A 1,153,433-nucleotide genomic window follows, 5' to 3' on the forward strand; every position below is an offset into this window, starting at 1 on the left:
TTATTTATTTATTTTGAGACGGGGTTTATGTGTGTAGCCCCAGCTGTCCTGTAAGTCATTCTGTAGACCAGGCTGGCCTCTGACTCAGAGATCCCCATGCCTCTGCTTCCTGAGTTAGGGGATTAAACATGTGTACCACCATGCCCAGTTCTTTTTCTTTCTCTTTCTTCCTTCTTTCCTTCCTTTTCTTCCCTTCCTTCCTTCCTTCCTTCCTTCCTTCCTTCCTTCCTTCCTTCCTTCCTTCCTTCCTCTCTCCCTCCCTCCCTCCTTCCCTTTCTCTCTCTCTCTCTCTCTCCTTCTTTCTTTTTTGGTACAGGATTTCTCTGTGTGGTCCTGACTGTCCTGGAATGAACTCTGTAGACCAGGCTGGCCTCGAACTCAGAGATCTACCTGCTTCTGTCTCTCAAGTGCTGGGATTAAAGATATATGCCACCACCGCCCAGCTCCTTTTCTTTTTTTGAAATTCAATTAAATAAAAAAATATTTTATTGGATGTGCATGTGCACCTGAGTGTACATATGTGCACCACACATATATTCAGGTGCCCATGAAGGCCAGAAGAGGACGTCTGATCCACTGGAACTGGTGTTATGGTTGTCAGTCACCTGATGCCCACGCTCACAACCAAACCCAGATACTCTCCAAGAGCAACAAGTAATCTTAACCACCGAGCTATCCCTCCAGCCCATAATTTCATTTTATTTGTTATTCTTGTATGTATGAAGGATCTCTCTCTGTCTCTCTGTGTATCTCTCAGTGTGTCTTCTCTCTCTCTCTCTCTCTCTCTCTCTCTCTCTCTCTCTCTCTCTCTCTCTCTCTCTCTCTGTGTGTGTGTGTGTGTGTGTGTGTGTGTGTGTGTGTGTGTGTATGCACGTGAACATGACCTGAGCATGCCACAGCTTGTGTGTGAAGGTTCGAGAATCACTTGTAGAAGTCATTCTTGTCTTTCTGTTTTGTGAGATGTGTCTCTTCTTTGTCCTGCTGTGCTAAACATCCAGAGTAAGGGCTTCTGAGCATCTGGATGATTCTCTGGTTTGTTTCTACCCCTGTCTAGCCCCAGATGTGCTAGGGTTATAGATTTGTGCTGCCACATCCAGCTTTTCTGGGGTTAGAACTCACCTTATCAGGCTTACAGGGCAAGCACTTTGACATGAATCATCTCACAGGCCTGCTCTCCTTTTACTATTACATTATTATTATTATTATTATTATTAATTTATGTATATGGGAATTTTGCCTGCTTGTATGTTTGTGTACCATGTATGTGCTGTGCCCAAGGAGGCCAGAAGATTGTAGCAGATCTCCTAGAACTTGTGAGCTGCTATGCAGGTACTAGAATTTGAACCCAGGTTCTTTAGAGGAGTAGCTAGTGCTCTTACCTGCTAAGTCAACTCTTTAGCCCCCACTCTCTTTTTAATAATAAACTCCAACCTTGCTTTACACTGAATGGTGCTGAAATTATTTCCTGTGTTATATATCAAGATCTCAGTGGAGATCTCCGAGAACTCTCTACACAGCTTAGTGATGAATGTGGACTTGTGTCTCCTGCTGTGGGAGACAGAACCAGGAAAGGTGTTGAGCAGGGAAATGAGATTGTAAATATAATCTACTACTAACCGTGCCAGGAAAAGGGCCAGCAGGGTACAGGTTTTAGGCAGACGCATCCAGAGGCCGCTGTGGCAATTAGACTCAAGAGGTATCCTAGTTAGCTTTCTATGGCTGTGATAAACACTGTAACCAAAATCAACTTGTGGATAGAAGATTTATTTCACCTTTCACTTTAGGGTCCATCATGAGGGGAAGTCAGGGCAGAAACCTGTTTACAGGAACTGAAACAGGGGCCATGGAGGAACACTACTTACTGGCTTGTTCTCCTTGACTTGCTCAGTCTTTCTTAGGCAAATCAGGAGAACCAGTTTGCCCAGGAGTGGCACTGTCTATAGTGGGCTGGACCCTCTCACGTCAATCATTAACCAAGAAGATGCCCACACAGACTTGCCTTTAGGTCAAACTGATGGAGGCATTTTCCCAATTGAAGTTTCTTTCCCCCAGATCATTCTGACTTAGGACAAGTTGATCAAAAACTAACCGGCAAAAGAGGGGACTGAGAATGGAACAGGGCTGTGGGATGGATTGAAGAAACATGGGACACCCTTCCCCAGAGATGCCCAGGGCCCTTGCAAAGTTTCTCTCTCTCTCTCTCTCTCTCTCTCTCTCTCTCTCTCTCTCTCTCTCTCTCTCTCTCTCTCTCTCTCTCTTTCTCTCTCCCTCCCTCCCTCCCTCCCTCCCTCCTTTTCTCCCTCTTTTTCCTCTCCTCTCCCTCCATCCAGCCCCACTTCTTCCAGTGAGAAGGACTTGCCTTGTGAGATTGTCACTGTTCTCATATGGACTTTGATTTCCTGTAACAGTGTGTTCACTCTTTCTTTGTTCATACTGTTGACAATAACCTCAATAAATGAAGCAGATGTGGCCTAGGGATGTAGCTCAGTTGGTCGAGTGCTTGGCTGGCATGTATGAAGTTTCTCCAGAACCACATACAATGAGAATAGTGGTGCATACCTGTAACCCAAGCACTCTGGAGAGCAGGCCAGCATTTCAACATCATTCTTAACTTTCCTGACTAACCCTCCCACTTCTGCTACATGAATGTTAACAGATACAGTCTGCTGCAGGCAACCACAGAATCTGGGGGTTCAAGAAAGTAGTAGCCTTATCATGCCAAGAAAAGAGCATTCCCCAACACCGCCATGTCTTCTGGCTTGCATTCTCTCTGTTCCTTCTCCCATGATGGTCCCTGAGTCCAGAGGGGGATGATAGAGCTGTCCCATTTAGAGCTGTGCATTCAACAGTTACTTCTTCTTAGGCTTTTGACCAAGTATGAGTCTTTGTAGTTATTACGGCCCGCTACACAATAACGCTTCTCTAATCAAAGCTGACTGCAGCACTAGTCTGTGGGCATGAGCACCATCATTTAGAAGGCAATTTGATGTACAAATCATGTCCATTTAGCAAAACAGTAGCTGTCGCTTCCCCACGAGGGCCTGTGACCTTCCCAGCCATGAGCTTTTGATCCAGTGCCCAGTACCGGACATGAATTCCCTCCTGTGGAATAGGCCTCAAATCTGATCAAAAAGTGGTTAGTTATCCCCATAACGTATTTGCCCCTACTGAATCACGGTGCTCATTGTGTCTGGCTAGTCAGCAGTGTAGGACACAGGGTCCACAGCTGAATAAGACTGCTGATGGCAATTCTTCTCCTGCACAGCGTCTCCTGGCACTGTGAGGACTATCTAGCTGAGACAAAGTTTCCAGTTCAGCTATACTGTCTTTTCCGTGTCCTGTGACTAGAGGTTGTCGTGTCTTCAGCTAAGGGTCTTACCATCTAGTTCTGGTGGCCAGTGAACAGCAGTGACAATTGCCATGTATAATAAATGCTATGTACGCCTACGTGTACTTAGGTGCTATAAGTTCAAATTCAGTAGTTACTCCTGAGGATATGACTTTGCAATTGTGCTTTCCTTTTGACTTACAAAAAAGACTGCAGACTCACAGAAACCTGTGCAAATGTTTTAGATGCCAGTGTGTCCTTCTCCCCCAGTGATGGCATCTTATGTAACTATACAATATCAAAACAGGAAATTGACATTGGTGGGTTACTAGTAACTAAACTACAGTTACTCACCCCTTCCACATTAAAATCAAATTCCACTTCACCGTTATGTGTGCGTAGGTGAGACTTGAGTGAAAGTCTATTAAATGCACAAAGACGAAGTGAAGAGAACAGGGGGAAAACCAACGCTCTCAACAGCCATGGCGGGAAGTGTTTCTCACCCAGGCTGCAGCCAACAGAAGCTGGGGTGGCCAAGGATGCCACAGCTAGTGTCAGAAACCTGGTGTTATCTAGAGGGAACAGAGAGATGCCCGACTTCACCTCAGTTTGCCCCTTAGTGTTCTGTTAACACGCGCTAAAGCTCAAAGCAGCCGGCAGAATGGCTAAGAATAGACCCAGGATGACAGAGAACTACTAAGCTCATGCCAAGGTTAATGTCTAGTTCTGCCAAACTCTTTCATTTTGCCAAAAGAGCCTAAAGTCACTATGTTGAAAATTAATCTGGCCTGGGTTTATATGTTTTCTTGCAATCTATTCTTTGTACCGGCATCGAAGTATGTGCATCACTCACGTGACAGCTACTATTAATTTCTTTTCTTTTTTCTCAAAAGGAACATTGCCATAGAAATGATTGTCCTAGCAAAAAAAGGCTCCACTTTCAATAAAAGTGGCATAAGGAGATCTGTTACATTCTCACTCAGCTATTCATACATTTTCTGCGTGTTAGTCAACCTCTGAAAGTGTTCTGAGTCACCATAACTCAGGGCCTGCTACTGAAAATGCAATTCAGCTGTTCCAGAGGGGAAATAAGATAATGGGTTAATTTGTTATTTAAGTAATAGCACAGGGAGACACAGCTCAACACAGTCAATGTCCTTTATTCAAAAAGTCAGTGGATTTCAACCCAGAGAGTCCAGGCTATAACAAAACCCTCCCCAAGTACACTGTTGCCTTTCAGTATGATTTAAAATGTCAAGCATACATTTGACTACTTAGAATGTGTTTGGTCTCCTTCCTGCCTGTACACACGTGTTTGTATCAATACTGCTCTAGGGCCTTGAGCTAAGCAAGCCTGGGGACTTTTCTGAACTTTGACCTTAAACAGAGCATGCTCAGCAATGCACAACTTAAACGATATGTTTGGGGATGCACTGGTCCCCAAAATGCTTTCCTATAGAGGGTGTATAGGCTCCCTGAATAAAACCCCCTGCTTCCTTTGTTCAAAGACAGCCCTGCTTCCAGGAAAACTCCAGGAAGTTTCCCTTACTCTTTAATCTTTCAGTTGTGCTCCTTGGCTTTGCCCTCACCAAGTGATGAACCCATTGTATTGGGTTCCAACTTACCTCTGCTTAGGAGACAAGAATGACTGTTGTAATAGCCAAGACTTGAGAAGGGGTCCTTCAGTTTCTTAGTTTATTATAAAGCTTTTAGAGTTACAGGCACTTGAAAGAGTTTAGAAGATCTAAAACGATGCAGTGTGTGGGGATAGAATGGACAGGGGTGAGGGGATGTCCTAGCAGTAATTCTTTGAGCTCAGAGGCTTAAACTTTTGTATTTTTTGATGTTTTTCCATAACAAATTTCCATAACAAATAACAAAAAAATCCAGTCCGATTCTTTGCTTCATAGGTAGAAAGCCCTGCTAAGAGAGCACGTGGTAATATGATAGTGTGGAAATAATGATGCTCATAGAATTAGCAATTGCTACTACACTCAGCAAAGTACTTACCCATTTCACCTTGCACAAAACATAAGAATCAAGGAAATAATGGCTGTTCAGAAAAAGGCAAGTCAAGTCTTGTTTTATAGTGAAGGTTTTTGGTTATGGAGAACAGATCCAAAAAAACCCAATGATAATGACTTACTTACCTTCTGGGTTTTGTCCTAAGTGGTCTGGCTACATTTGTTATCTTATTGAATCTCATAGTTCCTATATATGATGTACCTTATTGCTATAGTCTGAATGTGAATTGTCTCCTGTAAGTCTCATGTGTTGAACATTTGATTTCCACTGGAGGTGCCATTTTTTTTTTAAAGGCTTGAACCTTCTTTGAGGGGTGGAGCCTAGCTAGAGGAAATGTATCATCGATAGGTGGGCTCTGAGAGTTATTTCCTTTTTGCTTTCTGCTCTACTCAGATGTGGGCAAGCAGCAGGCTCACACCATGATGGACTGAATCCCCTCAAGCCATGAGATAAGTAAATCCTCCCACTCTTCAGTTGCTTCTGTCAAGGATTTGGTTGCAGTGATGACCAGAATAACCAACACACCTACGGTGCAGACTTTCTGCACACTTTGACATCTCCGAACTCAGGATGCATCTCTCCACTGCCAGCATAGTCCAGGCATCAATCTGGATTGAATGATTAATGTTTTCAGAGAATGTGCTTTTAAAAGGATATATACTAAATATACTATTGTGTGAATGGGCGGGTATGCCGTCGCATGATGTGGTGTGTGTATAGAGATCAATGGATAATTTTGTTGAGTTAGTTCATACCTTCCACCTTTATGTGAGTTCCCAGGATCCAACTCAGGATGCCAGGCTTTTGAGGAAAGGGCCATTCTTTACCCACTGAGCCACCCCACCTGCCTCAGAGGGTGTGTGTTTATTTCAGGCAGACAACTGGATATAGCTTAAACCCACTTTAAATCAAGTTATACTTTGTCCTGCATGGGTCAAGTGAATTCAAACTTTAAGTTTCCATGATATAATATATAATATATATATATAAGTTTTCAAGTTATAATATATCACGCGGAGGATCCCAGCTGGCCAAGCCAGGATATTCCACTCATACAGGGAAACATGGTGGGCAGATGCAGTGTTCATTCACACCCAGCACTGCATCCACGTGGAGAGTTTATTATAATAGATGAAGGGAAAGATAGGGAAGGGGGAGACAGGGAGAAAGAGAAGGGAGGGAAAGCAGAGGTGTGCACACCCTGTGGGAATGGAGAGAGAGAGAGCAGGAGAGAGAGAGAGAGAGAGAGAGAGAGAGAGAGAGAGAGAGAGAGAGAGAGAGAGAGAGAGAGCAGAAGAGAGAGAGGAAGAAAGAATACGGGATTTTCCTTAAAATGAGGCTTTTATGTCAGGACACAGGGCAGTCCCAAGGGATGGGTTTCCAAGAGGGTGGGTCAGAATACTAACACTGGTTTCCAAGGAGTGGGTCAGAATACCAACAATGACTACCAATCTTCTGCAACCTCTGAGGGGAGATTTTTCCTCCTGGAGTTAATACTGAGATACAAGTAGGGGGTGGTAGTTGGAATTTTCATCACTGTGACAAAAACACCCGAGAGAAACAATTTAAATGAGGAAGCATTTCTTTTTCTCATGGTTTCAGGGGATTCAGTCCATGGTTGCTTGGGTCTGATGTGACATAGAGTTTCATGGTGGTGGAAGCATGTGGCAGAGGAGACCACTCACTTCATGGCAGTCACAAAGTACAGAGAGAGACAAAAGTGGAACAGGGTAAGATAAACTCTTATCCATCTCCTTCTCCCTGCCATGGACCACTTACTCGAAACCAGGCCTTACCTCCGCGGTTGGACTGCTTACTTCCCAACAATCCATTCAAATTTCAAATCCATCAGTGGATGGGACCTTTGATTCAGTCTTATCCCTCACGATCTAACCCTCTCTGCATGCATCCTCAGAGACTCACATAGAGGTATGCTTTTCTAGCCTTTGAGCTATCTCTAGCGTTAACCAAGTTGACAGCCAAGATTAATCATCACATAGGGCTCGGATTGGGACCATATGGTGTTCCCAGGGAGAAGATGTCAACAGATGAAACTAGGCATGCCTAGAAGCAGATTTGAGAATGAACGTCTCCTCAAAATGTCTCCCCCCCACACACTCCAACTGATAAGCGTGTTGATCCATGATGACAGTAGCAACACCCAAATGTGTGATAGCAAACAGAGCTGTCTTGTAACATTTCCTTCCAACCCCAAACACAGATTTATATGCTTACCATTAGCACATGTGTGCTTCCTTTCCTGATGACTACAAACCCAAAACAGAGCTTGCTTTCATGTCTGATGGAAGTGTGATACTATGCTACACCTTCTGAGGACATTCCATAGGTACTCAAAACCTATCCTGCAAGACCCTCGTGGCCAGGAACTGAAAGTCAGGTTAGAAGGAATATATGAGGTCCTTTAGCAAGGGCTTCATGACATACAAACTCAGCATCTACCACCAAGTGTCAGGGGTGACAGGATCAAAGAGTCATCGGAAATGGAGTCCTCCAAAGACACAGTCCTGAGGGCCTGGGGATCAAAAAGAAATGCAATCATTCGCTTCATTAGTATTTAAAAAATGCAAAGTTGTCTATTCACTGGTATTTTGTATAGTAATATAATAGTAATAAAATGTATTTTCAAACTTAAAAATGATTAAGAGAGACACGTTTCCTTACTGTTCTTTCCTGTGTGGTGGGTTTTTTTCCTCTACCCTTTTATCCTCTATGTACAGAAGTCTTCTGTATATGCATAGCCCTTTCATGTCAATTTATTTTCTTTTTGTTGTTGTTGTTGTTTTTCGAGACAGGGTTTCTCTGTGTAGCTTTGCGCCTTTCCTGGAACTCACTTTGGAGACCAGGCTGGCCTCAAACTCACAAAGATCTGCCTGCCTCTGCCTCCCGAGTGCTGGGATTAAAGGTGTGTGCCACCACTGCCTGGCAATTTATTTTCTTAATATCATATGAAGAAGAGGAACATCTTGCAATGAAAGATGTATATAGTTAAATAAAATGTATTAATATTCCCATTTTTACAGATTAGAGAATTGAAACACACAGAGATTAGTTAACTTGGCTACATCCCCCAAAGCAGCATGTGGTGGTATGATTGGTACTGAAGACTGGCTTCCCCATAAGCATCATGTTGTGGTGTAGTTGGTACTGAAGACTGAGCTCCCATAAGCATCATGTTGTGGTGTAGTTAGTACTGAAGACTGACTGCCCCATAAGCATTATGCTGTGGTGTAGTTGGTACTGAAGCCTGGGCTCCCCATAAGCATCATGTTGTGGTATAGTTGGTACTAAAGACTGGCTCCCCTATAAGCATCATGTTGTGGTGTAGTTGGTACCAAAGACTGAGCTCCCCATAAGCATGAGCTGAGAGAGTCTAACAGCTGCTGCTGAAGGATCATCACCCACTAACAGAAATATCAGAAGCAGAGGAAGAAGACAGGCTGTGATACAGACATGCTAAAACCTCAGTCAACCTGGCAAGAAGTGCCGGAGTCAACAGTGCTCATCAGAGCCCCTTTAAAAGCTGAAGTCGGTTGCACAGGACACTGGCTTCCTGGGGATGGTGTCACACTTGCAGGTGAAGTGGCTCTCTGTGGCTGAGTCAGACCTGGAGTGCATGGACAGCTGGAACTGCCAGATGACTGCATTTCTAGCAGTCAGACATCAAGCTATCTCCTGGGAGGTGAGGAAACACCAGCTTAATACAATGCCTGTTTACAGAAAAAAAAAAGTTGGATGGATGATTCAACCCAAGCAGTCTGGTTTCAGAGCTCACACTTTTGTGTGTATGGGGTTTGTTAACGTTTTTAAAAGTATGTGTTAATTATACACAACAATGGGTTTCATTATGACATTGTGGAACATGTATGTAATGTATTTTGATTAAATTCACTCCATCACTCTCTCTTGTCCCCCATCCACCTCGTGCTAACCCCCTCCATTTTCCCACCAGTCCCTCATCCCACCTGACCCTTGTCTCAACCTAGAAAAGTTCATCAGGGTTACTTCCAGAAACATGGATGATTTAGAAGTGGCTAAATCATTGAGGAAAATCTCAATCCCTCCACCAGTAACCATTGACTGTTTCTGAATCTCCAGTTAGGATAGAACTTTGTGAGTTACTCTACCTTCCATGATGGATTGTTGATGGGCAGGTCTTGTGTAGGTCACCACAGCTGCTGAATGTTCACGAATGTGGCAGTCACACAAGTCCCAGACTCATACTTCTGAGTGCTACCCAAAGGAAGCATCAGGAGCAGACCCTGGTAGGCCTTCAATGCCAGGCTGGAAACAGACCCAGGACCAATCTCTCTTCCTCAAGGCCACACTTTTTCATGTAGCACAGGCCGGCACTTCTCACTAGTGTTGACGTTTGCAGTGGTCTGCTTGACCTACAAAACTGAATTTTCACTTTGCTATTTCATTGGACTAAATTCTTATTTTACATTTTATTTTCAAGAGACTTTTAGATTGACTCATCAGTAAATCATGGATGTATGATTCAAGAGATGACTATTGCTTAAGCGTCATAATAATGATAACACAGAGCCTCTAGGTAGGGATTGTCACTCTTGGGAGTGTCCACTGTCCTCAGAATAAAGAAACTCACGTCGATAACAGGTCAAAGACCAAAACTCCCAGCACACCTTTCTACCCGTAGAGTAAAGCTTTGTGGTTTTATCAAAATAACATGAAATCAGATCTGGTTTGGGGGGGATCCTTCTAACTTTGTAGTTTTAATGTGGGGGTTGATTTGCATCTAATAGTCTGCAGTCATAAGGTATTTATGTCATGTTCATGTTCAAGTGACATTATCTTTAGATAACTTTATAGTGGAGACAAGTGAACCACACTGGAAGCTGTGTGTGTTCTTTCCTTTGAGCAGGCCTCTCTCAGAGGTGTTATGCTAGGACCATGGAAGTGACAGCCCATGTTCAAATCCGGGCCAGCATCCAAACCTGTGGTGTCGTCTCTGAGTACGGGCTCTGATTTGCACAGGGGCATTTGTTCTGTAAATGTTCCTTTGTGAGTTCAGACGGAGAGTTGTGGGGCAATGTCCTGTGTCTTACTTAATTCACCTTTGTTCATCGCCGACTTGTAGGACACGGGGTTTGAAGTAATTCCCTGCAGTTGCCTGCTTTCAACACACAGCACTAGTGGCGTAAGGCCAGGGGTCCCCCTACCACAGCATCCTTTTCAGCCTCCCACGCTGAGTAAGGGGAGAAGTTGCAGACCCAGAGGAGTAGCTGACAGCTTCTCCTGGGCAAGGGTGTTACTCTCAAGGCCACATCCTCACTGGAAGAGCCCACCCTTTACATCTGTGAGTTCACTGCACACGTTTCAATCTCTGTGTGTGTGTGTGTGTGTGTGTGTGTGTGTGTGTGTGTGTGTGTATGTGTGTGTGTGTGTTTTACACACAGCCTAGTTTGGCCTTGAACTGACCGTGTTGTCAAGGAAGACCTTAAACTCCTGGTCCTCCTGGCTCTAGCTCCCAACAGGATTATGCTACCACACCCAGCCTTATGGGGTGCTGGGGATAGAATTCCGGGTTTCATAAATGCTAGGCAAGCATTCTGAGCTACATTTAACGGTTCTATAACCCCAGCTTCCACATCCTGTTTTCATCATGCCACAAATTCACAGGAGACACAAGCCCTCAGCAGAGAAGGGATCTTTCGATCTGAGGAGTGTGTGAAGGGGAAAAGAAAAACAACGGGACCCATGGAACCATACCAGCAGGGTGAAATGGATGGAGGAGGAGAAGGAAGAGAAGAAACCAGTGTTCAAAGCCAAAGTAAGGCTTTCTGGTGGAGAAGCACGTCTTTTCTAAACTCGAGGCAGGGCTTCACCTAAATGAACAAAAGGATGTGAATGTGAAGATGTTTTGCCTGTTTGTAAAAATGATACTGACTGAGAATAAATTACTCCCGTTCAAAATCCACTTAAGAAAGATCCGACTTCTCTTCTGGCTGTTATTCTTAGATCTTTCATTGGTCTGTAAGAACATGGACATTTGTGCTGACCCCGAGGCCTACGCTCTGTGTAAAAGACCTGGCTTATGTACTACAGTGTGTCTATATTTTTCTGTCCAAGTTTTAGAGCAAATATTAATTGTGCGTGGCAATGGGTTTCATTATGACATCTCCATACATGCACATAACACACTTTGATCAACCCCTACCCCCCTCTCCCGCGCCCGACAACCCTACCTACCCACCCTGTTTTGCTTTGATCAGCTCTGAAGAGGGCTGCAGTGTTGCATAAAGAAGTTTCCAGAAATGAGCATTGAGCAACAGTCTCATCAAACACTTCAGCAGCTCAGGCAGACTCATATCTGTGGGAAAATCGGCTTTTACTAAAAGCCAATGAGCAGATATGCCATGGTGTCTCTAAGTGAGAACTGAAAAAAAAAAAATCCATTCTCTTTCACTGAGAACTTTTGTTCTCTTTGCATGTTGGTGCAACCAGAACGTGTTCAACTTCAGGTGCCTTGCAATATGCAAATACACTAAGAGAAATATCCATTTATTAACGCTTTGTTAAAATAAAAATAAAATAGCATCATTTCCAGAACTGACAAGGGTGAAATTTAACCAAAATAACACAGTGAAATCCATAGACTTTGAAAACATAACCTAGTAGAAATGGGGAAATGCCTAAAAACATAACCTACCAAAATTAAATCAAGAAAATTTAATTAAACAGATCCATAATGAGTATTGAGACTAAACAGTTCTACGATAAAAGGTCTAGTCACAGAAAGAAAGAAAGGAAGGAAGGGACGGAGGGAGGGAGGGAGGAAGGAAGGAAAGAAAGAAAGAAAGAAAGAAAGAAAGAAAGAAAGAAAGAAAGAAAGAAAGAAAGAAAGAAGGGAGGGAGGGAGGGAGGGAGGGAGGGAGGGAGGGAGGGAGGGAGGGAGGAAGGAAGGAAGGAAGGAAGAAAGGAAGAAAGGAAGAAAGGAAGAAAGGAAGAAAGGAAGAAAGGAAGAAAGGAAGAAAGAGAGAATGAGTCCTAGGACCCGTTTGAGAAATATATTTCTTATACAGCCTATTTTCTTCTCCCCAAATAAAGGTGTATCGCCTTTAATCCCAGCACTAGGGAGGCAGAGCCAGGCAGATCTGTGAGTTTGAGGTCAGCCTGGTCTACAGAGTGAGTTCCAGGACAGGCTCCAAAGCTACACAGAGAAACCCTGTCTCAAACAACAACAACAACAAAAAAAAAAACTAAAACGAATAAACAAAAAAAGACAAGGACACAGATGGATCCAGATATCTAGTCTATCTAATAGCCAAAGAACTTTCTGCAATAAAAGAAAACTCCAGTGTAGACTTCCCAACACAGTGATGCTCATGCTGGTGACCAGAATGCTGCTGACTAAAGTGTCTGCCTACAGTTACGGTAAGAGAGCAGGTCCAAAACAAGACAGGTTGGAGTTCCCTGAACAGACTGCCGCCATTAGCCTCATTCCCCTTTCGACAGTTACTTGGGTCTTTTTTCTTTCAAATAGCACCATGTACCCTGCAGTGTATCCGATAAGGAGAAATCAAAGACAGGCTACTGAAAGAATCGCCGTCTGACCCAGTAAGTCTGCTTCAGAGCGGAGCTTCAAAAGAAACCAAAGCAGGACTGAAAGACATGTGTGTGCATCGTGTTCTTAACATCCCCCTCCTCCTCCTCCTTCTTTTCCTCCTCCTCCTCCTCATCATCACTTTCTAGTGCTTGGATCCAAGGCCTCAAACTCTAGGCAAGTGCTCTTCCACTGATCCACACTCCCTGGCCTTGGCAATGTAATTCATAACAGCTAAAGGGTAGACGAAACCCAAGGTATGAAACCATAAGGAAAATCCGGTGTAGGTATACGATGGGCTGCTATTCCGATTGAAAATGAATGGGATTTGGATGTATGCTACAAGATAGATGAACAGTAAAGGTATTGTGCTAAGTAGAGTAAGCCAGTCGCAAAAGGACATATCCATAGCAATAAAACATAACGGTGGTTGCCGAAGCCTGGGAAAGAGAAGAATAGGGAACTTATGTTTAATGGATACAGAGTTTTAGTCAAGATTAAAAAGTTCTAGAGATGCACAACCATTGGGGATCACACAACAGTGTGACTGTACTTGATGCCTCTAACCCGTGCATCTTAAGATGGTTGCCGTGTAAAGTTTACGTTGCACATATTTCATCACAGTCTAAAAAAAACACAGATTGTCTTCAAGGAGTTCTAAATCCAGCATAGAAGAGAAATGGAAGGCCATGATAGCTCCACGGTGTAGAGATGCAGAGTTGCCTCTTAGCCAAAGGCTGTAGAAGGTGCCTTGTACGGTTTAGATGGCTGGATCTTCTGATGGGTCTGTCAGCCCGTCAGACACCGCAGCAGCGTCTCAGACTCATCCGATCAACTGCCTTCTCGACAACTTGACAACCTGAAGGTGTCAAAAAGGAAATTCTTAGGCTGAGGGTGTGGCTCAGTTGGTGCAGAGGTTGCCTGGCATGCATAGCTGGGGGGCGGGGGGGGGGGTGTTCACCAGAGACTCCTCTGATACGGTTTAAGCCAATAGAAAGTCTTTATTAGCCAACTGGTGACTACATTGGGTATTTGGGATCCCAGTGCAGGACTGAGCCTTTCTCAGGATGAGCTTTTCAACACAAAAACCATGTTCTAGGCTGACATACTTCAGTTAACAAGAACAGTTAGTCAGAGCAGAACTCCAGAAGTCAAAAGGCAAGGTAAGCACATTCAGGGACTTCCCAGAACAACAGACTTTGATGGATTAGGCCTTTGTTTTAGTTTTGGCTGGTGGCGGTGTCTACATGCTGAGTTTTAAAGCCTGAATGGCACTTCCATCATGGAGTCAGTTGGCTAAAGTCTGGGAGCCTTAGGTCTGAAGCCCTGTTACACATAACCCCAGGCATGATGGTACTTGCCTGTAACCCCGGCACTCCAGGAAATTGTTCCAGAAAGGTCAGAAGTTCAAGGTCATTCTCGCTACACAGTAAAGGTCAGTTTGTGCTACATGAGACTCTTTCGCCAAAAGCGTGTGTGTGTGTGTGTGTGTGTGTGTGTGTGTGTGTGTGTGTGTTTGGGGGGGTGACTGTCTGTTGGGAGACAAATTTTGTGTGCTTTTGTATGGGTATGTGAATGTGGGTGCACATGCATGAAGACAGTGGGTATCTTGCTCCAATACATTCTACCTTATTTTTTCAGTCTCTTGCTGAACACAAAGCTCATCAATTGGCTAGGCTGGCTGGTGAACTCCAGGGATCTACCTGTCTCCACCTCCCACCCCCACCCCAACTCCTTCATTCTATGCTGGGTTTACAGAAGCAAGCCATGGTGCCAACCTTCTTACATGTATGCTGTGGGTCCAAACACAGGCCCTCATGCTTTCATGGCATATATTTTATTAATTGATCTACGCGGTGGAACAATCCTTTTCTACACTATGAATATATATTACTCTCATTGGTTAATAGAAAGTTGATAGGTCAGTAGCTGGGCAGGAAGTTAGTCGAGAAAGCCAAACTGAGAATGCTGGGAAGGAGAAGGGCGGAATCAGGGAGTCGCCAGCCAGATGCAGAAGAAGCGAGATGAGAATATCGTACTGAGGGGTTGGGGATTTAGCTCAGTGGTAGAGTGCTTGCCTAGCAAGCGCAAGGCCCTGGGTTTGGTCCTCAGTCCTGAAATAATAATAATAATAAAAATGAGAGAATATCGTACTGAGAAAAGGTACCAAGCCACGTGGCTAAACATAGGTAAGAATTGTGGGTTGATTTAAGTGTAAGAGCTAGTTCGTAATAGGCCTGAGCTACTGGCTGAGCATTTATAATTAATATAAACATCTGTGTGATAAATTGGGAAGCAGCTGCCCGGTATTTGGGAGTTGCTTGTGAGACAGAAACTTCCATTTACAACTCATCTCCTGAGAGTCTGCCCCTTCTACACACTCACACCAAAATGAACTTTTTATACTCCTCTATTCCCACATTTTTACAACATTTGAGGTGGTCTTCCCAACTCTGTGTAAGAGCCCCTTTTATCCTGGTTGCTCTGAGCAAAATCAGGACTTACTTTTGATTCCCCTTTCCCAAGCCCTACATCTTTTTACCAGTGAGTCCTCTTCTTGTGAACATGGCCAGAATTCGATGGCTTCTCACTTGTTCCATCACCATGGTTTCCTATGAGTCGAGACTTTCCAGAGAAGCCGAACCAATAGCAGATACAGAGAGCTGTCCTGTACATATGCCTTGTGCATTGGAAGGAATCGGCTCGTGCATTTATGGAAGTTCCAAGAGCTTCACTCAACAGAGTGAAGAGCCAGAAGATGTAACCATGCAGGCCCAAGCTGGTCCTGAAGACTGAAGGAACACAAGAACCAACAGGGGAGTTCCAGTCTGCGCCTAAGTCCAAAGGCAAGAGGACTCCAAGGTCTCATTTCAAAGACAGGCAGGCAAAGGAATTGACCCTTAGCCTTCTTGTTTGATTCAGGCCTTCAGGAGTTGGTATAAGGTCCAGTTGCATCAGGGAGAGCAATTTGCTTTACTGAAGCCACCAATGCAAATTTAATTCCCATCTAAAAATCACCTTCATGGCCACACCTAGAATAACATCTGGGTACTCTGTGACCCAGTCAAGTTGAGACATAAAGTTAACTGCTACTGTTTCCCAACGTACCCATGCACTTCTCTTTGGCTTTTAATCTATCCTCAACAGAGCTGTGGAGGGTGGAAACGCCATGTCACGCCACCCTTCTGCTGGAAAGTCTTCAGTGTTATCACATCTCAGTGGAAACCGAATTGAGACCATGAAGACCCACGTGCCCTCTCTCCATCCTCAGCCCATCTCCTGTTACTCTGCCCTTTGCATCCCACCTGCATTGATGGTTCTTGTGGAAGGCGGGTATGTTCCAGCTTCAGGGTCTTTACATCTGCACCTTGCTAGGCCCCAAAGGTCCTCATCAAAGTACCCACAGACACTGCTTCGTCCCTCAGAGCATATAGCACCCATCTTTGTTCTGGTTCTTTTTCAAATAATCAGGGCTAAGGGTTGTGGGTCAGTGGTAAGACGCTTGCCTCCTATCCTTAAGGCCCTCTGTTTACATAACAGCACAAGTTTAAAAACTGTTTTTTGTTTTTGTTTGTTTGGTTGGTTGGTTTTGGTTTTTCGAGACAGGGTTCCTCTGTGTAGCTTTGCGCCTTTCCTGGAACTCATTCTGTAGCCCAGGCTGGCCTCGAACTCACAAAGGCTAGGCTCACAAGTGTTTTTTAGAACAGTTTTAGATTTACACACACAGCTGATGTTGCCCCCTGTAGTCTGCTCTAGGTTCCCTTTCTATCACAATCTTACATTAACAGACAGATTCTTGCTGGCTGATAGGCCAGCCTCCCTCCTCCATCATAACTGAAGGTCACACTCTCGTCACACTGCTCTAGTGTTTTGTTTTGTTTTCTTTTCTTTTTTTTTTTTTTGCAAAGATTTATTTCTTTTTCTGTTATGTGTATGAATGTTTTTGTCCTCATGTACTGTGTGTGCCTGGCACCCACAGAGGCTGAGGGAGGCCTTGGATCCCCTGGAACGGGAGTTATGGACGGTTGTGAGCCACCATGTCGGTGCTGTGAAATACACTCGCTTCCTCTGCAAGAGCATCAAGTGTCAGGCCAGTCTATTTTTGTTTAACTCCATCCCCCACCTCCTACCTCTAGGAGACTTTTATTAGTCTTCTGGTCCCCTTCTTTAAATTAAAAAAAAAAACTTTAATTTAAAAATTTTAGCTGGGCAGTGGTGGCGCACGCCTTTAATCCCAGCACTCGGGAGGCAGAGCTAGGCAAATCTCTGTGAGTTGGAGGCCAGCCTGGTCTACGGAGAGAGATCCAGGACAGGCTCCAAAACTACACAGAGAAACCCTGTCTTGAAAAGCAAAACTAAACTAAACTAAGTTTAAATTTTTCCTTTGTTGTTTTATGACCTTTCAAAGGCTGTGGGATCTGTGTTCCCCACCTACCCAACCCGCCCCACGTGGATTTGTGCTTGTGGAGGCCAGAGGCAACCTCAGACTGAAAGTCAGGACAAGTCTACCTTCTTTGAATCCAGGTCTCTCATTGGCGGGCAACTCACCAATGTTTCAAGCCTGGCTGGCCAGGCAGTCCCAGGTGTGCCCCGGTCTTAGCATGGGTCAGCAACCACAACATTTTCATGTGGGTTCTGGAGAATCTAACTTAGATCCTCAAGCTAAAGGGCCATCATTTCACCGCCTCCCAGGCCCGTAGCTAGCGAGATGTAAAGCGTTTCTGGACTTCATCTGGTATGTCCTTCATGAGAAGACTGGGGTACAGAGGAGAAAGGCCTCGGGAGTGACGTTCCATCTCCACCAGCATTTTAGGAGGACACCCCACCAGTGTTCTTTCTGGTCTTGAGCACTGGGTGAAGCGCATGCCAGCTCTGTGTGGTTAAAAACTACTCTCCCTTTTGCCTACTACCCTTTTTTGGGGGCCGGGGGTGGGGGAGAGCCCCTCTGCACGACCCAGCTTAGAGAAACTTCGTTTCCACGAGAATAGAGTTTCCGCCTTAGATACTTAGATAACAGAGTTACTTGGAATCGCTCTGCCCGGGAGATGGTCATTCTGGCCTTAACCATCTGTGGAACTGCTTCATCAGCCATCTATTCACATTAGATGAGTAACTTTGGGTTTCCATCCCTCGCTATCTTGTCCCTGAAATTCTTCCTGCTTTGGGCATCCGGAGCTCTTTTGGTGGGTGGCTTCCAGTTTTCTCCTTGTTTGTGAAGCTGTTTCGCACCTCCTCACTCTTTTCTGAGGCTCCAGTAAGGTGCCAGGAATACTCCTGTGAGTGCTCCACAGACCTCAGGCGGGAAGGGGCTGTTGGAAGGCGGGGCTCAGTGTCTGGGTGATCGACAGCCTCCGGTTCAGCCTTCCCGCTGGTCCTCGCTGGCGCAGCCACACCCACGCTCAGAAACGGGTTCTTGCATCCCAGCCTCGGAAAAAACTCTGGACTGCAAATGTCATCGGTGCCGGCGGGGTTTCCCCGGGGGAAGTCCAGCGGATCCCGCCCTGCCCGTGTCTCCATCCCTGAGTGCGAGGAAGTTCCCGAGTGGTCCACGTGGTCTCCCCTCACCTCCCCACTGCCACCCGCAACATCTGGAGGCGCTTAGGCGGGGAAGGTGCCTGGTGCCTCGGTTCCCGGCATCCCGCAGCGTGGCGACGGGTCCTGGGGAAGGAAGCCTCGCGCCTAGCGGAGGACGTCCCCGGGGCGGGGCTTGGTCCCCAGCTGTGCAGCCTCCGAGCGGCGGGGGCGGGGCCAGCGGCGTCCAGATGCGGTCCGGGTGGCGCAGGGCTCGGACTGTGGTTGAGAAGCGCAGCCGGAGCCCGCGAGTAGCGCAGGGAGCCGGGCCGCGGGGATACGCGCAGCCGGTTTCCTCCCGGCCTCCGGACCCTCGATCGGCGACCCACCGGATCTCGGTTCGTTCTGTCGCGGGAGTCCACTTGGCTCTCTAACTTTTTTCAGCATCGCGGGCGCGGGGCTGGCTGGGAGGGGGTCTCGTGCTGGACTAAGGCTGGGATGCTGAGCAGCAGCAGGTGGGTTTGGGGTGTGGTTCTCTCTGCGCTTCCAGGTACCTTCAAGACAAGGCTCTTTGGGTTTCTCACCTTGGAGCCGAACGCTTTTCAAATGTTTCGGAGTATAATGCTTCATTAGAAGTGCTTCAGAAATGACGAACGTAGACTGACTTTGTATGAAAGCTGCTACCTGAGCCGTCTTTTGTTTTCAGTTGAGTTTTGCTTTGTTTTCTTGAATGGAGGAGGGTTTTTCGGTGTGGTCGCCCCTTTCTCAAACCCATCAGAGCAGGCGCTTCTAGACTTGAACTTGACAGTATGACTCAGGAGCCAGGAAATACAAGAACGTTGATACCGCCTTGAAACAGCCCTCACAGCCGACTGTGAAGAGTTATTTTGGGATAGAGACCTAAAGGTGGCTTTGCTTACAGAACCGCAACACGGAATTCTGTCGGCTTTTTGGCTCCACGAACCCCAGCTGAGACGTGCCTTTTACTTCCTGTGGCCCTCTCTCACACTTGTCCGGGCCATTTCTCAGCAGAGGGAGGAGCTGTTGTTTCTACACACGGGTATCCAAAAATGAGTCACCAGGCTGCTCTAATGGCGAGATTTTGTTAATAAGCCTTTGAAAAGTGAGGTTGGATCCCTGTACTTAGAATACAACCAAGAGATGCGAGCCGTCAAAACTGGGGCAGGAGGCCCAGGAAGTAACTCTTCAAGTTTTCAGTTTCCTAAAGCGTTTGATGGGACAACATGCTTGCCAGCCAGGGTCACTAGGCTGATCTGAGATAACCCTTAAAATCACGTGCTTTGCCACAGAAACTCAATAGAAAACTAATTTCATTATCCAATAACCATTTGGTTGTTATTTTCAGTGCTTGGTAGGAATACCACATTTTATGGAGTGATTGTAAGTCACTCTGAAATTAAAAATATTTCAGGTAGTTTACTTTTACCAAATTAGTGCTTTAAAAGACGTTTAGAAGCTTTTGAAGAAAGTCGATGGTTGCTGGAGCCAGATGTTAAGACGTTAAGTCTCACTGTGGCTGGATAGCGTCTCTTAGAAATGGGTTTCCCTATCCAGAAGCTCTGTAGAGACAGGAATAACTGTGTCCCCGTAGCTGAGCTGAGGTCAGCCCTAGACAGCAGTTACAAGGCTCTGGTCTGTTCCAGCCTCTTCAACAAGTTCCATGTATACAGCCATGGGTGCAGTGCTAGTCTGGCAGCGAGGCCCATAGCTGAGCAGATTCTATGGACTACCAGATGGGTGCTATGAGAAATCTATACCCAAAGGAGGAGCCGCCGTGTGGGGGATGAGTTGAAACCTTGAGATTCAGAGTGTCCTGGATCATGGCTGGGACAGCAAGGGAAGGTTGGAATTCCGGTCACTTGCTTGTCTTTGTAAGCAGCCTATTTTTCGTTCAATACGTGGTTTAAAAGCATATTCTACTACTAATTCTTACTGTGAACAGTTTATGAATTTCAACTTTATCTTAAATATGTGTGTATACAGGAAGCAGCATAAATAGGAGCCAGGCATTGACCAGAGTCTCTTGGGCAGGATCCCTGAGGATTAAGGTGGACCAAATTTCTTTTTCTTTCTCTCTTTCTTTTCTTTTCTTTCTTTTTTTTTTTTTTTTTTGAGACAAGGTTTCCCTGTGCAGCAGTCCTGGCTGTCCTGGATTTCACTTTGTAGACCCAGGCTAGCCTTGAACTCACGGAGATTCACCTGCCTCTGCCTCTGCCTCCCAAATGCCAGGATTAAAGGCGTGCACCACCACCGCCCAGCTACGGATCAAACTTCCTTGTCCTCTGAGGTAGCTAACTAGTAAAGGACAGCTGCTCGAATTAAATCAACTTCAATCTCTACATTTCATCTCTCCCTCTACAGCCACGGAGTCACGTCCTCTATAAGAAAGAAAAGATAGGGGCTGGAGAGATGGCTCAGAGGTTAAGAGCACTGGCTGTTCTTCCAGAGGTCCTGAGTTCAATTCCCAGCAACCACATGGTGCCTCACAACCACCCATAATGAGATCTGGTGCCCTCTTCTGGCCTGTAGGCATACATGCAGGCAGAATACTGTATACATAATAAATAAATTTTTAAAAAAAAAAAAAAAAAAAAAAAAAAAAAAAAAAAAGAAAGAAAAGATAAAGTATATTATACATTTTGTTCCTGAGTTTTGGTACAGGTTTGACTCCTGATGGCATAAAGAAGCTTCATTTAAAACAATGAACCTGCCAGGTGGTGGTGGTGCAAGACTTTAATCCCAGCACTCAGGAGGCAGATGGATCTCTGTGAGTTCAAGGCCAGCCTGGTCTACAGAGTGAGATCCAGGACAACGAGGGCTGTTACATATAGAAACCCAGTCTTTAAAACCATGAACCTGACTGCAGATGAGGGCTGTCCTGGAACTGGAGGGGGTGGGTGGCCCAGCAGAAGGAACAGCCGTGCTGAGGATTGAAACAGCATTCTGTGGTCAGGAAACTCCAGCTTGTTTCCTGGGGGTGGGGTGAGGGAAAGCTGAGGGGAGAGCAGAAAGATGAGGGTGGAAAGACAGAAGGACAGGATCACAAAGACCACGAGCCACGTGGGCTCCAGGACTTTATTCCGTGGGGGCCTCTGAGGAAGCTAACCGCACCAGATACATCTTTAAATCAGTAGGCTCTAAGGAGATGGCTCAGTCAGCAAACCGCCTGCCACACAAGCATGGAGTTTGATACCCAGCACCCATGCGAAAGGTAGACCCAACAGCTGCCCCCTGGAATCTAAACCCTTGCCAAGTGGAGACAGAAGGGTCCCAGGACTTGCCAACCTCCTAGTCTAGCTGAATGGATAAGTTCCAGGTCTAGTGAGAGAGCTTAGGCACCCATGTCAACCTCTGCGCCCCCCCCCCCACAGGCATGCTGGCGTGTGTGTGTGTGTGTGTGTGTGTGTGTGTGTGTGTGTGTGTGTACCAACACACACATGAAGATGTGCACACAGACACGTGAAGAAACACCAACACACATACCCTTGGAACAGGCTGGCTGAGAGCTATGTGGTCCCAGGGAGATGACTGGGATAGTGAGTCAAGAGCATGAACAAGGCTAGAGTCAAGTGGTGGTGAGGTACGGAAAAGAAGGAAGGACACTCGGGAGGCAGAGACAGGCGGATCTCTGTGAGTTCGAGGCCAGCCTGGTCTACAGAGTGAGTTCCAGGAAAGGTGCAAAGGTACACAGAGAAACCCTGTCTCGAACGCCCCCCCTCCAAAAAAAAAAGGAAGGAGCCAGTAGAACTTACACTGTATAACATGCAGAACCCAGCTGCCTCTTGAGAAGTGGGCTGTGAGGAAGGGGGAGAAGAGTTACGATGAGGCCTGTATTTCTGGTTAATGACTGGGACAGGAGCATCCCACCCAGTGGAAGAGCTAGTGTAAGCTAAAAAAATGACTATGCGCTCACGTACTACTTGTCACATAAAATTTTACATGCCTTGGTGAAATTTTTGACCAAATATAACCAAGATTTTATGCTGCTTAGTTTTGGTGGACTTGACACAAAGTAGTCATGTGGGAAGAGGCAACCTCAACTGAGTAATTTCCTCCATCAGGTTGACCAGTGGGCATATCTGTGGGACGTTTTAGTGATTAACAATTAATATGGAAGGGCTAAGTCAGCTGTGGGCAGCACCACCCCTGAGTACGTGGTCTTGGGTTATATTTTAAAACCAAGCTGAGCCAGGAATGAAGAACATGCTAATAAGGAGCATTCCTTCATGGTCTCTGCTTCAGTTCCTGCCTCAAGCTCCATCCATCAGAGATGGGTTATGACCTAGGACAGGTAAGCCAAACAAACTCTTTCTTCTGTGAAATTGTTCTTGCTCAGTGTTTTAGCATAACAACAGAAACGAAACCGGGACTGATATATTGAGTGCTTATGGCGACCAGGCATTATTCTAGGCTCAATAAGTAGATTAAATCTTTTATTCCTCACTGGTATTCTGTGATAAGTTCTCATAACTACTTTAAGGAAGGTTAATGAGTGACAGCATTAGAAATTTATTCCAAACACCTGACTCCATAGTTGGCATTATTGAACTTTTCTACATGCTGACATGCTTTCTGAAGAAATAAATGAATAAATAACATTTTAGACTTTATACTAAACTCAAGTTGCCATTATTATTATTATTATTATTTTTTAGTCACAATGCTTCCCCAAGCAGAAATAGCTCCAGTCATAATACGGACACTTCGTGGCCCCTATTTTGCTATGTAGCATCTTTCTCTTGTTTTCCTTCCAAGAAATAGGTGATCTATCTAGGAATACAAACAACTGGGGTAATCATAAACTCCTCCAGTGTGGTGGGTTTGAATGAGAATGGCTTCCATAGGTTCCCAGTTGGTGAAACTATTTGGGAAGGATTAGAAGGTGTGGCTTTATTTGAGGAATGTCATTAGGGGTGGGCTTCAAGCTTTCAAAAGCCCATGCTATTCCCAGTTAGCGCTCTCTCTCTCTCTCTCTCTCTCTCTCTCTCTCTCTCTCTCTCTCTCTCTCTCTCTCTCTCTCTCTCTCTCTGTCGTAGATCAAATGTGAACTCTCAGCTACTGTTCCAGCACAATGCCTGTCTGCCTGCTGCCATGTTTCCCACCATGGTGATAATGGACTAAATATCTTCATGGAGACTCGGGGCACCTGAAGGTTCTCAGAACTCTGATCCACAGAGCTGCTTCTTAAAAATTGAATGCTCAGCTTTTCCTGTTTCTTCCATGTGGTTGGTCCGTAGAAAGACTGGCCAGGGGCCCAGGTACTAATCAACGGATTTTTTGGTTCCTTTGGTGAGAGAATCACTTACAAATGCAGCCAGGGACATAAAAACTCCACATTCTACATTGCTGGCTTATGACCTGCCTGCTGAGGTCTATTTCATCTTGGTTTGACTCTAAAACAGGTACTCTCCTGCCTCTAACTTGAAGAATCTCACAGAGTGAACAGACCCTCCTGTACTCTTATCCTCTTGGTATTAGCTGGCAAATGCTAGTTTCTGTTGAGATCCTGCTTTGTATTTGGGGCATTTGAGTAGATTCTATTGGTCCTAACAAAGATATTCTCACCAACAAGCCACCCCCACCCCACTGCCACCAAGTCCAGCCCCAACTCCACACCATTCTCATTGTTTGATGACTCAATCTGCTCCGACTTGGGTAAATAGTTTTTCTTCAGCACAGTATTGATCACCTTGACTTTGGATCCTTCAAAGATATAGACATTGAATTAATGCTGTATGCAAACTTAACCAAATGCACCAAGTTTAAAGTTCTAAAATGTTCATATTCAAAACGTGGTGCCTTTCAATGTTTTCCTCCTGAGTGAATTAAATGTTTTGACACTTCTTCAGATTTATTAGGAAATCGATAGTCACTTGTATGGAGGGCACCATGGAGCCTTCTCAGGCAATACAACCCACCTGTCTCTTGGTTGAAATTCCTATAGCTGCCTCTGGTTCCTTAAGTACTTCTCTCAATAGAAAGTGAAAGATTTGCATTGCTATTTCATGTGGGTTTGTTTTGCTTCCTCAATTCTGCTGGGAGTTCCCTGAGAGTGGGCCACTGCTATGGTTGGCTTTGGCCAGTTCCCTCAGAGGCTCCCCACCCCCGCCCTCACCCCCATGCTAGCCATTCTGTGAGTTTTGCTGATAACAAAACCATCTGTCAGAGTAAGCATTTGTGGTCTACTCCCTGAGCCTATGGACACTAGTGTATGTCATTTAAATTATTTGTAAGGCTTACTAACTGATAACTTTTAATGCACATTGGTTTTGGAGTTGGGACTCTCTAGACTAAAGACAATGAAATGTCTTTAGCATTCACTAAGGGTGTTTTCCTTTTCAGTAGGTACTAAGATTCTCTGGACACAAGTCTCCCGATAAAGTATTTCTTTTTTGTGTACTGGACTGTCTTGCTCCTCCTTCTGTTCAAAGACGCAAAGCAATATTCTGGCAGAACTTCCTGGTTAATAATGTGAATTCCAGCTTTTTGGAATAGTCATGGAAACAGTACATGTTCTGGCTTCAGGTTCAGCATCTGATCAGCGGCAAAACTGCCTCTCCTCCTGGCTTTATTCCTCACTTTCTGCTCACACCCATTGGACTAGTGGCCCACAATCTGATTATAGATACAGTAGGACAGTTCATGAGATGAATCCCATAATATCACTGCACTGCCCACCTTGTGCTCTCTTTATTTACTGCATCAAACTACATGGAACAACGTCTTGTTGATATTTCATGGCTCTTTGTTATTACAGAGTCCTTTTATGTGGCATACCAGCCTGGAAGGACAGAAATAACAAGTAGTATCATTACTGCTATCACTGCCTCCCTCTCCCCAACACCTATCTAAAAATCTCTGAACCGTTTAGTTAGTGGACTCCACTGTGTAGTCTGTAGGTTATAAATATCAGAATTGCCTAGGATATTTCAAAATAAGAAGGGGGGGGAGACAACAAGAAGGAGGAGGAATGGAAGAAGGAAAGGAGGGAGAGAGAAAAGAAATTTCTGCCCTGGCTTTCTCCCGTCTCAGATGGAGAGACAAGAAATCAAATTCCTTGAAAAGCTGTGCTTGAAGGAGGGTCCCCTTATAGGAAACAGTAACTCTACTAGGACAGGAAGTTCCAGGAAGTCTTCTGCATGCCGAGGTGCTGGCTTTAAACCTTAATGGTTTTAATAACATGAAAGAGATAGCTTGGGAAGGAAGATTAAACATTCATAGATGCAGGAAAACACATCGTTTGACTCACAGAAATGGGTAATAATTTTTCTTGGAAGGGGAAAGCACTTGAGAGCATATTGATTTTTGAATCAGATCTTTGCAGGAAACCTCAGTCGTGGAATAACCTGGCAGATGAGGGCACTTTGCTGTTTTCTTCATCCCTGAGAAGGCTGGCGGGTGTCATTCCTGGGCCCTCCATGCATGCTTCAGGCCCCTGCGCAAATTATCTCTGCCTCAGTTTCCTCTCCTCTCCCCTACCAAGATAACTCCTAGTAAGCCACTGGGAGTTAACTCAGGCCCTATGTTCTCTAAGAAGTCTTCCTGTTCTCAGAGTCTGACACTCCTCTGTGCATCGCCTAACGCTCATGTCTCTGTTTCCAAGTGTATTACCACTGTGAGTGCAAGGATTGTCTCTTTCACCCGAGACTCATGGAAGTTACTGAAAAGAAACATTCTAGTGACCATCTTTATTTGAGAACTGTTTATCAAGGGTCTCCATGGTAGATGCTCTAGAGAACTTTGCAAACAGCGGTCACAGACTCAGGCACAGCCCCGGACATCATGGAGGCTGTAGGCGAGCAGAACCTGAACAGCAAGAGACTGTGTTGTAAACTGATCAGCGGGGAACATGGTGAATATTAGGAAAGAGGAAACAAGGGGAGTGTCAGTTCATAGACCCAGGCAGAGGTCAGATGAAAGGTCACATTCTTAAGAAGCCCAGTTCACACCCAAATCAAAGCTGGGAGGGTGGCTCTCATGACAAGGTGACCCTTTTCTTTCTTTCTTTTTTTTTTTTTTTTTTGGTTTTTTCGAGACAGGGTTTCTCTGTGTAGCTTTGCGCCTTTCCTGGAACTCACTTGGTAGCCCAGGTTGGCCTCAAACTCACAGAGATCCACCTGGCTCTGCCTCCTGAGTGCTGGGATTAAAGGCGTGCGCCACCACCGCCCGGCCAGAAGGCGACCCTTTTCAACGAAGGGAGATCTGCTGTATCTAGATCAAAATTGAGGTTCCTTCATACATGCATGTCAGCATGCAAGTGCACATTTGTACGTGAGTGTGTGTGTGTGTTTGCGCGTGTGTTGGGAGGGTGATGCTGCTAAGAAGAGAAGAGATTCCTTCATTTGAAGAGTGAAATCAATAGAAAGGAACAGAGAAGGAAGTTTCAGAGTGTTTCATGCAATCTGCTCTGGTTAGAAGTTGGTCTTAACATCCCAGTGTGTAATATAGAGTGGCAAAAATCAAAGTCAAACAATTTAGAGCTCAGAAATTCATGCATTAGTAAGGTAAACTTTTTAAAATTAATTTTAAGAATATAGGGTGAGCAAGATGGCTCTGTGGGTAAGGGCATTTGTCACCAAGCCTAATGACCTGAGTTTGAAACCCAGGACTCATATGGTGATGAAAACTGATACCCACAATATGCACACTTACACACACACCAAAAAAAAAAAACTGAATAAATAAATGTGGGGCTTGGAAAGGCAGCTCCACAGTTAAAAGCACTTGTTGCTCTTGCAGAGGACCCCAGACTTGGTTTCCAGCATCCGCATGGCTATTCATAGCACAACCATTTGTAAGTCCAGTTCCAGGGGATCTGACACCCTCTTCCACACTCCTCAGGCACCAGGCATGCACATGGTATACACACATGCATGCAGACAAACACTCATGTGCATAAAATAAAAATAAATCTTTAAATAAATAAATGTAATAGAAATATAGCTTTTAAAATATTTTTTTTAAAGAGCCGGGTGGTGTTGGTGGCACATGCTTTTAATCCCAGCACTCGGGAGGCAGAGCCAGGCAGATCTCTGTGAGTTTGAGGCCAGCCTGGGCTACAGAGCAAGATCCAGGAAAGGTGCAAAGCTACACAGAGAAACCCTGTCTCTGAAAAACAAAAAACAAAAACAAAATGATAATTTTTTTAGAGTCACTATTATCAACTAAGAGGCTGCTGTACTTGGTCCAGGAGCGTTGTCACCCTTAGGTTTTTGTCCTAAATGGCCCAAGGGGTGAAGCACACTCGTGCTCAGAGCTGCGTCTGCTCTGAATTCTCGTCTGTGAACTCAGCTTCCAAGCAGAAGAGAGAGGTTGCAATACCTGTGTTGCAATGGAGAACCTCCTCCCAGCTGTGCGGCTCAGGCTGGGCCCTTCCTTTTTCCTCTTTTCTGGCCAGCTCTTCATCTTTTCTTATTATCCTGCTGGCTTGTTTTTCCTCCTACATTGCAAGCTTATCTGAGGACAGGAATGATGCCTTCTTTGTAGCTGAAGTTTTCTCCAGTCCTGCCCGGGCCCGCAGCCACTCAGACCCAAGTAAACACACAGAGGCATATATTTAAAACTGTATGGCCTAATGGCTCAGGCTTCTTGCTAGCTAGATCTTACATCTTAAATTAACCCATTTCTATTAATCTATACCTTGCCACGTGGCTCACGGCTTACCGGTACCTTTACGCCTTGCTTCCTCTGTGTCTGGTTGGTGACTCCTGACTCTGCCTTCCTGTTCCCAGAATTCTCCTCTCTGCTTATCCTGCCTATACTATACTTCCTGCCTGGCTACTGGCCAATCAGCATTTTATTTATCAACCAAATCAGAGCAACACATTCACAGCATACAGAGTGATATCCACGGTACTTCTTGATTTTTTTTTTTTAACTATTAGGATTTAATGTTTCAATTGCCAATCAAGACGTACTACTTACTTTACTGTGGCTGTCACAAAAACAACGAGATCAAAGGACACTTAAGGAAGAGACCACTTGTTTTGGCTTTGAGTTCCAGAGAGTTAGAGCCTATGGTGGTAGGAAGCGTGGCAGCTAGTGGCAGGTATGTGGCGGGAGGAAGAAGCTGAGAGTTCACATCTTGAATCTTGAGCGCACCACAGAGAAAGTAAATTAGTAGGAGGTGGGGCTTTTAACTCTGAATGCTCCACCCCCCAGTGACTTACTTCCTCCTGCAAGGCTACACCACCTAAGCCTCCCTGAGCAGTGCCACCAGCTGGGAGTCAAGTGTGCAGTACCCAAGACTATGAGTGACATTTGTCACTCAAGCCACCACACATTGTTAGTAGTATTTTGATTGGTAAATCATAGTTGTGTGGTACTTTGTGACTTTGATATACATGTGCAATTGCATAATTAAATCAAGCTAATGTGCCCAGCATTTTGTTTGCCTCTATGACACAAAGTGTAGACATAAAATTTAAATTTAATTCCTTCTTTTTTATTTACTTTATTCATTTATTTGCATGTGACATATGTACCCATGTATGCATACACACATACACAAACACACACACACACACACACACACACACACACACGCACACGCACACACACACACACACACAATGAGTGTGTAGAGAACAGAGATAGACATCATGTGTAGAGAACAGAGATAGACATCATGTGTCTTCTACTACTTATTCTCTACCTCAATTTTTTAATTTATTTTTTTATTGTTGAACAGTTTTATACATATATATAATAAATTTAATTTTCCCCCAAAAAATGAAATACTTTTTAGGTGATAAAATGTGTGCTTTAAGGAATCAAATTGTAGGCACGTCAACTTGTCTTCAAAGGTTAACAGTTGACAGTGGGAATGTCCTATTTAGTCAGCATGTCTTCATTGATATCTGACTGGACAAATTCTCTAGTTATTAATTACTCTGAACTGAACCTTGAGTGCTATGGGCATTTGTGCATCTGGCAATCACCTATCTGTATTCTACCACTGTGACCCTCGGCATAAGCATGATGACTGTTTTCCGTTTTTATTACTTCATAGACAAGCTTGTATTCTTCTTATTTCTCTCCTTTGAGGCTAAGTTGCTAAGTCTAACTAGCTCCACATTTTTCTTTTCTGTTGTGTGGAGATTTCTGGTTTCATGTGCTTATACTTGCTTTTCTTTTCCTCTGGGATTTCTTCACACTGTTATCATTATTCTAAAGGACAGAAAAAGATTTATGGATTTTCTACCAGTGTTTCTCTCATTGATTTTGCATTTTTAAGCCTATAATTTCTCCAAGACATATTAGAGTTTATGATAAAGATTATGGAGAATTCAGCTTGTGCCAGCCAATTATGACAGCCTGATTTGTTTAAATTCTTACTTCCTATGACTGTATTTTTCAATTTATATATATATATAAAAAAGTGGTTTTATAAGTGGTCATTAGTTGAGAATTATTTGTGTGTATGTGAGTGTGTGTGTGTTTCACATGTGTGTGCATATGTTAGCACATGGAAGCCAGAGATCAGACTCAGATGTCATTCCTCTGGTGCTATTCCATTTGTTTTTTTGAGACAGGCGCTTTCACTTGTTTTGGAAATCCCTGATTAGGTGAGGTCGGCTGGACAGCCAGTCCCTGGGTCTACCTGTCTCTGCCTCACCAGAGCTGGGGAACAAGCTTGTGCCACCAGGCCTGGTTTTTTGTTTTTAGTGTCGGTTTTGGGAAAGGAACTTCAGTCACATGGCTGATTAAGCCATCATCACCCCAGCCCCGCGAGAATTATTTTGGGATCATTGTCTCCTCTTTCCTCCTTTTCCATGTCAGGGTTTCACTGTGTAGGTAGAACTCAAATTCACTGTACCCTTGCCTCAGCCGTCCCAATGCAGAGATCACATGGATGCACATCTGTAGCCAAATTTCTAACTGGTCTTATTAAATAAAAAACACAGAGCCAAATATAGGGGTGAAAGCCTTAGATCAGAGAAATAGGGAAAGCCACCAGCCAACCTTACCTTACCAGCTCTGCAGCTTCCCAATGCAAGTTACTTCCTGTCTACCCAGGCCTTTATTGCCTTGCTGTTCTGCCCTCTCATTGGCTCTCTTAGCCCCGCTACTTCACTTCCTCCTCCTACACAGCTCTATCACTTCAGACCTCCAGGTCTCTATGGTTGGTGCTGGGATTAAAGGCGTGTGTCACCGTGCTTGGCTCTGTTCCCAAGTGTGGCCTTGAACACACAGAGACCCTGCCTGCTAAGGAATTAAGGTCGTGTGCTGTCTGAGTTCTTTGTTTACTTAAAATGGCTGGCCTTTACCCCCTGAACTCCAGGCAAGCTTTATTTATTAACGCACAAATAAAATATTACCACATTTCAGCACAAATAAAATATCACCACACACATCACAGCTGGCTCCGGGTAATTTTCCTTTTCAGATTTTTAATTTACAGCCTCGTGGGAAGCTTGGGTTTGTTGCAATCAAAAACGTAACATGTGAAGAGTTTCTGATTCCCTTGTAAGTGAATTTAAGGGTTTATTCTGAAGTGGAATCTACCCAGAGCCATTAACGTCAGAAAGGGGTACACTCAGCAGGCAGGCAGTTTCTGGATTCTCTCTTCACCCCCCACCCCCATCTTTTCAAGACAGAGTCTCTCTATGATGCCACTCTGGAACTTAGTATACCAGACTAAGCTGGCCTTGAACTCACGGAGATCCTCTTGCCTCAGTCACCTGAGTACTGGGATTAGAGGGGTGGGCCACCATACCTAGCACGTCTGAAGTCTTAGTCACCCTACACTAGCCCAAATTCATAGCATTAGCCTTTTGGTTAGTACTTTAGACTTCAGAGGCAAGTCTTCCTTCCTTCATCCCTCCCAGCCTCCCTCCCTCCTGGCCTTTCTCCTCCTCCTCCTTCACTCCCTCTCCCATTCTTTCCTTCAAGGAGGAAGTTTATTGAGTACACTGTAAGCAGGCAGTGAGCTGGTGAATAGCTAGAATCCCACCTACAACCTCTTCGATTTTTTTCAGTACTGGAGATAGAACCCAGGACCCTGCACGGGCTAGAAAAACCACTCTATCACTGAAATACACCCCTGCTGACTTTTTGCATTCTCTTTTGAGATAGGGTCTCATTAACCAGCCAGTATGGCCTTGAGCTCAGTTTTAGCTCAGGCAGGCCTTGAACTTGTGATTCTATTACAGTAGGAACCCCCTGCCAAATGGATGAGATTATAGGTCTGTGCCTTTCGGCCCAGCTTGCTTCTCTCTCTCTCTCTCTCTCTCTCTCTCTCTCTCTCTCTCTCTCTCTCTCTCTCTCTCTCTCTCCCTCTCTCTCTCCCCCTCCCTCCCTCCTTCCCTCTCTCTCTCCCTTCCTTCCTTTCCTTTCTTTCTGTCTCTCTTTCTTTCCTTTCTTCCTCCCTCCCTCCCTTCTTTCTTCTTTCTTTCTTCTACTTTTTAACTTTTACCAAACTTATACATTTGAGAAAAGCCAATTAATTCCATGAATGAAAAAAACTCAGTCTTTTTTCTTGTTTACACCAAAGACAACCACATCCAACCCCTTGATGTGTGTGTCCTCAATCTCCAGATAACATGCTTCTCTCACAACTTTCTGATTCTTCAGTTTCAGGCATTGATGGTGCTTTGGCTGATTTCCACCCCTCTGTAGCAGGACACGCACCCCCATCTCCAGTACAACTCTATCGTAATTTAAGCCAGATCAATATTCAGTGATTGTGAGAACACTAATTAAAAAAGACCTCATATGACATCAGGGGTATGTCCTGGAACTCACTGTACGCTCTGCTTTCCAGCTAGTTAGTTACATTTCTCCTTGTTCTATTCTCACTAGCTTGGTTTTCTTACCAACTATAGAACTCCAGGTTGTCTAAATTGCCTCTCAAATTATGACCCACCCGGGGATTCTGGTATCTTCATCTTCCTGCACAAGCCCACGACCTCCTTCCTCATCTAGAAGATGGACAGTGTTTCAGTCAAGTGCCCACTTGCCATTTTAGATCTTTCCTCTGCCATCCTAGTCAGTAAAGTTCTTCCTGTACAAGCATGAGGGCCTGACTTCAGATCCCTGGCACCTACACGGAGAGCCAGCTATGGCAGCTTGGGTCTGTAATCCCTACACTGGACAGGCAGAGACAGGAAAACCTCAGGCCCTTGCTGGCCAGGCATTCTAGCTGAATTGCTCCAGGTTCGGTGGGAGACCCTGTCTCAAAATATCAGTTGGAAAGTGATTGGCTTCCACACATGCACACATGGGCACATCATGCATTTGTATACAAACATGTAGCCGGATGTTTTCCTGGGTACCGCAGCCACTTGGTCCCAAATAAACACACAGAGGCTTATATTAATTACAAACTGTAACTAGAGTTTTCCTGCCTTTCCCACAGTCAGGAAAAATCTTTGTCACCCGCCAGTCCCACAGCTGCTCAGACCCAACCAAGTAAACACAGAGACTTATATATTGCTTACAAACTATATGGCCATGGCAGGCTTCTTGCTAACTGTTCTTACAGCTTAAATTAATCCATTTCCATAAACCTATACCTTGCCATGTGGCTTGTGGCTTACCGGCATCTTCACATGCTGCTTGTCATGGCGGCGGCTGGCAGTGACTCCTCCCACCTTCCTGTTCTCTTCATTGTCCTCTCTGTTAGTCCCGCCTATACTTCCTGCCTGGCCACTGACCAATCAGTGCTTTATTTATTGACCAATCAGAGCAACAAATTTGACATACAGACCATCCCACAGCAACAAACTGTTCCGTCTATGGCTCAGGCCTACTGTTAACTAGCTCTTTTAACTTAAATTAACCCGTTTCTATTAATCTATGTGTCACCATGTGCCTCATGGTTTTACCTGTGCTCCATTACATCTTGCTCCCCTAGTGGCCCACAGTGTCTTCCTTCACTCCTCCTTTTTTTCTCTGTATCTTTGTTTTGATTACCCGCCTGGCTCTTATCCTGCCTTGCCATAGGCCAAAGCAGCTTTTATTATTAACCAATGGTAGCAACACATACTCACAGCATACAGAAAGACCATCCCACAGCACAAACATGCACAAAGATGTGTAACCCCCACACACACACAAATTATAATAAATAATAAAATAATAAAAATGAAAGCTAAGCCAAGGACTTTATGGACACTAAGTCATGAGGCTATCAGGACCTCAGATTGGCTTGTATACTTCATTATTCTTTAATAGCCTCTGAAATGTGTGGAACTGGAATAAACCACTTTAAATTTATTGAACATAAAAGCACATGTGAAGATTCTCTTCCTTTCTAGAATTTTCTTAACTTTTCCAGGTGGCCTTCATCATTCTTCATTTTATTTATTTTTACCTATGCAAAGTTTTTGTTGGTGGAATGTGCCATATGGCTTTCTTGGTGACCCCGTGGGCTGTCCCTGTCCAGAAGAAACCACACAGAATCCTCTGCTTCACCAGAGAAATGTGCTCCACGTCATAGTTCCAGGGTTAATGCTTCTGAACGTGCTTGCTAAACATTCATGACTTGCTGGGATAAAAGGAATCTGGAAGCAGATGTTTTAGATTTTTAATCTTGGGTTATTTTATAGTTGTGACACGTATTTAATAGATGTTGGAAAATCTTTACTTTTTAAAATGATTTATTTCTTTTCATTTTATATACATTGGTGTTTTGCCTGCATGTATGTATGTCTGTGTGAGGGTGTAGGATCCCCTGGAACTGGAAGTAGAAATGGTTGTGAGCTGCCGTGTGGGTGCTGGGAATTGAACCTGAGTCGTCTGGAAGAGTAGCCAGTGCTCTCAACCGCTGAGCCATCTCTCCACCACCACCCACCATTTTTATTTTTCTATCAAATAATTCTGTGAGTTTTTGTCTTCTTACAAAGAGTTAAACAGGGAAAACAGAGAGAGATGTTCGAATGTTTGGAAAAGAAGTTATTTAAAACCTCAAATAGGGCTGACAGGATGGCTCAGTTGGAAAAGGACTTGCTGTGAAAGTCTTGGGACCTGAGTTCAATCCCTGGAACCAATTTAAAGGTAGAAGGAAAGAAAGGAACTCTCACAAGATTGTCCTCTGACCTCCAGATATATACATATACACCATAGCCCACACATGCCCCCACATGTCTCCTCCATGCCCCCTCCATAAAAAAAAAAAATGTTTAAATTTGAATAATATAGTAGCTCATAGATGTTAGGGTCATTCTTGGCCATAGAGGAAATAGGAAGTAAGCTGTTAATAGCACTGTTTGCACATGTGGTTACCAGACCTGCATTATTTATTTGAACGGATTAAGGTGCTGTGAATCTCATGAACTGATAAAAGCAGATAGAAAAGACAGAGTGTTTATTCTTCCTGTGTAAAAGCTCCTCATGGGCCATCCCATTGAGTCCTCTCTCAATCTATGCAGTCGGCATTCAAACATGGGAGAAGGTAGCTAGCGAGGAAAGGTGACGTAAGCAGGCTTGGAAAGCACCAGTTTCTTAGGAATTGCATCCCTTTCTTGAGAATCACCCTGTCTACCTACTGGGACCCTGGAAGCCTGAGGAATCCCAAGCGAGGGCTAACAGTGGCACAGGTGGAATCAGAACATGACTTCACGTAACAGCCAGGGCTGCGTCTTAGGCCATTCATACTTCGATGTGTAGATGTGGCATTCTAAGTAGACCCCTGGCTCTGAGGATAATTTTTCTGTCACCTTAACATTCTGAAGGATGAGTCCGGTCACATCAACTCCTGACAGGATTTAGAGACTTACTTGAACTCCCACTAATTTTGGTTCTTTTAGCACGGTGAAGAAACTCCTCCGGTGCATTTTTTTTTTTTTTTTCTGGCACTGTGTGGCAGATGCAAGCCATTTGGAGGTTGCCCTGTACCTGCTAGCTGCTCTTCATTTGGGTGAGCTGAACAAGTAGAATTGAGGTACACTCAAAACTATCCACTTCCATTCCAAAACTGGCTCTTCAAGTTCTGCGGATCTCTTATCAGACTGAACCCTGGCCAAGGTTAAAGCTACCAGGTATCTCTGTCCTGTCCTGACCTCACAGTTCCCCGGCTCCTGTGCAGCATGGGCCCCGGGAAGCAGCTTCACAGAGCCTTATTGCCTCCTCACTGTGACTATGGTTTTCAGCAGGGAGGACAGAACTATCCTCTGACTTGTTAAGAAATGTGTGACATTTGAAAAATGAATGTGTGTGCTTCATATGAAATTTTAGATAAAATATGAATAGAATATCATAAATGTAATGTGTAGTTAAAAATATATGTACCTTAGGCCATGATCATCAAATATTATCATGATCATCAAGATAGTTATTTGGAATATTGCTTATATCTTCATTTCAAAGTATAACACATTTTCACTTTAAATGCATGAGAATTAACTTTCCATAAATTATGATTTTTTTTTCTGTGACTCCTGTTAGCTTCCTAAACTGGAATTAAAGAAAAGTACATTTGGGAGGCAAAGACAGTTGTATCAGTGAGTATCCTTACAATAAAGCACCCCCTGCTAGCTACTTGTCATTTCTTGTGAGGGTCACACGAGTTGATCTACATAAGCCTTCCACAATAAGCAAGCTCTGGATGGATCTTCCCTTGGTCATGTCGAGGCTCATTCATTCAGCCCCTCTCTTCATATAGTCCCTATTCTCCAGAAAGCTAGCTCCAACTTCCTCACAATGCCCCCAAAAGGAGGAGGGGGCAAGCCCCAGTGGCTTGTGCTATCCAGGTATCTTCTTCTGTCACGTGGTCTCCTGTCCCCTGGTCAAAGCAAGATTCATTAGCAAGTCCCTATTCAAAGGACAGAGAAACCAACAGTATTTCTTGATGAGTCGAAGTAACCACTTAACCACAGTTTTGCTTTCCGTGGCTTTAGTTACTTGTAACCAACCCGTTGCTGCCAAAAATGAAGTGGAAGATTCCGGAAATATTTTATTTACTTTTTAGCTTTTATTTTATGTGTATAAGTAGTTTGCCTGCATGTAAATGTCTGTGTACCACTCACATGCCGGGTGCACGTGGAGGTCAGAAGAGGGCCTTGGATCCCCTAGAACTGGAGTTACAAATGTGTCTAGCAGCTGGTCATGTCTAATTCCTACTGCACTAATGGTCAATGGAACTGAAGCGAAAGCTGGACTTTCCCGGTCATTGCCTGGGGGGAGTAGCAGTGTTGGATGAGAAGCTTCACAGGTCAGACACTGCATCAGCGCACAGTTCACAGGCGGGGATGGTGCCCAGCAGAGTGCTCAGCATGTTCTAGCTAACTCAGGGAAGCGATGGGGTACGCCAGTGCATTTCAGAAGAGAGTCTCCAACGGAAACGAATGAATGCTTTCGGCAGTTGGAGGGAGAGACTTCAGTGACTGCGAAAGTCACTTACCTGACAAACCTCATACATTGACGATGTTGGAAAAACTCAGATGTTTCTTCATCTGGTGTTAAAAAAAGAGTGGGTCAGAAATTTCATATATATACATATATATATGTATATACACACACACACACATATATACATACATATGTATGTATATATATACACACATATATATGTATGTAGGTATGTAGGTTGTCAGGCTTAGGCAGCAAGCATTTTTCCCACTGGCCTATCTTACCTGCCTAAGAATTAAAAGGGACACATTTAAATTTTTTTAAATTTATTTTTAATTTTTACACATTTTTAAACAAAAATAGAATCCCATCACTTTCCTCCGTCCAGTCCCCTGCCAGTACTTTTCCTCAACTCCCATCCATGTCCCCTCCACTCCAAAATTTATAGTCTCTCTTTTTTTATTATTGTTGCATATATATGAGTGAGTGTGTGTGTGTGTGTGTGTGTGTGTGTGTGTGTGTGTGTTTGTATGCATATGCACAGTATACAAATACAACTTGCTGAGTCCACTTTTTGTTGTTTGTGTATATGGTTTTGGGGCTGACCACTTTGTATTAGATAATCAGTAACGGGGCTCGTCCCTGGAAGAGGTAAATTCTCCCTCTCTCAGGTGGGTTGCCTATAGTTTTGGGGTGGGACCCCATGAAGCTTTCCCCTTTCCATGTTAGCATGCCCGTTGATATTGCCATCGTTCTGGTCTTGTGTGTATGCAGCCACACCTAGGAGAGAATTTTACAGCAAATATTTTCATCATTTCTTCTAGCCCTAACTTGTATAATTGTACTCAATGAAGAATCTTTAAAACTCTCATGTTGTGCTTTGAATGAACCCTATGAAGAGGTTGAATATGTTTTTGGTAAATGTACTTAAAAAAAAAACGCATTTTCTTTTTCGAATTACCTTGGGAACAACAAGAAAATATTTTAAGCTTCTAATGTTTAAAAGATAGAATACTTCCTTGCCAGTGGTGATGGCACATGCCTTTAACCCCGGCAGAATGGGCCGATCTCGGAGTTTGCTACAGAGCGAGTTCCAGAGCAGCCAGGGCCACCCAAGGAAACCTTGTCTCAAAAACAAAACAAGCAAAGAATACCTTCTTCTTTTTTGACATGCCGCTTTTAAAAGTCAAGAAACAGAGCAGAGCACCAAGGATTACTCCGCTGAGTGAAATGATTATTCCTGGATTTGAGTCAACCTGTTGGGGAAAGAGCCTTTGTTGTCTTTTAAGGGTGTGTGCTTATGGGCGGGCTAGAAAACAACGTCGAAGCCACTGAGACATAGTGGAATGTCCTGTTCCCAACCATATGACTGCGGTGCGGGGGTGGCCGGGCAGGAGGGGCTGGAGCAAGCAGTTGAGCAAGGTCTGTACGAGGCGATCGCAGCTGAGCAGGCCGTGACCTCCTCAAGCGTGGGCAGGGCTGTGAGTTCAGCATACCAGGCAGTGTGCCCTGGCGCGGGCTGCACCCACCAGAGAAGGGATGATATAGGAGCTTTTCCCCGGGTCTCATACGGTCCAGCAAAGCACCTTTTGATCTGTCGCTGTCATCTCCTTTATTAATTTAAAGTTTGCTCTAAAATCTAAGGTGACCATTTATGCTCTATTAGGGACAAGATCCTTTCTGCTTCGTCCATAGCTGGGTACAACATATCCTTCAAAGTGCCTATGTCTAAATGTGTACTTAAGTTCACATTGAAAGGAAAACACTAAACTTTCTAACTTACATTGTGGTAGTTTAAATGTAATTAGTCCCCCATAAGTTCATAGGGAGTGGCACTATTAGGAGGTGTGGTTTTTGTTGGAGGAAGTGTGTTACTGTGGGAGCAGGCTTTGAGGTTTCCTATGCTCAAGATACCACCCAGTGTCAGAGCCCACTTTCTATTGTCTTCTGATCAAGATATAGCCAGCACTGTGTCTGCCTGCTCTACGCCATGATAATAATGGACTGAACCTCTGAACCCAATTAAATGGGTTTTTTTTTTATAAGAGTTGCTGTGGTCATATTGTCTCTTTACAGCAATAGAAACCCTCACTAAGACATCCATGAAAGCAAAATGAAGTCTGAAACATGTGTTTATCGCACGTATAGAAAGGAAGGTCCCTACATGCTATAGGGTTTCTTTCCTTCCCGTCTTCTCCAATTCACCTCTATAGCAAACTCCCCATGGTCCGATCTGGAGCACCCTCTGCTCTGCATTCTGCACACCCATGTCTGATATTTTTTCTCACAATATGTCAAAATACTTGTAACATATTGCTGTGAAACCAGGAAGGATTTTATTTGTTGGTATTAGGCAGCATTTCCTTGATGTATAAATTGGTTTATCATAATGAAATACAACAGTCTGGATGGCTTCTAGGCCTGTCAAGTTTGCTGACCACATTCAACCAAGGGCAGCTATGAATGGAGACCATTGCAAAACCCACAAACTCAACTTCAAACATTATGAGACAGATGGTTTGTTTGGCTTTGTTTTTGTCTTTTCAATCCAGTATGGAGTTCTACGGTGTGAACTTCGTAGATGGCAGCATCATATGCCAGTGTCAAAGGCTGGCTGCCCCAGGCACCAGAAACTTGTTTCTCAAATTTGATGCTGCAAATTCAATGGCAGGGTGTTGACAAGTTTGGTGGTTTGAACAAGGTATCCTCCAATGTCTGGGACATTTGAACAACCGGTCCCCAGTGGATGGCACTGTTTGGGAGGTTTAGGAAGTATGGCCTTGCTGGAGGAAGTATGTCGCTAGAGATGGGCTTTGAGAGTTTCAAGACTCACACCATTTTGAGTTTGCTTTCTCTGCTTTGTACTTGCTGGTCAAGATGTGAGCCCTCGCCGGGCAGTGGTGGCGCACGCCTTAAATCCCAGCACTTGGGAGGCAGAGGCAGGCGGATCTCTGTGAGTTCGAGGCCAGCCTGGGCTACAGAAGGAGTTCCAGGAAAGGCGCAAAGCTACACAGAGAAACCCTGTCTCGAAAAACAAACAAACAAAACAAGATGTAAGCCCTCAGCTTTCTGCTCCTGATGCCACGCCTGCTGCTTCCCCACCATGATGGACTCCTATCCCTCTGGAACCGTAAGCCTATATAAACTCTTCCTTCTATAAGTTATCTGGGTGTTTTGTCACAGCAATTAAAAAAAACAAAAACGATTAATGCAGCAAAGTTTGTTTCCTTGGCTTCCACGGAACTCTGTCTTCTCCTAGTCTTCCTCTGAGTGTGCAAATTTTCTTCTACCGCAAGTCTTATCAGCTGTGTTGAATTAGGATCCATCACCAAAGACTTCATTTTAACTTAATTACTTCATTGCCAGCATTAAATACAGAGGCATTCTGACATGCCAGAGTCAGGACTTTGCCATATGAATTTGGGATGAGGCATAGTAAAGGTGGAATGATCCACATGAGGTAGTTACTGGCAATCACGCTGATTAAGACAATCTAAAAGTTTTAAGTCCTTTTTATTGATGGTCAGACCAAGAGTGGGCTTGTGCCCCCGAAAAGTCTCTTGGTGCCCAAGCTCAGGCACACAGAGTTTTTAGGAGCCAAAAACCATGAATACCACAATTTACATCCAAGTTAGATGAAGGTCAGTGTAGCCTTGAAATGTACATTTCTGGCTGAGCATAGTAATGATTTTAGAAACAACAGGCCAATCATTTCTTACTTAGATATTTTCTAGTTGTTTTGGTTTACTTTAATTATTTTGGCTAATGCATCTGGACCATGGTCAAGGCCATGGAAATCTCAAATGTGTTGACAAGGCAGGCATGGCCATTGGGGGAGAATGGGGGTAGAGGACTGAGAACTGTCCAAGTGAATACAAAGTGGAGGCAGGACAAGATGGTGTTACCTTTGTCATTCCAAAGGGACATAATGTAGAGCATAACAATCGAAAATGTCCTTTTTTTTTGGTTGCTTCAGAGTGAGTGTGCTTAAAGCATCTCCTTTATGAGTAGAGTTAGAGCTACACACTGTGTTTATGAAGGTTTCTTTAGGGATGAGCAGGGACAGGGACTCTCGTGGCCATTCTCGGTAGCATCCGGTGTGTTAGTTCTGTAGTTACCATCCCCATTCATTGATCTTCTTGAGTCCTCCTTCCTGGTAGGGCAGTGTGTGTGTGTGTGTGTGTGTGTGTGTGTGTGTGTGTGTGTGTGTGTGTGAAGGCCAGAAGTTAACATTAAATAATCTCTAAAATTTCTCTCTGCCTTGTTTTTTGAGTAAAGTTCTCACTGAATTTGGAGCTCTGGGTGAAAGACAAATTGTTAAATGCTCTTAATAATAATAATAATAATAATAATAATAAACCTGGAGTCAGATATTGAGGTAATTTCTGAAAGATCAGAGGAATAGAACAAGCCAAAGCCAACCTCACCTTACCGACCTTCAGTCTCCAAAAAGACCTACTTCCTGTATACCCACGCCTATATTCCTTTCTGTTCTGCTAAATCATTTCCTCTCTCTGCCCAGCTACATCACTTCTTCTTCCTGCCCAGCTCTGTCACTTCCTATCTGTCTGAACAGACCTCCAGACCTTTATGGTTAACTAGTGTTGGAATTTAAGGCACGTGCTACCATACCTGGCTCTGTTCCCAGTGTGTCCTTGAACTCACAGAGATCTAGACAGATTCCTGCCTTCCGAGTGATAGGATTAAAGGTGTGTGCTACCATTGACTGACTTCTATGTCTAATATAGTGGCTGGCTTTGTCCTGTGATCCTCAGATAAGCTTTATTGGGGGACACAGATAAAATATCACCACATCTGGGGATTCACCTTTCTCTGCTGTCCCAGGGCCACGATTACAGATTTGCATCACTGAACACAGATTTTCACATGGATGCTGGGGAATTTCAACTCAGGTCCTCTTGGTTGGGTGGCAAACACTCTTCCAGCTCAGCCATATCTAGAAAATAGCAAGATTTTATGGGCCAAATATTCAACAGTAGGACCCAGGTCCCAATGTCCCATATATTTAGCTAATAGAGTCACGCCACCCTTCCTTTTGAATCCTGTTAGACAATTTATTAATGCACTTCACGGTGCCACATCACAGTGAAGCCCTATCTCCATTTCCAATGCCCTATTGTTAGTGTCTGCCTTAACTGTTCATGTGAAGAGTGAAGGGATTCTAACAGACTCCTGTCATTCTTGCTTACTGCACTGGTAGGGCTTCCTAGATTGTTTTCCCGACTTTCCAGACTGAAGGGGAATCTTGGTTGATTCATTTCCTATGCAGCCCCTCTCCATCCTCAGAAGCCAGAAGGCAATGGCTATGAAGGACACCATCTATCCAGGGTGGGGATAGGCTAAGAACTAGCCTTTTCTTTCACTGTTGGGTCTTGGCCCTTTCAGTCTGTCTTCAACCTGGGGGCCAGGAAGGTTCTCCAGATCTGCTCAACTTCTGTGATCACGAAGTGTCTACAATAAGAATCTGTGGAATGGGCTACAAATTTGACTGTATACTAAAATCACGAGGAGCTCATTCTAGAAGCCCCAGGACAGCCAGCTGCCGCACTGGAAACCCTCCAGGTGACGTCACTGTCTCCCTAAGGCTGAAACTCACTCGGGCACCATCTTCTCTTTACTTCTCTATGTGCGTCCACGTGAAATGTTATTGCTCAACAAAAGAAGGGTTAAGCAAACCACCTCCCTTCCCTCCCTCCTTCTCTTCCCTCCCTGTTGTACTGAGATCTATCGGACCACATTCCATGCCTGCATAAAAGGAAGGTTAGAAGACATAAGCAGATTTCTGACCGTTAGAAACTATCTCTAGCACTTTCCACCTGAGCATGAATTAAAACAGAAGTCACTTTAGCAACTTTATGAACAGCTTACCAACGTTTATTGCGTTACTGCTTGCCTCTGTGAAACTCTGGGTCAGTTGAATTATCTGATTTGTTTTTATCAGTTACTATAGTTTTCTCTTTTAGGATTTCATGGTGCCTATCAACCTACTGACTATAAAGCTTATTTTGTGTGCCCTCCTCTATGTGTTGATGTGCTTTCAGCAAAGATGCATATTTCTAATACCTCTGAAGACATTCTCAAAATGGAAACCTCTTGGTTGACACACACGCATCCGTTGTCATTTTCCGGATGCTTGCTTGCTGGCAGCTGAGAGAACTTCTAAGTGGATAAAACATATCCATCTTGGTCTGTGCTGAGCAGGAAGGGTGGGCAGGAAGGTCGTGGGAAGGGTCCTGTTTAACACCTGCGAAACGGTCTGAACATCCCCTCTGCCTTTCTCGTCTCCTTACAGATTAGGGACTTGCAATGATCTTAGATCTTTACTGATTGAGGACCTATGGTGTCAGGTAGTTAGATCCTGAAAGCAAGTCACTCCTTGGACATTTTCTGATACCATCTTTTAGGTGCTTTGGACTCTGCTTTGCTCTTCATGCTGACAGCGAGGTGATCTCCTCCCTTAGTTCTTTCATAGCATTAGAGAGCATAGAACCTGCCTATGGACAGAGTCCTAGAAACCTGGCATGTGTGATTCTTTTACTCTGCCAACAATTACCTTCCATCATAATGCTTTGCAAGGCTTGGCCAAGATTCAAGGAAAGCATCCATGCGCTATTCTTGCTATGTCCATCAAAATGTGTCCATTTCATTCACCTACTTCTTGGAGAGAAGAATGCACTGAACACTAACTTAAGCAGATGGATGTGGCACCCATTCTATGCTAGTTAGCCAGTGTACTTCCTCAGGAAACACAGAATGTCAATCTAATGGCCATGCATAGACTATACAATTGGTTATAAAATCTGTATGGATCTCATAAAATTGTGGGAAATATAGAATAGCAAGGGGACGTAATAGTGACAATCACATTATCCCATGACTCAAGGAAAATTGCTATTAACATTTTGATGCATCTTGCTCAAGTCTCATTCAGACAGTCATGTGGGACTGCTGCAATTCTCTTCTCCCTAGCTACCTTATCTACCCGAGAGAACAGATGTGCTTTTCATCTCATTAGATGGCCCCCTAAACTCTGTGACTTATGAACTAGCCAGTAAGTAGCTTAGCATTGTGTGTGTTGAAGTCATTTTTGAATATCTGCAAAGATACTATGGTGATGAAAATATACATACCTATCATGCTCTACACATTCTCCCATGTGTCCTTAGAATAAATATATACTTGAAAAGCTTCCAATATGTATTGCTGAGCTGCCTTCCTGGAAGTTTCTATCTGTTTCCTCTTTCCAGCATTTTCTTTAGAAGTCTCAGAATCCCGTATTACTTTTAAATGTTTCCTGATAACTTGGTGGGAGAAAAAGGAACAGGAAAAAGAGGCTGGAGATGGCTCAGTAATTAAGACCATGTACAACTCTTGCAGAAGACTGGGTTTCAGTGCCCAGCACCCACACCGGGTGGCTCTCAACTCTCTGTAACTCTAGCTCCAGGGGATTCAGTACCTCTGTGTGACTATTGGTATATTTGCCACAGGTTCTTTCTAGCCAGGAAGTACCACGTATAAGGGCAGGCTAGCCCCAACTCACATGTCCACTCCACTGAAAATGTGTGCATGTAGAAAAAAACAAAACAAAACACTGCTTTGTCTTAGCAATGATTTGTACCAACCTTGTGAAAGGGACAAACGTTTCTGTTGCATGATGGATAAATGAGACTATGTTATGTTATTGTCGTAGGACTGTATGATTCAAATTCTCCGTATAAAGCATTTTTAGTTGTGAAAGATGTCAACAATGCTTACCATTAGAAAATATCGGGGAAAGGAGCCAAAAAAATCTCAACCTTTTCTTCCCATGGGGTCTGGCTGTATTGCTCAGGCCGTGCTACTGGAACTCAGAGGGTCAAGTGCTCATCCTGCCTCAGCCTGACCCTAGCTGGAACCTCAGGTGCACACCTCAGCACTTGACTTTGAGGTCCAAATTCTGGTTCTTAATCGCCTTACTATTACCAGCATTGCCTTTATTTTGGTGTTGTTTTACTCCAGACAGGTTTTGCTTTGTGGCCTGTGTTTGCGTGCATGCGTGTGTGTGTGTGTGTGTGTGTGTGTGTGTGTGTGTGTGTGTGTGTGTGTGTATTTGTGTGTGTGTGTACCCGGGTGGGAGGGTGCACGTGCATGAGTGTAGGCAAGCACGTGGAGACCAGAGGTTGATGTTGGTGTCTTCCTCAGTCACTTTAGTCACTTTAGTGTTTGGGACAGAGGCTCTTGCTGAAGTTAGAGCTCCCAGATTGTTAGAATGGCTGGCCACCAAGCCCTGGAGGGTCTCCTCTCCATAATCCCAGCGCTGGGATTACAGGTGTACACTGCCACATCCAGATTTTGTAGAGATGCTGGGGATCAAACTTGACTCTTCTGAGCCATCTCCCCAGCACTTTTACAGCATTTTTCTTATTTATTTATATATTTATTTACTTATTCATTTGAGATAGGGTCTCACGATGTAGCTGGGGCTAGCATGGAACTCACTATATATACCAGGCTAGCTTCAAATTTATAGAGATACGCCTGTTGTGAGATATTATTTTAAGATGTGCTACATTTGTTTATGCTGTGGAACATTTGTTTAATGATGCAAAGATTTGTTACTTTTGTTTATGTTGCATTTTGTTTAACTCTGTGAAGCTGTGTTACTGAGCCTGTCTGAAACGCCTGGTGGTCTAACAAAGAGCTGAACAGCTAACAGAGAGGCAGGAGAAAGGACAGGCGAGCCTGGCAGGCAGAGAGAATAAATAGGAAAAAATATGGGAAGAGGAGATCAAGGATCGAGAAAATGAGGAGAAGAGGACTCCAGGGGCCAGCCACTCAGCTACCTAAGCCATGGAGTAAGAAGTAAAGAAAGGTATATAGGATAAAAATAAAAGCCCAGAGGCAAAAGGTAGATGGGATCATCTAAGTTAAGAAAAGCTGGCTAGAAATAAACCAAGCTAAGGCCAGGGACTTGTAAGAAAGAATAAGCATCCATGTGTGTATTTATTGGGGAGCTGGATGATAAACCCCACAAAGAGCAGAGAACAAAGAATAAAGAGTAAAACAACCAACTACATATATCAGTCTTTGCCTTAGGAGCAAAAGGACGCACAACCCCATGCTCACTCAGCTCTTCGGTTTTGTTTTGTTTTGTTTTGTTTTGTTTGGTGTGTGTGTGGTGTGTGTGTGTGTGTGAGTGTGTGTGTGTGTGTGTGTGTGTGTGTCTGTCTGTCTGTCTGTCTGAGTCTGGATATGTGCACATGAGTGCAGTTGACCAAGAAGATCAGAAGAGGGTACTGGATCACCTGGAGTTAGAGGCAGTTGTGAACCAACAGACATGAATTCACGGAACTGAACTCAGGTCCTCAGCCAGAGCAGAACCTCATTCTTAACCACAGAGTCATCTCTCACGCAGCCCTATGACAGCATTTTTAAGCGGCAAATACATCAAGCCAACTTAACTTTTTATGGTCTTTTTGAGACAGGGTCTCTCCATGTAGCCCTGGCTGTCCTGGAACTCACTTTGTAGACCAGGCTGGCCTCAGACTCACAGAGATCTGCCTGCCCCTGCCTGCCTCCCCAGTGCTGGGATTAAAGGCGTGTGCCACCTCCAGCACGGCTAGTGTGTCAAATTCTTGACGGAGAAACAAAAAGCAAGAGAAAGAAATTGATTCCGAAAGCCATCTAAAATTTTAAATTACTGATTGAGTTGAGGGCACCTGTGTTAGTGAACTGCCGATGTGCAAAGGCTGTGAAACATGACAAGAGTCATTTGAATCATAGTGTTTCTTTACTTGTCAGTAAAATTTAGCCCCTTTAATGCACCCAGGGAAAAGGAATTAGGAGCACTGAGCAGAACCGTTGCCTTACTTTGAGATTCAGTCCCACTGAACACAAAAATCTGTCACTGCAGGATCCTAACTGCTGTCTCTACTTGCAGGCAAAATGAAAGACCGGCTTGCGGAGCTTCTGGAGTTGTCCAGGAGCTATGACCAGCAATTCCCAGACGGGGACGATGACTTTGACGCTCCCCACGAGGACATCGTGTTCGAGACTGACCACATCCTGGAGTCCTTGTACAGGGTCATCCAGGACATCCAGGAAGAAAACCAGCTGCTGATGATCGACGTGAAGCGCCTGGGGAGGCAGAACGTCCGCTTCCTCACGTCCATGCGGCGCCTCAGCAGCATCAAGCGCGACACCAACTCCATCGCCAAGGCCATCAAGACCCGGGGCGAGGGCATCCACCAGAAGTTGCGCTCCATGAAGGAGCTGAGCGAGCAGGCGCAGGCCCGGCACGGTGAGCACTCCGCGGTGGCACGCATCTCGCACGCACAATACAGCGCGCTGACCCTCGCCTTCCAGCAGGCCATGTACGAGTACAACCAGGCCGAGATGAAACAGCGCGACAACTGCAAGATCCGCATCCAACGGCAGCTGGAGATCATGGGCAAGGACGTGTCGGGCAAGCAGATCGAGGACATGTTCGAGCAGGGCAAGTGGGACGTGTTCTCCGAGAACCTGCTGGCCGATGTGAAGGGCGCGCGGGCCGCGCTCAACGAGATAGAGAGCCGCCACCGCGAGCTGCTGCGGCTGGAGGGTCGCATCCGCGACGTGCACGATCTCTTCCTGCAGATGGCCGTGCTGGTAGAGAAGCAGGCGGACACGCTGAACGTCATCGAACTTAACGTGCAGAAGACCCTCGACTACACGGGCGAGGCCAAGGCACAGGTGCGCAAGGCTGTGCAGTACAAGAAGAAGAACCCCTGCAGGACCATCTGCTGCTTCTGCTGCCCCTGCGTCAACTAGCAGCTGGCTTGGGTCTTCACCTGACCCGTGCGTGCCATGAAGGAAACGTGTCCAGGGTGCCAGCCAAAGGCATCCTGCCCTGGGCCGAGGGAGAGGATCCCGATGTCTGCAGAATTCAGAGCACAAAGAAAGTTGGGATTGGGATGCAAGATTTGGAACCCGGCACTTGTCCCGAAGGATGATTGCTAGCATCCAGTGCAGGCAGATTCCCACTGGAGTTGTGTGAGGTCGTTATAAGATTCCTAGCACTCAGCACCACGGGGAGGAACGAATGTCGTCGCTAAGGTCAATGTCTTGAAGACAAAAAGCAGGAAGTCAAATGAACGTACGCTAACAATATGAGCACATTATCAAAATTTGTCTTCGTTTGCCTTCTCTGGAAAGTTCCTTGGTGCTATTCGATTTTGAGTGGCATTCACTTGGGTATTTCTTAGTTCTTTCAAGGGGCACTGACCTTGGGTAAACTGGATTTCATTCACTTCTGATCATCTATTTATGCTGTGTGAGTCCTGCCTGTGTGGAAACCTTACCTCGACCCTCTTCCCCCACTTACTAAGCCACACTGGACACATACGATTTCCTTATCTCTCTCACCTTTTATAACTTCCACAAGTTATGTATATATACATACTCATATATATATATACTCATATATATGAATAACTTTTCCAGATATTTTAAGCACCAAATACTGAACAAGCACCCAAGTTGGACTCTTTTTTTTTATCACTCACGTTTTATGTATTTTTCACAGATAACATTTATTTAAAATTTATCTTTGTACTTAATTTCATATGAATATATGTGTAAATGCAAACTAATATTCGCTCACTTGTGTACATAATGGCCCATTGGATTAACTTGGCTTTTGTAAATTCTGTATTTAAATAATAAGAGCAGTTTTTGTGAATGTTGCCTTGATTGTTTTGAGTGTATTTCGTTCCTGACTGCAGGGTCCACTTGGGGTCAAACTTTATTTTCAGCAACTGTGTGCTGTCATGAGTGAAGATCAGTGGGGAAGTTTGAAAACACATGACACAATTAGAGGTACTAAAATCATGTTCTTGGAAACAATAATTGATCTTACTGTGAACCATTCCTTACAGACATTAAAGCAGAGAGATTTAAAGTGAAATCCCATTTTTCAAATAAACATGACACTATAACTATCTTTTTCTGTTTGTATCTTGACCCATTGAAGATAATTGTTATTTTTTTCAATTATTGTTAAACTTCCCCCCCACCCCCAACTACAATAGGTGCATGAAACTCGCAGCAAAAGAATTTCTGTCACGGTGCCCTGAGTTACCTTTTTCAGGTTTTAGAGATTTGCTTCCACTTGAAAACTTTGAGGTGATGTTCCAGACCTTGGTCACCACACTACCAGTGTGTCTCCTGAATGCACTCTGAATTCCTTCTACATGCGTGATTTCAGTTGGGAGTCATCTATCTTGAGTTCCTAAGAAGATACATATTTTTATTTATTTATTTAATTTATTTGAGTCAGGGTTTCGCTGTGTAGCTCTGGCTGTTCTGGAACTCGATTTGTAGACCTGAGTTCCTAAGAAGATATAAATTTTTATTTATTTATTTAATTTATTTGAGTCAGGGTTTCACTGTGTAGCTCTGGCTGTTCTGGAACTCGATTTGTAGACTAGGTTGGCCTTGAACTCACAGAGGTCTGCCTGCCTCTGCCTCCTGAGTGCTCAGATTAAAGGTGTGTACCACCATTGCCCAGAAAAGGTACAGTTTTAAAAGAGAAGAGGAATAGGAGCTCTTTGGGGATCACTGATCTATTTGTGAGTGAGAAAAACTAGCCTGCCGGGGTCCAACCTCAGTACAGGTTCAGGTCCGGAAGCTGGGAAGGGGTATCAATGCAAGGAAAACTTCTGACCACCAAGAAGATTGCACTCGGCCGGGCGGTGGTGGCGCACGCCTTTAATCCCAGCACTCGGGAGACAGAGCCAGGCGGATCTCTGTGAGTTCGAGGCCAGCCTGGGCTACCAAGTGAGCTTCAGGAAAGGCGCAAAACTACGCAGAGAAACCCTGTCTCGAAAAACCAAAAAAAAAAAAAAAAAAAGAAGATTGCACTCAAGTGGCCCCAGGCCATCTTTATTTATACTTAAACAGTATTTTTTTTTTTTAAACTAAGGTTACAGGAACAGCTTTATTATTGGCTTCTTCTTTTTTTTCTTTCTTTTTCTTTTTTTTCCCCCAAGACAGGGTTTCTCTGTGGTGTTTTGGATCTCACTTGTAGACCTGTAGGCCTGTCCTGGATCTCACTTTGTAGACCAGGCTGGCCTCGAACTCACAGAAATCCACCTGGCTCTGCCTCCAGAGCACTGGGATTAAAGGCGTGCGCTGCTGCTGCCACCGCCGCCGCCGCCGCCGCCGCCGCCACCCGGCCACTTCTATTTTTTACTTTAAGAAATACATCACAATTTAAGGAACCCATTATGATCATTATGAAAGCCCCCATTGTTCCCCTTTCTGCCTCCCCTGTTGAATCAATCTTAGGGGAAAATATTTGAGAAAGAACAGAATTTCCAGGGTAAATTACAGCTATTGCTTGTGTAACTGACAAAGTAAAACTAAAAACCACCCAAAGAATCACCAATATAATGAAAGAGAAAAGAGGAGCCTGCAAGCTACACGAATTTTGCAAATTCCTAAGCTGCCCTGAGGATTACTGGTCCTTGCCAAGTGAGAATCCATTCCTTGCCCTCAGGAAACCCACTGGTCAGGGAGTCACCTGCCGATCTGAAACTAGGCCGCACAGCTCCCAATACTAGCCCTGGGGATAGTTTTGCTTTCATAGTTCGATATGAGAACTGTACGAAGTGAGCCCCTCCCCCACCCTCTTCTTCTTAGACTTGTCTGGTTTCTTTATCAGCTAACTACTGGGGTGTTCCCCTTTCACTAAAGGAGAGAGGGGAGCTTCCACACAGTCCCAGTACCCAAGGTTTTTGGGGGTTTTTGTTTTGTTTTGGTTTTTGGTTTTTCGAGACAGGTTTTTGTAGTTAGAGTTTTCCTGCCTTGCCCACAGTCAGGACAAATCTTTGTCACCCGCCAGTCCCACAGCCACTCAGACCCAACCAAGTAAACACAGAGACTTATATTGCATACAAACTGTATGGCCGTGGCAGGCTTCTTGCTAACTGTTCTTATATCTTAAATTAACCCATTTTTATAAATCTATACCTTGCCACGTGGCTGGTGGCTTACCAGCGTCTGTCTTTACATGCTGCTTGTCCTGGCTATGGCTGCAGTGTCTCTCCTCCTTCTTCCTGTTTCCCCAATTCTCCTCTCTCTTTGTCCCGCCTATACTTCCTGCCTGGTCACTGGCCATCAGTGTTTTATTTATATAGAGTGATATCCACAGCAGTTTTCTCTGTGTAGTTTTGGTGCCTGTCCTGGAGCTCGCTCTGTAGACCAGGCTGGCCTCGAACTCACAGAGATCAGCCTGGCTCTGCCACCCAAGTGCTGGGATTAAAGGTGTGCTCCACCACTGCCTGGCTTCCAAGTTTTTATTGTAGATAAAAGAGTCTGTCTATGGAAACCAGCTATTTTCTGCAAGAAGGAACAGTCCATAAATTTATTTGAACTCTGGAAGAATTTCCTTCCTTCCTTTCTTTTTTTTTTTTTTGTCTCTCTCTCTCTCTTTTTTTTTAGAACCATTATGAAAGTAAACAATTTTCTGTGTCTGCATAATTCTTTTTTTTTTTTCTGAGACAAAGTCTCACTATATAGTCCCAGCTGGCTTGGTACTTACTATGTAGGCCAGAGTGGTCTTAAACTTCCTCCTGCCTCTGCCTCCTCAGTGCTGAGATTAAAGTCATGTGCCACCACATCTGGGTAGAACACTTTTTTTCCTAACTAATCCTATTGATAAAGCTGTTTCCACAGTGGTAACTATTCTAATCCTGCTTGCTTCTAGTGGACCCTGCTGTTCTGTTGTATTCTGTTCTGTTATCATACCCACATGAAATCAGTTACACAGTTTGGCTAGGACTTGTTCCTGAGAGTCTTCCCAACACACAATCATAGGCTCCACGAGGCACTCTGGGAAGTGACGGAGGCTGGAGCACAGACCTCAGGGGAAGGCATCAGTTACCTCTCCCACACCCTCCATAACACCCCCCAGCCCCTCCAGGAGCTGATAATGAAAGTCCAGCTTTGTCCTTTGGAAAGGGTGCTCAGTCTTACGAGAGGTGATATAGGGTTAGTTCCTGCCCCCTGGACATTCACTTGGCAGACTCTGGAAGGTGACATGGGACAAGACCTTGTGGTGATGCTACAGACTTCAAATAGTAATGCCAGTTTGTGTGTGGCATGAAGGAAAAGGTCACAATGAAAATTCTTTTTTAATATTTGTTTATTTATTTGTTTGTTTGTTTACTTATTTGTTTATTATGTACACACTCGCCAGAGGAGGGCACCAGATCTCATTACAGATGGTTGTGAGCCAGCATGTGGTTGCTGGGAACTGAACTCAGGTCCATCAGGAAGAGCAGGCCGTGCTCCTAACCTCTGAGCCATCTCTCCTGCCCCCAGAATGAAAATTCTTAAGAGCAGAAGATGGGCCCAGTGAGATTGCTCAGCAGATAAAAGCGCTTACCTCAGTTTGGTGACAAGAGTGCCATCCCTAGAGCCCATAATGGCAGAGAGAACTGACTCCCACGGGATGTCTACTTATTTCTCTCTCCTTTCTCTCTCTCACACACACACCACAAAAATATATTTTTTAAAGCAGAGGGTGAACATCTGAAATCATACATTCATTTTTCTTCCCTTTCTTTCTTTCTTTCTTTCTTTCTTTCTCTCTCTCTCTCTCTCTCTCTCTCTCTCTCTCTCTCTCTCCTCCCTCCCTCCCTCCCTCCCTCCCTCCCTCCCTTCCTTCCTTCCTTCCTTCCTTCCTTTCTGACAGGCCCTTATTATGTAGCTCACACTAGTCTCAAACTCATGATCCTCTGGCCTTGGCATACTGAGTGCTGGTAAACTGTTTTAACATACATAATTGCTACTTCTGAGTAGCTAAATGCTAGAAATTTTAGATATAGCCAAGCAGACTAACACAGCAGGTTATAGGTGAAAACTCCAGAAATGAACAGCAAAGCTCCTCATTGAGGATGTATTTGTATACACAATAATATGGGTAAAATGTTTCTGGAGCCATTCATTCAAAATATTTATGCTCAAGTCACAGAAGGTATTTGGTTCTCCATGATAGCAATTTGGAAAGAGCATGTTGCTTTTTTTTTTTTTTTTTTTTTTTTTGTACCGGTGCCCTTACATTTGCTTAAAAACAGTATCTACAAGGCCCGAGGTTCAAGCCCCCAATATTCCCCCCTAAAATACCTGGCTTAGGGTTTTCATTGTTGTGCAACTTGGGGAGGAAAGAGTATTTCAGCTCAGGTTACACTCCATCACTGAGGGAAGTCAGGGCAGGAATTCAAGGAAGGAGCCTGGAGGGTGGAAATGAAGCAGACGCCATGGAGGAGTGCTGCTTACTGTCTCCTTCAGCCTGCTTTCTTATACCATAAAGACCACCCGCCCAGGGATGGCATTACCCACAGTGCGCTGGACCCTTCTCTATCATTAAACAAGAAAGTCCCTTCACAGACTTGCCTATGGGTCAATCCAATGAGACATTTTCTCAGTTGAGATTCCCTCTTCCTAGATAACTTGATCTTCTGTAACATTAAAAAAAAAAATAAGCAAACAAAAAAACTAGCAAGAACAATACCCACAGTTTCAAGTGAAATGTCATATGTAAATATGTAGATGTAACCAAATTGTTAAATAAGAAACACAGAGCCAATGCAGAGATGACAGTCCAAGAGGTCAGAGTAATAGCTAAGTGCTAAAAACCCTACCCTTCACTGCTGCTCCTGTCCTTCCCTCAGCAAGAACGCTACTTCCTGTGTTTCTGCCTTTTTATAGATGTTCTATTCTGCCTTCTCATTGGTTGTAAACCCAACCATATGACCTCCTTGTCACTGCCCATCTATATAGACCTCCAGGTCTTTGATGGTTGGTATTGAGATTAAAGGCGTGTGTCTCCATGCTGGTGGTGTCCTTGAACACTCAGAGATCTGCCTGTCATGTGATCGGGATTAAAGGTGTGTGCTACCACTGCCAGACTTCTGCTATGGCTTGCTATTAGCTCTGACCCCCAGGCAACTTTATTTATTAACATCCAAATAAAATCACATTTCAGTACAAATAAAATATCACCATATAAATATTTTTCAAGCTATGCATAAAGTTAACATCTCTGAACTACTGAAGACAGTGTGCCCTAAGATTAAAACAGGGTGTATTTGTTGGTCCCCTCACTGCTGTGACAGAATGACTGCCAAGGAGCAACTTGGTGGAGGAAGCATTTTTGTCAGCTTCATGGTCCTGGGGGATACGGCTCATCATAGCTAGGAAGTCACAGCAGGAGCAGAATGCAGCTCTTCACACTGTAGCTGCAGCCAGGAAGCAGGGAGCGAGGAAGGCTGTGGCCAGCGGCTCCCTTTCTCCTCTTCTGCTGCCAATGAAATGCTATCATCTACATTTAGGGTGGCTCTTCCCACCTCCATCAACCTAATCTAGATGATCGCTCACAGGCATGCCCAGGAGCTTATCTCGACAATGATTCTAGCTCCTGTCAAGTTGACAGTCAAGAGTAGGCATCATATCGGGGAAAGTTTACACATAAAGCCCCATCTCTCTCTCTCTCTCTCTCTCTCTCTCTCTCTCTCTCTCTCTCTCTCTCTCTCTCTCTCTCCTCTCCCTCTCTCTCTCTCTCTCTCTCTCTCTCTCTCTCTCTCTCTCTCTCTCTCTCTCTCTCTGAGACAGGGTTTCGTTTTGTAACTTTGGAGCCTTTCCTGGAACTCACTCTGTAGCCCAGGCTGGCCTCAAACTCACAGAGATCCCCTTGCCTCTGCCTCTTGAGTGCTGGGATTAAAGGCGTGTGTGCCACCACCGCCTAGCCTCTTCTCTACTTTTTCATTGAAATTTGCAAAGTATTTCCAACTGCAGTGTGCACCCTGTCCGTTGCAGTTAATATTGACGGTTGGAAACAGTTATAATCAGACTCACAAGTGGGCTTGCTCTTAACAGCACTGAAAATCACTGCAATTAATACAGCATGGCTATTAGCAACAGAGTATGAAGAAGCCAGGAGGAAGCCATCCCCACACCATATTGTCTTCATTCCCAATACATGTTATGGAATGGACAATTGTCCTTATATAGAATAAACTTCTGCTTTAAGAGTGTATGTTTTCTTTAATGTGTAGCAACATTTTAAGTTATTCATTTGTTCGTATGTATACAAAGATACTTTGAATAGATGTTATCACATAACACCAACTGGTAATTTTACCCTATATTTTTTCAAATTAATTTTCTAGTTAGCATACAAAATAATGTGGTTTTTTTCCCTCCAGTTAATATGCATGGTAATGGGACTCAGTATGGTATTTTTGTACATAAACGTCATTTTATTTTGTTCTTATTCATCCCTCTCACCTCACTCTCTTCCCACCTCCACCCATCCTACCCACCTCTTGCTGATCCTGTTCCTCCCCTCACATAATAACCAACCACCCCTCTCCCCTGCCCTCCCACTGCCCTCTGCTATCAGGTCACGTGCATTCCGGTACTCTGTTTTTCTTCCTTCCTCTTCTCTCCATTAAAATATTTTCCTCCTCTCTTTTATTTACTTATGAAATACACACACACAGAGAGACAGACAGACAGACAGACAGACAGACAGACAGAGACAGAGAGACACGGGGGTGAGAGAGATTTAAATCTAGACTCTGAATGTGAGAAAAAGCATGTGGTGTTTGTCTTTTTGAGTCTGGCTTATCTCTGAGCTTTTGCTTGTTTGTTTGTTTGTTTGTTTGTTTTTGTTGAGACAGGGTCTCTCTATGTAGCCCTGAATGTCCTTAAACTCACTATGTAGACCAGGCTGGCCTTGAATTCACAAAGATCCTCCTGCCTCTGCCTTCTGGGATCTAGGATTAAAGACATCATGCATCACCATGCCTGGCCTGAGTGTGGTTTATTTCATTTAACATAATGATCTCTACTTTCACCCATTTTCCTTAAAATATCATGATTTTATTTTTCTTTATGGCTGAATAAAATTCCATTTTGTGTAGTATCATATTTATGCATCCATTTATCTATCGGTGGACATCTAGACCAGCTCCATTTTCTGGCTATTGTGAACAGTGCAGCAATAAAAACAGACATTCAAGAATCTCTGTTACATGTTAATTAGAGGCCTTCAAGTATATGCTCTGCAGTGGTATTGTCGATGTTGGTTGTCAACTTGACTGGATCCAGAATCATTGAAAAGATAAGCTTCTGGGACTGTACTCCTGGGAGGTGCTTTCTCGGTCAGATGGGTTGAAGTGGAAAGACCCACTGTAAATGTGGACAGCACCTCTCGTGACAGCCCAGGCAAAAGAAGATGCCTGCCTTCGCTCTTGCTTGCAAGTCCATCTACTGCATTGCTGCTGCTACTACGTTCTTTTGCTGATATCATAACCCAGCTCCATCAGGCTGCTTATGTGGACTGAAGACCAGTGGTTCTCCAGGGATCCTCCAGGCCTTCAACACCACATTGGGACTTCTGAAACACTCAGTCTTGTGGATCAAACAGGTATTGGATTCATCAAAAGGCTACTGGATTCTCAGCCTTTCTGGTGTGAGGTATCCATCGTTAGAGGGCTCAGACCATATCATGTAAGCCAATCTAAGAAATCCCATATTCATTCTATCCTCTTCCTGTTCCTCTAAAGAACCATTCCACTTTCAATTTTTCTAGTTACATTCATATTGACTTCCACAGTGGCTGCACCGGTTTCCATTGCCACCATCAATGTATAAAGCACCTCCACCCCTGACATACTCATGAGTTGTTGTTGAGTTTTGTTTTCTTTTATTTGTTTATTTGTTTGTTTGTTTTTGAGACAGGGTTTCTCTGTGTAGCTTTGGAGCCTTTCCTGGAACTCACTCTGTAGCCCAGGCTGGCCTTGAACTCACAGAGATTCACCTGCCTCTGCCTCCTGACTGCTGGGATTAAAGGCGTGCACCACCCTGCCTGACTGAGTTTTGTTTTCTTAATGATAGCCATTCTGACTGGGTTGAGATAGAGTACCAAAGTGGTTTTAATTTGCATTTCCCTGATGGCAAAGAATGTTGAATACTTTTTCAAAGATTCCTTGGCCAGTTGTATGTAATCTTTTGAGACCTGTCTAATCGTTAGTCTGTCTCTTTACTGTATAATTTGATATTTTGATATTTAACTTTTGCATCTCTGCTAAGTCCCTGTCTGGTGTACAATTGGCAAATATTATTTTCTCATTCCATAGACTGACTCATCAGTCTGTTAATTTGCCGGGGGGCGGGGGGTGGCCTTTTTTCTATTTATGTACTTTTCAATTCATTGACAGATTCATGCAATGAATTAATGAATTTTATTCCCATTCACTCCCCATTACTCTCTTATTCTCCTTTCACTGAGACCCTTCCTCTCCCCAAGTCCTCTCTCTCTCACTTACAAGTCTCATGCGTGTGACAGACTGAGTGTAAACAGGTTGCCTGCATGAACATGGGTGGAAGATGCTTTACTGGAGCATGGGTAACTTCTCAGTGGCTACACTGCTTTAAAAGGGGGGGTGGTGGAGAGATGGCTCAGAAGTTAAGAGCACTGGCTGCTCTTCCAGAGGTCCTGAGTTCAATTCCCAGCAACCACAGGATGGCTCACAACCATCCATAATGAGATCTGGTGCTCTCTTCTGGCCTGCAGGTGTATATGCAGACAGAACACTGTATACATAATAAATAAATAAATCTTTAAAAAAACAAATGAAGCTCCTGTAGATAATATTAGCTGTTGCTCCCAAGAGAGAGACTGGACCTCATGAGCCCTTCTTCCTTCCATGATAAAATGTTGATAGACTCAGTCTTATGTAGGTCTTGTACAAGTCACCACAGCTACAGTGAGATTTGAGTGCATCAGCCATGTCTTGTCTGGAATTGTCTAGAAGACACTGTTTCCCAGCAGTTCCCCCGGCAACCTCTGGCCCTTGTAATCTTTCTATCTCCACTTCCAAGATGTCCCCTGAACCTTGGGAGGGGGTAGGTGTGTCCATCTGAGTGAGACATGCCTTTTTTTTAAAGAATGGAATTCTTTATTTCTTTATTTATTATTTATACAGTGTTCTTCCTGCATATATCCCTGCAGGCCAGAAGAGGGCGTCAGATCTCATTACAAGTGGTTGTGAGCCACCATGTGGTTGCTGGGAATTGAACTCAGGTCCTCTGGAAGAGCAATCAGTGCTCTTAACCGCTGAGCCATCTCGCTAGCCTGAGACATGCCTTCTATAGTCTTAGGCATTTGAACACTTGCTCTCCATTTGGTGCCACCATTTGTAAGGCTTTGGTGGGACAGCCTTGCTAGGAGAAATAGATCCCTAGGGGTGAGCTTTCAGACTGAAAGTCTTGGGGCACTTCCAGTTCTCTCTCTGCCTCACGGTTGTAGCTGAGGATGTGGGTTCTCAGCTTCCTGCTCCAGACCCCAAGTCGGCTGCTTGTGCCCTACCTTCCCCAACACGATATAGATTCTTATCCCTCTGGAACTGCAAGCCAAAATACACACAGTCCTCCGTGAGTAGCTTCTGGTCACGGCATTTTATCACCACGACAGAAAAGCCAGTGACACCATTGGAGAATGAGATAGCTATCCTGTTTAGGGCTGAAGAGTCCACTGTCTCCTAGTCTCTTTGACCAGTTATGAACCGCTGTGTTAATCACTGTCTCCCTGAAAAAGGAGCTTCTCTGATGAAGGCGGAGAGCAGCACTGATCTCTCTATATAAAGTTAAGTATTTAGAAAACAGTTTGATAGCATTTCCATTTATCAAAACAGTAGTAGTAGGTTGTTCCCCTAGGGTCCATGACCTCCCCAGATGCAGGTTCTTGGCCAGTTTATAGCACAAGGCGTGAGTTCTTTTCTGTGTAGTGGTCCTTAAATCTAATCATAAAGTGGTTGGTTAGATTGATAACATTCATGCCACTGTCACACCAGCAATTGGTGTTGTAGTTCACAGGAGACACAGCTAGGTAAGACAGTTGATGACTTTTCTCCTCTAGAAGACTGCGTAGGACCTTTCAACACTATGACAGTTAGCCAGCAGGGAGGAGACTTCTAGGTGAGTTCCAGCTTGATTTCTCTATGTCCTGTGATCAAAGTGTGTGGTATCTTCAGCAATAAGGTCTTTTCATCATTAGGCAACCAAGAGCAACATCAATAGTCTCTGTATTGTTTGGGACCTCCCTATCCAACAACTCATAGGGAATTATCTCCACTTGCACAGGGCATTTTGTTTTATAACCTGTGGCTTTTGAAAAGAGCATTACCTTTCCCTTGTAGGGTGCCTCCTTCAAACTCTTTTTTTCTTTTTGTATATGGGTGTTTTTCCTTTGTATGTCTGTGCACTGTGTGCACCTACATAAGCTGGAAGAGGATGTCCCTGGAACTGAAGTGGTAGGTGGTTATGAGCCACCATGTAGATGCTGGGACTTCATGAACCCAGGTCCTCCGAAAGAGCATCCAATGCTCTTAACCACTGAGCCATCTCTCCACCCACCTCCCACTCTTTTTTCTTTAAGTTACATATTTTACTACACTTATAAAGTAGTAAGTATCCATATAGCATTTCACACATCTTTTTTTCAGTTATCCCTTTCCTCAATCCTCTCTGAATGTGCCTGGTCTGGGCTCTTGTGCAGTGTTTTAATTTTACATAATTCCATTGGTTCTTCTGAGCTAAGGTGAGTCAAATCATTGGTGACATTTCCTTGTGTGATATATTTTTATTCATTTAAATTTTTCAAAAATCTCAGTTTCGTTGCTGAATTTTTCTCTTCTATGTTACCTGATTTTTTTTTCAGTGCTATAACAACATACCGGAGTCTGTGTAACATATAAAGGAATGAGGTTTCTTAAGCTCATCAATCTGGAAGCTGGAGTACAAATGCTGAGCTTCTGGTGAAAGCCTTGTGTTGATCCTTGCATGGATCATGGAAAGGAAGGAAATGTATATGAAGAGAAAGGGGACAAAGGAGAGAATATTCCTTATCACAACCTATTCTCTGTATTAGTCATAAAATCCAGTCTCAAAAAAGGGTGAACTCACTTCTGCATGGAAACCATCAGTCTCTTCATGGGGTTCTCTCTTCATGATCCAAACATGTCCTACTTGGCTGCCTCCTGATAATCACTGCTTTGTGGACACCAAGCCTAAACATGAGTCTTGGTGGGGACTGATACACTGAAATCAGAGCGTGAATGACCTGGGCAATTTGAACAGGCAATTTGAAAAGGCTGAGCAAAAAGTAAAGGTCTAGGGCGGATAACGCCCATCCCGGAAGTCATAGGTTATTGAATTTCAATCTCAGTGTCCAATGTGAGATACCTCGTGAAGAGTTGTTGTCTAGAAAAGCTCCAGAGGCCCCCAAAACAATACAGACTACTGCCATTCTTCCTGGTTGTCCACCAGAACTGGACAGCAATAAACTATTGCCAAATACTTTATATACTTGGTTGTAGAACACAAAGAAACCATACTGGGTTTGAGCTTCCTCTCAGCTGTCTTTCTATTTATTTATTTATTTTTTATCCAGAGCTGAGGACCGAACCCAGGGCCTTGCACTTGCTAGGCAAGCACTCTACCACTGAGCTAAATCTACAACCCCACAGCTGTCTTTTCATCATATCAGAAGTTCCTACGCAGGGAGCTGGGAGGGGAAAAATCAAGTGTTTTTTTTTTTTTGTTTTGTTTTGTTTTGTTTTGTTTTTTTTCCAGCTTTGGACCTTACACACGACAATACCACTTGCCAGGCAAGATGTGTTTACTGCTATAATGGTGGCACAACTCTTACAAGGGTATGCAACCGATCTCTGATTGATGCTGAGGCCCATTTCACAATAGAGAGGCATGTGATGCTGTGAATTTGGTCAAAGGCCCATGCTCAGGGAAGTCGTAATCACTAGGAATGAACCTATTACTTTTGTTGTACTGAATTGACATGGTAAGCTACCTCTTACATACTTATGTCTACAGCCATAGACTAGTGCTATCCTCGGCTTTGATCAAAGAAGCTTCTGTTTGCAATGAATAGGGGTCAATGAAGGCTCTTGGCTGGCCAAGGTTCTGAGGACGAGCGCCTGTTGGGTGTTCAGTCTTAAATGGGCAGCTATGCCATCCCCTGCAAGGGTCAGGGAACATCCCAGGAGAAGGGAGGGAAGTAATTAAGACTCAGACAGTGGCAGGAAGGCTATGGAATGCCATGGCACTCATGAACTCACAGCTGCCCACGGAGGACTGAGCTGCCAGATGTTCAGTCACAGATGGGAGAGGGGCTCACAGGGCTCAGTCCTGTCCAGGGGTAACAACAGAAGGTAGGATTTCTGCAGAGGGCCTGCAGAGACGGCTCAGAGGTTAAGAAAGCATTGGCTGCTCTTCCAGAGGTCCTAAGTTCAATTCTCAGCAACCACATGGGTGGCTCACAGCCACCTATAATGAGATCTGGTGCCCTCTTCTGGTGTGCAGGCATACATGCAGGCAGAACATTGTATACATACTAAATAATATAATAATGAATGAATGAATGAATGAATGAATGAATGAATGAATACGATTTCTGGAGAGGAAGTCAGTGTATTCAGTGATATAGCCACAAGTGAGTTAATGATGTTCCAATGAGTAGCTCCATGTCCACGCATGTGACCAGTTAAACCCAGGGTGTCACAAAGCAAAAACAAAAAGACCTAAAAATGGGATGGAGACTTGAGGTGAGGATTAAGAATGTGTGGGGGTAGATAAGAGTATAACTTGAATGTAATGTGTGTGTGTGTGTGTGTGTGTGTGAGTTTGCATGTGTGTATGTGAAATTGTTAAAGAATAAATTAATTAAAAAAAAAAAAAAAAGACAGTGAATGTGAAGAGCTAAGGCCCAGTCACTGACCAGCACCCCTGTCACAGAGCCCAGGAAGGGCTGCTGTGAGGCAGAGCTTGAGAGAGATAGTTTGGAAAAGGTATGACTCAGGCAATACGCATAGAAAGAAATTGCAAAACCATTTCATCTGGAAGGGATTTTTTTTTTAAATTCTCTTTTATTCCAACCTATAAAAATATTTTCAAAAAAATTGGTGGGGGTAGGGCTAGAGAACAGATCAGTAGTAGTGTGTGCTTTGCATTCTCAACACCTTGGATTCCATCCACAACACACACACACACACACACACACACACACACACACACACACACTGTAAATTGTTTTCATTTACAGTTCATACTGTCTGTGACTTAGACAGCTGCAAGGCCATTTCTGGTCTGCAGGACTTAAAGAGCAAGGAGTGGATGCAGGGGGATCCTGAGCTAGACTTGCTAAGCTGGGAACTCCTCGGAGCTTTGAGGCATAGACAGATGTTTCATCCGGGTGGCAGGTGTCTCTCAAGCAGCCGTCGGAGAATCCCCACAAGGGAGAGGGCAATACAAGGAATGTCACCCCCAATAAAAAAAATAAAAAAAAAAAAAGGAGGTATTTAGCCTCCACGTGACAAACCCAGGAATTTTTCTTGCTCTCTCTTGCACACAGGAATGTTTGACTAGCTCATTCTTTGCCTTGCCCTGTGGTTCGCGCCGGTGCGGTGCATCCTTAAATGGGCATAGTGACATGGTCTCTTCATAATCTTCAGCCGCACTTTGCAGTCTGATGGATGGTGGGGAAAAGCCGGTCAAACAAGAAATGTCACTTAGTGGTAAGGTGTTAGGGCATGCGTTTAGGAGAAGCAAGTCAACCATCAAGGAAACTTAAGAATCTCCTTTCCACACCTCATCAAAAGGACTCTCCCCACCAGCCATCATCAGTGTTGGAGGTAATTATTCAACGAGTTCCCATTTCCAGTGGGAAATCACAGTCTCTCTTGCTAACTCTCTTGGTTTGGCATTAAAAGTGGACCTGCAGCATGCAGGCCCCTCCTTTTTTTGTGGCTGCCAGATAAAACAACCTGGAGTAGATGCTTTTAAAATAATAATCCGGTGGGATTAGTGAGTTAGTGTCTAAAATAAAATAAAAATAAAAGGATGAGTGTCATGACCAGTGCCTGTGAACCCAACACTTGAGAGACTCAGGCAGGAGGAGTGCCATGAGTGTAAAGCCAACTTACTAGGTAGTAAGTTCCAGGTCAGCCTGGGATATGGGGGGTGGGGGTGGGGGGAGAGAATGAGTCTCAAAATAAATATTTAAAAGGGGGAGGAAGGAGGGAAAAAGGAAAGGTGGCAGAAAATAGAATATATATCTGGGAGATGTGGCTCAGGGGCAGAGTGCTTAGAGAAAAGAAGGAAAGAAAACAGGTTTTCTGTAAGAAGGCAAGAGAATCCTAGATCCTTCTAGGTTTGCCCCCAAGCAGATGAACCAAAACCTAGAAGAGAGGAGCTGAAAAATGAAGCAGAGAAAAAGACATTCGGGGTGTGGGGGGGGATGGTGTGGGAACACAAATAAAGTAATCAATTAAACCAATAGAAAGTGAAAAGGGCCACGCCATTTTGGAGGCCACTGAAGCGTCCAGGCTGTTCTGACCACCTCCTCCCCGATGCACTGCTCTATAGTGGATGAACAGGCAGAGAACAATGTGTTAATTCTCTTTAGTCCATTGTTTCCATATTTGCCCTACTTTTTATTTTGGAAGGAAAAAAAAGTGTTAAAGACGGGTATTGTTCTCCAAGCTTTAAGTCACACAAAGCCTTAAATGCAAAGTAAATACTGTGGTTTATACCTCCAAGGAGGGCTGTAGATAGATCAGAGGTCCGCCGTGTAGTGATGGAGTAGCTGAACTCCTCCTTCCAATTTGCAAGATAAAATAGCAACGGCAAATACTCACACGCTCGAAATTATAGCATCAACTCAACTCCTGACTTGTCTGCCCAGGGAAAGAGCCCTCCAAGTGCACACTGTGTGGATTTGGCTCACAGGGTGTGCCACGGACTAAGCTGCACACATACACACACCTTTTACCGTAAATCACCAGCTAGATGAAGACAACCGGGGAAATGAGGAAGGGACGTCTGTTGCTCCCCAGTTCCTGTTAAAGCACTTGCGTCACGTGTCTTTCACAAGACTGGAATGAACTTGCCTGCTTACCCTGAGTTTGCCTCCTTGTGGACTCGGTGGCCCTGGATACTGTCCTTTATTCGTTCCTCTTTGCAGGCGGTTTTGTTCATCTCATGCTTTGCTACTTGTTCCTGACCGTTTCCAAGCCCTGGTCGGGAGAAGGCTGACCACGGATGACCCCACACTTCCTTAACATGTATAACAGGGAACCAGCACCACACAAGATATCTTCTGTGTTGTCAGTACATGTCGGCAGCGGGCACCCAAGTCACCCCGTTTTCCTCTGACTGCAAACTGCTCTCATTTTAATCTTTGGGAGGGGGAGGGGGAGGGGATGGCTGTAAGGACCAGGGGTGTAGGTTACTTGGTAGAGTGCTCGCTAGCGTGCACAAAGGCCTGAGTTGATCCCCAACACCACATAAAACTGGACACGGTGGTACAGGCTTGTAATCCTAGCACTTGAAAGGTAGACCAGAAGTTTAAGGCCATCCTTGGCTACATTAAAGAATTTAAGGTCAGCTCGGGCTATGGGAGGCCCTTACTCAAAGACAATAGCAAAAAACAAACAAAAAAAAAAAAAAAAAAAACAACCCAGCGCTGCCATTTTGGGGACCCACTTGGGACCTAACATCTTGCCTGCCAGAAGCAACTGGCAAACAAAACCTGAATCACAAGATTTCTGAGTGTAGGCTTTTGTTTATTGGCCACCGATCCTTCTGTTTATCCAGAGTCCTTCCTGAACTGAGTCCATGCAGGACGTTGTCGGCATCACATCATTTGGAGGACCTGCTTCGGACCTAACATATTGTTGTGATAAAACCCCTTCGAGAAGCAGCCTAAGGAAGAAACGGTTTGTGTGGTTTACACGTCAGTTCGTCACTGAGAGAATTCAGAGCAGGAACTCAAGACAGGAGCCTGGAGACAAAAATGAAACAGAAACCACGGAGGAACACTGCTTCCTGGCTTGTTCTCACGGCTCACTCAGCTTGCTTTTTCATACAGCCCAGGACCACTTGACCAGAGAGAGGTGTTACCACCCACAGTGGGGTAAGCCCATTCACATTAATCACTAATGAAGAAAACTCCCCACACACTTGTCAATCTGATGGAGGAATTTTTCTCAAATGATGTTCTCTCCCTGGATGACTGTAGCTTGTGTCCTAGTTGACAAACAAAAACAAAAACAAAATAAAAACCAAAAACCTAACCAGCATCCTGGAGAACATTACTTTAAGTGAAATAAGCTAGACTTAGGAAGACAAATACACATTCTTTCTCTCATGTACAGACTCTAGAGTTAAATCTTTTTTCTCCCCACCCCATGTGAGTATGTGGTGAGGAGGGGTAGAAAGGGAACCATGAGAGAGGAAGAAGAGGTTTTAGGAGAGCAAGAGGGAAGAAGGACAATAAAATACATCTGACATGAAACAGAAGGGGGAACTATTTGGGGGAAGAATGAGAGTCAAAAGTAGAGGGTCACGGGTCACAAGGGAAGGACCATTGGGAAGAGGGATGAGCTATGGGAAAATGCCACAATGAAATTCATTGCTTTGCACGTTAATTTTAACATCAATTTAAAAAAAGAAAATTAAAATAATGAGCTGAGACCCAGAGTACTCAGACACACAAGAAAGCAATAAAAACATAAAGTGGTAATATAGCCACTTATCGCTTTTATTAATGGTGTATGTAATTAGAGGAGTCAGCTGTTGTACCACCGGCAGAGCCAGAGAGGGTCTGTTCACACCAGCATCACCGTAAATGCAGGAATACCATGCTACTCTGCGGCAGCCGCCCTGCACTGGGTCATCAGAAACTTTCGGCTTCATTCTGCCTTAAGAGATCGTTATTTCTTATGCGACCCTGGTGGAAACGCTGTTGTATAGAACATGGCTACACTGAGATCATAGATACACACCACAAAGCCTTAATTCTCCCTTGTTCCCATTAACCTTATCTGTTATCAATGCAAAAACACAGCACTCACTTCCAAGGGAATAAGAGAGTTTATTCTGGAGCTAAATCTGAATAGCCATAGCCCCGGAACACAGATTTACATTACTTTGAATATCATGTTCCAATGTGGTAAGAGTTTGTGAAGTTGTTTTTTTTTATTAGTGAATAAAAGAAAGTCATAAATCACTTTTCAAAAACATTGATGGGACTCGCAGGTAGACTGTTGCTACAAAGCACAGAATCTTTGCTTTTTGCTTCCAATGATGTCTGATGATACTCTTAGCTCTTGGCCTGGTGGAGCCTAGGGGTTTCGGTACATTTCAAAAGCATTTACTCACAGTCACACGAAGATCAGGTCCAACACAGAGGTGGGCAATGAGCAGCTATTCAGAGGACTAAAAATAACCCAGGGTAATCATTCAATTCACCTTGTAGGATCTTTTACACAGGTGCAGCTTTTCTTTTTGTCTCTGGGAACTTCAATCCACACATCTCTTTATGACATCTACCAGGAAGGACCCGAGCCGTTCACTAACCTGATTAGTTGACTTCCCATGCACTCAGCTCTAGGGGGCAGAGGAAGCCCCGAGTGAAAGCCAGATTGAATGTGCATTTTGACATGTCCAAGGGCTTCGAGGCCTCTGACCCAGGGAACAATTTGGCAAAGCCATTACCCATATGATCCATGCAGGCACGAGACAAAGGCGAAGTTTTTCTCTGGGGTCTGACTGTGTTTGTGGGCGGTTGACCAGTGTGTGCAAAGACTAGGGGACTGCACACCTACAGAGACCACTTACCAAGGTTAGCTAACCCCTTCTCCTCTGCTGTACCTAATAAGCACACTGAGTTGTTAGGAGACGCCCACCTGATCCCAGCTTCATGGTATGTGTGTCCGTGGGTCTGTCCTTTCTCCATCCCATCATCTCTCCTTGTCAGGGTCCCAGGACCCAAGCTTTGAAGGATGCAGAAAGCACAATAGAAGCCACATTTGGGTGGCTCGGGAGGCAGGACCAGACAGATCTATGTCAATTTATAGTCAAAGACAGAAGTCACCGGCCCTGTACCAACAGGCTCTGGCGGGGACAACGTAGGGTGGTCAGGTCAAAGCTCTGCCACCAGCTCCCTGTCCGCTGCTGCAGAACACCTAGCCGGGGCCCTGGGGTATTGGGTGACGGCCAGGGTCATGCACATAAGTGACCCTGACCCCTAAACTGCCACTTGTTGAGGGTGTTTTATCACGGCGATAAAAACGAAAGTAGAACACCGAACAAGTTTTTTAAAAACAAGGGAACGCGGCCCTCTAGGTGGCAGGAACCCGGGAGGCCTTGACCCTGCCTTTGAGATGCTGCAAAGGGGTTATTAGTGCCTGCAGCCACCAGGGAGGGACTGGGCCACACTGCCTTGCCCACACTGCTCTCTCCAGAGCCTCCTTCCGGCGTGTCTTGCCCCACGGGCGGGAAAGGAAAGCGGCGCACAGGTGCAGGGAGGGCCCCGGCACCTCGTTGGATTGAGAATCAACACACTTGAAACTTTGCCCCGCGGACCCGTCCCCACACCACCGCAGGGACTCGGTCACCCGGCGGCTCCGGAGCGCACAAGTTAAGCCTTGGGGTTTGTGTGCGGCGCCCGCGCACCTCCAGGGTGCGAGCCGAGCCGGCGGGGCCGAGCCGCCCGCCCGCTCGGAGCGCCGGCCCGCGCGCCGCTCCTGCAGTTGCAGTTCCGTCGCCGCCGCCAAGAGCTCGGGGCGACAGCGAGCGGCGGCGGCGGCGGCGGCGGCGGCGACACGAAATCCGGGCGGCAGCCATCGAGCGTCGCTCGGGAGCTGGGGCGGGGAAAGCCGGGAGCGCCGGGCGGCCCGCGCGGGGAGCATCCTTTTGGAAAAAGAAAAAGCAGGAAGAGGACGGGTCGTGGAAGCTTTGTAGGAAGTGCAGAAGCAGTAGTGCACGCCGGGACCAGGATGGCCGAGTGGTTAAGGCGTTGGACTTAAGATCCAATGGACATATGTCTGCGTGGGTTCGAACCCCACTCCTGGTATAGGTGTTACTTTTGTCCCTTTCCTCAAGGTATCGGGTATTTTTTAGGTCCAAATCCATTGAAAACTTAGAATTCTGATTTCCAGTTGGAAGAAATGCAGTTACAGCCTTCGTAGGTCGCTGCTGCACGCCGAGTTTCCCTCGGTGAAGCAACCGAGTCTCCCGACCTGTGCACGCCCGCAGGGGACTGCAGACCTCGGCTAGCTGCCCCTGCCTGGCCAGAGGAAGCCGGGGAGTCTTGATATCAACCAACTTTTTGCAAAAGTGCTTTTCCCTCTGCCTTTCTCTGCCTCTGTCCCCACCCCCCACTCCCTTTTCTTTTTCTTTTTTCTCCTTCCTTCCTTCCTTCCTTTTTTTTTTTTTTTTTTTTTTTGGCCTCCGAAGTTTGACTTGTTCTCATGATGCAACCCTTCAGTTAACTCCACAAAGGTACCATTGTTCTGAAGACCCAGAATTTGAAATATTTTCAGGTTTTTTCCTAATTTCTTCAAAAGTTTTTTTTTTTTTTTTTTTTTATCAAAGCAGCCTACGATCTTAAACAAAATTCGTAGGTGCAGCTCCGGGAACTCTCCAGCCTTTTGAATAATTTGAGCATAAGACAGTGATTAAATCCCTCAGTACAACCATAAAACTTAGGAAACATTGACCATTAACGTTGATCGTATATTTCCATCTGATCCTCAAGACTCTCAGTTATCTGGAGTTGTAGGAATATTCTTTACACAGAAAGGCTGGTGTTCAGAATGATGTATCTCATTTACTAGTCCTGGCTCAGAACTCTGATGGGAAAATGTTATTAGTAGATTTAAACAGTGACGCCTACTGGTAAACTTGAGGAACATTTATTTGTTTAGATAAACCTGAAACTTTTGAATAACTGTGTTTAGGAGATTAAGGCAATGTCAATCTCAGACAGAAAGTTATCTTCCCCCTTTAAATCTCTGATAAATAATCTTCCATTTAAATAGAATCACTCATCACTGAGATAACTTTTCACGAGCATTGTTTTAATTGTATGATAAAGTCCTTCTCTGGCTTTATTATTTTTATTGCAATTAAACATTTTCTTTCAAACTTTGAAGATGATTATAAAGTTAAATGGATATATATATATGTATATATAGTATAATATATATATATATTACATATTAGCCATCAGTCTTAAAACACAGATATCATGGTCACTTTGAAGACTCCTACACAAGAAGCTTTCTTAATCCTCCTCAGTAGTAAGTTGGAGCTTGGGGACTTTGATTAATTAGCTTCTTTCGATTTCCACTTTTATTCATTTATTTTATGCCCTGCTCATGCCTGCCTGAATGTATGCAAGTACACTGCATGGGTACCTGGTGCCAGCCCAGGAGGAAGCCATGAATCCCCGGAACTGGAGGTAGAGTTTATAAACTGTCACGTGGGCACTAGGAACCACACCCAGGTCCTCTGTAAGAGCCACAAGTGCTCTTTGCTGCAAAACTATCTCTTCAGCTCCATACAGCCCAGTTTTTCATTTTTAGGTACAGTTTCAATTAGTCTGTTCATGGAACAAATCAGGTACAGGCTATGTGCCTCGTGCATGTGCTAATTATTCAAATGAAGTAAATGTTAATGCCCCAAGCTCTAAAATTTTTATTAGAATATTCATAGCACAGAATGATGTATTTCTTTTTCTTTTTTTGGTTTTGGTTTTTCACAACAGGGTTTCTCTGTGTAGTTTTGGTGCCTGTCCTGGAGCTCGTTCTGTAGCCCAGGCTGACCTTGAACTCGCAGAGATCCGCTTGCCTCTGCCTCCCGAGTGCTGGGATTAAAGGCGTGCGCCGCCGCCGCCGCCGCCGCCGCCGCCGCCGCCGCCGCCGCCGCCGCCGCCGCCACCACCACCGCCCGGTTTAAAATGATGTATTTCATAAGGACATTTTCAAACATATGTATCACATGGTTTGTTTGTATTCACTCCTGTTACTCTGCCTTGCCCCACCCCAACCCCATCCCACCCCACTCCCACCCCATTCCCTTCCTCTTCCCTTATACTGCCCCTTCTACTTTCAGATCATATATATATATATATATATATATATATATATATATATATATATATATGATCTGAATATGTATATATATATTCCAATGTAATTCCACATGAGAGAGAACCTGTGATCTCTGTCTTTCTGAACTGTCTTATTTAAGTTAACATGATCTCCAGTTCCATCAAAAAAAGATGGAAAAAAAAAATTTTTTTTCCTGCAAATGGCATACTTTTGTCCTCAGATGTGGCTGAATAAAACTCCACTGTGCGTGTATACTGAATTTTCTATATCCACTACGCTTAAATGCCTATGCTGGCCCCTCTCCTTAGCTGTTGGGGAAAAATATGCAGCAGTAAACATGTCTGCGCATGTGTCTTTGTGGTTACTGACTTGGACATCTTTGGTAAATACCCAGCAGTAATACACTATATGATGATTCTATTATTAGGGTTTCGTGTGTGTGTGTGTGTGTGTGTGTGTGTGTGTGTGTGCGCGCGTAACTTCTATTGTTTATTTCCATAGTACCTGTGACTAATTTACATTCTCACCAGCAATGTATTAGGCCTGCCACCCCCTCTCTGGCCAGCCTTTGTTTAATGTGTGTGTGTGTGTGTGTGTGTGTGTGTGTGTGTGTGTGTTTGTGTTTGTGTTTGAGACAGGGTTTCTCTATGTAGTCCTGGCTGTTCTGGAACTATGTATCTGCCTCCTGAGTGCTAGGATCAAAGGCGTGGGCCAACATGTCCAGCTTTTGTTTTGTTTGTGATTTCTTTTTTTTCCTTTTTTAAAGATTTATTTATTATGTACACAGTGTTCTGCCTGCACGTATGCCTGCACACCAGAAGAGGGCACCAGATCTCATTACAGATGGTTGTGAGCCACCATATGGTTGCTGGGAATTGAACTCAGGACCTTTAGGAAGAGCAGCCAGTGCTCTTAACCGCTGAGCCATCTCTCCAGCCCCTGTTTGTGATTTCTTAATGGTAGCCTTTCTGACTGGGGCAAAATACAATCTCAAGATAGTTTAGTTGTAGAGACGCCACCTACGAGACAGAGAGCATACATCTATTCATTTTCTATGATTGGACACAAGACCATTGTAAACCAATGTGGCCTAAGTTAAATTTCCATTAGCATAAATGACAGTGTTCCTAGACCTTTTGTCAGAGTACCTGCAAGGGAATGAGTGTTGTTTACGCCATTTAAAAGAATGGTACAACTGAAGGGCATGGTGGTGACCACCTTTAATCTCAACATTTGGGTGGCAGAAGCAGGTGAGTTGGAGACCAGCCTGGTCTACATAGCAAGTTTTAGGCCGGCCAGCACTAGATAGTGAGACCCTAGTGAAAGAGAGAGAGGCAGACAGGCATAATGAAATAAAATTCTAGGTGATAGATATCAGTATTGCACACAGACTAAAATCAACACAGAGATGTGTGGAGTGACCTCTCAATGTGAGCAGACTGCCCTGGGCAGTGATGGTCTGTGACTGGGGACACAGGAAATGAGTCAGTCTGGGTCAGCACCATCCCTTATCAGCCATCTCTGTCCAGGGTCAGCACTGGGTGCTTACCAGTGTGAAATGGGAACTTTGCCTAGCAGAGTGCCTCTAGAATTTTATGTGCATTGACTATCCACGTGCTGAATAAGTGAATGACCTCAAAATCCACTGGAAAGATTTCACACCTGATTCTGTACAGTGTATCCTTGAGCATCCTCTTCTAGGGTATGTGGTAAAAACGTGCCACGGATGCCTTTTAACTGGGTTTGGTAGACACACAGACACAAAAGTGACTCCTGAGCCGGGCAGTTGGGGGCGCAAGCCTTTAATCCCAGCACTCAGGAGGCAGAGGCAGGTGGATCTCTGTGAGTTAGAGGCCCCGCTTGGGCTACAAAGTGAGTTCCAGGAAAGGCGCAAAGCTATACAGAGAAACCTGTCTCGAAAAACAAAACAAAACAAAACAAGTGACTTCTGTAAAAGAAGATCGCATAGTACAGATCCCTGGGACAGGAGTCCTGCTGAGTCCTAGAAGGCTGTTGCAGAAGTCTCAAGGTCAGTCATGGGGAGAGGAAGTGTAGGGAAGGGGTGGTTTGCACAGAATGGGGGAAGCAGGCTGAGGACTGACGGGTTTGGGTAAAGTCAGCAGTGTGGTACCCCTAAGAATTAGCAAACTCCGAAAGGGACATCCTGCTCTGTGTGGGAGGCCCCAGGTCCCAGAGCTTCAGCAATACAAAGAAGAAGAAGAAGAAGAAGAAGAAGAAGAAGAAGAAGAAGAAGAAGAAGAAGAAGAAGAAGAAGAAGAAGAAGAAGAAGAAGAAGAAGAAGAAGAGTTCCCACGGTGTGGGTCAGGCTTTCTGCTGCAACTTTTGTTTGTCTCTCCCTTTCTTCCTTCTGGACTAGACAGTGCCAAGGTTCAGAAGCCCAAAGGCGAGAACCTTCAAGGCACTAGTGAGTCATTTCTATCTTAGGAGGTTTACCATGAACTTGAGCAATTCAAATCTCAAATTTATCTCTGGGGTTAGGCTGTAGTTTTGTCCATTTCGTTCATTGCTATCTATAGTGAAGTGAGGTTGGCAGTTATCTGAAAAGGTACTTTTCCCCCCTCAGACAGAGTCTCACTACTCAGCCCTGGAGAGCCTGGAACTCACTTTGTAGACCAGGCTGGCCTGGAACTCAACGGAGATACTTCCTTTGTCTCTGCCTCTCAAGTGCTGGGACTAAAGGCTTGTGCCACCACACCTGACAAAAGGTAACTTTTAAAGTTATATTTTAAAATGGATTATTAAGAAAAATTGATGAGGGGCTGGAGAGATGGCTCCGTGGTTAAGAGCACTGGCTGTTCTTCCAGAGGACTGGCGTTCAATTCCCAGCACCCACATGGTGGCTCACAGCTGTCTGTAACTCCAGTTCCAGGGGATCTGGCAGCCTCACACAGACATGCATACACACAGGCAAAATACCAATGCACATCAAACTTGAAAAAAAAAAAAAAACGAAAAGGATAAATTGGGCCTGGTGGAAATCTGTAAATCTCGGGGGCTTGAGTTTATTACACAGTGAATTCCAGGCCGGCCAGGGTGTAGAGAGTTAACACCTGTCTCAGACAAAGAAAGGAAGACAATAACAACAACAGTGGAAAAAAAAAGTTAATATTTGCCTCTTGGGGCTGAAGAAATGGCTCAGTGGTTAAGCGCGCTGGCTGTTCTTCCAGGGGGCATAGGTTCAATTCCCAGCACTCACTTGGTGGCTCACAACCACTTACATGGTTGCTCACAACCACCTACGACTCCAGTTCCAGAGGACCTGACACCTCTGACTTCCACAGGTACCTGCGCTCAGGTGCACACACCCACATGCAGATATAATTAAAAACAGTAAACACAAATTAAAAAAACAAATGGCCTCAGCTCTCCAATTTCCCCTCCTGCAGCAGTACACAGAGAAGTCTTGTTTTACCTGCAGCACAGGGGCTATGCCTTCGTCTACTGTATCTCACTCAGCCATTGCAGCTCCGAAGTCACTAAGACCCAAGAGTAAAAGGCTGGGGTGAAAACCTGCAAGCTCAGGGAGGCTGAGTAGCAACAACCAGCTAACCCCATCTCCTTGCTGGCATCAGTGGAAGAAATGGGCTTCGGCTTCACCAAACCAGAAAAACCCGCGCCACTCCAAACCCCACCCGGCTACCTCCAGTGTCTCTCTATCTCTCCCGGATGCCCTCTGAGACTCTATGACTACTTCCTGTCAACCAGTTGCTGATGCGGCCTCCTGATCAAGGTTACTGGTATTTAATTAACACAAATGCAAACTTGGGGTTCACAGTGTGATCAAATATCCCCCAACATAGAAGTAAGCATGCTGGTAAAACCCACACACAGTATAGTTCATGCCCCATGAGGCAACGCAGAACTGGGATTAGCAATCACAGAGCACAAGAATTTTCTGGAGAAGTGGGTTGGCACCCACGTGGCAATCCTTCTCCTATTTCTCAGGTAATAGTATATCCTTCTGAGGTCTTTGGTGTAGTTGAAGACTACGTAGTTATAATTTTCCTTAGTTATGATAAAAGATAAGTTAGATATGAACTTAGACTCACAAATATAGGATAGCTATCTTCTTTAATTTTGCCAAATACAAATAAACTAAATATTATAAATAGACTAGATATTGTAACTTAATTCTTACTTGATAATTGTTTTGTTATATGTAGTTTTACTATGTGAAAGTTAAAATCTTCCTTTAAAAAAAAAAGGGGAAAGTGCTGTGGATATCGCTCTGTATAAATAAAACCCTGATTCGCCAGTAGCCAGGCAGGAAGTATAGGCAGGGCAAGGAGAGAAGAGAATTCTGGGAAATGGGAGGTTGAGGCAGAGAGACGCTTCCAGACACTGCCATGACAAGCAAGATGTAAAGGTACCGGTAAGCCATGAGCCACGTGGCAACTTATAGACTAATAGATATGGGTTAATTTAAGATATAAGAACAGTTAGCAAGAAGCCTGCCACAACCATACAGTTGGTAAATAATATAAGCATCTGTATGTTTACTTTATAAGTGGGCTGTCGGACTGCCGGGGCTTGGCGGGAGCTGGAGAGAAACCCTCCAGCTATAGTGGGTGTTTTTTTTTTTTGTTTTTTTTTTTTTTTGTTTTTTTGTTTGTTTGTTTGTTTGTTTGCTTGGTTGGTTTTAGATAAGGCCTCACTATTTAGCCCAGGATAGCCTCAGACTCACTGTGTAGCAGCCCATGCTGGTCTTGAACTCAAGGCATTCCTGTTCCCCCTCTCCAGTACTGAGTGAAAGGACCAGAGTCAGCACAGGACACACCAAGACCAAGTTGTCAGCACAAAGGAGATTTATTTGCCCCAGAGGGACAGAGGGCTGGGAATAAGAGACAAAGCCAGGAGACAGAGGACGAGGGAGACGGGAAAAGGAACAGGGGAGAGGGGAGAAAGGGGATGGGGGGAGGGATATTTGTCCCGGAGCGGGAACAAAGGACTGACTCTGGACAAAGAGGAGATAGAAGCGGCCCATAGGCAAATGGTACTTCACCAAGGGAAAAGGGAAAACCCTGTGTTAGGATGAGTTGGTTTAATTGGGCATGTTAATTAGGGCAGCCAAAAGGGGGCCTTTGATTGCTGGACATCAAAACTTCCACAGCTGGACCTTGGTAGTCAGCCTCAGGAGGAGGAAGTGGCCAAATAGGGGAATGGACCTTGGGGGCCTTGCCGGCTAGCTTGAGGAATGCTATCTAATGGTTTTTAGCAAGGCGGAGAAGGGTAAAAGGCGAGGCCTGTCCGCCCCGTGTTTGCCGAAGCTCCGGCCTGTTAGAGCCCTTCCCTGAGAATCCAGCCCCGCTGCTTCGTGCCCTGCTCAGTGCAAGTTCTCACCTTAGGTCCACCCCAGTCAGCCAGGAGTTTGCATTCACGCTCCAACAGGCTCGAGCATCGGCAAATGTGGTGCCCACAGGTCTTGTCAGGCTCTTTGGTTCTCCAACTCTTTGTCGTCTCGCCTATAAGATCTTTATGACAGTTGATTCTGAGGGGTCAATCGGACGCTACTGTAATGTTTAGCAAGCGCCTGGCAGGTAGATTGGCCAACAGATTATGATATCGTTGCACGGATGGGATTGACAGATCAATTTTTATATGATGTCCAGGTTGCTCATGAAATCTATTACTTGTATCTTGCATTCCCATGACAATTACAGGACAAGAAAATAAGATTTAATTTCAAAGACAGGGATTTTGGAGGAAGGCACAGATTGCATTTTTCTGATTTGTTTGTTGAATTTTTTTTGTGTGTGCCGCTTAACAACCTTTAAATGCCCAGTTTTCTATCAGCAGCAGCAGCTTGTTCAAAGGAGGAATTTAGGGTAAGTCCTTAAATAATGTCTTGTTTAAAAAAAAAAAAAAAAAAAGAGTAATGTTCTGAAATCTAACTTGAAAAGGGAAGAAAAATAAACTCTTGAGTTTTCAAATACACAGTGAGTGAGTTTATTGTTTTCTCCTGGGTGCCACACCCACTGGTTAGTCATAAATAGCTATATTAAGAATGTTGTTCACATTTTTTAAGCACTAGCAGTTCTGACCCACCCCAGTTCAGTGATTTGAAATGTAACCTGACTTTAATATTTTTATTCTACATTAGGAAAAAAGCAGAGATTTCTATCACTGAGAAGATGTAAAAATTATCCTGTTATTTACATTATCATGTAAAAATTATTGTATCCTATAGGTATCATTATCATATCACAATCATAAACATTACCAATAATATTCTGCTTTCAGGTGTGGCAAGGTAATTTATGTGTGACTGCCATTGAAGTCCATTACGATACACACTCTCCCTTTTACTGTGACTAGGTGACATCCTTTGTCCTCTTGGTGCAGGACAAAGAACAGCTCATGAAAGTGTCTTCTCATAGCCTGAAATAACAAGCACATGTTAAAGAGGCGTAATGAGCTCAAATGACCCTGGGATTCCATGGAACTAAATCAGTGAGTCAGTTTCTTTGATTTGGATTTGGAGTCCCCTGTGAGTAATCCTCAGGCCAAAGTTGAAAACGGACTTTCTCTGTTGCGGCTGGAGAAGAATGAAGGGTGGGTGTGGACCCAGAGGTCCTCTCCTCGGCCTTCCTTTCCTCTCCGCATTTCAGTCCACAGGCCAGCCTTCCACTGTCCCTGCAGCACGCAGCTACCCAGTTCGTGCAGTTTTGTGTTCTGTGATTTGTTTTGCTTTGTTTTGTTTTGAAACAGGATCTTGCTATACAGCCCAGGCTGGCCTTAAACTCACAATCCTCCTGCCTCAGCCTCCTGAGTGGTATGATTATGAGTATGTGCCATCATACCCAATTTATCATTCACCTATCTTTTCAAAATGTTTAGGAATGTCCTTTGGGGGGGGGGGGCGGGTGTTGAGACATAGTTTCTTTGTGTAGACCTGGTTGTACTGGAATTTGCTCTGTAGACCAGGCTGGCCTTGAATTTAGAGAGCTCTGGCTGTCTCTGCTTCCTGACTGCTGGGATTAACCATCGCCCAGCATTTAGGAAAGTCTTACATAGAGAAACCAGCACATGAAAACCACCAAGCTCTAGTTCCACCTGAGCAACCCTTCATTTAATTAGTGTTTTTCAGGTGCCCCAAATCTGCACTGCTATGCTGGCTGCTGAGATAAGCCAACAAATGAGAGACACGGTCCTGAGGGGACATAGCTCAGTTGCTGAGCACAGCATGCAGCGTGTATAAAAGCTCTGTTTGATCCCCAGGGCCACATAAAACTTGTTATGATGGTGTTCACCAATCATCCTAGCTTTTAAGAGGAGACATGGAGATCAGGAGTTCAAGGTCAGCTAGTTAGAGAGCTTGAGGGTACCCTGAGATCCATGAGACCCTGCCCTGGTCAGGGTGGGGTGGGGAGACAAGGTCTTGTCTCTTGTTAGGCAACTAAAAGCAAAAATTGTTTCCTGTTTGCTTCATAGTGCTTTCCTTGAACTGTAGCCAGTAGCCATCAACCTCTCTCTTGGAGGGAGGGAGTCTATGTTCAGTACACTTGAATTGGGGGTGGTGGGAGAGAGGAACATTCAGCCATGTGGATCCAGTCTGCTTGCTCTCCTCCTTGTACCTGATGCAACTCCTCAGCCCTGGGCCATTCCCATATCTCAAGTAGCTACTAGGGTGCTAGAGAAGTCTCCAGAAGACCACTAACTAATCTCAACACAATCAGAAAGAGTGTTTATTATACCACATGCATGCGGGGTCACTCACCTATACAAAATGGCGATGACCTTGAGAGGGACATGTGGGCTTCTTTTAAGCACAGTGAAGAGGAGTTCCTAGGGCCAGCTAGGTCATTTGATATGATTGGCTTACACAAGTGGCAATCATATTAGTACGTTTTAATTGGCCAGGGCTAGTTAGGGGCTGATTAGGATCTACTGGCTCCTTGGTGATCTCTGAGGGTTTCTCCACACGGGTACAACACAACCATGCTTGTTTTATCGGGTGCTGGGGATCAACCCAGGGTCTTAATGCATGCCACACAAACATGCTATCAACTTGGCTAAAGCCTAGCCTCCATAGACAGCCATTTTTTATTATTTTTCCCCTTTATTTTACGTACCTACCTCAGTTTCTCCTCCCTCCTCTCCTCCTGTTCTCTCCCCCTGACTCCCATCTACCCCCCTCCTCATCCACCCACTTCTCCTCCATCTCCATTCAGAAAGGAGCAGGCCTCTCATGGGCTTGAACATGGCATAGCACATCAAGTTGAGGTAGGACCGAACTCCTCTGCCTGTATAAAGGCTGGGTAGGGTAATCCAGCATGGGGAACAGGTTCCTAAAAGCCAGCTAAGCATCAGGAACAGGTCCTGATCTCACTGCTAGGAGCCTTAGGAACAGACCAAGCTACATAACTGGATAGCCATTTTTAACAATGTCTTAAGCCCCTATTCTTACTGAATTGTCACTTGCTGTAGAGATTAACACCTAATTCAGAAAAGCAAGCACACTCCTCTTTAAGAGTAAGTTGTGTCTAGTACACAATAATGAAACTAAACTACTTGTAAATAGACTATTGCTATCCCAAACCCAGATCTCAGGGCAGCCTTTTAGTTCAAGGGAAGTTTAGAACTTTTTGATGTTCTCTTTTTTTTAATACCTTTGTGTGTATGTTTGCTTTTGAGACAAGATCTGCGCCCCCCCCTCCCCGCACTCAGGCTGACTTCAAACTCACGGTCCTCCAGTCCCAACCTCCTGAGTGCTGGGATGATAAGCATGTTGCACCACACCCAACTTTAATGCCTTTAACCTAGGCTCTCTGAAGTTTAGAGATGGGATGAAAGTCACTTGAGAAAAACCTGCCCACCTACACAAAAGGAGGAAGAGGAGCCGGGTGGTGGTGGTGGTGGTGGTGGTGATGGTGGCGGCGGCGGCGGCGGCGGCGGCGGCGGCGGCGGCGCACGCCTTTAATCCCAGCACTCGGGGAGGCAGAGGCAGGCGGATCTCTGTGAGTTCGAGGCCAGCCTGGGCTACCAAGTAAGTTCCAGGAAAGGCGCAAAGCTACACAGAGAAACCCTGTCTCGGGAAAAAAAAAAAAAAAAAAAAAAAAAAAAAGGAGGAAGAGGAGGAGCAGTGAGGAGGAGGGTGAGCAACAGGGCCAGCAGCAAACAAAACCTCTCCTGAAACAAGTGCAGGAACCGCCCCCTTGAAAACTTCTTGCTGGATTTCACAGCATCGTCGTCGTGTGCAAAGATCACATTCTTGAGCTTGTGGTCGTGTGGAAAGGTCAAGCACAAAGGGAGAGGGAAGATTCTTTCTGAACAAAGGGAGATTTGAGTGGACAAGCAGGGAGAACGCTCCCCACAGAGGCATCTGAACTGGAGGAGAGGCAGTCCAAGTGAGGGCGCTTGGAGCTGAACAGCACAAAGTAACAGAGACATTCCTGTAGGGACAATGACAAGCTGGCACCTGCTCAGAAAAGCCTGCCGATTGCAACTGCCACTTCTGACTGGTTCTCTGGGCTCCTGGGCTTGGGGTGCTCTGGCTGGCCGACCGCCCCTGGGGAAAGTGGCTTAGGATGTGCCTGAGGTGAGCATGCTTTCACTGAATCCAGACAAGCACATCAGTCCTCCACAAAACCTCCCCTACAAATGTAGCATCTTTAGCCTCTGTCATCATCAAATAAATATAGACATTTGGCTTTGTTCCGTCCCGGCCCCGATTATTTAGAAAACAACAAGTGACCAGACTGTTGGCTGTCTCCGCCTCTGCTGTCTACTCTCCGTTTCTTCGTTAGAAATCTAAGCACTGTGTTTGGACACAAAGCCCACATTTCCCCATCTTTCCTATTAGTTCCCAGTGGCCATGAAACTTGGCCCTAGTCAGTGACCAAGAAGGAGAAGTATTGCTAGACAGCTTCCAGGGAAATGTCCTCAAAGGACCCTGCGCGTGTGCTCTTTGCCTGTTCCCACAAACACTGATATGGTGGCTGGTGCATTAACATCACATCACACTGTGAAGATGAAAGGCACAGGGAAAGAGAGCCGGGAAAAACTCCTTCTTAAGCCTTTACTGGAGCACAGTGCCATTCAGCTCCGCCCCCCCCCTCCCCCCCCCCCCCCCCCCCCCCGTCTCAGCCTCCATGCATCCACGAAAACGTCTTCGCAGATTCTTCACTTGCAGCTGTTGCTAACTCTACCCGATGGGAATGGAAATTAATACACATTTTAGAATTTCTGTAAGCAATCCCCAAACTCACTACCTGTCCCCCCCCCCATGCTAATCAGTAAGCTCTCCCCTGCCCCCACCCCCACCCCAGAGTTGATCCCAACCCTGGACCTTGTGCATGCTGTACCACCAGGTACATCCAGACCTTAGCCTTTTCTTTTTGTTGCAGGTTCTCTCAATTCTGCATTCTGCTCTGAAATACTGATGTGCAATTTAAGGGAACTATCAGATCTTCCACCCAACTACCTGAATATCGACCTTGAAGAAATTGTATCAGCCTGAAAATCCAGCAAATAGTACTAGCATTTAAGGCATCAGGCAAAACAATGAAGAGCTTGGGTGTGTGTTTATTTCTGAGTTTCTTAGGACACCACAGTGACAAAAGCCTGTGAAAGTGTAGGATAGGTCCCAGCCACGCATCCCCGTCTGGGGTTCTCCCAATCTCTGCCTTCCTCGAAGATTCAATATGCAAGAGAGAGGCTAGAGAGACAGAGTAAGAGGCAAGAACCTACTCGTGGCAATGAAATTAAAAAAGATGTAAGGAGCTGGAGATGTAGATCAGTTGGCAGGGTACTTTCCCAGCATGCACCAAGCCCAGGCTTTGATCACTAGCACACACAAAAAAGTGTTTGTTTTTTTTTAAATGAATGTCTGCCATCTGAGCACATAAGAGGTGAAAACAGGAGGATCAGAACTTCAAGGTTATCTCTTTTGTTTTGTTTTGTTTTTTGAGACAGGGTTTCTTTGTGCCTGTCCTGGAACTCACTCTGTAGTCCAGGCTGGCCTCGAACTCACAGAGATCCGCCTGCCTCTGCCTCCCAAATGTTGGGATTAAAAGGGTGGCGCCACCACCGCCTGGCCAAGGTTATCTTCTGCCACATAGCTACATAGTAAGTTTGAGGCCCACACAGACTACCTGAGACCCAATCCTAGAAGATAAAAATAAAGAGGGCTTCTGTGTGCTGTCGACATATCATTAGGATATTTCTCCTCCTCCTCCTCCTCCTCCTCCTCCTCCTCCTCCTCCTCCTCCTCCTCTTCCTCCTCCTCCTCCTCCTTTTTTCCCCAACACAGGATTTCCTGGCTGGCCTGGAACTCTCTCTGTAGACCAAGCTGACCTTGAACTCTGAGATCCAGCTTTCCATTGTAATCCCCTGTGGTGGGCTGGGCTTTTTGGTGGTACAGGTGCCTTTAAGTCCCTGTCGCTGTAAGTAACTCCTTGCCCCGAGCTCCTATGAGTGACTCCAATAAACTCACTGGCGCACTAAACTGGACTTGGGCGGTACCATTCCTTTGGTCTGTTGTCTGTCTCTTAACTGGACGTGAGCAGACGAGATGTTTGCTCTCAGACTAGATGTTTGTTCTCATTTTTCAGGAATCATGTCAAACACACGTACACACACACCACCACCACCACCACCACGGCCGCCACCACCTGTAGACTGAAGGCCCAGAAGCTCAAGGCCACCCTTGACTACAGAGAGTTAGAGGGCAAAACAACAGCAACCACACAAAAAGAAGGCTGGAGAGCTAACTCAGTTGCGCAGCACTTGCTTAGCGTGTACAAGCTCTAGGTTTGATCCTCAGCATTGGGGACTGGTTCTAAGTGGATCCGCAGTCTTACTTGAGAGGGCCAGGCAAATATCACGACCCGTCCCTAATAACTCAGTTAAGAACTAGGACTCAGTTCCTGCACCTACTAGGCCTGGGCCAAACCCCTCCTCCACCCACAGGTAATAACCAAATAAGGACAAAACCTGGGACTTGTCCACGCCTGTCCCCAAATGGAACAGTCAGCGATAGCCCTAATCAACCCCTCACCAGCTCTAGCCAATTGGAATGTACTAATATGATTGCCACTTGCTTAAGCCAATCTTATCAAATGACCTAGCCACCCTAAGAACTCCCCTTAGCTGCGCTTAAAAGGAGCGCGCATGTCCCTCTCAAAGTCCTTGCCATTTTGTACAGGTGAGTGACCCCACATGCACGTGGTATAATAAATGTTTTGGGACTTCTCACGGACCCTAACATTACTCTTGATTTTAGGCAAAATGCTAAGGAACCAATCGAATCCAGATTTGTGTGGAAAGAAAGAGAAAGCTGGAAAGTGGTAGTCTTACCGGGATGGTGACAGCCGTCTACGGAAGGAACCACAAATGCCTACCACTAGCTTGACCGCTCACGTTGGCCTGGAGGCCACAGCAATGTAAGCATGTGCTCAGCTGAACGCTTACCATATGGACATAGTCTAGAAAATGGGTCAACCAGAAGCACCCGAGAAACTGACCTGTGTTGCGGGAGATTTGTTGAACCAGGCAAAGTTGTGTTAACATTTGTCCAGGCTGCATTGGTTAACTATGTAAAGATGTGTTGCATTTAACCCGGGCTCAGAGAGGCGGGGTTAGCAACTGGTTGACCGGAAGCAGCAAGGAGGAGCCTAGTGTGTTTTTTTTTTTTTGTTGTTGTTGTTGTTAGTTGGGAAGGTGTGGAAGCGAGTGGTTTCCAGAAAGCCCGCAAAGAGAGAAAGGTAGCAGTTGTCCTTCTAATTCCCTGATCTCGCAGGTTCTCGCTCCAGCCTGTGAATCTTGAGCTGTATTAGAACGGTCGAGATTCAGTTACAACTGCCTTGACCGGCAGCAACAGAGCCGCTGTCCGGAGGAACAGAATTCTTCTTAGTGGCTGGGCTGCTCGTAGTTTAAAGGGCAGCCACTGTGACGGAGGTAAAACAACAGACGTGCTCTGGGGACGGGGTAGGGGTGGGGGTGAGAATCAAGGTGGACATTTAGAACTTGGAAGACTTGCTGTCCCCATCCCCCATCCCCATTTGGAGTTTCTATAATTATTTCCCTTTTTGCTAGAGCTTGGTATTCGTACATTTCTTTAAGCGCGAAGAGATGGCTTCTTCTTTTATCTCTTTGCTGGTGCCTGGGTGATCACTTGCTAAATATATTTCACCGTTTTATTTCCTTCAGGCTGAAGCCCCGGCTCCATTATGTTGGCTCCTCCACACCCAACCCCAAGCTGCACATTTCAGAGAGAAATCACTGTAATTATTTATTCTCTTGAAAAGGAGCAGGAGGTATGCATGTCGAACTAATGTGCACCTTTAACCCACTCGAATGACACTTTGGAGAATGGTTGCTGCGAACCCCTAACTCTGGCTTCATATTTCCAGATTCTCCCAGTTGTGGGAGATAATTGAGGCTCGTGGACTTCGTTGGGGAACTTTTATTTATCTTTCAGGGAGTCCCACCCCTAGCTATATAATTTTAAAGATTTATATTGAATTTCAACTGTCAATTCTGAGGACTGGTTAATTTTTCAAGGCTCTCGAAAATGAACAGAAAACGAGAGTTTTGAATTCATAGAACTTTCTGAGATCCGGTTATGGAAGTTTTTATTATATTGCTTTGATTTCTTTTTTAGAAGGCTTATTTTTTTTTTTCTGTTTAGCAATTTCCTTAATCATAACTACAAACACTAATCCTCTTCCTTTCCCTTTACTGAAAAAGAAAAGTGTGTGTGTATGTGTGTGTGTGTGTGTGTGTGTGTGTGCTCGCGCGCGCGCGCGCAAAATTTGTTCCCTAGTCTAGTAGGAGGCAGAAAGAAAAGGTTTCTGAATTTTACCCAAGTCAGGTAGATGGACTTTTTAAAAAAATGGGTCACATAAGGAGCTTGAGCTGACTTTGTAGACAGAATGGGCAGAAACCCAAGCGCTGTTTTCATTCAGGGAGTGCAGCAGCCTGGGTGGTGAGGTGGAACACAGCCCTCATCTCCTCCACACTTGCCAAGTCCAGCTTCAGAGTAACATTTGTTTCTCTGTTGCAGAAATGTCTTGTTCCATTGTTGGGGAACACCTCACAGGCCCTTGGGGGAAAGTCTTGGCTGGTCAGCATAGTTCATGCTAATCTTCTCTGCTGTGGCTCTCTTAATTATAACTGCTTTCCAAAGTCGATCTACTATTTGCTCTCTATGTAAGAAAAATTTGGTGGAATGTGCTAGGGTCTCACTTTCTTTTTTGACTCTTATTTTTGTATTTGTGTGTGTGTGTGTGTGTGTGTGTGTGTGTGTGTGTGTGCCTGCAGAGGCCAGAAGAGGGTCACAGATACCTTGGAACTGCACATATAGGTGGATTTGAGCTGTCACATGGAGGGGGCTGTGAACTGAACTCAGATCCTTTGAAGAGCAGCAAAGGTTCTTAACCACGGAGCCATCTCTCTGGCCCCTTAAATCATTGTTTTATAACCAGTTTTCAGATGACCAAAACTAATTATAAACAAAAGACAAGAAAATAATTTTCAAAATTCTAATTCTCTGAAAGGTCGTTTTTCATTGCTAATTTCTAGAATAATCTGTTTCATTGATGTTTGGTTGTAGCCTCGGGCTCTCCTCTGCACAGTCTGGAAAGCCTCCCCCCCAAAAAAAACACCCCCTGGCTCAGAAAGTCTCTGAATAAAGGAAAGGCACCAAAAATCCCAGTTCTGCATGCTTAGCGGCCATTGGAACTTCCTCCCCTGAAGTCGCCAGCTACTTAAGTTCCCACCCAAGTGCTCAGTTTTTGACCATACTTGGGCACAAACCCAGCTTGTGGCAGACACATCATCACCCTTCACCTGCAACTTAAAAAATCTCCCTGCTTTAGTTTGGGGGGCACAACTTCTCTGGCCTCCATCTCTGGGACTGGAGAATCCACCCAGGGGTTACTTTGCTCAATATACCTGTTGTTAATTCTTTTTCAGTTCTGCTTGATCTGGCTTACTGCATCATCAGAGAAACTTATGGGTGTGTGTGTGTGTGTGTGTGTGTGTAAACCTATTAATCAAATGTGTGTGAATTTTCAAACTTTTCTAGTATCAAATTTAATAAGGATGTTAAACTTATTTATGCATGTAAGTTCAAATTTTCAAAAATTTGTCATTTCTTTCTCCTCTTCCTCTCCTTTTTCTGTGTTTTTGTTGTTCTTGTTGTTTGGTTGGTTGGTTTTTTTTTGTCTTTTGGAGACAGGATCTCATGTAGCCCAGGTTGGCCTGGATCTCCCTATGTAGCTGAGGCCAGCCTTGAATTTTTGATCTTCCAGTTTCTACCTCGCAGATGCTAGCTAGGGTTACATGCTTGTACCACCACACCTGGCTCAATTCATTGCTTTAGAAAATATACAAGATTGTTTTAACTAAATTCTACTTTTGTTTTAGATAATTTTTAAATTGAAAATGAACATTTAAAGTTAACTGAACTAGAAAACATTCCTGTAACAGCTAATAAATGTATTTGTTGGGCTGGAGAGATGGTTCGGTGGTTAGCTCAGTGGTCAAGATCACATACTGCTCTTCCAAAGCACCCAAGCCAGGGAGCCCACAACTACCTGTGACTCCAGGTCCAGGGGATTTGATGTCTCTAGGCACCTGCATTTATACATACACACACACACACACACACACACACACACACACACGATTAAAAATAAAACAAACCTCGGTCTGGAGAGATGGTTCAGGGGTTGGGAGAACTTACTGATTTTACAGAGGACTCAAGGTTTGACTTGTGGGACCCACAGGGTGGGTCAGAAGCATCCATAACTCCAGTTCCAGGAGATCCAATGCCCTCTTCTGACCAGGCGTATACACAGTACACACACATACATGCAGACAGACCATTCCCATGCATAAAATAAATACCAAACAAATAAAATACTTTTGCAATATTTTCATTCTTTTTAAGTTTTTCACACAATGTATTTTCAACACCCTCACCTCCCCAACTCCTCTCATTTCCACTCTCCCATCCCTCCCCTTCCCACTTTGAGATTCCTTCTTTTTCTTTCCTTCACTTTCCAGTCCAGTTTGTGTTGCCCAGCTAGTGTGGAAGGTGGGGTCTGCCTACCAGGGCTCACATCATTAAAGAAAACTGACTTCCCCTCTCTCAGCAGCTATCAAATGCCAGCCGCTCCTCAGATGGGGGGAGATTTCATGCCCATCTTCCTTCCTCGGTGCTGGGATTTTTGTCTGGCTGGAGCTTGCACAGGTCAAAATAAATCTTTAAAGCAATAAATATATGCATCAGTTAAAAAGCAAAAACAACAACAACAACAAAAACCAACCTCCTGAGTGCTGGGATTACAGATGTGCACCACCAAGTTGGGTTTTCACACTTCAACATTTAAAAAAGAGACTTTCTAGGTGATTATAACTTGCATCTGTTGAACAATATTTAAAAAAAAAAATGATGCCAGGCAGTGGTGGTTCAAACCTTTAGTCCCAGCACTTGGGAGGCAGAGGCAGGTGGATCTCTGTGAGTTTGAGACCAGCCTGGTCTACCAAGTAAGTTCTAGGACAGCCAAGACTACACTGGGGGGGGGGGGGGGGGAGGAGGCATTTGGTCCATTTTCTGAGGGAGGATGGTTTTAAAATACTTAAACTTTCCCCCAGAGATAGAGATGTTCTTATTGTTTGTGATGGGCCTTTGAACTTCATCTGAGTGCATGCTGGGTGTGCTGGGAAGCCTGACCATAGGATTAGAGGTATCTTGAGCTATAGAGATGCTGACTCAAAATGACCCAACATCCAGGGTGAGGAAGGTGCTGGTGACTGAGTTCAGTCATAAGGCAGTGGGTCAATCAGTCATGTGTATGTAATGAAAGTCCATGGAGAACTCTGGACACTGCCACTTGAGGCATGGACTCAGAGGTTTTCCCGGTTGGGGCATATACTGCCATGCTGACATGTGTAAGGAGGGAGAATTTTCTCCATTGTTAAGATTACTGACTTCACTTTGCTGTAACAAAATAGCTGAGAACATTAGCACATGGAGGAAAACTTTGATTTTGGCCCAGGATTCCAGAGTTTTCAGCCCATGTGTAGCTAGCTGGCCTATCTGGCAAGAATGAATGTATTCTCAAGAGACACTTGTACTCCTATCTTTGGCTATCAGACTATTAAAAGAATGGACCAGAAGAAATTAGACTTTTCCCTGGGACCCTGCTGGGAGAGGAAGCACCTGGGTGTCCAGAGAAGGAACTTGTGTCCTGGAGAAAGTTGCAGCTTCTCAGGTGACCTTGCAGGAGAGACTTGGAGCTGAGACACTGGTGGGCAAGGGACCACACTAAGTCATACTGTTCAGTAACACAGAGCTCTTTCTTTCTATCTAAACCCTACCCTTAGCTGGGTGAGGTGGTGGCGCACGCCTTTAACCCTACCACTTAGGAGGCAGAGGAAGGCAGATCTCTGTGAGTTTGAAGTCAGCTTGGTCTATATAGCAAGTTCCAGACCAGCCAGAGCTACATAGTAAGACTCTGTCTCAAAATAAAATAAACCCTACCAAGTCAGGATCTCAGAAGAGGGACTTGGGGTCGGTGCTAGATCTTCCTAATATGACCACATTAAATAAATCTCCTTTTCCTGTTTTGCACTATTAATTTGTTTTTTTTTTAATTGGCTTATTGAAGACTGGTGTCCAAACCAGGCTTATTGGGGCACAGAATATGATATTTAAGTCCAGGAATTTATGGTTTCATCTTGTTGCTTGGGATCAGACAGAACATCATGGGGTAGGTAGCATTGGCAGGAGAAACCATTTGCCTTGTAGCAGCCAGCTGGGAAGCAAAGAGAGAAGGGAACAGAGTTGGAAATTCCCTTCATTGGCATGTCCCCAATGACCTAACTTCCTCCCACTAGGGCCCCACCCCCTAAAGTTTCTCTCCCTCTCCAACATCACCATAAACTGGAGATCCAACTTTTAGCCTCTGGACCTTTGGGGGACATTGAAGATCCAGACTATAACAGGAACCTTTCTAGACATTACATTATATGCCTCTCTAGCTGGCCAGTGCCCACTAGTGTCCCTTACTGTTGGGAAATATTATTTTAAGGTGTGTTACTTTTGTTTATGTTGCCCTTGTTAACTCTGTGAAGCTGTGATACTTTGCCTGCCTAAAACACCTGGTGGTATAATAAAGAGCTGAATGGCCAATAGGGAGGCAGAAGAAAGGAAAGGAGGGGCTGGCAGGCAGAGAGAATTAATAGAAGGAGAAATCTGGGAGAGGGGAAGAAGGAAGGAGCCAGAGAAGGAGGAGGGCACCAGGGGCCAGCCACCCAGCCACACAGCCAGCCACGGAGTAAGAGTGAAAGTAAGATACACAGCAGTAAGAGAGGGGAAAAGTCCAGAGGCAAAAGGTAGACAGGATAATTTAAAGTTAAGAAAACCTGGCTAGAAAAAAGCCAAGCTAAGGCCAGACATTTATAATTAAAAATAAGCCACTGTGTGCCATTTATTTGGGAGCTGGGTGGCGGCCCCCTAAAAGAGTAAAAAACAACAACACTTTATGGTAACACTGAAATTACAAATACAATCCTTCCATGAATCTTGCAAGACATTCAGGCAAATTCTTGAGCTTCATAAAAGTAGCTAGAGTCCCCAAATTTGTAGCCAGATGGTCAGGAGTGCAGGTGGCCTGGAGATTCTTCAACTTGTAGCTGGCATCTGAAGTGAGAACTGTGTTGTTGAGACTGTTTCTTAAATCTGTGGAGTCTAAAGTCCCCTGCAGGTGGCTAGCATCAGAGCTGAATTGCAATGTCGCAGCCATCAAGTGTGAGAACCACTGTTCTGGAATCAAGTGGTTGAGAGCATCAGGAGAGTGCCTGTGCCAGATACTTTTATGTCAGCTTGACACAGGCTAAAGTCATCTGAGAGCGGGGAGTCTCAATTAAAAAAAAAAAAAAAAAAAAAAAAACAGTCTCCATATGATCAGGCTGCAGGCAAGCCTGTAGGGCATTTTCTTAATTAACAATTGATGGGGGAGGGCCCAGCCCATTGTGGGTGGGGCGATCCCCGGGTAGGTGGTCCTGGATTCTATAAGCAGGTTGAGTAAGCCATGGGGAGCAAGCCAGTAAGCAGCACCCTCCATGGCCTCTGGATCAGCTCCTGCCTCCAGGTCCCTGCCCTATCAGAGTTCCTGTCTGGACTTCCTGTGATGATGCACAGTGCTGTGGAACTGTAAGCCAAATAAACCTTCCCTTCCCAAGTTGCTTTGGTAATGGTCTTTGATCACAGCAATGATAACACTTACCAGCACAATGCCAGAATCAATAGTTCCATCAAAGTCAGGGCAGGGATCTTATCAGGATCCACCTAGAACCAGGGAATTAAGAAAGGCGATGGGGAGCAGGCAGAAATGAAGCCGGGGCCTTGGTGTCCAAATACTGTCTGAGAACAAGAAGATAAAGATCAGTGTGTATATTGTGGGACAGTATTGCTCATATTTAAATAAATATGCTCCACTGTAGGCTTGGGTAGAGAGCCACCAGCCAATGCCATCACCAAATCACTAGAAGGCAGTCTCCTGGCAACCAGCCAGAGTGGAATGGAGTCAGTTGGTACTACAATTATCACTGCTATATCTGGATGGATCTAAGGCCGGAAATTTTGGACAAAAGGTAAAGAACTTAAATTCCCCCTGTGGATCACTTCTTAAATAAAATATGCTAGACTTGCAATAATCAAAATAGGTTTCGGTACTTTAGATTTCTTGATAATGAAATATGAATGAGAAACACTTTTCAACACTAGATTGTCCACAAAAGAGTAAGCAGACTGGCTGGCTTCCAAGTAGTTTCCCAAGTTGATGCTGCTCAACTCCCTCAGTCCACTGTCTTTTCTAGTTCCCAGGTACATAAAAACCAACTTGCTACTGTTTTAGAATTCAGCTTAAGTAAACCTTAGGGCTCTGTAGTATATAAACCAGAGTGTGTGTTTATTTACATGTAGTATTCTGGGACTGAAGAGATGGCGCAGTGATGGATAGCACTTGTTGCTACTGAAGAGGACGTGGGTTCAATGCCCAGGACTCACGACCATCTGTGCATCTGTGACTCTAGTTCCTGGTGCTCGAATGCCGCCTTCTCACCTCTGTGGACACAAGTCATGCCAGTGATACACATACATCCATGAAGGCAAAACAGTTAGAAACACAAAATAAAAAATTTAAAAATCTAATACATTTATACACAAACACACACACACACACACACACACACACACACACACCACTCAGATTGGATTGTAGTATAGTAGTATATTGTATAGTAGTATAGTGAATGATTCATTGGTTAAAAGTGTTTGCTGCTCGGCCATGAAGACCAGAGTTCAGGTCCAGGCATCCACAAAACAAGCTTATAACTCCAACTCTGAGAAGGGAAGAGTCAGGGGGAATCTATGATACTTCTTGACTTCAAGGCTAGCTAAGAAAATAGGACCCGATCTGAAAGGAACAGGGGGAAATGATAGAGGAGGCCACCCAACATCCTCTTCTGGCCTCCACATATAGGGCACTCACATGCATATACACTCCTACAGACATGTACATCGATCTATGCTTGACATTCAAAGAATAATTTTTTTTTTCTTGAAGACACCTCCTCATGTAACCTGGGCACCTTTGAACTTGCTGTGTATTCAGGATGACCTTGAATTTCTGATCCTCCTGTCTCTAAATCCTAAGTGCTGGGATTAAAGGCATTACTACCAGTTTATGCCCAGACTCTATATCTTTACCTATTGATCTCTGTTTTAATGAAGACAGATCAGATCATAGACAGAGATTTTGTTGCATAACACCTGGTTAGTACCTGGTACTATTGTTTTGTTTATGTTTACATTTGGTCATTAATCTCTGGTTTTTATTTATAATAGTGATTTAAGGTTTCACTTGAAAGTAAGCTTACTTGGAAATAAGGAAGACTATCAGGGCAGTGGTGGCGGCGCATGCCTTCAATCCCAGAACTTGGGAGGCAGTGGCAGGTGGATCTCTGAGTTTGAGGCCAGCTTGGTCTACAAAGAGAGTTTTAGGACAGTCAGGGGTGTTACACAGAGAAACCCTCTCTTAAAAGAAAACAAAAAAAAAAGAGAGAAAGAAAAAAAGAAGGAAAGGGATAAAGAAAGAAGGAAAACTGATGCAAATAAATATTGATAAAAAGACCAGTACAACTTGTATCTTTATCATACAGCAAAAAAATTGAAGATTATATTCAAATAACTGCATGAGTCGATGTAGATGTGGCTTAGTGATAGACCTCTTCCCTAGCATTCATGAGGCCATGTCTTTATTCTCTATCACTGAAAGAAAAAGAAAAGTGGAAGAAATTAGTTGGACTATTTAATGACTCAGGGGTAGAAGGTTTGTGAGCATGCCTAAGGACCTGTGTTCCAGCATGGCAAAGAGAGAACACACACACACACACACACACACACACACACACACACACACACACACACCCTGTTAATTGAATCGTTTGGATCCATTCTACCTCTGATGAGTCATTTAAAACCCTTTGAGACACAGAAAATGTAGTATCAATGCAGGTCATCACATTTTCAGACAGACTAAACTGTTAAAAATGTCAACATCTTGCCTTAAAATCTGTTTCCAGAACCTTCCTATCATGGATTCTAGTTTATCTCCATGGAACCAGACATCATTCTCTCAAAGTTTCCTTGCTGTTTGAAGAAATTTCTCCTTTAGTAAGGACCCTGACCCTTTAATGTCCTACCTCTCTGGGTACAAGTGTCCCCAGGACTGTTCTTCAAGCTGAATCCCTTTAAGGCTCCTCTTCATTACAATCCTGCCCACGCTCACCACTCCAGACTTTTCTGTTTTGTTAGAGCTCCTCATAAACTATGTGAATTAGTTGAAGTCCAGGCTAAGCTTAGCCTGGCCAGTTAAAAATTTCAGCGGGAGATCCAGTTAAGACATGGTTTGATATTGAGGTTCACAGAGATCCCAGGCCTCAGGGGTTGCTGTCTCTCTCTCTCTCATTCCCCAACTCCATTTTCTTGCAGGAAGGGTTTGTATCCCAGGCAGGCTTTTCCCTCAGGACAGCAAGACAATGTGAGAAGTCTAGTCTTATACCACACACTTCAGTCTAGCAGAAAACAGAGGGAACCGTTCAAAAAATCCTAGAAAAAGTGTCTGTCACCAAAGGAGGTTGACCTGCCCACTGGCCAAGAGCCAGGAGTAAAGTCCCAGAAGGACAAAGACTTGAGTAGGAAGAGCTGGTGTCCAGAAGGAACGTGGGTTGGAAAATGTCACGTGGTGATGTCCAGACATGATCTTAGTACCTCAGTTGAGCTGTGACCAGGGACACAGATGTACAGTCACCTTCCTTGTTATGACCTTCATTACTGAACATGGAGTGGAGGGAGAGAGGGAAGGAGGGAGGGAGGGAGCGCTCTTCATTCTGAAGCTGTTACTTCCTAGACTCCCCTCTGCTGGGAGCTGATGTGTGGTGGAGATGTAGGGAGACTGACACCCAGATAAAACATTGTTCTTCAATTTCCAGACCATAGCATATAGTGCGGAGGGGGAAGAGGAGGAGGAGGACAAAGGGGAGAGGAGGAGGAGGAGGAGGAGGAGGAGGAGGAGGAGGAGGAGGAGGAGGAGGAGGAATCCTTGTGCTAGTATGAGACAGAAAGCACGACCCGAGATGGAAGTTGGCAGCAAGACAGGAGAAAAGAGGTAACTATAATTCAAAATGCAGAGCAGACGTGTCAAAAGACATGAACAAAGTTCCCAATTTCAAACCTAATATAGAACTACAGCAATCAAGACAGTGGGGAATTGATATGAGAAGACATATAAATCAATGGGAAAACATCCAGAGCCCAGAAATAAACAGTGTATTTACGGCCAATTGATTTTTGAAAAGGGGGCCAAGGTAATTCAATGTGAATTGCCTTTGTAACAAATAGTGATAGAACAATTAGAGACCCACATGTAGAAATAGGACTTCGCATCCTCCCCTCATCCCACACACAGAAATTAAGACAAAGGACAGAGGAGGACATAAAACATGACCCATGAAGGCGTAAATTAGACCCCAGCAAAATTGCTTGTCATGGGCTAGGTATGTAGATCAGTGGGCAGAGTCTTTGCCTCAAATGAAAAAAAAAAAAATCTCTGGGTTTGATTCCCCACTGTGCCATTAACTATGTATAGTAATGCATGCCCATAATCTCGGTGCTGGAGAGGTGGAGGCAGGAGGATCAGAAGTTCAAGGTTAGCCTCAGCTACACATTTGATTTATCTCAAAAAAAACAACAGCAGCGACAAAAAAAAAAATTGCCTTTAGAACTTCAAAAGACAACCACAGAGGTGGAAAAAAAAAAAACAACCAAAAAAAAAAAAAAAAAAAAAACAAAAAACAAACAAACAAAAAAAAAAAACCCACCAAGCCACAGGGTAGGGGAAAATATTTGAAAAGCATATACCTAACAACTAAAGCTTATGTAGAGAATTTCAAACGAAGTAGAAGACAATTCAATTTTAAAAATGTGAAGATGGACAATATCACCACTTATTAGGAAATTGAAATTTAAAACCGTAATGTGACACTTCTTTAGAACTACTAGGATGATGATGATGATGATGATGATGATGATGACGATGATGATGATGATGATGATGATGATGATGATGTCAGACAATGGTGCCAGAGAGATGGCTCAATGGTTAAGAACAATGGCTGCTTTTCCTGAGGTCCAGGATTTGATTCCCAGCACTGCATGGCAGCTCCCAATAGTTTGTAACTCCAGTTCCGGGGGTTTGATGCCCTCTTCTGGCCTCTGTGGTGCCTACAAACACATGCAGGCAAAATACCCACACAAAAAAAAATAAGAGCAATTTTTTTGAAAAACAATTTTTTTAGAAGTCAGACATTGGTAATGGTGTGAAGATAATGCCATCTTTATACATTGGTAGTGACAATTTAAATGATGCAGCTGGTTATAAAGAGTCTGATAGTTTCTTTAGAACTTAAACAAAAATCTACCTTACAGTAAAGCAATTTCACTTCCAGATAGCTACAGAGAGGATATTGCAACCTTCGCTCACACATAAATGTTTAATAAATGTTTATTTACATCATTGTTCACAATCATCAAGAAGTTGTAATTATCTACTCTTATATTACATGTCAAATGAATGGGCAACATGGGAAATATCCATATCGTAGAAGAGTATCCTACAAAAAAGGAGGAGTAACAAATTACTAATATGTGATCCTCATCCGTGAGACATGCTGGGAGAAAGAAGCCAGTCACAAAAAAACCAAATATTGTATGATTAAATTTAAATGAAATGCCTGAAAGAGGTCAGTCCACATAGATGGAAAGTGGATCATTGGCTGCCTGGGGCTGCAGGCAGGAGAAAGTACGAAGGATCAATTTGGATTGATGGAAATGTCCTAAAACTAGATTGTGGACATGTTTACACAGCTCTGTATATTTAGTAACAGCCACTAAATTGCATATTTAAAATGGATGGATCTTACAGTCTGTAAACTCTCCCACCCCCTTTACACGGACTATTCATCCCACAGCCACCCAGAGACAAACATTGCCTGGTTTACAGTCCTTGGTTCTATCAGCTGAGTTGAAGAACACACCTAGAGGCTAACTTTGTAAGTAAAAAAAAAAATGCAGTTATGATCCAACTACATGGTGCAATTATCAATGATTTTTATACCTTTCCCCCCACATTTTAAAATTAGCAATAATTGGATTTGGTGGCATAGACCTGTAATCCCAGTTACTGAGGGGGCAGAAGAATTGTTATTTCAAGACTTACATTGGCTATAGAATAAGTTCAAAGCCATCTTGACAACCTTCACACACACACACACACACACACACACACACACACACACACACACACACACACAGTAAAAAGAGAACTGAGGATAAAGCAGTAGTTGGGGGTGGGGTGTGTACCTTTAAACCAGCACTTTGGAGGCAGAGGCTGGTGGATCTCTGAGTTCGAAGCCAGCCTGTTCTACAGAGTGAATTCTAGAACAGTCAGGACTGCACAGAGAAAGCCTGTCTCAGAAAACAAAAATAAAACAAAATTTTCAGTGGTGCAACCCTTGCTTAGCATGCGAAAGGCCAAAATTAATAAATGTACTTTTTAGTCTGAAGAAAACAAAACTCATACTTTCCTAAATTCCCTCTGAGAGCTGGTGGTTAGCTTAGTACTTAGGGTGCATGACTAAGTATGTGTGAAGCCTTGGGTTTGATCCCCAACTTACACCAGCTAAATATGATGGTACATACAGCGCGTCTAGCACTCCAGGAGTGGAAACAGGAAGACTGGGTGTATAGGGCCATCCTTGGCTACATAGGAAATTTGAGACCAGCCTGGGTGTATAGGGCCATCCTTGGCTACATAGAAAATTTGAGACCCGCCTGGGCTACATGAAACTGTCTGAAGATTGAAAATAGTTGAAGATATAACAGCATTAAATGGACCTTATTTTATAGGAAAGTGTCAGAAGGACACTGCAACTGCCTCAAAAGGAAAATTATTCTTTTTGTTGTTGTTGTTAAATTGTTGTGTTTGTTGGTGATATTGTAGATAGAGACAAGGCCTCTCTATGTAGCTCTGGCTGTCCTGGAACTTGCTATGCAAACTAGGCTGTCCTTGAATTCACAGAGCTCTCTGTCTTCTTCTGACCCCTGACCACTGAGATTAAAGGCATGTACCACCATGCCTAGTTGATACTGTTTTTCATTTCAAAATGACATTTACTTGTTTAGGAGGTAAGTGTCCCATGACATAAGTGTATATATAGATCAGAAGACAACTTGCTGGGGTGGGGGCGGGAAGGGCAGAGTTCTCTTTCACCATGTGGGTCATGGAGATCGAACTCTGGTCATCAGGCTTGGTGGCAAGCACCTTTACAGGATGATCCCTCTTGGTCATCCTCCCAGTCAATTTTTAAAGCATTACGCCATGCCTATGCACAGCTACAACCATGTATCCACACATATGAGAGGCCCGTCAGCAGTTCCTCTTAGCCCTTTCATAACTTACCCATGGAGAATGGCACACAGTGGGTAAATTAAGGCACTTGTTCACCCGTGGCCCTACTGGCCGAGAGGAGCTGTTTCCAGCCCAGGCAAAGGGGGTGAATATATCAGAATATCAGAGACTCGCAATCAACATCCATTAAGAGTCCTCTCTGTGAATCAACTACAATTGCTTTAAGTTTCTAGAAACCAAGCATTCAGCTTGAGATAGTTACTTTTCAAAGATAGTCCTAAGAGTTCATAGACTGACTTAAGCATCATCTAAACCTTCTGGAAAATTCTCTTTTGGGGTACTTGGCATCTGTACATAACGACAAACAAACAGCCCTGAGATGGAGTTGCCATGTCACAGCGGACTCCCTGATGGACAAGTGAAACCCAAGATGTCTTTCATTCTTTCCTCAACCCATACACTGAAGAGTGTGACTCAGAAAAAGTGGGGTGTGTGCTCCTTTGTGCATGCCATGCACTTGCTGAAGCCATATTCACAGTCCTTCTAAGCTAACTGGTATGAACACTCTTTCATTCTGAAAACAAATGGTTCATTCTAAACTAAAATTGTCTTTAAGAGCAGCGGCTGGGCTCTTCAGCTGGAAGACTTTGGATGTTGCTGCCTCTCTCCAGGGCTAACAAACATTTGCTGTCAGTGAGTCCCTGACTCACTAAGAAACGTTAGGCTTACTCCCTCTGCTCCTTCCCTGTCCTGTCTTTATCCTAAATATTTTCCCACAAACCACTTGAGTATTTTTTCCGAATGGACAGATTATTCCTCTGCGTTTGTGTGTGTATTTTCCAACACCATCTTTCTTCTAATTATAGAGATTTAAACCCTGTAGTGGGACTTTTGAGTTCCTTTCTTGGGTGGGAGATAAGTGTTGGCTTCAGATTAGACTGTCCCAGAATAACCACCATTGAAAAGCCTCCCTGTGTTGACATTTTTCAGAGCCTTACTTGACTGAGGCTGTGCTCTAGCTACAGAGACCAAGTAGAGTAGGGGGATGTATGCCCCAGATTCTTTTCAAGGGTCCCCATTACTTCAAATCACTGTTAACTCTTCAAATCATTGGAGAGATGGCCCAGCAGCAGAGTGCTTATTGCTCTTCCAGAGGACCTGAGTTCAGTACCTAGCACACATTCTCTCTCTCTCTCTCTCTCTCTCTCTCTCTCTCTCTCTCTCTCTCTCTCTCTCTCTCTCTCACACACACACACACACACACACACACACACACACACACACTTTGGTGGCTTGAATAAGAATGATTCTCCTAAGCTCATATATTTGAATGCTTGGTCCACAGGTGGAACTGTTTGGGAAAGTTAGGGGTTTCTATTGCTGTGAAGAGACACCATGACCACAGCAACTATATAAAGGAATAAAGGAAAACAATTAGTTGGGGCTGGCTTATAGTTCAAAGGTTTAGTCCATTATCTTACCAGCAGCATGCAGGCAGACGTGGTGCTGGAGAGGCAGCTGAGAGTTCTACATCTGGACCTTCAGGCAGCAGGAAGAGAAAGAAAGACATTGGGCCTGGCTTGAGCATCTGAAACCTCAAAGCCCACCCCCCAGTGACACACTTCCTCCTACAAGGCCACACTTCCTGATAGTGCCACTCCCTGTGAACCTAGGGGGCCATTTTCATTCAAACCGCCATAGAAGGATTAGAAAGTGTGGCCTTGTTGGAGGAGGTGTGTCAGTGGGGCAGGCTTTGAAGTTTCAAAAGCCCACGCCATTTCCAGTTAGCTCTCTGTGTTCATGCTTGTGAATCAGATGTAAACGCTCAGCTACTGCTCTGGGCCGAGCTCCCTGACTTGATGTTTATAGACTCAAACACTCTAAAACTGCAAGCCCCAAATGAACCACTTGCTTTTATGAGTTGCCTTGGTCATTTTTTTTTTTTTGTCACAGCAATAGAACTAAGGCACATAGAATTTTTTAAAAAATAAAAAATGAATAAATAAATTTCCAGGTGGTGGTGGTGTACACTTTTAATCCCAGCACTTAGGAGGCAGAGGCAGGTGGATCTCTGTGAGTTCAAGGCCAGCCTGGTTTACAGAGCAAGTTCCACGACAGCCAGGACTGTTACACAGAGAAACCCTGTCTCGAAAAACCAAAAGTAAAAAATAAATAAAACTTTAAAAAAAAAATCTTTTAAAAAGGGAAGCTTAAGTCTCTACTCAAACCTGTTAGAAGCATGGCAGTGGGTAGAATCTGAAGACATGATGGCCAGAAGCAAGATCAAGGCTCTTCAGACTCAGCAGGTCCCTGATGACACTGGAAACAGTCCTCCAGGACCATGGAGGCTGAGAGGCTGGGTCTCGAGTATTTTCCAAATCTGCCAATCTTACTAAAAAGTAAGACTTCCTGCTGTATGCAAACCTACTGGATCTTTCCATTAACAATCAACATTTGGAGGTCTGTCCCAGGATCTGTCAGTCCCAGAGCCCCTCCATATTCTAGTTAGTTCCTAGGTAGTTCTTCAGCTGGTCTGACCACATTCCTCTACTCCATTTATTCATTTTCCTCTTTCCTAACAAATGTTTGGAGAACGTAGTCAGCGCTTAATGCTGGTATACAACTTTAAATAGGAAAATTTAGAAATAAACAGAAGGAGTAAAGTTTGCCATACGTGGGGGCAGGAAGAAAAACACACACAGGTGTGTGATAGAGAAGAATACACACACACACACACACACACACACAGTGGTATGATAGAGAGGAATACACACACACACACACACACACACAGTGGTATGATAGAGAAGAACATGGAAGTGGGAAATCATCTGTGCCAAGGTAACCAGGGTTGCTCTCTAAGGAAAGAGGCTAGGTTAAAATTCACCCCCACCTCTCCAGCCCAGGCTATATGATTCTTTGTTGTGCCCTGGTTTGGGAGAATATATTTCATATGATCAGGTACTTTCTTTCTTTCTATTTATTTATTATGTACACAGAACAGGGCGCCAGATCTCATTACAGATGGTTGTGAGCCACCATGTGGGTGCTGGGGATTGAACTCAGGACCTCTGGAAGAGCAGCCAGTGCTCTTAACCTCTGAGCCATCTCTCCAGCCCTGATCAGGCGGTTTCTTTTGATCTGGGTACTGAGCGGTTAACTTCGATGATGAGCTTGACAGAATGACCGGAGAAATGAGCTTCGGGGCAGGGTGGGGTCGTCTTAGTAGTCAGTTTATGTGGGAGCACCCATCTTAATGGCCGGCAGGACCTGGGCTGCGTCTGTGGAGAAAGAGAGCTGAGCACCAGCCTTGTCTTCTGCTGTCCGTTCTTGACTGTCCCCATGATGAGACCAGTTGTCTCAGCCCCTTCTACTGTGATTTCACCACCATGATGGACCGCAACTTGGAACTCTAGCTAGAATAAGACCTTCCCTCCCTTAAGTTGCCCTTCTCAGAGTATTTTATCACAGCAACAGAAACAAAACAAAGACAGTTCACCCACCCCGTCTGCCATGTGTCTGAAAATCAACCTCAAGATCACTTTGACCTCCATTCCCTCAGCCCGGAGGGAAGGCTGTGCTCCATGAACTTCCAAAATACCTGCTGTGCCTCTTCCTTTGTCTAGAACATCCTGCCTTAAATTTTACCTGCTGCGTGTGTGGTGATATTTTATTTGTGCTGAAATGGGGTTTTATTTGTATGTTAATAAATAAAGTTTGCCTGGAGATCAGAGGTCACATAGCGAGCCATAAGCAGAAGTCAGGTGGTGGTAGCACATGTCCTTAATCCGATCACAGGGCAGGCAGAGTCTCTGTGTGGTCAAGGACACAGCCAAAGGTGGTGACAGGAGCCTTTAGTGCCAGTACCAACCATAGAGACCTGGAGGTCTGTATAGACAGGCAGTGATGAGGAAGTCATGTGGTTGGGTTTAGAGCCAATGAGAAGGCAGAACAGAAAGGCAATAAAAAGACAAGTCAGACAGGAAAAAACTCTCTCTCTCTGGGGAAGTTACTGCTGGCAGTAAGCTAAAGTTAGTCTTGGCTCTTGCTCTGATCTCTTTGGCTATTAACTCTGTATTTGGCTCTGAGTTTCTTATTTACTAAGACTGTTTAGAATTTTGTCTACATGTGTGATAATGATGGTCCCATTTGTGAGCATAGATGATCCATGTGTACATAGCACCTCAAATTTTGTAGTAACACTGGCAACTGATGTTATTATCTCTACATGATTGATAAACTGAAACGTGGAGGAAGATTTGTAACCTGTCCAGTTACCCATCTAGCAGGGTAGTATTGAGATTCAAAACATCATCTCCAGGTACTCCATTTTATTGCTCACAACAGATATTAACATGAGGCAAATGACTGTTTTATCATTGTATCCTGAAATTTAAAATGATGCTGCTGTGACGAACTTTAATATGACTTTGTTTTGGAAACGCCTCACCCCTCAGTTCTGAAAGCTGGACCAAGGTGCAGAGACCAGTCATGGTCCCTGAAGGTGCTGGAGAAGTATCTGGCTGGGTTTCTCTCCAACTTTTGGAAATTCTAGGTGTTTGTGACAGTGCAAAAATCATCTTCACAGCTGCCTATGTGCTGATCTCCAAATTTCCCCTGTTTATAAAGACATGGGTCACATTTGACAGAATCCAGTGCTTTGTGCATGGTGGGCAAGCATTCTCCCAGCTGAGCTTAGCAGCAAGAACCTTTACAGAATGAACCATCTAGCCAGCTTGGAGACACCCTTCTCAGCAATAGGCACGTTTCCTATTAGCCACTGACTGGATAAGGCCAGGTATTTATAACCAATCTCTTGATGGCTACAGTTGTTCTCCATATTTTGTAAGCTGCCCTGGCCTGTGGGATACTTAGAAACTGTCCTAAAAAAATTTAAAAAATAAAAAGATTGTTTTCCCAGAATGGTGACACAAGCCTGTAATTCTAGCACATGAAATGCTGAGGCAGGAGGACCAAGAGTCTGAGATCAATCTGGACTATGTAGCAAAACCTGGTCACAAGAACTAAAATGAAAACAAGCCCCTTCCACTCCGGCCAACTCATTTAATCATCAAGGCAGGTATTAAAACTATGATTTCATTTTGTAAATATTTTGAAGATTTTTTTGGGGGGGCGGGGGGCCTTACAATTTCCTCAAGTAGTTTGGAGCTGACAGAGAAAAGACTAGGGACTTCAAAGCTTTGTTTAACATCAACAGCACAGAAAGATTTTTGTTAGGAAAACCATTTTGGGCAATCTACAGGAAAGGTTCAGCTTGTCAGAGAATGAGAAAAAGAACAATTTAAGAGTCTTCTGAAAGCCAGCCTCAACAATAACGTCAACAGCATCAAGACAACAGAAAAAGAGGCTTATACCTGCTTTAAAATACCAGAGAGAGTGAGATAAGGGCTTTCCAAAGGAATTGGCTAGGGTTGTCTTTCAATTGACTGACATGCATAAAAGACAGATTACTGCAGAAAGAAACCTAGTGCTCAGAGTCCAAGTTCATTTATGTGACTTGTCTTTTCTGTATTTATCACCCTAGCTCACAGAAGAGGGGACAGGGACTTTGGCACCCACATCTACCCCCATCTGAAGCTACTTAGCGTCCCTGGTATTTAAGGAGGGAGCCTGAATTCATTCAGCATTTCTGTTGAGTCTACAATCTTTTTGACTGACAAGCACAAGCAAGCAAACTTGAAAATCGCCCTGGCAACGAAGCCAGAATAATCAGGTCATCTTTGGGGTTAACTTACTTATTTAGACACGGTCTCCTAAAGCCCAGACTGGCCTAGAATTCTCTATGCAGGTAAGCCTGACCTTTAATTCCTGAGCCTCCTTTCTCTACCTCCCAAGCACTGGTATGACAGGCATGGACGGCCATACTTGGCTTCAGGCCATGAATGTGAATGAATGCTAACTTTCAAACTGCAGAAGTCACTCAGCTTCTCTGGGTCTCCAGTGTGGTTTTAAAATGGACTAGAATACAGGGCCAATTTTTTTTTTCATTGCTTGGAATACATTTGAAGAGCAGAGGTTGAGGCTCAGACCTGCTTATTGTAAATTGTGGTCTGGCTTGAAGATTAGAGGGGTGGGGTGGGGTGGGCTAAAGAAGGGGTGAGGCTGAACTTTCTGGAAGTTTTGCCAAGTAACCACACAAACTCTGCTCTAAAATCCCAGGGATGCCTGCAGGAAATTGATGGATATTCCATAAGTAATGTGCTAGCCTTGTACTACATGATGTCATATGTCCTGCACCAAAAACATGGTTAGTAGCTATTTATTCCAGTCTCATAAAGATTCATTTGGGTTGGCCCCAGGGCTATAATGATAAAGGGAATAACGCTAAACTTTACTGCTAGGAAGGCACTCTTCACTGTTTTTGTTTTTATTTGGTTGGTTGGTTGGTTGGTTGGTTTTGGCTCCTGCAAGCCCTGTGCCAATAAGCTAACTCCTGTCTCAGTTGTTCACACTTCCAGGCTGATCATCTATCCACTGGGTAGACTGCTTGCCTGGTGTGAAGCCCTAAGTTTAATCCCCGGAACTTCAGGGTGGGAGGAGGCACTTAAAACGTCTTCATATAGTTTTCGTCTATGTCAAAGATAAAGAAATGAGGTACAAAGAACGGAAAACAAAATCTAGTAGCTGGATTCGGCCTGGCTTAGATGAAGGTTTTGGTTTTTTTGTTTTTTTTTTTTGTTTTTGAAGATTTATTTATTTATTATGCATACAGTGTTCTATCTGCAGGCCAGAAGAGGGCACCAGATCTCATTACAGATGGTTGTGAGCCACCATGTGGTTGCTGGGTATTGAACTCAGGACCTTTGGAAGAGCAGCCAGTACTTTTAACTGCTGAGCCATCTCTCCAGCCCCATAATTTATTTATTTATTTTTTTTTTATGGTTTTTCGAGACAGGGTTTCTCTGTGTAGCTTCGCACCTTTCCTGGAATTTGCTTTGTAGACCAGGCTGGCCTCGAACTCTCAGAGATCCGCCTGCCTCTGCCTCCCGAGTGCTGGGATTAAAGGCTTGCGCCACCAACGCCCGGCTAGATGAAGGTTTTTACCTGGAGAGATTTAAATTGCTTCCAAATTGGGTGGCAGTGAGGGTGTGGGAGGAGCTACATGCTGGCATCAAACACTTCTTCAAGTTCTGGTACAACTTTTTGCTAGCTATGTGAACTGGGGTGACTTCTCAGCCTTGCTAAGTGCCTGTCAACCGAGGCTGTTGTGACAGGGCACCATAGGGTGGATGGCTGAAACAATGGGGATGTCCTTTTCACAGGGCCAGAGTCTGGCAGGTTCAAGATGGAGGTGATCTTCCTGAGAGGCACCTCGGCTGATTTGCAGATGGCTGCTGTCTTAGTTAGGATGTCTGTTGCTGTGAGGAAACACCATGACCACAGCAACTCTTAGAAAGGAAAAAACGTTTAATTAGGGTGGCTAGCTTACATTTTCAGGGGTCCATTATCATCATGGTGGTGTGCAGGCGGACAGTGGCTGAGTCCTACATCTTGCAGGCAACAGGAGGCTGACTGAGACACTGGGACATTCTGAACATAGGAAACCTCAAAACCACCCGCACAGTGACACACTTCCTCCAACAAGGCCATACCCACTCTCCACGATGCCACACCTCGTAATAATGCCACTCCCTGGGAGATTATGGGAACCAGTTACATTCACACTACCAGAGCTGCCTTCTTGCTGTGCTGTGGGAGGAGTATGAAACTCCCCTGTTTTTGCAGGGTACCAATCCCATCATGAGAACTTCATTTAGACCTCACACCCCCTACAGGCTCCAAGTCCAGTTACCATCACATAGGGGATTAGGGCTTCCCCATCTGAGTTTTGGGGGGATAAAACATTCAAATGTGTAGCCTAGTGCAGAAGTAACCGTCTTATTAAATAAGAAACACAGAGCCAATGCAAAGATGAAAGCCCAAGAGGCCAGAACTAAGAGCCTTACCCTTCACTGCTACAGCTATCCTCTTCAGCCAAGAGACCTACTTCCTGTGTGTTTGTCTTTATATAGACTTTCTGTTCTGCCTTCTCATTGGTTGTAAACCCAACCACATGACTGCCTCTTCACTGCCTGTCTGTACAGACCTCCAGGTCTTCTATGGTTGGTATTGAGATTAAAGGCATGTGTCTCCATGCTGGCTGCTTGAACACACAGAGATCTGCCTAGCTCTGCCTCCCAAGAGCTGGGATTAAAGGCGTGCGCCACCAACGCCCAGCTCTGCTATGGCTTGCTATTAGCTCTGACTCTCAGGCAACTTTATTTATTAACATACAAATAAAATCACATTTTAGTACAAATAAAATATCACCATGGCCTAGGTTTCAGTTTATTGTATTACAACTCTTTGTAAGGCTTGAGAATAAAATGTTTATAATCTCCGGCCCATAAGAAAACCAAAAGAAACTGTACTGGCTGGCTGGTTTTATGTGTGTCAACTTGACACAGACTAGAGTCATTGGAGAGGATGGTCCTCCACAGCAGTAAAGCATTTTCTTAATTAGTGACCAATGGGGGGAGGGACCATCCAAGGTGGGTGGTACCATCCCAGAAAGTGCTCCCCTCCATGGCCTCCATATCAGCTCCTGCCTCCAGGTTCCTGCCCTGTGTAGTTCCTGTCCTGACTTCCTTCAGTGATGAACAGCAATGTGGAAGTGTAAGTCAAATAAACCCTTTCCTCCCCAACTTGTTTTTGATCATGGTGTTTCTTTGCAGCAAGAAAAACCCTAACGAAGACAGAAAGCATTCAAAAAATTAAGTACCAGTCAGTTTTGAATAAAATTTGAGGTCTGAAAAACTGTTTCTTGAATCCCATGTTAGTGTTCTTAGGACTATGTTGAGCTTGTTCATGCATGGTAGCCTTGGAATCCTTCATCCTCACCCTTAGGAGGTCAGGTACATCCTCACTAATTTACAGACAAGGAAACTGAGTGGTAAGTAAAATATCTCTCAGTAGAGGCTAACTCTGCCCATGCCATAAGCCAATCAAGCCAATTTAATAAGACCAGGTTTAATCTGAGCAATGCATTCCCGGGTAGTCTCAGGAAAGAGGGGAAGCCACGAGGCTGCTCCCAGAGAGGTGGCGTTAAATACCCTCTGGGGCCGGAGCCGCGGCTTGGCAGGTTTTCTTTGGGCAGGGTCAAGATTGGGAGGATTCTGGCCAAGCCCCCAGCTGAACATCTGGGCGGGGCTTGGAATTCGCCAGCCCCACCCGCCACCATCCCCCACCACACACAGAGCTGGAGAAGCCACGTAGGGTAAGAGGCAGACCTGAGATGGGAACCAGAGCAAGTGCTTTTCAGTGACACATGGCCTTCTACTGTTTAGAAAATGTGTGAGATCAATTATTTAAACGTGCCAAGAAATAAACCTAAATGGGTATTTTGCTAAGAGCTGTGAGATTACAGGGAATTCTGATGATGAGCCCTGAAGGAGAAAACTCAGGCCCTGTATCTTGCAGAGAAAACTGGAGAAAACATGACCTTATAGGGAGAGCGAGCCCAAATAAGAGCCTGAGTGTCCGGTTGGTAATCCCAACTGCCTGAGTTGGATCCCTGAGATCGACTTTCTGGAAGGAGAATGCCGACCCCTGCACATTGTCCTCTGATCTCTCTATGTGGCATGCACACACCACACCCATAAACATAACATAAATAAATGTAACAGAAAATTAAAAAAAAAAAAAGTCAAGGCGTCATATTTTTTTCCTAATCTCCTTCATCTCCCCTTCCTCCCATCTTCTATTCTTGATGTCTGTCCTAGCTGTTGCTCCAACATTACAAAGGTCAACTGTGAGTGAAGACACACGGTGTTCAAAGCACTGGCCTGAAGGCAGCATTCTTCTGCAGCTAGAATTCTTGTGTAGGGCACCTGCCACCAGCTCCTGGGCTCTGTCTCCGGTGAGTCAAAAACGTGTTTCCACTCTCAATGGGAGAATTCTGCTATGACCTCTTTACCTCCACCCTAGCTTATAGGCTTGAGCATCTTGCTTGAAGAGGGATAATTTAGTTTTTGGAAAACAGACAAACAAGCTGGGATTGAGTTTTCTTTTTTTTTCTTGTGTGTGTGTGTGTGTGTGTGTGTGTGTGTGTGTGTGTGTGTGCCCACACGTGCAGGTATACAAATATACATTCATGTTTATGTGCATGGTGTGTATGTGTGTATTCAGGTGTGTGCTTCTGCATGTGGATGCCGGGGATCGTTCCTCAGAAGCCGTCTGCCATATATATATATAATTTTGCATATATGGGTGTTTTACCTGATTGTATGTCTGTGTAGTGTGTGCATGCCTGGGGCCTTGGGAGGCCAGAAGAGGGCATCAGGGCCCCTGGAACTGGAGTTACACACAGTTGATAGCTGTCGTGAGGGTGCTGGGAATCAACACAGGGTCCTTGAAAAGTCACCACTGAGCCATCTCTCCAGCCCCATCTTGTTGTTTTGTTGTTTGCTTTTGTTTTAAGACAGGGACTCACTGTGTAGCTTGCCTGGCCTGGAACTTGTTATGTAGACCAAGCAGGCCTTGAACTCATAGAGAACCACTTGCCTCTGCCCGTCAAGTGCCGGGATGAAGGGTGGGCACCACCTTGCCTGGCTTCTTGCCTGGCTTTTTTTGAGATGTAGTCTCTCACTGAAACTTGGAGTTGACCATTTATGTAGGCTGGCCAGTCACTGGGCATCAAGGACCCTCCTGTCTCTGCATACACAGTTCTTGAGTGACAAGTCCGGGCCACTGTGTGCGGGTTTTTTTATATGTGTACTTGGCATTGAACTGAGGAGTACCATAAGTTGCAAAGTACTGTACTGACCAAACTATTTATTTCCCCAGCCACTTGAGGGTCTTTTTAAAGAAAAAAAATAGGATATTATTTTTTCTTAGTTTCCATATTTTAAATATATATTGGTTGTGAACTTTTTGGAGAAAATATGAAGTGGTATTGGAGTTTTCTAGAGAAAGTACATCATGATCACTGAGTTATAAAATGGCTATCCGAAACAAAAGTCTGACTGGAACTGAATTTTTTTTTCTTTCTTTCTTTCTTTTTTTTTCAAGATAGGGTTTCTCTGTGTAGCTTTGCACCTTTTCTGGAACTCACTCTGTAGCCCAGGCTGGCCTGGAATCACAGGCCTCTGCCTCCCGAGTGCTGGGATTAAAGGTGTGCGCTACCACCGCTCGGCAATCACTGAACTTCTATATGTCTCTCAAGGTAACTATCAGAAAGGCTGGAGGTCAAGTCCAGGGAGATGCCACAGAGAAACCATGAATCATTCAAACAACTGAAGCAGCCCACCCATCTGTCTTAGTCAGGGCTACTGTTGCTGTGATGAAGCACCATGACTGAAGGCTAGTAGCGGAGGAAGGGGTTTATTTGGCTTACACTTCCACATCACTGTGCATCATCACAGGTGGTCAGGGCAGGAACCTGGAGGCAGGAGCTGATGCAGAGGCCCTTGGGGGTTGCTGCTTACTGGTTTGCTCATCATGGCTTACTCAGTCTGCTTTCTTGTGGAATCCAGGACCTCCAGCCCAAATTCCATTCACAATGGGCTGGCCTCTCCTCCACCAATCACTAATTAAGAAAATGCCCTACAGCCAGATCTAACAGAGGCATTTTCTCGGTTGAGAGGTTCCTTCCTTTCAGATAACTCTAGCTTGTGTCAAGTTGGCCTAAAATAGTCATCTCAGACAGAGAGAAAGCCTGCACCTTCTGGGCTCAGAGGATAGCCTTGGGAATGAAGACTCTGCTATACCAACCTTCAACTGGAAGTTACCATGCTCTAGCCTTTAGTACCCCACTGTTATGGGAAGATGAACCAGGTAACGCATGGCTGGGAGACAGAGTGAGCCGCTTAATGGTCAGAGTCTTTTACTATTGAAAGAAAGAATCTGGTAACATTTTGTAGTGATTCAATGAGGATTTACTCATACTAAGAATTGTGTGAACATTTATGCGTGCGCGCGTGTGCGTGTGCGTGTGCGTGTGTGTGTGTGTGTGTGTGTGTGTGCGCGTGTGCGTGTGTGTGCGTGTGCGTGCGTGTGTGTGTGTGTGTGTTCCCTTGACCCCTTGACTTTATACCTTACCTTTTCTTTGTAATCCACAATTTCCCCCCTTTTTTATGTAATCTATAGTTTTTCTTTAGAACAGCTTTTCTCATCTACTGAGCTTTATGTTTTAATCATTTTGTGCATTTTTAAAGATTTATTTTAGGTGTGTATATGCGTGCATGGCATGCATGCTTGGTACCTGCAGAAGTCAGAAGAAGGCATCAAATCCCCTGGATCCAGGCGGCTGTTAGGGGCTGTGTGGGTGCTGGGTATCGAACTTGGGTCCTCTGCAAGAGCAGCGAGTACTCTCAGCCATTGTGCCATCTTTCCAGTCCCTCTGCTTGATCTTTACCTATTACTTTAAACTGCATATAAAAACCAACAGGTTATTAAATAATTACTTACCGAGAGAATCATAGTAAGAAACATTTTCTGCTTTGCTTGTCTTTAAAAGCAATTCTTTTAAAAACGGTCTTAAACAGAGATGGGCTGACAGTGGTGACCTCAGGCCTAAAGAATTTGCCTTCACCCCTTTGTTGCTGGCAGGCTCCGCTGGCAAGTGATCCACAGTTAAGATGTCATCCCCACCTCCCTCTCTTTTGCTTTGCATTTAAAAGTCGAGTCTGTAGGATTTTAGGACGTGCTGATGCTTTAAAAGACTGTTGTTGGTGTAGCTGGTTACCTCTTTAGTTAGCAGTTCACTAGCTCAACTAGAGGATTTGGCAAACTTGCACAAAACCCACCATCACTGGATGCTGGAAGGGGAATGTCAGCTTTCTAACTAATTTCGAAGAACAAACAGTACCTTTTCCCCCAAAGTGAGGAAGTTAAAAATGTGCATGTATTTTATAGGCTTTTGGAGCCACAAAGCAGACAAAAATCCCCTCTTCAAATTTGAAGTTAATACTGTGCTCAAAAATCTTGCTAAGCCAAACTTAATAAGATCTGTTTCCCCCGAACATACTGCAATGCTGAAGGAAACAAAGGCTCCTTTCCCACCCCTCCCCCATCCTGCAAAAAGCCTGAGTGGGAGGTCTGGTAACTGGACAGCAGAGGGAGGGGTGTGAGCCTTCCTACCGATCTTTGGTGTATGGAGAGTCCCTGGGACAGGATGCTGGCTGAGTACCAGACAGGTGGAATTCCCACAAAGAAGGCAGAACTGGATGGGGCAGAATCCACAGTGTTACCCGTTTTCCGGACTGTATCTAGATGCTGCAGGCCGGGCGTTGGACCAGATCATGCTCACTCAGGCTCCGTTGTTGGATTGAGAATGGAGTCAGTCACAGAACATCCTCCATGATTCTGTACGTGCCTTCAGAGGCTGTGAAGTTAGACTCAGAACCAGACTTTTGGAGACCATCCAGGGAATCCATCCACCCCATTCCACAGCCAGGTTAGAAATGCTTGGGCAACTCAGGAACTCATCATATTCATATCACTGGTCTCTGGTAGAGCCAGGACTTGAATCCAGGGTTTTCTTCCAAACCATTCATACTTAATAAACTAAGTAGATAGTATATTAACACTTCTGCATATAATTTGAGTGTGCATAAAAGTGAACTTAGGTAACTAAATTTGCCTGTGTGTGTACACATTGGTATGTGTGCAAGTGTGTGTGTGTGTGTGTGTGTGTGTGTGTGTGTGTGTGTGTGTGTATAGGATAGAGGTTGATGACCAATGTCTTCATTAAACCCTCTCTACCTTATTTTTTGAGACAGGGTCTTTCAGGAAACATGGAGCTTTCCACCAATTTGGCTATACTGGGTGATCATCAAGTCCCATCTCCACCTTCCCAGTACTTGGAATTATAGGCATGATGCAGTCCAGAGCTTTTATGTGGATGCTGAGGATCAACCTCGGGTGCTAATGAGGTTGTAGCAAGCACTTATCAAATGAATGCCATAGCCCTACATTTTACTAATTTTTCTTTTTAAAATATGTTTATTTAATTATTGTGTGCACACTTACCACACACCTGTATCACAGCAGGAATGTAAAGGTCAGAGGACAACTTGCAGGAGTCAATTCTCTCCTTCCACTGTGTATGTCAATTATTTAAGGCTGTACACTGTGCATCCAATACTGCTTGGTCTAGATACCTTTAGGACCGGTGAAGAACCGTATTATTTGTGCTAGAGTCAAAATACATAAGGCAGTTGTAGCACAAGCCTTTAATGCTGGCAGGTGGGAGGCAGAGATAGGCAGATCTCTGTGAATTCGAGGCTAGCCTGGTCTACAAATCAGGTCACATGACATTGGCCTCCATTGTAACAGGTAAAGCCTATGAGCAGCTGCTTGACTCAAATGTTTGATTTTACCCCATACAAAATTGGGAGATCTTTGGTCTTTTCTTCTGTTGCTAAAACAGAATAATGGAGACAGGATAGTTTAATTTGACTGATAGTTCTTAAGGATGAAAGCTGAGATGGAGCTGCCACATTTGCTTGGTTTCTGGATTTTTATCTCATGCCATCTCATTATGGAAAGTAGAAAGGCAAGTAGGCTCTCACAGGGGAGAGAGAAGATGACCCAGCTCCTATCATAGACATTAATCCATTCATGAGAACTCTGGCTTTGTGACAGATACCCCTGCCTCACTGAAGAATAAAGCCTCCCAGAGGTGGAGTTTTTCTATCTTGGCAGCCACTCCCAAATAAGCATTCAGAGACTATTATGAATTATAAATGCTTGGCTGATCGCTCAGGCTTATTACTAGTGATCTCTTACATTTTAAATTAACCCATATTTCTTATCTATCCTGTCACATAGCAGTACCTTCTTTCAACACAGCATGTTCATCTTGTTTCTCAGAGGAGAGGTGGTACCTTAAATATGTTCTGTTGCTATGATAAAATGCCCAGAAAAAAGCAACTTGAAGGAAGGGTTTATTTGTGCTCACAGTTTGAAGGTTCTTCCATCATGAAGGGAAGTCACAGCAGCAGACACTTGAAGATGAAACCAGCCACAGCATACCCAAAATCAGGACGCAGGGGGAGATGAATGGATGCTGCTTAGCTTACTTCTTTTTTATTCCATCCAGGACCCAGCCCATGAAATGTTGCAAGCTACATTTTGGGTAGATTTTCTCACTTCAATTAATCTAATCAAATAAATCCCTCATGGGCATGCCCAGTGGCTAACCCATCAGTATTAGTTATCACAGGGTAGAATTTGAAATGGGACACACAGGCATGGAAACATTGACAATGAAAGCTTAAAGGACCTTGCAGAAGAATTAGATGCTGATGGTAGGAATGAGAGGCAAGGAAGGTCAGGTAGAGTGAGAAGAATTTGGATTTCAACTGAATGATTTGGATAGATAGATCAAGAAAGGGAGCTAATCCTAGAGAGAAATTCTCTTTCAGACTCACTGGCATGGAAATATAGAAAGACACCCAAGTGGAAAGCTCTTGAGTACAGCCGAATGGGCACAAAGAACTCTTCAGAAACCTCCAAGAAGGGCTTTCAGTTTCATCTGCGTCTCTGGGCATGTTTTCAGCTGTGGTGATCTCACTAACTCAGCCAGTTGAAATGGGGATGACTAAGCTGATCATGGTGTCTGATAGACTCTTCATGAGGAAGTCCAAGAGCCCTAGCTCAAAGGCCAATGGCAGTTTCTCTTTCTTTTTCTTTCCTTTCTTCCTATACCCTCTGCTTTTTTTTTTTTTTTTAAAGACATGGCCTCACTCTGTAACCCAGGCTGACCTGAAACTCCTTATGTACCTCAGACTGTCCTCCAACTCAAAGCAACCCTCCTACCTCAGCCTCTTGAGCACTGGAATCACAGGAGAGTACTATTCTGCCTGGCTGATATTAAGTTTGCTTTGTAATTATGGAAAAAGAATTGGAAGCATGAGCTTCTTTGATTGTTATATTCAACTATAAAAAATATATGGAAATTTCAAAATATAGCCCCCAAACTTAGGATTGTCTTACATTCAGCCACTTGGTTCAACCTTTCTAAATGTTATTTGTATGAAATAAACATTTCAAAATATGTAAATTTTAAAAAATGTTTATTATTATTATTACTATTTGTGTGTGTGTGCTTGGTGTATGTACCTGTTCACATGTGTGCATATATGTGTACACATACACATGAGGGAGAGAGAGACAGAGAGACAGACAGAGACAGACATGGAGATAGAGAAATAGGCACCCGACAGTGGTGGCACACGCCTTTTATCCCAGCACTTGGGAGGCAGAGGCAGGTGGATCTCTGTGAGTTCGAGGCCAGCCTGGTCTACAGAGTGAGTTCCAGGAAAGGCACAAAGCTACACAGAGAAACCCTGTCTCGAAAAACCACAAAAAGAGAGAGAGAGATAAATAGAGACAGAGAGACAGAGACAGACATGGAGACAGAGAAATAGAAGGTTGAAAACCAGAGGTTGGTGGTGTGTCTTCCTCAACAGCTCCCCACCTTACCTTTTGAGATGGGGTCTCTCACTGAACCTGGAGCTCACTCGGGCTGGCAAGCCTGAGTCCTGCAGTGTGCATGCTTTGTACATGGGTGCTAGGGATTTGAACTCAAGTTTCCATGCTTGTTCAGTGAGCCCTTTACTGACTGACTGGTCTCTCCAGCCCTGATTTTGTGTTTTGTTTTTTTTTTCTTTTTTTTTTTTTTCTTTTGGTTTTTAGAGACAGAGTTTCTCTGTGTAGCCCTGGCTGTCCTGGAACTCACTCTGCAGACCATATTGGCCTTGAACTCAGAGATCCTCCTGCCTCTGCCTTTGCCGGATTAAAGGCTTGAGCTACCACTGTCCAGCGATTTCTTTTCTTTCTTTCTTTTTTTTTTTTTTTGAGACCGTCTCACCGTGTAGCCAGCCCACGCTAGCCTTGAACTTGTGATTCTCCCACCTCTGCCTCTGTGGTACAGAGATTACGGTTGTATGCTACCATGCCACTCTTGGTTTTATTTTTATTAAAGTGATGTGAACACACCATTTAAATAGCCCCTGAATTCTAAAGTTTTCAAAGGCCATTATCCACCTTCCAATCCCTGTTCTCTGTTTTCTTTTCCCAGCAGTGTCTGTTTTTGAAGTTAATTATTTTAATTTTTGTGCTAGGAAACAAACCCAGAGCTTTGAGCACCCCAGGCAAATGCTCTGACTGAGCTCGGTCCTCAGCCTGAGATTTCAACTTGGAAGGCTCTTTATCACTTATTGAACCCTATATCTCCAAGTCATTTTTGTATAATGTACTCCCCTCCCCCAGTTGAGACATTATCTATAGACTCCTGTCAAAAAGATAACTTAGGTTTAGTTTCTCTTTGACCTGAATCAAACTGTCCCAACTACTTCTTGCTCAGCATCCTTGCTTAGAGTTACAGTATTTCTGATTGCCTTAGAGTTTAAAGAAAACACTGTTTTGACTTTTGAGGCTTATTGGTTGTTGAATCATTCATACAGGGAACTTTGGGTACTTTTCCTTTGCTAAATGACTTACAGTTTTACCTTAACAGGCATGGTGGCACATGCCTGTCATCCCAGCCCTTGGGAGGTAGAGCCACGATGATCACAAGTTCAAGGTCAGCCTGGGCTACCTAGCAAGATCCTACCAAGAAGAAATAGAAAAGGAAAAAGGGGATTGTCTTCCTTCTTCATTTACCTATGTTTCTAGACACACGATTGCCATTCATGCATATTCATTATGACATACTTAAATACTCTATTTTTTATTAGTATATACTACCTATACACAACAGGGAATTTCATTATGACATTTTCATACACACATCTAATGTATTTTGATCCCTTTCATCCCTGTCCCCCTCCTACATGGTCTTCCTTGTTCCAGTTGGTCCTTTTTCTACTTTCATATCTCTATTTATTTACTTTTGTGATCCAACAAGTTTAATTAGTGTTGTTTACAGGAGCATGGATGGAGGATGAGTGGCCACGCACAGAAGAAAATACACCCTTCCCACATAACCATGACATCTATAGATTATATATCTTATTGGTGCATTCATGCATATCTCTTATTACATCATTTTTATCTTTTTAAATTTTTTAAAAATTTCATTTGTGTGTGTGTGTGTGTGTGTATTATGTGCTTCAGTAAGTGTGCACATCTCTTGGGAGTCAGTTTTCGTCCTTTATCATAGGCATCGAGTTCAGATTATCAGGCTTGGTGGCAAGTACCTTTACCTGTGGAACCCTCTCATTTCTTAAATGTGTTCTGGAAGCTTTGAACAGTTCTGGATCCAGAGAGTCTTCTCCTTCTGTAAGTGTGCAAATGCTTTAGCATTGATCCTACATCGAATGTCATATTATCCTGAACTCACGTGGTCATTTTTCTTGACTTATGCCAGCTTCCTGCTCCTGTGCCCTGAGATCATGCCTGTTCCACCATTATGGACTCTCCCTATGGAGCAGAAAGCCTAAATAAACCCTTTTTTTCCTGAAGTTGCCATTGGTCATGTTATTTTATCTCTGCAACAGAAAATAACTCCTACGCATGGTTTCCAGAGACTGAACTCAGCTTGCCTGGCTTGCACAAGCATCTCTACCCACTGAAACATCTCACCAGCTTCTTGTTTTATTTGAAAAAGAGTCTCGATGTATAGCCCTGGCTGGCCTGGAGCTCACCATGTAGACCAATTTGACCTTGAATTTTCATTGATCCTTTTGCCTCTGCCTTCTGAGCACTAGGATTACGGGCATGCACCACTGTAGCAGCCAAGATTCTCCTATTTTCGTTTTGTTTTTTAACTTCCCGTCCATTTATATCAATACTCGCTTGACCTTGTGATTTTTTTGCCTCGGCCTCCCGAGTTTTGATATTAAAGATATAAACCACTACAGCTGACTAATGACAGTCTCAAGAATCTTTTTCTATCTGCTCTTTGTTCCTTTGAGACAGGGTTTCTCTGTGTAGTTTTGGTGCCTGTCCTGGATCTCTCGAGTTGTAGCCCAGGCTGGCCTCCAACTCACAGAGATCTGCCTGGCTCTGCCTCCCAAGTGCTGGGATTAAAGGCGTTGCCATGATCATGGTGTCTCTTCACAGCAATAGAACCCTAACTAACACAGTTATCTTGGAGTACCATACTCAGGCCTTCTTGATTTTAGTATAGATCCCTTACTCTTGACTTCTTTCCCAGGTCCACAGGTCCTGTTTTCCCAGAACACAGTACTCTGCTAGGTGTTTCGGTTGCCAAGCGGTGTGGTGGGCCAAGGACTTGAAGGATCTCACTAGTCCTTTTCCCTCAGGCACTCCATTTTGTCCTTTCTCTGTCACTCTCTGTAACCAGGGTAGAGATGAACTCCAGTTTGACGGTTGGTTTTCACTGGTAACTACACATAACCTAAAATCACCTGGGAAAAGAGTCTCAATGAGGGGTTGTCTAGATCAGGTTGGCCTCTGGTCGTGTTTTCAGTGGATTGTATCAGTTTCAATAGTTATGTGGGAAGACCCAGCCCAAAGGCGGGTTCCATGAATCCTTGGTTTTCCCTGTTTGGTAACTATAGAGAAAGCTGGCTGAGTACTAAGTATAAATGTATTAATTTCTCTCTACTCTTTTTTTTTTTTTTTTTTTTTGGTTTTTCGAGACAGGGTTTCTCTGTGTAGCTTTGCGCCTTTCCTGGAATTCACTTGGTAGCCCAGGCTGGCCTCGAACTCACAGAGCTCCACCTGCCTCTGCCTCCCGAGTGCTGGGATTAAAGGCGTGCGCCACCACTGCCCGGCTAATTTCTCTCTGCTCTTAACTGTGGGTGTTAGGTGGCCAGCTGGCCCTAGCTCCTGCCTCGGTGACTTTTCTGCTGGGATGGACTGTCACTGGACATGGAAGCCAAATAAATGCGTCCTTTCCTGCCTTAGGCACTTTTGGTCAGGGTGTCTTATCCCAGCAACAGAAACGAATCTAGAACATGATAGCAAATTGAATCAGGAGAATGGAGGGATGCTGATTACAATCTATCTTATATCACTCTAGCTAATTAATTCTAAAGGGGGAAAAAAGGATTTCCCTTCCGGTGTTAGCAATGAGAACTCCTTCAGAAGGGTTCTAATGGGCCTCACTGGATTGCTAGTCCCATTTTAGCTTAGTTATGAGGGCTGAGGATAGAGCCCTAGATAGCCTATTCCTGGCCTATGAGTCCCCTCCCAGGCTAGGGAGAGAAGTGATTGACAGCTTCAGAAAATCTGATTGGAACAGAAGAGGCAAGTCATTCTCTATAGCAGTGTTTCTCAACTTGTGTGTCTCAACTCCCACAGGGTCACATATGCATATCAGATATCCTAGATATCAGATATTTACAGTATGATTCATAACTAACAAAATCACAGTTATGAAGTAGCAATGGAATAATTTTATGGTCAGGAGTCACCACAAGGTGAGAAACTGTATTAAAGAGTTACAGCATTAGAAAGGTTGAAAACCACTGCCCTATAGGAAGGTGTAAGTCTTCTTCAGAGAGTGGAGAGTTAGGGATATGTCTTAGTGGTGGAGTGCTTGCCTGGGTTCAATCCCCATTACCACAAAAGAAAGAAGGTGTGTATGTGAGGTAGAGGCAAGGACAGGCAACCACAGCAGATGTCCTTTGCAACACATCTGTTAAAGCTCAGCTCAGTGACCCTTAAGGACAGGCAACCACAGCAGATGTCCTTTGCAATGCATCTGTTAAGGCTCAGCTCAGTGACCCTCTCAGTATCTATCCCAGTCCCATCTCCTTATTGGGTTAGGTGTCTTTCTCCTGGCTCATGTTACATTTTGTCTGGACTGGTGCACCATGTTAATCTATAATTGTGTGTGACTTCTTTGATGATAGGTGTCATGGCTTAATTCTTATTTGCATACCCAGGCCTTCAGCAGATCATATGAGGTCCAGAAATGTCTGCAATGAGGAAAAGATGTTCTGGAAGACTTGGCAGATCTTGTTATTGAAAAAGAAAAAGCGCCGGGCGGCGCACGCCTTTAATCCCAGCACTTGGGAGGCAGAGGCAGGCAGATCTCTGTGAGTTCGAGGCCAGCCTGATCTACAGAGTGAGTTCCAGGAAAGGTACAAAGCTACACAGCTACTCGAAAAACAAAACAAAACAAAACAAAACAAAACAAAACAAACAAACAAACAAACAAACAAAAAACAAAGAAAAGAAAAAAGAAACAAAGAAAGAAAAAGAGGGTCTGGAAAGATGGCTCAGTGGTTAAGAGCATTGTCTGCTCTCCCAGAGGACCCAGGTTCAATTCCCAGTACCCATATGTCAGCTCACAACTGTCTGTAACTCCAGTTCCAGGGCTTCTGACACCTTCACACAGACATACATGCAGGTAAAACACCAATGAACATAAAATAAAAAAATAATAGATTAGGGTTGGGGATTTAGCTCAGTCGTAGAGTGCTTGCCTAGCAAGCACAAGGCCCTGGGTTCGATCCTCAGCTCCAAACAAAACAAAACAAAACAAAACAAAACAAAAACAAAGCAAATAATAAATTATAAAAAGAGACCAGCCAGATCAGAGAAAGAAAGAGAAAGAACTCTCTGGTCAGCACTCAGGGAGGTCCCTTCTGAAATGAGTTTTAAATGCTCATGTAACTAATGCCTGACAGTTATAGTTAGTATTGAAATGACTCATATCTAGCCTAGTCCTCTGGCAGCTACACTAACTGTCTCTGTTCCTTCTCTTCCTCCCTCCTCCCAGTCCTTGTCAACAATGAGCTGTCACAGCAGAGGGGTCAGGGCTTTTCATTCAGCAGTCATTGTTATTAATAATGATATTATTAACTTATACAATTGTGTTCCCTAGATGATCCCTGCCATTTACTCATTTTCTTTTTTATGTAGCCCAGGCTAACCTCAAACTTGCTCCATGGGCAAGGATAGCTTTGAACTTCTGATCCTTTAGCCTTTACCTCTCAAGTGCTGGGATTGTAGACACGTGCCTGTGTTATGTGATGCTGGGGCCTTGTGTGTGCTCACTGGACTGTATCTCTAGTCCCGAGACAGAGCATCTGAATGCAAAACTAACTTTTGCAAATGATGGTCAATTGAGTATGGATTTTCTTTCTTTTTTTCTTTGTTTCTTCATTCCTTCCTTCCTTCGTTCCTTTCTTCCTTCGTTCCTTCCTTCCTTCCTTCCTTCCTTCGTTCGTTCCTTCCTTCCTCCCTTCCTTTCTTCCCTCCTTTCTTTCTTTCCTTTTCTTTTCTTTTCTCTTCTCTTCTTTTTTTGGGGTGTGTGTGTGTGTATGTGTTCAAGACAGGGTTTCTCTGTGTAGCCCTGGCTGTCCTGGAACGCAATCTGTAGACCAGTCTGGCCTTGAACTCATAAGTCAGAGATCTGCCTGCCTCTGCCTTCCAAGTGCTGGGACTCAAGGTTTGAGCCACCTGAGATTTCTTTTTTTTTCTTGAAGAGCATTTCCTAGGCCCCAAGTAATCTATTTGAGGATAGCTCCTTAGAGTACAGGGATCCTGTGTGGTTTCTCGAATAGTTCTGAGCTAAACTTCAGGGGTAGCTGTTTGCAGTTTGCTTAAGTGCAGTAGCTTAGTAGACCTACTCTGAGCTTCTGAGGGACAGAGAACGGTCTGAGTTCAGAATAATCTCCCCTGGGCATGATGCTTCGACTCTTTGTATTGTGAAGGAATGTATGTTACTTATTCTCAAAGAGTTTTGTGTGTTATTATTTTATTTCCTTAACTTTATTACAAAGAGTTTTATTTGTAGCAATCTTCAACCTCAAATTTCAGCTTGCACAAACATTAGATGTTTGACTAAGGAACTTCTTACATATTTAGTGAATATTTCAGCATATACCTGTGTTACAATATACAGTTTTTGTTACACATTTTAATCTGAAAAACATAAGGAAAGGTAAATCCCCCAAGCCTTTCCTTTCTCTTCTGTGTGGTTTATGCATATTCAACACTAAGAGAATAGATGAGGTAATATCTTGATTTTTAAGAAATCCTCTCTAGCCAGGCATGGTGGTACAGGCCTCTAATCCCAGCGCTTGGGAGGTTGAAGCATGTGGATCTCTGTGTGTTCAAGGCCAGCCTGTTCTACATTGTGAGACCCTGCTAAACAGTAACAACAACAACAACCAAATACAATCTCCCTCAAAACACCTCTGTCTCTGTCTTTGTGTGTGTGTGTGTGTGTATATGTAGGGCTAGGGAGGTAGCTCGATTGATAAAGCACTTGCCTTACAAAGATTTAAGCTTTATCCCCAGACCTGGTCTTTGTTGTTGTTTGTTTGTTTTTTGTTTTCTTTTCTTTTTCTTTCTTTGTAAAGCCAGGGGAGAGAGCTAGCACTTAAGCCCAGTGCTGGGGGAGTATTAGATCCCTAAGGCTTACTGGTCAGCTACCTAATCTGCTCGATGAGTCCTAGGCTGGAGAGAGACCCTGACTAAATAAATAAATAAATAAATAAATAAATAAATAAAATGTGCCTGGAAACTAATACTCAAGGTTGTCTCTGCCCTCCATGCCCACACATATGAACATAAACATAAATACATATACAAAAATACATCACATATTTCCTCTTGCTTCTATTATTCTAAAAAACCCTGCATTTATACTTAATCTCTCTCTCTCTCTTTTATTGATACTGAGGATTCAACCTAGAGCCTTGTACATGTTAGGAAGATGTTTTATCACCGAGTAACACCCCTAATCCATTTATTTATACAGAGTCTCTCACTATGCTGTTCAGGCTGACCTCAAAGTTGTAATCCTCATGCCTCATTTTCCAAGTAGTTTTAATTACAGGCATATTTTACCTTGTCCGATTGTATTTATATGTTATTGCATAGGTTTAGTAAAGAACATTTTCTTCTGGGCTCTAATATTAATACACAGTCCCCTGTATTTATGGGAATCATGCCCATATAGTAAATATATGGTATATGCATGTGCATATATTTGTATATGTTAACTTGTACATATACTATCATATCATACTTTCTGTCTTCAGTAAAAGACTTTTCTTACTATAGTAACACCAGTATAAGTGTCTTCCATTCTTATTGTTCAGTGGTGACTTTGGGTTAATGGTGGGCCCAGGGCCATGTTCCTATCTGTGGTGGTATTGTGTTCCCCAAAATATTGTGCACCCTAATAAACTTACCTGGGGTCGGAGAACACAACAGCCACAATATTAAACAGAGGATAGGCAGTGGTAGCACACACCTTTAATTCTAGCATTCCAGAGGCAGAAATCCATCTGTTCAAGGATACAGCCAAGCATGGTGACTCACGCCTTTAATCCCAGGGAGTGATGGCAGAAAACAGAAAGATATATAAGGCCTGAAGACCAGAAACTAGAAGCATTTGGCTGGTTAAACTTTTAGGTTTTCAGCTGAGAGCCATTTGGATATGAGAGGCTTCCAGTCTGAGGAAACAAGGTCAGCTGAGAAGTTGGCCAGGTGAGGTTAGCTGTGGCTTGTTCTGTCTCTCTGATCTTCCAGTATTCACCCCAATAACTGGCCTCAGGTTTGATTTTATTAATAAGACTCTCTAAGATTCATGCTACACCTATCACTATCTCCGCATGCCCCATAGTGACCTTTCCAGCAGCCACTGTGGTCAGAAGATACTCTTGTCACAGGTTACTGCCTAGCCAGCATGCGTTACAGGTGGCCTGCTGGATGCAGGTGCATTAATTGTTACCCATACCTCCTGGAGATCAGCGTCCATAATCCCCTCAAGATGAAGATGGTACTGTAAAGGGTTCGCAATGACTGCCTTTAGGGAACCATAGCCATTTGTAGTCATATTCTGCTGCCAGATGTGGTGTCCTCATCTACTAAAGGACAGGACCAACTTGGGGAACTCTTGGTCACCGTGTTAAGCCTTTTTTTCTGAACCCATGACATAGGTTTGCTCAGGTTGCCAAGTACCTTCTGTTATCACTGAAGCTGATGCCTCAAATTTGCTATATAGTTGAAGCAGGTCTTGAACTTCTGATCTTCCTGCTTCTGTCTCCCAGGTGGTGGAATTGTGAGTGTATGCAATTCTGTGTGGTGCTAGAAATTGAACCTTGGGCTTCATGCGTGCCTGGCAACCACTCTATAAACTGAGCTACATTCCCAATCCCCTCATTATCTTTTTTTTTTTTTTTTTGCAAAAAACAGATTTATTTCATTTTATTAATGTGTGTATACGCATTTGTGTGAGGGTGCCTGTGAAGGCCAGAAGGGAGGTTGTATCCCCTAGAGCTAGAGGTTGTGAGCCACTTGATAGGAGTTCTGGGAACCAAACTCAGGTCCTCTGCAAGAGCAGCAAGCAATTCTAACCACTGAGTCATCTTTCTAGACCCCTACCCCTTATCATTTTAAAAGAAGGAACACTCTCAATTTCTACCAACTCTACCACTGTTACAGTTTGGATATGAAATGATTGTGTGAAGGGTCCTTGTGTTGGAGGCCAAGTCCTTAACTGACAGATCAAGTCCATTACCGAGGGACAATTGCATTATGAGGTCTTTGACCTGGTAAATGGATTAAGTCACTTGGTAGATGCATAATTCAATGGAGGTGGGTCTTACCTGGAGTCAAGTCTTCAGGGGCTAGATCTTGTTCTGGGCCTCTCTCTCTGGCTTTCTGCTTCCTGACAGACACAAAGTGTGCAGACTCTGCCACATTCTCCACCACCACCATGATGTTCTGCCTTGCCTCAGACCCAAAGCAATGGATCCAGCCGATCTCAGCCTGAATCCCCTGAAGCTGAGAGCTAACATAAATCTTTCCCGTTTAGGCTGTTTACACTGATTATTTTGTCACAGTGATGGCAGTCTATACAGCATACTTGATCTGATGTCATGAACCTTGCATACCTTAGCTCACTTACTGAATTCTATATTCTTTTATTATTATTATCATTTTTTAAAATTTTATAATTTAATTTTACATGTCAGCCATGGATTCCCCTGTCCTCCCTCCTCCTGCTCCCCCCACCCCTCGCCTTCCCCCAACCTACCCCTTATTCCCATCTCCTCCAGGGCAAGGACTGCCTTGGGGATTCAGCTCAGCCTGGTAGATTCAGTCCAGGCAGGTCCAGTCCCCTCCTCCCAGGCTGAGCCAAGTGTCTCATCATAGGCCCTAGGTTCCAAACAGCCAGCTCATGCACTAAGGACAGGTCCCAGTCCCACTGCCTGGGGGCCTCCCAAACAGTTCAAGCTAATCAGCTGTCTCACTTATCCAGAGGGCCTGATCCAGTTCCATGGGGCCTCCTCAGCTATTGGTTCATAGTTCCTGTGTTTCCACTAGTTTGGCTATTTGTCCCTGTGCTTTCTCCAATCTTGGTCTCAACAATTCTCGCTCGTATAAACCCTCCTCTTTCTCACGATTGGACTCCTGGAGCTCCACCTGGGGCCTGGCCGTGGATCTCTGCATCCACTTCCATCAGAGAGTTCTACCATGACAGTTAAAGGGCAAGATCTGTGTTGGATTTCTATGTACCATCCACCGTGGCAGACCCCGTATTGATATTCGATAAAGAAAGGAATGATGGTGAATGAGCAAGTCATATTAATTTCCAGTTGGTGTTTGGATTCTATTTGGCTTGTATGAAGTGAATTCTCAAAAGAGAAGCTATTGAATCAGACTTCATAAGGAAGGCTCTTCCAAGACTTCTCCTGTCTGATCCCACACTACTTCGAGACCCCCCAGGTTTTCAACTGGTAATTAACACAAGGCTAGTGAATTATTTTTACTGGCTCATAAATTAACCCTGTATAAGTATTAAGGAAGCAATAAGCCAGCACTCCGTCATCAGCCATGCTTTCCTTTTTGTTTATACAAGCTGAGGACTTTGGCTGCTATTTTTTTCTTTCCCCTCCAAGCATGATCAGGGAAACAGTAACAGGAACTCATCAGAATGAAATGTGTAAAAAGAAAAAAATGCACACATAACACAAGGTTATGTATTCCAAGATAGGTTTTGGCTAATCCGGTAAACTTGCAACAAGTTCTGCAAACAATGTATGTTTGCTTGGAAAAATAGAAAAAAAAAAAAAAGTTTGGCAGATGGCGCTGCGGGTAGCGGGTAAAGACCCTGTCTAGTACTAAAGCCTGAAGACAAGAGTTGGATCCCTGGATCCCATATGAAGGTGTAATGAGAGAACTGTCTCTACAAAGTTGTCCTCTGACTTCAACGTAAGTGCTGTGTCACTGGGGCCCCGCAGCATGTACACGAACACACACACACACACACACACACACACACACACACACACACACACACAGAGAGAGAGAGAGAGAGAGAGAGAGAGAGAGAGAGAGAGAGAGAGTAAAAATTTAAAGGTCAGAACCAACACCGTGTCTATGAATGAAAATATAAGGGCATCAGCATTTAAAACGATGCTAAGAAAATTGTATACAATAAATATACCCTTGGATTTAGAACCCCGAACTCAAATAACGTCGGTAAACTGAGATGGGATGAGTTGGCAAGCAGATCCACATTTGTCTTGGAAAAAAAAAAACAAAACAAAAAAAGCAACTAACAGCGACCCTGTATGCCTAGGGGGGCGTGACACACATTTTTTGGACAATTTGAATAAGGGGCTCGGTGCGTGCGCGCCATGCCTATTCCCGCTTCTGGCTCTTAGCACGCACGACTGGTTCCGGATTCCCGCACCGCGCTCCGCACCGGGCCAGCGGCTGCGGGCTGGGACGGCGCTTAGGGCTAGCGCTGATTGACCGGGCGCGCGGTCAGGTGACCCGAGGCGCCACGTTCTGGGAACCCGGCCCGCGGTCGCTTCCGAGGCAGGGGCAGGGCCGACCCGGGAGCCGTGAGGGACTGATCTCTCCCGGAACAAAGTTGCAGGGCCTGGGGGCCGAGGGCGCGCGAGCGACGAGGCGGCGGGAGCAGGGGGCGGCTCCGACCTGCGGGATCCACAGCTACTGGGCTGGGCTCTCCCTGCCGGAGACCCGAGCCTGGTTCCCGGGGTGGCGGGCTGACCGAGCAGCGCCCCACCCTCGCTCTCCAACAAAGGGGCCGGCGGCGGCCGCGGGGGAGGACCGGGAGGAGGAGCCGGAGCCGCGAGCAGCTCTCGCGCACAAAGTTGTGGAGTCGCCCTTCCCCGGAGGAGGGGAGCGGGCAGCGCCGGGCGCGGGATTTCTCCCGCCCAGGGCCGAGGAGGAGCCGCAGGCTCCCCGAGCCGATCGGGCGACCTCGGCGAGTGGTGCTCCATTTCTTTCGGGTCATTCCTGCAGACGGAAAACTCCAGCGCGCGCCTTACCCTGGTTAGCGTTTGGACTGTTTTGGTTTTGGCGGAACTACCGGGCAGGAAGATTGCACAAGTCAGGGGGCGTTTCCAATCGGGTGTCAAGTTTTTTCCCCCCCTCTTTCGGATCTTGTCTGACTTTCCACGTTTCATTTAAAAAAAAAAAAAAAGGAAAAGAAAAAACCAAAATCCTCGCATCGCCCAACGTAGGCTCCCGCACACCCGGCTTCCTGCGACCCGAACACGCCCAGAGGAGCCCTTGGGCCTCTGGGACTTGGCGAGCAGGTAAGCCCATGCATTATTGAGGCTCCGGGCTGTGTAATGTGACCGCAGTCCCCGAGGGAACGGGGCGGGGGCTGAGAGGAGGTGGGACCTTTCTGCGGTTCCTCCGCCCGGTCCAGAAATAGAAGCCGTAGCCAACTTCTGCACTTTCCCTGGGAGCTCAGCGCCCCCCTCCCGGGCGGGAGAGAGCTGGGATGAGAAGGTGGGAATCTGTACTTGTCGCCAAGGTCTCAAATTTCTCGGGCTGGTTCAGTGCTGTCGTCTGGTCCCTTCCTGAAGGGAGAGGGTGTCGCCTGTCCGTTCATCGCCCCGAGCGGGCTAGCAGGGCTAGCGATCTCCAAGAGGGGACGTGGCCTCTTTGGAGAGCCTGTCACACACCTCCGGTCCCAGGAAGGCGGGGCCCGGGCGGTGTCCCGGAGGAGAGGGTGGGGAGGGCGGTTGTGCGGTCGGAGGGTTGGGGAGCGCTTCCCTGCTGGCTGGGGGCGTGCTCGACCTCTGTGTGGTTGCTGCTCCCGAGGGTGGGGCCCCAGTGTGGCGAGATCGCCCGCTCTCTGCCAGCTAGCAGCTCTGGAGAGGCTGAAGGGGTAGGGGGTTACTTCATTGGTGCGCAGTCCCGGTCGCCTGCTTTTCCGGACTCTTGGCATCCCTTACTGCAACTGACAAGGTAATTCATGCCCCTCTTTGGCCTGGGTCTGAGATTCTCTCTCTCTGCTTGCCCAAGGCCACTCACAAAACCAACAAAGAACTAATTGTAGGCTGTGCAACTTTTAGAAGGCACATTGTTCAAAGAGACTTTTCAAGTCCCTAGATTCCGACGGTGTGGCGTTCCAGGGTTGCTTTCAAGGGGGAGGAAAAAATATGTGTGACCCCTAAGAGCCAGGGACTCGCCTTTTTGGAACCCTCAAATTAAAGCTCCTGGCTGTAATTCCGGGCTGCACTCTCTGGCGAGTCCCCGAGGGAGCATCCTTCATCCTCCTAGTCTTCAGATCACTTGGGGCACCACTATCTAGAGAGGTGGGCTTTCCAAGTGTTGTTTGAGAGGGTGCGCCTTGGCCAGAGCGCACGAATTCCAGACGAGACGGGATCGCCTGGATGACCAGGCACCAGCCTCATCCATTCCGTTGGAACTTGCCCTGGGCCTCTGAAGTCAGGCTGGACCCTCGGGGTCTGGCTGCTGGTGGGCGCCGGGGACTCAGCTTGCGGGTAGCATTGGGGCCTGCCAGAGCAGGAGGAATTCGAAGCTCGTGGGTCGTTCAGCCCGAGGACAAGGCTGTGAGGGGCGAGGGCCATTCGCGCTGAGGCCATCCCCCGCCCCCTTCACCAGCATTTATGAGACCTTTGAGATAGCTCTTTAGCTCTCCTTTGGGTGTTTATCCAAAATTTATTGTGCCTGTAAACAGCATTAATCACAGTGGTATTAACCTTCCCTGGAGCGCTTCCTAGTGTGAATGGCAGTTCTTGGCACTCAGCGGTTTCCTTTACAAGTGGAACAGCAAACTTGTTCCTCCGCTTCCCTCTCCACTATCTCCAGCATTCCTAGCTTTTGGTTACTAGCGAGCGAATTGTTTTTGCAAGGTTTAACAGCTTTCCGCCACGGCTGCACATGGTTGTATGTGCCTTCACGATGACACTTTTTGAATGTTGTATTTTCTCGAACTCTTGCCTGTAAAGCCGCCACTCCTGGCGTTCTTTGTAACAGAGAAGCATCAACCTTGAAGGAGGAACTGGTGCTGGCAGGTGGATGGGTAGGTGTCAGTAGGGGGACCTTTCGCTAAACTGTCATTTAGAGGGAAGAGACTGGACAGCAATTGTGTGGGGCGCCTAGCATAACCTCGCGGTCATTCACCCCTTGTATCTTCATTATCCACGTGGAGTGTGGTTTCTCCCATTCCATAGGTGTCTTTGTGACACACTGTTACTAAGGAAGCTTTGATTCTGTTCCCACAGCTAGTTATTGTAGCATTTTATTTATGTATTTTGAGACACATCTCATTAGGTGGCCCAGGCTGGCCTTGAATTTCTTGCTTCATCCTCCGAAGTGGCTTGGGCTATAGGTGTGTTCCAGCACACCTGGCTTGCACCTGGCAGTTTGGAAGAAAGTCTCCTTAAGTTTTCTTACTTAAACTGGAACTCCTGGGACATTAGTGGCAACAAGAGTTAGTGGCTGTGACATGTTTAAATGTCCGTCTTCTGTTAGTGTCTTCCCTGCTCATTCTTTCCAAGTTCCTTGACCATTTTTTTCTGTTACATTTTTGCAGTGTAGTAGGGATTTGCATTATCAAGAAGAGAAAGTTGGGAAAATTACCCCAAGGGAAATGGTAGAATCAAACATAATGAAGAAGCATTATTGGTCATATGCAAGTGAAAAGAAGGCCTGTTGTACAAGTTAACTTGATTCTTGAAAAGAAATTGGTGGGGGGGGGGGCATTGTTTTTTAAAATGGCTCAGTGGTTAAGAGACAGTCCAGGCTCACTTTCTTATGACCTTTTCTGGCCTCCTTGGGCACAAGGTACACGTATAAGGCACACATTCACACATAAATTAAAAAAAACCATTTTAAATATTTATCGTGTGTGTGAGAGGGAGCAAGTCTCATTGCACTCAGGCAGAGGTCACCAGGCTTAGCAGCAGGTGCCTTTTTAATAGAGTGGAGAAGTCTTTGAGAAGCTTTCATGTGTAGGTCCCTGGCTAAAACTAGTTGTAAAAGAGAGCCCTGGACTTGTCTCTCAAAGGAACTTGATTCCAGGAAAGAGAATTTTCCTTGGGCAACGGGGATTTTCCATAACAAAATGTCCATATGTTCTCTGAGCAAGATTTTGGGTCTCTAAAATATCAAGATACATGTAGGAGTTTAGTAAGTCTTTCACAGTTTTGTACTTCAAGATAGGGATATAAAAATCTATGATTATATTCTCTGGGAGAAGTTTGTTTTTGTTTATGTTTTGTTTTCTTCAGTCTCATGTAGCCCAGGCTGGCCTCAAACTTTCTGTACAGCAGGGGGTGGTTTTGAACTCTCGATTCTCCTGCCGGGGTTACTAGTCCACTTCTGGTAAAAACTGGTTGGCAAATGGCCAGGCTGCCAGCCTTTTTCTCTGGTCACTTTTGACTTTAATTTTGTTTGTTTTTGTAGTTCTGGGATCAAACCCAGAACCATGTGCATGCTGGGTAAGCACTCTATCACTGAATCACTAGGCTAGCCTGGGATTTTAGGGACCCTTTTCCCCACCTCTCTAGTGCTAGGATTATAGCTGTGAGTCATTACATCCAGGTCTGTAAATTCTTCTTTTTTATTGGTTTGGTTTTTTGAGACAGGGTTTCTCTGTTGTAGCCCTGGCTGTCCTGGAACTCGCTTTGTAGACAAGGCTGGCCTCGAACTCAGGGATCCACCTGCCTTTGCCTCCTGAGTGCTGAGATTAAAGGCATGTGCCACCACCACCCGGGTCTGTAAATTTTTAATAATCATAAAATCATATAAACATTTAAAAAGTTTTTTTTTTATTGTCCCATAAAGTCCGGGAGACTGATGAACCAATCTATATATTGAGAGGAAATGGTTCTTAAAGCTTTAACAATTTGCCAGTGTTCCTTTGCTTCAACTGCCTTAACTCGCTTTCTGCTATCATTAATGGACTCTGCTCGCTTCCTGACTTGCAGAAAGAGAAGTTATTATGCTGCATTATTATGTTTATATTTATAAAATAAAGTAATGCTGCATGCTACAGTGTTTGAATGTTAAATAATAGAACACAATACTGTTATACAAATACGAAATTTAAAATAACATTATAGTCATGATTCAATATTAGTTGAAAGAATTGAGGCTGGGGGCATGGCTCATCGGTTCAGAGCACTTCTTACTCTTGCAGAGGTGTCGGGTTCAGTTTCGAGCACCCACACTGGGTGGCTCACAACTACATGTAACTCCATTTCTAGGGAATGGAACATTCTCTCTGTCTTCCATGGGCATCAGGCACTTCCAGGTGCACAGACATACATGTAGGCACTCACATATGCACACACACACACAAAAATACTTTTAAAACAGAACCACTGAAGAACCTAGTGGTCCATTTCTACCTAGAAATAAACCCTAGTTCTGACATTGGTTTTTCATTTCTTCATCTGTGTTTCGGGTCTCCCACGGCAGCTCAGACAGACCTGGAACTCACAGCGATCATCTTACCTCAGGGCTTGCAGACACGAGCCTCCTTGTCTGACTCTGACACTCATTTTAATGTGTGGATTTGTATCCTTTTTATGCAGATTACTGTGTGGGTGTCTTGAGTATGATATTCCTAACTAATGACTAATTTAATTGGCATTGGGGCACTCATGAAAGGGCCAGGAAAGAGACGGATGCTGAACTTCAAACTGAACACTGCTCCTTTCTGGGAGTCGGAGCAGTATGGAACGGTACTCGCTGGCATTCTTGATGAATGGGTGCTACTACAAGGCAGATCTTCAGTTCTTTAGAACCTAAAGATGTTTCTCACAGTTACTGAAGATTGGATTGTTTTAGCTGAGTGGTACCTATATGCAGCAGAGTTGGTGTGATGAACCTTTCAGAATGAAGTCTGTATCAATGGGCAATATACGTCTATCTATATTTCTATATACCTACAATACATACCACCCTTGACTTGACCCGTATTTCCAGATGCTTTTGGTCCTTTTCCGTTATATGTATCAGAAGCAGCTTGCACTCAGCAAATCCAAATCACATTCATTATTTCTTCCTCTTTGTCCAATGCCAAAGTTTTCCTCAGCCCAGTGGATAGTCCATCTACTTCTGGATTGCCCAGTGCCAACTGAGCCACTCAGCACCCCAGGGTTCTGTATTTCTAATGCCCAGGCTGTTCCCAAGTCTTAGTGACCTCTTTATCTAATATCTAATATCATTTCCCGCCCACCATCTAATCTGTTGAGGCCACAATCACATACTGCCTGTCATATTAGTAATGTTATAATGGAAAGATTAGCATAATAGATACCCAGCTGCTCTTGCTTTATAATATTTGCTTCCTCTGCCTGTGTGTATCTTTGTATACACGCACATGCATTTCAATATAAATGCACAGATATTGAAGATATTGTCACACTTCATTGTTAAATATTTCATCATGTGTCTTCTACAATGGAAGATAATCTCCTCAACAACACTATTAATTATTCCTGAAGTTTAACATTGGTATATTAAGAATGCCTAAAGTAAACTCTGTAACTTTTTCTTTGAATATTCTGAATCCAAACCAGGATTGTATTTGGTGGTTAGGTCTCCTTAGTCTTGTTTAATCCACGGAGTTCCCTTTTCTGTAGGTAGTTTTGATTTGAGTGACATTGAGCACCCCCCCACCCCGCTCACGTATGTGTGTGTGTGTGTGTGTGTGTGTGTGTGTGTGTGTGTGTTAGTTTGGAGGCCAGAGATTGGCATAGTGAGTCTCCTTCCAATTTTTCCACCCTACTTTTGAAACAGGATCTTACCCCGAACCTGGGGCTCACTGATTGGCTGTGATCTTCCTGTTTCTAACTCTTAGTGATGGTATTACAGGCACATGCCACCACATACCTGCTTTTTTTTTTTTTTTTTTTTTTTTTTTGTCTTTTAATATTGGCATGGGGCATTGAAGTCAGGTTCTCAAACTTGTGCAGCAGGCTAGTTACCCAGGGAACCATGTTCTGTTCCCTAGTCCCTTTGTTTTGACACCCAGTTTGTCTGCCCATGATAAGACTCACGTCTGATATTCTGGCAGAGAAACTCTCTAGATGGTGTGCCGTGTTTTCTGCTGTCTCACATGATGCCCTGTTGATTCTTTGCCATGTTTGTTCACCGGTCAAGGTTGGGATTATTTTCCCCTCACATAGTAGTGTGCAAAAATTTCAAACACAGGGAAAGAGCTGAAAACTTTCCAGTCAGCCTCTCCTTACTCATGACCTAAGTTCTCTAATGAGCGCGCTGCTCTGTCCTGTAGTCCTCACTGGTTCCCACACGTCCGTCTGTCACTCTGGCCTCCTGACAAGTCACCGGTGTCCGAAGGCTTATGTCACCGCTGTGATGTCATTGTCCCCAGTCAGGTATCCAAGCCTCTCTCGGAATCTCCCTGTGTCTGCACCTTCCTTTCTCCCCTGTTCCCACAGAGATCCTTCCTCTCATCTGTCTGCTGTCCCAAAGCGACTGATGGCAGCCCTCCCAATCCTCAGTGTCGCTTCTACATCACATACCAAGCTCTTCTTTTTTTCTCTGCTTCCTGTTTTGACTAATTAACTTCTTCTCCTTGAAGGCTGGGCTTAAATGTCATTTCTTTAAGAAAGACTTCTCAGTGGCCCTGGGCAGGGCAGATTTGTTCACTTTATACCTTTACCACTTTGTTTCTCTTCCCTACTGTTGTTAACTCTCAGGGTTGTAACAAAGTAAGTCATTATATAATGAATCGCTTAGTATCTGTTAGGTTTAGCGTATGTGAGGCTCCTAGTGGATGAGGCTGTGTCAGATCCCCATGGCTGGGGTTCAGTGCCCTACATGGTAGATGTTCAGTAAATTTTTACTGGTTACTGTATATGACCTGTATTAGAATATATGGTGCTGGGAGATAGCTCAGTGGTTAAGGCGCTTGTCTCCCAATCCCAGCACCCATGCAAATGCCTGCCAGATGCAGCAATCCTTCTGTATCGCCGGCATGTGGAATGTGGCTTCAGGAGATCCCTGGTGTTCACCAAAAGGTCCTGCCTTAATGCCAAGGGTGGAGAGCAGCAGTTGGCCTCCACATGTACACACACATACATGCATGTCCATCCTTTCACATATGAACGGCCAGACATGGGCCAGAAGGAAAAAATAAGGAATATGTTTATGCATGTCTAGTCAATCTTTTCTCTTTTCCTCTTAGGTATTCATGCCAAGCTGGACCACTCTTCAGAGCTGACAATTTGCAGAAGAAGATTTGGGGAAGCCTTTGGATTACACTGAACCTCAGTCAAGATGGCCAAGTATGGGGACCTTGAAGCCAGGCCCGATGATGGGCAGAATGAATTCAGTGATATCATTAAGTCCAGATCTGGTGAGTAATGGAAGCTCCCGGGGCGGCTCTTTCTGCCTAGACTGTGTGGAAGACAGATTTCTTGGCTTGTGTGGCGGCATTGTTCTTGCGAGGCAGACTTCTCCCGAGAAACTCAGATCTGCCCAGTGACCGTTGCAAAGGCGACCTGCCGTCTCTGCGTGGCCTGTCTTGCTTCCTCAGTCTCCTTTTGTTGCCTTGTGTGTAGAGCAGCATTACTGGAGAAGGGAACCGCCTGCAGCCTAGTGTTGCTCAGTCATGATGTCAGTAAGATGTACAAACACAGGCGGACATGGTCCCTTACTTCCCGAAAATGGAAGAGAATCACATGATAAGAGAAGTGAATACCATAGTGTCTGGAAGAATGGTCTTGTGGTGGGAGTCCATTCCCATGTGCCCACCTAACCACGTTGCTCTTGGAGGCCACTGCTGGAATGTGACCTTGTTCCTTTTTGAAATGTCAACTTCTCAAGGCACAGTTTCCCCCATCTGATCAGATCAGCCAGACTAAGACAGAGGAATGATTTTCATGTGAACATTTGGATAGGATGTCTTTGGACGCCACCCCTCCCCTATCTTACTATTATATAACTGCTGCTTTTCAATTCTGGTTCCTCACATGAATCAACTGGGGAGTTGTTTTTTTTTTTTTTTCCCCACAAATGCAGATGTGTTGGCTCCATTCCAAATGTACTGCATGAAAATTTCTGAATTTTTAAAAAGCTTCAAATATGATTTCGAGACAGGCTCAAAGGGGAGATATTTTTGAGCAAGTAGGGCCTTCTGAGCTCTTCAAATTATGTCGAGCTCTGTCTTGGCTGTGAACATTGTCCTTTAGTAACTCCAGCATTACGAACATTATATCTAGCATCACTTTTAAAAACAACAACAACAACAGCTGGAACTCAAAGGTGATTTTTTTTTTTTTTTTTTTTTTGCTGTGGGAAATGTCCTTGCGTTATGGAAGGGCACATTTCTTATTTGAAACTGCCAAAGTATGTGCAGGAAATGTGATCTCAGTAGGAGATGCATTTCCCTTCATGATGCCGGTGGTGCTGGGTTGGTAAAGTGTCTGGCTGCTAGAGATTTGGCGGTGAGTGTGCAACGACTGTAGTAGCTTGAGGACTCTTTGGAAGGTGCCATCGGCACATCCTGTGATGTGTGGACTGCAAAGTGTACTCTGAGGAGGTTGTGTTCTTCTACATTTCACTTCAAGGGTACAGAATTCGTATTTAGAAACGTGTAAAGTGATAGGAGAGGGGAAGAGAGACCGTTGGGTATCTCCGTATGTCTCATAGTCTATGAAGATGAGTGATCCTTAGTTCCATTCTGACTCCACCTCTATTACATGAAGACCTCGGATTTGGGGCTAGGGAGGTAGCTCCGTGGATAAAGTGATTGCCGCAGAAGCCTGATGATCTGAGTTCAATCCTCAGAACCCCGGTAAAGAAAGGTAGAAGGAGAGAACTCACTCCACAGACTTCCTTCCTTCCATACGTGCACAGTGGCATGTATGTGCCCACACATACACAATAATAATAAAATAGATTAAAAAATAAAGACCTTAGACATTGATCACTGGTTCTCTGGCTTTGTCCACTAAAGAACAGTTATTATGGAAAATTTTAACTTCTACAGTATATGCTGAGTATTCATACTTCCAAACCATTCCTTAAATGTAAAATGACTATTTATAAAGGCTAATAAACACTTCTGGGGTATAATTTGTTACAGTATATACTTTTTGGTATATACTTTAAAAAACATCATTCATTTGTGTGTGCATGGGAGATGGGGTGTCCATGCCACGGCAGGCCTGTAGAGGTCAGAGGACAACTTTTGGGTGTCCACCCTGCTCATTCAGGGGATTGAAGTCAGGTTGCATAGTTTGTTGAGCCATGATGCTGACCCAATGTACTGCTTTTTTAAGAAAGACATATCAACTGGTTGAGTAATTCTGTTTGTAGAGTTTCTTTCTAGGCAGTAGATATACATGTACATTTCAGTTGACTGCAGTACTGTTTGTAATGGGAAAAAATGGGAAATACCATAAAAATCCAGCTTGGGTGTGAGTGAGGTTGTTGTTGCCTAGAGTGTTTAGAAGTGATCACCAGTTCTAAGGTTGTTGCTATTTTATTTAAAACCCATGTTCTCAGTCAAGGGACTCTAGAAATAGCAGTGAACTTACTGTTTCTTTCCTGGGAACGCACAGCTGCGTAGATTACACAGAATCACTGAGGAGATAATTAAGTTAGAGTACATGATAAATTAGATACATGTTCCTAAAAAGTGATATTGATGTGTGTGTGTGTGTGTGTATGTGAGTGCATATAAATATTATCAACATGGAAGATGCCATTGATATATTATTAAATGGTTGTGATACAGGAAGCTACTGATGTGAAAAGTATCTTTTGAAAGATGGCTGGTGGGAGCTGGCCTATGGCTCAGTGGTTAGGAGCACTTGTTGCTGTTGCAGGGGACCTGTGTTCATTCCCAGCACCCATATGGTGGCTTTTCATTCCCAGGACCCATGTGATGGTTCACAACTCAATCTCAGGGTAGGCGATGCTCTCTTATGACCCCTGAGGACACCAGGCACACACATAGTACACATACATACGTGCAGGCAAAACACTCATACACATAAAATAACAAAATAAATAAATCTAAAATAATTTGTTGGCCATGGTGGCACACCTGTTGTCTTATCACTTGGGAGGCTGGGGCAGGAGGATTTTTAGTTTGAGCCAGCCTGGGCTACATTATGAGATTCTGCCGACAGAGAGAGAGAGAGAGAGAGAGAGAGAGAGAGAGAGAGAGAGAGAGAGACAGACAGACAGACACAGACACAGACACAGACACAGAGAGACACAGAGACAGAGAGAGAGAATAAAAAAGATGTGAAATACACACCTAAATCTTCTTGGTATTTGCAATAATTCCTTTTCTTACTGTCCACATGTGTTTTCCAAAGCTGCTTAATGAACCTGTATTATTTAGTTCTTAGTATTTTTAAAAACTCAAATTGCTTGTAGTGTTTTAATGCCAGTGTTATGATGATGTTCCCCTCCCCCCTTTAGTGGCACCTACTTCAAAAAATGATGAAAATTTAGCTGCTGCATAGCTGAGATATGAATCACATTCCTTTGGCTGGATTATGTTGCAAAAGCTGGCAGATAAATTTGGATTTGAATGAGCCTGTGAGTCATCTTGCTTTCTGGAAGGCACGTTCTCAATTTTTGTTTAGGGCAAATGCTTAGTGTACAGTGGCATTATCTCAGGGTACCCTGAAGTTTACAAATTATCAAGAGACTTTTAGAAGTCTAGATTAAATAGTAGGAATGAACTATGCAGTAAATACATTTAATGATTCCCATTGGATTCCTTCCTTCTTTCCTTCTTTCCTTCTTTCCTTCTTTCCTTCCCTCCCTCCCTCCCTCCCTCCCTCCCTCCCTCCCTCCCTCCCTCCCTCCTTCCTTCCTTTTTTTTCAGTTTTTAAGAAGGAATATGTATTTGCTGGGCACCTGTTGCTTGCCTGCAACCCCAGCATTTGGGAGGTGGAGACAGGAGGATCAGGAGTTCAAGTCCAGCCTTAGGTACATAAAAAAGAAAATCACACTACTTGGGAGCCAGCCTGGGCAGTTTAGTGAAATCCTAGGTCAAGGAACCATCCATGCCTCCTACAAAAGAATATTTTCCTATTGGAGAATTAAAAACCTGACATAAAATTGAGAATTTCATGCATGCATATGATGTTCTTTGATCAAATCTACTCCCAATTCCTTCCCCTGCAATTCTGCACCTCTCCCTACCAGTTTCATGAGCTCTTAAATTTTTTCTTTTTTTCGTGTGTGTGTGTGTGTGTGTGTGTGTGTGTGTGTGTGTGTGTGTGTGTTTTGGTTTGGTTTTTTGGAGACAGGGTGTGGTGGCTACTTTAATGTGAACTTGACACAGGCTAGAGTCATTTTTTTTTTTTTTCCTAGACAGGGTTCCTCTGTGTAGCTTTTGGAGCCTGTCCTGGAACTCACTTTGTAGTCCAGGCTGGCCTTGAACTCACATAGATTCACCTGCCTCTGCCTCCCAAGTGCTGGGATTAAAGATGTGCACCACCACCGCCACCCGGCAGCTAGAGTCATCTTAAGGTAGGGAACCTCAATTGAGAAAATGCCTCCATAAGATCCAGCTATAGGGCATTTTCTTCATTAGTGATTGACGGAGAAGGGTCCATTGTGGGTGGTGCCATCCCTGGACTGATAGTCCCGGGTTCTATAAGAAAGCAGGCTGAACAAGCCATGAAGAGCAAGCCCATAAGCAGCACCCCTCCAAGGCCTCTGCATCAGTTCCTGCCTCCAGGTTCCTGCCCTCTTTGAGTTATTTCCTTGACTTCCTTCAACGATGTGGAAGTCTAAGCCAAATAAACCCTTTCCTCCCCAACTTGCTTTTGGTCATGGTGTTTCATCACAGCAATAGTAACCCTAATTAAGACATAGAGTCTTACCTTGTAACCCTGGCTGGCCTGGAATTCACTGTGTAGACCAGGCTGGCCTCAAACTCACAGATATCCACCTCCCTTTGCCTCCTGAGCTGGGATTAAAGGCATGCACCACCCCACCACATCCAGCCTCTATTTTTTTAAAGCAGGTCTTTGAGGATTTCATACAACATGTTTTGGTCATATTCACCCTCTTCTCAGACTTCTCCCAGATCTACCCTTCCTTCCCTATCCACCCAAATTTGTATCCTTTTTTTTTTTTTAAATTCACTGAATCCAGTTTGTGTTTCCTGTATACTCTTGAGTGGCTATCCACTGGATGGCTTGGTTGACCTAGCAGGGATGTGGTAGTCTGAATGACAATGGTTCATATGTTTGAATACTTGGTCCCTAGTTGATGAAACTGTTGGTTCCCATGTCAACAACACACATCTACTTAGGACCTTACTCACTCCTTACAACTAAATTATCAAGAGTGGATACTGAAATAGTATAAAGAGCAAAAGCCACACACTTATTTGTGGTTGCAGTACACAACTTGAGGGTTGTGGCTGTCGGTCACTTTGTAGAGTGCTGGCCTACATGCATGAGGCCTACATTCAATCCTCATGGACAAATACACTAGTTGTGGTCCACACCTGTCATCCCAGTGCTCAGAAGGTGGATACAGGAGGATCAGAAGTTCATGGGCATCTGAAGCCTGTCTTACTGCATGAGACCTTGTCCTAAAACCCAGCAAACCAAACCAAAAAACCCATCCCTCCACCCAATAAAAAACAAAACAGAAAAAAGAACCGGACTAGAAACCACTTGTCTACTGGGTTCGGGTTTGGGGTTGCTGACAGTCTACTGCTGAAGCACTTGTGATAAGCTTGTCATTAGGGCCTATGATATTGACAGCATAATCTGTGCAAGGTGGGAAGCTTAAGAGGTTTATGAAGATTTTGAAGACAGTAGACTGATAATTTCTAGGGGTGTGTGGCCAATGGACTTCTCTTTGGAACATCATGAAATATGAAATAATAGGCTGGACATGGACACACACACACACACACACACACACACACACACACACACACACACAATCTCAGTGCTCAGGAGGCAGAGGTTGGCAGTTCTCTGTGAATTCCAGGCTTCATAGTGAGTTCCACGTGAGCTAGTTAGTGCTACAAAATGAGAGATCCCGTCTCAGAAAAGAAATAAGGATAAAACATGGTTCTCGTTGCATATAAAATCGAAGACCATCCTCACTGCTTTTAGATTTGGTCAGTGGCTAACATTTATTAAAGTTTGTGATGTTGGATGAAGACTCACCTCTACTTGGTCACAAGGATGTTGAGAGATTTAGCCTGGAGAAGGGCAGACTCTTGGCCCTGGACAGCGCATGTCAGAGAACATATGAGAGACCCTGTTTTAAAACTCAAAGTGTCAGTGGTGAAGAGTGTTTGATGCTCTTCCAGAGAACCCTACTTCGGTTATCAGCACTCATGTTGGGCAGCTCACGACTGCCTGTAACTCTAGCTCTAGAGTGTCTTCATACCCTCTCTGGCCTTAGCACAGGTGACATACATGTACACATACATGTAAATGAAAAGAACCATAAAGGAACCATTAAACAAAAACAAAAAAGTCAAACTAAAGAAACTCAGTTATGACAGTTTTATCATTTTCCTTTACCCCATGATTTTTTTTTTTTTTTTTTAAGACAGGCTCACTGTGTAGTCCTGGCTGTCCTGGAGCTCTCTAATTAGACTAGGTTGGCCTCGAGCTCACAGAGATCTGCCTGCCTCTGCTTCCTAAGTGCTAGTGCTGGGACTAAAGGTGAGCGCCACCACCTCCTGGGTTCTCATCTAATCCTGGGTTCTAATTGTTGAGGAAATTAGAGCGCCCATGCTAACCCATGCTTGTGACTGGGCTACCCTGCTTCTCCTGCTGGCATCTTAATGCTGATGCTAATTCCTGCATTTTACAGTTACCGTCTTACACTTACTGGGGGCAGACACAGTGGCAAGAGGTCAGCCCTCACAGCTGCTCCTTCACCGAGGGCACTCAAAAGCCACACAGAAGTCGTTAGTTACACTAGTCTTTTTTTTTTTTTTCTATTTCAGTAGGGCCTACCCAGGTGTCTTTGCTCATGTCTCTTTTCTTCATCCCTGTCTGGTTCCCTGTCATTCTGATCAAGGCTTCTATACAGCCTTCACTGAGTGACTTTCTCTGTTGAAAGTTTGAAAGTCTTGGTTGTCCCCCCCCCCCCCGCCCCCGCCTGCCCCCCCCCACCCCTTTTCTTTCTGTATTTATTTGAGAAAAGGCCGTGCTTTATATCTAAGTCTGATCCTCCTGTCTCAGCCTCCCAAGTGCTGGTGTGACTGCGGCGCACACCGCACCCTGCTTAGTCACCCTGTACCGTATCACTGCCTGTGATTCCCCTTCTCACTATCTGGTACTTTGTTGGCATTAGGCACATGTTGATAGCCTTCCCAGTCGAGTTCAGCTCCATGTGCGTGAGGAACCAGTACACCTCTGGCACCAAGCCTGGTGCCTATTTGATTACAGCTGAGTCATAAGTACGTACCCAATGGAAAGGGTTCCACAGCTTGGAAGTGCAGGAGCTGGGATTTGAACTCAGGTTCAGATCGGACTGGGGAAACCCCGAGTCTGACCTCTGCCTAGTCCGTCCTCTTGTTGACAAGGCATTTTATCCTGTGGCTGCTGGGAAGGTCATCATTTCGTGCCCATCTCTGTTCCTGCATTTGCCCTGTGTTAATTGCATGTATGTGTCCTTTCTGTCTCTTCCTTGCTACCGACTGAGGGTGACCCTGGGCTGAAATCTGGAGCTGCCTTGGTTCCCTGGTGGCGGCGTAGCCCACATAAGAGATAGGACCTGCTGCTCCTTGGCTTGCCTTCAGTTTTAGCTCTGTTCTGTCATTCTCTTCCGGGAGTTGACAAAGAGGAAAAGACTGGAGGACAGACAGTCCTTGGGGGGGAAGATGAGAGACGAATACTCTCCTCTGACGTGAATGCTCTTTCTCTCTTTCTCTGATGGCTCTTCAAGGCTTTCAACTGGCTGGCAAAAAAGGGTAGGATTTCAGATGCACTGACATTTGGCACAGGGTAGGCCCTGATCTGGTGCCCAGAGAGGTAACTGTTCTGTGGAAAGAGCTGTTTGAGATGTGGGGGGGAGGGCAGAGGAGTCCTTGAAACAAAAAGAAAGCAAATTTCTTTTCTGATGGTTAAACCATGTTACATTATAGCAAGCTTACTGAAAATGTGCCCTGTGATGTCTAGGGTAAATTGTAGTTACCTAACAAGGTCCAGTGGGAGGGGAAGGATGGGGAGGTTGGCTTTCTCTTTTGATCTTTTGGAATGTTTTCTTTAGACAACACAGTGGCCAAACTGGATTTAGGGAATGGGTGGTCTGCATTAAAGTTGTTTTTTGTTTGTTTGTTGTTGTTTTCATTTAAAGTCATATCTGTGAAGGATTTTTCTCCACGGTTTAAGGGTCTGTGAAAAACAGTTCATTGCTCCTCCTGAAGCTTCCTTAATTGGAATACCTGTGCTTTGAAGGGAAGCCTTTCAGCAGGCTTGTTTTTTTCCAGGAGCCCTTGGGACTTGTGGTAAGGGACAGACAGGGACCCTGCTGGAAATTCAACTCTGTTAGAGGACACAATCCTTGTACCTGGCAAAAGTCTTGCCTGTGTTACCACCTCACGAGACTGAGGAGGAGTGATCCTAAGACTTGTTTGTGCCAATAGCATTTTCATGAATTGGGTCTGTGGCTGGGGAGGCTGGAGTGGAGATCAGCTCATGACTTGGAAATTGGGCTGGCTGGGAACTAACCTAGCCAAGGCAGTGTGCTCATTATATGGACAGGACAGAAAACTCAATTTGATTGAACCTTATTTGAACCCAGGAGTTTGAATTAGATGCTGATACGATGGTTTTCCTGGGAACAAGGCAACATGCGTGGTCATGTAGGCAGTTGTAAACACTAGTTAAAATTTAATCTAAAGCAATGGAGACCGGGATGCAGGTGGCTCGATTCTCTCCGCTCGTAAACTGTGTGGAGAAATAAGCACTTACCATGTTATTGTTTTGATATTTGTTGTGTTAGGTCGGAACTGCTTACTAGGAGCTACACTCGATTCAGTAGTGGAAATGTGAGCCAGTGAGAGTTTTTGTGTATGTATGTGTACGTGTGGGCAAGTGCATAGGGACCAAAGGACAACCTCGCCTGCTGTTTCTCAGGAACTGTCAACATCTTTCTTTGTTTAAGAAGGTCTCTCGCTGGATTGGAGCTCCGGCTGGCTCCTGGGAGCCTGGCTGGCCATTGCATACCAGGGATCCACCTGTTCCCATCTCCTTAGTTTTAGAATTGTAAACATACCACCATACCTGGCATTTTTGTTTCTTCTTAGGCTTTTGGGGTCAAAACTCAGGTCCAAATGCTTGCAAGGCAAGCCCTTCACTGACTGAGCAGCAGTATAATGTAGATTAACTCTTGAGATGGTAGCTCGCCGCTGTCCCAGCCATGGAACCCGGTTTCTTTCCCTCTGCCCTTCGCTTCCTCCACTCTCAGGTTGACATTAGTTAGGGCTTCCTCGGAGTTCTCTGCTCTTTGCGCTTGTGTCTTTGAATCCTCAAATCTCTAACGTTTGTTTCTGTACCGTGGGGCCACTTCAGCAGAGGCAGGCTTGCATGGCGCGGCTCACGCCTGAATTGTTTTCCTCCGATCCTGTGCCAGCTGGGATTCTGGCTCCGTGTGGTACAGCCTCTTAGCAGTTTTGCAAACTCAAGGTCTGTTATATTATTATTATTATTTAGCATCTATTTTGGTGTATGTGTGTGTGCCCATGTGTGTGTAGGTATGTGTTTCAGAAGACAGCTCATGGGAATGGTTTTCTCCTCTCACCATGTGGGTTCTAGGGATAGAAATCTGGCGATCAGATTTGGGGATGGTAAGGGTCTTTACCAGCTGAGCCATCTTGTCAGCCAGGAAATCTAATTTCATACATATATATGAAATTATATATGTATACACACACATATATATATACAGAATATATGTATATATGTGTATATATAATGTATATATGCAGTCACTCCCGTCAAAGCTGTGTAGCTCCATGACACAGCAAACACAAGAGTAGCCTGTCATGTATGAGTATTTTCACATGAACCTTCTTTTGGTGTACAGCTGGCTAGGAATTCTTATTTGTTCAGTTCAGTCATTTATAAACTATCTTGTGTTAGTTACAACATCCCCCCCACACCTCCCACCCCCACCCAAAGAATAAGGTCCTGGGATGGGTGTGGTGTCCCATGCCTTTCATTCCAGCATTCAGGAGGCAGAGGCAGGTGGATCTCCTTAAATTTGAAAGCTGCCTGGTCTGGTCTACATAGTGAGTGTGAGGTCAGCCAGGGTTACACAGAAAGACTCTATCTAAAAAAAAAAAAAAAAAAAAAAAGAGACAGGACCTTTATAGCAGAGAAATCTAGTTAAAAATAGGATTTGGGACTTGGTATATCTGAAGTGATAGAGCTGGAATGGACAGCCTTACTTGCTGCCCTTTCACACGTCCTATCAATGCTCTGCATATAATTTAAAAGGTTTTGTTTTCTTACTACGATTTTGCGCTACAATATTTATGTGAAGGAAATTATAGGGGAGATATATATTTTTTGAGACTGATAGACCCCGTCAAGGCCGCCTGTGAATCACATTATTTCAAGTTAATTCTGTAATGACATAGATTTTTATGGTTGTGCTTTTGTTTTGAACACTGACTGGGCTCTGAGCTCCATCCAGGCTGTGTGTCAGAGTCGCCCTCCTGGATTCTGACTCAGGAATTTCCACAAGCCCCGAGGGTTTTTCCTTCCTAGTGATTTGGCTTAGCGCTGAGAGACCCAGCCTTAAAGTGAGAGTGGCCGGAATTCCCAGGAGCAAGGAAAGTGAGTCAAACGTTGTTTATTTTTACTTAGAAACATTTCCTGGTAAACAGTTTTAAAAGGTAATGGTTTTCATAATATTGGACTTTATTTATTTGATGCCTCATATAATTTGGAGTTTGGGCTGTGCTGAGAGGAGGTAAAACATGGGAAAGTGGGTCACCAGGTGGTGATGAATGCTGCTTTGAGATCCTGTGACATTTGAACTAGAAATGTCCCACCCAAATACTGAGTGTCCGGGTGCTGTTTCTTCATAGGCTCCTGAGTCATGCTTTAGAATAGTTTACCTCTTCCTTCTGGAAGCCTCACAACTTGCTTGGAACTCCTTCCTTTTGCCCGAGTGCCTGCACATTGAGTGAGTGCTCTGGTCACTTCCTTGTGAAAACTCAAAATTATACTTTCTCCTTTTCAGACAGAGTCTCACTATTTAGTTCTGGTTGTCCCGGAGCTCGCTTTGTAGACCAGGTTGGCCTCAAACTCAGAGATTCTTCTGCCTTTGCGTTCCCAGTTCTGGCACTATGGGTTGTAAACCTCCATACTACCTGGTTGTCTGGCTGGCTCCCTCCCTCACCCTTCTCCTTTCCTTTCCTTTTCTTTTTTTCTTTTTGAGACAGGGTTTCATGTAGCCTGTGTTGTCCAAATACTGAGATGACAGATATACACTAATCTGCCTGGTTTATGTAGTACTGGGCTTCATGTGTGCTAGGCAAGCACTTGACCAACTGAGCTACATCTCCAACCCCTTAGTATATCTATATCTTTATCTATATATCTCTATATTGTAACACTAATCTTAAAAGGTCTTATTAAGTAAAAAAACAAAACAAAACCTGTAAGCCAGGTATTGGGGTGAATTCTGAAAGATCAGAGAAGCAGAGCAAGCCATAGCAAACCTCACCTTGACAACTTCTCAGCGGATCCTGTTTCCTCAAAGTGGAAGCCTTTGAGTCCTCATCCGAATAGATCTCAGCTGAACTGCTGCTAAAAGCCTAAAAGCTTAAAAAGCCTTTAGTTCCTGGTCCTCATGCTTTATACACCATGCTTCCTGCCATCACTTCCTGGGATTAAAGGCGTGTGTCTTTCCCAAGCAAGACATGAGCTCTCAAGTGCTGGGATTAAAGGTATGAGTCACCATGCCTGGCTGTTTCCAATGTGGCCTTGAACTCACAGAGATCCAGATAGGTCTCTGCCTCCAGAATGCTAGGATTAAAGGTGTGTGTTACCATTGCCTGACTTTTATGTCTAATATAGTGGCTGGTTTTTTCCTTGGATCCTTAGATAAACTTGATTGAGTTGCACAAATAAAATATCACCCCAATATATACTTTCTAACATATTATTTCCAAAAGTGATGTTTGTGATTGTTAATGGGGAAAAGAATTCCTCACATTCATGCTCTGTGCTATTTTTCCAATTTTCTTTATGCTCAGAGAGAAATGCTCCCTGCTTTTACAAGTCTAAGTAACTGATGTTTAGCACTTCTATTTACTATATCTGCTCCCTTTGAAATGAGGCTGCCTCTCATTCTTTTAAAACCAGTGAAATTTTAAAAAAGGGTGATTTGTACGTCAAACGAGGATCAACTCAAGTTATAAGGGGACAGGAGAGATGGCTCAGTGGTTAAGAGTATTGCCTGTCCTTCTAGAAGACCTGGGTTTGATTTCTAGCACCCACGTGGTGGTTCACAACCACCTGTAACTCCAGACCCAGGGAACCCAATACCCTCTTCTGGTCTCTTCGTGGGCATGGCATGGACGTAGTGCACAGATACACATGCAGGCAAAACCACCTATACACATAGGATAAAAATAAAGAGAAGGAGGAGGAGAGGGAAAAGGTGGAGTTAAGTGGATCATGACCACAGTAGCATGTTCCGTAGGGACTTACAAGGACATCCCAGGGGTCTTGTAATATCTTTATGTTTAGAGAACCCAACGGAACTAAACCAAACCAAACCCCAAATTTCTTGTAGACCTCTGCAGGAATAGCACTGAGTTGAACTTTTTAACCTCTTTGAAAGCTTCAGAAGGAATGAATGTCAGCGCCTCTCTTGGAAGACAACCTTCAGAGTCCTTTCAGATAGTAATTACTTTGTCAGGTGCCTTTGTGTGGAATTTGAGCACATACGCCCACATCTGATGGAAGCCATTTCCTGGGCAGTTTCACATGGGTAAGCCGAAGGGTACCCTGGATAGGGCCTGAGTGGCTTGCTGCCAATCTGTGATGGAACAGTGAATGTTGTGCAGACATTGGCTGCATTAACAGTAGGGCAAGTTTTAACAACCCATTTGGGAACGACCATATTTAGATTTACTTAAAACAAGAGACCACAGAATAGAACCAATAAAATCTATCCCAAACAGACTTAAAAAGCAAACTTGGGTTCCAAGTGATACAGGATCCAGGTGTCAGTGAATTGTTGTATAGCCCTGTGTGACATGATACTGTCTTTGGAAATTGACAGTGTAAATATTGACTCAGAACTGAGAGGATGTTGCTGCATTTAATTAGCCCGGACGATTCCCAGTCTTACCCTCAGAGCCTAGCTTACAGTAAGCTCACGAATCCAGCTCTGCGTGTGTTCTGGTTTTTCTATCTCCGTGAAGTTTCTCCAAGGTGTTGGAGGCAGTGGTTCAGATACCCTGCATATCAGATATTTGTATTACGCTTCATAACAGTAGTAACATTACAGTTAGGAAGTAGCAACAAAATTAATTTTATTGTTGGGGGTCACCATAACATGAAGAACTGTATTGAAGGGTTGCAGCATTAGAAAGTTCAAGAACCACCGGTCTAGAGGATGGCATTCTGCAGAACATAGACATAGAAAGGCATCCAAGTTCATTTTTGCCAATTTGACACAAACCTAGACAGACATCCCTGGGAAAAGGGATCTCAGTTGAGCAAGCCGAGGAGAGCAAGCTAGTGAGCAGCATGCCTCCATGGCGCTGCTTCAGTTCCGGCCTCCCTGTTTCTGCTGTGTGTGTTCCTGCCCTGGTGACCCTTCACAATGTCAGCTGAAATAAACCCTTCCCTCCCCAAGTTGCTTTTGGCCATGGTGATCATCAAAGCAACAGAAAGCAAACCAGAACGGAAGGTCTGTGTTTTCAAATGTGCTGCTGCTGCTTAGTTCTAGAGCATGTAACGTGCTAGAGCCTCAGGGATAGAGCCTCCATTTCAGTACTGTTCATGGAGGAAACTCACGGTAGATTATCTTAACTCACATACGCATTTTCAAGAGACACGAGCTGTTATAAGTTTATAGAGAGATTTGGAGACCACACACATGTGAGTGCTTCCTCTCTGACTCAGAATTAGAGGTGGGCAGATCCTACCCTGGAACTCCTGGCATCAAAGGTGAGTTGCTCAGAGAGAGTGAAACAGCTATGTGTGTATGAGTTTGTGTGTGTGTGTGTGTGTGTGTGTGTGTGCGCGCACATGTCTGTGGAAGTGCACAAGCTCATAGGTATACCGAAGCCAGAGGAGGTCAGCAGGTGTCCTTTTTGTCACTTTCTGCTTTATTCTTTGGAGAAAAGGTATCTCTGTGAATGCGGGCCTTGGCTGACAGCTAGAAAACCCTAACAACCCTCTTGTCTCCACCCCCAAAGTGCTCTAGTTTCACATGGCCATGCTTAGCTTTTTACATGGGATTTTCATTCAGGTCCTCAGGCAAGCACTCTTACCCACTGAGATGTCTTCTCAGCCCCCAAAGGCATATATGTATTTAAACGAGGTACACAAGGAGGTCAGAAAACATCTTGTCTTCCTAACAGCACTTCCCTAAACCTGTCCCCAACCTCCCCCCTGCCCTCCCCCACCCACCCCAGTCCTTGGCTGCAGGAGACTGGGTTGTTCTGTGAAGACCACCAGGGTCCTCTTCTGCCTGACCAGTGGACACGTTCCTCTTCTCCCACCCTTCAGTTTTGAAGTTTCACCCTTCAAACATCAGGGTGTATCAGAAAGCATTCTGCCCTCCCATCACTGGTCCTGACTCCATGGTTCCCTCTTGCTTCCTCTGTATTTCTATTTTTGACTCCTGTGGCTTTTGAATATGCTTTCCTCTTTTGATTCTGCCATTAGCAGAATCTCTACACATGGTGAGTGCTCAGTAAAAGGTTTTCAGGGCTCCTCCCTGGTTTTAAAACACTAGACCTTTTTTTTTTTTTTTTTTTTTTGAGCTGAGGATTGAACCCAGGGCCTTGCGCTTGCTAGGCAAGTGCTCTACCACTGAGCTAAATCCCCAACCCCAACACTAGACCTTCTTGTATGCATACTTTTTGTTGTTGCTCTTCAGCAATGGCCACTGCCCAGTCATCAATATTTGGTGCTGGGCACACAGTTCAATAAGACACATCTTCCCGTTTAATGTGTCTTTGGGCTAGCGGGGGTGAAAAACAGAAATGGGTATCCTTAAATGAAAACTAGTTGATGTGAAAGGTGGCTGCTGTGGGATGTCATTCTGTATGCGGTGAATATGTGTTGCTCTGGTTGGTTGATAAATAAAATGTTGACTGGCCAGTAGCCAGGCAGGAAGTATAGGTGGGGCGAGCAGACGAGGAAAATTCTGGGAAGAGGAAGGTTGAGTCAGGAGTCGCCAGCCAGACACAGAGGAAGCAAGGGGACAAGGCAGAACTGAGAAAAGGTACCAAGCCATGTGGCTAAACAAAGATAAGAATTATGGGTTAATTTAAATGTAAGAGCGAATCAGTAATAAGCCTGAGCTAGTGGCTGAGCAGTTATAATTAACATAAGCTTCTGAGTGATTCTTTTTTAAGCAGGCTGAGAGACTGCAGGGGCTTGGTGGGACTAGACAAACCTTCCGACTACAGGTGGTGGGAACATGGAAGGAGGAAAGCCAAGCTTTTGCCTGGGTGAGGGTGAGGCAGGGCTGGGTACGAGAGGGCCCTTATGAAGGGAAGTTGGAGTGGGCCTTGAAGAATGCATGAGAGGAAGCCATGTGGACAGTGGACAAAGAACATTCCAGGTGGTGGACAAGGAACAATGTATTTTAAGTCTGTAGCTGGTAGTTGACCATGACTGGGGTAAAGGGGATGGGTAAGTGGACAAGGGGGCCAATACAGGATTTTAACTAGGTCCCCGTATCACTGTGTACTGTTTGTCTGTGTGGTAATTTGACTGGCAGTATGAATGATAGATTTAGAAGGGTGCAGTATTGGAGGGAAGCAGTAAGCAATTAAGAGTTTTGAAAATCATTGATGTTGCTGTTTGTTGTTTTTTACTTTTTGACTCTTCTGTGGGGCCCACCACCCAGCTCCCACAGAAATGCACACGGAGGCTTATTCTTACTTATAAATGTGTGGCCTTAGCTTGGCTTGTTTCTTGCCAGCTTTTCTTAAATTATCCTGTCTACCTTTTGCCTCTGGGCTTTTATCTTTCTCTCCTTCTGTAGATCTTTTCTTTACTTCTTATCCATGTCTGGCTGTGTAGGTGGGTGGCTGACCCCCCTTTTTTTCTTGATCCTTCCTCCTCTTCTCTTTCCTGAAATCTCTCTTCCTAAATTTCTCCTCCTATTTATTCTCTCTGCCTATCCTTTCTCCTGCCATGCTATTGGCCATTCAGCTCTTTCTTAGACCAATCAGGTGTTTTAGGCCAGCAAAGCAACACAGCTTTACAGAGTTAAACAAATGCAACATAAACGAATGCAACACATCTTTGCCTCATTACAGAAATGTTCCACAGCATACACAAATGTAACACATCTTAAAATAATATTCTACAACAGGCTGATGTTAGAGATGATTGGAATTTTGGCAGTAATTCATTAGGCGATGGTAAGGGAATGGTTTGACTATGGTCAGTTGGTAATCACGAGCAGAAGGTCTCAACATACGTGAGGCCTCAGTGTAAATGTCACATTCATGGAATGAGCTTTATTTTAATTAATTAATATGAAGATCCAAAGTTGATGTTGGGTGTATTACTTGATCAATCCCTCCTTTATTTATTGAGGCAAGGTATCTTGCTAAACCTGAAATTTGCCAATTTCTGCTGGTCAAGTTAGTCAGTTCATCTTGGAAATCCTCTTTTTCTGTGTCCTGAGTGCTGGGATTACAGGTGGCTATTATGCCTGTCCATTTTACATGGACTCTGGAAATTGAACTCAAATGTTCAATTTTTAATATCTGTTTCCTAAAATGGGATCTTATGTGTCTAGGCTGGCTTCAAACTCATGGTCCTCCTACTTCAGCCTCCAGAATGCTAAGCTCATAGCCTTGTCTACTAAGCCTGGCTCGTATATGACTTTAAAATAAGTTTCAGTGGTATTGAATTAGGGTTTCTGTTGCTTTGATGAAACACCATGACCAAAGAGCAAGTTGGATCACACTTCCAGATCATAGTCCATCACTGGAGGAAGTCATGACAGGAACTCAAACAGAGCAGGATCCAGGAGGCAGGAGCTGATGCAGAGATCATGGAGGGGTACTGCTTACTGGCTTGCTTCCCCTGGCCTGCTCAGCCTGCTTTTTTTTTTTTTTTTTAATAACACCCAGGACCACCTGCCCAAGGATAGCACCACCCACCATGGGCTGTGCTCTCCCTCAATGATCACAAGATGAGGAAATGCCTTGGTAAGATCCAGCTGTAAAGCATTTTCTCAACAGAGGCTCCTTCCTCTCTGATGACTCTAGTTTGTGACAAGTTGATACACAAAACCACCCAGTACAGGTATTTGTATCTTTTTCCCCCACTTTGTATTCTAGAAGATAGGATATACTTTAGGACAAAGCAGATAAATTGAGAAAACGGTTTATTCATGCAACACAGAGCAAGAGTTCTTTGTGAAGATAACAAAGAAAGAATACTAATCTCATTTTAAAGTGAGAATAATTGTGAGAATAATCATCTTGGGCAACTAAAAGAAAAATCTGTAGGCAAAAAGAGCCTGGAAAACCATCTCAGCTCAACTTTAATTGAAGACTAGGGGTGTTTCACATGACGCTCTGCAGATAATGTCATCCTCCGTTACCCATTTCAGCTTCAGCAGAGACGATGGAGTAAATGCAAATTAAAAATAAATCGAGAGCAGATGTTGAAAAATACCTTTCATTTAGGGGATAATTAAGCAGTGGAAAGGTCATTGGAGTTTAGTCAATAAAGCTGGGATGTGCTGAAGTCATAATTATTCAGCTAACAGATGCTTTCTATCTGTGGAGCTCTGCCGGGGAGCATTTGGGAATGGTAACAGGAGGACGCTGTTGCTATCTTGTTGGATGGAAAGTTCCATCTTCCAAAGTCTTCTAATCAGTCAACTAACTTGAAGGTTGACTGTGAGGGGTGCCATCACAGAAATTTGTGGTTCATTAACACCGAAGCAAAAAAGAGGACCCTCCCCCCTCTTTCAAAGCTCTTGTAGGCATTATGGGCTGTGTACTGATGATACCTATGTTTTTGGTTTGGCAAAATATATAGCATTTTGTCACCTTCATCTTGCTATGTGTCAGGTGCTCAGATCCTTTACAGGGTGCCCAAGGTAGAAGAAAGAGTTTATTGTGACTCACGGTTCCAGAGGGCTAAAGTCCTGTGACTGTCATGTTGGGGAGTATGGCAGCGGATAGGTGTGATGCTGCAGCAGTAGCCGAAAGCTTACTTTTTTTTTTTTTTTAGTGGTGGGGGAAGTAGGAGAGAGCTAATTGTGAATGACCTGTGTTTTAGAAACCTTAAGACCATGCCTAGTGTCACATCTCCTCCAACAAGGCCACACTTCCTAATCCTTCCCCAACAGTTCCACCAACTGGGGACCAAGCATTCAATAATATGAGCCTATGGGTGATCATTCTTATTCAAACCACCACAGGAATCTTGACTTTTTTTCTCTTGTAGATTGTGGAGCACATTGATGATATCATTGAGAGAGTTAGAGAGTGATGGTCCCCCAGTTAAGAGCATGTACTGCTTTTACAGAGGACCCAAGCTCTGTTCCCAGCACCCACTTGGGGTGGCTCAGAACCGTCTGTAACTCCAGGTCTCTCTAGGAGATCTGATGTCTTCTTCTGGCCTCTGAGAGCTGCTGCACTTACCTGTGTACACACTTGCACACACACCTATGGACATAATTAAAGAATATTATGAAGACTTCTAAAGTTTTGCGTATTTTATTTCTTTCATATTTCCTGAGGTTTTAGATTGACCATGGAATGAGCATTAGAGAGGTAACTTGAAAGATTGAAGACGCTGGAAGGTGAGGCAGTGAGGGGTTTTTGAGGCTTAATATTTTGAGTGTGTCACTGACCCCAGGGTCATAGGAAGCTGTTTTGTGGATAAAATGTATTTAATCTCAGCCTGGGGAGATGGGTCACTTAGTATGAGGACTGAAGTTTAGATCCCTAGTACGTATGTAAAATCTGTGATCCCCGTGCCAGGGTGGAGAGCAGTCTCAATGGCCATTTAGTCTACCTCGAATCAGTGACCTATAGTGTTAGTGAAGACCCTGTCTAAAAGTACTTGGTGAGGATAACAGAGGAAGACATTTGACAGTGACCTCTGGCCTCTCTCTTTTTCTCTGTCCTTCGTTCTCACACAGATACACAAAGATACATAAATATTGTAGTTAAGCTAATTGTAGGGGTGAGAAGAGCTTCTCAATAAATGTGATACACACACACACACACACACACACACACACACACACATATTTTGTGGGGTGGTGGTTTCACAACAGGATATCTCTGTGTAGCCCTGGATGTCCTGGAACTCACTTTGTAGACCAGGCTGGCCTCAAACTCAGAGATCCTCCTGCCTCTGCCTCCCTAGTGCTGGGATTAAAGGCGTGCGCCACCACTACCTGGCTGTATACAGTATTTTAATACTCTTATTTATGCATATTTTTTGAAAAGTATCCACAATTCTGATACATATTCCTTAAAAAAGTTTTATCATATTTATTTATTTATTTGTTACTTATTTATTTGTTGTGTGTGTGTGTGTGTGTGTGTGTGTGTGTGTGCGCGCGCGTGTGCAAACACGTGTGCCACATTACAAATGTGGAGGTCAGAAGGCAACTTTTGGGACTTGTTTCTGTCCTGTGTGTGGATCTGGGGGATCAAACTCAGGTTGTCAGGCTGGGTGCCATGTGCCTTTACACCTTGGGCCATCTCTCTGGTCTCTGGTTACAGTCTTCAGGGACATCTAGGATCCATCAGGAAGTGAAGTTTTGGATGGGGCGGCATGATGAAGAGCTAGGGTTCTGTGTCCACGGTACTTCGGTCTTTTCTGATGGAGATTCAAATGGCAATCCAGTACTCAGCCGTGAGTTCACCGACTCACAGCCTTGCTGCTGCGCCAAGTCCAGAGCCTTCCTTTTTAGCCTCTGTGGTCTCAGAGCCATGCAGTCGCTGGATGGCTCGGATAAGGGTGAGTAGACACAAAGTTTGAAGGACGGAATTTGTGATATTGTTTGACCCAGTTTTGCATATAATGAATTTTTATTTGTTGACGAATCACTCCCTTTTGCTAAAAGTGGCAAATAATCAGACATAAATTACTAATTAACAGCCTGGTTCAGGGTTTAGTTATGTACGTTTTAATTAATGGAACTTGTGCTGCATCAAGCTCTATAGAATGGGTTTCAAAATACTTATTTATTTTTCTGATGTCAAAGGAAACATCTTCATAAAAATATTGACTTACTTGTCATATGGTCTTTCTCAAGGCTCCATTCTTCCCACTCTCTCCTGCCACTGAGGAGGTGAGGCAGTGAGTCCTTGTGTCTCATGTCCTATCTAGACAGGATCTTCCAGTTGATGTTTCACGGTTATGCATTTCCGGCCAAGGCCTGTTGTTGAGATGTGACTTCCTCCCCGTCTCAGTTTTGCTTTCTTGTTCCTCTGATTGGATACCCTGACAAAGCAACGTCGGGGAGGAAGGGCTTCTTTCGGCTTCCACTTCCAGAGGTATACAGTCCATCATGAGACAGAAGCCATCAGGGCAGGGGTAGGGGGCTCAGCGCTCACACTGAATTCGTATTCAGGATATAGAGTGTGACCAGGAAGTGGGGCCCGGCTAGGGACAAGGCCCACTTCTAGTGACCTACTTCCTTCCCCCAGGTGAAGCTCCACCTCCTGAAGGTTCCACGACCTTCCCAAAGAGCACCACAAGCTGGGCACCAAATGTTCAAACTCGTGAGCCAATAGAGATCATTTCACATTCCAAGCACGATGCTCCTTTTGTCATTCAGTGTCATTTTTTCAGTGACTTTTGTGTCCGGCCTCAGTGTTTCCTTCTACAAGTACCTCATGTTTTACCCATTTTCAATATAATCGTGGATGATCTTTCCAACAGTATGTTCTCTTCCTGGTCATCTTGTCTTTTATCCTGGTGGTTACATCCTTGGCTTGACGATCGTGCACCGTTTGATTTCATCATCTGAATTCTAGGTCTCCCATTTTCTGCTGCCCAGTGCCATCTATTTCCAGCCGTCTCTGACCCCAGCAACACTGCTGGCCCATTGACTCTGGCACTGTCACCATGCCCCCTTTGCACACGCTCCCTTGTCTTTTCTATCCCGTCATATCTGAGTTAGTCTCCTCCCCCGGTTACCCTGAGTTCTTCATCTTCCTGGATGAACGTCCATGCAGGGGAAGGTGTTTGGATCACAACAGAGCCCTGGTCCCTCGTCCATATGCCATTCGTCATCACAGTGGGGACCTTGATACTGCATGACTGAATGCCTTTCCCACTCTCCTGGGGGGCTCATTTCGTACTGTCTCCTCAAACAGTCACCATTTTTGTCCTGACTCCCAGCTGGTGACATTGTCAACTATTGTCCTCATAAAACGGAGGTCAACTGAAGAGGACTCCATTTGATCCCACACCAAACATTTGAGACAAAGTAAGATGGTGACTGAGAAATGACCCTGGAGAAAGGACCCCTGGATCTCTCTCTAATGCTTCATCTGTCCTTAACCAGGGCTAGTAGGGTTCTTCTCTTTTCTTCATCCCTATTGTCTCCTCATTAGTGGATTCCATCAGGACACAAACATGGTTTGGTTTTTTTCTTCTCCTGATGGACCTTCATCTGGTCCTATCTGTCTTCTGCTACCTCCACCCTTCCCTGCCTCACTTTAAGAAATGATTTCTTAAGAGCTTTATGTACCAACAGTTGCAATTCCAATTCCTTCATTCTGTCTTAGAATCACACAGATCATGAGTCACCCCTACCAGGCTGCTAAGTTACTAGAGATCTCCATGTTGCAAAATCCATAGTCCTTTCTCCAGGGGTCATTTCTCAGTCACCATCTTACTTTGTCTCTCAGTAGCATCAGCTTAGACCCCTGTTTCTCTCTTTAGCTTAGTTTGAATTGTCCTCTAAGTTTCATGTGTGGAAAACTTAAACCATAAATCCATGTGTTGACAGTGTTTAGAGGTGGAGTCGTTGGAGGTGAGATGAACATGAGCATTCAGTCTTTACACAGTCTTCCATGTGTGACTTGATGGATTATCCAGGGTTGGGTTGTATTACTGCATTCACTTTGCTACAGTGAGTTCTCATTGGTATGCCTGCTCTGTCTCATGATGTAGTGCCCTCCAGTGAGTAAGGATAGAACAAGCATTACCACATTCTCAGCAGATACCGGTGCTATACTCGTTTATATGGCTTTTGTACTGTGAGTTATATAAACCTTTATGCTTTGTAAAGTATCCAGTCTCAAGTAATCTCTTATAACAACAGGAAACTGACAAGACAGCTCACTAAAGCTAATCTCAACCCAGTGATAATGTGATCCTTTCCATAACAGAAGTAGACCATGAACTCTATAATGAGTCTCCATTGTATTTCTTTTCTTTTTTTAAAAAAAATTTTTTTTTTTTGAGACAAGGTTTCTCTGTGTAACAGCCCTGGCTGTCCTGAAACTCTATTCGTTTGTAGACCAGGCAGGCCTTGAACTCACAGAGATCCACCTGCCTCTGCCTCCCAGTGCTGGGATCAAAGGTGTGCGCCATCATGCCCTGCTCCCAATGTATTTCTAATAAAAGCTAAAGACCTTTAGGTGATCGACAGGGCCCCACGATTCTTCGGCCTCACCGGCCCTTCACCTTAGTTCAGGGATTTCTTTTTCCCTGTTTGCTTTTCCGTTCTCTATGACTAACTCCATCTTTGGAGACTTGCCTGACCACTCAGTGAAAACGGCAAACCTTCCCTACTACAGCACTCTCCACCATGGTACCCTGACCCCTTTCCTCCCCATGCCAGTCACTGTGTCCCACTCCGGAAGTGATGTGTCCCTATGCTGGCTGTGTCTCTGTGAGAATGCAGACGGCAGCAGGGAAGGTGTTTTGTCTGGTTGGTCCCTGGTATGCAGAAGCCCTTGGCACCCAGTGTATGCTCAGAATGCATGTTGAGTGAACACACAAATTGGCATTTTTATTCATTCGAACAAGTAGGTAATCCTTGAGACAAATATCAGATAAATCTTTATAGTATTTTTACATACTGATTGATTTGCTTGATGTCCGTCTTTGACTGGCTTTTGTGGATGCTGATGAAGGCTCCCTTGATGCTTTTCTCCACAGCCAGACATGGGGTGAGGACTGAGGCAGTGTGTTGGACGGAGGTCAATGGATGCCAACCATCCTGCCGACACTTCCTGTTAGTCTATTTGGCATAATGATGCCCATTTGGCCAGGTGTGGTGATGCATGCTTTTAATCCCAGCATTTGTGAGGCAGAGGCAGGTGGGTCTCCGTGAGTTGAAGGCCAGCCTGCCCTATAGAGTGAGTTCTAGGCCAGCCCTTGAGACACTGTCTTAAAAAGGCATAATCGGGGTTGGGGATTTAGCTCAGTGGTAGAGTGCTTGCCTAGCAAGCGCAAGGCCCTGGGTTCGGTCCTCAGCTCTGTTAAAAACACACACACACACACACACACACACACACACACACACACGAAACAAAAGATGCCTATTTAGTGAAATGAAGGCAGTTTTTTTCCCTAGGTGAGTCTTTGATCATTTTGAATCATGTTTTGTTCAGAACGGGGGATCTAGTTTCATTCTTCCCCATAGAGACATCCATCTCTCTGCAACAATTTGTAAGATGCTATCTTTTTACCACTATGAGTTTTTGACAGCTTTGTCCTGCATGGGGTGACAATGGCTGTCAGGTTTGTTTCTGGGCCTTCTATTCTGTTCTGTGTTCTATGTGTCTGTTTTTCTATCTACATGGCATTGTAGTATAATTTGAGATCAAGTATTGTAATACCCCCAGCACTGTAATTTAAGATTGTTAGGGCTCTTTGGGGTCTTTTGTGCATCCATATGAATGTTAGGATTGCTTTTCTAGTTATTTATAAAGAATGTCATTGAGACTTTGATAGGGATTACATCATATCTGGAGATAGTTTTCACTAATATAGCCATTTATTTTTCAGTATTGATTCTGCCACTTCATGAGCATCTTTGCTTTATCTTCTAGGGTCTTCTGTTGGTTGAGGCCAGGAGACAACCTCAGGGGTTGTTCTTAAAGTGGTATCCTCTTGTGTTTTTGAAGATAAGCCTCTCATTATCCAGGATCTCAACTAGTAGGCTAGCTGGCCAGTGAGCTTCAGGGATCCACCTGCCTCTGCCTGGTATTATTACTCTGCTGGTATTATGAGTGTGTGCTACTTTGCCTGACTTTCCTTCTCCTCCCTCCCTCCCTTCTTCCCTCCCTCCCTCCATCCCTCCCTCCCTCCCTCCTCCCCTCCCTCCTCTCTTTCTTCCCCCTTCTCCTTCCCTTCTCTCTCCACTTTCCACCCACCCTCTTTCCCTCCCTCCCTCCCCCTCCCCCCTCTCCTTTTGGTGAACAAAATAAGGGCCTTAAGCCTGCAAGGCAAGTACTTTTTTTTTTTTTTTTTTACCAAGTCATTGCTCTAGCTTTCTTAGGTACTTAAAAAAAATGGTTACTAAAATGTCTGTTTATTGTGTGTGTGTGTAAGTTTGTTATTGGGATGTCAAAAAGCCCCTGAGCATGTTGTTTCTATGTTCTACTACTTTGCTGGATGTGTTTATCAGTTCTAAGAGTCTCCTGGTGGAGTCTTCAAGTACTGTAAACACTTAAGAAGTGCAGTGGAGGACAGTGTGAGGGAGAGGAGAAGAGAGCAGGATATTCGAAACAAAAAAGAAAGAAGGAGAAATCTCCCCAGTAGTGAATAAGTTCAACTATAAAATGGATTAGATGAAAGAGTCAGAAATGGAAAGCCCACTGTGGTCAAGTTAACATGCCACTGTAAGTGTAGCACAGAGGCAAACAAAAAAGGAGGAAATGAGATAGAGAAAAAGAAGAAAGAGGGAGAAAAAAAAACCGAGGAAAAGAAAAAAAGACTGCTCCAAAATAGTATAGACAAAATTAGGTGTATATATAGAAGGATAAAACTTGAAAACATGGCCAGGCAGTGGTGGTGCATGCTTTTAATTCCAGCACGTGGGAGGCAGAGGCGGGCGGATCTCTGCGAGTTCAAGGCCAGCTTGGTCTACAGAGTGAGTTCCAGGACAGCCAGGATTGTTATATAGAGAAACTTTGTCTTGGGAAAAAAAAAATTGAAAACATGAAATTCTTAAAAAAATGTAGCATTGTAAAAATACTTCTGAATGTAGTAAAAAGAAAAGGGCTTCCATCTCAAGAGTCACAAAGGAAATTAAGGTTCACAGAAAAGAATGAAGTGTTGGAACCATGAGAGATCTTGGAAACCGGAGGGTAAGCTCTGTGCTCAGGGTTGGGGTGGTCATGGCCAGCTGAGCCTGGGGACTGTTTGTTATGGTGTCTGCTGGTGCTGTGTGTGCGGTGGACAAGAGTCTGATGGCAGCTGGTACCTTCTTCACCTTGGCAGCTTGCCTTCTTAGGAACCCAACACTCTCTGCTAGCCACAGGGTCTGCAGTATCTTTCCCTGTCTCCACGCTCTCCAGATTGTACCTCCTGGGTGGCTGGACTTCCAACTGAGGGCTGTCTCCTCATTTTTGTAAGTATGAAGAGAAGAAACTGTATCACTCCCACTCTACAGGTGCAGAACCCAACTTTGTACTTTTTTTTTTAAACCCCCTGTGTGTTTAGTTCCTTCAAGGAAACATTTATTGTATATTATTAGTGATTATATTTCATAGCAAAATTAAGTTAAACACATACTTCTTTTTTTTTTTTTTGAGACAGGGTTTCTCTGTGTAGCCTTGGCTGTCCTGGAACTTGCTCTGTAGACCAGGCTGGCCTTGAACTCACAGCCACCTGCCTCTGCTTCCTGAGTGCTAAGAGTAAAGGCGTGGGTCGCCACCACCCGGCTAAACACATACTTTTGACTAACGTGAAATGGAAATCAGTTCCGTCAAATTCGAATGCCGAGCTGAGTCCTTGTTTTCGTTTGGTATGCAGTAGTGAGTGCTGATTCCAGATTAATGGAGAATCTTAATGGCACAGGCTCTCTCTTGTCTGTAAGAGTTGTTTCCATATCAAGCCCTCCTGTGGGCTCAGCTCTTTCTCGTAGAGACTCCCGGAGAGCCAGCGTCCTTCCGGTCTCACCCGACAGACAGACGGTCAGAACTGGTCTCTCCTGCTCTCTGCAATGGCCTCCCCGGGCCATTCCTCACCCTGGGGCTGTGGGAGACCGACTTGAAGCTCCCACACCTGAATTGCTTGCTCCATGTTCTCAGGCCTCCAGGTAGCTCAGCTTTTAATAGGTTCTCTGCGGAGATGGTGTCTAGCGGCTGCGCTTTGGGCCAGACAGAGTGACAAAATGGGATATCTCGCCATTGCTTGTCGCTGGAGGGATCGCGGTGTCACCAATTGGATTTGAGTCTTGGGAGGGCTGAGGGCTTGACTTGGGGAGATGGGCAACTTGTCTATCTCCTGACTGATCTTTGGGGTTCAGCTTCGGCTACCCATTCCACTGCTGAGGAGCAGCTTAGGGTGTGGTCAGTGCTTTCCAGTGTATTCTCACGTCCTTTTTTTTTTTTTTTTTTTTTTTTTTTTTTTTTTTTTTTACTTCCTTTGTCAATTTCTGCAGCTTCCTCTCCTCTCTCCTTCTTTGGAATAGTCTATTTAGCTCTGACTCTCTCCTGTTCTTCTAGCCACCATGTTCCCTGCAGTAACTTCCAAGATCTCTCAGCCCTGTGAACTCAGAAGAACACCAGCGTGGCAGGAGCTTTGCTCTTCCTTTTGGGGCAGGACACTTGGGGAAGTGTTGGCCGAGTGTGTGAGCGCACGCATGCGCCCTGGTGTTTGCCAAAGCTGGAGCAGGATGCTGGCTACTTCCTCTTTTTCTCTCCATCCTGTTGCCTTGAGACAGGGTCTCTCAGTGAACTGAAAGCTTCATGTTTTGCTAGGCTTGATGACCACCAAGTTCTTGGGGTCTGCCTGTCTCTGTTACCATTGAGGTTAGAGGTGCATGCAGCCATGCCTGGATTACTAAAAAGTTTAAAAATTGTATTAATTACTTGTGTGTGTGTGTGTGTGTGTGTGTGTGTGTGTGTGTACACATGTGCTTGTGCACCCACATGCTTTGATGGAATGCTGTGGCACATTGTGGAGGCCAGAGGACAACATTATGGAGTTAGTTCTCACCTTTACGTGGGTTCTGAGGGTCAGACTTAGGTCCCCAGGCTTGTGTCATCACGTGACAAGCCCCGTCATCCTCTGAGTCATCTTGCCAGCCTGGCCCCTGTGCCTGACTTTTTATGTGATTTGAACTCAGATCCTCATGCTTACAAAGCAAGGGCATTTACCCGCTTAACTTCTAATCTCATGCTTTTATTTCTTAAACGTATCTAATTAATCCAGACTTGTGTTTTGAGCCATGTAGTTCAAGCTGCTCTCCAATGCAGTATCTCTGTCCTTTGCCCCCTGGGTGCTGGGATATTGGCAGTTCACACTACTCTGGGTCCTCCCTTTTTGTTTTTGATCCCTTTAAATTAGGGGAGCATCTAAGAAAGATTAAGTACTTTCAGCTCACTTTGTGGACTTTGGATGCTTTGGCTAACTTGCATATGAGATTCTTTTATCTTTTTTCTTCTGTTACTCACTTGATACATTTTTCTGGAAGGACTTGAAACCATGAATTAATCTTCCAGTGTCTCTCCTGCACTGTCTTTTTTTTTCTTCTTCTTCTTTCCTTTCCACTTGATGAGGCATGGTCCTTTTTTCTTTTGACTGTGATCACTAGCATCTGATATCACCATATCCCTTGCTAAATTTAACTTAAAAGCAGTTTATTTAGATCATATGCAAATGCACTAGGTAGAGAGATTTTTAAGCTGTGTGACAAAGAAACTTCAAAGTGCTGTGGCTCCAATAAGATTGCAGGGTCTCTTGGGAGTCATGGTCTCTTCTTCCTTTTATTAAATAATAACTGACTTATTTTTTGTTCATGTATATGTATGTGTGCCCATGTGAGTTTCTGTGCACTATATCATGCGTGCCCAGAAGAGGGGGTTGGATCCCCCAGTACTGGAGTTACAGGTGGTTGTGAGCCACCCAGTATGGGTGCTGGGAACCAAACTGGTGTCTTCCCGAAGAAGGGTAAGTGCTCTTTGTGTTTTCAAGACAGGGTTTCTCTTGAAACCTTGACTGTCCTGGAACTCCATCTGTAGACCAGCTGGCCACAAATTCACAGAGATCTGCTTGCCTCTGCCTCTCTTGGGATTAAAAGCGTGTACCTCCCCTGCCCGGCCACCACTGCCCAGCTTGGGTAAGTAAGTGCTGTTAACCACTGAGCCATCTCTCTAGCCCCTGGGCTTTTTCCTGTTCTCTAATGCTTCAACTCTATCCAAGTTAGAGTCCATGAAAAGTGAAGACAGGAAATTTAAACAGAGAGAAAGAAAGAAAGAAAGAAAGAAAGAAAGAAAGAAAGAAAGAAAGAAAGAAAGAAAGAAAGAAAGAAAGAAAGAGGGAGGGAGGGAGGGAAGGAAGGAAGGAAGGAAGGAAGGAAGGAAGGAAGGAAGGAAGGAAGGAAGGAAGGAAGGAAGGAAGGAAGAAAGAAAGAAATTTCCCCCCTTTAAAGGAATCGAGGAATAGGTGGCTGTCTCAATGACTGTAGCTTACTGACATGGCTTCATTTATCTGCAGTCGAGGTTGAAGAATGTGGTTTGTGGTGAGAGAGCCGTGTGCTGAGTTAAAACCGGGGCTTGCGAGAGTTGGTTGGGTTTTTGATGCTAAGAAAGAAGAGGAGAGTGGAAAATAACAAATCTACTGGCATGGCAAGTCAGTGAGCCAGGCTTGATCAAACTCCAGCTCATCTGAGTTCTACATCTGCGCATGGCAGCAGCAGAGCTGACCCCAGAGCCCAGCTTGTGATCCTTGAGATTTGCCCTCCCATGGTGGCTCAGTTCTGGACGGAGAGGGACTTGGCACCCGTCTGTGCTCACCTGCTTCAACTTCCATGTTCTCTGTCCCTAACCCACCTGGGAGGCTGGTGTGGCGGTGCACACCTTTGAGTCCAGAGGCAGGAGGACCTCTGTGAGTTTCAGGTCAGCCAAGTCTACCTAGTGAGACCTGTCTGAAACAGAGCAAAGCAAAACAAACAAACAAACAAACAACAACAGCAAATAAAAATCACCCCTGACCCACTTGCAAGTACTGGTGTGGCCCAGCTTTGCGGTGAGCACAGGGCTCATTTGAGCAGAGATTGCAGAGCACAGGTGCACGCTGGAGAAGGAGATGCATGGATTTGTGTGCTTGGGCCTGGGTCCATGTGTCTTCTGGGTTCTGAGGTTTTTCTGGGAGCAAGATGGGGAAGAGGGCATCCAAAGGAGGGCCTCTAACACGCAGGGTGTAGGGCCAAGGTTCTTTTCTTGCCTTACAGAGAAAAATGATCGAGTCAATTCTCACATGGAATCACTTTCCTAATGTTTTCATTTCATTAATATTCATACTTATTTATAGTATGCATATTATTTATTTATCCCATCCAGAGTAGCATAACTTTGAAATTAAATGGAATGTCATTTTAATAGAGGTACAGGGTGGGAAGGGACAAGGAAGGAGCCTGGTGAATATTCACTTATTTAGCTTAGGGTTTTCAACAGCTTAAGACAAAAACACTGAAACCTTTGAGTGGCCCTTGTGATTCAATGGCAGTCTGCCCAGACCAGAGGGAGCTCATGTTGGGAGTGAATGCTAGATTCACTCTGAAAAATCTAGAAATGAAAAGCTGCTGCATAAGTCCTAAGAATGTGCCCGATGGCTCCAGTCCTGGGAGAAACCTGTCTGGTTTCTGCATTCCCTTTCTGAGTACCCTGGTGGCTCTTCCCTTCTACCCTCCCAGTAACTGGCTAGAAGAGACCAGGACACACATTCTAACCTATTCTAGGCTTGAGCCACTGTTGTGCTCAAAGATGGCCATAGTTTGCTGATGATAAGTCTTCCATGTTGACGAAAGTCTAGCCTGTAAAACTCTACTTGGTTGACCAGGAAGCTGATACCTCTTGCAACTTGGGGCCATGGTATAGACTCTTAATTCCTTTCCAAAACTCTTGGAACTGGGACTAGGGGTGCAGCTGGGTGATAGAGTGCTTGTCTAGCATGTGTGAGGCAGGCTTTGGGTTTGATCACCGATATCTCTAAAACAATGCAATATCTAAAATAGATATATTTTAAAATTGACTTTCCCCCCATTTCAGATAATACCTGTGCTGTATGTTTCATACTCCCCCGCTCCCCAAGAGGATTGGGACAGTACCTTTAAAATTAGACACATCAGTAGTTCTGCACAAAATGTATGGGGGCATCTGTATGGTAACTATTTTCTTAGGCAGTTTTGCACACATTTCATTTGGAGTGTGTCCAGCAGACCCAGGGGGAATATATTTTACCCTTTCCCCTTAAACAAAACAAGACAAAACCCCGAACCAGATAAAGGATCTGAGGTTTAGTGGCCTACACAACCTCACTTGGGAAAGCAATGTTTAGTTACCTTGCTTTGTGGAATCAATTATGTTTAAATTGATATCCCTTAGTTTTTTCTTTTCTTTTTTTTTTTTTTTTTTTTTTTTTTCTTTTTTGGTGGTGGTGGCTCAATCCTAGGGTCTCCCACGTACTAGGCAAGTTCTCTAACACTGAATCATCCTCTCTGCATTTTTGTGGTGTTATCAAAAGTTGCCAATTTACTCCCTGGAAACTTTAGAAAGTGAGCCTGCTTTGTAGAAAGGCTGCTTCCCGTTCAATGGCCTCTGGGAAAGGGCCTTCGAACGTCACCATCCAGTGTGATAAAAAAACAAGACTCGGTCCTTGGCCTCTCTGTCCATCTTCCTCATTTGGCCTTGTGGCTGCTTTTTGTGGTCACTCCTTGAGGCCTGCCAGGGCGATAGGTCTGGCAAGCTGTGGCAGGCTCTGTAGTAGTGTGGGCAGCCCTGGTGAGAATGTGGGCAGCAGGGGACTCGGGTTTTGGGGCTGGGTGTGGGTAGAAGGGAGGAGGACTTGGGCATTGACTGAGATTGCAACAGCCGCTGGGTCCGGTGAACTCTAAACTCGAGTTTCTGTTCTCAGAAGGCGGTGGCCCTTCGTCCGCTCACCCGCTTGGCGGTGCTTTTTCTTAGGGAATATTAGGCCAAGCCAGTCCCTTTGGGTGGACGTTTGGACAAGGTTGCCTTGCAGGAGAGACAGTACCACCGGCTTTCTGAGGTCCTATTATTCATGCCATTGTGCCGGCTGGATTTCAGCCTTGCCTTGTCACCGCGGGAAGCAATCCAGCAGGGGCCGGGGCCAGCCTGCTGCTCATGAGTTCAGACAGCTAGGCACCAGCGGGGACCTGCCTGGAAAGAAAGCCCTAATGGATGCCAGAATCCTCAGGATCACCCAAGGTCTGAGGAACAGCTGTTAGATTGCCACTTGCTAGCTGAGGACACAGTGGCCCTGTGAGCTCGTAATCATTTCAAAATGGCCCCATTGCTGGCCTAGCAGGACCCTTCCCTGCATACTCCGTCCCATGACATAGAAGAGGCAGCTAAGGTATTTCAGGATATATTTTCCCCCGTGTAGTTCTTCCTTCACTTTCTTCTCAAATCCACGCAGAGGTGAGGGAAAGGTGGGGCAGGGAGAAGGGAGGGGACCGGGGAGATGGCTCACTGGGTAATTGCTTTCCATAAAAGCAAGAGTACCTGAGTTTGAATCAGCAGCATCCTCGTAAAAGCTGGGCACAGTCTATGTAATGGCTAATCTTGGTTGTCAACTTGATGTACTTGGGAAGAAAGAATCTCATTTGGGGATTGCCTCCATCAAATTGGTCTCTGTGTGTGTCTGGAGGGGTATTCTTTCTCCCTTCTTTCTTTAAGAAACAGTTTTTTTTAAAAAAGAAAGATTTATGTATTTTTATTTTATGTGACTGAGTGTCTTATCTGCATGTATGTAGTAGGTGCACCACATACATGCAGTGCTCTTGGAGGCCAGAAGAGGGTATTGGATCCTCTGGAACCGTAGTTACTAATGGATGTGATCTGCCACATGGGTGCTGGGAACCAAACTCGGGTCTTCTGTAAGAGCAGCAAGTGCCCTTAACCACTAAGCCATCTTTCTAGCTCCTGGGGGCATGCTCTTGATTGCTAATTGATGTAGGGGGTCCAGCCTCCTGTGGGCAGTGCCATCCTTTGGTAGGTGGGTTTGGGCTGTAGAATAAAGCCAATTGGTCAAGCCGGAGGGAGAAAGCCATAAGCAGTATTCCTCTATAGTTTCTGCTCAGGCTCCTGCCTTGGCTTCCCTGGATGATGGACTGTAACCCCTAAGATGGGGTAAGCCCTTTCCTCTCCAAGTGGCTTTTGATCATGCTGTTTATCACAACAATGGAAACTAAAGTAAGACAACCTGTGTGTCTGTGACCCCAGCATGGAGGGTGGCAACGAGTGGACCTGACAGGTGGACCTGCATAGCTTGATGTCTTTCTTTGGGCTTTGCATATGTACGGCATGGGCAAGTGTAGGCTTACAGATATGTGCACATAATGCGCGCGCGCACATACACACACACACACACACACACACACACACACACACACGGTGGAAGGAGCATTCTTAGGGAGTGTAGCTCAGTGATAGTACAGCTTTGCCCAGCAGATCATGCATGAGGCTCTGGATTCTGTCCCCAGCATTGATTTAAAAGCAAAGAAAAAAACGGAGGAGGAAGAAGAAGAAAAAGAAGAAGGAGGAGGAGGAGGAGGAGGAGAAGAAGAAGAAGGAGAAGAAGAAGGAGACGACTGTTGGTTCCTCTTTAGATATACACAGTGCCTGGTGGCTCTTACCTTTATAGTCACATCACAGTGAACTCCCTATGAGTTGGCATGTACATCTATGTTAAAAGAAAGTTTAGGCAATTAGAAGGATACATTTATTAGTCTGTGAGTTTCTTTGTTAGTGGTGTCTTCATTTACATTACTTTCATTGAAAATTAAACACAGTCTGTTAATCTTTTACTTCATGTGATGTATGAGTCTAGGAGTTTTAGCCGAAGTCATTGCTTCTTATGGTAAGTATCTGGACATACATTAACTTTTAAAACTTCAGCCAGTTATTTACAGTGTAAGAGCTAGCAACATGGGGACTGATTTATTGCTTGCTGAATGCAGAGCACCTGAGGGAAATTTATTTTAGATGCAGAAAATATTTCCTAAAAAAAGGAGAGGGAGGTAGAGAGCTCGGGCAGGAGTTGAGCCTTTACAGACATTGTGTCTCATTTCCTCCCTTTCTGTAGGGGGGATACAGTTGTTTTGGTTCACAGATAAGGGTACACTTCCGATATTAGTCAGTTTTTCAGGTTTTTGTCACCTATTAGAATTCTAAATGATTTTGAAAACAATACAAAACCCAACAAAAATACAGAAGAAAGAAATAAGTATCTAATCACCAAGTTAAGGTCAAAAGGAGATTGTCTACTTAAAACACACACACACACACACACACACACACACACACACATCACATATGAAAATGTGTTTTATATACACACATATATTTACATATATGAATATATACACACATAGAAACATGTATATTTCTTTCCTTCTTTCTTTATTTCAAGATTTATTTATTAATTATGCATACAGTGTTCTGCTGGCGTGTATGCCTACTTGCCAGAAGAGGGCACCAGATCTTATTACAGATGGTTGTGAGCTACCATGTGGTTGCTGGGAATTGAACGCAGGTCCTCTGGAAGAGCAGTCAGTGCTCTTAACCTCTGAGCCATCTCTCCAGCCCTTTATTTTTATTTTTGAGTCTGAATCTCCTGAAGTAGCTGTGGCATGGAACTCACAGTGTAGATCAGGTTGGCTTTGAACTTACTTCAATCCCCCTGCCTCCAGAGGGCTGAGAATAAAGTCACGTCTGGCGCTATCTAAAATCTTGTCTGCTTTTATAGATGATATTCTACCTGTTGCCTTGTTAAACTTGGGGTATAAATTTGTCCCAATCTGTCCTGTTGGGCAGAACAATAAAGAAAAGGATTAGTTACAAGATTGATATTGCCCATCAATTTTCCAAACTATATTTGTCAAAGTGGAAAGGTTTTGTTTTAAGCTTCTGACCCAAAAAATTCCTATTCCCCCACCCCCACCCCAGAACCTCATCTATGGGACAGAGAGTGATAGAGGAAGCCACTTCTTCAACTCTAGTAACATTGATGTTAATAGAACTTCCATTTGCAGCAGAGAATAAGCAAGATGCAGGCAAAAACCATGTTTGTCTTTTTTTTTTTTTTTTTTTTTTTTTTGAGACAGGGTTTCTCTGTGTAACAGATACTGTTACACTGTGACTATCCTGGAACTGGCCCTTCTGAGATCCACTTTTGGCTTAGGCACTCTGTTTCTAGTATTAAACAAACAACAAACCAGCTGTAATAGACACAGAAACTAGCTGGCAACTGTTCCAAGCTTGCCTGATGCTGCCATCGTTGATGAAAGGTGGTGTAGTTCTCCCAAGAATCATCTTCCTCCAGCTGCCCCTCCTTCCTGTACTTAAAACACACACACCTTCTTGTTCCTTAACAAGAAACCAAGTGTTGTTTAGTTTAATTACTTTGTGTCCTGTCATGAGCAAAAGACCAAGACCTGGGAAACAACTTGTGAATTAAAATAACATTTCCTCACTACTTTATCTTTTCTTTTTCAATTTAAATGCATTGCATTCCTCTCATGGTGTGGCCCAAGGTGTGCCTGTCCATCAGGCTGTTGAGCCCTGGGTCTGTCTTTTTCTCTTACACATGCTATTGTTGGTCATGCTGGATGTCTTAGTTAGGGTTTCTATTGCTGTGAAGAGACATCATGACCAAGACAACTCTTTTTGTTTGTTTGTTTGTTTGTTTTTTTCAAGACAGGGTTTCTCTGTATGGTTTTAGTGCCTGTCCTGGTCTCGCTCTGTAGAACAGGCTAGCCTCTGACTCACAGAGATCTGCCTGGCTCTGCCTCCCGTGTGTTGGGATTAAAGGTGTGCATCACCGCCGCCTGGCTCCAAGACAACTCCAATAAAGGAAAACATTTAATTGGGGCTGGCTTACAGTTTCAGAGATTTAGTTGATTATCATCCTGGTGGGACATGGGGCCTGCAGGCAGACATGGTGCTGGAGAAGGAGCTGAGAGCTCTACGTCTTGATCCACAGGCAGTAGGGAGTGACTGTGTTCCACACTGGGTGTGGCTTGAGCATATGCAACATCAAAGCCTGCTTCCACAGTGACACACTTCTTCCAACAAGGCCGCACCTTATAGTGCCACTCCCTATGGGCCAGGAATTCAAACACATGAGTCTATGGGTGGCCATTTCTATTCAAGCCTGGAAGGTAGATTTTTCTGTCCCACCTGCCAGCTCCCAAGTCACCTCATGGAGACTTCTTAATAATTATAAAAGCTCGATCAATAGCTTAGGCTTGTTTCTAACTAGTTCTTATAACTTACATTAACCTATTTTTATTAATGTACTTTCTGCCTTGTGGCTTTATCCACCCTTACTCTGTACTGCCCATGCTACTTTCCTGCTCCCTCCATGCCTGGTTGGAGATTCTGCCTTCTCCCCAGTGTTCTCTCTGCCCTTAAAATCGTGCCTATCTATTAGCCATTCAGCTTTTTATTAAAACCAATCAGAGTGACAATTCTTCACAGTGTACAATAAGATGATTCCACAACACAAGCCACCACACTAGGGTTTCTGCGTGTCACATTTTTTCAGGGACTCTAGCACCTAGGGATTCACATTGTGCTTCGAATTGTTTTCTGAGACATTGGCTTGGTCCTGGGATATAGATGGTCATTCCTTGAGATGTGTTGGCCGGTGAGTATCCTTCTGCTTCTGGTCTCCATGATCACCACTGTAAATAAGGAAGCTTGGAGGGAGAGTTGTTTTAGGGAATTTTATGTGCCATAAGATGTATTTGAAACATTGTGTATAACCATCCAAACTTTTTCTTTCTTAATTAAAAGAAAATTTTAAGTATCTGAGTTTGATCCCAACACCCACATAAAAAGTCAGGTGTGGTGGTGCACACTTATAAACCTAGTTCTGAGGGAGACTGGTGGGTTCTTGACACTTTCTAGTCAGCTAATGTCCCCAGCCTGATGATAGGCCCCAAATCCCAGGGGTAGACCCTCTCCCAGAAAACAAGATGGACAGCTTCTGAGCCTATGAACTTCCAGGTGACTCTCCTTTGTGTCCTTATCTTCATGGTTGGAGTGCTGGGATTACAGATGTGTGCCACCACATCTGGCTTTTTCACATACATTTTTGTGATCCTGCTTAGGTTGTCAGCCTTGCTCTACCCCCTGAACCATCTCCCTGGCCCGCTTCTGCATGCCTTTGATGGGGAACAATGGCACACCTCCCAATCCGGTTTATAATGTCATGTGGAATGAAATTGGACTTAAATTTCAGGCCGCAGTGTGTTATAAATAACAATAATCACGAGACTGCAACTGGTTATTACTATTAATTATGTGATTAATTATAATTGGTTATTTTTGCTAGTTGTTATGAAGTACAACTGTAAGTCGGCTAGAATGTGCCTGAGGATCAGACATCTACACTGTGTCATTCTCATGAGATTTCATGGTCTAGGAGGTGAGGGAACAGGCAGGTGAGGAAGAGAGAGGGCTCCCTCTATGGCAAGGACAGTTGTTGCTACTAGGATTACGGAGGGAAATGCTAATCAAGGAGATTCGTGCCTGCCAGTGATTTCCAGTCCCGCCAGTCTCAGCGAGATGGGGTAGTAGATGGCTGCTGCCGAACCAGCATATGCCTCATTGAGTGCTGGGACCATTTACCTGACTTGGTATTTCTGAATCGATTCAGTCCTTTTCTAACACCTTCTGTTTTCTTGATGCCTTACTTACTGGAATTCTTATGTGTGGAAAAGTGCCTTTTCCTACTAATGGAGATGAGCTGTGGGAAGGTGATGACTGACTCCCGTAAGCCGGCTCCGGCAGAGGCTAGAAGGGCGCAGCTGCCTGGAATGAGCTGATCATTTTAATTTTCATTGCCCCTAGGTCATCCTATTAAACATGCTTGCACATGTCTGTCTCAGTGTTTGTTTAATTCTTGCCTGAGATACTGTTATGGCTCAGTTCTCCAGTGGCCCTCCAAGGCCCATTACCAGCCTGTGGCACTGTTAGAAAGTGATGTAGATGTTGGGGGGTGAGTCCCAGGGGAAGGAAGTTAGGTCAGGGAGGTGGGGAGGCGCTCCTTGAAGGTGATATTGGGATTCCTTCCTCTCTGATTTTTGCATCAGCTGAGCAGCTTTGGTTCTGCCTATGTGCCATGCTGTGGTGCTCTGTTTCATCCTAGGCACCGAAGTATTGGAACCAGCAGGCTAAGAATGGGAACTTCTAAAACAAGGAGCCTAGAAATATCTTTTCTTCATTATATTGTTGCTGGTATTTTGTTATAGCAAGAGATAGGAACTAACGCTTGTGGCATAGAAAACGCTTGGGTGTATTGGAAGTGTAAGTATTACTTGGAGTGGTGGCGCATACCAACAATCCCAGAACGAATGTGTCCGAGACAGAAGGGCTGTGAATTTGAAACCCCTTTGTACTGCAAAGTATGACTGTTTCCAAAGGGGAAGGAGAAAACACCCACAATTTCTTTCTTAAGCTCTCTTAGAAATATTAATTTAAAAAATAAAAAAACTCCCATAATTTTATTTCTACTCCTTAGTATCGTTTTGGGATATATTAAACATATATCAAACGTAAGTACAAAATGTTTTCTCTGAGCTTCCCTGAATGTCTAGAGGCTTAATCAAATTGGCTGCGCGTGAACTTCTAAGAGTAATTTGGGAACAACTGCAATTTCATGTTGCAAAACCCTCTTTTCATCCACTTGAGAAGTTTCCACCCACAGACAGTGTTCTAGGGTTGGTGGAGGACTGCTGGTAGCTAGCTTCAAAGTTATTTCTGGTCCAAAAGTTGGTCTTGAAGAAATAATTTTTCCCTTTAAGTCTGTCACTATCGGAAACATGCATGTCTCCATTTAGCTAAGACAGGAAATAACTTCTGTTTGCAAGAATCATAAACAAGCTGTTCTGTGGGTTAGGAGTCATCACAGGCAGCCAAGCACTGGGCTTATAGAACCTGCCTTGGTGGTTTTTCTCCTCCACCTCCTCTTCTCCCCTTCTCCTCCTCCTCCTCCCCCCTCCCCCTCCCCCTCCCCCTCCTCCTACTTCTCAATACAATTAAAGATTATTTAGTAAATACAGAGGAACTTTGAGTTTCTAGGCTTACATTTTCAGGGATCAATTGTACTAAAATTTTGATAAAATTTTAATACAATTTAGGGTTTTATGTACATAAAGTGACTCTGTATGGGTCCTAAAATAACAGCCATAGTTTGGCTGTATTGAAGAACAGTGTCTAAATTAAAGCTTCACATATGAAAATAGAAAAAAAGCAATTTCGTATTATGATTAAAAATTTCTCTTTCTGTGGAACTCTTTTGTAAATATTGCAATCAAATTTCCAATTCCCTGCAATTATGAAGAAAACAATTGGCAGTTAACAGCTGGTCATTCACAGTATTGTCTAGTGTGGTATAATCCCATCCCTTAGGATGCGGAGACAGGAAGATTACCAATAAGAGTGAGGCTGGCCTGGGCTACAGAGTGAGGTCACGTGTCGAGAGACACAAATACACAACAGCAACAACAAAACCCCCAAACAAACAAACAAACAAACAAACACAAAATCAAACAAACAAGAAACAAAAGAGAAAAGGGCCATCCTTTGGTATCTGAGGCCATGAGAACCTTCCTTTCTTCAGTTCAGTTATCATATGGAACTCATGTCCACGTTTGGGGAGATTTTAGATCCTTCCCAAGTATAAAATGAAGAAAGCAACACTTACAGTCATTTATTTATCATTGTCTTTGTTTTGATTTGTGCGTATACACATGTATGTGTGTGTGTGTGTGTGAGCTTGTGTGTACGTGTGTACATGTATGGTATGTGCACTTGCCTGTGAAGGCTAGAGGTTGGCATCAAATGTTCTTCCTGAATTATTTTCCACCTCATTGTTATTTGTGTGTGTGTGTGTGTGTGTGTGTGTGTGTCTACTGGTCTGTATGTGCAGCATATGAATGCAGTGCCATGGAGTCCACAGGAGGACTTCCATCCTCCTGGAACTGGAGTTACGGACAGTTGTGAGTGATTCCAGGTAGTCCTCTGGAAGAGCAGTCAGTGCTCCCAACCACTGAGCCATCTTCTCAGCAGTGTGATTGAAACTTTTGATCTCAAAGCCCACCCTCAGTGACCTGCTTCCTCCTTCAAATCGGCACCACCCAGACCTCCTCAAACATGGCCACTAACTGGGAACAACGGGTTCAAATGTTGGAGCCTGTTGGGGATATTGTCATTCAAGTCTCTCCCTCTCAGCAGTTCGGTCCAGGGGAATAAGCCGTTAACAATTGGTTCCTATTGCACTTTCCAGATCCAAACTTTAATAATAATATTTAGAAATGTACCCTGTGATGTCAGAAGAGATGGCTCATGGGAGACAGGTCAGCCCCTCAGCAAGACTGGGGCATGCTTGGGGCTAACTTTTATTTCAGTCTTATTCAACTAAAAACAAACTTTGGTTTGGAGAGATGGCCCAGTGGGTAAGAGTGCTTGCCTTTCAAACGTGAGGACCTGAGTTCAAATATCCGGTACCTAAAAAAGCCAGGTAGGGTCCTGCCTTTGTCCTACCAATGAACAATGGAGATGGGCAGATCCTGAGGGGTCTTTGGCAAGCTAGCATAGCTGAACATTTAGAAACACTGTCTCAAGAGAAAAGGGTGGAGAGGAGGATAATGGAGGAAGACACTGATATCCTGCTGTGGTCTTCTGTACATGTGCATGTGGGCATTTGCACCTTTACATATTCATGTGTATGCACTGGGCACGCATCACATGTACACATACATACATACAATTTAAAAACAAGTTATGTGTGCTTATTTCTTATGTAAGGACTGAGAACTATATAATGAGCGGTTTATTTTAGAAGTAATTTATTGAGAAAAAAGTATTGGGAGTATAGAAAATACAACATAGCACCACTTTTTAGCAGTCGCATACAGCTCTGTGAATAATATGATTCCCCTACATTTTCCCTACGGTGTCTTTTACCAATAGCAATATATTATTCTGAATGTCCTAACATTTTGTATCTCTACTATGAGGCTTGATAAATGCCATGGCTTTAGAAATTATGTTTATGGTCACACTGTGCATGTGGGCTTTTTGTTGTTGTTGTTGTTGTTAAATTTTTTCATTTATTTTGCATACCAACCGCAATTTCCCCTCCCTTCTCTCTTCCCATTCCCTCCCCCACCTCCTGTCTATCCCCCCATCCACTCCTCCTCCATTCAGAAAGGGGCAGGCCTCCCATGGAAGTCAACAAAGCATGTCATATCACGATGAGGCAGGGCCAAGCTCCTCCCCCCAGCATCAAAGCTGGGTGAGGCATCCCTGCATGGGGAATAGGTTCCAAAAAGCCAGCTCACACACCAGGGATAGGTCCTGATTCCACTGCTAGGGGCCCCACCAAGAGACCAAGCTACCCAACTGTCATCCACATGCAGAGGGGCCTGGGTCGGTCCCATGTAGGCTCCCTAGCGGTTGGTCCAGAGTCCGTGAGCTGCATGTGGGTTTTTTGAGGCAAGTTTCTCTCCTCACATGACACCCACATGTTATTTTTTGTGTTGTTAGTGATGGTGGAATGTTCCGTTAGCTATTATTTCACTTGTGGTGTTTAGTTGCCCAGTGATGCTACACAACTGTAGGACCTGAGAGTTCTGAGCTGGTCTCTTTCCCCTGTTTTCTGACTTATACACCGCTTTGACAACTACTCTCCCAGGTCAGATGTAATCGTGAGTGAACGTTGTGTTGGCACAGACTCCCATAACATTGTAGAGGAGTAAGATGATGGAGGGGACCAACCAGCCTCTTTCCTCCGCTATATTGTGTTATCACAGAACACTGTGACATTTTAGAGATACAAGATGCTCAATGGGACCTAGTGGTCCCTTTCCTTGACTCTGTCACCGAGGAATCTCCGCTAAGGAGGAAGAAAGGATTTTCCTAAGATTAAACTATTGTCCTTAGATGACTGGGTCCCAGGCTCTCCATTCCCTCTGCATCTCTGGGCACCTGGATCTCAGTTCCCTTATATCTCATCTACTATAGATAGTGGTCTGGTGGGTTTGTCCCTAAAAGGGGGGAGGTGTTTTTCATCAGTTTACAGATGTTTTGATGAGAGTACTGGGGTCTTTGTGCCTTTCAAAGGAATTTAGATTCTGTCTGCAGTGTGAGGCTGGGGATAGGCTTATGAATATTCTGGAAGATATGAGACACCTGTATATTAAAGCAGGCTGACCACACTAGCCTTGGAGTTTAAGTATCAGAGACAGGGATACTGGGTGAGGAAAGAGAGGGAGGAGGATGCAGGGGTCATTTCCCTCCTGTTGTTATTCCTTCAGTCGGAGTGACTGAGAAAGTTAGTAAATGGAATGGGGGGGGGGCGCGGGCGGCGCTGAGTGGAATTGCCCAGAATGTGTGTTAACTTCGTGTTACAGAAATACTGCACTTTGCACTCTTTTTGAAACAGCACAGATTATGCACCCAGGACCCACTGGCTGCCAAGGAGACGTGGCAAAATTTGATTTTTGGGGTGTTCTGTGAACCTTTCCCCCTGTGAACCCATACCCTAGTTGGCACCCATGGTTCTCACACTCCATCCATGGCTGGCTTCTGCATTCTTGTCGAAGCTCTTGTTGGTATGCGGTAGGCATGAACCATGATGAAAGCATCCCCTGATCAGGTGCTGCTGAAGCCTCTGCTATCCCTGGCCGACTTGGGCAGATGTCCACAGAGTCTCTAGAGTTAATAAGGAAGGGCAAATCTCCAGTTGGAAAGCTGGAGTGGAGAAGACCTGGGAAACAAGAGAAGTAGATTCTGTGTGTGCCCGCCAATCCCATTTCTTCATGGCTCAGTGGTGCATCGTTCTTAGGAAAATCTTTTTACTTCTTAGAGTGAAAATATGGTCAACCCACCGAAAACATAATGCAAGTGTTTCTTGGTGCATCCAATGTTTATCGCTCATGGTGGTGGTTAGGGTTTGTAGTTTGTTTTTTTTTCTTTGTCTTTTCCCCTTACCCCTTTCCCATTCAGCATTTTAGCAGTTGGGGGAAGCCAGACAAAGGATTTTAAATGCACAAAATAAAATTCATACACTGTAAAAGAAGCCAATTATATTGACACGCATTTATCAAAATACTTAAAAAGCCTTTGCTAGATGGTGTTTGTGCTTGGCTGGCGCATTTAACAGCACACTCTTATTGTTCTAATTGCCATGCTTTCCTGAACCAAATGATATTTTTCAAGTTACCTGATGCAACTGTAAGTGATGTGAAAATGTGGTGTTTTCGTTTTTTTTTTTTTTAAAACATTTATTTAGAGTGTGTGTGTGTGTGTGTGTGATGTTATCAGCTGTGGTGGTAAGCAGCTTTACCTACCCAGCTGTCTTCCAGCTCTGTGTGTTGTTTTTTGATGGTGATTCCTGCAGATAGTGTTGGTAGTGTGTTTTGTGATCTCGCTTCACAACAGAAGGAGATGCAAATTCCTGTTAGAAGTTAATGAGATCTTTCTCCTGTCTGAATTCATGGACCTTCTGCCAGACGATAACCCAGGATAAAGACGATAATACTGAGTGTGCGTGCTGGCTTGCTCAGAGCCTGGCAATGGCGACCTAATGTTATGGAAAACCTTTATAACAGAGATATCTCTCTGAAATGGAAGTGACTCTTCTGTGAAGTGCTCCTTGCTGTACGCTCTACCAGGCGTTGAGCAACAGATTGGTAAAGCCAACCATCATGGTGTGTAGACTCTTGAGTGTGCCCAGTAGTAGAAGAAACGAATGTCAGACTGCAGAATAGACAGAGAATTGCTTAGTTGCCTAGGTGATAAATACTCTGTAGTTCTGTGAGGGCGAATCACGAGGGGTCTGGGGTGGGCTGTGGAGGTTAGGGAAGGCTTCCTTAAAGGAGTCATTGTCTCCAGTACTTCAGGGTGCCTGGGTTTGTGCAGGCTGTGGGACCCCTGCATACAGCCAGCTATTGTGGGTGAAGTGTGCCCAGGGCTGTGTGCTGAGATTGGCAGACAGATTCACCTGGCATTTTCCATAGTAGTGTCGCTCATCCTGAAGGAACAGGCATCTTTACCTTTCAGTTAGAGAGCAGGTATTATTTAGTACTTTAGTAGATGGAGCCCTAAAAGCTTTAGAGATTCATATCGATTACCAGGGGCTAAAAAATTAATTGCCAAAAAAAAAAAAAAAAAAAAGGTGGTGGTGGGTGGAGAGAATAGATTGCAAAATTTGTAACAAACTCTCTTGCCAGAGTGAGAGACTCAGGGAAAAAGTATTTGTATTCGTAAGTTATTTAATATTTTTTTTGCTCGGTCAGATCTCCTCTGGCTTGATTGTATGGGAAACCCAAGGTGTCAGGAGAGAGAGGTGTCGGGAGGTGCTTGGCTTTCTGTTTGCTGAACCCTTAGAGCTGTGGTGTTTGTAGAAATGCATGCTTTGCTGGCCTAGGCAGATAAGGGCTGTCGCACATCTGGGTTTTTAAGGCGACAGGCTCCATGCCTGGCAGAGGCTCTGAGCTGCACACTGGGATTGGGCTCTGCTCAGAGGCAGGAATGTGACCAATCTGGTCGGGGCAGTTGGGGAGGGACTCATCTCTCCTCACTCCCATATACTTTGGCCCTGTTTTTCCGATTTGGACTTCATCAAAGCAAGGTCTCCAGCCGAGGGGGGATGCATATCTCCCTGACTTCACAGGCCATGTACCGCTGGTTTGGGAATTGAAACCACATTTGGAAGGCATGCTGAGCCCAGGAGAAATGGAAGTGACATCCGAGTCCACAGATGGATCCAGCAGAGAGTCACAGGCAGGTAAAGAAGACTCACCCAGAGCAGTGCGGTTACTTGGGACATTTTTGTTCATAGAAAGTAAACTAAGGCACGATGCAGTCCGACAAAAAACTGGTATGAAAACTGTTGATGAACAGATCGTAAATGATTTTGGATTTTGAGTGACCGGACAGTGTTTCAAACAAACATTTCTGCAATGTTGTTTTGAAATGTGTCAGTTTTAAAGGAAGGATTTGACAATGTCAGTTATTGAAGATATTTTAGAACAGTGTTTCAGTCAGTTGACCAGGCTTGCTGTCCCCTGGTGTGCCTCTTACCGCCTGCCAGGTGAATGTGTGGAGAGATTAGGCTCAATGTCTAGTCTACTGATGGTTTAAAAAAAAAAAAAAAAAAAAGGTCTATCCTTCTCTGAGATGGAAGGTTTGTCCAAAAGTATCCGTTGTGTGGAAATCATGTTGGGGTAATGATCTTGCTGCCCATCTCCCAAATCATAAATGGGCAAAGGGGCTTAACTGCGACACTAAGTCTCCAACAAGGGCGTCTTGAATAAGCACCCATTTAACCTGTCTATTTCTTCCCTGGATTGTTTTCTTACTGAGTTATTTAATCTCTGCTGGCGCTGGCGCTGGCGCTGTTTGGAGATGGGCTGCTTGGAAACAAATAGAGCAGGATACCTGCTTAGAAGCTTTGGAGGAGAAGCCGGGTGCCGTGTGCTAAGAGGCAGGTTAGGGAGGTCTGTTAGGTACCGGGGCTTGGGGGGCAGCGGTCAGGAGGGGCACAGATTAGGAAGAGGTAAATGTCAGAGTGCTGCTGCTCGCTGGGTGTGTGTGTGTGTGTGTGTGTGTGTGTGTGTGTGTGTGTGTGTGTGTGTGTGATCATGGAATGAACGTTTCCCAAAGACTGAGATTTTGAGAGGGCAAAGAAGAGTCTAGAAGAGAAGAATACCGGGCCTATGGGAAAGTTCGGGTCAGGGCACATCTTCGGTGAAGCGAATGTGAGCATGAATCACGTGGTGAGCTGATGGCTTCGGGTCGGTAATGTGCCTGCTCTCTCTGCCCACTGCTCCATCCGGCCACAGGGGTGGGCCTTCGGCTCCGTGGTTAGTGCTCTCTCTCCTCCTCTGTGTGGTATGCTGATCCTCAGCCCTTGGCTGGCTGTCTCTCCTCTTTCTGGGATTGGGTGTTGAGCCTCTGTCCTGACTCCCAGCCAGCAGAATTCCGTGTAATCCTGGCTGCCCTCATCTACCTGTTGGATGGCTTCAGGCGATTGCCGCCATTGCTAATTGTGATGTTTACTTCCCACTGGGCCCTTCCAGATCTTATTCCCCATTGTGCTCTCGGTGCTCTGGAGAGTGCCTGTCCTCAGGATGACACATCCCAGGGGTGAAGGAGTGAGAGATGTCACCCAAGAAGCCAAAGCACTTGTAATGAACCGTTACTTCTGTTTAGTCCTTGAAATTAGAGGCCCTTCTGACCTAGGCACTTAGGATTTCCTCTGTCTATTCTTATTCGGGGTCTTTGGGTGTGACCTCAGAGGAGTTATTTCGCAGGGAACAATTTGAAAAGGAAAGCTAAGTCTTAAAAAATTCAAATGCAGGGGGAAGGGAGAAATATAGTGTGCAATAGTTGTTATAAACGAAAGGGGAAATTCACAGTTTATAAGGGGTGAGTATCTTTAGATACAATCATGCTTTCTAATATTTTATAGTTACTTTTCACATACTATTTAGTTTTCTGATGTGTCCTGATGATGTCGATGAATTATTCTTATCTGTGCTCTGAACACTGTATTCATATAATTAATATCATTATAATTCAACCTACTTAAACCCTTTAAATTACATAGTCAGTGGTCATGTTCTCACACTGATAGAATTATTTTATCCCAGTAACACACATCTGTGGGCTCAATTCCATCATCATTGTTCTCCACTATTTCCGTCATTTTCCCTTCCTTCCTTCCTTCCTTCCTTCCTTCCTTCCTTCCTTCCTTCCTTCCTTCCTTCCTTCCTTCCTTCCTCCCTCCCTCCCTCCCTCCCTCCCTCCCTCCCTCCCTCCCTCCCTCTCTCTCTCCCTCCCTCCCTTCCTTTTGTATTTTGAGGCCAGCTCTTCTTTCTGTATAGCTCAGGCTGAGTTCACTATATTCCTACGTTGGCCTTCATTTGTGACTGCCTCACCGTCCCAAGTACTGTAGTTACAGACCCATGCTACCCCATCCAGCTTTGTCGGTTTTTATATCTCACCCAACACATTCGTTTCTACAGTGTTTTATTCACGTCCATATTTTCCTTACTACATATGTCATGCACAGCTCAAGACATTGTTCCGTAGCGTGGAATCAGACTACAGAACCAACATTATTCTATATGTCCTAAAGTGGGAGGTGGAAAACGTTCTGTCCCACGGCATAGCGAAGGAAAGGAACAACTAAAAGTAGATTGCTTAGTGATTGTGATGTTGTCACTTGGCTTTTTTTCTGATGCGAGTGTCCCTGCGTGGAAGTGTCAACCCACAGTCCCCAGGGAGAGTCTGCTTCCCATCATGCCTCTTGTCCCTGGTATCTGATTCTCAGTTTTGCTTCTCTTTTTGGGAAAATGGAAAAACAAATAAAAAGCCATCCAGGAGCCTAAAATATTTTTTATTAATTGTTTGAGAATTTCATTCAGTGTGTTTTGATGATTTTCCTCATCCCAACCCCTCCCAGATCCACTCCACTTCCTGACTCCTCCAGCTTCTTGCTCTCCAAGAAGACATCTACCTACTACCTTGGGGATGAGGTTTTGGCTCTCTTTATTTACGAAAAGAGTTTCCTGCCTGCCTCTTTGTCTCAGTCCCCATTCACTCACTCATGAGGTACCAATGTATTGCCTAGCTCGTGTGTGCCAGCCCCGAGGCCTTAAAGATGGGTACAATGACGAGCGCTTCCATTGTTTTACGTTGAGTGTGTCTCAAGCAGGCTCCCAGAGAGAAGTTACATTGTGGTCTGTTTGGTGTGGCTGGAGAATGGTGATGATTTTCTCTTCTGACGTCGTTGCCTAATGTTAGGTTTCTGTGCTTGGCCCTTTGCCCTGCCAAGGTTAAAGGCATTTTGAGGCTTTCTGTTTCCCCAGAACCATGCACCTGTTGCTGACTATTCTGCAATATGAAATCCACAGCCTGGAGTCACTTTCTTTCGCTTCCTTTTTCTCCCCCCTCCCCTCTTTCAAGTGCAGTCATGGGGTGGGGGTAGGTTTGGGGATGTCAGAGAGTGACTTGGAGAGTAGCCAACCTCACCGGTCCCTCGGGTCTGTGATTTCGGTGCATTCATTGAAAGTCACATCTCAGTGGCCTTGTGAGTCCATGGCATGTATTTGTGTGTGCCAGAGTTCAGGACTGGCGTGAGGTGGCTCTGGCTCTGGCAGCTGCTGCTGCTACCTGACACCTGGAACCGTAGTGCTTTGAGGAACGCGTATTTCCTCTTGGCATCAAATGTGTTTTGGCTGTGACTGTGAGGAAAAGGAAGTATTGTATAGTATCATTTACTTTCATAAAAATAGCTTTGAACTCTCCCGGGCTTCCTGTGGGTCCGGTCAGTGCCTTTGGAGCCAGGGAGCTGCCTCAGAGGGCACCCGCTCCAGCAGAAGGAAACTGTATTGGGCTGGGCCACAATCTAAGTCCAGAGAGCACTTGCAGGATGAGTTTGGTGTTTTCCTTGCTGTCATGGAATGTCAGTTACCTCATCTTCCAAGTAGGGACTTAGAATTGTGACATGGTGTAACCTGTAAGAGTGCCACGGGCATCGATGGCAGCCAGTGTGAATGAACCATGAAGGCCAGCGATCTCCCCAAGTGGATACTGACTGGATTACGTGCCGAGGCCTGAACGCGAACATGTGTTGCTGTAGCTTGCCACTGAATTGGCATCCAGCTGGAAGTTACTCGAGCCCAATATTGCTAATTTAAAAACCAGCTTTGTTATATTTATCATACTTACACTTCTGTGGCTAGGCAGTCTTGGCTAGGGAGTACCCAAGGATACTCCCCAGAGGACAAGGCTTCTCTGACAAAGGTTATAGACTGGCCAGCTTGGGAATGGCTTGCTAACTGTAGAGGTTGCCCCTGGACCCGGAGGGCCTGGAGCTGTGTTTCTACGTGACATTGTTTCTGAGCTCACTCCTCTAACCTGCCTCCCTTTTTGTGCTGAAGAACACTGCAATCACAGGCAGAGCTCGTTCCAATCTGCCTCTCTCGGGCCCCGCCTTTCCTTGTTTCTTTGGCATGCTCTGGCCAGCCGCAGGACTTGAACTGATCCTTGGCGTGGAGACACAGCCGGGGCCATAGTATCAGCAGCTTGCCTGTTGAATCACTTGGCTGGCCCAGGGGCCAGCTTTTTCAGGGCTGTAGAGTACTCCCGCCTGAATCTATCTGTCAGAGGATGGGCCCACGCCACCTGGACACTGGGAACCTGTTGCTGCTGAGTGTCCGTCCTGACTTGGAGATGATGCGGGGAGAAGGAACGTTTGTCCTTTCTGTCCCTCATGATGGTTCTTTCCTGTGACTCTTCCACATTAAGTTAGAAACGGTGAAGCCACAGGCTGGGATGATAGTCAGCAAAGTGCTTGCTGTGATGGAGTCCCGAGTTTAATTCCCTGAAATCATGTGAAAAAAAAACCTTGAGTGTACTGACATGCACTTGTAATCTCAGTGTGGGGGAGACAGAGGCCAGAGGATCCTTGGGGCTCACTGGCCAGGTAGCCTAGACAAATTGGCCAGTAAGAGGCCCTTTCTCAAACAAACAAACAAACAAACAAACAAGCAAAACAACAACAAAAAAAACGAGGGAAGACACTAGAGGTTGACCTCTGACCTCTACAAGCACATGTAGCCATGCACATTTACACACACACACACACACACACACACACACACACACACACACACACACACTACCGAGTGGCAAATGCCTCCAGTTCTTTTCTCAGGGTTGGTTCTGTCTAGTTATTACCTGGCTTTTCCACTTTCTCCACAGTTCTGGCTCTCACTGTCATAAATAGATGCTTATCTCACTCTCAGTGGAGAGAGATGACACACGAGACTCTGAGTGGGTGGTGTGTCCATGTTTGGACGAGATGTCTGTGCGTTAGCAGCTGCGGGCTGGATCTGCAGATGACTCACATGCGTTAATCCCTGTATCTTCTGAAGAGAGAGTCCCCTCACACTGGCCTGAGGATATTTGCTGAGGGAGAGAACCGGAGTCCTGTGGTCAGGGTTGAAATGCAGACAAGTGTGTCTGGCGTACTGGAGTAGGTGGTGCCATGGAAGCCGGTCTGTAAACAGGGATAGTGTTGCCTTTTAGAGGGGACAGCTGATAGGGCTGGGACACCGAGCCACACGTGAGTGTTTGCACAGGCAGTCTGAGATGGTGACAGCAGTTAGGAACTAGGGAAATCAGTACCTTTGGGTGCAGGGAGTCAGTGGGAAGACACGCAGTGACGGGGGATCATGGGGCAGGGTTCTGAGCAACCCTGTCTGAACCCGTAGGCTGGTGGGCACCATTTGGGTATTTTTCCCATTGGATTTTGCTATTGATGGCAGTAAAATAAAACCTCTTGGATATCTTCTTCATACCTTACCATAAAGCTTGATCATTCTAGAACCCTCTAGAGATTGGTCAAGTTTTCTTCATAATGCCAACAAATGTACTTAAAGAGAAGTCGCTTACTGTGCTCCACAATCTGCAGGTTGCTTGCAGATTTTTGTTTGTTTGTTTGTTTTTGTTTTTGTTTTTGTTTTTCAAGACAGGGTTTCTCTGTGTAGCTTTGGAGCCTCTCCTGGAACTCACTCTGTAGCCCAGGCTGGCCGTGAACTCACAGAGATCCGCCTGCCTCTGCCTTCCAAGTGCTGGGATTAAAGGAGTGCACCACCACCCAGCTTGCTTGCAGATTTCTAAAACACAACATGTAATGCTAGATGTTCTGGCACATGCCTGGAATCTCAGCACTGGGAGGTTAAGGCAAGAGGATTGATTGTCAAGTTTGACTGTAGCTTGGTCTCCAGAGTGAGACTCTATCTCAAAGAAACCCAAGCTGGGATTGGAGGGATGGCTCAGCAGTCAAGAGCATGTACTCCACTTTCAGAGGATCTGGGTTCGGTTCCCAGCACCATGGTGAACAGCTCACAACTGCCTGCAACCCAGCTCCAGGGGAATCTGGCTTCTGGCCTCTGTGGGCATCTGCACTTATGTGCACACACCTTCCACCCACCCACCCATATACAAACAAATCTTTGATGGGGGACCAACTAAACTAAATCAAACAAAAATAAAAATCAAAACAAAACTATGTAGATAGTTCAGAAAAATCAACTCTCCTTTCCTTTTTTGAACATAGTATTTGTAATTTCCTCTTTCTTTTTCAGTTTGTGGTTGGTTTATCTTTGGCTGTCTTTGTAAGTCACTGTTCTTGCCACCCTTTAGAGCCTAGGCAATGGCCTTCCTTCCTGCCATTAGGGAAGGTGCCTCTAGTGGGAGGAGCTTTCCCAGTGACTCCAGCTCTAAGCAGTCAGCCATGCTGGACTTCTCCCATGGCTCTGGCAGGCCCATCCTGCTTCTGCAAGGCATTTCTCTCACTTGGCATCCTGGAGTGTGGGTCTGTTCTGCCGCAGATCCCGGTGGGCTACTGATTGTCTCACTGTCATGGGTGAAAACAGTCACCACTTATACAGGAAAGCAATATTGGCCAGAGAGAAGCAAGCCTGCTTCTTATACAGACATGCACACCCTGCTGTGAGAGGAGGGCCTGGGGCCTTAGAGCCCTGAGCTTGCCCTCAAGGCTTCACAGCTGTGATGCTCACTTCCTTTCCTCCTCACTGAAGGATGTGGTAGGTTTGTTTCTCTCGCTCCTGATACTTCTCTGTGACTCTCCTAATCATGAGAAAAGTCATCATTTTCATCTCAAACATGACTCCTAGGAGTCTCCCCTCACTTCATTATTCCAAGTTAGTGTCCTTACCATTCAAAACGCAACTAATTCTTCAAGCACACGGGGGTGGGCATGTTTCTTAGCCTCTGTGTGGTTGGGGATAATTTCTTACCTTTCAAAGTGGCGTGTGGATTTGACTCTCTGTAGCTTGGTTTTGCCAATAATGTCCTTTAATTCCATTACTATACTAATATGGTAATAAAGGCATGATTTTAGATTTTATTTATATCTTCGGTGCTTTGGAAAAATAATCTGATGAGAAGTTACTCCGCCCGTGAAATACCATCCTTGGCTTTGCTTTTTTTGGGTTTGCTTATTTTTACAAGAGTTTTTCCTGGCGTTGACTTTTTTGTAGTTGAATCACATCAACAATAATATGAACATTCTTATCATGTGTTGTTAACATCGTGTGAAGAATTCTTTTCTTGTTAACTTAGGGTTTTGCTAATAATCTTTAATGAGATTAAGAGCCAAGATAGAATTTCATGGTTAGACAAGAATGAATTAAGGAGACCCTGGAATGTCTTTTGAGTATTCGGAAAAGTACTGTTTCTTTTGGGTTCTACGTAAGTGGATTCAGCTGGCTGTGATTCAAAAATATGTGGGATAAAATTGCCTCCATAGTGAACATGTACAGACATTTTTTTCAGGATGTTGATTCTTAAATAAGATAGAGTTAGGACTTCTTACATTGTTACTGTGGTAGTTATTTTTAGTACTCTAGAGATGATTTAACGTCTGACAATGGGTGTGGGGGGTATATGTGAATATTATGGCATCTTCTGTAAGGGACTTGACTCTGGATTTTGGTAGATGCAGGCAGGCCTACAACCAGTTCCTTCCAGGTTCGAAGAGAACTGTGTCCTCAATAGCACTACTCTGATGAAAAACCATCAAAGGGAAGTCTGACGATGTGGCTCATTGACAAAGCACTTGGCTAGCATGCTCAAGGCCCCAGGTTCCACTCCTAGTCCCACAAGGGGAAAAAAATGCTACTTAGGTTGTGAGACTCTTCAAGACAGAGTAAGTCTCTTCCATGTTTGTATTCCTGGGTGTAAGGGATGTAGATTGGCTAGCAGAGCCAAGGATGTGGTTCAGATTGTGGGGTGGGTGAACCTGGTGGAGACTGGAGTCCATTTTTACACGGGAAGCTTGGGCTATGCAGTTGTGAATACTGTAGGAAGACCATTTGGGAGCTCCATGGGAGGGAGAGATAGAGGGGAGACAATGTGGTGGCTGGGCCAGCTTTGCAGGTGTGTTGCGCTGAGAGACCAGGTAAACAGAAATGTGGGAAGGGTGTGGGGGGGGGGCTTGGTGAGGCTGTGGACTTCTTGGGTACGGGGTCACAATCCTTCCTCTGCAGCTGTAATATTTCCCTTGTAATGCATTTGAAATTAGACCCGAGCTTGACCAAAACTCGGTGGGGGAAACTTAACCCAATCTTGTGGGATTCTTTCAAAATCCTTTCTAATTCTACTCACCACTCGTAAGGCCTGTCTGCTGCTGAATGAATGGGTTTATTTTGAGGGCATAACCCTGGACCTTGCTTCCTTTTGTTTTCGATGTATAGTTTTTCTCCGGGGGGAGGAGTTCTCATTGGCAACCCTTTGGTTAATGCAGGTGGGGACAGGGACCGTGAAACTCTGTTGACAAGTGGACAGATGAATCCAGGGGCGAAGACCTGGAGAGGGCTGAGTGCCAGCATTTAATGATGACACCAGCTCATTAGCACGAGGCAAAGCAGAACTTCGGGTGGGGATCAGACAGTCATAGATAGGGCATGGTTTATTGATTCTTTGTTTATACGTGGGATCTTTGATGGAATCATGGACCAGAAACAGGACAGATGGGGAAATCTGCATCAGATCTGTAGACTTGTTTGCATCAACCCTTAACCCCTGGTTCCCATCATTACACCCTGGTTAGGTAAGATATTCACATTTTGGGAGGCGACCTGAGTGCATTTTATATGCTATTTTTGCAACTTGGTTTTTGTAAGCCTAAGATTATTTCAAGACAGAAAGTTTATAAGGGTATGAGGCAAAAAACGGTCATCAGATTATTTCAAGATGGAAAGGCTAGACAGAAGTGAGAAGACTCCACATCAGAGAGCAGTATCCTGTCCACTGCTGTTAAGTGGAGAATGTCTCTCAGCAAGGGGGCTGGTTGTCTTAGGAAACTGGAATTCTGCAAATTCAAGTCAGGTGTTATTTCAAAGTTGGAGGGCCACATCCTGCCCAACCTCTTTCTTTCCCTGATATGAGAAAAAACACGAAAGCGTGGCTTCGGCTTAAGTGCCTGCAGTAAAGAAAAGAGTTGGTGGCCAAGGACGGCATTGTGCAGAGTCGGCAGGAGGCGGGCGAGCCAGGCTCCTCCCCCTTGGTCTCCCTGGTGTTGGGGTGTGGTTTGGCACTAGCTCTTACCTGCTGCTTGGCACTGTCAGGTGTGTGGGTTCATTAGTTTGGACTGACAGTTATAATATGAGGGTTGGCCCAGAGCAGGATAAAGAAACTGTACCTTCCGTGGCCCTGGGCTTGAAGGGATGTGTGTGTGTGTGTTTATATTTATGCATATTTATATATATGTTTGTATATGTGTATATGTGTGTGCGTTTGCATATATGTATCTGTATATATGTCTGTGTTTATGTTTGTGTATTTGTGTATACTTATGTGTGTAGGCTTATATATGTGTATATGCTTGTGTATAGTCTGTGTTTATGTTTGTGTATTTGTGCATACTTATGTGTGTTTATATATGTGTATATGTCTGTGTTTGTATATTTGTGCATACTTATGTGTGTTTATATATGTGTATATGCTTGTGTATAGTCTGTGTTTATGTTTGTGTATTTGTGCACACTTATGTGTGTTTATATACGTGTATATGTCTGTGTTTGTATATTTGTGCATACTTATGTGTGTTTATATATGTGCATATGTTTGTGTGTGTATTCATGTGTGTTATGATGCTGGATATGTTCTTCTACAGAGGATCAATGTCTGAATATCTTTACTTGTCTCTCTCTGCTACACCCCCTGTGTTTCGGCTGGTTCTATATTTTATTTCCACGCCGTTCCTGTCCTTCCCTCCTGTTGAGAACGGACCTAGGTGGGCTGCCAAAAGCGGGTGGTGTGTACCACATTTGATTACAGCTGTCTCAACATCAGATTGCGTAAGAAAGTGCATACACTGGACAGGTACTTTTGACGGAAATGGCCTGTTGATTTCACACAAGCTAGGAATGAGGCCACGGTGTAATCTAGCAGAAAAAACATCGGTGAGGAGCAGATGTCCACAGTCCGGAGGAGTTTTCAGAAAGGGCCTCCAGTGGGAGATTTTTAGGAGTTCCTTCTGCCGACTTTGGTAAACTGATGGTAGTATCTTCTCTTCGCACTCCCCCAGGGTTTGGGGCAGCCATGATGCTTTGCCTAATGTGTGTTCCATGCCTCACTGGCCCTGCAGAGAAGCTGGTGTGAAGCCTTTCCTGCTTTTGATCTTTGATGACGTTTCTGCTTAGCCCAGTGAGATTGTTTTAGAAATTTCCCACAGTGGAAAGTTCTCTTGGACATATGAAAGTTCAGTGGTCACTTGCAGAGTCAGTTGTGTGCCAAGAAATAACTAAAACAATGGATTACGTAGTGCAGCCTCGGGACATGGAAAATTTTAAAAGATGTATGATTCGTGTCATTAATACAGGTTGCGAGGCTTGAGGACTTGCTTTGGAAAACAAAGAAAAATGGCATTCTTCTTCTTTTAAAATTATTTCTTTCTTTGGAGCAAAGAATTATTTTTATTTTGTATTATGATTATTTTGCCTGTATGCAAGTATGTACCCCATGTGCATGCATTGTGTGTGGAGGACAGAAGAGGGTGTTGGCTCTGTTGGAACTGGAATTTTGGTGGTTGTGAGCGGCCATGTGGGTGTTTGTAACTTAACTTGGTCCTCTGTAAGAGCAGTAAGTGCTCTTAACCACTAAGCCATCTCTCCAGCCCCCAGTTTTAGTTTATGTTTTAAGCCACGGCCTTGTGGTATTATTCTCTTTATATGGATTTTGTTCTGTTTCGTTTTTATGAGGGAGGGTTAAAAATTACATTCTGAAGTAGGATGTTACTGAAAGAGGTAACTGATATTGTCCTACATAGATTTGTTCAGACATGATAAGGTTTGGAAAAATGATCAGGCCTTTGAATCAGACTTCTTTTTGGCTAGTCTTCTCCTAGGCCAATGCTTTCTATAGGGAAAGGTAATTTCTTGTTACTGTCTGGATCTGGACTTGGCATGATGGCTCAGCAGGCAATGAGGCTTGCTTCCTGGCCTGGCAACCTGAGTTCAAGTCTGAGGCCCCACTCCTGAAGGTTTCCCTGTGACCTCCACAAGACGTGGCTTGACACATGCCCCTCTCACATCAATAAATGTTACAAAAGATCTTTTTGATTTTTTTCCTTTTTCTAAGAATAACTATACACTATAACTTTGCTTACCAAAGCCTGCCATCATTGTGTCTACGTCTGCCTAAAAAGACAAAGTGTAGCAAGCGGGAAGCCACACAACTATGGCCGTAAAGGTGATGGGATTCACGGGTCGGGCTTGGAAAACCATTCCTGTTGAAGACGGATGCCTCTGGATCCTCTTTCCGTTCTGCTTACACGAGGGGCATGCTTCAGTTCTCGTTTGTTACTTTGACTGCTTAGCTCTGCCTATGGGAACAGAGACGTTTTGGTTTACTGATCAACAGTGACTAGCCATAGCCACTGTGGACCAATGGCGAGAATGTAAGAAGGTGCAGCCATTTTTGAAAATTTTTGTGACCGTCCTGCAGTCCATTTATTATAAAGCTCCTTTGTGATTCTACTCCCGGGGACTTATATGTCTCCAAGAGAAATGAAAATGTGTCCATATAAATCATTTCCGTGTGGATGTTTAGAGCCGAATAATAGGCCAACGGTGGAACCGATGCAGTTGTCTGTGAACTGATGAATGTGACGTGCTTTATCCATGCAGTATAGAATGTCAGCTGCCTCAAAAGATAAAATACTGATATATGCTACAGTTTGGGAAAATGCTAGCTAGAAGAAGCCAGACACAAAGCATCAACTTCTGTTGACTGCATGGATACGAAGTGTCTAGAACCAGCCAATCTCTGGAGACCAGAGGTAGATGGTAGTCGCTGCCTTGGGCTGGATAAAGAAGGGCGTGGAGAAGGACTGCCGTATGTAGAGGTGGAAAAGGCTGTGCAGTTGCTGGTGGGGTTGGTTGCACAAATTCTGTAAGGGTACCGGTACCGGTTGACCCGGCACTGCATTTGTGGTTTCATACTACGTGGATTACATATCAGTACAATGGTCACTTATTTTGGGTTTTGACTAATTGACATAATCTGTACCATTCTGATTTCTGCCGTCAGGTCCCATTTTATACATTTGGAGAAGGAGGCTCAGAGGAGGTTTTTGTTTTTGTTTTCCCCCAGAGTCACAGGTTTATGGTCTTCTGATCTAGACAGGTTATTTTTAGTTGAAACTCCAGTGGATTCTGAAAGGGTTACATACTCTGTGGAAAATCTTATAACTGAGTACAGATTTTCTGTTTCCGAGGAGGGAAGAAAATATTAGATCAATACTAAGAATGTAGTTAAGGCAGTACAAATGCTTTTCTTTCTTCCTTGCATGTGTGTGGATAGCATGTACACACATGACATCCAGAGAATAAGGCAAACATCTAAAATAGAAGTCTGGAAAAAGAGTCAGAAATAGTTACCTCTGATAATTCTTTGTGGTTATTACTTTTTCCCTCCCTTCATATTACTCTCTCTCTCTCTCTGTTTCTCTCTCTGTCTCTCTCTCTGTCTCTCTCTCTCTCTCTCTCTGTCCCTCCCACCCTCCCACCCTCTCTCATTCTTTCCTTTCTTTCTTTCTTTCTTTTTTTTGAGACAGGGTTTCTCTATAGGCCAAGCTGGCCTCTCTGAACTCACCAGTCTGCTTCTGTCTCCTGAGTGCTGGGAATAAAGGAGTGCCAACCACTACTGTCTCCTCATGACAGTTTCTAAGGGATTAAGAAGAAATTCATTTTGGTATCTCATTTCCTTAAGGCATACAGGGATGCAAAACTGAGACACCAACTCCAATTTATTCCTTATAGTATAGTTAATATGTAACTGAACTCTTCAGCTCTGTTGTCTACTCAGGGTAAACACGTGTGTGTATGCACTCTGTGTGTGTGTGTGTGTGTGTGTGTGTGTGTGTGTGTGTGTGGTAGCGTGTGTGTTAGCCCTTGCCTTCAGACAGCATCAAACAAGAAGAAAAGTTAACATCTCTCTAGTTGAGCTGGAACATTCAAAGGCCCTTAGCTGTGACTATTAAACAAAAGCAAAACCGAAGAACCAAAACAAACTCAAACCCCAGAGTACACCTCAGGAGTTCTCACTGACTGCACAGCGTAACTTCCTGTCTGGTACTGAGGCGAGGTGGGGTTAGATTTAGTCAGATCCTCTTGTGGGAAAAATAAAAGGGGCTTAAAAAAAAACTCGACAGGACATCCCAGTGTGCAGTTCGCAGGCGGCTTTTGTGTTGACTTCCTCCACCGTTTCCCTCAGTCCTCTCAGCCGCCCGCCGTGGGTGATGAGCAGTCTGGCAGCCACCACGTTTCGTTGGAAAAAGTGCAGATTGGATTTGCCTGGGCAGGTGTCTCTTCAGGCTTGCCAGAGATCCCCAGGTAAGTCTCCCAGTTGCGTGACACCTGGTAAAGGTGGCTTTGAGAGGGTGTGAGAGCAGGCAGAACCTCCCTGTCACTGGCTAGGTCTGCTTTGTGAGTCAGGCAGCCGCTGAAAAGCCGCACTTATCGGTGACAGGCAGAGGTGGCCTGTGCCTCCAGATGCCAGGTCGCTGTGGAGCCTGAGCGAGCCCACACAGTGGCTGCTGCACCAGGTGATTGATTTCTTTGGACTGAAGCTAATGAACTTCACTGTGTCAAACGTTACCCACCTTATTCAAGGCGGCTCATTCAGTGTTGACTGCTTACTCTTGTTTGATTTTATTTAATGCGCATTGGTGTCTTGCCTGCATGGATGTCTGTGTGAGGGTGTCGGATCCCTTTGAACCGGGGTTACAGACAGGTTTGAGCTGCCATGTGAGTGCTGGGAATTGAACCTGTGCTCTTAACCATCGGGCCGTCTCTCTAGCCCTTTGACAGCTTACTCTTTTGTTTTTTGAGACTGGGTTTCCCTATGCAGCTCTGGCTGTCCTGGAACTCGCTCTGTAGACCAGGCTGGCCTCAAACTTGGAGATCCACTGGCCCCTGCCTCTTGGAGTGCTGGGATTAAAGGCATGCACCATCACCACCCAGTTGACTGCTTACTCTTAGAAAGAAACCTTTTTCTCTGTGGCAGAGAATCATTAATGTTGGCCAGGCTGGCCTTGAACTCTAGATCTTCCTGCCTCACCTCCTATGAGCTGGATTTTTGGTATGCAGCACCACATCTGACGCTGTGGTGTTGAATATTGACAGACTTGATTCTGTGTTATATTCGGTCTACCGTGTTGACAGAAAAGGCATCTTGTTCTAAAACACAGGTGTAGTTCAGCGCAGGGGCGGTGGGGGGCGGGGAGGCACAGAAGTAAACATTACATGGGGTGGGTGGTAGAAACGAGGGCCTTCTGTTTGCTACAGGCTTGTCTGGGGAAGTGCAGAGCTTCAGGAGGGGTAGCATATGAACAAGATAATAGGCTCATACTGCAAGCAGCCTACTGAGTGGGCTAGCTTGTGTTTTTTGTAGTGATTAGCTTTCTTGGCCAAGTGCCATGGGGTGTCATTGTGCTGTGATTCTCCACATTTCCTCTCTCTCTGCTCTCTTACTGAGTAACAACTATCAGGTCCCAACATACAATCACAATACCTTCCAGGGCTGGTCTATTTACGTAGCATTCTTCCCTTGGCTCTGGCGACTCTAAAGGCTTTGGGAAAATACCATTTTTCTTTTTAATAGAAATATTTCAAGGTTGTTATTTTCATAAAAATTGAAAACCAATATGTACCTGATCCCAAATTCTAAAGGGGTTCGGCATCTCATCTTTTAACTTGAGCTGGATTTATTGCTGTTTTGTAATGCAGATTTCTTTAGTGAGCTTGATAGAAGTATGGATGGTAGAGTTACTGTGAAAACTAGCATTATGAGCCAGGTGGTGGTGGTGTGTACTTTTAATCCCAGAACTTGGAAGGCAGAGCCAGGTGGATCTCTGTGAGTTCAAAGCCAGTCTGGTCTACAGAGCGAGATCCAGGACAGTTATGGCTGTTATACAAAGAAACCCTGACTTGAAAAACCAAAAACCCAAACAAACCACAACAAAACAAACTAGCATTATGGTGGGATGCTAATATTCTAAGGGAAGAAGACCAAAGTTTAAAAAAAAAAAATGACCAAAAATTGTGAAGTACAAAAATGATTTGAAAGCCACTGGGGGCACATAGGCGTCTGCGAATGACCAGATGACAGGACTGCGCTTTCTCCTGGCCAGGAAACGACTTTGGGAGAGCCTGCTTATCTTGCAGCCCTTCCTGCTGTCCTATGTCTACATGGACATTTCCTTCTTAGATGGATGGATTAGAAGATTCAGGGCTCTGGCTGTCCATTGGAGCCACTGCTGTCCTAAGACTTTCTCCAGGGGCCTTGATGTAGTTGGAATGTGACCTTTGTCTTCTCAATAGCTCTCTTTTCAATACCTCCCAGGTGGAGCTGTGTGAATGGGCCTAGGGGCTGATGTCTTTTGCCCCAACTGAACTGATGGTTCTACCCTAGATGGGCAAGAAGAAGGAATTATCTCCTCTGTACCCCATAGTGCTGTGGAGAGAGGCATGAGTTCCTTGGGTAGGGTCAGGCCGAGATTTAGCTTACAGTGTATGCTGATGTTCAGGGTGTGGTGTGGGAGACTGACTGTTGACGGGGAGGGAGAAGCCCAAGGACAAGGTCATAGGGAATGGGTGAGTCACTGGAATGTTCTAATGAGGTGAATTGGGAGCTTTAGAAATAGGAATTTCATCAGGAGTTGGGTGGGTGTGTGTGTGTAAGAAAGAGAGTGGAGGGAGATTTGGAAACATTACTAGGAGGTTCTCTTGAGCAATGGCTCATTCTGGTGCTTGGGTTGTCAGCCTGACAGTTTAGACTCCCTCATGGCTGTTGAAGTCTTCTTTAGCTTCTTTCACTCTTTCCTGTATTTAGTTAACACTTGTCACCTGGTACAGGCTGTCCTTTAGGAGAGTCTAACAATGGCCTGTATGGGGCAAGGAATAAACTCTGGTGCTGGGTAGGAGGGTGGAACAAGTCGTCTCCCTGTGTATTTGGCTGTTGGACTTACCTCATTGAGGAGCACAGACCTGAGAGCAGAGTTACGGCCGTGCGTTGGCTCTGTAATTTTCATGTCTATAGAGAAAGGAGTTGGTGGCTCTGAAAACCAGGCAGGCTATCATCTATAAAGGCACAAGAATACCTGTTAATCTGGGAGAGGAAAGGCGAGAGTGACCTGAGAGATGTGTCCAAGAAGACACTGGAGCAGTGATTGTCAACATGTGGATCGTGACCACTTTTCGGGGGGTTGAACTGCCCTTTCACAGGGATCACATACCAGATATCCTGCATATCAGATATTTACAATTCACAACAGTAGAAAAATTACAGTTATGAAGGAGCAACAAAATAATTTATGGTTGAGGGTCACCATGACATGAGGAACCGTTTTAAAGGGTCTCAGCATTAGGAAGCACAAGAGCCAGGTACAAGCCTTTAATCTCAGCATTCAAGAGGCAGAGACAGAAACAAGTCAATCTCAAGGCTAGCCTAAGTACATGGTAAGACCCTGTGTCAAAAAAAGAAGAAGGCGATACTGACTGTTTGGAGTCCCGGATGGCACAGGCCCCTGCCCTGAACTGTGTGAATCGCTGAATCTTGGTGACTAGGTCTCTCCAACAGGATTCCCCAAGGGATGGTGTTTAGGATTTGCATGTTTTTAAGTACGGTGCAAGATACAATAATAGCACCAGTTAAATAAAAAGAGTAAGTTGTGTAACTGATGAACACATGAGTCGGCTGATAATGGCCTTGGGCTTGCTGTTGAACGCGTAGGAAGAGGAAATCGAACATCACATATGGTACTTGAAAAATGTTCAGGCTCAAGTGTTGGGCCCCATCATCTTGTGGTGTTTTTCTCCTTGGCATCACTTGAATGGTGCCCGTGCGGCTGGTCCTGGATCTGTTTTATGTTTTCCCTTCACTTCTCTGACCCTTGCTTGAAGGGCACCAGGTGCTTCCTGTTTCAACCATTAGCAAGTTCAGAACTTGTTGGAAAGCGATGTTAGGGACGGTGTGGGAATTTGATAGGATCTGGGTCCGGTGGCGCCCTCACCCCTGTCTCAACACTTTGACCTTAATTTCAACAGTTGAGTGAACTGGCCACTCAAAAAAGTAGTTTTTTTCCCCCACTGTACTAGGACTCGGATTGTTTGGTGGAGGAAGATGAGTCATAGCCTAGTTCTACCATTGTGTGAGGTGAAATCCTAGTCCAGGGCTAAGGAACACAGGCCAGGAGTTTTGTGTAAGCCAGAGTAGGTGACACATGGACCGTGAGCCCCGGAGGGATTCGAGTGGCCGTGCTGGGGGAGTCGCTCTCAAGTTGGAGGAACATGTGATTTTAACAAGCTTTAAATATGTAAAAACTTTAAAAATGTAACTTTAAATAACACTTTAAAACAATCTTAAGGAGTCAGATTCCTTGAAATAAAATCAATTCAGAATCAAAATTATACGAAACAGAAAATTGTCTTCCTCACTTTATCCCCTCCCCACAACCATGGTTAATATTGTTGGTATTCTGCTTAACCTTTTTGCTATGAATATAAAAATATAAAGTTTCCACAGGCACAAAATTTCCTTTTTGTACCAAAATTAAAAGCCTTGTGTGTCAGTGGCATGCTGTTAAAACAAAGCTAAGTAGCTGGGTGGTGGTGGTGGCGGCGGCGGCGGCGGCGGCGGCGGCGGCGGCGGCGGCGGCGGCGGCGGCGGCGGCGGCGGCGGCGGCGGCGGCAGCAGCAGCAGCAGCAGCAGCGGCACACACCTTTAATCCCAGCACTTGGGAGGCAGAGGCAGGAGGATCTGAGTTTGAGGCCAGCCTGGTCAACAGAGCAAGTTCCAGGACAGCCACAGGCTGTCCAGAGAAACCTTGTCTTGAAAAAACAAAAATAAACAAACAAAAAACAAAGCTAAGCAAAACTAAACTATAAACAAATAACTGAATTTTACGAATGTCAGGGTCCATATATCTTAACTCATGGGCTACTGTGAGAGCAAGTGTGCTATTATTATTAATCTGCCACCCACAGAGGGTAGGTGAGTGTTTGAATTTGTTTTGTTGTGAAGTGGAATTTCTGTGCATATTTATTGGTTCTCTGGACAAATCCTTCAGTTGTCTTTTCCTACGTTGATGCCCATTTTCTTCTGATGCTGGGATCTCTGGTTTTGAAATGCTTACTGATTCCAAAAGAAATTTCTACAGAAAATGGTAGATTTTTTTTTTGAGCAACTTGCTTTAATTTCGTTTGAGTTCTAAGATGGTTAACCTCTAACTTAAAGGATAGGCATTATTTTGCTGATCTCTGAAATAGAGGTTTGAGTTCTTGGACTTAGCCCACATTTTCCCCTTTCTGTTTGGCGGCTGTGGGGACAGCTGTCATCCTAAACCGTGCCGAGACTAGTCATTATTTAGGGGCCCTCAATATTTTCTTACATTTTTTCATATACTGATAATTAATTTCATATGGATGTTAAACCCAGAATTATTTCAGGTCTGCTTTCTGTAGATTATGGAGCCTGTTAGAGTTATGAGAAGGAGGCTGTGAGGTGGGTCTTGAAATTCAATACCGGTTCTGTTGATACTGAGCTCTGTGAAGCTTTTGGCTGGAGGGAGGGCTCAGTGGCTAAGATCCCTTGAGGCTCTTACAGGGGACCTAGGTTTGGCTCTCAGCACCCATATGTGGTGGCTCATAACCATCCATAACTCTTGCTTCCAGAGACCCAATGACCTCTTCGAACCTTATAAAGTGCCTTCACACTGATACATATAGATACACTCAGACACACACACACACACACACCTAAAATACAATAAATTAATAAAAAATTTCAAGATAAAGCTTTGAAGGCTCATTTTGTTCTATAAAGGTATATGCATATATACACGTTGCTTGTCTTAGCTGAATTGAGGAAAGTATTACAACAAATGGTGACCATTTATGATAATGGAGTCTTTCAATGTAGAAAGCTAATGTAGAAAAGGTATGTCTGGGTATTAAAGGAAGATGAGACTTTTGTTTAAATCAGGCTCCATGTTTCTCAATATTCACTATTCACTGATTTGTTCCTGTCCTTCCAGATCCATGAGGGATTTTTCACGGCAAAGCGTTGAGCTGTGATTTTAGGCTCATTTGACTGCTGATGCTCTGTATGGCAGGAAACATAGCCGTACAGGACAAGTGGCCTGCAGTTGTTTGGAGGACATGATCGTGGCATGGTGCCCGAAGTGTTTTTTTGCTGGTTTCAAAGTTCACTTTCATTTGCTCAGAAAGGCCCCCCCCCCCCCCCCCCCCCCGCCCTTCTCTTTCCATTTGCAGGTTTGCAGGCAAGCAGAGAGACTGGGCACCTAGCCGCCCATGGCATTCTCTGCTACATGACCTATTTGCTTTCTGGTGCCTTGTATAAAAAGCTTTATTTAGTCTGTAGGGAGGGTTATTTCTCCAACTGGAGGAGACCTGTCACCATAGTCTAGAAGCCTGATGGATGCTGTTGAATGCTGCTGCTCCAGATACTGTAGGAGGAAAGTGCTTGGAAGATTCTTGCAGCTTGCTTGCACATACATCATCAGTGGAAATACTGCCAGATAGCCATCTGCCTGACCCTCCAAGAAGAAGGCCCTCTTATCACACCAGCACCGTCTCTTTTCTTTTGGTACAGCCAGCTCCTTGTTGAGAACTGGATGCCAAGGTTGATCTCCTGGCTTCTGACCTGGCCTATTTTCTTGTTGACTTCAGGACTGCATGCCTTCGGCTTCTGCTTGGTCCACAGCACTAACCCCTTTTCTGGTGTTTGTAGCTCTTGGATTCTTTTGCTGAGGATGCTTACACTTCTAGTAGATCCTCTTTCTTTTGTTACAGAAACTCACCCTTGCAGGGTAGCATCTGCTAGTCATCTGAGAGCCATTTGAATTAGTTAAGATAGTTGTAAATATGAAAGCCGTACACGGTTGTGTATACTTTTCATGTCAGCCATTGGTAGGGAGAGGCAGAGCTATCGCTGCGGGCCAGCCTGGCTATGTAGTGAGGTCTAGGCAAGCCAGGGTTACATAATGAGATCCAGTTGAAAGCATGCAAGGGAGAAAGGAAAGAGAAGAGTGTATTTATTATCTAACTCTGAGTCACTAGTGTACAAAAGGAAAAGTATAGTCAGGGTGTGTCTGCATGCCGTGCCAGGAAGTAGTGTTGGCCTGGCCTCTTAGGATGAGTAATTCCTAGCCTCTTGAGTATGCATTGGGAAGGATGTCAGCATTAGTTTCTAAGTTTCTACACTTTTCATCTGCTTCTCTTTTTTGAGTTGTACTACACTTGGTCAAGAATTGGAAAAAAAAATAATGATCTATCTTTTGAACATGCATTGAGTACCTGCTGTTTCCTTGGTCTTAAGACAGTGGAAGTGTTGAAGTGTTTTTAATATTTTTTGTTTGTATTGTTTTTATTGTTGTTGTTCTTTTTGAATTTTTTTGAGACAGAGTCTCATATATATTTAGAATGCTGGGATTATAGGTAGGTACATGATGCACTGCCTAGTTTAAGTGGTACTGGGAATCAAAACCAGGGCTTTCTGCCTGCTAGGCAAGGACTCTTCCAACTGAGCCGAGTCTCTGGCCCTAAATCTAGTTTAAAGGTATTGATTCTACTCCCTGGTCACAGCATACCCTTTACAGACAGTGCACAGAGCGAGTGATAGGCATTTGTCCTGAGTTAGCCGTGCAGGAGCATCTTTGAGGTGCAGGAGGACCTCATTTCACACTCGAGTGTTGGTTTTGAGATCTAGATCAGTCTGGTAGGAAGGTAAGTGGGTGTTAGTGCTTCTCACACCAACATCCTGACCCTGCTGAGATGCGCCAGCCAACAGGCAGATTGCAGAGGGGATGGAAAAAAATAGTTGCAGCTCTAAGCAACCTGGTCAAGAGGGCACTGTTTTGCTGTTCAAGTAGGTTAAAATTGGAAAAATAATTAGCATGTGAAAAGGCTCTTCTGGGGAAATGACTGTAAGTGAAAGGGAGCAGGTTGATTTTTTTTTTTTTTCCCGATTTGGAACACCCATTCAGCCTGAAAAATCATGTTTTCTCATTTTGTCCCACCAAAATAGAGTAAAAGCAAATCCCCCATTTTCTGCCGTGGCTGTGGCTGGAGCTGAGCACATCTGCACTGCTGGCTTCCAGCTGCTTGACTGGCACATTGGAGCTGAGAAGCACTGCAATGCTTGCGTTTCTTTGGAGCCCAGTCTGACCTTGAACTACTGACCCTAACGCCAGGGTGACAGGTGTACACCACCATGCCTACTTTCTCTAGTGCCGAGGATTGAACCCAAGGCTGCCACCTCAGTTACACCTCCAGCCTGGGTGCTTGGTGGTGGTTGCTTGGAAGCCAGGCGTGTCCTCACAGTTGACTCTGCTCTTTAGGACAGTTCTCTACTGTGATGGTGAAATACACCTTGTCCAAGAATTCTTCCCTAACTTCTAAATATGGACCTCCTTCTTCTCTGATCTACAGCTTTTCCCTGGGATCGAGTTCAAATATCCCTCCATATATTTCTCAACACTGCCTTTATGAGAGATGTTGTTGATCTGTGCAATTGAAAGCTGGCCTGTCTCTGCCAAGTAGGACCAGGGAACATCTTTCTGCCTCTCACTGATATCTGATAAACATCCCCTTGAGGCTCTGAGTTGGAGTCTGGATGGCTTGACATCCCAGCTCCAGGGTCATTTTGGTTGCTTGGGAATTTTTTTTTTTTTTTTTTTGACCAATGCACAAGACAGAATTGACTCAGAATTGTGTGAATGCAGCCAGGGTACTGGTGGAATCCAGACATCGAATGAAGCCATCTGAGGAATTCCAGCCCATTTAACTTTATTGTTTGGTCTAACAGATCAGTAGTATGGGAGACTTCAATATGAACACACCACGACTAGTTCTTGCTTCCTTGTATGTTTGAAAAAACTCACTGTAATTCATTATTTGCATTTTAACCCTTAAAAATACATTTCTTCATTCCTCCACTTTTTTATTCATTGTACTTTTTTGTGTGTGTGTGTGGTATGTATGTGTATGCATACGGCCAGACATGAATAGGTCAGAGGACAACTTGTAGGGAAGAGTTCTCTTTTCTTACCATATGGACTCTGGACATTGCACTCAGATTGTCAGGCTTAGTGGCAAACAACTTTATGCACATATTGCCAGTCTGCATTTTCACCTTTCTTGTAGAATGATTCTTGTAGAATGTTTTTGTTTTTGTTTTTTTTTTTTTTTGTTTGTTTTTTTCAAGACAGGGTTTCTATGTGTAGTTTTGATGCCTGTCCTGAATCTCACTCTGTAGACCAGGCTGGCCTCGAACTCACAGAGATCCGCCTGCCTCTGCCTCCCAAGTGCTGGGATTGAAGACATGCACCACCATCGCCCGGCTTGTGGAATGATTTTTACATTTACAGAAAAATTGTAAAGATGGTTCTGAGAGTGTTGCTAGTCCATTCTCCTACCTTAGTTAATACCTTAACATTTTTGCTATGTTTATTAAACAAATGAACTGCTATTTATATATCCTTCATGAAGTTATTAACACAAATTAAAAAATTTCCTCGAGTTATTGTTGTTTTTTTCTTTAACATTTATAGCTGAGATATTTCTAACATATCAAATTCTGATTTGAATTCTTTTTGAGTGTACTCAAGCTCAGTACTTTTGATTCCTTACATGTCATAGTTGCAACACATTCACAAAACAAACAGGTGGATACTTGTGACATGAGTGTATGTATCTATTTAATTGCCTTCTGGGACCTGGTGAAGAGAAGGCTATTTTTTTTTTTTTTTTTTTTTTTTTTGTTTTGTTTGTTTGTTTTTCGAGACAGGGTTTCTCTGTGTAGCTTTGGGCCTTTCCTGGAGCTCACTTGGTAGCCCAGGCTGGCCTCGAACTCACAGAGATCCGCCTGGCTCTGCCTCCCGAGTGCTGGGATTAAAGGTGTGCGCCACCAACGCCCGGCAAGAGAAGGCTATTTTAAAGGCCATTATGTGTCTAATTTCTTTGAATTACCTCTGTAGTAATGAAAATAATTACTTACCAACACCTTAGGTCTCATAAGACATATAATTATATATTTGTTTTAGTTACTTACAGCCTTCTCAGGCAGAAATTATCATTCAAAATATTTAACAGGTATGACACAGCCCTTGACCAAATGATGAGAAAAGATGCCAGCTCATAAATGCCCTGCTAACTTAGAGTGCCCTATGAATATCTCTAGACACTGTTGTATGTCTCAGTTGGGAGCCCTGATGTAAGGCAATGATAGCAGCCAGGCTTGCTGACAGTGAGTACTGTGTAAATATTTGTCATTGTTGATGTCTTCTTTCACTTCTTAGTTATTTCTGATCAGTTTAAAACATACAGCTTAGTGGGACATCAGGAGATAAGTCACCATGTGTTAAAAATGAGGTTCCACGTCAGCAAGAAGCCTCAGTGGTAGAGTATTTGCTACGCGATCCTGAGTTTGGTCCCTGGAATTGATGGTGGGAGGAGAGAATTGCCTTCTGCAAGTTGTCCTCTGACTTCCATGTGTGTGCTCTGATTTGTGCATTTATATACACAACACACACACACACACACACACACACACACACACACACACACACACGTGCGGGTGAGTATTAAGTAAAAAACTTAAAAGAAACCTGAGAACTTGTTTAAAAAGATAAACATAAGTTTCCATTTTTTTATGATGAGAGTACATTTTTGGGTTGGGGATACAGCTGAGCTGGCACAGGACTTGTTCATCATGTAGGAGATGAGACCCTGGCTTCAATCCCCAGTGCCGAATAAGTCAGGAATGGTACCTCACTTCTGGAATGGAGGATCAGGAACCCACTGTTATCCTTGGCTACATAGAGAATTTGAATTGGAGGCTAGCCTGTGCTGCATGAGTCCTTATCTTTAAAAAAAGGGGATGTATTTTGAGGAGTTCAGATTTTGTGAGTGAAGCACACTGTGGCAGAAGACGTGTGTAGATTCCTTGGTTCACTGCTCTCCTCCCGGCCCCTCTGCCACCTGTGGGAAGAGAAGGTGATTGAGAGGACAAGTAGGTGTGGGATTTGAGGCCGGTGGCTCCCAACCCCTTTTCACCGCCCCCCCCCCCACTTCCTGCTTTCAGTGATCACAGCAGCAGGCTGGGAGCCTGTACTTTGGTTCCTGCCAAATCCCCCTCATTTCCCCGTGATGATATGTTATTAGTATCTTGATCCCTGTGATTTGTTAAGTTAATCTGCTCTTGGGGATTCTACGAAGATCTCGTCTGTGAATTCATTTTGTAATGTATGCTCCGGGTGGGTGCAACCACGCTGGAGACGGTGAAGGCCAACGATTTGATACCGACAAACGGAGTTTTATATCTGGCCTTCCGGTCCTCCTCAGAGTTCTAGAACAGAAGTGTCCATTGTTAAACTGTCCTTCTGTTACGTGTTCTTGGGTAGCCATTTTTCTGTTAATAGAATGAGTTTTGTTTTGTTTTGTTTTTTTTAACCATACTTGATCCACTGAAATAGAACAGTCCACAGACAGGAGCATCAGCTGAAAGTCCCACGCAGGCACCCTTGATCTCAGTGCTTCTGTGGAAATGTGGGCAGCCTTACTTTAACTTAAATTGACTGGGTTGTGTTTCTTAGCTAAGATGTATTTTGCCAATATTGGTCGATTAGAAAGTTTCTGTTGTTGTTTCCTTTTTCTTAAAACCCAGGCTGGCCTCAGACTGGTTGGTAGTTGAAGATGACCTGAACTTTGGATCCTCCTACTCCCAAGGGCTGGGAGTCCACGCCTCCATCACCACACTGTTCTGGGTGGTAGCGTGGATCCCACCCGACCACAAGCACTGCTTAAAGAGAACTAGATAAACATTTTGCTGGGCTTATTCTTGTTATTATCATTGTCTCTGGTTCCTTCCTGGATTCTAGTTACTTATTTTTCATAATCTCCTAGGGACCTAACTTTTGGGATAAGTTTAATTTTAGGGTTATTGACATGATTAAGTGCTGTTCAGGGGACTCAGTCAAGGTTAGTATGTTTGAGAACATTGCTTTCAGCCAGTATCTAGTTGTTTGTATTATATGATGTTTATTTGTATTTTTTTAAAGGATTTTTAATTTTTTTTAAAGATTTATTTATTTATTATGTATACAGTGTTCTGTCTGCATATATACCTGCATGCCAGAAGAGGGCACCAGATCTCATTACAGATGGTTGTGAGCCACCATGTGGTTGCTGGGAATTGAACTCAGGACCTTTGGAAGAGCAGCCGGTGCTCTTAACCTTTGAGCCATCTCTCCAGCCCAGGGTTTTTAATTTTTATGTGTATGGGCATTGCTTGCATGTGCATCTGTCATGGCAGCAGAAGCCAGGATCTATCTCCTGGGACTGGGATTAGAGGCAGTTGTGAGCTGCCTTGTGGGTGCTGGGAATCGAACCCAGGTCCTCTGAAGAGCAGTGCTCTTAACTGATGAGCTCTTTTGCCAGCAGCCCATTTTTTTTCCAAATAAAGATTTGTAACTTTATCTTTAAATTTACCTCTATGTATCTGCTGGTCATGGGGATAGGTGGCCCTCAGAGGCCAGAAAGGGGAGCTGAATCCCCTGGAGCTGGAGTTACCCAAGGTGATGGGATGGCCCGTGTGGGTGCTGGAGACCGAATTCTGGTGTTGTGAAGGAGTAGCAACCACTCTTAACTACTCAGCTATTATTGTTCCAGCTTCTCTCCATAAAACAGTCACATCTATTTAGTTATTGTATGTATGTGTCTGCACGTGCCTGTGTTTATACGCACATGCCATAACTCACACGTGGGTATCAGAAGACAACTTGCTAGAGTCACTTCTCTCTATCCCACGAGTGGGTCCAGGGGATTGAACTCACAGCATCAGGCTTGATAGCACATGCTTTTTACCCATGGAGCCATCGCCCTGGCCCTAGACATTTTTAATTTGAATTTCTGTAGCTATTTGTCAATAGAATCTTCTTTCCTTTGCCTCTTAGCTGCTCTGTGTCAAGATTCTGCTAATGACCTTTGCCCATCTTACCACCCCGTCTCCTTTTAGTCTTACCACCTTTCATCACTTTCTCCATCCAGGCACCGAGTCGGGATTAAACATCTTTGGTCCGTGTTTCAAAGGCATTCCAATTAGAACATTGATGGAGGTCCACACAGATTCTGTATCTTTCCCCGATAGTACCCTTGCTTCACATGACAACAGACATTGAATATGTTCTGTGATATGAGACCCCCCCCCCACCATTCAGGTATAACATATATCCTCTTATTTGGAGGATAATTGTGTGGGAGAAATTTTCAGTTTTGTGTTGTGAGAAACGTGTCCTTGTATAAACATGGTGGCCTCTTATTTAAATATTTCTTTGTGGCCAAGGCTGTTGGTGCCTCAGCCTTACGTGGTATTTCCCTACACTGGGACTTCCAGCTGCAGTCAATAGCTATGTGTGTCCTCTGGCTGGATAACCTTGCACCCAGAGCCGTCCTGAAGCTCCAGTTCTGATGAACCCCTAGACCTGAAGAGCTGAAGTGTAATTGCTCCATCTCTCTTTATTATCCTTGGTCTGCCTTTGAGAGGAAGGGTTCAACGTGGTTTTCCATGTGCCCCAGGGTTCCAAATCAATGGTAACTTGTTTGATAATGAATGATCTTCCATTGGCCAACTGTTTATCTCTGTGCTGGCTAGTTTTATGTCAATTTGGTACAGGCTTGAGTCACTTGAGAGATAGAAACCTCAGTTGAGAAAATGCCTCCCCATAAGCTTGGGCTGCAGGCAAATCTGTAGGACATTTTCTTAAATTAGTGATTGATGAGGGAGGGCCCAGTTCATTGTGAGTATTTGGGTAATGGGAGAAATCCATGGAGTCTGCTTAAAGGGTGAAGTAATTTATTAGGGGGAAAACTCACTACAGCACGGGAGATTTATCTTAGGGTCCTGGAAAGCTGAGGTTCAGTCCAATGCTGTTCTGCTGCTGATATGGTCCGCACCATCCAGACCATGAGCAAGAGAAGAGAGCGGCCTACTTGCATGTATCTCAGGTCTTAAGGGTAGCCCTGAGCCACACCCCAGGGGCATTTACTCAAGGTCATAGGCAGGTAGGGAGCAGTTACCTGCTATATCTCTAGGGGCCGTGTTACAAGGTCAAAGACAGAACAGCTATCCACTTCACCTGGGCTGGGCTGGTGGTCTTGGGTTCTATAAGAAAGCAGGCTGAGAAAGCAGTGGAGAGCAAGCCAGTAAGCAGTACGCACCCCTCCATGGCCTCTGCATCAGCTCCTGCCTCCAGATTCTTGTCCTCTTTCAGTTCCTGCCCTGACTTCCTTCATGATGAAGTGTGATGTGGAAGTGTAAGCCAAATAAACCCTTTCCTCCCATCTTGCTTTTGGTCATGGTGCTTCAGTACAGTCATAGTAACCCTAGGTAGGACAATTCCTGTCACATTTTCGTACTTGCTGTATTTCCTGGTACTGCCTCCAAGAGAAATGGCAATGACTTGACTCTTTGCCTTCGTATCTGCTTTGGCAAGGAAAACCAAAGTAGAATGTTAGACAGCTCATCCCATGACCTCAGCTGATGGAAGTAGGAGGAGGAACTTTTGAGAAGACCTCCCTCCCCCCCCCCTGCCCGCCACACCCCAGTCTACAGGACAGGGTTAAGTCATGGCAGGATGAAATTTAGTGCCCTCACTTGATGTGACACCCTGGCCACTGCCTCACACCATAGACTGACTTGGGGGCCTTGCAGGAGGATTTCGGAGAGATTACAGTTTTCACTTGTGGCCTGGCCCACATTAGAACATGACTAATATTAGGAAATGGGAGGGAACCCTTTATCGCTTTTTCTAATTTTGTCCTTCATTTTCAGCTAATTATTCATGCCATGGGGAAAAAAAATTAGCTTCGCAGGCAGGACAATATTAGTTTTAATTGCGGGCTTAGTCCAGAGGGCTGTGTTTGAGTGAAAGCCATACAGGAGTTTCAGGAAGAGCAGATGGTTCTGGTTCTGGCACTGGCTGCTGAGAGGGGCTGTGCAGGGCTGTGAAAAAGCTGGGCATGTTAATTACAGGAACAGGGCAGTTCCTGGGGTCACACTCATTACACTACCACTTCCTCACTGATATCTGTCTGTCCACCTATCTATCTATCTGTCTGTTTATATCTATCTATCTATCTATCTATCTATCTATCTATCTATCTATCTATCTATCTATCTGTCTGTCTGTCTGTCTGTCTGTCTGTCTGTCTGTCTGTCTGTCCACCTATCTATCTGTCTATCTAATCTATCTATCTATCTATCTATCTATCTATCTATCTATCTATCTATCTATCTATCTATCTATCTATCTATCTATCATCTATCTAATCTGTCTATCTGTCCTATCCATCCATCCATCCATCCATCCATCCATCCATCCATCTATCTATCTATCTATCTATCTATCTATCTATCTATCTATCTATCTATCTACCTACCTACCCATCTATCTATGGTTTTTGAGACAGGGTTTCTCTGTGTAACAACCCTGACTGTCCTGGAACTTGCTCTGTAGACCAGGCTGACCTCAGACTCAGAGACCTGCCTGCCTTTGCCTCTTGAGTGCTGGGATTAAAGACGTGCACCCCTACTGCCTGACTGTCACTAATATTTAAAGAAATTAAAAACACAGGCCAGATTCTTCCATTACACTTCCATCACCACCACCATCACCACCGATCATTGTGGGAACAAACCCAAACCTGTTGTAAATATTTCCTTTGTTAAAACAACAAGAAGAAAACGCAGCTCGTTGGAGCTCATTTCTAAAAAGTCATCTTTGGTGAGAGTAAAACTTGCTGTTGTGCTTTGGCTCTGAAGTGCCCCACACAGGCTCATGTCTTGAGCATTGCTTGCCGGGTGGCAGTGTGGCTTTGGGAGGCTGTGTAGCCCTTAGGAAGCGGTACATAGTTGGTGCAGGTAGGTCGATAGGTCCGGGCCTTTGATGGTTCTACACAACTCTAGTTGTGGCTTTATACTCCACTTCTGGTTGGCTGTGATGGCAAGAGCCTTCCCATGTGATCCCGCCACCATAACATCCTCCGTTTTGCCATGACAGACTGAAAGAATCTCAGTTATGAGCCAAAATGAAATTTTCCATCTTCAAGTTGCTCCTGACGGGTGTACTGGCCACAGTTATGCTAACATAGCTAATACAATGGCTTTTATTACTATTTTTTAATGGCTGCAGTGGGAATGCTGAAGAAGAGTTGATGTTGGCATCTAACGCTCTTCCTTCATATATAGACGGAAGGAGGCCTACCAGGGAGGGCAGGTGCTGGGCTCACACAGCCTCGCAACCGGCTTTTCTGCTCAGTCTCTGCTGTTCGCCCTCAGCTCACCCTGTCCAGCCTCCAAACTTCCAAGAGCATTTGCTATAAAGTCATACAGCTGTTCTGTTTCCTCTCCAGCCAAGTGCGGAGTGGGATTTCAGAAAGGCCGTGGTCACTGCACGCGTTGCTGAGGTCATTGCACAGTTCTCGGTGACCTTCACTGGAAGCGAACCCACAAACCTGAGAAGATGTGGGCCAGCGGAGGTTCACAGTTTCCGAGGGACAATTCTTCCTACGTGGTTTGTGATTAATAACTTGGTGGGATAGAAAGCCAAAGGATTTCATTGTTGAGCATAAAGTTCAAGGTCATGAGACACTGCCCCTGCAAACTAAACTTTGGCAAGATGTGGTGGACTGACCTGCATCCACACCTCAATAGTTGACCGGGGCAGAAAACACAGTGATGTGCCATTCTCTATGTGACGTGAGACTTAATGGCAGCTTGATGCAGTGACGTGTTAAGACCTAACCATGGGTGACCTTTGAGTTGGCACTGGGAGTTAGAACTTTAAAACAAAAGTGTATTGAGGACCTACTGTGTGCTGAGAAGTGCGGTAGATGATTTGCTGCAAGTATCTCTGCTATGGTAATAGCTCATTTTTGAGTTTGGTATCAGTTTGGTTTGATATTTGAAGTAGGATTTTATTTAAATGCTGAGGACAGATCTGAGGGCCTGGTGTATTTGAGGGAGGCATTTCACCACTGAGCCAATCCCTTGAACTACAATTTGAATCATATTTCTCAGCACTTAGCACTTTCAATGACATTGTTCTTAAAATAGCTTATTAATTAAACATAACAATTGATGGATACATAGGGATACATAGCAGCCCTTATATATAGAAACAAAGAGATTAGGTACATGGAACACTCAATATCTATCTGATAGAACTATGTATGGAAATGCTTTTATTAGCATATTTTAATTACACATAATGAGGTTAATTTTGACATGTTCCTACATGTCTATAGTGTATCTTGATCATATTCACCTCCCATTACCTTCTCTTGTCTCTTCCTCATTCCTGCTAATCCCCTTTCTCTTCCCAGGTGGTCTTCCATCTACTTTTATGTTTGTTCTCTGTCTCTCTCTGTGCCCCAGTCTCTGATTCGCTCTCCTTTGGTGACCTGATGAGGTTCATTAGGGTTTTATGAGCACAGGCACTGTGGTGGTTAGTTTTGATTGTCAACGTGACACAATGTAGAGTCACTTGGGAAGGGACTCCCAGTGAAGAGTTGTGTGGATTAGTTTGGCCTGTGGTGACTTTTCATAGTTGGGTTGGTTGAAGTGTGAAGATTGTACACAGCTCCATTTCATAGACTGGACCCTCCACTGAAGGAAACAGAGAGCCCGCAGCGTTGGCGGCCATGCGTTAAGTACTTCCTGCTCTTGACTGTGGATGTGATGTGAGCAGTTGGCTTAGGCTTGTGCGGTTGTGACTGCCCTGCCATGATGGTCAGTGACCTCCCTGGAACTGTGAGCTAGAGAAACCCTTCTTCCCTTGAGTTCTTTTTGTCTGAATGTCTTCTCATAGCAACAGGAAAAGAAATGAATACAGGTTCCTTAACCAGTGGCCATACCAAGGTTCTTCCCTCTTTCTAAAGATACACTATACCAAGATACACCAAGCTGTGTCTTTGGTAATTGAATAAATATTTATTGTGTATTTATATTGTGTAAAGAACTATGGAAAAGCAGTGAAGGGATAAGACTGTTCCTTCCTCCAAGGGTTAAGAATTTCATTAGAAGAGTGGATCCTCCAGTCATGGATATATAAAGCATTTTGTTGTAAATAAAGAGTTAAGTACTGTATAAATTCAAAAGGAGAGGATAGAGTGGGTACATTGCTAAGGGATAATCTTTCTCTAAAGACTCCATGAAAGCTGAGAGCATCTGGGCACAAGTGTCAAACACTTGGAGTCACATCTCTTTGGGAGGCTGAGGCAGGCCGATCCTAAATTCAGGCAGCCTGAGACTACAGACTGACTTCAACACCAGCTGGAAAAATTAGGCCCTGTCTCAGACTAATTCAGACAGAATGGTGGAGAGCTTGCCTGGCATATGCTAGGCGCTGGGCTGAATCATAAGTGTAACTTCTATGTTGCCCCCAAAGAAAAGAAGAGGGGGCTGATGGGAACATGGGTTGGAGGGAAACAGCTCTAGGTTGAGGGCCTGAATTGTTAGGGCTGGCAGAGGTACCGCTGGTTTTGAAGGCAGTGAGCATCATTTGGAGGTTCTGGGCGCAGGATTTCAAGGTCAAGGGCATGCATGTGGGAGCAGGGATGGCATGGGGCCCATGGCAACGCTGTAAGGGAAAGCTAGAGAGGGCTTCTCTCTTGAGGCTGGTAGTCTGGGCATGATTATCTTGGCTCCGCTGAGTGATTAAAGTGAGTGATGGCAAAGCTCACTGCATGGGTTTTAATATTGAAGATTCTGCTGCCAAAAGGTGAGCTCACTGCTCCTCCGCGTGTGGCCGCAACCAAGGGATGAAATGCCCCCTTGTTGGATCCATCAGCGCCATCAGTTTCTAGGCTGGATCTCAGCTGGTACCCGCAGAAGGCACTTCTCACCGTGATCTGCTTCTCCCACACTCTCCTGTATGTATGTCCCCTGGTGAAAACAGAGCCTGTGGGGTGGGCGTGGGGGTGGGGGTGGGGGGCACATTTCCATCTTTCAGGTCTGTACATATTGGAGTTGTCCCTGTGTGGATGGTGTGTGGGGATGCTGACCTGTGTGATTAAGCCTGGTTGGGGCTGGAAGCTCAGGCTATAGGGCAAGGCCCTTGCTGCTTTCTGCTTCTACTTGGGTTGCTGGGTTTTCTAGTCTGTGGTTCATATGCATGGATGAGTGATTGAGTGATTGAGACCTGCACTTGTGTGCTCTCTGTCTCCCTGTCTGTCTTTGTCTCTCTCTCTGTGGTGGCTGTGCCAGTTTCTTCTTGCTGCCAGACATGTCCCATTAGTGTTGATTTTCTAGTTTCACAGTCCATCTCTAATCTTCCAGTTGTAGGGTTCTGTTATGGATCCCATTGGGATAAATGAAGATATGGATGGGTTATACCCTTCTTGGAAGTGCTAAGGATGAGTCTAGTTTTTTGTCTTGCCCTTCTTCAATAGGCTGCTTCATTCCTTCATGGTCCACGTCCATCTCAAAATCAGCAATAATGGGTCAGGTTCTGACACATCGTTGACCCTGATACGGTCCTGCCTTCCTCTTGTGACTGTAGAAACCCTTGTGTTGACGTTGGACATACTGGGATAAACCAAGATGTTTGCCCTATTCTAAAACTTGATTCATTGACAATTTAAGTTTCACATGCTATTTCATGTCTCCCCTGCCATGTAGTCAAACGCTGTCACAGGGTCTCACCATCAGGACATGGAGGTCTTTTGTGGGGAGACTGGACTGGGTGGGTAGAATGTTTTGTCTACCATATTGGGAATTTCTGATCATCATTTCTTTGTAACAGGAACATAGGCACAAAGAATTTAAATTGGGAGTAGTTCCTCATTTTGTTCTGCAAGTCTGGAATTAATGTCATCATGCCTTTTTAGCAACTGATTTACTATTATTATTATTATTATTTAAAACAACAACACCTGGGGCTTTTCTTGAAAGTTTTTGCGTGTTGCTGTAGCAGATGCCTGCTTGTCTGGTGATAGGGGAGGGGAAGGACCATCTCAAGTTGCTTCAACTTTAGGGACAGTAGGATGTTGATTTGCACACATTATAGAGGTGGATTAACTCTACAGAAACAAGAGAACCAGTCATTGCCGTCTACTTTCTCCTGAAGCCACATGCTTGAGTTATTGGAACTGAAACTGCTCTCAGTAGTTTTCTCTCAGGGTTATTTGGCACCGAGAGCATCCAGCAGTGTTCAAGCGTGTTTGGGAAGAAAACAAGAGAACAGCCAAACAGTGGAACGTAAATGACTCCAATTTTAAGGGAAGTGCAGAAGTTCAGAGGTTAGATAACAAGGCACTAAAACAATTATCTGTGCACTTAGTGAGAATTTGGCCTCTGGAAGGAATTTATTTAAAATAATTTTGATTAAGATTTATTTTTATTTTATGTGTGTGAATGTTTTGCCCAAGTGGATATGTGTGTACCATATATATGCAGTGCCTGCAGAGGCCAGAAGAAGGCACTGGGTTCCCTGGAACTGGAGTTACAAATGGTTGTGAGCTGCCATGTGGGTTCTGGGAATGGAACCCAGGTTCTCTGGAGAGCAACAAGTGTTCTTAACTGCTGAGCCATTCTCCAGCCTCTCAAATTCAGGAAATTGTTTTTATATGACAGCAGGTACAGATTTTATGTATGTTGGAGTTTTCTTCTGACCTAACAACTCAGACTGTATAATTGCCATATGAATATAAAAAAATGACGTCTTTAAGTGATATAGTTCAGCCAGGCATGGTTGGTGCACACCTGTAATTTCAGCTCTTGGAAGGCAGAGGCAGGGGGACTACTGAATTTTTGAGGTCAGTTTGGGCTACATACTGAGTTCTGGGCCAGCCAGAGCCACATAGTGAGCCTTTCTCTCTGAAAATAAAACCCAGCGCACCGTGTCAATCAAAACATAAATAAAATAAAAATTGTATGGTTTGTGATTACCACGGAAAATATGAGTATGCCTACAAGTGGTGTCACGGGGAATTTCAACCTGCATGTTTAAGATGAGATCATCTGTGAGCCAGAGATTTGTTTTGAAAATTCCTCTAAGACAGTAACAGTCACTTAAACCTGCCGCTTTTTGTTCGTTTGTAGGTGTGAATTAAATTCTGGGGGATAAAACATTTTTCTTTGCCCTCCCCTATCCCCATAGACTTGTAAAAGAGTTTAACTAGTTTAGAATGTACTGTTATAAAATTTAGAATACTAATATTTAGAATATTTGTTTTGGAAAACATATTTCTGGAAGACTCAGGTTTCCGTTAGGACAGTATGCTTTTCCATAGACAGACACGTGTCCTGGCAGTGTGGTAATGTGCCATCTCTTTTGTCTTCATATGGATAAATTCTCCCCACTTCTGATTTTCGAGGAGAAAATTTTCTTCAAGAAAATTATTATTTGTTGGGTGAGAGCCAGGAAGAAGAGTCTAAGAATCCAAAAGTCCCAAATAAAGAGGAATTTGTGTTCATCAGCAAATTGTCTTTCATGATCTAAGAATTGGAGTCCTACAAACTGTCCTCACTTTGTTTTAATTTCTCACAAAGAGCCGCTCTATAGATTGTTGAGAGTCACCACATGGACCTTTAATATAGCCTAAGCCTAGATATTTGTTCCTTTAGCTTTTCTAAAAAAATAATTTTTTAATTAAAATTTTTGCACATATCTGTATGTGTGTGTGTGTGTGTGTATGTATGCATGTGTGTGTGTGTGTGTGTGTGTGTGTGTGTATGCGTGTGTGTGTTTACATGTATGCGTTGGTGCAGGTAGGTACACATCCATTTGGATGCCAGAGGCCAACTTTGAGGGCCTTCCTCTGTTGCTCTCTGCTGTGGGTTGTTCTCTATGCTGTGAATGTGTTGCTCTGATTGGTTAATAAATAAAGAGCTGATTGGCCAGTAGCCAGGCAGGAAGTAGAGGTGGGACAAAGAGGAGAATTCTGGGAACAGAAAGGTTGAGAGGAGGTGCTGCCAGCTGCCAGCATGAAAAGTAAGATATAAGATACCGGTAAGACAGGGGCCATGTGGCAAGGTATAGATTTGTAGAAATGGGTTAATTTAAGATATAAGAACTAGATAGCAAGAAGCCTGAGCCATTAGGCCAAACAGTTTAAATAAAATAAGTGTCTGTGTGTTTATATGAGTCTGAGTGACTGCCAGCCCTGGGCGGGACTGGAGGTAATTCCAGCTACAGCTCTCCCCTTATAGTCTTTGAGGAAGAGTCTCTCACTGAACCCAGAGCTCGCCACTTGGCTAGCTCAGCAGATCTGTGAGCTCTGGGGCTGTGTCTGCCTCTGTCCTCCCATGCTAAGGTTACTAATGCTACCACACCCGGCTTTTAGGCCTGTCTGGGAATTTGAACTCAGGTCTTTATGTTTGTAGCCAAGCCATCTTTACGGACAGAGCCATCTCTGCAGCCCCAGATTTTTAAAAAATTTTTTATAATATAAAAATAAAGATGGAAAAGTCTGGCTTCCAACAGAAGAATGTTATCATCTCAAAGAACACTGAGCCTGAAGCATAACGGATAATTAATACAAATAGACTTTAAAAGCAAAAAACCTCAATAACTTATTCTCTGTGGTTAAGGTGGGTTTTTTTTTTTTTTTATAGGACTGGCTTCTTTTCTTGACTTAGAAAATTAATTTGCATTGTATATTAAGGAAAAACAAGCATCACCATTCGGCCCTCCAAATAATACATTTAACAAAAGATACAGCAGGTTTGGTGTCAGCCTAAGAACCACTGAGCTGGACCTGGAGACTGCGGGGGTTGCTTCCTGATTTGGAAGGGAACCCTCGTGTTTGCCTTGGGGACTGCTGTCTGACTTATTTCATTTTTTAATTTCTAGTTCAGTATTTCACGAAGTGCGAGGTTAGAGGACCTAGTGTCTACATGGACCTTGTGTGTGTTTGTAACGTTCCTATTAGAGTGTGGGTCCCTAGCGCCTACCTTTCTTCCCCTTTTAGATAGGATCTCGGGTAGCTCAGGCTTGCTTCTAACTTACTGTGTAGTGGAGGGTGGCTTTGAACTCCTGATCGTCTTGCTTCTTCCTCCTGACTTCTGGGATTACAGACTTGTACCACCACCACCACCACCACCACCACCACCACCACTACCACCACTCACGACACTCCAAATCCTCCTGCTTCTGCCTTCACTTGCTAGGATTATAAAAAGCACGTGTCACCATTTAAAAAAAATTTTAAATACTTTTATTTTTTTTTTCTGCTAAGGTGCATCATAATTGTACATAGGAATGGAGTACAAGTGTGACATTTCAGATATGTATGTATCCTTAGCATGCTCTTAATTACTTTATGCTTTGTGTAGCCTGAAGTAACTTTACAGTCACAGGAAAAGGGTTTGTAGATGAACTTTTCTGTTCAGCATAGCCAGTGGCTGGAATGAGAAGGAGCAAGTGGTCAGCCTGACCTCTGAGCTGCTGAGGCCACTTTGTTCTCATGCCAGTGAGTGCCTGGGCGGGGCTGGGGGAGGCATACATTTTAAAAAGGCCGCGGTGGTGGGAGGGGGGGGGTTTGTTGATTAAGAAATCAGCCTCCACCACCCAGAACACCCACTGTGACTATTTGCAATGTTTGAGTCTCAGCAAAAGTACCACTTGTGTTCTGAGTTCTTTTGTTTCAACAACATAACTCAACAAAAAAAGAAAGTTTCCTACAATTGAAAAGAACAGAGCTGCATAAATCCAAGTGTTGCCTTTTAAGGCTAAATGCACTTTGTTTTAATCTCGCCCTCCTCAAGTGAAGAAGCCAAGCGGGCGGATGGCCCACTGGTATTTCTCGGCACAACTTCATTGTTGTTGTTTCGTTCTAAGTAAGGACTTTTGAATCCCACTTATTTCTTTAATGCTTTTGCTACAGCATCTAGCAAACACAATGCCTGAGACAGTTTAGCAGCCATCCGTGTCCAGTATCAACAGAGGGTGGCATCTAAAACCCCTCTTCCGGGGTTGCTGACGTTGCCTATGTGAAGCTGTATGGTATTTGGTTATCACCTGTGGCCATCCTCTTGTGTCATTTAAGCCTTCTGGACATCACTTGTAACACCCAGTGCAAATGTAAATGCTATGCAAATAGCTGTTCAGGGGAATAAGGACAAGGAAGTCTGTTTGTACATATTCAGTCCGGATGCAAGGTTTGCTAACCAAAGTCTTGACCTGTAGCTGGTTGAATCTGTAGATGTGGCCCTTTGGATCAGAGAGGACGAGCTGTGTATCCCACTCATGATGGAGGCAGAGTGCTTGGACTGAGGTGTATGCTCCACTTCTTATAGACTGGCCATTGCCTCTGTAACAGGAAGGCTGCCCAAAGGCTGCCTCTCTATTGTTGTGAGGATTAAAAGAAGATAATATAAGAGAAAAGACATTGCATAGAAAAACATTTGCACATCGCATCTGATTAGAGTCTAGAATGCAAAGTGTAAAGAATTGTTACACATCAACAACCGGAATGCAAGCATCACATCACAGCTGGAAAGCGGGCAGAGAAATAGCTGTTTTCTAAGGAGGATATGCAAATGGCCAGTTAGCCCATGAAAAGATGATTATTGCCATTATGGAAATTCAAATCAAAACCATGGTGGTTACAGTTTGTACCTACCAGGATGGATATGATTTTAACAAACATATAAACAAACAAAAATGGCAGAGAACAAGAGTAGACAAGACTGAAGAGAAGTGGTAAGCTTATCCTGCTGGTGGGAATGAGTTTTGCCTCTCAGTTCCTTAGAGAGTTAGATGTTGAGTTACCAGATAACACCACCATTTCCCTCTAAGTTATACATTCAAAGAAGAAAACCTAAGTTCATTGAGAAACTTACACACCGATGCCTGAAACAACTGCCCATCTTAAGCAGCAGAGGAACAACAAAAATTAGCCTGCTAACTGACAAATGATTCAATAAATTATGGAATGTGGCTTGGTCACAACAAGAAATGAAGTCCTCATCAGGCCTATGATATGTGTGGTCCTTGAAAACATACTGCTAGGTGGAAGAAGCCAGTAAAACCAGCCATGCACCATCTAATTCTACTGATTGGGATGTCTATAGTAGTAGGTAAGTCCACAGAGATAGAAAGGAGATTAGCGGTTGGTGGCCCTAGTGCGTAGAATGACCGCTCAGGTATGGGGTTTCTTTTAGGGATCGTGAAACATGTCGGAAATGAGTGGTAATTATTGCAGAACTTTGTGAATGTACAGAAACCTACTAAATTGTACCTTTTACTACTAAATTGTACCTTTTAGATAGATGCATTTTTGCAGCATGTGAATTTTTTTCTTATTTAACCCAGGAAGTGATACCACGGCCATGCTAAGCACCGTGTCCATTAGCTGATTCCACTTCTCTGCTTGTCATTTGTGTCTTAAAAAGATAATAGCTCCTAATGTGTTTCTGTGACTGCCATTTGCTTGTTTTCTTCAAATTACACAAATACTAGCAATTTGATGTCCCTGAGCGTTTTCGAAGGTCTGCATTTATGAGCAAGTCCCGAGATGGAATGCTGCTCAATTATCGTGGGTTCCTGTGTCCCCTCCTGCCCCCCCCCCAAGTCTCCCCACCCCCTGCTTGTTCACCCTGCATCTTCTTACTATAGGATAAAGGCAGGTGATACGCCATTTATAGATTTTTCTCCTTTTGCTCACTTTGATTTGATTTCTCAGATGGGACACTTAACTCCTGTGATGGAGAGAAATAGGGGAAAAAACCCCCAAACCAAAGGTTGGGATAGTTCATGGATTCATCAGTCTTCATGGAAATTATGTTTTCAGTTGAACAAGGAACTTTCCCTTTGGGAAAAGGATTATGGTGTGAGACTTGGAGCGGCCTGGTATACTGATGATCACACCTGAGGTCTCCTACATAAAATGCAGGTCAGACATCAATTCTTGGTTATCTCCATCAATGGTTGTACAATTTGCTAAAAGTTGTTGATGTGTCTTGAACCCTGCGATCCTGACTGAACTATTAACAGATGCAACTTGTGGGGGGTATTTCAGGACTTTAAGGATTAAGAAGTGTATCTGCACATGTAAAGTGTAATGTTAATAAGTCATTGTGGATAAATGTGTAGGGAAATGTATAGTAGCAGTGTGCTATAGATTCAAATTAATCTGGGCCATAACCTCCACTTTGGGGTTTTCTTCTTTAGGCTTAACGGGTATTCTAACTTCAATATTAACAGTACCGAGATTATATCACAGTTTCCTGGTGGCTAGGCATCACGGTGACCCCTCTGAGGGCTTTGTTTGGACCTTGCATGACTTGCCTTTGATTTCTGCGTATTTGTACAACCCATCCCTTTGCCTGGCCACGGAGTCTCCATATTTCCTTTTGACCTTTGATAGAGCTGTGATATGAGTCTCTGTGTCTCTGTAGGGGACCGACCTGGTGGCTGGGCCAGGCTGTCCCTGGCAGGTGATGCTTGAGTGTGATTTTCTGGGGAGAGGGGACACAGCAGGGACCTAAAGCAAGGCCCCGCATTTCCTTGCTCTTCCTCTGTGTCTGGCGCTTGCCTGGGGTACCTCTCTTCTGGTCAGTGCACAGGCTCATCTCTGAAAATCAGCACCCTGGGCCTGATTGTTTGATGTCATGCTTTCTCCAGGTTAGGTGGCTGTAGCTTTTGGGGGTTTAGAGTAGGTTTAATTAGTATCCGAATTGTGTTTACTTATATGTGATTTACAAATGGTTGTTGATTTGATATCCAGTGTCATGCTGCTTTGAATGTTTTGACAGTTATGATTGTATTCAAAACATGGCATTTGTTTTCTTCGTAGTATTTAGAATTAAGAGGTTTCAGTGAAATACTGCTAATGCAGACATTAAGGAATTTTGTATGCAACTGCTGTGAATTGCTGTGGTCCAGTTCTTTTATTAAGATTTCACTTTCAGCTGTGTCTGGTGCCACCTTGGAGTAGTCACATGATTGGGAAAGTGAAGGCAGGAAAATCAGGAGTTCAAGGCCATTGGCTGCATTTCAAGCTTGAGGCACCCTGGGCTACGGGAGACCCTATCTCAAAAATCTCAATAACAAACAAATAACAAACAAACAATAAATTTATTTTTCTGAATAATTTGTCAAAGTTAAAGTGGTCTAACTTTATGACTTGGCTTGTAAACTTGAGGATAAGTACACACACATACACACACATACACATCCGTACACACATATGTATATATGTGTATATATATGTGTGTGTGTGTGTGTGTGTACTTATGCTGAGTGTGTACTTATGGTGTGTATGAAGCTCTTGGATCTTGGTGTCTGTAGTGTGGGAAGATGGAAGTGTGGGTGGTTTCTGTGACTTTCCATCATGGGAGCCATGCATAGTTTCTCTTCTGGGTACTTACGTTGCTCTGGTAATTGTGGGGCTACTGCCTGTGTGTGGCCCCACAACCCACAATATCTACCCTCAGAGTCACTCATCTCTAGTTACAAGCAGGCATAGTAGAGCTGGGCACCACTGCCTGGTGGTGTGTTTTGGCTTGCCCTTATTAGTATTTCTTGGTTCTTCCACTGACTGGTCTCTGATTTCTTCATCACAGAATAATCTTGCCCTGAATCAGGATCCTCCCTGCCTTTATGCACACTGGGCTTTGGGTTGGGAATGATGATTCATCAAAACTCTGAAAGCCTAGAATAAAATGTTCCTATTTAGATCAATCAGAGGTCGATGTCCTTTCCTAATGGGCTTTCGAACTGCTTTTCCGGCCTGCCGTTAGGGACCATTTTTATACCTGAGTTTCTTGCTGTGGATGTTGCCAGAGTCAGATTGTTATCTTCGTCAATAATAAGAAAGGATCTTCAAACATATGAATAGATGGAATGAGAAAGAAAGTTAGCAGGTTTTCTTGATGTTTATGCTTTAAAATATTTGTACAAGTATGAAAAGGTAATATGCATAATGAATTCATGCATATATGCATGAAGCATACATATTAGCAGTTGAGATGAAATTTTGGTAAATGTAGTTCATTTAGAGTTACTGCACACACTACATAAACTCATTCAGTAAGTTTTGATTGACAATCTGTATCAGGAACTACAACCATTATGATGTTCCAATTAGACATTTCTTGACCTCATGGACTCACCTTCATCAATGTTATCAACCTAAAGTAAGTACTAGAGTACTAGAGGAAAAAAAAACAGGATGGAGCCTAGAATCTGCTATGAGGAAAGGGCATCTGAATGACATCTGAAATCTTCATTAAAATGTCCAGAGAGGGTGAGCATAGGGTGAAGACTAGTGTAGGAGGCAGAGCAACGTGAGTAGAGAGATATCTGGGGCAGGAAAGGCTGGGTCCATCTGGGTGGCAGGAAGGCCAGGGCCCGGAGCACACCAAGAGGAAGCAGTCAGTTGATTCATAGCTTTGTAAATTGTGTTAATTTGGTTGCTGCAAATTTTTCTGTCCAGCCCACTGCTCTTTAGAAAGCCCATCTGAGAAGAACAGGAATAGAATTTAGGAAACAGTGATAGAAGGTTGTTGGCTTTGGGGGAGAAGTGAGAAACGGCAATAGCTTAGGACGATGGATGTCTTAGTTTTGTCTCCTGTTGCGGTGGTAAAATGTGCTGTGACCCCCCACCCCCACCCCCCGCCCCCATGTAAGCCAGAACAGAGATGATGGAATTAAAGCATGCCTCATGCTCAGCTCACTTTGTGTGCTTTGATGCAGTTCAAGATCCCAGACTAGGGGATGGAGCCACCCACAGTGGGTCCTCAAATATCAATTAACATAATCAAGATAATCCCTTAGAGATAAGCCCACAGGCTGACCTGAGCTACCCAATCTTGCACTGACACTGTCTTTCCAGGTGATTCTAGGCTGTGTCAAGTTGACAAATAAAACCGATCATCAGAGGAGGAAACAGTGGAGGTGTGCATCGATTTTGACTGTACTGAGGGCTAGGGACACTGGATTGTGATATTAGAAGGAAACACTGTCAAGGATCCGGGGTCCAGGCATGAAGAACTGAACGGGTAAAGGCAGGAAGGTGGATTTGAGAGAACATCCGTTGTCAGTGTGTTAATTTGAGACAAGTCCCTGCTATATATTTCAGTGACAATGTCAGGAAGGTGCTTGGTCTGTAGGGTTAAAGGAAGTTCCCTTCCATTCTCTAGAGACTATAGTTTATATAAGATAAAGTGACAGCTGACAGATCAACAGGAGAACACATGCACACACACACATATATATCCATGCACATGACAACAACATAAAATATAAGATGGGAAGAAAGCCCGAGAAGTCAAGTTTACAAAGCCCCAGGAGCTGCTAAGAGAAATGGCGGTGGGTAAGGGAAGGTGAGGCAGAACGGACTGTGTCTTCTTAGGTAGATGTTGCTCAGCAGCTCCCAGTCAAATGCATGACAGGGTATGCTAAAATCTCTAGAAGGTGAACGTGGACCTGACCTTCAGCTTCCGTGGCGTCTGTGGTGGGTAGGAGCCAGCTCTGGCTGATGGAATTCTACAGAGAGGGCTCATGACTGCTAAGCCCAGGAATTGCTTTGTGTCTCATAAGGAGAGGGCAGAGAAAGTTCCAGAACTTTAGGGGAGAAAGTGGGCGAAGTACCATAGATCAAGTCAAGGCTGGGTAGGCTTCGGTTCTTTGTAAGTTCAAAGCAGCAGCAGTCATAACAAAGTGCCTTACGTCCGTGCCATTTCTCATCTTAACAAATACGTGGGATGCAAAACAATTTATTATAAAATTTAATAGCAAATCCGCATTAGTGGTCTCTTACAGCTTGACAATTTACTACTGGACTTACCAGCTTAAAACAAGTATCTGGGTCTAAAGAGATGGCTCAGTGGATAAGAGCACTGGCTTCTCTTCCAGAGGATCCAGGTTTGATTCCCAGCACCGACATAGCAGTTTGCAATTGTCTTTTAACTCCAGTTAAAAGATCTAACGCCCTCTTCTGGCATGCTTGGGCACTGCATACCTGTGGTGCTCAAACATACATGCAGGCAAACACCCATACACATAAAATAAAAGTAAAATAATTAAAAAAAAATCGACAAGAAAACCCAACAAATATTTGTGATGTCATGCAGGTTTTCTGTTCAGGACTTGGACAGTGGCTTACACAGGTCATTCTGTCCCAGGATCTGAGCAGGCTGCATGACGCATGTTGGCTGGGGTTGACATCACCTGAAGGCTCTACTGAGTTTGGAGGATCTGCTCCCAAGATGGCTTGTGTATGAGGCTTCTGCAAGAAGGTTTGGTTTTAGGTTCTTGTCAGGTGGAGAGGCCACAGTTCCGCCATTTCTATCCTTTTGAGGGACAGCTACTCCAGTCCTCACAATGTGGTTGCTGGCTTCTTCTAGAGCCAAGGAGAGGAGAGAGCATGGATAGAAACCTGCAGGTGTCTTTGGCAATCTCAGAAGCCCTGCATATCTCCACATCTACCATATTGTCTTTGTCAAACGTGAGTCACCTACTCCACCCCCACTCAGAGGTGGGGAATGAAGCTCACTGCCCAAATAAGGACCACCGAACACCATGTGGACATACCTTAGAGCCAACTCACATGATCTTGTAATTCATAGCAGAGATTTGGGCAGGGTTGAACCCTGGCAGTTCACACACAGATTCTATGCAAGTGAGAAACTACAGGAGAGAGAAGAAGCCCGTAACCACAGGATTTTGGACGAGGAAGCCGAATCTAGGAAGACAAGAGGGATGTTTCTCAGAAGGGAAGCTCTTTCTTGTGTAGAAGCCTCGCTGTGTATCTCTTTGGCTGTCACTTTAGAGAATTTGTTGTAAAGACATGGTGATGAGTGGCTCTATTCAGTGGAGAGTTGGAGGCAGGAGGATGGTGAGTTCCAGCCCATCCTGGCATGCAGAGTAAGACCTTGTTTCAAGCAACAATAACAACAAACATTTTGTTTTTCAATGAATAAAGGAACATGTATGTCCAAAAAATTTAACTATGAGTAAATTTATTATAGAGACGATTATAAAATTAGATAAATGAAAGAAACATTAAGAGTGTACAATAATCCGGGTCATGGGCTACTTCTTTCTAAAGTGGGTTTTCACTTGCATGGAATCTGTGTGTGAATTCTCAGTGTTCAATTGTTTCATGCCTGTAATCTCAGAACTAAGGGAGGAATGCCCATGAGTTTGAGGTCATCCTGGACTACATAGTGAGTTCCAGTCTAACCTGGGCTCCAGGGTAAAACCTTATCTCAAAAATAGAACCAAACAAAACACAAAACTCTACACACACACACACATACACACACACACACACACACACACACACACGAGAGATAGCTAGATAGGGGTAGTGGTAAATACATTAATTTCCAGGTAACAAAATATGAATGGTGCTAAAGGGTCTGGAGACATGGCTCAGAGGTTAAGAGCACTGACTGCTCTTCCAGAGGTCCTGAGTTCAATTCCCAGCAACCACATGGTGACTCACAACCATCTCTAATGAGAACTGGTGCCCTCTTCTGGCATGCAGGCATACATCAAAGCAGAACACTGTATACATAATAAATTAATAAATCTTTAAAAAATGATATTAAAGCATATTTCTATAATGGAAAGCTTGTTCATAATGTATTTTGAATAGATATATTTACTATTAGTCTTCATTTTGATAAAAAAATAAAATAGGTGAAAAAAAAGTCTGGAAGCCTGTGCAAATATGTTAATATTGATTTCCTTTTACGGGGACAGAAAATAGTTTGCATTTTTATTTTGTTTGCGTAAGTCTTCATAAATACGGTTAGTTGTGTAATATATTTTCACATAGTTTTTCAAATCAAAATGAAATGATAATACCAATCTTTAAAATTTGATTGAGGAAATATGCAGTAGGAACCTTGGCTCTGCACTTTTGAGTTGCTCAGCTTGCTGAAATGGAGTTGCTAGGCCAGCTGATGCGTTAGCATTGTTGTTCATTAGGAAGCTGCTCTGTGACTTCTCAGGACAGCTTACTTAGCTGCACCCAGAGTGAGAAGCGGTGATGGCTGCTGCCCCCAGAAACAATTTCACTAGAACTGTAGAGATGCTCCCATGTCCTAGTGAGGGGAGAGTGGGTAGGTGTGGTGGCATTGTGCAGGATGAAGGTTGTCCTGCTGTTTGGCATAGGAAGACAAATCCTCTCATCACTTGGGGTAACAATGTGGCAGCTCATGGTGCCTTGAGAAGACAGTAGTTGGCATTCTCAATGACCAGATTTCCACATATCTACTTGACTGGGCCCCACCTAACTCAAGCCTGACCTTTTATTTTAAGAAAATTCTTCATGGAATACTGATGTCCACTGAATTTGGGAATCTGCAGTACACCGTCCTTTAGCAGATGGTGACAGATTTTATTTATAATTAATGCTTATGTGCATGCAGATTATGTTAGCATTTATTCTCATAGCTGTTGTTGGGTGATCGTCTTTTTCTTTCCCTTGTATGTAGGAGGAAAATCAGAGCAGGTAGGTTTAAAACATGCAGGTTTGTCCAACCTTTTGATATGGTGACATGTTGTCATCTACAGAGTTCATGCTTGAGAAGTACGTATACACACACACACACACACACACACACACACACACACACACACACAAAGACAAAGAAAAAACTTCTCGCTGTATCATAAGTAGTTTGCAATTTTAGGTTTGGCCTCAAATTGGACATGCCTGCAGGCCATCAAAACACAATTTCTGGGGCTTGAGAAATGGCTCAGCTCTTGCAGAGGACTAAGGTTCAAGTTCCTAGCACCCATGTAGTGGCTGACAACAATTTATAACTTCAGTTCCAGGGGATCTTATGCCCTCTTCTGACATCCTCAGGCTTGAGACATGCACATAGTGTACATACATAGGTACAGGGAAAACATTCAGAAACACATAAAATAAATTAATATAAAAAATTAAAACAAACAAACAGTCCCTGGACCTGGAGAGATGGCTCAGTGGTTAAGAACACTTGCTTTGAAGTCATGAGGACTGAAGTCCAGATGTTAGCATCCATGCACAGCTGTGATTATAACTACAAGGTAACTCTCTTCTGGCTTCCATTTACACACAGATGCATATACCACCCATGTATACATGTGTGCCTACACTCATACAGAAACTTACAAACACAGCCACAAATGAGTAGATAAAAAAAGTCATTAAAAACCCTGTTCCTAAAGTAGTTTTGAATGTGGATTCTTTGTTAAAAGATAGTTAAGGTGGAATGGGAATGTGTATGATATGAACACACCAAAGTTTGGCATGCAGTGAGTGGTTACTAAATGTTGGTTTTAGTATGAGAAGACATGATTTGTGAATTGAGCCTCTGACTTCTTAGTCCATGGATTCATCTCATCATTTCTATTTTTTGTCTTTTTGGTATTTCTTCAGTCAGTATGATGGACATATCACGTGGGCTGTTACATTTCATTCTTATTAATGTCAGTTTTAGAGAGGGGGAGTGTTCTCACTTCATCTTGCACTCCAGAAGTATTCCTGAATTTCTTCCTTTGAATTGACCTCAGTGGTGTTATGATTGAGTTTAGTAGGAAGTAAGAGAATTTCTCTGGGTTATGTAAGAAGGAGTTGATTTTTTTTTTCCTCAAATCAACTTCAGTCTATAGATAGGAAAGCCAGGGCTGCCTACTTGCTAAGGGACCTGGCTGCTTCTGTCTTCTTGGACAAAAGGAAGAAGGCCAACAGCAAGATGTTCATTGTCACCCAGTTCCTTTTCCTGTCACCAGGGAGGTAGTGGCCCTCCTGGGAGTCCAGTCCATAGTCTCTCTGCCTCTGGCCAGAACTTCCAGGCAGCTATCCCTGCTTGCAAGAGCAGGTGTGTGTTTTAACCATTCACCTTGCTGGAGGGGCAAAAATTGAGAGTAACCTCGTAAATGAGAAACTGGAAAGGACATGTGTATTGCTAACCAGCACACTTCACTACAGTGACCTTGAGTAGATAGGTTCCTCTTGAGCAAGATGTATTGTACTCATGTGCACATATCCATCTGCCCACCCACCCACCCACTCACACAAATACCCACATTATTAAAATTATGAACAGGAATCTTTTAAAAAATCATACCGAGCTTGGTGTGGTGTCTCACATCTATAATCCTATTACTCAAGAGGCTGTGGTAGGAGAATTGTTGTGAGTTTGAAGCTAGCCTGGGCTACACAGTGAGTTCTAGGTTAGCTTCAACTACTGAGTGAGATTCTGTCTCAGGAAACAGAAACCAAACCAACCCAAACAAAATAAATCACACTGAGACACTCATGAAAAATACTTATTGCATGTGTTCTCCTCCTATATATTTTTTTAAGTTTGGTAAAATGTCTGTAACACTCACCCTTTTAAGTACATATTCATATTGGAACATGCAAATCTTACCATCATCTTTTCCAGACTCTTTTTTAATATTGCACGGCTTAAATTCTATGCCCATGGAACAATTAACTCCTCACTCAACTCTCCCACCAGCCCCTGGAAACTACCATTCCACTGTTTGTCCCTAGGAACTTGACAAATCCTTTGATTGTGGATTTGCAGGACAGCTGTGTTTATGTGTCATTTGCTCTGATGACCCAAGTGTTCATCCCTGTGGAACATATGTCATAGCATGTTCCTTGTTAAGACTGTAATAGTTCGTGCCTGCTAATTCTATTGACGTCTTGTTGGTTTGATCCCTTTGCTATATCGTGACTAGCAAGCACCAAGCATGAATGTGTAAAACCTGAGCATCTGCTTTCATTCAGTTCCTGTATTTATTTCTCACACCTTTTGGGGTTGCTGTTGCCATTGTTGTTGGGCTTTGGAGACTGCGCTGTGTTATGTATCCCAGCCTGCCGTCCACTGCCTTGTCCAAGCCCTGTAGTCAAGTTGGTTGGGTATCCCTTATCCATCAAAAAGCGCTAAAACCCTGATGAAGGATTATCCATCCAAATCTTTTCGTGAGAGTCACTTATTCGAGCAAGAAAAAAGTTTTCATTATGAATCATATTTGAATTGTATTTGATACAATCTAGGAGATCAAGGAAGGAAGGAAGGAAATAAAGAGATTGTAGTGTTCCCAGAAGGCACTGGCCATTTCAGGGCTGTGGTGCAGAAGAACATGGGTCCTTGGCATTTAATCAGGAAGGAAATGGGAAAGGAGACTGGACATTTCCGCCCTTTGAACAGCCGTGTTGCTGTGTGCCTGGATGGCTGACTGAGGTTCTGCTCTCTTGCATAAACGATTTAGCAGTGAGAGTGTTTTGAAGGAAACCTCAGCCCTAGAGCGAAGGCTTTTGTTACTCTTGAAAACTGACTCAGATGGGTAGGCTTCTTCAGTCTACGAAGATAAAAAATTGGAGAGGATTGCTGTCTATAAGATCACAAATTTCAGAAAAGCAACCGTGAAACATGGCTTTCTAATCTTTAACTATGAAACAAAGCTGAACTTTTTGATGCTTTAGAGAGGCATCTGTTGGGGGGGTGAGGAGAAAGAGCTATTGCATGCTGAAGACAAATTTATCAAATTTGCTCTTCTCTGTGATGCTATAAACTAGTGGTTCTCAACCTTTGTAATGCTGGGACCTTTTAATACAGTACCTCATGTTGTCGTGGCCCCCAACTATAAATTTATTTCCATTGCTATTTCATGACTATAATTTTGCTACTGTTATGAATCATAATGTAAATATCTGATATTTCTGATGGTCTTAGGCAACCCCTCTGAAAGGGTCATTCAACTCCAAAAGGGGTCACGAACCACAGGTTGAGAACCTTAGTATAGATTAAATTTATAATTTTATTTTATGTGCACCAGGGTTGTGTCTCCATGGATGTACCTAGGGCCTTTGGAGGCCAGAAGAGGGCTCTGGATCCTCTAGAAGAGGGGCGACAGATGGTTGTGAGTTGCCTTGAGGGTGTTGGGAATAGAACCTGGGTCCTCCGGAAGAGCAGCCAGTGCTCTTAACTACTCAGCTACCCCTCCAGCCCTGTAATTTTGTAAAATGTGCTCACTTAGTTTTTTGAGACAGGGTCTTGCTGTTTAGTTCATGCTAGCCTCTGACTTGCAGTGATCCCCGTGTCTTATCATCAGTGTGCTGGGATTACAGACTTGCCCTGTTTATGTGGGGTTGGGGATTGAACCCAGGGCTTCGTTCATGCTAGGCAAGCACTGTACCAACAGAGACAGATCCTAGCTGAGAGCTCTGATTTGTGACAGTGATGTAAAGGATAATAGATAAATATCAGCATTCTAGGGGAATGATTTGAGTTTGAAGTGGGATGAAGGTTTGCCCGCACTGTAGATTTTATCTTGTTCTTGCCCAGTCCTATCAGAATATGCTTTTCAAGTGGAAAAAAAAAAAAGATAGCTCCCATGAATGCTTTACATCTCATTGTGTGCTGCCTCCTTAAAACGCAGGACTTTGTGTTAGATGGGCTGCTTTCTCAAGGAGATTCGTGGGAAGAAGTTCATGTTTTCCCCTTGACGTTTGAAGGGGGAACAAAGTGTTCTTCCCTGACACTTCATCCTGCTTCTTCTAAGTGTTTATCTTGGACAATAGATTGCATTTTAGTGGACTTGCTCTTTTGAAGTTTTAGTTACTGGAATGATTCTTCTCCACACATGGTGCATGTGTGGAGGTTTGAGGACAACGTTGTGGAGTTGATTCTCTGCTTCCACCTCTATAAGGGTTTCAGGGACTGAACTCAGGTCGTCAGGCTTGCAAAGAAAGTGCCATTACCTCCCAAGCCATCTTACCAATCCTTCTTCATAGTTACGGCATTATGTTTTGGTTTTAAATTATGACCCGACATAAAAACCTTCAAATAGAGAAAAGGAATGTATATAGGCCACATTTAAAAATTTAAACATTTGTAGTAGGTGGTGTGTCTTTAAAGTACATGAACAAATGTCAGACATGTCTTGTTTCCCCTCAGATTTGTGTTGTTCATCTGAAAGTAATAAAATCTCTGGATTTTGAGAAAATCTGGGGGCTAGCTGTGATCTGTTTATGCCATTTCTTTTACTTTCTTTCTCTTTTATGAATTATTTTTAAATTTCCATTTAATTTTTTAGGCTTTCTTTTTATTTCCTCTTTGTGTCTTTCACATCATGCATCTCGATCCCATTCATTTCCTGTCCCTTCGTATCTGCTCTCTGCCCTTGCAACCTCCTCCCCCAAAATAAAATAAAATTTAAGAGAGAGAGAAAAAAGAAAGGAAGTAAAGAAAAAAAGTGAAGGCAAAAAATTTTGTCATAGAAGCTGTATTGTCACATGGTGAGTCACACAGTAGACCTTTTTATCCACATATCTTTTTTTTGTTTTGTTTTGTTTTTCGAGACAAGGTTTCTCTGTGTAGCTTTGCACCTTTCCTGGATCTTGCTCTGTAGACCAGATTGGCGTCGAACTCACAGAGATCCACCTGCCTCTGCCTCCCGAGTGCTGGGATTAAAGGCCTGCGCCACCACGCCACCACCGCCCAGCTATCCACATATCTTTACTTGCACGTGTTCATTACAAAGAGTCATTGGTCTGGTTCGAGGCCTCTGGTTTCTTTTACACTTTTGATGCTGGGCCCTTGCTAGGACTCCTCTTGGTTATCCTGCTGTTGCACTGTGTCCTGGAGATCCTGCAGCTTTGGGTCTGCAGGACCGGTCCCTTCACGTCCTCTAGCAGATCACAGATGGGGTGGATGTTAGGGTGGGCCAACTCATAAGCCTGGTTCTGGGCCTGGGTAGTTGCAGGGTTGGTTAGCCCACCAGGTCTGGAGACCCCTGGCTTCACCACCAAGGGTGAACTCTCGAGCAATGCCCTTGCTAATTCACCCCTTGCAGCAATGAGCAAGGGGTGAGACCAGCTCTCCTGCTTTCACAGTCTCAGCGTCAGTGTTCCCACACCTACACCTTCAGGGCCAGCTCTACCGTGTTGCCCTGGTGAGGTGTAGGGGCCACTCCCGAGTGCTGCAGCTGGTGAGGGGCAGACACAGCTCTCCTGCTCTTATGACCTCAGGGCCAGCTCTCCAACCTGCCCCAGGCAGTGAGGAGTTGGGGGGGGGCACCTCTTCCCTGCCCACATCTCCATATGGCGGATGAGGGGCAGGGCCGGCCGGATTTCCCATGCTCATGCTCTTAGGGCAGTTCACCTGCAGCCGGTCAATAGGGTCAGCTCTACTGTGCTGCCCAGTCAAGGGGCAGGGATCCACTTTCCAGAGCGTTGCAGCTGGTAAGGGGGAGGGTCAGCTCCCTGCATGACAGAGCACTGGGGACAGTGAATGACAGAGCACTGGGAACAGCTCTCCCACACTGCTTTGGGTCTGGCTCACCCACACCTCTGCCAACAGAGTTGGCTGTAGTATCCTGCCCAGACGAGGTGCAGGGCATGTTTTCCTGGAGTGGTTGCAGCTGTTAAAGGGGAGGGTCAGCTCCCTCACCAGATGGAGGCAGTAGGGGCAATGAGGGGAGGGCATCTTTCCCTCACCCCCAACCCCCCACCACACTGCAGATGAGGGAGATGGTACCAGCTCTGCCCCCTCATGCCCTCAGGGCTGGCTCCCCTGCTTTCCTGTCTACAGGGTCAACTCGACTGTGCTGCATGGCATTTCTTGTATATAATTTTTTTTTTTTTATTTTCTCCATAAGTGTCTGATAGCCTGTCATTTTGTCCGTTAGTACTTGAGTTTATTGCAAAAGATGTGTGTTGAGTGAATTGACCCTGTCTTACACCATGTTTCTCTACCGAGTTGATTGGAGATATGTGCTTTCCATAGGCACGATTGTTTTATACCTAGTTACCTCTTTAGACTGAAGTGCAAAGCCCATTGGAAAAACAGGTGCAAATCCAAGCAGTTAAATCTGGTGAGTTCCTGTTTAACAAATATATGAGCTTCGCCATAAAACAAGGTAGGGGCATCTTTTGCTTTCTTTCTTCCTTTCTTTTCATTAATTAGTTAATTTTTATGTACATTGATGTTGTCTCAGTTAGGGTTTCCATTGCTATGAAGAGACACTGTGACCATGGAAACTCTTGTAAAGGAAAATCATTTAATTGGGGTGACTTACAATTCCGGAGGTTTAGTCCATTATCACCATGGTGCGACATGATGGTGTGCATGCAGATGTGGTGCCGGAGAAAGAGGTGAGAATTCTACATCTTGCAGGCAGCAGGAAGTGAACTGACTCATTGGGTGTGGCTTGAGCACGTATGAGACCTCCAAGTCCGCCTCCACCGTGACACACTTCCTCCGAAAAGACCACAGCTACTCCAACAAGGCCATGCCTTCTAAAAGTGCCACTCCCTTTGGGAGCCATTTTCTTTCACACCACCACAGATGTTTGGCCTGCAGGTATGTCTGTGTGAGGGTGTTGGATACTCTAGAATTGGAGTTGTGAGCTGCCATGTGGGTGCTGGAAATTGAACCCAGGTCCTCTGGAAGAGCAGCTTGCGCTCTTAACTGCTGAGCCATCTCTCCAGCCCCCATCTTTTGCTTTCTAATACTCTTTTTGGCTTCCGCAGTGGCCCTTCTCATTACCTATTGGCACCGACCTATCTCCCTCCCATCTAGATCCTCCCTGCCTGTAATTACAGATACAAATGGGCTGTCTTCACCTTCTCACCATCCCCCATCAACATAGACAGGCAGACCTGTCAGCCCAGTTTGTTTCTGGGCCACCACCCTCTCTTCCTTATTTGTCAAGCTGGAAGTGGAAGAAAACACACTTTTTTTTTTTTTTTTTTTTTTAAGGATGGACACCTTGAGATATGATAGTATGCATTTTTTATAGAACTGAAAAAAAATCTCGAAATTAAAATAACTGAGTATGAGAATTAGAATCGTCTTAGAAATACAGTGGTTATTTTAATTCTTTCTTTGGAGTCATGCATGTGTGCAATGTTTAAGGAGAAAAATATGATACCTCAAGGATTCGGTTTCGATTGCTTCTGTCTCCCCCTTTCTCATCCCTTTTCTCCTCAGCCTGGCGTGCTTTCAGAGGTCTACCATGGATGGCTCTGAATCCTTTTTTTTCCTATCAGTTTCACTAAAGCCCCCTTCGATCATGGCGTGAGCTTGTACAGTGAAAGCGAATGGCTTATAACACTCTCATTTCACCTGCTTCCATCCATTAGGACTTGCCTGCGGCCCTTCGCTTCTTCACAAATGCTTGTTCTGACCCCTTCACATGCTCAATCAGCAATTATGTTCCACATAGCAGGGCCTGCCTCAAATGCAAGCTATCCCTAGAATTATTCTCCAATTTCTTCCTCGCAGCATCCAGAAATACCTTTCCTATATACTTCTGAAAATATTTCTTCCTAACATATTAGTTAAAACTGCCTATTTTTCAAACACTTGTCTTATCCCTTTTTGTCAGTAATAACCGTACCTTCTTTGTGTATGAGTGTGCATGTATATGTGTGTGTGTACAGTTTGCAGAAGCATATGCATGTGGGGGTCGGGGGATGACCATGGGTGCCATTCCTCAGGAGCTGTCCACTTTGTTTTTCTGAGACCTGGAGCTTTCCAACCAGCGTGGCCAACCAGCCCCAAGGTCCTACCTACTTCCGCCTCTCTGATGTTGGGATTACAAGTGTGCACCACCATGCTTGGATTTTTGATGTGGATTCTGGGGTGTTGAACTCAGGTCCTCATGCTTTCTACCACATGTACCTTCCCAACTGAGCTATCTGTCAAGTCCAAGAACACTACTTTCTTGAAAGTGCTACGCAGGTGCTTGTTTTGGGAATCATACACAGTAGACACTCAGTGTGGTGATTTGAATGAAAACAGTCCCCATAGCCTCATATGTTTGAATGATTGGTCACAAGTGAGTGGAACTGTTGGGGAGGGACCAGGGGATGTGGCCTTGTTGGAGCAGGTACCATAGGTGAGTTTTGAGGTTTCTAAAGCCCATGCCAGGCCCAGTGTCTTTCTCTCTGCCTGTGGATTGGGATGTAGCCCTCAGCTACTTCTCCAGCACCATGCCAACTAGTGTGTCACTGGTCTCCCAACCATGATGACAGTGGATCCTCTGAAACTGTGAGGAAGCACCCAATTAAATGCTTTCTTTTATAAGGGTTGCCTTGGTCGCTGCGCGGTGGTGGCACACGCTTTTAATCCCAGCACTCAGGAGGCAGAGGCAGGCAGATCTCAGCCTGGTCAACAGAGTGAGTTCCAGGACAGGCACCAAAACTACACAGAGGAACCCTGTCTGGAAAGGAAAAAAAAAAGTTGTTTTGGTCATGGTGTCTCTTCCCAGCAATAGAACACTAGTAAGACACTCAGTAAATGTCATTATTTGGCTTTTGTATATTGTTTTCTCTGAACTGGTTTACAGCTAACTGCCATTAACTGAGTAGGAGACAAGACTGTGACTGGCCACTGAAAAGTTTCTCTTGTCTATTCAATTGCTGGAGCAGAAGTTCTATAAAATGATCTAAGCCAAAATAATCCTTCATGTTGTTAAATTTTCTTTTACTTTTGGCTGACAATGTTAGCTCCAAGTGACTGAAAATGAGATATGAGTATCCACCCTTTCAGGTTTAGAGTGGAGGCAAGTATTAGATAAAATGCCACCACGAACATTGGCATTCACCAAACAATCAATATCGGCACTGGGCTCCTTAGCAGCCAGACAGCCTGTTTAGCAGGAGAGATAAGCTGTTCCTCTCTGTCCCTTTGAAGGACACGAAGGCTTTAGTTACAGTACATGCAAAGATATTCTAGAGCTGAGCTGACCTTCCATAGCACTGACTGTTGGACACCTGCTCCGTGGCTCATCCAGATGCAGAAGGTACTGGAAATAAAAGACACATTGGACCACAAAGTCTTAGGGTGTTGTAATCAGCATCAGAGAGCTGGAACCCTTCCAACTAGTGGCTGAAAGGGCCCTCATGGGCTTAGCTTCTAGACTGAAGGGATTATTTGCTTTTGAACTGATGGAGTGGGATGCCTAGGAAATGTATGTGACCAATTCGTGTTCATGGATGAACTTTAAATTTTTCAACACGGGAATCTTTCTAACAGTCTGACTTTGCTCATTTGGAGTTGCAGTAAGAACACATTTCTCTCAGTCATCAGCTTTTTTAACAAAGTTCCCGCTGTTGATGGTGATGATAATAAAATGGTTTCCTTTGTAGTTTCGGCTCTGGTTGCTGTTGCGGTAGATTGGAACAGCTGTGATACCCTTAAGTCTTCCTGGACTCTGTCCTCTGTGGCCATGGACCCTCTCCTGGTGATATCCGAAGCACGTCTTAGACACTTTCCTTCCCTTTGTCTACCTTTCATTGTCTCCTGTCTGTCTGTCTTCTGATAGAAAGCATCCCTCCCATCATTCCCAACTCACGCCGCAATGTACTGCTGCCAGGCACTCAATACAAACAACATTCAGAACACTCCCTTAAAAATCATTCAACTGCCCAGGGCCTTATTACATCCTGGGAAAGGATTTGTATCTAGCCACCCCTCATCCACTCACATACCCACCTACCCATTTCCCCACCCATGCACCCATCTACCCATCCATCCACCCACCCACCTATCTATCCTGGAGAGAGGATTCTGATGTGAGCTATTCCCCCCAGAGACATACATCAATGTGATTTTTAAATAAAAAACTGAAGTCAGCCTTCTCTTGCCAGAGATTCAAGCATGATGTAGCTGATTAGTTTGACAGGAGAGAGTGGTCTTGGCAGTTAGGGAATAGAAGAGTCTCCTCTATTATTTGAATGAGAAAAGAGTTGCAGCTAGAAATTACATATTTTTGCCTATTCAAATTTGTGATAAATATTAGTTGTCAACTTAAAAATGTGGGAATTCCTTGAGATGCTTGAACACAAGCCTGTGACTTAAACTAACAGACACACAATACTGTGCTTTGCATGCTGAGATCTCCTAATCTATATGATAGACCTGATGCAGACAGAGGTGTTGTGCTGGCTGGTTTTGTGTGTCAACTTGACACAAGCTAGAGTCATCAGGAAGGAGTCTCAGTTGGGGAAATGCCTCCATGAGATCCAGCTGTAAGGCAATTTCTCCATTAGTGAGAGGGGGAAGGCCGAGCCTGGGCTCGTGCCATCCCTGGGCTGGTGGTCCTGGGTTCTATAAGAAAGCAGGCTGAACAAGCCAGGGGAAGCAATCTAGTAAGTAGCACCCCTCCATGGCCTCTGCATCAGCTCCTGCCTCCAGGTTCCTACCTTGTTTGAGTTCCTGTCCTGACTTCCTTCGAAGGTGAACAGCAATATCGAAGTATCATGGAAGCCAAATAAACCCTTTCCTCCTCAATCTGCTTTTTGGTCTTGTGTCTCATTGTAGCAGTAGAAACCATAACTAAGACAGGTGTTAAGGCAAAAAATGTGATATGATCTTCAGAAGAGAAATGGCAGAAAGGTGCAGACTTCGCTGGTGTTGGTCTTATTGCAGGGGGACCATGATTAGCACAGTGGTGTGACTGTTGTTAAAAGATTATAGGCTATGCCGGCCGGTGGTGGCGCACGCCTTTAATCCCAGCACTCGGGAGGCAGAGGCAGGCGGATCTCTGTGAGTTCGAGGCCACCATGGGCTACAGAGTGAGATCCAGGAAAGGTGCAAAGCTACACAGAGAAACCCTGTCTACAAAAACAAAAACAAAACCAAAAAAAGATTATAGGCTGGTGAGATGGCTTGGCCAGTAAAGTGCTTGTTACTAAGCCGTACAACCTAAGTTCGATCCCAGGGACCTACATGGTGGATGAAAAGAACCTGCTCTAGCATGTTGTCCTCTGACCTTCACATACCTGTGGTGCATGTGTGCATGTACACATTGACACACACACACACACACACACACACACACACACACACACGCAAAATAAAGGTAAAACAAATGTAAAAAAAGTTTTGCACATCAATTATAGACAAAAATAATACTGCTGCTACTTAGACATGTTGTGAGATTTTTGGCTACTGATAATATTGTTCTCTTTTTTAAAGCTTTGGGGTTTTTTGGAGACAGAGCCTCTTTTGGTGGTCCAGTCTGGCTTTAAGCTTACTCCCTTACATTCTGCATTTCCCCCCACAGTGATAGTGACAGGCTTGTACCACTGAGCTTGCCTCTCCAAGATTTTGTGAGAGATGCTGAAGTTTTGAAAAAGTTTTATTGTGCTATTGTATAAATTTATGGAGAGTTGAAAGGATCCCTCACAGTATGGGGAAAAGTAATAAAATAAGTCAGTTGAAATGAGACTGTTCTGTGAATGCCTGAGTTTTTTAAGGATATATTTTTGTTGTTGACAAGCAGAACTCATGATAAAGGCTGAAGGTAGATCACGAGTGTTTTCTGTGTTAAATTTTTAAAACTTTCATTTGCAGAGTTTCCATAAATCAAGAATTATCTGTTGATGAAAACTGTTACTTTTCCTTGCGATTTCCTATTTAATAAGAATAAAGGTAACATGAGAAATCCAATTTCATAGGAATTTTATTTCATGAGATAATTTAATCTCTCATCAGTCATTAAAAAAAATCAGGTTCCTAGGGGGTTCCCTGACAGTGACTTCTCACTGTCACTCACTCTCCCTGAGTAACCCTTTGTCATTCTATGCTATAACAACTGATTTTTTTTTTTTTTTTGAAGTTCACTCCCGGGACAAAAATCCAAAGTGAAGCATTTACAACATCTGTATTATGCTTGTAACACACATACTCTACTATTTACCGTCTTGGAGATTGTCCCTAGGGCTTTGTACATTCTAGCAAGCACTGTACCCGTAAGCTGAATCCCTACCCCCCAATAATTAAGGCCTTAAGAATTTTTTTCTTTCAAAAAAATGCACCTTTAGAGAGGAGGTTTATGGCGATGTCAGGTCCCTGTAAATCTTAGACATTCTTTCAAGTGAATTTGGGGGCTCCAGAGAGTGAAACAGGAAAACTACAGTTTTGTGTTTGTCCTTGTTCTGACTTGACACCCAACACACACCCAGCTTTTCAACGTTTCACTACTTCGTTTGCATCATTTTGAAGGCTACACTTCTAATTTCAAGTTTTTTTTTTTTGTTTTTTTTTTTTTCTTGTTTGTTTTTCCTGGTTCTCTGAGGGTATGCTCAGAGTCTCCCGTCACTCTGCTTGGGAGGCGTCTGTTTCCTGTTGGTTTGTTCTATGTCTGTAGATGGATACTATGTTACAGATTGTTAGATGATACATAATAATTCCATATTATATTTTAATGCATAGTCTTTGAATAAATGACTTGATTTGATTTAGAGAGCACACACACACACACACACAAATCCCAAGAGAGTAGTAGGAGGTGTGTCTGTGTTTCATCCTGGTGTGTTAAGGGTCACTCAGGATGGCCTGGCTGAGTGTTCTTATTGCTTCTGCAATTATCCTCACTTTCTAGTCTGTGTTAAATTTGTGCTTGTTAAAGAGGCTTTAATCAACAAAGTCAGTCCGAGTTCTAAAGCATCCAGCCAGACATTCCTTATAGTCCACATCTCTTTTCGGAAGGCTGGCATTTTGTGGAACTCAGGTTAGTGCCAGCCCACTGGTCACTATTAAATTGCTTCAGAATGATATGTTAGGGGATAATTCTTTCCTTTTCATGTTCATGGTTTTCATGATGGCTTTTCTGTTTGTGTGTCTGTATACAGGTGTGTGTGTGTGTGTGTGTGTGAGAGAGAGAGAGAGAGAGAGAAAGAGAGAGAGGGAGAGGGAGAGGGAGAGGGAGAGGGAGAGGGAGAGGGAGAGGGAGGGGAGGGGAGGGGAGGGGAGAGGAGAAGAGGAGAAGAGGAGAAGAGGAGAAGAGGAGAAGAGGAGAAGAGGAGAAGAGAAGAGAGACTGCTTTATTTTTGTATGGGTACATTTTGGGATACCAGAGTCAATGCTGAGCGTCTTCTTCAGTCACTCTCTATTTTTTGGGAAATAGGATCTTTCACTGAATTCAGAACTTAACTGATTCAGCTTGATTGTCTGGCTATAAAAGCCGCTGGGATCGCATCTGTGCTTCCCTAGGACTGAGGTTATGGGCGTACCACCATGCCTGACTTTTCATGTGTATACTGAGTATCTGAACTTAGGTCCTGATTGTTTTGTGGCTAGCACTTGACCCCTTAGCCATCTCCCTAGCCCCTCATTGCAAAGTTCTATTGAAAGATATTTCATTATACATTTGAGCTAGGGACGTGAAACCATTTTAAACCATGAAGACTTGACTGGTTTGGTTGATGTTCTTTTTCACTTTTCTTCTGGATCACAGCAATAAAATTCCAGGCCAGGCAGCATCAAAGGCCCTTGGATTTGTATGAGCATGTCAGGAGTATTTAAGAAGAGCGAAATAGTTAGAAGAATTTGGAAGAGCAGCCGTAAGGGGTTTAACACATTCTAATTCAGCCCCGTGCTTTTTCCCCTGATGGAGAAAGGTCACCAATGATGAGATTTGCTAGGACAGCAAAGGCTCCCAGAAGAGAATTCTCAAGCTCCTGTCTAATGCTTTAGGTCTGGAACCCTGAAACAACACATGCTGAGGAGGTGGATCAGCATACATTGTTCTCATTACTTCCGTCAGTTGGTGATCAATCTAATTAGATGCGGGTTATGTTGTGCTCTTGTACAGTTTTTTTTCTGAATTAAAACTATCAATTAGCTTGTTTGATGATGAGAACTGTAATAGACTGAAACTGCTTACAATGTTTTCTAAGGTTTATTTTTATTTTTTATTTTTAGTGTGTGTGTGTGTGTGTGTGTGTGTGTGTGTGTGTGTGTGTGTGTGTGCCATGTGTATGCAGGTGCCTATGAAGGCCAGAAGAGGGCATTGGATATCCTAAAGCTGGAGTTGGATCTGTTTTCTCCTTTCGGCACATAGGTCTGAGGAATCAAACTCAGATCTCCTGGCTTGGCAGCAAGCACCTTTACCCACTGAGGTGTCTTCCCAGGCTCAGTTTGAGACTATTCCAGATCTTTTATGCTCTTCTGTGGAACTGGAGTTGATCCTGGATCCTGAGGCATGCTCGGCCATCGCTCTTCCACAGACTACGTCCTCAGTGAGGCTCTTCAGGTTCTGTGTAATTTTCTAGGGAGATGAAGGATAGATGAAAACATTCATGACAGATTTTTGGTTGTTTCTGAGTCTCTCTTGCTGATGAGGAATTTGGGACAGGATTATTTAGTAAATTGTGATGCGGAGGGCAGTTACTGTATTAGCAATGGCTCTACATCTTTTTCTTTAAAAAGTATTTTATTTTTAATTGTGTGTGTGTATGTATGAGTAGGTGTACCTGAATACAGGTGTCCAAGGAGGCCAAAGGCAAATGATCCCTTGGAGCTGGAAGCAGTTTTGAGCTGTTCAACATGGGAGTTGTGAATCCATCCCACATCCTCTGGAAGGGCCCTCCCTGTTCTGCATGTTTTACATTTTCATCTTATGATTGAATAGCTACAGGTTTTTTCTTGTTCATTTACTGAATCTTTGTAGGTCATGGAGTAGGAGGGGAGAGGAGAGGGTGGGAGAGGGAGATAACTCACAGGTGTATTGAATGAAAATCTTTTCTTTTCTCCTCTAATTGTTTTAGGTAATGTCTTAGTTAGGGTTTCCGTTGCTGTGAAGAGACACCATGACCATGGCAACTCTTATAAAGGAAATCATTTAAATCGGGTGGCTGGCTCACAGTTCAGAGGTTCAGTCCATTATCATCATGGTGGGATATGGTAGAGTGCAGGCAGATTTGGTGCTGGAGTAGTAGCTGAGAGTCCTACATCTTGTAGGCAACAGGAAGTAGACTGACTGTCACCCTGAGGGAAGCTTGAGCCAAAGAGACCTCTAAGCCCACCCCCACAGTGACACACTTCCTCCAACAAGGCCATACCTCCTAATAGTGCCACTCCCTTTGGGAGCCATTTTCTTTCAAACTACCACAGATAAATACAAAAGAATATTTATACATTTTTGGAGTATTTTTTTGAGCATCTGGATGTTATTTTTGATGGCCATACATTCCATTTCATATCAGGTACTGAGGTGTATATTGGTGTTGATTTGACCAAAATGTCATAGCCTACGTTAGAAGAAATGTTGCCTTATTTTTATGGCTCTTAATGTGGGACTTTGTTTTTAAATTTAATTTTATTCTGTGACTGATGACATAGAAAGGTAAAGTGGCAGGTAATCCTCTCTTTGGCCAACCTATAGAGAAAAACTGTGTATTATTAGATACTTTAATTACTCCCCATCACCTACCCACCTGGGGATTGGAACCAGAGCCTTGGCTGTACTGTGCCCATTTGCTACCACTGGGCTGTGTTTCTGGACTGAATATGTTTGTGAAAGTTGAAACTTCAAAATATGTTAAATAATAAAACGCAGTTATATTTCTGCTAGTATTTTTCTCATTTTATTTTTGTCAAGGGTTCTTACTTTGTGTGGACATTACAAAAGTAAGAGAAAATTTATTTATGAGCTTTCTATTTCCTATAGGATTAAACGATAGTGGATACAACAAAACTTACAAACCTCAACCTTCTTCAGAGCCGTGGAACAAATTACTAGGTTTTTTTAAAGTGCCCTACATACAGATGTTTAAAGTTAAGTTCCTTCAGCCAGGCCTATGCAGTGTCCATTGGCAGGTAGATATATCCCATATAGCCTTGTGCTCTGGCTACGTTGTCCGCTCTGTCCTTCTGGGGTTTTATGATAAAGGCTGGGACATTCTGCATGTGTAAGCAAGCCTTCTTGTTAATGACTATGGGGCATTGATCAGGTAATGTATAAGGCTGAAATGAGGGCTGGTGGCTGTCTTCATTGTCCTTTCTGGGAGGGGAGGTCACCTTTCAACACCATTAGCATCAAGAAGTCTCTTAGAGAGCAGTGTCCTCTCATACTGTTGTTTCCTTTGTGCTTTGGGGTTGGTCTCCAATTTCCTTTATGGATCTGTAAACTTACACTCCATTCTAGAGCTGTTATATTTATCACAGGAATGGCCTTTTAATTATAAATTATCCTTCTGTCTTAGTTACTTTCCTGTTGCCGTGACAAAACACCATGGCCAAAGCAATTTATAAAAGAAGGCATTTAATTTGGGACTCACAGTTCCAGAGGGTTAGAATTCACGGCCATCATGGCAGGGACCATGGCATCAGGCCAGCATGGTGCTGGAGCAGTGTCTGGGAGCTTACATTCCTATCTCTAACTGGAAGCAGACAGAGCTAAATAAGAATGATGGGGGCTTTGAAACCAAAAGATCATCTCCAAATGACACACGTCCTCTAACAAGGCCACACCTCCAAATCCTTCCCCAACAGTTCCACCAACTGTGGACTAAGTAGTCAGACATTTGACCCAATGGGGGACTATTTTAATTCTAATCACTACACCTTCTATAAGTTGCTAGAACACAAGTTTATCACAAAGTTGAAGTGTTAACCAGTATTATCTGTAACTATGAAATAAAGTTAAAGACACCATGAACAAAAACAATGTTGGCTTTCATATTCTGGGTCACAGTCCAGGCAGGAACTCAAGCTAAGAGCCTGAAAGCAGGAACTAAAGTTGAAGCCATGGGGGAATGCTGCTTACTGGCTTGCTCAGTTTGTTTTCTCATATATTCCATAACCAGCTGCCCATGGATGATACTATCCATAGTGAGCTGGGCCTTCCCACATTAATCATTAATCAAGAAACGGCTCTACAGACTTGCACATAGGCCAGTCTGATAGAAGCATTTTCTCAATTGAGGTTCCTCTTCCCAGATAACTGTACCTTGTTCAAGTTGACAAAAGTACAAACCAGGACAGATAGTTAACTTATAGGAGAAAGAGTTTATGCGACCTCACAGACCTGAAGATTCTAGTCTGTCATTGAGTAGACCTGTAGGTTTGGACCTCTAGTTTCTGTACCAGGAGAGTGGGACAGAGCAAATGACAAAGAAGTCGAGAGCAGAAGAGGAAGAAGCAGGGGGTCCTGTCATTCCCTTCAAGGGCATTCCCCCCAGTGATTCAAGGACCTATAAGAAAGTTCGCTCTGTTGAACCTTCTGCTTCTCCCAATGCAGCCAAAGGGAAGGAAGTCTTTTAGTACATGGTTCTTTGAGTGGACCTTCTTTACCCAAACTATAGCACTAGATGCAGTCTTATTTATTAGAGAGAGGGTCCTCATTTGCCAAGAAAAGGCAGTCCCTTTCTGGTGGATGTGATGTGTGTGCATGGCTGGTAGAACACACAGGCCTCTTCCTCTGCAGCCTGGCTGTATGCTGGTAGCAAGTAGATCAGGCTCTTAGATGGACCCACAACATCCTAATCTATTCCAAATATAGACAGCTTTCAGAACTACTTACAGGTAGTTAACATCCTACTTTGTAGGTGTTCAACCAATGATGACTTTTGTTAGTTCAAGTTGATAATTGGAGATTGATTAAAGAGGATATAATTGGAAGTGATAAAAACAGACTGTGTTATCCTGTTTGTTTAAAGCTATATCATCATTGTGACAATGATAAACTAAATACCAAGTGTCTTAGTTACTTTTCTAGTATTGCAACAAAACACTATAACCAAGGCAGCTTATAAAAGAAAGCATTAATTTGAGGCTCATAGTTTTAGAGGGTTAGAGTCCATGGCCATCATGGCAGGGAACATGGGACCAGATAACAGGCATGGTTGCTGGAATAGTAGCTGAGAACTTACATCTGAAACATAAGCCCAAGGCAGACTGAGAGGGGGAGAGAGAGAGAGAGGAGAGAGAGAGGAGAGAGAGAGAGAGAGAGAGAGGAGAGAGAGAGGAGAGAGAGGGGGGAGAGAGGGGGGAGAGAGGGGGGAGAGAGAGAGAGAGAGAGAAAAGAAGAAGAAGAAGAAGAAGAAAAAGAAGAAGAAGAAGAAGAAGAAGAAGAAGAAGAAGAAGAAGAAGAAGAAGAAGAAGAAGAAGAAGAAGAAAGGAGAGGGGAGGGGAGGGGAGGGGAGGGGAGGGGAGGGGAGGGGAGGGGAGGGGAGGAGAGGGGAGAGAGAGGAGAGAGAATGCAAAAGAGAGTAAGAACAAGCCAGCTAACTGGGTATATGATAGACTTTTGAAACCTCAAAGCCTGCCCCTCTGTTACACACCTCTTTTAACAAGGCCACACCTCCTCATCCTTCCCAAACTATTCCACCAACTGGGAACCCAGCGTTCAAATACACGAGCCTGTGCAAGCCATTCTCATTCAGACCTCCACGCCAAGTCTTTGTTGAAAAGTTTCACTTATCAGCATAACCCCTCACAATATAGTGAATATTTATTTCTGTCTTACAGACAAGGACTTTGGGGCTGGATGACACTGTGATACTTGACTCAATGTCACAGAAGAAGTGGATGGGGATGCGGTTTATTTGGCCTTAAGGCACTTTGTTTTTGCTGCTGCTGCTGCTGCTGTACTGTGTAGTCTCCTTACACACTTCATCCCCTCTGCTCATTTTCAAGGAGTTTGGGGTTCTCTAGCTGTTTGAAGTTTGTTTGCCTTGCACAATGAATTTGTAATGAGAAGCAAAGTTGAAAACTTTTATTTATTTATTTATTTATTTTTAAATTTTCTGGTTTCTCTGCTCGTAAGAATGTTTGTCTAGGGGGCTAGAGAAATGGCTTAGCAGACAGAAGCACACCCTGCTCTTGCAGCAGTCTGGAGTTCAGTTCCCAGCCCCCACATGGTGGCTATAACCCCTTTTTACTCCAGCGTCAGAGGATCTGAGGCCCTCTTCTGGATTCCTTTGTTATGCCCAGATTGTGACCCCCCAAAGAGACCACCGTAGACCTTTGGATGTCCAGAATGCAACAGCAAGGTTTATTCTGCAGATACAAGTCTAGACAGGGACTCATTCCTACACCCAATACAGTGAGGCAGGGAGGAGTCCTCTTTCTTGGGGAAGTTAGTTTTTATAGGCAAAACCCATAAAATTTCTTAGAGGGGAGGGGGTTAGTACGGGTCCATCCTTGATTGGTCAAGTTTTTCCCGGGCCTGGACTTTATCTTATCTGTTTGCCCTGTCAGGAGTTTTACAACTCATCTCCGGGGTCTGGTCTTGTTATCTCTGGAGAGGGGCATCTCGTGGTTAATTGGTTACCATCAGACATCCTGACTCTGTTCTTTTGTTCCTGGGGCTGGCACCATCATTTCTGGGGACTTGAAACTGGCCTGGCCTAGATCACAGTCCCCAAAGCCGCCACTGAAGACTTTAGGTACAGAATGCAAAAGTAAGGTGTTTTCTAAGTTTACAAGTCTCCAGGGAGGCTCTTCCAAATCTCTCACTCACAGCAGGGAGGTGGGAAGGAGCCCTCCCCTTTCTTTGTGAGGCTAGTTCTTAAAGGCACAGACCATATAATTTATTTTAACCCGCCTCCCTTTTTAGTCTTTTGGTCGAATATCCTGACTGTTTTCCAAAGTCCCTGTAGCAGATACAGCCACCTGGGGAAAAGGGGTCTAAGTTCTTATCTACACTTAGGAATCCTGGTTTAAGCTTCTCTTTGTCTGTAGGGGATAGAGTGGGGGGTTTTACTGAGGTATCACACCTTGGGCACTTGTACTCACATGGGTATACCCACACATAGACACACATAGCTAAACAGAGTACAACTAAATGTTAAAATATTTATAAAGCTTAAAGTCACCATGACTCCATGTCAATTTTTTTTTTGGGGGGGTATGAAAATGGGTTAGAGAACTTACTAGAAATCTTACACTCCCTTTTGTTCTAGAAGGTGTAGGAATTCTGTGAAGAAGGAATAGTGATGAACTCTTTAAGTTTTTATTGGGTAACCTTTTGGGGGACATGTTGGTCTAACTTCATTGCCTGGAAGGGTTTGTGTCCTTGTTCTGTTTTGTGTGGGTCCTTTGAAGAATTAGGGTCACTCCAGGATGAACTTTGTCTTAGCAGCAGCAGGGGAGCTTGCTTCTTGTGAACTGATTGCCTGTTTCTTTGTAAAAGGCCTTTTTTATTGTTATACAGTTCACACTTTAGCAAGTCAATTTCTGCATACCAAAATCTCTTACCTGGAGTCCCTTGAAGGAACCAAAGGCCTGAGCAATTCTCAGTCAGGAGACCTCTTGGTTTTCCCAGTTCTCTAACAACAAAGTTTACAAAGGCCTTGACCCCTTCAGGAAGAACTCAGATAAGAATCAAACACTTCAAATAGTGTCAGGAACAAAAGGTAACATCCCAGAAGGCAGTTCAAAGCCTAGGTAGGTGCCAACACTCCAAGCCAGATGCAACACTCTGGAATCCAAGCCAGATGCCATGCTCTGTGGGGTCTCCTGCCCCTGGTTTATTTGACTTCCAATTCCTGGTTACAGGCAGGGGATTCAGACAAGAGCTTTAAGCAGCCGAACAAGATGCACAGTCAAGAGAAGAGAGAGAACCGATGCCCACGTGTCTACTGTTTAATATGCTGTCTCCAATTTTATACAGTCTGGTACCCCAAACTGGATGATGCCGTTCACCCACAGTGCAGCACCCACCTCAATTAGCACAATCAAGACAATTCCCCACACACATTCCCACAGGCCAACCTGTTGTATATACTCTCTCATTGAGACTCTCTTCCCAGATGATCCAAGATTATGGCACACTGACATTTCAAACCAACCATCATACATGTTAACGTGTTTATCATGTTTGATATTATACTTAAAATGCAACTGAAAATGTTACTTGTATAGTTGTGAAGGAAGGTCTGGATTATACTACACAATCCTGGGTCTCATAACTGGGTGTGAGCCACTTGGGTTTAGTAGGGACAGCCAGATTCTTTGGGAGAGGTGACTGAGTCTCACTTTGCTGTGGACATTGGGCCCCATCTGTGGGTTCATTATTAGCTGTGTCCTCTGCCCCATGCCGTATAAACGTCTATTTTAAGCTCCCCAGGAAGGAGATGGTTGTATTTATCACACCCTCCAGCCGTATAAACACTCATCCGGTTTTCGTTTTTCTCTTTCTCTCTTGCAGATGAACACAATGACGTTCAGAAGAAAACCTTTACCAAATGGATAAACGCTCGATTTTCAAAGGTAACAGAGACTTAGGTGGATTTTACTGCATTGCCAATGCCTCCTTCTGACTTGTGTCCATGTGGCTGAAAAGGATGGCCAGTTCCTTTAGCACAGTTAACCATTAAAACTCGGGCAGCCTTTCTGCCCTGTGCAGCGACAGTAGGCTTTTCTACCTGTGAACGTGGCTAAATCACATGATCCCTCCTCATTTTCCTTCAGAGATCTGCTCTTTCTCAGCATTTCTAACCATGGAGAATAATCAGCACCATGCTCAGTATTTCTTTTTTTGGGGGGTGGGGGTGGGGCTGTTAGAGCATGGTGAAGTGAGAGGTTTCACATTGGTTCCAAATGTAACTGATTTGCCAATAGTTAGAGAAGGTAGATTTTTTTTTTCCCCAAGTCTTGATGGGAACAGCCTTTGGGTTGATAGATTGTGGGACTCTACCACAGGAAGCTGAAGAAGGAAGATTTCTCTGACTGTCTTTAAAGTAGTTTGAATGCTCCTTTATTTTAAATGTTTTGCCTGTGTGTATGTTTGTGCAACGTGGGCATGCTGGTACCCTCCGAGGTCAGAAGAGAGCATCAGGTCCCCAGGACTGGAGTTACAGTGTGAGCCACGATGTGGGTGGGTGCTGGGAACCCAACTGTGTCTCCTGTAAGAGCAGCCAGTGCTCTTATCTGAGGAGCAATCTCTCTCGTCTTTTGAAACCTCTCAATTAAAAGTAGTATTTGAGCCAGGCGGTGGTGGCACATACCTTTAATCCCAGCACTTGGCAGGTGGATCTCTGAGTTCGAGACCAGCCTGGTAGACAGAGTGAGTTCCAGGATAGCCAGGGCTACACAGAGAAACCCTGTCTCAAACAAACAAACAAACAAGCAAGCAAGCAAGCAAGCAAGCAAACAAACATTGTGTTTGAAAATGTTTTGTATTTAAAGTTGTAAAGTTCAGGGTCCCAGGCTCTGGTATTTCTCTGAGGAAAAGTGAGGCTATTTTAAGGTAACTTGAAGTAGTGGTGCAGATGAAACCTTGCCCCACATGGCACATGTCAGGTGCAGTGGCTCATGATGCTTGGGAGGCTGAGGCAGGAGATCAATTAGGCCCAGGTGTTTGATGTCAGCCTAGGCAGTGTAGTGTGAGACCCTGTCTGTCAAAGACAAAATGGCACATCTCCAGATTTATAGTTGATCACGTGACTGCAGCGTTTCTTAGGTTTTACGGCTTTTGGTTGAAGGATATTATTTTCTTGCCTCTGAGAATGTAAAAGATGTGAAAACAGACTTTGATAGATGAGTGAAGAATGTAGAGTTAGGGGTCCAGGGAGATGACTAAGTGTGCAAAGATTATCTGTTGTCAATCCTGGTGTCTTGAGTTCAATCCCTTGGGACTCACATGGTTGAGGGAGAGAATGGATTTCACAGATTTGTCTTCTGACAGCCACATGTTCATGTCCCTCCCATCCCTCAATCATACTGCATGCCCATGGGTACACACACAGACACACAGACACACACACACACACACACACAAATAATTGAATAAATAAATTAACACAATTAAATGAGTCACTAAGAAGCAAGTGTGTATCTCTGTGAGATCATTTGCAAAACGGTGAGGCATAATGTGAGGATTTCATATATTATACATAAAAACTAATTTAGGCTGGGTTGTGGTGGCACCCACCTTTGATCCCAACACTCGGAAGACAGAGGCAGGTGGATCTCTGTGAGTTCAAGGCCAGCCTGGTCTACAGAGTGAGTTCCAGGAAAGGCTCTAAAGCTACACAGAGAAAACCCTGTCTCGAAAAACCAAAAAAACAAAAAAACGAATTTAGAGAGTGATGGCAGAATAGAGGTGCCTCATGGCTGGCGGTTCCATGTATCAGATTGTTCTAAAGTATACTGAGAGTCATTTTTTGGGTAGATTTTAGATGGTTTGATTCTGTAGTTGCAAGGAACCTCGGGCATGGGCTTGACAGCATTCAGTTCCGTGTGGGCATGCGCCACATTCTCAGCAGTTTTAGCGGCCGAGAGGGTGTAGCTGGTGGAGCTGCTTCTCCGCAGTCTCATGAGAGCTCACGTGTGGGGATCATCCAGCCTGGTTATTCCTGAGGTCATGGTTATTTTCTGTGCTGGAACTAGTGAGGCAGGTGTGATTTTTTCAACAGCATCAAGAACTCACTAGGGAAAGAATTGCTGTAGTATTAAATGTTAGAGATCATTTTCAAAGTCTTGGGAGACCTTGGTTGAGGCAACCTGTAACACTGAGTGAATTCCTTGAGAACGGGGTGCAGCAGTCAGATCAGTGAAAGAAACAAGGAAGAGGTGCAGGGCAATAGGGACATCTGGGAATGGATAGCGGAAGAGAAACTTTTTTGTTGATGGTCCTTGACAGTTTCAGAAACCCCAATAACAGGTTCTAGTAGGAGGGCAACAGGTTACTTAATGAAGTTGATATTTACATATGTGCATTTGTAAGAAGGTACAGAAATCTCTCTACCTCATGGAACTGTGTTATTATTTTGTAGTATCAAAGGGGGCTTTAATCTCATCTATTTGTCCTGGGGTGTTCATAGTTCCTGCCAGGAAAAGAGAGGTTATGGACAGCGCTTAGCATGCTGGGCTTGTGCTCTCAGAGAAGCTGCAAAGTCTTGTTTTGTTTAGGGAAAGGGTCAAAAGTGGGATGACCTTGGAAACTTCCTCTGTAGATTGTTTCTAGCAAGAAATCAAAGCCTGGAAGGAATTTATCTAAGACATGATGAAGATGTGAATGTAACGAGGGAGAATTCTGGATGGAGCCATAGACTTCATCCGTGTTCTGTTTTCCTTCCTTCTGCTGGATTTAGTCTGCGGGTGGGTAGAGAGGGTACAACATGTTTGTAGACAGGGAGATTTCCATGGATTCCTTTGCAGCTTAACTCTGGCTGGGCTGGGAAAGGTTGCATTCCCATGCCTGTGCAGCCTCATTGGGTAATCCTGAGGTGTATGTATGTATGTATGTATGTATGTATGTATGTATGTATGTATCTATCTATCTATCTATCTATCTATCTATCTATCTATCTATCTCCATCCATATATCCATCCATCCATCCATCCATCCATCAACTATCTATCTATCATCTATCTATCTATCTATCTATCTATCTATCTATCTATCTATCTATCTCCTGTATATACACAGAGTCCTGTTGAAGAGAATAAACTTATTTATTTATTTCTTTTTACCTAAGCCTTTTGGCAAGTATTTCAATGAACTCTGAAATATTATTTTGTGTGTCTGCTGGCTCCTTTCACTATAGGACCCCATGATGAGAAATCCAAACAGACATCAATGGCATCTTCTGCCATTTAGGAATTTGTTTTAAATCAGACATCTTGTTGGACATTTCATTCCTGGCCCCCTCTCTCTCCAGAGTATCAATCAGATAACAAGTGGCATCTTATTAATTCTTACACATGCATGCATCCAGTATTTGTTCACTCTCTGTCTTCACTGACACCTTCCTTTTCTAAGTCACTATTATGTATATTAGAAAAAATCGTCAAAGTTGTAAAATTGGGAAAAAATATTAGTAGATACTTTGTTCAGCTTAGCCATCTGGACTAACTCTACCTTCTATTACTTGTTAATTTGATTTCTCCTCCTCCTCTTCTTCTTCCTTCTTGTTATTACTATTACCATCATTACTATTATTATCTTTACTATTTGTAACTATTATTTTGAGACAGGGTCTCCTGGATCTCAGGCTGGCCTCAAACTTGCTATGTAGCTGAGGATGACCTTAAACACCACACCCCATTTGTGAGGGGCTGGGGTTTGGACCTAACTCTTCATGTATGGTAGGCAAGCACCCTATCGATGTAGCCCCATCCTCAGTCCTACATTTTGTTATTTATAAGCTACTTTATGGCCCTATACATTGTAGAAAATAGACGATACACATTATTCTCATCCATAAAGATGAAAATTAGCTGGAAAGAAATTGATTATTACCCGTAGAGCAGTTTATGCATTTTTGCACATATATTTAATTCTTTTTCCTGCCTGCAGACTTAAATCTCTTTCAATTCTCCTTTGAACTGATTATAGCTGTGTTTCTCCAGCAAATAATGTGTTAGGAAAGTCTTTACCCCAGGCTAGCGCTACATTTGGCTTAAGAGTTTCATTCCACCTTCTTTGGAATATTGTCTTTAAACACGTGGAGCACAGTAACCAGCTATGAGCTGTTTTCTGTTCTCCTTTTCCTCCCTTCCTTTCTAGTTTTCCGTGAATAGCTAGCCTGATCTCAGAGCCCTGGTTGCCTCCTTTTCTTTCATAGGGTATCCCATTGTTAATTGCATTATTAGAATCAAATTGGAATTGTATGTGCTCAAGATGTGCAGTGTGACTTTTGATCTCTGTGGACTTTCCAGGCTCTTATAATTCCCTACATTTACTCTTAATTTTGTTGTTCTTTGCAGCTGATTCCTCCTTGTGCTCCAGCCACATTGTCTGTGTCTCCATCCAGATGGCCTTTGATGGCCTTTGTGCATGCTTTCATCTCCATCTTGTTCTAGTTCCTGGTCCTCCTTATTGCCTTAGTTGACATGTCATGTAGTAATGGATACCGTTTCTGAGCTCACAGATGTGGGTAGATATGTTCTGTATAATCCAAGTGTTACCCATCTCAAGTAGCTATAATTCAAATAGGTGCATGCTCCATTTCCAGATAGTGCTAAGCTCCATGATGCACTCTTTTCTGCCCCTCCCTCCCTTCCTCCTTCCTTCCTTCTCTCCCTCCCTCCTTCCCTCCTTCTTTTCTTTTCTCTTTTTTGTTTTTTGAGACAGAATATCTCTACATAGTCCTGGCTGTTTTATAATTCACTATGTAGACCAGGTTGCCCTCAAACTCATTGGAATGTGCCTGCCTCTGCCTCCTGAGTTTTGAGATTAAAGGTGTGCACTACCACACTTGGCTTGCCTTTTAACATTTAATAAGTATCCACTGAGTATTTATTGGTTTACTAAATAAATGAATGACAATAACACAGACATATTTGATATGCTTAAAACCGTACATTCAGAAAATAGACACAGCTGTTTTGGAAAGAAATAATGTTTTGAGTGCAGAATACCTTAAGTTGTGTTATTTCTTGAAAGTAGATACAATAGGTTGGGATTCTTACTGTATTTATTTACTAAAAATAAAAGAAAGGGCTGGAGACATGGGTCAGCAGTTAAGAGCACTTGCTGCTCCAGGTTCGATTCCCAGCACCACATGGTGGCAAAAAACCATCTGTAACTCCAGTTCCAGGGAATCCAGCCTTAGGCACCATGGCATATATATGGTGCACAGACATCTATGTAGGCAAAACAACCCCCACACAAAAGAAAAGAAATAAATCTTAAAAAGAAATAAGTCCAGCTATCCAAACTTTTTAAATTCTTGGACACTGGAATAATTGTTAAAAAGCCATTTGGATTTTATACATGCCATTCATTTTTTTTGTTGTTCAATGGAATTTCTTTAAAAAAATTCTTTATTTATGTATTTTACGTATATGGACATTTTGTCTGCATGTATATCTGCATACCAAAAGAGGGCATTGGATCCCATAGGACTACAATTATAGATTGTTATGAGCTGATATGTGGGTGCTGGGAATTGAATTCAGGACCTCTGGAAGAACAGCCAGTGCTAAGCCATCTTTTCATTACTCAATAGAATTCTTCATCATGATACCCAACTACTTAATTCACAGTGAGTGAAACAGACATAACGCTTAAGATTGGTTCAGTTGTTTCCTTGATAAAAGATAAAGGGCTTGATCATATTGAATGATATAGCTCTAAAATTAAGCTTTTACTGATAACTATGTATGGCTATATAGAAACTAAAAAAAAAAATCACTCACCAGAGGACATTCGATCTGTATGTTTTATGTGTTTGTCTCTCCACGGGCAGATGTCTGCCTGTATTATCTATGTATGTAGCTGGAAGTCCTTGTTAATATGTTACTGAGTCCCAGTGCTTCAGAGCCTGGGGTACCCGAAAAGCAACACACACTGCAGTAGTCATGGTCTGGGGTTTTAAAGAGGTGAAAGGCACAGGAGAAAGTGGGTGCTTAAAAGCTTAGAAACACTTACGCCTGGGTGTACGGTTCATTTATTTATGACCTCAGGCAAACGGTGAGACAGTTTTAAAAGTAACCGTGCTTTATCTTTCTATCCACTAGACACCCTCAAGTCATTATTACCTGTCTTGTATTGTCCAGAAGTATTGGTGCATTGATGGGGAAAATACAGATTATAACTGCTTAGGAATGTTAATGAAAAACCCATGAGGTTCCCTTGACTTGTGAAATCTTGGCTCTCTGCTACATGTTTCCAAACGGCAATAAACCACTTTAGACTGTGGCATCATGTGTAAAACTCAGTGTTTTGGACTCTAGCTTTCAGAGTCTCATTTGCATGTGGCTTCTCCCAAGGGAGGCAGCGAAGCTGTTGGGAAATTTGTCCCGACTTTGAGCCTGCATTTTCTTTGGCTCCCTTTCAGAGCTGCTCATCTGGCAAAAGCCGTGAGCCTACAAATTACGGGAGCTTCCTCATCGGTGTCGTTAGGGGAAGAATATGCAAACTTGAAAATGCAGAGCGTTATGCATGTGTCTGCTTTTCTCCTTTGAAAAGATGAATTCCCCTAGGTGACAATTCCAGACTTGAAATTCACATGGACTGAACAGGAGGCAGGGCTGTGAAGCATTTATCCTGGATATCGGTAGGCGTTGCTGCTCACGCGCAGTATAGCCTTTCATAGGATGGGGCGTGGATGTGGGTGTCCTGCTGTATCCTGCTGTTTTCTGCTCTTTGAATCTTGGAAGTCAGTAGTCATAGAAATGGGAGCCAGAAAGAAGATGCTGCCCAGTGTGTGGTCAGAAAGAAGATGCTGCCCAGTGTGTGGTCAGAGTGGCTGGGATCAGCATTTTCCTCTTATAGATGGTTCATCCTGTGAGTGTGGTGAGGGCCACTTGAACTGAACTGTTATCCATGGGGTCTGTTACTTCTGTCTACACATCTGATTATTTTAAGGGCTGTAAACACTCTTCTTAAAAAGAAAATCCAGTTTTTATTGATTTCCCAAAATCAATGAAAGAAGGAAACAATAAAATGTACTCCATATTCTTGATCACCATATTTAAGATACTCTGGTAGTGCTGTCTGTCTGTCTGCATGTTTGTCTGCCTGCCTGCACGCCCTCATTCCCTCTCTCTCTCTTCTTCCCTCCCTCCCTCCCTCCCTCCCTCTCTCCCTCCCTCCCTCCCTCCCTCGCTCCCTCCCTCCCTCGCTCCCTCCCTCCCTCTCTCCCTCCCTCCTTTTTTCCTTTCTTTCTTCTTGCTTGAATTCTAATTGATTTTTTTTTTGAAATTAAAAATTAGGTTTTGTTTTATTTAGTGTGTGTGTGTTTATGTTGATGTGCTCACATGGCATTGCATGAAAGTGTGCTGATCCAAAGATAACAATTAGAATCAGTTCTCTCTTTCAATCATATGGATTTGCGGACTGAATTCAGGTTGTCAGCCTTGGCTGGACATGCCTTGGATAAAGGCATTTGAGCCATTAGCTTGCCCCATATGACTTTTTGACCCCCCCCCCCCCACACACACACACAGGGTTTCTCTGTATAACAGCTCTAGCTGTCCTAGAACTCACTTTGTAGACCAGGCTGGCCTTGAACTCACAGAGATCTTCCTGCCTCTGCCTCCCAAGTGTTGGGATTAAAGGCATGGGTCACTATGGCCTGGCCCCATAGGACATTTTAAAAAAATTACATATCTATGTATCTATCTATGCATCTATCTACCTATCTGTCTATCATCCATCCATCCATCCATCCATCCATCCATCCATCCATCCATCCATCCACCCATCTATTTATTTATTGTGTGAGTGCACAACTTGTGTGTCATGTGCTTCTGTGTGTTTGTTCATGTTTGGGTCACATAATTTACAATTCCTCAAGAGAGTCACCGGTGACTAATCCTATATTTCATTTGGATGTGGCCTTGCTCCGTGTAGTGATTGCCTGTCATTCACCCTATGACCGTATGCCCGTAGACAAGACTCCTTTGCCTGGTGTGCTGTTCTAGAAAATTACAAGTCAAATGTCAGGAGGCTACACAGGCTAGTTCAGATTTCCAAGTTCTCTTGTAAACAGGAAGTTCTGCCAAACAGCGAGTCCTAATTCCTACATGGTCATGCTGGGCTGGCGCAGAGCCTGGAGCATCTGCTGACTCTTTGTGTGTGATAGATGCCCATCAGACATGCTTCACTTCATTATATCATCTCTATGTGTGATAGAGCCCATCAGACATGCTTCACTTCATTATATCATCACATGTGTGATAGATGCCCATCAGACATGCTTCACTTCATTATATCATCTCTATGTGTGATAGAGCCCATCAGACATGCTTCCCTTCATTATATCATCACATGTGTGATAGATGCCCATCAGACATGCTTCACTTCATTATATCATCTCTATGTGTGAGAGAGCCCATCAGACATGCTTCACTTCATTATATCATCTCTATGTGTGATAGAGCCCATCACACATGCTTCACTTCATTATATCATCTCTGTGTGTGATAGAGCCCATCAGACATGCTTCACTTCTATATCATCATATGTGTGATAGAGCTCATCAGACATGCTTCCCTTCTATATAATCACATGTGTGATAGATGCCCATCAGACATGCTTCACTTTTATATCATCTCTGTGTGTGATAGAGCCCATCAGACATGCTTTACTTCATTATATCATCTCTATGTGTGATAGAGCGCATCAGACATGCTTCACTTCATTATATCATCACATGTGTGATAGATGCCCATCAGACACGCTTCACCTCGTTCTATCATCACATGTGTGAAGCCTCCTCCTGACACTTGCCTCCACCTCTCCTCATGTTTGGCAATGACTGTTGGCTTCTTCGCTCAGACACTTTTAAATCGAGTTGCAGCCATGTCCTAGGAGCTAGCCTTGATGTTGGCTTCCTCTTACCCAAAACCCGTGAACTTGGGACTGGTGTTACGACTGTCCAAAGAAGTACTGGTGGAAAGGGGGTGAGAGTGGGGGGCCAGTCCAAGTTAGTCACTCCAGGACTCAGCACCTGTCATCATGTTGCTCTGCCGTTACTTGTCTTTAAAAGAAAAACCGGGGGCTGGAGAGATGGCTCAGTGGTTAAGAACTCTGGGTCCCCTTCCAGAGGACTCAAGCTTGGTTCCCAGCACTCTCAAGGCAGCCCACAACCAATTCTGGGAGATCTGATGCCCTCTTTTGGCCTCCATGGGTACTGCACATTTGTGGTTCATAGACTGCATCAAGGCAGACATACTCGTATGTGTAAAATAAAATAACATTAAATTTAAAAAGTAAAATGGGACACATGTTTTTATCTTTTCTCCAAGTTCAAGATTGTTCATCTGTACCGTTTTCTGTTTATTGGGAGGCAATTAAAACAGCCTCTTCTGAATGGGGAGGGTGATGTGAACTTGGCATTTTGCCAGGGCTAAGGCACAAAGGAGGTATTCACCAAATATTTGCCTGTTTGAATTATTAAACCGTATTTTCACTGCCAGGGAAGTTGCTGCAAGTCAGTCTTTGCACAGTTAAATGTGAGGTTAATGGTCAAGATGAATCAGGTTTTATTTTTATTAAAAGATGACTTTTGACTTTTCTAGACTTTTTCCCAGAGCCAGTGTTTACAGCCCACAACACAAAAACACCAGAAATGCTTTACAGTGTGGTGCTGGGAAATGCATGTCTTAATTTAGTACAGGGTGGTGATTTTTCTTGGTGCTCTGAGAAGTTATTATCTATCTACATCTACATCTCTTTCTGTATTTACATCTATCTATAGCTCATCCCAGCAACTAAATGCTCGCTTCCCTGTTTGTCAGAATTCTATGCCCTGGTAATATTAGTTAGCTCGGATGCTGTGAACATGGATTTGGAGCCAGGTTTTGTGGGATGGGATCCTGGTCTGTCACTCATTTGTTATGCTACCTTTATATCTCCCTCTCTTCACTTATAAAATGGGAATGCTGAGGCTGTTCCCTTTAGAACACTTTTACGAAGAAAGAATGCATATAAATAATGGATGTAAATCTGTATAATTCTCAGAACTTACCTGTGCACACAGTAAGTGCTGGCTAGTATTGTCTTAGAACATTTCACTCTTATACTGCCTGTTTTTGAATAGTCTTTGCATTAAAATCATTGTTATATTTTTAGGTCGTTACAAAGGAGGAAAACATTATTTTATAATTTATGGAAATTGTATGGAGTTTGGATTTCCGTATCCATGAAATTAGAACAAAGTTGCTATTCCAGTTGGCTCACTCATTCTTGCATTATGAGTGCTTATTTTCACATTGCAACAGGACTGAGTAGTTTCCACAGAGAGCACGCAGCCAGCAACGGCTACGGTCTGTACTCACTTGTCCTTAATACAAGGAATGTTCTGATCTTGTGTGTAGAGCATGGACCCTGCTTACACACGAGCTACTTTTGCTTTCTAGGTTGGGAGGGGTCATGTGCTCTTGGTCACAGCTGGTCCTTTCCATATTTATATGGGACATTTGTATTTGCATTTGTCAGGGATAGTGCTTTGTAGTGACAATCCATGTGCATGGTGAGTGTGCTTGTGTGTCTGTGTGTCTGTCTGTCTGGGTGTGACTTTTCTTTTCTTGCAGTCCTGGGGATTGATTCTGAGCATTGTACCTGCTAGGCAAACCTCCCATTTGCTAAGCTCTTGCTCAGACTATTTTTGAGCTTTCTATGTAGACCTTAAACTTGCAATTCTTCTGACTTCTTGAATGCTGGGATTGTAGATGCATGCCATGGGTGTGTCTTTCATGGATAATTTTTTTTCCAATGCATTTTCAGTTCATGTATTACTGCTATGTATACACACACACACACACACACACACACACACACACACACACACACACACATATACAGGTGCAGAGATTTTAACTCTCATGACAGATCCTTTTCCAAGGAGTCAAATGTCTTTAAAACTCCCAAAGACACCAACTAAGAAGCTGCCGAGTCTACAGAGCGAGTTTGAGGCTAGCCAAGGCTACATAGTGAGACCTTCCTCAAAACAAAACAAAAATTAAAATGAAAACAAGCTACAAAAAGAAGAAGAAGAAGAAGAAGAAGAAGAAGAAGGAGGAGGAGGAGGAGGAGGAGGAGGAGGAGGAGGAGGAGAAGAAGAAGGAGAAGAAGAAGAAGCAGCAGCTTCTTTTGTAGTACTTCAGCTGTTCAAGGATGCTCATTCACCTCATCTTATAAGGCAGTGGTGTGGTGGACCGCACACAGAAGAGCAAGTGACCAGCAACACCTGACCTTGAAGGAAGGACACTGACGAACTAGTCCCAACTAGAGTATTTTAACATTCTTCATCTTTTAAATGATAGGAATAGGTGGAGACTAGAGCTGGTGTTTAAAGACTGATGACATGCTCACGGGATACTTGTCTGACCCTTGAGGGAGTTAGAGCCAGGGCTCAAGAACTCAGCAGAACTCAGAAGTGCATTGCCATTAAGGACGTCATGTCTAAGTTTGGAACCGTAGATGTTGATGACTTCCTTGTGAGAGTCCAGGCACCTCCTTTCCCTCTACCCTGGGGGAGCCCTGTCACCCCTCCTTGTCTGCCATGCTGCAGATATTTGGCGCTCCTTCATAGAACTGACTGCTGATGTACAACAATCATGTCATCACTGCTTATGGTGAACACTGGAAAAAGGGTCCATGTTCAAGACACGTTCCATATGGTTGTCATCAGGGTTAATTTGAAATTGAGAAACAGAAGTAAGACATGGGGCTGTTGTTACTGTAGGCCAGTATTTAAAGGAAAAAGGGCCTTGCCCAGCCTTGCACAAACGATTGACTTCTACAGGGACAGGACTATGTCTTCATCTTTTTTTTTTTTTCCAACAGAGTATTCTAGAGGAGCTTTTTTTTTTTTTTTAATTGATTCTTTGGGAATTTCACATCGTGCACCCCAATCTCACTTATTTCCCAGTCTCTCAGTATCTGCCCTTCTGAAGGAGCCTTTCTTTCTTAAACTTGTTGCCTAATAGATCAACTCTCTGGATGTGAGGAAAAAAAGAAAGTGTGCTATTAATGCTACCTTTTAGAAGTCTAAATGGAGCGTTCATGGTTTCTGGGTTATACCCACACAGGTGTGCTCTTGCGTCCTTATGTGAATTGTTTTTGAATAGGAAAGGTTCCCACAGGTCAACATTTCTGTGAATTTGGGACTGAGAAGATCTTCCATAAGTCCTCTTGGATACTGCTGAAATCTTATGGTTCTTTAAGAAAAGATTTATTTTTATTTTATGTGTCTGTGCGTTTTGCTTGCCTGTATGCATGTACACACTATGTGTACTTGCTGCTTGAAGAGGCCACAAGAGGGCGATGGATTCCCTGGAACTGGAGTTGTGGATAGTTGTAAGTCACCATGTAGGTGCTGGGAACTGAACCTGGGTCCTCTGCAAGAGCAACAAGTGTTCTTAATTGCTGGACCTTCTCTGGCCTCAATAGTACTTTTCGTAACAATAGAAAACATGAAGTTTTGCTTGTGGTATAACTGATAATAGTAATCGATTGACCATTTGAGTCTTGAACAAACAAGTGAGTGTGTAAAGACCAGGTAACATGGCTAAAATTTGTGGCTAATATATAATATAGCACAGCCTGTTTGTGTATAAGGCCACTAATAGACATCCATAATTATGTCTGATATGAAGAAAATACTTGCATTCGCTTCATTTTATAAGCTTTTTCATAATGTTTTGTTGGTACTTTGGAAAGCAGATGTTAGTTAATGAAACTCATCCTGTTTCATGGACCTTTACCTGATGTGTTTGTTTCTTTGCTGTATTAAGACCTAAGACTGAATTGAGATCTTTGGCTAAACTGTGCTCTGGGAGGTGGGAGGGGAGTTAGGAGGGGAGCCTTGGGGACAGGCAGTTATCAGGGCCTTGTCTGCCCTTTGCTTTGTTTATAGTAGTTAGGAAGTCTTCGGCTTTTACTGCTTCTGGAAGGTGGCCTCTGTGTCCTGCTAATCTGCTTGTTGCTGTAATCAGTGGAGATAATCTGTGTGTCCCCATCACAGTGGCAGCCTGGAGAATCAGCTGTGTTTCAGAGATAGGGCCCAGCTTGTTCACTGCTTCTCTAATGGGTCATGGTCATGCTTTCCCTCTTAGAGCCTGTGAGCTTTTAAGATACCTGCTAAGAATCCTTAATGGATTGCTCATGGAAGTTATTTAAAAAATGAGTGAGGAGTCAGTGGGGGGTGGGGGGGTGGGGAGAACAGGAATGCAGAGTTTCAGGCCCGCCTCCTTCTTCATCTCAAGTTTAAAGTCTTGCTTCCTAAGGAAGATGCACTTTTTTAAAGTCAGAAGTAAAAGACACAGTTATTGATTATGAAATATCTATGACTGTCAGGAAGAGCTTTTAGTTCTGAATATTTCATAAAAAGAAGCAACATGATGCAAGGCCATTACAGATTTATTGCATCATGCATTGTGATTTTTAGTACATTCTCACACAACATTATACTTTTTGATACTTAAAATATTTAAAAGGTGGTATAAGGGAGCTTAGATAGATGAGCTGGGCTTATCAAGAATTTCTTGGTCAAACTGCGTTTGAAACTGAGGCTCCTGATTCTTTGAACAGGAATTGCCTTGTTATAAACCCCTCATCTTACCACAAGAAGGCCAGATCTGTGAAGTGACAGAATGTACTGGGGTTTCCTGGTGTGTTTATCAGGGAGAGTTGATGTTGTGTGTCTATCTTAGTAGCTCTGTAAGCTTTGATTAGCCCAAGTGCTAAGACTGGGATTGAACATGGCCAAAAGTATTTTAAACATTAAGAACATGTGGAATTTCTTTTTGTTTTTAATTTTTATTACATTTATGTATTTATTAGCATGCACATACACATGAACACTCACACTCATACCAAGGTGCACCTGTGGCGTTGAGTAGCCAGCTTCTGAGAATTCTCTCTTTTCACTGTGTGTGTCCTGGGGACTGACCTCAGGCCATCACGGCCAGTAGTAAGTGAGTTTGCCCCTTGATCTGTTTCACTAGCCCCAGCCAATGGAGGTTCTGATCCTGAAGTCACCCCACTTTTACTTCTTCTTTATTGCAGAGTGGGAAACCACCCATCAATGATATGTTCTCAGACCTCAAAGATGGCAGAAAGCTCTTGGATCTTCTAGAAGGCCTCACAGGAACATCATTGGTGAGAGGACATCTCTATTTTTCTCAGACAGGGTCCTGTGTACTTCAGGCTGGTCTCAGACTAACTGGGTAGCTGAGGATGACCTTGAACTTCTGATCCTCTGTCTCTCCCAAGCACTGAGACTGCAGGTGTGTGTGCCACCACACCAGGTTTGGGCAGTGCTGAGGTTGGAACCCAGGGCTCCATGCAGGCAAGCAAGGCAAACACTCTAGCACCTGAGCTACATCTCCAGCCTGTAAGAGAGGACATCTTTGAGAATGAGGCTGATAGAGCATCTCTGGTGGTTACTGATATCTGAAGACCCACTGTGGGTACTGAGTTGCGAAGGCAAATGGAAAGGTGAACTTTATGTACAATGCTTTAACTGATGTTTGGATAGAGTAGTATGTAGGTTTTCTTGAGGGCTCTATATTTCCATCAAATATAAAGTCACTTCAAATGTTTATTGCCCTGAGACTGCCTGTTTTGGGGGCATATAAAAAGGGAATGAATTTATAAAAAGGAGATAGTGCTTTGAATGGTGATAATGCATAGATAGCCACATTTAAATGTCATTTAATAAGCAATTAAGAAATAGTTGTTCAGACATTTCTATTTCTCTTCAGGGTTTCAGCATTATTTCCATGTTTTTTTTATTTTTATCACACCCAAACTTGTATGTATAAGGCTTTCTGTCCTGGTATGGAAATAACTCTACTTGTGAAGGTGTCTTTGGTGTCTTTTATGGCTTCCCTAGCGATGACAGTATTTTACACAGGTAACAGTATTTCTATAAAGTTATGGAGAGATGTTCTGCTGAAGATGAGATCCCCCCCATCCCTTGCCATAGCCTGAGTATCATACCTTCTCTCTGCCTTCCTGGCGGAGGCTGGGCGCCTTCAGGGAAAAGCTGATGTCTCTCGTGAGAGTCCCTGGCTGGAGAGGGGGAGCGAAGCTCTGCCTAGCTTGCCATGCCCTAGGTGGGCACTCTTCTCATATGACCTTGAGTTTGGGACAATGTCTCCTTGCTCTGTTGTTCCTACTTGGTCACGATAAGGCAGGCACAACTTCTCTGGTACTTTTGTGCCTCCAGAGAAGTTTAGATAGGAGAAGCTTTCTCTAACAGAATTGATTCTCAAACATGTCTGCCTGCCTCTTAGAGTAACTAGGGTTATGTTAAAAATAACAATTCCCCACCACATACTAAGTCCTTCAAGTGACTGTCTCTTATGGGGCAGGAAACTGCCATGCTCGTTTGGAGGCTCCCTAGGGCATTCCAGTGGGCTCATAGGTCAGTGAGCCAGTATTTCAAAACGTTATTAGTGCACTTGCATCCTGTGGTACCCAGGCTGGTGACATGGATACTGACCTGCTGTTCTGCTTACATCACTGTGTTAAAGTTTGTCAGCACATCCCACATAAGGGATGTGGCATCTTACTTGCTTTTGTGTTTTTATTTTCCAGCCAAAAGAACGTGGTTCCACAAGGGTGCATGCCTTAAATAACGTCAACCGGGTACTGCAGGTTTTACATCAGAACAATGTAAGCAACGTTTGGGGTTCTGTGTTGCTGTGGGTGTTATTTACTGTGAAGCCTGCTGGCTGCTGTAAGCATCGGCATTAACTGATGCTTGGAAATGTTTCTTCATGGTAGAAGTTTTGAACTTGTTCTGTGAGTGAAGGATAAGTCATATTGCATTTCTGATGCTCTCATTGATTTGCAGTATAACTAACACATTTTTGAGTTTTGCATTGATCCAATTCTTAAAATAAAATTGCTATCCTCATTTATATTGCTGTACAAATGGACTAAATCAAAAATCTGGAGTTGTGTGGAGACATTGTCCGAAGAGTTATGTTTGCTATTTTTATTATTTTGTTCTGACAGGTAGAGTTGGTGAATATTGGGGGTACTGACATTGTGGATGGAAATCACAAGCTGACATTAGGATTGCTATGGAGCATCATTCTGCACTGGCAGGTGGGGAGATTCCTGATCACTTTTCAATAGACTTTGAAAAAGTATTGTTTCTCTATTCATTTTCTATAGCAGCCAAATCAGAACTCCATAGACTACTTGGTTTGAACAGGAGGTATTGATTGCCTCAGAATTCTGAGGTCTGCAAGTCCAAGACCCAAGTGATCAGTCTATCATCTGTCCATCCATCCATTTGTCCATCCATCCATCCATCCACCTACCCACCTACCTACCATATTCACCAATGGATGAATTATGGACTTCTATATAGAATTTTCATCTTTTGCTAATATTATTCATTCTGATGTGATAGTTGTCTTAGATTTGGCTCCTTCTGATCCCTTACATTGGTTAGTGGTCCTTTTGATGTGTCTCCATCATTCTTTGAGGTCTTCCCTTATATATATGCATATGTATATTACTTTAGGATAATAACAAAACATTAGTTCTTGAGTAGATTGTTATTACTATCAGGAAAATTGTTTAATTCTTTGATTTTGTAGTCAGTCAAACATGGTCTGTTCTCATTTTTATAGAAAATAAAATTTGTGTTTAGTTTTTATGAAAAAAGCCCTTGCAAATAAAAGGTATTAAAATGTGGCTTTTTCATAGCATGAAAGGAAAGTTCAGTGTAATTAAAGAGTGCAAATATTGTTTCGGACATGGAACGGAGGTAATATATAGAAAATCCTATACCCTAAAAGTCATTTAAAATTTATCTTTCCACCCTTTAGAGTAGAAATTGGAAATAAATGCTAATTAAATAGTTTACAATATTTGATTAGTCTAATATTTCTTTTCCAAGAACTTCACTGAAGGAAATGGTACGTTATTAACAGATGTGGTTTTTTTTTTAATTTTTTGCACAGGTGAAAGATGTCATGAAAGATATCATGTCAGACCTGCAGCAGACAAACAGTGAGAAGATCCTGCTGAGCTGGGTGCGACAGACGACCAGGCCCTACAGCCAAGTCAATGTCCTCAACTTCACCACCAGCTGGACCGATGGGCTCGCCTTCAATGCTGTGCTCCACCGGCACAAGTGAGATGCCCTTCGGCCTACAAATCTCTACCTCCTTTGTGTCCTCTCCAATTCTCTTCCCATAACCCCGTCCTCTATCTCTGCTGCCCTTACTGCTCATGTTCTGCAAATCATTAAACAAAGCTATGCAATAGGAGATCAACCACTGGCTGTTCCTTTAGGACTTCAGGGCTACAGTGCAAAGCCCATGACTTCTCCTACACATTTGTAAGTTAAAAAATGGAAGATAATTGACATAGTTCAGTCCCACTCCTTTAGCCCTAACCAGTAATGTATGCAAAGACTTGTGTGTAGCTTTTGTTCTTATGGCAAAAGGAAAACTCTGTTTATTGTGTTCCCCACATTTATGAAGAGCTACACAATTTTGTTATGAGATCTCATCAACAAGATTCCAATTTGTATGTAAGAATATAATGCAAAAATAGCAATTACATCCCAGAAGAGTAAGCGGCCTGAAATAACTTTCTAATAAGAAATCAAGATGACGAATGCACTGCTATAAAATGTAGTAGGATAATAATAGGTCGCATGTGAAAGTGGCAACATTTGACGGTGCTGGATGTATGAGAAGGATCTCTCATGTTTCATCCTGGAAGCGTTAGGAGCTGAGGAAGAACAGGGAGGTGGTGGTGCACACCTTTAATCCCAGTACTCAGGAGGCAGAGGCAGGCAGATCTTTGTGAGTTTGAGGTCAGCCTGATCTATAGAGCGAGTTCCAGGAGAGCCAGGGCTACACAGAGAAACCCTGTCTCAAAAAAAAAGAGCTGAGGAGACGCTCTCTTGTATCGATTGACCTGATAACCAGTTGAGCTGATATCGCAAATTAACTGGGGGTATGAGACAGTTGTTTAACTATGTATTAATATATGCCTTGCCACACAATACCCCCGAATAAATTCTGCATGTGTCAAAGATTAAATGCCACAGACAGGAAAATTGTATTATGTTTCGTTGCTATTATGAATTATTAATTTTCTCATTGAATTCCCTAAATGTTCCTGGCTGTTATATACAAATGATGTACACTTTTCTATACTTACTGCCTATACCATAGTAAGTTTGTCTCTGTACACTACAGGTTTGGGTTTCTTTGATTCCTACTTTATTCAGTTTTTTTTTTTTAATCTTTGCTGATAGGCACTCAGATGCTGAAGTACTCATGGCTAAGTTTAGAATATCCTTAAAAATATGATAGCCTGCACCCCCCAATTCCTCGGCCTCAGTTCTTTATATAGTGTTGATTCAAATTAGTGACAGTGAGAAGAATGTTTTGCTCTTAATATCAAAGCCAGTGCTTTTAATATTTTTCCAGAATAATATTGATGTTTTCTATAGCCTTTTTTTAAAAATATATATTTTGAGCTTGCTATGGGGTTAAAAACCCTTTTCCTTCCCATCTTTTCCTAGTCTTCTTTTACCATCTTGAGGATGCTGCCCTGTACTTTTTTTTTTTTAATGTTTATTTATTTATTATGTATCCAACATCTGCCACCATGTAACTTTGCACGCCAGGAGAAGACACCAGATCTCATTACAGATGGCTGTGAACCACCATGTGGATGCTGGGTATTGAACTCAGGTCCTCTGGAAGAGCAGTCAGTACTCTTAACTTCTGAGCCATCTCTCCAGCGCTGCCCTGTACTGCTAAGAAACTGCTGAATTTATCTAGTACCTGTTGCATTTATTGGCTCATTGATTCCAAGTATATGGAATGTGGCTTCCTGTACTAGACACAAGGATACAGCAGGAACAAAACAGACAGCCATCCCATTCCTTCCAACTGGAGACAGTCATTAATTAAAAAATAAATGTAGACTGTAGGTGGGCATGGTGGTACACACTTGACCCCTGAACTTGGAAAGTAGAAGGATCAGGGGTTCAGAGACATTCTCTGTTACACAACTGTTCTGAGGCCTGGCTGGGCTACATGTTGAAGACTCTGTCTCAGAGTGTGTGGGGCTGTGAAATTGTAAATGGTGTATTATATAGAGATGGTAGGCACACTAAAGAAAAATACACTAGGTAAGTGGGAAGAGCCTTCTGGTATGCGGGAGGCTAGTGGCTGTGGTGCCTGAGTGACAGGGAGGAAGTGGTAGGGAGGGGGTGGGGGAGGCCGGTCTCAGGATGGGTCTAAAGTACAAGGATGGAGTGCAAAGAAAATGAGAGACTTAAGCTTTATCAAGCCAGTCATACTGTCCAAGTCGTAAGACTGGAAGAAAGACAAGATGTAAACACAACACTAGTTGTCCCGGAGGAGGAGGGTGAGTGGAAGGGAACCGATCCCCTCAGCACCTTTGTGGTTAGAATAACTAAAGTACAATTACAGCAGTGGTTTCTGTCTTTTACCTTAGTCTCTTTTGGCGTGTAGAGGCACCAAGTCAGGGTCTGAAACTTGCTGTGTAGATGAGGCTGGCCTCTAATTTGTGACCCTCCAGGCCCAGAACCTTTGTCCTAATCACTGGATTTAGTCTATTAAAATTACTGATTGTGGCCGGGCGGTGGTGGCGCATGCCTTTAATCCCAGCACTCGGGAGGCAGAGCCAGGCGGATCTCTGTGAGTTCGAGGCCAGCCTGGTCTACAAAGCGAGTTCCAGGAAAGGCACAAAGCTACACAGAGAAACCCTGTCTCAGGGGGAAGAAAAATTATTGATTGTGCTAATTCATATATTTAGGTTTGAGCTTTTTTCTTCTACTGTTGCTGGGTCATTTTTTTTCTTGTCTTCTCTGTATTGATAGTTTTTCCTCTACCCATATTTTACTATTTGGGAAATACTATATACTCAACTCCTTCAAGAACCATAGACTATCTTACTTATTATTGTCATGTCTGTCAATTACTCTCTGATTTTATGTATGTTATAAACTTTTGAGATATAAAAGATAATAATTTACAGTAGCACCCATAAATTTAAAAAAATCAAAATTTAGAATGTAATGGATTATGACACTGTCTACATCACCTCCGTTGTATTTTGCCTTCACTAAATTTTGTTTGTGTGGTAATTTCAGGCCTGATCTCTTCAGCTGGGACAGAGTGGTCAAAATGTCCCCAACTGAGAGACTTGAACATGCTTTTAGCAAGGCCCATGCTTACTTGGGGATTGAAAAGCTGTTAGACCCTGAAGGTAAGGTTGAGAATAATACTGTTGAAGTTGATTCCGCCTTATTTTGAATCTTGAGAAGTGATGCTGTTTTCATGTTTAGAATGTATTATGACAGTTAAAGAATCTTCATTTTATTGTATTTATTTTCTTATTTACCTTCGTGTGTGTAGTGTGTGTGTATGTTGTGAGTGGTGTGGGTGTGTGCACACATGTGTATACATGTGTGGCCCAGAGGAAGCCAAGTGTCTTCCTCTACCACGTTCTACCTTATCTCTTAAGACAGTGGTTAAGGTGGCTGGCCAGTAAGTTCCCACTTCCCACCTCCCACAAACCATTTTTTTTGCAGACATTTTTCCTTTTGCCCTTCAATGTGCAGGTTCCTTAGGCAGTGAGTTAATTGTTTCACTGGATAATAGTTAAGTTGTATCAAGTAGCATTGAAACAATTTTAGGAATCTACTTGTTAGACAAATAATTCAGTGTTGGTTTAGTTTCTTAAAATGCATGTATGTGTGAGCATTTGCATATAGCTTGAAGATTCTAGCTGCAGCTTTAGGCTTGAATTCCGTTCACTCTATAGTATGAATGGAGCCTGTGTCATATTTTAAATGGCAAGTTGTATAGCTTGCCTTTGAGTGTTTTGAGACAGTTTTTTTTATTTTTTTTCTATTTCCTCCTGAAGGCATACTCTTAGTGTATAGCCCAGGCAGCCTTCAAACTCATGAACCCCCTGCCTCAGCCTCTCAAGAGCTGGGATTGCAGATTCGCATCATCTTGCCCGGCTTATGGAAGACTGTTACAAACTGGAGGTTGAATAAGTCTTTGCCTCTGCGTCATATTTTGTGATTTGAAGTAGCAATTTGCTGAGACCCAGTGTCCCGGGGCTTATAAATGAGGCATTGTTTCTGGGTCCCAGGGCGGTTCCTCTTTACCTGACGCCGAGCAGTTCACGTATGTCGCCCATCTGAGCCATCCTTTCTTCTGCTTGCAGATGTTGCCGTGCAGCTCCCTGACAAGAAATCCATAATTATGTATTTAACGTCTCTGTTCGAGGTGCTTCCTCAGCAAGTCACGATAGATGCCATCCGAGAGGTGGAGACGCTCCCAAGGAAGTACAAGAAAGAGTGTGACGAGGAAGAAATTAATATACAGGTACTGGACCATTTTTTCCTGGAACTTTTGACTTGCCCATTCGTTTTCTCATAGGTACGGGGTCATCATTCCTTGACACATCTGTGTCTTTTCTAAGCTTGCTTTTGTTTTTTAGTTAGCGTGCCGTTACACGTATGTGTGACTCGGCCAAACTAATTAGCAAGGAAAGTGTTTTCTTTCACATGGAGAGTTGGAGTTAGGGTCTGAGGCCGTTGGGCATGGTGCTGCATGCCACGCTAACAGCTATGCTTTGCCGTCAACTGACGGCTGAGGGGTGGGTTTGTAACCACAATGGTTAGACCCTGACATTGTTTGCTGTCAGGTGTGAGTAATGGCTTCTCTCATGTCATCGCAGGGTTTTTTTTTTTGTTGTTGTTGTTTTTTTTTTTTTTTTTTTTTTTGTTAGGTATTAATTTTCTATATGTTTGGGGGCCATTAATAAAGAACTTTTTTTCCATTATCTTTTCATAAGGACTTCTTAAAATATACACCTTACTTTCCGTTTTCCTTAAGAGAGGCAGTCTCCCATAAATGGCTTGTCACATATTCCATAGATGGGCTAACAGATGTTTTCAACAGAGTGTAAATGAGGTTTTCTAAGGAGATATGAATAATGGATTTTTTTTTCTTCCTCCATTATCCTGCCTTGACTCAACCCGCATTTCATCTCTTTGAGATTTTTCTCTAAAATTCCTGTCGTCTTCATTCATAAAAGGAAAACTCTTTGTTCAGATATTGAAAGTCACACCTCCTAATGTTTTAGTAAGTTCAGAGGTATGTAGAGGATGCTCAGTCAGTAAAGGGTTTCCTGCTCAGCACAAGGACCTGAGTTAGGATGCCCCATGCACATAAATGTTGGGTTCCGTGGTACCCCTGGAATGCTAGTGCTGGGAGGCAGGGACAGGTGAGTCATGGGAGCTCATTGGCCAGCCAGCCTAGTTGAATGAGCTCCGGGTTCAATGAGACACACACACACACACACACACACACACACACACACACACACACACACACACACGGTCTCAATTATATAAGAGCAACTGAAGAATATACCTGCCATCAACCTGGCCGCCACATCACACACCACATGGATATGCACATACAGGGAGAAAGAGGGGTGAGCATTTCAAATTTGTAAGAAGTGCGTTTTGGAGGAGAAAGAATGTGCGTGTCTTCAATCTTAAATTTCATGCTCTGGTACTTGTCTGGCCTCTTAACTGTTGTGGTTAATATTATCCTCTTGGTAAAGACAACACTTGGAATGAACACTTAGTAAGCCCGCCTACCTATCATTATTATAGCATTTCCCTCTGGATTTGTTTTGACATTCTCATTTAGCAAATTCTTTTTTTAAAAAAAATTACTTAATTCTCCAATTATGATAATAATCTTAAACATAGTATCTTTCCCCCCACACTTCTATGAGATTTAGAGAATTTACTTGTTCTTTTAGAGTTTGGATGGCATGTACTAATCATTTTTATTTTTAATCCATTTCAAAAATACTGTAATTTTTAGAAGAAGGAGAAAAATTACTGAGGAGGAAAAGTGGGGAGATGGGGCCTGATTGTGAATCCAGATTTGTTTGTTTGTTTGTTTGTTTGTTTGTTTTGACCATCAAATAATGCACAAGAAAAACCCTTAATTTCTGCAAATTATTCTCTTGTGCCTCTGGTCTTGTGGATGCTGTTCTGCTTTGGGTCACTCAGATGGTGTTCTGGGTTTTCCTTTTCATTTTGCTTGTGCTGAAGCTTGATGGATTTGGGTTAGATCTCCGGAACTCACATAAAGGTAGAAGAAGGAAATCAACTTATAAAGTTGTTCACTGACCTCCATATGTGTGCACCCACCCACACAGTAATAGTTAATGAGAGAGAGAGAGAGAGAGAGAGAGAGAGAGAGAGAGAGAGAGAGAGAGAGAGAGAGAGAGAGAGAGAGAAGGAACTGGACTTTGTTTATTTTATGGTACTTAGATAAAACAATCACTTCTCTTTAGGGTGCAAGGTGACATGGTAAGAATTCCAGAAACCATATACTGTTTGTCTATGATAAGCATGTTAACTCTTACCTTTCCACTTGTTTGCTTTTATTGCTAACTTAGAGGTTGAGTTACATTAAGTGAGGGAATCAAAAGTGATCAAGTCTTAACTATCTCCTTGTTGACTTGTCCTGGTGCCCACTGATCTCTGATACTGACAACCAGTCCCCTCTCTGGCTCTCCTTTCTTCCAACATGCTGAGTAGCATTAGGTGTTCTGTAGGTGATCTCTGCATCTCTTTAAGAACGAGACTGTTGAAAACCTGTTTTTAATTCCCACTGAGTATTTGCATGTTGAGCCTGCCTTCCATCCCTCCCTCATGGATGTGTGCCTACACAGAGGACCCTTGGCTGATTACCAACATTGCTAGTTTGACATGCTGGACATTTGCCCCCAAATCGTCTTTAGAGATATCTTAGCGCTAGTATTTCAGGATTTTACATTGAGAATTTAGCTTGCTTTCCTTCCTATGGCTCGACATCATTTGTCTTTTAATTAGCCAGTGTTTTGACATATGATGACTGGTTCATTCAACTAACTCCTGTAACTCAGTTGAACAGATTCATTTGATTTCTCTAAAACAACTCTTTTGGGTTCCAACCTCAAGATCTAATGTTAATTTAATACCTCTTATGCTATAATTTCAGTCAGAGTAGGATTTTCCCCCTTATTCTTATGTATGTTAAATTCCATGTGTGGAGTGTATTCTATGTATATGGTCCCTGAGTAAGCTGCCCCTCTTTCCTCAGTGTAGACAGAATCTTTAAGGAAAGTCTTCTCTCATTAACCCATTACGATCCATCTCCGTGTGCCCACACTGTCTTTCTCTGATTCTCGCCATCTCAGTATTATGGTGAAGTATGTGAAGAATTTTAAATTGTGACTTAAGAGCGTTGAGAAGACAGTGAAGGATTTCAGGCAGGGAGTCCTGTGGGTGTGAAGCCATGAGAGGGATCATTCTCTCTGCTGTCTGGGAAATGGATTGGGAGGTGGGTGCCAAAAGTTAGCAAGTCAGTGTAGTCTCGAGGAGAGACATAGGTGGCTGTAGACGTGGAAGATCTGTGTGGATCTGCGTTGACCTTTGAAGGTAGGACGGCCTTGCAGATTAAACGTGAGATGTGTGTGTGTGTGTGTGTGTGTGTGTGTGTGTGTGTGTGTGTGTGTGAGAGAGAGAGAGAGAGAGAGAGAGAGAGAGAGAGAGAGAGAGAGAGAGAGAGTGTCTGTCAGCCAGGTTTTCAGCTGGAGTACTTAGGTGCATGGAGCCTGAGGGGGAGTAAGTTTTGGGGTGCAAGAATGGAGTGTTTAAATGTGAATACGGTTTGATGTATCTTATAGACACTGGAGGTGTCAGAACTGCTGAAAGTTAGAAAAGAATTTTACTAGAAATAGAATATCTATGGGATATGGACTATTTTTTTTTTTTTTAAAAATCCAGTAGAAAGAGAAGATATCACTCAGTCAAAGTATATAAAGAAAAAGAAGTTTCAGGAGGTTCATCACTTACAGATGGGCAGGACCACTGACCTGGGAGAACCATTGTGTTCTGATCCTGGGAAGGAGAGCTGGGGAAGACAGGAGGGGTCAGCTCCAGAGGAGGCCACTGAGAAGCTTCTGGAAGAAACACGTGATGGCTGTCTCCTCTTGTTTCTGGTTGGTGTGTGTTGTTCCAGCATAGCTGTTATCAGAGATATTTTAATTGGTCGATTAATTGTATGGTCTAAAAGTAAAACTAGAAAAATGGATTTACCAACTTTTCAGTTGTTTGGGCGCAAATGTTGAGACAGTGTTGAAACAGAATGTTAGGGCACATGAGGGGTTACGTATGTGAGCCATCTCTTCATTCATGTGTGTGTGGAATATTTTATTTAAAAATGTGTTAGAGGATTGAACATGGGGTGGTCTGCTCACAAGTTTTAAATAAGTTTTGCTTTGAAGGGAAACCAAAGAAGAAGGAGAGCAGTAGGCTTGATTACAAGACCAGAACGTTCTTCAAGAGAAACTAGAAAGAGATAGGCAGAGTTTTCTTCTACAAGCCTCAGCCCCCCAAACCAAAAACCCCAAACAGAGCAGCACATAAACTAGAAGGCTGTTGCCTCCAAAAATAAAACACAAAATCCCGTCATTAGCACAGGTTGTGTGTCCGCCATTGTTCACTGTTTAACATGCAACTTTCAAATGTGGGGTCATGAAAGGATTTTAAGCAGGGGTCAAAACAGAGTTCCTGGCTCAATGTTTTTCTGTAAATTGCAACCATTGTTCAAGGTCCAGCATGTTTTCTGTCCTCCATCAAAATTCTCTATTTCATGAAGTCAAATAGTGTCCCTTTATGGGACCACTGGCATTTAGAGCTTACTGGAGAGCCATTTATTTTTGTTCAGCAGTGACTCACGCGGGATATTTTTCTCTCCCTGACTCTGTGTTAGAATCTCCTCAAATGTGGAACTCATGTGTGTACTCTGTTTGGTATTTCTTGGTGTCTTCTTGCACCGAGTAAGTGCCCTTTGGTTAATTCATGGCTTTGCTCGCTCAGCTCCTGAGAATTGGATTGTCTCCTGAGACCCTGGTCCCTGCTTGGTTTTTCCGGACAGTGAGAGTTTGGTGAACACACCTGTGTCTTCATGACTGCTGTGGCTTTGTTTCCACAGAGCGCAGTGCTGGCGGAGGAAGGCCAGAGTCCCCGCGCTGAGACCCCCAGCACGGTCACCGAGGTGGACATGGATTTGGATAGCTACCAGATAGCCCTAGAGGAAGTGTTGACATGGCTGCTGTCTGCGGAGGACACGTTCCAGGAACAAGATGACATTTCTGATGATGTTGAAGAAGTCAAAGAGCAGTTTGCTACCCATGAAGTAAATATCTGTGGCTGAGCGCCGGATCTGTCTGGGGTGGGGCCCGATTTAGGGGTGGATGGGGTGACTTCATGATCGCCTTGCCCTTTCCTGAATTTTGCTCTGTAAAAAAGGTCACGGTGTAGTGCCTGTGTTCTTTAAACGGACTTCGTCAGAGAACTGGGGTGGGCGATGGACAGTTCGTGGGAATCAGATCCCAGACTTCAATCTGATGGCAGCTCATGTGTTTTTTAGAACTGCTGATGGACATCAGTGCACATAGATGTTCCTTTTTGAAGTGTTTAGCTATAGTTAAATATCAAAATGACCAACTGGTATCCCAAATCATTAGGTTTCTGATGCTACCCTAAAAGCTATTATTTTTATTTGTTGTCTGATTAAGCCAGTGTTATATCCAGTGTTCTTGCACAATTTTATACAAGGAGTTATTTGCTATAGTAGTATCTTTTGCTGTATGGGGGAATTATTTTTGGTTAAGCAGGTTTTTTTTTCCTTTTTCTTTTTTTGATATATGTGAGGTTATTTTGCATTTGTGGTTGAAAAGAGTAGCAATAGTAATATTTCATAAGAAGTTTATCTTGTGTGTGAATGTGGTGGGTTTTTTATTATTTTATATATATATAATCCTAATTCCACCTTTATGATCTATGAACAACATAATCAGTATATACTTAAAAGAAAGGGCTCAGCTGGTAAAGGGTCTTGCTGCCAAGCCGGATGACCCAAGTTCCATTCCTGAAACTCACTTGGTAGAAAGAGAGATCCACCCCTCACAAGTTGTCCTGTAATTCTACGCCCCCTGCGCACACACACACACACACACACACACACACACACACACACACACACACACGTAATGCACTCACATGTACATGGGAGCTCACACAAATAAACAAATGTAAAAGTTTGAAAGGCAAGCATTATCATCCACAGCATTGTTTCCTTTGACCTAGCTGTCTTTTGAGTTCTAGTTGATGCTTATTTCGCATTTTCAGAGCTTAATATATCCCATCAGGCCCCTTTACCTTTGCTTCCTATGGGCTACTTTCTCTGTGGCATTGATATGGAGGTGACGCCCTAGCAGTTCATTTTTTATTTTTTTGTTTATTTTGCAATAAGTGCCTCACCGCTCACCACAGTGTCCTTTGCTAGGCTTTCATGATGGAGCTGACTGCACACCAGAGCAGCGTGGGGAGTGTCCTGCAGGCTGGGAACCAACTGATGACGCAGGGCACTCTGTCCGATGAGGAGGAGTTCGAGATCCAGGAGCAGATGACCTTGCTGAACGCGAGGTGGGAGGCCCTCCGGGTGGATAGCATGGAGAGGCAGTCCCGGTGAGTGGAACTCAGAAAACAAGGGCCTCACTCCCCAGACCGCATTGCACAGTGAAACTTAAGTACAGGTCTGTGGACCTGTGAGAAGGATCAGTACAGAGCTGGCCGGGCGGGGTTCTGACTCCTTCCTGTGGGTCCTGTTGCTAGAATGTTCATGACCTTTGTTTCCTCTTTGATGTGTTAGTCAAGACGTAGGAGAAAGCTGGGGTGCGAGAGGTGGTCAGAAGGGAAAGTATAGTTTGCATAGATGATATACCATCGTTTTATTTTTGTTGTGGTGATAAAATACCCTGACAGAGAGTAACTTACAGGAGAAAGGGCTTATCTTAGCTAACAATTCCAGGTTACGGTCTCATCATTTTTGGGGACATCACAGGGACAAGAGCTGGAAGTAAGCAGTCACATCTCTTCCACCATCAGGAGCAGGAGGAATGATTGCACCCATGGGTGGTTCTCAGCTAGCTCTCTTTACTCTCATACAGTCCAGGGCCCCAACCAGGGAATGGTGCTGCACTTTCAGACGCGCCTTCCCATATCAATTAAGGCAATCAGTTCAATGCTACAGGTCAGCTTCATCTAAACAGCCCCTCATTGAGACTGTCATCTCAGGTGTTTGTAGGCTGTACTGAGTTGACAGTTCAAACTTACCCCCACGGACGGCTAGTAGCATTACAATCAGCAAGGCATTGCTGGGAGGTGACGGCAGGACAGTGTGACACGGGCCTCCCATTCAGTGTTCTGCAGCAACCTTAGCCCGTGGTCTGTTTCACTTTCCACACTGTGTTTCACATTCCATTGCCATTTCCACCAATTTAATAGGCAGGAATTCCTGAGTGTAGAAACAATGATTCTGTTATGAATACCGGGAGCTGTTATTTATATTCTTGGGCTGCATTTAATGGACTCCAGTTATGACTGTAATAAAAGCTTTCCCTCTTAGTTTCAGCGTCGATGGACGCTCGGCTGCTTGAATAGGTTAGACAAGGGTGTGTTCACTCTCTCTCTCTCTCCCACTTTCCTGGTGCCTGGAGTGGGTGCCTCTGCCCCTACTGGAGGGACTAATGCTGTGTCCCCCTGGCCAGGCTGCATGATGTGCTGATGGGATTGCAGAAGAAGCAGCTGCAGCAGCTCTCCGGTTGGCTGACCCTCACGGAAGAACGCATTCAGAAGATGGAAACCGCCCCGCTGGGTGATGACCTGTCGTCCCTGCAAAAGCTGCTTGAAGAACATAAAGTAAATTGGCCCCTTGCTTCTTTTCTACCTCGTCGCATATGAAGGTGGCACTCAGCCTTCCTGGGACCCGACGTATGGAGTTGGGATACTTCTGTGGCCTTTTTTTTTTTTTTTTAGGAGCTTATAGCGGTGTTTTTGGGGAGGCGGAATTTCTGAGCCAGGGTTGAGAGGGTCAGCTTTGCACAGATGTCTGTGTCATTCTTCTGAAAGTGTCTGACATTTGTCACATCTGGCCAGGGTGGTTTTGGACTCACAAGTGCGTCAGAACCTGGGTGTGTGGGCATTCATGCGGAATGTGGGCCGAGAAACAAACTGGAAGATGTATCCAGACCTAATCCTGCAAGGATAACTGTTGCCCCTTCTCACAAGGGCATGCATAGGGCACTGTGTGATGAGCCAAAAATGTAGCAGGCAGTGTAGCTTGGTCCCAACGTCAGTGGTTCAGTTTTCACAGTAGAAGAAAGGAAAGGTAGAGAGACACTCTTATTGATCAGGAGAACATCTAGATAAGCGATGAATAAAGCTTTAGGGTTACATTAAACACTACCCAAGAGGCATTTCATAACACTATTGCTAGTGTTGAAACAAATTACTCTCTACAGATGTCTAATGACTGTTCTCTTCCTGTGGAAGGGGGAAGTGAAGATGTCCATATGTTTGTTCTTGGTTGCTCTCTTGGGGAGCTAATCAAAATAGCTTCTATGAATCATATAGCATTTTCCTCATCTCACATCTCACGCCTTGTAGGACTAGAGAAAATGGCCTCTGATTCTGTGTGGTGGAACTCTAAACCTGGACTTTTTGATCCACCAGTTCTACAGGTCTGTCTTTTTGAGACAGCGTTTCATGACGTAGCCCCAGCTGACGTGGGACTTTCTATGCTGACCAAGCTGGCCTTGCGCTCAGAGATACTTCTGCCTCTGCCTCTTGAGTGCTCCGATAACTTAGATATATTTTTGTCTTTATTCCTAGAATAGACACACGCTATCCTTCTTTCCCTCCTCCTTTCCCTCCTCTTCCTCTTCTTCTTTTGTTTTTGGGCAGAATTGGGACTGAAGAGGGCATTACGTTTGCACATTTGTAATCAGTTTGGATGTTGCGCTTTCAGACTGGTTCATAATGAAATGTACAGGTGTGTGCGGGCTTCTTTCTTTGGAAGCACGCAGGGGAATGATTGGAAATGGCAATACAATGCCTCATTAGGTTTCCTTAATTACTACTGACAAAGGGGAAGAGCAGAAATCATAGTGTATCTTATTTTCGTTTTCCTCCAGAGTTTGCAAAATGACCTTGAAGCCGAGCAGGTGAAGGTAAACTCCTTAACTCACATGGTGGTAATTGTTGATGAAAACAGTGGGGAGAGCGCCACAGCTGTTCTGGAAGATCAGTTACAGGTAAGGACACCGACAAAGAAGCAGGGTGGGCCTAAAGATCATCTCTGTAGTCAAGATCTACCTACTTGCTCCTCCTACGCATCCTAGCCTAAAAAAGTAGACTCTATTAATCGTCCTCTTGTTACTGTAATGAATTGTTCCTCCTATGCATCCTAGTCTAAAAAAGTAGACTCTGTTAGCCGTCTTTTTGTTGCTGTAATGAAGTTCCCGAGGCAGGCTACTTTATAGCGAAAGAAGTTTACTTAGCTCACAGTTTTGGAGGCTGGCAGTCCAGACAGCCTGACACGTGTTCTCCCTTGGCTAGATCCCAATGGAACAGGAGCATGTGTGTGTCTGTGTGGTGTCCTTCCCTTAATTTACTAAACCATTAGGATGTAATCATGTTGGGACCACCTTCATGCCCTGATTTAATCTAATTCAAAACAAAAACGGGAAAAAAAACACCCAAACAAAGCCCATCCTCAAGCGAAACTTCCACCCTCTTGATACTATTCATGCAAGACGTTGGGAATTAAAATTCCTGTTTGAATTCAGGATGGGGTGGGGTGGAGGTGGGGCACAAGCCGTGACACTCACCTTTGGTTGTACTTCCCAGCTGGGGCTCAGCATTATGTGGGTTACAGGCTTAGCCAGGTGTTCCTTCCTTCAATCCAGCCCTTCCTTGCAGTGAAGGCACGAGACTATAATTCAGTAAGACTATAATGTTAACAAAATTTGAAAGCACGGGAACTCATTCAAATGATCCACAGGCGTTCCTGTGTGAGGTCACTTGAAGAATTTGTGGAGGCAAACGTAGCCTGGGAAGTTTGAAGTAGAGAAAGACAATGTGGATTACAGTCGTAGCACAGTGGTTGAATGCTTGCTGAGCACACGCAGATCTCTGGATTTGGCTCCACAAAATGAAAATAAATAAATAAATAAATAAATAAATAAATAAATAAATAAATAAATAAATAAGAAATCTCAGACACATGTACCCAATTTGAAAATATATTGCATCCCCATACAAACCCCATGGTGAAGTAGGAACAGGAATTCTAGCTGTTTTTTTTTTCTCAGCTCTGAGCAATTCAAGTAATTACATTCTATGCAAGCTAGTTCTTTTTCTCACCCATACCCTTAAAAGCACTTTTCATAAGTTGGTGCTTTATGACAAGGAGTGATGGCAATCACGGCTTTCTAGGGAAACTGTAGTGACTGTGCCTCCTGCCTGTTCTGACGGAGGCTGCCTTCTCCCTTTCCTAGAAACTGGGTGAGCGCTGGACTGCTGTGTGCCGATGGACAGAAGAACGCTGGAACAGACTGCAGGAAATCAGCATTCTGTGGCAGGAATTACTGGAAGAACAGGTATGACATGAAACTTCTGTCCCTCAAAGACACAAGTGACAAGGGGCCCATCATTCCGTTATGGCTGTGGAACACAGCTACCCTCTTCCCCTCCTTCGCAAGGAGATAATTTGAAATCATTTTGAAATTTGGGAAATAGTTGACTGAAGTTTGCAAATAGCTTTAAAATAAAAAAAAAAAAAAAAGCTTAGAAGCAAAGGGAAAGCAAGCGTTTTGACCAGTTATGTCACTTGAAGCTTTAAATGGACCGTCTGTTCAATATTGGCTGCTGCTTCTTGAAGTAGTTAATTCATTTGCTTGCCTACATTTTTGGTTTGCTTGATTACTTATTTATTTCGTTCTTAGACTTACTGTGTAGCTAAAGATGACCTTGAGGTCCCAACTCTCCTGTCTCCAGCCTGCAAATGCTGGCATTACAGGCATGGGGTGCTATGCTGTTCCCTGTGATGCTGGGGAGTGAGGGCAGGTCCTTGTACATAGCCATGCACCCTACCGCCTGAGCAGCTTTTACAGCCCCCTATTTATTATTTTGAAAGTCAAATTTCTATCAATATTATATCCATTTATACAGGTTATTCATTATGGTCATGGTATGTAGCTCCATGGTAATAATCATTTGATCTCTGTTCATTATTTATGAATATATGAATATAATGTTAGCACTTAGATCTCTTCTATTCTTAACTTACTTTTCACATTATAATTACTACTGGGTTTACATTGAGTGATGCATTTGAACATGTACCAACATAATTCCCAGCATGTAGTTTGTGGTCAGTAAATAACAGGTAAAGGTATAGCCTCAATACACTGTGAACATTAAATTATAATCTTCCTCCTAACTTTTAGCAGCATATAGGCTGAAATGAATGAGAAAATACTCTCTCGCATTGCCTTCAAATGAACACTCAGTTGTACTGTGGCAGGTTTTCTGTTCGAACGGTGGCCCTTTGCCCACCCTTTAGCTTGCCACAAGAGTCATTATCAAAACAGAAGACAAAAAAAGTGTGATTTTTCTCCCCAGTGCCAAACACTTGTAGTCTAGAAAGTAAGCAGATGCAGTGTTCTCACAGTGTCCATCTTGACTCTTCTAAATACACCACACTTCTATCCAGAAAAAGCAGCTCTATTCTCTACCTGGGGATCAGGAACCAGATGGGTGAGATCTTGTGGCTCACCATATGCAGTGGCTGATAGTACATACAATTTAAATACTGCATTGCAAGAACTTGTCCAAACCTAAGTGACTGATCAGCTCGGTAGCCCCTGTTGCTATTATTCTACTTTCTCTTTCTCTTCCTCTTCCTCCTCCTCCTCTTCTTTCAATTAAGGATAACATGATGGACATATGAATGTGGCTCAGTTGGTATAGAGCACTTTCCTAGTATGTATGAAACCTTGGGTTAACTCTTTCGTTACTCACAAAATGGGTGTGGTGGTTCGTGCCTGTCATCCCAGCACTAGGCAGAAGGATCAGAAATTCAAATTCCTACTCAGCTATGTAGCAAGTTTGAGGCCTATCTGGGCTGTGAGATCCTATCTCAAAATAGACATCGTATAATAGACTCAGTCCTGCTTTTTGTCATGTGGCTGCTGCACTTTTGCAATATGTACATGAACCTGGAACTTTAGGTTCAGGTCAAAGTGTCCCCTCCAGTAGTTAAAGATTTTGCTTCAGTAATTATTATTGGCATCAGTATTGTCAGAAAAAAGTCAGTGTGGCTTTTCTACTGTCCTGGTTTGTTTATTTATTTATTTTTTCTTTCTTTCTTTTTTTTTTTTTTTGTCAACTTGACAAAACCTTGAGTTATTGGGGAAGAGGAACCTTCATTGAGACAATGTCTCCATTAGATTGGCCAGTGGGCAAGTCTGTGGGGGCATTTTCTTGATTAGTGATTGATGTGGGAGGGCCCAGCTCACTGTGGTGGTCCTCCCCCGGCAGGTGGTCCTGAGTTGTAGCAGACAGCAGAGCAAACCCACAAGTAAGGCGGTCATCTCATTCACTAAGGCCTCCCCCTGCTGTGCTGCCCAAGACCCCCAGAGATGGGCTGGGACCTGAGAGTTGAAAGAGTTGAAATCTATCCTCCCCAAGTTGCTTTGGTCAGGGTGATGTTTCATTACAGTCATAGAAACTCTGAGACATCTAAGTGAAATAATTTATTGATGTCTGGAATAACTTTAAAAATTAAAAAAAAATATTTCAAAGCCAAGGGATATCAAGTTTTGGCCATTTTTATCACTAGAAGATTTAAATTAACCATTCATTCACTATTGACTATTGCTAGGACACGTTAACTCTCTCTCTCCCTCTCTCTCTCTCTCTCTCTCTCTGTGTGTGTGTGCATATCTTATCAACTTTGCTAGACTGTAGATAAGATCTGCATTTGTCTTTTATTTTTTTATCTTTTTGGGGTGGTAGTGGTGGTGGTAGACTACAAAGATAAGGAATAGCCTGTCAATAAACTGATTAATAAGACAATTGAGAAAGAATTCATCCCATTTTAAGTGCAGAAGTAAGCCCTTGCCTCTAAAGCTATACAGAAAAGCATTTCTGTAATACTTATTCTTTTAGGGGACTGGTTTAACTCGGCCACAGTTGGCCCCTTAAGGTTATCTTACTACATCACTCAGCATCTTCTAAAAGAACATGCACTTTTGGCTGTGACTTTGAAATATTTTGGTGTTGGCTTTGGGCCATCCTCAGATTTCCTCCTTCAATGTAATTGCTTTTGAACTTTGACCGTTGGCATACATTTCCTGCATGGTGCTGTGGACAGGCCTTTGATTTAGGGGTAGGAGTCCATGACCCAGCTCAGCCAGTAACTAGCTGACTGACCTCGAACATGTCACTTGACTTCAGTCCTCTTCTCTAAAATGAGAAGGAGGGACAAGAAAACCTCTGAGCTTCCTTTTGCTCAAAACTTAGAGTTACTTTGGGTGATGGTGGTGCATACTTTTAATCCCAGCACTTGGGAGGCAGAGGCAGGAAGATCTCTGTGAGTTCAAGGCCAGCCTGATCTGTAGAGTAAGTTTCAGGACAGCCAGGGCTATTACAAAGAGAAACCCCATCTCGAACCCTCCTACCCAAGGAAAAACAAAACAAAACAAAAAACTTTGAGTTATTATAGGATTTTTTTAAAAACTTGGCATAGTTGGATTTAGTGTCTTTTATCTACTCACTTTCTTGAGATTTAGGCTTAGTTACTATATGGAATATTTTTTTTTTCCTGTTATAATAAAATCCTTAGCCAGCTTTGGTGTTACAGACGTGTGAGTCCTAGGTGCTCAGGAGGCTGGGACAGGAGGATTTCGAGTTCAAGGCCAGCTTGATAACATTAACAACACCCCATTAAAAAAAACAAACAAACCCCCAAAACCATAAACAAACAAACAAACAAAAACAAACCCAAACCCAAACCATCCTAGAGGCTGGGTAATGTAGAAGGACAATAAGGCTTATTTATAGTGTTTCATGAGGTGCTGCTAAGGACTGCACCTAGTAGCTCTATCACTGAGTGGTGCCCACAGTCCTAAAGGCTTGCTTCATTCATAGTTTTAGAGGTCGAGACATCAAAGAGTATGGTGCTAGCTCTGGTGAGAAGCCCTTGTCTGTCACATCACAACACTTAGCACTGTGGTGGGAATGGACCCCAAAGGGAGAGATCATTTGGGGACATAGGAAGCCAGAGGTCAGGAAAGGGTCAGTCTTGCTCTTTGGTACCAGTGATTCTCAGGAACTTATGGAAGCCCCAGAAAATTCTTTCCTTGTGAGGGCAGCACCCTCAGTGACCTCCTACTGGACCCTCCACCTCTCACCTGCCACACTGGTGACCATGATCTTCCAGCACAGTAGCCCTTGCGGGGAGGGGGGTGACACACTGAACTCTGTCCACACCTTACCAGTTACCCTAGTTTAGGACTAGTGGCAGGTTACTCTGTTGTAACTTGTTGGAGGCTAATGCTTTTGGCAGTCATTTGTTCCTTGGACGTGGGTATTTGAAGTTCTTATTATCCTCCATTAAATGTGACGCCATTGATACAGGTTAGATATTTGGGAACTTATGTGAATCACCAGATGATTTCCCACATGTATTTCCAACTTTCGTTATTACTCGTAGTGCTTGTTGGAAGCTTGGCTCACCGAAAAGGAAGAGGCTTTGAATAAAGTCCAGACCAGCAACTTCAAAGACCAAAGGGAACTGAGCGTCAGTGTCCGGCGTCTGGCGGTAAGTGTGTGGCCGTCGATGTCCCTTGTACGCCAGTGATGTTTAGTGTTTTGTAACTAAGTGTTAATACAGTTGAGTGAATACAGCTGATGGCTGGTTTCCCATTACTCAAGGCTTACCGAACCAAGACCCATTTATTGCAGCATAGAGAATAGCAGAACATGTTATCCGTAGTACCACCAAGCTACCTGCTTACACTCCCCGAGGAGGAGAAGCCTTGTTGAGAGAGAGTTGTCTGATAAATATTTCACATGCTAGATCTTGAAGGAAGACATGGAAATGAAGAGGCAAACACTGGACCAGCTGAGTGAGATTGGCCAGGACGTGGGTCAACTACTCAATAATCCCAAGGCGTCTCAGAAGATGAGCAGTGACTCAGAGGAGCTAACACAGAGATGGGATTCTTTGGTTCAGAGACTAGAAGACTCTTCGAACCAGGTACCTTTTGCTTTGGGTAGTATATTCCACCATGCAGTAAAATTGTAAGTGTTTAGGAACAGATAACTGCAGTCTCATATCCAAAGTGTGCAGTACTAATTGACAATCACAATGAATGAGACATCAACATAATGTGGCGGAACCAGGAAAACTTCGTGATAAACCAGTCATGCGCAGTGTGGTTCTGGACATATGGAATATGCAGGATGGACCAAGTCTGGCAGAATGAGAGGCGCTCATTGGCTTCCAGGGGTGGGGATCGGGGAATAGGATGCTGTGAGGTTGCCAGGGGTGGAGAATGGGGCATGGGATGCTGTGAACAGACAGAAGGTTCTATTTTGGGTCATTAAGTTATCTTGGAGTGTAAGGCCAGTGAGAAGAAAAGACAGGCAAGGGTATGAGCTACTCAGTGATAGTACACGATTTTCATTTGGGAGACTAGACTGCAGAGTGGGTCTCCAGTTCAGGAACTAGAGCTACCATCTGCTTGGGGGCCAGGGTAGTTAGTTACAGGACAGAAAGGGGAGAGGCAAAGGACACTAACATGTTCCTCTTTTGTCCTGTGCAAAGATGAGGTGAGTGGTAACTTAGAAAATGTCAATAAACATCTCTTTTGGGCCATTACTGAGAGTCAGTAAGGTGGCCAGAGCAAGAATCTAGAAAAACAAGTTACTGTAGTTCTTGAAACAAAATTACTTTGGTTTTGGGAACTGTCATTATTCAAGCACAATGGAGGAGCATTACAAGATGGCATGGCCATGGCTAACTTGGAGATAAAATCTGCAGCCAGTTACATACGAATAGCCACTGAAGTAGACTTTTCCCTTTGCTTTTATATAGCTCTGGCTAGCCTTGAACCTCTAACCTCTACCTCTATTTACCAAGTGCTGGGATTACAGGTGTGTGCCACCATGCTGGGCTCGAATTGTACATTTTCATAGGGAGAATTTTGTGTGACTATCTCTCAGTAAAGGCCTTCGTATGAAGACAAAACTCGGGGTGACTTTTCTTGCAGGTGACTCAGGCTGTAGCAAAGCTTGGCATGTCCCAGATTTCTCAGAAGGATCTTTTGGAGACCGTTCATGTAAGGGAACAAGGGACGACCAAAAAGTCTAAGCAGGAGCTGCCCCCTCCTCCCCCGCCGAAGAAGAGGCAGATCCATGTGGACGTGGAGGCCAAGAAAAAGTGAGAGACTCCATCCCAACGTCAGGCCTGCGCATAACGTAACTTGTACTAATCACTAATCACATGTGAATTTAGACATACTCATTATTATGGAAATTCAGTCCTGAACACATTTGCTGCCTTTTGAGTCTTTGGAAGATTCTGCTTCACAGGACCTAAGCATCTAAATTGCCCCGAGGGGTTTTATTCAGCCTCTGTTAAATCTGGAGACTGATGTGATGTAATTCTTCATCTCTCCTTCCATCCATCCCCCACCCCCAGAAGGACTGTTTGCAGCTCCTCCTTTATTCTTTCTTTCAGATGTTAAAGTACTGACAGTTTGGCTTCTGATAAATTCCTTATTCTTTGTGAATCTTCTTTCCTTTTCTCACTGTTAAAATAGCAGTTCAGGGAAATAATATATTTTTGGTCCCCCCCCCCTCCCTGGCTTTTCCTCCCCATCCTCTCCTTCTTCCATGAGTCCAGGTTTTCTTTGTTAATTTCTTTATCAAGCTTCTAAATAGAGTCTTCCTGTTTAGCTGAAAGACCTCTCTTGGGTGAAAATATTTCTTTTATCTTATTGATTCAAAAGAAAACTGGAGATTGTTAGAAGAACTCAGAGGCCTTCCCTGGGCCTTGGCTATGTCAGGTCCTTTAAGATGTACTGTGTTCCAGGTCCTGGATCTCATAGGTCCGGTCACAGTGACCCTCAGCACGGCCTTAAGCTTGTTCTTATGCTTCCCCTTGCAGTGAGATCCCATAACATGGGCAGTTATGAGGGGCCCGAATCAGAAACGATATGCTTTTCATAGTCTCGCTTTTGTTAGAGAAAGCAGGATTCAAGGTGTACCAGCTGACTTTCTCTTTTGCCCCCTAAGCCTGTTTTCTGCCTCCTAATGGTGTCTCGTGACTGACTGGCACACCTGGAGTTGCAAGCAGCAGCTGTGTGTAGGACCTTTGCTTTGGCAATGGCAGCAGGGAAGAAGATACCGCTGATGTCAATATTAGCGGCCGTCTTCCGTTTCCTGAGCCCTTGCTGGCTGCCAGGCGCATCTGGCAGCGCGTGTCTCCAGGGCTGACTTTGGAAAGAGACAGGGTGTATCATGGTGTGAGCTTAATTTATACTTGCCTGTGGTGAATAACGAGCGAGCCTGCCACAGTGGCAAGAGATGGAACACTGTACCCAAGGTGACTTCAACAGCTCGCTGTCATGTCATATGACAAGAAAGTCCAGGGGTGGTTCAGGTGTGGTCAGAGGATGTGCCGCAGCAGATGTTCCCACTATAGTCCTTGCGGTCATTGGCTTGGTGACTTTCACTCTTAGCTGTTTGTCTTCTTAGCAATCTGCGTCCTCGATGTCACTGGCCAGGTCACTTGTTTCTTCAAGTGCATAAACAGCCCTCGGTGTACTAGAGGTCCAGATGAACTGTGTCGTGTGTCCCTTCCCCTTATCCCAGTCTACCCAGTTGGTACAAAGATGAGGTTGTAAGCAGCAGTGAGCTGCGAGGAGCCCCTAGTCATGGCCTTTGAGATTAGATCAAGGCGGACATTCGTTACTGGATTAATTCCTGGACAGAGGGCTGAGTACATGTAATTCCTGGTAGCCGAAGGCAGGGGAATCTCCTCATTTGTAATGTTTCTGTGCCCCATGATTGGCTCTGAACGTCCTGTGTGTTGTCTTTGTAGGGCTGCTCAGAGCCCGGGAGTGCTTCTCTAGGCATCTCCGAGTCTGGCAGCTGCCCACTGCGATCTCTAGTTTCTTATTCCTAGAAGATTGACTTAGACAGGGAGACTTAGGAAATAGCAGAAGCAGAGACAGTTTGTTAAGAAGTGGTATGCACATCTTAGGAGGAGGCTGTGGGCCAGAGCAGAGAGGAAAGACGGAAGCCGAAGCTCTGAGCCCGGGGTTTGTGACCTTTGAGAGGGTCATTGCCACACTAGAACTTCCTCCGTGTGCAGCGCTGCTTCTCTGCATGCTGCAGTAGCAGCTTCCTGTTAGCCTTGCCTGGGGAGGCTTCTAGTTTTCCTCTGGTGAGAATCTCTCAGCCTTAATGCGGTTTGATTTCCTCCTAGTTTCCTGATCAGCCCCTCTTCGAAATGGCCCTATGTGACTATTTGAAGTTAGCTCTCCTATTCTTTTCCATTGTCCTAAGGCCCTAGGCTCTCCTTAGCTGCTCCTGGTGTGACATAATTTTCAGACCCTTTTGTATATGCGGTCTTCTGTAGAGATGGGGATGAACTTGTGTTGGAAGTGAACGCCACAGACAGTTGAGAGCCCTAAATAACCACTCATTCCCAGGGCTCAGTTTGTAGGGCATGCCTTAAATATGGTGGTCTGTTCTCTTTTTTTTTGATGCAGATTGTAGTCAATTTTATTTTGTTTTCTTTATGGATTTTTTTTTTTTTTGATTTTTCGAGACAGGGTTTCTCTGTGTAGCTTTGCGCCTTTCCTGGAACTCACTTGGTAGCCCAAGCTGGCCTCGAACTCACAGAGATCCGCCTGGCTCTGCCTCCCGAGTGCTGGGATTAAAGGCGTGCGCCACCACCGCCCGGCTATGGATTTTTTTTTTTTTAAATCTGCCCACAACAGGCATTCCCAACTCTCTGGTTATCTGGTCCTGGGATCAGTATATCGAACGCATTTTTAAGGGCAGAAACTGACTTAGTCTCCAAGGCCATTTTAACTGTATGCTCTTTGGGCTTTCTTCTTCTCTGAAAGACTATGTAGCAGTCTTAATCGGAAGACAGAAGTAAGATGTTTGATGACACCTAGATTCTGGTTACTTATCTAGAGCATCATACACTCTCTTAAGCTATGTTCAAGTAAAATTCACGAACCCTTCCATCTCTGAAATAAAAGGGGTTTAATGAGTGGCCCAGGGACGCATTTTGAATCCCACAGTAGCAAATCTGCTCATTAAACAGAGATGGGTGCTTTGGAACTAAGAGCTCAAGATGCGTGCGCGCGCGCGCGTGTGTGTGTGTGTGTGTGTGTGTGTGTGTGTACCTGTGCGCACATGCGCATGGATTCCAGAAGTCAACCATTCCTGAGGCATGGTCTACCTGGCTTATTTATCAGTGAGCCTCAGGAATTTGTCTGTTCCTGCCCCCCTAGCTCTGGGTCTATAAACATGCCACGAAGCCCGTCTTAATCAGATCTTGGAGGGCATGCCCTTTACCTACCGAGCCGTCCATCTCCCCAACCTTCAAGGCATTTTGTTGTCGTCGTCATCGTTTTGGCTTTTTTGAGACACAGTTTCTCTGTGTTAGCACCCAGGCTGTCCTGGAACTTGTTCTGTAGACCAGGCTGGCCTCGAACTCACAGAGATCCCTGTCTCTCTGCCTTCCAGAGTGCTGGGATGAAAAGTGTGAGCTATAAGGAAAGATTGGGGGAGGGGTTTCGGTTTACATTGTGGTTAGATCGGCTGTAGATGAGAAGAGGCTGTGAGGCAGGGAAGATTTTTGGATAAGTGGGTACACAGGCCATAAGAGGCATTGCTGCTTCTGGGCTACTAGCCTGGAACACTTATTTATTAACAGGTGGTGGTGCCTGGGGTCAGCCACCAGACGCCAAGTTAGTTCTGGTTGGTAGCTATTAATTGATTAATTCTCTCAACTCTTACCTTCTCCACCCTAGGCCTCAGTGATTTAGATTCAAGATCTTGCAGATTTGCCTTTTTTAAAATCACAGATTATACAGAAACTTACCTTAGTGAAGGGGCAATTATCCAGAATCTACTCGAGACACCTTAAGGGATGCTTCCGAGAGGGGATAGTGAAATACATCTTCTTCTGCTTATGATACTAATACACACTGGGGTGAGAGGGTTGGCTACATGGACTATCTTTGTTTGAGTAGGTCCCACTTCATTATTGGTGTGGAAGTTCTTTATAAAGCTCTCTGAACTCTCCTGCCTCCCCTCTCGCAGGAGTAATCAGAGGTGTGTTTTCATAGGGTGTGCTGAGGATTCTTTGTGTTAGTGATGGACATGAAGGGCTTGGCCAAGAGCCTGCTCACCCATGCTCACCGTGCTTTTCACCGGCTTCTGCATCCCATGCCCAACCTGCCCATTCTTCTTCCCCCATTGCCACTATCTTGAGTTCCTCCTGCTTCCTACGGCGGCCTTTTCTGTGCACTCTTTGGTTCTGTCCCCACAGTGAACGGGACCCTAGGAACAGATTCTTAGCAGGTCTGTGCCCAACACCCTTTATGGCTCTTGGTTTAAGTCCAGATTCTGTAATAGATCACCAGGGCCTTCCAGTCACTGGCCCCTGTGATTCTTGGCCTCATTGCTAATGAGTCTTACCTCACAGCACTCACTGTACCAGACACACCCATTTGTAGCTTGCAAAGTATGACCTCACTTTCCTTTGTCTTCCCTTTGCAAGGAAAGCTGTTAAGCATAACCACTGTTAAGCCCTGAGCCCATCCTTTCCCTGGATGGGTGAGGGAGGTCACTCCTCTGGAGCTCCGCAATTAGTACCTAGCAAATTCTTTTGTTATGACCTGTCACTTTCCATTGCTTCCTGATGACATGAAGCTCCTTGAAGGCTGAGCTAGGTCTAGTCAACTACGTATTGTATAAAACAAGACAATTTTAGGAATGTTTATACTTGTTCTTTTCTGTTATCATCTAACGAAATCTGGGTTTTGTTATCTATAATAGTTTATAAAGATACAAATGATTCCCAATTAAGTAAAAAAATGTTAATTATTTTATTAACCCTATAGTATGTTCACCCTATAGTGTGTTAATAGTGAAAGTACGATACTGTTATGGGTAGTTGTTCTATTTGGGGGCGTTGGTTGAGAGCACATGCCTGGCGGCCGTTCAGGTTGTTCTTTATTGGGCCAAGGCAACAGTGATAGCAAGCCCATGTCAGAGGCTAACGTCTCCGTCTCGAACCAGGTTTGATGCTGTAAGTGCGGAGCTGTTGAACTGGATTTTGAAATCCAAGAGCGCCATTCAGAACACCGAGATGAAGGAGTTTAAGAAGTTGCAGGAGACTTCGGGAATGAAAAAGAAATTGAAGGTAAAGTCTAAAACAAGCATGCTAGGAAATAAAAATAACCCATCAGGCTCATTTTGCTGTTGGCCTAGAGATGTGGCAGGGCCTAGAAAATTCTGTGAAATAAATGTAGCCGCAGATGGTTTTTAGAGTGTCACACTAAACATCAGGTCCCCATATGGAGGAGGAATTCTAAATTTTTTCCCCTTTTTCCTCCTGAACCATTGAGATGCACATACATACATCCCTCTCCCTCTCCCTCTCCCTCTCCCTCTCCCTCTCCAGTCATCATTTCTGCGTTTTAAGTATGTTTAGATCTACATTGTCTGACATCAAGTAACTTAGGACTTTGTGCCGTTCCAAAGATATTTTGCCTGTGTATACAGCAAAGCATTTGGTGTATTAAAATTTTCTTAATATATTCTCTTTACACAAGATAGCTTTTCAAAATAAATTACAATTTGTCATTGGATCCATGGAGCCAATGAACTGGATGGGAAATACCGGGAAGAGCATTTCTAGAAAGTTCCTGAAAGCAAACCTTGAACTCATTGCACACCAAACATTCCAGAGAATCTGAATGAAGTGTGCACACACCCCCTGCTGTGACCTGCCACTGTTTCACAGCCCCCTCATCCCAACCTAGTAGCCTTGATAGAGAACTGCAACTTTCTGTCTTGCTCAGGTACCATGTGGTGAGTCCGAGGATGACTGTATCTGAGTTACACATGCACACACACTGGTCACTTTTCCCGGTCAAACACAGCATAACATCTGTTCCCCTTACCTTTGCATCTTGTTGGGTATTTTAAGCAAACCAGAGATGACTCGAACTTACAAGAGGATAGATACAGCCAATAGGCAAATAGTACAATGTTTTACATAAAAAGCTTGAGCAGTCTCAGATTTTGGTGTCTGGCAGATCTCCACAGATACTGAGGGCAATTTTTCAGACCAAAAATGCTTTAGTTTGGGTTCTAAAGCAATTTGTTGTTATTTTAAAATTGTATGTGGAATGTGCTGTGTTCACACTTGAGTTAGAATTAGACCCTGGACCAACTATAATGCCAACAGATAATTCCGAGGCTCAAAATTATTCTCTTGCTCTCTGGTTTCTCCTTGAGTTCCTTTGTCCCCAAACCATTCTTTTCTTCTATTTTTCTCCCACCCCCTAGCCCTTTTCATTTTGTTGGAGACAGGGTCTTACTACGTAGCCTTGTCTGGCCTATAACTTGCTCTGTAGACCAGGATGGTTTTGAACTCACAGAGGTCCTCTTTCTTCTGCCTCCCAAGTGCTGAGGTTAAAGGTGCATGCCCAAACCTTTATTCTTATGATATGAAATAAACTATGTTTGTGAATGGATATCTTAGACCCAAAGTGCTAATTCGAATGATTTCCCCTCGATAGTAATTCGTAATTACAGAGTATATAATTTTTCCTTCTAAAAGAATCTAAAATTTATAGTCACTGCTATTATTGTTTTTGGAATTTTCTTTTTTCAGATTTATTAATTCTCGGAGTGCTAGAGAGTGGCCAGGAATTGCTTAGTTTTTTTTTTCATTGTAATACTTTGTAGGTAAACTTTGAAATACCTACAGAACAGTTAAGAGGCCACTAAATATGAGATTTTAAAATAGCATTGGTATTATATTGAGAGGAAGTTTTCGGTATTTTATATTTGGGCTTTATTTCCAGGGATTAGAAAAAGAGCAGACAGAGAGAATCCCCCGACTGGATGAACTGAAGCAAACCGGACAAATCCTTCTAGAGCAAATGGGAAAAGGTGAGACCCTGCGGGGGTTTTCTTTCAGATTTTTTTTTAAGAAGGTGACACTTAATATTTGCAGTTTAACACATGAAACATTTAATAGAAAAAGCTAGCAAAAAAGAAAGCCGGTTTTCAATTTTTTTGAGGCAGCAGAATCTCTTAAAAAAACTGAAATCTTATACATTGAAGCTTTTTATTAAAAACAGATAAAATCAAAGTCATTCTGCTCCCACATGGGGTGGGGAGTGGTGGTTTCAGAAAACTAGAAACCTTGAAAACCTCAGCAGAGCAATTAAAATCCAACAGCGCACAAGACTTCAAAACCTCACCTTTGGGGTTACATACTCTGAATTTTTTATATAGACGAGGGAAAATTCTTATGCTGGAAATACCGTAGATATGAAGTTGCCTTATGGTAAACCCAGCATTCTTTTTTCATTCTGTTGCTGTGACATATACCACGACCCAAAGCAGCTCAGGGGAAGCAAGGGTTTATTTCAGCTTAAAAGTCACAGCCCATTATTGAGGGAGGTCAGGGTGGGAACTAAGGCAGGGATCTGACAGTAGAAACCGTGGAGGATGCAGCCTGCTAGCTGCCTGGCCTGTGAAGCCCAGGACCACCTGCCTAAGGAATGGTGTTGCCCATGGTGGGCTGGACCTCCCCACATCTTTTAACAATCAAGACCTTTCCCCTCACGATGTGCCCACTGGCCAGTCTGATATTAGATAATTCCTCAGTTGAGGTTTGCCTTTGAGATGATGCAAGGGTTTGTCCAATGGACAATTAAAGCTAACTAGGACACTCACTGATGTTGGATTTTTGGTCATTGTCAGAGGATCACATTAAAGTACTCTACTTTCTTTCTACTTAAATTTGGTGTCACTTGTATTTGAAATTTTTGCAAGCAATAAAGACCTCCTCCCCACCCCACTAAAGTCTTGCATAGACAAAGAGAAACCTAAAATTAGTATTTGTTTTTGTGACGGCATGTAGGTAGGTATTTCTTTGCTGGGGGTGGACCTTTCTCCCCGCCGCCGCCCCCTTAAGAAAAGAGATGATGAGCTGAGAAAGTCCAAGACTGGGGTGGGGGTTCCCATCTGGTGAGGGTCATGTGGTGCCTTAGGTGCTGGTAGAAGGGCGGAAACTGTAGTGGGTACATGCCAACTGTAGCACATATGGAGGAGCAAGTAGGGCGGGGTCGGCCTCCTGCAGAACCTCCCTTCTTGAGAACTCTAGATGGAGGGCACCAAAGAGCGCATTTCCTGCGCACCTGCTTCTTATTCTAAAAATACTTAGGCTGTCCGTCAGCTGGCGGGGTCTTAGCTCCACCTGCATAGAATTCATGGATCGGCAAGGGAAGGGTTAGTCCCTTGCAGGCAGCCAGCTCTTGATTCTCTTCACATGGGACGGCAGTGCATGGCCTCAGCAGGCAGGAGCAATAGCAAGGAGTGCCCTCTAGTGTTAAAGGTCTTATGCCGGCTTCCCGCAGTGGGGCTCTTCTACAAGCGTTATTGTGTCGGCTAGGAAGTGGGGCTCCTCAGCCCTAGAAAGTGGCTGCCTTCGTGCCTTGTGAGTGGGCCTAAGCTCTAGGAATTCCTCGTCCCTTTGGCAGTGGCCAGTGTTGTGCTTCTGTGCCTGTGGTGGCTAAGGCTCTTGGCTCTAAAGACTTGGCAGCTTTTCGGGATCTATTCCGGGGGACTTTAGCTTGTGGCTTCTTCTCAGGCTTTCTACTGCCTTAGGTCTCTCTCCAGCCTCAACTCTTCACCTCAGTTTACCTCCACCTTCCTTCTTGTTCCTGCCCTGTCTGTTCTCACACACTGCTCCGCTGCGGCTTGTGGCCTTGGCTGCGGTCAGTGTTGCGACGGCTCAGGACCTGGCTACCTCTGCCCTTTCGTGGCGGTCAGTCGAGGCCCTGTCTGCTTTGCAGCTGTGTAGACAGCTGGATCCTCTGCTGTTTGCACGGCGTGGTCAGCCAGTTGCTCAGGTCTGTCCCTTCAGGTGTCAAGCAGCCCAAGCAGCCGACTTTCTTGCTCCTTTTGAGGATTAGATCTCCTGGTCTGCTCAGTTCTGTGCTACACCCCCCCCCCCCCCCCCCCCCGCATCCTTCCTTCTTCCCCCCACCCCTCCCCCCAACTCCTTCCCTGAACCCTGCCTCCATGCTAGGGATTGAAGCCAGGGCTTTGCACACACTGGCCAAGTGGTCTGTCTACTCTGCATTTTCTAAAGCTATTAGGCGACCAGTCTCCGCATGTCCCCCACTGCGGCCCTGGTTCAGAGCTGACTGTTTTGATTACACTGGTGTCACCTCTGCAGTCTCTGTTGCTTCCTCTCTCTTCCTGTCACTCACTCAACCCATCCGCCTGCAAGCAGGTGAGAAAGGACCACTCAGGAGAAGCCTCTTATTGGGCCTGACGTTGCAATACCAGGGAAAGCCGTCTAAGAGTTGTGTTTTCCAGCCAGTTCACCCGGTGAGCTAAACATCCCACTCACGTAGCCAGAGAAAGGGTGTTTGTACCCATCCCTGCAAACCCTCTCAAATAAATAAAGCTTTGTGTTTGTACCAAGTGTCCTATGGACCCCTTTCTGCAGCGATCACAGCAGTGCTTTGGGGCCGCTGGGGAAAGTGTTCCTGCTCTGGCCTCATTGTTAATGGATGCAGTGTCGTTATCCAGTGTTCGCTGAAGGGTGCAAAATGTTCAGTGCAGAGTCTGACATTCTCAGGGGTTGGCGCTACCCCTTCAGGAGCCGGGGTTGTGCTACCGCCGTGGCTGCCATGTAGGGCACCTGAGGGGCTTTCCAAGCGGCTGAGGCTGGCATGAGGACAGCCTGCTTGTCTGTTTCACTGACAGTCAGTCCTCTTGCTGACGGCAGTAAGGAGACTCTGGGAGCATTATTTGGGGAGTTAGGCTGCCCTCTCCCTTACAATTTTGTTTACCGGAAAATAAACAACAGAAGGAATGCTTACAGTAGGAACTTATTAGTAAGTTCCTATCAGTTTTAACGGGGTTTGATAAGCACTTTACATAATGTCCGAATCCTACCTAGGAGAGGTGGGATTCCCTCGCCTATCTTCGTCAGTGTTTTGTGTCTGCTTCTGCCCCTGATCTAAGCTATAAAGAACCATGGCACAATGTGGCAGGTGAGTTAGACAAAATCCTCAAACCAGTAGTTTTCAATCTTTAACTTTTTTTTGTATGTGTGAGTTGTTTTGTTATTACTGCTTTGTGGGTTAAATTTTTTCTTGATGATTTATTTTTCTTTTATGTGTCTAAGTGTTTGCCAGCATGCATGCGTTTGCTGTATGTATGCACCTAGAACTTCCTGGGAATAGAAGAGGGAACTGGATCCCCTAGAACTGGAGTTATAGTCTGTTGTGAGCCATCATGTGGGTGCTGGAAACCACATCTGGATCCTCTGCAAGACCATTGGGTGCTCTTAACTATCATCTCTCCAAACTCTTATTGTTATTATTCTTATTATTTTGAAAAAGTGTCTCATGTAGCCCAGGCTGGCCCTGAACTCACTATGTAGCAGAGGTTTCTTCAGCTGCCCTAGTACCACAATGAGGCCCTCTCATCAGCTTTTAGATGCATGGTGCTAATCTTCCCTCTCAGAAATGTTAAGTTTCCAGCTTTTCTTTTCTTCTTTGTTCAGCATCAATTGCCCCGACCTAAAATTAAAGTGGCTGGGATGGGGGAGATGGCCCAGTGGCTAAAATATTTGCCTTGCAAGTGTTAGCAGTGAAGTTTGGATCCCCTGAATCCACCGTATAAATGCTGTTATTTGTCAGCCAAACCAGCACTCCGGAGGCAGAGACAGGGGATCCTTAGATCCAGCAGGCTGACTAGACCAACCACATGGACCAGTTCTGAGTTCCTCAGGAGACCTTGTTTCAATACGTAAGGTGGAGAGTGATCGAGAAAGACATTTTCACAAGCCTTACCATGAACATGCTTTCATGTGTCTGAGCATGGGTGCATGTGCATGTTTGTGTGTGTGCACGTGCATACACACACACAGAAACACAAACACACACACCACACACACACACACACACACACACACACACACACACACACACACACACACACACGGGTATATAACATTCAAATAACTGCCGGAAGCAAAAACCAACCCAAAAAAGGGGGAAAGAAATAATAACAACCAAAAAAAAAAAAAAAAACCCAGAGCAAAAAAAAGTGGCTGATGTTACTCTGCTTGCATCTACCAGAATGGAAATAACCATGCCGAAGCATGGCCTGAATCACTGCTGTTCACACAGTTGCCAAGAAAAATGGTGCCTTTTCTTGCCCATGACTCCATTAACAGTGATACTTGCACAAGGACTTGGTATGAAGGCCTGGCTTAGGTTTAGTGTTCTGGTACCAGCCTGATGGTGGAAGCGCACTTCAACAGCTGACGTGGGTGGTGCTTTTCATCCATGGCGTGCATGTTTGTTTCTGATTTCTAGGAGAGTGTCGTGTGGCACACAACCTTCTAAACTTGTATTGTGGGTGAAACAGGAGTGATTTCTTGTTTTCCGTGACATTTTCCTTTTAAGTTGACTTTTCATTACTGTGGATTTTGGTCAAAAATGCTTACAAAGAAGACTCATTCCACTGTCCTCTGACTCATATCCTGAAGATGCTGAGTCTACCTTTTCAGCACAGATGTCTGCCAAACAGAAAGATCCTGTTGCCACTTTCCTATACCGTCTCATACTCATTTTAAAAAGATATGATGGCATTTATAGCACTGGAAAAATATGGAAAGACCTATTGTTATAGATAATTTAAAAAATCACTTCTAAAAACACTGGGTACTTTTTTAAAATTTGAGAAAAAAATTTTAAGATTCTCAGTGGCTGGTAGGATGGCTCAGCAGGTAAAGGCTTTGGCCACCAAACATAACGACTGAGTTCCTTTCCTGGGACCCACGGAAGAAAGAACCAATTCCAGCAGTTGGTCCTCTGACCTCCATGTATATGCTTTGGCACGTGGGCAGCCCCCAACACAAAATAAGCAAATAGATGTAAACCTTATAAGATTAACATAATAAGAATAGTGGCATTTTTGAGATGTAAATCTTATAAGATTAACATAATAAGAATAGTGGCATTTTTGAGGTGTGTCTCCCAAGCAGCTACCTTTATCATCATCATTTTGGCGGTTTTTCATATTCATTTATATGTTTAGAATGTTCAGAAGGCTTGAGGATGCTTCTGGGGCCTGGCGCCTGGTTTCATGCTCCTGCATGTACCCAGTCGCTTGCAGGGGAGGGGACCATTTCATCTTTCGTCGCCACAGACTTGAGCCAGCTCTGTGTTTTGCTAGCTATCTACTTGTCCAGCTCTGCCCAAATTCAGGCATTTGAGCTTATTTGGCTGCATCAGACTAGAAGCTGTCAGAGTGGTAGGGTGTCACGGATGGCAGCACGCATTCTTGGAAGAGGAACTGGCCGATGCTCTATGGATGTGCCTTGTGAGACAGCTACACCGCTTCTGAGCTGCTTGCTCCCTTAGGTCAAGGAGCGGAAGGACATCCAGTTACTCATAAGTGGATCATTTCGATTTTTGGTTGTACTAGAAGGGACCTATGGGAATAGTCATTAACGGTGACATGGCCTCACCTCTCAGGGTATCAGAGTGTGTAGGACCAATTCTAAACAACCTTGGTATTACTGGATGAAGTGTCTGCTTTGATGCACTTGGACTTTTCTGTTTGTATAGAGGGCCTTTCGACTGAAGAAATAAACGATGTTCTGGAAAGGGTTTCATCAGAGTGGAAGGCGGTGTCTCAGCAGCTGGAAGATCTGGGAAGGAAGGTCCAGCTTCAGGAAGATATCAGTGCTTATTTCAAGCAGCTCGATGCCCTTGAAAAAACCATCAAGGCGAAGGAAGAGTGGCTGAGGGGCACACCCTTTTCTGAATCGCCCCAGCAGCCCTTGCCAAGCTTGAAGGATTCCTGCCAGGTAGGGTGCCAAACAGCTGGACTATACAGCCTCTCTGTGCTGAGTCTCATATATAAAGAGGATATATCATTCAATGTGTGCAGTGAAGACGTGTGTATGTGTGCACACACGTGTGCCCGTCTCTGCTTGTGAAGGCCAGAGGACAACAAAGGACGTTAGGTGTCCTGCCCTACCACACTCTACCTTATTTCCTTGAGACATGGTCTCTCACTGAACCTAGAGCCTGCTGTCTAGTAAGTCCCAGCTGTCCTCTTCTCTCTGTCCGCCCACAACACGAGGGTGGCAAACATGTTCATGCCTGCATTTTTACATGAGTGCTGGGGATCCAAACTCAGGTCTGCATGATTGCATAGCAAGTGCTCGTACCCACCGAGCTGCCTGTAGCCCAAGAGGCTGTGTCTTGTAAACGGCAAAAGATTTTACGATCTGAAGAGAGAGCAGAATGTAGGAGACAATGGATCTTATATCATGAGCTTTTTGTTTACTTGTTTCCTAACTTTCTCTGGGGATGCTCTTCTTCATGGATTGAAGTGGACTATATTTTCTCTTCCATAGAGGGAGCTGACAGATCTCCTTGGCCTTCACCCCAGAATCGACGCACTGTGTGCCAGCTGCTCAGCCCTGAGGTCTCGGCCCTCTGTCCCAGGTTTTGTCCAGCAGGGTTTCGATGACCTGCAAAGTCACTACCAGGCTGTGCAGAAGGCTTTAGAGGAACGCCAGCGGCAACTAGAGAATGGTAAACCCTGGCTTTCTGCGGCAGTCACTTCTTCTCTCTGTCTCTCTGTCTCTCCCTGTCGCTCCGTCTCTCTCTCCCCTCTCAGTTTGCCTTAAATCTAAAAATGACTCCCAATATTTAAACTTTCAGTGTATCTGAGTTTCTGCTGCTTTCCTCTTCACCTGTGACTCAGGTCTTACAGTACATTCACACTATTTCCTATGCTCACACTTGTGTATTGGTGAAATTATTTTGGCCACTCCACGTAGTTAAAAGGCTATTTATTTAATGGCGTAACTTACAAATGAAGGGATAGGTAGGTCGCAGGGTCTGGGGAAGGTGTATCGCAGTCCAGCGGTGTTCTCTGGAGCTCTGCTCGGTTAACCTCCACCATCCAGGGTCCAGGAACAGAGAGCATGGCACGTCCTGGATCTCTGGTCTTCAGGGCCCTCCCTTGGCCCCGCCTTGTAGGCGTGATAGTTACCGAAGCCTCAGGGGGGATTGGAACTTCCAGACCAAAGCTGGAATGGCTACCCAGTACACTTGTGTATAAAATAGACAGCATCACATGCCCTAAAATTGTATACATTGGGTATAATGACTTCTGAAAGATTTTTATTTTCTTTTTGTGGGGATGTGTTGAAACCCAGGACCTGTGCATGCTGGGCACATGGTTTGCACTCCTGCCCTTCTGGAGATTTTTATGGGAGAAACAACTTTGCTCAGACCTGCTCAGACCAAACAAAAACATCATCAATTTCTATTTGCTCCCAGTGGTTAATGTTTTAGCAGCCCCACCTACTCCTTGAAAAGAAATCACTTTGTGCTCCCAGAATGTGAACAAAATCAAAGAATTTGGAATTGGGAAAACTGGCATAAATCTTGTTGGGGAAGCAGGCTTTGAAGGATTTTGAAAGCTTGTGCATCCTGTTACATATATCTTCTCTTCAGCGGCTGCACTGGATTGCTGAAGGCTGTGTGCCCTCAGTGCCGGGACCGTCTGTTCCCTCTGCTCCGTCAGCTCCTGATGTATAGACGTTAGGGATGTATGCGCCATAGACAAACGCGTCATGTTGCCTTTCTCTTAACTGTCCATTTGGACCTGATGCATTTTGCTCATGGAAATCAGTTAACTTACAGTGTGACAGAAATACCAGAGAAGACTCCCTTCTCAGCTGACTGGTACAAGCCAAGCTTTCTTCAGGTTTTGATGAGGATCAGTGGCAGGCAGTTGAACTTAGGCTGCTAATTGGTTTCACCTCTTGGTCCCTCTCATTCTGCTCACTTCCTCTCCTGCACAAATGCTGCTTGTTTGGGATTTTTACCGAGCCACAGAGGGGTGTGCTGTGCTGGCTGGCTCTTGCCAGACACCCATGTTCCTCACTGTCTGTGGGGTTCCCATACAGTTTGTGTACACTCATGGGATGTCAGGGAGGCTGGGGGAGGGATCTTTGCTTTCTTTTCTTCTTTGTGTAGTGGTTGGGGAAGGGGAGGTCGTGCGAGACAAAAGGAATGTTGTCCTTCAAGCTTCATCTAGACATTTCACCATGATCAAATGAAGAAAAATGATAGCGATATTTTAAACGTCGGCCTCCGGAGGAACGAAGCCACAATCTGTCTGTTTGAAATGCCAGAGGGATGACCTATTTGATTAACCAACAGAGATTCTTTTCAATTGGAATCATGGGGTCTAATTTATTATCTATTGGAATCTTTTTACTAAATATAAAAGATTAATGGTGCAGACAATAATAGTATTAGGTTTCTACGTTGTTGTCCCCGAGTAAGTATGTTTAAATCATCAGAGCTGAAGAGCCAACCTGGACCTGTATACTTGGAAACATTGAAGACCCTGAAAGAGGTGCTAAGTGAGTCAGAAAAAAAGGCCCAGACATCTCTGAACGTCCTTGATGATCTCACGAAGGCGGAGCAGGCCCTGCAGGAGAAAAAGGTAAGCTGTGTGTGAGAACTCTATTTCTGACGGTTCATGTTATGCATTTAAAGTCGTCGTTTTTCAGCAATTTAAAAAGAAAATGGCTGTTCTTTGATTAAGTCTTTAAAAATGATCAAGACTTGATTATAAAGGTGGCAGATTTAAAAAAGATTTTAACTTTTGCTTATTATTTGCTAGTGGTAGTATTGTGAAGATGGATGCGTGCTGAGTCCAGAGGGCAACGCTGGGGGCTTGGTTTTCTCTTTCGCTCTGAGTTCCAGGGATAGAATTGAGGTCTTCAGTCTCTGTGGCGGCTGTCTTCATCTATTGAACTACCCTGTAGGCCTAAGAATTTATAATTTGAAGCTTAATTACCTCAATCAATTTATATGAAGTCCAGAAAAGATACATCATTAAATGTTACCAGAAAAAAAAAGTATTTTCTTACACTTCACATAAAATTCTAAACCTGTTCATAGTCTGCTAAATATCTCTCCTAAAACGAGGTGAGGTGTATTAGTTGAACTGATTTTTTTTCCTTTTTTTTTTTGGAGACAGGGTTCCATTCTATAGTGTAGGCTGGCCTAGAACTGACAACCATCCCTCTGCCTCAGCCCTCCCAAGTGCTGGGATGGCTGCGATGAGCCACCATGCCAAGCCTGAATTGATACTAAGTGTTTTGTTGGTTAAACTGTTTCCCTGCTTTTTTCTTAGTGGCCCTAAGGCTCTACACTGTCGTGCCTGATAAAAGAGACCAACTCTTGACCTTGTGTTCTTGACCCACTGTGTGTGCTGTGCCAGGGGTTTTCAGTGTACAGAATGCATTATGCCGTCCCCACAAAACTCCTGAAGAGAAAGCTCTGATTTTTCTGATTATGACTTTTTTTAATGTTATTTAAGTAAGATACTTTCCTTCCCTCTTTTCACTATGTGTGTGTGTGTGTGTGTGTGTATCAGTATATATCTTACTACCACATCTGTACAGATACATACTACACCTGTGCAGATACATATATTGTTACATTGTTGTGATATATATATATATATATATATGTATCATATTACTACACCTGTGCAGACACATACATTGTTGTGTATGTATCATACTACTATACTTGTGCAGATATAGACGTTGTTATATTGTTGTATATGATATATATCTCATATTACTACACCTGTGCAGATACATACAGTGTTACATTGTTGTGTATGGTTTTAATCTTTTGAAACTTTTTCAGGCTCTTGATGAAACCCTTGAGAATCACAAACCTACATTACATAAACTTTCAGAAGAAACAAAGATTTTGGAGAAGAATGTGCTTCCTGATGTGGGAAAAACATATAAACAAGAATTTGATGATGTCCAGGGGAAATGGAATAAAGTAAAGGCCAAGGTTTCCAGAGATTTGCATTTGCTCGAGGAAATCATCCCCAGACTCAGAGATTTTGAGGTAAATCGAGAGGCCAAGAGGAGTTGAAGCTTGTTTCAGGGCACATAGTGATTATCACATAAGATTGGAATGTCTGCTTTCTGAATATTTGGCATTCTTTCTGGTCCCACATTATTATATGCTTAAGTTGGGATTTATAATTTGCTTATCAAAGGCATACTTTTAATGTGCTGGTAAGCACGTGCACTTCTTTTGTCTTGTAGAGAAGGCTTCTTGGTAGAGGTGAACTAGACCTTGACAAGCACATAGCTTAACAATGGTTAAAATAAAATTTCAGCACGGGGGGTCTACATGGCATTTGAACCAGTGATCAGAGTATTGTGGTGACTAGTTGTAGTGGAAGGAGTTTACCTAGTTAGTAGTCGAGAATGGAGAGGGGGCATGGGGAAAGGTCTCACATACCCTAGGCTGGCCTAAAATTTGCTACATAGTCAAGGGTGACCTTGAACTTCTGGTCCTTCAGTCTCCACCTCTCAGGTCCTGAAATTACAGGTGTGTGCCACTGTACCTGCCTTTTAAAGCAGGGGTAGGGATTACACTCAGGGTCTTATGCTAAGGAAACACTCTGCCGTACAACATCAGGTGTCTCCACTGCAAGTGAGTAACTTTTACAACCTTCTGCCGTGCTCACAGAATGTGTACATCTTACAATGATGTAAATGAGATTTATGTCTGTGACTGCACAATTTTTTGATGATGCTCCTACAGTGGCTTATCAATGATTCACAACCAACAGTGGTATTTTTCCTCCCATCCTAAGATGTGTGTTAGTCTAAAGACATTTTTGGTTGTCACGGCCATGGCATAGGGATGGGGTAAGCAGGCGACATTGGAGGGTTAGAAACCCAGGATGCAGCTAGCTGTTTTATAGCACACAGGTTGACCCTCACAGAAGCAGAACCACTTAGTCCCAAGTGGAAGCCGTTCAAGGTTGACCCAGGCTGTGTGAACTGTTTCTATATCTTCAAATCTAAATCTTAGCTCTGTTAGGGGAATTCATGAGTGACTCCTGAAGAGTTTGTTTGAGGGTTAGTTAAATGTAAGTTTCTTTCCTGTTGCTGCTGTGATAAGACATACTGACCAAAGCCACTTACGGGAGGCAAGGGTTTACGCTTCTGATCGCAGTCCATTGTTGAGGGCAAGATCTCAAGCAGACATTTAAAGCAGAAACCATAGAAGAACACGGCTTGCTGGCTTGCTCGCAGACCTATGCGTACCTGGCTTTTTGTCTACAGTCCTAGGTCCCCTGCCCAGAGAATGGTCCTCTTACATGAAGTCAGTTAGCCGTCATGACTATTTCCTACCGACATGCCCACAGGCCAGTTGGATCTGGCCAGTCCCTCCATTGAGAGTCCCTAACTCTGGCCCGTGTGAAGTTGACATTTAAAGCTAACTAGGATGGTGTGCCAGTATTTGAATATGGAATTTCAAGAGAATAAAAATCCTTCTAAAACACAGAAGAGAGTCCTGGGCTTAGCCTAATCTAGTTCTAGACTTTACTTCAGTGTTGTTACTGCTCTTGCAATTATTAGTACTTGTTGTTGGTTGTTTTTGGTCTTTTGGGGGGCCCACCACCCAGCTCCCAAATAAATCACACACATGGAAGCTTATTCTTAATTATAAATGCCTGGCCTTAGTTTGTCTTAGTTTCTAGCTAGCTTTCCTTATCTGAAATCATCCTGTTTACCTTACGCCTCTGGGATTTTCCCATTCTCTTACTTCTGTGTATCTTACTCTTACTCCGTGGCTTGCTGTATAGCTGGGTGGCTGGCCCCTGGAGTCCTCCTCCTTTTCTGGCTCCTTCTCCTTTTCACTCCTGTCTCCCAGATTTCTCCTTCTATTTATTCTCTCTGCCTGCCAGCCCCACGTATCCTTCCTCCTGCCTTGCTATTGGCTCTTCAGTTCTTTATTAGACCATCAGGTGTTTTAGACAGGCACAGTAACACAGCTTCACAGAGCTAAACAAATGCAACATAAACAAAAGTAACACACCTTAAAATAATATTCTACTACAAGTACTTTTAGTGGTCAGTTGGAGACTGTGTTAAATATATTAAATATAAATATTAATGATATTCCCCATCAAACACACAGGTCTCTATTCAAATATTTGCTATTACAGTAGCAGAGTTTAATGTCCTGTTATTTTTTGTTTTGCTTTGACAGGTAAACAAGGCTGCTGATAGTTATTTGTATTCATTCTTTAATTGTCCAATTTTATGTTGCAAACACGTGTCTGATTTTAATGCTAAAGGCACTCATGCTTACTTAGTGGCTTCAAAGGAATTGCTTGTTAATTCACATGGGAAAACTTCAAAGTTTCCATTGCAAAGTTACAAGATAATTGCAGTCAGTAGTCATTCACAGGATAGCCTTTTCCTTATTCTGTGTCCTTATGCATGTTTTAGTCTTTTAAGTTTCATTCTTTAAAGCACTGTGCCCCAGCAGGTGTTAGATTTACTGCCAATTCATGGAGTTTCTTAGCGATAAAGTAGTGGAATTGTTTGTTTCACTTAATTAAATCAGTTCATTTATTTTCTTGAGACAGAGCTTCACTATGTAGGTGTGGACACTACTGTGCATGGTGAAAGTCAGAGATCTCCGATTTTTTAAAATACATTTTTAATCATATATATAATACATGAAGATTGCTATTGTGCAGATATTGAACAATATAGATATACTCACTGCCAACAATATTCTTGTTCTCATTTCTATTTCCTTTCCTGGTGACAGCTCATATCTACAGTGAGTCCGTGAAGGGTTTTAATGCACACGCAGTCCATTTATACTAGTAATTTGAATCTGTATTTTTTCCCCTGTATGATAGAATACATTATAGTAGATCCTGGTGGAGGACATTGTCAGATCCAAAGGAAATTCCATTTCCCCAAATTCCAAAAGGCAGAAGGGACAAATGTCTACTTGTGATGGCTCTTAGCATGCCAAAGCGCATGCTGGCCTCCAGGCTCCCTCAGCATCCCGAGCACCTGCTATACACTGAAGTCCACGCTAGCATCCCATCCCTTCTCACAGCCTTCCTTTACCCTAAATTCCCTCTAGCTCGGGAGCTTGCCTTCCCCCACCTTCTCATTCTCCTTACAAGCCTGCTATTCCAGCCATGCTTTGTCTTTTGTCCGCTCTCTCTTTCTCTTCCTCTCTCTGTCCTCCCTATACACGCACGTGCTCTCCCTCTCTCCCTCTCTGCTCTGTGCCTGCTTTCATGGCCACGCCCAGTCTGTGGGCCATGTTCAGTCTACTACTCTCTTTCCCTGCTCTGGACTCTTCCCGATGCCTCTGGCTGTGCTCTCTCTCACTTATCTCACAAAAACCTTCCACTTAACCATATCGTCGGGTGGCCATGTCGTCACCTTATACATCTGGTGCTGAAATCCCGGCGGGAGCATGAATGGATCCCTTTCCAAGGGGCTGGGCCTCTCCTAACCAAACCAAACTGCTGATTCGACTCTGCTAGGATGTGGACCAGTTGTTTCTGCGGGTTTCTGCCACCCACCATATTCGACTCCAAATTCTGGAATCCACCCACCTCTTCAGCTGCTTCTTCTCTCCACCTGCTTTCCTCCCCACATGCCCTCAGCTCCCCCGCCCCCCTGGAGCTTAGTGGAATCCTCCCCCTGGCTGAGTTCCTGTTGTCCACCCTTTCTTCTCCTTTTCTAATCTTTCTCCTCAGGCTCAGGGATTCCATTATGCCTCACTGCAAAGGGCCCCAGTACAGCTCAGTTGGTGGCCAAATATGACACAGTAGCTTTTCAAATGCTCACAAGATTGTAACACCTTCTCCCACAAAACAAATGGTCCCCCAATCTCCTGTCTTTAAACTTTCTCTGCTCTATAAATACCTTCCCTTACCCATAACATGGAGTGGTCACATTGTCAGTTTATACAGGCATTTCAATAGCTAGTAGAGTGCCGAGCTTAGAGAATGAATCCCGGTACTCAGAAAAAGTCTTTCAAGAATATAGCACCTTTAGAGGGTGACTTCATTTTTGTGATGTGCTTTTTTTCCTTCTCCTGTTAGCGCTGCGATATTTGTAAGGGGGAGGGGTGTCTCTGTGTTTATGTAAATGCTTGTAGTTGTCTCTTATTTTCTTGGCATTTGGTGACATTTCCTGTGTCTTCACAGCTAATTCCTTTTGTATAGGCTGAGGTTAGACCTCTGTGCTCTTTCCCAGTGCTAGACACAAGTGTGGGCTTAAATTCTGCTCTGTGCTGTGTGTGACAACAGAAATGGTCATTTGCACTTTGACAAACCATCATTCCTTACCTGGCAGCAAGAAACAGGCAATTTTTTTTTTGTTATTGATTTTACTGATAGGATTTTATGAATTATGAGGACAAAATAAAATCCAAGGAGGCTCGTTTTTTTCTCAGCTCCTTTTTCTCTCTCATCTGCAATAGTAATATCTTGGATATTACTGGGCCTGTGATATATTTTGTATCATTTCCTTTCCCCTACTTCAGATCCTACAGTGTAGAATATACCTGGAACATTACCAGCACATCCCCAGATGCGCACAAACCCTGGTGTGCCTCTTGGCTCTGGGGACAGCACCTTGCCGCCCTCCCTTCCCTCCAGGCACAGGCCCTCCTCCTATAGCCTACTTCCCCAAAATTCCATCACTCTTTCATTCAACTCCTGCTTCTCATCTCATACTTTGGAAATTCATCTTCCCACCGATGCCAAAGACATAGGCACGGGGCCTGGTTATCCTCATCGGAGTAAAATGTTCACCCTTATCACGTGGTCCCTGCTTCTTCCTTGCCTAGCTCGTCTCTGTCCCCACTGTGAGCAGCATCAGACGGGCAGTCATCATGGACCCTGGACTATGCCTTCCTCTGGGCATGTCATGCACTTGCTGGTATATCACCTCCCCGGGGGCTGATTCTTTAAGAACAAACGCACCTGCACATTCTTCCCCTTCTGTCATTGTACTGTGTGGCCTCCCATCTACACCCAGTGGAGTTTTACCATGGTTAGAACTATAGGTTTCTCCCTCCTCCCAGGGAATGATCTCTTTGAAGGTAGAACTCTGCAGGGTGCCTGGGCAAATAAGAGGATGTGAAGGAGGCGACGAATGAAGTGCTCAGTAGGTGTGTCAGAACAGTGTTCCCTGTCTTGGACTACATAGTCTAAAACTCACTCATCCCCACTGTCCACACAGCTGTCTGCTCACTCATCTTCCTGCAGTTGCTCAAGCTCAGAGTCACTCACCCAACCAATGTGTTCCGCCCCAGAACGCAGAAAGGACATGCTGGCACTCTGCCATTGAGGAAACAGGTTTTTAAATTATTATTTTGGAAGTATTTCAGAATAAATATAAGAAAGAATAAAATCCGCATTTAGCTAATGTAACCTTTCTAAGGAACACAAACCTGGTATAATAATTAATATATTGCCTCCTCCATCATTTTTATTCAGTCCAGGGGACAATTCCACATCCTGGATTTAGGGACATGGGGATAGATAAGCTGATGTGGTGGTGGTGGTGTTCTTTGTCTTCATCTCTGTGACATAACACTGTTTCATGAGAGTATTTTGAGCAGGTTTTTGTTATTTGTTGAAACTATAGGTAGTATCTGCTACAGGCTCTGGAATGCTTCAAACCTGAGCAAAATAGGAAGCTCTTTAAATTACTGCACTAATTCTGTTTTCACAGCTGGTTTTCTCTGTGTCTTGGGGTAGAAATTAACAGCTTAAAAATCTGCAGACATTCCAGCTGATGGGGGAGCAGGGAGAGAACAATGTCAGGAATGTAGCTGTCATCAAGTGTGAGGGCTGCTGTGTACCTTGGAGTCTCAGGCTCTTGTGTCCAGAGTCTCCAGGCTCTAAAATGCTTCTGTCTCCAGCTCAGGAGAGGGACAGGGGAAGGTGTGAAGGGATTGTTTCCTTGACCTTACATTCCTTCTCTGTGACCCTGAACCAGGGTGTTGCCCGCTCAAGAAGTTTCTGCAGGAATGGTCTTTGTTTTCAAAATTTCAACCATTCTAAAGGAGAATCTTTGATTTTTTAAGTTCCTCCAATTTCATCTTCACTTGACTATTTGGGAATAAAAATGGGAATAAGAAATGGTGCCTGTCTTACACTAGGACTGATTGCTTTTTTTTGGGGAGATATTTTTATTAGAAATTTACTGATTTTGTGTGTGTGTGTGTGTGTGTAAAAGAAACAGAGACAGAAACATAGACAGAGAAAGACAGACAGGAAGACAGACAGACAGACACACACACACACACACACACACACACACACACACACACACACACACACACAGATAAAGAGAATATATGTGTGATCATAAGACTGTTTGGAGCCCAAAGGCAAGATGATTGTCTACAGACTATTTTTTGAAACAAGGTCTCCCCCTGAGACCTGGGGCTCTCAGACTAGGCTACCCTGGCTGGCCAGCAAGCCCCAGGAATCTACCTGTTTTCCTTTTCCCAGCCTTTGGGAAACAACGGTGTGCCATTGTTTTCTCACCATGCTGTGCCAGGTGAAACTCAGGTCCCCAAACTTACCAGGCAAAGACTTTATGGGCTGAGTAAGCTCCTAAGCTCCTACTAGACACTTAAAACATATTTATTTATAAGAAGTAAAGTTTCCCATCCTGATCTATAGAGAGAGTTCCAGGACAGTTAGGGCTGTTACACAGAGAAACCCTGTCTTAAAAAATAAAAACAAAAAAAAAAAAGAAGTTTCCCAAAGAACTGTGTGCGTGTGCGTGTGTGCGTGTGTGTGTGTGTGTGTGTGTGTGTGTGTGTGTGTGTGTGTGTGTGTATTCATATGTTTGTCTGTTAACTTGGATAGAGACAAAGAGACTATAATTCATTGTTTTAGATTAGAAACACATAAGTGCTTTCGCTGTGTGATTTTTAAGTGGATAGAGAAACTGTATTATTATTCTTGGAGCTCTTTTATGTTCTTTGTAACTTAGCTGCATGCCCTTGGGGCACGAGGCTGCTGAGAACAGAGCCCTATTCCTCTCTAAGGGCAGTGAGTGCTCCTATCTACTGAGTTATCTCTCCAGCACCACTTTTATTTTTATTAGCATCTATTAATTTTAGACAATGGGTGTTGTTATGACATTTGCAGGAAAGCTTTGCAATTGGCTTATGAATATTAGTTGGAAAAGTAAAAAAACTCAACAACAAGGAACCCAATCTAAACCAACCAACCAGCTGACCAAACCAAAGCCACATGCCCGACAGACAATTCTATTTCTCTGTCAGACTCTTCCAAGTAGAAGAAAGTTAGAAGAACGGCAGGTAGGAGATTGGAAAGGCTAAAAATTTTAATTATTCTGTTGGCTTGCTGTTGGTCTATTCTTTATTGTCAACATAACAAAGCAACATTTAGTATTTACAGTGACCCAATTCTACAGTTAAATTAGCAGTCAAGCAATATTTGAGACGAGAAGCTTATTTTGAAGTAATTACTGAGAATACTGGGGTTTTAGTGAATCACAGTGTTAAGGCAGATGTATTTAAGAACAAACACAAAAGAAAGCACGGGACAAATGCACAGTGAGAAAAATCCAAAATCATTTTAGGTGGTATTTTATAGATAAAACATCTGTGTGGTAAGTTCCGTCTTTGTGATTCATTCCAGCTTCATATGAATAATAAAAATTGGTTTTGTTTGGCATATTAGAGGATTATTAAATAATTTTTGTTATTTCTGGAGCATGTGCGTCAGAATTCTTTGTGCATTACCTGGCTGTACTGCCCTAGAAATGTCACAAAAGAAGAAATACTTAATCATCACAGGACTAGGGAGACACATGGTAGCCACTTTCGGATTTGATCATTCAAATTGATTTTATATCTAGGATTGAACAAGAGAGAACTGAAGAGACTTCAAAGAAACATATTAGAGAAATTTACAAGGCAGACTAACCACTGATGGAATGGGAGGCCTTGGGGAAAATGGCTACCTCTTCAGTATTGAAGTTTAGGTGGGGCTAACGTTGTCTTCTATCCAGCCACATCTATGCGATCTCCTCTCCAAAGTTGTCTTCTTCTAAGAAATGTTTGCCTTCTCTTTGTTCTTAGTAACTTTGAACAGTTGAAAGATCTGAAGTAGACAGTAACTAGTTCTGTTTTCAAGGAAGGAGGCGTCCCACAGTAGAATGAAGAGTGGTAGATTGTGTTTCCTTCATGATGCTATATGATCATGATGCTTCATGATGCTATATATTTACTCCCTAGTTTAGAGAAAAATTGCTCTAGGTTAGTTAAAAAGAAAAGATATTTTTCAGTTGATTATAACTAGATTAGCATTTTTCCTTGTAATTTGAATATTAGTCCCAAATATGCTTGCCTTTAAACAAAAGTAGTTCATTCCAGAGTGTTTTGAGGCTTGTGGACTTATTGCTAGACTGTTATTTTTTTAAGAATTATTTTCCAAGTTGGGGTAGGGACTTTAAAAGGAAATGAAGTAAATGAAAATGATGTTATCGAAGTTTTGAGAAGTTCTCTCTTTTTTTTTTTTGTAGTTGCTGTCGAGCTTGAGATGTAGTGGGTTGAATGCCACTGATAATATCCCCCTCTGTTACTGTGTTTGATTTAGGCTGACGCAGACGTCATTGAGAAGTGGATGGGTGCTGTGAAAGACTTCCTAATGAAAGAGCAGGCTGCCCAAGGAGATACTGCTGATCTGCAGAGGCAGCTTGACCAGTGTGCTGTGAGTTCTGCTGGGCAGGCACTCCTATTCAGATAAATAACATGTTCTTCTTGTTCTTTGTCATTTGATGTTATTAAAATTGTAAGAATGGGACATATGAAGTCTAGATAAAGTGTCTTTTATTCTAAAGCTTTTATTTTGGCTTTATAGCTAATAAAAGACAGACAGATTGTTCACATTTTATTGCGGCCATGGTTATAGAATTTGTGATGAGAACAAGAGCAAATTAATTTCCTCAGAAGATGCTCTCTTCTGTTACAGTGATGATCTTAATGTAAAGATTACCATGAGGGTGTTGCTGTCGTTGTATCATCTGATGAGCCTTTATGAGAAGCATATCTAACAAATGAAATTTGCTAGTAATCCTACATGCAATGTATGCTCAATGAAGTCATCAGGCATCTCTAAATCAGTGGTTCTCAACCTTTCCTATTCTGCGACTCTTTAATTCAGTTCTTCATGTTGTGGTGACCCCCAACTATGAAATTATTTTGTTGCTACTTCATAATTGTAATAATTTTGCTGCTGTTATGAATCATCATGTAAATATCTGATATGCAGGATATATGAGTCCCCAAAGGGATCGCAACCTGCAAGTTGAGAAGCATTGCGCTAAATTAATTAAAAGTAGTGTTTCCCACTGAAATTAAAGTATTTTTAATCTATTTTTTAGCAAGTGACTGTCTTAAATGCCAAGCGAAATGAATTTCTTGAAGCGAGGCATCTCTTAAGTAGTTGAGAATCCTGACTCCCAGGCAGTATGTCCTAGAAGTATCTTCAGGATTGGACAGACAGATGTGATGCTGATATCCATTTACATGGGAGTAGATTCAACATGGGCTTCTTTCCTATATTCAGACATTTGCTAGTGAGATCGCAACAGTTGAATCATCTCTGAAAAACATGAGAGAAATAGAGACTAACCTTCAAAGCTGTCCTGTCACCGGAGTCAAGACGTGGGTACAGACAAGACTGGTGGACTACCAAGCTCAACTGGAGAAATACAGCAAAGAGGTGAGTGATTCACCTTCCCTAGGAAGAGAGGCACACTGTTAATGGCTTCTCTTGACCAGAAAAATTAAAAGTAAAAAAAAGTGGTACAGAACTTTTACAGGAAAACAAAACACACACACACACACACACACACACACACACACACACACACACACACACACAAATATATATGTATACATACATATACGTGTGTGTATATATATATGCACACACACACACACACATATATATATATATAAATAAAAATTTTTATATATATATAAAAATTAAGGAAGAATTTGTTTACTCAGTGGGACTCAGGACTTGACTTTCCTTTCTTATTTAAATCCAGCTCCACACATTCATTTATGACAGTTGTCTTGCCTTGAGGACATTTGAGTGTGGTATCCACTAATTATAGCTATTAATCTTTGAGGCAGCAGATACTCATTAATCAGCTGCAGTTTAGAATTTTGTTAATTAGCGTCTGCGGCCCAGCCTCTGTGCTCTGGGACACAGCAATGACCAGGCAAACTTGCCTCTCGAGAAGTTCACATTCCTGTGAGGCAGGTGAACTATCAGGGAGAATGGCCAAGAGCTAAGAGAAGGTGGGTATTGTTTCGAATAGGTTGGCCAGGGACTTGCTCACACTGGGGCACTGCAGTAGAGAACTGAGTAAAGGTGGAGGTGGGCCATGCCAGATTCGGGTGAGACTGTGCAGTATGGGGAATTTCCAGTTCTGAAGCTCAGCTGTGGTGTGTGTGGTGTGTTTATTGAGGACCCCAGGCACTGTATCTGAAATAGAGTGAGTGGAGCTAGTGACATGGAAAATAAGAATACCCGAGGTCATAAGGTAAGGTGGGGATAGGCATTCACTGGGGGCAAGCACTTTGCATTTGATTTGATGATGTCAACTAGTTTGAGAGGTTTTTAACAGTTGTTAACTTATTTTGATTGTTATTACTATGAGTGTAAATGTATTGGTGCCTTGTGTGCATGGAGAGATCTAGAACAACTAGTGGGAGTCAGTTTTCTTTTGTTGTGTGAGTCTGGGTGATTGAACTCAGTTCCCCAGGCTTGGCTGCAAGTACCTTTATCTACTGAACTATCTCACTAGCCCAAGTTTGAGAGTTTTGAGCAGGGATGTGTCATGTGGCAGACCTTTTAAGGTCCCTTCAGCTTTCAGGTTGATCATTTAATTCAGAAAGCCTTCAGGAAGCAGGACAGTACTTAGGTCATTGCAGACTTGAAGAGGGAGGATGACCTCTTGGGTCAGAGAGGTTTCGTCTGAGGTCATGAGACACACCATATGTGGGCTCTTTTGGAAACAGACAGGGCTTGGGTAGAGGATGATGTATGATGGAAAAGCGAAGGTCAGGGTGGCTCAAGAGATTGGCAAAGGGTCTACTTTGAGTTTGGTGCTGCCCATTCAAATGATAAGAACTCAGGAAGAGACACTTCTCGGGGCACCCGAAGTGATGAGTCCTTTTCTGGAAGGATCGAGGTCTAGATGACTCCACACATGCAAATGGTGCTTCTTTTTCTCCTTTTAAAATTTTAGCTTTTTGTTTTTTTAGTGCCCTTGGGGCATGGGAACCAGAAGAAAGTGAGTAAGAGAAGTGAATAAAGCCAGGGTTATGTGAGTCCTTGCGCCGGGTTAGCTCAGTTGAAAATCAAGCTTTAACTTTGACGAGGTAGAGGCTTTTGATGGCCCTGAGGAAAATGCATTCCCTAGAGTGGTGGGGACAGAAGTGATGCTGGACCGTGGAGAAGGAATGGGAAGTAAGGAAGGAGTTGAGTATAACCAATGGTGAGCAACCACTCTCTAGAGGAGAGCCAAAAAATAGGGTGTGACCTGGAGTTGGGAAAGGAGTGATCATTTTGTCGCTTAGTAATGAGAAATAGTACAGGGAACAACTTCCCTTAGAATATGTGACACACAAAACAAAACAAAACAAAAGACAATTGAGTATGTTGGGAAGTGAAGCCTGGTTACGGGACTGAGGACTGAGGACCACTTCCAAGGGTTGTCTGCTTACTGCCATGCAAAGGAGAGCATGTCAGGGTTGTGAAGACCCACACAGTAGGTTGTCTCTGTCTGCTCTGTTACCTTGGAAAAATAATGGTGGCTTATATGTAGCTGAGTGAATGCCAGTGGTGAAAAAAAGAGGAGAAAATGGAAAATTCCATCATATTCCACAGACCATGCTGGGACTACTAGATTCTTGATATAATGCTTTTTGTCTAATGTTTATATTGGTATATCTTATGGTGGCATCATTGAATGTTTTGTTCTTGTTTTAGCCCAATTCCTTCATTCTGAACATGTTTAAATGTGGAGAAAAATTCAAATAATGGTATAGGGAAACACCTATGGACTGGTTTCAAGATTGGTTAATAGCTAGTCTTGTATTACACTTTGTCTGTAAAAATCTGCTTTATATAGGAAGTTGAAATTAAATATTAAAGACTATTACAAAGTCAAAATGTCATTACCAAACTTAAGAAAACAATCTTTTTGTAATATTGAATACACTAGCCAAATTTGTGTTTCTGTATCTGCTTCATAATGTATAAGTGGCTGGGGTTTTGTCTAAGTAAATAGTGTGGTTCCTAAGTGATATTGAGAAACAAGCAGCTATGTGGCATCCATCCATTTATCTGCTATCTCCCTGTATCCATCCATCCATTCATTCATCTATCCTTCATCTTCCATCATCTTCATCCATCTATCATCTGTCATCACCATCTATTGTGTGTCATATATATCCACCCATCTATCATCCTTCCCCATTCATCTTCTCATTCACTTGCTTGCTCCCTCATTCACTCATAACAATATAAAATCTGCTGTGAATTCTATTTGATTTGAAATATGGGAAGAAAATTTCGGAGTCTTCAGCAAGAAGTAGCTACATGTTGTATGAGTAGTTAGTTAACTAGATCAGTTCTAGACAGTTTATATTAGTCATTAGTTAAAATTTTAAAAAAGTTTTGGAGAATATTTTTTTTATTGTAGTTAGCAAAAATAGGTATGTCTGGGGCTGGAGAGATGGTTCAACAGTTAAAAGCTCTTGCAGCTCTTGCAGAGGACCCAGGTTCCATTCCCAGAACACTCATGGTAGCTAACAGCACCCTCATGGTAGCTAACAGCACCCTCATGGTAGCTAACAGCCTATAACTCCAGTTCCTGAGGATCTTGATGCCCTCTTCTGGCTTCCATGGGCACTGCATGCACATGGCATATAAGCCAAACATGCCTTCAGAAAAAAAAAAAGTAAAAAAACAAAAAACCAAAAACAAAAAGTCCCACAGAAATGCGTCTCACCTATGTTCTCACAAAAGAAATTATCACTGTTCTAAAATACAAAGTATATAGTTGTGATTTTTGCAGGTTTTGTTTTCAACTTTTCTATGAATCTATTAAAATGTTAGAACTCAGAAAATGCAAACAATGAAAACCTTTGGAAGTGAGTCTAAGAGTCTACATTTTATATTACATTTATATTTATATTTATATTTATATTACATTACACACACACACACACATACACTATATATATATAGTTTTAGTAAGAGCTGCCTAAGTGAAAGTGTTGACCATCCAGCGTGGGAGCGGCAGCACTCTGCTGCTTGGCTTCTCCATAGAGTAACAGCCCAGCTGGGGGGTGGGCACTGAGAAAAGTTCCCTGTCTATTTTTAAGCCTGGGCTCCTGTTTGGAGGGAGGGAACAGGAAAGCCACTAACTGTTCCTTAACCCACCCTCTTATTCCTGGCCTGGCCTCTGGTTCCTGTCCGGCAGCTCTGGTGAGATGGCCTCCACACTGGCATGTAATTCGAGCAGCAGGCTGTTGGACGTGTCAGGGGATGGTTGTGCTATTCCTGTGCAACAGGATCGGCTCCTCCAGCTGCAGTCACTTTGTGGTTAGGGGAAGGCACTCTGGCACTATTTCCAGACTTCTCTGAAGAACTTCGCAAAGTTACTGAGCCAGATTCAGATAAATAGCTATTTTCAAATGTATCTTCTACTTTCTTTCTTTAATTTAATTTTATTTTTATTTTATGTGCCTTGCTGTTTTGGCTATATGTATGTGTGTGTAGAGTGTCGGATCTCCTGGAACTGGAGTTAAAGTTACAGCCAGTTGGAAGCTGCCATGTGGATGCTGGAAATTGAACCCGCATTCTCTGGAACAGCAGCAAGTGCGCTTAACTGCTGAGCCATCTCTCCAGCCTGTCTTCTTTCTAACCAGCATTTTGTAGGATAATATCTTATGGACATCTTTTATAATAGCTCTTCTCACTCTCAGTTTTCTCCCTATTTTTGAGATCAGGTCTCACTCTGTAGACCAGGCTGGCCCCAGATCTACCTGCCTCTGCCTCCCAGGTGCTGGTATTACAGGAATATGCAACCATGCCCAGCTCCACTCTCATTTTAAGAAGTGAGGACACAATGGGAATTCTGCTTCCTGCTCTTCTTTTTTCAAAATAATAAACAGTATTACAATAAAATTGTATTTGTTGTACATACCTTTATTGCTACAGGTTAATTTCCTACATGTGGAATTAACGGGTCAGAAACCAAGCTGCATTGGAGGCAGAAGCCTCCTCCCTGCTGCCTAGCTTTCACAGTGCTGGAAGGTACTGTGAAGGATACCAGGGAGGAAAAAACACCAGCTGTGAACCCTAGTTTCAGAGTTACAGTAGGTATTTTCAGGCTCGGTTCATGTCTAAAATGTTGTACAGAATTCATTATATTTTCATTATTTCTTACATTACATAGCATCAGCACAGGATGTATAAAAAGTTTTACTTGAATATTAAAACATCAGACTGGAAATTTATCGCAGTGTCTTTAAATATTAAAGGGTAGAACTCGGCATCATCTAGGGTATTAAACTTTATTCACTGAGCGGGATGGCTTTTCCTTTCTAGGTTGCTATTCAAAAAAGTAAGTTGTCTGATAGTCAGGAAAAAGCCACGAATTTGAAAAAGGACTTGGCCGAGATGCAGGAGTGGATGGCTCAGGCTGAAGAGGAGTACCTGGAGAGGGACTTTGAGTACAAATCTCCGGAGGAACTGGAGAGTGCCGTGGAGGAAATGAAGGTGAGAGACCCTCCACTGGGCCCCTTGCCTCTTTATGCTAATCAGTCTGTCAGCCCCTCCTCTTTATGCTAACCAGTCTACCAGTCCCTCCTCTTTATGCTAATAACTCTGCCAGCCCTGCCTCTTTATGCTAATCAGTCTGTCAGTCCATCACCTATAACACTGCACAGAGCCATATAGACTAGTCTTGCTGTCACAGTAGGACTTGAATTTTAAAAGAATGAGATGAGTGGAAGAGCAGCTGTGGTGATTTTGGTTGAGAAAGGAGGTTGATGCCAGTCCGCTGGTGCGAGTCCACCTCAGAGTTGATGCCATGAGGTCCCTGCGGACAGTCATGTAGGTTATATAGCCTTGGGGAGCTACAGAGGACTGCAGGGTCTCCAAGAAGGGCTGTGCAGAGAAACTGTGCTTTTTTTCCCCTTTTTGTCGTAGTAAACACATTCAATATAAATTAACCATTTTAACATTTTCTCAGTGTATATTTTGTGGTGTTAATTATCGTCACAGTGGCTGTTTCCAGGAAGAGAAATTTTTGGTAAGGAGCAAAGGAGACTTCACGTTAGTTGGAGGTCATCCTGGATCGACTGGGTTTAATTCCAGTCAGTACTGGGGGCACACAGGCACCCTAGAATGTCCTAGAGGCAGGAAGCAGGCCTGCGGTCAGTACTGGGGGCACATGAGAACCCCAAAACATCCTTAGAGTAGGAGGCAGGGATATACAAAGAAGATAAGGTGAAGATAAGTTGGAGTCACAGGCTAGGGTTCTAGAAACTTCTATTCCTGTGTCAGTAGCTGCTCTTATATAATAAAATAACTGGGCCTCAGTCCCACATGGCCTCCACTATTCTTCAAACATGAGGACATGAGTCTCTCTTTTCCTAAAATATCAAGTGACATGGTATATGGTTACTGCACAGTTAACTCGCCCAATAGTATATCCAAGGCAAAATTTTCTGTGCAGATAATTTTTAAAAAGAGATTTTATGTGATGCTCATGCATACCATCTCTAAGTCAGCACACATGAAAAGAGGCTTACTTAGGCCGTGGAAAGCACTGAAATATTTTTTTTGTTGTTTGTAGCTCTTTTTGAATTTTTTTTTTTTTTTTTTGTATTTTAGGTATAGACAACATTTTAAAGGTAGCCTACTGTATAAAGCACGACTACCCCATTTATCTCTCGCACTGTTGGAATTGTAGTTTGGTGCTATTTTTTTTAAAAGTTATTACAGTTGAGAGCTGAGAAAGATGAGATTAAAATCTTTGATTGGGCGGCACTCTATTTATTTTTATTCTTCCAAACAGCCATTAGGAATTTAAAAGCGACTACACTTAATTACTTTCCCCTCACCCCGGGGAGCTGGAATCCATTAAGGAGTAAAGAAAGCTAAGAGGGAAAGTGGAAGGCTGTTGCAGGTGGATTTTCTTGCATATGAGATTAAGCACCTTGAGTGCAGAGAGGAAGCTGGGAGGCAGCTATTTCTAGACCAGGTTGTCCAGTGGAACTTCATCTTTGATGTGCTGCTGGTCATTATGGGAAGGATGGATGTATGTACCTATGTTCTGGGAGGATAAAATGCTTTTTATTTTACAAGGATTTGTGGGACATTTTAACGAATGCCTCTGCCAGGGTATCCTGCCATTTTTGAGGGTGTTTATTTACTTCAGATTCATGTGTTCAGACCTCCAGTGGTCAGTTAAAATGGGCTCATTTAGATCCTTACCCTGCACCCAGAATTGGAAAGTATTTCTTGTCAGTAAACGCTATTTAAGATAGCTTGGCTGTAAACTCTGGTATTACCAAAGGAAAATGTTTTGGGCACTGGGCATGCACACTGGAAACTAGAAAAGTGAGATTTTATTTTTAGCATTCTTCCTTCAGAAAAAAATCAGGCTCTATCATTCTCTAAATAATGTTCTACTCAGGCACCTGGGTGTTTTAATTTTGCATTAGTTATTTTTATTTGAGAGAGAGAGAGAGAGAGAGAGAGAGAGAGAGAGAGAGAGAGAGAGAGAGAGAGAGAGAGAGAGAAAGAGAAACCATGTTTCAAGTTGCTCCTTTCTTGGGACAGAGGGCGAAAGAGGAGGTGCTGCAGAAGGAGGTGAGGGTGAAGATTCTGAAGGACAGCATCAAGCTGCTGGCCACCAAGGTGCCCTCTGGTGGCCACGAGTTGACATCGGAGTTCAATATGGTGCTGGAGAGCTACCAACTTCTCTGTAATAGAATTCGAGGGAAGTGCCACACATTAGAGGTATGAGATATCCCCCACCCCACCCCCCAGGATACAGTCCTGAGATCCAGGCTCTGGCATGTAATGAGTATTTCCAGTATTTTGTCAAACATTGGGTTATCAAAGTAATTTTTATGGACTGGGTATATAAAAACAAGAAAGATTCTTCTTCTTCTCCTCCTCCTCCTCCTCCTCCTCCTCCTCCTCCTCCTCCTTTTAAAGGAGACCAAGATCTGTCTCCATTTCTTTCTTAGAAAGTTTGTTTGCAGTAATTTATTCCCTTCTTCAGGCTTTGATATTTTTCTGTGTCCACCAGTGTTCTCAGGTTATGAAGGGGCCACAGAGTCCGTTTTAATCCTCAAATTCCTGACCATTTTCTAAGAATCTAGCCTGGTTTCCTTTACCTGGTTAACTACACAGATAGGAATTCTAATTTTTATTTTGAGTAGCATCTAAAGTTTACTGGTGGGAAAAAAGAACTTAAATATGTTGATTTTTCATTGCATTTTAGGTAAATATCTCCCCCATTAGATGGAAGATATAGATTATTCTATAGGATGAATTTAATGAAGTGGTCTCTCATGTTCATGGCTTTTAAAAAAATACCTCATTGAAAGATTTAAGAAACTTTTCAAGTTACTAGATTTCAATGAAACACAGCCTGAAATTAGTGATTATTATTGTGGTGAATTCTGCAGGCATGATAATGGCAGTGGGAGAATTTAAACTAAGTTTACTCATTGCTTAGCTGTTACCTGTCACCTGGCTTATTGACTGATTGTTTTTGAGGCAGGGTCTTCCCAGGTATCCCTGGCAGGCCTGGAATTCACTGTGTTGATCAGGCTGACCTTATCTGGCAGTGATTATTCTGACTTCTGCGGCCCTGGGGCTGGGATTACAGCTGTGCAGTCCCCTGCCCAGTTCTTATCTTTTATGTTGAGAAAAATATGTAAATTGAGACCAAATAGTAAGAAAGGTGCTTGATTAGGGATGAGCCTGTATCCTGGGAGTGATTTGCTGTTACCTGTCTCTTCCTGTAAGACCTGAGCTTATTTCTGTCTGCTTTTTGCTAGAGGAATTGGGGGTGGGCAACTAGAAACCTCCTTCCTTTGCTCTGAACCCAAAGTCAGCAGATGATGGCAGAGGCCTCATGTCTGAATTGTGCATCTTTTTGTTTGGTTAAGAGTGGTATTTCTAAAGGGTGGAAAAACATAAATACACCTACCCACCCACCCCAAAGATGAATCTGTGATAGACCCTGGATGTCAGCCCCTAAAGTCCAAAATACCTTCTCCCTGCCTCTGTAGATATATCTGCTGATCTCCATTCTGCCAAACAGAGGTGATATGGAGTATGGATGGGACTGTGTCAGTAAATCTAAAGAGGACAGATTAGAATTCTGTGCTGAATGGGCGGTCAAGTAGCCAGGGCAGTGCTGGAGAGCTCACCCTGGTTGTGAAGACAGGGAGAGATGGTAGGCTGACCCACCTTGCAACTACCCAGGCCCAGAACCAGGGTTATGTGTTGGCCCACTCTAACATCTACCTCACCTGTGATCTGCTGGAGCACGGGGATGGAGATGAGGTGTTGGTCCTGTAGACCCAGGGCTGCAGGATCTCCACAAAGCAGGACAGCAGTGGGGTGTCCAGGAAGAGTCCCAGTGAGGGCCCAGAGACGGTGGTGTAGTAGAGACCAGGGTCCTCAAACCAGACCCATGATTCTTTGTGATGAATGCCTGCATGTAAAAAACGTATGGATAGAGGGGTTTACTGTGTAACTCACTGTGTCATACTGCAGCTTCCATGACGAGATTCTCCCCTTCTTCCTTTTTTTTTTCTCTCTTAAATTTGATTTTGTTTTATTTTGGGGGGGTGATGGATGGGATCTAGAGGCATGATGTAAAAGACACAAAGAATAAATAAAAAGAAAGTTAAACAAAGAATTCTGTGCCGAGTTCTCATCTTCAGTCAGATAAGTTCCTCTCATGTGGAGCCAGGCGACAGGAGGTTCTAAATGCCTGCTCTCCCAGCCTCCTCTCCTATCTCAGATTAGTGAGGGCACAGAACCTCCTGCCTCCTGTTTTGGTAAAATGGGGTCATCTTCTTACACTGGTGTATCCTTATTAACTTGGAAAGAAGTCCAAAAGGCTACAGAGATATCTGCTTCCATCATTTGTCTTGGAATTGGAATTGAGTATATCCCAGGAGATTCTATAAAAAATCTATAAAAAAAGGTATTCTATAAAAAAATACCATGAATGATTTTTAACCTTTTGTTTTTAATATTCATCTATCTATCTATCTATCTATCTATCTATCTATCTATCTATCTATCTATCTATCTATCTATCTATCATCTATCTGTCTGTCTATCATCATCATCATCATCATCATCATCATCATCATCATCATCATCTATTTATTTATTGGGTGGTACTACTAGATACTGGGTCTTTGCCTGTCAGGCAATCACTGTAACCAGTGAACTAGTCTCCAGCTCTTCTTGCCTTCTCTTTAAAATAAAAGAGTCTCCAGCTCTTTTTCTCCTCTTGTTAATTATACAGGTTTGTTTTTGACCTTTAACTAGGTCCTTGGAATTTATTTTAATGGAAACCGAGGCAAGCTCTTTTCCATTTCCCCCTTTCCCTCCATCTCAATTGCTCTAGTTTATTGACGAATTCAGTTTTGTTTCATTTATTTGATGTTCCAGCATCATTGCTTTCTGAACTCCTGCATTACTCACACTGACACGGAGTTCTTATTGATTGAAGGGATGACATATGCTATGGATTCTCGTTCAGTTTTAATTCTCCTTCTCATTCTTTAGGAGGTCTGGTCTTGTTGGGTTGAGCTGCTTCACTATTTGGATCTGGAAACCACTTGGCTGAACACTTTGGAGGAACGTGTGAGGAGCACAGAGGCCCTGCCCGAGAAGATGGATGCTGTTCATGAAGCTCTGGAGGTTGGCACCTGATGTCTGAGCCACAGTTATTATTACTGTGATGAGGACAGATGTGCTTGCTGTCTGTCTGTCTCCCTGCCTATGTACATCCATACATCTATCTATCTATCTATCTATCTATCTATCTATCTATCTATCTATCTATCTATCTTCTGTATCCATCATCCATCCATCCATCATCCTATCATCTATCTATCTATCTATCTATCTATCTATCTATCTATCTATCTATCTATACCATAGGATGTGTGTGGAGGTCAGAGAACAACTTGCGAGAGTTTTTGTTTTCCTTCCACTGCATAGATCCCAGGGATTAAATTCAGGCTGTTAGGCTTGGTGTCAACATCTTTTTTTTACCCACTGAGCCATCTCATTTGTCCCTGGGGACTCTTTATAATCAGCTTTGTAAGGCAGGGGCTAACTCTCTTTTGTTTCTTTGCGGTTATGAATAAGGCATGAACCATGGTTAAGGTGGCTTCTAGTTCATTGTGTTCAGATATTAAAGGTGAAAGCAGGCTGATAGATGCATTTTTTTTTTTTTTTTGAGCCACCATGTGGATGCTGGAAACTGAACTCAGGATCTTTGGAAGAGCAGCCTTAACCTCTGAGCCATCTCTCCAGCCTGATGACATGTGCAATTTTGAAGGCAGGGCTAGATGGGAGCTAGCTAGCAGGGCCGGGCTTCAGATCCCTGGGGCCAAGAAATGTCCCACAGGTTTCCTTATTCTGCAGTTTCCAGCCCATGAATGCACATGATACTGTGGTAACTGCTTCTGAAATGAATTACAGTGTAGCCAGGAAGGTTTGCTTAGGAAGAAGAGGAAGAGCGTGAATATACTTTGTGCAGAAGCGGCAGGGCAATGTGGAGATTGAATGAACAATTGAATGGGAAGGCAGAGACATTCCAGGGGACCTACCTTCCTGAAGATGGATGCGCTGCAGGAGGAGAATTATCGAAGATGGAGAGGGTGGAAGCCAATGGACACCCATTAAACAAAGAAGCTTTCCATGTGGGAGAGTAAATATCCAGTCTAGAGATCCAGAGAATGGAGAAAAGTAAAAGGAAGCTCCATGATAAACACTTTTAAACATTTTGTGTGTGTGTGTGGTTTTTTATTTATTTATTTATTTATTTATTTATTTATTTATTTATTTATTTATTTATTTATTTATTTATTTTTATAAACTATACTCAATCAAAGGGCTCATAGTCCTAACAGCTTTGGAAAGAGTTTGGAACCTTAGTTCGTTCGTTCTTCCTTCCTTTCTTTCTTTCTTTCTTTCTCTCTCTCTCTCTCTCTCTCTCTCTCTCTCTCTCTCTCTCTCTCTCCCTCTCCCTCCCTCCCTCCCTCCCTCCCTCCCTCCCTTCCTTTCTCCCTCCCTCCCTTCCTCCCTCCCTCCCTCCCTCCCTCCCTCCCTCCCTCCCTCTCTCTCTTTCTTTTTTAATTGATTGTTATATGCAGACAAATCAAACTTCCTGTTTCTATTTTCCCATCTGCAGAATAGGAGTAATATTCAGCCCATAAGGCTAACTGGATTTATTTCTATAAAACTGTGTACATAGAAATACTTAGTGTATTTCTGTATCATGTGGTAGGAAAATGAATCTCCACTTTCACTAATGTAGTTAACACTTGGAATAATTTTATTTGTATAGTATAGTTATGTATCACACACTGGGAATCTCTCATAAAATTAATAATTATTGGAATTATTTTATGGGATTACATTATCACTTATATTCCTCAAGATTTTGCTTTTAGTTTTATGATTTTGTTAATGCTATGGTAGCTAACTATGTGAATTAGTTATTTCCTGAATTTTTGCTGTTATTTCTTGGGTAGATTTCTAGAAAGTAGAATTGCTACTTGTCTTACTATGGCATTTTGCAGATCTTGGCACATTTAGACTTAGTAAATGTATTGTCTTTTTTTTTTTTCTTCCCTCGCTGCAGTCTCTAGAATCTGTTTTGCGCCACCCAGCAGATAATCGCACCCAGATTCGGGAACTTGGGCAGACTCTGATTGATGGTGGGATCCTGGATGATATAATCAGTGAGAAGCTGGAGGCTTTTAACAGCCGCTATGAAGAGCTGAGTCGCTTGGTGAGAACCAGACATGCGCAGTGTGGTTAGGTAGTTAGTGCGCAAGCTGACCCGCTTGGAGTTTCCCTGCTGGTTACCCCTTGGTAATTTCTAAATTGGTCCCCATTAGTTAAGGCTTTGGTGTGGTGGGCGTTAAAGGAGGCAGCGAATATTAATGGGAACCCGAGGGCTTTGAGGTACATATGGAAGAATGGACTTAATATTTGTAGGTCAGACGCAACTTGATGATTAGCAAACAAACACCCAAATTGCCAGGCCTGGCATGGTAGTGCATGACTTTAATCCTAGCACTCAAGAGACAGAGGCAAGCATATCTCTGAGCTTGAGGCCAACCTGGTCTGCATAGGGACACCTAGGCCAGCTGAGGCTACGTAGCAAGATATTGTCTCAACAAAACAAAACAAAACCCAATCTTGTCAGTGGATGTAGCCCAGTGGGAAAGTACTTGCCTGGCATGTATGTACAAGGTCCCAGAAATTCCCAATACCCACCCACCCCTGTATTTGTTATTATTTCTATTTGTGAACTATGTGATTTTCTGTAAGGATCATATACAGTTAGGTTAAGAGCATTGACTGCTCTTCCAGAGGTCCTCACATGGTGCGTCACAACCAACTATAATGAGATCTGATGCCCTCTTCTGGCATGCAGGCAAGCATGCAGATAGAACACTATACATAGTAAATAAATAAATCTAAAAAAAAAAAAAAAAAGAATAGTAACTCCTATATCTATATCCTAGGAACTACTAGGGCCACCAGAGTGTATTAACTATTATGAAAGCAATAGCACTTGGCTCATATCCAAGGTAGTATCTCAACATGCATGTTCATATCAATTTAAGAGAAAAGGCATTGTTCTTTTGTAAGAAGGTTGAGTAGATAATTAGATAGCTTTTACAGATTACTAAATAACAACTGTTAAGATTTAGACTATAAATAGCACTGAGCTTAATCCAAAGATGTGAGGCAATTAGAATTTGTTCTCAATTTTAGAAAAAAATTTAGGTATTTATTCTCTTGATAGACATCCTTACTACATCTCATTATTATCATTATTATTTTTTTTGCAAGGCATTGGTGAGTCTTAAAATTGTCTTACATCTCTAATAAATAAAGGATTTTAAAATAAATTACAAATTTTACTTAATTTAATACATTTTATGTATGTGAATGTCTGCATATACATATGTGCACTGTATGTGTGTCTGGTGTTCATGGAGTCCAGAAGTGTCAGATCCACTACAGTTGGAGTTACAGATAGCTGTGAGCCACCAAGTCTGAGGAGGGACCAAAACCCTGGTTCTCTACAAGGGCAATAAGTACTCTTAACCATTGAGCTGGTCCCCTAAAATGACATTTTTATTCTTTGTTTTATATGTCCCACAGGAGATCTTTCCATATTTGTGTTTTGTCATATGCATTAACAGAAAGGAGTAAAAATGAGAGATTCAGCTGCTTTGTCCACGAGGCCCTGGAAGAACATTCACACTCTTATTATTGATAGTAATTATTTATTTATAAGGAAAGCTCCAGTCTTGAACCAGTACTTTATTATAATCCTCATGGCCAGAAAGCACATTCAGCTATTTATATTTGTGCTGAGCAGTTACAAAGGAAATGTCTGTTCTCTGCAGGCGGAGAGCAAACAGATTTCTCTGGAGAAGCAGCTCCAGGTCCTCCGTGAAACTGACCACATGCTTCAGGTGCTGAAGGAGAGCCTGGGGGAGCTGGACAAACAGCTCACCACATACCTGACGGACAGGATCGATGCCTTCCAACTGCCACAGGAAGCTCAGGTATTGCCTCGAAGTCTGGAGCCTCTGTGTTCTGAGAAAGAGCCCTTGTTAGCCAGCTCCTCAGCTACTGGAGCCAGGAGAATGATGGACATTCTTGATGGAACAACCTCTGCGTTTGAACTGTTCTTGTTCCCTGTGTGGGAATTTCACACATCTTCTCTTTAACATTTTATTGTTGTATGTGGATGAGTGTTCTGCCTATGTGTACATAGGTACACTGTCTTCATGCCTAGTGCCTGCGGATTCTAGAAGAGGGCATTGAATGCCCTGGCACTGGAGTTAGACTGTTGTAAACCACTGTGTAGGTGCAGGGAAATGAACCTATTGAATGAATCCTGTTGCAGAGCAGCTAGTGCTCGTAACAGCTGAGCTATCTCTCCAGCTCCTCTCCCCCATTTTCTACATTAGAAATGGCCTATTATTATTATTATTATCATCATCATTATTTAGCTATAGAGTTTAGACAGTATATTCTGTATAAACCAGATGTGAACATCAGAAATGACATGCAAAGACACACAGTAGTTTATAGTGCCAAAGTCTATGTTATTGTCATGTATCCCACAAGCTTATTACAGTGTATCAAATACAGGATTATGTATCCTATGACTATATCAAACTTCTGTATTAATATTTCTTTATGTACTTTGTTGTATAAAGACAGGATATCATTCTGTAGCTCATGCTTGCCTGGAAGTTACTGTGTATCTGAGATCAACTTTAAACTCACAGCCATCCTCCTGCTTCAGCCTCCAGAGTGCTAGGATTGCAAGCATGAAGCACTACCCTAGGCTTCTTTGTGTACTTTAAAAACACCACCTCCTTGGCCGGGCGGTGGTGGCGCACGCCTTTAATCCCAGCACTCGGGAGGCAGAGCCAGGCGGATCTCTGTGAGTTCGAGGCCAGCCTGGGCTACCAAGTGAGTCCCAGGAAAGGCGCAAAGCTACACAGAGAAACCCTGTCTCGAAAAACCAAAAAAAAAAAAAACAAAAAAAAAACACCACCTCCTTTCCCTTTGTTATCCTCCTGGTAGAAGATCCAAGCAGAGATCTCAGCCCATGAGCTCACGCTGGAGGAGCTGAGAAGGAATCTCCGCTCCCAGCCTCCGACCTCCCCTGAGGGCAGGACCACGAGAGGAGGAAGTCAGATGGACATGCTGCAGGTAATGACCAGGCTTTCCCTTTGCTTTTTATATATGGCGGGTATAGAAAAGTAAGACAGAAAGGCTTGATTCCTTGGGTACCCTTGCTCTGTACCATGATGCAAACAATGGGGGTATGAGGGGAGTATTAAGGGCTCACTGGGTGCCTTTGTTCTGTACCATGATGCAAATATGGAGTGTGAGTGGAGTATTAAGGGTTCATTGCATCCCATGGCAGCAGAAGCAGACTGTTATCTGGGCAACAAAATAGTGAGAAAATTCATAGACTTTCATTCCAGAGACACCATCTCTATCCAGATTTATTAATTTGAGATTGAGATATTAGGCATTGCTCATCCATGGCACTGAGCAGCTCCTTTATGTGATCAGAGCCTCCCTAGTTCCTCTGGGGTTTTCTGGGTTGGCCTATAATTTGAAAAGTTTTCCAGCATTCTGTGTTATACTAACACTGAGTGAGAGAGATCATGAGTGGCTTACTCCCATTTCCACAAACAGAGGAAACTTCGAGAGGTTTCCACAAAGTTCCAGCTTTTCCAGAAGCCTGCGAATTTCGAGCAGCGGATGCTTGATTGCAAGCGTGTGCTGGATGGAGTGAAAGCCGAGCTTCATGTCCTAGATGTGAAGGATGTGGACCCTGATGTCATCCAGACCCACCTGGACAAGTGCATGGTGAGCCGGAGGGCAGCCCACATGGCCGGAGCTGCTCTTACAGTTTAGTCCAGAGCATCTGTTCTGTCCTTGTTGAAAGATGGAGAACATGTTAAAAAATAAGAAAAATAGCTTTCCCAGGAAAATTAGAAGATAGAAGAGAAATAGGAGGTGGTGAAAACAAGGGTTATTATGGTCTGTGCAGATAAAGGCAGTAGATTAAGCACATAAATAACATGTATTAAAAAACAAACATGTAAATCACAGCATGAAGTGGGCAGAACCTCTGTAGGATGCACTGATAAGCTAAACCTTCCATAATAAGTTTGAAGTCACTAGACATACCCTATCTAATATGGGTATCAGGAATATTATAGAGTTAAAAAAATGCTCTTCTGGGAAAATGACACTTAAGTCAAAGTTTAAACTTAAGATGGGAAGAAAGGAATGTTAAGACCTTATTCTTTCATTCTTTGTAGTTATGAACAGAAAATTTTAAATGATGTTGGTGAGAGAATCTGAATTTAGCCTTATTGTATGCCTGGCAGTCTTCTGAGAGGAAGTCAGGAGGAGATATTGGTGCTTGTTGAGGCCATCATTTCCACTGTTTGTTTTTTGTGTGGGTAGAAGAGTATATGGATAGGACACGTTTGAATTACATGCATGTTGATATCACAGATACTGGCTTTGTGTCCTTGAGGTGTTTTGGGTTGGATGCTGATATATGGATAAGCTGCCCAGACAGAGTTTGGGGGGTCAAGGCGACAGGGATGAAGGCAGTTTGGAATTGACATGTTGTTGAACTCCTATTTCATAGAATCATGTCCACCCTGGTACTTTAAAGTTTTATGTATAGTTACAGGATGCAAATTACACTCATTGGTAGGTTTGCTTTCTCAGAGAAATAGTCAAGTAAGTGTTAGGAATTCCACATTCCTTCAGGCACAGATCACCATGGGTAGCTGTCTTCTAGTTAGGGTGTTAGAATTATAAAAGTATTCTTTGGGTGCAGAAAACTGAACCAAGGACCATGCATGTGCTTAGTAAGCCTGTGTGTTCCTGCTGAGAAGTCTGCCAGCCCTACAGTGTCGTTCTACACAGAGACATTCCAATTCACCTCCCGCTGTTTCCCTGGTTTTTGAAGGAAGCATGGTTATGACAAATGCCAGGATTTCTACTGACATTTAATATACACATCTTGTTTTATATTTCAACAAAACCAAACGCTGTTAATTTGCTGTCTCATCTGATATGGAAAGGTGTTACAGCCTTGACTTCACTTGGCTCAGCCTTCAAACCATATTTGAGAAAGATAATGCCCTTTGATGTCGGGGCTGAGGGATTAGCTACCCAGCCATAGAAGCTGTGCTCTGAAATGATGCCAGGTGGAGACTTTTTCTGTTAACAATGTAAAATGTTCCTCTATTTTGAAGAAACTATATAAAACGTTGAGTGAAGTCAAACTTGAAGTTGAGACTGTCATCAAAACCGGGAGGCACATTGTCCAGAAGCAGCAGACGGACAACCCGAAAGGCATGGATGAGCAGCTGACTTTCCTGAAAGTTCTCTACAATGACCTGGGTGCTCAGGTGGGACATTGCTCTCTTTCCCTTTTCCTATCTTCTACTTTTCCATCTCTCCCTCTCTTGATAGCTATTGTATTTTTATTCTTTACATGCATATTAATAATATAATTGTTGGTAGTTATATAGACATTTATTTTTAATATTTAATACAGAACAATATTTATATTTTCCATGGTTGATGACATTTTATAAGTTATTCTAAGGAAACTCAACCAAGTAATAGTTACTGCAAAAATCTTACTTGCTTTGGATTTCTAAAATGAATAGTTTACTGAGGTGTGTTAATGTCAGTATCTAGTAAATGTTGGGTGGTAGACAGTCCTTACTAGTCTACTGATCTAGTAATTGTTGAGTGGTAGATAGTCCTTACTAGTCTACTGATTTAGTAAATGTTAGGTGGTAGGTAGTCCTTACTTGTCTACAGATACAGCTCGGCTGGTAGCCAGTAGTCCCCAGATACCATCCCAGCTTCATCTCTTACACTGCTGGGTTATAGGAATGTGCAACCATGTCAGGTGTTTTGCATGGTATTGGGATGGATTTTGGGTTTCACGCATGCATCGCACGTTCTTTCAGTCACGGGGTCGTCTCTCCAGCCTCTAGCTCAGTTGGGAAGCTGCACTGAGGGAAATGAGAACGGTTGTGAGGAGACCAGCGGGGACCTTCCTGTGCTCTTAGTGAGAAGTGATGGTGCCTGGAGTGGGTTTGGGGTCGGAGATTAGAATGGGTTGACTTCAGACCCCTGTAGGAAGTGACGTCAATGTATCTGTGATAGAATAGCCTGTTGTTAGAGGGGAGGGGGAGATAAGGCATGGCCTTTATGTTTTAGGTTTGCTTCTGTGGATGACTGTGGTGCCATCACGGAGCATTGGGGTGATAGAAAGGTTGAGAGGCGTGCAGAAATCATATGCTTATGTTTGATATTTTGACATTCTAGCTCCTTTTTTGGCGGGGGGGTTGATATTTGAGACAGGGTTTCTCTGTGTAGTTTTAGTGCCTGTCCTGGATCTCACTCTGTAGACCATGCTGGCCTTGAACTCACAGAGATCTACCTGGCTCTGCCTCCCAAGTGCTAGGATTAAAGATGTGCACCACCACCACCTGGCTATTCTAACTCCTTTTGAGAGAGATGTCAAGTGCTTAGGCACCAAGGCAGTGGTTCTCAACCTGTGGGTTGTGACCCCTTGGGGAGGGTCAAATGTCCCTTTCACGGGGTCAAAAACACAGATGTTTAAATTATGATTCATAATGTAGCAAAATTGCAGTTATGAAGTAGTAATGGAATAATTTTATGGTTTGGGGTCACCACAACATGAGGAACGGTATTAAAGGGTCATAGCATTATGAAAGTTGAGAACCGCTGTATTAAGATCTGGAGAGGACATCTGGGCTGAACAGGTGGATTTTCAGAGTCATCTCCATATAGGTGGTAAAGTTTTCGGGACTAATGAGATTATTTAGGTGAGGGGGAAAATGAGGTCATCAACTAAGTATTAGGAATTAACAAAAGGAACTTTAAAAGAAGTAACAAGATAACAAGATGTGATAGGCGTACCATAGGGATGAAATCTGGGAAGCCCAGGGAGGTAGTATTTCAAAAATGAGTTCAATCATTGTTTTTGTGATGACTGTGATCACATTAAAAAAATGCCCATTGGATCCATCTGCTGCCATTGAAGTTGTTACTGAATTTAGCAAAGGATGTGTGAGAAATCAGGAAATAGTACCACACTGTGGGAGAACAGCTTTGGTCATGTGATAAAAGTAGAGAATCGGTCTGTGTGTTCTTTAAGTTGACCTATGAATTCTTTTCTTCCTGATACACAGATCTTTGTTAGCATTAAGTTTGATGATGATTGTATAGCTGTTTGGGCATGTCAAAGTCAGAGAATCATCATGTAATTCAAGTGTTTATCATTTATATCTGCATTCAGGTGCTATTAATTTAGTGTTACATGTTTTAATTGAATCCCATGGGAAAATATTTCAGTTAAAAAATTAGTAATAACTGTTTGGGCATAAAAAATGAAACTGTACCAAAGAAGTGAGAGAAATGAAGTGTGATCCCATGTTACCTTTGAATTAAATTTGGTTTCTCTGTCATTGTATATCATCTAAGAAAAGTTCATCTCAAATGTGACATACCATCCCCCACCTCTTATTATCTGTATACTTGTGCTTATCAAAGTCAGATGTCAGTTGATTTATGTGTTAGGTAGCCATGCCCCCTAAGGAAGTTGAATTCTCTCTGCTTTCTGTTTTGAGCCATGGCTCTGATTTAATACCATCATGTCATTTAAGGTGTTAAATCGGTTAAATTAATGTCTCCTTATTTGGCCTTGGCCTCCTTAAATTCTACCTTCCTTTATGTGCAAAGTGGTAAGAGTATTGCTTATCTCAGAAGCTGTTGTGGTGTTTTATTTCATGACACATGTAAGATTCATTAGCACAGCCTGGAATCTGCGTGAAGAGGCTAATGAGGGGCTAGGGTGTAGACTGCTTGCCTCGCAAGCTCAAAGGCCTGGCCTCAATCTCCAGTACCACATGAATGGGGCATGGTGACTATGCCTATGATCCTAGCACTCAGGAGATGGAGGCAGAAAGATCAGAAGTTCAAAGTCATCCTCAGGTACATAGTGAGTTGGAGGTCAACCTGGGGTACTGAGTGCCCATTAGAAAAAAAAAAAAAAGAGGATGAGTGTTAGTTGATGTATTTTGCTTTAGAAGAAGATTCTAAAGAACAATAAGATTCATGGTGTATAGTCATCTACTGCTTTTTTAAAAGTCTCATGGTTAGCAATAAAACATGTAATTAGGAAAATAGTACTTTTTCTCCCTTACATGGCTGCCTCCCACTGTATATATGTTTTCAAATGGAGAGAATGCTAAGCCATCTTCTCATTGAAATTGTAATATGCACTGATGATTGGTTTCTTAACTTTGCTGCAAGGCCTGAGCCAAGTCCCTGGTGTAAGCATTTCCCTCACATAGTTCTTAGAGCAGTCTTGGGGCCGGGTTCTGCCCCCCTCCAGCATAGAAGTCAGTGGTAGAGCCTGGTGTGCACAGCCCAGGATTTCCCAACACTCGCCCGCTACAGCATATGGAAATGTAAGACCCAGGTGGTGCTAAGGTGATGGAGAGGAAGGTCACGGATGTCTTGGGGCTGACTATGAGCCAGTTTGCATCCTTTCTAGATTTGTCCTCATTCATGGTCATACTTCTTTTACGTTGTCATTGGCTCCTTGTTCATTCTTGTCTTATCATGTCCTTGGCCCCCTTGTTCATCCTTGACTTACTCAATATGTCCTTGGTCCCCTTGTTCATCCTTGGTCCCTTTGTTAATTCTTGACTGACTCAATATGTCCTTGGTCTCCTTGTTCATCCTTGTCTCATCTTGTCCTTGGTCCCCTTTGTTCATCCTTGACTTACTCACCATGTCCTTCCCCCTCCCACCTTGTTCAGGTGACCGAAGGGAAGCAGGACCTGGAAAGAGCCTCTCAGCTGTCCCGGAAGATGAAGAAGGAGGCCACCATCCTCTCTGAATGGCTTTCTGCCACAGAGGCAGAGCTGGTGCAGAAGTCCACGTCAGAAGGTGTCATTGGTGACCTGGACACAGAAATCTCCTGGGCTAAAGTGAGTTTCACTTGGGATGGACTGTGGTGTCACACCTGTGGTGTTGGTTTGGGACAGTCTGGGTGAACGCTGTCTCCATTTCGTATTAACGGTAGCCTCTGCTGTTCTCCGTTACCTTCTCTCCTGTTGTTCTGTTTGGGGAAGAATATTTTAAATACAATTGGTTTGTTTTCAGAGAGGGTTTCTCTCTGTTGCCTGGGCTAGCCCTGTGCTCACTGTGTATCACAGGATGGCTCTAAATCTGCAGCAGCTCATCTTCCTCAGCTCCTCAACGGTGGCTTTATAGTCATGTGCAAGTATGCTCAGTAAAACCAACCATTTTAACAGTATGGTGTGTGTGTGTGTGTGTGTGTGTGTGTGTGTGTGTGTGTGTGTGTGTACACTCTGTGAGTGCCTGCGTGTATGTATGTATGTGTGTGTGTATTTGTATGTGTGTATGTATGGATGTGTGTGAGTGTGTATACTGTGTATGTGTTTGTGAGTATGTGTACTCTGTGTGTTTGTGTGTGTGTGTGTGTGTGTGTGTGTGTGTGTGCGTGTGTGTATGTAGGCCTGAAGTTGACATCAGATGTCCTTCTCAGTTGCTTTCTTTGGGACAAGTTCCTTTTTTAACATGAACTTTGCCGATTTGGCTAGACTGGCTTGCTACCGTGCCCCTGTCTCTACTTTCCCGGTGTTGAAATTACCGTCATGTGCTAGTGTTCCTGGCTTCTTACATGTGTGCCCAGGATCTGAACCCAGGTCCTCATTATTGTTCAGCAAGCACTTTACCAACTCAGCTACCCCTGCAGCCCAACAAAGACTTCACCTTCCTTCCGCAAGCGTTAAACTCAAGTGGATCATGGAGGCCGTTTACACATTGTGCTTAGGTGATATTTGAAAATGTTATATTAGAAGTTAACCACCTTAGCTGATCATCGTGGCACATACCTTCAGTTCCAGCACTCTGGAGGCAGAAGCAGGAAGATCTCTGTGAGTTCAAGGCCAGGCTGGTCTACCTGGTGAGTTCCAGGACAGTCAGGGCTATGTAGATAGACACTGTCTCAAAAAAAAAAAAAAAAAAAAAAAAAAAAAAAAAAAAGATTAAACACCTTGAAAATTCATGACACTTTCTCCCACTATTCAGTCTTTGCATTATATATAATAATTTTTATACTAATTAACTATATAACGCAAAATAAATAATGCAGGGATCATCATAATTACATAACTTAAAGACAAATCCACACGACAGTTTTCTTTAGCCCTCTAGCTATTTGGAATAAAGGGTTAACTTGTACCTTCTTGCTTCTGAGCTTCACACAGGATTGAATGGGTGGGGGGGCAGGGGGAGGTTCTGTTTTCCTCAGTTTGCTTCATATGAAAGAGGCAGGTGTGCCTGAGAGCCTGCAGAGGATAAACAATGGCTACAGAAACGTGTGTTACACAAAGTCTCTCTGAGTGTCCTCTGTACATGTTTCCTGTGACCTCCATGAGAAGGGACTCTGAGGTAGCTGATTAACACAGCTCTCACCTGCTTGAACACTCTGTGGAGGAGACACTTGGGAGAAAATCAGGCTGTCACACTGGAAAGAATACTCCAGTTTAGAAAACAGCTCCTGGAAAGGGCAACTGTGCCGTGGGTTCTGTGAGGGGTGGGGAGTGGAGAAAGGGGTGGGATTGGGTTGTGTGGGGGTGAGGAGTGGAGAAAGGGTTTGGGTTGTTTGGGGGGTGAGGAGTGGAGAGGGTGGGATTGGGTTGTGTGGGGGTGAGGAGTGGAGAGGGGGAAGGATTGGGTGGTATAGGGGTGAGGAGTGGAGAGGGGTGGGATTGGGTTGTGTGGGGGTGAGGAGTGGAGAGGGGGAAGGATTGGGTTGTGTGGGGGGTGAGGAGTGGTGAGAGGTGGGATTGGGTTGTGTGGGGGTGAGGAGTGGAGAGGGGGTGGGATTGGGTTGTTTGGGGGGTGAGGAGTGGAGAGAGGTGGGATTGGGTTGTGTGGGGGTGAGGAGTGGAGAGGGGGTGGGATTGGGTTGTTTGGGGGGTGAGGAGTGGAGAGAGGTGGGATTGGGTTGTGTGGGGGTGAGGAGTGGAGAGAGGGTGGGATTGGGTTGTGTGGGGGGTGAGGAGTGGAGAGGAGTGGGATTGGGTGGTATGGGGGTGAGGAGTGGAGAGGGATGTGTAAGGACAATGAAGAACACTGAAGGTCACCAATGCCTTCTGGATGACTGAAAAAGAAAAGGGCCAAACTTGGTTTGGTTAAATCCAAGAAGATATGATCTTCTTTGTTCAGTACACTTTGAAAACAATTCTTCCCTCTCTTCCACCATTGCATTCTCTCTCCTCCCCCCATTCCTCCCCTGCCATCCTTTCCTTTTAGACTGGGTGTCAATATGTAGCTCAGAGTGGCCTTGAACTCTTGATGCCTCAGCCTCCCGAATGTGAGGATTACAGGCAAATGTCATCAGGCCTGGGCCCATTTCTTTCTTTATTAAATCTATGATGTTCCCCATTTCACATGAATCACATACTTTCCTTGGCTTTGGGGATTACTAGAGTCGCAATTTGTGCTTTGGACCCAAACTAAAGTCAAACAAAAGCTATTGTGATCTTGACAAGTTTTCCCTTTTTAACCTCTGTTTTTCTGTTATATATTAGAGACGAGTAGAGTGTTTCAGTTGTTTTATTTTTTATTGCCTTGTTTCTCCACTCCTGGCTGTTTAATTTCCCTCCCCCCCCATTTTCATTATTATGTACAGTTCCACGAAGAATAGACCCGTAACCGAATCTCAGCATTCTGCCGTTGTTTCCTGAGTCTGTTTTAGCAGCCCAAAAGTTCTCAGGCTAAAGAAGACACCCATTTTAAAGTCTCTTGCGTGCTGTGAGTCTGTCCTTTAGGGACACTTGAAGAACCACTTGTGCATCAATTCCTACCATTTTTTGTTGTTGTTTGTTTGTTTTTGTTCTTTTTTTTTTTTTTTTTTTTTTTTGGTTTTTCGAGACAGGGTTTCTCTGTGTAGCTTTGCGCCTTTTCCTGGAGCTCACTTGGTAGCCCAGGCTGGCCTCGAACTCACAGAGATCCGCCTGGCTCTGCCTCCCGAGTGCTGGGATTAAAGGCGTGCGCCACCAACGCCCGGCTTGTTTTTGTTCTTTGAGAACACATTTGACAGTGGTGTGATAGCCCCATCTCTGATTTATTTTAATGAGAACTTTTCCAAAGCTTATAGGCCACCTGTAGCCCTTTTTGAAAAATAATTTTGCTCTAGTTTTGACCATTTTTAAAAATTCCCATATTAGTCTTTTATTTAGATTTCTTTGTTAGGCTTAGTAATGCTTAGCGTGCTGTGTAGTATTTAAAAAAATCCCTTTCTTTGCCATTAGAGTTGACTTTCTGCCCTTTAATTTTCTTAAATAAACACTTGAGTATTTTTTTAAAGAAAGGAATGATCAGATTCTCGTTGCTGTTGTCTTCAGTTTCACAAGGGCTGGCTCTGCTCTGAGGTTCCGTAGTTTCTTCACGATCCTTTGTATTCTCATCCTTTCAACCTTTAATGCTTTAATCCTTCTAGAGTTTAAGTTGCTGTGTATCAGGAGAAAGGCTCTGAACGTCTTCTCCGATAACTAACCGATGGTGCCGACATCGTTTATCGAGCTATGAGTTCGTTTCCTCCAGTCTAACGTGGAATTGTCAGACTTGGGCTGTGTTCTCTTGTACAGTTCTGACCCGCTTCCCTCCTCCAGTTCCAAAGCTGTAGTGCCCTCTCATTTCGGGGACTATTTTATCTCACGAAAGGGTCCTTGTCTTTATGACTCTGTGGTTGATGTGCTTTTATAGGAATGGTCACTAAATTGGTAGAAAAAATTTTGTGTTGATTTAGTTTCAATTTATAGATTTGTTAGATGAGACTTTATGTTTTGGCTTTTTGTGTGTGTGTGTATGTGTGTGTGTGTGTGTGTGTGTGTGTGTGTGTGTGTGCGCCCCCGCACGCCCACGCGTGCACGTGCGCACAGCTGGAGAGATGCCATACAAGTGTTCTGCCTGCCTTGTTAAATCTTTTCAAAATTAAACAAACATTTATTGTTGTTGTTATTGTTATTGTTATTATTATTATTATTATTATTATTATTATTGTGTATGTCTGTGTGTGTGCATTCACATGTGTATGTGAGTTGAATGTGTAAGTGAAGACTCACTTGTGTCATGGAACAGATGTAGAGGTCAGAAAGTAACTTCCAGAATTTGGTTTTCTCTTTCCACCTTCATGAGGTTTCCAGGGATTGAACTTGGGTTTCCAGACTTGCACAGCAAGTGCCTTTCCCTGCTGAGCCCCAGGTGTAGCCCAGGCTGGGCTCAACTTGAGATCTTCCTGCCTCTGTGCCTTCAGCATATCCTAGCAGCATGTACCACCATGAAAGGCTTAAATCCTTATTAGTATGTTACGTCTCAATTTTCCCCACCCCCTAAATTCTTTCTTTTCCATATAACGCTTGATTTTTTTCCTTTATAAACATTTCGCATATATACCTGTCTACCTATTATATACTATTTTGTTTTATTACCATGTGAACATGCACATCTTTTTTAACTAATTGCATATATGTACATATGTATATATAATGTATGGATGATGTTGACTTGTTTGTATTAATATTTGATCATCCTTTCTGGTCTTATAAGTTCCACTTTTTGTCAAATATCATTTTTAAAGACAGACTATATACAATGGCGAGCTCATCTCTTGTAAATTCCCATATAATCCTTTTGCAAATTTGAAGTAGTGAGGTTGGAATATACAAACCACACAGCACATTCTTGTCAGTGGAGTGGGAAGAACGTTGGTGTGAAACATAACCACCCGCCTTTTCAATGATGTGTTTTCAGATTTAAGGAATGCATTTATCTTTTAACATTTCTAGTTTCTTCACTTAAGTATTATGTGCAATATTTAAAATTAAAGTTTAAGTGGAATTTTTATTAGTGAACTTAGTGGGAATTTTACTCCATAGATTAAATATTCTTTTCAGTATTCTTTATTATAAAACCCACTAGGAATGTAAATATATTTTTATTTTTTTTTTAATTTATTTTATTTTACAATACCATTCAGTTCTACATATCAGCCACGGGTTCCCCTATTCTCCCCCCTCCCACACCCTCCCCTTACCCCCAGTCTACCCCCTGTAGCAGGAATCTCAAAAGTTCTTATTAATAAAATCAAACCTGAGGCGAGTTATTGGGGTCCATGCTGGTAGATCAGAGAGACAGAACAAGCCACAGCTATCTCACCTCGCCGGATCCTCAGCTGGTCTTGTCTCCTCAGACTGGAGGCCTCTGAGTCCTCATCCGGAATGGGTCTCAGCTGAATTACTGCTCAAAAGCCTGAATGCTTAACCAGACAAAATCTTCTAGTTTCTGGTCCTCACGCCTTATATATCTTTCTGCTTTCTACTACCACTCCCTGGGATTAAAGGCTGGCTTTCTGGGATTAAAGGCGTGTGTCACCATGCTTGGCTATTTCCAATGTGGCCTTGAACTCACAGAGATCCAGAGGGATTTCTATCTCTGGAATGCTAGGATTAAAGGTGTGAGTGCCACCATTTTCTAGCCTTTGTATCTAGTGGCTGTCTGTTCTCTGACTCCAGATAAATTTATTAGAGTACATAATATTTTGGGGAACACAATACCACCACAACCCCCCATTCCCACCTCCTCCAGGGCAAATCCTCCCCCGAGGACTGCAATCAACTTGGTAGACTCAGTCCAGGCAGGTCCAGTCCCTTCCTCCCAGACTGAGCCAAGTGTCCCTGCATAAGCTCCAGGTTTCAAACAGCCAACTCATGCAATGAGCACAGGACTTGGTCCCAGTGCCTAGTTGCCTCCCAAACTGATCAAGCCATTCCACTGTCTCACCTATTCAGAGGGCCTGATCCAGCTGGGGGCCCCTCAGCCTTTGGTTCATAGTTCATGTGTTTCCATTCATTTGGCTATTTTTTTTTCAATAATTGAGTAGAACTGAAATTTATTATAAGCCACAGTCGTCCTAGGGCTTATAATATATATATATATATATATATATATATATATATATATATATATATAGCCTCTATGGTTCTATGGGCTGTGGTCTGATTGTTCTTTATTTTATATCTAGAATCCACTTATGAGTGAGTACATACCATGACTGTCTTTCTGGGTTTGGGTTACCTCACTCAGGATGATTTTTTCTAGTTCCATCCAGTAAATATATTATTTAAACTTAATTACTTATCTGTAGTTATTTCTTGGTTCTTTCAGCCAGTTCTAGCCAGTCAGGACATAATCACTGAAGGAGTACAGCAAGTCTGAAGTACACACAGCATGTCTGAAGTTCTTTTCCACTCACTTTGCTGGAGGAGAGTGAGTGCAGGAAATACCACTGTGCATTTTAAAAGTGTCATGACCAGGACAATGTTTAAACCTTGATTCAGTTTTAGATTTGTGATTTGTATCCTTCCTTAAATGTGAGTTTTTAAACAATGTTCATTCATATAAGGACTTGAATTCCTTAAAATGATTGCTCTAAATGTTGATTTAAGAAAGTGTACCACTGGGCTGGAGAGAGGGCTCAGTGGTTAAGGGCTCTTGCTGCTCTTAGCAGAGAACCAGTATTTCATTCTCAGGATCCAACATCTGCCTGTAACTCCAGGTCCAGGAGATCTGATGCCTATGGCCTCAAGGGAACACACACACACACACACACACACACACACACACACACACACACACACACAGAGAGAGAGAGAGAGAGAGAAAGAGAGAGAGAGAGAGAGAGAGAAAGAGAGAGAGAGATGTAAATAAATATATAAAACTTAAATTATTTCTTGAAATAAGGAGCAACAGTTTTTAAAAGAAGCAATGCCAGGAGGTGCTTCAGGATGCTGCTTTCAGGAGATTTTGCATTTTTCACCACATTGCATTTCTATACATGTGCATTTCTATACATGTGCACTTTCCTGGTAAAATTTCATTCACGTGTGAGTTCCATCCTGGAGTGTTCTCACTGTGTGGTGTGAAGCTGATGCCCAAAGATTGTGTTTTACTGGTTCTTCTCTGGCTTATAGATGGTATTTTACATCTGAATTTTGTACATTTTTTCATAATCTCTTATTAGCTGAGAGTTCTCAATATGTCAGTCAGTTGAGTTTTATAAACCTTTAAGGTATTGCAAGCTATCTAGGAAATCATAGATTCTTATGTTGCTGGAGCGCGCGCGGAGTTAGGTAAATTTTATAATATTCTGAAACTCAAGTGAGTTGTTTTTTTTCCCTAGAATATTCTGAAGGACCTGGAAAAGAGAAAGGCGGACTTAAACACTATTACTGAAAGTAGTGCTGCCCTTCAGCACCTGGTCTCGGGCAGCGAGTCAGTTCTAGAAGAGAATCTCTGTACGCTCAACGCTGGGTGGAGCCGAGTCCGCACCTGGACCGAGGATTGGTATAACACCTTGCTGGTATGTTGCCGGAACGCATCAGTGGTGATGTCTTCTCTTCCTAATTATGTTTAGTACATATGACCCTTACCAGAATTCCAGATCTGTTTCCTGTGTGTCCTGGTTTTGTTTTGCTTTGCTTGTGAATTAACTCTATTAGTATATATTTTATTTATTTTTCTATTGAAAAGGTATCAAATGGAAGAATTTACAATATTTCTATGAAAGAAAAATATTCATGCTAAACATAGGTGTTGTATTATTTAATACTTTAGTAAATATACTTTTATTTTAATTATATTATATAGTACTTAGTTATTATAATAATATACACTATGTATATGCACATGCATGCATATATTGTATATACATTATATAGAGTATTTACAATGTCTTAGTCATTCACTAGCTCAGAGCAAAGATTATATCAAATGATGATGCCTATAAAATTCTTGACTTTTACTTCAGTGTAGTTACTTAAAAACTCTATTTTTTTCTTTTTCTCATCTATGAAGTTGGCATTATTATAATTTCTACCTTGTATGATTTTATGATGATTAAATGACTTAAAAATATAGCGGTATTCTATATAAATATGTTAATTATTCCATTTAAATTTTTTTTATGATTATGATCATTATGACCACTACATTTTCATAGTGTTTGTTGGTCGTCTTTATACTAATGCTAAACATATGGCAGCCCCAATCTCTAAAGTGAGAGTTATCATTTACAAATTATTATTTTATTATGACATATCGATAGAACTTTATCTTATATGATTCTCTAGTAATGGGTAGAGATAGATAAAAGAATAAATCATCTGTTGAGCATTTTTTCAAATCAGTTAGGATATGTAGGGCAGAGAAGTTTATGTGCTTAGGTCTTCATTGACCAGAGTTTTATATTCCAGCCCATGACCTATTACTCATATAACTTTAGGTAAATTATATAATATGATAAATCACCACACATCAATGTAGAGAAAAGTGCATTGCTAAAACTGGCCATGGAGATACACACCTGTAATCCTAGCACTTTAGGGACCAAGATGGGAGTATCTAGCATTCAAGGAATGCTATGGAAAGGAATACATAGGAAAGCCATGTCTCAAAAAAACCAGCACGCCGTTCCCTTTCAAAAAGTCTGATCTGGTGGTCCAGGCTTGAAATACCAGATACTTGGGTGATTGAAGCAGGAGGATCACAAGTTGGAGGTCTGTATACAGAATAAATTCAAGGATAGTCTAGACAACTTAGTGAGACCTTGTCTCAAAATAAAAATTAGAAAGAAGGCTGGGGATATATTCAGTCATGTAGTGCATGAGGCCCTATGTTCAAACCCCAGAACTGTAAAATATTAACCCCTCTCTTTAAAAACCCCAACTAAGCCAACTAAGTAAAAGTATGTAGCAAACTCTATTGTTCTTTGTTGTTTATGATTATGGGACACACATTGTGCTCTTTGAAGGCCTTTTAAATCTCTCCTAAGATCATCATCCTAATATTTCATTTAATTGTGTCAACATTATTTTATTCCTTTGTAGAACCATCAGAATCAGCTGGAGATATTTGATGGGCATGTTGCTCACATCAGTACCTGGCTTTATCAAGCCGAAGCTCTACTGGATGAGATTGAAAAAAAACCAGCGAGTAAACAGGAGGAAATCGTGAAGGTAGTCAACCTCAAGAGTCACATGGGATGATGTGCTATAGTCTGTTCTCTTGTGCTGTGTGATGTTTTGTGGGGGGTTCTCATGCAGTTTACGTTTTAACATTTGGAGAAACTGAAGTCACCCATGGATTTTCTGTGACCAGTTCCTCCTCTGGTTCATGGTGCTGAAATGTCTTCCTAACAATCCCAGATGTTTATTTCAAATACCTTTAATTTGTAGTAAGCATCACACCCATATTCATTTTGACTTTTCCCTTGTAATAATTTATTTGTTTTTTTTATGCCATCAGCGCTTACTGTCTGAGCTGGATGATGTCAACCTCCAGGTTGAGAATGTTCGCGAACAAGCCGTCATCTTGATGAACGCACGTGGAAGTGCCAGCAGGGAACTCGTGGAACCGAAATTAGCTGAGCTGAACAGAAACTTTGAGAAGGTGTCCCAGCACATCAACAGTGCCCAGGTTAGTCCTGGAATTTTTATAGAATACCATTTTCCCCATGGCTATACGTCTAAATGGTAGATCATTTTGTGCCGACCCATTAAGTTTTAAAGTAAAATGAATTTTAATAGCTTTTGGGCCAAGCAGTTGGTGTTATTTATGTGCGATTATTAATATAAGAGTATTGTTGAGCAAATAACTCAGAACATGTGTTAGAGTCGGTGGACAGTTGGGATAGGAATAGGTCAGAAATAGTGAAGTCAGTTCCCAGGCTAGGTATGATGATCAATCCCTGACCTTGAACTCATCCTTTTCATGGATGTGTTAATAGAAAATACACTGGTGTGTGTGTGTGTGTGTGTGTGTGTGTGTGTGTGTGTGTGTGTTTATATGTTGACAGATTTAAATGTAAGTAACTCAGTTTATAGTTCATGGAGAGATGTGCTTCCTGTATTTACTAATTCAAAAAAGGCTGTATCCATTAAAATCAGGGTCAAAATGAATAACAACTTTCTTTACAAAAGAAAGGTGCTTATACTGCTATGTTATTATTTCTTCAGCTCCCTGTGTATCTTAACCATTCTTTCTCTTTTCATCCTTATTTTAAGAGGGGGGGTGGAGAATCATTTTACTATAGAGTAAATGGCACTGAGTGGGAGCTTCAGTAATGTGAAATGGAAAACTTGAAAACATTTTGATAGTGCCGAGGGAGAAGATGGTGAACCTTAGATGCCTATCCTGAGGAATCACAGGATGCTGGGTGTTTAAGGATCTCAACTGAGCCCATGTGATGGCACTTTAAAAATCCATTCAATTCAACCTCTTGACAGTTATATATTGAAATAACACAGAGAAAAGCCTGTTTTGTTTTATATGTGTATAGGAAATAGGTATTATCTAACCTTGCTTTAATTTAAAATATCTGGTATAGTGGGCCAAATAAATTTTCTTTCATGCTCAGGAATATAATTATTCACAACTTAAAACAACACAGGAAGACTCTGCTTTAGCTTTTATCTACTTTATTCTTGGCCTTCCTCCTCACTGTCTGAACTGGAGTCCATTTGATTTTTTTTTTAAATAGATTCATGGGAATATTTTTTTTTTTGACATTAGGAACGATTGCAGAGGAGTAGAGTAAGAGAAGGAACAGAGAAAGAAAGTTAGCATTGCCCCCAAATGACTTCATAAACAATTTCTGTTACATAACTGTTTTTACTCATTGGTAGGTACATGATGCTAACATACAGAATTTTTAAAGCATTTTGTACATGCTCCCTTGAAATGGATTTTCATGGTAACAATCTACGGTCTGTTATAATTCCCTAAGTTAATCTTATGAGTGTTGTGGGCCCTTGGGAATGTTGTGTTCATTAGTTATCTTATTTGTATCTGCTGGCATCAGAGTTTAGAATTCACTGAACTGCAGAAGCTGTACAAGGGCTGTTCCCAAGGCTTTCAGCATGGGCTGATAGAAGGTCTTCAGTTTGAGCATTTGTACTCAGGATATGAGAGTGTTGCTTTCCTCATACTTGCCCATCCCTGGATATTACTTTTCTTCATTTATTTTTATTAAAATTGCTATTCTAACTTTTCATTTTCCTGAATATGAAGTTTTTCTGTGTAGACTTGAAAATGTGGCATTTGGAAATATTAATCTTCTTGGAAGTTTGAGTATCAAAATATCAACGGGAATTCTTCTGGTGAACATGTAAGGGAGGCATTCTCTAGGGTGTCCTTGCACTGGGTGAGGACAGACCACCATTCCTTTCCTGCCTGTGGCAGGCATGGCTTGGATCATGGCCCTGTTTCCTGTAGGCTGTTCACCTTGGCATCTGCCATACTGTAATCCAAGCAACCACAGTCAACCCACAGTCAACTCACACCTCATATCCCTGGCCCAAGGTTGAAAAATGAGTAATTCTAAGAAGCCTAGATTGTCAAAAATCCTTCTTCTATGATGAATGACATTAAAGTCATTTCAGATAAGTCCTGGTTCCTACTGTTCCCTCCACCTTTCAGGATGAGTTTGGAAAAGCAAGTCAACAGTTCACTGCATTGGCCTCTTTTCCTTCCTAGATGCTGATTGGCCAGGATCCTTCATCCTACCAATGCTTTGGCCCCGCTGGAACTGTTGATGGTGCCAGGTCTTTCTCAGACTTGGAAAGATTAGAAAATGACATAGAAAACATGCTGAAAGTTGTGGACAAACACTTGGACTCTAGTAACGATGAGGAAAAGGTGGGCTGTTTTCAAACCCTATTCTTCTTCTTCTTTTTTTTTTCTTCTCTCTTTTAACAATGTGGATTTACTTGCTTGACCTGATACATGTAACCGAAGAAATCCAGATGTGATTTATGAGGGTCATTGTCAAAGCTGTCAAGTGACTCCTGTAACGCTTGACGTTCACATACAACCCGGCGTGGCGGCACACTCCTCTAATCCCAGCACTTGGGAGGTAGATGTGGGAGGAATGGGAATTCAAGGTCTTCTTCAGCTATGTAGCAAGTATGAGGGCTAGCCTGGCCTTCATGAAATCTTACTCTCGAACAAACAAAATGATGATGATGATGATGATGATGATGATGATGATGATAATAAAAGAATCACAGTGACTCATATACACCCCATACTTTCTGACTAAAAGTAATCATTAGCTAAGGTGTGATAAACTGGCTTGGGATATTGTATTTTCAAATATAAAATATTTGAAGAAAATCCCAAGCAGTTGGATCATCCAGGCTGATATAGCTTACCCCCCACTGCTCTGTCTGTCTCACAGCTTAGTTCTTACACTGAGCACTGGAGAGTATGAAGTCTGTCTGTACACTTTTGTCTTGAGTACATTTTCTTTTTCTTTAAACATCCAGATGGATGAGGAGAGAACCCAGATTGAGGATGTTCTCCGAAGAGGGGAACACTTGTTACATGAACCGATGGAGGACAGTAAAAAAGAGAAGATCCGTTTGCAGTTGTTACTTCTACATACACGTTACAACAAAATGAAGGTATGATGGGATGGTCTCTGCAGCAAAGAAATAATTTACCCCATTTGGGCCATCCAGGCCAGCGATAGAATAGTTAAAGACACATTCAAGCAAGCCCGTTAGGAAATTATGTGATTTCTTCCACTTTTTTTTTTTTTTAAGTTTAATTACGTACTTTTTTCTTTTTTTCTTCCAGAGCTGGGGATTGAATCCTGTGCTTTGCATATGCTAACTAGGCAGTCTCTGTACCACTAAGCTACACCTGAGCCCCGCAGTCCCCTCCTTTCAAATGTGTTTACTAGATATGTTTCTATTTTTAGATAGGGCACTACTAAAAGAAATAGAAGTGTAAAACCTTATTGTTGGTTATCTCTTTTGGATTTATGAAACCTGCAAGGTCTCCATTCCCTTCAGAAGTGACTTCCTACTTTTTTTTTTCTTTTTGGGAGCGTTGGCCAATTTATCAATATTTGAAGTTTTTAAATATCTGAATTCCTGAACCTGGGGTAGTATGTCATATTTTCACGAGTAGGATTCGCTGCTCGCTGATCATCTTCTGAGGGTTTTAAGTGATGCTCCCCAAGGCTCTGTTCTTTCAGAAATCAATTTTATTTGATCAGTTTGCAATCTGGGTAGATTCCTGTGCCTTGGCTTGCTGCCTATTGGCTGCCTCTGTCTGCATGGGCCTTGTTGTATGATCCAAAATAAAGTTGCCGTCCACTTCGAACTCCAATGTGTTTCCTTTCTTAGTCAGTCCACTTACAAACTATCCCATCTGTCTGGAAGGAAGAGACTTCAGTCCCCTTCTCAGCCATTTTCTTGTTTATCACACTGCGTGAAGCAGGAACCACAACCACTGGGCTGCAGACTGTGGACAACTGTCTGGGCAAGCCGGTTAGCTAAGCTAGTCATGTCAGTCAGCGCTGGGTTCAAATGAGACTCTCTGCCTCCGTGAGCAAGGTCGGCAGTGATAGGGGAAGACTTCTGACCAATGCAGCCTTGGGCTTCTACATGCATGCATACATATGTGCACTCACACACGTACACCACACACAGAGACATATACATAAAGAAGTTATAGATGGGGCTTGTGAGATGATTCAGCTGTTAGAGATGCTGGCTATCCAGTCCTAACAATGTGAAGGCGATCCCTGAAAGCCGTGTGGAATGAGAGAACTGATCCGAAAGTGGTACTTTGACTTCCACACCTGTCCATGACATATGTGCATCTCCACGTGTGCACCTGCACAAGCACACACACACATCCGCGCGCACGCACACACATACACACTCTGAAAAACTTGAGTTATATAATGATAGGAAATAGATGAATGCTTTCTAAAATACAGCTATTACCCTTCATTATAATTCAATAATTATTATTATGTTGGGTTTTGTCTTTTAGTTTTTTAACATATGTGTAGCCACATATGACTATGGTTTTCCTTTGGGATTTTTAAAACTTGTTTTGCCTTCTAAAATGTCATTTTCATTCAGAGAGTTAATGAATAGTAGTAGTTCTGTTCTGTTTCAGTTTTTTTTTTCCCTGCCTTAATGGGTCAATAACAACAAAGTAGAAGACTTCATAGATATTCAGTTAAACTCTGATCTGTGTGGACTGTATTGTGGCATGTAATCCACCCCGTGGAACATCATCTCATTTCAGTATTCTGCATGTGGCATTGTGTTTCTGTACCATAGCAGCCTGTGTGTGGCTGCGGTGTGTGGTCTATGCATGGGAGTGTGCATGCAGAGGCCGAGGCCAAGGCTGAGGCATGCAGATGCCTGAGGAGAGCACTAGATAGTTTCCTGTATTGTTTTCTATTTTTTATTTTTGGGATAGGGCCTCACTGAATCTGAAGTTCAAAGTTTCATCTGGGCAGACTGGCCAGTGAGCTCCTGGCATCTTCCTGTCTCCTCTCCCCACCACGGGTTACAGGCACATGTGGGGTAAAGATTCAAACTCCTACTGAGCCATCTTCCTAGTCCTTCCTGCCCCCTGGTCCACCTCATCTCTCCCTTAAACAGTCCTCTCCCCTTTTACTGTTTTAAAAATAAAATTATCCAGAAATAAAGTCTAGGTCAGATCTCGAGGACATTTTTTTTTTTTTTTTTTTTTTTTGGCATAGGGCATTTTGATTGATCACCTGGGGAGAAAAATCTATTTGGGAAGGAGAAAGCACATTTTGAACGGCCGAGCTTCTGAGAAGAGCAGAAAGTGACAGAAAAAACCCTGAGCTGAGTAGTAGATGAGATTGTCTTGAGGAATGTGAATTCTTTTTTGCTTGTTTGCTTAAATCTGGATCTTTAGAATGCTATTATTGATCTGCCCAGCTTACTGTAAAGTCTCAGGTCACCGTGGCCTTGCAGAATAATAGCCTGTCAGGTGACCCAGGAAGCAGCTCAGGAGTCCTGGCCTTGCCACTTGTTAGTGAGGTGTCAAAGTGTTTCAGCGGTGTTGAATGGTAAGATGCAGTGATGTGAAGTGAGGAGAAGTACTGCAGAGATCAATGCCCTCCGCCCAAATTCAAGCCCCTGTGGACTTTCAGCTGTCATTGGTCTTTGAGAAACAGATCTGCTTAATGGCCAGAAAGTTGCAGCAGGAGGATGTCCGTAAGTTCTCAGCGTGCAAATACATTCATTGGATTGCTTTCTGTATCCGTAAAGATGAGAAAAGGGATGCACGAACCTAATTTTGGGGCCTCACCCCTGCCATGTTGGCCTCTTTTAAATGAAATCTAAAAAAACTGTGCACATATATTTAGTATTTATAAAATATATAGCATCTTTTTATTTAGAAATGGCTCTAAGCTTGAGGTGTTCATTACTTCGACATTATTTTATATTTGCTAGAACGTAGAATTTTCTTTCTTATATGTATGAGTGCATACCTAGAAATGCCTCCAGATAAGATATAAACATAGAGCATTAAGATAATAAAATCATTATTAGGAACAATTTTAATTAGTTCTGTTGATAGAGTCAGGAAAGCTGTAAGCTTGCTTCAAACATGGCTCTCGGGAATGGTGAGAACGGAGGCTAATTGGATTCGAGAGGGCAGAGCACACCGATCTTTAAGTTCAACAGCACGCTCCTACTTCTGTGATTTGCAGCCTGGAGTTTTCATTTCACTTAGAGATCTTGAAAATTATTATAATCCTTCAGTGAAGAAACATGTACTTGTTATTGTTACTATTATCATGAAATTCACAGAAGAATATTCTCTTCTGAAAGTAAAGTATAGGAGTGAAAGCTTTGGCTGGGGATATGCCTCAGTAGGCAGAGTGCTTGCCTGTGTGAATGAAGTCCTAGGTTCGAGCCTCAGCACCATGTACAATGGGTGTGATGGCACATATTAGTGGCATTAGCACTTAGGAGGTGGCGGCAGGAGGATCAGAGATTCAGGGTTATCCTTGGCCATATAGAGAATGGAGACTAGCATGGTGTCCATGAGACCCTCTCTCAAAAGAAAAAAATAATGTATCAGGAAACCTCCTTGAACTCATCAGCAGCCAACACTGACCATTTGAAAGCAGTATATCGGCAATCTTGGGAGGCAGAGACAGGCAGATCTGAGTTCGAGGCCAGCCTGGTCCACGAGTGAGTTCCAGGACAGCAAGGGCTACACAGAGAAACCCTGTCTCAAAAAAACAAAGCAAAACAAAGAAAGAAAAAAAGAAAGTAGTAGACAACCTTTATTAAACTGTGGCTATCAAGGAGTAAAGAGGAGCAAGCAGCCCATCTTAGACAGTGCTGTATTCTGAGTGGAAGAGGCAGAATTTCTACAGCATAGCAGAGGAGGTCTGAGTGCAGCACGGAGGATGCCTTAGCCTACCTCCATCAGGTGTCTGTGCTCAGCAATGCTGTCTCAAAGTTACATCGGTATCATTTCAGCCAAAACCCTCATGGCATTTCTTGTGTTGATTAATTAATTAATACACCAGTCACTGAAACCCAGTCTCAGTATGTTGTCCTCACTTGCTTTGAACCAAGGGCTCCCCCCTTCTCAGCTTCACACAGGATGAGACATAGGCGTGTGTCACTGTGTCCATTGAGTATGCTTGGGAAACATGTTTGGCTTTAGTTTTGAGTAGTGTGGTCTACAAGTATTTAATCTAATTGTGATATTGTAGAAGGAGGATGTAATAATGATCTCAAAATAGTTTATTTCCTGGAGAACTTACGATGGACAACGTAATTGTTTTCTTCACAACTCAGAGAAGTAGTTGTTCTTCCTGCTTGCTAGATAGACGTAGATGCCATGGGTTGACGTTGACTTATCTACGAGTATGGCAGCAGATGGCAAATGGAAGCTAAAATAGAGCTTGTTGAACTTCTGTAGCAATAACGTTTAAAATATGAAAAATTATATTTAATAATGTTTTTATTAGCAGTTACTAGTTTTATATGACAATGGTTTCATTATGACATTTTTAACCATGTACATAATTTGGATCATAGTTACCTTATTTCTTGATACTTTGGTTGACATTCTTACATTCTTGAATGCTTCCATACAACAACAGTCCTGTAATCTCCACCCCTCATCCCCCCAGTTTGCTGTTACTTTCCTGGGGAGGTTTTAAGATGCCTGCATTATTTCTTTGAATTTTTTTTTTTTCACAGACAATCCCTATCCAGCAGAGGAAAACAATTCCACTGTCTTCTGGAATTGCATCATCGGCCCTCCCTGCGGATTATCTGGTTGAAATTAATAAAATTTTACTCACTCTGGATGACATTGAATTATCACTTAATATTCCTGAGCTGAACACCACTGTCTATGAAGACTTCTCTTTCCAGGAGGACTCTCTAAAGGTAAAAGTTAGTGCTGAGTTGCAGTACCCATGGTTAACAGGAAAAGTACAGAAACAATGCAAGGCTTCCCTCTTTCCCTCTGGCCTCTCTCCCTGCTCCAGTCTTCTTTCCCTCCCTTCCTCTCTCCCTCCTTCCCCCTCTTTGCCTTTCCCCTCCCCTCCTGATTTTTAAAGACAGGGCCTCCTTGAATAGCCCAGGCTAATTGGATGCTTACATCCCTCCTCCCTTTGCCTGTTGGGAGCTGGGGTTACAGGCATGAACCGCCACACTCAGATGGAAGTTGCTGTTGTATTTAAGATGGCTGAAGTCCTGGACTGTTTCAAGTTAGTGATAATGTGTATAAGTAGTGAAGCCTTACTGTATGTACTGGTGGGATATAACAACTTTTTCCAATTTAAAGAAATGTAGGTTTGGATATATATACTTTTATATATGCATAGTTATTTGCAACAGCAGAGACCTTATTTTAATCAGATACAAACCCAATTGTCACTTGTGCCAAATGGTGTCAGGTCATCCTTATTGATTTAAGATTGGCTAGTTGCCTGGGTGTGGAATTGCATATTGATTGCAAGTTAAAGTTTTCAGTTCTTTGAAAGTTTCGTTCCCATATATTTGATTGTACTTCTATATAAAGTCATAATAAAATCTCTGATAGAGCTGACATGTTTGATGAATTTGATAACTCATTTTCTCATTTAAGCTACTGTGATTAGGCGTTTAAAACTCTAATTCCAGATCTAAGCCTTTCCTTACCTTCAGAGAATATTATTAAAGTCTTTCCTACATCCTGTCTGGAAGCCAGTCAGAACATCCGGGAGGGCATTTCCCTTCCAACATTGTGATGGTGGTATTTCTCACATTGTGGAGAACATAAATTCTTATATAGAAAATTCCCCCGTTGTAACAGTAGCTAGCCTCACTATTATTTTAAATGAGTGTTGTACATGTAAACCTTTATCTGTGATTCTGTTGTTTTTGTTACTTTACTGGATTCTGCTTTGTATGATGATATGTTTGCAGACTATCAAAGATCAGCTGGACAAACTTGAAGAGCAGATTGCAGTTGTTCATGAGAAGCAGCCAGATGTCATCCTTGAGGCCTCTGGTCCTGAAGCCCTTCAGATCAGGGACATGCTCACCCAGCTGAATGCAAAATGGGACAGAGTGAATAGAATGTACAGTGATCGGAAAGGGTATGTGTGAATTAAATGAATATTTAACTTTAAGTAACGCAAGTACAGGCTGGAGAGATGGCTCAGCGCTTAAGAGCACTGACTGTTCTTCCAGAGGTTCTGAGTTCAATTCCCAGCACCCATATTATGGCTCACAACCACCTGTAATGAGATATGGTGCCCTCTTCTGGTCTGCAGGGACACATGCAGACAGAGCACTGTATACATAATAAATATTTTTTTTAAAAAAATAACATGAGTACAAGTGCATGGGTCACTGAAAGAGTACATTTGTGCATTAGGATCATGAAAACCATTTTCCATGTCTTTTAAATGTGACCTGCTTAATAAATAGAGATAAGCCCCATTCCTTAAGAGAAATGTGACCATAGACCACAACCATTTACAACATAATATCTTAATAGTATGGAAATACTTTTAGTTTTTAGTATATAGTTTCTCTCTCTCTCTCTCTCTCTTTTTAATTAAAAAGGATTTTATTAATGTCCCTTTCTCCTACATGACATAATTAATGTGAATGAAGAACAGAGCAGAGGCAGGTTCAGATAATTGGAATCCGTATATCACCCCAAGTTTTTCTTTCTTTCCTTCTTCTTTATAAGCTTCTGGTTAATAGAATGTTTTGGAGCTTTTCTGTTACTAGTCTTTGAACCTGTGAAATGGGAGTAAAGAGAAATGGGTAAGATTTTTCCCAATAGCTGGGAGAGTGGTAAAATAGAAATACAGTGTGAAATAAATAGTTCAATAAAAAAATACCATGCAACAGGGAGGTTATCCCAGAGGAATACACTGGAAATAATTCAGACACAAAAGCAAGGCATCATATTGTTTAAAAATTTTAGTTCTACAATTCATGTGAAGAAATAGAACTTAATGAGCTTTGTTGCTATGTAGATTTTTAAAATAGTCTCTGTGTAGGTAGGAACATCCTTAGGTACATCCCTGTACAAATTTTTGGTTAGAACTGGGATGGTAGTTACTGTCCTCATTGCTGACACAAATACCTGATCAAAGCACCTTAAAGAAGGAAGGTTGGCCTGACTTATGATTTCAGGGGATGCAGGTCACATGACAGGCAAGTCATGGCTTCAGGAGAAGGAGGTTGTCTGGTCTCATTACATCAGCAATCAGAAAGTAGAGAGAGAACAGAAAGTGGAGTGAATTAAAACCTCAAAACCCCTCCGAGTGATGCCCTTCCTCCAGTGAGGCTCTGTCTTTTAAGGGTTCTGCATATCCCGGACAGCACCTCCAGCTGGTGACATTTCACATTCAATCTGAAGACTTGGTTATTAGATGAAGACAATTAAAAGAATGTTGAAACTCTTTCTGTATTATAACATGAACTGGCTACTGTACCCTGCCAGTGGGATTTATAGACACGCCCTTGCTTTAGAACTCTGGCTACCATTGATAGGACGATCTCACCAATATTACAGTGGTAGGTTATATCACTGTCTTATTTCCACCTCGTCGTCAGTGGGATGTGAAAATTCTGCACACCAGTGTGGCTCGTCTTTTAAACCAAGGGATTGCTACATATTGTTTCAAAATGTTTTGCTTCCTTAAAGATATTATTTATAGTTTTTATTTGTGAATATTCACAGCCTTTTGTATGTCACTTAAACTCGCATGTCTCCTTTGACATACAACAAATTTAGTTTTATAAAGTCATATCTTACAGTTGTTTCCTTTATGATTGCATAAAATTAACAAAACTTATGTATCCTTTCCTTACATTTTCTGTGTGTGAGTAAGCAATAGTATGTGCTTTAAAAACACACTTAGTGGCTTGATTTGAAATTTCTGTTTAATGGTCTGTATCATGTTAAGGCCCAGCTCAGTAGCTATATACTCCAACTTCAGTATCATGACTACTGTCCATGCACCTTTACTTTTCAAATGATCCTTAGACAACTTTTTTTTTGGGGGGGGGGGTTGGTTTTTGGTGTTTCGAGACTCTGTGTAAGAGTCCTGGCTATCCTGGAACTTGTTCTGTAGACCAGGCTGGCCTCGAACTCACAGAAATCTGCCTGCCTCTACCTCCTCCCAAGTGCTGGGATTAAAGGTGTGTACAACCACCACCCAGCCTCCTTAGACAACTTTGTTTTTTGGTTTTCTTTCTTTTTTTTTTTTTTTTTGGTTTTTCAAGACAGGGTTTCTCTGTGTAGCTTTGTGCCTTTCCTGGATCTTGCTCTGTAGACCAGGCTGGCCTCGAACTCACAAAGATCCGCCTGGCTCTGCCTCCCGAGTGCTGGGAATAAAGGCGTGCACCACCACCGCCCGGCCTAGACAACTTTTTTTGTGCACTCACAGTTAAATGCTGACTAGCTCTGTTTTGCCTCATTTTCCTTAAATAAATGGCCAGTTTTCCCCAATAACTTTTCATTGCTTTTATTGTTGGTAATAATGTCACAGTTTAAAATATGTTATTTTATATTAATTTAGTTCTGCCAATTATGCTTTACTATGCCACCAACTTTAGTTAAATACCATATTTTCATTTTTAATTTGTAAATTTCTTCAGCTAGTTTAGTAAAATTTTCCTTAAATGTTCTAGAATAATTATTATATTCTTGGCCTTTGTTCTAACTTGAAACGAAGCCTTTCATCAGTAAAACCTCATGCTTTCCAAGAGAATAGAATAATTAATAATGTTTTTATGTTTCATGGTACTTATATGGTAAGGGTATAAATTCAGGTGGATTAACATGCCTACAATTAATTGAACGTATAAGTCAGAGAAGGAAAAAAATCTTTAAAAAGCAGAGAGTGTGGGCAGGGAGGAGGCAGAGAAAGGGCTGGAGTGGAGTTCACACACTGTTTTGCAGTTGGCACAAGCCTCATTTCTCAGAAGGGAATTAGTAAACACAACCTACCCTGACAATGAGTTTTGTAGAGCCAGAAGCTATGATTTCACTCAGTTTAAATTAGATGTGAATGACTGACATTATTATTATTGTAATTTTTTTTTAGAAGAACAATTGTTTCCAGGTTTCCAAAGCTGGGAAGCTCCCCTGATTCTGTTTCTTGTGCTCCAGGTCTTTTGCCAGGGCTATGGAGGAATGGCGGCGATTCCACCATGACCTCAATGACCTCACGCAGTGGATATCCGAAGCTGAAGACATGCTGGGAGACACCTGTGCTCCAGATGGCGGTCTGGACCTGGAGAAAGCGAGGACACACCAGCTGGTAAGCTCTTCGAATCCCAGGAGGGATCCTTAGATGCTTGTTTAGATGTTGTTGCTAAGTGGTGTTGCAGAGGTTGGAACCAAATCTATTGATTTTTCACATGTACATGTATTGCTGTAATTTTTATCACTGTCAGGTTTGTTCTGTTCTCTAGTTTCCAGTTTAAAAATTCTAAGAAACTTTGCTCACCACACAATTTATAATCAGGATTTTCAAGAAGTTAAAAGAAAAAAAGGTACTCCACAGTAACTAATTTTAGAAACAGGTGTCTTTTAGAGTATTTTAAAAGACATTTCTGGAAATTTTATATTCAGAGTAACACACAAATTTGTATCTAAGACTATATCAGCGGTGCGGTGGTGGCGCACGCCTTTAATCCCAGCATTCAGTAGGTATAGCCAGGCAAAACTTGGTGAGTTCACGGCCAGCCTGGTCTACAGAGTGAGATCCAGGACAGGCACCAAAATTACACAGAAAAACCATGTCTTGAAAAAAAAAAAAAAACCCCAAAAAACAAAACAACAACAACAACAAGACTATATCAATGACAGGAAACTATATGCATGCTCACCTGTGCTTTCTGCTCCTAAACACTTAGGCATCCCATTTTTTTTTTTGTGCGTATGTGTGTCATTGATAATTGTTATGAAAGTATACTATCCTTGATGGACAGGGCAAGCCTCTTGTGGGGCTCAGCCTTGCAAATATGTAGTGTAACAGCAAAGTCAGCTCTGCCAACACAATAGATCCTTAAAGAGAGTAACGGAGCAAGCACAAGCCTAATCTTCCATTGCCAGAGGCCTTTCTTGTTTTACTACACTTTCAAAGTGTATTTTCTGTAGATAGTTCATGGAGAGTCAAAAGCAGTGCCCCCCCCCCAACCCTGCTTGTCAACATGGTGTGCATGCTTGTGAAATTTTGAGTTGCATGTATGTATTTAGACTTTAAAGCAGCCCTTTAATCTGTTACTGTAAAACTTTTTCAGGCTGAGGCAACATCTCAATAAAATGCACTATGAAGATTGTTTATAAATAGCTGGACGGAAAAATTGTATTGGCCAAATATTTGTGCATGCGTGTGTGTGTGTGTGTGTGTGTGTGTGTGTGTGTGTGTGTGTTATAAGATGCTTCTACATACTTGTTTGGAAGAAGAGAGGCAGTTTACTTTAATCAAATGCTCACATTTGGATATAAACAGCTGATATATGTTTCTTGTTATTAAGGTGTCCTATGTCAGTATATTTTGACTGATGACTTTCATAAGGATAGGTTCAATTTCCAGATAGTTGTCATTTCCATGTGTCCCTGGAAATGGAATTAATTTGTTTGAAAACGTGTTTTTACGAACATGGAAAGCCCTCCCAGGAATTTGTTTCTGTAGCTCTTATATTGATGCTGCAATATTGGGAGTACTTAAGTTATCTGAACAATTTGATGAAGTGGTGGAAATTCATAGTGTGTAATCTTTCATAGGAACTGGAAGAGGGCATCAGCAGCCACCAGCCCAGCATGATAGCTGTAAACCAAACTGGGGAGGGCATCGTGCAGAGACTTCGCCCCTCGGATGCCAGCTTCCTGAAGGATAAGTTGGCAGGTTTAAACCAGCGCTGGAGCACCCTTGTGGCTGAGGTGAAGGATCGGCAGCCCAGGTGATGATTCAGTTCTGAACATTTGAGCAGGGGTGTGTGTGTCTTTGTGTGTATGCGTGTGAAGAGTTCATGTAAAATACATTCTATCTGATGTAATACCATGATATAAATATTGGTGACATTTAAAGTTTCCACTGTCCATATTCCTTGTGACTATTTTCAGATTGCCTAGAAAAGCTCACTATTCTGTTCAGATGTCCTATGTATAAAAATTTCTTTGGGGCTAGGAGGATGACTCAGCCGATAATGTGCTTGCCATGCAAGCCTGGAGACCCTAGTTCAGAGCTCTGGCACCCATGTGAAAGGTTGCAGTGGTCTCTTTCTTTTGCAAAGAGAGGTTTCTTCGATGAGAGGTGAGAATTACACTTACCTGGGGGGATAAGTGTCACTATTTAGACTGGATTTAGGGATGATGCTGGTTTAGTTGCCATCCATGGTCCATGACTTCACAAGCCTTGGGTAGCTGGCCAGGTTCCCAGTACCAGGCATGTTTTCCATTTTGCTGAGCGGGCCTTAAGTCTAGTAAGAGAGCTGTTGGTTACACAATGGTCTTATGCCACTATTGCATCCTGTAGCTGGAGAGTTTCTCTCGGGGTCCCACCAAGCCCCTACCGTCCCACAGCCCACTCATACAATAATCACTCAGAGGCTTATGTTACTTATAAACTGTATGGCCATGGCAGGCTTCTGAGTGCCATTTGGACCCAAATAAACACACAGAAGCTTATATTATTTAAATTGTTTGGCCTAATGGCTTCTTGTTATCTAGATCTTACATCTGAAATTAACCCATTTCTACTAATCTAAAAGTTGTCATGTGGCTCGTGGCTTGCCGGTACTTTACATCTTCTCATGGCAGCGTCTGGCAGCGTCTCTTCACTCAGCCTTCCACTTCCCCGAATTCTCCTTTCTCTTTGTCCCACCTATACTTCCTGCCTGCCTACTGGCCAATCGGCACTTTATTTATTAACCAATCAGAGCAACACATTCACAGCATAGAGAGCATCCCACTATTGCACCCTTCGAGTTCCTGTGCTATGCTGGTCACCACACTCTCCTGATTACTGTCTCCCTTCTACAAAACAGAGCGATGCTGTCAGGAAGTTTTATGAGGATTAAATGAGGCAGTATTTGAAGAATATTATGTCTTAACTTTTCATAGTGAACACTTAAAAATATCCATTTCTTATAATAGTTTCTATTGAGCTTACTCTCTCAGCATGTTATTGCTAATAGTCAATTAATTTAATCAATTTCATCAATATTCTCTGAGTCTTGTGTTTAACATTGGGGATTCAAATATCACAAAGAACTCAGACTGAGAAGATAAAGTTTAAAGGAAGAAAAATGGTGTGATTAAAGCAAACATTCACATGAGGATGTTGCCACAGAGGTAGGAATGATGGCCTGTGGAATTTGGTGTTAATGAAGAGGGATACTGAAGCTGAGTTTTGAGGCATTTATAACAATTTTCCATAAATTTTTTCTAGGATGAGCCTTTGTGGTAGTCAGCTTTCTGCTGTGATAACACATAACTGAGACAATTTAGCTTATAAAGAGAGAAGTTTTATTTGGGGGTCACAGTTTTACAGGTGTCCATCTGTGAGTGTTTAGCCCAGTTGCTTTGGCTTTTCTGTGGGACATCATGGCAGGGATGCCTGCTAGAGCAGATGACTTGCTTCATGGCCAGGAAAGAGAAGAGGTGGAAAGGAAAAGGAGGCTTCCTGTGTCAGATTCTCCTTCCAAGTCACACCCCACATGAACTGAAAACTTCCCGTCAGGTTTTGTAAAATTTCCACCACCACCCAATAGCCTTGTGGGCCTTTGAGGCATTTCAGAGCGAACCTTCTTGAGAAAAGGTGTAGAACTGGGAGATGTGGGAGGTGTGAGTACCACAGCCATGGCCATGTGAGAGGAGACAGAGAGGAGGACTCGGTATCGCAAGGGGAAGTGCTTCTGAATTTATGTGACATGCTCCTTCTTTTTGCTGTCAAGATAGTAACAACAGCCCCAGAAATTCCCCTAGAGACTTTCTTCTTTCTTTTTTTTTCTTTTTTCTTTTTTCTTTTTGGTTTTTTGAGACAGGGTTTCTCTGTGTAGCTTTGTGTCTTTCCTGGAACTCGCTTTGTAGACCAGGTTGGCCTCGAACTCACAGAGATCCGCCTGGCTCTGCCTGGTTATCTGTGGAGTCTGGTCATCATCCCTCCCCAAACTAACAAGATGGCTACAACACATAGTTTGCCCAGTCTTTGGAAGTGAAAAGAATAATGAATCTCTTTCTTAGCTTTTTGTATTTTCACTGAAGCAGCATTTGTTTTCACAAATTCATATTAAACTTCATTTCTGTTCCATAACCTGTTTGTGTCGGGGCCACCTTAGAACCCCAAGAGGTTCAGAATCATTGGGAATTACCACACTGTTCAGTTTGTTTCTGTATTGAGTGCCTACAGGTAAATATTTGCAGTTTTACAGTTTATGGTGCTATTTCTTAATAAGTAATTGCTATCCAGTGTAATTAGCCAGGAATTTATAATTTGTTTCTATTCTTAGGGACAATATGTGTACATTATTTAGTTAGTTTTCAGGTGAAAATTTTGGGTTTCTTAAATTGGTCTTATTGAAATTGCTTGATAATATTAGTGTCTTATTATTCTAATTTTAAAACATGAAAGTAGTCACGATTATGAAACTCTGGAAATTTAATTCTTAATATTTCTAAAACAAAAGGACTATATAGGTAGTTTGGGTGTTTCCAAAGTTGTTAGATTAAATATTATTTTACTCATTATAACCTTTATAACATTCATTATAACATTCCATATCAACCATCATTAATTGCTTCATTTTTTTTATCTTGAAGTTGCATTTTCTTCTTTTCTAAAATAAGTTAATTTTTAAGTAATTTTCATTAGCTTTTAAAAGTATTACAATAGGATTAAATATTATACTTTTGCAATATGACTGTTAGATGCATATTAGCTAAAATTATGTTATGTTTATTGTATGATTATTTTACACTTTTTATGGTTAAAACCATAAAAGGTGGCATAGAAATGTAGATTCCCATTCGGAATGGCACAGTATAATTCATTGAAGTGTTGCACTCAGTTTTCAATCAGCATCTAATTGCTTTAAAAATAATGATGCCACTAAGCTCTTAATAGCATTCAAACTCTTTTTATTTTTTTTTTTTAAGTCTACAGTCTTATTTGTCACATTGGTTCTGGTCATACATTCATCCTTTCATCTTCTGACAGATGGCTGGTAGTCCTCGATGCTATTCTTACACCATTAAAAAGATCTAATTAGAGAGTTCTGCTTTCATATTCATCCCATTGCTTTACTTGCACACTTGAACACTCTGTCTGATTTTTCCTTGATCTCCTTTTTATAATGTGTCTATTATATTTATATTAAGGAACCAACCAAGCATATATGTGTGTATTTCTCTAATACTTGTAGAAGAATCCACTGCTCAGCACTCTCCTCATTTATATTTTTGCTGTCATCTGGGTAGAATGGAGTAACACTTGCTGCCTTAGGTGAATAAAATATAAAAGGATGTCTTTCTGTCTCCATGGAGAACTCAGAGAAAATTATGCATTTCCCCCTCTTATTTTACACAAGGACATTTTCATTTTTCCTTAACTAATACTTCATTATACAATAATAGCTGACTTAAAAAATTCCTTATTAGCTTGCCATTTAATTTTTTATGATGAGACGATAAGACTTTTTTTCAGTGTGTCTGAATTTAATTAAGGGGGAAAAAATCCCTCTAGTCATCCATATAATCTTAATGTAATAGTCTGTATAAATGGCTGTTAATAGTAATTTGAAAGCATATACTTAATATAATTATTATTGGGGTTATGGGGTCAGGATTTCCAAAAACAAATATATGCTGTTCTGTTTACTCAGTCATGTCTGTCCCTCTTTTCCACACCGTGTTCTCTTAGGTTGAAAGGAGACAGTAAGCAGGTGGTTGGCTACAGGAGACGGCTGGACGAGTTTGTCTGCTGGCTAACCAAGGTGGAGAGCTCTGTGCAGAAGAGATCATCCTCTGACCCCGAGGACAACCCACAGGAATTAACAGTAAGGAGTTTGTCTCTAGATTTCCAGAGCCTTCTGATGCAGGATGATTGCCCTTTAGGAATGAGATAGTTCTGGCCGAAGCAGCAGCCGTCATGCAGAGATCAAGCAAAAAGATAAGTAGCCATGGCCTTGATGTTAGATTACAAGATTTCGAATGTTGTAAAGTGACTTAGAATACAATGCAGCCATGAAGTATAGTTTTTACTTTATGATTTAGAAGGTAATTTCTGAGTATAATTCATCACGGTGACTTTTAGGAGAAAATCCTAGGTGTTGCGCAATTAGCTCATTGCAGCTGGCAGTAGGCTCAGTGTTACAGTTCAGAAGTCAGATTTCCTTTGTTGATTTGTAGCCAATGGAAATTTGTAGTAGTTGTACATCTGCACATGTGCACACATGCACACACACACACACATACACACACACACACTGTCTATAAAAATATGTGAAGATATATAGACATCTAACTACCAAATCTCTGTGACTGTTCATGTCCACAGGCATTTGTAGTTTGTGTTAAGAATTGAGACATTAATAGTAGAACAGTGAGCAGAATCTATTTTCCAGAGGAAATCATGGAGCTGGCAAGATGGTACCTCAGATAACATTCCCCGTGATAGTCTGATGACCAGATTCCATCTTCTACCCTTGTAATAACTCTGGATGTGATGGTATGCCTCTGTAGTGTGGGCATTTCTCCAGCCAGCTGCTAGGTAGACAGAGGAGAATTATTCAGAAGCGTGAGGGCCAGCTAGCTTGGAGTACTCAGTACAAGAGAAACCCTACTTAAGTAAGGTGGAAGGAGAGAACTGACCCCCAAAACTTGCCCTCTGACCCACACATGTATGTGCAGACACACATACACACACACACACACACACACACACACACATACACACACACACACGCTCTCTCTCTCTCTCTCTCTTAAAATAATATCATAAAGAAGATTGTGTTTGAATGAGATAGTATATATATACACACATGTAAAACTATACTCAAAAAGTATTTACCTATTTTGAGTAGACGTTTTGCCCATAGCGAAGTATGGTCAAAGTTGAGAAAGAAACTTTCAGCAATGGTGGAATAGACGTGACAATCATTTATTAAATTTTTTTCTTTGAAGTATGAGGCTACCCAATATTCCTACGTTACCTAAAGAGTGAAGAATTTTCTTCAAATGTCCTGTTGGTAAAGTATTTGAAAGATTTACAAAGGATAGAACAGTGTGTTCCAATGGAGAAGTAAGGCAGCGATCAGAAATGAACCTTAAATTAGCAATGTAAATATAGAATGATCCTGGTGAAGGGTGGGCAAGGAATGAATGAAAATAAGAGAGTGTGTGTTGGGCCTGGAGAGATGGCCCAACTGGTCAGAGCCCTAACTGCTTCTGCAGAGAACCCGAGTTCGATTCCCAGCACCCAAGTCAGGCAGGCCGCTTGCAACTGCCTGTAACTCTAACTTTAAGGAATCTATCTGATGCTCTCTTTTAGTCTCTGGACTCAATGTACATACCTACCCACCAACAAATACATCTAATCAAAAATAATAAAAAACACAAAAAATGTGTTTGTGCGCACGTGTACACAAGCATGCACATGAGTCTATGTTCATGCCCTCTCAGTGAGAGCGTGTTAACACTTTGAGTAAGCTTGCTTTCCATTTAAGAAGCCCGGGCCCTGAATTTATAAGAGCATTTTCCCGAGAGTTCTAGTATGCTTCCATGACCTGCCCTCAGAACCTTCTAACCCCCTGTCTTCGGATGACACTTTCAGGACTTAGCCCAAGAGATGGACATTCAGGCTGAAAACCTCAAATGGCTGAACAGAGCCGAACTGGAAGTGCTTTCAGATAAAAATCTGAGTTTGCGCGAAAGAGACAAGCTTGCGGAAAGTTTGAGAAATGTGAACGTGACGTGGAACAAGGTATGCATGTGGGAATTCTGTACCATGTTTCTCATGTCTGTTGATTTTTAGAATTATACTTTTTGCTCTGTGTGTGTGTGTGTGTGTGTGTGTGTGTGTGAGAGAGAGAGAGAGAGAGAGAGAGAGAGAGAGAGAGAGAGAGAGAGAGAGAGAGAGAGAGAGAGAGAGAGAGAGAATATGTACCGTAGACGACAAGGGGACAACTTTTGGGAGTTGGTTCTTTTCTTCTACTGTTGATTCCAGGGATTGAATTCAGGTTGTCAAACTCAGGTTGTCAGGCTTGGTGGCAAGTATCTTTCCAGGCTGAGCCATCTTGCTGGCCCGTATTTGTTGATGTTACGACTAAAGAATTGTTCTCTCGCTGCTGCTTCCCGAATCCTTGTGCCTACTCAGCTCTCTACAGTTCTATATTTCGGCACCCATCATCACATGTATTCTTAAAGAACGGTTTCTATTGTATGCTGGGTTCTTTGTCCTAGGGGATCTGTACATTATGTAGCACACCAAGTTATGAATGTCTGTTGGAATTTGGCAATAAAATGCCAGTAATTGCATTCTGAAAACAAAGACCTTAAAATAGCTTCTTGATGTCAAACATGACTTTCCCATGTCTGTTTTTGGTGATTTTATTCGTTCCGTATGTATTTATTATTTGAATCCAGTGGAATTGAATGACATCTGACAAAAATCACACTAAGATGGGAATTGTTTCCTTATATGATTACTTAGCTTTGTGGTAGAAATGGTTCAAGGTGGATGAAATCCCAGGATTCTTTTTTATTTTGTCCGGGTACCTGCTGGATCCATGTCTGTGGTCCTTGTGAGACATTGGATGGGTGTGTCCTGCTCTTGGCTGTCAGTTGCTTTACTCTGTTTGCATCCTGTCAGAGTGAAAGTCATGGCGAATGTGTTGGCCTGCATCTTTAGTTCTGACATTTGGGAGGCTAAGACAGGAGGAGGATATTGTCCAAGTCAGCCTGGGTTACATAGTAAAATCCTACCTCAAAAAGAAGAGAATAAGAAGAAAGGAGGAAGAGAAACTTGAAGAAGAAAAGAGATGAAGAAGGAAGTGGGATTATCCTGTATCTAATTATATATATATATATATATATATATATATATATATATATATATATATATATATATATATATATAGAAGGTCTTGCGCACACACACACACACACACACACACACACACACACTAATTCTTTGAAGTCACTGTCGTTGGCTTCTTCCATGTACTTAAGGATTATTTGAAGGATTGGTAGATAGCTACATTTGATAAGGCAGATGAGGGCATAATTTTGATCTCTAGGTGTTGATTGGCCATGAATGTTTCTGCATAATTGCTTTAGCTTTCCTTATATTGGACAAAAATTAGTATAAATTGGCCTACATTTCACTAGTTTGTACTGCTGCTGACTTGTCCCAGTTCACCATCATCTCTGGAAAAGCCCTCCTTGTGGTCTCTTCTGCTACCCTTTCTCAGCATCATCTCGTCAAAGCACCGAGCTTTGTTAAGATATAAGTGAGGTCCGGTACCTCCTGTGAACAATGTTCACTAACGATTTTCTATCTTACGGGGAGTAAAGCCGTTGTCCTTACTGTGATTTATAAGGCCCCTTGCTGGCTGGCTTACTGCTACCTCTGACTTTATCTGATGCTCTCTCTCCTGCCCTCCTCTCCAGACATATTGGCTCCCATGTCCCTTGCCAAATCCATTTGTATATATTCAACCAGAGCATACATCTTTATTGAACAAGACTGTGTTGGTTTGTACTGTAGAGGAAAGGGTATGGTGGTCAGTTTAGGAGCACTGTGCTAGATGAAATTGAAGCTTCTATTATGCAGGAATTGGATTAATATAGATTTTAATATTGTCTACTTTGTAGGATTATGACATGCAAGGCAAAACAATGTTTACTGTGTGGGGAATCTTACACATGTTAAGGACTAGTACTCTGAATATTGCGTTCATTCAATTCTGTTACATACTTAGTGGGTTTTCACTGCATCCCTGGTTTATGTAAGGCACCATTTTAAGAATGAGGAATATAGGAAAAATGAAACTGCTTATCACCTAGTGGGTTTGTCATGGATAAGACAAAGAGACCAAAAATTAAAATTTGGAAGCTAGAAACATATAGGGGATACTTAGCACGCTTTAGGGGGACCAAAGAGGGCCTCTCGGGGGTGATCTTGTCTAGGCTAACTTATAAAAGATGAGTAAGTACTGCTCAGGTGAGGGATGAAGGAACGGGCTTTCGGGGGGGGGGGATCAGCAAGTGGAAGAGTCTAGAGGAGACACAATGAAGTGCATATGTGTCCTAGAAGGACGTAGAGTAGACACGTGAGTGACAGACAGTTCCAGAGACCAGCTCCTGGTCCATTGACCATGTGTGGCACTCTGGAATTTGAGCTCCGTGTTGAGAAGAATTCACTACTTTGAGGGAAATAGACAGCTTTTTAAAAACAGATTCATATTTGAAAGATCCCATGGCTATCCTGCAGGGAACGATGGAGTCATCCTAGGAATTGACACAGAAAGATCAGATAGAGTCCTGAGAGAAGCTTATACAGGCCATTTCAGGGAAGAGAGAGACACCATGCATTGAGATTTGGATATGTCTGAATATTTATCTGACAGGGAGCTGAACAGAAGTTATATATTATTGGGGGAACGGATTTGGATATATCTGAATATCCATTTGACAGAGAGCGGAACAGAAATTACATGTTATTGAGGGAGCGGGGAGGGTCTTTAGCCTCTGGAGACTCCATATAGAAAATGAAGAGTGAGAAGGTCCAAGATTTATCCTGCACAGTGATGGCGTTTGATGGATGAACAGGAAACCGAGCCGATAAAGGATACTTAGTGAGGCAAGAACAAGGTCAGATTCAAAGATGTTTGCAGGATTTGAGTTGCGAAGGGAGTGGACAGCTTCAGTGGTACAAGTGAGTCACAGCTGAGCATTGGTTGGCATTCTTGAGCTTAACGTCAGGGGACGGAAGGACTCCAGGAAGATCACAGGGGAGAGTAAGGTGGGCACGCAAGCTTCGGTAACCAAAACAGAACGGACTGAGCTGTCATCTAGAAGAGGGGCTGACTTTCAAAGATACGACCATCCTTATTTTCTCTCTGTGTTTTGCTTGATGCTGCAGATATCCAGAGAGGTGCCGGGCATGCTGAGGACACCCATGCAAGAGCCCTGCTCTGCCTCACAGACCAGGATTACTGGTAAGATACCATTTATTCTTTAGGGATTATTTTTATCAGCATGGAGAAATTTACAGTATGAGCATCCTATTAGAATAACAATTGAAAAAAAAATCATAGAATTGCTGTTCATAATCCTGAATTCATACTGTTTGGATGCCCGGTGTGGGCAATCATCATTTTTTTGGTTGAAGAGATTTTTCATTCTTTGAGTCAAAGAAGTACCTGGATGGCCATAGTCCTGCTGAATGCAGGAGAGGCTAGGTGGAAAACATTAAGTTAATTCAATAGAGAGATGCAGCTTTTCAAGTCACTGGGTATAACCTACCCGGACAACATGTGTTTAGTGTGTATAATTTGTCCCTGATCACGGGGTGGGGTTTTGAAGGCTCCAACTTCCCAGAAACTGTGCATTAGCAAATATTATTCCCTTAGCTGTGGAGAATAGTGTGTGTTTTCTCATGATTTTTGTGAATTTCCTTCTATCTCTGTCCCAAGGCGATCACATAGGCACTGTCACCACTGCCTTGCCAACTCTCCTAACCACCTTGTTCTGCTCACCAACTGTGAGTCTCCCGGCAGAACTTCAGCGGTGGTTCACCCCAGCCGGCTACCCACTTCTCTCTGCCAGCTGCTGCTGGGGATTTTCTTCCTTTTCTTCACTGCCCCCCCACGTCTCTTCCACCTCTCCCGTCAACTCCACTGCCCACCTGCTGCCTCCTACCTCTGCTCACCTTTCCTATCTCTACCTCTTCTGCCTCCTCTTGATCCTTTTTTCTTTTCGTTTTCTGAGAATTCAAAAAAAAATATCTGTTCACTTCTTGATATGGAGGCTTGTTTACGACTCAGTGTGTATTCTGGAGGACCTGTTTTCCCCGGCACCTTGCATCAGAAATCCCTGTGGCTCGATTGGTTTTCTTGATTCATATCAGAAACACTTGAACTGACATTTTACTGATTCAAATATATATTTATATATATATATATATATATGTATGTATGCAGCTTTAATTCAAGGACCATAAAGAAAGGATTTGCTGCGCTGTGTACAGCTGCAGAAGTTTATCTTTTTTAAAACATTATGACAAAGGAGCAGGGAAACATTGCATACTTGCATGTATAAGGGACTGATAGCAAAACCACTTTACATTAGGTTTGGGGTTCGTTTGTCTTAAGACAATCATCCATAGGGCAGGTTTGTGACCCGAAGCCAATCTCAGTGTGACTTTCCTTTTATACACTGTTTTTGCTTTTAAAAAAATTTATATTTTTTAAATGATGCATCTCTGTGTGTTTCCGTGTTATGTGTACATGAGTGCAGGTGCCTGAAGAGGCCAGATTCCCTGGCGCTGGAGCTACTGGCCATTGTGAGCTCTCCCTGATAGATGCTGAAACTGAACTTGGGTCCTCTGCATGAGCAATATGAACTCTTAACTGCTGAACCATCTCTCCAGCCCTTACACAATGTTTTTAGTTTAGTGTTTTTTTCCCTTTAAAATCATATTAAAAGTAAAATGAACCATTTTTAAAATAAATGAATCAAGAACTTTTAGTTCATTGACAATGTTGTGCAAGCTCCACCTCTGTGCAGCTCCAAAATATTTTCGTTATTCTAAGGTTAGAGGTCTTGACCCCTGAGCATCTTCTCAACCTGCCCACCCCAGTTCAGCCTCTGGTATCTATCAGTGTGCATGCCATTTCTATGTGTTAGTCCATCTTGAGTATTCACGCAAATGGAATCACACTGTTTCTTTCATTTAGCGTAAGAATTTTCTAAATTGTTGGTTATCAATATGTTTAAAAAGAAAAGTAATAAATATGTTCTACTTTAACAAAATGTAGTTTTATAATATTGCGAAGATGAAAATTAAGAAAATGGCATTGCTTACCTTTTTACAATCTCTTAAGTATCTGGTTTCACAGATGATAGCTAGGTTCTCATTTGTGTTTCTGGGTTTCGTCTGTAGCGATGATGTAGTACCTAGCCATGGTGATGCACCACTGAGCACCATATTTAAAGGAAATAACTATGGTGATGATGGTGGTGGTAATAGTGGTATTACCAGCAGCCAGGGATCTTGGAAGGGGCACAAGGAGGCCAGATTTTGTCAGCTGTCACTTTGCCAGCCTGTGACTGCCAAGTGGTTTGCTTTCATTTTTCAGTTTTCATGTTGAACTGCTTTCCTTGGTATCTCTATGGTGGACTATCTCTTGCCTCGTCCAGAGCATTAAAGATTAAAAGCATTTTGACTATTCATTAATTACTTCGTGTGTAGAGCAAATGCCTTTTCTCTTAGTCTTTCAGAGACTTTTAAAATACCTGTTTATGGTGCTTTTCTCAGAACTTTAGAACTTAAATAGTGTATTAATTGCTTGGCCTGTCTTTTTTTAGGTGCTCTGGAATCATAAAGACATTCTCTTGCATCTTAATCTCACAGTCATAGTGTTTTGCCCTTCATTCCTTGATCTCAATGCAGCTAGTTTTCCTTTATGAGCATGAGGTCAAATTCTGTGGCATTGTTTCCCCATGCTAGCTACCAGGAAGCACTGTTTGCTGAACAGTGAATCCTTTGGCATCGATCTGTAATGTTGTCACTTCCAAGGTCAGGTCTCTCTGCCCCTGCACCCCATGGCTTTTCAATCTTGTTCATCTGTTTGAATGTCTGAGTTTATTAGATAGGGGGGCCGTTACCATTGGTCAAAACTACAACTAAATAGCCGAAAGGCATATTTCCTTATACAAATATTTCCTTTAAGCTGTGTGTGTGTGTGTGTGTGTGTGTGTTGAGGGGGGGCATCCTTTCTTTCTTACTGCCCAACTAGAAATTTTCATCTATGACTTTGCCAAGCTGCATGCATACCATTTGGGATTTTTATTAAAATTATACTGAATTCATAATAGGTCCTGGGTAGATGAAGGTATTATCTTAACTACATCTTCTGTTGAAACTAGAGCAGTGTAGCTGTCAACTTCTCATCAAGAAACAAAAACTAGCCGGGCGGTGGTGGTGAACGCCTTTAATCCCAGTACTCGGGAGACAGAGCCAGGTGAATCTTTGTGAGTTCGAGGCCAGCCTGGTCTACAAAGTGAGATCCAGGACAGGCTCCAAAGCTACACAGAGAAACCCTGTCTCAGAAAAACAAAAACAAAAAACAACAACAACAAACCTAAGGACCTAAAACAACAAAAAAAGAAGCCCCTTAGGTTAGAGCACTGGCAGCTTTTCCAGAGGACCCAAGATGGATATCCAGCATCCACCTGGCGGCTCACCACAGTCTGTAACTCCAGTTCCTGGGGACTCTGATGCTCTCTTCTGGCCCCTGTGGGCATCAGGCACACACATGACACATAGGTATATATCCAGGCAAAACATCCATATATATATAACATAAATGAAAACTGGAACAACAATGATAAAACATAGAATAAGAGACCATTTATCAGATCTTTGGAGAAGACCGGAATTTCATACTTGTCTTTGGGGAGGGTACGTGAGATCGTGCCACAGGTGACAATGCTTGCTCTGAGATGTGGGAACGGACTCCTGAAAGCCACCCTGTCACCTCCACACACATAGACATTGATAGTAAATGGGACTGCCTCCCTCCCCCACCCCACCCCAAAAGATTTATGAACATGGTTTCCTCAGGCTGTTAAGATTTAAGTGTTTACAAAGCAGAAGGAGTTAGGCGGGAGGGGAAGAAGGAGAGAGGACATACACACTTCCAAAACAGAATCAACCCAAACCAACGGCCAGACAGTAGCATGGCGTTCACCACTGAGGTTAACTTGTCATCCAGATTGATAAGGAGGCAGATTTAAAAACAAAACAAACTCACAGTTAGTAAATCTACACATTTGGTTCACCAGCATGGAAATACTTTTATTTCCAATTATAAATCCATCACAATAATTGAAACAGGTATGCATTTATGTGCACCAAGATCGAGCCCTGTTGATGTAGATGCAGGGTGTTCAGCTAGTTATTGGATATGTAAATTCTATTTCGCAAGGAAATTAAATACTTGAATTTAAAAATGTTGTCCTATCCAGTAATTCTACTTTGGGAAATCTCTGCTAAGATAGAGAGTAGAAATGTGGAAAACACTATACACAAAAAGATTTTCCTTTTCAGCCCTATTGGGGAATATTATTTTAAGATGTGTTACTTTTGTTTCTGTTGCATTTGTTTAACTCTGAAGCCGTGTTACTGTGCCTGTGTAAAACACCTGATGGTCTAATAAAGAACTGGCCAATAGCATCGTAAGAGAAAGGATAGGCGTGGTTGGCAGGCAGAGAGAAGATACAGAGGGAGAAATCTGGGAGAAACAGATAGAGAAGGGCCTAGCAGCCAGAGAAGGAGGAGGACTCCAGGGGCCAGCCACCCAGCTACACACACACACAGCAAGTCACGGAGTAAGAGTAAGATACAGAAGTAAGAGAATGGGAAAAGCCCAGAGGCAAAAGGTACGTGGGGCTAATTTAAATTAAGGAAACAAGCCAAGCTAAGGCTGAGCATTCATAAGGAAAAATAAGCCTCCATGTGTGATTTAGTTGGGAGCTGAGTGGCTGGCCCCCCAGAAAGAATAAAAAACCACCACCAACAAGCCCCTTGGTAAAAGAATAGATTTCAGGAGAAGTCTACATGTGCAGCTAAAGGAAAGGATGTTACAAAGTCAGTGAACACCTGTGTGTATTCTTATATAGATATTCATGTTGTGACTAGTTAAGGATGAGATACGCAGTCCAGGTATGGTCGCACAGGCCTTTGGTCCCCGAACACAGGAGGCAGAGGAAGGTGGTTCTCTATGAGTTTGAGGCTAGCTGGTCTACATAGAGAATTCCAGGCCAGGGTTACCCTTTGAGACCCTGTGTCTCAGAGAATGAGAAAGACGGAGGAAGGGAGGGAGGGAGGGAGGGAGGGAGGGAGGGAGGGAGGGAGGGAGGGAGGGAGGGAAGAAGATATGCACATGTGATAAAGTTAAATGAAAAAGAACAGAAAGATTAGGAATAAATTGGCTTTATAATTAAATAAGATACCTTGACCCAGTGAAATAATGTTTCTAATTCTATCATTCTCTGTGTGGGTGTGCTTTACCTACTGATTGGTTTTTGTGTTAGTATTGATCATATGTGCATTATTGATGGCCTAGAATTTTGCGAGGTTCCATGTTGTATTGGATTTTTGGCTCTCAAATACATGTGGCTATTTCAAGCCATGTCATTTCAACATGAAAAATCAGAACTTCTTAGAGAAACAAAATTTTACTGAAGTACACAAATATGCATGCCTTCGCTTCCATATCACGATCACCACATCCTGCTGACTCTTTCTGTCTGGTTGCATCTTTTATTTCAGCTCACCCCAGTGTCCAAAAGGTGGTGCTAGTATCATCTGCATCGGATACTCCGCTGCGTGCCCCCGAGATCTCAGTTCCTGCTGATCTAGATAAAACCATCACAGAACTGGCCGACTGGCTGGTATTGATCGACCAAATGCTGAAGTCCAACATTGTCACTGTGGGAGACGTGAAGGAGATCAATAAGACAGTTTCCCGGATGAAAGTAGGTGCAGAATGCAAAGGCTTGTCAAGGCAGGCCCCTCACTGTGGTTCTCATTTGCTTATCCTAAATTCTGAGAAAATAAGCTTTAAAGTGTTCCTTCTCTGCCAAGCAGGGCTAACTCCAAAGAGAACACTTTTCTTCTGTTAGCTCAGTTGATCAAATAGAACCGAGGACTCTGTAGAACTCCAACATTGGTACCTTAAAGCTGGACACAGCATAACTGCTAGCCGTCTTTCTATTTAATGTCCTATACGATATAGAATACTTTCTAAATATATGTTTGCATGTTTGATTTTATAATGAGTTCATTTCTGACCTTAGAAATGAATGTCTTCTGACTATATATATGTATTTTTTTCCTCTTAATGAACATTGACCATCTCGTAGCAACTTGGAAAATTGTTTTTCCGTCTTTAGTAGGTTATCTGTTATGGAGCAGCACTGAAAGGAATATTCTAGATAGAAATACACAATAAAACAGTAGCAATTGCTAACGCCCACTAAGTGCTTAATGTGTGATGAACATTTTCTGATTTTCACATGTGTTATCTCATAACAGCCTGGTGAGATAGGCGCTGATTTATTCCCATGTTAGCAAGAACTCCAAGTTTCTGAGACAGTTGTTCTCAACATGTGGGTTCCGACCCCTCTACCCTTTCATGGGGGTGGCATATCTGATATCTTGGGTTCAGATATTTATATAACAGTAGCAAAATTGCAATTTTGAAGTAACAACGATAATAGTTTTGTGGTTGGGGGTCACCACAACAAGAGGAACTGTGTTAAAGGATTTCAGCATTAGGAAGGTTGAGAACCATGGCTCAAAGAGGTCAAGGAGGTGAGCACCAAAATCAGACGGGTTTCTCTGACAAAGCAGTTTCTAATAACTGTCACAGGGACGTCAACCACCTGTTAGAGACATGGCTGAGGAGGGGGTACTGCTTCTATAGCCATGGGAACAGGAGGTGGGATTTTGAGATATAATGTGCATGCCATCCTGTGTAGCAGACAGACAGCTTGGGCTTGATAGGGAACTGTAGGGGCAACATTTGTGCAAGAGATGTTTTTGTTTGTTTGGTTTTTTGTTGGAAAGTGATGTTTTGGAAAAGGCAACTTAATTCTTTGAGGAGGGGCTTGCAAAGCCCTGTAAAGCCCTGTGGACTTAAGAGTCTATAAGCAATTGGCAAGATCACTTCCCATTTCTTTTTGTTTTCTGAATTGTGCCTGGGAACCGCTGATAACAGTGCTTTGCTTTAGTAGAAGATGGGGATGGATGGGAGGCAAGAGATGCTTAAATCAAGAGAAAGAGCCCTTTGCGAGGGGCTGAGACGATGCTGTTTCCAAATAGAGGAAATGGAAGGGAGGAAAAATGGAGCACCAATGAGCATTGGAGTAATTTACTGTTGGATTTTTGTGCCGAGGGAAGGAAGTCAGCCGCATTCATAGCAGCGTGCCCTGGGATCTAGGACTGGAGTGTGAGTCATTCATTTGGAAGTACTTGTCCCTGTAGGAGTGAGTGAAATCTACAGAATTAGTGAGCTCATAGCGAGATGGCTAGACAAATCCTTTGACATACTGTTTGTACTAACTGTGAATTGTGCTTTCTAATCTTTATGGTATTTATTAGTTCTGGAATTAAAATAGACACTTCCTGGAATTCTTAGCCCCTGTCTTATTTATCAGCTAAGACACATAGTCCGTGAAAAAAGGGTGATTCATGTCTAAGTTGATTCATTTGCAGTTATTCTAATTATTACTTTTCTAGTACGCCACTTTCATCCTTATAGGGCACTGGTTCCCAACCTCCCTAATGCTGAGACCCTTTAATACAGTTCCTCATGTTGTGGGGACCCCCAACCATAATTTTTTTTTTGCTGCTTCATAAAGAAATAACTATTTTGCTGCTGTTATGAATCGTGATATAAATATTTTTGGAGATAGGGTTTGCCATAGGGGGTCATGACCCACGGGTTGAGAACCACTGTTCTATGGGCTCCTTATGTGTGTCCTGATAGAGAGCAGGTACACAAGGAGTCAGCAGCAATCATCACTGATGTTTTCAGAGCATTTTCAGGGAGAGTTCCTGCTTTTAATCTCCTTAGACTTGATGTAACTGAGCTAGGTGCAGTGTGGAGAGGGTGGATACCTCTCCTGGCTACTTTGTTGGTTCGTAAAAGAGCTGAGATTTGAACCCAAGGCCTCTGACTCCAGATCACCTGCTCTTCTTCTGCTGCATTGCTGATGCATCATTGCCCCTGAGAGGAAGAAAACTTGCCTTCGCTACCAGCCAACCTGTTTACACGGTTAGGGTCTTGTTATATGATGCATTAATCCCCGTTGATCTTGTCTCTTCACAGATCACAAAGGCTGATTTAGAACAGCGCCACCCTCAGCTTGATTTTGTATTCACGTTGGCACAAAATTTGAAAAACAAAGCTTCCAGTTCAGATGTGAGAACAGCAATCACAGAAAAATGTAAGTTAAAAAAAACTACTCTATAGATTCTTTGCCACTATATTCTATAGATTCTTTGCCACTGTATTCTATAGATTCTCAGCCACTTTCCTTAATGTTCACACACACAGCTGCAAAGATTATTCTACTAGAAATTGTTATTTGGTAATTAGTACTCTTCATTTAGAAGGAAATAGTTCTCTTTCTCTCTCTCTCTCTCTCTCTCTCTCTCTCTCTCTCTCTCTCTCTCTCTCTCTTTTCATCTTTTAAAGCCTCCTCATACCTCCCTTCTGAACTCTTATGCATTTGATTTTTTTCTCTTACGTTAGGATTTTTTAAAAAAGACACCTAATGGAACAAAGCTAGCCAAACTCACAGTCACATCAGTCCATTCTGCCATTTCTCTCCACTCACTGAAACTGGGTGTCACCATTTCTTCTAAACTTACCTCAGAATTCACTCCATACGTGCTTTGTGATTGCCTTCATGTGGGGATACCTTAGTTAAAGGGATAGTTAAACAACCAATGAAATGAACATATGAAATATTTGCACACTGTTGTCCCTGTTTGGAGTTAGTGGTTGAGTTAAGGTTCCTATGTTTGTGTAGCACACAGAACCGAGTTTGGATTCTTAAGAATGGTGTCTGTTGGCTATTATCTTCTTTTTCCTCAGCCCCTGCCTCTTGCAGATCCCCACCTGCTCTGGATCTTTGTTCAAACCTCCTGACCCTTCCAGCCATTTACATTTATTCACATTTGTCTTTTTTCAGTTGTTTGTTTCAATTTCAATCTCTTCTCCACAGGTGGAATTACTCAGCAGCCAAGGTGTCACCCCTTTGTGAAGCCTTCCCACCCATTTGTATTCCCCAGTGGACTCTGTTTCCTCTCTTTACTCCCTACTACAGCCCTGTTCCCAATCAATCCACTGTAGATCTCTTAGCTCCTTGATTTTTCTCTCCCATGCACGGACTGTGAATCTTCACCTTTCTGGCCTCTGGTCCTCCCATTAGGAACTCTGTAAATATGTGTGAGAATATGAACTGGGTGAATAAAGCTGAATTTTTCCTGAGGGAGGGAAGTCAGCTATGGGTGTAGTAGATGCTTTTTGCTTTCAAAATAAACAAAGCAATATGGTTACTGAAGGAGATGATTAGATTAGAACTTTCCACACCTGGTGGCACTGGCTTCTTTCTACTCAAAGAGACACTTGGCTTCAATCTTCTTGATAATTGACTGATTATCGATCTTGTACAATGGGGGACTCTGGAGTGATCTTTCCTCCCTTCCTTGATGAGAAATCTCTGTTCCCAGCACCAAACCATATCCAGCAGCATTCCATTTTGCTTTCTCATCATCATCAGGACTTATTTTAATAGATTTTTTTTTTTTCCCGAGACAGGGTTTCTCTGTGTAGCTTTGCGCCTTTCCTGAAACTCACTTGGTAGTCCAGGCTGGCCTTGAACTCACAGAGATCCGCCTGGCTCTGCCTCCCAAGTGCTTGGACTAAAGGCGTGTGTCACCACTGCCCGGCTTAATTGATTTTTTTTAAAGTCACATTTTGGCCTACAACTTGCCTTGAATTTATAAGTATCCTGTCTCGACTTCTTGAGCACCTGGACTGCTGACATCACTCTTTCAGGTTTACACAGTGTTGCTGGTGAGCCTAGGACTTTCTGCATGCTAGGAAAGCACTCTCTTGGCTCAGCTACAACCCAGCTCTAATTATTTATTATTATTATTATTATTATTGTTGTTGTTGTTATTATTATTATTTACAGCCAAGTTTTCCATCTTCTAAACATCTTCCCTCCTCCATTTATTTCTGTCTCTGGTCCTTGTCTCCTCCTTCTTCTCCTCTTCTCCCCCCTCTCTCTTTTGCTCTCCTTCCCCTAATTAGTCTCAACTAATTAGTCTTTATCATTGTTTATTTACGTGGAGAGGCCTTATCAACTTGGGTGCTACTAATAGTCACTTCATCATTTACATGAATAAGATTATTTATTTTTCATGGGAAACCAATGATACTTGCTGGCACTTGATACTTTAACTTGTATTTGTCCAAATGAACAAGCTGCATCAGTAACAGAATTGACAATAAGGAATTTATGTGAGTTTTTAGCTGAGATCTAGAGTATCATTATAGTTTTCTCTCTCCTTTTCTTGAGTTAAAACTTTCATTAATTTCTTTACCTTATTAGAACAATATACAACATAGATTCTCATTGGATAATTGAGCCTTTCCTGGAACTCACCCTGTAGACCAGGCTGGTCTTGAACTCACAGAGATCTGCCTGCCTCTGCCTCCCGAGTGCTGGGATTAAAGGCGTGTGCCACCACCACCCAGCATTGGATAATTTTTAAAAATTATAACTCATTGAATAGTTTGAGTTTATGACATGAAAGCCTTTCAACCTTCTGAACAACTGTAAGTCGATAGCTTTATGATTTACAGTGACCAAATATTTTAAGAATTTTGTCAGAATGTTCTACAGTAAATAAACCACAATTTTTTTTTAATTTTATGTAGATGAGTATTTTGCATACATGTAAGTATGTGCAGTGTGTAAATATGTGCACCGAGTGTGTGCTGGTTCCCATGGCGGACAGAGTGGGACACTGGACATCCTGAGAGGTGTAAGAGATGGTTGTGAGCCTCCATGAGGGTCTGGGGACCCGAACCTGGGCCTTTTCCAGGAGCAGCATTTGCTGAGCCATCCCTCCAGCTCCCCGGCTGGAGTCTCGTCCTGCAGTTAAGTTCTTCTCGGGCTTGATCTTCTCAGCCCTTGAGGTTGTCTGGCATCCGGAGCATCATCGCCAAGCCTGGTATTTGCCACCTGTGGGCTGCTACGTAGAGCTGTCGTTTGTTGATATTTCAGCCCACCATCGTGAACTTTCCCTGTAGTAATGAGCCACAAGTTTAAATTTCCATAGATCTTTCTTTTCTTACGGTCCATGATTTAAAAATTAAAAAAAAAGAAAGGAGAGGAGAGAGCGTTGGAGAGGGAAAGGAAAGAAGATAAGGAAAGAAGACATAGAGACGGATACAGAGAAAGCAAGAGGGCGAGGAAGAGGAAACAGTGGAAGGGGAAGGAAGGTAAAAAGCCAGCACGAACTTGTGTGGCTGCGAACTCACAGGTGTGCGGGACTTGTAATGTCTTCATTCTCAGTATTTCTGTTGAACTTGAAAAATATAAAAGTGTTGCCCATCAGAAAGGCCTCTCGCCAGAGTAGAGCAAATATAAAAAGTGCTCTCTGCCTGAGAGACGCTCCACTGAAGGCAGATGGAGACTGTGTCTGTGTTAGAGTTTTTATCATAGAACACTGTTAGGTTTTGTCCTGGTCAGATCAGCTTCTGTGACTGCATACACTAGGGAATTGTCTTTAATTTTTATCAGTTCAGTAGATATTTTTGTTATTAGATGATTAGCACATTTAATATTAATGATATTCAAGCCCCCCCCCAGGAGTAGTTTTAGAAATATGTCTGGATGAGGGGTCACAGGCTTATATGAAAACCAAGCTATTTGAGATACTGACACAGGGAAGTTACAAGTTCAAGGCTAGACTGGAAAACACAGGAAGGCTCTGACTTACACAGATATAGCAATTTAGAAGAGCCGTGGGTATAGCTCAGTGGTAAAGTGGTTACATAGTGTGTGAAACACCCTGGCTTTGAGCCCTCCACAGAAGGAAGGAACAGTGGTGAGCTGGGCATGGTGGCTTGTGCTGATAATCTCAGCACTCAGGAAACTGAGTCAGTAGACTCTCAAGTTGGAGCCAACATGGGTTACAAAGCCATTCTCTCTCTCTCTCTCTCTCTCTCTCTCTCTCTCTCTCTCTCTCTCTCTCTCTCTCTCTCTCTCTCTCTCATTCAAGACAGGGTTTCTCTGTGTAGCTTTGCACCTTTCCTGGAACTCATTTTGTAGACCAGACCAGGCTGGCCTGGAACTCACAGAGATCCAGCTGCCTCTGCCTCCCAAGTGCTGGGATTAAAGGCGTGCGCCACCACTGCCCAGCTTACATCTATATTTATATAACATAGTGCAATGTATAATATCTATTATTACACGTTGCACGTACCTGCTGAGCCATCTCCCCTATGTATACAGTTAAGTAGTATTACTAACTATATTATATATAGTAATACATTATAATATGTATAGGTAAAATTGTGGCAGACACACATTAGAGCCTCTTTAAGATGAGTTTCTCATGTTGTCCCCTCTTTCTGTTTCTAGACCTATTCATGACAAATTTAGGAACAGGTATTTATTTTCCTCCCCCTGAGAGTCACTTTTGAGGTTTTTTTTTTTTTTTTTTTTATCCCGCTCCCCAGTGGAAAAGGTGAAGACCCAGTGGGAGAGCACACAGCATGGGGTAGAGCTGAGGAGGCAGCAGCTGGAGGACATGGTGGTGGACAGTCTGCGGTGGGACGACCACAGGGAAGAGACCGAAGAGCTCATGAGAAAATACGAGGCTCGCTTCTACATGCTTCAGCAGGCTCGACGTGACCCCCTTAGCAAACAAGTTTCCGATAATCAAGTAAGACTCCTTGGGTACTTTTTGGTGGTCTCATTTGTTGGGCTTACTTCTTTTGTATTGTTAACTATGTTTTCCCACTTTCTTAGACATACATGTTGAAATGTATAGGGATTGAATCGCAAAGGTTTTGTTATTTTGGGTAGATGTCTAAAGACACAGCGAACAGAAACACGTATTTGTATGAATGGAGCCATAGTTAGCATCTACAAAGGAAACCTCATTCATTGACTTCTTCGGCTTATTCTGGAGATTGCTTTTAGTTACAAAATTTCCCAAGACTTCCATTTGAATACTTCTGTAGTGTGTAAGTCAGGCCATAAGTAAGTGTAATTTCTCTAATGTCTATGTTTTATTGGTAGCAACAGCTAGTGATCAACTTCATTATAGTGTTGAGAATATTGAACAATTATGGTTTAAAGAGTGTTATTTAAAAATTCCTACTACAAGCACAGAAAATTTCTTGAGTTGGATGTGTGGTTACACTTTGGTGTAACATTGTATTTTCCCTTCAGATAGCCTGGAAATGAAAATGTGTATTTAGGAAGAATATAGTAATCTAGTAAATGTGGGAAGCAAATCGAAAACCTGCAAATAATGCTTTAAATCTCCACACCTGAGCACTTTTCATGGGTATAATTTAAAATCCAACTGACCAACTCCATTAGTTTCTGAATTGTTTTTTGTGTTTATGATTCTTGTTGATTGCCTCAAAGTAATAGCAAAGCTTTTGTACATATGACTAGAGGCATCTAATTAAAAAATGGTCACCAGTATGCCCATCCTCATACCCAGAATGCAGTTGGCCTTCACATCTTCAGTATCCATGTCTACAGATTTTAAACTGAACACATATAGATATTTTTTTGTTAGCTTGCCATTATTTTTTGAGCACAACAATATGACAGCTAATTATGAAGCATTGATGTTGTTTTAAGCCAGTAGTTCTCAACCTCCCTAATGCTGTGACCCTTTACTACAGTTCCTCATGTTCTGGTGACCCCTAACCATAAAATTGTTTTCGTTGCTACTTCATAGATGTAATTTTGCTACTGTTATGAATAGTAATGTAAATATCTGATATGTGATCCCCGTGAAAGGGTCATTAGACCCACAAAGGGGTCATAAACCACAGGTTGAAAGCCGCTCCCCCCCCCCCCCCCAGACAGGGTTTCTCTGTGTAGCTTTGGTGCCTGTTCTGGATCTCACTCTGTAGACCAGGCTGGCCTCAAACTCACAGAGGTCTGCCTGGCTCTGGCTCCCGAGTACTGGGATTAAAGGCGTGCGCCACCACCGCCCAGCTGAGAACCACTGTTTTAAACAATACAAGTAACGTGCAGGAGATTTGCAGTGTACTGAAGGATGTTCACAACTTATTGTGCAAACACTACACTGTTTAATCTAAGGGACTCGTGTAGATTTGATATCCATGGAGGGGAATGGTTTGGGATTAGTGTTTCACAAGTACTGTGCACTGATTCTCTGCTACTCAAATGAACAATGTGTATAGGTTTCTTCTGAAGCCTTAAGGTGAATTTTTATTTTCACCACGGCTACAAAAAGTATTAGTCACGCATTCAACTGTCATTTGGATTTCATGGAACTATCTTGATGGATTGAGAGACTCTTTCTAGTGTTGGGAAACTGGGAAGGGGCTGGTGTCCACGGTACACTGAGTGTGATGACATTTAGGTCGATGCCTAACAAATCTTGATCCATTTGAACTGTTACATTTGCAAACACTCAGAGTGATTCAGGAGTAAGGAGCAGAGTGAGCCAGGGATAAGGGGCAAAGTGATTCAGGGGTAAGAAGCAGAGGATTTCCACCATGGTAGTCTTTGACATGTCTCCAAACACATATAGAAGAACTTAGTTTATTCTAACATGACTCATATCTTGTGAGAATCAGATATACAGCAAGCGGAATGAAGAAGTCAAAGGTTTTGAGGAAGTCAGGCACCTCAGATGGGTCATCTTTTATTATCACCCACTGTGCACCTGATTTCTCAGGCACTTTCTCTTTTAAGGATTTATTTTAATTATTTTTTAAGTATGTATATATGTGTGTTGGGGGGTGGGGGGTGGGGGGTGGGCATGTGTGCATGAGTGCAGGTAGCTGTGGCGGTCAGAAGAGAGTGTCCATCTCCTGAAGCTGGAGTTCCAGGCATTTTTGAGCTGACCCAGTGTGGGTACAAGAAACTAAACGTAGGTCTTCTTCAAGAACAGTGCATGCTGAGCCATCTTTCTAGCCCCTCCTCAGACAGGCTTTCCTTTCCTTTCCTTTCCTTTCCTTTCCTTTCCTTTCCTTTCCTTTCCTTTCCTTTCCTTTCCTTTCCTTTCCTTTCCTTTCCTTTCCTTTCCTTTCCTTTCCTTTCCTTTCCTTTCCTTTCCTTTTTCCTTTCCTTTCCTTTCCTTTCCTTTCCTTTCCTTTCCTTTCCTTTCCTCTTTCCTCTCTTTCCTCTTTCCTCTTTCCTCTTTCCTCTTTCCTCTTTCCTCTTTCCTCTTTCCTCTTTCCTCTTTCCTCTCTCCTCTCCTCTCCTCTCCTCTCCTCTCCTCTCCTCTCCTCTCCTCTCCTCTCCTCTCCTCTCCTCTCCTCTCCTTTCCTTTTTCCTTTCCTTTTTCCTTTCCTTTTTCCTTTCCTTTTTCCTTTCCTTTCCTTTCCTTTCCTTTCCTTTCCTTTCCTTTCCTTTCCTTTCCTTTCCTTTCCTTTCCTTTCCTTTCCTTTCCTTTCCTTTCCTTTCCTTTCCTTTCCTTTCCGTTCCTTTTCCTTTTCCTTTTCCTTTCCTTTTTTCTTTTTCTTTTCTTTCTTTTCCTTTCCTTTTCTTTTCTTCCTACTTCTAGAATTATATTGGCTTAAACTTTGGAATTTGTCCTCTGATTTTCTTTCTTCGTGTGAGTTCTGTGTCTAAAATGTGCTAAAACTTCCCAGGAATACCAGGGTTGGGTAGTACTAGTTCCTGAGTGGCCATTTCTAACAGCTGTGCCTCAACTTATGCTCTAGCTGTTGCTTCAAGAAGTGGGTTCTGGCGATGGTGTCATCATGGCATTTGAAAACGTCCTGCAGAAACTTCTGGAAGAATATGGTAGCGATGACACCAGGAATGTGAAAGAAACCACCGAGTACTTGAAAACATCATGGATCAATCTCAAACAGAGGTAACGTGAAAGCCTTGGCAGGAACACGTGCATTGCCTATTTGAGAATCCAATTCCCTTGGCTTTCTTGTAGGCTAAATATGCTAATCCTAGAAGTGTATTTTATTATTTTTTTCTACTTTTACATTATGATGAACAAAGTACACATTATTATACTTTGCGCAGAGTGTGTATTTGTATATGCTCTTGAAATTGTACAATGCATTTTTCTCTCAACCTTGCTAGTAATTTTTAAAAATGTTTTCTCTTGCCATTTTGTGTTATACATGTGTAGAATACATTTTGTAGTTCTCTGGTATGGAACACAGGTAGTTGTAACTGCTTTAGGGTAATATTAGTGTTAATTATTACTATAGTAAATGTGTGATATTTGGCTGGAACATCTTCAAATGAGGAGCGGACTCTGAATTTACCACTTGACCTCTGAAGTAATCTCTGTGCGGAGTTTTGGCTAATTTATTATCTTTTCTTCCCCTCATTGTCATCTAGTCAGTGTGTCTAGAACAACCAAAATGACACATGTGTTTATAAGAGAGGTTCATCTTGTAGGGTTTGAGAAACCGTAAGCAGTAGTTAGCATTTTTATCAGAGTGTATGTTTGTGTTCATCATCAGTTAGAAAGTATTTATTTATTTATTTTGGTTTTTCGAGACAGGGTTTCTCTGTACATCTTTGGAGTCTGTCCTGGAACTCACTCTGCAGATCAGGCTGTCCTCGAACTCACAGAGACCTTCCTGCCTCTGCCTCCCGAGTGCTGGGATTAAAGGCATGTGCCACCACCGCCCAGCAAAGTATCTATTTTATGCATCTTACTGGCAGTGCTTGTATAGAAGTGAAATTATGGCTTCTCAAACATCTTTCCTATGCTCTTGCGATTTTCTGGAAATTATTTTGATATCAAACCATGTTTATTTTGCAGTGGATAAAGTTGATATCAGAGTACTTTCTGACATAATAGTTCCAATAATTTAATGGTAGCTTAACATGGAAGAATTTTTGTCTCTAGATTTGTTTTATTTTGTGTGTGTATGTGTGTGTGTGTGTGTGTCTGTCTGTCTGTCTGTCTGTGTATGTGTGTATGTGGTGTACATGTGTACCCATGGGTGCTACTGCATTGGTCTAGAGGTCTGAGCACAACATGGAGGAGTAGGTTCTTTTTTCTACTGCGCGTGTTCTAGAGATTGGACTCAGGTTGTTAGGCTTGGTGGAAATCATTAAGCCACCTTGTTGGACTTCTAGATGTCATTTTTAGTTAGATTCTTTAAAATGGTTCTGCAAACTCTGCGAAGAAAGAAGATTCTGAGGGGAGAGCATGAGATTGTATATGTGTTAGAGATTTACTCAGGTTCCAGATAAATACCTCAACAAACACAACTTTGCCAAAAGTTAAAGCTGAATGGCTACACTCTTGGTATTTTTAGCATCATGACACATTGATTGGATAGATCTCATAACTAAGACAGAGAGGAAGGTGAATTAAAAACAGCAGTGAGTGTGGTAATCCTTAAAGCTGTTTTATCCATTATCAGAAATCTCATGAGTAAGAACCATCTTTGTTTTTATTATAAACAATTCCTGCACCCTTCCCCACCCCCACCAAAAAATAATTCGACCACTCACTTTGAAATGTGCTGTCTGCTTTGTTTAAGGCTTTTCTTGCCTTTACTTTGTAAATATCTTAAGACAGCCCCTAGCTGCAGTTAAATTAGATGGAGGAGGCAATTAAAAATGAATTATGTTCCAAGGTGATCTTTCATTTATCAAAGTGGAGATGGCTACAGAGCCCCGGTTTGTTGTAGTTACAAGGACTTGCTTTACTTTAGTCTCTGTCTATATTATTTTAGAAATAAGTCATATTAATATTTAGACACGGTTTAGATAACGTTATTTATAGAGTTTGGAAAATACAACCAACCTGTAGCTCACAGGATCCTTCAGGAGTGACAGCTAGAGCGTCTATGTTGAGATTAAGTGTGTTTCACATCTTGAACTGTCCTAAGTAGACATCTCTCAGGAATACATAAACCAACCATTCCTGACTTTCTCAGGAAAGGTGTGAGATTATATTAACCTTCTTTTGTGTTCTTGACTTTGTTGTTATAAAGACAGATTGAGACGTTTCACACCCACTTTAGACCAGTATTTTAAAACTATCTCCCACTAGAAGCTTTTGAGAACCCCACCCACACACTTTGAAATTTTAATTAATTAGTTAATGAATTATTTTGGGGGCAGAGTCTTACTGACAGCTGAACTTGCAATGTAGCTCAGACTAGGATCGAACTTTCAATCTTCCCTCATCAGCTTCGATCTTTAGTCGTGGAGTGTACTGTGTGTCTCCTTGTATCCCATGCACTTAAGCTTTAGAGTAAGACAGAGAAAGGAGTACGTTTTTTCTACCCTCACTCTGGGCATAGATCCACTTAACACCTCCTTTGAGAACCCGTGGGCTAGCCTCACATTCCCAAAGTTCCATGAAGTTAAATGCCATGATCAAAGTCACACAGAACAGACATGTGCTACTTTGGTAAGACTGAAAGCTGGCGATCCTGCCCATGCTCTGAGTTCTGAAGCATGGGTGGGAATCTGAACAAGCTGCCGCCTCTCTCTGGTGAGCGTCTGCTGTGGTTTTAGTGTGTGTGGGTCAGAGTGGCTGCTCATTGTCCTGCTCTGCAGTAAGCACTTCACGCTACGCTCCTGTAATTCTCCCAGCAGTCTTAAGAGACCAGAAGCATCTTCATCAACATGCATTGGTAGCAAACGGAAGCACAGAGAAGGTAAACAATTCCTCAGGGCCACACAGCTCATCAAGCATAGGCGGGATTAGAATTCGGGTCCTTTTGCCTACACAGCCAGGCTCTTACTTTCTTTAGCAAGAGTTGAAATTTTCTTCTTTGTTATCAGAATGTCAGCTATTGCTGGTGAATGCTCGTTCTGCACACTTGCTCCTCAGATCTGCCTGTGAGTCTGTTTACTGGTTCTTATCTGCGCTGTGTGTAGAGAGCAGATCAGATTAAAGATATGGGAGCGTCTGTGAATAATATGGCAATCTCTAGCCCATGACTGTGCCACGCTGATGGCCCCCCGACAGACCTTTATCATCACTTCCTCTCACTTCACAGCTGTATTCTAAATATACATCATTGTCAGCGGAATTCTGCAGAGGTGAGGGGCTGTTACACTTGCATATTCAATAATGTTAGTGAAGTTTAATATCAGCTTTCAATGGCGATGTTTCGTATGAATTGAAATCGACCATTCACACAGTTAAAGGTCCTCGTTCCTTTATCTACAATGTCAAAAATCCCAAACAACTCTGATAACAGAAAACTGTCCTTTGATGTGAGGGTATTTATTATAGTCTTTATGTAGCTCAGTGTGAATGGCGTCCTCCTGGGAGCATAAATATTAGTATGTTTGAGTGTTTCCCCTAACCTCCCTGAAGATAATCTGTAGTATAGATACAGTCATTTTCTAATGTACAAAATTCTTAGGTTTTTTTGCTTTCCTTTTTAATGCCAGTTAACTAATTATTTATTGCAAATTTAGACAGTTGAAATGTGTTTGCACAAAGTTAAGTATCCCTTATTATGCTTGGGACTAGAAGTGGTTGGAACTTGGAGACATGTAGTGACAGACATAGGAGATGGCACTCCAGTCACATGACATGGAATGTATTGTGCGGTAAATGTTCCTGGTAAGTTGGGGAGTGTAGCATGTACGAGGCCTTGTGCCATTCCAGCACTGTAATTAATTAACTAATAAAACTTTCATATCTACCATATACGTGTAACCTAAAGGTTTTTTTAGGTTTTTATAACATGTTAAGATTTTTTTATATAACATGTTAAGTAGTTTAAAAAAAATGAAACAGAATTTTCCACTGTGGCATCATGTTAGTAATATGTAATATATATATATACACACACATATATTATATACACACACACACACATATATGTATATATATATTAGATTTCAGAGCATTTCAGGTGGTTTAGAAATAGTCAATTTATAACAAATTCTGGAGTGTGGATGCCTGATTTGGGTCTGAATGGTTATTTAGCTCTATATTTAGGCTCTGCATGGATAAAATAACATTTTATGGGTATGTGTGCTTATATATACACACATATATATGCATATACATACACATGTATAATGGTATGGAGGTATATATGCATGTATATGTATATAAATAGAGTTCTCTGTACTGAAGGATTATAAAGGAAGTCAGTACTGTGGCTGTATGCTGTGGTTTCTCAAGAGTCACTAATTAACTGTGGAATTTCTCCTTGTCCTTATTCTACAAGGTCCTGTTCTCCTCTGCTTGTTTTAAGGCATTTCCAGGATGGTACAGGGAGAGCAGAGGGCCTGGTGTGAGGTTTCTGACAGTCCTTGGTTAAAGCCTACCATATGCATCTGCCATCTGTGTGACTCCTGAGCAAGTTAGGTCATCTCACTGAGTTTCCCTTACCCCGGTTCTAAATTGGAGAACATGTCTGATGTGTAGGACTACTGTGAGATCAGAAGTAACATCTAAACGTTCTGGGTGCCTGGTCTCGGCTCCAGAAGAGGTTGCCTAGATTAGCACCATGCCACTGTGTCTTCCTCGTAGGTGGTCACACTTTGCAGAGCTTTGTATGGCTGATGTGCAGAAAGTGGAGTCTGTAGCTGTTGGTTTGTCATTCTGAACGGTGTCTGCTGATCCTCATGATAAAGTGTTGGATTATCTGCTTTAATGAATGCATTAGCGATACACTCAGTCTTTATTAGTCGATGAAACTTCTCTAGAAATCCAATTATCTTGGTTAGTGAAATCATCATACTTGCTTAATTTATGTTGTATTCAAGTGCTTTGTGCTAAAGCACAAGTCCAACAATCCTGGGAAGAGTTGAAAACTTTAAAGATGGGGAGCCATGCATAGAGTTCAAATTGATGAGCCAGAATAGCTCTATTTTCCTCTTTTCGGACGACGCTGCCTTTTTCGTTAATACTCGTGGACCGGATGTAGTTGACAAGGACTGATAGAAGTTTCGTGAACTCTGAAGACTGAGTCCGTGGGCTGGGGCTATAGCTCAGTTGGTAGAGGGCTTGTCTAGTGTATAAAGACCTGGGTTTGATTCCCAAGTGCTGCATAAATTGGGTATGACAACCGTCGCCTGTAATCTTAGCACTCAAGAGATAGGGAGATCAGGAGTTCAAGGAACTCCTCCTTTACACAGGCAGTTTGAGGCAGCCTGAGACTCGGAAATAAAAAAGATTGAATTTGTTAGATTCTGGACCACGATCGCTTTCCCAGTGTGTTTTGCTGCGTATCTCAAAGCTTTGATTTCATTTCCCTTGCTCACAGTTAGTGCTTGCTTATCGTCTCTGTAAATTAAGTAAAAAGGGTTCGTTCTTCTAAGCCTGGATCGTTCCTCAGTTTGGTCAATGCCTTTTAAGAGCGGTCAATGAACGATATCGTATCGGGGTCACCACTTTGGCCTGACTTTGGCCAGGCTCGACCACTGACTGAGCTCTTAAAATGAGCAGGTGTCACTCTTCTTTGGGGCAGGCAGTTGTTTCCTTCTCGGTTGTTTACCAGTACGAGATTCAGAGATTTGGGTCAGCCAGCTTGATTCATCCTCTTGGAAGGTAACTTCTTTCCCTCGTAGCCACCTTTAGATTTCAGTCTGTTTCTTTCGTTTCTGTCACCAGCCTTGGCAGTATAAAAATTACTCTCTTCTATATTTGTCTTTTCTGTTATTTAGCATTCCATGTATTGTTTTTCTGCCCTTGAAAAAAACAAAGCCTTCATGAGCACTGTTTGTGGCACATGCTGGGACTGCCTCTATGGTCAGTTTGTATCAGGCTCCGACAGGCAGACATTTTTCTCAGGTCTGAATCAAATACATTAGAGAGCTAATGGGCAGTATTTGTCTTTTCCTTCATTTGTTTTTTTATTCCTTTAGTGAATTAATCATTTAATTAAAGAACTGCTTATTAGCCTCTAGCCGGCCAGGCTCGATGAGAGTCCCAAAGAATCAACCTTAACTATATTTGTACCTGCATGCAGAAAGCTTACGTTCTATAAGGGAAACCATGGAGTATGGGAGGAGTTGAGGGGAAAAAAAATCCATAATTCTAGGAGGTTGTTTGGGGGTTGTAAAATAAGTCAGCAGAACAGTGTTAGGAAGAGACTTAGGAAGAGTTGGAAAACCTAGGAAAGCAAACGTCAGAGGCGCTACTTAAGCTCCTTCTGGGGGTCAAGGAAAGCTGAAGAAAGTTCCAGAATAAACAGCAGTTGTAAAAGTCATTGGGCCTGGGATGTGAGGGGAGAGGGGGCAGAGGCCAGATGTGCACTTTGTAAAGCGCAGGCATTTCAATGACATGAGTGTAACAGGACGCTATGGGAGGGGTGAATAGGGGCCTGGCACTGTTTGTATTGATGAAAATTTAATCTCTGTAGGTCTCACTTGGAGAATAGTTCCCTGGGGTGAAAGAATAATTGGGAAGAGCCGAAAGGAAGTGACTACTAGGTCTAGTTTAGAAATGGGGACATGGTTGGTTGTTGGGAATCCAGCCGTGGATAGCTGTAAGCTCTACCTGTGCTTTGGATGCCGCTTTGGTGGGTTAGCTATGGGGCTTGATATAGTGGGAATAATAAAAGACTGGATATTTTAACAGATATTGACCACTGAACTGGGAGACACCGTGGGTTTGGGGAGAAAAACACTATGGAGGCCAGAAAGTGCAAACAATTTGTAGAAACAATTTTAGAGAAGTGTGCTGTGAGGAGGAACAGCCAGATTGGACAGGAATAGGGAGGAATGGAAGGCATGGTAATTTTGGGCTCAAGGATTCAGTGGAGGTGAAGGCCAGATGAGGGCTTGACCTGAGGAGACTGGGCTACAGGGGAGCTGGCTGATTGTGCAGTGTGAGCTCCAGGGTTTGATGGAAGGTGCCTTTGGAAGGCAGACTGGGGCATGTTGGGAAAGATTTGGACGTATAATATTGGTTGGTGAATGAAGACAAATGTGAGATGTGATCTAGTTTAAATACACAAGGAAGCAAATAAAGAAGATGTGGAGAGACAGAGCCTCCCATGGAAGTGTCCGGGTGGTCTATTTTGGTGTTGGTGGCAGTAGCAGTCCCAGGGGAGGTCGCTGCTCTGGTGTGTCACCTACAACTATGCATCATGAGTTGGAGGCAGGGCCTCTTCAGCCTTTTAAGTGGTCTAGGATTAGCGTCTTAGCACACAGTCTCCTCAAATCCCGTGGAATGAATTTTTAAATGTCTTGGTAAAGACCCAGTCTTTATATAGCAAGGACTGCTCACCGGAAGAGCACAGGATATTTCAGCAATACTCACTGTTCACTTGGGTGCTTTCCCCACACGGTGTGTGTTAGCATGTATTTCAGGAACATGTTAATTTTGTTTTCAAGGGAGTAAAATCTGAAGCAATCACTCTAAGTTTTCTACCTGCCACTCAGACTAGTGCCACCATTTTCTACTCAGAAAGAGATAAATACATTGGAATCGTATACCAGTGTAGAGGTCACCTTTTAAAACATCAACATTAGCCACATACAATTGTGGCTTTCCTAAAAACTCCTTTTGCATTTTTTTTTTTTTTAAAAACCATGCATTTGTAAGACCATTCTCTTTGACCAATTATAAGCAATTCACACCCTTCATTGAACAGTACATTACATTTTACAGCTTAAAATACCAAATATTGCCTAACATCTTTAAAATGACATTTTCAAAAGCCTGCTATGTGGGTGGCCATATTTTATGTTACAAAATGGCTATCGGCTTATTTTATAGACTAGCACGGCGACTTTTATTACGGATATCATGTGAAAGCTAAGAGTTCATATTTTAGAAAATCTTAGCTCCCTTTAATATAAATGATCACAAATCTGTCACCCATGGATGTCCTTACAGCTTCTATGTGAAGCTATTTCTATTTTCTTTGTGTCCTATAGCCAGTTATTTCTTTTGTTTGAAGCATAAAAATATTTTAGCTAAAGTCCCTCTTTTATAGACTTCAAATGTTATATCCTATATGTTTTCAGCCTATTCTTCTTCTTTTTTTTTTTTTTTGGTTTTATAGGTTTAAAGGTTTAGATTTTAAAAAAAAGTCTCTGCCTTTGTCTTCTAAACAGAAATTTCCTCAAGTTAAAAACTGTATTCCAGTCATAGTCTACTCCTTCCTCCTTCCTCTATACCCACGCATCTGTTTCTCAGGATGTCCTCTACCTCTTTCTGGGCTTATTTGAGACTCAGGTAAGAGTTGGTACGAAGACCTGAGCTTGATTACCCGGAACCTATGTTTGAAAAAAGTAAAAATAGCCAGACATGCTAGTGTATACCTGTAATCCCAGGGCCGGGAGGCAGAGATAGGCGGATCCCAGGGGCTCAGTCGCCAGCCCGTGTAGCCTGCATGGGAAGTCCTCGGCCTCTGAGAGACTGTGGGGAAAAAAAAGATGGCATTTCGGGAATGACATCAGAGTTTGTCTGTTAGCTTCTGCACACACATGTGCATCTGTGCACACACACATATGTGCCCTGGGAGCCGGGGGATCGGTGCCCCCCTGCCTCTTTGCTGTCTACACTTTGCTCACGGATCCACCAGTGACATTTCCTGTATAGAGAGAGACTCTCTAATGAAGTGGAATTTGTAGCTAGCATGGGGCGACAATGGAGGAACCCCTGCCTTAGCTTCTGTCGTCATAGCAATGGGGGGCACAGGTTGGAAAGGACTCCTGGGGTGTCTGCAGTGGCTCTCTCATTCCTCTAGCCTGAGCTCTTCCTTTTAAGGATGGTCCAAATAAATCAAAGGTTTTAAATGATTCACCCCAAGCCACATCCCTGGTTAAAAAAGACAGAGGAGGAAGCAAAATTAGGCCCTTTTCTTCTCAGGGTAGCCTACGAGGGGTCTTAAAGGTAATTTATTAGCTTGCCATGCACTCTCTTCTCTCTGATTCCCCTTCTCATGATGAAAGAGCACCTGGTATTTCCTGGTGTTGGGAGTCTTATTTCTTTGGTTCTAGAATTTTTCTTCCTCATGATATGTAAAGTCTTATGTAGTCTATAACCCACAGTCTTCAGGGAAAATGGTGTTTACGAACAAATCTCAAAGGCATATTATGGCTAGATTGACAGCTTATAAATGTCATAATTCTGCAGTAAGGACTCTGAGGAATGTGGAACTATGGAAAACTATTTCTGCCTATAGTTTGTAGAGTAAGTGGGCAGATAAGAAATCTCTATATAGTATAAAGTGTAGTGTGAGACTAGATCAGAATCTAAGGACCTTTCTAGAACACACATGGTTATTTTTTATATAAAGTGGCTCACTGACCTTTTAAAAGCCCAGAGTGAGGGAATGTAACTAAGAAGGAATAGTCTAGAAGACACAGGCTCTAAACTTTAAAAGACAGGTGTGTGACTTTGTTAATGGAGATGGTGGGAAGCACACTGTAATGTGGATATAAAATTTTTACATGGTCGTACCATCAATAATATTCTAGAAGGAACTGAAACATGTTCTGTGGACATAAAGAGAATATGAGAGAAAAGTAGAGGATAAAGTTGGGAAAAGAAATTGCTGATAAATTATAATTTCTTTTCTCAGGAAAATTACAAGTAAGATAATTTGGGTTCATTTTCTAGACGGATGTGACTAGAGGAATTTTAGGGAGTGAATGCTGATGGGATTATGTCATCCCAGAGTGTCACATGAATGGATTCACTGGAGTGTTTGTTTGTTTTTGTTGTTGTTGTTTTGTTTTTTAAATCTGGCTTCTTTTACTTAGCAGAGTGAATGCGAGAGCTTGCCCATGTCATTGAACATACTTTGTCTCGGTGTCTGAGTCGTATTCCATTGCATGCATGGACCGCATTTTACTCTTCAGTTCCTGTTTGGGTTGTTTGTGGTCCGGGGGGGGGGGTGTGGGGGGGCGTCATTTGCTTTCACTCTCTTTTAGTTTATCTGATTTAGAGGTGTCCCACAAGTGGGAACTCACAATACATGTCTTTCAGTATGTGGATTCCTTCTCTTCGCCTAATGGTTTTGTGGTACATGAGTGGTGGACTATTTATTAGGACTTTTTTTTTTTTGATTCTACGATTGAGTAATTGTTCATGTATTACCATATAATATTCCATTGATTAACTAATCAATCTTCCTTCATATGATGAGCCATGGTGTTGTTTCTATATTCTGAATAATAATGTTCTAAACATTGATGTATGAGACTTTGTATGGACATGCAGTTCCAATTTTCTTGGGTCTAAATAAATAGGACTAAAATTGTTGGTGCCCAGTTTTTAAAATTAAGATTTATTTTAAATTGTACATATGTGTGTGTGTATGTGTGCATGTGTGTGTGTGTGTGTGTGTGTGTGTGTGTGTGTGTGTGTGTGTCTGTCTGTCTGTCTGTCTGTCATCTGTGTGCCTGCCTGCATAGAGGCCAGAATAGGAATTGTGTTGTATCCCCTGGAGCTGGAGGTCCAGGCAGTTGTGGACTTGTTACTTTCTGGGGCCCAAACTCCCATCCTCGTGATTGTACATGAGGCACTCCTAATCATGGATCCATCATCTTTCCAGCCCAGTACCCATTTTAAGAATGACTTGTCTGTGTCCCACAAGGAAGCGTTGAGGTATATAATGTTAAATGTTGACTATGCAGGTGTGTATCTTTTCCAGTTCAAATAACTTCCAGTGCTCCAGTTTTGATGTAGAACTAATGACACATTCATAGAGGCTTATTTGTCCAGTGTCTTCTAAATATTATTAAATATTAAATTAATATCACTAAACATTATTATGGTATTAAAGATGTTAAATCAAGTATTATTAAATCAACTTGTGTTTACTTGGATTATTTTAGCAAGTGCCAAATGTTATTATTTTCTTTGTAGTGTTGGGGATTGGGCACAGGGCCTTCTGAATGTTAGGCGATTGCTTTATCATTGAGCTGCACACATTAGCCCTTACCTTATTTGTTTTTAAATCTTAAAATTTTTTTTATTTTGCTCCTTCCCATTCATTTGGTGATATATGAATATGTGTTGTTATTGCCTTTTGATTGAAATCCCTTTTATTGCAGCCCATGGATATTGGCATAAATCTGTGATGTACAAATAAATCTGTTAATGTACAAATATGATATGTAAAACACAGGCACAATTATTTGATGGTGTGGCTGTGGTTTTGTTAATATTTCTATGTTTCTGTATTGGTATCTCACAAATCACTTTAAATTTCCTTAACTTTATTTTAGACCAACAGATGAAGAAATCACACAGTTACATTTGGTGGCTTAAAGGGTGGCAGTTCCTCTGAGGCTAGTTATGTTAATTAGGTACACATGATGTAGGATGTCACCGTGTAAGTCACAGAACTGTGTCTGCCATATTGTTTCTTTCAGCATCGCTGACAGACAGAGTGCCTTGGAGGCCGAACTGCGGACAGTGCAGACTTCTCGTAAAGACTTGGAGAACTTGGTCAAGTGGCTTCAGGAAGCAGAAACCACAGTGAATGTGCTGGCCGATGCCTCTCAGCGGGAGAATGCTCTTCAGGACAGCGTCCTGGCCAGGCAGCTCAGACAGCAGATGCTGGTAAGTGTGTGGGAAGCCATGGACAGCAATCTCCTACTGAACCTTGTGTGGCTACATGTACATTGATTACTGTTCCAGGGTGAGGTTGTCCACTCATTCAGTTATGGAATACATGCTGTTCTGTGAATAACTGATTTCTTAGATATGATCTACAGAATACTTTTACACTTAATATACTTAAGTATACCCTAATATTAAGTATAAAATTTATACTTAGTTTTAGGGTAAAGATCCACCTTTATGCATTACTTTATACAAGTAATGATTGTGTACTAACAGGTACTCAAGGTTGCTTGGTTTTCTGTCATTTTAAGCCCTTGTACCATTAGTGTTATTGAATATAAAATTATAAGGATATTTCACCTTCATATGAATAGAGAATTATTATATTATTATTATAATACTTACTATAAATATGTTTATCTTATTTATAATACACTTATTATAAATACTTGTTATAGAAACTTCTCATCTCTGTGACTCAATTAGAGCCAAAGCTCTTAGGCTCAAAGGCATTATATATATATTTTTTCTTTAGAACTATGATTCCATACATAGTCTGAGGTTCAAATCTCATTCTAAGAAATGTGATAATATTAAAACTCTTCTTTAAAACAAATTTGTGTGAAATTTTATGGTACATGCCAAAATTTCTCTTCCAATTCCAAGTACCAGCACTTCTGTGCTCTTGAGTTGCCCTTCTCTTATTTTGGTATGTGGATCTTCCTCTTCTTCTCAATCATAGGTAAACCTTCTCAACTACAGCCCAATTCACAAGTTACTTCAGTGGGGGCGTCTCCTGTGTGCCCCAGCTGTACAGCTCCTTCCTTCTCTATGCTGAGAATTGTTTGCAAACACATGGATTCATCATGTGAGCTACTGTTTCCTGGTATTCCAGTGAGCTTGCATTCTACTGCCACTTGATGCCTCTTTTTACCTACCCTGGTTGGTCACACAGTTCTTCGATGATGAGGATGCTATTCTTGTTCACACAGTGTTCCAGGAGTAGATCCTGAGCAAATATGCTTCACTCTGACTTCTACAGTTGAATCCATTCTCAGGGATATTATTCTCTTGAAACATCTAAAAGACCCTGTTGTAAAATGTCATCAGCTATGTGGGTCTGGATTAAAAGTCCAGAGACTTTCTTGGAACCATTATTCTTAAAATTGGAGTTCTTGTGGGACTCCTAACAGTGGATGTGGGGTTGTCTCTAACTCTTTTGCCTGCTCTTGGAATGTTCGCCCTCCTCTGCTGGGTTGCCCCATCCATCCTTGATACGAGGGTCTGTGCCTAGTCTTATTGTAACTTGTTATGCCATGTTCTGTTGATATCCCTGGGAAGCCTGCTCTTTTCTAAAGAGGAGTGGATCTGGGGACAAGGGGAGGTGGTGGGGGCACTGGAAGGTGGGGAAACTGCAGTTGGAATATAATATATGAGCAAAGAATAAAATATTTTCTAAGTTAGGAATAATTGTCATTCAACATGTTAAAACGTGAGTGCTGTAAGCTGCACTGCCCCACCCCATACACATGAAACAAAACAAAACAAAACAAAACCTCACACAAAATGAGTTTGAAAAACCTCTCTTAAAGCAAACCTGTTTAGAATGGGCTTATATATAACTTGCCCTTATGTGTGAAGATTCCTATTGTTTCATAGTGAGATGAAGAAGAGTCAGAGAGGCTGGAAAAAGTGGCTTTGTGGGCAAGGCATTTGCCACAGAGGCATGAAGACCTGAGTTTGGATCCCTTTACTCATGTAAAGAGCCTAGTGTGGTGGTAGTCTGATGGTCTTGTGGTGTGTCTCTCGCCCAAGCTGTGGGTAAAAGGGTGGAGACACTTGATCCCAGGGGCTCAGTGGCCAACAGATCTACCACAAACTATGGACTCCAGCTTGAGTGAGAGGTCGTGTTTCCAAAAATGCAGAGTGATTGAGGAAGACATTTGATGTCAACCTGTCACCTCACACGTTCACGGATGGCCAAGTACAGCCACGTAGACACATGCACACAAAGGTACCCCCCCTCCAACACAAATAAAGTTTAAAAAGAAAGGAAAAGCAAATAGCAAGGAAATCGTCTGTTTGCTTATTGCTTATTCATTGCACACAACTTCTGTCACTGGGTGATGAGTGTGATCATGAAAGCATCAAAGTTAAATGTGCTCTTTTGTCTCACCCTCGGGATTCTCAGACTCTGACCATTAATGTGAATTGCTAAACTATTTTGCGTTCATCTGGATTTTAGGAATCTACAGCCAGCGTTCAGTGTGGGTAAATGGTGGACAATGTTGCCTACTTTATGATTTAGGCAACTGTAAGTTTGAGCTGCGCATGTTCGCAGATATTTAATTTATGTAATGGTGTTAATTTCAATGCTATTTGGACGATGCACTCCAGTAAGCAACAACTTCCAGTGAGGAAAGAAGGCTCCGAATGCACCCTGCTAATGACTGCGACCAGCAGCACCCAGACCCGTTGCAGAGTCTAATGATGTTTTTCTCACACGTTTTCTCTTAGGATATATTCTTACCATAGCGCCAGCTCCTCTCAATATTTAATGAATATTCAAGCTATGGGAGAAATAAATTTAAATAGAAATGCTAGGAATCTTTTAAATAAAAATAACTAAGCTGAAGCGCCCTTGTCTTATGGCAAATGGTGACAAGCCGAGAAGCTGCTGGCTAAAATATGAGAAGATAACGTGTGCGGTAATTGCTTCTCAGAAATAATTTAATGTTGCTAAAATAGTCTGTTTGGGTTCATGTGAAGGAGGGCCTTTGCTAACAGCTGAGTCAGATACCTGTGTATCTGAAGATAAATGTGCATTTATTTGTCTTCAGGATGTCTCACCTTATGGTAATTTACATGGTTTTCACTCTTGCTCCTATACTGGATGCTCAGCTCTCCCTCTGTTTTACTTAAAAAAAAAAATGCATGACTTCGTTTTTGGCACCTTACAAGTGCATGTTTGTTAGAGACTTAGTGCCTTTGACTGAGCATTTCTGAGATAAAGGAATTTTACTTTCCCCATGGGCTTGTATATTATTCTTATTTGTGTGAGTGATGTCAAATGGAAACTTATTCAGAAATGGAAAGGTGTTTGAAGAAACCAGAGAAGACATGAAATTATGAAGTAAATTTGCTGGTGTTGAGCGACTGGTAGTGGTGAGCCACCTGAGATTTCTGTGAAAGGTGTGGTGGTGACGTCAGTGTATTTGTGTTACATGATCAGGGGATGGATGGATGGAGCTATCCTGTTATCTATCTATGATCTATCTATCTATCTATCTATCTATCTATCTATCTATCTATCTATCTATCTATCTATCTATCTATCTATCTATTCTGAGATGACATGTTCACTGTTTATATTTGATTCATGTCTTGTGCCAACCAGATGTTAAACCACAGAGGTATTCCATGGAGATATAATATACAAACCATGTTCAGTTTAAAGATGATCCTGGATATATTTTAATAAAGAAGGGCTTGGGAGCATAATAGCAGATGAAGAATTTCTGGGCCTGTGATTTTCAGCATGCCATTTCTGTTAAGGACAAGTAATCATTTGGATTCTTATATTTATGTTTTGGATTTTCTCCTCATCAGAGTTTTTTTTTTTTTTTTTTTTTTAGCAAGAGAAAACTTAATCTTGAGGACTTGGAGGAAAGAGAAGCTTGAGAGCTGACCAGTACATGGAGGGCCTTGTGCACCTGGCTATGTAGTTTGTGTTTAATCTGCTGGTGATAGGAGATGCCGTAAAGGGGATTAACCAAGAGAGTGAATTGGTAAAGTCTTGACTTACAGGAATCTAGCTGATGGCGTTATTAGAAATGGATTCGTACTTCATGACAGAAACAACAGGGAGCCTGCTAAGATACGCAGGTAGCTGTGCATGCCAAAAGTGATAGTCACTAGAAATATAGCACTGTCGTGAGTCTAAGGCCTTGGCTAGGAGGGAGTGAAGACAAGATTGTATGTGGTGGTCCAGTTTGAGGTTCGGAATGTAGAAGAAGGTGTCAGAACAAGAGTCCAAACTTCTTTGGAGGGTGAAGGGGTAATGTCAGGTTCTCTTTTGATTAAACCACAGTGAGATGTGTATGTAGCATCCAGGGGAAGGTGCCGAATTTGGCTATTTATTTTTTAAGGAGATGCTGTTGTTGGTTTAAAAACCAATTTATTAATTGGCACATTCATCTTCATTTTCATAGCCACAGTCTAGGACAATCTTTTTTTTTTTTTTAATTACATTTTTAACTGAAGCTCTGAATTTTAGCAGTATCAGTTCAAATTGAGACACTTTTCTGGATAAACGCCTGCATCCCTGTGGCTTTTATGGAGTGCGTGCGAGAATGGGCTGGGTTTGCTCTGAAAGACTTTGTGGTTTAGGATCTTTGTATTGTCCTGCCCTGTGCTTGCTGCTAGCCTGGTTTTGCTCTTTCATCTTGTAGAAGAAGGCTTCCCAGATCATCCAGCTCCTCCCTTGTACCCAACAATGTGCTTGTGGGGCAAACACCTGTTTCTCCTGCTGGCTCTGGGACAGGAATTATGCAAGTGAAGCATCCTTAATAAAGCATTCTGAAACCAAGACACTCTAAAATCCATAAATTGTTGAATGCTAACATGATGCCTCCCAGGGAAGAATTCCACACCATGATGTTTTGTTCCCTGCACAGAATCCTTAATAATGTTAAAGAAATAAGGTATGTGTGAAACACAATTGACTGTTGTGTGTAGGCTTGGATCCTACCTTTGGAATTCTCATTGTGTTTATGCAAATATTTTATTCCATAATGCAAAAAAACAGAAGTCCCAGATACTCCTGGTCCCAAGCATTTCAGGTGAAACATGCTCAACTTGTAACTTCATATTTTTATAGCAAATCTCCTTACGGCGAGTCACACATAATGCACTGTTTATTTACATTCTATAATTTAATTCTTTTGTATACTCAGAGATGTGTAGCCATAGCTACTGTCGATGTAGATCATATAACATCTTAGAAATCCACTTTTCCCTTTAGGATCAGTCCCTGTTCTCAACCCTGCAGTCTCTTGACCCTGACTCATCACTAATCTGTTTCTTCCTATTTGCCTAAGAACTTAACATTTTAAATTATGATAATGGACTGTTTTTGGCTTTGGCAGCCTCACCAGAAGGAGGCAGTATAGATCCTCGACAAGGAGCTGATGGAAAATATTCACATGCTGAAGCCCGCTGAAGACTTCCTGATGAACCAGCTCTGTTAGACCCAGTCTAAGAGTTTAAATCACACTAGCATGAGAGATGAGGAGCCGGGGAAGGAAGGGAAGAAAAGATGTCAGTGAAATGCCACTTTTCTGTTACAGGATCCTAACATTAGGGAGCGTTGAATGGGAAATGTTCCCTGGGTGATTACAGTAGCCAGGACCTTGATAATGAGAAACATATGAGGCTTCTACCTGGTTCTGCCCTTTTACCCAGCCACTTAATCATCCTGGGATACTCTGGTCCTCTAAGACACTGTACCCGAACTGGTATCATGTGAAATGTGTCTCAAACATGTATACGCACATGCACACATACATAAGTTAAACACACACACACACACACACACACACACACACACACACACACACACCAAATCTGCACTGGCCCTTCATATGGCATTATACAATTGTCATCTTGGATTTCCTATTCATGAATATAACATCTTCATGACAAAATGAGATCATGAGTGAGAGGGAGATGGAGGAGTTGGTTGTGCTCTGTACTCAAATGCAGGCTTCTTTTTTATTAACTTGGGTGTTTACTTAGAAGGGTCCTATTTGATTTCTAGCATGGTTTGCTCCTCTGCAGGGACCTGGAAGCCCACCTTTCTGCTCTGCCTTGGAGACTTAGGTAAACCTGTGTGCCTCCGTAAATATGTTCGGTTTTGTTTTAGATGATGCTGTGGCCAGACTGACTCAAGGTGATTTATCAGCACAGAGGATGTGGGCTTCGGTCCTCCAAGACAGATCCCTCTGTGCTCCTCAGTATTTCTACGCATCCCACAAGCACAGCCTGAGCTGCGTTCTGCCGGGAGTGCTAGCATCCCTCGGTAGAGCGCCAGGCTCACTGCCACTCGGTCTCCTCATGGGAAGCAGCTATCAGGCATGCACCGTGGCAGTGGCAGGGGCACTGTTCACTCTCTGTCCCCAGGGGAAGTCGGCTTTGTATCTTCAGCTTTAGCGTTTCACTTAATATCCTCTTGGCTCCGGAGCGCTCTCCTTCCTTGCCGCCGCCGGCAGCGCTTGGCTGCCCTGCAACTTCCTTCTCTTCTAGCCACGCCAGGCTGAGCAGGTCCTGGCTGTGAGCATCTGCTGGGGGCTGTCTGGGTAGCGTTCGTCAGTGTTTTTGTCAGACCAAGAAGTTGACGGAATCCCAGCCTCCTTTTCTCTAGAACCTTAACCCCCCCCCCCCTCCCTGTATCTTTCAAATGCATTTCTGGAAACGAGCATGCTCAGAGAATTGGCAAATCATTGCCCAGTGACCGGGAGGAAATGATCGCTGCTCTTCATTTATAATGCAAATTCTGAGGAGTCTTCAGAAGTGTGGTAAACTTAAAATGATGGCCGTGGTGAGAACGTCTCTGCAGAAAGTTGTGGTTTTGTTACATCGTTTACAAAGGATGGCTGTTTCCTCCCCGCGCTACCAGAAGCTGTGTAAGGTAACTGATTGGAAATAGGGAGTCGGGTGTCTAACGAATCCACTGTTGCCTGGTTAAAAAATACTCCTCTTTCAGGGTCTTATGAAGGAAAGGAGAAACCCCCTTTCCTAGTAACTGATCGCAAAAGCTGTTAAGAGGAATCGCTACCTTAAAATTTAATTAAGCCTTGGAAACAAGTACTGTTTTAGTACATGTTTATTTTACCATTCACAACCTTGTCTTCTGAGATGGGCTGTTTGGAGAAAATATGACAAACTATTTTCGTTAAGACCTGTTACCTCTGGGGTACTTTGCAATATCTTAATATTTAGTGACACATTAATCCAATGCTAAACTCTAGCAAAATCAGAGAGCTTGAAATGATCTTTCAACAGATTGCTTAACGCGTTCATCTTTTCATAGCTGATTTTTTTCCCTATTAAGAAAAGTAATGTCCATTTTAAAAGCAAGATTAGCCCCATCATAAACATTTCTTATATTCCTGGAGTCTCTGCATGTTGTTATTAAAGTTGAAGAACTCCGTTTTCTGTGGACAGGTGGGTTAAGTAGTGTTTTAGGTTGTGACTTGTTTGACAGTTATACATATTGAATACAGTGTCAGTCATTCTAAACACAAGCTGCCCAGCTAGCTCCTGTATTGCTTTGGATTAGTATTTGTTATTGCCTGTGGTTTTATACTATTCAAGGTTCCTACTGTCTTGTTACTTTTTAAAAAAATGAGATGATAGCATGTAAAGGAAGATTATAATAGAAGTCAATTTTTATATCATTACAGTAACATGCTTTCTCCCTGTAAAATTCTTAGTATGCATCTAAAGGAGGAATCTCACTGTTCTTTAAAAGACCAACTGATCTGTAATTGGAAAGCCTGCCCCTTAGGATGATGTTTTTCTGATGATATAAAATTTGATGTGTCTGATCTCCTAGACTCTGCCTATATGGCAATGGATGGGGGCTGGGAAGCTGTCTTCTGTTTATTTTAATTTATCACATTGTTTTGTGTTACAGTGAAATTTAATGTATCTCCTCTCAGAAACTGACTTTTTAAAAATATAATTTTAGGAAATAGATTGAGGGAGTGAGCCATGCTTTGAAGAAATATTTAGTGGTTTTTTTCATTTGTATTATTTAAAACTTGGTCCAACTTATTAATTCAGCTGTAAAAGTACACAACTAACTGTTGGATATGTTGTGATTTATTTCACCTACTTCAAAGAATCTTTATGTTTTAGTAACACATTCACATTTTCTACAGAAATCCGGTTTTGATATTAGAGAAGAAAAACCCATTGACTAATGTGTATTATTTTATTTTTAACTAGCAGTATAGATATATGAATCATTAATACATGTTACTTCTTTAAAAAGCTAACAGTATACATGTATGAAGCGTTAAAAAAAAAAGCTGGGTCATTTTTCTCATCTATTTCCATGACTACTTTAATCAAAGCAGAGGAGTGTTTGAGTCATATGGCCACGGGATGAGTTTAGTTCTATGCACAAAGCAAAATTCAGGTGCTGGAGAAAGCTCTTGACCGGTTTCATGACAAGACCCTAAATAAACACATGTCAAGTTACTGAAGTCCTGGGAAGTTGCTCGCAACAGGCGTGCGTATTCTTTGGGAAGATTTATTGAGATTTATGATTTCCCAAAGATGCCTTAGAATTTAAATATTCAGCAAGAGTGTTACTTTCTGGAAATCTGAAGTTGTCTTATTTGCAATTGAAATTTATCTTTCATATATTCCCTTTGCATATGTGAAATCAGCTACTGCTCAGATGCTGCAGGGGGAGACACACAGTTCCAGTCCTTTCCAGTAGGTGTCAATGTAAGGCAGTGATATATGAGATCTGGGGCACTCCAGACAGGGAAGTGGCATGATGGTGATTACCATGAATAAATGAACAGGTATATTTTATTTGTCTTATTATATTTGGAAAAGGGATCCTAATTCATAGCATTATGAATATGTTTTAGTTACAGAATTAAATGTCAATTGCCCTTGTCAATTAATGACATGGTATCTGTGTCTACTGAATGTGCTTAGTTGTGTGTTGATTCATCTCTGGTGCTGTTGTGCTTGGACTTTCAGGAGCTGTGCTGTTTATACACTTTACGACACTGTATTCTCTTCTAAACAGCGAAGGTTGTGGTGGCTATTTTCCCCTACATCTCTACATTCTCTAAATTTAGTGTTTTGAGAAAGGAAACGTTAAACCCTTCAATGTTTTGCCATAAAAATACAGAGAGAATCTATTTTAAGTACACTTAAAGACTTAAAAAAAAAGAGAGAGAGAGACAAATATTGCATCGCCCAAGGGAAAAAGACTATTTTGAGTTCATCTTGGCATTTTGAAATTGGGCGTCTGAATATTTGTACCCTTTCTCCTTCGCATCTTTCTTCTGCCTGTTGGATGGAGTATCTGTCCTTTGTGAAACTTCCCCTCAGAGGCACTTTATTCATTTATTTGCTCGTTTTCATACTTTGCTCAAGTGTCAGAAGAAAATGTAAGTGTAAAACAAGTGGAAATTTGTGCACAGTGTTCTCATTTTGTGTTTTTTATTTTTCTCGGTCTGTTTCAGAGAGGGGAAGTGATAGGAATGAGGGGAACTTCAGAAAACCGTAGCACTGAATTACCTGCTTCCCCCCCCACCCCCCTCCCCGGCAACCCAGTTATACATGCAGTTGCATTTCTTTTTTAATCTCTAAAACATTTCTTTCTGGTTATACAACCCCTAAAATGTGGGAAGGAAACTGAAACATAACGGCCGCCGACTGGAGATATAATTAGCAGCATTGAAAATTGCTCCTGATGACCTAAAGCCACCCCACACTGGATGCTAATTTTTCCTGATTTGGCTTAGATCATAGCTTCTTTAAAGTATTAATGGCTCCAAAGTTTCATTTTTCCTCTGTTAGAATTCAGAGGAAGCAAAAGCTGGATGTAAGTGACTTTTAAGACTGATACTGACTTTGTTTTCATTTTGCTATTATTATCATTAAATCCTTGGATGGAAAGCTGATTGAGGTTATGTTGAGTCAGAAAGGAATTTTACAAGCCTTTTACCCCCTTAGTGCCACCTTTAATGCTATATTTAATAATTGACATGGTAAAAAGTAGATTCTTATAAAATAGATTAGCATATGAGTCATTATAGAAAACTGAAAAAATAATTAGTATTATAAATTGAGTTCTTCATGACTTAAGCATTTAAATTTTTTTGATTTAGTTTTATAAGTTTCATGCTGTCAGCATATGTATGCAAACCAGTTTAGCTAAAATAATTTTGTCCCCAAACATTTTTGTCATGTGTCCTATCAGTTAAAATATTTTAAGCATTCAGCTGTATAGTATTAATTCAAAATTGTGCACATATGCCATGGTAAGAATCATAGAGCGTTGATTTGTTTTCGTGTTCAATATTGTCTTCTTACCACCCACTCTGATTGCTGCCTCCTTTCTATGTGTTATCCACCCACCATTTGGGGTTTACTAGTAGGGTAAAATGATGGCTTGGAAAATCAGGGTTGATGTGTGAAGTTGAAGCAATATTAGTTTCTCCTCCCCCCACTTCTGTATATGTTCATGTGTGTGAACCACGCAGACCCTTGTGGGTTCCCGTGTAAAGGGTAACTATGTAAGTCCAAAGACATCTCAGTCTCGCAGTTTTTGAAATGACCTTTAAGTTCACATGCTGTCTGTCATCTGAATGGCAGTGTGAGGTTCGTTTAAGGTTGAGTGTGTGTGTTTTTTTAAAAACATGCCAAATGAGGTGGTATGTTTAAAAATAAGCTTTACAGGTTTTACTCTCAAATATTCCTCCACCCACTCTTCAGGTGGGATGTATTACTCTCTTTGGATAACTAAACACTGAAGCCCTTCTGGGCATTGAAGGTAGACTTGAGCACCACCTGAATGTTAAAAGTATTTAAAGACCAACTATCAGGCTCCCCTGTTTTCTCTCAATAACCAAACCATACACATATTTCTTGAGCCACAGAAAATGGATGCCCTAACCTGGGTCCTCTTGATCATTAAGAAGAATTGTCCCTTCTTGGTTTCTTGAGAAGCCAATGTGTTGGATAGTTCAGAAGACATATGAAGGTTGAGGTGCCATGGAGGAAAATGGCCTGTGCAGAAGGATTCACATTGACTCTCCCTTTGTGCTGACATTCTTTGCTGAGTCTCATCAGAGTTGTGTGAACTCTCGGGTGGAGTACTTCCTTAACTCTGTCTTCTGCGGTCCCCCCTGAGGCAGAGATTACTGATGAGGCTCAAAACAGAGGACCTTCGTTGCTGTCTGTGTGTAATGCAGCTTCCCAAAGGAGCAGCAACTTACATGGTCCCTAGCCTTTCTTTTTACCGTAATTCCTCAAGTCAATGTGGACATCAAAATTATTTTTTAATTATCTAATTAAGCCCTAACATGTTGTTAATCAGAAAACTCATGTTACCAACGACTTTGCTTACGATCTCATATAATGCTTTTAGATGATTAGAAAATAACAGCACTCACAAAATTACACATTAAATGGTTCTTTAAGAACTGAAATATTATTTGGAACTTCAGAGGAGTGATTCTTTTACATTCAGGAGTAAACACCAAGTCCTTCTTCGAAGAGAGCTGGCGTAGTACTTTGGATATGGGAAAGATTTTCCAAATGTTATTTCATCATTGTGACTAAAAGATTGATGACTGTGTTTTCTTTGGGGTGCAATTTATTAAGTATCAAATGGAAATTTCCAGCCTGGATGTATGGATTTGAGAGCTGCAGACATTAACTGTTTCCTTTTACCTCTTGGCTGAGCCCTGCTGCTATCTCTCAGCGTGGCTGGTTGTTTATATTTAGCTCTCGAAATTAAGCAATTAGCAGAGCTCTCTCCGCAGAGATATAAGAATATAGAAAATGTCATGCCACGGTAGCTTTCTCACTTGCACAAAGTTTATTCATTCTTGGGCAAGGTAAATGAGTCCAGATAATTGAAATTGGAAAGGATGTGAAGTGTGGCAGAGGGTTGCTTTTCATTTTTCTTTTTCTAGTTTGTTCAGTTCTGTGGAGTTCTAGAAGATTGATTTGTAACAAAACTCACTTACAGAAGCAGGCGATGCTTTTTGATGCTTAATAAATAATTGGCTGATGTGACAGCATAGTGTGATAAAGCCTGGACAAAAGTCTGGAAGAATGTAAGGTGAATCAGTAGTCAGGTCAGGCCCCGTGATACAGCTCCTGTAATTTCAGCTAACTGGGAAGCTGAGGCTGGAGGATTGCAAGTTCAAGGCTTGTATGGGGTAGAAAGTGAGTTGAAGGTCAGGTTGTGTGACTTAGTGAGACTCCGTCTCTCAATGCAGTGTTAAAACAGGAAGTCTGTCTGTATCACTCAAGTAGAGCCTTTGCTTAGTGTATATAAGAGCCTAGGGTCAATCCCTGGGAGTTGTTGGGAGATGCTGGTTTTCACAGTGGGCACCTCCTCCTTCTCCTCCTCCTCCTCCTCCTCCTTCTCCTCCTCCTCCTCCACTGCTGCTGCTCCACTGCTCCTCCTCCAATGCTCCTCTGTAGCAGGAATCTTAAAAGTTCTTATTAATAAAATCAAACCTGAGACGAGTTATTGGGGTCCATGCTGGTAGATCAGAGAGACAGAACAAGCCACAGCTATCTCACCTCGCCGGATCCTCAGCTGGTCTTGTCTCCTCAGACTGGAAGCCTCTGAGTCCTCATCCGGAATGGGTCTCAGCTGAATTACTGCTCAAAAGCCTGAATGCTTAACCAGCCAAAATCTTCTAGTTTCTGGTCCTCACGCCTTATATATCTTTCTGCTTTCTACCACCACTCCCTGGGATTAAAGGCTGGCTTTCTGGGATTAAAGGCATGTGTCACCATGCTTGGCTATTTCTAATGTGGCCTTGAACTCACAGAGATCCAGAGGGATTTCTATCTCTGGAATGCTAGGGTTAAAGGTGTGAGTGCCACCATTTTCTAGCCTTTGTATCTAGTGGCTGTCTGTTCTCTGACCCCAGATAAATTTATTAGAGTACACAATATTTTGGGGAACACAATACCACCACACTCCTCCACTGCGCCTCCTCCAGCTCCTCCTCCCTCTTCTCCTCCTAATGCATGCTCGTGCCTGTTTATTGTAGAGCCTGGTAGACAACCTTGGGTACCATCCTCAGATGTTGCCATCTCTTTTGGATCTTCATTGGCCTGGACCACACCAATCTGTCTAGACTGGCTGGCCAGTGAGCTCCAGAGATGGACTCTCCAGTTTTGCCTTCCCTAGCGCTAGGACTACAAAGACAGCGCACACACACACACACACACACACACACACACACACACACACCACATACCATACGATTTCTGAGATTCAGTCTGGAGTCAAACCCTAGGTCCAGTGAGCCACCCTCTCAGCCCACATTTATGGTGTCTGTATTTTTCCTATTGTAAGAAGATTAGGAAAAGAACTGTGGACAGAAAAACAAAACAAACAGCATCAGCAAAGCAACACCCCCAGACCACATGAGAAAATGTCTAATGAAATACTAATAAGATGCTTAATTTATAGTATTTTAAAGGTTCCATATGTTTTCTAAGACAGCATTAATGTATCTTTATATATTATCTATCTATCTATCTATCTATCTATCTATCTATCTATCTATCTATCTATCTATCTATCTAGAAAAGAAAGTTGTCGTTAGTTCCATTTAACATCTGGGGTAAAAAGCTCTTGTAACTTCATGGTAAAGAAACAGGGCAGGAGAAGCTTGCCCAGTATGTGACCCAACTGATACTGTTGACGAGTTTTCTGATTCCAGATCCAGTGTCTCTCTGCATTTCATTTCAGGTAGTCACTGCAGTTATCCTGAGCCATAAGGAATAGCACAGTTTAAAAGTAAAGGAAGAGATGTTAGCTTAACTCTTCTAGTTTTTATTGCCTTGTCTTTTCACAGAACGAGGAAGGAAACACACCTCCCAGCAATGATTTTCTGCTGACAGTTTGGGGGATGCCTTGGTGCTTGTTTTCATCTAGAAGTTAAAAAAGAATGAACTACATTATTTTTGAAACTATTTTAACATCTAATTTTGGCTATATGAGACCAAAGAACTTTTTTTGTTTCTAGTTTCTATATGCTTTTGTCTAATGGATTCATTTCTCAGCTTTGTACAAAGGATGGATTGGCTCATTTTAATGCAAATTGATCTAGTTGGTTCTGGTTTTTGATTCATAATTTAGTTTGGTTTGAGTCGCAATACCACAAGTATTGAATTATGTATTCACTGAGCCCAATTCTCCATACCCAAATGTAGGTTTTTATCATCATATTTAAGGCACATAATAGCTCCTTTAAAAGATAAATGGAAAGAAGTCAGCTGTGGTGCACCTTTTTTAGTGAGGCATTTCCTCTATTTGGAAAGTCATGTATTCAGTGATTCTCATGTACCAAATACATATGCTCAATGTAAAGTGAAGTGATGAATTGGCTCTGTAAATCCCAGAAATCCACATCAGTTGTTCTTAAGAAATTTTAGATATTCTCTTTTCAAATTATTTTTTTAAATTTAATTTTATTATTTTTATTTTATTATTTTAAAGTATGTGTCATCTATATGCATCTTCCTGTGGTGATGTGCCCATGAGTGTAGGTGCCCTTAGAAGCCAGAGGTTTGGATCCCCTTAGAGCTGGAGCTACTGGCAGTTGTGAGCTGTGAACATGGGTTCTAGGAATCAAACTGTCCTGAAAGAGCATTAGGTAATCTTAACCACTGAGCTAACTCTCCACCTGTTTGTTTTTTGAGGCCTTCTTGGGATACATAGCCCAATATGACCTCAAGCTCAGCATCTCCCTGCCTTGGCTTCTAGAGCACTAGGATTATAGTCCTACACTACCACAGCTAGTTCTTTTAGTAATGAATAGTAGTCACTGTATATTCTTTTGAAGAATCAGTTCGTCAAAGTGTTCATACTAGTCTAGAATAAGGCTGCGCATTCACATAATTCTGGCCTGGTCATTTACTGCTTTACATTACCCTGATTAAGCCATTGACCGGATCTGCATCTCAGTTCTCTTTTCAGAAAATGAGAGTAGAATCCATCTCTCTGATTACCACTGAGATCTTGAATCTTCACACAGGCTAGGTATTCATGGACCAAGGGAGATGACCCAGAGAGTATGCCCACAACCACACGTGTCTGTGTGTGGTGTTGTTGTTGTCCTGGTTGTTTCTAACACTAAGAGAACCCCCGATTCCTAGTAAGGAAGTCCACTTCATAATGGTGTAGGGAATGTCCCTAAAAGATTCATGCCTTGTGGACTCTGACTTTCTGAGATGAAGTGTGGGCATCCTAGGCAAGGCTACTGTAGGGGGAAGTTTCTTGGCCCCGCCTAGCCCCAAGGTCCAGACGAATCTCTCCCACCTGAGTTCTCACGGCTGCTTGTAAAATAATCACTCAGAGGATTATATTAATTGCAAACCGTATGGCCTGTGGCTCAGGCTTCTTGCTAGCTAATTTTTTCATCTTAAATTAACTCATTTTTATTATTCTTTGTGTTGCCACATGGCCGTGGTGTTACCGGTCTGCTGGCATCTTGTTGCTCCTTGAGGGGCGGGCTCCAATCTCTTCCCTACTCCATCCACCCTTCTTGCTTTGTGTCTTTGCTTGGATTTCCTACCTGCCTCTAAGCTGCCTTGCCATAGGCCAAATTAGCTTATTTATTAGCCAATGAGAGCAACATATATTCACAGCATACAGAAAGACATCCCACAGCAGGCTACCATACACCAGTGTTCTGGAGTGTGGGCATCCTGGGCAAGGCTACCACACACCAGTATTCTAGAGTGTGGACATCCTAGGCAGGGCTACCATATGCCAGTGTTCTGGAGTGTGAGCATCCCAGGCAAGGCTACCATACACCAGTGTTCTGGAGTCTGGGCCATCTTAGGCAAGGTTACCCTACACCACTGTATAGAGAAGGAGGAAAGAGTGTTTAAGGGGGGGAGGGGTGTTTTCTGTTTACAGCTCTGTTTGGGGAAGTCCAGGCCATTCCTTCATTTACCAATGGGCTTCAGGTGAGAGTCTTGTAGGTATGCATTCCCCTGTTTTGAGGATCCCTCTGGATTTCCAGTCTTCATGGTGCCTGTAATCTTTGAAGCCCACAATATAACTATATGATACTGATTTAGACTATTAAGAAGCTCTGTTCTATTTTAACCAAGTCCAGGAAAGAAGTCTCTTGCCCTGTTATCATTGTAGAACATAGCATGTTTACTAATAGAGGAGAATGGAAATAACAATTTTCAAAATACGTTTCTCAGTATTTTTAAGAAGAAACACATTTTGATATCATGAGTTTTGAGTAAACACTTGGGTTTAATTTTCTTGGAAAAAGTCTATCATTAATGTTAGCTTGCCTTTTTAATTAATTTGTTAACTAGTTAATTAATTTTGAGGCAGAATCTCATCTCAGATAGCCTAGGCACGCCCAGAGCTCAGGCTGACCTGGAACTCACTGTGTAGCCCAGGCTGACCAGGGACTCACTTCTTAGCCTGGGCTGGCATCATTCCTGGAATAATCCTGCCAGCTTTGCCTCCAAAGAGTTGGCTTTACAGGCATGTGCCACCATGCCTGGCTTGTTATTGGTAGGCTTTTGGCAAATGCTCTTGTTAACTGTTTAATGTATTTTATAAGATGAGAAATTCTATTTATAAAAGGGTAAACTTTACAAAAGTTAGAGGAAGAGAAGAAAGGAACTTGTTTAGGTTGAGAACATTTTCTGTATGTATTTTGGTTCAGAATCTATAAGGATCATGCTGCCTGTGTTCCTCTCCAGTGCAAGCTGAAGGGACAGGTATCTCCAAGACTTGGTTTGATATGCAAGCAAGGCAGGTATACTTGTTTTTGCTAGTGAACTTCCTCCTTGTATTTACAGCTTTCATCTTAGTCTTTATATGTTATGAATGCCTTCTCCTGTGCATCGATAAATATTTCTTACATTGTGATTTTAAATGGCATAAATAAAATTCTATTGAATGGCTTCAGTTTGCCATAATTTACCCAAGCCCTCAAATGTGGTGTGATGCATGTTGGTTGCCAGCATACTCATGATAAATTACTGTCTGGTGAACATGCTCCTGAGTCACTGAATTTATCCTGATTATTTTCAGAATACCTCTGCAGAATATAACAGCTGCACTAAAAGTGAAAAACCTTTAAAGGCTTTTATATATCAAGTCAAATTTCCACCTTGTAAGGTGGTACTTGTTTACATGCTGTGGCGGTTTGAAGGAAAATGGCCCCCAAAGGTACTATTAGGAGGTGTGGCCTTGTTGGAGGAAGTGTGGCGGGGTGGGTTTTGAGGTTCTCTTTTGCTCAAGCTTTCCTCAGTATGACACACAGCCCACTTCCTGTTGCCTGCAAGGTGTGGGACCCTCAGCTACTTCTCCAGCCCCACATCTGCCTGCATATCACCGCGTCCTACCATGATGACAATGGACTAAACCTCTGAACTATAAGCCACCACCCCAGTTAAATGTTTTCCTTTATAAGAGTTGCCATGGTTATGGTGTCTCTTCACAGCAGTAGAAACCCTAACTAAGACACATGATCACTCCCAGCTAGAATACTGAATTTGTAGCATGGTCATCGACATTAGTAAGTATCAATTAAAAATGTTTTATAAAGTTGTTAGATCAACCCCCATCCCCATTTGTCTAGATATAAGACCAAATATTCTGGCCCAGAATGCAATGCTAAGGACCCAAACACTACAGGACCTAAATGGGATGCGATGGAGAGAGTGTGATAAACCTAAAGACAACAAATTCTGACTGGAATGACAGAAGCGTTTAGAGAAAAGGAAACACCTAATATGGATCTTGAGGAATAGGTAGAATTTTAGTGAAGCAGAGGATTCTGGGAATAGGTAATGGAACAAGCAATTACATTGAACATAAAAGTATGCTGATTGCATCCAGGGGGATTGACACAAATTTTCACCAGAGTTCATTCACTAAAATATTTATTATAATAATATTAAACTGTCTTTTGATTTCCAGCTGTGTGCTTGACTCCCCAAAGCCACTGAAATTTAATCCATTTTGAAAATGCTTGTGAATATTAGAGATATTCAAGCATGAATAACATTTCTGAAAAGGAATTATTAGGTTTTGGTGTGTGTGTGTGTGTGTGTGTGTGTGTGTGTGTGTGTGTGTGTCTGTCTGTCTGTCTGTCTCTCTCTTTCTCTCTGTGTGTGTATTTGTCTCTGTGTGTGTATTTGTTCATGTGATCTTATATGTTTAGGTGCATGTACATAGGTGTGTTTGTATGTGTGTAGCTAGAGGCTGATAGCAGATTTCTTTTATTTCTTATCATCTTTTTATATGAGGACAGTTTGTTCTTTTACAACTTCATGCATTTACACACTGTATTCTGCTCATCTCGCTTTCTTCCCTCTATTCTTTCAAACCCAGCCCCTACCTTACCTACAAATATTTCCCTCTATGGACTAGTTTGGTTTTTGTTTAATATCCATAGAGTTTAACCAAGGTCATCAGTGTGACTCTGAGCATGGGACTAACCATGGGAGCCTATTGGGCTCACCAGTGAGTATAGCACTGGATAGTCTGTTTGTCCCTCTCAAAGACACTCTTCGTTGCTAATAGATCAGTGGTAAGTGACGGGGCTCCATCAGTCCCTTCTCCCTCCACAGCTGACTGTGAGGAGGACTTGACTTCTGTGCACAGTCAACCTTATTTTTTTGAGACAAGATCTCACTGAACCTAGAGCTCACCCATTTGGCAATATTTGCTGCCAGAGAGCCTCAGCGATCCCCTCTCTCTGCTTCCCGACCACTAGGATTATAGGCACGTGCCACCATGCCTGGCTTTTTGCATGAGTGTTGGGGAGCCCCATCAAATGCTCAGACTTGCACACTGAAAAGTTTATCCATCTCTCCAGCCAGAAAAAAGAATTCTGAAAACAAAATTGCTTAATGTCTGCATATTTAAAACAAGGACATAGTTCTTTACAATGTCTTCTTTCCAGCAAACAGCCTTCCTCTGGATGTAAGCCACCCTGGTATAGGAGTGACAAAATGCTGTAAGGCAATTGATGAGGAAATGCCACGGTATTTCAAGCAAATTTTGTTTTTTAAAGGATTCACAGTGGATGTGTCTATTATTAACTTAAATTCTAGGCTTTTAGAACTCTAGGATTTACAGAATGGTTGAAGTTATTTAAAGTTGTGTATCTGAAGAAGCAATGTTTTAGTATGCACATAGAACTTCTCCAACTACTGTGAATATGGGGTCTAAAGGTTCCCAAGGTTGAACAGTCAATGATCCTTTGCAGTCAGCTTGCCGGGATTTTTCTGAGTTTTATATATATATATATAAAAAATTATGTATATATATATAATTACATAATACATTTATTTATAATACATCCACATAAGTATAAAATGAATAAATTATATAATATAAAATCACATTCTGTTGTGTGGTTTTATAATTATATAATTCATATATTATAAAACTATATGTATATAATTATACACACACATATATATAATGTGTGTGTATACACATATACATTTGTATGGTGATCTGCCTATCTATCTCCCTTTTCTAACACTACATTTATCTGTCTGTCTGTTTCACTTTTTCTGTTATAAGCTTCTTAACATAGGGGCCATATCTTATTGCAGGTGTCTTTTACACGGAGGAAGAATATATAAATATTGAATAACTAACCCAATATTCAGAATGTTAATGTAATAAAGCAGAAATGCAATGTATATTGACTCCAGTTTTGTTTTTAAAAAAATACTTTTATGGACGTGCTGGAGAAATGGCTTAGTCGTTAATCATACTTTATGCTCCTGCAGTGAACCAGGGTTCAGTTCCAAGCTCACAAACTGTCTGCCAGGGGGTCTGACATCCTTTTCTGGACTCGCCCAGCACAAGGCATGTATGTGGTACATGCATGAAGTCAAACATTCTTATACATAAAATTAAAAAAAATAGGTCTTAGGGAAAAATACCTTTATTGAAATAATGTTGACATTCAATACAATTCACTCTATTCAGTTAAAAAGTAATGCTTATTTTCATGGTTCTGCAATCATTACCATGATCTTGTTTGTGAACATTTTTATCACCTTCTAAAAAGATGCCCCCTTCCATGTCCTGTGTCCTGTCAGCTTGAGGCAGCCACTAGCTTTCTTAGCCTGTCTCTCATTAATATTATTTTTTAAGTGTGTGTGTGTGTATGTGTGTGTGAGACTATGCACACAGAGGCCAAAAGATGGCGCAGGTCCGCCTTAGGGTTATAGGTGGTTGTAAACCAGTGGATTTGGGTGCTGAGAACCAAACTCCTGTCCTCCAAAAGAGCAGCAAATACTCTTAACCCCTGAATCATCTCTCCAGGCCAGCATCCCCACTTCCACCTTTCTTTTAGTATCTGATTAGGGTTCAGAGTTTGTTAACAGTGTGTCCAGTCAAAGTCATGAAAAAGCCCTCCTAATTGTCTTGCTACCTTAGCTTAGAGAATTCAATACATTCCTTTTTGTTTCTGAGACAGGGTCTCACTATTTAGTACTAACTGGCCTGTAACTCACTATGTAAACCAGACTGGCCTCGAACTCACAGAAATCTGCCTGCCTCTGCTTCCCAATAATAATTCAGCTGTTTGGAGTTTAATTATTAATAGGAAATAAAATAGCTAAAGTTCAATCTTTATACATTATATATATATATATATATATATATATATATTTATATATATAATTCACTTTTCATATTAATTATGTGAAGTTTGGTAAAAGTCAGTATAATGGGGAAAGTGAATTTATAATCAGAAGGCCTAAGTTATACAACCCCATTTGCTGCTTGAACTTATGCAAGGCACACATGACCTATGAACCCTCAGTTTCCTCATTGAAACAGCCCATAACTTCAGGAAGATCTCACTGGGCCAGTCTTTATGAATTTGCCCTGAAGAGATGAAGTATGATTGGACTATTACATTTTCTGTGATTTTTTTTTCCCTGCGGACAGTAACACTGATAATGTTTATCTGCATGTGGTTTTACCACATTTCACTGCTGGGATATGTAGGGAAAAAGTGTAAGGACACACAATGCAAAGCATCTGTGTCCGTCATAGCTCACTCAGTTTACTAAGCACTCCAGGTCTTTGTGTAGTGCATGGCCAGTTAGTTTTGTTCTTTCTCGAGGCTACCTCCAGTTTACACATTAGGATACATTTTCTGCCAGTAAAACCATACTGGTGTTTCCAAGCACCTCAGTCACCAACTATGACTTCCTGTGTAGGAACATGTCTTCAGAGCAGTGGCTAGTGGACTTCATTCAACAGAAAATGAATTGTCATTTCTTTTTTCTCTTCCTCCTCTTCTTTTCCATTTTTCTTTTCTTTCCGACAAGGTCACACTCTATCATTCTGGCTGGCCAGGAACTACTATGTGGACCAGGCAGGCCTTGAACTCACAGGGATCTGAGTATTGGGATTGAAGGCAAGTGTGACCAAGCCTGGCCAGTTGTGGTTTCTTATATCTATGCATCAGTTACCTCAGAAGCTCATGAGCACTATAGAAGGCTTGAAGAAGACTTTCCGTGAGTTTTAATAATAACTAAGCATTCTGGTCCTTCTGATTTTTTTCTGTAACTTCTGTGTTGAGAGCGAGGTTTTGATACGTGACGAATAAATTGAATGAATGGCCATGGAAACAGAGTCTTGTTTTGCATTATTCTTGAAGCCACGCCCTCGTTACTTCCTTGTGTGTAGTGTCATTGTAGAAAATCCTGATGTGGCGTGGAGTGGAGGTAAAGTAAGGGAAACGTGGCCTCTTTTTCCAAGTAATTGCTTCTAATGGAAGCTCAATGACCTATTATGCTTGTCCCAAAGGGTGCAGAGCTTAATAGGAAGCTGGTGAAGGGTTTGAGAAATTACATAATAGGAACCAAAATTTCAGGAAATCGCACGTGTGGTTGAGAATCAATACTTCATTAGGCAATTTAATGATTCAGTGGTTTACTGGTGCTAAATGTCATCCTTACTTTAAGAGCTGTAGGAACTTGTAGATGAATGTTCTCAGGAGTGTGGGCTAACTAAAGGAGAAGGCTGTGCTCTTGGCTTATGTCTTGTATGTAGGTATTTATCTATTTAAATTCTACATGTGTATTATAAAGAGTGAGAAGAGTAGAGTTTCCTTACAGCATTGAAATGATTAAAATTTAATAACTAGAGGTGACTTTGATATTTTCAAGTTTATCTTCCACTTTGTTGTGTCTGCTTTGTTTTTACTTTTGAGATAGTTGCCTTCAAATCTTCCTGGTTCAACATCCCTAGTGCTTAGATTAGAGATGTATGCCACCATACTTGGCCTTCGCTTCCTCATTTCTTTGAAAGACCAGGAGCCAGGGGCATCAAAAGATTAAGTGATCTGTCTTAACTTGCATTAATACCGTCAGTGGCCATCTACTCTGATGAGGCTATAGTCTGGTTTGGGGTTTTATTATATATTATATTACATCAGAAGGAGATTTTTATAGGTCTCTGAGATGAACTGTTGACATCAAATGAAAGCTGACCAAGAAGCTGACTGAAATGATTTGCTAGATGGTTCTTAACATAGCTTTTAGATAAAACACAGATGATAATGATTTAACTGTTACCAAATCAAGATGCTATTTAATGAGTGTTTATTTTACTAAGCTTTCAACTACTTTGTATGCTTGAATGTTTTTATAATAAGATGTTGGAAAAGTAACAGAAACCCAACTATAAGTGAAGATGATCAGTTTACATATAAGGCACAGTCTTTACTGTTGAGTGGCACACAAGGACCTCAGTGGACCTCTGTAATACACTTCAAATTAAGATAGTGATACATGATGAGTGCTTGAAAATGTCTCCATTTACCTGGTGATAAACATTTACAGAACAGATCCATAACTTTCGTTCTTTGAACTCAAATTCAAACTATAAAACTTTAAATAGTAAGTTTCCAGAGCATGAGATGTGATTTACCATGGGTTACAAATTCTTGTAGAGATTGTAAAGAAAATAATCTTATTTCTTTAGCATTCAGTCTTTAGAACTCAATATTGTGGAAAAGTTTGGTTTGATTCCTATTTAACATGGTTTCCTAGTCCTTTTTGGAACTGATGACGTTTGTTTGAGGCTGACATAAGAGTGTGTACCCTTTTCCTTGCACATATTGACCCATCGATTTTAGGGTTTTTCATATATGAAGATTCAAATCTCAAACTCTGGGGCAATCTTCATCTTTATGAAAGATACATCAGCTTTGGCAAAGAATAACCTATTCAGGTTAAATGACTGTAAAGGTCTTTTATATTTGCATTGTTTAATTTTGCTTTTATCATTTATCTGACATTATTTAAGCCAGCTATTTTATAATTTGACTTAATCGGATCTCCAGTGGTTCTTTCAGCACATATACTGGTTTATTTGGGGGGGAGGTATGTGTGCATATGTGTGCTGTATGTATTTGGGTGTGCTTGCCTTTGCATGTAGAGTTCAGTATTTCACTCTGGGCTATCTTTCTCAATCAAGTTAAAGTTTATTATATCATTACTATTATTATTAATTGGTTTTTAGACAAACAATGCTGCTGGACCAGGAGCTCACTGATTCAGCTAAATTGACTGGTTAGCAAGCCCTTGGGATAGTCTTTCCCCTACAAGCTAGCTCTGGAGTTATAAACACGTGGCACTGAACATAGCTTTTAGAAGGGAGTTGGGGATCTGAACTCTTGTCTTCATGTCTTTGCAGTAAGAATTTACCCACTGCATCATCTCCCAAACCTCATCTTCCTTAGCTCTGTGGCCCAGGCTGGTCTGGAACGCAGGTTGGTTTTGGTCTCCGAGCAACATTTCTGCCTCAGTCTCCAGAGTTGTGGCTCTTATGACTTTCAAATTATTTTAATTTATGTCTTATTATTTCTAACACTTTCCACTTAGATGTATAAAATGGCATTATTATATAATACTTCAAACATTAAGTTCTTCCTTTGTTACTTACTAGAAATGGTATGGAATTTTCACTGATTTCCAAAACTGAATTGGGATGTCATAATGCAGCCTAGAAATAACTGAGACGTTGGAGGATTTTAAAATGTATTTATTTGTTTCTAACATCTAGTTTGCGTCTTGATTAATTGCTCTTGATTAACCTCCCTGCTCCTTAAATTAAATCAAAATTAGCAAATATTTATTGCAGCCTACTGAAAATCTTTTTTTATACTGTGCAGTGAAGCTGAAAGCTTTTGCTTTTAATAAAGGTCAGAAATCAAATACTAGCATTCACCCACCCCTTGTATTTCCTGTTAGAGCAGTTACATGGGGAATTGAGTGGATGATTGAGTCTGGAAGGAGAAAAAGGGAGCCGGATACTCATTTAAATAATTTATATGGTTTTATTTAGTTATTTTATGTTATTATTTTTATTGTGCTGGAAATTGAATCCAGGGTGTTGTATATACTTGGCAAGTCTGTGCCACTGGGCTATCCTAGGTTCATTGTACTGTTTTTTATAATGTTAGATTTTTTGAGAGTTAATTAACGATTTGGGGTACTTGTAAAGCAGTTAAAGGAGTGAATAGGACCATGGGCAGGGAGTGGTAAATGAGATTTCTGGACATACCTTGACCAGAAGAGTGAATGGGCAAGGCACTTCCTTAACTGTTATAAGTAAGGATATTGGTTTGTTCTTTTAAACATAAACCGGTTTCTGTAAAATATAATGCATTGTTTTTTATGCTTGGGTGGGCGTGGCGGTTGATGGTTCTCTCAGCAAGGTGCTTGCCTTGTACGGACGGGGACTTCACTTCCATCTCCTGGACCCACGAGAAAGTACTGTGCTGGCTGGTATGTATTTGTAATCCCACTGATGGGGAGGCAGAGACTGTGGGGTTATGGGAGCCACTGCTCAGCTTCACTGGTGAGCTACAGACCACCAGTGAGCACACCGTCTCAAAGAAGGAGGTGAGCGTTCCTGAGGGCTGCTTCTGCCTCCTTACACGGGCCCACACCAACATGCACTTCCATATACATGACACGCACGCACGCACGCACGCACGCACGCACGCACATGTGCACACTCACACACACCACATTAAAATATGCTTTTTATGAAACATCTCTGAATTTTAGTAGCGAAGAAGTAGAGTGACAGTTTTTGAATATGTATATACGTCAAAAAAATCACTCATTTTGTTTGAAAAATTGAAATAGACTTCATTAGTTCTAAAAGTGACATTTATAATTTTACTCCTGGATATATTAAAAAGGAAGTACCTGTTTTATAAAAATCCAGGAGGGAAGAAGAAATAAAGCTGACCAGTTAATTTTGCTAACCAGAAAGCGACATTATCAACATCTTGTCTCGTTTCTTTTCTTTTTTTTTATGTGCATATAAAGCTTATTTAACACATTGAAATGATAGTTTGTATAATGCATTCTGCTTTTTTGAATTTTGGAGGTTTTTTTGTTGGTTTATTTCTAAAGTATTTTTATAAGCATTTTAATGTTTCTTTATTTGAAAGTCATAATTGTCGCTATGGTTAGCATTCCACTGTACTCTGTATATTAAAAATGCTTTCTCAGCCTGAGTTTGATCTTCCAGTGTGGAAATGACTCCCACACATTGTCCTCAGACCTCCACATGTGTTCATCCCTCTCACACAAAACAAATACATGTTAAAAAAAATTCAACGAAAGAATATATGAGATCTCTAGAAAAATCCAATGATTGGTTTTTAATGTGCTATCTTTCTTTTTTTTAATTTATTTATTTTTATTTTATGTACATTGGTGTTTTGCCATGGATATTGGGTCCTCTGGAACTGGAATTACAGACAGTTGTGAGCTGCCATGTGGGTGTTGGGAATTGAACTCTGGTCCTCTGGAAGAGCAGTCAGTGCTCTAACCACCGAGCCATCTCTTCAGCCCCAATGTACTATCTTTCTGTGAGTGACTCGTTATTCTAAAGTACATTCTTTATGCCTTGGAAACTTTTTTTTTTTTCTGTTAGAATTGCTCCTATGAGTACAGCATATGGGATATTTTGTGATTGTTACTCAGCTTTGAATATTAGAGTTCGTGGCATGTTTGATGGCGTTTAAAAGACAAAGTGAAGTCATTAATGTCTGCAGATATTTTATCTGAGTGCACACTCCTGTAATGCTTCCAGAAGAGTGCAGTCATTACAGCCTGCCTTTGGCTCCCCTGTGGCGCTCTATTGTTACTGTGCAAAGCTCTGCTACTCTGAAGAATCCTTCTGGTTCTCTGAGCAAAGCACTCTCTTTGGCCCTGGCTTAATAGATAGAGCCTCTTGGTTTGGGAGCCAGGTTGTTCGTTCCAGCTCACAGCCCCCACCAGCATCATCATTGTTGTCTAATAGTTTTATTCCCATTGGCATGGTACACCATTTGGTGACAAAAATTAATTTTACATGTAGTGAAATCTTAGAGCGCATCTGCTAAGGTTTGCTGTACCATGACCGTCGCCGCCCGGAAGTCCAGCGTTGGCACATGATAATGAGTGAGGAGTGTGTGATGAACTGATTCAGGATGGAATACGGGCTATCAGTTTGCCAGTCAGGTCACGGTAGGCAATAGACCACCTTTCCAGTTTGACCATAAAACCCCGATTCCAAGTCTATTTCTATTCTTCTTCCATTATGACTCTAACTTTTGCCTTATCAGCTTCGGCAAGAGAGAAGCTGTCAATTACTTGTAGAAGATGGCGGAGAGATGAATCAGTATTCTATCTGTGTGTCACGTCTGCTTTGAAAGGCTGCATACAATCTTGCCTTCTTGCAACTCATCTTAGAGTACCTTAACTTCAGTGTGTGCGCCCACTTTTGGCCATGTAGCTTTTTGTCTAGCAGCCGAACTCACTACTAAGTAAGAAGTCTTTTCTTAGATTGAGCTAGTATAAATGCAGACTAAGTTTCCTCATATCTAGGATATTTAGGAGTTGAGAAGAAATCATCTTGAGGCTTTCAGACAGCATTTGAATCTCATTTTGAATCATTCCCGTCCTCTTTCTAAATGCTTTTCCTTTTGAGTTAAGAAGAATAATTTTTGAGTTGTGCATGTGGTTAGTAGTGATGAATTTTCATGCTGTGATTCTCTCTTAGGGAATTCTCATGGGATATATTTTGTGTTTTTATTTTTCATATTTTACTATTTTAATTTTAGGGTGTTTTCTTATTAGACTCTTTATGGCAATACATTCTTATGGCATTTACTTAAAATGTAATGATCACTCATCTTAGACGAACTCAAATCTTTATTCAAGGATTTCTCTAAAGCACCATTTAACACTGGAAAATAAGAAAACTTCTCTTGGTTATTTTTGTGTGGTGAGAGCATCCTACATAAAACACAACTTCAGATTGTGGCATATACATGCACAGATGTAGTTGTTCATACAAACCCATGGGGAGGGGGGGGGAATGTTGGGGGGAGCAGGCCTAATGGTGTCTAGGATCTATAGTAATCACCATTTTCAGTAACAACGTCTGTTGCTGGCGATATTGGCAGGATCATAGGAGAAAATAATCATTAAAATTAGCTAGTGCTCTCTTTAAGTGCCACAAAGTGTACTGACATTTTCAATATTTCTCTACTTTTACATTTTCTCATTACACTAAGTATCCACTTGGTGTTTGCGTGAACAGATTCTATTATATTAAAAAAAAGTCCTCTACACTTTCTTTCCAAACTGATCTAATACTTGTCTTTCCAATGGACCAGAGTGGCCTTTGTTCTGCATATTGCAACCAGGTCCCATCAGACACTTTTGAATTGGATCTTGGTGAGTTTCCACTACCTCTTATAGGTGCTTTTTGAATTTGAATTTATTCCGGCCTGCAACACCCATTTTCTTCAAATCCTGTTGCCACAATTTCCCTTGATTTCCTGTCCTGCAATTCTTTGAGGCCAAGATGTCAGTAGGAGTGTTGAGATTTTGGTTGAGCTTAATGTAGTTGGAGTAATTTGACTGGTCGTGAGGACTCCTGATCCAGGATTCCTCACTTATCTTGAGCACATTGCCTACTGAACCTCGGGGTCCCCTTCTGTGGAAGAGGGAGGTGCTACACACTGTTCTTGGCCTCATCCTCTAGTCTTTAACCATGTTTGCCAAGATAAAGTCTGCTGAATTGAATGGGGGAAGAAGAGCCATTTCCTCTTTAAAGGTGAAGCTCATTTGTAAAATACTTACATGTGGTCAGCATTTGACTGTCTGATAGGACATGTAAACAAATTTGGAGTCTTAATAATTGCTCATTCAAGTAAATGTTGTGCTCAAAAGTCATGCTTCTGGAAACACAGATGAGCTGAACTACTTTCCATGTTGTCTTTTTGGTCCCATGTTTAACAAAACAAATCCTCACCGAACTGTGCTCTAGGAGAGAGCATGTAGTGGGAGGTGACTTCTGCAGCACCAGGGCTTTGGAAATGTGCACATTATTCTTTCCTTTGTGGGCATGTGATATATATTATATTTTCGAAGCTATGAAAGGTTTGCAATAACGACATGTGTGTAACTTTGTCTCAGTCTTTCAGAGCATGTTTTCCTTCTGGAGCCAAGTTGTTTTTTTTTTTTTTTTTTTTTTTTTTTTTTTTTTTTTTTTTTTTTTTTTTTGTTATTGTTGTTGTTGCCTTTGGAGCAGGAGGGGGTCAGATGGAGGGAATCAATGTTAGGGATGAAACCCAGGATGCTGATAGTGTTAGGCAAGGGCACCCACTGCCAACCTGTGTCCCTAACTCTTCATGAGGCAGTTTTTAAATAATGGAAGTGAAGTTGGAAAATACTCTTCCTATCCAGGCAGCTTTGACCTTGTAATTGTCATCCTGTTTATTAAAATTTGCAAAAATCTTTCATTAGTGGAAACCCGTTGTCTGACTATGGATGCCTTATTTGGCTCTTTTTTTTTTTTTTTTTTTTTTTTTTTTTACTTTGATGACATTGTCATGGCGGGTCTAGATCCTAGACTTGATTGCCACACTAGAGGTGGACACTGTTAACAAAACTTCATCCTAAAATGATGTAAATGTAAATCACACTTGTTAATTTATCTTTGAGAGGGACCTGGCTAAGGATTAATATGCCCTTAGTCTGTATAAGTCTAAAGGGAAAGGTCAGAGGTCAACTGAGAGAGACTGGGATCAACAACAAGGCCTGACAAAGTAGCCTCTTTGGGGTGACCTTTGGTATTAGTTTTGAGTTTCCCATTGAAAGCGCTTGCCTCTAGAAACTGTGCAGTCCCCTAGACCAGGATGTCCATGAACTTTACTGCCTTGTAACAGAAGGTTTAGCTGATGTGATATACCCCGTGCCCTCGCTGCATTTTTCTCTCTCCTCACAGGTATTGCCATGGTTTACCCTTACATGCCAGTTTGACTGTAGCATGATTCCCAGATCTTGGATTCTAAGTACATATTTGTGTGGAAATACCTTTTGAAGATGAGTGTAATATTTCATAGATTATCCTTTATATCGTGGAGTGGGCATCCTGGAGGTCTTAATAGAAAATGTCTGACCGTCCCAGGATTCCTGCAGTAGATCGCCTTGACCTGGAGCTACCACTCTTTGCTAGGCCCTCCCCTACTGAGTCACCTGCAGTTTAGACGTAGCGAGCTTTCATGATTGTGAGGCAGTTTCTTAAAATACCTTTGTATATTTGTGACTATCTTGTTGATTCCCTTTTCTCTGGAGAACTCCGATGAATGCAAACCTATGACCAGATTTTGCTTTCTGCTTCCTGTTTCCCTGTGGTCACCACCATGTTGTTCTTCCTCTGAGACACTTGTTTATTGTTTTTAGATATCTTCATGATTTTATTAAACAAGTCACTTCCATCAGACCCAAGGTCCAGGAATTCTCTTCTTGAGGTAGATTTAATAAATGACTTTTGAGGGAACATTTCCTGGGAGGATCTTTTTTTTTTTTTTTGTCACAGCTATGTACTAACTTTTTGGTACCGAAAGAGAAAGCAGCCACATTTTGTGAAGGAGCATCTGAGGTGAGGAAGTGTTACAAATCACAACACTACAGAACCTTCTAGACTCTAGCTACGGGAGCTCCCACAGGGGGTGGTGTTACGCAGAGAGAGCAGTGGGCGTCTTGTCTACAGTAAGCAGTGTTGTTGGGGGTGTGGAGCTTGAGCAGCCCTGTTCCATAGCCTGCTCTGGTATTTAGTCATGTCTACTCTTACCCACCCCTACCCTTGGTCACACGCAAAGCTAGATTAGATTTCAACTTTTTTATTTTGATATGATAAGTAATAAGTCCAAATATCCAGGAATATTAGATTTCTCAAGGAGGTAGGGCTTGCTAAAACCAGCATTGAGAGAGGGGAAGATTTTCGGAGAATTTCAGGCTTCATTCATTCCAACCAAGACTGGCCGGCACAGATTTAAGTCACTTCTTGCATTCTCTTAAAAATGAAATGCAGAATTGTAGCGTGAAGGAGACTCATTAATTTTGTCTCATCTTAATTGAAGCGGGTCCATGGACTAGAGTATCTTGGGGAAAGTTCTGAGGAAGGTACTTCATGTTTTCTGTCATGGCCTAACAGAGGGAGAATTCAGCCTTTTCTATGTCTTTCTTCCTCTCCGTTCAAGGAGAGGGACAGTAATGTGACTTTAAAAGTTAGGTCTTGTATTTCTCTTTTCCCGGTCTGGCAGATGGACAGGTACACACATGGGCACGTATGCACACCTGCATGTACACATGTCTGCATGTGTTCGTTTCTCCATCTTTGGTTTTTATTTTTTTTAGGCACAGATAGGATTTTGAGAATGACTTTGTTGCTGAAATGTCTTTCGAGATGACTCTGCAGATGCCTTTCTTTGCATTTCATCATTTCACAAGGCAGGGGAAGGCTGGGTTGTTTGCCAAGAAGTGAAAAAAACATGGATTTGGGAAGCTGACAGCCCTATCTGTTAGGGTGTTAATGCATTGATCCACTGTCCAATGGTTGATGAATTCCTTGCATTTGTCCATCTATTTTCAAATTCATTTCCAAAGCCTAGGGATACAACAATAGACAAATTTTATAAAAAGGGCCTGGCTTTCCCCAAATTTCCATTTCAACTGGGAAGGAAACCCAGCAAAGCTGGCCGAGTGCTGGTTGGGGAAAAGAGCCTGGTTCCTGAGTCCTGGGAAGGGAGCCCTTCCTATTGGCTTCATCTACCAGTCATCTGCTTTGCTTAAATCATAACAAAGAACCAAGCTGCTTTTTAGAGAAATCTCTGTTCTACCTATGAGCCTGAGCAACATCAGTTTCTCATGTATTATGAATGCTAGTATTGGCCAATGGTGTTATGAAGGATTTCCAGCAAAGTATTGATAGATCTTTATATAAAATTCATAAGCTGAGAGTTCATTTAAAACTAAGTGCATTCTTATAATAGTTGTCCAGAAATGTGACTTTCATAGTCAAAACAGTGCAGGGATGACTTTTTTTTGCTTTGTGTCCTTGTCTTTTTTCAAATAGACAAGCCAAGGAAGAGTATTCTTTTGCCCTCTGAAAGACACTAGATTTAAATGAAAAACAGCAGAGAAATACTATTTAATGACTTTTTTTTTGTTATTTTTCTAAGTTTAATGACATTCTGAGAAGGTTTAATATAGCAATGGTGATAACAAAATGTATCTTCCATAGCCCACTTAACTATGTTTTTTCACCTAAATGTCATTAAGTTTTGATTGATATGAAGCTGAGCTTATACCTTGGGATTATGGATGAGCTTTAGGGTCCTAGATGGAGATAAGAAGCAGAAAACCAAGAAAGGAACTTAAAATGATGGTTAAGATTTGTCCTATACAGTAAAATAAAAAAGTAAAAGCATACTTAAAATACACTCATGCATATTATAATGTCCAATGCCACTATTTTATTTATCTGACCACTGAGACTAAAATATTAGTCTGTCAGTTATCTTCTCCTCCCTCCCTCCCTCTGCCTGGCTGTGGCAGAGACAATGGAGCGGGAAGTTTTGCTTTCCATGTTTTATATTTTCAGTATTGCCTTAGCACTACATGTCTGCCCAGCCACCTGGTTTTCCTCCTGTTATTATTTTTAACATATTAAAGCTTTACTATTTTTATATATGTATAAACATAATTAGTATATGCTTCCTGTTGCCGTGATACAAACACTGTGACCCAAAGCAGGTTAGAGGAGGAAAGGGTTTATTTCATCTTACACTTGCAATGTCACAGTCTATCCTTGATGGAAGGCAAGGCAGAAGCTCATGCGGGACATTGAAACAGAGACCACAGAGGGACCCCACTTGCTGCTGACTCTCTGGCTCACTGTATCTCATATAGTATAGGATTACCTAACTAGAGATGGTGTGGCGCACAGAGGGCTGGGACATTCTGCACCAACTAATAAATCAGGACAACCCTTCACAGACATGTCAACAGTCCAATCCAGGAAAGACAAGTGCTCCATTAGGACTTTTTTTTTAGGTGATTCTTGGCGTGTGTGTCAAGTTGATAGCTAAAGCAAACAAGGACAAATAGATTTCATTATAACATTTTTATACCCGTATGAGGGCACTTTGATTCTATCCCATTACCTATCATTAGTTTTTTTGATGGTTGTAGAGATATCCTGAAAGAATATGTAAAATGTTAGCAACTAAGGCTTTTTGCCTGCTTCCTGAGGGTGTTGTGAGAAGTATTTAATTATAGTCTTAGTGTTAAATAAAAGCATACATTCACATATTTTCTTAAAACAGAAGTAGTAAAGTGTGGAGGAAAGGTCTGATAGGTTCTTGGATGAGCAAATGCAGAAGGAACATCAGTAAAAAACAGCCACCAACCATAGACTAAATGTGCAAAACAATGATGTGGATGGAAGTTTCCTGTGTGCCGCCCGGTCCCATGCTTGCTTGGTCCCAAGTAACCACACAGAAGCTTATATCAATTACAAACTGTATGGCCTATGGCTCAGGCTCATTATTAACCAGCTCTTATAGCTTAATTCAACCCATTTCTATTAATCTATGTTTTGCCACATGGCTTTATGGCATTAACTGTTCTCTCACATCTTGCTTCTCCTGACGGTGGCTGGCAGCATCTTTCTGACTCCACCCTTCTTCATCTCTGTCTTCAGTTTGAATGTCCTGCCTAACCTTATTCTGCCTCACCATTGACCAAACAGCTCTATTTATCAACCATTGAGAGCAACACATATTCACAGCGTACAGAAAGACATCCCACAGTACAATGAGAATGACAGATTTTTTTTGAGTCTCCAGTGAATATTTTTTTGTGTGTGTATGTAAATGTGCATGTGTATTCATGTGTGAGTAGGCCTGTGGGGATAGGGGTGCACATCCATATTGTGCATGTAAATAGCATCTAGAGGACAATCCCAGTTATTGTTCCTTGGGACATCTACTGTATTGCTTGAGACAGTGACTCTCATGGGCCTGGAACTCACTGATTAGGCCGGGCAGGATGACCTGCAAGCCCTATGGATACGTCTTTCTTTGCCTCCCCAGCACTGGAATTTACCATCACGCCACCACATCTGGACTTTCACTTGGATCCTGTGGATCAAACTGAGGCCCTCACTCTTACAAGGCAAATGCTGTGTAGACTGGGCCATCTCCCATCCCTCTGCTAAGTTTTTGGATCTAAACATTAGGTTTTAGTCTCAGCTGGCTAGGTCATTGTTCTGGTCTCTGCAAGGCTTCCAAAGTACAAAGTGATGAAATAATCACAGCTTTTTCAGATACATTACTTTGTGTTATTTGCTTATTCTTGAGAGAAAAAAATGAATGACCCAGTGAATGAATGCATGGAAGGAGCCGGGTAGAGTCTGACTATTGTCAGGGTCCTTATGGTTTCCATGTTCACCAGTGTGCTGGGCAGATGCCCTCTATCAAATGTCCTGTGTTGTTGCACAGTGCTGTTCAATATGAGGGTGGGTGAATTCTGGGACTCCGGGTAAGCTTGGAAACCAACTTTTTCTAAATTATTTCTCCCCTTGGAAGTTATTTTCATGGTAATTACAGAGTTTAGAAGCAAGTTTTGGTATCAAGGAAAGGATAAGATCTGGTATTCAATATCTGAATTCTTAAGAATCCCCACAATTCCAAAAGCACGAATTAGAACACTTTATTTCTTCTTATCCAAGGTTTCACCTGGAGTAGTGTAAGTAACAAACCAACTTGTCTGATGCCTGTTTCCTCGTATTCATTTACTAGGGTGCCAGATAATGTAATAGAAAAGTTGAGATATGGAATAAAATACTGAATGATTATGAAATGTTACTACAAATTGGTTATAGCTTTTAATTTCAGGAAGATGGTTGTAATCATCCACAAATACTTCTGCTGAATGCATGCTGAGAAACTACCAGATCTGTGGTTTCCTATATTTCATATAGTTGCACATTCGTCAATCCTGAAGCTTCCTAGAAATGACTTCCTGTATTGTTTTGTTTTGATAGACCTACCAACATTGATAGTTATTGATGCAGTTTTTAGGTGTGTGTACATGACCTTGTCATGCTGAGCCTTCATTAGCATGTTTTCATTCATCTCTACAGAATATTGCCCTAGGAGTCCAATTGCCTGATTCTTTCAAACTGCTTATACTTATTTTGGGGAGCCCTTGCTGACTGCTTCTCTTTCTTTGTGTTCTTATGGTACCCATCCCTCCCCTGGCAGTTCATTCTCATTAGTTTCTGAATGCCATAGCTCAAACAAACCCCTGTGACTCATGCTTGTCTGGGTCATTGATTCACCTACCTATTTTGTCCCAACATGTAAGGCGTTGTTTTCTGGTTCCTTTCTCATGCTGGGATCACCTGCCCAGCTTGTATGTGGCTCTTGGGGATCCACATTCGGGTCCTCTTGTTTGTGTGATAGGTACTTTATCTACTGAGCCACGTCCTCAGCCTCACCAAGGCATCTCCCTCAACCATTTGTCTCTGTCTTTGCTGCTGGTCCTGATGAAAGTCATGTCCTTATAACTGCACAAATGTAGTAGCACGTGAAGGTTTCTTTTTGCCTCCATTTGTTATCACATTCCTTCATTAGTCCTCTCAGGGCACAAGAGATCTTTGAGGAGCATGGGCCAGGTCCTCTTAGTGCACCCTGATCATCTCCCAATCACACTTTCAACAGTATTGATCCTTAGCATCCACCCTGTGTGACCCTGAATCATTAAGCTCCTATTAGTCCGTTGACTGTTTTTGTTGTTGCTGTTTTGACTTTTAAGTTACCCCTGTTCCTTTGTCTCACTACATGTGAGCCAGACTGGCTTCTTGTCTCTTCCTAGTTTACCCTTATCATTCCTACCACAGTAGGCCTGCATTCCTTTATCACAGTAGGTACAGGATTACGGAACCTACACAGAGACAGTTTTCATTCATCTCCTGGTAACAACTGTTGCTTAGTAAAAGCAGTTGGCCCTGGAAGGTATATAATATTTTACCCTGGTCTAATTCTGATTCTGTATACTAGGTAGAGCATCTATCGATGAGCTTGACCTATGAAGAAATATCCATTATGAACTATTAATTTAATAATTCTGTTGTTAACTATAATTAATACTGCTGCTTCAGAACTCCCTAATAAGTTGGGGTTTGGAAATAGCATATAGAGACAATTTACCAGATACCTTCAGATGATAAAAACACGTCATGCTGATGAGAGACTATTAGCCACTCTTTGTGTTTAAGGTATAGGCCATAATTCACAGCGGCAACCATGCTAAATACTCACCACTGTTGGCAATCAGTTACATTTGTTTCTTCATCAACAGTGGAGCTCTGGTTGCTTTTGATGTTTGCATTTTGTCTCATAGGATTTTCTTTTGATAGTCTTTCTTAAGAAGATCAATAGATGGAGGTGAAATTCACATAAAATTAACCAAAGTAAACATCTTTACTTGTAAATTTGATTTTTGTCTGGATTAGCCTAGGTATTTGATATTGTCTGAGGGGAAAAAAAAGACTAGACTATAATCTCCATTTTTTTTTTTCTCCCAATAAAGTTCTTTCATCTGTGTCCACTGACTCATGGCTCTTTCTCAAGCCCCAGCCTGCTCTGCTCTTGTGAACGGTGAGCCTCCATTCGCTCTGCCAGGCCGTCTTCTAGACACAGGGGTGCTTCTCCACAGTCAGTTCACATGGTGCTCCACTATCCGGTGGAGAAATCCGTTAGACATCTGGAAAGGCTTTTTGTGCCTTTCATTCATGGCTCCTTTGCTTTTGAATCTGTGAAAAGAAATTCATTATTGAATCAAACCCCATGAATTCAATTCAGACCCTGCATTATTGATTTTCAGACCAACTCATTCCATCATACTGTTGTACTGCTGGCTAAGTTCAGTGTCAATACATGATCTTTTGGGAGATCAGAGGGTCATTTTCATTGTGTTTAGCCAGGAAGGTGCCCTACCTTCCATCTTTCCATACACCATAAGTTAATGATTTGAATCCACTTTTGATTGAATTGATCTGCTACCTTGTTACCCTGTGGGCACAAAGCAAAGCAATCTGTAGCATAGAGACGACATGATTCGTAACATAAGGAACATAACAAAATGAAATTTTAGGTTATCTTCTTGCCCACCTATTCAATCGCCACTATCAGTTAACTATTCTGAACCCGCTGTTCTCAGTTTTCACTTGATGGCTCCTGTTTTGAAGCTAGTATCACTGGATGCTTGAGACATGTCACCTCGGCTTGGTGCCCAGGACTACATATGGTAGCTATTTCCTCTTCATCACTGATTTACACTTCTAAGCACTGCTCTTTTGGGGTTATGCTTATGGGTGCCATGGGTATTGGGTTGTATTTGCTTTAAACATCTTCCTGCCTGTGGACATGGTTATAATGTGTGCGGACTGCAGGATCGATCAACTATGCATCTGCGGTAGGGTGAAGTTGGCCCTTGTTTGGCTTCAGCTCATCTCAGGAGAGCTGCGTAGGCTGCCCTTTAGGACCTTTTTTTTTTTTTTTTTTTTTTTTTCTTCTCTTCCCAAATGTCCCTAAGTCCTGTTTTGCATGGCAGGGATGTTGAAACACAACCACCTCACATTTAATCAACGGCTTCAACCTTCTAGTCAGCCGAGAATAGAGCTGCACGGGGGCTGTACTCTCAACTCATTGCCACTCACTCAGGACCATTCCAAGCTTGCTTGGGAGTTTAGGGAGAATTTTCTGAGGTCTGTACTCCAGCCATTTCTTCAGATAATCAAAACGCTGTCCCAGGGTGTAGCAGGCCTATGGGAAATAGCTTACTTTGACTGGATTTTATCATGTCTTTTATAAGCTTGCAAATCCTGTGTTGGTGCTTTAATATGAGTGTTAATACACCTGCATTGTAATTCAAAAGATGATTTTTTTTTTGCAAATTAAATTAAAAGATACAGAGACCATTCAGAGAAGCCCACTGTTATTATTGGAGATATAATTATGGCAATAATTTTTTAATACCATTGTCATGTGATGGAAAATAGAAGCTTCAGGACACCAATTGGAGATTTTTTTTTCCTTCTGAATGCCATGCTAATTCCAAATTTAGAAAAGTAGTGAGCTAAAAGTTTTCCTTCAGTTTTTAAAATTAAACTCATTTTTAATTATTGATACTACTGGGTACAGTGTCCTCTTGAGTATACGATCCCTTCATAGATGTGTCTTCAGTTATAAGCCTATTCTGCCACAAGCTAGACTTCAACTTCTAATTTGAGTTGTTACTTTTGTGTATTAATTAGTTATGAATAAAACACAGGAGATTAATACCTGTACCTTGGCCTCAGACCAAAAGACTTTGTGGTTTAAAAGTGTGTTCAAAACCCATTTGTGTTATATCTTTTAGCAATCAGTAGTTAAGAAATTTTAGGCTGGGCATGATAGCACACACCTTTAATTTAACACCAAGGAAACAGAGGCTGAAGGATCATGAGTTCAAGGCCAGCCTTGGTTGCATAGGCAGATCTTGTTTCACAAAGTAAAAATAAAGCTAGTGAGATAATTCAGTGGGTAAAAGTGCTTGCCATATTAGCCTGGCAATCATAGTTTGAACTGTGGACCCATGATGTACAGAGAACCTTACCTCCTGAAAGTTATCCTCTAAGCTGTGTGTGTGTGGCAGACACATGTAAGCAGAGTTTCTTTGTGTCCTGGCAGTCACTCTCAAATAACCATTCAGAGACTTAATATTAATTATAAATGCTCAGCCAATAGCTCAGGCTTGTTACTAGCTAACTCTTCTATTTCAAATTAACCCATTAATTAATTAATTAATTAGTTAATTAGTTAATATTACATTCTGCCATGTGGCGTTGCCTCTCTTTCATCTTGCACCTCCTGTTTCCTCTCTGTGTCTTGCTGGTGACTCCTCTGACTCTGCCTTACTTCTTCTTAGCATTCTCTCTGCCCTGAAAATCCTGCCTAGCCATCGGCCAATCAGCTTTTTATTAGCGATATATTTGCAGTGTACAGAGATTGTTCCATAGCACACATGTGCCCCGACACACATTACTACTACTGCCACTACTGCTGCTGCTGCAGCTACAACGACCACTATTACTACTCCTACACCTACTACTAAATAAGTGAATTGTGTAAAGTAAATCCCACTTCAGTTTCATTAACCAGTGTGCTGTTGATTCGTTTTCTGAATATTTTTGGTGTTGTGCTTACTGTACATCAGACAGTATGATACTGTTTGCTTACTGTTTTTCCTGTGTCATAATTGTTTAATATTTGGAAGTTAAAATACTTTATGCTCATGTGCTATATCAGTAAGAGCTAAGCATTGATGCTGGATTGCCAAAATATAATAGCTAAAAAAAAAATAGATTTTACCAAATACATTTCATTTATGCTCAAACATTTAATATGATTCATTTAGGCATAATATTTAATAAGTTTTGTTATCCTAATCACAATTTAGACTTTTTGAAGTAGTGCCTTTTTAAAGATGAGAATCAAATTGGCCGTGAACAAGTCTTGATGGGATTAAACTATTCAGTCTTTTAAAGTAGACTGATTGATTTTGTTGACACTTAGCAAATAGCCCATTATATTAAATATAATTGCTTACTGATCACAGTAACTATATGGTCATAAATGACTCCCTCAAGGTCTTAGTGGTACATTACAAACTTGCAATCTATGAGATTAAATAAATCTTATTTATTAATAAAGGAAAATGGTTTCTTAAGGCATTAGAATTGATTGGCATTTGAGTAGGGCCTTCTACTTTAAATTTTATTATTTGAGAACTTTACTTGCCAACTTGGTCAGTCTAGAAATGCTACCTTAGAGAGAATGAAGTAGATTATGAGTCAGAACATAATTTCACAGCCCCGTACACCAGAATGTGGGAGAAATCCAGTTTGCTTTTATAACTGCCGAGTGCCTGTGTGGGGAAAGGTGTTCACATTCCTGGTGAAATGTCAGTGGTGAGTAGATTCCTCATTGTTTTCCATCTGTGGGAAATTGATCTTGCCCAACATATACCAAAATTATACAATAGCCCAGCTTTGTTCATCCTAGCACACATTATAGAACTGGAGATAGGTGGGCTTCATAGGAGAGAAAATTCCTAGCAGTTGCCACTTAAGATCTCTAGATTCCCGAGTGTGGTTTTGTGAATGTTGTATTTATATTATAACTAAATCAGAAATTAGGTAATGTTCTAAAATCCCATGGGTGGGTAATTCAATATTCGGTCACCCAAGAAGAGAGTTCTGTCTTGAAACTTGGGAGTATGTCACCACATGTATTCATTGTGGACATGCCTTGATTCAGAACTTTCTAACAGAGCTCCACCTGTCTCTTCTTTCTCCCTCTGTCGCTCTTCCTGTCTCTCTCTCTCTCCCTCTCTCCCTCCCTCCCAGTCTGTCTTGTCCTCACTCCCTCCCCTCCCCTTTCCCCTCCCTGTTCCCCTTAATTTAAAATAAGTGTTATGTATATGATGTTCCTTTTATCACTGGCATACTTTAGACACCTCCTGCATATGTTGAGCCTTGAGCCTGGCTTAGTTGGACTGGCTTGTAAATTTAACAAGCTCATTCACTGTGATGGCCATGATTGCTGTGTGGAAAATGTCACTACTAAGTGCCAGTTCGTTTATATCCTTTTAAAGTACCTACTTGTGCTACTAAACCCTCCATTTGGGTTTTATTGTCTGATACTTTTTTTTTTTTTCCCAAAATGGGTTCCTTTAACTCTGGTGCTGAGGTGAATCAGTCTGGGTGTGTATGCTGGTGCCTTTCAGCTCCTGTCCCTGTAGTAATAAAGGCACCATCTGCTTAGTTGGAAGGCTCTTATACTTTCCCTATTTTTTTTTAAAGTATTTTGACAAAGCGTAGTTTCAAAATGATGGATCAAGATGAACCATGCCCTTTAAAATGTATTCTTTGAAAGAAGTTACATTTCCACTCCTAACATGGTGGATTTGATAACTGAATAGCAGTGTCTAAAACAGCACTGGTTTTCTTGATCCTTCCTTCTGTCTGTAGATCTTTTTTTCTGTAGTTCATGAACATCTGCCTGCCCTGAGGTTGGATGAGCTGCAGACAGAACAGCTCTGGGCACTCCCCTGCTTTAGTTATTCCACTTTTCCTCCATTTAGTAATTTAGCCCTGCTGTTGCCATTTGCAGGAGATGAGGAAGGAATAAGGGGTTCCTGCAGAGTAATAGGGCAGTCTAGAGGTCTAAAGCAATGAATGGAAGGAAGGAAAGGATTCAAAGGAGGCGGAAGGAGGGGGCTTGATGGCCGGCGTTCGGTTCTTCCTGTCCATAGTGTACCTCACTTGGAGTGTGAGGTGATGTTTCTATTGTGAGGCTGGAGTCGAGTCAGCACCTGGATGGAAGATGGCTCAAAGAACATTAGGGAGTCAATCAGTGACTTTAGTCAAGCTAGTTAACTTCTCTGTTTCCATCTGTGAAGTAGAGACAGTGATAGTATTATTGCTTTTAAAGGTTGTGGTGAGGATTAACTGAACTGTTTTCTTAAAAATGCTTACCAGGGGCTGGAGAGATGGCTTAGCAGTGCTGTTCTTGAAGAGAAGCTCAGTCTGGTTCTCAGTGCCTTGTCCAACAACCACAACTACCTGTACCTCCAGCACCAGGGGATCCAGTGCCCCATGCTGGCCTCTGTGGACACTGTACTCATTAGCACATACCCACAAACAGACACACAGATACACATCATTAAAAATGGAACTTAAAAATGCTTGCAAAAGTGTGTTTAATTATAATATTCATAATTCATTATAACTTATTAAGAATAGGGTTATCAATATGAGTGAGTCAAAAATTCATAGATTGTGAGTCATTTTAGTGAGAAACCATTATCTTCTTGGTAACGTGAATAGTCCATTCACAAATGAAACTGTTCAGGGCTCTTCAAAGAAGTCATGCACTTTTCTGAGTTTGTGCCTATTTTTGTGCCTAGAATGCCTTTCTTTTAAAGTATTCTATTTATCCATTAGAGCTTTTCTCAAATGTTATCTTCTTGGTGAATTCTCTAATAGCAATTCTAAGGAGATTTAACTCACTTCCTAAATGGGGCTTGTGTAGTACTGAGTGTTTTTAATCTGGCACTTAATCCATTATAATGGGTTCAGACTCATTATGCATACATAATATGACATCATATGTAATGTGATGACACAAAGTCCTTACCTTTGTATGTTCCCTCATTGGTGGTTGATGGTGTGTTTTCCCATCATTTCAGTAATGATCGTATGTGTGAAACAGTTGTCTGTGGCTGGCCTTTGGTGAGACTATTCTCACAGTGTTCACAAATCGTATTTCTCTAAATACTTCAGCCATCCCACTTCACCCTTAAAATGGCTGCCTTTTGCAAGCATAACAAGTATTGTTTTGTTCCCTGGAAAATGTTCAGAGGAACTTGTAAGCTGTTGCGTTTAGTTTGTGGAAAAGATATTGATGTCACTTTTCCTCTTCCCGGTTGTCTCTCTCCTCCTTTGCTTTATTATTCTCTCTGTTCTCATCTTCTTCCTCCTTCGACCCTGTCCTCTCTGCTTGGCTTCATTTTTCAGGGTTGGGGGTTATATTTAGTTAAAGCTTTTGCTCCCATCTGGTCATTCCTGCAGAGATCCCTCTTCTCTTAGTGTAAATAGATTTTCATCATGTTCATTAGTTACTACATTCTCATGAAAGTTTAATTAACAACCAGTTCTGTTTTTATTTATGTGTGTGTATAAAATGGCCTCCTATATCTGTCACTGAACCAGTGTTTTATGTTAGCAACAGATGTTTTCTATAACATACAGTGTAATGATATAAAGTTCAAAGATAAGAACTGTATGTAAATTTGCTGAATTATCTGGGTTGGTTTTTTTTTTTTTTTTTTTTTTGTTTTTTTTTTTTTTTTTTTTTTTTTGTATTTTTGGTGGGGGATTTTTGAGACAGGGTTTCTCTGTGTAGCTTTGGACCCTGTCCTGGAACTCTATCTGTAGATCAGGCTGGCCTTGAACTCACAGAGATCCACCTGCCTCTGGCTCCTGAGTGCTTGGATTAAAGGCGTGTGCTACCACTCCGGGCTGTGGGATTATCTGATAAGAAATAGACTGCAGTGTATAGTGTCTTTTGATAGAATAATGATAGCTGTTTTTTTCTCATATCTCTGTGGATCTACTAGAAAGCATCTATATTGTAAATCATTATTGCCTAATCCCAGAGGAGATGAACGTGTACACTTAGAGGCTTTCATTATAAATGGATCTTTTAAATATCTTTCCTCACAATGGGGAAATTTATTTTTGGGAAACGGGACAGACTGGTTGACATTTCCCTCCCTTTTGGAAATAAGATGACTTGTGTTCATCTTGGGCCTGGTCTACTGCAGGTGACATCTCTCACATTCTCCATCATCTCTACTTAAAGTGAGGTTAACCTAGCTGACAAGAGAGGGCAGGATTAGCATAAGGTGAGGGCTAGCTCCTGAGATCTGGAGCCAACACACATCAAGTGTGCTTCAAAGAAACGCAGTGACCCCGCTCCCAGCCAAACAGGTGTATTCAGAAGGGATAAAAACAGCGTTCCAAATGAATTCACTGTCATATTACTGCTTTTCATTCATCTCCAGAGCAGTGGCTATGCTGAGCAGAGGACTAGACGTCTGAGCTGGAATCTGGTTTGGCATCTCTGCGAGCTTTCTGAATGAGTTGGGTTCTCTGAGCTCCATTTGTTTTGATTTGTCTGTAACAGGAGAAAGGCTGAATCCATCTGTGTGGTACTGTTTCCCCAACCCAGCCCGCACAGAAGGATTGGCAGTGTTAGCAACGCTTCAGCCCGTCGACTCATTCTTCTTTGATACAAAAGTATACCTCCAACTCACCTTTGAAGTGCTTTAGGGTGCTGTATTTATGAATGGCAATAGTAGTGAGAAGAAGTATATAAAGCTGAGGTTTTTTTTGTGGTTCTTTTGTTTTAATTTGTTAATATGTATTTACTTTTATTTTATGGGTATGGGTGTTTTGCCTACATGTATGTTTGTGCATCAGTTACCCCCGTATTGCCCAAGGAGGCCTGAAGCAGGCAGGCAGGCAGGCATCAGTTCCCCTACTGGAATTATGACATGGTTGTTGGCCATCATGTCGGAGCTGGGAATTAAGCCCTGGTCCTCCAAAGAGCAGCCAGTGCTCTTAACCACTGAACTGTGTTTCTGCCCCTCTATAAAGCTATTTTGTAAATGAGTATAGATGATTCTAATTGCTCTGTTCCGTTTTAGGTTGTGACAGGTCCCGGAGCACATGGGAGAAAATTGCTTTTAGTGTTATTATCACCCCCCAGAAGTAGTGAGGGTAAAGGGCCATCTCTTCTCAGCAGATGGCTAAATTAGCTCTTGAACAACCAGTGATACAAAAGCGTCCCAGAGCCTTGAAACTGTCAAGTAGTTAAATGAGATAAACTACTCATGTACTCATTTTTAAAAATATTTTCAGTCCAGTTTTTGCTTTGTCGGTGTTTTTTTTTTTTTAAAAGAAATTCAAAAGTTTTTCCTCTTTCTTTCTTTCTATATTTTTTATTATGGCATTTGTTCCTATCACTCAATAATAGGTTTTTACAGAGGTCTTGAAGTCAGAGGTCTTGAGGATATTACATTTGTTAAGATGTACAAAGGCAGAGAAAGGAAAAATTCACAAGGCTTTTAGTAAACTCTGGGATTTGAGAGAGCAGATAAAACTTTGTCTCTGAGTAGAACGAAGTGAATATTGAGAGACAGAACCAAACCCCTAGCAGGACGCAGACATTGTTTCTATTTGGAAAAACCTGGCACCCTGGTGAAGGTTATGTGTTGGATTTCTAAGGGTGGGAAGGACAGACGAGGACAGGAATGTCTTGGGTAGGAGGAAGCTTGTACAGTAGATTGGGAATGAGAGGGAGGTCGTGCTGGACCACTGTGTGGCTGTTAAAATAACGTATTGGGAAAAAAACCAGAAAGGTAGAGTTAGGTCAAAGCACCCAAGATTATGAGATCTTATCAAAGAATCTAACGTTGGTCGTTTCGAGACCTTTGGGTGTGATTAAAGGTCTTAGAGTGAAGGAGGGCACTGCTGTGCTTTAGGAAAGTTAAACTAAGCATCATGTTTAAGAAACACAGTCCAGTAATGTATAGAAGGGATGAGGGTACCAGGCGTGAGGGTGGTCTGAGTTCCTTTTCCATTGCTGTGATAAGACACTGTAGCCAAGGTGACTTATTGAAGCGTTTATTGGGGGCCTCACAGTTCATGACCATCATGGTGAAGAGCATGGCTGCAGGCAGGTAGGCACGGAGCTGGAGTAATAGCAGAGAGCTTATATCTGATCCACAAACAGTAAGCTGAGAGAGGGGGGGGGGGAGGGAGGGAGGGAGGGAGGGAGGGAGAGAGAGAGAGAGAGAGAGAGAGAGAGAGAGAGACTGGGCATGGGCTTTTGAAACCTCCAACCCTGCCTGCGTGACACGCTTCTCTAATAAGACCGCACCTCCTTAACCTTCCCAAACAGTTTCACCAACTGGGAACCAAGCATACAAATACTGAGTCTGTGTGGTCATTATCATTCAGACCACCACAAGGGTGTGACTAATAGTCCCAGAAAAAGTCGTCAAACAACTAGACAGATATGCTAGGAAAAAGAAATACAGAGGAATAGGTTTTGACATTTAGCTTTGTTACACAATAGCCTCTAAGACCTGGCGAACAGGGCTGTATGAAGGAAAAGGGGGGAAGTATTGGAGATAAGTTCTAAAATTCTAATTTGGAAGAGTAGAAGGGGAGTAGGGAGGATGTCCACCAGAATGAGTGGCAGGAGGTCCAGAGCTAGGCACAGTTGACAGGGGAGAAAGGTAAGTACTGCTTGTGAACTGATCCTCATTTTTGCACATATGCCAGCCCTACAGGAGAGCTGTCCTGCAGACCATATAAGGTAGTACCTGGAGTCCACACTTCAGGAAAGTAGACAGCTGTGGAACTCAGACTCATAGACTGTGTTTGATGAGGCAATGGGTATAGATACTTTCTAACTGTGAAGTCAAGTCTCATGAATATATGCAGGGGGTATTAGGGCTAATAGATTCCTTTTGGGAAAGTATAAGCATTGGATGGAAAATATTGCTTCTGAAATTTCAGTGTCCACATCATTGTTTAAACTATAAATCAAGGCTCTGAAATGACTCCTAGGATCGAATGCTTAGACTGGCAATAAAGATCCCAATGAAATATTAGGATATGGATCCAAGTAGAGTCCATTCATGGAAGACATACAAAGATCAGAGGATATAATCAAGCTTGGAGCACACGAGCAAAGTGAGTTCCCAGTATAGAATAGCCCAGTCAGCTTCCCATGTGCTAGGCCCACAGTGAAGTAATGCAAAGTAGATTTAATGGAAAAAATTTATCTTCCACACCCATCACATATTTCAGATATCCCTGCAGGCCACTTGGCATATGAAAAGCTGTCTAATTAGCCTACTTTGAGTCAGATTGTACGGTGTAAACTTTCCATAGAGAAATTTGATAGAATAATCTGCGTAGTGTTTGTTTATGTATTTGATTCCTGTGACTTATTGAATGAGTGATCTGAATTGAAAACTCGGCCTTTGCTAAGAGGCATTTTGCTTGTTTTTGGCTTATCACTGATACTGATCCAAAAATCCTTGCAGTGGAATTTACCTAGATTTCTCAGAGGGGACTATTGAGAAGCTGTGGGGCTCAGAGCCATAGATGAGTGTGTTTGTGCTCAATGAATAGCTACCAAATTTGTGAGGGAACGTAATATAATAAACAATCATCCGAATCTACTTGCTCTGGATAGTTCCCCCTTGTCCTCCAGTCTTCTGCTCCTTGCCAGAACCAGCTCCCATGGTGTGGAGCACACTCTTTGCACATCTTGTCTAAGGTTGCTTTTGCTTTCTCTGAGTCATCTGAATACAGCTCTTCCTCTACCTTCTCTATAGGATAAATGTATTGAGCAGTATTGGCTGATGCTTAATTATTTTGAAAATGTTAAACAAATTTAGAGATTTTTGTAAAGCCATATCCTGAAAGTGAAAAACATTTATTAGGATCCACTTCTGGCTGAAAAGCAATTGTGTTGAATCCTAGGCTGAGCAATCATTTCTTTTCAGGCAGTGTTTTATAACTATATCCCAAGAAACTCAAGCCCAATTATGACCAGTGAGTAATGTTGAGTGCCTTGAATTTTCAAAGAAAAGCAAGTTCTTAATTAAAAGATAGGCTAAGAAGGACTGAATGCTCATTTCAAGAAAGTAATAAAAATTCAGATTCACCTAATGAAACCTGCCCATTTTTTTTCTCACCTTTTCGGTCTATTTACCATGAGATCACAAAAATCATTTCAGCAAATACCTAAAATCTCCTTTGCATGGGGTCGGTAATTCGTGGGTTTTACCTTGTGAAGCTTTCAGTAGCACCTCAGAATATGGGGGTTCATTACCATGTCTAGTTTAAAAACTGGGTTAAATACAAGAAATATGGAACTGTCACCATTTTAAGTGCACACTTTAATGGTATTAAGTATATTAACTGTGCTATGCACCTGCCATCAGCATCTGTCTCTAGGACTTTCTCATCACTTACAGCAGAAACTCTACCCATTTACACAGTATGTCATCTGATTCCAGCCCCTGGGGACCACTATTCTACATGCCATGTCTATCACCGTGGCTGTGGAAAATCCATCACATAAAGGAAAACGTAGAATATTTGTCTTTTGCGGCTGGTTGATTTATTTATTTTTTTACCACAGTGTCCTTAAAGTTTATCTAGGTTGTGTCAGAATTTCCTTCCTTTTTCTGTGGGGATGTTGTTCTATTCTGCATAGGACAGATTTTGCTTATCTGTTCATCTGTTGGTGGGTGTTGGGTTGTTTTTCCTCCTGGCTGTTTTGACAGTCTTGCTGTGAATGTTGGTTAACATGGATTTCTAGAGTCACTACTTTCAGTCTTTGCATATGTAAACAAGACTTTTAACCTGATTTTATTCTTTTTTTTTTCCATCTTGCTTCAGTATGCACTTCTTTTAAAATCTAAATTCTCGTAGCATTCTTTTATGATTTTAGCCCTGGGAGGATAGTATGATAGCCTTCTCTTCCCTTTAGGACACTCTTGACACAAGGACTATATGTATATTAAGTCCTATTTCTGTCACTGAGGCACATATCTCGGCCTATTCTTTGACATGCATGACCTCTGACTGCTTCAAACATCAACTTGATACCATTTGTTTCTATGGCAGAAGCATTTGCTCAAAGCTCAGCTCTTTGGAAGTAATGTGCATCATGCTTCTTTAGAATTTCAATTTTCAATACTTTTTCACTCCCCATTTGTAGCCCATTCCCCGCTTTATTTTATTTGGACTCTTTCCATCAACAGACATGCTTTGAAAAAAGTTTCTCTATTCTTTGTTGCTCTCTGAACTGGACTACTGACTTACTCTTTATCTAAAGTGAGTTGTCCCCAGACCATGGTCATGTGCTGTTGATTTCAGTTCGCATGGCATGACTAAGACTTCTTACTATATAATGAATCACAATTTTCACCCAAGGTTCTTGGAGTCTGTGGGTTATAGATCACATGATTTACACTTCTCATCTTTTTGAGATGTATTGTGTGTTATAGAGGAGCATGGTCTGCCCTGGGTTGTGGTGTGGGGGTAGGGGCGGGGCACCTGAAGCTAAGGACTGGATTAATTAATCAGCTTAATCAGGGCCTTTAACCTGTTTGGACTCTTTGCTTTTTAAAATAGCATGAACCTTTAGGCTATGGAAACAAAGTTCTATGGGTGTTAAATTGACTCATGATTTCCAGGTGTATGGAAAATTGGATACTGATTGGTAACTCTCTTCATATGTACATATGTACACACACACACACACACACACACACACACACACACACACACACACACACTGAACATGAACAGCAGCAGGCAGCAATTACTTCTGTCTTCTGTTTGGCCATGAGACACAAGACTTTTCATTGCCTACCTTCAGTAGCAATACAAAGGCATCAACAAATCCTTCATATGCTTCCCTATTTACTTGCTCTTTTTTTTTTTTTTAAAGATGGTACATATGTTTTGTATAATAAAAAACCTTTTCTGGTTGTTGATTGGAGTTTTGAAGGATACTATTTTGTCTTCTTATAGGCACATATGCTATAGTATGCTTTTTGCTTGCATGTGTGCATGCATGTGTGTATGTGGGCTCTGAGCCCAGCTGCTTTATAGGGGTTAAGTGCATATACATGCACTACATGTGTTCCTGCATGCTCTTATCCCCTATTCAGGTGGTGTAGAGTCTAGAGATTGATACTGGGTGTCTTTTTTGATTGCTTCTACTTTATATGTTAAGGTTGGGTCTCTCACTTGAACCCAGAATTCTCCCATTTGGCTCTTGTAGCCAAGCAGCTTTCGTTGGCTATCTGCCTCTACCTCCTGAGCTCTGAGTCTATAATAGGCAGGCTGCCATGCTTTCATGGCATTGACATGGGTGTTAGGGATCTGAACTCTGGTCCTCATGCAAGGGTTTTACCTGCAGAGATGTAATCTCTAGTCTGCATTTTTTTTTTTTAATATACAGGTTTCTCTTTATATTCCACACTGGTCATATATGTAGTGATCCTTCTTCCTCAGTCTCCCATGTGCTTAGGTGATAGTTATGAACCATCATGCTGCCTTGCTTTTTATTTTAAAATGCAGAATACAGGCAATATAGTATATAAAACATGGGCACTCTAAGTAACCATAATGAAATACTCACTGAGGAGAATTTCTAGTTTCTGGAAGCTGTATGTGCCTCCTCCATGGAATCCCTCACTGCTCTTACACAGTAAACATGCACTGTGAGTCATGTGGTGACTGCACTGCCTCCATGAAGGGAGTAGAGCACCACATCTTAAGTGTTCTTACCACATGGTATTTAAGCGTAGAGGCTAATTCTCTGAACCCAGGACAGATGTGTCCTGGTAATCATAGTGCTCCTCATCTGGGTTGAAGCTCTCCTTCTGCATTAGCCGTGACATGATGTAGATGTTGCAGAGATCACTCTGCCTGAAAGAGCACTCTAAATGTCATGCATTCGTGTCATTTGGGGTACACCTGCTAGTGTAGAGTGTGCATTTGGAAAGCAGGAGACAGCTTTTGAAATTTTAGAGCCAAGTGACACTCTGATTGCCAGCTATGGAGGTTATGTATTACAGGAAGAATTAGCATGCATAGACTGGGCTGGGGGAGGGAGGGAGGAAGGAAGGGAAGGAGGGAGGGAGGAGGGATGGCAGGTTATAGATACAGAGAGAGAGACAGAGACAGACAGAGAGATAGACAGGGAGAGAGAGAGAGAGAGAGAGAGAGAGAGAGAGAGAGAGAGAGAGAGACAGACAGACAGACAGACAGACAGACAGACAGACAGACAGAGGGACAGAGGGACAGAGAGATTAAGCTTGTTAATTCCCATGATTTTCAGAGCGCCTGCTAGGAAACCTGTTACTGATGAGTATTTGTGGACCAGGAATGAACCACTCATCTGTTGTGTGTTCCGAATGTTAGTGCAGAGACAGGGAAATGAGGAAGGAATTGAGAACTTATTTAATATCATTCATAGTCATCATCTACACCAAATTCTCACTTGTGAGAATGAAAAATCGGGGTTTGGGGGTGGGGGAAGTTCTTGTGAAAGAACAGAGCAGCAGAATGAATGGTCCTTGGTTTCTGTGAGGGAAAATCAGGGTGAGGAAGAAAACTGGGTGGTGAGGATGTGAGGATAGTGGGGATGTGAGGATGGTGGGGATGGTGAGTGAGGATGGTGGGGATGGTGAGTGAGGATGTGGGGATGTGAGGATGGTGGGGATGGTGAGTGAGGATGTGGGGATATGAGGATGGTGAGTGAGGATGGTAGGGATGGTGGGGATGTGAGGATGGTGGGGATGTGAGGATGGTGGAGATGGTGAGTGAGGATGTGGGGATGGTGAGGGATGGTGAGTGAGGATGGTGGGGATGGTGAGGATGGTGGGGATGTGAGGATGGTGGGGATGTGAGGATGGTGGAGATGGTGAGTGAGGATGTGGGGATGGTGAGGGATGGTGAGTGAGGATGGTGAGTGAGAATGGTGGGGATGGCTTGCTCTCATTTAAGGGAGTGTAGGGCTGTCTTTGTTTTGTTTTTCTTTTTTTAGTCCACTGTGAATCATTTCTCTTCATCTGCTTTTGGTCACTTTCTTTTATCGGTGCTTGTGAGACGTTTCAGGCTCTGTCTGCCTTTTCCTTTTGTTTAAGGCAAAGTCTTTCTGTGTGTGTTTGTTTAAAAAGCTGTTCTTGTTGCCAATGGAAGACACCAGTGTCGGAGGAGGCCGTATGGTAGCAGCCCTCTGAGGAGAAGGGTGAATGGGTGAGTGGGAGGAAGGGAGCCGCCTCTGCTGAGAGGCAGAGATGTTAGCCTTGGCGGAGTCACATGAGGAAACAAAAGATCCGCTAGCAGATGCTCAGCCTCCATCCCAAGAGGCCCCAGGGAGGTTCCTTAGAAGAGCCTCTGCCTCAGTCTCCCACTTTCCCGAGGACGGCTGCCTTTCGGAGCATCCAGAGCTAAAAGCAAAAACGGTCACAGAAAAAGCCTCATTTCCACTCAGTTTCATCCTCCCCACAAACAAGCCAAGTCTCGCCTAGAACTGTGAGAAAATGAATGAATTCTCTTCCTTTACTACACCTGGCGTGTTGGTTGTATGTCATCTGTGTTCTGTACCGTGATGGTGGGACAAACACATTTCGGAGTCTGGGTGTAGCTCAGTGATGCAGTGCTTGCTTACCATGCACAAGGCCATGGGTTCGGGCCCCATAAAACTGAAATCCCCAAACCGACCGATAAAAACAGGAAGAGCTCTGACTGCCATTTGTGAGTAGAGTCCTGAGTCAGAGAAGGCTGTCTCCCCTCCCCCACAGAGCTTCTAGAAAGCAGTAGAGTGTCCAGGTGATAGGATGATGTTCAGTCCTTTTCCTAACTAATTTGTCCCCAGAAAATCCAGAAATATGAGGCATGAAGTAATGAGCTTAACTCCTGTCTTCTGGGACCTTTAAATGAGCCCTCTTAACAACAGTGTGGGACAGTTTGGTGAATTATTCTGCTTGGTATTCGACTCCTTCCTCTGCGACGTGACAGTCTTGTTTATCCGCTGTGTCTTGCTAACAAAGAACAAAGCATGGCCGCTTTCACAAAGTTCGAGGCCCTGTGTAAGGATGCACTTACTTTTATGTTCCAAAATCTTTACATAGCATTGTCTTTCGGAAATGTTTAGTGTGTGTGTGTGTGTGTGTGTGTGTGTGTGTGTGTGTGTGTGTGTGTGTGTCTTCTCATGCCCATGCCGCAGTATGCGTGCGGAGTTGGGAAGACAACTTTCAGGAGTTGACTCTCTCCATTCACCTTGTTTCTGAGGCAGTCTTTCTTTTTGTCACTTCTCCTGAGCTGTGTACTCCGGGCTAGCAGGCCCATGGGCAGTTCCCTGTCTTTCCTCCAATCTTGTTGTAGGACAGCTGGGAATTAAGAGATGAGTATTATCACACATAGATTTTTAGGTGGGTTCCTGAGTTGGAACTCTGGTCCTCAGTCTCTTGTGGTGAGCACTGTTACCTGCTGAGTCATAGTGACGTCTCTAGCAAGTATTTTTTTTTTTTAAACTAGCAATATACAATTTGGTGTTGTGCCAATGTTTCATTGTGCATTTGTGGAATTTAATGAAGTAAATTTACAATATGTGTGTTTTATTCTTTTATTTATTCTGTGAAATACTGCATTTCTTAAGGAGTAAGATCTCTCTCTCTTTCTCTCTCTCTATACACACACACACACACACCAGGATCTCTCTCTTTCACACACACACACACACACACACACACACACACACACACACACACACACAGAGAGAGAGAGAGAGAGAGAGAGAGAGAGAGAGAGAGAGAGAGAGAGAGAGAGAGAAGAGAGACCCTGTTGCTTCTGTATTTTGTTCACACAATACTTTCCTTGGCACTGTGGCACCATATTGCCCATTGCTTTGTGTAGTGGTACATTGTCATTGTCGTGGTGAGCTCACACCGTTATACTTTCTTTCCAATAGTCACTGGAATTGCTGTCCAAAGGGAAAGCAGGGTGTCTACTGCTTAATGAGTTGTGCTACATCAATATTCCTTTGAGTTCTCTTTGATGAATTGACTCGCTATTTTTGGTGATCTGTTAGAATAGTTTTCACTCTTTTTATCCCCCCCTTAACCTCAGGTGTAATGAATTCTTTAAAACTAGTTTCATTCAACCCCAGGAAACAGAAAATACTTGAAAGCTCTACTTTACTGGTTGCCAGAAGTGATCTAATCAGTACCTTCACGCGTTGCAGTTCCAATCTTCGTTAGCGTTGTATTTATTTCTGAGGTGGGGGAGGGCTTGGGCTCACTGAGCAGGTAGAGCATTCTGCATGTCAGAGGTACCCAGTGGCACGGCTGGGCAAGACAGAGCACCCCGACAATCAGAGCACGTCATGCAAGGGAACTCCCATTGTCCTGCCATCTTCAAGGCAACTCTAGGATGTGCTGCGGAATTGCAGCATCCGTGCAGGTGGGTGGAATGTAGAGAGACACATTCAGGCATGGGGTCTGGGGGTTCGCGGTGGTGTTATCTTCGTGATGACTGGGAACTCAGCACAATGAATGAATGGGCACGAGAACTTTGGTCTATTATTTATTTTAGTTTAATCCCAACCCTTCTGCCACTCAGAAATATTGCAGACCAAGGGACTTACCTGGAGAAGCCCCGTCCTTAGTGGATACCCTTCAGGTAGCATGGTGGCCTGTCGCTCTGTGTCTGTCCATTAGTTGGTGCTGGTGGTCAGTCCTGTGCAGAGTTACTGTGTGAGCAACAATTGAAGTCTTTTCCCTCCTCCCTTACTTCTTCTTTCCTCATTCCTTTCTCTAGGACCTTACTCATTATGTAGCCAAGCTGGCCTTAAATTCTGCGTCAGCCTCCCTGGATGTTGAGGCTACAGCTGTGAGCCACTTTGTCAATCCATTACAGAGGCATAACTAGATGGTTTAGAGCCCTGACAGTCTTGGCTCAGAAGCTGTATCTATGGAAAATACAATAGGAAAGAGAATCATAAAAACAGTGGAAGAGAGTCTTTTTTTTTAAAATATATTTCATATAGGTTACCCATATAAATTGTGTCATCACAAAGTGCCATCAGCCTTCCATACCTACGGCTTCTGTATCAATGGATATAATTAACCAGAGAAACAATTGAATGAGAAAAACAAACACGAAACAAAACCAATCAACCAGCCAGCAGCAGCAACAACAACAATAACCTTTAATTGCATTATTCTGTAAACAACACAGTGTGTCAGCTATTTACATAGCATTTACATTGTGTTCAGTATCATGAGCAAGCTACAAATGACTTAAACGGAATTGTGGGAGAGGATGAGCACAGATTATATGCAAACATTGCATCAGTTTAAGGAAAAGACCTGAGCCCCCTTGGATTGTGGTAACCTGGAAGGATGGTGTAGACCTGACCTGACCTGACCTTCCTCCCCAAAGACCATGAGATAACCATGCAACTCACAGAATTGTGTATTGTTACTTGAGTCTATTCTAGAACCTTATATATACACCTTATAGCCATTGTCAGCTGACCACCATACTCCCCTGGGCTCAATAACCTGAAAATCTGCCTTCTATTTCTCTGGTTTTACCATTCTTACTGTTTTGAATGATTGGAATCATGTGGTTTCTGGTCTCTTTTGGCTGGCTTTTTTCATTTAGCACTATGCTTTCAAGGTTTGCCCATTTTGTAGTTTGAGTTGGTGTTTTCTTTATTGATAGATAATATTTCATCTTATGTATAGGTCTCATTTGTCTCTCTTGGTTGATGGTTGTTTGGGTCATTTCCATTTATTGGGCTATTATTACTAATCTTTCCATGAACATTTGTGTCTGCGTTTTATATGGGCGTAGTTTTCATTTCTCTGAAATATTTCACCTAGACTGGAATAATTAGATCCCCAAACATCTCTTATTTGCTCTTCTTTTTAATCCATTCTCTCCAAATCTCTCTGTCTCCTTCTGTTTCTCCATGGTCTTGTGAAATAGCATACCTGGGCTTTTAGTGTGACCTATCTTTAAGTTTGAAGAAGATTAATAGGATTTCATATGACAGCTCTTTTGTGGCAGATTCATTAAAATCCCATTTCCTTATGTTTGTCATATTTTCATGTTCAGAATCTAATATTGCTCTTTGGATCTGAGATGATACAGTCTTCCATATTGTATTATTTATGGAATGATGCGATTGGGGTTATTTTTATTGTTGTTCTTGTTGGCTAGTTGACTGGTTTGTTTTGTTTTTGGTTTTATAATTATTTCTCATCTCTGGTTAGCTGATACAGAAGCCATGCATATGGAGGACCAGCTGTGCATGAAATGGTCTACTTTAAATGGTTACCTATAGGAAATTTCTCAGTATCTCTTTTGTAAAATCACATTTCTAAAGTACAGAATTATAAATCATGCATTATGATATATATATATATTTATACATATAAACACACACACACACACACACACACACACACACACACACACATATATATACACATATATATTTGTTTTTCAAGACAGGGTTTCTCTTTGTAGCTTTGTACCTTTCCTGAATCTCACTCTGTAGACCAGGCTGGCCTCGAACTCACAAAGATCTGCCTGCCTTTGCCTCCCGAGTGCTGTGACTAAAGGCATGTACCACCACCACCTGGCTGACTTGTATATTTTAAAATAATGAAAGTTTCCTGAAAGAAAGCCATGACTATCGTAGCCCAGGAATGCTATAATAGGAAATGTCTCTTGCCATAAGAGTCTTCATATTCCAAGGGCCATATCCCCGAGCGACCACCAGCTGCTATGTGCTGCCCGCCCCCCCTCCCCCCGCAAATGTTAATACATTAAAAGTATTTAGAGCCACATATGTGTTATAAGTGTTGCTATTCTGTGCATTACACATGCTTCTAGCGTTTTGCCTTTTCCCTTCACTTGTATTTGACATTAAATAATGGTTTAACTAATTTCTGCTTTTTTCTGTTTGCTTTGGCAACTGGGGATCTCTGAGCCCATTTACAATTGCCAGGCATCCTGAGCTCATTGCAGCCACCTGCTGTAGCTTTGACTTTCTAGTTGAATTTTTTTTTTTCTCTCCTTCTCAACTATTTCTTTAAAAAAATACTTGGAAGTGTGTTTTCTTTTTGTGAAGTTGGTTTACACATTTTCAGTGAGTAGGAGGGTTGAATAAGTGGACAGCCCGGGGCGTGTTTGACCTTATGCTGCGGGGAGCGTTCTGTGCCTGTGTAATTTTATCGTGTGGGACATCAGATAGTAGAGTCACGCTTAAGAAATTGCTTTTTCAGTGTGTATTTAGTACTGAAATACTCCACAGAGTAAATGTAGCTTACATCCTTGCAAAAGCTTTTTATCAGAGTGCATTATTAAAAAAGAATGATTTTCTAGTTGGAATGTTTTAGATACTTTTGTACCAGGGAAATTGTATTTACAGGTGGTACCAGTCACATCCTTAGGATAAGCTCTTGTGTATCTGCTGTCCTGGTTGATGTAATCACACTGGGCTTTTCTTTGGTGCCATATTAAAATAGAGAATAAAAGCTCCTTTCCATTCTTTTGGACTGCAGTACCATGCTTTGAATGTGGTAAATACTGATTTTATTACTATAGCGACTGCTGAGACCCGGATGCTTTCTTTACACATAGATTCCCAGGTGAGAAATCGCTAACATTTTTTGTTCAACAGTGAGAGAAATCACTTCGCACAGGAGCACAGCATGCATTTTCTTTTCATAGGATTCGGCTCTAGCATATATCTGTTAGAAAGTTAGTTCCTGATGGACTTTAGTTCATCCAAGTTTCTTAATGGTGCTCTGGCTACCATTCGTATTTGACATTGATTTTGATATTGCAGTGTACTTCATTTGAGATTTCTCTTGGTGATCGAATGCAACGTATTAAGTTGTTGCTGTTCAACTGTGGTCCTTCTAGAAGGCAGCTGAGTGAATTGGCTATTATACTGTGTTGTTGAGTGGCTTTAGTGTTAAGAGTCCAGAGTTAGGAGTCTGAGCTCATATTGTTCTTAAAATCCAGGCCACTGCCGCGTGTGTCTCAGGGTCTTGTGAATCCACGAGAACGCAGCGTTTGTGGCATTTGCGCACGGTTTCTTTTACAGTCAGACCTCTCAAAGCGCTTTTATTCCTGTTAGCGTGACACTGCCCTTTCCCATTGGCTAGCACATGGCTGTTCAGAGTCTTCCTCAAGCATGGCCTTGCCGTTGTGAGGATCATTCCGAGCTCTACTGTTTTCCCCTTGTCAATCACTTTTCTTTACTACGTTACACTAGCAACCTTCCCCTCAGTTCGTCTCATCTCTGGTCTGGTCACATGCTTACAGTTTTATTTTATTTTATTTTATTTTATTTTATTTTATTTTATTTTATTTTATTTTATTTTGATACACTTGCCCATTTCTTTCCCCTTTTCACTATCCTCTCCTTCCTTTGCTCAAGACTTAACTAGCTTTTCAGGCCTCTGTAACTAATCGGTGATGGCTCCCTCCCTGCTCTAAGTCTTTATGTCTAACTGCTTCCTTGATGCTTGAGTTGGTGATGCCATTGGTCAGACTATAAAACCCCGAAGTATGTTTCTCAAACTTGACATTCCCTTGTTTGGTTGATCTTGCCTAGTTACCCCCAGCAGACATTTAGATATCATTGAATCTAATCTTCCATCACATCGTTCCTACCACTTCCCACATCCAGTCACGTCTCAATTCCAGTGGCCACTTCTTTTTTCCCCTCTCCCTTAGCACTTCACTTTTAGTATTCTTGAATCCTTAAATTATCCAAACATGATGGTAAGTCGAGCCCTAGGGCCATCTGCCAACATTGCTAGCAGACCTTCAACGTGGAAGATACAAGCACTAACTGAGCTTTCAAAAAAAAATCAAAGCGAACTGGAGAGGGGAGATGTCGGCAGGCAATTCCGAAGAACATGTTGGACACAGGGAACTAGAGATTACTATGTGTAGGTCTTACTACAGAGGGAGGGAGGCCACAGGAGATCTCCCATCAGGTGTCTGAGATGAGACAGCGGACACTAAGATTTGGAAAAATGGATCCGAAGAGATAGCCAGATGTGGAGGAGCACACCTGTAATCTTAGCACCTGAAAAGCAGAGGCAAGTGGGTCCTTGGAGTTGCTGGCTAGCTCCCTCAGCCTAGTCATCAAATCCCAGGTCTCTGACTCAAAAACCAAGATGGGTGGCTCCCCCATAGCCACACCTGAGGTTGACCTATGCCTTCTACATACACATGCACATGAATCCCATACAGGACATGCGGGCGCACACACCCACACACAGAAGAAAAGGAGATTAAAAAATGGCTTATGACCAAAGTATTTAAATAGAGAAAAAGAGAAACTAAGCTGTCATTGTGTTCAAACAGGAGAAGGGTTGTCTTTTGGGAATGTTACTGTAGTATGAGAGGAAGCTAAAATACATCACAGACAACATGTGTTTCTTACCTTAATGTAAAGAAGACATTTTCTCAACTGGTGTATGGAGACCTGATTTCATATCATGTTGGATGTTTATATAGAAGCTGGAATCGTTTGATAAGAATATTATGGATAGGATTAGATTATTCTAAAATTTTTTTATTAGAGCACCACTATATTCCAGGCCACCCACATTGTATCAAGAGTGTGCCTCGGTATGATACTCAAGAGCTTCCTGTCTTTGCACTTTTAACTACAGCTTGAAAGTGTTTATAAAAAATATGCAGCCAAGGATAGATGGCTCAGTGGTTAAGAACACTGACTTCAACTCCAGAGACCAGGGTTTGAATCCCAGCACCACCTGCTGGCTCACAACCATCTATAACTTCAGTCTCAGGGAATTGGATGCTGTCTTCTGGCCTCTGTGGGCACCAGGCACATATATGGTACGTAAACATGCTTGCAGGGGAAACACCCATACTCGTAAAATAAAATAAAATAAAGAATATACAGCCTTATAGTAAACATCTAAATTCCCTTTCCAACAGTTATCATAATATATAATATCTGCATTTCTCTCCTAAGAATATTAAAATAGTTATTGAGAAATAGTTGCTTTTAGTATCTTATAAATTATATCTTATAATGTGCAGATTCTAGGTAGGAGGTATATAATCAGTTTTATTTATTTGTTCAAAGGCTGGTTTCATGAAAATTGCTCTATAAATACTTATTTTAGCAACTGTTATTATTAGGGGTTTGTATGAAAGTCTGCCAACATGATCCTAATATTTATATAATAGATCAAAATATTTTTGAAAAGTTTGGTCTCAACTGTGATCTTTGTTGTTTTAAAAATCCAAAATATACTTGTTATTTTCATTTATTGCAGCTAAAGTAGTTTCTATCGCCAATCTTTGTTTTTCTGCTCTTAATTAAAAAAACAGAAATTGATACACAAAGAATCACTATCTCATATTAATTAGTGAAGTAAAGTAAGAGTTTTAGGGGCGGAGATTGGGGAAGTTCCATTGATAAAACAGTGAAACTAGACCCTATGTGCTAGTTAAGGGTACTTAACTGGTAACTTGTTCTCACTAGTGATAGCAAGACCTTATTGTCATTATTTCCTGACTCTAAAGTAATTACAGATTCTTGCTTATATATTAAGTGATGGCAAGCTACTTTTAGAGCCTAGGCTTGTCATACACTTTCAGTAATTCAATAGAGTCAGTTATTAAGAAAAAAAAAAACCACTGATGGTCTGAATAATATCTCCATGAATAAGGAAATTAATGATTGGCTGATGTTATGCATTCAGGTTTACAGAAGTCTTGTTCCTGAGGAGTCTTGACTCAGGCGATGCAGGTGTTTACATGAATATAAAATTAGCAGCTATATTTAACTCTGATTTAATCTACTATGTTATGTGAAACCTGTTTGCCTCTGACTGGGACTAATTTCAAGTTAATGAGCTCTCAAAGGAGATTATAGATAGAGTGTCCCCTTTTAAAACAAAACCAAGGGTGGGCGCGTGGTGATGTTTTCTGTTGCTCTCTTTGTATCGGTTATCTAATTTGACTTAGGTAAGAAGCCATGAAAGGGCTGGGTATGGAGCTCAGTTACAGATCAAGGTTTTCCTCATCGCAGGGCTGATAACACGCACCTCACCCAGGGAGGGCCTGCAGCTGAGATCCCCCCCCCCCTCATCTTTCCTCCAGTGCTGTGACGATGGGTGTAGGTTGTCCTGCTAGACTTACTCTTTCTTATTCTAGATAGTTTGGTTTAAAAGTTATAGTAGTTTTACAAACACCCTGCATTGTGGTGGTGGAAATCTCACATGTGTGAACTGAGCATGTAGTGTGGATTCACAGAGGGTGTGCTTGAGGTAGTAAGCCTTGAGTCCCTTCTGAGTTGTCTTAGTTAATATTTAGACCCTCTTTCCAGTGATTTCCCTTTTAACTTTGGGCTAGTCTGACATCATCTCCATAATCATCTTTTCTGTGTTATGTGATCTTTTGTTCATCTACTCCTAATCTCAAAGGCTAAGTGACTGTATTTTGAGGGAGTTTGAGCTTCATACATGTGGCTTCTTTCCAACTGTAAACTGTGACAGCAGAGTTAGCTGCGAGATTATTGAGTGTCCAAATCTGCCCACTACTCCACTTTCTCAAAAACAAACAAGCCGGTTGGAGGTGGTGCACTACTTTAATCCCAGCACTTGGGAGGCAGAGGCAGGTGGATCTCTGTGAGTTTGAGGCCAGCTTGGTCTCCAAAGCGAGTTCCAGGACAACCAGGACTGTTATACAGAGAAACCCTCTCTTGAAAAACCAAACCAAACCAACCAAACAAACAAACAAAAACACCCCAACTCTACAGCTTCCCTTTCATCTCCTTCGAATGAGGAAAAAGAGAAAAGCTGCCAGCCTCCCTGGAAGTCTTGTTCTCCACTAATTGGTAGCCATTTTATTCTGAAATAAACTGTAGCCACTATTTTGAGGTAGAAAACATTAGTTTTTGTAATAGTATATTATAATTTATTGGTACAGTGATTATACTTGTGACTGCCATGTAAATGCTTTAAAATACTGTTCATTTAATATGGATTTTTTTTTTGTCTTGAGATCTAATTGAGATACCCACCCCCCTTATTGGGTATTCAAAGACCGCCTTTACATTTTTCTATGGAATTTTATAGACCCCAGAACTCCGTTTCATTTCTTCTTCCATTCTACATAATTGCATTGTTTCAGGAAAAAAAAATGATAGCTGATTGCCCTGGAAAATTGTTGGGTATGTGGATCTATGTTAAAGAAAGTGTGGAGCTAGGGATGGCGACTCACATCTGAAATCCTGGCCTTTCACAGGAGGATGGCAAATGTGAAACCAACCTTGTCTTGGGGTGAATCCATTTCTAAAGAAATATCAAAAGCAGCAACAACAAAATACTGCGTAATCACAGGGTCACGTTTCTAGAAGAAATGATGAGTCTAGTATTTGAAATGTGAGTGCCATTCACTTAGAATTAGTAGAAGAAGTCGAGGGGGGTGGGCTTGAAAAATAAACTTTAGATTTTCATTTACCAGAAAGACAAGGGGAATGCAGTTTGGGGGAAGTAGGAATGTATTTTTAAGGAGACAACAAATATCCAAATGTCCAAGACCAAGAACCAAAATATTGTTCACGGGAAAACTGAACAGGAACGAGTTTAACTTTCTCCAGTGAGAATAGGTTGAACTGGATCATTTTGATGAAAATGTGTTGCTTTCCATTTTCCTTGTGAATAATTTAATCATTAAAACTTTGTAATTAATCTTGCTGAATGAGTCTGAGCCAGTGTAATATTCCATTCTTTCACACAATTTTAAAAATAGTATTTGGATGTATGATTGAATCTTTGTCATTTGTAACTGGGTGTATTTGTAGTTTAGTTGTTTATTTTTTAATCTTACCGAAAAGGATACCGTCAATATTATGTCAAACGTATGAGAAAGCAGGGACATAAATGTGCATTAAGGCATGTATCCACACTGGCTAGAACCAGCCTATGTGTGTTAAAAAGCAAAATCCTGTGTAACATGTAGAAAACTAAGTGTTTGTAAAAGCTCCTGGTCCTCACGGTTTTATGCCTTTTAGGAATGAATTCTGAAATTCATATTGGAAATTCTTCAGCTAGTTCCAGTGGCTGTTGTTATGGTCACGTAGTATAAGAGATCAAAATAGTGTCGCCCTTGGGTTCAAAACTTTCCTAATCTGACGTGGATTTTTGACATGACAAAACGAAGTGTCTGACATGCATGGTCTTATTTCACTGATTAAGAGTTAAGAAGCAAATGACAATGTGACATTGTGCACTTTTACAAACTGCCAGTCTTTTAATCAAAATCCAAAGAAGCTGAGATCATGACAACTAGGAATTGTAATTTTTTATTTTTGCTTATTTGTTAATGGTGGCCCAATTCAAATCATTACCCCAGCAGTGTACAATTATAGTTTTCATGATATTTTCATTTCTTCTAAGTAACTGTATTATTTCATAATTCTTAGCTTACCAGAGAAGTTGACTTTATCTCTATCTTGCTAAATAGCGATAATGAATTTAAATCCAGTTGACACAGGATTCTCTAAAGCTCTGGGAATATGTCCATGCCAGTGATTAAGTTGGATTCCTGTTTCCAAGGAATTTTAATGTTTGAAGCTGTTATGAAATTATTTTTTTTCGGTCTTAACCTAACTACAGTTCATATTTTTATATATTGACCAAAATAGAATCATATCTTTAAAAAAATATATGAGACCTTGCATATTACTTAGTTATAAATTACTTTATTTTGAGCGTGTCTTTATGTGTATTGGCTTCAAAGTCCATCTCTTTATTTGATTTTAAAATTATTATTATTTGTTTATTGTTTATTATTATTATTATTGCCACTGTTTTGTGGGCCCAAGAGCAGGATCTTTCTTTCTACCAATACGTATGTTCCATAGATTAAAATCAGATTGAAGTCAGAAGTTTGCCTACTGAGCCTTCTCTCATTCCCTATTTCTTTATTCTTGTAAGGCTTTCCTCCAAAAGAATAAAGAAAATATAAACATTTAGATTAATAATGGACATATGATCCACACAGTCAAAGGGTGTTTATAAGGGTTGGTGATCTAGCTGTTAAAGTACAGATGGTCAGGCTGGGCGGTGGCAGCGCACGCCTTTAGTCACAGCACTCGGGAGGCAGAGGCAGGCGGATCTCTGTGAGTTTGAGGCCAGCCTGGACTACCAAGTGAGTTCCAGGAAGGGCGCAAAGCTACACAGAGAAACCCTGTCTCGAAAAACCAAAAAAAAAAAAAGTACAGATGGTCGGGCTCCAACACCCCCTTTAAACAAACAAACAAACAGACAAACAAACAAGGGAGAAAAAGCTGTGTCAGCCATGTGAGTGAGGCTTGGTTCTGGCCATGGCAGACAGTGGGAACCTAGAGTAGAGTTGGCTGTTAGGGATGGGAATAGAGAGAAAACAACTCTTTAAAGAAATCTGTGTCAGAATGGCGTTCCGTGGCCCATCACATTAAATCAACACATCTGCGCTGAGAGTGTTATTGAGCACACACTCCAGGAGTAGGTGCATTTTTCTCATTTTCTTAACTTGAAAACCCTTTATTTATCTCCAGCGTGGGTCACTAAACAGGTTCTGTTTTTCTTCATTAGACACAGGATAAGGAGGCCTTAAGTCTACTCTGCTAGCTCACTTTATACCTAACTTTGTCAGGTATATATCTCCTTTACATGATGAAAGAAATCCATGGCCATGCCACGCTACTTCATTCCCCTTGAGGAGTGATTGCAGCCTCTATTCTTCCCATCTTCTCAGCCTTCATTGATCATGTGACACGTTCACTTAGAGTGTGATGGACCCACATTTCTTGTGCCTAGGTTCAGGAAAACTTAATTTAAAATATTTGAAATTGTGTATGGGTTAATTTTCCTCCTTTTGCGTATCTCAGCTCACTGAGATGTTACTGGGTGCCTCTGTGGAGTGCAGCTATTTGAACAGAGAAGCAACTTAGAATCTTTGCCATTTTCCCATTTTTATAGTTTTTTAAAAGCCTTTTTTCCCCCCTTGATTTGTAGGAAGCTGCTCCAAAACACACCATATTAACCAAATACAAGCTTCATGCTCTCCCTGGGGGCTCCTTTCCTCTTAACTATCACAGTGCTCCTTTATCCTCTGTCATAATAAGAATCTAGAAGCACTATATTTTCCTAAATAAAGAAAACCTCTCATGCATAAAGATCCAAACTGGGAAAACAAATATACCAGAGGGTGACTTTTAATTTGACAAAAGACCTTCTACATGACAGCGAATTCCCCTGAAGATTACTTTTAAATAGACAATTCCCTTAGTGTGCTGAGAGTCACATTAAAAAAATGTCAACATTTTAAAGGCTTTTAAAAACAGGCCTGCACCTGTTCCTAATATTTTTATGTAAATGGTGAATATTTACAAGTGTGTCCCCATGGGATGGGTGAATGATACAGGTTTGTGAATTACTCATTTGTGCCAGTATTAGAGAAATAGGCACGGTGGTGGGTCTAGTTTTGCATCTCTGTTATGAGAAAGCACTGACCAAGAGCAACCTGTAGGGGTGAGGTGGGATGGGAATAGGCCATTTCAGTTTACACTCCCAGGACACAGCTCATCATCTAAGGAAGCTGAGGCGGGAAGGAACTTCAAGGCAGGAATCTGGAATCTGAACTGAAGCAGGAACCAGGAGAAGAAAGCTGCTTGCTGACTTGCTTCCCCTGACCTTCTCAGCTACCTTTCTTATATGGCCTAGGTTCACCCACAGTATTCTGGAGCACCATGCCCACATGAAGTAGGTTTTCCATGCACGGATGTATTTAACTGGATTCTTAAAGCACATGGAGTTTATAGCAGCCATCACCATAGCTTGTGAATCTGTTTGTTCTTTCTGAAATCATGGAATGAATGGTTTTTCTTACACTTTTTTAGCTCAGAATGTAAAAGGCCCTACAAAGCCATACCTGTGCTATGGAATAGTTGCCTAAAATACAGATGGCATCTATTGCAGCTATTCAGTTTCCATACATGGTATTGTTTGTGGCAATTAGCACTTACTGTGTAACACACACTCGTCTACTGATTTCTTGCTATCTCAATACAGCTCTATGCTGCTTGCCATGTTATTGAATAATCGCTTTGCATATAGTGATTAGAGCAGAGACAGGTTTTGTCCTCTCCAAGGTCACATGCAGGGTGTTGCTGGAGAGTTGCCAAGTTGGTACCAACTCGTCTTCGTTGCCCTTGTCCCCTTCCGTGTGTCCTCACCTCTAACCCTCCACCCTGAACCTTCCATTCTTGTCACAGTGGAACACACATATCAACTCACTCATTATTTTTCGATTAGAGTCAGCCCTCATTGGATTAAAAAATTGACTGGGAACAGGATGGAGACACCCCAGGGGAAACACATACAACTTCAAGATAAACCCTTTTCCCCTTTAATGTTAAAATTTAACTTTGCAGTGTTTACTCAACTGTCAGCCAAGTGACAAATCTACGTCAATTCGTGAGGGGGCAGCACTTTCTTTTCAAATTTAAAGTACGACTTAAAAAAAAATACAGTCCAATTAGGTTTTTCTGACATAAAGTCAAGCTTGAGTGGTTCATAGCAGGATGGGTATCTCTCTTTCTTGGGTGAAATTTGTGAGTAAGATTAGTAAAAAACCTTAGAGTAACTTGTGATTCCTCTTGAAACTTCAAAGTCAACTCTCAGAAATTTTTTTTGTTTGAAAGCTGCTTAGTGTATGAGTTGATTAATTTGTAATCTCATGAATGTTTGAGTCAACCCAAACCATGACTTTCTCTTCAATTATAGAATTACGTGGGTGTATAATTTCAATATTGTAATTACTTTTCTCCTGCAAAAAGTATTACTTGGTTGTCTATTTTGATTCTACAGCTCACTTAAGGGACAGATGAATATAATTTCATTTCTTTTCTCAAGGAACTTGCCTCAGCTTGGGGTTACAGAGAAGGTTAGAGCAAATAGATAAAAACAACCTGGCCACCCAACCAGCCACCATGTGATCCAATAAGGGACAATACATAGCACAGTGGAGAAGATGGAGTCCAGTGAGCAAAGGCAGAGAGAAAGTTAGAGGGTAAATCTTTGTACAGAAGGTGGGAATTGAGTTGACCTCACAGCTTAGATAAACTTTGAGTAGACAGAAAACACTGGGAAGATGTGATTTAAGAGGAGAGAATCTCATCCTTGGAGAAAACGTAGCCTGTATAGTAGGGGAAGTCATGAAGACTGTACTGTTGAGAGTGCTGTGGGGAGCAGTGTCTGGCTGTATGGAATCCCAAACACCAGGTGTCAACTCTGCCTCCTTTCTCCTTTTTCAGAGTTCTGGGAGTCCCTTGCCCATGCTAGAGAAGGACTCTTTCACTAAGCTACATCCTCAGTCCAAGCTATACTTTTCTAATTTCAGAGTCACTAGCCACATTTAAATTAAGCAGAAGATTAGTTCCTCAATGGCAGTAGCCAGCTTTCAAGGGATTGGTGGCTGTAGTACTTGCTGTGAGAATGTCAATAGCAGAGAATGTTTCCATATCACAGCAAGTCCTGTTGGACAACACAGTGTCCAGCGGCAATAGTTTTAGGTTGGGATATGGAGAACTGTTGAGCAGAGGATCTGGTATAATACTATAAACTGTGGTTTAATTTTAATGCTGTAAGCACAAAGCAACTGCCCCCTCGTTCCCCTCTCTTGTCTGTCTTCCTTTCTCCTTTACCTTATCCTTCTATTATTAATTGCTATTTTGTTGTCCAAGGACTGAACACAGTTTGCCAGTTTATTACATTTTGTATGTGTTTTTAAAAATGCCATGTTTAATTTACCTCCTAAAAAATACATCACTCATATGCTAATTCTGTAACCAAGGAAATAGAGGATGATGGGAAATAAGTAACTTTTTTTTAATTGAAATAGCTTTTGAGGAGAATTCAGTTTGGTTTTTCATGCTGGTCAGATGCAGAAAATGATTTGAGTCTAGAGACTGGGACAGGAACGATGCGATGTTGCGATCCTTTCCGGAGGTAAATTAATATTAAGATAGGGGGCTAAAGAGATGACTCAGGATGACTAAGATGTATAGAGATGACTCAGCAGATGTACTGTTCATGCAGAGGACCCGAGTTCAGTTCCAAGCACCCATGGGAGCTGGCTCAAGACTACCTGCAACTCTGGCTCCTGGGGACTCTGCACTCCTGACCCCCAGGGGCACCTGCATTCATGTGCACAAATTCATACACAGACCCGAATGCATGCACATAATCAAATCCTTAAAATTGGAAGTTATTTTGACACTTGTTTGAATGTAGGTGTACTTTTTGACCTTCTCAAGTTGTTTTAACGTTTTAGAATTTATTTTTAGATAATATAGACATAATGTGTATGACATTGATTTGATAATTCTGTCAGTTTCTTGCTTGTCTGCTATATGTGAGAGACTATTAGTATCTCTAGGGGACATATCCTCGAAGACACAGTGTGTTGCTATTTTAGGAATGGCTTCACTGCTGTGATAAATATTTTATTACTTAATATTGCTTTTTAATAATTTGTAACCAGTAATAAACTTTTATGTAATCTGTGTTTATTTTTAATATTTTGTTGCTAATAATAGTCCTACCAACTTGTAAACACTGTGGTTAAAAATGTGCAAAGATATTAAAAGTACCACATACTTGGCTTCTTAGAATAAGAGTTTCTATTAATATCCTAAACATTTATGAAAATGTAAGAGAACCCTGGCCCCTTAAATACTCAGTGTGGCCACTCTTGGTGTTGCCTGGGATTGTAGGAACATTTTGGTTATCCTGTAACTAAATCTATTCAACTTTTAATGAATTTTTGTTGCCACTAATGAGAAGTTATATGGTCCCAGTGAAGGACTTTCTTGATAAAAGTGTTTGCTCAAGTGTCATAGGGACATTCTACATAGAAAAACCGAGGCTCAGACAAAGGCTTATACAACCTGATTCGTGTCTGAGATAAAATGAATGGATATTGTACTTTCTTACTGATCTCATGAGAGATACACTATCTTAGGGCTGGGATGAAATATTACAAATGAGTAATCTAGTTCCGATATAACTTCAGTTTTAGTATCTCCTAATTAGTATGCTTTCTGGTCATTTTTCCGGAAGGATACGACCCTATGATTTGTAATAAGAAAATGATCTTCTATGCCTGTGGTTCTCAACCTGTGGGTTGCAACCCCTTTGGGGGGTGTTGAACAACTCTTTCATAGGGGCCACCTAAGACCATCGGAAAATGCAGATATTTACATCATGATTCACAACTAGCAAAATTTCAGTTATGAAATGGCAAGGAAAATAATGGCATGGTTGGGGATCACCTCAGCATGAGGAACTGTATTAAAGGGTCATGGCATTAGGAAGGTTGAGGACTACTGTCCTACCCACTGATGTTCTTACCATGCTGAGGAGTTTGTAGTTTTCACTGTAAGGTAATTAAGAGTAGAGGCACCACAGAGAGGAACAGCCAGTGGCTTTGGGGGTGAGAATAAGCTTGGAGAGGATGATATAACTCTTGCCAAATAAATTAATATTTCTCACAGTATTTCAAAGACACATTTAGATTGCACTTCAGTTTTCTAAATTAGTTTTATGCTTTTCAGTATTATCTAGTTTTTGTAGCATCCTAAATAATGTATATTGAATCTAGTGAGTGAGCGACTGTGTTAATGAGTGCAGACTTAGTTTTTGTATCTTAACAGGTCATTCCGATAACGCTAATGATCAATATGGGCGCTCTAATTTTGGTAAAAGTTGCGGTACAAATTAGACAATGACATCTCAACTTCATTATATGAATCTTTTCTTACATATAAAGGTACCGCCCTAAAGTACTAATCTAATAAGGTTTTTCCCAGCAGCAGTATTACATGACCTTCCATAATTATGATTTTTAATTGAACATGGGTAAAAAGTATCTTCAGTTTTTACTTTATAACCATTCCATATTCTAATTATACAGTTAAAACGGCATCCTAATCAAATTCTTTTTTTTTCCAATCAAATTCTTGATGAAAACTCTGCTTTCAACTCCCTGCTCTTGCAGTTTTTCCTTATGCAGAGGCAGAAATGACAGTCCTGAGCTCCACTCCCTAGCCCCAATATGACATCAGATGGCTGCTCACCATGTCATGGTACATTTCTCTCGGTACTTTTGTTTTTTCCAGTGGTAATCTTCATAGCACATCAAAGGTTCTGTCTCTCGGCAAGGCAAGCAAGGTACATGATATTTTCCTTTTGACTAAAATCACTTTGATCATACATGACACTGTTGTTTTCAGCTAACCTGTCTTTGGTGGGGCTGGCAGACCTTGCCTCCTCTTCTCCCCATACTAGGTGGGACTGCTGAGCCCCACTGGAGAGATGAAGTGATGCTTCCGGGGGCATGTACCCCTACACACAGAATGCATAGCATACAGTACCACTTATCAGATGATGGTCAGAAGGGAGGAGTACTGCCCTCTGTGAAGAGAGCAGCTAGAATGATATAGTGCCTAGACACAGTTATTATTTAAATAAGCAGGAGTTGCTGGTTACAGAGTAACTTTGCAGAACAAAAGGGCTTTGTCCTCCAGGCCTTTAGAAGAGGTTGCCATTTACAAACCGGGTTCTGCTGAGGCCCCCTTTTTTATTGAGGGCTGATTTGCTACAATGGTAGACCATCTGGCACTTCAAAACTTCTGAGACTTTCAGGGACAAAAAAATGATTGTGGGCAGTGTCATTAACTCTCAAATATAATGATGCCACCATTTGTGGGGTAGATGTCTACCTGAAAGGCTTAATATGCTTTGCTTAGGAACTTTCTAGTGGACTTCATTTGGTGTGAAAAGAGTAATAATACATGTGATGGTTAAAAAAATTAATTTAAGAAGAGACTTTAAAATAAATCTCATTTATCATTAATCATCTCTACATCTCTGTCTGAGTGATATCCATTATTGCTATCTTATAGATCTTTCCAGAATTGTCATAGATTATTCTTACACAAAGCATCATTACTCTTCCCGCCTTTAGGGATATTCCTATGGCCTATTTCTATATATGTATTCGATACTTACTTATTTGCTAGCTCATCCACTTTCCCATGGCTCCTCACCATCCTACTTGGTGAATCGGCCATCATTTCTTTACTCATTTCCTGTTGATAGATAGATGTTTAGATTGTTTTCAGCTTTTGGTGGTGTCTAATAGGCCTTATTGAGCATTCTTAAGCACATCTTTGTGAATTCCTGTGGATAGAATTTCTGTGTCAAAGATGGTAACATTTAAAATTCTCCTGTCTCCAGACTGGGAAGGTTCTAGTAATTTTCAGGAAATGGAGAGGTTTAGCCTAGTTCTACCAGACATAGAACTTCATTTTCTCATCAGCCCACGGTTTTCTTACAAGCTGCCTCACTTCATGGTCTGCGTTCACTGCCTGTGTTCAGTGGACCATGCCGGGAAGAAAGAAAGGCACACTGTAGAGCTCAGTGGTTAGAGCACTTCTAGAAGGAAGTGAGGGAAAGACACAGCATGTCAATCAGAGCGTGGGAGGGGAAGGGAGAGAGAAACCAAAAGCAAAAATTACGGTCTCTATCTTTTGAGGAGCCATGTTTATGCTTCATACGGAAAATACGTAGACTGGCTATAGGTGCCACAAGTGAAGGATAGTCATGCTTAGGAATTTCAGGTCGATTTGGGTGCGGCTTTACAGAGTTCTGAGTAAGTTAGTAAGCAGGGAGCTGGCAGGAACATGGTGAGAGTTGAAACAGCAGCTCAGCTATGATTCTGTGAGCCAGAAGAATCCTGAAGACTCCCGGGCTTCATATTAGAAGCAGAAGTTGAGCTGATCTCCTGGGGGTTAATTTGACCTTTTCCTGTGTTCTCTGCCTGTTCAGTTCCCCAAGTACTTATTCATAGTGCAGGAACAACGTTCTTCTGAAACAAGTACCTGTTTTTTTGTTTGTGAGAGAAAATTCTACATGTAATTCTGACATTTCCTTTACTGCTAGTTAAGTTTTTATTTTTCATTGTGACTTTTATTTCCTAAACCTCGGCAGGCCTGCCAAGTTGGCAAAGCTTTATTAAACCTCTAGAAGAGTTTCTAGTCTTCTTCCTAAAGCCCATGGCATGGCTGCATCTCCCCCTCAAACGTCAGTAGACATCTGGAGTGCTGATGCTCGGCCACCTGAGATCATTCACTCTTGCCTGATGCTGCATCCTTTTCAGGAGGATAGAGTTTGGGAACATTAACTTGTCTTGGAATTATTTTGAGTCACCTAATAAAGTGCTCTCTGAATCCTTAAACATTTGGAGGATGCTGGAAAGCTGACCCCGGCACCTGGCTGGCTAATTCAGAAATGGATCAGCTGGCGAGCATGCCCCCGAGCCCCTTCCCCACCCACCCATTCTCCTGAGGAAGATAAAAGCTCTTTGTGCCCTTCGACATCCCTGCTAAAATCTTCTGGCCCTGTACTATGGGAACGCAGAGTATTGAATTTGTTTGTCTTATGAATGATATTTTTTTTATTTCCCAACAACCACCCATATTATTATCAAAATAGATAACAGCATTTATTAAGGTGGACATTATAAAATCAGACCTTGTGTACAGTCATATTGCCCAGCTTCCCCGGATGAAAGGAGACTTCACCCCTTTCATCAGGGGGCTTAGGCCTCCATCTCTTGGTTGAACTTTCTGCCCTTTGGGGCTGTATATTACCTTAAATAGCTTGCAGCTGACAGGCTGCGCTGCTGGCCCAGGCGAACTGAGGCACCCTAATGGATGGGGTAGCCTCTCCTAATGGAACCACAGTGATGGGAGACAATGAGGAGAACTCTCCCATCACGATCAGGGCCTTGGAGCTACTTTATTATTTTATTTTAGCTCCTACCTCCAAGTTAGCACGGTTATGGAGAGGAGAAATGAGGTTATTTGATTCACAAGAAATAAGCAGTCTTTCCTTGAGTTGGAATGGGATGACGGCAGGGAAAGCGCTCTTGTCCATGCCTGAAGCTGTTCATTTTGGTAACAAGTGAGTCAGCTGCAGTGTACCAATTTATCCATGGTCACCTATTGACCTCCATATGCTTTGCTTTAGTGGCCCCGAAAATGTCTTTCTTTTCTTTATGTCTGTTGTGTTGGCCACTATCAGGCGAAATCTGCTAGGTTTTATGCAGAAAATATACGTTATCATTGCATTTTTTAAAATGTAGACTTGGGGTTTAGAAGGAAGGAATACTGAAGAGCCACTCTAGGAGAAAATACCATTTTTTTTTTGTTCCCAGGAAAGCCTTTCTTTAATACTAAAAATCTCTTGTTGCTTTCATAAAAATTACAAAGAAGTTATCTTTTAGCAAATTATATGCAACACAGTTTTTAAATGTGGAATGTTTCTTCGTTAGCCTAGCCTTTGGAAGTTCATGCCAAAGCCATACAGATTTCTTCATTTTGACATTGGAATGTGGTTTTTAATTAGGTAATTTGGATTTGGATTTTATTGGTTGGATTTTCCTGTGTTTCTCCATAGTTCTGGAGATTTCCTTCACTTTCTCGTGGAACTGTATGCTTACTTTTGAAACATGATTAGTTAGTAAAGATTCCTGGGTTATTCAGGTTGATCTCTGATAGGAACCGGGAGTGTGGAGTGTATTCCCACTCTTGAGGATTAGTGAGCAATTTATTTGCACACTAGTTTAAACTGAGGAAATGTCAACTGCTTCAAATGCCACCATCCAATTTGTTGTCTCTCTGGTGGCTTTTTAATTTCACTGGAGACTTCTATAGGATTTATAAGATTTACAGAAGATAATGTATCAAAGAAAAACTTGGTGCAAAAAGGGGGTATATATCACAGAGATGGTATTTCATGGACTGAATTTAAACAGAGAAAATAGCATTACCGGTATATAGGAAGCAATTCAGTACATTTATATTTTACAAGTCTTGCTTTTAATGTCTCCTTACCAAACTGTGAATTACAGGCCGGAGAGGTAGCTGAATGGCCCAGCACTTCCTCACATAAGGAAGGCCTTGGATTTGGTTGTTTAATACCAAATAAATAAACAAACAAGTAAACATAACGTTTTAGGTTTAATGTGATTGCATTGTTTAATTCAAAGGGAGAATTCAGAGATTGGGACTAGGCAGATTGCCTGGCCATGAAGAGTGAATACTGCCCTTGGTGGGCGGGGGGGGGGGGGGGGGGGGGGGGGGGGGGACATCCAGGCCAGGTGGCTCACAACCTCTTGTAATTCCATCCCCAGCAGACCCAATGCTTTCCTCTAGCCTTTGTGGGTACTCGTACTCTCAAGTGCATGTGCACTTAAAGATAATCACAACAGGAATTTAGAGATGCCTTGGTAGTGACTCCCCTTCTTGGAGTGCTCCATGTTGAATCAAGATCCCCTGGTTTGTCCTCACCACCTTTGCCCCCTGTGCCATCAAACTAGGTTTCCCTCCATCTCTGATAGATTTTGTTTGACCTCCGTGAAGAGATTTCTATCTCAGTACCCCCTCTTCTTTCCTGGCCGAGGATGGCAACTCTGAGAATGGGCGTTGGTCCAGAGGAAGCAGCTTTGGGATGTTCTACTGCAGAGCGGACTGGGACAACCTTCTTTATCCTTAACCTGTGCAGAGCACATGCACTTATCTCGCTCATTAAAGTGTCTCCTTTGGGGGGATCTGCCCTAGAAAGGATGCTGTTTAATATATCTCTTGACCTTTATTCTTGTGGAGGGCTACAGGATATCTGAGGCACTTCTTCGGGCACTGTGCTGCTTGGTCTGCTGTAAAACCCCCTGAAGTGCAAGAGCTTGCTTGCTTCTGCCGTCCTAATGCCTGTTGCTGGGTAGAGTCTTTGCAGTTCCCTTTTCTGATATGTGTGCATGGGGAGAGGCCTGTTTGCACACGTAGCTCACGGTCCTGCCGCAAGCACTCTGGGTGGTAGCTGGACGTTTGCCCAGCTGAGAGAGGTTGCTCTTTTTCTCTCTCTCTCCTTTATTTATTTATTTTTCCGTGGTGGTGATGACAATGTTGGTGGTTTCTTTTGTCTTGAATTTATGTAAAAAGTTTATTTGCTGCTGTTCAAAGGTCTCTCAGCATGTGGCCTGAGCTCTGGCAGACCGGGTCCCATGGTTAAGCTAGTTCCTGAGAATGAGTCTCCTGGGTTTCTGAATGTTGGTACCTCACTTCTGTCAGTTCTGCTTTGAGCCACACTGCAGATTAGTTTTTCTCTAGATTTTCCGAATAGTGGTTAGAGGAAGTCGAGAGTCTCTGAGATCCAAAGTATCTCTTTATCCATCTGAATCCAGTGCATTGGAAATCACATCAAGCCATTTTGCCATGGGGGACATGTAGACTTTTTTTTTAATGAATCAATAATGAAAATATTTTAAAAGCTTGTTAAATTTCGTATAAACGGACATATGTAAAACACATGCTATTGAAATGCTGCTGTGAAAATAAGGAGGTGGGAAAATCAGAAACATGAAGCAGTGATGGATACTCATTCCTGGCACATTCTTGCTCTTCTCTGATGTGAAAAGGAACCTCTTCCCCCCCCCCCCATAGGTTTAAATGGGTGCTAACAACTCTGATACTCAAGAAATTGAAGTAGTCCCTGGGGGAAGGATGTTCTGATTTTAATGTGTCTTCCCAACCTTTGGCTATTAACTTGATATAAAAAGTAAACTTAGTTGTATTAACATCATTCCGTTTGTAATGTGTCACCATTAAAATACTGTTTATGGTAAAATCCTTCGCACAGCTAGAGAAAGATGTTTCCTATGGACATTCCTGCCATTCTTAGCTTTTATTGCTATGCTAAATAGCTATGTAAAGCCAAAACGGCAGAGCTGTAGGATGCCTGGGACCAGGACCAAGAAGATCTAGTTCGTTCTGAACTTTTTCTTCTCAAGTCACCACACCTGAAACTTCATGCTTCTCTGCCACCAAGGTGGGAAGTAAGTTCAGTGTCATCGGCTGTAAAAATTAGAGTATTCTCTCTCGGGTTGTGTCAGTATCAAGTTCTCCCTAGGAAAACAGTCTGAGTGACTTTTTAATAAGATCAAAGAACTTTAAAAAAGTATTTTCCTCGTCATTTTGCCTTTACAGCCCTTTTTATTTTCTTTGCACAAATAATGGAATTAATCGAGCCCGTTTTCTTTTGTGGCTGGTATTGTGCGGCACGCCCACTCCCTTTTCTTTTCATGGGTGGGCTCCCAAGGGGAATATGGATCCTGGGGTCTATTCAGGACTAAGACAATGTAAAGGATACTGTACTGAAGTTTGGGGCCGGGAGGCCTCCAGGAAGTGGGAGTAAGCTTCAGTGAAGCTGGGTGAGGGGTGGTGGAAAGGAGGGAGGATGCTGATTAAAATAATAAACAAGGGCTGAGGAGAGAGTCGATTGCCACAGTGCTGGCAGATCAGGTCTGGGAGTCACTGGGGCCGCTGCAGGCTCCTCTCGGCAGCTGCGCACCCTGCCCTGCGGAGGGCATCATGGGATTTGTCTCAAGACCTTTCCTCCGGACCCAAGCCAAGCAACTTTGAAAACTTTTAGCTCCGCGGCACTGACAGCATATCCTTTAGGCTGAGCTGAAGTGGGGAAGCGGAGAGAAACTAGCTTGGTGGTCACCATAGCAACTCAGCCTGCGGCTGCTGTCTGGGAGAGTGGGAACCGGTGGTCTCCTGTCTCGGGTTCTTTGGCGTTTCTTCAGCTAAGAGCAACACTCCTGCTTACTGGAATTCTACATAAGTCGTGCTGTTTGGAAACTGGCTCTTTACCCAGATTTTTTCCCCCCTCCCTTTCTTTCTTTTTCTTCTTGAAGCCAGTCTGAATGGAGGAAGTTGGTAATGCTTGGCTTTTTTTCCCTCCCTTCTCTCTTTCAAGTTTCCAGGCTATAGCTCTTTCCCCCGCTTCCTTTCTGCTGTGTGTAATTGAGACCAAACTCTAAGCCTGGGCTCAGGAGAGAAGAGCGGTGGCCTGCAGGTCATTAGTGAGGCGAGCAGAAAGAGACCCTGGGCGTCTCAGGGCAAAAAAGGAGACCATGCCAGCCTCCTGGAGCACCGCTACGAGAAAACACAGAAGCAAGTCTCTGCCTTCCGAGCTCCGAAGTCCGTGAAAGTCCGCGGACCCAAGGTGGGGTGGCTAAAATGTCCCAGCGCAAGCTGCTGATGCTCGTGGGCCACCACCGCTCAAGGGCAGGGATTGTAAAGGATTTTACAAAGGATCTGAAAGTATAGCTAGAAAAGATACGGGTTTTAGAAGTTGGACGCTGTTGTCTGAAGGAAGTTTGCCAGGAGGATGTAGGCTTCAAGGGCTCCCGGACGATGATTGGTCTGAACTTCGGCTTACGAGAATTGTTGACAAAATTTGAAAAGGTACGCAGAAAGCAAACTTCACGGACGCACTTTTTCCTTTCCCCCATTTCGGCTCTCCTCTTTCTTCGTCTTCCTCCTTTCTTCTTCTTCTTCTTCTTCTTCTTCTTCTTCTTCTTCTTCTTCTTCTTCTTCTTCTTCTTCTTCTTCTTCTTCTTCTTCTTCTTCTTCTCTTCTCCTCCTCCTCCTCCTCCTCCTCCTCATTCTTCTTCCCCCCCTCTTCTCATTCTCCTTCTCCCTCTTCCTCCTCCTCGATTGTTTAGTGTTAACTTATAAAGCATTTTCGAAATAGCTTCTTTGAGATTATGTTTTTAGGAACACAGTTATTTTTCCCCCCTTGGTCAGGACGAGTTCTGATGCTTGTCAGCTTTAACATTCCACATCAGAGGGGATGGCTTATATTCAAGTCAGCTGGTAATTTAATTGCAATTTATTTGGGGGAGAAAACAAAACAATAGCCAAACCCAGCAACAAACACTGGGTTTGGGTGCCAAAGCCTGACTTCATCAGGCCCGCGTTCTCTGTTTTCCATGCCCCTCAGGTCTGTTGATCTCTCGGGCTGCTGCTGCTCAGCCTGTGCTTGCAGCCCTGTCTGAGGACCCAGTTCTGAGCCCAGACGCTGCTGCCCCGTGGTAATGATGGCAGATCTGCTGTCAGGCTTTTCCTTCAGACGCTCTGTTTTTAAAAGTGGATAGGGTTTAAGGCTTGGTTGGATTAGTAGTTTTGCATTTGGCATCCTCTCTTCCCCCAAGGCTCTTGGCACACCCCAGGGTGGAGCCCTGCCTGCAGAAGGCTACCTCCTCACTTTTAGAATTAAACAAAGCAGAAACCATCCCGTGCCAGTTAGTGGCTTCCTGAGTGCCAGTCTTGTTCCAGTCTCTGCTCCTTAAAGGATCGAGGAGAGAAAGAAAAGAAAGAGGCAGAGCCCTTTATCCCTTCCAGCACAGATGACCCTGTTTGTCAACTGTTAAATATGTGCTCCGGTTTTCCCCCACTGTTCACTGAAAGTACAAATATAAGCAAGGCTCTGTTGAATCATTCAAAGAATTAATAGGCTTTTTTTTTTTTTTCTGAGGAATAACAACTGCCAGAGGAAAAAGATGCAAAAAGTGATACCACTTTAAAAGGTGCTGGACATTTTCCTGAACAGTTACAGCCATCTTGGCCTCCCAACAATGGGAACAGAACGTCAGGAGTGTGTACAGAAGGAAGAAGTTGGCCCCTTCTTGCAGAGTGGCTGTTCCCTGACTCTCTTTGCACCCCAACTGTTGTAGCGGGGCTTTGAGTGTAACATGGGGCAGACTTTGACCTATTGCTTTCATAGTCGTTAAGCATCTGAATTCTGGAGAGCAAGGGTTGGCTCGCAGTGGGTTTGCTCGCCGCTTGGAAGGGGCCTGGAAAGGAAAGACTCTTGTCCTTATAGCACCTGGGAACAGCAGGTGACACACTTTATGGCCATAAAGAGGTCTGTTGGGTCGTTTTCTGCAGATTTTGTCTCTTTCATCCTAAAAAGGTGTAGAGCGTGTGTGACATGAATAAAATTCATGCTTGCACCCCCCCCCCCCCGCAGTAATTATGGTGCAATCGCTGGACTTTTGAATTGTAATTGCTGCTCTTAGTCTTCAAGCTTAGGTCAGGTAGCTGAGGTGAGCAACCTACTTTCTTAAGCCTCTGGGCCACTTTGTGGGTAGAGTGAGATGTTCTGGTGTTGGTAGGCTTTCTCTTTCAACCCCCAAACCTTAGTCTCTGAAGGTGTCTTAGTCCTGTTTTTACATTAGTAGTTGACTTGGCAGTCAAAGGAGGCGTATGTCTGTTAAAGGCTTGATTTGGAATTTTCCTCCAAGGGTAGATTTCAAAGAAACGGTCCTGCTTCCATCGAGTATGGAGTTTGTCTATGCTTCCTTTTGCGGGGGACATCTTCAAAAAGCCCCGGTGAAAGTGACACCTTTATGTGTTTCACCAGGAGGAAGTCATCATCCACGAATGTGCATTTTTCCAGCTCACGCCTTTAAAAAAAAATCCTTTGTCTGTTTTCACAGAGCTGTTTCATTTATGGAGCTTATGCTCCATTAAGTCCTTGCCAGGAAAACTGGAGTTCTGGAAAGATTTCCCCACTTCACACCTCTCAGATTCAGCTACCTCCTTTTCTCCAACTCTGAAAGCAGCTCTGCCATTTCTATGGAAAAGTGTGAACTATTGTAATTGGAAAGCTATGGGTGCTGGTGCTGTCATGTGCAATGGTGGACTCAACTCCCATTACCCCATGGGGTGCAGAAGCTGACCTATTACATGCATTGGTGGACTCCCTTTATTCTATGGAATACAGAAGGTGACCTACCATATGCAATGGTGGACCCCCTTTATTCCATGGGATACAGAAGCGGACCTAACTTGTGCAATGGTGGACCCCCTTTATTTCATGGAATACAGAGGTGGACCTACCTTGTGCAATGGTAGACCCCCTTTATTCCATGGGATACAGAAGTGGACCTACCTTATACAATGGTGGACTCCCTTTATTCCATGGGATACAGAAGCGGACCTACTTTGTGCAGTGGTGGACTCCCTTTATTCCATGGGATACAGAAGCGGACCTACCTTGTGCAATGGTGGACTCCCTTTATTCCATGGGATATAGAAGTGGTCTTACCTTGTGCAATGGTGGACTCCCTTTACTTTCAATTCCCTTAGTTCTCTCATCAGTATTGGTTGTAGATTGAACACTTGCCTTAGTGATGTCATCCTTTTCATAACAGCAGTTATAACTGTTCAATCAGATGGTAGGTTATCACAATCACATGTTGATTTTGCTCTATTTTTGAAGCCATTTGTGGCTTCAATGAATCCAAGAATCAATATCGGGATAGTGGATACAGATCGTGATATGTTTGGTAACTGAGATCAGTGCTTGGTAGGTTACCCAGTGATGACTAATAGTGAGAGATAAACTTGTTAGATAATTAAGATTCCTGAATGGGATGAAAGCAAACCTTCTGCCTACTTTTTACAGCAGAGGAAGAGGAAGAGGAAGCCACATTATTTTTAGAGAAGTCCAGTGGTATTATTGTTTTCATCCATAGTTGAATCTTGCAAATGATTGAACATCTACTCCCGAGATACGTTCCAGGATTGTGATTTCCTGCAGCGTGGGCAGGTGGCACTTGGAACCACCATGTTATGAGATCCTGGTGACCCAGGAGGCAAGAAGTATTCTGGTACACATAGAGATGCTCATCAAAGATTGGGGAACCATAATGGCTATTTGGCTATTCAAAATCTGATAGAGGAGGAACCTCTTACCAGAGGAAAAGGACCTTACAATAAGATGGAGCTGCCAACAAGCATGTCTGTCTGTAGCCTTAAACCACCCGAAGCAGCCGTGTGCGTGAGCCTTAGGATGACTGCACACCAAGCTCACATTGATAGATATTCATCAGTGTTTTCCTTGCACATACTTCATAAAGGAAGCATCGTGGCTTTAGTGACATGCTGTCCTGCTGGAGCCCCTTGCATTGTGTACGGTTGTTTATGTCCCTTAATTATACAGAGGACTCAGTAATGGGCAGTTTAGCTCAGTGACGTTTTAAATGACTATCACCTTTATTAATATTTGTAGCCCCGCTGCTAGATGATGAATGATAATGGCCATCCTAAGGGTTTTGTTTTTGTTTTTAATTGACGGATGATAATCATACATCTTTATGGGGTGGTATGTGACATGTTGCTACATTTATATATTATGTCATGATGAACTCAGGCTCTTTAAGCTATCCATCATCCGAAGCATTTATTATTTTGTTGCTATTCAGATATTCAGAATCTTCTATCACAGCTTTGACACGTATGATACAATGTCATCAATTATAGTCTCCTTCGAGGGTCCCTTACTATGTGTCTGGATAGCAGCATTCTTTTGTCGACTTTTTAAAGGAAGACGCTTTTTGTAGTGGCAACATAGTCACAAACCCATATAATGTATCTTTATACCACTTACCTCCTTAAGCATGATGCTAGTATTTTAAAAGCTGTAAGAGAGCCACAGTTCATAGGTAGCACTCTATCATGATAAAGAAGGCATGGCGGCCAGAGTGGTTCTGTTCCCTCCTTGTGGTCGCTAGCTAGGATGCTTTGCTCATAGATGGGCAGGTCCAACATCAGAAAAAGCTGGATTGGAGGTAGGAAAGTGGGGCCAGGTTATAATGCTCAAGGCTGTCACCTACATCCTCTGTGGGGCATTTACCCACCACCCCCACAGCTTCCCAGAGTTTTCTTGAGTGCGATCAGCAGGAAATATTAGATAGAAGGATTTATAGCGGAGAATCTTGTGGAGATAAACAGATAGAAAATAAAGGATAGCCTCGAGAGGGCCTGGAACCTATTCCAACGGGCCCCGACTGTCTCTGCCCCAGGGTTTTTATAGAGATGCCAAGGGGTGGAGCAAAAGACCTCCTCCCCCAGCACAGCCAAGTGCAGGCCATCTCAGACACCTGCACTCAGGCCCGTGGTCCTGATCATCCTCTATTCGGACCTGCTGGGTAAAGCCACGAGGAACCCCAGAACGGGCTCCCACAATCCTCCAGAGAGACCCTACCTCTTAAAGTCTTCATGACATTTCAAAACATCTCTAGTCGGTTTTAAATACATAAATCTATGGGGGGGGGCATTCACATGCTTGGTTCACAAGCAAACCAGGAGGAACAAGGCAGTAAGCAGCATTTCTCGGGGGTTTCTGCTTCAGTTCCCACATCCAGGTTCCTGCCCTGACTTCCCTCAGTGATGGATTGTGACCTGGGAGTGGTAAGCTGAAATAAATCCTTTCCTCCCCAAGTTGGTTTTAGTTGGTGTCTTGTCCAAGGAACACAAAGCAAACTAGAAAAAAAGTTTTTCTACTCCATGATCTAACATACATTTCCATCATAAAATAAGGGGGGAAGAGCATTAAAATTGATTTCTGAATTTGTAAAGGTTTCTGTCAGTACTGTCAACCTGACTGTCAAAATGAGATGCTAATGTTAAAATATGATGCAATAGCTTGATTGAAAGTTGCATGACTAATTATTGGAAGAAAATGTCGTATTAATTAATAGCATAATTGCAATCAATAAGTAATTGAATAACATTACAACTTACAAACTGTGAAAACATGCTTCTGACTTGACTTGTTTATTTTTCTTTGGAAAATATCTGGATCTTTTTTTTTTCAAGTTATGAATCTCATGTTTAAAACAAAAGGTTCTGGTGATAATCCTCCAGTGTTTTTTTCCCTCTGTCTTCACTGTCTCTTAGATCCAGCGTGACTTTTAAAAGGCTCGCTGGATTTATTTCCCTCTGATGAGTTGCTTTGTTTATTTAACCCAAGCTCTGGGACAGACTCGGGAAGTAATTGCCAACCTCCCTTTTCCACCTTCGGGACAGGGATCAACATCCTCCGAGGAAACATTGCTATAGCCATATAGGGTTAGAGAAATAAACCATGCAAAAATAAAGTTGTGTCGACTAGTCTCAAAGAGGATGCATCTAGTCTAGCAAGGGTTTAGCTGTTGAGGTTGGCTGGTGGGATTATGTACTGTCAGAATGGTCACACGGTTCTTTTGGGCGGATCTAAAGGAACATGTTTACCTATACCATTAGGCTGCTGTTGTTCATAAGACTTAGGAAACAAAATGTATCTGGGCATGGTGGTCTGTGTTTGTGAACGTAGTACTTGAAGGGTTGGAATGGAGGATCAGCCTAGGATACGTAGTGACGCCCTGTCTCAAAAGTGAAAACAAACACCACCACAAACAAGTGTGTGTGTGTGTGTGTGTGTGTGCTATCCATCATAATATCTTTGTTTATATCTCTGTTAAAGGAATGTCTAGCTAAGGGCAAAACTGCTGCTAAGATATCAAATACAAAGTAAGTACAAAACAGAATAAATGTATGCCTTCTTTTATGCCATTTACTGGACCTAGGTAGTGGGTGCTATTCACAGAAGCACTGCTTGCTCATCAGAAAACCTGGCCTAGTGTTTGCGGCCTTCTTCTGGAGAGCTGTGATGGAGTTCGCATCTTACGCAGTTGATGGTGTTTTGGTCAGAGGAAAAGTAGTCGTCCTTTTTTCCTAGCCCTTCCTCCTTCTTAACCCTCCACACTATGCTTAGGCCCTTTGCGTGTGTCCTTAAGACATTTCCCTGCCCCATTTGCAGATAGTAGTTCAACAACTTGACTGTCTTGCCCTGAGCCCAGTGTGCACATGACTGGCTCATGTTCAGAGCTTGAAAGAGAATGGCTTTGTGCTTCTAGATGGATTACAGCCCCTTGCTAATTATCAGTCACCATTTAGTGCTATTTAACCTTCCGAAGAGCTTGCAGGGTGAAAGTGGTAAGCGTTAATAGGGCCCATCTTCCCGGATCGGCACCAAGAGCGAGCCTTCCTTTATGGAAGTCTGATTTATTTTGGCATCTGATGCTGCTCGAGGGTCGTGCCCTCACAGACTCCCGTGCCGGCATCTTGATGGTAAAAGCATCGCATCACTGCACAGCTATCTACCAAGGAGCATGATTCATTAACTTCATTTAATTCTGAGTTTCCAGTGAGAACTTCGACAGGACTCCACAGCACAGGTTTCTAAATGATTTCACATTTCTCATATCCAAAACTTGTAAGTGAGGAAATTGAATAAACTGTTTACCTCTTTGCCATCCAATCCACTGCCTACTTTCTCTGGCATTACAGTGGCTAATTTGCCAATCTGTCAAAATGGGCTTGCATGGAAGAAATGTATGAGTATTTGTTTTGTGACATCGGTCCTCATATCATCTGTTTTGTTTTATGTAAGGCTTAGTCTGCATAACAGATGATGTGAAGGATGCAGAAGAAACATAATATAATTTTTTTCCTTTAGTTCTGGGCATTTTGGCAGGATATACCACCAAATAGTAAATAAAACAGAATAATGGATGCTGATTTCTTTTGTTTTGATCACCTTCTGGTTGTGATTTTTTTCTTCCTAACTGTTGATGTTGTTCATGTATGGAAGGGCTTTCAGCACACTAAAAGCCTTATTCCAGCATGCGCAATCACTCTAGTGCTCTCCCTCAGAGTTTTCAGGGCCGTGTATCTATCTTCATTGGCTAAGCCCATTCTCTGCAGCCTTGCTGTTTTATCCCATTCACCGTCTTTGCTGAATTGGAAAACGCATCACCTGCCATGATTGTGAGAAATTTGCTTCACACTTTCAGTATCCAAACTTCTGCCATTACGGAGTGCATTTGTGAAATACACTGAAGTGTTTCTATATCCTATTGTATGTCTGTCTGTCTGTATCTTGAATATGAAGGGAAGCAGTAGTCGGGAGACAGATCTCATGTCAGGATGTTGTGGCTTGAGGCTATGTTGTGACTCTAGGTGTGGTCCACTGATGCTTAAGGAATCTGTGCAGCGAATGTGAGGCCAACTTCTCTTGGCAGTGGAAAGCAAAGAGAGGCCTTGTTGGTTGTGCCATTGAGTGTCTTGAGAAATGTGGTGATGATATAGATCTACAGCATTGCAAAACTAGTCTTCTAAGTTTTATATACAGATCTATAGGTGATATGTAGGTGATATTCAATGATACTGCAGATTTTATGATTCAAGTAGTGAGAGGAAAAAAAAAAAGACAGGGTCTCAGAAAGGAAATGCAGACTGGCCTCAGATTTGCTAGATCGCTGATTCTGAATAGTCAATGAACTTTTACTTGCATTTTTCCCATGCTCATTTAGAACTGGAGACACTCAGGAAGATGGAAGCTATCTCAGTTTGGGCTGCTGTACCAAGGTGCCATGAGACAATCAGACTGTAGACAGTAGAACTTATTTCTCCCCATTCTGAAGATAAGGAAGTCCAGATCAGACACCCACAGATTTGGTGTTTGGTGAGAGCCCACTCTCTGATTCAGGGATGATGCCCTCATATTATGTCCTTTCATAGTAGAAAAGGCAAGGCAGCCTTTTGGAGCCTCTTTTCCATAAGGGCATTAGTCCTGTTAAAAGGATGTTACCTCGGGACCGGACCATCTATTCAAGGCTTCATCCCTTTATACTGTCACATTAGGAGTAAAATTTCAATCTGTCTATGGGGTTGGGCGGCACAAAACCTCAGAGCATTATAATAGGCTTATAAAGGAAGACCAGCTGAGAAGGGCCGGAAACTGTGGTGTTGAGTGCATGCTCCTCTTCCTAATTGAGATTCATTGTCTAAGGCTCTTGCAATGCTTAATCTACATTATGAGATATGGAGAGGAGGACCACACCTGTATGCCCCCTTTGGTGCCTGTTTTATGTTAGTAATTTCATAATCATTTGTTCATTCTTAGTGACTATTACTTATTATATTATTAGTCTATTACTAAAAGTGCTGTTGAGGGTATGTAGAAATTTTTCAAAATTCAGAGAAATACACACAGAAGAAAATCGAGATTTTTCTATCAGCCCTTTAGGTGAAGATTATATTACTCTGATTTTTTTCTCAATCTTTTAATGTATTTCTGTTGTCTTATATACAAGTGTATATAATAATTTGAAAAATATCTTTAAAATTTAAAAAAACATAGCATATACTTTGGTACCTTGGTCTTCAAACTCATTTGCTTATTACCACCAATGTATTATAGATTTCACTTTAAAGCAAACAATTTGTTGAATGTATTTATGCATTGATGTTCTTAAGATAGATACTTTGACAATAGTTTTACAGCTTTAGTTGTAAATTGCCATGTGCTTCCTTACATTTTGTAAGAAATTTTATTATTAATTTTCACTTTATTCTTCTTCCCATCAAGTAAACTATCTTCCTATTTAATAGAAGAAAAATTATTTCCTCCTTATTATTTCTTAATGAAGATAAATGTACATATGAATATTCTTCAAAAGTCTTAGAATATATTGTATGTGATGGAGAGGGCAGGCCCACCTAGGGAAAGCAAGTTTGTGAAAATGTAAAAAAACATCCAAGATTACATGGTATCTTGCTTTGGCCATGTATAAAGAGTAGAAAGAAATAATCACATTGAATGTTGAGCAAAATTCAGTGATTTGTATTAATGGTTATAAAATTTCAAAAGCTGCCCACTCACCCTAAAATACTAACATCAACTAGGCAAACAGATGAAATGTAGATTATTATAAATTCCACTTTTAGGACATGGTGAATCAATGTATTGAAGATTTAAAGGCTGTTATTTTCAATGTCGGAGCTGTGGGGACACTTGGTCTTGTTATATATTACAGATGGTAAAATGAAGTGTTTCGATTGAAAACAACTCTCCTGCGGATACAAAAGTAGCTTTGCAGAAATCCCATGGCATGGCTCGGTGACCTTTAGCATTTGCATCGTCTCTTTGCTTTTCTCTTTAGGACATCCAGGCCGAAATTGATGCGCACAATGACATATTTAAAAGCATCGATGGCAGCAGGCAGAAGATGGTGAAAGCGCTGGGGAATTCTGAGGAGGCGACAATGCTCCAGCATCGACTGGATGACATGAACCAAAGATGGAATGATTTGAAAGCAAAGTCTGCTAGCATCAGGTCAGAATACCCAATATCATAATAAAATAAAATGTACGTGTGTGTGTGTGTGTGTGTGTGTGTGTGTGTGTGTGTGTGTGCAAAATACCCAATATCATAATAAAATAAAATGTACGTGTGTGTGTGTGCGCGCGTCCTTCTGTGCACATGCACTTATGTAGATTTTTGTGTATCAGAAAAAGAAAGGACAGTCTATCCCTGTACAACTCTATCAGAATTCAAGATTGAAATCCAAAGTTTATTTTCTTGCCAGTTGGAACTGGAGATGTACTTAGCAGTAGAACACTCACCCTGGGTGAGGTCTTGGGTTCAGTCCTCAGCGCTACCAAAAGAATAGGTAAATAGAAGTTTTTGCCTCCTCTATACCCATTGCACTCTGCTGTTTGCACGAAGATGTTCACAGATATTCCTGTTGTAATCCTTACAACAGTTATGATAATGTCACTGACATCTGCTAATTGTCAAATGTTTATTTTAATATTATATATCTTATACTGTGTTAACATTGTGAGAGCCTGTCTATGTATCTATCTATCTATGTATGTATCTATCTATCTATCTATCTACCTATCTATTATCTATCTGTCCATCCATCCATCCATCCATCCATCCATCCATCCATCCATCTACCCATCCATCCATCCATGCATCCACACATCCACGCATCCACCCACCCACCCACCCACCCACCCATCCATCCATCCATCCATCCATCCATCCATCCATCCATCCATCCATCCATCCATCCATCCATCTATCTATCTATCTATCTATCTATCTATCTATCTATCTATCTATCTGAGCCCATTAGGTTTCTTAGTGGCTATACCCAGCAGGACTGCATAAGAGGTTCATTGGACCTTGGGCCTGGGTACTTACTGGGTGACTGTAACTAGCAAGGGGGAGGTCTTTTGCTCCACCTCTTGGCATTGTTATAAATAGACCTGTGGAATAAAGTTCTGGGCCAGTAGATAAGAATCCAGGCCTATCTGAATTTATTTTGTATTTTCTCTCCACTCTCTTTTTCTAACTAAGTCTCTTATCCCTCAGTCCTCAAGAGTTCCTGTCTGTCTGTCTATCTATCTATCTATCTATCTATCTATCTATCTATCTATCTATCTATCTATCTATCTATCTATCTGAGACAGGGCTTCACTGTGTAGCATTGGCTGTCCTAAAACTCACTTTATAGACCATATTGACTCTGAACTCACAGAAATCTGCTTGACTTTGCCTCTCAAGTGCTGGAATTAAAGGAATACACCTTTTATAGATAAGTGTCCTATAGCCCAGACTGGTTTTGAGTTTGTTATATAGCTAAGGTTGGTCTTTAATGCTTTCCTTAAAACAAAAACAAAAAGCCACAAAAACAAACAACAACAACAACAAAAAAAAAAAAACACCAGAAAAATTCCTTTATTTTTATTATTTGCATATATATGACCCTTGTAAATGTATGTGCACCGTGTGTGTAGCAGTCCATGGGGACAGAAGAGGATGTTGTGTCCCCTGGAACTGGAATTATGGGTAACTGTGAGCTGCCATGTAGATACTGGGAACCAGCCTGAGTCCTCTGCATGAGCAGTAACTTGTGAACTATCTCTCTAGGCCCTGGCCTTTACCTCTTCTTCATCCTTCATCCACAGAGTGCTGAGATTATAGACAAGTGCCATCATGCCCATTTAGAACAATTACTTTACTTAGTAGCCATGTAAAGTGTATAGTAGTCAGTCTCACACAACTATATTACTTAATTCATGCTTTCGGGATCTTAGGGCTTCACCTTTTGGGATCTTATGGCTTCTCAGAAGGTGTCTGTGTTGTTAAGTGGCCCCTGAGTGTTCTTGAAAAAGAATCCTGGTATAGCTCATGGTCAGAATTTTTATATGAGGAAAGATAAATGTATTGACTATAAAGATTGAACTAATAAGATGCAAACCAGAGTTTGAATGTAGATTTTTTTTTCTTTTGGTTTTTTGAGACAGTATTTCTCTGTGTAACAACTCTGGTTGTCCTGGAACTTTCTTTGTAGACCAGGCTAGCCCCAAACTCACAGAGATCCACCTGTCTTTGCTTTGAGAGTTCTGGGGTTAAAGGCATGCTGCTGTGGATATCGTTTTATATAAATAAAACACTGATGGCCAGTGACCAGGCAGGAAGTATAGGCGGGACAAAGAGAGAGGAGAATTGGGGAAACAGGAAGGAGGGGGGAGAGACACTGCAGCCACCGCCAGGACAAGCAGCATGTAAAGACGCCGGTAAGCCACCAGCCATGTGGCTAGGTATAGATTTGTAGAAATGGGTTAATTTAAGATATAAGAACAGTTAGCAAGAAGCCTGCCACGGCCATACAGTTTGTAAGCAATATAAGTCTCTGTGTTTACTTGGTTGGGTCTGAGTGGCTGTGGGACTGGCGGGTGACAAAGATTTGTCCTGACTGTGAGCAAGGCAGGAAAACTCTAGCTACAGCATGCACCACCACTACCTGGTAAATGTAGATCTTTTTATCTCTTGGTATTGAAATTATTTTGCTTCATCAAGTTTTTACATCTAATTTGAAGTTGTATTTATTGAGATTAAATGTCTGTTATGGACACTAAAATGGAAAGTGATGATTCATGTCTACTTTGGGTAAGAGTAAAATTCAGTAAGTATGAGCCTTAAGATCAGAAGTCTGTCAAGGGGACAGCATTGATAGATCACCCAGAGTAACAGAATGGTGCCATTGTTGGATTTAAGCATATTTTAAGGTCATATTCAGTAGATGTCAGGGTTTTTCTAATTGGCAATAAGTTAAGGGAATGCTGACAGAGGAACATGTTAGTGAGAGTGATAATTCAAAAGAGGAATGTTGGGAGAAAGCCTTAGATTTGGTTGTATCAGGTGTTGAATGTGCATAACCGTAAAACCAGATGACCCCAAATTTGATTCTTGCCCTTTACTATTTATTTTCTGATCTTGGACAAATTACTTCACCCCTCTTTACTTTGCCAGATTGTACTATCAGTATCCAACCCACTTGACTGTCGGGAAGACTAAGTAGAATGATTTGACAGTTTCTCAGTCTCTGTAGACCCCATAAATGTAGATTCTAGGCTATTCTTCACATGCAAGGTTGGGTGAGTAAATCTGCTTCAGTTGGTGTTGGGAATCCTTGCAGTGACTGCCAGAGATCAGAAGTCTTCCATTATGATCTGTTATGGATGATTTTCTTAAGAATTAAGGTAGTGTGTTTTGGAACATTTGTGCTCTTCTGGGTCTCATAGATAAAAACATACAGGCCCTCTATTTCTTAAGCAGGATGGGATATGGGATGCTGTCGAGTCCTCTCTCTATTGATCCAGTTGGAAATTCTGGTTGCATCAGCTACCTATTCTGTTTGTGCTGGAGATATCCTTCACTTATCCTGTGTCAAGGCTATATTTACATCTATATTGACTGACTGGTGTTTTCCATGCTTTGATATGTGTAACTAGAGATGAAATAGCTTTTCATTTTTATCTTCAAATATGCAAAAATAAATCACTTATCATTTATATATTTATTTGAGATGAAATGGTTTATTTTTCTCAGTCTTGGGTTGTCCTACACGTAGGAAGCTCAGCTTAGAAAGAAGTGGAACAGGACAGTTTTGGGGAGCATTGCACTTTGGAGAGACACCGTCTTCAAACACTGATATTGCCATGTAACAGTTAGGCTACAGTGGGCAAGTCGTTAACCCATATGTGTGCCTCAATTTTCTCATATGTGAATTAGGAGTAATTTCCTTAATAAGGCTGCCACGCATGTCTCATTTAATTCATACAAAGTGTCTACAGGAAGTGGTTCATATATTCGTTATCATTATTGGTTAGTGCTTTGTTTGGCATTAGTTAATTCAGAAGCCACAGAAATTTCTCCCTTCCCAAACCCATCTCATATCTTAGTCACGAGTGTAGGAAATGTTCAAGGAATTCACCAGTAAGTAGCGTCCCTCTATCCAGGCTGGATTCTGAACAAACGTGAGAGGAAAGTGGATTCTGCTGGCCTCAAGAACCCTAATGTCATGGGAATGACTGACAGAAGCCAGGAGAAAGGCGATTGGCTTAGAGTTTAGATTACTAACTCAACCCTAGAATGATGAAGAATTCCCAGCAGTCACTGCTCAAGGTGGCTTTCCACGTGAAGCACCCTACATGCAGGAGTGGGCAAAAGAAAGCTTTCTCTGAAGGTCTATTGCAAAGAAAAATTCCTCTCGGGGCTCATCTATTTCCAGCCCTACCCACTTTATTACATATGCAAATGATATGGGCGGGGTTGCATATTCAGGACACTCCTCAAGCTGTTTCCTTTCTGGCCTCTGGGGTCCAGCCTGTTGCTCACATTGCCTTCTGTTGGTATCAAATTCTCCAATGTCTTTTATATTTCTGCAGGCTCATCCACTACTCTTCCCTGTAATTAATTGGAAATTACCTTTCCTCTTAATTGCTTACTTCGCTTGAAACGATCTTTAATAGAGGTTAATTTCCCCCATTTTCCTTACCTAGAAGCCTGTGGGAATACTCTGAGTATTTATGACTGCTATGGATACCAAACATCAGAGTCTCAGCCATAAACTGGGCTTGGAAGACTGTCTGATAAAGGAGCCCGGTCACATAGGGATAAGTGTTAACTGGCAGCCTCACGTGGCTAGTCCAGCATCACTTCCCCATCTATTTTTCTTTTAGACGTATTTATCTGTATTTCTGCCCCTTTATCATCTCACTCCTTATCTGTAGGACCATATGGTTCCTGGATTTTTTTTTTTGTTGTTGTTTTTTGTTTTTTTGTTTGGTTTGGTGTTGGTTTTCCAGACAGGGTTTCTCTGTGTAGCTTTGCGCCTTTCCTGGAACTTACTATGGAGACCAGGCTGGCCTCGAACTCTCAGAGATCCGCCTGCCTCTGCCTCCCGAGTGCTGGGATTAAAGGCACGCATCACCACCGTCCGGCTTAAGTGGTTTCTGTTTACTTGATATGGATATATTTTTTCCTTCTACCCTTTTCCCTCTGCTCTCATTGTTGGTGGAAATAGCCACCCTGACAGCTTATTTGTTTGTTTGCTTGTTTATTTACTTTTTTATTTATTTATTTTTGAGACAGGGTTTTTCTTTGTAGCTGCAACTGTCCTGTAACTTGCTCTGTAGACCAGGCTGGCCTTAAATTCAGAGATCTGCCTGCCTCTCCCTCTACTGGGATTAAAGGCATGTGCTGCCACCACCAGGAAAAAAAAAAACACTTTATATTTTAATTTTCAAGTTTCTCTTTGTATTATCTGGGAAAGTTTTCAGCCCTGTTCTATTCTCAAGTCCCATAGACCGGCTCATCCTGGGCCTCCATCGATTTCATCTTGGCCTCCCTGAGATACTGGGTCCCACGGACCAAGGACAGGCTGCTCTTCAGAGCACATATCTTGTTTGGTCATATTCCATCTGGTCATATGAATTCCTCAGAGATGGCCCTGGTTCAACCAAATCAAACTAATGTATAGCATCCTCACTAGAGCAGTCTCATGTGAAAGTGATGGACCTTCTCCAGCAGGACCCCTTCCTTCCTTAGCTGCTTCTCTATTGGAGCCATCTATGTGCTATTTTATAGCTTTGTGATTTTTTTAAATCCAGTATATTTATAATTAAATTGCATTACTCCAGCCACCTGAAGCACATTTAAAAATGTACATCTTCCAGCATTTTCTTTTTATTCATTTATCTAATATTTTTCATACAATATATTTTGATCGTATTCTCTCCCCTCCCCTACAAGTCCTCTCTGGTCACCCCAAGTATTCTCAATGTATTCTCAGGTATTCTTAATGATGGAATGCTTAATTTCTGTCTCTGTTTGGTTTTCTGTTGCTGTAATAAAAGCAATTTGTGGAGGAAAGGGTTTATTTCACTCAGACCTATCACAGCCTATCATGGAAAGTGGTCAGGGCAGGAATTCCAGGCAGGAACTGAAGCAGAGAGACTATGGGGGAATCTTGTTTACTAATCTGGTTTCATGACTTATGCATCCTGCTTTCTTATACCACTCGGGACCATGGAGCTGGTACCACCCACAGTGAGCTGGGCCTTCCCACATCAGTCATTTATCAAGACAGTACACGCACGCACACACACACACACACACGTGCACCCACCTACCCCCCCCCCCCCCCACACACACACACACATGCACACATCTAGTAGACTTGCCTACAGGCCGGTCTTATGGAGGCCTTTTCTCAAGCCCTTCCACCCAGCTTGGAGTTCTTTGGAAGACATTCTAGTTAAAGCCAGGCTCTTAGATTTCCTCCCATGCTGAGCATGCTTTTCACGTTAACACATTAACACATTAGTACCTACTTCCTTTCTATCCCCTGCTGATCTAGGGTTAATTTTTCCTTCCTTTCTTCCTTAGTTCCTCCCTCCATCCTTCTGTTCCTTCCCTCCCTCCCTTACTTCCTTGGTGTGTGTGTGTGTGTGTGTGTGTGTGTGTGTGTGTGTGTGTGTGTGTGTATTCATGACCATGTGTCTGTTCAGGTGCATCTGCAGGTAAACATACTTACACAGAGGCCAGAGATCAAAGATGTGTCTCTTCCTCTATAGCTCTCCACTTTTATTTATTCATTTATACATTTGCTTGTTTGTTTGTTTATTTATTTATTTTTGAGGCAGGTTCTCTCACTGAACCTCCTGTCTCCACCTCTCCAGTGCTAGTCTACAAGCTCCACCTTGTATGTGGGTGCTGGGACTCTGAACTCAGATTCCCATGCTTGAATTCCCAGCATTTTGCCAACTGAACCATCAGCCCAGCTTTGTGTTGCTGTAGAAAGGTGTGTGTGTTTGGGGGGGGGGGGAAGCTAAGGGTTCTTTTATATAATTTGATACTCTCTACTTATAATGTGTTATAATTCCGAATATTTTCTTATTTTATTCACTGTCATGTCTATCTTCAGAGGTCTTGTTTTTTCTTTAGACTCCAAGCCTCCTTCTCTCTCTCTTTCTCTGTCTCTCTCTCTCTTTCTCTGTCTCTCTCTGTCTCCTGTCTCTCTGTCTCTCTCTCTCTGGATGACTTAATTATTTTCTGAGGATGAGGCCATTTGATTGATGACCACTCTGCTCCTTTGAGTAGATATTTGTGGATTCTGTATTTCAAATCATGTTTAAGTTGATATTACCATTCCCGGGAATGTTTCTTTTTATTTATTGTTTTTAGAAAGAGGATAGCTGCTGTTTATTGAAGTTTGTTTTTTTTTTTTTTTTTTATTATCAAATCTACTCTTAAGTCCTTTATAGTATGGTCACTAGAACAACTATCTTAAATATTACTTTAAAGTCTTTTTGGATGACCATGATCAAGCCTTTTAAATACTAAAATTCAATGGGCTAAATACTCTTTAGCATCTTAAATACAATATATATAGCATTATACACATATGTATATATATATAAACACACACATATATATCAGGTCAGTTCACAAGGAATTAGTTGAAGACTTAAGATTTCACTTATAAAATAGGCTCTTAAGAATGCTGGCACTATTTTATGATCACTTGTAAAACTGAATTGGAATTATACTAATAAATTCAAGATTGAATGGCATGACTTACATTTTAAAATTAAATTTATTGAATGTAAGATTATGCTAATTAAATATCCTCTTATCAGCTTAATGATGTTTAATATAGATCCATCCTAACAAGAGATTTCAAAGGCTGGGGAAGTTGTCAACTGTAATGGAAACAGAGTTCAAAGATAAAATTCTGTCTTGCGTTTCTTTTATAAGCCTCTTAAAAGTTTGGGGCACCGTTTCAAGCCCTTAGAGAAGATGACCATTTGCCATCATCCTTTATATTACATGTTATGACATTTTACAGCTCCATTCTTAACCTTAAGGAGTTGGTTTTGCTATCCACATTATAAAACTAAAGTCTCCTTTTCCTGAACGTAAGAGAACAAGATTCCACTCCCTCCCTGTTAGAACGTCTCAGCAGGGCTCTCAGCAATGACAGGAGGAGCCCAGTCCATCTGGTTTCTTCATGACCCATTAGCCATAAGTGGCATATTGAACTCTTACAATGTGGCTAGTATAAATGAGGAACTGAATTTAAATCTCATTTATCTTAATGAACCTAAATTTATGTTTCAATAGCCACACATCACAGGTGACAGCCATATCAGATCATAGCTTTGGGGTACTCTTTAGTGCCTGAATTTTAAGGACTCAGTGTTTTTCTTGGTGGGTCTTCATGCTCATTTTGGGAGCAGGAATAATCTGTTTTGAATGTTGTTACATGATAACTATATTCTTAGTTACATTAGTTAAGGTTTTTGTTGTTTTTATAACACAATTTAAAAATCAATAGGCTTCATATTAAACTGAAAAGAAATCATATTTGTACCCAGAATTACAGATTTCATTCTGTACAGTTTTTTTTTTTAATACTACCAGAGGTGATATGGCTTAGCCTCCTCTTCACTGAGACCCTTATACACTTTAGGAGACTAACTTTGCAAATGTGTTTTGACTTGTGTACAATATAGGTGTGCAATCTATATTTTTCCTCTTTCTGCTGTTTAACCAAAGCCTTGGTTGGTTGAAGTCCACATTCTTCCAGAGCTGTGTCCTGTACCTTGTAGAGCGGCTGTCAGATTTCCCGTCTTGGGCATGTATTTAGTGAACTTGAATTTATCCTAATTTGACCTTAGAATGTTGACAGTTTGCTTTTTCGTTCTGGAAGCAGTGTGGCACCTAAGGGGTGCTCTGTGAACACTGGTTTATATTGATAAATGACAGCTGTTTTCCCCTCTCTCCTCCCTCTCCCCATCTCCTTTCCTTCCTTTGGATGGGGTCTCATGTATCCCAGGCTGGCTTGGAACTGACTGTGGAGCTGAAAAGGATCTAGAACTGGTGTTCCTTCTGCCTCTACCTCCTGAGTGCTGGGATTACAGGCGGTGTGCCTCCCCCCCTCCCCACCTGGTTTATGAGGTTCTGGGGATCACATCAGGATCTTGTGTGTGCTAAGCAAGCACTCTACATCTCTTTCCTGTCCCTAGTCCCCAAACTGGTATCTTTTAGCATATGATCCTACATATGCTATTTTCTTTGTTGATGCTTATATTCTGCGGAAGGGTATAATGACTTCTTTGATGACAGTTCCTTTGAAAAATCATTTTGGTGATTTAAAACAGATAAGAGTGTGCATTCCTCTCTGTAATTCTTTTTCTACTGTCGTTGATTGGTGAAATAAGCTTTTAATGAATTTTTGTCTAACAAGCCTCTATATTATAATTTTTGTATAACTATTCGTGTAAAAAGCTGTAAAACCTAAGAGCTGTGTAAAAACAGATTTCATCCAGAAAGGGGTATCTACCTGTGTGAAGCAGAAGTCACTGTCGATATTAGTGTTAATGCTGTAGTCAATGAAAGGGTCTATTGCACCACCCACACCACATATCCAGAGACTGAACTTGTGCAAAGACGACACTGTGCTAAGCCCACTACTGAGAAGCAGTTGTACATCTACTGAGTTAGGCAAAGCAATGTTCTCCCTGAAAATGCCCAGAACATGTTGATGGCCTGCTATCTGTAGTGCTGGGGCAATTCGCGTTATAGTCACGGTGAGAGAACACAGCTAAACCAAACACAGACATGAAGTCTGTCCTCACAAAGCCTTCAACCCACTGGCCAGGAAAAGGCCAGTGGGTTCTTTCATCTTTCAGGATGAAAATAGAACTGAAATGAAGCAGGAACTCCATAAGCTACTATGGAAGCCTGTGCCTATTTGGGCATATGGTAGTAATCTGCTAAGTACGGAGGTGCGATGTCCTAGAGAATAAGCAGAACAGGTTTGCCAGGCAGAGGTTCTGTCTGATGAGCTCAGTGTTTACTATGGGAAAGCAGAGATGCGGAGAAGCACATGGAATCGCCGCTTCCATTTTCATTTCAAAGCATCTCTTGTAAAAAGTATGGCCTTCATTTGTACAGATGGCCCTTCGGGGGCTGAATACCTGAACACCATAATGCTCAATGATCAATTCCAGTGTTTCTGTGCGGTGAAAAGAGTGTATTGCATTGAGAAAGACATTTGTGTACTCTACAGGAAGCCTGTAGGACTGGATTACCAAGGAACATAATATGTAGCTTAGTTATTGATTGATGTTGAAACTACAGACACTGAGGGCGCAGCACCAGATCTCACTAAGAGGTGGGATGTGCACATAAGTGGTTTACTCAGGAGGTTCAGCGCTTCTTGGTTGAATTGGAACCTGTGATTTCTAGCTGTCTTTTGCATTTAAACATGGTTGGGAAGCAATTGTAACAGCCCTGTCAAACATACATAATGCAACAAGTATTTTGCATTAGCAGCTTATGACTGTACAGCGCTTTCAGTTCATACAATTGGAATTACTTAGCTGTGCTCTATGGCAAGAAAACTTGTTTATCGGGAATTTTTTTTTCCTCAAAATTAATAGTGATACAGAAAAGCTGGAGCTCAAGCAGACTCAGGATGTTGACAAAAGACCATTTTATCAAGTTAGGTAAATCCTAACATCCGTGGAAGAAGTAGAAACAATAGTAGAAGAAAGAAAATGGGGGGGGGGTGGCACATGCCTTTAATCCCGGCACGTGGGAGACAGAGCCAGATGGATCTCTGTGAGTTCGAGGCCAGCCTGGTCTACAGAGCGAGATCCAGGACAGGCACCAAAACCACACAGAAACCTTGTCTTGAAAAAAAAAAGAAAGAAAGAAAAGGAATGTTTTTATGTGTGTGTGTGTTGTGTGTATATGTGCGTGTGTGGTCGCATGCACACACATGTAAGTGTGGAGGAGGCCAGAAGTCCGGTGTCTTCCACCGTTGTTCTCTACTTAATTGAGTCAGGGTTGCCAGCTGAACTCAGAGCTCATGGATTCCAGCCACTGTAGCTGGCTGTCTTTGTATCCACCTCCCACCCCCAGGGCTGGGATTAAAGGTAGCCACCTTGCCTGCCTGGCTTTCTTGATGTGGATTCTGGGGATCCAAAGCCCAGTTTTCACGCTTGCACAGCAAACCCTCTGTCCACCAATCCATCTAAACTAAACTAGCTCAACTAAAAGGAAGTTTCAAACCACCCAGTTTTGAGATAATTAGAAAATGCTTTAGACGTCTTTAAGACTTAAAATTCATGTCTTAGGATTTTACAGCTAACCTTTCGGAATGGGGCAGAGAATGTTCAAGTTTGAGTAGCTGGTTTTATTAGCCAGGTGGCAGTGCAGCTGTGACTAGATGGGAAGATAATTGGCCTTTGCAGTTACTATGTGGATGCAGGCTCGTGGGATTTTCAGGTGAGCCTGGAGCACCAGCTTTTCCTTTTCTGCCAGGAATATTGGATGGTAGACTCTGGTTATTGTCTTGTGAAGTAGAGATGAACTAGATTAACTTTTAACCAAGACTTAGGATGTCAGTGAATATCTACTGTAGCACAAGTTGTTAGAAAGTCTTATTAATAAAAACAAACCTGGAGCCAGGGATTGGGGTGAATGCTGGAAGATCAGAGAAGCAGAACAAGCCACAGCCACCTCACCTTGCCAGTTCCTCAGCTGATCCTGTTTCCTCAGACTGGAAGCCTCTGAGTCCTCATCTGAATGAATCTCAGCTGAACTGTGCTGCTCAAAAGCCTAAAAGCTTAACCAGCTCTAGTTCCTTGTTTTCATGCCTTATATATCTTTCTGCTTCCTGTCATTACTTGCTGTGATTAAAGGCATGAGTCACCATGCCTGACTTTTTCCAGTGTGGCCTTGAACTCACAGAGATCCGGATAGATCTCTGCCTCTGGAATGCTAGGATTAAAGGTGTGTGTGTGCCACCATTTTCTGGCCTCTATATGTAGTGGCTGTTCTGTTCTCTGACCCCAGATAAGTTGATTAGGGTGCACAATATTTTGGGGAACACAATATCACCACAGTCTTCTGCTGGAAATAGCATGTAAGTGTGACCAATGAAGTAATACTTGTTGGGTTACCTATAGCAAGAGCTGTTAGCTTTGAGACAAAAGCTAAAGTGGATCAGATGGGCACCAGAAATGCCTGAGAGGTCTGAGTGACAGGAGTGGCTGATCCTGGTGGGTTGCTTGCATGGCCTTGGTAAAGGATGGGATTTATGGAGGTGAGGATCATAATGCCATTATCATGGTAAAAGTAGTCTTTGAAGACATGGAGCCTGAATGTATGTTCTATATAGCTGAAGCTCCCCAGATAACTCATACATACATGAACCTCACCCCTTTAAGTCCTTCCCTTTGGAAGATGTTGTGTAATGAGACTGTGTGAATCTCCAACAACCTTGACCCTCTCAGCCAGATTGATCACAGACAGGGTAGACAGTCTATCTTGCCAGCTTAGCACTAAATCCACATTCATGACTGTCCACTTGGGTACCGCAGTACTGAGAAAAGTCCAATTCCTTGAATTCCTGGAGATTCTCAACCTGTGAGTCGTGACCCCTTTGGGGGTTGAATGATCCTGTCACAGGGGTCACCTACGACCATTGGAAAGCACAGATATTTACATTATGATTCATAACAGTAGCAAAATTACAGTTATGAAGTAATAACAACAAAAATAATTTTATGGTTGGGGGTCACCACAAGATGAGGAACCGTATTAAAAGGTCAGAGCATTAGGAAGGTTGAGAACCGCTGCTCTAAATAGTACGTGTTTTTAAATACAGCCCTTCTATGCACCCAGGCTGCATGGGTGGGCTTCTTCTAGGGCCTTAATAAGAACAAAGCAGAATTTTTTCCTCTGATTAATGCTAAGGTTCTTAAGTGATTTCACTCTGCTAGAACTGTAACCAACTATTTCCTAAAATCATCCTGGGTTATGAAGTTTGTAATTGATGGCTGTGTTAAAAGGGGAAATAATTAATAAAACAAAGATGTCACCATTAAGTCAGTGTGTGTGTGTGTGTGTGTGTGTGTGTGTGTGTGTGTGTGTATGTATACACATCAGAATACCTAACATGTACAAGGCCCCCAGTTTAATTCTTGATATGTATATATTTATTTACTTAATATGTATATATTTATTTATTTAATAAGTAAATAAATAAGTGTATAAAATACTGTGGTCAGTGATTTTTGCCTACTTGTTTTCTGTTCACATGGCAGTTTGGCACAGGATACTAGCCAACCTAAGGCCAAGTAGTGTCCTAGTTAATAATGTTGTCTTAGGGTTTCTATTGCTGTGAAGAAACACCATGGCCATGGCAGCTCTTATAAAGGAAAACATTTAATTAGGGCTGGCTTACAGTTTCAGAGGTTTAGTCCATTATCATCATGGTGGGACATGGCAGCGTGCAGACAGACATGGTGCTAGAGAAGGAGCTGAGAGTTCTATATCTTGATCTGCAGGCAGCAGGAAGTGAATTGTGTACCACGCTGGGCATAGCTTGAGCAAAGGAGATCTTAAAGCCTATTCCCACAGTGACACATTTCCTCCTACAAGGCCACATCTACTCCAACAAGGCCACACCTCCTAATAGTGCCACTACCTTTGGGAACCATTTTCTTTCAAACCACCACAGATGACTTACTGTTTGTTTTTTTTTTCTTTTTTTTTATTGTTGTTGTTTTTGTTTTTTAACAGTTTGGAATTAGAAATTCCAACAATTAGAAATTGGAAGTATTTCTAATGTCTTACTTCTAACAATTTACTTGATTATAAGAAAAACTGAGGGTTAATGACCCCCTTCTTCTTAAAAGATCGGTCTTCTTTTTTTCCATTTAGAGAGAAAAATAATCTTTGAATATAAAGTTTTAAATAAATGTCCTTTTAATTGTAAAAGGTAATAATCAGTGTCTATCTTTCTTTTTCTCTTTTTTCTTCTTCTCTTTCTTCCTTTTTTCTTTTTCTTTGTGGAAACAAGGCCTCACTGTTCATCTCTGGATTGCCTACATAATCTATGTAGACCAGGCTGGTCTTGAACTCACGGAGATCTGCTTGCCTCTGTCTCCTGAGTGCTGGGACTAAAGACATGAAACAACAAACAGGCCCCAGATGTTTTATATGCGTTCCATTTCTCTCCTCCCTCTCACTATGTATTTAGATAAAAGTGAGGAAGATTCTTTAAATCTCTGTATTTAATATGTGTATAGTGGATGTGAGCTATCAGAACCTGGTCTGTAACTTAATGTAGTATGGACATAGCCTGGATAATAGAGCTTTTTTGATATAACTGTTTCTCACAGGGTATGTTGTCTGTGCGCAGAGTCAGTCTTTTTTTTTTATTTGGGAAGTGAGTGTTATTTGGTCACACAGGACACACGTAGGCCACCTGAGTGTGTATCACTTTTCAGTTGTAACTGGCCACTGGCACTTCTTCATGTGGTCATCTTTGTCTGTCCACAGGGCCCATTTGGAGGCCAGTGCTGAGAAGTGGAACCGGCTGCTGGCATCTCTTGAAGACCTGATCAAATGGCTAAATATGAAAGATGAAGAGCTGAAGAAGCAGATGCCCATCGGAGGGGACGTTCCTGCCTTACAGCTTCAGTATGACCACTGCAAGGTCAGTGTGCTGTCCATCGGGCACTGTTTATTTATTTATTTTAAATTCAGTTTGGGTAAGTACATTGAATGAAGTTCTAGAACAATGGAAATATAAACTAATTACCGTAGCTTTCCCCTCTTTGACTTTTAGTTTTCGATATCTGGACATTTTATTTAATTATATTCTTTGCTTTCGTTTGTTTCCTGTTTCTTGGTTTGTTCATATTTAACTAAATACTTTCATACCTCAGCTATCCAAAGCAGAATATTGATTCTAGTTTATCATGAACTTTATCTAGCTTTCTAATAGAATTCGTTGGATATCAGTATATTGGAAAACACTTCAAACTACAAGTTATCCTTTATTTTGATGTAAGCATGCATGCATGTATGAATGTATGCATATGTGCATGCATTTTAAAGATAGGATCTTGCTTTGTAGCCCAGTCTGGCCTCAGACGCACCATGTAACCTGAGTTCATCTCAACCTTGTATCGATCCTCCAGCTTCAGGCTCCAAGTGCTAGGATTGGATTGCAGGGTTGTGCTCGCTGCTGCACCTCCCGACGGCAACTTCACCGTGCGTGCAGAAGTCCTGCTGTCAGAAAGAATTACACAGTGGAGTGGGGTGCTGGTATGCCCTCGATTCCAACACTCAGGAGGCAGGAGCAGGAGGATCGCTGTGAGTTTGAGGCCAGCAAAGGCGATATACCAAGACCCCCGTCTCAAGGAAATGAATAAATACAGAAATGAAATTGCAAAGTCGTTCTAAGGATGTGGCTCCATGGTAGAGCCACTTGTCCAGTTTGCAAGAGGCTAAAAGAAACAACTAAACCTGAGACCATCTTGTTATCGAAAATAAAAGTAGAGAAAAACTGTAGGGCGGATTTCAGTCCTGTATCAAACGAAGACCACAGTATGAAATGAAGTTCATTTTATGTTTTATTTCCCTAAACTTCCATCTTTCTTTAAGTTACATTTTTCTTCTTCACAGACATCCATCCCTATACACACTTGTGCTTTTATTCTGATGAATCAACAATTAATCCTGAAATCTCATCTGACATTTCCCTCAGTGCTATATCTTTGCCGAGTCTGAGTTCCATTACTTTATTTATATCCTTTTGTACTATTTTCTCACATATTGCATATCATTCAGTTCTATTGTGTTTTTCCTACTCATATGCAGTGCCAATTCTCATTCTAAGTCTGTATATTTTAATCCAACATTATGTGCCTGTTCCCATAACAGATGAACGCTAATATATGCTTTCCTGGTACAAGATACCATCTATTTAATAAGATGTTCTAACAGATATTGACAGGACCTTGAATTTTATTTTATTCTGACCCTTGTGCTAAGTGAATAAAATTACTATTTCAGTGGAAAGAGAACACGATGGAGAGATAACTCTGAAATAGAAAGACAGAGACATTGTTGCTCTAAAATCGACAACAGTAGTGGATTTTAAATTAGTAAATTTGCAAAAATCACCGAATTTTTTTTTCTTTTAGTTGTTTGCTTGAGACAGATTCTCTATGTCGTCCTGAACTTGCTATGTAGACCAGGTTGTCCCTAAACTCACAGAGACCCTCTTTCTTCCTCCTCCTGATTGCTGGGATTAAAGGTTTACTCTCCATGCCTGGTTTAGAGAGTATTGTCTCTGTATTGTTTCAGCTTTCTTCTGTATTGTGATTATTTCCTTCCTGCAGTTCAGGCGTTGGTAAGGAAATCAAGTAATACCAAGCTTCTCTAATAGTACTTAGTGTTCCACGTGTGCAGTAAATCCTGCTGGTGACCATGCCTCACTAGTTTTGAATAAAACTCAATTCTTAGGTATGAAGTCATTTTCCTCTCCTCACAGAACCTTGGCCACAGCACAATTGCGTTCGCCCTCCTACTCAGTCCTGACTGTTTTCTTGTCTGTGCCTCTCAGTGGTGTTGCCTGACTTTAGAACCATCACACTTTATTTTTTTTTTCGAGACAGGGTTTCTTTGTGTAGCTCTTGTGCCTTTCCTGGATCTCGCTCTGTAAACCAGGCTGGCCTCGAACTCACAAAGATCCACCTGCCTTTGCCTCCCGAGTGCTGTGATTAAAGGCGTGTGACACCACCGCCTGGCCACACTCTGTCTTATAGTCCTTCATGAGTTACCCTGCTGTAACACTTTAGCCCCAGGCATTGACATGATCAAGATAATGCTGATAAAGATGCTGGTAATCATGTCAGTGTTTATGAGCAGCAGATACACACTGGGTACTCTGCTTGTCACTGATGAGTCAGTGCTGTACAAAAACCTGTTTTTTGTAGCTGGGAGTGTCATTCAGTAGTGGAATGCTTCCATCGTGTGCAAGGCTCCTGATTCGTTCCCAGAACCACAAAAATAAATATATGAAGATGTTGGAAAAATTGTTCAGGGGTTAGGAGCACTTACCCAGGTTTGGTTATTAGCACCCACCCACTTGGATGTTCATGGCCATCCATAACTTAACTCCAGTGCCAGGGCATCCAATTCCATCTGGCCTCCATAGGCAGCAGGCATGCTTGTAGTGTTTATGCATCTATGCACTTACACATATAAAATAAAAATGAATACATCAGAAAAAAATGAACAAATAACTCAAAACCTGGTTCTTGACTGAGATGGCATAACAGTAAGAAGAAAGAAGAGCAGCTGGTTTCTAAATACATTTAGAAGGAGAAGAACAGGATTGGTAGCTGCAGGATTGAATACAGGATTTGAAAGGGAGAGACTGAGGTTTGTCACGGAGCAAAAGTTTTTGGACAAAGTAAATGAAAAGCAGAAGTTTCATTTAGACAATGGGAAAAGTGAAGGAACGGACAGGGCAGGTAAGTCAGGACCTTGAGATTTAACGTGATAAGCTGTCCATGCTCATTAGGAAGTGGAATATGTAAACTTGAAGTTAGGGGAAAGGTCAGAGTCAGAGAAAAAAATTGTAATGCATAGATCAGCCACAGGATTGGATGGAGCCTCGCTGGAAGTGATTATAGATAGACAAATGGAGTGTAAGGAGTGAGCAGCGAGGAACCTGGATTTTACAGGTCAGGAAGTTGAGACTGAGATGGCAGTACAGAAGAACCCAGAGGGAGCCGAGTCTAGGGTACCAAGCAGAGTACTGTACCGAGGGCATTGTGCAAACAAAGATCTAATACTGCTGAAGATTGAGAAGAGAACAGAACACCAGACATCTTGAAGGCTGGCTCGTTGCCTTGAACAAGGGTGAGTTTAGTAACGTGGTGGAGTCTGAAGCATGATTGGATTAGACTCCAGAGAGAATACAGGCAGAAATACAGAAGTTTATTCGAGAAACTTTTACAAGAAAGAGCAGGTATGAAGGAGCAGATTCAGGAGGAATATGCAATCTAGTAATCGTTTTATAAAGATGGAGAATAATTCTCTGTGCTTATGGAAATGACTCTGGAAAGCAGAGAAAAATCAATGACGTAGCAAAGAAGGTCTGATGGAGAAATGACTAGATAGGGCCCATTGAACTGCTGGGGAGCTGGTTTTAGGTAGGACTACAGAGAGTTAACTGTCTCAATAGCAAAATACATGAAATGTATAGACATGGATAGAAATGGTTTGATGGACTTGAGTTGGGAAATATGTAAGTGTTATCAATGAAATGGAAAGCAAGATCATTAACTGAATAGAAGAAGGAGGGCTAGAGATGTAGCTCAGTGGTAGAGTACTTGCCTAGTATTCACAAAGCCCTTGGTTCAATCCCCAGTACTAGGCTGGGGAGTGGGTAGGGGTAGCAGGAAAAAGATGTATAGATTTGAAGAGAGTACAGTCTGAAAGCGGGTAAGTTAACCTAGGAAGCTTTCCACAACATGGCAGGCCAACATTATGGGATGGCTTGATGCTGGTGATTAGGCTAAGTGATTGGGCTGAGCAATTGTTCTGGTTGCACAATTTGTGTGTGTGGGTGATGTGTAAAGACAGCAGGTGTTAGATAAACAAAGGATATTCATGAGGTGTGTGTGTTGGGGGGTGGGTTACTGTTAATGATATTCCTGTGAACGTCGTTTGTTGGTTTGTATGAAGAGGGTGGGGAGCAAGGGCCTTGGGCGAAAACCAGTGGCGGCGCTCTGAGAAGCTAGGGTAGTGATAGGGTCATTGTGTGGATACCCTCTCAAAATGAAGAAGAGGGGGAGCCAGTTGTCAAAAGGATGACTATGAGAAGGAAGAGTCATGGCGGCACCATCTAGGATTCTAACCCAGAAAGGCTACTTTAAACATTGGTTCTGGTCACGTGTGTTGGACTATATTGTACCAACGTTGTTCCCAGCAGCATGAATACATTCTCATATTTTTGCTTTTGTTTCTGCCCCATGTGCTTTTATTCTCTTCAGTGTCACTTTCCTGGCTTGAATTGATGGGTGATACTATCTATAGTCAACTCGCTACCACCTTTTTACTGTATACTTCTTTATCTACCTTCTGCTATGGGTTAAAAAGTAAACATTAAACTATTTTAAGGACTAATATTATATACAACAATACAGTTCTACTAAATTAATAGCATTCATTTGTTGAGAAAAGTAACTCACAGAGTTTAATAGAAACAAATCACCAGTTATCTATTTTGCTGTGGAATATGATCTGATGATACAGAGCAGTGTGCATGCATGTAGGGTAAAGATTCTGTGTTGGTCATTGCCGCTGGTTCACTCAGGGTGGCTGTCATATGCTCATAAGTATATTACTTGATATCACACCAGGCTTTGCCCCTGTGAATTATACAGGAAGGAAAAATTTAGGAGAAAACATTAAGGCTAAAAGCCCGATTCTTCCATACCTTTTCTTTAGGTTTTACTATTTGCTATTGTGTTGTGAGTGAAGCTGTGAAAATTAGAGGTGTGCTGAGTCCTTCCTCGGTGTGAGATACAAGTGTGCTGGGTAGACAGTCCACTGGGACTCTCTTGGCATGGGGTTCAGGGTGCACTGGAGTGGGTTAAGAGTTGCAGCTGGCTGCTTATGTGTGTGGTAGTGTGGGTGAGAGATGTGAGCAGGCATTGTTTCTGGGGAGATGGGAGAAGAGGGAGGGTCCTTGAACTAAAAGAAGAATACCTTCACTTCAGAGCTGGTTTTGGCACTGCCATCCTGGGTGACTCTGAATATGTTAACTGACTTTACCCAGTCTTCACTCTCCACACAAATGAAATGGGAATGGTATTATTTTAGTCAGTTTAGACATGCTAATAAAATATAGCCAGTTGGCTAGCTTGGGAAACACCAGTCACTTACTTCTTAGAGTTCTGGAGGCTGAAAATCCAACATCAAAAAACAGGGAGATGTGAGGACTGGTGGTGGGTGACTGCTTCCGGTTCAGAGAGTATCCTTCTCTTTCCTTGCATGGTGGAAAGGGCTTCTTTTTAAGGGGGTGAATTCCATGCTTGAAGCTTCCTCCCTCATGATCTAGTGAGCTCTCAGAGACTGTCTTCTCCTGCTACTCTAGCTGTGAAGCGAGACTCACAGCTTGCAGGTTTTAGAGAAACATAAACATTCAAACCATGCTGAGTACTCCTAACTCCTCTGCAGAATGATTCCAAATGGAATAGCGTGAATGACAATAATTTTCAAAAATGTGAAGTGCCATAGGGCAGTGTATCATTTTACTCAATTATGCATATTCTGTCAAAAGCTGCTTTCTTTCCCAACAACCAAGAGTAATTTTTAAAATTATGTAATTATACATATGGTGCAGATGGGTATAATTATTATTAGTTTACATTAATATAAGTGCACGTGATTAGAATTAGAGCATAATCATTATGCGTTAGTACAATTACAGCATAATTTAAAGAAATGTGTTACTTGTTGTGGTAGTTATTTTCTTGTCTAGCAAAAATGACTCATCAGGGGAAGGATTTGTTTTGACGCTCAGTTTCATGTCAGGGAAGGTATGGCAACATTCTCGTAATGGTTCCTGCCCATGGCAGTGGTAGCATGAGCAGCTTGCTTCTATCTATCTCACCAGATGAGTAAACAGATTGTCCTAGATTGCTTCTCAGTTGCTGTGATAAGACATGGACCCAAAGCAACTTGGACAAGGCAAGGCTTATAGGTACCATTCTATCATCCACCATGGCAAGCCAAAGCAAGAGCTCAAGACAGGAACCTGGAGGCAGGAACTGAAGCAGAGGCCAAGGAAGAGTGCTGCCTACTGGCTTGCTCAGCTACCCTTCTTCTACAACCTGGGCCTAACTGTCTAGGGTGAGCAGGGAATTGGGTCCTCCTACATCAATTAGCAATTAAGAAAATCCCCCACAGGTACGGCCACATGACAACCTGATGGAGACGCTTCCTCCACTTAAGTTCCCAAGGGTATCAAGTTAACAAACCAAGATTTTGCATCACACAGAGAGCTTGGGTCTAAAGTAGAACTTGTCCTAGGATGCTCCAATTCCTGCTCCTAGGCTGCATATCCCATAGGTTCTAGAACCCCCCTAAACAGCATCACCAGCAGCCGATGACCAAGTATCCAAACACATGATTCTATGGGGGATGATGCAATCAAGTCTTAATACCTGTCTGTAGTTCTTGTGGAATGCCACCATTCATAATCATCTGAGAAGTCTCTGTACAGTAGAGGCAAGTGATGTCCTTAAGTGAGTCTCTTCCAGGTGTGTTGCCAGGAAGCGCTCTCGCTCTCGCTCTCGCTCTCTCTCTCTCTCTCTCTCTCTCTCTCTCTCTCTCTCTCTCTCTCTCTCTCTCTCTCTCCAGTCTCTTTTCTCTGCTTTCACATTTTTCCTATCATGAGAAATCCGCACTCACTGTGTGTGTGCATGTAACTTCAACTGGCCGGTTGTTAGAACCCCAAGGGCTCCAGGACATGCTCACTGCACAGAGGAAAATGGAAACACAGCACGGTTCGATGAAATCTCAGCAGCGGCCTCTGCCTTTCCCTTTCATGTCCAGCAGATACTCATCCTATTCCTTCCGTGTGTTTTGTAGTTTCTAAGACCCTGGTGCAGAGACCAGTCACAGCTCCTGACCACATGGAAGTTTTGTGGAAGGGGCAGCCTGTGTGTTTCCATTTTCCGTGTAATGAGAGAGCATTGAGAAACGGATTATAGCAGAACTGTGAAATGCACATTCCCATTGTTCGCCCTGGACGCTGGCTGTCTGCCATCACTGTTTGTTTCCCTCATCCTCCATCTTTGTTCTTATATTGCACATAGACTTTGAGTTCATGGACGCATTTATTTCCAGGCTCCTCTAAAGAATCTAGAACGGTCTTCATTTAAAATAGCATGGCAATGCAGCTTCAAGCAGAACATGATTTTTTTAAACAATGTTTTCACAGATACGTTTTTAACATAGTGAAACAAGGTTATTTTTAGCTCTTTTAGATTTTTCTAATATAAAGTTCAAGTCTTTTTTTTTTTTCCTGATTACCTGCTTTTTAGGCTTTAGTCTTGATAAAGTTAAAAAAAATATCTTCCTAACTTCAAATAACTTTTAAGCCTTCTAGCTTAAAAGTATATAATTAGAATCAATCAGAATGTATGTACCATTAAATAGCATTATGCTTACTTTAGGCGTGATTTTTTCAGTTCTATAAAATTCCCCTAAAATAAGATGGAGTTCTTTTTTCCCTTGATTTTGATTTGTGTGTGTGTACGTGTGTCTTTAAGTTGACTGTTTGGCAATTTCATACATGTAGAAAGAGGGGGGTGTGGTATATGATTTTGAGTTCATTCTCTAGTCTTACAGGTAGAATGAGTTCACAGGTCTAAATTACTTTAATTCCAATGAGATAATACTAGTCAATATAAATAATAGATATAATATCTGATGTCTAGATATTACAAAATGATTTTTTTGTTGTTTTGTTTTTTTAAGATAGGTTTTCTCTATGTAGTCCTGGCTATCCTGGAACTTACTGTGTAGTCTCGAGCTCAGAGATCCCCTTCCCTCTGCCTGCCAAGTTCTGGGATTAAAGGCATGCACCACCACAAAGTGGAACGTTTTTAAAGAGACAAATGAAAACACTGATTTGTTAATTTTTCCAAGAAAAATGATTTCCTAAAAATAAATTTTGAATGGCATATAGACATCAGCTTACAAAGTGATGCCATATGTACATTCACTGTAGACAAAATAAAGAGGCACGTCTACCAGATGCACCTGAATACCATGTATGCTGATGTTAGTCAGTCAGGCACCTTGGCTTTGAAATGGTATTACCAGTGTTATCACCTTACACAGTTTTTAAAAAGTAAAGCTTGTGTCTCTGAGCCTCGAGTAGATACACAGTTGTTGTAATAAGACAATTAAGTGCATCCATCACTATCAATATCTGATGCCAAGGAATCATTTGAATAATTTAAATAAAGTAATTGTATGTAAAACAAATATATTTGTTACCTATATTATCATCAGTTTGTACATATGAATTGATTGAACTTTTATGAGAGCACATCTCATGGATTTTGGGGTACTGTCCAGTATTCTGAGGTACATCCTGTTGAGCTCTGGCATGTGGGTTTAGGTAGTAGGCCTGGTTTTGCTCTCTATTCCCTCTCCTCTCCAGCTATGTGATCTAACCTGAAGGACACGTTATCTGACCTCTTTAGTTCCTCATTAGTTCCCATCAGCATGGTTAACTCATCACCATAATACAGACCTTTAAGTATTCACTTAACAATAGCCACTGGAGTTGTTTTTTTAATGACTAATTTATTTTACTTTCATGAATCTGAATATGTGTGTCAGCTTGCTGGTATGTACACCATGTGCATGCATTTGCCCACAGAGGCTAGAGGGCATTGGATAATGGCAATACCATTACTTCACCACCTGTACCCCATATATACTATTTACTAGATTATTTATATGTTAAAGAGTTAATACTTATATCCCCAAAGCAGTAAAACTTGGCCTTTGCACCTCTGTGATACATTTTAATAGTTTGTGTTCCCCAGAGATCTTGTGCTTGTGGTTTGTTTGAATATATCTTAAAGAAATACCATCCATTTAAAGTTTGACCCCAGATCTCCAGTTAGAAAGGTAGTATAGGATCCTGCTTCAAGTCACTCCTTGTTCAAACATCCAGCAATTAGAGATTAAGACATTAAAAAGCAGAAAGCCACCCATAGTATGTCTAGGCTCCAAAACATGACAACTGCCCATGGCCCACAAAGCAAAAGAAGCAAAGGAGCTGATGAGGCTGGTACTCCTAAAAAAATGGAACAAAGCTTGCAGGAAGATGAGCGTGGAGAGAGATGAGCAGGAAGGAAGGCCTAGAGCAAAGCCTGCTCGGAACCTCTCCCTCCTTGCTGATATGAGCCATCCATGGATGGGAATCCTTCCCTTTTTTGGCATAAATGCTAGAACATGGAACCTCACAACCTTTTGTACCCTTAATTGAATGCCTGTAGTTTTCTTGAAGATGTGTTTTATTAACAGTGATGCTTTTGGGCTTATTGACGAACTATCTGGCCTGTGACTGGGCACAAGGTACAATGCTCAGTGTGTGAAGGCTGGTGTTTTCTCTGGTCATTGCTCAGAGTCCGTGCATTACTTCTGTCTCTTTTGCTGTGTTAAGATGCCCTGATTAAAAAGTAACTTGGGAGCCGGGCGTTGGTGGCGCACGCCTTTAATCCCAGCACTCGGGAGGCAGAGCCAGGTGGATCTCTGTGAGTTCGAGGCCAGCCTGGGCTACCAAGTGAGCTCCAGGAAAGGTGCAAAGCTACACAGAGAAACCCTGTCTCGAAAAACCAAAAAAAAAAAAAAAAAAAAAAGTAACTTGGGAAGAAAGGGTTCATTTTAGATCACAGCTCTAGGTTACAGCCCATCACTTCAGGGACGGGATGTCAAGGGAGTCACATCATAGCCACAATCAAGAGGAGACAGAAATGGCTTAATGCAAGCATGCTTACTGCTTGTCTCTCTTTACTGTGAAGGGGTTCAAAACCCAAGCCAAGGGAATGATGCTACCCACTTCATGCTGACTCTTTCCACGTCTATTAATGGGATCACAACAGTGTTCCATAGACATGCTCACAAGCTGACCTCATGTAGACAATTTCTCATTAAAATGCTTTTCCAAGCGGATTTTAGACTGTGTCAAATGGATAATTAAAACTAAGCACCACAGTCTGTGTTGATGATTTTGATCACCTCTGTCTTAATTCTATATAGGGAATATGAACTGTTTCATGGGAATAAAACTCCATTGATACCTATTATTTGCTATCTAACACAGCCCAACAGTTTTGCACACACACAGACCCTCCACCACTTCCTATGTAGTATTCATTTGTTGAATTATTTACGAGTTGTATTCCAATCTTTACAGATTGGGTAGACAGCACAATTGTGCTCTTCTTGTTATGTAAGTATATATTTAATTATTTTGAATATTAAAATAATTACCATATAGCTGTTTTAGTGGCTTGTGAAATGAAGATTGCGGAACATTTCCATCAATGACGTTAATTCTTCTTTTTTTTTTTTTTGAGTTTGAAGAAAAGCAGATGTTTTAATATGCAATTTCACTATCAAGACCATGTCATCCAGTCATCGATTTCTTATAAAGCACCTATAGTGTGTATAGCATCAATATACAATGCCATGAACTTCAGTCAGATATTCTAAATATGCCTACAGTTGCAAATGCAGTTTTTAATATTCAATTTGCACTTTATTTTCATAGCAATGTAAATATTGAGCTATGCAGAGGCAATTATCAGAGCTCTAACACTCTTTTCCCAATAAAGTGCATGTTGGTTTTATAAAAGCAAATCACCAAGAATGATTAAATTGCATGATTCAGGTATAATTTCTTAGTGTGTGTCCTTCCCTCAGGGTTACTTTGCCCTTTCCCTAACTCAATTTAACTTCTTATATCCAGACCTCATTATGTAAGAATCAGGACATTTGGGGCTTAAACCGAATTGCCAAGATACATAAGAAACTTTACTCATTAAAGTAACAGATTCTAATATTGTCTTTAAGCCTCCACCAGGTGTGGTGGCACACGCCTTTAAACCCAGCATTGGGAGCCAGAGGCAGGTGGATCTCTATGAATTTGAGGTCAGCCTGGTCTACATCATTAGTTCCAGGCTGGCCAACACTACATTGTGAGACCCTTTCTCAAAAAAAAAAAAAAAAAAAACTACAGCAAAAATAAAATGTTAATGCCTCATTGTTAAATTTGGGTTCGGTGTATTTGTATGTGTGTGTAGGGTGTGGTTTTCCTATTAATCTGAGATTGCCTATAAGCCTGTAACGTAGAGGTCTTGCTGTGTGTTATGAGGTTTTTGTATGGTAGTAATTTGGTCATTTTCTAATCGAGTTGAGGAGCTCCCATGCATGTATACACACAACTGTGTGTACATCCATGTGGAGGTCAGACAACTTGGGTATCAGTCCTTGGACATGTCCTTCCTTCCTTCCTTCCTTCCTTCCTTCCTTCCTTCCTTCCTTCCTTCCTTCCTTCCTTCCTTCCTTCCTCCCTCCCTCCCTCCCTCCCTCCCTCCCTCCCTCCCTCCCTCTTTTTCTTCTTATCCTTATTCTTATTCTTTTTTTTTTTTTTTTTTTTTTTTTTTTTGGCCAAGTCTCATTGGCTTGGGTGATTGGCCAATGAGTCTCAAGGCCCCATGTAGCTCCCCGTCCCTCCTGGGTGCTGAAGTTACAAGCACATGTCCCACTGTGCCTAGCTTTTAAAAAGTGGACTCTGGCCGGGCGGTAGTGGCGCATGCCTTTAATCCCAGCACTCGGGAGGTAGAGCCAGGCGGATCTCTGCGAGTTCGAGGCCAGCCTGGGCTACCAAGTGAGTTCCAGGAAAGGCACAAAGCTACACAGAGAAACTCTGTCTGGAAAAACCAAAAAAAAAAAAAAAAAAAAAAAAAAAAAGTGGACACTGGAGATCGAACTCAGGTCCTTGTGTGTGCAAGGCCATTGCAAGCACTTCACCAACTGAACTGTCTCTGCAGCCCTGATTTCTAGAATTAAAAAGAAGAATTCTAAGTGCCCCTCTGACCATTGCAACTGTGCTGTTTTCCTTTTCAGAGACACACAGCACACAGCGCCCTGTCTGTTGGTAGAGCAGTTACCAACGTGCAGCCTGAGTCAGCAGTTTTCCAAGGGAGCCTTCCCCTTTAGCTGTTTACTGTGTGTGGTCCTGTCTTCGGAGCTTGGGAGCCGCAGAGGAAGCCTCATTCCCAAGAGCTAGGGCTCCCAGAATGTATACTTAAAGGGGCACAAGGAAGCTTAATAGTTATCAATCTGGTGATGAAATAAAGCAGTTCTCAGGGGTCGCATATCAGAGATGCTGCATATCACATATCCACATTACAAATTCATAACAGTAGCAAACTTACCGTTATGAAGTAACAATGAAAATAATTTTATGGTTGGAGGTCACCACAGCATGAGGAACTGTATTAAAGGGTCGCAGCATTAGGAGGGTTGAGAACCGCTGGAATAAACAGTGTGACTGACCATACTTGGGGAAGAATTGGCCCTCTATGAAACCAAGCGGCCGCTTCCTGGTGAACCAATTATTGGATCTATGTTGCTTAGTACCGGTTTCCTGTATCTAGCAGTTCAGTTCTCCTTTCCATGTCCTGTCTCCTGGTTAACATCCTGTGTTAGGTAGTAATCATACATCTGTCACTAGAGGGGCCTTATTTTCACAGGACTCATTGCCTGGTAGCAGGAGTGGGTTTGCCCAGAAGTAACGATAGTCACCGTCAAAAGCCCTGAAGAGGGGGCACGGGCACAGTCAGGAAGCATGGATGCACTGTGACTTGGTGCTCTCGCTGATAAGCAAAGGCTCCCTGAGAGTCTAGGAAATAAGACATTCCTAAAGGGTGCTATCCAAATTATGTGGTGAAAATCCTGCAAGTCAGTGGTTGTGTTTCTCAGAGTATGCGTTCAGTGGGGTGCGTTGCATTCCTCCCGTTAGTTAGCCTCATACCGAGAGCAAAGCTCAAAGGGAAAGAACCGTGCTAATAGATTTGCTGAATTAGAGGGATGCAGAGGTGATTGTGTGTGCGCGTGTGTGTGTGTGTGTGTGTGTGTGTGTGTGTGTGTGTGTGTGTGCATGCACACGCACATGAGTTCAACAGTGCAGTAGAAAGACTGGGAGAAGTTGGAGAGTCCTGTCTTGCTTTTAGCATTCATACTTAGTATTCCGATTTAGCCTTTATTTTTGATGTCAGTGGGGTGGAACCAAAATGAATTTATACATTTAACTCATCATTTAGGGACATTAGCCAAAACTTTTACGGCGCTGTGCACTATGAAGGAGAATTAAAAATATTTTTTGTCTGCATACCAATGGAACATAATCCCGTTTTCTCCTTTTTTTTTCTTGTAGTTTTATTAGTGCTATCAAATTTAACGACTCTCTGCCCTTCTTTGCTATCATACAAAATGACTTAGATCCAGACATGCTGATTTAGCTTTGAAAGCAAGTCGGGAGGGGAAAGGGAATAAATTATGTTCTAGCAGATTCTCCTTATGTTTGTACCGTTTTTTATTTTCTTTTTCCTGATTCTATTCTCCAGTAAGCAGTAAAGTTCTTTTGGGGAAGCAAAGGTTAAAGAAACCTGCTGTACCAACACTGCCTCCAACCTGCTCCGATTTAGATGCCCCATGTCCAAGTCAGCCGCTCAAGTACTCCATATGCCCCCACCAGGGCCAGCTCTTTAGAAGGGTCCCTAGGCTTCACTGAATGCCTTGCTGTTATCTTGTAATTCCTAATATTTGGATAAGGGGCCCTGTGGTTTCATTTTGCACTGGAGTTTGCTGTTTTAGTTAGATCTGATCAGGAACATTTATGTATGTGCTTTGGCAGATATAAACCAAAATATTATAAAAATCATAAAAGAGTCTCAAAACTTACCGTAGGAGTCTTCTATCTCCTCTAGTCCACTGTTCAGCCGTGGTGGTCCTCACACTGAGTCACGTGCCCTTGACGTAACTTGTTGTGGATGTTTGCGTGGGCCGAGTCTTGGTTTGTGGCCCACACTTGGTCCTGGCCTTTCCTGGTGACTCGCTCACTGTTCCCTGTGTTTCCACTGTACTTGATCTCTCCCTAGGGCGCCATGCCATCCTGATTTCCTCATCCTCTCACAGCAGCTCCTTCTCTTTCCCTTTCTGGTCCATCTTCAAACCTCTTGAGAAAGTAGGATACACTAGGAGCCATGTCATGCCATTCTCTGTACTCTGTCTTCGTGGGGTTTGGACTGTCTGCAAGCCAGCCACTCCCAAATGTATGAATGTGTTCATGTATCACCTCTCCAGGGACCCTAATCTTCTCATATGATATGGCCAAGCTGCAAGCATTGCAGTATTGGCCTCTAGAACATTCTACTCAAACCTCTCCATCTCACTTGGTAGACGTGCAATTTCAGTGACTTAAATTAAAAAAAAAAAATCACCTTGAATCCCATCTTTCTCTTTTAATGTTTTAGGGAGTCTAAGTTCTCTCCTCAAGATGCAGAATCTGAATTGGCCACTTGTTACCATTCATCTGTCTCTGGGGTTCCCAGCACAGCAGCCACCATGTTCCTGTTAAAATAAGTTGAATTTTGCAGGAAAGACTTGGTCTCAGGAAGGCACGCACAGCCCTGTATGAGTCTCCTATGCCTCCCCTTGCGCACACCTTGCTCATCTGGGCGCTTGCTGTTTCTTCTTGCTTACTGGTCTCGGCCATGCTGGTCTCTTGCTGTGATTTCAATCACAGCACCATGCTGGGTCCTAGAATGCTCTTTCCTGGAGTCTACAAAGTTAACTCTGTTGCTTGTCAAGGTGCAGAATGGCACCTTCCCACAGACCATCCATCCTGGCATCCTTTCTCATCTCCCTTCTTTGTTCTAGCATTTTCATCCTCCAGCTGCATTATTTCCTATTCTTTTTGTACCCACATTTCCATATCCTCAATGAAGATTTGCTGAATGCCAACTGAGTGAAATACACCTAAGGGAACACCTCTTTGAATAGGATGTTCTTTTTAATCTCTTTATTTTCTGCGATACTTTTTATTTGTTCATTTGCACATTTTAAAAACACTCTCTCATATATATACTGTTTTTTTTTTAAAGACAATGTCTCGCTTATGTATACCAAGCTAATATGAAACTTACAGTGTCAGTGAAGGTGACCTTGAACTTCTGATCCCCTTGTCCCTGCCTCCCAAGTGCTTTTACAGGAGTGTGCCAACACACCTAAGTTATTCTGAGCCAGGGATTGAACCCAGGACCTTGAGCATGGTAGGCGAGCCCTCTAGAAACTCAACTGTAGCCTCAATCCCTTTCTACTTTAAGTAACCGGATCTTTAACAAAGAGTGATACTTTCCCTAGAAATATAAGCAAGGATCTTTCATCAACAGCTAGAGATAATTTTGTGGTAATTACATGGGATATTTGGAGTCTAAGACAGCTCATCAGCACACTGATGTTTTAACATGTGTTAGTTAAGAGGGTTCTCTTGTTTCTCTGTCAGGCTCTTGCAGTGCAGTCCATGTTGGCACGGAATGTGTGGCTGCCCCTGCAGTGCCCTCCTAGTGCTGAGAGTGTAAGTGTGTGCCTCCATCCCCAGTCGGGAAGTTACCTTTTCCCTGTCTTCATGTTCCCTGAATTGTTTGACTCAGGAGTGGGACAGTTCTGTATATGAGCTGAGAGGGAGTGGACCGACAAATTTTGGGTATTGAGACACTTTCTGGAATATGGTTTGCTCTCTTCCCGTCTGTGCTGAATGCCGTCAGATTGCCTCAGTGTATGCTCCCTTTTACCCCGTGAGTATATACATTAAAACTAAACATCGGCTCTGCTTTAAAACTACATATATTAAGATCTCCAATGAACACAGGAATTTAAACATATGGACTCTCTGATTCAGTAATTGTTGTGTATCTCATTTTATAAATAAACCTAGCCTGGGAGGAATCACTGAAGGAAAAGTTGTATGTAGTGCTATAGAAATGAAACATTGGATTCTAATACATATATTCTCCTTTTCTGTACAGGTTTATTTTTAATTGTGTGTTTGTGTATATATGTGCATCTGTCTGTGGGTATGTGCACATGAGTGCAGGTGCCCATGGAGACTGGCAGATGCCCTGGGACTGGAGTCATAGGTAGCTGTGGACCACCCAATGCTGGTACTGGATGCTAACTTGGGTCCTCTGGAAGAGCAGCAAGCACTCTTGGCCACTAAGTCATCTCTCCAGTCCCTACATATATAATTGTTAATAGTATGTTATTTAAAGGTACTAATTTGCTCCCGAGTTCTATTGTGCAGCCTGATGACTATAATTAAAAACAATGGTGACTATAGTTAAAAACAATGTTAAACTATAATTAATAACATTTTTAAAAATTGTTGAAAGAGTATATTATAAATAGTTATAATATTTTAAATATTATAAAAAGTTGTAAGTGCCAGACATTATACAGGATGTGCCATTCTGCAGTGTATTAATTACTTCAAAATAAAACATTATGTGAGATAGAAGTATACATTTTTATTTCTCAATGAAAATAGAAAAAATAAATTAATTTAAAAATTTACATTAAAATTAAAATAGTATTTTTTCAATGATTGATGAACTCTCTATTAGGTATTCTTTTAGTTATAATCTTCAATCCTGGAGATAATACATTACAGATGTTATGAAGCTGTGAGCAACTGGGACTTGGTTGTTCAAGCCTGTAACCTCAGCTTTTCAGGAGCTGAGGAGGTGGGGGTTCACACATTTAAACCCTGCCTGGGATACAATACCCAGGGAGTTTAAGTCCATCCTGGACAATGGAGTGAGACATTGCCTCAAAATGAAAGTGAAAGCTGGCTGGGTTTATAGCTCAGGAGTAGAACTTTTACCAGAGTTGCAAACTCTGTCTTGGTTCCATCCCTCACACTGCGAAGAGTGAATAAATAGGAGCAAACCAAAAACAAACTCTTCCTCCAGAGCAGGGGTTCTCAACCTTCCTAATGCTGCGACCCTTTAATACAGTTCCTCATGTTGTGGTGACCCCCAACCATAAAATGATTTTGTTACTACTTTGTAACTGTAATTTTGCTAGTTGTGAATCCTAAGGTAAATATGTGTTTTCCGATGGTCTTAGGCGACTCCTGTGAAAGGGTCTTTCAACCCCCAACCTGTTGGGACCCACAGGCTGAGAACTGCTGCTCCACAGCAAACATGCTCACATGGTGTTATTCCCTTCTTGCCTATGCGTCTTCCCCAGTTCTAATGGGAAGCGTAATTTTCGTTTCGCCTTTCACCGTTTGATTCTTGTCCTGCTCATTTCCCCACATTGCTGGGTTGGTCATCATCATAGTAATTTTTCAGTGTTATGTGACGGTTCCTAGTGTGGCCCTGCCGTTGTCGTGGATCTAAATACTTTCCAGGTGTTGGATATTTAAGTTGTTCTCAGAATTTTAAAGGCATAAATGATGTTGTAGTGGATACTTTTTTATTTGTAGCTTTTTTTTTTCTGGTTCCTTTTCTTAGGCTCTATCCCCAAGGGTCGAATTCTTGTTTCACTCCAGGTGACCACGATCATGGCTTTGTAGATTGCCAACTTGGGTGTCCCAAATAATGTACTGAATTCCTTCCCTCTAGGAGGTATGAGTATTTCAGTACTCTCTTGCTGTGATCTCTCACTTCTGTTCCTGGGTTGGTGGACTCCCATGGCCAACACCCAAACTCTGGGACTTCACAGTTGGTGTGGGAATTTTTGAAGCCGTTTTTTCAGATGCTACAGGTCTGATCCAACTTTCTCCCCTTTCAAAAAGAATGAAGAGGAGAAATTGGGGGATGTGCCTGATTTAGCCATGTCCAGAGTTGCAAGAAGAAAGTTGTCCGTGGTTTGTTGAACTTGTTGGGGGAGAAAGTTTCTATTTATATCACCTATGATGTGATCTAGTCAATTCACACTCTCCATAGCTTTACTTTGTTGTTACGGGGGCGGGTTTAGATATTTAAAAAAAAAAAAAAGACTAAATTTATTTCTCTTCTTTCTAAGAATCTAAATGTCTTGCAGCATAGTTTTATATGAATTCAATATTTCAGCTTAATCTTGGAGAATCACAAAGTTTCACATTCTTCCTAATTAGATAACTTGACCATTAGAAGAAATATTAGCTTCAGTTTTTCCTGCCGAGAGGACTGGTGTGTTAGTGAGTTTTCCCCGCTGTAGCAAAGTATGTGAGGTAACCAACTTAGAAAGTAGAAAGGTTCACTTCAGTTCATGCTGCAAGAGGTTCCTTTCCATGGCTCTAATCGTTTTAGGCATGTGGTGAGGGGCCAGTATCACACTGGGTGGTGCACCACTGAAGAAGCTGCTTGCCCCTGTCTCAGCTCAGTGTGATGGATCCCAAGTTCAGCACAGAAGGGGATGGCAGAGGTTCCTCACTGCCCTCTAGAAGCCTGTTTTCTTAGGGAGAGACATGCAGCCTCCATGCATTGCTGCTGCCGAGAATAACTAAATCACTCTTTGCTTAGAGCATCAACTTGGCCATTGCACCACACTGGGTTGTGCTCTGGATGAAAAGGAAGAGCTGTGATTGACATGTGGCAGTTTCTGATCTCCACCAAGCCTGTCACATCTTATACCACCTTACTCTCTAATCCCTGGCCTTTCCACTAAGTTTGAGCATGTGGCAAGAATTGTTCCCTGATCATTAGGCCACAATGAAGAATCTCTGCAGGTGTTTAGAGTTTGGATAAGAGGCAAGGTATCCTGCTGCTTAGCACTCTGGGAAATAGCAGTAGCTACACCCCCCCACACACAACCCCCCCTCCACTCCCCATCCCTGCTGTTTAAATGCTCAGGGAGGTCAGGTGGAAGGAGGGATGGCACTTTTAAAGGCTCCTAGGCATTCTGGTAGGAATGAAATCTGTGACATTGGTGATAGAATTCTGATGCTTACATTCATGCATTCATGCATTCATCTAGGCTCTGTTTCCATAAGCACACAGAAGGCATGAAACAGGCCACAATGTGAGAGACTAGATGGCTTTACTCTGTTATTCTTTCTTTGAGCTCATTCAGGTAGGTTTTTGTTTTTGCTTCTTTGTCTTTTCAAGACAGGGTTTCTCTGTGTAGCCTCAGTTGTGCTGACCAGGCTGGCCTCGAACTCACAGAGATCAGCCTACCTCCACCTCCCGAGTGCTGGAATGAAAGGTGTGCACATCACTGCCCAGCTTCAGGTGTCTTTTAAACATGTAGTGCACATGAAAAGTTCAAAGGGAGATGCCTCAGCAGTTAAAGCGTTTGCATGGCAATCATGAGAACTGGAGTTTGGATCCTGAAAACTCAAGTAATTGTCAGGTGGGCATGGTTGCCCCTCTGTCATTTCAGCCTCAGAAAGAGGGGACAGGGGATCCCCAGTACAGACAAGCTGGTGAGATGGGCCCAGTATGTGATTCAGAGATGATGATGCCTCAGTGAATAAGGTGGGAGAGCAATAGGATAATCAAGAGTGATGCTTCACTTCAACCTGGAACCGTCACATGCATGCTCACACGCATACACATGGATCTTGATCCACGTGCGCCTATGCGCAAAGCACACATGTACACTCACTCACACACATACACTCACCACACACACACATGCACACACTCACACATACTACACACACACACACACACACACACACACACACACGCCACACACACTCACACTCATACACACACACACCACACAAGAAAAAATACAAAAAAAGAGAGAGAGAAACAAGAGAAAGTGTACATGCTTTTAAGAGACTTGTATTTTTGAGATGTTCCTCCTCCCTTCATGCTTTGTGAATTTGTGCACAGTAGGGTTCTTGATGCCCTGTTTGCGCCTCTCAAAGCCTGGTGGTGATTATTATATTCTGCTACTCTTCTTTCCTTTTTAGATTGACAGTTTCACATGATCTGTAACCACGTCTAACCTATTTCTTTATATCCAGTATGAGATTAATTGATGTTTTAACCTTCTGACTGGGATGGAAAACCCCACTGTCCTTTGCTAGCTCCATAGCTTGGGAGACACAGAATGTCTTCCCCTGCAGACAGGTTGTCACTGCAGCCCAGGCTAGCCTGGGACTTTCAATGTTCCTGCCTCAGTCTCTTGTGAGCGGAGAGCATGGTACCCGGCCAAGTGGACTTTTATTTTTTAAGGACACAAAATAATTTTGGCATTCTCCCTTGACTATCCTTGACTCTTGAGGGTCTGGGGTCTAGTAAACATTTTTGAACATTCAGGTTTTAAAATCCAGTTTCTGCGTTTCCTTTTGAAGTTACCTCGAGTTATTTTGAAGTTCTCGCCTTTCTTGTTCCAGTTGAGTCTTGTCTGCTGCATGTAAGCTGAAAATTCCCTTTACACTGGCTTGCCCTGGAGAGTGTTAAGGGGTTTCCCACATATTTGCTGGAACCGTGTATTAGTTCATGTACGTTTGCTAGAACAGAGGACCGGAGACTGGACAATTTATAAGGAAAAGTAGTTCATTTCTCTCATCGTTCTAGTGGCAGAGCTGTATCTGGTGAGGGCCTCATAATCCATGCATGTTGATGACAGAAGGCGGTGGATTCCTGTGACAGCAGGGGATGGGACAGAGGACACAACCTGCTGTGCAGTAATTGGACCTTTGAGAATTTTATCAGTTTCCCGGGGAACTTGTCCAGTCTTGCAAAAGACATTATTCCCCTCTTAAATCCTCATGTTCCAACCCTACTTCACTAATCACCAATTTCAGCATGAGTGGTGATTGTGCCAATGGAACGTGTCACAGGCAGTGTGACAAGTTGCCACATGAGTGTGCTTCCAGCTTGGTGGCCAAGTTCTGGGTAGCAAAACCACCTGGTGTCTGCAACACAGGGAAGCACATGTTTGCCAGGTATGTCTCCTGGCAAGCACAATGATTCGGTGTCTAAAACATTGCCACAAAAGCAACATCCCTGATCCTTCTTCGCTTGGCGGGACTCCACCTGTCTCTAAGTAGCGCCCACTTGGACATGCCTCACGGCCTGTGAAATGGCTTCTTTGGACAGTAGTGAATATTACCATTCCCAATCCACTGGTCTCCTTCCTGCTTGTCCTGTGTACTAGATTGTTGGAATGATGGATTTTGCCTTCTTCCAAAGCTAACATGGTTGCTCCTGTCATGGAGCAATCAAGTGATGGAGTATAGTTCTATTCTCATTTGCAGGTTAACGCAGGGACAGGACCATACCTACCCAGTGTGTCCAGACCAGGGAGGAAGTGTTCCAGAGAGAGTAGGAGGATCCATGGTATTACCTAATATCCTTAACACTGGAGATAAACTGTTGCTTACACACACACACACACACACACACACACACACACACACACACATCCATGATATATATATATATGAGAGAGACTACTAGAAAATAAACATTACCTGCAGGATTTTTCATGATGTTTTTTTTCTTTAAGAACCAGATACTTTCATATCATTAAGTTTACCTCATTAAGTGTATAGTTCAGCGTTTGCTATATTTACTGAATTGCGTGGGCACCATCTATTCCTAAATTTAACGTTTCATTACCTTTAAAAGAATGGAACAAAAAGTTCAGCCTTAGCTTTGGCCTTATTGTTGCCCAAGCCTTGGTGGCCTGAGCAGACTGCATCCTCTCTGTCCACGCCATTTGGGGTAGGTAGATAATTTACAAGTCAGGCTCGTAAACTTGTAAACCGAGCATGTGTCCTCAGTGCTGGAAGGATCCCCTCCAGTAAAATTGCCAGGCGCTCCCTGTCCCTCCAGCTGCTGAGTGCTGTGGGCCGGGTATCTCAGGGCGAATACCCAGAGTTTGGCCATCATCTAAGTGTTGGGGAAGGAGGTTGGAAATGGGTATGCGGCAAGTGAGAGTGCTGTGGGCAGACTGAGGTAAAGCCTCATTCACACCCAAGGGCTGGTTCTGGAGGGCGTGGCCAAAGCAGAGCATAATGTCAGATCCTAGCCTCTCTGTTAGTTCAGAAGATCCTCATCTTTCTATGAGATGGAATGTTTCGGCTCATCTCTCCTGTTAAGATAAAATTCCAGTCCCGTCCCCTAATAATAGCTAAGGGTTTTGTTTTGTTTTGTGTTCCCTGTCATGGTTCACTAAACTCCAAACCTTCACTCTCAAAAACTGGAAAAATACTTTGTAGTTAATTAAGATATGCATTTTAATTAGTTAAAAATGACCTCTCTCTCTCCTCTCTCACTTTCCTTCTCTTTCTATCTCCCTCCTTCCCTCCCTTCCTTCCAGCATTGATTTAAAAGGTGCTTGTAATTCCTTTAGAGCCAACTATTGTTTGCCGTTAAGTACCAGTGTCTTCCTTCAATCCTCCTTTGGATACATTTACCATTTGCATCAATCACCTCTGTGGTGGTTTGAAAGAAAACGGCCCCCAACCGGAGTGGGAGTGGCACTATTAGGAGGTGTGGCTTTGGAGGAAGCATGTCCCTGTGGGAGTAGGCTTTGAAATCTCCTAAGCTCCAGCGACTGCCAGTTAGACCATGTTCTGTTGCCTGTAAGATGTAGGACTCTCAGCTCCAGCACCATGTCTGCCTGCACGCTGCCGTGTCCCACCGTGATGATAGTGGACTGAACCTCTGAACTGTAAGCGAGCCACCCCAATTAAATGCTTCCCTTTATAAGAGTTGCTGTGTTCATGGTGTCCCCTCACGGCAATAGAAACCCTAAGACTGTCCAGATTGACTTGTTGCTATTCATAAGCTCTAGGACTCAGGCCCTTTGGTGCATAAGGATTTAATGATTTACCTAGTAGCTTACTGTATTGCTGTCCAGTGTGGAACCCGCCTCATGGAGTTGCTTTGATTAAGCGTTTGTGTGGCTAAGTGCTTTAAAGTCAATCTAAAAAATAAATAAATAAATAAATAAATAAATAAATAAATAAATAAATAAGAGCACAGGTTGTAAGTACAGAAGAAAGAGCAAACTACCTGACCTGAGAAGCATCCCCAGAATTTTTGTCCTGAGAGCTTTTGTAGATTTGGGTTCCACATTTGCGGTAAGCTGCTCAAAACCTCTGGAAGAAAACGTCTAAAACCATTTGTATCTTGTATGCATTTGTTACTCGATGTAATAAAGTTTATTTTCATGAAAAAGAACCCCAGTCTATCTCACTCACCTGCTCAAGCTTCCAATCCTAGGCAGCTACCGATCTACTTCCTGCCTCTGTGGACCTGGCTGGCTGGGGTAATAGAATCTCACACTGTAGGCTTTCTTCTAAATCATTTTGCAGAGCACATTTGTCAGGTTTATCCAGTGGTAGCCTGTATCGGTCTGTAACTCATTTTCCTTGCTAAGATCCATTGTGCCAATCTGCTGCATTTGGTTTGGCCATTGCTCAGTGGATGAGTGTTTGGTTGGTCCCTCCATTTGGCTGGGATATCATGCTATTATGAGCACATATATGTATGTTTTTAATGTGTACAGATGTCTTATTTCTGGGTGTATCTAGGTGTGGGATGTCTAGGGCACAGAGTAACTCTGTGTTTAGCATTTGAGGAACCACCAAACTAAAGTCTACCATTCTCCCATTTCCCAATAGCCCATGAGGGTCCAGTTCATCACATCTTTACCAAAACATGTTATTGTTTGGAAAGAAGATTGTTTTCAGTAAAAATATAAGGTCATTAACATAGAAAAATTCCAATTAGATTATCTTATACTCACTTGAGGTAGTTCACAAATGAGTCACATGATAGGAGAAACCTGATGCCACTTTGTAGCTTTGTATACAAAACAGCTCATTGGCGTCTAATTACCTTATCATTAATGCTCTCCAGGTGCTTAGGAAATGCAGATTTTTCTTTTATGTCTAATGAAGAGGTAAAGGGTGGCATGATGGTTGTATTTGTAATGCAGTTGAAAGTTAAGTCTGTTTCTGAATGCAATTAAGTAAAATTGAAATAGGACAAATTGAATAACAAAATTAAAATTTCAAAATAGAGGATGCACAGATATAATATAATATATGTGGTTCTCAATGATATTGGGGAGAGTGTTGGCATTAGGGTGAGAGGCCCAGCATTTTATTTACTTAGTGTGGTTTGCCCATGCCTACTATGCTTCTTACTTGGGCATAGCAAACTAGTTCCCAGACATTTCCCAGCAAGCATTTTTGTCTGTTTTTTTTTTTTTAAATACTCAGACTTGGTTTTTATTTATCTAGCAGATCCAACAATATTGTTAAGGAAAATACGTAAATCTGAAGTCACTTCCTAACCCAAGTTGTCTGACTCTTTAGTAGCTTGGCCATCATCCATTCTTAAGCATCAGAAGTGCAAAAGCATGTAGGTGGTCTCTGATTCCACCTCTGCCTGCTTCTTCAGCCTCAGCAGCTGCCACGTATGGATGCTAAAGGGGTGTGCTTCCTCTTTCTTCCTGCTACTGGTGTGTGATTTTCTCTGGGGGAAAGACCTTTCTGTCTCTACAAGACTCAGATGAACTCTACTATCATGAGGGAACACTTCAGTGCCGAGTTCAATGCTTGGCTTCCTGGAGAATAAGATCCAGAAGTGCACAGAATTTACAGTGTATCTGAGAAAGACAGAGATGTAACAAAACATTAAAAGCGAATACATGCTGTCCTTGCATAGTGGAGGCAGTAGGTCTGGGAGGTACAAAGACAGAATCAGAGTAATGGGAATAGGAAATGTGGGACACAAGAAAAGTGACTGCCACTGTAATGCTGGCATAGCTGTGTGAACCTCTGTCTGTAAGGCATCTGTGGTCAAGAGTGTCTACAGTGTGGCTCTCCGGGGAGAGAGCGTTGTGAGTACAGTAAACAGCCAGCCAAGGAAACTGCTCTGCTGTAAGAGACCCCATGCATAATTGATAAAATTCTAGCCCTGTGGGGGAAATTGATCAGTTTGTTTCCTCAGTAGTTTTTCTGTAGACAGACATTTATTTCTAGGACTTGTGAGAACCTAAAAATTTTCCTAACACAAACTCTTTTTTTGTCCTCTTTCCAAGGTACAGGAATACTGTTGCTTAAGTTGCAAGGATCACCTTCTCCCCACAGCATCTGGATATACCCTGTGGACATCGCTCTATAAACACTTTCTTTTCCCAGAGGCTCAGCACTGTGTCTGCTCTTCCTCATAAGAATTAGTCTTTCTTCCATCCTTTTATGTCCTTGTACATCTGTTGGTGTCGTCTAGTTTCTCTCTAGTGATGTCTCTAAGATGCCACCCATGGAACTTTCTCCCTGTTGGATGAGCCAGGGTGAAGGGATGGTCTTCTGGGACCTTTTCTTCAGCCACCTTGGACTTGAATGGTTACATTTCCGGCACATCCCCACCCAAAAGAAAATTTCAGAAGAGCCCCATGTATCATTTTATGAATCCTCACTGCTTCTGTGTTTACTGGTTATATTCTGATTTGGGGGATAAGTATTCTTAACTATTAAAATTTTAAAAAAGTTCATTGATTTTTAAAAATATAAATCAACATGATATTCTCATACCATCATTTTATATTTATTTACAAGTGATTTTGAAAGTAACTACTAGGGATGCTTTGCAACTCTTGATCCCTTTCATCTAAATATATGAAAATCTTCTGTTAAATAACATGCACCAAAACCCTAAATGCATATGTACGTCTACAGACTGAAAAAAAAGATCTATTTTTGTCTCAATTTCTTCCGACGCCTTTCTTTCCACATATCAGAACTTTACATGTCAGAAGACAGATCTGTTTTATTTCATGGAGCTGTCAGACCCGGGGGCCACCTGAGCTGTATTTCTTGGACAGGAATGTTAAAGGCTGTGTGTTCCCTAGCATGGCCATGGAAGACTCATTGGTTGGGGTGTGGCTGACCTGTGCTCACATCCTTGCCCAATGTGATAAATGTTAGGGAGTACATGTACACATGTCTATAGATCTTGAGAGATCTATATTTTTATTCCCGCCTATGTCCTTACATATGATCGCTCGACTATGGAGTGCTTACTTGGTATGGGATTGGGTCTTGCTTTTAGTCTTTAATTTTTACCAAATCATAACTGTACATCATCTAAAAGTCAATTTGACTGTTCTTGTCCTGGCTGTCCCTTCCCCTCTCCACCAACAAACTGGCCCTTGTGGCTTCCTGGCTCGTGTTTGTCTCCTGTTTAGTTTCACATTTCTGTAAAGGATGATGATTCTGGTACTTTTAAGATTTGTTTTTCACTTTTTGTGTTTTACTCACTGTAGAAGACAAGAATTTAGCCTCCAAGTAACCTTTCATCCTAACCCAGTTATGTCAAACACTGTTAAAACATTTAGTTATGTCCAAAAGAGAAGACTATTGATTCTACAATACCAAGAAGTATTTTAGTGAGGATAAAAACCCTCTTGCATTTCCATAGTGCGTTGCCAATGATTTGCTCTATAAGCAAATTATTAAGGCCTGAAGATGTGACTGTACATGAATTTTAAAGGCTAACAATGTTAACAGCCACTTTGAATTAGCAACAGTATTAAAACAGTGCATGAGATGTCTTTGCATGTTGGTGTCTTATCCCTGAGTGAGTTTGGTTGTTTTGAAATCCTTGTCAGTTAGAGTCTTAAACACCAAACATTTTCAAGAAGTGAGGGTGAAAGTTTATCCCTTATTCAAAGAATAAATGTGCTAAAGACAAGTTGTTCTGAGAGTCACAGATTTGCATGGAAGACCTCACCAGGACAAAATAGTAATTGGCTCAGCATGAGAGATGGATGGACTGTATTTTAAGATAATCACAGACTGTCTTTTATGTGTTCTCTTTCATTTAGTTTTGATCTGACGTAATTTAATTGGTTTCTTTCTCTTAATTTTTCTCAATATATTCTAAAGAACATAAAACCCTTCTGAGGATCGCATTACTACTTTGAAATTGCCTTCTTCAGTATCATCGGATGCTGCTTTCCTTGTCAGTCTATAGGAAGAAGTGTCTTACAGCAGGCTGTTATGTTTTAGCAGTTCAACACAGTGCGAATTCTCTGAGTTCACTTTTGGTAAACTCAAGGACAGCGTAGCTAACTCCCGTAGAGAAATATCTTAACACCCCCCTCCCCATCCTTTTCTTCTTTGTTTCAACAGACACAACATTTTCAGAAACCATCTTTTTGGCTTTTATTCATGCTTTTTGTTGTTCCTACCTGTAAAACACTTTCACTTGTAACAGTCTGAATGCCGATTTAAACCATTCTCTCTGCAGCTTCAGCCGGAAGCGGTCAGGCTAAGTGCACTCCTTCATTTACTGAACAAGTGAGGTTGCTTACCCATTCTACTTCTGTTTCTTTTGGCAAAGGTGCTGAGGCGTGAACTGAAGGAGAAAGAGTATTCTGTGCTGAACGCCGTAGACCAGGCTCGAGTTTTTCTGGCTGATCAGCCCATAGAGGCCCCCGAAGAACCGAGGAAAAACCTACAGTCAAAAGCAGGTGAGACCAGTTTGAAACCCATGTTTTAGGGGAAAAAAGCAAAAAACGACAACGACAACAAAGTGAAAAACAAATGGGCATCATTTTCCTCGCAACATCGAGGATCTAAAAATAACAATAGCATAAAATTGAAGCAGGGATTTCTTTACTAGGAAAAAAAAAAACACAATTCACCACATAGTAAATTTAAGAGAAAATTTCCTCATGTTTCTTGGGGCCACCGTGTCATTACTAAAATGTCCACTGTTGCTAATAAAAGCATTCTGGTGCATTGAAAAACAAGCAGCCGTGCAGACCTGGAGATCCGGCTCAGCAGGGAAGAGCACTGGCTGCTCCACCAGAGAACCTGGGTTTGATCCTCAGCACCCACATGGTGGCTCACAACCATGTGTGACTCCAATCCCAGGGGATCTGATGTCCTATTCTGGCCTCCAAGGATACCAGGCACATACATGGTGTGCAGACATACATGCAGGCAAACATTCCTATATACATCAGATGAAGGTAAATAAATCTTTTTTAAAAATGTTGTTCAGAGTGTCTTTCCATCCTTCGCTTTACACAGGAAAAGCGGGCATGCAGAGTGGCTCATTGTGTCTAGCAGCGTGGGTCACAAGCAGTTATTACTTGTAAGCGGGTGGGGTGGGAACCCTTCCCCCACCGAAGCTGGAATTATATATGTATCGCTTACCCCCAACACACACCCAGAGTGCATTCGGTGTCTTTCCCACCACTGCCTTTTATTTTCTGCTCTTGCTCTCACTGTCTGGGGAAGCAGCCTGCTGGAATCCCAAGTCAGCTGAAGTCTCACTGTAGTCGAAAGATTTCGCTAGTCCTGCCCAGCCCTGTGGTCCTGCAGCTGCAAATAAAAAAATCACTCAGAGGCTTAATATTATTTACAAAATGTGTGGCCTATGGCAAGCCTCTTGCTAGCTAGCTCTTATATCTTAAATTAACCCATTTCTATTAATCTGTGTTTTGCCACCTGTGCCATGGCTTTACCAGTCTGCTGGCATGTTGCTCCTTGGGTGGCAGGCTGGCATGTCCCTAGACTCTGCCTTTCTCTTTCCTGTCTCTCCTTGAATTTCTTGCCTAACTATAACTTGACTTGCCATAGGCTAGAGCAGCTAGCTTCTTTATTAACCAGCCATAGCAACACATATTCACAGCATACAAAAAGACCATCCCACAGCATCTCACCTCTTGTCCAATTAAATCACTCATGGTTATCTTTCCCTTCTTTCAAAAGTTAGTTCTTCCCAGGGCTGTTGGTCCTTTGCCTCATTAGGCTCTACATCTGCAGATCTAACTGATATGGCTTGAAATTATTAGGAAAATAATTTGTATCTGCATTAAGCATGTACACATATTGTCTGATATCAATATTGCATAAAATCTGCCGAGGGGCAGCTATTTACCTAGCCTTTGCATTATATTCAGTGATTTAAGTAATCTACACATGATTTAAAGTATCCAGAAGGCTGTGCTGCGTAGGCTGTATGCAACTACAGTGCTATTTCACCTGAGGGGCTTTAACCGCCACTGTTCTTTGGCATCTGCGGAGTGTCCAGGGACTGATGTTCTGCTAATAGGAGCTGTGTTCCTGGTTGGATGTGTATTATTTACACACTCAGAGCATGCATGAGCACGTCTGTGCAATGCGTACACACTGCTGTTAAGTCCAGGTTCTCAGCCTTTTGTGTATGGTCTTGGGATAGTTATAGGGTTAAGCAGCTGCTTGTTCTGCTTGTTCCCCCCCCCCTTTTTTGAGTGTGTGTAGGGGCTCTCTTATAGCTCTGGTTGCCCTAGAACTCACTTTGTCGACCACACTTCCTTGGAACTCACAGAGATCCGCCTGCCTCTGCCTCCGGAGTGCTGGGATTAAAGGCTTGCGCCACCACCGTGTCCAACTGGATTCGCTGCTTTCAGCAGTACTTGTCTCCTGTTTACAACACATAATCTTGCTCACGCCTTCTCTGCCTTCCACTTTAGTCTGTTCTGAATGATGAGCGAGCGACTCTCAGAGAATCTGACCCTGTTCCTGTCCTGGTGGAACTTCCTCACTGATGAGTTCTTGGATCTAGCATGGTGTTTAAGATCTGTGTGCGCAAAGCTTTCCTATGTGGTCTGAAAGCCTCCTCGGTTTTTCTTCTTACCGCTGTCATGGTTCTAGTATGTCAGAATTCCTTGAGTGGTCCTGGAACTGTATCGCCACGGTTGTTCTACATGCTCTTATTCTGTCTGTTTATTTAAATACCCTTTGCCGAAGATGTTTGAGAGATTCCTTTTAGATAGAAGGTTTGAATGGTTAAGATCCGTTGAGGTGAACCAGTAAGATCCACCCAGGGCTCCTGGGGGAAATTACCTGCTCGGGTCCCGGCCCCACCCTCTCCATTGCTCCAGTTGCTACTGTAGGGTTTGGCCCCTCTTTTTTGCAGATACTAAAGTCCCCTTCTTTGCCCTGGGTTAAGTGTTCCCATTTTACTAACTTCGTCCTGTACAGTTTCATATATGTATGAGCACTGGGTTAGATTCATAAAGAACCTATATAAAGTGTGAGATAAAGTTTTATTTATTACTCTGCCTTTACCTACAGTCTCCTCCAGGAGTGTGTTTGTGAAATAGAGTTAATAATCATTTACTACCAATGTAAAGCATTGAAATTTTTTTTTTAATTTTAAAGCTAAGGAAACGAACCAAATTATAGAGAATTACTAGGAAGAATTCATCTCCTCAGAACTTGCTTTTCTTCTGCAGCCGAGAGTAGGGATGTGTGGTGGATTATTGATTTATCCGATGAAATGAAACCAGACTCCAGCGACTTAGAACAAGGGACGAGTGTTGATGGAGTTCCTGTGCCAGAGTGATCACCAGCCTCTTGCTGCCCTGCGTCTGCTTTTCTTACAGTTCTTGCACCTTGCCTTAGGAGTTCTGTCCTCTGGGTTGTTTAGCCCGGAACTCTTCTCATCACCAGGGGCCTCTTCGTTTTTCATCACCCAAACCCATTCCATCAGCAAGTCCCCTCCTGGCTCCATGGAAACTACACCAGAATCCCTTACCCCTGCCTGCATCTCGGTCCCAGCCCCATCACCCCTCGCTTGGATGACCAACTATCCTTTCAGCTTGGCTCCTCCTCTGCCCTCCTCTTCAGAGACTTCCTTCCCAGCAGCCATGATGAGTAACTGAAAACGGGAACCACGTGACTTCACTGTTCAACTGGACTCCTTAGGTTGGCTCATTCCCGGGTGGTTCTGTTATCTCCAACCTGTCTCACCCCATTGCTCATGTTCTCACCCCTATGTCCGCCATATTGACTATGTTGCTGTTTCTCGAGTGGTCAGAAGTGCTTCAATTTCCAAACCTTTGTGCTTTTCTTCCCTCTTCCTGGAGCTTCCCTGACCCTCTTCTAGGTCCTTAGGCTTACTGCTGGCACCATTACCTTGTCTCCTCCTCCTCCTTCCTCCTCCTTCCTCCCCCTCCTCCTCTCTCTCCTCCTCCCTCTCCTTTTCCACTTAGGTCTTTATCCAGATGTAGTGTCCTTAGTAGTCCTTCCCTAGTCTCCTCTGCTACAAAGTCTCTTTTCTATGTTTCCTGGTGTTCGCTGTTCAACATAGTCTGCATTTGGGCTGTTGGCCACGTGTACTCTCACTTCCTACCCGGAGGACTGTAAGCTCCATGAAGACAGGGCTTTTTTTTTTTTTTTTTTTTAACTGAGTACTTGAAAAAAAAAGTGTGTGTGTGTGTGTGTGTGTGTGTGTGTGTGTGTGTGTGTGTGTGTGTGTTGACTCAGATTTTGGGGCACCTGGAAAGTTGGACAGAACTTGTTTACTTCATACAGTGGGGAAGAAGATGATCTTATACTGTCATGTGTTTAAACCTGGGAGAGAAAAAAAAAAAAAAGTGGTTCACGTGACCTCGTGCTACTTAAAGCCTTGCCCTAGACTGCTTTTCTGGTCTCCTTGCCTCTCCAGGACTTGGCAGAAAGGTGAGGGAGGATGTTGACCATGAGATGCTTTTGTAGCGGGTATGCACTACTTCCTGTCATTAAAGCTTCATGGTGCTGTTAGCACTCCTGGTCGTCAGCCATTTAAAGCCTAAAAGCTACTCCTGTCGCTTCTTTCCTTGACTGATGGACCCAGCAGATTGCTCAGGTCCAGTTTCCAAACACCACATCCGGGGGTTGGCAAGAGAAACGTGGTATGTATCAGTTTAACTTTATGAGTTTTTTTTTTTTTTTTTTTTTCCGGTTTGGTGAGTAACCATTTTCCAACCCTCTCCTCCCTTCATATTATTTTCTGTAATGGTAGCTGATTTTACCTGCTGTTAAAAGTAAATGGAGGAAAATTATCCATAATAGCTTTGATACTTTTGTTGTTTACTGTGACTTATGCACAGCTGCTATCCGAAGCAGGGACTATTTGAGCATTAGTCATCCCGTGTGGTACTAAAGTACTCAATGTTGGACGCATTACTGCTAGCCGAAACCGTGTTATGGTTTTTCAGTTCTATTTAATAAGCAGTTTTTGAATATGCTCTATGTCTTGTGCCCTAGGGTACGACGACGATAGATCCATCTCTTTTTAATTCCAGAAAATAATTTTCTCCATCATTTTTCTCTCAGATGCCTTTTTCTCTTGCAAGCCCTGTTCCTCTCATTTCCTGTCATCAATTCTATTAACAATAGAGTGTTTCGTGTGGTTTTGAATATTCAAAAGGCAGTACCTCCCAGCATTACTCTGTGTGTGGGGTGCATGTGCGCCTGTGTGCATGCAGAGGTCAGAGGTTAACCTTGGGTGTCTTCGTTAGTTGCTCTTTACCTGTTTTTGAGACGAGGGTCTCCCACTTTTCACTGGTAGGCTCTCAATTCAGTCATGCTGTCTGCAGAGCGAGCCCCAGGTTTTCATATGTCTCAGCCTCCTTGTCACTGGGATCACAGGCCTGTGACACCGCACCTGCGTAGGAAGAGTTTTTCATCCCGCCAGCCCGCTCCCAAATACCCACACAGAGACTTAGTATTAATTATAAATGCTCGGCTGATAGCTTAGACTTGTTTTTAACTGGTTCTTATAACTTATATTAACCCATATTTTTTTTATCTACCCTCTGCCATGTGGCGGTACCCTCTTTCAGCACAGCAAGTTCATCTTGCTTCTCTCTGCATCTCCTCGAGGCCCTGAGACTTTACCCTTCTTCCCAGCATCCTCTTAGTTTGGCTCTCCAGCCTAACCTTATCCTGTCTTGCTGTCGCCTCATCAGCTTCTTGATTAAACCAATCAGGGTGACATATATTCGCACAGTGTAAAGGAATATTCCACGCACCTGGCTTTTTAAATGTGAGTTCTGGGGACTGGATTCAGGTCATCGTGCTTGCGTGGTACACACATTACTTACTGAACCATGAGGCCAGCAACCAAATGATCTGCCTAAAGACCAGCATTAGCATTTCTTTAGAGTGGGATCAGGGCTTCTCCTGCTGGGCCATGGAAGGGTAGTAGTTGAGTAGAGACTTGGCCTCGGCTTTTCTGTCTCACCCTATCTAGTGCCACACACTCTCTGTTTTATGCTCGATGTCCACTGAACACCAGATTTATGCTTTTTGCAACCATAGTCTTAACTGTTCCTCTTGGTTTTTTTCTACCCATATAATCCCTCTACTCTGTTTTCCAGCTCTTCCCTCATAGACTGGAACTTGACTTGTTCTACCATATCCTCTCTCTACCAATCTCAGCAACTTCTTAAACATGTTGCTGTTTGATTTCTTCCATGGTCCCCTGGCACTCTGTCCTTAGGCTACCAATGTTGGGCCATAAGCTTAGCCCTTCCTGGTGCCTCAGTGACTTCCTGTTTATTGAGGATCTGAATGTGTGGGTGATTTGAGCGTCTACAGAAGATGCAATGAGGGAACATACTGATCTCACTCTGGGTGTGGGCAAGCTGTCAGGCACTTCCTTACAGACACAGACTCACACTTTAGACATGGTGTAAGTATATAAACTCCATGGCCTGTGGATTGTGAACAAGTAACCAAGTGGAAGTGACGAGGCAGGGACAAGGTTGGCAGGAATGACCACCGCCAACTGACAACAATGAGGACAATGACAGCAGTGTGGATACTAGATAAGACCTGGAAAATAAAGGAAGCCTGGGTCGCCACTGAAGCTTTTTGCAATCAGGAAAATCTGAAGCTATGAACTACGGTTTATTTTTGAAGGTAGACTAGGAATCCATTGGAAGAAAGTATAAGAAATCCTACTGTATTTTAATACATTTCCTTCCAGAAGTGAGAACCATAAAGAAATTGGGTTAAATGGGTCTCATGTAATTATCTAGAAAACTCAGCTACCAGGACAACCTATTCAGTTTAGAAATGATTCAGGTAAATATGATTTTTAATGGAGCTAAAGTTACATTAATAATCGTAGGAAATTTAGAAAGCTTTATGTTCATCCACTTGTCTGAGCAAAGTGGTACTAATGTCATTTAATGAATCATATCAATATATTTTTTCTTTTTAATGCAAATTGCTTTTAGTTGCTTATTATCACCCACTTTATAATGGAATATACATTCCTTGTCATTTGTATTTTTCTTTCTACTTTTAAAACTGTTTTTGTGTTCATTGTTTGAGCCACATGAATTTGTTAGACAGATTATAAGGTACAATTTTTCATTAAAAAAAAAAAAAAGGGCCGAGGGCATCTAGCACTGCTGACCAAGGTCGTTGAGGTAATGAGAGGAAGATGCAGGACCTGCAGTAAGCTTGTGCGTATTGACCTTCCTTCACCCCTGGGTTTTCACTGGCTCTTGGCCCATCACCGTAATTTCATCTCCTCCATCTCTGCTCATGCGGAACCTTCTGGCCACTGACCTCCTCGCTCCTCCTTGACTCTCCATGTCAAGAACCTCTTAGCCTTGCACACATATTTCTTGGTTCTCCTTTGTGCTGCCAACTTCCCTTTGCTGTGCTCAGTCAGACCTGCATCAGAATTCCCGTGCTGTGTTAAGGATCTGCTCATTGTGGGATTCTCAGCCACAGACAGACCCTCCCTTCCACCCCATTCCCCTCTTCTCTAGAGATAGTCAGAGAACATGGCATTTTCCAAACTGTTTATCACCACCAATAATAATAATTAATATATTATAAAATAGTATGTTATTTTATTCATTAATTTTCCCATAAATCAGCTTTAAAAATAATTCTAATTAAAGCCTTCCTGTTATACTGACTACCATTTCATGCTCTTCCAAGAATCACTTTTGTTTTATTTAGTAGGCTCATCAACTTTGCTTCATTTAAATGATATTTCGCCAATAGTCATAAAACATATAGTTCTTAATGTGTTTATCCATGTATAGTTGTATGTATGTTAATGCTATACATCTAATTAGTTGTATGTGACTGGATCTGGGGTCAATGGTTAATAATCATCTTTTCAGATCAGTGTTTCCTCCTTGGCTCTTTGATGGCTAGTTATGTGTATTCACAGTACTTGTTTTATCTCAGCATATGCTGTATTCTTTGAAATACTAAATGCTTCATAATGTTTCAGCAAGCCAAATAGCAGTAGTGTTTCTCTCTTATGGGGACTCATATTTTATGATCTGGTGCTGATTGAAAACTGATATGGGAAGGCTCAGCTCACTGTGGATGGTCCAGCCCCTGGGAGCTGTAAGAAAGTGGATTGAACAAAGCATGGAGTTCAAGCTAGTAAGTGGCATTCCTCCGTGGGCCCTGCGTCAGCCCTTGCCTTCAGGTTCCTCCCCTATTTGAGTTCCATACCCTGACTTCCCTCACCAATGGAGGGTGACCTGAGAGTTGTAAGCTGAAATACAGCCTTCCTCCCAAGTTGTTTGTGGTCACGGTGTTTTTATCATAGCAGTAGAAACCCTAGGACAAACAGATGTGACCATGGAGCACTACTGGACCTGGTGCTGATGGGTGCTTATCCTTTGGAGAACTATGGACAAATGTCAATTGTGAAATCACATTTTAACTCTATGTCAGTCCATTTTATACCAGCAATGACCAACATGTGCAGGTAAAACTTCATGGTCATTGAATGAGCGACGATGTGAAATTGTATAGTTTAATAGAAGGTCCTTTTGTATGGCTTTTCTAAGTAACTTAGGGCTCCATTATTTCCTTGTAGCTAATAAAACGAGGCCAAATTCCACATTACCTAGCAGAAATAATTAGGCTATTAAAACTAGCAGGTGGATTTTTCCCCTGGAGGCTTTTTATTTATTTGTTTTCCTAATAACAGATTTATCAATTCAGATCCCTTTATTGTGAATGGTAGACCCTCATGCTTCTAACAAGTGTCCATGCTTCCACACGCCTAGACCCCTCCTCCTTACTGGGGGAGGAGAAGCAGGGATACAACTGGAAGTGGCAGCAGCTGAAATGCCACCCAAGAGCCTGTCCCTCCTGGCTTCCCTTCTCCCCCTCCGAAAGTTTTCATTTTCTTAGCTTTGCTCTCACAAGAGAGGGATCCGCTGCCTCTCTTTAGACCTGGAGCCTCAAGGAAAGGACTCCCCTCACTCAGGTTGAGTCACAGGATCAAGGTTTTTTCTAGGATTGGCAGGCTCCCACTATAAACATGCTATGAACAGAGAAGCACCACTCACATAGGACGGGCAATGGAGAGATGCTACATAGATGCTCACAGCAAGCTACTACTTATCAGATGTCAATACTGGGCCAGGTCAATAAGAGGCCACCATGCTGTTCATTCTTATGCCAACTCTCTGCAATAGCAGTGTTTTCTACTACCCATTTCACAGGTAGGGAAATTGAGGATGGGTAGTTCAGAAGCTGTGCACGTTATGAGCCAAGATTTGTGTCCTTAAACGTGGTGCTTGTAGCCTCTGGAGTTTTTTGTCTACTTCTGTACTCCTTAGTATGCCTATATATCCAGCAGAAATGCGATTTCTTTTTCCTTTAGGAAACCTAGAGCGTAATTAAATGCATATAGCTCTTCTTTGTACCCCCTGTTACATTTCCCCGACTAAAATACCACACTGCTTACATAATAGAGTCACAGGCCAGTTCACTGATTCCCCGTTACTGAGGGAGAAGGTGTTTAGGCAATGTTAGAATTTGTCTTTTTAATTTTCACATAAAAAGTTGAAGTATAAGTAATTGCTTTCAGGCCTGTAGAGCACAGCAATAATTTAATTAGCTTCCCAAGTCCAAATTAGAAGGGTAAAGTTGTAATGCATCAAAGGGCATAGAAAAATATGCTACTTTCTCCAGTGTTCTAAATTACAGAGCAATAGCTGGATCCTCCCAAAACTCAAGTTCTGTAATATCTATATGGATGTAGTGGACCAGTCTGGAACTGAGGAAACCCCTGGATTGGGCAGAAATTTTAAAAAAGCAATTTTTTTCATGGTCTTGAGTATCATTGCAATGAAATTCCATTTAAGAATTGAAGTTGTATTTACTTAAAAATCCATTGAAATAAACATGTCGGCATTCTTGACGTTGAGAACAGAAATTAGTGTGATGGACAGCGACATTTTTAATGAATTGCCTGCCATCTGCTACTTTCCCCAGTCAGCGCTGTGACCATCAATAAAGCACATTTGCCTCATAAAATATATAGGAGCAATTTACAGGGATATATTTTATGGGGACCTACATCTGGGATGTTACTTTCTGGTTTTAGCATACAGGGCAGTAAAGCATGAGGAGGTTATGATGCTTTTGTTATTGTTGTTTCTCAGCGGAGGGCTGCAAACTCCCAAGGTGTCACCATGGTTTAGAAGATACAGTGCCAGCAATGGCATAGATGTCCCTCTTCAGTTCATCTCCCTGCTTATTTAGCCATGTATAAACTAAAGGCATACTTGACTTCTTTCATAAGACTGTCTAAGCTATGGCAAAAAGCTCCTGAAATTTCTTACATACAGATCACTGCCGTCTGTGTGTGGCTGGGAAACAGCCCAGACTGTGGGGAGAAATGGACAGTAGTGTGGTCAAAAGGAGATTTTAAAGGTGTGTGTGTGTGTGTGTCTGTGTGTGTGTGTGTGTGTGTGTGTGTGTGTGAGAGAGAGAGAGAGAGAGAGAGAGAGAGAGAGAGAGAGAGAGAGAGAGAGAGAGAGAGAGAGAGAGATTGTGGGTGGGCATGTGTGTGAGTTTGCCGATGACTGTAGAGGGCAGAGGACAGCATTAGGTATCTTCCTCAAAGACTTCTTCAGTTCAGTTTTTGAGAGTCTGTCCACGGAACCTGGAGCTAACTGTCCAGACCCTTCGGTCCCCACCTCCCCAGCACTGGGATTGCGTACATACTGCTACACTCAACTTTCTATGTGGGTGCTGAGGATTCAAACGCAGCTCCTCACACTACGTGGCAAGCAGTAAGGACTGAACTATCTCCCCAGCACCTAGCTGTTAATTTTTTTTTTTTTAAGAAGGGAAAGAGAGTAGAATGGGAGAATTTCTTTTCCTTTTGGTTGTTATATCAAAGGTGTACCAAGAGAGCTATTCATTCCTTTGACAATACTCACTGAACGCTCACCACATGCCTGGTGGTATTGGGAATACATCTGATGGCATGGTGGAATTCCTTGTCCTGTGGACACTGATGTTCTCAGCGTTTCTTCTCCCAGTTCAGTGCCATCCCTGGCACCATCGGCCCATGTGTTGCTGTCCAGTGTGACACCGAATAAATGTGTTGTCAGCATAAGGACATGCAGGGGATACATTGCTGCAGAAAGTCGGGAGTTGGCTCTCCGGTTGCTAGCACAGGCCTCACTTGTCTGTTCAGGTTCTCCCCACCCTTCCCGTCCCTTCCTGTCCCTTTCCTGGGTGTTGATGGCATTAGGGTCTCCCGGCTTTAGCCTCAGCTCAGTGCTGTCTTTGCTTACTTTGGTTCCCTCTGCAGGAAGAATAAAATCTCAGTTACCTCCAATGATTTTCTAATCAGATGTGCCCTGAGTGAGTGAGGTCCCCTGGCCCTCAGGGGAGCCTCTGCACCTGTTTTCTCCTCATGCCCCACCCTCCTTAAAACTTGCATTTTGTGATTTTGGAAGGTATTCCCTACCTCTCTTTTCTTGGCCATTTTTAATTCCATTAGCTGTATCTGCATCTTTTCCGCTCATTCCTCTTCTTTTTCTTGCTTTTGGATTTTTCATACCACCTTTAGACTGTCTTCATTGAAAGATGTGGTTTACACATTTAATGGGTTGACCGACTCTCGGTGGCCTCTAGTTACTGTCATCCTTATAATTCACTAGATGAGCATAATTAGAAGTCCTGATCAGTGGAGGGCCCTCGATACTCTTGTGATCTGGTTCTTAATGAACTGCTACCGTCAGTCATCTCACAGACTAGGATGTGGGCAGGGTCCTCTTAACCACTGAGGGAGCATTTTAGAGAGATTAAGTTGATTTTAATTATTTAATCAGGAGATTTGGGAATGAGAATAAAATAGTCCCCATTATTTTAATCAGAAACACCTTTTATTTATGAAGAGAGTGGAGGGACTGTAAAAAGGGAAAAATAAAGAGATGTGGAAAGTGTGACTCTCAGTGGGTAGACACAGCCCGTCACTACTGCCAGCATCTCGAGGAGCTCCGCTCTTTTGGTACCTCCACTAAGAGAAAGCTAGGTTCTTTAGTGAGCCACAGAAAAGAACTTCAGGATGATCCAGAATAAGGCAAAGTATATTAAGTGACTTTATTAAGTATTTAGAAAGACATATGGAAAGAGGACAGTATTCATCTAAAACGTGAGTGTGGGTTTAAGAGTCATTTTCAAATATCTTTAAAATGCGCACATACACACACACACACACACACACACACACACACACACACACACACACACACACACCTGCCAATGATGTAATTTGCAACAAGGTTTAAAGACGAAGCCAAACTGAAAAGCGAAGTTTAAAAGTGAAGTAAAGTCTTTCAGCTGGTTTACTTTCTTCTCTTACCTTATAGAATTTCCTTTGGTAAAGGAAATTGCAAAGTGGTTTTACTGATGTACACTGTTAGATTTGGGCATGAGACATGATGAGTGTTAATACATTGAAATCCAAGATTAGAAACATTCCAGCCTCCTGGTAAGCATAGTTCATTTGTTTGTGGTTTTGAACATCCTTGGTTTGAGATATCTTTTGTAGAACCTACATTATCTCTGCAGGCAACTTGGGTTTTAACTGTTGTGTTGAAGCCCCTTGACTGTCAGCTGTGCATTCAGGAAAGGCCAGTCAGATCCTAGGGTGAGAGGTTCCTTTTACATCCCATGTCCCCTTGATCTAACCCGTCTTCCCATTATGTCTCAGAAGCACCAAAGAGCTTAAGTTTTTTTTCTCTTCAACTCGAGTGGACTAATCAACTGGGTGATGTAGAAAATTTCTAGAGGCATCCAGATCTCCTAGACTTAGAAGCTTCATTGAGGACCTACTGTGTACCAGTCATGCATACACACGTGTGCATGCATATATGTGTGTGTGTGTGCGCGCGCGCGCGCTCATGTGTATTTGTAACTTTGTGAACCACATCTAGGATGACATATCTGACTCCTGTTAGAACTGACATGCAGTCTCCTATTTCTTTTTACAACAAATTGTGCAGCAGTGAAAATCCTACTTGACATCCTTTTCTTTGTCATTTTTAATTATCTTTTCATGCTTTGATGACATGACTGCAAATGCATGCAAAATAGCACATAGGACAAATCAGATACTGGGAATGATTAACCATACATTAAATGACTTTCTTATCTTTTTTTTAATCTGAATAAATAACTTTGTATGGAAAGGAGGGAGAAAAATGAATTGGACATTTTTTTTCTTTTCAAGACAGTGTTTCTCTGTGTAACACTGGCTGTGCTGGAACTCACTCTGTAGGCCAGGCTGGCCTCAAACTCACAGAGATTGGCCTGTCTCTTCCTCCAGAGTGCTGGGGTTAGAGGTATGCTTCACCACAACCCAACTGAAGTGGATATTTTAAAATGTTTAGTGATGTTTTTAAAAAGTAAAGCCAAAGATTGTATTCACTGCAACTCAGTTCAGTAAATATATGTATTAGGAACAGACTGGTCACTGATCTGGATTCTCAATCAAGACAGAAAGAAAGGAAATGTTCATGACATAAAGATTTAGAATCAGTAGTAACAATAGAAGTTATGTCAGTAGCTTAATGAAAAAAAAAAAACAAGATAACCTTAGGAAATTTTCCTTAACAATAAGACCAGGATGATTCCAATAAATGTCTATCATTCTTTTATAAATGAAATACATTTGTATTCTTAAGAGAACTCTTTTCACAAGCACACAAAGGCAGAATGTCTACCTTTTTTAAAGTAAACACCGAGTAAGGTGTTTTCCTGTGTAAGAGAAAATGATTCCATGGGGTTTGCGCTTGACAAGACAGGGATGAACAAATCAAGTAGCATGCCCGGCACTCCAGCAACATGCATGCACAAGAAGGGAGCGGCCCTGAAGCCTAAGCCTGGTGCTGGCTCCTGGCCCAGGTGGACTTTCTTCCCTGTAGTCTTCCTTCCCATGGCATAAAAGAACCCGTTACAACTGCCAGACAATCCATGAGCACACTTGAAGAAGTAGAGAAAAGACTTACTGAGTTTTCTTCTCCTTCTCTCTCTGTAGCCTAGGCTGGCCTCAAACTTCAAGGGTAGAGATTATAGTCATGTGACATTACAGTCGTGTGACATTTTCTTCAACTTTACCCCCTTTTTCTTCTTCCCTTAAAATCTGCAGCATAGTATAGACCTTATTATTTAGAACAATAAAAAACATGCAAAATATCCATAATGTGTGATAGACTGTATATAATTATATATATATATATATATATATATATATATATATATATATATATATTATATACTTCATTGGAGTATCAAAGCATGTAAATAATACCTTTTGAATATAATTCCACCTTCAAAATGTGGGCAGTTAAATTGTAAGGCCTGAAAGGAGGAGGCTGGGGAGGGACAGGATGAGAATATACACACAGGTGCACACAGATGCCAAGGTGGAAAGGCCTATGACATGGGAAGAGTTCTTTTGGTCTCAGAACTGTAGGCAAATGTGTTTGGCTTTATCCTGCTGTTTCTCCTCTCTGGCATCAACCTCTGGTACTGCTTCTCTAAGGCAAATTAGATTTCCCTCTTATCACTGAGCTCCCAGACTGCCTGTATTTAGTGGCTATGTTCTACATGGGATTGACACATCAACCCATCAGAGGGGAAGTGTGTCTTCAGCTGCAGGACCAGAGCATCAGTGTTCATAGTCCATTAAGCTCTGCATGCTCTACTGACGGAACACTGGAACCACTGGGGCAGTGTGGGCGTCTATCCAGGGATCTCCACCTGGGTGGGCTAAATCAGTACACTCTAGCGTGGGTCTCTGATACCAGCTTCTAGAAAGTCCAGTTTTAACCAGCTCTCAGCAGGGCTCCTCATACAATACCAGGCTATGACTGGTAAAGATGCTTTTCCACTTGGGGCTTCAGAATTTGCCACAGAACCTTTTGAAAATTTAAAAGAACATTTATCCCTCAATTTTTCAAATGGGAGGATTTTATTTTTAAAGAATGCAGTCATTTCCCTGTAATTCTTTTCTACCTCTTTGAAGTTGTCTTTCTTTCTTTCTTTCTTTCTTTCTTTCTTTCTTTCTTTCTTTCTTTCTTTCTTTCTTTCTTTCTTTCTTTCTTTCTTTCTCTCTCTCTCTCTCTCTCTCTCTCTCTCTCTCTCTCTCTCCCCCTCCCCCTCCCTCCCTCCCTCCCTCCCTCCCTCCCTCCCTCCCTCCCTCCCTCCCTCCTTTTCTGTTTTATCCCCTCAAATGGTCCTACCTCGATATTTCACATGTCGCTTCATTTTCCATGCCCCGCAAATGTGGGAAGTTTTGTTTTCACTTTGTCTGTTCTGTTCTTGGCTCACAGCAGCTACTAAGGCTTGCTGGAGTCTGACGTGCTTGTGTTCTGACTCGGAAGTGCTCAGTGGGCACGGGGCCTCGGTGGCAGAGTGGGGGTTACATGATAAATGGACAAAAGGACCCTCAAACAGAGCAACTTACACTGAGGACAGAATCATGGCAGCCAATATGAGATATTCTGATGAGAAAGCTGTGGATGCCTCTCTGTGATATGTTGTTAATGGTTGACTCAGAAACAGTTTTTACTTTATCTAAGAGAAACCATTGTGAGTAAGCTGTCCTTTCTGGAACAGTCTGTCTCTCTCTCTCTCTCTCTCTCTCTCTCTCTCTCTCTCTCTCTCTCTCTCCCTCTCCCTCTCCCTCTCCCTCTCCCTCTCCCTCTCCCTCTCCCTCTCCCTCTCCCTCTCCCTCTCTCTCTCTCTCTCTCCCTGCTCTCTCATTCTCTCTCTCCCCTTTCTCTGTCTCTCCTTCTGTGTCTCTGTCTCTGTGTGTCTCTCATTCTCTCTGTCTCTCTCTCTCCCTGCCCCGTCTCTTTCTTTCTATAGTAGCCATTGAAACACAAATGCTTAAAATAAATTCTTCGAAAAGCCCCGGTAACTTATTAACCAGAGCAGGTGTAGCCCTTGTAAAAGTTACCCCATCTCTCCTGAGGCCACTGGGAATGAGATTTTCATCTCACACATAACATTTTTATATTTACATAAAATATAAAATATAGGTGTTATATTTAGCCTTTTACAGATGTCTCGAAGGTAGAAGGATTTAAATGAGGGTTGCCCTTCTGAAAGCCCCATGCCCCCGGAGTCTGGCGGTTCTGGAGTCCTGATGTGTTAGTTGTACAGTCAGGCAGTGGCTCTCTTAACTCCTTGGCTTAATACCCCGGCTATTGTTTGAAGTTGGCTTTCACTTGTCATTATTACCGTTTTGTTGGGGGGCTCTAGTCTGGTATATTTGGGGTAGCCACCATGTTGATGCTCTCTCTTCTCCCCCCTCAGTTTAGTTACCAAGCAGTCATGTGACAGCCTGGTCCAAACGTTTCACTAGTTTGCAGCTGCTGGACTCGTAGGCCATTTGGTTTCAATTTAAGTACCAGTGGTTTAAACTGTTCTGGAAAATTAGGCAAACATACACAGTCTGTTCCCTTTTGGATCACACTCATATGAGGCCCGATAGGTAGGCAGATTTATCATAAGGATAGATGTTAAGGTCTAGACATGCTCACTTTGGGTCATTTCAGAACAAAGTTCATCTCATGACCACGGTGGATAAACTTTATTTTCCCAAAGAACCATTTTGAGGTGAAGTAGAAATCACTAATGCAGTTCATACCAAAAGGTGGGATGTTATTGCAGATAAAGACCTATGGTAAGTCATCGTAAAACATCTCAAGTGACCAGTGATGGGAGACTGCACCCCTGCAGCCATTCCGTTTTAATCATTTGGTACAGTATTCTGTACATTATGAGATCTTTAGTAAGGGAGCTTTGTGTTCGATGAGTTTGCCCAACTATAGGCTCATATCAGGTCTCTATCCATGTTCCATACAGGCTGAACTGTGATACTTGGGAGGTCAGATCAAATAAATGTGCTTTTGATTTCTGATATTTATTTCCGGCTTAGGATGGGTTTATCAATAACCTTTCCTTAAGTCCAGGAGTATCTGTATGCACATCTGCCTGAGGTTAGCCTGGTGTTTTTTGTTTGTTTGTTTGCTTTGTTTTTTTATCATGATTGTGTGTTTTTGACCTGCATTCCTGTTTCTGGGTGTAGTTCAGAAGGTGCACTCAAACTAGCTAGATAGGAAAGAGGGGATCCCCGAGTGTGGGGGTGATAGAGTCCCAGGCATTCTGTGCTGGTTGGCCTGCTTTGGAAGTCACTGTGTCCAGTTGCATGCTCTTGTCCTTGTCTTGTTGGGCTCATTGTTTCTGGATCTGACATGGATCTCTGGATCTTTTCTTCACTCCTGGATTGTGACTCTTCCCACCAGTACTGTGCCTGCCCTTTCTTTTGGAAAGGCTTAGTTTGTTTCTTATACTCAGAAGGCCCTCTTGGCTCTGTCAAGGATGGCCCTTGTCATCCTGCAGTCTTCCTGGTGAAATGTGGATAGACACTCTGTTTCTGTAGATCCAGTCTTCAGAGAATGCCTTTTGTGGAAAATGAGCAACCAAGCAAATTCAAGGATGATGAACTCTTTTAGATCTCAGATGCCTTGAGTGTGTTCTTTAAAGAAACAGAATAAATTAATCTTGTATTTTGAGAGTTTTTCTTCATAACTTACAGCTATTCTCTGCTAATTATGCTTCTGATTTCTCTTGAGAACAATGACATGAAAAACTGTCTTTGGATTTTTACATACGTAAATTTATGGTAAAGGAAAAATGTTTTCCTTCCTGAGTTATCTTGCTACATTTCAAGGCTTACAAGTGTTGAAGTATTACAATTCAGAAGTCACCATGAACCATAAACCATTTACTAATCTGAGCAACCCTTTTCTCCTCCTTTTGAGTGTATGTTTAGATGCCTTACTGGTAAAGGAGTAATTTCTTCTTTCTTTGACCATTGTAACTCAGCCTCTATTTACCCCAGTAACCCTTAAAGGTGAGAATCACATCTGGACATGAAGGATGAATGACTAACTGACTAGATGTCCAAGCTGTAACTTATGCTTTTTAATCACAGAGTTGACTCCTGAAGAGAGAGCCCAAAAGATCGCCAAAGCTATGCGCAAACAGTCTTCTGAAGTCAAGGAGAAGTGGGAGAGTCTAAATGCCGGGATGAGCAGCTGGCAGAAGCAAGTGGGGAAGGCGTTAGAGAAACTCCGAGACCTACAGGGAGCCATGGATGACCTGGATGCAGACATGAAGGAGGCCGAGGCGGTGCGGAATGGCTGGAAGCCCGTGGGAGACCTGCTCATAGACTCGCTGCAGGATCACATAGAGAAAACCATGGTCAGCACCATTGCCTTTGACAAAGAATATTTAAGGAATGTTTGGTTGCTGCATAGAACACAAATAAAGGGTCCCACATACAGGAGTCATTATAAGGGATTCTTATGAAGCTAACACTGCTTCAGCTCCCCACCCAAGTCAGGAATTATGGCAGATGTTTTCCATATGTGCCATTCTCCCAAAAAACACTGAGGTGGCTTTTATGATAATTCAGTTTGTTTAAACATTTTTAAAATTCCAGTTGAGAATCCCTAAATAGCTTAGATTAGGTTTACCTATTTAAAGCAAAACCAAACTTTTTAATTTCACTTTGTTTCTCAATATGCCCTCCATTTCGCTTTCTTTGTTTCCTATTCATTTGTTAAAGAAATTGGGTGTTTATTTTGTAATTATTTCCACAGCCTAGATTTAACAGAATCGTACCCATGTGGTACAGCCTACAGGTTCTGTCTCCTAGACACTGGTGGTTGGATTTAGAGGTTTAATAAAAAACAAACTGCTTTCCCAGGAATTCTCATCTATAATTTCTGTCTTATTGTCTGAATAAATGAAAAATGGATTTAGTTATAAATTCCTTTTGTAATCGGGAATTGCCCAAGGTTAAGGATATTAGTCCTATGGTGTAAATCCACTTTGGTTACTCGTATTCTGTAACATCTTCAGGGAAAAAAAAAGCGATGAAATTTAGGCTGTAAAAGACATTACAACTTTAGAGTATAGCAGGGTGTATATATTCATGAATCATGCTGGAGGATGAGCCATGAGAAACTCAGAAGGGACGAGTCCAATGCCACCTATCATGCATGGAATTTTTATTGCAAAAGGTACACACACCTTTTGTTCATAGACACTGGATAACATTCTTTTCTATGAATGTGGCTGAGTGGAAAGAAAAGATCTGGGAAATTAACTTAATACTTGGGCCAGTTACACAAGTAAATATCTGAATGTATAGACACAGGAGTAGCAATAACTAGCCTTTATTTATTAAGGCTTATTATTACATGCCAAGAACTGTTCCTAGTCAGTTCATTTGGATATCTCTTGTAATCCGCACACCATCCCAACAAGGTGGGTACTATTTCATGAAAACAAAACCGAAGCTCACGCCCACACAGCTGGCTAAGTGGTAAAATGCTTGTGACTAATGTTCTTAAAGTTCTTCTCTTTCACTACAGAGATGGCTTTCATCCTAGTGGTGTTAAACACAATCTTGACCAACTCTTTGAATTTAAACCCTCTAAATTTTAAACACTTTTCAACTTAAAACTCTTCAATTTAAAGCAAGTGTTGCAAAGAATATTAGTGTTTGCCATTTTTGACGGATGTGTTTCTGGCTATTCAGTGAATTAAGTAGGCCTCTCCCAAACCCATAGCATCCTAAAATACATTCCTCTGGATACATGTGAGTTTCAAATAGTCTAAGAAGAACATAAGCACTAGTTGATCAGCGCAGCTTTTTCTAAAACTGAACACTTATTGTATGTTTTCTGTTTATTTTAGGTGGTGTAGATTGTATTTGAGACCTTCTACATTTTGGGCAAATACAACACCATTCAGCCCTGTGCACAGTCCTCTTTTTACTTTTTATTTTTAGATGAGCTCTTTCTAAGGTGTCTAAGTTAGTCTTAAACTCAGTTAGTAGACCAAATAGACCTTCATCTTGCAGCCTTTCTGCCTCAGCCTTCCAAATACCTGCGACTACAGACCTTAGGTACCAGGCCTGACTTAATTAATTATGAACAATGAAAACTCTTTTAGTGTTTTACAATATGTGAATACTATCAAAAACAACAACAACAAAATGCTTCTAGATTTGAGTGGGAATTTACTCATGTGAATTTGAAAGTGTCACTTTTTAATATTGGATGATCAATGTTAAGAAAAACAAAACTTGATATCTGGAGGGAAAAACCCAATAGTTTGGAAATTGTTAGTCTTATTTAAAGGAATCACTCTCCTCTCAAGCCATATCCCTTCGCTCTTAATCTACTTAAGGGAGAAAAAAAACAACAATAATTAATTGTCTAATGGGAAGGAATAAATTGGATTAAAATACTTTTACATTTTAGGAAGTAAAAGATTAAAAACTCAAGTCTCATTAAATAGAATAAATTCAATGTCTGTGATATTTGGCCTGTGCCCTAAAGTATATCCCATTTCTAACTGAAGCTATATGGGGAGGGAGAGATGAAGTATTAGGAATTCCTAAATAGTAGTAAATTCATCAAAGTAGCGCTGGAAAATAAGATCTCGAGGAATAGTGAAATCATTTCAGTTGCTAAAGTTATCTTTAATAATGCCGTTTTCTGCATATACACCTTCTGATTGCAGACGGCTTTGAGACACACACCTGCCAGCAGTCTAACGCGCACCTTTGATAGTAGCAGATGTTTCTGTTTTTACAGCAACGAGGGCCACGTAGACTCTTATTCTCTCATAGGAAAGTGCAGTCAAAACATGATAAATTACTTCTTTATACAAGAACACATGGCAGTTCTGAAGCCATTTATAACTCGATTTATTTCAAACCCCTTAATTTGGAAAGTCTTAAAAGGCGAAAGATAAACTTCCTTGATAGAAAGGTTCCTCGTTGCCATAAAACACCTCACCATAAAGTGAAAACAAAGCCAAAAAGACTTTGCCTGTCAAAGCTCCTTTAATGCTTCACCTATGGCTTGTAACAGAAAAAAAAATTTTTTTACACAGTAAAAATTTAAGCTTCTTATTGTTCCTTAAGATAAAAAAATAACAACCCACCTGTCTTGAAGGTATGATCTACTTCTAAAACACCTTTACCATCTGCTAAAATAAATTGGTTATTATATAACAATTATAAAACTATTAAATAGTATGTTGATTTTAATCTTTATACCTAAAAACTAAAAGGATGTTGATTTTAAAACCTGGATCCAGTTTTGGGGTCTTTGTATGTAACCATGAAAAGGAGTGTTGTTATATCAAGCTAAAAGCATTGGTTAAAAGCCTTGGAAACATTTGAGTTCTAGCATGTGTGTCCACCTGGGGGAATCTGGATTCCTTCTGCATTTATGCTGAAACGCTCTCTGTCCCTCACATCTGTATTAATTGTTAACCCTTTCACCTGTCAGGCCTGTATCAATGTGACTGCATGTCTGCATGTGCACATTGGGCCATATTTGGATGTCCAACATCAGTAGGGGTAGATAAACACCACTGGAAATCAACGCTCTTTCTCTTTCCATATTGGAAGAGGCCATGTGTCTTTTGGAACTTCCTTTCTTCTGTCTTTTGACTCATTGGTATCTGCTGAGGTTGCAAGTAGATCGTACTAAACACCTGTTGACGTCCATGGATTCCAATGCCATTTATACACTGCTGTCTCTGTGCCTTGATTTTCCTCACTGGTTTTAGGCTCTAGGTCTCTTTTCTGGTGGTTTGTTTTTCACCTCTCCTTTGGACTTAACCACCTACCTTTGGGTCAAGAATTTTAAAACACTAAAATATATTCTGTGATTTACCTTTAAAACAAAGTTGATTCCTGAATACTGGGTTTTAGCAACCATTATGATCCAGGATAGATTATAGGGGAGGCAAAATTTTATCTCTGCCCTCTTGGGAGACTATTCATCTGATTCTAAAATTCTGACAGAATACAGAATAACAAAGGTAGATTCTGTTCTTTATTGTAACATCAGGAAGAAGCCTGATGAATACTGGACTCTGTGTGTATGCACACACACACACACACACACACACACACACACACACACACACACACACTGAAGGTAGGGAAGTGTCTCCTCTCAAACAGTTTCCTTGGGACAGGAAGAATCTAAATGCTGACAGTGGTAAGAACTAAACTGAGATGTCTAGCAGTGGATTTGGAATGGCTCTGGGCAGTCAGCATAGCCCTGCCGTGACACTTGGTTTGTATGGTGTGATATGTGTTAGTTGAAAGTCATAGTTGGGCTGAAGACACCAAACAAAGTCCCAAGAGTGCAGGGAAGGGGCCTCCAGGGAGGGCTGCAGAGGTAAATCCCCTAGCTGAGTCATTTAAGGATCCAGGGGGAATAGACAAAGACTTTGTCAGAGGAATGGAACCAATGCTTTAGACAGGTGGGATTCTGTGGACAAAGGAGACCATGACTCTATCATTATTCTGTGTGTCCCATTGGTCACTCGTCTAAATGCCTAGCTTTCCCTCTTCATATGCTTGCCCATGCTATACACCTTTTACCTGTCTGCTCTGCACCCAGAGGGAGCAGTTCAGTTCTGAGGCTCATCCATAGCTTTTCCTTTATGCTCTTCTCTTCCTGCCCCACCCCTCACCAAAGCACAGACTGTGATCGCAGCAGGATGTGAGTGACAGAGCTTTTTTCTCTGGTATCCAATAGTCATAGGTTGGGGATGAGGAAAACTGTTCTCACTGGCCACCTAACCTAAGCCTGACTGAGTTCAAGTCAACTTATTGCATCAGATGAAAAAATGGAGTAAGGCAGCCATATTATAATAGAATCAATGGAGAAAGTATGAAAGCAAATTAGAATCAAGTCTAGAAACAATAAAGTGAACCACGCAACGAAACAGCCCCATGGTTTGCACATAATAGAGACGAGACAGAAATGCTTAGCAGCTTAAATGAGTTTGCAACGTGAGTTTTCCCTTTACACACACACTTAGATGCCCAGGGAGTATCTGGCTGTATGGTTTACAAAAGGCCTGATTCAACCAGTCAAGTGCCATCTCTACGAGATGGTCTCACAACCGCCTTCCCATGGTCTTTGGTAGGAAGATGGCAACTCTGGCTTTATAAAGAGTCTCTTCCAGTGACATTTAAAAAAAAAAATCTCTTTTCTATCAGGCGTTTAGAGAAGAAATTGCACCAATCAACTTGAAAGTTAAAACAATGAATGATCTGTCCAGTCAGCTGTCTCCGCTTGACCTGCATCCGTCTCTAAAGATGTCTCGCCAGCTGGATGACCTTAATATGCGATGGAAACTTCTACAGGTACCAGCTTAGCCCTCTGAGAAATGCTATCTAACAATTGCATAAAGAATAAGGAAAGGGAATAGAAATGTCAGGAAGCTGTGCAATTGTTGATTTGCATTTAGTTTCCTAGTGTACCAGTTCTTTGCTTTTTTTTTTTCTTTTTCTTTTTACTGTGGAGAACATTCTGTAGGATGTGCGCAGACAGAAGCCCTTGGGTGGTCTTTACAACCCACCTTACTTTCGACATGCATATTAATCTCTTCTCTTCCTTTACTCGATGTAGTATTTGATAAGTATTTAAGTATTTGATAATGAATTTAGCAAGATAACATCAGGTATTTGTCTTTCTATATCTTAAATCCAAGGGCATCATTTATTTATGAGTATGGATTTTTAGCATAATTTCTATATGATACTTGTAGAAATTTATACAAAATATATTGAATTGTAGTAATTGGAACCTATAGTCTGCCACAGAAACATTTATCCTATGGTGGCTTGTAAAGGAATCATTTTCTTACCTTTATTATGTATTTGTTTTCTTTTGGAAGGTTACAAAGCCTTTGTCCTTTCTCTTCACATTGCTCACTGTTTAAGACCTTTCTACATCTTTATAGAAAGCATGTCTGGACCTTAGCTCCTAGAAATGACTTTCTCAAAAGGCAGGTCAAAAAAGGCAGTTGTTTCAGTGGCCCATTTGTAGACTCCAGACTTGTAGACTTTACTTTTAGACTTCAGACTTGTAGACCTTACTTGTGGACTCCAGATATAACTGAGCCAGGACTCACAAGTGTTCTCAGGTGTGAGCATTGGCTGACTACTGTCCATGTCAGGCAGAAGTTCATGGTACAAAGGATCTGTGACACATTCATTATCCACCTGCTAAGAATCTGAACAACTATGTCATTCTGCTGAAAATTAGCAGGGGATGATGTGAGTAGAGAGTGACAGTCAATAATTCTAATTTCTCTAAAATATGACACCTAATAAGACAAATATTTCATTTCATTTTATTTTAAAAGTATGATACATTTTATGTTAGAATATGTTTCTTGTATTAGTTCACACATCAAAATGCCCAAGCAGGTCACTGAGATGGCTTAGTAAATAAGTGCATTTGCTGACAAACTGGAGTTTGCCACCAGTAACCCACATGGTAGAAGGAAAGAACCAACTCCTACAAGTTGCACCATGACACCTGTGCCCCACACTCATCCCCGAGTATTTTTAATTTAATGGTTCTTAATTCCTTAATAAGACTGAAGATGCTAGATATAAATATTCAGTATTTCATAGTCTTTCCTATCATTGTGAAGAATGTTGATAATCTGGGATTTGTTGGGCAAAGCATATTAAATTTGTAAGTGCTCAGAGAAATGTTTGAACTTCATTCTTTTTTTCTTCTGCTCCATTCCTCTGCATCATTATCTTTCATTATACTCATTTAAAGATTGTTCTGGTCTTTCTTGATTTCCTTTCTGCTTTGCCTGTTGCCACCATCTCTAAAGACGTCAGACAACATGTTCTATTTGCAGGGAAGTATTTATTCTTCCATCCTTATCTTCGATCCTGGTAGCTGCCAGAGTTCAAATATCAGTCATGAATAAGGAAAAAAAAGAAATCTACCCTCACAGACAGCACTGTTAAATTTCAGGAATAGAAGCTTACTTGCTCATAAAATATGACATTTGAGTATTTGCCATAATGAATAGAGTGTATTCTGATGCAATTTAATGTAGCTAACCAGGAGAAACCTGAGCTGCCCAGTGAGCTAGACAAATACAAGTTTTATTGACAGGTAGCTGAAAATGAAATTGTCCATCCAAATGGAACAGCTCCCCAACACTTTAGGGACACGTGACAGGAGGAAGGAAATGGCGATGCCAGAAGGCTGTATGCAGTTGTTGTTGGTTTGCATTGTTTCGTAGTGTCGTAGCTGTGTTTTGTAATGTGGTGGCACACTAACCATAGAATGTGTGCTATAGAAGGTAGTAATATACTGGGATATGCTGGAACACATCGCACCTACAAGAGGGATGCTCAGGGACTCTTCTTTCTTTTGGTAGTGATCATCAGATGCAAACTCCTAGGAAAATCAGAAGGCGTTTCGCACTCGTCTATCTATATATTTCTATCTATCTCTCTATCTACCTATTAATATATCTATCATCTGTCTAACTGCCTGTCTCCCCATCTATCCATCTGTTTATGTCTTTTCCTTGGAGTACTCCAAGCTTCATTTTTCACTCACTCTCTGGCATTTTTACCATCCTTCTTACAAAAGAGAAATGAATATGGACTCACTCCATTGCCACATCTTAACCTAATCTGCCTTAGAAGCATGCTTCCTGAGGGGAAGTGAAATAGAACAGTTTGAAAGCATAGGTTTGGCCCCAGAAGGCCAACGTAGGAATATTCAAGTTTTTTGACTAGTTGTATCTTCAGAAACTTCCTTGTGTCTGTTTCTTCTCTGGAAACTTATAACTGTAATAATACTTAGCTAATGAAGTTATTTATAGATTTAAATTTCATATAAATAGTTTAGAAGTGGCTCTGGCTTTCTTTACCATTATTTAATGTCAGAAGTTGGTTTTCATACTACTACATTAATAAGAAAGGAAAAGGATTCTGCCCAAACAGCAATGAATCGATTGAGCAGCAGTATCACTTAATGTAGTAATTAAACCAAGGATATTATGAAAATAATTGTTTTGAAGTCAGTAATTTCATCTGGCTTGTGCATGTGTGCAGGTTTCCGTGGACGATCGCCTTAAACAGCTCCAGGAAGCCCACAGAGATTTTGGGCCATCTTCTCAACACTTTCTGTCTAGTAAGTATGAATAAATTTGAGATCTTGTTAATTGAAAATATTAGCAAATTCCTTCAGTTCTGCCCAAGAAGCTACATTCTTTGATATAACTATAATTAGAATAAATACATGTTTAAGAGAAGATAATTCATGAAATATTACTTACTGCTTATGTAATACAGTATACAAATTGGTTTGTCTTTAGATATATTTTCTCATTTAAACACTGGTTATGATAACTAATATAGTATAATATCATTGCTTTATCATGCAAAGGTTATGAACTTTTCACACCAAAAAATTTATGCTTTAAGATTTTGAATTTGTTTATCTCCCTTCACAAAATTGTATACTTAGTGTTTTTGGGGTTTTTTTTGTTTGTTTGTTTGTTTTTGTTTTAAGCCGCATGTGCATTTTAAATTTCTAACTCTACAAATCCTTAACTGAGAAAGTTTTGGTTTACCAAGCTCATGGTATTTGTGTGCCAGCCTCTTTTGTGGGCAAATGTTGCAGATTGAGTGTTGCACATAGAGTTAATGGAACATCCTTCAACTGAAATTTCTAATTTTTTGTGCACTTCATGTGGACTTAAATAAATAAATTTGAGCCCTGTCTGATTTATCATTCACTGCTAAGGATATTTAAAAATGTTGAATTTTGAAACTCCCAGATTAAGCATAAATGTTAATTCTGTCTTTTACCAGACCTGAGGATTTTTTGAAAGTTAATTTCTTGGTCTTTGCATACCTATTTACTCAGATGGCCTCGAGAATTAAATGCAAAAGTCTATCAAGCTATACAAAGCAGCCAACCCACAGCTTGGCACAAATGCTTTCAGCACATATTAATGCCTTTCCTTTCCTTTCAAATGGCAAGTCTATGGAAGAAAGCATGTTATGTAATTTAATTCCATTTCAATAAATCTTAAGCTCAAGGCCAAGAGTGTTTCTCAGTTATGGCAATTTTTTTTTCATCTAGAACCATAGAGAAAGATGAAATCAAAGTCAATGTATCCTAAGTTAATGCCATTGGTATTTTGTCTTCTTTTGTTTTTGTTTTTGTTTTTGGTCACTGTGACAAAACTGGGAACCTGAATCAAAGGTCAGGCTTTACTTTTATATTCTTGAGAAGTTTAATTAATCATTTCCTGTCCCCTGCCTCTGACATACCCAATTTCACTTCCTAAACTGAGTCTGGAGGTATTTGCCTCTGAATAATGTATAGCCCTTTCCAGTGGGTAAGGATGGATTTTTTAAAAATATTTAACAAATGGATGCCATTATTGTTGAAATAAATAGGCTTTTATTATACTCATTAGATAGTAAGTATTATAATTTCTAAATCCCATAGAATAAACCAAGATTAAATTAAATAGGAATTTGTAAATAATTGAGATTTTTCTTTATAGTTCAAATGATCAGTTATCTGTTAATGTTGATGAAGCCCCAACTTTTTACCTGGCAACCTCTCCCATGGAAATCTAGTTCATGTTCCCTAAGATGTGAAGTGTCGTAGAATTGGCACAGACTTTGTGGTGCTCAACCACACAGCCTTTCAGTGTTTAGCAACTGACAGTCCAGGAAGCTTGGTGATTCGAATCAATAATTATTAAATACCATGAAAAAGTGTGAGCAAAATTCCCGTCAGTACATTTAATAATTCTTCTCCCTTGCTGCTTAGAGTCTTCGGCTTGATTGTGTTCCTTGGCCTTTATCCATGGTTATTAAAGAAGCCTGTTCCATGAGGCACATAATAAAACCTGACCTATTAGCCTGTTGCCAACACTGAAATGGGGTTGACTCTCATGAGAAATTAGTGTGCCTGATTCCTCGTTTCCATGTCCATTTGTGAACTTCCGTGGACACAGAAGAATGAGGGCTGGCCTTTCATCAAGGCAGGCACAAATGTTAAGGAGGCAGTTTACTGAATTAATGTTTGGAAACGTGTTTGCGTCTGAACTGTACCACTGATTCACTAGGTCTACTTAGGAGTGCTATTTTTATCCCTGTATGCTTAGCTTCCTCTCTATCAAATTCAATGTCAATGTGTGGATCTTGCTGCCACACTTTTACTTTTTCAAAAATAAAATGTGGATTTGGAAAGCTTGGCAAAGTTTAGAATGTTACAGATTTGTAAGGTATCAATGTGCCAAGAAATTAAGAAAACAAAATGGTGACAAATGTCTACGTGACGGTCCAGTGATACTTGCAAAATTTGTTTCCAGTTTACCTGGTAGCTTGCATAGCAAAATTCCTCTAGCTCTAAATTCATGAGGGCTACTCAACCCAAATAAGTTTTTAAATAATTGATTTAATAAGACAGTAATGTGCTTTTTACAAGTAATCAGTAAACAGAGCAGTGAAAGCTGAAGTATTTCCATTAAAAACTAGAGCATCTCAACCATAGTGATTCCTACTACAAACATGGGAAATTGTTTTCTGTGTATTGCAAATGAAAAGAAGTGTCTAATATTCTTCTTAGACAATCGGCTTGGCTCATAAATACCCTTGCCCATTTTTATGTTAAATTTTCTTTCTAAAGACTTCTTATAATTAAATTTGAGTGCCATCTGTTCTTAATAGCTGTGCCTATGACTATGGCACAAAGCGAGGAGTTATTATTAGTGATCTAGAAATTCAGTCTTGAGAATTATGGCTTTTAATCTGAATACACAGTGCGTAGGGGCACAGCTTGCAGATGGCGCCGAGTTCTGTGTTGTGATGGTTGTGAACAGTCACCTGAGTTTGTGGAAGTCTTTCCATCAACAGGTTCCGAGAGAATCGCCCCTGGCGGGTGAGTCTCGGTTCTTTTCTCTACTTCACACAAATCTGAATCTTTAAAGCTGTTGTGCTTGGCCTCGTGGTTTTCCTAATTGCAGGAATCCAGCTTAGACAGAGCAGGTCTCTCAAGAGCTGCTCTGAAATGTGTTCAGTTGTTTTGCATTAAGGTGTAAGGCTTGCTGCTTCTAATAACTTTCCTTTGTTTCCTCAGCTTCGGTCCAGCTGCCCTGGCAAAGGTCCATTTCGCATAATAAAGTGCCCTATTACATCAAGTAAGTTGACTTCGCTTCTCCTTTAGGTACCAAGAAAGTAAAATTTTACCAAACAACTTAGGAACTCTCCCTCCCCTGTAACTTGTTTTGTTTTGTTGGGGTTTTTTGTTTGGTTTTGTTTTTCTTTTTCTTTTTGTTTTGTTTTTTGTTTTTTGGTTGTTGTTTTGAGTGAGATAAGGTCTCACTATGTAGTCCTGACTGGTCTGGAATTCATTATGTAGACCAGACTGGCTTTGAACTCAGGGAGATTAACCCAGCCTCTGCCTCCCAAGTGCTGGAATTAAAGATGTGTATCACCAAACCCAGCTCCTGTACTTTTAAAAACAGAATTTAATCCTCTTACCTAGAGGAAGCTATTTGTAATTATTGTTGGGAAGAAATGAGTTTCACAATCAGAGAGTTGTCATTCATTAGGTTTTCCTGGTCTTGGGGAAAGGTATCGAGTTACTATTTTACCACAATTATCAACTTCACCTCCCTCTTCCACCTTAGCATCACCATAAGGTTGTTGTTGTTGTTTTCAGCCTACTTTCTCTTTTCTGTTTCTTCTTATGTGACATTTTCTGAGTCTTGTCTAGTTTATCCACCCTCCCAGGATGCTGATCCTTGGCTTACTCTGTATTTTGTCGCAGAGCGGAATGATGAAGTACTGCTATTATCCCTGGAAGTGTAAGTTAGTGAGGCAGTTTGATTTACAATGCAGTCTAGCACTAAGCATTGTCATCGACCCTATTATGTGTAAGGAGAACTAGGTCGTAATTCTGAGAGTGCACACCGAGTATCCAAAGACAGCCATGGTTCACATTAGCTGTGTGGCCTTGGGCATGTTGGATAAAAATATCTTTGCCAAGTTTTCTTTGTATTATTCTGAAACAAAGTGTGGTCTCTTGAAATCCTATGCCAATTTTAATTGACCTGTCTGATCTTTCTTTTGGAAAAGTTTGTGAAGACAATATTAATGGACTAGTACTTCTTAATGTGCCTTTCCTTCTATCCTAAAATCTATCCTCTTTTTTTTTTTTTTTTTTTTGGTTTTTCGAGACAGGGTTTCTCTGTGTAGCTTTGCGCCTTTCCTGGAACTCGCTCTGTAGACCAAGCTGGCCTCAAACTCACAGAGATCCGCCTGCCTCTGCCTCCGAGTGCTGGGATTAAAGGCGTGCACCACCACTGCCCGACTCCATCCTCATTTTAAAAACAAGCTTGATTGTCATCATCTATAAAAGTATATTAAGCAATATGTGCTGCATTGCTTTGTGAGAATCTAACTCCTTTGTTCATGGATAGCAGATGGTATACTGAGTTGTGATGAATTCAAGAATGATGCATCAAAGCAGTTGATGAGTGTATAATTTCTATAGGCACAGATGGAAAGGAGTCTGAGGCTGGGTGAAATGACTTGTCTTTACTGAAAGCACTTGTGGTCATCTATTTCAAATTTAAAACTTTCTTTGATGTTTTACGGTTTTTATTCCAATTAATAGTAACTAGAGCAATAGTGTTTGAGTTAGTTTGGGTAAATATTGACTTGAACCAAATAATAGGGCTGTAGTTATAACTCTGAGACAGAATAAGCTCTCTCTTTAATGATGTCCAATACTAAAGTCCCTGGAACACAGAATATGCTAGGTGGCTTAGCCGGGTAGTCTCCAGATTATAGACTGCCATAGGCAGATTATTCTGATACAGTAAGTGAAAACATGGGGACTTTTAAACAGGAAGAGAGCAGTAGAGGAGCGGCCAGAATTAGGGAATTACAGATGTAACATTGAAGATGGAAAAAGAGAAATGTAATCCTGGGAATAAAGACAGCCTCAAGAGGCTGAAAAAGGAAGGGAGTGAGGTCCATGTAGACCCCTCCAGAGAGGAACACATCCATGCCAGATTCAATGCCAGTCTTTGGAAGTTTTTGTGTGGTAGCATTAGAAAATGAGTACATATACAGTCCCAAGTCTTAGAATTCTATAAAGATTGGTTAGCGTTAATTAATGGATTGGAGACCTCTATAATCAGATTTTTTTAAAACATGCAATCTTGATCTAGTATAAAGGAGTTTGTTTTCACTAGATAAAGATAATAGGAAATCTCTTACTCAGTGAGGCTTATACACTGATTTTCTGGGGATTTTTTGTTTTTGTTTTTGGTGTATGTTTTAGGCAGAGGGACTTTTATAGCGCCTCTTTAATATACATTCTTCCATTAGCTGAAGAATTTCTGTTTGTCCACATCACTTATAGATGTCCAGGGGTTAACTAGCGGTTAGACTTCCTCTAACTCCTAGAGTTTATGTTGGGATCCTGTGGAAGAAAGTTTTTGCTCAGACTGTGAGTTTTTATGGAGAGAAAACCGTGTAGGAGAAAAGTTAATTTATCTGATGTCTTATTGTTTGGTCATAATCAATGCTGGAAAAATAATATAAAACACAGTGATAGAAATTCTTTAATAATGCTGGTTATGGGTGAACCTTCCTATGTTGTCTTCCATGTCTTTAGTAAGTATCAGAATTTGTTTCTTTGTTTCTTTTTTTGTAGTAATTATTTGACAGTCTGGCACATGCGTATAATGCATCCTGGCCGTGTCATTTCCATATTCTCTCTTCCCCTCTTCCCACCTCCATAAATCCCCTCCTACCACCAGGTCCCCATCTTACTTTTATGTGTAAGATGAATTGCTAAATGGTCTTAATAATAATAATAATAAAAAAAAAACCCAGAGCCAGATATTGGCGTGAAAACCTGAGAGATCAGAGGAATAGTAAAAGCCACGGCCAACCTCACCTCACCAACACCTCAGTCTCCAAAGAGACCTACTTCCTGTATACCCACGCCTATATGCCTTTCTGTTCTGCAATCTCATCTCCTCTCTCCGCCCAGCTACATCACTTTCTCTTCCTGCCAGCTCTGTCACTTCCTGTATGTCTGTGCAGATCTCCACACCTTTATGGTTAACTAGTGTTGGAATTAAAGTTATGTACCACCATACTTACTCTGTTCCTAGTATGGCCTTGAACTCACAGAGTTCCAGACAGATCTCTGCCTGCCAAGTGATAGGATTAAAGGCATGTGCTACCATTGCCTGACCTCTACGTTTAATATGGTGGCTGACTTTTTCCTCTGATCCTCAGATAAACTTTATTAGGGTGCACAATATTTTGGGGGACACCATACATCACCACAGTTAGTCTTTTTGTTTTGTTTTTGTTTGTACTTTGTGACTCAGGTCCTCCTTTGTGAGCATCGGTCTGTAACTGTCCACTAGAGAATGGCTCATTTTCTTAAATGCATATAGATTTAGTGTTAAATGTCATTTAAGGTTTTCACAATTTAGAGCAAATTCTCCTGGTTTTATGAAACTCATTTAACTGGCATTTTTACATTACTCTGTTATGCAACTTTCTAGTTTATTTCCCCATAGAAAAGGAACATTAAACTTGGGAGGTAGAGTTAGAGAGCCAGTATTTCACATGGAGAATTGTTATGAAAACAAAATTTAATCCTCAGATAAATTCATAAGCTAGTAAATGATAAATGAAAAGGCTTTTAACGTGTACTTTCCTTTGCATGCCCGTACAAATAAGTAGAAGAAAAATGTTAAAAACCTATTTAGCATTATTGTCACACCATTAGAATTTCCTGGGGCAAATTGAGTGAATTAATTTAGCCAACAGAAAATAGTATTCAAGTGGAAATTTTAAGTTTCCATTTTAATACTTTTAATGCTAGAGTACAGCAAGAGAATTTGATAGGAGAGGTCAAATTATTTATAGTTTATATCTTAGTTGTATAGGTTAATTAAAATATATATTATGCACATCAAGATGGTTCTTTATTAACATTTTGAAGTGCACTGCAGTGAGTGACATGTTTTTGAAGAGTGGCAGGATACAGATCTGAAATGTAAGAACTTGTCTATGGGGCATGAGTCTTTGTTAATGCCCGTATTAGTCAGGTTTCCGTTGCAGTAACAAAGGCCTGTGATGAAAGACATACGTTCCTAAAGAAAAACAGGTTAAATCAAAAGGAAGAGCTGTGGAGCCCAGTCCCGATGGACACATCTACAAACACTCCCTCACCTGAGGCTCAGAGAACATTGCAGAAGAGGGGGTGGAACGATTGTAAGAGCCAGGGCATCAGGGAGTTTACTGTGAGATTGTGTCTCCTAGCAACGTTAGAAGATCCACACAGCATGTCTTACCAACATGTCTGCCCAAACACAAGCTGAACAAGGATGGCACCAATGGACATGCCAGACTGGATGGGGAAAAATCCACATCGCCTCAGCCCTACACAAAGAACTACAGCCAACTGAGGGAAGCTGGGAGCGGGAGACATGAGCCTCTTAGAGGAAGAACATACACGCCAGTTGGTTGTCCAGTGCCAAACCATCAGCCCTGAAAACATGCATACAAGTAATGTTATGTGGACTTGGCAGCTTATATTTAGGACTGTGTGTGTATGTGTATGCACACATACATATATGGTTCATGCAATAACCAATAGTGGAAAAGAGGTCATGAATTTGAAGGAGAATGGGGAGGTGTACATGGGAGGTTCTGGAGGGAGAAATGTAAACATAGTCTCACAAATAAAAAGAAAATAAATGTGTCTTAGTTAAGGTTTTTATTGCTGTGAATAAACACCATGACCACAGCAACTTACACGATAAACATTTAACTGGGGCTGACTTACAGTTCAGAAGTTAGTCCATTATTGCCATGGTAGAAGGCATTGATGGCCTGCAGGCAGACATGGTGCTGGAGAAGGAGCTGAGTTCTACATCTAGATTGGCAGACAGCAGGAAAACCCAGTGAGCCCCTGGACCTTGTTTGAGTTTCTGAAACCTTAAAGCCCACCCCTAGTGACAGATTTCCTCCAACAAGGTCACACCTCCTAATAGTGCTACTCCCTGGGAGTCTATGGGGACCATTTTCATTGAAATCACCACAGTCCATAAAATGAAAAGATTAAAAAAAAAATAAATAAAAAAAGAAATAAATAAATAAATAAAAAAAACAGGAAGAAGGAGAAGGAAACCAGGTTACTTTTGGCTTACAGTTCTGGGTGCTCCAAGGCATGGCCCATTGTCCCTGTTACTTTGTTACTGTTAACAAAAAGCATATCACAGAAGAAGCCTGTGGAAGTCAACCTCTCATCCCATAGCCAGGAAGCCAAAGACAGGAGAAGAAAGGAGCTTCCAAGGCATGCTCCCAAATACCTGATGATGCCCCACCAGGCCTCACCCCTTACAGGCTTCACAGCTTCCCAATAGTGCAATATCAGGGAGCAAGCCTTGCACACAGAATCGGGGGGGAGCAGAGTAGTTAACACCAGACTGTAGCAGTGTCTTACGTTGACCTGATCTTTAAGCTGTATCTGCTGCTTAGAACGGAGACTTTCCTAAAGAAAGCTGCTCGGTTTGTTTGTTTGTTTGTTTGTTTGTTTTTTCAAAGATGGTCCAGTGGTAGCTTACCCTACTCTGAGTTTAGAAAGTTTGACCTTGGCTCCTATGACTGTCACAGCCTACAGAACACAAAATCAAAATCTGTCATGAACTCTAGCTCTCTCCATTGTGACTTGTTGGCTCCACATTTTGTGTTTTGTCTACATTTCCTTAGTTGGAAGTTAACTGGCAGGGTGGTTGGGAGGTGAAGGAGTGATGGCTACAGCTTTGGGCTGAATTTTCCTAATATGCCACAGGTATTAGGTAAAACCCACTGTTTGGGGGGGAAAAAGCCACTGCCTTCTTAATAATAATAAATAGTTGTCCGAGCTAATAATAACTTAACTGAAATCAATTACATGTAAAACAGTTTCACATCATTTTATATGGGTTTTTTTTGGGGGGGGAGGGGGTGTACTTGTGTGTGTAGAACACACATGCAGTGGTGTAAGTCTGGAGGTCAGAAGACAGACCACTACGGACATGTAAGGGAAGTTCACCCTGTGGTTTGATTGTGTACTAAGGTGCTTTTCTATAAATATGAGAATGCCATTCTCTACAGCCCTGCAAGGAAGAGGGCTGGAAAGACAGCTTAGCAGAGAGCATAGAGCATTATTACCATGAGACCACGGAAGACAAAAGAACGACCCGTTTTCCTCTCTTCCCTACAGCGTACTCTCCAAATCCCAAAGGCTCTACTTTCTAGAAAGCCCTCTCCTTAGTACAAATGACGAGCTTGCCTTTGTGACAGAACTTTGCCATCTCAGCCTTCCACTTGTCTCTGTCTCTGTCTCTGTCTCTCTCTCTGTCTCTCTCTCTCTCTCTCTCTCTTTTCCACTGAAATCTGAAATACAGATGTTAATTGTGCATAGAACCCTATGTACCACAGACAGTCTCATACACTAATCTTTCGTATGGATGTTTTGATAAATTCTGATGATAGAGAACAGGTACAGCACATTCCCTGAAATGTTCCTCACTGTGATGAAGTGTTATGTAGAATTTTCTACACCATCACACATTTGTGGTGTTTCTTTTCTTGTTGTAATAACTCCAACTTGGAGTAGATACAATTGAGATTTTTCTTTAGCCGATCACCTCTCACTTCGTGTTCTTGTTTTCGGTTTTTCTGTTGATATCTCCCAGAACTCTTTGAGATCCCTACTGACCTCTCCAGTTCATTCTCTATCTGCTCCAACCTATCGAATAGTAGAAAATAAGAGGAGACATTAAATTTTAGGGCTGAGTTTTCTTTACCTCATTTATAATTTATCTATGTATGCATTGTATGTCTGTCGTGAATAAACAGCTTACATAGGGTAGAGGAGAGAACCAAAGTGAATTTCTTTAGGAATTGGGGACCTAGCCTAGGCAGTACAGCAACACTATTTTTTTCCCTAACTAAGAGTAGAGAAGATGGGCTGTTGTGGGAAACCCTACTACCCAGCCAAACACGAAAGTGAAAACTCTTGAAGGTGTTTGTCTTCTAGCAACAGCCACATGACCAGAGGTAGTTTACTTTTAAGGATTCTAGAAAATTGAAACCAGAAGCAAAATGAATCCTCAGCAAAGGAATAATGCACAGTGCGAGATAAGTATGTTTCTCTCTGGAGGTCTCCCTACAGGAGTGTTTCTCTCTTCCCCTTCTCCAGAGGGCAGATTATATCCCTGGGCTCCAGATTTATAAGTGGCGGCCCTCAGGACACACTTTGAGCCTCTTTCAAGAGGTTAGAGTTTGTGGTTTTTGTTTTTTTTATGTTAAGTGACAAAGAAATAATTGAAATTGAAGTTCAAGAAAACTCCTAAGAAATGGTCTGTGACTTATGATTGGAAAATAAATTTTTAAAACTCACTGGGCCAAGTCTGCTGATGGGGAGGAAAGAAGAAAATTGCTCTATGGAAGGATGGAAGCATCTCGGGAATCACTAAATTTCCCCTGTGCTTGAAGACGGCCCCAGACCAATGAGCACACCTTGTCCAGCTTAGGCAACCAAACGGCAGGCAGGCAGTCCTATGTAGCTGGCTGTCAAGAGGCTGTCACTGGAAGCTTCTCGCACATTCACCCCTGTTCTAATTAGTTAAGGTCATGTGGATGGAGCTTTTGCAAACACTCTTGCCTTTCCTAACATTCATATACACATTTCTAGGGCCAGGCCATAAAACTCTGACTTAGAAACTTCTGGATTCCTCAGTACCCTTGCATTGTGATAACCCCATCATCCTCAGTTTAAAGTGTCATTAAAAAAAGAAAATGATCAGAGATAAAGAATGGCCCAGTGGTTAAGAGCATGTCTTGCCCTTGCCAAGGACCCAAGTTCAGTTCCCAACACCCAAGCCTAATCTGCTTACTCACAACTGTCTATAACCCCAGCTCCAGGGAAATACCGTAGCCTCAGGGGACAACTACACTCACATGCATATTTCCCCCCTGCACGCACGTAATTTTAAAAATATATAAAAATTTAAGTTACATTTATTTATTTGTTTATTGTGTCTCTGTGAAGCAGGGCATCGTCACAGCTCAGAAGTAGTGAAAAGATACCTCGAAGAAACTGTTTCTCTCCTTCCACCATGTGGGTCCCCAGGGTCAGACTTAGCTTGGCAGGCTGGGTGGCCCACACTTTTATTTTCTGAGCAGTATTGCCAGCCCTAAAGTTTGATTTTTTTTTTTTTTTAAGGATCAGGAACATATTCAATTTGTAAGTATCTGCCATGTGACGCAGAAAGGACTGCTGTGGAGACTCCACAAAGAAAGTGTGTGTGTGTGTGTGTGTGTGTGTGTGTGTGTGTGTGTGTGTGTGTTTCATTTTGTGAAGATTAAGTGATTAAAATTATTATGAAATTAAGCAAAAGTACAGAAGTAATAATAATTTAAAAACTGTAAAATAAATAGACTATCTTCTGTTCCAGCTATGAGGTAAAATAATATAAAAGGGATTTCACATAACTATCTATAACAAATTAGAGGTCACTAATCTGCTTTATAAATAAATGAACAGCTGAAGTGGTAGTTTTTGTGTTTTCTTGGTTTTTTTTTCTTTTATTTGAAAAACTAATAGATGTACATTCACCTTTAGAGAGGAAACCACAAGGATACGATGATAAGTTCCTCTGGTGAGATCATACTCCTGATGTCCCTGTCCTGAGTCAGAGCCATGCCAGGCTCCCCAGGGACAGGACAAAGGCAGATGGCTGGTAGGAACGTTGATGGGTGGTTTGATTCCCCTTATATGAGGATCAAAGGCAGGTGGAGGTGTGGTGAGGTGGCAGCTGGGGTTCCCTATGAGTTCTGGGGCCCCTGTGTTTATTGAGCGTGTGTATGTTTATCCTTCAAATCAATTTTTAGTGTCCCTGCACCAAAGTATCACCTGTCCTTCCCCTTACACACAGATCTATCCTGAGAATTTAATTGTGCTACTTAATTTGAACCATGTGCTGACAAACCTTCTCCCGCAGTTCTGTACCAACTATTCTATCATCCCTGCCCACAGTATTGACTTTCTGAATTTGGCAATGTAGTATTCCTATTTCTTACAGCCCTCTACAAGCTGTGCCTTTGGACTTGCTCCTGAATCTCAAATTATTTTAAGTGTACTTTACAGTCAAATCCAACAGAGTGCTTTACTGTTTATATTTTGTATTTCCTTCCCTCATGTCCTCATTACCAGGAGGAGCCAGTGACATCTTGTAAGGAAACTTCTGTCCCTTCACAATATGTCTCATGTGAACTATGAGCAAAGCTCTTTGTTTTGGAATTTTGACCATCAAACTTTCTCCTTTAACCTGTCAGTTTCTAATTACATCCCCCAAAAGGTGATCTTGAATTTCCTGCCTTCAGAAGTCCAAAGGATGAGTGTTTGTGAGGGAGGGCCTTCAGAAGCTGCCTACAGCTTGAGGAACGTGGAGTTAGTTCTTCCTCTCATGTGCAGTCTCTCACTGACACAGCCGCCCCCCAGCACATGCGATCCTGTTCATAGCGTGAAGACTCAAGAAACATCAGGGCCTCTGGGTACTGGATGTCCTTTTGTTTTGTTTTTCAAGACAGGGTTTCTCTGTGTAGTTTTGGTGCCTGTCCTGGATCTAGCTCTGTAGACCAGGCTGGTCTGGAACTCACAGAGATACACCTGCCTCTGCCTCCCGAGTGCTGGGATCAAAGGTGTGCGCCACTGCTGCCCGGCTGGATGTTCTTCTTCTAGCCCACACTCAAACCAAAGATTAAGGAGATGACGATGGCAGAATCCCTCCTCTTAGACCTTTGAGATGATATTACTCAGATGATTGCTGTCACTCTGGACAGATGGCATTTATTTCACTCTGTATTTTAGACACTTGTGTCAAATGGATTGGTTGAGATGTCTTGTTGGATTCCTGGACAACTTTTATAAGTGTATGTAGAGCAGTTTTTCCAATAATACCAGGGCTTATGCTTTGCCTTAATCAGGTTTATTATCTATTTTCTTTCCTTATCATTTCTTATCTTCTAATGTACGACACAGCTTCCCTAGGAAACTTCTTATCCCCAGAGATAGGGCCTTTCCACTGGGCACCTTGGGGCTTGTTGATAGTTTTGATAAGAGCAGCTTGGATGGAGGCAAAAAGTTAGAGGCCAAATGCAAAGGGGTTGAGTAGATAATGTGACGCCAGGAAGTGTAACTGTTGCACAATAGATAGTTTTGTTTGTGGAGAAGTGGGAAAGAGGGTGAGAGCTAGCAGAAAATGTAAATGTCAAGTTTGCATGGGTGTGCATGTGCGTGTAGGGCTTTAGAATTTGTTTCTTGGGGAGACTAGTTTTACTGTGAAGACTGATAATGTTTTATATATATTAACCATTGGTGGGGAATTGGCCACTGCTCTCAGTGATTTTCAGTGGGGAAAGGAAGGCCAGCCTGTTACAGATTTGGGAGCAAGGAGATGGAATCCTCATCTAGCAGTTTTTAATTTTTTTCAATGCAGTACAAGACAAAGGCAAGATAATTTTGGGGAAGGGGTCCCCTTTTGGAAAGGAAAGAAGAAGGAGGAAGGAAGGGGACTATTGCCTTGGAGTTTAGAGACACTGGTACACTTGTCAGTAGCCAGATGTTTGAGACTTGGAATCAAATATTTAAAGTAGCAGCGGTCTGTCTCTCGAGTGCTTTTCTCCATCTTATTCAGCCACAGCTGGTTTGGTTCAGAAAAGGCAGAGTGATTGAGCAGCTCCAGGCCTGAGATTTGCCAGGGGTGAGAGGGAAGGCAGGGTGATAAAGTTGTTTGGAGTGATTATAATAATGGACTGCCGCCTCAAATCTGGATGGCTTCATCAAGAAATATTTTAAAAAACCTTAATTCTGCAAATCCACTTCCATATCAAGAACTCGGGCTTGAGTCAGACCATCTGTGCTCAGATCCTCGTTCTGTTCCAGGCCTGTGACCCTGGCAAGATATCTAAGTGCCTTCCACTCTCCTCTCCCACGTCTGCAAAACGGTGATCGTAGTCACCTAAATCACAAACAGCATCATCATGTGGACTGAGCTTCTCACACACAGTTTGCTCACTGGAATAATATCCTATTATTTAATTGATTAATAATATTTATCCTAAACAAGACTTTTATCTTTCACTTGGTCCAGCAAAGAAGAAATCTTTATTTCTCTGTGATTGTCCTGGCACTGGCCGCCCACGTAGCGGTTTCTCTCCCATTTGTGTTTGCCATGAATCAGTCTCCGTTAGTTTTTGCTCTAGTGTGCATCTATATTTATAATCAGAATAAAACAACAACAGTCAATAGCATACCTTGGGGGATCCTGTTTAGCTGTAAAATTGGACAGATAGTAACAGGTAGGTAGATTTAGCTGCCTGTCAGCCTTTGAACAAGAGAAATACCTTCCATATTCAGTTCAAAGTTTCAGGTAGGGAATGTGAAGCTACACTGTTAAGGACAAAGAGGCTTAAGAATTATCTTCCCACTGCAGGAGTTTGTCCAGAAATCCATATCATTCCCATTTATCTCTTAAACAAGCCAACAAAGATGGACTATGCAGTTGGTTGGTTCGTGACCTTTTTGCAATGTTAGGATACAGCATTTTTGTGTTGCATTTGTTCATAAACTTTCTTACATGATTTGCATTTTACCTTCTGTGGCTTATGAAATTACATATTCTCAATAAGAGCATTCTCAAGATAGAAGCCTCTACTCCTCCTTAACCTATTTCATTCAAATGTACAGAATGTGTAAGCTGTGCCTTGTCCCTACTAGAATAAGAGTAAATTGTCAAGGTAAAATTGTCACTTACAATCATTACACCAAAGCACTAGAATATAGCCTCAAGAAAGACTGTCTCACATGTTGAAGGACAGTGTTCAAAGCAAGTAAAATCTTGACTTTTATGTAAACAGAAGAACAAGCAACTTTAATCAGCTCACTCACAAATCAGCATTTGTTCTTGTATGCCTTTGTGTTTATAACTGGAATGAAATGATCAATAATAGACCTCACGAAATCCAGTTGGAAGCATAACATTGGATAGACGCTAGCAGTATTTGGCTGTATGTCAGTATTTAGACAGCATGCCTGTCTGATCATCCTTCATAACTAATTAGTATGAGAGTCAGAAAGAAGTTACAACAGACCCCAAGGAGGCAGAGAGCCACATCGCTGTAGAGTGGGTTAATGGCTATGAAGATGAGTTGACTCAGAGAAACAAAGTTGACAAAGTAATCAATCTCTGTGAGACAATAATCCATTACATTTCAGGAGACACGGTTTGCATTTCTGTGGACAAGACTGACCTGATGAATACTGTTCTTCACTTTACAACGTTTAAAATAGCGCAGAAATAATGTAGGTTTCACGGGGTACCCAGTAGAGTTTTCCTCATTGAAGGCTTCAACAGTTTGGTTGTTATTTCACCTACAACGGCAAAATGGAGATAGCTGGACACCCTAGGAAGAGCTCACCACTCTCACTATCCCGGGCTTCATGAGATTTTTGAACTTAAACATTCATTGGGATTTTTAAGTTTTCATTTTATTCTGGGTTGCCTTCCTGAACCAGTTGCGTTTTTGAAGTAGGATTTTTGATAACAACATCAGAGTGTGGCATGATAGTGTCTCTGGCTGCAGGAGAGCGCCTCTCCACACCAGCCCTCAGGTTGCTCCGATGCCACGGTTATTTTGAGGGAAGATGCCGCTCTCGTTCTGTTTTGGTTGCTTGCTCTGGGCGAGCTGGAAGTGTTTTGGCAAGAGTTGCCTGCCGAGCAGCCTGCAGCTGTCCAAATACTTGCAGCCTTTATGTTTAGTGTGGATTTTGTTCTGACCCTCTTTCTGTACTTAAAAATGAAAGAAAGGGGGAAAAAAAAACACCCTTGTCTACTCCTTTTTTTTTTTTAACTGTTGTTTTGTAAACCACAGCTTTACATTTGTAACCAGAGGCTGTGTTTACTTTCAGTCTTTGCGGTTCTGCCTAATGAATCAACTGGTATTGAATTCACAAAGGAGACTCTCTTCCCCTCCCTCCATCTGTTTGCCAAATGTGTGTACTCCTTCAGCTCCCAGGGCATGGCGCCTTCACTTCAGAACCGCTAGCGGCATGCTTTGGAATTCTCAACTGTTCACTTGACTAGCCAGTGGTATTTTGCCCTATTACATAGGGTCGTCCCAGGGGAAGGTCCACCTCTGTAGCTCTAGAGAATACATCCGTAATATTTAAGTGTGACGCTCAACTCTGCATTGCTGAGAGCTATAGTTTGGCCCGTGAACCTTGGTTTGTCTTATTACACTGGGTTGTATATCTTTGGACAGTAGTGTTACCACGAGGACAGAAATTGCTTGAAAGAAAAGAAAGGAAAAATAACAGCTAAGTCTTGGTTGTCTAAGATTGGCAGCCCAAGGTAGCACAATGGAATTGTACTACATTTTCACAAAACTGTTCTTTAACTCTTATTAGTGGCTGAGAGATGTGTTTCTGCCAAGCTCATGACTATACTATGAACAGTCATTTTTAGGGTCAGACAACTTACACTTGCCCATCATGTTTAGTACAGTATAGCGTACTATAGGGATAGCATTGTTTTGCTAGTATTCATGTCAAGTGGAAATACTTTCCCCATTGCACTGGAGTTAAACTTAAGAGTAGAGCAGCCAGACAGCCTTCCAACAGGCTTTAAAACATCTTCCCATCACAGAATTATTCTGTCTGAGATCCTCGGCACATCTAACCTACTATTTATTTATTGAAACCCATTATGAATTACTGAGCCATTTTGTTACCCAGGTATACAGAACAATGATTCTGTTCTTTGCCCAGGAATGCAAACTACTTTTTTGATGTATTACATAGGTTGTAAAAGCAATGATTTCTCTTAAATTTTTTATGAATATTTTAATATCATCTCTCATGTACCATGTGACTTCACATAGCTTACTAAACAGTTTCTTGAGAAGGAAGGTGCAACTAAGAAGTCTTTTGAGGACTATTAGATGTTATTACTCTGTTATGGCCAAGATAAGGGACATTAAACTATTTTTAAGCATAACCTATCAAAGTTATGAGCATTTTAACTTACACTTAAGCACATAAAGACACACACATGCTTACAGTCACACACACACACACACACTCACATATGCACACATATACATATACACACCTACTTTAAGCCCTACTGTTATTTGTTTTGTTACCATATTCTCCCTTTAAGATTTCCAACTAATATATGAATTATAGCAATAACATAAAGATGTGTTTTCCGAATAAATAGTACTGGTTATTGAATAAAACTAGGAAGATGGAAGTAGAATTTAAATGGCAAGAGAGGAACACCGACCTAAGGAGAGGCTGGGGACCTGGGTGTGTAGGGAGAGGAGAGTGAGCAAGCATGAACGGGGAAGGAGAGAAGAACCAGGGTTAAAAAGGAGGGAGGCTCAGTAGATGGCAGGGTGAGGAGATGGTATTCAGATTTAGAGTCTTCATTTCTCTGGTCTTTAGAAATCCGATTAGGGCTCTTAAACTGTGGTAACTCTTCATAACGCGGTGACTCTTCACAGCCTTTCTGCTGTCAGAGCGTTTGCTTTGAATGAAAATCGCCATCTGCCTCACAGCAGAGAAATCGTTCCGGAGCCCACATTGATTTGGCCACACCCAGCTCAGTGCCCGAGGGTCCCTGGCAGTCATTCTTTATGTCTGGGTTTCGGCTTGTAATTGTAATTGGTGTTCAGATAGAGAAAGCAGAATTGTATCTATCTTTTCATAATACAGTTGCACAAAATAAAAAAAAATGATTATTCAGAATGCTTTTCATATGTGTATGTGTCTATGTGGTATGAGTGTTTCTTAGTGTTCCTATATGTGTGGGATCAGAATAGTGTGTGCCTGTGTATATGTGTGTGTGTGTGTGTGTGTGTGTGTGTGTGTGTGTGTGTGAGCACTTGTACGTGCAGAGATGAGAGGTTGATATCAGGTATCTTCCTTGACTCTTAAGACCTTATATATTGAAGCAGGATGTCTCATTAGAACCAAAGTCTAGCTTGCCAGTTTGCTTCAGACATCTCCTGCCTCTCTCCCCTGTGCTAGGGCTATAAGTGGTCTTCCAAACCCACCCAGAGCTCATGTGGCTACTGGGGGTCTGAATTTTCATCCTTATACTTGTATGGCCACCACTTTACCCTCTCAGCCGTCTCCTCAGCCCCTATTATTCATACCTGGAATATTGAATACTCATTGTGCACTGGGTTTCCGAATGATCCTTTATGGGGACAAATTTTTTGCATATTTTAAAAATATATTTGCGATTTTTAGGAGGTGTAGCCTTACGTTGTATTTTGTAGTCTGTTGTTTATGTTCAAATGTTTTGTTTTCCCTCCCCCCCCAGCCATCAAACACAGACCACCTGTTGGGATCATCCCAAAATGACTGAACTCTTCCAATCCCTCGGTGAGTGTTGCTTTATTTAGTAGTGATGAATGGGCCTACAGAGCCAAAGACTGTGTATTCATAAAAAGACATCCAGCTACTCATTTGCTCCTCATGTATGGATGAAAGACTCCTGCTGTGGCATGACAAGACAGTGACATGATGTGTTACAAGAGTCCCAAATGTAAAGGCAGGTGAACTCCTAAGGTCAACATACACAACAAACATTGCCTTTCTTCTTAAGAGAATATGCGATTTGGAAGGGTAGCAGCCAGAAAGACTTCAGTTTCCAGAAGAAATGTCATTGTTGTAGGGTCTCACCTCCCTCGTGTTAGTGTTGACCCATAGTTCAGCTTTTCCTGCTTTAAAAAAAAAGGAAAATACAGTAACAATTTAATAACCTCCAATTTACTGATTTATATCTTCTTTTTGCTTTCTATATGAGAAATTTTTTATCCAATTAACTTACTTAATATCATTTTTAAGTCATAAGCCGCACTTATTTTGATAGAAAAACACAAGAGCTCTGCTCTTGGGCTAGTGGTCAGGAGGCAGTGCCTTTCAGCTGATGACTCAGATGCCTTCTTCAGTTGACTCAGTGGCCTTGAAAGTTTACTCCTCGGGAAACCAGGGGAGTTGCTGAACTCTTCTCAAGGAAAAGGGTGACACAGCCTGTGCTCCACCCCTTCCAGTTTCAAGAACAGCCACATACACTTCTTTTTTCTCTTTATACGCCAGGCTCCTGTGGGTACTCTGCTTCGGCCGTTGGGGCCACAGGAGAAAAAAACACGGCTTTACTTCATTTAGAGACTGAGAGGGGGAAAACATTGGTGATCTTTGAGTTTTCCTCCTGTTAGTTCTCTGGAAATAGAGAAAAAAATTGTAATATCCACTGGTTCCAGGCTAGGAATGTTGATCATAGGGTTGTTTTAACTCAATCTATGAAAGAGAAGAAAGGCAAATTGATCAAGGTAGAAGAACACAGAAGGATAGCCTCATGACTACTGAGGTGGACTGGCAGTTGACAGAAGGCTGATCGTCCTGGGGGGCAGATGACTCTGAAGGAAACCCTGTTGATCAGTCAGATAGTCCCCAGTACTAACCTCACCTCCTTTCTTTTCCTCCATAGAGCAGAAGGTCAGGAAACCTTTGCCTACCCTCATGATCCTCAAGGGTCATGGCTGTCACTCCTGCAACAGAGGGCAGATTAAATAGAAAATCAGTACCAAATTATCGGTTCAGAGCTTTGTGTTATGAAAGAAATATGAAAAGCAAGAAAGCTTTATGCTCTTGTAGAGGTTTGATGGAGCCAGTTAGAAGTCTGCTTTGACTAAGCAAGATGTTCTACCTATAAACAGACAGAAGGAGAGGACAGCTTAGCCGGTGTATCCAGGTTCTGCCCGGCTTCTCTGTGCATTATCCTCTTCCTTCAAGTGTAGGGCAAGACACGCACCACAGGAATGGCTTCAGCAGGAGATGGAGAAGGTCGGAGTGACCTCAGGTTTTATGACTTGTTTTGGGAAAGAGGCATCCAAGTTTCTATGATTTGATCAGGGAAAAGGATTCTATTTTTTCCTGTGACTTGTTTTAGGGGAGAAAGGAAAAGGAGATGGGGGAAATGGAGGTCAGCCCTTACCTCTCAGGCTTTTTCAGTCTCCTCCTTGAGCTCAAGCAATTCAGTACAGGGTGGGGTGCGGGGTTGGTTCAAAACCCACCGCCTACTTGAAAATGCTTTTCTAGAGTTCTCTGCAGAAGACTGTCTTGCAATTTATCCCAATATGGTGTAAACAATCATTTGATTGCATTCATAAATTGATGTGAGATTTAGTAGGATTTTTTTTTTATTGTGAACAGACACATTTTTCCATGATCCAAAATAAGCAAATATGTTCATTCTTGGCATTCAGTATAAGTAAAATAATTAAGAAAGCTTTTAACTTGTTCCCTTTTCCATTTCAGCGGATCTGAATAATGTACGTTTCTCTGCCTACCGCACAGCAATCAAAATTCGAAGGCTGCAAAAAGCACTCTGTTGTGAGTTATCATCTCTATGTGAATCACCTTGTTTTTGGGGGGGTTGCCTTTGTTGTTATTAGTGTTAAGACAAAGACAAATGAAGAGGGTGGTGTATTTGCAGAGTCAATCTGATTTTCAGGGCCCCTCCTTCAAGGCGCTAGCTGTGTTTCTATAAATGCTTCATGATTGGCCCCACCAGCGAGCACTAGCAAAACAGATGAGCAATGCCACTTGCATTTTGAGCACAAAATTAATCAAAACCCAGGGAAAGTGTTTCTAAAAATTATGCTGCCACCCAATTTTGAAAGATTAAATCATCGAATCAAAGTAGTAGATTGTTGCCTATGAAGTCCTTTTTGTCCACTTAAGACTGTAGGATTCCACACTGTTCGGCTCAGTATGGTCATGTGACAGAGAAATGCTAAGCAGTCGCATTGCTGATCTGTCTAGTAACTGGAAGCATCAAACTGATAGAAATTCTGTTTTCTTTTAAATGTGACAGAAGTCAATTAGTGTCATTAATGAATTTTTCCTGTGGAGGGCATGCTCGTAGGGGTATTCTCTGGTGGTCACTTTACCCAAAGGCTATTTTTGTCCCCAGAATATTAAAAAGTAAGCAGCCATGTGAATTCTTGTAAGTAGAGTATTGATTTATGCTTTCTGGATTCTGTCTTTGCTTGGGTGATTAACCAAGGAACATTTAAGCCTTGCTAGATATGATTATGCAAAGTAACATTTGTATGTACTTTAAAGATGGAGAGAATTGGAAAATTCCATCGATGCTTGTTCTCTACCCTCTGTTAATAGCTGCTATCTGTCTGGGTAGCTCTGAGAGGCTTGAAAACTACCCTCAGAAAACATGCTAAATTAGGGCTAAAAATTTTGCTTCTTAAAAATTCAGTGGAGGGAGGCTGATGGCATGTCTCGTCTGGCCAAAATGCTTTCTATACACACCTAGTGACTTCTATTCCTGGACCTCATGGTAGAAGGAGAGAACCACTCCTCAAAGTTGTCTCTGACTTCTGTGTGTACACACTTGCAGACTTGTTCTCTCTCCCCACTTCCCCCTCCCCCCCTCTCCTCTCCCCTCTCTCCTTCCCTCTCTCTGTCTCTGTTTCTCTCACACATACACATACAGTATAAAGAAAATAAAATTTCAGATTGTCAAAATCTCCATAGAAGTTATGGATATATTTTAAGTTGGCTGGGTGAACAGAGTTGAGCAAAGAGTTAGTTGTCCCATCACTTAGGGAAGGTAGTCGTGGAAAGGGTTAAGGAAGAAAAGCCAAAGTTCTTTTTTTGGATGAGAAGTCGGATGGACTGAGAAACAGCAGCAGACAAGCCACAGAAAGGAAAGGCAAGATGAGTGCATGTCTTACATCATCCTTCACAGGCTCTAAGGTAGTGTTCAGGTTGTATACTTACAGCCCATGTAGTTACAGCCTGTGTTTCAGAATGACCTGTTCAAATCATGGGAGCCCTCACACTCTGGCTGGTGATCTGTGTATTGAATGAGAAGGGAGTGGGAAGCAGTTTGCAGACAGAAGAGGGGTGGTCTGCCTCTCAGTGTGTCTGTAGTGGTAGTGGTTTTGAACTTAATGTCCAGCTGTGAAGTCTAGAAGGCCTTCCTAGGCCTGGTGGGTTATAAAATGAGGATAGATGATTGAGACACAAACTCTCCACCATCAGGAGACTGTTTTGTTCACATGCTACCAATTTTCTGTAATACCCCTGGGTGGAGAAACCTGACCATGCCCTTTTGGGGGTTGTTTTTGTTGATTCCTCTTTCTCCTGAAGAAAAATGCCTCACTTTAGCTCACATTCCAACCCGAGAGGGACAGAAGAGAGACTCCTCCAGTCTCTGAGGTAAAAGATATTTTATAATGTGCAGTGAACGATGTCCCCTGTCTGTGCAAACTTAAATATCTGAAGATCTCCTGAGAGCTGCTGGCTTCTACTTTCCTGCTGCCTCTGGCCACCACGGGGCTCTAATCTGGGGCCTGAATACCACTTGTCACATTTACCTCTTCAACCAAATCAATTCTTTCCTCTCTCATCTTCTGTTTACTTGAAAAGCCCTGGCTCATCTTCTGTAAGTCTGTCATCCTTCATTCCTACCTGATATTGTCAAAATTTTCTCTCTTGTAGAACCATTTACATGCTCATCCCACCAGCTTCTAATTTTTCCAGTATTTTATTATTTATTTATTTATTTATTTATTTGAGACAGGGTTTCTCTGTGTAGCTTTGCACCTTTCCGGGAACTCACTCTGTAGTCCAGGCTGGCCTTGAACTCACAGAGATCCGCCTGCATCTGCTTCCCGAGTGCTGGGATTAAAGGCATGCACCACCACCGCCCGGCTTTTCCAGTGTTTTGTGATGGCCTATGGCTGCTTTTCACTTGCTTGCCTTGCATGATAGTTGTATGTTAGGAGGCTGACCTGTCTCTACACACAGTGGCTTTTAGGTCATGGTCACCTCTCATTTTGTGCCCGTCCCCACCCAGCATATTGCTCTCTTGCCAGCATAAAGAGAGAGCACATTTGTCATCGTTCAGCCATTCCTCATTCATTTGTTTGGCTCCAAGATCCCCCAGGTATAGATAAAGCGAGACAGGGGACTCATTGCAACACTCAGATCCAGAGAGAGCACGCAGGTAGACACAGCGTTCTTCCTCTCACAGATGACAACACTTCCCTTAAAATGCAGTGGCCTTGGCCTTTCCTGTCTCTGTTCTCTGTCCACTTCCTTTACTTTGCTCCCATTAAGTTCTAATTGATATCTGACCTAGCAAGTTTTAGCCTGTTTCTCCTGCCTAAAAGCTCTGGTTCCAGCTCTTCACATTTGCAGTCTCCTTATGGCTACTGTGTGGGTCTCAGGGTGCCAGCTGTGGTTTTAGACACATGGCTTCTTTTCCCTGGCTTCTGGTAACTCCATCTCATCCATTCTATTGTTCCTTTTAGTGGCATTTTTTTATGGTGCTTTTCTCAGACACAAAGACACACTGTCAGAATTATAATTCTTAATATTCTTTTTACATACTTATTGTCTGCCTTTCCAAATGAATTACATTTTTATGAGAAGTAAGAGTCTGTGTTTTTCTCTATGTGAGCCCTCCTATAATTTCTGGTGTAAAGCTGGAGTCACTTAGATCATACTAAATAAATGATGTGAGTTTGGAGATGACATAGGTGTGCGCCAGAAGACATGTACAAGATTTAGAGCCAGGCTTTGTAGAAGTAAGCTTTATTAATTTTGGCTTATTCAAAGTATGTTATTGTACAGCAGCAAAAACTGAATGAGCTATCCCTTAGCATCAGCATGGCGCACGTGAGAGCTGTAAAACTAAGTGGAAAAAGGCAAATGACAGAAGAAATTTGTACAGTTGAATTCCATTTACATACAGTTAAAAGCCCTGTAGAACGAAAGGCTGTTCTATTTATGATGCACATCTGCTTTTAAGAACTGAAAATAAATGCAAAGGTTAGCGATTACTCCCATGATCATGATGGGTCATAATTACATATGATATTAGTATGTTCTTTTTCTCTGATGTGTAACGAACTGTGTATTTTTATCATTTTCTTCAAGCCAGATTATGCATTTTATATATTATATATGCATATATATTTGTATGTTGACTAGGACATTTTGTAGCAGGCCATGGCAGAGTAATAAGGGGAAACACTGTCTAAGAGGGAAGCAGCCCCTTTATCATATAGAAGAACAGTATCCTTGCCTAACAGATGTATTTACTCAACCATAAAAGCTACTTGGACTTAAGTGTGTGGGCACTAATCTGAGATAAGAACAGGGAAGATAGATGCATCCAATCCAAAGTGTGGGTACAGGTCAGAGAGTGTCAAGGAATGTCGTGTGGTGGAAGAACTTAGTTCTTTGTCCAGTATAATTTCCTTAAATTCCATTTTGGTCAGTTTAGGGGCCATTGAAATTTTTTTTGTGTGTGAAATTTCTCATTTGGAGGTATTATTATTAACTATTACTAACATTACTTATTAAGAGAGGCTCTTACTGTCCTAGGATAGCCTGGAATTCACTATGTTGTTTAAGTTGGCCTTGAACTTGTATTCTTCCTGTTTCTACCTCCCTAGTTACAAGAAAAGAGATGGATGGTGACTTGAAACAATTACTAATTTCTAATTAGTGTTTTGATCCTCATGTACTAGCTTTTAAGTTTGGATGATTTTTCTGTATAGCCTAAGGAAGTATACAACCATTTTCTACTTTGAGAGAATCCAAAGATGGTACCAAGTAGAGGGGGTGTGTGCTAAATAGTATTTTAGCATGAAGAGCAGCGGGAATAGGATGGGTAGATGGTTCTTGCCAAAGAAGATGGAGGCTGAGCTGGCTGGATGTAGCGGGAAAGAGATGAAATTCTAGATTCAGAGGATTGCCTGAGGGGCAGCTGGTTTGCACAGGGCTTGATAGTTGGTGATTTGTGAAGGATGAAGGATGGAGGGTGTTAGGAAAGCTAGAGATTTGTAGACCAGATTCGGAAGAAAGTGAGATTTTGATTTGGAACACACCAAGGTAGAGGTTTCTGAAAGAAAATGGTTATAGCTCTTGAGTAGAGACCTGAACAATGGGGATGGGTTGGTGTTCACCAGGAGACAAGAGGCAGGAATGGGAATCATCTAAAGAGATGTCAAGTGTTGTGAAATGAGTGAAACATCATTCCTGCAGATTAACCATCCAAGCCTGAAAGCTTGATTGCAGAAATGTTTCTCAATGCCTGGGAAAGAGGATGTGGGTGGGTGCTAAGAAGGCTAGAACACATAGCCAAGACCTAGATAGATGCCTGAAGTTCCGGGTCAGGGGCTCAACAGTGTTACTTCTGTTTTTAATTAGTTTCTACACCCCCCCCACCCCCAAGACAGGAGATGATGATGCATCTCTGTTTGACCCCCTGTGCTTCATATTTGAGAATTTATAAAAGTCTGAAACTTGGTTAGAAAATGAGTGGCCTGTTTGTTCAATTTATCGCATGACTGGGCTGTCATTTTTCTCCCTCTGAAAAGACAAAATCATAATTTCCCGTGATTTAAATGTAGTCTGTTCTTTAAAAGGTACCTCACTGTGACACACTTCAGGAAGATGCATGCTTGGCTTAGGAACTCAGTCGGAGTGTCAGAGTAAATCACTGGAAATTGAAGACATGATCATCCGTGGGATGTGGCAAATTACTGTCTGAGCCCCAGATTGGGGAACAAGGGAGGCTTTTCTGAACTAAGTGAAGGACGGACTGATCCAGGAAACAGTCTTTTTGAAATTTGGTCTTTTGTCACTGTATGTTGTGTGGCTGGCGTAATTAGTGTTGGAATTCAGTAATCTTAGCATTCTGGCAGCCATTGAATATATTTCTTTGTATCTGTGGAGAGAACTGTGATTCTCCATCTACTGTCCCTTATTAAGCACGTCCCTTTTTCAAATGCTATAAAGAATGGGTTTTGCTAGTGCTCCCCAGAGGTTCATAATTGAAAACAATATAGTACCAAGAAATGGGGGTGGGGGGAATGAAAAAGAAAATGCTAGAGAATTCCCAGGTCACTTATTATTATTCTTTGGTGCCATTTCTAGCTCATGGAATATTTATGCAAATTATTTTTGTTAGCAGCATACATTTAGCAATGTTGACATCTAAGAGAAAAGGACTGGGTCTTAATCAGGCTTCTTATATCTCCTGCTTGAGTCTTTTTAAAGTCTTCCCTATGGAGATATTGTAGGCATTGTATTTGTCTATGTCGTTTTTAGCATTAGTTCTTTTCTACTGTAGACAACTTGGGAAAAAAATCATCCTTTGTTATTTAAACAGCTGGCATAGACACATTTCATAAATGTCCTTAAAATTCAAAATTAGTGGTTAGTCAGTAGCTGCAACCACACAGAAACAAAGGAAGTTGTTCATTCATTTGGGCTAATTGTCAAAATATGTCATATGGGGGGGCTAGGGATAGGTTATTCATTAGGCAAGGAAGTAGTTACTTAAATGTTTTAAGTTCCACTTAGATGTTTTTTTTTTTTTTTGGTTTTTCGAGACAGGGTTTCTCTGCGTAGCTTTGCGCCTTTCCTGGAGCTCACTTGGTAGCCCAGGCTGGCCTCGAACTCGCAGAGATCCGCCTGGCTCTGCCTCCCGAGTGCTGGGATTAAAGGCGTGCGCCACCACCGCCCGGCTACTTAGATGTTTTTCAGTGCTATCAATTGGAATATGAAGATAGAGCATACATTTTGCATAATGGTAATTTCCATGAGAAAACTTTGAATTAGTCCTAGTCTGTCATTTCCCTTGCCCGTATGTTGAGAATTGGGTCATTTCCACATCCAATAGATAAATCGTGGTTTGAGGGTCTGCTTGGTTTCATTTACAGCTAGCCGAGGAGTAACTCAGTTAATTTTTAATAACAATTTTTTTTTTGCTGGGGGCTTTGGGTAGGGTGTCTGCCTCAGTAAGACCACAGGCCAAGCATGTGTCACATATGCTGCAATTATTTTCCCTAGTCAACTCCTAGATTGACTTAGCAACATCTCCTCCTGGAAGACACTGGTTTTGAATACCTCCCTCTACCTTGCCTCCATGGACCTCTTACCTCTTTATCTTGCTTGTCTTTTGAGGCCCATTTCAAATTTCTCCTCCCAGACAGTCTTTTCAAGTGGTCCTTCTACAAAGTCTTCCTAATCCAGACATCTGTAACCTGAACACTACAGTATCCAAAGCTTATGGTTGCTGACTTGGTGGCAGAATTGACCACCAAGTGATGACCTTAGGTGATGAGTCAGTCATATTAAAAATACTCTACAGAGGGCTAGAGAGATGACTCAGCACAATGTTTGCTGCTATTTTGGAGGAACAGGGTTCGGTTCCCAGCACCCACATCAAGTGGCTTACAACTGCCTGCAACTCTAGCTTCAGAAGATGGAATGCCTTCTTCTGATCTTCAAGGACATTCCCACACATGGCATAAAGACACACATAGACACAGAAATGAACATCAAGATAAATCTTTAAAAATATCAGATTACCTTTGCACTACATACATAAGGTATATATAAAACATAGATGCCTTCTGTGTTAGACTTGAGTCCCATCCACAACAGCCTTTGCTGAGTTTATGCAAATGTTACAACACCATAAAGGTAGAGAAATGGAAAATGCAAAATACTTCCCTTACAGAATTTCCTGTGTCTGCTTTTACAGAGGGTTGTACATTGTTCCCCGAAGATGTTGTTGTTCTTCCTGTTAGTAGTATTACCCGGATGGATGTATCTTAAGAACCGGTTCCCTCTTAATAGTATTACCCAGATTCGTCTTAAGAAGGAGTTCCTTGCACACTCTAAATGCTCTGGCACTGGCCTTGCCAGCCATCTGTGATTTATAAATGAAGAATAAAGATGGAAACAAATATGTGAAGATCAGTGAGCTGGTCTGAATCCATCTTAGCTACAGGCTGTCTAAAAGGCAAAACAGCATGGGAAGTAGCCTAATTTGGGCCAGTTTTGGTTGTTCATGTTAATTCTAATTTGATTCTCCTCGGGTAGTAGAAAGCTGTTAATTTTCTATAAAACCTGGTTCTTTTTTATTTATTTGTTTATTTATTTCATTTTTTAAAAACTATCTTCAGTGACTTTTTAATGTCCACTATATACATTTACAAACACTGTGAAGGAATGATTAGTTTGACAGTGGTGTGAAGACTGGCTGGTTGAAGGACACTGGGTTGTAATTAGAACTAAGATTCGAGTGTGCTGTTGTGACCACAGGGAACAAAAGTTGCTTTACATTTCAAAGAACTAGAATAAAGGATTTTGAATGTTTTGCCTACAAAAATGATAAATGTTTAAGGAGATGATGGGTTACCCTAATTTAAACATCACACAGTGTTGACTGCTGTGGGATGTCCTGTATGCTGTGAATATATGTTGCTATGATTTATTGATAAATAAAACGCTGATTGGCCAGTAGCCAGACAGGAAATATAGACAGGAAAAAGAAAAAGGAGAATTTGAGAAAGTGAAAGGCTGAGGAGGAGAGATACTGCTAGCTGCCATGACGAGAAACAGATGTTAAGATACCGGTAAGCCACGAGCAATGTGGCAACTTATAGATGAATAGAAATGGATTAATTTAAGATATAAGAACAGATAGCAAAAAGCCTGCCACAGCTTATACAGTTTATAAGTAATAATATAAGCATCTGTGTGTTTATTTGAGTCTGAGTGGCTGTCGTCCCGGGCAGGTCTGGAGATAACTCCAACTACAGTAGACGTGTTGAAAGCATGGAGTTCCTCATCAATATGTGCAACTTTGGTGTTTCAATGAGTATCACTTAAAAATAAATGTAGAATATGTAAAAAGACAATTAGCAAAAAGGGATAGCTGGGAAGTGGGGAGCTGACTCTTCACGAGTGAAGATGAGGTAAGCAATGTGTTAACTTAAAGTGTTCTGATGTTTGAAATAATACTAAAGACTTAGACCTTTCTATATTGAAAAGTACAAAGAACTTAAAAACAGGAATGCCAAAAAAAGAAGGAATTCAAAGGTCAAAAAAAAAAAATGGGGAAAGCTCCAGAAGCTGCAGCGTTTAGATGGAAAAGCACAAAGTTAGATAGAAGACGATAATGGAAATGAAAGAATGGAAGCATTGTTTATCCCATTAACAGCTGAAGTTAACTGAGAAGCATCAGCTCATGAGTTGAATATTCTAGCTAAATGCTAGAGAATACAATTGCTTGTGCTTCTGTGTTGTTATATAAGGCAATGACTGTCCCTAATTCTTTCTCCTCATCTGATTAGTGGATCTGTTAGAGCTGAACACAACGAATGAAGTTTTCAAGCAGCACAAACTGAACCAAAATGATCAGCTCCTGAGTGTCCCAGATGTCATCAACTGTCTGACCACAACCTACGATGGCCTTGAACAATTGCATAAGGACCTGGTCAATGTTCCGCTCTGCGTCGATATGTGTCTCAACTGGTTGCTCAATGTATATGACACGTAAGTTTGTAATTTATCCATTAAATAACCATAAGTGAGTGAAACAGGTTGATAATAAACTCGGTAGTATCATCATCCTCGTCATCTTTGTCATCATCATTATCTTTATCATCATCATTATTGGGTGATTCTAACCCAAGAACAAGCTTGCACATGCTAGATAAACACTTTTAACACTGAGCTACATCCCAGGCCCTAAAGTGAATTTTTGGAAGTGTACTTTCATAATCCTTTTCCCAATGGAAAGATTTATTTTGATTGTTTAGAGTAAATGATTTTTGAAGTCATATAGATCCTAACTAATAGAATAAGAAAGAACACCTAACTGTTCTTTCATGACAGTCAAGGAAGGCTGTGAAAGTAGCCAGCACCCTTTGTCAAGGAGCAGCTAGGGAAGCCTAAGCTAGTCTGATTCCTTTCTCTTTGTTCCTTACTACAAAAGAAAAAGAAAAAAAAAAAAAAACACTTACATTTACTATGAATTAAAATGATTTATTGCCATATAAGAATCTTTGTATGATGATTTGAGAGCAATTTGGACAGCAATGAATAAGATTCCATATGTCTTCAGATCATAGGTACATTGCCATTGTTTGTATAAGATGCTTTTAAATAATTAATGCTACAGGCCACTGACGTGTGTAACTGAACTGTTTCTCACCCTGCTATTGAGCACGCTCAACTTCCAGCACAGTTCATCCTCCCATTTCCTTGACCCTTCTGATTTTGACAATGAATTTTTGTGTGCTAATCAGTTTTGAAGACTTGCTGTGAGCTGGCATTTCGGAAATACTGAGAATTATTCATTCTTCTGGTAGGGGGTTGAATTATGCAAAGATGAAGAAGAAAATGAAGACTGTTGCTTTTCTCCCCAATTCTAAAAGTTAGTTCCCATTAACTAGCTATGGGAAATTTGCATTTGTCAGACTTCGATTTGAAGAAGAGGAGGAGAGATGTTATTCATGAATGCACATGTTAAGCCACTGAATGATTCTGTATAAGAAATAAATGATGGTGATGATGATGATAACTTCAGACACAGTTTATATGTAATTCTTGTTTGCTTTTTTCATTAGAAAATCCCTTTATCCTTCAATATTAATAAATACCATATAGACTTTTTAGAAAAAATAAGGTAGTCATTGTGTGCTTGAGCACGCCTGAGGATGAGACTCAGTTACTAGAAAGAATATAGGGTTTACTGCAATACGTCGCTATATGGTGTCTTTTTATATGTTGTCTTTTAATACAAAGTTTTAATTCTCCTAGGGTACTGTATTAATGTTTGCATTAATATCTCATTAATTTACTTAAATGTTTTAAAGCCTCAAAGGAGATCTTTTCCACAGTAAATTCACACACACACACAAAAAAAATAGCTGGTTAATTTCAGTGTTTTCTGTATAGTAACCTATAAAATGAATTCACATCCCAGGAAGAAAGCTAAGTTAGAACCCTTGGGGGACTTCATCTGACCCTGTGCAATAGCATGGAGAAAGACATCTTGATCAAATTATATGGAGAACACTCTTCTCCCATAGCAGTGTCCGGCGATGACAACATTAGATTTCTAGGCTGCTGAGATAAAGCTGTCAGGCTGAGTTGCCTCAACATCATTTCCTCGTGTTTGTAAAGGCTAAAAGGCCTTCTCCAGAGTCTGTCTCGTTGGCTTTTCACTGGCTGTCTTCTCTCTGTTATACGCCTGATCTTTTTTCCTATAGGCACGCCAGGCATACTGGACTAGGGTCTGCTCTTCCAACCTCATTTTACCTGACTCCTTAAAGATGCAGTTGGTGAGAAGAGCAGTGTTCTAAGATACAAGGAGTTAGAACTTCGGTGTATGAATGTCAGAGGAGCACAGCTATGCTCAGAATGGACACATTTGCTATAGAACATGTACACATAGAATGGACTCATATCTAGAACAAGGGAATAGGGCTCCCAAGTATGTGAAATGTTGTGATTCATTTCTGGGAGTTAAATGTTGGCATAATTCCATTTCTGACTGTCAGATGTGAACACAGGAAAATGCCACTGAAATATATCAATCACCCTTCTGGGTCAGCTGGGGTCTTGGAGTAAATGAATTAAACCAAGGAAAAATGAGTTACTCTGTAGGCAGTAATCTCCGACGCCCAGAGTTGACAGCCTAAGTTTCTCTACCGTGTGTGGCTTATTCATTTATCTAAGCAATGGCTGTTAACTCTATTTCAAGCAGTGGTACTCTGAGTGAATCTGATAAACTATAATTTACTCCTTTCAGAGTAGCGATCCTGGGCATTACAGCATCTCAGGAAGTCTTTGAACTTAGAAATGATGCCTGTGTTCAGCTTTTTTTTTTTTAAGTTATATGTAACAGAGTTGTTGTTCTTTAAGAAAATGTTTTGACAGAGGTTTACTTTGAGTACAGGTGTTGGGGTAGAGAAAAAGGTTCTTAGGAAAAGGACAGTTTACACCTAAGACAGATGAGCAGACTTCTTGAAAGAGTTGCATTGATTTACTTATTCTCACATCATCATCATCATCATCATCATCATCATCATCATCATTCATTCATTCATTCATTCATTCTAGTCAGTAACCCAGCACTATCATAAATAGCTGATGAGATCAGCTCACGCATACTTTGCATAGTCATGTCAGATGTTTCAGCCCATGACTGACTTGCCCCTTGCTGTAGGTGAGGTAACCCAGCCAGATGGGAACCAAAACTGTTCCTTTGATGAGCAAGAAGTGCAGGAAAGAGGACATTCCTGTTAGCTCCTTGAAGAGTTGCTTCTCAGAGGCCTTCCACTAGCCTCTAGCTCTCAAAGTTTCTACTACCTCCCAAGAGCATCGCGTGAAAGACTAACTCATGAGCCTTGGGGACCACTTCAGATATAAATTATAGCATTGTTGTGTATTTTCAACTATTTTATTTATTGCAGTATGATGCAACCAGGACAGACCTTCTCAGCTGCAACTTGAAATGATGAGTCATGCAAACAGAGATCAAAGAATTCTAATCTAAGTGTGGCTTAGATGAGATACGATCTTTCCATTCTGCCCTCTTTTACTGATTAAAAAACTGACACAGTGAGATGCCAGAGTCTATCTGTAACTACCTGTTACAAAGTAATCATAGTTAGGAGACTAATTTGTAGGGTTTTTTTTCCCTAGTCACATGGATATTCTTATCACATCGCTATAGCTAGGCCAATCACACATTACAAATCAAGTAAACTTTCAAGTTCTCACATGTACCCAAATTCTCTTTATATTATACATTTCCTGCTCTGGTTGCTATGTGATTTGGCAACCACTTAACTTTGGCATCTCAATTTCTCATCTGAAAAGTCGAGGTAAGAAATCTGCCTAGCTTACCACACAAAAGGTGAGTGTGAAGGGTAAATAAGCTAATATGTGTAGAAAGGCCTTTATAAACTGTAGCTATCAAATTGATTCTACTTATGAATTCACAGCCTCCCTCAGTCTCCATCTTCCCAGGTTAAAAAGTCTTAATTTCACAATATTCCTTCTAGATTTAATGGAAATCAAAACTGTTTAAATCATGCTTCAGAGCAATAGTCTGGAACACTTGGTTCAGACATTTTTTTTCTCTATAGAGAATATTAGCTTCATTTGTTATAGTAAGTCATATTTTCCCTACTATTCTGAGATGAATATAATTTTAAAGGCACTTAACTTCACAGTTAAACTAATTTCAGAAGTTACTTACAAAAACTGTCAGGGGAACTGAATACTTAGCTATTGGGCTAAATCACTCACTCATGTATCTTATTGGCTCCAAGATGCATCTCCGATTCGATATTGTATGGAACATCAAAACTGTCTATAGTGTGTTCCCATGTATGCACAGATTGATCACCAGTGGGCCTGAATAAAAATGCTCACCCCACTCTAAGTTTTGGAGGGGGTATGTTTGCACCCATGCCTGTGTCCTTTTGCTCAGGCTTTTGCCACAGCATCCCATGTCTGACTGTAGACTTCTCTTTCTTAGAAGAAGGAGGGCAATACTAGGAATTGAACCTAGACTTTCCTCCATGCAAGGCAAGCATGTTGCCACTGAGCTCCAGCTGCAGGCCTTGGTTTGGACTTCATTAACTGAGGAGCTGTGGACTGCTCAAGGTGCTCCCAAGAGCCTACCAACCACAGTGACCTTGTGCTTCGTTTTTCATTTCCACACACAGTTGATATTGTGCATTCTCTAGTCAGTCTCTTATCTTACTCCCTTAGCTAGTGTGTGAGTTTATTGAGCAAGAATCATGTCCTATGGTTTTTCTTGTTTTTTCTGGTTTTCCCCAAAGTTCATAGAATAATTCTGGGATTACGATTACGGGAAGCCTTTATAACTTTTGGTGGTGGATTGGATAGATAATTGACTTGTCTTCCTGATGATGTATCTCTCATGTTTCCCCAGTAGACTGGAGGTTGGGTTCCACTGGTACCATTCTGATCCCTTAAAGGACTCCTTTCATGTGCTAGTCCCTTAGTGCATTCATTCAATAGTCTTTATTATTTTCTACAAGTCAATTGTCTGTGTTCAGAGGATAAACACTTTCCAACTCTTGAAAAGAAGAGAATAAACATCGTCTATCCTGTAGTAATTTAAAAATCCTAACAAAATTAAGTTAAACATGATGGCTCAGGATTTTTTTTTTTTGAATTGGCTGTTATTTCTTGTGACTAGTCTGGCATAGAACTTGTAATTTCATTTTATTTTATTTTTTTGGTCTCTGCCTCAAGTGCTGACAGTACAGATGTTGCTACCACACTCAGCTATAATTTCAGCATGCTTTCTTTTTTAAAAGAACATTTATATGTTTTGTATCATGGTATATGTACAGACATTTACTTGGTCATTTATCACTTGAGAATGGAAGAATATTAATGAGCATGACTAGCAAAACACCAGCAAACCAAGAGTTGAAGGTAATATAGCAATGAGATCCTTTCACACTACACCCACATGTTACAGATATTTATGTATATTTTTAAAATACTGTAGATTACAAAGAATAGTAGTTACTCTTCTCTTGCTGTCATAAAACACCATAGCCAAGGGAGCTTATAAAAGGAAGAGTTTATTTGGGCTTGCAGTTCCAGGGGCACACGAGTTCAGAACCATCATGGGAAAGTGGCAGCCATGGCTACAGTATGGTGGCTAGAGCAGCAGGCAGAGTGAGTCCACACCTAATAACATAACCTCCTCCAGCAAGGCCACACCCCCTAAACCTACCCAGATAGCCACCAAGTGGTGGCCCATAATCCAAACATCTGAGCCTATGGGGAGCATTCCCATTCCAATACCACACCTCCTAAACCTCCCCAACAGCACCACCAACTAGGAACCAACTTCAGATACTAACTGGGACATTTCTCATTGAAACTACCACACTAAATCTTATGTGTCCGTATAATAATGTCAACATTTGCATATTGGTTTTAAGTGTACTATAGGTGTGCCTTGAAAACTGTCCTCAGAAAATTTAGGATATGAACCTAAACTGAAAACTAATAATGGAGTTATGAGACAATAACTACAGTGATAAGTCTTTTTACTGGACTGTGTGTTGTTCCACTGCAAAGACTGTGGTGTCTTATTAGTTTTTCAGTGCTTTTCCCATCTTTTCCCATCTTTGGTATCTTCTACTGTGACCAGCTCTTGTTTAACAGCATATTAATACTCTGATAGACATTGGAATAAAGACAGCCCTGCTTTTACAGATAAAAATAAATCTTTCTTTTAGTCAATTCATAAGTGAAATTGAAATGGTGTCTCACTAGCTTAGTGTGAAAGTATTTCCTAGTGCGGATTAATTAATACATCCCATTTTTAATTACAATTTCATGCTTGCCCTAATACAGATTTCATACCTGCCTATTTGAAATCATCCACTATTAAAATTGCAATAATTTAGAGACTACATTCACAAAGATCAAAGTATACGGAGACAGCAAGTTTTAAAGTTTTACAAACACTGAGTCTTCAATATATAATTTTCTACATTTTTTTTACATTTGATTTTTAATTTATTAGTATTCCTCTCTTGCTCTATAAGGTAGTATGCATACTCCATGTAGATTTTATGTATTGATTTTGCATTTATAATCAACATATTTTATTTATAGTATTTTTGAAAGTGAGATCATTTTGGCTATACGCTTGCTGTTTTTATATTCCTGTAATTTGTTCTTGTGCTGTATGTTGTGTGTCAAATGACTTCAGTGCATTTTCCTGGACTTCTTTAAAGACCATTGTTAACTATGTCATGAAGTTATGGTATAGGTTTGACAGTAATTGTTAAAACTAAATAGAAAAGTTGTTTGTTCTCAAGAAAGAAGTGACATAGCATATTGCATATAGTTTTAAATGCATACAACCATCTTATAATTTCAGGGGTCGGACTGGAAAAATTAGAGTTCAGAGTCTGAAGATTGGACTGATGTCTCTCTCCAAAGGCCTCTTAGAAGAAAAATACAGATGTATGTAAGACCTCCTATAGCATAACACTTCCAGTAATAATATCCATTCCCCAACGACTGGGTTTATATGGCTTGCTGTAATGCTAGTTTCCATTTTTGAGAACCTTAATATACATGTACCAGTTTGGGCAAAGAGAATCAGGTTTTTATGATTTGAGAAGCTAATTGTAGGGTCACAGGTGAGGTGACTTGATGGCATAAGAACCATGCACAAATGTGCACCTCATTTAATTCTTAGAATATTCTCTCCATAATGTAGGGTTCACAATTTCCTTTTTTAAGCTGAGCAAATTAATGCCAAAACAAGTCAAGAATCTAGTCTAGTCAAAGGCTGTGACACATTAAAATGTTGGGCTTGAACTAGAAGGAACTTTTTTTTTTTTTAGGGGAGTGGGGCTACCATGTGCATTTTTTAAAAAAGCCATTGTGGATAGACACGTCAGTGTTACATCTGTAGACTCAACTTTTATGACTCCAACCCCCTTTTCCCCTCTTCTTTTTTTTTTCTCTTATGTTCATGTTCAATGTTTTTAAGAAAAGAAAAAGAAAAGTAAGAGGGACTAAAACTTTTACTAGCATTAATCCTAAATAGTTACATTTTATAGTTTCAGCCTTGTGAAATGATAACTGCTTTTATTTTTATTTTGGTTTAGTCATTGAGTAAACCAGCGGTGCCCTTTTAGCTCTCCACTCCTGAAATATATCTTTGCATGCTCGAGAGACGGGGAGACCTGCATTGACCCCTCTCCCACCTAGTGACCAAGTGTCATTAGGTAGATGCCTTGATCCCCTTGAGCATTTCTAGCCAGAAGTAGTGTTACTTCTGTTTCCTGGTGCACTGAGCTGCATTTCAGAGGGTGAAAGATAAAGCCAATGATTGCAGCCTCAAAAGGAAGTTGAGATAATATATTACAAGTTGCCAAAGAAATGAGTGGTCAAATAAATGATTCCCATCCCTATATGTCTCCAAACTCATTACCATGGTAACTCTCTTTTAGTTTAACTTGTCCATAAACAATAAGTAACTTGTTACTGCCAAGTCCACTTCCAGATGATTCTGTGCAGATGAATCTGTGTATTTGGAGGAGAGGATGGAGGATAATTCGTGAATAGGAAGACATCAAAAGACAAAAGATGGGTACAGGGAAGAATGGGGTCTATTAATAGCTCAGTGGTCCAGCACATGCTAAGCATGCCCAGAGCCCTGGGTCCCACCCCCAGAATCAAGAAAACAAACTTTTTCCCCAGATGAAGGTATTTGGTCATTGATATTATTACTTAGCTAAATTTCACCTCTCTAAAAGCATGCTGCATTCAAAATCATGTACTTTTAGGGATTACTGTTAGATTTTTTTTTGATTTTGAGTGTGAAGCCTAGAACCCCAAAGCATGATTTTCTTACATAATGTGATAGAAATGTTGAGGGAAGACTTGTGGCTTTCCATAGAGCATAAACTTACTGTGGGATCAGGAGGTGAGAGTCTATGATTCTGTGTGAGCCCTGCAAGCCATGTAGAGAAAAGAGAAAAAAATAGCCTTATATAAAATTTGGTTGGTGACCCTTTGTTTAGAACTTCAGAAGTCTTCATCATTACCAGGAAAAAAAACATGATCTCCAAAGCTGAGAATTTGGCATTTCTAAAATGACTGAGAAAGGAAAGAATAACCAAAAAATCAGTGTTCCAAAATTAGGGAAAGATTTTTCTTCCTAATCATCTGTGATTCAGGGATTTCATATGCTCCTGGAAGACTGGGGGCTTTAAAAGTAACAGTTACATCATAGTGCTGAGTGGACACTAAAATGAATGCAAACTCAAGCTCAAGATTTGCATTTTCTGCAAAACAGCATTAAATGCTCAGATTGGGTAAGGAGGCAGAAGTCCAAGAAGAAGGGAAGTATTGCAAGTTCCTACTATTTAATGTAATCCACGATGGATGCCAGTTTAGGATGTAATTAAATAAGAAATCTCTTGGGTTAACTCTTTAATCTAAGTCTTTCCCTCAATATTGAGACTCTGAAATATTCTGAGGTTCAGTTTTGTTTCTTATATTGAAACCCTTAGCAACGCTGATTCCACGCTTGATTTCCCCAGTGTTGTGAGAACATCTCTTCATGATTACTTTCTTTGTAAGAATTAATATTCAAGACAAATTACTCTTCAGACTCAGTGGCAAGAGCCAGCCATAGGAAAACAGATTTTTTGTGGTGACTGGAGTCAGAAGTCTCTACGTTGCTGGTACTTATGACTTGTGACTTAATGTGAATGCCTCTGGAGTGGATTTGGCATTCAGTGCAAATGGCCAAGAGCTTGCCGGCTTCAGCAGCAGAAGCACAATCACCAAGCACCGTTTGGAGAGCTCTTTGCATCTCCTCTGGGTTGATTTATTCCAGTGTGCCTCTTGATGGTTGTTTTTTAAATTAAACAAATTGTGGCCCATTCTTGCATCCTCATACTGCTGTTTGTGTCTGACTATGATAATAAGAACATAGAACTGTACTTAGTGACACTTCCCTCTCTAGCATCTGTGAGTAATCTCACCTTCTTAGTGGCATAGCAGCATAGCTGTCTGCCCAAGGAAGACAGTTGGGCAGATTTGTTGCTCTTAACAATGCACACTTCCGTAAAGACCACTGCATGTGTACATAGATGCTCAATAAGCATCATTATAAGAATTCTGGGTCAATGTTTTGGGGGTGTGATAGTCTTTTTTTTTTTTAATGATGAAACAATTGGAGGGCTCAGAAAATCCAAGTGAACAAGTGATAACAAAAAGTTAAATTTATCTCAAATGAATTTGCTTTCCCCTCGTGTGCTTATAATTGAAGCTGTATCTCATTGTAATTACTGTGTCGATATCACTCAGTATGCTTCAGCTTGGAACTCCACTGTTGACACTGTTAGCGCTGGCATCCTTCCCCTTTGGCAAGAGGAGCATGACATTTTTATCTGCTATTCATTTATCGGATATTGTTGATGATAGTTTTGTAGAAGCTCCCAAGTATTTACTCCTCTTCCTTCTCCTCTTACCACCACATGAAGAGCGTTCAGACAGCATGTCTCTTGGAGCGTTAGACTTGAAAACACCTCCCAAATGTGTCAATTTCTGTAAGGGAGAGATTGCTTTTTATTAGCTGTGTCTCCCTGTTGAAAAACTGACTTCCTTCACTTCATTAGCTTCTTGAATGGGGATCTTATAATCATTGTGATCCTCAAAATGTTACCAATAGTGGATCCAAGATAAACATCCTGGGAAGAGGGGTTTTAATGTTGTTTTAAGAAACTTAGGGGGAAAAAAAAAACCACTGTTTTTTTTTTTAGGCATAAGAACAGCAAAGGATACAAACATTTTTTAAGTCTTAAAATTGAAAAAACATGTTTCATTACATAGAATTAAACAAAAATAGCTTATATGGCTAGTAAAATTCCTAAAATGAAGAACTAAACCTCCTTATATTTTTTATATTTGCAATATAAAGTAGATATGAACATAGACATACCTAAAAGAAGGTAAAATACATGTTCATATAGTATTATATTTGTGAGTGAACACAAAAGTTGGTAAATCAATTGATACAATGTAAAGGTATGCTTTATAAACTATGTTCTTTACTAAATAGTAAGCGAAACTTTGTTTTTCCACATTCTCTTTCTTAAGGGGATATCTTACAAAGACCATAAAACTAACTGATGTACATTTATTGTGGTATTTAAAAAGATACTTCTGATTATAAGTAGTGACAAGTAAAATCAGATTATTTTTAGACACCTGGGTCATGTGGTTCTGATCACAGCTAGCAGATTAAGAGCCTTCGAACTCAACAGAAATCTGATCTCCATCGTACCCCTCCACGTTATTTTTTGTTGTTGTTGTTGTTGTTGTTTTTAAGTTTACATAGTTCAACCTGCATCACCGAAGATACGTTTTAAATAAGATAACACTTGGAGTGGGTAGACGGTAATATCATGTTCTGTCCCTTTGTAGGTCTCTTTAAGGAGGTGGCAGGGCCAACAGAGATGTGCGACCAGCGGCAGCTTGGCCTGCTACTTCATGATGCCATCCAGATCCCTCGGCAGCTGGGGGAAGTAGCAGCTTTTGGGGGCAGTAACATTGAGCCCAGTGTTCGAAGCTGCTTCCAGCAGGTAAGCATGAGCATCAAGGGTGTGTAGGATGTGTTGAGAGAGAGACTTAAAGATGCTTCCAAGAAGCGAATCAGTTTGTTGGACTAGAGTCAAATAGTGGGGAGTGGGTACCAGCCCTTTAAGTGGATATTTTGTTTCTTAAGGCATGTTGGATTCAAAGAATAGTAAAACCTGGATAGAGATATGTATCTTTTTCATGAAGTAGAAATTGAAGTGCGATGTCTGAATTCCAATGCCCCCCGGCTCTGTCTTCATTTATTATCACTCATCTGCTTGTTCTCAGCTTTCCATCATACTCACTTCATGCCCTGATTCCTGCTTCCACACCCTCCCATGTCTAAATGTGTCTTCTGTTTGGAATGCTCTCCTTTTCTGTACACACGCTCTCTTCTCTGCTTGTCCTATTCTGTCTTTCCATGTTGACTTAGCTCTTGAGTCCTCTGAATGTCCTCCTCAAACCCTATCAGATAAGGGTATTCTCCCCGCTTTCATGTCCTCTCCTTCTTCATGCTCACTACAGTAGGACATCATACTGAATTGTGTAATTAGTCGTTTAGTATTGCCTCTTCCTTGCACACCCACGCTTCATGAAGACAAGTTGTGCCTATCACATACTTTATATCCAGTCTTAGGCTGCTCATGCTGCTACAGCAGAATGTACGAACTGGAGGGCTTATGAACAACAGAGATGTATTTCTCAGTTCTAAAGGCCGAGAACCGGAAGAGCCAGGTTCCAGCAGAGTTGACATGTGCTGAGCGAAGGAATTCTGACCGCACTTGCTTGTTGGTGGACGAGGGGCTTGTCCCATGTACTTCAGAAGAACATGAACATCCGATGCTTATCCCTTCATAGTACATTGAACCTTATATTGACTTTAAAACATGTCTGTTTATTGAATGAATAAAAGTGCCTTAATGTTCTCTGTAGGGAAGATCTTTTCTTACAGAGTGTACATACCTACAGAAAGAGTCATATACAAAGTTTTCAGTGATCTGAGTTGCTAATTTTCACCTGGGCAAGAACTGTAGTTTCTTTTTTAAATGCTTACTGTGCATAAGCACATTTATAAATGCTACTGATGTCATCCATATGCATAAAGTTAGAAACCTACAGATATTTTTCCAAAGCATAGCCAATGATTTATCACTGCTGAGAAAAAAAATGCTCACACTGTATCTTTGAGGAGAATCAATGTCATGGGTTATTACATTTTATAATGGACCTCTTTCTTATTTTAGAAAGAAAAAAACACTACATGATTTTTTAAAATATGATTTATAGTCATATATGTCAGTGCGCAGAATGACCTCAACCACAGAGGGAAGAGGCAGTTGGTGAAATTTACCCCTGCTCTCTCACACAAATGACTGGAGGATTTGAGGAAGGCTTGAGATCTATCCTGATAAGCTTGGAGAGTCTGTGAAGCAATCGTATTTGTACCAGTCAGCCCCCAGTGTGGTGGTGTGGCAGAACAGGGACAAGACACACAAGGACTCCCTTTACTCTGCGTTTGTAAATGTCTTCCACTTTGTTGGGTTACCAGGGAGTCCTCACCTTCATACATTTACCATCTTAGATAAGTGAGTTTGACAGAATTGAAGAATGTGTGTGGAAAGGTTGCCTGGAATTGTGTGGGTTTTTTTTTTTTTCCTACTTTGCTTCCTTCTTTTTTCTTTGAGTATTGACGGGCTAGGTAGATTGCTCAGTTGTAAAGGGCTGTCCATATAAGCATGAGGACCTGAGATTGTATCCCCACAACCCACTTAAGTCTGGTGCAGTGGTACATGGCACATGCTTGTAATCCCAGCATCGAGGAGGCAGACACAGGCAGATCTTTGGAGCTCAGTGGCCAGATAATCTAGCCTATCCATGAACTCCAGGCTAATGAGAGGCCCTGTCTCAAAAGCAAGGTAGACAGTACTTGGGGAATGGAACCCGAGATTGACCACTGACCTCTGCATGCCTATGAACATACATGAAAGTGTACCAGTAGGTATGCACATTAAAAAAACACACAAATAAAAAATAAAATCTGAGTATTCAGGAACTGTTCCCTCCCACACTCTTTTATGGAAAATGACTCCTTTTTTCCCCCTGCATTTTTCTGATTTTAGTTTCTAGAATTCTCTTACCTTGAAGAACCTATTTGTGGCGTCGCTGAACTGGAGCCACGTGGCTTTTCTCTCAGGCAGATGGGCGGCAGCAGCACTTGCTGTGGCTTCAGTGATGAGCTGTGTCTTCACTTTCTGTCTCTTCCCCAGAATAACAACAAGCCAGAGATCAGCGTGAAGGAGTTTATAGACTGGATGCGTTTGGAACCCCAGTCCATGGTGTGGTTACCGGTTCTGCATCGGGTGGCAGCCGCGGAGACTGCAAAACATCAGGCCAAATGCAACATCTGCAAAGAATGTCCGATTGTTGGGTTCAGGTGAGATGCAGTGAGGGAAAGCAGAACTCACGGGTTTCTGTTCTTGTGTGGTCTCGTGGTATGCTTCTCATCCCTCCCCATGTCCCGTCTGGTGGGTTGCCTCTTGGGTCCATGTGGTACTCGGCATTGTGCATTCTTCTAAAGTGACAATCCTTCTCATCATCTATATGCAAACTTCTTTTTGTTCTTATAGTTGTTAATAAATGCTTTAGTCCAGAATCAGGAATTTTTTATGGATAACTCTTTACTGAGGCCATAGGAATGTTCATGCAGGATAATTGCATTGTAGATTACATACATATAGTCTTGATCAAATTTGTTGGCTGTTCCACATTGTTTGGGATCAAACTTAGTAAGATGGGAACAGCATGTAAAATATGAGAAGTCATCAGGTAACTCCATGTCACCTCTGCTAAGTTTGTTGTGATCAATCCTACTTTACACCTGCCCATTAATAATGGTGCTAAAGTATAGTCTCTCTCTCCATCCCCCACCTGTTCCTCTGTGAGTGTATATGTTCATACTCTAGGATGCGTGTGCATGTACAGGGAGACCAGAGGTTGATGCAAATGTCTTCATCTTCCTTGGTCATTCTCCATCTTATTTTTCATATAGAGCTCTCACTGGATCTGGAGCTGGAATTCAACTAGGCTGACCAGCAGGCATCTTCCTGCCTCCACTTGCCCAGTACTCTGATTACAGGTGCATGCTACTAGGCCCAGCTTTTTTATATGGGCTCTGAACTCAGATCCTCATGCTTAGCTGAGTCAGCCCTCCTTGGCCCAGTCTATCTTGTAGTGTTCTCACTGAGTCAAGGTCATTGGTTTGTGACCTTGGAGGAGACCATGTAGGGCCTGTGGACCATGTTTGTCACAGGGTGGAGTGTTTGTTCACCCTGTTTCTTTCATCTCCTCTTGAGGTAAGGATGCATTCGACCTCCTAGACTGCACTAGAGTCTAGGTAAGGATGCATTCGACCTCCTAGACTGTACTAGAGTCTAGGTAAGGATGCATTCGACCTCCTAGACTGGACTAGAGTCTAGTTAAGAATGCATTAGAGACTCCTAGACTGGCTGCTAGACTGTACTGCATTCTTTTCCTGGGGTTTATGATTTCTGTTAGGAATAGTTACCACATAGGTGTCCAGAGCAGTATGTACTTTACCCAGCAAACACCAAGCTCTATTATTGCCCGTGACGTATTAGTTATGGCCAGCCTGATACAGAAAATACACTAAGACTACAAGTCACATTGAACTTTTCTGTAAAGTGGAGACATGAGAAGTATGCATGTGTAAGTGAAAGGTTTATTTTTATTTATGTGTCTGTATGTGCATGTTTGTGTGTGTGCCCATGGAAGCCAGAAGAGGGCGTCAGATCCTCCAGAACTGGAGTGACACCTGGTTATAAGCCATCCAGCATGAGTGCTGGGGACCCAATTTGGATCCTCTGGAGGAGCAGCAAGCACTCTTAACCCATTGTGTGCCATCTCTGCAGCCCCTGTGTACTGAGCTTTCGTGAACTGGTGGAATTTTCTAGTAATTACTTCCAAATTGAATTTAAATTTTTTTCTCAGTTTATTTATTTTCTATGCATTATATGGCCTGCATGTATATCTGTGGACCGTATGCATGAAATGCCCATGGAAGCCAGAAGAGGGTGTCAGATCCCCTGGCATTGGAGTTATAGATAATTGTTAGCCATCACATGGGTGCTGGGAATTGAATCTGGACCCTCTGGAAGTGCAGTCAATGCTCTTAAAATGAGCCATCTCTCCAACCCCTCACATTGAGTTTCAGTGAAATCTTAGATCTACAGGGTGTTTACCAAGCTGAGAATTGTCTCAGTTATAATTACCCACAGCTACTCAACAGCAGCAGAATGAAGGAGAGGCTTCATTTCCTTTCATGTAAACCAAGTGCAAAGGCAGATAACCCAAGACTGGTGATGCTTGGTCATCTTGACCTTTAGAGTCCCTTTTATCCCCAACTTGTGACTTGCACATTCACAGTGACCTCAGACCAGCAGATTGGCTCTTCTGGATGTCACTTCCATCTTTAGTAAGGAGAGAAAATGAGTGTTCTTTCCAGTTGCGTCAGTCCCTTAATATCCCAATGGGAACCCTGGCCCAGGACTTCATCCTGGATTGCCCTGCTTACCACCATCAGCAAGCGAGCCTGAGAAACAGTATTTTTAGCAGAGCGCATTGCGGAAATGTGCTGACAGTGCAAGAGTTTCTCACTGATGAAGAAAAGGAAAGAGCCATCAGCATGAAACAAGATTCCACTAAGCAAAGACGATGTCAATCATACTTGTCAAGCTATGCCAATAGGTAGACAGATGTTAGTACAAGTGATACGTCAAACCAGGACCATAAACGCAGCTGGGGTAAATAGATTGTCTCTAGATAACTTGGAAACAGCTTTGCATATCATTTTAAAAGCCCTTCATCACTCAGTAGTTTATAATGCTAGCCTTACATAACCTTTACATTTGGACTCTGCTAGTGTTAGCAGTTATCTTTCCCCCCCATAGAACAGCTATAATGTGTGTTTCTTAGTTCCACCAGCCATCTTACCTGAGTGGAAGATCTGGGGGACATTTTACATTTAGACCCCATAGAAGTGTAAGACTTAGAGTGTTGTTTCTACAAATAGATATCAATGTATAGTGTTATTTTCTATGAGAGGCTTTAAACATTATTTCTTTCAAGATTACGTAATCATTACATAGTCAGGATTTTATTTAACATGTTCCTGGTTACAGGGTATTTCTTTTTTTCTTTTTTTTTTTTAAAGTTTACGTGCATTGGTGTTTTGCCTGCTTGTGTGTCTGTGTGAGGGTAACAGAAGACCTGGTACTAGAGTTACAGACTAGTGTCATGTGGGTGCTGGGACTCAAACCCGGATCCTCTGGAAAAGCAGCCAGTGCTCTTAACCACTGAACTGTCTCCCGAGCCACTGATAGGGTATTTCTCGCTGTATTTTTTTTCTAATGACTATTTTAAACCAAACCTAAACATTTTCATTGTAAAAACCAATGTTCTTGTAAAGGAATTTTATATTCATTTATTACTGGTAATCTAATTGGTATTTTAAAATTACGTGTATCAAACTCATTATCATAACTTTTCTCTGTCATTTTCTGTCCACATTCAGATATCAAGCAGAATCTTCTGACATTGATATTTGACTTGTCATCATGTGTAAACATGTGCAAGCATGTTTAAGACTCTTAGGACACATTTGCATCTGTTTTTCATATTTCATTGAATGCCTACATGCAGTTATAAAGAAAAAATTTTTAAATAAAAAAATTATAAAACTTATGAACAAAGTCTCCACTTCGTCCACTATCAATAAATAAATAAATCCCAAAAATGTCCTCCTACCCCCATTATTGGAGAGATGAATTGTCACTTCTAAATTGATGCTGAAATACAAAATTCTCTATTTGTGGTAAATGCACTGTTGATTTGAACCAATGGTGCGCCTTACCAAGTGACTGGTTTAGATTAAGTACCAGGAGTGACGGCCACTCTCTTCTTCACCACAGGTATAGAAGCCTAAAGCATTTCAATTATGATGTCTGCCAGAGTTGCTTCTTTTCGGGAAGAACAGCAAAGGGCCACAAATTACATTATCCAATGGTGGAATACTGTATCCCGGTGAGTACAGAGCTTTTGAACCAACTGATCAAAGATGACATTTTTATTCATTGCATTTTTACTTAACTTTGTTTTAAAACCTCTTTCGAGAATGTTTGGTCGTAATATTTTTTTCTTTTAAGTATATGTGCTTCTTGTGTTGAATTAATTAAGAAAAATTCTTCATTACTCCAGTTGTAATGTGTTAACTTCTTAAGTAGGTGTTTTGACTTTAAACTTAACTTCTTTTAAGCAAATTAAGAACTGATACTGACTTACCTATGTTGAAAATGAAACTATTTGCTGAAACCGACCATGTTTATCTTAGTCCTTTAAAGGATATTTTCTGAAAAAAAAAAGTTACACATTATCAAAATGAAAAATAGAGAAATCAAAAATATCATTCATAGATTTAGTTTTTGAACAAACTAACCTTCTAATAGCTTTACATGTTCTAACTATATAAAAATCTGAGTATGCATATATGTGTATATGTATTTTGACTTAATTTTCTTAAGGAACTATGTAGCTCACTATGTAGCTTTGGCTGGCCTAGAGCTCACTATGTATATTGGACTAATCTGCACATAAAAAGATACGCCTACATCTACTTCCTGAGTGCCAGGATTCAAGACATGCACTACCATGCTTGCTGTTAATATATTTTTTTTAGCCTGAGTTTTTCATTTGACTTTGTAGAAAATAGCTGCCTCCCATTTTTCCTTAGACAATAGCTTCCCATCACAAAGTATTAATTGAATGAATGACTATAATTGGCCTAACCACCTTTGAATTTAGGTCTTCAGTCTCCCAGTGTTATAAGCCATCTTTAAAAACATTACTGAGAAGGTAGCAGCACTTTATATGTGTTACATAAATTGTGTTTCCATTGAGTTAATGACTAGAAGTGGTCATCTAGGTCAATGAATATGAGTATCTTCACAGCCAAAATACTTGATCCCAAGTCATATTCCAAAAGAGATCTCTGCCACCGTATGATATTGCCACATTTGCTAATGTGTTCATTTTCCCATTACCCCCCGCCCCAGCACTAGTTATAGCTATTGTGGTTCCTTTGACCTAAAGCTGCTTTGTCCTGAGATTATGCTCATTTTCTGTCAGGAGCTATCCCTTGGCTTCCTCCCAAATCACCCCAAAATTTATTCATAGAGTTATGTATTTTCTTTGGTTTAGAGAATTAAGTAACTTTTGGATCATAAACCTATACAAAGGCAGCTAGCTGTACTTATAAAATATGTACATATCATTCTCCAATTCTTTTTTTTTCATTCTCCAATTCTTAGTGTCTTATTTTAAGTAAATAAAGACTCATATATGGAGAGGAAATTTCTAGAAAATGTTACTGAATTATAATGGATGAAATAATCTTGATGCCTAACATTAACCAAGAAAATATTGCTCCCAAGGAAGTTCGGAAAGTTCATTTATTACAGTTATTAGTTTATTTACTAAATCAACTAATATTGAATTCTTGCAGTGTGTCAGGCATTATTAGAGCTAGGTGCTAGTTGAAGTGGTAATGACAGATTCTAGTCAGTAGATAGTCCATATGTATGTGTGAATGGTTATGTCTGTACACTTTGGTGCCCAGAAGTAACTGAGTGTGTTAACAGAAGATTGCTGGCTAAGGGAGAGAGGAACAGGAAGTGAGGGTAAGCAGAAGGCAAGGGGAAAGTGACAAAGGACAGCCAGTGTGATGCCTGAGACCAGCTGTGTCTGCAGTTAGAGAAGTTAACATAAGTCTGCATAGAGATTGGGAGACACAGTCCCTTCTTGCCTGGTAATCACCTTTCAGAGAAATGGCTTTCAAGAGAGACTCCTGAGTGGTAAGCGATCATATTCATCTCAGGGCCAGAGCACAGTTCAGAGTCCTCAGTCCTTTTTGATCGGTCCCCTTGGAGTGGTCAGGGCTTGTCTTCAGCTTTAGATGGGAACGAACAGTAAATTTTTTGAGCAGCATAGTTCCTTCAGGTAGATATGCTTTTAAGTGAAGCTGGGGGGGTGAGGGTCATAAGAAATAGGCAGCCTTGGGCTATCAGAAATTAAGATAATGTTTGTTCAGGTCTTTTAAAAGAAAGCGGGGTTGGGTGGGAGGAATAATTTGAACTGAGAATATACTATTTTTATAGGTCATAACTTTAACGGAGTAGAAGGCTAGCAGCCCCAGCTTTAGCTAGTTCAAGGGGAGAATCTGTCTCCAGTGTTAGCTCTAAGGCTTTGTTGGTTGCTCCCAGGAAAGACAAGATTACTGACGTTCCTGCTGCTGTCTACATAGGAGGAGAGAGTCTGTGATATTGAGCAAGGAAACAAAGAAAGGAGATGATCCAGGATGTAGTGAGTGCCTTTGGAAAGCAGGATAAGGCAATAGATGAAAAGAGGAGCCACTGTAGTCGAGCAAAACCAGGACCTGCTTGAGAAGCCAACCTTTGGGTTGAACCTGAAGGTGGAGAGAGTCAGCAGCCATGTAAAGAAGGAGGTAGAGTAATAGATTAGACGTGGCACAAGGAAGAAGCAGCATCCTTAGTGTGTTCCCACGGCGGCAAAGAGGCTGACAGGGAGGTGTAGAACCGAAGTGGAAGGTGTCCCTCAAACAAGACAGGAAGCACTTGGTTCCTATGCTTCAGGATGAGGTACCCAGAGAAAAATGAAAAGTAGGGTCCCCTGTTCAAAGAGCACCAAGACTTTTGAAATGACAGTGAAGGGCCGTCAACTGAGCTAGGATCTTCTGAGCGTGGGGTCGCTCGCTGCAGATGCTTAGGCCTTCTGTCCAGGGAATTTCTCCTTCACTAAAGGGACAAAAAAAAAAAAGGCTTGATGAAAAAAACAGAGTCAGGTTGTATGACACCATTCAGATCCTTGAAAAAGATTTGGATTGGGAGGAAATAAAATGTTAATATTTACATGATAATAATTAAAAATTCAGGGAGACAGTTATAAAGATCTAATGCTAAATGGAAAAAATAAAAAATAAGTAGATGAGGTTAGAGTAATGATATAGAATTACTAATTTTATTCTCATTACATATAATCATTTCTAAAAGTTTTCTAACATTCTCAAGCAGTTTGTAATCAATACGTGTTTAATAATCATTGGCCGATGGAAGCCTGCTTACAATCACTAGTGAGTGTATAAAGTCCTTTCTCCTACTACCAATGTGGAATCGAACAAAACAAAACTCTAATTCAGTGTTTCTCAACCTGTGAATCACAACCCCATTGGGGAGCTAAATGATCCTTTCACAGGGGTCACCTAAGACCATCAGAAAACACAGATATTTACATTATGCTTCATAATAGCAGTAAAATTGCAGTTATAAAGCAGCAACAAAAATAATTTTATGGTTGGGGGGTCACCAAAACATGAGGAACTGTATTAAAGGGCCGTAGCATTAGGTAGGTTGAGAACCCCTGCTCTAAGTTATTCCAAACTGTTTCTGTTACGTAGTCCTTTCCAAGTGACTCTTCCATTTCTGGGGTTCCAGCTTGCCCCTTGATTTCCTGGGTGATATCCCTTTTCGAGCCATGTTTTGGGAGATCGTTTGGCTTTTCCTGAACTTCAGCAGCAGTCCTATCCACTGCTATATTAGGTTAGTTTTTGCATTTGACCTACAAGTTTTTGTTCCTTTCCACCCGCTTTGTGCAGGGAATCACACCTAGAGCCTCATGCATCCTAGGCAAACAGCCTACCACAGAGCATGCATGCTAGGCGAGCAACCTAGTACAGAGCTAAACCTGTAACTTTTTATAAAGTACCTAGATATATTTGTAAACTGAGTCTTAGAGGCACGCTCTTGCCCTTCAATGATATGACACGACTTAACTGCTTTCCATTTTTTTCACCTCCATTCTTAAGATCTATTCCTTTTTCCTTCTGCTGTCTTATTTTTAAATACGCTTTATCTATGATCCATCTATCTTCCACCCAACATCTAAATTCCCTTAATATCTACCTTAGAAAATGGGCTTAAACGCGAGCTTAGTTTTCCCAGTAAAGTGATAATAAGTGATACTTGCACACTAAATGGATGTGACCTTCCCATAAGCATCTTGGTCCTTGCAGTTCTCATAGCCCATCTCCATTACTGGCTAAGAAAATGGCCTGTTCATACCACTGGCTCATCTCTTTCTCATACAAGGTCACATTTTACCCTTCTCTCAATGTTTTTTTTTTTTTTTTTTTTTATGGCTGAAAGGTATAATTTGTAAACCCCATTTTAGTCCCTCAGTACTCCCCAAGTGTTTCACCAACCTATCAGCTTATTATTTATGACAGTGTTTGTGTTTAGCTATATGAAGACTAATGGTGCATGAATTAGCTATCATGATTCATGAAGATATTTTATGATACTGATAATAAAATATTAACACGAGGAAGTGGAGCAGATTGTTTTTCTAGGAAAATTATTTTCAACTCTTACTACCCATTACTGTTCTATCATCCAAATTTGTACCTTAATAACTTCTTCACTCAGCTTTATAAAAGTTTATGCTCAAGAGATAGCGTGACTTGGATTGCATTTGATGTCTGTCACCTTCCTCTCCATTCACGTGTAGCCTACATTTTTCACAAAAACACCTCAAATGATACTTAGAGAGGAACCCTCGTAGCTTCTTCTAAGGTGTCGGGCCTCTGGTAAAGACAGCACATTATGGTAGGAGCATGCAGTAAACATACTTGTATGCCGAGCCAGAGAAGCAGAGAAGAGCAAAGACAGTGTCCCACAGTCTCCTTCAAGAGCACTCTGCCAGTGACTCGGCCTCCCACTAGGCCTCACCTTTAAAAGCTTCCACCAACTTCCGATAAGGACACCCTAGAGATTGCCTTTAATATGTGGACCTTCAGGGGACACTCATCAACCAAGCTTAGTCCCTTATTTGCTGCTGTAACAAACCACAGATGTTGGTGTTTCATGAGCAGCCTCCTTCTTGGCTCCTGTGTCTGAGGAACTTCAAGCTGGAAGGCACCTCATGGGGCCAGGGCTATCTCACATCCTTTCCTAGTAGGAGATAAAAAGGCAAGACAACACATGGAAAAAAGAGGAGAGGAAGCCCAACACATTTTCTATCAGGAATCTTGGCTGCTAAAATGCAGCCCTTAGGATACAATTCACCCTTGAGGATCTGTGATGTAACCCAGTCTTAAGAATCCTGCCTTTCAACACTGCTGCTTCCAGAGAAACTTTCCAACACATTTAAGTAATTAAAGCACTTACCTCCACAGTGAAAATTTCCCCATCCAGTCTTCTTTAAATTCGTCACTGCTGTGAATAACCAAAATTTAATTTGAGTTAGAAAAATAATCATGTTATTAGAGCATGCAAAAGTCTTTTATTTTTAAATTCACGCTATAATTTCATATATACAACATTTTTGTTTGGTTGGGTTGTGATTTTATAACTGGAAGTGATGGAGTCCAACCACAGGGTCTCACACATGCTATCCCAGATCTTTTAAAGGTTACTTTTACTTTGAGAGAGGGTTTCAAAATTGCCCAAGTTGACCTTGGACTTGCAGCCTTCTACCCTCAATCTTCTGAGGGGATGGAGCTACAGGGCTGCGCTGCCAGAACCAGCACACTCTTAACTATAGCAACAATACCATCTATGACGGCTCTGGAACTGACTCGTGTTACAACTGACAATTTTAATGTGTTTCCATTTCTAAACTTCTCTCCAGATTTGGCAGTCACCATTCTACCCTCTGCTGCTATCAGTCTGACTTCTAACTTTTTAAACTTTTTTAAAGATTCTATGTATAAATAAGACCTATGTATAAATATATGGAATATTTCTCTTTGCATATCTGAGTCATTTCACTCAGTATAATGTTCTCAGGTTCATCTGTGTTGTCGAAAATTTGAGGATTCCTTCTTTTATAAGGCTGAGTAATACAGCTCTCTCTCTCTCTCTCTCTCTCTCTCTCTGTGTGTGTGTGTGTGTGTGTGTGTGTGTGTGTGTGTGTGTGTGTGAGAGAGAGAGAGAGAGAGAGAGAGAGAGAGAGAGAGAGAGAGAGAGAGAGAGATTTTCTTTATTCATGTATTGTGGGATATTTAAGTTGACTCCACATCTCACCTCCTACACATAATGCTACGATGACCGTGAGAGTATAGTACCTCTTTGAGAAGTTGGAGTGATTGTCTTTGTGTCCAGAAGTAGGATTTCTACTTACTTGGTAGAAGTAATTCACTTAGTCTTGATCTTTTAACGCCTTTAACTCCTTTAAAGCACCTCTGACTGTTCTTTATCAAGGCTGGACCACGAATGGTATGCCTTTACATTTCAGAGTGCTGGAATGCATGTGGTTTATAAGAGTGTGTGCAATTGCTAACTATGAGTGAGCACTGAATAGGGTTAAATGCTAAGGGAATGGAAAGTGTTTAGAATCTCTGTGAGGGTCAGTCTGGAGTCACTAAAAGATGAATAAAGATTGCTACCTTGCCACAGGAGCACAGCTGAGGTTAATTGCCAAGAATTTGTTATCTATGGTTCTGTCATTGTTCAGCAGCTTTAGAGTTATACAATAATAGTTAAGGCCAAAGGAGTAAGAAATTCACAAGTAGTCATGGTGCTGTGGTTTTCATGGGCTTTCCTCATGCCGAATAAACCTAATGCAGGTGAAGGGGCTAGAGGCGAAAGTTTGGGGGTGCGGAAAACTTTATTTGTATTAAAAAAAATGATACAAGGAGAGGAAGACTCCAGTCTAGTCAACAAGATATTCTTTTCCCACCAAGTTATAGTTCTTAGAATGAAAGATGCTTAGCATTCTGGCAGGGCCAAAGGTATAGTCATATCCCAATATTTAACCAAAATAGGATGTAGAGGGTTTCAGAAGTGAGGTGGCATTTAGGGCATCATCACTGGGTCTCCAGAAAATGGCAGATTCTAGCTGTGTGCCATTGTATCTTAAAAGGGACTTCAATAGTACATCGATTGTAGATAGTGAGGCAGAGGGGCAAATTGCAGAGGAAGGAAAAACCCTTCTTTTCCTCCAATTACTAGGGTCATAGCTGAAGACAGATTAGCAAATGTACAAAAATTCACTGAATGACAAGTTTTCACTAATTCTGAGGCTTTCATGAGGAAATGAAAACCCAGGGAAATAGAGAAGCCTGTTTAGTTGAATGCTAAGGATTGCATGAAGAGTGGACCGCCAGAGAAGTCGACATGAACAGGAAGGTTGCGACATAGCCTCGGGGTACTAGGGAAATCAAAAGCCTGCTTGTAGAGATGCTGCTCTAGGTCCGTTGACCTCAAAAGATGCCCCAGTCATTCACTGCTGCCGTAGCAGAACACTTCCAAATGAATAACTGACGAACTACAGGTGGTTATCTGCCACAGAGTTTCGGAGACTGAGAAATCCCAGATGGAAGTCTCCATCTGGTAATAGCAATTGCGCCATGTTATTCCATACTGAAAGACATTACAAGATAACACAAAGAGGGGAAAAGAGAAAGAGCTATACACATCCATTTTTTCAGGCACCAAGATCAGTAACAACCCTCTTCTGCCATAACATTAGTCCACCAGAGCCCACATTACCTAATCATGTCTTAACATCCTGTCCTTCAACACCGTTTACTGGGAATTAGGCTTCTAATATAGGGGATGTATGGGACACTTCCAACACTAAGCGATAGATAATGGTGGCAATTCCTACCTGCCCAAGAGAGGCTTTATGAGATGCTCCAGGGGACAAGATCAGAGGATGACCTGCCTGCTTCTGCTGATGTTTCAAGTGCCATAGTTTGGGGTAACATGTACTAAATCACAGTGAATGCAAACCTCCTTTCCTCTCGCCCTGCACAGTACTGTCATCAGCATTGGGGTTCATGTAAGGGAAGGGGTATGAACATGCTGTAGGGGAATTTGTGGAAACAAGTAGAATGCACAGCAGTGAAACATGGAAAGTATACAGATAGAGGCTGTGTGCATGGACTGAGGGACAGTGGCCCCACCAAGTTAGGGAAAAGGAGAAATGGAGAGAGTGTGGTGTTGTTAAATACAGATGTCAGGATATGAAGGGCTGGCTAGGATGGCAAGGTATTTTGAGAGACATGATAGCTCGAGATGAAGAGACTAGATAATTTGGAAAAATAATGTTATCTGGAAGGGCAGAGGTGTTGGCTACTTCCAGCTTCGAAATGGTGGGTTTGCGTCGCTGTAAATTTTCTCACTCAGTTGAAGGTCGTTAGACAGAACTGGTTGACACTTGTATTTTCACTGAGATTTTTGCTAAAAAAAAATAGGAAGAGTAGGGGGAAGTGTCTCTGTGGAGAGCAGCTTACTAAATTTGTATCACTTAAAACAGATTGGTAGTATAGTTTTTAAACAAGTGTGTAGTCGTATTTTCATTACTTAGGAAATACTTTGTTTAGTCAAACCTATGTGGGTAAGGCCTTACATATTTAATATAGCATGTGATTCCTCACAAATAGAAACAACAGCAAACATTTATAGACCAGCATTAATTTCAATATGATATCAACTCAACACAGTAGGTACATGGAGATAACTTTCTTTTCAATGTTGATAGCATGGCTAAGGTTTCCAAATACCTAAATTGTATGTGTTATTTGGTCATATAAAAAGTCCAATAATAGCAACACGATCACATTAGCAACTTCATCAGGTTCTATTGTCAACCAAACAAAATGATGGAGACTTCCAGGGTATTATAGTTATGAATGTTATGTTTAAAACCAAGTTCAGCATATTTGTCATGCTAAGTACAGTGTGGAAGACATGAGGTATGGGCAGGCAAAAAGAACTTACCAAGAACAGAGGCAGACAGAATTTATTGAAATCTATTGTCTAGGAGCTGCAAAGGAGTTCTTATAGAGTGCAGATGTACTGAGATGACTCTGGTTGATCTTATCTCATGGGCCATTTATGTGGGTCTCATCTCGCCCTCTTACTAAAAGTAAATTTTACAGCGTATGTTGTCTTTCTTGGGGGTGGGCATTTGAGTAGAGGCCATAGTGGTCCATTAGGGTTTGGTCTCCAAATGTGTTCTTCTTTGGAGTCAGGTTCAAGTCACTATGGCCTGGTTGTTTAAGTGTAGTGCTTTTGCTTTTGTTTTTTGGCCTCTCGCCTACAATACCGTTCTTATTGTTGTGGATTTATAGACGTAGAAATAACCCCAGGTTTGTATTTCCTGTGCTTTTAGAAACTGATAGAATCAAAATATTATATGGGAAAACAAAACAGATTTTTAGAAGGTTAAGGCTGAATCTGTGCCTTTTGAATTGCATTGGCAAAAGTAAAATGTAAGGATAAAAAGGGACACACTGGCACAAGTCGCCTTGTCTCCTCCCTCCTGCCAGCATCGGTGTGTTGGGAAGGCTGTGAAAACCAACTGTAAGAAAATGCTGAAATGCTGATTCCGTCCTTGTGAGGTTGGCATGGTTTGTGTTGGCAGCCCTGTGTCTTCAGATGCGCTTTGGGATATTGGCCAATATGCTAAAATCACAGCATTATTGCTGTTTCTCTAACTTCAGCATCCCGAAGTGGTTTTTTTTTAAAGCTCTTATCTTCCCGATGGTGATTTCCCAGCAAGTCCGGTGCATTTAGATGGTGCCATTAGCTCTTAAGGCTGCAAGAAGCTCTACTTCACATCGGCGGCTTATGACCATGCTTGTTCTTGGTGATTCTGTCAATGTTACTTAATTTTTAGCTTCCTGTTTTTCCATTAAGACCCAAAAGGCTCTGAGTTTCTCTTACTGATTTCAACCAAGCTGTAGAATCCAAATGTGTCTGAATTTTAACTTGTTGAAATCAGTGAAAACTGAGTAAAAACCCAGGGTTAGTTTTGTCATTAAAAATGAAAATTTCCCTGCCAGTGTTTCAATGTCCTGTGATAATGAAATGGACCACTTAGAAGTTTGCATACAACCCTCAGCTCTGTCTTCAAGCAGGAAACCTTTGCTAATGAGTGTGCTTTGCCTCAGTGACTCCAGCATTTGTCCATGGTCCACATGGCAACATTTCATTATTTACCTATGTGTCAGACGACCGTGCATTTTTATATAACCTTGATTTACATCATTGCACTTCTGTGTTTCCCTCTATATAACTTATTAATATTTGAATTTAAAAGTTGAAAACCCAATGTTGGAAGTGTTTGTTATGGACATATGTAATACCGTTATTTAAGCAATGAACTGACCAAGAAAATTGCTGGGAAATGAAAATTAAATATAGTTTGTCACTCTTTTCAGTTCTTTTTGTTATTTGGTTTAATTGATGTGAAATAGCAGTTGTGTTTTGTCCTTGGGGACTTTTGGCACCATCGTAAACAGTTCCTTTCTATGAGGTGCCTTGTGGATTTCTGGTGTTAGTAGTGGATGGTTCTTCAGCTTAAGTAGAAAAGCAATTTATTCAAGCAGTCACTTCATAACAAATAGCACAGGGCTTAGCATCTCTGAATTCTAGATTCTTCTGTACCTTGGCCTTGCTTTTTGTCTGCGAGTCACATTAATGACAAGGAAATGCCTTTCAGTCATCCATCAATGTGTTTGAAGTACAAGAATGTGCTGGGGGTCAGCATTTAAGCTAAGGATATACAGTTTAAAATACGGAACAGAGATGTAGGGATTCATGTACATGAATTAATATATAGATACACGATCGAAGCCAAAGATAACTTCAAAGTATACTTCACCTGAAGTGACTATATTGGCTCTCAATTAAAGAGTAATTGGAAAAAAATTTAAAATACTCCTGATGGAGACTGGGGAGATGGCTCAGTGGTTGAGAGCACTGACTGCTCTTCCAGAGGACTTGAGTTTGATTCTCAGCCCCCATATGACTGCTAACAACTGTAACTCCATTTCTAGGGGATCTGATGGCCTCTTCTGGCCCGTGAAGGACAGACATACATGCAAGCAAGACATCCATATATATACAATAAAATCAAATAACTATTAATATAGCATATATAAGTATACTATATATTCATATACTATAGTGTACATAGTATATATAAGTATACTATATGTATTAAAATACTCCTTTTACTGCTTTTATTGCCATTGGTAAAACAGGACCAAAGAATGAAGTTGTCTGTCTGGTTTCAATACCTTAGGGTTTTGATCGAAGTGTGCACGAGAAGATTGGTTCTACAGTAGATTTTATAACTGGGCAAAACTTACCAATATTTTATTCATTCATTTATGATGATGAAGACCAAGTGGAGAGCTAGCTATTAGTATTACTCAAGTGAGTTTTTATCCTTTTACTGCTACTTTACTTCAGGATAAGGGAGTGTTTCTTGAGTATTTACATGCCGACTTGTGTTTTCATTCAATTCCAGCTATTTCACCATGGCTCGCTATAATTAGCTTTAGAAGAAGAAAAACACTAATTTGGAGGGCCACTCTCACAAGAGTGTGAGTTCTTCCAAGTTTGTGGGTAATCAGTCTTGGGGAACTTGGAGGGAGATGGTGACTCCATGGCTTCAGGCTATCTCAATCTCTTTGTGTTTGTCGTTTCCCCTCATTCATTAGTTAGATAAAAACAAACAGGGCAATTAATCAGTAAAAACAGAAATCCACATAGACAATAATCACAATAAAATCCTGTACTAATAAAGCCCACCAACAAAACTGTATGGTGGCAGGCCACCACTAGCCACAGAACCTACAAGACTGTCACCACATGGGGAACTGAGAAGGAAGCAAAGGTATTTGCGAACTGTAGATCCTCCCAAGACATCAGATGGTCTGTTGCAAACACAATGGCTGTGTTTTTGAGCAGAATTCTACCATGGGGGCACTTATCCTGTCCAACTTCAATGGGATAGTGCTTGTTTTATCGAATGATATTTTACTTTGTTATATTTTAATATTTTTAGAAGCCTGCTCTTTTCTAATGAGAGACAGAAAGGGAGTGAATATGGACAGGAGAGGAGGTGGAGAGGAACTGGGAGAGGTAGAGGGAGGAGAAACTGTAATCAAGATATATTATGTGAGCAAAGAATCTATTTTCAATAAAAGAAAAAAAAAGCCCTACTGTTCCAAGAAATGAGTGTGGCATTTAACAGGTTGACTCACTGTACAGTAATTTCCAGTAAGTTCCTTTCTATTCCATCTTCCCACCATAATAGCAACAGCTGTCTGCTTTTAAAGACCAAAGCACTGAATCTAATGTGAAGGGTGAGTTGAGTTTGATGGCATCCTTTAGACTAGGTGGTGGGCTTCTTTTTGCCAAGGCATTGCATTAGCACTATAAAATTAGGAGCTACTAGATACTGTTGTTAGGTGGCTAATTAGACCAAGCTAATGTAAATATTTTTACCATTTTTGTGCAAACTATTAGGCTTAAATCATTGCTGTGGCTCTATTCCAACTGCAGAATTACATTCTGTTATCCTGGATGTTGTCCCTAGCCACTATGGGAAGACTCATGTTTCCTATCTCCTTTAGTGTTGGGATGATGTTTATGGAGCTAGTGAATGACAGCCTTAGATTACAACTTTGGATGGCACCTATCTTCCCTCAATATAAAAACTATTGTAGAAAGCAGAACATACTGTTTCTGTGTGAATACATACTTTATAATACACATGCTTTGTTAGAAACAATTTAACTTCATGCCTTAACTTTGGGGAAAGTGAGCAGGTGTTTGGTGTTTTTTTTGTAGTGGGGGCAGAATAGAGAAGTGTTTTTTTTTAATTGCTTGATTAGTTTTATTATAGCTTTCTAGGTTCTGGATATAGTTGGTATATTTAACTGCCACATGTGTAATGTGGGGTTGGCCTTGTGCCTTGGAGTGGTCTGTCACTTTTCCCTCAAACATGAGTCCACATAAGAACCCAGAACAGATAAGCTAAAACAACATAGAAACCATAGCAGACACGCTAGGTGAAGCTCCATCTATGAAACATCCAGAATAAACAAGCTCATAGACTCAGAAGGTAGATTAAGACATGCCAGGGTTTGGGCATGAATGGCAGGAATATGGCACCTTTGAAGAGTGATGGAGTCATGATGTATGTAAGTAGATAGTGGTGTGGTTGTTCACATAGGAGTGTACTCACAACCAGTGAGTTGTACGCTGTACACTGCCCAGAGGTGGGAGGTAGGGGGATTTGGAGCTTTGCTCACCTGACCTTTCTATCTCCCACCCAACTCAGGGCTACAAGTTAAAAACCTCTGGACTCAAAAATGAATGCCTTCGCATAGCCAAGCATAGAGACAGGCTATGCTGAAGTGGGAGCACATTCTTCAGTCAGTATTTCTGTATACATTAACTGCCCATGCTAAGAGCAGACACAGGAGCAATGGAATCCCAAATGCTTCTTCCACGGGTCTTCCTTCTGAATTTCTGTTTTAGAAAACCTCTGCCCTTTTCCACCTTCACAAGGATGCACATGCCTATGGCATCCGCTGTCTCAGAGTGATGCTGTTATAGAAGGTGTGCGTGCCCTTTGCGGTTCATGGTGAAGTCTTTTGTTCTCCATTCCAGGCATTCCTCGTTTTTTTTCTCCCTCGACTTTATTCTGCTTGTTTCTCCTTTCTGCCTGGTACAGATTGGTATAAATATTAACCTTTTTCCCATAGAGTTGCCTTGAGATGCTGTCGGCATGTGTGTGTAGGTGTATGGGAGAACATGCTGGTGTGCGCTACTCATACCAGTGCCTAGCACATGTATACATATGTGTCTGTGGAGGGCAGAGGTCAACCGTGGGGTTCATTTCTCAGGAATTATCCTCCTTATTGTCTTAACTTGCTTAAAGTTCACGAACCCCAGGGATCTGCCTGTCGTTGCCTCTCCAGTTCTCACTGATATACAAGCAGTCCCCAGCCCCCAACTTGAATGTCTTTGTTTGTTTATGTACCTTCCCATGAAAAGTTTTGTCCCTCTGCACTTCTGCTACGTGAAAGACAGACCATCTCCATCGCACTTCAGATTGTCCGGTTTACTTTCCGTTACTAAAAACAGGCTCGACGCTATGAAACTGATAATAACAAGAGGTTGCCCTTGTTGGGGATATTTGTTTTAATAAGAAGAAAAATTAATGGATTATTTTTACTCTCAATGTCTGCAGCTCATGCATACTTCTTTCTGCTTTGCAAGCCCAGAGTAGATTAAAAAAAAAAAAAACCTCTCTAATTGTTTAATAGAAGCAAAGTATTTATGTATAAAAAAATCAACTACAAAATAGAAAGCTATATACATATATACAGATGTGTGTGTATGAGATAAAGTACAACTTGTTTGTGTAAAAATATCTTTTTTCCAAATTCCATGCCTAGCTTGATAATGCAAGCCTATAACCCCAGCTACTGGACTATTAGGGAGGATTTCAAGTTCAAGGGCCCCCCTGGACCATAGAGTGAGTTTAATGACAGTCTGGACAACTTTGTAAGACTCTGTCTCAAAATAAAATTTTACAGAGGGCATATATTAAAAAGATATGTATATATATATATATACATATATATATGATATGATATATATATATATATATATATATATCAGGGGTAGCGAACTTCCCTAGCCTCAGCGAGAAACTAAGTTCAATCTCTAGTATCTAGTACCATAAAATAAAGAGTTTCAGTTCATAAACAAGTCTGTATGATGCTGGATCACTTGCCATTAAAGAAAAGGCATAGAGTGGGACTCAGATAAAACAGTACATATACATACCCATCGCTCTCTTTTGTGTTTTATAGAAAACTTCTCTGACTCTGTATAAAGACGAGGAATGAAGTCTATTCAGTGATAGATTTGAAAGCAAACAAGCTGATATAGGACCCAAGTATTAATTCAGCTCTCTGTTAATAATATGAATATGTAAATGCTCCTACAGGGCTAAAGCTGATGTCTGTGTTGAATATGAACACTAGAGTTGCTGATCGTATAGAATTAATCCTGGAGGATAGTTTATGGAATAAGATAAGGGAGTGGGCTTTGAGGAGTTTAAGCATCTCTCTTGTAAATGGTTATAGAAACTAGTCCTGCCAGGCATGGTGGTACATGGCCTTAGTCCCAGCACTCAAGAGGCAGAGGCCGACCTGGTTTACAGAGCAAGTTGTAGCCTATCCAGGGCTACATAATGAGACCCTGCCTCAACAAAACAAACAAACAACAAACTAAAACCCCAGTTATTTTGAAGTCCTTAAGGAAATAGAAACACTGTATATCACCATTACATTTTAATTCAGGTAAAATAATATATATATTGGCCAAAATTGTTGGCATTTAATAGCATTTAACTTACCTCTGCTCAGATTTTGTTGTAGGTGTTGTTGGAATCCTTGATATTTTAATGAGAACTGTGAATCTTTCAACCTCATAGACAACATCTGGGGAAGATGTGCGAGACTTCACGAAGGTGCTGAAGAACAAGTTCAGGTCCAAGAAATACTTTGCCAAACACCCCCGGCTTGGCTACCTGCCTGTCCAGACCGTGCTGGAAGGGGACAACTTAGAGACGTAAGTTCCATTCTAGCATTCAGTCTGTGAACACTTCTATCGCTCTATGTTTAATGCTAACAACACAAAAGAAATTCCACAGTACCAAAGAGATGTGTGTCCCAGTGAAATGTTTTATTTTGAAACAGGTAAATTCATTCTCCAACAACAATTAATTGTATTCCTTGTTTTTGTTTTTGTTTTTAATTTTTCCTTTCACACTGTCACAGCCTGTTTTTCTGAACTTGCAACTCTTTTTTTTTTTTTTTAAAGAAATATCTAGGTCAGATTGGGGTATCATTTGCTCTTTCATTTATTTCCCTTTCTTTTTTCCCTTTTAGAGGTTTTAATCTTTCTGTTATAATAACTTTTATTATTGTTTTATGGTACAGGGATAGAACCCTGAGCCTCACACATGCCAGACAAGTGTTCTACCTTTGAATTATAGTCCCAGCCCTATTTTACATCTTTTTAATATAAATTATCAGTAATACTTCATCTTGTACTTCAAATACACATCTATCCTGAAATCTCATTTTCTGTTTCTTCTTGGCCTTCTTAGAGATGAAAGTGGCAAAATGCAACAACTTTATTCATTGTATGAAATAGACAAAATTGCTTAAAATCTGCGTTTTGAGTTGATAAGCATCTTCACAGAAGTTATGAGAGAACAAAATCATAATGGGATCATAAAGCTGAGACAGGAAACAAAAGAATCTAGAGCCTGGAATGAGAAGGAGAAAGGCTTTAAAATGAGCCGGAAGACATGCATGGGCATTTTAAATCACTGGGCAGTTATCTATTGAGATCAAAGTAGATGAATCACTTTCTAAAATACCTACACCAATATTTCAACTGCAGCCTTCTTCATGTGCTTGAATGTGCTAGCAAAACCCTGTATACCTAAAATATGTGGTGAAGAGTGATTAAGGAAAATGCCCAGTGTTTACCTCTGGCCTCCACATGTATGTATGTACATGTTCACATACTCAAACAAGTACATATAGCACCCACAAAAATATAAGCTTTTCTAATTGTTTCCACACCACATGTTAAAACAAGTTTTATTAAATTTATTTTATTTAAGAAAGCTATTTAAATATATTTACAAAAGTATTTATCTTCTGGTCTTTTTTGAATATGCTTTTGTCTTCAAAGATTGTGTATTAAGAATTCTTCTTTTAGTATCCAATACTGTTTGACTTGCTGAACACTTGATCAGATTTTACTTCTGTTCAGATCACATCTAATTAGCCTTTGCAGTAGCAACTTTGGAACATAATATTGTAGATATGCTGTCACACGGTCCTGGGATTTAGAAGGGAATATAATAGATTTGTACTGAGCAATGTTGCCTTGTACCCTTTCAATGAATCATGGCCTTTTATATCCATCCTTCACATGAGTCATAGATAGAAGGGTGTTTCATACTCCTTTTAAGCATTTTTAATAGTTTGCCCACTATAGTGTGAATTCTAATTGGTCTTAATAATAAAATCCCACAGCCAAATATTGGGGTAAATGCTGATAGATCAGAGAGACAAAGGAGCAGGCCACAGCTATTTCTTACCTCACCAACTCCTCAGCTAAAAAGGAGGGTGAGCTTCTGTCTCCACCCACCTTATATTCCTCTCTCTGCTCTGCCATATCACTCCATTTCCTCCTCTCTAGTGCTGGGATTAAAGGTGTGTGCCTCCCAAGTACTGGGATCAAAGGCATGAGATCCCAAGTGCTGGGATTAACAGTGTGTGCCACCACTGCCTGGCCTCTCTGGTTAACTAGTGGCTAGCTCTCCACTCTGATCTCCAGGAAAGCTTTATTTGTGAGCACACAAGCAAAATATCACCACATTCCTTCAATGTCAAAATAATCACAAGATTCAATTTGTGTATACACACACATGCATATATTGTGTGTGCAGAGGCAAGAGGCTGACATGGTTGTCTTCCTCAGTTGCTGCCATCTTATTCTTAGAGACAGGGTCTCTCTCTAAATCTGGAGCTTGCCGACTGAGCTAGGCAAGCTGGCCAGCAAGTCCCAAGGATCCTCTAATCTCTGCCTCCTAAACACTGGGATTATAGGTATCCAGCTTCTGTGTAGGTTCTAGGGATTGAATTCAGGTCCTTCATGCTTGCAGGGGACCTATTTTACTGACTGAGCCATCTCCATGGCTCCCAAAGTGTTTTTGTTGAAGTAAAAATTATCAGGAAAAACATGCAAAATAATCTTATTCTCTGATTTTTGACATACTATGCTGAAAATGCATCACCATGCTTAACATAAAATTTCCACCATTTTCCAAGAGGGATACAAGAAAAAAAGGAAGGGGTATTTGATTTAAATTGGCCGTCACAAGATCCCTTTTGAACAAGATTTATGAGTTACTAGATAGTGTGGGCAGGTTTTTTTTCCTTCAAATCCTACATAGAGCTCTGTGGATATGCTGTAGTTCATTTTCTGCTACAAGGTCACTTAATCTTCCAGTAGAACAATTTGTGTGAGTGGGTAGTTTTAAAAAAAAAAATGTTTGATTTCATTTATTCTCCTACTTGTGGGAGGAGAACATTGGAGAAAAACCACTGAAGTGGGGAAGGTGTTGAAGCTGTTTATGGAGCTGGTTAGAATTTCCCTTGGCTTATTTCTCTTTCATCTTTGCAAATGTGGTGGTTTATCTCCTGACCGGTAATTAGCTATGCAGGCATGCGTGACGGGACTTTACAGGAAGAAACACTGATTACTGAGAGGGGCAAGCATGTCTGTGCTAAGGCGTATTCAGTTCGTCTTACAAATCTGTATGCAAGAATTTTCAAAATGGAAATAAGTGAGTTATTAAAGAGTGTAGCATTCATAAGAAAGTTAACAAATAAGCTAAAGTAGTGGCAAAAGTGGTTTGAGAGTCCTGGGGGATCATTATTGGCTTGAGAATTTGGTTCGTTTCCCTAAAGATAGAGAGCTCTGATGCTGGGTAAAGTGCCCATAGTGTACTCTATCACTCTTTGAAAATTTTACTGTGGCAAGAGTCCACTCATAGCAGATACAGCTGTGGAGATGAATGTTCAGGAGGGACAAACAGCTGTGCTAAGCCCAGCCTGCGCGTCATGTGCTGAGAACTTGGCGTGCACAGAAGTGGAGGAAAAGACTTACTGGCCAAATGAGTCATTTTCAAAAGCCTGGATTGAAGCTCTATCAGGAAACTAGTATCAAGAACAAAGAGTGAGAGAGGGAAAAAAAAGCCAAATAATAAAAGGTCTTTTTTATCCAACTTCTACGGAGTTTATTCTGAGAGTAGTGGAGGACCTCGAGAGTTCACAGGTAATGTTTAAGAGGAAAAAGTGGTCAGTGTTTCAGGAAAGGGGATAACAAAATTACCCTCCATAAAATGAGCATTATTAGGAGTGAGAGGGCTTCACTACCACAGGATCCATGGTCATATCTTGAGGTGGTGGGGCATTATTAGAGACAATACATCATCATATTGTAGGTGAGCATTATAGAAGCACAAAGAAAGTTGTCTTGGGGGGGGGGCGGTGGAATTTCTCAGTGGTTAACAGCACTAGCTGCTCCTCCAAGGACCTGAGTTCAATCCCAGCAATGATGTCAGATGGGTCTCCACCTGTATCTCCAGCTCCAGGGAGTCCAATGCCCTCTCCTAACCTCCAGAGGTACCCACACACATATGACTTGTACATACATGATGTAGACACAGTGGCATGTACACAGACAAATAAAAATAAGTCTTGAAAAGAAAGTCACCTGAAGGTGAAAGGTAGAAGAGGTCAAGATAGCCATCCTAGGCAGCATGGTGGAGGCAGGAAGTGTACAATCCAGAGAGATGGAGAAGTTGGGGGGCGTGGCCATAGTTCCACATGAGAGAGATAAGGAAATCTATTTGTTTACACTTTCACATTACATTTGAGGAGATAAGAACCAACCAGAGCCGCCATGGAGGCGGGGAGGGGGGGGTTGTCAATTCATTGTCCCCAGGGACAAACCAGAGGGGTTGCCAGGTCTGGGGTCTTAAAGCAGCAGGCATAATCTAACCAGTAGGACCAGTTACCAGCTATCAGGCAAATGGATTAAAGAGACAAAAGACAAGAAGTATGAGATGGGAATTTGAGTCATCAAAAGGGTCGCCAAGTTCTTTAAAGTGTATGTTGGATCTCATAGACTCAACATTGACATTTTAGAGTCTGAGTCTTCAAATATCGTATGAAACCCCCTGCTCAGCAGCTACATTGAAAAACAGGAAGTTCCATTATTAAGTCAATAACAACTCACAGACCAGTGTTGCCATTATTTTATGTATTATTTACTTACCTACATTTGGGGCCTGGGGAGGCATTCAGGACCTCATGCATGTTAGATCAGCAGTCTTGTCAATCGAGCTCAACCCTCCTTAACCATAGGTCCTAAGTGTGGAGTACTTTGCTGTTCGTTCTTCCTACACAACTAAATTGTGAGCATTTGTCACAATTTTTCCCTCCAAACCAAAATCCTCTGAAGGAAGAGACCTAGCACTCGAGTTTGTATCTCTGTTTCCTTTCTTTGATACTTTCCATTAAAAATGTTTGTCTTTTAAGAAACTCTTCAGCCCAGCTTTCTGCTCCCGCCATTCTTAGTTTACAAATGACTTCTGTGCCAACAATTACCTTCCAAAGAATCAGTCAAGCCATTCCACAAAGCTTTACCAAGGCCTCTTAAGAACACACACACATACACGCGCGCGTGCGCGCACAGGCTCTCTCTCTCTCTCTCTCTCTCTCTCTCTCTCTCTCTCTCTCTCTCTCTCTCTCTCACACACACACACACACACACACACACACACACACACACACCAGTAGGCATTGATCTTCTATTGAAAGCTTATATCAAATGTTGTCCTATACTTGAATTTCAGAGATGATCTCCTAAACAGTTACTGTTTCAGGAAGTGTGGTGTAGATTTGTCTGTCTCCTAACATTTAGTATCCCTATTTGGGGATACTGAGTAGTACTGATGTGCTAAAGGTGTGGGATAATACTGTTGCTCCATTGTTCCTGCTTCTAATTTCTACCTTACACTACGCAGTTAGTTCTAATTACAGAACAGGTGTTTTGACAGACATACAGGTTGAATGCTCTTTTTTGAAAGTAGGTCTAAGGAAATGTAGCTTCTCCCAAGAAGATGACCTTCCATCTCTTTAGCCTCTGCCCCGCACATACCATCTTGTGCTTCACAGCAGGAGATAATGAGATCATTAACCATGTCTCAAGTTTGCACATATAATAGAAAAGGAAGTCTAGAAGGATTTTGCTTGAATCAGCATTCGCTTTTTCAGAAACGTTACATAATTAAACAGAGTACTAATTTTCTTTCTGCATTCATTGGGTAATTCATCACTACCTTCCCTCAAAAGTTAGAGTTTAAACTACCTTTTCATTGGAACAAATTGTTTCGATGGCATTTTGTGGCTATTTGGGGGTTTCCAGGGGATCTGGGAGACCAGGTCTTGCCTACATGTTGCAGGTGGCACTACATAAGCCAGCCTCAGACCAAAGTCCAGGGTCAAGCAGAATACATTTGCCAATCTGGTTTCCCAGAGTGAATGTCTAGGTAACACCATACAGATGGAAGTCTGTCTGTCCTGTCTTAGAGAAGTTGCTCTCAGTGTGCTGATGATTGGACTCTGAGTAGGATATGCAGAGGCAGGAAGGCCTCACTCTTCTCAGTGTATCTCAAGTTGAGAAACTTGGTGTACACATGACTTTGGATGAAGAAAAAATTTTTTTTGCTTCAATTCTGCTATTTAATAAGTAGGTAATAAATTCACCTTTCTGATCAAGTTTCTTCTCCAGTGAAAACAAAAACATAATTGAATCTTCCTGGGAATGTTCTAGAACATTATCTTTGAACAGCCTATAATTTGGGGGGTGATTTTAGCACATTCTACTGATCTTTTCAGTCTGACTGTTCTAAAATATGATTACTGTCTTAAAATACATGTGTCCTAAGAGCTGGCAAAGTTGCTTTTGATTTCCCCGGTGGTGAATATCGAGGTAGCCAATCGTGAGTTCACGGAAGATGACCGAGAATCCCGCTCCTTCCGCTTTTGTCCGAAATCGCTCTAAATGTTTGTCCTGTGACTTTTGTCTCCCTCTCCCCTCTCTGCAGTCCTATCACACTCATCAGTATGTGGCCAGAGCACTATGAGTGAGTATTCACAGTCCCCGTGCACAGGAGGGGAGTTCTGATCGGGCGCATTGCCTTAGCGTGGGTCCACACTCCTGGTTTTCCCTCCCGGGTGACACCGCTGGCGGTGTGTTTGCATGGCAAATCCGTTACTTAACTAACCTTCTAACTGGTAACGTCTGTCGAGACTGGGAATCAAGCCCTTGCCTTTCTTTCTTTTCTCTTCGCAGCCCCTCACACTCCCCTCAGCTGTTTCACGATGACACCCACTCAAGAATCGAGCAATACGCCACGCGGTAAGAGACCGATAGACATCCCCTGCTCTGCCCCCCCCCCCCCCCGAGTATTTCTGCTTTTGTAGCCATTCAATGCTACTGACAGACCTTACTGTGGGAGTGCATTTGCAGAAGTCATGGTTCTACTACATGCGGAACTTGAGCCTTTATCTTTCCATGGTGGGATTTACACATTACCAAACACCTGCTATGTATTCTATGAAGAGTGGATTTCAAAAGGCTGCAGTTACAGAGCTGCTGAGACCGCAAACAAACATGGAGCAGGCAGGATCCAGATAATGTAACCTAGTTTCAGTGAATGAAAGTAGTGATTGGAGCTCCTCTCCAGAGACCACGCACATATGAATTGCAATATGTAATTAAACTTATGTTAATGCCTGATTGTTAGGGTTTGTCTTTAAATCCCTAAACAATGCAAAATATAGGCCTGCAGGTAGTGTGCAGAACTTTCCGGAAATTGCTTAATACCAACCGTTGGTGATCCTGGAAGCCAGCTGTGTCCAAATCTCTAGTTTAAGACCCATTAAAACAAATGGTAACATTTGAGCTGAATTGAGACTAAGTCAGATTTTTGGAGAAAGGCACTCTTGGGCTGGTAGAGAACATGCCGTGAAAAGACTGTGGCTTGTTTTCTGAGCCACAGGAGGGAAAGGAGTTGAGAGACCATGGGATGTCAAAACCGTGGTCTAGTAACACAGAGCCAGTTGCCCAGGAGTTAGCTCGCATTCTAGATGGAGAAAAGTCATGGTGACTTTTCAGACCTGAGAGAAACATACTTAGATTTGTGTGTGAAGGATATTTCACCTCAGTGGGGACCAGCTAGAGGGCCTGGGAGCTCAATGAGAAGACTGCACACTGTAGTATGAGATAATAGCCTACAGACCCTATGTGAGTGGTAAGCAAATGGCCCCTCACTAGGAGAGATGTTTTCCACTCAGTACTGTGCGATATCTGGACCCTTTTCTGTTTACAGAATTAATGAAGATTTAAAAATAATGGATGACCACAGCAGTTGTGGCCACATGATTTTCGTGCCTTGTGTTTGTATTTTCAGACTGGCCCAGATGGAAAGGACAAATGGATCTTTTCTGACAGACAGCAGCTCTACCACGGGAAGTGTGTAAGTGCATCCTGAATTGCATCTTCCCAGGAGGCTGCCTGAAAGGGCTTTGCTTGGAAAGAGTATCTTGGCGATTAGGGCCAAGGCAGGCTACAAAAATCACACCACCTCATGCAAGAGATTTACTGGGGAGGTCTGGGGGGAGGGCACATAAAAGACTGCCTCTGAACAGGATGGAAAAACAGAAGTGACCAGGTTGTGATGGCAGGCTTTATAGGGGGTATGGAGCATACACATAGGGGAAAATACAGCATGGTGGGAACATGTCACATTAATGATGACAGGAGTGTTGGTGGTGAGTCATTGAAGGTGAGAGGAACCTAATTCTGGAATGTTCTTAGTTGACTAATACTACCTCATTGTGTTATGGTCTCAGAAATAATCTTCATGGACCTCTGAGTTGGGATTCCAATCAAAATTGATGTGTGTTTCCAAAAAGTCTGTGCATATTTTATGCTTTTAAGTCATCTTAGTGTAAATGAAATATGTTTATTTGCTTATTTGTTTGTGTCAATGAATCAGCTCACCTGCTCTAGAACAATCAGATTGCTTTACAATAATATAATATTGATATGCACTTTTGTGGATGTATGTTTCTTGTTTGTATTTCTGTGGGTGTGTATACATATTTATATAGATGCATATGTTTGCACATGTGTGTGGAGGCCAGGGATCAACATCAGGTGTCTTTCTCAATTGTTCTCCACTTTATGTTTTTGAGACAGTCTCTCTCAATGGAAATGGATCTCATTTTTTTGGCTAGGTTGGCCAGCCAATAAGCTCAAGGATCTGTCTTTCTCTACTCCCCACCTCTAGGCTCCTTGATTCCCATCAGCCTTAGTGTTGCAGATATGTGCTACCACACCTAAATTTCACATCAGTGCTGGGGATCCGAACTCATGTCCTCAGGCTTCTATGGCTAGCACTTTGCCAACTGAGTCATCTCTTCAGCTCATAATATTGCTGTTGAGTGATCATTTTAAAATACACTTCCATTGAATCGACGCACTTTTGCAAACCCCTCTTTTTCTTGCTCACTACCATTTTCTCCATAGTCTCTGTTCTCTTAGCAATGCTATCCACACATGCTTAGATGTATTCTCCCTGCCGTTCATTTGAAAGTAACTCCCTTGCAAATATTTTATTTTATTAGGAAGCAAGAAAAGCCTCATTGACTTTAGAATATCTTTTTAAAATAGCTTCAAAGCTGGATATTTTATGTTTGGCTTCCTCTCTGTGCATCTTCAGCTTGGTTGTGGAAGGCTCTTGGCAATTGCTTTCTCTCTGATGATCCACTATAATAGATCTTCTTTCTTTGGAACTTGTTTTGACCTTGTTTATCACATTAGTTATGAGATGATGTGTAAGAGGCTTCTGTAGTTTCGAGTTGATATGACTTGTGAGCTCAGTATGGTTTGACCAGACAAGGAGGCCTAGGAGGAACAGAGAATATCTAGAACATAATACCTACATGGTTTTCACTAACAAAGACGGGAGAAAGCCAAGTAGAATACCTTAAGCCAATGGTTCTCAACCTTCCTAATGCTGTGACCCTTTAATACAGTTCCTCATGTTGTGGTGATCACCAGCTATAAAATTAGTTTTGTTGCTATTTCATAACTGTGATTTTGCTAGTGTTATGAATAGTAATGTAAATGTAAATGTCTGGTAAGCAGATGCTCTTAGGTGACCCCTGTGAAAAGGTCATTAGACTCTCAAAGGGATTGTGACCCATATGTTGAATACTACTGCTAAGCAAACTGATAAAGAATGTCTCCCTCATGTGTATTTTATGGTTCATTTGTCATTAAGCTTATACATGGATGCTCTTGTGAAATTTTTCAATTTTAAACACCAAAGTTTGGCATCTTAGTACTTAACCTTCATACAGTCATGACTTAAGCATCATTATTCAGGTGTTATGAACCAGAAACCATTTCCAGCTCAAGATAGCAAAGTGTTTGCTCTGTTCTTTCATATGTAACCTACTAGTAGGTATTGCCTCTAAAGTAATTAAGTATCTTAAGTAACTCTTAAATCAGCCTAATTCTCACCAGTGTTGAAAGTAGCAGGGAATTAAATGAAAAAAAAAAATTTAAGATAAAAGTCTAACTTCTTTAACGTATCTATTTTTGTATGTGAACAGAGTACAGGCAATGTTCAAATTGAATCTATACACTGTCTTCAAATTAAAATAAACACTATTTTAAATTTTATCACTGATGTTTCAGAACAGAGAAGATAACTGGATGATTAGCAGCTGAACAGATTTAATATGCTGCCATTTGATGTGATGATTCATTCAACAGATGTTTATTTTAGTCCTAGAGTATAAACATACAGTAAAACGATGGAGCCACTCGTGAGAGGCAGTTATTTGTAGGCTATTTGGTAGAGCCCTACTCAAGTTGGTATGCCCTCACATGTATGTGCAATTACAATTAAATTAAAATATTATTAAGAGACAGTGCTCAGAACCCCCAGCCCTGTTTTTTGTTGTTATTTTGTTTTTGTTTTTTATTGTTTGTTTTCTTTTTTCCTTTGTTGTTGTTGTTGTTGTTGTTTGGACAGTATTTTACTATGTGGCACATGCTGGCCTCAAATGTCCAACCTTCTACCTCACCCTATGAAGTGTTCTTGATAACAGGCATGTGGCACCACCTTTACCTAATTGTACTGTCCTTTCTGCCCCGGGATTATGTTTAGGCAGGTGACATGCAGCTGTGTGTCTTCTCCAAACTTTGTATGGAACGGTGAGCTGACAGTTGCCCATGGTGAAGGCCCTTCAGCCACATAGCTAGGAAAGACCACGGTCAATGCTTTCTTTTGTTTGTTTGTTTGATTGATTGATTGTTTGTCGTACCTCCAGCAACAGCCAACATGCCTGTAGTTTGCGTTCGCTTTGATCCCTCAAATTTGATCATGGAAACAATTCCCTGTCCGCTCCCCAAGCATTCCCCTCCATGAAATCTTTCATTGATAATTGCACTCTCTCGTATCGTAGGGTGCTAATTTCTTAGCCTGGACTACGTACCAGTTTCCCAGCTTCAGTCCCTGCATACATCCAGTCTAAAGCACTCCTTATTTTTTCCCAAAGCCTGACTCTGGATGATTTAGCGCGGCATTGATTTTAAGGCTACCAAGCACCTTTGTACGAAGAGTTGATCATACAAATGTAGGAAAAGTTGATCATAAACAACAGAAGGGACAGGACTCAGGACAGCCCTAGGGACCCTTAGACCACAGTTCCTGAGGCCTTTGCCAGATTCTCACTCCATCTACTTTCTGCCATTGGGTGGATTGAAGTGGGAGCTTGGTTGTGGTTTACATTGGAATTACTGTTTCTGAGTCTAAAACCCGGAAAAGACCATTGGTTTTAAAAGGCCATCAAGAGAATCACAGTTCTCTCATCATGTGATAGGTACTAATTTTGTATGTAGATACTATTTACTATGTGCAAAAAATACAGTATAATTACATTCCACTTAACGATACTTCTTGGTGCAGGCCTACATTTAAAAAATACTTTCTATTTCAGCGTGGTACATACTATTGATATTTAATGACCCTAATCTGGTGTATGATGTAGCATCTACATAATGAGGGTACTTTTGGTTTTTATTATCACAATTAAAGACTAGAATGTATCTATTTTTTGAATTTAACCTTTATGACTAATAATCTATGAAAAACATTTAAGGCCCAAATTATAGGCTACACATAAATTATTTTTTTTTATTTTTGTAGAGATGGTTTAAATTCTCTTCCAGATACCATAACAAACAATGTACTGTTAGTGGCCATGATAATTATAACAACACGCTGTACACCATCCAATTCAAAAAAGAGGAAAACTCACGTAAATGTTGACAACAAAATGCTTCCCAAATAGAATTTCAAGGGATTTCTCAGTGCCCAACTTTAAAAAATATTTATTACCTCTGTGTGGGTGTGTGTGTGCGCATATGCCATGAAAGTCAGAGGACAACTTATGGGAGTCAGTTCTCTCCTTCCATCTGCTGGGTCCTGGAGATCAAACTCAGGTCATCTGGCTTAGAGCAACCACTTTTACCTGCTGCATTGTCTTGCTGGGCCTCCCTGCCAGATTCCTGTTTGATTTCTCTGTGTGGGTAGCATAGGAGTTCTGTCAGCTCTGCAGGGATGGTGTACCCGTTTTTCTGTTCTTCAGGAGATTTTATAAAGGCTCCTTTTGTTCCCCCAGGGACCTCGCATTTACTACTAACAGTGAAAAGATGATACCATAGCCAACTCCACCTCTTATGCCATCTACCTGTTGATTTGTTCACTCTACCTGTGTTGTAAATAGCCCATCAACAGTCCTGGTCAAAGGCATTTAATAGGAAGAGGGAGGTCAAGTTAAGCACTTAAGCTTAGCCAAAGTCTATAGCTTTTATTTTTAATACACACATGTATGTATATACATATTAATATGTATGGGTATATACAGTGAGAGTCTATAGTCAGTCTCTCTCTGGGGGGTTGGAGAAGAGAAAGGGAAGCTACATGCAGGAAGGAGGCCCAGTAAGTTATCAGTGAGTCACTGGAGCTCTGTTCTGGTACTTAGGCAAGCATAATACCCAGTTTTCTCTTTGGCTTCATTGTGTCTCTGATCTCTATGCTGGAGCACACCTTCTCCAAGAACACACTAAATTATAGATGCAATTTCAGACCCCTGATTGTCAGAGCAAAGGTGTGAGATGCCAACGATGGATTTTGTGTCACACACAAGAATCAGAGTGCTTGCCCAGTATCCGGTACGAGATACTCACCTGTACGAGAGCAGAGAGCAGAGTAATCTCAAGGCCCAGGTGAAACAGTGAAAGATCCGGGACTACTGGTTTCTCCTTGGCTGTTTTAGGATATGCTCTGGTCCAGGGCAGCAGACAAGGATGCTGAGAGATCCCTGGGCCACACAGCTTACACTGACCATTCAGCCATAGGACAGTTTTATTTTAAACTCTGGTGGCCGTATCACTTACATCTTATTTTCCTGAGGCCTTATCCTGAATCTCCACTGCTGGTCAGAAACTATCGAAATGGGCCAGGTCCAGTGTGCCAGAGGGCTCTGTAATCTCATGAGCCAGGAGATGTGGCAGTCACACCTTCCTGAGGACATCCAACTAGATCTGCCTGGAAAAGAAAGAAAAGATATTCCCAGCAGACTGGCTTTGTCTCCTTCATCTATCTACCCTACTGCTGATGTGTCTACTTCAGTAACAGATGATTAGATGAGGAACCTCACTGAATTAAATGCAATTAATGATTTAGTGAAGAATAAGGGTCCTAAAAATTACTTGTGGTTGTACCAGGTAAAATATCTATTGCTATTTTTATAAATATGTACAACTGTATCTATGCTGTTAGTTAAATAAAAATGTAAGTTAAATATCCTTTGGATTATCAAACATGGCAAAATTGGTCACAACCAAATCTAAAGATCAGTTGTTCTTGGCTCAGTGATCTTTTAATCTACCTTTTGGGTAGTCATCGAGTGATATGTTTGCCTATAACATCTTAAACTTTTATATTAGCTGCTTCTAGGCATGTCCAAATTTTGAACATTGTAACATTATGTTGTTATCTACAAATATGTTGGACCACACCCCAAGCTAATTCTGGGCTGCATGCAGCCTGTGGCCATAAGGTGGGAAACATCCAGTTAAGCCTATTTATAGCAACTTGTTACTCTTATTTAGAGGAACTTCTGTGCCTTATTTTATTTTCTCTGTAGAGTGGAATGACTCTTTGGAGATTGTGAGAATCACAGATTGCGACACTCATGTTTTGAGATGTTGAGTTTATCATATACAAGCCCTGAATATTCAGCCTGAGTTTTCTTTTTCTTTCTTTCTTTTTTATTTTTTTGAGACAGGGTTTCTTTGTGTAGTTTGGAGCCTGTCCTAGAGCTCACTCTATAGATCAGGCTGGCCTCAAGTCACAGAGATCCTCCTGACTCTGCCTCCCTAGTGCCGGATTAAATGAGTGCGCCACTACCACCCAGCCAGCCTGAGTTTTCAAAGGACTATCATGGAGACACAGAGTTTCAAGAGAGCCTGGTCCAGCCCCCAGTCCCAGCATCACTGTTGTTACTTCTTATGTTCTCAGAGACCTCACCTCCCAGATATGAACCGCTGCCTATCTTCTTTGTCTCCCTAGGGAGGACGAGCATGCCCTCATCCAGCAGTACTGCCAGACACTGGGCGGGGAGTCTCCCGTGAGCCAGCCACAGAGTCCAGCTCAGATCTTGAAGTCCGTGGAGAGGGAAGAGCGCGGGGAACTGGAGCGGATCATTGCTGACTTGGAGGAAGAACAAAGGTGTGCTAGACCCAGCCAAAGAAAATACAGCGCTCTCTCCCTCCTGGGAAGGCCACCAGCCCCTTCCTGCCCTCTCTTTAGAACTGTGTCAAAGACATCACAGTGAGGTCGAGGTTTGGGAGGATATTAGCTGGCTGGGATGTGAGTGGAACCTGCTCTAGCTGAGTTTTCTTGATGGAGCCTGGAAGCACTCTTTCTTGGAAGCCATTTTCTTCCTCCTCTTCCCTCTTCCTCTTAGTAAATGTTTCTCCACAGGACAAAGTTAAGTAGTACAAGCTAAATTTGGAGTTCCTAGACAGTTTGGGAGAGAAGAGGATGGACCTCATAATGATTCTGTTGTTTTGTTTTGTTTTTCCTTGTCTGGATTAGGAATCTGCAGGTGGAATATGAGCAGCTGAAGGAGCAGCACCTGAGAAGGGGACTCCCTGTGGGCTCACCTCCAGAGTCCATTGTATCGCCTCACCACACATCCGAGGACTCAGAACTTATTGCGGAGGCCAAACTTCTTCGGCAGCACAAAGGGCGGCTGGAAGCGAGGATGCAGATTTTGGAAGATCACAATAAACAGCTGGAGTCTCAGCTGCACCGCCTCAGACAGCTTCTGGAGCAGGTAGGGATGCGGAGTCCTGTGTAGTACCTCTACACGGCACCTCCCAGAAGCCTGGGTCTGGCCATGGTAGCTGTTAGGATATCCACCTTCAATTCTTCACTGCCACAGTTAATTCAGTGTTTACTGGCTCAGAAATCCCTGTTCATGTGTACAAATGTAATCTTCACCAATACAAACATGTGTTTTCCCATCTGACTGTAGAATTTCTTCTTCTTCTTTTGTACTGAAATCTCAGCTTGGAATATTTTAATTTAAAAGAAAAATCCCGGGGTACACATGAGCCTGCATACGGAAAGCATCCATGGAGATTGGGGACAGCAAGTGACCAAAAATCTTCCATCTAACTCTTTCTTCCAGTGAACCAGGAGTGAGCGGATACCTCAAAAATCACCCAAGGAACATATGGCTATGAATTTGCTATTGCCATTTCCTCACACTGGGGGAGGGTTCCATAGCAGTGGCCTGCAAACTTTCTCGACAATAAGATGCAAAATTTATGTTGAGAGGAAAACTGTGTTTATAATGAATCCAAAATAATGCAGGCCTTTTTTTTGTTTTGTTTTGTTTTGTTTTTTGTTTTTTGTTTTTCGAGACAGGGTTTCTCGGTGTAGCTTTGCGCCTTTTCCTGGAACTTACTTGGTAGCCCAGGCTGGCCTCGAACTCACAGAGATCCGCCTGGCTCTGCCTCCCGAGTGCTGGGATTAAAGGCGTGTGCCACCACCGCCTGGCAATAATGCAGGCCTTTCACAGAGATGGCACCTCTTACCCTGTGTTCCCTATTTCTCCTTCTCTCCTTCCCTTTTCTCTTTCCCTGCTTTTTCCTTCCCCCTCCCCCTCCCCTTCCTTTTCTCTTGCTTTTATTTCTTGATATTGATCAGACGCTGATACACTCCTTTTACAGTTCAGCACTGACTAATAACTTACAACTGTGAAAAACCGCTGTTCTTTGGTTTACAAAGGAAGCGTAGGGCGCGGCGTCTGCCTGTCTGCTCCTAGCAGTCCTGTGAGAAAAGACAGCATAGCGAAGACATGGCAGGGTCCATAACTTGACTGACTTAGCGTGAGACGGGAGAGTCAGTCAGCTCACAGAACTAGCAATGAGGAAGGCTCTGCCGTAGACGCCTGTAGGGCCGAATCCCCGCAAAGGATTTCCTGACTGGCACCAGCATCGAATCACAGTTGACCTTTTTCTCCAGCCTGTGTGCTGTAGCATCCGGTGACATCCTCACGGAGATGCCTTTTTTTTTTCCCCACCAGTGATGTATTGCATCAAAGCAAAAGCAGCCTTTCTCCAGGGGATTGGCTTGCCTTCGAGAAAGCCATCTTGACACAGCTGCCATCAGGGTCTTTGTATCCTGTCAGGATCCTTGAGAGCATTATGATTTGTGCATTACCTACGTCGTGAGCAGTAGACCTCTCTCCTTCCTTTGGCTGTTTCCTCTTCTCTCTGCCCGTCATTGTAGAGTTTCATTGACATGGCTGTGCGAGTCATTTTCCTAAAAGCCTGGAAATTCCGTATATTTAGAAAATAGTGGTTTCCTAAGTGAATCCAGACTTGGCTTTCTGTTAAGACCTCGGATTGTCTGCTTGAGCCTAACCTCGACGTCACATACACTGGGGGCGGGGACAACATGTAGAGTGAGTTTGAACTTCCTGAGCAGTGCCTCAATAGAAGATAAGTTTCCTTGTGTGAGCTCTTAGAGCAGTGGTTCTCAACCTGTGGGTCACGACCCCTTTGTGTGTGTGGGGAGGGGTTCGAGTGATCCTTTCATGGGGGTTGCCTATAAGATATCCTCTATATCGAATATTTACATTATGATTCATAACAGTAGCAAAATTACAGTTATGAAGTAGCAGCAAAAATAATTGTGGTGTTTGGGGTCAGCGCGACCTGAGGAACTGTATCAAAGGGTCGAAGCATTAGGAAGGTTGAGAACCACCGGCTTAGAGCATCAAATGTTAATGTACACACCTTAGTGTCCACCTGGAACCATCCCAGAAGCTTGCTTGCAGCCTTTGCTCAGCTGCAGCTTGATGATGCTCTTAGGAAGCAAGAAAAGGCTGCTGGGCTCATCCTAACCTCACCCCACTCCCTCCATCTTATTAGACCCAGCGCCTAATGGCTCCTGTACTTCCAGACTTACACAGTAATGCTTTTGGAACTAGCTGATATCCAAGCGGCTCAGACTATCCCAGTCTGTGATGCTCTTATCTCTTTGTAACGATTTAGCCTAAGTGCCAGAAGTAGATGGGAAATTTAACTCAATATGAACAGGGGAAACTACCAGACTTCAACTCATAGAGATTTAATGGAGAATCTGCATTAAAAAGTAACTTCTGCATCCCCATACTCTAGATCTGACTTCCTATTTTGACTGTGTACTTCTCAGCACACCCATCACCAGTTCAGAAGATACGCACAGCAGCTCGTATGAAGGGTTTGCCCTGCGTCAGGCTGTGAAAATGGCTTTAGAAAGACTCATTCATCATTCTCCTGACAAAATTCTATGACATGGCTATGGCCAGTTAGTAAAGCTTTTAGCACAGCTTCCTCTTGACTCTTGAGTGCACACCAAGTTAACACTAAAACAGTTCATACACCGAAAACCTATGACACAGAGGGTTCTGTGGTTTGCCTCGAACTATACCGCTCCTGAGCCACACAGCCGGAATCCGGTTCCAACCTGCTGAATACAAAACCACTCTGATAAACACGCTCTCCACATCACCTCGGAAGGGAGCAATTTTGAAAGTTACAACGTTTGCCATTTTAGAATCCCAGTGCTAGTTTCCAAAAAGATAAACCCGACCTACTTCTTCTAAGTTCACTAGGTTGATATAAAAATAATGCGGAATTTGGAAGATGGAGATAGCAGAAATAAATCCTGCAGCTTAACCCAGTGAGTCCTTCAGAGGACAAAGATGGTGGAAAGGGCAGTGTGGTACTCATGCTCCCACACAGCCAGTGCTGAAATGCATCCGAAGGCACCCCAAAACAAGCGCTTCTTTAGGCTCTTCTGCCCATGGTGGGGGCGGGGGAGGAAGCCCCATTCCTTCTAGGTTCCGTGAAACTTTCTTCCTCTAACTTCCCATGTGGTTTCAGCCTGACTCTGACTCCCGCATCAACGGTGTCTCCCCCTGGGCTTCGCCTCAGCATTCTGCATTGAGCTACTCCCTGGACCCCGAGCCAGGCCCACAGTTCCACCAGGCAGGTGGGTGTCTCCGAAGCAAAGCCGCTGCGTGCGGTCTGCTTGGGATTCAGCTATCTTTTCTGTTTTTCAGTTTGTCAGCATTCTTACATCTGGGTGCCTTAAGCATGAAAACATTATTCTCTCTAGTCTGCAGTGAATGCAGAGCCATCTGAATAATATCAAAAAACACTTTAGTTACGAAGTGCTTGTTTGTAAAATGTGTAGGAGTGGATTCAATTTTGGTGAATGATGAAAAGTGCTCTTTTCATTTGAAATAAGCAAGAAATTAATGTTTTCTGCTTTGAGAATAGTCTGTGGTGTGTGTGTGTGTGTGTGTGTGTGTGTGTGTGTGTGTGTGTGTGTATACCATATGTACATGTATGTGTGGAGATGCTCCCAGAGGCCAGAGGAGGACATCAGTGTCCAGCTCTCAGTCTCCACTTTATTCTTTGAGACAGGGTCTCTCACTAAACCTAGAGCTAGGGTGACCAGCAAGCCCCAGCAATCTCTCTGTCTCAGCTCACCTCACCCCCTCATCACTAGGGGTTACAAGCACACATGATCACAGCCAGCTTTTGAGGTGGACTCTGGCATCCAAACTCAGATCTTCATGCCCATGCAACAAGCAGTCTTACCTTCTGAGCCATCTCTTCAGCCCCCGGGAACGATCATTTACAATATATTATTTCTCTGCAATCTTTACAGTTGTGCACATTCCAAACCTAATGCTGAAGAACATCACCAAACATGGTTTTCTCTACTTTATCCCTCCCCATCTCAGTGGACCTGACTTTGCTCACCCTCTAAGGCAGAAGTGCCGCCAACACCATCAGCCACAATGGACACCTCTCCCTGACAATTATGGCATTAAAAACACTATTGTGGTTTCAGTCCTAGAATAAAATACATATCAAAGCACAAAGAACTATAGAACATAGATATGTTTTACATCAAGATAAAAATAGCCTGTGATAAAGGCTCCCAAATAAAAATGAAAGAAGAAAGAAATTGGTAGAATATTTTTATGTGCAAAGTAATGGATTTTCAACTAACACATTGGCATCAAATCCACTGTTCCTTATTTTGCAGTTTTATGCTTTCTCTTGGTATATAAATTTGTCCACACACACATAGAATACATTTTTTAACTATATAAAATTCTATTGCTGGGGCTGAGGATATACCTCAATGGTAGAGTACCTCCTAGCTTTTTACAAAGACCTGGCTACAGACCCCTGTGTGTCTCCTCTCTATACTATATGTGCATATGTGTTATATTACACGTGTCCAATGAATACAGATGTCTCTCCTAATTCCCTCTAAAATTGTTCTTTTCAATGAGAATTCATATCCCATTAATATTTTGGGGGCTGGTTGCAGTATTACTACCTGCACGGGGTTCTTTGGAAGAAGGATGCGCAATAGTTTCAAGCTCCCTGCTTTTTCTATCTTTTGTCACAGCATCTGAGGACCTGCTGGCCCCACCTCATGACACCAGCACGGACCTCACAGAGGTGATGGAGCAGATCAACAGCACGTTTCCCTCTAGCAGCTGTGAGTAGGAATGACTGTGACACCACCGCCGCAGGGTGTCTGTCCTGTGTCCTTTCTCTTTCTCCGCACATAACGCTCTGTCTTCTTTGGTGTGATAACAAAAGCCAGTGGTAGGAGCAAGATGGCAGGCTGTTCTGAAATGATACAGGCATATACGTTGACAAAGAAAATGGAGCCCCACAGAGACATCAGACAGATCATGAGATGCAATGAGTGTATGATCTCGCTCTTGGAGATTTTCCCACATGGCTTGTAAGTGACTAAATAAAGTCCAATAGAAAAATGCCTGCTTTTAGGACAAAACTTCCCATAAGTGCAGGCTATAAGAAACTTGTGCAACTTCAAAGAAGAACACTGAGTGGCGTGCCAAAGTAGGATGAAAATAGCCTTTCAAAGGTAACTCCCTAACTTCCCTGAGACATATTGTCAGATGTCTTCATAGTCAGGCTCAGAAAGAAATTATTTCTGGCTTCCCCTCCCCTTTGGAAGGGGGATTTTTTTTTCAGAAAATAAAATAATCATCGTGTAAAAGCCAAACAATTCACAGGGTCACAGATTATGAGTCTGAATTCTCCATATGAACAGCCAAGAACCAGAAAGTCGCCCAATGAGAGCACTCCAAATCCCAGGGGAAATTACATAATGATTTTAATCAACTGAGTTTTTTAAGTGGTTTCTCTCTGGCCTCTTGCTACCTTGCAGACTCTGCTGGGCTATCACCTTAGAGACCTCCGTGGTCTCTCAGTTCAACAATGATCTGCTTGTGTCCATAGCCACACCACTTTAATGTTTCAAATACTTTTAAATATTATTAATGTGTCATTTATAATTCAGGGGTGAATCCTCTCAAACTAATGTTAAAGCTGGCCAGTCAGTAAACTAAGATTTTTGTATAAATCTCAGGCTTTCATTTCACTGTTTATTTCAGCTCCATAGAAAATTCCATCCTAAGTGAGAAAAAAAAAATATCAGTTGTTGATACTATAGATGAACATGTTAAAGCTGTTATATTAATTGTAGTTCAAGGTTGAATTTCTGAATTAAAATTTCTGAAAATGATTACCTTTTTTGCTCTGCTTCCACCTAAATGCATTCATCATTTAAAAACAACTTCTGTAAATTGAATTCTGTTTAGAAGTTTTTATTTAAATGTCATGCTGGACATTTTCAATCTAAAAATCTGTTGGCAGTGAAGTCAGAGTAGGAAATATGCTAAAATCTATGCTTTGTAATAAATACAAAATGTATAATTTCTGTATTGAAAACGTTGTGCCACAAGTGCAGGATTTTTATTTTTCAAGTTTCTTTTTCTAAAGCACTTTTAAATCTTTCCCAAAGCATATTCTAATCTGTATATTTGATTTTAAAAAATGTTCATCTATGCCTTAAGACAGACTATAATGAAAAATAAAAAAAATTATAACTGTAGAATAACATTGAATCTTCAGAAGTAAATGTTGCTGCCTTATGCCCTGACCCCTGATGCAAATATGTAATTACCATTGTTTGGGGACAAGATGAGATGTTCACAGTGATTGGTTCCTGAGATGAGGTTTAGTCTCTATGGAGACCACACTGCAGAGGGTAAACCCTTCCCCTGCCTTGGGATCTCTTTACCTATGAAATCATCTATCTGTGACATCATCCTCAATGTTCACAGGGTAATTTATAGAGGCTTGCAATTCTTTCAGAAGAAACTGTTGGTATTCTCCTTAAGTCTACATCCAACAGTGTTTATAATGTTGAAATTTTCTGTGGATGAGCACTCTTAGTCATGTGTGCTATTATGAAGAATTCAACTACCTCTTAAGTAAGAAATGGTACATGGTATATTTTAGAATCCTGTGGAATTTACATGCTATTTGTTTTACTTCTGAAAATGGCACTGTTTGCTCTTTTTCATTACTTATATTCATTTTTTTGGATGACATAAAAAATCTCCAAGATAGGGAATGCTTTCTGTTTTGTTTGAAAAAGGGCTTCATTGCCTCATTTATAAAATTGACACATATCTCAGAATTCTGCCGAAAATTATTAAATCATTTCAAATTGGTACAGAGTCAATTAGTGCATGGCATAGACCTGGTACCTAATGCACACTTCCAGACCATGTAGTCAGTGGTTTGCTGGGATGATAATATTTCTAGCTGGAGAGGTTTAATGACTGAAAATTTCCCAGTAGCACTTAAGAAGGTTTTGCAGGATTCATTAGTTTTAATGCTTCTTTGAAATTGCTCAGTTAGCAAATATTTTATTAAGGCTCTACAATTCCCAAAGCTTATTGACCACCTTTGGAAGTTTATCTAAATAAATAGGATTGGCACCCTCTCAATGCCAAAATGATCTCCTGAGTTTCTGTAACTAAGGAGAACTTTCAATTTGCTTGTAGCCAGTGTGTGATCTGCATGTTAATGTTGACTTTTGATCCTTTGTGGATTAAAAAATTTGCATGGCTACAAATGAATTTCCACTCGTGGCAATTTTGGAATTAAAATGAGAGTCTGTATTTATAAATCCTAATTGCATGAATTGCCAACTTTAGCAGATTTTTTAAAACCATGTCTGCATGGTCTTGTGTATAAGACTTTAAAATTCTTGCATTTTAAATTAATATTGCAGTTGGCCCTGAGGGCATCTTTGAATTGTGGTCTTTTAAAATGGCACTGCATCTCAGCACAACAAGGCAGGCATCACCATCTCATCCTGACTAAGAATTAGTGAAATTAGTGAATGGAATTTAATTTGTGCTGACAATTAGCCAGTCACATAGTAATTCTACTGAAGACTATAATCATTTCTTTCTTAGCATAATATAGTTTTCTTATGTTGTTTAAATGTATGGAATATTTATAGTGAGTTGAGTAATTTTTTTGCTGCTGGAACCAATGCTTTTAGAATTATTATTAACCTATAGGCATATTTCCCCCGTGATCTGCCTGCATGTGTCAAGCTTGAATGACATCTATCAAAAACTCAAAACTTACAAAAGTACAATGATTTCCTAATTTTCTTTTATATATATATACAGTTTGTTCAGGGGATCTCCTACAGCCTTTTATTTGATTAAGAGAGATAGGAAGGCAAAAGGATTAGACTTCTGTCAAGGGTTTGACTATCATATATTCATTATTTACGAGACAAGCATGACTGTCTTTCAGATGGAATGTATATGTAACCTGTCCTTACTAGCAATTCAATTCAGCTACCCTGGGGTAAAGCTCACATGCTTATACAGGTTCACTCTTTTTTTTTTTTCTCTCTCTCTCTCTCTGATGGAACATACCTTTAGGACTGGGCTTGTTTAGCCTAGTTCTTCTCCCAAATCCTAGGTAGGGCTCACATTTTCCTTCCTGCTCTCACAGGGAGGTGCCCCTCTCGCCTTCTCTTTTTTCCTCACAATGACCTAGCGTGGACCACTGATGTCTTTTCTTCCTCAAAACAAAAACAAACAAACAAAAACAGGAAAATGAGAGAAGGAAAACATGCGACATGATTAGAGACATTCCCCATTTGGCCAAGAATAGATACTGCCATCATCAGAGAGCAAATCTCCTTTCTTTTTCCCTATGCTGTGTCTGATTCTGCCGTGAAAGCGTCAGATATTGGCAAGCTTAGAGGACATAGTCAATGGCCTTAGGTGACATAGTCAATGGCCTGTAAAACGCAACTGTGAATAGCAAGACTTTAGTTACTGTTCAGGAAAGAAAAACGGGTCCTGAGTCATGTCTCTGGCATTGGAAGGAGGTAAACATCCTACCCAGAAGGCTGTATGAATCCTAAACTTTCTAAGGTTACTGTGTGGGCATTAAGGACAATATACCACTTCTCCCTCTTGTAGGGGACAGTCACCCAGATTTCCTCAGGAAGAGCTACTTATTCCGAGATTTTTTTTAAAGGATTTATTTGTTCTTATTTTATGCGCAAGAGTGTTTTGCTTGCCTGTATGTCTGTACCATGTATATGTAGTGCCAATGGAGGTTAAAAGGAGTCAGATCCTCAGAACTGGAGACATAGACTGCATTGGGTTGCAATATGGGTGCTAGCAGCCAGTGCTCTTGACTGCTGAGCCAAGCATCTCTCCAGCCCTGGGATCTTTGAAAATAGTATAAAGCAGCAGTTCTCAACCTGTGAGCTGAGACCCCTTTGGGGGTCGCATATCTTATGTCCTACATATCAGATGTTGGGATTATAGTTCATAACAATAGCAAAATTACAGTTATGAAGTAGCAACAAAAGTAATTTTATGGTTGAGGGTCACCACATGAAGAAGTATATTAAAGAGTCACAGCATTAGGAAAGTTGCGAACTACTGGAAGAACTGTCTAAAATGTGGATGTGGACAGTGGTCTCTTAGGTCATTACTGTTCTCCTTCAGGGGGGCTCTGTCCGGCTCTGTAATCAGCTCTGTCTGCTAGGCTACACTCTGTGTAATCTTTCCGAATTTCTTTTAATGGAGATCACAAGAATGAGGGACATGAGGATGATCTCAGTGAAAGATAAGGCTGACAATGCAGAGAGCTAGAAGATTCTCAGAAGTGCTGGCTCTCATTAAGCCCACGACATCAGCTTCTCTGGGGTGGGCTCCATTAGGAAGACACTGAAGGGTCCTCTTAACTGAACCCATGGGAGGCGTTCTTATTGATCCCAATCCAGAAGACTGCTGAAGAACAGATTAGCCCTTTTTTCATTGACGGCAAACGTATAACCACCGTCTTCCCACAACTTCCAGGCAAGAGTGAGCCACAGTTGACAGAAAATACATCGCCTTGAAGGACTCTTTTGGTCAGAATTGAATTGTATATTCAATACAATATATAGGATCTCCTCTGTACTTATTATTCATAAGCCAAAAAAAATGCATGGCACAGTTTTAAAATGAAGTTTTTTTCTTCAGTATTTCTTTTATTTTTTATTAACATTTTTTATTTATTTTACATACCGACCACAGTTTCTCCTCCCCTCCCCTCCTCCCATCCCCTACCCCCTGACTCCCATCTACCCCCTTTAAGATTTTTTTTTAACAAAACTAAGAGCTTCCTGAATGTTTTGGTGCATATGCTTTTAGAGAGTTAGCATGTGTTTTGTATGTTTTTTTTGGTAGAATGTTTGTATTTTAAATCACATGGACTATGAGACCCTTACTGAGGAGACTAGCTTTGATTAGAGCACTTGACCAGAGGGTTGGCTGGGGAGGCTGGCCCCTACCTCTCGCTGGCACTCCTGTGAGGACAGAGCTGCTCTGTCCCTCTGAGGAGCACTCAGCACGTTTGCATGCATGAGGAGGGGAGCCACAAAGCAACAGTAAAGCCCTCAATTGATTTCTTCTCTCTTCTTTTCCAGCAAATGCCTCCAGCAGGCCACAGGTAAGAGCTAATGGCCCGATTGACTCTACTGTCTCGATTCCGACCCGGAGCAAGCACATTCCCAACTATTGATTTAGTCCTGCTTCATTCTCCGTACAAATGAGTAAATCTGCTTGATGTTTAAGTGTTACCTGATTCTATACAACAGATTGTTGTTGCTCTGAAGGTGTCAGGCAGGGAAGTGGGGTTCCCAAGCCAGATTCTGCCAGGTACCCAAAGTCAGACGCTGGATCTCTGCTGTCATTCCATGCTATCTACTATATAAAGCCACTCTGTATAGATTTGACTGACCTTTCACCTCTCATGTCTATTTAGGGTCCCTGTCCCAGAACTCTGACTTTAAAGTATGTCTGGTACCACAAGGATAATACCGAGATCAGTACTCCAGTGAAGGGGAAGTTGCATTTTTTTTCATTAAAAGTATTTATTGAGCGCTTCTAGAAGCTGTAGCCAACTAGCTATCAGTTTTGTTTGATTTCCTAGGAGGAACTATTAGTTACAATATACCACAGGGCCACAGAAAATCTTTGGAGAACATTTTCTTCCATGAATTTATTAGTCTTTTCAAAAACAATGAACATTGTCTCATCTTATTGGCAAGCAGAGCTGGGGTCTTGGCTAGAAGACAAGTATCTGTGAAGCCAACTGGTGACGCAGTAGGGGGAGGTAGCATCTTCTTCTGACGCCTTCTGTTGTCCTGGGAAATTGGAAACAAGGATTATAAAGGGAAGTGAGACAGCAGAAGGTGATTTGGAGGTGTAGAGAGAGACGGGAAGATGTGGTCATGTGCAGAGGAGCAGACACACCCCTACACAGAGTGTGACTGGGGTAACTCTTAAGGACACCCCTTTGTATGCCGGCCATCCCTAAGGTTGTGTTGACCTCTGTCCACAATGAAGTTCATGAGCAGAAGCAGCAGAGGCGACTCATTTTGCATTAACCCATTTTGACAAGTTGAATGTGTTAAGCCCGTTGAGTACAATTATTGAAGAGAAAAGGCAAAGAGGTGATTTTTAAGGATTGAAACAGAGTCTTGAGTTCAACTGTGAGGGAAGTGAGGACATGTTCTGGGCAAAGATGGAAGAAGGAGAGGCAATGATCTACATCTTATGCTGTCAGAGGATGGGTGAAGTTACCATCCTCTGCAGAAGTAAGCTGAAGTTAGAGATGGCTACCAGAAGGTGTGATGGCAGAAACTGAAGTATTAGAGGGGCCATAAGCAGAAATAATGGTTGGATTTGGATGTTAGTGTGAATGGCTAAAGAGGGTGGAGGGTAGGGCCCCTGGCAGAGAGACCAGAGTTTTGGCAGATTCATGCTCATGGGTGTTAAAATTTTTAAGCTTTACAAACAGCCTCAAATTGGGTGATATTGAGATATTTGCTCCCTGAGAAATGAATGAGCATGGCTTAAAGGGCTAGTAGATGGCTGCACAGTGGGTTACTGTACTCTGATCATGTGCAACTCCAATAAGCATCTTAGGGAAAAGAGGATGAAGTGAACCCTGAAAGCCCCTGTCCAGCCTGGTCAGAGGCTCATGGTGGTATGAAGCAGCATGGAGGGAAGAGTTATAGGGATCTTACAGGCTATCCAGAGGCTGTGTCTTTAAGAAGAGCTGGATGCTGATCCAAGTCAGTAGTGAAGGAAGTGTTCTGGGATGAATAGAGGGTGTGGGCTTCTTAGGTGATGGGCCATGTGACCCAGAGAGTGCAGAAGGACAGACTGAAGAACTAGTGAGGGCAGGGCATGGCGACACATGTAGGAGTGTGCAGATCTCTATATGGTACAGAGCAGAGAGGATGGCGGGAGAAACAAGAATCAGGGGCATGTAGCAGAACTGGGAGAAAGGCCAAGGGTTCAGTTCTGATGGCTCCCTGGTGGGGTCGCGGCTGTAGAGATGGAGGTCAGGAAGGGAGAGGGAATCTTCTTGTCAGTCCTCAGACACGTTATGGCACAAGGCACATGACTTGAAGCAGAGAGTGAACTTGGCAACCTTCTACTTTGGTATTAGATTTGATGAAATTGAGTAGATGAGCTATATTGTTCTCTACTATAAAGCAACCTGGTGGGCGCGGTAACTATATAACTCTTTCTAGAGGTCTGTGTACAGTGCAAAATGTATAGTGCAGAAGCAAGTTTGATGGCGAATAGGCTTGAAACAAGACTCAACTGACTTTTAGTAGACCTGGAAGTAAAAGAGCCCCTTGGGGACCTTTGCCAGCAACTAATTTATGAATTCCCTCCAATTCCGGGGAATCAGTTACACATCAAGGTCTTCCACAGAATGAGAAGTCAGCGTAGGCAGGGGATCTTTACTAGGAGTCCCCAAAGAGCCCACGTGATTCCACAAGGCATGTCTTTCCTTTAGGTTATTCCATTTGGAGTAATTTGTTAAAAGTGTCTAATTTCAATACTTTTAAAAGTCCAGTTGCTTGCCTTCCCCATGGAAACTGTTATGTCATTTCCATAGATCTTCGAGCATTTTCTGTTAAATGGACTCCTCTGTACATCTTGGATTGTAATTCCAGTCTCCTCCTCTCTAGGACAGAGAGGTTGGCTTTATCAAAGTGTCCCTCTCTAGGAGTCCTCTCCTAGTTCCCCAGGAAGACTGAGGTGCGGTCTTGGTAGTCTAACACGTACATCATTGTTACCTTCCCCAAGATCTCTCAATTTTTACCAGCCTTGTTTTCCAGCCTGGGCAAGAAAAAAGACATCTGAACACCCTCCCCCACTTTATGTTGATGTTGACTACTCTAATGAAAAGCTGACCATGTGACTTCAGGGTGGAAGGAAAAGTCCTCATCCTAGGGAGCAGAAGTCAGATGGGCAGTAGGGGGCCCCTTTGAACACAACCATATAAAGTTGGGTTAGTTCTGAAAGAAGCCCTATTTTTCCTTGTAGACTTGACAAGTCTTCATTACCCAGACAGCCTTTTGCAAATGCTGTTCTGACCTTGGTGTTTTCCCTTGCCACAGGCAATGTGAAGCATTCATCTAGCCAACCAACACTTCTCGACCTTCAGTATTGCCCTCTTCTGCAAATGCCAATTCCAAATCCCATTCAACCTGAAGCTCCGTGGCTCCATGACACATGCTGTTGAGCGTTGACTGTGTGTTCTACTGAGGGAGTGAAACACTGATTATCCAAAGAGAAGAGGATATTTTGTTTTTATAATAACATATATTATTGTTTTCTTCTCCCCTTTCTATGCAACTGTAAATTAATGAACACAGAAGTATTTGGGAGGTGGTAATGCATTTGTCACTGATTTGTATAATATATACAGCCGTGGGAAAGTGGGTGGGGGCTTTCTAATGAAACTGTCTTTTTAATAACCAAGAGAAAAATGGCATAAGAATTAGACCACTTTGCATTATTACATTCCTTCTGCTGTTCATATTAACCTTGTACAATAACTTCATTTCTTATTTGACTATTTTACCATTATATTTTTTGGTTATTTATAATTCATCAGCCACACAACCAAATAGATTCTGTGTATTTGTTTCTATGATTTGGCCAAATTAATAAGTTCATATATTTGAGACAAATATGTATGTGGAGTAGGCAGCAGTTCTGGAAATGCTATTTAACTTTAGTTGACATCACCCACTTAAACCTCTAGTAACCACTGGATGACTCCATTTAGAATCCTGTGGACTAATTGGCAAGGCTGCTGGGGTATTTTTCTTCCTGCTTTTTATTCCTTTCTTGTAAGTAGATCTTGATGTCTTTATTTATTTCATCTTGCAGTCTTTCTGATAAAGAAGACTATCTTGTAATAGTTTCAAAGATCATTTTACCAAAGGTTGCCATTTAAGCATATTTTCATTTTGACTCAGAAACAAAAGTTGGTACAACCTCGCGTACCTTCCGCCTTGGTTTTCATCATAAGATACACAGTAGACTTTTTCCCCTTTTTCCATTGTGAGACTAGATCACATCATGGTCTCCAGTTCCCTTTAAACAGGATTTAATTGTTGTTTTTGTATTTTCAAGTCCCTTGTAAGTTTTGAAAGCCCCAGTTGTTTCACTTATGAAAGCAGACAGACACTTAGTGCCTGTCTCGTGGGAAACTTTGGGGCAAATGGACAGATGTCTCATGACCCCTCATGTGACCAGTAGCACATCTGGGAAGGATGTCAATCCAAGCCTATACCACTGCTTCTCCAGAATGAAACCAATGCTTAGATGATTGTACCCCTGCCTCTACTTCTGAGTACATTCAACTAGATATTTGGTTGTTTTTTCTCTCTCTCTTTATTTTTTAATTTAACATTTAATTAATTACCAACTGTAGAGAAACCAAAAATAAAAGCAAAGGTAATATGTTTTGATTCAAACATATGTGCTTTTAAAACATCAGGACATGCTAACTTTGGGTTCTCTTTCGCTGGGATCTGGCTGGAAGGAGGCTGAAAGTCAGCAGTTGCTATTCTTTTAGGATTGGTTGGGTGGGTTGGGGGGCAAGGGTATCTATTTGCAGCATAGATATTTTGAGAAGAAGAAAATTGTTTTATATACGAGGAGAGCCATGATCACCTTTCTACCTCAGGACCACCTTCCTTCATCGTGTTGGACATAGCTTTATGTGCCGCAGTGTGCAAAGCCTAGTGCTTTATTCAGGCCATTTCATACCCAAGAAAGCACCTATTTAAACAATGTCAACAGAAAACTCCCTGAACTCAGAAGCCCCGGTTGTAGATTTGGTGTCTTCCTTGTTCTTACTTTGACAAGTCGTGTACTCTTTTTTTTTTTTTGTTTTGTTTTGTTTTCCTGCCTGTATTTGTATGCAAAATGAATTCTATCTGCTATTACAGAAAAAGCTACACAAAACACTACATTGTAAGCTTCTGAATAATAAGAGGAAATATATCGCAGTAACCACAATGAGAAATAAGTGTATTGTTCTTTTGAAATACGTGGTAAAGAACTAATCACAGACTGTCATCTAATCTGGTTACATATTGTATTTTTCATCCTGAATAAAAGTAATTTTAACACAAAATGACTCTGCTGTTTGGCTGTGTTCACTGATGGAATCTGGTCTTTGAATGTATATGATGAAAGCAAACTGTAGAGAGGCCTATATTCTGATAAATCTACATATTCTAATCCAGTCTTCTTCCACTCATTATCCCTCTCTTTCCTTTCTCGCACATACATATGTGTATCTATTTCTCAATTTCCTGTACAGATCAAAATCTTGTTGCTAGGGGAAATGGCTGTTACAAGTATATCCATGTAGTGTATTGGGCCTTCATTTGAGAGAGCAAATCCACTTTCATCACCAGACTGTCTCAGTTAGCTTTCTGTTGCTGAAAAGCAACCCCATAACCAAGGCAACTTATACGGGAAAACATTTAATTCAGGGACCCACGGTTCCAGAGGGTTAGAGTCCACGATCATTGTGGTGGGAAGCATAGCAGTGGGCAGGCAGGCGTGGTGCTAAAGAAGTAGCTGAGAGCTTCCATCTGATGGGCAAGCACACAACAGGTAGAGGGGTGGGGAGAACTGGAATGGCAGAGGCTTTTGAAATCCCAAAGCCCATCCCCAGTGACACACCTCCTAGTCCTTCCCAAACAGTTCTACCAACTGAGAACCAAGCACTCCACATATGACCCTCTGGGGGCCCTTCTCATTCAGACCACCACCAACTCTCAAGTCATCTGCTCATTGGTACTGTTGACTTGAACCAATCTGATAACAGATACAATTTGCTTCTGAAGCTCTCCAGTATGAAACAGTGTCAAGAACTGTGTTACTTAACAACCTGCCAAGAATTAGAAAAATTCCCCCATAATGTATCATTGGAAAAGAGAACAGAAACAATCCAGTGACCTAACATTTTAAACATCTTGTCTACCATGAAGTATCATATGTTAATGATTCCTAAAGAAACTTTTGGTTTCCAATGACTGATTCGTCACTGAAAAGGGGAGTGACAAGAAGAAGAGCTTTGTTTCTGTATTTAGCCTTCACCTTACTATGTGCCATTGAAATTCTAACTGTACTTTAAATAAAATAGTTGCTCTCAATATTTATTTACTATTTGAGCAGACTGGCTCTTCAAATACTCTCCCATGTGATTAGTCTAAAACTTAGTGAAGATACACCAAAATACTGAAACCTGCGTGCTGAATGCAAAACCTTATTGACTTGGTTACTCCAAAGCTCTTGTTAACTGACTGGGCTTGCTGTAGGGGCTGAGTCCACACTATCAGAGTGTTCAGTACCTGTGATGGCCATTGTCCCCTGATGAGGGTAAATAGCAGCCATCAAAGCTCACAAATAAACGCTGGTTCAGTTCAGGGGGGGTGTGGTCAGGCTCACGCATGAGGACTATAGAAACTCGGCTGTATTCTTTCATCCACTAGCAAGCTAACCTGGTCTCACGCAAAGGCAGAGATGTGGAGGGTTTTAGCAAAGAAAATCACAAGGCTAGGGAAGAGTAGATCACGTCTCACTGAGATAAACTGCAGAGAGTTGCAGCCTCATAGCACAGGATGAAATGGGGCTTTTTATTTTTTATTGTTTATGATTTATTTATTTGTTTTTGTTTTTCCATGCAAGCTCTAGGATATGTAAAAGCAAAGGTTTTAGGACCAAAATATTAAAGTATTCTTCCTCGGGCATCTTACCCATCACCTCAGTGGAATTGAATAGGAAAGAAATTGCCGTGATTTTTTTTCTTTCTGATTTTTTTCTATATTACTCTTTTTCAAGTCATGTGTATGGCTTTAAAAATCAGTCCTTGCTGATTTGGGTGTATTAGATGACTTATTCTCCCTTTGTACCTTGCCAGAATACAGCCTGCCTGCCTGTGAGTCTGTCTGTCTGTCTGTCTTTCTCCCTTTCTGTTTGTTGAAAAAAATTTTTAAATTAATGTGAATTACCTAGGAGGATCTGGGGAAAGGGAAAGAATATGATCAAACTGCATTACATGAATGAAATTTGAAATAATAATAAAATTAGTGTGTATTAAGTCCCTCCCACTCAAGCTAACAATACAACCTCAGAGGACAGGAAGACTTGGCATGTCTGTGGCCCAAAAAAAATCTTAAGAAAAAAAAAAAACAACCTTAAGGGTGAAAACAGAATTAGAAAACACAGAGGGAATTTAGATTTTAAAGTAGAGTAAAGGTATCCTAAGTTCAGACTGAAAGAAATATTTTAGGTAGAAGAATATTTTGTAGGCTCCTCCTCACTTTCCCAGATGAGCAGGGTACATGTGATGTATTTGTTCCCCAGCAGCCTGGCATGTGTTTAGAGGCATGGGGTTTGCATAAGCTTTCAAACAGGTACTAGCTCTCAGGACCCTTTACATGTCGGCATTGTAGAATATTTACGCTCAACTTGCACTTGGTTCCAGGTACTCCCTGGCAGGCAGCTTATTTGCTGCTCTTTTTTCAATATTGTATGTAGGGAATTTGGAAAATTCATTTGACAGCTTACCCTTAGCCTAGCTCTGTTCCCAGAAGTTCCAAAATTCACAAATACCCAATTTCTAATTCTATTTGTCAAGGTTCTCCAAGAAACAGATTCAAAGTATATAAAGGGAGACAGATGTAGAAAATTACTTTGAAAGATCAGCCCACACTATTATGCAGGCTAAGAAATCCTACCGTCTCTGGCTTGCAAGCTGGAGGCCTGGTAGCGTCCTTTCAGTCTGTTCCCCGAGAGCTAGGGAGATGGAAAGTGTGCTTCATTTGGAGTCCCCTGGCCAGAGAGGCAGAAGCATCAATAACCAAAACCAGCAGAGGGTGGCTCTCCCAGCTCAAGCAGAAAGACCCAGTTTACCCTTCTGGCTTTCATTTTACCTTAGCTCCCAATGGACTGGTTAGTCCTTAGCACACCCATGTCGAGGTGAGGTCTTTCCATCTAGCATCTCAAATGTTAAGTTCTTCCAGAAATATCCTCACTATCTCCAAAATATTTTACCAGATATGTGAGCATTCCTTAGCCTGGTCACATTGATACATGCAACTACTTCATCATAGTACATGGGACAAGTTTCCAGGTTACTATGGGATGTAATTACAATTAGTATCCAATATCACTCTCTTATGACCATTTCCCTTGAATGTTAAGATACTGATTTTCGCCGGTCGTTGGTGGTGCACGCCTTTAATCCCAGCACTCGGGAGGCAGAGCCAGGCGGATCTCTATGAGTTTGAGGCCAGCCTGGGCTACCAAGTGAGCTCCAGGAAAGGTGCAAAGCTACATAGAGAAACCCTGTCTCGAAAAACCAAAAAAAAAAAAAAAAAATACTGATTTTCAATGTGTTACTGCAAATTAATTATTTTTTAAATCTTTTCTGCTTTAATTTAGATAAAATAAAATTTCACTATTTAAACTACTGGGAGGACTTAAATCATTCTAGTATAAGTCTGGCTCAAGTTGAAGTTATCAGAAATCCAGGACAGGGTCATTTATTATACTCTGCCTCCTGTGGGCTCAATTTACCCCATGGACAGCTGTAGGCAGTATCACATGTTGTACCTGTGCCCACAACTGTTGCATCCAATCTTCATGTGCGCTGTTCTCATCTTCCAAACTTTGCCATCTCAAGCTGGTTTATCACGTCAATAATTTCAGAAGCTGTTTACCACAAAGCGAGAATCTTTGCTGGATACAATGTCCACACAATTTCAGTAATGAATAATAAATGAGACCCAGTACTGTATGATTAACTGGACGATGCTAGCCAGGCATCAGAATGCTATCTTGACTTAAAATTTGGTCATATAATTTAGACTGTTACTTCAAACAAACAAACAAACAAATAAACCACCATCAACACAACAACAAACCACTGTCCAAATTGCTAAAGACAGAGTGAGTGACCAGTCTCTGCCTCAGGGTGTTCCTAATCTAGCAGATAAATTCAAGGCTAAGCAAGATGTTTCAGTAACAGTAATGGGAAGTAGAGGAGGCTGAGTATGTTGCTATACAGGTGTAGCTGCACGCCACACTCCCTGCATACAGGGATATTGCTCTAGAAAAGCATGGATGGAAGTAGCCAACCCCTGTTGGAGCTGATGGTGACAAATGATGTCATTCAGTGATGTGCATAATGGGGACACTAACTTGCAAGAGAAGTCCAGCATTTCCCTAATAAAAAATGCTTCTGAGTTAACTAATTTGAGAAGCTCTATTGCATTAGTGCCCTTTGGAGACTCACAGCACACATCAGCATGTTAAAAGCTGTGAGAAATCTGAGGAAAGGTAACTTGCTTTAATGCAGTGGTTCTCAACCTGTGGGTCATGACCCCTCTGGGGAGCAAAGGACCCTTCCACAGGGGTTACATATCAGATACCCTGCTTATCATACATTTGCATTATGATTCATAACATAAGCAAAATTATAATACAATAACATTATGGTTGGGGGATCACTACAACATGAGGAACTGTATTAAAGGGTCGCAGCAGCATTCAGAAGGTTGAGAACCCCTGCCTTAATGCAAATCACTCTGGATCTCTACGACATTTAACTCTTGTGTTTTCTCAGCATGATCTGTGATGTATGAAGTCTATAAAAATGACTCAAGAATAGTTGTCTAAAAAATTATCAATAACAATTTAGTATTTTAAACATGAGAGGAGTCCTGCTTGGCGACTAAAGAGAGCCTTATCAAAAGGCCTGCTTGAGCATGAATAAGGAGCAAGGAAAGGAAATCAAAATGGTACTTTGTGCTCGGCTTCGCTCGGAAAGTATTGTTCTTAAATAAAAATGATCCATACTTCTAGGAAGTGTGTCTTCATGATGGCTCAGGCGGGCATGAATGCAAATGTAGCAAGAGGTGGGACAGGCAGAGCTGTCTACCTGCTCTTTCCTGATACCTCACTGTTCACTGTTTCTTCGTTAGACTAACAACAGGATGCCAGGCATGGAATGCTTGCCTGTGATGCCAGCACTGGGCAGGTGGGGGCGGGAGAATGGGGAGTTCAGGGGTCATTCTGGATTATATAGCTAGCTTGATGATAGCCTGGGGCTGTCTCAAAACAAAAAAAAATAAATAAGTAAACAAAATAAAGAGAAAGGAAACAGGAATGCCAGACATCTTCCAGCCAGAACGTGACTATCACACAATACCTGGAAACATCCCATTTATTTCCTCTCTCCTTTATTTGAGGATCTGATTCTTTCGTATACAGGTAAAAACACTTCCGGCAGAAGTTCTGGGCTGTAGAGGTCACAGCCTCCTTCAGTGTGCTGGGTGGCTCTGCGCTGGATGCCAACTCATTTGTCAACAGAAAGAGGAGTCGTAGAGAACAGCCACTGGGTTGCAGACAGAACCGTCTGGCTGTAGTTAGCAATCTCAGCGCTCCCCAGTTGTCTCAGACACACATCTGTTGCCTGAGACATAAGAGAAGCCCACAGCCAATGGCACCAGAGTTTGCCATCAATGCTGGCCTTGCCTCAAAGATGAATTATTTAGTGAACTGATTTCATCTTAACCAGCCTAGGTGTTAGGGAAATGAGTTGTGGTCCTTATATCTCTTTCCTCCTGAGGTCTAATGTGGCTCTCAAGGGACCCACAGAGTATCTATAGGTCATGCTTAAAAACCTACCCTATTAGGTCTCCCAAAATGCCATTAAAATAAATGATAGGATGGAGCAGAATTTATCTTTTAAGACAGCAAATGGGGACAACATTTGACTAAATGTTCATGTTGTCTCAAAGGGGAGAGGCCCCAGCTAGGACAGCAAAAGAGAGGGTAAAATGAGTCTGGACCTGCAGCCACAGCAAGAGGAGCATGTTCTGATGGAGAATTTTATCATCATGGGAACACAGTTTCATGTCATGTGTTGAATGACTGGGTTTTTGATGTGATATAAATTGATTTTTCAGGGACTTTCTGTAATAAAGATTTTATTTTGTTTTGTTTTTGAGACAAGTTTTTGGGCAGCTCAAGCCAGCCTCAAAATCAATATGTAGCTGATGTGACTTTGAACTTCTTTTTAAAAAGTTATCGTGTGAGTGCAGATATGTGCATGCAGATGTGTGTGTGTGTGTGCAGATGTGTGTGAAGATATATGTGCAGATGTGTGTGTGTGAATATGTGTGTGCAGGTGTATGTTTGCAGATGTGTGTGTGTATGTAGATGTGTGTATATGCAGGTATGTGTGTCTATGCAGATGTGTTTATATGCAGGTATGTGTGTCTATGCAGATGTGTGTTGCATAAGCAGATCTCTGTGGTGTGTGTGCAGATGTGTGTGTATGCAGATGTATACATGTGTAAGCAGATCTGTGTGTGTGCAGATGTGTGTATATGCAGATATATACATGTGTATGCAGATCGGTGTGTGTGTATTTGTGTGTGTGTGCAGATGTGTGTGAGGGAAATGTCGTGGCCCCTGTATGGAGGTGAGAGAAAAGCTTGCAGGAGTCAGTTCTCTCCTTCCACTGAATGGTTCCTGGGGACAGACTCAGCAGCAAGTGCTTCTACCCACTAAGCCATCTTGCAGGCCCTAACCTTGAACTTCTTAATCCTCCTGCATCTACTTCCAGAATAGTGTCATTACAGGCACACCTGGTTTTAGTTATTGCTGGTGATTGAACACAGGCCTTTCTGTATGTTTGACAAGCACTCCTATCAACTGAGTTATATCCCTCATCCTGAAATAAAGTAATGGGGTCATGATGATAAAGACAGAGGAATGGTGCAGATAATTTGGTAATGATAGCGGCCTTTGAAGTCATTACACTGTGTGTAGCTGTAGATGGTATGGGTTCGCAAGCTTCCCGCAGCCCCAGCCAATAGAACCAATAGACACATCACCACTGATGGTGGAGACAGGATCAAGCTACATTATCACAAAAAAAAAATTGGGTGTCATGGTTTGGGGTGGGAGGAGTCATTTAAATGGCCCCATGGTCAGTTTCTCTCATTCCTTGTGCTGGAAGGTCATTTGATGGGTCATGAGTTGGGTCGGGGGCTACATACAGCATGTAAAGCCCTGGCTTCTCAGATTTAATTTGTGCAACCACAAAAGTAAAACAAAGGGATAAGATTTAGAGTGCAAAGCCCACTTCTCATGCAGGGACCCCCCAAACAAACTGAGGGAGATATCTGTGGCATTAGAACTAGAGCTGAAGATGTAAAACAAAGTCTCTCACCTAATGATGTCTCTGAATCCTAGATCTTGTTAGTAGCATTATCCATACCAAAAATGGCCTGGAGAGATAACAGCAGACAGTGTTCCCTAGACACAGTACTCGTTTTTTTTTTTTCCTCTGAAATGTCCATTTAAAAAAAAAAATCTGAAGCCGCTCTGTTTTGAAACACACTGTTCATTCAATTTTATGAGTCTCTCTGGTCAGGGTTTCTACAGCATTAGTGACATTATGGAGCTCGCTTGCTAGTATATCACAGTATATAATATATAATGTGTATGATTCCTCCAGCTCCTCGGGTTCCTTCTAAAGTGTGAAATAGAGACTATTAAAGAGAGAAGAAAGTGATTAAGAATGCCCCTTTGATAGTATAGTTCCCAGATCTAATATCACCTAATGGTTTCTTTGTCCAGGAAAGAAAGCTGATTGCCCCAAATCTATCCTGGGTGATGTCAGAGATTTTACTGAAAGTAGGAATAAGTTTACCAAGTTCTTGTCCAGACAGAGAGACTAGTGAGTTTCTTTTTTGGGGGGATTGAGGCAGGGGAGAACCCTGTGAAATGTTGTTGAGCCACCGTGAAGCAGCTTTTTTTGCTTCTTTGTACTGCTCATGAGGAATATAACAATAATGGGACCAGACAAGGAGAAGTAGTTTGTCTGGGGGCTAAGGGCCGTGAGAACAGACACCCTCCAAACATAGCCCCTTTGTTCCTAAGTTCTATTTCTATGCGAGCTCAGGCATTAAACCTGGCTCTTAGGAAAGGTCACTGAATGCCATCTCTGTGGCAGCAGGAACCAACTTTTCAAGACATGGTGTAATAATAATGCTTTGGGATTTCTAAAGGTCTGTCCTGCTGTGGGCAGCCATAGTTATGGAACTCGTCTGTCTTTCAGTAATCTGGGGAAGTGTGGAAAGGCCAACTTTGTTAAGAAAATACCTATATGCACGTGCGCGCACACACACACACACATCAAACCTAGATTTCCACCAAATTAGGAATCAATCAATGGGTTACTTACTCTCTTGAAATAGGAAGCTTTTTAACCAATCACCTTGTAGAAGGTTTAGCAGTCAACCCTTCAAGACCTGAGCCTTTTAGGAAGATGCTTCACTTTCAAATGATGGCAGGCTAGCCTTCAAAGCAACTCGTATCAGTAGAATAGTAAGTTTCTAATCTCTCCTTGATAACTACCATGGATTGCTCATTTGAGATACATGGGCATTGCAAAGCCCACGTCTAAACTCACTCTACCATCTTTAAGAGGAGGGAGGCTGTGGGATTTTGAGAAATGCACTGTGAGAAGACTGTTTTATCTGGCCATTCAATCTGCAGAGTAAATAATGCCCTACATGGTTTGCAGGTGTGTCTGTGTTCACAGGAAGGAAACAAATGTATCTGTTGAAGATCCAATAGTGACGATGTGGATTAGGACATGAGGAATGTCTAAAGGTCACCAGCAACATCTACTGCCTGGGTGGCTGCTCATTCCCAAAATGCAATGGTGTAAAAAAGGAAAGGTCTGAGCTGATGGTGCAGGGCTGATGTTAATTTCTTTCAAAACTCCTCTTCCCCTTCCTCTTCTTGTGAAGGTAAGAATGAAAAGAGAAACTGGGATTTGGTTTCCATTCACAGAGCTCTCATTGATCATCCACTTCATTTTCCCACATAGATTTTCGGTTAGTCCAAGACAATTCTTTTTCCAATGTCTTTTTATTTACAGGGAGTTAATTATCCACATCTCAAACAAAGATCCTCTTCTTCTGTATACAATGGTCCCTTTAAAAAAGTATCCATATGGTTCTGGGTTTGTTGTTGTTTAAATTATATAAAATGATAAATTCATCATGAGTCTTCTCTGTTATTTTTGTTGGTGCTGTTCTTTTTACCATATCTTCAGCAAAGTAGTGGAGGCTTTTTAAAAGGACTATTTGCAATCTCAATTTTGCATCCGTATTAAATTCTATATTTTCAGATAAGACTTTGGATATAAAGTGAGGAGCCTCAGAGAGAAACAGCCTTCCCTTCTTACACTTCTCATTTTTCAGCTGGAACCTCAGTTACAAAACACAGACTAACAAAGGGAAATCGCATTGAAAAATTTTTTAGCATATGTACGTATATTAAAAATTGTGTGTGTACATGCATGTATATGTGTGTGCAAGTATATGTATTTGTGTGTATGCATGTGTATGTGTGCTTGTGTGTGTGTGTGTGTGTGTGTGTGTGTGTGTGTGTGTGTATGAATGTGTCATCAGGGAGAAATCTATACAGGAAGAGCAAGTACATAGAAGCTGTCTTACAGACCATGTTCAACTGAAGGAGAAAGTGAAGGTGGATAGGGTAGGGTGGTAGGGAGGTAACGTTTGCAACGGCAACCGGAAAAGTACATTAGATGGAAGCGAGACTTGTTGCACAGATGTATGCCCATGGCATCTAATTGTAATCAATGAATTGATGATCATTTAGCAATATCACTGCAGTCTATTTTATGGGATTTTAGGGAGAGCACCCAGGAGACAGGGTCCAGCACCTCCAACTTATCCAAAGTCCTCTGGGCTCTTAATTAGATTAAGATTAATATAAACAATTAGATTTTTTTTCAGTTCTCATTTTTTAAAAAGACAGTTTTGCTGTGTATGTGAGCTAGACTTGAACTCCTTATGTTGGCCAAGCCAGTCTCCAACCTAAACAACCTTCCCACTTCAAGCCTCTTAGTGCTGGGGTTACAGGTACATGCTGCCATTCCTGCCTTCCAGTCTACATTTTGCTCTGAATTTTGTGTGTCTGAATTCTTTTAGTTTTTGTTTTCTGAGACACGGTTTCTCTATATAATAGTCCTAGCTGTCCTGGAACTCGTGCTGTACACCAGGCGGGCCTCGAACTCACAGAGATCTGCCTGCCTCTGCCTTCCATGTGCTGGGATTAAAAGCATGCACTACAACTGCCCCACCACCGCCCCACCTGAGTGTATGTCTGAATCAATTTCTTTTTTCTTTTTGGTTTGTGTGTATAGTATGCGGTATATGGTGTATGTTGTACATGTGTGTGCAGTATATGTATCTCAATTGCCAGAAAAAGATATTGTGTGGCCTGCTGTATCACTCTCCATATTATTCCTTTTGAGACAGGATAGTTTACTGAAACTGGAGCTAGGCTGGTGGCTAGCAAGCCCGAGTGATCTTTCTGTCACCATCCCCATAATGCTGGATTGACAGGCATGTATATAGCCATGCCAGGCTTTTTACATGGGGTAGGATTTGAACTCAGATCCTCATGTTTGCATAGCAGCAGCGCCCTTACTTCTTATGGAGCATCGATCTTTGTAGTATCGAAAGTGGATTTCTTATTCCAAAGAGTTTCAGTTGGAATGTAAGAAGCTTAGTTCATAGTCCTTGTGCAAGGGCTTTCTGTGCACGTGTAAGACGTTGCCCCATGTGCAACAGTTTCCAAATTCCCACATTGCAAGACAAGTGTCTTCAGTGACCATTGCCGACTGATCTTGGTGGGCATTCTAAGACTATCAAGTACCAAACAAAATGGTCAAGTAACTAATAGATCAAACCACGATGATAGGAAAGTGGATGTTGCCAGATAATCAATAAGTGTGGGGCAGGTGACTGGTAACACTCTGGGGTTTTAACTAATGTGGTATCTCAAATCTATCTCTAGATTCCTAGAGAGTGAGATGATCTTGACGAAGACAGTGAAGTGCTAAAGTAATACAGAAAAGCCATGTTAGCACAGATAGTCAGTGTTGCGAATGTAGATTCTAGATGCAGAATCGTGTGCTTATCGTGCGCTTATCGTGCGCTTATCGTGCGCTTGATCGCAATTGGAGCATTGCACACATACAAACTGTAACTGCATCTACAATGACCTTACTGGTCAAAAAAGTAGACTTCACACCTAGAAACATCAATATTAAAACTGACCAGTGGACACACCACTGATAATGTTTAAACCCTACTCATCTTTATTAAAATTTCATCTTGCACACCACAAAAGTGTTTACTGGCAAGTATTATGTAAATTTTACATTTTGAATTTAAATGTATAGACTCCAGGCCTAGCTTCCTCTCCAACACTGTGGACAGGCATGGCTCCTGATAGGGTAAAGCCCTGTGCTTCTCTCTGTCACTAGGACATATCATGAAGAACTACCTCCTGTTATAACCACTCTGGAGAAAAGCGTAGATAGCATTTAAGAAAGTTCAGTGTTTGCTTACTTTGAATTCAGAGAGGCAACCCTCAACTTATATTCTCTTTTAGGAAGAGTTTACCTACATCCATTCTACTAGTGATGATTCTCTCTTTCTCTGTCTCTGACTCCATCATTCTTTACATCCTCTCTGTCTCTGTCTCTCTGTTTCTGTCTGTCTGTCTGTCTGTCTGTCTGTCTCTCTCTCTCTCTCTCTCTCTCTCTCTCTCTCTCTCACACACACACACACACACACACACACACACACAAAATCAAAGTGGAGTTGGATCATATTCTCTGATTAAAAACAAAAATAAAAAACCTCCAGATCAAAATCCCACTGATGTAGCCCATTCACCACAAGCCCTGTGGAAAATGGGAGGAAATGTGAAGCTTTCTCATGCTGAGAATGGAGCACTCTGATTCTTGAATGAGAAACTTTCCTCTTATCTCTTTAGAAACAGATGGTTCAACCCCCCTGAGCAGCCTGAGCAGCCTAAGCCTGCAGCTCCCACACATCCCCCTGCCTTTACCACGTTCTCTCGGGGATTCACAAACCTTAGGTGCTTTTTCAAAGAATCATGATATCATTATTAATAACATAGAGTCTGAATAAGCTAAGAAAGAACACATGTTGCAATTATTGAATTCCTACAAATAACCCTAGTTATGCCTGAATTTATAGAACACTTACAGACACGATACACTTATGTGGTGATATATTGTGTACCCCAATATATTGTGTATCCAAATAAAATTATCCAGGGATCAGAGGACACAGCCAGCCACTATATTAGACATAGAGGCCAAACAGTGGTGGCACACACCCTTAATCATATCACTAGGGAGGCAGAAATCCTCTGGATCTCTGTAAGTTCAAGACCACACTGGAAACAGAGTCGGGCCATGGTGGCACACGCCTTTAATCCCAGCACTTGAGATCTCATGTCTTTGCTTGGGAAGCACACACGCCTTTAATCCCAGGAAGTGACATGGCTGGGTGGAGAATGGTATATAAGGCCTGGGGAGATAGGAACTAAGCAGCAGTTCAACTGAGACTCTCAGGGGTGAGGACTCAGAGGCTTTCAGCCTGAGGATTCATGGAAACAGGATCGGCTGAGGAGTTGGCGAGGTGAGGTTGGCTGTGGTTTATTCTGTTTCTCTGATCTTTCAGCGTTCACCCCAATATCTGGCTCCTGGTTTTCTATTCATAAGATCGTTTAGCAGCTCGTCTTACACACTCATGTTTTTCCTATTTGACTTATCTTGGGCATTTGACTTATCAAGACCCCTTCTGAATCTTGTCAATTTTTTCTTTGCAATCCGGGGTATTAAAGGTGTTGCTTTCACATGCTAGATAAGTATCCTACCACCAAGTCACTCTTCGGCCTTCTGCTCACTTATTAATTCTTCTTGTTGGTTTAGGGGATTTATTCAGTCACCTCTGGATTCCACTATTAAAACTTGCCTGGCACATCACTAAAAGTTATGATAATGAGCCTGGCCTTTTTAAATAAGCATCATCTATGTTGCTTGGGACTTGTACTAGGGCTGTGGCACACACAGCTCCCATCCTCACAGACCTCTACAGGACATCATTATGATCCTCATTCAGAGATGGGAGAAGCTGCTGGGTGAAGACGCCTCCTCGGCAGGCAGCATCACACCTGCACTCTGAACCCACACAGGCTGGACTCCAGAGCAGCTCTGTTCTCACCTGCAAAGGCAGCCTCTTTTTAAAGGGCAGGACTTGCACAGACAATTTAACATCAAGCAGGCTAGAACGTGAACATGGCCACGGTGCAAAAATGGTTTGGGGTTGACAATTGTTTGTAACAGAAAGTACACACCTCCCTTCCTGCTCCCTATCAGATGGTGGTTTGGAAAAGTTCAGTTGCATACATCTAGACTCCTGCCCCTGACTCTGGTGTCAGAGACATTCTGGGCATCAAGCCAATTCTTGTTGGACAGGTGCAGAGAGTAGAGTTAATCATAGCCCTTGGTTCGTGTCATGTACCCACCAAGGTTGGGGCCGGGCCTTCTTTTCATCTCTCTTGTTCCTATCCATCTGATTAGTCCCTCTATTGCCATTCCCTCCCTGCTCCTCCTACCAAGGCAAACAGTTCGATGTGCCTGATGCTATCTTGTTATTTGGGCTTGAGACATTTTATCACGTTCTTGCACGCAAGTGTGCGAATGCCAGTCAAAACGGACAGCACATTTCAACACAGGCTTTGGAGAAGGCAGTAGTCCTCCATAAGGCAGGACAGAGATCTCACGGGAAACCAGCCTTGATCTTGGACTTCCATCCCCCACTCCATCATTGTGAGAAAATGGATTTCAATTGTTCAAACCACCTGCTCTATGGTATTTTGTTATGGCCACTAAGAAGACTGAGACACAGATATTTCCCAGCACTTGTACACATAGAGAACAGCTTTGATGGCATGATTACTGAGCTTGGGGAATCTCAGACACAGAGGAATGATTTAATTTGATGTATTCTGGAAGGCGTGCACAAAAGGAAATCACAAGCTAGGATGGTCCCATTCTTCCATGTCACAACATAGCAGAGAAGCATCCATGAGGCATCATCTTTTAGAGACTCGGTGATCCATTAGCTCTCTCTTAGAAGAAAAAGACTAACACAGAGTTTCAGAAAACTCATTTATTATTTTCAACACCTAGAAAATGAAAATAAAAACTAGGAAAAGCTTAGCTAGGTGATAGGTAATGAATTAAGTAATTTCTCCTCATCCGATATCTCATTGCTGAATCTGTCCTTTAAACCTAAGTAGACACAAACTTCATTGCCAATCTAACTTATTGAAAAGTGGTCAGTATTAGTAGGTCTCCATCAAATATTGGATCCCTCCCAAAAAGAAAACTGATTTTGTGTTATAATAATACTCTGGTAAAGCTTAAGCATAGACAGTGAGATGTCATGGGCTGCAGGAAGGAGTATAACTGTCCTTTGAGAGACAGAGGAGGAATGTGCCTATGATCAAGAAATAGAAGGAGGCAGAGGACAATATTTCTGGAGTCTGCTGAGAGAGAAGGTCTGGGTGTGGGACCTTTTATAGGACTCTTCCATCCTTCAGCAGAGGTGCTGTATCTAAGCCTAATGTGAGGATATAATATAAACTTAAATGAAAGGCGTGGCTTGCATCATAAAAGCACCCGAGGCCACTTGTCTGAACACAGCAGTATGGATAGAAGGTAACTCGGAAAAGCCAACCATCAAGACTTGGCAGACTTGGCATCGAAGGGACTAGGTCCCAACGGGCCTTTTAAAAATTACATTGCCAGGCCAAACAGCTGCTCACATGGAATTCGTGATATTTTCAGATGTGTTGGGGACCCACTGGCTGCTGGTGCAGGTCTGAGAGGGTACATCATTTTTCTTTCCTTCATTCTCTGCTGACAGCAACTTTCTGAAACACCGAGGTTGGCTCCTTCCTCCGGATAAATACAGCATACTTTGTAAATAGATGCATCACGTTCAGCTTCAGAAAATAGAGTTAGAAAGGACTGAGTGGGTGTGGGGTTAGTTGCTTTGCAGAGCTGCCAGGGACAAAATTGATCTCTCTGACTCATGTATTTTTTTTTTTTTTTAATGCTTCTCCTGCTGCATGGAGCTGACCAGCTTTAGTTTGTTATTAAGACAGAAAGGATATCATTGTCTATGTGAAGGCTCCAACTCCTGTACTCTCTACAGCCTACTTCTGCAAACAAAAGGAAAGAACAATGGCTTGACCTATTTCTTTCCAACTACAATCATAGCCCCTATCAATTAAAAAAAAAGGTGCGAACTTGATTGAGCAAGGCATGGGACTGAATGAGAATGTCACTTCCCCTCCTCAGTGGCACATTTCTCCAAGTGTAATGAACACATTCCCTTGGAGGCAGAAACCAGAGGCTAGTTGTGACAGAAATGGAGATCAAGCATTTCAAGTTCATTGCCACAGAGGGTGATGATTTCATTTCAGTAGACTAGTGATACCCGGGGGTGGGGGAGTTGGGGGGAGCTCTCATTTTGTGACACTCTCATCTTCAATCTGCACTAAATTAACTTAATTGGAAATTAGAATTCACACTTTGGGGGATTAGGATATTCGCTTTCCTCTCTAGGCCACCCCGCCCCGCCCCCGCCCTGGCACTTTTTCACAGTGTCCATTTGTGGTAAGATGGAAGAGACTTGGGCAGGGAATGCTACCCTGGAGGTGAACTGATACAGTCGGGCTTTCCTGTCTCCTGACATGTACACAAATGCACCAGAAATGTGTATGGAAGCTTCTAGAGGGACTTCTGTGGAACTGCACACATAGAAACTTTCTGGAAGTGGGCTCATTTCTTTTTATGTGGTGGGTCATTTTGACAACCAAGATCCATAGTAGAATTGGTTACTAGGGGTTAGGGAGATGGTCCCATGGGTAAAGTACTTGCTGTGTGAGCATGAAGACATGAGTTTGGATCCTCAGAGCCTACATAGAGTAAGATGGTAGTGCACACATATGTAATCCCAGTGTTTCTATAGACAGTGGGAGGCAGGAAAGCGGGAGAATCCCCAGAGGCTAGATGTGTATTCCTGACAGCAAACAGAGACTGTCTCAAACATGGTGGAAGGCAGGGACATACAGTTGTGGCTGTTCTCTGACCTCCGTGTCATCCTGTGGTACAAATGTGCTCTTGCATGAACATGAACACACACATATGCATGCACGTGCACACACACATTAAAACATTGGTTACTAGGTTCTTAAACATCTTGTGATAGCAGAGAAGGCAGGAGCAGGCTGTAGCTGTCCCTGGCTCATGTGTACAATATCAAGTTGGTGGTTCATGGATATGATATCAGAGGGCAACATTATTGGGAGATGCAGACTCCAGGTAAGAATAAGACAAGGAATGGAGGAAGCCCATGAATGGCTTGCCTGCACTTGACCCCTGACACTGTTGACATTTCTTCTCTGTTGCTGGACACTGGCAGAACCAGAGATGTCTAGCTGTTGGGAAAAAAAAACCTAGCCGGGCTGAAAAGAGAACATTTTGACTGGAAACTCAAGGAAGATACTGCATAAAAAATGTAATATGTATACAACAGCACCAGATAGAAATCACCCGTGGAACATGCCTCCTCTCCTTCACTGTTGTCACACTCCATCAATAGCCAGTTTTCCCAGATACAGATGGCATGAGACAACACCAGGAGTCTCGGTGTGACAGGCGGTGACAGCTCTCAGAAATGTTTACTGTGGTTTGCCAACAAGGGACACCCACCCCACTGCTTCCCTAAAGCTCAAGGCACTCAAGGTCAGCCTGTTGTGCTTGGAAGAATCCTTGCTGGAAACCTTGCTTGCTAGCTGACAACAAAAGACAGATACTCCCAGACAAGCTGGAGACATGCTGTTGGGCATTGTGCATCTGCTTTGATAGACATGCCGGCAAGCAAGGGCTACACGAGGTGCAGGGGAGACACCTGCCTGACCTTGACCGCAGGACTCCTTAGAGCCTGACGTGGCGCAGCCTGGAGAGAGTCGGAGAGTGAACCCAAGGCTTCTTCAACATGTATGGAAATCCAGCGAGGCTAGATTCCAGTGGCTATTTTTAAAACGATGAGTTTAAAATAACCCAAGTAGTTCTTAACAGTCGGCTAGTTCTACTGCCAAGACAGGCTGCGAGAAAGGAGAGTGTTTCTTAAAGCATCACACAGAGGCCAGGCTGCCAAGCTCAGAGACACGGTGGCAAAGACACTTACTTAAGAGCTCCAATGGTAAATGCGACTATGTGGGCTGAAAGTGCCCCGAGAGGGCTGTGGTCTGCCTTTAGAAGGATTAACAAGACACAGTCTTCTGGAAAGAGAGTCAGAAGTCTGCAGGGAGCCCAGCCTACACAGGGCTGTCGCCTACCAAGTGCACCTAAGGTAACCAACACTGTAGGACCCAGAGGTCACCTATGTCTGGGCAGGATCATTTTCATGAGGGCTGTCCAACCCCTCCTTCTCTATTAGAGGTTGGCCATGTGTCCTTCCAAATCTATGCACTGAAAATCCTAACTCTCAGTACCCCAGAATGTAACCGTATTTACAGATAGCATTAAAAATAAAAGTGGTACCAGGCAGTGGTGGCGCACGCCTTTAATCCCAGCACTTGGGAGGCAAAGGCAGGTGGATCTCTGTGAGTGTGAGGCCAGCCTGGGCTACAGACTGAGTTCCAGGAAAGGTGCCAAAGCTACACAGAGAAACCCTGTCTTGAAAAACCAACCAACCAACCAACCAATCAATCAATAGAAAAAATTAAAATGGTTAAATACAATGGGCTGCCAGGAGAGGCCCTAATCCAGTTTGACCAATGGTATATGTGTCAAGGGTATATGTGGATGCAGAGAACCATGTGAGGGGGTAGGATAGCCAAGAAGTGAGTCCTTGGGTCAGTGGTGTCTGTGGAATCTTGATCTTCATTTGGAGTCACTAGACTGGGTTCCTTCACCAGGGCCACCCTAGAAAACCAGAATGATACCTTTTTTAAAGCCTTTATTGCCTTCTCGTTATCCCTTCCTGTTTATTCTCTTCCATGTGAAAATTTACTGTAGACATTTCACATTTATTTTCATTCAAGTATAAACATCAACCTTGAAATGGCCTCCTTTTCCTCTAGGTTGTCATATCATTTGACGGTAGCACAATCCCTGCCATACATCCCAAGAGCAAAAAACTAAGTAGGCAGTACTTTATTTACTTTTCCTGTCGTTGTGATAGAACCCCTAACAAAAGCAACTTGAGGGAGAACAGACTTATTTCGGCTCATAGTTTGAGGTTACAGTCCATCATGATGAGGGAGCCACAGCCACAGGAGTTTCGGATAGCTGAGCATTTTGCATCCAAAGTCAAGAGGCAAAGAATGCTTATTCTCAGTGCACTGTCTTTTATTTTTTTTTAAATTTTTTAAAATAAGGTCCAGGATCTCAACTCAGGGAATGGTGCCACCCAGAGGTGGCAGGTATTCCCACCTCAATTAATGTAAGCAAGTTCTCTCAAAGTCATGCCCAGAAGCCTGTCTTCTAGGTGATTCTAAATTTTATTTAGATCATCAAAGTTGACCATCAAAATTAATCATCATAATGTGTCAGGCTTCCCTGAAGAGATTATCAGTGAATAAGAATCCTTTCTGAGTGTCCCCTGAGCACCGTCTCCCACTCCCACCTCTGATTTGCTCTCAGGCATCAATCAGGCCAAATGTCAATATGTGGTCCATGACACCAACACACAGGGAATGAGTATCAGTCCTGAATAAGTGGTACCAGGCTCTGTGTTTGAAAACTATCCTTTATCACAAGAAAATCCCAGTGCTTTCCATCCCTATCATCTTCATCGAAAGACTCTGAGTAAAATGGAACAGTAAGGTGTATAAAGTAACAGGGCCCCCAGTGTTATAGACTATTATTTTAAGGTGTATTTCTATGTTGCATTTGTTTAACTCTATGAAGCTGTGTTACTGTGCCTGTCTAAAACACCTGATGGTCTATAAAAAGCTGAATGGCCAATCGCGCAAGGCAGGAGAAAGGGTAGGCAGGGCTAGCAGGCAGAGAGAATATATAGAGGGAGAAATCTGAGAGGAGAGGAAGACGGAGAAGGAGCAAGGGAAGGAGGATCCAAGGGCCAGCCACTGAGCTACACAACAAGCCATGGAGTAAGAGTAAGATTTACAGAAGTAAGAGAATGGGAAAAGTCACAAGGCCAAAGGTAGATGGGATAATTTAAGGAAAGCTGGCAAGAAACAAGCCAAGCTAAGGCCAGGCATTTATAAGTAAGTATAAGCCCCCATGTGTGATTTATTTGGGATCCAGGTGGTGGGCCCCCAAAAGAGCAAAGACAAATAATAATACATTGGTGACCAATATGGGGTTCATATTTCCATGGAGCCTGAGAAAGCTTCAGGGAGGAAAAAAAAGAAAGAGGATAGGAGCTCTTTTAAGAGTTTCTGTCAGGCAGTAAGCCCTTGAGCATTCAGTATGTTAAGTAGGAACAAAAAACTAGGTGAAAACGCCTGCCACAGTGCAAATAGTGGCATTCTAGAGCTCTAGGAAGGTTGAATGCAGTTTCTGGTTAGACAAACCTTCAACCAGCTATGAGTTTCACACTTGGTTTTCAGAACCCAAGAAGCACGCAGAGCCAGCTGAGAGACATGCTTGTGGAGGATCCATGTGTAAGTTAGCAGTTTAAAGATTTGCTCATATGGTCAAAAAAAAAAAAAAGTTGAACATATGCAATAAAAGAGATCCAGACTGAAAAAACCTCTAAACAGGTAATAGTGTATTTAACAATGTATGTAGGCTTAGTTAAGAAAAGAAAAAGAGTTTAGTCATAGAAAGAAATGAATAGTTTAAAAATAAAAATAAGGTCTTTAACGAGAGAGTAAAAGTAATATAAAAGAACAAAACCACTAACATGGGAAATATACAGGGAGTCTGGACCCTGTGTGTTATTGTGTTGATTTTAAATTTTTTGATTGTTGAAAAGCAAAGGACAGCTGCAAAGAGACCTGAAATTGAAAGAGGGACTGTTGAAATGAATCAGTCCATTGCTTTAGGAATACCTTAACTTTTAAAACGTCAAAAAATATATTTGTCAATGGAAATAAAAAATGCTTTGGAGTTTTGTTCCCACAGGAAATGAGAGGTTGTGGATTCCTTTGGGGTTAATATAGATCAGGTTTGATGAGGCAAAGATTTGTCAAGATTTGTCATAAATCTTGACAAGTGATATCTATCAGCAAAGATTACTGCTGGTCTTTCCACGACTTGGCAATTATCTGAAATTTTCTCTCTGGGGCCTTAAAGATATTTCATCCACAGACAGCAGGAAGCAGTATGGAGAAAACTACACCCACATTCCCAAGAGTTGGGGTGTGTGGGGGTGGTTTTTAGTTATTTGGTGGGTTATGGATGTTTGTTATCATTTAGGGGAATATAAAATATTGGTACAAATTTAAGGTTATTTTTGTTTCTTTCTATATCTATATCATCTATATCTATATCTATATCTAATCTACTCTTGTTTAAGGGATTTTTGAATATTGATAAAAATTTAAGGTTATTTTTGTTACAACATAGTGTATGTATGTTTCTACTTTTGTTTGAGGTATTGTGCCTATGCAGTTCATTTGGAAATGCAGGGTGAAGTTCTAGCTTTTGAAAGTTGCAATTATGAACTATATAGGATAATCAGAAAACATAGTTTAGTGATCAGTCATTTATAACAATCAAATTTGTAGACATGTTAGGTATGCTTTCCAGATCATAAAGATATATTTTAGCTAGATAGGTGGTCTTCAAAACTTTTAAAGACCTACAGAATATGGCAACTTAGGGCTTTTCATGACAATGAGACACACATCTGCTCCTGGCAGCGCCAATTTACTTCAGAGATGATGGGCATTGAAGAAACTCCTTTTGGAGTTTGCTTTCATTTTTGTAAGGTTAGCCACTGGGCAAAGAAACTGTTCTTGTCTGATTGCTGACAATGGGCTGTGTAGACTGGACATGTAGGACACACAGGAAAAAGACTGTTGAACTTTGCCAATACAAGAAAGGACAGTCCTTCAAAATTCCTGTATCATAGAAGAGTCTGCCAGATATCATAGGCCTGTAGGCTGAAGGTGGATGCCCCAATGTTGCAAAGGAATTTTGGATGACTGTCTAGGCAGCCAAATGTCTCTGTTGTTAGATAATGCTACATCCTTCTGGGTTTTGATGAAGTTGAAGACTAAATAGTTGTAGTTTCAGTTTTCCTTAGTTATGATAGAAAATAAATTATGTATAAAACTTTAGAGTCACTTAGATGGAAAGATGGTAAAGTGCTTTCTCAGAATTTGCTAAATGTAAATGGACTGAATAATTAATAAATTAATCTTACTCGATAACTGTTTCTGTTGTATGTAGTTAATACTATGTTAAAGTTAAAACTTTTCTTTTAGACAAAAAGGGGGAAATTTTGTAGAAAATTATTTAAGTCAATCTAAGGCTGGGATTTTATAAGTAAGAATAAGTCTCTGTGTGTAATTTATTTGGGAGCTGGGTGGTGGGCCCCCCAAAAGAGCAAAGACAAACAACAACACCCCAAACTCTAAGAGATTTAAACACAAATGAGGAGTGTATGTGTGTGTGTGTGTGTGTGTGTGTGTGTGTGTGTGAGAGAGAGAGAGAGAGAGAGAGAGAGAGAGAGAGAGAGAGAGAGAGAGAGAGAGAGAGAGAGAGAGTATTAATAGGGACATGCTAAGCTTATTCTTTTCCAGTGAGCTAAGCTTTATTACTAACACACAGTTTTGTGTTTCTTTAAGGTATTGTTGATCACATCTTGACATTCACTTTTGTTTTGACTTTTATTCTTGAATGATGGCAAGCCCGGGTTAGAAACAACTTCAGGTTGATGTTATGGTCCAGGCTGTTTTCTCTCTATTCTTTGCTGTCACATTCACTCTCCAATGTGTTAGCAACCAGAAGAAATGAAGTTATCTCTCCATAGCCTTTTCCTAGGAATAAAAAAAAAAAAAACTTCCTTAAAGTCCAAAGCCTCCTCAAGCATTTCTCTCTTTCTCTCAGGGTTATGTGAGTAAACAATATGGCAAATGGGATTCAATTCTAGATAGTATCTTTTCAGGATGCATTGTATTGTACTATATTCCCAAGTCATCAGTGCTGTAGAGAACACAATGGTGGATGATAATCAGAAATGATTGTTGGGTGGTTGGGAGCTTAAAGGTACCTGCCAACAGGACCAATGGCATGAACAAATCATGAAGGGTGTGCCTACAGACCCCCAAGCTGCTCCACCACGCACGTAAGAATTTCTACTTTGTGACTATACTACTATTTTGCTCTTGGCTTGTCTTTATATTAGTTTTATTCTTTTAGTGTCCACAAGGTTAATTCTCACTTACTTCCCCTTCAGGCCTGGACTATTTGTGCTGTTATAACAAAGTGGTCAAGATTGGGTAATCTATAAACAATAAACATATTTTTCACAGTTCTGGAAGCTGAGAAGCCCAAGTTAGAGGTGCCAATAGGTTTGATGTGTGGCAAAGAGCTGTTTCTCATAAGTGGTGCTGCCTACGTGTCCTCATGCAGAGAAGCAGATGAAAGGGTACAAAGAAGGAATAAGTGCCATGTTCTCCTGAAATAGAAGAGAATGAACTCATTCTCCCAAGTCTTTTTATGGAAGGAATAACTTATTCAGCTTTGTATTACTATAATGGAATACCTGAGGAAATTAACTTCTGAAGTGCAAAGATTTATTTAATTCATGATTCTGGAAGTTCTATCCCCATTAATGTTGGCCTGTCTTTCCTCAGGCAAGGGTTATAAGCAGAGCAGAAATATTGACATATTGTTTAGTTATTACTTATTTCTCTTGCACCAACAGCATTGTCCATATTTGTGATGATGATTGATAGCAATTATCAATGTGAAAGGATCTAGAATGACTTAGGACACAAGCTTCTGGGTTTGCCTGTAAGAAATTATCTTGATTAGTTTAACTGGGGTGGGAAGAACCTACCTTAACTGAAGCACAATCCTGTGGGCTGGGGTTCTGGATGGGATAAAAAAGAAGAAAATGAGCTGAACACCGGCATTCACAGGTCTCTGTATCCCTACTGTGGATATAATGTAGCTAAGTCTTTCTGCCATGACTCCCCACTATGATATGACTATACCATCAAACTAGAATATAAAATAAAACACTTTCCCCTTAAGTTGCTTTTGTTGGAATATCCTATTACAGTGTCTTAGTTAAGGTATCTATTGCTGTGATGAAACACCATGAACAAAAAGCAAGTTGGGAAGGAAAGGATTTATTTGGCTTACACTTTCATATTGTAGTCCATCACTGAAAGAAGGCAGGGCAGGAACCTGGAGGCAGTAACTGATGCAGAGGTCATAGAGGGGCGCTGCTTATTGGCTTGCTTCCTGTAGTTTGCTCAGTCTGCATTCTTATAGAACCCAGGACCATCAACCCAGGGGTGGCATCACCCTCAATGGACTGAGCCCTCTCACATCAATTGCTAATTAAGAAAATGCCTTACCATCGGCCTATAGCCTGATCTTATTGAAGCATTTTCTCCATTGAGACTCCCTGCTCTCCAGTTACTCTAACTTGTGTCAAGTTGACATAAAACTAACCAGCATACACAGCAAAGAGACAAGTAACTAAACAACAATTAAGTTTTTTAAGTGTTGCCATACCAAAATAGAAATGGATGTTACAGTACAAATAAAAACTCAATAAAGATTTAATGCCATCATCTGATGTAATATGGTGTGTCCTCTTTAGCATGTAGGGTAAGAGAAGCAATTCAGGGCAGGGACTATAATCATTTATGGTTGCACTCTTATTATGACAGTCAACTGCCAGGTACTAGGGTATGGAAGCATATTGGATGTTTAAGGTTATTAACTAGGTATTATCCTGTGGGTCCATTGTTATCCAGGTTCTGTTCTTTCAGTCTCAGTCATAGAACACAGAAGGAAAGAATAACAGTGCGGGATTTTTTTCCTTTTATTGAAAAGTTACCTTTTCTCACATAATATGTCCTGATTACAGTTTTCACTCCCTCTACTCCTCCCAATCCCTCCTCACCTCCTCTTCTATTCAGACCCACTCCCTTTCTGTCTCTCATTAGTAAAGAAAAGGCTTCTAAGGGATAATAATAAAATATAACAAAAAATATAATAAGATGAAACAAAAACCATCCCATCAGAGTTGGACAAAGCAAATCAACAGAAGGAAAAGGGCCCAAGAGAAGGCACAAGAAGCAGAGACCCACTTGTGTGCACACTCAGGAGCCCCATAGAAACACGACACTGGAAGCCATACTATATATGCTGAGGACCCGGTGCAGACCCACTGCAGACCCCGTGCATGTTGCCCCAGTCTCTGTGAATTCATACGAGCTTTGCTCACGTTGATTTAGAGGGCTTTGTTTTCTCAATGGGGGTAGTACTTCCAGGACACAGCTGGAACAGCTACCCACTACAAGGAAGCTTCTACTTTATTAGGTTTCCATACTACTCCTCAAATGCCCCTTAATTTTAGCTGTGTCTCCTCATGTTCCCTACCCCATTCCCCCTCTCCCCTCCCAACTTGATCCCCCTGTTCCATCTCCTCTCCCATCCATCCATGATGATCTACTCTATTTTCCTTTCCCAAGGAGATCCATCTATACCCTCTAGTCCCTTACTCTATACCTACTCTCCATAGTTCTACAGCTCCTAGCTTGGTTATCATTGACTTAACAGCTAATTATCCACATATAAGTGAATACATGCCATATTTGTCTTCCAGGTCTGGGGAACCTCACTCAGGATGATTCTTTTTCTAGTTTTATCCATTTCCAGTGCAGGTTTTTTTTTTTTAAGTACTGATCCATATACTGTTCCTGAAGAATACTCAGCTGGGCTTACATTCTCTTAACCCAAGGCCAGAATTGTGTCTGCTCTCTTTGTCTCTATCTTGTGTAGTATCCCAGAGAAGACACACCATCATGTGCATCTGGTCTCTCCCAAGACTTTTACCAAGAGTGTGTGACTGTTTCTGCTGAGTTTCTGCTTTGACAGGCTCTGCTCCTGTGATGGCTGAATAGACAACACACAGCTGAGAAATCTGCACAAGTAAGAGTGGAGCATGGGGAGAAAGGCATCTTTAGGAATGGAAGAGCAGGGATGAGTGGAGATGGTAGAGGGGAACTTTGAAAGGGGGATGACAAGCTGGGAGGTGGTGGCGCACGCCTTTAATCCCAGCACTCGGGAGGCAGAGGCAGGCAGATCTCTGTGAGTTCGAGGCCAGCCTGGTCTACAGAGTGAGTTCCAGGAAAGCCAGGGCTACACAGAGAAATGCTGTCTCAAGAGATAGATAGATAGATAGATAGATAGATAGATAGATAGATAGATAGATAGAAAGATAGATAGATAGATAGATAGATAGAGAGAGAGAGAGAGAGAGAGAGAGAGAGAGAGAGAGAGAGAGAGAAAGGGGAAATGACTAATTAATTACAGCAGTCTTACCACCCTGAATATCCTTAATCCTGGGGAAATGCTGTTCAACTTGGTACATTCCATTGTCTTGTGCCTTGCCTTTTGCATCTCTTTTCTCCTGCAAGGATTGGAAGCAGAGACAGGACGTGTGTGTGTGTGTGTGTGTGTGTGTGTGTGTGTGTGTGTGTGTGTGTTTCTACAGTGGACAGGAATGTTTTGGAAACATTTCTGATAGTAACAGGAAATCAAGGAGTCCTTGTCAAGTTAACTAAGAAAGAAGTAGGTAAGAACCAACGTGAAGCTCGTTGCAGAGACGATTGCTATAATTATAAGCTCAATAGCAGTTATTAAGATTGATTGCTGTAGCAGTAAGCAAAGACTCAACATGGATCAATTTAGAAAGGGACTATAATAAAGGACTGTACCCAATTGGGTGAAAGAGAGTGAGGGGTGTGTGCTGAGTGCATGTGTAAACTCAAAATGGCCAGGGGAAGTTTAGGATGAAGAGAAATTCGAGGGGAAGATGATAATCATATCATGAAGCTGCCCGGCTTTTGCCCATAATAAACAGTGTTAGTTTGAATTAGGATATCCCCTGGGGGATCCTAATATCATTTTTTTTTTAAATGTTCCAACCCCAGCTTGTAGTGCTATTGTGAAGTCTGTGGTGCCTTTGGGAGATGAGTGGAAACAGGTCACTAGTGGGGAACTTTTCCATTTTTTAATACAAATCCTTTTATCCTCATTTTTAATTTTTATCTTATCTTATATTCATGATTGATTGATTGATTGAGGTGGGGGTCTCACTGTATAGCCCTGGCTGGCTTGCAACATGCTATGTAGGCCAGGCTGGCCTTGAACTCACAGAAATCCACTTGCCTTGGCCTCCTGAGTGCTGGGATGAAAGCCTGGCTAGGGGAGAGCTTTTGAAGGTTATGCTCACCCGGGTTTTTACTGGGCTCACTGCTTTCTGTTTCTGGGGTATGGACAGCTGTTGCATAGCACCCTTACCACCACACCTTCCCTGCCACCATGGACTGAAATCTCTGAAACAGTGAGGCAAAGTAAATCTCGTCTACCTTAAGTTGCTTCTATTGGGAATTTTGTCTCAATCATGAGAAAACTAATATGAAGAAGTAGTATGATAAACACTCGGTGAAGACGGTTCCCGTTACAGAGTGTGGGTCCCAGTGTAAAAAAAAAAAATGATGAACAACAAAGACACATCACAGGACATGGATGGCTTGGAACTGTGCCTTGTATAGGGGAGCTTTATAATGTTCCTTATGTGAAGTATTGCACGAAAAGGTCATTGCCTCGGTCATGTCCATAGTTTTAGACTGTACAGATCTCTGTAACACTGGAAGAGAGCTCCAGGATCCTTCTATGCTGCCAACACCCTGAACACAAGTGTTGCATGTGATCCTAGAAGTCTTCACTGTGGGAGCCCAGCTGGGAGACCGGCTCCCACATTTTAAGACAGGGTACTCTTGGGGAGAGAGGGATAAGAGATATTAGATAGAAAGATAGAGGGGAGAGAAACAGATACACAGGATAGCCTCGGGAGAGCCTGGATCATTATCCACTGGTCCCTCCTGTCTCTTCTAAAGGGCTACTTATAGGAATGTCAAGGGGTGGAGGAAAAGAACTCCCCCTAGCTCAGCCAAATGTAGACCCTTCCAATTACCTAGAAACTATGCACATGGTCAAATAATCCTCTACTGCAGCTCTGCTGGGTAAAGCAAGCTCATATCTCACTAGGAAACTTTTGTGGGCCTCCACACTTCACTAACAAAACTCTTTTTGGAACAGAGAGGTGGCACTTGCACAAATATGAGGACCTGATTTCAAATCTCAGGCATCCAAATGAAAAGCTGAGCATGGTAATGTGTTCCTGTAACCCCAGGACCTGTAAAAGGACACAGGAACATCATTAGGCCTCCTGACTGCCAAGCTAACACTAGATTCACTGAGAGACCTTGTCTCAAGGGGATAATACAGAAAGTGATAGAGCAAGGACAACAGATGTCTTCCTCTAGCCTGCAGAAGTACACACACACACATACACCTGGACACACAGTTGTCTTTTCTCTATATTAATGAAACGGGAGGGTCACATATGCATTTTCTTCAAGTAGAGAAAACCTACATTTAGTTTAAATCTTAGGATCCCCTTCTTATTATTCAATTATGTGTACTTTTTTATGTCGACTATCAGAGATTTTCTTGTCTGTGTGCTCACTAACAGCCAATTAGTCTGGTTGATAAGATTTAAAAAAATAGTTTCCTACTTATTTGTAAATGTATTATATATGCAGAAAACTTGGCACAAACTTTTCAGATTTTTGTATCAAAAGCCAATAAAGGAAGATTTCACATCAAAACCACCCAAAGCTGCCATATATTTCTCCCAGAGGAGAGTTGGCCACTCTGAATGAACTAGGGTACCTGGGATCCACCTGAATTTATTCATTCATTCTCTCCCTGCCCCCTCGCTCTTGTCTTTTGTCCCCAGTTAATGAAATCTCTTTGGAAATTGGAATTCTTTATCTGGTCACAATTTCTCGCCCCCCCCCCAGCTTTTTCTCTTTTACATCCTGAAATAAACAGTATCATCACAAGACACATTTAAAGAGACTTGTGAAACAAGCCAAGATGAATGCATTCGCAATTACAGGTTCAAATTTTACCCACCAAAATCATTTTCATCCTGACACCTGCTTTGAATTGAGCACTGAATCATATAGTTTCCCTTGGAAGACTCAATTAAAATAATATGCAGGGATTTCAAAGAGCTGTGGAACCACAGAAGTAATGCTTTTCCTTGAATGTGGCAGCATTTACATTTCTTTCTGATTTGAGGACCAGGGCAGCAATTACATGGCATCATTTCCAGATTTACATCGCAAGATACTCAAAACCCTGCTTGGCCTGAAGCCTGGCTCAAAGGTCTCCCGTGACCCACGAGGAACACCATGAAGAAGGTGGCCATGCTGAAGAGGTCCACATGGCAGTAACTGAAGACAACTTCCTGGAGAAAAGGGTGACGTCTTAAATAATTCTGTCAATAACCTGAATGAGGTTGGAAGCAGTTGCTTTCACATAAGCTTTGAGGTGAGAACTGTTTATTTTCAATATTATTTGCTTACTTACTTTTTGCTGTTCTGGAGTTAAAAACCACAGCCTTCTCTCAAAGGCTAGGCAAGTGTTCTACCCCCTAAGTTTTACTGTCTAACCAAATGAGAACTGTTTTAATTCACAAAATGTGATGCACAAGATCACTATTCAAAATAAACTATATTTCTATAAAAAATGCAACAAGCAATTGGAAACAATTTTGAAGCAATTTAAAAGCTAATACCATTAACTAACCTAACACATATAAAATACTCAGTGAACTAACATATACTCAAAGAAATATATGCAAAACTATCACTGAACTAAACTAAGTAGTAATTTAGTGAAGTACCTGTTAAAGAATTTTACTATTCTTTTCTTCAAAGACTATATTTTCAGAATTATGATTCTGTGGAATTTATACTTTAGGGATTTTAGACTTTAGAATTTTTGCTTTACAACGTTTCTGCATTCAGGATTGTGGTGATCAGGATGGTGTGTGTTGAGATACTGGGCCAAAGTTGATAGCCAGTAGTCAGCAGGTCAGCAGGACCACACCTCTTTCGGGGGTTATAGGAATGTCTTAGTATTCTATTGTTGTGAAGAGACACACTGTGAGCACTGCAGTTCTTATCAAGGAAAGCATTAAATTGGGGCTGGCTTACGGTTTCAGACATTCAGTCCATTGTCATCATGGTGGGACATGGCAGCACACATGCAGACATGGTGCTGGAGAGGTAGCTGAGAGTTCTCCATCCACATCCACAGGCAGCGGGAAAAGAGAGACACTGGGCCCAGCTTGGGCTTTTGTAGCCTCATAGCCCATTCCCCAGTGACACACTTCCTCCAACAAGGCCACACCTTCTAATTCCTGTCAAGTAGTGCCACTCTCTGATGACTGAGCATTCAAAGATTTGAGTCTATGGAGGGGAGGGATCTTTCTTATTTAAACGACCACGAAAAGAAAATCTTGCTGCCTTTTCCAGCCTCTGACAGCTCCTGGCCACCAGATCACAGCACGGCTCCACCTCTTTTCTGCTTTTATTTCCTGTGTCTCTCTGTGTTTTGAAAACTCTGCTTTCTCATACACCTACCCCAGTCACTGTATGTAAGACCTACACTTCTCAGGCACTCTCTTTTACAGTACTGACTTCTGTGTCCAGCAATGCCTTCTCTCTAGAAGGTATTTTATTTGCACTTACTGGGACTTACAACTGGGTCATCTCTTTTGGTGGGGAGCAGGGCACATATTATCACACCTATGATCCCACATGGGAAACAACCTAATTTTCATTAATAGTGGAGGGGTGTGGGAAAAACAAAGTGTAGTACATCCTTATGATGGAGTATGCTCATTAACAAAACAGACTAAACCATTGACTCACCCACACCCTGGATAATTTTCAAGCTAATTTATGTAGAGTGAGGCACACTGGTCAGTTTATGTAATATTCAGAACTGGCAAAGTAACCTGTATTGACAGAAGGCTGTCTGTTCCTCCTTAGGGGACTTCGACTGTGGGGCTGGTTTCCTTACCTATGCAGCTGCTGGTGTCTGCTCTGGGGAAGCAGCCTCCTGGGTAGAGTCCTTCTTTTTCACTCTACATGCTTATGCTTGACACAGTGTGTAGGCCTGGGCAGGACTGGAGAAAACTCCCGCGACAAATGGCCCCCAACAGGTTGGCAAGAGTTTCCACCTAAAACCTGAGAAACAAGATTGTGAAACGGAGCTAAAAACAGCTTCCTGTTTATCTCTGTTAACAGCAGCCTGTGGGTTTGAGCTGCTATGGCGGGTTCCTGGCATTCGAGCTTGACCTGCAGAATGGCCGGAAGGAGGCATCTTTAAGCCATCCGCACATTATGCTGCTGCTGTGTGGTGGATTTAGCCTTTGCTAGTTAAAAAAAAAAAAGTTTCTGGGCTACACGCTGCTTAGATAGAAGCATAGACCCACTATGGCTACCAGCACTAGCGGTATATTGTCTCCAACATTTTGAAAAAATAAGTTAGGTGGAGCTAACAGCCAAGACTTCTGCTTTAGTAGTAACCACTGCAGTTTAAAGCAATAGTTACACAATAAGTCAGATTCAGATGAAACAAGACTTTAAATGGTTTACAATGTATGTAAAAATGTACGTAGGCTTGAAAAAAGAGAGAAAAGGGAATATATACAGTTATATAAACAGATGTTTTTAAAAATAAAGTCTTTAAAGAGACAATAAAGGTAGTATAAAAATTAAGCCACATAAAGATGGATATTACACAGAAAATCTGGATTGTGTTATCTTTGGGATTCTTAACTGCAGAAAAACATTTGTTTGTAAAAGTTGTTAAGCCAATATGTATATTTTAAAGATACCTTGACTTCAAAATTTGAATCTAAGGATATGTTGCTTTGGAAAGGAGGCTCTGCTTTTGTTTCCACAGAAATCCAGAGGCTATTGATTTGTTCCAGATTAAGATACATCAGGAGCCAGGCAGTGGTGGCGCACGCCTTTAATCCCAGCACTCGGGAGGCAGAGCCAGGTGGATCTCTATGAGTTCAAGGCCAGCCTGGACTACCAAGTGAGTTCCAGGAAAGGTGCAAAGCTACACAGAGAAACCCTGTCTCGAAAAACCAAAAAAAAAAAAAAAAAAAAAAAAAAAAAAAAAAAAAAAAGATACATCAGGTTTGACCAGCCAAGACCTCCTGAAAGGTCTCTGATGACACCATGGCCCAGATGATCCAATATCCAGAATGGTTTCAGACAACTGGCTCAGACAATACAGCCTCATGGAATACCCCGTAAGCCTAAAAATTTGTGTCCCCATAAGATACAGTGTGCCCATCCAGCAGGAAGTAGTAAGAGAAGTTACACCCAAATACCCGAATATACCAAGCTGGCTTTAAACTCAAGCATATTATTAAAAGAAAAGGTTGAGTGATTCTTGTGTCCCATATTAGAAGAGCCCTCTGGTGTGGGACAGAGAAAAACCAATATTTTTATTTAAAACAGGTTGATTATGAATGCAATCTTTCTAAAGAAGAAAAGGGGATATGATATAGATATGATAGGATGAAAGGGTAGATTGATGAACCTACTTTTAAAGAACAACTTGTTTAAAAAATGTTTTACATTGCTATGGATTTTAGTTTATTGATACAATTTTAGTTTATTGATACAACTTAATCTTGTTATACTGTATGTATATATATTTCTACTCTCATTTGAGGTATTATGTTTATGTAACTCATTTAAATTATAATGGTAATTATAATTAGTCTTCTAGGCTGGGCAGTGGTGGCACACACCTGTAATCCCATCATTCAGGAGGCAGAGGCAGGCGGATCTCTGTGAGTTCGAGGCGAGCCTGGGCTATAGAGCTAGTCCAGGACAGGCTCCAAAGCTACAGAGAAACCCTATCTTGAAAAAAACAAAAACAAAAAATAATTAGTCTTCTATGATAATCATACTTATAGCCATGTTAGTTAAGACTTCTAGGTTTACATAGACATATTTCAGATAGATAGGTAATCTTCAAACACTTCAAAGACCTACAGAACATGGCATTTAAAATGTTATAAAAATTTAGACTATCTGGACAGTGAGACATGTCTGCTCCTGGCAGCACCGATTTACTTCAGAGAGGAAGATGGGCATCAAAGACATCCTATATGGAGTTTATCTTCTTCTTAGCAAAAATAGCCATTTGGGCAAGAAACTGTTCTTGCCTGGACTGCTTGATCAACTGGACATGCAGACCCATGGGAAGGTGACCACTGAACTTAGCTTGGAAAAATAGTCCTTCATGTTCCTGCTTCCAAGAGGAAACTGCCAGACATTCTACAGGACACTGAGAAGTAACTGAGAGACTCTAGGCCTATGGGCTGAAAACAGATGCCCCAACTTTACAGAGAAACTTTGGATGACTGTCCAAGCTGCCAGCTGTCTCTGTCTACTCTCGTAAGACTTCTGAAAGTTGCTTGTGTCCTTCTCCCATTTCTCAGGTAATATTATATCCTTCTGAGGTCTTTGATGTAGTTGAAGACTAGATAGTTATAATTTCCTCAGTTATGATAAAAGATAAGTTAGATATGAAACCTTAGACTCACAAGTAAAGGATAGATAGGATATCTTCTTTAATATTGTAACTGTAATTCTTGCTTGATAATTGTTTTGTTCTATGTAATTTTACTATGTTAAAGTTAAAAATCTTCCTTTAAAAAAAATAGAAAAGGGGAAGTGCTGTGGGATGTCCTGCATGCTGTAAAAATATGTTGCTATGATTGACTGATAAATAAAAAGCTGATTGGCCAGTAGCCAGGCAGGAAGTACAGGCAGGACTAGCACAGAGGAGAATTGCGGGAACAGGAAGGCAGAGGAGGAGATGTCAGCCTGCCGTCCAGGGAGCAACATGTAAAGGCAGCAGGCAAAGCCATGGAACATGTGGCGACATATAGATTAATAGAAATGGGCTGAATATCATTGTAAGAGCTAGACAATGGTAGGCCTGAGCTAATGGCTGAGCAGTTTAATTAATGAGAGCTTCTGAGTGATTATTTTATAAGTGGGTGTGGGGTCTGTGGGGATGGACAGGATTGGAGAAAACTCCAGCTGCAGCATGGTAATTCAAGGAGCACCCAAGTCCACTGCCACATGTGCTGTAAGGGAGCTTCCTGGCTCAAGTGATGGTAAGAAGGTGCCATACCCTTGATGTCCTCCAGTGGCCACTGTGTTAGTTTCTTCTGTGTTGGTGTGACCATGGTGTCTGACAGAAACAATCTACCAGAAGAAAGGTCAATTTTGATCAATTTTAGACTTTCAGACAGAGCAGTCTATGGTGACAGGGACCTGTAGCTGATAGTTTGCATGTCAACAGCTCTGAAAGCAGAGTGGGGTGGTAACTGAAGGCAGGATAGATCCTTCTAGAACTTCCTTCTAGAGAGCTACTTCTTCCCGTCAAACGCTACCTCCTAAAAGCTCCACAGCCTCCCCTGACAGTGTTGCCACCTGCCCCTGACATGTTCAAAACAGGATCCTGTTTTGGGGTGTCTCAGGTTCAAATCATAACAAGCATGTTGAGGGGCATCTTTGCCACACAAGGAAGGAATATTGTTTAGAATAAAAGACTTGATTTCCGGAAGGAAGCAGGAAACAATGAGAGGGAAAGGGGAGACAAACTCTGACGACTTCTTTTCGAATCCCCAGACTCCACTGTTCCTAAACCAGTCACAACATGACGCTTTCTAAATATGTCAACCCTTAAGTTTCCTTTTGGTCCTAAGATAACTTGAGCTGGGTTTCAACCACTGTCACTGAATGGAAGACTTAATGCAGAATCCAAATTCATATCCATCCCTAACCAAAGCTTAGGGTTGCCTTCATTGCCTTATTGTCTTAGCATGCAACAATTAGTCTGGGGAAATGTCACCTCTGAAGGTAATATATGATAATTAAATTAAGTATGAAGCAGACACACGGGGGGTGACGCCAGTGTTTGTTTCTGATGCAGGAAAACACAAACATCAAACAGTTCAAAAATAATTCAGAAGCCTGCCTGAGTAATGACATTGCACCGTCCTTTGGAGATGACAGACAAGCACAGGAGACTCATCAGGAGTGGGACCTGTCAGATTGACCTACCTTCCATTTCTAAATAGCATGCCTGCCAGATAGATTAATGAGGAGTTCTTACTGCAACAGAACTTTAAGTTCCAGACAGCCAGCCTGCCTTGCCTGACCTTGGACGAGCTGTGTCTTCCCTCGGGTCCTCAGCTTCCTCATCTGTGCAGTGAGGTTATTTCAACATCTGTGCCCTTCAATCCCATGACCTAATTTAAAGAAAGGATGTAGAGGTCTAGATGAAGGGATGCCTGGCTGGTACATTGGAGGGGTGGGCTCAAGCATCCTTCCCCTGTTGGTACCTATGGTGCTGTAAAAGTGTTTTCCTTAGGGAAAGGCCCTTCAACCTCAGCTCTGTGACCTTGAGCTTAAGGGATCTGTAATAATTTGCTCTGGGAAATGTTCTGTGCATTATTAGCTATTTAATGGCATCAATGGTAATTGCTTGTGTGATACCAGTAGCTCCTACCCCCAGGTATAACAATCCGTAGTATCTCCAGATAGAACCAACATCTATCTATTGGTGGTGGCTGGGCTGGCATTCCTGTTGAAGACTTCTAGAAGCTTTTTGCTAAGATAGTGTACTCAACTTGGGAGGCAATGAAGCAGGTAGTATTGGCCTCACAACTCAAGGGAAAAGATTAGGAGCAAATAGTGTGATGTTCATTGAGTAGAACACAGACATTTAGAAGAAGAAAAGGAGCCTGCCTGGGAGTGAGAGGGAGGGCAAACCATAGAACCTCAGAGAACAGACTCAACAGCAGAAAGAGATACAGAGGCAAGAAATGATTTGTAGCCCAGGAGTCCAAATTTCTGATGACAATCACGAAGGCCAGCAATCTCCTTGGGTCTAAAATGGCTGCATCATGGTCATGGGCCTGTGCTGAACAGGATCTGCTGCCCTTTCCTGGAGATGTGGGCAGAGAGTGCTGACTGAAGATTATCCCAGAAGAGCTGGAGGAAGGGTTCCTGGACCTAGAGAAGATGGGCCTGGGGTTAGGCGACTGATGGATGTTGAGGATAGCTTGTGCTTGCTGTTCAGGAGTCTGGAACCTTCTAATTTTCAGCCTCACTGTGGCAGGAGGTTGCTTTGTTTGTGGTGGTGCTGTGGCCACCCTCCTCCTCCTCTTCCTCCTCCTCTCCTCCCTCCTCCTTGTCCTTCCATTAGATTATCGTTGTTGTTAGTAATAGTACTGTGCTGTGAATTAAAGCAAAATCTCTTTCTTCTTCGCCTTTTGCTCCCAATAGAGGACTGGCTCTTTTTAGGGGCAGCTGTGTCAAAACACGCATTGTGACACTGGGCCGTTTGCTTCCTCTGATCATTCTCTGTCAGGGGTCCTGGCTTTTGCTTGTCAGAGGCCCTTGGCAGTTAAGTTAAAGGTTACTGGGGATGTTGAGTAAGAACTATATCTGAGGTGAAATACCGGCAAAGACTACAAAAGAAACAAAGAAAATAATTGTTTTCTGAACCCTTGAAATTCTTTTTTTTATTTTTATGAATCCTTATCTCAGTAAGGAGAGCCGGGCAAGGGTGGGAAAAATAAACAAGAGATAAATGCAAGAGCCGGCCAGGCTGTGGGAAGTCGAGAATCCAGGTTTGTTCCTATCTGAAAGACACGTGGGGGGCTGGTCACGAGAGCAGAAAGGCCCCATGGTGTCTGTGCCCTTTGACATAGACATACAATAATAGATATGTGTGTGTGTTTCACCGTGAGGAGAAAAAAAGTAGTAGCTTTTATTCTTTTACTACTGATCATGTTTCTAGTCCATAATCACTAGATAGCATGAAGGATAGGATGTGTACCCTATATAGGGTAGAGAATTAACTTAGTCCAATTTAATACTTCTATAATGAGTATAACCTATTTTTCTGATTAGATAAACAACTCAAACTCATAGAAAATCTAAGCAGTACATAAAAATAGGAAATAAAGGAAAAGTCACATGAAGATTTTGCAGCCAGAGAATGGTTGTGGTGACTCTGGCTGTGGCTGATTCTGTCATTTGAACAGTCTCTTGGGCCCAGACGCTTGGGCAGATCATCTCCCTCCTTTGCCATTGTTAGGATGCTAAGATAAAGGGTCTGTGCCGGTTAGTTTTGACTGTCAACTTGATGTGATCTGGAATCAACCAAGAGATGTGTCCTTGGGCATTTCCAGGATCGCCCATGGGGACAGGGCTTCCCTAGAGTATGCGGTACTTTGTAGTAGGTGACACAGACAGAAAGATGTCTCAGGAAAACAATTGACACTGTTCCTTGGCTTGCCTTTGCTTCTTGCTGACGTTAGGCTCTAGCTCCTTTGGGTTCCTGTGTGGACCAAAGATCAAAGACCCTTTAAGAATCCTCTAAGCCTTCAGCACTTGGCTGAGCCTGCTGAGACATGCGGCTTTGTAGACTGAGGGGCTACAGTGTTCTCAGACCTAGTAAATATATTTGTTCTGTGAGTTCTGTTTCACTAGATAACACTGACTAATCCAAGATCCCCTGAGGCACCCTGCTGCTCTCGGTGCTGTTTCATGCCCTGAGTTTCTGCTGGTATTTTCAGCTGATATTTGGAACTGGAATGGGTCATGCTTATGTCTCACTTGCCTTGGTCAGAGCCCTTGAGTTTATGGATCTCCTCTCACTCCTAACGGGACTTCAGACTGTCTGTCTACAACATATCTCCCTTTATCCCTTTGTTCTACCAAGACAGCCCGATGGCAGACCTACAGACGCCCATCTGAACTGTTTTCCAGGCCACTTGAGAGTAGCAAGTACCTATGGTGTCCATCCGCAAAGTGGAGGCAGGTTCAAGGCAATGTTTGAGAAGGAGATGAAAATTCCCCATCCCCGATCATTCTTCCAACACATGTAGACTATCCTCACAGTGAGCTAGCTGCACACTGCTGTTGTAGCTTTTCACTCTTGCAAGAACTACCCTGTGGAATAGAGAAGATGGGACTCTCTCCCTTGCTCATCCCAGTACTGCCTCCCTCTGCTTCTCCCAGAAGCTAATAAGGTAGGTGGGCTGAAAAGAAAGAGAAGTAGACTGGCTTGCTTGCCGCAGAAGTACAATACCTGCTGTAAGGTATAAGTAGCTGAATGCATTTAAAGCAGAGGGCTGGTCCAAGTGGGGAGAATGAAAAAGAATGGATTGTCTTTGTAGGAGAACTAGTTCTTTTTTTGGGGGGTGGGGGTGTTTCAAGACAGGGTTTCTTGTTTTGGTATCTGTCCTGGATCTGGCTCTGTAGACTAGGGTGGCCCAACTCCCAGAGATCTGCCTGGCTCTGCCTCCTGAGTGCTGGGACTAAAGGGGTGTGCCACTGCCACCTGGCAAGATTTAGTTCTTTAAGTTACAAAATTTCTCTTTTCTGGAAGTTTTAAAATCAGATACCTCAGATTTCATGAATCTTCCCCTCTGGCATTTTCAGTATAAAAGACACCCTTTCTTTGTTCCATAGGCCCTCTGACCCTCAGATGTATTGGCTATGTGTTGAGTACCTCCTAAGGAGTGTCTGGAATCGCTCACATCCTTTATAAATAGCTCGGTGCCCAGCACGGCTGCCTCTCCAGTATTTGAAGGAAAGAACTAGAAGTCAATGACAGATATATACTGTTCTACACAGCTTCGGTAAATTTCCCCCTGAGGAGGGGGAAAAAGGAGACACCCCTCCAAGGTCATGCATGATTCTGAGAACTTCTGCACATGTGTCCTGGCTAGACAGCGCAATATTCAAGCCTGTCAGCGTTAGCATGCCGTCCACCTAGCTGGCTGTTCCTGCTGGCTTGGCAATGACAACTGTAAACAGGCCATTTGTATTCTCCTGTCACCCACATTACTCGGAAAGAACATCCCTCAGGTTTACAGAAATTAGTTATCCTGCAGGCTGGGTAGATGATGGATAAGGAGGCTTTCTCACCTGGCCCGCTCCACGTGGAAAAGGCCAGATGCTTGCACGGTGTGCCACTTTCCTGATGTACTTGATCAGAGAGCCAGGCACCCTCAGCTCAGGAGCATTCAAAGCAGACATCTCTTATCATAGGGAGGACGCTCTCTCAAATGACCCCCTCCTCCTGTCTGCCACTTACTGGGACAATTTTCGAAGTCTTTCCCACTCCCAGTCCCCCTCAGAGAACAGCCTGCCTGGGCTGTGGTGCTGGTACCGAGTGGCTGTAGCCTGTTTACTTTGCAGGTTCTCTTTGTCCTCATTGTCCCATTAACTCTTCCTGCTCACTTCTAAGAGCCTGACATCCGAAGTATGAACAATTCTGTTTCAGCAGGTTGCCCGGGAACAAGACAAAAACCTATGTGCTTTGGAGTTCCGAAATCCACCTTTCTAATAAAAATCAGGGCATTTGTTAGTTGTATTCTTTGGATGCCAACTGCCTTCTGTTTTATTGACTCCTCTGAAGCTGTCTTTGTGTAAGAATGGCAGGCATCCTCAGCAGCTCTGCAGCCCACTGCATGCCTCCAGCCACATCCCTAGACTTCTGTTCCCAGTCTCTGGTGTACACTGTTACATCTCGAGTTCTATCACATGGTGAGCATATTGTGAAAACTCAACTGCATTCTATTCTGCTGGTTTTTTTTTTTTTTTGTACCCTCAGGTAATTTCCACATATTTATGCTTTAGTGTGTTACGTGCAAACACTCTGAAGAATATACTTGAGATCTTGGAGTGTACCAGTGCTAGGGCTGTCAGCAAATGAGCTTTTGATTGTTTGTTGTTACACAACCTGTAACACTGACAAGGGAGGAGCTTTTCTGTTGTCTTGTATTTCCGGCAAACACGCACTGCCCACCGCTCGAACGCAGGCCGATGTTCTCCATCGGTGGAGATCAAGCACTGTATTCATTTTGCTATGGCTTTAGTTTTGCTCCGGCTGTCGTAGTGAAGTACCACAGACTGGGTGGCTTAGACCACAGAAACATTGTCCTTGTTCTAGAAGCGGGAAGTCAGAAGGGAAGATCTCTTCCTGCTTTCTAGACATGTGCTTTCCCGCTTGGGTTTGGGTTTTCATCTGGGCATGTGTCACGTGACCACGTGTCCACATTTCTTCTGACAAGGACATCAGTGTCCTTGCCTTGGGGCCTCCAGTAATGGCTTCATTCATTGTAATTGTCCCTTTCAATTCTGTTTTTTTTTTTTCTCTCTCTTTTGGAGACAAAGTCTTACTATGTAGCAGTGGCTGGTTTGAAATTTGCTGTCAGCTGGCTTCAAATTTACAGAGTTATAGGATTACAAACATAAGCCACCATGCCCAGCTTATTCCATGAATATTCTCACGTGTCAGCCACTACAATAGAGGGTGATGCCCCTGCCTAATCCCCATACGCCGTGACCTTGAACAGTGATGTTCTACCTAATCGACATTTCAGCACACCCACTGATTATCCACAGAGAAGCTCGTGGGGGTTTCTTGGCAATAGACTTCATCTCTGTGTGATGCCCTCACTTCAACCTACATTGCTTCCCCTGTGACCTGTGGTTCTCATGGCCCCACTCCTGCTGTGCCTCCCAGGGCCTGCTAGACTCCCCCTCCCAAGCCTGGGAACCAAACTCAGAGAGAAGAACCTGGGAAAAAATGAAACAGTTGAGATCCAGTGATTTTTCACAAAGACACACTCCAGCCTGTGGTGGAAGTCTGACTCTGAGCCCTGACTCAAATCAAGCCATCTGACTTTTGTCCTGTGCAGACAAAGGTTGAAAGCAACTGAAAGGAAAACAGTCTCCCTGTAGATCTTCCAGATCACATCAGACCTTTATAAACATGACCTGGAGCAGCCATGCTAATGTTGAATCTAGTAAAGCAGCAATTTGTCAACTGCAGAGAGAAAAATTAGTCTCTCTCTCTCTCTCTCTCTCTCTCTCTCTCTCTCTCTCTCTCTCTCTCTCTCTCTCTCTCTCTCTCTCTGTGTGTGTGTGTGTGTGTGTGTGTGTGTGTGTGTGTGTGTGTGTGTGTGTGCACTCAGCTCTCTTAGGAAGAAGCATAGGATAGGGACATTCTCCTGTCCTTTTGTCCGGAGTCAGAGATGGTGCTATCGATCACATGATGTGTTTTCAAGCTCTTGGGAATCAGCCATTGGAATGTCTGACCTTGGTGAGGGTCATAGTCCTTTGTGGTCAGCTTTCTTATTTCCACAGGCAGTTCAGAGTTTTCTGTTACAGTTGCCATGGCTTCGCCTTTGATTTGTGGTGCTCGCTGCCGCAGACACTGCCAGTACCTCTGACTTTTAAAACCAGGACTGGGGCTCTGTGTGCTTCCTGTCATCACTGAAACAGTTTCTGTGAGGGTTGCTTTCTCAGTGACTTGGAAGTTTCTTCTGGATCTGACCTTAAATTTGCTCTTGGGGGCTCCTGAAAGTTCCTTCTAACTGATGGGTTAACTGGTAACCAGTTGACACAGACTTTTGTGACATGTGTCCTCTGCCTCAGCTTGCCTGCTAAGAAAAAAATATCCCGGGGTGAGGGTGGGAGGGAGATAGGAGATGGTTCATAAAATGGCAAGGACTCAACATGGATAAAACATATTCTCCCTGTGTATTTGTTAAATGCACATGCCAGCAAGATGGTGAGCTTATCATATTTTATTTTATATTTTCAAAAAAATGAATGAATGAGTAAATGAATGAAAATCTAACCACTAAGGTAAAGGTTAGCAACTGAACTGTCATTTATACCTTCTGGGCCAGGAAAATCAGTTTTCTCCCACTGTGCTGGGTATATCAAACATTCCAGGACAGGCCTAAAGTTCAGTAGTAGTTGACCAACATATAATTAGACTTCATAATTGTGTGTATATGTGTGTGTGTGTGTGTGTGTGTGAGAGAGAGAGAGAGAGAGACAGACAGACAGACAGACAGACAGAGACAGAGAGACAGAGACAGAGAGAGACAGAGAGACAGGGATAGACAGAGAGACAGAGAAATAGACAGAGAGACACAGAGAGACAGAGAGAAAGATTTTTATTTGGTTATAGTGTGGTGTCTTGTTTGTTTTTCTTTTAGATATAGTTTTATTTTGTTTTCTTGGTTTTGGGGGATCTTCTTGTTGTATTAGGTTTTTGTTTGTTTTTTGATATAGAACTTAAAGTTGGGTAGGTAGGGAGGGATGGGGAGAGGATCTGGACAGACTTGGAAGTGGGGAAGAAAATGATCAAAATATATTCAAATTATAAAAAAATAAAAAATATATATAATAGCAATCAAAAGCAAAAAGACTGGAAAAGAGCATCTTATCGACAATGTAGTCAGCGCATGAGCGCCGATCTTCCCATCCATTCCTGTCTTCTTGAAGTGCTCTCAGCAATTTGTAGTTTGTAGGTTTCAACAGACAGGCATTGTGTTCCTTGGTCACATTTATTCTTAACTACTTTATCCTTCTTTTCCGATGTTCTTCTAAATAGAACTTCTACTCAATTTCCTTTTCCAACTGTTCATTGCTGACATGTACACAACTGACTTTTGTGTTTTGGTCATGGATCTTGCAACATTACTGCATTTGCTAAATTTACTGCATCTATTAAATCCAATAATTCTGTCTTTTTTTTTTTTTTTTTTTTAGTTTTTACTATTTCCTATATACAAAATCATGGCATCTGTGACTATAGCTTTACTTTCTCAGTTTCAGTGACTGTCTTTCTTATACTTCCCCCTCTACAGCTAGACCTTTCCTTGTGATAAGGAATAACAAAAGCCTATTTAGGCCAGAAGAGCATGCCGGAACTGGATCCCCTGGAACTGGATCCCCTGGACCTGGAGTGGCAGGAGATTGGGAACCACTATGTAGGTGCTGGGAACAGAGCTTGGGTACTCTGCAAGGGCAGCAGATGCTCTCAGCGACTAAGCTATCTGCCAGCTCTTGAAAGTTTTTGTTTGTTTGCTTGTTTTTGACAGTTTTTTTTTAAAAATTGGAGTTTCTAAAAACAAAACAAGACAAAACTGTACGGCAGGCAAGCTGTAAAAATCTTGGCAGCTGCCTGAAGGAGGGAGATGAAGAGGAAGGGAGAAAGCCATGCTGGTTGTAAGCACCCACATGATATAGACATTTGAGGCCTGAAGCAGAGATTTCTCTAATTTGCTATAACCTACCTACCTGATATTTCCACCAATGTATTTGGAAAGTATTGACTTACGACTTTCTTTGTTATGATAAAAACTTCATGAAATTGATACCACCTTAGAACACAGTATTTGAGATGACCTAAATCTGTATTCCTGAGCCTTGGACACTCATGTTTGGCTCTAGAATAAACTGTTTTTTCTAATTAAAATTAATTTAATTAAAATTAAAATTAATTTTTAATTAATTTTTTTTATTCATTTTATATACTAACCACAGATCTCCCTATCATCCCTCCTCCCACTCTCCCCCCCCTCCCATGCCCTCTTCCAAAAGAGTAAGTCCTCCCATGCGGGGACAGCAAAGCCTGGTACATTCAGTTGAGGCAGAACCAAGCCCCTCTCCCATCAATGCCCCCCACCCCATCATTTTTTTTAATCATGTAACAAATACTTTAATGTATCCATGTATCCTCCATGTGGTAATCATGGCTTGTATCTCTTCCTGATATTGATACAGTGTATCACATGGAATGATCTTGTACGTTGAACCACCTTTGCTTTCCTGGGATAAATGCCAGATACTTCATGTCATTCCTGCAGAAGCTTTTTGAGTTTTTTTTTTTTTTTTTTTTTTTTTTGTTGTTGTTTTTGTTTTTGCTAGTCATGGGACTCTAAGTTGGTAGTTTTTCTTTCCAACATTAAAAGACTTTGTTGTTAAATGCTTTTAAATAAACTTTTTCCTTAGTCTGACATGAAGCTTGTGGTCATTCCTTCCCCTGACCCCTCTGGCTGCTTTATGACTTTCCTCTTTTCACTGAGGCCTTACTGTGATATGTTTTGATCTGATTTTGTTTTTGTTTTTTGTTTTGTTTTGTTTTGTTTTGTTTTTCCAGACAGGGTTTCTCTGTAGCTTTGTAGCCTGTCCTGGATCTCGCTCTGTAGACCAGGCTGGCCTCAAACTCACAGAGATCTGCCTGCCTCTGCCTCCCGAGTGCTGGGATTAAAGGCGTGTGCCACCACTGCCCAGCTTTCTGATTATTTTTGTTTGTTGTTTTACTCAGGAGGGGACACTCATTTCCCTGAATTTCTGGAACTGTAGTCTCTAACACACTTGGAAAGTGCCCATAATTTATTCAAACACAGGCCTAGTCATTCCCTTCCTCTGGGTCTTCAACTGCACTTATGTGAAGTTACATTGTCTCAACTCATCCAGGATCTTTTGTTGTCCTTATTTTAGACTGTTGCTGCCTTTTAAGCCACAGCTGTCTTAATCAGCAACTGCACTTCTGTCACTACCAGCAACAGTTAGGCCACAAGAGTACCTGTAAGAGCTGTGGCCTGAGGAAATTCTGTTCCCTCAGGCACCGACTCTTTCAAAGCAACCAAGGGAATTTACCTAAATCTCTGTCACTCTAAAGAACTCAAGATTCAGGAATTGAGATGAAATTCTTCTCCTCAGAGAGGCTGAATAGCAAGTGGCTCACCTCCTCTCCTTGCTCATGTCTCCCAAAAAGTCACTGTCCTTCTCCCAGCCCCCAGGTGAAAGCCCTTCTTCACTTGGCTCCTCACTACCACTTCCTGGCAGCTAGTTGCTGATGCAGCCTCCTGACCACAGGTGAATTTTATTTAATCAAACAAATATAACACATCTTTGCATCATTGAACAAATGTTCCAGAGAATAAACAAAAGTAATACACCTTATAACAATATTCTACAATGACCTTTGGCTTCATAAAATGTATTTTACCTTCTTCCTGTGTGTTTCAGTCTAGTCTGTATGTTTTCCAGCCACTGGCCTTTTCTTCTTGAAGCTTTCTCATCTTTTCAATGCAGTGAGACAGCTGTGGCCTTGTTTGTTTCTTCATTCTGTGTGTCAGTCTAGAACATGCCATCCAGCAGAAATCAGAGCGAGGACAGTGCTCGTCTTGAGCCCTTTCCCTTCACGACATCACAGTCTTGTATTGCATGGTGTCCAGTGCCCGGAGGCCAGAGGCTCATGGGTTTAGTTTTAAATTGTTTAGGGGATCGGAAAGAGTTGGTGATGCTACTGTGTCATGGTCCAAAGCGCTAGACTCTCAAAGCCTTTCCTCACTTGGAACTTGATTTTAGTCTAACTTCACCTTTATAACTGATTAGTGTAGATGTGCCCAAATGGTTCCTTGACTCTGAAATTGACTGACAAACCAGGAACCTTGTCTGCATCATTTCAGAGATGTCCAGCAAGAGGTAGAGAGTGTTTGAACCAGACTCAACCAAAGCACAAGAATCCATTGATTCAAAGGCACAGAAGACAAATGCACTTTTCTCACTACTGTGCCCTCCCAAACCCATGCTGAATTTCTTTCCCATTGTTATGAGTTAAGGGGTTAAATCAGATGGAACTATGATGAAGTTGAGCCACAAGGGATCTGACCTCAGTGGCAGATTAATCTACCTATGGACACAAGGATTCATGGGTGGCAACTGTTTACTATGACTAGCTTTATTACAAAGGGGAACTCTATTGGTCAGCTTTGAAGCATTACAGTGAACAATTGAAGGCAACTAATTTATAAAGAGAAAAGTTTTTTTCTAGCTCATCGTTTTGGCACATGCATTGGCTCAGTTCTGCAGTCCTGTGTGGGCATTATGTGGTGACAGATCATAGCACAAGAAAGTGAAGATCAAATTCTCACATCTCAAATGAGTGGGTGGTGGTGGTGGTTAGAGACAGAGATAGAGAAACAGATAGGTGTGTGTGTGTGTGTGTGTGTGTGTGTGTGTGTGTGCGTGCACACACAATCTCATTCAGAGACATGATGCTAATGATCCAAGAATGTCTCTATAAAGCCTCATTTCCTAAGTATCTTCAACACCTTCCAATGGCATCCCTCTGGGAAACCAAGCACATGAACCTCTGGGAGACACTATCTACATTCCAGCCAAGTCAGGGACTCTCTCTGGCCTCCATGCTTTATCTTGCCATATGATACCCTCTGGCATGTCATGACCCCAAAGGAAGATTGTCACCAAATATTAAGCAGTTGCTGGTTATAGCAAGGTTTCTTGTTGGACTATCTTTGGACTGCCAGCTCACACATAATGACCTGGAGACTTATTATTAATTATGAAAGCTTGGCCTTTAGCTTAGGCATGTCTCAACTAGCTCTTAACAAATTAAATGAACCCATATTTTAAAATCTACGTTCTACCATGTGGTGTTACCATTCTTTCATTTTGCACCTCCTGTCTCCTCTCTGTATCTGGCTGGTGACTCTGCTTTTCTTCATCCCAAGTCTTCTCTGTCTCCAGAAGTCCCATCTAACCTCTCTCTCTGCCTACCTATTGGACATTCAGCTATTATTCATTCATTCATTCATTCATTCATTCATTCATTTATTTTGATTTTTTGAGACAGAGTTTCTCTGTGTAGTTTTGGAGCCTGTCCTGGATCTTGCTCTGTAGACCAGCCTGGCCTCGAACTCACAGAGATCTGCCTGGTTCTGCCTCCCAAGTGCTGGGATTAAAGGCGTGCGCCACCACTGTCCGGAGCAGCTCTTTATTAAACCAATCAGAAGATGCCTTGGCAAAGACGCATCTTCACAGTGTAAACAAATATTCTGAAACAGCTGGTACCTCATTTTTTGGTCTTCCAGAATCAAGAACTAAATGAGCCTCTTTATTTTCAAAATGATCTAATCTGTGGTATTGAGCTATAGTAACAGAAAGTGAACTAAGAAACTCATACTTGAGTCAGTCATCTTGACAGCACAGTGAATTAATTCCATGCCACCATGTCAAAAGTGGATGATGCCCTTAAATATTCTAGAAGATACTGCTGTTACCAATAGGTGAGCTTTGGTGGACTTCACAATATTGTTTTGACTTGTGTTTTATATAGATTTGTTTGGGGGAATGTGTGTGTGTGTGTGTGTGTGTGTGTGTGTGTGTGTGTGTGTGTTTCTCATCATAACAACTATGCTAGAGAAAGAGAGGGAGAGAGAGAGAGAGAGAGCGAGAGCGAGCGAGCGAGAGAGAGAGAGAGAGAGAGAGAGAGAGAGAGAGAGAGAGAGAGAGCTATTTTACCAATTTAGGAATACTGAGACTTTTGAGGTATTAGGCTAAGGGACAGGAGAACCAGATTTTAAATTCCTATGTAATGTCTTTAGATGTTGTGTGCTTCCCACCACTTTGTATTGGCACTAGTGTGTTCTGAGAAAGGGACTAAGCTATAGGCTCCTACTTACATCCCATTTCACACTTCAGGGAGGACCCACATTCTCTCCGCAACAGCTCCCTACTGAATAGCTAGCACTAATTGATTCTCTTGCTAAAATATCTAAGAGACTCACAGAAGTATCTCAGGTCCATATATTTTCTTTTATACTTTCTGAGGCTTCACCTGGTTTGGGCCCTTCTTCTGAGACCTTCCTTCTTATGTGCCTGTCCCTAATAATGACTTCCAGGAGCAACTTAGTGATGCTCATAGCAAAACCATTAGAATGCCAGCTTCCATGTGGACAGGATTATTTCTTTGGCTGTAGTCAAATTTTAAAACACTCAAGTCCATAATCATACTTAATCAAATTGCATTTTCTACTATAATTGCATTGTGTTAATGATAAATTAAACAAACCTTTTTATAACCTTGTATAACCTAAACCTGGTGATTCCGAGAGTTGACAGTCTTACATTTTTCCTTTTCCTATTATTTGGAATATAATGTCACAATAGTTAGGGGTGGTTGAAAACACGTCAATAGTCTGGTATTGAAAGAAAATATTTCAAGTACAGTAGACAGATTGAGCCAGTCTGCAAATCAACTGCAGAATAAGATTTGGGGATCCTATTCAGAAAATGTATTTTTCCTCCAATTGACAATTTGATTAGCTCCTGGCTTTTGACAATGGTCCATTTCCAGTTATCTTGAAAACATACCTGATCACACAGAGATACTCATTTTCCTCTCTGATGAGGTACAACCAGCTGTCTTGAAGGGTAGGCTCAGTTCACTGTCAGAGCTCATCACCAAGTAAGTCCTATCTTAGCCAGAGACAATGAGCCAAGTTAAAAAAAATGTTAGCATTAATAAGTCTAACAATAATTTAAGTACCCCAATGAGTGCCTGAGGCCTAAATGTTCCCACATGGCTCTTGCTCACCTAGTTTTGTCTTTATTAGGCATTTAAAATTACAACAGGAAGAGGCTAAAGAGCTACATGATTCTTTTATCTTCCAATCATATTATCTATCATATTTCAAAGTAATTCCTTCATGCAAGGCTTGGATACTAGTTAGTTACCTTTGCTGTCATGGAAGGTCTGGTATCATGTCAGACAGAAAAACAGACTTTAGAAATATTTAAATAAAAAGTACAAATGATTTCATGTCTTAAAATGTAAAAAAAAAAAAGTCATCTTAGCTGTGGGAGTTTCATGAGAATTCATTGCCTTTAGTGTGTGTTTGTGCGTGTACATATTTACTGAATTTATTGTGTGTGTGCACACGTTTCCCGAGTTTTGTGTGTGTGTGTGTGTGTGTGTGTGTGTGTGTGTGTGTGTATACACATTTGGCAGTTTTTCAAAAATAATATATTTTAAAACATAAAGTGAACAACAAATGCCTATATTCCTGCCAGTGACTAGTGTTTCACCGTATTTGTTTTCTTTAAGCAGAAAAAAAATTACAGCATGAGATTAGATATTTTTTTAGTGGCTCTCAGCCTCAGTTCATTCTTTTTCACTGTGAAGCACATCCATATGCAAGTCCTGCAAAATACACTTTTGCTGTGTCTGTGTGGAGTTTTTAATCTTCATTGTTATGTTCCTTACTATATACTCTTCAGTGCACAGGTGTTTTCTTTCAGTGAAGTAAAGATGAGCCCTAATTCTTTTCTGATTTCAATCACTAACACTTGTCTATCTTTGGTTAGTCTAGCTCATTTTGTTCCAACAGAAAGTATTTTTTGTGTGTTTTCATTTAAGGTATTTGGTACTTGCTTATCATAAGTTGGTTTCTATTTACTTTTCTTTGGATTAAAAGAAAATCATTCAAAGCTTTGTTATTCAGGACGTCCATATAGCTATTGGCAATTCTGAACAATTCTCAGTTTTATCATTTTGTAGTATATATTTTTATTAAATTTTTGACAGTTTCATACAATATATTTTGATCATATTCATCCCACTTCTCTCCCTGACTCCTCCCAGATCCACCCTGACCTCCCCACTCCTCTTATCTTCCCGTCCCCCTATTTCTCTTCCTTTTAAAAAAGTAAATCCACTGATCCACTGCCTCATCCAGCCTTAATATGAGCTATGTGCCTAATCTTATTGCAACGTGTTATGCCATGTTTTCTTGACATCCCTGGGAGACCTGCTCTCTCCCACTACAGTCCCATTTGTGATGGGCTGCAGCCTTGAACTGTAAACAAACCTTTCTTCCCCGCGTTGCTATTGGCCAGGGTATTCCAGAAATGACATTAGAACAGAGCCTTTCCCCAGTGTTTCTCCTTCTGAAACATTGTGTAACTCAAGGACACAGGTGCCGCATCTTCTCATGACCTCTGTCCCACTGTTCCGCTCTCCTACTTTTACCTGTTCAATGGGCTTTGATGAATTGTCTGGATTTCTGGAGTTTATCTTCCATTTCATATTTCTTTAGCTGCTCTCATTAACGTGGCTTGTCAACTGAGATTTTAGTTTTGCGAGGTAGATAAATTTAAGTTCTTTCCATAAACACAAATCACCTAAATTTTTGTTCATTCTATGATCCTAACTTTTTAGGGCATTAAGTTTGCTTTACTTCCTTGCGTGTTTCATAAATCTGTGCTATTCATTCACTATGGTGGGGCATGTTTTGTGGAACCCTGTGAATTTTGAAGATTGTGCATTAAGAAAAGATGTCCATTTGGGGACAGGAGAGGTGGCTCAGTGTTTCTGAATGCTTGTTTCTCTCTCAGATGACCTGACTTCAGTTCCCAGCACCCAAGTTGGGCAGCTCACAACCACCTGAAATCAGGGGACTTGGTATTGGCTTCTGATCTCTACATATATCTGCATACATGAGACATGTACACGTACATATACATAAATTAAAATTAATCTTTAAAAAATCTTGTAAAAAAATGAAAAGATATACATTTCCTTAGGTAGGCATGTGGGGACTATTGTATGTTGATTTCTCAAATGTCCTTAGATGACATATAGTACATAGAGTCATGTGAACATAAGCCTGAACTGTCTGGCTGTCCATTAGTAAATATCTTCACACACACACACACACACACACACACACACACACACACACACACGAACATATGTACTTTTCTTTTCACTAAGATACTATCCTAAACACACAAGAGAAATGATGCATGGTTTTTCTGTAATTCATGATTTGGGAGGGCCTATCCATGCAAAGTCCTATCCCCATGAGAAGGCTTTCAGTCTCATTCCTTGCTCACAGGACCCCAAGATCTTTATCCCTGCCCCTATGAGGATCTTAATGCCCAAATCCGTGGACAGGCAGGGAAGGGACCTTCACTGCCATTAACTATGGTGTGGATTTCTCCTTGCTGATTCCTTTTAAATGTTTCCCTTGTTTGGGCCCCTGGGATTCACAGTTCTTGGAAGATACTTGTATTTTTGAAAGAAAGTACTTCCAGTTACTGCTGATAAACTGCACTGCCAGAGACAGATGTGTCTACTGGGTTTCCTATGGAGGTGATCTTATTTTCTCCATCAGATGACATTTTTATTTCTTCCTTTCAAGAATATGTCCAATATTTTCTTATTAATGGCACTTTTGCCTCTAAGAATTATGTTGGCTAAGGAGAGTTTGAGTAGATTTCTTTATTCAAATAAAAATAAATTCTTCCCTAATCTCCATTTTTAAAGTCTTCCTCTTTAAATCACAAACGAATTTGAATTTATTAGATTTTTTTTCCTGAATATGAAAACCCCTTTTGTTCTACATCTAGAATATCTCTGGATTTTTCTGAAGTTGAGAGGGTTTGTGTGTGTGTGTGTGTGTGTGTGTGTGTGTGTGTGTGTTCCAAATTATCAAAACAGTGTTAACTATATTTTCATTTGGAGGAATGGACCTAATCACTTGATCCTGATATTGTTTACACAGCGCAACTTTTTATGCTAAAAAATTTCAAATGGCTCACTGGCAAGTGCCCTTGCTCTGACCAACGTTTAGATCTTACCACTTGTGTAAGCAGCCAGCTGTCCTGTCCTAACCATAGCTCTGAACGGGGTGGAGACAGGAGGATCACTGGGACTTGCTGCCTTCTAGTCTAGCTGAGAAAATCTGAGTCCCTGGCTCAGGGAGAGATCCTGCCTCAAAGAAATAGGCAAAGAAGGATAGAGGAGGGCATCAGCGCCCTCTTCTGGCCACTGCATGCACACATCTGCACATACATACGCTCTCTCTTCTTCCATGCCCCCTCTCTGTCTCTCTCTGTGTCTCTGTCTCTGTCTCTGTCTCTCTCTCTCACACACACACACAAATACACCCACATAAATGTTTTGAAAATATAAAATCTACAAAAAGTAAAAAGCAATAGTGTAGTAAACACCCACAGACCTTTCATCCAGATTTGTTGACTTTTAGTCATATTTGTGTTTATCTCTTTGTTTTTGTTCATCTCTGAATCCTGACAGGCTATTTTGCTAAACATGTGAAAGTAATTTTTGGTCACTGCTACATTTCTAAGTGCTTTCTCATGGATCTTCTAAGCACATTCTCCAAAGTAACTATAATACATAAATTATAATTTGAAAATCCTAAATGAAAAATTTTAGACACAAATAATAAGGTGTAATATAGATCATTCTGCTGTCCTACTGGGCCCTGTCTCAGATGTAAATAATCCCTCTGTCTGTGTGTCCTTGCTGTATAACTTATTCACCTATTGCTTACTCAATAATCATTTGGGCTTTTGGATCAACTCTTGGCAATAGTGCCATAATAATAAACAAAAATTATAATGTTCCAAATAGAAGTCAACAAAATTCTTGATTTTATTGTAAGTATGTCTATATAAGGGAAAAAACAGCATATATAGAGTTTGATAGTATTTACAGTTTCAGCCATCTACTGGGGATCTTAGAATGGAAAGTTTACAGCTAAGCAGAGAGACAAAAGACTATCGGAAACCTGTCATAATTACAAGTCTACTATAAATGAATGGTGCAGAAGAAGCTGAGAGAATACTTGAAGTGCCTAAAAATCCTTGCAAATAGAAAGTGAAATCACAATCAACTGCACTAGATTTATTAATTTACAAACGCTAGGGAGCTAGGCAGGAGAGTCGACATGGAAGCAGAGAGGAGATCAGAAGACCAAATAGAAGGTAAGTGATGTGGGTCTGGAGTGGGCTGGAATGCAGTCCACAGGAGCGGATGGAATTTTTTTTGTGTGTTGTTTATTTGCAATAAATAAATAAATAAATAAATAAATAAATAAATAAATAAATAAAAGTCATTCCTGTCTGACAGCATAGAGGCACTCCTTTACTGTTCGTCCTGGTCAAACACTTCCAGGCACAAATAACTCTCGATGCTTATCCTGGTCATATCTGGAGCATTTTGTACTAGCTTCTCATTGATTACATTCCTCCGGCGTCAAACACGCTTGGACTGTATATTGCAAAAGACCGGTTTTTTTTTTTTTTTGAGAGCCCTAAAAGCTTCCGAGAAGTAGGCAAGAGCTTGTTGTTCATCATAAAATTCAAAACAAGCATATAAAGTGCAGCTTGTGTCTCTACATCTTGTTGGAAGGCTAGACTTTCCCTTTGACCTTATGAGAAGTATCATGGGAGAACTACTGCCAATGTAGACTTGGTGATTTCTTCGTGTTGAGGCCACACTGGGCTTCTGTTGACCGTGGATGACTGAAAGCTACTGTAAAGACACAGATCACAGCACAGCAGCTTTTTTTTTTTTTTTACCATATTCAGTGAGAGGACTGAAAGAAGTCAGTGTGTCACATGAGAGGGATACCAAACACAGACTTGTTAGCTCTAGTCAAGAAGGAAAGCCAAGGAATTGCTTGTCAACCTTCAATATCTGCTAAATGCTTAGAGAAAAATGTTAAGATAAGAGCTACATTTATCATAAGCAAAAGACAATGAAAACTTAGATCAAATAAATACGCTTAAAGAAAATGATACATTAGAATAACTGACTTAAAAGGAGTGACTTGAACGTCTGTATAGGCTAACAACCCCTAGAGAATTAAAATTCGAATAAAAATTCCTACCTGGCATACTTAGCCACCTCCCCCAAAGTTAGACTGGGTATGTAGGCAAGTTCTTTTGCGTATTTTCAAAGACAAGGCAAACCATATTTTATAAAAATGTACCTAAAATGCATCAGAAGCCTTTCTAACTCATTTTTATCACCTTGCCTATAAGATCTGGAAGAAGAGAGTACAAGAAAATGTTCCTGTGGGCCAGGCACCTGAGCCTGTTAGGAGCAGAATCACCAACACTCCTCAAGCTGCTCTTCTGCGGGATGGATTGACAGTTAGCTTTAGCACGATCGTCGGTGGAACGCTCCCCATCACCTGGAGACGAGTGAGGATGATCGCTGGGTAGAAAACGGAACTTAGTAATATTCAAATCAGCTCATCATAAAGCCACTGGCAATAGGCACCAGCAAACTAAGAGCAGACGGGAACTCCTAAATTCAGTAGGATAGCAAAGAGAAACATGATGTTTAGTGGTTGACTGTTACAATGTGTGCCTGTTAAATGCAGAACTGACACAAGATGCTTGCTGTCTCTAGTATTGTTAGTCATCAAAGGGCAAAGCAATGAGAAAATTTTGATTGCATAAATATATTTTAGTATCTTTTTTATGTTTGTTAATACTGTTTACTTTGAGCCAAATCATGAATGCTTTTGTTTTCTGAGATAATCTTTCCGCTGAGATATGTACTTCTGGCTGGCCTGGAACTTGGGGTAATCCTCCTGTCTCTGCTTCCTAAGCATTGGGGTTACAGATGGGAGCCATCATGCCTAGTCTATATTACAATACATCAAGTACCAAGTGCCCAAATAAATACATGGGGTAAACTCTTTGGCTAAAAGTGCGCTTAACAATAGGCAAACCGTCACAATGTTTCTTTATATCATTAATACCAAACTTCCAAAAGGAGGAGAAAAAGCTGCATAAAATATTTAAGCCCTTTTTTACAAGTTAGCCTAAAGTATAATTGTAATGAGGGCTTTACAAAAGTCAACCTACCCACACATGGATAACGAAACTAGAAGAGAGCCGAGTCAAATAAGCATGGTATTTTCTGAGCCTTATTCTGCTCTTGGTCTGGCTTTAGATGCCTGCTTTTGAAGAAGGAACTTTGTTGAGTTCTCTATAATAACTCTCACCAACAGAGCCTGTGGCTGCAGCGGCTTTCCCTGTCGTCTCCCCCAGGGTCCTTTCTTCAGGTCTTACTCTGTCTCCCCCATCTCTGTATTTGCACAGTTGCAGACTGGTACTTGGGAGAGGGAGACTTGGCCTGTGCCTCTTTAAATGTCTTTGTAATTACCTGATCACCTGATACAACGTAGGGAAAGAAGCGACATAATTTACAGAACTCAGAAAAGGCTTCTCTGCAGAAGCTAAAAGGGAAGCTTTTTTATGCTTGTGATGAAATATCAGGAAATAGTTGAGGAGGGCGGCGTTTCCAAGTATCTGCATGACGTACACAGGCTTTTGAAAAGATACCCTTTCAGAGATGTCTGTAGGCATTTGATGGTGAATTGTGAATGGACTCATCCCGAGATTCTTTTTTTCCCTCTTGAACTTCTGTTTGCATTTCATCACACCAGGGTTGGTGCCAGTGATCACTATCAGTGACAGGGCCTGGAGAGGGGAGTCCACCATGAGGGCCCCGATTTCATCAATGACTTAACTCATTGGTGAATCCAAGGCTCCATGGACTATTGGGAGGTGAGGCGGAGTTTGAGGAAATGGTCATTGTAGGTGTGGTCTTGAAGGGTGTACCTGTGCCCTGCTCTTTGTCTCTTTGCTTCCTATCCACCGTGAAATGAACAACTTTGCTTCCTCCTGTGCCTCCATCATGGTCTGTGTTACTGAAGAAGACCAGTGACCATGAACTCTAAGCTCTGAAACTGCTACCCAAATTAAATCTTTTTTTCCTTTAAATTGCCTTTTCAAAGCTACTTTGTCACAGTGATGGAAAACTACCATACATGTGTTCTTAGTTACTTTTCCTGTTGCAGTGCTAAAATGCCCTCACAAAAGCAACTGAAGGGCAAAAAAAAAAAGGTTTATTTTTACTCAAAGTTCAAAGTTATTTTCCATCATGGTGGGGCAAGTTGCAGTGGAGGGATCTTGAGGCACCTGGCTATGTTGCCTCTACCATCAAGAAACAGAGAGTGCTGGATGCCTGTGCTAAGTCCATGATCCCAGCCCATGGAGTGATGCCACTGCCAGTGAGCAAATCTTGCCACCTCAATTAACCTAATCCCGAAAATCCTGCAAAGGCATGCACAGAGACCAGTCTCTCGGGAGACTCTCATCAAGTTAACAGCTGAGATTCCTCATCACATGCTCTAAAGAGGATCTGATGCTGAATACAGGGGCAGGTAGCAGAAGAGATTCCACAGTGTGATTTTTCAGTTTATATAGCAGCTGGAACAATAACTCCATCATAGAGAAAGAGAAGAATTTTTTTTCCACTAGGTTAAAGGTTAATTTTTTACTAGATTATCTTTTATTCAACATGTAAATAAATCACAGGGAAAGCTTGTATACAGGAAATTAAACTATTAGCTTGGGGGGGGGATAAGGAAGATGTATTCATCTTTGAATGAGAGCAGGTGACTCCCCCAAGAAGGAGACAAGCCATCACAAATGGAATACCCACAGGATCTGAACAAGTGGTTCTGGGAGGAAAGGGAGACATTCCTTACCACTGTTAATGCTCTGAGGTTCACACTGAATAGGACATTCATCAACAAAGGAAGGGTTAGGATTGCCTTACCAGAGTGTCTCACATTGAATCCAGGGAAGTATCTGATATGTATCTGTTCGTGTTGTAATAGCACAAAACTCAGAAGCCTTTTGAATGCTATGATTTAATATAAAATAAATAAGATAACATAAATCCCAGTGTCTTTCCTAGTACCCACTCCATGAAAGATGCTTAATAAAATTTATGGAGTAAATAAATAATAAACAGATTTAAAAGTAAGAATTGTTCTTTACAAATGATTATGGGACTTTAATGATCTAGATAATATTACAGAGATGTTCCCTGTGCCTTTTTCTATTTTTTACTGCAGGACTTGGAAGGTGGGCATTATTAATCATGGTACATTATGCTAAAGCAATTATAACCTACTTTTCACATGGTATCCTGTGTTCCTTCATTTCCTTTCAAGAAACGACACCTTAGGTATAACAAATCTTGTACTGTCTCAAAAATGAGAGCTTGGTGGTCATACGTGACACCTCGAGAAAGCCAAGGGCCTAAACAGAGGGCTTCAAAATTTCCCTTGCCAGTGTATACTGGGGAGTTCTCATTTGCTTACAAATTACAGGAAATCAATTCAAATTATTCTGAGCCCCAAAGAAAATATATAGGAAGGACAATAGGTTGTGTGATTAAACTGGAGGGCAATGGGGTGACCAGGCCTTGGGAATCAAAATCAAGGTTGCTGCATTGCAGGAACCTGGAGTCTGTGCACCATGTCCAGTCCCTGTCTCTTGCTCGGTGCATCTTGACTCTCACTGATTTTGCTGTAGCAGCCTGGCCTTGCGTAAAGCAGCTGTTCTCTCCTGCTCCAAAGTAACGTTTACTGTTACAGACCAATGACCCAGAAGTCAAAGATTTCCTGTTCTTAGAGACTCAAGAATTTCTTATCTGATTTCCATCTGAAAGAACCCTGATGGCTCTACTGGGACAGGTACCCCATCAATGAAATCATGGGGTCTCGGGGTGCCAGCACACTGTAGGAATATGTTGGCTTCTGACTAATGTCAGGCAGCAGGAGAAAAGGCAATTCCAGGGAAGCAGAATAAGATGATTCGGTAAGTGTTCACTAGAGTAACTTTTAAGAACTACTTGTGAGAAAAGGAGGCCATCAACTCAGGAAACTAGGAACTCATAAAGCAGGACAATGGCACAGTAGGCTAATTAAGAAAGAGAATGAACTATGTAGAGTTGTGGGAAGACAGAGCAAATGGGACTCAGAGGGACAATGAGAAGGTGGAGATTTTCCAGTGGGGAGGTAATGGTGCTGAATTTTCCTAGAGGTGTTCAGTTGTCTAATGAGCAAAGTTTAAAGACAGTTGGTCATCTCTCAGGTGCTGGTCAACAGAACTTTTGGCAGTGTGGAGAATCTTCCATTTCTGCATCACTCCATTTGGTAGCCACCAGCCATATGGGGTTGCTTTGTGGCTGGGATGTGGTCAATGTGATGAATACTGACTGTGGTGGTTTAAGTAGAAATGACCCCCGTAGATTCATTGTATGAATGATTGGCCTTAGGGAGTGGCACTATTAGGAGGTGTGACTTTTTGGAGTCGATGTGACCTTGTTGGAGGGAGTATGTCACTGTGGAGGTCTTATATGCTCAAACTATGCACAATATGGTACACAGTCTCCTGCGACCCGTAGACCAAGATGGAGAACTCTCAGCTGCTTCTCCAGGACCGTGTCTGCTTGCTTGCCACCCACCATGATGATGATGATGGATAAGCCTCTGAACTGTAAGCTATCCCCAATTAAATGTTTTCTTTTATTGGAGTTGCCATGGTCATAGTGTCTCTTCATAGCAATAGAACCCCAAGATACTGTGAATTTTAATTTTAGTTAATTTAAATCCAACTATCTGTCTAGGGGCCACTGGTTTGCATAGTACAGCCTCTGACCTGAGAGGCTCATTTTATAAATAAAATGGAGCACTGACCAAGTCTTACATCCAGCAGCCTCTCCAGGAAGCCAAGCCTAGAAAGCAATCTGTTGTCAGTCAGTCTGGATGTCCTAACTCTGTCTCTATTAACCATCCAGTAAGATGGACAGACAGCTACAATGGCCAGGACTTGACTAATAACTGATGATGGCTTTTCTAAGTTTTGCTTCCACTAATTTAGGGCCAAGGAGACTAAAGACTCACCTTTGCCTGCCTTGTGGCGTATCTACTGGTATAGAGCCTGCCCAGAGTGTCTCTATGCCAACAACCTGCAATGAAGCATTCTCAAAGCATTCTCTCTTTTCTACTGTGTGTTTCCCCACCCTTCTCCCTGCCAATGAGTTTTAGTAAAACCCAAGTGAAGGTGGCCAACTTCTGTGCTATTGCACACTCAGAATAAAGAGGTTTGGCTTGTTCCCATTTGGTTGGTTACTGTTCATTCATGTTCAGAAAGTATGGACTTAGTTACTCACCTGAATTTGCCTGTGTTCCTCATTGCTAAACTTTTATGGTTTCTGAAGGGAAATTACTATCTAATGGCATTTTGCACAGTTTGTAAACTGGCAGAAACCCTTCTTGTCCTCTTTTATCTGTTGTATGTGCCTATTAAGAAGTCCAAAGAGTAGGATTTCCAGATTTAGAAAATGATAATATAGGCCTCCCAATTAGATTTGAATTTCAAATAAACAACAAATTAATGTTTAGTATAAATATATCTCATGGATAAATGGCCTTATTATGCTAAAATAGATTCATTGTTTATCTGAACGTTTAATTAACTTAGAGCCCTGGAGACTGCCCAGCAGTTTTCTGAAGTGTGACTGTGCATGTTCAAAGGACAGCAAAAGAACCTGAGTTGTAGGGAGCCTGACAGGCAAGAGAAAATTACTGGGAGGTTATGGGAGAAAATCTAACCTTATTCTGGCTCTTCTTGAGTCTAGGAAGGAGTTCTGATGGTCTTCAAAGTGATTTGGAAAGTCACTGACAGTTTATATAGAAGATTGGTCTGATTTACGGTGCCAAAGGAACACTTAGAGAGAGCAGAGAGCTGGGCCTTTGGCCATAGGGAGATGATGAGAAATCCCAGGTATATGATCATATTTTGAAGATTATATGGCCTAGAATGTTAGGAAAAAGAAAAATCAAGGTTACCTCTTACAATTCCCATTAAACAACTGGGCAGAATTGTTAAGTGTGTTATATACAAAATTGTGGTCCTTTCAAATCCACATTAAAGTACTAACATCCATGGTGAGGCATATGGTCTTTAGGGAAATAATTAGAGTTAAATGAGGTCATTTGTTCCCAAAGGACTGGTTATCCTCCTAAATTAAGGGCACACACCTTTAATTAATTTTAAATTAAAATTAAAGCCCACGCCTTTGATCACAGTGCTGGGGAGATAGCAGTAGGCAGATCTCTACAAGTTTGAAGCCAGCCTGGTCTACAGAGTGAGTTCCAGGACAGCCAGAGCTACACAGAGAAACTGTCTCTCAAAAAACTAAAAAACCAAATCAAACGAACAAACAAACAAACAACAACAAAAAAAAAAACTCAAGTAACTACGATCATTTAATTTAAGTGGGAAATTTCACTCCCATCTGCTACTTAGCTAAATCATCTTATTATGCTGATGAAGAAACTCAGACCCTAAAAATAATTTGTCTAATAGTGTGGTTAATTTTTTTATTATCAACCAAACAATCAAAACTAAGAAATGAGGAAAGTAATTTCATTCTTATGAATATAAAATAAATGTGCTTGTTATAAACATGCATATAGACTCAACACATACATTATTCACTTAACATTTATTTGTTTGTTTGTTTATTTACTGGGATTGAAGAGCTTTCTAGAGAAGACAACGATGACAGCAGATTTTTCTTGATCAGCACTGGTTATATTGAAGCACTGTTTTCTGGGAGCTATGACATTTGTCTTTGGCCTGATTAGTTAATTGGTTTTGTGTTTGTTTATTTGTTTGTTTGTGATAATGTCTCATTGTGTAGCTCTGGCCTGGAACTTCCTATGTAGACAAGGCTGACCTCAAACTCCCAGAGATCTGCCTGCCTCTACTTCCTGAATGCTGGGATTAAACATGCGTGCCACCACGCCCCTCTGATTAGTTTATTGCTTAGTGAAGACAGTAAGAGCAAACGGAGGCATTAGTAGATTCCTGCAATCTTTTGCTTGCAATCAGCTCTTTCCACCCTTAAATTACTTCTGACTTCTGGAGACGGCAGGCCAAAGTGTTTTCTCTCCTTTGGTTTTCTTAAGGGCATGGGCATGTTAAGGGATGCTATCATGTCTCAGGCTTCTGAAGGATAACACTAACAACACTGTGTGCTCTCTGAACATAACATTCCTTCTATAATACCCTCCCTTGACAGACATAATTACTTGAGTGATCCGCAGAGGCCTCTTAATGAAACCTTCTCCACTAGTGTTAGCTTTTGTTTCATTTAATTAGCTGTCTGCACCAGCTGCACAGGAAGGCGGTTCTTTCTTTCCGCAAGAGGGATGCCAACTCCTTTCTGAGGATAGGTAAATTCAAGATGGCAAAGTTGGAATAATCACTTTCCAATTGAGCCAAGTGACAATATTTTGTTACTGCCTCTCTTTCGTTTTTCCCCTCACTACTTTTCTCATTTCTTTGTTAATTCTTTGTTGTTGTTGTTTGTTTGTTTGTGTTTTGAGACAGGGTTTCTCTGTAGCTTTGGAGCCTGTCCTGGAACTCACTCTGTAGACCAGGCTGGCCTCGAACTCACAAAGATCTGCCTGTCTCTGCCTCCAGAGTGTTGGGATTAAAAGCATGCACCACCACCACCTGGCTAATTTTTTGAGAAGTTTTTACAGTACAGATGTGTTCTCATAAGGATTTCATTAACTTCCTACTTCTCTGCATATGGTCTGGGAAGCACTTTCTAGGTTGTAGCTAGCTGTAGCATCCTTAGACATTCATCCTACAAAGGGCAAAGTAGTTTCCCAGAAGAGTTTCCACCATATAAATCTTAGAATCCTAACTTCCTGCTTCTACATGCAAATTACTCAACATTAGAGAAATAATGGATAAATCTTGGTACCAGGACCATTTAAAGGTTTCTAGACTCAGAAAGACCACTTCCTAAGTTCAACAAGACCTCCATCCATCTCCCCCTAGCATCCTGCTATTTATTTGCCTTATGTGTATCAAGATTTTCCCTACACTGTCAAGTTTCTAGCGCCCTTTCCCTTTCTGCTGGTCGAGACGCTGTCCACATCCCAAAGATAATTGGAGCTGAAGTGGGATCAACTTCACACTCAAGTCTTCACTTCCCAGCCTCAAAGGAAAGCGACTTCTATTTACAGCAGATCTTGAGCTCACGCCTCCATCCTCACTTGTCCCCTCTATATTTATCCCTCTTCTGTATTTTTAAACAGTCCCTCTTCTTCTCACAGAAAGGAACCCCTCTTAGCCCTCGCGTTGCTTCAGCCAAAGTCGTAAGGCAGGGCTCTCCTCCACCACTGAGAATATTAAAATCAACCCTGTCTTCTGTTTTCTCAGAGTCCATTAAAATGGATCTATGTCCCTTCCAACTGATAACCACAGTGCAGCCTTTTCATTGGCTCTATGAGATTTGGTGTATTGATGATCCCTTCTTCCTGCAGACTCTGACCTTTTGGCTTCCAGAATATCCCTCTCACTGTATATCTTCTTTCCTCCTGATACTGCATTCTCTCTGTCCACCCATCTCAATTTCTAGTTATATCTTCAGAATTTGATTTTTTTTTTCACTTTCTATTGCTGTGGCTATTGCTCTGTATAAATAAAACACTGATTGGCCAGTAGCCAGGCAGGAAGTATAGGCGGGACTAGCAGAGAGGAGAGAGGAAAAGGAGAAGAAGGTAGGGGAAGGGAGACACCAGCTGCCGTTCAGGGAGCATCATGTAGAGGCATCAGGTAAAGCCACGGAACACGTGGCAACATATAGATTAACAGAAATGGACTTAGTATAATAGTAAGAGCTAGACAATGGTAGGCCTGAGCTAATGGCCGAGCAGTTTAAATAATATGAGTTGGTGTGTTTATTTTATAAGTGGGCTCCAGGACTGGCTGGGCTTGGCAGGAGCTGGAGAGAAATTCTCCGGCTACATTCTATTTTCTCCATAAATGACAGCAACCACTCTTAAAGTTTTAGTTGTAGATTACCTGGACCGTGGACTGGATCTCTGTATGTTACAGACTTTGAGCATCTGCACCTGCGATTTCCCTCCACCAGTACCACATTTCTAATGGGCATCCTCTTAGCTTAGATCAAAAGTGGGACACATAATAGATTGGCAAATGGCATCACCTATCATCTTGATACCCAAGACATACATGAAAGGAAGTGTCACCTGTTTGTTTTTCCTCAATATACCCATAGTTCCTTTAATTTTCAAATCACACAAATTTTCACGCCTCGGTATCTATCCTAATCCATAATTTTCAGCCTCTTCTGTGCCAATCTCAATCTTGAAACTTGAAACTGTCTGTCATGACTATAGCTGTCCTGTGTCTTATCTTAGGCAATAAAAATGTTCATAGTGCATTTTCTTGCTTAAATATTTTTTTCTCCATATGCCTTCTAGACTAAAGCTGAAATGTCCCAGTTTTGTGGGGACTTTCATGACACAGTCTCTGTCTCCCTCCCCCAGCATGACCCCTTCAGGCTCTGTATTCTCACTGCCTCAGTACTGCCCTGAATCTTTCTCGTTGCCTAACTCGTTGCTTGCCTGCTTAGATGACGGGCAATAACCATTTCAGTTATTGATAAATCACAAAAGAAAATGATTACTCCTTTTCTGCTGTTGTCTTTGAACTCATCCCAGATTCACCGGTAGCCCATGGAGGAAAGCACAAACACCCAATGATAATCCAGAGAATCCCCAAATGTTGACAGTGGTAAAAATCTAACTGCTGACACCCGAATGGTCAATGGTGATTGTGATGGTTGCTCCTTGTCACCATGACACAAACTAGAGACACCTGGGACTCTCAACTGAGGACTTGCCTCTATTTGGCCACTGGGCATGTTGGTGCAGATCTTTCTTCATTAATGGTTGCTGTAGGAGGACCTAGCTCACTATAGGTAGTGCCACCTTTGAACAGGTGGTCCAGGGTGGTGTAAGAAGGCAGGCTGAGCAAGCCAAGAGAGGAAGGCATTAAGCAGCATTTTTCTATGGTTTCTGCTTCAGTTCTTGCCTCCAAGTTCCTACCCAGTGATACAGCAAAACTGTTCAGAGTGATTCAGAAAAAAATGTCTAACTATGGCATGAGATGGAAGAAAAATGTTCAGAATCCAAGGATCCTGACAGAGTCAAAGAAAAGTCAAATGGGAAATACTGATTAGGGTGGCATATACTTCAAAACATTTGCTTTTGTAAACTAATGCCATTGGAAATATAACCCCCACACACACACACCAAATTTCAGATTGTTTGTGACTCACTCATGAAGCTACTTTAAATGCTCTCTTTAATTATTGTTGACAGTGACTGGCCAATATAGCGGTCTCGGGGGACTAGATTGGAATGACCACTGAGTGTGCTCAATGGAAAAAAAGCCCCCACCACAGTGCCAGTGAACATAAACACCCTGAGCTGGCTGGAAAGCACCCTTTTACTTTCAAAAGGGGGATTTTCACAGAAGGGATGATGGAAATGTTTTTTTTTTTCTTCAGAGAAACAGACACAAAGAAATCTCCTTCACAAAGAGCAAAACTTTCACTATTATGAAGAGAAAGAAATGACAAATTCTGTGCCCTACTCCCTAGGGTCTCAGAGTGCACTTTTCTTTTCAGGCACTAAATTAAGGTCCTGTGTTTTCTCAATCTTGTATTTTCTCCAAGAACTCCAAGTTCCACGTGGAGGAACTCTGGACTGAAAGCAACAGTACCTCTGCTAGCCATGAGCTTTCAGTTACTGCAACAAAATAATTAAGAAAATCAACCTAAAAACAGAGAAGATTTAATGCCCTAAGTCCACCCAGTAGGACCCAGCTTCTAAAGTTTATACCACCTAATAGCAGTATGGACTAGGGACCAAGACTTTACTACCTGGGCTTTTAGGGTTTGGGCATTTCATATCCAAACTGTAGCTTGTACTTAGAGAAATAACATCACATGTGTTAGGACAATGTCTGGAAAACAAAGGAACAAACAAATTTGTCAGAAGGCTGTGACAATATAAACTCTTCTACCGCAGTTGGCAGACTTTCACAGTGTGACTCTCTCTGACTGTCTTTCTGTCTGTGTGTCTGCTGAAGGCTGGAGCTAACCCAGACTTTCTAATATGGGGAGTCAATGGTCTAGCAGGTGGCCACACTATTGAGTTGGCCAGAGATTGTTCATCAAATCAAAGTTCATCCACAAACTTCTAACCCATCTACCTGTCCACTTACTATTTTACTTTTAGTTTTATTGTCTTCTAGTGCAAAGTAATAACTACCCCTGACTGGTAAACACAGTGACTGGCATATACTCAACCTCTTCTCATCACTGTCTATGTGCTCCAAATCACCATCAGTTCTCTTATGATTGGTCCGGTCTTAAAAAGATTGCTACTTTTAAAAGTATGAGTACATGCATTTGTGTATATGAGTGCAGTCCAGGCAGAGGCTGTAAGAGGGCATCATGTCACTATAGCTGGTGGTTAGGAGCTAGATGTGGTTGCTGGAACCTAAAATCAGGTCCTCCAGAAAAGCAGCATGTCTTCTGAGCCTCTGAGCTGTTTTCCCAGGCCCTCGTCTTGATTGTTTATAATTATCTCTAAGTTGGTTGTGTCTCTGCCCTCTGTCCCCTTTCATTCTGTTCCCCGCTACAGACAGACTTTATGCAAGTATCACTAGTCTTGTCTCACTTCTATACAGTATGTCCTTATTTCATTTTGAGCAGGACTCCTTATGTCGGCATCCAAGTTTGTCTGGTCAGGCTCCTCTGGGGTGGTATTGTGTTCCCTGAAATATTGTGCATGCTAATAAACTTACCTGGGGTCAGAGAATGGGACAGCCACAATATTAAACATAGAGGCTAGGCAGTGGTAGCACACGCCTTTAATCCTAGCATTCCAGAGGCAGAAATCCATCTGGATCTCTGTGAGTTCAAGGCCACATTGGAAACAGCCAGGCTTGGTGACAAACACCTTTAATCCCAAGAAGTGAGCTTTTAATCCCAGGGAGTGGTGGCAGAAAGCAGAAAAGTATATAAGGCATGAAGACCAGAAACTAGAAGCTTTTAGCTAGTTAAGCTATCAGGGTTTCAAGAAGCAGTTCAGCTGAGATTCATTTGGATGAGGACTCAGAGGCTTCCAGTCTGAGGAAACAGGATCAGCTGAGGAACTGGCAAGGTGAGGTGGCTGTGGCTTGTTCTGCTTCTCTGATCTTCCAGCATTCACCCCAATACCTGGCCTCAGGTTTGATTTTTATTAATAAGTACCTTTAAGATTCATGCTATGCTCCTCACTGCATCTCTTTCCATCTCCTGTTACTCTCCTTCATGCTCACTCTACTTCAATCCCTTCTCATTGCTTGTCTGCTGGTATCGGGACACAAAGCCTTCACATGTTGGTGATCTTGTTCAACTGCTCTCTCGCTGAAATCCTTCAGGGCTTCCTGTGGTAGTATTCTAATTGTACTGAAATGTGATTTTGATTGCATGTTAATAAATAAAGTTGCCCGGGGGTCAGAGCTATTAGAGCCATAGACAGAGTGTGGCGGTGGTGGCGCACGCCTTTAACCCCATAGATCTCTGCATGTTCAGGGATACAGCCAGCATTGGAGACATATGCCTTTAAGACCTGGGGGCGCTGTACATTCAGACAGTGACGAGGCAGTCATGTGTTTGGGTTTACAACCAATGAGAAGGCAGAATGACTATGAAACAACTTACACACAGGGAAATAGCTCTCTTGTGGGAAGCTAAGACCACTGCAGGAGGAAGGGTGAGATTTTAGCTCTGATCTCTGATCTCCTGGCTTTCTCTTTTACATTGGTTCTGTGTTTCTTATTTAATAAGACGGTTGGTTACATCTACAGCTTCCCACAGTCATCTTTCTGAGGAAAGTTTCCTGTCACCTTCATTCTTCTTTACTCTTATCTTAAGTATTCATCATTGTCGTGTGTCTATCTTCTTTATCCCCCATTGTCTTTTGTACCACCACAATGGAAGCTTCATGAAATAAGGAATCTTTCTAAATCATTTTTACTATAACTTACTTCCCTCTCTCTTTCTTTTAGAATGTCTTTTATTTATTCATCACCAATTTCATTCTTGTGTCTAATGTATCATCATATCCACTCCCAACTGGTTTGTGAGAGGAATTTGGAAATGTTCAGAGCTTCAAAGTAGAGAAGACCAATATTGTAAGCAGAACTTAATGGGCTAATTAGATGGGAGGCCAGAAGGCAAGAATGCCAACAAAAGTGTAGATCATAAAAAGTGCTCATGAGGTTTCAAGAGGGAATAAGAACTAGAGCAAGTTTGTCTTAGACTGCCAGCTCCTGAATAATGACATGGAGACTTTTTATTAATTATAAAAGCTTGGTCTTAGCTTAGGCTTGTTCCCAACTAGCTCTTTAAACCTCAATTAACCCTTTTATATTGGAAGCAAACTCCGTATAGATGTTCTTTGATGCCCATCATCTTTTCTGAAGTAGATTGATGCTGCCAGGAGCAGATGTATCTCACTGTCACAAAAAGCCTTGTGTTATTAAAACATCTTAAATGCCATATTCTATAGATCTCTGAAGGGTTTGAAGACCACCTATCTATTTAATATATATCTCTCTTTAACCTTGAAAATATAGCTAACATGACTACAAGTTTGATTATTATAGATGACTAACTCCTAACCTGTATTTTTTAATTATCCTAAACATTTTGTAATAATAGCTTTCAAGGACTAGAACTTTGCATTACATTTTTAAATGAGCTGCATAGATACAATACCTTAAGCAAGAATAGAAACATAAATACAGTGTGTTACAGCAAAAGTAACCTTAAATTTGTATCAATATACAAAAATCCATACCAATGTAAAACATTTGAGACTAGTCATTGCTTTTTAGCTTAAAAGTAGATTCAATAATCTACCCTTTTATCTTATCATTCCTATAACCCCTTTTTTCACTAGATTGGGGAAAAAGAAGGATAGAGAAAGAAAAAGAAAGAAAGAAAGAAAGAAAGAAAGAAAGAAAGAAAGAAAGAAACTCCTTAATCTAACCTCCTTTGTTTAGTTTCCTTCCCTGATCATGATTAATAACAACTTGCAACTAACCTCCCAAACAATGATAAACATCCACAACCCACCCAATAATAAAAAACAACCAACCCCACCTCTTAGAAATGTGGGGGTGACAGCATCTTTAGGGGACCCTGCAAAAAATGGTATAATAGTCAAGTCCTGGGAGAGATAGCTGTATCATTTGTTGTCCAGTCTCTGTGTGATGGGAAATTACAAGGCTTAACTGAAGTCCTGGCTACAGTAGTCTGTGAGACTGGACCATCTTAGCTAGCTGTCCTGTATAAATTCTCTCCCACCCCCCAGTTTCTGAATAACCACTCAGAGGCTTAATATTACTCATAAATGCTCAGCCTGTAGCTCAGGCTTATTACTAACTAGCTCTTATCCTTAAATTAACCCATAATTCTTACCTATGTTTTGCCACATAGCTTGGTACCTTTTTTCAGTACGATATTCTCATCTTGCTTCCTCTGCATCTGGCTGGTAACTCCTTGACTTTCCCTTCCTCTTCCAAGCATTCTTAGTTTGATTGCCCCACGTATACTTCCTGCCTGGTTACTGGCCAATCAGCATTTTATTAAACCAATTCAAGTGGCAAATCTTTATAGTGTACAAGAGGATTATTCCACAGAAGTCCTGGATGCAGATTTTTGAGAAAACAGCAAGGGAGACATTCTGTGAGGCTGGATCACCTAGGCTACTTGTCTTGTCTTCATTGGTATCTGGTCCTTTTATTCTGAAAACACACAAACTTTTAAAGGTAACATACATATCTGCATTAACATAAATATGGAGTTGCAATATGCACAAATCAGGTAAAGATGATTCTCTGCTCTATGTTTGAGCAGGTAAAAGGCATCTGTTAACTTCATAAGTCTATTTGGACTGCATAACCAAACTATAATATAGATCTCCATCCATGCCTTGTGAAAGGATGCCATATAATGATAAGTCATAAAGACCCTGTAGCCAACAAGATTTAGCATGTCTCATTCAGTCTCAGAGTTGTTCCCATATATAGGGACCAGCATATATGCCACCTGTCTTGCAGTTTTTCTTGTTTTTTTTTTTTTCTTCATGTCTACAGCCAAGATTTTCAGGATGTCTCCCCTGGACAAATCTGATCTTTATTAATTTTGTAGGAATCCATAGCTTTTTGTTCCAGTGGAAACAAAGGCATAACCTCTCCCCCAATATAACACATTTCCTGACTTCAATTCTGAAGTTAGGATAGCCTTCAAATATATAGGCTGGTTTAATTGAGCAGTTTTTTTCTACTATTCAATGTCTCTCTGAAGCCATTGTTCCTTTTCCCTTACCATTTAAAAATTTTAAAGTTAATAAAGCACTATATAGGGCTTGAACATCCTGTGTTATGGTATTTTCTATTATTATACGGCTTGTTTTTTATATATTACTTTACTCTCTTTTGAAAGACTTTATTATTTTAAAATTATTTATTTATATTTTTCCTTGACTGTCTATACCTATTTCATTTTCTTTCTTAAGCATCTAAGCACATTTTCAAGCATACTGTATCTGTTCAGAGGTTTTATTGGTCTGGACCTGGCTTTCTGTGCACCGATAGCTGCTCACTGACTGCATGAGCCAAGCTTTAAAGGCCAGGCCCCACCCCTGTGTGTCTGTAGGCTCCTTCTGTAACTCTTCTTAGCACATAGTGTTGTCTGCAGGCTCTGCCCCCCCCCTTGGGTAAGTCCAGCAGGTTACTCCACTGATTCTGGGCTATAGCTGTTGCCTTTCTGTGCGAGCCTAGCCTCATACCCATGGACGCCAGTTAGGAGCCAGAGAGACTGCGGGTGTCAGGAAGCTGCATCTGGCTCCATGTCCAGAACTTTTCTTAGCTTTCTCAGGTCTTATGTTTGGATATATGTGCCCCACAGTGGGCACCATTTATAACAAATCTTTCTTGGACTGCCAGCTCCTGAATAATGACACAAAGACTTTTTATTAATTATGAAAACTTGGCCTTAGCGTAGGCTTATTCCCAACTAGCTCTTTAAACCTAAACTAACCCTTTTATATTAATCTATGTTCTATCATGTGGCTCGTTACATCTCCTTCCATGAGAACATTAACAACTAGGCTATATCATGATTACTAATTATTTTTTTAGCTAGGTTTATAATAAAACTCCAGAGAAAAAGTAGAATAGAAAGACATGAGAAACACTCACTTGGGCCAAAAATATAGCAGGAACACATTTAAAATTATGAAGAGGATACTGAAGAGAAACTGTAGGTACTTGTTTAATCAATTAAAACCATAAAAGATAAACTAAACACTTTGTATGGCAACATTAGGATAGGAGCCTTGAGTGTAAGACCCCATCCATGAGCCATACAGTATGCAAAATTAAAGATTCATTTGAAAGATAAGTGCCTGAAAAGAGAGGCCATCCCCTTTCCACAGCATTATCTAGAAAAATGTTTTCCAAGTTTAGCTACATGGGCACCCAACAGGTTCTATAGTCATGGGAAATGTGGGCCAAGCTACATCTTGATAGTGTGCCACACTATGTGGTGCTGATCATGTAGGCATGACGAATGAAGAGTTAGAGAAATCTAGGACTCTTACTGAGGTTTTAAGGTAAAGTCCCCAAGACAGGGCAACATGTAGAAGGTTGGATGTCCTTCTAACCCACCTAACATGATGATATGTAAAGTCTGGAGGTAAACCCTGAGTTTCAGCAGATGCCAGGATGCTAATGATGCCTGGAATATGGAACACCTGCCAAGGAAAGCTGTAGGCATCGAGTTGAGTCAGATGGAGAGACTATGCGTAGTACCAATTTCAGGGTGACAGAGGCAGGGCTGCCTAAGTCCATTAGAGCTAAACGAGGGCACCACTCATTATGTGTGCTAGGCATGAGCTGCAGGGCTCTTCTAGGTTGTGGTCTTGCTTTGGTTCCATTTTTTCTTTGCTATCATACTGTTCTGCTTTTTGGAATTGCAGTGTTTACTCTGAGATATATATAAAAAATATGTAACTTGGATTTTGATTTTATAGGGATTCACAGCTAAGAGTTTGCTTGAGTTCCAGATGAAACTTGGAACTTTTTAACAGTGATAGAACTTTTGAATTTGGATTGAATGCATTTGCATTATTAGATACACATAATCCTTTAGAGATCAAGTGTAGAATATTGTAGTTTGGCTCTGAAATGTTCTGAATGTCAGCCCTTGTGACATGAATTTAAAAGCCTTAGTGCCTTTGCTAAGTGGGTCCTTGAAGTATGTGTTCTTTTTCACACTCATCAAGATATGAACAACTTGGCCACATGCTCCTGTTACAATGGATAAACACACCTTTCATGTCATATGTACCATGATGAACTGAATCTCCTGGAATCATGACCCCAAATGAACTTGTCTTTTCAAAAGTTATCCCTATCAGCTATTTGGTGACAGTGATACAAAGTAACTAACAAAGAAAGCAAGTGATAGCCAAGTTTTGTAAACGCTCATAAATCCTAGGAAGTGTTTGCCTCAAAGACAGAGCATAAATGGTTTTCCCTAGGAGTTCTGAAAAGTGGGATGGTTAGTTCTAGACAAAATCCAGAAAGGTTTGTATTTGGGAAATATAGGCTGAAGCTCCACATTTGGGACTGGTGACTGAGATAAGGGGATAGCTACCAACTCTAGAATGGCCCAAGACCTTCTAGCATCCTGTTGAATCTAGGACTGGGAGTGAAAGAAAATCATGGGAGTTAATGGAAAGAAAATAGCATTACTTCTTCTCTCAGTAGTACAGTAACTAGAGCATAGTATACTCTTCCCAAATATGCTCCTAATTAGTGCTGGAACCAAATGTCACCAGCCTCTTTGGTTAGAAAATTTTCACTATCTAGACAGGAAATAAACAAAGGTCTGGACAAAATATTGGACCAAAAGTCATTAGGGATAAAGACATCATAAAAGGGGAAATTGGGCTTTCAAATGAACCATTATCAGAAGAATACAATGATGGGAAGACTATGTATCATTCTTCAATAATGGAAATGTACAATTTAACTATTCTTCCAAAGAGTCCCTGAAATGAAATATGGCTCAGTGGCCAAGAGCACTTTTGGCTCTTGCAGATGACCTTAGTTGGGTTCCCAGAACCCATGTTGGCTCACAGTCACCTGCAACTTCAACTGCAGGGGGATCTGGAGACTTTTCTGGTCTCTGCAGGCAATTTTACTCATAGACACACACACACACACACACACACACACACACACACACACACACACTCGATTAAAAACTAAAAATAAATCTGTTTCTCAACAGATGCAAAACAAAATAGAAGACACATTTGAGTGTCTAATCAGAACCTCTACCCCCATAATTCGTAACTCCAGCCAACACACTCCCATAATAAAGACGTTAATGACATAAGTGCTTCAGACACACATAAGCTGAAGCAGATAAGCCAATCATTCTCTATTTTGTAAAATTTTCATTTTTAGATTTGTTTATTTTTATGTGCATGAGTGTTTTTGCCAGCACGTGTGTCTGTTTGTGCTACCTACAAATGCTTGTAGTTATGGACCGTTGTGAGTTGCTCTATGGGTGCTGGAAATCAAACCCAGGTCCTCTGTAAGAACACATGCTGTTAACTGCTAAGCCATCTCTCCAGCCCTCCTCTCTTTCTTCTTACTTTACTCATAACAGCGGTGTAACAAAATGAAGAAAAGGAAGAGCTTCTCTGAGGACGTATTGGCACCTGAGTTTTGACAGGAAGTTATTTGTAAGACAGGTTATGACCTGCACTGTAGAAGAGACTGTTGGGAGCTCTGAGGGGGACATTTTATTTTATATCCACAGTGCTGGTACATGTCAGTTTAGAGCAAGTAAGATTTCTGATAGTGTGAGAAACTGATCTGTGCTGGAGGCCTGACTTTATGACGTCAGAGGAACGTAAGGCTGACAGTTATTTCCAGTTTGTCCTGTGATGGGCACCCACACTCACCCAGTGCATTCCATGCAGGTCGAGGTTAGGCTGAATAAGCACATTTGCTCTCTATAGGCATCGAGGACATGGGACTCTGAGGTCAGATAGTCTAACATCTGTCTTTCTTCTCATAGTTTGCTAAAAGGGAGATTTAGTCACATGACTTTCTCTATGTGCCTGATTTGCTTATGGCTCTCCCTGGAGTAGCTTCCCCTGACACTACCCTTTTCTTCTTCATAGACATATGACCAATTTATACTCCTTCTTTAGGCATCTATTAATCAACGTCCATGCCTGGTATTCCCACAAGAAGGATGCCTGTACATTTCATATTCTCCTGTCCTGTACATTTATCTGTCATTATTGATATACTTATTCCATGATGTCCTACCTAGTTAGACAGAGATTCCATGAGGTTATGAATGGGTTCTGTATGAACTAGTTACTTCCCCCCAATTGATGTCACCAAATACCTGACAAGAAATGAGGTGATGGTGGAATGGTTTCTTGGGGGCTCACATTAGAGAGGAGTGTGGTCCATGATGGTGGGGAAGGCAATGGTGGTGAGAGCCGCCTCATCTGTGGCTCTGACTAGAATGAAGAGAAAGAGGAATGCTGGCACTCAGCTGGGTTTCTCTTTTTCTCCTTTTTATTTAGACTGGGGCCCCAGACCAAGGGATGATTCTAGCCACACTCAAGGCATGCTTTGTTCCTTCAGTTGATCCTCTCTGGAAACACCCTCACAGATACACCCAAAGATGTACTTAGTTATTTAGATTGACAGTGGAGACTAGCCATCACACTGCCCCGACTCTAATTCTCAACAGCAGGATCAGCACAAAGTAGATGATCAAGAAATGTGTTCTGAATATTGAACAAGTTGTAAAGCAATCTTTCATGTTTTAATCTCACATTGGTTTAGCTTAATGAACCTGCACAGTTGAATGATTCTCTTAAGAAGATCATTTTAAGCACAAGGAGGTAAGCTCACCTTTTTCCATGTAAAAGACAATAGAATTCTAGCAGAAACAAAGTTGAGAATTGGGTCATTGTGCATCAGAGAATAAACCAAGCACTATTTCAACAAAAGCTGAATGATGGGTCCTTTTTGCCTCAACCACCAATATATTACATTCATAAATTTCTACACAAATTTATTCCTTTTCCTTTTAGTGCTCTTGTGTGTGTCCTCATACATTCACTAGTGCTATGGTTTGTCCCCACTGAAACTATCTTGGAGATTTAATCAGCATTTGAGGCAATAAGAGGTTAACATAATGGTACCTTTAAGATTAGGGCTTCACTCTCATGAATGCATTCATTCATTCACATGGTTAACAGCTTCCTAGTTTATTGCAACAGCAGGTCTCTTGTCACTCTCTGTCTTTCTCTTTATGACACCCCATGTCATCTCAGGACTCTGCTAACAAGAAATGACTCTACAAAAGATAGAACACTGAATTTTGCAGACAGTGGGGCTGCTGTTTATTGTCAACATTTCAGTGTAGAAGACAAGTATCCAAAAATACCACCCTCTCCAAGCATGCTTTGACAAAATACTGAAAACTGAGCAAAGCTTGTGGCATGACTTATTCCTTTAGGTTCATATCATAGTGCTCCAGTTCTTCAGCATTTTGAGTTCTGAGACGAACTTTCTCAGTCAGTAGAGGCAGAACTCTTCTAGCTTCAGCAGACAGTCTCAGAGATGCTTCCTATGTCATCACTCAGGGATCCAATGCCCTCTTTGTGATGAGGAAGGGACTCTTGCTGTTTTAGATTTTAAGATTTTGATGCTGTGGTCCAAAGGCTGTACCTATCAAAGAATCACATGACAGTACTATGGTATTAGAAGCTGAGCCTGTGTAAAGAGATGAAGTCACAAGGGTGCTGTTCTATGTGACCAGTGTTATTTTAAAAAGAAATGTGAGAGAAATGATCTTTCTCTCTAACCATGTGAGGATATAACAAGAAGACATCTGCCTGTAAACCAGAAATAGGACTCTGGCCAGAGCTAACCTTAGACATCCAGCCTCTGGAACTGCAAAAATTAAATTCTGATTGCTGAAGCCACTCAGTTTATGATAATTATAATGCAGACTAAGACATTTGGCAATGGCTATGATTAGCTCCTCAAGGAATTGAATTCAAGTGAAGATACATGTATAGATTTTGATAGCTTATGTACTGATGTAAAATATTAATAAGTGTTTATTAGGGTATTAGCATTAGAGTTGCTTCTAATTCATACAGCTTTATATTTATTTATAATCAGGTAAACTAAATATTATGAAAAAATCTATTTTTTTTAATCTTTGGAGATTTCCCCAAGCTTTCATGCTATGTCCACTAAGCTTTACTTCTTTGAATTATGATTACAAATATAGAAATTGTAAAAATGACTCAAAGGCAGAGTGTGAAAGGCTTTCCCTTGTCTTCTAAATTATTAATATGAATTTATTTTCTCTTACTTAATTGTTTATTTCCTTTACAATTAAAAGTAAAAAAAATTCAGCTGAATAAATTATACAGCTTGAGAAGGTCCATTTTAGGGGAGCCTTCCATTTCACTTCTAACCCCAATACTGGAGAGACAAAGTCACGGGGATCACCATAAGTTAGAGGTAAACCTGGATAACACAGTGAGGTCTGGAGTAGTTACTGAGCAAGACTTGTTCCTATGCAGGTAAACGTCAGGCATTTTCTTTGGTCATTTTCTACCTTGTCTTTTGAGACAGGGTATCTTACTGAACTTGGAGATCATTGCATTGACTGGGCAGCCTAGACATGAACTGCAGGGATCAACTTGTATCTGTCCACCTCTCCATTGCTAAGTTACACCCACCTATGCCTGTGTGTTCTGGAGCTCAGAATCCTGGTCCTCACGTTTGTACAGCAAGTGCGTATTGACTGGGCCATCTCATGAGCCTTCGATGTCAAATTTACTTTAGATGTTGAGGTCTGAGGTACAAGAGCTTTTGCTGAGTTTGAGAACCACGTTTGTAAATAGTTTTGTATATGTGCATGTGATTCTGGGATTCTAAACAACTCCCTAGGGGTGTGTGTAGATAAGTTGCATTTTCTCAATGCTTTATATTTAATGGTGTAGAAATTATATTTCTAGGGGATGCAATTGGCCTATGGTAGCCAGCAACTGGGAAAATTAGAAAAAGAAAGCAAGTTCTGTGGATACAGGCTGGGAATGAGAAGAGAGATTGAAATGGTTTTTTCTATTTCCTAATTGGCAAAGGAAGATTTACTTGTTGGTAACAAATGCAAACAAAATGGTTTATGCAAACCATGAGCATTTTATAAGCAATAAGGCTACCATTGTCTGTCTACTGTTGCCTGTTATCACACATGTGTTCAAACATGCACACTCAACCTACACAAAAAGGCCTTATTCAATCTTTACAGTAGATTTTTGAGGTAAGTAGATGCTAAGCTAGGTAGCTGGTAGAAAAATTCAAGCTTATTCCAAAATTTGTGACCTTTTTATTATTCTCAACTGTCAATTGCATAAAATTAATTAGAATTTGAGCAATTTTGAGAATGGAACACCAAAGGAAAAGGCCTGAATGAATCATGAATTTGGTTAAAAAAAATAAAGCTGTAAGTATTCAGAAATCACAACTCAGTCCTCAAGTGGATCTGGAAACCATAAATCAAAGGTGTATTAAATTTCATGGTTGAGTCCAAAGCCAAGCAGAAAAATACAACGAAATGAAACAAAATATACAAGGAAGCACAATACTATGAATGATAAGGGCCATTAACAATACATAAGAGTTAGATCTGAAAAGCATTGAAATTATCAGACAGGTAATTTTTATATTAAAGATGATTTAGGATAGGAAATATCCTCTTTCAAATGAGTAGACTATAATAATATAAAAATGACTAAAATTTCTTATCAGAGAAATAGCTAGAAATTTAAAAATGAAAAACATTGTGTGGGATGAGCAGAAATTTAGAAGCAAGTAAGAAAAGGATCAAGAAAACAGAATAAAACTTTGAAAATGTTCATTATTCAATCAAAAGAGAAAAGGCAAAAATGGTTAATAAATTTGGATCACAACATAACAATTCATTTGTTCCATATATTTAAGGAATAAAGGAGGGATTTTTTGTTACATGTGTGTGTGTGCGCGCGTGCGCACCCCCCCCCCCCACAGTACAATGAATACTGATGTGAAGAAAATAAACTAGGCCCTTCACAACTGCTTGTTTGTGTGTGATAAGGTCTCCTGTAATGGACTGTCTTGGCAAATTTCCAAAACATAATCCAATATCACGAACTATTGTCGTTATGCTGTACATTGGATCCTAGGACTTATTGATCCAGTATCACTGCTACTTCATACCCTACAAGACAGGCTATGCAGTACTTGTTCTTTGGTGTCTGGCTTGTATCATTTAACAGGATGTCCCAAGAACTGTTTTAGAAGGTCCAATGCCCAGAGGAGCTAATACAGGGTATGAAGAGGAGATGATATTTGAGGAGATAATGGATCAGGATTCGAAGAGAGCTGATAAAAGTCATCAAACCTCCAATATATACCTGTCTGAAGGAGGAATAAAAAGGAGAACCAAAGCAGAGAACAGCAATGCAAAAGAATAGCTCTTAAATATGTGTAGAGTGTCACCTCATGGAAGAAATAACTTAAGAAACATCTTCTAAGGAACAATAATAGCAACAACACAATAAAAATATAGTTGACCATCTGTGCCCATAGGTTCTATATCTGTAGATTTGATAAAGTTCAAAAAAACTCCTAAAACGTATGTCTGTGCTAAGTACAGACTTTTCCCTTATTATTCTTTCCTAAATAACACAGTGTAACAGTTATGTGCATAGCATTTACATCATCTTATGTATCATAATAATCTAGAGATGATTTAAGGTATATGGGTGGATGCTTGTTCACTATGTACAAACCCTCCTCCACCTTATTAAGCCTTATTAAGGGAATTAGACATCCAGAGTTTTCTCTCTACAGAAGGTCATAGAACAAGCTCCTCATGTTTACTGAGGGACTATGTAGTGGAATATTATCTGCTATTTATGGAGAAATAGATACACTTTGAGGTTTGAATTCTTTGAGAAAACTATACAAACAATCACAGAATTTGCCTTTCAATATGAGGAAGAAGCACACATGTCAGTATGGTTTAAAAATGGAAAGAGGCATTGGGGGAAATGGCCCCATTAGTTAAGTACTTGCCTTGAAAGTATGAGGACCTGAGTTCCATCTCCAGAACCCAGTTGAAAAACAAAAACAAAAACAAAAACAAAAAACCCCAAACCCCCAGCAAAGCCAGAAGTGGTGGTCTGCATGGAGGTGGTGGAAATAGGTGGATCCCTAGAGGTAGTTGGCCAGTCAGCCTAATGTACCTGGTAACTTACAGTGATTGGGTTCATTAGAGAGAGTCTCTGTCTCAAAAAAGTGCATGACACCTGGGGTTTTCTTCTGTACAAATGCTCCCACACCTACATGCAGCCACACATATGAATGAATACATAGGCCATGCATAACCCCCTCCACACACACAAAAAAAAAGGAGAAAATACACCAATAGCTTCCTATATCACTCAGCATAAAAGGAAACATCTTAGAATGACATTCAGGGCCCCAGTCAACTTATCCTCTTTCTGTTTATCCTTCTGATTGCACCTATTCCTCTGCTCCTAGCCCACGTCACTGTTGTCAGGCAAACCTCTACTGTTCTCTGAGCTGAATCTTACAAATTCATATGTTAAAGCCTTTCACACATCAGAATATGAGTGTGTTTGGAGTGTAGGCGTTCATGAGGGTGACTGAGTTAAATTAGACCAGCAGATTGAGCTGTAATCAATATACTAGCCTCATCACAAGGGGAGATAGGACATGTAGAAAGACATCGGTGGCTTCCAAGCACAGAGGGATGCCCATGTGCAGAGTCAGAAAGAGGAATGCCATCGCAAGGCTAGGAGAGAGCTCTCAAAAGAAAATAGATTATCAACACCTTCATCATGGATTTCCCCTCTGCAGAACTATGAGAAAATAAATTCCTGCTTTTTTTGTTTTTGTTTATTTTTCTGAGACAGGGTTTCTTTGCATAGTTTTGTGCCTGTCCTGGATCTCACACTGCAGACCAGGCTGGCCTCGAACTCACAGAGATCCACCTGGCTCTAACTCACGAGTGCTGGAATTAAAGACACGCGCCACCATCGCCCAGCTTTCAATTCCTGCTTTTTGTATCATCAAGTCTGTGGTATTTTGTTATAGCAGTCCTTGTAAGCTAACAAACTCAATAGCCCTAGGGCTTTTTCAATTTCTCCTTTGTACTGTGGACAGTCTTCCCACAACTATGCCTGCCTCACTTACATACTTCAAGTACGGTCCTTCCACAGATATTTTCAGTGAGGCATTCCCTGGCTGTGTGTAGATCTACAAGTGCCCCTTTATAACTTTTTCCATGCCCCTTTGCCGATTTATTCTCCCCATGATAGCGGTCCTATCCAACATTTCCTGTATCGTGCCAGTTTGGTTCATCATTCTTTGTGTCCTGTCACTAGATGGGATGATGAGGTCCATAAGGGCAGGTGCCTCCATCTGTTGCTTGCCCTGCTCTGTTCTAAGAACCACAGCTGCACTGACCACAAAGCAGGTATTCAATATGCTCATCAAGTGAACGTTAACACACCTTTCTCAGTAAAACTAACCTTAAAAGGCCAACTTACTGCTTGCTTAAGGTGGGTCTTGGCATTCCATACTGAGAAGGCCAGGCTCACTGACAAGGACACCAAATGTCTGGGGAGGTGTGTAGTGATGTTTTATCTGTGTCCCCCCAGTAAAGTTTATCCGAGCATCAGAGGAAAAAGCCAGCCACTATATTAGACATAGAAGTCAGTCAATGGTAGCACACACCTTTAATCCTATCACTTCCTACCCCCGGGAGGCAGGGATCTGTCTGGATTTCTGTGAGTTAAAAGGCCACACAGGGAATATAGCCAGGCATGGTGGCACACGCCTTGAATTGCAACACTTAGTTAACCATAGAGGTCTGGGGGTCTGTATAAACAGACAGACAGGAAGTGTCAGAGTGGGCAGGAAGAGGAAGTGATGTAGCTGGGTGGAGAGAGTAAGTGAAAGGCAGAACAGAAAAGCATATAGGCATGGGTATATAGGAAGTAGGTTTCTTTGGCTGAAGATCTCCAAGTGGTAAGAATGTGGCTGGCTTCTTTCTGCTTTTCTGATCTCTCAGCTTTTCACCCCAGTATCTGGCTCTGGGTTTTTTTTTTATTTTTTTATTAATAAGACGGTTCAGTACTTCATCCAACAGAGGTAGATTGTCTTGGCTGGCAAATGAAAGCTCACTGAGAACCTCTTCCAGAAAATGTGTGATCTTGTCATTTCCAGAAGGTTCCAAGTTAGACCTCATAATTCTGGAAGCCAGAGAACAATTATGTTTTCTGGATGACATTAATAGATGGAAAATATTTTCTTAGGAAGTTTCCCAGGGAGGAGTGGGGCCTGTGGGTCCCCCTTTCATGACAGGGTGTCGGTGGGCCCAGTGTTGTGTAGGCAGTCACAGCTGCTGTGAGTTCCAGAGTGAAGCAGCCACATCATGTCTGGAACTCTGTGTTCCCCTCTTCTTCCAGCTCTTACGTTCTTCCCTTCCCTCCTTCCATGATGTTCTCTGAGATTTGGAGGGAGTGATGTAGATGTCCCATTTATGGGTTAGGCATTCAGAAGACATTTATTTTCAGTATTCTGACCAGTTATGAGTCTCTGCATTCACTGCTGATCATTGCACAAAGAAGCTTCCCTGAGTAGAGCCAACAGCACAAGGCAATTTGATGGGCACCTTGTGTGGATTTAGCAACAAACAGCAGTGACTTCCCCTCTAGGGTCCATGATCTTCTCAGCAACAGGTTTGTTTGGTTTTTTTTTTAACTAGGTGTACAGTATCAGATATGAATTCTCCTTTGTGTAACAGGCATGAAATCTATTCAGAAAGCACTTCTGGTAACCTCCATAACAGACTTGCCACTATTACATGAGTGAGATCATTTTGTCTGGCTAGTCCTGTATCACTGCACATGAAGTTCTGAGCTGAGTAGGATTGTGGCTGACAGTTCTTGCAGTTGATGGTTGATGGGGTAAAGGAGTAATTTTGTTAACTACTGTAGCCATGCTCTTGTGATCAACCGTAATGATTATCACTGGGACACACACACACATACACACACACACATACACACACATACACACACACACACACACACACACATGCATACACACACACAACACACACACACACATACACACACAACACACACATACACGCACACATATTCATGTAAAACTGAGAGGCAATTAGCATGAATGGAAGGGGGTTAGAAATGGGAAGAGGATAATACAAGGTAAAATAGTGGTAATGATGATAAAAATACATCATATCCATGTGTGAAAATGCCATTATGAGACCAACTATTATGCATAATTGATATATGCAAATAACATTAAAACTAAAATACGCAGTTTATTTCTCCTCAGTTAAAACATTCTATTATTTGGTCTGGGAATCAGGAAGTCAATAATAGCCTGCATAGTCAGGGAGAGGAATACTGTGGATGTGTGAGTACTTGTATGTGTATATTTGAACTCAGCTAAAATTTAAGGTTGTACCGAGATATTTTAAAGGGAAGAGCAGGTTTACTTGGCCTTCTTGGCTCTCCTAATTTACATGTCCCGTATAATAAGTGGATTTGTTGTGCTGGGCAGGCTCCACTGATTTGAATTAAAAGATGTATTTCCTTTCATTTTTTTCATCCATGCATGACAGGAATTTAACTGTGCATGAAACCTATTACTCTAAACAAGAAGAACTGAAATATTTTCAGATGCCTTTCCCCAGTGAGGTGAAGCAGCTAGGAATTGTGGGAAGAGGTTCCATCTTTTAGAACTGAGGATATTTGTGGATTCTGACTTTGGATTTAAGCTACTGTGGCCACACTTTCAAATATTATTCATATGATTTACTTGTTCTTATAATGTTAGATGAGGTGGTGCATATAAACAATTGAGATCGACATTTAGGAATTTGTGGCAAATGATAGCACTTATTAATGTCATTATCTCATGGCTTCCTTATACGTTTCTTTCCTCCATTTTCTTCCAAGTTTTCATACTTGTGGGAAGATTAAAAAACAACAACAACAATTACAGTTGAGCCTTCAAAGACCACTTAACAGCCAAAGGACCTGTGTCACTAAAAGTGAAATCATACTAAATTTCAAGTCCCTTTCTCCATCTTTTTGAGATGTAGGTCAGACAGTAGGGAAATTTCTTATCTTCAAAGAGAATAGAAAGTTCCTTTCTGGCAGCTCTTCACATGGCAGAATACACACACATTTTTGCTAACTAAACAAAGTGTTCCTTATAACGGTCCTGCTTATTTCTGAGTTGGGTTTCAAACCTAGAAAAATGAATTCAGACAAAGCAGCTATTCTACAACTCAGTTGTCCGAACTTGATTGTGTAGGCTAGGAACTTGTAAGCAGATAGGGACTTGTAAGCATCTGGTGTGGTTCCCCCTCTCATATGTAAGTGTGAGGGACCCTGCTTTGGCCTTCTTCCTCTGAGCAAGCCCTTTTCTGTCAAATGAGGAGATTTTGGACAAACCAGTTGGATGTGCCCACATGTATTACTTCCTCCCGTTGAAGACATGAAGTACTCAGAAGTCTCACATTCCTGCCTTAACGGCCCCATGAAAACCTCCCACATCTCTTCTTCCAATGCTGACTGGAGTCACTGTGTACACCCAGAAGCCCAAGGCTACAGAGCATTGGTTTGAAGAAGGGAATAGTAAGGGATGGAATAAGGAGAGAGGAGGGGATGAAATAAGCATGAGTGGAAGCTGCACGTGTGACTTGAGATGTCAACACGTGTACACAGGGCCTCTCACTGTGCAGTACACAACTTAGCTGAGGAGAGAGGAGAAACAGGTTGTAAGCTAGGGCTCTCCATGGAATTTGGGGTAACTTTTGGGCACTGTTTGGAAGCCAGGACCCCCTACATTCACATGCCAGTCTCTCAGGTCTTTGAAAGGCATTCTCTAAAATAGGGACCTCTTTTCGATTGATGTTTCCTTAGTTTGGGTAATATCTGTGCTATATCATTCTAGGATGGATTGTCCCCTTGTTCTGAACTGCACCAGAGTACGAGGCCGTCTGCAGCATGAGACACAGATTGCAGATGTCTGAGCTGGAGACCTTCACAATCAGTGTAGTACAACCAGCTCATTTAGAGAGACAAAAACTGGAGGCTTTAGGTATCAGCAAAATTTATAGCTATATCAATGCATCACTGGAAGATGACACAGGTAATATTAATACAGAGGATGTGATGGTTAAGTGTAACTTTTCTCATATGAATTATTATTTTTGAAACATCGGAAGAAATTAATATTTTATTGTATGTATTTTATATACTTTAAAAAGTACATAATTAACTTCTTCCATCATTTGGAACTGTACAGCCTGCATCAAGCCTCACACTGTCAGATAACACTGTGCCCTCTCTCAGGACATCTTGACCTATGCCCATTTGATAGCAGGCCTAGCTTAATCTCCACCTGTGCATATTTGGACCCCTTATACCATCTCACTTAGAACTGGTTGTTTATACATCTGGTCAACCTCTCTATCACCTGTGTAAGAACCCATGGAGAATGAATAAAGTCTTGTGTGAATATCCATTGCTGACACAAGCACACCCATGTCCCAAATGCCAATGCTTCACACATATGGAAATGGCAAAGTCCTCCCTGGTCAGGCTCATCATTCTAGCAAAGCCCTCCCCTGGTCTGAGTACAGATATTGACAGTGTGTGCAGAAAGTACCAACCAGCTTCAGCTTCCCCATCCTGGATGCCAGCAGCCAGAGATTTCCTCTACATAGACACCCCACATACACACTACCACCACCACCATCACCACCACAAAGATTGACTAAACTGCCTACTCATTTCAGCTGTACATAACTCAGTTTCTGGGTTGCTGGCTCATTTTCATCAGAGAGCACATGGTTCACCCAACCCCAGCATTGCTTGTGTTACTTGTGTCTGTCTGTCTTTCTTAATCTCATATTACCCCCAGTCAGGTTTGCAAATCTAGCTACACTGACTTGAATAAGAGCCATTTTATATTCTCTTTCTATAGAACAAAGCATGGGTCACAACACAGTAGACATTCAAATATATAATTCTACTAGTCCACATAAAGGGAGAATATATTTGTAAACAGATGTATAGGTGGTACAAAAAGGGAATGCACATGTGGATATACAAAAAGGTACAAGTGGTACCTGGATGGTCCTTGTTTGCTCTACCCATGGCTATTCAGAAGCCACTATAAATTGTACCAGAAGCAGCTACCCAACTCAAAAGAGCCCAGTTAGTTCACCAAACACTTACCATGTGGCTGATAGGAGGGTATTTGCCTGGCAGAACTATTCTGGATTGATTAGAACTCCTCTTAGAAAAATCTCAATGTAAATTGCAAAAACAACTGGGGACAGACATTGAGAGCCAAAGATAGGTACCCCAGGCTGTAGCTGGAGTTTGAATGTGTTGCTCTGATTCATTGATAAATAAAATTCTGATTGGCCAGTAGTCAGGCAGGAAATATAGGTGGGACAAGCAGAGAAAAGAATTCTGGGAACGGGAAGGCTGAGTCAGGTGTTGCCAGCGAGACACAGAGGAAAGATGAAAAAGTACTGGTAAGCCACAAGCCATGTGGCAACCTATAGATTCATAGAAATGGGTTAATTTAAGATATAAGAACAAGATAACAAGAAGCCTACCATAGCCATACAGTTTATAAGTAATATAATATAAGTCTCTATATGTTTATTTAGGTCTGAGTGGCTGTGGCTCAGGCAGGACTGGAGAAATCTCCAGATACACAAGGCAGAGAAAAGGATCTCATAAGCAAGTAGAATCTCTGGATGGCAGATATAGTAAAGTCAAGGAAGATAAAGAGAGTGAGGGAGGTGCTGAGTCAGGGCAGTGGAGCCTGAGTCATGGCCAGCAGATCTATAGTTGAACAAATACAGGGTTTTCAGAAGGTAGGGAAAATAATTCATTCATCAGCAACAACTCAAATTCTCAATGTCTTCTCATTCATAGAATTTCTAACTTTATAAGGCCCTTCTAACTGAAATTGATTTCCTTTCCCAGAATTCTTGCCATTTCACTTTTCCTAGAACTTGGAAGTATAACGTTGAAAATGGGTAATGTTTATTGGCTTTCACTTTTTGTCATAGCTCTTTTGAAAAATTTTTAAGGCTATTCTCTTCTGACCTTGTAATTATTTGAAGAATAAACTTTTATTAACCTCAAGATTATAAAATGGAAACAATAAAAGTTAAATAGCTACCCTAGATCAGATTATACATAAGGAATAGGACACAAAACTCAATTCTAGGTAGAAGAATTTAGAGTCCAAATGCTAACTACCCACAGGGATGCCTACATGGCTGAGGTATGTTCTTTGTGTCTATATGTCTATTATTACTGAATGAAAAAAAAATTTTTAAAGGGAAGGAAAGGACATGACTGCTCCTAGGTATGATGGGGGAGAAAGTTTATTGCAAGTATATGAGAGATCATAGAGTGGTCATGACCAGGCTGAGCTGCGCCATTTGGAAGAGGGGAAGGGGAAGAAAGAGAGGAGAACCAGGTACAGCAGCCAGGAGGCCAAAGGCACAAAAAAAGGTAACCACAATGTCTTGATTTTATAGGGAAGAGCCTTTGGGGGAGGGTAGCCCAGTCCCTGGGTTGGAGAGTTCAAGGTAGAGGTTAGGGTATGCCAGCCATACTCAGTAACAAGTAGGGACTGAGGGATGTTGGGAGAACCTGGTGGCCAGGTCCGCTTTGATATGTTAAATAGCCCTTTGTCTGAGGTTTGAAACTTAAAAGTTACCACTCATTCTTTTTGTCCTGCATCGTATTCTAGAATGAGTTTATGCTTCTTACAACTCATAGTTCCTGATTAATTGAATTCTTGAAAATGGCATGTCCGCTTGTCTCAGTCTCTAAGCCATCGATTGGTACTCTATCTGTAGGTGTATCGACAGAGGTGTTAGCAACCCGTCTCCTTGGAACAGAATGTTTTCCTTTTTGGTTTGTCTGTAAGGAGAATGATGCTTTCATTGCAGTACACCTTGTCCTAAACTCAACTGAACTGTCATCTGTCTCCTTCCTTACAGCAAGATGCCCTAAGAGTACAAGGTGCTTGCAATCTTTGTTTCTGGTACATTTCACATTGTCTGGGTTGAGGCAGATGCCTGAAACAGCTCAATGAGTAAATGGGGTATTTCTTACCCAGACTCAGTGCTGTAAGCATCTCCCCACATTCTCTCTTAGCTTACCCTGGGCGGGAGCCAACTGGCCACTCAAAAGCCCATACCCAATTCCAGGCAACTTCTAGCTGAAAATGGTAATACCAAGCATTTTAGCAAAATTTGCTTGGATATTAGAGAAAGAACTTGAAATCAATTTGCATGCAATTATGTTATTAGACCATAATTTAAAACAACACCTCAAGTCATACAGCATTTGATAGATTGAAAAGTATCTTTATTAGGTGCACCAATGTGCCTTTGATGAATTTTTCTGTTCTTGGTCTTGCAGGCTGCTCCTTTCTGGATCATGGTGAGCTGTCATGTTGGCAAGTGAAGTCTTCTTTTATGTTGCAACCTGGGGGTCACCAGCAACTCTGATTAGAAATCTCCAGAATGGGGTAGAGTAGAATGTGAATGGAGACATTCTCTCTCTACTCCCTTTAGAATCAAATCTCTCCAGTCTTCTCCAACACATCACATAAACAATTAAGCTAGAAGATGAAGATATTGGCCTGTTACATGCGTTTATTTGTGAGATGTGTATGTCTATGTGCATGCATACATGTCATGGAGTGTGTGTTTGGAAGTCAGAGGACAACTCTCAGGAGTTGGTTCTCTAATTTTACAAAATGGACTTTAGGGTAGAACCTGGTCTTTCAGGTTTGGCAGCAAGTGGTTTATCTACTGAACCATTTCACTGGCCTGAAGATAGTTTGGCAAAGGATTCAGACTTCAGACAAGACTTTATCTATGTAAAATGACTTGACTTCAGAGAGGGTTGGCTCTGTGGTTCCCTCTTTCCTTTCTATTTCAACCTCTTTTCTTTTCCACAACCTGCCCTCACAAAGTACCCTCTTTCTCACCTCGAAAATCCTGACCATGAGAATCTCTTTTATTCTCTGTGGAAACACATCCTTTGCTTTTTTACCTTCCTTGCCTTCATCCTAGTAGGAGACTGCTTCAATACAGGAGACTCTTATTCAAAAGATATGCTATGGGTCTGGATCTTGCAAATTGAGGTACAGGACATTCTAATCCACTGTAGTCTCCCTGCCAGAGAAAAGTGTAGTGAGTTTCTTCCCAAGTTTTCCTGGGGTGCCAATGTGCATCCCCACAAGCAAAAAAAACAAAAAAACAAAACAAAAAACAAAAAAACCTTCCTTCTTGAGAATAGTCACTTTTCTTGTGAAGAAAAGAATAGTCACCTGCCCTCTTAAGAACAGAGAGCTTGGGTATCATTGTCTGGAACTGTGACACCTTGGCTGGGCTTGGATACAACCTCTGCTAGGTGCAAATGAATTTCTCTTTGTTATCCAGGAAGGATGACCCAATCTAAATTAGGTTTCAAAAGTTTCAAATCTTTTTTTCTTTCCTACAGCAAACCCTATCACCACCCTAAGGGAGTAGGACAATGATGCTACCTACTATAATACTAAGAAAATAGAACCATAGAGAAGTTAAACAAATTGTCAAGCATTGGCTGATGCAGTGTTATTGCTCCATTTGTCTGCATAAACCTGGGAGAGAGGAGACTAAAAATGAGATGGACTAAAGTCTCATACAATAGCCAACTTTATTCAAGGCATCAAACTGTTGTTTATTAGGAATATTAGTTATAGATGTGTTACATTTGCTTATGCTATGGAATATTTGTTTAATGATGCAAAGATGTGTTGCCTTCTTTTACGTTGCATTTGCTTAACTCTGTGAAGCTGTGTTACTTTGTCTGTCTAAACACCTGATTGGTCTAATAAAGAACTGAATGGTCAATAGCTAGGTAGGAGACAGATGTGGGGGTGGCAGCTGCCAGGCAGAGAGAATAAATAGGAGGAGAAATCTAGGCTTGAGGGAAGAGTGATGATGGAGGATTGAGAAAAGGAGGAGAGGAGGACACCAGGGGCTAGCCACTCAGCCACACAACCAGCCAAGGAGTAAGAAGGGAAGAAAGACATATAGAATAAAGAAAGGTAAAAAGCCCAGAGGCAAAATGTAGAAGAAGAGGGAAAAGGTTAATGTAAGTTAGAAAAGCTGGCTAGAAACAAGCCAAGCTAAGGCTGGACATTCATAAGTAAGAATAAGTCTCCACATATTTATTTGGCAGCTGGGTGACTGGCCCCCAAACAGTATTTTAAAAAAAGAAACCAATTACATCCAACAATTTATATTCTGAGGGCATTCTGGGGGTTAAGCAAGGTCATGTGAGTAAAGTTCACTTGAGTTCAAATTGTGTACAGTTACAAGGGCAAAGTCACGTGAGTTTAGGCTTATAGAGTCAGGAAGACACCATTCTAAATAGCAATGGGTAAAATCCTCTTTATTACACCTTGGAGGGGCATGAAAATACATTCTAAGAACAATCCATGTTATGGAAGAATAGAAGTTACAAAACTTTTGTCTTGTTTACTTGGTGTTTGCTCTAAAACATATTCTCATGCTGCTTCATTCATGGACTACGTTCTGACATCGCAGGTCCTACATACCCGGTTCATAAATATTAATTGAGTACTTTGCAAGGGATTTCATGGCACCTGTAAGGAAACAGCTGATAATAAATAATTGATATATGTGTTGATCTCATGATGGCAAATGATTAAATCTATCACTTGATCTCACTTATGTATTTCCTTCCCAATTCCTCTTTATTAAATTAAAAGAATATAGCAGTGTTGAATCTATTGAAAAGGTCTTGATTTAGAACACCCAGGAAGTAAGGCTTCATCTCCTACACTGCAAGTTGGATGTTTCTGAAAACAGCAACAGCTGAATACTCCTGGTGGAGTAACTCCTAGGTTATCATAGCTTTCCTAGAGTTTACACTCACCACATCTGCAGTTTGTTCAACTGTCTTCTGCCTTGGTGCTGTACCTTGCATGTGTTACGAACTTTGTAAGTGATTTGAATTTTAAATATGACTTCACTGAAAGCATGCTGCAACCCAAACTCTCTAAAGTCCAATCTGGGCTCTCAGAGGACCTGATGAGAGCATGGGAATGAGCTTTGCACTATGAGAAATTCAAAGTGGAAAAAAAAGAGTTTCGATTATTTTTGCGCATGCAGTGTCCTGAGCGGGGGGTGGGGGGGTGGGGGGGTGGGGTGGGTAGTGGGGGGGGTGGGGGGGTGCGTGGAGGGATGTGATCATAGGACCAGAGAATCTATGAAATTGGAGTTTCAACATTGGCCTACACATGTATACAAGCTTTGGCATATGGTCAAAATAAATATTTTCCTATAAAAAAAAAGTCTCATTAGATTGAGAGTTCATCATAATTTCCATCATGTCATATAATGGCAAATAGCAAATCTGCATTGTTAGGTCTCAAACCTGGGACAAATGACTAAGTGAGATGCCTATTTAACATATCAAAGTGGATCTGGCCACCAGGTTCTCCCAGCATCCCTCAGTCCCTACCTGTAACACAGTTGGCTCACCCTATCCTACCCTGCCTCCTACCCTAAACTTCTCCAGCTCAGGGGCTGGGCTGTCCTTTCCCAGCTGACCTTCCCTATATCATCCAGCCATTTTGGTTATCAGATCCTTTTCATCTACTCTTTTCTCTCCTGGCTCTCCCCTCCCTCATCTCCTCAGATGGTCAGGCTCGGGGTCAATTTCACTCTGGATTCTCTCAGATGTCTCTGCCTCTGGCTATGCTCTCCATTTCATCTACAATAAACCTCCTCCACCATACCTAGGAGCAATCATGTCCCTCCTTTTTTACTTCTTTCATTCAAGTGTCTTATTTGTCATGGAAGGCAAATAAAAAAATTAGTTTTTTCTCTAAAAGATTTTCTATAATCAAAGGCAGAGTTTTTCTTCTTTTGAGCCAAATACTGTCTCCGTTTCCTCTTACTAACCCATTACCAATAACTTTCTTTCTATATTTTTTGTTACCTTGGAAGTATTTATTGGCTATAGCTATATCTCTTTGAAATCCCTCTTTTCTGCTACCTAATTTCACTTTCTGAGGCTCTTTGCATGTCGTCCCATCTGATTGCAGAGTCGTTTTGAGTTGTCCTTTTGCATGTCAAAGGGGTGGTGACTACACACTGTGGTATAGTCAAGACTGTTGTGCAACCCTGCACAGCCATGCATCCTTTTATGACTAAGTCTTCAGTTTCATAGCCCCTCAGATCAGACAGAAGCTACAAGGCTGTGGAGGCAAGACAAGCAGCGTCTATCACTGGAACTTGCCTAACCAGACAGTGGGAAGAGAGGGCAAGGGTGAGGCAGATCCACGACCTTCTGTATGTGGCCCACCCTGCTGCCTTCTCCTGATGCTTTGCTGACAGTCAGGCACAGTTTTGGAGACCGTGGAGCTGCTGCTTACTGACCTTTGCAGGCATCCTAAGTCTGAACTTTCTACCTGGGTAGCCATGGGCTTATCTCTGTTGTCAGGTTAGCGGCATTACATTGTCATCAGCCGTAAGCACCGTCATGGGTTGCTGTACTTTGCATGTCTCTGAAAGGAAGTTCATGTGCTGAAAACTTAAGCCCCAAATTTGTGTGTTAATGGTGTTTGGACATCAGGCTTTGGAGCTAGTTAGTACTAGATATTTGTGATTGATATTTGTGTCTACAATGATGAACAAGACCAAGGTGAAAGGACGCAATGGCTTTGTGTGTCAGATCCTCCTTAATGCTCCAATGATGTAACCAACTCATTATGTTGGAAACAAGGTTTGGGCTCCTATGACGGTATTTGTAGCTTCACAAGAAGAAGAGATCTGAAGTGGTATCCTTGCTCTGCTATACCTTCCACCAAGGATACTGAACTTCCCAAGCTCTAGTCCATAAATTACATATACTTCTGGGGTTTTTTTGTAAGAATTTTTTTTTTAATTCATATTACATACCAACCACAGTTTCCCCCCTCTCATCCTTCCTCCTGCTCGCCCCCCTCCCCGCAAGGCTTCCTCTCCCAACCCTCTCCCTCATCCCCTCCTCCAAAAGGGTAAGACCTCCCATGGGGAGTCAGCAAACGCTGGTACATTCAGTTCAGGTAGGGCCAAGACCCTCCCCTGCATCAAGGCTGAGCAAGGCATCCCACCATAGGTAACAGGCTCCAAAAAGCCAGCTCATGTACCAGGGATAGATCCTAATCCCACTGCCTGAGGATCCTCAAATAGGCCAAGCTACAGAACTGGCTCCTATATGCAGAGGGGCTAGTCTGGTCCCATGCAGGCTCCACAGCTGTCAATGTATAATTTGTGAGTCCATGAGCTTGGCTCAATTGTCTCTGTAGATTTCCCCCTCATGATTTTGACCCCTTTTGCTCATAGAATCCCTCTTCCCTTTCTTCGACTGGACTCTTGGAGCTAGGCCTGATGCTTGGCTGTGGATCTCTGCATCTTCTTCCATCAGTTACTGGATGAAGGCTCTATGATGACAGGGTATTCACCAATCTGATTACCAGGGTAGACCAGTTCAGGCACCCTCTCTACTATTGCTAGTAGTCTAAGCTGGGGTCATCCTTGTGGATTCCTGGGAATTTCTTTAGTACTAGGTTTCTTCCTAACCCTATACTGGCTCCCTCTATCAAGATATTTCTTTCATTGCTCTCTCGACCAGCTCGACCATCCCATTCCCTCATGTTCTCATGCCCCATTCCCTCCCCTCTATTGCCCCCCTCACCCCCAGTTTACTCTGGAGATCTCTTCTATTTCCCCTTTCCCAGGGCTATCCATGCATCTGTCTTAGAGTCCTCCTTGTTAGTTAGCCTCCCTGAAGCTGTGGTTGCAGTCTGGTTATCCTTTGCTTTACATCTAGTATCCACTTATGAGTGAGTACATACCATGTTTGTCTTTCTGAGTCTGGGTTACCTCACTCAGGATGATATTTTCTAGTTCCATCCATTTGCCTGCAAATTTCATGATGTCATTGTTTTTTTTACAGCTGAATAATACTCCGTTGTGTATATGTACCCCATTTTCTTTATCCATTCTTCACTTGAGGGACATCTAGGTTATTTCCAGGTTCTGGGTATTATAAAATAATGCTGATATGAACATAGTTGAGCAAGTGTCTTTGTGGTATGATTGAGTATACCTTGGGTATATGTCAAGTACTTATATTTTTTGTTGTTGTTTAGATTTATTTTATTTTATATATATGAGTGTTTTGCCTATATGTATGTACATGTATTGTTTGGGTGCCTGTTGTATACAGAGGTCAGAAAAGGGCATTGAATCCCCTGGAACTGGAGTTATAGATCATTGAAAACCACCATGTGGGAGCCAGGAACTGGAGTTGGGTCCTCTGCAAGAGGACTAGATACTTTTAGTTACCAAGCCGTCTCTCTAGTCCCTAGATTTGTATTTTTTTTTTTTTCGAGACAGGGTTTCTCTGTGTAGCTTTGTGCCTTTCCTGGAACTCACTTTGTAGCCCAGGCAAGCCTTGAACTCAGAGATATCCACCTGCCTCTGCCTCCCGAGTGCTGGGATTAAAGGCGTGCGCCGCCGCCGCCGCCGCCGCCGCCGCCGCCGCCGCCGCCGCCGCCGCCGCCGCCGCCGCCGCCACCGCCGCCGCCGCCACCGCCACCACCGGGCTAGATTTGTATTTTTAATAAATGGTTTAGTGTGTGGTATTTTTCTGGAACTTTTTCTGTACCTAACATTTGAAAATAGATTCATACTCCCTAAGCTTTACCTGGCTTTGATTTGATCATAAGACTAAAACCCACGACAGGATTAATGCCTTACAAAAGAAAAGACCTGGGACTTTTCTGTCTCTTTGTGATGGATAGAAATCCATCACATCAGTGCAGTACTAGTAAATGTTTTACAGTAGGCTTTTCAGAAAGCTTTTTCACACATATACATCCATACATTTATTCTATCCTTATTGGTGTACCCAACACATACTACACAACCCATAAAGCAATAAATAAATATTCTTTACTATAAAGTCTGTATTAACAGTTGATTTTCACGTACTCATAATGCTTTGTTTGAGCATTCGTTTTACTGTCCAGGTCCTCTGCTCCTATGTTATGGTTTCCAATTTTCTGTTACTATGGGATTTCTGTGTGCGAATGTGTGTGTCTCTACATCTGCATATGTTTCATGTACCTTTTCTTTGGCTCCTTTTCTCCCTTGTTCATTTGTTTTATTCTGGTTTGTTTGTCTTTATTTTATCTTATTTCATTTTATCTTTAGATGCCTGCTTGTTTTCTTATGAGAGAGAAATAGAAAGGGTGTGGATTTGGGTGGGGGTTGGGCAAGATGTGGGAAGAGTTGAGGAAGGGAAATCATATTTAGAACATATTTGAAGAAAAAATCTATTTTCAATTAAAAAAAAAAGTAATTCTATATGGCCAATTGATTTTCACAGACTACTATGGCTGATTTTGCTGAGGTCTTTGCGTACAATTGATGGATAGTGTAGGTCCTATATGAAAAGTGATTGATATTTATATTTACATTAACAAACAAGACACAAAGTGAAAGGAAGCAATGGGTATGTGGGCCAGACCTTCACTGATGTTCCAGTGATGTGAGAAGCTCCTTGCGCTGGGTACTGAGAGAATGGCTCCCAACCTTTTGTGCTATTCATATTTTCATGGCAAATTAAAGTTGTAAATTTAGTCTACATTACTAGCACTCTGTCCACCGTTTCTCATATCCACCATTTTCTCATGGGTACACTTTCTTTACCCAAAGAAAAATCGATCAAGCTCTTAGTGATGGCTACCACAGTCAGTTTACAGCTATCGACACCATGTCACCGATTGCCCAGCAGTGGAAGGATTACAAAATAAGCTGCTTTCATGTGTCATTGCTATTGCACTGAGACAACAGCCCAAGAAACCCCAACCGCACATATAACAGGAAAAAAAAGTGTAGTAAAAGATAATTAGGCTGTGAGAGTTTTGAGTCATTTGTCAATGCCGTATTCAGTGATTCATCATGATAAGTTTATATGACTTAATTTTACAAAATGCTTCCCCCACCCCCTGCCCACAAAATTCTTGAAAAGTTAAAAATCAGTCAGATCTTATGATCTAGAACAAATGGAATCCAGATCACTAGTGGCTACCTCTTGTAAATAGACATTAGAATGAGGGAAAAATTAGAGCTAAAATGGACTGGAAGAATCAGCCTGTTCAATATAGGGACTGTAAAATGTGGGCTCGGATGAGCTGTGCTTTGAGTAGGAGACCGCACAGCAGAGTGGGTTCTGATCTGTGTCCCAAGCTCCTGTGATACGAACTGCTGGGAGCATTTCCAGCAAACGTGGGTCCACTTTGGGGCAAATTTGACAGGGAATGGCAGCTGAGTACAGTAGGATCTTAAATGCCAGGTCAACTTCTGCTCCTGTGTGCCATGCTTCTGTGGTGTGTTTGTGGAGGTGGAGCAGAAGGAAGTGAGAAAGAAAATGAACCATATATGTAAATATTCTAAGGTCCTAAGGCAATGCTAGAGCTTTGGGGATGTGTGGCTACCCTTCAGAGAAGGATTTTTTTCTCCCTGTATATTCAGAAGCGAGTCGGCTGAGGGTGAGCATGGAGGAGACACAGCTTTAGGTCAGAAATGAAGCTTCAGAGTCGTGATTATGCAGAGAGAGGGAAAAGTTGAAATCAACTCCATCTGGGACAGGAATTATAATCACTAAGAACAGTTAACATTTACTGATTTACTGCATATTTATCATATGCTAAGCATTTGACATGCATAATTTCGCTTAAACTTTACAACTGCCATATGAAAGAGAATCTTTTTCTCACTGCTTTTCAGACAAGGAATCACATGTGGTAATAGATAAGGTAACACAGAAAAGGGCAGAGCTGATTTCATAGAAATCATGAGCCTTTAGATCCCCAATAGCCACAAGTACATAGTATTGTGCATCAGCTCCCCACTTCCTGGAACCATGAATGGAGTTATATTTTACTGGTTAGACGAACAAACAAAGAGCATAGGGAGAACTGTTCTTAATTCTCTAAACTATTTACAAAAAAGGAGTGTTGCTGGAGGGCTTCTCTCCAGGTTCCACCAAGCCCCACAGTCCCACAATCCAAGTATAAAATAATCACTCAGATGCTTATATTACTTATAAACTGTATGGCCATGGCAGGCTTCTTGCTAACTGTTCTTATATCTTAAATTAACCCATTTTTATAAATCTATACCTTGCCACGTGGCTGGTGGCTTACCAGCGTCTTTACATGTTGCTTGTCCTGGTGGTGGCTGCAGTGTCTCTTCCCCAGTCTTCCTGTTTCCCCAATTCTCCTCTCTCCTTGTCCCGCCTATACTTCCTGTCTGGTCACTGGTCAGCAGTGTTTTATTTATATAGAGCGATATCCACAGCACTTCCCTTTTTCTTCTTTTTTTTTTTTAAAAAAGGAAGGTTTTAACTTTAACATGGTAAAATTACATGTAACAAAACAATTATCGAGCAAGAATTACAGTTACAATATTAAAGAAGATGTCCTATCTATCTTATATTTGTGAGTTTAAGGTTTTATATCTAACTTATCTTTTATCATAACTGAGGAAATTACAACTATCTAGTCTTTAGCCACATCAAAGACCTGAGAAGGAACATAATGGTACCTGAGAAATGGTAGATGGATGCAAGCAACTTTTGGGAATCTTGCAAGAGTAGATCAAGACAGCTGGCAGCCTGGACAGTCACCTAATGTTTCTCTGCATTGTTGGTGCATTCAAATTGGCTACAGGCCTAGAGTATCTGACAGACCATTTTCAGAAGCAGGAATTCTGAAAGACCATCTTACTCTGTCTTGGCAGAGTACAGTGGTCGCTTTCCTTGTGTCCCGCTTGTCCAGAAAGGACAGCATTGCATTCGTACTGTCAGTCGTCAAGGCAAGGGCAGTTCTTTGCCCAGTGGGCCATTTTGTGCCAAGAAGACAAACTTCCAAATGGAAATGTTTTAGAAGCCCAACATTCTCTCGGGATCAAATTGGTGCAGCCAGGAGCAATTGGGTCTCATGTCAACAGAATTCTAAGTTATTTAAATGCCATATTCTCTAGGTCTATGAAGTGTTTGAAGATTACCTATCTATCTGAAATATATCTATGTATACCTAGAAGACTTAACTAACATGGCTACAAATATGATTATCATAGATGACTAATTTTTAATCTATTTCTTAATTATCCATTACAATTTTAAATGAGTTACATAAACATAATACCTCAAACAAGAATAGAAATATATATATATATATATATATATACAGTATAACAAAATTAACTTCAAGTTTGTATCAATAAACTAAAATTTATACCAATGTAAAACATTTAAACATAAACTAAAATCTATACCAATGTAAAACATTTTAAACAAGTTGTTCTTTAAAAGTAGGTTCATTAAGCTACCCTTTTATCTTATCATCTGTATATCCTATATATCTATATCATATCCCCTTTTCTTTTTTAGAAAGAGATCACATTTACAATCAACCTGTTTTAAATAAAAATATTGGTTTTTCTCTGTCCCACACCAGAGGGCTCTTCTGATTTGGGACACAAGAATCTCTTAACCATTTTTTTTAAGCAATATGTCTGGGTTTAGAGGGGGAGTGAGCCAATTCCATCTCTAAAGCCAGCTTCATATATTTGGGAATTTGGGCGGAGCTTCTCTTACTAGTTCCTGCTGGAGGGGGGCACTGTATCTTATGGGGATGCAAAGAAAATTTTAGGCCTATGGGGTAGTCCGTGAGGCTGTATTGTGTGAACCAGTTGTCTTGAAACCGCTCTGGATGTTGGATCATCTGGGCCATGGTGTCATTGAAGACCTTTCAGGGGGTCTTGGCTGGTGAAACCTTATGTATCTTAATCTGGAACAAATCCACAGCCTCTGGCTTTCTGTGGAAACAAAAGCAGAACCTCTTTTCCAAAGCAACATATCCTTAAATCCAAATTTTGAAGTCAAAGTACCTTTAAAATATACATATTGGTTTAATTCAACATCTTTTTCGATCAAATGTTTTTTTGCAGTTAAAAATCCCAAAGACAACACAATCCAGATTGTCTGTGTAATATTCATCTTTATGTGGCTTTTTTATATTAATTTATCTTTTTTTGTCTCTTTCAAGCCTACGTATTGTGAATCTATTGCTTTAAACTGCAGTATTCTAAGACTGAAATGGTGCTGTGGCTGCTGGCTCCGCCCATTTTAGCTTACCAACATGGCATTTTCCACCAGTTTTGTGAGTCATCAAGTCTCAGAAATAGTGGGTCTAAGCTTTTATCAAAGCAGCGTGTAGCCCAGAAACTTTTTTTTTTTTTAATACTAGTAAAGACTAAATCTACCACACAGTGTAATGTGTCGCTGGCAGACACCTCATTCCCACCATACTGCCGGTAAAACACAAACGCCAGGACCCCGCCAGTGTTCAAACCCACGTTTTGAGGTGTCTAGCTGCCCTTATGAGACATGAAGCATGAACCTGGATTTGGCTCTGTTTATAATTGGTTATTAAATATTCTCAGGTTTAAGGTGGAAACTCGAGTCGTTGGGCGCCATTTGTTGCTGGAGGGCTTCTCTCCAGGTTCCACCAAGCTCCGCAGTCCCACAATCCACGTATAAAATAATCACTCAGATGCTTATATTACTTATAAACTGTATGGCCGTGGCAGGCTTCTTGCTAACTGTTCTTATATCTTAAATTAACCCATTTTTATAAATCTATACCTTGCCACATGGCTGGTGGCTTACCAGCGTCTTTACATGTTGCTTGTCCTCGTGGTGGCTTCAGTGTCTCTTCCTCAGTCTTCCTGTTTCCCCAATTCTCCTCTCTCCTTGTCCCGCCTATACTTCCTGTCTGGTCACTGGCCATCAGTGTTTTATTTATATAGAGAGATATCCACAGCAAAGGAGACTAAGCTAACCAGCTCTACTACCATTAAAAATTGGGTCAAACCTGGTGTGGTGAGCATGTGTGTAATTCAGCATGCAGAAGGCTACTGTAGAGGATTGCCCTGAGTATGAGGGTAACCTGGGCTACATGATGATACCCTATTTCAAAATATCAGCAACATAAACACAGAAAGCCCAGGCAGCATTATCACTGTTGCAGAGTGAATGTTTGTGTCCATTCTGATGTGTTGACATCCTAGTCCCCCCCCCCCAGCATTGGAGACAGAGCCTTTGTGAGCTCAGCAGAGTTTGATTCAATCCTGAAGATGGGACCTCACGATAGAACTAATACCCTGACTAATAAACAAACCTGAGATGTCTGCAGTCAGTGTCCCCTGGATACCTCTGGTGCCTTGATCTTGGACTTTTCCACCTCCAGAACCATGAGAAAGAAATGTCTGTTTGTAAGTCACCCAGTACACGGCAGTTTGTTATAAGAGCATGAACAGAAATGACCATCACTGCCAGCAACAACAGAGGAGAATGAAAAACAAAGAGATTACCAGAGTCCAGATGCCAAGACGGAAGACCAATAACTCTCCCAGCTTGAGTTCCTAAATATTCTCAATCATTTGTCTTCACAGAACATATTTCACCCATAAACGCACTGAGAGAAGTGGAGGAAGCTAATATATAACTGGGGTAATAAAAAGAATATTTTCGTAGTAGCTTTGCTCTCTTTAGGATGACAGGATGGGCAGTATCGACAAAGAAGACAGAAAATATTGAGTCACCAATTAAGGGCAACATGAGGCCAACTCCTGCAGGACAGGAGCAGCTTGATGGAATGAATGTCATTATCCACTTCTGCTCCTAGGGGAGCTTTCCATAGTAGTTGCATGGTCCACTGAGCCCTTACTCCCTGTGCAAGGACTGACCCCCACAGCTCCTTATGCTGTCTTCAGCCCTACAGTCAGGAATCACCGTCCTCTTAATAGTTAACCCTCAATGCAATTCTAGCAGGAAGGATGAAGGGGACAGGGAGCACTCTTGCTAATATCATGCATTATTTCTTTAAAACACAGTTTCAGAATCCCCAGTCTCTTGTTCTTCGAGGAAATGAGGCCTGTGGCAGGGTCCTGTGCTGTCATTCCCTTTGGGGGAGGGGTCAAGTAGGTGCAGAGTCAACAACACAGACTCTGGGAGAATGTCAAAACAATAAGCTCAGTTTATTCAGGAAGGCCTTATATACCCTCCAGCCCACCTTGGGAGGAGGTCTGATGAATATGCATCAGCTGGTGTGACATGGCTGCCTCTCATTGGTCCAGGTCATCTCTAGATCATGTTTCAGCTGCTGTTGCTAAGGCCCTTAGGCAGACCCAGGTTGGCTCTCAGAAAGGCTCTTTTTTACTTGTTTGGGCCGGCTGGCCCTCAAACCTATTAGGGATGAGTCATCCCACAGAGGCCTACAGCCCTCTTGGTATATTGGTATATGTGGTTGAATTAGTAACTCTTGGTTGATGGCTCACAGCATGGTGGTTTCTGTGTAGCTCCTGAGAATCTTCTCGTAACTTTCTTCATAAGCCACCCCCATTCAAAACTCAAGACACAGGCCACAGGGAGAAGCCATGTGGAGGTGATATCTCATAGTTTAGTTAGCCAGTCTTCAATTCACCCAGCCAAGCAAGTGACTAAAGATGACATCTTGGAAGTGATTCCCCTTGTCCTGGCTCTTCTACTTCTCAGCTGTGCACATCTTTTTGGCAAAGAACCCAGACACCATAGAACATTCAAAAGCTGTCCTTGCTATCTGCTTTCCCAAATCCCAACCTACAAAATCTGCAAACATAATTAAATGCCCACAGTTTCATGTTAGTAAATTTCAATGGTTTGTTTCTACGTCAAGAAAACTAAAGCATAAGCCAATATGAATGCCACAGTGTATCTGGCATATGTAAAAACCACTAAAACATCATTCCTCTGCATGTTCAGAAGCAAGATTTTGTTTTTTGTTCTTCTGTTTTTGGTTTTTGGTTTTCTTTGGCTCCTGGTGGAGACCCCATGACAGAGTTCCCCACACCTACCTCTAAACATTCTGAATTTATAGTTTCTAGGACTCATTTGGGGGATACTTCTACATCTCACTACTCTGTGTGCAGTTGAATCTGAGTGTTTTGGGTACAGGGTGTTCTAGGGCTCTATTTCTATTTTGTTTGCACCTGGGTCTTTTAGTGTTTAGGGTACATACTGGTAGCAAGCATTCAGGGTGCTACATCTATGTGCCCTGCGGCAACATGAAGCACAGGCAAGCATCCCACCTGAGTCCTAATCAAATGCAGAGCCACATGCCTCCCTTCTTTAGTGGCTCTCCAGAGGCTGCTGTGAGTGAGATTGCTGAGACCCAACAGAACCTTGTTCCTTTTCCTGAGGTAATCAGACTCAGGCAAGTATGTCAGAGCAGCTGTGGTGGGAAATTGTTCTGGGGGTAGGGGTTTTTCTCTTTTCAGACTTCCAAGAGGATATAAACAACAGGCATGGTTGCAGTGCACGTCTAGTGTCTGCAGTGGTATCAAAATCAAAATGGATTGTTTTGCTCTGTGTTCAATTCCCCAATGACATTAATTTCACCTTTTTAAAAAAAGGATTGAAAGAATGAGAAAGTGGGTGAATTCATGGTCTTGCTTATGTGCAAATTGCTTCTTTAGCCACTAGTCCAAAGTGGGTGTACTTGTCAATACAAGAACTGATTATTTTCCTCGCTTATTTGGTTACTTAATTCTAAAGAATTACTCACTGGATGAAGTAGTTGTATTTATGCAACACTATTGCCATCTGGGGCAGACACATTATTAATTATACATGTAAGCAAGTATTAAAAATATATAAATTAGACATTTAGAACATCTATACTCCAAAACATTTTTAAGAAGTATAGTTTTCACATCCAGAGTTCTTACTATAATTACAGAAATCCGGACAAGTATGTTAATGAAATTAGAAGCAAATGACGCATCTTCTAGAAAGCACTCATTAACTGCAACATTTTTCTAGAAAGAAAGACCCCGTGAACCAGATATGCGGGTTCTGAGTCATTGTTTTCCTCTATGTAGGGACTACACAATGGCTGAAGAAGGAAGAAAGTCCTTCCTCCACTTTCCTTCTGAGGGTTTACCCTGGACAATAGATTTATACTTGCTCTCCTGATATACTGACCAGCAGAACCACTGTTCATTCAAACATGTTCTGGTTTAAATGATGAATTATATGGATACTGCATACAAAATTCCAGAGAAGGAGTCCTCAAGAACCCCCTCTTCCTCCCTCTCTATTCACACCACCCCCAGCCTAAACATGGAGCCCTGTGTCCAGTTTCCTCCATCATCAAGTGCAAACCAGAACCAGAATCAATTAAATCTATATTGACTTTCATTTTCATTATAAAACTAAATGACTTGCAATTAAAGCCAAGTTCATCTCATTTGTGTGGATTAAACATCTGTGCTTTGGGTACACAATGTCCTAAGGCTTTTATGGAGCACATTCTTATATTGGCTTGGATTCTGCAAACGTTATCAGAAATTATTAAGAGCTAATTTTTAAATATGGTGCTCCAGAATGGCATATCAGTCCCTTTCTACACCTGTATTGAAATAATGAAGGGAGGCAGATGCTTATAAATAGAAAGAGGTTTCTTTAGCTGTTAGTTCTTAGAGGTTCAAGGTTCTGGAACCCAAACTGCCTTGGCTCTACTGAGAGTTCTCTTGATAACATCACGTCATGGCTGATGGCAATGGTAGGGGGTACACAGGGTAGCAGGAGGTCGTGTGATGAGTCAGGAAGCCAGAAAGGCTGGGCGGAGTCAAGTTGTAGGGTTTTTTTTTTTATAATGTATATTAATTGAGTAAAGTAAGAGATTGGTTGTGACATTTAATATCCTTTGATCAATCATTCTCCCTATTACCCTTTGTTTTCTGCCTTCTTCCTTTTCCTTTCCACATGCTCAGTGGTCCACATTTTACTTTTATGTCCTAACTTCTTTCCTGCTTGGAACAAGGGCTCTATAAAGAAATGGGCTAGAGGACAGTTCTGGGACAAACTATGACTGCATTCTCCTTGTTCCCGAGAACTTCCATGAGGGTTAATTAAAAAATAGTTGTTTTGTTTTGTGGGGGAAATCTCAATGCGGGACAACATTCAGGCTTTGCCACGGTTACTGCTGAGTGCTCTTGCCCAGGTCTCCAGTGAGCGAGAGTTCTCTGAAGGAGTAGCAGGATGATAAAAAATATGCTGTTTGGTAGGGAAAGAAGTGAGTTTACAGTTACAGAAAAGGCAAGCACTAGGAAAGCAGTTATAGTTGTTAAGATATTCACGACACTAAAGCAAACTTCCTTCTTTGCACCAGAACATTGGGAAAGGTGCCTTGGCGGCAAGACCTCACCCACTGAAGGCTCACTCTTGTGAAAATAAAAATTCATTGGAAAGTAAGACTCTCAAGTGAGATTGCTTCTGAAGGGGTTTCCTGCTGGAAACAACCACCTATGGTTTGCTTGTCTAGAATCAAAACACAAAGTTTAATGTAACTGTGATTCAAGGGGGTCAGGCTATGTCTCAAGCTGGAAGAAGAACTTGGTGGCATATTCCACCTAGTAATAATTTTGATGAAAGATGCAACAGTGAGGATCGTGGAGCTGCTGAGGCCAAGCAATGTGTGGTACTGTCAAAAGTCTTGCAAAGAATTCCAGAGACCATTGTACGAAGCTTAAGTTGCAATGTTGACACCAGGATTTTGGAGAGTTAGGGCTATGTGTTATCTACTAAAGAAGTTTTAGTGCGCAGGGTGTAGTCAGTCTAAGAGAGAGGCTGTGTGCTGCTGGTGCTGAAGCTGAAGGGTCTGAGCTACTCAGTCATGTTGTAACCAAAAGAACTATCAGGAATTCCAGATGGGAGACATGAAGCTTTAGGATTTGGCTTTTGCTCTACTAGGTTTCAGCTTTGCTTTGCTCTAATCTTTCTTTGCTACCCACCCCACCCCATTCCTGCATTTTAAAATGAAAATGTTTTTTCTATGCCACTTTATGTATGTAATTTGCTTCTGCAAATATATAATTTACTTTTTTATTTTATAAGGCTCACATTAAGAAACTGCTTGAAATTTCAGAAGAACAGAAGTGACTGTACTTTTTTATTTTATTTTATTTTATTCTATTTTACAATACCATTCAGTTCTACATATCAGCCACGGGTTCCCCTATTCTCCCCCCTCCCACCCTCTCCCCTTACCCCCAGCCTACCCCCCATTCCCACCTCCTCCAGGGCAAATCCTCTCCTGAGGACTTCGATCAACCTGGTAAACTCAGTCCAGGCAGGTCCAGTCCCTTCCTCCCAGACTGAGCCAAGTGTCCCTGCATAAGCTCCAGGTTTCAAACAGCCAACTCATGCAATGAGCACAGGACTTGGTCCCACTGCCTAGTTGCCTCCCAAACTGATCAAGCCAATCAACTGTCTCACCTATTCAGAGGGCCTGATCCAGCTGGGGGCCCCTCAGCCTTTGGTTCATAGTTCATGTGTTTCCATTCATTTGGCTATTTTTTTTCAATAATTGAGTAAAACCGAAATTTATTATAAGCCACAGTCGTCCTAGGGACCTCCATGCTATATATATAGCCTCTATGGTTCTATGGGTTGTGGTCTGATTGTTCTTTATTTTATATCTAGAATCCACTTATGAGTGAGTACATACCATGACTGTCTTTCTAGGTTTGGGTTACCTCACTCAGGATGATTTTTTCTAGTTCTATCCATTTGCCTGCAAATTTCATGCTTTCATTGTTTTTCTCTGCTGAGTAGTACTCCATTGTGTATATGTACCACATTTTTTTCATCCATTCTTCTGTTGATGGGCATCTAGGTTGTTTCCAGGTTCTGGCTATTACAAATAGTGCTGCTATGAACATAGCTGAGCATGTATCTTTATGGTATGAATCAGCATTCCTTGGGTATATACCCAAGAGTGGGATGGCTGGGTCTTGAGGTAGTTCGATTCCTAATTTTCTGAGAAACCGCCATACTGATTTCCACAGTGGTTGTACAAGTTTACATTCCCACCAACAGTGGAGGAGTGTTCCCTTTGCTCCACATCCTCTCCAACATTGGCTTTCATTGGTGTTTTTGATCATAGCCATTCTAACAGGTGTAAGGTGGTATCTCAGAGTTGTTTTGATTTGCATTTCTCTGATGATTAAGGATGTTGAGCATTTCTTTAAATGTCTTTCAGCCATTTGTAGTTCTTGTTTTATGAATTCTCTGTTTAGCTCTTTAGCCCATTTTTTAATTGGACTGTTCAGTATTTTGATGTCTAGTTTCTTGAGTTCTTTATATACTGTGGAGATCAATCCTCTGTCAGATGTGGGGTTGGTGAAGATCTTTTCCCATTCTGTTGGCTGTCTTTTTGTCTTATTGACTGTGTCTTTTGCCCTGCAAAAGCTTCTCAGTTTTGAGAGGTCCCATTTATTAATTGCTGTGCTCAGGGTCTGTGCTGTTGGTGTTTTATTTAGGAAATGGTCTCTGGTGCCAATGCGTTCAAGAGTGCTTCCTACTTTCTTTTCTATTAAGTTTAGTGTAACTAGATTTATGTTCAGGTCTTTGATCCACTTGGACTTGAGTTTTGTGCATGGTGACAGATATGGATCTATTTGTAATCTTTTACATATTGACATCCAGTTATGCCAGCACCATTTGTTGAAGATACTTTCTTTTTTCCATTGTATAGTTTTGGCTCCTTTGTCAAAAACCAGGTGTTCATATGTGCATGGATTAATGTCAGGGTCTTCAATTCGATTCCATTGGTCCGTATGTCGGTTTTTATACCAGTACCAAGCTGTTTTTATTACTATAGCTCTATAGTAGAGTTTGAGGTCAGGGATGGTGATGCCTCCAAAGGTTGCTTTATCGTATAGGATTCTTTTAGCTATCCTGGGTCTTTTGTTTTTCCATATGAAGTTGAGTATTTTTCTTTCCAAGTCTGTGAAGAATTGTGTTGGGATTTTGATGGGGATTGCATTGAATCTGTAGATTGCTTTTGGTAAGATTGCCATTTTTACTATGTTAATCCTATCTATCCATGAGCATGGGAGATCCTTCCATTTTCTGATATCTTCTTCAATTTCTTTCTTTAGAGATTTAAAGTTCTTATCAAAAAGGTCCTTCACTTGTTTAGTTAGTGTTATCCCAAGGTATTTTATATTATTTGTGGCTATTGTAAAGGGTGATGTTTCTCTGACTTCTTTCTCAGCCCTTTTATCATTTGTGTATAGGAGGGCTACTGATTTTTTTGAGTTGATCTTGTATCCTGCCACTTTACTGAAGGAGTTTATCAGCTGTAGGAGTTCCCTGGTAGAGTTTTTGGGGTCACTTATGTATACTATCATATCATCTGCAAATAGTGAAAGTTTGACTTCTTCCTTGCCAATTTGTATCCCTTTGATCTCCTTTTGTTGTCTTATTGCTCTAGCTAGAACTTCTAGTACTATATTGAATAAATATGGGGAGAGTGGACAGCCTTGTCTTGTTCCTGAATTTAGTGGTATCGCTTTGAGTTTCTCTCCATTTAATTTGATGTTTGCTGTCGGCTTGCTATAAATTGCTTTTATTATGTTTAGAAATGTTCCTTGTATTCCTGATCTTTCTAAGACCTTTATCATGAAGGGGTGTTGGATTTTGTCAAAGGCTTTTTCAGCATCTAAGGAGATGATCATGTGGTTTTTTTCTTTCAGTTTGTTTATATGGTGTATTACATTGACTGATTTTCGTATGTTGAACCATTCTTGCATCCCTGGGATGAATCCTACTTGGTCGTGATGGATGATTGTTTTGATGTATTCTTGGATTTGGTTTGCCAATATTTTGTTGAGTATTTTTGCATCAATGTTCATGAGGGAGATTGGTCTGTAGTTCTCTTTCTTTGTTGCATCTTTGTATGGTTTGGGTATCAGGGTAATTGTAGCCTCATAAAAAGAGTTTGGTAGTGTTCCTTCTGTTTCTATTGTGTGGAACACTTTGAAGAGTATTGGTATTTGTTCTTCTTTGAAAGTCTGGTAGAATTCTGCACTGAAACCATCTGGCCCTGGGCACTTTTTTGGTTGGGACACTTTTGATGACTGTTTCTATTTCTTTAGGGATTATTGGTCTAGTGACTGTACTTTTTTTTTTTAAACTACAGGCTTGAATTGTGAAGGAATATAGATACTTTTGAGGTTGGAATGAATGCATTTTGTACTGTGATATGACTATCAGCTTACAGAGCCAGGAGTAGAATGTTTTTGTGGTTTGAATGTTTGAAATGTCCCCCATAGACTAACATGTGTTTTAAAAATGATGTTAATTATGTGCACATGTGTGTGTATTTGCATGTGAGTGTGACTGCCAGTGGAAGCCAGAGGAAATGGAACTCCCGGAGCCAGAGTTACAAAGGTGGGTGAGACATCCGGTGTGGGTGCTAGGACCCAAATGTGGGCCTTCTGCAAGATGACACTTTTAACCACTTCGCCATCTCTCCAGCCGAGGGTCGTGTGTTTAAAGCAATAGGTCCCCAGCTGGTGGTGATGTGTGGGAAGATTGTGGAACCTTTAGGAGGTGGAGCCTCAATGGAAGAAGTGAATCCCTGGAGGCAGCCTTGGATTTTTATAGTCTGCCCTCCTCTTCTTCCTTCTTGGAGATCCAGTGTGACGGGCTCCTCCTGCTTCGGCTACTAACCTTCTCTGCCATGATGGACTGTGTCCCCTCAAACTGTACATCTAAATAAATCTTTCCTCTCTTCAGTTGCTTCCCCCCCCCCAGGCAGTTGGTAACTGCAACGAAAATAGTAACTAATGTAGGAAGAAAGGTTTATCTTGGCTCCTGCTCTCAGGATGATTTCAGTTCACTGGGGCAGTGACGGTGTGCCAGAGTTCACGGCAGCAAGAGCAAGTAATGCAAGGTTCTCATACAATGGCAGCTCAGACACAGAAAGTGGCCAGATCCAGGCGTCAGGTTGTTCTATTAGTCTAGTCTGTAAAGGCTCTCTGCCCCAGTTGACATAGTTCCACTAGCCGAGACCACTTGCTAAAGACTCAACAGCCTTCAAAATGGCACCGGAATTGGAGGACCAGAAGTGGGAGGGCAAACATTTTTGATGAAAACTATAGCACCCAGCCTTTCTTGAAGGAAGATATGGTCATGTGACAGTCTTGGCCAATGGATGTTCACACACATGATGGGATCTCCTGTTTTGGTCAGTAAAAAGATCCCACGTGTTTCTTCTACTTGATCTGATCTTCCTGGCCAGGGTGAACTGTCCTGCTGGGGAACTGAACATTGTAGATTGGAGGGGCTCACTGTGAGTCGGCTGTAGCCCCAGAATTAGCGTATAGGAGAGCAACCAAAGAGGAGCAAGGGCAGAACCCATTAGCCTTTGCTGGTCCCAGTCTCTGACCTTGAGACTTCCTTGGCATAGCAGGCAATGTATTGTGCTTTCTTGTTTCTGTCAGAATAACCAAAGCATCACACTTTCCCCTCATAAAACTATGGCACAAATGACAGTTTCTGGATGAATGTATGGAATGCCTAATTTGTCTTGATTTTAGAAATATTAGGAGAAAGTATGCATCCCAAGAACTGTGAAATCAGATAATTCAGTTTTTCAATGCAACTGTGTTAAACCATTGTCCCTAGCAAGATCCTTGAAGAATAAAGAACTCTTTTATCATCAGAAAGCAAGCTAGGAGACATTGCCTGCTTTTTAAAATTCGATTTATTTATTTATTTATTTATTTATTTATATTTACTGATTTGGGGGAGATATGGTTCATAATATAGTTCATGATAGCTTAAAATTCACTATGTAGCCCAGTTGGCCTCAATCCCACAGTCCTCCTGTCTCAGTACTAGGATTATAGATGTGTACCACCATACTTACCTGTCTCTGTCACCCCTCCACTGACATTTAGAATGTAATCTGGCACATCAGATACACTGGATAAAAAACACTGACATGATGCTTGAGAGATGCAATGGCAATTTGTTAATTTGTGTTAAAAAATCCAAATGAACCATAACACCTACAGCATTGAAGCTCCGTGTGGGGCGAACTCTCGGTCTGCAGTTAGAGAAAGTGGGCAGCAGTGAGGAAATAAACTTACCAAGTAGAACCTGGTGCTAAATACCATCCTGGTAAAAGCAGGTTAGTGGGGCCTTGTAACCCATCAGAGGATAGTGTCCGGAGACCAGGACCTTACCTCACAAAGCAAACTCCTGACCAAGTGTCTCAAGGCTGCAAAAGGTGAGTTTTCTCATTTGAATGATGGTCATCGGTATTTTAAAATATCTGTCAAGCTGTTTGCCTTATTTAATCCTAGAAAATTTTCAGTGATGTTATTTCTCACCACATGAAGAGTAACGGCTGCATTCTCCCTGGTGACTGTCTCTCAGGTCCCCCTGAGGCACTCTCTATGGCTGAGAGGCACCCACTGTGTTAGAGCTTGCTCAGACCTGCCTTGTGTTGGCCTCTGAGGCACAACAGTAAGCAGGGACTGAGGATTCCTGGTGCTGTGTCTCTCATGTCCGTTCTAGCACCAGGCCAAGTTGGTGAACAATGTGTATGTGTTGAAGAGCTTGGAACTCCTATTTAGAGTGACCTGGTAGGTGACCCAAAGCTGAAAAGTATAGCAGCTCCTCTCTGGAGTTGAAATACAACATCAGCCTCAATATTTTTGAGAGGGTATTGAGAGAAAGTACTCTATATGTGTGTCATCTTGTTTAATATAAGCACGTGGTAATAATAGTAATAGCTCTGTAAAAAGAGGATGTAGCATGAGGGGTGAGAATGCTGCTTGTCTCGGCTACTTAGAAGAATGAAGCAGAAGGATTACTTGAGCTTAGGAGTTTGAGAGGAACCTGGGCCACAAAGTGAGACAAATAAATAAATGAAGAGAGAGAGGGAGAGAGAGAGAACTATGTATATGCATCAGATCTCAAAGGCATTGCATTTGATTGGCCTGCACTTGATTGCAAAGCTCTGGGTTTTGCTCTGCAGGACCACAGGGATGAGACAGAGAAAGAAGTTGAATCTGAGAGGACAAGCCATTTACAAAATAATTGCAAGTGACAGAGCTTAAGTTGTGTGTAGACTAAAGCCATTCTTCGTCACACTGTCCTGTTTTTAAGAAATGTCCATTTTGAACAAGGCAATAGCACCATTGTTTCAGAATGACCCAGCTCTGACGATGGGTCCTCTTGCATTCTGGGTCAAAGAGTTTGCCCTTCTGAGAAAAATAATTTTAGTGGTGCACTGCTGTTCCAGTCTGGGAGTCTATACCACCAGGTGAGAGCATGCACAGGCCAGGAATTCATATTCATTCCACACCCCCATTATAGATTTAAGAGTGGCTAAAACATTTGTCAGTAGGTAGACCTCTCAGAAGTGCTAGAGCTAGGTCTCCCTGGGAGATGAAAAGATTACGGTGTCACTGGCCTTTAAATTATAGTAGAACACTCAGATTTTCTTTTAATCTGAATGAAAAATGGACACGCGTTTGCCCTGTGGCAGAATAGAACCACGGCTTACATCTCAAAATAGTTATTACTGACATCATGTTTTATGTACCATTTATTTTAACTCGGACACTTAGCATTTGTTTTTCCTCCAGGAGGTTGGTCTGGCAGGGAACATATTGCTGCATTTTTCTATCTCCTAACTTTTGCCTTCCCTGATGTTACCTCTCTTCACAGCAGCATACCAGTCACAGGTTGAAAAGACCACACGTGTGTTGGAATCACTCAGCATATGCCACATTTCAGATTGGACAACTGCTGCATAATGTGTGTTTTATTCAGCGCTAGGAGCTCAGCGCAGTGGGGTCTTCATCTGAGAACTGATGGTTTCTCAGACAGTGGTTTCGGAAACAGAACTTTACTGTTCTTTAAAGGGGCTGTGAATGCCATGCTTGCTGTTCTGAGTGTTGGTGGGAAACGAGAGGCATAGTGTTGGCTGTGCTGATTGGATCCAGAAAGTTTCCAGAGGTACAAGATGCCTCCTGGGTGTCTGGCTGCTGTGCCGTAGAAGACTATGGAGAAACTCGAGCACAAAGCAGTGTACTGTTCTCTTACCAAAAACATTCTGTTCTGATTTTGTGGTGCCAATAGTGAAGAAAAGAGGTAACTATAGAACTGGGAGCCAGTCATTGTTGCAGTACTGGCAAAAAAAAAAGAAAGAAAAAAAAAAACTGTGAATGAATACCATAGGGATAACATGGGCTGTCTATTGAATTATTCTCAATAAAAGTGTTGTCCTCCATACTTCCCTCAGTATCATATCTTTACTGATAAAAATGTGCTTGTTATTTTAACTTCTCTGCTTAGTGAGGGAATAGCCAATATCCCACATAAAGCGGAGGCTATGATATTTGTGAATTTGCAAGTGCACACTCAAATCTGGGCATGCAAGGTGTGTTACATTTCTTAACTGTGTAGTGATCTACCCCAAAGCCACCTCTTGTCTTATCAGTGGTAAACTGGACATTTCTGGGGAGTAGGGTGTTCCCACTCAATTAGAAAATGGTAGCAAGGGTGATTTAAGTGTGACCTCACCAGATGACAGAAAGAACAGAGCTGTGCAAGTTATTGATGTCCCTGAAAGTCAGTTTCCATGTAGCTTTTGTGGCTCATGAGGTGAGGGTAAGTTTCCATGCAGAGAGTTCAACCTCCTCAGGCCCATTAGTTAGTCTGTTTCCTCTGTGGTATATGTTAGCCAGGACATGAATCCTTTGCTTTCTAATCCTGGTGTCCAAGTCCATCATTTTTTTCTGTTTCCTCTGGGTTATATGCTAGCCAGGACACAAATCCTTTGCTTTCTAATTCTGGTGTCTTTACATTCCTCTGTCTGGAAGTGAATTTACTCAAACTCTAATAGAATTTACATCATAGCATCTCATTTGCAAAAGATCCCACTAGGATCATTAATGTTAGGTCACAGCACCCCCGTCTTTCCCATAAATCAGGCCATACTTCCTGTAGGGTACTTGGCATCTGCTTTTCTTCTATTGAACTTGCCCATTGTTTTACTTTTAAAACAATTGAGAGGGTCCTAGTAATTCACATTTTCACATGTTTGTGCAAATTCTCCAAATACAAAACATTTTACCCATCAACTGAGATTACCATATACTCAGATTTCTTCCCATTTTAGGTGGCTTCAGGAGCTTGTGGCATCTTGGACCTCATGGTAGGTGGAAGCTGAACTGAGAAGCTATTTATTGAGGTCATGCTTGATGTCTTTTGTACATGAAGATGTTGCTAGCTGTCTGAAAGAAAGGCTGGTTTCCACAGGTTCTCCCAGGATGTTAAAAGCATTGTTAAACAATAGCGCAAGACCAGAGGTAGAATGTAATGTAAACATAGCCTAAGAGACACACCAGAAATATCAGCATCCCGGAGGAGAGATGAGGGGTGAAGCCAGAAGCTAGTCTGAGGGACATTCTCCTGATATTTATATATTTTATATAGATGTAATCCTTACTGACATCTAGTTAAGACATTATCTGTAAGGAATACACTTGTGGGCACATACAGTTATTTAAAGATCACCTATGAAAATCTTAAAGTATTATTTGGAAGATTCCTGCATATTTGTAGAACACTGCATAACAGTTCTGTGCAGGCTAGTGCTTTTGTGAGTGGAACCACATATTCCATCCCCCCATATATAACATATATGTGTGTGTGTGTGTGTGTGTGTGTGTGTGTGTTACTTTTCATCTTAGCGCATCTAAGACATTGTCTGGAAATAGTTTGGGGGTTCCAGATGAACTGCCATGCAAAGTAACCTTCAACACAGCAAATCTCCAGTGACAGAAAGGCTCCAATATTCATTAATATGCCAATACAAGGACGTCATTATTATACAACTGTAACTTACTGCAACATGGCCTAAGACTAAACATAAATGTGAATTGATTTTTCATGTGCATTAATGCCATCTTAATGCTGCACACTGTTATCTGGACTTGTTAATTGTGTGATGATCCAGATACAATGGGAGAGAATTTTCTAACAAAAGCCAGACATCTAATATAAAGAGAATTTTGGCAAGAAAGAACTTAGCGCAAATAAACTATACACTGTGAGTATTGAAATCAGAAAAGGAGTAACAACAACTATAGATACAACAAAACAAAAAAGAATGTGAGCAGACAATATCAGTGGAGAAGGTAAAGAGATTGATAAACTTTCAAACTAGAAACAAAAACAAGGAAGAAGAAGAAATAGAATAGCAAAGAAAAATATGATTTTTATGTCACCCATATTTGTAGGAATTTCAGCAACTTCTGGGCAGAAATTAGTTGACTTTGATAAATACCACATTCAAGCTGGTGAATTTCCTTCATCACTATTTAATCAAAGAAAATTGTTTCTCCCCAAGCCATGCAAATAATATTTGCAAAAGAATTTAACCAAACATATAATGGGCAATAGAAATGGTTTTCAAGTTGTTATAATAGAAATGAAAAGGAACAATATTGATATTGCTGTGAGAGCCTATTTTATTGAAAATGAGAGGACTTGTGGACAAGAAGGTGTGTATTCTGGGGAAATCACTCAGCTGGTAATGTCCTTGCCTTGCAAGCTTAAGGGCCTAAGTTCTGTTCTCATTACCAACATAAAAGGTCAGGCATGGTGGTGCCTGCTTGTAATCCCATCAAGAAGGTGGAGACTAGTGGATCCCTGGGGCTCACTGGCTGACCAGCCTAGTGATGAGTGAGCCCCAGGTCCCTATGGAAGACCCTGTATCATAAACAAGGTTGTGAGCAACTGAAGAAGACTGACCCTCCCCCCCACACACACACATGTGCTTTTTCACACCTGTGGTGCTTGTCTTCATCAAGCATTGGTTGGATTTCACAATGGCCTCAATAGGAGGGCTGCACACACACACACACACACACACACACACACACACACACACACACACACAATATGTATGTCAGTAGAATTAAAATGTTTTTTTAAATCATATGCTTTAAAGAACAGAAAAGAGAAACCAATCAGATCTTTTTCAACAATGTTTAGTATTTTTTAAGGATTCAAAATGGAAGTTATATACCTGAAGATTTTGTAAATGAAAGAGATTTGTTCTTCAGAGAGCACAATGAGAAATGATATTCTTTAAAAAATGATAATGAGTCAAGACATGAGAATTAATGACTAGATCATTGAATTTGATTTATTTTTATATGACCCCCCCCTTGGAGAAAATGTGAAAATGAAAAAAATAAATGTAACTTAATATTGCAAACAATTGACCAGATTGAAATGGTGAGAAAGGCATAAAACTGTGGCCTTAAACCAAATAAACTGGATCCAGGAGCCGCTGTTTTACTGTTGTGTCAACATCAGATGTAATTAGCTGAAACCCCATTGAATGACTTTTCATTACTTTTAAGCTAAAAATTCTCTCTGTATGAAAGTAATAAATAGCAGTAATGAATATGTTCTTAGACTGCTTAATAATCCAATTAATGAAGATAAGTGACTCATGGATACATTGGAAAAAAGATCGGATTTTTTTACTGTTCTGATATAGAATAGTGACTTTGATGATCAAGTGAGACGTGCCTTTTACAAAGCACAAAGAAGACATCGATGGCAACCTGGTCATCGGGTGTCACATATTAGAATGAAGGTGGACTCCCATGGGAGGCCTGTCCCTTTCTGAACGGAGGAGGAGGAGTGGATGGGGGGGGTGGACTGGAGGTTGGGAGAGGGAACAGGAAGAGAAGATGGAGAGGAAACTATGGTTCGTATGTAAAATAAATGAAAACATTTAATAAAAGAAAAATGAAAGTTGGCTACATTATTTTGGGGCTGGAAAGGTTGCTCTTTCAGAGGACTTGGGTTTGGTTCCCAGCACCCAGGTCAGATGGCCCACAACCACCTGCAATTCCCATGCCAGGGGAACTGGCACTGTCCTTTGGTCCTCTTGGGTACCCGCACATAAGCAGCATACACTTACATGGACATATGCATATAAAAACTTTAAAATGTTGATACTCCAAAGGGAAACTTGAAGTGACTTGAAATCTTGAAAATTGATAGAAATTTTTCTGAACTTGAGAATTTGGAAAAGTTAAGTGATTTTACCAAAAGGGGTTGTACACTTTCAATAATAACTAATGACAGTTATATACCAAAGCTCTATTTTATTTTGCCATGACAGAATAAAGTCTTGGGTATCTACAGCCATGGAAAACACAGTTTTCATGCAAAGAATTGTGTGAAGAACACGCAGCTGAAACCATATTACACAGCAGTGAGGGTCAGTTGAGAAATAAACGCTATGGAAGTGACTTGGTGTTGTTTTAAAATGCCTTCAAAAGTTAGTTTATTATAATGTAATTTTTCCTTCTGAATGAACTTCCCCCATCTAATTTGTATTTATATCTCTGCATTGTTTTCTTTTAAGAAAGAAACCCCGCAGAGAGTCAAAGCTTCATACTTATGAAAACCTTGACTTGTCTCTGTCCCAATCTTTGGCTTCTTTCTAGATCAGGAGTTCTCTATTTCTCGACTATTCGGATTTCTCTCTTCCCGACAGGAACAGGTTGTGATCTGCAACATTGGTGAGGAGGCCAAAAGCCAGCTCCTGCGTCAGGACGTAGTGGTGCTTCTCATCTGTGGAGAACCAGCCTAATTCAAGTCTTTGCCTCTGTGAATTGGAGTTGCTACATAGCCCGAGAGTTCATCAGTTCTTCCTTGTGCATTCCCTTGTATCTCTCTTGCTTTGAGGTCATTGTTAAATTAGTATTCAGTGAACACAGGCACCAAAAACTCACTGCAGTTGAAGAGTTTCCTGGGACAGGTTTTAAGTGGCTAACAGGTGGGTAGCATATACTGCATTGATGTCTAGACATAGGGATGGTTCGTATGGTGGGCAGCAATGATACAGGGCACTGCAATATTCACAGTTTAAAATTTGTCAATTATTGCCTGGCGGTGGTGGCCCATGCCTTTAATCCCAGCACTCGAGAGGCAGAGCCAGACAAATCTCTGTGAGTTCGAGGCCAGCCTGGTCTACAGAGCAAGATCCAGGACAGGCACCAAAACTACACAGAGAAACCCTGTCTCCAAAAAACAAAACAACAACAACAAAACAAAACAAAAAAAGAAAAAGAAAAGAAAAGGAAAAAATTGTGAATTATTAACTTCTGGATGTTTTCATTTAATGTTTTGGAATTTAATGTTTTAAAAACTTAAATTTATTTTACTTTATATGGATATTTTGCCTGCACACACGTATGGGCACCACATGTGTGCTTATTGGGTCCATTGGAACAAGCATTTGGGGTTGCTGTGAGCCACCATGTGGCTGAGCCATCTCTCTAGCCCTAGTATTTTTGAATGTGGATAACAAAGCTATGGGAAACAGAACTGTGGATAACACAGAATTAGTGCAACGACATAGTTCTCTCTCCAAGCCCTACAGACCAGAAGTGTCTTCTGAGTGTAAAGGAGGGAGTGGAAAATACCCAGAGATCACAACAAATATATTTTTACCTGTCCACCAGTCAGCCTTATACAACATCTTACTAACATGGCTGCTCTGCCATGGTACCACCAATTTCATCAGAGCAATCTCCAAGCCAAAACTGAAGCCACAAGTGAAAACCTCACTCAGCCACGTGCCTCTCACGTCTTTGATTTTTGGACACTGCTCTGCCTGAACAGCCCTGTACACAGATGTCAATTTCAAAGGTCTTGAAGTTCCAAGGGGATCTTGGGCTATGCGCTGAGATTGGAGAAGGGGGCTCTGGAGATCCCTAGAAAAGGTGTGCCTTTGGTACCTCCTACGCTGAGCCCCGAGACTGAACCTTCCGAAGCATGCTGTGAGTGTTTGAAAAAATTTGGGAAGTCATTAACCTTAAGGAATTTTGAAGTCGTGACTGGGAGACTCTGGAGGATCTAGCTTGCACTGTTCCTTTTCTGGCTCATAGCTGCTGGCCCCCAGCCTGTATTCTTTCCTCCAGACAGAGGGAGCTGCAGACATCTCTTTGCGCATGCGTGTTGCCTACTAGACATTCTCTGTCACATACTCTTACATTCTCTGTCACATACTCTTCCCTCCCTCCCGTCCTCCCTCCTCCTGGAGAGACAGACTCCTTTGTTACATGCCTGCTGCAAACCCTTCAGCCCAGAATCCCACTCTGCTTTCCTCCTGACCCTCGGCAAGACCCTGCACCACCTCCTCGTTGCGGCTTTAGCACCAGACTCCGACATGGTTAAGTTTCCTCATCGCCAGTTTTCAGCAGTGTTTGTCTTGTTCGTCTGGCATCTCGGGGACTTATCTCAGGAAATGGTATGCAGGAGGGGCACGGCAATAAAAGAATGAAGAAAAAGAAAACTTATACCGACCAAACTAAATCAGTCAAGTTAAGGAGAGACACACTGAAATGACATTTTCGGAGTCACGGTCTCTTCTAGCCAGAGTGACCCGCCAGCTACACTCTGCCGCATTCCTCCAGGGCCGTGCTCTGTGCTACCCGAGTCAGCTGCCCTAAGCTGTCCCTGCCACAGTCTATTTGGCAGGCCTGGGGAGGGGGTGTCTGCGTCATGTCCTCGTCCCACCTCTCCAATGCATGGTTTAGGGATCACACAAAGATAACATTTTTTTTTTTTTAAATCCAGAAAAAGAGGTTGATTTCAAAATATTTAAAATGTTGAGCACAGCCTGTGGGAAGATGGAGACACAGATGTGATCAGGACACATGTGTCCCTAACATCGTCCAGCTGTGGAAGCAGAGTTAAAAACAAAACAAAACAAAACACAAGACTCCAGCCTTAAGATGGTTCAACAAATGGTGATTTGACTTTACAAAGGGACACGAGAGGTGCACATCCAGTGTTTTCGGTATATGACTTCACAGTGTGGCCTGTGATTCTATCTTTCTCCCTGCCCCTCTCAGGCTTCCATTCCCTTCCTCCTCTTTTCCCTCTCTCCCTTCTCTCCCTGCCCTAGTGGCAATGACCTGCAGCTCTGAGACCCCAGTCCATGACCGGACCCGGAGGGGAAACTCCCAGTTCTCTATGTTGAGCCACATTGCTAAGCCATGATAGATAACAGGTTTATGTAGACATGCATTTTACACTTGTGATAGTCTGTAATTTAAAATGGGTTTGTCAAAGTATAACTCCTTCATGACATGAGGAGTGTCTGCACCCAGAGAACAACCATATTTGCTCCTGGCAATTATAGTTGAATTAACACCAAGCGCGACTCTACTGCTCCATGGGCGCAGGCTTGACCTTCTCTGTAGCTACCCACTGTTCTGAGATATGCCACTGAACAAAGGGGAGCTTGGTGGAGTGGGAAACTGGGTTGAGGTTGTTTGTCCAGTCATCTGGAGTGTAGAGACTCTTGGAGAGGAGGAGGAGGAAGAGGAGGAAGTGGAAGAGGAGGAGGAAGAGGCAGAGGAGGAGGAAGAGGAGGAAAAGGAGGAAGTCTGTGAGGCAGTAACAGAGAGCCTGACAGCAGGTGTCTGGCGATGCTCTTTGACAGAGTAGAGTAATCAAGCTGCCCTGGAAGCCTGGAAGCCTGGAGCACCACCCAGGGGTTCTTTTTCTGTAGACGTCTTATTATCCACTTTTTTGCTTGATTATGATTAGACACACAACTTTCTCTTCCCCCTCCCCCACACAGAACACTTTCTCTATCATGTAGATTACATAGATATCTGTGGGTAAGTGTAGAACTCCAGTATCATTTATGTATGTGCTCCCAGGGTAAGACTCGTTCTTAAATTTCCTTTCCACGTTCTTCTGGTGCCCCCCTCTTGTAGGTGGGGTGTGCCTGCATTGCTAGAGAGGTTCCTCCTTGCACTCACTGCTGAGGGTTAACTATTACATTCCTGGTAGCAAATGATAAGCCTTCTTCTGTCTCCTAGGAGGGAAAACGCAGTTTTCATAATTTGATTGCTGAAGAAATAGTTGTCATGGCAATAATTTGTGTAACTCTGAACAGCCACAGGGTATGTGCTGTTAATCTTGTGCTTTTGATGCATCAGCAAAGCGCTGCCCGATGAGGATTCACTCGAGGTTTCCTTGGAGGTGCTGTCTTCCCCTGGTTCTCCTGACATAATTGATTGAGTCTTCAGAAGCTCTAGTGATTTCTGTGCATTTTTATTTTAAGCCCTCAAGGTACTTCTTTAAGTCAGGAGCCATCCCTCAGCTTGACCCCATGTTCAATTACTTCAGCTGCGTGGGTTGGCACTACACACCTGCAAGATTAAAATCTTAGCAACACTGTAGCAATTTAATTGAATGCACAGACACTCTTGAGTGCCTACTGTGAGCAGAACACAATGCCATGCCCTGCAGAGGACAGACTGTGTATGGAAACACGTGTTTAGCAAAACACAATAGGCGAAAGTTTGAAAATAAGCCTTGCTTGGCATTGTAATGGATATAGAATGGTAGTTCTGTTTGAATTCACCGCACAAATAACATAAGAGTGAGGTTTGAGTGTGAGGCTTGAAAGCACCAGGCAACTTTTCTGGAGTCCTTTCTTCATTTATTTTCTTATGGTTCTTCCTGGGAAAGAAAGGCAGCCAATGCCATCAGCAAGAGCTAGCTTTGAGTCTCCTCCTTTAAGCTAATAGTTCCACTCTCTGGGATTCATGCCCCTATTTGTGAAACAATGTTCAAAACTAGGTTCTTTAGAGATGACTTTTGGGTATAACTAAGTGAACATACACCAAATGTATATGTTAGTGACATACAATTAGTGACAGTGTAGGATAATCAGCAATATTGACATTGTTACTCCCGGATGACACTTCATCCAGGCATATATCTGACACCTCTTAGTTTCATGACTTAGTACAATGCTGAGTCTTTTTAGAAATTGATTTCTTAGGGCTAGCCTACAAAGCGATGGGTTTTCATACATAGATGTCATTGTAGTTTGTTCTCAACTGTTCCCACCAACTGTTCTGTGGCACAGCCATATCTGATGGGAACAGTAGAAGTCATAAAGCCAGTACAGCTGCTTGACAAAGATCCAGCAAAGCTGAGCCACACGATGGCTCCCATGTCACCTTTGGTTTTCATCTCCACCTGTTACATACTTGGGGCACTTTTAGTATTTGTACAATTTCAAGATATTGGATTGATAGGAAATTTCTTAAGAATAATTTATGCCTTCTCCCAGGAATGCTGCTTCCAGGCTTCCCCAAGAAAGTTCTGAACATCCTACCCCTCCTGCTTTTAGGGCAATATCCTTATCTACTTGAAGATTTTCCTTATGCCTAGAGGTTGTGACACACACACATAAAGAAGCTAGAGGTCTCTTTATGAGGCTGAGACATTCTTGAAATACCTATCTCTGTACTTACTCAGGAACAAAATACTCAAAACAAAGTAAACTTAAAAAGATCAACAAGATTTGGTGGGCTAGAGGAGTTGATCACAGTTCAGATTGCAAACCTCTTCCCACTACACAGTCAGGCAATTGCATGGCATATACAGCAACAAAGTTAGATTAGCTGAGGTTACCTCTGCCCTATACAGAGATTTAAATTGATGAGCAAAGAATGGAATGGAAAGATGATAAAAGAATGAGATGTCAGGACCTCCCTTTCATAGAAAAGTTAGCACATGCAGAGTCACTGTGGTATCATATGATCAAGGAACAAAAGAATGCAAGGATTAGATATATAAATAAATTCTATAAAGATATAAAATATAAACATTGTATGATGCCAGAATTTAAATAATAACTGCAGCAGCTTTGGCCTGAGACTTTTTCTTGGGTACTCTGACCATTAAGAGTTAATAATACATTGCTTAGGAAATGGCAATATTCCCCAGGTTGGCTTGAAGATTTTGTTTTGGTCTAGCATCCTTGAAGCAACCAGAGCTACCAGACTGGGAACAGGCTGTCATATGCTTCTAGACTCTTAAAAATTGCGTTATGGGGTTAATGAGTAAAAATGGTTATAAAAGATAACTGTTTATCAATGATGATTAAACTTGAGGGAAAATGATTGTGAAAGATAACTCTGGTCTGTCATGGTTTATCAGTGATGACTAAAAGATATGCAAAAGGGAGTGAAACACGTGTCCAAAACCAAAAATGATAGGATCTATGTTTTGGAACAACACGAATGTATCCCTGATTACTGAGTTCTGGATAAATAAAGAAACACTCTGTCTGCTAATCAGTCAGGCTGCGAGATTCTCACCACCACCATGGCTTGGCTCACCATCTTCCCTTGCCAACTCCTTACATCCTCTACTGGGACTTGTCCACTGCTTGGGACGAGTCCTGGCAGTCTGCACCCCTGTCTCCTCTCTAGTTAGTTCCCCCCTTTTCCACTCAATAGTCCTTATTTCTATTTTCTTATTCCTGTCTCCACTCTTAAGACATCCTCTGTCCCTTTCATGATCCCTGTATAGTTTTATGCCTAATACATTCTTACATATCACAACTTTGGGTCTTTTTAGTTAGTAAATCTTTCCAAAGATGGACTCTATTGCTCCAACTGTCCATCAACTCATGCATTCAGGAATAATTTATTCAATCAGCATAAATTGCAGGCTAAAAATTTAGTTGCTAGATCTACAATGATAAATAGATAGTCCTGGAAGAAGGGACAGGATTGGGGTGTGGCCTTTTGGGATGTCATGGAGCAGTAATATTGCAAAAATTCATTTAAGGACCAGCATGAGGCTGACAAGATTTTATTTTTTATAGAACAAGCATGTTAAAAGAAACATTTTTTAAATTTTATATTGCTGTATTTTAATGCCTTAAATAGTAGAAGAATATAAAATCAGAATTCATAAGTTTTTAAAGTTAAGCAAATTTGTGACAGTTGAGCATTAACTCTGTTTACCTGGCACCTAATGAAAGCTCAATAGTAATATATTGAATGAATGCATCATTTCTTTGTTTTACTCAGACTTTTGTAGATCAATGAAACTCTGGTTGCAGGCTGATATTTAGGAATGTGGGAAAAATGGGCTTCTTGATAGATTAGAATCAGCAGACATTGTTAACTTCACACAACTTCAAGGGAAAGAATTGAAACAAATGTAAAGTTACCTGATAAGAGACATTGACGAGTAAGGTCCAATAAAACATGTTATGGGGACCAGGCCGAGAAAGTTCTTTTCGCAAATGATGGAAATGGACCTTATTTCACAAATCAATTTTTTTTTTTATTCTGTGATCCTTACATGCTCTGTGACTAAGGGCTACATTTCTGAGAGTTGGAAGAGAAATTTGATGGCAAGTAGTTAAATATCTCTGAAAGCACTTTGCTTGTTTCCAGCACAGATAATGAGATGGGCCATGAGGTGCAAGCTGAGAGAACCTGTCTTCAGTGAGATCATCTTTTATCAATGCCCTCTGTCCACCAGGATCCAGTTTCCAAGGAGTGTTACTATTTTCTCACCTTCTCTGCTTTATCTTCCCAGCACACTACTGGAACAGACTCGCTTCTTCCCAAGGAAGGCTTATTTATTTCCATCAGGCACTCTATTTTCTTGTAATGTGAACTATGGCCAATTTTTTTAACATTGTTTCATTTTGACTAATGAAGAAGATGCAAGTGTAATAGAATTGAGTGTGTGTGTGTGTGTGTGTGTGTGTGTGTGTGTGTGTATGTGTGTGTGTATGTGTATACATGTGTGTGCAGGTACACTTGCCCATGCAGGCAGACGTGGAGGCCAGAGGATGCTTTCTTTAGTTGCTTCTTTATTTTACTATTTTGAGACAGATTGTCTCGGTGGATCTGAATCTTGTTGTTTCTGCTAGACTGACTAGGCAGAGAGGCCCTGGGACTCCCCTCTATTCTCATGTCCCATAGCTTTGCAGTTACAGGCACATGACACTTCACCAGGCCTTTTTCATGTGGGTTCTGGGTATCTGCACTCAGGTTCTCAGGCTTCTGCAACAGGTACGTTCTTCCCAAGTCTTCTGCCTGGCTCATGGAACTGCTTTCTTATGGTTGAGAGTAACTGCATCTCTTTGTGCAGAATGCAATCTGTAGGTCTAAAATCAGTCAAGTGAGCTCTGGAAATGTTTAGATTTGAATGACAGTGTATTAGTGTGGGAGCAATGCTGTGAAAGTTGTGAACTCCCCCCACCCCCATCCTTGAAAACTTGCTTAGTTGGAAGAGGCTGGCCATTGAGGAGATGGAGTGTTTTGAGAAGAGGTCCACTTTCAGATTGCAGGAGCGAGGAGGAGTCACATTTCCTGGGAGGCCAAGAGCTGCTTTTTCACCTGTACTGGAAAAGAACAGTGACAGATCCCAGATGACAAGGAACTACCTTTGTGACAAGCCTCCATGGTATGTATATAAACCAAATTATCTCTAACCACATGGCATCGTGTCTATTTACATTTTGTGTTTTTCATGTTTCTATGGAAATTATATAAAGCACTTCCTATGCTTCTAAATAAAAATAAAAGTCAAGATCAGGGATTGTGACGGCAACGCTCAGCTGTCAACTTGAGTAGAATCAACCAAAAGGCACATCATTGGGTCTCCTGTGAGAGGTCTTCTTGATCAGATTATTTAAAGTGGGAACACCCACCCTAACGTCAACAGCGCCTTCTGGTGGCAGGCAGATAAAAGGGGGAGGGAAGAGGGGAACTGGGCTCTTTGCTTTCACTGTCGAATGCAACTTCAGCTGTCCTCTTGCTGCCCCCCTTCATCAGTCTTAGAACCAGCCTCCCTCGGCTTCCAACCCAGGCTGGAGACCAGCCCCTCTCCAGGAGTCCTCCAGTGTTCCCTCTTGGAATGAGCAACCACTGGATTCTCGGCCTCTTTAGTATAGATAGCCACTGCATGACTGTCAAGACCTTACTGTGTAAGTCAACCTAAGAAACTCCTTTAATATATCTTCATTCTATCAATTCTGTGCTTCTACAGATGGATGTCAAAGAAGCCCCTGAAAAGTAAGTTATTTTTTCACCTAAAACCCAATCCCCAGTTCCACACACGACATTAATGCTCCTAGTTACTTGGTGGTTTGTGTCAGTAAAGGAGTAAAGCACAAAGCTGAGAAGTTGGAGTTAAGAAAGCAAGGGCTTTAATTCTAATTTAGGAAAGAAAAATAGATGGGCATGGTGATGCATGCTGTAACCTTTGGTAATGTAGCCCTGGGTAGGTGGAGGCAGAAGGGTCACAGGTTGGAGGCCAGCCTAGTTACACAGCAAGATGAGAGCTCAATAAATAAATAAATACAGAGCCTATGTTCAATGAGGACATTGAATTGCAAATACAACAAAGGCACATAAAGCAAAGAAAAACAAAATAAAACAAAACATCACTCAGTCTCTTTCATCAAGTCTGGGGCCGAACCTCTAACATTCGTTCAGTTTTTACTCCCAGAAGAATAACATACGTAGGACTGGAAAGACACAAGTGCCCATGGAAAAAATACTGCGCTTTATTTGCATTTAAACAGATTTTTAAAAAGGGTGAGGGGAGTTGACATGATCTGGACAGTAGTACATTTCTTCTGCTGGAGTAGTCCATGAAATGAGATACATTTGTGAGAGATATCTTTGTAAATAAACCTATCCTAGCTCTTACTACACAATCCTTTCCATTCCTTTTTGATAAGCACCCTTCTACTTAGTAGGGGAAGAAAAGTAGCATGAAGAATTAACTAGGCTGAAGTTACAGACCTATTTTGTATTTCCTAAAGAAGAAACATCTAGAATACCTACTGTACTTTTTAATGGTTTATTTATTCTTGTTTTATGTGCATTGGGGTGATTTTCTTGCATGTGTGTCTGTCTGAGGGTGTCAGATCTTCTGGAACTAGAGTTACAAACAATTGTGAGCTGCAATGTGGATGCTGAGAATTGAACACAGGTCCTCTAGAAGAGCAGCCAGTGCTCTTAACCGCTGAGTCATCTCACCTAATTTTTTTGTTTTGCAATTTCTTTAGCATCTACAAGAAAAGTAGGCACCAGGGAGATTGGATGGCTCAGTGCACAAAGCTTTTGTTCTATGTACAATGTGAAGACCTGAGGTCAAGTCCCTAGAAAGTGATACCCAGTATTCAAACGTGAAGATGGGAGACAAAGGTAAGAGAATCCAGGGAAGCCCTTTGCTTGCTAGCCTAGCTCACACGGTGGTGAACAGCAAAGGAGCCTTGTCCCAAACCAGGTAGAAGGTGAGGAGCAATATCTAAGGTCCTCTGACATCCACATGTACACTACAGCATGTGCCAGCCCACACTCACACACTTCATATATGTATACACATATCATATATATCCACAGGATTAAAAAAGGCAGTATTTATACGTCAGGGTTGATGCTCAAAAAGATATCCACCTTCATTTTCAGAACTTCACTAGAAAGGAGCTGTCCTGAGATATTTTTGAGAGGTTTTCTTTTTTTTTAGTCTTAACCATTGCATATCCATGGTGTAGTCATGGACCAACTCTAAGATGGACCAACTCTAAGCCTTTTCTACCTCTTCCCGTGATTGATCTCTGTATTTTCTGAGCCAGAGTAATTGTAGCTTATGCCACAGAATGTTGTTGCCTTTTCCTTCTTCTATTCAGATCCCTGAGCCTGCATTGCATTATGAACTCTGCAAGGATATCTCAGGGTGCTCTCTACATCTCATCCACACAAAGATAGATCAGGTCTGTGACAAAGCTGTCGCTCAATAAATATGAGATGAGCTGCTGACATTAAAATCTAGATTTAAGAGTGAACTAGCTGGGGCCAGAGAGATGGCCCAGCACTTAAGCGTACTTACTGCTCTTAGAGGACCCAAGACTGGTTCCAAGCTCCCCACTGAATGGCTCACAACTGCCTGAATCCCAGATCTAGTGGATCTGACACCCTCTTCTTCTGGCTCTTGTTGTGGATATTGCTCTATATAAATAAAACACTGATGGCCAGTGACCAGACAGGAAGTATAGGCGGGACAAGGAGAGAGGAGAAGTGGGGAAACAGGAAGAAGGAGGGAGAGACACTGTAGCCACCGCCAGGACAAGCAACATGTAAAGACGCTGGTAAGCCACCAGCCACGTGGCAAGGTATAGATTTATAAAAATGGGTTAATTTAAGATATAAGAACAGTTAGCAAGAAGCCTGCCACGACCCTACAGTTTATAAGTAATATAAGCGTCTGAGTGATTATTTTATACGTGGATTGTGGGACTGCGGGGCTTGGGGAACCTGGAGAGAAGCCCTCCAGCAACAGGCTCTGTGGGCCCTCTCATGCATGTGCATGTATGCCTGGACCCATGTGCACATGCGCACGTGTGCACACACACACAAATAAAATTTAAAATAAGCTGGGGGGCAGGAGGAGAGAAGAGGGGGGTCTTTGACTGGTGTGTAAAATGAATGAAGAAATTTTCTTAATAAAAAAATTTAAAAAAGAGAGTGAACTGGAAAAAGAAACATTGAGGACTAAAGATATATTCACATTATCATATTTGGAATATATTTATAAGTTAACTCTTCTCTTGAATAAAAAGTTAATGTGATTGAATGTAACTTTTTAAAGCTAAGACTGCTTACTTGGAATTTCCCTGATTAATTACTGGCACAGATGTCAGGAAGTATATTTATGATGATAATAATGTGGTTCAAACATTGTGCAGTCCAAAAAATATTTTTGTAAAGCCTATATGGATCTGCATGTTTTTAGAGCTAGGTAAGGCTGCTTTATCTCATATACATTTCCTTGCACGTCTACAGCATGGGGATAATTATACCAGTTAAAATCTCTTCTTGTCTGGAGGCTGATAACAGGCTTTCTGCACACCCTTCACAGAACAGCAGAAGCTGTGGAGGTTCATTTGTGCTTAACCTGGAGCCCAAGACTCTAAAAACTCTTTATGGTAAGGGAGGTCATGTGGTTTTTCTTTCTTTCTTCTATTTAAATTGTCAGTCTGTTGTGGACCTGTTATTTTTGAAAAATATAATAAAAATAGGCTTGACTATCAGAACAATGCAAAATTCCCTTCTTTAAAAATTTTATTAAAAATTAACAAATTATATTTATGGCATATAAAATAATATTATGAATACAACATGATATCATTAAATGAAGCTAATTATGTAAATCACCTCAAATAGCTATTAAATTTTGGTATGTTAAAATATATTGTCTGAGCATTTTCAAAAAGTATAATTCACTATTATTAATTATATTTACTATACTTTGAATAGATCTCAAAAAACAAAAACTTATTCCTCTCATCCTAGATTTTTGTACCTGTAATAGTTGGTTTTCTGTTGTTATAACAACATACTTGAGGTTGGGTGCTTTATAAAGTAAAAAAAGGTTTGTTTGGTTCACTAACCTGGTGGCTGGTGAGTCCGAAGAGTATGGCATCAATGTCCTGGTGAAAGCTGGAAAAATGTGATGTTCCCGTTTAGGTCTGAGCCTGTCACCATCACTTACTCTTGACACTTCAACCAATTATGGATTCCTACATTAGCCCCTTCCCGCTGCAATATGAGAGTGTCTGACAAAGGCTGAGTTCAGCACTCATCTCTAGACATAAAGAAGAGTATTTAGAAAGCAGTGTGACAACAGTAGTCTTAAGTCCCCGTCCAAGGCAAATTTCTAGCTACAGGCAATCTTGGTTAAGTTTACAGAAGCAGGCATGAGTTTACTGCCATGGAATGGGACTCAGATTCCATCAGAAAGCAATTGGTTACCTTCATAGCCATCATGCCACTGCTCTGCCAGAGGGCACGTCTTTCCTGGAAGGTTGCCATTGCAGCTCCTAGTATTCACAGCTGGGTTAGACTGTTGGTTGCTTTTCCCCCGACTGAGGGCCTGAATAGTACCTTCTAGCACCACGGAGGTTAATCACTAGGGAAAAACCTTATGACTCAGTTCTGGCTTGACTTCTCTAGTCTGCAGCCAAAGTGTGTGGTATCCTCATCAACACAGTCTTACCATGAGGTTCTGGGATCAAACCAAAGCCATAGCAATAGCCTGTATTTTTAGGGGGACTTCTGTGACTTCCCTGACCAGCAGCTCCAAAGGTGGCATCACACAGCTGAGTAGGCTCCACTTCTTAAAGGAGCTACTCATTACCCCTCAACACCACTACACTGGAGATGAAGACTCTGGCACATGACTGTGGACAAACCATATCAAAGCCATTTCATGGTTTTTATCTATCACATTCCATACAAGTATAGAAAAAAATCTGCAAACTGGTATCTTCATGTAAAGAAGCAGTGGTCTGAAGGACATTAAGCCTAAATGGCTTTATTTACAATTGTTCTATTAAACTGCTGACTGCCTTGGGGGGTGGGGTTGGGTTGGGGGACACTCCAGCAGTGGGAACATCAAGGTCTTGAAGGAGTTTCTATAGTCACACAGCCTTGCTATTCTGTTCTCTGAAATCAGGGAGCTGTATTTATCAGCCAGTCAGTATGCACGTAGGAGATAAAAAATATGCAGGAATTTTAAAGGAAAGTTTAATATAAAAGTCAAAATCTGTAGCAAGAAATTGATATGAGGAGGGGTTGTCCCATGAGAAATAAATAAAGCTCTGAGATACAGGAATAGCAGATATAGAGAGAGTAGCTTCTACAGTGTGGGCTGAGGCAGAGCACCCAGGGAAGAACAGCTACACTACTGAGCTCCAGACCACACTGGTGAGGCCCCCTCAGAGCTAAAACTGACTGGATGACACAGAGCGACTATGACACCAATTCCACAGTTTGGAGTCCAGGGAATCATCTATGAATCAGATGCCTGAGGGGAATCAAGGGAAGCTCGTTTAAACTCAAGGATCTCTATTCCTGTTCTTTCTGCTCATTTTCTCTTCTTCCAGGTGCATCTTTCACTGCACTTTGGCGTGTCAAATCCTGGGGTAGAATGTAATAAGATCTTGGGTCTCTTGAAAATTCTTTTCCGAATGTGGTGGATATCAAGAAGAAAGAAGATGGAGGGTACCATGTCATCTACAATGGCTGATGCTTTTCTCCAGGAGGATTTAGAACTCATCTTCACTAATATGCTGCAATAGGATTATCTTTGTGGTTTCTTAACTATATCTTAAAGGAAATATTAATTTTATTTTTTTTCAATTTTAGGATGAAAGGAACAGATACCGATTCTTCCTAGCTTAAAGCAGAGAATTCTTCAGGAAGATTTTAGGGAAGCCCAGTAGATTAAAGAAATTGTTGAATAGCCTGGAGTTTTGAAGGGAAGGATTTAATGCAACTCTAGGGTCTCAGCAGCCACGAATATCACCCTGTGCAGTTTCAGCTCTCACTAGGCATTCAACTCAGCTTCAGAGAACCATAGTCCTCAGGCCACATCATTAGGCATGGGAGGTGCCCTGGTTCTGTGGGGGATGTGACTGGTGCTCATCTGAATCTTCCATTGGTGGTCCAGGGCCCTTGAACAGAGTGTCAAGGGCAGAACCGGAGATGCTCACTTTCTCTTGATCTCCAGCCTACAGAAGGCAGGCCACACAAAGGAGCCACTTAACCAGCAGCCCAGTGTTGCTAATATAATATTTGAGGAGCTCTCTGGAAGCAGGCAGCCACATTCCCTCAAATGATAACTTGTTCGCTTTGGGGAGTCTTAACTTTGCGAAGAGCAAGAAATCCATTTCCATCAGATAAAGCCTGGCAATAATGAACATCTTTCTGATAACTCTTGTCACTCTTTCCAAGGAGCTGAAATGGTAATTAATGCAAAAGCTGTGTTTGTTGGCTCGTGAAATTGAGTGTGTGCAGCCCTTTGATACTGGGTCTCGTAGATAGTTAAGGTTTGGAAGGAGGGGCCCCAAACACACTGCACATTAAAGCCTCAATTTATTTGACAAGGTATTGCAACAAAGCAGACCTCATGTATATGAAAATCAGAGGCTTTTGTTTGCTTTACCAAAGTAGTGGCAAAGGAACGGCTGTTCTCCCTACCCCTCTTCTCTGAGTCCCATGTTTGCACCTTTACATTGTGTACCTTCTTCATAAGGCAACCACAGGGTTCACATGACATTATCTGGTTTTCTCAAGGACATAACTCAGAATTTACTTCTAGAAACTCCTGCCACTCAAGAGTTTTTTAGTGAGAGGCCAGGGGATCAATTCTGTGTCGTAAGTTTCCTAAAGTCCTCAATGAGGTATCAAGGCATGGTGGGGGTGGAGCTGAAAAAAAAATCCTCTACAACAAAAGAGAACAGAAAATGTAATTTAATTTATAAAGATGCTGGACTGGGACTGTTAAAGCTTGAAAGCCCGTTCCTCTTTTCAATATTTTAAATTGTTTTGATTGTTGCTAAATCTGGATTTCATAAAATTTATTAAATATTAATCATGATGGGTGTTAAAGAATACTGAAATGAGGCTTTAAGAAATCTTACTTGTACATGCAGAGTACATGTACATGTTATATGAATACATCAAGCCAGATAAAATTTTCATATAGGCATTAACTATGCCCATATATATCTATACACATTGTCTGTACATAGAATCACATATCACACACATGCAACACAACTACACATACCATCATAGTTACAAACTCATATAACTACCTGTATGTCCAGTAGAAGATATTATAAATTCTCTACCTTAAGGGTGGTTGAGTGAATAATGGCCCTGGAAATTTTAAGACTTCATTTCTGGAAGCTGAAACTATTACACTATTTAGAAAAAAGTATTTCTTTGTGCATGTGTTTGAGTCAAGATCTAGAGACGGGGAGATAACCTTGGTTTATTTAGGTTGGCCTTTAACACAATTTAAAACATTTTTACGAGGAAAAAGCAAGGAGAGGTATCTGTCTCCATCTCCGTCTCTGTCTTTCTCTCTTTCTGGCACTGTGACTGGAGAATAGACTGGAGTGATGGCCCAGAGCCAAGGCCTGCTGCCAGCCAAGAGTTGTAATTTTTGAGTAAAGGCCTCGAAGTGTAGGCAACTTTAGACATGAACTTAGACAGTTAGAGACTAAACAGAAATCATGAGCTATGTAGTCGAGAGTCTTGAAATTTGAAGACTTAGGGTTGGATAAAGCCAGTGATTTTTGAACTGTAGATACTAAAAAAAGTTAATGGGTAAAATAGACCAGCGACTCATTGGCATTCTCCACTGAACAGTAACCTTACTCCCACAGGAGAGAACATGCTGAGAGTATTTCCTTCCCATTCATTTCTAAGGTTTAAGCAGTTGGCCTCAAAGGAGCCACTGTGAAGACTAAAAAAGCTGTAAGTGTGGGAAAGCCATGAAGTTAAGTAGGGCTTGATAATATGTCATAGGTTCCTGGAAGACAAATTCCCAGTAAATATATCCAGGAGCTATGGAGAGCTGTGGGTGAAGGAGACCCTCTGAGGGAGCAGGAATAATCAAAGCAAAGAAGGGCCACCCCTGTCTGGCTGAAGGATTTTTATTTTTCCTATTGGTAATTCTTTCCTTCCTTCCTTCCTTCCTTCCTTCCTTCCTTCCTTCCTTCCTTCCTTCCTTCCTTCCTTCCTTCCTTCCTTCCTTCCTCCCTCCCCCCTCCCTCCCTCCCTCCCCCTCCCTCCTTCCTTCCTTCCTCTCCATTTTCCCCCTTTCCTCCCTTTGTTCCACCGTGCTAGAATTCTCAGCAGATGACCCTGCTATTTTATCAATGATTCTTCAGAATATCAGACATGAACTTTTAAAAAATCCTGACTCCCCTTCCAAGTGCCTTTATTTCTCTTTTTGTTACTCCCTTTTTATTTTTTCATTTTTCTCTTTAGGAGGGGGTGTGGTCTCACTATGTTGCTTAGATAGCTGGCTTTGAACTCATTATGTAACCCATAACTTGCAATCCCCCTGTCTTGGCCTCCTGAACGCTGGCATAACTAGTGTAGATCATGGGTGGCCTGAGGCAGATTTGCCAGGAGCCACTCTTCTCTCTTCCACTCTTCTCTTTCCACAAAAGAAATTTTATTTATTATTATTATTTTTAAATTGGTGTATATGTGTGGGGTTGAGGGTGGGGGTAAGGGGTGGGTCTTGTGTACTTGACTGCAAGAGTCTGTAGAGACTGAAAAGGGGGCATTATATTCTCTGGAACTGGAGTTTCAAGCACTTGTGAGCTGCCTGCTATGGGTGCTAGGAATTGAATTCAGGTCTTCTGGAAAAGCAGCATATGCTCTTAACCTCTGGTCCAGCTGTCTAGCCCTGTCAAAGGAAACTTGAATTGGACTGAAGGTCACTGGGTCACTATGGTCACATACACAATACTGTATGCTAGCAGGATCTGCTAGACTTCGTTTTTGCTATGGGAGTTAGATAAGACTTGAAGCTGACTTTCTTGGGGTGGTAAGTATTTTATGAATGGGAATCTGCTGCATTAGAGATGAAGATCACAGCAGAAGGAACTGACTGTCCTTAAACATCAATGCTTCCTCTGCGTTATTGCTGCTGGGGGGAAATAAAGCCTCACATGTGGCCACTGTTGTTAACCTCATTTGACCCATGGTGGAAGTCACATGATGGGTACTCCTTAAGAAAATAGGAGAGAATGTGATACATATCTTTTCTTGCTGAAGAAGGCAGCATATTTTTTTTTTCTGTTTTGCCTGTATGCAGTCAACTGTGAGACCTGAAAGTATGGCAGGAGTGAGGGTCTTGAATTATTACACAAAATGTGTAGTAACCAATGGGATTGTGACATGAGAGAGGAATAAATGTCTTTTATTTTAAGCTACTGTATTGTAAAATTTACTTATCATAGCAATAACAAAGTAATGAATAACTAATGTAAACACATCTCACAATACACACATATCAGGTATCATAGCACACATACATACAAAGCACATACACTTCCTTATTCTCCACTGGGAGCATGAGGATCTTGCTGTAGAAAGCCCCAGAACCCATGACCATTTCAGATCCCTGAGGAGACAGACACAACAGAGCATGTTCCAGATTAGCAGAGACTCATGCTTCATTCTCTGAGCCTTCCTTCCTTACAAAGGTCAGAGGCCATCTTGGTATACATGGAGACGGTCAAGTGAGGTGGTCCAAGGGAAGAAGATGAGCTGAGGAAACATAACCTGAGTTTACTGGTGGATAATTACCAAGATGGAAGAGCCGAGGCAGTTTTTAGCAGAATGAAGCAGAGAGAGGTCTTCCGATCCCTTGTTCGATAATCATTCTGTTTGACTGGTCTTTCTCCCATTTGAGAAGCCATTTGAAACCCACATTAGGGACAGAGAGCCACTCTAATAAAAGACTCATTCCTAGAGGAAATTAAGACTATTGACAACAACAGTTTAAGATGGCCGGTGAGCCCAGTTACTTCACTGTAAGCTGCATGAATGATTAAAGAGGAGGTGTCTGTGGTCGATAACAAGCACTCACTCTGCCATCATTATGGAATTTTCTATTTTCTAAGAAAGTGTTTCCAGTTTTGCATGTTTAATATTTAATTTTTCAGCCTCATTATTTTTGTAAGCTTGAATAAATATTTCAAGTGTAACTTCTGCTCCATCATTCTAGAATTCTCAGCAGATGGCCCTGCTGTATTACTAAGGATCTTTGAGACCACTGGGCATGACCTTTAAAGGTTCCTGACTGTTCTTCCAAACTAGCTATATCCGTTTCATTCTTCACTAATTTAAGAATGGAAATTAATTTTTTCATGCCTATCTACAAACATTAAACTTGTGCTCACAGCTGCGTTTCTGTCTCGTTCTTATTAGAGATTATACCATCAAATAATCCTTCTCTTGCATGTAAAAACTGTCATCTTAGTCCATTAAACAGATGTGTGTTAAAAACAACTGAGGATCACATACGAAAATAGGAAGGCAGCCTATGTTTATTAACTAGATAAATCAAATATTGTCAGAAATGTTTATATTCCCTAAAATGATCTGCTGATTCAGTGTAACAACTCTGAAAATATCATTGGAAAATGACAACCCCTAAGATCATAAGAAAAAAAATCCCACCTCAAATACGTATAGAACTACAGAAAATTCCAAATAGACAAAGTAATGTTAAATAAAAATAATAAAACTACAAAAATTATAGCATCTGACTTGAAAATATTGTAAAGATGAGTTGAAACAGAAAGGTATTAGCATTAAAGTGGACACATGGACTGGTGAAAATATGTAGAGAGCTGAGATGTTGCCATCTTTGCACATCTACTGACTGTCAACTGATTTAAAGCAAAGCTACTAAACATGTATTGGAGAAAAGACAGTCTTTTCAGGAAACAGTGTTGAGGAAATTGGATATCCACAAGCGGAAGGATTAAACTTGATGGGTAGCTCTCATCGGTCATGAAAGTCACCTGAAAGTGGTTGGAAAACTGGAATATAAGAGTTATGGCACTTGTAAAAGAAAACAGGAGAAAAACACTTCAGGACAAAGAAGTGAGCAAAGGTTGGATGGACGTGAGTCCAAAGCTTCAAAATAGCAAAAAATACAATCAACCAAGTGAAAGGACAACCCAAGGAATGGAACAGAATGTTTACAAACTATATAGTCTGACAAGGGATTAATATCCAGAATATACAAGGAATTCCAAATGTAGAATTTTCAAAAAAGTCACATAATCCAACTTCAAAAAATCAACTATAGACCTAAATAGACATTTACCAGAAGATAAAATGGACCAAAAGTTAGTTAAAAATGCTCACTGTTATTCATGGTGTGAGATGTAAACAAACACCACAGCATGTAGTGCTTCATTCTAACTTTCTTTGGGAGTGTGACCACTAGTGGGTTGTTCATTTCCCAATCGATAACCCCACATTGATGCACAAGTGGGACACACTAGTTGTGCTCCAGTGGCTTTGAGGAAAATAGAATTAAATACAAAATGGTAGATAGCATCATAAAAATATACAAAAGATAAGTGCCGAATGTGGGCATAGACGTGGGTGAGGAGAAAAATCCACACTTTTTATGGGAATATTAATTAGCACAACCATTATGAAAAAAAATCTGTGGAAGTATGAACTATCATTTGTAACAACACGGAAGGAAAGGAGGTATCATTAAGCTAAATGAAAAGGCTGGACACAGAGAGTGCTGTGTGATCTCACTTGTGTGGAACATAAAAGCTTTGCTTGTTTTGAAGTTGAGAGTAGGGTGATGGTGGTTACTAGAGTCTTGGGAGACTAGGTGGCCATGAGGGAAGAGGAGAGGTTGACCAGTGGGTGCCGTTACAGCTAGAGAGAGGTGAGGCACTCTGGTGTGTCACTATATAGTGGGCTGACTCCATGACACGCAGAACACCAATGCACCTGCACCATACATACACTTTTCAAAAAGCAAGAGAAGAGAATTGTAATTGTTTTGACCATAAATGATAAATTGAAGAGGAGCTAGCTCTACCTAAATGGATGTACACATGCGTGTGTAATATATCAAAACATTATATGGCACTCCCATAGTAAGTATAGTTTTTAAGTCTCTGTAAGTTAAAAATAAATTAAAAATTAAAACACACTGCTTTGATGAGATACAACAAAATTATCTCAGTTGACTCAACTGACTGTCCTTATTGTAGAAATGTTATATATATATATATATAATTTTGCTCATGTACTACATTTTGCTTATGCTACATGAATTAAGCTGTACTTACATCATATTTTGTCAATAATTCAGAATATGCAAGCAAAATATCTCAAACTAAGCCTTTCAACCATGAGTCCTCTTCCAGCTAAGGCTTCCCATTCCTTCTGCTGATGATCACCCAAGGTGTCCAGAATTTGCCCCCTTCACCCGCTTAACTCTCTGGTATGCCTCACTTTCCTGGCACTGCAGATGCTCTTAAAGTCACTGGTACCTTTCTTATAACAAAGCAGTTGAATTTTTCTCATTCTCAGCTGCCTGGACTTCTCATTTCATCCCAAGTTGGCTCTTACCCTGCCTTCCACTGCTAATCAAAGACTCTTTGTCTACCTCCTCTACTGTACCTGATGCATCTGCTTCACCACCTTTGTCCTCCTTAGAATTTAAAACAGGAATAAAAACAGTGCTTAGCCCTCAGAGACATCAGGTATGTAAAAATTACATAATATGCAAAGTACACAAGAAAGCACTTAGGGCCGAAACAAAGCAGCCCTTGCCAGCGAGTCCATTTTCAGACCGATCAGGCAGAAATGCACGTGGAAGCCCAGAGAGAAGCAAAGGAAGTGTCTGGGCTTGAAGAGTGAGAGCTGGAGGAGTAGACCTTACATGTCAGTGTGTTAATGGTAGCTGGAGTTCAGCCGTCCCCAGGGAATAGGCATCTGTCGGGACAGGCTAGGTTATGCTGGGCCCCAAGTTTTGGTGGCTTTGAACCACACAAGTTTAATTCTCGTTGACGATCGCATTTGTGTTTGTCCATTTTCTGTAGCTAAAAGCACACCACCGGTGGAGAAAGTCACAAAGCAAAAAGGTTTATCTTGGCCCACCATTCTTTTCTCAAGTCAAAGGGTTGCATGCACCGTTGTCATGTTTTCTGGCAGAGTTCTGAGGTGATACAGGGCACCACATGTTAAGGGACAGGGATCACACATGTGAATCTCTTCTGGCTCCTTTCCCTCTTTTTATAAAGATTATCACCTTCAACTATGGTGTCCCTTCTGGATGACTTCATCAGATTCTGCTTACCTTCTAGGCCCTCCTTTTAAATTGCTATGGATTATTTCTACTCTCTTATACCAGGAGACATGAGCTTTTGGAAGGGATAAATCATATCCCAACCATCGCTGTATTCTCTGCAGGCCATGCAGAATCCTGCTCACTGACATCATTTCAGAAGCCAGAGTGTCAATCCAGTCACCAATCCGATGTGGATGGTTACAGTGTCATAAGGAAGATGGACAGCTCTAGAAGGCCTCCCATTAGAAAAGTGACATGGCTTGCAAGTGGCCCAAGCTCCTTTTATTCACATTTAACTGACAAAATCCATAAGAAGCCTTCATCCTCAATGGAGCTAAATCTTTATTCTACCATTTGCCGGGGAGGTGGAGAGCCAGGGATACTTGTTGAAATAACAACCCAGTCATGACCATAGTATGTCTAGAAAGGGAAGTGAAGAGGATGCACATCCTACCTTTCTCTTCTGTGTGGTTAATTTTATGAATCAATGGGACTAGGCTACAGCTGAGCTAGATGATAAAGCGTTTCTAGTTCTGTCTGTGGGAGAATTTCTGGAGGAGATTAGCATTGTACCTGTGGATTGGAGGAATACTTGTTACTACCAGTGTTGTTGGGCTTTGGTAAATTGATTGAGGGTCTAGATAGAACAAAAATGAGGAGAAAGAGAGCATTCTCATTCTCTTATTGAACTGGGATTTTCATTTTCTCTCATTGTTGAGCACCAGAACCTCTGATTCATGGGCATTGAGATTTGGTGTGAGTTGTAACCTCCTGGTTTTTCTGGTTCTCTAGTTCCTGCAAACTTCCCAAATACTAGAAATTGTGTGAGCTAAATTTCTGCATGGGTCTCTTCTTATTTCTCCCTATACACAGTGTTGATTTTTTTCTCTGAATAAATGTGAATAATACACCATATTTAACCCAATATCTTCACTGTGCTCCAAATCTCATACCACCAGAACTCATTGGAGTTCTCAAGTACGCCATTCTTAATCCACCCACGATTCTTACCACCTCCACTCTCTGTCTCCAATGTGAATATAAATTTACATAAATCCACTAAGCAGCAACATATTTCCTGAATTCATCCCCCATTCCTCTATTGCCTCTGGGACTATTATTAAAGCTTTCAAACCACTTTAGGTTGGAATGACTTTCTAAAACAAAAATATCCTTTCCCCACATGACTTTACATTTTTTTCTTAATAAAATAATGTTCTAGAAGGAATACAGAGGGAATGATGGCAGATATGAGAACTTTTATTTCTAAAATAAAGAATAAGTGTATAAAATTTGTAGAAAATGGACATATATTTAAAAAAAATTCAAATAGCCCCTTGTGGCACTCAGCATGGTTATTGTTTCTTCTCTGGAACTGATCTTGTCATTTTAGCAATTTCTCTGGTTTTCATCTGACTTTTAAAATCTGTTTTTTATCATTTTTTATTCTTCTTTGAGTGGCCTAAATATTAATACATCTAAAGTATATTGTTTTGCCACAGATCTCATTTGACTTCATGTAGTCTGTAGTGGTTTCATTCATATGTTTCACCCCGTCTCTGTCTCTGTCTCTCTTTCTCTCTGTCTCCCACATATGTGCACACAGACACACATGCACAAACATACAAACATACACATGACATTCCACCCCTGACCATCACACACACACTACTAATATAAGCCTTTCCAAAAATAGACTGGAACCTCCAACTTCCTTCTGAGCATTTTAATGTTCTCTGAGAAGATTGAGCCCATTAAGTTAAAATTTTAACTCAGCTCATCTTCTGCAAATATTCTTCTGCAAAGGTCCTTATAAGTCTCATGATCCAAGCATCTAGGAAACATCTTCTTTCTTTTCAATTCTCCTCATACAGTTGGAAATACAGAGTACTTTTTTTGGGGGGGGGGGTTAATCTGAGTCTCACTGACCTTCTTAACTTCCTTCTCAATTCCCATTGCTGGTGCCTGAATTCAGATGCAGATCACTTCTCACATGGGGAACTACAATAGCAAGTTTCCTTCTATCACTCTTCTTGCTCTGCAAACCCTAAATGCACCAATATATCCCTCACTGAGTAGACCAGATGTTCATCAGCACAAATAAGCCTAACAATATCTTATTTCTCTTCAATTCTCCAATGGATGCCCTATTAGCTTTAGGATACAAAGCCTCAAGCATGAGGCCTGGGGAGATGGCTCAGTTACTTGGTAAAGTGCTTTCCACAAAAGCCTGAGAACCTGAGTTTGGATCTTCCATGCTCACCTAAAACAGCAGGACATGGTAGTGCCTGACTGTAACCCCAGAGCTGGGAATACAGAGACAGGCTTTGCTGAACCAGTGAGGTTCAGGTTCAGTGATGGACTCTGTCTCAAAAACTAAGGTGGACAGTGATGATAAAGATACCAGACATTGACCTCTGGCTATCACATGTATATATATATATATATATATATATATATATATATATATATATATATATATACATATACACACATGTACACACACATACACACACACACAGTGCTAGGCGTGGAAGACTTCTATGATGAGGTTATGAACTTTACAGTTGTATCTCTTGGAAATTCTTTAGGAATACCTTTACTTAGAGATGTTTGCTCTTGTCAGTCACCAGATGGTTTACTTCTGTATGAAGATCACTGCTCTGGTCTGCATGTAGGTAACCTGCAAATTTACATAGAAATTCTAACCCCAAAGTGATGCACTGAAAGATGGTCTTTAGAGAGGTAATTAAGGCCTAAGAATTGATTCCCCCATGCACGTGCATAAAGTCGGTATTAAAGAGACCCCCAATAGATCCTTTCCTTCTTCCACGGGGTGAGGATACAAAAAGAAGTTACTGTTCAAGACTAAAAAGCTCACCTGGCAAGATATCACCCAGTGCCTTGATCTGTCACTTTCCAGACTCCAGAACTATGACAAATTAATTTCTGCAATGTGGAAGCCACTTGCTTTGTTAGAATCCATCATCACAGGTGGACTTAGACTGAGAGAGCTGTGTATAGCACACTTTTTTCCTGTCCTTCCTGTCCCTATGGGGTAGAGTATGCTCTCATTATGCAAGATTCAGGTCTAGAGAAAATGCCTTTCTAAGTCTGACCTGCCCCCTACCCCGAGATTCCCCTCATTATCTGGCTTCATGTTCTAGTTTCAGCGACATTCTGTGTTTCACTTTTAATATGGAGCTTGGTTGTATATGATGTTGTACTGACTCCTTTCCAAGGGAAAGTGAAAGGGCGAGAGATTAGAAGTAGAAGAAAGAAAAGGAAAGAATGAGGCAAGCATGAAGGGAGGGAATGCTTACTTAGTGATAGCTCTGACATTTGCCAAAAAATAAAAAAATTAAAAATCTTTGATGTTTTCATGAGAAAGACATGTACATATATAATATATATGACCCCATCAACATACTTATTTGAATATATGATTAATCAGTACAGTAGACCCAACATTATACTTAACTTGTGAATTTGTCACTTATTAGAGGATACAAATGTACTTTACTGTACTCATTGGTTAAGACAATTCTTTGTTACATATCACACTGTAAGAACACTTGTAATGCTGGGATAAAAGAAGCATTAGCATTTCCAGCACTTCTTAAATGCATATTGACAGATGAGAACAACAAATAATTTTTGATGTGTTTTTTTTTCCCTTCTGTTCCATTTTTATATTTGAACGACCTCCTTAAAATTTCTAGTTGACTGTGTTTCATCAGTTTTGAATTATTTTCTTGGGGAAAATGATTAAGGGAAAAAATTCTGCTAGGGGAGAAGTTCACAGTAATAGGAGTTAATCAAAGCACAAATGAAAGAGGATTAAATTAGATGAGGCCACTCCAATTCTAAATATTTTTTCCCATCTCTTCAATCAAGACAAGAGCCTTGTTCTTAAGAGTGCTGTAATCTAATTGGGGAGACTGAGCACATACATAAAAGGATGAACAGCACTGTGGGGACTCAGAATGAGGAGTCTACATAGAAAATGCATTAGGTTTTAGAACTGGGAATCCTGCCTAAAAGCTGAGATATCTGGGATTTGAGTGAATCTTCAAAGAAACGAAGGGGGATCTTTAGCAGTGGGGAACAACAGTTAATGAGTAGAGTTTTTCTCAGCAGTGCCGAAAATCTTTGAGAATTGTGGCAATGGTCACACAGTTCTGTGGCTGTAATAAACAAATTTCATTGGATCACAGCTCACTAACTAACTGATGAGGGTTGTGGCCTTGTGCATTTTATCTTTCAATGTTGTTAATATTAAAAATATTGGCTATGGTCTTGGTGCCACAAATGGAGAGTGCAGCACCTGTGGGTGTTGGATCTCTCACACTCACTTTCTGTAGAGGTGCTGTCCATCGTAGGTGAGTTTATAAGAGAGTGCCCTAAGCAAAAGCCAAACGTCAAATAGACATAGATGCATGCATGCTATGTACAGTTCTACATCATTGGCATTGCTATGGGAACTGGCAGGATATGTGTCTCGTTTCCTTAAAAAGAGCACAAGGGCAGATGGCTCAGAGGGTAACAGCTATGCTCAGCAAGCATGACAACCTGAGCTTGGATCCCTGGGAGGGATGGTGGAAGAGACAACAGGAGTGGTCGCCATATGAGTGAGTCATGGTGGAGCATGGTAAGGGAAGCCTCCCACCTCAGGTTCATTGCCACTGATGAAGAGGCTTCTGTGGGTGAGGGTAGGTGGAAGATGACAATCTTGGCTTATGACATCTTCAACTAAAGGTAAAACCTAGCAGGTGTTGGATGAAGCTGCACTAAATCTCAGAGAAGTACCTGTAAATCAGGAGTCAGTAGGAGAAAACTGAGAAGGCAAGCTAGAATTCTCTGGAAAGCAGTGCAGCACAAGAAAGATGAGAACTGAATGTCCCACCACATCTGGGGTGGAAGAGGAAGCAGATTCAGAGAATGTGCAGATATGACAAATTCAAGTGCAGTGCGTTCTCTCTGAGTGACATTCCCCAAGCTCAAATCCTTCTCAAGTGGAGCTATTGCTTTTGTCCATGTCCCGCACATTTGCATCCATAATAGACATCTCACAGAGTGCTTTGAATGGCCCTAATGTTTTCTCACAGTTAAGAAGATGAGCCCATTCACAGAAGCACACGAACTGAAAGAGATGTTTCTGCAAATGGTTCGTAATAGGCACGTTCCTGGGTGACAAAACACACTGAAGATTCCCAGGCTTGTATGCATCAGAGCTGAGTGGGTACATTTGTACAGCTGAGAGAGAAAACATGAGTTCCCTGGTCAAGTCTTCAAGTTCTTTCTTCAGGAATCGAAAGATGGATTTTTTTTTCTGTTCTAATCCCTTTGAGGTACTGCACAGAAAGGTTCTTTTGGGGATTCACGGTGTCCTGGTGTACCCTGATGGGAAAGCCTTTTCTAAGACATCTGACATAGATGAGAAACAATGATTTATTCATCTAAGATAAGCTCTTAACAGTATAAAAATCTCATGTTGCTTAGATTTAACACATTCTTGAAGGTACAAGTAACATTTTCATAATATTCAACTCCGATCCTCAATGGAGTCAATCCAAATCACTTGGATCAGAGGCCAGTGAAATGGGTGGAGGGAGAGGTAAAAATTATGCAAATGTCACTTAAGAGAGTTCTTGAAATACACACATTCTGGGATCTCTCTCCATTTCCCATTGTATACCCCCCCAAATAACACTACCTCACACTTACCTGAGGAGGCCCCTTGGAATAGTTTAAATGAACTTGTACATTGATATGAAGCTTTACACTTTCATGGAAAATTCCACTCATCAAGACTTTAGAAGTACCTAGATGTTTCTATGAATGCTATTTAGTCTCCAACCTTTATAAACGGAGAGGTTATATTCTAGCTTCAGAATGGCATCTTAATTGCATTAGAAGGTGATCCTACTCCTTGGTGGGGCTCTGATCCTGTCTTTCCTCTCCATTCTCACTACCATATGTGGCACAGGTCACCAGCCTTGATTCAGTAGAAAGACTTGTTGTGTGCCATGAGATTCCAGAGAAACAACAGTGATAAGAAAGAGACCAGTGGAAAAGCAGCACAATCAAGAAATTATTCCAAAGAGCATGAATATGCAACAAAATGACTTGACCTACTTGGAACATCAGGAAAAGCTAGCCAGAAGTAACAACATCAGAGGACAGTAGTGAAAAGCAGAGAAAGAGGGTAGCTTCCTCTTGACAAAGGAAGCAGCATGTGTAATGTATGTGTGAATGAGGGTATATGGTATGTTCAAGGTGCTGACAGAGTACCAGCGTGGTAGCTGCTGAGAGAGAGGGGGTGGAGGAAGGGAGAGAGAGAGAGAGAGAGAGAGAGAGAGAGAGAGAGAGAGAGAGAGAGAGAGAGAGAGGCATGGAGAGTTGAATTAAGTAGCAAGAGGCAAGTTAGAGCCCTCTGTGAATGCTTTCGCTCTGGGGGCACCATGAACTATAACAGCAAAGGGGGCATTTGGTTTGCATTTTCACTAGCTTTAGCTATGATGTGAGCACCAGGAGGAAACACTAGTGCAAATGGAGAGATCAAATGGTCTTGTGGCCCCTGGATCCAGATGAGAGTCATGGTAACTTGGATGAGGATGATAACACTGCAAGGGATAAATTGATGACTTGGATAGATGGTCTAGTAGTGAATGTTGACCAAATGCATAGGAGAGTACGTTGAGAAGATTTAATACCAGGGCTGTCGAAATTGCTCAGTGGATCAGAGTGCTTATTCCACAGGACCTGGGTTCAGTTTGCAGCATCCCTGTTGGGCAGCTCACAACTTTCTGTAACTCCAGATCCAAGGGGATCTAATGATCTCTTGTGGCCCCCACAGATACCTGTATACACATGGCAGATGCACATAACCATGTATACATGAGTAAAAGTAAAACAAATATTTATTTTAGAAAAAGTATGTTCCTGCCTTAGGAGCTCACACAGGTGATGATGACACTCTCTGGAACACAGATAAGAGCTGTCTTTGGCTGGAAACTGAATGCAGACTTCAAATGTAATAAGTATGGAGTGAGTTCATGTTTCTGCTGAAAGTGTTGACTGGCTCTTCATTGTCCAAATAATGCAACAAACCTCTTGGAAGCAGATACATAAAGCCCTTCTGATCTACAACCCACACTCCTCTATTGTTATCCACAAACAAATGCCATACTTAGTGCAAATGTCCTGAATGCCTCGAATATTTCATAGCTTTATATCATGGCAAGCATTCTGATTTCTGCTGGGCAGTTCTTGCTCCTCAATCCCTCCCAGGATGCTGAATTAACACTGTAATTCTTTTAGACCCAGTTTAGACATTATCTCCTTTTGAACAAGTTATTTTACTCCCCCTAACATTCATATTCATATCTCCCCAATCTTTGTAATTATTAAAAATTGTCAATTTCCTAGTCTGTTCCTTCAAATTTTGAATGCCTAGAGGTTTAGGGCCATTCTGCTCATTTCTGTAAATGCCGTGTGTGGCAGTCTATAAATGAATTTGCTGATAGAATAAGTAGAAAAAAGATTTGAACCATTTCTTTTACTTCTTGGAAAATGATTTTTAAACTTTTAGACTATTTTTTTGGCTAAGATAACTCGGAATGCTGGTAAGACTCAAAGATATGAATTTAGGTACCAGTGGAAGATTTAACAATACTGAACTAAAGGATTAATCAATCATTGTTTCCTTGCCAGATTAAAATTTAGAGTTCCAGTAAAGCCATAAGACCATTCATGAAGTCTTTGAGTATCCTCTTAGCATGGCCATGAGCTATAAGTAAAGGAAACATTATGAAGTACCATTTAAAAATATTCATTCCTGGTTATAAATCTCACCATCAAACACAGACAAGTTATAAAAATAGTTCAGATTTATTTATTTATTTATTTATTTATTTATTTATTTATTTATTTGGTTAGTTAGTTAGTTAGTGTGTACAGTCATCTCACAGAGAATTTAAAAATTTTTTATTTTTTATTTTATTTTATTTTATTTTATTTTATTTTATTTATTTATTTTTGGTTTTTTGAGACAGGGTTTCTCTGCGTAGCTTTGCGCCTTTCCTGGAGCTCACTTGGTAGCCCAGGCTGGCCTCGAACTCACAGAGATCCGCCTGGCTCTGCCTCCCGAGTGCTGGGATTAAAGGCGTGCGCCACCACCGCCCGGCCGAGAATTTAAAAATTTAATACAAACTTAACCAAAATATTTCTTAGGAGGCAGCATCATACCATAGAGAAACAAACACTGTTTTAGGAGAAGCTGCGTGGAGGAATTGACTGCTTGTGGTGGTGTGTGCATGCGCTCCCACTAGGGAGTTTGGAGCAAGGGAATGAAGAGCTCAGTCATCTTTGGGTAAACAGTGACTTCAGAGTCAGCCTGATTTTCATGAGCCCATCTCAACCACAGCAACAACAATAAACCAGAATCAAACACTCCAGCCATGTGGAGGCCTATTTTCTTCTACTTCTCCTCCATAAGAGACTAGAGGTAGAGAGGACTCGCCAGGGCCAGGCTCAACTTTTCTCTCCAGAAATCCATGCACCTGGCAGTGCTAAGCATGGGGTTTGGAGGGAGGTATTTAAAAATAACCAACCAACCAACCAACCAACCAACCAACCAACCAACCAACCAACCACAAGAACAACAAATTGAGTTCTAAGCAGTGTACCTATTGCAGTTTTTATGGCAGCCTTGCTGTGTGGGTTGCTATTCAACGACTGGAAGTTACTCAGTCAACTGCTAGGCTTTCTGAATCATTCTCTGAGTCAGAGTTCATTTTCTTACAGTATACACCTTCTTAAAGAGGTGTGTGGGAGTGCAGGTGGTTACTAAGAACATGACAATTTCTGAGTTTCCAGTAAATGGGTATCACTGAAGCACATTTAAAATGTTGCAACTAGATTCTAAAAAATATCATGTATAGCAACCCATTAAGGGACAAGATGGTCATGTATAGGTCTCATGTAATACTATGTGGAATGCTACAATACAGGCTAAAGAATCACTGAATTCACACCACCAATACACACATACTACATATGTGCGCGTGCGCGTGCACACACACACACACACACACATATCTGCACAAGTATATATATCCACATAATTCCCACACAGGTTTATATAACCAACAAAAGTAGGCTTTTTTTTGTGTCTAGGACATTTGTCAGAATTATATCTACTTATTTTACAATAGTTTTTTAATCCCCAAATGTGTTTGGTTTATTTTTATTTGATTTTACAAAATGACAGCACTTTGAATCATTTGGCACAGTTTAATTCTAATGTATCAGAGTGGTTTGTTAATTATTAGCATCTTTCTCCCAAAGTATTTGCTCATTCTCTCATTATTCAGTCAGTCACTTGGCTGAGGAGAAATGTCATGATAATTGGCTGTGAATTCCTCAGTTTAGTTTTTTAAGGCAACAGGGACACTGTCAATGTCTCCTTTGGTTTGTCCATGGCTCTGCCTCATCAAGTCACTTGCTTGTGTCTGGGTTTAGCAGTCTGTGTGTACTTTATTCATGGCCTCAACTCCCAATTTGCTTCCCATATGGCACAGTGAATTTTGTGAACAGCCAAAGAGAATACAAACTACAGCACCATGTCCACAAATCTCAGCCTCCCTTCCCTTTCCAAGCCTACTAAGAATCATCCTTGAACATGTCATATTTTAGCTTCATTTTTCCTAGACCTTTCTCATTCAGGAAGCTGCTGAAGATTTGTGTATATATGTATGTATGTATATGTGTATATATATATAACCATAAAGAAAAATGAAATTATTAATTTAAAGGGAAAATCATGATCTTAAGTCCTATAAACTGGACACAGAGGGGCAAACACCCATGCTTTCACTTATATGAGGATTTTAGATATAAAACTTTATAGATATGTGTATGTCTATATATGTGTGCACGTGTAATTCACAAAACTAGACAGAAGGTTATGAGAGATGAATACATCTGAAAAGAGGTAGGGTATAGAGTAATGGGTTACATGTGGTAAGAAAGCACAACAGGCTAATTGGGAGAATAAAAGGAACCAGATAGAATGGGGGGGGGGAAATATCAGAATGCTGTGGGGGGAGGGGAATGAATGGGAACAAATGATAATGACACATGTATGAAGATGTCATGATGAAACTATTGTTTTGTATGATAACCTTAAAAGATGATTATTGATGATGATGGTGATGGTGATGGTGATGATGATGATGATGATGATGATGTTAAACTACCCTAGGGAGGTGTTACAGTTTTCACAGGAGTATAGATTTTCCTGGAATATTTTAATCCAGAAGATCCAAAAGAGTAACCTCTTATGAAGTGAAGGCCAAGCCAATGAGTCTATGATAGGTCATCCCCAGCAGTGTCCTTGCTGTTGGAGCAGTGCGCACAAGTCTTACCGCATTAGGAAAAAGGGCCCAGTGGTCTATTTGGACCTTGATTATCCTCAAGTGATGTGGCGTCATCAGTAAGTATCCTCTTCTAGTATCTTTTGGTGCCTTTGCTTTGTTTCCATTAAATTAACTTCTTAATTGGCTGTTGTTTTTATGACTCTTCTCCTTTCACTGTGCTATCTAACTGACTTATATCTTGTCACTTATCCTATACCACAGCAGAATTTGCCATGCCAGAGCACTGGCATAACGATTGTTTTGAGTTAAAGGCACTTGAGAAAAACAGCAGATGCAAGAAGGGCGCTCCGACTTTTCTTCCTGTTCCTTGAAAGCAGGGGGTAAAACGACTGTGTGCAACCGCCTTCCAGTGCCAGGGCAGTGAGATGGAGATTGAAGGGGAGACAACAGTTACTCTCTCTTCCAGATTCACTGCCTAGCTTAAGCCTTGGCTTATCACGTTCTCACATTTACCGTGTCTCATCTTTTTAAAGCTTTTCATCCTAACTTTTGCTTTGAGTCTTTGGTTTTCTAATAAAAGCCCCCATGTATATGTAAAACTTATTAAGTAAAATTTGTATTTTCCTAGTGCAGTTCACTACTCCTTAAACCATTGGTTACAATCCCCCCCCTTAGGAGTGCTTAACTGAATTCAGGGGTTGGCAAAAACTTGGTAACAAGAAAGGGTTTCTGAATGAACAATGGGCAAAAGTTAATTCAGAATCGAATGCATAATGAATCAGGGGATTCTGGCAGGGCTTGTCTATGTCACATAGTGGGGCTTCACTGCATTCTGGGTTCTGAACACACAACCCTTTGAATTCTGCCTGCTGTCGCATTGCACACCACCAACCATCACTTCTGGAAACAGCTTAGCTTAGGTTCAAGACTGCTGTCTGCTCTGCAGTGTGGTGTTTTTACTGGACACCCGAAGTTTCCTCTTCTTGTAGAAACATAAAGATTGAATTACAAAAATCTAAGACTTTGACTATTTTCATACTATCATTCCCTCAACACATATCAAATGAGTCTATCCTTGCAATGTATTATGTTAGAATGTTTGGTTTTTAAAATCTTCTGTTTGTATTGATGACTTGAATTCCCTAAAAAAAAATATGTTAAATGAATTTTGGCTTGAGATTAGGATAGAATTTCTGAAACATCCCTAAACATACATATGCCTTTTTGAACTATGTATTTATGCAAGCTGGCATCCTTACTATTGATGATTATAAAATCAAAATATTAATCAACTCTGAAAAATGTTGAAAATGCTCTGCGTCCTGAAACATCAAATGTTCAGCCAAGGATTCTTTTTTTTTTTTTTTTTGAGACAAGGTTTCTCTTTCTAACAGTCTGACTGCCTGTCCTAGAACTTGCTTTGTAAACCAGGCTGGCCTTGAACTCACAGAGATCCACCTGCCTCTGCCTCTCAAGTACTGGGATTAAAGGCATGTGCCACACCACCGCCTAGCCAACCGAGAATTCTTTATATAAAAATCAACAAGGGATTCATCTTATTAGTACAGAAATTTGTTTTCACCTTTAATAAATGCAAAAATTATCTTAATAATTAACAAAAATTTTTTATTGTCCACCTATTTTATATTCCTATATATCTGAGATCTTATTAAAGCTTCTTGTGTGAAAAGCAGTTGGGAGTGGAAAAAAATTTTAAACACCTGTCCAGTTTGCAGAACAGCAGTTTGAAAAAAAAGAGAATTTTGCCTCCTCTGTAAAGCTGTTCTTTGAATGTGTTTATATTCATAGAAAACTCAACTCTTAACATAAATGTGGGTACAATATTATAGTAAATATTAGTCATTCGTATTAACCACCCTAATTTTATTCTTATTTAAGAAAGGAATGAACTCATGGTGTTATCATCTCGGGGTGTCAACCAAGCTTAAAGAAGACTGATTCTCTTCTGGAGAAGCCATCCATCGACTCGCTACATAGCAAGGGATGGGTAACTATAGATGTAACCAACCGTCTTATTAAATAAGAAACACAGAAACAATGCAAAAGAGAAAGCCGAGAGGTCAGAGCTCAGAGCTGAAATCTCACCCTTCCGCCTGCGGTGTCCCAGCTTCCCGAATCAGGGCTCTATTTCCTGTCTGTTAGTCTATTTAAAGAGACAGAACAAGCCACAGCTATCTCACCTCACCAGTTCCTCAGCTGGTCCTGTTTCCTCAGACTGGAAGCTTCTGTGTCCTCATCCCAATAGCTCTCAGCTGAACTGTGTTGCTCCAAAGCCTGAAAGCTTAACCAGCCAAATGCTTCTAGTTTCTGGTCCTCACGCCTTATATATCTTTTTGCTTTCTACCACCACTCCCTGGGATTAAAGGCTGGCTTTCTGGGATTAAAGGCATGTGCCACCACCGCCACACTCTTGCTATGGCTCTAATAGCTCTGACCCCCGGGCAACTTTATTTATTAACATACAATCAAAATCACATTTCAGTATAATTAGATTACCACCACAGGTAACCCTCTTCCATTCTGGAATGTTGACTGGCTTCATCTTGTGCAGACAACCACAGCTGCTCTGAGTCCAGCAGTGCCATGGTCCTGTTATGTCCAGAAGACACTGTTTCTCTATGATCTTCTTTGACCTTTGACCTTTACAATCTCTCCACACCAGATGGTAACATTCTTCTCCATCTCACCACAATATCCTGCATTGTGGATCATTGTGTAGTTACAGTTTTTCTCCCATTAGCAGCAACCACTAAAACCCTCATTTGTCCACATCTCGAGTCTCACCTGTGCATAACAAGGTTGTCCTTAACTTATAGACCTGAACACTTTTAGTGTGGTTAGAAGAACCATGTGCCACAAGAGGTGGTTATAACCTGGACCGCGGCTAGGATTTGCTACTAATGTTATCTACCTGAGACATTTGGAAGTCTCTTAAAGGAGGCCATTATTAAAAATACAACAATATTTTAACATTTGTGTTAGTATACAAAGTAATGTGCTTCATTATGGCATTGTCCTTTTTATGTGTCATTATATTTTCTTCTCATTAGTTTCTCTCCCCTAATGCTACCCATGGTACCCCCTACATCTGGTTCTATTCCTCCCTTGAGATAGTTCCCTACCAATGTAGACAGTCTGTCTTGAGAACTTTCGGCATCATCTTATAGGACACCATTTTTGCTCATGGCAGCCAATGGCAGGTAAGCTTTAGGCATGGAACATAAATATATTTCTCACATGTGCTTGACTCTGTTTCATTTTTTTATCTTTAAAACAAACACAAACTATCAGAGACAAAAAGACCACATTTTCACTGCCTCGTTAAAAGTTAAAATATTTTATTCTTATAATATCATTTTATTTATTTATTTATTTATTTATTTATTTATTTATTTATTTATTTATTTATTTATTTATGAATGAGATGGGGTTTCTCTGTGTAGTTTTGGTGCCTGTCCTGGATCTCGCTCTATAGACCCGGCTGGCCTCGAACTCACAGGCATCTGCCTGACTCTGCCCTCCAAGTGCTGGGATTAAAGGCATGTTCCATCACTGCCCAGCCTTAATAATAACATTATTTTAAGAATGTAATACAATAAGATACTTTACACGTTGTTTCTCATTTATTTATAATCCAACACACTTTAATTCCCTCCAAGAAAATGAAAGAATGCTCTCCTCCAGTATCCAATTTTTCTGTGCCAGAACTCAGATGGTGCTGGGTCAGAATTCTAGAAGCAATATGCTATGAATTAATTGATTCCATAGGTTCTGCTGCTGAAGGGAGGGCCTGGAAGTCTCTCATTTGGACTGCAATCTCATCCGTGGAAAATAGAAGGGCCAAGCAATGCGGGCCCCCCTCGCTCATTGGACCTCATTGGCACACTGTGGGGTTCACCTAGTCAGCATTCCCTGCAATTCTGTGTCGGTGGCCCATCAGCTTTCCATCTGCCAGGGAGGCAAATAGCACTTTTGATCCTGATTACCTGGATTAGTACTGAAAATCCTCCTCAGGTTGATATCCCAGAGAAATTGAAAAAGTTCCCTGTCCATTTGAAATGGCTTCAACAGTGAGGCTGGAACAAAAGAGCCATAGCTGTGATAATCATCTCCCCTTTCTTGTCATTGCGAGTCCAATTAAATAAATGGCGATGTGATCTTTTGTCGGTTGTCAGTGGATCTGGTTTTCACTTTTAGTCAGCCCACACATCATGTGGCCTTCCGAGTTCTCTCCTCACCCTTTCTGTTGTCCATAAATACGATGGGAGTGGGAGTTGAAAAGAGGCGGCTTAAAAATAAGATAAATATTCAGAGTTCTCTAAGCATTTGTCATAGACTCTTTACAAGTCACCTGTTCTCTCTGTGAAAAATAATTATGCTACTGACTTTAGCTTGTCAAGATCATCGAACAGCTTTTGAATGCTGCAGGAGACTTCCTTTCAGTAAGACATTTTAAGAGGGCTTTTTCTCATTTTCACTTCTATTCCTGTCTTTAAAGCACACAGCTTCCATTTAAACAACAAGAAACATGTTTTCCTTTTTTTTTTAAACTGGAAATTGGTTTGGGAAAAGTAGGTACTTGAAAGCAGAAATGTATTGTCTGTTTCTGAGAGGCTAGCGAGGCCACCCTCTCCATCTGTAGGTACCGTCTGGTCTGGTAATGAATTTGTCCACACTACCCAGGTTATAGGAGACACCATCTTTTTTATCGACAAGTAAAAGTCCTTGACTGGAGGAGGAATACATGTCAAGGGGACACCAGATAGCAGATGGCAATGTGCAGAAAGTGATAGATAAAAATTCTGGAACATTCTCCCAGAGCAATCAGCAATATAGATCTATATGCAGAAGTACATTTCAGTATCACCCACATACAGGTATCATACATAACAAAGGAAGAAGATGAAATACTCCCTGGCTGGGGTGTAGATGTCCCACGACCTGGGGAAGAGAAACGTGTGTCACTCATCTTTCCCTTAATTCAGATGGAAACAGTGACTTTCTTTTGGTATGTGTCAGGAGTACTGAGAGTAAAATAATCAAGGAGAGCCAAGAAACACTTGTGAGACTTTCATATTCAGCAATATGACCTATGGAGGATCCTGCTGTCCATCCAAACACGTTGCTAGACAAAGTTTAATAAGAATTTTTGATTGCTTAGCTGTGTTTTAAAGACAAAGAGAAACTTCCAATCAAGAGGAAGCCGGAAATCAGGAGCTGAGTTCCCTCAAGGACCAAACTTCAATTGCCCCTTGGGATGGGAGACAAAACTTGGGCTCTATAGATGGGGAACCACGTAACTTGGTCTAAAATAAGAACCATATACTTAGGACAGTATGGCCTAAGGAAAAAAATCTATGTATATATATGAAGAATTTAAATGGGGACAATGACTTTCCTAGACATCATAGGTGCCAAGTAGGGATTACCTTTTTGTACTGTTGGTAAGTAGGTTCCCATAGACCCCTCAAACATTACAGGCAATTGCCATGGCTCTTGGTTATGCTCTAGAACATGATAGTAAGACCTTCATGCTGAAGACAACATATACTTGAGTCACAAGATATGGGGAAACCAAGCTGGTACTGACCCAGGAGCTTCATCTGTCCTGTCTAGCTTTCCTAAAGCTAGAAGGTAGTATGCCAGTCTGCATACTACTGTGGGAGAAAAGTCACAGTCTTACCCAGCTGTGAACCAGTGAGCTGTAACAGTGACTGGCCTGATAAGATGTGTCCACTGGTGCAATAGTGGCATGACAGCCAGGACAGCTGTAAGAGTGACATCACTTTCTGATAGAGTTCAGGGCCCACTCTGTGAGATGGAGGGTATGTCTATGACTGTTAACTGAGCCAAGAACCTGTGACTGGATAGGTCACAGACCCCTGAGCAGAGCAGGGCCTACTATTAATTAGTAATCCATAAGGTATCTTTCAATATTCATCAGAGATGTTTATTTTTTTGCAGTAGATGGCACATAGTACAGAGATCCATAACTGGTCAAAATGCAGACGGCAAGAGACTGTGGGGTGCTCATCCTAAACAGGACATCCATATCATATCCCCAGAAAAACTCAAAGATCCTTAAAGAAGAGGGGATTGAAATATTGTAAGCAGCAGAGGTAGTAAAACTGTTTCTTTTTTCTGTTTTCTGTTTTTGTTTTTTTGGATGTAACAGGACTGATGTATGCAAGCTATATTTCTTTTTAAGAAATCTTCATGTAAATTGTCACACATTCCTGGTATATTAAATTTACCAGAAATTTTTTTCTTTACTAGGGAATTTTATGTGGGATTTTTATTTTCCAGTGAAATATTTAAAAATTGGTATTATACAACAAATAAAGCCTCACCCATTCATCCAAGTAACTGAATTTTTGTTAACTATCAATTATGTTCTTATTTTGACTATTCTGTGAGAAACATTGAACTTCCATTCAAAACAACTCTCCCTTTGTGCATTCTATATTTGCTTCATATAAGATTTTGGTTTAATCAGATTGAGACTTCAATGGAAACACCAGCACATTTTGAGTATTGAGAAAGTTGGTTGACAGGTCTTAAGTTTTCAAAGTTAGCAAACAAGGCATGATTTTGTCACAGCGTCGTCACATGTCTTGATGGTTTGTCCCTTGTTCCCTTCCACAGCCCTCCTCCCCCCTGCCCCGCCTCCTCCACTGACTCCCTCCCTCCTTGCCCTCTCTCAACAAGTCTGCGCTTCTGCCTTATTACATGTGCCTTGCCTTCTTTTATATTTCCCACCTCCTTAACATTTCTTCCTTACCTGCCATTATCCCCTTCTAATTTCATGACCTACACACTATCCTCAGAGCTATGTGAATACACCGTACACATACATGTACATAACTTCAAATTCTGCCTCTAATTTTATTAATTTGGTTTTACTCTCCCTTTCATTGGTTTGTCTAGAAGTTTATAAATTTTGCTTGTTTTTTTTTTCAAGACAAAAAACTTTGGAAGAGTCAGCTCTATCTAATTTTCTTTGAGTCTTTTCAGTCCATTACTTTCTTCTCTCATCTGTTATTTCTTACTCTTGAATGTGGTTGGATTTGGAGTGTTCTTGTTAGCTGTAACTTAGAGGTGTGTTGTTGGGTTATTTGATGTCATCCTGGTTTTCTAGAGGTAATCACGCAGAGCTATAAACTTTCATCTTCGCACTGTCTTAACTATGTCGCAGAGGCTCTGGTAAGTTGTGTTTTATTTTTTGCTTATTCTTAGGACCTTTGGGGTATTTTTCCTGTATTTAATTTTTAGTCCAGTTAGCCTGTCTGTGTCTCTTCATTGGTGAGTTGAGGTCATTTGCAGGTCAGATGATTATTGAGAGGTATTTTCTGACTCGTCATTTTATTGATTGTTTTTTTGACTTGGTTGTATTATTATCGTTTCTTTATTTTATACCCTATTAGTATCAGGGCTTTTCTGGTTCACTGTATTGGATTTGATGAATTCCTTCTCAACTTTCCACTGCTTGTCCATTCCTTTCACGAAATTTATTCTTTTGTGTTCTCTTGTGACTGAGACTGTCTTTCTCTTTGGTATATAGTATTCCCTTAAGTGTCTTCTGCAGTGGGGGCTTGAGTATAAAGAACTTCCTTAATTTGCACCTTTACTGAAATGTGCTTAATTCTCCTCTGGTTTTAAAAAGATAGATCTGTTGGCTAATTCTGGCTACAGTTACCATCATAAATAGTCTTCCTTTCTTTCCCAGCTCCGGTGGTTTCAAAAAAGAGCTCTGCTGTTTTCTGAGGCTTGCCTTTTGTGGGTAATTGGTATTTCGCCCCCCTACAGTTTTCAATATTGTTTCTTGGTTTTGTATTTTTGACATCTTGACTGCAGTGTGCCTTTAAATAACAGGTTCTCTCTCCAGATAGTGCACAGCTGCGGCTTTCTGAGTCAGACGGTGTGACAAAATGGGATTTCTCTCAGCCCTTGACCCATCTGGGAGAAGGAAGCGCTGACACATAAAACCTTCGACTGGATTTGACTTGGGAGGGCTTGTGGCTTTCACGTGACTCACCTTCAGGAAACAGCTTCTGAATGGACACTGCAGTGAGGAAGTGTGGGCCTAGACTGTGCGCGGCTGCTGAGGTAACGTGTGCCTAGACTGTGCGCATCTGCTGAGGTAATGTGTGCCCAGACTGTGCGCATCTGCTGAGGTAATGTGTGCCCAGACTGTGCGCATCTGCTGAGGTAATGTGTGCCCAGACTGTGCGCAGCTGGCTCCTCAGTGTGTTGCATTTTCCTTTACGCTTTCCTTTAGTCCTTTTACACACTTCATGGATTTTTGAAGAAAGTTTTGAATTTCTTTCTTTGGGGTAGGGTCTCTTGTTCCTTATTCTGAATCTCTCCTCTGCTGGCTCACCCAAAGGGATCTTCTGGTGTGCCATCTTCCCTGGAAGTCAAGGAGCACTTTCATGGGCTTACTATACCCCAACAGTTGTTCGATGTGCCAGGAAATCAGAAGTGAAAACAATAGCAAGGTTTGGTTGTCATGGAGTTTACATTCATTCAAAATGCCACCCCCGCCGCAGTGTCTCGTGGAAGATATTTTTAAAAGGCACCTGTGCATTCAAAACCACAAAAATGATGAGCCAAGGCTATTTTCTTCAAATAGTTTATAAGTTTGTGTAAGGTTTTATAGAAATAATACAAATTTCTAACCAAGATTAGAACTATACTTTCTCCATATTATCACGATTTTCCTAGTGAACTAATAATACCTGAGACATTTTGGCCAACCTACTAAAACATGAGGGATATGAAGCGGTTACATTTAATGTAATGAGTCACTATATTGGGTAGCTGCATCTTATGGGAAAAAAAAAGGAATGGGATGTTAAGGGGTGGGGTTTCTACAGTCTATTTCAAGGTGGCTGAAAAAAATTTCTGAATGTTCAGGAGCAGGTCTCTGTCTGTTTTGTTTATTTATTTTTATTTACTCCCTAGCATGCAGCACAATTCCTGGCATGGAATAAGTGCTCAGTAAATACTGATGGAATATCATGCAGTCAGTGAATGGCCATGGTAAGTCAGCTTAACCAAACTGCATCACCCAGGCAAAAGAAAAATAAATCCAAAGTCAATTGCATCTTTTCTTTCTGTATTCCAGGAGACCAGAGACAATGAACTTGAACACAGGAATATATGTTATATCCTTTGAGTGAAAGCTTCATATGAATTAATAGTTATTAATGGCAGGATATTAATATAATAACTAATAACATAATCAATAGATTAATGATTATTATATTTTATGATTAGTGGTTATTATAATTTAAATTTAATGTTCAGAATTAGTTCTTTGTCTATTATTTATTGAATAATAAGAATAGAAAGCTATATGTCTGACCATACTTGCCAACTAGAGCACTCACAGGGGTGAACTGTTCTGGGGATTAAATGGGTAAGGCAATATGTATAACATAAAAAAATTAAATACAGTTGCTGCTAACATTGATATTTGATAAAAATTATCTTTAGCATTTGCTGATCTCTTTGTTATTTTTCCTTTTTGGTGGTAGTTTGAGCTCTGGATCATCATAAAACACACTAAATTTAAAGTTGTGCCAAAGAATTCAGTCTGCTTTTTTCAGTCAGGAATGATCTTACTGTAATCCGAATTAAGATCCAAATAATTAAAAAGAAAGAAAGAAAGAAAGGAAGGAAGGAAGGAAGGAAGGAAGGAAGGAAGGAAGGGAGGAAGGAAGGAAGGAAGGAAGGAAGGAAGGGAGAAAGAAACAAAGAAATCTGTGAGAGGCCAAGGAGCCGATCTTTTAACTTCCTGGGTAATGGTGGAGCACATGGGATTGTAGGCAGCATGTAAAGGTCCCCCCATCTTTTCTGTTGCATGGACAGGGATGAAATGAGAAAGACCACAGCTCCCAGCCAGCAGTATAATAGTAGACATTGCTTCAGGGCTGGAACTCAGCATTTAAAAACCTTAGAATGACAAAGGTCCTCAATAAACACCGAGGGACATCACAATTGGCTTAAACATAAAAACTATTGGAACTGATTTGGACCCTAAACTGATTTGGGCTTTACAAGAGGACACTGGTGATAAATCAAATGCATGGAGTCATGCCACAATGTTAGACTGACCAGAAGAGAGGAGGAAATGGGAGGCTAAAACATCCCCATATGATGCTAAAGCAAATAGATGGTTCAAGCCAAAACAAACAGTGAAACTGGTGATGTAAGCCACTTACCCAGAAGGGGTTTAACAGGCAGAGAATAAATGTATATGAATGACTCAGGCTTTAATTCCTGTGTTGTAAAAGCTGAGCATTCCCCCCAAATATCACGGAGAGAGAAACTTGGGGCGAGTGCTAGGGAGTTACTTATGAGGGAAGGGAAAACTGATCTGAGGTATTCTGGGGGTCATTTTTGTTGTGGCTCAAATGTGGAATTACATCTTAACTTCTCCAGATGACCCAGTGTAAACACATGGACTAGTAATTATGCCCGCTGTACAATCATATGGAGTTTTTTCTTTCCATTGAAAACCATAGCAAACAGAATTCAAATATTTTCACAGCCTCTTATCATTACCCTGTTGTCATGACCAAATACACACCGAGTTTTTAATTATTAGCAATCTGACTAATGCGGGATAGCAAAGTCAGTTTGCTAATTGGGATGAAATGCATTTTGTCATTAACAAATTGAAACAATATTGTGTCTGCAGGCTACATCATTTGTTTGTTTGCTTTTCCCCCTTTTCCTATCCTAATGTGAAAACACCACCAATTTAGCTCCATTTCATATCCTCTTCTCTCCGAGTTACAGAAGAATTTCCAAGGAACCAAATATTGTGATAGGATGTACTCAGGATCTCGAGCTCCACTCATTAATTTTGGAAATTAAACGGCCATGCTTATTAATGTGAGCTTTCACCACACGCCACGCTTTCAAAGCCGAGCTGAGAAAACTGCCATGACATGAATCCACACTGGGAAAATGTGAATAATGTCAGTGTTCTTTTTCCCTCGATGGGGGAGTGATTCTTCAAGGGCAAACCAAATTGTTTCTGTTCTATATGCATAGGCTGGAGAGAAGCAGCTTATCAAAAAGACAGGAAATAAGGGAGCAGGGTAGCTATTACGGAACTCCAATTTAGAATTTTTGAATTCGTTGTGCTCAACCTATTGCTTATGGCGGTGCATCTGAAAAATCACAGAAATCAATATCAGAGAGGTTTAAAGGTGCACAGCTGGATGGCCCCGTCCATTGATTCCAATTCTTCAAAGTCTGTGCTCTGCGACCTGGGAGGAGGTCAGGCATATGCATTACTGGGCTTAAATGAATTTGAGTTTAGGACACTTTCCCAGGATATGACTTGACAATGGGTTTTTGTGTCCCCAGTTCTGTTCTCTGTTTAAATAAACAAATCTTCAACACAGAGACAGAAACCATGTAACAGAATGGTCTTTGATTTTTAACATTCACGAATGCTGGCACAACCCGGAAGGGACGTAATCTCAGAAGAGTGAGGAGGAAAAAGAACAGCGATGAATAGTGAACTCCAACTCTTCTTTAAAAATAGATGGATTTTACTTTTGTTTATCTGTGTGTGTATGTCTGTCTGTACGTATGACCACAGGTATGCAGGTGCCTATAGAGGCCAGAAGAGGGCATTGGATCCCCTGGATCTGGAGTTACTGTGCTTGTGAGCTGCTTAATATGAGTGCTGGGAACAGAGCTCAGTACTTCTTCTGCAAAAGCTGCAGGTGCCCTCCATAACTGCCTAGTAACCTCTCCAGTCTCTTTCTCTTCTGAAATACTTCTTTGTTGGGTTTGTTTGTTTCGAAATCTACAGTATTACAAAGCAGGTTCATTGGCTTTACCTGGCCTTACCTTATGTTTCAAGCAGTAGCCAGCAGCCACTTGAACAGTTTGATCTAATATGCTCTCTGCTGTCTTTGCATCTCACCCACTCATTCACATCATCTTATTCCTTAAAGAGAGGAGACTGCCGACTTCTGTTGGGTCTCACTGCACTTGGGTGATGCACTGATACAGCCATTTCCTTTGCTGTACACCAGACCGTTTTGTTATTTGTATCACCGGAGTATGCGGAGGAACTAAAATTTCATAATTGGTCAGAATAATCTTGAGCTCCTGTGTGCTGGCTGTTTTTTTTTTCATTTATTTTCTTTTAGTGTTCATAAAAATCCATCTCTGGTGTTGGTATTGAAACCAAATAAGAAATTACTTGACAATTCATTTCCAGAATTAGCATATCCGGTTCACACTGGATAGTCAAAACCGCCTGGGAAAATTTGTTTAAATTTCTCATAAAGCATAATAAACATGATAATGTGTATATATTCATAAAGAGATGTATGGATGTCATCAGTTCATCACATATGCAGATGAGTATCTATAATAAAATGCACAGATGTAAAGGGGGATTTTGCAGTGTTTTCTAATTATGTAAAAGAGAACCATATGGTTGGATATACAAATATGAGTGTAATATAATGTCTCTTCTTTACAAAAGAGATAATTAAAACTCAGATGGGTGCCTCAAGTCATATATTAAGATACAAAATTATAATGCATACTAATATACTCTGAATCCAAGCCTGGTTGATGTCTATTGCTTATAGAAAAGATTAAATGCACTAGACTGCAGTAAATTAAGCACGATAAAATTTATTTATACAAACTAATATTTATTGACTAGGTTAGTGGTTACAAAAATATTCCTTGGGCATATTGGTACCTGCTTCCTCTCATGGGCTTCTGTCCTTTACTTTACTTGCATGGGTCCAAAGACGGACCAACTGTGTCAGTGAGGGAACAGATGGCCGACACTGAAGAATTGACAGACATATACACAACAGCTCTGTAATGGGTGGTCGAGGCTCTGCACAGCACAGGACCCAGAAGCTCAGTGTATTTATTGTATACAGTTGAGCACAGAGCCAGGGTTATTGCATACAGATGACAAGGAGGCAAGGTTATTATAAACAGCTGAACGAGGAGGCAGGTTTAACTAAACTTGGTAGACACAGCTTCTTCAGGCTGTGTCTGAAAAAAAGCTCCAAAGTGGCAAAAAGCTCCAGTGGACAAGTTCTGCACACACTATCAATGTCCACACACAGTCCCAGGGAAGGCCTTGCCATTTCCCAAGGGTCTAAGGTATTGGTAACTTGTCTAACAATACACATTCACTCAGGACTTCGCTTGCTTCTTATAGGCTTCTCCTCTGGAGCAGACTTTTGTGTTGCAGCTCATTTCTTGTCTTTCAGAAGAAAGCATTTAGACAAATATAGTCCTGGGAACTACACCCCAGAGATGATTTACATAACAAACAGCACACACTGTACTAGAAAAAGAAAACACCCTAGTTCTCATACTGATTATCTTTTTTTTTATTTAGAAAAATTTTAAACAGTTTATTTTCCCTTTATTCATGTGTAAGTATGTGTGTGTGTGAGCAAGTGTGTGTGGATAACCACAGAGCCAGACTATAGCTGGAGATACAGGCCATTATGAGCTGTTCAACTGAGTGACTCGGGATTCTAAATCCGGTACTCTGCAAGGCCGCTACCATTCTTAATGATTAAGCCATCGCTTCAGCCCTAAGATAGATTTGGGTTTGGTTTTTATTTTGTTTGAAGGCGGGGTCTCACTATGTAGCTCTGACTTGCCTGGGACTAGGCTTGCCTTGTACACATTCAAGTCCACTTGTCTCTGCCTCCCAAGTGCTAGGATTAAAAATACATGCCACCATGTCAAGCTCTGGATATCTGTTGTATTTGTAGTTTACCTTGTTTTTGAAAGTATTTTAGTTGTTCAATGAACAGTGTGAAGACATGTCCAAACAGGAACACTAATCCTGAGCACGAGATTTTAGAAAACATTGTCCAGAAATTATGCAAATTGTCTCTTATTTTTATGTTTCATGTTCATGTGTGCACCCATATATGTGCAGTTTCATGTGCATATCTGTGCATGCGTGCATGTCTGTGGAAGCCAGAGATTGCTGCCAGTTGTCTTTCTTTATCTCACTCTCTACCTTTTTTTTTTTAAGACAAAATCACTGAATCTGGAGCTTACCAACTGTATTAGGCTGACTGGTCAGTGATCTGTGTAGATCTGCTCAGATCCCTCCATGCTGGGATTCCAGGCCCACACTACCCCATCTGTCCTTTTAATGTGCTTTCTTGGGGGGGTCAAACTCAGGTTTTTATGTTTGCATGGCAAATACTTTCCCTACAGCCGTCTCCCTCAGCCCCACAAATTGCCTGTTATTAAGGCAATGGAAACCAGAAGGTCTATTGACTACAGAACCTTGGAGTCACACCTGTACCACAGTTTATTATTGTCAGGATGAAAGGAATGGCAGGATTTCCAAAAAAGAAGGAGCACGTGCAAGGTGTAGTGGGCTGGAATTACTCTCACTCCTAGGCAAGTCCACTGCTTGGAATTTGTGATCCAGAGAGTTTTCCAAACTGGCAAGCTGGAAAAGTTCCTTCCACCACTTCACCTGTGATTTTCTCCTTTAAGGGACAGGTCTGAAGAATTTGTGCAACATGCAAATCTTCTTGCATATCATGGTTTGATACAGTTTACGTGCTCTGGGATTCAGAAGATAATATGGAAAGCTGTTTGGTTACAAAAATGCTGAAAAATTTCATTGTTAGAATTTGTATTTCAATAGAAACAGCACCTATGATTCTTTCCTCTTACTCTAGCTGTTTATTCTTTAATATTTGTAAATTAGCAGAAATGTAGCTGACACTGTGTATTGCTTCATAGAGTTTATTACCTACCCAGGCAATGATTTAATTACATGATTAAAGTAAGTACAATTTAGCTTCTTCAGTTGTATTTTCATTTAAATAAAATACTATTTTTGATTTACTTATTGTCCAGTTCATAGGGGAGTATAGCGGAGTTTACCTACTATGGACGAGAAAACATTGACTTAGCAATATACCTTTTGATTTTCAGATAATGGCGTAGCTACTCAAGATGACATCCATTTCCCCTATTTTCTGTAACGAGGAGTGACTCTTTGATGAAATTATGGCAACAAAATGTAGCCGGGAATAGTTCTAACGTTCCAGAAAGTGTGGACAACTCAAAGGGAGTTGTGTAGCTTCTTCAAAACTTTCCCCTCCTGAGTTAGATCAGCGATTTTGTACAACCTACAGACTATGTGAAGGATGACAGAAAAACAAAACACAGGGGACCAGGGTCTCTAGGGACCACTGACTCCCTTGCAGCACATGCCTTTGGAGTTTATTTACTTGGGTGTGATACACATCTTTTTCTTGGTAAAAACATTTCTATTTTGAGTCTCCTGCTGCTACACAAATATCTTCTTCTCATAAATTAGATAAACAAAAATTCAAGCCCCTCAGAGAGAAATGTTGGTTGGAATTCTGAATATTTTAAGCTTTAGAGTTTTTAAATGATCAGGCTTTGCCACATTTCTTATATAACACCTCACATTTTAGAGAGTTCTCTAGATGTGAACTTACTTGATCTTATGGCAAAGCTTATAAAGAAAACAGGAAAAGTACTAATGACCTCATTTCAGGGACAAGAGAACTATGAGTCAGAAGCATTATCACATGCCTGAAATACGGAGTGGATTAATCACCTCCACAGCTGAAATCTAGGCCACCCCTGGTCCAGGGGTTTTCCCAATGTAATTCTTGAATGACAGAATGTCCTTTCTATGGCACTCAATGACCATAAGGGGTTAAAAGAGACCCCACATTTCTGTTGTAGCAACTCAAGTTTAAATGTAAGTCACAAATTTAGAAGGACTTTAAATTTTTTTGGAGGCAACTAAGAAAAGAAGGTTGAATCTGGGTGTCTGGGCATCTAATCCTGAATCTGTTCAAACTCAACTACTTTGCTATTAAATGAAAAGGAAAAGAAGAGTATTATCTCTAAGTAATCTTCTCATTCTCTGATGGTTCATTATTGTCTGCTTCCTATTTTGGGGGAAATCTTAAAAAATCTAGGAAAAGATTCTATCTAGCTATAACACTTTTGGGCATACATAAGTATTCTACATTCTACTATAAAGATATCTGCTCATTAATGTTCACTGATACTCTACAGACAATAGCCAGGAAATGGAACAGCCTAGATGCCCATCAACTGATGAATGGATAACAAAATATGGTACTTTCAAACAATGAAATATTGTTCATCCATTAGGAAAAATGGAATTATGAAATTTTACAGGTAAATGAGTGAAATGGCAATTAATTCACAGTTAGGTAACCCAGACCCAGAAAAATGAACATCACATGTTTTCTCTCATCTGTAGATGTTAGCTTTGAGCATTCAGAAATGTGTGTTTTATTTGGAATACCATACAGGTCAGGAACTTAGAAAGAGGCCATGGGAAACTGCTTTCAAGGGAGAGGATATAGAATTCAGTGATATAAATACTTAAAGGAAAATAATGGTGCAGGAAGGGTTAAATAGTGGTATTGGATGGAGGACAAGGTTGAGGCCAGAATACAGGAGGGATTAAAAACAGTTAGGACCTTTCCAAAAAGTCATATGGAAACCTAACTACAACTGTAAAAGCTTCTTAAAATATACATATATGTATATACAAAAGGACTTAAAATAGAGTTACCCCATAAAGTGGCAACAGAGTCACTATCAAATACCACAGGCTAACAAAAAGCATAGGCTTCAGAAATGGATCACATCTTTTAGACATGTTGGCCAATGAGGTCCCATAGAACCCCTAAGCATCACTTACTATTGCCAAATGCTCTTGGTTACCCTCTATCATTTGATGGTAAGACTCCATTGCTGAATAAAACACATACTTGAGTTATAAAACATGGATACATCAAGCTGGCACTGACCCGGAAATTTCATTTCTACTGGCTAGCTTTCATAGTTCTGGAAGGTACAATGCACGCTAACAAAAGGGAGAAGTAATCAACAGTCTTACTAAGCTATAAACCCCAACTGCTCTAATCATAACTGGCTTGGAAAGACATTCCCACTAGTGTAATAATGGCACAGAGATCATGAGAGTAATTACCACTTTTTGATTGGGTTTAAGTCCTGCTCTGCAAGATGAAACCCATACCATTGTTTGTCCAAGGGCCTGTGACTAGACAGATCACAAGTCCTAGCGGAGAACCTATCACTATTATTTTCCCAAATAAGCATAGTATCAAACCAATTTTAATGACTTATCATTATATCCATAGATTAATAAATCTATTATTCATTACCAGAGAAGCTTCTATTTGCAGTAGATGGTGATTAATACAGAGACACACAACTGATCAAGTAACAGAAAATAAGAGTTGGGAATGCTCAACTCTAAATGGAACGTCTATGTCACACCCTTCCTCCCAGGACTAAGGTATCTGCAGGAGAGAGGGCACGAAGAGAGGACCGTAAGAGTCAGAGATGGTGGATAACTATATGCAAACAATGTCTTCTGCACACAACATGGCAGTTGCCGAGAGGACTCATGGTGGTTGTCATAGCACACACAGGACCTGTGCAAGCTCGAGGAAGACACAGCATGGAGAGGGGAGGTGGTACAAAGTCCCATTCATAGAAAAGGAACTATTGGCAAATGTGAACTGGTTAGAGACAGAGGGTCTCAGTCTTCTTTAAGAGGGTAGCCTCTGCTTGGTTGACCATACTCCAGTGGAGAACCGCATGTCCAAGAATTTATAGGCAGCACAAATTGAACTTGATGGATGCCCAAAAAAAATGAGGACACATAGTTGGATGGGGAGGGAAGGGGATATATCTGGGATGAGTTGGAGGAGGTTAGAGTATGATCAAAACTCATTGTACAAAATTCTCAAAGAACTAAAGAAAACATTTCCATTAAATATTTAAAACCACCCTATTCTGATAATCAAAACTTGAGAATGAATATCTTTAATACATTGTATGATTGGAATTACCTCAATGTCTGTTGGTTTCCATGGCAGTAGATTTGACATATTTAGCAAATAAATATTAAGATGCACAATTATAGACCAAGTTCATGTCAACAATGGGTATTTCTTTAATGTAACTATTTCAACATTTTGGAAATACTTATACTAAGGGCAGGTCTTTATTTATCTGTATTTTATGTGGCAATGCTATTTGTAGATAGATGAACCCCGGCTTGCTTACACTCTAGCTCGTCCTCTGTTGGGAGCACTTCTATAACATGCAAACCTGTCAATCATTTTACTTAAGCCTGTGGTTTAAGTAATATTTGTTGAATACACTTGTCCAGGAGTTAAACTGGGTTACATGGCAGGAAAAAGAGGGCACGTAGCTCCAGCTGATCAAGGCAGATTCTACAGTGTTTTCCTGGAGATAATTGGTGAAAGAAGAACTTTCCACTTTCGTCAGCTGCTTCCTGATAGCCATGGGAGATATAGGACTTTTGGTGGCCCCATTCTCTAGCATGGTCTTGGGAGCCATTGAGAAAACTGTGCCAGATTCTGCTTCTTCAACCACTGTGCTCACCCTGTATTGATGCATCCTGATGCTCATCCTGCACCTCATTGAGCTCAAATGTGTCTCTTTTGCAACTGGACCATGACTGATACAGTTCTCCAGCTATTTTAGGCAGCAATGGGAAGAGGAAAATGACATTAATGGCATTTTAAGCTTATAAACAACAACCTGAAAATGAACACTCATTAAACAGTGCCGTAGAACCTTGTCAGGCCACTCAAAATCATTCTGTGTTTTGACTTATCAAATCCCTTTTGTTTTTCTTTGAGTTTTAGTTCATTGATAGATGTTGTTTACTATATTGAAATCATAAAGCAGATATAATTTTACATGCCACTTTTCTCCCTTAACAACATGTCATTTTTTTATTTTGCTGTGGTCTCTGTAATTATTTTAATGGCTCTGTAATAGTTTTTCTACTTGCTGTATCTTAACTCATTTAGTTATTCTCTTTCTTTTGGATGTAAAGGATTTTTTTCCAGCATAAATATCCTTTAGTTAAACTGAGCTTTTTCTGTCTCCTGAAACGATTCTTTAAAATAAATTCCCAGCACAGCAATAGGATAATTGGGTCAAAGGCTGTGAACACTCAGAGTCTTTTAAAATGTTTTTCCAAATTGCTTTTCACAAGGGATATAGAAAGGACAATTTCAGTTGGGTGGCAAATGTACTGATGGTTAAATTAAGGCAAGCCAGGGAAAGCTAACACCATTCAGAATGCTGAAGGCACACCACCCTCCCACCCTGATGCTCAGGGAATCTGCAGGCTGCTTGTGGCAGGATTGTGAGGGAAATCACAGCGGTATTAGGAGGATTTCTTTGTGACAGAACATTATGTTCTCAGATTCTGTAAATGAAGTGAATCTTATTTACTTCCAAATCATTTAAAAAAGTGTCTCCTCTGAAGCCAGACGTAGCTTTCCTGGTCTTACATCTGTTTTCATTCCGCACTTCGTTACTTCTTCTGCAAAGTGAGACTCATTAGGAATAGCTTGCTTTTATTAGTCTACATGCACAGCAAATGCTTAGTGCTTGGTCTCAGATTCACCCCAGAAATATTACTATCGATTAATAGTAAAAGATGCCTGAGGACCCCCTACTACTCAATAGCACAGCCTGCCCCCATGACAAGATTAGAGAACACATTTCTCCAAGGAAGGTGAAAATACAAAAATTGTCTTCAATACCACCATCATCAGGAAAGGGCAAATCGAAGCCACAATGAGAAATCAGACATTTTGGGATGACCATTATTAATAACAGCAATCAATCAATCAATAAACAAAAACAGAAGTAGAGTGTTAACAAGGATGTTGAGAAAGGAAATCCTTGTGTACTACTGGTGAAAATGCGTACTGGTGCAACCATTGTGGAAACAGTATGGGGGTTCTTAAAACAGTGATTGGTATTACAATTAGTATTTGATCTGACTATCATATTTCTGTGTACATGCCCAAAGGGGAGGAAATCAATTCCTTAAAGACATTTCCGAGCTCCCATGTTCATGGCAGCATTCTTTACAGTAATCAAGATGCAGAAATAACCTGTGTCCATCAACAGAGGAGTGAGATAAAGAAAAGTCACATGAGATAAAGAAAATGTAATATGTTGAGTGTGTGTGTATCTGCTGAGTTGTGCAAAAATAATACTTTCATTTAAAAAAAATTAAACTAAAATTTTTTGTGTATATGAGACAAAACTCAAGACTCCAGCCTCTTCAGACTGAAGCTCAACCTTCACTTAGAACATTTGGATCCCTACCCCTCACGGAGCACAGCCTCATGGGAGATAGTGACAAATAAGAAAACAAGAAAAAACAAGCCAGCCCCATCACTGAGGAAAGTCAGGGCAGGAGAGAAATATTATTGAAACTTTGGGGCCTCACAGATGGCTCAGTGGGTATGAGTACTTCTGCAAAGACCTGAATATGAATCCGCCAGCACCTGTATAAAAAGGGCAGACATAGCTGTGCATACCCATTACTCCAGAATTGGGGAGCAGAGACATGTGCATCTCAAGAGCTCAACAGTCAGCTGTCCTAGCCTAAATGGCAAGCTTCTTGTTCAGTGAGAGATCCTGTCTCAAGGCAATGAGGTAGAGAGTGACAGAGGAAGACATCTGTCCCACTCTGGCCTCCAGATATACACCACACACTCAGAGCACACATACAACAACTCACCACCAAAACAAAACAAAAAATATGCCTAAATTAAAGACAAATAAGAGATGTGCATTTGCCCTTGTCTTGCCCTATGGCTCTCTACATTTCATGAGAATTTCCCTTTGTGGAGTCTTAACACCCATGAATGTTAAAAATACCCACAACAATCACGTCACAAATTTATTAAACTTCAAATTCTACCAAGCACGGGCTCACGGCAAGCAACAAAAGCAAAACAATTATTCATATCATCATCGTTAGACCACAATAGAAAGAACATTTTTTAACTCTAGGAGTGTTCCATAAGAACAATGCCTCAAATTGAATTCGTTTGGCTCTCAGCTCTGTACATTGTCCTTACATTTTTCATTTTGCCTCTGACAGCTTATAACTTAATTTTGAACTGGCCAATGTCCAAGGCTTGGTACTTGGGAAGTACTGGGGTAATGGAAAGACCTTATCTTTGGAGTCAGAGAGATTTGACTTCAAATGTGGCTTCTGCACTTGACCTTGAGTCACTCAAAATATGGGTTGGAGCTGTCCTGAGGGAGAGGGTGTGAATTTAGCCTTGTGCACAGGGGCAGGTGGGGGTGTTCTGGATTCATGCCCATTTTTGTCCCTTCTCCTCTTTCTGTCTCAGTCACAAAACAACATCCTGACTTTACTTTCTCATTATTTAATTTTAATTGATAACTTTTCTAAAAGAAATCTGTGAATATCAATTATTAAAAAAATAGCATGAGAAATTTGTAACTCATTCTTACAATATTTTAAACACTCACCAAATAAACCAAAAAGAAATCAAACAAATACAGAACACAAGGGTAATTTCAGTCCATTTCTCAGACTCTTACTGTATCCTTTGACATGAACTTGGTCTTTGTCTTCACTTAGCTCAGGCTTCTGGAGGCCTTTTCTCTCACCCTTGTTCTTCAAAGTAGTGCAAGAATATTCTTATTGAGGGGTTTAGCAGGAATCTCACATGCTCAATATAACCAATCCTGTCTAATAAATTTCCTAACATGTCACTTTGCAAGCCCCTGCATTTCTGGTGTTGAATCCCCTTCTGAAACAAAACTTACTCTTACTGTTATGTCTTGATGGACAAAACCTCTCTGAGCCATGAAAGTTTTCCTTGCCATATCCCAACCCTACTCCATGTTAGAAAGAGATCTACTTAGAAAGATGCAGAGGGTCACATGAGGTAGTAGCTTCAAGAACAGACAACAACAGAGTTTATACATTAAAATTTTGATTTCCGTGATTAAAACCAGATGGGATTGCTCTAATTTAATTATTTTGTGGGAAAAGAAGAGTCGCTTTCCATCCGTAGGGGATAAACTGGTAATTGGAGAAGAAATTACGCAAAGGGGAGTCACTTCTTTTTTTGTTCACAAATGTTTAAGTGCTTTGCATTACCGTAATGGTTTTCCTGATGTTCAGGAGACTCACTCGCAGACTTTCTCTGATGTCAGGTTCCTTGGAGGTAAGGATGCCAGAGGGTTGCTTCTAGCAAATGTCAGCACCGAGGACCCTGTCAGTAGTTAACTCTCCCCAGCCTTCTTCCCTGCTGCTTCATGCTGGCCACCTTGGCCTTTTTAATCACTGAAGAGAAAGGAATGGGGATGTGTGTGGACAAAAGCAGATGAGATACCTCACTCTTCTCTGCAGAGCTATTCAGGGAGCCAATGCATTTGCATTGTATCACTGTGTCCCCAAGTTATTTTTTTAAGTCAGTGGGAGTTTTGCAGCCATGAGACAACTAAGCATGTGGCGGTGGGTTCAAGGAAGCACCTGTCCACATTCAATAATTTCCTAAACTGTTCTTCATGCAATTGGATAACTCTGGCAGTGACACCTCCACGCTTTGTTTAACAGAACCATTTTTTTCCTAGTGTTTTAAACAAGAAGCATCTAGAAGTCTTCTCTCTGCAAATGGGCTGGTTTAAAGCAATAGAAATTTATCCTTTCCCTTTCTAAAGATGAGAAATGTGAAAGGAAGTGTTTGGTAAGGCCACACAGTTTTAGAAAGCTCAGAAAAGTTGCCTTCCCTTGCCTCTTTATGGATTCTGTAAGTTCTTGGCATTTTTTTTTTTTTTACACTCTTTGCGTATGGTCACATCCTTCTGATCACCCCCGTGGCTACCTTTTTCAGGGCTGTGTTCAAATCCATTTCTTATAAAGAATCTAGTCTTTTGACTAGAGTCATTCAAAGTTAGTATTTCATGTCAACTTTGTTTGCAAAGACATTTTCCCAATACCACAGTTCACAAAATCCTGGGTGAAATGAACATTGAAGGACATGATTTATTGCAGGACAATGTCTAAAGAAGCTTTCTGGTCTTCCCTGCTTCTGTCCATATCTCTGTACCTCTCTCAACACCAGGTATTAAAACTTCCTTGAGGTTCTAAGTTCTACCCTAAAACCTCTTGATGCCCATGACAATCAGCTATCAGGCAGTGCTACCCAACTTCTCAGTTTCATACCAAAAGAAATAGCTTTTTGCTTCCCAGAACACAGCTAAAAACAGTGAGCAAATTACAATTATCCCAAGTGTCTGCCTCCCTAATGCGAATCCCTCTAGACTGCCCTTTTTCAATTAGGATGAATAATTTCCCTTCACAGACCTCTACCTCTTCTTCACATCTGTGCCCTTTGAAGTCTGGAATTGGTGTAAATGCTAATTTGAAATTAACATACAATTTATTTCTATACTAACCTCCTCTGGTTCATTTCCATCTCTTTAAGACCTTTCCCAAGTACTTGGGCAACGAGAACTCTTTCTTTCATATCATCTGGGGACATACTGGAACCTCCCGTTATCTGTGGTGTGCATGTGTCCCAGCACAGGTCAAGAGCCAAGAACCTAGAGACAAAGTTCTTTAGTGTCTTGTCTACCTCAAGTGCTTGTGGAAGCTGGGTGTACTTGTCACCCAGAAGCAATTGATTTCTCTGTTCATCATTAAATGTCACTAGTTTCTGGGGGAATCTCTTTGTTTTCAGGAGTATGTATAATTCACAACACACATGAATAGTTGGTCCCTTAGGGCACCACCTCAAAAATCATGGCTTCTGCCCAATAGGGTAATATTTTCTGACAATCATTGTGATTTTTTTTTTTCCATTCGCTTGTGGTTACCAGGTAGGGTTGCTCTGATGCTGAGCTCTGTTTGGACTACTACATGGCATGCCAGGAAGGTATGTGCCTCCTATCTGTTTCTGAGCCTCAGATAAGTTATGCCATCATGAAAAGTACATCTGAAGACACCGTGAAGGTTCTTTGGACCCTTCCTTTGCCATCTGGAGGGAGGAGGCCTTTTACAGACCAATAATGGGTAGATTCCAGAAAGCTTCCATTTCTGGCAGAAATGATAAGCCCTTTCCTGAAGAAGACTTGGATTTCTCTCACAATACCCAGCCTTTGCAAAAGGCCCAATGGAGCTCACTACCATACAGTTCTTGGCACAGTAATTCTGTTGGACCCTTCTGTTACTGGCTCATCATAACCAATGATGCTTCACTGCCATTGTAGGCTACTTTCTCTTGCTTTTTCTCCTCAGGTGTTTAGATTCCATTCTTTGCAGGGTCTGAGGCCAGAGCCTAGTGAAAAAAATTATAAGATAGAATTTGCTCCCAGAGATTGAATATATATGTAGGCAATGGCCAGCCATTAAGGGAGAATAGATCTCCAACTTGAAGTCCTCGAAGTAATCAGCAATGTCAGAAACCAAAGCATTGTCCCTGACTGGTTAGCCCAGAGTGGTCAGAACATTGTCACTGACTAGCAGTTTCCTTTTTAATTTTTATTTTTAATCTTTTGCATCTACTTCCAAATTAAGATCAACCAGAAAGACAGTATGTTTCCCAAATCAACCTCATATGATGTACCACTTCTGCCTATTCAGTCCAGCCTAAAGCTTCCCATTCCAACCAACAGATACCTGAAGCTTCCCAAAGCTCATTTCCTCACCCTCTCCCTTGTCTTGGAGTCTCTGCCAAATGCCATGATGGTGGCCAACTGCCCTACCGAAGGAAGTTAAGAGTAAACACGTGCGGTCTCTTCTTTCAGTGGGCTTTGTTTATTTCCAAAGAAGTTCAAGAAATTTTTAGAAGTCAAACCCAGACATATTAAATTTTTACAGGGTGTGATTGAGCCTTTAACAATTTCTGAATTGGGAGACACTAGATTTCACTGCTTAAAATTCGGAGTAATGGGGGAAAAAACTGTTATAAGATTGTAGTACATATATGACAGAAATTGTCTGATTAATTTGAATGGAAAGTCCCTAGTTGGAGGTTACTTGAAAGTTTCTGGTGGGGAAATTCTATGGTTTCATTTTACTGTTCATGTTGAGCTTAGTTACGTAAGGAATTAAGAAGAAAAGAGCTTAGGTCTTGCAATTTAAAAAGAGGCTGTTAATGAATCATCCTGCACGATGATAAGCCAAGCAACCCAATCATACACAAGATGCTAAGCCAGGATGTAGCAGCTCTTTTTTATTGATTGGCCTATGTTATTCTTGGTGAAGAATTCTGAAGCAGAAAGTAGGGGTCTGGTGAGTTCTTCAGAAGAGCTATTAAGTCATCAATGAAGACATGAAGGACTGTGGGTACCTTCTTCTGCCTTCATTAGATGGGGATGCTGCCCTAGTGGCCCAGCCTCTGATGTACTCAGCCTGAATGTGCAGAGCAAGAAAGGATGCTGTAGTCATTGTAGTGTCTGTTGTCACGACACTAAAATAAATGGTCTAAAGTGCTCCCAGCCAGCAAGTGGCTGGTGCCTGCATTTTTCTGTGCCTCACTTCTTGGTGCACTTCCTGACTCATTGAGAAGTTTTGTTTGTATTGTCTAACTTTTCCTACTGATAGAAAATTTGTCTTCATGCCTTCCTTACTTTACCGCCCCTACCCTCACTGTTGATTTTTTTCTCCTCCACTTCCTTCATGCTCTTTGCCTTCTCACTTCCTTTTCCCTTTCTTCTCAAAAAAATTCTCCTCTTTCTATTACTACGAGAACTATTTACTATTCCTGATGAACACCTCACACGATAGTTCATTTAAATGACTTCTAGTAGTGATGAGTTCTAAAAATATGTGTGCATATATTTACTTAGTCTTTTAAACAAGTTTTTCTTTGAGTTCACCATTCACCACTGATAGGGATTTCTCACGTAAAAAAATAAGAAATATTCACTACAGTCTGAGCTATGGTGAAAGGATGGCCTTCTGAGGGGAGAAGCTCTTCTGTGGACTCAACATGGTTCAGACAGTGCAGTGGTGAGCTCACTGTATCCCAGCAATGGGCTTTATAGAGGTGGGTTATTGTTAATGAAATCCAAGGATTCACTGGGAGAGGGTGACACAGATTATGGCTTATCATTTCTCCCAGAAACAGAAGCTTTCTGGAATCAGGCCATCTATCAGTCTGTGGAAAACGATGGCCTCCTCCCACCATATGGGCCTCATGATAGTAATTGCTCATCCTACGTAGGTGCCAAGCACAAGCTGAGTGTAAAAATTGAAACTATAAAAATTTCAGTGGTTGGGGTGTTTCTACCAACTGTTTGGCTTGCCATGCCCAGAAGGCATGATGACATGATCATCTTTTGTTAGGAATTGTGTGGGAAAGGGACACAAGGAACTCTTTTGGTAGAATTTTAAGTGTCATCACTGCATAGAGCTTTTTTTTTTTACTTTATTTGTTTAAGTTGATTTTATTTTGTTTATTTTATTTTATGTGTATGAATGTTTTGCTTGCATGTATGTCTGTATACCATGTGTATGCCTGGTACCCGTGGAAGCCAGAAGAAGGCAATGGATCCTGTGGAATTAGAGTTACAGATGGTTGTGAGCCACCAAGTGGTTCCAGAAATCAAACCTTGATCCTCTTGAGAGGCATTAGGGCTCTTAGCTACTGAGGTATCTCTCCAGCCCCTGGAGTTTACTTCTTTTAAAAGTTTGATCATTTTCAGCCAGCATGACTTAAACATACAATTTCACTCTTCAGATATCCTTCCTAGTAGGCATGATTAAGTTTTTCCTGGGCTGGGAACACTTTGATAGGTCAGCCTACAAAAGCTACTGTTCCTATTGAGGCTACTACTTCCCTTTTTCCATGGCCAACTAAGCCCTTTCATAGATCACATTGTAGCTCTTAAACTACGACTGAACCTTTTCATTTCTTTATAGTTAAAAATTTCTGGGCCTATGTAGAAGTCTTTCTAACCAAGATGAATTTGTTCAATGCATTTCTAATCTTTATGCATTGATTTTTGCTCTAACTCTCAGAAAAGAAATTTACTTCAGAGTTTGAAGAGACGCCTCTCTCCAGCTCATGAGATCTGTCAAGAACTCCTACTTAAAAAATAATCTCTTTTCTTATTCAGTGATTGACTCGTTTCTTGAGTGTCAACCCTCATAATTATTCCTTGGTGAAAAAAAGCTAAGGATTGTAATGAAGACCATGGAATTTCTCACTCACAGTTCAGAGGAGAAATTTGATGTTAGGGGTTTACTACTGAAGCACTTAGGTCATTAGCACATAAAACCCCTCAAGGGTTCAGTGGAAAACAATCTCAAAGTCACATGACGTCTTTCACAATTTGATAGTTATACACATATCTAATGTGTAAATATCAAACATCAAGTGAATGATCCTTAATAGGAATAATGAAAGTCCTTGGGGCTTCAAGATCTAAATTGGTAAATTAGTAGTAATAATAATACAACTATACAAGGTTACTATTTAAATTCTTTGACAAGTTTGTACATGGCTATTATGAATTTTCGGCCATCTTTCATCATCTGTTACTCTCTAACATCCCCTTCCTTTCCCAATAAAACCCTTCTCTCTAGTAACCCACTTTTACACCGTGTGTGTGTGTGTGTGTGTGTGTGTGTGTGTGTGTGTGTGTGTGTGTGTGCAGTGATTTTAATCATAGTTTCCCTCATGAGCATAATAGGGAGGTATTTACTGAAAAATGGGCAACATATCAGTGGGTACACTACCAAAGACAGTGACACCCTCTTCTTCAGCACCCATTAACTGCTGAGAGTTCCCCAGGGCTGGCCACTCATGATAAAGTGTTAAGGGGTCCAATCTTGCACAGACCAGGCCTTGTGCATGTAACCACAGCTTCAGTGAATTCTTTGGTGCAGCGACAAGTCATATCCAGAAGGCATTGTTTTGCCACGCTCCTCCCAATCCCCGGTCACTTACATTCTTTCTGCCCTGCCTTCCATGCTTCCTGAGCTTTAGTGGGGTCAATATACATATCTTGTTTATAACGTAACACAGTCACTTATTCTTTGAAATTTGACCAGTTGTGAGTCTTCGAAGGGTTTTAGTGAGGAAACCAAAATTTGTGAAAATGTACTATTCTTTAGCCACGCTATTTTGATAACAGTGATATTAATCCTTAGAGTTTGTAGAGTATACTATGTGTGCTATGTAGAGTATACTGTGTGTGTTATGTAATACTTCCCAGATTCCTTCCTTAGAACTAAGTATTGTTTTCAATGCTCGGAGTCTTCCTGTAGTTCCACTTCGCCAAGGGTCAATTTCTCAGGGACTGTCCATAATGGTGATTGTCCCCTCAACGTGAGCCCCTACTCCGGAGCTTCCCAGTGTCATCAGCTGAAGCCATCCTGGAGACCGGATCAGAGTTGAAGTCCCCCTATGTCATACGCTTCCCTTTTGTTTCTTTGTGCAAGACTGATCTCAAGATTCCTTCCAAATCCATAACCTGCACCCTCATCTCTGCTTCAAAGTCTTCTCTGCAAATGATCCAGACTTCAGAATTGGGTACCAGGTCCAGGAAAACAGATGGTGATATGATACCATGGAGCTGAATCAACTCATGATTAGTTGGAACTGTTGAATTGTGGGACAAAATAGCCCTTGGCACTAACCAATGCAGTTATTTAAATGCTCACTGGCAATGTCCTAGGGTGGTATACTTATGAACTTGAATTGTATCATCAGTGCCAAGTGTCAATTGAACTAAAAGTGCAATGGAGATGAGCAAGAATTAATAATATTGTACTCTAGGAAAAAAAAGTAAGACTAAATGACTAATTGACAACAAAGCCAATTGGGAAAGCCAGAGGGCTTCAGTGGTATCATGTAATGAGGCTTTTATTTCCTTTATCGATGGCCAGTGAAAGCAGAAATCAGTCATGGCCTTCTCCTGGAAGAAGTGAGCTTCAGAGGCTTTCTGCTTTGCCAACTCAAAAGCCCTGGTTGGACTAGAAAGGGGCCTGTACTCACTGAAGCTTTCAATTCCTTTGAGCTTGCAGCTGTGCAGGCTGGTGCTCCTCCCTGTGTGAAAGCCCTCTCTTTTGCAGAGGAACAACATGCATTGACTCTTACCTTTGTGGCTGCAGGGCTAAGGATTTTCAGGGTCTCCTAGTGAGGGAAGAGAAAGTGACTTGTGACTGAAATGTGAGACAGAGACAACATCTATTGTTCAGAGTTAGCAGAGTAAATGTGATTGCCCTCTGAGGATGATGGAACAGAAAGGGACAGAATATAAGTTTAGACAAAGGAAAATTTTATTATGAGAATGCTCCTCTGAGATGTGAAACTTAACACCCTACGAGCACCTGGGAAATGCTAAGATTGCTTTAATAAATATGGAAAGATGAAGTAGGAATTCCAGAGCTGATGTTTTAAATAAATAATGAAGGAATGGAAAGGTCCAGAAAATGAGCTTGTGAGAGAGGGTGTAAGGTGTATTTCTAAAAATTTTATCATAAGACTGTAGTCACCTAATGGGTGCCAGAAGGCCATGCAATAGCCTATGTCAAATATGACATAGACAAGACTGGTAAGATCAATAACTCCCATTTCCCACTTGGGAAATTCCAATCTATGTTTTTTGAGACAACTTTTCATAAGATAGAGGATGTTCTCTTGAGAGCCATTATAGTTTGAATTAAGGCACACCCAAGCAGAAATAAATATAGGGAGACATCGAAATTCCTCCCCTACTGCTGTCCTGACACTTATCTTCCAGCTAGCATGGGGAAGATTTGCTCTGGTTGCAAAAGAAGAACCCTTGGTCCATTTTCCAGGGACATTTCTGCCTTCAAAGCAGAGTACACCTGTATCTGGTTTTCTATATTGTGGTGCAAGGGTAAAACACAGGCCCAGAGGTGAATGGCTTGGATGACATGCCTAGAATCTTGAGGAGGAAGATTACAAGACTGGACACAAAGAGAGATAGAAGGAGAATCATGTAGACGGACTCTCAGAGGAGACACTGATAAGTCAGAGTTGAAACTTGCCAGCTCCCCTCTCCATTTACTACAGCACTGTTGCATAGATACATGAAGTAAGTGGCTATCATTGGAGGGATAGACATGGACAGAACAGCCCATATGAAGAAAGATGATTAAGTGACAATGACTGTTCAAACCAGAAGCAAAGACCAGTACTGAGCCACCAACACAGCACCACCATTCTGGAAGACATATATTTGAAGGGAGCAGTGATTCATTTGTAGGAACAGACACATACTCAGTGTACTGGTAGTTGGCTTCCTAGCCTCTTGGGCTTTGACCAGCACTTCTCTGGGACTTGCAGAATATTTCACATCTGAGCAAGTATCTCACTGTATCAGACACATGGGTTTACTTCATAAGTAACCAGGTATAGTTAGGAGTCCATGACAATAGCAGTCACTGTTCTAATAGAATACTAAAGCACCCTGCTGGACTGACAGAATAGAAAGCCAACCTGTTAAAAGCATAGATGAAATGCTAGTTCAGTAGTAATGCTTTGCCAAGAAGGGGATTTATCCTTGGAGATTCAAAGTATCTTAAATAAGATTTTTTTTAATTGTGATGTACACTCAGTAGATAGAATACATGGTGTTAGGAACCATGAATGTGGAAAATGAGGTCAGCCAGCATCCCCATAGACCATGGGGAAAATGTATGTTTATCATCACTGTGAGTTTCCAGGTCCTTGTTCTTAAAGGAGGAGTATTTTCATCAGACAACACAGACAAAGACTTAACTATAGACCTTAGCTGCCTCCTGGTCTCTTTGGACCCTTTAAGCCAAAGACAAACAGGCTTAGAAACAGAATTCTCAAGTTGTAGAGATGACGGATTCTTCATAGAAAAGCCATTCAGGGCATTTTTTTTTCCCACTGGAGGAATTCACTTGTATACATCTTGGTAATCTTTTGTTCTCCAGTGACTAAAAATACACCAAGGCAGCAACCAAATCAGAGAAGGTCATAGAGCTGAGAATCTGAAATCACACTGTCAGATAAATTACCAATACCAGAAGAATTGCTTCCTGTGAGGCAATTAGAATATAGGTTGGGTGGTGAAGGAGCGTGACAAGAAGCATCAGGTATGGTGTTGTGATTAATCCCCATTCCAGGAAGCAGGGCATTTCTTACTCATTTCCTCTTTTGAGTTTCTCCCAGGAAAAGAGGATTTCTGAGATCCTACTGAAGTTGCTTTCTGAACCTACAGGAAGAAACGGATGTTCATGAGTCAAGGGTGGCTGTGGTAGGTGGTTCTTACACTGCCAGATATCTTTTAGGAAATAATTGTGCATAGTGCAAGGATGTTTGTGGTGGTGGGTGGTGTCATATATTGCCATGTATTTTTTAGGTAATTGTTGCGCATGGTGCAAGGGTAACTGTGGTGGGTGGTTCCATATACTGCCAGATATCCTTTAGGGAATGGTTGTGTATGGTGCAATGGTGGCTGTTGCCTTTAGGAGCAGATGGCTTTTCCCCAGATGCTGGCAGAGCTTTAGGATGGAGCCTGGCTGCTATTCCTTTTTGAGAATCCTTCATCTGAAGAAAGATGATCCATAGACATGGATCTTTTCTTGAGAATCCAATGGTTGGGAATTACAGGGCACCTCGGACCCATTTAACACTAGCTGTGGATGGTCACTGTGGCCTGACTGAAGGTGCCAGTAGGCTTACGCTGGCTTCTTCTTCTTCTTCTTCTTCTTCTTCTTCTTCTTCTTCTTCTTCTTCTTCTTCTTCTTCTTCTTCTTCTTCTTCTTTTTGATCCTATTTCCACTGGTCTTGTCCCCACTGTTTGTATGAGATACTGAGCTGGTGTGTTTGTATCAGCCCCATCACAATGGAAAGAAAATATCAACTGGAGGGGAAGTTAAGAGAGCTGGCACTCCCCACCCTTTTCTCCCTACAAATGTAGTTTGAACCTTGAGAACCTGAGATGCTGCATGGAGTAAGGATGACATGTAATATAAAGGGTATGTTTGACTGGAGTGGATGCAATTCAAGATGGAGAATGGAGAAATAGAAGAAAATGTATCATTAGTGGTGAAAAGGCCATGAGAAAGAGAGGCAAGAGATTGGAAGTCCCTGCTCATCCTCTTTCCTATTTTATAGCTACAGCTAATGGAAGTTCAACTGTATTTTTCTCATACTTTTCTGAATCAGAAAGCTGCTTTTACTGAAACCCATATATATATATATATATATATATATATATATATATATATATATATATATATATATATATGCAAGCCATCATTTTTAAGATAGCTTGAACTGTTTAATCGAGACTCTTCCTAGAAGAATTATATAATAACTTTAGTTTATAAAACTGAATTTGCTTGTGCCTTTGTATTCATATAAAAATTAAAAGTCTGAGCTAAATGCTTTACTTGCATATAATGAATGCAAATTGAAACTTTAGACAGCACTCCTTTGAGACTATCCCAGCATTGTGCAGAGTATGAGTTTTGGGGCTCGCAGGTGAAGTGGAACCAGGACAGAGTTCCCATTCGTATTGCTTTTCCTTTCATGCAAATGTCTTTGCAGCAAGGAGAATTCTGTGCGAGTCGAAGCTGCTTCATGCTACAAAAGGGAAGGATTGAGACTTGGGGCAGCAAGGACACAGCAGATCCATGCTAATGTCATTTCATTACAAAGGCATAATTAGAATTCCCATGGATTTCTCCCTTCTTTTTTCAAAAGGCAATGCCATCAGCGATATGTGAGGGATGACATGGCATCATTATAAGAATAAGTATGGTGGCTTATTTTTAAATGTATTACCATTAGCATGCAAGAATATTTCCTAGAAAAAAAGGAAGCAGGGACATTCCAAGCTGCCATGTGAGTAGGGATGACAAGAATAAAGGACTTTATTGAAAGACCAGTGGCTTCAAAGTGAGCTTTGCAATGTACCAACAGTAGCACGCTTATAACAATTGCTATAAATGTCTCCTTGTCTCATCAGTACCCTAGCTCACAAGGCTAAAACTCTAACCTACTAAAAAGCAGTATTCCATAAGTCCTATAGATACTGGTGTCAACTGCCAAGGTGATGTGGTTTTTTTTTTTCCCCAGATTGTTGAAACCCTAGAAGAACTACTGCCTTAAAGGTTGGGGACATAGGTTGTGTTTGGTGCTGAGAGACCAGAAAGTTGGAGCTTCATTCCCTCAGATCTAGCCAGGTTATGATGTTTGAAACCAGCAGACCCTGCTGGCTTGCCTAAGCGTCAACTATAAGAAGACAGAAGAGGAGGAAAAAACACATAGAAAGGGAAATGCAATCTAGAATCTTGCTTCACAATCTTGCTTCTAAGTTTTCTTATATCCTCTTGATATGTAGTGAGCATTCTGTGGTAAATATGTTAAAAGAACTCATAAGAATATATATATATTCTTATATATGTGTGTATTTTATGTGTTCATGTGTATGTACATGTCTCTGTATATCTGTACATGCATATACATATCCATATGGAGGGTAGATATCTATGTTAGGTCTTATCTTTCTACCTTAGTTTTTGCATGGTCTGTCACTGAACCCAGAGTTCACTGATTCTGCAAGACTGGCCAGACGGAGCATTCTGAGGATCCTCTTGTCTCTGCCTCCCCAGGGCCAGGATGATGAGCACGTGTTGCCATCTTTGGCCCTTTATGTTGGTGCTAGGAATCAGTAATCATGTCCTCATGCTTGTACAACAAGCACTGTACCAACAGATCCATCTTCCTTACCCTGATACAAATATTGTAATCAAACAATTGCACAGTGTTTTAACCAAGTCTGTCTTTGAAATCAATTAGAAAGTACATCTGGTACCTGGAACAATGAGTCCACACAGAATCCTTCCTGGATTAGCTAAAATTCATATTCTTCTGATGAGACCAGCTTCTACAGTCAACTTGGGTCAAAAATCAAAATAACCAACCTGAACTTAAATCCCACAGGTAAGCCGAGCAGCAGTGGCACATGCCTTTAATCCCAGCACTCAGGAGGCAGAACCAGGTGGATCTCTGTGAGTTAGAGGCTGAGGCCAGCCTGGTCTACAGAGTGAGATCCAGGACAGGTGCCAAAATGACATAGAGAAACCCTGTCTTGAAAAACAAAAAACAAAAAAACACAACAAAACAAAACAAAAAATCCCACAGATAAGCAGGCACAGAAAACACACCTACTTCTTCCATCTGTATGTCAGGATGAAGATTTTGAGATTGTGTTTAAATTCCTCTGTCTAGATTCATTTCTAGTGATTCATTGTTTGCTGGGTGATATGCTTTTGTGTGAGTGAGAGAGGCATTTAAATACTTGCACCTGTTATCATAAAGAGACATCACAATGATAAAAATATTTTTATCTCCATTGAGTGCCAAACTCCCAAGCATAAATAGTCAGAGAGCATGTTAATTAGTCACCAAGATAATTGATAATTGAAATTTAAAAGTACCTAACTCATTATTTTATTTCCAAAGCTATTTAGCATTACTTGGAAGAGGAAAAATAGTTAATGTAATATTAATATGATCAAATGTGTACCGTAAAGTACAGGTTTTTTCCATTTTTTCCTATGTTGTGCAAATTATAGAAAGCTACTGAACAAGTGTAAGCCTGCTTTTGTTCTAAATTTGCTTCCTTAGCTCCTAAACTTTGATTTGTGTGGACATGTGGAGCTGTCATCAATAATACAAGCTGTTTTGACAAAGATAAATAAAAAATAAAGTTTGGGGCTGGAAGGATTGTTGCACGAATCCTAAATGGTCTTATAATAAAAACCCAGAGCCAGATATCAGGGTGCAAGATGAAAGACCAGAGAAGCAGAGCAAGTCACAGCCACCTCTCTTACCTCACCAACTCCTCAGCCTAAAAGAACCAGAGTTCCAGTCTCCTCCCGCCTTATGCTCCTTTCTCACTTCCCGTTTCAATCTTCCTAGTGCTGGAATCAAATGTGTAATCCCAAGTGCTAGAATTAAAGGTGTGTGCCACTACTGCCTGGCTCTGTTTCTCTTTTGTGCTGTATTAATCTCATGTAGCCTAGTGTGGCCTTGAACTCACAGAAATACAGATGGATCTCTGCCTCTGCCTGTGGTGGTATTGTGTTCCCCAAAATATTGTGCACCCTAACAAAATTATCTGGGGTCAGAGACAGAACAGCCACTAGATACAAAGGCTAGAAAATGGTGGCACTCACACATTTAATCCCAGCATTCCAGAGGCAGAAATCCCTCTGGATCCCTGTGAGTTCAAGGCCACATTGGAAACAGCCAGGCATGGTGACTCACACCTTTAATCCCAAGAAGTCAGCCTTTAATCCCAGGGAGTGATGGCAAAAACAGAAAGATATATAAGGCGTGGAGACCAGAAACTAGAAGCATTTGGCTAGTTAAGCATTTGACTGGTTAAGCATTTGGCTGGTTAAGCTTTTAGGCTTTTGAGCTACAGTTCAGCTGAGACCCATTCTGGATGAGGACTCAGAAACTTCCAGTCTGAGGAAACAGGATCAGCTGAGGAACTGGCGAGGTGAGGTTAGCTGTGGCTTGTTCTGCTTCTCTGATCTTCCAGTGTTCACCCCAATAACTGGCCTAGGGTTTGATTTTATTAATAAGAACTTTTAAGATTCCTGCTACAACTGCCTCTGCCTCCCGAGTTAGTGCTAGGATTAAAGATATGTGCCACCACTGCCTGACCTCTTTGGCTAACTCTGTGGCTGATTCTGTCCTGTGATCTTCAGGTAAACTTTATTTGCTAAGAGTACAAACAAAGTATCCATCACAGTGGCTCAGTGGTTGGGAGCACTGGCTGCTCTCCCAAAGGACCCCAGTTCAATTCCCATCACCCACATGGCATCCCACAACCATCTTCAATTCTATTTCCAGGGGATCTGATGCCCTGTTCCAGCTTTTTGGCCACAAGGTACACATGTGGTACATATATACTACACACACACACACACATACACACACACACACACACACACACACACACACACACACACACACACACACACTGGCATATGCCCCTGCACACACATGTGCACTTACAGAAATAAACAAACACACATAAACAATAATACACAAATGGATCTAGGAAGGTATAATAAGCATTGCTGGAAAAAGTAAGTAAATATATGGTCCAATTCAGGACACCCATGTACTAGCCTGTGCATATTAGAACATAATAGAAAACATTAGGGAATTTTAGTTTTTCTTTCTAGTCACTGGAGTAAATAAACATTTACTGTATTAATGCAGTCCACTCAAATCTGTACTCAAAGATTTGATCATAACTTGAATATCAAAGTATTTCTCTAAGAATCTCAGCAGCCATCCAGTTTAGAAGTATTCCAGAGGACATGGTGCTCTAAGGCACACTTGGAAAGCATGCTGTGCAGAGAGAAAAAGGAACGTGCAAAAATTAAACAGAGTAAATTCTGCCATGTCTCCAAAGACTTCCTATCTAAATGAAGAAAGCAGATAGTCTCCATTAGAAAGATATGAAATTTGGTAGCAACAGCCAGACAGAAATCGGGCCATCAGCTTTTCTTTAATTCTAAGCTTCACCTTAAACTACAAATTGAAGGAACGCTCCATACCATCAGAGTATTGTGATGCTGTTGAAATTGTTTGGGGAGGACCCAACTATTGTGATCCTTAGGCATTCCATGGGTTCTTGGTTTTAAAATATTAAACTTTCTATGTTAAAGGAATCTCTATGAGTCTGTGTTTAATATTGTCCTTTATTTCTTATTTTTCATGTTTTTTAGTCCTTTCCTATTGTTTTTAGCACTTGCTTTTGGTGTTTTAAGACACCATGCTATTGACTTCAATGTATAAACTAATATAAAGAAAAGTTATTGTCAACATTCTGTTACTAGGCTTGGACAGTGTGGTTTTCCCTAATAAGACTTTATGCTGAATTAAACAGTTTCTATTCAGACCTTATCTGCATTGGTTGTATAATATACTATACCCGTGAGATAGGTAAGGACTAACCACTTTCCCTCAGGATGGGGCATGGAGTAAGTACTGTTCCAGCATTGTTAAAGTTTGTTAAAATTGTTCTTACTGTGAATGGTGAGTTCTTTAAATTTATATCAAAAATATTCTTTCTGATGTTCATTTTTCTGTACATAAGCAGAAATGTTGGGAATGGGACAATTTGATTCCATAATTAGAAGCTGCTGGATTTTCCCTTGCTGCCCTGACAGCCTTGAGCAAAAGAACTGTAAGCCAGCTTGACTACTTTTGTGCCAGCACAAGACATCTTGAACAGTCTACCAACGTCTTGGGACAACTACTTGAAGGTTGCTGCTGGTTGCTCTGATCTTAAAGGAACAGCCCCAGTCAAGGCTGTTGGAAACAGTTGCAGGATAGTTTTTGCAGCCTCAAGACTTAACAAACTCTAGCTGACCCTGAAGTCATTTCTGTCTTGGAAGAGAAGCACTTCCATGGATGGTCTAGCAGCAGAATTGCTGTTGAGTCTTGCTAGGAGACAAAGCAGTGACTGACACAAAAGACAAACTTTGGAGATGGCTCAGTGCATGAAGGGCTTGGTCCTCAAGCCTGATCACCAGGGGTTAGACTCCTATAGCCCATTCAAAATTTGGACCTAAGAGTGTATGTGTCCTGTTGTTGGAGGGCTTCTCTCCAGGTTCCCCAAGCCCCGCAGTCCCACAATCCACTTATAAAATAATCACTCAGACGCTTATATTACTTATAAACTGTATGGCCATGGCAGGCTTCTTGCTAACTGTTCTTATATCTTAAATTAACCCATTTTTATAAATCTATACCTTGCCACGTGACTGGTGGCTTACTGGCGTCTTTACATGCTGCTTGTCCTGGCAGTGGCTGCAGTGTCTCTCCCCTTTCTTCCTGTTCCCCCAATTCTCCTCTCTCCTTGTCCCGCCTATACTTCCTGTCTGGTCACTGGCCATCAGTGTTTTATTTATATAGAGCGATATCCATAGCAGTGTCCAATTCCACTCTTTCTCTAGCAGTAATAAGAGGCAGGAGAATCCATGGACACCTGCGGGCCAGCCAGCTTAGTATATGCAGTCGTGAACACCAAGAGAGGACCTGTTTCAAACAAGGTGCAAAGTGAGGACTGACATCTACAGTTGTCCTCTGACCTCCTCATGTGTATTGTGACAGGTGCTCCCCGCCCCACAAGACAATAGAGGCTTTTCTTGATTGGTCTTTTCTTGCCTACTTTCTCTAGTGCAGACTGACCTGGAACTTGAAAAGGGCACCAGACACAGAGTGGTGCAAGCTCTGGCAGCAACCGACAGCTAAAGGAGGGGTAGTGTGGTGGTTCCATAGCTCTGCCTGATGTCCAGTCTCTAACATCTGCCTGTCAAACAGCCCTGCTTGCATCCCAAGCCTTATGTCCCAGTTTCTGTGCACAGTCATGCAGGGGACCCTGATGGCAGCTCAGCTGCTGCTTGACAGTCGAGGAAGTGACAGTGGGCTCACCTGATGATTCGGTCGGTGGCAGTGAGAGCCTTGGCATGAGTGTTCCTACCACGCATAGTACCCAGGTCCCCAGTAGCCCACTATATCCAGTTCCTGAGAGAGCATGGGTGACCAGGCTCACACTGTGGTTCCTGTGGACAGTCCCAACAGAGGAAAGAACTTTGAATCATCTTGGCAGTAGAAGAAGGGGGAGGAAGATGAGGAGAGAGAGAGAACGAGACAGCATATAGGCAAGATTAAAGGATAAAAGATTTCAGGGTTCCAAAGAAGAGAACCTGTAAGTACTAGTCACTAAAATTTTCCTTGATATGTGCCAAGTCTTATGGGCTAAGGATCGTGGGCCCCAGGTGGAGAGCTAAATACTGACCGCTGCCAAAGGCCAAGGATATCCAGGGACTTCGTGGGGCTACAGAATTAGAGAGTGCCAGTTGCAACTGCTTCTGTCTGTCTGTTGCAACTTCCTCCTGCTGCCATACACTGAGAGAGACAAGATGTTGTCTACTTATAATTTCTATCCAGGTAAAGTAAAAGAAGCCTTAGGCCACTGATTCGTTCACACTGTTCATAAAAGAACTAAGTGATATTTTTCAGAAAGTTTTGGCTTTGCTGATGATCTACGTATCCTGATAACCTTCCTGTTGTATTGGTAAAATACCCCAGTGAAAACAACATAAGGAAGGAAGGGTTTATTTGGCTCACAGTTTCAGATTACCGACTGTCATTGTAGGAAATTCAAAGAGGCAGGAATTTGCGATAACTGATTACATCATAACTGTAGTTACGGAGAGAAGGATGAATTAATTCATGAAATGCTAGTGCTCAGCTCACTTTCTCTACTCTTACACAGCCCAGAATCCCCTTCCTAGGGAGTGGTTCTGCCCATAATTGGGGGTGGTCTTCCCACATCAATTAATGCAATCAAGACATCCCTCAAATAACATGTTCATGGGCTGAACTGATATAGAAAATCCCTCATTAAGACTGTCTCTCCAGGTGATTCTAGACTGTGCCACGTTGACATTAAAACTAACCACCAAAATTAATGAGGGACTAGGGGGCCAGTGCCTGGGCTTCAAGGGCCTCAGCAAACCTCTGAAATATAGACTTTTCATGCATAAAACATGACAAACATTTACAGTTCTTGAAAACTTCAATTATGGTAAATATATTGAAAGTCTGCTAGGGAGCTAACTGTAGGCTTTATTGAAACATTCTCAAATATTTGACACACACAAGCTGCCTTCCCCAGGCCTGTGTCACTCAATCATTGTGACATCATATGCCACGCTTAAAGTCTAGTTTCTGTTACTTTGGACTGTTTCCATATATTTTTCTAGGATTCACACATCTCAGACCAGGATTTTCATCAAAGTAAAAGGACGGGCCTACCATAACTGCTTATTTTCAAGGCTTAATTGTGGAAAATCTGATGGTGTACGCATGTCCAGAAGTATGCAGTTGTATAGGAACTAGAAACTAAATGTTCCTGGATCAGCAAGAGTCTTTGCATATGTTTCAGAGAGCCCAGAAACTTCCTGAAATATTAGGGAGTTTCAAAATGTTCATCACACACACACACACACACACACACACACACACACACACACACACACACAGTTAAAACAGTAATCATTTTATCAAATTTAAAACAAGGTTGAGAATCTGTGATGATTGGTCCTCATGTCAACATGACAGGGTTTAGAGTCACCAACGAAACGCATTTTTAGGTGTGTCTGCGACGGCTTTCCCAGAGAGGATTGGCAGGAGTGTATGACGAGCCCTTACCTTCCTATGGGCCTCGTTATAAAGAAGGCCAGACACAGGTGGGATTCATGTGCCTGCCTTGCTTCCCACGGAGTATATCAATTGCTGCAGGATCCTCTGCTGCCACGAGGCTCCAGCCTCCTGGGCATTCCACGATGAGCTCAAAAATCAGCTGCTCTCTGAGGAGCTCCCAGACATTCAGTACCAGATTGGGACCCACCAGGCTTCCAGCTTCTGGGGCTGAGCAGCTACCACGTTCTTTCCCCCTCCAGGTTATATGCAGCTATCACTGGGTTGCCCAGCCTCTACTGTATAAGCAAATCTAGCCAATTTCCTTTCAAAATATATATGCATTTACTGGATCTGTTCTTCTAAAGGACCCTGCTTACCCCAGGATCAAAACATTTAACAAAGGCAGCCATAGAAGGACTGAACAGGGACTTTAGTATGAAAATCTGGGCTCAGCTACTGACACCAGGAACTCGGTTGAGAATGATACAGGCATCTGGAGGACAGGGACATTTACCTTGGGGAGCACAAATATTTCCAACTGTATAACATAGCTTTGGGGTGCAGTGCTGTTAGTAATTCCAGACTTAAACATTTCTTAGTTTGTGAAAACCTGACAGTCTGGATGTGGCTTTTTTTTTCAGTTTAGCTCAATATTGTCCAGAATATCAGCCAAGGGTGATATGGAGCTGAAAAAACAGATAGACAGGCAACAGACAGACAGACAAACCTGTCACAGTTCAGAGCTTTTTCTTAGATTCAGGAAAGACTTCTGGAATGGAACTGAGGACACTCGGTGTCCCTGGGGCTCAGAAGTTCATTGCAACATCTCCTGGGTGAGTTCAAGGTAATTTGGAAAATGAAATTCCAGTCTCCTATCTCTCTGAAGAGATCCAGTAAAAATTATGTCTGGGTATCAATTTGTTCTGAAATTGATAGGAAATGTGGGCTCTGAATCCCTTCTGGCTCGCTCTCTCACTCTCTTACCCCTTGCTCTTGCTCTCTCTGCCTGGGTTTTTCCAGCTTGGTGCAGTAAATGTGAGTCAATGTACCATCTTGCCAAGGGGAGGGAAGCAAGCTAGTGTTTACAGGCTGTGGAACACTGGACCTTTTAGAGCTGACATGTTCTTGCTGATTTTCTGTGTTTTTCCTCTTTAAATTTCTTCTTCTTCCTCCAACTTCCTGCTACTTACACAAAACGAAGAAAGCTCCTGGGTTTATCCAGAAAGCTACATGATATTTACTCAAAGATATTAGCCACTGAAACCCCTGTGGCTGTATCAATTTGTTCTAAAACACTTAAGAAAACATTGTTTGAAGATGTGCTTAAACACCACTAAAACAATGGCTAGTAAATCCTGTCTAATGGGGTATGGGGATCAAAGGTGTTTCTAGGGGTCCTTGGTCAAGGGACATGAGGGAGGGTCTGGAGCATCCAGGCTGAGTGAGAATACTGGATGCCATACTTCTTCATTTGGAATTGACTGGTTCCCTTCAGATGACCTTGGAGCAGTCAGTGATCTTGGTTTCTGTTTCCCTCATAGAAATACTCACTAGGGTCCAGATGAGGTTAAGTACCTCCCCCCTTTCCCAATTCCTTTACAGATTTCCTGACTCAGATCAGAGACTGAGCACTGGGAATTGAATTGTGTCATAACACAGTTGGCTCTCTTGTTGAGGATTCCTTAATATCAGAACTCAGGTGCTTTTTTCCTGTCCAAAGGGGCCTCTTAGCCTCTTCCAAGCCCTTCCCAGCAGCCCTTTGAACCTTTTCAATCTAGTGTCTTGACTTCTTCTCTGTGAACTCACCTGGCTCCTCAGAGTCACTGTTCAGTCTCATGGTCTTCAACTATTTTTAATCTCTTCCTGAAGTCTTTTTTTTTCTCTCCCAAAGATTCTCACACAAATAATATGGCAACCACAGGATTCTAAATCTTCCAAATTTCATTTAAATTGTTTATTATTATTTTATGTCTGTTATTAAAGAAAAATGTTGGCTTTTACTTCACTATTTTTTGGAGGTTCCTACTTGATAGCTTAGACTGGCTTTGAACTTATAACCCTGTGCCAAGGCCTACTGAGTTCTGGGCTTACAGACCTGTACCACTGTGTTCTGGCAAGAAACAGCTCTCAGTTACATTTCTCGAGAAATACAAAATATGCATAGCAGAAGATTAGTTTTCAGTCAGGCAGTCCCTCTACCTCCTAGCACAGCGCAGATTAAGTAACAACACGTCCACAATTCAGATAAATGGTATCTTGTTCCCACGTTTCTCCATACTCCTCAAATGTTAGCTTTTTAGTGTGGAAAGGGGTTTTGATGCTTCCTATCCAATTATAAGTTATGAGACATCAATTCCTTAGACAGGGTGGCCAAGATTGCTGTCAAGCTTTTGATGTAGTGAGGTTTTTCATATTTCAGCCAGAAGCAGATAGAGTAGGACCATGCCCATTCTGTTCCTTAAAGTCGTGATCTTTCATTTCTATTAATTTAAAATTGACTTATAGTTTGGAAACTAAAGTCAGGACTAAGTCATGAATTACATTCAAGGGCTCAAAAGGAAGCTGCCATGGTAGTTCTTGAGATCCAGTGGCTCATCGGAGCTTTCCTCAAGGTACATGCTCCCTAAAGGCCGAATTTGGTCTTCCCTGATGGACATGTACAGCACATAGTACACTATATGAAGAAGGAAAGACTTCCAGGACCCTTTTTTAATGATTTAAAAAAACAAAAACACCTACCTTATTTCAAAGATCTTGAGAGATGTTGGTAATGACAGTAATTTAGGAAGTTAGAAAAGAATATGGATGGAAGGAATAAGGACATAGAACATACCTGGAAGTACTACAGAGAGTCAGGCCGAATAGGCAGTGAGAGAAAAAGAGTATAATGTTGAGTATGCAGTCTCAGGAAGACTATCTTTATAATTGGATAAAGCTTGCAAAACCTTCACGAAAATCTGTCTCACTTTTTTTGGCTGGAGCTTTTAAATCGACTTTAAAAAATAATGTAGGTAATTTCACATTTTCCCAACTAGCTATGTGAGATGACTGTGTATGGCTACTGTGTTGTGAATGAGTCATTGTGTTTAACCAAAAGCATTTCTGATATTAAAATTTCATTCCTGTTTCCTAAGAAGTCATTTTCAGTGCAAGAATAACATTGTATGAACCACAGAGAATTTTATATACGTGCCACATTATAACAACCAGAAGACCATTGCACTCCATAGAGTACCATGCCCATCAACAATACCTGCCACGATGAGATAATCGTCACTATGAGTGTTCAGGGACAAAAAGGATGAATCACGGAGCAGAGTATTGTCACTAATAATAAGCACTGGGAATAAGGTAATGTGTTTTTCATCATTATGCTATGGCATCCATTGTGGACTTACTTGCAATTGATGACCACATAAAACTCGGAGGGTTGACAGAAGTAATAAAATGTTTGTGAGTTAATGTATTACAAAAGCCTTGAGAAGCAGCCTTTACTAATTGCTCTGCTGCGTGGCCTGGGTCTTTAGTTAGTGGATAATTGATGCAATGATGTAATACTGCCAGCAGCTTTCTGTGCATTCTGCATCTGTGTTTTCAACCATTAACAGATCCAAAACACTCAGAAGATGTGACTGTGTCTGAAAGGAATACACATATCCCAAACAACAGAGTACAGGTATTTATACGGTGTTTACCTTATAGAATGAGTAATTCATAGATGACCTGAAATATGTGGAAGGAGATGTGTTAGTTCCATGCAAATATTGTGCCATTTAATATAAGGGATTTAAACATCTGCAGATTTGGTTATCCAAGTTAGACACGTGAGGACGGAGTTGTCCTCGGGTGTCTTAAGGGTGGTAATGGATGACTGTATTTTCCAGTGATCAAGAAACCTAAGAGGGCTCAATACTGAGGAGGACTCTGCAGGTGTCCATGCAGGGAAGGGAACAGCAAAGAAATGAGAATGAAAACTCAATTCAGATTGACTTCACCAACATCTCAAGTGGTTTATTCACAACAAATTTCAATACAGTATAATTTGGAAACATTTTCCTGATGTAATACAATCCCTGGTGCACAAGGAAGCATAATTGCACAGAAACTTGACTCAGGGTACATGTCCAAGAAAATGGGTTCTAGAGATAGGCTACCTGTACTAGCTTAAGGGCCTAGGGAAGGGTCTGGCTTGATCTCAGCCATATAGATAATATAGAGGTCATTTGGGCTAGAAGCCACCTCTGCTCCTGTTTGTGGGAGCTTGGGGGAGGGCTGGCTAATAAGGGTCATTTATATGCTAGCCACCTCTGGTCCTGGCTGTAGAAATTTTATATGACCTGGCACAAAAGATAATGCAGACCACCAGCTATCAATCACTTCCAATCTTTATAGTAAAAAAAAAAGGTTATATGTCCTTCCCTTTGAAAAAAAACGACCCTGGGTGCTTAATATTCCTGGGTTCCCTGGATATCTGTATGCACAAGGACCTTCATGCTTCCCAACAATGAACCCTACGTGGTTGCTGTCAGTCAGGGGTAGCAGACAGCTATAAAGGAGACAGAAGTCACCCTCAACTGATTTCCTAATCAAATCCCCACTTCTTGTGAGCAATGTTTTAAGACTTCCCTTCTTCATGAAGTTTTTCATGTGTGTGTGTGTGTGTGTGTGTGTGTTGAGGAGAAGAGCCTCTTGGATGTTTTGTGCTCTCTCTGTTCATGGTGGTCATTATGTGATCCCTCTTCTTGGCATTTATGCACCCACTACTGGATGTTTATGGACCTCCTGAGAAGACCCTAAGTTTCTTGAGGCAGAGACTATGCATCTTAGTTTTTCTGTTTCCAATGCACATGACACTATACATGCACAGACTTTTAGAGAATGAGATGTAAATGATATAATTAAGGCATTCTCAAACTCATGAAATGTACAGAAAAATTTCAGCCCTACTCTCACAGATATAATGATGCCAACAGATGATAAGTTCTTGTTCAACAACATAATTTCAAGAGAATCCAAGCACTTGGTTAGGAAGTCTGCTTTCTTTATATTCTTGCTTACCCTACCTGTTACCATACTAAAACTCCCTTTTCGCCAACTTTAAGAATAACAACCCATTTCTACTCCTGAGAACAGGGAGGGCTGGATGTATTTGCTGTTATCAATGCATCTCTTATGTTATCAATATATACTCAAATGCTAATGAACTTTGTTTTTGTTTCATGGTTTAGACTACATTGTGAATTCACTTTTCCTTGCTCCAATCAGGATGATTCTGTCTCAGAGAGCTTTGTCCCTGTCCCTATTTTATTGCTTACCATAATTAGACCTGTCTGTATAGTGGCTTGGTGAATAGATGTTTCTCTTTCTTACTATTATTGGGCCATTTGAGGGTGGGAAATCACATAATGATCATTTTGGCTTCTCTACAACATCTCGCTCCAGTTTACTGTCTGCAGTGGGGACTTCGTGAATGCTGAATAGATTGTCCCACCCAGTGGAGTACAACGAAATGATAGTTCCCGAAAATTGAGTATTTTGCATGAAAATCCTGGTCAGAACCTATTGCCCATTACTTTAAAAAGAGAAAAATCACAATGCATGTCAAACCTCAATCAACCAATCCATTTCTTTCTTTTTTTAGATTTTTAAATTTTATTTTATGTGTATGAGTATTTTGCCAGTTTGTGTGTATGCCCACACATACATACTTGGTGTCTGCAGAGGTCAAAAGAGAGCATCGAATCTACTGAGGCTATAATTGCAAATGGTTTTGAGCCACCATGTGGGTGGTGGGAATTGAACCCAGTCCCCAGAAAGAGCAGCAAACACTCTAAATTACTGAGCCATCTCTCCAGCCCCCAAGCCATGTCTTAAAGTGAATCTAAACCTCAGTGAACTATCTAGGTTGAAGCAGCATCATGTGAGACAGAAAAACGGACATCACTTTCTGATCAGCACACACTTAAAAAGGCTGCTGGTAATGACTCTGTGCAGTAGCATGTTCAGTGTTTATAGCATGTCATAAATATTATCTTTATGATAGAACATAGAAGTGGGAGCAGGGATAAATAGAGCTTCTAGGGACAAAAAAATGAGATGTTATAATAAAAATTAATATCTTGAAATAAACATCTTTTTATGTGCAGCATGCCAAATGTTGAGAAGATTGCTGGGGAGAAGGATAAGGTCGTCATCTGACAAGGACTGTGGAAAGCCGTGGTGAGCGAATAAACTTGAATGGTTGTCCTACTCAGGCCAGGCTGTTAGCACAAGTTTATTTCTCGTGGTTCTGGAGACTGCGAAGCTCAAGATTAGTGCATCTGGTGTCTGGTGAGGGTCTATTTCTTAGTTTATAGATTGTGCCTTCTGACTCTATCCTCATGTGGAAGCAAAGGCAAGTGAGTTTTCTGGGGTCCTTCCTAAAATGACCTCTCTTGTGATGGCTCTGTTTCATGATCAAATGGTTTCCCATGGTGATGATGACCCTATCACTGTGATGATGTAAACAACTTAGAAGAGGAGTGATTGATTTTGACACATTGTTTCAGAGAGTTCAGCCCATGGTCATTTGGCTCCCTGTTTCTGGGCCTTTTATGACATAGAACATCTGACCACAGGACTATATTGAGGGAGAACTTGTTCACTTGAGTGTGGACACAGAGTGTGATAAGCATCGGGCCAAGATGTATACCCTTCAGCGATACACCTCCAAATAATCCATTTCCCCAAACAAAGGTTCACCTTGTAAAATTCTGGGTCTCTCCTGAAACAGCACCGCCCACTGGGGACCCAAGGGAACCTCGGAGGAATTTCACATAAACCACACCACTTCCCAAAGGCCCTACCTCCTAATGCTGTCACTTTGGTGGTTAAACGTTCAAAATACAGAATTTGGTCAGGCATATCAAGATCATGACACTGAAAAGATGAGCAATTTCAGGCAAAGATGCCAACCAGGGAAAGAGCGGGAGACATTTCACACGTCTAAGGCTACCAGGAAAGCTTAAGAACAGGAGGGTGCGTTCAGTCTTCACAGAAGATGGTCAAACTTTGGGGGATGAAGACAGGTTAAATGCAACCAACTTTAGCTGTTTTTTTTTTTTAAGAAAGTATGTGTGTGTGCGTGTGTGTGTGTGTGTGTGTGTGTGTGTGTACGTGTGCACATGTGTGTGTTTGCATCTGCATAGGATAACCTGGAGAAGCCCAAGGTCAAATCAGATGTCTTCCTCATTTATTCTCCATCATAGTTTTTGAGATAGCACCTCTGACTGAGCCTGGGGCTTGTCAAGTGGGCTCGACTGACTGGCTAGAGGGCCCCTGGGATTCTCCTGTCCCTCCTTCCCCAGCCACTGCACCTAGCTTCTTCCTTACAAGGGCTGTGGGGGATTAAAGGCAGAACCTCATGTTCACACAGCAAACACTTACTTGCCGAGCATCGCCCAGCTCTCAATGCTTTTTGAAGCAGGATTGTCACATCTCCCCTACATCCCCTTTCGTTTGCCTTCTCATCTACAGGATGCCCTTTACCATGCCTGTGTCTTAGGCTTCACTTGGACACTACCAATAGCTGAGACACTCACGCTCCCTTCAAGCTTCACATGTTGCTGTATATTGGTTATAACTTAAGACTTTTATCTGTGTATCATGTTGTAAATAGTGTTGTATTGAGTCTAGATAAAAATCAATATTGTTTTTTTTTAAATACTTTTATTAACTTTTTGAGATTATTATTTTTTCTTCTTTTTTTTTAAAAAAATTATCTTACATGCATTAGTGTGAAGGTGTCAGATCCCCTGGAACAAGAGTTACAGTTGTGAACTGCCTTGTGGGTGCCAGGAATTGAACCCCGGTCCTCTGGAAGAGTAACCAATGCTCTTAACCGCTGAGCCATCTCTCCAGGCTCTATTTTTTTTTTTACTGTGTCACCCTAGGTGTCCTGGAACTAGCTCTATAGACCTGGTTGGCCTCAAACTCACAGAGATATGCTTGCCTTTGCCTCCCAAGTGCTGGGATTAAAGATGTGCACCACCATGCTTGTCGAGAACTTTATATAGTATTTTGATCATAATCACTTCTCCCTCCCCCAAGCCTTCCCAGATCCTCTCTCACCTCCCTATCCATTCAACTTCAAGACAGCTTTAAAAAATCAGACTCAATTTTTGTTTCCCAGATATTCTTGAGTGTGGGTCCATTCCCTGCAGTGTGGTTGACCTTCCAGGGGTAGCGTTCTTAAAGGCGACTGACTCTCTCATCAGCACTTATCATTTACTAATAGCTCCTCAACTACAGATGAAGCTTCATGCCCATCTCTTCCCTCCATGCTGGGCTATTATCTCTCTTGAACTTGTGCATGTCTTGTACAGGCTGACACAACTGCTGTGGATTCAGATGTGACTTAATATGTCCAGAAATCACTGTCATTGTCATGATTCTGGCTCTTAATAATTTTTATAACAAATTGGAACCTAATATGGCACTGTTAATGGGTCAGAGAACTTGTGACTAGATAGGTTATAGGCCCTATGGGAGAACCTATTATTATTATTATTCTACTAAACGGACTTAATATTAAACCAACTCATAACGCAGTTCTTAACTGTCATCAAAGAAGTTTCTTTTTTAGTAGATTAAGTAGAGCTGGGCAAGTAATATTCAGAGCATAAGAGACTGTGGAATCCTTGGCTCTTTATACTGTCTTCTTTATCACTGTTAATAGGAAGGACCATTGTTTATTGTATTCAAAGATGCATGTGTTTTGTGAAATCTATGTATTAAAATCCCACCTTAATGGTACATATTCTATGGAATAAGGATGAATTTCATACAGTTTTGCTTTCATTGATTTCAGTTACCCATGATCAACCATGCTATGAAAATCTTAAATGGAAAGTTCCAGAAGTGAATAATTCAACAGTTTTAAATTGTGTTCTGTTCTGAGGAGCATGATGGAATTTCACACCACATTGTTCCAACTGTCTAAGGACATGAAGCATCCCTTTATTCAGTGTATTCACACTTCATATGCCACCTACCTGTCAATCACTTAGTGATCACATAAGTTATCAGGTTGATTTTAGTTCTGTCTCACAATACTTGTATAAAATGTTTGGTACTTTCTGAATCTTTGGGGGTCCATCAGAGGTCCTGGGAGAGATTTATAGTGGTGGGGAAAGTACCAAATATGGACTCAGCTTGCTTGGTCCCAATTCAAGGGGCATTACAATAAAAGTATTACAAAAGAATGAAGTCATTAAAATGACTTAGCTGTATAGATTGTTTAGATCATAGTCAAAAGAATTGTGAAGGGTGTGTAAAGATCACCAAGGAGCCTGAGTCAGACATATGATCTAGGGAGGGCTTTCTAAAACAGGATATTGGAATGAAGAGCCTATCACAAGAGGAATAGCTGTATCTAGTGGGAATCAAGAATGCTTGTATTTGTTGACTGAGGGGCATCTAGGTTGTTTCCAGGTTCTGGCTATTATGAATAATGCTGCTATAAACATAGTTGAGCATGTGTCCTTGTGGTATGATTGAGCATTCCTTGGGTATATGCCCAACAGTGGTATAGCTGGGTCTTGAGGACGATTGATTCCCAATTTTCTGAGAAACCATCATACTGATTTCCAGAGTGGCTGTACAAGTTTGCATTCCCACCAACAGTGGAGGAATGTTCCCCTTGCTCTACATTTTCTCCAACAAAAGCTGTTATCAGCATTGTTGATCTTAGCCATTCTGACAGGCCCTCCGCATAAGGGAGACAGTTGTGTAGCTTGATCTGCTTAAGGGGCCCCCTGGCAGTAGGATCAGGATCCATCCCTGGTGCATGAGCAGGTTTTTTGGAGCCCATTACTGATGATAGGACACCTTGCACAGCCTTGAGGTAGGGGGAGGAGCTTGGACCTGGCTCTACTGAATGTATCAGGCTCTGCTGACTTCCCATGGCAGGCCTTACCTTCTTATAGGAGGGAATGGGGGGGGGGTAGGTTGGGGGGTTGGAGGCTGGACAAGTGGGAGGAGGGAAGAGGGGGATCTGTGATTGGTATGTTAAATGAATAAAAAAATTCTTAATAAAAAAAGAGATGCCTGTATTCTTGTCAAAGAGGAACTTCACTGTTTAATTAGGGTTCTTCCTGCAGGAAACAGGAGAGAAGACAGTTTATTATGCTGGCAAGCTGGAATTTCAGTAGCAGGTGGTGACTTCACATCAACTCTTTTCCTCTGCAATCTAGGCCTTTGTTGTGCTTACAGATGAGGCTTTAGCACAGAGAGACTCTAAAGTTCTGAAGTTGTCTGTCTAGTTCCTGGGAAGAGGAGAGACAAGGAAGTCATAAGCGTTCCCTAATATTATGTGTTCAATATGAAATCTCGTTAATAACTCAAGCTGCCTGAGTCCTTGGTTAATCCTTGAAAGGTGCTCTTAGTAAGCATCAGGACAGTCTAGAGCACCCAAAGGCTGTAGAACTAGCAGGAGTGTAGCCTTTGACTACAGCCAAAACCCCTTTGCTGTCTACAAGCACTTTCTGCTCTTTTGAAAACTAGTGCTTTTTCTCACCTGGTGCTGTTTGTAACTTACTGCTGTCTCCCACAGCCTGGGCTGCTTTCAATCTGTTAGTATTTCTTTCCTTTAGTAGAGTGACTGGATCAGGAATATCATGTCCGACCAGAGGACAAATTAGACATGTTTGAGGGTGGGGCAGCATTGAAGAAGTTTTTTCTCATTTCCAGCAACAAAGGAAAATTTTCCTTCTCTATCCTTCTTTGTGGGCTAATGTAGGAGAATAAGGCCCAGGATATGATGTTTGTTGCTTTTATTGCCTATTTTGTTGTTTATTTTTATTTTGGTTTTGGATTCCATGAGGAAAGAAAATTGGAGCTCCTGGAGGATGGAAAAGCTGTTTCTAGGTGGATCAGGGTAAAACAGTCCCAATGGCAGAGGAGAGAAACGGACAGAAGCAAGCAGACAGACAGACAGACAGACAAAAAACACAGACACAGACACAGACACAGACACACACACACACACACAGAGTTTTTGAGGACCGTGTTAGGGCTTCTGGGTCAAGCTTTACCCAAAGCTGATCTGTGTCTAGCTTGTAATGTTGTGAACCAAAAAAAAAATTTTAAGTTAGATTGAGCCCTCTATTACATGTCATCTAATTACCTAATTACTGATATTAAGAAAGATAAATCAGCTTTACCATGCTAATGCCTAGACCAGACACTGACATATGAGGAATTATAAATGGCTTAGAACTGATTAAGATAAAAGACTGTCAAGTGGTTGTATTTTCTCTATGACTACCTCCCAACATTTTAATGTTTAATATGTTAAAAATATCCCTGAAGAAAACACCCTTCCTTCATCTTCTTTGTCTTTATGACCCGTGAAGTGATAATGACATCAAACCACTTCTAGATAGTATGTGTTTAGAGTATCTGAAATAATGGCTTAATCAGACTTTGGAACCGTGTAGTCTTAAACGTCACTGTTGTTGGTGTCATGTACCATTCACCAATTGCAGGGTATTCAGTTATTCTTTTTAACAGAATGACCCCTGTGATAGATATTATTGGTTGTCACATGGCAAGATCTAGAATCATAGAATACCAACCCACGGATATGTCAATGAGGAAGTTCCTAGACTGAGTTAATAGAGGTGGGAAGACCTACCAAAAATGCAGTCAGCACCATTCTACATGCTGTGGTTCCAAGCTCAATGAAAGAGAAAATGCACCATGCACCAGCATTCATTTTTCATTACTTTTCAACTATAGAGGCAATTTGATCTGCTGCCTCCAGCTCTCAATGATATATACCCCCTACCATGATAGACGAACCTCAAAGCACGTGCCCAATGCTTATGTGGCTTTGGTCAGGTGTTTTGTCATAGCAATGAGAAAAGTAAGTCATGCAATCCCTTCCCTACACAACCAACTCATTTAGAGTAACTATGGACTGGCCATAGGGGAGAGATGAAGAGTCATGCTGTCATATTGTAAATCTTCTTATTAGTTCTTGAAGAATTTCATACAATGTAGTAACCTATTCCAATAATCCTTCCCAGATCCACCTCCTTTTCCATAGCCACCTAACTTCTCTCTCTCCTTTTTTCACCCATCAAGTCCATTTGTGCTTCCCATATAATCTTAGATGTGTCACCTTCCAGTGAAGCACAGCCACATACCAGGGGCTACACTTGTAAAGAAAACAGACTTTCCCTTTCCCAGCTTCTGTCAAATATCAATAGCTCCCCAGCTTGTGGTGGGATGTTGTGCCCTCGTTGCCCTCTCCACACTGGAATTTTGTCTGTCTTGAGCTTACACAGGTCTTGTGCAAGTAGTCACGATCACTGTATGATCATATGTGCAGCTGACCTGGTGCATCCAGAAAATGTTTCCTTGCCATAATCCAACACCTTCAGCACTTAAAATCTTCCCACACCTTCTCCAACAATGACCCCTGAGTCTGGGCAGAAAGAAATGCAATATAGATGTCCCATTTAGAGCTGAGCACTGTAAAGTCTTATTCTCTGAAAATTGGCCAATTATAGTTCTCTAAATTATCTTCGTCTTCTGCAATAGAAGCTTCTCAGATGAGGGCTGAGAAATGCATTGATCTTTGGGTATAATGATAAGTCATTGTGAGTCAGTTTAATACTATATCCATTTAGTAATAGTAATAGCTTCTCCCATAGGGCCTACGACTTGTCTTATATTGTAAATCTTTTGGACACTGTCTTTTTTTGATTGTGTGTATACATTCCACATGTCCAGGAGTGCCAAGTAACTTTAAATAAGACTAGCATCATTTGACAAATGTTTAGAAAGTACCAATTATGCACTAGATACCTTAAGTGATAGAGCCATAAGTGACAGAGAAATAGCACTATAGAAGATAGACCACTTTCCTGTAGGTGATTATCTTCTAGTTAGAGAGACAGGGGAAAGGGAGTTAAGTGTGTAATGCCATGTCAGTGTTTTTCAAAGCAAACAAACAAGCAAGCAAGCAAACTCTAAGGGTGACGAAGATATTTCTTTGGATAGTGTAGAAGAAGTAAGGCTCCTCAGAAAGAATGACATTTGAGTGGCTGCTTCAAGCTTTGAGAAACGATTGTAGTTTTCTAGGAAGAGAATCTTCTAATTAGAGACAAAATCAAAAGCAAAGGCCCTAAGTCAGATGTATACTTAATTAGGTTAGAATAGCAACACACATACCTGTAAGAAAGAGGAAGAGAGCTAGGGAACTGTGGGTAAACATAAAAAGGAAAGCAGGGCTCTGATTACGTAGGCTGGTGCTGAAAGATGGGTGTGAAGCTTCAGATATTGCTATAAGCGCTATGTGGAGTCACTCTTTGGGCCATCTAAAATGAAGAGAGCAGCAGAACTGACTTGGGGGAGACAGAGATGTTTGTTAGTTGGAATGATTTTCATCTTCAAGAATACAGACTATAGTTGGGGTTATGCAAGTAGACATAAGTGGTGTTGGAGAACAGTTTCAAGGTAGACTAATGAGTGTCAGTGGACTGGTTGTAAGAGCAACAGAAGCAAAGGACTTGGCATGCTTCTGAATTTATAGTTTGAGCAAGTAGGGCTTAGGGGCCACATTCCCCAGGAAGGAGAACCCAAGGGGTGAGCAGGTGTGGCAGGATCAAGAGTACTTGACTTGGGGTTTGAGTGTGAAGTGTCTCTGAACTTTCCAATAGAAGGGTCAAATTGGCAGTGACCGACATGGTATCTAAACCTCCGGTTATCTGAAATCTTCTCATCTGATCATATAAATAAAAATGACTTAGAATCACACATGAGGGGCTAGAGATGGAGCTCAGTTGGGAGATATTTCCCTGTCATTCATGTCCAGCATTGCATCAGCCAGGTGTGGCAGTACATGATTGTAATCCTAATGCCTGGAAGATGGAGAAAGGAAGACCTGAAGTTCAAGATCGCTTTTGTTTATGTAGGGAGCTCAAGCCCAGTCTGAGGTACATAAGATCTACCCCCACCCCTCAAAAAATATCACAAATGAAAAGCAATGGACAAATGTCGATATGCAATGTGAGAAAATATTAAACATTCAAAAATTCTAAAGCTAGCAAATATAAAATACCACTAATTTAGAAAACGTCATTTTAACTGAGTGCTCAAAGCAATAGTTACACGCGTATTTTCGTCTGTACATTCCTCAATCACCTTTTTTTATACCATAGGAGTTTTATAGTAGTGACATTTTCTGAGATGAAAATAGAAAGTTATTCTTTCCTTAAAAAGCAATGAGAGTTGGGAAGCATGAATCGCTTAAAACACACAAGTACAGATGAACATGCAATTCATAGCTTTCCTCTAGAATCGACCTTAGAAACATAGGGATTCTAACACATGCTGGACATGCACCTAGCCATTGGTTTTGATCTGTAGCCTTTGGATCTTGGAGTATGGTCTTACTTTGGAAACCAGACTAGCCTCTATTTCCTCCTGCCTATGACTCTTGAGTGGAGGGATTACAGACATACACCAATATACATCATCACACCTGATCTAGCTTTTGCAATTTCTATCATACTTTTTAGGTAGCACAGTACATTGATGATTATACATGCTGCATACTTAAGAATTTTCTGACAGATGAGAATTGTCATTGCTACCAGACATCCTGAAATTTTACTCTTTTGAAAACTAGAAGAGTTTTCCATAGACTAGAGTTTTCCTATGTCTCCCCAAATTCCATTTTGCTAACTTCCAGTCAATAAAATCCTAAAAGCAAGCTGGCTATCATCATCACCAAGAGGTCACCATAGGTTAACTTTTCTTATTCTGTAACAGAAAAGAGCCCTGTGGTCTGTTGAAATTTTGTGCCATGCTTCTTTTGCTTTTGGAAATGTGTGCTTGTGCGTGTGCGTGTGCGTGTGCGTGTGCGTGTGTGTGTGTGTGTGTGTGTGTGTGTGTGTGTGTGTGTATACTTTGTTCATTTTTATTATTGAGTAATTTCCCATAGTCTGAATATGCTATACTTCATTTTTCTTTCTCTAATTGATGATCGTTTGCTTTTTTTCAATTTTGGACTATTAAAAATAAAGCATCTAGAAAGACTTTATGCACGCATTTTCCTTGCTAGAGTTGTTCTTTTTTTTGAATTATTAGGATTGGTTTTGATAGAATATAAGGTGCCTGGTTTTATTTTACTCATTTTATTATTATTTTTTTAAACTGGCATACAGAGTAATGTGTTTCACTATACACTTTTCATACCAGTCTATTTGTGTGCATGTGTGTTTTACCTGTCCTAGGTATTTCCAGATAGGTCTCCAAATTGGTAACTGTGTCTTCCACCAACTAGAGACACATCAGACTCAGCTGTTCTGCATCTTCCCAGTGCCAAGTCACATTGTCTGAATAGTACCTTTAAATTCTGGTCATTCTAGTGAATGTTCTGGCTGTCCACATGTCAAACCTTGTTTCTTCCATTTTCCCCAGAGACATACAGGGTGGGTTCCTGCGTCAATCTCTGTCCTGAAATTGTTTAGGGTAATCCTGAACTTAGAACACAAGAAGTACTTTTGGAAGTCATCTGTAAATGGGCTGATGCAAGCCATAGTTACATCTGCAGGTAACTGGTTCTATGCACTACAACCCACAAATTACAATATTCACATTAATCTCCTAATAAGTTCCCAAATAGCCCTTGGTCACTCCAGTTCTTCCCACCCTAAAGGGAGATAGAACAAAGGGGAAATAAAAGTGGAGAGTGACTGTGATTCTATACAGCTACCCTTAAAAATATTACTTTGCCCATTTTACAAAAAAAAAAAAAAAAAAAAAAAAAAAAAAAAAAAAAAAAAAAAAAAAACCAAAAACCTTGTAAACATAAGTTGTTCAGAACTTCTAAAATGGATCTTCCAGGACAAAAGATCCTGAGGCTTATGATTTTTTTTTTGTATTATAACCAAATTATCAGTGAGAAGTTGAATAGGAAATAACTGAAAGATGGTCAGTACAGGAAGGGAAAAAATAATCAACTTATTAAGTATTTAAGACCTTAGAAAACATAAAGCCTTGGGACTGTGTTTGGTCATCCCAGGCAAAAGTGCATCCCAGGAGCAACCAGTTAGATGGAATGGGTTGCGATGTTCTGAGCAACCTAGGCATCAAAAATAGCAGAAGTCAGTTAAACAAGATGGGTAGGGACTTCCAAAGAGCCAAGGGCAGGAAACACCTTGGACAGAAACCATGAGTATGTGGCAGTACAGGTGAAAATAGGAGGATCAGAAGTTCGTAGTCAAGATCATCCTGAGCTATTTAGGGGACTGGAGGCCAACCTAGGAAACATAAGACCCTGTATCAAATATTAACAATAATGATGATAATGGTTACCAAAGGTTGCTGAAAAGATGATTATGTGAGCTAATAGCATAAAATTATAAATAAATTGCCAGTCAATCAGAAATTGATTAAATGAATTATGATATATGCAGACATTTGTACACCAATATTCAACCCTCAAAATGATGAAGCGTCAAATTTATATTTATTGACATGCATATCCTGTTATTAAAGTGCATTGCAACAGAATGTGCAGCATAATAGTAAAATGTCTAAGACCTTAGAACATTCAATGAAATAGGCAATGGAATGTCAACCTTAAGTGAAATTATTCTAGATAGTTTTGACTTTTTTCTTAATGTTTTCATATGCACTCCCCCTCCCCCAAGAGTAGCAACTATTTCCATTTTGACTAAAGCAGCTCTGGCTTTAGTGAAAGAAGTACAGATTAAGTGAGAGAGAGATGGGGGGGAGGGGAGAGGGGAGAGGGGAGAGGGGAGGAGAGGGGAGAGAGGGGAGAGGGGAGAGAGGGGAGAGGGGAGAGAGAGGAGAGAGGGAGAGGGAGAGGGAGGGAGGGAGGAAGAGAGAGAGGGGGGGGTTGTTTTGGTCAATATAGTTTATAATGGTAGAAATGGTGGTAAGTCATAAAGCTAGTTAGTTATAGGGAGTTCTGGTGGTAAGTGTGCATGTGAGAGCAACCTTTAGAGTAGGTAGCTTCACAATATTATTGAGATATTTTAAAATGTCAGTTGGTCTTGGAGATACATGCTTGCACCTAAGGAACCTTTTGCTTTTATTTGAGAATGATCAGAAATTTCATGTAATTCACATTAAATTTTGCCAAAGGGATGAGGAGGAAGCAACTGTGGAGAATAATTTAAGCAGTCAGTGAGGAAAGAATGAAGTGATGGTCAGACTTACGTTTTGGATTCCTCTTGTTCAATATGACAGATACATGTGCTTTCTAAATTATATATCATAAATATGATCATTTTCATGTAAAATTAACATGGTTAAAATAAGTTTTTGATGGACAATATCATACACACACATTTGCAATCTATATGTATTTGATTGCAGTACTATTTATAACAGCTCTGTTATGGAACCAAAACAATATGTCTGTGTCCAACAATAGTGGAATGGATAAAGAAATTTGGTAGATGATATACACAATGGAATGTAGTACTCTCTGGAAAAATGGCTGCACCTGGAGACAGTTGTATTAAGCAAATGAAATCACTTGCAGAAACACAAATATATGTTTTCTTTTGTTTCTCATTTTTAGACTTTACATCGATATATAAAGTTGTGTATATATATGTAAGCTGAAAGCGGAAATAAAATTTCTAGGAGAGCAAAGGGCACTGATGGGAGGGGACACAGGAAGGAAGGGAAGAGTAGGAGAGTGTGTGTGTACGGGATAGGCTCAACATTTAATACAGGTTTTTGTAAAAATTTCCTTATGTGATACAATCTCATGCACAATGAATATATGCAATGAATATTTTTAAAAAATTTCATTAAGGATGTAGCTCAGTGGAAGATTGCTTGCTTAGCATGTACATTAAAACAGTTATGCTTAGATTTTATTTTATAAGATTTTATTCTTATGCCAGTGGATGTTTTGCTTGTATTTATGTGTATGCACCATGTGCATGCCTGGTTCCCACAGAAGTCAGAGGGCACATTGGATCCCCTGGAACTGGAGTGGCAGACAGTTTGGAGCAACCATGTTGGTTCTGGGAACCAAACCCAGGTCCTCTAACCACTGAGCCAAGGCTCTAGCCACAGATATCTATCTATCTATCTATCTATCTATCTATCTATCTATCTATCTATCTATCTATCTATCTAGTGTGTGTGTGTGTGTGTGTGTGTGTGTGTGTGTGTGTACATGTATGTGTGTGTGTGCATGTGCATATGTAAGCTAAGCGCGATTGGAGGGAGACTAGAGGAGAGCATCAGCTCTCTTGCTGCTTGGAGTTACAGGTGGCTGTGTGTATCCTGTCATGGGTGCTGGGAACTCAACTCGGGTGCCCTAGAAGAGTAGCAGACACTCTGAACTGATACATCATCTCTCCAGCCCAGTGACACTTTTTTTTTGATTCATAAGCTAGAATTCTGATTTGGATGTAAGTCTTTTATGAGTGTGCTACTATGCTTTTATTCTAGGAGATGGATGTATGCATTCACTACATGAAGATTAAATCAAGTTGATAAACATGAAAGAGAATCTCAAACTCAGTCCTTTTGCATTATTTACTTAGTTTATCCTTTGGAAAGTCACAGCTAGGCCCATTTCTTGGTGAAACTTTGATATTGCCATGTAATTTTCTTTTGAACATTCACAGTTATTAATACATCTTCAAGAGAAATTACCTATGTGACCTTTCTATGACATGCTGAGTACATAAAATATGCTTTAAAAAAAAGAGATAAAGAGGTTCATTTCTACCAAAAGTTTTTTTCTACCTGATGTTTTAAAGTTTCAATTTGCTTCAAATGATTGTTCTCTCTTCATGAGCCCATTCAAGTTAAATGGAAAATAAAGGAAGCCAGGCTCCTTTTGGAGTCAAATTCTGGTTTATAGATGATGTGCATGATAGAAATGGCAACTCGGATTGAATAGGTAATCACTCCAGGATGACAGGCTAGATCTTCCCTCTGCTGAACTCTTTCTGCAGAGATGATTCTCTTTTAACATTTTAAAAGTTCTATAGAATATTATAAGGCTGTTTGGAGCTGAGTTACTACAGCCTTTCATTTGGTCAATATATTACAATTCTTCTGAAATCTTTTCAGTAATTGAATCAGCCTAAAATTTTGCCTCTGTGGCCAAATAAATAGAAACTGCTTGTTGAGAAATAGTGATTTAGACTTAGTGAGTCAGTCTCAAAGGCTATTCTATGAAAAGCACAGACTGAAAGTCTTCAAGTATACTTCACACGATTAACAGAAAAATTGAAAAATGGCTTTTAGCATCAAAGCAGCCAGAATCAAGAAAAAGCCCAAATATCATGTAGGAAGCTCTGCATGTAACTTTAGCGGCCAGAGAATAGATGGTACCTCCCAGACAGGGTTTTCCATCTCAGTCGTTAAAGCCAGGGAGTTTCAGTCAATAGTCATAGTTTAAATTTGATAAAGCAGTGTCAATAGAAGGGACAATTTAAAAACACACGAATACAGAGATTTACAGAGCATAGCAACCACATCTGTAAATTTTTTTGGTCGTATTTACTAAAATTGAATGCATACTGATGCCATTACTCAGCAATCTGTCTATTCCTAGATATGTGGTCATGAGAAGTGAGTATACACTCACAATGATTCATGTGTAACCTGGTTTTCATCAGTGCTACTATGATGGCGCCAGGCAGAAACCCTACTCAATTTGCCATCAGGAGGGATGGATAAATATGGTATGGAATATTCATGTAATGGGAGGTTAATTCAGAAAAATAACGACAGCTACAGTTATATATAATGAAATGGATGAATTTCGTAGACTGGAGAGCAAAAGAAGATGGAACCATGTACACACGTTGTATGAACATATGTCCATGAAGTTCAAGAACATATTAACTAAGCTGTAGATTTAGACATCAGCAGAGTGATTTCCTGTAGGTAAAAAGGGACATGTGGTGATGGCCTGGGTTCTAGGATGTTCTGTATTAATGAGGTAGGGTTGCCCTGAGTTGTATAACTGAGGTACTTCAGTGCATGCTACACCACAATAAAACAATGTCTGAATGCTCATAATGAAGTCACTATTCAGAAAAGAAAACAATATTTAGGGCATTTTCTTCTTTTCTCTCTACTTTTCAACTTGCAGCTCAATTAAAAAGCATTTATATTATGCAATAGATACTATTGAAGAGAGTCAAAGGCTAATTGGCCCTTTATCCACAGCTAGTCATTGTGCAAAATCTCTTGTTGCCATTATACTTTCTACTCCTTAGAACTAACACTGTTTAGAGCTTTTCACATTGTATTATCCACCTCTTCCCGCATGGCATTTGTTAGAGTCAGAAACAATAAAGACCTTTCTGGAAGAGACCTCCTTTCATTAGGTTGACTAACTATCATCACTAGTCTAAGAGCCTGTCACTCAGGTGTCACATCAGTGCTTTATGCATCCAACCAGGTTCTTACCTCTACAAAGAACTGCTGTGCATTGAGCTGGCACCATTGAAAATGATTTCCAGTTGCATTAAAAATGAATTATGTGCTGTATCTGGAAAATAAATCAAGGCCAAAACAAAACCTGTGGCGTATTGAGCAAAAATAAAGAGGAAAACAAAAACCTCTGCAAAGTAAACATAACATACATAGTGCCAAGTCCTGATCAACCTAAGCAGGACTTTGCTCAGAGAGCCCCACTGTCACCAGCCTGGTCCATGGTACCGTTTTTGTAGTTAACTCTGGACAACGATCCTAAGGGATTTTCATGTCCTGCCTGAGGAGCACACAGAATAAGACACAAAGCAGAAACTTTGGGATCCTATTAGAAGATGCAAAGCATCTTCTATTGATGAAATCAAACAAGGGTCCTACAATCCATTAACTCCAGGCCACAATTCTGCAACAAAGAATGAAACATATGAGTCTCAGAGGGGTGAAATCTGAAATCTGAGTGGGTACAGTTCCCAATGACCAAAGATGTGCTTTTAGTTCTGAGGGAAATCAGAACATCTGTCACATAGCCTGCTTCACCAGTTACGTTCTGTACATTGCTGGGTAGAGAGCATGGCTTCTGCGGTTCTTATCTGTCAGAAGAAGGGAAAAGCAGAGTTTTAAGGTACATATGTAAGCAGATTGAACAATACACTTCTAAAACACTGAGCATGCATAGAGCAATAAATGAAAAGTTGGATTCTAAAGGACAAAGAAAGTGGGATACAATGAGAAAGATGCCAGAAAATATATGGGGAAAGAGAAAAAGACAAATGATGCTCTTTGATTTATCAAAGCAGCTAACACCTAAACAGACAAACAGGCACTAAGAGGATTCAGATACATTGTCACATCATGACTATCAATTCCTGCAAGATGCAGGGAAGTGGTGGAGGTAAAAAGAAGAAAACAATTGTAGTTCTACAATGAATAGTTGAATCTCCCCAGTCTGTTAACACAAGCCACAAGCCAGGTAGATATTTCTCTTTCATCTTGGCAGGAGGTACGTGGTTTATTTCATGGAATCAAAGAAATATTTTTCCAACCAGGGGACCTGAAAATTTGGATTACCAAGAACACAAAAGGGTTGGAAGAAAGTGATAAATTCCAGGAGATTAATAAAACCTACGAAATAGGTCTTCTATCCCACGTGCTATCCTCTGCACTTGATTCTAAAGCCTGGCTATCAAACGTACAACTTTGTGCTTTTCTTCAGTGGATAAAAGAAAGAGCCAGAAATTATGGCCATTGCAGTAGACTTCCATTTCTCCCCAAACAACCAGATTCCTTTTAAGTCACAGAGAAGCAATTGTTAAATTTCCAGTGTACTAGACGTAAGGAAAATATTTCAACATGAAAGAAACTAAGAAGAAAACACAAAATAAAGCACAAAGAAAATGAAGGAATGATTTAAAAAAAACAAGCAGAAAACAACAGTTATTTAAAAACCAGAGATAACACTGTTTCCAACAATGAAAGATAAGGTGGTGTACAAAGAGTATGAGAAAAATAAAGCTCATAGGGAATGCATATGATGATGGAGAATTCAGTGATCAATGGAAGATTGAATCAGAGATCAAGTGGATCATATTTTCTCTAAAGTTGGACTAATATTCAAAAAGATAAAGTGGCAAAACAGAGAAAAAATTAGAGGTCGACAAGGAGGTAAAATACATGAGAATTAAACAAAATAATGAATAGCAGTAGTTGGAAGTGATTATCAAAGACACACAAGGACGCATGTTCTCTCTACTGCAATGAATATGAAATGACTCCTATCATCATACCATTTCTGAATATAGCTGAGCAGAAGGGAAAGTCAATCTAACAAGAAGGATTGCACATCACCTTGGCAGTGGACTTTGCAACAGTGCATTGGAAGCTAAAAGATAATAGAACAATGGCTTCCAAATGCTGAGGGGATTTTTTTTTCTCACTTGAAAATTAATATCTAGATAAGTTAATGGGAATGTGAAAGAAATTCATCTTCATGTAGGCAAGGGCTCAGAAACTTTACTGCTTACATATTCTTTCTCATCAAATGAAGAGAATGATTAGGAATGGACGGACTAATGCATCAGTAAATTGTCATGTGCAACCTAAGCTCATGGGGAAACTGACTCTGGAAGTAGCCTAACACTCTTACCCATTTCAGACCCAGTCATCCTTGTCTCAAAATGTCCTCTAAGGTCCCTTGCTCAGGAGCCCACTGGCCTCCTGGCCTCATGACAAGGAGACAGGGAAACAGCAAGCATGTACGGTTATTAAAAACACTATGTCCTTGGGAACAGCTAGAAGGTGAACCATTTTCAACACAGGCTTCTATTATTTATGTCATAATATAGAAATGCTTGCAGTGGGGATTGGAAACTAGAAGCTTATCCACAAAGAGACTGCTCTGCCCTGCCTGGAAATTTCAATCAGGAACTCTGGCATGATTGCTTCTGTCCCAGTTGATTTCTCCTAGACTTTGCAAGCTACCATTGGATGATATCACTTTTGTTCTCTACTTGTCTCTGTTGGATATTCTAAGTGCTTGCTTTGATGATGTTTTTCTATCTCTCTGCTAAATACTATTTGTTCTCTTACTTTTTCTTGCTACATGCTTAGTCATCTCACTCACTGGAAACTCCAAGTACAGCCCATTCTCCAGGGATGAGACCATGTACCATATGTCCATAAAACAAATGGCTCAGCAGAGAAGAAAGAAAAGCTAATGGCTAGAGGAAAGAAATCTGAAAGAGATGGTTATCCAGAGAAGAAAGAAACTCACTCTCAAGTGGGCCATGTTGCATCAGGAGGATGAAGTCTCAGAATAATCTCTGAAAAGAAAATGACAGGCAGCTGGCCCTTCTGATGTTCCAGCCTGCTCTCCGCGACAATTTTAGTGAAAGGAACATGGGACTTAAAAGAAAAAGAAAAGAATAAGGAAGAAAATAATTGTAATAATTAACTTCCAGAAAAATAGGATGATGTAATAGAAGTTTGATAGGATGTTCATTGTGTATTATGTGGCTCAGGTGTAGAGAACACATCACAACCATGTAAACACTGAATGCTGAGAAGCTTGAGATGGGACGGGTGGATGCGCAGGTTCCAATAACTGGGCTGTATTGTACAGACATGACCCGATCAGTGCTTCCCACCTGCATGTTGTTTTGCTTTGCTTTGGGAGTTTCACAGGAAGAGGAAGATTCTCCCTCTACTGTTGTATTGACCGAGTCGAGCACCTGGCTGTTCGTGACGGAATGCACTGTAAGTGACAGTCTAGGCTATGTCAGAAAAGACCACATAATAAGAAAACATGTAAGTCAGAACTACATGGAGATGCCATCTCACACTAGTGAGAACGGCTGTCATCAAGAGAACAATCAGCTCTATTCCTGAGGAGGGAGGGAGGGTGGAACATACACACTGTTGGTGGGAGTGTGTATTGGTGCAAACACTATGCAAACCAGTAAGGAAGATTCCCAACAACTCTAAGTAGAAGTACCACATGATGCAGGGCATCCACATGGAGGAATCCAATTCCACATAGAGCAGACACACCTGACACCCTAATCACTATTCACAAAGCCATGTTATGAAATTAGCTCAGATATCCATCCACAATGAATAGGTTAAATGTGATACATATACACAATGGAGCTTTATTCAACCACAAAGAGCAAAATTGTATAATTTTCAGGGAAATGGATGGAATTGGATATCGACTACTAAGTGAAACAAACCCGTCAGAAACACAAATATCTCATGGTTTCTGTCATATTCAGAATATAGATGTTAGCAAATATAGGGAAGTATACAGGGCCTTACTTTCTGGGGGTGAGTACTAGCTAAAAGGGAGAGAAAGAGAGAGATTAGAGCAGGTGAGGAGGAAGTTAAGTATAATCAAAATGTGTTGTGTAAATGAATGAACATGTCATAATGAAATCCATTTCCTCATACAATTGTTATAGGCTACTTAGAAACCAAGAAAGAAGCCGGGTGGCAGTGGCGCATGCCTTTAATCCCAGCACTCGGGAGGCAGAGCCAGGCGGATCTCTGTGAGTTCGAGGCCAGCCTGGGCTACAGAGTGAGTTCCAGGAAAGACACAATGCTACACAGAGAAACCCTGTCTCAAAAAATCAAAATAAATAAATAAATAAACAAAACAAAACAAAAAAGCAAGCAAGCAAACAAAAACCAAGAAAGAGGGGCTGGGAATTTTTTTCAGTGGTTAAGAACAATTTCTGCTCTTTCAAAAGATTCAAGTTTGTTCCCAGCACCTGTGTCTGGCCGCTCACAATCACCCAGTTCCAGGGATCTGACGCCTTCTAGGATCTATGGACACATACACACACATAAATAAAACAAATCTGTTTTTTAAAATAAAGGGAAGACCATGCCATTTATGTGTTTCCCTGAGAGGGTTTGTCTTTCCTCTTTACCAGCCATGTAAGGGAGTCCGCTTACCCAGAAAGCTCAGCACGGTAGTGACCACATGGAGAGATCACCTGAGAGTGCCCGGATCCCAGCTTTCTGCATCTGAGTCACTCCAGCGGACACATTTCCCTCATAATTACCAAAGCCTTCAAGAGGGCTCCAGCTGCAGCCGCAGTCTGCACAGAGCTACACAAACCCCACGGAGACAGCTGGGTGTGCTCAGCTGAGCCTAGCAAAACCACAGAACCATGAGGAGTGGCTTTGGTCGATTATTTCTTTAAGCTTCTGTCTTGAAGGCTTAGATTTTTACAAAGCAGTAGGTGAGCCACACAAGTCCTCAATAGTTGGAGGCGAAAACCCAGGTTACAACTAAATAACTAGATGTCGATACAAATTAGTTTTAAAGGTATATATGCAAATTAGTTTTTAAACATGGTTATAAATTTAAAAGTAAAAGAAAAACCAATCCAAAGACATAGAAGTGGTTGCTTCCTGAGAAGAGGATAGATGAGGTAAGGGTGGGTATGTAGGAGACTGTGACCTTAGCTGTAACCTTGCAGTATTTAAATTTAAAGCTAAACAGGGGAAGGAGCAATGCCTCTGAAAGGCATCCCAGTGTGATGGTGAAGAGTGTTACTCCTTAAATCAGAATGTGTGGACTCAGGTTCGGCTTGCGGTCCTCCTCAGATGGGACAACTTAAGCATTCTAGCCCGTTGCATCTGGAAGGCTCCATGAATCATTCTCCAAAGTCATTTAGGACAGTGATGGTTACACAGTCAGTGCGTTTGTCAAGTAAGATGAACTGCCTTCCAGGAACAGTCCTACTGGGCTCCCGTGTGAGAGCTGGCCACAGACAGCAGGACTGTGTGCCCTCCCACCTTTATAACGAATGGGTTACATAACCCCAGGCAGCTATTCAAGTAGTTTCTCTGAGTCTCCATCCTTTGGTCAAAAGTTGAGAATCTCAACTCAGTGTTGTTGGTTAAACACACACACACACACACACTTTGGAAAGGTTAAGAACTCTGCTGCCTCTCACTTGTAAGGGGCAGTTTGCATTCTAACCTGCAGGGTAATCGAACTCATAGAAATGGATTCAGTTTTAAGAACTGTAAGCATCCCTAATTCTTCTGGTTTTCTTTGGCTTTGTAAGTCAGAAATGCAATTATGGAAATGCTCTGCCTCTTGGCATTTTGGTTTGTGTGTGTGTGTGTGTGTGTGTGTGTGTGTGTGTGTGTGTGTATGTGTGTGTAGTGTTCCCTTTCCAGAGTGACCTCATTTTCCAGCTTTGGGATGTCTGATTTAGTTTTCATTTTGTGTAACATTTGCTGAGTTTATTAGTCCCCTGAGGCTCCCTAATACAGACGTTGGGGGAGAGGCAGACTGCTTACAAATGCCATTATTATTGCAATTATTCACTAAAGCAGAACGTTAGGTTTTTTTCTTTTTGTTTGATTTCCCACCCTCCAATAATAGACTCCAAGATTGCTATGAGGAGAGAAGAGGGAGGATTAGAAGTTCTCAGCTCTTTGGCCTGGGATATTCCAGCCATGTTGAAAAGATGAATCATTGTCGGTATTCTATTGCTGTGAAAAGACGCCATGACCATGACAACTCAGAAGAAAGCGTTTAGTTGGAGCTTCCTTGCAGTTTGAGTGCTTGGTCTATTGTCTTGACGGCACATAGGTAGACATGGTGCTGGAGAAGTTGCTGAGAGTTCTACATCCAGATCTGCAGGCAGGAGAGAGAGAGAGAGAGAGAGAGAGAGAGAGAGAGAGAGAGAGAGAGAGAGAGAGAGAGAGAGAGAGAGTCTTTTTGAAATCTCAAAGGCCACTCCTAGTGGAACATTTCCTCCAACAAGGCCACACCTCCTAATCCTTTCAAAAGTGCCACTCCCTGGTGACCAAATATTCAAATCTATGAGCGTATGGAGGCCATTCTCATTCGAACCAGCACAGTGACTGTGGGCAGATTAGTTCCATTATCATAAACCTAAAGAAGATGGAGTGGACATGGAAGCCAAGCCCTTGGTCTACTAGAGCTACCATCAGGCCCATGAGTATGGTTAACAGTGGATTCATACATTCAAATGGCAACCTGTTCAGGTCAATTCCATATGACCCCAAACTTGGAAAATAATAAGCCCTACCACTTTCTCTTTCTCTACACCTCTGTCCCCTTTGTGGTGCCACGGGTAGCTTCAGAATTTGTTTTGCTCTTTGCTTCTTTTCCTGAGGACATACCATGTAGAAATTCTACCTGCTATGATTTTTTTATTCCTTCAAGGCTCAAGGCAGCTACTAGCTCCTATGGGTTCTGTAAGAAAACTTAGCTATTTTATTTTGGTCTATTTATAGCATCCCAATTTAACTCAAAGTCCCTGGGGAATTTAATCATCAATGTTTTTTGACATGCCCATCGTTGCCCTGGACATTGTCCTCACTGAAATGCCCATATCTCTGCAACCTTGAGACCTCTCATTCTTTATAATAGAACATCAGTAAAGGCTTGTGGACTGAATGTATGAAAAAACAGCATGGCTTCTACTTGCCTAGTATTTTGCTGGAATGAAGAGTGCTGAACTTCTTCCAGAAGCTTCCTCCCTTGGCTCTTGGTAAATCAGCTGTAAAGTGGTTGAAAGTTAGAGTATGGGTATTGGGAATGGTGGGAATGAGAGGGAGCTGTGATGGGGAATGTGAAGTTCAAATTCTTGCAGAACTATTGCTTTTGGATTAAAGTAGGGAGGATGAGGCGGGAGGAAGCTAGCCAGAGAATGACATCACAGGTCCCACACACCACTACTGTTGAAATTGTATATGTGCATATGTGTGTTCCAATGTGTGTGCAAGTGCACATGCATGTATATGCATGTGTATGTAGATGCCAGAAGTTAATATCCAGTATCTTCTCCCACTGGTATACATCTTATTTTTTTAAGACACCAAATCTGGAGCTCATTGATTGGTGTAGAATATCTGGCTAATAAGCCCTTGGGGCTCCTGTCTCTGCTTACCCAGCACTGGGATAACTCATGTGCATACTACACCCTGCCTTTACATGTGTTCTGGGGATCAGACTCAGGTTCTCACCCTTGTACAGCAAGCACTTTACCAATTGAGACATCTTCCAACCCATCAAGGTTGTTACAAAACCGATTTCAATAAAAATGTAACAGATTAGATGGTGCTGTAGATGGCAGTTGGGCTTTGGGCATCATATAGACCTATTTTCTCTCACTGGAAGGAAACCTATACTATGTAACTATGTCTAGGTAGAGAGTGCTCAGTCTTGAATGGGACATCCAAATTGTACCCACCACCCAAGGCTTAGGACTCTTCATTGAAAAAGGTGTAAAAAGACTACAAGAGCCAGAGGTGGTCGATAACGTCAAGGAATCCTGACAGCCACATGCGGGAACTCAGAAAAATTGTGACAGCATACACAAGACCTGTGTACGCTCAACCCAGACAAAATACCAGTATGGGAAATGGGGGTGTGTGTGTGCACAAACATCTCATCATTGTCTGGGGAGCTGTTGGTATTTGATAGCTACGGGAAGGGCGAAAGTCAGTTTTCTTTAACAGTGGAACCCGCAGTTTTCTATTTTTAAAACAGGTCTAATCAGGTTCCGTCAGTAGAGAGTTTACAGCATTGAAGACGGTAAGTCTTGCCGTGACTGTATTAACATTTCAGTCTTAGCCTGGTCTCTGCTTTCCCCCCTTTAAATGAAGGAAAAAACAGCATCTAAGTGGCTATGAGCATTCAGTGAGCGAAGGCACACAAGATTCTGAGATGCCCGACACATGAGCTTAACCAATATAATGTAATATTCTCATTAGTGATCATGTGAAGCCACCAGCACATAGCAAAAATCTTTTCCTGTGCAAGCTCCTTTCCCTGCAGAGTAGTCCATAGCTGTTTATAAAATTGTGTCAAGTTATTGTGTGGGAATATGACATCCTTGTCCCCTCTCTTCCATCTCCTTCCCCTCTTCTGTTTTCTTCCCCACCCCTCCTGCCTTCCTTCCTTTATTCTCTCCCTTCACCCCTTCTCTACTGCACAGGACCTGGCCCTTTTGAAAGCCATATTGGGCTTTGCCCAGTTTGTGCACAGTACTTCTTTGTTGGTGGTTTTCCTGTGCAGCCTGGGAGTTAAAAAAGCAAGTGAATGTTCTGTGCTGAGCAGGGTCAGCTCCAGGGACTCTGGGTGCTGCTGTCTGTGACAGTGACTGACGGCAAAAGAGGACTACACCTCTGCTCTGGAGTCTGGGAGACAAACACATCTCAGAGCTGACAAAACACGATTTAACTAAAAATAGAATTACAAGCTTTGAATCTGGATAGAGAAAAGATGTGGCGGCGGGATAGCTGAGCCCCAGAGGTGGGCTGGGAGGGAAAGAGCTGCTGTTTTCAGCACAGTGGGACTTTCTGCCCCCTTTCCAGCCAGCTCTGAAGTGCTGAGTGCAGGAGAGTGGCCCGTGGCTATGGAGCTCAGGTGGATTCTCAGCCTTATCTAAACCCAAATGAACTCTTCTCCCCTGGAGCCTGTGAGATGCTGGAAAGGACCCTTCTTTTGTGGTAAGGGAGGGAGGGAGGGCTGAAAGGCTCAGGGGATTTTCAGCAGAGCTCTGAAGCTTCAATGCCTGTGGTGTGAATCCAGGAAAGCAGCGGGGATATCTCAGGATGATGTATCAGCTGTTCAGTGACTCATGAGATGAGCGTGGACAACAGCTGTGTTCCATGGGACACATCATTTTAAAAGGCCTCCAAACAATCACCATTCGTTCTTTCCTTGGCGTGTGTATATTTATGTGTTTGTGTGTGGGGGTGCATATGCATGTGTGTGAGGAGGGTAGAGGTCTCATCTTTTAGAGTGTTTCTCCCAGAATACGTGATATATAAATTTGACTAAGCTGTTTGACTGGCCAGAGAGCTCCTGTTTCTCAGACTCTTCAGTGCTGGGGATTACAGACAAACATGGCCATATCTAGCTTTTTTAAAAAAATTGATTGTGTATGTATGTTGGGGGGTGGGAGTGGGGGAGAGGATTCATGTGTGTAGAGGTCAGAGGACACTTGCAGAATTTGGTTCTCTCCTTTCCCCACGAGGGTTCTGGAATCAAACTCAGGCCAGGCTTGCCGGCAAGTGGCAAGTGTCTCTTTACCCACCACCCCTCTTGCTGGCCCAGCACCTGGATTTTGACCTAAATGCCAAAGATCTGAACTCAAGCCTTCAAGCTTGCTCGGCAATCGCTTTATCGACTGAGCCATCTCCCCCAACCCCTGGGCCTTTGGCTCGCGCTGTGTTGTAAGTCCATCGTCTGTAACTCTAAATCCCTGCACACATCTGCAAGGAGAATTGCCCAAGGCAAAGCATGATAGTTGTGTGAAAAGCCATGTGAGTTTAGAAATCATTTCAATTTTGGATAGGCTTACTCCACTTGTCAGAAGAGGAGGCTCCGCATGGCTCAGGACAGCTTCTCACTCTGGGTGAAAAGACTGAGATCCTCAAAGGTTGGGCCTTATTCTTAGAACTCAATTGTGTGGTCTTCCTAACTCATCAAACAGCTGCAGGTGCCCTTTTCTTTGGATTTTTTTTTTTAAATCACAATCCAAAGTTTAGTTCGTTTTAGTTTCTTTTCCTGTTGCTGGGATACAGCACTCTGGCAAAGGCAATTGAAGGGAAAATGGGTTTATTTGGGCTAGCAGGTCCAAGTGTGCTCTGTCATGGTGGAGGGTCGGGGGTCAGGAGTTTGAAGTGACAGATCATGAAGGAGAGAGTGACAAACTTTAGTGCTCAACTGGCTTTCTCCATTTCCTTCATCCCTGGACCCCAAGCCCAGGGAATGGTACTAAAATGGTACTACCAACTTTTAGGCTAGGTCTTTTCTCCTCAATTAACCTAATTAAGATAATCCCTTACTGACATGCTCGGAGGCCTTTCTCCTAGGTGATTTTTTTAATTGTCAAGTAGACAATTAACACTGGACATCACATAGGGTAAGAAGTTCTCAACATTTGAGTAGATGAAGAAATCCTTGCTAGGAGGGCATATTGCCTACATTCTATATTCTGGGAATTAAATCATCATAGCTGGAGTTAAGTATTGAATAATGTACAGTGCTGACTTACCTAAGGAGAAAGACTTCTTCAGTGGAGGGTTTCCTTTTATTTATAGAATAAATACTTTGTGCAATGCTGTGGGGGTGGAACTCAAGCACACACTAGGCAAAAGCTCTGATTCTGAGCTTTATTTCCAGCCTTATAGAATGAGTTTAAATAATCAGGTCCCTCATAGTCTATTCAAAAGAATTCTTTCATATACATAGGTGATGTATCACCACATCTCTGTGTGTGTATGGAACTTAGAGGACAAGCTCTTGTGAGTTGCTTCTATCCTTCCACCTTGTCTTGGTGAAGGGTCTCTCTTGTTGCTTCTTCTATGTTGAGAGTATATTCCTAAGCATCTGACCAACAAGATTCCAGGCAATTGTATTGTATCCATCTCCCATCTTGTCATAGAAGTCCTGGGATTACAGATGGGTACCACTGCATCTGGTGTTTTAAAGTAGGTTTCAGGGATTGAACTCAGATGGCCAGGCTTGTACAGGAAGTATTTTTTTACTTGCTGAACTATCTCCCTGGCCCCTAATATATTTTAAAATTACAGGTGGAGTCATAAAATTCTCCCTAACAATTTTGGTTTTTCCCATATTCTAGAATTAATTCTGTAGCTACTTATTCTTTATCTTCTCTGTGTTTAGTTTCTTCCATGCGAAATTTGAAGTGGACCAAGGTTGGATTGAGTGATTAATCAATTCTTCCATGTCAAAAACAGACAAAAATATCTGTAAACAACTCAGGTCATACTGAAGAGAACTACCCCTTAAAGATTCATAGACAATCTTTAAGAATGATCTATTTATTGAATCCCAGTTTACTGTGTGCTAACAAGCCAGTTTTGATTGAAATATGAGAGGAGAGTGTGTTTTGTTAAATGCTTATGAATCAATGTCATGGTCTCAATTGGAAATTGCTGGCACACACAAATGGAACATTTAGAGGAATCAGGGGATGTGCTATTTCAATACATGTGGGTGGAATTAAAGATATCCACAAGATAAATGATCTCCCTAAATAAACAGCATTAGGGACTAAAGAAAAAGAAAACAGAGTGGTTACCAGAATTCAGAGAATCAGGTAACAGTAGCACAGCAAAGGACCCCTGGGCAGGTGCCATGCACAGCCTTGGATAGAGGAAACAGGGTCACCACCAGCCCACAGCCCCACAGGAAGGGAGCCTGGAAACATCTTATTTCCTTTTTTTTTTTTACTTTTAACATTTGTCTGTGCCTCTCATTGGGTTAATCAATTCTGAAGCTTGAGTTTAGGAATCCTGTAGATATGGATAAAGTCCATGTTAGCCAGGCTTTTCCAGAGACCCAGCTAATATAGCACACACACACACACACACACACACACACACATTTCTCTATTACCTATATAGTCCTCTCTGCATCCATGTATCTATCAAGAGATGTATTTTCAGGCGTTGACTGATATGATAAGAAGAACTGGCAACCCTGGAACTTCCAAGCTGCAGACTCAGAGCACAGCCATGTTGCTGTCTTGAAGGCACATGTTACAGCAGACTTCCTTCTCTCTCAGGGTTTTGAGGCTTTACCTGGGGAGATGTGAACAAATGTTTGTTTGTCTCACATAGGGCACTGACGGCATATGGCAGAAGCAATTCCATCCAAGTCTACCACTGTGACGCAGAGAGCTTACGAGGGTTACACATATGGGTGAGGGATTAATTACCGAAGTACAGGCAACTCAAAGGCAGCTGGAAAAGCCCGCAGCAGCATGGGTGATGACTCCCAAAGGCTGCATTTCCTGGATCCACCCCTGAATCCCAACCTGCAGGCAGCTGGGCCATTCAGAAAGCATTCTCTTTCCAGCAACTGTGACTGTGGGTATTACTTGGCGAATAATGGGGACTTTGGCATCTTCTAAGTTTCAAGAGCCTTCCGGTACTTTTAAGTTACGGTTACTTCCTGAGCCTGAATGGAATGTTTTAATTAAAAATAAATAGATAAAAAGCACTGGAGGAACCTCAGTCTTTGCTCTTATGCATTTATCTGGTTGGAGGAAGCCAACTCATGTTATGGAAGACTTCATTCAAATGTCTTTATTCAGAGGACTTATCCAAAAGTCTACTAATTGAAATGTCAATCACATTTTGATAAGGGCCCTACTTTTGCTGATCACAATGTATATACTGGTATTTGACACAACAACTAGCTACACCATACCTCTGTTGACATGTAAAATTGACCAATGCACTATTCACATAGGTCTATCTTTGGTGCACAGACGACTAAGTGGTGGAGAAAAGAAATGAGAATATCTAGAAAATATCTAACTATTTGCGAGTAGCAATTCTACCAGACTTTTGTCCTTTCTTTCCATGTGTCTTGACAGTCTACACACCTGAATCAGTACCTAGCACATGCTGCAGCAGACTCTCCAAGAGCACTGGCTGAACAGACTTGAATGTTACACAAGCAAGTTCTGGGAAACGAGTGTTGATTGAAGGGCCCTGGGGAACAGCAATATCTCAAGAGCAATTTGCAAGAAAAAGTTAAATGCCATACAATTCTTTATCATCAGGAGTATATGGCAATGTACCACATCAAATTAATCAGAATTGATCATACCTGCTAAGGTTTAAGACCAGGTGACATTTACAAGCTTTAGCTTGTGCCTTATTAACAGAATAAATTTAGTCATTGAACTGGATGGTCTCCTGTGCTGGCAAAGACTTTAAATTGTTGCCTTTATAACCAAGCAGTTATATAAAGGATTGGCTATATTGCTAAGGTATGATGGAGGTCATTTATCAGTTAAATAATCTTGAAAACAATCTAGTCTTAATAGACTGCACCTGCTAGGAAAATGACACGAGATTTACTCCTAATGAAGAAAGGGGCTGGGACTCTGAATGCATCCTATGTGCCTCATGACAGTGGAGACAGAATACAAAGGGACAAAGTTAAGAGGGCCTCAATAAAATGTGTCCTGGGCTATTTGGCACATTATTCTTGAAGTTTATTAAAAAAAAATGCTATCAAAATATCACCTTCTCATAAATCACTGTTTGGGGGGCCAGATCATTTTCAGCATTCTAAGCCCAGGACCACGGCAGTGCTGAAAGTTTAAAGGCGTGATAATAGTCATGAACCTGCAGGATTGTGCCACCAAGGTGGCTTCAGGGCCACCAAGGAGCATGGCAGCTATTGCACCAGCTTACCCTGGTGTGTCGTCACCTGCCTCTCATCAGAACATTTCTCTCCTTTCTGCTGCTGTTGGATTCTTAGAGGTGGGGGAACTAGCAATTGGGTATCTGGGAACAAAATGAAAATAAATGCACAAATACTTCATGGAGGCACATGACGTGGTAATAGTATTGATTTTGTGTGTGTGTGTGATTTAGGGTTAAAAGAAGTTGGATTACGGGTCCAGCTTGAGGCAAGTGTGTGAAGTGGTTGCAAGTTGTCATTAAAACTTGTTTTCTGCACCTGCTTCCACTTCTCTTCCAACGTTTCTGTCACTGTCCCTGGCTGTCCCAACATACACACAGGCACACAAAGACACACAGGCAAACACAGATACACAGAGACACACAGAGACACACAGGCAAACACAGACACACAAGACACACACACACACACACACACACACACACACACACACACACACACACACACACACACCTCCTATAACGTTCTTGTATCTTATCCCCACAGAGCCTGGTTTAGGTGTTTCTCACCCCAGTTGAGATGATCGAATGTGCATCTGAGTCCCCAGGGCTTAGCACGGCACTTGGAACAGTGAGTGTGCTCAATAAATCTTTCATGAGTGAGGGAAGCTTCAACAGGATGCCAGATAAAAGTGGCTTAGTGTTTCTGAGGTGGGATGCCTACAGTTAAATAAGAAATTCATAAAGCTAGAATCTCCAGTGACAAGATTTCTGGCAGTGTGTGGTTAAACACCTCAAAGGCAAGCAGGTAGCCCCAGCTGGCTACAGTCAAAAATCTTCTATGCAAATTATTTGCAAGAAGAAGGCAGAGCCTCTGCATTTCTAGAGTTCTGGATCTATCAAAATCAGGAACAATGAGGCACGAAAAGCTGTCGTTGTAAACATCCATCTCTTCTAGAATCAACTAGCAGGAAGGGATGCTTCTTTTTCCAGACCACTGAGAAAAAAAGAGGCTTGCTAAATGGTTCAGTGGTAGACTGGCTCTTCACTGATGTCATGTAGTCTTTCTTCCCAAAAGAATCTGCTCCACCGTGTTTACTCTAGCTCCATGACATTGGGGTAGGTCAGAACATGCCAGAATTTTTTCAAGTAGAGGTTGTTAATTTTTATTTTTACTTAACTGATTTTTTTTTTCACTTGCTGGTAACTTTTGTAACCGCTGGCTTCCCCAAGGAAACTACTTTTGTATTTTCCAATGCTTCCTCCCATCCCCAATTAAAACACTACATATGCAAGCTGGTGGTTAACATATTCTCAGTGGTTTCTCATAAAATAGGGTGGTTAATTCCCAACCAAAGTGCAGAGAAGGGGGTTAATATTATGAAATGAACACCGACTCTCATCTCATGAAGCGGGTTCAGGCAGGATGTGCTGTAGGTAGCGCTGGTCCTATTTCCTGTCACCAGCAGCACCTACGTGTAACTTACTTTGCTGTTCAGTCGCTATCATTTTTCTTTACATGATAATACACAGATGAGAAGAATTGTTCTTCCGTAGGGCTCGCCATAATTTTTTTCTGTAAAAGACTAGAAGGTAAACATTTAGACATCGTGGGCCTTAGAATCTTTGCCGTTGTAACCTAAAGGCAATAGTATATAAAACCAAGCAAATGGCATGGCTTTGCCAACTGTCTTACTTAGACAAAAGTAGGTTTGCCAGCAAAGATTTGGTCTAGGACCCTAGTTTGCTGACCTCTACTCTCTAGGATGAACTCCTTGGGGCTGTTGATTTCCCATCGTCTTGTCCAGGCCACCTCTTCATCTTCTCCTCTTCTGCTGGCTCACACGCTTCACATTTGGGGAAAAAGTCCAACCTGTCCCCACAGAGGGTTGGGAGGCTTGTGTTTGTGCTCAGTTTTATGTAATAGCATCCTGGAAGATGTGTTATCTCCATCAAACTGTGAGGTCTTTGATCGTGGAGATAGAGTCAGAGTTACAATGTCGCACAATGTCTGAGTATCTGTCACATGGCTGGTTCTCAGTAATATCACATGGGCGTGGAAGGGAGGAGGGAGAGAAAGGGGAGGAGAGACCCCTCTCTGGGTGTAATTTTAAGTGGAGTTCCATTGTCTCTGAAAGAGGATGGGTGTTGGGTGAAGAGAAGGTGAAAAAGAAAAAGAAAAATTGAAAAGAAAATGGGTGGATAGAGGGAGGAAGTGGGAATAAAGGCAGTAGAAAGTTGTTCAAAATCCAAAATGTTCACTGAGCTCCTGAGCCTGCATTATATCAGAACTATTGGTATTACCCCAGATAAACCAGCATCATAAAATATGTGCCTTAAGCAGTGAAATAAAAGGTTACTGTGGCAAAGAAAAAAAGCAATTCAGCAATGCATTTGTAGTACCTCTGGGGCTCTAGAATTTATGACAGGGAAATGAACCAGAAGTAAATGAATCAAAAGCCATAATAAGGAGCAACCGCAAACTACAATTTAGTTAATAATGTACCTCATTATGAAGTACATCTAGCAGCCTTATGAATTAATTCTCTCTCTCTTTCTCTTTCTCGTGATTATTTTTCCCAAATCATTCCTGTGGCATAAAGGATCATATAATGATGTTTTCTGTGTGATTTGATTTCATCATGACCTAGCACTAGAATGAAAAACTTCCTACCCTAAAAGAAAATGTGATGTGTCAAGAGCTAGCCATGAGTATAGTCATGTCATCTTGACCACGAAGGGGTTAACCCCAAATACTTTTAGTGGTGGGTAGCATACATCAAACTGTCAAAAAAGTGGGATAATATTCATATGTTTATGTCATAAAATTTACTTTAAACTGTCGTCCACACACATCACTCCAGTGTGTTCTTCAGGCATGTCTATCACAGGGACTTAGTATCTGGGTAGCAAAATGTGAATCACCCTTCAATACTGCCTCACTGGGGCCTTTTAAAACCCACTGAAGAGACAGGTAAAGAGAAACCTTGACCCACAAGACAGTATACAACATTGTCATGTACCCAGAAAGCCATTATGCTTGCTTGCTATTAATTTTTGACCAAACATTATTTATTATTCATTGAAGAGTATTCTGATTATATACTAGATAAAATTTTACCATGACACATTTTATTTGATAGCAAGTTGCTTTGACATTCATTTTCAGGGCTTGTATTACTAAACCTTCTCACTTACTCCAAAGTGATCAGGTTTGTAACATTCAGAAATAAAAAATGTACTAGTTAAAGATGACGGGTTACTAAGATAAGAAGACATGTTAAATCTAGAATGAAATATGCATGGCTGTTCCTGTGGAAGAGTCAAGGTCTCCGGGGATGAGGGTGTATCCCTTTCTTCAGTGGTTATGGCCTCTTTTAAGGGAATTTCAATCATAGAAATAGGAAGTGGTTCTCAGACAAGACTATAAAGGTAAGTGTTAGGTAGAGTGGATAAAACACTGTACTTGTCTTTCTGAGTTTTGCTTCTTTGCCCTAACCAGAGCACTGCAATTGTCCAGTTGGATGTGCCCAGGAAACATGAATGTGATGACATCAACTTTAAGAAAGTAGGCCCAAAAATAGACATAGGAAGGGTCAGACACTATGCACAAAGCAAACAGCTGCTATTTGTTAAGAAAAACAATTCTGCAGCCACACTATCTGCAATGATTGAATGTGAAGTGCCCACCCCCTCCAAAGCCCATGCATTTGGACATTTAGTTCCCAACTGGTGATACTGTTTTTAGAGGCTGTGGAACTACAGGAAGAAGGAGTCTTGCTGTAGGCAATGGGTCACTGAAGTGAGCTTTTGATGACCAATACAGATGTGAGCAAGTTCCTTTTGTGAGTTATATCTAACTCAATACCTTTCCCACCATGAAGGGGTGATCACCACAAACCATGAGACAAATGAATCCTTCTTAAGTTGCTATATTGGAATAATTTATCAGCAATGAGGAAAATGACTAACACTATACCATAGGAATAGTGTTCCTGTGTGTGATTTTATTTTAGTGGCTGAGACTTTAATAAAATATTATTTAAATGTCTCAGCCTTGCTGCTGCAATACCCACACAAGGTACACAAGGTACACAAGGTACACAAGGTATACAAGGTTAGGTCTAAGGCGATGCTTCTACTAGATATTTGAAGGCAGAAATGTTTTCTGAGGCCAGTGCAGATTCAGGAGTGGGAAATAATTAGCTCTTTCTAAGGGTGAGTGAGACAAAAAGAGCCGTGGATTCTAAGGCCAAATGGGAACTTTCCAAAATGATATATGTTATTTCAGTGTCCATTTTCAGGTAAGACTGAAACAAAGTCATAACAAACCTCCAGAAGCTGTAACAACACGCTGGCTTATAACGTGACTTCTATGATTTTCAACAGGGTTTCTGATACCATTGAGCATGGAATTGGACTGTCTAGTTGAAACTGTATCACCAGCTTTTAATGAGGCTAGTTTTTGTTCTTAGCCTAATGTTTTCTTCTAATATACTTTGCCTTCCATATCTGTAGATTCTACATCCACAGATTTAATAGTCCCAGAATGGAAACTCTTCATGAAGAAGTTATCTATACCAAACATTCCTTTTCCGTGTCATGCCATAAACAATATGTTACAATAATCTTACAAATGCCCTTAGAATTCGCATAGTGTGGATGTTTTATAAGATATAGTAAGGAATCTAAAGGTAATTGAAATCATGTGGGAGGAAACGCATGAGCTACATGAGCCATGGATACCATTTTAGATTAGGGATTTGACTGTTACAATGTTTGATATTTGTAGGAAGCTCTGGGATACCTCCACCTCCCTACCACCATCAGACATCTTTACTTACTGTTATTCAAAACCCATCCTTTAAATTTCTTTTAGATGTTCTTTAGGGCCATCAAGATGGCTTCGTAGGTAAAGGTCATTGCTACCAAGCGTGACAACCTGAGTTCAATCCCCAGGACCAACACTGTGGAAGGAGTGAGCTGACTCCTGAAAGTTGTTTGACCTCCACATATCTGCTGTGGCACAAACATAAAAACAAAATTTATAAAAATGTTTAAATGTGTGCTACATTGGTGTATTTCAAGCCTGGTTAGCATACACACTATATACATGCAGAAGCTCCCACCTGGATTTCTGTTCTAAATCACTTAATCCAGGACATTCCCATTAGTACCAAAGAGAAAATATTTCTGCATTTCACTCATGATCAGTCACCCTTACCAAGCCCACAATCAAATTCTCAAGGTTCTACAGAATTGGAATATTGAACTATTCATTGTCAGGTAGCCCATAATGCTCAGCTGCAGAAACTTTTTTTTTTTGGTCTGCTCTCAAGTATACCTCTAGGATGTGTTGGAATTATTGAGCAGAGGCGACATTTGGATAATAAATGCCCCCGAGTTCCCCGAGAAAGCAGTGTGTCACCAGCCAGTGAACTCTTCCTGGTCTTCAACCAGCAGTGAAATGGAAGCAAACATTTTCTGTATCATTATTTCCACTGACCTACTATGTTAGACTTTCCAGAAGCTTAAATTATTTTAATTGCCATCTGTTTGACAAGCAAACACATAAACAAGATGCTGAGGCGGTTTCTCTACATTGTTTTTCTTTCCAATGCCTGTTTGGGGAGAAAAAAATACAACTCAACCACCTGAAATTATCTCTGAAATCACATCATCATATTAATCAAATCTTAATGAATTATTAATATCATAGAGTTCACATTTAACAATTACTGATGATAGATAATATTATTGAGAAATGTTCTGATTCCCCATCACCAAAGGGTCTGTGAACATGAGGATTTATATTTATTTTGAGATACTGTCTCATGTGGCTCAGGTTGGCCTTGAACTTGCTATGCAGTCTGAGATGACCTTGAACTTCAGCCTCCTGCATCACCATACCCTGTTTTGATACTTTATTTTTATCATCCCCATTCACAGATGGACAGATAAAGAAAGAGAGGCACAAAATAATTTCTGAGGGCCCTACCATCATTGAGTGGTAGAAGAACGACTCAAATCTGGGCATTTGGGGGCCTTGTCATCTCAACCAGGATGCTCTACTGCACACAGGCTCTTACCCAGTGTAACAAAGCAGGATGTGCCTCTCAGAAACATGCCCTTTAGGCATATTTATTACTTGAAGCTCAGGGCAGTGTTTAGTAACACAACAAGAAAGGCTCTCTGCACACACACACACACACACACACCATTGGCCTAAGAGCAGGAGATCCATTTGTGGAGTTTTCCCTCCTCTCCTTTCTAACAAGAGACATGTTAATGATGGGAGAGACTACATAACCTTTGCCACCCAGGTGAACCTGCCTGGAAGACTTTGCTAAATCAACGTGATGTTCTACTAGCTCCCCGCTTCCCTCAGTTGACCTTCCCACAAGTAGCTGCCCTAAAAAATTGAAATCCTTTGCTTTAGTCTTCTTTCAAACTGATCATTCTGTTCCAAGGTTCTATACAAGCCTATATTCTAACTGCCCACAAGAGTTATGTATCACCGACTCATACACCACTGAGTACTCCTGAGTGTACAGTGAGTGCACATACTAGCAACTTGTGTTTTTGTGTCTCTGCATTTTATCAGCTTGTTTTACACATCCCCAAGTAATTATGGACAGAGAAAAAAAGAAGAAGAAAAAACAAAGAGATGTCTGGCATACAACACTGAATCTACTTGTGACAATGAAGTAGGTGTTATCACTTTCCGTTTTATGGCTGATCGTAAGACTCACTCTGACATGAGAGCTTGCCAGACCTGACATGGCTCTGGTTTCAGTTGGTTTTGTAAATCTGTGGTTCTACATCCATTGATTTGACTGATGGCAGAGAGAAAATGCCATATTTTAGAATGTAATGTAGATCATATATGTGTGTGTGTGTGTGTGTGTGTGTGTGTGTGTGTGTGTGTATGTGTGTGGTGTGTGTGGTGTGTGTGTATGTATGTATGTATTCACCAAACAATGTAGTGTAATGTCTATGCATCTTCCATGTTGTATTCAGCATTTTAAGTTCCCTAGAGGAGGACACTGGAAGATGACCATGGGTTGTACACAAATACCATTTTAGCCAAGTGACTCAGGCATCCACAGATTTGGTATGACTGAAGGTAGGATCCCTGGGACAGAGTCTCTGACAGTGCAAAGGGACATGTGTAGAATATCAGCCTCATGAACTTTATTTCTCTACTATAAGCTTCTTCCTTCCACAGACACACTTTTTAACAGATTCATGCTGGTAAGATGTTAAAAGTCTTCCGTGTGCATTCTGAGACCTATTTTAGAGTAAGAAATAATTTAAGAGCTAATTCTAGAGTTTCCAAAGAAGCTTTCACAAGCACTTTACATTTCACTGAGGAAATTACTAATTAAATTTAGGACCAGGCTCTCAGGGTACCTGTAACTGAATTGTTATTAAGAGGCAAGTCTCGAGCTTGGGGTCAGCAGGGACCAGCTTTCATCCTGGGAATAATGTGTGTGGAGGTGTTAGGAAAGCACTTGGGGTCAAGACTGGTGCCTGGGGAGGCTGTGTTCTCATCCAGGAAATCAACTGAAAATGGCTTAGGAAGTTAGAAATACAACAGGGTATAGCATGCCCACGTATAAACAGCCATATTGGAGTTCTTGGCATTAGAATTAGAATAGTAAGTTATGGAGCCGCCAATGGTAACAAATCCCATTATTTTTATTTACAGTGTTACGTTATTGTGGAAACACCTAGGATAGTGTTGTCTTCTCTAAGAGGTTGGGGAATGCAGTGACTATACAAGGGAGATGATGCAGGCTGTTTTCTAGAAATGTTACTCTGCTCCAGGATTTGTCATTCACTCAGCTGTATTTACTGTGTCATCCACAAACAAGTGTAAGACACAAGTGAGAGGGGGAAAAACTGACAATTAGTTAAAATGTTCACCAGGAAGGCAACGAACAGCGAACAGCGGGAAAACTCCCCGCAATTAGATAACAAGTGAAAACCACAGCCTGTACTTCCTACCCCAGCAGGGCCCCTGGGTTTATAATGACATTGCCCTTTATAGCAGAACCTGACTGTGAGCCCTGTGATGTGGAGGAATACTAATAGGCTCCAGCGGGACTTTCTCCCTACAACAATGCCTCCTCTCTGTTCCACAGAGGTGCAGAACTCATCCACCCAGCATGGGGTGGGGTCTGCTTTGGCAAGACTGTGGAGAAGGGGAAGCTAATACCGAATACTATATATTTTAATCACAAACAGTATTGGGCGTGTAATGTGTCATGAAGCATATTTTACTTGTACTATGTATATTGACTTTTCATAGTTGTGGCAAATGCCCGGGGTGGGGGTGGGGGAGCAGCTAATCAATTTATCTATGTTAATAAATTTCTTGTGGCTCAGGGTTGGACAGGCTTCATTTTTTCATCCATGCTTGGGTGACTGACTTGTTTCTGGATCATGGCTCAGGTCTAAGTTGAATGCAACTAGAAAAAGAAGAGAGAAAGTTAAGTTGAGAGCTAGCATTCACTTCTCTTCGCGTCCTGGCTGTGGATGCAATGTGACCAGCCGCCTCACATTCCTGCTGCTACACCATCCCAGCCAGGATGGATGTAGTGCATCCTCAAACTGAGCCAAAATTAACACTGCCTTCACCGAGTTGTTCTACCAGCGATTCCATCGCAAAACGAGAAGAAGCACTACTAAGACAGAAACATCGGAAGCCAAGCCTCAGCTATGCAGCTAGGTTGTTTTTGACTGAGGACTTGTTTTAGCTAATCGACAACTTTCCTAACTTGAATAGTTACAAGAGCAGGGCCGTCTATTTGAGGTGCTCTAGTAGAACGATGCAGACTGAGGAGCACAGATTGCACGATTGCATCTGTTTCTCACAGTTCTGGAAGGTGAGGAAACGAAGATCAAAATTGCAACAGGGCGTCATTCCTGACTCACAGACGTTTATCATCTTATAACCTGTCATGGAAAAAGAAGGTGTGGCTTCAGGCCTCTCTTAAAGTGCAATGGACACCTCCATTTCACTGTTGGCCGGGAGCTGTCCTTGGTGCTGATGATCCAACAGGCTGGTAAAGTGGTTGTGATTCCTCTGTTTGAAAATCTTCCAGTGAGCAATCAGAAGCACAGTTTTCAAGGGATATGCAATGGAAACAATGACCAAGATTATTGAGATGAGGCATGATGAGAAGAATGGAGAAGTGGGCATAGGAGTTGGAGTTGGAGTGGGTGGCATGGGCCTCTGGGACAAGGTGAGGTTTGAAACTAGATGGACTGGAGTAGCTTAGGGGAGGTATGCAGATATCTAGGAAAGGCTCCTCCCACACAGGTTGCAAGGGCAAGGTGTTAGTTATTTAGCCGCGTTGTGTTCTTACCCTACAAGGAAATGTCACGAAACACGACAGAATCCGCTTATAAGAGTTTTATTAGAGATAAAGGCATAGAGAGTGTGCAGGCCTGTGGGAGAGACACGTGCATGGAGAAGGAGGAACCGGGAACATGGCGCTCCGCTTTAAAGCCGGCTGGGGGTGTGGCCGGTTCACGTCACTACTCCACGCGTGTGCGTAGATCACATGGTCACGTTGCGCGCTTACGTGGCCATGAAGCGTCACGGATCCTGGTTACGTGAGATGCCTTGACCCGGAAATGTCTATCTTGACCTGGAACTGGCTAGGCAGAGGTGTCCAGGTCCACCGGGTATCCTGGGTTCGAGAGACGCCCTGACCCGGAAATGCCTATCCTGACTTGGAATTGACTAGGCGGAAGTGTCCGCCTGGTATATGTGACCGTGGGGGCGTGTTGTGAACCCTTCACAAGGGGGCGTCTGGTGTGTCACAACAACATCATGGAGGACAGTATGGACAAATGTCAGTGTGCGAAAGACAGTGATGGGTGCAAGGCCACAGGAACAAGAGGTGAGAATATGGAGGACCCTTGGAGACCTTCATAGAGATTTGAGATTTTGGTCCTAGTGGGACAGTCATTGGAGTTTTTCTACTGGAGACATAACTGCTTTAAAGGTATCACTTGGGTACACAAGAGAGCTCAGCAGGTGATAGGACTTGTTTAACAAACTCTATAGCACAAATTTCATCCCCAGAACCCATACAAAGATGTAAGGAGAGAATGGACTCATCCGACAAAGTTGTTTCCTGAGCTCCACACACCCTCCTTGGCCTGCACTCATGACTCTCCCTTAACCCGGGCTGGTTGGTTTTAAATGATGGAAAACCAACTCCAACTAAGAGGTTTTTAACAAGGAGACATACACAGAGAAAGAAAATATAAGGCCAAACTGGAAAGGACTTTAGGAATATGGGCCCCATGATACTTTCTTGTGATCCTTCCTATTTATTTCCCTGTGGTCAGCTGCTTCTCTAGGGAAATTGTCTCACATGCCATGTCTCCACAGGGCACATGGCTGAGGCCATTTGTGAGCCTAGTCCCTGGAGTGAACAGGAACCTCTAGTTCCTGTGGCATCCAGGGGCTTCTTGAAGGAGAGTCTCTTTGATATCTGAGATCTGACATACCTACTCAATGACAGGCTGCCTGAGGCATTGTGAGGTAAGCCTCTTTGCTTCTCAGCCTTACATTAAGATCTGAATGAAAATAGCCTGGCTGAGAGATGTGTTAGTCAGGCCTTGTAACACTGTGAGAAAATAACTGAGAGCTGCAATTTGAGGGAGGGAGGGAGGGAGGGAGGGAGGGAGGGAGGGAGGGAGGGAGGGAGGCAGGCATTTATTTTGGCTCAAGGTATCAGGGGTTATAGACTGTGGTCAGATGATTCCATTACCATGGCCCTGACAAAAGATATGTAGGAAGTATGTGGTAGACCAAAGCCATTCAACCGATGATGGACATGAATAGGAGAGGGACAAGGAGCCAGGAATCACAGTCAATCTTTCCAGTGACACACTTTACTCAACTAAGTCCCACCTCCTACAATTCTACCACCTCTCAATCATTCACAATTCCAGTCCATCAACAGGTTAAGAGACTCTGTGTGCTACACAGTCATTTGGGATAGGAAGATTAATTGGATAGAATTACATGTAGTATTATGATCCAATCACTTCCTCTGTCTTAATTTCAATTATTATGTTGTGATTAAATACCTGACCAAAAAGTGTATTAGGAGGAAAAAAGAGTTTACTCAGCTTACAAATCGAGATTATAGATCATCATAGCAGGGAAGTCACCGGTTTTGAAGCAGTCAGTCACAGCCACAGTCAAAAAACATGTGTACATGGTCTGCTTCCTTGCTATGCTCAGCTTGATTTCCCCCTCACACAGGCCAGGCACTGCTTTACCTAAGGAATGATGCCACCCATAGTGGGTTGGGCATTTCTACACAGATTAACTTAAGACCATGCCTGTAGACATACCCAAGGACCAATCAGATGTTGGCTCTCACTGAAGCTCTTTTCCTGGGTGACTCTTGATTGTGTTACTAAGTCACCAATTAAAACTCTCGCATCCCTCAAAATCCCATTCCTGAACACTGTTGTCACTGGGGCCAAGCCCTCAATACGTGAGCCTTTTGGTGGTACACTTCATGTATACGCCGTAGCCAGGCATTAAACATTTAAACCATCCTCATTGCAGTGAGTAAGGCTTGCTCTTGTTTTCAGGATCTGTTACACTTCATACTTGGAACAGTATGTAAAGCAAGTATGTAAAACAAATTGTCACTAGAAACAAGTAAGGCAGGAGTGTAGTTTCTACCATTGTCCTCGCTCCTTCCATTCCCCAAAGGTTGGTGGTGAAAGAGGAGAGGTTTCAGGGAGGGCAAGTCATTAATCAACGCCAGAAAGTGGCCCCTTCAGGCTTGGATTCCTCAGTCTTATCACTGGGAGACAGGTGCCCCCCTAGTGGCACAGTAAAACACATCTATCTGATTGCAGACTTGCTGAAGTGAAATGCCAATGATACAGTAGCTTTTATTACAAAGTCGCCCGGAACATGCTGGCGGTTTCTTTGACAAAGAAACTGGAGAAAAAAAAAAGAGAGAGAGAGAAATCAGACCACTCTCAGACTGAAAAATGTGAACTACTGTTGATAGTTATCATCACAGGAGACTCTTTTAAAAATGATTTGGACTGAAAGCTTCCATACTGTATATCAAAGAAGAAAGGGCACTGTAAAATAACAAACTAAATCAAATAAACAAAGTGCCACCCCCAAACGATAGCCCTGTAGGAAATGGCAACCCTTGGGAAAGTCTGGTTTCCTGTTTCTCACGTGGTCTGTCGTGTCTACAGAGTGTCCACAGCATCACCTTGACATGTTATTAACAAGGATCTGTCCTGAAAAGGTGAGTCTGTCACGCACACCAAATTTGACCTGATGAGAGTTTGTGAAATTTCAGGTTCCATTTTGCTCCAGGCACTAGGGGAACTGACAGCTTTCTGAGCCTTGTTTTTCTACAGTGTAGGCATAGTGTATGCATTTTACATACCCCTCAGGCCATTACTCTCCCTACCACAGATGTCTGTATAGTAACAGGCTCACTTAAAGATGTTCTGAGTATTAATGAGGATGGTTTTTCTGAATGGCCAGATGTCATATTAGCTCAGCATTTCTTGCTTAATTCATTTATATTTTCAGCCTTTGCCTCTTCTCTACATTAATTTTACTCCTGTGAAATTAAGTGCCTACCACAGACAAGGCCCCAAGCCTCACAAACCAACTTCCTTAAATCAACACTTTATTCTTCCTATGGCGTGACTGCGGAATCAGTGAGCATGCAGGTGCCATCTTTAGCAATTTTCTTATCTCACTAGACGCACACAATGAACACTAAGATCTAGACAGATTCAGAAAGTTACCAGAGTCTACCCACTCATGCAGATACAGGGGGGGTGTACTTATAAAGAAATAAACTGCCTTGAGATGCTGTCACTGTTTTGACCCAGATAAAATTCCTCATTGCTGAGCCCTGCACTGAAGTCATGGTTACCATTAGGATTATTGCTCACTTCACATTCATAACATGAATAAAAGCTGCAATGTAGCTCATCCTTGACATGATTTGTCACTAAGATGGTTTAATGTTATGACTCCATGACCCTACTTTCCAATGCTACAATCATATCAGGAGCCAGCACAGAGTCTGTCTTTCTGAAGTATTGACTCATTGAACATGCCCAAGCAACCCACCAACCAGAGCCTTGTTAGATTCACAATTCATATGGAAGTTTTCTTTTTTCTTTTCTTTTTTTCCATGCTGCTTCTATTTAAAACCCTTTCTGCCATTGTTCTTTTCTTTTCCTCAATAACAATTTACCTTGACCTTGTCTATAAATGTTGCACAGGCTTCCTTCCTTCAATGGTTAACTGTGAGAAAAAGTGTCCACTGAAAAGCAGAGGGTAGGGGGCTGAAACAGGAAAGAAAGAGACCAACTGCAAAGGAAAAAAGAAGAGAAGGAAAGGGAAGGAAGGAGGGTAGGAGAGAAAAAAGGAAGGAAGGAAAAAAGGAAGGAAAGGAGAAAACAGGGGTGTGGGAAGAAGGGTGGGCTAGTTTATTGGTGATCCTTTACCAATCATTCAAGTAAGATGCCTTCAAGACAACAGAAGTGAGTTGAAATTCAGGGTCAAGACAGAGATGCCTATTTAGTTTTTAGCATCAGATGTAGCTCTAAGAATCAGAAAACTGGACTTTTTTTTAATCAGCTAACAAGCAGCGTAAGTGGTGCTGATTCAACCAGGCGGTGGTCTCTGAGAACCTAATGAGCCCCTAAACATCTTTCTCCTTTGGAGGAGGACACATCAGTATTTAGGGGTTACTGCAAAGAACATGGAGAAAACAATACTTCTGTTTTTTTCATAGCTGTGTGTGGGTTTTCAAAGAACCTTCAAGATTCAAGGTGCAGCATCTACTCTAACCAATAGGAGGATCTGACAGCAATCAGCCACAAAGTATGTTATGTCAGCATAGCTACTGTTGCCATGGTTATCCTCCACTGCCACCTAAGATGGAATGAGTCTCAAAAAATTTAATGGAACTATCTTTCTGATGTAACATGAGACAGACATGTTTTAAGGGCCCCTGGATTTGGTTTGCTTATTTTTTATTTTGTATAATATAACATGCAAAAAATTCAAAATGCATTTATTTAAGTGAGGTGATGCTCATTTTTTTGAGGTATAAGTATATCTATGTGTGACGTGTGTAATGTTTTCCTGGGGGAAATGTAGCATAGGGAATGAAATGAAGAAATTAGCACAAGATGCATTGAAGTCCAAGATAAAACCTGGTAAGGGGCGGAGGGTGGTGTAACCACGTGTGAATATCTAAATGAACAGGAAGAGGATGTAGATATGTGTGAATGTGAATCTCAGTAATGAAGAAGGGATTATAATTATGTGTCAATGGCTAAATAAAAATGCTACTGACAAGCATCTCGGTTAAGAAAAGGAAAGGGGGTGCCTTTGCCTTTTTTTCCTCATCCTTTCTCCAAATATAGTGAGGAAAATTATTCAACATCTGCTTTTTAAAAACCTTTCTCTGAGAATCTATTTTGAAAAAAATGTCAAACCTACAAAAACCTTGCAAGAATAGTACAATCAACACCCATGTGCCACTTACTTAAATTCACCAGTTAGCATTTTACTGCATTTGATTTCTCCTTTTCTTTCTAAGTGATGATCCGTCTTAATGCTGCTTGCAAATAATAAAACTTCTTTGCTCCACATTTCAACAACTATCTTCTAAGAATGAGAACTTCTTTTCTATACAGTTGTAAAACAACATCTAACTTGGTGAATTTAAGGTAAGTCACCAAGAAACCTCAACACTGTTCTTGTGAATGTCACACAACCTAGAATCACCTCAGAAGAAAGTCTTGATGAGGAATTATCTAAATTATGTGAGCTTGTGGACATGTCTATGGGGAATTGTGTTGACTGTTAATTGATGTAAGAACACCCAGCTCACTGTGGGCAGCAACATCCCCTAGGCAAGGGGTCCTGAACAGTATAAGAGAGGAGAAATCTAGATGAGAGCAAGCAAGTCATTAATGAATATATTCTCTTTCTCTGAACCGTGAGTGCTATGTGACCTGTTCCTGTCTTGAATTCTCTACACTGAAGGACTTTAACTAGAGATTTTTAGGCCAAATGAACTTCTTTTTCCCCTATGTTGCTTTTTATCAGGGTATTTTATGATGGCAACTAGATGGAAAACTAGATTTGATCTTTAGAGTTGTTTTTTTAAACCAAGAATCTATTAAGGACTACTCATTAAATTGCCTTTTCTTCCCATGTTCATCACATTATTTACAGTATTAGAGAAAATAATACTGATGAGTTACTTTTTTTCATTGTTGTGATAAATACTTGACAAGAAGCAAATTAAATGCAAAAAGAAAGCTTATTCTTGGTTCATAGTTGGAAGGGATAGTAAGCCATGGCAGGCAAGGGGTGGTGGGAGGAATCGAACCAGCTGACTATACTGTATCTGTAGTCAGGAAGCAGAGAAAGGAATGCTGTTTCTCAGTGGGCATTCTCCTTTTTTTTTTCTCCTTTTTTTTTAGTCTGGAATTCATAAACATGTAGATGCCAAAGACAATATATAAACAGATGGGTATGGATGTGTGGTGATTTGAATAAGAATGGACCCCATAGGTTCATATATTTGAATGCTTAGTCACCAGGGTGTGGAATTCTTTGAAAGGATTAGAAAGATTAGGAGGCATGGTCTTATTGGACTAGGTGTGGCTTTTTTGGAGGAAGTGTGTCACTAGAGGGTAGGCTTTGAGGTTTCAAAAGCGCTCTAGGTTCTCTCTCTCTCTCTCTCTCTCTCTCTCTCTCTCTCTCTCTCTCTCTCTCTCTCTCCTCTCAGGATACAGCTCTCAGGTACTGTCCTAGCTCCTGCCTGCATGCAGCCATGCTCCCTGCCATCATGATAATGGACTAAGCCTTTGAAACTGGAAGGAAGCCCCCAATTAAATCCTTTCTTTTATAAGAATTACTTTGGCCAGGGTGTCTGTTCACAGCAATAGAACAATAGTTAAGACAGGCTGTTTGCCAATATGATGTTGTTTCCAAAAGCATTCATTGGTCAGGACTTGGTTACTAGATCCCCTCAGATGGGCTAATCAAGGTTTATAAAGGGTAATTGATGATGGGTAAAGAATCTACTATTTGATAGCATACTTTTCACTGGTTGTCATATTTTATAGACAGTTCTTTTATATATAAAAAAATTCAGCTGGGTCTTGGAGAAACTGTAGCTTGAACTGAAGATCTACAAAAGTATTCATCTTAAAAATTATTGTCTTAGTCTTTACAAAACAGAAACATTCTTCATGATGGGATGGTCAAAGGTTAAATAAAACAAATAAAATTAAAAAGTGTGTCTGAAATACTCAGATTCATGTTTCACACTTTCTGTGTTGACCTCCTGGCACATACTTCAGGGACAGTAATAGGTTATTGGGCAGTAGGCATCACCAGGATGGTCAAGGGTTTTAGGGAAGTTCTAATGAACACAACATGGAGCATGGTCCATCTGCCCTCCCTGGATGTTCTCTGTCCATTTCCTCCAATACATCGTGTTGTAACTGTACAGGGACGATGCTGCAGTTCACCAGGACCAGAGCTCCTGGTTGCCAGAATCATGTCAGTGTACCAACAGTTGAATGATGGTTTTATTTTTGTTCCAAACCTTACCATTTGTTGGCATCATGTGCTATTGAACAGAAAGTTAGTATGATACACATTTTAAGTGTTTTAAAATTCAAATTTAACATTCATGTGGTGCAGGGGGCAGGGAGGAACAAAATCAAATGTTGCGCTATCTCAGGGAAGTTTTGCTGAATAGATGACCATGCCTGTACTACTCAGATCAATAAATAAATCATGACAAATACCCACTAACCTATCTCTTGATGGGCAGATTATCTCATCTGATTTCAATACCAGTCAATTCTTAACTCACCTCTCTCTATCTCTCTCCCTCTCCACCTTCTCTCTGTCTCTTATTTCTCTGTCTTTCCAATCTCACACAGGCTGACCTGAGACACACTATGTAGACCAGGTTAACCTTGAATTTATTGCCATCCTTCTGCCTCAACCTCTTAAGTGATGGGATTACAAGCATGAACCACAGTGCCTGTTTTTTTCTTAGTTATTGCTTCTTGCTCCTTGTTAAGAAGATGTTTATCTTAAAATAGAGAGTTCTCAGTGCTCATTGAAATTTTATTGTTTCATATTCTATTTTTCAAGGTGCTTTGAAAAACTGTTCCCATGTGAGAGAAGACAGTAATCAATTGGGATTCTGGTTTCACAGCATAGGTATTCAATCGACCCTTCACGTCTGCTTTCTGATGAGTAGATTGTCATATATGTTTCTTCATCATGTTCAAAGGATGTATCTATGTATGTTGGTGCACATGTTACCCTGAAGTACTTACTGGAACTTGGTATTTGTTTCTCATACGTACTTTTATTTAAACACGTGGGCTATTTATTTCATTGTGTGTATATGAGTGTACCTTGCACATGTGTATGAGTACTACTTGACTGCTGTCCACAGATGTTAGAAGAGGACCATGGACCCTCTAGAACTGGAGTTACAGATGATTGTGAATCATCATGCAGGAGATGGGAACCAAATCCAGGTGCCCTGTGAGAGCAGTCAGTGCTCTTAGCCAATGAGACATCTCCTTCCCCACCCTACTTACATATTTAAACCAAACTTTCCTGGCTTTCCTTTGTGCTGCTACACAAAGTCTTGTTTAGCACATTAGTGAAATTTTCAGTGATTTTTTTTTTATAATTTTCTGCAAAATTGTTTGTATATCTTCTATTAGTTTTATTTCTCATTTTTTGATTTTTTTGAAACATTCTCATCAGTGCTATTTTTGTTTTAGCAAACAGAAATCTGTTTTTGTGTTTTGACAGCTTTCCATGACATTTATTATCAAATCTAATGTGTTACTTATTAATTCTAATGGCTTAGTCCCCTGAAAGGTACCCCCTGTCATCTCAGATGAATTTTGCAGTAACTTGCTGCTTTTAATTAGTAGGTTCCCTTGACTTTCTCAACTTCACAATCAGGTGTTTTTTATAAATAATCAACAATTTCTTTAATTTCAGTCAATGTATTTTTTGCTTGCTTTTATGTGGCTGTGGAACTCTCATCAGGACTTCTCATTAGAACAACTCAAAGTAAGGATGGAAGATGTCGTTGTCTCCTTTCTGACTCTCAGGTGTGTGTACACAGTGAGGTCTAGGGTAGCTGAGGCTACAGAGTGAGACCTCTTCTTAAAAAACCAAAGAACAAAGGTGAAGACGTTGACCCTTGAGCTGCAACCTAATGTCTTCCAACCGTGTGAAGCCCTCTTCCGCATAGCTTACATGCCTTTTCTTTTCTTCGGGCACTGGTATTTCAGCATCAATTTTTTTGGTCTTGTTTTCCTTCTGGGTTAATTCCTCTGTCAATGTTTGACGTTAGGACCTCCACCTTTCTATCTGACAGTGGAGAATGTGGGTTTTAGCTATGTTCTTGTCTCCCAACCCCTTTCGGTTGCTAGGCACAGAGAAGCCAGGCTGGAGGGTGTCCTCCTGCTGCCTAACCTTCCCTGTGCAAAATGTTGCTGTGTCAAAGATGTCATGATGGAACCTGTCATTTTGTATGAGATAACTGAAAATTTAATCATAACTAGAAAAGCAAGTACTCTGAGGAAAGATGTGATGAGGGATGTTGGACTTTTTTCTTTCTTTCATTTTATGGGGCGAGGGTGCCTTTTCTTTGTTATTTTCTTTTAAGAATATTGGCCTTTTTTTTAGTCCTGACTATTTTGACAGCCTTGAACTTTTGAGTGCCAAATTTTGAACCCCCAAATTCTGCCTAAACTCTGACTACTGCTCCTCACCTCAGATCAATAAATACCTAGAAACTTAAAGTGTTGGAACAAATCAGAGAGCCCAGAGTGTTTCCATGTTTCCAGGATCTCTCAGGTCAGGCCTGGCTGCCTCACTTACTTACCTACCATTATTCACAGAGCTGCTGGCAAATAATTCTGTCCAATGCTTATAAATGTTTAAGTGGGAAAACTGATCAGAATCACATATAGTTGTGTAGCAGTAAATATATCTCACCCCATCAAGTACCTTCTGGCTTGGGAGAGTTGCAGAGATTAAGTAGAAATTGTAGGTCAAGTCAAATGCTGTAAGTTACTTAATGGCAGAGCATTACAGTCTGGAATTCTTGATTCCCTATGAATTAAAAATCACATAACAATGTGTCTCTGGGCTTAGATGACAGTGGGGACTATTAATCTTCTTCACAGCCTTTACTTTAGGGAAATTCCTGTTCTGATGGTGTAAAATACCCACAATCTTCTATACTATGTGAATCATGATTTTAAAGAGAAGAGAAACTCAACTCCAACTATACTCTCGATAACCCATAGTTACTTTGTAATGCATTTACCATGTAGATATCGTGCTAGAACTGTGGACACAAAAGTTTTTTCTTTTACTACCCACAGTCAAGTGGGAACAAACCATGAGAAAATAACTTTCATGAGTATAGACCGATGCAAATAGGAGTGCTGTTGGGGAAGTAGTTAGATGCCCACGAGCTAAAGAAGCCTTTCCTACCAAAGCAAGGCTCAATGAGTGAATGCAGAAAAGAAAAGTCTGAAAAGGAAAACCCTGCCCCTGCAGAGGATGAAGTTTAAAAGAGGCTGTGTTTACAGAAATACTAAGGCTTCATTTTCCTCCCTCCACTGAACCTGAAGTGCAAGCCTAGGAGACCGTGGGAGAAGACAGGTCATGAAAAGACGGGGCAGGCAATGGGAGCTGAGTTGGAAAACACGTCTCCTAGCAGGACCAGTGGGGAAGTTCAGTCAGGAGTTGAATTACCTCTTGGGGTTAAAGGCAACGAAGACTAAAGCAAGCCTAATGGATCTGGCAATTTAGATTTGTTGATGCCCTTAGCAACGAAAATAGAAAGGAGTTTGTAAAAACAAAGTCTAAAGCCAGATTGCGATATGTCAGAGGCATGAGACAGCCTGAGGATGTATAGATACATCACATGATTGAAAAAAAAAAAAAAAAAAGGATCAGTGCTGGAGAATGAACCTAGAGCCTTGTCCATGCAAGCAAGTACTCCACCAGTAAATTATAATGCCAGTCTGTGAATGCCTGTGCGCATGTGGTGTGTGTGGATGTATGTGGCAGGTGTGTGAGATTATCCTTGTGCATATGAAGATGAGAAGAGGCTATTCAATGTCTTGCTTGCTTGATAGCCCTTCACCTTATTCCTCTGAGACGAAGTCTCTCACTGAGCCTGAAGCCAGGCTCCAGCAAGCTCCAGAATCCTTCATGTTTCTGTCCCCTCAACCCCAGTTCTGGGGTTATAGGCATGGGTGTGGTCATGCCCATCTTGTGTTTGTTTTAGCTCCTCATGTTTACACAGCAAGCACTTTGCTCACCAAGCCGCCCCCTTTTGACTTTTAACTCAGATGTAGAACGAAATAGAGTAGCTCTTAAATACAAATATAACTAAAGGTAAATATAAGGTATAGTTAAATATCACAAACAATATAAATTAGCATACATCTCAGGCCTCGGAATTTGATATTAAGAAGACAGTCAAGTCGGGTGGTGGTGGCGCACGCCTTTAATCCCAGCACTCAGGAGGCAGAGACAGGTGGATCTCTGTGAGCTCGAGGCCAGCCTGGTCTACAGAGTGAGTTCCAGGAAAGGCGCAAAGCTACACGAAGAAATCTTGTCTTGAAAAAAAAAAAGTCAGTCAAGTAAGACTAAGACTATTTTGAGTCAAAGAAACTTGCCAGAAATGCTTTTCACATAAAGAAAACATTTCTCTCACACCATTATCCACAGGGCACAGGAAGTCATGAACACACATGCCTTCTTCATTTATTCACCCAATGGGATACAATCATTTTAATGGGATACATGTATTGAAGATCTGCTGTACACCAGGCCTCATGCCTGTGCTGGGAATCTGAAGAAGAGCAAAACAGAATTAGACTGTGTCCTCCACTGTCACCAAGACATAACTCTATGGGTTTGAAGAAAAGGTACAAGGTGTTATAACATTGCTCACTTAGGGGACATGAATGCACCTGAGGTGTTAAGGAGGTGGAGTGTGACATCAGCAGGAAGAGCTGAAGCATGCAGACAGCAGAGGGAAGCATGCAGGCAGCAGAGGGAAGCATGCACACAGCAGAGGGAAGTATGCAGACATCAGAGGGAAGCATCCAGAGAGCTGAGGGAACCCAGCATGTTGTAGAGAGGAAGCTCCTTGGCACAGACAGGAGAAGTTGAAGGACTAAGGCCAGGGATGTTGAAGATGTGGAGTCGGTGGTAAAACATAGCCCAACGATGTCAGAGTGGAGTCTCAAGTCCCAAGGCTTTCCCATGTCTTGGGAAAACCATGGAAGGTTTCCTTCAGAGGGAAGATAACAGCAGGCTTTAGTTCTAAAATCTGAGAGAAGAATGGAAAGAAGGAGGTGTGGTGGTGGAAGTAGAAAAATGTAGATGAATTGTGGCAGGGTCCTGTGCTGCTGTTCCCTTTGGGAGAGGGGGGCCATGTAGGTGCAGAGTCAATGACACAGACTCTGGGAGAATGTCGAAACAACAAGCTCAGTTTATTCAGGAAGAGCCTTATATACCCTCCACCCCACCCTGGGGGGAGGTCTGATGAATATGCATCTGCTGGTGTGACATGGCTGCCTTTCATTGGTCCAGGTCATCTCCAGATCATGTCTCAGCCGCTGTTGCTAAGCCCCTTAGGCAGACCCAGTTGGCCCTCAGAAAGTCTCTTTTTTACTTGTTTGGGTCACTTGGCCCTCAAGCCTGTTAGAGATGAGTCATCCCACAATGATTTGAAGAAAAGATAGTAAAATCACTATGTCTTGACAGACGAACAAAAAAAAATGTGTTAAGGATATTGACATATTAGGAATACACAACAAGAGAATTAGAAATACCAATTCTATTGGTTTTTTAGATCAAAGGTCTAGCTTACATTCACTCATAGTTAGGTGTCTAGGGGTTCAGATGCTGAATCTATCCTTTGAGACTGAGCCAATGCTGGAGGTGGAGATGACAGAGCCTGGGGCTCTGAACCTATCATGACACTTGCAACTTCATCTGTAGTCACATGTTAACTCTGCTAAATGTCTGGTTGCTTTCAGATAGACTGATATTTTGTGTTAATGGAGAGGAGCCATATATCATAGTGCAGTGATTGCCTATTGAAATGGGATGCCTTTTTAAAAAAACGACATATTAAAAATAATAATAAAACAGCAACCGGCCATGTATCTTTCAGGCTTTTAAACCACTGCTGGTCTCATACTGGTAGAATTCAAAATCACTTGGCTTTTAATTGTTTGGCTCTAGTTAACTCACTAACATCACCTCCTGCTGCTTCCTCGATGGTGATGCTAGGTAGGAAAAAAGGGAATGAAAGGGTCCTCTATAAGTATATCTTTCTAGGTACCATTTGAGACTCAAGGATACCAATATGTTAGCCTCTTCTGCCACAAATAACATAATTGTTGGGCAGGGTATCCTGTACATAGAGACTTAAAAAGTTAGAAAGGCAGCAGATCTCAAGCCTTGTGATGGAAAGTCTCCAGCTGTTCATAACTCTTTTTCAAGTACTGGCTTTCCATTGGTAGATTTAAAAATAAACAAGTTCACTGGTCTAGCAAGATGGCTCAGAGAGTAAAGACACTTGCTGCCAAGCTGCCCAAAATGGATCCAATCTCCATGACCCACATAGTGGAAGGAGAAACTGATTCCCAAAAGTATTACTCTAAGCTCCATGTATGCACCCTGGCAGCCGCGCGTGTGTGCGCACGCGTGTACACACACACACACACACACACACACACACACACACACACACACACTAAATAATATTAAACATAAATGAACCAGCACAGGCCTTTCAGTAAGTGGCAATGACTCACAGGTTGCTTGTTACTAATACTAAGGCTGTGATGAGCCTGTTAGGGGTCTGTAAACTAGACCACAGCAAAAGGGTAAACTGATGACTGTAAAATAACTCCAAGCCATCATTTTCAAAGTGGCTTAGATTCCTCCTGTGGAGATGGAGAGAGACACTGCAGTGGTACCTGCATATTAACCCCTTCCTGTTTGCTTCCTCCCTGTCCCTGACATATTACTCCACTTATTTCCCCAGGCTCCTATGCTCACCCTGAATATGAATGATTTGTAGACAAATCCTGGTCTCTGGTTCTGTCCCTTAAGAGTCCAAAACAGAAATCCCTCCATCCCCAATTCACGTCTTAGATTTTTAACGTGAAATATATTAAATTTATGAAATTGCTGTCACAAAAGTAAAAGATATAACAAGAATACAAGTTAAAACAATAGGGTATGTCAATAAATAATGTAGCATAACATCAAATTACTATTGACATGTTCATGAATACATATCTATTAAGTAAACATAACAACTAAACATAAAACCATGAAATGAGCATATGATTTCAAACAAGACTAATAAGTAGATAAAATAATGAGATGTTAGGAGTTACTGTGGATTCTGACCAAATGAGCATTTTTCAGGTTCACAGAGTTTTTAAATTAGTGTTTATGTATGTGAGTGTTTTTGTCTGCATGTGTATCTGTGTACTACATGTGTGCCTTTGGAGGCTAGCAGAGAACATAGGTTCCCCTGGAACTGGTGTTACAGTTAGTTGTGAGCCTCCATGTCTGTGTTGGAGACCAAATCCTGGTCCTCTAGAAGAACAGGACTTAACTAACCACTGAGCTGTCTCTCCAGCCCCTTCATAATAGAATTTTTAGTGCAATGTGTTTTTATTCAAATTGTCAATGTGTAAAACAGTATGTTCCGGATATTGGGCCACCACAGAAAAATTTTAGAATAGCGTCCTTTCTCTGCTGCTGGTGAGATGTTTGGGTCATGAGGGGAACTCCCTGGGGAGGGTGCGGGATGATGGGAGGCCGCTCCTGCATGGACACTCAGCTCCTCTGTGGATGCTCAGCTCTGTGGATGCTCAGCTCTGTGGATGCTCGGCTCTGTGGATGCTCATCCTGAGGGCTTCAGCCTGACACTGATGACAAATGACAGGGGTAGCCTCCTCCTTGGCACCGAAGCCTCAATCTGTCTTTTTCTGAGACTTCCCTCTCAGTCACTGGGGAAACCATGGACAAGACCAGTCCCGTGGTTTGCCTGTTATTGTATCCTCTCCATCTGACTTGGAAATGGCTGATCAAAACGAAGGGATTCTGACTTTTATCCACATCCTGACAGCTGTGGCAGATCTGTTCTTCCGACCTCATTACCTTTTGACTTCTAACTTCTTTCTCAATATTGTTTTCTACATTACAGTGAATAAATTAGATGCGATTTTCACTGTGGCTTGAATATACAATGTGGATGTCTGGATGAAAACTTACTTCCTTGCCAGAAAAAAAGGGGGGGTCCAGAGAAATAAGATGCCCTAGAAATAATTTAGCCTCAGAGTCACGGTAAGGAGAGGTGAAATACAATGGAGAGTAGATGAACCATTTAAGAAAAAGTGTTCGTTTTAACAAATAGAATGCCTTCATTTTCCACACGAAATCTCTCAGGTTTCAAAAGGAGCTAACTGTTAACAACAAAGATGCCTTAAGGGGCAGCTTAAGGGGGAAATACATGAGAACTTGGACTGAGCACAGGTGTGTGAGTGTCCTGGCTACTCCAGCCACTTTTCCAATCAGCACTAACAACAGAAAGTAATTCTTGTCAATTGCTATATGGATGCCAAGACTGTGCCCCCTGCTGTGTGGCAGCTCAGGCACCTCGGGTGAGAGTCCCCTTGCTGAGTGAAATGACCGTGGGCAAACTTTCAGAAATAAATCTGAAAATGCGCTTGAGACAATATTGATACATGCCAAACTAATTCAATAATTGGGGAAAAACTAGAGGCAGCCTGTTTCTTTTTTTGGATAAACAGAACAGTTTCAAATGAGAACCTTTTTTACTTTCTCATATGGTCTTTATCTACCCGGGGATTTTCCTTTTGTGGACTGTGTTTCTCACATGATGGCACACAATTAGAAGAGCTCTCTCGGTTACAGTGGCTGCCATTGTCCTGATCTCTTGAGTTCATTCACTCATACTGCAAATACTTACAAATACTGTGCTTAAAGACGCTATCTAAAACTCACCTAGCTAGAAAATAAAATTATTGAAAACATGGACTGTGTCATACATAGGACGTGCGAGAGATGGGCCAAAGCTAACTGAAGAAGTAGCAGGTTCGGGGATCTGAGTATGTAATAAATATATTCACATTCTCTTCTCATCCCTCCTCACCACACACACACACACACACACACACACACACACACACACACACGCGCGCGCGCGCGCGCGCGAGAGAGAGAGAGAGAGAGAGAGAGAGAGAGAGAGAGAGAGAGAGAGAGAGAGAGGCTTTCAGAATCCTGAATCTTTAAGGTCAAAATGTAAGTAGCAAACTATAACTGGAAGAACTATACCCCATAATTCATGATTCTAGAAGTCAGGGGTCCTATGAGGCTAAGCTTGACTACTAGTGACTTTCAGTTTGACCTTCAGCAAATAAGTTCACCTCTCTCAACCTCTATTTCCTCTAAGCGTAGGTATTTTCTCTCTTGGTGTTACTACCTTATCCGCAGTTCCTAGAATAGAGAGCCCTGAACTGGTAGAGCTCAATAAATATCCCTTTAAAAATGAATAAAATAGCTTAGTCCCAAGTGGCTAGAGTCTGTGCTAGGCTACAGATGAAGTGCAGAAGACTTATTGACAGCCTTGGCCGTTGGCTTCCATTAAAAGCAGTTTAGTGACCTCCCAGCCCTTTCTTTGAGGCCCTAAAGCCAATTAGAAAAAAAAAAAAAGCTAGACATCCAGCTATTCTATAGGTGAGGCTGGTGAGTCATGGGAAAAGAAACACAAGAAGACAATAAGAAGACAATGTGCCTTAGTGTCTAGGACAGGCATGTGGGTGGGCATAGGGAGCTGGCTTAATGGCGGTGAGATATTACCCAATACAAGTTCAGAGAAGTCTAAGCTTTTCATCTGGGTGTCATAGAAAAGAGCCCTGAACCAAACAGCATCTTTTCTGATTACTCTGGGCATCTCCACTTCTCTGTGATTCAATTGTTTCTTGTATATTTCTCTTCTGTTGCCCACAATGTAGCTCACTGTCAGCATTTGCATACCTCTTGCAAGGTTGTGTGTTTACAGAGACTGAACACTAAGCATGCAGGGGGTGCACAATAAATTTAACAGATAACCTGTCATTTCCGGATGTGGACACTTAAATGTCATATTACTATTTCCTTTTATGAATGTTGAAAGAGTTTGGTATTGTATTTAAAAACCTTTCTCATCTGCTAAGAAATGAAGATTTTAATGCAACATACTGTGTGTAACGGAAACTATTTTCCCCCAGCCCTCTACCCAGACACTTCTCAGTTTTACTCCTCCTTTCAAAATTATTAATCACTTCTCCTCCACTCTCTGACAGTTGGTTCTTTGGGTCATCTGTAAAGTGCACACTATGACCTTTTGAAAACTCAGAGATAGACTTGCCACAGAGTGAAATTGGATGCATTATTTTTCTGTTGCGATAATAATACATTTGCAATAAATAAAGTCAAGGGAAGGAAGGAAAATATCGTTTTCATTACAGAGAGATTCAGGGCTTGGAATGGTCACTATATCGCTTCCCTGGGAACTGTCATTGAAAGAGGCAAAGAAGCAGGTCTGTGCAGCTCACCATAGAATCGGGACAAGAATACTTACGTTTTGTGTTGTAAATTGGGAAAGGACCCTAAAATGATCACCTGTTTATTCATTTATTTGGCAAAGCCGCACTCTTATATAACATTCAGATCTGGAGGAAGAAATTGGTGTGTGAAAAAAGGGTTGTTCCCTAGACAAGAATTCTAATTGCTTGGGAGTTGCGGTCCCCAGGGTATGGCAGACACTTTGTTTATTCACTGCACAGTTCTCCTAAAGGCATCTAGCTCAGCATAGCTCACTAGTGACTTTTCTGACTGTAGTTTATTTACTTTTTTTGAGAATGACTGACACCTTCAGTTTTACATCACCAAGAGAAGCTTGGGAAACGTTCTCAAGCTATGGGTCATGACTGCTTTGAGGTGGGGTGGGGGTGAACAACCCTTTCATGGGGGTCACATATCATATATCCTGGATATCAGGTGCTTAAATTAAGATTCATAATAGTAGCAAAACTATAGTTATGAAGTAGCAATGAAAATAATTTTATAGTTGTGGGTCACTACAACATGAGGAACTGAATTAAAGGGTTGCAGCGTTAGGAAGGTTGAGAGCCACTGCTTTAGTGTGTAAGGATGGAGCTCATGGAGTCTGTTCTTAAGGCTTTGAACTTGACTAAAACAACAATGCATGGGCTTCCTTTCAGTCTCGGGACCTCTAGGAGATGCATGTAGCTAGAGCTTTCCTGCCTTGCCCACAGTCAGGACAAATCTTTGTCACCCGCCAGTCCCACAGCCGCTCAGACCCAACCAAGGAAACACAGAGACTTATATTGCTTACAAACTGTATGGTGTGGCAGGCTTCTTGCTAACTGTTCTTATATCTTAAATTAATCCATTTCCATAAATCTATACCCTGCCACGCGGCTCGTGGCTTACCGGCATCTTCACGTGCTGCTTGTCCTGGTGGCGGCTGGCAGTGACTCCTTCTGCCTTCCTGTTCTTTCTTTTCTCCTCTCTGTTAGTTCCGCCTATACTTCCTGCCTAGCCATTGGCCAATCAGTGTTTTATTTACTGACCAATCAGAGCAACACATTTGCCATACAGAACATCCCACAGCAGACGCATCTTCTCTTTGACTAAATAGAATGTTGAATGTGCAAAATGCATTACTTCTTTCACCTTTTTAGATGAGTATGCTCATCATTTTCATTTAAATAGAAAAAAAATGTTTCAACCCTTAGATTGAAAAAACAAATCTTATAAGGGACAGACACATATTTTCACCCATTTTCCCAGTAATATTGAAAAAGAGGATACTAATTAAAATGTTGGTAAACTGTGCTATTCGTTTAGTACATTTGTCTTAGGAGAATTTTAGGGTCATTATTCCATGGGCTATTCAAGTGGAAAGATCTTTGCCTTGAAAGAGCCATAATCTATTAAAGAGAGTAAACTAGGAAAGTGAGTTCAGAGTAACTTGTTCAGCAGGATGGGGAGGAGAGCCCTGAGAGAGCCCTTAACTCAATTTCACCTCCGTGTCTCACCATGCCAAGCCCTCCTGGGCATTTTTCCTATCTCCTCACTGCTGACAGACCACACTTAGACCAAGGAATCACTGAGGAAAACAGTATCTGTTTTTAAATTAGTGAAGGCCTAAGAAAGACACTTTCTTACTTTCTCTATTTTGCAATTTTCAATTGTTCTGTAGTGATTGTAGATATTTATGTAGTATAGTTTGATATTCAGACCCATGCACAATAAAATGATAAGATTAGGGAAATGGATGCATTTGTTATATGGAATATTTATTATTTTTGTGTTAGAAATACCCAAAATCTAGTAGCTATCTATAAATAATGGAATAACTACTGCCCATCATAGTTACCCAACAATGCTTTAGAACATTGCAAGTTAGTCTTCTATCTAACTGCAACCTGCACCGATCAACCAACCTTGGTCCTTCCCCCGAATCTCCAGCCTCTGGCAAGCTTAATTGCATTCTCTTTTCTGTGAGATCAACGTTTTCAGGGGCATTTGTCTAGGACTGATTTACTTAAAGTGGTTTCCCTCTAGCTCATCTCTGTTTAGCAAATGACAAGATATCAGACTTTTATGATGGAATAACATTACATTGTATGCAATTAGTGCATTTCCTTTTGCCGATCATCTATGGATAGACACTAGATTTCCCAAGCTGGCTGTTGTAAAACAACCACAATAAACATGAAAGAGCGTGTACCATTTCTTGGGATATGTATTCCTAGTGGGATGGCTGGATTATCTAGCAATTGTATATTTATTTTTTGAGGGGCTTCCATACTGTTTTTCTAGGAGACAAGAGAGGGAAGGGAGGAGAATCTTTTGTATTCCAGGCTAGCTTTGAACTCAGTATGTTACCATAGATGACCTTGAACCTCTGATCCTCTTTCCTTACCACCTGCATGCTGGGATTCCAGGTGTGTACCACCAAGCCTGGCTTGCGTGGTACCATGAATTATACCCAGAACTTTGTGCATGCTAGGCAAACACTCTGCTAAGTGAACTATGGTCTCAGCCTCAGGATAAACTTTGTATTGTACTCAAATGGAACACACATAACTAATTTAGTAAATGAGCGATTCATATGAGAATAAATGCATATTTTTTATTTATATAGATTTGTAATAAACAAATGAAAGTGTAAAGGTGCTGGAAACAGAGCTAGAGATAAATAATTTGACGAAAGGATTGCTGAGAACTCACATTAATATAATAGCTACAATGTTTACTCACCTTCATTTCTTCATTGATGGCATTTGTGGTGCCCATACACCGCCCATTTTGTTCATTTGTTTGTTTTTTAGGCAGCAAGAACAGGGCTAAAGGAAGGCTATTTAATGACTGTTTTCTGTAGAAATCTGTGTCATCAACAGCACTAGTTAAATCCAGCAGGAAAATCTGTGCAAGCTTTTTATTGTCACTATCACCTCTTTATTGGGCACCAAATTCCTACAAGATGCTAAAGCTAGATGTGTTGAGAACACTGACTAGACTCCACACCATGATTACCAAGCAGGTACAGCTAATCTCTCTTACAAACCAGGGTTCCAGGTCTCTAAGTGTTCAATTGGTGGCAGAGCTGGAATATGAAGTCACATCCGTCTGATCCATTATTTATATTCCCTCTCCTACTTCAGCGTCAGAGAGTAGGTACAAAATGATTTGCCAAATCCAGGATTATACAGGGAAAATAGAGATGCCTTGGGGGAAATAAATGGAACAAAATCACACTCAACTGAATAGGGAGTTAGACCATAAATTCCCACTTCTGTGTTTCTGCTGGATTGCTCCTGTGTGCTAGTTTTTCAAAGATATTTGATAATATAAAAAAACACTTGTGTGGGATGGGGAGATAGGTCATCAGGTAGTAAGGTGCCTGATGACCAAGTATGAGGAACTGGTCCACAGCACCCACATATAAAGCTAGCATAACAGTGCACACAGCAACCCAACACCGGGTGGAGATCAAGACATGTGGATCCCTGAACTTGCTGGCCAGACAATGATCTCAGGCTTCATGGGGGAACTTGAGTCCAAAAATAAGGTGGTCGGCCTGGAGGGATGGCTTATGGGTTCGGGCTGCTTACTGCCTATGGTAGTTTGAAACAGATGTCTCCCACGGTCTCAGGGGTTTGAATACTTGGTCTCCAGTTGATGGCCTGGTTTGGGGGAGGCTTAGGAAGTGGTGGCCTTGCTGGAGGAATTGCATCCCTGGAGGAGGTTTCAAAAGCCCTTGCCATTCCCAGTTCACTCTCTGCTTCTTGCTTGTGGTTTAAAATACGAGCTGGTATCCGCTACGGCTGCCATGCCTGTCTGCTGTCACACTTCCCTGCCGTGATAGTAATGGACTCCAGACCTGTAAGACCTTCCTTCTCTGCGTCATCTTGGTCATGGTGTTTTATCACAGCAATAGAAAAGTAACTAACACACCGCCCTTGAAGAAGACCCAGGTTTGCCTCCCAGCACCCACGTGCCTGTTCATACGCATCCTTAACTCTGGTCCTTAGAGATCGCATGCCTTTTGCTGTCATTCTCAGACACCAGGCACGCATGTGCTGCACTGTGGTGGTTTGAAAGAAAATGTCCCCCAAAGGGAGTGGCACTACTGGGAGGTGTGGCCTTGTTGGAGGAAGTGTGTCACTGTGGGGTCTGGCTTTGAGGTCTCTTTTTCTCAAGCTTCCCTCAGTGTGGTAGTCAGTTGACTTCCTGTTGCCTGCAAGATGTAGGACTTTAAACTCCAGCACCATATCTGCCTGCACGCCGCATGCTCCCCTTCATGATCATAATGGACTGAACCTCTAAAACTGTAAGTGAGCCGCCCTCAATGAACAGTTTTCTTTATAAGAGTTGCCATGGTCATGGTGTCTTTTCATAGCAACAGTAAACCCTAACTATGACACACACAAATGAACATACAGGAAGAACATTTGTGCAAGTAAGATAAAATAAAATATTAAAAAATAAGATAGTGAGCAACAAAACAAGACACCTGCCAATGATCTCTAGCTTCCACACGCACATAAATACATACTATCTACATATACAGATGCATATACCAACAACACAGACATGTATGTATGTGTGTATGTATGTATGTATGTGCCACACATCACCCCTCCCCACACACACACTTGATGCTAACATAAAATTAGTAAATTCAAGTGAAGCATACAATAATTAGAGCCTGGTTCCATTTAGCACATCATGTGAAAATTTATATGAATGCAAAAAGTGGTAGATTCTTTGAAGCAGAGATTTTAAAACTAAGCAAAAGAAAAGTGATTACTATTATGCACATCTAGGAATTGTGTCCTTTGTGACTATTCCTATAAAATAAAAAGATTCACGTGTCTTCTCTTCCCTTTTTCACCATATCTTCCATGGATTGTACAGCTTCTTCCTAATTACCAGTTCCTCTTGTTGGCTGGTGAATCAGTTAGCAGACATAAGTACACAGTGGCACTCTTTAAAATTAGGAACTCTTTCCTCTTCACAATAAAACTGTTCATCCAGTCTTCTAAAAAAAAATTCCAGAATTTGTTAGCACAGAAACACTCCTTGCTTTGTGTTCCTTGTCAATAAAAATCATTTCTGACTTCAAATTTTTAATGGCATCTTATAAATCATCTCCAGTTATTTGGTCTGGGGATTATTTTTAAGTTCCCTGCAGAGCATGCAATTTTTGCTTTCTGCTGTATATTTTTCCAGTTTTTCTTACAGACCGTCAAAACCCATATTTGTAATTGGGGCTCAGTGGTAGACTTCTTGCCTAGCTAGACTTAGGCTTCAATCTTCTTGCAATGAAAAAGTCATCATGATGATAACAGAACACGAAGCCACAGCTGTGCTAGACATGGTGATGTGGTGTGTGGAGAGAAAACACAATCAAAATTTGGTTTCTTGTTTCCAAGATCAGGACTTCACACCCCAAGAAAATCCTTTGGCCCATCTACGAGAACAAATGATTAGACCTACTTTTCTTTCCAGTAGCCAATGCCATCAAATCTTATCACAAAGACTCCTAGATCTCACAGCACAAAGCAAACCTCAATCTCTCCTTCAAATGGGTTCATCTCCAGAGTTTTCCTGGCTTGAGTATTCCTCTAAGAACACTGCACACATATTTTGTAAGCTGGGTACCTTTGAGAGGGACCATCCAGCTTAAATTGGGATGCGCTTTATGCTGTTACTGCACTCTGGAAGAACCCACTAATAATGTCAATGACATTTAGTGCCTACTATGACAAGACTGGGGGTGGGGGTGGGGGATGAGACATTTCATCAACCTCCAAAACAATGGAGTAGAAAATTTAGCAGGTTATAACTCTATCATCACTGCACCTGGGAAGAAAATATTGGCTCACACCATGAGTACCTCACTCACTGGATCCCAAGGATCCTTGCAGGGCCACAGCAGTGATTGTATAGTAAAAGTTTGATCCATCTTTCTAAGGTGAACATTTATTTCTTCAACTAGTGCTTTGCTGCAAGAGCATCTAAAGCCACATCTGTGTTCAGGTAGATGCCTTCTCCAGGAAGAGCATGGTGAGTGCAGCTGTAAAGGTAGCTCTGTAGCACCTGTGTACTCCCAGGGGCTTTAGAGGAGCCCAGCATGGCAATCAAGCCACAGCTGTAAATAGAACACCCAAAGGAATAGAAGACCAGATCCAGCATGCAGGGCATTTTCAATAGCTGTGGAAATTCAGGGGCCGTGACTAACAGAAATTAACTGGGACAGGGGTTCATTCTTAAGATATAGGCATCTTCAAAAAATTATAGTTATATACTTTTATAACCAAAAGGGGGAGAGGCAAGCAAAAAATGAATAAAAGGCCTAAATCAAAGAACCTAACTCAAGCTAGCTTCATGGGTGACGGTGGTGTAAATGAGTGCCATGTGGCTCTGCTCCCCTGGGAAGCAGGGGGAACTGGGTGGTGAAACAAGAAACAGTGACTATTATCACAAGCACAAGTGTAAAGACAGCAACAAAGGAAGCCAAACCCTTACAAAACAGGAGCATTTTCCCAACACCTGATTCTCACCTAATTTAATACCAACAACTTGCAGTACCAGCTTTGATCTTTGTGAAGAGCCTTAAAAGACACGAGAAAAGCAATTTTTGAGATGCTCTGCTTGGTGAAAAGATCAGAATTAAGAATCATCACGTTGAAGCTGGGAAAGAGATGAAGTATATTTTATCTAACATCCAAGAATTTGATTTTATAGTTAATTTTGATATAAAAATAACATGGTGAAGAAATAGTGATAAAGTGAGTTGCATTTTGATTGATCAAACAATGTCAGTGTTTCAATAATTTAGAGCTTGTGGTTTCTACATGAGAATTTATTAATAAATCAAACTGGATTTAATTATTCATCTTCTCAGAGTCATGCCTATAAACATACACATACAGCCATTTACACCCAAACTTTTAAAAATATCTGCTTGGATGCTGTGGTGGTCTGAATGAAAATGGCCCCTATAGACTTATTGGGAGTGATATTATTGGAGGTGTGGCCTTGTTGAAGAAAGTGTGTCATTAGGGGTGGGCATTGAGGTTTCAGAAGCTCCAGACAGGCCAAATGGCTCACTGTTTCTTCCTACTGCCTGTAGATCCAGATGTACAACTCTCAGCTACCTCACCAGCACCATGTCTGCCTGCGTGGCACCATGCTTCCCACTGCAATGATAATGGACTAAACCTCTGAACTGTAAGCCAGCCTCAGTGAAATATTTTCTTTATAAGAGTTGCTGTTGTCATGGTAGCTCTTCACAGCAATAAAACCCAAACTAAAACAGATACTAAGAGAAGGTGTAAATGTCTCTGTGTGTATGTTTATAGGCATGAATCTGAGAAGATGAATAATTAACTTTTAAAAAAAAAACAGGTAGGAATAGAGTGAAAGGTGAATAGGCAGACTTCCACTGTAACTGCCTATTCTAATGTCAGATGCTGGTAAATAACGTAGACTTAAAGGATCTGGGAAACCTGCCAGATGAGAAATACTGAACATATTTCCAATTTTATTTTTCTTTGTTGCTAAAGGTTAGAATGAGGCTTATAACAAAATATCCTAATAGAACGAGGGAGGGTCATCGATCAGTTGTATAGATGTTTCGTCAGCGTGCAGAAGCATCCAGGTGTGGCTGAAGGACTAATTCTCCCATCTCCCAAGCCTATAGACAGTTTGCCCAGCATTGAAAACCACGCAGGTAGAAATGAACTGATACACGCCATAGGACTGAAACACTGCCTAATAAAAGAAGAGAGAACACCCATAGAAATGTTTTTAAAATTGCAAAGGGCATTGTCTTTAATTAACTACCCTCTTATGAACCCTAACTATAAATAATAGGCTAGAAGAAAGTTGAGAGTGTTCCTGGGAATTGTCTAATCAATTCCGTTCCTTTGTTCTGTCTTTACCTGCTGAGCCCATGGAAATAAGAATGAGCCATCAAGGTGGGGGGAGGGGACACAAAACTCCAAGGCTATTCTTTTCTAACAGGACCCCACATTTCTTCAACAACAGCAGCTTCCCCAAAATGTTTGCTTTGTGCTAAGTTTACTGAATAGTTTTAGAGTGTCATGATTAAAAAGCGGAGGTTTGGAACTGAGGAAACAAAGTAGCCTCTTATTAGAAATGAGACCCAGCAGAAGCTCTAAGCCCTGGCGGGCTCTTCTCTTTACCTGTAAAATGTGGAAATAATGGTGGTTCCAGTTATTTATTCTCTCTAGGCTGCTATGCTGTTGTTTTCTTACACTAATGCACACTCTTCAGTATTTATTTTAAGCAGTATTCAATACCAGGCTCCGCATCTTGGCAGCACACAGATATCTCCTTATCCACATCATAATGACTGTACAGTTTTTGTAAACGGAGGCAATAACTCCACTCAGTACATTTTTCATTCTTTAAAACATAGCAGATCATGCGATCGATATCAAATGTTTGAGGAGAAAATTCTTGTTTTCCTTTCAGGCTGATCCATCTTGCATGTTAGGGGAAAGCCAAGTACAGCAAACAGAATCTGAAGCAAACTGAGCAAAATCCATTTCTCTAGTCCCTTGACACCATCCACCTGTGTGACACCAAGACCTCAGTGAGCCAGGCGTCCTTGATGTCAGTCGTGATCACACATCTCCTCCCCACTGTCCTTCCAGTCCTCAGGACTGGTACTCTACCTACACTGTTGTCATTTGATCTGCTCTTCACTTGAATGCTGATTGACTTAAAAACTGCATCTTCTGGGGCAGGGAGGATGGCTCAGCAGTTAAGGACACTTTCTGCTTTTCTGGGGGATTCGAGATCGATTCTCAGCACCCACACTGGATGACTCACACTCACCCGAAACTCCAGCTCTAGAGGACCCAACATCCTCTTTTATCTTCTGTAGGCATCTTTGTGAATGTACACACACATACACACACACACACACACACACACACACACACACACACACACACACACACCACACAAACACACACACATGCTCTCTCTCTCTCTCTCTCTCTCTCTCTCTCTCTCTCTCTCTCTCTCTCTCTCTCTCATCTTCCAAAACTACACATCCAGAAGGGCCTCTCTTTATCCCCTCTGTCCTCAGACTCCCTCTCTCCTAGAAGCTGTACCATAACATAGACTACTAAGGCAGCCTTGTGTGTTTGTGTATACATTTTGCCGACACCATTACTTCTCCAACAGAGCTAAATGAATATCTTCTTTCTAATCATAATCATAGGTTATTCTGAGCTCTTTCTAGAGAAAGAAGGCTTGCTCCAAGATAATTTGCAATCTGATTTGAAAGCTAGACTTTAACATCAAGCTCAGTAAGAGTGTTTCTGAAGCATGGTAAGTAGAGAAGATTGCTGGGAGCCAGATATGGAACTGTACAGACTGGATATAGGACTACCCATCTGAAATATTATCATAACTACAGAAAGAGTTCCAGGTTGTCTTCTGCTTAGTCGGGAAAGAAGACAGCCATATGTATCAAGTGAGGGCTGTAATGGTGGCCTCTTCTTTTGAGTCTATGTAAAGAAACTTTATCTTATCAGCCCCAGCTCTAGGCTCACAAGAAACTGGGTTTGTCCCTTAGAATTTTAAAGTATTGCTGCAATTAGAGTTGAAACTGGGAATGAGGATGAATTATTCACATGCACATATATGTGGTAAGGAAACCATTTGTCATGAAGATATTTACAGCAGCATCGTGTAATTTCCCTCTGTATTCCAAGGGCATCTTACCTGAAAGTGGCAAGATGCAGTTGTATCACTTCAGCTCTAGAATAGCCAGTGAGTTCAGAGAAGGTTTATAACAAACTGGACCCCAGTCTGGTGTTCTCTTCTCCTTGTGGCTCATACATAAACTAGAACTGACCTCACACATTCCGTTTGTTTTTCACAAGTGCTTGTCTTTTGTTGCATTCTACTCTCTTTAATCCCAAGCTTTTCTTTCTGCTTTCTCTCTCATTTTATTGTCTTTAAAGACTATCGCTACTAAAGCATGAAATACCAAAATTTGGCATTTAAAGATCAATTCTCCCCAAACATTTAACCACAAGAGTTTGGAATCAATTTTGATTGCAGCAGTAGCCTGATTAGTGACAGATTTGAACTTAAGCTCCTTTGAACTGGGGGTGTAAAACAATTAAATGTGCATTTCTCATTTTTTTGAGTAGAAGATGACAGTGTGTTTAAAAAAAAAAAAACAGTACCATAACTGATGGAATAGCAGAGACTATTAAGCAAAAGAAGGTTAAGGAACTGAATCAAGGTCAGAAAGTGCATATATTGTAGTTCTGAGAATAGGATGTCACCTAATTCCTTGGACAGCATCGTACATTATAGATTGTTCTGGTCAATATTTCTTATCTTACCATAAAGGATAGTAGACACATCTCTTTAACATAAAAAATGTAGGCATGGTACCTTAAAAGTTTATTGAGTTTATTACATATATAAAATTTCTTTTTCAATCCATTCTTTGGCTAGTGCAGCCTTGTGAGTTTTTGTTATTTTTTTAAGTTCCATAAATATATGGATTTTTAAAGAAATGGAGCCTGGAAGAATTCATTGTTCAAGTTAATTACATATATGAAATTTCATGCAATTACTATGCTATCTCCAAGGCACAGTTCCAATAATGAGTGACCCTTGCTATTCTTAATTCAGTAAAAATGATTTGTTCTGCATTTCAAGATTGAATAGTGCTTATCATAATTCATTTTAATTGCCTGTGTATTTATATAATTCAAATATGGTGTACTCAATTTCTATTTACACCGGTGAATTTTTTTCTTATTCATGACTGACTTAGTAGTCAGTAAGAAACCTTAGTAGTTTCTTTGCATATAGTATAAATAACCAAAACTGGGAGAAAAATGTTTATGCACACCTTGAATGATATTTTTATTTTAGTTTCAGTACAGATGGTCCCCATCTGATGACTTACAATTCTTTGACTTCCTGATAATGTGAAAGTAATATACATTGAGGAGAAAACATACTTTATGTTTTGAATTTTTATCTTTTCTTGGGCTCGCTATATGTAGCATGTTATTCTTATGATACTGAGCAGTGAATAGAGCCACAGCACCCAATCATCCACACAGAAACAACCCATATTGTACAGTGGACTGTGTTGCTACAATATGTGCTTGCTGGTGGGCTATGTGTGTTAACCAAAGAGAACTCCAGCTTACAGTGGGCTTCCATTGTAAGTCAAGCGGCATCTATATATTTCAGAACAGCAGGGAAAAAAAGGAAATTTAAGAGGTAAACCATACAGATGCTAGATGTAGGACTTTTCCAGTATGTGCCTCACAAAATGTTTTATTATAACTGTGTGAAGAAAATGGCCCTCGGTTCAGCCAGTGGTAAAAAGGGAAGAAGAGTATAGAGGAGACTAAGAAGGGGACAGATATTCTGTCTCTAAACATTTATAAGAAATTCAGTAGATCTCCATCTCCACTTCCCGGGACTTGCTGCCACATGTGCCCTCTTCAGCCCCCCCTCCTCAGCTCATCTCCAGTCCTTTGTGCCTCTCTGCTGAGCCAAGGCCTGCTCTCTTCAATGGACTCTGCAATCACTACTCTCCTCATTCACTCTGCCCTGGTAGGATATGCCTAGACTTGCCCTATTACCCCTTCCCAGCCCATCTGCACTCCTCTGGGACTGATCACCACACATGGTGTGGACCACAGGGTATTCATAGTTCTGTCTCCAAAACTGTCCATGAAGTCAGGCTCTGAATCCTACTTAAGAGATCCCCAGAGTCAGTTCACTTCCCAACCTGCTAGCCTAGTACCTATCTTACCTATTGTACCACTCTAAGACTGTTTGGAGTCTAAACATAGAATTGAAAACAAAATTTCAGATCTGGGACCAGTTGGAGTCTATGGTGGTTTGAAAGAAAATGGACCCCAAAGGGAGTGGCACTATTAGGAGGTGTGGCCTTGTTGGAGTAGGTATAGTCTTTGTGGAGGGCCTGTGTCACTGTAGAGGCAAGCTTTGAGATCTCACATATGCTCAAGATGCAGCTAGTGTCTCAGACCACTTCCTGTTGCCTGTGAATCAAGATGTAGGACTCTCAGTTCCTGCTCCAGTACTATGCCTGCTTGCATGCCATCATATTGCACCATGATAATAATGGAATCAATCTCTGAAAATGTAAGCTAAGCCAATTAATGTTTTTCTTTTATAAGAGTTGCCATGGTCATGGTGTCTCTTCACAGCAATACAAAACCCTAACTAAGAAACAGTCTAAACTCTGAAACCCAGTGTGGCCCCAATACTGAGAAATAACCATCATTCAGTTGGTCCACACAAGAATCCAACATCCACCATACAAAGGTAAGACCAGATATCCACACAAAAAAAAATCATAGTTGTAACTCTAGATGCCTAGATCCCATAACAAAAAACACAAATATGAGCAACAAAGAAAATATGCCTGCTGCAGAAACTAAAACCCTATTTTAGCATTCCCTGCGAAAAAGCAATTTAGCTGAAGCACAAAACATTTAGTAATTTCAAATATGTTCAAGGACCTTAAAGAAATAATGAATATATGCCTCAAAGAAGACCATGAAAATAAAAAAGTTGAATGAATTAATGGAAACAATTCAAGATATAAAAATAAAATTTAAAAAGAAATAGAATTGCTGAAGAAAACCAAATTGAAACAAAACTCAAAGTGAAAAGCCTGGAAAGTTAAACAAATTGAATGAAGAGAAAAAGAAATTCAGATCTTGAAGAAAAGGTAGAAAAAAATGGATAACTCAGTCAAAGGAAATATTAAATCTAAAAAAGTCCAGACACAAAACATCCAGGAAATCTGGGACACTGTGAAAAGACCAAACCTAAAAGTAATAAATATAGAGGAAGGAGAAGAAACCAAGGTGAAAGGCAAAAAAAATATTTTGACAACATTAGAGAAGAAAATTTTCAAGATTTAAAGAAAGATAGGCATATAGAACACCAAGTGGACAGGTCTAGAAAAAGAAACTCCCTGTGAATAATAATTCAAACACTAAAAGTATAGAACAGAGAAAGGGCATTAAAGCTGCAAGAGAACAGTACTTGTCTGCCAGTATAAGGACAAATGTTTATAAATTGTTAGGAATTGTACTGGTTTAGTAAAGTAGTGATTACAGATTCTCCAATAACCATGACTTCATTAGTAAGGACACTTCTCTTGGCAATGGATAGAAACCACTACACAAAACCACAACCAATCAAAATACAGAGTTTTGGAGCCCAGCCCTAATTGATACAACTCCAAAAATAGTCCCAAACTTAAGGCGGAGGGAGTATTGCAGAAGAGGATGCAGATAAGAGCCAGAGGATCAGGAAGTTTGCTTCAAGATTGTGTCTATTAGTAATATCAGAAGCTACATCCATAAAGTCTCATCAATGTGATTGACCAATTGTAAGATGAACAAAAATGACATCAATGGACACACCAAAGCAGATGAGGGAAAAGGCCATTAGGACTCAACATTACACAAACAACCATAGGCAACTGAGGAAAGCTGTGAGTGAGAGCAGTAGTCTTCCTCAGGGAAGGACAGTGGCAAACAGTCAGACTGAAAACATGCAAGCAACATTCCATGTACTGAACAGGTTATATTTAGAAATATGTATGCATATACATATGTATGTATGCATGCAATTATAATTAAGTGGAAAAAGAGTCCATGAACTTCAAGGAAAGTAGGAAGGGATAAATATGAGGGTTGAGAGGGAGAAAAAGAAAGGAAAAATGTCATAATTATGTTATAACCTCAAAAATTATAAAGAAAATAAACTGAAAAAAACCTTCAAGGGAAAAGGACCAAGTCCTATATAAAGGCAGACCCCATTAGAATAACATTTGACATTTCAATGGAGATTCTGAAAGCCAGAATGGCCTAGATTAATGTTCTACAAGCTCTGAAAGACCACAAATACCTGCCAAGAATCCTATACTCACAAAAACTATCAATAATAAGTGAAGAAAAAAGAAAAACATTTCATAATAAAAAGAAACTGAAGTAATTTCTGCCCACTAATCCTGTTCTACAGAGGACACTAGAAGGAAAACTTGACTGAGGAGGAGGCTCACTATACCCAAGAGAATACAGGAAATAAATAATTCCAAAACTGTTAAAAGAGGTCTGTAACAACATCAATAACACCACAGCAAAATAACAATAATAAACACTGTTCAATAATGACTCTAAATATTAATGGTCTCAATTCCCTAGTAAAAAGACACAGACTAACATACTGGATTACAAAATAGGATCCATGTTTCTGCTGCCTCCAAGAAACCTCACCATCAAGGACAGACTCCACCTTAAGGCAAAAGTATGGAAAAAGCTATTCCGAGCAAACAGAACCAAAAAGCAAGTATCTGTCAAAATAGGCTTCAAACCAAAACTAATCAGAAGAGAAATGGAAGGATGCTGCATAATCAATAAAGAAAAACTCCAAGAAAATTATATCATAATTCTATTCATTTATGCATCAAAGGCAAAGACATTAAATCATCAGGTTTCATAAAAGAAACGGCACTGTTTCTAAAATCATGTGTTAACCCTAACACAGTGTGGTAACCACCAATAGACAGATCATCTAGCAAAGATTAAGTGGAGAAATGCTGGAGATAAATAACATAAAACAAACAGATACCTACATAACATTCTACCCAAACACCAGAGAATAATTATTCTTTTTAGCAGCCCATGGGACTTTCTCCAAAGTTGACCACGTATTAGGACACAAAGCAATTCTTAACAAATGCAGGAAAACTGAAGTAACACAGTGCATCTTATCTGACTACTGTGGATTTAAGCTTGATATCAATAACAATAGAAATTCCAAAAAGTACATAAACAATTCACTACTGAAAGAAAATTATCTCATGGCAGAAATCAAGAAAGAAATAAAAAACCCTTTTAGAATTGAATGAAAACACACATACCAAAATCTGTAAGACATAATGAGAGCACTTCTAAGAGGCAAATTCATAACAACACTAAGTGCTTGTACAAAAAGCTGGAGAGATCTCATATCAGTCCCTTAATGGTACACTTGAAAGCTTTAAAAAAACAAGAGGAAACAATACCCAGGAACAGTGGGGGGAAAACATAATCAAACTCAGAGCTGAAGTTGAAATAGAAACAACAATAAAAATATATAAAGAATCAATAAAATAAACAGCTAGCTCTTTGAAAAAAATCAAGATCAACAATCGTTTAACCAAATTAGCTAAAGGAAAAAGAGAAATGATTCAAACCAATATCCTTAGAGATTTAAACTGAGGCAATGGATATTGAGGAAATTCAGAGAATCATAAAGGCATGGTTCAAAAATCTGTATTACACCAATCTAGAAAAGCTAAAAGAAATGGGTGAATTTCTTGATATATATGACCTAAAAATACTAAATCAAAATGAAATAAATAATTTAAACAAATTCCTGAGCCCTGGTGAACTAGAAGCAGTAATACAAAAAAACTCTCAACTGAAAAAATACCAAGGCAAGATAGATACAGCATAGAACTCTGTCTATCCTTCAAGGAAAAACTAATGCCAATATTCTTCAAAGTATTCTGTAGAATAGAAATTGGAAGGGTATTCACAAATTCTTTTTGGAAGACCTTGATAACCCTGAAATCAAAAACATGCCAAGACTCAAATTTCAAAAAAGGAAAGAAGGAAGGAAGAAAGGAAAAGAGAAAGAAAGAAAGAAAGAAAGAAAGAAAGAAAGAAAGAAAGAAAGAAAGAAAGAAAGAAAGAAAGAAAGGAAGGAAGGAAGGAAGAAACTAATGTCTCTTATGAGCATAGATGCAAAATTTCTCAATATTTGTTAACTTAATTCAAGAACGTGTAGAAAAGATTATTCACCATGATAAGTGGGATTTATCCCAGAAATGCAGGAATGGTTCTTCATATGTAAACATATCAATAAACATACTCCACTACAAAAACAGACCCCACCACAGAAATCACACAATCATTTCATTAGATGAAGAAAAGGCCTTTGACAAAATCCAACATCTTTCCATGATAAAAGTCCTAGAGAGACTATGGTAGGAAGGACATGACTCAACATCATAGAGGCCTGGCTTTTTATGTAGAAGAAAAAATGCATAGTGGAAAAAAGACAACATCTTCAACAAATTTTGCTGGTCAAACTTGATAAACTGCATGCAGAATAGTGAATATAGATCCATGTCTATCACACTGCATAAAACTCAATTTCTAATGGATCAAGGGTCTCAGCATAAGACATACTACCCTGAATCTGATAGAAAAGAAAGTAGAGATTACATTTGATCTCATTGGCACAAGTAAAGGCATTATAGACTGGACCTATAGTGCAGTCGTGAAGACTAGCAATGAATATATGAGACCTCATTACACTAAAAAGATTCTGCAGAGGAAGAACATCATCAATTGAACAAAAGGGCAACATATAGAATGGGAAAAACCCTTTACCAATTATATGTCTGAAAGAAGCTTAGTATCTGGAAAGAATTTGAAAAACAGAAAATCAGGAGAACAAATAATGCAACTAAAAATGGGGTATAGAACTATCAATGGGTTTTTTTTTTCTTTTTGGTTTTTTGAGACAAGGTTTCTCTGTGTAGCTTTGTGCCTTTCCTGGATCTCACTCTGTAGACCAGGCTGGCCTCGAACTCACAAAGATTCGCCTGGCTCTGCCTCCCGAGTGCTGGGATTAAAGGCGTGCGCCACCACCGCCGCCGCCGCTGCCACCACCCGGCCTCAATAGGGTTTTCAACAGGTTATCAAAGAATGAAACACAGATGGTGACACACAGTTTAACAATGTTCATTATCAAAGAAATGCAAATTAAAACCACTGTGAGATTTTATCTTATCCTAGTCAGAATGGCCAAGATTAACAAAACAAATGACTGCAGGTGTTGGTGAGTGTCTTGGTTAGGGTTTCTATTGCTGTGACAAAAAACCATGACCAAAAAGCAAATTGGGGAGAAAAAGAGTTTATTTGGCTTATACTTCCACAACAATGTTCATCATTGAAGGAAGTCAAGGACAAGAACTCAAACAGTGCAGGATCCTGGAGGCAGGAGCTGATGCAGAGGCCATAGAGAGGAGCTGCTTACTGCCTTGTTTCCCATGGCTTGCATAGCCCACCTTTTTATAGAACCCAGGACCAGCAGCCCAGTGATAGCAGCACACACCATGGGCTGGGCCCTCCCCCATTGATCACTACATGAGAAAATGCCTTATAACTGGATCTTATAGAGGCATTTTCTCAACTGAAGCGCCTTCCTTAGATGGCTCTTGTTTGTGTCTCAAGCTGACACACAAAACTAGCCAGTACGTGACTATGAGGGAAAAGAAAGACACATATTTACTGCTGGTGTTTGTATAAACTGGTACAGGCACTATGAAAATCAATGTGGAAGTTCTTCAAAATGCTTAAAATAAATCTACCACAAAACCCAGCTATACCCAAAGGACTCTACGTTCTACTACAGAGATACTTGCTCATCTGTGTTCATTGCTGCTTTACTCATAATAGCCAGAAACTGGAAATGGCCATGATATAAGTCAACTAATAAATGGAAAATGAAAATGTGGTATATTTACATAATGGAATACCATTCAGCTCTTAAGAAAAATACAATTATGAAACATGAAAGTAAATGGTTGAGGCTAAAAACAATCATCTCGAGTGAGGTGATCCAGAGCCAGAAAAACAAATAAAGTGAATTTTCTCTTACATATGAATGTTAGCTTTTAAGCTTTACATGTGTATTTCATTTAGAATAGCCACAGGGGTTGGATAGCTAGGAAGGAACCAGGTGGAGGAGAGGCTCTTCCAAGGAAGTAGATGCAGAAATAATGTTTTAAATGGATGAAAGAGAAATAAGTCAGGAGGGCCAAAGGGAGTAGAGGATGGGAGATCAGGATAGAATGGGAATGATGGGGAGGGATAACTCACACTAAAGGAGTTTTGAAAAGCTGTATGAAAAGATTTTTCTTTAATTTGAGACACAATCAATGAGATGGAACTCATAGCAGATACTGTCAATGAAGCCAAAAACCTGCAACAAGTTAGGTCATGGGCCCTGGGGAAAAACCTATTACTATTATCTGCTAAATGAACACAACAAAAACCCAGCTCCTAATGATATATTACTATGCCCAGAGATTAGTGCATTGCACATCCTTTAGCAGAGAAGCTACTTCTTACAGCAGACAGTAATTGTTACAGAGACCTACAACCAGACAGTGTGCAGAGAGAAGAGACTTTAGAGCACACAGCCCTGAATAGGATGTCTTTATCATACCCTCCTCTCAGAGCTTAGGGGTGTGTATATGATGGGGGCAGAAAAATTGTAGGAGCCAAAGGTGACAGGTGATTTTTAAAGTAAGTTTTCCAGATATAACAGCACAGATAGGCATATCATCTCACAGAGACTGTGACAGCCTGCCCATGCCCTGCACAAGTTCAAGCCAGACAAAAACTAAATACAAAGGAGGGGACATGTTCACAAAGTCCTATGCCTTGCTAAGAAGCTTTTTTGCAAATCCTAACTGCTAGGAGAGGGAAAAAAAAAATCAGTTTTTTTTTTCCCAATGGAGTGACACTGGATATATCAACCACATTCCAGAGCAAACCCCATTTTCAGGTGTAGATGACTAACACAATTAGGACTCCATGTGTCGCTAGTGTCTGTTTTCTTTTCTTTTCTTTTTTCTTTTTTTTTCTTTTCTTTTTTTTTTTTTTTTTTGGTTTTTCGAGACAGGGTTTCTCTGTGTAGCTTTGCACCTTTCCTGGAGCTCACTTGGTAGCCCAGGCTGGCCTCGAACTCACAGAGATCCGCCTGCCTCTGCCTCCCGGGCGCTGGGATTAAAGGCGTGCGCCACCAACGCCCGGCCGTGTTTTCTTTTCTTTAAGAGAGAGAAAGAACCTGTATTTGGGTGGGAATGGGGCAGGAGGAGCTGAGAGGAGCTGGAGGATGAGAAAGAGTATGATAATAATGTCCTGTTTGAACCACTCTGAATGGTACACTGGTACAATAACAGCACAAATGTTGTGGGAATAACTAGCCACTCTCTTAATAGATTTAAGGTCCACTCCATGATATGGAACTCATGCCTGACATTGTTTGGTTGGTCAAAAACCTGAGACTAGATAGGCCAGGGATGTAGGGGAAAACAAAACATTATTGTTTTTCTAAAGGAATGTAAGAATAAAATGACTTCTAAAAACATTCTCCTACACTGATAAATCAGTGTCTTGCTCGACTATCATCAGAGGAGCTTCTTCCTACAGTAGATGGAAACTGATACAGAGACTCATAAATGGACAATGTGCAGAGAGACCTTGGAACACTCAGTTCTAAGTGGGATGTCTCTATCAAATTCTTCCCCCAGAGTTCAGGGAACCACGCAGAAGAAGAGGTGGAAAGATTTTAAGAGTTAGAGGGGATTAATGACACCAAGGAAGCAGTGTCTTTCAGACAGAACAGGACCACATGAACTCAAAGAGACTAGGGCAGCATGTACAGGCCTGCACAGCTCTAAGCCAGATGGGGTCCCAACATTAAGAAGGGGAGGTGGACAGGAGCTCCAACCACTATCCAAGAAGATATCTATGTCCAATTGGCAAGTGCTTAAAAAGGAAAAAATAGTTTTCTCCAACAGAGTCTCTCTTGGTATATAAACCACACATAAGGGCAAGACAAAACAAACTCAATGATATTTTAGTAAATTTTTACTCACATAGCTTTGTTTGGGATTTTTTTTTAACCTTACTGGTCTCTTGCTTGTATGATATGGCTGCCAATTTTGTGATATATATATATATATATATATATATATATATATATATATAATATATATATATATACTTTTTATTTTTGTTTGTGTGTGTGTATTTTTCTCCTGCTTTTGGGGGGAGGGGGTTGTCATTGTTTGAGATTTTTTGTTTTCTGAGGCCTTGTTTGTTTGTTTGTTTGTTTTGCTTGTTTGTTTTCTAAAGAGAAAGAGAAAGAAGGTGTGCAGTTGGATGGGGAGGGGACATTTCGGAAAGATCTGAGAGAGGAGAACCATGATCAGAATATACTGTATAAAATTATTTTCATATATATATATATATATATATATATATATATATATATATATATATACTGTATGACATTCTCAAAGGATGAAATTTTAAAAAGAAAATCAGTGGAATAATTTGTTCATTTGTTACCCATTGAATTTCCCAAGAATTCAGGAAAACTGGTAAGTTCAGGACAAATATGGGGAGTAGAGAAAGTGGAAAGGGATTTAGGTGGACAGGAGGGGTTCAATGTGCTCACATTAGTTCTGAGACTTAAAAGGCAGGTCTAGGGTTGTGTGGACACCACAGGCAGGTTCCTGGGGCTTTTGCCCCTCTGAAAGGGTGGTTGTGAGGAGGATAAACTGTAATTCCAGTGTGGGGAGGGGGCTGGAATTAGTGGACAGTCTCTACAAGTAGGTCTGAGGGGTGTTTTCAGGAGTGAGGAAAGTGACAAATTACGAGGTGAAAGCCAGGTTGCCAGACTCAATAATTTGGAGAGGATTAATTTGGTGCAAAGGAAAATGAAAGGGAGGAAGGTTGGATACACAGCTGATTAAAAACGGGTGTTGATCTGTGTATCTGTGAGGAGTCGCAGTTTATCAGGCTTAGAATTCCTAGAAACATTTTCACTTTGAAAAGCATGATAATCATATAGGTTTCTCTTTTCCTTTGTCATTTGATTTTTCTAGAGTTTTTTTTTTAATCATTAAAATAAAATTGCTAAAGCAAGTTTATGTCTCAACTATTGGTGGGGACAGGAATAGCATTTTGATTTGGTGGCTTTCAAGCCAGTGTGATTGATTGATCATTTGACATGTTGCCAGGCCTACAACTTAAAAGAAGAAATACAAAACATTAATAAAAATAAATAAATCACGCTTGAGCCACTGGCCCATAGGTTTTCAGTGGGTCCACGGTTGCAATCTCCTCTCAATGAGAGGAGATTTCTTTCCTTCCCAGCTAGCCTTCAAACTCTCCACCTTCCACAAAAGACAGACCATCTTTGTGTTGGAGTGATATGTCAGCTTAATCAGTGTACTTGCAGTCTGAACTTTTTAAGCCTTTGAAACATTTCCAGGGTCATGGATCACAGCACATCCTCAGAGAGCTTGAACCCATCAACCAGCTGTTCTGTTGCCTGTCAGTCCTGACCAGTGACTTGAGGATGGCTGGTTAAATTGCACTTGTTCCCTGGTGCAAACAAGAGCTTGTATTTCGGGACTTGTTCTTAGGACTCTCCCTGTGTCAGTTTTATTGTCACCGTGACCAACTACCTGACAGAAAGAAGAAAGATGTATTGTGGTACAGCTTCAGTGACTTGGGTCCACATCCCATGGCTTGGTTGGTGATGGGCCAAGATGAGGCCCAACACTGTGATTAGAAGCATGTATGGTGAAAATCACTCACTTCAGGACAGATTGGAAGTGGAGCAAAGTGCACAGGACCAGGGACTATGTATAACATTTGAAGGTACATTTCAGTGACCTGCTTAATCCAATGAGCGCCTATCACCTCCCAGAATAACTCCATCCTTTGGGGACCAAAGCATTCAGAACATGAAACAGTGGAGACATTTCACACTCAAGCAGGAACACTTGTGCGAGGTTTTAATCCTTTTAATCCTGTTGCTATGATGAAATACCATGACCAAGAGCAACTTATGGAAGGAAATTTATTTTAGGAATATGGTTCCAAAAGGAGAGTCTGTAATGATAGAGGAGGTGTGGCGGCAGGCAGCTGGAACAAGAAGCTGAGAGATTACATCTTCAACAGCAAACACGAAGCAGAGAGAGTGAGAAAACACTCCAAGGAGAGACGGAGCTGGAAGTGGGGCAAGGCTATAAATTCCCAAAGTCCCTAGCAAGTTGGAGGTGGACATCTATGCATTTTTAAGAATAGCAGAAAGAAATGGAAATTCACAGCGTAAACTGTAACAGATACGAGACTTCGGACTTTTCCAGTGTGTACCCCATGTTACACTTTGTTCTTGTAATGGTGCCCTAGGGTAGAAAACTGCCTGTGGCTGGGACAGGGGTAGAAAGGGAGAGGAGTAGAGGAGATGGGGGAGAGGATTAGACATGCTTCTTCTTTCCTTTGAGTACTTATAGGAAACTGGATAGAATCCTTTGTTCCCTTGATACCCATTACTTTTCTGGGAAAGGTGAGGTTCAGGGGAAAATATGGGGAATGGAGGAAGTGGAAAATGGGCAGAGAGGTCTCATCTAAATTCTTCTGGCAAAGCTGAACTATTCCCAGAAACAGTGCCACCAGTTGGGGAAGAAGCATTTAAATACCTGATCCTATGAGAGACAGCTCTCATTCACATCACCACAGGGTACAGGCATAAGTGTATGGACCTTGGCAGATACGTTGTGGTCAAGAGATAAGGCACAACCCAAGAGAGTCAGCTCTCTTCCTTGATCATGTGGGTTCCAGGAATCGAACTCATGCCGTCAGGCTTCGTGGCAAGATACTTAACCCCCGGGCCTAGAAGTAAAGCTGTAAGGATTGAGAAGGGCCTTTCTGGAACCTGGTTTGATGGTGACAGAGAGAACAGTGCCAATGAGAAACAACTAAGAGAGAGCTGTGAGACATGATGTCCTATTCAGATTTTCATCCCTACCTTTCTGAAGTTTTGATTTAACTGTGTTAAAAATGAGATTATTTTTCCCTCATCATCCTTCTTTTAGTTTTAAGAAGTTTTTGCTTTATTAATTTTGTTAGGTAAAACCAACCCCTGAAATTCATGTTGTCATTAAAACTCACTGTACAATTAACTGTGTCTGGTTTGAGCTGAAATTTCCTCTTTGTATTCTTGAAAAAAATCACATGAACATCACAAGGAAAATATGAAATGGAAACACAAACTCCAGATGAAACCTGGACTATAAAACGCGTAAAAGGATTATCTAGAGATGTGAGGACAAGTGTAAATCGAGCAACAAAAGTATGGTCAGTGTGGAAGAGAGAGAGGGAGAGAGAGAGAGAGAGAGAGAGAGAGAGAGAGAGAGAGAGAGAGAGAGAGAGAGAGAGAGAAGAGAGAAACTCCAGTCTCAGAAAATGCTGGTTCAAAATGAAGAGCACAAACTCAACCCTTGGTCCTCCACAGCAAGAACAGGCAAGTTCTACTCTGTGAACACTGTCCTATGGAGGAAAGGCTATGTTCCTAGAAGAGAAGCCTGCCCTCCATCCAGCCCTGGACAAGAAGAGAGGTGACTGTCCACAATTCCATGAGGGTTTATTTTCATTGAATGCTGATTTATGAACAGACCCTTTCCTAAGTTGATTTAAAAAAAAAAAACCCAAAGCACCTTTCTATCCATTGGATGTGACTCTTCCTCTCATTTTTTTAATTTTATTTTTAATTTTAGGGGCTGGAGAGACGGTCCAGTGGTAAAGAGCACTGACTGCTCTTCCAGAGAACACATATTGGATTCCCGGCATTTGCATGGCTGCACACTTGTCTGTAGCTCCAGTTCCAGGGGATCCTACTCCCTCTGCGGGCCTCTGCAGGCACCAGGCACAAAAGTGGTACACAGACACACGCAGGCAAGACATCCAAGTGCAGAATGAAATAATTTTAAAATGCAACAAAAAGTTATTTTTTAATTACTTCTATTTTAATTTTTGTTTTTCAGTTTTGGATCTCAAACCAGTGGCTCACACATGCTAGGCGAGTGCTCTACCACAAAGCTATAAATAGAGCCTTGGCTCTGAATTTGTAGACATTAGGCAGTCTCTAGCATCTCCCTCCTTGTTGTTTTGTCTTTAGTCTCTCTTCTTCCAAAATGGATGAGTTCATTCCAGCCTGCTCTTGCCTCTTGTCACCTTCTTTAATTCAATTTGCCTTTAATATTTTTCTGCAAACTTAACATTTCATTTCTCAACTGTAAGTAGATCTTTCTTTAAGAGATAATTCATTGGAAGGTTCTGTTCACAATAACACACAGAACAGTTTTATGTAATATTTTTGAAGATATTTCTTTCCGAAATGCATGAAATTGATTGTAATGGGATAATCGTTTTGTACACTGTAAAGATGTGTTTCTGCCTAAGGCATTGTCTGATTGGTTTAATAAAGAGCTGAATTGCCAATAGCTAGGCAGGAGAGAATAGATAGAATTTCTGGGGAAAAAGAAGAACTCTGGGAAGAAGAGAGGCAGGGAGATGCCAGTGTGACACAGAACAAGTTAGATTTACAGAATGGGAGAGAGGTAAAAGCCACATGGCAAAATGAGTTGGGAACAAGTCTAAGCTAAAGGTCAAGCTTTCATAATTAATAATAAGTCTCCATGTCATTATTTGGGAGTTGATAGTCCAAGAAAGTCTGACAAGAAAGTCCAACTACAATCGATAGTTATGTGTGCTCCTTCCATATACGTTCATAAGTGTATTCTTTTTGAACACATGAAAAATATGGGAATACATTCTGCTCATCCAAATTTTAGGAAATATTTAATTAGGTAACTTGTGTAGTTTAGTTTCATTGATTTAAATTTCCACTAATACACTCATGAAAATACTTTTGAATATAATAAAATCATTTCAGTCTTCAGTATTTTACTTTGAATATTACAGTTTCTACCTATACTATTTTCAAATCCTTTGAAGTCGAGTTTCTGTTCTATAAATATTTTGATTGATATTTTTAGTGTTCAGGCTTCACTGTGTAGAAGTAACAAAAAAGGAAATAATTGTTCTAAATATTTAGAAAATTTATAATGAATATAATATAAAATGTCATATAATACTTGCATGGATTTGGATACTATCACTTTGTCTTGAGCTATAAGGTGGATATAAGAAAGTATATAAAAACAAAGGTTATAGATCAATAAATTTTAACATATGTGTGTGCCTGTTGAACCATAAGCAGAAGACATTTTCTAGCATGCTGAAGCACTTTCTGTTTCCTTTCCAATCCAAAAACACAGTAAACATTTACCTAGCCTGTATCTCTGTGGATTAGTTTTGTCTCCTTATAACTGCTTTTAAAGAAAATAGTTTGCATCTGTCCAGAATCCCTGCTGCCTTAGCTACTAGAAATTAGACAAAGCAATGGTACTTCCTGGTAGTAAAAGAGGCATCCTGCCAGTCCCAGGAGAGAATAAGAATAGAAAAGAAACTCAGACATACAATCTCTCTCTCTCTCTCTCTCTCTCTCTCTCTCTCTCTCTCTCTCTCTCTCTCTCTCTCTCTCTGTGTGTGTGTGTGTGTGTGTGTGTGTGTGTGTGTGTGTGTGTGTGTGTGTGTGTGTGTGTAAAACCCATAGAAAAGTATTATTGCATTATGAAGAACTAAATAGTCTGGAGTTCAGTAAATGTGGAAAATCATTTAATGAATTGATCTATAATATGTCACCTCTCAGTCAATTTTCCACTGGCAACAGATTCAGAGTAAGAGCCACTGTATCTCCTGTAGCTTCATTCGCTTGTAACTGCCAACTTATTATTTAAGACCAACATTGGCGCCAAGAGACAAACAGTGAATGAAATGCACAGTGCACCTGCGAGTCAGTACAGTGCTCACTCAGGTGAGCATCTTCACACAGAGGTAACAGAGACAGAATGGACTCTGGAGACTATGGGTTGAGTGCCAAAGGTCCTCATAGGCTCATGTGATAAAGGCTTGGTCTATTTTGAGAGTTGCTAGAAGTTGGGGCATAACTGGGGGAAGTAGGTCTTTGGGGATTCTAGAGGACAAATCATGTCCTGGTCTCTTTCTATTTCCTTTCTTTTTTTCTGCATCCTGGATGCATGGGTCAAGCAGCTGTGATCACCTGTGCTCTTCTATCATGTGGATCTATCTCCCCACAGACCCAGAAATAATGAAGTCAGCAACCACAGACTGAAGTCTGTGAAACTCTGAGCAAAGATGAATGTTTCCTCATTCAGATATTTTCTCAGGTACTTGTCACAGCAATGGTAAATGTGACTAACGTACAATGAAGTCTTCGTGAGAGAAGTATAAGAACTCTGACCTGCCAGGAAGTTGGGCAAGTCTACTTTGACAGACCTGGATCTACAGAGTTATCCAAAAACATGGAAGCAATCTCCACGTAAAAAGTTAAAGCTTGTCATTAGGGACGAGCATCTAAGATAGTCTCATTTGCTGTCTCTGGTGGTTTCAATGAGAATGTCCCCCATAGGCTCATAGATTTGAATACTTGGTCACCAGGGAGTGGTACTCTTCAAAAGGATTAGGAGGCACTATTTGAAAGGATTGTCGGAGGAAGTGTGTCACTGGGGATTGGCTTTGGGGTTTCAAATAGCCAATTGGATGTTCTCTCTCTTCCTGCTGCCTGTGGATCCGGAGGTAGAACTCTCAGCTACTTCTCTAGTACCATGTTTTCCTGTGTGCCACCATGCTTCTGGCCATGATGATAATGGACTCAACTCCTTAATAAAGCCCTAATTAAATGATTTCCTTTTTAAGCATTGCTGTGGTCACAGTGTCTTTTCCCAGCAATAGAACACTGACTGAGATGCTCTCTCACTCTGCCACTTCCCATAAAATTGAGAAGACCAACCAAAGATTTAATGTATGCAGATGAGGTGAGGAGAGAGTATCAAGGCAGAAGGAGAACAAGGACAGTCCAGTGTTTTCAGGTTTGAGTGTCTGGGTATAAGGTAGTATAATTTTCTAGTTAAGAGTGGTGAAGATTTATGAACAAAATGGAGGTCTAAGATTTTATGAGGTCATGCTTTATTTTCCTACAAAATGGAAGGCAGGCTGTCAGATTTACAAGGTTTCAGTTGAGAGGAAAGAGATAAATATAGGAATCCTCAGCTTTTATGTGTGATTCAAAGCCACAGGGAGCAGTGATTTTTAGATTTGTGAGTCATAAACCATTGGTGCTATGACATCATTTCAGTGGACTAAGACCAATGCTTGAAACAGAAAATGGCAGGCTGGAAAAATGGTCCAGTGGTTAAGAGCACTTGCTGCTCTTCCAGGGGACCTGGATTCAGTTCCCATCACCCATATTAGGCAGCTCACAGTCACTTATAACTCCAGTTCCAGAGGATCCCATGCCCTTTCTGGCCTCTGCGAGCACTCCATACACATGGCATACATATAGACAAGCATGTGTATATGTATAATATAAAACTAAATTTTAAAAATAAATACAAGTGAATATAATACAGTGAAAATTTAGAAAATATCAGAAGGAATCATATAAAATGGAGAACTATATTACCTTGTAAAACTTATAATCCTGATTCATACATACATATATGATCTTATGATCTAGACATGTGCAATTGTATTTTTATGTTTACATATATAGGCTTGTATACACATACACAGACACATACACACAGACATGTGCGAGCGTGCACGTACATAGACATTTACATAACATTAGGAAAACAGTGAAGAAGTGAAGAAAATTTAAAACTAAGCCCTGGGTGTCACCTATACTCTGAGAACTTGGAAATACAGAACTTAGAAGGAATATTGGGATATGTAAAATGGTGCAGTATAATAGTTAATTCTATGTATTGACTTGACTCAGTCCTAGAGGTGGCCTGATAAGTTTTTATTAGGATTCTTTTTGGCATGCTTGTGAGGATGCTTCTATATGAGACTAAAGTTTCAAGTCAGTAGACTTACTCAAGTGTATTTCCCCTACATGGTGGCTAGTTATGATTTTGTTGGTTGGATGCTTAAAAAAAAAAACCAAAGATTGGAAGGGAAATGATTTGATTTCTTTCACTGTCTGTGAACTAAAACACTTGCCTTCTACCTTTTTTGCCTGGAGTGAAACTAATGCCACAAGTTTTCCCAACTCTATGACTGTCAAACATGCACAAGAAGTGTGTTAAGAACTTCTCGGCACCTCCAGCATGCAGATCTCAGCCTCTATTATATAGAAGCCAATTCCTTACAATAAGTCACCTTATATATCTTTACATTGATATCCAGATGTCTTTATCTATGAAAAGTACAGTGTTCTACTTCTCAGTATAATCTGGATTAGTATATGTGGTAAGAGAGATAAGAGTGTCATTGTTGGAGTCCAAACAGACAATTTAAAAATGTAGAGAATGTGCCTCATCAAGAAAAGGGCAGGATCTTGCAGATTGTTGGTAATTTTTGTGAGGACTGAGTACCTTAGCAAGAAAGAAGTCAAATTAGTGTGCGCTAATGAGATGATTGGAAGCCAGAAAGTATAAATGGTATGTATCCATGTATATGCTCCTTTAAGGAAGTGTGACCATCAAGTGGTTGAAACTGAGCAGAGAAGCATAGTACAGGTTGGTTTTACATTAATAAAATGGCAACTTGAAGTTGGTTTTAAAGCTGGGCAGTGGAGTGTATTCACAGCAATACTATTAGGTCTTTCTCTGATGTTGGTTTTCTGACTCTAGCTGACAGCCTAGCTTAACACGATGTGTCTACATGGAGAGGGATGGTAGTTTTGAAAAGATTGTGAGGCTGAAATTGGCATCACCATTGCCATCCTCGCTTTAGGTACAGGTGCTACAGAATTGCCAAGTGAAAGATGATCTTACAGAGGATTTAGAGTGTTTAAGGATCAGATAATAGACTTTAATAATGAGAGTTAGCCCAAATGCCTTAAAAAATAAGGAGGAGGCAGAAGAAAGATCTAACATATTGAAGAACACCATCTAGGAAATGTAGCTGGTATTACAGGAAACAAAATAGAAGATAATGTATTATCAAGAACTTTATAATACATGTAGGAAAGTAAAGAGTATACAGAGTTAAATGACATCTAATTCTGGGAAGACCAGTGTAGTAGTACTACAGACAGAATACTTGTGTTCCCTTTTCCCTTGGTGCATATGCTGAAAGCCAAGCTTCAAGGTGATGGTATTGGAGATGAGACCTTTAGAAGATAGTTATATCAGGAGAATAAAGCCCTCACAAATGGGAATAGTACCTTTAAAAGAAGTCTGTGGTTGCTCATACATCCCTCTCACTATGTGAGGACCCAATGAGAAAATACCTTTCAGGAAGTATGTCATTACTAGACACCAACTGCAGGACATTGTCCTTAGACTCCAGAATGGTGAGAAATCAAGTGCTCTTGTTTATAGATACCTAGTCTGTGGTATTATACTACAGCAGACCAAGCTACTAACTGCAATTATAGACTATCAATCATCACAGAAAATGTTTTATATGGTGCTAAAAATGCTTTTTTTTTTTTTTTTTTTTTTTTTTTTTTTTTTTTTCTTTTTTTGGTTTTCGAGACAGGGTTTCTCTGTGTAGCTTTGCGCCTTTCCTGGGACTCACTTGGTAGCCCAGGCTGGCCTCGAACTCACTGAGATCCGCCTGGCTCTGCCTCCCGAGTGCTGGGATTAAAGGCATGCGCCACCACTGCCCGGCTAAAAATGCTTTTTTAACCAGACATGATAGCATGTGTGGGCAATCCCAGCACTGGAAAAGCAAATTCAGGAGAATCACTATGAGTCAAAGTTAGCCTGGTCTACATAGAATTTCAAACCAGGCAGGACGTTGTGGCACTACCCTGTCACAAAACAAAACAAAAAAGATTGCTTCCTTGTAGAAAACTGTCTTTTGAGATGCTGGCTGAACAATTAATTATGCTTTTTTATACTTGGGAATGTGCAACTATAAATTTTGTGAAATCATTTTGTTGCCCTTACAAAATCTCCTTTGATCTCAAATTACTCTCTCGTTAGCCCATTAAATACCCACTCTCAGTTTTCATTGCTTGGGCTTAAGCTACTTAAAGATTTAATTAAATGAGAAATACCCCCAAAAGGCATGAGGAAACCACTCTTAAAGGCATTTTAGAAAATTGTGGGGTTTGTGTGTAATCGCTTAGAAGTAAAGCACCTGCTTAGAGTGTTTGAGGCCCCAGGTTCAATCCCTAGCATCAATATATATTAATTTTTATATAAAAGGTAAAGAAAGTATGTGAAAACATATGGCACTTTTTATATGACCCCCTAAGGACCACTTTGTAAGCACCTGTCTAAGAAACAAGTAAAGTTAAAAAATATATTTCAAATATTTCCAAGTTGATCTACTATAGTATGGAAAGAAAACTAAAGATAAAAAGTAACCTGCTTTCGAAGGTTAGAAGAAAATATTTCCAAGGCATCAATGTTTGGCTAAGAACTGGTTTAGAATAGGAAGGAATGCTTACATACATTGATTGACTTTATCCTGCACCAAGGAGGAAACGTTGTCGGGAGAGGTTGTCACAACTTCAAGACCATAGCTTGTAAGAACTTAGGTCTTGACTTTTGTCACTGTCCTTCTCCAGGGCTTTAGTCACTTTTCCGTGGAAATGCAAGCATCTCAGGCATTTACTGGTTCAGTGATGGACTGGAGCAAGAAACTGAATTTTTCTTGAGAAACTACCATAGTCTGAAGTATTCTCTTTTTACCATGGTTTGAAGGTAATTGGTACGCAGGACTCTGGCCTATGAATAATCCTTGGAGATGCTGATGGTATTAAATTGTTTCCTTTTCTCAGTCCAATTTAGTGTAATCTAGCATCTACTCTGGCATATCACTCTTGTTGAGTTTATTATTATCATCTAATCATGATATTTTATCTTTTCTTCCACTTGTACCTGATTCTACCCTTCCTGACAACCTTAGTGTGAATTCACAAAACACAAAAAGGCAGGGAAGATAGCCCTGTGGTAAGGTGCCTAATCCTGGATCTTAATCCCCAGAATCCATAGAATAGCTGAGCATGATTATGCATGGTTGTGACCCCAATGCTGGGGAGACAGTCATATGGATCCCTAGGGTTCTCTGATCAGCCATCAAAGCTTAATCCACTGAGTTCCAGAGTAATGAGAGATGCTGTCTCAAAATACACAAGGTGAGGTGATGGAGAGATGGTTCAGAGGTTAAAGCACCTGTCTCACAAGCAAGAGGACCAACTTCAGAACCCACCCAAGTGGCTAGTGAGCAAGGTGTCTTGACTATTACTTCAGCTTTTGAAGACATAAACGGGGGATCCTCACAGCAAGGTGGATAGCAAAACTGACTATCGGTGAGATCTGGATTTGACTGAGAGATCCTGCCTCAAGATATAAGTTGTAAAAACAGTCCAGAATCTTTCCTAACATTGTTCTTAAGCCTCCATGTATACATATGCACCCACCCACATGCAAATATGCCTATATACTCACATACCACCACACTCATAAGCCTGAAAAGATAAAAAAGAAAAAGAAAAAAGAAAAACCAGAAACCAAGGTGGATGGCTTCTGAGGAACCCCACCCAGGGTTGACTCCTGGCCTTCTTGCTTGCACATGCACTCCTATTCACATGTGAACACACACACATGAACATACACAAACACAAACATGCAGACTCGCTCTGTCTTGAAGTAGAGAAAGATCACACCCTACCTAGTAGTTGAAGCACTTAGCTGCTGTCTGCTGTCTACAAACACCCTTGTACTGCATAGTGTTGCAAGGGATGTGGGCAAAGTTAAAAACTTATGGAGCTGACCTTTGGGCCCGTCTCCAACTCCAGGTTTTTCCAGAAGTGTTGTTTAGGATTCTTCATCAGTTAGATTGCTGCTAGAAACATAATATCTGGCTTCGTTCTATAGAGGTGTACGTATGGAGATGATGTCATCTCACTTGAGATATCTCTAATCATTAATACATATGTTCTAATTTGCAGCCAATTGTTGGCGTTATGGTAATAATACTGCCCAATTTCCCTGTGGCTAGAAGAACTTGCCAGAAGTAGTATTCATGACTATACACTGTGGATTATTTTTTCATATTGGTATCATTGGTAAGAAGCCTGCATTTTATTTCTGGGGAGTTAGATAAAGGGAATGCATCATGTGTGGGGGTCCTATCCCCACCTTTCCCACGGGACTCTTGAGGTGAGAGGGATGAGAAACTTATAGATAGAATGATAGCCTAGCCAATGAGAGGAAAGACAGAAACACAGGCTAGCTTCAGGAGGACCTGGGTCAATATCCAATGGCCCAGAATTTTATTCAAAAGGGCTTTTCATAATAATGCCATGCAGCAAGGCAAAAGACTTCCCCCTTGCTAGATACAGCCAATTCCTTCCAAGCACCTGATACCCAGGTCCATGGTCCAATCATCCTCTTATGCAGTCCTGCTGGGTAAAGCAAGCTCAGATCTCCCACAGTATTGGGAACATGCCACCTTGTCCTGGAGCAATTGAATGAGGCAAAGAGGAGAAATTCCTTTCTTATGATCCTATTTCTATAGTTCTGATACCCAGTGGCTAACCAAAGAGAAAAGCTTCCAGGAAGTGGAGGGAAGATATTTAATTCATTAGGTAGTAAGATTAAAAAAATAATAATACCTTGGGAGTGCAATGGGTAGTAACTGCAGAATAATGTGAAATAATGTTTCCTCAATACAAATATTTTATTCGGGAAATATTTTTTTTAAATCATCAACCTTTTTATTTCTGGCAGATTTTGTAGTTTTGGGATCTGCTTATCAGAGAGGAAAAGTCCATGAGGAGGATTTCAGGGCCAATGCTGTGACCTTTCTTCTCATGTCAAATGGAAGTGCTTTCATTTGAATCTTTATATGAACTGTTAAGTTGTCTGGTTCCTGACTCCAGACAGAAACAGAACCATTGTTTGCCCTGCTGACTTGAAATGGCCTTCTCCTGGGCAACCAACCTCAGACAATAGTCGTTTTTCCTCCAGACTGAGAACTGCTTTCCCACAAGCGAGCTTTGTTTCCCATGGTGTTCATCTTCAATGCCCGGTTTTTAAATGGATGTTCATTTTTTTTCTCTTGCTTCTCACATCAGGCTCCCCTGCCCCCAGGGTCTGATGTACCTCCCTCCTGATGTCCCCCCACCCTTCTTTTCAGGCACCTGCAGGCTCCCTTGACTACCTTATCTCCTTCCAACACATATGTGTATGGATTTCCCAGCAGCTTCTTCTTTGCTTCTCTTGACCTCTTTGGACCTCTCATCTTATCTCTTCCCTTCCATGCAAGGAGCTTCTGTCTTCACTTCCAAACTTAAGCTTCTATCATTCCATATATCTTTCTTAAAGATCTTTTCCAGCGTGGAAATTTTATACATAGTTACAATAAAAAGAACAATATAATCATACCCAAGTTCACTTTGCCTTATTTAAATAATATTAATATATTGACAATATTGTTTCATGTATCTCAGGCCCTGCTTCAGTTTGAGGATGAAAATGTGCTATACACAAGAGATGCTACAATTTCTAATGAACCACCTGGCTAAGCCATAATGCCTTGTCTGATCATTACTGCTAATACTGATCATTGGGCTCTGTTGTTCTTAGTGTGAGCTGGACATTCATTATAAAGTTATCTGCATCTCTTGAGCCTTGTTAGACCCTGGGTATATCCATTTTTGACACTGGTCATTATAATCAACCAAATCCCAAAGCCTGAGGAACTCAGGCCCTGTTCTTCCCAAATACACACACACACACACACACACACACACACACACACACACACACACACACACGAGAGAGAGAGAGAGAGAGAGAGAGAGAGAGAGAGAGAGAGAGAGAGAGAGAGAGAGAGAGAGAGAGCGCGCACAGCTCCCTATCTTGGACATATTGCTAAGCAGCTGTGTTGCACTGTGATCTTCCAGTTACTGATTAATGGTTCTACCCGGTACCTGGCTCCTATGAGCATTTTATCACATGGGCTATGCTGAACTGAATGATGTGGTGTGCAACTTGCCACTGTCTGATGCAAAAGTCAGATGCTTTCCTTTGTTAGGAGCTTTCTCTGAAGGATCTTTCTCCTCTGGGCCTCTTTCTGTCATTCTGTCCATGGGGGCTGTCTCTCTCACCCTTATTTTAAGTTAGCCCTCTTAATAAAGCTCCTCTCGGGAAGCCTCTCCTTCCCTTTAAGGTCTTATTTAGGCTGTTTCTCATATAATGTCCCTTTTTAATGCTCTCCTACCTCATGGCCCAGTCATGGCTTCATGTGGTATTGAGACCATTTCTGCTAAAAATGCTCATTCCCAAAGGATAATTTTGTGCCATCTCTTTTCTTCTTCTCTGTGTAACAATAATCCTTTTCTAGATCAACCTTTCCATTAAAAGTTGGAAAATAATAATCACATTGCTTTTTCTTTTTTTCTGGGAATTCTGATTTCCTTGATTATCTAGTTACTTTAAAATATAATTTACATAGAGAGATAATATGCATATTTGATTTGTTTCTTATACTTATGAATTTTGGTTGATTTTTTAAAGCAACCCTCAATGGCAATGAGTGAGATGTTTTTATTTCATTTTCTGAAAGAGGTCAATTTCTTTATAATCTCATTATGTAAAACAAAATAAAACAAAAACCATGCTTTCCTGCTTATACTATTGTTGTTTAAGTCTTGAAATTAGGCTTGTGTGAAATTGTGAACCCGGCCTTCCTGATTGACCTCAATAGTTTTTGTTAGCTGTATTATTACTTGCTAATACGTTAACATATTAAGAAATGCCAAAATTTTCGTGAGCCAAATCTGGGGGTAGGCTCTGATTAAGACCCCTAGTTTCTTTGGGGTAGCTGCAGTATTTTTACTTGCAACACCGTTGCTTCTATATTCCAGTGCAGACAGTCTCCTTCCTATCCTATCCCTCATGTGAAGTTCAACGAAATGAGTGACACCAGAACTTCCAAGTTAAATGGAAGAGTGCATAATCCCCCAAGTCAATGGATCCATTGAATTAGTTTTTCAGTGAAATGCCCATTTATATTTTTGTAAATGGTTTTTGTTTGCTTGTTTGATTGGTTTTGTTGTTGTTGTTGTTTGATGGGATCTTACTATGTAGCCCAGGCTTGTCTTGAATTCACAGAGGTGTGCTTGCCTCTGCCTCCTGGATTCTGGGATTAAAACTATGTACCACCATGCCTAGTTGTATTTTTTTTTTATTCATGACTGAGAAATTTTTCATGTATTGAGGCTATCAGTCCTTTATAAGTTACCAAAATGTCATATTTTTTATTTGTCTTCCGACTGTTTAGTTTTTTTCCATTAAAGTATTTTCATGATTTATTAAGAAGTTTCTATTATTGATATTTGCAGTGACTCCTGGGTCTTGAGTTATCACTAGTTACCATTTATGGTTCCATTGTATTATTTATTTGTGTACATTTATGTCTCCAATATCTTTCACTTTCAAGTTTTTAATTAAAAATGAATATGTCAAAACACCAGTTTCTCCTTTCCCTTTTCTCTACAGACTCACTTTCTCCTCTTGGATTTCCTGTTCTGTCAGTGGCTCCATCTGAACTCCCTATCACTTTGTCCCAGATCTCCAAGCCATTTTGAGTTTCTTGCCTGCTTTTCTCATCTTTCAACAGAGTTCTTACAGTTCCGATTGCAGTATTCTCACCTAAAGTAGAGAATGTCACTAAACACAGTTAAGATTATAGAAGGAAAGTCACAGAATACAGATTTATTTCATATTAAATGTTGATTCTATTTTGGCTCATCAGAATACTAGGTTAAATATAATATTTGCTTCTTGGTTAGTTAGTCATCCATTTGCAAGAACACTTTGATTTTTCTTAACTAGGATAAATAATTGACCCAACACTTATTACAACCCAATTCTCTGAATGAGTTTTGGGGAGAATGAATCAAAGGGAATTAACATATTATCAAAATAGCTGGTGAGATGGCTCAGCAGGTAGAAACACTTGTCACCAATCCTAATGACATGAGTTGGATCCTCAGGACCTACCTACATGGCAGACGGAGAGAACCAACTTCCCCAAGTTGTCCTCTAATCTCCACAGAGCACCATGTCATGCATGCATGTCCCCCACCACCAAGAATGAGCAAACAAATGTTATTTTTAAAAATTACTGTAAAGTAAAATGGGCGACTCATGCCCAATTCAATTTCTCACGGTTGACTAGAGAGGGCAACCAAGAAGCACATATGGTTTGTTCTAAGATCAAATAGGCCTACAACAGGGATCATACCATAGTGCAGTCAGGGTCTTCAGTGGCAAATCTGTTTACAGTTGTATCCTTTGTAGACTACTGTGAGGACAAAACGACTTTGACTAAAGTCAGGTAAGCATGAGCTTCGATGACAGGTCTACTTCCAAATTTGCCTCTTCTGCCTACACCACAGTCCTCTAAGTACACATACTTTCTCTTTTAAATTATTTGATACTTTGCAGCTCAGTATGGAAAGCTTGTGGCCACATAGACTATTGCTTTATTTTCTTAAGAAGGGCTTGTCTGTTGTCATTTGGTATCATTGATTTTTTTCAAGGCAAAATAAAGCTTGCAGAGAGCAGATCCCGTGTGTTGTTTGTGCAGCTGATGAAATATGTTGCCAAAAAGAACAGAATTTCACTTGCATGACCAGCAAAGACAGTTCACATAGGCCTAAAATGACTAGTATACTAAAAATAATTACAAGCAGGCTTAGAAATAGGCTAGCAAGAAAGTATTCATTTTCTTCCATGTTTAAAGAACAACAAAGGGTGCTTTATTTTTAGCATCCTTACATTTAAAAAAAAATCATTTGTTAATGGTCAGAAATTGCTTACAATGTTCTTATATTTAAAGAACAAAAAAAAGAGAGAAAAACAGTCGAAACAACAAATATCAAAATCCATAACCAGTGATATTTACAAATGCAGCTAGAGAATTATAGAGATAAATATTTATCATGAAAGCTGTCCATGGAGTCAGAAAACTTGTGGGTCCCGAAGAATATTTATTTGGTAACTTTACAAGTAATAACCAAGGATAAATTCCTAAAGGATATACAAGGATATAATGTAAACTACATTAATGGGTACACCATTGATAGCACCTATTCAACATCCCCAAACCTCAATTTCTGTTTGTTACTCTCTTCAAATCATTCTGTGCCAGTCAGTGTTGTAGCAGTTTGCACATGATTTGTAGCTGACAAGCAAGCGATGTGCATGGAATCAATTTTAACCCAGGTTTTACACTATGATTGATGATGAACCAGTGACAGTTTCCCTTGAATTTCTAACTAGATGAAGGACTTCTCGAAGATGGCTACTTCTTGTTTTGTACATAGTTGTGTATTAGGCATTAGTTTCTACACATTGTACAATACAGACAGAACAAACCAAAGTAGAACAGTAGTTCTAACACGCATAATTTAGACTTGGAACTTTCCTATGATTTAAAAACAGACCTCAAATATACCCAAAGGTTTCCCTTCTCAGTGATTTAAGTTTCTGTCAGCATAGTAAACAAGATATTTAGGTGATTCTCCAGATTAAGGGAAATAAAATTCTAGATAAAATATATCTTGAAAGCCCTTTAAATTGACGAAAATGAAAGATACATAAAAAGCAAAACAAGACAAGACAAGGAACATAGCTCTAGAAGTTAAAAATTACAAATAAATTCAAAATATATTAATGAATTAAGTAATCAATTCAGCATAGTCAAAGAGAAACTCTGTTCCTTGGAAGATAGATCTGAAAAAACATTCAGAGTACAGATCCCAAAAAACAGAGTTAAAAAAATATGTAGAGCATATTAACTCCTAAGTTTATGAGAGATTGGAGCGACCATACCTAAAAATATATATATCAAAAGTATAAAATTGCAGAGGTAATGAAGGCCCATTAAGAAAAAACCTCCATTTGGTCAACAGACTAGAATCTTTGCCCTGTGTGGAGACCTAACATTCTAGTCGGACCAAGTCAATCACCAGACTAAGGCGATTCCTAGGAAGGTGGGGGCCACCTTAAGCCAGAGATAAGAGGAATGGTTTTTCCTTTAATGAGATATTGCATGTTTTCTTCTCAGAATTCCTGCCCTGTGGGATGGTACTCATCAGTCACCATGAGATTCAGTTTGCTCTGTCTGCGTTTTTGAAGCTGGAATCAGAAAGGCACAACTTTTCCCTTTTTTCTTATTCTTTATTTCAGATGCTAGCCAGAACCTAAGTATATTTTTTCTAATACTTTGGGTTTCCCTACTACGAGTTCCCTTCCCTGCCTATCTACCATGTGTCTGACCTACAAGCCAGCTTAAAACACATGGCAACTGCTGAGATTTATACCTTGCCTTCTCCATGGGGATTTCCTTTTAAAGTCTAATAAAATTGTCCTGGAGTTTTCATTTGAGTCCATTCTTAAATCACTTTATTAATGAAACTTAGAGCCCCAAGAGTGGACCCCAACTTCCACTGTCTCAGTAACTAATAGAAGTTTTAAAAAGTGATGAACCATCCAGCCTCTATCTTGGACTTGAAAGCCATCGTAGAGTAAAGACAAACTAGGTTCATTCTTGTTTATGATTAAATTTGTTTTTCAAGGAGTGTTCTATGTCCCACCTGTAACAGTAACTACAAATGGTTCTGTACAGGCTGTTCCAGGAAATGACAACCATGAATTTGTTTCCAAAAGTTCCCATGACTACCTTTTTATGACTAACTTGTTATGACCACTTTGCAACTATGTCTCTGTTTTGTGAGGTTGTTACAAACAACTTGTTATTAAAAAAAAAAAAAACCCTTATCTTCTCATTGTCCAGTGCTGATTTTCTGAAACCCACCTGCCTTTAAGGAGAGATAGCCCATGTATATGAATTTTTTTTTTTAAAAAAAAGCTTGCTTTGATTAATTTGGCCATGATGATTTAGGTTGGTGTTCTTTCTCCTTGTATTTGTGGGATTAACAGAAGCAATGCAGAAGATAAAGCAGATGAAATTTTACTATAATTCCTGCTGGGCACAAGTCATCAGATAAGAAGGTTCAATGAATTATAAGCACCAGAGAATGACACATAGATTATACATACAATATGAAAAAATACTGATTGAGTTTAGAAGCACTGACTCTTGCTCCTTGTTATCTTTATTCTCCTTTTACAAATGTCTGGAAGTTTTATGTGAGGTTGTGACTGAAACTGAGTCTTATGAAGACTTCCTGTGTGGGGACAACTGAATTGAGCAGCCTACCCCCATGCCTCAACCCTGCAAAGTCTCATTAACGGAGCTCAGTGACGCCCATCTTTGAGACCTGCTATTGTTAGGCAGGAGCCCTGCTTTCTTCTTTTCTCTTAAACTATCATTTATTAATCCTGTAATAAAACTGACCTTCCCATTGTCCTTGAAACTCATTCCTCCAATTTTTAAAAAAAATTTTTATTTAAAATTTTTTTCTTTCCTTTTATATACCTAAACCCTTGCTCCCCCTCCCTCCTCTTCTCCTGCTCCCCCCACCCACCTACCCCCATCCCATCCCCACCATTCCTACAATTTGTATTACAAAGGACTCAGAAGCTACTGGTAGCAGGTGACTTTGGTGATTCATAATTGTCCAAGATCCTATACCTCAGCTAAGCTTATCTGAGGAATAAAGCCTCCAACACACTCAATATAACATAAATACTTGGATTTTCACAGAAATCATGCAGCTTTTATTTTGAAATGTCTGTAGTGTTCTAGTTACAATAGCATCAAACTTACTGGTCTATAAAGAGTACCTGGCTTAGGATTGTATTTCTGGATGAAATGAAGTAAGATTACCAGGATAGGTGGATAAAAATTGTTTTAACTACTATTTATAAAAAGAACTTTTAAGACATTTTTAATTTGTCAGTTTTTAAATAGTTCCCTTTTCAATCTGGATGAGTCATTTTTCCTACATTTGCATTTTCAAAGGTATAGTTGTTAGGTGAGAGAAAGTTGAAAAATTATGTCTCAAATGCACAGAATGTAGACTTCAGGTTTATAAAGCACTTTGGCAAAATAAAGAAATATTTGAGTAAAAGATCAGTTATAACAGGAGGGTCAGGAAAAGACGGTGAAGAAAGGTAAGGTCTGTTAGAAAATTAAATATCTGCCTTTTTCTTTACACCAGTACCTGTTGACTTAGTCATTTCTTCTTCTATAGACAGGCAGACACCTCTACAAATGGAGACTCTTTTTTTCTTATAAAAGGGTCTTAAAATGACTTTTGCCAGAAAGGAATATTCTGGAAGATACTTAATCTATGTAGGTAGGTGGCTTTCCAACTTAGCTTTAGTAGAGCTAATTAACAAATATCATAGATAAATGCTGTATATGTCTAGACTCACAAAGACAGAAAAGAATGTCTTTCAGACAGTATGGAGTGGTTGACCCTTGATCTGTTGAATTCAATGACATGATTTAAAAAAAAAAAAAACCCTTTAGATAGCTCCTAAGAGATTGCTATTGCATTAGCCATTTTGTTCCATGCCCTGAAAGACTGAGTGTTTTGATCTTGGCTAACTTTCGCAGATTGTGCTTGGCTACCAATTGACAGCCCATAGCAGGCCCTAGTAACACAGGTGTTGTGGATATTGCTCTGTATGCTGTGAATGTGTTGCTCTGATTTGGTTGATAAATAAAATGCTGATTGGCCAGTAGCCAGGCAGAAAGTATAATATAGGTGGAAAAAGCAGAGAGGAGAATTCTGGGAACAGGAAGGCTTAATCAGGAGATGCTGCCAGCCGCCGCTAGGAGAAACAAGATATAAAGATACCGGTAAGCCATGAGCCATGTGGCAAGGTATAGATTCATAGAAATGGGTTAATTTAAGATGTAAGATCTAGCTAGCAAGAAGCCTGAGCCATTAGGCCATACAGTTCATAATTAATATAAGCCTTTGTGTGTTTATTTGGGTCTGAGCGGCTGCAGGCCCAGGTGGGACTAGAGAAAACTTCAGCTACACACAGGTATCCAAACAAGAGGCAAAGATCTAGGCATCTGAACCATATATGTTAATGAGAATTCTAACCTCTTGGACACATTTCTGGAGATTTCCTCTCAGACAGAGGAAATTGGTACTCTTGCCTGATGATTTTGAGCTTCCCAAGAAAAGTAGTTAAGGAAAAGGATCCAGGGCTGTGAGGATCTGTCTCATTCTCATTTTTAAATTTTGTTTTCCCCTAAAATACCTGATAGCCAGCCAGAGATGAAGAGTGTCTGAAAGACAGAAAGATGGCTTTCTGGGGTAAACCTGACCTTCAGTGACACTGAGCCAGATGGGAAAACACTATGTCACTAATTCACAAAATACCATTATCCACCAGACAGGGGACAGGTCTTACTAATCTCTGCTCTAAGTATGAAGACGATAAATATCAAATAAGCTGTAAGGGGAGGTCATTCTACTTACCCACTGTCCTTGGCCCAGTGACAAACAAAAGTCGAAAAAAGTATGGCTAGGAGGTGATAATTAGCTGCAAACTTACCTTCTGCATGCATTAGAACAATTGACTCAGCTTTTCCATCAGCAGAAACTGGGTCATTCTTAAAGGAGAGGTCTTTTGTGAACTGAAAAGCCCTAAGTAAATATCAGCATTGAGGTCATGCTCTTTTGTGCTCTAAGTCATTCCATATTGTGTAAAACAGTGGTTTTTCCCAGATGGTTTGTCCTGAGAAACTTCATTTTATAAGCAGCTTTTGACTCCATTTTGAGAGAGGGGAAAGCCTGTACAGGTAGAACATCAAATAACACCATCTGCTCAGGACTCTCCACTCAACATCAACTAATAAATAAATGGCTTATTCCTGGCACTAGAAATTACACCATCCTATACATTTATCAGACTCAAGCGAGACTATAGGGGCATATGGGTATACTAAAGACAGATTTAAGAAGCGAGGTCCAAGAACTTACTGAACAACACAGACCAGTGAATGAGTGCAGCCCTCTCACTTGCCCCTATAAACTGAGAGGTGCCTCACACTGAAAGGCATGGCCTCACCAGTCTGTCATCTGACACCTGGTGTTCATGTCATGGACTAAAGCTACTCACTGTCCCTGGGTCTTCAGCGCGATGTGATCACTGCTGTTGATCTGGCCTACCCAACTGCTTGTCCATCTGGCCTTGGACCTGACGTTCTTGTTCTGGATCTGGTCCTGCCCTTTCATCTCTGCAGCTGGCTACATCTTGGCTCTCAACTCCAACTCTCCCAAGGCCTGATTCTATAGTGGTAGCTTTTTCTCTTGGTTGGTTCAGGTTCAGGGTTCATTATCTTGTCTATTTGCATTTCTATTAGGCCAATCCTCTTGAACTCCGATGTGTCCTCCTTCACTTGTATTCATTACACACACACACACACACACACACACACACACACACACACACACACACGTTAATATTAGTAACTAAGATTGGGATAAAAGAGCTTGCATTTGCCTCAGCCAGATTACCAAGTTAGACAAGTGCTCAAACCCATTAGCCTATGAGATACAGTTCACATTTAAAGAGTAATACTCAATGCAATCATTTTCATGTTGAAACATGTGATTTGGGGCTCTCTGAGACTAAGGTTATAGTTGCTTTCATTTCTGCCTCATAATGACCTCATTCCTTTTGAGATGAGAGCTGTGTTTTGCACCAACCGATAAATATTTTTCCTCCAGAATGCAATGATGGAGACATTTACTATGAGTTGGTGCTTTACCAGTTCTTAATGACTTTCAATTCAGTTATATATTTTCTTGGGTTGGATAATTTCTTGTAAAATCCAAAATATAATTGTAGTGGGTACCCATTCCACCTATGACCTTGAGGTACCAGCCCCTAGGGCAGGCGTGGCCTCAGGGCTAGCTTAAGACCTGAGGGTTAGGTATGCCTTGCTCTCTTCTCTCCTTGGTGGGATTGGATGGTACAGACTGACTTAGGTGACAGGAGCAGCGTGGGACAGGACAACAGCCTTCCAGGACTCTGCGACAATTTTGCTTATCCTGTTTAGTGAGTTGTTCTCCTCAATTTATATCATAATAAACTCCCTAATACCCTTAAGCAGACTCCCTTGGATTTCTCGCTGTAGATAATTCCATGCTGTTTCAAGGAGCCTCTGAAAATATAAATGTTGAAATACTCCTCATTCTTTCAAAATCATAATCAAAAGCATAATTCTATGTGTACAGACATTTTTTTTCACCTTCATGTACGCCTGTGTCCCACACAGGTGTCTGGTGCCCACAGAAGTCAGAAGATGGCATCAGACACCCTGAGACTGGAGTCACAGATGATTGTTGTCACCCTGTGGGTCCCCTGAAGGAACACCCAGTGCTCTTAACCTCCAAGCCATCTTTCCAGCCCCTCATATATATATTTTTTTTAAAATTGAATTTTGGCCACAAACTCTGAAGGTAATCATTTTCCCAAGCCTTCTAGGAATTTTGCTGTCATTTATACTTGACATTCAAAAGTTTTAAAGAGCTTTCTGCGAAATCTTCAGAGTGACGAAGTGAGGAAACGCTGTCTTTTATATATCCTCTTGACTCTCAAGAGAAAAGCAAGAACAGTGTTGAAAAACAAGGAAGAAAAGCTATGTCTTCCCTAATTGTACAAACCCCAGACTCTTCGAGATGGGCAATGAACAGTCTGTAGCTCTCCACAGGAATTTCTGTAAACAACTGGAAATGCTAGAATATAGATGCTGGGAGCCACCAAAACAACGTAATAGCATGTAGCTAATGGCTCCATTCAAAGAAATTGTCACTTCTCTATCGTCCTCTTCATTAGTCACTGCCACTCCTAGGTTTTGAGAGTTTCATGTTTCCTCTAAGCAAACACCCTGCAAGGCATAAGATGAGGGTGGGTGACTAATTAGGGTGTCAAGGGAAACGGGAAGGCATATTGAGAATTCAGAATCTCATTTTCCTCTTCCCCCCTTAGAATTGATTCCGCTGTCACCACTTAAAAAATAACAAATGGATGTGCTTCTATTATTTGATGGAGACAAAGGGTTTCTGCTTCTCCAAATAAAATCCCTGGCAAGTCCTATTAACCAATTTTTTATTTGGGTTCTAAGATTATTAACTATTCTGAATAAGTGTTAAGCAGTCACATTAATTGTCACTATGAAATGCATTAATTCTTATTTCCTTATATATGTAATTAGGGTAAATCTAACTGTAGCAAGCTAAAATGCACGTCATCAGATTAGAGAGCTTGCCAGAAAAGTAAAGATTTTTTTTTTTCTTTAAAAGCCATGCATCACAGGGAAAACTTTGCAATCTGCTATTGAAAGCATCCTATTTGTATAGCTTATTTAGCTGTGGGTTGAAGCAGAGACTGAATCCAGCTCCCTTGTCTTTTACTCTATCTCCAGACTGCTGCCCTAGGCGGAAAGTCTTGTCGATAAGTGCGGTTTGTGGCTGTTGACAAGTTAAGTCTCTGTGTTGTTTCTGAGGGAGGGAGTAGACAGATCGCCCCTTTTTCTAATCAGAAGTAGGTTAAATTTGATTCTATTTTTACTTCAGTTTGGTTGACATCTACACCCTTCCAGACTGGGTCTCGGCGATGCGGAATAGTTACTCTTGCCAGGGGCGTCATTAATCTGAATGTTGGGGATTGATTCTGAGATGCTGTCCCGACACTGCAGGGCTGTTCTTTTGTCAGCTCTGCTAGTCTTTTCGGCCCCGTTTCCCAAGTTGTCAATTTCTGTTCTAGGCCTGCTGGTTTTCAACAAGTCTCTTCCGATACATTTTGATACAAAGAGATTGATTTCTTCCTCTGTCCTTCCTCTGGAATGGTGCTTGATCTTATCTCACTTTATTATTTTATTTTTGTTCTCCACTTTAGCAATGGGTGGCAAATAATTCACTTTTCTGTATTTCCTTCCAACTAGTTTTCTTGCCGAAAGTTGTTTTAATGTAGAAATATAAATAAATAAAATAAATATAATGCGGAAAAATATAAAGAATCTTCGAACTCCTCTCAGGCCTAGAGGACCTAAAATATAAGATTGTCAAGTCCTCCTGGACGCTGAAATCTTACAACCTGGTTAATTTTTGCTTCTACCAATTTCATCAGAGTTCTTATGCATTGAGCTCACACCATGAGAGTAATCAACAACTTGAAGAATGTCCTGTGCACATTCCACTGAGTTTCAGGAAGGGAGAGGAGAAAAAGAAGGTTCATGGGAAAGACCTGGAGTCAAAGCATCCTTCCATTAAGAGACTCATTTATATCTCAGAAAATCGTTCAATGGGGGTCCTACACAAGAGGCTTCAGTCCTGGCAGACGAACTGGGGTGGAGGTGGGGGAGGGGAGAACGAAGCAGTCTAAGATTATTGTGATCTGCGGTGTGGCAGAAGGTGGAAAAAACAAAACACACAGGGCTGAGGCTACGGGACAGAAGTCACTCTTTCGGGAAGTGTGGCCCCCGAGCAGCATGGGGCGTAGGTTTTCAACTTGCTCCCAATCTTCTCTGCTTAGGGCCAAAAGGCCCTGGGTGTTCTAATCCTTTCTTAACACAAACAGAAACATATTGACCAATTAACCATCTACACCGCTCTTGCTGACCCAGTAACTGCAATGTCTTCCATGCACTGTCCCCGAAATCTGTCAAAGCAGAACCTCGAAGAGCATTGCAAAGCATGTGTTCCTGACTGCTCAAGTGCATTTTCCTGGGTTGTTGTTGAACATGTTCGTTTTCCAATTCTCTTCAAGTGGGTTTCAACTTGCCTTTTATGTCAAAAAGTGGTAGGACTTTGCTGGCAAAGCCACAGGCTGTGCACAAGAATGCACCCTGATCTTGTCTTGCCTCTTCCTGATTGGCTCCTTCCTCCACTTCCTCTTCCTTCATTGTTCACCAGTTTGGTTTCAGTTCTTTGTAAAATCGTCTGAGGAGGCATCAGAGGGTGGGAGAGCACCAGGCTAGGAATCAAGGTCTCACTTTTATACCCATAAGCCTCATGAAGATCAGAGAAACCTCAAGGAAAAAAAAATCACACCAGTTCCCTAAGAACAGGGATGATGGTCTCTATGTCCCTCTAAGGCCTGGTTTTCAAGATCTTAGAAGTGGACAATCACATCGTGTCATATTCCCCTCACAGGACTGCTGACAGTTTAGTTGGATTTTATCATTTATAATTAATTACATTCCCCTCAGGCAAAGGTGGAGGGAAACTGATAGGACTTTGAAAACAGAAGGAAGATTGGGATGCACAAGTGACAAATGGCGGCAGGAAAATAAGAAGGACTCACAAAGCTGAGGCCCAGTGGAGAAGCCAAGTGTCAAGCTGTGTAAACTGAACACGAATTCTAGCCTCTATAACTCCAAATGTCTCCATTTGTGACTTTGAAAGCAACACACAGCTCTTTATAAGGATTCGAGGGGAGAGCATTTGCCATATGTGGCTTCTCCCAGAAGCAAGAGCACATTTATTTCTTCTTTTTTTTGAAATCCCAGTCTAGAGCAGCACCTGGCTCCCAGTAAGTACCCAATAGAGATCTAACTGGAAGGAAGGGAAAAGAAAGGTACTTGTCCAAGTGGGCAGAACATTTTCAGAAGTAAGTCAGAAGGATATGCTGAGGTCGGGAGAAGATAGAAAAATCAAAAGAACAAAAAGTGTAGGTGAAGCATGGACAGCTGGTTGATCTCCAGATTAAAGCCATAAAGTCCCTTGCAAGTCCCATTTCCTTGTCTCAAGTGTCCTGGGTGTCTTAGTTAGAGTTTCCATTGCTGTAATGAAACACCATGACCAAAAAGCAAGTTGGAGAGAAAAGGGTTCATTTGGCTTACACTTCAGCATTGCTGATCATCACTGAAGGAAGTCAGGACAGGAACTCAAGCAGGGTAGGAACCTGGAGACAGGAGCTGATGCAGAGGCCATGGAGGGGAGCTGCTTATTGGCTTACTTCCCTTGGCTTGCTCCCTCACCTTCATTTAGAACCCAGGACCAACAATGGCACCACCCACCATGGGCGGGGCTCTCCCTCATTCATGAGTAATTGAGAAAATGCCTTATAGCTGGATCTCATGGAGGCATTTCCTCAACTGAGCCTCCTTCTTCTCTGATGACTCTAGCTTGTGTCAAGTTGACAGGCAAAAAACACTGGGAAAGGACATTTTTTTTTTTTTGCTATCTTTCCCTAAAACTTTCAAAATGTAATTTGGAAACTAGGGTACATATGTCTTGCTGGCACACAGATGGTGATTTGTTCCTTGTTTTTCAGTTTGCCCTGTAGATTTATGAGACCTCCAAGTTCGCTGCTCACACTGGCCTTGTGGAGGAACTGCTAAAGTTGCTCAATGTGTGATTGTTTTATTTAAGTTAGCAAGCACTGAGAACTTGCAGCAAGTTTTCTCTCTTATTTTCTTAGTGCTTCTTATTAATCTGTTTTTGACACTCTTGAGAAATGCTTGTGGGTTGTAGATGGCCAGTTGGAAAGGTCATCTAATGTCAGCCCAGCCAATGGTGCATTGCAAATGAACCGTGACTGCTGGGCAGTGGCATTTTGGTGTTTTATTTATCTCAGGTTTTGAATAATACTCTCATACTTTATAACTTACAAAACACCACAGTGAATTTGGGGATCACTCTTCTTTTTGAATCATGAACAAGGGTTAGAATGTTTTTTTTTTTTTTCATGAAATTTTCTATGAAGATGTGACTTTTTATGTTTATCAGGGCCACAAAACTTGAACTAGGAGCTACATCTCCTTTGGCAAAGGGCCTATCTTGCAAGCGTGGGGACTCTACTTTCATCCCCAGAAGCCACATGAGAGGATGACCATGGTGATATGAGCTTGTACTGCAGCAATGGTGAAGGAAGACAGGACAGTCTCTGAAGCTCACTGGCCCACTAGCCTCACTCAGTAGGTGAGTTTCAACCCAGGCATAGATTCTAATTATTTTTTAAAGAACCACATCTGCCTATGGTTAACCTATGACCCCCACTTGCATGCACATTTGTACATACATGTGTATCTTCTGATCTCTCTCTCCCTTTCTCTCTCTCTCTCTCCTCTCTCTCTCTCTCTCTCTCTCTCTCTCTCTCTCTCTCTCTCTCTCTCTCTCTCTCACACACACACACACACACACACACCTTGAAGTAATATATGACAAGAAAAACTAAGTAATAAACACAGATAGATATTGCTTAAACCATGAGTCTAAGACAGAGCATCTCATTAAAATACAATATTCAAAACAAAGCAAAACAAAAAACCAGCAAAAGACTCAAAATAAAGTAAAGGTATACATTAAAATTCAGTGCATTAAACTAAATGGAAGACATGGGGGTGGGGGGCTGAGAGTTGGCCCAGCAGGTAAAAGCACTTGCCACCAAATTTGACAATTTGTATTAATTTTCTGGAACATGTGGTAGAAGGAGAAAACCAACTAAAGCTAATTGTCCTGTGACTTCCACACATGCATTGTGGCATGCATGTGCATGCGTGTGTATACATACACACACACACACACACACACACACACACACACACACACGAGCACACATAAATTAAAGTAAAATAAAGATTAATAAACTATTAAAAGAAAGATTTGGGTATCTGTTAGGAACAGTTAAGGGATAGATACAGCCCTATGTGCTGCCCTGAGGCATTTGCCTCCTGCATGTTGGGATGGTCCTCAGAGCAAGTCCTTAGTAATCAGAGTCTTAGGTGACTAGGGACTGGGATTGCAGGTCTTTGAGGAGTGTTGGTAACTGTATTGCTTCCTGGTCCTTTTTCAAGCCATGGGAAAGCACAGAAGTAATCCATGTTGCAGCTCTCCTTTCTTCAACAAGATAATGTCTATGTTCCTACCAACTAGTGCCAAGTCTATCATAATCTGTGTTGCTGGGACAAAATCCTAAATGCAGATAATGTACAAAGTCAACAGTGTCGTCTCTTTTACCTGACTCACATTTTTTTTATTTTTATTTATTTATTTTTTTTTTGATCTGGAAAATCTAAACAGTGTGGTGTCCTTGTCTAGGGAGTTCCCCCTTGCCTGTGTCATAATATAGTACAGAAGTAGAAAGGGAAATGGCCCCATAAGAAGAGGAATGCTTTTGCTTTCCATACATGCAACTTATGCTGTCCTGCAAGAACTGTGTCAGTATAGCTTCTGAAAGTTGTATCTTCTCTCCCCATGACCCAGTGACTTTCCCCAAGGACACAGCTTTCAACCATCCATCACGCCAATACTGTTCCACTGAGAACTGAGGTTCTCCACTCAATCCATAGTAGCACTATAGTCAGAACTTTTCTGCACACTAAAGTCTTAGAAAAATTCTAGTACAATCATTTCCAATAGAAATTCAACACTTGGATACTGTGAATAAGAGAGGTATGAGGATCACTACACTGAATTTTTATTATGCATCTACTATCCCAGCACTGTGCCTGGTATTTTTAAAGAAAATAGAGAACATGGTGACTACAGAGGCCTGGCACATAGGTCTGTATCTTGGTTATTTTCAAGGGGAATGCTACAGTAAATTATGTTGGCATATCCCAGCAGACAATAGAACTTCCTTATTTGTTTTCTGTCTTGTGCACTCTGTAGCTTCCTGGGCACACCAGTGTGAAGTTCTATACTGGGAAATAATTCACTTACTCTATTAGAGGGACAACCCTCTGCTAAACCAGAGACAGCACACACTGGCATTGAAAGGAAATGTCCTTGGCATCTCTCATTACTCACATGATTGTGACACTCTTTCCTCTGCTTTATAAAATGGCCTTTCTTCATGTCATTATGATATCTGGAAGGTCACACAGCCTTTAGTTTATTGCTCAGAGCCCTCTGAGAAGAGTTTGGTATTTTTAAGAGCATTCCCCACAGCACAGGAGAAGCGGGTCAGAATGAAAAAAAAAATCAGTCTATGACAGACTGAGGTGCTCCTCTGCCTCTGACAGGCAGCACAAAACAAAAATACGGCAAAATTTGGCCTTTGATCTTTAGGCCAGTATGGTCTTAAATGTTATTTCGTCTTTATTGAAGTCCTTGAAAACAAGACAGTGGAACAAATATTATTTACCCCTCCATACAGATGTTGTGTTTGAGGCTCAGAAAGGCCTGCTAGAGGTCATTTAGGGTTTATTTATTTGTTCATGAATATTTGTTATTCGAATAGTAAATACAATTTTGTTTTTCAGCTTAATATTTTCTCAGTAAGCTAAGTTTCCTCTATCATACACACAACCAGACTCAAAACTTCCTATAATACTATAAACTCTGATAGTTCGGGGTATCAAACAAAAAAAAAATGTCTAAAGTGGAAGAGAATTATTCCCTATTTGGAGCTTATCTTCCAAGTCATTGAAGGCCTAGGACGTGGAGGAGGTGGCCACATCCTTTGAAAAAAACACATCCCCATTGTGTGTGTATGTGTGTGTGTGTGTGTGTGTGTGTGTGTGTGTGTGTGTGTGTGTGTGTTAGTGTGGTGGTGGTGCTTCTTTTTCTTCTCCTCCTCTTCTTCTTCTTTACTTTAGAGATGTCAGCTCATTTCTTGTGAGAGTCAGAGCTGAATGGCTGCTGGCCTCAACCTCAGCGCAAAAGCAAAGCATAATTATGCACAGGAGGTGGCCATCATTGGAGAGAGGTATTTAGGTCAGCAGGTAAGGTGTATTGTGTTGTGTTCAATTAATGGAATGGCAGTGTACCAAGCTGAGAGACTTTTCCTTCCCTCGTTTCTAACCAAACACCTGTTCATCTAATATGTTCATTTCCCTCTATTTGGATAGGTGTCGTGTGGGGACAGGAACAAAGGGTGGCGGGACACATTTTTGAGTACTCCATTAGAAATACCATTTAGATATGTTGCGTTCATCTGTCAAGCCTCTCTCACCTTGCTCTAGGGTGAACGTTATTTTTCTAACAGAACTCTGCTAAAAGCCCTGATAAATGCTTCTGTGCTGTGCACACCAAGGAAGAAGGAATGACAGGAAGTGAGGATGAGGGAAGGCAGTTATGAGCAGCAGCTCAAACACGCAACACTTCAAGTCTTCAGTAAGTATTTGTGTCTTCCACATACAAACATATACTGACTTCAGTTCACAAAAAACCTTCTTGTGAAAGAGTGGCACTATTACCCTAACATTTCTTTTCCTCCGTTTTGCTGACAGAAAAACTGAGGCTCGGGGGCGTTAGGTAAATCATCCCAATTCACCCAGCAGGGAAGATAGAACTGTCAATTAGTTATCACTTCATACTTTCCTCCACACTACTTTGTCCTTTTAATTATTACTGGGGTAAGGACACTGGGCAAGGACTGAGTCCCCCCACGGTGTGACCTCCCCTCACAGCTTATTTGATATTTATAGTCTTCACTCACAGCGGCAAGTCGGTGAAAGCTGTCATCTGTCTGGTGGGTAAGAGTTTTATGTGAATTAGTGATATGTTTTTCCATCTTGGCTCAGTGTTATTGAGCCATCTTGTCTGCCATGGGCACCACTTGCTGTCATCATGGCACTAGTTCCTGGCTAGAGGGCCAGCTTTTTTTTTTCTCAGAAAGCTATCTTTCTGTCTCCCAGACACATGTGGCTTTCAACAGAATGGCTGGTTTTCAAGGATATTAGAAGAAGACAACGTTTCCTACCCATGAGGACAAGACAGCGAGTGGTCTGGCAAGCGGACACCACCCTCTTGCTAAGTTTAGTCTTCGGGATGATTCATCTAGGGAGACCGGCCCTGGCTCTTGGTCGTCGGCTGCTTTATTTTTAGAAAATCTGAATTCCAGTGAAATCCATTTGGCAGCACATAATCTGTGTGGCTCCAATCCAAACTAGGTAATTAGAGGTCAGCTGGAGGCGATTATCTCCATCTTGGCGCTAGCTGGGATGAGCTGCTCTGCAAAAAGCTTTTAAAGCAACATTTGCTTCCTTGTGACCAATTTAGTACAAATGAAGGTCTTAGAGGCGTTTCTTACCTCATTCTAGCTTGGTGCGTTGTCTTTTTGGCTCTTCTTGGAGAAAAATCAATCTTTTGGCAAAATTCCATCTGAAACAGTGTGTGTGGGGTTGGGGGGGGGGATGGGCCTATCCAGGTGCTGAGTGATGCCTAAATACACATCTGCCAAGCAAGGCCACATTCTTTGGGGTGTCTCTTTTGTGGGGTTATTTTTAAAAAATGTCCATGCCGTTTTCCCTCCTCCCACCATGATTAGGGAAGAGACTTTGTGGGGATGTTGATTCTCTTTCTCTTTTCTTTGAAGTGTGTGTGTGGGGGGGGCGTGAGTGTGGGTGAAGGTCAGGGGACAACCTGTCTAAGTCAGTTCTCTCCCTCTGCCATATGGGTTCTGGGGCTCAGGCTCAGGTCGCCAGGCTTGGTAGCAAGTGCCTTCAGCCATGAGACAGTCTCAACAGTTTCCTTTCCAATTCTGCAACTCTAAAGGGAGTCATAAAGACAGACTCAAACAAGGGACACGTGAATAGTGATAGAAACAGAGAGTTTTCAAAACTTTCTGTTCAAAAAAAGGGGGGTGTATCCCTGAGCATGGGAGAAGATCTAGGTTCAGAAAGGTCCTTGGACCCCAGGTCATGACTCTTTTAAGTTTTTAAACAGCACCCACCTTCTCCTGCATTTGGAGATCACAGAGCTTTTCTGAGACATGCTGTTTGTTAGGGCAAGACCTGATGGAGAGGGTTTCTACTCTTTCTGCAAGAGGCTGTCTATTGCTGTGATAAAACAACTTGACCAAAAACCAACTTAGGGAGGAAAGGGTTTATTTCAGCTTATAGTTCCATATCACAGTCCATTATCCAAGGAAGTCAGGGTGGGGACCTGGAGACAGAAACTGAACCAGAAGCCTTAGAGGAACACTGACTACTGGCTTGCTCCTCACAACTTGTTCAATCTGCTTTCTTTTCTCTCTCTTTCTTTCTTTCTTTCTTTCTTTCTTTCTTTCTTTCTTTCTTTCTTTCTTTCTTTCTTTCTCTCTCTCTCTCTCTCTCTCTCTCTTTCTTTCTTTCTTTCTTTCTTTCTCCTTTCCTTCCTTCCTTCCTTCCTTTATTTCTAAATCCAACTTTTTTATTTACTTTTATTTTTTGTTACATTTTTTCATTTATTTTACATACCGACCACAGTTTTCCCTCCCTCCTCTCCTCCTGTTCCCTCTCCCCACCTCCCATTTACTCCCCCACCCTATCCACTCCTCATCCATCTCCATTCAGAAAGGGGCAGGCCTCCCATGGGAGTCAACAAAGCATGGCACATCAAGTTGAGGCAGGATCAAGCTCCTCCCCTCTGCATCAAGGCTGGTCGAGGCAACCCAGCATGGGCAGTAGGTTCCCAAGGGCCAGCTCAAGCGCCAGAGACTGGTTCTGATCCCACTGCTAGCCCCACAGACTAAGCTACCCAACTGTCACACACATGCAGAGGGCCTAGGTCAGCCCCATGCAGACTCCCTAGCTGTCAATCCAGAGTTTGTGAGCTCCCAATGCTCAGGTCAGCTCTCTCTGTGGGTTCCCCTGTCATGACCTTGACCCCCTGACTCCTAAAGTCCCTCTTTCCTCTCTTCAACAGGGCATCTGGAGCTCATCCCAGTGCTTGGCTGTGGATCTCTGCATCTGTACCCATCAGTTACTGGATGAAGGCTCTCTAATGACAATTAAGGTAGTCATTGATCTGATTACAGGAGAAGGCCAGTTCAGGCACCCTCTCCACTGTTGCTAGAAGTCTTAGCTGGCGTCATCCTTGTGGATTCCTGGGAGTTTCTCTGGCACTAGGTTTCTCCCTTAACCCCAATATGCCCCCCATAAAGATATCTCTTTCATTATTCTTTCCCTCTATCCCATTCCCAATTTGCTCAGCTGAATCCCTCATGTTCCCACCCCCCCATCCACATATCCCCTCATCTCACTGCATCCCCTGCCCTCAGTTTACCCAGGAGATCTCATTTATTTCCCCTTCGCAGGGAACTCCATGCATCCCTCTTTGGGCCCTCCTTGTTACCTAGCTTCTCTGGGGCTGTGGATTATAGCCTGGATATTTTTTACTTTACTGCTAATATCCACTTATGAGTGAGTACATACCATGTTTGTCTTTCTGGGTCTGGGTTACCTCACTCAGGATGATTTTTTCTAGTTCTATCCATTTGCCCGCAAATTTTATGATGTCATTGTTTTTTACCACTGAGTAATACTCCATTGTGTAAATGTACCACATTTTCTTTATCCATTCTTCAGTTGAGGGGCACCTAGGTTGTTTCCAGGTTCTAGCTACTATGAACAGTGCTGCTGTGAGCATAACTGAGCAAGTGTCCTTGTAGGATGATAGAATATCCTTTGGGTATATGCCCAAGAGTGGTATGGCTGGGTCTTGAGGTAGATTGATTCTCAGTTTTTTGAGAAATTGCCATATTGATTTCCAAAGTCAGCCTGCTTTCTTATATACCTTACGAACACTTTCCCAGGGGTGACACTGTCCACGGTGGGCTAGGCCTTTCCATATCAACCGCTGATTAAGAAATTGCCCCATAGGCTTGCCTACAAGCCAGCCTTTCAGAGGCATGATTTCAATTGTGGTTTCCTTTTCTCAGATAACGCTCAGTTGTGCCAGGTGGACAGCAAACCGAAGCTGGACAGGGAGGAAAAGGTTTACTTTGTTTGCAATTCCAGAGAGATACAGTTCATTATGGTGGGAAGGCATGGAAGCAGGAGCAAGGGAACAGAGAAAGAAGAGGAAGTGGGGCCAGGCTATGAATCCTCAAAGCCCGCCCCTAGTGACATACTTCCTGTAGCAAGGCTTCACCTCCTAATGGTTCCACAGCTGCCTAAGTAGCACCACCAGGCAGGGACCAAGGGTTCAAACTCAGGTGCCTATGGGAACCGTTTCACACTCAAACCAAAGCAAGTCTTCTTTTCTATGTGAAGCTTGATGCCTCTCTCCACTCCTCTTCCCATCACAGTGCTTTATATAATTTCATTTGAAATGTAATTAGGCTATGTGTGGTAACATGGGTATCTAATCCCAGAACTTGGAAGGCTGAAGCAGAACAAGCAAGAGTTTGAGGCCAGTGTGGTGAGGACCAGCCTTTAGAAAAAAAAATGTTTGAAAAAATATCTTTGATGACCAGTACAGACTCACAGGCTTCCTCCACTAATCACGAGATGCAAAATAACATGGGACTACAGTGTCAATGTGTTTTTTCAAGCTTTCATTCTTACATTGGAATGGCAAGAGTCAGACCACAGACCCTCTAGCTGCTCTTCTATCTCAGAAATCAGACTTGGACTCTCTCTCTCTCTCTCTCTCTCTCTCTCTCTCTCTCTCTCTCTCTCTCTCTCTCTTCTCTCTCTCTCTCTCTCTCTCTCTCTCCTCTCTCTCTCTCTCTCTCTCTCTCTCTCTCTCTCTCTCTCTCTCTCTCTCTCAATTTGTGGTTGTCTAAGCTAATGGTGCAGCCCAGTAACCAATCCCTGGGCATTTAGTCCATGCTGGACTAAATAACATAGTATGGGACTTCCCATAAGCCCCTGAAAACTCACAAAGGTCAGAAAATCCCCTTTGTTAGAGGATTTCTCTGAAGTCTTTCTCCTTTGAGCCCCATCCATCTATACATAATGACTATCTTTCCTATTCTTTCACTTAAAGCTCACATTCCTCATGTTCTTACAATTAATGTCTATAGTATTCTTACCCTGTGCCACTCATAACCCCCACCTCTTGTTCACCAGGTTCTCTCTCCTCATAAAGCTCGTTCTGAAGGGTAATTCTATGCTAGCTTCCTCCTCTGTGAACAGACCTGCAGTAACTTATAACATTGAGGGCAGTGTTTGCATCACCGAGGAGCAAGAAGACCAGGTGAATGGAAACTAGATTAAGTCGGAATAATATCATTCTGCAGATGGGCTAGCTATCACCCATAGTTTGAGTGATCTGAGATGTTTATTTCATTCCCTAGAGTTGCTATGTCATGTGGATGATAGGAAAATAATGTAGATTCCATAGTTTCCTAAAATAATTGGATTTGGTTTATAAACCAACAGTATTCTAAATTTAATTGTTGTTGGCCTCCTGCCATTTAATACAGCGATGTCATCTGGTTTTGTCACATCTGTGTGCAGCAGAGTTTGGAACATTAGACTGCATGTGTCTTAGAACTCCCAAGATCTGTGTGCACAGGACATGTCACAGTTTCAATCCTAGTAAGTGGACAGGTGCAGACAGTAATTTAAGGCACTCTAAGCAGAGAGATGATGAGCTAATAACAGAAAAAGAAACCTAAGTTATGAAAACCCCACAGAGTTCTAGAATCATGGAGTTCTGTAGATGGAAAGGACCTTACCAGATGATATAATGGTTACCAATGTATGAGAAAATAAGGATGGACATTCTGGAGACTGCTCAAAGTCAGCCAGGAAAATTAGTCACAGACTTGGGCCAGGCCCAAAGTCTCTTGACCTGACCCCGCTAACCTTCACTGTGTCTCATACCCTGTCATTAACACACACTCTTAAACTCTGCAAGCAAATACACGGGTAAATGGGAAAAGTTGTTGTAAGAGAGGGTAACTAGAACCTAAGATGTTTTCCCATGTCTCGGAATTCTACAATGCCTGTTACTTCTCCCCTGCTCTTACTTCCTCTCAACAAGAGACAATGGTTAAACCTTCATTGCCTCTCCAACTTTCCCCTCTGTCTTTCTGAGGGCCCCTCTGCTGTATTCTCCAGTCTGTAACATGGAATGGTCCACCAAAAGATCTTTCTTGTCTCCCTCTTAACTAGTAGGAAGTGTGTAGCTGGCAGAGTTACCCTTCTGATTCCGTTTGAGAGTCCTTGGATCCTAGTTTGACATGTGAACAATGAAGTGAGGACCAAACAAATTTCTAGATTAAAGTCCAAATGTCAACCTGCTTAGTAAGATAAGTAGGACCAATCCCACTAAAACCAAATCAGTTTCCCTATAAGATACAAAGTATTTGACAGGCTAAAACCCAATCTTCAGCATTCATTATGGGAGAAAAACGGGCTGAAAATCACCTGATCAATAACAATCTTTGACTGTGTCCAGGGTAAGGACCCATTAGCAGTGTGGAGGGATGGTCAGTGAGGTGATAACTTGAGGATACTTAGCACAATAATAACAGCTGTGTTTTAAATACTGACAAAGGGAAATTACTGGTTTTTTTCCCCCCAATAGTAAGAAAATCTGAACTTGTAATAAAAATAAACAAAGTCAACATTTGGGGTTATTTTGGATAGGGTACAAGCATGAGTTGTATTGTGCTAATTTGTTTAGGTCAGAATGCATAGAGAATGAGCCAGGTTCCAGATTGCTCACGTCTACCTTGAAAACATTAGTGTCAGCTCCGGACAGCTGAAGTATTATAAATAAGATGCAGGCTGGCCACTGGCCATTTTGTAATGTTTTATGAGTTGTGAATATGAAAAATACTTCTTTTACTCTACGTTTTCAGTAAGATTGTTAAATATTTCTGAAATTGATGTTTTGATTCAGTTAACACAGCCTGGTTCTGTGTCTCCTTACCTTCTATCCTCAAAGAAGCCATGCTTTCCATTTCCAAGTCCACTGACTCTTTTCTCAGATAGTCTAGTTAATATGGCATTACAAGATGGAGCTATGGCTTGAGTATGCCCTCGTCCCCAAACATATATGACAATTAGATCCCAAATAGTACAGAGTTAGGAGGTGGGGTCTACGAGAATGCATTTAGGTCATGAAGGTTCCACTTTCATGCCCAAGTTAATGGTGATTATAAAAGAGCTTGATCTGTTTCTCTCTTAGACACCCAGGACCTCCTGCCTTCTACAGTGGAGTAATGCAACTAGACAACCCTTCTCAAGGGTCAGCACCTCAACCTTGGTCTTTTCAGGCCCCACACTGTAAGAGATATATTTCCTTTCCTTATTAATTTCCCAGCATGTAATACTCTGTTAGGCCAACACAAAGAAAGCCAGGAAAAAATCTCAACATGAGAAGATCTAGACAGATGGTATAAAAATACTGTATTTCACTTATTATCCTGTGTCTTCATATTGTTTCAATGTGCATGGCTAAGAGACAGTAATCAATGGGGGTGCCTATGTAGCTCAGCAGGAGAATGCTTGCTCGGCATGCTTGTGGCCTGAGTTTGATTCCCAGCACTGCATGCAGAAAAAGAAGCAAATGAAACCACCCCAAACAAAACAAAACACCCCCCCCCAAAAAAAAAAACAGTTCTGTGTATAAATAAGACTGATTAGACAGGATAGACATTTAGAAAAAAAAAAAAAGACAGAAATTGCATAAAATTGTATTATCTATAAAAGCTTTATAAATTGCTTTTCTAATCATGGTAAGGTGACTTGTTTTCAATTAGCATATGCTACTATTTTTAAAACACTGATTTCTTTATTAAAGAGTCTAAATTTAGCTGGACATAGCAGCACATGTCTGTAATCCAGCAGTCAGGAGACTGAGACAGGAGGATTGACTATTTAGGGCTAGGCCAGGCTGCATAGTGAAACATTTTTTTTTTTTAAAGTGAGGCCTAATTCATAGTTTTCTGAAAATAATGCATAAATATATTTTATTTATTCACATTTTCTTGGGTGCAATGAGCTGTGGATTCTTAGAGCCTGAAACTAAAAGCATAATTATTATCTTAAGGTCATTGAGAGGAGAGGAGAGTAGTAACCCTGAAGTATTTTATTTAAACAATCTGAATATAAATGAAGAACTTTATTTCTTTCTTCTTCTCTCTCACATCATGGTCTTTCTTACAAGACCTAGTGATGCTGAAAAATATTCCTTTTGGGTTTCAAAATATTTCTTTTCAGTTTCTATTAGTAAACCTTTGAACTCTTCTTTTTCTTGGCCATCTTTGTCCAATTATTTCCTGTTTTAATTGTAATGACAAGTTTTAAAGCATAATAAATAACTCGTGCATTTATTCAATGAGCATGTATTGAATGCTTGCAAAAATAGAACCTGGAGTGTAATTTTATCTTTGTTACTCAGGAAATCGTTCACTTAATTGTTTTTAATTAGCACATGCGATATCATTATATATCACTATGGTATTTTCAGATAAAGCATCTTTCAGTAGAGTAGTCTCTTCCCCAACCCCATCTCCCTACCTCCAGCTCACTTATTGTCATTCCGTGGACTTATCCACATCATTACAGTGACATTTCCCAGGACAACTAGTGTGTCCATTAGTCACAGAAGTGGTGGCTGGTGATGTTCTTTCCTTTCATTCTTCACCATTACCCTCAATTCTTGCTGTTGACATTCGGGTCCACTCTTTGTTCACCTGACTGAAAATTAATGATAAAACTAGCTAGCGCTATTTAAAAAAACAAAGATGAACTTTCATTTGCCAAGGATATGAAAGGCTCCATTTCTCTGGTGAAAAGATTCTGTTATCCTCACATTGTTTTCTACTCATCTTGCTACCAATTCTTTGTATATAACCCCATTCATTTTTTTCCACAGCAAAATTCTATTAATAAGTCTGCTGGGAGCTGGTTGATGATTTGCCAAAACTAAGATCAGCTATAAAAATGTTCAGCTTTTGAACAAAGTGGCACAACCAGGTTTATTATAGTAAGGTGACTTTTGCAAGCTTCAAATAGCCTGATAGAGAAAACCCATTTTGTAAAAATCGAATCAATCACTAATTTGTTATCAAACCTCAACATCTGAATGCCCTCATTTCGTATTAGTGGGTGTTCCTTACTGTAATAAAATGGATCCCCTCTAGCAAATTATGTTTTCATTGCCTATGTTGGGAAGTGCTCTTTGAAGAAAAACCTAAAAATGAACATGTCCTACAACACGTAGTACATGACCTATTAACAAGCATTTACTTTCACTTGTTTTCCAAATAGCCGATTTCAATGTTGTGCCAGTTTTCAAGTATAAATTAGGTTCACGTAATTCTGTAATGCCTTCTCCAATTGGGCAAATGACTAAGCTGTGGACATTTGCAAACTCATTTAGTGTAGGACACTGATTTAAACCAAGGGCAGAATTCCTCCCTGCACAGACTCTGGCTTTGAATATCTGAACCTTTGTTCTGCTTATGGCATTGCTTTAGTTAATTACTAGACCGTGCTAATTTCACCATGACCACTGGGAGCATGATCCGATCAGCTCACCTGTCACAAGTGTTCTAGAAAGAATGTGCAATATCTTCCAGGGCACAGTGTCTAAACCTATACTTTCTGGCCTGAACTTCTACAGGAATCTTTTAAAATAAATTTGGAAGGTGCTCCTCCAGCCACTGCTGGTATCTTTCCAGGAAAGAGAGACGAGCCCCTGGTTTGTGGGACATTCCATTTGATGTTGGATAGTCTTCTTCTTTTGTCTCAAGCAAACTAACCTCTTAGCTACTTGGAGACAGCCAGAGGAGATGGGGAGGAGGGGCATCTATACTCCTCACCAACCATTATTTTCATCCAGATATTTCACTATTTGGACCAGTATTTTTGGAAATACTGGCTGAGAAAGATCAAACCCCTTGTAATTTTTCCAGTCCAATTTACAATGAGTCGTAGGCCAAGCGAAAAGTAAGAAAGTATTATGTTGAACAGGACTGGTCATTGTGAAAGCAGCTATCTGGCTAAGGTTAAGAAAAAGTGTAAAGCCGGGCGGTGGTGGCGCATGCCTTTAATCCCAGCACTTGGGAGGCAGAGGCAGGTGGGTCTCTGTGAGTTCGAGGCCAGCCTGGGCTGCAGAGTGAGTTCCAGGAAAGGCGCAAAGCTACGCAGAGAAACCCTGTCTCGGAAAAAAAAAAAAAATGTGTAAACGTGATAAGAGAGGGTATCTGGGAGACTCACTTAACATTAACAAGGTGAAGCCAGAAACCTCTAACAGTTGCTCATGCATGCTTTAACCGTCTCACACAGTGGGCTATAAATGCAGTCAGCGATTGGTTGGTAACTCCCACAAGCTTGTGCCACTACTGCAACAGTGTATCTTGTAGGTGGGTTGACGCTGTAGATCATAGGTCTCTCTAGCATTATGCAGTATATCTTGCAGTACCCTGGATACTTGTCAGTGGGGGTGAAGGCTGAGTCCCATGTGACTTTATTTGCAGACGAATTTCTCTGCAACTTGATGGCAGAGTGTTCTTGCTGTCTGTTTTTTTTTTTTTAATTTCTGTTTATTAAGTGCCAATTCGAGTTTCTGTATTATGTTAGAGATTCTGTCCCAGCTCCTCCAACTCCACGGCTCTCTTCAACCACGATGGTCTTAAAATTTGAGACTGTCTTAGTGAAAGCCATTGGGCATCAGGGTCCATTTCTCACTCTCATAGAATCGATCTCCATCCCTACCCTAGTTTGCATCCTTTTCCCCTTCATTTCTGGCCCATGGAGATTTTCTGGCTTGCTTCTTTTCTGTTACTTCTGACATTCTTTTCAGTGATGGCTTGAGTTGCATTTTTAGTTGCTTATAGAGGGAGCTGCAATATTGTATCCCAGTCATGGATGTTGTAAGAACTGAGAAAAAGCCTCTAGACTACATTTCTATAGCCTATTGTGGATTTCAATCACTGCCTTATTCTGCTGCGTTCTTATGTCACTTCTTTCTCACGTAATGGTTGTTCCCTTATGCACACACAGCTTTCTCATTCTATGTCCTTTCTACAGATTCAACCTTTATGGTTATTTGTGGCAGATGCCATTCCTGTTCCTGTTCCTAAGATGCTCCTTAGTTTCCCAGTCTCTTTAGAGTCACACACCCAAAGCTAATGTATCTGCTGTGTTTCCATCAACGATCATGGACCACAGCATCTATCTTTGCTCTGCATGCTCTTCTGCTCACTGGAATCTGTGACAGCACTGGTCCACATTGATAGCCTTGAATTCTGTTTGTTCAGATTAATCTCAGAGAAATTCCTGTGTGCTGCTATATCGTGATGTAACATCAAAGTTTGCCTTGACTGGTTTCAGTAAGTTTAAGGGTACTGAAGAAATAGACAGCATTTTGGAAGACTTGGTAGGTTTTGCCATTTTTATCCCAAGTGTATTGTTTATAAGGTAGAGAAAGGAGACTACTGGCCAATGAATCTGTGAAAATGGTTCAAAACCACATCAGACACCAGCAACCATTGAACAGAAGGACTCACTCAATTGAAATGGTTTCAACATTCAGCTGATTTGGCCTTTTCATTTTTATTGATTCAGTTTATCTATTTTTTCTCTCCCAAACCCAGTGTGAAACATTTTCTATTTTGGTTCTTTGTCACTGGTCTTATGATTATATCTTTCAATTAGCATACAAAATATTCAACCTACTTTTTGTGTGTGCAAGTTTTTCTTCCTGCCAATGAAAATGTATCCCTACAAACCACTTGGAAACAAACTTGGTTGTAATTCAGCAAGTTGTTGCCAATTTTTCAGTGAATAGCCGGTGCTTTTACTGCCATCTGGTGGTGGATTTGGGAGGGAAGCAAAAGAACAATTTAGAGTCATTTAAAAATAAATAAATAAATAATAGCGGGCATGAGGGGGTTGGTGAAGGATTGTAATCCCAGCCCAGGGAGGTTGAGGCAGGAGGACTGCAAGTTAAAAGACTGCCTGAGTTACAGAGAGAGTTTGAAGCCAGCCTGGACAAGTTAGTTAGGCTCTGTCTCAAAAGGTAAAATAAAATAAAACCTTGGACATAGAGGTTAGTGATAAGGCATTGCCCTGGTATGTTTAAGACTATGGGTCTAATAACCAGTATCATTAATAATAGTAATAATATAATAATAATAGTAATAGTTATAGTAATTAATAATAATGAACATCTCTACTGAATCAGTATATTATGTAACTCAATCTGGGCCTACAGGAAACTTGCATTAGTCTGAATCAAGAGAAAAGACGTGGTTTAAACTGTATTTCTTTTTAGTCTCAACATCAATGGCCATATGTGGCTGTCATTCAAATTCTGTTGTTTATATATAGAGGCAAAATACAGGCAAACCTACACTAGGAGGTTTCCACCTTCAGCTATTTTAATTTGAACTTGAGTTCTTTGTATGGCTAGTATACGTTCCAGTGAGTGAATCTGAGTGTGCTTCCCCCGCTCACTTGCATCTTCTGCATAGGTCTATGTGCTACACCGTCCTGACAAACCTTGAGACCGAAACTGTAGCTTATCTTGCTGCTTCGTCACCTCAATTTCTCTTCAGAAAACTTCCACTCTTTCCTTCCTTTCTTACTGAATGTCGCAGAGACTCTGATTCCAATATTGTCTTTTTCCTGCTGAACACCTTGGCAAGCAGCTTCAGATACAAGGTCTGGGTAATGACAGAGGTGACTTGTCTATGTTAAATGGACCTTGGCAATTCAAATACTCTGAAGTCACGAATGCATTAACACTAGTAGATTTGACCAACTAAACCTTACAGAACTGTTAACACTTTAGGCAGGGCACTAAACGCTGGTAGAATTGCTCAGACCTAATGCTGTGTTGAAGAATTAGCCTCCCCTGAAACTGTGCCACATGGGCAACTGCTAGGATTGGTTTTTGTTAGTGTGTGTGTGTGTGTGTGTGTGTGTGTGTGTGTGTGTGTATGTGTATGTGTGTACATCTGAGTGTAGGTGCCTAAAGAGGCCAGGTGCATCAGATCCCCCTCGAGTCAGAATTGAAAGTAGTAGTGAGCTGCCCATTTAGGATGCTGGGAACAGAATTTGGCTCCTTTGCAAGAGAATTACATGCTTTTAACTGCTAAGTCATTTGTATGGCCTCTATTATTTCTTTTATTCATTAACATCAACTGATTTGATGTTGGATTCTGAGGATATGATTATAAAAATAAAATAAATAACAGTAAGAAGACATCAACTTGAATGTCCACAAAACTGACAGTGACATTTGTAGCTCTGTATTCAGAATTCTACTCATTCTAACAGCAGGTTTGAGATTCTAATTAAAATGCTCTTGAGAAAAATGTAAGCTGTACTTTCCAAAAGTCCTTCAGGTGATCCAGACACAAGTGCTCTGTGCACACACTAGAAAGAAACTTTACACGAGAAATGGATGTTACAAGAGAGGGAGGTTCGCTGAGTATGACAGTATGACATCACATGCCTGTAATCCCAACACCCAGGAAGCTGAGGCAGGAGGACCACAAGTTTGAGGTCAGCCTGAATTACATAGGAAGACCCCATCACAAAACAAAACAAATAAAACAAAACAAATACATAGGTAATAAGGGGGAAGCACAACCATAAGAGAATGGATAGCAGGCATGTTTTATTCAGAAGGACTCAGAGATGCTGGTTGGTGGTGAACAAGACGGGATGAATCCACAAAGAAGTCAAAAATTCTGAAAGAACAAGGTAACATTCCAGGTAGACCAGCTCGGTTCTTCCAGATGATGACCAGCAGTCCAGTGCTTTCAAAGGTGCGAGTTGCAGATGAAGATGACCTGACATCATATTCAGGTGTGAAGTGATTCCTAGAGTCAGAGAAGTAACAATTAGGAAACACCATCTGATTACTTTATAATTAATTAGAAATTATAAAAGCACTTTACTATTCTGTTTAAACAAATGCTTAAAGCTCAGAGGTTTAAATACTTCATAGATTTAAGAAGAATCATAAAAACATTACAAAATGACAAAATTAAACTGATCAAAAACTACATAGTGGATGGAATCAGGGGAAAAGCTAAAATGGTATTTAGAGGAAAAAAACAGAGCCTTAAAATATACATTAAAAGATAGAAATGTTGAAACTTAAAGTAAAAGGTAGTAAATAATTAAAATAGCCCAAGCAGTAGAGTGCTTATATACAGAAAAATGAGGGTATTGTATCAATTTATAATGTTTTCAATAATTAAAATACTGAGATGCTTTAGTGGTGGTGTCCAAAAGGACACTGAAGCAGTTTACTAGGGACTAAGGAGTTTAATAGAGAAGTCATGGCTAGACAGAGCATGACGGGGCGCTAGCTCTAGAGATTGACAGCATAGTGGGGTCTCTGAGAGAGGGACCATGTGGCCGCAGCGAGATTCCTTGTTATACCTGTCCGTGAATGGGGGATGCTTCACAGTACGAAGCTGTAGCCAGACTGGTTAGTTTCCAGGCAGGAGGCAGAGAGTGGGATGGGAGGTGGGGAGTGGGATGTGACTACAATAATTCCACGTTAACTCAGTTCCTGGGGGGAGAGCCTGGCATCTGGAAGTCTGTTACCTAGAGACTCAAGAACAAGGTCTTAATAGGGTGCTGGTGGGTATCCCTGAGAGAAGGCTACCCCAGATAGCATGGCCCACACAAAGGCTGGATTCTGACATTACATTCCTACAAATAAATGTACATTTTGATAAATTAATTATTTTAAGATGAAGATTTTAAGTTTTTGAGCTTTGAACCTATAAAGTTGTTTAAGCATGTTAGCTTTTAATTTCCAAAATGCCAAGCTTAAAAATATGATCTGCAATTGTTACTAATTTCAAAATGAAGGCTTAATTTGGTATACCACTGTAGTCAACCAAAATGTGATTTCCCTGTACACACACACACACACACACACACACACACACACACTTTCAAATAACTTTTAATGGAATAAGGTTACAAACAAGCCAGTATATTATTGGTTAAAATCTAGGCCTCGATGTGACATGAGAGATGACTCCTTAGAGTTTCCTACCTAATGATCAGAGAGAAAATAGATTACTATCAGGGATATGGACAAAGATCTAATCCCATAGTATCATGTATCTTTTTTTCCACTGTGGCAAGAAATCTTAAAAGGCAACACCCAAGCCCAACTTATTTCCATAGTAGGTGATATTAACCAAGTGTTGTTTTTATCTAAATCTTAAATGATCAGTGGTTATTTTATTCTAGCAGTGATTATAAAAGCAAACACGTTCTAATTAATACAGTTGGATAGTGATTGTCTATCTCACTTGAATACCAAGTGCAATTCTAGCACAGTACATTGCATATTTTAAAAATTCCCCACCTCACAGAGTAAGGCTTTAATAGAAAATAGTTGCAGGAATTTGTAATTCATAAAAATGTGGAATTGAACTAGAATTATAGTGCAAAACAACAACAAAAACAAACAAACAAAACAGCAGGGTTTATGATGTTAGATACTTACCTTTTCCTTTCCTTTCTTCACCTGGTAATTGAGACTGTTGACACTTCAGGGGAATTAGGAGTGAGGTAAAAAGCCATAATGAGCAGAGCTAAAAGCCTACAGATGAGTAGGCAAAGTCAACATGGCAGGGCTTCAATCATTTCCTCTAAAAAAACCTGCCTCAAGGCAGAGGCTTGGCAATGTTGCAGGCAAAAACATCCTTACAATTCTATAAAACTTTTCTTAGTTGAAATGAGTATGCCACTTTGCTGACCCCTTAAGGTGTTTATATAAACATAGTTAATGCTGAGCCTGTTTTCCTTCAGGAATCTGGAGTTTTGTTGGGTATGAGGACGAGAATACCCGTTTTTAGGCTACAGTACAAATCCTGAGCATGGTGTCTCCAATGAGCTTCTTTGCTGACCACACTGCACCCATATCACAATTCAAAGGTGGGGCAATGAAGAATAATTGGCAGGCTCCATCCAATCCTGGAGGCTTGTCTTGAGTCTGTTATGTATTCTTTTACCATAATTAGTTTGTGACTACTTCATACTGTCAGTCCTTCCAGTAATTCAGTAAACCTGAATGTGGACTCACGAGCCCTCAGCAGGGTGATACACAGAAGTCCTTGACCTTCCAAATACTGTTTGTTTCCATTCATGCTGTTGAAGTGGAATACAAAGGAAAATGAAACCCTAACTTTATCAAAGTGAGGTTTATCTGAGCCAACAAATATCCCTCCAATCTGTAAAATCGTTCTTTAAAAGTGTCAAGGGCTTTATCAGTCACATAGTAGTGAACAAAAAAACGTTAACATCAAACAGCAGTTCTGATATCTTTTTATGCAAAATTCTTTAAGTGGGAAATATTCACTCCTTATACTGTCTCCCAACAGCAACTTTAATGGTTTTTCACTTTGCAAATAGAAATATCAAGACTCAGGGTGACTAAAAGACTTGTTTTTCTTGCATTCTTAAGGAAAAAGCCTCAGAAAGGGACCATGGGGGTTTGACTCCAGAGACAGCCCTCTTAATCTCTTCTGTGCCATTTTCTATTTCATCTAGACTAGCCCCCTCCTCCCACCAGAGAGGGAAGAGAAATTTTGATTGGAGAGAGGAATAGGTAATTTTGGAATATAGAGCACTTGATTAGTGAATGTGATTTCAATCTACCAAATGAAACAATTTGCCAAAAGAAAATTTTAAAGTTCTGTGGTATCCAAGACTATCATCTATCTATCTATCTATCTATCTATCTATCTATCTATCTATCTATCTATCTATCATCTATCTATCTATATCTGTCTACCTATCTCCTCTATCTATTTATCTATCCACCTATCTACCAATCTCACCCATCTATCTATCTATCTATCTATCTATCTATCTATCTATCTATCTATCTATCTATCTATCTATCATCTATCCACCTATCTACCAATCTCACCCATCCACCCACCCACCCACCTATCTATCTATCTATCTATCTATCTATCTATCTATCTATCTACCTATCTATCTGGCTAGCTATCATATATCAACATCTATCATTGTCTATCATCTATGTATCTATTGTCATCATCTGTCATCTCCCAGCAACCTCTGTTCCTACCTCCCCAGTGCGGATCTATTGAAAGGGCTGCAAATAGGTTCTCTCAAGCTTGGTTGAAAAATAATCTGCATGTAAGGAAGCTAATTGAGTAAGAAGAAAGAATCATAACATCATGCGATGGAGCAGTTGGAATTATCCCCAGCACTCACGTAGACTCAGATACCAACTGCTGTGTCTAACAACTGGAGGTTTTTTTTTTTTTTTTTTTTTTTTTTACACAGGTCATTGGGTACAGTTTTTAGTAAGTTGTCTTTGTAGCAGGGCCAAATGAGCTCAAAATTAACTCAAGCAGAAGAAAAATGAAGAAATCACAAGGCACATTCTAATTTAATTGCTGGAATCATTAAAGGGAAAAAAATCCTAAAATCAGCCAGAGGGAAATAATGAGTCAATGCGGAAGACTGACAATGTACTTGTCACTGGGAACCACTTAAGTCAGAAGAAAATGGGGGAATGGCTTTACTGAAAAGAAAAATAAAAGCTCACAATTGATATTCAGTCAATGGATATCTCAAACACTAAGTACAATAAGGTCTTTTCATCCATTTAAAATTATGATAATTTATTGCCAGCCGACTTTCTTTACAAAAATTTGAAAATAAACTTTCAAGGGATGAGGAAAAATACTACCAATAGTTTGAATATATTATACAAAGAAATGACAATACTAGAAATAATATATAGGTAAAATTTTTAAGAAACTAAAAATGCTTTTTTTAAGATTTTAATTTTAATATTTTTAAATTATATGCATGCATGCATGTGCATACATGCACACACAGATGTACAAGTGTGCTAGTGCAAGTGTGGTTGTGCATGCGGGTGCAGGTGCCCACAGAAGCCACAGATGTCATATCTCTTGGAGCTGGAGTTACAGGTGGTTGTAACATGGGTGCTGGGAAACGAATTTCTGGTCTTTTCAAGAGCAGTATGCACTGCCAACTGGTGAGGCATTTCTCTAGACTAAGAAATTAAATACGCACACACACTCACACATTTCTTACTGATAAAGCTATCAAATTAGCAAATGTAGCATTTTTAATTGTATGTGTGCTTAATAATAAAACTTCAAAGTCTGTGAAACAAAAACTGACCCTGGGAAACAGTGAAGCTCATTCCAGTAATTAATAGAAGAGGAGGGAGAGTAACCAGCAAGAACGTACTGGGCTTGAATGACACATGCTACTTATTTAATGTAATTACAAATGTTAATGGGACACTATGCTGGCTGTCAACTTGACACAAGCTGGAGTCATTTTGGAAGAGGGGACCTCAACTGAATGAACACCCTCATCAGACTGGCCTGTAGACAAGCCTGTGCTGTGTATTCTTGATTGATGGTTGGTGTGTAAAGGTAGGCAGTGCCATTCCTGGGATGGTAGTCCCAGGTTCAACAAGAAAATAGGCTGAGCAAGCTATGAGGAGCAAGCAAGTCAGTAAGCAGCATTCTTCTGTGGTTTTGGTATGAGCTCGCACCTCCAAGTTCCTTACCTGAGTTCCTGCCCTGACTTCCCTCAACAGTAGATGGCAATCTGTGAAGAGAAATAAACCTTTTCCTCCACAAATTGCTATTGGTTATGGCATTTTTATCATAGGGATAGAAACCCTAACAATGGCAGACACTTAACAGCAATGTGCACATTCCTTTCAAGTGTATGAGAACATTCGTCAAGTTACATTGTATTCTTGACACATGTCTCAATGAATGCAAAGAGATTGAAACCCTAGACCTAGAAAACATTTTCTATGTTCACAGTAAGAGTAAATGGAAAATCAACATGAGAATCATGTTTGGAAACTTCTCATATATTTACACCAATTAAATAACACATGACTAAATAAAGCATGGGTCAGATAACGTTTACATAGTATAAATGAAATTACTTTGAACTAAATGAGTACTTCATAATGAAATTTGTGAGATGTAGCTACAGAATTGTTTAGAGAGAATTGGTAGCAATAAGTTCTTTCATTCTGTAAGACTGTAAAAATCAGTGATATGGCCGGATGGTGGTGGTGCATGACTTTAATTACATCACTCAGGGAGGCAGAGGCAGGTGGATCTCTGTGAGTTCCAGGCCAGCCCAGTCTACAGAGCGAGATCCAGGACAGCCAGAGCTGCATAGAGAAACCCTGTCTTGAAAAACCCGAACCCAAAACAAAACAAACAAACAAACAAAAAACAGTGCTACGCTCCCTGCTGTAAGAATATCAATAAAACAACATCAACAAAAAAAAAAACAGTTATTTGAAGAGATCAAAGAAATTGAAAAAGCTATAACCAAACTGATGAAGAAACAGAGGGCAGATGAAGCTATCAGTTGTCAGTAACAACACTAAGACAGATGTATCATTACAGCCCATGCAGACATTAGTAGACAAGTAGAGGGATAAAGTGAGCAACTTTATGTAATCAATTTGCTAGTCATATGAAATTAACAACTTTTTAGAAGGTACAAATCCCAGAAGCTCACCACATCCTCAAATGATTTCAGTGATAAATTCTGCAAAATCTTTAAAAGAGAAATAATATTCATTTTACACAAATTCTTTCTGGGAAAGGCAAGCTCTTCCTAAAATTCCCCTGGGAAACCAGAGTCACCCAAATGCCCCAACTACAGACAATGAATAGTAAAATTTCTAAAAACATAATCCTTAACAATATTTTTCTTACTGGTAGAGACAATGTATTTTTACAAAGTTTTAGTAAACCAAATACAATAAGGACTTTGCTCAGCAAGGTATGATTGTTTTAACACAGGGACATCAATACAGTTTACTATATTATCATGAGGCTAATACACATGCATAAAAATTGTTTAACAAAGGTCAATAGTTATCCAAGAAAAACTAATAAAGTCACAGAAAAAAAAATATCTCAGTAAATATAGGTATAAAAGAAATTTCTTCTACCTGACAAAGTGTCCCTACAAATAAACAAAATAAAACAAACCTAACAGCACTAACTATAGATAACATACTTCTTCTTGGTAAAATACTCAATTTTTTTACACTAAAATATACAAGGTCAAGATGTACACTTTTTAACTTTCAATATTGTAAGTCCCTTCTAGAGCTATTAAAGAAGAAGATGGAAGGTTTTTTTTTTACAAGCCTCATAGGAAGATATAAAGAAATTCTTTTAAGAAAAGTGAATTAGCCGGGCGGTGGTGGCGCACGCCTCTAATCCCAGCACTCGGGAGGCAGAGCCAGGTGGATCTCTGTGAGTTCGAGGCCAGCCTGGGCTACCAAGTGAGTTCCAGGAGAGGCACAAAGCTACACAGAGAAACCCTGTCTCGAAAAACCAAAAAAAAAAAAAAAAAAAAAAAGAAAGAAAGAAAAAAGAAAGAAAGAAAGAAAGAAAGAAAGAAAATAAAAGTGAATTATAAAAAAGACTATAAAGTGAATTTAGATGCATTTTAGGATATGCAATCAATATGCAGAAACATCTATGTCATGAAAAATAAAAACATGGACATTTTAAGGAAAAATGAAATGGAAATGGAAAAACCCGGGAAGAAATTAGACAAAGTATGTATCAGACTTGTATGCCATAGCTATAAAATATTTTGAAAGAAATTAAATAACTAGGCATTCTCCCACAGTCACAAATCAGAAGTTTCAGTCTTATTAACTTGTCAGTTTTCTTCATCCTATCCCAGCAGGCTTTGTTGATAGAAAATGACAAGAAGATTCTCAACCTCCATATAGAAATGCACTTCTCTGAATATAGACTTAGAGATTTCAACACAGGCATGCGCACACGCGTGCGCGCATACACACACACACACACACAAACACATACACACATACACACACACACACACACACACACACACACACACACACACACACACACACACACCGACACCCTTGGAGGACTTAAACTACTTGAGTTAAAAGTTAAAATTGATAGCAATCAGCGTAGATGTTCAGATTAAAACCGATGTGTACAGACTGTTGTCTTGACTTCCACGGGGTTACATCATTGGTGTTACTTAAATGGAGTTACCAATAAAGCCACAAAATAGCTAAATTGCAGATGCATCTACTGAATTTACATACTGAATACTGCAGTATGGCTGCACAGCACACAATGTAGAGTGTCAGTTGTTCACCCTCAGGATTGTGTTGCTGGCTCCTGCCCATTCACAGATGAAAGAATTATACTACTCTTCAGGAGACTAGGAATAGATAGAATTATAGAAAATTGAAGGACAGTTCTACTGTAGGTGTATCATTGTAAAACTAAGTCATTGTCCAGTTGGGGAATATCTACATGAATCAATGGAAGAGACCATGGTACTCTTATAGACCCAATTCATTTCCAATAAAAGAGCTAACTGATGTCAAGAATTATGTCAAAGTAATTCAAAGAAGGAAAGACCACCTTTACCATGAATGCAGAAACAACTGGGTATCTATATATAGAAAATAAGAGAGAGCAAGAGAAATCAAGCATTGGCCTTCATCTCACACCAGTATACCACATAACTACATAAAAGGGATAACTCTAGGAAGCATTTACAACAGGAAAACATTTTGAAGCTGGGCAAGAACATCACATGCCATGATCTAGCTATTTGGCAGACTGAACTGGGTGGTGGTTTATTTCCAGGAGCTGGAGACCCTGCCTCTAAAACAGGCAGACAGACAAACCCAGGTCACAAGACTGGGGACAAAGATATTTTTTAAATAGGGTAAAAAACCAAAACACGATTAAATATAAAATAAAGCCAGGTGGTGGTGGTGCATGCCTTTAATCCCAGCACTCGGGAGGCACAGGCAAATGGATCTTTGTGAGTTTGAAGCCAGCCTGGGCTAGTGAGTTCCAGGAAAGGTGCAAAGCTACACAGAGAAACCCTGTCTTGAAAAACAAAACAAAAAACAAACAAACAATACATACACACACATATATAAAATTAAAACTTTAAACAGAATTCATCAAAACGTAAGTTTGGCTCTTTAAAGGACAGTTAAAAATGAAAATAACAGATGGTAATATGTTTAATGTGTAACTTAATTATATATATATATATATATATATATATATATATATATATATACACACATACATACATACATACATACATACATACATATATATGGCATTTTAAGCCTTTCCATTCAGAATATACAAAGAATTCATAACAGTCTAGAAAGAGATGAATAATTCTATAAAAAATAAGAGTTGAAAGATTTGAATGCTCTCACTAAAGACATACAAATGAAAGATTTTCAACCTCACTAGTTTTTAGTCAATTTCAAACCATAATGAGAAAGAGCTCACATTGCTGGCATTCAAATGACTGACAATAAACGGATGTGTAAAGTCAACAAAAAGCAATTGAACTGAAAGCAGGAGATGTGTGCACTTTACTACATATAAATCATACCTCAATTTTAGTGTTTTCACAAAAAAAGGTTGTGTAATCACTGAGATGCTCAGTTTGAAAATGCTGCTTTTGCCTTTCGCGTTTGGAAGGACAACTTTTATCTTCATCATGTAAGCACATCCCAGTGGGTCTATGTAGTATTAATATTAATGTAACATTAATATTTAATCGCATTAGGAATTGTTACAAAAAGTAAAGAGAAGATGCTTGGCTGCATATGAATATATCTTCCTAGTTTCTTTGCTGATTTGGTAAATGTGGTTGCTAGATCTGGTATAAGTGAAATATTCTTAATTTTAATTGTGGTTGTGAATATTTTTAGAATGTTCATGATCAATACAGAAGTCTACATACTGTTGATAGATAAAATATCCATCTCTTTCATAGATGGACTTCATTAGGATGGAACAGCAATCTTTTTAATGGGATGAATAAGCTTATCATTCGGGAGGAAAAAAGGTTCAATGCACATCACAGAAAACCCAATGTTCTGTGACTTATCCAATTACAACTTGAACATTTATTTTGTGTGCATCTCTCAAAATAGGAAGCGCATGAGGCAGGAAGTCTAGGAGAAGTGAAATGACTTTATGATACCCAGAGTCTCTGATTTTTCTTTTTCCCAGTCAACCTGTGGATTTTTTCCCCATGTCTCCTCATGGCTGAAAACTGCCTGTTCCACCTCTAGCTTCACATCAGTGTCCCTTGCATGATGAACAGAAAGGGCAAAGGACCATTAGTGTTTGTTACATTGCTCCCAAGAGCTTTCTGACTTCCACTTACATTACCCAAGGAAGAAGCCTGTCACTGACCAACCCACCTGCCAGGGAGTCTGAAGCTTGATATTCTGGCTCGAACTGAGATCCTGATATTGAGAAGTTGCTGTGGAAACAATCCTTTTCTATACTATAAATATATATTACTCTCGTTGGTTAATAAAAAGCTGACAGGCTGTTAGTTTGGCAGGAAGCAAGGCAGGAAAGCCAAACTGAGAATGATGAGAAGATGGAGGGCAGAGTAAAGAGAGGCCAGCCAGCTGCCAAGCAAGCAAAAAGTGTGAAAAATGAGGTAACAAGCCATGAGCCACATGGCAAAGCATAAATAGAAATATGGGTTAATTTAAGTGTAAGAGTTAGCTAGTAACAAGCCTGAGCTATCGAACGAGCATTTACAATTCATATTCAGCCTCTGACTATGTGATTTGGGACCAGGTTGATGGGACAGGAAAGGTCTATTTTTCAAGGAGTAACAGGAAACATGCTTCTGGTAAACTTCAGACTGTCTGTCACCATCTAGGGACCTTGATTTGGTTTGTTTTCTCTGCCAATTAAAGAGTTAAAAAGCAGGAAAAAATCGCAGTCACAGCAGGCAGCAATAGGTAACAAACTATTACAAACAAGCACACACACACACACACACACACACACACACACACACCAAAGTGCATAGAGAAAGGCTCCCTTTATCCCTTTAAAATATTATCCATATTTTTCCTTGAAAGGCTGGGGTTTAAGTGTTTTGGGTGACATAAGACAGGTGCCTAATTCTAATTATGGATTGATCAGTTTAAATAAATGAAGCCAATAGGCCCACAGCTATAGTGTAAATCTTAAAGAGTCTTATTAATAAAAATCAGAGCCAGATATTGGGGTAAATGCTGGAAGATCAGAGAAATAAAACAAACCACAGCTACCTCACCTTGCCAGTTCCTCAGCTGATCCTGTTTCCTCAGACTGGAAGCCTCTGAGTCCTCATATCTGAATGGCTCTCAGCTGAACTGCTGCTCGAAAGCCTGAAAGCTTAACCAGCCAAATGCTTCTAGTTTCTGGTTCTCACGCCTTATATATCTTTTCTTTCTACCATCACTCCCTGGGATTAAAGGCTTGCTTTCTGGGATTAAGGGCGTGAGTCACCATGCTTGGCTGTATCCTTGAACACATGGATTTCTGCCTCTGGAATGCTAGGATTAAAGGTGTGAGTACCACCATTTTCTAGCCTTTGTACCTAGTGGCTGTTCTGTCTCTGACCCCCAGATAAGTTTATTAGGGTGCACAATATTTTGGGGAACACAATACCACCACATCAGCTTCTGGTATACATGTTCAGGATCAGCCTTAAATATGTATAGTCAGCCTGGACCTGTCAGCCAGAAGGGGTTCTGTCGGCAGGAGATAATGCTAAGGAAGGCCTTTGTCTCTGTTCAAGAGGGTGAGGAAAAAGCTGAAAATCTGCAATCTTAATTATTATCGATCTATGTTCCCTCTTCCTATTTGTCTACCTGTCAGAGATCTGTCTAGTTCCTAGTTTTCCATGTCTGCTATTTTTCTCTGTTCCCTGTAACCAGTAGAAGGCTTAAGCTGACTGGATTATCTGTAGAGAGAATTTTAACCCAGTTATAGTTAGGGTTTTCATAGGCCTGGAGGATGATCAAATCATGCCTACCATGGACTTTACTTTCCCTTGATGTTATCTCCCAACAGTTTTTGGTTTTGGGTTTTGCAGGGCCTCGGGCATGCTATATAGACACTCTCTAACTGACTAAGCTGCACCCCTTGCCCTATTGGTATCAACTGCCAGGCCTCAGATGGAAAAGTCCTACCCTGAGAATACAGACTGTATTCCTTCAGACCCACCCAACATTGGGCTAGAACACATTAAATAAGAGGATTTTCTTTTTTTCCAAGAAGCACGTGACTGAGTTTAACTTTTTTACCTCAGGCTTTTAAATATCTCAGACTGTGACTTTCAAACTGGTAATTCATCACATAACTACACAAACACAAATTATGTAATTTTGCATTATTTCACTCATGTGGGAACATGGTTAATGGCATCCTGGAATAGTCATCCAATGAGGACATTTTAATCTAACATGATTGCCCATTTTATCTCAAAAAATTAATTAAATTTGCCTGTCAATAGATTGCAAGGCAATTCATTTATTTTAAAGAGCATGAACATTATCTGAAGCAATTGTGCTTTTCTGAAGAAAAACACATATCTATCTAGAAGCCAGGAGGGAGGCTGACACATTATTGCCATATGAATGAAGTGGAGATAAAAGAGAAACCCATCACTCTTGTGTGGTGTTCTGAGTTCCTCCGCTTTCATTTTTTTTTTTTTAAGGCTTGCAGAATTTTACTTTGATTGAATCTACATGATGTCAAGAAGCATCCAAATGCAAATTTAAAAAAGGTTTTCTTATCTTTTAAACATAACTTTCATCTAACTGTACTCCAATTTTCTCTCCACAAGAAAAGCAATGCCGGTGTCTTAGCCGCTGTAAAGAGATTTTCCTTCAAAGCTTGGGCGCCTTACCCAAATTGATTCTCCTGCAGAACAATACACAGCTTCACCATATGCACAATAAGATCGAGTTTTACTGCCTTCATTGTAAATTCTCTATCCTACGGTTCAAAGGCAAAAGCAACTTCCCAACTGAAATGAGTTTGAAGCCGCTGTAGTGAAGAGGATATTAACTAAGACTAGATGGAAAGGCAGTAAAAGACAGAAAATTAATACTTAATGCCCTCCTATACCAGGCCCCTTTCCATGTTCAGACCAAGTTCTGTCATTAACTAGGTTTGAGATACTTAGAAAAGTGCCCTAGTCTCCTGTTCATCTGTTAAAAAGTGAGCATGTCCAACTCCTCATCCTCCCGATTAAAAGATGATGGAACAGCTCATTTTTATGCAAAGCTTGTTTTCTCACAGGGAGATGTGGCTATAACAATGAGCCCAAAGAACTATTCCCACTTGGATAGTTGGCTTTCTGAATACAATACATATTCTTTAGGAAGAATCTGACTGGGCTTCTCAAAGCAAAACAGTACCCTTGAGGTTGGCAGTCAGCCTTGACTAACACTGACATCCAGATATCAGATAGTCTGTATAGACTCTCAGTAAAGACACAATACTCTCCCCAGTTCATGCACAAAATAAAGCTTGCCATTGGCTTGGGGTATACAGTTTGCTAGGTGGCTGATTTTTCCCATTATTTAGAATCTGTAGAAGAATATCTTTAAAAGACAGCTATTAACAATCTCCTGTAAAGGATATTCTCATTGATATTAATTGTCCAAGGCTGAGCATTTACGAAATCTCATAGATAAAATTCACCATTGGGCCTGCTGGACTTTGAAGCCCATGATTTTCTTTCACTTGTCCAAGCCCGAGTCAGTTCCTAAGCCTGGAAATGTGTTGGCCTCTAAGGGATCATTGTTTTGATATCAGTGCCTTGGGCAGCACTTCAAAAGCAGCACAGAATATTTATAAAGTCCCAGGAAAGCACAATAAAGTAACCAATAAATTTTTTAAAAGTATTGAGGAAAACCTAACAATCACCTCCAGTGGGAATTACAAAGAGCTATGGGTATATTAACATTTGAATTGGTCTCGGGTGAAAGGTCAAGTTTTGACAGACAAGATAATAGTGGATGGAGATGAGAAATACCAGAAAGGTCTAGGAAACATTGACGTGTAGGGCGTTGTAGCTGAACTGGGTAGTACTCAAAGAAAAAAAGACAAAGCAAGACTTAATGTGTCCAATCATGTCCTAAGCCCTCCACTAGACTCTACAGTCAGTAGTTCCTGTGTGTGTGTGTGTGTGTGTGTGTGTGTGTGTGTGTGTGTGTGTGTGTTGTGCATATATAGATGCAGGTGTGCATACATGTATAGGCAGGCACACATGGAAGTCAGAGGACAGCCTCAGGTGTTCTTCTCAGGAGTCTTTGTTATAATTTCTTGAGATGGGATCTTTCACCAGCCTGGAGTTCACCAATTAGGCTAGGTGGCTGGCTAGTGAGCTCCAGGGATCCACTTGTCTCTGCCTCCTCAGTGCTGGGATGATAAAGATATGTTGCCATACTCTGACTTTCATATGTGGGTTCTGGCAATCAGAGGCAGGTCTTCATGCTTGTGGCAAGTACTATAATGACCGAGCTTTTCCCCTAGCCCTTTTCGCTGTCTTTTGCATAGAAGTAGGCAGCTTCAAGATGAATCACGTGTGTTTGAATGATATGACAGTGAGGACACGTTGAGGATTTTTTGAGCAGGGTGTAACCATATTAGTGCAGGGATTTAGAGCAATTACCTTGTCAGTCTGCTGTGAAATACATTAATTGTAAAGGAGAAAATTGGAATGCAGGGAACCCCTTGAAACTAACTGGGACCTGAATCCATTAACTAAGCACCAGTGTTCTCCTGTACTCTATCACACAAAGAATAGTTTGCATATTCTTATTTTTGTATCGGGAATCATTTGAACTGACAGCACTTTCTAAATGCTTATTTCTGTACCAAAGCTTATGTTAAACGCCTAGTCAATATCTCCTTAGACATCGCAGAGTAGATTCAACTGGCCTTCTTAGAAAAGAATGGAAACTGAAGTTTAGATAGATTGGGAGAACATGTTGAAAACCCCAGCAGCTAAATATTAGTGTTCAGCTCTGAATTTACCAATTGTATTCTCAAACACTGCCATATTAACGAAGATTGGGCCAAGTAAAGAGGGACTTAGCCACTGGGGGAAATTTCCTGCTCTTTTAGTCAAATCAAAATACTGCTTTTGCAGGCATAGATGGTACATCAGCCATGCACACTGCTAGGAACAATTCCAGCATTAATCAGGCCTCTGGGGATAGCTATCTAGACAGAGAGCCAGTAAAACAGAACTGTTAAAGTGTAATGTTTCCAAGTTCTGCTTCCAAAGGATCCAGACAGAACTTCGAGTCTAGGAAGCAGGGTTGATTGTATCAGGGAAGCAAATGAAATCAAGATATTCTGGATGAACCAGAGCAAACCAAGGATGCTTCTCTGCACCAGCAATGGATTAACATTGCACTAGGAAAGATGATGTGGGAGTGTGTTGGAAGACGGGCTCACACAACTCTCGGATGCAAGGCTGTCTTTTTAGATAAGATCTAATCACCAAATTCAATTTGCTGTTATGGTGATTTGTAAAGAGCTGAGGATAATTTCAGCTGGACCCCAATCTCAGTGCCAAATAGTAAGTGGCGTTACCTATAGTGCCAGATTACACCCATGGAAGCCACGCTATTCCCAACATGATTCCCTTGCCCTGACAAGGTCTCTGATGACTTCAGGTGGTGTTATGACACTCAGCATTTTGGCAAATTCACCACAAGTCAGGTGTCTGGATGTTTAATAGCAAAGGCAAGTTCATCATTAGGGTAAACCTCAGTGGAATTTATTCCTACCACCCAAATGCACAGGAGGTTAATTTATATACATACGAGAATTCACTTATTAACTTCAAAACCTCAAACTCTTTTTAGAATGATTCAGAATATAAATTAATAGGATGCTGGTGGTTATGTGGAAGGAACATATGGTCTACATTTAAACAAACTGTCTGAGAACCTCATTTAGCTCAATGACCTTGAGTAACTCCTTTACAGCTTTGAGTGGCAGTTTTCTCTGAAGGGGAGATGATGCACCATAAGGTCAGTTGTTAGTTTGACCCTGGAATACTCAGCTCTAGGACACAAGGCACTGTGATAAGGTGGTAAGGCTGGCCTTGGAAATTACAGCTGAATGGTTCAAGATATGGGATCCTGGAGAACTGGTCAGATATGTGTGAATCAGGCTGAGAATTAGGAGTATCTCTTTGGTAGTTGGACGACGACAATGTCAGAGGGACTTTCATTGCAGAAAACCCTAGCTTATGTTTCTGTCACCCCCCCCCATGAAGAGAACTACCAAGACTTTAAACTATGCTCAGATCAAATAGCATTTGGGCTCAATGTCTTGGTCCAGCATGATGCAGCATGGAATATGGAACAGCAAAATTGCAAATGGGTTTCTGAATACTGGGGCTTCCTATATCAGGGAGTTGAGATCCCTAAGGTTTCTGATGCTCACCTAACATTCCATTCCAATTCCTGCTGTGTTCTGGAAATAAAAGGGTTATCCTTTTTGCTTATAGGTGTGTCTAAGTCCAGGTAACTGCAGGTACGTTGGGTAAGTCAAAGAAGTGAGGCATGGCCTTTCTAAATCAAAGCCTGTATAAGAGTGAGGCTCTAAAGGGTTTAGGAAAGTACCCCAGTCTCAGGAGACACACATCTTCCCAGTCCAGTGAAATCATCTACTAGGCTGCTTGTATCTATGACCTAGACTCTGCTTCCAATTCCTTGCATACTTAGAATTCTATGAATTCTCTTCTTGCTGTAATAGAGATGCCCCTATTGTCCTGTCTCTCCCATTTTGTTCCTCCCCTCCCCCCCCCTGCCCCCGCCTCTTCCTCTCCCACCCCACCTTCTTCTTTCAGCTTTCTTCCATATTTGGAACATCTGTGTTCCAAATCACATATCATAGCGGCCAAGTTATAAACTCAATCTCTTTTTCAGGTTTAATATTTGCTGCCCCATAAACATGCACCCTCAAAGTCATAGTGAGTTTTATAAATGAGCCAGTGACATTGAGGTGTCACATAGCAGCAATGGTAAACATGAGTATGGTGGATGTCTACTGTCCCCTCTCTAGAGACTTAATGTTTTCCTTTTACCTCTCACTATGTTTTACGCACAATTTTCAATTCCTTTCAGTCACAAATCCCACAAATTGCTCATTTTTCCAAACATATTAATTATAATTCCCTTTATTGCTATCCTTGCTCTCAGATAACATCTTTCTTAAAAGCAAATGTAGCTTTTTGAGGACCATTTCCTAAGAGAAATGATTATGTGTTTGGTGGTGAATACTGGGTCTTAAAGAACTCCATCTTCCTGAATTGTTCTAAGCAAACACAAAACAGTGTTTCCAGAACCATTTTTCCCATCATGACAGCAAAAGTCTCCATTAGTCCAAGCTTGCCTGTTGACAGACAAATTTCAGATTAATATTTCAATTAAGTTTCTATATTTGCATGACATTTAGGGTGGCAGACTGAGAATTTGGGTTTTATATGGCACTGTGTCTCATCAGCAATACCTTTTGAAATGAAATATTTATTAGAATGAGATTCCTTCTAGAATGAATTCCACAGGAGACCAGCATCCATTTTCATCTTGTCCTTTATCAGGTCATTGCTGAGGACAGTTATCTCTCCCTTCTGGTTCTCAGGGTGATCTTCATGTAAAGTTGGTGAGGTCCTGTACTCTGGAAGTTACTTCCCAGGAGTATTTGGTCAGTTGGTTGTTGTTACAAGTTCAAATGGAAGCACTTTTTATGGGTATTCAGAAAGATCACTTGTGATCGTGCCACGTAGAAAATAATGCTCAGCTTAACTCATAAAGCCCATGCTAAATAGTCTGTTATTGTGAGGCATGAGAGGTCACCTCATCATGACAGCGACCTAATGCACCATTTTAGCATTATTGCTGCTTTGCTTGGCCATATTCACAAATTCATTTTACAACTGTGTTAATTCAAGATATTAAAAACAAGGAAAAACAGGATGAAAATGAATAAAATAGTCACTATCCTAGGAAAAATGTAATATCTGATTATATAATATGCCCTGGAAATATAATGTAAGGTTTAATCCAACTATAGAAGCTTAGTAGAACAGTTAGTTTTGGGAGATTTTAAATATCTCAAACAATCTACATATGGTTTTATATTTGTATTCTCTGGATCTAGGAGATTTGTGCAGATCGAGTTGTCATAGCATTATTTATGGAAAGATGAATATAAAACGAAACTGCTCAACCTTGTGAGTGACACTCAAAACATCTCCAGTCAGTGCTGCAGAGGTTCTGTCGGGGCAGAAGCAATTCTTTACAGTCGGCACTTCAGTTCCATTGGTGATTGACTGCTGGATAAATTTATGAGACTGCTTGCCCCTAAGATCCCCACACATTAAATAAAAGAAAGTATGAATTACTTGACAGTGGGTTATTGTAACCCAAGCCATGATGGGCCGTTGAACATGATCAGTCATGCATGTCTTTCCTTATCAATTTTCAACAAACAGAGAAGTATTATTAGTAGTAGTAGTAATAATAACAATAACAACAACAATATAATTTCACTCTAATCCACTGCATTATGAGAACTCCTCCAGAGAAGAAATGAACAAGGCAGGACCACTCTGTGGGCTGAGGCAGGATACCAACTAAGAGAATAAGGCTGCTTTGTGTCTTCCCTTGTGAAAAGGGACTGGGACACCTATTCTATGAGTACGTGACAGCCCAGAATCCCTATACGGGTGTCATTACCCTGGGAACCAATGTTGGATAACCTCGGGACTGTCAGGAAAGGTTTCTCCTCAGTGTCAGGTGGAGACTGCCTCAACTGTCATCCCCTCCCCTTCTGCTCCTCCTCATCTCTCTCTTCTTTCTCCTTTCCTTCCTCCCCCTCCTTTTTGATTCCTCCTCTGCTTTCTCCTTTTTTTTCCTTCCTCTTCCTTCTCCTCCTCCTCTTATTGTTTTGAGAAAGGATTTCATGGAGCTCCAGATGGCCTCAAACAACTTTCTATGTAGTAAAGGATGACCTTGAAAACTCCTTTATCCTCCTGTCTCTACCTCCCAAGTTCTGGAATTGCAGGCCTGTGTTCTCACAAGGGTCTATGTGGTGCTGAGGACCAAACCCAGGGCCTCATGCATGCTAAGCAAACAACCAGCTGAGCTTCATCCCATCCCCCCCCGTCTGATTCTCAATAAAGAAAGATGACCCAGGCTGATGCAGGCCACCAGCTGTGTGAAGAGTTCTGAGAGAGATAAGCAGAAAGGAAAGAGGCCCAAGGGTTTCAGGGCCCCAAGCCCTGGGCTGAGCCCTTAAAGCTAGTCTCTCATCCTGTAGCACGCTAGCAAGCAGCAGAAAAGCAGCATGCTTAGTAGAAAAACCCACTGAGTTTGCTTCTGTCTGGGAAGCTGAGGTAGGTGTGGAGGTCTAGTGTGACGTTAGTACTGTTGGATGATTTGCATGCTCCTGCGCTGGATACTTCGTGTCCATGGAAGCAAAGAGCTGAGATTTGAGGCTCAGTAAGAGGTGGCCTTGTCCTCATCAGTGGAGTAATAACCATTTTCAAGACCTGTTCTCTGCAGAGCGGGCTGGACACACAGACGAATTAATTCCCCCTGATCCCTTGCCCTCCTGCCCTCCCTTTTCCACCATGGCATCATTCAGGAGGAAGGAACTAAACAGATGCTGAGCCCTGCCTGGATCTTGAGCTTCCCAGTCTCAATAACTTTAAAAGAAGAAATAGGTTTCTTTCAAATCACCCTATCTTAGGCATTTATGTATGTGTACAGCAGCACAAGAGCGGCTAAAGGAGATGCCCCCAATGCTCCTTTGAGTTCTCAAGAGTCTTTTCATACCCATGCTTCTCATTTAGAGGGCCTCGGAGGAGATGGAGGGCAGGTATTCCAGGGCCTGGAGTCTGAGTGGCAGATGGAAGTGCAGGAATCTAGGTCAGGGTTGTACCTGCAGACAACTCCACCTTCAACACAGCTGTTATTATGCGATCTTAATATGCTAAATAAATACATTGATTTAATTTAATATAGAAAAATTTAATATAGAAAATTTAATTTAATATAGAAAAAACAAAAGGGGAGAGAGAAACTAGGGTACAATAGTACAGGTGTGTGATTGTTTAGTTCTAATTTCTAAGGAAAGCAATATATCTTCTCTTCTCATATCCCTAGATTACACTTTGCTTCCTTCCTTCCTCCCTCCCTCCCTCCCTTCCTCCCTCCCTCCCTCCTTCTCTTTCTCTCTCCCTCCCTCCCTTCCTCCTTCCCTTTCTTTCTTCCTCCCTTCTTCCCTTCCTTCCTTTCTCTCTCTTTTTCTTTCTTTTTTTGAGACAGGGCTTCTCTGTGTAGCTCTGGCTATCCTGGAACTCACTCTGTAGACCAGGCTGGCCTCAAACTCAGAGATCTGCCTGTCTCTGCCTTCTGAGTGCTGAGATTAAAGGTGTGCGCACCGTGACGCCCAGCTGGATTGCATTAAGACCCTAGTGGACAGTAGTTAAATATGAAGTCTCTTTCTTACTGAAATCAATATGTCCCAATTTTCTAGCTTGGGATGCAAAATAAAAACATACTGTTTTTTGATCAAGTTAAACGATGAACTCTCATCCTAGCTGTGGTATGGGCAGCTCTTTTTACTGTTTGGAGTCTCTGCTTTCGCTAGCATAGCTGCTACAATCTCAGGGTGATTTTTTTTTTAAGCTCAAATTTGCCCAAAGATCAGTCCTGTTCACTATTCTATCTTTTCCCTCTATTTTCACCGTGGGGACCACCATAACTCAGCTGGTACTGGCATCCGGATGGCTACACTGTCCGTTGAAATAAAATATGCTTCAAGCCGAGCACCTCCCCATCAAGACTGACTGACCTAGTAACCCAAGAGAATGGTGCAGAATCCAGTCCCCTTTGAAATGCATTCTCGGCTAAAGCACTTCCTCACATAGAAATCTGGTATAACACAGGCTGGGCTGTACTAGTTTCCAGGGGGCTGCCGTCAGCGCTGCTACTAAGAGGCTTAAAACAACAGAAATGTGCAGACCCTCTGGTTCTAGAGGCTGGATGTTTAAAGCAAAGGATTGGCTTTAGAGAATCTTCCTTCTTTGAAGCTGATAATCCTTCATATCTCTTAGCAAAGTGCATTTATCCACCTTAACACTATCCGAAGCCTAACACTTCAAGCATTTAGGTAGTTTGGTTCCCTTCCTCTATGGAGTATTCCGTCTATCGATGGCCTGGAATCAAACTTGCTTTGTTGTTATTTAGGACTTGGAGTCTTAAAAAAAAAAGACACAGACAACCACACACACAGGAGGGGGCATTATTTTCCCACTGGTGTTTCAGTGTAAGCTGAGATCGAGACTCACATACCAAGTCCCTGATCGGTGACTTCTTGGTTTTTACACCCAGAGACAGCTAAGCTGCATGCCTGTTCTCTCCCGTTATGACTACCTGATCGCAGGAGACTCTCCCTCTGTGTAGCATTACCTGCTTAACATATTTGTGTATTGATGGTTCTGCCCCTGTCTAATGTGTCCTTCCTTTGTGCTTATTAATTGATTTAGTAGCTCCTCACTAATAATCTATGTACAAGAATTGTCCTACTGTCACAAAGGAAACAAAGACAAGAGGCAGGCAGTCACTTCAGTATAAATTAAGTATCTGTAAGTGGCAGAAGAAAAATAAATAAAAGCATAGCCAAAATCTTAGGAAAGCCTTAGACTGGTCCCAGGAGGTAGATAGTGAATTTAAAATTGAATTACCTGAGATCCTCAAAATCTCCCTAATCATTTCCTTCTTGGCATTCCCAGGACAGCACACGGGCCCTCAGCTTCTCTGTATCATTGTCTCCATTGATATATGAGCTCAATGAAATTGGCTAATCCGTTTATGCCTGGTCTCTTCTCTGCATGTAGTTCTTCAGGTTATAGTCACGTGTACAAAGTATGCCAGTGGAGATACAAGGGGTGATGGATAATTCAGTGAGGTCTACAGTCAGGATGGGAATGATGACATTTCCCTGCATGCTCATCAATGAGATCAGAGATACAGGTTAGGTCCATAGAGCAGCATGTTGTATGTGGGGTGGGAACAGAAGGCTTATACTCTCATTATCAGTGACATGGAGCTGTGAGGCAGAGTATAGTGGGCAATATCAATCCCCAAAAGGAAAACACCACACACCAGTTGCCAATCTTAATGGAGGACATTACATACTTTCCTCTTTCTGTTCAGCAAATGCTGTGTTCTACCCTTAGTACTCCAAGAAAACTATGTGCATCAATGATAGGTCCAAGGGGGGAAGACTCTAAGCATCTCCTCAATTTCTTATAAGATTCTCTAGATCTAGCAGGCTCCTACATCTGGCAGGAAGCTTTACATAGACTTGACTCCTGTATTACGTGTCTGGTGAGATGGCAAGTCAGGCAGATAATTTTTATTTTTCACAGATAGGCTGAAAAAATCAACAGACATGTAGGCTCCATGGCAAATCAGTTTCTGGAGGCTTGAGAGACCTGCTTAGGACATATGGAGTGTCATATGCTCAGGATCAGCTTTGCTCTGCAGCTGTGGGACCCTGGAAGCAATCCAATCTGAGTTTTTTTTCCCCCAAGCATTGCTGGGTTGCTGCATTGAAGCAGAGCAAAGCATCCTGTCCTAGGAGAGATGAGGACACAGGCTGGGGCTGGGCTCTTTCCAACATTGCCTCCTTATATCTGCTTTCACATCCTTGTTACTTCATGCTGGAGAATTAAGCAAGAGGGAGAAGATTCAAGTTTGCCGAGGTCACCTGTCTTTCCACAGAAGCCAGATGAAATGTGAGGTCACAAAGAGAGAGGGAAGACTGGGTCAGACATGTGGAAACTGTTATGAAAGTTTCCCAGAAAACAGAAACACAAAACAATAGGTTTAGCTTAGCCAGTGATTAATTCCTAAATGAGAAGGATGGTGAAGGACTGCATCAAAGATACAAAGAAATAAGTAGAAATAGTCCAGCAAATGGGAAGAAAGCAAGATGGTGAGAATCCACCAAGCAGGCTACAAATAGTCCAGGTATTTTACCTTTAAAAGAATCCCACTAGAGTTAGACTGCATTCTCCCTTCTTCCTGATATTGGTTACTTCTCTTTTGTTTCAACTAGTATATAAAAATATACAGTTCTTGAATATGGAAAGCTTTGGTAAAAGTAGTGCAAATTGATGAAAAGATTTAAATTTGTAATTACATAAAACTTGGAAACCATGTGCTCTTTATCTATATTTCTAAAAAGCTGATAGGGAGACAAAAATATTAATGTCTTCAGGATTGATTCATTTGTTGCAGAATTATGGCCAACAAACTAACAGGAATCTTTAAGAATACTTGGAAACCCCCCAGGCGGGTGTACTAATTGCTTGTCTTTTGGCTGTGACAAAAATACCCGACAAAGAAGCTTAAGAAAGGGAGGGTTTCTATTGTCTCATGATTTCAGGGTAGAGTCTACCATAGCGGGGAAGGCACGCTGGCAGGAACCAGAGCAACTGGTCCATTGCATCGGCAGACAGGAAGTAAAGAGGGACCAAATCTGATGCTCAGCTCACTTGCTCATATTTATTCAGTGTGGGACCCCCAAGCCCCTAAAATAGTAGCTCCTATACTCAGAATGTGTCTTCCTACCTCAGTTAAGTCTTTCTGGAAATGCCCTCAGACACACATTAACTTGTGACTTCTAGGTGAATTCTAAGTCTCAGCAAGATGACAAGATTAGCCATCACAGCTGGGCTGGCTATAGTGTCTTGAGTTCCTACACAAACTAGCTAGACTCCAACTCAGTGACCAGAATAAAATGGAACAAGTTGAACCAATCATAAACCACCAAGCTCAACTCTACCTAGAAGTTCCACTTCATTCCATCAAATATAGGGTTTTTTTTTCCCTTGCTTATGTGAACACATTATAAGCCTGTTGCCCTCAGAACTCCTTGATGCCAGCAAATAGGTTGAGTCCAGTCACCCTCCGATTCATGTACCATTGTGTAAATAAACTCTTTAAAATGTTAATATGTTACCTTTTAACAAAAGCAAAGCAACACTGAGTGCCATCTATTTTTATTCCATTCAGTGCCCACAGGCAAAATGCTAAATTGCTGAGAAAAGAGCAACAGAGCAGCAGGTTTTCAGCCAACTGACATCATCACTAAGTACCTGGGTCAACCCAGATTTTCCTGTGACCACAACAGAAGCCTAGCATTTACAGTTTTCTATATGTGTACCACTCCCTCGGTTCTAGAAGGGTCTTATTTTCACTGATATTGGGAAATACACACACATCTTTAATACAGTTCCTCATGTGACCCCCCCAACCACAAAATTAATCTTGTTGCTATTTCATAACTATAATATTGCTACTGTTATGAATCATAATGTTAAAAAATAATGCTTGTTTTCCCATGGTCTTAGGTGATCCCTGGAAGGGGTAGTTTTACCTACAAGGGGTTATTGCCTTTTAAATATGTGTGCTTATACCTATAGACTTGGTCTGCTCTCAACCTTGGTCAAAGAAGCTTTTGTTTACAGTGGACAGCAGTCAAGTCTGAGATGCATAGCCAGTCAAAGGACTGAAAAGAAGAGGCTGAGCATTCAGCCCTACATGGGATGCCTGTATTATCTCCACTACCACCAAGGCTCAGGGACCACCGCACAAGAAGAAGTGGAAAGACTGTAAGAGCCAGATGATCTGGAGGAGTACGGCAAAATTCTGTCATCTGGAAATGGATGACACGGTTATCTAGCTCACAGCTGTTGTGGGTACCTGCAGGAGATCTATACAGGATCAAGCCAGCCAAACTTTCAGCTTAGATGGGGTAGCCTCACCCCTGTACTAAAGAGCTATCACCAAGGGACAATGCTGGGGGAAGGAGAACCATTCATCTCTGAGAGAGTTCCCATGCCACAGAGAACAGTCCACACCCATGCACACATGGACAACAGTAACTGAATTAGTGGGTTATTAAAATGAAAGCCCATGAAGTTAGTAGGGAGAAAGTTAGAGGAACATGGGAAATTTAGAGAGTTGAAATGGTGGCAGGTATGATCATATCTCCTTATGTACATGTACTAAATTTTCAAAAATAAAAAATTTTTAATTTAATTTAATTAATTTATTTGTTTAGTGTGTGTGTGTGTGTGTGTGTGTGTGTGTGTGCTGTACGCATGCCAAGGCACACAATGTGAGGGAGTGGGCTCTCTCCACCCACCATGTGAGTCTTAGAAATGGAACTCAGATTCTCAGGCATGGCAGCAAGGGCCTTTACCTGCGGAACCATTTTTCTGGCCCCCTTGAATTTTAAATTGTATTTAATTAAAATTTAAATTTACTTAGCAGGTTGTGCCTCAGGTCTATTGAATTAGATTAACGCTCTACACATTCATATTATGAGACAGAAAACCTTTTTGACCGTTAGAAGCAAATGATTCGATTTAATTCATTGGTTATAGTAAAACTTTAAGGGGATAGTAATCTAAAGGAAAAAGGAAAACAGAGGAGATGAACTTAGAAATGTTTTTTTTTTTTTTTTTTTGGTTTTTCAAGACAGGGTTTCTCTGTGTAGCTTTGTGCCTTTCCTGGAACTCGTTTTGTAGACCAGGCTGGCCTCAAACTCACAGAGATCCGCCTGCCTCTGTCTCCCGAGTGCTAGGATTAAAGGCGTGAGTCATTTAACCGGTTAGTTCTTGGCGAACTGATGGGGACCCTTTGTCATCATTTATGGGTCTTGGATGAATGTCCGGTTTTCTACTTCTGGGCTTCTACAGAACTACAGAAAAGCCGAGAACATTGGAGGGCTATTGAACCAACATTTCCAGAAGGTAGGTGGGATACTGAAGAAGCTGGGAGGCTCTCCTGGTGAGCGCCTGAGTGACTTGATAAAAATACATGCTCTCATTTGAAGCTTTTCTGGAGTGAGTGCCAGATTAAGGAATTATCTTGGCATTTTCAAATTGTCTCTTTTAATTTCTTTGAGTTCTATTTAGCATTTACTTCAGATTAATTGCTTCATTAGAGTCCCTGTGAAACACGAATTCAAACTTTAAAAATAGAAGGTGTCAAAGTGGAAGTGATGTGTCTGAGTTGGAGAGCGTCTTACAGCTAAATCAGAATTCCAGAAGAGCAGAGAGGGTACTTCAGCAGGGGGACACATGACTCCAGGGCGTCCTTCCACTGTAGGGCATGTGCACTGGGGTTGTGGTGGGAGACTGGTTGGGAAGTGTAGTGGGGTGGGGGGGATTCTTGGGGCACAAGAGAGGAAATTACTCCATGGAGGATAATAAGCCCAGTTCAGCTTGAGATGTTGAGGTTCTAGGTTTCATGAGCCTCTGCGGTCATTAAGAAATCCTTTTACAGGAAAGTCTTAAATCATCTAAATCTGGGATTAGGATCATTTGCTTGCCTGTCTGATGGAAAGTTTTTAGAGAAGGTGAACAGTGCCAAGATGTCAGGGAAAGGAAAATCAGGAACTGAGAAACACTTTAACAACACAAAAATTCTAATATACAAATGTTATTTAAAAAAAAATAAGCTAGTATAGCACAAACCCCTTATCATGCCTTCTAAACAGTCCTCAAGAAATCAAATCATCTCTGACTTTTGTGGGTTTTTTTGGTGAAGTCATTCACTCAAAGGCTTCCAGTTCCTTTAGGGTGGTCTGTGATTTCTTACTTTCATTAAATAAAAATAATCTGTACTGAAACCTGAATTTTAGTCAATGTACTCTATTCAATAGAACCTTGGATCTGTGTACCTCTACAATAAAGGAAGTATGGGTCTCTCCTCCCAGCTTCCTCTCCTCTGCCCTCATCAACCCCACTCCTGCTTCCCTTTTGCTTGCTGGATATTGATGGATATTATAAGAAAGACTACCTGAGGAAATAAATCATTGAAGTCCTTTGGCTTTCTGTAAATTTGTGAGCCCTTCTGTCCCCAAGTCAGGCTTTATTTGAAGCATTGTATGGTTTCCGAGGTAAGCTGGCATCACGTGATGAAATCACCCATCCCTTACTGTATCCCCTAGAAACACAAAGTAGTTTTCTCCTTTTCATTCTCAAGTACTTCCTTTATTATCTTATTAACTCCTTTATTGTTACATAGAGACGAGGAGATGATTTACTGTTCCCATCACTGTCACTGGCCAGGCAGCTGATTTATCGTATGTGACACAAGAAAAACACACATACTAATTTTTATTCATGGATTCCTCCTTTGTGCTCTTTAAACAGATATAATACAATCTGTCTAACCTCTCCAGGAAGTTCTAGAGCCCTGTCATTTGCTGATATTTTCTCTCCATTATAAGAGAAAAGAATAGTATATGAGAGGAAAAAAATATTTCAATAAAACTAAAGCAAATAATTCAAGGGTGAATGAAAAGAGGAAGCATTGCTAAGTAGTGTTTTAGTTCCCAAACCTGATTTCACAATTCTTAAGATGCAAAGGCAAACTTGGACCTGAAGTTTAAGAATGACCTCAGGTCCCAGTCAGTATCCATTTCAGGAGGTAAGCCAAGACAAAGAGGAAGAAAACCATCAGTGTACGAGGGTTCCTTCAGTTACAGAACTTCTGCACAGAGGCTGGCCTGTCTACTCATATCACACTGAACTTCCTTCCCCTTTAGGACATCTGTGATTTTTTTTTTTTTTTACCATATTACATACTAAACCTAACCAAACTGGAAAAAGACAACATCTACCTCTTTTATTCATTTTTTTTTTTTAGAGATTTCATACCTTCTGTTAATACCTTAGTATTCAAGATCTCCTAATGAGTTCAGGACTCAGTTTAATGCTTGCTCTCAAGAGTAAGCCTCCTAAGTTCCCAAGCTTGGCTAAATTATCTCTGAAGTACGTGTGCTACCTTCCCAGAACTTCACAGAGTTGCAGTGTAAGCTATTGGCTTGAAACTCTGTTTCCTGGACACTAGTAGACTGAACTACCACGTGTCCTGTTTCTCATGTGACTTGGGACTAGACCCAGTATCTCTGTAATGTTTCCACTACTTGCACAAACACCACGTTGAATTCACAAGTGAGGGTTTTCAAGGTATTTACATCATTATTTACATCATTTGAATTTTTTTTTAAAGAATTGCTGTGGATTGGATTGGTCTGGAGGGGACTGGCTTTGGGTTCAACTTAGGGGTCTGGCTTAGTACATCACAATATAGTATTCGTTGTAAGGGTCTCTTTTTTGCGACTTACATCTTGGAAATGAAAACACAGTAATGTATGGCCAATGTATATGCATGATGGTGCCACAGTTAAGGTTACTGTATGAGTAAGCAACTTCTTTCCTGCAAAAGTTATAGCTAAGGAAATAAAAGCACTGTCTGAAATGGAGATGAAGCCATCACTGTCCACAGAGGTAAGTGGGTGTAGGGAGTTTATGTGTTGGAATCCAGCAATAGACAATTTCCAGTCTCAGCAGGGTACAGCCAACAAATTGAAATAAGGTAAGAAACTTTTGTGAGGAAGAGGCTGGAAAACAGCTTGTTGATAAACATATCAACTAAGTTACTGGTGGGTTGGGAGTTTTAGAATATTGAAGGCTGACAGGCTTCTTCGCTAGCACTGAAATCGTGATGATAAGACAAAAGTGAGCAGCATATTGCTTACAATGTCAAGAAGGAAGGGGCAAAGATAGTGTGTTTATGAGCTTTTGGGGTCTGGTCTAGGAGTTAAAAATAGACCTCCATTTTCTTTTTAGAGTTGAGGATCGAATTCAGGAATTTACATTCGCCAGGCAAGCACTCTACCATTGAATTAAATACTCAAACCCTTCAAAAGACCATGTCAGAATCATATGGTGAGCTTTCCAAGAGTCTCAAAGCACTGAGTCATTTGGTATTCTCTGTTGAAAAGCTGGACAGTATGATGTGAGTATAGTCAAGATCTCTAGAAGTTTCTAAAGTGAGTAAATAAAGCTGTCTGTAGCTGTTGCTTTCACAGGTGAGAGTTCCCCAGAACAGTTGTTAATAAGGTCAATGAAATACTGAGCTCCAGCTGAGGTGGACAGTGAGGAGGGGTGTGGACAGTTTTTGATCTCTCTTCCCTTCCTGCACAGCCACACTCTCCTCATTTAAAGGGACAGAATAGTAAGAAATGATAGCAACCTTAGCATGAAACTATAAAAGTCAGCATTGAGGGCTGGTGAGATGTCTCAATGCATAAACGTGCTCGAAAGCCTGGCAACCTAGGTTTAAGGTCTAGGACCCACGCAAAGGAGGAAGAAGAATGACTGCACATCCCTCATCCTCCATATACATGCTGTGGCCCCAACACACATACACACACACACACACACACACACACACACACACACACACACAAATGAATAAATAAATAAATAAGTAAGTAAATAAATAAATAAATAAATAATTAAATGTGGGAGACCTGCTCCCACCTGTCAAAGGGTTCTTGGGGGAAGGAGAGAGGAGTGAGGAAGTATTAGATAGGGATATAGGTGTAGATGGACAGAGACACAGGATAGGTTCTGGAGAGCCCTGGGTCAATACCCAGTAGCCTCAAGATTTACTCTAATGAGCTTTTTATACACTACCAAGGAGATAGCCAAAAGACCCTTCAAAACATCTGGTAACCACACTCTTGGCCAAATCATCCTATTATGCAGTCCTGCTGGGTAAAGCAAGCTCAGATTCCCTGACCTTGAGTAAGGCTTTACTAAAAAGCCTCTGTGGGCCTCCACAAATAAATAAATAGATAAATAAATAAATAAGTCAGTCAGCATTGGGATAGAGATATGATATCCTTCAACCTTCCCATTCTATAATAACAAGACCGACTCTTCAAACTTGATTTTAGAGTATCAATTGGGATTTACAAATTTAAATCCCTTCTGATCCCTAATGAAATAAACATAGAGCAATTCACAGGTGCCTGAGAAAATCAGTGGGAAGAAGGCAGATGCTAGACTGATTTGTTTGATTCATTTGCTTAGAGACTTGCAGAAATATTTAATGAGGTAAGTTGTTTGTGATAGGGATAGGCAACATGGATTTATAAGGTTAGCTATCCACGTATTATATATACTACAATAATAGTATGAGCAGCATAATATTTCTGATATGTGCATGGGGGAAATACTATTAAATGGACCAGCTGTAATTCGTTTTGTCTTATTATATGCTTGGTTAAAAATGGCCACTCTCATAATCAAATGAATAGGAAATGAAGTGAACGTTGTGATTCAATTTTAAACATGAAAAATGTTTCCAATAAAATACTTATTTAAGTTTTTGGAGAAAGATATTGTAACTTGACAAAGTGCATTAGAGTATTAAACAGAATCTTCTAGAAAGGAAGTCAGTATGTCAAGGACTTTCCATGGAGTGGAATCAATCCTTCAGACCTGGCTGAACAGACAGGGAAAACTGATCAAAACTCCAAGGATTACAAATCTCCATCTCCATATGAACCCACACCCATAGTGAAGTCATCTTCATTACCTTTTTTTTTTTTGCTGTGCGTTTTTTTTTTTTTTTTTTTTTTTTTTGGTGTTTTGTTTTGTTTTGGAGACAAGGAATTACTATGAAGCTCACAATGACCTAAAATCTTATCCTCCTGCCCCACCCTTTCAAGTTCTGGGGATTACAGGTGTTTAACACCGTGTCCACTTTAGAACGTTCACAGTTTTCAGTCACTTAAGGGAGAAATGGACAATGTAGAGTATGTTAATCCCAAAGATGAGAGGAGAATGACCACCAACACAAATCATCATGGCCTAATTAACTAAAGCAGGCAATGAATTAAAGCAAGCTTTTTTATTCTTGTACATGGGCTAGGGCTCTCTCTCCAAAAGTGGGGTTCAAGAGGTCAGCACTTGACATAAAGGAAGACAAGGGTTTTATAGGTCAAGGGTAGGGGTTTCCAAATGGGGCATTTGGTGGGCAAAATAGGTTTGCTTACAAGAGCAGAACATAAGCATAACAAGTTGGGCATAATGACCTCCTGAAACACATAGTTGCAAGAACATAACAAGGTTGTCATGACAACAGGTAGTCATAACAAGGTAGTCATAGGTGGTCACATAACCTTTTGAAACAAAGGTAGGGTTGCAAAATGGTTATAAACAACTTTTGAAACAAAGACAGGGTTGCTTTTTCTGGAACAGTCAGTACAGAACCATTTGTAGTTCAGGTTACAGGTGGGGAACATGGCAATTTTGAGAAACAGAGGTTTCATACAAGCAGGAATGAGTCTAGTTTGTCTTTATTATAAGACAGCTTTCAAGCCTAAGATGGAGGCAGGCTGGTTCATCAGTACTGGTGCCATATTTCTTTGTCTGGGTCATTACTAGACACCATTAGTTCCTGAAGTGATGGAGTTGAATTCATGCAAACTGTGCATCACTAACACAAATGCCTACAACGGGCAGGAGCTTGCTCTTACACACTCCAGTGGGTCAGAGAGAAAGCCCTGAAGAATGACAGTGACAGTGGTAATTTAGAAAGAGAGCAGCTTCTTGGATTCATCTGACTCTTATCACAGCAGAGTACATGCCCATAAAGCAGGAGGCTTCGATGTTCGAAGAAACATTCACAATTCAAATTTCTATATAATATGTTCCTACTTACAATGTTCTAATGATAAAAAAACAACCCCACATATATGAGGGGTGAATTTTGACCCAGGGCTTCATCTTTCTTTAAGATCTAGATACTAAACATTGAATAGCCAATAAACAACCCATTTCTCATCTGACCCCCTCTTTGTATCAGGCCACAAAAATAGGTCTGAAGAGGAACACAATCCTAGAAGCAACTTATTTATTGTTTATTTATTTTTGCGACTGGACCTGGGTATTGATCACTAATGTTGCTTTTCTTTAATCTCCTGTTAAACATTAGAATATCATTGGGATAATAAAATAACCTAATCAACCAAAATCTTCTGTTGAAACTCACCAACTGATGGATGACAGAAAGAAAGCAAAGCTCCTGAAAAAGGAGTCTACCCTGTGAAAGAATGCAGATTCCCTAGATACACAGAAGGAAGCCTTGTCACAGCACAGATTGTTGGTCCCACTCAAAGTTTCTAATTCAATAGATGTGGGAGCCCACAGAGGTTTCCTACTGAGTTCTGAGCTTGTTCTACCCAGCAGGGCTGCATAGGGGGATAATTGGACCACCAGCATGGGTACTAGGTGTTTGAAAGGGTCTACACTTGGCTGTATCTAGCAAGGGGGAGGTCTTTTGCCTTGCCCCTGGGCATTGTTATAAAATCTCTTTTGAATAAAGTTCTGGGCTGGTGGATTTTGATCCAGGTCCTCCCGAAGCTATCCTGTGTTTCTATCTTTCCTCTCGTTGAGTAGGCCTATCATTCTATCTACAAGTTCCTTATTCCTCTCTCCTCCTCATAGGAACCCTGGAAAAGGTGGGGGCTGGTCCCCCACAAATAGACTGAAGTGGGGCTGAGATTTACATTTCTAGTAGTTGATGCTGCTGGTCATTGAGAAATGCTATTCTCGGGGAACACAGCATGGGAAGGCTCTCCAGAGTGAGCCGTGAACGCTGCTAAGCCCTGCAGGGGCTGAGATGGGAGGGACCACAGTACCTTTACCTGCTGTCTAACCTTGTCTTGACTCTGGTGCTTGAGCCTGACTTTGCCGCAGTTTGCTCACTCGTAAAAAATGTATTGACACTGGCCATGTACCAGTCATTGGGTTAGTCATAGGCCCATAAATTAATTAGCCATTAAATCATCTCAGAGCCATTTAAACAAATATTTATTGGGCACCTAATATCGGCCAGGCCATGGACTAGCATCTGGAAAGAGGCATGTCTCAGCAGCAGTGAATCAGGAGAACTGGTGTCATTCATATTTAGAAGGGGCCTTGAAGGAAATCTTGGCTATTTGTGTGTAGGCTAAAGAATACACAGTAGAGCAGGTGGTTGCACTATCCTGGGGAAGGATTGGGATGCTCTGCACAATCCTGAAGCCTAGCTGCAGAGATGTCTGTCTCACTTTTGCTGACAGCCTGGTACTTGGGGCACAGTCAGGGACAATGAGTACTTCCCTGTTAGTAAGAAGCAGGTTGCACTTTTTTTCCATAGTTGCCTCTGTGTTTGGCAGCAGGACTCCAGACATGATTTTGCTAGAAACAGCGCCTTTCCAATAAAGATTTTTAAAAATGTATGTAAGGCAGCCTGTCAACATTGCCCCAAGGCTGCTCTCCTGCAGGGTTTCATCAAGAAGATCCTGTGTGCTCTGCAGAGACTTGTCCCTTTCCTGTGTCTGCTGACAGTGGTTAACAGAGGCCAAGGAGTCCCAAACATATCTGACTGCCCACTCCCCAGTTTGCTCCATATTACACCTGGTGACAAATAATTCTTATTTTTGTCTTCTCTCTCTCTCTCTCTCTCTCTCTCTCTCTCTCTCTCTCTCTCTCTCTCTCTCTCTCTCTCTCTCGTAAAAGGCAAGTCTGAAAGAAACCCTCAATCTGCTGGTAGTTCTCCATTGTTTTCTTGGGTTCTGATCTCTTTTTACTAACATAGTATGACCATACTATAGCATGAATCTTAAAAGGTCTTATTAATTAAAAAAAAAAAAAAACTTGGTGCCAGTTATTGGTGTGAACACTGGAAGATCAGAGAAGCAGAACAAGTCACATCCAACCTCACCTTGCCAATTCCTCAGCTGATCTTATTTCCTCAAACTGGAAGCCTCTGTGTCCTCATCTGAATGGATCTCAGCTGAACTGCTGCTAGAAGCCTAAAAGCTTAACAAGGCTCTAGTTCCTGGTCCTCATGCTTTATATACCTTTCTGCTTCCTGCCATCACTTCCTTGGATTAAAGGCATGTGCCACTATGCCTGACTGTTTCCAGTGTGGCTTAGAGCTCATAGAGATTCAGATGGATCTCTGCCTCTAGAATGCGAGGATTAAAGGCGTGTGTGCCATCATTTTCTGGCCTCTGTATCTAGTGGCTGTTCTGTTCTCTGACCCTAGTTTTATTAGGGTGCACAATATATTGGGGAACACAATATCACCACATCATACTGAAGACAGAATGGCACTCTTGGTATGGTCTAGTTTTTGTTCCCTTGCTTTTCTGAGTTTGTCATTTTTTAAAACTATATAGACGTCAATCTTGACTACAAAGGCATGCAGAAAGCTCAGGGAGCATTTTCTTTTACATCCTAGAGCAAACCAGAAGAGCAGCTACTAACTGTTCAAAGTCCATCAGTGGATACAGGAGTCTGTCGTTTTTTGGGGTTTTTTGTTTGTTTATTTGTTTTCTGGAAAGTTTAAGGGATTGCTTTCTAGAGCCAGGAACAGTTGTACGCAGCAAATTTGAGGCCAGCATCAGTTACACTGTGAGTTCCAGGCCAGCTTTGGAAACACAGCAAGACCATCTTTCTCTCTCTTGATCAGTAGACAGACAGACAGACAGGTGGATGATAGATAGAACAAATATTGACAATCCCAAATGTAATTAAATTGTTTTAAGGTGAAGGTCATTTTAAGACAATATTGCTTCTTGAGTTATGGTATTAATTTTTAAAATAAGAATTGTTGCACTTATAATACTTCAACATAAAATTCCTTGTGACATGGATGTGGCTAATTCAGCTCAGTAACTTTCCAAGGGTTCAAATGGTAGACTCTCCATGTATATTGTAGGATACATAATGAAATAAAGTTAGCAAGTGCTTAATGTATGCTCTTCATTTATAGAGATATGGATAGAGAAACAGTCTCCGAGAGTCTCGTGATGTTTTCCAGTTCTTAGTGGGGAATGAAGGCAATGAAGAGCCTTCTCTTGCCTTCCAGGACTGTGTCCATCATGGCACCTGGGGAATGCTCCTGATGCTACTATTGTATATAGTGGAGATTAGAAGAGTGCAGAAAAAAAATAAGCTGATGCCAGTGAGTAAATATTCCAATAGGCCAAGAGGCAATTAAAAATAACTTTATAAAAATATAGGTCCCAGGGGACAAATAACAGAGGAAATTTTAATAGAAATTTTACTAGACTCAGGTAAAGTTCTCCATAAAAACCTTTAAAACCCATTAAGCAGTTTCAGGGAAATATATGCCATCTTTTACTGCAGTAATTTTAATGAGATTGATAAATGCAGTTCACCAATAGATGGTGAAATCTCTTGCTAGAAGGGAGAACATTTAATTTTCACATGTGCTCGGGAAACTATTTAAATTTATATTTCTCATCTTTGTTGCTGACGATAAAGATTATTTGACATTAGTGAATATAAAAATGTAATTGGTTGCAATAACTCTCAGTGTTTATCTACCACTTACTGTATCTCACTGAAAAGATGTCTCAGATCTTTGTCTGTCATGACCTGAGCTACTTCTGCTTGAATTTCCTCACATCAGTCCGAGGCTCCTTTTCATTCTTTCCATCCAAATGCAAGCGGTCATCATTCACTCCCTCTCATCTTCACAGTGCTTGGTTCTTATTTTGAAACTCGAGACAGATTGTGTTGTTTTTCTCCAATGCCTTGAGAGAAAAGTCCTGCACTGAGAACAGAGTACTCCAAGCCTTTACAGCTTCCCTCTACAGACACTTTGAAACTCATGTTTAATATCTCCCTCCCCTCCAATTTTGTTCTAGACTCCTCACATGACCTCTTCTTACAGCAGTAAGAAACCAGTAGAGTTCAACTACTCAGATGAGGGACTGAGGGCTCACACCGCCCGGTTTCAAGATCCAGCTTTGCACTTAGCTCGGTGACTTCTCTGAGTCTTTGTTTCCTCATCTGTAAAGCAGTATTCTAGGACTTCCCTCATGAGATCAAGAGCTTGATGATCTGACCCAGGCCATGTACTTCCAGCACACATCCTCAGTTGGTCCTGAAGCAAGCTCGCCACTGTTCTCATTCAGCCCACGGTCCCCAAGCCACTCTTGGAGCCCAAGGGGTCATGCTCAGCCTACAGGCTTACTCTTGGACTTTTCCTTAGCAGCTAAGAAGATGATTTTCTGGATTCATGAAGCAGTTTGTCTCCATTTTGTTTCCACTTGAAGTTCTCTTGGGTCTTGTACCTCAAAAAGACGAAATCCTTGAGAGCAGAGGCTGGTTCTCACTGGCTTTCCCTCTGCTTCTCTGGTGCAGGGCTAGCACTCCCTATCTTCATATCTCCAGAAACATGAGAAAGAGACATGTGCATCACTCAGAGTGCTTTATGCTCCAATTCACACATCATAGGAAAGAGGTCTGACTTGAGATTTCTACTTATTTATCCCCGTGTAAAAGCTAATTCCACTCATCCCATAACTATTTATTAATTGTATAACATTTGCAGTCATCCTTCCAGGCATTGAGGACACAGCAGTTTAAAAGAGGAAGGGAATAACAACTTGCAAGATGACCTCCTCCCTGAGTGAGGACTGGCTTTCATGGTACCAGAAGACACCATGCAAAGCTTCTAAAGGAGAGAAGAAAGCAACTGTCCTACCCAGCTGTGATGCTTATGAACCACAATGACCAGTGTGGCAAGATAACCCCAAGGGTGCAGTAGTGGCACACATTCGTTGGCAACCACCAACAGGTCCATAATTGCGCTTAAAGCCTGTTCATCAAGAGAAAAATCATGTCTGGTACTGGAAACCTAGGCAGCTGCCTAGCGCTAGTGAAGTCACGGATCCTGGAGAAGAACCTACAACCACCACTTTACTAAACCAACACAATCCTGAGCTACTTTCTAAATATGTGTTCTTATACCCACAGATAAGTGGATTCCTCACCCATGAGCAAAGAAATTTTTCTTTACTCCAGAAAGAGACCAGTATGGGAAAACACACCCAAACAAAATGCAGAGTTGTGGAGCTCAGTCCCAATGGATACATCTACAAAACAATTTTCACAGCTAAGGCTCAGGGATCATTTGGGAAGAGGAGTAGGAGAAATTGTAAAGAGCCAGAGGATCAGGGAGTTGGTTGTGAGGCTGTGTCTCCTGGTAATCTCAGAGTTACTCCCATAAAGTCTCACCTATGACATGACTGCCTAAACATGAGCTGAACAAGGACCGAACAAGAGACATGCTGCAGGGAAAGTCACCAGGCCTCATCCATACACAAAGAACTATAGGCAACTAAGGACTGTTCAGAGTGGGAGAAATAGTCTTCTCCGGGAAAGAGCACATGAGTTGGTTATACAATACCAAAGGATCAGCCCTGAAAATGTACACACAAGTAACATTAAACAGACTGAAAGGATGGATTTAAAGAGAACAAGGAGTATATGGAGAGGTTTCAGGGAGGAAGGGAAAGGAAGAAATGATTAAATTATATTATAATCTCAAAAGTAAGAGGAAGGAAAGAAGAAAGAAAGGATGGAGGGAGGGAAGAAAGGAAGGAGGGAGGGAGGGAAGGAGGGAGGGAGGGAAGGGGGCAGGAAAGAAAGACAAAAGAAGAAGCAAGGAAGGAAAAAGGAACAGTAGGACATAAGGCCCAGGAGCAGTGAGGTTAGAGATGATTGCAGTCAGATCTTAGAGAGATGATGGAGTTCGTGCCATTTCATTGTATAGCTTCCGCTGACCACAGGCTATCCCTAGGATCAGTCTCTCTCCATCAAAGAAAATTTGGGGTCTTAGTTTACACCAGTCTCTGCTCTCTATCTTTTGCTAATAGTTCTGGATGTTTCCACCTGTGTCAACCAACTATCTACTAACATATCAACACATCCCTTTGTCTCATTGCCTCAGAAGACACTTATCTGTTCTTCATTTAGCCATTCTCAACCAAGGCCATAGCTCATCTTGGGAACTGCTTCATCAGATACTGTTTACTGTTCAGTGTGGACTCAGCCAGACCCCACTGAAGTGGTTGTTTAGAACCCCTGAGGTGCTGATGGACTCTCTCATCCATCTGTGCCTTTGACATGTTTTCTTTGGCTGCTAAAGCCAGACCCCAAATGTAGCTTCTGAGATACTGTCACATCTCTAGCCTCAATTTATCACTCAATCATTCTGCTGTTTCTACCCTTCAAAATGCTGGTCTTATTTTGAATGCAGGACAAAAGCCTACCTTATTTGTTGTTAATTGCAAGATTTCTTAAAGTTGATTTAAAACAGAAGACCATCTAATCACCCTGGGTGACATCTCTCCAAATTTGTAGTCTCAAATTTGAGGGGAATCATTAAACTAGCTTACAAATTATCTTTAGTTTTCCTTTTTCATTTTTCCTCAAGTGACAAGTATAGCCTTCAATCAAAGTAAGAAGGCCATAGTGCTATGCATATTTTATTAAAAAGTAAAACTCATTATCAAGTCAATAGATACTTGGCATCAAAATTCAAAACACAACAAAGATACATAGTGCAAAAGTCTTTTTTGGACCATTCTCATCGGTAAGCAGATTCCCTTTCAGAAGATAATTTGTCTTAACTTTCTCACATATTCGTGTAGAGATAGTTGTGTCATGAAATACAGACATGTACATTTGTATATATGCTCATATACACAGTGCATAAATGTGTGTGTTTGGATACTATGTTAGTAACTTTCTGTGGCTGTGATAGACACCAGACCAAAAGCAACTTAGTGAAGAGAACTTTATTTTGTCTTATGGTTTCAGAGGGGGGAGTCCACAATGTGGAGGGGGCATGGCAGCCAGAGCCCACAACTAATGGATCCCATCTTCAACGAGAAACATGAAGCTGAGAACAAATAGCTGTGGGGCAAGGATCTCAATTCTGAAATCCCTCACCCAGGGGAACTCTTCCTCCATCAGCCTCCATCTCCTAAAGGTCCTACAACCGTTCCAAAGAAGACTCCCAACTGGGACCAACAGTTTAAATAGCGGGGCCTATGGGAGACATTTCTCAGATCACCACATGTACATACATCTAGTAGGATATTATAGATACTACTTCCACCTTGCATGGCACTTTACATGTTGGACTGTAATTTAGACAGGGTTCTTTCCCCGCACCCCCCCCCCCATGGCTGTACATGCTTTTTAAATCATCTTTTGTTTAATCACTTACAAGGCACTGGAACTTTTGGCCATCACGTATAATCTCTTCATGAAAATCTTTATGTATTATTCTTTACAAGTACTAGTTACCTGTAAGATATTCCTACAAGTAGAATAATTGATTTGGAATCATAAGCACTGAAATATTGAAAAACACCTTAAATTCAGATAAATATTATCAAATAATTGTCCACAGAGGTAATAACCACTCACACTATTATGAACAACTACATCTGAGGGTCTCCACTTACCTACTACACGGAAAGTGGCATCACAGCAGAACTTTCATTTAAATTTCTCTGATTTTTAGCAAGGGTGGCTGCCTTTTCCTGTGTTTGTGAGCTATTTGTATTCCTTTTTCTATGAGCAATCTGTTCATATTGGAATCTATTTTGGAGTCTGCCTAATTGTCAGATGTTTAGAGTCAAAACTGCTCTAGTTAATATTTCTTTCCCATTATGTTCCCAAATTAAACAATGTCATTGCCTCTGTCATTCTGGAGCTTATCTACTAAACAACAGGTCCCTTAGGTATTTTGCCTAGTCAGTCTTTGTGCATCACAGGGTGGAAGGAGCCAGTAGTGTTGCCCTGGGACAGCTGGTTAGGTGGAGCACAGATCCTTCAACAGCCTCTCATAGCTCAAAGCCTATTCACCTTCATGTGCTCTAGTATGTGACTCAGAAATCCTACAGACTTTTGAGTCTCACCTCTGTCCCCTGTTGCCTGTGTGATGAAAGAAGAAATCCCTTCTTTCAGAGCAGGCAACAGATTCACACCCCTTGTATCTCTTTCAAGTATTTTCATAGCAATATTTCTTGACATTGGCTGGATTTATCAAAGCCGTTGAGGGGAATTGATTAGATTTACATGTGCCCTTTCTTCCTTTTTCTGACTCTGTCTCATAGTCTCTCTACACTACATTTTTCTCTCAACACTTTTCTCCAGAATTTGCCTAAGAATTCCTGGTCAAGGTATGAGATTGGAAGTTGAATCTCTGTGACACATTGGATGAAAGGAGTCGGAGTAACTGAAAATCTACTGTGTTCCAAAGAGAATCACTGGAAAAGTCCTGTAACTCCTAAACAAGGTGATCAGACAGCCTAGAATTGCAGAGATATATGGGATGGGTGCAATGAGAAGAAGTCGGCAGGGTCACTCCACCCTGGCTCACTGGTGGTAGCAGGGAGGGCAAACAAAAGTTTCCTTGATAAGATAATCCAGAAAAGCCTGGTAAAAGGATTGACAGTCTGACATACAGGACAAACCCTTACTTTTCACAGCCTTGCATCCCATTAGAAGTGTTTACAATACACTGATTTCTCTTTAGAGAATGGTCAGCATTAGAAAAAAGGTCCACTCTGTTCCTTGCCATGTCTCAGAGAAGTATGTTCAGGTGTCATCGTTGGAAGAAGTCTAGTGTTTAAGTAAGTGAGCGAAGTCTAGTGTTTAAGTAAGTACAGGGCCCTGAACACCAGGAGTAATCACAAGTCAGGGAGTCTGGGGACAATCTACCATTGCCTCTTGGTGGGTGATACCCACAGAACAGTTATAAGACAGGGTGGTGGTGTGGGCAGCTAGACACTGACACACTAAGAAATTCAGGTCACAAGAGGCTCAACTTGGACAGGGAAGGGGACAGTGATCTGGAGCAACAATCTTGGTGGATAGGAGCTGAACCTGTCACTCAAGGTTAACTGTAGCAGAATCTGATAGCTTTAGGTTTGGGGCCAGAAGGTGGTCCAACCTTCACAGCCATCTGATTTCCCTGAGGCTCACAGCCAATGGGACTAAGAACTCCAAAGCTCCAGGTAATTGCTTGTGTCCACAGCCTCATCTCTTCAGCAATATTTAATGCTGAGAGAGTTGAAAGTAGGGACTGGCCTCTCAGTTCAGATCCCTACCCTGATTGCTTTTTCCATTCCTTACCACACCCAGGAAACACCCTTATCAAAAATATTAGCCACCCCAGAGTGTACAAACTGGTATGTCTCTGGAGCATGAAAGAACCTGCCCCATTCACTGCCCTCAAAGCTCAATGTGGTCAGTATGGCTTCTTTAATGCAGTAAAAATATGCTTAAGATGAAGACATCTGTCTCAGATATCAGATACCTAACTGCTATGTGCTAACCACAAGCCTCAATGCACATTGTACATAGTGTGATTGGCAGGGAAGCAGTTGGCTTTTATCAGCCTTGAGTATTTTTCTACACCATGTTTGGTTTGGTATCCTTGTTGCCATGGCACTTTGTTTTCTTCTCCCTGAGTGGTACTGGTGACTGAACCCTGAAAACCATACCTGTCACTAAAAGTACTTTCTTCCCCTTTACCAAGAAAAACCAAAAGAGGTATCCATATCAACAGGTAGGCAAACCACACCATAGAAATACAGAAAAAGTGAAAACATGAGGAAATCCACTGGGGGGAGGGGAGAGAGAGGGAGAGAGAGAGAGAGAGAGAGAGAGAGAGAGAGAGAGAGAGAGAGAGAGAGAGGAGGGAGGGAGAGAGAGAGAGAGAGAGAGAGAGAGAGAGAGAGAGAGAGAGAGAGAGAGAGAGAGAGAGAGAGAGAGAAAGAGAAACAAGGAGGGAATGAAGAGAACAAATCAACCCCAGAACTAGATAAGAAAAGTTGAAACAGAGGAAACAAAGAGCAGTGTGGGTAGAGATTCAGGAAGGAAATTGGAATTTGGAAAGAAGTCCATCCCTATAAGTGTTAGAAAGGGAAAACTCAAATAAAACTCACAGCAAAAAAAAAAAGCATCATATAACCATAGGCTAGATCAAACAGAATAAATTATATCAGGGGAGGAATCCAAAGTTGATGGACTATTGCATTTAGACATCAATAAATAAAAATAAAAATAAAAAAGCATGACTACAATGTTCAGGAATTGCTGGAATGTAATCAAGAGACCAAACCTAAAAATCCATGGGACAAGAAAAATGGAAATAGAAACTAAAGGCATAGAAATTGAAATGCCATTCAATAAAATAAAAGCAGAAGTTTTTCCAAATTATAGTTTTAACAAAGGAAATCTAAGGACAAGAGGCATTTGAAAACAGATAAGTGAGTCTAGGGAAGAACTCCACCATAACATAGTAGAGTGAAAGTCTGGCTACAGAACAAACAATCAGTATTCATACACGCTGGAGAACAATACCAACCTAAAGGCACAATCATCAGAACACTGTGAGACTTCTCATCAGAAATTCCAAAAGCCAGAAAGCAAGAAATGATACACTTCAAGCCCTGGTAGTAAATAACTTCCGATCAAGATTTCTATGTACAGCACAGTGATTTTCTAAAATAATAGGAGAGATAAAGATACTTCAACATGAGCACAAACTAAAGAAGTACATGACTACTAAGCTGGGATTGCAGAGGGTGTGTAAAGGGATGTTACACACAAAGGAAAATTTCTCACTCATGAGAGCTCAGGAAAGAATGGATTTCATCAGATGAATCAATGAGAAAGGGAAAGCTAGAAAAGAAACAGTCATGTAAAATTCAGCAAACCAGGGAACCTCTTATATAAAAAGGGTAAAGAAAGGAACACACAGCATTTGAAACAACCAAGAAAACAAATAACAAAGCTACAGGAATTAGAAAATCCTCTTTTAAAAAGAAACCCTAATTATAAATGTTTATTTCACCAACTAACAGAAAAAATTAGCTGATTGGATTTTTTTTTAAGGTCAACTGTTGGTTGTATACACGATTCCACCTCACTGGAAAAGACACACTCTGAATGAAAGTGAAAACATGGAGATCAATTTCCCAAGCAAACAGAAGCACAAAACAAGAAAAAAAAAGCATTTACAGCTGATAAAGAAATCTGCAAGCCAACATTGCTCAGAATAAAGAAGATCACTACATATTATTACTCAAGACAACAATCCACCAAGATGGTACAACAACCACCACACACGTGTGGCTCAGAGTTAATATTGTGAAAACGGATATGTTACTTAAAGCAGTATAGAGGTTCAGTGAAATATCCACCAAAATCCCAAAGATATTCTTCACAGGAAAGAAGAAACATCCTAAAATTCATATGGAAACACACACACACACACACAATAGTCAAAGCAATCAGGAGCAGAAAAGGCAATACTGAAGCCATCACAGCGGCTGATTTAAAATTATACTATAGATTCCCAGCAATAATAACAATATGGTACTGGCACCCACACACACAAAACATACAGATGAATGAACTAAAATAGAGGATCCAGAAATAAACCCACATAGATAATACCATCTGACTTTCAACAAAGGTGCCAAACATATGCTAGTGAGGTGGTAGGGAGATGGCCCAGTGGGTAAGAGTGCTTGCAGTACAAAGACCTGAGTTCAAATCCCCAGCACCCATTTAAAAAGCCTAGCGCAGCTGTGGTTATCTATAACATCAGTGCGGAGGTGATGTGGATCCTGAGAGCTTTTTGTCCAGCCAGCCTAGCTGAAAACAGATAACTGCTGGTTCAGTAAAAGACCTGTCTCAAGGCATTATGGTGAAAAAGGCAATGGCAGAGGAAGATACTCTACATCCTGCTCTGGCTTCTGCATGCATACATGCACAGAATAATGGGTATTCACAAACTCACATACATGCAACATAGACATACACCATGCACAACACACACACACACACACACACACACACACACACACACACCACCACCACCACCAACAACAACAACAACAAGGATAATAACAATGAAATATCTTAGAGAAAACACAGCTTCTTCCTCAAATAGTGCTGTGACAACTGGACGCCCAATATGGAAGAATAAAACAGGAAGTCTTGCTCATCCTGTACCAAAATCGGGTTAAAAGAGACCAAAGACTTTGATATAAGACCTGAAACTTTGAAACTGTTAGATGAAAACATGAAGGGACTACTTCCAGATATAGGTATATGCAAGAATTTCTGAAAATAACTCCAATCCTTTAGAAAACTATAGCAAGAATTCATAAATATGATTGAATAAAATTAAAAGCTTCTGAAGAACAGAGTGAAAAAACCAGCTTACAGGATGAGACAATCTGTGCTAACTAGATACCAGAGTGAGGACTGGTGTGGAGGGTATATAGGAACCAAAAAAAAAACTAAATATCAAGAGAACAATCATCCAATGAATGAATGACAAAATTATTGATTAGCGAATTCTCAAAAGAAGAAATTCAAATATTGAATACACGTATCAGACAAACATTCCACCTCCTCAACCAAAGGTGAATGCAAAGGCAAACTACATTCCCAGGTGTGTCAAGTTGACAGTCAAGATCATACCTCACACTATTCATTGCATTTTCCTTAGTTTTAATCCTCTCTTTTATAAAATGGCAACGAAAGAAATTTTGTAAATATTAAATGAGCTAACATGCCTAAACCCACAATAGTAATTGCCCACTAAATATGACTATGTCAAACTATGTGCCCCATTAAGAGTTACCTCTGCAGTATAGTAATCCAGTTGGTTACCATCATCAGGAAAGCCATTCACAAGTCTGCCCCCCCCCCTTGCTACTATTGTCTGTTGTAATAGTGAGGAAATAGGCCTGGAGGTGGCTCATTTTCTCAATAAATGAGCTTAAAGGATCATGCTGGCTTTGTTAGTTCTTTTTAATTGCAAAGCTATTTCACTCATTTCCTCATTCAGAAAGTAGAATGGAACATCTCATAACAAACACACTGTCCAAATAAACTGCTATTATCACAATGAGATGTTCCACTATGTCAGATCTCTAGGGTGCACAGAGACTACACATCTTCAGGCAAGTGTTTCTACAGAACAATGGGAATTTACTACTTGCTCTGGTAATGAAGATCTCAGAAACACCTCATGCTGAAATACCTTGGTTTTTCACACAGTGTTATAATTTCTCAGGATGTTGTTGTTATTGTTTTAGCAACAGCCGTATGTTCTCGCCCTCTGGGAGGGAACACCTGCCACTCCTAAGAGATTTTGTCACAAATGCACTATTTATATGCATATATTAAACAATAGCATGGTGTTCTTTTCAATTGAGTCAGCTGAACCCAATGTTGAAAAAAATGATGAGTATTCATGTATTGATTCTTTAATTAATTCAATAATTATCTACTGTCTCGCTTTTTTTGTGCTAGACATTGTACTGGACCCCAGTGAAACTATGATAATTTAAGTCAACATGGGTATTGACATGAGTGCACTCCAGATAGTTAGGACTTTTATAAGAGGAAGATAACCAAATGATTATGTTTTAGGATTGTGATAAGCAATTGGGAGAAATAATATATATCACCAACATAGACTTACTTTTGAGGGAATGGAGTGGGAGAGATCTATTCCAGTAATTACAGAAGTAATCTTTGAGGAGGTGATAGTTCAGTTGAGAACTAGCAGAATGTAAGGATCATTATGCATGCACTAAAGCAGTTGGAGAGTGTTCTTGACCGGGGCTACAAAAAGCTTGCTTTCTGGAGTGACTGAAAGCTGACCAATGTAGTAGACATATGGAGGTAAACACTAAAATGAGAAGCTCAGGTAAGTTTGGCCAAGCCATGAAAAAAGGTTTGGTGTCTCCAGGATGACTATGCACAAGTGATTCCTCCTCCCTCAGATGATCTGTTCTAGATTACTGCTGTAATCATTATCTGTCGAGCACACCTGTGCATTATGTTACCTTGGTGCCTTTGTGTGCACTCTATTCCTCTTGCCCAGTCTGGAAATAGTATCAACTTGAATTAGAATGTCTGCTCAGAGACCTGCAAGCAATACAACCCTGTGCAATTCTGAAACCCTGCTGGGCCTTGTATGCTGTAAAATTATAAAAATATTTTGATGTATAAAATAAAAGAAATATTATGTGTGAAAATCCCTAACTTCATGCCTGAACAAGCAGCTGCTTAGGGAATATTAGTTTCCCTGTACCTCCCCATTTCCAGGGTTTCTATTCATCCCTTTCTAATTCTGTTTGTTTTCTTGTTTCTGAAGCTCAAGCTCAAAGCCTTGCACATGTTTTAGATGAGGGATGAGCTGCATTCCTAGGCCTTCACTGTTGTTTTCTATGTTAAAAAAAAAAGGAAAAAGAAAAAGAAAAGAAAAGGTTTTATACCACTCCTACGACTGTATCCAATAACACACTGTAGGTTCATTCTTCGTGTATTTGTATTAGTCTGTGATCTTAACCATTAGATTAGGGAAGAGACTGCTCCCCCCACAAGCCCTCTAACAATGGGTAAAAATTGAGAACAGAGATGTAATAAGTAACTGTGTAGTATTTTCTCCATCACAAAAACAGGGAAAGTTTTGACTGGCAAAGCCACATAATGTTGCCAAGTGGCAAACAGAGAATAAGAGTGAATCCCATCATTGCAGGGAAGTTAAGAAAAATCTGCTTAGGGAGTCTAGGGTAGAGAGAATACCATTATAAAGATACATAAATACCTATGTTCCCCCCCCCCCCCGCCCTGCGCAATATTAAATTATATGGCAATCTCAAAGTTGGATTAAACCAGTTATTTGGATTCCTCATTAAATAACAGTATCTATTTGATATTTTCTGTTTATGATGCTATGCCTTGAGCTAGAAAGTAGTAAAATATTTTTAAATGAATGAATTAATTTTCACAGACAAATATCACTATATTAGTTCATATGGTTATATTTATGAGCAATTTTAAAGAAGTAAGCTGAGGTACAGATTTATTATATTATTCTTTATTAACTATTATGCAATTTAAATGATTAAATTATCAAATACATTGGTGTCTTATACCATGTGCTAAATTAAGTAATAAGGAGTCCAACTGACAAATATGGTGAGATTTCAGATTTCACAAATAAGATTATCAGCACTTCCAAGACTTTCCTTTGAATATTTCTTTTGTAGGTACAGTTCTGAATGTCTTGATGAACTTTGATTAGCTATATAAACATTATTTATGAAATACAAATACTTAATTCTCAAGGTAGAATACAGTTAGAATAGCTATTCTGAAGCTGTGGAACTTCATTTTGGGTTTTACAGTTTCACTATCAAATACATTTTTATTCTCTTGTACTTAGAAGATCATGTTTCAAGTATGTCTGTCTTTTAACTTTCCAGAGGACTTTTCCTCTTTATGTTTAATATTTATCTTAATATTATTTTCAATGTAAATACTTAAAAAGCACAGAAATTTATACACGGGAATAATTCCTTGCATATTTCCATTGCCCATTTTGGAGGACTACCCTCATAATCTTTCCTATGGTTATTTCACTTTACTTTCCAATAAGAAAAATTCTTATATGTATAATCACTTGATTTAGGGGTTCTTTAATGATAATTTTATTAGAGAGAGAAGTAGACTAAAGACCTTCATTATACAGTCATGGCATTTCTCCCTAGTATCAAATTTATCTTCAAGCCTGTGGTCCAAGTTCCTAAACACTGCCTGTAATTAGATGTAATTGCATGTCATATCAATCAAAATGTGGTATTTTGGGTGATAATTCTGCTCCTATTCTCCATCAAACTTCTATACATTCTTTTCCTACATATCGCTTTAGACCCTTTCTTGCTCTTTCTACCAAGAAAATGTCTCTAAATTACATCCTACTTCTCAAACTGTCTGTGGACCAACTCCCATGAGAACCTATAATCAACTGTGCTAACAAGAAGGACAATGCTATTAAAACGTCCACTTTCCCAGAGGAATGAATCTTCTTCAACTTCTAACCTCAAAGCTCTGCTTAACAGTATCTGAAGCCGATCTGAGAGCCTCACTCTGAAGCCCTTCCCTGCTTTTGTATTTGCTGTGGGTCTCGGAGTGCCTGATATACATACACACTTACACACACTCACACACACAATATATATATATATATATATATATATATATATATATATATATATATATATATATATATTTCTCACCATTTCATGGAGCAACCAGAATAACAAGATAGTTTCTTATAGATCTTATAGATGTCAAAGGTAGGCCTGTCGGCCTCCTTTTTATTTTCTCTAGAATTAATTTAAAATCAAAATTTGTAGTCTCTGGAGAGTGGGTGGAGGCTAAGGCTTAAGTAGGTGTCCACTGTGGGAGGTGTCCTGAAGATTTGTTTCCATCAAGGCTTCCTCCTAAGAGATCAGGAAGAAACAATGGTATTAGAAAACCTAATTATCATTTTCCACCATTTCTGCTTCTCATTTCTAATTCTTCATATTGCATTTCTTGTCATATGACTGATTAGATATTTCTTGAATATATCAATTAATAGATACTGAAATTGGTAGTTTGTTTGTTGGTTAACTTGTCCTCTAATTTACAATCCCATGTGTATACCTCCTCTCCCTTTTCACTAAGTTGTCCTTAGTTTTACTGAGCAGAGACAATTTGGTGGCTTTCCAGTATCACAGGAAAGGATGAGCAGATATTCTGTTGTCATGGAAACAAGGTAATTGCTCCGAGTATTCGTCCTGCATGGGTAACACTGAACTAACTGCTGTAGAGTTTCTCATTTATTACAAAACATTGGCAGGGAGAATATGACATATTTCACGATGGTAAAGTGGTTGCCACATCTCAAGGAGTCAAGTAAAGTTTTCTGATTAGAATAAATGTTATATGGGATGGAAATTGTTAACTACCCAGGTGTAACAGATGGTCGGCCACAGGCATTGACCTGGCAGAGTGTGCTGGTGTCCATCCCTTCTAGTCTTGGATATCTGTGACTGCAGAGTTATATAGACACTGTCGCTCATCTTGCCTTGCATAATGACAAATCGGTGAAGCACATGTTGTCTTACAGTCTGGACATCAACGTTTCTTTTTTCCTTTTTGATAAAATGACCTAATTATCTTTTCCTGCCTTGAATTCCTTTCTTTTGGTCAAATTTCCCCATATACTTATTATATTAACTTCCTTTAAAAAAAAAGGAAAATAGGGCCGGGCGGTGGTGGCACACGCCTTTAATCCCAGCACTTGGGAGGCAGAGCCAGGCAGATCTCTGTGAGTGCAAGGCCAGCCTGGGCTACCAAGTGAGCTCCAGGAAAGGCGCAAAGCTACGCAGAGAAACCCTGTCTCGAAAAACCAAAAAAAAAAAAAAAAAAGGAAAATAAGCTATTATTCTTGCTGTCCTAGGACAGAATAGATTCCCCAACACATTTCCATTACAGTCTATGAAATACTACCTTGTATGCAAGAAATTTTCACTAAAGTACTTCCTGATAAGGCCCTCCTTCTCTGAATCCTCATTCTCCTGAGGACAGTCTAGAGCACTGTTTCTTAGCTTCTTGTCCTCAGCTTGCAAGTGGCTTTCTCCACACCATGTCTTCTGGTTTAAAGGGATTTTTTTTTCTCATTCTAGGACAACCCTATCCTTATTTTCATTTTTTTTGAAAGGTTCTTATTTACTTTCCAAAATCATACATTCCTCCTCACCCAGTTTTCACTCACACTTGATGAGCTGCTCAGCTTTCTATTGTTGGGACAAAAATGCATGAAGGAAATAACATCAAAGGAGAGACATGTTCTGAGGTTCCTGTGCATGCCTGTTTGAGCCCACCTCAGTGGACCTGTTGTAGGGCAGAGCAGCAGAGTGAGGTTAACATGCCTTACTTCACGGCAGCTTGGAAGCAAGAATGAGGAAGATAAACTATGGTCCCAATAACCTCTGCCATTACACTTGCAAAGACCTAACTTCCTCCCAGTAGACTTAAACTTTTAAAGGTTTCACAGCTTCCAAAAGTATTGTGAGGCAGAGAGTAAGCTTCGAACCCATGGACATTTTGGAAAACTTAATATCCAGACCATAGCACCACTTTGACTGTAAGAATCCAATAGCAGAATTGAAGGACCTCCAGTTGCACTTTGCCCTCTGACCTTCCTCCATTCAGTGACTCTGATTTGCCTCTTACAACACTGAGGAAACATCTCTTGGCTTTTCAGTGCTATGGCAAATATATTGGGGAAGTGCCTTGCAGGAGGAAAGATTTGTTTGGAACTCACATTTTGACAGGCTTCAGTGTGGTTGACAACATGGTTTTTCAGGTCTGTGACAAGGCTGAAACAATGTGGAAGGAGGAGGAGGCAGAAGAAGAGGAGGAGGAGGCAGAGGAGAAGGAGAAGAAGAAGAAAGAATAGGAGGAGAGGAGGAGAAAATATGTTGTAGAAAAGCTGCTAGCTTCAGCTTCATAATGGCCAGGAACAGAGAGAGAAAGAAACAAGGGACAAAACATGCTCTTCAAAAGTATCTCCCCTCCCTCCACCCTAGGATCTAGTTCCTCTAACCAGGCCTTGTCTCCAACAGCCCTTTCAGTATGAACTCATCAATGGATTAATCTGTTGATAAAGAAGTACCTTCATGATTCAGTGACCTGTCAGTAATACAACCAGCTAAACACCAAGTCTTCACAACATAAGCCTTTTGAAGGACATTTTATACTCAAGCCATAATACCTGCTCTGGCCAGTCTATCTCAGAACTCTTAACCAGCCTGTTCATATTATCATTGTCCTCTCCACATTGTATTGATGTTAAGCCTCTATTTTTGATCATCTATCCTCTTCTGGTGAACTTGAACTCCATGAAGATGAAACTATTTCTTGCTTAGAGTTATTTGCATATAGTCTAGTGTAGGAGATAACAGCCAACTTTGATAAATATTTACTGAACACAACAGTTGACGGATTAAGTTTATGCGGTGTTGTTATATTGTTCAGATTGAAGTTTTGGCCATGCACTGAAAGCAGATCTTGTGTAAGAGACATCACAAGCCTTCCACTAATGTCACTGCCCCATCTAAAATGATGTCAGTTCCACAAGGGCCGAGAGAGGTTATGCTTGAACAACCTGATTTAGGGATTTGCATAGCTTCTTCCTGGTGCCAAATTTGATTGCCTTGCCTGGTTGGTATTGTATTGCTCTCCATGTTTTCCAAATGTTTAGTCAGTTCTTAATTGTAGGGTTAATTGGATGGCTATCTTGTTTCTTGCTTTTGAAGGCCACAGGATGGAGCCAAATCATGACACCTTTATTTCTTCCTTAGGTTTTTTTATTATTAACAGAATATTAACAGAACCTGATTTCAGCTCTGTGAAAAATAAATAAAACTAAAATATATGCAGGCATAGGAATTCTGAATGGGATCTAATAGTAATCTATTGCTCTTGAAGTGTGAGCTGGGCCAAACAACCAATTAGCAATTGTCCTGTCAAAACTCAGAGGACAGAGGTTACTACATATGCCGTCATAATTTTATTTGTCCTCAGCATTTGAATAAGTGAGGTGAAATGTTGCCTCTGGTCTCTGAATCTTTGATAGCTAATTTCTGGGCCTCCCGCTGAAAACTGTTGGTTAATTTTCTGCCGTAAATTTTCCCAGTGATTGTCACAGCCTGTAGTAATAAATGACTTTTCCTCCCATCTGCTGCTGTGCCTGAGTAGGGAGGGAGGACATGCAGGGTGCAGGTTTGTCTGTGAGATGCAGCCGTTTATGCATTCTTTTTATGGAAAGAAATAGCTTCCTCCAGAGATTGGTTGCTGAAAATTCCGTTGCTCCTCTCATACAGCAGACATTCAATAAATATTCAGTGCTGTCTGCTGGTAACCCAGCCATCCACACAGTTTGGGGAACAGAGTGGAAGAGGTGATAACGATGGATGAGTCCAATGTGGTTCTGCACACTGGTACTCATAGTTAGAGGTCTGGATTGGCACTAGGACCCATGACGTGCAACTAAGCTTTAATGCTACATCTCATTGTCTTTATAATAGGGAAAGAGATTCCACTGGTCAGCGTCATTCCATAAGGGACCAGCAGGGACTCAATACACAGCTCTTGTCTCCTCTCCCACTCAAGGCATAAGGAACTGCTGCAAACCCGAGCCAAGTTTTCATCTCATCAAGTGAGTCCAAGGCCTGCCAGCCTTCAGTTCCCACAGCCCAAATGTAGTTTTACAGATTAGGCATAAATACAACAGAGCAGATACAACATTCCAAATTTATCTTAATACTGCAGTTTCCAAGGAAGTGGTTCAGGGAGAAGACAGACTGTGTTCTGTGTCAGCCCAAGACTGATGAAAACCTTGACACAGGTCTTAATTTCCATGTCATTTGAATTGCAAAATAGACACAGAGAGCGTTTGAAAAAAATTTTCTGATGTCTTTTGTTATCACATTGGAAGAGCTTATGGAGGAAGTCAGTCATTAGGGCAAAAGCTTCACCCACTAAGGGCCCAAGATGTCAGTCTTAAGAATAGCTGGTCTTCACACGCAACAAATCAGGTTTGTCAGCTGTCCAAGCTGAAGTCCACAGAGGCCTTTTTGTTGTCACTTTCAACTTTTTCTCTTGGTCTGATCATCTCAAAATCTAAGTCAGAGAAATTTCTCTCCTTTCCCAGGAAGCCATTTACTCTAAATTTGTCTTTTATAACTTTATGCTTTTAACTTGAAAGAGAGTATTAAGACATATCTGTAGGTATCAACCTACAATTAAGTGAAGAAAAATTTCTTAAGTGTGTACCTTATTTAAAAACCTGAATTCTTCATTTATTGTATAATTCAAATTTTTAAGTTCAATTGACCTAAACTGAATGTCTTTTGAAGTCTTTCATTCTGTAAATGCTGTAACAAGACATCTAACCTAAAATTAAAATTAAAAATAAAAACAAATCATCAATTTCTCCAAGACTTTTCTGTCATTTGTATTCTGAGACAAAAAAAATATTAATTCCCAAGGTGAATCTGAATCATTCTTTACCTCAAAAAGACAAAATTGTGTATTGTGTATCTTTCTACGCCAGCATCTCCCTAGAGTGAAGATGTGTATTCTCACTATGTACCTTCTATATTATTTCAAATGGAGAGCAACTTCAATTCAACATATTTATGGAACACTCACTATTGGGAAATACACACAACATACATAGTTTATGACAAATAAGAAAATAAATGCAATGCCCATATAAGTCAACATTTTAGGCACAGAGAAAATGAATACAAATGATTTAAATTATTTAAAGCCATACCTTGGCATTGTGATCAGATTTATACTGTTCAAAATTTGGGGTATTTAGAGTATATATAGAGTAATATATAGAGAGTAGTCTCTGGGTAACTTGTGTTATAATTGTCTTCAGTGGATAGCTCAGTTTGTGATGCATTTCTGACATGTCAAGTTATTTAATGTTGGATACTTACTACAAATATCTGAACTATTATAGATCATAGACATCAAAATAGGAAGAGTAATTTGTATGATGTCACTAAATATTTTTACAGTGCAAACTTACAAGGTCATTTAAAGATCCATGGTTGAAACTACAAATGCCAATGGATTAGCATACATTTTATATATCTGCTTTTAGCTGATATATGAAATTCAATTTCACAACATTAGCCATCTAATACTTTACCTATCGTTCCAATTTTCAAAACTTTGATAATAATATTCCTATTATTTCTTCAATTTTCTCCACTTACAGACAGTAATTCATACCTAACTAAACCTTAATATAGGGCTACCAAATCCTCCCCTTAAATAACATTTTTCTTGAATTATTCAGACGATTTCTCTCTCCAGGACTGCCACAGGCCACGAGAACCTAGACATCTCCACTGAGCATCAGACTTATGCTAGCTCCTCCTCCAGGCTCTTGGGTTCTGCTTTAGACTCAGAGCTGCACTACTGAACTCTCCTTTCCAGGGGGTTTCACAGCTGGACTCAGCCAACCTATGAGCCTTCCAGGGTCTCCAGTGTGTAGACAGCCTTCCATGGTATTTCCCACCTTCAGAACTACAGGAGCCAATTCCCTCCTCTATCTACTCTCTGTCTAGAGAATATTGTTTTCATCAAACTTGCTGTAAGTAACTTGGGGTAGAGAATATGACAGCTTTTTGATGTCATAGGAGTGTAACAATCAGGACAAGATGGTCTTCAAATGGGGCCACCTCATTAGGTGCTTCAGAAGCCACATCCTGCCATGAGTCAAGGTCGTAGCCTTCCTTTGTGATCTGCAAAGATGACTCTTGCTCTGGTAGATACAACTTCTCTTCTCCAGGGCCATTCACCAACATGTCTTCTGCCTTGAAACTCCATTGCCACAGTCACCAAATGGATTGAGAGTTCCTGATATGTTCCAATTTTGTTAATTCATTAAAGGGGAATATGATGGTCCTCAGCTTTGAAAGAGGGGATAGGCAATAATGAAAAAGTATGCCTCAAGCAGACATTATCTTCACTGGCATTTTTCATTCAAGAACCTGTGACTCAGCAAGCTTCCATGAAAAGATATAATTTTTAAGTGCCAAATTATATTGCAACTAATTTATTAATATATATGGCCTTAATCTACAAGAGGAGTTATATGAGCACCCAATAATTCCCTTAGGACATTAATGAGAGGGTGAGACTTGGAGAAAGAAATGGCTTTACATAAAAAGAGGAATTGCAGATAAGAAAATGTTAAAATAACTCTGACAGTAAACTAACATGGTGTTTATTCTGCATAACAAAATTTGGAAATACGCAAGCACATTTATTTAACTCAGATACTCATAAATATTCATTACCCTCTTAGACCATTTTACTACGAGACACTAAGTTTCTAGATACCCAATAACCACTTGATAGCATTTTTTAAATTATGACATTAAAATGAAAAACTAGTTTATTTCTGTTCAATATGCTCTTTAAATTGGTATTGTATAACATCAAAGAAAATTGCTGCTGTTCGATATGAATAAAATCTGCACAATTCTGGTCATTGCAGTATTTTATTTAGAATGTTCTCAGGTGCTGAGATTTAACATACACACACACCATGAGTTAAATCACATGGTTTTTGTTCTGTGGTATTATTTTAGAGGAGCATTTGCAAGTCTGTGGATAATTTGCTGGGTAATTTCACATCTAGTCAAAGTTTAATAAAAATGGACTTGCTGATTTGGAAAAAACTTGTGTTCCACAAAAAAGATGAATGGTTGAATAGACAGAAATGCTTAGTATCCTAACTTGATCAGTATACATTATATGCATGTATTGAATATCCTAACTTGATTAGTATATATTATGTACATGTATTGAGTTACCATAATGCATATCATAAAGATGTACAAACAAAATAGGCTCTCCTGTTGTCAACAAGAGAAGAAAAATGGAAGTCTGCCAATGAGTCTATGTCTTTTAAGACAAGAGACTAAGAAGTAGGATGATGTCATTGCTAATACAAAAATACAACTCTCCCCAAAGGGGATACAAGATAATTTATCATGGAACCAAACATTAATGACCATGGCTCCCAGACAGAGATTCAGGTTTTCCCAAACTTCATGGGTCAGTGTGGTAACAGTTTGATGAAGCCTCTGTAGTCGCTAAAGAAATAAAGTTACACAGTAAGGTGCTTTTAAAGTAAATTGTAAAGACATCTCATAGGTGAGTTACCGCGGAATGGGGGATTTCAGCTATGGGCCTCAGATATTATCTGATTGAACTCTTAGCTCCTTGGTTAGTGGAAACTAGTGTTTTGTTAAGTTAATACATTTGGAAAGGTTTTACGTGGTGGTTACAGGATGCTGGGTCACACATAGAGGTCCTGAGCAAGAAATAGTTGTTTAGAGGACTAAAGACAGCCCAAGGTAAACTCTAGACCTTCATTCAACATTCCCACCCCTCCAAAATCACTGGTTTTCTAATTAGCAGAAGGTTCATGGAAGGTGTGTTTCTTTGTGGGAACTTTCATTCACAGCATTGCATATTATAGAGAAAGGAACAAGCCAAAGAAGCTTGGCAGTACACAAATACAAAACAACAACAACAACAACAAACAAGACACTGTCTGAGATCTATTATTTCAAACAAAAGCCATAATGTAAATAGTTGATTGTTTAAACGGAAGAACTGTAATTTCCCTCAGAATCAATAACTAAGGTGTGTTTTAGTGAGTCATTAAATAGGTAGTGGGGATTCATCTCCAAGGCCATTGTGCACGTAATTACATTGTATAGGAAGGACAAGACTCTTTTCTAAAGCAATATGCATTTAAAATTGCATGGAGCAGATGCCTGGCCTCTGCCCTGTTTGGTTGTCCATGGGAAAGCTAATGCTACAGTCTTCAGCTCTGTAAATGTTATCACATCACACAGGCAAAGGAATGTGTCTCTTTTGGAAACGTGCAAGAACTGGTCTTCCAGAGGACTCCAGTTCAGTTCTCAGCACCCACATAAGCCTCTGTTGCCTCTGGCCTGAACAGAGAGCATATTTACATGCGTATTTAAAATATTTTTTAAACCCCAAATCTAACAGTTCTCACAATTTGTAACTCAGGGTTACTATTCTGGATCTCAGTAGACTGCCATATGAGAATTGGCAGCTCCCCTAGGATACAGAGAGGACCCATTTCTATCATGCATGTTTTATCATAGATTCCCTTCTACCTAGATTTGAATAATAAATATAACTGCAATGCCTATGTCATCAAGTAATTTTAGGCCTAATTTTATTAGTAAATTGGGACCTATGGCCTCAGAGAGTATGCATAGTAGACCCAAGGTCTTTTAAATGACACTGACCCTGATCTTGTGGAAAGAGGAGCTGGAGCAGTTTCCACACCCATGGACAGGCCTGGCCATCCCCCTGGGCTGCCCATGGTCCAGAATCTCAGGGTTATTTCTGATTTCTCCAGACTGTGAACCTCCCATATCTGCAGGCTAAAGAGTTCCCTTTCACTGAGTGTCCATGAGAAATGTGTTCAGAGCATATTTCATACCTGAACTGCTTTCAGATTCAGAATCATTGCATTTTGAATGGGAAGGTTAAGAGAACATTCACCTCACTCTACCCCAGCATTTAACAGACAAAGGCAATGAAATTTAAAGGTTAAGTGGCTATTCCAAAACCAGAAGTTTTTTTTTCTTTTTGTGACAAAGCTCAGACATTCACAATGATGGATCTTCATTCTTTCATTTCCACTCTGACATGACTCTCTTAAATGGCTTATAGCATTAAAATCCATGTTAAAAGGTTGATATCACTTATAAAAGCTTGAGGAAAAAGTCTTAGCCTTGCAGAGTTTATTTACCCTAGATACAATATCCATTGAAAGATAAAACATGTATAAACAAGAAGAGCCTCCAACAGACTAATAGGTTTGACATGTCAGAGCTAGAGTATTAGCAATCAATTATGTGTAACAACAACAACAACAACAAATCATGAGCACCTGCTCCATTTCTGACAGGTTGAAAGCCAAAGAAAATAGGGCTGCATGGGAGCACACTGTATATTCTGGTGCCTAACCATGATCTAGCTTCCTTGATCTGTTTGTTGAATGACTAAAGGAACCGTTTTCTTGGTGGTGAAGAGATAGAATTTACTCTTAAATTCCACATACTATTTATGTGGGTTTAAGACAACCTGTATTATACAGCTGCGACGTCAGACTTGTGGAAGTCCCCTCATCAGGGGAGCATCAGCAAAGAACAGCTCAGGATAATGCCAAGCTGGCAACACGGACCAAGAGAGGTTTTATTATCGAGGAGACTTTAGGTCTCACTGTAATCATATGGCAAGTAGGGGAAGGAGCAGAAATTCTAAAGCACAAGGAGTCGCTGTTAAAACAGAAAGAGGAGAGAAGACTGGAGACTTTCTACACGGAAATAAGATGTTAGGGAGATTGTCTTGACTGCAATGAAGCCTTGAAAAGACACTCTGGGTTTGCTCTGCTCCCAAAGCTGCTGCATGAAGCTGCAGTAATAACAGGTTCCTGGGAAAAGTCAATACGAGGAGGAGAGAGAAACCCATGCTCCCGGGGGCTTCTGCTCTGCTGCACAAACATTATTTTAAATTTGCTTTTTATGAGGCAAGTAAGCAAAATGGTTCTTCATTTCAATCACTTGTAGAGAAAAATGTGTTTCCCTAGAGAACTGAATTCAACACAAAGTTACAGGAACAGTGGGGAGATGGAAAGCCAAACGGAATGATTTTGAGAAGGCCACCTGTCATGAGAAAGATCCTCTGTGTGATGCTTGAGCAAGGTGAACAAATGTCTGAACACTTAGAAACGCTGCTCTGCAGGTCTACTGTAAAGAGCATGTGGTCTAAGCATGCGGACAGATATACACAATCAGTGTTCTTAGGAACAGAGACAAAAGAGGAAGGGAGCTCGAGAGACATTACTCTTGGCCAGCTCTGACCACTTTGAGGATAAACAGGTTCCAATCTTCCTGCCACCTCCTAAACCTAGCGTTAATGAGAGAAAGGAATGGCCTCAGAGGTCAGGAGTCATGTCAGCCCCCATGTGATATGTATGCTGTAAGACCTGGGGAAGGTGCCTTGGAATGCTTAGCTCTGACCTTCTGTTGGAAGTGTACTGTTCCTTTCCACTTCGTGGAGCCCCTTCCACAGCCCACGAGGCTGTAGAGACTTCTAGGGTTTGCTCTCTCAGCAAATGCTGCAAGGACAGAGTCTAGAGATCAGCAAAGCAAAGCAAAACAAACAAATTCAAAACACCAAGCATTCCCTCAATTTATATTCCTTGCCCATTAATGCCGATATGCAAAAATTCTCCTAATGAAACACAAGTCCACGGGAAGTGTATTAAGACTGAGATCTGTGAGATGTGAGCCTTTCCAGGTCTTTAGATGCTGAGTGTGCAAAGGAGAATGAATGGCTGAAGTTTTCGTGAAATGGCACCCTAGAAAGCTTTGGGGCGCTCCAGAAGGTCCCTGAGACTAACCATGAGATAAAGGTACAAACTCATTGGGATTAAATTCAAAGGAAGGTCAGAGCACAGGCAGGTCTGGGTAGGAAACAGGAAGCACAGTGAATTGATGATGCTGAAGCTGGAGTGAGATCTACTGCTGTGCTTCTGTTTTTTCCTTTCAAGGAATAAACCAGTAAAATGAAAATGGATGAGCCCATTTTAGACCAGATCTTTATATAGTATCATTCCTCTTGAAGGTTTTACCAAAGAGGAAAATAAAGAGAAAAACTAAGTAACTTCACCTTCCACTCACCTAATGTACATTTTTCAGGATCTGATCAGCGGGTAAATACTGTGAAAGTGTGAGGAACTAAGTTCAAATCCCCAGACCCCACATGAAAAATGCCAGGTGTAGAAGTACCTTATCTGTAACACATGTTGTATGGAGACAGCCAGATCCCATGTATTCTCTGGCAAGCCAGTTTAGCCTAACGCTGTTGCAAAAATTAAGATGGAGGCAAAATCGAAGAAAACATCCCAATGTCACCTCTGGCCTCCATACACAACCGCACAGACAGGCACACACCTATGTGTACACATGCATACAAATGCACACAGGTACATGGCCACAACACAAATTTCAGCAAAAAAAATGGAGTTTTGTTCTTAGATGCACATGTTCCTAACTTGTTTGTGCATTAATGAAGATAGCATTATCTGTAAATGCATGTGGATGCACATCTAAACATTACACACACACACACACACACACACACACACACACACACACACGCACGCACGCACGCACGCACACACTCAGGCTCCCTCTTCTCTCTGTCTCCTGCCTGCTGTTCTTTTGTAAGTCATTTCAGTATGGCTTTGGTTCTGTGCCTGCTAGCTTTTTATTTCTCCTCATGCTTTATCTTTTTCTCATAGGTGTATGTCTGCTTTCACGGTCGCTTTATGAATAAAACGTTGCTCTGAGAGTTTATAAAGAGACTATGAGATTCTCTTTTCAGAAGTTATAGACTGTCAAGAACCATGAAAGGACTATCATTATATCCCTTGTGTAAACCTAAAGGGAAGCCTGCCAGGTTCAGGCACCCCATGAGAAGACAGTTGATTCTTGAATCAGAGACAAAGGATGTTTCTCACAGCACAGCCTATTTTAGAGGCTTCCTGTTACCTTGGTTCTCCTCAACCAAGGAGCTCAACAATGGCTAGGAGTTTCCAGAGGGAAACTGAGACCATGCTAAACCTGAGCTGAGAAAACCCAATTTTTATAAGAGTTGTTAGCAAATTTGCTTAACCTTTGTGCCAGTAAGGCTTTTAGTATCTTAGACGTTGTGAAAAATTCTGTCTTCCGTTTCATGGGAAGGCACTCTCTCTACCTACCAAAGTTATTTGCTTTGCAAATACCTTGAAAAGACAGCCTGGGACAAAGGACCATGGGGCCTCTGCACAAAACATGAGATGCAATGATTCCCCAAAGCAGACTTATTCTAGAGTTTGGAGCAGTTCATCCAAACAGCTCAAGTGACAAATGCTTAGTGTTTTCTTGTGAGACAATACAATAAGCTCTCTCTCTCTCTCTCTCTCTCTCTCTCCTAGCACAGCGAGTTCAGTCCCAGATGAGTGTGTCATCATCTTCATACATGTGCCATACACCGTCTCTTCCTTTTACCCCCCCCTTCTCTCTTAGGGTGCAGGACTAGGCTTAGATGAGCATCATAGCTGCAGTCTTGACACAATGCCAACTCTGCCTCAACTGATGAATCTGTTGCTTTTGATACAGCCTCTGTATGTAGGGATTGGGCAGTCCTGTTCTATCTATGGTGCTCTGCTCTCCTCTTTCAAGATCTGTCTGAGTCCATGTCTTTTACCTCATCTTATTTCACACTGACCAATACTATAAAAGAGGACAGTTCACAGGCCCCTGGAAAGGAGGTTCATGTCTAGATTCTTCTTTCTGGGAAAGAAGTGAGTTTTTCTTATGCTCTGTCTTTCTTAAGGAAATGTCAAAAATTAGGAAGATCCATACTCTACATTTTCACTGAGAACAGTTTGAGCTGCCCTAAGACAAACTCCCTGGAGGCCTCTTGTCTCAAGCTTATCTCAGTTTTTCTAACTTTTCCCAAAATGTCTTCTTCCGAATCCAATATACACTTAAAAAATTCTATTACAATATCCAATGTTTTTATTTTAACATGGAATTCTAGTTTTAGAAATACCTTCAAGTTATTTAAAGCCTAACACCTCAAAAAAAAACAGATTAAATAAGTTGGGTTAGGAAAAACTTGTGAATATATGCAATGAAACAGATATACTTACATGATTGGTAAATTAGCTTTGGATACAATTCCAATGGAGAAACTCCAAATATCCCAGGTGTTCACAGCTTTGGGGGATTAAAATAGCCTTTCTTCCTAAAAGTACAGGCACTCCAACACTAAAAGTGTGCATGATAAAGTGTACTCTTTTTGTGTTATGTCTTTAGCAATATCACTTTTTAAGCCATGGAGATTATAGCAAAGTGAAGAAATTTTATCAGTAGATCCCATCTGTGCCTCGACTTGCCAGAGCCTATGAACTCACTTGAAGAGTTTCCTTATTGCAAAGTGTGATGGTTAGTTTTCATTTTCAACTCAACACAGTCTAGAATCACCTGGAAAGAGAACCACAATGAGGGACTCTCCAGACTAGGCTGGCCTAGGGATGTCTGTAGGGCATCATCTTGATATTAATTGAGGCGGGAGGACCTGTCCATTGTGGGTGGTACCATTCCCTGGGTTTGGTTCCTGAACTTTATACACATATAGAAAATGAGCTGAGTAAGTATGCATACACATACTCTCTCTGTGTTCTCGACTGTGACTGGCTGCTTCAAGCTCTAGCTTGACTTCCCCCACAATGATGAACTGAAATTGTGAGTCAAATAAACACTTGCTCCCCTAAATTGCTTTGGTCAGGGTATTTTATCGCAACAGCAGAAAATTAAACTAATACACCATGCAAATAAATCTGTCCACTTCTCCTTCCTTTATAAAATACCTACTCCCCTTTGGTTTTTTTCCTGTTTTTGAAAGATTCCAGGTTTGCTCAGAAATAATTGATATATCTGTGAATCAATCTCCACCATTCATCTAACATGGGGTTCAATTTAGGTTTATGATGGCTGAGCTGCCAGCCTACTCAAGAGAAAGAAGTGTGAGACAGATCTGCTCCTGTTATAACTCCCTGTGCAAGAATGGGTATAATCACATACAATATATAATATTTGACAATGATTATATATTTCTATGTTTCTAGTTTACATATTTAGTTGAGGAACTTTTTGTTAGAGACCACTTCTACTCATGAATGTTGCAAGAATCCACCATGTTACTGGCATTGCACATCTGATATTAATTTCATTGAGTGATTGACCTAAACCTTCTAGGTTTGTGTACATTCCCTCAGTGATGCTTGCATGCAATAAAACCACTTAACAAACCATGTCTCAGAGAACATAGCCCATCACTGTGGAATGTGTGATGGAGTGTGCTGGGGAGTGAGCCTCTCAAGAAAAACTTTGTTAGTTGCTTTGCCTGTGACGGTTGAGGATGCATATCACCTTCCATCTCTAGTAGAGCAGAAATGTTAATTAAGGGTAGATGTGAAGGAGAAGTACACAATTCTTTTTTTTATTTTTTTACATTTTATTTTATTTAAAACTTCTTTTTAATTTTACATACCAACCATATTTCCCTCTCCCTCCCCTTCTTCTGCTCCCACCTTACCCCACCCCCCATCCACTTTTCATAGGAGGTAAGGCTTCCCTTGGGTAGTCAACACAGGCTGGCATACCAAGTTAAGGCAGGACTAAGCCCCTTCCCACAGGATCAAGGATGAGCAAGACATCCTACCATAGGGAATGGACTCTAAAAAGCCAATTCACATATCTGGGGTAAGTTCTGGTCCCTCTGCCAGGGGCCCCACAAACAGATCAAGCCACACTACTGTCACCCACATTCAGAGGGCCTGATTCGGTCCCATGCAGGTTCTCCAGCTGTCAGTCCAGAGTCCATGATCTCCACTAGCTTAGGTCAGCTGTCTCTGTGGTTTTCCTTATCATGATCTTGACCCCCCCCTTGCTCCTATAATCCCTCCTCCCTCTCTTCAACTGAAATCCAGGAGCTCTGCCAAGTCCTTGGCTGTGGGTCTCTGCATCTGCTTTCATCAGCTACTGGATGTAGGTACTATGATGATAAGTAGGGTAGTCATCAATATGACTACAGGAGAAGACTTGTTCAGGCACCCTCTCCAACATTGCTAGGAGTCTTGGCTGGGGTCATCCTTGTGGCTTCTGGGGGATTTCTCTGCCACCAGGTTTCTCTCTAACCCCATAATTGCTCACTCTCTCAAGATATCTCCTTCATTGCTCTCCTTCCTCCCTCCCTCAACTCGGCCATCTCAATCCCTCATGTTCCACACCCAAGCCACTCCCCTCTACCCTCCCCCAGTTTACCCAGGAAGACTTAGCCATTGCCCCTTCCTGGGGCACTCTAAGTGTGACTCTCTTACTGTCTTCCTCTTTACCTAGCTTCTTTGGGGTTGTGGATTGTAGCCTGGTTATCCTTGGCTTTGAGTCTAATATCACTTATGAGTTTGTCTTTCTGGATCTCGGTTACCTCACTCAGGATGATTTTTTTCTAGTTCCATCCATGCGCCTGCAAATTTCATGATGTCATTGTTTTTTATTGCTGAATAACACTCCATTGTGTAAATGTACCACATTTTCTTTATCCGTTCTTCGGTTGAGGGGCATCTAGGTTGCTTCCAGGTTCTGGCTATTATGAATAATGCTGAGAATCACACAATTCTTAAGCCAATTGTTTCTGCCCAGGACTCCTAGTGTTCCGTGGAAAACCAATGACAGTGTGTCTCTGGGTTGCACATGGGTGGTGTGGGGTGTGGGGTGCTGCTGGTTTATGTCCTCTGTCTGTTACACATGTGTGTAATGAAGGTTGATGGTGCAGGGATACGCAGAGCCTAGGAGAGGTAGATGGAATTCACAGGCAGTTTCTGAGACACAGCACACCTTTTTTTTTTTTATTTCTTTCACTTTTTTACCATTTTCAAAGCAATATTTTATGGTTATTGGAATGGCAGTGAGCTGCTCTTGGTGCACATTACTAAATAATGTAGAAAATCAGTATCTGGGGTCAGAGGGGTACTTTCTTTCTCAGGGATTTCTTAGACAGCACGTTTCCCATAAAGCTCAGAAAGAATGATAATACTTTCTTGCCTTTTTATTTTTACCAGTGAAATTCTGTAATAATGCATATTAGGACTTTTCTTAGCTGATGTTTAAGCGTTCAACCAACAAAAGTTCTCAGAACAAATATTGAGAATTAGAGATTCAGTTTGTTTAATTCAATAAAATCACACTTTATGGGCATTCGTCATATGTTGTATGCCTATCCATTGATGTACACAGGGCCATAACCTATGAGTCATAACACGTCCCCGAGCCTTGCATGCAAAATCCTCGGAAAATATTTCTGCTCTGTAAAGGTGTAGTCAGGGCTTTCCCAAAACAAATGTATCCCATTGGTTCACCACAGATGGGAGAAAAGAGATACAGAGATAGATGAGACACACTTCTTCAAGGAATTGACTGTAAGTGCTGGCAAATCTGAAGCCCATAGATCAGACCACAGAACTAGAAACTCAAGATGGCTTTTTAGGTTGTAGATTCCTTTTTGTCTGTGGAGCCTCAAATTTCAGCTTTGCAGACCTTCAGCTGAGTGTTTGAAGCACGCTTGCAACACACTCAGTAATCTGCTTTACTTAAAATCAACAGATGATTGATATTAAGCACAACCACAAACACAATCACAGAAATACCAAGAAAAATATTTAACCCAACAACTGGAAACCATTGTCTAGCCAAGTCAACACATGAAAATTTACTATCCAAATATGCAAACCATGTTCCGCTTCTGTGTGTGTGTGTGTGTGTGTGTGTGTGTGTGTGTGTGTGTGTGTGTGTGTATTTATCTTTATTAGCACTAATCTCATATAAATCACAGTGTGTCTTACCTGGAGAAACACAGCAGCCTTTTAATTGTTCAACATCACTCAGAACATTCCAATATTATGTTATCTAACGCAAACAATACTAGGTCCAGCCTATATTGCTTGCTCCCAGGGTCTGCGGGAGAGTCTACCAACCAGCTAAGGATTCTAATCTGAGGGATATTCAATGAATCTAAGCACACTGAGTTCTTTAGTCCATTCGCTTTATTCTTCTATGGCGATTCCATCTACAGTTTCTTTTCTGCTCTCTTACTTAGCTCCTCTTGGTCCCTCCTGCTCTCAGTTCCCTTTGCTGTTCTCTCATCATTCTACCTAGTTCTTTCCAACTCCGTCCTCATCTTTGTTCTTTTCCTTCAATCCTATTCTACCAGTGCTCTCTGAGAAGCAGCATATATACCCACACAGTAATTCTTTGGTAAAGCAATGCGAGACTTGAAGTTTTCAGGGTCGAAGAGAGAGGTGATAAGCACCCACACATAAAGCAATTAATTGTCAGCTTCCAATTACATCCCAAAAGGGGAGTGACTAAAGGGGAGATCTCTGGTAGGATCAACTAAAGCCTAAGACCAATTAGGGAATTTATGTGTTCAAACTATAATCTAGAAATGGCTAGATAGAATGTTAGTGGTCAATAAGTCACATGAAAGTAAACTGTCCTTGGCACCGCTTTTCCCGCTCATCCCAGCTGCAGCTGCTTTCTGACAGGGAGGGGGACATATGCTAGGTGGCTAAGCAACCTGTGTCAGAACATGTAGTATTTGGTTAGTAAAAGCACTTTCACTCGGAGTAGTTGCTGAGGAGAAAATCTAGGAATAGCACCTGGCTAAGGAGGAGTAAAAACTTAATTTGCACAAGAAAGAAGCTTGGCACCTGTTGCTTGCCTGGCCTGGAGGCAATCTCCTTGGGTCAGTAGGAAGTAACTGCCTTAACTCAGTATCTAGCAAATGGCTAAAACTTAATCCCAGGAATGGGAGCAGTAAATCTCTTAAATTAGGGTCTTGTGTAAATAACCCAGGATGAAGGCAAGCGGTTGAGGATTTAATTGTTAGTGGTTCTTTTCTCTATCTGTGAGTAAAATGAGCTAATGTTTATCTATGTGCAGTTTTGTCCTTGGAAAAAGGTATCTTTGCTGAAATACTTTTGTCCAGAGAATGGCCCTAGCCAGATATAAGCTAATGAAAAATAAACACAGCTGGGGACAATTGTCGAATTACCCCAAATATATAGGGAAAGCTGTGCCCAAGACTGAGATGCAATCGTGAGAGTACATGTACACATAACATGGAGATGCACGGTAAATGGGGAGAATCATAGCTGTTAGTGCACAAGAAGTTTACAACAAGAGACAGCCAGTTCATTCAAAAGGCAGTAATCCCATAATACCTTGTGTGGTGGTTTCCTCTATCAGAACCCTTAGTTCTGATAGGTTGACCTTCTGAACTCTAGCTGTCACTGCTGTATACTCTCATGGACTTTCACTACCAGGGGCTCTCAATAGTTATCTAACAAACATTGCCAACCTATGTTGGTAAGTCTGTTGTTTGCACAGATTACATGTTGCCTATGCTGTAGTCAAGACATCTGCTTTACTCAAGGACCTTGGCTAAAGGAGCCACCTCTCTTTGGGAAGGCTGTTGTCAAGAGCAAGGGGGGAAACGGCAGAGCTGTGTGTTGGCTCTCTGCACATGAGGTGTGTTACTCCGTTCACTTGTCATCTAAGTCAAGTCAGGGGTTAAGTTGTTCTTTGTGCACAGATTGAACCTTCTGTAAGTCAGAGGCAAAGAATATCCAGAAACAATGATACATCTACACCTCCCTCTGTCTGCTACTGGCCACAATGCGATCAGTTATTCTTAAAACCAAATTATATCACTCTGCTTTAAAAGACCTCCATTCATTAGAACCCAGTATTTTATATATATATATAATGTGAAAATGTCATAATGAAACTTATTTCTTTACATACTAGTCAAAAAATTAATTACAAATATCTTCATTGAATTTTATTAAATTATTCATTCATTTTCTTAGAGGAACAGAGACAACCAACCACACACACACACACACACAATGTCAAAAATTTGTGAATGTGGGTGGGGATGAAGGTGAGGCATAGCTGTAAGGAATTTGCTCCCATGATTATGGAACCAGGCCAGTGACCTAGTTCCTACCTGAAAGCTAGCAGGCTGGATACCCATGAAAAGCCATGTTTCTGTTCAATTCAAAAAGTCAGGGGTAAAAGTCAGTGTTCCAGTTCAGGTGCTATAAGGACAAGAATCTGTTCCAGTCTTTTTCTTTGGGGCCACCAATCAGCTCACAAATCACAACATGGAGACTTCCTATCTGTTATAAATGCTCGTCCTAGCTTAGGCTCATTTCTGGCTAGCTCTTTTGTCTTAAATCAACCTGTTTCTCTTTATTTACCCTTTGCCTCTGGGCTTTTTTCTCCTCTTCTGTGTATCTTACTTGCACTGCTTCTCGTGTCTGGCTGGCTGGTGGCTGCCTGGCTTCCCACCCCAGGCATGTCCCTCTCTTTTTCCCTCATTCTCTCCTCCTTTTTCTCCTCTCTGTCAAGCCTAGATTTCTCCTCCTACTTATTCTCTCTGCCCACCAGTCCCATCTATCCTTTCTCTACTTAGCTCTTTATTAGACCAATCAGGTGCCTTAGGCAGGCAAGGTGAAACAAATGCAACACATCTTGACATAATGAAAAACACATCCTTACATCATTAAACAAATGCTGCATAAACAAATGTAACACACCTTTACACAGTTAAAGTAATATTCCACAGCGTAAACAAATGTAACACATCTTTACATCATTAAAATAATATTCCACAACAAGAAATCCTTTTCAGGTGGGAGGAAGACTCTGTGCCTTCGATCTATTTGGGGCTTCAACTGATTGAATGAGGCTCACCTATACTGAGGAGGCAACCTGTTCTGCTCAGTTATCTGGATGAAATATTGATCTCATCTAAACTACCCTCAGGGAAACATTCAGAATAATGGTTCATTGAATACGAAGGCACTCTGTGACCTAGTCAAGTTGAACCAGAAAATTAACCTTCACCAATGCATTCACAGACTCGCAGCACACTTTAAGTAAAATCTAAACTCCTCTCCATGGCCCACACATACACTGCCTTTCCCACCTTCCAGCCTCATCTCCCGCCATCTTCCCACTCCATGGTTCAGTTGTGGTTTTAGAGCTGTTTCCATGCACTGGAAACTCATCAAACCCTGGCTCCTGCAGTGTGGTTGAATTTACTCTCCTAGGATCGCCTCCCTCCAGCCCACCATTTCACAATGCATGAGCAGACCTTTCCCAATTTTTAGAAATCTCAGCTAAAGTTCTGTGCTTCTAACCCTACTTTCTCTCTTAAAGTAACTTGTTCACTGTCTGAAATACATTCTTAATTATAGAGAATTACAGAAAATCATTTTACTGTTGCTATGGTTTGGATAAGCGTCCACAAAAACTTATACATGAAATCATTAATTCCCAGCCTGTTGTACTATTGGGAGCTGGTGGGAACTTTAGAAGCAGGGGACTACTGGAAAGAAGTTAGGTTATTGGCGGCATCACCTTGAAAGAGATCTGGAGACTGCTCGCCCTTCCATTGACTATATTTTTGGTTTTCAGCCATGAAGATGTGAACAGCTTGCTCCCTGCCCTAATACACTACCTCATCACAGACACAAAGCAGAGACCCAATGGACTATGAACTGAACCTCTGAAGCTATTAGATAAAAATATACTTTTCCTGTTTTCAACTTGATCACCTTAGGTATTCTGTTGTAAAAAATGGAAATATGAGAAACACATCTCTGGTCTTTAATAGATCAATCATGTGCTTCTCTCAATGTCCAGCTACAACATAGTTCTTAATGTGCTATGGCAATGTACTACAGGAACTCCACAGTATTAGATGAAGCATAAGAACACAAAAATCTTAAGGTAAATTCATTGGTCCTAAATGTGATGGTCTTTCAATCTAAATGAAATATCTCCCAACTCTGCCAAAAAAAAAAGTGAAGTACCTTAGAACTTTCTATTAAAAACACCTTTAAAATAATCTGTTAGTGCCAAGAATTCGCCAGTGAGAATGTAAGTCCAGAGAGCCTGTCTGGTAGAGTAGCAGCAGCCAACAGGAACAATGTTAAAAATTCTGTGATCCACTTCTACTGTCCCACATCTGCCACCTGGGCTGACCAGCCTGGACATGAAGGGAAGTGCTGTGGGGACCTTAGTTTAAGGACAGAGGTCACCTAAGAAGGAGGTAGATTGAATTATCCTGAGTCATTAATGCACTCCTTCAGGGTCAGGAAATTGTAGTGTGGCTAGCTATATATACTTAGTGTGTTTAAGAATTAAATATAAGTGGAAAAGTTGCTGTCAGAAAAACAAAACATTCTATAAACTAGATTAAAGTTTGGGCTGCACTTTAATCCAGGGAGACTGACTGCACATTTGTTTATTTGCTGAGAAGATCTCATTAGGAACTTTTATAAAATGCTTATGCCAAGCCTGTGCCCCGTGAACAGTGTGAACCACTCACTGAATAGAGGATTTGAATCCAATATTGTTTATGAGACTCCCAGGGTAATTCTAGTGGGCAGTCTCGGCTGAAGACAAGTGCCATAGATGTTTGCCAGTGTGGATAAAATAACATGAATGAGCACGAGAATATAAAGTAATTGAATCAATTATTTAAAACACAAAATAAGAGTTGGGTGTATAGCTCAGTGGTAGAGAGCTTTGCCAAACACCTCTAAGACCCTGCCAAGAAAATAAAATTGAGAATTAAAACACAGATAAACTTTATCCAGGATGTATGGTGGGGGGGGGGCTGGTTGTTTTTTCCTCCCTCTATGTTACTCTAATGAACGCAGTGTTTTTAACTGTTAGAAGAGAAAGTGGCCAAAGGAAGAGAAAAACTGAAGCATAGTAGTGCATGTAAGAAGAAAAGATTTCAGCAAGAAGAACTTGTATTATTTTTCTTACATGATTCACCATTGTCAATGGAATCCTGGTACTTGCATTGAGTTACTTCCTACTTTGTAAAACCAAGGTGTCACGACACAATGGAAAATGTATTCTTCTCCGTGTTTTACTCATTCTAAGAAGCACAGCCTTGGGGCCAGCCATCTTATACAATAACTTCACCAGCCTGTAAAATGAGATGCTCTGTACTTCCAGTGGTTTTCTAGTTTCCCCTTTTCTTTTTTTTTTTAAATTTTATTTATTTATTATGTATACAGTGAGTTTTCAGCCTACAGGCCAGAAAAGGGCACCAGATCTCATTACAGATGGTTGTGAGCCACCATGTGGTTGCTGGGAATTGAACTCAGGACCTCTGGAAGAACAGCCAGTGCTTTTAACCTCTGAGCCATCTCCCGAGCCCTAGTTTCTCCTTTTCAACCCTGGGTTCAACCCCAAGCACTGTGGAAAACAAAGCATGTACTCCCTCGTGTTTTAATGTAATGTTTTGATAGAATATAACTAATGCATCTGTTTTTATGAGCTCTAACATAATTGGGTATCTTTATCTGTAAATAGAACCTTACAGTTATCTTAAAACATTTATATCAATGTCCTTCAATTGCTATATGCATCTTTAGGAGGGTAGAATGCCAATTAAAGCCAAATTTAGGTGATGAAAATATTGAGAACAATATTGAGAAACACCAGTCACCTAATTAAGTATAAGGAAATAAAGACAAAGAAGAAAAAAAGTTAGTTGACACAAAGAAAAGATATTTTTTCTTCTTTTTTTAGAAATAATATGTAACAAAATTAAGAGCAATGTGAGTAGAAGAAATCTTTCTCAAACAAACACCAGTTAAAGTAAGCCCATTCTGTTTATCAACAATTAAAAAGTATTTCATAATAGCTATATGTACTGATAGAAAAATAAAGAGAAGCAATTTTTACTAACCAAACTGGAATGTTCTGCATGTGGTTTCATGAAATAACTTCCTCTTAAACCTTCTTTCTTTTCCACTGACTTATGCATTAAGAATAGTTTATTTGTACTGATAGCACATGGGTGGTTTAAGAATATGGACTTTGAATCAGGAGGAGCTGATTTCTATATGGGCTCGCACCCTCACTACACGTGTATCGTTCAGCAAAATATCAAGCTTCAAGTTTCATCTTTCATGCTTGCAAAGTGAGGACAATTCCAACTAACTTAGAGACTTGTGGGGAGATTTAAAGATAAGATGAGTTTGTGACATAGAGCCTTGAGACAGTACCTGGGAACTAATAACCAAAATGTGACTCTTCCAAACAAACGGGAGAGTGGAGGTGCAACTAAATTTGGATAAAGAAGGCAGAAGATTCTCCACTTGTCACTTCATAAAATGTATTCATGATTCTGTTCCTAGCTAAAATTTTTCACAGGCCTTGTGACTTTTCTGGAAGACTTAAGTGGAAAGTGTAGCTATGATGACATTTTGTTTTTCTAATTGTCTTTCTCTATCACTCCTCCACCACCCAGTTCCTGTGACTGGACTCTCCTGATGAGGGAGGGAAAGAGAGATGAGCGATACATACATATACATATTATAGGAAAGGTCTTGCTCAAGGTGGTTGTTGCAAACTGGGCCAGAGCGAGTGGACTACAGCAGACTGCCTTTCTTTGCTCTTCCAATAACCCACTGGACCCTCCGTCCTACAACTTTTAACTCAGACCTTAGTGACAGCATCTCTGCTCCTGAGAAGCACCCAGGTCTCCTTCAAGGTCTGAGGAATAGGGCCTTTGCTTCTAGATTCTTGTTTGGTTTCTCTGCCTCTTTTGCAGTCATGTTCAACAGGTTGACGAAGCACTTCAGTTGTTTGAAAGCTTTTCTTTCCCTGTGGTTCCTACGAACCCTAGAGAAGTCCTTGCACTAGCATAATGGAGTATCAACCTTCCTAGCACTGGGCACTCTTCTGGCATCTTGGTCAATTTTATTAGCAATAAAGAAATGAAGTTATCATTATTATGAGATGGATAAAATTAATCTCAAGTTATTACCTGTTTGTGTCCCAAAGAAGGAAGGGCCAAATTTGGCTCTGCAACAATAGACCTTTCCATCATAATTTCCCCTACAAATTCATGATCAATGCCCAATGGAAATACATTAAATCTGTATATCTATGATTTACTATGGAAATGACTATATAAGTGTCCTCAGAAAAACCAGCAGAATCTATACAATTAACTAACAAATGATTTTTCTCAAATACTTAAGATAATCAGTTGCAATTCAGCCAAATTATAAATGCAATGAGGTTTTTTGAACATTAATTCATATTACCATGATATTTTTTCTATTTTCTTTCCTGCTCGAACACTGAGAACTCATTGGCTATTATTGAATAAATACTCATACTAAATGGAAGGCCAGGATTGCATGCTAGACATTTAACTCTTGATAATGAAAGTTCAATAACATGCAGATTGCAACTTACCCCATAGTGTTGGTTCTGGTACAAGTTTTCACCACTCAGTCAATGTATTATGTTAGTCCCTGTTGATTTGAATGGCAGCATTTGCATTCTTTGATTGTTTTTCTGACTGACAATATTTGACTAGAAGAGTTGACCAGTGGTAAAATAGCATGTGGATTTTATGTTTTGCTCTTTCTGGATAATGAATTTTCTCAGAAATGCATTTGAGAGAAAGATGCATAGTGGGTAGGGCCTTTTATTTATCTTCAAGTTTCTTTGCTGTCCATCGCTAAGCCCGGCTTATAGTCAATGCCCCAGAGGCCCTGAATGCTAAGAAGCCACATCTATTTTGAAAGGTTTTCAAGCCAATTAGACTTAGCATTCAAAGGTGAAATGCCAAAAACAAATTTTATATTAAAAAACAAAAACTAACCAAACAAGCTCAATTTGCAGTCAGTATTCTTTTGACCTACCAGAAACTAATCTCATGACTCTAGATAAACCTTCATGTGAGCAGAATTGTGTATAACCAGCTCTTTTACTGTCCTGGTCAGATCAAGCTATTCCTTCTCATCTTTCCCTTGAGAGGATGAATTTTCAATAGTTGGTATAGTTAGGCAATATTTCAGCAAACATTTTAAAATTATTGTCCATATATATGTATATATGGAAAATATGTGAGAAACTATATATATATATATATATAGTGTGTGTCTATATATATGAGAGTATACACACACATACACATATATGAGACACAGTAAGTATAGAAAATAATGCACATCTTTTTGAAATACAGTGTTGTCTTTCTGTAAGCACCTAGGTTGTTATGGTTCTAAGTATTGGAAAATTAATTGGAATTGATGGTGAAAGATGGAAAATAGTACTATATAGCTATCCCACAGGGAATATAGACATCAAAGTGGTTAAGGGAACCAGATAGTGTAGAGTATAGTGGACTTCGGGATCAAGCCTTGTGAAAACGTGGGAAATCTGCTATAGTCTATACTACAAAGTGAACCATTTATAATGAACAGAAATGTGTTTGACTTGTAGTTCTAGAGGTTTAGAAAGTAAAAAATCAAAGATTGGCACATTGTGAGGGTCCTCTTCCTGTATCGTATTATGGTACATAACATCATATGGCTAGAGCTTATCTATGAATGCACAGGAAAGGAAGTGGTTCATCACCAGCCACCCTGCACTAAGGCATTCACGTGGCTTATGTGATCATCCTTTGAAGGATCCCCCCTCTGCAAAACTGTGGCACTGAGGATGTAATTTGTACTACATGAATGTTGCAGCACATATTCAAACCACAGTACAGTACCTTTTTTTTCTGTCTTTTGTTTTGGTTCATCACAGTAAATATTTTTTATTTTCTTCTGTTGGTGATATTTTGAACAAATAAAATTTGACTGAAGATCAGAGGACAGAACAAGCCATTAGATTAAACATAGAAGTTGGGCAGTAGAGCACATACTTTTAATTCCAGCACTTGGGATCACACACCTTTCATCCCAGCACTAGGAAGGTTGAAACAGTGAAGTGATATGGCTGGGCAGAGAAAGGAATATAAGGCGAGAGGAGACAGGAATTCCCTGTCTTGCAGAGGCTCTGTCAGGCTGAGGAGTTGGTGAGGTAAGAGGTGGTAGCTGTGGCTTCCTCTGTTTCTCTGATCTTTCAGTTGTCACCCTGATATCTGTCTCCGGATTTTTATTATAAGACTTTTTAGGATTCGTGCAACATTCTTCTCTTATGCAGCTTCCAAATCTATATAGTAGAATGTAACTTTGAAAAAGTCTGCACATTTTACATGCCACCATTGTAGAACCCTGGGAGAACTAGTCTCCAAATTCCCAAAGCAAAGATGAATTGGTTCAGTTTGCTACATACCCATCTCAAGAATAATCTGTGGTGCAGGTGGAATTAATAATGCAATCATTATACCAGTTTGCCTATGACTAGAGATGGTTTAGGTGATTATCAGAACATTTGAGATATTTTCCCTAAATTTTTTTTTTTTGTGGAATGGGAAGTTTGAGACAATGAAAATATTGGCTTCCTGCACTTGCATTTTTTGAAATAGAGCTAAGTTGCTGAAGTTTTAAGCAGGATTATAAACAGATGATGCTTAAAGGTGAATTAATAGATGGATTAAGTATGTATGGTACTGCCTTTAAATTAAAATGCTGCTTGGCTTTATTTGAGAAAGATGCATTTTAATAAAAAATGCTAAATGTTGAGTGGATTATTTTAGCCTCCATTTAAAATCTGGCCCTGATATTTACCAGCCATGAGATTGCTCTGTGCCATTTGCATAATAAGACTAATAGTACTATCCATATTGATGAGTCCACAGATTAAAATAAATTAATTTTATGTAACTTGTTTTGGATAATGCCAAGCACATAAAAACAGTAAGCAATGTTAATTGCTCTTTCATTTTCCTTTGTGATGGTGAGCATGAAATCAGTTTTATGCTTAGTTCACCCCCTGAGTCATTGAGTTAACATTTGACTCTTGTATTTCCCATTCTTTATACTAGTAATCCTGATTTGGCTGGGCTTAGTGGGGATTTAGAAGATCACCTAGTATTATCAAACCCGGTTAGCATAGAAGTGAGTAGCCCCCAATGCTCAGACTAACTTGGATGTATTCTATTTGTTTGTTAATTGAGGCAGGATGTTGGTATATATCCCTGGCTGGCTTAGAACTCAAATTCACAAAGATCGGTGTGTCTCTGCTTTTCAAGTGCTTGGCTTAAAGGTACACACCACTATACTTACCTTTTGAACTAATTTTAAAATGTGACTCTGAATGTATGTAGATGGTGCTAAGGCCCTCCTCATACACCCAAGAAAAAAGATAGAATGAAAAAGGTCGCCATTCAAAATTATTGTTATTTTTATTCACACAAAAAATGGAGAGGACTGTAGGTTTGGAGATAATAATATGCCATTGTTATCAGTTTTATAAATATGCATATCCACACACACCTTTAAGCCTTTAAGTTTTTGTAGGCTCATAGACAAATCCTGGGACATGAATTTAGCTCAAGATTCTTATTTAGTGTTTTTATGCTTGTCCTTCTGTTGTGTGATTGTCGGATGATAACAGGGCATTGATGCAGCTAAAAGAAAGATCAATTTTCATTTTCAAATATGTTTTCACAACATACTAGATCCACTTTTAAAGGTTGTATATAATAAGGGAGTGGAGTGTGTTTGTAGGGTCGATAACATAAACAGAACATTACCTTCCCCATCTTCCATTATTTTCCCTTTCAGAGAGAGAGAGAGAGAGAGAGAGAGAGAGAGAGAGAGAGAGAGAGAGAGAGAGAGAGAGAGAAAATAAATACAACACAGAGAACACATTTCTATCTCTCATACATACACTAAGAGGTTCATGTCTTTCAAGTTATTCCTTAACACTGAATCCAACAACCACATGGCAGACTGAAGAGGTTATTAGGTTGAGCTCTGCCTACAAAACTACACGGGTACATGACAGCTGTGAATTTTTGATAATCTAGAAAACTTATTTTTAAAAAGAATATTAACAATATAGATCTTGACCAGTGAGAGAAAATTATGCTGTTAAGGGGTGTCAAAACTGTATATTTGAGAAATGATAGAATGAACTGTAGATGTAGCCAACCGTCTTATTAAATAAGAAACACAGAAACAATGTAAAAGAGAAAGCCGAGAGGTCAGAGCTCAGAGCTAAAATCTCACCCTTCCTCCTGCTGTCCCAGCTTCGCGAAAAGAGACCTACTTCCTGTCCGTTCGTATTTTTAAAGTATGTTGTTCTGCCTTCTCATTGGTTGTAAACCCAAACACATGACTGCCTCGTCACTGTCTGAATGTACAGCCCCCTAGGTCTTAAAGGCATATGTCTCCAATGCTGGCTGTATCCCTGAACACACAGAGATCTTATGGGATTAAAGGCGTGTGCCGCCACCGCCACACTCTTGCTATGGCTCTAATAGCTCTGACCCTGAACACACAGATATCTATGGGATTAAAGGCGTGTGCCACCACCGCCACACTCTTGCTATGGCTCTAATAGCTCTGACCCCCAGACAACTTTATTTATTAACATACAATCAAATTAATATTTCAGTACAAATCAAAATAATATTTCAATACAATTAGATTACCACCACATTTCCCCTTTTCTATTTTAATAAAAAGAAAAAAAGCAAAAGGTTATGACTAACAAAAGAAAAACTATATACAAAAGTACAATAACTATATACAATATATACAAGTAATAAATACCTAAACAGGTATTTGACGAATCAGAGAAAATAATTCCATTATCTATCCTATTTTGATAATTCCAAGATGTATCTAATGTACTTTCTATCCTAATTAATTTTCAACTATAACTAACTAATCTTCAACCATAACTAACTAATCTTCAACTCCCTCAGATACCCAAGAAGGGAATAATATTAGCTAACAAAAATAAAAACAGGAAGTGCATGCAAGCAACTTCCAAAAAAATTTTGTGAGTTGACAGAAACAGCCAGCTGCCTGGGCAGTCACCTGAGGTTTCTCCGCAGTGTTGGGGCATCATCTTCAGCCTATAGGCTTAGTGTATCTGACAGACTCATTTGTGAAGTAGGATGTACATAAGGTCAACAGTTCAACCTCACATTGGGTGAGAGCAGTCCACGTACCAGAAACACCTGAATTCCACTAGTGTCCTGTCATGATTCAGGATTTCAAATTCTGGAAATTGTTGACAGTTTTTGAATTCAGCTGTCCATTCTTCTTGGCTGTGTATATATGGCTTCATCTCAGCATCCCCTTCTTCTCCACATCCCTCTATTAAATGCCAGTCTACTTTTGAGAGGCATGAGCTTTCAGCTGCTGTTCCATTGTACAACAGAATCCATCGGCCCTCTGCCTGTTAAGCTGCCTTCGAAGAAAAGGGCACCGTACCTTTTCCGGATGCGAAGGCCACTTCAGGGATGGGGCCATATTGTCCTGGCCTCAGAAGATGCCTTTTGATAAAGCCATAACCACACTTGTTTTGGCAAGAATCAGTAGTCCCTTGTTTCGTGATCTGTCTGTCCATTTTGTCCTGTTGATTCGAGGATACTTTGTTGTCCAGTGGCTAACTTTTGCCAGAATGAAAGTTGACTCCATATGCAGTTTCTTCAATGCCCATATTTTCTCTAAAGTAGATTGGTACTGCCAGGAGCCGACATGTCTCAAAAAAGAAAAATTTTCTAAGTTATTAAAACATTTTAAATGCCATATTCTGTAGATCTCTGAAGGGTTTGAAGATGACCTGTCTAAAACATCTCTGCTCAATTTTTAAAACATATCTAATATGACTACAAGTTCTATGATAATGTCTAACTACTAGCTTTCATTTCTTTATATCCTAATAGTTGATAATAATAACATTCAAGGATCAGAAATTTGCATTACATTGTTAAATGGATGGAATAAATACAATTAGAAATATACATATAGCATTTTCTAACAATATCAGTTTCAAATTTGTGTACAATATAAAACAATTCAATCCAATGTAAAGTATTTAAAACTAGTAATTGTCTTTTTCTTTTCTTTCTTTCTCTCTCTTTTTTTTTTTTTAAACAAGAACTTTAAATCTAATCTCCTATGCTTAGCCTTTTTCCTAACCCTTGACAATAACTTGTAACCAACCCCCCTAAATACTGAAAATTATCCCAGACCCAAAACCCATTAAAAAGACCAAAAAACCACCCGCCCCACACCACCTCTTTGGGAATGTGGGCGTCGTATTCTTAAAATTGCTTCCTGCTGGGTATGGGCGAAGTTTTCTTTATCCTGAAAGAAAAATTTTAGGTTAATTGTCAAATTCTAGGAGAGGTAACTATATCCTTCATTATCCAGTCTGTGTATAATGCCAAAGTTGAGGGTTTATCTCAAGTCCTTATTCAAGTAGTCTTTGAGACTGGATCATCTCAGCTAGTCATCTCAAATTTGCTCTGAGCACCTTGTAGTTCAAAGCTGATCTGTGGATGATGTTTGTCAGCTTAATGATATTATTATTGTCCACGTGGAATTGTTGTTGTTGTGGGGCCCCATCTTCTTTCTGGAGACTTCAGTTGATGTTAGGCCTGGCCATGATTTCCTGCAGAAAACTGATAAGAGACTCGAACACAAAAACATATATATGCAGCTAGCCTTTTTTCTAGAATTAGTTAGTACTCTATGTGACCATTCATATCTTAACAAAGTTTAAAATGTATATATATATATTAATCTTGTAAATTTTGATATAAAATTTATACTTTGAGAAAAGTTTAAAGAATCAGAATAGAATCAAAGAGTTGAGATTAGTAATAGAATAGTCCCTTAATTAATTTAGCTTTTGTCCTGTACCATAGCAGAAGATGGCTCTTATTCTGGCATGATACAGGGAGTTTGCATTTTCCTTTTAACAACATGCTTGATTTTAAAGAAGGAGAGAGCCATTCTCCAACTCCAAAGTCAGCTTTAAATTTTAATTGAACTGGGACTGTTAGAAGACCAATAGTGTTAAATCTTTAGAGAAAAGCAGAAACAAACATTTAGGAAGACATAAAATTTTTTTAGATAATATATACCCATACACCGTTTCACTCTGTTTCTTGGGATAGATGATTTGTCCCTTTTTTTTTTTTTTTTGTCTCATTTGTCCAGTGTTCTTCAGATTCCTTAACCTTCATTCTCCTAAAAGACAAAAACAAAAACCTTTCCCCAAGACTAATTTTGGGGATGTTTCCTTTTGACAAGTTATTATCTGATTAAATGAAAAGGCATGTGTTATTGATACAAGTTAGTTTAAATTGGATGTTCATGCTGGTTGATGAACTATCACCTCCTCTAATTAAGAGGTCTCTCTTGTTCAAATCGAACCTTTATCAATTTTGATGGTACCCACAGCTTATCTTCTCCTGTAGAAACAAAAGCAAAACCACGTCCCCAATGTAATACATACCCTGGTTTCCATTCTGAGGTCAGCACATCCTTAAAGTATATAGGCTGATTTAATTCTGTAGTTTTTTCTATTATCCAATGTCTCTCTGCAGCTGTTGTTCCTTTCTCATTGGCATTCAGAAAATTCAAAGTTAGAAGAGCATTATGCAGTCTATTTCTGGGGGTTTTTGTTACCCATTTCTGTTTATTTAGCATATCCTTTAGAGTTCTGTTTGATCTTTCTATAACTGCTTGACCTGTAGGATTATGTGGTATGCCTGTAATATGCTTTATATTGTAATAAGCAAAAAACTGTTTCATTTTAACAGAGACATATGATGGAGCATTGTCAGTTTTGATTTGTGCAGGTATACCCATGATGGCCATAACTTCTAGCAAATGAGTGATTACAGAATCAGCTTTTTCAGAACTCAAAGCAGTTGCCCATTGAAATCCTGAATAAGTATCAATAGTGTGGTGTACATATTTCAATTTTCCAAATTCTGCAAAGTGAAACACGTCCATCTGCCAGATTTCATTTCTCTGAGTACCCTTTGGGTTACATCCTGCTGGTAATGGCGTCTGATTGTAGAAGGAACAAGTAGGACATTTCTTTATTATTTCTTTGGCTTGTTGCCAGGTTATGGAAAAATCCTTTTTTAAACCTTTACTATTAACGTGATGTTTTTTATGAAATTCTGAGGCCTCCAGCACATTTCCTATCAATAATTTATCAATCTCTTCATTGCCTTGTGCTAGAGGGCCTGGCAGACCAGTATGGGATCGAATGTGAGTTATATATAAAGGATGATTCCTTTTCCTGATTGTATCTTGTAATTGAATAAATAGTGAAGTTAATTCTGAAGCATCAGGGATAAATTCTGCAGTCTCAATATGTAACACCACTCTTTCAGCATACTGAGAGTCAGTTACTATGTTGAGAGGTTCTGAAAAATCCATTAATACCAACAGAATAGCATACAATTCTGATTTTTGCACTGAATTATACGGACTTTGAACCACTTTACTTAAATTTTCTGATTTGTAACCTGCCTTTCCTTCTTTGTTGGCATCTGTATAAAATGTACGAACTCCAGATATGGGTTTTTGCCGTACAATTCGAGGCAAGATCCATTCAGCTCTCTTTATAAGATCAATTCTATTGCTTTTGGGATATTTGCTGTTAATTTCTCCCAAAAAATTACTGCAAGCTCTTTGCCAAGGTTCACTTTCTGTCCATAATTTTTCAATGTCCTCCTTAGTTAATGGTACGACAATTTCTGCTGGGTCTATGCCTGCTAATTGACGAAGTCTCAATTTTCCTTTGTAAATCAAGTCAGAGATTTTTTCCACATAAGTTTTTAATTTTTTATTTGGTTTATTTGGTAAAAATATCCATTCCAATATAATATCTTCCCTCTGCATTAATATTCCAGTAGGAGAACGCCTAGAAGGTAAGATAACCAAAATGCAATCCAGCTTTGGATCAATACGATTCACGTGTCCTTCATGCACTTTCTTTTCTACCAATGCTAATTCTTTCTCAGCTTCAGGTGATAATTCTCTTGGACTATTTAAGTCCTTGTCACCTTCTAAGGTTTTGAACAAATTAGTCAGTTCATCATTTTTTACCCCAACAATAGTTCGTAGATGAGAAATATCTCCAAATAATCTTTGAAAGTCATTAAGAGTCTGTAGTCTATCTCTCCGAATTTGCACCTTTTGGGGTCTAATTTTTTGTAGCTCTATTTTATATCCTAAATAATTAATAGAATCTCCTCTTTGTATCTTTTCAGGAGCAATTTGTAATCCCCAGCGAGGCAAAATTTTCTTTACTTCTTCAAACATTATTTCTAAAGTATCTGCATTTGAGTCAGCTAGTAAAATATCGTCCATATAATGATAAATTATAGATTTAGGAAATTTTTTACGTATCACTTCCAATGGCTGTTGTACAAAATATTGGCACAGAGTTGGGCTATTCAACATTCCCTGTGGGAGGACCCTCCATTGAAATCTTTTAACCGGTTGAGAATTATTATAAGTAGGCACTGTAAAAGCAAATCTTTCTCTGTCTTTTTCTTGTAAGGGTATTGAAAAGAAACAGTCTTTTAAATCAATAACTATGAGAGGCCATCCTTTTGGTAACAGAGTAGGCAAAGGCATCCCAGATTGTAGAGAACCCATTGGCTGAATTACTTTGTTAATTGCCCTAAGGTCTGTTACCATTCTCCATTTACCAGATTTCTTTTTAATAACAAATACAGGAGAATTCCAAGGGCTGGTTGATTCTTCAATATGCTGAGCATTTAACTGTTCTTCTACCAGCTCTTCTAAAGCCTGGAGTTTCTCTGTTGTTAAAGGCCATTGCTGGACCCATACAGGCTTGTCTGTTAACCATTTTAAAGGTAGAGCTGTTGGTGTCTTTGGAAGATCATCAGTTATTGTGCCCTGTTCTTGTATAATATGGATGGCTGGTGACCACTCATTAGAACAATATCTTCTAATATTTCTCTCAGTAACATGTGCTAGTTTATGATTTGTTTCTGAGATTGGAGGGATGTTAATCTGAGTATTCCATTGTTGCAACAAGTCTCGACCCCACAGGTTCATAGTTATGTTAGCCACATATGGTTTTAATTTTCCTCTCTGTCCTTCTGGACCTATACATTCGAGCCATCTTGCACTCTGTTTCACCTGAGATAATGTCCCAATTCCTAACAGTTGAACGTTTACCTCCTGAAGAGGCCAAGTTGGATGCCAAAATTCTGGTGCAATTATGGTAACGTCCGCACCTGTGTCTACCAGACCAGACAACAAAACACCATTTATTTTTATCGTTAATTTTGGTCTTTGTTCATTAATAGAAGTTTGCCAAAAAATTTTCTTTATGTTTTCTCCTGAATTTTCTATTCTCTCTGTTTCATCATTCTGACCAGCATGATTTATTCCAATAGGCATTTGGTTATTTAATCGCTCTCCAGAGCAGGCATTTCCTCTATGGCTGCCGGAAAGGTTTGAACTGGATTTGCACTGGGGGCCTGCCTGAGGCCCCTCTGGGAGTTTCCCGAAGACTGAGGCAAAGGATTACCCTGTCTGTCCTTTGTTGATCTACATTCGTTGGTCCAGTGTTTTCCCTTACCACACCTTCTGCATACTCCAGAAGGAAGGGGCATTCTGTTGCCATTGTTCCTTGAAGAAACATTGTTTCTGGAAATGACCTGTCTACAGTCCCTTTTCAAATGTCCTTGCTTTCCACATCCAAAACATCTAACACTCCTCAAACCTTTTGAAATTACTTCTCCTACCCATGTATCATCATGCTCATCAGCTTCAACATTAATTGTTTCTCTAATCCAATCTTCCATAGGTGCAGATCTTGCCCTTAATGGCCTGATTATTCTTTTGCATGCTACATTCGCATTCTCAAAAGCCAAAGATTCAATTATTGCCTTACCAGCTTCTGAATCCGAGACCGTTCTCTTTACTGCTGAAGCCAGTCTTTGTAAAAAATCTGTAAAAGACTCTTTTGGGCCTTGCTTCACCTTTGTAAATGACTCAGATTTTTTTCCTGGTTCCTCAACTTTGTCCCATGCATTCAAGGCTGCCGTTCGACATAAAATTAGGGTTTGGACATCATATAAACATTGTGCTTGTGCTGAAGCATATTGGCCTTCACCCATAAGCTGATCCTGGCAAACTTGTACTCCTTTATCCCTCCATTGTTTTTCTATGTTTTTAGCCTCCTCCTTAAACCAAGTCAGAAATTGAAGTCTCTGGCTGGGTTCCAGAACACCTTGTGCGAGGTCCCGCCAGTCCTGAGGTACTATCCTATTATATGTTGACCAAGTGTTTAACATTTGCTTTACATATGGGGAATGCATGCCATAAGATACTATTGCCTCCTTAAACCTTTTTAAATCCAACATTTCAATTGGAGCCCAAGTATTTTGTGTAGCCATTTGATCAGGCATCTGCTGTACTGTTACAGGATAAATTAAGGGTGACTGTGTGAAAACAGGCTTTCTTTCTGCAACCTTATGATCCCGACTTGAAACAACTTCACTGTTAATTTCTTCTGTCTGAATTTTTACAGGTTTAACAAGTTCTTCTAACGCTGTTATCCTGGCACTTAAATTGACTATCTTTTTAAATATTAAAATGTGGATTATTATAGTGATGAGGTGCATAATTCCACCAATACTAATATTATATAGTTGTTCCATTGCCAGACTGCCTACAATTTCGAACAAAAACCAATTTTCTTCCAATGTACACATAAAACCCATTTGTTTTTTAATGTGGAAAAAAATTCTCGTTTAGATAGTTTCCTTTAAAATATCTGATATATTATGACTTACCAAATCTGCGTAGAACAGTAGAAATCCGAGGGGATTTTCAAAGCAGCCACCTAGTGTCCCAGGTGTAAATCCAGAGAGAGAGAGAGAGAGAGAGAGAGAGAGAGAGAGAGAGAGAGAGGAAAGAGAGAACGCACAAGAAAGCGTAGCCGGCTAAAGCTTAAATGCAGCCACGTGTTCCCTCTTGTGCCGAGTCAAGGCTTGGGTCTGGCTTCCTTAAGCTCCGACCACGTGCGTTGGCTTTACAGGCGGGGCCCTGTTCGGCAGGGCAGGTCTGAGTTGTTTGTAGCACCGGCTTTAGGCAAGCTGCTCACAGACCTAGGCCCGGGCTAGAAGTTGCTACCCGGACTAGGACGCCAGCAGCTCGGACTAAGAAGCCGATCGCCGCCGGCCGCCGTGTGCCGCCGCTGCCGCCGCCGCCGCTGCTGCCGCGGGCCGCCTGCCGCCCTTGCGGGAAAGCGGACCTGCCGCCAAGCCAAGCAGTTTTTAATGGATTCTTGTCACGTTGGGCGCCAGATGTAGATGTAGCCAACCGTCTTATTAAATAAGAAACACAGAAACAATGTAAAAGAGAAAGCCGAGAGGTCAGAGCTCAGAGCTAAAATCTCACCCTTCCTCCTGCTGTCCCAGCTTCGCGAAAAGAGACCTACTTCCTGTCCGTTCGTATTTTTAAAGTATGTTGTTCTGCCTTCTCATTGGTTGTAAACCCAAACACATGACTGCCTCGTCACTGTCTGAATGTACAGCCCCCTAGGTCTTAAAGGCATATGTCTCCAATGCTGGCTGTATCCCTGAACACACAGAGATCTTATGGGATTAAAGGCGTGTGCCGCCACCGCCACACTCTTGCTATGGCTCTAATAGCTCTGACCCTGAACACACAGATATCTATGGGATTAAAGGCGTGTGCCACCACCGCCACACTCTTGCTATGGCTCTAATAGCTCTGACCCCCAGACAACTTTATTTATTAACATACAATCAAATTAATATTTCAGTACAAATCAAAATAATATTTCAATACAATTAGATTACCACCACAATGAACCAGAAATGCCTTAGGTCCTTATCACTCAATATAGCTCAATAGTCAAACCTCCACACAGCTTTAAAAATTACAAGCTACTGGATACGACTTTCATGCACAAATGTGCTTCAAAAATTAGTTCCGTTATGATGATACATAGTTGTTCAAATTTAAGTCTTCATACATATGCATATATATCATGGGGTATATGTAAATTCAAAGACTGTTTGACAAGGCATTGTGTCTGGATGCTGGATATTGTGGGTGAAGAAATAGGGTTAGCTCTGAATATAAAGCAATTGAAGGACTGTCAGGATACAATAGAAATTAGGCATACTCTTTTCTGAATTTTGATGAAAGTCAGGCCAAAAGTGAATACATGTTGATGTAATTCATGTAGAAATTAAGATTAATGAAATCCCCATAGTTTGCAGAAACAAGGGCCAGGAACAGAACTAGGGCATTGAAGTTGCTTTTATTTCAAGGGGAGTTAAATCACCACAACCTCACTCTTTACTCCACTGACTCAGCCTTTGCCTGCCAGTCAGTGGTTCTATCATCTTCAGCTGAGTAGGTACAGTGCCGTGTTTTATTGCCAGCTTTGGCACACACACACACACACACACACACACACACACACACACACCTGCACATGTGTATGTCTAAGAGTTTTCTCTTAGTGGACAGCTCTTAAAATTGGGAATTCAGGTTATAGACTGAAGCACAAAAGCAGAGTGTTGCCATTGTCTAAAGGTGAAGGAAATTTCAAAAGTAGAAAGGGATCCATAACATCAGAAGATGTAGAGAGGAAGATGACAACGTAAGAAGTGATTGGCTGAGACAGTGGGCTCATTGAAACCATCCTTTAAAAATATACAGCAGAGTGTAAAGCGGAGGCTATGTTCAAGGTAAAATAAGCTGGAGATCAGGAACTGTTACAAGGTGAAGTCTTTGAGCCCAGCCTATTATTTTCAGAAGTTTCCCACTAGCGGGAAGAGATGAGATGGAAGCTTAATATAGAGGCCGGATCAAAGGAGGGATTTGTTTGAGGATAGGGAATATACAGACATGTTTGTAAACAGAAGGGAAAACACAGTGGAGAGTGATGGATTCTGGATGAAGGGGAAGCTGTGATTGATGGGGCAGTTCCAGAGCATATAAGGATAAAGGCATCGAGATAACAAGTAAATAATTATTTCACTTAAAGAAAAGCAATTATTCCTCTGAGACTGGACTGACAGAGGGAAGCATGGGTATTGATTCCGTGAAAATCCGAGGTGAAGAAGAGGATAATTAAAGTAACTGACTCAAAGACCCGAAGAAATGCGCTGTGGGAGGTGTGATGTTTGGCAGTCAGCCAACACACAAGAAGATTGGCCAGAGACTTGAGGAGGTATGGGCTTAGCATAAATTATATCCTGAGCCATGTCAGACCACAGCTACATTACTGAAGGCGGTGGTGGTGTTTCTCAGTGAGACTTAATGACCAGGTCAGAGTCTGGGTCTTGTAACGTGGCTGGGTCAGTACAGAAGCCATCTTCCCTTTGCTGCCCCTAAATGGTGGGGCTCAGCCTTTCTGCACTCATGGCCACACTCACTGACTTTGCTAAGCATCTCTGACCAAGGACTTCGGAGCTAATGGTTGCTCTTTAAAAAGCGGCAGTCTTTGGAACACATTTTAAAGGTTGTCTGAACAAGTGTGTATGCCAGGGTGTGCAAAGCAATACTAAAACACAACTGTAATGAGCTACACTTGACACTGACTTCTGTTTCAATGATGAAATTAAAGAAGGCAAGGCCCTTGTGCACTATCTGGTACACACTGGATAAATCTGAATAAGTTAGTCACTCACATTGACATCAAAACTTGGAAAAGTCAAGTCAAGTAAACCCCAAGACTCTCGTGCTAATATGTTAACCAATATTCAGGTTTGCTTCTTCATTTACATTTTGTGCAACACATCATTTATTTTTGTAGTCTAAATTTCATCCTTACTCTACTCCCTGGAATCACTTTTGCTGGATTTTGCTTTGGTATTTTAGATGGAGGTACAATACAGAGATTCACAAAATATGCCCCGTGCATTTCTTGCAGAAATATTGCTGGAAGTATTTCTTACCATACCATTTCTTATCATAGTGTCTTTTTCTGTGTGTGAGCCTATTGGGGAAATTTTTCTTTGGCCTTAGGGCTAAAGTTGAATTTCTTCAAAGCAACTGAAACATCTTGATTCTATGGCATTGGGAATAGTGTAATCGCCTTTGATTTCTTTGGGGGCTTCGGCTGTATATCAACTGAGAATGTTTTTGGCCACAATTACAATAAATTCACAAAGTGTATTTTCCTTTTAATATAGAAAGATGTCTCCAGGTGGCTAACTACTGAGATCAGCTCTAAATTGTATTTTGTCTGTGTGTCTTCAGGGTGACTAAAGTCATAGTTCTCAAACTTTGGAGGGCAACCAGTTACCTGGCAAATCTGGTAGAGCCGAAGATCCCAGACTTCTTGGTAAATAGGAGCTCAGCCTCTATGTCTTTACCATGCTGCTGGAGCAAATCTATAGACCACGACTAAAACTTAGCACCCATTGCTCTCATGCCTACCACTTGAGGCAAAAATGAGTAACAGAGTCACATTAGTCAATTTTCATTTATTTGTGCCTTAAGGAAGACTGTTGACTATTGAAGAATGTAACTATTCAAAGAACTGTCAAATTTTCATGTAAACAAAGAAGGAGAGGAATGAGAATGAACTATACAAAAGTCATTGAGTTGAGGTCAAAACTGATTCCAGATTTTCTACAGAAACTTATTCTATTTTTTTTTTGTATAGTAATACTCTCCTGAATCATTTTTGGTTTTCTAGATTCCTCTGATTTTTTTCTATTAAGGATATTAGCAATCTGTTGTAGAATATTATTTTAACTGTGTAAAGGTGTGTTACTTTTATTTATGCTGCACTTGTTTAATTATGTAAAGATGTGCTGCATTTGTTTCACCTTGCCTGCCTAAGACACCTGATTGGTCTAATAAAGAGCTGAACAGCCACTAGCTAGGCAGAGAAAGGATAGGTGGGGCTGGAGAAAGAGAGAATAAATAGGAGGGGAAAATCTAGGCTCAAGAGGAGAAGAAAAGGAAACAGGGACACTAGGGGCCAGCCAGCCAGCCAGCCACAGAGGAAGCAGGAGAGTAAGACATACAGAAAGAAGGAAAGAAAGGTAAAAAGGCCCAAGGCAAACATAGGTAAAGAGAAACAGGATAATTTAAGTTAGAAAAGCTGTCTGGAAACAGGTCTAAACTGAGGCTGGGCATTTGTAACAAAGAATACGAAGTCTTCATATCTTCATTTGGAAGCTGGGTGGTGGACCCCCAGAAGAGAAAAAGCCAACTATAGTAACTTTCTCCTGGGCATTCACAGAACATATGGAGATATAGCACCTGTGATGAAATCCCTGTGTTCTGTTTCAGGATGCCTATCTGCCTCGCTAACAAAAGGTCAGGTCTGGTGCATCAGTGTCCAAGCTGCTTTAGGGCCCCAGGGAGGAAGGCACATTCGTATTGTTTACACCTGTTCATGTTCTATGCTGTGACGCGGCCTGATTGAGTGATTCCTAGAAACAAAATAAAGCAAAGAGTGCATCTTGACTAGACAAAATTTAGGGTTTGCCTCTATTGACAATTCTATTGTAGCCTAAGTATGAATCTGGTTACTTTTCAACAATTCATGGCCCCCACTCATTATATCATGACCTTCTGCCAAATCATATTGCTTTAAAAAGTTATATTTTAAAACATCTCCATTGGAGATAGGGCCTGTGTATCCACATCTTAACTTGAAAGCTCTCCAAGTAACTCCTATGGGTAGTCGCGTTGAAGAACTTCTTCCCCGGCTTACTGGTTGACCTAACTTGACTGCATGTGGACTAGTCTTGATTTGGTTCTTCTAATTTCATCCCCCCATCTCTTCTTTTTAATCTCTGTAGTCTAAATCTCTTTCCTTCTTTTCTTAGATATTAACCTGAGGTGGGGGACCCTCAGAGGTCACACACTGAGCAAAGTAAGAGTGGGGTCAAATTTGCAAGATCATTTGTCGAAGGAAGTTAGATGATGCAAACAAACTGAATACACATTAACTGTCCACAGATCTGGCACATGTCTATTGTAGATATTCAGATGGGTTTTGGGACAAGTGTATTTGTTTGGGATCATTCCCTGTGAGAGACTAAAGGGAGTAGGATGAGGTTCTGAGTGAATGTGTATTGTTGACATGAATATTGACATGTCAGTGTCCACAATACCTCAGGTTAATGGCAGAACCTGGGTCAGGCTCAGGAGGAATGGCAAGGCCTTGCTCTGGTCTGGGTAGAGATGTTAACAGTGTGTGCAGACAGTACCAATTGCAACTTGCTCCTCCTGGATGTTTGCAGCCTGAAACTGCTCTCCTACAGAGACCCTCTATGCCACAGTAGAGTCTGTGGGGACTTGCTAGCTTGCCTCCTTGCTCAGCTGTATGCAATACATTCCATGAGTTTCTCGGCTGCTGTGGCATCTCCATGAGAGTGAACTCCCCTCCTGTTCACAGCATTTCTGTATGTGTGTCTTGTCTCCTCATTCCAGGTTATCTCAATCAGTCACCCCCACAGCTGTGCAGGTCACAGAAAAAGACACTGAAGGAATGAAACTCAGCAGAGACACTGCCCGTGGTGAAACTCGGAATGAATATTTTCTGTTAGGGTCATACTGTGTGGAATGGAAGCGGCTGGGTCTTTAGACACTCACTTTGTCAACCCCTAGAGTGAGTAGCTCCAGGGAAGCTCACAGTCTTCTGTAAGGAAGCTCTGGAGAGCAGCCTGAAAACACTGAGTACTGGGGCCTGATGGCTGGCTGATGCCTCATGGGACCTGCAACGAAGTCTTACAGGGAGGAGGGTTGGCACCTTTTCACACCTACCAAAGGGCTCTCATGCATTCTCATGGTCAGAGAAAACGTGCACATGTGTGTCATGCATTGAGCCAGGTGAGGCCACTGTTCTCCATATTGCTTGCATTTAGAAATAATGTTCTCTGTTGTCTTAGTCCATTTAGAGGGCTTGGGCAGAGTGCCACATATGGCAGGCTTACCATCTGCAGACATTTATCATAGTTCTGGAGGCTGGAAGTCCAGGCTCAAGATTCTGATAGATCTGAGGGCCAGCTCTCTGATTCACAGATGGTGCCATCTTATGTCTTTATGCGGTGCAAAGACTAAGGCATATCTCTGAGACCTTTTGGTAAGGGTGATAATCTCATTCATGTGTGCTTCACTCTCATGACCTAAGCATCTAATCACTAATATTGTCATCTTAGGGGTCACAGTGAGACTGTGTCACTTGACATCAAATCTTTCGATAAGCAAGTAGTTCAGGAAGCCTGGCATGCAAAACTTGAGGTTAGTAGATTCCTAAACTACAACCTATGGTTTTTCAGTCACAAAGAAAAAGAGAGAAACAAAATAAACATTAGGGTGGGGAGGAGGTAATTTGGGATGTGTACCAGTCTCCAGGTGTTTTCTTTAGGTCATTCCAGATGTTTTGCTGACATGGCCCATGAACAAACAGCATTTGTACACAGAGCTCCCAGGACTGTATTTTGTGAACTCCTCAGCCATGACATTATTATTTATAAAGAGCCAAACTTTCATAATCTATAAGAAATTTTAGAAGCACAGCCTAAACACTGGTGTCTAGCAGCTAATTTTCCTGGTTAATGAAATCCTACCTTTACTTAAGTTGGCTTCTTCAGTCCTAATGAATGTTTAATTTGCCAGATGTGGTCTCTTTGTCTCCAGTATTTATTTTGAGTCATGCAGGAATTGGATTAATTCCTGAAAGAAAATAAAGTAAAATGAGATTTTTGCCACAATAAAATCATGGAAAAGCTCAAAGTCACCCACAGTACCATGGAACATGTACAAATGGAATCACTTCCAGATTTAGAATCCCCACTAATTTCCCTGACCATCATCAGTGGATATCAAGGCAATAATATTGCAAAGGACCAAGCCTTTACTAGGGAGCATGAGAACATGTTGAAGAAAACAAGATGATGAAATGTTTGGTCTTTAGTGAGTCTATGTGTAGAATTGGTGAGGTCATTATTAACTGTTCCTCTGCTAAATGAACAACAAATCTGTCATCTAAGGTGACTTCATTTGGTTTAGAGATTTCTATCAGAGTTTGAAGAGAATAAATGTGTACAAATGTAATAGAAAAAAATACACTAATAATGCCAATGTACTTACTCACTAACATTAACTAATTTGCTAAATTACACACACCAATCTGTATTAAAACAAAAGGAATAATATGATCCAGACTGTCTATGGGTATAAAATATGTATTTTACTTGAATAGCCAAGATATTGTGAGTAAAGGAGTTAAAATAGGAGTCAGGTATAATGCTTGTCATTTGGAGGCATGTAAAGACCACTGGCTATTGTGATGTTTAGATATTCCATTCTGACATGAACACATCATTTCTTTTTTCTATCATAGCAGCATCTGAAACTGCACCATCATTTATATCTCTGGTGAATTTCCCTAAATCTGTTTCTTTCACATCCCAAAATAATTAAAATAAATTCCTATTAAGTATAGAAATATGCCTTAAATATCTTAGTGGAATAAAGGTGAAGAACTAAGTATAAAAAATTGCACTCCTTAATTCAACATGCTGACTCCCTTTTTGGATATCTGCACAGAGACACATGAAACTGTAAACTATAATATATTTCTTCCAATTCACAGAAGAGAGAATGACCACAACTATTGATGGTGTGCATAATTCACACATAAGCAGTCCTTATTGGAATCAAGAAAAGAAATTCTTTCAAAAGGGTGTGTGTAACTTCCAGAAAAAGGAAAGAGGATTCCATTTTAGTGGGATCTGAAAACACTACAGAATATGATTAACGTTCCATGGACATTGCAGTAATAACCTCCTCTCCCCCCCCCCCCATTAAAGTGTGGCAGATCTACACATATCTCACACCCAGGTATTTTCAAAATGACATTTAAGAGAAGAGGTTCTGTATGTCCCTCTTAGTGAATAAACAAATGGCCTCAAGACATTATTCTTTGAATTACAGGAATATGCTCCAAAGCATCTTAATGGAATAAGCTTGAACAATAAAAGTGTGAAATACTCTATAAATACAAACTTGTCGCTGGAAGGCAGGAATATTTTCTCCCTCATTTGCTTTTGATTTTTAATATAACAATTCATCTATGATTTTGTATCATACCACATATTCTCCTCTAGTTAATAATTAACTTATTTGGGGTAATGTAACCCATGAAGTGACAGCATGGAGCTGCTAACAGTGCCTCATCAATGCTTTTAGGTGTTTGTCAGAAGAAAGAAGCAAGGACGAAGTGAATCTGATAAGTAGTGAACTGTAGTCTTGTTTTTCAGAAGAAAACAATATGAATAATTTATCAGATGCATCGGAGAATGTATCTAGCTGTGCCCTGTGAAGGGGAGTGCCTGGGCCACCTGATCCTAATGCATCACTGGAGATTACAACCACCAGTGTTTGATCACTGGCTCTTCTAAGAGATATTTGCAAAACATCTGACAATGTTTTTCCTAACACAGTAACCAAAAAATATAGAAAAGGCTTTGTTAACTGATTTTACAGACATTTTATCCAAGAGGGGCAAATGCGTCCATAGGAAGATAATCCATAAAGAATGTAGATTATATTCCTAGACTGTTTTCTCCATGATGGGTTGTGCCTTATTGGAACTACCCCTGAGCTCTGTAGGTCTTCAGTGTTCTCCTTCAGATACCCCTTGCTGGTCCTTATAGAGGTCTGTTTGTTCAGGAAGTGACAATAATACCAAGAATTTAAAAGTGTACTCAACTGTGTTTTTGAGCTACATTGTGTACCTTCAAAAGATATGCGCAGGTGCCAATCCTACCTAAGAATGTGATCCCATTCGAGGATTTTCTTAGCTGATGTGTTTAGGCTAATAACATGAGAATGGATGCTGATCCAATCAATGTGATCAGTGCCTTCATACAGAGAGAAGAGCCATGCTCAGCATACGGAGACAGCCATGAGAGAACGAAGTTGGGTTTGGAAAGATGCTTTATAATCCAAGGGATACCAAGGACTGCTAGACATCCAGAGACTAAGAAAAATGCATGGAGCTTTCTCCCTATACTCTTCAGAGGGAATGGCCTGACTTTCCATCTTGAAATCATACGCCCAGCCTCCAGGACTACTAAGGCATGGCATTTTATGGCTTAGAGCTATCTGATTTTGTCATTTTCTTATAGCAACCTAGAAAACTAATTTTCTGTTTCAATTGAAATTTCCAGAGTGGAGTGCAAATGATCTAGTCAGTATGCCAGGACAAGCTGCTAACGGGTGGCACAGATTATTTTGACCCCAAATTTAGATGTTTCCATGGTTGTATCAGTTGGTGACTGTATTGTAGTCATTCCTCTATGTGTAGAGATACAGGTTGGCAAGGTTTGTCTGGTCCTCACAGATTTCTGAAGGCATAAAAAATTAAGAAGCCTTTTTTACTTTGAAAATTTCCTTTCTAGTTTCATTCCTATTGCTGTGATAAAATATCCTGACTAACAGCAATTTAGGGAGGAAACTTAGGTTTACTTGGATTATAATCCCAGATTACAGTCCATCATAGCATGGATGTTACAGCGGCAGGAGCTGAAAGCAGCCAGTTACATTCATAGACAAGAAGAGCATAGAGAATAACCTCATGAATTCTTGCTAGGTTGCTTTCATCTAGATTTCTTCTATATTATAAAGTTCACCATTCCCTACATATGGAATGTATGGATCTTTGTTGTGGAATATTATTTTAAGATATGTTGCATTTTTTTATGCTGTGGAACATTTGTTTAATGATGCAATGATATGTTACATTCTTTTATGTTGCATTTGTTTTAGTCTGTGAAGCTGCGTTACTTTGCCTCTGTAAAACATCTGATTGGTCTAATAAAGAGCTGAATGGTCAATAGCAAAGCAGGAGAAAGGATAGGCAGGGCTGACAGGCAGAGAGAATAAATAGGAGGAGAAATCTGGTGAGAGGGAGATAGAGGAACAAGAAGAAAAGAAGAGGAGGATACAAGGTGCCAGCCACCAAGCTACACAACCAGCCACAGAGTAAGAAGTAAAGAAAGGTGTACAGAAATAGAGAAAGGTAAAAGCCAAGAGGCAAAAGATAGATAAGATAATTAAGTTAAGAAAAGCTGGCAATAAACAAGCCAAGCTAAGGCTGGGCATTCATAAGAAAGAATAAAACTTTGTAATTTATTTGGGAGCTTGGTGCCAACACCCCCCAAAAGAGTAAAAACTACAGATCTTTCTACATCAGTTAATAGGACAATCCCTCACAGGAATGTCCACAGACCAGCCTGATCTAGACAATTCCTCAATTAACTAACCACTACAATATCCCAGTTTGGGTGACAAATAAGAATAATTCTATTTTGTGTATTGTAAGTACATAGGGAAATGAGGAATTTTCATTCTGGTGCTTAGCATTTGGGAAGAAAAAAATCTCCAACATCACACTCCACATCCCTCTAAGTCTGCACTGAGTTGGAGGTTTGAGATTTCAGGGGCTTGGTTCTCCTTGGGCTTAGTAAACTTTAGTACCACATATTTGTACATCTTTTGACAGTATACTCAGGAACTGTAATTGAAATGGATACAACTATTACTACATGAAGTTGGGTAAAGGTGAAGGGAATAGCATAGGTGAGTTCAATAAGAAATAGATGCTCAGACACACAGTTCTTTGCTAGGAAATGGGATTAAGGGAATCACCTTTTCTAACTACAGCTGCATTGTGGAAGGGGGGCTTAAATGTTTGGAGGAACTGCTATCTACCACCTACCTGTGGAGTTGTGTGTCTAAAGACATTGACTTAGAAAGCATCTTTGATTTGGTTGTTGAATTTCCCCATGGAGAAATTGGGCATTGGCCTGGGGTAGTGGTGATGGCACTGAGTTACAGCCAAGGAATGGAAAGCAGCACAGCCTTCAGCCACCTGAGAGAATCTGGCCCTTGGAGATCAACCTCAAACTGAAATAAACACTTGAAAATGCAATACTAACTACCAACACCTCCAGCATTTGAGTTCCATCTGGTTAGGTCTTGACGCCTGCTGTCAGATGCAACAGCCTCACTCAATGTGGAGGCCCACAAAGGTTTCCTAGTGAGATCTGAGCTTGCTTTACCCAGAAGAGCTGCATTAGAGGATTGCTTGACCATGTGCATAGTTACTAGGTGATTGGAAAGGGTCTGTACTTGGCTGTGCTGGGCAGGGGGAAAGTCTTTTGCTCCACCCCTTTGCATTCCTACAAAAAGCCCTTTAGAAGAGCCAGAAGGGGCGGGTGGCTAAGGAACCAGACCCTCCCGAGGCTATCCTGTGTTTCTGTTCCTCTCCCCTCTATCCTTCTATCTAAATCTCTTATCCCTTGCTCCGCAAGAGTACCCTGGGTTAAAATGTGGGAGCCAATCTCCCAGCTGGCCTCCCATAACTCAACCCTCTTGTCTGGAGCTGACAGAGTAGATATCACCAGTCTGTAATGGTCAGTTTGGTTCCAGGTTTGAGTATGCATCTTGATATAAGTTGGTTGGTTGAGTTTATGGGCATCTGCCTGTCCCTCTAGATTTGACAGAATCTGTGTGGAAGGTAAAGGCAACTTCAAAATCTTCTTCTGTGTTCATTTAAAATGCCTGATATTAAGTATTTCAGATTTCTGGTGGAAAAAGCAATCATAGATTTGCAATATGGGAAGAAAACATCTAATTAGAGCTCACATATGTTTATTTTTTTCTCCACTTACTTGTTTGTGTATAAAATTGTTTTTCATTTCATTTCCCCCTATTTTAATTTTCAATTTTGGCTTTTTATCCTTATGTTTATTTCATTAGCTAAAAGTTTGTGATCTACAGTAACTCAAAAAAACTATCTAAAGGGGCTGACTAATTGAGGGCTATGCTGAATTCAACAAGTTCCACATTTGCTGAAGATCTCTCCTAAGGAAAGATTGATTTAAATTAAGAAGATATGAGTTTAATGTAAAATTGTGCATTTAAGTTAGATCTACTATACTATAAAAGTACTATTTAACAACTGTTCACATGGAAAATACCTTAAGTTTTCTGTTTATAAATTCAATATAAGAAGAATGTTTTCAAAATAATCAATATAAATTTTGATTTTACTAGTTAAAGGATGGAATTTTTGTTCACTGGAAATGAATTCATATTATAACTTCAACTGGTGAGACCTCAAGTCTCGGATTCACAGGTTAAATATTGAGTCATGTAGCCTGTTGCAGATTAACCCCTTCCAGAAATACTCACCAAGGAAGGGACAGGTAAGGAAACCAACAAACCAGACACACCTCTTTGTACTCTGTAGGCAGCTAAGACTTCAGAAACCAAGACACCAGAGACAAAAATAATGACCTGAGATAAGCTTGAAGTTTTAGGAAATTTTCTTGGAGCCACTTCAGTGAATTTCTAAGATCCTGAGAATCATGGAAGGAAGAATGAGCACCTTGCGGTAAACTCACCACCCTCACCCACTCATGTTGTGATTTAATGCAAAGTGGTTCAGAGCAGTCAGTGAAGAAAAGGTCTCAAAGCTGAGAATCGGGGGTGGAGGAGGGTAAACCAGGCACAAGATGCCATGGGCTGTTCGTAGAGTAATGGGAGTTTTACAGAATAAGAGATCACGAGATTTAAAGAAGTGGGGGTTGAATCTGAGAACAGGTCACAAAATTACAGAGGCTGAACCATACTATTCTCTCAGCAAGTTGAAAAGAGGAGGAAAACCTGAATTTCTCAGAACCAGTGAACCACCAGTAGTCTGATTCTTGCTTCAAGGTGAGGAAAAATAAAGTGTAGTGTGCAAGTCTGCAAACTTGAGACTCAGAGGCCTTTCATCCAAGGATGGGGTCTGTCCACACTTCACTGTTTTGCTCCATTTGATATATCCATGTATTTGAGTCAGGGTCTCTACAGGAACAGAGCTGACAGAAGTTTAAATTCAAAATAATAACTTTGAAATGTATACAATAGAGAAAAATCAATAAGACCAACTGCCACTTCTTTGAAAAGTTCAATAAAAATGGAGAAACAACCAGAAATTGATCAAGAAAAGAAAGAGATGAAAACTTACAAACACAGTGATTAAAACAGGAACATGGGTAATTTAAATACTAACATAATAAAATACATTATAACCAATGTTATAGTAACAAATTTGAATTTTAAGTAAAATGAAAACATTTCTTAAACACAGCATATCATAAAATATTAACAGATATATGTTTAAAAATTAAAGATGCATTTAAGAACAATACAACAAAATTCTCAGATGGCTTTTGTCATGAATTCCTCCCATACTTCAGTAAGAAATAACACCCTGTACATATAAACTCCTTTAGAGAATAAAAAAAAAATGAAGAGATATTTCTCAGGTCTATTTTAGTACAATATAATATACCAAGACTTAGAGACATAACAAGGAAGAAAAACCACAAATGCAAAATCCTAAACAAAATATTAGCAAATCGAATTCAGAAATATGCAAAAAAGGATAATTTATCATAAAAACTGGGTTCATTCCCAGAACTTGAATTTGGCTTCACATTAAAAATCAGTTGACATAATTTAGCACAATTATGAAACAAAGGAAAGAACCATGTGATCAGCTTCATTTGAAAATGTAACTGATCAAATTCCAAAATTTTTCCTTTGGAACTGCTGGATAACAATGTGATTTCCATTTGAAGAAAATTATGTCAGGAGAGGGGCTAGGGTAGCGTATATTAGTAGGAAGTATTGTCTGCAGAGGTTATCCATTCTGCAGCCCTTCAGTGACACCCATCCCATGTTGTAGGAATACACGGATGTAAAATGATGCAAATTACTCTGGTCTCTCCATCAAAGTCCAATGTTTGCCCATTGGCCATCCTCTTTGTGGGAAGGTATTTGTCCCAGAGGGCTATGACTCTCCTGAATTTGTGTCTCTTGAGATAGGAATGAAAAAGAAGTTAACCCTTGAGTGGATGCCAGTTGATTTAATTGGATGGGTCAAATCTTTAGAAGTAGAGATACTGGAGAGCTATGAAAATGTTGTCAACTAACTATGCCCTTCTAAAATGCATATGTAGGGGATATCAGAGCTGATAGCAGTAGAGTCAAGCATTTTCCTGCGAGGGGAGTCAGGGAGCAATGGAGAAATAGCTTTTAAAAAATCTATAAACAAAATAAAAACAGAGTCTGCACTTGGGAAAGATGTCAAAGAATACCTTTAGTGAATTGGGGCAACACTCTTGGGGCTGAAACAGCGCTATGGTCACAGCTGCAGAATTAAAAGAAGGTGATTTACTTTCTTCAAGAGTGCCATCCCACATTCAAAGAGCAATCATACACCTTTTCATATGCGTGTTTGCATACAATTTAACAGCTCTCTATCTAGCCTGCAGAGACATATGAGAATATAAGGCCTACTTTTACAAAATGAAATAAAGCAATTGAGAGCATAGTTAAATGTCTGTAGAACACTTATTAACAAATGCAAAAGCAAAGCAACTGAGTGATTGTCGGGTGCCCAGGAAGCTGTGACAAGTGCAGGAAGAGCTCTCTTCTTACACACATAGGGGCATCTAGTCACCATGTTTTTTTTTTTTCCTTCTGCTGTTGTACATAATGAACAGTAGGGACGTGTTATTAGCCATGTTCTGATGTGGTACTGAAGTTTGTTTATGCTAAATACTTTTGAACACATACAGTAGACATCAGTCAAGAGAGCATCTGCCCTACACTAACAACAATGAGACAGAAGGAAGAGGGGATAAAAAACTAAAGCTTGCCTGTGACTTTAAAGAAGTCCATGAGCTTTCCAGACCTGTGAAACACACCCACTTGGAGCAGCTAACTGGCAGTTAATTCAAGGTTTCATGGGAGCCCATGTGTCACAGTTCCCATTGCCTGTGTTGAGACTGCTATGAACACTAATGTGTTATGACCACTAATATGAATACTAATGTGTTAGGAATACCAGTGTGCTGAACAGTCTAATTTGCCTTCCAGTTACAAGCTAGGTGATAACATAGGAAGAGAGCCTTAAAGCTAAGGAACTCATGAACAGTGACAGATAGTGGGCTAGAGAAATTGTGTCTGCCAGGTATGTGTGATACAGTGCTGTCACCAGCCTTTTAGAGGACACACCCAGGTGCATATTCCCCGAGTAATCCAATGCAAAGAATGTAAAAAAAAACAAGTTGGATTGAAGATGGTAAAAGGGCCACAAAGAATTTTACCTCCATACTTTACGAAAAGATTACCAGGTTCTCAGAACTATCGATTGAAAGGTTTGAGTTCATCGGAGAGTATTGCAAATTGTGACTGATGAGCTGCAAAGAACATGTTGTTCAAAGAGTTTGAAGTGGAGGGAAGAAAATAATGGAAGTTTGGAAGATTTCACCAGAAATCTCGAGGATACAATAAAAATCATATACAATATGATCACTGATAAAATATTAGACAGAACTGGAGAAAAAGGGAAGCATTGAGTTCAAAGACCACAGTAAGTCTTAATTCTGTTTTTGATTATTATAGATATAATTACAATAGAGGCTAGTTATGTATGAATGACATTTCTAAATGCTGAAAGAAAACACTAACACCTATCAAATAGGAAAATATAAGTAATGAGTTCCACTGTTCTACAGAGCAATAGAATAACTATAGTCTATAACCATATACAGATATATGAACTAAAGAGCTACATCATAGAAATCCAAAGGTTTCCAGCAAAGGAAGTGGTAATTGTCTAAGGACATGAAAAATCTAATTATTTTTTTTATCATTACATGTTGTATACACATTTTACATTCCCACACTGCTCTCCATATGCTGGTTAGTTGTAACTATCTCCTTGACACAACCTAGAATCACCAGGGAAGAGGGCCTCAACTGGAGAGTTATCCAGATCAGTTTGGTCTATGAGCATGTCTGCGGGGGATAGTCTTACATGTTGGTTGAAGTTGGAAAACCCACCCTGAATGTGGATGGGACCGTGTAATGGGCTGGATCCTAAGCCAGTCTGAGCCTACCTTAGCAAGCAACATAAGCGCCTTTGTGTCTCCCTGCTTTTGACTGTGGATGTGATGTGTCTAGCTGCTTGAGTTCCTGCCTTGACTTCCCTCAATGATAGACTGTAATCTGGAATTATAACCAATATAAACCCCTTCCCCTAAATTGAATTTGGTTAGTGTTTTATCAAAGCAACAGAAATGAAATTAGACCACTACATAAATGCATCCAGTCCTTAAAATGTCAATTTAAAAAACACTTCCAACTTAAAATTCTATAACGTTAAAAAAATCTCCTTTAATAATTGAGGTAAATAATGAAAGAGATAATTCACTAATAGAATATTTGAACTCCAAGAAATATCAAAGGATTTTTTTTCAGGTTGAAGGAAAGGGGATAGCTGATGGATGCACAAAACTACAGGAGAACAGAAAAGCAGAATGGGTGGAAGTGTGAATGCTTCCAAATGCTCTGAACAATAGCAACCCTGTCTATAGAACAGGAAAATCTATGATAGCAATAGCACAAAGTTGGGAGAAAAATGGGACCAATAGAGTTACAGTTTGCAGAATGTCAATATACTTTGAGGGGATGGTAAAATGTTGATAGGAGACCCTCTATCCAGAGATCCATTGTCTCTAATGTAACCACTGGCAGATAAAGGTGAGAATGTGTACCAAAAAGACAAGAAGGAATATAAAGAAGGCTAGCAAGGATCAAAGGAACATAAGACAGGACATGCAAGCAGAAACAAATGGCAGCAAAGTTGTGTAGCTGAAGTTTTCTCCAGTCCTGCCTGGTCCACAGTCAGGACAAATCTCTCTCACCTGCCAATCCCACAGCCACTTTGACCCAACTGAGTAAACACATAGAGACTTATATTGTTTAAACCGTTTGGCCTAATGGCTCAGGCTTCTAGCTATCCAGTTCTTACATCTTAAATTAATCCATTTCTATAAGTCTATACCTTGCCACGTGGCTCGTGGCTTACTGGCATCTTCACATGCTGCTTGTCATGGCGGCGGCTGGCAGTGTCTCCTCCCACCTTCCTGTTCTCTCAGTTCTCCTCTCTGTTAGTCCCGCCTATACTTCCTGCCTGGTCACTGGCCAATCAGTGTTTTATTTATTGACCAATCAGAGCATTTGACATACAGACCATCCCACAGCAAAGTTGGTGTAACTACCTATATAAGCAACTAAAATACAGGGAATTGGATTAATATTGGACTGTTGAAGTAGTTGTTTGTAATCAAGCTCTACCAGTTTATATCAACCAAACAATCCCTGCCTGGATACACCATGGAGAATAAGTGATAATCATTGCTGCTACCTTACAGTTCCCTGTGTACCCTCTCAAGTCTCATGTCACCCTTCGCTTAACTGGTACTACTATGCTGAATTATTCTTTCCATAATTTCCTTGGTGTACTTCATAAGTTCACAGACTATACTGTGTATTCCTAAATAAATATACTATTTGGTTGTTGAAGTTTTAAAACTATATAAATGGAAACATGTTGTACGCTCATCTTCAATTTTTCTTTTCGGTTCAATATTATGTTCCTGACATTTATCTATATTTCTATAATCAGTTCAAATGCTGTACTTCCCTGGTATGCAGTAACCTATCATCTGATTTCTTGTTCTGTGCCATCTTCTGGTAGAGATGGATTTTTGTACAAGTGTAAATGTGTCTCTAGGGTGTGCGTCCAGGGTGGAGGGACTGAGTTACACTCGCAGCAGATCAACTTTCCCAGGAATGCTGTGCTGTCTTCTCAGGAGTATACACTACAATCATCCATAGGTACACTAGCTGCTCCTTATGCTCAACAACACCTACGCTTTGCAAATCTCTTATGAAAAATGGATTGTGGTTTATTTCCAAAAATGCAGTTTGCTAATGAGACAGAGCGTGTTTTCATAAGATCTGTTCTATGCTACAGAGGCTCCTTCTGTGAAATAAATTTGTCCTTGAGGCTCCTGTCAATATTTTGGTGCCATTTTTCCCTTTTATTGATTTGTGGGAGTTATTTTCTTCAATTAATTTGTAAAGAAACTTCATTTAAAAAAAATGACATTTAAACCCAACCTATTAGTTTGAATTGCAGTTTTCACCTTGGCTTGTGCATTGGTAAGGGGTAGACCTTTAACAATGTATTTTGCTGAATTATTCTTTTCATAATTTCCTTCCACAAGTTTACTGAATTTCTATATTTCTAGAATGTTTACAGGTTTTGATTTTCCATGTTTCATTATGTTGTGTGTGAATGATGAAGATTTTTTAAACTATTTTTACAATTTTCATTTTCCATGCACTATTTTGCTTAATCGGGCATGTACCTTAATCAATAGTGAGGGTAGTGAGGGCCAGTGTCTTCTTTCTTGTTCTAGATCTCAAAGGGAAGGTGTTTCCACATTTCAAAACACAGAGATTTTTTACAGTATATTTTAGACTTTAAAATTTTTGAGATGTACTTATTTTTATTTTATGTGTGTGGATATTTTGCCTGCATGTGTATCTCTGCACCTGAAACTGGAGTTATAGATAGTTGTTAGTTAACATGTGAGTGCTGGGAATTGAACCTGGGTCCTCTAGAAGAGCAGTCAGTATTTTGAACCACTGAGCAATCTCTCTAATCCCTACTTCAGACCTGTAACATGTCAAGAAATTGTTGTTTGCTTCTAGTTTGCAAGAGGTTATTGGAAATTTACAGTAATTTAAAAAGTACTCCTCAACCACATCAGAATAGCATGTTCTTTCCTTCTCTACACTTTCTTCATAGTTAGTCATACTAATAAATTTTCTGGTTTTATGATGTTTTTGACTTTCTGAGGTGAAACCAATATTTAAAGGATAAAGGACACGGTCATTTTGCATCTAAAGTGTAACGCCTCCACCATTACTAGTCAAAGGTTTCTAAGCCTATGGTACTTAGGGGAGGTGGTGGAACTTTGAAGAGAGATGAGGCCTACTATAAAGATGCTGAATCATGAGGGAAGCATAGTTAGCTTGCAGTTGCTGTGACAAAATACTCCAACTTATAAAATTTATTTGGCGGCACACGCCTTTAATCCCAGCACTCGGGAGGCAGAGGCAGGCGGATCTCTGTGAGTTCGAGGCCAGCCTGGGCTACCAAGTGAGTTCCAGGAAAGGTGCAAAGCTACACAGAGAAAGCCTGTCTCGAAAAACCAAAAAAAAAAATAATAATTTGGGTTCCTGAATTCAGTCCATTGTCACTTAGCCTCATTTCTATGAGCCTATGGCAAGATAGAGCATCATGGTGGTAACACATTGTATAACAAGGTTGTTCATTTCATAGTGGATAATAAGTGGAGAGACAGAGAAACTGAGAGAGAGAGACAGACAGACAGAGAGAGCTAGAGAGAGAGAAAGACAGAGAGAGGTAGAGAGATAGAAAGAGAGGTGGCTAGAGAGAGAGAGAGAGGCTTATAAACAAGGAAATATGTCTCATGGTTTTAGAAGGTAATGGGTCCAAGAAAAAAGAAAACAGTCGAGTAGATTTGACATTTGGTGGGGTCTTATTTCTGGTTCACAAAGGGTCCTTTCTTACATTCTCACCAATGTGGGTCGGATAAAGTTGGGCCTTCAGGGATCTTTTAGAAAGGTATTAATCTGTTTGTAACCCAAGCACTTCCTAAAAGCCCCCATTCTAAAATGTCACTTTGGACAGTGGGATTTTAACATGGATTTTGACAGGATACAAATATATAGTTTTAGATCAAGCCATCTAACATTTATGTCTTGTTTGCATGAGAGATATATGTTACATCCCAATAGTCAAAACGTCTTAATTTATCCCCATAGTAGTCCACTTACTGTAACATAGGATTTTCCTAGAAAAGTCCTCTAAACCCTCTTTCTAAACACTACTCAGTTCCAAATACCTATATTTGTGTATTCATTACATGTATGTACATGTATTATGTGTGAATGTATCATGTGTATATGTATAAGTGTTCACATGTTTGTTGCCATCCATTTGTGTTTGCATATGGAGGTGAGAATTTGATGTTGTGTATCTCCCTTATCATTGGTTCTCTTACATAATGAGACAGAATTTTCACTTGAATGGGTGGTCTAGCCAGAATGAACCTATGTTCATTGATTAAACGAGTCTAGCCAGCCAGATTCCTCTAGAGATCCTCATCTCCACCTCCCCGGTGGTGGAATTACAGATTGGTCACTGTGCCTACAAGGCATATACACAGCACCGGGGGTCCAAACTCATGTCCTTACTCTTGTTCGGCAAGCACGTTACCCACGGAGCTATCTCCCCAACCCCATGCACATTAAGTCGGTGCCCTGATCTTGGTGCTGGTGTCATGTTTTCCTCCAGCTGAACTGCTGTAACAGACTACCATAAGTTAGATGAAATAGAAACAGAAGAGATTTGTTTCTTACAGTTCTGGAAGCTGCAAAATACAAGATCAATGTACCAAGGAGGACTTACTTTTCATTTCAAAATGTTGCCTCCTTACTACATTTTAACATGCAAAAGGGTAAGAGGGATTGCTATAGTTTGAGTGTTTCTTTCTGCCAAAAAGCTTGTGTTGAATTTTGACTCCCTTTTGACATTAACAGCAACCTTTAATAGGTGAATAGGCCATTAGGATCTAACCCTCATTCACCAGCTTATTACTTCACTAAAGGGATTTTGTGGGTAGGTTTCCCTCCACCCACCTCTTTTTGTCACATTCCTCCCCAATCCTTTCCTCTTCTCCCTCTTCATTCCTTCTTCTGCTATGATGAAATGATGTCTCAGAAGGTCTTTGGTAGGTGCCCAACTCTTGATAAATTGTTATTCCAAACTTTCTAAACTCTATGCCAATACATTTCTATTATACCACAGGAACTGGAGGAAGATCTCAAATTGATCCTAAGAAGTATAGCTAATTCAATAACAAATGCAAATTAAGATGCGGAAGGCAGTCTAACTGGGCTGGGGGTAGATACTAAAAGCATTTTGAAGGACAGACTAGAAAAAAACCTGGATGGCCATCGTTGGACCACCGATGAAGGTTCTGGTGAAGCCCAGAAGGAAATAGCTGCATGCAAAGCCACAATCAGAATGCTTGGAGAATATAGACAATAAAACCATTTAGATGAGGTCTCTGATGAAAATGAGAAAAAGGGCATAAGAAACCAGGGAGGAGGTCATCCCTCTTCCAAAGCGGTAAAGACATTGGCTGAATTGAGTCTGTGTCCCAGGGCTTCATGGAAGACGGAACTTAAGAGTGATGAACGAGGGTTTCTTGAGAAGAAAAATCTAAGCAGCAAAGCGTTCAAAGTGCTGCATGGCTTCTTTTAACTGTGTGTAATAAAACGCAAGAATGGAGAAGCGATTTAAATATAGAATTCATAATTAAAAGACAGGCAGACGATGAAGACGTGGATCCCCTCAGTCTAGCCGTGTAACAAATAAGCAGGTGCTTGTGAGAGAAAGTCAGAGGTGTTGCCAAGAGGCAGTCCAATAAGAAGATTAGTATGTGTGGAAGGATGTGGGGGACTGCTCACTGAGACATTGGAAGAATGGCCTTGACTGAGAAACACTTCAGAGGTACTGAGCTAGCTTTTCTATAAAAAGCACGAAACAGGACCTGAGGGAAAAGCCTAAGGTTCTCACAGGTCATGCTGTCCTCCAAATTTTGGCCCAACACTTCTCTCCACCCAACTATGACTCACATGCCCCAGGTGCTGCCTGGTCCCTGCTCAGGAAGGTACACGCTGTGACTCTTGGAAACCTCCATATGGCAGTGACCTTGCCAAAGATCATAGAGCATGGGGAGCTTCCACTTAGCTCCAAAGCATATTCAGGACAACCTAGGAGTCCATACGAAACTCTGTTGCAGTGGCTAAGGCTGGTGAGCCTGAGGGGCAGAGCCACCCACAGGACCTCAGAACTGGAATACTGGCTGTGTACAATGACAGCCTGGGAGAGCTATGGGCCTGAGCCATTAACCTAAGAGAGTGGCTATGTAGACTGATCCTAGCAAAGCTTCTAGGGTTGGGATTCTTAAAGCCCTGGGAACACAGTATGTACAGAAATAAGATCATGAAGTTAAGGAAAGATGGTTTCTCTGGAAACATCATTTGGTGTTGTTTGTTTTATTGGGTTTTGGATGTCTCTCTGACCTCCTTCTTAAATGTCTAATTCCAGTTGTGACAATTTCACCCTAATGACCTAATCATTTTGCCCAGAGTTCTACACCCTGATGCCATGCCCCTGGAAATGAGGATTTCAGTGTGTAGATTTGGAGGACTCCAATATTCAGAACATTGCATGTCTTGATTCATTCTACCATTAATCCATGTTTCAGTCTTTAATATTACTTGATTTATGCAGTCAGAGGCAGGAGGAAAAGAAGCGATAAACAAAATACTTTTATTTTATTCCATAGCATATTGGCAAACTAGTGAGACTTTCAATCAAGCAACTTCTGTTTAAATATGTCACCCACTGATGTGACAGATAAGAAGGTGGACTATCCCTACCCTTGCTTCTCTTAGCTAAGTCCCTAAATGTGACCTCTTTCCCTGGTGGAGCTGTATTTTCTTCAGCTATTTGCATTATTCATATTCTATATTCCTCTTTTGTTATACTTACTATAATTAATTAATGCCTATGTGGTTATTCATATGTCACCTTTGTCCTTTCCTAAACTATAAGTCTTGTGAGAATAGAGACTCTTTAGGGCCCTACCTGCTACATTTCCAGTTCTCTCACAATGATTCATGTATGGTGTACTCTAGAGAAATCCTTGACAAAAGAACACTCAATGATCAGGGACAGATATTACTAACAAGTTTAAAGGAAGGAAACTCAGTCTGTGTTCCCAGTATTGAGGGAAAACACAACCTCTAGACCAGGTGACACAGTACTGGAAGAAAGAATGACTGAGGTGTTAGGAATGATGGGTGAAAGCCAAATGTTGGCTGGTGTGACTGGAGCCTGTTGAATTTGTACAAACTCATTTAGGTATGTTCTCTCTCTCTCTCCATACTTATGCAAGATAATATTATATAAGATAATAATATTATATATGTGCATATATATGTGTTGTAAACTTCAACATATTTTACTTGAGAGAAGGGCTGGCAAGATGTCTCAGTCAATACAGCATTTTGTGCTAACGTGAAGACCCAAGTTTGGAACCCTACCATGCAATTAAAAAATTAAGGGTGAAGTCATGTGTCCATAATACTGGGGAGACAGAGGCACGGGGAGGTTTGTATGAGCAGCCAATAGAGATGAGTTGATGAGCCTTACGTTTAGTGAGAGGCCCTGCCTAAAAACTGAGTTGGAAGCTGGGTGTGGCAGCATATGCAGGTAGGATTCTGTGCAGCCTGATCTACATTATTATTTCCAGGCCAGCCAGGGATACATAGTAAGGCCCTGCCACACACACACATACACACACACATACACACACACACACACACACACACACACACACACACACACACCAAAAAACAATCAAAAAAACAAACAAAAAGCCCAACCAATCAACCAAACAAAACAACAACAACAAAAAACCCAGGTAACAATAAAGGATGATACCAGACAGAGGCATCAATCTCTAACCTTTATATGCACATACACACTAATGCTTATACAAGAATATACACAGAGACAATAGCAATAATAATATTAACAATATAAAAATAAGAAAATTAGAAAAGTATTATGGACTAAGAAGCAGAAGAAATTGGTTTTAGTCTAAATTTTTGCCCTTAGGGAATATATGAGCTTACTGAACTAATTTTTGCTTTCTAAGTCTAATTATATCTATGTATAACAAAGGAATAATGTCTACTACATAAGAAATTACAAGGAGTAATTTAAGCCAGTTTGTTTCTGGAGATTTCTCCTGAAAAGATAAATTACAAACTGGCATGTGATGGATTGGGAGAGAGAGATGAAGCTCTCCAGGAGGCAAGAAGAGCCCACGATTGGGAGGATGACCAGGGATTTGACTGGCGGTGTGCACTCTCTCAAATAGAACAGCCTCAGGAGGTAAGTGTCTGGTCAACTAGGAAAGCAAGTCACTGGCCTAAATGAAACAATGACCGTGGATCATATGAGACAGATCAGATCAAGTGCCACATGCCTTGCAGCTGATGGTACCGTAACTTCACAGTTACACTTCCAATGAGAAACTATTAAATTGACAGCGTGTTTCTAGCTTTCAGAATCTGGTGACATTTGTTAACAAGACTGAGCTTCTCCCAACTGAATATGTGCTTTCGTTCATTGTTTCTTAAACATGTATCGATGCAGGAGAGGTTCAGAATATGCCATGCTGGCATATTGATTGCTGTGAGGGAAAGGAAATTGAAAGCCTGCCAACATAGAAAAAAAACTCTTCACCTCCCCCTCAGTCTCCTAAAATGAAGCAGGAAACTCCCTTTTAGTGAGGAGAAATTTACATAATCATTAGGAGAGGTATGTATGCCAGGAAGAGAGCTACCAGATAGCTTGAATCATCTTCAGCTGTACAATAAGAAAACCTCTACCGATCATGGATTGTCTCCTTCATGCTTATGTGTGCCATCTCCATTCCTCCAAACCTCTAGACAGCTCTTTCTGAATCCTGAAAATCAGTTCACATAGTCATCACTGCCCGTGCTACTTCAAGGATATTACATCTCTGTTCATTAAAACACAAATAGTCAAGCTACGTTTGTTCCAGTTGATGAGAAAGCTCAGTAAGCATTTCCTGAGTGCTCCAGAATGCCCAACTTCGCTAGCCAGAGGACCCAGAAATGAAAGAGCTTCTTCTGACCTTTATGTAAAAATGTAAGATATAAAATGTGTGCCTCAGGGACACCAATGGCAGTTCAGGGGAGCAGTAGTCACACCTACTGCAAAATGTCTATCAGCATCCCTGAAATACCCGAATAGTTTTACAGGTTAAATGAGTCAGTGTATTGCTAAATAGCTACAACCTGGAGTAGTTACCATTGTCCCAAACACTTGCTTTGAGCAAGTGCAGGGACCAAAGAATCTCCCCTTTACCCTATGTGGATCAATATGTGAATTAGCAATAAACTAGCCACAAATGGATTAGGAGGGGGGAAAGGCATATAACCTTATTAGCACACACACACACACACACACACACACACACACACACACACACACCCCACACATACATATACATATGCATATATACATACACACATATATACATGTACTATATATGTAGCTGTGTGTATAGACAGCATACACACATACATATATAAATACATACATAGATCTATATATGCATACATATACACACATACATATATAGGTGAGTGTGTGTGTGTGTGTGTGTGTGTGTGTGTGTGTGTGTGTGTGTGTGTGTGTGCTGTCTTCACAGAGGGGTGAGTAGAAATTCCATGCAATTTTAGAGGAGTAAATTATATTTAGGAACTGTGAGTGGGCACTAAGAAGAGTCAGTGTCCCAGGGAATAGTTTGCCCCAGCTCTGGATATAAAGTTTAACTTTCAGCCCACTGGGTGGCATGAGCTGGCTCTTCTCTGGTGGGTGAAGCAACAAGGAAGCACCAGGTGTGTCCCCTTCACTGGGGTCGTGGAAACTTGAGGGGAAAGCCCATCCCTATACTCACTGCTATCGATGGTGCCCGTCTCCAGTCCAAAATTATGTCATTTGGTTTATCATTTTCCTGAGACTTTACATAAAATTACCTCCCCGGGTCCCCTTGGCTGACCACAGAGTGACAGGTGCGAACTGAACTTTTAAGAAGGAAAGATAAAAGGAGAAATCCAGGCAGGAACTATCTTGGTAGGACCAAGGGAGAACGTTCCTACATATTAGATAGAAAAAGTGGTCTATGTGTCTCTCCCCAGAGGTGGGGAGGGGTTGGTGACAGCAGGAGTAGGAAATGCTTGACCCCTGAGGACACACAGAGAAACAAAGCTGAGGACATGGGAAATGGAGCTAAAAATCTTGGGCTTCATCTCCGTATACCTGGGAAACCTCTAGAAGTTTCCATTAAAAATCAAAGGAAGAATACTTTAAATTCTTCAATACTTTAAATACATACTTTCAATTCTTCAAGGAATGGCCAGGCTTTAGCATAGGCTACGGACCAGCCCACCTCTCTGGATTCTTCTTACACCAATTACTTTAGTGCAACATGTACCGTATACCTCTGTTGTGGAATATTATTTTCAGATGTGCTACATTTGTTTACGCGGTGGAACATTTGTTTGATGATGCAAAGATGTGTTGCGTTCTTTTATGTTGCATTGGTTTAACTCTGTGAAGCTGTGTTACTGTGCCTGCCTAAAACACCTGATTGGTCTAATAAAGAGCTGAATGGCCAATAGCAAGGCAGGAGAAAGGATAGGCGGGGATGGCAGGCAGAGAGAGTAAATAGAAGGAGAAAAAAAGGGATCCCCAAGCAAGAGAAGAAGGAATGAAGGAGCAAGAAAAGGAAGGAGAGAGGACACCAGGGGCCAGCCACCCAGCTACACAGCCAGCCACAGAGAAAGAAGTAAAGGAAGGTATACAGAATAGAGAAATGTAAAAGCCCAGAGTCAACATGTAGACAGGATAATTTAAATTAAGGAAAGCTGGCAAGAGACAAGTCACGATAACGCTGGGCATTCATAAGAAAGAATAAGCCTCTGTGTGTGATTTATTTGGGAGCTGGGTGGCGGGCCCCCAAAGAGTAAAACAATCCAACAACATAACTCTACAATGTTGGTTGTTACCACTGCATCTTAAAACTATCCTGCAGAGATTTTAAAAGTTTGCACACCCATTGTCAATTTGGCAAAAGCAGATTCTGAGACCATCTCGCTGGATTTGCTTTTTAATCAGTGTGGTTGTTGGATGATAGGAAATAGATCTTGAGATTTTTGTTTTTTTATGATGTGCCATAAAAACAGCCACTCATTTAATAAGATAATGCAACAAGGCCCTGGGATGCCTCTGTGGTTAATGAATGTGGCAGGATTCTTTCCAAATCAGCAACTCTAAGCAGGAGACAAACAGCCAGTGTTTAAACAATGAAGAACTTTGAATGAAGAATTAATGAGGTGGAGAATTGCTGCTTTTAAGATGAAAGAATCGCATAACCACCTCCACAATCAAACAATTTCTATTCAAAATGGTCTTTCGGACTGAGGGATAAGAAATAGACTTGGTATGATGTATTCAGGTTTAAGTACGCCCCACCTCTACCACCCTCACCTCTCCCCACCCCACATTCCCACCCCACACAGGAGGCTCACAGAAGCCAATTTCCAGAGAATGAAGATGTAGTATGCTTTCTGGAATTATCGACCACAGTGAAACCCAGCCAACCTTAAGCAATTTCTCATATTTAACGTCCATTTCTCAAGCCCTGGCCCTAGATACAAGGCAATACTTCCTCCTTATGCAAATTGCTCTTATCAGAATCTTGAAGAATGCGGTAAACAAGTCCCTAGTTCATTTTTTTTAACTAGTCCTAACATTAAACATTTCACCACTGACTGTTCTTATACAATGTGTATTCACCGGGGCCTTTGTTCCCTAATTGTCCTTAATTATAGTTCTGTCACATTTCCAAGATCTCAAAAGACAAAGTTAAGAGACAGCAGTAGTTTAAACCTAAGCTGTACAGAGATGAAATATATAGATTGGAAAATAAGAAGCCAGCTTCTCATACACAGATATACGAGCCCATAACAGCTCCAAGAGACTACTCTTGACAGACACACTCTTCAAAGAGTAGGGCTTGCATGGTCATTTGTTACCTATTAAAGTATTCTCTGGCTCAGTCTCAGGTAGGTGTTATCCATCAATATCATTCTTTTCTTCTTACTTCAAAGAGAAAACATACATAATCACATGTGTTGGAATAATGTGTAGGGCATCGCATCCTCTCACTAATTGTTTATTAAAATTATGAATGTATATTATTTGCATAATAGTAATCACTGACATTTTCATACATGCATATATTAAGCTTCAAATGATTGTAGCCTCCTAACTATCCTCTCGTGTTCCCTTCCCTTCTCCTTCCTTGATAGTCCCTCTTCTGCTCTCGGGTTAATATTCTTGTCTGCTTGATTGCTTGCTTGTCTCCACAGATGAGAGAAAACCTTCAACAGCTGGCTTATTTTGCCTAACATGATGGCCTCCATGTCTATTCATTTTCGCACAAACAACATAATTTCATTCTTCTTCATGGCTGAAAAGCACTCCTTGCTTGTACATACATATCTACTTTCTTTATCTACTCATCCATTGGCAGACACCCAGGCTAAGTCCATAACTTGGCCACATTAGGCATAGTTATGCAGACATTGCTATTCTGTGGTAACTTAATTTCTTTGGGGCATGTACTCTGGACCATCTTTATTGCTTTTGTTCTGTTTGTTTGTGTCTTTGAAATATCACCTCAGGTAATACTGGCTGGTTTTGAACTCACTATGTAGCGTAGGTTGGCCTTAAAATCTTGATCCTTCTCATCCCACGTCCTAAGTACTAATGTCATAGGTGTGTGCCACCTCACTTGGCTCAAAATTTATCTTTTATTTTTAAAAGGCCTAATGAGGAATCTTTCACCAATATATGACATAGAAATTTAAGGTGACCACTAAGGTATTTTAACAAATTAACTACCAACTGTCTGGGAATGCCATATTTTAGAAAACAAAAATGCCTCCTCATATCTAAATTAGGCATTGTATCTTATGTCCATTATTCTCTTGTATAGTCTCCATTCACTTTGGCAAGTCTGTAGAATTAGAGAATTATTTATCATAATATCCAAGTGTGCACACATGTATGTGAGCATGCTGTGTTGCACATAGACTACAGTGTGACTAGTGCCTCTGAAGTGTTCAAGTACATCAAATGGTAATTGTCCTTAGCCATGTCCATGCCACATTGTTGAAGTTCAGAGCATGTATAAGAAGTGTGTATTAAGGAAGTCTGCTGCTCCCATGAATATGTAAGAGGTAGTAACAAAGACTGACATTTAATCACTTTGAGTATCAACTTACTAAATTTCTCAAATAATTGTATGTTTATTTCAACTGTAGATTGTTCTTAGGAAAAAAATGAGTCAATTTTTTCTTCTTCTTTTTAGTTTTCTTCTATGGCTCCATCCAGAAAACACTTTGTGAGCCTAGCTTGCAGTATGATAATGCACAGTAGTCCAGCTAAATCGAACTAATGCTGTTGGCTTGATTGAATGGCTGTTAGGCAACCACTGGCTCATAATAAGGATGATTAACATATGGCCTTAATAAAAACAATATATCTGTATGATCAATGTGTTTCATTCAATGGACTGGTCGCTAAATGTACCTGTTTGGGCACGTCTCTGCTAGGAAGTGACTGAATGGCTACTCTTACTTGAAATTTCATTGTTTACCCTCTAGGAATGCTGTCATTCCTACAGCACAGTACAACTGTCTAGACTTCCACAACCTAAGCAATAATCGTGACTTGAATGGCAGATTTTTCCTTACTAGACTGTAGAAGGAAGTCCTCTGAGGGCCTGCTATGTTCTTTTGAGTTGCTTCTTACACATAGTGGAACATTTTTGTACCATACATGTTTACCACTTTAACTGCCTCTGATTAAAATAAGGATCACAAGAATGAATGGGTAGGGAGGGATGTGTGTATTGGCCAGAGGCCTACAAAGGACCTTGATAGGAGGTTCCTGTCCAAGAAGATGCTGTGCAGCTAGCCATTTGAGATATTTGAAGGAGACGCAGCATCAGAAGAGGAGGAGGAGGGGGGGGGGAAGAGGAGAAGAAGACGACAATGAAATCTGAGGGGCAAGAAATCATGAGACAGTGACACCATTCATGAGAAGAAAGCATATAATCAAAGAGACAGCAAACCAAACCAATGTCATCCAGGAGGAAACAGAAATGTAGACTTATAGCTACATGAAAACATCAAAATAAGGTATGCTAACAATGGAGCAATGAGGGTCTAATTTCAATGCAATTGTGATGAGCCACACCTCAGACTGACACTCCCAATGAGTCCTCTTGGATCTATAAAGCCTAGTTAGGTTCCTGAGATTGCTCCTTTTATTTCCTTATCGTAACTATGATGAACAACCTTCATTATCAAGTGCATTTGGAATCCCTGTGGAAACATTTGGTTATGAAGGTGTTTCCAGAAATGTTTAACTGAAGACAGAAGACCTCATCTGAATTGGGGCAGCACCATGCCATGGGCTGATGTCCCAGAGTGACTAAAATGGAAAAACTAAGCCGGCCTCCAGCAGTCATCTTTCTCTGCTTCCTGACTGCAGATGTGATGTGACCACCTACCTCGTGTTCCTGTGGCCAAGCATTCCCTGCCAACATGGACCAGACCATCACAAACGAGGAACCCAAATGCATACTTTCTTAAAGTTTTTGGTGAGGTGTTTTGTCATAGCCTCTAGAAAAGCAACCAACACAGTAACTGCTCATTGCCTAGGGAAGCATGAGTGAGTCTCACCTTCTGGCCATCTTGAGTCTCAATAATAACTTCGGATGTCATCACCCTATCACACTTATCAAAGTGTTAGAGTCACCCATGTGTAACCTCTTAAAATTTACCTCAGTAGTTAACACCATGTGTGGATTGTACTTCTCAGGCTCTCAGAAACCAAGTGCGTCCACAGATGGAGGCAGCCCCTCACCGTTGTCCTGGTAAATACCAGCTCATTAGAGCTTTTAGCTGTGTGTACATTCACTTCTAACAACCCGTTTTGTTTACAAGCTAAATTGCCATGTCTAGAATATTTCTACCGTCACCTCCATCCATATGACTGGGATCATATTCTCTAAAGGACAGTGGCGAAGCAGATTGCCATTACCCGAGGTCGTAACTGTCAGAACTGACCTGCCCTTGGGGTAATATAGCCTTGCTCTAATCATTAGTTGTGTGCTGCTAAATTTAGCAGAGACTGATTATAGCTGCAGCGAGTTTTCCTATCAAGATGTAGCAGGTTGTTTATCCTTAAATTTAAAGCATCATTGCCTGATTATTCATGCATGCAGTTTGATAGTAACAAAATAGCTCTACAGCATTACCCAGCACTCAGCCCTATGATTGGTATAAGATGGCAGTAGGGGTTGTGTCTTCCACCCAGTCCAATGCCCAACATCAAGAAAAGAACTTATGCTGATAGAGAATTTGAGGAAGCTCTTAGATGAGTAAGCTGAAGAGTTGTGACTTTAGCTGATCTATCTACTATTGGTTTAGAGATTGCATTTATTTGTGTGTGTGTGTATGTGTATGTGTGTGTGTGTGTGTGTGTGTGTGTGTGTGTGTGTGTGTGTGTGTGTGTGAATGTCATATGTATATGTATATATGTGTATGGATGTTCCAGAGACCAGATGAAGATATTGGATCCTCTAGAGCTGGAGTTTCAGGCAATTGTGAACCCCTGACATGAGTGCTGAGAACCAAATTATTTCTCTGGAAGAGCAACAAGGGCTTTTAACCACTGAGCCATCTCTCCAGGCCCATTAGTTGGTCTAGTTTTTGATCCCTCTAGAAATCAGACTAGATCAGTCGCTGCCACCTTTTTATAATGTCTCCCTTGTGTAACACTCAGAATCTGGACATATGTTACTTCTGTGTAGATGTTGGGCTTAGCAAGAGATTCAGTTGAGTTGTGACCTGAAATATGAGGGCATAACGTTGTTAATTCATTAAAATGTAGTCACAAATGGCTAAAATCATCCCAAGGAGGAGGGACTGAAAGACAGGAAGGGTTTGGGAAGATTTTGAATAAAGTACTCCTGGACATCAGCAACTCAGCACTGCAAATTCTTTTCTCAGAATTGTCTTTCAGGCCACAAGTCTAGAATGTTCTTCCTGTTGCTCTGAGGAAGAACGGTTCCCCCTACCCCCACTCCCGCCCCCAGAGGTACTTGGAGATTCCTTGGGCTCATAGTTTCTGGGTCCTTTTCTTAGAGAAGGAGAGACTGATGGAAGGTCTTGTTGGGGGGTCTTCGATGAGGAATGGAGAAAGGATGTTCACCTCTCTGGTCATTCACCTCAACTCACCAAAGTGTAGTAAAAGGGGGGAAGAGTTACTTTAGAACCCTTTATCAAGCAGAACACGATTCTACATTAGCATACTGATGGGCTTAATTCATTTATGTATCAAGGATTCAGTGAAGGTTACATTAAGTAACAAATATTTGGAAATTTCAAAAAAAAATACAGAAGAAAATTGCCATAGCTTTGAAAGTACATATTTAGAATTAATTTGATGTTACCTTTCTATTTTAAGTAGTATTCCCAAATGAAAATAGGATCTTTGGGGATTATTTTACTTCAGTGAGTACAGAACACAGCAGAAAATATAACAGCAAGAAGACATCTACAATTTGTCATATTTTAGCTGCCTTTGTTCTTTCTACTCCCATATATAATAATATGCAGTCTAAGAAAGGAATTACTAGTTATGTATTTCAGAGCAGACTCTACTCTGTAGGGAATTTTTTTTCTACTCAGGCATATGAATGACAGACAACATTTATTGTTCCAAAATATTCTGAGAGTTTTATATCAAGTTTTTAAACTTCTTTCTCCCCAGACTTCAGACTTCCCTGACCGGAGAATCAGAATTCTTGCTAGTGATTGCTCTCTTTCACACATCATCATGATAGAAAGAGATGATGATTCTGAGATGCTAACAAACTCCCAATATTGCTTAATGTACTGGAACCTAACCTTCTCTCTCTCTCTCTCTCTCTCTCTCTCTCTCTCTCTCTCTCTCTCTCTCTCTCTCTCTCTCTCTTTCTCTCTCTCTCTCTCTGTGTATGTGTGTGTGTGTGTGTGTGTGTGTGTGTGTGTGTGTGTGTGTGTGTGTAAGCTATATGCTATATGCTATGTGATCAACAAACCATATCTGAGAATATGGTTTGTTGAGAACCAGGATTTCACAGTGTAGTGGGTAATCACTCAGCCAATGACCTTGGGCTACCTGGCTCGATGGAGGCAGTGCTCCTTGTCTGCCTATATGACCTTTTAAAAGGAAAGAGAAAGGAGGGGTGTCATGCTCTCTTGGACCTGGAAGGCTTCCTGATACATGGTTTGGTGAATTGGTCTGGAGTTTTCCCCAGCTTTTCCTGGGAGACGAAGAGGAAACCTCGTTGCTTCATTTTGTATTCTTGAGTGTATGATCCCTATTTCATCCCTTAATAAGCATTCTTCCCAGACATCTGTGGATTTCTTGCATTATCACAGTGAGAGGAAAGAAAACTTAACAAAGACAATGCTACCTTGGTGCCAAACATAACAATTGTGTTGCATATTCTGTGCTTCTTGACTATATCTGTTCAATCATGGGCTCCATAGGCAACAGAAGTCCCCTAAGATGGCGTCATTTAAAATAGCACCATCTTGCCAGGCAGTGGTGGCGCTTGCCTTTTATCCCAGCACTCAGCAGGCAGAGCCAGGCAGATCTCTGTGAGTTCGAGACCCATCTGGTCTACAGAGAGAGTTCCAGGAAAGGCGCAAAGCTACACAGAGAAACCCTGTCTTGAAAAACAAAACAAACAAACAACAACAACAAAAAAAACAGAGCCATCTTGGTTTTCACAGGTGCACTTTATAACATTCAAATAGTGACAAAATTACTTAGTGATACGTTCCTCAGAATGCAGAATGCATCCCTATCTGACAGCAGATGACAAGCCAATCCTGCCAATGAAAATAGGTCTTATATGAATAACTAAACAAACTGGGGTAAACTGAAGGAAAGACTGTGGGGTGAGTCCTTCCCACTGCCTGAAGGAAATCCCTTTGCATTATTTTTTCCTCTTTCCTTGGGGCTTTAGGGAAGAAATGTGCTGGTTAAACCAGCTCTGGGCCTGTGTAAAGTGCCCAGGACTACAACATGTCTTTAGAGAGTGAAACTTTACTGGGAATTTCCAGGGCAATGACTTGAGCCCATATGATATTCTACAGGACAAAAGCAATGCAGAAAATAGATATCTATTTTTAAAATAATATTTTATTTATTCTCTTAAAATTTTATACTTGAGTACAATGTACTTTAATCTTATCTACACCTACTCCCTCCCTTCCTCCAGACCCCCCAGGATTCTCCCAACTCATCTCCCTCCCAACTTCATGTCTTCTTTTTTTTTAAAGTAAGCTGTTACTTTATTATTTTCTACATAATTTTCTTTATTCTTGAGAATTTTGCACATGTATACAATGAAATACGATCATATCTGCCCCACATTTCCTTCTCTAACCCCCTTTGGATGGATTCCCCCAACATGGCCCTCTCCTAATTTGATGTCTTCTTTTTTTCTTTGAAAATTGTGTCCTGTTAATACTGGTCACATGTTCATGCATGTGGGGCTGCCCACTGGAGTGTGAGGAACCTACCAGTGGCCACACTCTCTAAAAAGAATGAATATCCCTACACCAGCAGCTATTGTCTGCCAATGGCTCCTTGGTAAATGCTGAGGTCTAGAGATCATCTACCTGTAATTTATTGTGCCTCATCTCTTAACACAGAGAGCTGTTTTGATGAGTCTTGTTAACCTGGATAATAGATGATGCCTCTCCACTATAAAGTACTCAGTGGAAGAGAGAACTCTTGAGGTCTTCCCTTGTTGGTTGAAGCACAAACTCAGCTTTGTTTTCAAACCCAAGTTAAAAAAAAAATTCCTATAAGACTGATGGGGCCCAGCTAGTGGAATGGTGTGGTTTGAGTGAAAATATCCCATATAGGTTCAGATAATAACATACTTGGTTCCCTGATGGTAACACTGTCTCAGGAGGTTTAGCAGGTATGGTCTTGCTGGAGAAAGTATGTCACTGGAGATGGACTTTGAAAGTTAAAAAGCCCCTCCTGTTTCCAGTTTGTTCTTGCTGCTTTATTATTGTGACATATTAGTTCTTAGCCCGGTGCATTTCACACAACTGTGTTGCCTTTCAAATATCAACACTAATGCAGTAGAAATTTGTGGAGAAGCAAGAACGAAGGGGTGAACATGAGGGAAACTTAGAAAGATTAATTACAAAAATAATGAACACATGTGTTCACACACGCTCTTACGGTTGAAATTTAAATGAGAAACCGAGAAGATGGCTCAGCAGTTTCAGGAACTTGCTGCTCTTCTAGAAGACCCAAGTTCTGATCCCAGCTCCCATGTTGCAAAGCTCAAAATTATATGTAACCCCATTTCCAGAGGATCCTATGCCCTCTTCTGGATGTCTGGACTCACATGCATAAAGCAATACACATGCATGTATCTAACTATAAATAGCAACAAAAAAAACCTTCACAAAAATGACACAAAATGCACACTGCATTATGAATGAACCATTTCTTAGTGAGTTAGTTCCTTATTAATAGGCACTTAAATTGCTTCCAGTCTTTTTCCATTACAAAAAATGTAAAAAATATGAATATTCAAGATGAATAACATGCATGTAAAAATTGTACACATATGGGATTGTATCAAAATGATGGAATCCTGTGTGAAATCCCACATGAAAGGAAGTATATGCCTTTAAATTTTTTCTAGATATATATTGCCCAATCACCCTATATGAAAGTTATATCACTCCTCAGGGATAGGAATGGGCTTAGTTTTCTACACTCTTTTCAGTACGATGTAGCCATACATTTTAATAAGTATCTATATATTTTCATAAGACCCATTAATGTCTACCAATCTAATAAACAAACTTTGACACCTTATGGACATTTCAAAGATGGTATTTTTTTTTAAGAAAAAATTTTTTATATTACTGTGTGTGTGTGTGTGTGTGTGTGTGTGTGTGTGTAAGTTGGTGAATGCACACATGGCATACAGTGTAGGTCAGAGGACAACTTGCAGGAGTTGACCCTTCTACCTTGTGAGTTCAGGGAATGTCCAGGCTTGTTGACCTGAGTCTTTGCCTACCGAAGCATCTCTCTGGCCCTGTGTTCTCTTATTATAAGTAAGTTTAAATATTTCCCTTACACTTAAAAGCTCAATTCATCATTTATTTTGGTTTTGTTTTGCTTTTTAGTGTGGGCTTCCTCTTCTTGGTCACTATATATTTTCTGTTGGGTTGTGTGTGGAGCTTTATATTAATCCATAGACATTTTTACATTTTAGAAAAAAAATGATCCAGACAAATCTCAATTCTTTTTTTCTCAGTGAATGTATTCTTTTTTACACTTGCTTGAAGTGACTTTGCCATACTGAAATCATTAAAATTTCTTAAATTAAAAGAGTTGAATTTATCAAACTTTCATATTCTGTCTTCTGGGTTTCAAAACATTCTTGAGAAGGAAGGACTTTCCTGCTATAAGATTATCAATTATTTTCCATATACCCTTTATAGTTTAATTTTTAACATACATTAAAATATTTAAACAATATGAACCCAATTTGATAGGGATGATAATGACACAACTCTCTCGCTCTCGCTCTCACTCTTGCTCTCGCTCTCCCTCCCTCTCTCTCTGTAGTCTCTCATGTGTCTGTGTATGTGCAGGACCTAGCACATGCTAAGCTTTCCTTGACCTCTGAACTATATCACCAGTTCCAATTTGAATATCTTTTTATCTTTTGTTTACTATTACTTATTAACACATACATACTTTCACAACTTCAAAATTCTAACAGTTTGGCAGATTATCCATTTTTAACAGGGTCAGATATTTAAATGTGGTGAAACTTGCAGCTAGAAACCTCTTAGCCAGACACAACTTGAAAACTACTTGTCCATGAATATTCCCTTCCTTAATGCTTTCAGATGTAAAGAAATATCTCTGAACTCAAATCCTCACTCATCCACTTAGGAATTGTGTAGCCCCAGGCAAACAAACATTTTGAGACTAAAGCTTTGGGTTTGGTGTGAGATAATATGTGAATGTGTTAATAATGTCTAATCATTATTAAAATTATTAACTACTGAATTCTTATAAAGCCTTAACTCATCCTCTGGCTGGACGCAGCACTTGTAATACTCTCCCAGTGTTTCTGCAACCCCAAGCAAAGCACCAAGAAGTTTCAGAACCTTCACCATGGAGATGTTGTAACAGAAATAGCTCTGCTCCAGATTTCCTTGGGGCAAATTCACAGAATTCACATGATGGAGCTTGGTTATAGCCTAGTGGAAACTATGTTTAGCACTCTTATTTAAGGTATGAACTCAAAAATAGGGTCTCAGCTTACGTAGAAGTAAATGGCTGGAAAGGTGTTCTTGATTACCTATTAATTTGTAAGTAGAGAATCTTTATGCTTAGAGACTTAGAGCTGGTGAAACGGTATAATCCAGACAATTTTGTAAATTGAGATGCATTACTTGGGCCTATCTAGAAGAGCACAACCAGTAGAAGATGTGAACATATATGCTTGTACCTCTGGAGACTGGATCATCCAAAAATGGCCACTTGTACACTTGGAAGCCTGAGAACCTGGAAGCTGATGAATTCAAGAAACTACAAATGTCAGAACAAGAGGAACCAATGGTCCCCTACTGGTCCAGGCTGAAGACCTGGGAACACCCTGCAGAGCCACTGGAGTGAGTGCTGAAAGGTAGAAGGAGCTGGAGTCAGATGCCCATGGGTGATGGCAGCTGTAATAGATGTATTTGATGAAGAAGTGTGGGACCTGTGCGTGCTGGCAGGCTTCCTCTTTCTTCTGCTTCTGCTAAGTCTGACCCCAGCCTGTTGGCTTGCTACTCCCACTAAAGGCAGATCTCTCTCTCTCTCTCTCTCTCTCTCTCTCTCTCTCTCTCTCTCTCTCTCTCTCTCTCTCTCTCTCTCTCATTTCTGCATTACATGTTCTCTGGAAGGACATGCACAGTCACACACAGAAGTGTGCCTTACCTATCTCTTCTATGTCTTACAATCCAAACTGACAATCCAAATGAACCATTACTGACTTGAGAGAAACCAATTTCCTACATCATTTTCAAGTGGTGCTTCAACTAAACCATCTCACACACGTATCTCTCATCTTTTCAAATTATGCCCAGAACAAAAGGTTTGGTAATTTGTCTCAGGATCAAATTCTAGAGAACAAAAATTGACCAGAACTTTCTTTTGGTAATTATAACATTTCCTTTTGTTTCAGGTTTTTCTTCTTCCTCCTCTTTGGAAATGAAAAAATTACTGATCATTATCTGTGCTTCATATTCCAGAAAAATAATGATTAATTGTATCTTATCATTTTCTTATGAAAATAATATTTCCTTTAATGTTTTACCCAAATGTCTATTAAGATTATTCAGCTAGGAAAGAATGACAGAATTAGAACCAATTATGATAATAAGACATGAGGTGGGTTAATCACGGCAAAGCAAAGATGAATAGTAAATAGAGTTTGGTGCATGCAACTTCACGGGAAATTCAATATCCAGACTTTCTAATTACACTAAGCACTGGCTCTTGATAAAATACAGTACTTATGGATAAGACCAGTGGATGTTTCATGATAACTACATACTATCATTTGGTGCACAGTAGATTTTAGAGTTTGAAAGTAAGAATTAAAGAGGAAAGTGTCTATCTTTCTATTTTGATATTTAATTGCCACTTTATGTTGCAAAAAATTCAGTGTGAATGGAAATATGGGTGGAATATAATAACAAAATCGTGGCATTTAAATCTTGGCATAAATGTAATTTATTATTAGATTATCTCATTTCAGCCGCCTGTCTTTGTGCATGGAGAACCTAAAACTAACCCGTTTGCCTAATTCCCCAGGTATGTTGATAACCATATTGAGAGAAGACCCTGCCCTGCCCTTTAGCCCCATGCTTATTTCATATTATAGAGTAATTGAAGCAAAAGTCCTCAGTCAGTGTTAGGGGACACTTAACTCTGCAAGTCTTGTTTTCTCTGTTTAAAAGAAATTAGGAAACAGAACTCGGGAAAGGAAAATGGATTTACTTTGTTTTTCTCCACCTTCCCTATTGCAGTGCTCCCATTTTATAGAGACGTGAAATCAAAAGTCAAGGAAATAAATGACTTCATTTAGCACCAAGGTAAGATGATGGAAGTGTGTGTTCTTCTTGGGATGCTGGTCCATCCTTTGGCTAGTCCCCTGGACCAAGGGCTTTTCAGTGTTTCCTTTTCTGGAGAAAGGCTTAGTTTGGGGTCTATTGTTTGGGGAACCTTCGCTCTAATAGTCTGTGAATCAAGGTCGGATTCTCATTAGAGTATCTCCTACACCCTCCTGGACTTCAGCATAGGATCACAGTGGCAATAATGGGGCACAGATTTAACACACTTTTTTAAAAAATGTTTTTGCAGCTGGGCAGTGGTGGCCCATGCCTTTAATCCCAGCACTCAAGAGGCAGAGCCAAGCAGATCTTTGTGAGTTTGAGGCCAGCCTGGTCTACAGAGCAAGATCCACAACAGGCACCAAAACTACACAGAGAAACCCTGTCTCAAAAAAACAAAAAAAAAAGAGAGAGAGAGAAAGAAAGAAACAAAGAAAAGAAATGTTTTTGCCCCATTGCTTAGGACAACAATTTGAGAGTGGCCTCTAGCATCTGGTGTACATATTCGAAGATCACATCACCCAGATACTTCAAGACAGCTCCATTTCCAATCTTCTGTTCTACTTGAGTGTAAGTAAAGCTTGGATATGAATTTAGTCCTGTTGTCCCCTTCCCTACATTAGGCAACCCATAAGCTTCTCCAGACTGGTGTCATGATGTGGCTGGCTGCCAATAGCCACCAATTTCCCCTATAATAAGCCAAGTTAGAGAAATTAACCCAAACATTGGTTGAATCTTGGGTTCTTATAAATAATCAAAAGTCCTAAATTGAAACACGTGTTCTGCAAATAGCAAGACTTGTTCTAAATGTGCACTGAGATTCTTTATCCCCCAACACAAAAGTCTTTAAGCACATCCTTCAAGTCACGTGGCCATTCACTTTTGACCCTGAGTCCAAACTATGTATTCTGTTGAGAGCAGAACATAGACCCCCTATGTGGGAGGCATATTGAAGTATTCAAGCCAAACACACATGCTTCTTCTTCCGGGGTCCCAGCAAAGCTTTCTTTCTTGTGTCTGAAGAATTAATTATTTACAGGCCTGATGCATGAGTTAAAAGTGTCAGAGAAAATAACACTCTTTTGGGGTAAGCAGAGAAAGACTCCTGTATTGAGTGACAGATGCTGGTATTGATTAATGACCTGTTTGGAGCAGCTCCCCTCCCGTACTCCTTTTCTCTTTCCTGAAAGACATCCAGACTTTCTTTAAAGTGATCTTAGCTGTCTCTCTAGGAGGGGATGAACGAAGAAGGCTTATTGTAGCTATCTGGTCATCGATCCAATTTTCAGCCATGTCAGTAATTTCGACATAAATTGGTCTGCTCTTGGTGCTACTCCAAAGTGTGCGTGTGTGCTGGCGGGTAGGGGGACTCATCAGGAATGAGTTCGCCTCTGTCCCCTGCTTCAAATGGACACTTGTGAATGAGGAGTTTACGAGGTGCAGGGAGGAAGGGGGAGGTGTCTTTCTCACACGCCTCATCCCAAGGATATTTTGTTGGCGAAGGGTGTTTGTTAAGTCAGAACTAAAAAGTGTGACCTAATGGACTGCCTCTGTAAGCTTTCAGCGCGAGGTAGAGAAAGGGATAATTTTCATCCATTATGCAGGACGTTACTTAAGACCATGATTATAAGGTACCTGGCTCTTAGGACCTCCTGCTTTTCTTGGTGATCTTCTTGTGACTGCAGCTCCTGAAAGACCCCTGGAGTCACTTTCTTGCATTCCAAAGTCAGGTTTTGACTGACAGAAGATACCTGTCTCTCTCTGATGTGCAAAGATGAAACTTAACCCTTCATATGCCCCTCTCTGTCCCTCATTTCCTCACCTACGGGTGAGGAAGGCAGCGGGATGCATGAAGCCTTAAGCAACACATAACAAGTTTTCTTTAATATAAGAAAATAATTTACATAGCAGTTCAAATCCATAGATTCTAATTGTATTTTTACCAATTTCTGTGCATGTGTCTTCTCTAGAAAGTTGGATTAGACAAAATAGAATAATGATTTATGAAGGCACAGAGTCTGGAAGTTTCTAAATCCATATTTGAAGAATCTAAGGAACCTTTCACATGTAGGAGAAAGGCTTATGATTCTATGTGTCTTTCCTTTCCTGACATTTAATGAGGAAGGACTCAAGTGTCCAGGGGGGCAAAAATGGTGGTTAAACCATAAAATTGTGTGTCAAATATGGGGGCTGGAGAATCCCGTTTTTCTTTCCTTGATCCATTAACCTTGCCTGTTCTTATTTATTTTCAGAGCAGCATACTTATAGGTTGAAGAAAAGACAAATAGGGCTGGAGAGATGGCTCAGAGGTTAAGGACACTGACTGCTCTTCCAGAGGTCCTGAGTTCAGTTCCCAGCAACCACATGGTGGTTCACAACCATCTGTAATGAGATCTGGTGCCCTCTTCTGGCATGCAGTCATACATGCTGTATACATAATAAATAAATAAATCTTTTTTAAAAAAAAAGAAAAGAAAAGACAAATAAAGGATTTTTCTTCTGACTGCCAAAATGAACTCAAATAAGGAATTAAATGTGTATTGATGAAAATGTTTCTCTCTCTCTCTCTTTTTAAGTCTCTAAGTCAAAACTAGCCTGGGTGCGGGGTCTAGTAGGAAATTTCTCTTTCAGCGATACTTAAGAAGAACTACCTCCTCCTGTCAGTCTGGGTGGCTTAGGTAATAGACTGAAAACCAACATCAGAAACTGCCTCAACTGGTTTTCTCCAGAACTGGGTAACATCTTCATCTCTTGATGAGGAATACCTTTGAACAGTTAGAAATGTGCAAATGACCTTCTTACTCCAGGTGCTGTATGATAAGCGTAATCACTAGTGCTTTAACAGATGAAAGAATGGCTGGGCAGCCCAGCTTCAGGCAAGACTCTGTGTCAACTACCTCTGTGTGACAGAAATCATGCAGAGGAAAAGAGGAGTTATCATGGCTCACTGTTTCAGAGAGATTCCAATTCTTCATCCTAGGGAAAGGATGATGGTGGGGACATGTAGCAGAGAGGACTTGCATCTTAGAGCTGGATGCAGAAAACATGAGACCCAGGGAAGGTTACAGCCAAACCCAACAGCTCTCCCATAGTGGCCTCCTTCCGGTATCTAGGCTTAACCTCCTCAAGATGCCACAGCTTCCAAAGCTGGGACAGAGCATTCAAAGTATAACCTATAGGGCACACATTTCAGATTTAAGATGACAGTTTGCCCGCTTTGGGGCAGGCTTATGTGCAATCAAATAGGCAGAGGGACCTTCCTCTTCCTAATCTTACCAGACATCAGTGTCCAGAACTCAGAGGATCCACTGATGGTCTGGATTATAGAAGGTGATGTAAATGTTTTCTGGCTAATGAGGACAGCCCTGAAGATGTTGCAAACAATATTCAGACACACAGTGTATGCAGAATCAGTAGCTGAAGAGTGTCTAGATATATCACCCAGAGTCTGTGAGTTTGAATTTTAGACATTAATCAGTTATGCTTCTTCTGTTTTCTCAGTTTAGATGACGAAACACAAATGGGATAAATATATTCTGCATGGTGACTTTTATGCACTGAAGCTAGGCACGGGGCAAACAATCAGACAGACTGTTCACCTTCCTTCCTAGTGGCAATTGCTCTCCTTCAAAGGGCCTCTCTCCTCATCCACCTTCCTCACTCACTCCTGGGTCACTGATAGACACAGGTCACAACCAGTTTTCAATGTCAGTGTCTTCACTGGTGTGACAAGATGTGTGAGTGTTGCCAAAATCAATACATTATAACTCAGTGACTTACAGCAAGAAGAACCTGGGTGTCTGCGTCCTGTTTCTTCTCGTTGATATGAGTACGACAGGGCTGACTACTTATATGGCCTGCTCCACTCCTTTATTATTTTAGTCAAGGTGCACATAGGTCTGTATTTTTCACTTGCTAATCAAAGTTGTATTGCTACTTTTGATAATTCAGAGGGCATGTAGCAGTTGACGTTTCTGTGAGCAGGCCAGAAGAGGAGCCCTGATGGTCTAGAGGGCTTGGGTTCCATGGACTGGCTTTCCAGTTCAGGCTCCATCTCTCTAGGTCTCTAGTTTCTTTTCTGAGTAACGTCAATGCAAAATTCAAAATCTTGTAATGAGAATACTGTACTTATTCATAGTGGGATAAAACTATTTAAAAGCATATAAAACCATACCCAGAATGCAGTATTGTAAAATACAGAAGAAGAGGAACTTCGAGGAGTTGTCTGTATGATCTCACAGCCACCAGGCTAGAGAAGATGCTGAACTTGAGAAAGAATTTGTGGGTTGGAAAACGCAGGCTTTTGACTACATGAGGGCAAGATGCTGCTGGATGACGTTGGAGCAAATGGTTGATGACTAGTTTGGGGAGCTCATCCTCCATTGTCTTCTCCCCCCCCCCATCCAACCTCCCTGACCCTTCAGCTATTCCTCCCCATTCTCATTTTTACCTTCTTTCTCCCTTTCCATCTTTATGGTTTCCTGGTGAATTCCCAGCCAGACTCTCTCCACAGTCTCCCTTATCTTTCCATTTCCCATCTCGTTAGAGCCTTTCTCTATGGGATACGATTCCCAACAGACTATTACATAGAATTTTCTGTTGTGATCACTTTCTTATATTAGAGTGGATTCTAGCCCTCTTTCAGTTCTAGCCTCAGGTTCCATTATCCTTCCAGTCCCACCATCCTTGAACAGAGGATGATGTCAGCCCACACCTGTGGGCATACTCTGTGACCCCTGCTTCTCCTATAAAGACTTGTTCCTCACGGTTTGAGTCTAGCCTGACCTTGTGACTTATTTGGAGGTAGTAGAATGTGGCAGAACTAGCATCACATAAGAATCCCAAGGCTTCTGCCCTCGTCCTCGGGCTACTCTGAGACCACCGCACCAAGAAGCCCAGACAGGCCCCACAACCCAGCTACCCTACCTGGAGAGACACTGATTGACAGAGACAGGAAAAGGGCCATCGTCCAGCTGTCAGGTGATGGCCATGGGTGAATGATCCTACAAAGCTGCTGAGTCACAGAAGCATGAGCAAATAACAGCAGTTATTTTAGACAACTATGTTTGTGATGATGTGTCAGATGCCACTGAAGCGAGGCCTCTGATTACCCATGACTTTAGAACATTCTCTTTTGTGTGTCGGTAGGTATAGCCGTGAATTCACCAATGGGCAGGTGGCAGTCACAATTACGAGAGAAAATAGCAACTGAGTGGGTAGAACCCCTGGGCCTGCCCCTGCTGGAACACTTCCTCCCCCAGAAATAGCAGCGTAATTGGCAGCAGCAGTTTTCCTGCAGAAGACAGGATTTTTTTCCCACTTACTGAACAAATATATTTAGCATCAGTCCCATTTTTTTCCCTATCTGTAATTGGTAATTAATATCAAGATTAGTGTGCAAGCTGCTCCCCATTCTAGGTTTTCTACTGTGGAAGTTGAGCATCGTGGGGATTATATTGTCCACATTTCAGGTCTGTGAAGTCCAAATGTGCCATCTTGAGGTAAAAGAGAATGAAATGGCTACTATAAACAGACTCACGCATGAGTCAGGAGGCACAGCAGGGGTGATGTGAGATTCAATGACCTGTAAGTCTAGAACCAAACAGTCCCCAGCAGTAGGGTTTAAAGTTAACATGGAACCAACCAGAGCAAAAATAAATATCCACAGAGGCAAGGCTAAGAAGGTCAAAAGTCTGGGCCCTTTCAATGAACAGCAAGAAAGATGGCGTCACTGAGCTGGGGGCTTTCACATTTGTCTGTAGTGAGAAAGTACTGCTCCACTCACTCTGTTAGCTTTTGGGAATGAAAGTCCAGTGTTCCCAGAACCCCAGATTTTTCAAGTTATGCTGAATTTTTTTATTATTACACTAAGTAATTGAGTTTCTAATGCTAGCTGATAATGCAAGGAGAATATGAAGTCTTGGGAGGGCTTCACAGCTGTCTAAAGGGGACTAATTTGTGACTCTGAGAAATACCGTCTATTTGAGATTCACTCTATTGACCACTGGTAGAGATATCATGGGTACCAGTTTCCAGCTACAGTCACAGTGCTAGGCCTGGCCTGACTAGGAAGCAATAAACTTTTATCTGCTGCTGTAGTGTTTATTTTTTTCATCTCTATGAGCAAAACACCTGAGAAAATACCTGAAGGTGGGAAGGATCTGTTTTAACTCACGGTTTCAAAGAATTTAGTCCACATTTGGGTCCAATCACTGATTCCAAGCTACAGCAGAACACCATGGTAGCTGCAGTATGTGGCTGGGGAGCTTCCTCACTTCATGAAGACAGGAAGAAGAAGAAGAAGGGGGAAGAGAAGAGAAAGAGAGTAAGAGACAGTGAGCAAAAGAGACAGACAGACAGACAGAGGAGACCAAAAGGACAGAGACAAAGGAAAGGGCAAGGGATGAAACCCTGAGGACTCAAATCCCCACTTGTCTGCTTTTCCTAGCTAGGTCCCCCCTCCTAAAGTTTGGAGAACCTCCCAAGATAATTCGGGGATCAAGTGTTCATCCCACAAGCCTGTGAGGATATTCATATTCAAGCCATCATGGCTAGGGTATGAGGGGTTCTGGAAAGTGCAGGACCTGAGATGAAGTCATGAAGGCAAAAGACTAGGACTCTGGGGGAATCAGGTTCAATGACTGTTTCCCCAACCAGTGTGTAATCATTTCAAAATCCTAACAAGCTGTGGAGCTTATTATAAATAAGCTGATTTTCAGCCCTGAAGCAAAGAGAGTAAATCCACCAGATCCAATATATGTATTTTTTTAGTATTTTATTTTTATACTTTATTGAGAGCAACGAAGATTAATGCAAAATGTTGCTGTTGTCTAATACAGCGGCTCTTGCTGTTTTTCTCAGATGGCTCCTCTAGTGCCCAGCATTGTCACCACGGCAACTACTTATGTTTCTATAAATCTCAGATTGCAAGGAGGTGGGAGAGGAAGCCAGAGTAAAGGTGAAATTTTACAAGCTAAGATTTTCTTTTAAATGTAAAAAAGTTCCTAATAAAAACCCACATCCTTTGCTTTCTAATATATAGCCAATCCTGCATGTGTGTTTCCTATACATGGTGGATATTGAGCTTGATCATATATTTACTGAACAGTCAGTCACTCTGCAGCCAGAGCTTTGCTGGCTCCTGTCAATGATAGGAAATCAAACTGAGATATAATTCCATGAAGAAATACTGGGTTTGCTGAAGAGAACGCTCAACTCAAGCCTAAAAAGCAGAGTGGACTGATATGAACAGAGGAGTGTGTTGAGGAACAGTGACAGGTAAGCTGAGGAAGGTAGAAACATTAGAACTATGTGCCACTGAGGCTTACCTTGTGGACCTAGGAACTGAACCCAATCACTTGCTGTTCCATAAGGCACAGCCAGGAACATTCCTACCGTGCTTCCTGGCGGTGGGTCAAAGGCAAATTCCTGAGCAATCTCATTTCAATACTACTGAGTATGTTTCCTAAAGACCCGAACTTCATCCTACCCCATCTAACCTTGCACTCACTGGAGAGCAAAGTAAGTCAAGGGCATCTTCCTGTGACAAACTTGTCTCCTTTCAGGATGTGGCCTTGTTTATCTAGCTCTTATGGAATTCACGCCTGAATACATTGTTGACCTTGAAGTGCTTTCGGGTAAAGGTTTCTCCATTTTCTTTCACCCCTAAACTGTCTATCACAGAGCACAAGTAACATTTATGGACATAGCTTGTCACTCACTTTTTAAAAGTCTTTTTTTTCCCCCTTGTTTCTTTAAACAAACAAGATGGCAGAGCAGGGATTCGAAGTTGTGAGTTCATGGCCCTGGGCTGACTTTGATCCCTGGCTCTTCAGCGGCCATGAGCACTGCAGAAACATATTACTCCCACTGATCTACCTGCTTGTTAGGTTCAGGGGTTTTCCGTTATCCTAGTGGACAATTCAAATGCAGTTGTGCTGAGCTAAATTAGGCAATATCTCTGAATGGGACAAGTAGACATTATCTCAGTTGTTGATGGTGGAGCCAAGAGAAACCTTAGCTGCAGACCAATTAAATGGACTTTTCCTGAGTCACAAGAAATGGAAGGTCCATGAAATAGACTACAGGGTGCTACTAGGAGACCTGAACTTATGGTCCAATCTAACTTCTCTCGGTTGTAGCTGCCCTAGTCTTTGTTCTCTTGACTCATGGCCCAGCCATATCTCATATCAACAATGCAGACCATGGCGCATTAGTAGTAGTACCACACCCCTGGAGGACATGATGAAACTCTGCTCCAAAACAGACACGGTCAAAAACCCCTGGTCTTTGTAGAGTCATCCTGGGAATTTATGCTGTGGAATATGCTTTTTACATGTTCTGTCATGTCCTTTTATTGTCAAATAACTTCTGACAATAAAATAATCTTAAGAATAAAATCCATCCCACCTCTTGTAACAAGAAAAAAAAAACTTACATAAGAAAAACAAAATCCAAGGCATTAAAAACTTCTAACCTGGCTGGAAAGATGACTAGTAGTTAAGACAAGACAACCTGGGTTCAATTATAAGCACCCACATGGCAGGTCATAACTGAATGAGAAAAAGAAATAAAAAGGAAAGGAACATGACTGCTCCTAGGTGTGGTGGAGGAGAAAGTTTATTATAGATACATGAGAGAGTATATCCAGAATCAGGGGCATCTGGGACAATCCAAAGTGGACATGACCCTGAGCCATGTAAGCAGAGAGTGGGGTGGGGAAGGTAGAGGGGAGGTAAGGGAGTCAGGTGCCCCAGCCAGAAGGCCCAAAACAGAATAAATGAAAGGGCCAGGTAACCAAAATGATTGGCTTATGTCAGGAAGGACAGCCCAGCCCTGAGCTGGATAAGTCAGGGTAGGAAATTATAGAATATTATTTTAATATGTGTTACATTTGTTTATATCATACGTTTAATGATGCCATGATGTCTTGCATTTGTTTATGTTGCATTTGTTTAACTCTGTGAAGCTGTGTTACTGTGCCTGTCTAAAACACCTGATTGGTCTAATAAAGAGCTGAGCATCCAATAGCAAGGCAGGAGAAAGGGTAGGTGGGGCTGACAAGCAGAGAGAATACAAAAGGAGGGGAAATCTGGGAAGGGAATCAAGAAGAAGCAGGAAAAGGAGGAGAAGAATACCGGGAGCCAGCCACCCAGCCACACTGCCAGACACAGAGTAAGAAGGAAAGACAAGATATACAGAAATAGATAAAGGTAAAAGCCCAGAGGCGAAAGGTATATGGGCTAATTTAAGTTAAGAAAAGATGGCTAGAAACAAGTGTGGTGGTAATCTAATTGTATTGAAATATTATTCTGATTTGTACTGAAATATTAATTTGATTGTATGTTAATAAATAAAGTTGTCTGGGGGTCAGAGCTATTAGAGCCATAGCAAGAGTGTGGCGGTGGTGGCACACGCCTTTAATCCCATAGATATCTGTGTGTTCAGGGTCAGAGCTATTAGAGCCATAGCAAGAGTGTGGCGGTGGCGGCACACGCCTTTAATCCCATAAGATCTCTGTGTGTTCAGGGATACAGCCAGCATTGGAGACATATGCCTTTAAGACCTAGGGGGCTGTACATTCAGACAGTGACGAGGCAGTCATGTGTTTGGGTTTACAACCAATGAGAAGGCAGAACAACATACTTTAAAAATACGAACGGACAGGAAGTAGGTCTCTTTTCGCGAAGCTGGGACAGCAGGAGGAAGGGTGAGATTTTAGCTCTGAGCTCTGACCTCTCGGCTTTCTCTTTTACATTGTTTCTGTGTTTCTTATTTAATAAGACGGTTGGTTACATCTACATCTGGCGCCCAACGTGACAAGAATCCATTAAAAACTGCTTGGCTTGGCGGCAGGTCCGCTTTCCCGCAAGGGCGGCAGGCGGCCCGCGGCGGCGGCGGCGGCGGCGGCGGCGGCGGCGGCAGCGGCGGCACACGGCGGCCGGCGGCGATCGGCTTCTTAGTCCGAGCTGCTGGCGTCCTAGTCCGGGTAGCAACTTCTAGACCGGGCCTAGGTCTGTGAGCAGCTTGCCTAAAGCCGGTGCTACAAACAACTCAGACCTGCCCTGCCGAACAGGGCCCTGCCTGTAAAGCCAACGCACGTGGTCGGAGCTTAAGGAAGCCAGACCCAAGCCTTGACTCGGCACAAGAGGGAACACGTGGCTGCATTTAAGCTTTAGCCGGCTACGCTTTCTTGTGCGTTCTCTCTTTCCTCTCTCTCTCTCTCTCTCTCTCTCTCTCTCTCTCTCTCTCTCTCTGGATTTACACCTGGGACACTAGGTGGCTGCTTTGAAAATCCCCTCGGATTTCTACTGTTCTACGCAGATTTGGTAAGTCATAATATATCAGATATTTTAAAGGAAACTATCTAAAAGAGATTTTTTTCCACATTAAAAAACAAATGGGTTTTATGTGTGCATTGGAAGAAAATTGGTTTTTCTTTGAAATTTTAGGCAGTCTGGCAATGGAACAACTATATAATATTAGTATTGGTGGAATTATGCACCTCATCACTATAATAATCCACATTTTAATATTTAAAAAGATAGTCAATTTAAGTGCCAGGATAACAGCGTTAGAAGAACTTGTTAAACCTGTAAAAATTCAGACAGAAGAAATTAACAGTGAAGTTGTTTCAAGTCGGGATCATAAGGTTGCAGAAAGAAAGCCTGTTTTCACACAGTCACCCTTAATTTATCCTGTAACAGTACAGCAGATGCCTGATCAAATGGCTACACAAAATACTTGGGCTCCAATTGAAATGTTGGATTTAAAAAGGTTTAAGGAGGCAATAGTATCTTATGGCATGCATTCCCCATATGTAAAGCAAATGTTAAACACTTGGTCAACATATAATAGGATAGTACCACAGGACTGGCGGGACCTCGCACAAGGTGTTCTGGAACCCAGCCAGAGACTTCAATTTCTGACTTGGTTTAAGGAGGAGGCTAAAAACATAGAAAAACAATGGAGGGATAAAGGAGTACAAGTTTGCCAGGATCAGCTTATGGGCGAAGGCCAATATGCTTCAGCACAAGCACAATGTTTATATGATGTCCAAACCCTAATTTTATGTCGAACGGCAGCCTTGAATGCATGGGACAAAGTTGAGGAACCAGGAAAAAAATCTGAGTCATTTACAAAGGTGAAGCAAGGCCCAAAAGAGTCTTTTACAGATTTTTTACAAAGACTGGCTTCAGCAGTAAAGAGAACGGTCTCGGATTCAGAAGCTGGTAAGGCAATAATTGAATCTTTGGCCTTTGAGAATGCGAATACAGCATGCAAAAGAATAATCAGGCCATTAAGGGCAAGATCTGCACCTATGGAAGATTGGATTAGAGAAACAATTAATGTTGAAGCTGATGAGCATGATGATACATGGGTAGGAGAAGTAATTTCAAAAGGTTTGAGGAGTGTTAGATGTTTTGGATGTGGAAAGCAAGGACATTTGAAAAGGGACTGTAGACAGGTCATTTCCAGAAACAATGTTTCTTCAAGGAACAATGGCAACAGAATGCCCCTTCCTTCTGGAGTATGCAGAAGGTGTGGTAAGGGAAAACACTGGACCAACGAATGTAGATCAACAAAGGACAGACAGGGTAATCCTTTGCCTCAGTCTTCGGGAAACTCCCAGAGGGGCCTCAGGCAGGCCCCCAGTGCAAATCCAGTTCAAACCTTTCCGGCAGCCATAGAGGAAATGCCTGCTCTGGAGAGCGATTAAATAACCAAATGCCTATTGGAATAAATCATGCTGGTCAGAATGATGAAACAGAGAGAATAGAAAATTCAAGAGAAAACATAAAGAAAATTTTTTGGCAAACTTCTATTAATGAACAAAGACCAAAATTAACGATAAAAATAAATGGTGTTTTGTTGTCTGGTCTGGTAGACACAGGTGCGGACGTTACCATAATTGCACCAGAATTTTGGCATCCAACTTGGCCTCTTCAGGAGGTAAACGTTCAACTGTTAGGAATTGGGACATTATCTCAGGTGAAACAGAGTGCAAGATGGCTCGAATGTATAGGTCCAGAAGGACAGAGAGGAAAATTAAAACCATATGTGGCTAACATAACTATGAACCTGTGGGGTCGAGACTTGTTGCAACAATGGAATACTCAGATTAACATCCCTCCAATCTCAGAAACAAATCATAAACTAGCACATGTTACTGAGAGAAATATTAGAAGATATTGTTCTAATGAGTGGTCACCAGCCATCCATATTATACAAGAACAGGGCACAATAACTGATGATCTTCCAAAGACACCAACAGCTCTACCTTTAAAATGGTTAACAGACAAGCCTGTATGGGTCCAGCAATGGCCTTTAACAACAGAGAAACTCCAGGCTTTAGAAGAGCTGGTAGAAGAACAGTTAAATGCTCAGCATATTGAAGAATCAACCAGCCCTTGGAATTCTCCTGTATTTGTTATTAAAAAGAAATCTGGTAAATGGAGAATGGTAACAGACCTTAGGGCAATTAACAAAGTAATTCAGCCAATGGGTTCTCTACAATCTGGGATGCCTTTGCCTACTCTGTTACCAAAAGGATGGCCTCTCATAGTTATTGATTTAAAAGACTGTTTCTTTTCAATACCCTTACAAGAAAAAGACAGAGAAAGATTTGCTTTTACAGTGCCTACTTATAATAATTCTCAACCGGTTAAAAGATTTCAATGGAGGGTCCTCCCACAGGGAATGTTGAATAGCCCAACTCTGTGCCAATATTTTGTACAACAGCCATTGGAAGTGATACGTAAAAAATTTCCTAAATCTATAATTTATCATTATATGGACGATATTTTACTAGCTGACTCAAATGCAGATACTTTAGAAATAATGTTTGAAGAAGTAAAGAAAATTTTGCCTCGCTGGGGATTACAAATTGCTCCTGAAAAGATACAAAGAGGAGATTCTATTAATTATTTAGGATATAAAATAGAGCTACAAAAAATTAGACCCCAAAAGGTGCAAATTCGGAGAGATAGACTACAGACTCTTAATGACTTTCAAAGATTATTTGGAGATATTTCTCATCTACGAACTATTGTTGGGGTAAAAAATGATGAACTGACTAATTTGTTCAAAACCTTAGAAGGTGACAAGGACTTAAATAGTCCAAGAGAATTATCACCTGAAGCTGAGAAAGAATTGGCCTTGGTAGAAAAGAAAGTGCATGAAGGACACGTGAATCGTATTGATCCAAAGCTGGATTGCATTTTGGTTATCTTACCTTCTAGGCGTTCTCCTACTGGAATATTAATGCAGAGGGAAGATATTATATTGGAATGGATATTTTTACCAAATAAACCAAATAAAAAATTAAAAACTTATGTGGAAAAAATCTCTGACTTGATTTACAAAGGAAAATTGAGACTTCGTCAATTAGCAGGCATAGACCCAGCAGAAATTGTCGTACCATTAACTAAGGAGGACATTGAAAAATTATGGACAGAAAGTGAACCTTGGCAAAGAGCTTGCAGTAATTTTTTGGGAGAAATTAACAGCAAATATCCCAAAAGCAATAGAATTGATCTTATAAAGAGAGCTGATTGGATCTTGCCTCGAATTGTACGGCAAAAACCCATATCTGGAGTTCGTACATTTTATACAGATGCCAACAAAGAAGGAAAGGCAGGTTACAAATCAGAAAATTTAAGTAAAGTGGTTCAAAGTCCGTATAATTCAGTTCAAAAATCAGAATTGTATGCTATTCTGTTGGTATTAATGGATTTTTCAGAACCTCTCAACATAGTAACTGACTCTCAGTATGCTGAAAGAGTGGTGTTACATATTGAGACTGCAGAATTTATCCCTGATGCTTCAGAATTAACTTCACTATTTATTCAATTACAAGATACAATCAGGAAAAGGAATCATCCTTTATATATAACTCACATTCGATCCCATACTGGTCTGCCAGGCCCTCTAGCACAAGGCAATGAAGAGATTGATAAATTATTGATAGGAAATGTGCTGGAGGCCTCAGAATTTCATAAAAAAACATCACGTTAATAGTAAAGGTTTAAAAAAGGATTTTTCCATAACCTGGCAACAAGCCAAAGAAATAATAAAGAAATGTCCTACTTGTTCCTTCTACAATCAGACGCCATTACCAGCAGGATGTAACCCAAAGGGTACTCAGAGAAATGAAATCTGGCAGATGGACGTGTTTCACTTTGCAGAATTTGGAAAATTGAAATATGTACACCACACTATCGATACTTATTCAGGATTTCAATGGGCAACTGCTTTGAGTTCTGAAAAAGCTGATTCTGTAATCACTCATTTGCTAGAAGTTATGGCCATCATGGGTATACCTGCACAAATCAAAACTGACAATGCTCCATCATATGTCTCTGTTAAAATGAAACAGTTTTTTGCTTATTACAATATAAAGCATATTACAGGCATACCACATAATCCTACAGGTCAAGCAGTTATAGAAAGATCAAACAGAACTCTAAAGGATATGCTAAATAAACAGAAATGGGTAACAAAAACCCCCAGAAATAGACTGCATAATGCTCTTCTAACTTTGAATTTTCTGAATGCCAATGAGAAAGGAACAACAGCTGCAGAGAGACATTGGATAATAGAAAAAACTACAGAATTAAATCAGCCTATATACTTTAAGGATGTGCTGACCTCAGAATGGAAACCAGGGTATGTATTACATTGGGGACGTGGTTTTGCTTTTGTTTCTACAGGAGAAGATAAGCTGTGGGTACCATCAAAATTGATAAAGGTTCGATTTGAACAAGAGAGACCTCTTAATTAGAGGAGGTGATAGTTCATCAACCAGCATGAACATCCAATTTAAACTAACTTGTATCAATAAAACATGCCTTTTCATTTCATCAGATAATAACTTGCCAAAAAGGAACATCCCCAAAATTAGTCTTGGGGAAAAGTTTTTGTTTTTGTCTTTTAGGAGAATGAAGGTTAAGGAATCTGAAGAACACTGGACAAATGAGACAACTGAAGAAAAGGGACAAATCATCTATCCCAAGAAACAGAGTGAAACGGTGTATGGGTATATATTATCTAAAAAAAAAAAAAATTTTATGTCTTCCTAAATGTTTGTTTCTGCTTTTCTCTAAAGATTTAACACTATTGGTCTTCTAACAGTCCCAGTTCAATTAAAATTTAAAGCTGACTTTGGAGTTGGAGAATGGCTCTCTCCTTCTTTAAAATCAAGCATGTTGTTAAAAGGAAAATGCAAACTCCCTGTATCATGCCAGAATAAGAGCCATCTTCTGCTATGGTACAGGACAAAAGCAAAATTACTTAAGGGACTATTCTATTACTAATCTCAACTCTTTGATTCTATTCTGATTCTTTAAACTTTTCTCAAAGTATAAATTTTATATCAAAATTTACAAGATTAATATATATATATACATTTTAAACTTTGTTAAGATATGAATGGTCACATAGAGTACTAACTAATTCTAGAAAAAAGGCTAGCTGCATATATATGTTTTTGTGTTCGAGTCTCTTATCAGTTTTCTGCAGGAAATCACGGCCAGGCCTAATATCAACTGAAGTCTCCAGAAAGAAGATGGGGCCCCACAACAACAACAATTCCACGTGGACAATAATAATATCATTAAGCTGACAAACATCATCCACAGATCAGCTTTGAACTACAAGGTGCTCAGAGCAATTTTGAGATGACTAGCTGAGATGATCCAGTCTCAAAGACTACTTGAATAAGGACTTGAGATAAACCCTGAACTTTGGCATTATACACAGACTGGATAGTGAAGGATATAGTTACCTCTCTTAGAATTTGACAATTAACCTAAAATTTTTCTTTCAGGATAAAGAAAACTTCGCCCATACCCAGCAGGAAGCAATTTTAAGAATACGACGCCCACATTCCCAAAGAGGTGGTGTGGGGCAGGTGGTTTTTTGGTCTTTTTAATGGGTTCTGGGTCTGGGATAATTTTCAGTATTTAGGGGGGTTGGTTACAAGTTATTGTCAAGGGTTAGGAAAAAGGCTAAGCAAAGGAGATTAGATTTAAGGTTCTTGTTTAAAAAAAAAAAAAAGAAAGAAAGAAAGAAAGAAAGAAAGAAGGAAAGAAAGAAAGAAAGAAAGAAAGAAAGAAAGAAAGAAAGAAAGAAAGAAAGAAAGAAAAAAAAGAAAGAAAAAAGAAAGACAATTACTAGTTTTAAATACTTTACATTGGATTGAATTGTTTTATATTGTACACAAATTTGAAACTGATATTGTTAGAAAATGCTATATGTATATTTCTAATTGTATTTATTCCATCCATTTAACAATGTAATGCAAATTTCTGATCCTTGAATGTTATTATTATCAACTATTAGGATATAAAGAAATGAAAGCTAGTAGTTAGACGTTATCATAGAACTTGTAGTCATATTGGATATGTTTTAAAAATTGAGCAGAGATGTTTTAGACAGGTCATCTTCAAACCCTTCAGAGATCTACAGAATATGGCATTTAAAATGTTTTAATAACTTAGAAAATTTTTCTTTTTTGAGACATGTCGGCTCCTGGCAGTACCAATCTACTTTAGAGAAAATATGGGCATTGAAGAAACTGCATATGGAGTCAACTTTCATTCTGGCAAAAGTTAGCCACTGGACAACAAAGTATCCTCGAATCAACAGGACAAAATGGACAGACAGATCACGAAACAAGGGACTACTGATTCTTGCCAAAACAAGTGTGGTTATGGCTTTATCAAAAGGCATCTTCTGAGGCCAGGACAATATGGCCCCATCCCTGAAGTGGCCTTCGCATCCGGAAAAGGTACGGTGCCCTTTTCTTCGAAGGCAGCTTAACAGGCAGAGGGCCGATGGATTCTGTTGTACAATGGAACAGCAGCTGAAAGCTCATGCCTCTCAAAAGTAGACTGGCATTTAATAGAGGGATGTGGAGAAGAAGGGGATGCTGAGATGAAGCCATATATACACAGCCAAGAAGAATGGACAGCTGAATTAAAAAACTGTCAACAATTTCCAGAATTTAAAATCCTGAATCATGACAGGACACTAGTGGAATTCAGGTGTTTCTGGTACGTGGACTGCTCTCACCCAATGTGAGGTTGAACTGTTGACCTTGTGTACATCCTACTTCACAAATGAGTCTGTCAGATACACTAAGCCTATAGGCTGAAGATGATGCCCCAACACTGCGGAGAAACCTCAGGTGACTGCCCAGGCAGCTGGCTGTTTCTGTCAACTCACAATTTTTTTGGAAGTTGCTTGCATGCACTTCCTGTTTTTATTTTTGTTAGCTACTATTATTCCCTTCTTGGGTCTCTGAGGGAGTTGAAGATTAGTTAGTTATGGTTGAAGATTAGTTAGTTATAGTTGAAAATTAATTAGGATAGAAAGTACATTAGATACATCTTGGAATTATCAAAATAGGATAGATAATGGAATTATTTTCTCTGATTCGTCAAATACCTGTTTAGGTATTTATTACTTGTATATATTGTATATAGTTATTGTACTTTTGTATATAGTTTTTCTTTTGTTAGTCATAACCTTTTGCTTTTTTTCTTTTTATTAAAATAGAAAAGGGGAAATGTGGTGGTAATCTAATTGTATTGAAATATTATTCTGATTTGTACTGAAATATTAATTTGATTGTATGTTAATAAATAAAGTTGTCTGGGGGTCAGAGCTATTAGAGCCATAGCAAGAGTGTGGCGGTGGTGGCACACGCCTTTAATCCCATAGATATCTGTGTGTTCAGGGTCAGAGCTATTAGAGCCATAGCAAGAGTGTGGCGGTGGCGGCACACGCCTTTAATCCCATAAGATCTCTGTGTGTTCAGGGATACAGCCAGCATTGGAGACATATGCCTTTAAGACCTAGGGGGCTGTACATTCAGACAGTGACGAGGCAGTCATGTGTTTGGGTTTACAACCAATGAGAAGGCAGAACAACATACTTTAAAAATACGAACGGACAGGAAGTAGGTCCCTTTTCGCGAAGCTGGGACAGCAGGAGGAAGGGTGAGATTTTAGCTCTGAGCTCTGACCTCTCGGCTTTCTCTTTTACATTGTTTCTGTGTTTCTTATTTAATAAGACGGTTGGTTACATCTACAAACAAGCGAAGCTAAAGTTTGGCATTTGTAAGTAATAATAAGTCTCTGTCTGTGTACTTATTTGGGAGCTGGGTGGCAGGCCCCCAAAAGAGCCAAGAAGTAAAAAAAAAAAAAAAAAAAACACCTCAACCGTTTGTTCCAGGTTTGAAACCTAGCACTATCTGTAACTCCAATCCCAGGGGGTTCAACATCCTCTTCCAGCCTCTGTGGGCAACAAGCATGCTTAGGATGCCCACACATACATGCAAGCAAAAAAATAAACAAATTTTTTAATTTAAAAAGCTTTCAACCACCATCTTGTCTCATATTGCTGCCATTAGAAATGTAAGAGGTACATTCACAAAGTACTTATTTAAAAGGTCCGGCAACTGCCTCTGCATTACAAATGCTGGTTTTCATTCTGCACAATTTCTTTTTTTTTTTTCTTTTCATTTTTCTTTATTAAGAAATTTTCTACTCAGTCTATATACCACCCACAAATTTCCCCTTCCTCCCTCCTTTCTCCCCCCTCCTCCCATCCTCCAGCCCTCCCTCCCAAGCCACCCCACATCCCCACATGCCCCAAATCAAGGTCTCCCATGGGGAGTCAGGAGAGCCCGGCACACTGAGCCTAGGTAAGTCCAAGCTCCTCCCCACTGCACCAAGGCTGCACAAGGTATCACACCACAGGCACCGGACTCCCAAAAGCCTACCCATGCACCAGGGACAGATCCTGATCCCCCTGCCTGGGTGCTCCCCAAACAGTTCCAGCCAAACAACCATCTTTCATATCCAGAGGGCCATGTCCAGTCCCATGGGGGCTCCACAGCCCCTAGTCTACAGTTCATGGGCTTCTGCTACTGTGGCCGGTCATCTCTGCCTGCACAATTTCAAATACCAGATAGAGGAGTTAGCTAATATTCTTACCTGGTAGTCTTATGGCCTCTTCAACAGCCATGATCTTTTTCTCCTTATCATATGTACTCACTCCATTTATCTGTTGCAGATTTTCCTGCCATCAACTATGAGTTTCTGAAACTCAAGTGAGGTATTAACCTCTATGCTTCCATGTCATCCTGCCCCTCTTCCAAACACTCATAGTTGGGTATAGCAATCAATCCATTCCCTTTTAGACACCTTTTATTTTTCCTTGCTCATAAAAGATTTGGACAATAACAATATTTTATAAGAAAGGGGAGTCCTTGCCATAGAGGAGATGGGAATGGGGGGGTGGATTGGGGAGAGGGAGGGTCGGAGGAGGGAGGACAGGGGAGTCCGTGGCTGATAAGCAAAATTAAATTAAATTATAAAATAAAATAAAATGAACAAAAGAAATGAGTGAAGATGAATATCTTAAAAATCTAAGAACCCAATCATCGGAATGAAAATAGACCCTTCATTGACTCTCATTCCCACCCCTATCACCTCTAAATAATACAGTACTAAAAGTTTTTAATGCTTAAATTATCTTTTGAAAATCATTGTCATTCACACACTTCAATTTTTAATTCATATGTATGAATTCCTAAAGGTTGATGGGTTTGTTTAACATGTTTTAAATTTTATAAGAATTACATTATTCTGTAACTGTTCTACAAATTGCCTTTGTTACTCCAAACTATATTAATGAAATTCACCGACATTGGTATGCAGACTCCAGATCCACTATTTTCATGGGTTTTACAATAGTCATAGAATAACTGTGCCCCAATCTGTCATTCTTGTTATTAGTGAACACTAGTTTGCTTTAGTTACTGTGCAAGACGGTTTCTTCTATAAAATCAATACTCATTATATAGGTTCTCCTAGTTGTTAGTTGTACCAAACTACTTAATCTTCTAAATTATCACTATTTCTGAACATTAAGTATAAAGGCATTTTTTTCTATTTTGAATTATTTTGTTTAAAAATGTATACTTGGCTTGATAAATTTTTTTAGCCAATCTATATGTGAGCATCAGGTGGATTTCTTTCTTTGTATGTCTGCCTTTTTCTCATATTTGTATTAAAATATCTGATACATGGTTCTGAGTTAGTTAGAATGTTGTTTCTTTTTCTGCTCCCTTGAAGAGTTTGTAATTTTTCGTGTTACGTATAACTTGGATTTTTGATAGCTAATATCAATAAAAATCTTATGAGCTGGGGGGTGGTGGCACACACCTTTAATCCTAGCACTCAGAAGGCAGAGCCAGGCTGATCTCTGTGAGTTCGGGGGCAGCCTGGTATATAGAGTGAGATCCAGGACAGGCACCAAAACAACACAGAGAGACCCTGTCTCGAAAAAAAAAAATCTTAGTATGGCATATTTTTCTTTCTTTCTTTTTTTGGTTTTTTGAGACAGGATTTCTCTGTGTAGTTTTGGTGCCTGTCCTGGATCTCGCTCTGTAGACCAGGCTGGTCTCGAACTCACAGAGATCTGCCTGCCTCTGTCTCCTGAGTGCTGGGATTAAAGGCGTGTGCCACCACCGCCTAGCAGTATGAAGTATTTTTAAGGTTAGATTTTTAATTGTTTGCTTAAAGTCTTCATTGCTTGTAGGCCTTTTCTATATTCTAAACTTTTTATTAGGAATTGGCTTTTTTAATTTATGTTTTTCCTAAAGAAAAGCTTCCTTTCGGTTTTCAAATTGTTAGAAACTTAGATCAACATTTTGGTTGTTTTTTTAAAAACTCTATAGATTTGGGGTTTCTCTTTCTTATAGCCACATCAAAGCTTTAGTATTTCTTCAACCCTTTTTTTAAGGAACACAATTTGAGGGGCTGGCGAGATGGCTCAGTGGTTAATGAAGTTGTTGTTCTTGTAGGGGACCTATGTTCAGTTCCACTGACAAAGCAGCTCACAACCATCTCTAACTTCAGTTGCAGGGGATATGATGCCCTCTTCTGGCCTTTGTGGGCACCAAGTACTCATATCCCACACATGAAGAAAAATAAATATTAAAAAGAGCCTTTTTGTTTCATTGGTCTATTTCACATATGTTTGCTTTCAAGTCTGTTTAGTCCTGTTTTTCTTTATTAATTCACCCATCACTCCTTCTCACTGATTGCTCTGCTTTTTTTGGCGGTAGTAACTTGTTCATTTTGTGATTCATGTATTATATAGAACCGTGTTGTGATTTTTCAGATCCATTTGTTGTTTTAATAATTTTGTGAAAGATGTCTGTCTAACTATATTATGATCACTGCACATAGATTTTATGATATTAATTCCATAAAGTTTGTCAAAACTTGTCTTATGGTGTATTTCATAGTTGTTTTCCTCTAGAATTCCAACATGTAACAAAAAACTTGGGGTATACTGTTCTCTATGTATATATGGTATGCATTCATTAACACACTATTGAGTTTTTAACCTGGTTTATATATTCATTAAGCAGAGAAGCATAAAACCTACGAATTTATAGTGAATCTATTCATTTCTCCTAGTCAATTCTTCAATAAGGTATTTTTTGAAGTACTGTTAAATGGCAGTCATACATTTTAAATCAGGATGGATTTGAGAGTAAATTGCTCCTCTTGTCATTATGAAACTGTCCTCTCTACCACTAAAGAAAAAGCTTTTAACAATGTGCCTACACAGGTCTGATATTAATGTCACCACATATTTAATTCTCTTGGTATTTCAGTGTACAGTACTTCATAAATTGACTTTAATCTTCCTACGTGCTTAATTTTAGGAAAAGCATCACCATTATAAGTTTTTATGTAAGTTAAAAAACAAACAAGTTGCCGGGCGGTGGTGGCGCACGCCTTTAATCCCAGCACTCGGGAGGCAGAGCCAGGCGGATCTCTGTGAGTTCGAGGCCAGCCTGGTCTACCAAGTGAGTTCCAGGAAAGGCGCAAAGCTACACAAAGAAACCCTGTCTCGAAAAAACAAAACAAAACAAAAAAAAAAAAAAAAAAAAAAAAACAAACAAGTCCCTCCCTCCCTCCATCCCTGCCTCCTTGCCCCCATCCCTCCCTTCCTTCCTTGCATCACATTCAGATGATAGTTTAATCCACTTATATTCCATTAAATTATTAGGTCACATGTATTTTCTGCATTATATTACCTTGATTTTTTTTATTCTGCTTTATTTTGGAATAATCTTTTCATTTCTCCTTGAAATACCCCTTCTAAATGTTGATATTCCATTTCTATTTTATAAGAAATTTCTAAAATGCCAGCAATCATACCTTGCAAATGCAGGCTTTTTGCTCTCCTTCTACCCAGAATGAAAGCATCCATGTTCCTTAATATCTTATGCCTCAAGTCATTACTTTCGAGTAATTTATTGCCACACTTGGGCTCCTTAGACTCGATACTTTCTGTGGTTTTGAATCAAATGCTAGTTGAAAAGCATCCCTGTTTTTCCTGACTTCTTGCCATTTATTTCTGCATAACAGACTTCTTTCTGGAGTCATTTCATTGCTTTGACATATATTTCTAAAAATTTTCATTAAAAATAGTTATTTGTTTGCAAATTCAGTTTTCAGAGAATGTCTCTATTTCAGCTTTCTTCTAGTATCCAGGAGCCTACACAGTTTCTCAACCACCTTTTGAAAGTGTGATTTTATTTTATTTTTTATTCCTGTCATTACAGTTGAGAATTCAACTAGTCATATGTGTGACATTTTTTGTGGATAATGTGTCAGTTTTCTCTAGCTGCTTTTGAGATATTCAGTTTCATTCCTCAATATTTTATATCGATGATAAATATGGTGTTGACTTTGGATCAGTCAACTATTCCAAGCTCTCATATACACATGAATGTGCACACACATATTCTATAGACAGACTGGAAATATATCATTAATACTATGAACAGGTCTTAGTCTCTGTACTGGGTGGTTTTGTATGTCAACTTGACACAAGCTATAGAGTCATCAGAGGAAGGAACCTCAGGTGAGGAAATGTCTCCTTGAGATCCAGCTGTAAGGCATTTTCTCATTTAGTGATCAATGGGAGAGGGCCCAGCCCATGGTGAGTGAAGCCATCCTTGGGCTGCTGGTCCTGAGTTCTATGGAAAGGTAGGTTGAGTAAGCCAGGGGAAGCAAGCCAATGATGAGCACCCCTCCATGGCTTCTGCATTAGCTCCTGCCTCCAGGATCCTGCCCTGTTTGAGTTCCTGTCCCGACTTCCTTCAGTGATTAACTGCATATGGAAAAGTCTTGACAACATTGTAGCTACACAGTCCTTGAACCCTTTGAATCTCAACAGAGGCCACCAAGCTGGCCCAGTGCTGCCACCTCCAGCCAACAGGGCCTCGAGCATAAGGAACTGCACTTACACACACACACTCTGGCTAGCCCAGTCAGTAGAGCATAGGACTTTTAATCCCAGGTCCTTATGCCCCACATTGGGTGCCAGATAATGCAGGAATTGAAATCCATGGATACTGATAATGAATCTATTTATTAAGGGGTTGTTTGGGGTATCGATTCACTGATATAGAATATGGCAACTCCAGTCAGTGTAAGCCAAATAAACCTTTTCCTCCACAACTTGCTTTAGGTCATGGTGTTTCATCACAGCAATAGAAACTCTAACTAAGACAGAAATTGGTACCAGGAGTGGGGTTTTTCTATGACACACTAGACCATATTTTGGGGAGGATTATAGAATGACTTAGGAATTTTGGGATAGAAGAATCATTGAGTGTTGAGGCCTCAGTGAGATGTTCTGTGGAAACTTTGAAGATAAGAATATTGGGAGAAGAGGCCTTGCTTGTAAAATTTCAGAGGGAAGTTTAAAGACTCTATCTTGGCAATTTGTTATTTTGAATTAAGATTCTATGGTTCTGATTAGCTTGGGCTGAAGAATCAGCTATGATTAACAAGATACCAGAACTACTAAAGAATTTGCTTTGCTTTTCTGGGATACTTGATGCTGGTCAGCAGGCACTAAGAATTTAGCAGTGATTGAAAAGAGACCAGAATCACTGAGGTAAAAATCTTCTGGGAAGTGTTTTCTGAGAGCAGAGAGATGCTGTGTTCTAGAGACCACCAAGGTTGTACATCATGCTGGCAGCCAGACTTGGTAATGTGTAAGTATCACACAGGTGGTACTGGTTTTGATGGCATGAAGGGGTCATGGATGGCAGTGGAGTCTTGGCACTGTGAGGGGCCAGGAGAAGCCATTGGTGAAAGTGTAGCCTCAGTGGCAGTTGCAGGCCTAGGACTGAAGGAGTCATGCAAAGAAGCTGAGGCTTGGCACCATGAAAAGAGCCTATGAGAGGCTATTAATGAAAGTGCAACCAAGTTGCAGCAAGGGACCCCAGCATTTTAGAAATGCTAGCACCATAGGATGACCACCAAGAACAACAGCAGCACCCCAGTTCCCATCCTACCCCGGACTTCCCATCTAGACAAGAGGTGAGTGCCTGGGCTCAGCCTAGATCCCATCCCTGGGCACCAGGTATTCCGGAGAAGACCTTCCCAACTTGGCCCCAGGTTCTGGTCATCAGGCAGGATCCCTTCCACCCCTACCAGGAAGGCTCCCCTTCTCCAAGACCCCTGGCACACCCTGCAATCCCCACACCCTGCTCCCACACCCACCCGCCCGAGACTCTAGCCACTTCCTGAGACTTAGAAACCAGCCTCCAGCTCCCATCATGCTCCAGACCTCCCATCTGAACAAGAGAGACTTCCTGAATCTGTCAGCTCTGTCTGGATGAAGTGCGCTGATAAAAGCAAGAACAAAACCACAAGGAGATGGGCAGATGTCAAGGCAGAAGTACATACAACAAAATAAAGAACAAATCAGCATCACCAGAACCTAGCCCTCCTCCAACATCTAGACCTGAACACCAAAAAATGGAAAAAGCAGAAGAAAACAGCCTTATGAATAACATCATGAAGAAGGTAGAGGCTTATATAGAAGGAATCACAAATTAAATTGAGGAAAAGACAAACAAAAAATGGGAAGAATGCTATAAAAAACTAGAGGAAAGGAAAAATAAAGCAGAAGAAAACAATGAAGCCCTGAAAGAAAATCATGAAAAAGCAATGAAATGGATGAAGGAAACAGTCCAAGACCTGAAAAGGAAAATAGAAAAAATGAAGAAGACACAAAAAGAGGGAATGCTGGAAATAGAAAATCTGAGTAAACGAATGGGAACTTCAGATGCAAGTATAACCAACAGAATGCAAGAGATGGAAGACAGGATCTCTGGCGTTGAAGATACAGTAGAAGAAATAGATTCATCAGTCAAAGAAAACACTAAAGCCAACAAAGTCATGAACCAAAATGTCCAAGAAATTCGGGACACCATGAAAAGACCAAACCTAGGAATAATAGGGATAGAAAGGGAAGAATACCAACTCAAAGGCACAGAAAATATATTCAACAAGATCATAGAAGAAAATTTTCCCAACTTAAAGAAGGAAATGCTTATGAAGATACAAGAAGCCTATAGAACACCAGACTAGACCCCAAAAACAAGTCCCCTCACCACTTAATAATTAAACAACTAAACATACAGAATAAAGAAAGAATATCAAGAGCAGCAAAGAAAAAGGCCAAGTGACCTATAAAGGCAAACCCATCAGAATAACACCCGATTTCTCAATGTTGACTTGAAAGCCAGAAGGACCTGGGCAGATGTAGTGCAGACACTAAGAGACCATGGATGCCAGCCTAGACTAATATACCCAGCAAAACTTTTCAATCATCATAGACGGAGTGAACAAGACATTCCAAGACAAAGCCAGATTTAAACAATACTTATCCACAAACCCAGCCTTACAGAAAACACTAGAAGGAAAATTCCAGCCTAAGCAAGTCAGATACACCCTCGAAAACACAGGCAATAGACAAAGCCACAGCACTAAACCCCAAAGAAGAGAAGTACACACACACTACCACCAAAAAATAACAGGGATGAACAATCACTGGTCATTAATATCCCTTAATATCAATGGACTTAATTCACCTATAAAAAGACACAGGCTTACAGAATGGATACAAAAGCAGGACCCATCTTTCTACTGCATACAAGAAACACATCTCAAATTCAAAGATAGACACTACCTGAGAATAAAAGGCTTGGAAAAGACTTTCCAATCAAATGGTCTTAAGAAACAAGCAGGTGTAGCCATCCTGATATCCAGCAAAATAGATTTCAAACTAAAATCAATCAAAAGAGATCAAGAAAGGCATTACATACTCATCACAGGAAAGATCCACCAAGATGAAGTTTGAATTCTGAACATTTATGCCCCAAACACAAGGGTACCCACATATGTAAAAGAAACATTACTAAAGCTTAAACCACAGATAAAACCCCACACATTAATAGTGGGAGACTTCAACACCCCACTTTCACCACTGGACAGATCTCCCCAATTGAAACTTAACAGAGAAATAAAGGACTTAACTGATGTTATGACTCAAATGGACTTAATAGATATCTACAGAACATTCCATCCTAACAAAAAAGAGTATACCTTCTTCTCAGCACCCAATGGAACCTTCTCTAAAATTGACCACATACTTGGCCACAAAGCAAATCTCCACAGATACAAAACAATTGGAATAATCTCCTGCATTCTATCAGACCACCATGGTTTCAAGTTAGATTTCAATAACAACAAAAACTACAGAAAACCTACAATCTCATGGAAACTGAATAATGCTCAACTGAATCACCAATGGGTTTAAGGAAGAAATAAAGAAAGAAATTAAAGACTTCCTAGAGATCAAAGAAAATGAAGACACCATACACCCAAACTTATGGGACATCATGAAAGCAGTGCTAAGAGGGAAATTCATAGCACTAAATGCCCACATAAAGAAGTTGGAGAAATCTCACACTAGTGACTTAACAGCACAACTGAAAGCTCTAGAACAAGAAGAAGCAAAGTCTCCCAGGAAGATTAGATGCCAGGAAATTATCCAAGTGAGAGATGAAATCAATAAAATAGAAACAAAGAGAACAACACAAAAAATTAATGAAACAAAGAGTTGGCTCTTTGAGAAAATCAACAAGATAGATAAGCCCTTATTCAAGCTAACCAAAATACAGAGAGAGCATCCAAATTAACAAAATCAGAAATGAAAACGGGGACATAACAACAGTCATTGAGGAAATCCAGAGAATCATCAGGTCATACTTCAAAAACATCTAGTCCCACAAAACTGGAAAATCTGAAAGAAATGGATAATTTTCTGGATAGGTACCACATACCTAAGTTAAATCAAAACCAGATAAACTATTTAAATAGTCCAATAACCCCTAAGGAAATAGAAACAGTCATTAAAGGTCTCACAACCAAAAAAAGCCCAGGACCAGATGGTTTCAGAGCAGAATTCTACAAGATCTTCAAAGAAGAGTTAATACCAATACTCTCTAAATTGTTCCACACAATAGAAAGATAAGGAACATTACCAAACTCCTTCTATGAGGCTACAATTACCATGATTCCTAAACCAAACAAGGATACAACAAAGAAAGAGAAGAACAGACAGATCTCCCTCATGTACATTGATGCAAAAATACTCAATAAAATACTGGCAAACAGACTCCAAGAACACATCAGAACAATTATCCACCATGATCAAGTAGGCTTCATCCCAGGGATGCAAGAGTGGTTCAACATATGAAAGTCTGTCAATGTAATACACCATATAAACAAACTCAAAGAAAAAAACCACATGATCATCTCACTAGATGCAGAAAAGGCATTTGACAAAATCTAACACCCCTTCATGATGAAGGTCTTGGCGCAGTCAGGAATACAGGGAACATACCTAAACACAATAAAGGCAATTTACAGCAAGCCAACAGCCAACATCAAGTTAAATGGAGAGAAACTCAAAGCAATTCCACTAAAATCAGGAATGAGGCAAGGCTGTCCACTATCCCCATATTTATTCAATACAGTACTTGAAGTTCTAGCCAAAGCAATAAGACAACATAAGGAGATTAAGGGAATACAAATTGGAAAGGAAGAAGTCAAGCTTTCCCTATTTGCAGATGACATGATAGCATACATGAGTGACCCCAAAGATTCAACCAGGGAATGGATACAGCTTATAAACACCTTCAGCAACATAGCAGGATACAAGATCAACTCAAAAAAATCAGTAGCCCTCCTATATACAGTTGACAAACAGGCTGATAAGGAAATCAGAGATACATCAGCCTTTACAATAGCCACAAATTATATAAAATACCTTGGGGTAACACTAACCAAGCAAGTGAAGGACCTATATGACAAGAACTTTAAGTCCCTGAAAAAAGAAATTGAAGAAGATGTCAGAAAATGTAAAGATCTCCCATGCTCATGGATAGGCAGGATTAACATAGTAAAAATGGCAATCTTACCAAAAGCAATCTACAAATTCAATGCCATCCCCATCAAAATACCAACACAATTCTTCACAGACCTGGAAAGAATGATACTCAACTTCATATGGAAAAACAAAAAACCCAGGATAGCCAAAAGAATCCTGTACAATAAAACAACCTCTGAAGGCATCACAATCCCTGACTTCAAGCTCTACTATAGATCTACAGTAATAAAAACAACTTGGTACTGGCATAAAAACCAACATGTGGACCAATGGAATCGAATTGAAGACCCTGACATTATTCTGCACACCTATGAACATATAATTTTTGACAAAGAAGCCAAAACTATACAATGGAAAAAAGATAGCATCTTCAACAAATGATGCTGGCATAACTGGATATCAACGTGTAAAAGGCTGCAAATAGATCCATATCTGTCACCCTACACAAAACTTAGGTCCAAGTGGATCAAGGACCTCAACATAAATCTAGCTATTCTGAACCTGCTAGAAGAGAAAGTAGAAAGTAGTCTTGAACGCATTGGCATAGGAGATTACTTCCTGAATATAACACCAGTAGCACAGACACTGAGAGAAACAATCAATCAATGGGACCTCTTGAAACTGAGAGGCTTTTGTAGAGCAAAGGATACGGTCAACAAGGCAAAGCGACAGCCTAGAGAATGGGAAAAGGTCTTCACCAACCCCACATTTGACAGAGGACTGATATCCAGAATATATAAAGAACTCAAGAAATTAGACATCATAATGCCCAAAAGTCCAATTAAGAAATGGGCTATAGAACTAAACAGAGAATTCTCAACAGAGGAAACTCAAATGGCTGAAAGACATTTAAGGAATTGCTCAACATCCCTAATCATCAGGGAAATGCAAATCAAAGTAACTCTGAGATACCACCTTATGCCTGTCAGAATGGCTAAGATCAAAAACACTGAAGACACCTTATGCTGGAGAGGATGTGGAGCTAGGGGAACTCTCCTCCACTGCTTGTGGGATGCAAGCTTGTACAACCACTTTGGAAATCAATATGGCGCTTTCTTAGAAAACTGGGAATCAATTTCCTCCAAGACCCAGCTATACCACTCTTGGGCATATACCCAAGGAATGCTCAATCATACCACAAGGGCTCTTGCTCAGCCATGTTCATATCAGCATTGTTTGTAATAGCCAAAACCTGGAAACAACCTAGATGCCCTTCAACTGAAGAATGGATAAATAAATTGTGGCACATATACACAATGGAATACTACTCAGCAGAGAAAAAAACAATGACAACATGAGGTTTGCAGGCAAATGGATGAAACTAGAAAAAAATCATCCTGAGTGAGGTAACCTAAAGCCAGAAAGACAAACATGGTATGTACTCATTCATAGGAAGATACTAGATGTAAAACAAAGATGACTAGACTGCTACTCACAACTCCAGGGAGGCTACCTAGAAAACAGGACCCCAAAAAAGACACAGGGATCACCCAATGACAGAGAAATGGATGAGATCTACATGAACAACATTGACATGAATGTGGGTAATGAAGGGCAAGGTTTGAGGGAAAGAGAGTTTAGGGGAGTGGGAGATCCCAGCTGGATCAAGAACAGAGAGGGAGAACAAGGAATAAAAGACCATGATAAATGAAGACCACATGAGAATAGGAAGAAGCAAAGTGCTAGAGAGGCCCACAGAAATCCACAAAAATACTCCCACAATAGACTATTGGCAATGGTCGAGAGACAGCCCCCGAACTGACCTACTCTGGTGATAGGATGGCCAAACACCATAATTGTCATCCTAGAAACCCCATTCAATGACTGAGGGAACCGGATGCAGAGATCCACGGCCAGGCCCCAGGTGGAGCTCCAGGAGTCCAATTGGCGAGAAAGAGGAGGGTTTGTATGAGCAAGAATTGTTGAGACCAAGGTTGGATAAAGCACAGGGACAAATAGCCAAACGAATGGAAACACATAAACTATGAACCAATAGCTGAGGAGCCCCCAACTGGATCAGGCCCTCTGGATAATTGAGACAGTTGATTAGCTTGATCTGTTTGAGAGACATCCAGGCAGTGGGACTGGGACCTTTCCTCAGTGCATGAGCTGGAAGTTTGGAATCTGGGGCTTATACAGGGACACTTGGCTCAGCCTGGAAGGAGGGAACTGGACCTACCTGGACTGAATCCACCAGGTTGAACTCAATCCTCAAGGGAGTCTTTGCCCTGGAGGAGATGGGAATGGGGGGTGGGCTGGGGCAAATGGGGGCAGGAGGAGGGGGGAACAAGGGAATCCATGGCTGATATGTAAAATTAAATTAAATTATAAAAAAAATTTTAAAAAAAACAACAGCAACAATGGAGTAGAGCCAGTCAGAGCCGAGAAGACAAGTTTGGTGTACTGCAGAGGATAGAGCTGGAGAAGTGACCTAAGCCCTTTGGAGGAGTTCAGAAGATCATGAGTGGATCCCAGATATAGGTTGGCTGGAATTTTGTTTTGCATTAATTTGATTGTGACTGTGCCCTGATTCTTCTCTTTTGAAGTAAGAAAGTATTTTTACTGGAGCCCACAGTTGAGAGACTTGAATGTTAAAAGACTTTAGATTTTTAAAGAGATTGACTATTTTAAAGGAACTGAAATTTTAATGTATTTGAATTTGTAAAGACTATGGAACTTTTAAAGTTATTTAAGATCATGGAGATGAGTAAGAAAGAAAGGTTTGTAGATTAATAGTGATGTGTATATGTGTTAAGTTGAGAAGAAGTCAGTTTTACTGGCTGATTTTGTGTGTCAACTTAACACAAGCTATAGCCAACAGAGGAAGAAGCCTCAGATGAGGAAATGCTTCCTTGAGATCTAGCTGTGAGGCATTTTTTCAATTAATGATCAACGGGAAAGGGGTGCCATGCCTGGGCTGCTGGTCCTTGGTTCTATAGGAAGGTGGGCTGAGAAAGCCATGGGAAGCAAGCCAGTAAGCAGCTCCCCTCCACGGCCTCTGAGTCAGCTCCTGCTTCCAGGATCCTGCCCTGTTTGAGTTCCTGTCCTGACTTCCTTCATTGATGAACACCAATGCTGAAGTGTAAGCCAAATAAACACTTTCCTCCCCAACTTGCTTTTTGGTCACGATGTTTTGTCACAGCAATAGAAACCCTAGCTAAGGCTGTCACCAAGTCTTAGAATGGTATGACACCTTTTCCTTACCCCCTTCCTTTCTTTCTAGAGCTCCAGTTAGATATGGGTCAGGCTTTTTCCTTTTAATGCCTGTGGCACTGATCACTTCTCAACGTCATGGGGTTGCCCCCTCCACATTGCTTCTGATTTTCACTGTTCTTTGGGACTAGTGTACATTCACAGATGTGGTGCAACAGGTTACTGATAACACGCTTGCTAGAAGTGATGCTCTCCAATATGGTCAGGCCCCTGTGGAGAACGTTAACTGGCCTCCTTCAGAACGAAGATCTTGTAAAGAGAGGTCCAGCCATCCCACCTGTCCCAGCTGAGCCTGTTCACCAGCTATACTTTGATGATACATGCATACATGTCCAGCTGGAACCAGCAACAGTACTGCTCAATCAAGTAGAGTGGTGGTTCTCAAGCTTCCTAATGCATTGACCCTTTAATACGGTTTCTTACATTGTGGTGAGCCCCCAACCAAATAATTTATTTTCATTGCCACTCCATAATTAATTTTGCAGTGCTATGAATTGGAATGTAAATACGATGATGTGCAGAATAACTCACACGTGACCCCTGTGAAAGGGTTGTTCAACCCTGAAGGGGGTCGTGACCTACAGGTTGAGAACATCTGAAGTACAGGACTAAGAGATAGTAAGTTGGGGTTGGCAAGGTGATTCAGCAGGTGAAGGCACTTGCCACCAAGCCTGAGGACCTGAGTTCAATACCTAGAACCCACCAAACAGGAGAGTACTTACCTTATAAGTGTTTTGATGCATACTTTAGCACAAGTGCACACACACACACACACACACACACACACACACACATACACACACATGAATGAATAAATAAATAAATGCAAAGCTAATTGTTAAAAGAGGAAATCTAAATCATAGTTGCTAGGCAGCGGTAAAGTTTAATCTCCTGTTTCTCAGCCTCACCTTTATATTTTCCTTTGTACTCTCTCTGTTAATTTCACAGTGGTTTCTTCATTTACTTATTTTTTTTCCTTCCGCTGAGACTAATGTGCTCTTTAATTCTATTTAATCTTTTAATCTCATTGTTATATATTTGACTTCTCTGTTTCCATCTGGTGCTTTTTTTCATGTTCATCCGATTTTCTGATTAACGTTCAATTTTTTTTCTAACATATGTGCCTGCTTCTTGCTCCTTTAAAACTTTAAATATCTAAACTCTGTGGTTATTTGGATTGTAGCATACATATCAAAAGCTTAAAAGCTAATCTCCACATATAAAAAGAAAACATACAGTATTTGTCCTTTTGAGTAAGACAATAATAAAAGTCCCTAGCTGTTATAAGAGGAAAAAAGCTTTAAGAACAATTTCTGTGTAGTTCAAGTACTTGAGAAAATAAGATGTGAAATCAGCCTTCACTGTCAGAAAGCCTGGAGAGCCTGGGTTTTCTTTGGTTTTTTTCCTTCTGTGACCTGACTGTATAGGGACTGCTTCCTCTTGGGTTTGAAATCTTGAATGTGGGGACTGCGTGCCTGGAAATGCCATGCTGTTGGAACTGAGACTGTGCCCCTACTATTAGAAGGAGACTCCCTCTGGTCTGTCCCAGCATCTCTGCTTGCTACAGTCAAAGCCACTTTTATTATTTTTTGGCTTGGCATTTACTGCCCTGGGCAAGTGGAGTAAATTTAAGTCTCAACCCCTGCAAACAGGATTATAGTCATGGATCCACAGGGAGATTTTCTTTCTCAACCCTGCTGAAGACTGACAAGTTTTATTATGATCTTTCTTTCTGGAAATCAAATATTGTCTGAAATCAGACTCCAGAGCAGGTTTCAGAGTGTGCCTCGACATCAGGTCTGAGACCCTTAAAAACTGAATCTCACATGGGCAAATATTTCCTTGCTGGGAGGTATGGTGATTTTTTTTTTCAACCTCCATTTTCAACATCCTCTTTGTTTCAGATCCCCAAAGCAACCTTTCCTTTCTTTCTCCTTCCCTCCCTTCTTCCTTCCCTTCTTCTCTCCCTCCCCCTCCTCTTCCTCCTTCCTCCCTTCTCCTCCTCCCCCCCCCCCCCCCGACTTCTCTTGTGCTCTGTCATATAAACAAGAGAGGGTTGACTTCCCCTTTCCACCAGCATATCTGCTCAGACTGTGTTCACCCACGTGCCCTCTGGTTTTGTCAACCCGACACAACCTAGAGTTATTCAAGAGGAGGGAACCTCAACTGAGAAAATGTCTCCATACGATCAGTCAGCCAGCAAGCCTGTAGGGAATTTTCTTACTCCAGTTCATTGTGCTTGGGAACACCGCTGAGCTGAGGCTTCTTGGATTCTCTAAGAAAGCAGGCTGAGCAAACCATGAAGAGCAAGGCAGTAAGCAGCACCCTTTCATGGCCTCTGCTTCAGCTCCTGCCTCCAGGTTTCTACCCTGCTTGAGTTCCTGCCACCACTGTTTTTAATGATGAACTGTTGTATGGAACAAAACAAAACACAAAACTAGCAAACAAACAAAACAACTTTCTGTTTTCCTCCCCAAGTTGCTTTTGGTCATGGGTGTTTCATCACAGCTATAATAATCCTAAGAACCCTCCCCCTCCCATTCCCAACTCACCTTATCAAAATAAATTCTCCACACGAGCAATCTCTCAGCAGACTTGATGTGATGATCCCTGAAGTCTCTCTTTTTTTTTTTTTAATCTGGAGCTGAGGACCGAACCCAGGGCCTTGCGCTTGCTAGGCAAGTGCTCTACCACTGAGCTAAATCCCCAACCCCGAAGTCTCTTAAGGGTATTTTCTGCTTTGGGTCCTGAGATGTCAGAACTTCCTGATTCCCTCCTTACCTCAGGAGCTGTTTCCTTTTTAGGTTTCTCGTTTTGTTGGGTTCTGTTAGTGTTGAGATAGGGTCTCACCCTTTAACCTAGGCTGTCCTGGAACTCATGTATCCTAGACTTGCTTGCTTCCAGTTTGTCATTACCCTCCTGTTACCATCTCCTGGGTGCTGGGATTAAGTTGTGAACCCTGAGCTACCAGGTCTGGTTTACTCTTCCTCCTCACCCCCTTCCTCTGTCAGAATATCAGAGGACTCTAGGGTCCCTTCAAGGGTTGCTCTCTGCCTGCAGCATCACTTCACCTGACACGTCTGCATGCACTGAAGTCACACATGCAGGTCCTGACCTCTTCATCCGAGTTCAGATGTGTGCATTCAATGCATTCAGCTCAGTATTTCCCTTCGGATGTCCTGAGAGGCTGAAAAGTGCCCTGCTCTGCTCTCCCCTTAACAGAAGGTATTTTGGAATCTGTAAATGTCATTTTGTTTGGAAAAGGGTTTTTTGTTTGTTTGGGATTTTTAATTTTTATTGTTATTATGTTCATTTTTTAAAACATTTTCTACGTTTATCTTTGTGTGTGTGTGTGTGTGTGTGTGTGTGTGTGTGTGTGTGTGTGTGTGTGTGTGTGTATGTCCATCCATGCAGCAATTTCAAGACTATGGATGGGAATGTCAACTCCCAGTATAGGATATTTCCACACCACAGAACACTCACCTGAGCCACAGGTACTCACTCTGATCTCAGCACTGTTCCATCTCCTAAAGAATCCTACCAAAAACCAGCATGAGAACACTGGGTGGGCATCAGCAGCTTGAATGCCTATGAGTCCCTGTGATGACAGACTCTTTGATATTGTTTTATTTCTTTGGATCCTAAGTCACAATGGCTACAGTACAGTGTTTATTGCTGCTGGAGTACGATGCATAATAATAAATAAAACATATTTTCTGTTTGGCAATAATTTATGTGAGAAGAATCCCTTCACTGAGAAACATTCATCACCTACAAGGTTTCTACCAGAGACATGCAGGCCTAACGTTCACTCCAGAGATTATAGATGCTAGCATTAAAAGGAAGCGTTGTGGAATGGGTTCAAAACCTGCTCAAGCAATTTATTACCCAATTTGTGCTTCCATTTCTTCAGCTGTAAAACAGATATAATTACTGATCGTGAGAATTAATGAGTTACAATGTACAAAGTTGCTGGGAGTAGCGTACATGTAATAAATACCCCAAGTGTGGCTGTTTATGAAACAAAGTGTCATCGTGTTCGGGAGAGGAAGAACAAATAAACTTCACCTTTGCCCCAAACACACATTAAAGTGGAGATGTTTTTGCTGTGATAGCACTGGGGAGAAAATGGTTACTGAGGATGTACTCTGAGCTTTGCTGGTGCTAGGCTGTTGCTGTGCTACATGTCCCCATGGCAAACAAAGTCACTTTTGGGGAAGAAAGTACTCATCAAACCCGAATCTAACAATGGTGCAGGTGCACCATGTTGCATGCAATGAGTTCATCTTGAAGTCAGCTGGGAAATTTCAACACCGTGCAGTTGAAAAAGTCTGCAGATGCTCTATGTACTAGTTTTCTAAGGACTTTAGTTAAAATGATGCTCTTTTCATTTATCCTTGCAAGACGTTCAATTTTTGTCCTTAAGCAAACTGTGTGTTTTCGCCTTTCTCTTCTTCCTCTTATGGCTAATTTTCATTTTAATTGTGTCCTGCAGGGCAGAGCCAGGGAGAAGCATGGCCTAGAGTCATCTTCCTGTCGTACTGACAGTATGAGGAATAGGAGCCTGAACCAGCTCCTCTATCTTCCTGTGTTCATTTTCTCTGCTGTGAAATGAATGTACTTGCTCTCTATAGCTCTCGGGGGATTCTCGGGATTGTACCAGATAGAGTGACACTTCTAAGTTCCATATTATACAGCATATAGCCAGAGCAATACTGTGACAAGTCCATTCTTTGACCTACATGTATTTAGGACTCCAGAAGGTTTATCAATATATCTATGGGGCTTTAATGACAACTGGACACCAGATTGTCCTTTGCCTTTGTCAATGGTCCACATTATAGCTCTTCCAACCATTGGCGTCATCCTGACATTGTGTTAAGCTATAAGACACAATAGAACAGAAGAAGGCAGCTCCCCCATGTGAATAAGAAAGAACACTTGGGAAAAATGGGAAATTCAGGGACAATATCTTCAAAAATGAAGGTAACTGTTCCCATCTGCCTGAACTCTCACTGTGATCGACTAAAACCAAGTTCTCTTAAATATTAAAAACTGTTATGGTAAGAGGAACACAGATGGCTCAGAACAAATTATTTCCCCCCAAAACATTGGCCTCTGCAGTCTTCTCTGTACCCGTGCCCAGGCAACAAAGTCAACCAGGTTGATTCGATCAGTAAAGCTAGCAGATGCCCCAGGCTTGGGAGATAGAAATCTGATTTCCTTGCCTGGTATATAATTTCTGCCTGTCAAATTACAGCTCTGTGTGAATTGTGTAACGTGTTATTAGAATCTTGGATCTTTGTGAAATAATCCAGTTCTACTTCATTTCTTTCCAGGGTACACACTGCCAGCACACCTGCCAGGGGCAGTGAGACAGGTACTGAATACACACTGTAACCATTGACCCATGAGTTCGCCATAGGGAAGTGCAATTCATAACCCACCCCTTGAAAAGATAGTGGGGGTACATTATATATATATATATATATATATATATATATACACACATACACGTATACATATACACATACACATGAAAGGGAGGGAGGAAATAGAGAGAAAGTGAAAGAGAATTTAAAGTAAGGGACTTGGTAAAGCACTTGACACAAAATCATGAGGACTCGAGTCCCATATCCAGAACCTGTGTGGAAAAGCCAAGTGTAGTTAGGGATTATATCGGTTCAGTATAATTGTGGTTGTCGGTTCTCCTCTAAGATCTTTACTAGCCCTGAGTATCTGGCTAGTTTCCAGTACCAGACATGATTTCCTTCTTGTTACTTGTTGAATGGGTCTTAAGTCTAATTGGAGAGCTGCTGATTACTATGCGGTGTGCAAGTCATTGCTACACCTTTAGGGTTACTGCGCCAATCTGACTCTTGTGGTTCATAGGCATCATAGCTTGGTCAGACTGTCAATTGCCTCACTCCTTTGGAAACCTGCATGATGCCTTCTGGTACCATGACAGCCAGTCCTTAGGGAGGAGGTCTTCAGATTAGTTCCAGTTCAGGGGTATCTGCGCCTTCTGTCTGAAGTGCATGGTGGCATCAGCAACAGGGACTTTTCTTCCACCTCTGGGGAACAACCAGGGGCAAGTGCAATAACCTGTAATGTTTTAGGAGTCTCTTGAACAGTCTTTCACCAATAACCCAAAAGAGGGCTTCTCATGCCTGATGTTGAGGTTTTTGTTAGACAGTCTTTGGCTTTTGGAGGGAGCATTGTTAACCAAGACAAAAAGAAATCATATAAATATAGACACAAACGTATATGTATTATAATTTTAGGTATATAGTTAATAAGATGAAATGAATTTTTCAGACATGTTATTTTTGCCCTTCTTATTTATTTCCTTCCTTCATCCCTGATTAGCGCCATGCCCTGTTTCCCCTATTTCCCTGAGCAGATCACACGTACCTTTGGCTCCTCCACCACTCCGCTCTGGCAATGGTTTCTTTTACTTTCCTGGTTTTTTTTACAGTTTCTCCAGCATACATTCTCACTTCTGAAGATTTGGAACAAGGAGCCTCCAATGAGAGAGACATGCAACATTTGTCTTTATGGGTCTGGGTTACCTCAGTGTATAGGATCTTTTCTAGTTCCATCCATTGAAAATTTCATGATTTCATTTTTCTTTACAGCTAAACAGTATTCCATTGTTTATATGTGCCATGTTTTCATTATCAATTCATCAGCTGAATGGCATTTAAATTATTTCCATTTTCTGGCTATTATGAAGAAAGCAGAAATAAACATGGCTGAGTAAGCATCTATGGTTTAGGATGTTAAATCTGATGGACATATTTATTCTAGCACACACAGATAAGTGTAGCCCTGAAGCCTCATCAATGAAACTTCTTTTTTCAACAGAGACGAAGCTGGATTGCACTTTATAGCATATTACCACTAAACTGCAGCAGCTCCTTTAAGCATAGAAGTTTAGTTTTTGTTGTGCCCTGCTAGACACAGAAAAGCACCAGAGGGCTGTGATTCTGGCCTGTTGATAGAGCACTAGCCTAATATATGCAAGTCATGTGTGTCAGCTCCAGCACCAGGAAAAAAAAAAAAACAAAAAGCAAATAAAAGCATGTGAGATGTGGTGGTGATATCTCAGATGTGGTAATCTCAACACTCAGCAAGCTGAGAACTACCTCTCATGTTACCAAAAGGTGCCATGCAAGCTTCCAAAGAAGTGAAGCAACAAATGTCTTACCCAGCTACGACACCTATGAACCACAACAGAGACCAGCATGTCATGATAACCCCAAGGGTGCAGTAGTGACATACATATCTTGGCAGTAACCACCAGCTCTCTAATTAGATTGATCAACAAGAGGGAAAACATGCCTAATACTGGAACCTAGACATTGAGCCAGGACTACTGAAGTCATGGATCTTGGGAAAAAAAAAAAAACCTACAACCATCACCGATCTTACATTCCAAGTATCTGTCCTTAATTCCCACGAACTAGTATAAGCCTCACTGCTCATCAAAGGAACCATCTCCTTGCAACATATGAAGACAATAACAGAAAATCACAACCAATCAATGGCAGAGTTGTGGAGTCCAGTCCCAACAGATACATCTGCAACACAATTCCTGAATCTCAAGGCTCGGGGAACTTTGTGGAAGAGATTGGGGGAAAGATTGTAAGAACCAGAGGATCAGGGAGTTTGCTGTGAGACTGTCTCCTAGTAATGTCAGAAGCTAAATCCATAAAGTCTCACTAACATGACTGCCTAAACATGAACTGAAGAAGGACAAGAATAGACAGGTTAAAGTGAATGGGGGAAAGCCCATGAAACCTCAACCTACACACACACACACACACACACACACACACACACACACACACACACACAATGCAGGCACCTAATGAATGCTGAGAGCAAGAGAAATAGTATCCCCCAGTGAAGCGCACACCAATGATTATCCAATACCAAATGGAAGCTGTAAAATCATACAAACAAGTGTAACATTATACTTATGGGTTTTCTGTAAGGACTAGAAATAATTTATGGATCAGTTACTTCTTAGCATTATCTTCTTTCATACAAGGATAAACTTGATCAACTCTTGAATTAATGTTGAACCAACTCTTGTAAGGATGAGACTCATTCATTAGAAAGAGTATTTCTTTTATGATGTGATCAAAACTTATGCTAGTCCCAGCGTTCAGTATTTTTTCTTTTATTGAAAATACATTGTTTTCTCATATAATATATCCTGATTATAGTTCCCATCCCTCTACTCCTCCCAATTCCTCCTACTTCCTCTCTCCTCCTCCTAATTCCTCCCACCTCCTCTCTCCTCCAGATCGATTCCCTTTCTCTCTCTCATTAGAAAATAACAGGCTTCTAAGCAATAACAACCAAACATAACAAAATAAAATATAATTAGTTATACTGAAACCATCATACCTAAGTTGGACAAGGCAACCCAACAGAAGGAAAAGAGTCCCAAGAGCAGACACAAGAATCAGAGACCCACTTTTTCTCAGACTCAGGAGTCCCATAAAAATATCAAGCTAAACGCTATAATATATATGCAGAGGATCTGGTGGAAATCCATGTTGTTCCTGGTCTATCTGCTTCAATCTCTGTGAGTTCATATGCACCTTGCTTAGTTGATTCAGAGGGCCTTGTTCTCCTGGTGTCCTCCATCCCCTCTGGCTCTTACACTCTTTCTGCTTCCTCTTCTGCAGGATTCCCTGAGCTCTGAGAGGAGAAATTGGATGGAGACATCCCATTCAGACTCTCTCTGCATAATATCTGGCTGTGGGTCTCTGCATCTGTTCCAATCCGCTCCCAGAGCAAGCTTATCTGATGATGACTGGATAGGGCACTGATCTAAGAGTATAGCAGAATATCATTATGAGTCATTTTATTGATACTTTTTTTTAAGACCAATAGTGTTTGGTTTCACCCTAGATCTCTAGGCTATGTAGTCTCTGGTTGTTAGTTACCCAAGCAGTATTGTTTATGGGTTCCATCTTGTGGAATAGACCTTAAGTCAATCAGACCAAAAAAAAAAAAAAAAAAAGATACTTTATTTATGTGTAGCAATACAATTTGCATATTAAATAGCACTATAGCAAATGATTTTATATAGTTTTAAATTGAAGACTAAAAGGAGATATTTCAGGTTACAAACCCTTTTTCTAAGAGAGTGAAGACACCAAAAGTCTAGATCCTACTTCACTAGTAGACAATGGAACTAGAGAGAAAGCCCAACTTCCCTAATCACTGCCTCAAAAACATAGTGCAGGTTGGATCTTCTGGAAGGCAAAAATAGGTGTTCCAGAGTGCAGTATGCTTAAGAAACTAAATGGGTGATTTGGAGATTAAGTATGGGTTGATGAATGCTGTTAAGAATCATCAAATATGAAAAAAGTCCTATAACGCAGTTAATTTGAAAGCCACAAAATTCTCCCACTTAAAAGACAGTTTAAAATAAAATTCGTGTCTACTCTCAGGATGTCATTGCTGCAGAGTTAATCAAGTAAATACTTTGACAAGTGCCGAAATTCACCAATTAGGATAAATGCTAAATTATTTAGGTGGCAAGATGTCTTTTCATGGGAACTTTTATGATGTTAAAAATTGATCACACATTTTGAGAGTGAGTACAACAAACTTCACTGACTGAGTCTGAGCTGATGAAAGCCCTGGCATTCTCAGTCCACAGACTGCAGAATTAATAATGAGAGGCACTGTTGGCTGGGGATACAGAAGACAGGGGAAATGCTGGCAGGTGATTTACGGACACCTACTCTGTAGTTACAGAGAGCTCTGTAGTTGTTGGTTGTTGTTTTTTTTTATAAACTCTTTGACTTTTTACTTTTTATTTGGGGGGCCGCCTACCCAGCTCCTAAATAAATACGCAGAAACTTATTCTTTCTTATGAATGCTCAGCCTTAGCTTAGCTTATTTCTAGCTAGCTTTCATTAACTTAAATTATCTCGTCTACCTTTTGCCTCTGGGATTTTTATCTTTCTCTATTCTATATACCTTTGTTTCCTTCTTACTCTGTTGCTGGTTGTGTAGCTGGGTGGCTGGACCTTGATGTCCTCCTCTCCTTCCCATTTTCTTGCTCCTTGATCTTCTCTTCCCAGATTTCTCTTCCTATTTATTCTCTCTGCCTGCCAGCCCCTCCTATCCTTTCTCCTGCATACCTATTGGCTGTTCAGCTCTTTATTACATCAATCAGGTGTTTTAAGCAGGCAAAATAACACAGCTTCACAGAGTTAAACAAATGCAACATAAAAGAATGCAACACATCTTTGCATCATCAAACAAATGTTTCCCAGCATAAACAAATGTAATACATCTTCAAATAATATTCCACAATAGAGCTCTGCTTCCTACATCCCAATCTGAGCTTTGGCTCCTAATGTGTGACCATTCACAATTCTCCTCATGAGGAATCAGTAGTTTAGTGTTTCATTATGGAAATGTTTGTCTGGTACATATGACAGGTCAGGCAATGTGCTAGGGGCTAAGGGTTAATATTCTCTTCTCTCACCAATGGTAAACCCAAAAAAATTTCATATAGCATACTCAGCACACACGTCACAGCATCAGCAGGGGTTGGTACAGGAGGGCAACTGGAAATCCATGTGCTATTGTATAGTTATTTAAATACTATAAATCAAGTATACAATCAGCTAAGTATAATAAGTTCTACTATCCTAGTTCAGCAAATGCAGTTTTATAACACTGTGAAGGAATGAGATCTTCTATAGATTACTTGTAATCCTGCACTCAGAAAAACCAAGGTCTAGCACTCGGCTCATAGCCGGAGCCCTCTTCTCTCCCAACTGTATCCCACATCAGCAGGTACCTCATATGCATGTGCACCCAGACCATTCACATGCTTGCCCAACCTCCCCCTAGTTATCTTTCTAGCATGCATGTTACCAACTGTAGAATGACAATCTCAGCAGAACAGGCTATTAAAAAGGTTCAGAATTCTTGAATCAGTTCAACATTATTGGAAAGGAAATTCTGGATCCCAGATAAACATATATAACAAGGTAAAGTTGAGATCCAGTTGACCATGTCATGTTAGTCCCACAAACTGCTGCTCAAGAGAGTGAAGTACAAGCAGAAGAGGGCCAGAGAACTGATGCAGTGAAATGCTGAGGATAAGGTAGAGGTCACAGCCATGGTGCCCTCCTACCTAGGTCTAAGGAGGGTTGTGGTTTGTGTGTAAATAGAGGCCATATTCCAAGAATCCCCTTCACATACCATGTAGTTAACCCTAACTACATGTAGCCAACTCCTGTAAACATACAGAGCTGTCTATGGGAAACAAAAGATCCTTCCTTCTGTCACCCATTTCCCACTATATAATCCCTACGTACTTTTCCGGCTTCAACTCTGAACAACAAAGCAATAGTTCTCTAGTGGGGAGAATTTGCCATTAGGTCATGGGAGCAATAGCTCCATATTCAGAATTCACACTTCCCCCAGGTCGCACTTCCTCTCTTTTGCTTACAAATGTTCCCAATATTAAATATTTACAGTTATTAATTCACAACCTGCCAATACGGAAGGACTTGAGTTTTCATAGTTTCCAGGATAACTTCCTAAGAGCCTAACAAGAATTTTTTTTTTCAAAAATTGTTCAGGAAATTGGTATTTAAGAAAAAATTTTCAATCAATTAGTAGCACTTTAAAAATTTAGAGTGCAGCCTGCCAACGTGTTTGGATATTCATTATTCGTCATACTTCCAAATTTTCTTTTGGCATCATTAATATTTTTGCAAGCTAATTTGTTATGGTAGCATTCTCCAAGCATGTTTTGATAATATTAATAACAATCATGGCTTTGAGACTTTTAAAAGGAGATTTAGTGTTTAAGTTATGTATATATGTGTGCTTGGGGAAATGCCCGGGAGGGAAGAGGGCAAAAAAAAGGGCATCAGGTTTTCTGGAGCTACCATTACAGTGTGCCATCCAACATGGGTGCTGGATACCTAATTCTGGTCCTCTACAAGAACAGCTTGTTCTCTTCAGCACTGGGTTGTCTCTCCAGTCCCAACTTTGAGATATTTTGATGAGAATAATAAATAGCATTAATAAATATAAACACATAGCATGCATTAAATAATTTGTGCCATTGCAGAATGATAATTAGTGACTTTCAATATTACCTTAACATTTGAGTGTAACACAGCAGAAAAATCTTGAGAGATTTTTAAAAATTAAGGCCAATAAAACTCAGGCTTTACAGCTTAGGCAGTAAATATCTTTTGAACTCACTTCATAATTGATGTTAATTCAAAAATAATGCTGCCGTCACATTATGCTTCAGTTGCTTAATTCTCCTCGGCATCCAGCGTTTGTTTGCATGATGCTCCATAAATCAGTCCTTTCAGATCATGAATTAGCAAGCCTCCAAAATAAAGTGACAGGTTAATTAAATTATGCAAGGAAAATGGTTTTCAGTTCTATCCCCCAACAGAAGAGAGAAGGATATTGAAAATTTATGGCTACATCAAGTCGGCTAGGTGTTCTTCTTTGCAGTTTCCAGCTTTGCCTACTAATAACTCCAGGCCAATGACAGAGTAATCATTCTAAACTTCTAAGGATATGAATTTCATCAAACTTGACCTGGTTAAGTCAAAGAAGTTCCATCAATAAAAATCTTTCTAGCATAAACTCCCCAGTACAAACACTAAGGTCAGAGTGTATTTTCACAATTCAGCTCATTAGAAATGCCATGTTCTCCATTTTAGAGATGCTGTGTCCTTAATTTATACCTTCCCACACATATTCTGGGCAATCTTGGTAGGTGAACAGCTGTCTTGAGACACATTTTTCAGGAACAAGTGCATTTGGAGCTGGTAGCTTATTACTATTTTCCTCTACTATCTTGTTACTAAGACTATCATATTCTGTATAAGAACAAGAATTCCACAGAAACACAAGTCACTAACTTGATACCCTGATAGGTTTCATTTTAAAATTTTTCCTTATTTATTCATTCTTTATTCTTGAGAATTTCATACACTGAAATAATTATAAGCACGTATAACCACGTGTGTTCCCAGTTGCCCCCATCCAATTCTCCCATATTCTCCTCAACAACCCCCTCCCAACTTCCTGTCATTTTTCTGAAATAACCTACTAAATCCAATTAGAACTGTTCAAAAGTACAGATGGGTAGGACCACCCACTGGAATTCAATGGTTCTACCAAAGGCCACATTTTCACAAAGGGATAAGTCTCCGTACTGCAACTGTTCACTACCAGCTGTTCCTTAGTAAGCAGTGGGACATGGAGATAATTGACCTCATTGATACCAAAATTTTGGGTGGTTTGACCTTGTGCAGGTTTTTTGCAGGTAACTGCTGCTATGAGCTCATAGTTACAATAGCCATGCCCTGTCCAGAAGACATTTCACAGTGCCCCTCTCCATCCTCTGACTCGTACATTTTTTTTCTTCATTTTCTTCAGTGTTCCCTAAGCCTGGTGGAAGTAGAGCTTGAGGTCCTTTTCAAGACTTCTGTCTTTTTAGGGTTTCAATTGCTGTGAAGAGACACCATTGTTGCTGGAGGGCTTCTCTCCAGGTTCCCCAAGCCCCACAGTCCCACAATCCACTTATAAAATAATCACTCAGACGCTTATATCACTTATAAACTGTATGGCCGTGGCAGGCTTCTTGCTAACTGTTCTTTTATCTTAAATTAACCCATTTTTATAAATCTATACCTTGCCACGTGGCTGGTGGCTTACCAGAGTCTCTACATGCTGCTTGTCCTGGCGGTGGCTGAAGTGTCTCTCCCTCAGCCTTCCACTTCCCAGAATTCTCCTCTCTCCTTGTCCCACCTACTTCCTGGCTGGTAACCTACTTCCTGCCTGGTCACTGGCCATCAGTGTTTTATTTATATAAAATGATATCCACAGCACACCATGACCATGGCAACTCTCATAAAGGAAAACATTTAACTGGGGTGGCTTGCTTACAGTTTCAGAGGTTCAGTCCATTATCATCATGGAGAGCATGGCAGCATGCAGGCAGACATGGTACTAGTTGTATCTTGATCAAAAGGCAACAGGAAGTAGACCGAAACACTGGGTGGTATCTTGAACATAGAAAACTTCAAAGCCTGCCCCCACGGTGACACTCTTCCTCGAACCAGGCCATACCACTCCAATAAAGCCACACCTCCTAATAGCACCATTCCCTATGAGATTATAGGGGTCAATTACATTCAAACTACCACATTCTACTCTCTGGCCCCCAAAAACTTGTAACAATATCATAATGCAAAATGCATTTAGTCCAACTTCAAAAGTCCCCATAGTCTATCACAAGCTCAACAATGTTTTCCAACAAAGCCACACCTCCTGTAATGCCACTCCCTATAAGATTATGGGGGCCAATTACATTCAAACTACCATAGCTGAGTACACAGTCTCTTATTCCAAGTACTTTGACCCTTTTTGCATCTCAGCATCGACTTCTCCCAACTGTAAAGTGAAGCTTCTCTGACCAAGGTCAAAAGCAACTCAGGTCTTTGGGAATAAACATAAATATTTAGAAGACAAATTGATGGCATGACCATTTAGACCCTATGACTTCACCAGCCATGGGCTCTTAACCAGGATTATAGAATCAGGCATAAAATTTCTTCCTGTGAGATTTCCTTTGTGCAGGTTTTCACCTGACCCTGAAATGTCCCCCTTTCCAGTAGTCACCAGGCAGCCTACATGGAACCAACCTAGCACTCTGCATGTATGATACAGTTGTGTAGTTTGGTCTTCTTGTGAGACTCCTGCCAGTGGAAGCAGGGGCTTTTTCTGATTCTTTTGCTGGCTTTAGGTATTCCTCATACTGGATCACCTTGCCCAGGTTTAATACACGGGGAAGTGCTTAGTCTTACTGTAAGTTGATATGCCATGTTTTGTTGATATCAATGGAAGACCTGCCCTTTCCTGAACAGAAACAGAGGAGGAATGGATTGGGGGTGAGTACAGAGGGGAGTAGGGGAAGACTGGGAGAGGAAGCTGCAGCCAGAAAGTATTTTATATATATATATATATATATATATATATATATATATATATATTTAATATTATATATAATACAATATATTAATATAAAATTATATTTATATATATATATATATATTTTTTTTTTAAATTCCCTCCTGTGGAGCAGGCTTCAAATTTGATCAGAAATAACATCCATTTCACTACTGCATCAGTGGGTGTAGCTTGCCTGGAAAGTAAGTATTGCAGCATGCAGGGTGCAGCACTGGATAAAAACACTAATGCATTTTCTCACAATCTACCTGCAAAGCACTTTCTGAGACCATAAAAGCTACCTAGCAGAGAAGAGGTTTCCAATCAGTTTGGTTTCTCTATGTACTGCTGCCAAAGCATGTAATATCTTCAGCAACATTGTCTTCCCATGGAGTCCTGAAAGGAATCCAAGCACAGCAACAATAGTCTATGTTGGTTTTGACACCCTCATACCTTTTAGTATCCATTTTATATCCTAGATAGTATTATTTGAAAACCTGAGCCAGGCAGATAACTCAGCAGGAGTTACAGATGTGGGTGCTGGAAACCAGAATTCTAGAAGAACAGCAAGTGCTCTTCTTATCCACTGAGCCATCTTTCTAGCTCCACATGAACAGTATTTATAAAGTTTATTTTTAAGGGTGAGTATCTGTCTTTAATTCTGTGTTAAACCACACACACTTTCATTTCTTAGACCTGTCCACTTACTCACACAGCTACACGCAAAGGTACTTATTCATCCCATTTCCAGGAGTATTTATTCCATCTTATATAATTCTTTGCCAACCAGCTCTAGTCTCCATAGCAAAATGTCAACATTTAGGTTGTTGCCATTCAAATCATGTGCCTCTGAAGAGATTCCCTCTTGATATGAATCTGGGTGGGAAGCAAAGTCTCCCCAGTGTTATCCCAAAGGATCCAGTGCACCGTTTTATGCTTTATTCATAAACCTCTGGCCTTAGAGAAATGAGTAAGGGGTGAATTGCATCTTAATTATGTTGGGAGCTTGGAGAATGTGCCATGAGAGATGGTGGAGCAGGACTGCTAACAGTCCTTGGCCACTGAAGTCAAAAGCCATGTACAAAATATTTACTTCCAAAGCAGGGTAATAGATACCCAGAAAAATGATATATCCACAGACTTTTGCTTTCTAATCCTGACATTCTAGATTTTTGCAATGTTGAGCTAGTAACATCAATGAAGGATAGCTTTTGTCTATGGTTACATCAAATTTTCCTCAGTTCTAAGATGAAATACTTGTGTAGGTGGCTTTCCTCAGGAGGAAAGAGCATTCAGGGAGTGTTCTTGAAAGCCATACCTGTGAACCAAGAGGGATGGGACCTCTGCTTTCAAAAGGATCACCAGCTGACGCCATGTATAATTAAAATTACATTACACCTGTTCTAAGTTGATTAAGACAGCCAAATGTGTATATATGTGCCAATAAACCCTTGGAAATAAGGGAGTCTAAAAATGGTATAAACATCAATGACATGGATTCTTCAACTAAAGAAATTCCCAAAATGGTATGACTATCTGTGACAGCCCTCACAGAAGCTGGAGTATGGGGATACTGGGGATGTTATTCCTGAAAAGAGATTACGGTACATGTTACATCAAAGTGTCCACATAGACTGTTATGATCATCACAAAATGCATTCCTACATAAGGTAAGAACTGACTCCGTAAGGTGATCAAGGATTGCTCTTTCACCAAGAGCTAATAAGCTAAGAACTACAAGAGCTATAGAATGCCTCAGGACATTTTCTTTTCCTGCTATGTCCAAAAGTGAAAGCTAATGGCAGGGCCATTGTATTAGTCAGAGTTCTCTAGAAGAACAGAACTGATAGACTAAACATCTACAAGGGGTTTCATTAAGTTGGCTTACATGCTTTCTCTTGGGTACTCTAACATAGCTGTCTGCACACTGTAAAGGGTAAGAACCAGGAAAGATAGCTGCTCAGTGAACAAAGGCTGGATACCTCAGCAATTCCAATCTTGTGTTGAAGGCCTGGAGGAATTCTGAAGAGCCGGGGTCTTCTGTCCACATTGTATGGCTAAAGAAGCTGGGATCAATGTCAGTGAAGAATGGGAGCTGAGACAGCCACACACTAATAAAGAGGTTTTTTCCCCCTCTGGTTTCCTTATGTCTGGACTGCCTCCAAAAGGTTGTTCAGTTCTTCCAGAAAAGACCATGGCAAGACCTGGCCAGAGGTATGCCTCATAGTTGGTTCCAGATTCCATCAAGGTGACAACTAAGGTAAACCATTATAGTCATTAATGATCATGATCTCCACTGTACAAGACGTGGAATTACTTGAAGAGCTTGAAGAAATTCAGAGTGCTGAAAAATCATGTGGACTGAGTTTTTCAACAAATCACCCAGATAAGTATAATGCTATTATATTAACTGATAATAGCAGGAAGAACTGATAAAATACACTCATGTTAGAGACGTTAAAAGTGGGATGATGGCAGGTGCAGATTTAGAGGGGGTTCAAGCCTTATATTTGGATGAACATATATATATGGGTTAAAGCTAAGTTTTTTTTATCTCCTTTACTTTACTGGGGCAACCCCTCCTTCCACTTCCTGTCTCAGGAGAGAGAGATCTTTTGTGGGATTGTTAGCAGGGTGGACTTTCAGCACTCATTCTGGAAACGTAAGGATGACAGACAGATTTTTTTTCTCTCCCCCTTGTGACCTGGAAATGCCTTCATTACATTATATCCTGTTTTCTCCCCCTTACATACTGAGCTGCTTATAGACCTGAACTCTCACTCCATCCTTTTCTTCTGCCAGTCGTCAGCAGAACATTGGATTATGCATTGTTCCAGCAGCCAGAGGGGCAGCCTCTCACTTGTTCAGTATTTCATAAACATCAGGTTTCCTAACATTTATGGCCAGATAATTTTAGTAAACTGTTTTCATTACTCTGGGTTGCTTGTGTAAAGTTTATAATTTTATTAAATCATATCAATCATAGAGTTCTTAATTCATGTCTGTATTTCCTTTTCAAAGTCCACTTGGGAAGAGAAGTCACCTTCACTGGACAAATTATATATATATATCACTTTACTGGTTTCAACAAAATTCTAGCCATGCAAAATATTTCCACTTTGACAAAGTATCCAGAAATGGTCACTTCTTTTTAAACATGGCCATTAATTTACAACACTAGCCTAAAACTTCTGTGTTTTCCCCTAACCCTCAATTTCCCTCTCCAAGCTACATGACAAGTCCTCTGTTTGCCCAGTGCAAAACATTGAGCAGCCATTACTTGACGGCTGAGTCACTTTAAGACCTCATCCTTTACTTTTCAAACTGTCTTCCAAAATACTTCTCCCTAGCAGAAAGTTAAGACAGCTTTTCCTAGCTTGATATATATCACTGCCCAAAGTCTGTCTGCAGTAGATTGCTTTTGTCACAGATACAAAATGATTGCAGTCGAAGAGTGTGTGTGTGTGTGTGTGTGTGTGTGTGTGTGTGTGTGTGTGTGTGTGTGTGCCTGCAGATGCTCTGAGTGCTTAGCTTCTCCTCAAGTAGACACCACGCTGACCAGTCAACAAATGACCAAGAATCCTTGGCTCGCATTTTCTTGTTTATGGGACTAATGGAGCATAACAATTGGTCAGGCATCACACTTGACAAATGGGTAGTTGGAAAGTGACAGATGGCCTTTGTCTTTATTGAATAAAAGGTGACTCTGTTGAAATTTTGATTAGGTTTAGCTCTTTGTAAACCAAGTAACTCTTCACAGGGAGTGGGTTTAGCTACTTGGGTTGAAATATGCCACACTGGGAGGTGAAGTGACTGTGGGCAGCAAATCTGACAGAGGCGACAACAGGAGGATTAGCACTGAGCTGGAGAGAAACTGCACAAATCCTGAAAGATGACGTCCCAACCAGGCTGATAAACTTCTTCTCAGTAATGCCGCTTTTCTCTAAGCAAGGATAATCCCGGCACGTGAGCGTGATATCGATTTAACAACCAAGCAAGGGAAAAAAAAATGAAGGAGGTGTGTGTGTGAGTGTGTGTGTGTGTGTGTGTGTGTGTGTGTGTGTGTGTGTGTGTGTGTGTGTGTACTTTGAAATTCTTCCCAGAATAGAGCATTGAACAGACCTGCAGAAATAGAGATAAAAGTAAGATTTCAACAAGGACGACAAAAACTCTTTCTGTGACGTCATGATGCCTGGACACTTTGACTTCCCAGATATCTGAGATGGATGTCTCCCTTCTTCTAGCACTGTTTTAGAACTATTTTACAGACTCTTGACCCAGCAGTGCACATGCTGGAAGGTAGTGAGAAATGAACACAGGTTTCTGAGCTCTGGTCTTCTGTGGTAGATGACCACATTAGACTTCAAGAATCTTGAACTGTCCTTGGTTCAACGGCAAGTGATTTCTTCCTAATTATGTTTGCCAGCAGTGTTTTCCTGAGTTAATTTTCTGTGAGGTGTATGGCTTTTATAAGCATGCTAATGTCCTGGTAACCTGTCTGTCATTTCCTTAACAAAGGTAAAATGAGAGAGAAAGGCAGACAAGAATGTATCCACCTGAAGGAATCTAGTACTGTTCCTCAGGGATGCCGAAAAGCACATGCAATCCCGACCGATACCTTTGTTTTTGTGAGCAGAAAATGTAACAGAAATAGACATATTCAAAGGCTTACGTGGGGAGAGAGCCAAGTCGCATAAAACCTAATTTGGTTTGGAATGTAATTTCTTCAGAGGTGCAGCTATTTTGGGTGCCTTGACATTTACAAAGATGCTAGCAAGCCTTGCCATTGAGCTACAAACAGGAAATCCCTGGGCCCAGAACTGGGGAAGGAGCTTGCTTAGGCTGAGGGTGAACAGGACAGATTGGACAGTTCAGCTGACTAAAACACTTGGGCTAAATGTGGCTGGAGCTGAGACAGAGAAGCACTCCTGGAGAGGTAAGACATAATTTGGGTTGGTAAGACAATCAGGGCAAAATCAGAAAACTGAAAAGTTAAAGTTCATCTGTAATAATCCAGGTCCTGGATGACAAGTATCTATTTTCTGATCTCCAATAAACCATAACTATTTTTGGCATATGGTGCTGTTTGATGAAGTCCTTCTATGATTGTCTAGATTGTCCTTGATATCAACTTCACATGCACCATTAACATTAATAAGGAGGATCTTTAACTCTATTTTGCTAAACCATCTTCTCTCATTCTATTTTAGGTTTTTAACTCCAAGGTCAAGTACATCTCTCTTTAACCTCCAGATACTGCCAAAGCCTGAGATTTTGAATTAAAAACACACAGGAAAGACTTCTACAGGAGTTTGTGTGTAGATTCTTCTATTTACAATGACTGATTTTAAAAGAGGCTTGATGCAACTAAAACTGCTGTAGACGTCCTAAACCAATTCAAAAAGGCCATCCTCTACTCCTTTATTAAAGTTATTGCAGCCATAAGGAGCTAATCTCCACACTCACTTGAGATTTTCCAGAAGCTGGTAGTACAAAGTCATCTGAAAGGTCTAGGGGGACCTTTTCAAAATATATTAAGAAGGGAGAATTTGTGGGAGCCCACAAAGATTCCAACTTGTGGTTTAACTCAAGATCAGAGAGTCAGTTTATGTTACTCTCCAAAGCTGCATAATAGGGTACAAAGGCATAGCCATGTGTCATATACTTCAAGGCCTAATCACAAGATGCTTTGCCATGGGGTGTGATTACCAGGTGTTTGGAAGGGTCTACGGTGGGTTGTACATTGTGCTTTGATCTTGAAAGGGAGGGGTCTTTTGCCTCTCCCCTTGCTAGTGTATAAAAATCCCATTAGAAATAAACTTGAGGTGACAGGATATTGACCCAGCCACACACACCCCAAGCTATCCTGTGTCTCTGTCTTTCTTCTCAGTTCCATCTATATTTCTAATATTTCCTCATTCCTCTCCCCTCCCCCCAAGAACACTTTGACAGTTTGGAGCCTGGTCTCCTACATTATCTAGAAAGTGGCACTGGATGTTTGAGGAGGTCGTGAGTGGCACTTTTGTAGGAAGTTGTTGAACCTTTGTTAAGTAGGACCTGGGTGGAGGCAGTGTATCTCTAGCCTCAGAGTCCTTGAGGTTTATAGTGGAGCACTACCTGTGCAGGTGTCTGTTTCCTGGTACATTGAGATGTAAGAAGTCTAATTTTCTTCCTGTTACATAAGAGAGGTGTTCCTACCAACATGCCTTCCTTGACATGAGGAATGCACCACCAAACCATGAACCACAATGAGTCCTCCCTCCCTTAAAGTGTTTCGTGTTTATCACAACAATGGGAATAAATATACCATATGCCTGCCTACAAGATATCCAGAAGCATATGAGACTTAATGGAGAATTCTCTCCCAACATATCACATGACTCTTCTACTCCTGCATCCTGTCCTGATCTCATCCCCACTCTTTCTTACTGTGAGAGCTTACTGCAGACTGTACACACCCTTGATCATATTTCACTGAGCATACATTCCTCCTCATGTCTCTCTCCATGCTGCCTGGAAGTTGTCATAGGATGAGAGTTTTCCATGTATCTTTCTATGACCAGTAGACAAATTCTGGGCCCTCAAGGAAATTCAGTAAGTGTTTGTTGAAAGAACACATATATGAATAACTAGATAGTTTCTTGAGAACAGAGGCTATACCCTAAACTACATAATAAACTATATAATAAACTACAACCCTCCAAAGATTTCATTTCATCTAATGTATCTTATTTTCACAAGAAAAGTAAGCAATTAGTGGAAACATTTCTCCAGAATATGAATAAATCCAGCCCTCTAGACCAGGGATATCAAACTTGAAAAAGTAAGATAAATCTCTTCCATCATAATTGTGTTTTATAGCAGTAACAATTGTGTGTGGGGGGAGGTATAGCTGGAGTTTTTTCTCCGGGTCCTGCCAAGCCCTGGCAGTCCCTTAGCCCATTTATAAAATAAACATACTGCTGTGGATATCACTCTATATAAATAAAACACTGATGGCCAGTGACCAGACAGGAAGTATAGGCGGGACAAGAAGAGAGGAGAATTGGGGAAACAGGAAGAAGCGGGAGAGACACTGCAGCCACCACCAGGACAAGCAGCATGTAAAGACGCCGGTAAGCCACCAGCCACGTGGCAAGGTATAGATTTATAAAAATGGGTTAATTTAAGATATAAGAACAGTTAGCAAGAAGCCTGCCATGGCCATACAGTTTATAAGTAATATAAGCGTCTGAGTGATTATTTTATACGTGGATTGTGGGACTGTGGGGCTTGGTGGAACCTGGAGAGAAGCCCTCCAGCAACACATACAGATGCTTATATTATTTAAACTGCTTGGCCATTAGCTCAAGTCTATCATTGTCTAGCTCTTACTCTTATGTTTAGCCCATTTCTATTAATCTATACTTTGCCACGTGGCTCGTGGCTATTGGTACCTTACATCTTCCTTGTCCTGGCGGTGGCTGCAGACAGTGTCTCCCTTCCCTTCCTGTTCCCTCAATTCTCCTCTCTGTTAGTCCTGCCTATACTTCCTGTCTGGCCGCTGGCCAATCAGTGTTTCGTTTATTAACATATTTGCCATACAGAACATCCCACAGCAGGGAGGAGTTCTACTTTTTTTTTAAATCTTTCTTATATATTTTTATAGCTTTTACAATTGATTCTTTCCAAGGTATCTGAAGTTTTATCTCTTATCATATTCTTAACATCAGAGATTAGTTTTCATCTTTGCAACAAAATATATTCACACCAATCAGTCCTTAAAGAACCCTTTATTTCCTCACTTTTCCAACTACAGGACTTGTTTTATTGTCCTTTTAATTCTGCTACAAGAAAGGCAGCAGGTGTAATACCTGTCATCCATGACTTTCACACTCATATTTGAGGTATTGCAGGGAGAACCAGAGAGACCCATATTTTCTGCAAGGTATACCTGTTCCTCCATGTAGCCATTGGCTGCTAGGCAAACAGGTGAACCCAGGGCTACTAGATCATATGATACTGTCAAAAATGTTTGCAAATTAGATACTTAAAAAAATAATCTTCCTTTTACCTGCTGAGCATTAATGCAGGGGAGCAGTCAGTATGTAGCTCAGTCATCTCATAGCTGTCCTGTCCTTCTGAAGTTATTTGAAAGAGATAGAAAGACAAGGTACCTACTGAGAGCTAAAGGCAGGACTGAGAGTAAGAAAAGGCATTAGCATCTTCACTGTATGCAAGTGGTTGAGAAAAAATAAAGCATTTCATAATGCATAGTGTTTGAGGAGCATTCAAAAGCTAGAATGGAATCTTTCCCTAACCGAGCTTCCAGTCTGAGAGCAGCACATCACATAAAAACCAAGGATGCTGTCCAAGTGCGCCTTCTGTTTCTATGATAAAATTGCCAAGCAAAAGTAGCTTGGGAAGAAAAGGACTTATTCAGCTTACACTTCCAGGTCACAGTCCATCATCAATGGAAGTCAGGCCAGGAACTCAAGCAGGAACCTGAACGTAGAAAGTGAAGAGAGACCATGAAAGATTACTGCTTACTAGCTTGCTCTCCATGACCCTTCAACTTGCTTTTATGCAGCTCAGAGTCACCTGCCTAGGGGTGACATTACTCACAGTGGACTGGGTTCTTTCATATCAATCATTAATCAAGAAAATACCCAAGGCACAGGCTTGTCCAAGGTCCATGTGATGAGGGCATTTTCTACATTCCAGTTCCCTCTTCCCAGATGAATCCAGTTTGTGTAAAGTTAACAAATAAAAGTAAATGGATAAATAAACTAACCAGCACAGGTGAATTTCAGTTTTACTTACTGGGATCTTTGAGGACTTGGAATTATTTGAGTGCATTTTCTAGAAGAGCCAGCCCTCTGCGTAAGACCCTCCACATACTTCAGAGCAAGTTTTGAGACAGGAACTTGTCATACTTTTTTCCTATGAACAACAGGCAAACTATGGTCAGACTGTGACATGCCCAGTTGCACTCCACACACATACTTAGGTACACAGGATGTCCCAAGGAAACCCTAGAACTATGGGAAAAGATCTTCCAGGAGAAACAAGAATTCAACCAAAGCTGGCCCAGCCTCAGGTGCCTGCTACAAAACCCAAAGGAACTCTTTGCACTGTTTCTTAGCAGAGTTTGCCAGCTCCAGCACCAAGCCCAGGTGAAGAACCTTGGAAGATCTGTGTGTGCCCTAATGGTTAAGAAATAAAGCATAAGGGTTTTTTAAAAATCTTGTTTATTCCTCTATAACCTGAGTATCAGTGGCCAAAATGGTCATATCCCTAAACTTCAGTGTCCCCATCTGTAAAGGAAAATGAAATAATGTGATGGGTACCACATGCAACTCCACTCAGATAAAAGATATGGCTGAGATTCCCAAAAAAAAGAATCCAAGACAAAGAAAGATTGAGGAGGTAAGGACAGGATGTAGACAACAGGGAGGCAGCCAATGTATACCTAATCATTGTCTTTAGACTTCTTGGGCTTTTCAGGGCTGGTTATATTCTAGGAGGCCTGACAAAGTAATTTCTTGGGTAAAACAAACTTAGAAATTAAAAGCAAAAAAATTAAATTAAACCTCCATTACACACACATGTAAATTTAAAACAATTCTAAATATCACAGGATAGATATAGAAAACAGGAAGGAAAATATGGCAATTGAATGGGCATATATATAATTAAAGTGGCATCTTCTTTTGGTTTTTCAGGTTGTCTTTTAATTTTGAATACAAAGATAAATCAATACAGTGCAATTTCTGTTTATTATCTATTAAAAAGTAATTTATGTTATGATCTTAAATTGGGAAATCATGAGCATCTAAACTGGTTGATTTTAGTAGCATACAAATTACTTTAGAAAGTAGTGAAAGTCAAGTTTGTAGACTCTCAGTTCCTTGGGGGAGATTTGAGAGATCAAATCAAGCTCTGCTCTGCAGATAAGAAAAATGAAAGCTGAACAGAGGTATCTTATCCAATTTTCCACAGCTAGACATCAAAGCCAGAGTTGTAACCAAGATCTCCCGATAATCACGTGGCCCTGCTCCACACAGGTTCAGGCCATGTCCCTGTAAAGTATCTAGCAGAGCTTCAGTCTCCAAGTCTGATGGGGGAGAAAACATATTGATCTCCAAGTACGTAAATTTGTAAAAATTACGTGAATTATTACAGTGAGCGAAGCTTCTTTGTCACGTGTTTATATTCATTTCTCAAGCATCATTTTAGTTCTAAAGGACATATTGAACCTTGAGCCTAGCAATAAAGGTCTGGGGAATAAAACGGGTCCCACTGGCATTGAAATGAGAAAACTCTGGGCTCTAAAGGCAGTTCATCTGGAAGGAGGAGTCAGGAAAAACTTGAAGAAGGTGATGTTTGTGTTCCTTACTAGGCAGACAAGTGAGAGAGGTGAGGAGGGTGTTCCAAGAAAGTGATGCAAAGGAAGTTAAGGCAGGAAATCTCGAGGCTTCCTACTGTGTTTAGAAAACTAGCAATCATTTACTTTAGCTGGCTGGACAGGTGTCCTGGTGACAAGATGTGAAGTGACCAGACTACAAATCTCTGTGAGAACCAGATTCTGAAGAGTGTCAACTGAACTTATAGTTAAAGGTGGCAAATGTAACTCATACATTTGTCTTTGCTTCCCCTAGACACCTCCCAAAAATTAAAATAAAAGGTATGTTCTTCGTGGATCACTTAGTAACCTTTCCATGAAACCATACAACCACTATGAAAATTGTTTCTATTCTTTAAGCAAAAAATAATGTGTTCCCCTTTGTAATTCCCATTGACTATGTGTTGGTCATTATTCTTATGAAATGCTTCTTTATAGATAAACTGGAGACTTTATAAGGTCTATAGGTATCTAAGGATGAGTAATGAATGGATATTGTGGAGCAGTGGTGTGTAGAGTATTAGCAGTAACTATCTCTCATTCCTGCTCGGTGTCTACTGTCTCCGTTTCTGAAGTTTTCTAAGAATCTATCCATTACATGCACAGCCACCCAAGTATGCTGAGCACATCTCACATCTGACAGTCAGTGGTCTTCAAGAGATCCAGCTCAAACACCAGCCTAGATTGTCACTTTGCTTTTCACAACCCAAGAGATTTAGTTAGAGATCTATCAAAAAGACCTAACCCTTAGAGATTCCCTCAATGTTGATGCAGAAGGGTAATGTCTGCCTCATTGTGGTAGATAGAAACCTCAGACTGTCAGCAAGGCCTCTTGGAGTTCTTCACTGGGTCCCACAGAAGTCTTGGCATCAACACTTTGGTAGGAGGAAAGAACCTATTCCTATTGGTTGTCCTCAGACAGCATATACTCCATAGCATATGTACATAAATGTGAGAGGGCGTGCTCTCTCTCTCTCTCTCTCTCTCTCTCTCTCTCTCTCTCTCACACACACACACACACACACACACACACAAACACTACACACACATCAACTAGTCAATCAGTAAATAAATTATATATGTGTATAATTTATTTATATTATATAATATATATTATATATTAATGTATAATAATAAATATAATATATATTTATTTTATTTATATATATTTATATATATTTATATATATAAATAAAAAAATATATATATATTAAAGCCTGCTTTATAATCTGGTAGATTCAAATGTTAGGAACCTTGTAGTAAGTTCCCTCTCTTCCAGACAACAGCTCTGATAATTCTCATCCCTCTGCTCAGAAATCTTCACTGGCTTCCTAATGAGATTGAGTAAAGAAATAACAACAACATCAACAACAAAGCCTACAGAGACATAAGACTGGAGAGAATGCCTTGATCCAGGAATCTGGTTGCAGCCTCACTCCCAGCTTAGAAACAAGAATTCTAGTTCAGGTAACAACTGCTGAACACCTTTCTCCCTTCACAGCTGAAAATCTGCAACTCTAGGACACTCACCCCAAATCCTTGAAGCTCCTGCTCTTATCATATCAGGCTATAATTCCATCTAAAGAGTCATTCTGTAATCTCACTAAAAAGAGAGCAAACACGGGTAAGGGGAGCTTTCTTGGCAATGCTTTGAGTTTAAGTTGAAAGTCTCCAAAATGGTACATGCTGCTAACACTGAGCCAGTTGATTGCTACTTTCCCCTAAGGAATCCATATCCACTCTTGGGTATGTTTTATTGTCTGTTTCTCTCAACCCCCATGTTTATCTATGATAAAAATGCCTTTCAGGGCCGGGCGGTGGTGGCGCATGCCTTTAATCCCAGCACTCCGGAGGCAGAGCTAGGTGGATCTCTGTGAGTTCGAGGCCAGCCTGGTCTCCAAAGCGAGTTCCAGGAAAGGCGCAAAGCTACACAGAGAGAAACCCTGTCTCGAAAAACCAAAAAAAAAAAAAAAAAGCTTTTCAGTAAACTGCCACTGTTTCTTGAGAAGCCACATCTTTGCTTTTTGTGTGTGCACTTTCACTGCATTTTTAAGTACATTTCTATTTTTAATAAAACTTTGTTTCATACAGAGCTAGTCCTGAAATTATTTTCTGCACCAAAGCTATGTCTTCTGGGGTTTGCCTAAGTCAAGGCAAGATCCCTAAAACATTAAAGGAACTCCTCGGAGTGCCGAGGGTGACTCTGTGTAGCTGAGTCTCTTTTCCCTCGTTGCTATCACTATTGGCTGTAATTAGGTACTAACTGCTTAGGACGAATTCACCTTCCACAATGTCATCTACAGACCACCATATTCCCCTTCCCGTTCTTGTGCTATAGGTCCAAGGTCTCCAACTGAGTGTAGTTTGACCCTCCCAAATGCTTGTGTCAGCCATAGGAGACTCATCTTGGAGCTTGTTAAAATGTGAGATTCCTGTTGCTGGGCTACCTTTTGCTCACTTCATGGAGTAACTGAGGTGGGCATGGGGTGGGAAGCACCTTCTCCCATGCTGCACTTTCTCCTGTTCTTTAAGCCCCTGGTACTCTCTGTCCTACCTCTCGGCTTCCCAGCAGCCCTCAGCCTCCACAGTCACCACTCTCCTTCTTTGTCAGGCACTTCCTCCATGTGAGACCCCTATCTTTAGTGTCTTTCCTCTTTATTTACTGTCTGTGTCCTCCCCGCTAACCAAAGCCTGAGAAAGAAACCTGCGTTTTCTCACTCTTAAGTTCTTCACGGTGCTCGATGCAATGTGTTCTCTGAGATAAGAAACAAACACAAACACACACACACACACAAAGTCAATCTGAAATTGGCATGTGACTCAGAGAGCTTAATAGGGCTACATTGGGTGGACAGGCAGGAAAATGTTAGAAGGCTGCCATACTCTTAAGGGTATAAGCAGGCTAGAAAGTGTCAAGACACAAAGGGTTGTTCAAAATTTTAGGTATGGTTCTAGGAAACCAGGAAATATACAGGGGCTGTAATGCCCCCTCCCCCAAATTACTTTATCTGTAAGGTCTCGGTAAAAAGGAAGGGATAAGCCAGAGCTTCTCAGCAGTTCTCTATGGAACTAGGGCTGCTTTAATTTATTTGTCTGGCTCTAAAATTTGCATTATGATACGTCCACAAGCCTATGGGGTCTAAGGAGTGGAGTGGGGGTGTTTCAGTGAGAATAGCCACCATTGCCCCATATACTTGGATACTTGATCCGTGGTTAGTGAAACTGTTTGAGAAGGATTAGATATAGCCTTATTTAAAAAGGTGTGTCACTGGGGGAGGATGGGCATTGAGATTTGAAAAGCCCTTTCCATCCCCAGTGCTTGTTTCTTTCTACCTCCTATTGTAGACCAAGACAAAAGCTCTCAGCTTCTGCTCCAGTGCCATGCAAGGGAAAACCCACACAAAAATATTAATATATATTTTGTGTGACACAGGAGCTTTCATAAGAAAATGAAAAAACCCAGGAGATGAATAAACCTGAATATTTTTATGCCAGGCTTGATAAAGAGTTGACAATTCTTGAGGTATCAGATGGGATGGAAGAGGATGGTCCAATGGTCATAAACCAGGCGAAACTTCACAAGGCCTAATTGCTCATATCTGTTCAATTCAGAGGGAAGGGTGTTCTTTTCTCCTGGGAGAGGTAACGGAAACTCTCTCAGGAAGACTTTGTGATCAGCTTCAACACGAAGGGGAGACCTTCCTACTTTTGACTTTGTCTCAAAGTCCTTTAGCTTAAGGTATTTGGGGTATAACGTTCTGAAACCCACCACAGTCCTGGAAGTGAAGGGGTAGAAATTCCTGGCAAAAGAAGTAACATTTAGCTATGACAATATTTTCATAAAATAAATCCATTGACATAAAACACAGCTTTCACTCCAAAGGGTCTAGGAGATGGTGTATTCTTCACTTAGAGCTCAAAAACCCTATGGAAGTCAGGCAATGGCTTCATTGTCTGGTAGGAAGTCCTTCATACAAATCTGATCGAGTGTTATGTTCTTGTTTTTATTAAGAGCTAATAAATGAAACAGTCAGATAAGGAACAATTAACATTGTGCCCTTCATCATCAAAAAGGACTAGTATTTTAAAATGGCTCTATGTGGAAGAGCTATGCAGCTTTTCTAATGCTATTGTCAAGGGCAATTCAATTAGGTTGTCTAATAGCCTCCAGTTCTTATTCTCCTTAGCGCTCAGAGGCAGGATTTCCCACCACATGATCATGCCCTGGTGAGGCCAATATAAGCACTGTCATTTTCATTATCTCAGCTTTTCAATCAGACTTCGAGCTGCTCTAGGGCTTTCCTCTTTCCTACAAGTTTAGTTCATTCTTCTCTCTGCTTTTTTCAGACTTGATGTTTACATTTATTTTTTCAGCTTCTGAGCCAACTAAGCCCACATCAGGGCAACTTATAGTTCAGTGAATAAGCATTGGCTTAATCTCTTAAATCAGCTCCATGTGTCCAAATACTCTCTGATGTCTCCCAGAGGACAATTAGGACCAAGCCAAAGGTACATGCCTAGGAGGTATCATTTCCCATGACACAAAATTGCCAACCTCCCAGGTGACTCACAGTAAGGTATTGACTGAAAACAAAATAAAACAAATGAAAACCCTAACTTTTGCCATTTGCAAAGACATTTAAAATTGCAGTGTAGCTAGAGTTTTCCTGCCTTGCCCACAGTCAGGACAAATCTCTGTCACCCGCCAGTCCCACAGCTGCTCAGACCCAACCAAGTAAACACAGAGACTTATATTGCTTACAAACTGTATGGCCGTGGCAGGCTTCTTGTTAACTATTCTTATATCTTAAAGTAACGCATTTCTACAAATCTATATCTTGCTACATGGCTCGTGGCTTACCAGCATCTTCACATGCTGCTTGTCCTGGCAGTGGCTGGCAGCGTCTCCTTCTGCCTTCCTGTTCTTTTATTTCTCCTCTGTTAGTCCCGCCTATACTTCCTGCCTAGCCACGACCAATCAGGTTTTATTTATTGACCAATCAGAGCAACTTGACATACAGACCATTCCCCAGTACAGCCAAGTGCAGACCATCTCAGACACCTGCACTCAGGCCCATGGTCCTAATCATCCTCTATGCAAACCTGCTGGGTAACGCCACAAGGAACCCAAGAAGGGCTCCCACAGGACATACATTAACATCCCACAGCATTGCAGTTATTTTTATAGGTATAAAATATTTCTAGGAAAAAAAAGCTGACTTTAACAGAGACAATGCAATTAATAATCCAAATAAAACAATTTACATTCACATCAAAATTAGAGAAATAATTTAGAAAGATACAAAAAGTTAGAATTTTTTGTCAGACATTCTTCCTCTTCAAAAATATATTGTGTGACAAGAAACCACACTATAAACTTTGTGACACATTTATCTTTAATCGGTCTTCCTAAGACTGTCTCACCAATGAAAGCAATTTGTTCATTAGCTCTTTTACCAAAAGATCAATTAGTCTAGGCCGTTCAGTGAATAAGCATTGGCTTAATCTCTTAAATCAGCTCCATGTGTCCAAATAAATGGCACTGTCTCTTCTACTATTTGTTAATGAGAGCAATGAAAATGAAACCCAAGAAGATCAGGAGGAAATCTTAATCTGTGTCTCTAAAAATAGGTATTCTATCTCAGTGAAACGCAGAACAGAACTGGCCATGACTTAAATTAAATATTTGACTTGGAAAATAAATTTTAAGCAATTATCAAACTACTATGCATTTTCTCTATGTGTTTACATTAAATTAAAAGGCAAATAAATGGTTCCTAATCATCCTTTTCTATTTAATGAATCACATTGGCATTCCACAAAAATTCAACCATACAAGCAGTTGGATATTTCTCGTAAATGTATTATTTGCTATGTATCCAAGAGATTTATCTTTTTTATTTTTAATTTTCTATATCACTGTGTGTTCAGACCTTAGAGGTTAGAGTTAATATTTCTGCTTCACTTGGAGACATGACATGGGGCATAGAATCTCTTGCTCAGCAGAAGGGGCCTGACTCTGTGTGAGCTCATTGGAGACTACTTTGCAGGCCTGCACCTTACATTTATTCCAGATGTTTCCATTGTCACCTGAGCTTTCTATAGAGGTTTACTCAGTACCCCAGTCTGTGGGTCACTTCCTTTGTTCCTTGCCCTGCTCTGTTCTGCATAGCAGTTGTGCTGGCTAGTATTATGCCAACTTGACACAATCTAGAGTCATCCGAGAGGAGGGAACATCAGTTGAGAAAATGCCTCCTGTAGGCAGACCTGTAGAGAACTTTCTTAATTAGTGATTGACAGGAGAAGGTCCAACCTATTGTAAGTGGTGCTATGGCCTGGGCTGGTGGTCCTGGGTCCTTATAAAAACAGGCTGAGCAAGCCAGTATGCAGTAATCCTCCATCACCTCTGCCTCAGATCCTGCTTCCAGGTTCCCACCTGGTTTGAATTCCTGCCTTGGCTTCCCCCAGTGGACTGTGTCTTGGGATACGGAAGTCAAATAAACACTTTCCTCCTCAAGTTGATTTGGTGATGGTGTTTCATCACAGCAATGATGACACAAACTTGGATTGTGTCTCATTTTCTCCCCACTTTCCTGGCAATGAATAGTTAAGCCTAGCTCACTCATGTGCCTGTCAATGGACTCTGTCACTAAGAGCTAAATCTCCTGTTTGATTAATTAGGGAGTTTAGCATGTATTCTCAACTGACTGACAAAAGGAATCTTACATATTTACACACACACACACACACACACACACACACACACACACACACACACCATAAAGAGATTAATTAGTTAAAGTGTCTTTCCATAACAAATTCTTGAAATGCAGTTTCTTTTTCAATATTAACCAACATCCCCCTCCCCTCTTCACTTGAGCACTCCCTCTCTCCTCATCTAAGAACTTCATCAATTAACTGCTTTCTTTCTTCAGCATTTTCTTCTTTCTGGTTCCTTATTTTCTTGCTGCTGACACAATACTGTCAGCAGTGCCACCTATGTGACCCAAACCATAATGTCATCTTTAATTTCCCCATCTAATGGTTCCTTGCATCCATTCTACTGACAAAATAATGTTGCCTCCTGTGATGTTTACTCTTCATTGGATTGAAAAATGTCTAATGTATAGTAGAGCATGGGCTGGTGTGTTTGTGAAGCGTTAAGGGTTCTGACCTCATAAATGAATTCTTCTACTGATGGATTCAAAATCTGAATAGGCTTTTGGGGGTTGGAGGAAATGTGGAAGGTGAGGGCCTGGTTGGAATTAGTAAGTCACTGGAAATGTGCCCTTGGTGGCTGTATCTTTCCCTGGCCCCTTCTTTTCACATCTCCCTTCTGCTTCCTGTGTGTCATGTTAGCTACTCTACATGTCATACCCACAATGAAGGACTAAAAACTCTGAATCTATGAAAGAAATAAATCTTTTCTATTTTAAGATAGTTATAGAACATATTTTTTTGTTACCGAAATGATAAAAGTCACTAACATATCCATAGCTCCATGGAATGGAAATGTGTGACAATATTTCTGGGGAGACATGAACAAATATCTACTCACCCCAGACGTGAAATGATGAAAGACGAAAGTAGAGATACCATACAAATCCAACTTGGTGAATTAATAAGTTTTATTTAAGCTCCTTACGGGGCTGTAAGTGAGGAGCTACTAAGAAGCAGCTGAAGCTGGCCCCAGCATGGGTGAAAAATCATCAAAACTGGAAGGCTGGAGCTATCTGTACAACTTGCACATGTTGGAGAGTCTCTTCCCGGAAGATAAGCTGGTCTTGTTCTCCCCAGCAGTCTTTGCGGCTTACACAACCTCCAGGAGGGAGGGCTCTTGTGCATTTGGTTAGTTTCAGGACTTTCCTGCAGCTGTTGTGTTGTTTACTTCCTGAGTCCTAATGAGCTTCACTCCACCATGGAATGTTTCAACTCTGAGGATATTGTTACACAATAAATAGTAGCTATCTTTTCTTCATCCTGGAAGTCCTAAAGGGGCCTCAAATTCAAGTTCTTCCAAGTGAGTAAATTTACCCCTCAAATGGAAATTTACAGAACTTCAATTTATAGTTCTGTCATAATTACCTATTTTTAAAAGATCTGTGAGTCACATTTGACTCTTCTGTTACACTAACTGCTGGTTGACTCAACAGTTTCCATCTAAAATATCATTCTTAGCTTCACTTTTTCTTCTCTTACCTCATACTTGTTAAAAGGCAAAAAAAAAAAAAAAATTTAGAAAATTTAAACCTAGCAGCCTGAGCAAGGAGCAATTCACAAAACAGATGACCCTGAAGTCAGAAGAGGTGTACAGTGAACAGGCCGTGTTTGTGGACAGAAAGCTGAGGTGAGGCACACAGCTTGTGGGGCTCGGGTTCTGCATTCACCTCATTGGAATGTGGTCTGATCAGCTGGCATCCTGGGGCTACCTGAGATTAGACACTCTTTGCTCTAGAAATGTATTCCTAAACTAGGCGTTCAGTTAGTGAGTTATGAAGTGCAGCTGCAGTTTGTTACATGGGAACTCAAAGCGGAGAAGCCACCTCAGGCTGAATTCACTTCCATTTAACTTACCTTCCATTATTTTGTTAGTGCTTGCTGTGTCCTTACCAGGGGCATCGAGGTTCCCTTTAGCAATTCTTGGTCTCATTAATAAAAACATTTAAAAACAGATTCAGAAGAAAGCTTGTGGACAGTTTTATTAGAATTTGAAACAAAAAAAAGTCAGGGCAAACAAGCTGAAAAATCTCAGTGGATGTCAGGAAGAGGAAGACGGGGAAAGTCCACGCCTTTTAAACTAGTCACTTAGGGCAGAGCAACCAAGAGAAATCCTGGAGTGTCAATCAAAGCCTGCTTAGGCTTTTAGCCAGTATCCAGAAAAAGAGATAGACTAAGAGGAGGGCAGAGGGCTAATATCCCAGCTGTGAATCTGAGTTCAGATAGTGCTCCATTCCAGGCTCTTGTGTCCCAGGACAAAGGGACCCGAGGTTAGAAATAATAGAGACAAAAGAAGGAGCAGACACTCCTAGGAATCGGAGAGGGCTAGGGACTCAGGGAGCTTGAGCCCCAAGGTCAGGATCTTTACAGGGCTTTGGACCCTGATTTCTTTCGTGTGTTGGTCTTGATTGCCTCCGTCTCCCGTCCCCATTCTCAAGCCACTGCCCGCAGCTTTTCCTCTGTGAGCAAATATTTATCCAGTCCAGATTGGCCAACAGGAACAGACCAAAGGAACAATTTGATCTCTGTCCAGATTGGCTGTGGTAGTGTGAATGATAGTGGCCCCATAAGCTCAGATGTTTGATGGAGCTGTTTGTGGAAGATTAGGAGGCATGGCCCTCCTGGATGAAGTGTGCTGCTGAGTTCAGGCTTTGTGGTTTCAAAACACTCCCCCTCCCCCCAATTCTCAGTGCTCTGTCTACTTCATGCTTGTGGTTAGAGACGTGAGCCCCCAGCTGCCGCTTCAGTCATCCGTGCCTGCTACCTCCTCTCTACCATCCGGTTCTATAGACTTCTGGAATCCTGAGCCCAAATTAAGTCTCCTTTCTCTCAGCTGCCTTGGTCGTGGTGTTTGATTACAGCAATAGAAAAATAACAAAAGTTTTGGTGAGCCAATGAGTTTTTCATTATTACTTACAGAATAATGGTCGAGGCTTTATTTACGGCAGCATGGGTGACCATAACCAGCTGGATCCACAAGAGGTCCCACTCCTAACTCACTACCCCACACAGGTGATGTGCTCATGAAAGCTGCTTAGACAGAATCCCCTCCAGTTAACCCTCTACCTCATATAAACTCCAGCACCTCCCAAAACCATGGGCAGCTGGAGAGGATTATAGGCAAGCTGGGAGTTGGGGATCATTACATCCAAGCTGGGAGTTGGGGGTCATTTCATACAAGCTGGGCATTGGGGGTCATTACATATAAGCTGAGTGTTGGGAGTCAGGTATATAGAAATAATGAGCAGATGGAATTTTGGGGTGAGGGGATAACAAATTTTCCATTTCCTTTCTTCCATGAAAATGGCAGCAGGCCCAGTCCTGTGGAGTCCTTCTATGTTTTAAGATGACAGCCTTCCACAACAAGGAAGATTCTGTCTAAGCAGCTTTCATGAGCACATCACCTGTATGGGGTGGTGAGTTGGGGGTGGAACCTCTTGTGATCCAGCTGACTGTGGTCATCCACGCTGCCGTAAATAAAGCCTTACTCATTATTCTGTAAGTAATCCACAACACACCACATTGAAGGATCCTGGAGGTGTCGCAGCAGGATGATGTGGTCTAGCATTGCAGGAATGCTGCCCTCCCCAACACTTATTTAAAGAATAAAAAGAAGGCAAAAGCTAGGTCTCTGCACTCAGCCCAATTTTGTCAAAAGTGAGAGCCCACAGGTACAGCAAAGCACACAGGGACAGACTCTGCCCTGTGGAAGGGGACCCAGGTTTGGTGTCTGAGTCTGATCTGAGAGTATGTTGCTGGAGCTATGTGTTTGGGAATGGGAGGAGTTCCCTTTCTCCCTTGTGATTTGCTGGTGTGGGCTGTGATGGCGGATTGGATAATGCAGAAAAAGATAGGGCCGCTGTTTGGTTCCCACTACAGGAGCCCTCTGGTGGGAGATTTGAAAGTCGCCCCAAATAGTTCCACCAGCAGGGGGCAGGAGAGAGAATTAGACCACCAAGTCTGTTTTACAGAGAGAGGATAACCATAAGAGAGTCAGCCATCTTATAATATTTAAGTGAAATGTGTATTCATCTACCGAGAGCCCCTTTCCCCTGCCTGTCTGCCTATTTGGGATCTGTCTGATCCTTGTCTTTCAGAGGGACCGTTGTTTTTATCACACAGCTGGCCTCCGACAATGATCGCCTCGGAGAGTGACACCATTCTCCTCCCACTCTGCTTCATCCTGTGGAGTGTCAGAGTAAACAGTGGTGTTGGTGAGGTGCCAAAGAGAGGTCATGATGATGGGAGCTGCCTTTCCACCTACTGGACTCTGGGAGCAGCCCCTCCATTGCATTTAGCTCCACTTTGATAAAGAACTGAACACTAGCCAGGCGGTGGTGCACGCCTTTAATCCCAGCACTCGGGAGGCACAGCCAGGTGGATCTCTGTGAGTTCGAGGCCAGCCTGGTCTATAGACCGAGATCCAGGGCAGGTACCAAAACTACACAGAGAAACCCTGTCTTGAAAAACCAAAAAAAAAAAAAAAAAAAAAAAAGAACTAAACATTATTAACTTGGTGGCACACATGCGCATGTGGACTTACAGACACACACACACACACACACACACACACACACACACACGCACACTCATACCAGCAAACTTTCTGAACACTATGAACACTATGAAATGTCACATAACCCCATTTACTTAGGCAGAGGAAAGAGGGCCTGGTCAGTAATTGAATGTACATTTGCAGAGAAATAGTCTAAAAAACAGAATATTAATATATAATCTTCTGAAAGTTGTTCATTTTTCTATTTTATTTTTTTGGTATTATAGGAAAGTCACCGGACATTTTTAAGGGGAGCTGAGCACAGTTGCATCATCTCATCAGTTAAAAAAGATACCCTGTCAAAGACAGCCTTTCAGAAATCCACCCACACTGACACACTCTTAACAGATTAAAAGGTTACACCAAACTTCATAAATTCTGTGCCCCATGGCCTAAAAGAAATACCCACAAACCCAGCCCTATGAACATGGCTTTTGATGCTCTTTCTCTTGCTTCATTAGGGCAACAAGAATGTCTCTCAACATTTTTATCATGGGAACAACTCAAGACATTGGATTAATCTCTCCCACAGTTCACAGAAGGCTCTAACATTACTTAATGAAAGCTGCTACCTTACAGCCAGACCAACATAAACACGTTGAGGCAAGTTTTATATTTTGGTTTTAAACAGGTCTCAGAAGCTTTTGCTGTCATGGACATTTAGGGTAAAGACAGGAGGTCAGATGTCTGCTGCAGTGGTTTGTCTGTATAGCAGGCTGTCGGAGCCATTTCTACAGAGAAGAGTCGCAGGATCAGGAAGTGCCTAAGGGCAAGCACTACTTGTCACATCTTATTGTCACCATAGGAAGGAGTCACTTTTTAAAAAGTTTTTCTCTATAATTGGAACCCTTGTCTTTCAGCTGAAGAAAAGATCTTTCAAGCTATGACAATTACAGCTGTCAGTGGAGGATCTCTTTTATCCCAGAATAAGTATCTTCCAATCTTTATCAAGTACATCTATTAGACACTTAGATTTAGATACTGGGAATTGGGAAACACGTTCTCTCTTTTTTTTTTTTAATTACATTTGTTGAAGTTGATTAGCCAGGGAATGTGCTAAGCCTGGAAGACGGGTGTTTTAGTACAATCGTAGAGAAAGTGTTCCCTGTATTACAGTCTGCTCTCTCAACATTTTCCTTGCCCGAAGATGTTTACTTCCTTTGCGTTTTAGATAGAGAACAGTAAGGGTAAATATGGAAAACTACATTACATTTTAAAAAAGAAGAAGATCATGTTATAATTTCCGTCTTGAATGTTGTCCAAGGGTTTGGGTCTCTTCAGCCTATTGTTGCATTGAGAGGTAGTGGAAATTTCTGGAGCTGTAACGTATTGGTAGGAAGTTAGGTCCCTGAAGATGTGTTGAGGTGTTGTGTTATTCTGCATTCATTGCAGAGGCTGCACCTTAAGCGACTGCTATCCCAACCGGGAATTGCAACTCCGAAGCGACCAGCAGCAGTTCCCTACACAGGCCACAGCTAAGTGGGAATTCTGTTCCCTCAGGCACTGGTTTTTATCACAGCTGCTAAAGAAAACTATACTATCCTTCTATAGAACTCAGGATTCAAAGGTTGAGGTAAAATCCTGCTATCTCATAAAGCTGAGTAGCAAGTATCTAACCTCCTATCCTTGCTCTTGTCTCCCGGAAAAGGGGGTGTCCTTCTGCCCTGCACCCACTAAAGAACTCCTGCTACACTTAGTTTGAAGGTACCAGCTAGTTGCTGACTCAGCCTCCTGACCCCAGGTTACTTTTATTTAATCAAACAAATGTAACACGTCTTTGCGTCATTAACAAAAGCAGCAGAAACAAATGTAACACACCTTTACATGGTTAAAATAATATTCCACAACAGTATTGTTTCCTGACTGCCATGAGATAAGCAGGGTTCCCCTGTACACACCCACCAGGATCTACTTTGCCAACACAGGTGCAAAGCAGGGGAATTAAGTGACTGGCTTGAAACCTCTGAACCCCTGAGTGGAGATAAATTCTCACTCCATTTAAGTTTATCTTTTTCAGGAATTTTATACTAGTAATAAAAATCTGGCTCAGATTGGGGATTGGTAGTGAGAAATGGAGTTATTGCCATGACTGTGCCTCACAATGTGGCTTGGCAGCTTATAAAACTAGTGTGCAGAATGAGTCTTGGAAAGTTTGCAGAAGATAGCTAGAGAAATCTTGGACTACTATAAGCAATGGGCTTTTCTTGGGGAAAGACTGGAAAGATGTGCTGAGAGAAATGTAGAGAGCAAAGGCTGGGTTTATGAGGTGTCAGATAGTACTAGGGTCTCTTGGGAGCTCAACTGGAGGTCACTCTTGGCATTAGCTTGGCAATGTTTTGTCTATGCCCTGAGACTTTACTAGACTCTGAGTTTGGAAGTATTACATCTTTCTGATAGAGGAAAATGCAAGACAACACAGCACTGAAGCAATGACATACATCTTGTTTGCTGCTTTTAGCCAGATTTACAATGAGAATTGTGTTCAAAGTGAAAGAAAAAATAAATAAAAAGGAAAGGACATGACTGCTCCTAGGTATGGTTGTTGTAGGAATCTTAAAAGTTCTTCATAATAAAATCAAACCTGAGGAGAGTTATTGGGGTCCATGCTGGTAGATCAGAGAGACAGAACAAGCCACAGCTATTTCACCTTGCCGGATCCTCAGCTGGTCTTGTCTCCTCAGACTGGAAGCCTCTGTGTCCTCATCCCAATGGCTCTCAGCTGAACTGCTGCTAGAAGCCTGAAGCTTAACCAGCCACATGCTTAACCAGCCAAATGCTTCTAGTTTCTGGTCCTCACGCCTTATATATCTTTTTGCTTTCTACCACCACTCCCTGGGATTAAAGGCTGGCTTTCTGGGATTAAAGGCGTGTGTCACCATGCTTGGCTATTTCCAATGTGGCCTTGAACTCACAGAGATCCAGAGAGATTTCTATCTCTGGAATGCTAGGATTAAAGGCGTGTGCTATCACTGCCAAACTAGTGGCTTGTCTGTCCTCTGACCCCAGGTAAGTTTATTAAGGTACACAATATTTTGGGGAACACAATACCACCACATATGGTGGAGGAGAAAGTTGATTATAGATATGTGGGAGAGCATAGACAGAGGCAGGGGCATCTGGGGAGTCCAGAGTAAACATGACCAGACTGAGCTGTGCCATGTGAGGAGACAGGGAGGAGAAGATGGAGGGGAGAGAGAAGAACTAATTGCAGTAGTCAGGAGGCCAAAGGTACAAAAGGGGTAGGTAACAAAAATGTCTAGATTATATAGGGAAGAGCCTCTGGGGGAAGAGCAGCCCAGGCCCCAGACTGGAGAGTTCAGTGTAGGGGGCAGGGTATGCTAGCCATACCCTGTAACAAGTAGGGACTGAAAGATGCTGGGAGAACCCGTCAGCCAGGTCCACTTTGATACGTCAAATAAGCATCTCAGCTGTTCATCCCAGGTTTGAAACATAACATCCCAGCCATTTGTTAATAAAAAATAAATGATAAGGGGTAATGTAATCATCTTTGACTACTTCTTACTGATATTGGGGTGTCCTTGTTGGGGACCCCAAAAGCTGGAATGTTGAACAAGTCTGGGAAGAGCAGCAGTTTCACTCATTGTCTAGGCTCTGTAGGACCATCTGGAGTTAGGAAAGTTTGCTGGAACAGATATATATTAGGAACAGAAGATAAAGTTAAGGGGTTTAGGAGGAAATTTTCTTCTCAACTGTACATTTAAAACTTTTAGGCCCATGATCCTGGTAGCTGGGCAAGCAGAATCCCAAGACCAGGAAAAGTGGGGATGAGGGGCATCCCACCCTGAGGAATAAGTGGAATAGGCATGTAGGGAGACAGGCTGTTGATTGGGAGAAGTTCTCTTAAGTCCATTTGACCCATGAAAGGTAGATTCAAATTGATTCTTTGAAACTTACAGGAATTTTTTTTAAGTTTATAAAAAGAGATAAAATTTTAGATATGTTAGCATCCCCACTATTTGTAATCTGTACCAAAATCTACATTGTAGAAAAGGCAGTAGACTCAAGACTTTGAGTCATAGTAAAAGATTGAGAATCCAATGTGATTTTGGTTAATAATATTAACATTCTTTCCTCTATCCAGAAGACTGGATGTATATAGATTAGACACATGTTTTTAGTACAATATTTTAAGTCTATACTTGTAAGACAACCAAAGGGAATTTAAAGTCTTGAGTTGTGACTATGATAATAGGAGTCAGTGTTTACCAGGACTAGAATAATAGCTTATCAGAACTCCATTGATTAATGTTAAAACTCTGAATTTTGAAGATGTAATATAATAAAGCATAGAGAAGAAAAAACATGAAGCATTTTATATACCTTAAGCCACCTTCTTATACTCTCACAAATTACATCCACACACCTCAAAACACCTTCTCAGACCCTCACAAACCAAGCCTTCATGTACTCAGACCTTCATAATTTGTATTTACACACCTTAAGTCACTTATCACAACTTGAGCTTTTAAATCATCAAACCTTTATAGCTTGCATTTGCACACTGCAAAACACCTTCTTAGACCCTAACACATTTTCTTTGATCCTCACAACTTAAGCTTTTGTATTATTAGGACTTGCATAGACTTTACACTTTTTTCTATCCAGCCATTCCCCATGAGACAAAGGTGGTTGATTACTGAGAGCACATTCCTTTGAATAGAGGACTAGGAACAAGTTACATTGAAATCTGTTTTGTGAGTTTATCTCTTTTTTTTTTTTTTCCAGTCTGGTAGCAAGGAAAACTGTGTCTAGACCTAATAGTAGCTCTAGGAAAGTGAGGCCTGAGGCCTCATTTTTACATATGAAGAGAACTGAAAGGGCAGCTGAATTTTTGGTTGTTGCTCTTAAACTGACAAACCTATCACTAGCCTAGTCATCAAAGCCATCAGAGATCTGAGAAGGATGAATTTCACCAAAGTAAGCAGAAAGGACAGACCAAGCAGCTTCCAAATCTATTAAAAATAACAGAAACTTACTGGATACCGGGACAATCACCCTAGGTGCTTCTGAGGCCATTGGGGACAGAGGTCCCAGGGCAGCATCAGTGCTCAGAAAATCTGCCAGGCTCAGAAAATCTGACAGACTTTCCTATGGAATACTAACTTGTAGAGACTGACCTACCTTATCTGGGCAAAGTGAGACAATCAACTCTCCAGAGTCCTGCTTGTTCAGTTTGGACATGGTCCTGACAGCAGGCGAGGTGAAGAGTTTCTCACCCAGTGGCCAACTTTACCACATTTGAAGCAAGTTCCAGGTGGGGTTCTTCTTTGCTCCATCACCTACTTTGGAGGAGCCCCAAGAGCAGCTGCCAAGAGGTGGCACTTCTGTCTGTCACAGGAAGCTTTGGCTATCTTTACCTGCTCCTCCCTTCCATTAAACACTTTAAATGCCACATTCAACAGATTTCACTAGGAAGTTTGAGGGCCATCATCCAAACTTTTAAGTTTCTTTCTTGTATCAGGAGCTAACTAGGAGAGGAAGTGAGAGTGGAAGACAAGCATGCCCTATTGAGATTTAAGATCTAATTTTGTACATTGAAGGAAGACCTCTGTAAGACAGGCAAGGAACTCAGCAGGATTTTCATCTGGCCTCTGGGTGACCTCCCTCAATTTGTCAAAATTAATTACTTTATGAAAGGCCTTTTGGAGGACAGCCAGGAAACAAGTAACTGTTTTGTCTAGGGCTACCCTGCCTGGAAACTGATTTTCAGCATTAACCTGGTAGTTCCAATGGAGGTCCAACCAGGGAACTGTGTCTGCCATGACTGGATAGGAATTTTCTTTTTGGTGGACCTCGTGTGCATGAACTTGAGCAGCATGCTAGACTCTCTTCTTTTCCTCGGGGGTGATAGACAAGAATAACATGGAGATCATGCCAGGTAGGTGAGCCTATAGGTTTGAGTGAGGCATCTGAACTCTTTGGTTTAGAAGGGTCTGCAGAGAAAGAACCAAGGCACCTTTCTATCTGGGAGAGGTCAGCCATAGTAAAAGGGACACATACATGGAGGAGGCCATTAGGACCTGCCACTTCCCATAGTTGGCAAAGGCCATCAGTGTGGAAGAGATGTGAGCTATGGAAGGTGATGAGGAAAGTGTACTTGAGGTTGAGTTAGGACTAGGACAGGAAGTGGATGAGAGAGTGCCAGAGAATAAGGTTGAGGTTGAGGAAGGGGGTTGGGCTGAGGAGGCCAGCAAGGTGGGGCTGTGATTTTATCCTGGGTTTTGGCATCAGACAAATGAAAAAAGAAATAATAAGAAAAGGAAAGGATATGACTGCTCCTAGGTATGGTGGAAGAAAAAGTTTATAATAGATATGTGGGAGAACATAACCAGAAGCAGGGGCATCTGGGAGAGTCCAATGGACATGACCAGACTGAGCTGGGCCATATGGGTAGAGGTGAAGGGGGAAGGAAGAGGGGAAAGAATGGATATAGGTGCAGCAGCCAGGAAGCCAAAGGTATAAAAGGGGTGGGCAACCAAAATGTCTGGATTATATATTCCTCTGGAGGAAAGACAGCCCACCTCCTGGGCTGAAAAGCTCAAGGTAGGAGGCATGATATGACAGCTATACCATGTAACAGGAAGGGACTGAGGGATGCTGGGAGAACCTGGCAGCCAGGTTCACTTTGAAATGTTAAATATATACCTCAGCCATTTGTCTTGGATTTGAAACTTAACACAAAGCTGAGCTGGTTGGTTCTTGCAAACTTGACACAAACCTAGACATATTTGGAAAGAAGAAATCTTCTTTGAGGAACTGCTTCTATCAAATTGTCTTGAAAGCAATTCTGTGTGGCATTATCTTGATTAAGGATGGATGTGGGAGGTCCCAGATCACTGTGGGTGGTGTCACATATGTCACATAAGAAAGCCCAGCTTTAGCTAGGCAGTGGTGGCTCACACCTTTAATCCCAGCACCCGGGAGGCAGAGCCAGGAAGATCTCTGTGAGTTCGAGGACAGCCTGGTCTACAACTATGCAGAGAAACCCTGTCTCAAAAAAAAAAACAAGAGAGAGAGAGAGAGAGAGAGAGAGAGAGAGAGAGAGAGAGAGAAAGGAAGGAAGGAAGGAAGGAAGGAAGGAAGGAAAGAAAAGAAAAGAAAAGAAAAGAAAAGAAAAGAAAAGAAAAGAAAAGAAAAGAAAAGAAAAGAAAAGAAAAGAAAAGAAAAGAAAAAAAAGCAGGCCCAGCAAGCCAGTAAACAGTGTTTCTCCATGGCTTCTGCTTCGGTTCCTGCTTCTAAGTTCCTGCCTTGAGTTTCCACTTTGGCTTCTCTCAGTAGACTGTGACTGGGGATAGGTAAGCCAAATAAACCCATTTCTTTCCGAGTTGCTTTTGGTCATGCTCTTTACCACAAAACGGGAAACATAACTGAGATATAAATCTAAACCAACATGGTCTCTGTCTGCATTCTAAGTGCTTGTACCCACAGATAAGGGTAGCTCTCATCCTCCATCCAAGAAGCTTCTCTTTGCAGCAGACGGAGGCTGTTACGGAAACAATAGCTGGTAAAACTCTAGAGAACAGTTGTCGGTGGGGCACTCATTGCTAACTGGTACGTCCACAACACACCGCCAAGACCTAAGGCTCCAGTCACACCGCAGAAGTGGGATTGGAAGACTGTAAGGGTCAGAGGACCAACACATCTGCCACGATGGAGTGTTTTATATACAGGGACGTTACAGCCATCAAATCACAATAATGTGGCTGCCTAAACAAAGCGTACACAGTGACAACACCAGTTCCCATGTCAGCAAGGGTATGGGAAAATCTCACAAGGCCTACTACTAGGTGAAGAGCTGCAGGCAATGGAGCTGGGGGCTGCTGAGAGAGAGAACGTCAGTATCTTTCAGAAACAAGCCCTGATGAGTGTGTCAAGGTCAAAGGATGACACTGTGGAGTCAATTCTCTCCTTCCGCCTTTATGTGGGTTCTGATGATTGATGTAACTCAGGTTTTCAAGCTTGTACAGCAAGCACCTTCACCTGCTCACCAATCTCACTAACCCATAATTTGGACCCTGAATGTCTTCCAAAGGCCTAAGCATTGAAAAGTTAGTTTCTGACCAAGAGAGCTATTGGGATATGCATGTGGATTAGTTACTTTTCTGTTGCTGTGGTGAAACATCACGACTAAAGGCAACTTAAGCAAGAGAGCCTGTTTTGGCTTATGGTTCCGGAGAGAGTCCAAGATGGTGGGTAGTCATGGCAGCAATCAGCAGACATGGAAATAATGTGAGGAAGTTGGGAGTTCAAATCCAGAACTACAAACACAAAGCAAAGAGAGGAAATTGGAAATATCAAGGCTTTATACTCTCAATGCCCTCTGCCGGTGACATACATTCTTCAGCAAGGCAGCACTTCCTAAACTTCTTCAAACAGGTTCACCAACCAGGAACCAGCTGTCAAAGCTCTGGAGACTGGAGTGGGAGGCAGACGTTCCTCATCTGAACCACTGTATCCTGTGAAGGTAATATCAGGACCCAGGCCCCTTTCTGTCTTTATATGCTTCTAGCCACCATGAGGTGACTAGACCTGTAGCAGGAACCTTAAAAGTTCTTATTAATAACATCAAACCTAAGGCCAGGTATTGGGGTGAATGCTGGAAGATCAGAGAAGCAGAACAAGCCACAGCTACCTCACCTCGCCAGTTCCTCAGATGATCCTGTTTCCTCAGACTAGAAGCTTCTGAGTCCTCATTCAGAATGGATCTCAGTTGAACTGTGTTGCTCAAAAGCCTAAAAGCTTAACCAGCAAAATGCTTCTAGTTTCTGGTCTTCATGCCTTATATATCTTTCTGCTTTCTGCCATCACTCCCTGGGATTAAAGGCTCACTTTCTGGGACTAAAGGCGTGAGTCACCATGCCTGGCTGTTTCCAATGTGACCTTGAACTCACAGAGATCCAGAGGGATTTCTGCCTCTGGAATTCTAAGATTAAAGGTGTGAGTGCCACTGTTTTCTAGCCTCTGTATCTAGTGGCTGTTCTGTTCTCTAACCCCAGATAAGTTTATTAGGGTACACAATATTTTGGGGAACATCATACCACCACATAGGCCTGCTCCATCTCTCACATAGTCATGAGAGGACTTATCTTATAAAAGTGGTTATGGACCAAAACCTCAAGTAAATACCTCCCCTCTTTAAGTTGATTCTCTCAGGTATCTTGTTATATTGTGGAAAAATAGACCATATGATTCATTCATATATGTATCAATATGAGAATTTTCAGCAATATATTAAAATTATCCCTTTACATAACGGTATCATCTGACACTAAAATTCTTAATGAGTTATTTTTGTTATTTCCAAATTAATTTTGTGAAATATTAACTATCAATTAATTTCAACTAGTTAACAGTTAATTAATTAAGACTAGGCTGTTTTTGATAACACTTGACCACTGAATCGCAGTAGCTTCTTTAAGCAAAGAAGTTTAGTATTTGTTATGCCCTTCTAGACACAGAAAAGCACCAGAGGGCTGTGATTCTGGCCTGTTGATAGAGCCCTAGCCTAACACATGCAAGTCATGGGTTTCAGCTCCAGCACCAGGGGAAAAAACAAACAAACAAACATGTGAGATGTGGTGGTGTACACATGTAATCTCAGCACGCAGCAAGCTGAGGACTGGCTCTCCTGGTACCAGAAGGTGCCACACGAGCTGCCAAAGAGGTGAAGCAACAGTCTTACCCAGCTATTGTTGGACCCCAGAGTTTAGGGTCTCAGGTGGGCGCCCCAAGAACCCAGACTCCAGTCCAGTTGATGCAAAAACACGAGGATTTATTTTTGAAGCTTCTGTACAGAAGGGCAAACTCTTGTCCTGAGAGCAAGAGCTGCATCTTACTGCAGCCACATGGGGTCTTCTAAAGGAAAAACCCACAAAAGCCATAAGATTACAATTCCCATACAATTTCCATTTCACAAGATCATGGTCTGGTTACAGAGTAATCACAGAGGGGGTACAGTTACAACAGGTACATTCTTCCTGAAACCTCAAGGAGGGGTATCAGGGTGGGAGTGGAGTTTACACAAAGGTCACAGTGGTCCTTCCTGGACCACCTGCAACTATCCCAGTCACAGTTGAGCACATCTCTTAACAGAAATCTTTTTACATTGTTACATTGTGGCAGGGGTGATTGAGTAGTGGCTGAGTCAGGTTGTCCTTGGAACTAGATTTTTAGTTTCTCATTTCCTGGTGTTTGAAGTTTCTCTTTTCCTGAGGCTTGGGGGTGTAAGCCTGAAGGGCTAGGGTCTTTTACTATGACACCTATGAACCACAACAGTGACCAGCATGTCACAACAACCTCAAGAGTGCACTAACCACCAGCTCTCTAATTGGACTTGATTAAGATCTGATTAACAAGAGGCAAATCATGCCTGATACTGGAAACCTACCAGTATCAGGTTTAGCAGCTGCCCAGGGCTACTGAAGTCATGGATCATGGAGGGGAACTTACAACTATCACTTTACTAAAGCAGCATAATCCTGATCTACATTCTAAGTATTTGTCCTTATACCCACAGACATGTGTAGTCCTCACTGCTCATCAAGGAAATGCCTTTTTGAAACATAGGAAGACAATTACAGAAAACCCCAACCAATCAAAGGCAAAGTTGCAGAGCCCAGTGACAACAGATACATATGCAACACAACCCCTGCATCTAAGGCTCAGGGATCGTTGCAGATTGGGGTTGGATGGGCAAAAGATTGTAAAAGTCAGAGGATCAAGGAGTTTTCTGTAAGATTGTGTCTCCTAGTAATGTTAGAAGCTGCACCCATAAAGTGTCACCAATACTAAACGTGAGTTGAAGGACAATAAATGTGATATTTTATTTGTGCTCTAACAAATAAAGCTTTCCTGGAGATCAGAGTGCAGAGCTAGCTCCTAGATGCCAGGCAGTGGTGGCACACACCTTTAATCCCAGCACTTGGGAGGAAGAAAGAGAAAGTGATATGGCTGGGTAGAGAGGGAAAGTGATAAGGCATGGTGGAGACAGGAGCTTGGCCCCTTTAGTCTGAGGATTCCTAGAGGTAAGAAGTCTTTCTAGTGGCTGGCTCCTTTACTTCTCTGATCTTTCAGTATTTATCCTGATATCCAACACCCGATATTTGTGTGTTTAATAAGACCAATTCATGCTACAAATAAGAATAGACAGGCTAAAGTGGATGGGGGAAAACACATGAGGCCTTTACCTTAAACAAAGGACTTCAGGAAGCTAAGAAATGCTTCCCTGGAGAACACACCAACTGGTTAATCAATACCAAGGGGTCATCCCTGAAAACATACATACAAGGAACAATATACAGACTGAGTGGGTTATACTTAGGCATGTGTATGTACACACATGCTCGCTCTCTTGCTCTCATTATAATTTTAAAAAATGAAATAGAGTAATAAAAAGGAAGACTGAAGAAGGAAGATCTTTAGTCAAGGTATGCCTGGGCTACATAGACAACTTCAGACCAACCTAAACTGTACAGTGAGACTCCATGTCAGAGAAAAGAAAGTAAATCGAAGGAGAGAGAGAGAGAGAGAGAGAGAGAGAGAGAGAGAGAGAGAGAGAGAGAGAAAGAGAGAGAGAGAGAGAGAGAGAGAGAGAAGAGAGAGAGAGAGAAAAGAAGAAGAAGAAGAAGAAGAAGAAGAAGAAGAAGAAGAAGAAGAAGAAGAAGAAGAAGAAGAAGAAGAAGAAGAAGAAAGGTAAGAAGAAGGCTACAGTCTTACCATTTTTCCAAAACAATGACTGAATTTTATAGTTTGATTGAAAGTAAATCTAAAATGGATGAAAAATAGAGTTCATTCATAGTAAGAGTAGAGTCATTAATGATAGATATATTTTCAACTCCAGGTATACATTGAGTCTGGTCCAGTAACAATCAGTTATTGAGGGGGTCATGTCCAAACATGGGGGAGTGGGTGTGGGTGTAGGTGTATGTATGTATGTGTATATATGTATATAGTGACTTGTGGTGATAAAGAATAATTCAGCTACAGTGCAGGAAAAAGATAAGCTTCTATGATTCCTTTGAACAGTGTTTTTCTGAAGTTCTCATTGCTCCAATTTGTCTAGAAAGAATTTTCATCAAGAAAATTACTTAATTCATAAATCATAGCCTAAGCTTTGTTTCATGGGTACTAAATCAGCGCTCAACCTCTGGATGCATAATTCCCAACTTTTTGATTACATTTCATTACAGCAATAAAAACACTCTTCCTTTAGTGTTTTAAATTTGGCGTATTTTCTTTCCTCTTGAGAACATATAATTCTAGAGGTAAAATGACTAAAAAATAATGTTATCAAGAAGCCTCAGATTGAGTTATCATAACCTGAAAGATGTTTATTTAAGTAGATGAATTTACAGCTTCAGACATTGAGCCATATTTTATATATACATAGATATTATATAGATTAATGTATATACGTACAGAAATACTACTTGGCTTAAGAAAACACCTTTAAAATTTTGTAAATTAAAAATATGATTAAGTCAAAAGTGTAGTCTGTCCCCTCTGGATCCTGGGAATCATCTCTTTTCTTCTTGAGAGAGAACACCCAACCAAAGAACCTAAGATCCCACCTTGTGCTCCAGAGCCATGGTGTCGCTGCAGGGGATGAGTTACCCAGCTCTTCCCAAAAGGATCCTGTCAGATCTTCCTCCAGAAGTGCATGAACCAATTGCACAAGACTTGACATTTTCAAAGGAGCAGGGGCATGGACAAAACCCATGACTGTGTCTCCGAGGTCAATGTGGGCAAGGGCAGGAGGAGAGATGCCAGGCAACCAAGGAGAAGGTGCCAGGAGCTTTCAAGAGCCTGATAAGATGCATCACAAAGAGTAGGGGCACAGTTTTCTAAAAGATGATGAGGAGACAAAGGGAACCCTTGGAACCCTCACACATGCTGATTTAAGACACAGTACACACTACTGTCCCAACACTCACTGCTCCGTGTTCTAGGACCTTTGCTGATCCTACTGCCTTCGTTTCCTGTTGAAGGCCTTTAGCTTCCCAAAACATGGCTCCTGTGACTCTTAAAAAATCATCCAGACTATTTGTGTCAGACTCTGGTTTTCGTTGTTGTTGTTGTTATAGAATGCCCATTTAATTATTCTTAAATTATTCCTGGTTGCCATTCTAGATTCCCATATTTCCATCCATATTTTTACCTTTAGTTTTTCATACATCTGTGGTATGTTGAAAGTCCTATCTATTCTTGAAGATGACTTTTAAGTCCTTGGCTCAGTAATTGGTAAAACAGAAGAGTCAAGGAAATGAGGAAGACTTGAATAGTGGAATCAAACAACATGACCTAATTTACATGAGTAGACCACTGTGCCTAGTGACAGTGACTGCACCATATTGTTTTCAAGGGCACACAAAACCTCATCAAAGTATATGATGAACCATGAAAAAGCCCTAGTAGAGAGAAAAGATCAAAACTGCATAGATTCCATTCCCTACTATATCATTAAATTAGGGAAAGAAGTCTGGGGAAACATCAGTAAATACAAGACAATGTAAACATGAAATAAAAAAACAATGAATAAAAATACCAACAAATAGATGTAGACACTTTGAAATAATTAGTGGAACTGATAAACACCTGCCAACATTATTCAAAAAGAAGGGCAACCGAATGATCCATCACAAAGGTTTTACTGTCAATTTCTATTAGAAAGCAAACAGGATATTCTAAATCTTATAATAAATTCAATGAATTAGTTTAAACAGATGATTTCCTTGGAAAACTCAGGTTCAGTGAGATACAGAACTTCTTAATACATTGCTTTAAATTCTATCAAAAAACTTAAAGAATAAATAAGACTATTACCCATAAATTCTTCCAAAATCAGAAAGATATAATAGCACTAGTCAACCAAATTTGTATCAAGGCAGTGATACCAAAACCTTAAGGGCATTTTAAGACAAAATAATCCTTCATGAGCATAAACTTATCAAATATGAACTGTTTGATCAAAGGCCACAATTTTTAAATATCACAGAATACCATCCATATACCAAGTGAAGCTCATGCTAGGATTACATAAATTGTTTCAGATTTCCATATCAACCTCTGCTCTTTTTTAATAAACAAGAGGAAAAACTCACATGTTATACTTATAAAAATATTTTCTCTGAACAAAAACCAATGCTGTTTTAAGTGCAGGTTTCATATTAAAAATGATCAGATATGATGAATGCATATATGGAAATGTCACAGCATAATCCATTCATTTTTAACTAATATGTATTGATAATTAGAATAAAATTAATAAATCAAATTATTTTAAATTCTTGAAAAAAATCTCAAATAATTAAAAACTGACAAAATTGTTGCTAATCTTATGAAAAGTTTCTAAGAGAACTATGTGCTAGTGAAATATTAAATCTTTTCCCCTGGAGATGTCATATTTGCAGCTTCTTCTGAGGACTACTAAAGATCTTATGAGTGCAAAGCACAAAACCACTTAACAGCCAATTGTGGGCACAAATTAAAAGAAGAAGATTGACAGCACCAAATGTGCACAAGGACAGAGACGACTGTAGAGTCCTACACATTGCTGGCAGCAATGCAGAATAATGCAGCTTATTTGGAGGATTCTCTGGAAATTTCTTTAAAATTTAAATGCACATCTGCCCATAACCCAATGATTTCACTGCCATATGCTTACCCCAGAGAAATAAAAACACATGTTGACATAAAGACTTGCATTTGAATTTTTGCAGCATATACATTGTGTGTGTGTGTGTGTGTGTGTGTGTGTGTGTGTGTGTGTGTGTGCTATACAAAAGATACAGTCAAAATGTGCATCATTAAATGATGGGAGTAGGAAAATTCAGAGCATTTATGAAGTACAATTGAATTTAACAATAAAAAGAATCAAATAAATAAAGTAACATGGATGATATAAAAAAAATTTCAGACAAAAAAGCCAGATGAAAACAAATACATCCTAAATTAATTCTATTTACATGGGGTATAGTAAGAGACAGAGATTATTCTTAGGGATGGAAGTCAGATAGTGCATGGCTCTGTTCAAGTGGAATTGACTGGAAAATGGAATGAGGCACATTCCTGAGGGAATTCAAGTGTTCTTTCTCTTCTTCAGAGTGCTGATCACACAGGGACCAAGACTCACTGAGCTGAACAGTTAAATTTTATATGCTTTACTGTATTTAAATCATATCCTGGTAAAAATTAAGAGATATGAAATCCATTAATCAAAGAAATTCTTTTGCAGCACTGAATCCAACTATAGACATCTGTATGTTAGACTTTCCTTAAAAAATTTACATACTACTATATCAAAGTAGTAGGAATTGTCCCTAAAGAAATGACCCCCATCAATCCAGCAAAATTTGTCTTTGCAGAGTAGCCTGACAAGGATCAAAGAAGTACTTAGCATTCCAAGATATTAAAAGATATTGTCATTTATTTATTTAAAAAAAGATCATAAATTTCTTAATGGAAAAGAGCACACACTGGTTTTCATCTCGGCTAGAGAAATATTATGTATATCCATTGTATCTGCTTATGTTTTTCAATCATAAAATATTTCCCTGAATAAGTGTAATTTCCCAACTTGGAAAAAAAAGATATTTACTAGAAGGAAAACTATGGTTCCTATAAAATAGTTCACCATTGTAGTGTTTGCATATAATTGTTTTATAATATATAAAACATCAAATAATATCAGATACAACTAAGTAGCAACTATCTAACACAAAAGAACTAGCAAAGAAAACCAGTGATATTTCCTGCTTTCTTCCTATCTCCTAATTATATATTGTAGAACAGAAGTAGCTCAGATTTGAATATAAGAGAAGATAGAAATAGTGATATATCCAGTTTTATCAGATTTTCTTTGATCTAACTTAGGAAGTCATTTTTTTTAAGATAGCAATTCACCTGAAGGACCAGCATTTGAAATACAAATATTCTCAGAACCCTTGAACTTCAAGGCTGTCCGCAAAGAGTGCTGGCTTCTTTGGCAAGGAGAGTGTCTTCAAACTCCTCTCAGAGGAAAGCTGTTGGGGAGCAGACATTTGTGGTTGGGGGTTTTCTCATTATAGTTAAAAACAAAGCTGTCTCTAGACTTCCATATTTAAAGACTACCTCAAAAGTCATTTGTTAAGAATAATAGGGCAAAAACATAGTAAACAGTAAGATAATAAAATGCAACATGTAAGTTTTTTTTTTTAATTTTGGTCTTGAAATTAATAAAAGAAACTTACTTAAGATGAACCTTGATGTTTCATTGTTGATGCTTTTGTGCAGTTAAAAACAGGAACAGACAAAGCCAAGTACAGAATTTTTCTGTACTTTATTAATATTATGAATTTTAATTAATTATTAATAAAGTGCACCTTTATTCTGGTGCACTCTGGCATTAATCTTTTTTTTTTTGTTATGTATGCACGGGTGTAGCTGGAGTTTTCTACAGGCCTGTTCGGGCCCCCACAGTTCCACAGCCCACTTATAAAATAATCACTCAGAAGCTCATATTAGTTAAAATTGCTCGGCCATTAGCTCAGCCTAACTTTTGACTAGCTCTTACATCTTAAATTAACCCATTTCTATAAATCTATTACTGGCATCTTACATCTTATTTCTCCTGGCAGCGGCTGGTAGCGTCTCCTCACTCAGCCTTCCTGTTCCCAGAATTTTCTTCTCTCTTTGTCCCGCCTATACTTCCTGCCTGGCTACTGGCCAATCAGCACTTTATTTATTAACCAATCAGAGCAACACATTCACAGCATACGGATATCCACATCATATGGGTGTTTGGGTTGTATGTATGTCTGCATACCATGTGTGTGCAGCATCCAGGGAGACCGGAAGGGGTGTAGGATTCATGACCATGAATGCAAAAATGCCCCGTCCTGTTCCCACTGACATGCCTCCCTTGCCATGGTAGACTCTTCTGTTTACTTTCTGTTGCTGTGACCAAAAGTAACCTGGAAGGAAACAGTTAACTTCATCTTACAGTTCCAGGTCCCAATCTACTGGTGAGGGAACTCAAGGCAAAAGCCCAAGCAGAAACCAAGGCAAAGACCGTGGAGGAACACTACTTAGAGGCCTGCTCTAGGGGGAGTCTTGGTTGTGTCAATTTGACAACAAAAATAACCAGGACAGACAGTACGACCTGAATTTGCAAACAAAAAGAAGCTCTTTCTTTCTTAAGCTGCACCCAGGGTCATGAAGCAGAGAACAGTGAATGCCTGAGCTAAACTCCCTTTTCCCTTTTTATTCAGCCTGGAATCCCAACATATGGAGTGGGTACCATCCACATTTAAAGTGGGTCTCCTCACCTCAGTTATTCTAATATAAAAACATCCTCATAGACACACCTGGACAATGTTTCCATGGTGACCCCAAATCACATCAAGTTGACAAAGAATTGTGGTGTTTAAAAATCTGTTTCTTGGAATGTGTGTGTGTGTGTGTTTGTATACACACACACACACATATATACACACACATATATATGTGTATATATAATTTCAAAAGTGGCATAGTCAAAACAAATATACATGCGTTCCTTTAAATTTTCAGAGATGGTGCCAGGCTAACACATTTTTCAAAACAGCAGTAGTGAGAATGAATGCTTTCCCAAATCTGTGGCAAAGGCATTCCATGCTTTTACACTCTTGCCATTGTGATGGATTAGAATGGCAGTATGATGGTGATTTGACTTTCAACTCTGACTGTTATAAGAGTTTGGCATATGTTTTATATTCATGAAAACATGTGGACTTCTTTTCTTTAAGTTGTTTATTCAAACACTTGACTTATTTTCCAATGGGAAATAATATTCTAATAGATTAGTGGGGGATTTTTGTAAACTACAGATATGGAGGGTTTAATGGTTTGATTATGTTTTCAGTGGACTCAAGTCTTCATGTATTGAAATTTAGCTCCACTATGAGTTAGTAGAAGAGTGAAAAATTAATTGGTGTTATGGGATAGGGTCTTTAGGAATTGATTAAGATTAGACATGTTCACTGGGATAGAGTCTCCAGGCAAGAATCCTAGTAGATCTCTCTCTCTCTCTCTCTCTCTCTCTCTCTCTCTCTCTCTCTCTCTCTCTCTCTCTCTCTCTCTCTACACACACACACACACACACACACACACACACACACACACACACACACTTTCTTGCCATGTGATACCATTGACCATCTTGAAACTCTGCTAGCTTTAGGTCATCAGGTGAGACCCAGCCCTCAACTTTGTACCACCTGAATCATGAGCTGAAATAAACATTTTTTTAAAAAAAACTGTTTATTATAGAAAAAATAGAGTCATACAAGAGTCCTTCTCTTTCATATATCTGTAGAATATTTATTCAGTCTATCATTTGAATAAATAACACAAGGTCTCAAGTTTTGTTTAGTCAAAATTATTTATTTTTCCTATATTACTTCTGGGATTTTGCCAAATTCTAATGTCATAAAATATTATAGTTGTATATAAAATATTATAGTTTTATTTAAAAATCTCTAGGAGTATCATTTTGCAAAAGGTAAGAAATTTATTTTTCAACCAGATTTATTTTCTATTAGCAGGGTGATAAAGTGTCATAGCACAAAATGTCAAACATTTTCCAATAAAATAAAATATAACCTCGTTGTTCATTAAAGGCTCAGGCACTCATATAAATTTATGATCTTTCTCACATCCTACATTTGATTTTTTTTTGCCCGTGAATCAATTAAATTAAGTAATAAAAGTCAGTGTACTTACTGATTTAACTTAGTAGGATATTTTGATATTCCTTATAAAGTTTATACAGAATTTAAACACTTCTTTTTAACCTGAGCTTAACATTCTTGAGATCATTATAAAGTGTTCAGTATTTGTTGAAATTTTATTAACTATATATTAATTTATAATTAACTTATATTCAAGCACTATTTTCTCACTAGAAATGTTTCCCCTTTTTTCCAGGTATAATTTATTTAAGTAATGTTTTCTATTTATCTGACAGATCTAGCACAGTTGTTCCTAAATCTACCTAAAGTTATTTGAAGTCTGTTATAACTACAAATAAAATTTTTTTAATTTCTATTTGCTGCCGAATATTGGCCAAATTCTTGGTTATGGTACAAAAATTATCACCAGCCCTTAAGAACTATTATTTCTGCTTTTTTCCACCTTTATATGGATTTTTACATTTTTCCCTAAGCATACTGAAATTGTTGTTTGAAAATAAAGTGAGTAAGGGACCAGGATGACTTATTTCTCAATTTAATATAAAATGTCATCACTGATGTCATACTATCTATGTTTTTATTGGTCTTGATTATATCTAAGTACTTGATTTATACATTAGATTTTCTGCAGGGAATGCTGGATTTCTGTATACAATTTAGCTAACATTGATATTATCTGCACATTTTTCTCCTCTAACATATTGATCTAATAAATCATGTTGATAGAATCTTAACTTTGAGATGTCTTTCATATTCCTGAAAGAAGTCTCATGCTGCTGTATATTCCATGTATTTTTCTTTTGGTATACTAGATTCAATATATTAATATTTTATTGAGTTTTTTTTCTGGAAAGAAGATTGGAAAGTTTCCATATTATTCTATGCCATAGAATAGTTTTAAGTTTCTCTTTTGCCTCAAGCCATTTTCTTCATCGTCAACTTGGGCTACCTGTAGTCATCATCACAGAACTGAAGCTGGAGTTTATAATATCCACAGCTTTTTCATCTCTGTATGGACATGCTTGTCCATATTCTTCTATCGGTCTTAAAAAGAAAAGGAGCCAAGGTGACTTGTCATCATAGGGCCAAAAAAAAAAAAAAGTTAAGTAAATAATCAACAATGATACCAAATTCTAGTCTATGAGAAAATTTAACAGATTCTCAATATTTCTTGTTTTGCTAAATGAGACTTCCAATAAATGCAAACAATAATAATGAGAGCACCTAACTCAGAACATCTCACTGTGTGTTCGCTGTGGTGAGTCCTTGCCTTTGTTCCACTAATTACTCAGATCCCAGGCCAAGCTAGAAACCTACCAGATATTTACATGGGTCCTAGGTCCTTCACCCTTGTCCAGAAAGCACTTTACCCACTGAGATTTCTTGCCTAGATTTAGAATCTATTGACAAGAAGAAAAAAAAAGTCAGAATACACTAAAAATCCCTTCTTCCTATTTGGAGAATATTGTGAAGATCCCTGGGAGCTAGCAAGTGTCTTCAGAAGAAACTGTGCCTGTTTTAGTGATTTATTTTGTGAAAATTGATGACACTTGCCCTAGAATAGCTTCCTGTCTAATAAGATTCAACTAAAACCATAATTTCATTTTGGAACCTTACAATTTGGTTCAATTTCAATAATAAACTCTTTTAGAAATAAGAAAAATTTGAGAGCACTCAGCTGATTATTCAGAGAGAGTTTTTATTGAGCTTCTGTTTTAGATAAATATTCAGGCAAAATTACCAAATCTGAATGTGACTGGTTTTGCTTGTGTATTAAACTCACAGAGAAAGACACTTTACTTATGTGACCTTAGATACAGCAATTCCATATTTTAAACTTTTTTTTTCAGGCAAGGAATTGTACTTTAAAAAAATACCAAAGTGGTAGAGTTTCTAAACCCAAAACATCAGTCTTACAATTATTTGGATAGTAGGCAGTGTCTGTTTTGCTGTCTTATGCTCTGTAAAAATGTTACCATTATTTAACAATCCATTGCTTGCTGTAGATTAATCTCCTTCCTTCTTTTTGTGTGTTTTGTTGCTACACGTTATGCAATGAGTCTAGCCCATCAACTCCATTCAACGCTTTTGCTCTTCTCCTTTCAGTCCCCTTTTAGATAGAAATGAAGAATTTAAAGATCAACATGCAATTAGGCTCACATGAACAGAGACACACTACAGCAAGACTTCATTGAAATCTCTAGGACTTTCCAACTTATACTAATCATTACTAACTTAATGAGCACCGTGGTACAAGAACTATTATGGGGAAGAGCTGCAAAGATGACTCAGACCTAAAGTGCCCATTGTATAAGCATGAGGACATGAGATTGGATCCCAACAACCAAGTAAAAGGCCAGGCACTGAGCGACATGTCTATAGTTCTGCACCAAGGAGGTGGAGATAGGTGGATCCCTGGGGCCCAATGGCCACTGGTCTACCTGAATCAATGAGGCCCAGGTTCCAGATAGAGAAAGACTGTAGGAGACACCTAAAGTTGACCTCTGACCTTCAAATAAACTAACACATGTGAAGCATAAGCATGCACTTGTACACACCCATGAACAAATATACCAGAGAGAGAGAGAGAGAGAGAGAGAGAGAGAGAGAGAGAGAGAGAGAATGCAATGGCATGTTATTGAAAACATAAACACAATATTAGGGAAGGTAAAATACATTTAAAACCATAGTCATTTCCAAAATGGAATAGAACTAAAGGTAGTTATAACTGTCTCAATAACATCTGAGAACTTAACTCAGCAGTTTAGATATGCTGGCCACTGGAAGGTGTTGAACTAATACATGAATTTCTTAATGTAGTTCCTGATGTTGCTTCTGTTAATAAAGACTATTGGCTTTTCTGTAAAAGGGTAATTCTCTTCTGCCTACCAGTTCCCAAATAACCACCCAGAGGCTTAATATTACTTTTAAGTGCTTGGTCAATAGCTCAAGCTTGTTA

The 1,153,433-nt window shown here is 41.3% G+C and overlaps 2 protein-coding genes, 2 long non-coding RNA genes and 2 other non-coding genes across 19 annotated transcripts; 4 read left to right on the forward strand and 2 right to left on the reverse strand.

The window, feature by feature from the left end:
• Positions 1-18,710: 18,710 nt before the first annotated feature.
• Positions 18,711-48,739, forward strand: Stx11 (syntaxin 11). The gene is made up of 2 exons (XM_016002907.3): positions 18,711-18,847; positions 46,702-48,739. The coding sequence occupies exon 2, from the start codon at positions 46,707-46,709 to the stop codon at positions 47,568-47,570; it is 864 nt and encodes a 287-aa protein (XP_015858393.1). The 5' UTR covers positions 18,711-18,847; positions 46,702-46,706; the 3' UTR covers positions 47,571-48,739.
• Positions 48,740-67,660: 18,921 nt separating this feature from the next.
• Positions 67,661-67,743, forward strand: Trnal-uaa (transfer RNA leucine (anticodon UAA)). The gene has a single exon. It is a non-coding gene; the product is annotated as a tRNA-Leu (tRNA).
• A 21,517-nt stretch (positions 67,744-89,260) lies between these two features.
• LOC121823219 (uncharacterized) lies at positions 89,261-101,596 on the forward strand. Its single transcript, XR_006064613.2, has 3 exons — positions 89,261-89,410; positions 100,736-100,867; positions 101,333-101,596. It is a non-coding gene; the product is annotated as an uncharacterized LOC121823219 (long non-coding RNA).
• Positions 101,597-124,165: 22,569 nt separating this feature from the next.
• On the forward strand, positions 124,166-631,911 carry Utrn (utrophin). 14 transcript variants are annotated; one of them, XM_076552746.1, is made up of 75 exons: positions 124,166-124,301; positions 131,183-131,353; positions 242,406-242,467; positions 256,665-256,757; positions 258,201-258,278; positions 258,624-258,716; positions 259,583-259,755; positions 262,765-262,880; positions 263,850-264,010; positions 268,694-268,897; positions 270,050-270,231; positions 271,314-271,464; positions 272,739-272,858; positions 274,104-274,205; positions 278,324-278,431; positions 278,690-278,869; positions 279,885-280,054; positions 284,944-285,067; positions 286,740-286,827; positions 292,542-292,783; positions 293,339-293,519; positions 295,304-295,449; positions 296,670-296,882; positions 305,470-305,583; positions 306,442-306,597; positions 311,509-311,679; positions 313,750-313,929; positions 316,735-316,869; positions 318,824-318,973; positions 320,610-320,771; positions 321,805-321,933; positions 322,429-322,602; positions 324,015-324,170; positions 327,630-327,800; positions 335,087-335,266; positions 336,792-336,920; positions 337,210-337,380; positions 339,439-339,600; positions 340,230-340,367; positions 344,973-345,164; positions 346,188-346,360; positions 349,399-349,549; positions 351,022-351,197; positions 355,157-355,292; positions 357,068-357,217; positions 360,380-360,455; positions 365,795-366,000; positions 368,358-368,475; positions 372,792-372,997; positions 375,996-376,150; positions 387,574-387,763; positions 472,965-473,137; positions 487,526-487,682; positions 514,954-515,083; positions 532,675-532,943; positions 537,787-537,933; positions 540,667-540,745; positions 543,716-543,776; positions 559,059-559,120; positions 561,059-561,133; positions 569,926-570,127; positions 576,528-576,613; positions 580,598-580,755; positions 583,018-583,184; positions 586,738-586,849; positions 602,150-602,286; positions 608,417-608,455; positions 608,665-608,730; positions 609,785-609,850; positions 616,028-616,186; positions 616,556-616,796; positions 619,900-620,008; positions 621,449-621,541; positions 626,882-627,007; positions 629,879-631,911. In XM_076552746.1, exons 2-74 carry the CDS (start codon positions 131,275-131,277, stop codon positions 626,974-626,976), a joined length of 10,356 nt encoding a protein of 3,451 aa, XP_076408861.1. In that variant the 5' UTR covers positions 124,166-124,301; positions 131,183-131,274; the 3' UTR covers positions 626,977-627,007; positions 629,879-631,911. The 14 variants fall into 14 exon arrangements, 13 of the variants coding, with proteins under 13 accessions (XP_076408861.1, XP_076408863.1, XP_076408862.1 ...); XM_076552748.1 differs by lacking the exon at positions 124,166-124,301 and adding an exon at positions 124,365-124,500; XM_076552747.1 differs by lacking the exon at positions 124,166-124,301 and adding an exon at positions 124,747-124,962.
• A 21,646-nt stretch (positions 631,912-653,557) lies between these two features.
• LOC143268978 (uncharacterized) lies at positions 653,558-662,073 on the reverse strand. Its single transcript, XR_013045233.1, has 3 exons — positions 661,912-662,073; positions 654,785-654,817; positions 653,558-653,759 (listed from the first exon to the last, which is right to left on the reverse strand). It is a non-coding gene; the product is annotated as an uncharacterized LOC143268978 (long non-coding RNA).
• Positions 662,074-974,928: 312,855 nt separating this feature from the next.
• LOC121823324 (small nucleolar RNA SNORA31) lies at positions 974,929-975,052 on the reverse strand. Its single transcript, XR_006064734.2, has one exon. It is a non-coding gene; the product is annotated as a small nucleolar RNA SNORA31 (small nucleolar RNA).
• Between the last annotated feature and the right edge of the window lie 178,381 nt (positions 975,053-1,153,433).

Source organism: Peromyscus maniculatus, chromosome 16 (assembly GCF_049852395.1).
Source record: "Peromyscus maniculatus bairdii isolate BWxNUB_F1_BW_parent chromosome 16, HU_Pman_BW_mat_3.1, whole genome shotgun sequence".
NCBI lineage: Eukaryota > Metazoa > Chordata > Mammalia > Rodentia > Cricetidae > Peromyscus > Peromyscus maniculatus.

What these genes read in the sequence shown, in the direction of transcription:
- Stx11 (XM_016002907.3), top strand. Translation starts at nt 46,707, where the DNA reads ATGAAAGACCGGCTTGCGGAGCTTCTGGAGTTGTCCAGGAGCTATGAC.
- Utrn (XM_076552745.1), top strand. Translation starts at nt 188,715, where the DNA reads ATGAGCAGTCTGGCAGCCACCACGTTTCGTTGGAAAAAGTGCAGATTG. An exon ending in GCTGTGCTCCACCGGCACAA is followed by an intron (nt 259,756 to 262,764) that starts GTGAGATGCCCT and finishes TGGTAATTTCAG; the next exon opens with GCCTGATCTCTTCAGCTGGG. An exon ending in TAGAAGACTCTTCGAACCAG is followed by an intron (nt 278,870 to 279,884) that starts GTACCTTTTGCT and finishes CTTTTCTTGCAG; the next exon opens with GTGACTCAGGCTGTAGCAAA.